The 1,153,433-nt window shown below is 37.9% G+C and overlaps 6 protein-coding genes across 10 annotated transcripts; 2 read left to right on the forward strand and 4 right to left on the reverse strand.

Moving 5' to 3' along the window:
- Nucleotides 1-17,847: 17,847 nt before the first annotated feature.
- On the reverse strand, nucleotides 17,848-27,637 carry LSMEM1 (leucine rich single-pass membrane protein 1). Of its 2 annotated transcripts, none has more exons than XM_075720309.1 (4): nucleotides 27,501-27,637; nucleotides 23,787-23,918; nucleotides 20,308-20,445; nucleotides 17,848-18,517 (listed from the first exon to the last, which is right to left on the reverse strand). In XM_075720309.1, exons 2-4 carry the CDS (start codon nucleotides 23,911-23,913, stop codon nucleotides 18,309-18,311), a joined length of 474 nt encoding a protein of 157 aa, XP_075576424.1. In that variant the 5' UTR covers nucleotides 23,914-23,918; nucleotides 27,501-27,637; the 3' UTR covers nucleotides 17,848-18,308. The 2 variants fall into 2 exon arrangements, with proteins under 2 accessions (XP_075576424.1, XP_009491190.1); XM_009492915.2 differs by lacking the exon at nucleotides 27,501-27,637 and adding an exon at nucleotides 25,659-27,389.
- A 1,184-nt stretch (nucleotides 27,638-28,821) lies between these two features.
- Nucleotides 28,822-41,465, reverse strand: IFRD1 (interferon related developmental regulator 1). 3 transcript variants are annotated; one of them, XM_075727819.1, is made up of 12 exons: nucleotides 41,155-41,465; nucleotides 38,900-39,004; nucleotides 37,865-37,946; nucleotides 37,298-37,422; nucleotides 36,844-37,001; nucleotides 35,419-35,469; nucleotides 35,148-35,326; nucleotides 34,934-35,042; nucleotides 32,800-32,934; nucleotides 31,402-31,530; nucleotides 30,313-30,408; nucleotides 28,822-29,526 (listed from the first exon to the last, which is right to left on the reverse strand). In XM_075727819.1, exons 1-12 carry the CDS (start codon nucleotides 41,198-41,200, stop codon nucleotides 29,437-29,439), a joined length of 1,305 nt encoding a protein of 434 aa, XP_075583934.1. In that variant the 5' UTR covers nucleotides 41,201-41,465; the 3' UTR covers nucleotides 28,822-29,436. The 3 variants fall into 3 exon arrangements, with proteins under 3 accessions (XP_075583934.1, XP_075583949.1, XP_075583941.1); XM_075727834.1 differs by lacking the exon at nucleotides 41,155-41,465 and adding an exon at nucleotides 40,100-40,130; XM_075727826.1 differs by lacking the exon at nucleotides 35,419-35,469.
- Nucleotides 41,466-87,876: 46,411 nt separating this feature from the next.
- Nucleotides 87,877-123,355, reverse strand: ZNF277 (zinc finger protein 277). The gene is made up of 12 exons (XM_075727860.1): nucleotides 123,313-123,355; nucleotides 122,784-122,982; nucleotides 119,512-119,600; nucleotides 117,433-117,515; nucleotides 104,604-104,695; nucleotides 103,113-103,223; nucleotides 98,996-99,128; nucleotides 91,854-91,921; nucleotides 90,477-90,573; nucleotides 89,925-89,967; nucleotides 89,112-89,286; nucleotides 87,877-88,069 (listed from the first exon to the last, which is right to left on the reverse strand). Exons 1-12 carry the CDS (start codon nucleotides 123,353-123,355, stop codon nucleotides 87,877-87,879), a joined length of 1,326 nt encoding a protein of 441 aa, XP_075583975.1.
- Nucleotides 123,356-146,258: 22,903 nt separating this feature from the next.
- Nucleotides 146,259-408,338, forward strand: DOCK4 (dedicator of cytokinesis 4). The gene is made up of 59 exons (XM_075727861.1): nucleotides 146,259-146,303; nucleotides 146,921-147,246; nucleotides 149,023-149,119; nucleotides 233,043-233,213; nucleotides 240,556-240,679; nucleotides 240,923-240,961; nucleotides 242,445-242,528; nucleotides 243,540-243,580; nucleotides 245,879-245,934; nucleotides 247,901-247,997; nucleotides 252,279-252,427; nucleotides 253,793-253,877; nucleotides 255,555-255,706; nucleotides 276,934-277,015; nucleotides 277,622-277,682; nucleotides 279,608-279,740; nucleotides 281,294-281,382; nucleotides 297,749-297,874; nucleotides 315,905-316,029; nucleotides 317,514-317,676; nucleotides 318,701-318,807; nucleotides 319,457-319,613; nucleotides 325,418-325,515; nucleotides 325,621-325,704; nucleotides 325,796-325,896; nucleotides 326,625-326,706; nucleotides 327,759-327,929; nucleotides 329,390-329,582; nucleotides 337,830-337,957; nucleotides 340,092-340,226; nucleotides 344,727-344,825; nucleotides 351,482-351,576; nucleotides 359,007-359,082; nucleotides 360,791-360,891; nucleotides 361,557-361,615; nucleotides 363,766-363,914; nucleotides 365,486-365,571; nucleotides 370,858-370,884; nucleotides 371,053-371,148; nucleotides 372,867-372,927; nucleotides 376,524-376,617; nucleotides 380,392-380,540; nucleotides 381,614-381,700; nucleotides 383,361-383,465; nucleotides 386,016-386,157; nucleotides 386,774-386,940; nucleotides 388,260-388,346; nucleotides 389,917-390,093; nucleotides 393,632-393,715; nucleotides 395,534-395,653; nucleotides 396,015-396,136; nucleotides 396,419-396,539; nucleotides 396,845-396,926; nucleotides 397,146-397,255; nucleotides 398,399-398,566; nucleotides 400,742-400,814; nucleotides 403,342-403,455; nucleotides 404,400-404,461; nucleotides 407,913-408,338. Exons 1-59 carry the CDS (start codon nucleotides 146,259-146,261, stop codon nucleotides 408,336-408,338), a joined length of 6,840 nt encoding a protein of 2,279 aa, XP_075583976.1.
- Nucleotides 408,339-450,911: 42,573 nt separating this feature from the next.
- IMMP2L (inner mitochondrial membrane peptidase subunit 2) lies at nucleotides 450,912-928,150 on the forward strand. Of its 2 annotated transcripts, XM_075727618.1 has the most exons (8): nucleotides 450,912-451,046; nucleotides 458,404-458,507; nucleotides 488,312-488,332; nucleotides 530,112-530,164; nucleotides 699,415-699,424; nucleotides 762,403-762,468; nucleotides 827,327-827,429; nucleotides 928,031-928,150. In XM_075727618.1, exons 1-8 carry the CDS (start codon nucleotides 450,912-450,914, stop codon nucleotides 928,148-928,150), a joined length of 612 nt encoding a protein of 203 aa, XP_075583733.1. The 2 variants fall into 2 exon arrangements, with proteins under 2 accessions (XP_075583733.1, XP_075583734.1); XM_075727619.1 differs by lacking the exons at nucleotides 488,312-488,332; nucleotides 530,112-530,164; nucleotides 699,415-699,424.
- Nucleotides 644,356-646,482, reverse strand: LRRN3 (leucine rich repeat neuronal 3). Its single transcript, XM_009491257.2, has one exon. It carries the CDS (start codon nucleotides 646,480-646,482, stop codon nucleotides 644,356-644,358), a length of 2,127 nt encoding a protein of 708 aa, XP_009489532.1.
- Nucleotides 928,151-1,153,433: the final 225,283 nt, after the last annotated feature.

Below are 1,153,433 nucleotides of genomic sequence, written 5' to 3' on the forward strand. Positions count from 1 at the left end.
CTCCGTCCTTTTTGTTGAAGCCAGGTACTGCATACCAAGAGTGAATATTTCATGACTCAAATACAAATTCAAGATATAAAACTGAGAAGAACATATAAAACAAGCAACCTAGAGCATTGCTAACAGGATATAGAAGATCCAGCTCTAAGTCCATGCTCCTAATCAAGGGGTTTTATGTACACTGCCTCAACTGACATTTTCCTGTGCCATTTAGGGAATACAGTATTTCAGGCAGAACAAACATTCCCAGGAGCCACAGGGAGACTAGATCCAACTTCAGTCACTAGGAAAGTTTTCCAGATCCTCCATGGACGTATCTGGACCTAGTTCTACACATAACTGGGTGAAAATTTCTGAACTCAGTGGCAAAACTCCCATTGTATCTGTTAGGGAAAAACATTACCTGAAGGAAGCAATGCGCTCAGATGAGTACAAGTTTTTACTAACTCAGATGTAAGGAAGCAAAAAAAAAAAAAAAATCATTCTCACCACCACATAAATTTACAGAAGGCTTGCTGCAATCTTGCACTCAGTGTTTAAGCAACTGGCATCAGTAGCCACGTCTGTTCTGGCTTTGCATGATGGTCGGTTGCTATGATGTGAACATGATAGCAATCTATACAAAAAAGTTTCAAATTATTGTTGGTATTTGTTGAGAATTGATAGAGCAAGCCAGAAAATCCAATGACTTACCTATAAATAGGTTAAAGTCATCCTCACTGTCTGTGGGTACAGGTGTTTCTCTTCATTTGCATGGTGAGATTAACACCAGGAGGGTTATTAAATTTAAAAAAAAAAAAAAATCAAATTGGCTTCATGGTAGCAAGAAAACTGATAGAAATTGGAAGAGAAGCTATTTTCAGTACAAGAGCAGGTGAAGCCATTTCTTGTAATCATTAATTTAGGAAGCCTGATAAGAGATTTATGGGATTCTGAACCTTGAAATATAACAAAATTGTTCCTATAACATGTTCAGTCTGCAGTTTCCCATCGTCTATTAAACTCAGTGTCAGACATAACAGTTAACACTTGGAATTTGTCTCATGCTTACCAAGCAATCTTTCAGACTAGTGTAAAATTGCCCCCATTGGATAGAAGCATTTTTTAATAAAAATGATACGATCACTTTTCTTAAAAAAGTACATGTTACGATTAAGTGTTACATCTGTACTAACCTACACCTCTGGATTTTTTAATTTGTTTTTCCAACTGTATCTGTAAGAACAAAGGCATTTTGGAGGAGCAATAACTTTTTTAAAATTATTTTTTTATGTGTTTAGATGTGTGTGAATTTAATATAGTTTGCATGTGTGCGTTTAGGTATGCCCATATGCATTCATACGTCTGTGTGTAATACAAAAAAGCCTACGGCAACAGAATATTCACGTTGCAATTTCAGGTATTCAGAAATTAGAAAATGCTAGAATGAAAGCTGCCAGTGAACCATCATTGACTCCCTTACCCAGAAGTAAGAGTACAATAGATACTTTTTCACTTTTTAAATGTTATTTCTGCAGCTCCCAAAGCATCACAATGCTCTACACAGACACATACACCTATCTAGTAATTCCACTCATGCATATGCCAGCTCTTAACTGTCAGCCTCTCAGAAAACACACACACACAAATGATACAATTGTATCATTATTATTATTATTATTATTGACCCATTTCATACTTTTATCTTCCATTCCACATTCATATTCTTATTTGAATAGGTGTTACCATTTTCTGTTTCAAACATGGACAGCCATTTAGAATAGAGGAATTAGGAGAGTGTAATTATTCCTCTATCAAGTTTCCTTCTCACTTTCTACCTATCCTTTGATCATCTCCTCAGTTCATAGCTCAGAGGTGAAATTCCTCTTTTGCCATAGTGGTATATATTACAAAAATCACAGGTCTGAAGCAGCCAGCCTGGGTGACTGGCTTTATAGCACTCTAACATATGAAGTGCTCTGCCCTCCAGGCATCTTGCTTACCTTGATCTCTTTCTCCTTCTTGCACCAAGGGATTTGCAACATCATCCAGTTACCACTAATACATGGGTGTGTTGTACATCATCCTGACTTGAATATCATTTGTTGGGTTTATTATGATACCTAAGACCAACTGAATTTGAATTTGCTTTGTTCTAGACAAAATACAAACACAAGATAACAAATAGCCCCTACTGCAAAGAGTTTACACTAAAAATAGACACAGGAGAAGGGAAGGTATGTACCACCCTGGGAGTCAATTGCTTGAGCAACTCCTTTATGTTGGGAGCTACCTAATCACATGAGACAAGCAAGCATGGATAAAACACAATTTCTTCAGATTGCTGTTGCTGTGCTTCTTCAGAGAAGCAGCTCCTATGTTACAGTGTTGTGTGCTAGAGGAATCCCTAAGGAGACTTTCCAACAAACCATCTAACACCATGATACATTCAGTGATGAGACTGTGATCCAGTCTCCTGGGAATCTTCCACCCTGGCAAACCAGCCTTGGGCCACCAGAGTTATTGGGCAGTGGCTTTGCCTCTCAGTGGTGGATCAAACTAAAGACCATTTCACTGAAAATCTGTCTTGTGATACACATAGGAATTAATAATTTCAACAAATGTGGAAAAAACAAGAGCATAGAATAACTTGGATTGTAAGAGGCCTCAGGAGGTCTACAGTCCAACCTTCTGCTCAAAGCAGGGTCACCTGTGAGCTCAGACCAGGTTGCTCAAGGATTTCTCCAGTCGGTTCTTGACAAGCTCCAAGGCTGAGGTAGTACAGCTTTTCTAAGCAGCCTGTTCCAGTGCCTGACTGTCCTCATGGGAAAAAAAATGTACCTTATAACCAGTCAGAACCTCTCTTGTTTCAGTTTATGTTCCTTGTCTCTCATCCTCCTGCCATGTACTGTTTTGAAGAGTCTGGCTCCATCTTCTTGATACCTTCCCCACAGGTACTGGCAGGATGCTCTTAGGTGCCCCCAAAGCCATATCTCCTCCAGACCAAAGGAGCCCCCTTCCCTCAGCTTCTACTCACAGGGCAGGTGCTCCAGCCCCTAACTGTCCTTGTGGCCTTCTGCTCAACTCACGCTACTTTATCAGGGTCCTTGTATTGGGGGGCCCAACACTAGATGTGGTATCTAGATGTGGCCTAACAAGTACTGAGTAAGCCTACATTAGACTTGACAGAGAAGTTATATAATAAAGGTTGCAAATACTTTCACATATGCTCACTGATTTACAAAAGAAACTACAAGCTGCATAGGTATAATGCCATTACTTGGAACTGAGTTTGCCCTGAACCCTGAGATTACAATCACATTGCGGCAGTTAGTATCACAGACTCTGAAGCTTGTCTCTTCTGCAGCCAAATGCCTCATTCGTAAAGCTGTGTGAACCCCAACTTAAGACTAACTAGCGTGGGTCCTCGGAAAAATGTAGTTGTTACAGTACGACATTCAGCACAGGCTTGCCCCTGTGCTACTTACTGTCTTGGGTGAGCACTACAATCTGAGATAGATGTTACTGCAAGTGTACCCAAGCCAGCTGAGTCAAGACAATTTAGTGTTGGTATATTCCATTTTCATGATGGGAAGCATTTGCAAATGAAGCAGTACTTTACCAGCACTGTTAAAAGGCAAATAAAGTTGAAGAGAAATGCTGTAACTTCTGCATTTTAATAATATTGTCCTGGCTGGAAGTCTGTGCACAGAGAAGAAATGGTTTGGATTGCTAATGTGACTCTGTGTAACAGAAGCCTCTAAAATAACCTTTATGTAAGTGATACTACGGGTTTGAGGGTGAAGGATAACATTCAAAATGAAAGACCTAAAATTAGGTGTAACATTTAATGAATAATGGATTTCTGGAAATTACTTGAGAGTATCTGTGGAATGCAGAGCTTCTACTCCTTATATTTAGACAGGACAAAAAAAAAGAGGCTGTCTTCAGTTCTTCAAACAACTTAACTTTTTGAATGACACTCCAGAAATCAAATAAAAAGGGAATAACCATCTCCTTTATTAGCATTTCCACCGCAATATCATTTGCTGTGGTTATCAGCAGTCCATAAAAAACACACAGGATAAAGAACAAAACTTTTAATTAATAGGAGAAAAGTAATCTAGTTACAACTATATCTAAGTATTTCTAGCTATCTTGAGATTTTCTGTCACTCATTGCTACAGCACCACATTTCAGTTTTGACCTGGACTTCCCATTGTAATGTATATGTAGCCAGCATACATGTTTGGTTAGATTTCAGTTGAGCAGTAACCAAATATTTATCTCAAAAAAACCTGGAAAAAGTATATCAACTTCAGCAGTCACCCAAGTACATGAATGGCTAATTCATGAAGAGTATTTTACACTAGTTTCAGAATAACCACTGTATGCTCCACTATTTTTTGGCAATCAGGCTGGAGATAAGTGTAACGAGGTTTCCTGGCACAATCACAGATGATGAGAAGGGCTCTTAAAGTAAACAGAATTAAACAAGCCCTCTTCTGGTTACCACTACCAGTGTTGGAGCTCATGGCCATTCTCTAGAAAGGTGCTAACATGTTTTCTGTTTTGTTTTCCACTTGGCTGTGAATTTCTTTTTCAAAATTCTCCTGATAGTACCCAGCCACATTAACTACATAGTACAGCTTAATTTCGTAATCCACTAAGCATCATAAAGGCAACAAAATGGCCTTCATATAGAAAAACCTCTTTACGTATACATGTGTGTATATATATATGTAAAGAAACCCTGCTATTTCTAGCATTTGCTATGTATATTTTTAATTATTTAGTTAACTAGGAACTTCACAGATCTCTCTCTGCTGCACAGCATGAACACAAGGTTTATGGGTTGAAGAAGGACACAACTTGCTGGTGGCTGTTCCCTGTGCACACATCTCTAACGGCAGAGGTACAGCAGAGGTAAAATGACCCATTAGTATGGTAGGTCCCACAGAGCATTCCCATTCTGTTCTACTGAAAACAGGGATGCAGAGGCAAGCTTGTCATTAGACTATTTTCTGTCATCATTCATACTATCAACAGCAATGTTGAAGGTAAATTTTAACTGAATTTGATACATGTACAGAAGACCGTGAGATCAGGAAGAGAAATGCTTTGATGTTCCGGAAATGACAAATGTAATTTAGGGGAAGGTCTAATTACTATATACTAGGCAAGATATTTACCTAAGATTGATCCAAATCCAGTCCCTGACTGGACGAAGTAGGAGAAAAGAAGCAGCAGAAATAAGATTGATACTGCCACAACTAAGTCCAAGAATCCAGCCAATAATAGTGCTCAAATAAAAATACCCATCTGGACAGCAGGGCTGGCACTCTCCGGCTACAAGGTTACTGGGGATGAAGCTAGCCTAGCTCTGCGCAGCCTCCCTGCTTGCGACATTGCTGCATAACCACAGTCAGAAATCACTGTCTGAGTCTGGGAGGAAAGGAGAGAAGCAGATAAGAATGGGAACGGTGCAGAGACAAGTAGTTCTGAAGATGGCAGGGGAAACTTTGCTGATCATACTTAGGAATGCAAGATCTCTTTGGCAGAAGGAGCAAAAGTCACAGCTGCTGCACAGATCGGTGGGGTACCCATGCAACATGTAGGCTGCTCAGAGATCAGACAGGCAGGCCAAGGAGAGAGATCAGATGGCAGGATCATATTCCCTGGCAATGACATGAAGGAGCAGAGTTGGTGTGACCCTCATTACAGGACCAGAAGAGCACTGGTTAGCTGCAACTCATTAACTGAATGCTCATCCCAGTCCTCTGAAGAGTTCAGCCTCTTAACCCCACTCTGAGCCACTTTTATGATAGATGCCAAGAAGAAATCAAGGAACTCAACAGTGAGACTGAGGTCTGTCTATGCATAAATGAAGAAAGATTTCTGTGTGATGAGCAGAACTCAAGATTCATAATGGTGGAAGCACATCTGGGCTGCGTTCGGGTCCAATACGTTTCCAGGACACAAGATATAAACAATGGTTATAATTTATAAGATTGGATGTTTGCAATATTGGGTCTGATATAATGGATCAGAAAATGAACCCAGTGTGCTCAGAATGACATTAGCAAGAACGTGATTTATTGCATCCTGTTCAATAAAAGAGGGGCAAGCTCACTATCTAAATGACAGCTTCTTTAAACCAGGTATCTCACCATCTCTTTTTTTTTTTCTTTTTTTTCCCCAAAATGGTGTGTTGATGACTTCATTCTAAGGGATGTGTGAATTGCTACTGAGATAACAGACATGAATTTCAGTGAAAAGAGTAGGTCCTCAATATCTTTGAAAACCGTGCCTGTGATAGTTGCTTTCATCTTAAAAGATGAATCATGTCGGGTATGGCTTGGGAGTAGCTTTGAAGGAAGAAGGGTGGAATAAAGTCAGCAGCGGTTGTCTATTGGTGCTGTATTAGAAGAAGCGAGTGACTTTGCAAATCCTTGTTGCTTCTGTGATGTTAGCACCAGAGCATGTGCTTTGTCTCTGCTGTTCCAGCCACGAGTTATGCCAAGAACAACAGAAAGTTGTGTCATTTTCAAATCTGTTGTTGTTAAATAATTGATCGTTTTGCTGCCACCATGAGGACACCTTTAGAAACAATGCTTACATGACAGCGAGCCTTGGGCTGTGGGAGAGCTATGAAGCATGTTGATTAAAATTACTAATTTAAAAAATATATTTTGGCAGTTGAAGATAAATAAATGCATGAGAGATTTGTTTCCTGAGTTCCTATGGTCTGAAATTACAGACGACAGTCCTTCTGTAGAGGGTGAGAGAATTCATTTAGATTAAATTATCCTTTCATTTCCTTTTCTAAAACATCAGAAAACCTCCCTAACTGACATTTTTGCCTTTGTGTCAGGGATAGCATTAAGAATAATTTTCTATGATTGTCTCTTCGACAGGCAGAGAACTCATTTTAATCGATACATCGTAAGCTGTTATTACAGCTATTTTCTATCTTAATTCAGCCTGCCCTTCATAATTACGTGGGTTTTTTCCTGTTTTTTAAAAGCTCTGGATGGTGGCAGATTTCCACCACCTAGTGGAAAAAGTCTGTATTGTCTCCTGAAAAGCTTTGCTCCTCTTTCTCTCTCTAGTGCCTGTTTTAACCTTTCACATTGCAAGCTCCCTTTTACCAGCACTTATTACCAAAGTAGTTTTCTTTTTCCCATGCACTGGTGAATGTGCCCAGGTGTATACAGCTCTCCTCGAAGGTGTCAGGCATTACATATTCCACAAACCGTAAGTCTCAATGCACAGGAATTGTATGTCTCTGTGTTTTTTTCAATTCAGTGATCTGTAATGTGAAAGGGAAATTGGAAAGCTTAAAAAATGCAGCAAGATCTGTCAATGAATGTCACTCTTTCCCTCCAGCCCATCTGCTTCGTGGGGAGCCCTGATCCCCACTCAGGTGTGCCCTCCAGCGCAAACTATGCCAAAACCCACCTACTCATTCAGGTAATGTTCTGCGTCGGGATGACTTCAGCTTTGAGTGCCAAGACTGAAATGCCAAATCAAGTCAGGGGAAAACTTCCAGAAAGGAGAAGGTTCAAGAAAGGCAAATGCAAGTGGTGCTATTGTCACCTCTTGTTGTTACTGCCAGGAAAGTTTCTACCCCTCGCACATCTACGGAGCATCCTCTCCCTTCTCACCTATTCCAAAGTGAGCAAGTGATGCCTCCTTTGGCCTCAGAAGAGAAGAAACTACTTTTCAGATCCAGCTCTGAGTGTGAATTGCCAGAGGTAAGAGTAACAGGGTAAGAAGCTCTCTTCCTTTCACATCGTCCAGGTGGAATAACAACTCCAAGGAAAATCCTGTGCCTGTTGAACCCGATAAGATTTTTCCTGTTGTTTTCCCAGAAAAAATATGCCATTATCTGGTTCTTATCACTAGATGCCTCATAGTATTTAGTTTATCCCCGTAATGCCTCTTTGAATCAGGAATATGCTACTACCTCCACTTCACACCTGGAGATGTACATCTTGGGGAGATTAAGGTGTAGATTGACAAAAGGCTGTCATCATGACAGTTAGTCACCTTTAGGAGTTATAGGATTTATGACACATTTAGGAGTTACTGGGATTTGAGTGACACAGAGATCCTGAGAGCTCTTGTTCCTGTTTGGTTATCTTCCTAATCCTTTGGACTGAGTTCCAGGATACAGCTTTTTCTCCAGCACCTTATTTCCAGCTAACTGCCACTTCATTCATCTGTGCTCAAAATTGAGCTCTTCAAAACTCCAGCTAATTTGCCATGTAACATTGGAAGCATGCAAACACATCTTTGCAGCAGAAAATTTCCCTGAGCATCTAAATACCCTCTTCTGGCAAAGCTGATCAGTTAGCATCTAGTTCACAGCTAAGATCTGCCAGGATTCAGAAATGAGCTGTTTGCACGTCTCTCTCTTCTACAGTCCTCAATCTGCTTGGTTTTTTAGAGCACGTCTGATGAATCATGGTCTACACAGGATAAAAACGCAACGGTAGTGTTACTGTACCCTCTCTTGCTTTCTCCAGTGGCTCAGTGAGAGGCTGCTCAGCTATCATGTGGCAGGCTTACAGAGATTTCAGCTATTGCTTCCTATTTCCCAGATAAGGGCTATAGCTCTCAAATTACAGGGCATTTGAATGTAGCTGTCAGTGACACTTGTTGAAGTTGTAGCATTTACATGGAAAAAATACATTTGAGAAAGGAAAAGATTCAAGTAAATGTATCACTAGTTAGGACTTTCAGATGAAGTTTATGTTTTTGCAGGAGGAACAAGAAAATACAGTGCATGAGTAGCTGGCAAGAAATTAACAGCAGGTGAGAAGTATAGCCTGTGGTATTCATGAAAGAATCCCCCAAAGAGGCAACTTAATTAGAAATGAGAAACCCCATTGTTTTTTTAGACACCTAACAAAGAACTAGAACTAAGCTATAAAACACAAATTGTTGGAAACTACCATAAAGACTTTTTACTTGTCAAGGACACCTGGAGCTGGCAAGGAGAACATGGATGGAAAGTTTTCCAAATAGTTTATTGCATGCCATGTAATGGTATTGGTGCTTGTTATTCCTAAGGAAAGGATAGGAGACTGTATCAACTGTTTGGGAAGGGTGTGTTTCCCTCCCAATTAGCCTGTGTAATACTTTTGTGGCTGCAAAAATGTGGAGCCTGCAGTCCTTTAAATGGAAACGGGACTCTGCCCTAAGACGCACAGAATCATGACGATATCTGTTACAAATAAGACACTTCACTTTCTGCCAAGATGGATACCTAAATTGTTTATAAATACCGGTCAAAATTCCTTATATGCCAGAATGACAGCTTTAAGGAGGCAAGCAAGAGTTTGTCTTGAAATGTCTTAAACTGCAACAGGCTATAATCACTCAGAATAGAGAAATCAGTCAGATGGCAGCTATCCTGCCAGGACTGAGCCCAGACCAGAGGTCCCCCAGAAGGAAATTGGAATACAGAGGAGACTGCGGTCTCTCAGTGATGAGAGGTCCAACCCATTTTGAGTAGACCCAGCTCACTCTGGGGTATTTAACTGCTCCTAGCAAAAGCAGAAAGAGGTAGTTTGCTGGCTATTTTGGGATGGCAGTTACTGCATAATAACATCATATTGGGACAGCTACTGTAGCTACTTCAGTAGGATGATAAAAATTCAAACTACAAATCCCAGATTCTTATAGAAAGGGAAATGTTGGTCTATAAAGCATAATGGAGGACATTTATTTAAAGAAATGGCTTCATCTCTACTAGCCCTGCAGAGTACTGGGAAGGGTTCTTTAAGTGGTGTGAGAAATTCTCCATCTCAAAATGAGTGGATAGATCATGGATATAAAATTGCCCCTTGCATTATAATAATTTTCAACAGGGCCTACATCTCCCCCAAATCAATGCATATACCTAACCCTTGTCAAAGTAATGACTTCAGTGTACGCCTCCATGCCAATGATTGCCTAATAGGCTTGGCAGTACATTCTCCATCAGCACATGAATAGCCGTTCTAGTCACTGGCAAAATGTCGTTTAACCACAAATCTGAAGGAAGAAAAAATGGTGCTGAACAGACTAGTGAGATCCAAGTTAACCACCTCTCAAAAAACACTACCCCACCTCCCAGGCCTGGCAAATGCCATGTGCTGAGCACAGGGCTCCCTGGCTCCTGCCTCACCTGCCCCAGGCAGGGCTGCATTTCACATGTCTTCAGGGGCCACCATAGACTCTTTCCCAAGGCACCACAGGCTCCGCTGGCCCCAAAACACCCACTCCCCACCTCCAAGATGGGCTGAGGTTCCTCCTAGCACAGTCCCTACCCCAGCTTTGCCCCATACATGGGCAAAGCAAATATTTGAGAGGTCCACATTTCTTGGGGCTGACTCCTCAGACACTACCACCTCATCCATCGTCATCCTCCGGCGCAGGCCTCGCCTGCACGCTGCTCCTTCCTCCCTTCTCCAGGGTGGGAGAGGAGTAGAGACTTCACCTTGGCGTTTGGTCTTCCTTGTTCTCCTGAAAGGCTGCCATGCTTACAGTGAAGGGGAATGCTGAAAAGCTCAGGGACGTTTCAAAAGTCACTTACATTGTTTAATTCCTTTTCAGACTTGATTTGATCACGAGCCCCTGGGTGTACCGTTGTGGTACACGGCAGAGTAGCTTCACAGACCTAGGATAATGGAGTCAGCAGTGACTGGATTGCAAATACTAAAAGGAAAATTTACACAAGTAACGTTCATATTTCTCTCTTTTGAAGCTAATGTTTTTCATCAGCTGCACTTTTGGCAAACCTCCTTGTTCTGTCTCCGTATGTAAGCCTGGCAAGTACAGGACTTGACAATTTCCATCAAAATAGCAATAGGCATCTAAAAACTCATTAAAAAGGCATTACTGCTGCCCTTGGGGGGGGGTGGGGGGGTGGGGGCGGGAAGAGAGAATCAAAAAGGAGAGCCATTGAAGAAAACCAGGCTTTTCTGACAGCAGACTCTGAACAGCAGTGCCCTTTGAGCTTAAGCGCACGGCGGCGGCTCATTTACCTCCGCACTTCTGCGCTGCCGCCTGCATCTGTGGGCGCATCCCTGCAGCCCCCGACGGGCCTGGCTGCCTGACGGGTGCCTCCGCCTAAATTTGGATTATTCGGCAGCAAAAGCGCCCGCCCCCCGCACCGCCCCCGTTCTTCCCAGTCGCACCACACTTGCCCAGGTAGTGCCGAGGGCTCCCTGGGCAGCAGCCGCGCTGCCGGGGATGCTCCTCCTCAAGGGGTTTGGCCCCCGCGCCCTCTCCCGCTGCCGCTGCCTCAGGCCTGCGGCCCGGCCCCCGCCAGCCCCACCCCGCTCCCCCGCGCTGCGGGCGGCGCGGCGGCCGCCAGGGGGCTCCCTGGGGCGCGGCGGAGCCGTTGGGCGGCGGCGCCCTGAGGGGCCCGGGCGGGGGGGGGGCGGTGCCCTGAGGGGCCCGGGCGCGGGGGAGCGGCGGCGCCCTGAGGGGCCCGGGCGGGGAAGGCGGCGGCGCCCTGAGGGGCCCGGGCGCGGGGGGGCGGCGGCGCCCTGAGGGGCCCGGGCGCGGGGGGGCGGCGGCGCCCTGAGGGGCCCGGGCGGGGAAGGCGGCGGCGGGGAAGCGGCCGGCGCGGCTGGGCGGGGAGCGCGGCCAAGCCCCGGGCACGCAGCGCCTGAAAATAAAGCTACAGTTCCTAACAACAGCCGCGTCCTGCTTTGCTTCGGCCTGTTTTTCACTGCCAGCAGGCTTCCCGTTGCTACAGAAGGCCACGAAGTTTTAATAAACGGAAGATCTTTCTGGCATGAACGACAAATGTCGTTCGCAGGGCCCGCTCGGGCCCTGCAAAGGTAGCAATAGGAAGGTGACGTGTTTTCAACAGGCCTGTCGGGAGACGTCTGAACTGACCAGCGGTTGCCGCTTCCCTCAGCTGAGGTGCTTGAGTAAAGACCTTAAAGTTTTTAAACCAGACTGTTTCTCGGGGAGGACACAAAAACGTGAAGAGCGCTAAGGAAGAGCTTTCAGACTCAGGGGGGTGTTTCTTCTTCCGTCAGTTTATCGTGCTGTCTGGTTATGAGCACGGTTCCTCAAGGAAGAGGCCTAAATGAGTCAGTCACTATTTTTTTTATAGGTGCTGAGTCAGTTCACTAGATTTCATTCACTCCCCGTGCACTTCAGCGAGCTGAGTCACTTGCTATCAATAGCTAGGTATCCTCCTGCTGCGGATTTTTCTCTGAAGCTGAATGTAGTTCAAAAGAGCCCCCAAAACGCTAGGACCTCAGGGAGCTCTCTTTTAGTCATTTGACTGCATTCACTCATATGTGTCAAACAAGAAGCACAGCCCAAGAGCTGCTTCGGATCAAAGTAGCGGCTCAGGCAAACCAATCTGAACAAAACTTCGAGGTACACATCTATGAGGAACATTTCTGAGAAAACTTTCCTTCCACTCCATGATAGGTTCACATTGGGTTTTTTTACGAAAACACTACATCCAAAATCTATTTTAAAAAATATCATTAGACTCTGTGTTTGTTATTATTGGTTTGCAGGTAGGAAACTTTTCCTCTGTTGTCTAGTTATTTAAGCTTGCTCCAGGATGCAAAGTTGGTCAGTCTTTTGTGATGATGCACAAAAAGAACTACAATCTGTGTCACACCTTCTGCTGAAAAATCAATAAAAATATTCTTGTTATCACCTACATATGTACCCATATGATTTTGAGTACTCAGGGAGAGGTCTTCTGAAGAAAATGCTTCAGTGTTTCAGAAAAAACTAAAGCGTTATTGGAAGTTAATGAATTAGCCATGAGCTGTTGCTGAGGAGCAAAGGGTGTCTGTGAGTTTCAAAATTTTGTGTCACCTTGTAGACCAGCACTGTTTTCCAAAGTCAGTTATGTGGTGAAGAAGATATTAAGATTAAATGAGCAGTGCAGAACTTGAAAAGCAAACCCGTAATTATTAATAGATTTTTAAATTGGCAGGCAATCGATTTTTAAATTGTCCTTTCACCCTTGTGTGTAATGCGGTTTGCCTCCCAGTGATAAATTAGCAGCAGCACTGTGCTGTGACTGTTTCGACTGGAAGATTCTCATTACCATTCAGGGGTTTTGCTGGCTCATCAGTGAATCGTGGACAGCATTTTGATTGCTGAAGTGTGGCCCAGAAACCAGAGAAAGGATAGCAAACAGAGTCTATAAAAACCATTTCTTGAATTCTAAGACTGATCAGGTTCTTGAATAAGACTAACCTCTTTGGCCGTAGTGTTACTATTACTTATGTATCCCAGAGGAAGTGACGGTACATTCATCCCCTCTGTCCCTCACTTTAAATCTCAGTATTCTTGTTAATCTGTCAGGAAAATAAGAACAGTAACATGTAATAGACTGAATGTGCTTTTTTCTCAATTGAAGAGAACAGTTCCCTTAATCCCAGTAGCACTGGACTGCAATCTAATGATTTGATCCAACTTTTATTATTTGCCAGCATCTTCCAATATAAATTACACTAGCAACCTGTAAGATCAAGTTAAGCATCTTCTCAGACAGATGATTTTCAGTTATGAGTCAAAACATAAATCCAATTTTTAGTTGCTATTTGGCATTTGTTTTATCTAGGTGTTGCTTAATCAGAGTTCTAACTAGAACCGGTTGCAATTTTGTTTGTCAAAATAAACATTTTCAAAACACTAAAGCTTTTGTGGAGCATATTGCTTTGCTGCCATTTCCAATGAGGTAGGTTCTGAATCTCAGAGCAGAAACTCCAGTTGGACAGGGTGAAATGAATAAGAAAACTTGGAATTTTGGATCTGAAAATGCATATTTGCGGGCAATTTCATGTGTAAACTTACAAGATTATGCTTTGCTAGAATGAAAATAAATATTGGATCTTCAGAGACTTCAAAACCCCATCAAATGGGATTTTGTTCGTCAGATAATTCTAGTTCTGACAATACTTCTTCTGTATTGTTCAACATTATTCCACTCTGCTCATTTTGCAAATACCTTGACACTGCATTTAGTGTTCCTGAACAATTTGGATTGCGTGCAACACACAGCACATCACCTTCGAGAGCATGTGGTCTAACAAAACTTGTGACAATCCTTTTGCCACTCCTGGAATTTTCTCTTCTCTCTTTCCAGATTCAGAGTATGCACATCATTATTGTTTTTTACCCATGTTCAGGTTTGTACTGTTACCAGTGAACAAAGCACACGAACTCAACCCATACTAGAGTTTAAGAATAAATGTTGTATTAAAATTCCAAGTATCTCAGAGGGTAAAAAAGTTTTCTTAACAGTAAAATTGCCTTGCAGAGTTAGTGTGATATAAAATAACTGAAAAATTGGAAGGTAACAAGCTATTTTTCATATTCACAAGCAATAGATCACATAATAATGGGCTTAAATTTCAGCAGGGAAAATTTTAGTTAGACTTCAGGAAAAAAAAAATTAAACATGTAGTTAGTTAAGCACTAGAAGAGGAGACTTGTGGAAGCTCCATCATTTAAATATTTTACAATGTGAGTGGACAAGCGTCTGTCAGGAATGGTTTAACTAAATCTGATGCTGCTGTCAGGCAAAGGGATGGATTTGATTGTCTCTCAAAATTCCCCTTTACTGTTTGTGCATCATTTTCTACTGAAGATGCCCACTATCTGGATTTACCTAACCTTTGACTGGTTCATAAACAGGTCTCTATAAAGAATGTTTTGTCCCCAGTTCTTAAATGCTGCTCATAGATACTGAGCTCTGTTTCCTTCTAGAGGAGCACAAGCCCAAGTACAAGCTGATGTGCTCCTGGTGGCATGACCCCAAGGAAGGCAAGCTAATGCCTGCACTAGCTGACCCTCTACTATTTATTACTGTATAGTTTCTCCATATAGATATAGTTTCACATAGATAGATACAGTCTGATGTTTTTGGGTTAACAGGGACATGGACTGTTGTGGATATCTGGAACAAAGGAGTTAATTTCTGAGCAAGCTAATCAGGGGAAAAAGGCATGTTTGTCTGTTGATATTGCCTGACCACCTAAAGATGCATCCAGCACTTCAAGGAGTGGCACCATGATGCCTTTGATGGGACTGAAGGTAATTTCTTGGTTAAATCTTCCACATGTTTCTCCTTGCTTACTAGCATCTTTCTAGTGTTGTCCAGATTTATTCAGCAGAAAATTTCCTGAAGCCAAGTTGTCATTTCAGTAATGATAGTAGTTGCAGCTGTTGAGAGAGATGAATGTCAGGGCCATGTTATTAAATCTATCTGAACCCTCTGTATGCCATTTTTATATACAGTGGACTCAGAGAAATACCAAAAAGCAAATTACTTTGGATAGATACCTCCATAGCCTGCAAGTAAGAGAAAAAAGAAAGGAGCAGTACTACTGATGAGAACGGCTGTGACTACTGTGAGATGAAGCTGTTACTATCAGATCATCTTCCTGTACAGATAGTTCTTTGTCATAATACCAGACATTCCAAAGGCTCCTGAGATGTGCAGCTGTACAAGAACAGAGTTCTTGCCCATGCCTACAGGAGATACTGTAATGTCCATACGCAGCACGGTGGTTATGCCACATGCAGTTGGAGCTTGGAGTTTACTAGGCACTTAGGTGTTTGTTCAAGATAAGGATTATGGAGCTCTGGAATGAGCTGAAGTTCACTTCAGGGTCAAGTTGTAGATTTTAAGAGCCGAGGATCGGTTTGTTTTGGCCTATTTCACTGTCAGTAGACTTGACGGATATGTTCTCCTGAAGAAGCCACTACTTGCTTCTGTTTAGGGGGTACTCCAGCAAGTGTTGGTGGAGTGGTTGTGGCACCCTGCTGTCAAGGCAGCCCTCTCAACCCTTGCTCTGGTCTCATAGGGAAGTGGTCCTGACTGTAAATGGATATTGGTAACTGGAGCTGAGAAGCCATAAACAGCCATACGCAGTGCTGCCCCACATCTCCCTTGTAAGCGGCTCCAACAAAAGATGTGTTTCAGCAGTGCTAACAGGATGGGCCTAAAGAGTTCCTTGGACCTTTGCACTTTTTAATCACTGATCTTAATCACTGATCACTGCAAGTGAAGAAGCAATTACATATGAAAAGGATGATTCGTGGCCTCAATCCCTTGTGATACTGAGCACACCTGCCCATTGTTATGCCCCAGCTGGTCCTAAGTCTGTGGCAGGGGAGGGCACTCAGCACCTTGCATGATCAAACCCTGGAGTGAAAAAAAAACCCCAACTCTTCTAATCAATAATAGAGACAGAAAAATTGGCTTTATTATGAGTACTGATTGAATAACTAGATTAAGAGTAATTGAGGACAAGATCAGAGAGATGAGGAAGCTTTCATTTCTTTGGGGACTGTTGCTATAGCACAGATTTTATTTACAGTCTCCTGCCAGAAAAATCTATTGATGATTGGTGTCAGTTTCTAGTGGACCACAGACTGCTCTGCTAGCTGCAGTTGCAACAAGGGATATAACAAATCCACGTGTTTGAGATGCACAGAGTGCCAAATAGTAGAGTTGTTTCTCCCTGGCTAACAAGTACGGATGTGTGTCAGTGCGAGACAGGAGCTTGAAAGCAGTTACAGTAGCTACAAGATGAGTGGGAGAGATGAGAACTTAATACTGTCATTAAAAAGCAGCTGACAGCTTGGAGAAGAGCAGAGAAACAACACTGCGAGTGTCATGTTTTTAGTCTTAACAATACTTTTTCTTTCATCATTTAACAGCATTTAGAGAAAGATATTTGGGTTGGGCTTTCAGGGTTTCTTTCCTTACAACTTATTCTACACTTCTGTCATTCTCTGTTAGCTGTATTAAAGTCATCTTTGAAACAACTACCTGTGATGTCCAGAGGAGATAATTACAACTGCAGCTGGGAACTAACAGTGGGAGTAATAAACTCTTAAGACCAAACCTTACAGTTTTCATGTGAATGACTTGACATTAATACATCAGGAAAACAAAAATCAAGAAATAGAAGGAAGGTGATGTAAAACATACGTGTAAAGCAATGCAGTCCTAATAGCAGGAATAGAATTGGTGAGCAAATCCAAGTAGAGTGATACCAAGAAAGGTTCCTGAACCTAGTTCTTCACTGTGTCATAGACAATGAAGTAGTCATCACAGAAAGGACTATCATTCACTCTGGAAAAGGAGACTGCAATGCAAGATGTTGACTTTGGTGACTTTTTTGTAAAATTGTCCAGAAGATATAAGAAAGCATTGGATGAGAAAGAGAAATCAAAGTAAAAGAGAAGATGTTGGACATACTCTACAGCGTCAGCTGCCATCGCACTGTTGTGATGGGAGTAATCAATTTGTTTATTGATAATGGAGGTGGCTTCTTAACGTATGTACCAGTAGAAGGATCTGAATACTAAAATTATGAAGCTACCCATCAGTCCTTTATGTGATCACACTTTTGGGTGTCGGTCTCTACAACTATGTAAAGTCAGAGTGAGAAAGAATCAGCTCCTGCTTTCACCCTCTGAGGTACTACTCCATTTTAAAAACATGAAAGCTCAGACCAGACTTCTACCTGGCCCTGTGGCCCTTCTCCAATAGCGGCCAACAGCAGCTATAGGGAAAAGTACAAGAATATGTAGTATTTTCCCCACATCACTTCATAAAAACACTTGGCCTTCCCCCAGAAACTGCCAGCAAATACTGAGAACAGCATACTAGCATTGCTATGGGATGGGTATTACCAGCCTGAGTTCTCTAAACCCATTTCCCATGTAACAATATGACACCCACTTTCAGTCAATACAAATTTGGGCTGAATATAGCATGTTGTGAAAGGGTTTGTTTTTATTCAAGTTTATTTTTTCACAAAAGGAGTAGTAAGTCAGTCTATTTAGATGCAGAAAGGGAAACCGCCAAACTCCATGGCAGAACTGGATTTATTCGTAAGTTATGGAATCTGAAGTTATCCTTGAATACAAATAATATAGAAGCAAACACAAAACTTGTTCCAAAGAAACAGGAGAATGACTAAGTGAACAAGGTCATGCTGGAATCATGTGAATAGAAATCACTATTTTCTGTGATCATTCACTTACATCTGAAGTAAAACTAAGCCCTTAGCCCTGCAATTTACAATGCATAGAGAAGCTGGAACTCTTGCTGAAAACTGTTGACAATCCATTGTTTATTGTAAATCATATGGGCTTAGTTTTCAAAACCTATGTTCACATAAAACAGGGTAAAACATTATTTTCTAATATTTTTCATTCAGATGGATTTTCCAGTGCTCCTGTGACCGTATCAGAATGTTTAAGTAACATGTGCCATATATGAAAATATCTGAGTACATGAATATGCGGAATTTTATTCCCAAGAAGATCTATTCTCCAGGGACTTTCAGCTCAGTATGGGTAAAGAGGTAATCATGAAGATCAGGAGACTGTGTGAAGAGGTATCTCCCCTTTTCCTTAATTCCTGATTGGTTTAGATGCTTTAATATCATATTGTTCATTTTCTTAAGCTCTTCTATGTTCTTCTTTTCAGATATTAGTCTGCTTGTTATTTGGTCCATCTTGTTTCTAGTTTGAACTTGAAAAGGAAAATGTACCGCATTAAATTGGCAACATTTAAGTCAAGAGCATCACTACTTTCTCTTGCATTCATGTGGGAGTTTGTAGGGAATTATGATGAGTAAAAATATTAAACAGGAAAACAACTGCAGAACCTAATGTTAAGAAGTTATGCATCTGGTGGAGTTACCCGCTCACTACATTCTTTAATTGCTTATTTTCTGTTTTATTCAGTTTAGTGCAGTGTAATAAAATCACACACAGCTCAGACAATTTTTGCAGTCTTCAGGAGTGTATCCATTCCATTAGTGTCCACAGACAAATATCTTATTTACGGGATCCAAGATGCTATTTCTGGGTGGTATGTGCCTGTATTTTTCTAAAAGTACAATTACTAAAACACACAGCAGACTACAGCCACATCACTTGATTTCCTAAAGCATTTGGATTAAAGGAAAATTCTTGCAAATATTGGCATTTAGAGGCCAGTTTTCTCTGGAACGTCAATATGCAGTGTTTGTCGCGTACACTTCTGGAGCTATTTTTATTTTGGCCTTCAGAAGTTAACAGAATTTACCCATGGGTTTTGAAGCTTAAGTCTAATAATGCCAATACTAAATATATCTATGTCTATGGATTGCAAGCATAATCTGAGATTATGTTTGTAATGTAAACTGAAACACTGCTGGAAATCAGTTTCAAAAACCACAGGCCTCCACCAACCTGAGCCCAAGCAAATTCCTTTCATCCCTGTAAGCAGCCTTTTCACTATTACTTTATCATTTTTCCACTAGAGGGGCACATTACTCATTTTTCTATACCAAGGCTCTACTTTTAGCAGCTCCCCGTTAAATAAATCTGGAATTCAAGTATGAGGCATTTTCATTAGGGTTTTACAGTCATGCCACTTAAAATTTCCTTTGCTTGTCTGATATTCTGTCCTTGGAGCACTTGTGAGTATATTCAGTCAAGGGTTAGGATTTCCTGTTCAGAAAGGAAAATGAGGTTTTTTGCTATGATCCAGCAAATTCCCTACTATAGAATAAAAGAAATCTTGATTTCACATGGATTCCAATTCATTCAAAATGGAGCCATAAGTTAAAATAATGCACCCTGTACTCTGTCAATACCATTAGCCCAGAAAACCCCAAGGTGACAAGGGGTCCATAAACCAAGGTCACCTGTAGCCATGTGCTTAGCTAAGCCAGCCCAACCAGTCCAGCCGAAGCAGAACAGTAATTACATCTACAGACTCAATGCTAGGTGCCAATTTTGATATATCTTATCTGATTTTTTGTTTCTTATGTTTGAGATTTTCTTAGTTCCAGACCAGTTTCCAGTCAGTACTTAGCTGACAACCTTCAGGTCTTTGTTCAGGTAGCCTGATTCAAGTGTTAGCCTGGGTGTAATTCCATTTTCAGTGGAATGACACCAATACCGAGTTTTATTTGGAAAGGAATGGAAGGCAAGTTGTCAAAGTATCTCACTGCCATACAGTCATCTTTAAAATTTAATTTAATTTCCAGTCAGCGTTTTTAGCAACACGGTATAACCCCGCTGAGCTAAATTCCTGACAGCTGTTAAAGCTCACAAAACTTTTGCACTAAGAGCAAAATTGTGCCTTTTAGCTCAGAGAGTAAAGGCCCGTGCTTTTACACCCATGACCAAGACCCACTGCCCATAACCAGGCAAAGCTTTTGACCATGCAAATACAGCAGTAGCATGTTATAAGGCAGCATGACACATTTCAGCAAAGTTCTTCTTCCACTTGACCCTACCTTTTTAAGAACCATTGTTTGGTTTACTTACTTATTAAGAATATTACGAATGAAACAAGTGCCAAACTGACGATCAAAGTAAGAATAAAGGTGACGAAGAACAAACACTGGTTTCTTACGTTGCTCCCTGCTGTGTTTTCTCCAGTACCACCGCTGTTCTCCTCCTCATCTGTTATGAGATGACAAATCATTTGGTGATAAAGTTTGTTAAGGTTGGTTAGGATAAACATGACAAAATGCTTCTGGCTTCATGAAATGATGCAGAATACATCATAATTTTGGCCAACAGATTTTATTTCCTGTGATATTGCATGAGAAGGGAAGAAAGCAAATTTATGAGCTCAGCTTGAATTCAAAAATATAAAAACTAATACATCTGTTATAGCTGTTGGAACATACTCAACAAAAACATTTCTGTTGTTGACATACACTGTTTTGTTGAAGTTGACCTGGTTTACAGTTCAGAGTTTTGCAGCTTAGTTTTACGTGTACAAAGGTTGCAATGAATTTTTCATCAGAAGGCTTTCTAAGGGCCTGAATGGTCTCAACGTTTTCAAAAGAGAAGAAAGAAAAATTCATATTGAAAACCTAGGTATAGATTTATCCTACACATTCATCCTCTAGATTTGCTTCTTTTTCTGTTTGACAAGAGAAGTATTCCTGGGGTGGTTAATTTCCCAAATTAAGCACTTCAGTGAAGCTCCCGCTGTTGGATAGGATGAATGTAGGTCTTGACTTTCGATCTTGAAACAAGTGTTTTTAATATTCTTCTTTAGGTTTTGTTGGTTCCTTTCCGATAAAAAATGAGGTACATACCCTCCCAAATTGTCAAAAATAGAATAGACTCTCACATGGACTACACATGTTGTCCTTCAAGCACATGAAGAATGAGGGAGAAAAAGGACAAGTAGTTGCTATGCTTCCTTTGAATCAGAGTAGCAAGCCAGTTTATTGCTTTTTAAAGACTGTGTTGCATAAAGGGAAAAGTCAGTAGTTTCTCTCATAGAAACAGTTGCAATCAAATGAGAGGTGGCAATAAGCCCTAAAGATAACAGGTAAAGTCAAGTGAACACCATGAGGAAATTTATGTGAATATAAAAAAAAATTATACTTGAACCAGATTTGTTTAACCCCAAGTTTGCATACTACTTTAACTACTTAGTAAAGGTTGGTTTTATTTTATGTTTTGGGGGGAGCAGGGAGCTAATGTAATTCCATTTTGGTGTCAGTCTCATGCATGCTAAAATTACATGCAAATTACTGTAATATCTCCTCCTATAATTGCTGTCTTGCCATTCTGAAAGGGAGAGTAGCGTGTGCATCTGTGAAAAATATATTTCTAGATTGTCTTCTTGTTTTAGCTGGTAGAAGTCTCTGAGGTCTTTGCAACTGAGCCTGTAGTGATAAAGCTGAGGGAAGGCTGCATATGCCATTACAGCACTTTAATAATGAACCAACCTGGGGCTGAGCTATTCACTGAGCTAGTAGGAGATCTCTGGGAATATCTCTGCTTTTCTTTATTGCATTTAACATGCTCCTGCCTGTAGGTAAGCTGAAACCTTTTAATATTTGGGTTTGGGGATTTTATTTTTATTCCCTGAGGATTCATAACAAATGCATCATATACTAAGTGCCTGCACCAATATTGCTTTCTAATCAGAATAAGAAGGATGGGGAGGGCCTGCTACTGCTGTCTCTTAAGCATTCTAAGCTATCAATAGAGGTCGCAAAAGTGGTCTGTGCTTGCCCTGCCTAATGAATGCTTCTTACTATTTCTGCTGGCTGAACATGCCAGACTGCAGTGTTGTGAGGAATCAGTGAACACAGATTCTTGCCAAGCTGCAAACAGTGGGACCATTTTATCATCTAAAACATAAAGAAATTGCTGCACAGCTGCTACCAAAGCAATCAAAAGGTATATACATTTAAAATAGCTTTTAACATGGTTACTCGTGTGTTTAATTATGCCAGGTCATATTAAGCTATTGAACAAAAGGATTGCTGTGTACTGCAACACTCTTGAAACATTGTTTTTAAACCAAACTGGGCATCTGCTATACTACTAATAGATCATTCACATTCAAGATTTTAGTACTTATCAGAAATTGAAAAATACTCCACAGATCTCACTGATTTTCTGGCAAGAGAACCAGAATTTTATGCTGCTGAATAAGGCAGCTAAGGACTGTGTAAAATTAATTTTATGTATTTAACTGATGGGATAAGATATCTACAGAATCTCCAAGTTAAAAAAAAAAAATATGTACATTAAAAAGAATAATCCTAGAAGGAGCCAAAGCACCTTACAAATTGATGCATAATATACATATTAGGCTACCTTTATTTACTGCTGAAATGTAGGGAGGAGGATGCATGTGATTATTCCACAGAACCATATATGATTCCATGGAACCCTGTATATTTACCTGGAAAGTAAACAATACTGTCCAATAAAAATGACAAAAGTAAGCAAGACAGTCACACTGCAAAGAGTTTCTTTGACACTAAAGTCGATTTATCCCATTGTCTCATTTTGTACTTGTAGAAGTGACAATATCAAGATAATCTACATAGGAAAGTTCAGTAGCTTATGTCTAACATCTTTGTGTTAAATCTAGAAACCAGCACCACTAGAGGACTCAGAAACAGAAGTAATGGAAAGTTATTTAAGTCCTATAGCTAGAAGCATGATTGAGTTATGGCCATTTGAAACTCATTTAAACATAGCTGCTGTTCTATAGCTTTTCTTCAGTCAAAGTTGCCATTATAGTAAGGGAAATAAAAGCAGATGCAAATATTGTCATGTGGAATGCTGCTGAAGAACTCTAGGTTTTAAGATGTTTTCAGGTCACAACTCAAGTATATTGTAGCTGTCACTGGGTGAAAATATTCTTGTTGCCATGAGCAAATCAAAGGCAAAAGGTGGATAAAACCAGTAGAAATGTGAGAGCCCATATCTGAAACTGTAAGTAAAGAGAGTCTGTGAATTAAAATGCTTAAAAGTCTCATGGGATATTTCAGATAACTGGTTTGAGTCCTTAGGAAATACCTCTTAAAAGAATGAACAGAAATTCTCTGGTGTTTCTATTGCCATGTGTGAATTTTAGTGCTTGTGAAGAGTTACGATGCTATTTATGTAGTAGGTGTATATTGAGCATTACTAGAGAAACTATCCTGCAAGGCATCACCTCATGGATCCCAATGGAAATGGAAGATAAGTTCAGGCTTGACAGTGAATCCCTAGCCAAATGCAAGGATTTTCAAGAATCTTATAACTGAAATACTCAGCAGGAGCAGCTAAACCATTAATCTGTTCTGTCTAAATTACACCACTTTCAATCTTTTTCTTACATTTTTCAGTACAGAGCTAGACATATACATATTGGCCTATTGGGCTGTTGACATCAGTGCGACACAATATGGTGAGTCTTTTAAAATGTCATACATAATTCTTTTTTGATGGCCTATTGTATGTATAGAAAACCACAAACCATCATGTATCATACATACCTAGCACATATTGGGATCCATCTGGACAAACATTTAGTTTGTTTAGGTTGTTTAAGGAATCAACTACATAAAGTTTTCCTTCTTCATGAGTATCAGGCAGGTTAATTTCCAAGGAAGGCCTCTCCATTGTATCTAAAAGAAATAACAATTTGAAAGGTAAATTAAAACATGTCTACATGAAATAACTGGTAACAGTGTCCTGTTCTAAAGAAATGCTGAGCAGTCTTAACAACCCTTAAAAAAAAGGGATTTGAAGGACCGGCATACTTGCTAGATCTTGAAGGCAAGGGTAACTCAGTACATAGCGCTTGTTTATTCTTGAAAATCTTTGATAAGATTCTACATTGTGTTTGTGCATATGTGTATAATTATACATACATATACATATGTGTGTGTGTGTGTGGAGAGAAAGAGAAAAATGTATTTGACTGGCTCCGGCATTGATTTGAATGTTAGTTATTTAGCTGTATAACCCTTTTGGTTTGGTGGGTACTTGGTAAGATGACGGGTGACATCCTGACCACAGTGAAAGCCAAACCTTCACTAACACCTCCAGGAAGGATGTCACTCTGATCCTCTGCTTTCACCATCAAATAATTCAGAGATAAGACAGACAAAGCAGGTACGGATATAGGAGATAAGCAGCAAGAATATGGGTCTGCTTATACACCTTAGAATATCACTGTGAAGTTATTATTTGTGAAAAATGGAGGAAAAAATAGTCTTCTAATGGGGTTCTACTCCACATAGATGCTAGTTTGGGACAAATCAAAGCCTGATGGCAAAGCCTCTTCTTCAGAGTAATACCCTTTGCTTTAAAAAAAGCACTGGATGGGACCCAATCGGCAAAAACTGCTTCTCTGCAGAGTCCGGGTGCATGAACTCGTTGAATGATTGTTTATATAAATACAGTTATGAAGGAAGATTATATATAGAAAAGAAGCAATACCTAAGCAGGCTCCTCTATGAATTGTACATTATTCCTTAAGAGTCTTTTAGTTTTCTTTATGCTACCCTGACTCCAAAAATGTCTTCTAGAAAGAAACTACAGTTCTAGCCATAAGGAGATGCAGATGCTCTAGCTAGGCATCTTAGACTACACTGGTCACTGAAAATTCCCTCTGTAATTATTGAAGAAAAATATGTACCTCCAGGTTACATTCCTCTTATTCTAAGATACGTCTTTTTGACTTACAATTGCAGCCTAAATGTACCTTTCCCTTGCTAGTGGATATAAGGGGGGAGCACACAGAGATTAGTTTAGACTTGGAGTCAAACACATTTTACCTATTTAGTATCTTATCAAAGCTCTCAAGTCCAGTTTTACCTGCCAAACATAACTCAGCACTTCATGGGATGCAAACCTCCTGTTGATGGAGAGTGTTAAGCACTAAGGGTGATTTCTGAATCCTCGATGGGTTGAATTGCCCTCTTGACATGCCTCTGAGCCCTCTCTCCCTGTCCAACCAATAGAGAACTCAGTGTGACCAGATTCCTAACCTAGCACTTCTATTAAAAATCTAAAGTTTGAGGAATCTGTATTCCTGGCCCTGAGTGTTTACAGAAAAGACCATTCTTTCCCTCATCAAACCAAATGCAGAAGACTGTCATAATTCCTCTAAATTTGAGCACACAGCCAAGTAAACATTCACTGAGCCTCAGTAGGTTGGAAGACTAAGTGCTTCAGTCACTCCTGACAATGGGGCTAATTCTCCTGATAGTGGGGATTGATGGGTCTACATGTGTACTTTTACATTTCTGTTTAATAGAGTGTAAGAAAATATTACATCTTATTTTTTTTCTCTGTTAGAATTGTTGCTGCAAAATACAAGGATAAGGTAGAAAAGCTGTCACAGTAGTGGTTACCCTTACCTAGCAGATGAGTTTTCGATGTGCAGCAGCAATTGCAGGACAGATGGCTGCGTCTACTTTCCTTCCCCTAGAATGTCGCGTGTGCCAGGCAGCACGGTCTGCGAGCCACGTCCCCACCGGCGCTGGCTCTGCTATCTCCCCACAAGCACATCCGTGGGCAGCTGCAAGCATTACAGAGCCCTGCGTTTCGACAACGGCGTGCTAAAAGTTACCACCTCGTGCAGAGAGGCTTTTGGTTATTTTTAGCTTCCAAAGAGCAGTCGTTTCTTGTGGGTATTTTGATTAGTACCTCCCTGCAACTTCAGGGAAGACTGTTCTTAACAACTTGAGCTGTAATAAATGTGAGTACCTTTGAGTCATTAGTATTATGAATTGTATGTTTGTTCATTCGTTATTAATCATTTAAAACCGATTTCCTCACTGTGCATGTAACCGCAGTGGAGATAATCATTATTATTAATTCAACAAAGTCAATACTATGTTTATGTTTGTTTCTACTGACACATCGGTGTCACTGTCCAGAAGCATTGAATATTTTCCCACAAACTAATCTAAACTTTGTGGGTTTTGGAGTCACTCTGTCCTGTACTTTAACCTTGCTTAAAGACTTTTTTCCCCTTTTGACTTTTAAATTTCTCCTTAGGTTGTTGTGGTAAAATTAGAACTTAGTGTGAGAACACACTGAAAATTCTTCACAGAAAAAAGAAGAAAACAACCAAGTCTAAAAGGAAATAAAAACCAGGAGTATGAAATGTTACTTACAACATAACCACGTTCCGGTAATGTGCCAGTATGGAAGATATCAGCCAGTGAAAATCACCCGAAGAAAACTCCTCTCTCTACTTTCAGACCCATAGGAACCTGTCAACTCCTGCAGGACCCATGAAGGCAGCTCTGAAACAGACTGGCCCTTTCAATCTATATTTAGAGTTCATCTTGGCTAAGTATACTGACTTCACAATATTGATCTGTTTAAAAACGAATCAGCACATATACAGCTCTTTTTTATTATATTGGAATCATTATGATAATACCCTATCGTGAAGAATGAGGTTTGCTACCGAGGTCAATATTTCACTAACCTTTTGGTTTATGACGCCTTTTTAAAACTCATTTGCTATGCACAAGAGTCATATCTACAACACTGTAGCTATGAGTAACCAGTTTGCTATGCCCAAGAGCTGTACCTACAGCATTGCAGTCATGAGTACTTTAAAGGCATAGACTAGAAAAAACAGGGTATTTTCTTCATTCTCCCACACACCTTACAACTTCAAGTGGGACAGTATTATGGGATGGACTAACTTGTCCGGCATCCTTAGTTGTTTAAAAACTAAATTCTGATGAACTGTTTGTGAGTACTGGTAATTGCTCCTTTGCAGACAGTTCTCTTGATCGTTAGTTTTTTGTTGCCGACGTTGCAGAATGTAATGTTACAGCATACCATAATGACAGGCAGCTGACGCTTACACAAAGGGACCACGGCTCAAAACAACAAAACCTTTCTGCAGCCATTCTATACATCTAAAATTTTAACCCCTTTAAACCCTTTTTAATGGTTGGACTGGATGATCTCAAAGGTCTTTTCCAACCTAAACGATTCTATGATTCTATGAAACTGACAATGAGTGGATTTTTCTTTCAGGAAGCAACAGGGAGGATGCATCTTCTGACTCTCAGTTTCCCACCCCAAGCTGACAAAGCTCCACCGCTGCCCAGTCCGAGTAGCTGGGCCTGTAATGCAGACGTAACAAGCTTGCTCTCTTTCTGCAGGGGTCTCCTAGAAGCCCTCCCTCCAAACAAGGATGTGCAAGCCAGAAAAAAAAAAAAAAAAAATCCCACCTCCATCCCTGAAAGATTCCTGACACCACCCTAAGCGGAGGACAAGGATGCAGGCTTCTCCAGTTCTAAGCCTGAAAATGTCCTCAAACCCGCCAGATGTCTGTAAGGGCAGCAAGACCGCCCGTCTCCCCTCAGCCAGCCTTGGAAGCCATCCTGGCCTCTGTGGTTGGCAGCTACAGCGCAACGGCGGAAAAGGCAACCGCACGCTTGGCCACCTGCCAGGAGGTGCTGTAGAACGCAATTTTGCGAAACACTGGCAGGACACAAAGCCATCAAAAGTGCTACTTTACACAAGCAAAGCATGCCAAAGGCAACTACCCAGAAGCCACGGGAGAGACCAGCAGGGTTGTGGGAACAGTTTAGGCCAAAGGGGGCAACATCTTGGGCTGGGCAAACACAGGTGGACAGCTGCATCTCCTCCAGGGATCAGAAGTTTCTCCTCCACTTGCGTGACAAACATTGACAACACGCAGAATCACAGAATCGTTTAGGTTGGAAAAGACCTTTAAGATCATCCAGTCCAATATGTCAACATGTCAGTAACAGCACAGATTTCAGTTGAAGGCCTTGATGCAGTCCAAGTAATCAGTTTCATAACCCAAATAAGTTCTTACATAATGCATTATTTGAGAAAAGTAAGTTAGAAGGTACAACCAATTAGCATGTATGGGTTTTCTGGAATAGGTTCTGCTATAATCTGAAACTAAAAAAAAAACCCAAGCTTTCCCTTATCGGAGTGAGCAGTAGTTTTCAGAGTGTGGGGTGGGGTTTTTTTTGGGTGTAAGGTTTACCTCCCCTGCTGATAACTTGGACCTACACTTTTAAGAATGTTTATTCTAACAAGCACTTTTATTTATTGATCTTCTGGTTCAGAAGCTCCAGCTGTCTAGGTTTCAGTGTCTTTATTATGTAAATCCCACATCATCATCCCTGAGACAGACAGTTCTCAGGTTCCTGGGACATCTCAGTCCTCTAGAGCCAGAAACTGAGGGCAGAGGAGTAGTTTTCAACATAACGAAAACAAGGCAGCTGGACTGGCTCCCGTGAGATAAGGGACAAGGTGTTTTGCAGTACCAGAACTAGAAAACATTTGACCATTACGAAAGTGATGACAAATCAACAGCAGGCTGTTGTGCAGACCATATGTAAATGAGATATACCTTCAAAACACAGAAAGGTAGAGTTTCATGTAGCACCTACTAAAGCATTGAGACTAACTCAACCACATCTGAATGGGCAAATAAACAAACCCACCTGTTTCAACCTTTAGGTTTTGCTATCTTTTCATTCAGGTAGTAATCACTTTTACACAGAAAGCAAACAGTGAGAAACATCTTTATTCCAAAAATTAAACATCCAATTTCAGAAGATGAGAATCTTATTTTCATTTTACATTGAGGCAAGTATTTGTCATTCACCACTTCACTGTAAAGGAAAGGTAATTGAACTTCATAGTCCCCTTCAGGATAAAATCATAGTATGTAGAAATTTTTTTGTCCGCCTGCCACTGAAGAGTTTAAAAAGTTACTAAAATAACTTCACACAAACAAGGTCATCTTTTCATATTAGCACATTCAAACCAAAATACTTGGTCAATGAATTCATTTAATTTACCTTTACGTAAAGTAAGGAATCCAATCTGACACGCGGCATTGTTCTACAGTTATCCACCCCGTTTAACAGCGCAGTTACAATATATTCAAACTTTGGAGCAAGTTGCGGCTAATGCAAGTGTTACAATGTATCCCTGCACCCAATGTTACATCAATCTATATACAGTGTATATGCTACTAGGCAACAACATGCATTATATTTACAGACTTTATACAACATCCCTGTGCACAAGTGCAAACTATGACTACAGAAGTTAAAAAATTAATTTACAAGTTACAAATCTATTTTAACTATGAAAACTGAACCCCATGGAAAAGGAGATCTAGAAAAATTCCCCCACGTCTGCTCTTTTATCACGACATTTACTTCTAGCCTTTGTCCGAGCCTTGAATGCTGCAGAGTTGTACAAGTGCTACAAAACAAAAGGAAGAATTAATCACAGATGTTCAAAAGGCTTATGTCCTTCAGAATTTTTTTTTTAATGTTAATAAACAGGTGAAAATACCTTTTTCTTAATCTTTGAAGTAAATTGGTAGGCCTTTGGAAATTTGTAGTTAGTATCTTTGCACCAAAGGCCAATTCATTTTAATATACATACATTTAAAAGAAACTTGGACTGTATAAGAAAGGCTGAGCTAGGAGCTATTTTGGAAGCCAGTCAGTCTTGGACATCATACAGAGACAATGTAGATTAAATTTTCCCCCTGGATTAAACTTGGTAGCACCACTCCACAAAAAGTTCGTCCATGTGATGAGTACATTCACAACCAACAGAACAAAGTCATCCTCCTAGTGTCCATTTCACACTGGAGAGTTTGGGACACTGTCTTTATAAAGACTCAGTTTCTATGGTTTCCTGTAGGTCCCTGCACAAAAACCTACGGCTCTCCTAAGAGCCCAAGTTTTCACATGTGTGGAGCGCAAACTTGGTACCAATCAGTAACCAAGTCAACATTTGGACTCCCCTGAGAGAAAAGCAGTAGCAGACATGTGCCCAGTGGAAAATCTGAAATAAGAGCCTAAAGACGCATAGAAGCAAGGTTTGGTTTCATTCAGGACAAGACAGGGCACCATTAGAACTAAAGCGACAAGTTTAAAGATGACAGCTCCTAAAGTGCATGTTTGGAATACCATTTAATTCAGGAGAAATGTATGAGTGTATGAAGTAAAGAAAATATGTTAAGGTGCGATAACCTACCCTTTCAAAACGTGATATCTTCATTGTTTTAAGAGCTGCAGCATCTAGCATTACTGGTGGACCAAGCTCAAACACATTCCGAAGAAAGTCATTTGACTAAACAAGAAACACATCAAATTATCAGTTTCTTCTCTGATTATCAAGTCTCCAAAGATGACTACTGTTAAGTATCAAGTATTGCAGGAAGAAATAGCAGCAATTTGACACAAATCTTAGTATCTTTTGCAATTAAGTCAGGGAACGCTTCTTCCTTTAATCAGAATAAGGCTACGAACTAAAACTGCCCTCCTGAGAAGACAGAGACAGCTTCCCCCTGCCTTAACGTTTTTTGTCCCAGCAAAGTAGGCACTGTTCTGTTACATCCTCTACACAAGATCAGGTAGCTGGACAGAGATCCATATGGTTTCATAACACACCAATTTTAAAATATCTGGCTGTAAAAGTAGTATTTGAAAAATTTGAAAGAGCTGCTACATGCCTGGGCTCCCTCAGTCATGTAGAAATGCAGCTGACACTGGACTGAAGATTTTAACCCCACGATTATCACAGCAATTTGGGAGCGTATACTCCTAAGCTACAGCTCCTGCTTCTGCTACGTATCTAAACCAATGATTTGTAGAGATAAGGACTTCTTGCTTCCCTTCTGGAAGGCTGTCATTATTGGGCTGCAAGTTGTGTTTGTTATTTTTGACTAAAATTTTGCATTCCTTTTTACAGGCTTGAACAGGAAGGGTGGAAGGGTGGAGGCATGCAGCTTTATAGCAGCCAGACAGCTACACCACTCTGCTGAAAGAGAGCGTAAGGATTCAGGAAAAACCCTGAAGCTAAGAAGATATTCAGCTTGAACCTCTTACTTCTTGGAGAAGCCTTCTAATTGCTAACCCAGCAAACTGAGGATACAACTCAGAAGCAGCTCATCCAGCCAGTTCTAGCTCACTGTAGCTCATTTTGTAAGTGCTGTCTTTTAACACTTCTAATGCAAAGCCCACCATTTCACCAAGTTCTACTCATGATTTTGTAATTCAGACTGAATTACAAAGCAGCCAGACAGGAAACAACAGTCTGAACATGTATCAAACAGCAGCTCACCTGCAAATGATATTGCATCCCCGACCCCAGAATCTCCTTGAAGGTATCGTAAGTTTGTTTTTTAACCCAGCAGTCAATATACATGCGCTCAGGTCCAAACTTAACCATCTCTGTAGGAAAGTCACGCTCCTATCCAAAATTAAAGGAAACAAGATATATAATTTTAATTTAAACAGTCTTTTGTATTAGGAATTGTAAATATCTCAATGAACTTTATTTTGATTAATACATTTGGCACACCAAAACCTTCCAAATAATATATAATATGCATATACTAAAGATTGCATTTGTTCATAAACTGTCGCACACCTGAAGTTAAATCTCATGTAAGACTTGAAGCTGACATTCTTCAAGTCAGAAAGCATTTAAAAAAAGAACACTTAACTTTTATCTTTAAAATGACTTTAAGAATTGGACTTATCGCCAGAAAAACCAGTTCTGAGTACAGGAGTCACCTTTAAGTCAGTTTGCAAGCCTCATTTAGTCCCCACCTTTCAAATGCAGTGAGCTACATCTGTGACAATGGAATGTAACAAGTGCTCATAAGGGACTCAGATTTTCTACAGGCAGAATCTCAAAGGTGACTTCAAATCACTTCTAAGCCTCCTCCTTAGCTTCCATGATGTTTAACTGTTCTGAATGTCAACTAATATTTAGCTGGTCTTACCCATACAGCAGTGTAAAAAGTAATTATCTGACAAGTAAAGAATCTTGTCTGATATGCATAAGATAACAAATAATGCATTAGAGTGACAGAAGTTTGCCATTTGTCTTAGAGGCTTTACTCAGAAGTTGTGTCACTAACCAAGTATTTTGAGAGTCCTGCTTTGTGTATTGTTCTCTTAATCTGGATACGGAAAACCAGAAGATTACACCACCACAATTAGGAGAACAACCCCCCCGCCCATAGACAAACACTTCTTTCGCCCCTGACAGTAGTGACATCTGGAAATGTATCTTACTACTAAATTGCTTTTTGTTTATTACGCACAGCAGTTCCATAAGAGATTTTACAATAAACCTTTTCACAGAATTCAGGACACTAATTTGGATGTCCTACAAAGTTTTCTATGAAAAAAATCTGCTCATGGTATAAAATAAAAATAATTTAGTATTTACAGTGCAATGTTTAGTCTTCTTTAAAGAAAAAAAAAATACTCTTCACGATGGAAGTCAGTTTTGGAGCAAAATAAATAAAGTTTGACTTTCTTCGCTCTACATTCCTAAAAAAGCAGTTATGTTTCCCATAAGTGATCAGAATCTGAAATATCATTTAAAGTAATTTTTCCTGTTGCTTTCACTAGAACAGTAATTCTATTTAATAATAAACCCATTTTCATTAAATTGTACACTACATAATTACAATCCAGACAGTCAAAGTAAAACAAAAAGAATCACCTCAACAGCTCGTAGAACATCTCTGAAGACAGATCGCTGCTTTCTCTTATCTACTTTGGCTCGGTGCTTGTTTCCATCAGTAGCCAGAGCTCTTAGTTTCTCTGTTAAAAGTTCCATATCTTCATAAAAGAAATCCTAGTCAAAAAAAAAAAAAAAAAATCTTTTTTTTTTTGTTAGTTTCTGGCCTTAATATCCTTCCCTGCAAATAGGAAAATGGATCTCTCCAAATTCTGGGCATATACACCTCTACAACCTGTTACTTTGTTATTTGAAGATACAGAGATGACACTAACTTCCTGTAGTTCCATTTGCAGCGTTTAAGCCACTAAGAACAAAGTACAGCATCCAGTTTACCCGAGTAGGACACTATCAAACTCTATTCTGGTAGTCAGAGCCACATGAAACAGTACAGCTCCTTCGGTGTGTGTATATACCTGTCAATCTGTTCTGCTCCATAATTCCAAGGGACTCAAACTGCCTAACTGATCTGCTGAACCTGGCTGCCACTCCTGTCGACAAGCTGAGGGCACTTGCAGGTTATTAGCACAGAATTCATGCTGCTGGAGATGGATTGTGAGACACCATTAGACTGATAGTACAGAGTATTTGGTCAGAAGTCTTGTATGGGGTGGAAAATTAGAAAGCAATTTTTAAGAAAATGCTTAACAAAAGACTCCAAGTAAACTTCAATGCATAATTGTTTAGCAGGAAACATTTTCTCTCCTCCATTCATTAATTCAGTGGTAGTTTACCCAGATTAGTAAGAATGTATGTAAACTTAGTAAAAACAACTTTTTGTGTTATTTTTAATGTTAATGTTTTGTCATGTCAACTGACTACGCTGTGTTTACTGCATGCTTTTTGAAAGAAACTGGTCAAAGGCAAAACACAGGAAGCATTTTAAATCCATGCTGATTGTTAAGGATCCAAAGAGAATCCTTTGTAATCATTAAAGGGGCGTTTCCTCAATGAAATGGAAGAAGTTTTTAGTGAATATAGTCTCTTTCGTTAATGCATTTTAAGATTTTAGTTACTTGCAGTCAGTTTGACCAAATAAAGGATCATGTTTTGGTCTCCTCTTCATTTTTTTTTCTTTCAAAGTTGGCTTGATAGCCAAGAGACTCAAATCCCTACTGTTTGCAATTATACTGAAGTCTCAGCATATTGTTTCAGATTGTGCAGTATTAGTGTGTCATGTATCCTGACTGGATAATTGGAGTTATCTTTTCACTCTGGACAGTGTTCTGGCAAAGCACAGAAGCCTTGATCGAGCTAGAAGCCATTCAGGCAGCTCTCCCAGATTGTGCCATCGGTAAATGGAGACTGTTTCCTTCAGTGCTGTCAAGAAAACAGTTCAGAAATGAATAAGGCATATTGAAGAATGTAAAGGCAAGTTTAGCTGTGTATGAGGTAATACCAATTGAGCTTGCACTCAATCCAACTCAAAAGCAAATCCCAAGAAATCTCACCAAATGTAGCAATACTGGTATCTGTGCAAAATTTGTGCAAATCTGTTCAAAAACTCCCCCCCTTAAATTGACTGACTATTCCCCAACTGACTAAAATTGTCACAAATGCTCTGAAACCATCATGCAATACTAGTTATTCTTCTCAAGGTAACTAAATAAGGACACTAAAAAAACAATACTTAAAGTCAACATGGTTTCTACTGAAGGATAGATTTTTTTTTTAGCTGTGAGAGCAGGATTGTGCAGGTTGTGAATCACTGGAACTTGTCTGCCTAAGTATCTAATGAGTGTTCCCACTACAGTAAACAATACTGTTTTATCCTGGAGTCTCTCTAGGGATTTTTTAATTTTTTTTTTTAAAAGCTGGTGTTGGATTTAGATTTTAAAGCTTGCACACTACATGTCTAGTTGCTCTTCAGTACTGTTTGATGTGTTTTGTTATATTGGTCCTGTTTTGCAATATGGAAGTTAGTGTAAAAATGATAGCTAAATTGCTGTGAATTGTTGCTATACCCAGTTAGATTGGGGCAGACTTACTACAAAGAGCATAATCCAGTGAATTATCTGCCACTTGTTGAGATCCAGGGTGCTATGCAACACAGGTTAAATAATTTGTCTTGTCATCATCCCAATGCAAGACAATTTAGCTTCTGACATCTACTTACAGCATCTGTTTCACGTGCCAGTTCAAACAGAAGGGCTAGTGTTTCTCCAGCAGCTATTCTCATGTTGAGATCATCACAAGACAGCAGACTTGGAAGTTTATGCAAGTGCCTAAGGAGTAAGTCACATTTCATTAAGATGTAAATTTTGTTGACACTGCTTCATTGCATATAAAAGCAGCCATTACAAATTTTGTTTTTTGAGAAAGATACTCACATTTCAATTTTCTTCTTCACTTCATTCATTGGACAAATGGTCAACAACAGTGTCCATGCTAAGAGAGCACTGATGTGAAGCACAGTATTATGGGTACTCGATACACCATTAGCGTCTCTGTCTCGCGGATAGGCCTTTGTGAAGATGTTTTCCAGGCATTCCATAGTAGAGTACAGTTCCTGAACAAGGGAAAAAAGATCATGGAAGTGGCTTAAGACTCACACGTCCCCCCTCTCCCCAATAAGTTATCAAAAGTATTATTTATCCTCACCGTAATGTCATCAGTGACGATGAAACAGCAAATCCCTAAGCAAGTTGCACACTAAACACGAAAGAAAAAAAGTGTCAGTATTTGACATTAATGTTACTGTTGACAAAACCTTCAAACTTTGACCTTTGAAATTCAACATCTGGAGTAATGGAAACTTGAGATTAAGGCCATAGCAGAGTAGAAGTCTTCAACACTGTTTAATTCAGCTATTTTTTAACAGTTAGCTCTCATTTCCCATCCACTCTCAGGATGATTTTACAACTCACAAGCCTTCACTTTTCATGCTGTATTATTTAATACAGCTTACAAAGCCCCCCCAAAAAGCTACATGTAGCACTCCTTTCACCCAATTATTTTAAATCCAACTAGGATTCACTAGCAGAAATTATGCTGATAAACAGTAATGGACATATGATATTTATTCACAGCTGTGGGTAATATTTTCCCCTCTCTGCCCAGTATTACAACTACATGGCATGAAAACACTGGACTTAAGAGCCTTTCTTGGCACTTTCCAACTTTTACTGGGAGATCCTACACATCTCTTCCCTATCCCCCATATCTTACTCAGTCTCCTCTTACAAAGAGTAAGGAAAAAAAGAAGTTTGAAAGTGATGTTTGCACTAAATACACAGGACTCAAAACTACACTTAAACAGGACAAGCTTTAATAGCTTTTGTTTGTTTGTAGAAACAACTGCTGTTGAACTAATACTACCTCCTCTTCCAGCTGACAGTATCTGTTGTAACACAGCTTGAGTAAAACAGGATAAGTAGCCAGCTATGTAATGATAAAGGCAAGTTGGAGAATATTAGTTAAAACAGATGTTTGAAAAAAAAAAAAAAAACCCAAAAAAAACCCCCAACCAAAAACCTCTTGGCAAGAGCTTTAGACTGTCTTCAGTCAATATTCAAGTATACTGCTGATGTATAGATGAGATGACTGGGTGAAAAACTTAACATACTTTTGGTAGCATGGATGTATTGAGTACGTAGTTCCATATCTGCTATATGTAACTTTATCAAACATATTTGCATAACTAACATTCCTCTGCTGTTAAAGTAGTTAAAATTAATACAGGAAGGATACATCAGTCAGTGGGAAAACTTTCATTTTTTCTATAGTACTTCAACACCAGCCCTCAGAACTGCAGTAAGGAGACTGCAACATAGTGAGTTAATACACTTAAAGTACTAGATGTAATAGCTCTTTAAGGAAGCTCCTAGGTTGAAGAACAGAATGATGTTCAACGTTTAGGTGGAACCTTTTAAGCCAGCAAAAACAACTGCTATGCATCATTCAAAGCATATGTCAGCGTTATGAGTTTACACTAGCGTAGTAACCTTTAGCTCTGGATTACACAATAGCGAGCTGCTCAAAAGCTGCCCTTTGTCCCTGCCTGGCAAATAAACATTTTATACTTACAGCCTGCCTGGCTTGGATACTGGCTGTTCCATCACAGACAATCTTCTTCAGAACTGGACCAAGGGTCTTAAAAATCTCTTCACTTTCAATTCCTGACCCCATCTGCACACACAGAAGACATGCCAGTCCAGCAGCTGCACACTGTTCATCGCTCTTACCTAGAGATTAACATGCTATGATGAGTAATCACCTCGTGCATTGCTTCCTTCCTTTAAAGATAGTTTGTCTGAAAACTTGCAAATGGAAATTCAGAAACCAATAGACAGAAGATAATTTCAGTTAATTTTCTAGGTCCGTTAAAATATAACATCTAAATTAAAAAAAGGAATGTTGTTAACATAACTAAATTAAGCACTCTACAAAGTACTAGAGAAGCCTCACAGTCTTAATTCCTTTTAAACAATAAGCTATTTCATGGGGATTACTGCTTTCTAATAGCAAGCATGTTAATTACCTTTCTTTATGCAGCGTTCAATGCTATCAGTTAGTGTCATTCTCCTTTCCATGATAAATTCATACAGTATTTTAGAAGAAAAAGCACTTTTCAGACTTTCAAGAGCTGCTTGTCTTGTCTTTGCACTGTTAGAAGAGAGAAGGAAGACCTCCTGAAATCAGCACGCATCAGTTAAAGGGCAGCCTTCATTTTTATGGTAGTTTATATTTGTCTGTACCCAACAGAAGAGCAACCCACAGCAGTACCGTGAAGTATCAAATGCTATGAATTGCCTCCTTCCTCAAGGACAGAGAAACTTAGGTTGGAGATAGAGTTCACAATAGTACACCAAGCTAGAAATAAAGTCACTCTACTTCAAGCTATTAGGCAAGTCTGACTCTCACTTATCCAAAAACTTGGTGGAAAGAGAAAGATCTTTTCAGATCCAGAAGAAAAGCAAGTCCCCCCCAGCATGCAATAAATGTAATTTCAGTAAGCATATAATAAGGGAAATACGCATCAAACTTTTTTAAATCAGAGGAAGCCAAAAAACAATGTATGGATGCACTTCTTCAAAGCACACTATACCTCTTGTCCAATGTAAGATCAATAAATCCCTTCAATTTGTATTCTAAGTCTTCTTGAGTGGCTTCTTCATCAACTTCAGGCCCTAATCCAGAGGAAACAATTTAGTCCTACCGATATCCATTTTATTAGCAGACACAGTAGTATCCAACACTTAAACATTTTTAATGCTAATAAGAAGGCAGTTTAACATAGACAATAGCTACAGAATTGTTCAATATTACAGCAACAGAATGGCGTTCAGCCGACTACTTCAAACTGCGCCTTATAATACTTCTATAAAAATTGATCTATTGATACATCTGTGCTGTTTTTATAGCTGCTTCTTACATGTGCCAAGAATGAATGAGGGAGCTAATCAGGTCTTACATAAATTGGCTACAACTGACACCCATCAGCCAATCCTGTCAGCAACCCATTTTCATCCAGACCTACATCTACCCCTGGAGTACAGCGGGGTGTTTGCTGTTGATGCAGCAAGTACTGTCTAAGCAGCCTGTCCTATCTGGCATCACTTCAGATGCCTCTGCAACCGCAGCTCAGTTAAGAGTAGCAAGTACTCACAGAGAAGGCTCCCTGCCTTATCGCCCTGTAGCAGGCTTTCAGGTCCCCTCCTCCCAACAAAATGACATTAGAGCAGCCCAGGTTGCAGAGGTGGTAGTGGGGACAAAGCGCAAATCTAGTTCAAAACAGGCAAATGCGACTTCTTCCATCCCAAACTCTTCTGCAATTCTTAACACCTCAGCTGCGTGTTATGAAAATCAATGTCCTATAATGCACCTTAAGATTCTTATTGTCTCCAAAAGTTAGCATTGTATAACTCTAATAGAAAGAAGTCTCATAGTTTCATGAGAGGCTCATGAAACCTGGAGTATATTCTTACCAAACAAAACAATAGCCACTAGATAACAATCATATAGTGTTTAACAGAATGTCATTATTTTGCTACTGCTACTTACAGTCTAATACTTAAACTCTTAAGTTAACTCAGGTTTTGTGTTTTTAAAAAGATTAATAGATATAAATGAAAGAATATACCATCCTCAGTGAAGCTAGCAGGATCACTGAAGCCACTGCAGTGGCTCATAGTTTCAATTGAAGCATCTTCATCACTAAAAGGCTGCACATTTCTGGGCTGACCACCTTAAGAAAAGATAAACACAATAGTTTGGTCATTTTTCATAAGTAAAAGGAAGATCTGAACACCAAAAGTAGAATTTAACCCTCCCAACAGATTCATTCTCCCTGACCCAGACACAGAATGCACATTTCTTTCCTCTGCAAGGTCCTTTACTCCCACCTGTTCTGAAGACTTAGCTGGCTCTGTTCTGGAAGATCATCTGTGAATGGTGGGGAAGAGCCCATGTCATTTCCAAAGTATTGACAGAATTCCTAACTTTAGATTTAACATCTTTCTACAATCAACTTCAAGTGAAGGCAATTTCCTGTGACTGTGCTTTAAAAGTAGCTCTATATTAGTTTAACTGTTAGGACAAGGTACCTAAAAAAACTGCCATACAATCTTTATTTTTCGGTTTGGAGGGACTTCAAGCCGGGATAAGTTATACATTTAGGCAAACATACATTACCCAGTTCAATGCAGGATTTATGAGACTAAGTGTGGTATGTGCAGCATCAGCAATGTCCACCCCTATTTTAATACTGAATTACAAATACAAGCCAGAACACCAAATACTTCAACAGGGGAAAAAAAAGTTTTCCCCTCTCAGGATCAAGGAGGCCTTGGTTCAGTAACTTCAGTCTTGTTGAAGAAAGCAGTATTATTTTCACCAGCGCTCATCTCTACAGCTCTTCATACCTGCATCTTATTGTTACAGCATTAAGAGTTGGAGGAGTTTGACCTGATAATACTGTAATTTCTACTGCTGTCCTACCCTGGCCCTTACTTTGCATCTACTGAAGTTGATTAACAAAAGAATAGGTTTACTGTTATTTCTCCAACAGCTCCCAAATGTCATTTACAGAACTCAGAGTTCTGCTCTTCCAACTATTTTTTTTTTTTCGGTACAATTGATTCCAAATTATTTAAGAAGGCACTGCACAGTGCTTGCCAGCTTCAGGCAGGCTTTCTGACTACCAAGACCCCCAAAAAGCATTTTTATCTAGGCAGAATCAACCTTGAGTTGATCACTGTCCGAGTGCTTTCCAAAAAAGCCAAACTCACACTTCAGAGGTTTTGCAGCTCTTAACTGCAAACCGTCTACTTGTATCGCTGACCATAAGCCTTGATGTTTCCTATAGTTACAAAGGACAAGCATTAGCCAGTGCTCAGACCGAGAAACTTGGAAGCTCAAAGCTCTGGCACGGCCACCTTCTTGCTTCTAGTGATGTCAACCAGGGAAGTTCACAGCGGCAAGAATGACTGCCAGCCCTTCACAAACTAAAATGAAAGCAGCTGCAGAAAGACCCAGTGAATCGGTCATTTCCTGAACATTTGATACGAGAGAGAGACACAGCCAGTGCTTGCAGCTGCGGTAGCCTGAAGTGAAATTTCTCACCACCCCACAAAACCCACGTTCTACCAGGCATCAGCACCTCAGCCACACACATTCTGGATCTCTACGAAGGTGGCTTATTTTCCAGTATCCTCTTTTAGGCCAAGAAGATGGGTTTTTTTTAAAGACCTCGCAGCCTTTCGGGGCGCAACGCGCTGACACGCAGCCACACCAGCCACCGGAGTGACAGCAGCAGCCGCCGCGTCCCCCGCCCCGGAAGGGCCCACGCCGGCGGCGGGCGCTGGCGCCGACACCGCCTTTAAGGCTGCCCCCGGCCGCAGCGCCCCGGGCCCGGCCTGCCCCGCCGCAGCCCGGCTCCCCGCGCCGCCCGCGGCCCAGCCGGCCGGCGCCCGCCACCGCGGCGGCCAGGGGGCCCCGGCCGCTGCCCTCCGGGCGCCGCTCGCCGCCAGGCACGGCCGGGCCGCCGCCTCCCCTCCCCGGGGCCGCCCGCGCCGCCGGGCGCATGCGCGCAAACGGCGTGAGGTGGCGGTTTCGGGGCCGGCTCCTGTCAGCCCGGCGGCGCCGCCCGGCCCTTACCCGGCTCCGGCTCCGGCCCCGTCCCGCCCGGCGGGGAGCTCCGCGGGCCGCGCCGCTCCGCCCCGCCGCTTTCCCGCTGGCCCCGCAGGGAGCCGGGGCGCAGCCGGCCCAGGCGGCCCGCCCGGCCGCGGCCTCTCCCGCCGGCGAAGGCCCCTCACGGGAGGCGCCGGGTGAGCCCCGCGCCCCGCCAGGCCGCCCGCCCCGAGCCCCCGCCCGCCGGCCCGGCCCGGCCGCGCTCACCGGCTCCGCGCTGGTGGTTGCTCCCCCGCTTCTTAGGCTTGGGCATGGTCGCAGCGGCGCTCGGCTCGGCTCGGCTCCCGCGGCCCCTCTCCGGGTCTCGGTCTCTCCGCTCCCCCCCGCCCGGGAATCAGCGACAATCAGCCGATGGAAGAGCAGGATCGCTTTTTACTCCAACGCCTCTGCGAGGCCGACTTCCCGGGCCGGGGCAGCGGAGGTGATTGGCGAAAGCAGGCGGAGGACGAACCGGCGGCGAAGGCAGAAATCCCCGTGGAGGCCCGTGAGCGGAGTCGATGCATCTTTCTCCTCTCAGACACCTGGGGCTAAAGGCGCGGAGCGGGCGCCGGCGCCGCCTTTATAGCCCGCCGGCCTGCGGGGGCGGGGCCGCGCGACGCGCCGCCGCCGCCACCAATGGCCGCCCGTTGCGACAGCGAGCGGCTGACTCAGGCGCGTGAGCCCGTGACGCGGCCCGCGCTGCTGCCCAGCGGCGGGGCTGGGACGTCATCGGCGCTTCGCGCGCCACGGCGCGCTGCACGCTGGGAGCGTCGGGCTTGGCCGCCAGCCCACGGCCGGGGGGGGGCGGGCAGGCGGGGGTGGGGGGAGGCAGCCCGGCCTGACCCGCCCTGCCGGCGCCGGGCCGCGGCCTTGGGCCGCCGGCGGGGGCTGGCAGCGGCCGGCGGGGGCCGCACCGTGCGCGGTGCCGCGGGGGCGAGCGAGGGGCGAGGGCTGGCCGGCTGGCCGCCTCCCCGCCCGGGCGCTCCTCACCGGCGGGGCCTCCTCAGGGCGCCTAAAAATACGGCGCTGCCGGCGGGCCGGGGCGGGAGGCGGCGGGGGCCCCGTCTGCGCCGAGCGGCCTGCGGGGGTGGGAGCGGGGCTGCCGGCGCCGCGCAGGGGCGGCCGCGGCCGTGGAGGAGCCCCGGGCCGGCCGGGCGAAGGGGCAGCGCGGCTGCTCCCCGCGGGGGGGTTCGGGCGGGCCCTGTGCCCCGGGCGTCGCCGGCGATGGGGAGCGTTCGCTCGGGGTCGTCATGCGGAGTGTGGTCGGCGTGCGGGCGCCGACTGCAGCGTACGGGTCAAGGGAGATGCCAGAAGCGTTCGACTGTGTGCCCGTCATTTAAAAACGGGTAGATACAGCATAGGTAGCTTGCTTCTTCCGAACAGTTTTTCTTCCACGCACAAAGGTGTTTTTTTGTTGTCACGTTGTCACATCTTCCAATCTAGAGACTTGTACTGTAAGTCTAGAAGGTTCTATTTTTAATTCAAAATTGCGGGTTTTTTTTCAGTTTTCTGCTGACCTTCAAATAAAGAAAAACAGGATAGCATTCCTATCCACCCAAAAGAGATTGGTTTGTAATATTTCTGAAATATGAATGTTTGTGAAATCTCACGGATGGGACCTGACAGTACTGCAGTATTTGAGGGAGGGAAGACAATTTTGCGGAACATGCCGAGAAGTTACATAAGACATAACAATCATTACATTATTTGAATTCCTTTGCATACAAAGTATGTTTACACTGACTTCCAGAAAGGTAAACTTTCGTAACAATTCTACATAAATGTTACATGAAAAACGAAATGGGGTTTAGTGACCCATTTGTGCATGTTGAATAAGGAAATGATAGTAGTGTCTGTTTCTAGAAAATGGTAGCTGGCAGTTGTGATACCTGTGGGCGCTGGTAGAGCCTGACGTTTTGCATTGCTGTGCAGCATGAGCCTCCTGGTGGACAATTCCTTGGACATGGGAGAGTCAAATTCCTGAAAAGTTCTAGCCAGTTCTTTTAGCGTCCTATTTGAGAAGAGCAGAAAAGAGACAAAAGTCAGTACATATTGAATGTGTACAGGACAACATAAAAGTGTCTCAGAGGCACCAGTTTTTCTCCTTCGGGGTGAAATGATACAGCAGAGGACAGCCTTCCAGGTAGGTAGGCAGAGGAGTTGTAATTAAATACAGAAGGCATAACTGTGCCCTTGGGTACACAAGACTCAATATTAGAACAAGAGAGCAGCACTGGGTAAGCTACACCACCTCATAGCAGCCAAGCAAACTTGCATGGTGGGAGTATTTTAGATGCAAGATGCCAGGACTGTTTTAGTGAGGTCAGCCATGTCCTAACAATTTCCTGTGTGCTGGCCCTCTTAATACAGAAATTAGTCTTGGAGGTCCAGACTGGCTGGCCTAGACTCAACTGAAATGGTCGCCTGCGTGCTGATAGCCCCATCTCACAGCGATGCTGTCTGAGGCTGCCGGTGAGGATTAGGTTTAATGCTGGACTCCTTGCAGGTGTGACGGAGAGTCTGAACAAAGTGCTAAACTGTGCGTGTACACGTGGTAGTCCAGGTGTCCTGTAGCGGGCAGGCACGACAGCAGTTGTACCTCATGGTGCAGTTGCAAGAATGAAGGGAATTGTCATAGCCCTTGTATGTTTGAAGATGGTCTCACCAGGACAGGCGGAGGTAAAAAAGCCCTGGAGAGGGAGAGGAGAGATTGTTGCAGTTGAGGTGGGAAAAGCAACTGCTAAGGTAGACAGAGGTGTTGCCAGACTCAGGCAACCGAAATAAATTAGAAAAGGTGACAAAGAACCCATAACTGCTTTGTATATGTGACCACTTTGAATGCAATGCGCCGTCTCCAGGTTACCGAGATTCCCTGGTTATCTGACCAACAGTTCAGTGAGATCGCACAAGAGGGGTTGCGTATCACTGCTTAGTTTTGCTGTCTCTTTATGACAGAACAGACTCTTTGTCTCAATTGCTGACTTCTTGCCCACTATCCTGATTTATCCTATTGGCAGGAACACACGGCGTCAGTAGGCTGGCTCAAGACTACTTTCTAACAAAAATCTTTGGCTAAAAGGAGAGTCGCGTGGTGTTGGCGATCTGTATACCTATTGTCTGGCTTGTGCTGGAGCTACTTCAGATTGGATATTTGGAAAAATTTCTTCACGGAAAGGGTAGTCAAGCATTGGAACAGGCTGCCCAGACAGGTGGTGGAGTCACCATCCCTGGAAGCGTTCAAAAAATGGGTAGATGTGGCACTTTGGGGCATGGTTTTGTCTAGTCTACCCTTAATTGGTTTAGTGTGGACTTGGTAATGTTAGGTTAATGGTTGGACTGGATGATCTTAAAGGTCTTTTCCAACCTAAACGATTCTGTGATTCTACTGATACTGGGGGTGTCACAGTCCCACTGGCAGCAACGATACCAGCGGTAGGTGAGAGGTGGCATCCTTCGGAGAAACGCGTTTTGTGAAGCGGCAAGGCGAGCTGGGAGCGGAGGGTGACAGCAAGGCAGCATGGCAGTGGCTTTACTACCAAACAGGAGCACCCCACAGCACCCAAACGAGAAGAGCAAAGCAGGTCTGGTGGTGGTTACGAGTTTCAGGTAAGAGTACAGATCACCAGTGACAATCCAAGTGACAGTAGTGACAAGGAGGTCTGAGGTCAAGCCAGAAAGTCAAGCCAGCGAGTCAGGGTCAGGATGGGGTTCAGTGACATTAACCAGGGCCAGCCAGCCACCAGTCCGGTCATCGTTGGACAAGCCCACAGTGACGGGGAGGATCCGAGATCAGCCCAGTGGGTCAGGGTCGGGACCAGTGCGTACGTGGCTATCCACAGGTGTATCTGTAACGTAACTGAGGCAAGGACCAAGGGAGAGTGCTTCATCTGAGCGGAAGTAAGCGGCCGTCACTTCTTACAGCTCTTTCTCACACAGCAGTCCGATCCAAGGCCATTCGGCTGCACCACGGCAGAGCTGCCTTCAAGCACGGGCAGCTTAATGCCGACAAAGGCCCCAAGACAAGGTCTAATGAAGAACTTCAGCCCTGCTGAGGGACGTACATCTGTGACTGAGTCAGTATATGTGGCTTAGTAAGTATTTGTATGCCAGAGTTTATTTTAAAGACATGTAAACCATCATCATATTATGAACGATTGGAGGCGTCGCCAGACATACTCTGTTTACACCATTAAATGCCGTAAAGAAGTCAGAAATGATGGAATCGCATGATTCTCATGGATCCTTGATTCATATGGGTATGTTCTCCTTCTCTTTTGACATGATGCCTCTGCTGTCTTTGCAGACAAAATCCTTTGGGTTTTCTTTTTTTCTTTTTTTTCTTTCTGCTGTTCCTTAGAATACAACTCTCTTCAGACACAGAAGACAATCCCAGGCTCCTGCTGGTTGCCTTGTATTGCACAGTCAACTTTCTCACAATCATGAAAGATCTCAGAACCAAGAAGAGTGTCCAAAGGTGGAAAATGGGCCGTGCTAAGGCAGTTCCTGGACAAATACTCCAAGATGCCTGTGTTTCTAGAGATCTACCAGGGCTGACAGGGCTTCAGAGTGTGAACCTGTTATCAGTGCCACGGTCCTCGCTCTGGAACACTTAATGCTCCAAATGCTGTTCACCATCGATGTATAGCCTCACTGCCCAAAATAAATCTGCCCATAACAAATTACAGCCACAGCCTGCCTCCATTCTCACTGCAGTTGCTACAGTGGTATGCTTGGTTGGGACTTACTCAACTCTGTAGGCAAAGGTAACTCATTCATTTCCTTCATGTGGGTAGGGCACCTGGTCTTGTACCTGGGGAGAAAGACTAAGACTTGGAAGCAAAAGCTTATGTCAGGTCTTCACTGGGAAGGCGCTTAGATGGACGCGTGTACTTCCACGCATACATGCGAGATGTATCTGATCCGTTCTTACAGAGTCATTAACGACGTTTCTGAGATGGCGATTGCAAGTGACGTGAATTTTTAATGGACAACAGTAAGATACAAACTTCAAATAAAAATATAGAGGGGGGAAGCAAAAAGCTGCAGCTTTTTTCCCTTTGAATGCTGGAACACATATTGGAGGGCTAAACAGTTCCCGCTATAATATTTCAGGGGTATTACATTGCAGCAAAAGCTGTACAGCATCCAGGTTGGAGGTCCTTTCAGTTTTCTTACATCATTTACCTCCTGTCATCTTCTTTATATTTTGGAAGCCTGACCAGTTGTGGTCCAAGTACATCCAACAACCCCAAGACCAGAATAAAATTAAATGTGATGGCAGGCTCACTATTGGAGTCACTGTTATTAGAGCCTGAGGGAGTTTTGGCCTTAGCTGAAGGAGTAATTTCAGACTCTGAGGGAAGCTCCTGGTGTCTACGGCTGGCTGAAGTCCAGAGCTGTAAGGTGATGCAAAGCAGCCCATACTCTTTTCCCTAATTTCAGCAGCCCTGTGTGTATGGGCACGCAGAGGACGTTTTGAAGGGAAAAGAAAGCCATCAGGAAAGAAGTTCAGTTATTTATGGTGAGCGGATGGATTTAGCAAGCCTGCCTGCTGAGGTGTGGGCATGACCGTGTGAATCAGCTAAGCGGTTGATGGTCACAGATACCATCCTCTCACAGCCCGGGTAGTGTTTGTATTCTATAAACAGCGCTAGAGGCATATATTGCACTCTGCGCATAAAAAGGAGGATGGCTCGTGCTCTTTCAAGTTTACAATCCTCTTTTAATTAACAATTTCTGCAGTACAATATATGTGGACTTTATCAAACACTGTGTATTTTGTGCAGCTGAGCACATCCTCAGTCACACGCTACCCTGACTTTGCACAGCAGGGGGGTTCAGATGCATTCCTAGTCCAGACATTTTGGCTGATTTTATCCATGTTATGCTGATATTTACCTCTTTTTCTTGAGGCAGATCCTTCACTCCGTATTTATGACTTACTCATGCCAAACTTTCTTGGACCTCAGTAAGAATTTTTCCTGGTAAGTCATGAAGAAACAATGCATACTTAAGCTCTCTGGTACATGTGCCATTATTAATTTCATGTCTAAATTTGGCCGCCTGAACTTGGACTGTCACTGTCAATAGCAACTGACCACAAACATTATCCCTAACAATAACAACATTACAGAGCAACTGTGCCCCCATGGAAAAAGATAAGACTCTTTGTCAAACATAAAGCCCTTGCAAACATTTTACGATAGCTAATAAGATTTTTGTAGTATAAGGGTGAACAAATTTTTTTAACAAAAAATGTATAGGAGTCTAGATCTGTCTCTATTGTTTCTTGTGGGGCTTTAGTGAACAAACAACTTTGAGTAATGAATGTCGGTGCTGTTGTTAAGCTGTGTTGTAAAAGCAAGTATTTCATGCCTCTTAAGGCCTTGTATGTTGTCAGTTTGTGTCTTGCTTCACTTGTTTCTCTGCCTGTTTTGCAAAATTTTGGGTTTCCTACTACCAACCACTAGGTTGATGCTAACTATTACGACAAAAATCAGCGATTTTCTGCTATTCTGAAATGAAGTTTTTGTTTTGTTGTTTTTTAGATCCAACTTCAAGTTTAAACCTAAAATTCTTAAGGACTTCCATCCCCCCAAATTAATTTCAAAATATCAGGCTTGGGTAGAAGTAGAGGACTGTGATACAGCCTTTCCCCTAGCATCTGATAGAATAATCAGGAGTACACATCTTGTTCCCCTTAGCAAACATGTTTATATTGCATTATAACACTGTTGACCCAACCGGTTAGCCAGTATTCGGTGTCAGTGGTATTTCTCTTTCTGCCCCATTATTTTTCAGCAACGGGTATAAAGGCTCACTCCACTGAAAATTAGGAAGGATTAAATAGCAGGAGATGATGTTCCAAATCTCATAAAGCCAATGCTTTAGCCAAAACCCCTCCATGCTCATGTTTCCATGCCCTTTTCTAGCTGTTCGCCAGGCACTCGGCTGTGCACTGCTACATCATTTGGCGATACACGGCTGCAGTCGACAGTCCATGTTTGTATTTGCTGGACACTTTTAACTGCGTGTCCCAAGCACTTCAGGCTTGCACGTGGGGCTGGCCCATGGGCAATGATTTTCCATTACTACAACAGTCATGAAGTGGAAGGATGCTAACTTGGACCAACTTGCCATCAGTTGTACACACTGCTGCACATGCCACAGGAAAGCATGTTCACAGCGTTTCTGTTCCTTCTGAATAGCACCTGGCCATGCATTTGCCCATCACTTAGGAGAGTGGGCCTCCCTCGCCTTGGGCAGCACAACCATTTTGCTCAGTTTGCTGGGATGTAGAGTAACACAGGGGTAGCTCAGGCGCTCAGTGCTGTAGCTGTTCTTGGTTGTTTTCCTCTTGAGTAATTCCAGTCCCAGGAAATAGGTTTTGCTGTCCTTCCCCTTGATGCAAATGGGCAATGACATGGCAGCAGCACCTTCCGATAATTCTTTGCCAAAACACACATCATTTTGCAAGACGTCCCTTTTGATGCCGATACAAAGAATTAGTCCTGTTTGCATTCAGTAACAGAAATCCAAATAAAACAGCATAGCACAAAAGAGCAGAAGGGATCTTTTTGTATCTGCCAGTCCAAATATGTGCTCTTCAAGGTATGTTCTCATATAACCTCTTAAATTAACTCATTCAGCTGCAATTTAATTCTAGTCAAGTTTCTTATTCTCCCATCTACATGTGGAAGGCTGTTTCCAAAGCTCGGCCTTCTGTTCATCAGAACAATTTATTTTGTGCCCAGTGTTTATCAGTTTGTCCTGCCGATAAACCTGACCTTCACCTCTTCTGTGGTGTTTACACTTCTGGGAGCAGCTGGTTCCTTTCTTAGCCTTTGTTTTTGAGGGCGCCATGCAAATTCCCTAGGGCAGTATTCCTCCTATGTAGCTTGAAGTATTTAAATAAAACATCTAATTTAGGAGCCAAGTCAGAACTTATGTAGGCTAAATGACTGGAGATGCCCATCTCTTTCCAGTGACTACAGGAGTCCCTTATGACTGTGCTCCTAATTTATGTGTCTTTGTGAAATACCTGAAGTTGGGCAGCATGAATATGGGCTTTAATGCTGTTGGTTTTTATCTCCTGACCAGTCTTGAAGTCTTTCTCTACACCAGTTCCCATGAGAATTTAGCTTTCTTGAGCATAGGTGGCCAGTATTCCAGATGAAGTTTCATCACTATCATCGATAGTTTTCCTGCTTCTCTGTCAATTGGAAATACCCTGTCAGAAATAGTTTGACATAATGTTTACTGAATCCTATACTATATTTCCTTCCTCCCCATGATTTACAGTTCATTAACTCCCTCGTTTAGACCTGAAATTCATGTTAGTCCTGAAGTTCATGATCTTTCACTGTGGATTATTAGATTTTACTTTATTTCTGTCAGCTTAGACCTTATGGTCAATTCTTCCCAGGCAATATTTAAAACCTCCTTTGTAAAGACATCACGTCCCACTTTCCATGGCAATTTTAATTTTCATTAACACCCCCTTGTTTCTGGTGTCCTGGTCATTAGTGGCAGCATTAGGCAGCTTGCTCCCAAGAACAAGAAATTCCTGTCAGAAGTCTGCGTTTTGTGTTGAGTAGTCACCCATTTGTTGCTTATACATTTACCAGGCTGCCCAAATAGTGAATGTCAAAAGGTGTCATTTCTTAATCATAAGTTTGTTCTTGAAATGGAGGGAAATGCAACAATAAAGCTGCTATCAGCTATCATGTAATTGCAGCCCTATTTCTGTTCCATCAGTGGAAACTGTGGCTTATTTGAAAGATGATTATTTGATTGCTGCTTGATTGCTGCTTATTTGAAAGGTGATTTCTCACTGCAAGTCACACTGGAGCCACTGGGACCTGCCAAAACCCATGCTCCACAGTCTGAATAATATGCAGACTTCATACTTCTCTCTACACTGAAAATTGGAAATGCGAAGAGTGGTTAATTGTTGGAGGTGAAAGATTGTTTCAGCTGCTGGCTTACAGAGAGCTGGTTGAGGAAGAGGAGTGGCAGAGGTCATTTCCAAAGAAGGGGGAGTTGGTCTTTTTCTGTGGTATCAAGAGAGCCAAGAGCTGCTACATGGCTTTTATTCTACCTGTCAAAGCAAGGAAATACCAGGCTGTACACCTTGTGGTACCTCAAGGTCAAAGTCTGGGTGCATCCAGACACTTCTGCATTCCTACCGCCTTCTTCCCCACAGGATGACTGCACTCTCCCTTCCCCTCTCTATTCATCATCTCCAAGTCCTCCCTCACTCCATGGCTTCTGCATCATCTGTATCTGGGTAAACTTTTCTTCCCTCAAGGAGTTCAGTGTCCCTCATTTCCTCTTCTCTCACCATGGCCACCATGATTCCGCGCTCTCTCATCTTTCTCCCCTTCTCTTTTACAAACTTAATCAAACACTTTGGACTTACACTGAGAAGAGCTGAGATCTTCATAATGCTGGAATATTTTATCAGTTGATTTTCTGAGAGGTGGGCTGTTCTAACTGTTGTTGGAAGTGCTGAACATGCTGACTAGAGGCTCCAACCACTGCTCTCTGGTTGACTGGGCTCAAAATCAGGCAGTTTCTGCCCAAGTTTGTCTGTAACATTCCTCCAATGTTCTGGAAATGATTGAATTCAATGTTGTAAAGTTACCCTGTTACAGGCAAACATAAACAAGCAGACATGGGTATTAAGATTTTTTGTGGGCCCTGGCTTCAACTCCCAAAGGTGAGGATGGATCACTCCTGGATACAAAAGCTGCTTTAATGTTTCAGGCACCAATGAATAAAATTAAAAGAATAAAATTGCTGGTGCTAAGTAGTCATCATTTGCTCAATAAGCAACTACTCAGAGGTGCTTTTGCACTGAGGGGAGAAACGTGTCGAGCAGGAATTGGAGAGCCTTTTCTGGCAGAACAAGAATGCTCTTGGATGAAAATAGGGAAAAGAGGGTGTGAACAGAGCAGAAATAGGATGCAACTCATACAGAGATCTCCGGTGAAATCTATGGAGTGCAGGGGATGTACAGGTCAATAATGTTTAGATTTTCCAGTTCTGTCAATGCTGGCCAAAAATAATGACTCATTCAAATATGCTTAAGACCTGCACTTTGAAAATAAGAATCCGGGCAGACTGGTACTGGCATGGAAATGTACACAACAGTTTGTTTAAACACTGTCTTTCACAACCAGCTACTCAGTGACACGTGACAAGCCACAATACTTTTGCCACGTCAGTGGCCTACGCCGCCTGTCCCAGCTCTGTCACCTACGTCTGGGTCTGTGCTCAGCAGCCCCTTTGCGCTGACCTGCTCGGCTGCTGCATAACTCATCCGCTCTCAAGTGTGTTTCAGCCCCGAGGAGGCAGCAGTACAGACTCGTAGTCTTTTTGGGCACCTGCTCTCCCCATCCTTTCAAGGTTTTCCTATGGTGTGCAAGCAATTTTTGCAGGTTGTTTAAGAAATGCAGAATTTTATCATGAGAGGTGTTATGTAAATACCCATTCCCAAGAGAAACTGTTGGAAAACATACATATGCATGCCATCGGAAATACATAATCGCATTTGGGTTGAGGTCTGTGGGTAAAAATATGCTGTCTTCCTGTTATTTGAGTATTCCCAGCAAAAGAACCTTAAGAAAGAAAGAGGGAGAAGAAACTATTAAAAAAAAAAAAAAAAAAGAGAGAGGGAAATATGTGGCCCTGCATCAGTTTCATATTAAGTGTTTGGATGTGTAAGACTCCACATAGAAGATTTCCCATCTCCAGCAGCTCGCTTCCTCACAGAAGCTGGAGGTATAAATGGAAAAGCTTCCATGGAAGCTGGAAAATATTGCCTGCCTGAGCCTTGTCATGCACAGGGGAACATGGACGTGGCGTCTCTCAAACAGATGGCATGTCTGCAGATTTGGGGATTCCCCTGCAGCCTCCGCACCGTCACCTCTGATGGCTGTCCCTGCAGGCAGCAGCAGAGGAGGGGTTGCCCCCGCATCCCTGAGGGGGTTCAAAATGCCCCATAAATACACATCTAATGGGAGCTGTCGCGAATATTGTAGCGGAGACGCAGTGGAAATGTCCGCAGACGCAGTGCCTCGTGAGCTGGCTTGTTGGAGGCGATAATCACAACGTGCAGTGCAGGCAGCATTCCTCTGCCTTGAGGTCAGCATCCCACACCAGTCAGAGTGATGTCAGCACCTCGCCACACCTGCCAGTAACATCATTAGAAGCCAAATCCTCACCTCCAAGAAGTCAGCACCAAAGCCCTCTTCAGTTCTTTACTACCTTTTTGGCAGCCCCAGCCATCGGGCACCTCCATGGGGATGGGGACGGGCCAAGGCCAGGTCGGGACATCAGCCTGCCTGTGGCTGGGGGTCAGGATCAGGCCCGGTGAGGGGTCTCCTGACATCTGGCAGCTCTGCTGCACTAGTCTCCGTGCTATTTCTAGGACAGAGTTAGTAGGCTCAGGACAGAAAACGGTATGAGCAAGGCGATAATGGAAAAGATAAGCTATCACGAGATATAATGCAATACAATGCAGTATTGTATTGTATAAGATGTGGCTGCTGTGTTTATGAGAGCTGTGGTTTGGTCCAGTGACAAGGATGGGCAAGATAATTATTTTAGGTTGTTTTCCATTTGTGCAGTTTTTGGTGTTTTTTTGGGGTTTTTTTTTAGATTCCATTACTAAATCTAGAGAAAGCTCCTTTTATCTGGTGACATTGGCAAGAACTAATCACTATTCCAGCCTGAATAATACATCTGCATCTAAATTCAGGCGTTTCAGAGGGCATCTCATTTTTAAAGGAGGCTCACAGTAAAGCTCTGTGCTGCAACTTAAAAAGGCAGGCGGCACCCAGCCTGCAGCAGGGAGAGGGATGGAGCTCACAAGCCTTCAAGTGCCCTTTGCTCCTCCTGCAGGGCAAAACCTACGGAGCAAAAAACCCCAGAGCCGGCCCCTCTTGGATGCTGGCACCCAGGACCTCCATGCTTCTGTGTGATACCACACCACTGCGTGCCCGTTGTGCCAGCTTTAAGAAAATCTGCTCAGAGGACAGTTAGGCACTGGTTCCCTCTTCCTGCATCACAGAATTTGTCTATTCGTAATTGTACCTAGGATTATTAGAATGTCTTTAAATCTCTCTGCTCTGTCTATATGTTATATAAATAGGGCTGGAGGAATGAGGCATATCCTATAGACTAACAACATACCACTAATGCTGCGTGTACCATGCCTTCCATTTTTGATTTGGAAACATCTCAGGAGCAGTAAAATAACACACTGAAAATGTAAATCTGACTGCCTTTTGATGCAGTTGAGTAGCTAGAAATAAGGAAGAAAGACACATTTACATATTGGACTATTATAGACCCAGGCAGGATGAATACTCACTGTAGCTTGTAATAAAATTTTTGACACAGGTACTAATAGGACATAATTACATTTGAGGTGTTTAAGAGAAGGCGCTTCTCATACAGGCTAACCACAGGAACAATTAGAGGTGCACAAATCCATTTTCCTCATGTGCTCTCAGACGCAGAATATATTAAACTATGAACAAACCCAGAGGTTGCGATCTTTTGTTCTGCAAATTAACTAACCTCATAATTACAGGTTTTTATATAACTAAAGGAGGCTTCTTTTGATCTGCACTTCTTTTAGATCAAGTTGCTTTACATCAAAATAATCACTGACCTGGTTCTGAGGACATCTCCAAGCAGTCTTAGTGAGATTTTCTTGCGATAGAGCTCATTACTCCTTGAGGGTTGTGGATCTTTCTTTAATTTTCAGAAGGAAAAATTACTCGGAAGTCTCTACACCATGATTGAAATGGCTTGTAGCTACAAACCCCATGTAGTCCTTCTGGCAATATTAGCCTTTCTAACTCAAGAAAGCCCCATAAAACCTCATAACGTCGTTTGTTTCCAGTAGTCATGACTAATTTCTCACTGATGAAGAGAGTGCAATGCAGGACAGATTTACTTCCATAAACATGATTTACTTTGTTATCTCATTAAAACAAGCAATTAGCCAAAGCTTTACAGTCTTTTCTGTGAGGATACATTGATGATGAAAGCAGATGTTTCTTCAGGATGGGAGTTCCTGTTTGTTCGCAAAGAAGGCAAGACAACTTACGTCCCCAAATTCAGCAAGAAATGATACAAGGGGATGTGTCTTCTGTCACCACTTAAATTCCCTTTCAGGACAGCACATAACCAGCAACCTTTACCTCCTAACCTTTCATGGGGACACGTGCCCAGGGTTGCCCCAGCTGTGCTGAAAGCCATGGATGCACCCGAGCACCTGTGCCAGCCGGAGTGCCCCGGTGCTGGCGCTGCCATCGCTGCCCTGCGGAGCCCAGTGCGGCACCGGGGCTTCACCGTGGCCCTCAGCTCCGCTGCTCCTTCTGCTCAGCGGCATACAAACGCTACTCTTTGCTCCCACGTGCTCTTTATTCTGGGTAATAATAATAATAAAAAAAAATTCTGGGAGCAAGAGCTTGTAACTGAAGCTGAGATAGTTTTGTGTTTATTGTGCATGATAAATCCTGGCTGTAACACAAGCGCCCGTGTCAATAAGTTTAGCAGCTGTATTGCCCTGAAGACTGGTCTGTATTTGTAAGGGTAAATAAGATTCTTTTTTTTCTCTCAGCAGTTGCTGACAAAGCTCGTAACAGGTCTAATAATGCTTGTGTCCTATGGGAAATATGTATGTTAATTTGCCTGTGTAAACACACATTCCTCCTAAGGAAATGCTCTGCCTGGCTCTACGTGTTCTTTCACATGTTTTATAAAAACAGTTAAATAAACAGCTTACTCCCAGTGCCTCTTCTCGCTGAATCAGTGACACGAGTCAAGATCAGCAGCCCCAAAACATATTTCTGATCTTTGTGATTTCTCTGCAGAATCTCCCCAGTCCTCCTCCACTCCAGAGCCAAATGCTTTTTATTGCATGCCATGAAGATCAAATCAATTAAGGCTACTTTAGACTCTTTTGGTCACGGTAGCCTGGGAAAGTCATGCCTTTCGATGGTTTTATTTATTGACATCTCTATCCCTGATCTTTGTAACTGAGGCACTGGAAAAACGATCTTCAAATCCTGGGAAGGGAGCACATAGTTCCTTCCACGTTTCATGTCTTTTTTAACATCTTTCAGTGTCTCCAACTGTGAAGACTGCTGCTTTTAAAACAATTCTCTTGTTTTTTAAAAGCAATTTTTAAATGTTGACTGATACCATCATATCACTGATTGCTGCTCGGCAGGAAACGTAATTCATGAATGGAGGGCATGGAAGTGGTTTCCATTGCTGCCATCTTCTGGTGCAGTTAATGAACTCCACACGGCAATAACAAAGGCACATTAACAGTGAAGAGAAATTAAACAAACTAAAATAGCATATAAATCTTCCTGAAGGCAGCTGTTAGATGCCAGAAAAGCATCTTAAAAGGTAATACACACCAGAAGGACCATTGCCAGCTGGAAATTGCAATGCTCCCTGCAACTGCCTTGCCCGTTGTTGCACCGATGTAACACCCGTGATGATATTAGAAAACATAAGAAAAAAATGTATTTCTCTGTGTTTTGGAAGGCATTTGATATAGCGGCTCTGCAATCAATTTTATGGCTTTGCTGAAGTCATTTCCCCACTGTTTGTATGGCTCTTTCAGAGTGGGGAAAAAGAGAAGGAGAACAATTTCGGTTTTTAAGCAGGTAAATGTGAGACAATGGAAATTACCCAGGGAAGTTCAAGGAGAGGTGCAGAGTTAGAAATTACTTTAATTTACTTTTTGGAACTGATCAGCTGACAATGCCCCTACAGTTACTGTGTTTTGGTAACTGTGGTAAATGAAAGAAAAATGAATAAATTTCCTACAGTTCAGTAAAGGTGAAATTAAAAAAGCAGTAACCTGAGCAAAAATAAATAAATATCTTTAGGAGGTATTTTTGGTGCACACCACAACACATTTCAGAGCAAAAAATAGCCTTTGTTGTACTCTGCACGGAGAGCAACTCCCTGAGGTGCACAGCTGAACCTGGCGGGAATCCATCATACCAGTGTGAAATATGTTGAATTTCTGCCTTCATTTTGTGAACAAAAGCACAGTATTCTGTCTGTATTCTGTTCACTCCTGCTGAATTTCAGATTCTTTGGAGTTTTGTCATTGTGTAGGCTTGCTCATGAGCTCAAATTAATTTTTAATGACTTAAGAATCCAAGAAGTGCTCAATATTTCCTGAAATCACACCTATATACTTCAACTGCAAGCTTCACTAATCCTCAGAAATTCATACTGCTGCCGTTATGGGGGATGATGGAGGGCTCATTAGCTTTTTGATCTCTTCCACAATCGTTACTCCATTCATCAGCCAGCCAGCTGGCTGCATCGGCTCCCTTTGGAGTCCCTTTCCCTGACTAAGCAGTGCTGCCATAAAACTGCATTGTATCCGCGCGCTCTGCCCTTCCTCCACAGATGTTACCGTTTCAATGGGCATACACAGTCCCTCAGCAAAGCTAAAATACTGCTCTGCCAAGTTCCTCTTGGCCAAGATACTTCCTGATGCCGATTTTTCTTTTTTTAGAGCTCGTGCCAACCATGTACCTTTCCCACCCCAAGGACAGAATGTCTTTGGTTTACCCTGGCTGGCAGCCTGCCCGTATGGCATCCAGGTTTCTGGAGTTCAGCATGGTTTCCATATGATCAGGTTAAATTATTTGGGGATAATAAATGATTTGGCAGTGCACGGCACTCTCTGGAGCGTAGTCATTTATGCTCGACAAATATTTTGCATACAAAAATGAATGCAAAACCCAGAAATGTAAAACCTAACCTTAGGCAGAGCTATTTTTCTTGCACAGTGGAGTACAGTAATAGTCTTGAATAAGACGTTCTGTATGAAAGTCTACCCCATGCAATGAACTAAGTAATTTTTATCTGTCATTCTCTATTTTCTAATCCCTCTACCGATTACTCTTGTGAAATACAACTGGCTCTGATGGAATTGCTCAAGAATAACCGTGATCATAATCTGGACTTACTCTGTATATGTCATCACTGCTGTACAGAGTAAGCTAACCAAAGATACACTTCTCTGCTGTTCTTATGGCTTGCTTAGTTCATGTGTCACATTAATGGGACACTTTAAGAAGGTGCGTAAAGGAAAAAGAATTAGCACTCATTAGAGACAAGTGTAGCCTAATGAGGAATTCACGGGAACGGCAGGATGAGCAGGGACTGCACGGCGACAGCCGTGGTGGCGGGCAGGTGTCTGGTGTGATTCAAGGCTGCTTACGGCAACAATCATCAGACTTATTGCTTTGTTGTAGAACGGGTGAGAACAAAGGTGCGCAGAAGACAATATAAAATATTTATGGTTTATTTGTCTTTTCATAACCGCTATACGTGGCTGACATACCTGTGGGAAAACTGCCCTTACCTTTGGCAGAAGCAGCTGCCCGGGAGCCTTTGCAGGCGGATCACAGCCTGAATGAAGCATTTCAGCGAGCAGTGTGTGTGCACGTGGAGCATGAGGAGTGCTGGAGGCACACATATTTGGGTGTAGTGGCTCTGCAGGTGGGGCTTAGAGCACATCCCAAAATACTTCCACTGCACTTATGCTCTTCAGCAGCTTTATCATTGTCCCCAGGAGGGAAACGGGAGATTGAGAGGCTCGGTGAATGACAGGCTCACCTTTCCTTGAAGGTATTTCTTACCAATGGGGCAGATGTTGATTTGCTGTTGACTCCATTGCACCTCTTCTTCACCTGAACCAGGGACCTGGCTTGCCGTGTTCTTCAGCCCAGCAGCGTTCCCGGGTGCGCAGTTACGTCACACACACAGAAGTTATTTCCAGGTAGTTGTTCTGTGGACAGAACCTGGGTCATTTCACATGTCCCCCCACATCCTCCCACACACGATTGTCCTGGTCACCTCCTCCTCCTCTGATGTAACACTGGCCAGATTTCCTTCATCTCCCTTACGCTGTCCCCCAGATCCTTCAGATGTACATCATGTTTTCCCTAGTTCCTCACTGCGATGCTTCATCTTCCTCTCATGCCTCTATATTTTTGGCAGCTCAAGAGACAACATATGCTCCGTTGGGTTCAGAGCTACGTGTGTGCTGCCCGGTTGCCAGCGTGCACATGCTGTTCATGCAGCAGAGCGATGCCTCTTGCAGCAGAAGAGGGCTGAGCTACCCTTTCCTCTCCTCCTTCAGGGCACCACTTCAGTACTCTCTGCTCTACCCATTCACCAGCATTTTATGATCCTTGTAGGAGTTAAATAACTTTGAGACTTCTACTTCTCTGGCAGATTTGGTAAAAATAGCCCAACAGCTTCAGGAGTCTTTGCAGGGTGGGGAGGCAGACAGGAGGACAGGCAGCCACTGCAATTGCACAGCTCCAATTCCTTAGAAAACCAGGTTAAAAATAAATTACACTGGAAAATGGATCCTAAGGATCAGTACCATCACCTTTTGTCTGTCTACCAGGCTTCTTCTCATCTCTCATCCTGATTTTAGATCACAAGGTCCAAGGGGCAAGAAATGTATTTTTGCTCTCTGTATTCTCCATTACATTAATAAAAAAGTGATAACAGATAGAAATACACAGGGTTTGGCTAGATTAATTCTCTATGTCAATCGCTTCTCACAAAATTGTTTTAAAAGCCTCAGCACATGGAGCCAGTGAACTCAAACTTCAGTATGATTGAAGGTGCTGCAAGCTGCTCCTTGACCTCTTCCACAGCTGCTCTTTCCCCCCCGCTCCCGCTCCAATACATTTTTTTTTTTTGCCACTGTGACCTTCTGGCACTCAGTATGCCAGGTCTCCATCCCAAATCTGTTGTCATGGAAGCTTGGGCCAGTGCTCCCGGGAGAGAGAGTGCCTTTCTAAAGCATCCAAGTGACAAGTCCTGAGCAAAATTGCACCCCCAAGGAGCACAGTCCCCAGCAAGGTCTGCCTGCCACACGGCTCGTCGAGTCTGCCAGAGCCGCCAAGGCATCACATGGTGAATGTAATGCAGGGAAACAAACTCTGAATTCTTAAAAATACCAGGGTTTGTCCAGATTTCCCTGCAAATCTGCAAGCTAATCACAGGAGGTCACCCCCTGGCTGGCTGCATTGCCGCAGCGTTAAGAGTTATAATGAAATAATAAAGCAACAGAGGTTGTGTTCATAATGCGCTAATAACATCTCTAGGGTGGTCTGAAGCAAGACGGAGTGATTGAAACTTTGCCTTGATATTCAGTGCCGAGGGTCGGGGGTGAGGAACACCATAAAATAATGAATCAGCTTAATAGAGTTAAATTTTCTTCCTTGTTAGTTTGAACAGCAAGATAAGTGATTGATATTCATGCATGTCACGAGGGGACCAGAAAGACAGAGGTTAGCTCACACAGGAAGAAAAGGCAATATTAAATATCTAACCAAGATGACTAAATGAAAAACACTGAAAAGAGATAGGAGTAAGCCTGTTCTCAGTGGTTTGAAATATGGCAATATTTATGACCACTGTCCTGCAGGATATGCATCAGATTTGCCTGTCTCAGGTGGCTAGTCAAATGAAAATTAAAATTTCTCTTTTTCAAAAGGAGCAAGAGCTATGATGCCAGATCACCATTTCTGCACTTGTGTTCCTGTGTTGAAGGTCTTGCCTGCTCCTTGCATGTTAAACCACTCCTCAAATCCACAGAACTGTTGTCTGGATCTGCCTGTAATCCAGCCCCCAGGTGACAGACAATATTGCTGAGGTTTAGCACCTGCTAAAGCAGAAGCAAACTGGAGCTGGGGAGTTTCCCAGAAGCTCTGTTTCTGTTTTTATACACTTTGGATACCTGCTGTTACCCTTAGTTTGAACCCAGTAAATGCGATGTTTGGCAAGGGGACAGAAATAGATAACACACAAGAAAGGGGTCAAGGGCTCGGCCGTCTAATGACACGGCATTAGTCGGCGTTGGCCCTTGTAAAGTTATCCCTTGAAACAGAGACACTTTGAACGCTGAAGCTGCCCCAGGATTAGCTGGAAAGCCCTGAGGAAAGTCCAATCTCCTACACATGACCCCAGCAGGGTGGCAATGCTCTGCCTTGAGCTAGCTCGTAGTGCTGGAAGATGTAAAGTCGTATCTGGCGGGCAGGGTTGTGTGCAGCAGAGGGATGTGAAGGTGAGGGCTGCAAAAGCAAAGGGGGGCACGCTTGAAAACGGTACCAGTTGCTCTGGGTTGGGCCTGGCAGCGATGTTTGCTTTTGCTTTCTGCACCCAGCTGTGAGGCCAGCTGGCATCTGCTGGGTGCAGGCAGAAGGAGGGGGGTCCTGGCGTGGCCCCTGGGGCATAAGCTGGGAGGAAGACTCTATGTTTCTGTCACTTTGGAGATCTAGTGATCCAACAGACCATGCCCTCGGGGAGACGAAGAGGTATTGCATGGTGTAGGTTTGTGTCAGGCTGCTGTGAGACCTCAGCAGCCCACGGTGCTGCCCAGAGGCACTCTTGTGGTGTGGTCTCCCTGCTACCCGCTCTCCTCCTACCCCTGTCTGTCTGTCAGCCTCTGCTTGCAGCACACGGTCAGCCCTGCGGTATCCAGCAGCTTTCAGCCAGCGCTGTTTTGGCAGGTGGGCTGTTGGGGTGCTGTATTTCTGGGGCTGCAGCTTGACCTGTGCCTTCCCGCTTCCCTGGGTGGCTGTGGTGCCCTCCTGGGCTGGTAGCACAAGCTAACCTTGCCGTGGGTTGCTCTGCCTCGCACTGATTTTGCTTTCCCCCTCTGCAGAATCAGACGGGTTGATACTGAAGGCTGCGCTGATATCTGCGGCCTTACTGCTGCGCTGGCTTGCTTTGTGTGTTGCTTGCAATGTTCCCAAGTGAGTTGCTGTCACCGGGTGCATGGAGCCAGGGCTGGGGTGGGTGTCTGGCTCTCACCTCCTCGCCTCTCGTCTGAGGCGGTGGCAGCTCTCTTTTGCGGCGTGGCAAATGGCTGCTGGGATAAGGCCTTCTCCTGCCGGGGACTACACACAAGCGCTAGAGAAAATGAGGGCAAGACAATGCTGAGGTTTCTCATAGAAATTAGTAATTAAACATACAGTCTTTGAGGCATGGCTCGTGCCTGTACAGGCGCGCTGAGCTCTGTCAGCCTTTGGAGAACGGCAGATCACAGCCAGTGACGTGAAACGCTTTTCCTGGCTGGCTTAAACGCCGTAAAGCTGCTCAGTCTGAGGGCCGCTTTGCCTTCAAAAGTGCGGAGAGAAGCAGTTGGGTGTGTTACAGGAGAAGAGTTGTACCGGTAGGACCCCTACCCAAAATGCAACACCCAAAGAAAACCTGAGCCCCAGCGGGGTGTCCCTAGGCACCAATGACAGATGCAGGGACCGGCGTGCAGTGGTGGAGGAAGGAAGGAAAGGCCACAGCCAGAGGAACAGCGCGACTGTGAGAGAAAGCCATGGAAGCTGTTGGTATGCATAGAAGTTAAAAACAGGTTTGAAAAGGTAAGCAAAGCAAATCTGAGGAAGAGGGCTGTTATTGATACAGAAACTAAAAATGGCTTCTGACTCTATCAATTACAACCTCAGTGACCTCCAAGTGTCTACCTAAATGCTTTACAATGTTAGCTGTGGGAAAAGCTGCCGCATGATACCTGAAAACCCTGCTTAGGCATCAATATCAATGCCATTTGAATGGTGGATATTCCCTTATCCCATCCCACCCCATCCCATTCCACCCCATTCCTCCTTTTTTTGTAGCAGTTCATCTTTGATTTAATCTCATGCACGAACAAAGTCACAACAGATCATCGCAAACCATGTGCTTACATGAGAAGCAGGCACTTGGATGCTCAGGCATGTACAGCTTGGACTGCATCTTAGTTTAAATTCCAAGTCAGTCATGAGACAAAGAGTCACTGAAACTTGTGTCTTAAGGAGAACAAAAGAACAGTCCTGTCTCCAAGTCCTTTCTGATATTGTTACAGATGCAGCAGATTTAAAATACCACTGTCAACAACTATTAAAAGACTGTGGCTTCAGCAAAGAAACACCTTAAAAGCCATTCCCTTAAGCTGCTAGTCCAGGAGTGACTAGAGCCAGTTGCTTGACTTCGGCATTTTTTTCTATCCTATTGTTGTGGTTTAACCCCAGCCAGCAACTAAGCACCATGCAGCCGCTCACTCACTCCCCCTGCCTCGGTGAGATGGGGGAGAGAATTGGAAGAGTAACACCCCTGGGTTGAGATAAGAACCGTTTAATAATTGAAATAAAGTAAAATATTATTATTAATAATAACAATATAATAATAGTAGTAATAATAATATACAAAGTGATGCACAATGCAATTGCTCACCACCCGCCGACTGATACCCAGACAGTTCCTGAGCAGCGATCGCTGCTCCCCGGCCAACCCCCCCCAGTTTCTATACTGAGCATGACGTCATATGGTATGGAATAGCCCTTTGGTCAGTTTGGATCAACTGTTCTGGCTGTGCCCCCTCCCAGTTTCTTGTGTACCTGGCAGAGCATGGGAAGCTGAAAAAGTCCTTGACTAGCATAAGCAGTACTTAGCAACAACTAAAACATCAGTGTGTTATCAACATTCTTCTTCTACTAAATCCAAAACACAGCACTATGCCTGCTACTAGGAAGAAAATTAACTCTATGCCAGCCAAAACCAGGACACCTATTTAGCCTTAGGGTAAGTCAACTCAGGCCAAGACTGATTAAAGCAAAGGCCAGGCAGGACCAGGATCTCTGATAGTTCTCTGTAGGTGGAGAGGGTGGGTGGCAGCGTGGGAGCAAGCAAGGATGTCACAACCACTGGCTGATCTCCGTAATGACTGTGAGGTCCCCACCGAGCAGGCGGTGGCACAACACAGATAACCAGTAGGACTGGATTGGGAAAGAGTTCTTAAGACCAACGACATACGTGGAGTTACAGTCTTGTGCAATCACTGAATCAGTGGCTCCAAGAGAATGAGTTTATTTTTACAGACTGCTTGGGCAAAGACTACCCGATGAGTATGTTCCCTGGCTCAGCAATAAAGTAGTGTTAATGGCATAGGAGCATATGACCAGACGATTGGTGGGGTGCGCTGGCAAAGCTCCTCTGCAGAGAAATGCCCTAACCGAGGATCGACCTCAACCTCTCTGCCTGGCTTGTTTTGTAAGATGTGTGATCTCTCTGATCCTGCTATCCACTTCGTGATGGCACTCTGACCCTGCATACACGCTGCCTTCTGCAGACTGCCAAACCCCTGGACACTTGTGTCCTTCACCTTGGCCCCCTTCCAGGAAGCCTGTTCTTCCCCCTTTGCTGGGCAGCCACGCTGAAGTCATCTTTCTGAGTTAAAGTGAGTTCAGCGGCCATGCACTCAGGGCAATAAAGCTGAATCAGACACATTCTTCATCACCTTCTCTGGAATTTGAGGTTTGGCACCGAGTTCCCAAAATGTCATTCAGGTTCTCCTGAACTCGCTCTTTTTTAGATGTCTGAACTATGTGAGTCACTCTCTTAAACCACCCTTCTCTAATGATTTAAAACATTCCTCTTGCTTCCGTACAAATGGCACGAAAACCTTCTTCGCTTTTCCTTGCTTGCTCATTATTTTTTCTGTTGCTTCCACCCACTAATGAGTGCGTGAGAACACTTCAATCTCTGCTGCTTTTCTAATCCAAGTTCTTCTTCTCACCTTTGTAGGTCACACTCTTTCTGCAAGGACGTGAGTTTCTTTCTCTTTCTTTCCCACCTGCCTCCACGTTGCATTTGGAGACAGCTTGGCTGAAAGAAAGGTTTAATATAAAAGAAATTGCCTTGCATTGTACTGAGAATGCACTTGGGCTCCGATAACGCAGCAGACCAACAGGGTGCAGTACCACACTGCACGCTGCTCCTCGCGGACACAGCACACACGTTGTCACTTCATATGGGCAAAAAGTAATTTTCTGGTTCCAAAACATGAAATTCAGTTGGTTCTCTCCAGCGTAACGTCTATTTCTCAAGCACATGTTAGCGTTCTTACCTAAATGAATTTCTATTGTGCATAAATAAGAGAGGGCAGATGGAAAAACTGCTTTTTTTGTGAAGCCACTTAAAACAAACAGTTTACCTGTTCAGTTGAAACCCTCACAGTAACAATTACCCACAGTGTGTTTTCATGGCTATGGAGCCTCAACAAATAGCTATGCGTCTTCAGATGAGATGTACGCATGCTGACTGCAAAGGGGATTTAAAGTGATCTCTTATAAAAAGTTAGCATAGCGTAAATGGAGTATAAAGAAAAAGAATTGCTAAGCAGGAGAGATAGAACGGTGTCTTTCTTATGCACGGCACTTGCAGTCGGCCTGAATGCTTTTCCTCTAACACAGTACACTAATTTCACTCATGGCTTGCCATTTCAATCTTCCAGCTCGGCTAATACAGCTGCCTGAAAATTAGCAGAGCTGCAAGCCCGTGTTTGTAATCTGCATTACAGGGTGCTGTGGAGCAAGGTCTTTGGCTGCTGTGAAATGGCACAGGTCCACTGAAAAGCAAAGAAAAACTGTCCTGTAAGCCAAGGCACTGCTCTCTGTTTATGGTCATGCTATAACCTTCTTGGCGTGGCTGGATTCTTTAGTTTTCAATCTGAAGGTGTTTCAGTTTCCCTTGACAAATGAGAGCAAACAATGCAGCGAGCCTGTATGTGAGTTATCTAGAATCTAATTCCCACAAAATATTTTTTTTTAATTCATCTTCCAAACTCTGAAGGCTAAAACTCCCTATAAATTCCCTGCAGGGATATGCAGAAATACCAGGAATTTGGGGGTTGTATTTTTAAGAGGAACACTCTCTATTTTGGAAGCAAGCCCACTTTTTGCCAGGCAGATGTGACATACGAGGAGCTGTAAATAACTATGTACCTGGGGCTTCTCTCACAGCTGTGAGATGGTGCTTTGCTACAAAGGTTTCTATGTTTGGAGGAGGAGGAGGAGATCTTCCTCCACTGTTTTGCCAGCAGCTAGTGCATCTGGGTTGTGCACAGATGCTGAAGTTCAGCCCTCCCCTCGTACAGCCCATTTCTCTCTCTGCTCACACCCGCAGAGGGGCTTGGGGAGCCAGCAGTGGGGTGCAGCCGTGCAGGTACCACCATAGTCAAAGCAAGCTGCAGGAACCAAGTCCTGAGCACACGGAATTTGGTCCTAAGTCTGTGGCTTTGGGGCTGGTTTTGACAGAAGCTGAAAGGCACCTCCTTTGTGTGAAGTCAGGCCTAGTTAAATGGCTGCTCTGAGATGAGTAAACTATTGCTACTGTTAAACAACCAGAAGGAACCCAACCTTCCTCAGATATTTCCTTAATTTTCAGGTTATGCTAAGATACTGTTAAAAGCCTCTTAACAGAGAAGGAGAATGGTGATTCCTACTAGCACTCTCAGATGTTTGCAAATAACATTATCTCCCTAAAATTGTTCTGTTCTGTTTTCTTCCTGACTTCTGTGTGACAACACTGGTAACAACAAGCAGAAGACAAAGAGCAAAGAAGTGCGAGTTCAGTTCTTCAAATACGAGATCATCCTGTAATGGTTGGACTGGATGATCTTAAAGGTCTTTTCCAACCTAAACAATTCTATAATTCTATGATTCAAGGAGAAACTGCTTTTATTTTTGTAATCTGGCTTCCTTTTCTCCTCTAACTTACCTTCAGCTGCCCGTTTGCCCAGTCACTGTGCACTGCCTGAAGCAGAAAGAAGCCCTATAGAAGAGTTACTGTTGTCTCCTGGGGTCACAGACCTTTCCTACCATTCTTTCCCTACTGTGCAACATAGACTACAGTCAGCAAAACTTGCCGTAGGACTAAAAGAGGGAAACAAAAGCATTTTAGAGAAAAACCTGTTAGGCATTTCTTTGTTGACAGTATTAGGAAGTTTGTTTATCAAATTGATTGTGGATAGTGCAGGTGCAAGTAGCAGTGATGGTGAGCAGTAAGCATTGGCCAAAGAGTTACCAAACAGGAGAAGCAGGCGGGAGGCCAAAATCTACAGGAAAAATTAGCCGTGGGGTGTTCTGATGCCTGAAAAACTTAAAATGAACAAAAGCCAAGGCTGTTGCTCACACCTCTCTCCCCACTGAGCGAACCCACAGGATTCAGCAGAGAAACCCACCCGAAGATGCGGGCAAGACTACGGTGGTTCTGAAGGAGAAGTGCCACAGAGAGCTCCTGTCAGCGACAAGGGTATTTCGATGCTGAGGAAGTATTTAATTGAGGAAGATTGTCAGAACACAGAAGTAGGATTAAAAAGCTCTGAAAGCTGTTTAAAAGCCTTTGTACTGTTTCTAAAAAGTGTTGTGCCTTTTATCTTCAGAACTACCAAACCAAACCTTCAAAAGATGTTGTCGTGGAGTAGAAGTGGATTAAAATGCTACTTAAAATCTGTTCTGTTTTCTGTGAATTTGTGCTTAATTTCTGTCTTATTCAGGTGTGTCCAGGTTATGTTTTCATGCTTTTGTTCCCCAACACTGAGTGTAAAGTTATCCTTACAAAAAAAGGAGGCTGGTGTTGGGTTTTTTTCATCGCAAAGATCTACAGCATTCAGAAATGAGCAGAATATTATGAAGTTTGTGTTAAAGTCGTGGAAGTTCATGTTGCTTTGTCCTTTACCGTAATGCTGAAGCGTTTGTGCCTATCCTGGTGCCGAGCTCCCTTTTTGCCAGTGGGGAGGGAGAAGGCCAGCAGCTGGGAGCTGGCACCAAGGTTTGCTGTACCCGTGTGAGGGAGTGCTTCCTCTGTCCCCTCGGCTTTCAACCCAGCACACAAAACTGTACCCTCCAGAAGACTATCTATGCCGTGCAGCTTACTCATTTCCTGCTAACAGTGCACTGAATTTCAAGATGAGATGCAGATGCTGGCACATGTCAGTTTTAAGGCGCAGTTACATTTTCTTCTTTACCTGTGTTGCCTTTCAGCGCCTTGCAAACAGAGACCGGCTTTTAAAAGTAGGGTACAGCCAAGCACGGGCTCAGAGAGCAGCAAAGGAAATGTGCCCTTGGTGTCCTTCAGGAGTGGGAGGGTTTCTCTGCCTAAATGGACAAGAGGAGAGGAAAAGGGGATGAGGTGGCTTTGCTCCCTCCATCCCTTGCCCTGTAAGCTTCTCAGCTGCATGCTGTGACTCTTCCCCCTCCAAGCAGGGCTATGTACCCTCACCCTGCTCCATGCACAGGGTGTCTGGATGCTCCCTGGTCCTTCCCTGGACCAGGCAGCAGCAAGCTGGGATGCCTGCATCTCTACTGGGGCTCAGACTAATCAGACGGGGAAGTTTGGAGATCAGAATAGACAACACGGGACATAAAGGTGTTAATGAGCTGACAGAAACAGGTGAACCAACAGACACCTTGCAGTGCTTCCAGACAGCATTGAGTCGGGTCACGCTGTGCTCACATTGGGGACTGCGGAGGAGAGCAGAGTGCCCCATGCCAGCGCTCGCGTTCCTGCCCCCCTGGGGCTGTTCGGAGGTCGAGCCTGCCAGCCCCCCACCGGCGGGACAAGCGGGACCCCTCGGCGGGGCGTACGCAGGGGAAGACACTGCCACGGTGAGACCATCGAGATGTCGGGAAGTTGCTTGTGGCCTGAAAAGGATGGGGTACGCTTCATGTTATTTGGCTTTCTGTTACCGCAGGGAGGAAGGGCTCCGGGTTTTGCCTGCATCCCCGACACACCCCTGGGCAGCCCTGAGTTGCGCTGTACCCCCAGGAAGCCCTGGCAGGCGCTCCCCGCCATTGCAGGCTGCCCTGCAGCATCTGATTGCTGATGACAAACCACTCTGATTTCCCTCCCTCTTCCCAGGATTTCACTCAAAAACTGTAAAAACACAAAGGGGACTTTCAGGCCAGTAACAGCAGAGAGTGACTGCAGGAGCAATACAAATGATTAGGACAGGCTGAAAGCTAGTGAGGTACCAAGCTGAAATATTCTACTGCTTTTTTTTCTTATTCTTTTTTTTTTTAATACATTTTTTCTGTGATTACTTATAAGAAATTCTTCCTTTTGCACTGCTTAACCTTTGACTCCAGCCCAGTAGTCCTTCAGAGAGATGCTTCCTTAACTTAAACCTGACTCCTGGGTAAACAGTGTCTGCAGCACCGACATCTCCAGCCTGAAGGTTTGTAATGCAGAATCCCCGAATTCAGGAAACGCTGTGCTGTTTTCACTAATTCTTGCCTGTGTCAAGGCATGTCACTCACACTACATCCCAAGTAACCTGGATAAAACAGGGAAGCAGTGTCTTCTCTTGAAAGCTATTTGCATTGGAAATAAAAAGCATGAAACTAAAATGAGCTTGTCACAGCAGAGGGATGAATTCTGCAGTATTCTGGATTTCCTGCATGAGTAATTTCGTGTCTGTGTGTTCCTCTTTTGATGACTTGGCAGAGCAGAAGGAATGAGTGGCACGTATTTAAAGCCAGTCTGAATTCTGCTCTGAGTTTCCATCAGTGTTATGGTTTGTGCAGCAAAGTCATTCAAGTGACGGTGTTTTACATGGAGGATTAGATTTTTTTCTTTGACTTTAAGATTTTTCAAATGGCCTGTCCAGCACAGGGTAATATTCACGTCAGCAGAGAAATGGAGAGATTATGATCTCTCAGTTTGTTCTATTAGCACTGCCCATGGTAATGAAATAGTGCTTCAGACCTGAAAACTATGATCAGTTGTCTGTGTGACCCTGTCTACGATGAGGATTAAAATACCTCATTTTACAAAGAAACTGGACCACCTGGAAGGGCAGAACAGACAGGAACCAGATTGTTAAAGATACTGTAGTAGATTATTAGATCCTTTTTGTATTTGTTCACCAGAAGGGAAAAATAATTTGAAACCACCCCTGCAGACGCACAGCCATGTTTTAAACCAGCTATCACTGTCCTGCCTTCAGAAGTTTGTACCAACGAACCGAGATGAGAATCAGCCTCTCCCTTGCTGCAGCTCAAGGAAAAGACCGCCGGTTTAATACACCTAAAACAGAGCTACTCTCTCTGAGTCTCTGTAGTTATGATGTGTTTATTTTAGGATTTGGGCAGTTTGATTGTCTGTGTAGTTCGCTCCCAAATTTCCGAAGAGATTTCTGTTGTATGGAGAAGTTAGCAGCAACCTCAGTCGTGGCGCCTCGGGCAGGTTGCTACGCGCTCTGCCTGGTGTGTGCAGCCTTCAGTCTTGAGATTCAACTTTTAATTGCCTAGGCTGCTGGGGCAGTGGTCTCTGCTGTGGCCACGAAGGAGCATGTTCACCTCCTCATCTCCACAAAGCTCTTCAGAGGGATCCTGGACTCTGTGTAAATCAGCTGCTCAATCTTCTGCCCATCTTACAGTATTAATCAGAAAACGCATGACAGGCATGCACTCCATTAGACTCATCCCCTTTGCTATTTTAAAAGAGCTGTTCACAAACTTTCCAGCACTATATTCCTCTGCTGAAAAAGCAGACTAGCTTAGACCCAGAGGTCCTACAGAAAAAGGTCTTATTTTGACAACATCTTAATTTTCTATAGACTATTTTGTCTTTTTCTTGTGAAGTACCTTTGTTTTTTTAAGTAGTAGTGCATTTCAGTAAGTCAGTCCGTTACCAGTTCTCAGCTGGAATGCAAACTGTCCCATTAATGGCCCATTAATATTTTTTAAATAGGCAGCAAGCAAAGTTTTCAATAACCAATTGCCAGTTTCTTTCTTTATTGTCATTTATTCAATTACAACTTTAAGATGGAAAGATGAAACCAAAATATATTGGACTGACCCAAACGAAATTTTTCTGAAATCTTTAATTTTCTCCTGTGCAAGCAAAGTAATTCTTGTCATGTCATAGTTGCCACAAACTGGAATCACCAGCTCGCATCTAGTCCTTGTGTTGTGTTGGTGAGAAGATACATGGAGGGAACACCATGCAAATTTACTACAAGCTATTATATAAAATATGTGATAAAATCAACATGCTTTTATTTGCCTGCTGAATCCTATAACGAGAACCTGTTCTGAGTTATTATTTTGCTACAGTGACACAGCTGTCTCTGCAATTAAATGGCTCCTGAAAGGTGAGTTTGAGGAGTTTAAATACCTAAAAGGCAGATGCACACTCAGCCACCCTTTGTGATTCTTTCCTTGGGTTCTCTGTGCTTTGATTCCTCTCTGACAGTGAAAAAAGTAGCAATTTCCTGTTTCACAGGGAATTTACACTGCATGTGGGAATTTCAGAGAAGTAGCGGAGACTTGCTGGACTCTTCCTGGCAGCAGATATTCGCGCCATCAGTACACAGCCATAGCACACTGGGAAAATCTTCTGAGACTGCTGGCTCTGTTGGGAGATCTTGGTTTTGCACCCACCACCCATCCCATGGCAGTTGCAATATCTTCTGCTCAACTTCTGAAAATGTGCTATAAAATACACTCATCTCAAAGAAATACATACACTTGCTTCCTGCTATGAAAGGTGTATAGTCTTATTTAAGCATCAGATGCCTGCAAACATGAGCAAGTTGGCACACAGCCACTGCTCCAGAGGAACTGATAGCAGATGGAAGATATTCCACTGTGCTAGCTGGAAAGCACCAGACTCCTCTTCCCCTCGGAGGAAACAAAAGGAAAACTCAAGGTTAAGCTTGGCTGTGAGACAGCCCTGGGCAAGGCTTTGTGCACTCCGCATGGAGATGCCCCTGCCAGAGACTGGGATGTTGCCCAGCCTTTGGCACTGCAAGGGGCAAGAGCTGGCTCAGAAATTTGCTGGAGATGGGCGACAGCACCAGGCGGACCTGGCTGGGCTGGCCAGCGGCATGGGCTTGGGGGACAGCTGGTGTGATGGTCTGAAGTACTCCAGAGAGCGATTTGGCTTAGGAAAGGTTTTGATTCCCTTTTTTTTTCCTGGTGTGGATGTGTAGCTTAAGATACGACATGGCCCTCCAAATGGGGCATGTAAGTTGCAGGAAGAAGTTTAATTATGCTCAGGAAAAAAACGTGCCTCCCTCTAACACTAATGCAGGCACTTGACTGCTCCAGTCTGTTACCTGAAGCATGCATGGGCAAGGTTAGACTGTGAAACATAGCTATACATCACCAAGTTTTTTCAACAGCCATGCTTCTTAACTGAATAATATTCCAGATTCAAGCTTCTGTAACCGCCTGCAGAAAATCTAATTCAGGCTTATGTATTTCAACCAGCTCAGCAAGAGTTTCAGAGGTTTCTTAGGCATTATCAAGCTGGGATCCTACTTTTTAACGGAAAAAAGAAAAGCCTCTCCATCTTTTTAATTAGGTTGCAATTGCTACACAGGTTTCCAAGTAATTTCCTTCTCTTGCAGAAGTAGGTGATGCCCTAATATTACCTCTAATGCTCAAAGAAACTGGGAACTGGCAAACCCACTGGGCTTGTAAGGGGTTTGAATATGTGCGAGGAGCCCGAAGCAAATGAAGTGAGAGGCCAGAACTCTGGATGCTGGAGCTACAAATACTGTTTTTTGCTGGCGCTCCCATGGCTCTGCTTCCCTATGAAGCAAGAATGCAATGTTCAAAGGAAAAAAAATCTTCAAAAGAGGCAGAGGTAGACAGTGGACCCAAACCTGAAAGGAAAACATCATAGAAAAAGAAAAGCTGGCGCAGAGCCTGTTTCCAACAGAAGGGTTACACAAGCAGTCATCCAGGCTGCCCCTTGCCTCACTTGTTTTCCTGACTTGCTTCTGGCCTTGTAGAGCCTGATTTGCAAAACAGCAGTCTGCAAAAGGCTGTGCAGTGCACGTAACTTGCATGTCTGATCGCTGGAAATGCCAGATTTTCAGGGTATTCACACTAATTGAGCATTTAACTGAGCCCTGCTGTTGTACATGAACTTTTGAGTGCAGCTCTGGGCAGATGTCTGTGTATTAGTGACTATGTCTCCATCCTTAGCAAGCTGCTCAATAGGATCAGTATATGACTGATTTTTAAAAAAGACTTGGCGAGTTAAGGTTTAACCTCTGCCCCCCTGTCAGTAGGCAGTGAGAGCAGAGGGGTTATTTTTGGAATAGCCCTAGCACACCCTCTTACTGTGAACGAAGATTTACAGCGAGGTTGTTTAGTTGGCACAAATGTCTAGCAGACTTTACCTTGTCCTCTCACTAATGTGGAAATCTCTTTAACTGCTAACTGAGTATAATACACAGAGTCTTTGTAATATGCAGGCAGCATGCAAAAATTGGCATGGCTTGAGGAATGTCTGCAAGGCATAATACCATACCCTATAGCTCTTACGTGGAGATAGCTTGGTGTTTCTCTACAGAATTGCCTCATACCAGAGACATGTACCCTCATTAGTTTTGAGTTGGAAATGTTTCCAAATTAAACTCAAAGCAGACCCGGGGCAAGTCAGAGAAAACATTTGTCTAAAAAGCCTAGAAATACAGCCATGTTTTCACAGCTCTCCTAGCAGAATAGCACAATTATTGGAAAGCAGCAAAGACTTTCCCTGCACAGATAATGGAAGTTACATACAAGACTCTGTGCGTTTCACTGAAGTCAAAATTGCAGAGAGATAGTAAGAAATAATTCCTCATTCCCAATGGGTAACTATGGGTTTGCATTCAAATTCCTTTGCTCCCACTGAGCAATACATCTATGTGGAAAAGGAAGATACTATTTAGTATCCAGTTAGTAGCAATGGCAGAGTGTGGTCCCGTGCGAATGCAAATGAATGTGCGGTGGAAATAGGAAAATGTTTTCCATACAATATCCTAAAAACAATTGCTGCAAACAGATATATAACAAGCAAAAATCACATGCAGGCACCATCTGATCCTGTAAGGTTCACCTGGGATTCGTGCATGGCAGTACACATTATCTCTCCCTCTTGCCCAAAGCTGGTTACCATATACATATGGTATGTATCGCTTTACCGCCACTATATTTGAGTATTTCAGTGTATTTCATTCAAGGATCTCAAAAAATGCAGTGTCAGGCTTAAAAATGCCTTTCATCATCACAACTAGCACAGCTGGCTCACCACTTAGGTTTCCTGTGGTGGTACATCTCCCCCTGCCCCTGTTCTTCTGTTCTGTTTTTCCCCTTCACTTCGGCCGCTTTACAATCTTAGGAATTCCAGGCCGCAGCTTTTGCGTAGCGAGTTGGTCAGTTAAGCGCCCCTTAATTGTACCAGAAACTCCTACATGGCTGGAGCAGAGAGTGGCTCTGTTCTTATCCAGATTCATATTATGGCTAACGAGGGGAACGAGAACAAACAGCTACCCCAGACAGCCTTGAAACAGGGTGGTATCATCACTGCTGGAATTCCAACAGCAAGCCGACCCGAATTGTGGCTCGGATGGAAATTTACTGGTGATTAAAGTCAATCATCTCACAATCCTATAAATGGCAGTCCTAAGTGAGGCCCTTTGAGCTCTCCCGGACCACTGTGGGCCATACCAGCATCTCCCTCCGATCAAAGCGTGGCTCAGAGTCAGCAAAAAGCAGATATCCGAAAGTCTGCTGCTACCAGAACTCCATTGCCAGAGATTGACAATGGAGCCTAGGCTGCTGGTATTCTTCACTCCTCAAGACTCTACTCTCGCCCGTTGAGAAATGCCAAGGCATTAGACGTGAGTATTTCACTAAACTCGAGGGGAATTTTTAACAGGTATGCTATTTTCATATATGCATTTATAGTTGTAAGTGTGCATGCATGAATCAATTTAAGTGGTTTGTAGATGTATGATTTAATTTTAAAAGGAGTTTTATATTGCTGTATTATTCTTATAGCATTACTCTCCTAAACCGTTGACCAAGTCTGAGACTAAGAGTGGGCCCAGCCGCACCTCGGCTCCTCTCTGAGAAGGAGTCTAGAAAGCAAGGGGGTCCATTCCGAACCTCGTGACTCAACAGGAGGGCCTCTGTATCCCCTACATACAATTTCTCTTTCTCTCTCATATAATCCAATTTCCTTTATATACTTTTCCTATGTACTAGATATACATATAAGCATATATATACATTACCCTTATCCATATAAACCGTTGACCAAGTCTGAGACTAGGACTAGACCTAGCCGCACCTAGGCTCCTCTCTGAAAAGGAGTTTAGAAAGCAAGGGGGTCTAGTCTGAACCCTGTGACTCAACGGGAGGGTCCCCTTTCGCCCCCCCCCTTTTTGCCTTTATTCCATATATACGCAATGCTTTTATGAATCATCTTAACTTGTAGTGATTTAATTCTCTTTTATGTGCTTCTGTGTAGTAATAGAGTGAACCTTGCCATCTTCAAATCTGTAACTAAGTCACTGTTTGATCAATTTTGTCTAATCACTTTATTAATCATTGATGATTGAGTGCTATTAAAAATACTATAATCAAATTCTGCAATTCGCTATAAGTAAATTCTAACTTTTACTAAATCAAACTGTGTAAAGTCATTCATTCATAGTGAATTGACGTAATCAGCAGGATTCACAAACCTGCATTTGTGACATTCCCCCAGGCATGACTGCTGGAAATTATGAGGAGACTAGTGCTAGCCCCCCGGGTTGATTAACAGGCTTAACAACAAGTACCTAAGTGACTTCCAGGTAATTCTGGAGAACAACTTTCCTTACAAGGGCATAGGTCTGCACTAGAATTTTTACCAATTTTAAGACTTCAGCATGTAATGATTAGACCTTCACATTGCAATTACACTATCCTTCGAGTCCCTGCTCCAGGTGAATCCAACAACTTCTGTAAACATAAAACTGTAGAATTGGTCTATCTTAGAAAACATGAAGAATCAACTGATTTCTTTTAAGAAAACATTTTGGATAGGGTCAGAGAGACAAGAATTTATTCCCTGGAAATTAATTACAAAGTATAAAAATGCTTGACACTAGAAGGATCTTGCCTGATCGCACAAACTCTAAATGCCTCCCCCCAGTAACCTTGCACTTGTGATGAACATGCTCTCTCTGCACTTGTTGCCTGAAGAAACCACTGGGATAGGGGGTAGTTCAGATTCCACGTCTTACCTTTCAGATGTTGGCCAATCATAGAATCATAGAATGCTTTGGGTTGGAAGGGACCTTCAGAGGTCATCTAGCCCAACCCCCCTGCAGTGAGCAGGGACAGCTTTAACCAGATCAGGTTGCTCAGAGCCCCGTCCAACCTGACCTTGGATGTTGCCAGGGATGGGGCCTCCACCACCTCTCTGGGCAACCTGTTCCAATGCTTCACCACCCTCACTGTAAAAAATTTCTTCCTTATATCCAGTCTAAATCTATTCTTCTTTAATTTAAATCCATTATTCCTTGTCCTGTCACAACAGGCCTTGCTAAAAAGATTGATCCTAATCACTGAAAACCAGTGAATGTGCACAGTGATTAAGGTTCTGAAATTAATCTCCTGGAGGCCAGGAGATGCCTCCAGACCAACTGTCACATGGTACAAACTTTCAGCTCCTGAATGCAATTGAACTCCCTTTGAGCAAACGAGCAAAAGATTCAATCAATAATGCACAGAAAATAATGAATAAAAGAAAGATCACCAGGTGTATCACTGTATCAAAATCACTTGAGCTCTTCTTTAATATTACTGGCCTGAACTGCTTGAGGAATGATTTGAGTTCAGTGACCCAGATTGGTATCTCTATGAATGTTTACATCATTGAAAAAAAAAAAAAGGCTGTGCAGCAGGAATGATAAGATGAAGCACTGCACAGCTGGGTACAGGGGCTTTCAGCCCCACAGCCCTTTCTGTCCTTTCAGGTCAGCCATCTACTTATTGTAGTCTATACATAACTTCTACGTGACAGAACGTATCTTTTCACAAAGCCTGCAAGCTCCCACTAACCAGAAAGTGGGACACACTTAGTCCCTTCCTTTTTTCTGGAAGTCCTAAATCTGTGGTCTCCAACCAGGCGCTCCAGGGGCTGCTTCCAAAGTGACCAAGAAAACCAAATTTCTATCCTGCATGTGTGACTCTGCATGTGCCAGAAGCTCCTGAGGGGTCTGTGCCTCCTGAAATATGGGATTGAATATTCCTGCACTGTGCGAGTCCTGTGCAGTCCCAGGAAGTTGCCACACTTCAGTCTTTCTACTTCAGTGATGGCGGTTTTCCCTATCTCAAGTAGAACTTCCCTCCTCGCCCCCCAAAGGACACAAACTCATTTTTATTTTCTCTAAAGATTAGTGAAAGTGAATTTGTGAACTTAAATTATTCAACATTTTGGGAAAGCAGGGAGCTATTTGTAGTTTGTCCACTAACTCCAGCATATTAAGTGGCTAATTTCAGAAGCCTTGCATGCTAAGCCACGTTTGCTGTCAAAACATCACATCTGATTTTTTCGTAGGAAGTTTGTAGCACGCTGTGTGGAAGCAGCAGTTGTTTCTACATTTCTTCCAATGTATTAAATGACAGTAATGGATGCAGAGCCTAAAGCGGTCAACTTTTTAAAGGTAAGGTAGTTTGCAATCTGTCACCAGTGACAAAACCAATTTCAAATAGGAACAGAAACACTGTGTAGAAAAGGACAGGAGAGACCTCTGCAGTTTGTTAATCGAATAATGGCAAACTTGTGGCAGCTGTTACGGCACGTGTGCTTTTTACTTTTGTAGCAATTACTTGCAAGACTTGAGGAAGTTAAACAGTATTGACAGGAGAGAACTGCCTCGAGCCCCAGATTGTGGCTTATTATTATCACAGTGTAGAAGTGAAGTGCTATAACTAAGCTAGTGCTAAAGCAAGTCAGCTCTGGTCACTGCTTGGTTCTCCATGCTGATGTACTCTTCCTCTGCTCAGCACCCGGCTCTACGCATGTGTAGGAACTGCTGGTGCCTTTAGGAGTAGCTTAGACACTGCGGACCAGCTCTTACGTACCTGCCCTTGCCATGAAATACAGAGCCTGGAGTTGGTGCTTGTGTTCCCTCTCTAGTTCACAGGGACAAGCATCCTAAAATGAAGCCCAGACCGGTCAGCATAGGAAGCAGGGAGCCAGCAGAAAAGGATGAGGAAGTTTGCATCCAAAAGCCCTTTGCTCTCTAGCAGGTAATTGCCTGAATGAAGGCTGCAGAAATTTCTTCTAAGATATGCAGCCCACAGTCTCCCCTGGAGGTTGTTTTCATCTAGTTTTAAATTACTGAAAGGTGTTCACTGCTTGCTTTCATGCTGTGGGCGGAATTGCCATCTAAGAGCCTGGTTAGTGCAGCTGTGCGGGAGTGGGGATCTGCTCCTGTCTCTTCCTCCGCCGAAAACGGTTTCAAGTATCATCTCCTGCACAGGCAGACTCATCTTAAACGTTTTTCAGTTTCATGGATGTTTTGCCACAGGAAAGAAAGGCCAGTGCAAGAACATGGCTCCAAAACAAGCACAGGTCTACAGCCCCGTGCCGAGGGACGTCAGTCCGGAGGGGCAATCCCTGCTTCGGAGAACAGTGTCAAATCCACAGACAAGCAGTCACTGGGGGAAAAAAACAGTCACAGCAGCTGGGACCATTCTGCTTAACTCATTTTTAAAGCACCCAAGTCCTTACTTGGATTTAACCAGGAAATTCAGAAATTTCACTGAAAATTAATCTGTGCACATGTATGAGCTTACATATCAACAGGCTATGGGCAAAGGAAATTCAGTAAGTGGTGCTCTAGTTGTGTTTTTAGCTGGCATATTAGCTATTGCCCTCAAGAGGAGGAGGGATTAAGGAAATCAGGGCCTGACAGTGAACCATCTGCCTGCAACCCTCTAAGTGCCCTGCTGAGGCAGGGATAAAATTCTGTGCTCTGCCACAAAGTGGAGAAGGGTGAATATAAATAATATACTCTTGGAAGGAGGAGTCAGGAGGGTTTCTCACTCTTCTGGCTCTCCTTAGATGATGGGGAAGCCATAACCTTCCACCACCACTGGAAAAGGAGAATTTCGCCCAGGGCACGTTGCCATGAGATTAAAGGGCAGTTGGCTGCAGGACAGCTGGTGGATGGGAGGGAGAAGTGGTGTCGCCCAGGTGCTGGAGAAGGGAGGGGACAAAATGAAGAGGTGTTTTTCCCTTCCTTGCTGTCTCTGCAAGCACTTAGGTGGCTCTTTGTCACAAAAAACCCAAGTGCTGCTCACTAGAAAAATATATTATAGTGTGACTTATTGCAGTTACTGGTTGCAGTAGCCAGCAATGGGAGTGAATTCATTTGGTGACTGAATCTGTAAGCTGCCTACTCCTGGCAACTCCCATGGAAATCAGGGAGAACCAAGAACCCTCGAAACCTTACAGGCGGTTTGAGACATCAGGATTCATAGGAGAGTGGGAGGGGAAGGAAAATCTCTAGGAAGGATTCATTAGGGCAGTGTAGTTCTACCTCTGCTGTTCTGTCTGTTCCTCGGCATTCAAGTGTAAACAAGTACACCTACTTTGTAAATATGCCTTCTAATACTTTCTGTGTGCTAAGTATTCTCAATGTCTCCTATTCCTGAAAAATGAAGTTTAATTTCAGAAAATAAATTTAAAAAATAATTTGTTTCAGATTTTTGCAAGATTTCTGATTATTCTGGTGGAAAAAACCCCACATTTACTGGCATGCCTTTGACATTTTTAGAAATCCTACATCTCAAGATGTACCAACATTACATGGTTTCTCCCTTTTTTCTAATTTCAGCTTACAGACTGTAAGCCTCCTATTTTCCATGTAATGTGAGACAAAAAGAATGTAAATTAAAAATCATTAATAAAACAAATTAATAGAATGGAAGGAGCTAAAGGGTATTTTAGGTCAATGACTGAAAATGAGATTTATTGGACCACTTTTTAAACAGATGGCTGCCTTATCACCATGTGTCTAAGCTAAGACCATTTCAGTTGCTATCTAGATTCAGAGAAGCAAGGAGTTAAACATGTTACAAAATAGAAGAGCAAGGAGTGACCACTCTAAACATCTGGAGGAAAAGATCAAATCTTTCTGACAGATATAGCTTTCTCACTGGCAGACATAAAAACTCTGTAAATAAAAATACTAATTGGTTCTTTGAAATCAGACAAAAATCTAGATTCCCTTTACTATTTTGTACCCACCAGAACACTAATTCACAGCCTGCACAACAGATGACAGCAATCATCTGTTTATATCAGGCTCAAATATTGTTATGTCCAATAGATTAGTACATTATCATTATTGATTTATAAAAGCTATTTTGCAAGGTCCCATAACTACTGATTTTTATATGGATCATCCCATGTACATGCAGAAAATGTGTTCTTGCCTTTCACTTCATGACCAGAGCCCAACAACAATATTTAACAGGACTTACTACCTTCCCCTGCCTCAGCAAAGCCCTAATTCTGCATGGGAGACATCCTGCACGTGTACTAAGCTCTATTAAACCCTTAACTACTTGAAATAATCTTTAGTCTAGCTTCCAGATGATATACTGATACCTCAGTTATGTGGCTTTATCTGCAACTGCTGCTTCCACAGTTTGATGCTTTGGCTTTCTCAGCTCTATTTTTGGCCAATGTTGCCCTGATATTTTGCGCTTAATATTTTTATTCCAATAGAAAATGTTTGGTAGTAGTCTTGTCATCTTTCTTTTTTCCTTCCAGCCATTGCTGTTGCTCTGGAAGTCAGTGTAAATTCCCACTTGATGTTCTGAGAGAGTCTCCTGACCCTCCTGTGATTTCTGCACAGCTTATTATCCAATTTTCTCTTTCATTTTAAGGTAGTACTTGGGGCATCTTTTTTACAGATTCCCTTCTCTTAGTCCCAAAGCCCTTTATTTCTTTTCAGGTCAGCTTTCAGCTGCTGCTAGAGTCTTATTGGACTTTGTCATCCCATGGGAGAAGAACCAGAGTCTGAGCTTATGCTGTGGACGACTCCTGTGAGCCTGCGAGATAGACCTGACCGAGGAGCGGGAGGCGGCTGGGTGTAACGAGAGGGATGGTGGCAGAGGCAGAGATGAGGAATAGAGCAGTGGGAACAAGAGAGGCCAGGGTCTTTGACTGTACTATTTTTAATCAGCACAAAGCCCAAAAGAAATTTAGTGAATAAACACTGTCAAACACGTTAAGGGATTCTTTTTTTTCAGATGGAAACCAAACTAAATAGCAGAAAATCCTTGCTTGGCAGGATGCTGACATTCATTTTAGATATTGATCGGAATCCTCTCTAACTGATTTCAAATCAGTTATTAGGGGATATTAGACAATTTTCCCAGTGGCATCAGAGTCTAGCAGGAAGCAGCAGGAACTCCATCTCCTTGATCTTTAAAGGTCACTGGGGACAGTCCAGCATCAATGGGGAAATGGTCCATGCTGTTCCATTGCAGCACGGACCCCAGCATTCTGCTGAGAGCTGGAGGTGCTGCTTTCACCTGCCTCCCTACTACACTTAGAGGGTGAGAGGTCACTGAGAGCACTCTGGGACTGCTGCAGCTGTAAGCAGTCATCTGGTGAAAATCTCCAAAAGATTTTTTCCAGCCCCAATGCAACAGGGGTCATACAGAGAGTATCAGGGGTTCTTTTATTAAAGGTTCTTTAACGGAGCCCCATTGTTTTGTGTCCAAAATAAGAGAAAGAAATTAAGGATCTGGCATTAAGATTTTTTTGTCACACTTTATGTCTACAGAGACAGTATGAGCATTACTCAGTGATCAGTCCTTTCACACATTGCTTACCTGAAATGTAGCCTGTTTGGCTGAGTGGCTCAATGCAAGTTAGAAAACTCAGGCCTCTGGTTAAGATGAGAATAAGAATAAAGGTATCATTGCAGTAACTTTGAGAAGAGAATCTCATCCAAGTATCTGCTATAATAGAGAAAAAAAGTCCCGTCTTAGAAACTTTCCTATGCTGAAGCAAAGGCAAGGTACATAAAATAACACAAGCTTAAGAGAATCCTGAGAAATCTTATCTACCTCAAATGCATATACTTTATGAGGAAAATATTATATCTGCACTTGAAAAGTTCTTAGAGAGCTAAGATTTTAGATGGAGACTGTTTACAAAGCAAAGGAACAATTAAATGAATTAAAGGATGCACAATATTTTGCAATTTTTTTTTTATTCTCAGCAAACTCATGGGTTTATAGCTTTTAAGGCTAGATAATTTTCAAAATGTTTAACTTCTGTTTCCTTATGGGTATGTACCCCCCAAAATTAAGTTTTTTCTTCTTGAATGAGTAACTATTTTGACTGTGATCTAGTCATTTTTTAAACTACATATTTTAAATGTGAAAACCTGACTACTGCAGATAAGCTGCATGCATACATTAGAATCCTATCTTATATGTGCCTTTTTTTTCCTGGTAGTTATTATCATATAATCACAATCTTTCTGTTTAGGAAACTGAGACACAGGGAAGTTACAATATTTGTCAAAGGATGTATGGTAAGTCACTGTCTGTAAAAATACAGGAGGCCAGCATCGTCACACATTCATGATCCTTCTTCACAAATGCTAAGCTCCATCCTTGCTTATTTACTCTTTATTTCATCTAGATTCAAACAAAAATATCAGGCAGTTTATTAAAATAGGTCAAATATTTGTGAAGATTCACAGCAATATTCCTGTAAATGGTGTGAAGATAGATATGCATCAGAAAGTAACAAACCGACCACAACACAATTGGAAGTTTAAAGCTAAAACCACCTAAAGGTTAAAGCAGTGCTCAGCTCTGCAAAGCTGTGGCAAGCAGTTTACAAAGACAGACTCTCTAATGAGCAATCAGCAATTCCTGCATTATTTATTTCTATATTGTTCTGACATTTCCCGAGAGCATAGAAATAAAAAATAAGTCTCCTAGCACTCAGTGAAGCTGTGGCTAGAGGTGACGCCAGAAGTCTGCCTGTAATTATTCTGAGGGATTTCACTACATCCTCCCGTGATGTGATGTGACGTGATACAAAAATGCATCACATCACCCCCTCAGAGTTTGAAATTTTGAAGCATTTATTTATACTAAAAAGAATCACATTTGCAGCTTACCAGTGTTCAGATGCTTAGCAGTAATACTGGCGAGCTGGCACTGGCTCTTCCCAGGCTCTTCATGGTGCTAAAGGGAAGAGCAGGGGTTTCTGGAATGCCTCTTATCTGAGTAATGATACCAGCCGGTATACCCGCAAGAGAAATGCCACAGGAGTGGTGAGAGTCTGACTGCGCATGGACACGCTGGAGCAGCAAGTGCAGATAGAGAGCAACGTGTTTCTCCTTCCTGTGATGCGATAAGGCTCCTTGTACCCTCTTTGTAATATAGTCAGATGTACAGCTTGTAAAAACAACCACCAGCCTGTAGATCTTAAAATAATAATTAGCAATGACTAATATCTGGCTGAGGTTTCACACCTAGCAGCAGCCCCTCTAGTTTGAATTCACACCTAAGTCCTTGTGGTGTTCTGTTTCCTGGTTTATGCCTGTACTGAAAGGTACGAGCTGCCAGAGGGACACATTTCGTTGAGGTCTTTTCAGTCCTAGTTTCGTGCGGAGCTACAAACTCTTTCCTTTGCAAAGGCACCCCGAGGGGATACGTGCCATTTCAAGTGCTATCTAATGCTTTCTTCTGTGATGAGTTGGTACGAAGACTGTTACAATTTATGTCAAGAGCCAGGTTAAATTAATCACCATGAACCATAGCTGTTTTCTTTGGGATGTCATTACTTTGCATGGTAATAGTATCTGCTGGTCTCAACCCAGTTAAGCTATGCATGCTAAATGCTTAAAATAAAATTTTAAAAAAGAAAAAAAGATAGTTATTGACCCCAAATGCTTATAAACAAAAAAATTTTGAGATATGAATGAAAAATCTGGAATGTAGTTAGAAAGGTAGGAGTGGGATAGTCAAGCTTTAGCCATATTCCCTAATGTGGTCTATGGACTTCTATTACCATCTTTTTCACCCATATTCGGTCTCAGGAGGGTCTTCCAAGACAAAAATACAGACACAATAATAGTTCATGGGCAGGAAGACCAAAGACATCACAACCCCTCTGCAGAACTTGTCCAGCTTTTTGACTACTCCTGTTTAACATGCATCTACTCAACAGCAGATTATAATTGAGATTCCTTGAATCAGGGAAGCACATCGTTTGCTACATTTTAGTGGTTTCTATACTTAGGTCTGTAATTATAATTTAACCTGTGAACATATGCCAAAAGGTAACCAATTGTTCTCCTGTCCCCAAAGCTGTTGTGAGAACAGGGCAGCAGAGTTTTAGGTATTTCCAATGTAGCTACCAAGGCTAGTTCTCCATTCCAGAAGGCAAATCATCTGATCCATGTAGGTATCTACCTTCAGATTAAATGAATTCCATAATAGTAGGGTAGAGTTCAGCTCTAAATTAGTGTAACTAGATTTAGGAGTCCAGATGTAAGTGAACAGATGTGACCTAGGTGCCTAAGTTTCTATTATAGTTATTGCAGCCTAAAAGAGATATTTAACTACCAGCGAAAGGTGCTGGATTTAGCTGCTTTGCCTTAGATATGCCTTAATGCCATCAGAGATGCTCCATGGTATCGGAAATGCTCATACGCTGTTGACAGAACTGACACAAGACGTCTGAGAGATCAGCATCCTTCAGGAGCAGCAGCAGCTGGAGACCACAATCTTTTCAAGCATCTCAGATGACACTAGATGTCTATGGGCAAGGAACTGAATAAAGTTTTAGGTGTTTACTTTAGGGTGAGTCGAATGCTTCTAGGATCCATCGACTACATTTATTGATTATAATGGAAGCTTAGACATCAGGCTCATATGTAATCTACACACAGGCAGCTTCTCAGTCTCAGGATGGTAAACCAGATGGAGAGAACTGTGTTACAAGGAACATTTGTGGAAGAAAAATGCTTTTATTTCTATCTGAATTTATGCAAAGACAACTGATGTATTTTTAGTTGTAAATATCCTAAATTCCCCCACTCTTCCTACAGAGAGTGAATTTATCAGGGATGTAAAATACCAAATGTGAGTTCAACTAGGGGGTACATGGTAATTTCTAGAAGAGTTACCTTATCTGTATTTTCATGAGCTTCCCATGTCTGGGAAAAGCTGAAATCAAATTCAAGAAGCAACTAAAATTTTCATTGGTGGAAGAAGTCAAATTAAGTGTCACTTAGTAGCAGAAAACTTCCAATACAAAAAAAAAACCCCAAACATCAGGGAAAACAGCACATTCAGTGCTCACAGAGAAAAGGAATTAATTTTACATGAACTAGGTTCTTCATGCAACCACTGTTGCCTGTAGTATTTCTACAGCAGCTGATTCTAATGACTATTACATGGAAGCAGTAATTCATTCCAGGGTTACAAATGACCTGTTCCATGTGACAGTTGTTATCTAACCAAGTTTGATGTACCTGGCAGAGATAGATGAGGGCATAATTTGACCGTAGACACTTCAGTTGTTCTATTGTAACTAAGGCCCAGAAAGCATTATGATTTCACAAAAACTCCTGGGAAAAACAAAGTATTTTTCATGTTGTCTCTGTGAAATACAGCTTTTTCTCCAGGGACCTTTGATTCTCTTTTGCCTTTGTATATGTATAAGTAAAATGCAAATAATGCAAGATCATTTAATATAGCACCAAGTCTTAAGCAAAGCTGTGAAATTGCCGCTGTTCAATGGCAGTTGATGGTAGATGTTGCCAAGAACTATGTCCAGTGTCCACTCTGGACTTGAATTTGGGCATGGAGACTGGTAACCTTGGAAGAAAGTGACTGTACTTCTGTTCACAGTTCAGTTTCTTGTGTCAGACTTAGCTCAACCACTCCGTAAAATGAGAGAGATACTGTACCAAACATCCCACTCGCTAGCAGAGAGCTAACCGGAATTCAGAAGCAGCGATGGCACTGAGAGATGACAGTAGCAGAGAGACTTTTCAGAGACTTACTTCGGTGTTTCACACATCAGTTACCATTTCGCCAGCTGAGAGCAGCCACTGACAGCTCTCCCGCAGCATGCCAGACAAATGTAATACAGAAACTGAAAACAGTAAGTGTCTTAAATGAAAGTCAACAACCATTAACTTGTTAAGTCAGATTAAGTCTGCACAGAATTGTCAGAATAAATTGTGTGTGGAGGAGTATCAAAGACATAATTAAGGTATTTGTAAAAAGGGCAGGAGGAATTACCGGTCACCAGGACACAAGCCTTTTTCCTCCTTTTACCCAGGTCCTTCTAAACAAGGGGACAGCTTCAGATAAAGCAAAGTGAGCGTGTATAAGGAGTCAACATCTAGGCTAAGAGGAAATATTATGGTAAGAAATGTGCATTGGACTTAAACTAGTGTAGCTTTTTTCATACCAATTAGCACCACTCATTCTTCTGATGTGACTCTCTCAAGAGCATTTGCCAACCCCAACTCTGTCCATTCCATGACTTATGGCAACACTACTTTTGTTGTAATGCTTCCAAAAATGCTCTTTTGTTTGAAGAACATATTCGTTCATAAAATAGCTGAGCCTATACACTGTATCCAATCATAACTGTGTCCCCTACTACTGACAAAAAGATAACTTCATTTTTAAAACAGACACTGATGTTGGTTTTGCTTTAGATAGAGGACAAGAATGCTTAGGGAAAATTGTGGCCATTATACAAACAAATACGGTATGCTCCAGCAAAATGTTGATTAGCAGCATCATTGTGCAAAATGAAGATGCTCAATTTTTACTCTAGAAACTGTACCCAACTCTCTCTGTGAACCTATGGAGACTTTAAACCTACTTTTTGCTTGCTGTTCGTATTTGAAGTAACAAGGTCAACCCTAATCTGACTCCTCATGTTCCTTGTATTTTCAGTGAACAGTTATACACTGCTGATAAATTTTTCCTAAGTACCTTTTCCTCTTTACTCACAAGACAACCAATCCATGTTATTTATACAATTTCTCTTAAGATATTCTCTTAATTCTACACTGATGAATTGCTATGTCAAATTTCTGTTAGAACTAGGAACAGCAGTCATTCCACATTGCTGATATTAACATTCTTGATTTCATTTTGTAGGGATTTGAGTGACTCAGCATCACATTCCTCATGATTAGGAAATGTTTTGCAATTCCACTTTACGATATATCAATAAAATTTTATCTTTCCCTTAATGTGCCCTTCTGAGATGAGCTTGCCATAAAACACATTCACGTGCTGCTGATTTAGCCGTAGTTCTCTTGCTGATTTTTTCCATTACTCAAGACACTTATCATTAATGTAAACCCCATCAACTCTTACTTCCACCTCAGCTAAGAATCTGACTGAAAAGCAAAGAAAGGAATCCATTTCTAATTTAGGAAGAAAATAACTACTTGGGAAGAAAATTACTTAAGAGGGGAAAAAATATAATCAACAGCAACAGCCGTTGCAAATACTGTGTGAAATTAAGACATTTTCAAATGCAAGAAGTACAGACTATAGCTTATTTAAGATGGTCAAGCGTTCTAGTTCAAAAATATTGGGGTTGTTCCTCCTAAATTTTTGTACCAGTTTAATCAGAGCCAATGCAGACATATGACTACACCTGCCCCCTTCTTTTGTCTGTATCCTCAGCACCTGCTGAACCACTTCTACCCCATTTCCTCTTGACAGAGTCAGATATTGCTTCTGTCTCTGTTTCATTGTGCAGTTAAGTGGCTGATCTGTCTTCCTTAGTGCATTTTCAACATCCTGTTGTTCTAACTTATCTCCAGAGCACCTGGGCCCCAGAGAAAATAAGAAAGGGGAAGCAACGAGAGGTGCAAGTGGGTAATGCCAGGAGAAACCGAGTTCAATGCAAATGAAAAGAAGCTGATGCAAATATATTGCAGGGTGAATTAGGCTGGATATGGAAGCTTAGCAGAACACAGGTAAAGATGTGAACTTTAGCCCCTGCTCCCAGGAACTGCTACATAATTCTCAATCACTGTATAATGACAAACAACAACTCTTACTGACAGCAATCTATTTCAGATAAAGAGGGCTGTGCAAAGGCAAAGCTATGGCTTTGAATCTTCCCAGGCAGAGAAGAGCGCTGAGCTGAGACTCCCATACTTTGAACAAGTGCTCTAACACTGACCTAAAGAAGAAAAAAGAATGTGCTGCCCGTTTTGAAAGCGGTTATACGTATTATGGAAAGCCAAACCTGAACTCTGGAACTGCTTGATGTCAGAGGAGAAAGAGAGGCAGGAATATCTAGTTTGGATCATCCTAGCAGGACCTATGCTCTGAGCTGCTTTGCCCTATTAAGACTGAGGTGCTTTCTGGACATGCTGAAGACCTTCTGTTACTTTGGGAACTTTAAAGTTAAAGGAAATATTGTAACTTTAATGGACAGTTGAGTTGAGATTTTGAGGATTTAATTTGGATTTATGTGTCTGTAATCCCCTAAGTCATTTCTTTTGCATCTCAGTTCATAACCATACAAGAAGTCTAGTTTAAATTCTTTGGATCTTTGATGCAACCATGATTGCAATTGTTCCTATGCTTTTTTAGGCTTTGGATTGGCAGCTTTCCATGCAGTCAGATATCCATGGGCTTTACAGGTGTTTCTGAGCCAGTTTTCAGAACAGGCACCATATATCTTATATATGATGATGAATAATAGAGATATACATATCTGTTTTCAATTTGAAGGAGGTCTAAGGTTAAAAATACCAAAACTTGCTTTACATAACAGACCATGAATTAAATTCAGGCTCTTTTCCATATGCTAACAGCAACAACACATAGAAGATTCACTCATTGGCTCATATATTGAGGCAAATTGTCTCGTTGTTCGTGCCTTTCACAAGATAGCCTTAAAATAGAACTCTGATTCTGACGTATTCAGAAAAAATTAAAAAAAAAAAGATGAAAAATACCATTTGTAAATACTATTAAAAGTATTTGGAGAGCCAAGCAGAAAATCCAACATTTAGTTTTAAAATAAAGGTAGAATTTAAAGGAAGATAAACCAAAACAGTTTACACTTAAATTTTATTTAGCATTCCCATTCATGTAATATTTGCCCAGTGATAACATTTATGAGTTAAACTGTATTCCAATATTAGTGAAAGAATGTATTTTTTTTTTTGTCTTGCAGAAGAAGCACTCAAAGGTCAGCAGCTGTAATTCAAGGTCAAAATTTCTCCTCACTCTTGCTGTCTTCATGTAGGAGCTGGTTTAAAACGCTGCTCTGTTTGAGAGCTCTTAGGTTGGATATATCTTCACTTAAAACAGGGATATCTTCACTTTGATCCTCAGTTATCGGATCTTCACTGTCTGACAGCGTACACAGGAGTGTATCATTTTCATAGGTAGGAAAATAATACCTGAAAGCAACAAGGCATGATCACTAGTTAGTCACATATTTTGAAAGAGGCAGAGTGTATTTTATGACATTAGATTTAAAAAAAAAAAAAAAAAAGAGAAAGTCTGGTTGTCTGGAATAAGAGTAAACAGCACACCCAAAAAACCAACTGGCATGTACATCTTAGAAGAGTCATACAGAAGAGTTTGTAACAGACAAGTCCGTCCTTCTATTTCTTCACCTGTATGTTGTCACAACTGAGGCTACAGATCCAGATTTGTCCCACAACAAATGCTGAACTGAGTTAGAACACTCCCTGTGCTTTACCACCTATGGCATCATCCCCCAGACCTATTCAGCCTACTTACAATCTGAATCATTGTTATGTTACGCTGTCTCTTTATTTGCTGTGGAGAAAACTAAGGGTAAACAACCAACTTGTTTTGATGCCTAAAGTTAGGTAGACATTATGCATATATCTGTATTAGACATGCAAAAGACGGGGTTTGGTTTGGTTCTAGAACTATATGCCCAGAGCGTATGATTACTAGCAATTAATTATGTGCCAGATGCCCATCCCAGGCATGATCTGAATCTGTGGAGAGAGCTAACGGCTGGAAGAATCTTGTGCCTACAAGTGGGGCATTTGAGATGTCACTCTGGTGCACAGATTCAACCTTGGTTCCACCAGGAGGGAAAGTGCTCTGAGTGCACCGTGTATGCCTTTCACTGCTCACTGCACAACTGCAAATACAGGCAAAAGACAATTTTGCAACGATAAACTTCTCTAGCATACTGACTTGACAGTGCAGACACAATTTATGGGGATAGTGCATCCTGGATAAAACTAGAAGAGCAGTATCTCATGTTCATTTTAGCTTCAGACAGTACAAGGATTTAGAATTCTGAGTAGTTTTGAGACTACTTATTATTTTATCTGGGCCAGTAGAGCTGGGAAGCTCAGGGCACTGTTGCACTGGCAAAAACCAGAAGTTTCAACTTACTGTTTTACAGACATTATGAAGTAACAATATAAATGCTGAAAGAAACATGTGTGCCCTTACTGTGGTTGATCCCATGTAGACCTGGCTGGCAAGAATGTCATGTGTTCGGTGTCCTCCATATGACTTATCAATTCTCCTTTAGACTGAAATTTCTCCTGGCAGTTGTAACAACGACAATGATGGATTTCTCTTCTGATAAAGTTCACTAGCTTTACTTGCTGATAAAAGTTCAGACCTGGGAGAAATGGTAGCAAACAAGCACTTGAGGAACATGAGACTTAATTTACAAATGCTTCCTTGGATTAAGCATAAAGATTGGTAAGGACTTACTGAAGACCTGAATGCTGTAACTTAGCAAATTAACTGAACAAATGCTTTTTCCCAGCTGCAGGGGAACTAGCCCTTCTTTTAATGTAAAAATTGCAAACACCTTGCTTCCTCTCAGTCTACAGCAGAAAGCAAACGTTGGCTAAACACAGCTTAGAGCACAGCCTTCTAACTTGCAAGCAAGTCTTAACAGGAATAACAACAACAACAATAATTATAATTATTATTATTATTATTATTATTATTTTTTTCAGGGCTCCAGCAGCCAGACCTGGTACTCATAAAGTCGGTATTTGTAGAAGCTACTTTGCAAAAGAATCCAAGGGTTTTAAAGAAAATATCACACATCCTTGGCACTAACAACAGTTCCAGAAAAATGAAGTGTTCTTGGTGTTCTTTTGTAAGCTGGCAGAAATGGTTTCCATAATGGAAAAGTTAAATGTCCAAACAAAAATCAAATTGATACAATTGTTTTCCACTATTCTTACAATGTGGTTTTCTCCACACTAGTGGCAAATGCTGACAATTACAGCGTCTCTTACTCACCATGCTCTGACTTTATTTTAGGAAAGTCAAATCCATGTGATTTCTGGAGGGGAAAAAAAAAAAAGGAAAGAATAAATTATCTTATTTCCACTACTTCTACTATACCAAGTTAAAAACAGCTCAGTTTTTCACAGACTGACACAGACATATGCATATAGATATGCAAACACTAACACATGAAACAAACCCCCAAAAGTTTTGTTTCATCAGAAACTTTTGTATTCTGTTAAACTGCAACACTCCTGTTAAGTAGTTTAAAATGGACAGATGCTAACCATCAAATGTATTAAACCATCAAGTCACTATAATATTAAAGACGCTACCTCTTTATTGTCTGTACCAGTCTGTACACTCACAAGTAATAGCTAGTCATACTCTCTTGATTCCTCTGTGTATTTTAAAGAACAGCTGCTAGATATACATGCAGTACTTTAGTTTTGTGCTAAAGAGGGCATTCTAATGCAGCAGCTGATTCGATCTTAACATAGATGTTACAATCTTACTTTTTAATTCTAAAGTGATGAAAGAACTGATATTTAAAACAAGTCTTACCTGCATGTGAAGATACAATTTTTCTGTGGTGTCCGCTTGTTGTTCACAGAACAGGCAAACTGCGCACACAGGATGCTCTTCCCAGTCAGACCAGTCTCTTATGATTAAGAGTAGAAAAGTCTCATTTAATTGTGGAAAAGAGAAGACATATTTTGTGAAAGGGCACTTCAGATTCTGCACTCACAGCACTAGAACTAAATCCAGAGAAACTGAATACTTTAGTGGGGTGGAAGAAACAGTGTGGATTTATAGCTGAATGCATGACTAGAATCTGGTTTACAGTCTAAAAAAATTACAAATTCAAGAATAACTGAGCAGTTACTGTTGGGTAATTCCTGTGCAGACAGGCAGTAAGTCCTTTTTGAATTTACCTACACTAACAAACAGGATCTTAACTTCAGTTTCTATTCAGTTTGGTAAGTCATCAAATGTCGCATTCAGTGTTTATTTTTATAAGGTCTTTTAAAATTCCTTTATACCTTTCTAATCTTTCAATACACCAGCCAAAGACAAAATAATCAGGCAGAGTTCACTCTAAGTGTTATTTACTTATCAAATATTATTATTCCTGAAAGAGACACTAATTTATGCTACATTTAGACATGCACACAGAGAATGCTTTACCAATACTTCTGTTTAGAACTCCAGTACTGCTGAGAGATACAAATATTATTGCAACCAGGTACAATCAAGTAAAATTAAGCTCAAGTCACAGATAGAACCAGGAAGGTCAGGGGCCCTGATACCCACAAATTACTTCCTGCTTATTGAATTTTCTACGGCTAAGGAAACCACCTCTGCAGTGATCTGAGGGCCTGGACCACAGAAGAATGCAGAGGAGAGGTGGATGTCCAAGTTCACAGGTTCAATCCCTGCTCACTGCAGGGGGGTTGGGCTAGATGATCTCTCAAGGTCCCTTCCAACCCAAAGCATTCTATGATTCTATGATTCTATGTTGCCCTCAATCAGCACTGTTGAGAAGTTTCCTTCAAAATCCTGTTATCAGACTTCTTCATACCATTTCTTTCTCATGCTGATATTTTTGATGCTTACTCTTGATTTTTAAATTTGAGCAAAACCCGTTCAAGTGATTTTAGTACAAAGGTAAAAAAAACCAAACATTTTGCCTACATCATTACAAACCCAAAAGGCTGTTGTTTGAGCTATATACAAATGAAAAATAGGCTTGTGGTTGAAATATGAAATTTACAGCCCTTGTTGTGGAAAAGTGTCTTTGATGAGAACAATTTGGAGTTGGTTTGATTGGCTTAAATGAATTTTAACTATGTACTAACTGAGCACAGCATTTTCCCTGTAACTACTTTCAACAATAAGGGCCTTGTACGTCTTTATAATGGGCACATAAGTCATTCTTACTCTTCTAGGTTATCTAGTAATTCCCGGTCGTCCTCTGACTGCACTTCCTCCCAGGACTTTCCAAATTCCTGGGGTGAAAAAAGAAAAGAAAAGAAAAATAAAAAACATTTCCTGATTCACATCACATTTTATGTATCAACTGAATGAACATCTGGGAAGTCTTATTTTGGATCACTTTGGTATTTCAGTGAGTTAAAGGTAGTCATACAACACTGCTTTAGTAATACTTTTTAAAATAACAATTTGTTTTCTCTTTTAATGGGGCATTCTCCACCCTATGTCTGGGAAGAAGATGATTTGGCACAGAGCTCTCAAGAAGAGGATCCAAGCTCTGTGTAAAACCACAGTGTTGTAACACTACTAAGATGTTCCCAAGGTGGGTATGTTATCACTGTCTCGCGTTTGCCATCACGCTTGCTCAATGCTATCTGCCTACCTTGCTCTTCATCCAGCATATGCTGCTTAAACAATGCAGCTATCACACCTGAGACTTCAGCTGGCATAGCTACACTAGTCAGCACTCATACCTTGTACAAGATTATGTCGGTAAAAACACATGGCGTAAACCTAGCTAGAGAGTACTCCAGAAAGGCAGTATGAGCCAGGGCATAGATCTCTCACCTAGAATCTAGTTTCTCTTCCATCCTCTTCTCAGATGTGAATGTAAGCACATCTATTAATGGTGTTCTATTCTTCCTTTTACTTTTTGTGTTGTTTATTTATATCTTAAAGACCTTCAGCACAACGTATATCACAATACATTTGTGCAGCATTCAGCACAATGGCAAGCACTCTCAGCATGACTGTGATATAAATAACAGGCAATAAAAAGCTGAAGTACTCTACTGAAATACCAGCAGTGATGTTTAGCTAGTGTTTTTCTTTCCTCTGATTCTTCCTGCCTTTAAAAATAAACCACAACAAACTAACCAGTAATCAAAATAGTATTTTTTAACTCATACTTTTGACAGCTGTGAAGGATTCACAAAGATCATAGTTGATGATCTTGTCTCCATTAAAAAAAAGGCAGCTAATAAAAAGATCGTTCTTTCATTTAAATATTCATTCTGATAAACATATTTAATAACATCCTTAGTAACAAGTGTTAATATTGCCTTTCTGGTTGTTTGGAAAAAGAAGGAAAAGATATCCATCGTTTAACAATTTAATGAGAATTTTCAAAGCTGTTAGTGTCTATCAGGTAAATGATAAACAAATGTCTCTAGACAGCTCTAAACATAATGTCATCATATATTACAAAATGAAAATTCAGTAATTAATTCAGTGATGCTATGTGGTAGTGTGTAAACTCTCTGAGTTACAGGGGAGACTCATTAATGTCACAATTACTGTGAGATAACATGAAGCCATTAACACCTCTCACCACATGTTCTCCCAGCTGCACACTAGTTTCCTATGGCCACTAATGTTAACACCTTAATGAGAGGATAGCGGCCCACAACCGCTGCAAAGTGAAGACGAATGCTCACAATTTTTCCTCTTACCAGCTTAAAGTATATGTGCACAAAAGAGTATGTTCAAAACAGTAGCCAATATTAAGCTTCGCCTTTTAATTAAAGGTGAAAGGGGAAAACCACGCACAAGCTTTGTTATCGTTGCTGTTTCTTTACGGTGTTTCTGCAAAGAAGGCAGAGAAGGATCTTGTAAGAGGTCTCTGTTTCCCTCATCTACTTACATTCAGAGGAGACAAAAAAAACGAGAAAGGAAAAAGCTAATCAGGTTCTGCATCACTGGAAAATTGCACGGCGAGTGGATAACTAGGGACACTGTGATGGAAGTGCCAAGAGACTGAAGCTGAGCAATTGGGTGGGAAAGAGTTCTTCAAAACATTCTTTAAGCTTTTTCAGTTTTTTTAATTTTTCTTTTTTTAAAAACACTTTTTCAATTCTACAGCTTGATGGGCATCTGGGACCAAGAGTGCCTTTGTTAAGTATTCAACTTCCTTTGCTCTTTCATCCAAGATGCAAGAGCTCCCAGCAATCATCTCTAGAGACTCCCAAGAAATTCTTAAAACCAGAGGAAAAACTAGACTTGACATTGTTAATAGTTCAAACAGTAGAAAGCGCATAATTAAAAAAACTGCAGGCCTTGCTAAATATCCAAGGAAAACCAACTTTTTTTTAAAAAATACTTCCTGTGCACCTCTTAGAGAGGAGGATCCTACAGAAAAGTGAGGAGAGCATGCAAATGTGAGTCGTTTGATCTCCTCTTCCAAAATGAAGTCTAAATGCACAGAGATGAATTGACTCACAGACAATTTATCTTCTCAACTTGAGCACAGTTTTAAGGGTTCTACAGGGAGAAGGTCTGCATGCTTCACTGAGACAACATATCCCGACTTCAGAAGAAGTGCTGAGATGGGAGAAACTAGAAACAGCAGCTGGTATCTCAAGCAATTTTCCCAAAAGAGCAGTTACTGAACTACATGCAAGTTGTAGTTCCAGGCCTGCGGAGCTCAGAAACTCCAAACACATGCTGCTTTCCCCTGCAAATTTCCTCTCACCCTTTTTCTCACCTTCCTTACTGTGATTATCTGAATTGTTTTATATTGCTGCAGAACTTAGAGGTGCTTTATCACACAGAAGAGATGGTCTCACCCCAACATTAGTTAACAGACATTGCATGAATATTAATAGAAAGTGTTCCCCACTTGGCGGACTTTATTAGTGTCTTGAACTATCACCAACTGATGAAGGGTTTTCCTTTACTATTTTACAAAATATACCCTGCTTAAATCAAAACAGGCTAAATATAAATAGTACCCCCTGTAACAAAACATCCCCCTGGCTCCCAACAGATAATAACAATGATTTAGGGCTTGGCAATAAGTAGAAAACATCTTTTTATCTTTGAGAAGTAAAGGCTTTATGAAACAAGTTTTCCAGTAACAGGTACCATTTTCAGTTGTCTAGCTTAGTCCTAAGTGCAGTCATTATAGTTATGTTACATTACTACAGATACACGCTATTAGTCAATCTGAAAATAAACATTTTTGCTTACTACAAACCATACCCTATACTTAAAGTGCTGCAGGTAACAATCAGGTGAACACAGAAAGGCCCTGTCAGTCTGGATCCGCCTCTGTTCCTTGGGCTGGGAATTTGAGTTTTAATACTGTCTTCTGCTCTTTTATGGCCACCAGCAGGCACCACAGACTAAAAAGTTCTTCCCTCCCCATTTTCACTTGACTCTTTGTGCAAGGTGAGTCCTGGGGCTACAGGCTAACACAGGCACAGAAACAAGAAAATTAGGTTGGAAGTTTTTGTGGAACAAAGAAAAATAAGGTAACCTACATATGTGTCTTGGATGCATTGCTGCTCAGCTCTTCACCCTCTACTATCAGTTGGGCTTTTTCAATTTATACTTCAAGCCTTTCCAAATAGGATTGGCATCATCTTCCATACTTACACCACACTGACAAAAGACCTCCAAATCCACTGGGGAGGTGACCCCATTGCCTGTCAAGTAATTTGCATAATTGCAAAACTTCCACTCCAATTTAATGTAACTATCTAATAATAAACTTTTGATACTTGCTTATGAAAGAAATCTCCTGTACATGCACATGACAAAAAAAGCTTCCACTCCTACTAAAGATCATGTGTAATACTCTTACCTTAACACTAACCTGTGAGCAACAGAACATGTCAATAACATGGGGGTAGACAAACCAAAGCAGCTTCTATGACAGAAGTCATAGAAAGTCTCAGAATACCAAAATATTTACAAAGGAATTTGCACTTACATTACTCATTGCTATGGCAAAATGGAAATTTAGGGGAGGGAATTACCAACACACAAACATAAAATGTAACTTATGCCATGAAAACAGATTCTCACAACCGCACTAAAAACACAAGTGAAGCCAAAAGGAGAGTGGAGGGAAAGGAAGAAGGCAGGCAAGCCTACTTCACTAAATGAAATCAATGGGAGCTCTACCATCAGCTTAAAAACACAAGTAAGAACTGGCCAGAAGATCATGAGGCAATTCAGCAGACATTCTCAGGACATCTGAACAAAAAGCCCTTAAAACCTCTCAGTACAAAAGCCACAAAATAAAGGAAACTGCCAGTTCCAGCTTAATAGGACTATTTTATGCAGTGCTTGGTGAAGATAATATGTAATAGAAAATTATAAAAAAAGGACAATAATGTCTGCAAGATGGTTGTACTAAAGAACTGTCCATTTAAATAGCTTAAGATCCAGTTGCTGATATACCAGCTTTATGGTGCACATCCTAAAAGTAAAGTGGATTAAGACTGTGATAATATTGATGTTTATCATTAGAGACCTACTTAGTCTTACAGTCTCTTGATGAAACTGGCATACAGAAAGATCTCTGTTACATTCTCAAAATTCAAACTTTTCTGTGAAAATATACAAATATTAGATAAATTGTATGCTTACATCTTTAGGTCAAGATGAATTCAGTAGCAAATTTTGAAACGGTACATCTGTCATTTCAGATAAGATATCTGATCCATGTCTGTGTCAGTGAAATTGTATAATTCCCCCTGGACATTTAGAGCAATGTGAAGCACAGATCTTTAAGACTCATTGAGAAGTCGGTAAAGCTTGACAGTACACATTAAAAAGAAATCCTCTGGTAAATTGTGAAATGCTGGGGGAGACGAAGCAAAATCACTACATCAAGCCATTACAGAAAGCAGACCTTGCATAACATCTAGAATCCACTGAATATAGACTCAGCTCAAAAAAAAAGAATCCTATCACATTAATATAATCTACTGTAGACGACATATGTGCAGTAAAGAATAATGTTATTTCTTCTTACATGTAAAGGCCAATCTACTGAACCCCCAGTGAACAAATTAAAGTTCCTCCCTTTAATCTTCTTCTCCTTTGTGCAAAAATAAAGGGTTTACCAAAGGCTATTTTGAAAGCAAAGACTTTCTATTATGTAGGGACTATCCTAAAAATTTCATGTTAATGAAAATTTTCATCTCATGCAACATTAGTGTGCAAATACACATTTTATAGTGAACTATTTTATAAGTGTTTAAAACAGAGTTTTTAGTCTGTTTTTAATCCTTTATTAAAAAAAAAAATCTTTTCTTTAAAAGAAGAAATGTCAGAAGTTCTGATATGGCTACAGTTTGAAGGATCAGAAAGACTGAGTAGAGACAGTACACTGGGTAGAAAATGTGTGGAAAGAAAACATGGCTGTAGCAGAGCATATAGAGCCAGATAAAGAATTGTGATGATTCAAATTATGTCCCAGAAGAAGCACTGGCAGCACACTGGTACAAACCTTGCATATACTACCCCCCTGCCCAATTTTAAACATTTTAGTGGTTTGACATATCTTATTTGAATTATATTTACCATCCTCTGTCTGTAATAGCAAGGACCTGAAAAATGCATCTCTAAGTAATGCTGCTAAGTGATCTGAATTGGTTCAGGCTGGCATACAGAGTTATTCTGCAAAGTCCTGTTCAGAATACCAGTAATAACTAAAAAGGCCCAAGGCCCTGACTTGAGCACTGTCCTGTGATTGCCCATGCTGTTTAATAGTTTGCGTGCTCCGTGGCCACGCCAGCAGCACTACCCAGACAATGCTTGGACATGGTTCAGGAAGCCTACAGGCTACAGATCATTCTCAGTTGACAGCATGGATGAGGCCACCAGTTTTGGAGCAACTGCAGAAAGTGGGAAAAGAGTTAGGTATACAAATATTAGTCCTGCTGTTATATTTACTTTGGCATATTCTGCTTATTAACATGACACAGCCACTGTGTCTGCACTGATGTTATGACCTCCCTGCATGTCTCTCAGATTTTTGAAGGATTATCACATGGTTCTCTTTGCTTCTGGGCAGTCATCTAGCTCAATTTCCTGATCAAAGCTGGGACAGATTCAAATCTGAACAATGAATGCAAATTAGAAACAGAAGGTAATTTAAAGAGGATGCCAAGTTCTGAAAATGTAAGATTACCTGCAGGACTAGCAGAGAAGAACGGAACTAATAAAATCACTTAAAACAATTACAACATTGAATTAAAGTCTGTTAACTTGCAAGGAAGAAGTGAATGCTCAGTTCTGTTGAGAAGCTGAGAACATCTACCCTGCAGAATTTCACAACTTTTTCCCCCACCATGCAGCAAGTACAGGTCAGTTTTTAAAGCAGTGATATTTGAATATCTAGAAAAGAAAATATAGGCCTTCAGATCACTGATCTTTGGAAGGAAAGTATACAGGATCACAGAGGGAATTCACTCCGTCTTGGGTAGAAGGGACTTGGCAGAGCATTAAACATACAACTTTTTGTTCTTAGTATTAAGGTAAAATTCAGGGAGAGAAATAAAAGGGAAAGAGTAGGTAAAACAGTCAAGGATGCCTATTTATAACATGGATATTAACACAGGTAGAAGACACAAAGACTAGTTCTGGTGAAATATAGTTATTTCTGGCACAGAATGTAGCAGCTTTTGAAGCAGTTCCTGTATTCATGAGTTGAAGACAGCAAGTGAAAATCTGTTACACACACATGGATACACACTCTCAAAGTGTCCCTGCTCACTGCAGGGGGCTTGGGCTAGATGACCTCTAAAGGTCCCTTCCAACCCAAAACATTCTATGATTCTATGAAAGGTCTGAGATAAAAATTAGTAATACCTAGCAACATACACCTACCTGGAGGCTAAAAACGAACACTTACTTTTTGTTTCATCTATGTATCTTTCATTTTCCTCCTCTTTGCATTTAATTCATACTCCGAAGAGCACTTCCAGTTTAAGGTTTGTAGAAAACAAGCTCAAAGCCAATAGCATTCAAGTTAGACCTCCATTTACTTCATTACTCTATCTCATTTTCCCTTCTGGTTATTAAAGCAGAGACTGAGCACTAATGACATGATGATTAGCATCTCTTCAAGCTGCATTCTTGCATCTCTCAAAATAAATTCTCAACAACAAATGTTTACTATTCCTTAGTTTAACAATTATCCAGAATATCATACCATAAATGAGCACATTTCTTAAAGAGTCCTTCACTCGATTTTTGACCTTTGTACTAATTGCTGGTTTGGAATTACTCACTTTTAACAAGTTATTGTCTGCATCTCTTTAGTCAATTTACTAATTATTCATAGAACCACTTACCAAGTAATTAATGATATAAAATTTGTCATATTCTTTGTTTTTAGCATTGATTCTGCGATGCTGCTTCTTTCTCATGTGATCTTTAAGTGTGTTTTTGTCTCTGAAGACTTTTTCACAATATAAACACTGCAAACTAAGAAAAAAAGGTAAACAGGTTAACATGTTAAAATGCAAATAGAACAAGATAATAGCCTTAAATTAGCTGGAGATATATACAGTAAGATTAATCCTAAGCATGTGAGAGCAAGCTAAATGAAAAAGAAAATTTATTTGAAAAAAACAGAAGTACAAGATAATCTTAGATCACAGTAGAGTCAATGAAACACAGAGATGACAAAATGACATAAAATGAAAATATAGATAATAAAGAAGTTTACTGTTTGCCCCACATGCAAAGTGGGAGAAAAGTCTGATTACCCAAAATTGTCCTACCAAGGGCACGGGAGGGTTGCTGATTGGTCAACATGTGAACTCTTAACTCAGCATGCACTTATACTGGCATCCAATCCATCAGTAACGGTTGCTTTGTAATTTAGAGTGACAAAAAATGAACTCTGAATGTGCTAAAACACTTTAAATTAGCTAAACAGAAAGTTTTATACTTCTAACTCAACAGGGAGGCTAAACGAAAGTTCACCAGGGTGATCAATGGATTTTGAAATCCTGAGAAACCAAATTTAGTAAGTAAATTCCTACACACACACGTATATATATAATAATTCATGTATAGCTATATACACACATATATGTACATGCATATATACACATATATACACATGAATTATTATATATACACACACATTACTTGAGAAGGTGAAAACATTCATTAACAAATGAGAATTTTACCAAAGCATGTCTTCCAGAGCAATTCAAACAAAACAGAAGTATATGTGCTGTCTTAAATTCTCTATTATGAGCACTATAAAATAATTGTTCTCTCCACTGTAGTATCAACTGACACCTGAAAGCTGAGCCTTTAAAGCACTAAGTCAAGTCTCTTGACTCAGACAGTGGACTATGAGGACAGTAATCTGCATTTCAGCCTAAATGGGCGATTCTCCCTGATATAGATGATGGTAATTTTTTTCTGGCAGAGACATAGCAGAGCCCTGGGCTTACAGGGACATCCTTGTTTAATGGATGTAGGTCTTTAGCCTCTAGTTAGCCAAGGTGCTGAAACATTTTTCTTATAAGTGATGGCTTACATATCCTACCAAGGTGGAGACAGTTTCTTGGGCCGTTTGAAAAATTATCTTCACAGGGGGATAGGGAAAACCCCCAGAAAATAATTTCTCATGAAATAAAACCTTTGTAACTGTGGCATTATATCTTTGTATTGGAGATGCTGGATAGCAGGGAAGAAAAATTGATGGGAGGGATAAGCGACAGCACTTTAAGACACAAAACCCATGAATATTAAAAAAATGCGGTAGCTCTGAATTAAAATTATCACTTTTTTTTTTTTTCTTTACTCACAGATAAAACCATGCTTGATTGTATAGTCAGAAGGAATTTTAACAGTGTCTGGGTCAGGCCTTTCTGTGATTTCCACAGGGTTTAAGGTATAGATGTTGAAGAAAATTATTTTCTTACTCAAGCATTTGCCCCCACAAAAACCATTAACATTGTGCCTAGAAGGTCTGTACCTACGCCCTGAAAACTCTCATACTCCTTCAGCAAAGGTGCATCCAGATTCCCCTCAGCTCTCGTGTGTGGAGCAGCAATACAGGATTCTCAGTATCTTTTTGCCTTCCAAGAACTGCTGTAACTTCCTGTTAAGGAAGTTTTGAGTTCTCCTTGTGCTTGCAGCCTTAAAATCTAAATATTGCCTTGTTGGTGAATCATAGGTCTGATGGCAGAATATGTCTATGAATTTTAATATCTGCTTTGTTCCACCTGTTAACAGCAAAGTGTTTGCTCTACTTGTGAAAGGCATTCCCAGGAAGAGTATGCAATGCTTTTCCTCAGCATACACAATGTAGTCATGCTATTTGCCTGAAACAAGATTTTCCTCCTCTTAATAAAACTTTCAGGTACTATTCTACTAGCAGTAGAATAGTCTTTTTTAGTAGTAGTAGGAGTGGCCTTTCACTGCTTTGGAAGCAATTTCAGCATGTGTATTAACTACAGAGAGGATTGGCTTTGAGAAACCTCCATCTCAATGAAACCCTCAGGTCCTACTGATAAATAGTAAACCCACAATTTATCAGTGAGCAAGGTACCTCAGTGCATTAGGCAACACCAAGGATAACATACAAGGCATTCCTAATACATCTTCATTTCTGGAAGAAGTTAACCTATATCTGTTGCGACTGAACATTCTTTGTCAGGCCAAAGACTAGAGAGCACTGCTGGCTTTCCTGTCCTTTGAATCTCTTTTTCTTTTTTTTTTTTTTTTTTTTTTTCTTTCCCCCCCAGATGTACAAACCAATGGATCCTAAATTTACTTGGAAGGATATTTAATCTAATTTCCATATCCCAATTTTCACAAAACCCAGTGTTCTGTGACTTTTCATAACTAAACCTAAGATTTAGGCAAATTTCTCCTACAGTCTTTGATTACACATGGTATTAAAATCTAATAAACTTGTTAAAGCTACAGTTTCACTCTTAAGGAAGTACATTTTCGGCTAGAGCCTGTGGTGGTGCAGCTCCCTTGGGGTGACTCTGAGATCCCAGGATAAGCGCTGTTGTGCTGTTACCTTGGTCATACGTGCAGTGACTTTGGTGTCAGACATTCCCTGGTCACACCTGGGCCATCTGCTGCCTGAATTGTATACCAGAATGGCTCAGCACAAATTGTGGCCAGAATGCAAAGTACTGACCAAAGCCAATCGTCTCGAGATCCTATAATAGCGATCCAAAAGGGAGACATTTTGAGCTCTCCGGGACCGCAGCAGGCTGTGTGACCCAGTATCTCCCCCCAGGCTGGGACGCCTCTCAGGGTAGATTTCATGAGGATTGAAGGATCATCTGTCAACAATTTTGTGAGGACTCAAAGGCCTGATTTCGCGAGGTTCACCAACCATCCGTTGATGAATGCCGGCACATAAAAGTGAGTAATTATGAAACTTATGAAAAGGGACATTTTAATCACGTCAACCTCTGTGTATGCGTGTGCAATTTGATTCAGAACTGTTTGTCTGTGTGCACACAATTTGATTTAGAGCTGTTTGTTGGTCTGTCTGCCTGTGTGTGTGATTTGATCTAAACCCCATCTGTGTGTGCAACCCCACTGCAAGTTGCGGGTGAGACCCTTGCCATTCTCGAATCTTTAACTAAGTTGCTATTTTGATTGTAACATATTCCATTGAATTGCTCTGTTAAATTGGCTGATGCTTCAGTGCTGTTAAGAACTATATAACCTAATTTTGTGATCTATCTCAAAAATATTAATAAATCCTAAATTGCTGCTAAACCAAAGCTGCGTAAAAAATCATATTCGCGACAGAGCCCAATTTATATTCGCGGCATACTTCATATTGTTCCATTTATGAAATCCATAAAGGGCACTTAGATACTGGCAAAGGAAACTCAGAGTGAAGGGTTTCTTGCTCTTTGCTACCCAAGTTCTTCTCCCAAATTCCCTTTTTAACTTCTTCAGCCATCTCAGGTTTACATGCTTCTGAGGCTGCGTATGCATTGGCTTTCCCCTTCTGCTCTGGGATGTACTCTATAAGCAATACAGAAGGCAGAGACCGAACATCCCACATTATCAATATATAGAGAGGCAAATGAAGATTGGCATAAGAATGCTGCATTCAGTGATTAAAGAGATGTTTAGCAAAAAGACTGTTATGATGAGAAAGAAGAACATTAACAGTTATAAGAAAAAGGGATGGGCTAATATTGATGTCAATGAAAACTGTGCAATGCATAACTGAAGCACTGCACGTGACTCCATTTTTCCAGCAAACACGTACTACAAATTGTTAAGAATTAGCTTTCAATAATTCAACAAAAAAAGCTTCTAAGAGCACTCACAATAAACTTATGTTCTCTCTGTTTATTCTTAACTAACCATGAATGTTGAATTAATTTTAACTCAACTTATTTCCAAGGTTAAAGGAAATATGACTTAAGTCCATTAGAAAAAAACAAACAAAAAACTACTTACTTGTCGAGCTTCTCCTGTAATACAGCCAAAAACTCAGAGCAATTCACAATGTTATCTGGCAGCCCAATGTTAAAAGAATGCTCTCTTGCCATATGGTTGAGAAGGACAGATCTACAAAAGACAGTCACAAACAACACGACATATTTTTGAATACATATGAGAATTATTCAATTAGTGACTTGAAATAAACCAATTGCTCTAAAAATGCATAAAAGCCAACATTAAATAAACAATAATAGTGTTGCTGCCACTGCTAGAAAAAAAATGCAACTCTGTTGAAATAGGAAGTTTTCAATTTCAGCTCTGCTGAACATTCAGCAACATTTCAAATGCTTAATCCGCATGCATGAAATGTAATCCTTTAAACAAAAATTACAATATAGTTTATTTTGACCCTCACTGTTAGCAAAGCTCATTTATTAACTTGAATAAGCAAGTCACGTGTTTCAAACAACCGTCTTGAGAAACATTCTAAAAAGCCATTTGTCAGTTTTCTCTATGCTGGTTAACAAAGCAGAAATTCTTGGGTGTGATATGCTTTTTACATCAATATTGCTTCACACAGCACGAGCAACACAAACAGCACTCAAAAATACACACGAACAAACAAAATGGATGTTCAAGTAAGTTATTTTTCTAATAGAGGTATACTGGTTAATTCCTTCGGTGCCTCAATTTCTGCATTTGGGGACTAAGTGTTAACACTGCTGAGCCTTGCTTTTACCCCAGTCCAGGCATGATTTTCAAATCACGTATTCTGCGAGACCCAAAAGTAAGCAGAGGATGAAGTTCTTGGGGGCTGAATGATGTGAACTTCACTACACCAGGCAGTAAAGAGAATAGAACACTCACGCAACATTGGGATGACCTGCAGGGACAATGACCCCAGGTTCTTCTACCTTTCCAGAGTACCAGAACTACCCATGTACACACACATTCAGGGATAAGACTCAGTCTCTCCAGCTGAAACAGATGTACTGTGTAAAACCAAATTTTCATCAGAGCAAGCACTTGAATGCAATTCCTGCTCACACTTCACTGATGCAAAGCACACCATTCTTACTCTAATTTTCCTCCCCTCTGTTTCCTTCAATCTTCAAATTCACACTGGTTTGGTGAGGTTTAAACAGGAAAATATGTAACTGGATAGATTTTTTTTTTTTTAAACAGCCATACTGGCTTAAACAGCTCTCTTTGCCACTAAAACAACTGCCAAAAAAACATGTCTCTTTAAAATGGTTCAGTTCCCAACTCCGGCCTACTGTGTAGCATAAAAAGTTGTACTGAAATAATTAAAGGATTGAGAAGTGGGAGGGGGGTCTATTTAAAATGGCACTGCAGTTGAAAGAAATACTTAAACTATACCTTAAAATGAATTCTGTCTTCTGAGTCCTACCATTAGGCAGTAGCTGGTTCAATGACATTAAAACCACAAAGATGATAAGCAGATATGAAAAAATAAAACAAAAGCAAACAAGTTAATAAACAAACCTGTTTCCTGTGAATTCTTGATCACAGAACATACACATACTATGAAAACTTGTGTCGTATCTCTCTCGCTGTTGCTGTTCTAGAATTTCTCTCTATGAAAAGAAACAGATACAGTTATTCAGATAAAAAAGAACAATCATTCCATCACATAACCTTATTATGCCTCTTTATCCTTACTGGTAACAATGAACATACAAAATTAAAATGTGCTTCTGACACAAACCGGATGTTAGTATTTTTTGAGGGTGGGTTCTCACAAAAATGACAAGTTTTTTCAAAGGCAGTATGTGCTCCAGTCAAGTTCAATTAAAATTCTCCTAGTATTATACAAGGTGCAAGAAATAAATACAATCCACAGTGAGATTTTACACAGCTATTTAAGCGACTCTGTGTATAACATATCAGTTTATTGTTTCTACTTAGGTTCAGATTTACCTCTGGTATCAGAGGGCAAGTTTATGGGTAACCATGTAACTCCCAGTGGAATGATAAACTCAATTTTACATGGCTAATTGCAGGCAATCTAGAGGAGTTTTTCATTATATGGAACAATGACAAGAGCCCTGGCAGTTTCTGCAAGGAGCTATGGCATGTAATAAACTCAGGGAAAAGGAGAAGCTGGTTGCCTTTACCACTGGTCCTGTTTAATGTAGAGCAACAGGCTAGGCTAGACATTTTACAACACTTGACCGCAATTTTCCAAACAAGAACAAAATCACGCAGCAGGTGATTTTCTCTGGTGCTCTAGCAGCAGCAGTGTAGTTATACTGTGGAGTTACTATACACTTCAGATGGAAAGGCCATGATCATCCGGGACATGGAGCAATTGGTGTTTGGATAAAAACTTAGCGTATTTTCAGCCTGGCAGTACACTACCCTGTACTTGTGGTTTAAGTACTGATAACTGGTAAAGGATTTATTTCGTATGCAACATAGAGGTGCTACTGCCTGCTTTCTGATATTTGGGATCCTGACTGAATTTCTTAAGGGATTTTCTCAATCTCTTTATCTCCTTAGAACCTGCAACAGTGGAGCTTTGTGTTTCTCACCTACCTCTTTAGTACCTTTTTCGTGTGGATTAAGGCCCAAATGTGCTCACAGTCTACATCTAAATTCACATTCAGCTACGGCTGTTGGGTAAGCTCCACAGAAGGCAGAAAAGAAAGAAAAGGAAAGGAAAAAAACCCTGAAAAAAACCCCTAAAAGAAATAAGAGGAAGGCTTGAGCCATTTTCATCACAGGCCCAAACACGTCCTGCAGCACGGATGGGCTGGTGTGGGCCTACCGCACCACAACCCGTTGCCCACTGAGAGATGGCAGGAGGCTGATATTGGGCAAATAAATGTCCCGTTTGTTTCTTTTCCACAAAAGCAGCATGCTGTATCCAGCGAGGGGCAGGGGGATGACAAGGATGTCTGCTGGAGAGCGCAGGAGCGTGCCACACCTGAGTTACATCTGGCCTAGGGCCAGCGGCTGCGGTGGGGGATGAGCGTAGCGTGCCTTAGCCCATTTTAGGCCCCATATTCAACCACACAATTTAGGAGCTGTAGCTGTTGCACATCAGCTAAGAGTCTGTTACCCTGACAGTGCAGATGCTGTGGCTTTTTCGTTTGCTTTTGTACTAAAAGGTGTACGTTTTCTGTTGGAGGCATGCTCAGCAGCGCCTACTCAAATGCCAGGCCATATCCGCTCACGTCCTGCTGCGTTATGCAAAATGTCAGCTAGACAGAAATATAAATTCCTATTTTTCAGGGCTGACTCCTGAAAGAGATAAATGGAGCATAACACATCCTGGGAGAGCCCTTCAGCAGAGATGGAATTAAGTAAGGATGTCTGTCTGCTCCACACGGGCCGTGAACATCCCACAGCATGTCCGTAGGAACCGGGGCTTTCTCTGGTACTCGTAGCTGTCACCTCTCTCCGCTCAGCAGCACGTCTGATCGGTTTGGCTAACCTTGAATTTGAAGGTGTCTGCGTACAGTTTATATACTTTGTAAAATGCACTAGAAACAATCTAAAAGAAAATCAAAAGATACCACGTACAATTCAAACATTAAGATAGCAAGGGTTTAAACACCCCCACCCTCCCATTAACTCTATTCCAGCGTAGCTTCCTAATTGTACTCTACCAGGAGGGGAAAAAACCCATGTTCTGCAATATTTGGCTGCCTAACTCCAGATTCCCATTTCATACAAATTGCCTGCTGGAGCCCTGGTGTGCTGCTACTCCCAGTTATGCCTGAGGGGGAAGGAGAAGCGTACTGTATCCTCCAGCCAGATGCTCTCACCCTTCCTGTCCGCCCCTGCGCCAGCACGCTCAGGAGCCGGGAAGCTTTGACTAACCCAGCGTTGTTGCTTTATCAATTTACTCAACAAAGTTTAAAAAATATTTTCCAAGGCAGACGCTCCTTTTGTCACATGTCGGCATCATTCATTTCTAGAGGGAACTTTTGGAGCCTGCAAGCAAATCTGGTACTTGCACAGGTGAGGAATTAAAAGTTCAAGTCAAGTACAGCAAAAGCAAGAGGTCTGCTCTTCTTCCCTACAGACACTCCCAAACACCCTTCTACCTCCGCTCCATTGCTGGGACTCTGAAGGGAGAATAGCAATTACAATAACTTGCATAAAACCTTTGAGATTTTTCTGAGTGGAGACTTTCAGCTGTTAATGAAAGTTGAGCTTAAGCTGAAGTTATGAGGGAGGAATTGAGTAATGTAATTTAATACCTGCACCAGCTTCCAACCCATTGGAATTGTTGGGGCTGTCAGCATTAATTCATGGTTGATACTAAGACAAAAAAACCCAAAAACATTTCATCCATGAATATTTTCCAAAACTTTTTTAGGATACTGTGTCATATCAAAGTGTCAGAGAATGAGAGGGCAAAGTCACTTGAGGAAAAAGTAAACAGATCACAAAATACACATCTATGAGTTTTCTTTTTCCATAATGAATGGAAGAATTGAGCACAGGCAGAAAAGGTAATCCAAAACACTGCAAAAGTAAGCGAATCAAATGCCACAGCTTGGTATCAGGAAAATAGTTTACAATATTAATACAGTTTGTTGAATAATTCCTGAGCCCCATCTCTTTTTATCTTTCGTGAGATGTTCTAACAGCTATTTGTCCTCTACTCTTTCTGCCATATTCTATGATTTGTTACCCACCTTCCAAAATCCATTATTTTATTGAAGGCTGTCAAACTAGTTGTGAAACAACCATTGGCAGAACAGATATCCCCACGGATACAAAGTAGAGCTTAAATTACAGAGGCTTTTAGTCTAAAATCTTTGTCCCCTCAAGCCACATGAAGCTTATGAGATCAACCAGGCGTTGTCAAAAGTAAGTACTGCTGCATGACAAGTTCTTGGAAGCCCATTTTTAGACAGAGCCTAGCTCAGATAAGCAGTACATATGACTGCGGCAGTTAGCAGCTTCTTGTGGAATAGCTTTAGGAAAATTCTGTGAAGTGCTTGATCACCTGCAAACATGGCAAATGGAAGCTGGATATTACTGATCATACTTACATGCAACAAAAATGTAGTTGCTTTGCAGGAGTACCAGGAGTACTTAATGTATTCAATAAAATAAAATTCAGTTTGAATCCAATTTCCCTTTCTTCTGTCTGGAAAAAAACCCTCTTCTACAGCCCTTAGTCATACACTTTCTACTACATGGGTGATCTACCATAAAAAAATTCAACCAAATTACAAAATACTATCTATTCTGTGTTTTAACTACTAAAACAAAAAGCATGGTAAAGATGTACAAGTGTTTATAACAGGATGATCATCTTTAAATACACCAGTACACTGAACTGCTAATACAAAGGAAATTTGGTCACTTGCATGACAATTTGTAATTTGGAGTCTAGAAAAATGTCTTTCACATTCATGATGCTCAGTTTGTCGTTGTGAGGAGTTCAGACTTTCTCCTAGGAGGTGGTAATTTAAAATGTGCCTGAAAAAAATGTGCCTGTTCCTCTCCTAGGAAGCAATATTTTGGAAGAAATTACCTGTTTTTTTTCCCAAAGTGCTCAAGCACTATGCATCAGCAAGAATTCATACTGATAATCAGTAAAAGATGAAAAATGCATACTTGCAGCTAGTAAGCACTTTTCCCTAAACAATTACTTCGTCTCTGGTCTGTAGTTCAAGAGACGTTCAAGACATACAAAATGCCTTCAGAAGGTAAGACTAACTCCATGGAATGCCAAAAGCTATGGACTCAGGACAGCTGGTTTTATGGCCCATTAGACTTGTCTGATATTGTAATTCCTGCTACCCTTCCCTCCAACAGACACTAGGTGCTAAATTGTCTGTCTTTATTGCTGTCAGACCACTGCTTTTTTTAATCATAAACTCCTTTACTAACAAGGCACTCATAAATAATTTACGTAGGTATTTAAATGCATGGCTTGGATCAGTGACATAGAACAACCATTCACAACCAGTACTCAGTACAAATTTTGCTGCTTTTGATTCCAACCTGAAGAAAGGATTGGTGGTCAAAATTTTGCCTGTTTTTCCAACCACATCAACAAAAATATATTATTTCTTTCTCCAAACCCTGTCACTTTATAATCACAGCACTTCTGATACATAAGAAACTAAGGCAGAAAGTACTTCTCTAGCTCCAAGATAGAGGCAAATTACACTGCAGTTTGGGACAAGATCATGCAGTGACTTTTTAACTGCAGTGAGACCTGAATTTATCACTCCTCCATCTAGGGACCCATTTGTGCATTGGAAGACTGGATTCTGCAGTTCAGTCTGTAAAATTGAGCTAACAGCAGTATGTGTCTTCTTTTTTAAGATGTTCAGGACCAAAAAAAAAAAAAAAAAAAAAAAATACTGCCATAAGCCCTGACAAGGCAAAGTCCAAAGTTTCTCATCCAAAGACTTAAGCATACTAAGTAGTCTCAACGTATTTTCAGTAGTGGGCTGGATCGAGGCATGAGCATATTGTAGTTTGGGGTTCTTGTTGGCATCTGCCTTGCCAGTTCTGGTCCTTTGCTCTCCTCCTCTCTAGGCAAGAGACTAGAAAGACAGCATGTTATACAAATGATCACTTAAGAGAAGTTCCAATGAAGGCTTTTTATAAATGGTGCTATATACTCTGGGGAGGTAGTTTGCCTAAAGATGTTCCTTTGAAGAGGGAACTTCATGAATTAACATTCATGAAGTGTGAAGGACTCAAACATCTGAGCACTCAGTCACGCTGTTGTGAAGAGTGCATGATCACAGGCCACATTCCTTCTGTTACGATAACGGACTCATTAATACTACTGAAATCAGAGTGTCTGCCTGAGAAATAAGGTACTACCAGAGATAGCAGTGTGGGTGTGAATTTGGATCTCAATAATATAAGATAGAGACTTTACAATAAGAATATGTATTTTATCAAGCTCTCCTAGGTGATCTCTCAAACACACAGTGTGTATCTTTAGTTGTAGTTTCTTCCAATTTAAATAAAAGTTACATTTCCCTGCTGAGTGCTCACAGAAACTAGCTATTGCTGTAGGCAAAGGAAGCAAGTGAAACAGATTCTGGTTTAAAAAACAAAACAAAACAAAAAAATCATGCTGACAGATCACAACAAGAAGCTGCTTATACACTTTACTGGCAATAAAACAAACCAGCACAGTACACTGAGACAAAGACCAGGACTAGTGACACTTGAGATGCACTACAGTCTCTAAAAACTTGCCAAGCACATTATTTGACAGTTATATACACCATTAGGATAAACTACTCTTGGAGTAAGACAATTACATTTGGTTTTGTGTCTACAGTTTCCTCAAAGATTGGCTGATGAGCTTTAGATTGTGATTGTAGCTGCTAAATAGGAAAAATATTTACAAAGAATCATGGTATCAGAAACTTCACATCTCTCTAAAGACCTGCAGTCTTAGCTGTATATCAATAGCTTGTCTCCTGCCTTCTATATTCAGCTTCTCTCCTTATTGATCACTATATTCAATTCTCCCACTTCAAACAGTACTCTCTTGCTTCTTGAGCAGAGAAAAAAAAATAATCTTCTAACTCTGTAATCATTATGATGTCCTCTCCAATGTTATTCAAGAAGAGTGCCTTTTCTTTAATATTATCAGAGATGCCTGCTGGAGAAGCCCTTCAGGAAACAGCTTAGCTGTAACATGCAAGGGAATACAACAAAATGTCATGATAGGATGTCCAGTCTGAAGATCACTCAACATTTTTGAAGCCAGCTGTCACACCATCCAACACACATGTGTTTGCTGACTGCTTTGTGCACTTTTTCCCCTCATCCAGTGAATGTGAAAATTCATACAGAGTTCAGGAATGTCACAAACAGAGCTCCACTGGCTAGACAGACAGACTGGCACGTCAAAGACTAGTCACTAAGGAATGAAGGATGATGGCATTAGAGACCCACTTTTGGGACAGAGAAGAGAGGAAAGCAATGGGGCAGTGACATACTATCTTCCAAGAGATGCTGCCTATCCAGAGATGAAACAGAGTACTCCACTTCATCTGGTCTAGGCTGATCACCCAAGTGGGCATTCCTGACTTTTTACTAGATACTCAGATAAGGCGTTATCACAAAACACTGTGAACAAGAATGAAACAGGAAAAGGAATGGGTGGCATTTTCCTGAATCTTTCTGGGTGAGTTCAAGGCACAGGCATAGATCAACATTTTCTGGAGAGGAATATATAGCTATGGAAACAGTGACAAAATAGGGAGCATTTAAGAATATCATCATATGGCTGGGGAAACAAAGGCTACCAATGAGTCTCCTGACAAATAAGAGAAAGAGCATCTTAAGACATCAGCTTGTCAGCTAAGTGGGGAGACTTTAAACTAGGTTGGAAGGGACAGCAACAAAAAACCCAGAGAGCACTAAGAGTTGTGACTGACTGGAAAAACAGGAAGCTGGGAAGAAAATGGTGGTGGTGAGGGGGAAAGGGTGTAAGAAGGAGAACATGCTCGACAATCTGCTGAACCACAGATCTTAGGCAGACTGAATGAGTACAAAGACCAAACTATAACTTAACTGGCTTTATAATGAACTGGCAAAAGTCTCAGGATTGTAATATGAGTGTTAGAAATTTATTGTGAAACCTCTGAGGTGCATTCACCTGACTCTTACTTTGTATGGCAAGTTGCCTCTTAGGAATAGGGAAAATTGTTTTTTCTGTACCTTATCCTTGATTCCAGCCTAGTCTGCAGAGCTCAAGTTCAAAGTGAACAGTGGGAATGACTACCTGGGATGGCTATAAGGGATTGTTCCCCTAGCTGTCTGTCCCACTTGCTTTTAGGTTCTTCCTCTCTTCCCTATTGCTCCTCTTCTTGAGTTGACTCAGCTACTGAAATGATACAGGCTAGAACCTACACTTGAAGAGGCTGTAATCAATGATAGGTCAGGTGACTCAGGCCTTGAAAGGTACTGTGACACTGATGTAGAAGACATTCTTAAAGCTTGTTCAGGAAGCTGAGTCAATTAAAAAAAGGAGGAAGAGTTTCATGATATGATGAAAACTAAGTAACTGTGCAAAGATGTATGAAAAGAAAAAGAGGGTTGAAATTACAGTTGACATGTAACACAGGCTGCCAAGCTGAGGCAGGAGAAAGGTGAAGTTTGTCTTAACTAAGACAACCAAAAAAAGATGGAGACAGGCTAACACAGTAAAATGGAATAGCAAAAAACAACCTCCCCCTGCCCCCAAACACATTAGAAATAAACAGCAAAGAAAATAAGAGATCCATTCCTTAATGTAGGAAGACACCAAACACAGACAAAAGAGGAATGCTTGCAATATTCAGGGCTTCAGTCTTTGCAGGAAAGGTTAATTATGTCACAACCGTTAATGAAATGCACTTAAAACAAAAGAAACAAAGAACTGAGACCAGAAAAGGGTAAGAAAGGATTAAAAGTTGGACGTGATACATATTCAAATCTGACAGAATTTACCCAGAAGTCGTTATGGAATTAGATAAAATGATTTCTGGCCATTAGTGTGACAAGTCTTAAAAAACCATGAAGGATGGGCAAGGTTCTAGAGTGCTTGAGGAAAGCAATTAAATACTGAACATAGGCAAAGAAGGACCTATAGAATTTCAGATGTAGGTATTAACACGCTGACATTATTAGCTACTCTGTAAGCACTTCCAATGTTGCATTACACTAAATCAGGCCGGCATCTCAATCCCTTCCAGTGCATAGCTTCAACTTCTTGAACCTTGTCTCAGTTTAAGCTTGTGACAAACTGGGGATCATACAAACAGCTCATCCTGGGAAGCTGGCATAGCTGAGTCCCTCTTCCAGTTTTGGTGAAGACTCCTTTTCAGGGTCTATTTACCAGGAGGAAGAGTAGCCTCTTCACCTAAACCTACCAGTCACATGACAGGAGAATAGCTGTAAACATGACAGCAAGACAAGGTCAATGCTGTGTGTATTTTCAAAAAATAGGTTTGTGGTTTTTATCTTTTTTAGAAAAATGTTAAAGATAAGCCCAAGTGGCTTATACTGACACTGTCCCTCCTAGTACCTCGAGTTTTGCCGCCAGGACTTCCTTGCCTGGTACTGCTTCACAACTACGAATTCTTTGTCAAGACTGTGTTTTTCCAAAAGACCGTATCTGCTTTGTATTACATAGCCTTGTCAGCTATTTCAGCAAGCTGTGCTCTCTAACCTAGTTCAGGCTCATTCCTTGGCCTCTCTCAATACATCACAGTCACCATAATGCCTCTGCACGACATCCACCTTGGCTAGCTCCCCTGCTGCAATACAGCCTGAAATATTCCTGAACTGGAGTTACAAAACTGCAAAATGAAATGCTTCAGCTAGCACGTTTTAAAGACAGCATTTGTCCTTGTTTGGGCTTGCTGTTGGAGACAGCCACAGCCATTAGGATTCAAAGGCTGCAGAAAAATCACCAAAAGTTGTATAGTTCTGGTCTTTATTCTGTGCAACTCACATGAGCCTATTTGCCAGCTTGTCTGGAGGTAAAAGACTTTGCAAAGCAAAATAACTATTTAACTTGCAAGTCAACACTCAGATTGCAGCAAAAGGAAATGAAAAAATAAACAGACTTTATTGCTGTAACTAAAGCTGCTACTCCATTAGCCCCAATTACAGCTGCAGCTTGATTTCAGAAAATTCTTCTGTAAAAACTGAAGATACAATTCTGGTATTTAAAACAATGTTAATAGCAAAGGCTATTTCACACCATAATAAGAATGCACATCTCTCTCTTTTCTAACTTAATTACTCTGTAAACGAAACCAGCACTTGCCTTGGGCTAAATCCTGCACCCTTTTCTGAATTTGAGGAAATGTCTACTTGCAGAGGAGATGAGATGGCTCACCTGCCAACAGACTCCACACTCCCTTGACACCAGCAGCAGAGAGAAGGCCTAGTTGGAACAGGACTGCATAGCACACAACACCACAAAATCAGAAACAAACACCCCTTAAAAAAATAAGTACAGTCCAATGTGTAGCAGCCAGGAGTTACTATTAGAATAGACAGTTCTATTAAAACATTAGCTGCATACTCAATCATGACCCTCTTTCCTTCCTCAAAGCCACAAACATGATATATGCTTGGGAAACGAACATCATTATGACACTGCATGCCCACATGCAATATTCAAGATGTATTTCATAATGTCAAAACGACTATAGGAAACTGGTAAAGGTACAGAGAAGTGCAACAATGCTGCACAGTGAAGAACCACCAAATAGACAGCGTCCTCAACCTCAAATCACTGAATCATTGAGGCTGCAAAGGACCTCTTGAGAGCAACTAGTCCAACCTGTATGCCCAAGCAGGGTCACCTAGAGCTGCTTACCCAGGACTGTGTCTAGTTGTGTTTTGAGTATCTTCACAGATTAAGACTCTACAACCTCCCTGGGCAATTTGTTCTAGTGTTTGACCACCCTCACAGTAAAAAAATGTTTTCTTGTTTTCAGAGGAAATTTCCTGATTTTTAATTCATGCCCATTGCCTCTTGTCCTATTGGTGGGCATTACTGAGAAGAATCTGAGTCCCTCTTCTTCATTCCCATCAAGTATTTACACACATTGATAAGATCCCCCCTGAGCCTTGTCTTCCAGGCTTAACAGTCCAAGCTCCATCTTTGTGACCCTGTGCTGGACTTGCTCAAGTAAGTCTGTATCTTTCTTGTACTGAGGAGCCCAGCACTGGATGCAGCACTCCAGATGTGGTCTCACTAGTGCTGAGGAGAGGGGAAGGATCACCTCCCTTGACCTGCTGGCAACATTCTTCCTAATACAGCACAGGATGCTGTTGGCCTCCTTTGCCATAAGGGTGCACTTCAGCAAATGACTAATGAAAGGCACAACGTAAGGCAGATAAATCAGGAGAGAAATCATGAATGGTTTGGATAAGATTAAGGAGAAATTGTTCACTACCTCTTCTAATGAAAAAACCAGCCAGGTGTGAGATGACAGGCTCAAAAGGACCAAATAGATGGTTCTCTCCCAGTGTGCAGTTAAGCTGTGCAACTCACTGCTGCCAGAAGCTGTAGTTACTGGAAGTTTGTGTGGGTTCAGAGTTGGACATTCATGAAAGAAAGATCTATTGTGTTAATAAACACGGATACAATGTTGCTGAATTAGGAAATTCTTGAGCTGACAATTGCTGGAGACTACATGAATCTTTTGAGAAAGAACCACCACCAGATCAGAAGAGGGCAAATACCACAGACACTTTGCTGCTGTCAAGGATAAGATACTGATCTAAACAAACCTTTTTTACTGATCCAGGATGGCTTCTCTTACGATGAATTGGAAGAGAAGTGTGCTAGGCATGAGTGTATCGGCTGTTTTTTCCGAGTCCATCCCAATCCAATGGACCTACACAGAAATGAAGCTGTGGCAACTCCAACTCCATGGGAAATCCTCAGTGGCAGAACTACCACATTTCTCCTTTGCAGGAGCTGGGATCCTATGGAGAGCTGTGTAAGACTTATACATACTCCACAGGTTCTGGGGATTTGCTAGTCATGGGCCGCGAGCTGCAGAACATTACTTTAGCCAACAAACTGAAACAGCACTCACAGGGTAGCTGAACCAAATGGATTTTGCCTGCCAATCCCAATTTTTCTGGGGACTAGAATTTGTTTTTTGTAAGCATCTGCTTCATTCTGAATACATATGATTTAAGGTGTCTTTAGTTGCATGCTGTGTATGTACAGACTTGTAATAGAAACATACCAGAAGAATCATAGAATCGTTTAGGTTGGAAAAGACCTTTAAGATCATCCAGTCCAACCATTAACCTAACATTACCAAGTCCACCACTAAACCAATTAAGGGTAGAGTAGCAATTTCATGTTTCCTGGCTTGGTGGCTGGATTATTTATAATGAAAGTAAAAACTAGGAATCGTTAAGACTGGAAAGGACCTCTAAGATCATCAGTCCAATCATCAACCCAACACCACCATGCCCACTAAACCATGTCCCAGAGTGCCACGTCTGCCCATTTTTTGAACACTTCCAGGGATGGGGACTCCACCACCTCTCTGGGCAGCCTGTTCCAATTCTTGACCACCCTTTCTGTAAAGAAATTTTTCCTAATATCCAACCTAAACCTCCCCTGGTGCAGCTTGAGCCCATTCCTTCTTGTCCTATCACTAACTACTTGGGAGAAGAGACCAACACCCACCTCACTACAACCTCCTTTCAGGGAGTTGTAGAGAGCGATAAGGTCTCCCCTCAGCCTCCTCTTCTCCAGGCTAAACAACCCCAGTTCCTTCAGCCGCTCCTCATAAGACATGTGCTCCAGACCCTTCACCAGCTTTGTTGCCCTTCTCTGAACACAAAGGGTTAAAAGGCCTGTGTTGAGAATTCCCAGGACACAGCTGCCAGCAGTAAACTGAGGAACATATTTATGTAAAGACCATAAGGCCTGCACTCTAACACCTCACAGTACAGATGACTTGCCAGCAGAAGATCCTGCATCCTAACACAAGGAGACTGGCAACAAGGCTGCTATATATCACATAACATTCATTTTAAATTAGCCCAACAGCAAAAACAGACTACAGATGTGTATTCCACACAAGAAAACATCAAAAAAAGCCCAGTGGTCAGCAACCTGGTCTAAGACTCATGCAAGCTGAAGTCAGCAAGAGCTTAACATGAAGGATAACCCATTCAGAACTGACAACTCCTGAAAAATAGAGAGGTCTGTCCAAAGTACTAGGTTGCCATCACCAAGCAAGAAGAATCAGAGTGGTTCATGAGGACTCAACAGCTGGCATTTCTTGTCCTTTGCATCTCACAGAAACAATACTGGTCAGACTTCCTCCACTCACACACTGTGGTGCTTGTGAGTATGCGAGTGTGAATTATCAAATCTGGGTAAGAGAGTGTGAATACACCAAACCAACTTGCTTGAAGATTTTGTACATAAGTATCACCTTCCCTTTTCACAGTATCACACACTAAGTTTTATTTTGCTAATTTCCTTACGTTGTATGTTTTTACACAAAAGATAGTGTGTCAATGCATTGCAGATTCTTGCAAGAAGGAAAATGTTCAGCACACTCAGCCTTTTTCAGTGCTCTGGGTGTATTTTCCACTCGTGTGGAACACCGACATACAACCTGTAAATTTGTTCCAAGGAAAAATCTATAAACAAGGAGTTTGTGTATGTTTGTGCAGCAGCTATGGAAATCAGCTTAAAAAAAATATAAAAAATCAGAATTTTGCAGTCTAGTAAAAAATACTTTCACTTTAAAATGCCCACTAAGTTACCACATATTACACTATGGAACTGTTTACCTCAAAAAATGAAACAACAGTAATTTCTTACCAGTCTCTTTTGCTGAAGCTGTTCTCTAAGTAATCTGTCTTCTGGTAGAACATCACATAGAAGAAAATAATTGTCCTGTTCTTCTGTTAAGACATTAGGAAGTGTGGGTAAGGGATGGGAAGTTGCAGCTGCTTTGCATATTTCTGGCACATAATTTGCTAAACCTTTGGAATGCGTTAAGAATGTGAGAATGTGTTTTTTAATCTATAAAAGTCAGCTATTTTAATTTCATAATTTAATGAAACATGCTTAAACATTTGTATATACATATTTATAAGACCATCATTTATATTGCAGTACAAAGACAAAAGTATTGCACAGGTTTTCTCCACTACCAGCTTTATTCTTTTTTATGATGGTTCTTCTGGAGACATAAAGCAATTTTAATAATTTATATTGGTTACAGTATAAAGTCAGCATGAAAGAAACATGAAATCACCTTTAATTTTATCTTGCATGTGGAATTTTCAGTTATTTTCCTAAGTAATTGTCAGTTTTCAGTGATTATCATCATTTGGTACACCCTCCCCTTACCCAGACTGATCCCATTACCTTTTACCATCAGATCTTGTTCCATCTGCAGGTATGCACTGTAACTGTTTAGTAACACACACTGAGACTTGCCAAATTTACATTTCTACTTGTATGTTTTACCCACATTTTATGTTTACTAACCTTTTAACTATTTATGTTCTTATTCAATTTAATAATAAACCAAATCTTATTCAAATGAATTACCTTACTCATCATGTAAGAAAATACAGAAACACAAAAATATTTTGCATCTGAAATTTACTCATTTATTAATCAAAGGGTTATGTGGTTGGTGAACTGAAGTGACCATTATTAAGTCTTTTACAATTTTAAACTTGCTAGATTTCAGCCTTTCCCATCTTTTCATACAGAAGCCTGTGTGAAGAAGAGAAACTCCCTGATTTCTGAGCTATCAATTTGAAGGAGACAGCCATTAAAATTAACAAATTCATTAACAAACGAACAATGAAGTATTCTCATTGTCCTCTGGAAGGGCTATTGATGGTTTATAATTCTGGCAAGCTCTGGCATTCAGGCGCTTGATTTGAAATTTTCAAACTGAGTGGTAAGCGTTAAAATTTCAGAAGCAAAAAACATACATACATAAGAGAAATGCAATTATGGTCTTTGGAGTGATTTTCATGTTTTCTAGGACTATTTTTCTTTAAATTATTATTTTATCTTTAAATTGAATAATTAAAACAATTTATTTTCATCCCTTTTGTTCTCAGTTTTCACCTTCCACCCATCTCTGACACTGGCTGCATGCATTTCTTCCTCTCTTTTAAGCTCCCCATGGAGAATTAAAGATGCAGGAAAGACCTAACGTTCTCTTACCTGCTTTTAGGTAAACTATATTTTTCTGTTAGAAAAGGGGAAGCCAAAGAAATGCATCAGCTACTTCTGAGAAAAACACTTCCTTCGCACAGTCATCACTGTCCTTATGAGGGAACATCCCACTGTGCCAACGCAGCAGAACAGTGAAGTATGGTCTTTGGTCTTGTGTTGGAGCCCAGAAAATGGCAGTCTTTGTACCCCTACCGTGAAGATATTGTCTCCTAATACTCTTGGGCCAGTAAGCATTGTGGTAGGGGAAAGGAAGGGCGATGTGGCCCTGATGTCCAGGAAGAGTTAGTGGCATCAGTGGGGGTGGCGGACAGGGTGAAAGCGGAAAAGACAGCTCACTGGGAATGTTTCTCCACATTTCTGGAAGGACTGTCACCAATTATTTATGCAGTGGGTACCAAAGCTTCCACAGCCACAATATAAACAGCACTGCTTCCCGGCCTTGATTTGTAACCGGCCCTAATTTGGCAGCGCATTTAAGCATGTATTGAGCTCATCCTCACTGAGCACAGTGCTGAAGCACGTGTTGCAATCCTTGGAAAAGGTAAGTTTAAATATGTGGTTAAGAGTTAAACATTGCTTCTGTGGTTTTCTGACCTAATGTCAGATTATTTCACACTTGGCTGATCAAAGCAGCAGTATATGCCAGAAATTATCACGTGACCTGGCCAACAGAGGGTAAACAAACAGCATACTTACCTAATGGAGCTTCTGAATTTGTTCTTATCACACTACAAAAGTCTGTGATGGGCTGTTCTGCAAATCTCTTCTTCCAGTACAAGATGTATCTTTAAAAATAAGGCGGAGATGATTAGTGAAAAAGGAAACATCAAAAAAAGTTTAATAAACAGTTCATCAGCTCTTGCTTTTTCCATCCTCTAAATTCTTAAGAGTGTTTTGTGTTTTTTTTTTAATTCCTGTCTGTTTTTTTCTTCCTTTAATCTAGTTTTCCAATTCATTAAATTCATTCAGCTTCACTAAAACTGGGTTTAACCATCCTGTCAAAGTGAAGAACTCAGTAAGACAGATTTGCATTAAGCTTTACATAAACACTGTGACCTATTCACATCTTCAGACAGAAGTGCCAGTCAGATGCATCTTTACTGAAAGATACACTACAGAGTACTCTCAAATTCCCAAAATATTGTGGTCTGTGTTCTGCAAGATGCAGGCAGGAATCTGACACTCAGCAAAAACACCAACTTGTCAAAAGTGAGGTTCTGGCAGGTCTCCTGTGGAGTTACAGTGAAAGCTGTAGCTTGGCAGACAACTAGAAAGACAGAAAAATGAAGTCCCCCAAAACACCTGGGGGTGGGATAGCAGACAGAATAAGGAAAGCCCTGAACACATCTTGAAGGTTTAAACCATCAACTACAGTTGTTTAGAAGCATTCTTGTGCTATCATTGTATTACAGCAGCATTAACAGACCCCAGCTGAGATTAGGTTCCCACTGAACTGGAAGCTACTGCCTAACCAAGAAGAAATCATCACCTTCAATTACACGATGAAGGGAACCAAGCAATCCTTGTGCTAATTATTCAGAATCTTACTATAAAAAAAAATCTGAAAATGCTTCAGTGCATGCTTATATTTATTCTTATGACTCGTGTGTGATATAAAGCATGTGAGAGTCGGTAAGGTAAAGGTTAACTATTCAATGACAGCTTCCTATTGAGACATGCCATCAAATTAGGAAAAGAATCATAAAAAAAAAGATATCATTATTATGAGGATATTTTTAAATAGTTGTAGCTTTTAATATTTGTGCAATCTAAAAGTTTACTTGCCACAGCTATCACATCCTATGGTCGCTCATATTACCTCTATTTACCATCTATCTTACTATATGAGGACTTTAACTGCAGCAGCCAAGGCATCAGCACTTATTTGTTTCTGCTAACTTTGACATGGAGAGGATTAACCTCCGGTACAGCAGACAGCTAAGCACAGTGAAGCCAGCATGCACGGCTGAAGCTCATTCAGAGGCATCATTAGATGTCAGTGAGAGGTGAGCATTTTGTTGTCCCCTGCCTACTCCACTGTTTATAATGCACAATGAAACAGTCTTGCTGCTACACAGAACAGCAAGTCTTCCAGAATAAGTCATCCTTGAGCTTTTAGGACATAAATGTGCAAATGAAGGGATTTCAAGATGTCATTTAGTCTGTCGCCTGCACTGAAATAAATGAATACTGTTCAGACAAACTCACCTAAGCATAACTGTCTGTGCCATGAAGCTTACTGTTAAGGGATTTCATATCCTAAGATTTAACCCAAATAATCAATGATCAAATGAAGCCAATGCCTTGTGATACTTCCAGGGAGAGAGAATGAGTGACCAGTGTCCATGTCCAGTCATGCAGTGCAAACTTAGTCCCCTTATCTCTTCCCCTTGCCCTAATGCCAACTTATCTTTATTCTTCCAAGTTAAAAAAAAAAAAACCTTAAAGAAGTTTTTTGTTAGCATTGCTCTTCTCTGGATTGTCCACTTCTTGTAGTTCTGTCAAGAAATGTACTCCTAAGACTGATTGTAACTTATTGCTAAGTATAAAAAAATACTATGTTTTCATAGGTGTTTCCCTGTATTTTTCACACTTTAACACCTCAGATTGTATTTCCTTTTTTTGTGCATCGTATTAGACTATTTTACTGATATTCAGTAGAGCAAATAAAAGAAGGCACACTTCAGAGTAACAACTCCATCATTTCACATCCTGGGACCACTTTCTATAAGATTTGGCTACCTTCCAATTGCATTAGCAGCAAAAAGAATCTAAATGGACATTTTCTTGAAAAGGTGATTTTAAAATACATTTCTATTAACGCAAAATAATCCCTCAAGCACACTTGAACTGGCAGTCCATGACTGAGCAGCTCTGATCCCTTAATTTATCTGAGGAAACTAGCATTATCTCCAAAGAACACTGCATTCTTGTTCTGCCTGCTTTCAGCATAAAACCAAACAAAAACAAGTATCAGTTTTCAATTTTAAGCAACATTAAGCTCATACATCTGAATAAGGATTTATATGGCTTACATTTCTCTTCCTAAATTTCATCCTAATATTTCTTTTTTTTTTTGCATCTTGATAGACACAAGTTATTGGCTTTGGCTGAGTAACTAATCACAGAAGACTGACCAGAAAACTCCTTTTAGTTGAGAAATTATCCAGCTAACATCTAAACACTTCAACAGAACTATCTACAAACTGGCAGGTACTGTCTAGCCTGCCGCCTGCCACATACATTGCTGTGTGTGAAAGCAAAATGCCAAGCAAGCGCCTAATCTCTGAAGTTACAAGCCAGCTGGGGCCATGCCAGCTACTGGAGGAAGTTAAGAGAGAGAAAGCCAAATGTGACCCTGCTGAGATGATCAATGACACAGCTGTAGGAGTCACAGTTGTATGTAGATCACAGTACTGTAAAGTATAGTTAAGGATTAAATGTGATTTCTATGGGGAAATACTGGCATCCTTAAAACAGGGCAAATGAATTTCATCCCAGAATGTGAGAGATCCTGTACTGAGCAGCTTCTGTGTACAATTCACAGCTTTAGGACATTGTACAGTGGAAGAAATAGTCTTCTCCTATATGAATAAAATCCAAAATTAGGAGAGTCGATTGTCTAGAATGTGCTTCACAAAATAAACAGCTTTCTAGCTTGTACACCACTTGTTGATTCGTGACAGGACCTGAGAATTCCCTAGGATATGTTAAAGAATGTCTAACATAGGAATTACCCTGTATTCTAATATTGAGTCCCCCCAAAATCTAGAGGCTGAGGAGTAGGAGGAGAATGGGAAAACAACCTTACAATCCAGCAACAAAAAGCTCACCAAAAAAGTAATAAAACTCCTCCCACAACACCCCACTGCTTTTTAAAGTATTTTGAAAAGACGATCTCTAGTTTTCTGTAGCTTTCTGTAATGTCTGCACACATACACATTCATTTTAAACAATATAACCCTTACCTTCTAAAATCTGCAACCAGTTTCACATCTGCTATGACGAGCTTGTGTTCAATAATCATGTGCTTTAGGAGCTGGTTTTGTTCTGCTAAGAGATAGCACTCTTTGCAGAAAATACAAGGCACATAGGGAGAACTTTCTACAGCAGCAACACCACCTGGACTTTCTGGCAGAGACAGAGGCTCCAAAATACACTCTGTATCTAAAATTAAAAAAAAAAAAAAAATTGACTAAGTGAATAAATCTACATCATCTGGAGTAAGTACTTTTAGGCAGTCCATGTAAAACCTGTTTTGTTGGGTCCCAGTTTTGTTGCATGGATCATGCCATGCAACAAGGTGTTTGGAAGCAAGTTGACTGCATTATTCCCAAGAAGGACAGTGGGAGGTTAGCACAGGACAGTTCACAAGTATCTGCTCCAGCTGAAACTCCCAGCTGACACCAAGTCAAACAGACACAAGAGCTCTGCTTATTACTAAAGGAAGTTTTATGATGAGAAACCTACTTTTCTTACTCTCTCTAACTAGTCTACCTGTTAATACAAATGAAGCTACTCTCTTTGCCACAGTCTTCATACTATCAGGAAGGCTTTAGACTGTATGACACAAACTATTTTCTATGTTGATTTCCCCTAATAATATTTTTATTTATTGCACAATACTTCTATCATTTTCTGAATAACTCTTAAAGGTCTGTATGTACGTCTTGCCTTTTTTTCCCACTAGCATCTCTCTCACTGTTCTGTGACAAGGGAAAACACTATTCTTGATAAAGATTACTGCCATATGAAAGCTTGTGCCTACTGAAACACTTCCTAACTGTACAGCTGTTGAGGAGGGGCCAGCCATGTCCCACGTGGAAAGGTCAATGGCCTGTGTTTGTACTGTAGTGCACCAGTCAGACATAGGTTGCTCAAATGACGGCACACAGAGTTGAGCCTCCAGCTCATGTTCTCCAGGTTCACTGCTGTTTGTAGTTCAACAAGTGGGTGGATTGCACAGTACTGCAGTAGCGTTTGTTGCAAACAAGCAGACTGACCCAGGGTATATGTGTGTCCCCCCATTTAAACAATAGCAGTGTAAATTCGTAAGCTCTTCCACTGGTATAAATTAGTGTAATTCATTATGAAACACCACGTGACCAACAGATTTCAACAGCTGGCCCCATTAGCCTAACCAAATTGCAGTTGTCCAGAAATAAATCATGGTGTTCATTTTCCAAACAAATTGTATCTCAGTCTTTGGTAAGGGTTTATCTTGGAAGCAAATGCCAATTTCAATGTATATCTTCGATTTTAGATACATCAATTTTGGATAGCAAAAGGACAGTAAAAGCAAACAGAAGCAGCTCCTCAATAGTTCCTGCACTCTGAGGATGAAAACTGAAAGAAAACATCATGGGTCTCCTTGAGTCTTGCAATATGAAGTTAACTTGTGCAGCAGAAGAATAAACTCCATGCCTCCGGATTCCTGCAGTAACATGAACACCTCTGTAAAGAAATGAAATTTCACAGAATCACAGAATGGCTGAGGTTGGAAGGGACCTCCGGAGCTCATCTGGTCCAATCCCCCTGGTCAAGCAGGGCCACCGAAAGGCAGCTGCCCAGGACCATGGCCAGACAGCTTTTGAATATCTCCAAGGATGGAGACTCCACAGCCTCCTTGGGCAACCTGTGCGAGTGCTTCGTCACCCTCACAGTGAAAAAGGTGTTTCCTGATGTTGACAGAACCTTCTGGGTTTTGGTTTCTGAAGATATCTAAAGAATTAAGAAAAAGGCCTTCTCCCTAACCTATTATTTTGTCACACAGGGATTTTAAAATGTGTAAAGTTAAAGGAAGTTTAATTAACAATATTTCTCAAATAGAAGAATCAATGTATGACAATTGTCACCCCCAAAAATTCACATGTTTGCATTATATATTGGCAAGCACACCAAATTTGAAAATTTGATAACTTGTCCACATAGAAAATTTGAAAAATAATTTTAAAAATCATAGTAATTTAGCTTTTTTTCCTAGGAAAATAAGCTAATGAAGCAGTGCTCCACCCCCCTCCTCTGCCAAGGCTTTGAAATAACCAAAGAAGGGCTGCAGTTTCAGAGATGGACCTGGGAAAATCCTAAAAGTTCTGTGATAAATTTCAGGTAAAGGAAGAGGCACGGAGAGGGGGACAGGACTCTGCCATCCATCACACATGCTGTTCAGCAGCGGCTGGCCAGCCAGTGTGGACATGTAGTGCTCCAGAGCAGACACAACGTGTGCCGATGGCTGCCCAGTGGAGATGCTGCAGGGGACAGAGGGTAAGCTGGAGCTGCTGGGAGCCACAGGTAGGAAAGGGTACAAAATCATAGGAAATATGGCTTCATCAGTTCCATGCTGTTCCTGGAACAACCTATCTGCCCTGCACAACTGTTGAGGCTTCTACTTACGACATTTGAAAAATAAAGCTTCCTGGAAAGGCAGTGACTTGGCTGAAGACTGATGGTCAGGTTACACTGAATTCACTTTATCCCATAAAAGTAAGCAGCGCGGAGAGATGGCAGCACACTGAGCATGGTGTTACCTGGAGCAATACAACTGCTGTTGACAATCTAACATTTTTCCTCTCATAATTTTACCTGCACTTCAGCCCATTCCCTTCCTCCAGACATTTCTTTATTAAACTGGCATTGTATAAATTGGTCCATTTTTTCCTACTTTAAGAACAGCAACTGCTACACTAAGTGCTAGAGCAGTTCTCATGAAAGGGTCAGCTCTCCCAAGCAACACTGATGTTACCTGCAAGACTCTAGGTTTGTGCATTCTTACAGTCAGTACTAGTTTGTAGCCTGAAGAATCATTAAATCGTGTACTGAGAAAAGTAGAGCAACTTAATTTCCTTTGCAATTGCTGACTCTCACTGATGCCAAGAGAACTAAGAAGATACTCTGTCAGCCAGTTCAGCTGTGCCCAGTAAGCAGCTACACTGCTTTTTGTTGATTTTTGGTTTAGGTCTCTTGCAATGACCTATTTAAACATTTAGAAGTCCAAGTAAACAAGTGCCTATCTGCCTCAACAAACCAACTTTCAAGAGATAGGTGTGTGTGTGGCAGGAACTGCTACTCAACATAGACAAGGAGCCGATACAGTTATTTAGCATGAGTACTCTGGAATAACAACTGTTTGGGTTGGAAGAACAGAGCTGTTAATCTTTAACTGCAGTGGTGAGTTGCAGAAAGGAACAAACTGGGCTGAAGGGTTTTTTTGCTGCCCAAAGAGAGTGGCTAATACTAAAAGAGAAGAACTTAAATATAGACTGCTGGACCAGTGTGGCAATTGCAGAAGCTTATGTAATTTATTTCAAAGGCACTTAAAGGAGGAGGTGAGGGAAAAAAGCATCCATGAAAATATCTTTGTACTCATCTGCTGCAAAAAACACTGAACAAGAGAATAAATGTACAGAGCTGAACAAAGATGCACAGCCTTTAGTGTAGCACTTAATGGACTAACACATAACACAAACATCAAAATAGTACAAATAAAGCTAAGCATATTACTGAAATCTCTGTAAAAGCAGCTAATTTGGTGCTATATTTGGAGCAGAGTGGCCACAGGTACTGAAGAAAAGCTGTTAACTAAAGCACAGATAAGGGCTAAGAGGGAAATAAAAACACTCAGATTGAGTTCTTGGACTCCACCAGGACTCCCACAGGCAGAGGCACTTGAAAATAAGGGAAAAGCAGCGAGCTTTTCTCTTAAAATCTACTCCCACAAGAATGGCTTCACGGGGTCAGATTAAACATTGGTCTAGTGCAAGTGGCCTGGCTGGAAGTGGCAAGAAGCAATTACCTAGGAAGGTGTATAAAAATAAGGTAAACAAACAGTAATCACACAAATAGCATAGTCTTCCAGAAATCTGAGGGTGGAGAGTTTAAGTCACAGGCTGTACATGTACCTCAGTTTAACAGCATTTTGTGGCTTTCTTTTTTTCATGGATTTGTTTCAGCACTGTTTGAAACTGTCGGTCTTGAACACCTACAAAAGCCTGCAGCAACACTTTGTGTTCTCCTTATGGTCCTTCATTCCTTGTTGCCCATGTTCAGCTCTCGGCTAGGTCTACTCTACCCTTCGTCATGTGCTGAGGTGCGGGTGGTTTGAAAATGCCCCAAGTTTTCAAAGAAGATGGAAGAAAATGGGTTTCTAAATCAGCACAGTTTTCCCTCAATCTCTTCTCTATTTCTTTTTTATTCCTAGCATCTTGCTTGCTTTTAGGATCATTGAATTAACCACTGAATTATCTTCAGTGATTTCAAAGTCTCAGAGAAGTTGTGAATCAGGTGTTAATGTACAAGACAGTGGACACATTCTTCATGTTCATTCCCATGTGTGTTATTCTGCATTTGTTAACACTGAGTAGCGCTTTTTTTTGTCAAGTTCACTCAAATACCACGAGATTTTTCTGCAGTGCTTCAGTTGGCCCTCCCACTTACCACTTGGGAAAAAACCCCATGCATTAACAGCCAAATTTATCACCTAACCCCCTTCCTACTTGTGTCTGTGGTGAACAGCACAGGACCTAGCTCCCTATAAGAAGAGCCCTATAAAATCCATACATTAAATTTCTGCCAAATCATCCTGTCACCACTGAGTTTTCCTCCTCTGCCTAATGGAAAAACAGCATGACTGTTATACAAACAGATATCCCAAAGGCTTCACAGAAAGCCCACCTAACTCAGGAACTAAGAAAATCCCTTTCTCATTCACAGAATTGACAGTTGACACCATGTTGTTCAACTTTTAACAGGACAGATAAAATTGTGGTCTTTTACAGCTATTTCAGAGCTAAAAAATGTAGATAAGCAGAAATAAGAGGCTAGAGGAATATATTCTTTGAAAACAAAGACTAAGAAGTATACCCAGTTCTCCAGGGGAAAATGAAATGAATACTTTGAAGACATTTGACAATGAGATGGTATAGAAAATTATTTGGATTACACAAATTACTTTCAAAACTAGAAAAAGCACTATTTTTTGTTATAAGCACCCATAGGATACCTAGTGCAATGGAATCTTGACCCCTGCACTGGAACTCTACACACCATTACAACAGTGATAAAAGAAAATGAAAAAAAGGTTGCCTATTATAGAAATTATATGGCTTTATTTTATTTTAAGTGTTGTTAAAATATAGACTAGTTAATCTTCACAGCTAATGAAGCAACACGCTTAAAATGGATTCATTTTCCTTATTGGAACATTTTTAGTTTCAAATACAATTGTTCTGAACTCAAAACTAATGCTAGTTTGCACATTAAGTAAATGTTACACCCACACAATTATAATACAGACTGTAGCAGTACAGGCAATGTACTCTACCTGCACAATCACACATGCAATTATCACAAAGCAATATGCCGTGTAATTTTATGGCCAATACAATAGATGTGAGTATTAGAAAGAGAAGGGAGGAAAGATTGGGAATTTGAAGGTGAATGGTGAAAGGCAAAGGTCTCACAGATGGTTTAGCCAGTGTAACAGCTTGCTGCCACCAAGAAGTGAAGGGATGTCTTGTTATCCTGCCTTTCTCCACCTTACCCTACCACTCCTAAGCATCTACTCTTGCCCTTCTGCTTGTGCTGGCTCCTATGCTTGCCAAATCCTTTGATGAGTCGATTCAGCTCTTTACCCAGACAGAACTACTCACTTCTTTCTTTTTGCTCAATAATGTTGAAAATGTTCACAGAAGAGTCCACCAAGTACAAGAGCAAACTAAGGAGCGCACAGCGAGAATCAGCAAGATGAAACAGGACCTTCCTCTTCTCATCTCAGCTTCCTCCTCTCTTCTCAGCTTAACAGACTCAGCTGCTTCATGTAATTTTACCATAAGCATGCCTTATAAAGTGTGCAAGGTTCCTTCAAAAGCATTACACACAAAGGGAAAACACTTAAGATTTTATTACTGTGCTTCGTAACAAGGACATCCAGCGCTGGCCTCAGTTCGCAAAACCTGCTGTTGTCAGCGTAGGCATACGTAACGCACTAAACGCACGCAGTAAGAGCTGCTGTGCTCATTTCTTCTTGGTTGCACATCTGAACTATGTGCTCTGACTAGATCTGGGGACAAGTGCAACACTGCTGCATAAATTACATTTCTAATTGGAAAATGGAGGTACTGGGGTTCAGAGCAGCAAAATAACTTCACTTTTACAACTCCTAACTCACATGGCTTGGCCCTAGGGTGCAACCTGCAGCTGTGACTCGCGTGCCAGAGCTCAGGGAGAGGCAGACTCCTCCAGCAGACAACCAGCAAGCTGAGTGAGGAACTCTCTAAATCAGCCTGCAGGGAATGCTGAGGAGAGGGGCACTCACACCCTTCTTTTTGAAGCTTTGCCACCAGATAAAAAGAAATGAGAGTCACGAGACCAGAAGGAAAGAAGAAAATGTAAGTCCAAAGACAAGGGGTTTTAACTAGGGAAGAAGAAATCTAACTCATTTTAAAAAGATTAAGCATTTTATTATCAGATGAAGAATACTCTGAAAATTCAAGACTGCACATAGTCTGAGAAATGAAATGATGAAAGAGGAATTCATACAAATTAGCTTAAGACATCTATTTACAGGTTTCATGTCATTTTTTGCAGTTTATGGCACAACAACAAGGCTTTAGGTTGAAGAGTCTATCATGTAAATATAGACACACAGAGTATATATTTATAAGCCCACTGTTGGTAACACAAGGATAATGAAACAAAATAAGAACATCTGCTGGAATGTTAAGTGTCTTTCTAATTAAATCCAGTAGTTGAATGAATCAATTCATTACCAACAAGTCTGGTTTATTATCTCATTAATACAGCTGGTTAATATTATGAGGAGATTAGCACAAGAACTTGAAATGATCCTAAAACAAAAATGAAGGCGACAAAGATATACAGGCAAATAAAGGAATCTAAACAATGAGTAAAAGACTGAGAGATGCAGAGAACAAAGGGGAGAAAGAATGACAGGAAAACAAAAGACACTTAGCAAACCTGGCAGTCTGCACTAACAGCATAACAGATGCCGACTGGAAAACAGAAAGGCTGAGCACCCTCCCCCAAGCTCACACTGATTACATGGCAAAACCATTTAGTTATCAAAATGACCAAACCCCCAGATACGGTACATTATGGAACCAAACTGGATTCCTATAGGTAATTCTGCACAAAACAGTGCTGCATTTAAAACTCTTTGGGAAATGAGTAGTTTTAAAGCTTTGTCTAGTAATCAAGTTTTTTTTGAAGCTATAATGAAAAAGAATATCGAGAAGCACCAGCTTGACACTTGAAATACACACATGACAGCTTCTCTGTTTTGCAGCCTTGGCACTGCAGCATCTATTTGTTGGCACAGCAGCATTCCCTAATTTGTGGTCATATTCTTGGATGAGATTTTATACCGACTACAGGATTTTTCCTTTGTTTTCTGGAGTATGAAAGATGGATGACTAATGACTTGCCAAATAAACAGTATTCAAAACCAAAACTCAGAATAATGGAAATAAAACACGCTATCATCATCCTCACCAATACTACATGCAAATATGTTCCTTAGTGAAAGAAGAATCAATGTACATAACGAATTCCTAGCTCTACGTAGCACTCAAGCACTTCTATTAAGTTGAATTATCATTGAGTCCGAGTTCATGAGGAATTATTTAGCTTTTACTTCTGCTTGTTAACACACTACGAACGATATAAAATGTCCATGTGCTCTAGGAGACAACATATCCTGCAGCTTCCCCCAAGATCAGTCAGTCTCAACCCTGCCCAGTTTTTCATTGAATGCAAATGAGCACTTCAAAAGAGTACTTAATCCTCCAGCTAAACCTTGTCAGTTTTACATAAACCATACATATTCTGTAGCATCCGCTGTCTGGGAATACAAGAATTTTACTCCAATCAAATGACAGTTTTAAGAAAAGCTGTGAGTTACCAAATCCTAACATCTCAGGATAGAGTTTCTATAGAGCAGGTGTCTGCTGGGAGCTGGAACTAACAGAAATACAACTGTGCTTAATAGCCATATTTAACAGGGCTGCTCTGTCGGGGAGCTTAGGATGTTGCAGTTTCATTAGCATTAACAAGTGTTGCTATGGGTACCGGAGCACAGGCATCAGAATACAAGTGAATAGAAGGAGTGGGAAAGTGATTAATAAAAATGTGAAGTGTTGGAATTTTAATAAAACAAAACCAATGTGCTTGCCAATAAGATCACGTTTAAATAATAGACTACATTATTTTCCAGTTCACCAGCAGGTATATGCCACTGCTTGTCATTTTTCTGCTTAAGCCCAGAAAGACAAAACCCTCCATCAATAAAAATAAAGACCAGAGCAAAACCACTCTTCTCCCATTCAGAGGGACACACACACACTGATGAAAGTGACCCTAATAAGTATTTGTAACAATATTTAAGTGCTGATGTCAATAAGCAATTTACAAATATTTAACAAACTACAGACATGTTCTGTGCAAGCTCAGAACCACATAATACCTCATTTCTGGGTAAATGGTATGGACTCTCGTTAGCGTAACTAAATGCAGGGTTTGATACCTTGGTCACAAGCATGAAATGATATTTATCTAATTCAGAATGATATTTTTAATAATTTTATTACACCATTTAGAGCTACTCTGATTTCTTATGACTGTTGTTAAGCAAAATTAGTACCATTTCTGTTTGCAGAACATGTAAAGGGTGAAACGGTAGTATCGCAGGAGTATCTGTGCCATACTCAAAATACAAAGCCAATCCCTACTCTTAGCAAAACTAGGAAAACTTGTCTTGTCCTAATTACCAAAAGAACGTATGTTTACCCATTTTTTCCCCACCTTCCCTGTCCAAAAGTTGGAATTAAAAAATGCGCAGCAACAGTAATTCCCACAAGTGACAACCCATGTGTTGATTAATTAATAGCAAAACTTCTGCTTTGCTGTTTCATTAAACAGCTGTAGTTTGGACTCTACCTGCAGCAGGTACTTCCTTGATTTCAGCAACATCTTCAAAATATCTCTTGAGTCTTAATACATCCACTTTCATCCACTTTTGCCAAGAATACTTGTTTATCTTTACCTTTGTCATACAATCTCCCAAAAGCTTTTCCTTTCCTGAATTTTGGCTTTGGATGCAGTTTTCCTTGCAATCTTCATGGTTAGTTCTATAAACATTTATTTTTGCAAACATTTTACTTATGTGAACAATTTATTCAGTTCAGCGGGCCATTTGACTTGTTATTCACCTCAATGTATTTGTAAGATGAGAACTGTAGATCATAAACACATGGAGGCTACCTTAAAGTACATCTGTAAAGAACTACATCTGTCTACACTTTTTTTTTTTTAATATAAAAGCAATAAAGCAAATCAAGATGACTCTGAAGTGGTACTCAATACTCAGTGGTCTTCCCTGACATTTTCTCTGTACTTAAATGTTTAATTTTAAAAATTGGTATTTATGAATCACTTAGGGTTGTATGAATTATTATACGGATCTCCAGAATAATAGGACACTTCAACAATAAAAGATATTTTTGAAGTAAAAATACTGACCTTTTCTTGTTTAGTGTGATCACATGACATGGCAGATACGGTGAGCTGAGATGTACGTTATGTACTAAAATCAGGGACTAAGAAGCAATGATTAAACCTTACCCTACTATCTAGAAAGATTAATGAGGTAATTATGTAGCCTGAAACTCAGAACGTTTAGTTACAAAGAAAAGGAAGAAAATATCCAACACAAGAATTTGAAATGGAAGGACAAAAGTGATCATTTAGGTTCTTCTTTTGTACTTATCACCCAAATCTAATTAAGAAAAATAAGTTGCTTTTTTCTGCTTAACTTGCTATTTAATACAAAGGCATGTCAAAGGCATCATAATAAAGCAAAACTGATGCTGTTTTAAAGTTGATGTATAAAGACTAAATTTCTGCTATTTTCACATGAAAACTAACTACTTTAAAAAAAAGAGCACAGTTTTGTGCCAAGCTGATCAAGACTGTAATTTTACAACTTTTCAAGATACGCACTGGAAGGTGTCATGAGTAAAGGCGTGGCACTTAGGGGCATGGTTTAGTGGTGGACTTGGCAATGTTAGGTTAACGGTTGGACCCAATGATCTTAAGGGTCTTTGCCAACCTAAATGATTCCATGATTCTATGATTCTATGATTCTACGTGTATGTGAATTTAGTACTCGTGTATGTTACTGCCACCGTTCTGCTGATTCCTCTGCAAACATTAGCAAGCTGGAAACAGGCATGTCTTAGTTTCCATTTACTGTGATTGTGACCTTAGCTCTTCCACAAAGAAGAGGTCTGAACAGTGCGTTTAGTAAGTATAGTAATACTTCTTCATTGCTACAATTTATCTTGGCGGTGCCTTTTAACAACTACTGTACTAAGCCCGGTATCTTTTATGCCAGCATTGCTACGTAAAACGTGTTAATTAGTTTACTCTCTACTTGTTATCATTATTTAGTAGAGATGAATAATTCTTTATTACAAGGATTTTCCTTATCTCTTCTCTTGTCACCTGTCTTTTTTCTCTAACAGGACTCAATTCCCAAGCACGTTTATCCTCTTGATGTTAAAAAGACTGTATAGTGGTCTTTTTAAATGATTGCTTCACATTCTGTAGCTAAAGGAAAGGCTCTGTGATTTTCGTTTAAAAACCTAAAGCCTGCTTTAGCCATCCCTATGAGACACCCCCATGTCAATATGACAGGAATTTTTACCACGCTCTTGACTAAAATGTCTGCATCACAGGGTTTCTAACTCATTTCCACTGTAGACATTCCTTGAAAAAGGCAACTATTTGAGAAAAACAACTAAAAATAGTGTGAAATTTTCATTTTAAATGTCACTTCTAATTTTTTTCAGACTCATATAAATTAGAACTAACCTCCAAGTGCATCCTGAGAAGTCCCATTTCTGGGAACCTGATGTGTGTGGGTTTCATACTGACAGAACAGGTTGAAATCTCTCTCAGGTATTCTGACAGAGCTTCCTGATACTTGGAAAGCCTTCAAGGCTGAATCGTTTAACCGAATTTTGTACTTAATGAAGAATCAGTACAAGGAACAGGCCCTGCGGTGTTAGAAGCTCTGTGGTCTGTTGCTGCTTTCTCAGTGAACTGGAGCTTTTCCAGATGGAAAGTAGCAAAAGAAGTTGTTTCTACTTTTAGAATCAAACCTCCATAAATTGGTATTCAAATTGGAAAAAAAAAAATGGCTGAAAAGGACAGTTCATTATAGCGTGCAGTGATGTGGATCAACATAGTTCAGCCTAATTGAAATCGTAGCTCAGGAAAACAAAGCTTGGACTGTATTTCAAATAATCCCCTATTTATACTCTTTATAAATACATTTTTGAAAATTAATTTCAGAAGAAAGCATTTTCAAGTCAGAGCTGAAATACAGACTACAGATCAGTCTTACAGTCTTACAGATCAAAGGAACATCTCACAACAGGCTACATCAAATGTCTGTTAGCATATTCTGACTTTGTCCCAGAGTTTGAAATAAGTATTTTTGTGATACTGGACTTATTTCTTGTCCTTCACAGATTCATTAAACATATGACACAGATCTTGACTTCTTAAGTATCATATACGCTTACTAACTGATACTGCTAATGTAGCTCATGGACATGGATATAAAATAATTGAAGTTAATTTCCTCAAGAAACAGAATTAGAATGTTAGAATTAGTGATATAAGCTGTTTATGTTTTTCAGGCAACATTTTGCTAACTGTATAAATACATGCAGACTCCTGAACATTAAATTAGTACAGTAATAACACAGGCTGCATATTTTCATCCCATATAAGACAAAATCAAATTAAAACCTTAAGCAGGATGTTTTCTGTTACATACCAGCCTTCAGAGAAAAAGCTCTGTCTCATTTATTCATGCATTACTGAGTCATAATAAAATTCAGTGCTGGCACACTGGTCAAGACAAATGCTAGCAAAATGCTCTGGTGACAGCAGTATCACTTATTAGTGCACGCATTTGTTTCATAACCATTCCTGTTTTCACATGGTGAGTCTTGTGCACTCCCACCATGGGACTGCCAGGGCTGACCGGGGGCACATGCTACGAACTCTGGCAGCGGTCCTGGATCACGGGATGCTGTGCCACTCTTCCCTGCGCTACCCAACAGCCCTGTCCCTCTTCTGGCACCTCTCAGCACAGCTCTGACCCACACAAGTCCTGCAGTCCCTCATCATCCTCCAGCTGCTTTGCACACTGGCTCGGTTTAGAGAGCAGTTTTGGTGCACATGAACCAGATTCTTCTGGAGTCCAGATACGTAGGAAATGTAGCAGACATCTGGGTCTAAACAAAGGGGCACCGCTTCAGCTTTGAAACGCCTGCACATTGAGGCTGTTTGGCGTGGGAAGGCTGATTACACATAATCCAAAGCAAAAATGCCAAACCGTGCAATATAGTTGCATGGACTGCAGCACCGATTGTCTTCACCTACTATTTGTTAATGTGGACAGAGATGCACCATACTATACCAGCTTGTGAGGTAGAAACAGATGGCATATCCACTTATAAACCTTCTATACCAGAGGGATAAAGAGAATGCTTTTGTCCTGCTACTACTACAATGATCTGGATGAGGGGATTGAGTGCACCCTCAGTAAGTTTGCAGATGACGCCAAATTGGGTGGGAGTGTCGATCTGCTGGAGGGAAGGATGGCCCTGCAGAGGGATCTGGACAGGCTGTATCAATGGGCTGAGGCCAATTGTATGAGATTCAACAAGGCCGAGTGCCGGGTCCTGCACTTGGGTCACAACAACCCCATGCAACGCTACAGGCTTGGGGAAGAGTGGCTGGAAACTGCCCGGTGGAAAAGGACCTGGGGGTGCTGGTTGACAGCCAGCTGAACATGAGCCGGCAGCGTGCCCAGGTGGCCAAGAAGGCCAACAGCATCCTGGCTTGTATCAGGAATATTGTGGCCAGCAGGAGCAGGGAGGTGATTGTCCCCCTGTACTCGGCGCTGGGGAGGCCACTACTTGAATACCGTGTCCAGCCCCTCACTTCAAGAAGGACATTGAGGTGCTGCAGTGCGTCCCAAGAAGAGCAATGAAGCTGGGGAAGGGTCTAGAGCGCAAGTCTTAAGAGGAGTGGCTGAGGGAACTGGAATTGTTTAGCCTGGAGAAGAGGAGGCTGAGGGGAGACCTTATTGCTCTCTGCAACTATGTGAAAGGAGGTTGTAGTGAGGTGGGTCTTGGTCTCTTCTCCCAAGTAACTAGTGATGAGAGGAAATGGCCTCAAGTTGCACCAGAGGAGGTTTAGGCTGGATATTAGGAAACACTCTTTTACTCAAAGAGTGGTCAAGCATTGGAACAGGCTGCCCAGAGAATTGGATGAGTCCCCATACCTGGAGGTATTTAAAAGAGGTGTAGATGTGGTGCTTAGGGATGTAATTTAGTGGTGGATTTGGCAGTGTTAGGTTAACTGTTGGACTTGATGATCTTAAAGGTCTTTTCCAACCTAAACGGTTCTATGATTCTGTACTACACAGGGCAAGAAACAGGAGCAGCTACTCCTTGGGGATGGCACCACCAATGACAAATGGGAGGTGCCATCTCAATGAGCAAGAATCAAAGAGAAGCAGCTGGGCCATTTCACACTGGTCACTGTCTGTCAGTCATAAAAATCAGAGCAAAATACAAGAAAGTGGAAAAAAGACTATTTGGAAGAGATGCTCTAGTGAAATCATGAGGCAAAAAAATCAAAAGGCAAGTTCAAGAAACCCAGTTGAAATATATTATTAAGAACAGACAGGTATCTCTCTGAGAGTTTTAGACTACTGAAGCCACTGACGAAACATCTACTACAGCTTCTCATTTACAGGTCTGCTACAGCAAAATATTAGGACAGTGGCAAACAATCATGAACATGGAATTACCTGCTGGGAAACCAGGCCTTGATATCAACAATCAGACATGAGACTTGCAACTATACTGTTCCCTATAGCACCAAAACATTACAAGTTGACAGTTACTGCTGTACACTGATGATCTAAAATCCTTTATAATCAGAGAATAAACTCAAGCAAAACACAATGCCCTTTTCACTTACTTCATAATTACAATTTGACTGCTGTAACATGTGTCATGTTTTGAAAAATCAATAAAGACTCTAGCTCAGCACTCCTGGCTCCATACCATAATCAAAGTATCAAATGTGGGTACTATTTCTGTACAAAGTAGTTTGAGCACTCCACATTTATACAGCAAAAAAGTGTTATTGCTTATACTACAGGGCATAAATCTATTGTCCTACCAAGTGGGGCAGGGAAGCTCCCTAATATGAAACTGTATTGCATAAATAGCCACACGCATTACTTTTGTACTCTTATGCAGTATCTGGCATATTCTTATGGAGGAAAACTGCTTGCACATCCACAAATTACCTAACCTTACTGTTTAGCACTTTGGCATCTTTCAAAAATTTGCGCATTATATTGCGAGCTAAGCAGTGCAGTTTCAGCCTGGTTATGCAGTTTTAATGGTGCTGACCAATACATTTATTTAATTCAACAATTATCAGGTCATTGGACACTCATTTTTTCCTCTCAAGTGACTGCAATTAATTACTGATGACTCAAGACAATAATTCTGCAAAGAACCCACACTTTCACATACGTATTCCCCTGACTTCAGTGAGACACCGGTCAGGATGATGGGCACAACTCTTCACAAGCACAGACCTGCTTTGAAGTTGCAAAAAACCAACGCCATTTTTTCCCTCCCAGTTCTTCAATGCCATGATCTTTCCCACATTGTGTGGGGCTTTTGTTGATGCAATGTTTAAAGCTATTTTTAAAGGTCCGTAGAAAGACATTCAAATGCTTTCAGGCTTTTCTCCTGCCTTCGGCCTGCTGGAGTTTGTGGATGAGAATGGGAAGCAGAAGCCTCAAAGAGAGTCTGGGAGCAACTGTAGTTTTAGGATGCAGATATCCACATGAAGATGCAGAGTTCTAGCAAAGGTTGTGAGACAGGACATGGTGGAAGGAAGCACACAGGGCTGGGAAAGGTTATAAAGGCAGTTTGGACAGACAAGAATTTCACGTATACTGAAGTTAAAATACTCAACGCTTGTAAGTTCATAATATTTAAGTCTTTTTCTTCCTTTCTTACTGTCCACTCTTATCACAACCATATCCCAGTTTAAGCCCTGTATCCCTTCCTCAACAACGCTGGCTAAAGTCTCAACGGGAGAACTCTATCACCTGTTTATATGACAGGCATACCTTATGGCAGACATCACTGGCTACAAGGACCTACGGTTTTGGTGCTCTTCCAGAAAACTGGTGTTCTCCAGTAAAAACAAAACGAAACAGTGAACAGGGTGTTTCAATAGGCATAACTAACTATCCTGGCATCTGTGTCACACTTAGAACATTCAAAAAACTTGTAACACCTCCCAGGTTCACACCTCTACATCTAAATAAAGCATGTCCACATCTATTATTTGTTTGGGCAATGAGAAAGCCTTTCAGGTAAGAAGCAGGTTATTTGCTAATACTGAGACAGTTTAAAGAATTTCATCAATCTGTAGACTGGGGAACCACCACTCACTTGCTCCACTGCAGGTAACAGAAGGCCTGAGCAGAGATTTCAAACACCTTAAAGGCTTTAACATGCAAACGAGTTATCATGTTTAACCTGTTCTGTGGTCCACAGGCACATGCTCATCAAGTAGTCTGAAGCAGTTTACTTCTCAAAGAGCTCCAGTTAGTATACAGAGCAGCTGATACTTGGTAGCTTGATCGTGTATCAAAGCCTTTACCTGCTACTGAGCAGGCAAGAATTGGCTTAGATTACTGGAATTAAATGCAGCTCTGTGTTCACTAGTAGACAGTTAAATTATGTTTAAGAAAGATAAAGGCCATGCATCTTCTCTTTCTAAGCTATAAAAATTCTCTGAATTCAGAGAAAACCAAACAGCGTGCCTTTATTGTGTATTTTTGGAGAATACAACATATCCTGTGTCCTGGGCTAACAGCAGCTACGTATTCATGCTGAGGTGTGGGTGACATCCCTTTGTCTTCAGATAGAATACAGTGCACATTTGTAACACAATTATTTGTAAAATTATGGCAGGATCACAGGCAGTTCAGATCTGTATTACCAAGTAATACAATCCATTACTTATTTTATTAATCCATTACTATCCATTTAATGAAATACTTAGTTTCACTTGTATATTCTCCCATCATCAGTGTTTTTTTTTTAAGAAACGTGCTGTGGAAGGCTAAAACTGCTAAAATCTTACTGTAACATTACATGAAAGGATTTTGCCTTTTTACCCTTCAAACACAAAAGCACATAAAAGGTTATTTTACCGATCATAAGTTAGTAATTTCCAGCCTTCCATAAGATCCACATGCTTATCAGGTAACCACTCAAAATGACTACTAGATTGCATTTTGAATTAAAAATCATAACAAGTGTTCTTAATACGTTTTAAAATAACACTTTTAGGAGATTCATTCTTGTAATCATATTAAAATAAATTGTGTTGCACTTACAGAATTAGTTAGTCAACTTATCTTCCAGGTGTAATTGCTAGTCATTCAGTTCACAATGATTAACTTCTGTCAAAGTAAGATCCTTTATGGAACTTATAATGCCTACTGGTAGAAGGAATCTCTTCCTCCCCTCTCCAAAATCTATGGTTCGGTGGAAGCACCAGGTCTTGAAATCCTCCACTGAATGCATAGATTTAACCCAAGAAACGGATCACTGGTAGTACTCTAGATACGTGGAAGCCCCCTGCGGGGGAACAACTGAGGATGCAACCATGTGTGTGAACGTTTGAACTGGCTGGGGTTTTAAGGAAGGGTACTGAGCAGGATACCAATCTCTAAACCCATCGAACAGAAGCAGGCAGATATGGGTGGGCTGGGTGAGCCCATCAGGCTAATGTCCAGAAGAACTCTGATGAACGAGCAGACAAGAAGTGGCAGCTGCGTGCTTGGGGCAATGGCTGCTCTATCACCTGGCTGGAGCTTTCATCCATGGCAGCGTGCAGCCAGCAGCTCCATATTCACAACCACACATGCTGCGGATGTTTGAAAAGGAAGGAGGTAACCTGCTCACTCGAGGCAGATCTGCATAGGAGGGGTAGTGTAAGGATGTGTGGGATGGGAGGGCATCTGGTTCACTACTTTATTTGGTTAAGGACTATGCAGTATAAAAGAACTAACAAATAACAAGGAAAGTGGTAGATTACACACAAAAACACACACAAACATTAATGAGCAGATGATAACAGAGACAGTAAATCATCTTTGGTCACTACAGGAACTAATGCTATTAAAGGAACTACTCAGACACAGGCTTGAGCAGGTTCAACCTGAACTTTGTTACTGATAAGGAAGGGGAAATATGATTATCATATGTATTATGATATATTTGAGGGTGTTTGTGGAATTGTGTGAAACTTGTTATGGGGTATCAGAAGAGGCTTGTGGGATTACGTTTACCTTATTATGGGAAATTCAGAGGAGGGGCCAAAGGAAGAAAGGGAAGGGGCAGGGAGACACAAACACTGGAAAATGAAAATGGGGAATAAAAAGGGCCAGCTGCACTTAAACAGGTTGCTGGTGGGTACACTTCTCTGGTCAAACCCTGCACCAAGATCTATCCTTTCTTCTTACTAAATTCCTTTCTTTAATACTTTTTTTGTGTAATACACCCTCTATGTGAACGTGTGATACTGCTGCAAGACCTCAGAGCCAGCAGCTGCAGGTCACAAGGTCTGCAGGTCCAGGAACCAGGAACCAGAGGGACCATGGTGTGTCTATGTTTTCCTAGTGAAATTAACCCTGTATGCATTGTGTGTGTACGTGTAATTTGCTAGCAAGGTTCAAACTCGAGTAGCCAGTGAGTAGAAGGAGACCTGTATGTGGAACGACTCAAGGTCTGAGTCAGTGGCTGGGCCAGGGGCCCGGGGTCCAGCCATGGGTAGACTTGATGCCTGGCAAGGCAGTCCAGTCGAAGCACTTAGAGAGTCTGCTAATATTTGAGGGATCCATGACTGTGGGGTACATGTGAGACAAGTCTGAGTGCACGTATCCATTTTGATAGCCAACACCAAGATGGATTTGCTAGCAAATAGAAGGAAACATGCATTCTGGGTAAGAGGGCCCAGGCACAGGTATCAGATGGATTTAGAGGTCATGGTAATATTCAAGGGATCCATGAACTTCTGAATCTGACAGTGAGGGTGTCTGTTTTCACTAGTGCACTTCAACCCTGATCAGTCTTCGCCATCCCAAACAGGTCTCAAAAGTACCACTGTCCTTAATCCTCCACATCTTGAGAACCGACTTTAGGGCAGAGCACAGCCACTTCTATTGCTGCTGTTGTCATTTACCTCCCTGCCTGGCTCTCCCAAGGAAAGAGGATTAGAAAGGGAGTTAGAGAAGCACTTTCCTTTTCTGGAAGAGCCGTAAGTGGCCAGGTGCCACTGCCGGGGAAACCCTTTAATTGTTCCTCAGCAGGGCCACCCTGCTGCATGCATGAACTTTACCTAAGGTGCCCTGCAGCACTGTACCCTCTAACATAGCTTGGAGTAGCAAACGTGAAGGAAGCTGTCATTACAGTGCTATCATCAGAAGTTACCAATAACCTGGGGACATAACTTAAGAGTGGAAAAAGGGAAACACTCACCTGCTCCCATCCTCACTTCCCAGCTTCCAAAACAGAAGTGAAGCAGCAACATGAAGGCCAAATCCCACCTGTGTTTTAGCACACGGGAGCCAAGAAGTCCCTTGCTTCCCCCACTCCTGCAAAGTTCTTGGGTGGACTTTTAGCTACCAAGCTCAGTAGGCAGGAGAGCTACAGAGAAACTTCATCTTTCTGACTCTTAATTTCCTCCTGCTTAAGGGCAGAGATTATGACACTGCTGAGAGCCAGGTACCTCACATGGGAGTGGTGTTTTCACATGCTTTGCCTCACAACCTTTCATGCTGTTGTGACTTCATTGGGCCTAATGAAGTTTAATCCTAGGGAAGAAGGTGCAGGAACTATGATGAGAGATCACACTCATGGAGAGCCAGGAGTGGTAAGGTGAGAGGGGATGATACACAGGAATTAGAGGAAGAAATGGTTAAAAATTAAAAAAAATGAAAAGAAGAATGGGTCAGCAGGGGTGAAAACAGGATCTAGAAGCAGTTTGTGGACAACAGCTGGTGAGATGCATGGCAACAGGACAGGAATGGTGGGACCAAAGGAAAAGCTGTGGGCAGGGGAGGTTGGTGGTTCAGAAGGGAAAGGGGCAGGACAGAAGGAGTAACCGAGCTAGATGTGGGAAAGAGCAGGGGCAGGAGGGCCCAAAATAATGTTGGAGAGTGACAGACTGAGGAACTGTTATTAGAGAATCAGAGGGGCATTCTAGCGGCAGACAACAGCTGAGGAACAGAGGTAAGGAGTGAGAAATGAAAAGCAGGCTCAAACCAGACGAGAGGACAGCATGAAAGGCTGGAGAGCCATGAAGGACAAAAGTGGTTGGTGCAGAATCATAGAATCATTTAGGTTGGAAAAGACCTTTAAAATCATCAAGTCCAACACTTAATCAAACGTTGCCAAGTCCAGCACTAAACTACATCCCTAAGCACCACATCTACACCTCTTTTAAATACCTCCAGGGATGGGGACTTAACCACCTCTCTGGGCAGCCTGTTCCAATGCTTGACCACTCTTTCCATGAAGAAATGTTTCCTCATATACAACCTAAACCTCCCCTGACACAACTTGAGCCCATTTCCTCTCATCCTATCGCTAGTTACTTGGGAGAAGAGACCAACACCCACCTCACTACAACCTCCTTTCAGGTAGTTGTAGAGAGCGATAAGGTCTCCCCTCAGCCTCCTCTTCTCCAGGCTAAACAACCCCAGGTCCCTCAGCTGCTCCTCATAAGGCCTGTGCTCTAGACCCTTCACCAGCCTTGGTGCCCTTCTCTGAACACGCTCCAGCACCTCAATGTCCTTCTTGTAGTGAGGGGCCCAAAACTGAACACAGTATTCAAGGGGCAGCCTCCCCAGTGCCGAGTACAGGGGGACGATCACTTCCCTAGTCCTGCTGGCCGCAATATTCCTGCATCCATCGACCTGGACGGAGAAACCTCTCACATCTGAAGAGTACACGGGGCTGGCTTTCAGTGACCAGGAAAGAGGAACCTCTGGATCCCAGAGTCTACTGGGTTGAGCAGCTCTCATAGCATCCTTAACAGGGCTAACTCAGAGTTGAGCTAAAGAAGTGATGCTTACAGTATCAGGAACAAAACAACTTTCACTAAAGTATCCTCTAGGTAGCAATGAAAAGAAGGTAGACTTGTGCAAGACCAGTCAAACTTTAGTTTTCCACAATAAACCAAATTCCCTTAAAAATAGGACACGAGAGATAGACGTGGAGGGAATAAGAATAACATGCTGTGCTCTGGCATGGTACACTCCAGCAGCATGGTATTAAAAAGCATTTGAGCACGTTAAGATCCCGAGCAGGAAACCGTAACTGTCAGACTGCCGATGAAGCTATGAAAGACACAGTTCCAGAAGAAACCTCATTTTCAAATCCATTGACAGATGCTGCAAGAAATGTTGCTATGTAGCATAATTAACGTAGACTGAATAAATTGTACTGTGGACAGTGATATGTTTATTACAAGCCACTCAGTGAAGGCTGCTGGAGGGAATTAACTAGAAAGCAACACAGTCGTGGATTAGAATGTACAAGCATAGGCTCCCCTGTATTTAGGAAACAGCAAGACAGGTAAAAGTATTTTATTTAATTTTCCTGTATACTGTTTCCAAGGAAGTGGCACACCTTCTCAGGTGCACATGCACAAGACGTTGCTAGAGTGAATAGCCTTGTAGAAATGAAACCTCTGAAAGAATAAGGATTTTGCTCAGAGACAGGGAAATGATAAATATTAGGGTGAGGTATTTTCCTTGCCCACAGACAACGTGATTTATAGTATACGATCTGTTTAGCCTAAATGACTGGGCTCTAAATGAATAATTTTGAAAAGGCTATTTCAGCTGTTGGGTAGTCTTGTCTTTGTTCAAAGGAAGAAGAAAGACAGGCTCTGAGCCGAATACAAACATGCTGAAGTCAGTCATGGTTAACATGACAGACAGCAGTTAAAAGGCTGTGGCAGAATTTCATGACTACCAGCCAGCATGTTGGCAGCCCTCTCTTATGGAGACAGGGATAGCTTGGATGTACGTGGAAGTCTATATAGACTGGAGTGGAAGTTAATTTAGCCTGGAAGCTATTGTTTTGATTTTCAATCTTAACTTTTACACATTTCAGCACTTAGAAACTCCAAAGGATCTGCCACGGGATGCAAAGCAAGTCTGGGAGCAAAGACACCGAAAGTTCACTCATCTTTCCTATGAGTGTTTGAGCTCATTAATAGGAAAACAACATAGATCTCTGAATTCCAATGGCACGAGCTTTTTTTCATACTGGTGCCAATGTCTTTACAAGAGTTACCTGGAAAAACCTCAGGATAACCTCATCATCTGTAGTACTCCACAGACCTATACACAGTTTCACACAGAAGACTTGCACAGACAAAAGTGTCGATCCTTTTCAACAGTTAAAACAGCACAGTTTGCCTCTGGGTGCAATTACACTGGAGCGTAAGCGCTCTAGAAGGGTCTGGCTTTTCATGTAGGACAGGCTCGCGCCAACACGCTGCAACACAAAAATAAAGTAACAGTACTGCTTTAACTGCTAGCATAAATAAAGTGACATTACTTTTATGAACAGAAGCAGAGTACATACTAGAGAAATGCCACAAAGGTCACTTAAAAGATCACTCACTACCACAGTTTGACAACTAGAAGGATAAACATGGAAGAAGTGCGTTCTAACTCTAGGTTTGAAACTGCCTGCTTGCACACGACTTTTCCTTATGTTCTGTCATTCACACTATCGGCGACTTAAAAATTCAACATAACTTGACAGTAGAAGCTAAAAGACAACCCGAACTGAAAAAAAATGGAGCGACTTTCCTCTCTTAAATGTGAAAACATTAAACCCGATTTCTTTGTTCAGCTCCAACTGAATCATCCCTTAAAATTTCTAGTTACCAGTTCAGAGTAATGATTTGTTCGGAGAACATTTTTTGAAAGCCATCTTAGAGACAGCCTGTACCTGGTGAGGCCCGCAGAGCAGCATCGTATCGCTGGAGTCTTTTTTTCCTTTTTCCCACCTGTTCCTTCCCCCAGGACCCGAAGATGTAAGTCGAGCTCTTGCTCCTGCCTCACAACGCCCGGGTGTCTCTAACAAGGATGGGCTCAGCCTGAGGACTTCTTGCAGTTTACCTAAGGTGAGCTCTAGCTAAGCTGCTCCTAGAAGGGCACGGGCAGACAGGCCTCTCAACACGGACGGAGCCCTCGCTGCTCTTCCTGCTTAAGGTGCCTGCCCTACCCCCGGCTGCCACCCCCGACAGTCCATCAGTGCTCCTCGCTGTTCACCATCTGTACACGTCTCTGCGCATGTACATCCCCACATACGGATTGATGGGAGACGCCGAAAAGCCGCCCAGGCGATCAGCTCCATGTGCCGCCCCTCCGGCACGCTGCCGGCACCAGGTCCCTCTCCAGCACAGCTCACTGCCGAAACCGCCCCCAGCCCCCTCAGCCTTTCAGGTGCCAAACTCGGGGCTTTGCGAAGAGGAGGAATGGCCCCAGCGGGACCAGAGGAACCACTCAGGCCCCTTGTAAACACCGGGCGGCGGGGACGGGGCCGCCCGGGGCCCTCCCGGGGACCCCGCTGCCACGGGCGACCGGCGGGGTCCCCACGGCGGCGGGGTCCCCACGGCGGCGGGCTCTGACGGCTCCGGGCCGTCCCGCCCGTCTCCCCGCTCCCCCCCCAGCGCCCGGCGGCGCCGGCCCCGTCCCACGGCCCGGGAGGGCCGCCCCGCCGCCCCGGGCCAGGGGCCGCGCAGCCCCCGGGAGGAGGGGAGGCGCAGGGGAGCGGAGGGCCCCCCCGCAGCGCACTCACCTCCCCGCGCCGGCGGCCCGCCCGCCCCGCCGGCCGCTGCCATGCCGCCGCCGCGCCGCTCCCCCCGCCCCGGCGTGAGGCGGCCTCCGGCAGCCGAGCTCCGCCCCGCCCCGCCCCGCCCCGGCGGGGAGCGCGGCGCCAGCCGGGGCTCGTAGTCTCTGCCCCGGCCGCGGGCGAGGAGGGGCGCGGCCGCGCCGAGGCACTACGTTCCCCGGCGTGCAGCGGGACGGGGCATATAAGTGGCTGGCGGCGAGCGCGCTTCAGTCAGTCGGTCCGTCCGTCCGCCCGCCCGAACAATGCCGCCGGCGCCGGGCAGCCGCGGCTGAGGAGCAGCCGGGCAGCGGACGCGCTCGCCGGCCACCGCCGCTCCCGGCGGGAGAGCGGGGGGGTGGCGGCGGGCAGAGGCACGCCGCGAGCATGTGGATACCCACGGAGCACGAGAAGTACGGCGTGGGTGAGTGCGTGAGAGCGAGCGGGGCGGCGCGGAGCGCAGCGCATCCCATCGCATCCCATCCCATCCCGCGGCGGAGCGGGCTCGCCCCGCCGGGCTGGCGTGGGCTGCTGCCGTCTCCCGTGGGAGCGAGGGCAGCCGCGTCGCCCTCTCTGCGCGGCGGGGGTCGCGGCGGGGAGCGGGGGTCCCGGCGGGGAGCGGGCCCTTCCCCGGGGGCGCAACAAAGGGCGGCCGCTGCCCGAGCCGCGGCCCCGGGGCCGGTCCCCTGCTCCGAGGCGGCCGCTCGGCTTCTCCCCGCCGGCGCTGCGGGGAAAGGCTGATGTTTCGCGGGGAACAAAGCAGCCTGAAAAGGCACCGCTGGCGGCGGCGCCCCGGCGGGGAGCCGGGCTCCGGCGGCGGCGCCCCGGGGCGGAGCGGGAGCGGGGCCGCGGGCATTGTTCGCGCGTCGGGGGTTTTGTGGCTGCTTCGGTGGGAACCGGACAAAGTGCCGCTTGTGGCAGTCGCGCTTCCTTGCCTATTTATTCAACCGCCCGGTGCGGGGCTCTGAAGCCCCTTGATTTGACTTGCGAAGTGATCGCGGAGGCTCGCTGTGGTATTTTTTTTTTTTTTTTTGACCCCCCCCAATTAGAACCGCCAGCACCGGGTGAGCTCCGGTGGCTCGTCCCGGACAACAGCCCCCTCTGACACAGATGCAGCCGCACTGTTACGCGGACCGGCTAGCGTAGCGAGCAGCTTTCCGTCCGCCCACGTCGCGTTTGACCGCGGAGCTGTGGCTCTTGGGGAGCAAGCGGGAGGAGCGCGGAGCCCTCCTTTGTGTTCGTGTCCGTGCGTGCGGAAGCGGCGCCCTGGCAGGCGAGCAGCGCGGGCGCCAGCCCCGCGCCCCGCCGCTCCGTCCCGTTTGGAGATCGTCCCAGGTGTTGCCGTCTCCCGAACGTTAAATTACAGAGGTCATCGGTGGGATTTATTTTCTTGACTTCTTTATTTGCCAGGTCACAGCTGGGCTGCGAGATATTGATTAGTCCTGCCACCCGCCTTTCTTTACGAGGATGGGCAGAGGCTTAAAAACCACTCTGGGACTCCCTGGAATGGCATGCTGGATATTAGCAGTCAAGTATTTCAAGCTGCAGCCCTCCTCTCGGTCTATTTGTTGGGTTTTAAAATTTATTTTTGAGCATAGTGTGCTATTTCACAACTGAAGCTTTTTTTTTTTTTTCTTCCCTGATTTATGACCTAAAAATCACTCTGGAGCATCTTCTATAATACTGAGAACAAGCAGCCAAACACTGTTCCCCTTATTTGAATAACTAGCTCCGGTCACTAAACAATGAGGTGATAGCCCTTAAATAAGCTTTTCTATGTGTAGTGAGCCTTTTCAGGTACTTACACATGGATCACTGTCCGGCTCTTCCTCACGTATCAGGGCTGGTGTCACTGAAATCTTATGCCTTCTGAAGAGATACAGTTGTGATTTCTCAAGAATTCCTTTGGATCAACCAGAAAATGCAGTTAACTGCCAAGATCCTCTTTATTAGTTTAAATATAATATCGTCACAAAAAGATGCTTATTCTTATTTAAATTCATTCCATGGTTTTCTGTCATTTGCCTTCCAAAAGGCTATTCAAGATAGTAACAAAAGGCCACTGTTCAATTTGGGTCCTCTGTACCCCTAGGATGGGGGTGATATCGTGATTCATATGACCATTGCAAAATGTTGAAATACTAACCTAAAGTAATACAGTTTTTCTCTTGGACTGCGTTTGATGCTATGTGCTCACTCACCTGCATGATGAGGGCTGTCTGCAAAATCTTCACACCCAATTACCGCGTAAGCTATTGTGCTCTATAGCAGTGGTAGAGAAGGCAGGAGAAAGAGTTGTATCTTGCTGTATAATTCTTTAAACTTCATGTAAAGTGAATTTCATAGATCAAACTTGCATTTTGCACCACAGACCTGCTTATATATTTTCTTTTTTTAGTGATGGGATTATTATGTTTCCAAGCAGCCTTTTTTTAATACTGATGCATTTATCTGCCCTGGTAGAATGGGTGCATTATAAAATCCCTTGGAGAATCCCGATTAGTTGTACCAAGCATATGTATCCTTTGTATAAAGAGCTCAGGGCTTGCATCAACATCAGACCTCATCTGCATTTTCAATCTGAATTTTGCAGCACATGCTGTGTGCTGCACATTTCTGCTGTGACATGCCAAAATGGATGAATAACCAGGCAACAGCCACCTGGTTGCACTGAAGGGTTGCTGGTAACCAGGTGGCTGTTCCTCAATTGCACAGCCTGACCGATTCCCACTTTGAGGGGTAGTTGATACAAGTAACAGTCTTCCGCAAATTTTTAAACTTCTGCTTGCTAGCCACTGACAGTATCTAATTGCTTTTTACTGAGCAGGTTGCTTTACTTTGAGTTCATTTACTAGTAGGCAGGCACGCTGCCAGCTCACTTCCTAGTAGATAGACATACTGCCATAATGAAGAACATTATTACACTTATAACTGCAGTAAAAAGGGTGTCACGTGTTTTTATTTCTAAAGCTATAGATTTTTGTCAGTTATGTATTATCCCTCGGGATGCTAAAGGTGAACTAGGCATTGGGATATTTCTGGTCTGAGACAGTTTGCTTTGTCTGGGTTTTGATATCTTTATTTTCAGAACAGAAGGTTAAACTTCTGTATTTCACTTTGAAATCCCATATGTTTTGAATTGCGCTTTCAGCTGTTGTGTCAAACTAGCAATGGCATCGCACAAAAGATCCAGTGGTCAGTTATGTGGAGTATTTAGTGCAAAGTATGCTGATGTAAGGGTAGGAGAGGTAAGATTTTTTTTTTGCTGTTAATAGTATGTAAATCTGGTAGATGTGTTAGCCTGAATATAGAGGATCAGTTTCTTTTTGTCTCACCAGATCTGCAGGTTTACCTGAATCTGTAAGGATGCAGTTACGCTTTCTGGAATGTAGGCGATTCGCCTTCTTATACTGAGCACAAAGCTTCTCGGTGTTTCTCAGGAAGGCCTCTTTTGGATAAGGATGGAAAGATTAGTTAAGAGAATAATTAAAAACAGTTGCTGAATGCATCATCTAATTTATAAGCAGAATGGTATTCCAGATCCTGAAGTCATTCTGTACAGCAAGATATACCAATTTAACTCGGACAAGTTTAAATAGTGCTTGGTATTTTTAGTGTAGTTAAGCCATAAATCTGCCTTCCCAAGGGGGTATGAAGTGTGGCCATCTCCTATTCTATAGATGGAGAAACGGAAGGATCAAATTACTTTGTGCTGTAAGCTGAGGCTTATAGGAGGAAAAAGACAGGGGTGTATTAGTTGATCACAGGAGCAGTATTGACTAGCACATAGACAAAAGCCAGATCAATTGGCTTGTGACCTGTTGTTCTGAGTTGCAGCCAGACTAGTCTTGCTAGCAATCCTCTTGAAAGATAGCTAAGACATCTTTATCTTCATGCTGTAATCGCTTTTTTTTGACTGCAAGCTAACTTTACTGTAAATGAGCTTGGTTTGTTCAGCTCAACAACAAAAAGACAAAGGCTATGTGGTTAATGTCACACTGTATCTCTGTCAAAAACTGTGCTAGACTTCTAATGTAATGTGTTTTGTTTAACACAATCACTTCTTTTCATCCATCCCCAAATAGTACAAATGAAGCCTTCAATCTTATTTCTTCCCTTTCTATATTGATCTTGCCTCACATTTCTATGTGGAATTCAGTTTGTATTTTTGCTTTACACTAATATGACCACTAATAATGATCTATATCCACAACTTCTGTCAAGCTGCCTTATAATTGTTTAGGGGTGAGGCAGGGCAATACATAGTGCATTTTGGGGCTCATGAACCCCATTTGGCTAATGAACAGTTGGAGGATGATCTCTGTTCTCTCGTTACAGCTTGTGACTGTTTGTGGGCCTGGCCACCTGCAAATAAGTGAAGGTGAGGTACCGTGGGGCACTGAGATGTAGTTGGCAGGATACCAGTGCTCTCTTCACTTCACTGGAGCAGTGGGAGCCAATTCTCCTTTTATGAAATACTCCCTGAGTTCTAGCTATCTGAGATGGAAAACGCGTGGGTCTTTGCTATAGGAAGATTTTTGACACATGACACATTGTTGTGGAGGCTTTTACAACAGTTTAGGATGTCAGTCAGATAAAGATGATATTTTCCTGGTCTTCTATATAAGCAGTAACTTTCAGTGTCTTTCAGAAATGGAATGAACTCGACTCACAGCTTTTGGACAAAAAAAAAAAAACCCAAAACAACCCACTGACTATATTCTGTTGGAGAGTAGAATATGAAGGTGGAGATTTTAAAGTCATTTTGGTCATAAGACTAGCCTTAACTTAAGTGTTGATGAAGTGGTGAAATTACCCTAAAATAAGACTAAATCAGGAGTTTTAAATGGATTTTTTTAATAGCTGCCTCCAAAAATCTAGAGTCTTTAGTATGGATGTGGTGTTTTGAATGTCTTTTACCATCCAAGGACAGCCCAGAGCTGGTTGGTTTATTAACACCTTACATAGCGCCTTTCAGAGATCTCAGCTTTCCTGTTCACTACATATCTGGAGCTACTGGAGAAGATTTTTGAAGGCTGGTGTTATTTCACATTTAGCTGTATACTGATGACACTATGTTTTTCTTCCTCTTTCACTGTGGTGAGGTTTTTTGCCACCATTCTCAGTTTCGGACTTGTGTGGCTACTAGCTGGGTCAGGTTTAGCCAAAAGATGATGGAACAGTGGTGAATTAAATAACATACAGAGTGAAGGTGAGAATGTAGTCTCCCTGCTGAAAGGCAGAATGGTTTTGTTTGTTATCTAGCGCAGGCTAATGTAGTCTGTGATTGCTTCTGGGAGCTCAGACAGCACGTGATGGAGTCACTAACTCCTCTGTCAAGGAAGCTATAATTGGTTATTTTACGCCTACCATGCAGATATCAGCAACTTTTTGCACTGCTGCAAGAGTGTCTGCCTTTGACACATCTCTTTGTTTCCCTAACCTGCAGCCCAGAAATGGAAACTTCAGAATAAAACAGAGTTTCACATTTGTAGCCTGGTTCAAGGTGAACATGTTTTCTACCACATTCCGTAGTTTCCGGCTCATTTCTGAGTGTAATTCAGCATGGAGATTTTGGTCTATAAAGTTCTCCATAATTTGAGGCTTGGGATCAGGGAAAATCCTGAGGAGAACATTTTGACTGCTTGGATCATTTGTGACACTTGAATGTATCCAGCAACTGAGACAAGGCACTTTGAGCGAAGAGTTTGCACCCCTGGGAGATGTGTTGCTTCATTTCTTTAGTTTTGAGAGACTTTGAGTGTTGTGCATGGGTGTTTTTTTTGTGGTTTTTCTTGCTACTAGATTTGTAGTTGATTCTGTGAAGGTACAGGGGAACAAACTAGGTAACCCCACAAAGTCCTTTCAAGCATGTCTTTGTGGTTCTGCACAGAAGGGTTGAAATCCAAAGGTTTTGCTTCAGTTTCAGTCTGGAATTTCTTTTGTTACTGTGGCATTTTTTGCATGTAACCGTGTACATAATTGAGTAACATCTTGGTTTGCTTTTCCTCGTTTTCTTACTATTTGTCCTCTTGTGAGAAGTTGGGCAGAATGCCTCGGAGGTGACTGCTGTCCCCTTCCCAGTGATTTGGAAGCCAGGAGACTAACCTGGAGGGAGATACCCATTTTTATTTATTAGTTGCATGCATTTAATTTGTCATAAATGTCTCTAACTATGTAATACAAAGGATTGATTTTGTTTTGGAGATGATTAATAGAAACATAAGATGATGTTTAGAAAGAGTTTTGAGAGATTTAATGTGCGCTACTTTCTTAAGGTCAAGTCAACTTTATCTGTCACTTCTGAAGGATGTTTGCCAGCAGGTTCTTTAAAATGCTCATAACAGAGTATCTGGAACTTCTGTAGTCAGTACGTAGCAATCTTACTATCAGAAAGTGTTTACCACCGGAGTAGTTTTCCTCTTACATGTATTGTTACGTGTATATGAAGGCTTGCCAAGACTGTTTCCTTTTCCTTGTATGAAATAGCTCCAGTTATTTCGTCCTTTCCTTGTAGATAATGTTGTTCTTATCTTTGACCAATTGATCTATGTTCAAAACTGGACAGGAAAGCTTTATCAGGTAAAGCAGGAAAATTTTTTTAGTGTGTGCTTTAGGCAATGAGTCTGCCTGTCATTCCTGGTGTGAGGTTTGCAATAGCATCGCATTGACTCATGTTCAGTTGGGAACTGCTAATCAATCCTTCAGATCCTTTTCCGGAAGACTGTTGTCTAGACAGTCATTCTCCCATCCTGTATTTGTCAGCTGATTATTTCTGCTTATGTGTCCTTAGCGAATGGCACTTCTTTTCCATACTATTCCTCCTGTTTGTCAGCCATGCTGGCTCCCAAATTTCCTTTCTCACATAAGCCTGTTGGAAGCACCTTGTCTGACAGCTTTGAGAGACGCAATTTAGGACCTGTACTTGCTAACAGAAGCAGAGCTGGCTCATCATGCATTGCTTCTCTTAACAACTAAAGATGCTTGGATGCCACAATGATTTACCATTCGTTTGCCTTTGTATGTTTAAAGGAACGTATTTTTTCAGATCTTTACAATGACAAGAGACTGAAGTGATAGCTCTCTTCTGTTTTTCTTCAAAATGCATGTTTCTAGTTATTCAGAATGCATGTTCCCAGTTATACAGTTTAAAGATGATATGATAACTTGTCAACTCTGCATTCTTGGGCACCTGAAATGTTTTGTTTGAAAAAAAAGCCCATCTAACTTCCAGCTGCTCAAGGGTGGATAGGAGACCTGCCAACTGTGCAGCTCTGAAAGTCACCTGTGCTACAGGGACAAAGAAAGAAGCTTAGATTTTGCAATTTATAATGCATTGTGATTGGTTTTTTGTTGTTTTGAGTAAGAAAATAGGATCAAATCAGTTTTGCAGGATTGAAAAAACACCAACACAGTCATCTCAGGGGTTGAGGTAAAAAAATGTGCTCTCAAGGAGAGCTAATATAAGGGACCCCCCCTTGCTGATACTGATTGTACCTTTCATCTTTCCTCCAGTTAAAGAACCAAGTCAATTTATTTTTTTCAGATTCACATGTGATTGTTTATCTACTTTAACAGTAACAGCTGAAATCATTACAACTGAAAGTGGGTGAAGTCTGTTTACTCAGCTCTCTAGTACATTGAGTTTTGTTTTCTTGATAGTTTGTGTATAGAAAACCACAAATCGTAGATGAGGTAATAGACTTGAAAATGGCGATGTTAGTTAGCAGCACTCACAATAAGAATTCCTCAATAATATTGAGGAATAACATTAAATTTATTACAGTTTTGCTTTCTGTGTTACTGGATTTCAAGTGTGTGTCCGTGTCCTTTCAGGACTCTGGAAGCAGGCAGTGGCTGGTCTTGCGCAATCAGTAGCTGAGTGATGAGCTTGTTCAGTTCTTTCTGCAGCAGAGAAGAGATGGAGTGCCCTTTCAAATCCATTACTTGGGATTTCTTGGTTTGATTTTTATTGTTGTTTGCACTGAACTTACGACTTCTGAGTTTTATTTAGTAATGCAAAATGAGTTCTTAACTATAAAGGTGTGTACTAACACATTTTCATGACTAATTTGCATTGAGTGTATAGGAATCTTTATATGCTGTGGATAAGAGGTGAGCACCAACTGCACAATAGGGGCTCTTCTATAATAGAAGTTACTGAATTCTGTTTAGTTTTGATTTTTAAAACAAAGCATTTTCTTTTGCTAGCGTAAATCATTGCCCACATAATAGGATAATGTTTCCGTTTTTTGAAACTCTCTGAAATTACAGGTTGCAGTGCAGAAAGCAAATGATTACTCCATGAAGCCTTATTTTAACTTTTCTCCAGAGTAGTGTAGTGAGCTAAGCATATATGAGATGCTGCGGCAGGGGGAAACCAGTGCTTCTGATGCTTTGTTTTGTGACCTAAGTTACATGCAAGTTAGCCGCAAAATTATATATATAATTATATATAAATTATTATATAATACCACATTTCATTATGATTTTATATAGCAATGGGTAACAGCTTGATGCTTAAGCTGTAGATATGTTGTAGACTAAGTACAAAATAGTTGTACTCATATGAAATAGCATTCATGCTTTTGTAGATAATGTTACCCACAATATACAATATTATTTTTCTGAGGAAAAGCCCTGTTTAAAGATGGCTATTTGATTTTAAGTGTACCGTCTGATTTTTTTTGGGGGAAAAAAAGTAGCATTGGGAAACTTAAATGTCATCTGTGGTTCATAATGTTACTTCTGATTCCATAGGTACAGCTGTGAGGTACAGTCCCTGAAACTAAGCAGTATAGAGATGGGTTGCGGGTTGTTATACTGATTTTTTTTTTTGTAAGTGATAGTGGTAGTTTTTATAAGGAATAAAGTTGGCTAATATTTTGTACCTTGAAGGAGTATGCCTCTTTCCTAGGCTGTGTGGTTCCTTTCCTAACATCTGTACTAGGTCTGTTAATACAGTGAGAATACAGAGCTTGACTTGCAATTTCTGCCTTTGCATGGGATTCAGAATTGCTCCTTCTGGTGTTAACCTTGCCTCCCCTCTTACTGTGAAAAAGAAGGAAGAAATCAGCATGTATTTTTAAAACAATTTAGTGGACACCAGCTGGCAGAGCTGCTGTGTTATTCATGGTTAATAGTGGAAACTTCTTAAACATTCTTCACTTATCTGTCTCTTCCCTATTCCTCTACCTCCCCCCCCACCCCCACAGCCCCCAGCTTCCTTCCTTTTTTTTGTCTGTAAAACTTCAGACAAAAAAAGAGGAAATCCTAAGGTGGAAAACAGAAGATCCCTGTTCTTCTATTTCGGTGTAAGAGAGCACGTGTTGGTTCTGTACAGAGTTCGTTACTGTAGCTATACTTACTAATCTTCTTCCACCCACCCATATCAGAAAAAAATTGTGTAGCTAATTATAACTCAAGCCAAAATGATATTACTTCATGATATCCTTTCTTCCTCTTGGAATAACAAGACCCAAAAGCTAAAATTCTTCTCATTGGGCCAGATGTGGTTCTGAGTGTTCAGCTGTGTTGAACAAATGGGCTTATTCCTATTGCTTGCCAGGTTGAAAAGGTAAAGTAAGGGTGGAGATGTCTGCCTGCACATATTTTTCCATTATATATGTCTTGGGGAACATATGTCAGTGATAACAGTAAGCATCTTGAGTTACAGATACTCCAGTTGCTTACATAACTAGAAAGCTAAATTAATAACTTAAACAGTTTTTCTTTTTTGCAAATCAGATCAGAAGACAAAAGGACTTGTCTGTCTCTTTCTACAAAAGGCCTAACTTGTATGCAATGATTTAATTATCAAAAGACTTTGAACAATTTCTTTCCACCAACTAATTGAAAAAAGCATTCAAAAGTAAAAGATGCTGAAAAGAGGTAAAATACCAGAATAATATCTATTTTTCCAGGAAAGTGTGTGTTCTTGCATGCAAGGCAACTGTTGGTTTTAGAGTTTAATGTTCTTTGGAGATGGTATCTGGAGATGTAACATGGTAAACAGTATTCCAGTATTCAGAGGGATCTGAGGTAATGGGCTCTCCAAATTCAGAGACAGGGTAATATGGAAATCACTTACTCCATAGTTACCTGAAGAGTTATTTTTTTAAGCTACTGTCAGTGGTTGCTTCTGGAAAACGCTATTTTTTAAAACTTTTTTTCATATAAATAGTAGCTTTATTGCAAACTGAGCAATCATACTGTGCTTTAAGGAGGAGTATTTCAAACTTGCTCCCTTGATGAAAAGCCTTGGCTTCCTGGCAGCATGAAGGATGAATGGTGTCAGTCTTGCTGCTGCTACCTGTCTGTTGGTCAGTGTTAGACCACATCTGCTGCTTTTGTGTCTTCAAGCTTCAGTGTGGGCATGCATGTTTACATCCAGAAAATTCACTGGGAAGTCTTAAAGACTGAAAATTGTTGGGTTTTAATGTATTTGCATGCAAAGGAAAGTGTTTCTTCGTTTCGCTTTGCAAAGACTCCATTCTGCTGAATAGACTGGGGCTTGAATAGCAATGCCTCTAAAAATGTGTATGTAATGGGTATATTAAATGACACCAGTTTTAAAGATGGCTGAGAAAGTACAGAGGTTAGTTGTCATATTAAACAGGCACAAATTATGTGGTTCCCTCTTTTTCCCACAGTAATCAGAAAAATGTAACCTAGTAAACAGAAAAAGTTCAACTGTAACATTAGAGAAATCACATAGGTTTTCATGATGATTCTTATGAAGATCTGGCTGAATTTATATTGATAAATATTGCCTCTGGCTCTCTTTTTGAGCAGCCGGTTAACGGCATCGTAATTGAGGTGGAAATGTGGTTGTACAGCTGACAGATCTGCGGTCTTTATCAATGTGCCTTGCCTCTCTTTGTGGGTTCCTCAGCAAAATAATGACCAAGTAGAAAGGGACTGGACTGATGGGGAGATGCTTGCTTTTAGAGAAGCAGAGGTCCACAATAAACTTATTTAGCTAAGTGTTGAATGGACTCTTTTAAACTAGCAAGTTAAACTCTTTTGGTTAATCTATGAAGTGGATTTGTTGTTTGCAGAACTGTCATAAGTTTGGCTTTTTAATGACCTCTGTAAAATGCCATTTATGTTTTTACATACCTTATGCAAAACCTCAAAAGCACTCTGCAGGCTACAAATAGCAGGTTTTACGTAAAAATATGGGGTTTGTGTAGGATAGGAATATGCACAGCTACAGTACCATATGTTAAAGTAATTCAGGAAACTCGGAATAGCATATTGTTTTGAGTATATGTGTGGGGAAACTTTGGAGAGCAGAAAGTAACCGGGGACCAGCATGACGGTGGCCAGGCCAGCTCTGGTGCTCGCCCAGCTCTGGCCATGCGCTTCCTCCCTGCTCCCTTGTAACAGCTTCTGTGATGAACAGTTGAGAAGAGCTGCTCTGGCTGAAAACTAATCACTTTTTTGGCAGGGAGGGATTTCTGCTGGATCAGCACCTCTAGCTGGGCTCGGGTTGTCTGCCAAAGTATGTGTGCCAGCATGGGGGAGGTGAGGGAGGGTGCAGCTGGAAGTACAAAAGATGGCAGGACCCCAGTGCTCGTTGTGTGTCTTGCTTGAAGTGCCTTGCAGCCACAGCATACCAGTGCTTCCTCGTGCTATACTGGTGGTGCCAGCGGTGGGGCTCTTTCAGCCTTGAATGGGACCTGGCTGCAGGGTGAGCCTGCTGGGTGTGTGGCTCTGAAGGCCCTGGCTTCCTTGGATGATGGGGGGGGGGGGCTGGCTTGCTGCTGTGCAAAGGAAGCTGCTTTGCTCCGTCAAACCTGCAGGTGCATCGGATGAGGTGTAATGGAAAGCTGCAGCCTGAAGAGAAAGGTAGTTGGTCTGTCAAAGAGTATATGGCTGTTTGCATGGGGCAGGAACAAATACCAAGCTGAAGTAGTTTAATTGTATGTCTTGTCATCCAGCTGTTTGGTCTGGATTCATGAGTGTGCTGTTTACTGAACCCACTGTTAGTTCTAAAACTCTTACAAATTTTAGGTTACTCCTACTTGCTAGTGCTGTTCAGATACAGTCTTAATTTGAGCACTTTGACCAGCGTGGTAGTAAGTGCTTTCCTATTCTAGAGGCTGCTTAGTAAGCAATTGCCTGTCTTCTCTATATCAAACTTTGTCTCCACATGCAACAAGAACAACTGCCCAAGCACATGTTTTGGACGTTAAGTTGGGACTGGTTCTTGTCAACTCTGAGCAGGCTTCTAAAATAGTTTGAGTGTCACAAGATTAGAAACTAAAAACCTCTAAAGGTGCAACTTCAGTTCTGTGGATGTAAAATTTGTCTAACTGCCATGGAGCAAAACTTTTTGAAAAAGGTAGAACAGTGACAGAACTGAGAACTGGTAAATTACAGCAGGAGTTCAGTGAGATGTAAGTAACAAAATAAAGGAAAATGAGCACAGATGTAATACTTCTAACATCCTTCTGAGAGGTCTGTGTATCATTGCTGCATCCAGAACTTAAACAGATAAACTTTGAGTCCTTTCAATATAGTAATATGGGAAAGAAAAATGAACGCTTCTGCCTGATAAAATAAAAATACATATTTTAGAATGGTAACATAATAATGTGGTTGATATGAGAACTTGAATGCCCTCAAATTAATGAGAACTGCCGCTTCTCATAAAATGATGGCTTTTAAGCATTACCATTGCTGCTGCTTCAGTCAGGACAGTTCTGGGGATAACTCTGAGGAAGAAGCCTTGGCAGTTGTTCCTTCCCGCTATATCTACTAGTCTTGTCCCATTTTCTCCTTTGCTGTGGATGTCTCTGTGATAGCCCTCCTGGAAACTGTTGGTGGAGTGCCCGGGCATCCTGCACTGCCACAGCCATGTTCCCTTCTTCTGGCTCTTGTCCTCCATCACCCAGCTCCTTTGCCTGACTGCTGTCTTTTCTTTAGGCCCAAAAACTGGGACTCAAGCTTAGAGAAAGTACTCTTTTGTTAATTATGCAACATTTGTTTTGTACCAAAAGTAACTTTTGGACACATGAAGAGCACCTTTAGCACAAGAGGAATTGCTTGATTTGCCCGTGATCTGTGGGGATACCAGACTTTTCAATGTCTCTTAAATGTGAAACGGCATCCTTACAACTTCTCTGGTATGGTAGCTATAAAGCTAGGAGGTGACATATACATAATATTTATCATATTGGAGGCATTTTCTTGGGTGTCTTCCACCCCTTTTTAATTAGAGTAGTTATGAACTGACTTCTGTGTTCAAAGCATGGTTTTTTTTAATTTAAAACACCCCCGGGAGTGTGTGGTGGGTGTGCTTGATGTACAGAAAAGTATGAGAATAGGTACTGGAATGTGATACAGAGCCTGTGTATGTATTTTTTCAAGTTTCATCAAGTTGGCAGTTGCCTTGCTTGTGACACGCTTCCAGTTGCTGAGTGTTTTCGACAAGTTTTCATACATGGATGGCTTTGAATTTGTGTGTCCCTGCTGTTCAGCCCTACCACAATGAACTGGGAGGTGAGGGGAGAAAAGAGCTATTGTATGTCTGATAATCATTGGGATGGCTCAGATCCAGGATTCTGTTTACGAAAAGTTCCATACCATGACCTTAAAGTATGTAACTTGTCTGCAAATGTCAGTATTTACTTTTTCCCCCTGAAGTTTTGAATCCTTGAAGCACCTTTAAAATTTACGGGCAGGCAGTTGTTATCAGGCATTGGTATTACTGTTGCTTTTTGCAAAGATAGCTTACGTAACCCTTAACCTTCACATCTGTATACATGCTCCTTGGTTCTTGGGTTGGTTTTTTTTACAAATCTACAATACCAGTTTGCAAAAGGAAGTGCTTTATGGGTGATACCTTGTACAGAAGGGTACATACAAAGACAATTTAATGATAAAATATACAAGTGATTTGGAAAAGAATAGCTTGGTCTCCTCAGATCTATATTTAATAGGAAAGCTGTTTGGGCAGGTCTGGCTTTGCTTCTTTTTAGTTCCAAAGGTTGGATACTGAGTAATTCCATTATGTGGTCATTTTTCTTCTTCTGTAGAAGACTTTAGCTCCAGAAATTCATCAGTGTGTAGTTCAGCCATAAAATTCTTTGCCTTTTTCCTGGTATTAGTTATTACGTACTAGCTAAAAAGAAATTTGTGTTCTGTATGGATGTTGACTTAATGAATGTGTGAAGGCATTCCTGCAGCCTGTGGTATGTCCTGCAGGCCCTGTGGAGGCAAGAGGAATGCTGTGGCTTCAGATGTTGCACCGAAGCACTGACACTGCTAGTATAAAATGTTGCAGCACATAAACAGTATAGCATACCTGATTTAAATACCTCAAATTCTCCAAGCTTAGAGATGGAGCAGGATTTCATATAATTTGCTTTGTAATCTCATACCGAGCTCTCTTCAAGTCAGCATTATACGCTCGTGTGTGTGTGGGTGAATAGCACTTGGCAGGCTTTTCTGGCACTTGGCTCTTCTAACATCTTCTACAATAATGACTTAGAACCAGAACTTCTACCCTTCCCCCTAATTAAATTACCCATGTGCTTCTCCCAAATAACACAATCCTTTCTGCACTTTCTGTGCAACGTTAGTTTAGGCTACATTAGTTTATTTTTCTGATAATATGAAAAAGAAACTTATCTGTACAGTTGTGTGGAGTTACATACAAATATCTTATGCCAGTTATTTTGCAGTTACTTACAAACTGTTTTTACCTAGAAACTATTTGCTTTGTTACTCTTGCAAAGGTGAATTGCTATGCTTTGTTACTCTTGCAAAGGTGAATTGCTATAAATCATGAAGTGAACTGAAAACGCTTATGTTAAGTATTTATTTTTATTTGTAACTTTTTTGGAGGGCCTTTTTTGAAAATAGGGAAGTTTGCAGGTTGCTGCAGCAGCTTCAGTTGGAAATGGAGACTTGGACAGATGTGCCTAGGAAGTTAGATTTGGCAACCCCAATGGTCAGGGTGGGTCAGAGGACGGTCAGTACTGGGCTTGGGAAGTGACTGGATGAGGGATTATGGAGCCTAAGTTAAGTGACAGGCAGGGGCAGAGAGGTCGGAATTGTCATGTTGTTTTATCAGGTCATGAAGTGGGACTTGCAGAAGGGTTTACCAGTGAGCTGACAGAGGGAAAAGCTGGTAGTTGGGCATGGAGAGTGAGGAGGAGTTATGACTGTAGTGAAAGGCACAAAAATATAAAAGTGTGGGAAGCTTTGCAAAAGCTTTCTTTGCTCCACTGATGGTCTCTTTGTGGCATCTGCTGCCTGCCTGTCCAGTAAGGAAGTTGTAATTAAGGTTTGCTGCAAAACTTGCAGAATAAAGATGGTGGGGGGAGCAGATCTTCTGGGCAGTCATTCCTGCACAGTGTGCTGTCAGGGATTGTGGTTTGGAAAGGATATATAACATTACTTGTGGTGCTAAATGGATCTTATTAAAGCACACTTCAGAAACAAGACCATGCCAAGATTTAAGTGCTCAATTCAGCTTGAATTTTCATGGTATCTTGTTTAGTTGTGTGGTTTTAGGTGAGGACCTCAGATTTGAGCTTTCTGTAATCAGTTGTATTTATCTTAGTTTGTAGGTCATGCGGGTTTTAGTTTGCTAGATAACGACTCAGAAAGATTCTTGAATGTTGCTAATGAGCTTTGGGCTAATCAAAAGTCCTTGTCCTGTGGTGCTAAGTAAGGGCTTGCTGTTCCTGAACCTATACAATCCTCGCTTCCAGAAGGCTGCTTGGAAACTTCTGGTTCAATGTTTAATTGTGACCAAAGAAGAGTGCTTGAACTGAGAGCTCACAGGGTGATGCTGTTTCTTGTGTTAGGGGCTCTAACCATTGAGGTGCTAGTGCATTAGCTAGAAATAGGCAGTACTTAGCTGCAGCTCGAGGATTCGGTTGCTGATGTGACCTACAGATGACAGAGACAGTGGTTGATTTTGAAAGATGTAGACACTACAGGTCTTATCTGTATCTGTAAGATGTTGTTGTTAGTGCTGCTTCACCAAGGTAGTGGATTCTGTCAGTGTCCTGTTGCTTATGGGAATCAAGTTTGAATTTCATTTGTAAGTGAACTTTCAAGTGGCAAAACCATTCTTGATTAAATGACATGTTCACTTGGCTTTAAAAGAAATGCTTTGTTTGCTGTACAAAACATATTAACATTCCCTGTATTGTCTGTGCCATCTCATTTCACCTCAGTGAAATGTAGAGACTAGTAGAATTTGTGTACCAAAAATATCATTTATTACACACTTTTCTTTTTATTTTTTTGTTCAGAAGTGTAGAAAGTGATGAATGAGCATGATTTTGTTGAACTAAGGTTGATTGCACACTGCAGGACTTTTGTGTTTTTGAGGCTGCTGCTTAGAGCAAGTGTTCTGGGGCTGCTGGCAGGCACTTTTAGTTAGAAAACAGGGTAAGTGTGTGTGTGAGTCCATGTGTGCCAGTACTGCTCAAAATACTATCACAAAGGGCTGTTGCAGGGAGTGATAGGAATTGAACCTGTGTTATCATGGACTCTGTGCAGCAGAAGTATGATGAATGCCTACAATATTTGTGAAGTGGCCTTTTTAGTGATGAATCACAATGGATAATATTAAAATGTTTTAAATGCCTGTTCTATCTGTAGTTCACTTCTGTAATGTTAAATGTGTATTTGAGAGTGCTTTGTTATCACAAATATGATTGAAGTTTTCAAGTAATACAGCTGTGTGTGTTTTGTGGGAGACACTGGTGACCTTACTAAAGACCGAATTCAGGCCATTCGGCTACTGTCCAAATGCTCTGCCAGCTTAGCTACTTGACCACCTGCTTCTGTTTTTCCATTCCCTTTGCAAATGTAGGTTTTGTTCGTTTTCTGGCATCTCAGCATTGCCTTTTGTAAAGAAAGAAATTAAATCATGTGGGTAAGGTCTATGCTGTAGACCGCTTGGGGGTCTTTGCAATTCTTGCAGTCATTTGAATTTTCATTAGCCATTCAAGCATGGGTTTATTGGAAAAGAACAGAGGATGACAGCTTCTGCATCTCCATGCTTGCTTTCCCCAACCTGGCTCATACACTTCAGATTGTAAGACGCAACAGCAGCCATGTAGCTCTGCTCAGTCACACTGTAGCTTTCTTGCTCTACATGAGCTTGGGGGTTATCCCCAGTGGAAAAAGTCCAGGTAGCACTGACGTGCTGCTGTGGTGTGACGGTGGTATTCCTTAAACTGTCAAAACATGCAGCTGAAGTTCTTTGTTCATATCTTTTTTTGACATGGAAAAATAGAGGAAAAAGGAAACGGGTTGTAAATCTGACTTGGAGACATAATGGTAAATGCCTTTGAGTATGAATCCCTTAATAGCCTAACGTGGTTGGAGTGTTGAATGGGGAGTCTCCAGTAATGAGTTACGTTCCCACATCTACTACTGATCTGCTCATTGACTATGTCCAAATTACATGACCTCAGTGCCTGGTTTGTAAAGCAGCATGCTGAAAAGCAGTCTGTCACTGCTGACTGAAAGCTTGTGTACTTGTATTCTCTGACATAGCTGAGATAGTTCAGGAGTTACGTCTGTGGTTGATGAAAACTGAAGAAAAAAGGGTTGGCTGTTCTGTGACTTCTCACTGTTAAACATTGCTATCGGTTTCTAAAGTTTCTGTCCCATTTTTGTAACAGATACAACCATGATGCAGTGATTTGGGTGCACATGGATTTTAAGTTTAAAACATTTTAAAATAGAAAAATCTTAAATTACTTCTGGTATCATATGAATGTCAAAGGATTGTTTTTATCCTGCACTTTTAAAAATGCATTAATTAAGTGGACAGAGTTGTATCTCTCCTGCTTTTATCCATTGCATCTGAAGAGTGCCCTGGAGAAGCCATACCCTGAAACACTCTGAGTCCACGAGGCCATGGCACAACTCCAGCCCATCCTGACAGTACCCATGTTGCAGTGAGTGCTCATAGCATTGGTTGTGTGAAGCCATATTGTGTGTCTGCAAATGCCTGGTGGTACCATGCTGCTCAGAATGCATCTGTACCTGGCACTGCCATCTGTATACAGAAGTGTTGCTGAGTGTAATTTACCATCACCTCATGGTGAAAGAGGGTCCTGGCTTCACAGCTTTTGCCACCTTTCTGTCTTTAGAGACTAATACATGCATTGATGTTCTCACAGGCTTGGCCTACCTGAGTGAATAGGATGGAATATTGCAGAAGCTGTGCAGATGGCTGAAGAACACTCACTTTTCTTTTAGTGTTTGCTTCCATTGCATTCTGTAATACCTGCAAGAAATGGCATCTTTCAGAAGGTCGCTTGACTACCTGGACTGTCTTTTGCTGCTTGTTCGGGCAGGAGACGGAAGTAGGCTGAGCAGGTGCTGGCTATGGATTTGATCTAAATATAGTCAGTTATGCACATTCTTGCAATATTGGCTGGACAAGTGTGATGATGTTAGCTGGCTCTATTGCTTGTTAGACAGATTACAGTGACTTGGCAATGCTGAAGTGGGAACTTTGGCCTGTGAGGCACAGTCTGTTAAGAGGGTTGAATGCCTACACGTTCCAGCATTTGAAAAAGTATCTGCTGTGTTAGGGTGATGGGATCTGGCATCAGGTTGTGGCTGTGCAGACTTCACTGAGATGTGTAGGGGGGCCTGCATGAGGTCCATGTAGGTGTGGGATTTAGGAGTTTGCTGGATTGCCCCATAGTGTCTGGTGGTCCCAAGGCTTCCCTTTGACATCCTAGAGGATTGTCATGAGGCTCCCAGGTAAAGGTGAGGCAGTGTAAGTTGTCAACAAACTTAGCTTCCTCTATACTGTCATGCTATAGAGGCTTCAATGGAAATGTTAAGAATCCTTTAAGAATAGCTTACTAGTTTTGATAACTTATTTAACAGAAGTGGAACACTTAGGCTCCCACTCTCAGGCTTTCTGCAGTAAATATTTATGTTCTCTTCTGATTTTAATCTCTTGGGTACCAAAGATGTACTTTAAAGCCAGCATTCCTTCACTCTTTTCTTTCTTTTCCTCCCCTGCTTTGTAAAATAACCTACCACAGAACAAGCCCACAACACAAGATGAAAAATCTTTGTTTAAAAAAAAAACCACACAAAATTCCTGAAACAGGATACAAAACAGTATAACTTCTACCAATTAGTCTGTAGTATTCTGCTTTCAGGGTATTAGAAAGACAATGAAATTAAACAATGCACAAAGAAACAATTTTCTTTTTAAAGCTGGCTACTTGTGAGCATTCACAGTTTGGGGGTGGAAGTCTGGCTTAGTGTCATCTGATACAGAGGAAGATTTCTGGTGTTGTGTCCTGCTTATAAAGTTTCTACTTCCCAAGTAGCAAAATATTGTATAATAATTGTGTATTATAAAGATAAGTTGAGGAGAACATTACCTCTTTGAAACATTTGCTATTAGTGTCTTGTGCAAGTCACATGCTGTCAGCTGATTTTTAGTGTCAAATGGAGATTTTTTTTTGTTCAGTGGTGTACACACTGTGTCACCAAGATTGCTATATGCCAGCAATGTGCCACTGCAAGTTTGAAGTAGTAGTATCTGGATTAAGATAACAAATAACAGCTTTTCTTGAAATACCCTAAAGAGAGAGTTGTTAGAGCGTCCAAGCTGTCCAGAGACTTATTTACTTTTTTTAACTGGCTGCGTGCTCAGGATATCTGGGCTTTAGCCTGGATAGATTTTGACATCTGTCTGCTAGGAAGAGTTTAAAAAGGTGATGAGGGAAAATTAGTGTTTTGTTTCCAAATTGTAAGTAATCAACATAAAGCCCAGGTTTTTTTTTTTTTGTGGCTAAAATTTAGGGCCTTATTTTTCAAAATAAATGAAGAAAACTGGAAATTCTGTGATGCAATGCAATGCATAGTTTTGCCTTATTTTTTTTTAACCTTTTCAGTTTTAGACATTTGGACAAGAGATGCTACCAATGTCAAAAGCAGTTAGGTGTAGCAACAGCTGGGTTGAGAGCTGATCATTTGTTTGCCCTACCTTATTAGGTTACTGAAAGAAGAAATGGGATCAATATTCTCTTTGCTGTTCTCCAGACATTGCCACTGGACAAAGACTTATTCTGGCTTGAAAGTTTGACTTTGTTATGTCATGTTAAATATGATGTGAACATGCCATACATGAGCTATTGATAATTTTTGTGTAGTCTGGAGAGAGTGATCTTGGTTCTTAAGCTGTTTTGCCCAATAGAATCTTAAGTGCATAAATAAATCTTCATTGCATTAGTTTTATGTGACAAATTGTATTCAGTGTGAGTGGCCAACAACTGGGGGGGGAGGGGGATGGGGACTGATTGATAAGAGGTGTTTGAAAATACTTGCTAGAAAAAAAAAGGTGCTCGTCAATTTTTTTTGTTAATATTTAAGCTTCTTTAAGGTTTGGAACCAGGAAGGCCTTGTTATCAAAAGCAGACTTCATGATAAACAGATCTGAAGTACCTAAACAAAACCAAACTCTGATTACCCATGTCTGTCAATCAGACTAGAAGCTTGTCAGCTGCTGGGAGAGAGGAGCAAGCAGAAAGGAAGGGGAAATGGACAAGGTAAAATTAGAGTTTCTTAAAAAATGTCTATTTATCCTAAGGTATTTCTGAAATACTTTTATTTCCTATTGGTATTTCTGCTTGATATGAAGATTTCAGTAGTATCTGTAATGCAGGATTGGGATTAACATTTTTCAGCAAGATCAGAGTATTTTTTGATAACAGTGCTTTCATTTATTTCTAGATTTAGCACAGTAAGTCTAGAAAACTTACTTTTTGGACTCTAGCATGTACATATCTTCTGTAGAAACAGCTGCTTTTACAAGATTAAGTTTGCCTCAAATATCCAAATTTCTTTTTAAATTGCTCATTTTCCTTATGTTTTATTAGGGTGTCAATGTTATCCTATGTTCCAGATAAACCCTGAAGGACACAGAGAATCCCAGGGCTATGTGGACAGCCTGTTAGCTCTCCCAGTTGGCTTAACTATAGGGAACATCTGTAATTCTTATAGGAAAACAAAAGGTCTGTTGGTTTTGGGCAACACTCAACAGCTATTTCTTAGACTTCACAGTTATTTCTGATGCTGATGTATCAAACAAAAGGAGACCTTGAAGTCCACCACTATTCAAGTTCAGGTGTTTCACCTCCATTGAAACTTCCTCATTAGCTACATCCATGACTTGTTAGTTGTACTCTGCCCATAATTTGGAGATACAAAGTGGGAACACACTAAAAGGGAAAAGTGGTTGGAAAGAAAATCTGAATTTGGTAAGATGAAACCAGAGAGCAGATATTTAGGAGTGGGAGCTTGAAACAGCAGATATTTAGGAGTGGGAGCTTGAAACTGTCAAGGGAAGTATTTGAGAGAGGAGACTTGGAGGCAATGGAAGGAAGATTTGTGAAGAAGGGATATATGGGAGCTCTGGCAGTTGTCAAAGTCTGCTTAGGCCCATGGATGTGGGAAGATAAATGAATCGGGAGTGTCACCTGTTGTCTCTAGTTGAGCAGCAGCCTCTTTATTAGCCATGTCAAAATGCTGGACAGTGGAGATGAGATGTTATTTCCCATGTTCCGCAGACAGAAGTAACATCCAGCCTGTCTAGCTGGCACTGACCAGCCGGGAATGCGGGTGCTCTGGTTTCTTCTCTGTGCAGGCACTGTGTGTACTGCTGTTGTCCTGGGCCGCCATTGCCCTCTGCAGCCTGAGCTGAGCAGGTGTGCTCAGCCCTCTTGTAACCTCTTCCTTCAGTTAATCCCCAGTAAATGTCCTTATGTCTGGCTCTTCTTCAGGTTCTTCCTGCATGCCTTGCAGCAGGTCATTGCAGAGAGAGTCAGTGGCAAGAAGTCAATGGGACTGATTTGGGGAAGTTGGAGCTTGGGAGTTGTGAAAGTGGAAGCATCTCAGGCAGGAGCTGCAGGAGGGGAAGTGAAAACAGACTGATGATTAACAGCCAGATGTCTGTCCAGGACTCCTTGTGCTAACTTGTTTGGATTTTTTTGTTTTGTTCATGTGCTCTCCCCCCTCTGGTGTGTGTATGAGAGCTCAGGTCTGGTGCTGACATGCTCCTGTTGCTTCTGTTCTGCCTTGCCTGGTGAGCGCCGAGGTGTACATGTGCCTGCCTTCCCCCAGGCCCCTCTTGGTACCAGCTTGGAAGGTGGTGGAAAGTAGCTGCAAAGGCAGTTCTTCCTAATACCTGCTTGTAACAAGAAAAGCATTTGAAATATCTTTTCATTCAAAAAGTATGGGTAAGGCTTCAAATTATTAACTCAAATATAGCATATTATTTTCATACAATAGTTTTCAGAGTTCCCAGAGGACATCAATAGCAGTGGCTTAAAAGCTATCATTAAATATATTTAGTGTCTAGCATGCTAGAGTCCTGAGGCCTTTAGGTTCTATTGTAATAGAAATAATGGTCTCTATTGCTGTCTAGAGATCTTCCCACTCATCCATACCCAACATGTATGCCTTGAACTGGCCATGTCTTACGTACAAGTTCCTTGTAACTAAACAATAGTGGATTGGTTTAAAGAATACTTTGAGGGTATTCTGTCCCTCCGCAAATGTCAATGTGGATAGTCTGGCCTGAGGCTGCACCAGGTAATTGCTGACAAAGTTTAGAAAAATAAACAACCTGAGTCATGATGTAAGAGAACTTAAGACTTGAACTTGAGAATGCTTAAAATATGCCGTCAAAGCACTAGTATAAGCTACTAGTATAAGCTACATGTAATTAATTCTAAATTAACCTCCACTGCATACTTGACTATGCAATCTAATAAATGTGTATGTAGGCTGAGGTGTGTGTCATGTAATGTAAATGTTGGAACTTTGCCATACTGGGGTAGGTAGGAATTTAGTAGGTTAGAGTGCCTTGTTCAAGCTTCATGGCAGTCTGGCATGTGAGGAATCAAGACTTATCATGGGCATTCTTACTCTGGTAAGAAGTGATCACCTCTCCCTGTTTCACATAATATAAAACAGTGGTACAATTTTCAGCTAGTCTAAATGAATTTTGAAGTGGGCATAATGGAGTGAATTTTGTTCTTTATTAATAGACTTGTGAAACGGAGGTAGTGCTACTGAAGATACTTGACCCTACCTAAACCAGAGAATGGGGGGGAACTTGGCTTTTTGCTGTAAAACCAAATGTATGTAACTATCTTAATAAAAGTGGATATTTATTTTTAATAATTCATAGACATAAATATATGCTAAACACTGGATCTTTGGAAAAATTTTACTAGTGTTACTTCAAGTAGGTATTGTTTTAATGAGTCATTTTGATAAGGTATTATAACTTATGATTGGCAGCTTCTCTGGTAATTAGCAGACAACTTTCCTGCATAAATTGCTTTTTTGATATTAATGAATGTAATGTTAATCAAAAACACTTTAACTCATATAAGCAGGCTAGTGAAAAGGATAATTACTGACAGCTACAAAGACTCAGGAAAATAGTGTCGATTCTCAGTTAATTTTAATGACTGTTTCTAAAACTCCTGGAAAAAGAGCTTTGAGATTTGTTTTTAAAATTAAATTGTGCCTGCATTTCTCTCCATGCACAGAAAAAACTGCTATGTGCTAGTTCTCAAAACCAGTTGTAGTGAATTTTTTTTCCAATGGGCCTAGCACTACTTGCTGTGTCAATGTACATATAGTACTGTCACTTTTCTTGTACTGGACTTGTTTGTGCCTATGATGATTCAAATGATTGACAAAATGAAGTCAAGCCTTTGTATTTTAGGGACAGGAACTCTGATAGAGATGAGCACTGTTAGAGATCTTCCCTGTCTGGGTTTATGAATCTGTGCCAATGTTTCTGTAAAATATGAGAGCGCCTTTATCCTATGGAGGAATAAATGCCAGTCTCTGTTTCTTACAAAGTCTTTGCAGAGAACAATTGTTCTGTTACAGTAGACAGTGCTCAATGTAATGATCTGTAACTTTTCTTCATGAAACGTGGAAGCTGTCTTAAATATGAGTAAAGCGTGTGCTTTCTTCTCTTCTGGAACTGTAGTAGAACTTAGATGTTTAAAGTAACCACTTACCCCAGCAAATATATAGGACATCCTTTAAGAAACATTACTACTTCTACTGTCTTAATTTTTTTCCCATGCCACTTTCTTCAAAGAAGTGCAAGCATAGGCTAGACTTAAATGGACTTTTTGGTTTTTCCATTACTACATGTCATATAAAGCTTTATGCTCAGTGAACATTGACAAGCATTTCATTACGCAAGGCTGTTAAAACATGCAGTTACCACACCTTGCTTGCCACCATTTTTTGCCACAAGTTTTCTTTAGCTCTTCATTGCAGTTCCTTTGTCATCTTTGTGACCCTTTGGACTCTCTCCAGTATGTCCATGTCTTGTACTGGGCACAGTTCTGGGTTCCAGGTGGGGCTTCCTCAGTGCTGTGTAGAGGGGAAGGAACACCTCCCTCAACCTGCTGGCAATCATCTGCCTAATGCAGCCCAAGATACCATTGGCCTCCTTTGCCACAAGGGCACACTGCTGGCTCATGTTCAACTTGGTGTCCACCAGGACCCCCTGGTCCTTTTCTGCCAAGCTACTTTCCAGATGGGTGGCCCCCCACATGTACTGGTGCCTGGGGTTATTCGTCCCCAGGTGCAGGACTTTGCACTTCCCCTGGTTGAACCTCAGGAGGCTTCTGTCAGTGCATTTGTCCAGCCTGTTGAGGTCCCTCTGCATGGCAGCATGACCATACTAGGCACTCCTCCCATTTTTGTCATCAGCAAACTCGCCGAGCGTACGCTGCCCATTGTCGTGGTTTAGCCCCAGCCAGCAACTAAGGACCACGCAGCTGCTCGCTCACTCCCCTTGCCCTGGTGGGATGGGGGAGAGAATCAGAGGAGTAAGAGTGAGAAACACTCCTGGGTTGAGATAAGAACAGTTTAATAATTGAAATAAAGTAAAATAGTAATGATAATAGTAACAATAAAATAATAATAATATACAAAGCAAGTGATGCACAATGCAATTGCTCACCACCTGCCGACTGATACCCAGACAGTTCCTGAGCAGTGATTGCTGCTCCCTGGGCAACCCCCCCCCGCCCCAAGTTTCTATACTGAGCATGATGTCATATGGTATGGAATAGCCCTTTGGTCAGTTTGGATCAACTCTTCTGGCTGTGCCCCCTCCCAGTTTCTTGTGCACCTGGCAGAGCATGGGAAGCTGAGAAGTCCTTGACTAGCATAAGCAGTACTCAGCAACAACTAAACCATCAGCATGTTATCAACATTCTTCTCCTACTAAATCCATAACACAGCACTATGCCTGCTGCTAGGAAGAAAATTAACTCTATCCCAGCCGAAACCAGGACACCCATGTTGAACAGGGTTGTATGTCGTATTGACCCCTGGGGGGTTAGTGGCCTCCAACTAGACTTTGTGCCACTGATCACCACCCTCTGGGCCTGGCCATTCAGGCAGTTTTCAACTACCTCACTATCTGCTCATCCTGCCTGTATTTCATCAGCTTCTCTGGGACAGTCTTACAGGAGACAGTGTCAAAGGCCTTACTGAAGTCCAGGTAGACACTACCCACTGCTCTCCCCTTGTCTACCAGGCTGGTCATTTCACTGTAGAAGGTTATCATGTAGGTATGTGTTTGTACAGATGTGTGTTTAACCTGTAACTCTTGAAGTGTTGCTCTGACCAAGTTTGCTTCAGAATCTGTACTATTTAGACCACAAATCTCTTCCTAGGCTTCCACACTTAGAAGCTATGAACACTTCTGTTTAAGATAAATGACTAATGCTATGCTAGTTGAAAATAAATACATTTCATTAATTGTTGAATGCCTTAATGTTATATTTCAAGCTGAACTTTCAAACCTTGGAATGTCTTTAATTATTTCCAGATTTTTTTAAAGATATTTCATTAAAAGTAACTAAGGAGTGATCTGCTGTAGCTATATCATTAGTCCCCTGCTTAGTCTGATTTTATGTGATTAAGCTTATCTGATTGCAATAAGCCTTACACTGTTCAATTCAAAGGTAAAATTACAAGAAGTTCTACCATGAATTTCTGTGTTAAGGCTTAATATAAGCAACTATGAAATGAAACTTAAGCTTGGGGGACAGCATTATGATATTTTTGCCTGTTGGTTAAAAAGAAGTAAGCCCCCCACAATTGTCAGGTTGCCATGGAAACTAACTTTTCACTTTATTGTTTTGGAAATGGATGTGCCTTATGTACACACCTGAACTGTTTCAACTGCAGCAAAAGTAATGGTAAACAAGCTATGTGAAGGTAACCTTAAACCTCTTGCTTAAGCACTTTTTGTGTAAATCTTACAATGAGAGAGTTTGTAATGATGTTTTTACATTGAATTTCTGTTGTACTTGTCAAATAGAACAAAGGTTTCTGCTCTGGTGACTTTAGCTACCTGCTTTTCCTGAAGTTATAGAAATGAATGACAAAAGAAAAGCTCTAGTCCTTTTGGATGAGATTGTACCATGTTCAGTAGAGCATTCAGTGAAGTTCCTTGGGTCATTTCGTGTTATGGGCTTTGTTTATTTGAGGGGGTTTCTGTGTTTCTTAACTGAATTTGTATGACTAACACTAAGGAGAACTTGCTAAACTAGGAACCTGTAGTTTAAAATGTTCCAGGTTGGGTATTTTAACATTGCTACAGTAATGAGCTACTGAATATATAACTAAGTGGAAGGACATGTGAGGCATGACTGAAAGATTTAGGTAGTTGTGGAATATTCACATTCTTATGTAGAAACAAATGCCTCTTACAATTGTAGGTGAGTTTGCCAAACTGTAAATACTGGTCTGTGGCACATGGTGACATCTTCCACAGCAGAGATGCAGAATGTCTCTGAAGTTACATTTGTCTGAGCTTGGTCCTGAGAGGTGATCATCAAGTACACACAGCTACCAAGTTTATCTCTCAGCACACAGTCTTGACCTCAGGCTTTGAGTGTGTCCTTAGGTGACACATGCATCGCTGAACATCTAAGATCCTTGATTACACAAAATGAAATAAAGACCAAATTTCTTACCTCAGTCACTGACAAATTTCAGTGCGCTTGTTTCTGGTGGCACACTCGGCAAATAATATAATGTTAGGACAGTAAAGCTCTCCTTTGTAGCATCAGATGCAGAAGGGAAAAAGCATTTTCTGTAACTGTAAACAATAACTTTTAAATTTTCATGTTGGATGAGAGGGAGTACCTCTTATTTATCCTTACCATATGTCTTTAATAGATGCTGCAGCCCAGGACTCACAGTGCAGAAGATGCAAGGGACAGATGCTTTTGTCAGTTCTGCTTTAGCAGATGTTGGTTGGCTCTCAGGAGTGTCTCAACCAACTTGCTGCTTCCAGAGTCCTTACATCTGTGCTGGGCTAAAAGCATGACTTCTCTAAACATCCATTCCTAGAGCTCCTGAAAGACAGGTCTGAGGAAAAGACTTGGGCAGGATCCTGTCAGGCATCATTGTAGTTGAAAAAAAGGCCCAGGAAGGAAGGGGGTTGGTGTGCATGTGTCTAAGTATCCATACAATATTTAACATAAAGGTTTTGGAGTGGCTTGAAGTCTTTCACTTTTACAAACAGAAAATGTCTGTACAGGACTGGTTTGGGGGAGATACTTACAGTTGCTCTGGGGCTCCTGATAACACTAGACCAAGTACAGAATCAGATAATGTATGATTAATATTTAAACCTTATCATAGGCTTCTTGTTTCAATATTTAATGGAGGGAAAAACTCTAGCTGCCTTTTTAATTTTAACAAAACCCAAATAAACTTCTTAAGGGATTTAAAAAAAGTATTTTAAGAACTTGAACTGTGGGATTTGCATTGTTGATTTATGTCCTTTAATTACCTTCTGGCTGCTGTCAGCCACAAATTTCTTGCAGTATAGTTTTAGCCATAGTAATTGGGCAATAATATATGGGGTGTGGGCTGGGAATAGGGAAACTGTGTTCTGTTTCTATCTGTTCCTCAGTTTTGTTTTATGGCATGCAGCATATCGCCAAACCTCTTTGTATGCTGATTTGTTAAGCTTACAAAGAAAATTATATTCTTACATTTTGTGAAATATTTGAAGATACTTCAGACAATTAATTGATGTGTAGTGTATGTATTTATTTTTTGCTCCTTTAAAATACTTAAATATCTTTATTTCTGTTAAAGTTCAGAGGAAAGTAATAAATTTATCTCTCAGCTTTTTATATTTTTGTGTAAAAGGGAGCTTCTGAGTTACAGGACGTCAGGGTTGAGATAAAGTGTAAGTAATGTGTAGAACGAAGTTTTGAAATGTAATTGTGTGTGGAAGTAGCTGTGCCTGCTAAACGATCGAAATAGTAAATAGTGTTTGGTACCTGTTAGTTCTGTTCTTCTTTTCCATTTTTACAATATAGAAGTAAAAAAAGTTTATCCTGGTATTAAGTTTGTTTAACTGTATGTGCTCACATTCATGGGGTGCTCTGGTTTTTGGAATAGCTGGAAACAATATGCCTCCAAGAAAAAATGAAATGTGATAACTTGTTAGCATCATAATTAATTAAAAAGCAAATTAGATTTTGGTAAAATATGTTGCATTCCCAAGATTGGTTGTAATTCTTTGGTTGTAATTCTTTGGAGATTAACTGCCAAGTTGAAGGCTTTCTCTTTTTTTATTAATTTTAGAGTATAAGAGAAGATGCTTGAGCATAATGGAAGGACTGAAAAAGAGTGAATAACTTTCAGTACAGACCTGCTTTAAATACACTTCACTTGCTTCAGTGTAAGGCTCTAATTTCACTTTTGCTCAGAAGAAATTGAATTATTTGGTCAGAACAGCAGAAGGAGATTTCTTGTGATGCCACAGAGCCTGGCTCACAGGGAGGAGCTGTCATCTGTCAAAAGTGCTTACAGAGAGTGCAGATCACTGCATAAAATACACCACATTAATGTTTATCTAGGGAGTCTATAATACTGAAATGATTGCCATGAGTAGACCCCAGCTGTGTGTTTGATAACAAGAAGTCATTGTATTTACATGGTAATTCTTTTTTCTAAGAGATATTTTGAAATAGCAGAGTTTAATTGGGGTCAACCTCTTGGCTGCTATATACAGGCACAGTTCCATTAACTTGAGCTTCTCCTGTGGTAAACTTATCCTTTTATGATAAATTTATGGCCCTAATGGTTTCTGTTTTTTAAAAGGATTGAGTATGGACATTGATGCTTCTTTGTTTAGAACTGGGGATTTTCTTTCTTATTTGAAGCTGTTTGATCAATGTTTGATGAATGGTGGCTGGTGGGGGAATTCCTAATGTGACCACACATGACAGGTAAAACCCATTTAAATTTATTAGCTGAGTACATTCTGCCTGACCTTGTCACAGAGTCTTCATTCTACTGCCAACTTCCATTTTTCTGTGGTACCCTTGAACATGAGGAAGAAGTGTAGACCATTTTCTCACTGCTCAGTAGCTTCTTCTGTCTTTCCTGAGTTCTCCACAAGAAGTGGAGTTGAGGGGAACATATGCCTTGGTTTGCTCCGGCTAATGGTGTCTGTGATTTGGCTGAGTGACAGATCCATACCTTCTCACATGGTGGAAGACGGTTGGACAATACTCACTTTCTGTGGCTCCACTAAAGCAAAACAGCTATTTCAGCAAAAATGAGGGTTGTTGGCTAAATCTGACTGAACAGTGACTGAATGTTTATTCATGTTAAAGCAAACACATCTTATGCAGACTATGAAATTAGGCACTTCTGCCTGAAGAAAGCAAGGAGGAGAGGAGAATAGCTCACTGTTGTTGTATGATGTGCTATTAAATGTTTAAAAATTTCACTAGATATGATAAGAGTCAGCATGTAGAAGTTATAAAAGTACAGTTCAAAGGTGTATCTTCACTCTCTAAGCCTGCTTCTGCTAGGAAAAGCAGAATGAAATAAAGGATAGAATGAGAGATTATTTTAAAGACTATATAACTTCAGGTGATGATACTTACACTGTCTAACAAACTATCCCTGGTTTTTATTTTGCCTGGTTTTATTCTTTGAACAAAGTAATTCTTGAATCATGATTTCATAACACATTGGGAAAAAAGAAGTCAAAGTTTTTGAGTAAATTTAAATGTACTGATACTTGCACTATTCATGTCAGAAATAAAAAGCAGCAATAATTGTCAAGTAATAAGAACAGTAAAGGAAATCTCAATTAAATTTAACTTTAGCTGTGTTGGGAGCCATTTCCTTATTTCTGTAAGAAATTTATGATATTCAGGAGAATTTTCGTTTTTTCAAGTGAGTTACAATAGGTCAGGATGTCAGTAGGTTGGTATCAGTAGAATTCCTAACATAGCTTCCATACTTAAATTTTTAATTAGATTAAGCAAAAGCACATTGCATTATTTTCCTGTGCTTTGTACTTTAAAGAATCTTTGTGCTACTTGCTTACAAATAAAGGGTACCTACCATACCAGCATTTAGGCTTTGTTTTGTCCTTTCAAAATGTCTCTGTCCTGGTTTTGGCTGGGATAGAGTTAATTTTCTTCCTAGCAGCAGGCATAGTGCTGTGTTTTGGATTTAGTAGGAGAAGAATGTTGATAACATGCTGATGTTTTTAGTTGTTGCTGAGTACTGCTTATGCTAGTCAAGGACTTTTTCAGCTTCCCATACTCTGCCAGGCGCACAAGAAACTGGGAGGGGGCACAGCCAGAAGAGTTGATCCAAACTGACCAAAGGGCTATTCCATACCATATGACGTCATGCTCAGTATATAAACTGGGGGGGGTTGGCCGGGGAGCAGCGACCGCTGCTCGGGAGCTGTCTGGGTATCGGTCGTCGGGTGGTGAGCAATTGCATTGTGCATCACTTGCTTTGTATATTATTATTACTATTATTATTATATTGTTATTATTATTATTTTACTTTATTTTATTTCAATTCTTAAACTGTTCTTATCTCAACCCAGGAGTGTTTCTCACTCTTACTCCTCCGATTCTCTCCCCCATCCCATCAGGGTAGGGGGAGTGAGCGAGCGGCTGCGTGGTGCTGAGTTGCTGGCTGGGGCTAAACCACGACAGTCCTTTTTGGCGCCCAACGTGGGGCACGAAGGGTTTGAGATAAGAACAGATTAACTAGAGTGTATTAAGGAGTCTGTTAACAGTTGCCGGTCATGATATTAGTTCATCTGATCTGTACCATGTTCTTTTCTTGGCTGTGCATGTTAAAGCTTGGTGTTGGTCTGTGCATTGCGCTATGCTCTGTAGTGATTAAGGATGTTTTGATTGGGAGGTTCCTTATCAAAATCCTGACCTTGAGCATGGTTTTGTATCTGGGTTTTATACACAAGTCATTACTGTACTTCGGGTACCACCTCATGGAGAGAGTTAGCAATTATACCTTTCCCTCGGAGACGTCTGTTGTGGAGGAACTACAGAATGGCACCTTCATTACCTTATTCTATAATGCTTCCTCCCTCATTACAGAAAGTTTTCAGTATTTTGAACATCCCTGGGCAGTTAAGATACTTCTATTGATACATCTTGGGAATATTGTTTTGGTTTTGACAAAGGTTAGTAAGCAATTTAAGAATATCATCCAGAGATCTGCCCCAAGGCTGGAGAGTTATGAGTGGCAGGGTGTGTGGGATCGTATGCGCAAGTACCTAGGGCAGTGGGGACCTCCAGTGTTTTGGAACTTCACCCCTGAACAAGTGCAGAATCCTGAAGAACTAGTAAAGTATTTGGAAGAAGTATGTTCTCACCCTGGCAACTCCAAAGAGACACAACTCATTGCAACATGCTGGGGACTGGCCCATGCTTATAGAGCCCTGTTCAACACTATTCAGTACCCTCAAGGGAAAGAGAGGGTCTCTGGCTCAGATGACAAAACAACAGGCACTGTGGCTACTCCAACCACAGCCACAAGCACTGCAGCTACTCCAACACCCACCACAGGCACTGCGGCTACTCCAACACCCACCACAGGTACTGCAGCCACTCCAACCCCAGTGGCAGGCACTGCGGCTAAACCAGAGAACCAACCTGCGCCGGTATCAGTTGCCCCGATACAGAAGAAAAAATACACAAGGAAATCAGTTCGTTTAGTAAGGGATGAAGATGAACTAGGGCCATCACGAGAACCAGAGGAGGAAGAACCCATAAATGAGATGGTGACCACCCGATCCCTATCCCTGAGTGAGCTGCGAGATATGCGAAAAGATTTCGGTCGTCATCCAGGCGAGCACATCATCACCTGGCTGCTCCGATGCTGGGATAACGGGGCCAGTAGCCTGAATTTAGAGGGTAGGGAAGCCAAGCAGCTGGGATCCCTTTCCAGGGAAGGGGGCATTGACAAAGCAATTGGAAAAGGGGCAAAACCGCTCAGCCTCTGGAGGCGACTCCTGTCAAGCGTGAAGGAAAGGTATCCCTTCAAGGAGGATGTTTTATACCGCCCAAGCAAATGGACCACCGTAGAGAAAGGTATCCAGTACCTGAGGGAATTAGGCGTGCTGGAGGTGATTTACAGTGACCTGAATGATGAGCAGTTAACCAAAGACCCAGATGAAGTCAGGTGCACACAACCCATGTGGCGGAAGGTGGTACGGAGCGCACCAGCATCGTATTCCAACTCGTTGGCAATACTAGCCTGGAAAGACGATGAGGCACCAACGATGGATGAAGTGGCTAGACAACTCCGGGACTACGAAGAAAAGCTCTCTTCCTCCCTACGGGCCTGTGTCTCGGCTGTGGAAAAACTGTCTGAAAAAATATGCCAAGAGTTCCAACAACTCAGAGGATCTGTCCTACTCCCCACCTGCACGGACCAGTGTCTCAGCCATTAGGAGTCAACGTCCCTATGCTCAAGAGAGAGGATATAGAGGATACACACCACGGGGCACCCTGTGGTTTTACCTGCGTGATTATGGAGAGGACATGAGAAAGTGGGATGGAAAACCCACCTCAACCTTAGAGGCACGGGTGCGTGAGTTGCAAGGAAAAACTATTAGAAAAGGCGGTTCTCCCAGGAAAATTACAGCTCCAGTTTCCAGTGAGCAGTTCCCCAGACAGAGTAAGAGGGCTAATTTTACTTCCGACCTTGATCAGGGGACTTTTGATTCACATTTACAGGAAGTGAACAGCGAATACTGTGACCAGTGTTAGAGGGGCCCTGCCTCCAGCCAGGTGGAGGAAAGGGACAACCGGGTTTACTGGACTGTGTGGATTCGATGGCCTGGAACGTCAGACCCACAGGAGTATAAGGCTCTAGTGGACACTGGTGCACAGTGCACGCTAATGCCATCAAACTATAGAGGGGCAGAACCCATTTGTATTTCTGGAGTGACAGGGGGATCCCAACAGCTAACTGTACTGGAGGCCGAAGTGAGCCTAACTGGGAATGAGTGGCAAAAGCACCCCATTGTGACTGGCCCAGACGCTCCGTGCATCCTTGGCATAGACTACCTCAGGAGAGGGTATTTCAAGGACCCAAAAGGGTACCGGTGGGCTTTTGGTATAGCTGCTTTGGAGACAGGAAATTAAACAGTTGTCCACCTTGCCCGGTCTCTCAGAGGACCCTTCGATTGTAGGGTTGCTGAAGGTTGAGGAACAACAGGTGCCGATTGCTACCACAACTGTGCACAGGCGGCAATATCGCACCAACCGAGACTCCCTGATTCCCATCCATAACCTGATTTGTCAACTGGAGAGCCAGGGAGTGATCAGCAAGACTCGCTCACCCTTTAACAGTCCCATATGGCCAGTGCGAAAGTCTAATGGGGAGTGGAGACTAACAGTGGACTATCGTGGCCTGAACGAAGTTACACCGCCGCTGAGTGCTGCCGTGCCAGACATGCTAGAACTTCAATATGAACTGGAGTCAAAGGCAGCTAAGTGGTATGCCACAATTGATATTGCTAATGCATTTTTCTCCATCCCTTTGGCAGCAGAGTGCAGGCCACAGTTTGCTTTTACCTGGAGGGGTGTTCAGTACACCTGGAACCGACTGCCCCAGGGGTGGAAGCACAGCCCCACCATTTGCCATGGACTGATCCAGATGGCACTAGAACAGGGTGAAGCTCCAGAACATCTGCAGTATATTGATGACATCATTGTGTGGGGCAACACAGCAGAAGACGTTTTTGAGAAGGGAAAGAAAATAGTCCAAATCCTTCTGAAGGCTGGTTTTGCCATAAAACAGAGTAAGGTCAAGGGGCCTGCACAGGAGATCCAGTTTTTAGGAATAAAATGGCAAGATGGACGTCGTCAGATCCCAATGGATGTGATCAACAAAATAACAGCTATGTCCCCACCAACTAGCAAAAAGGAAACACAAGCTTTCTTAGGCGTGGTGGGTTTTTGGAGAATGCATATTCCAAATTACAGCCAGATCGTAAGCCCTCTCTATCAAGTGACCCGGAAGAAGAACGAATTCAAATGGGGCCCTGAGCAACAACAAGCCTTTGAACAAATTAAACGTGAGATAGTTCATGCAGTAGCCCTTGGGCCAGTCCGGGCAGGGCAGGATATTAAAAATGTGCTCTACACTGCAGCCGGGGAGAATGGCCCTACCTGGAGCCTCTGGCAGAAAGCACCAGGGGAGACTCGAGGTCGACCCCTAGGGTTTTGGAGTCGGGGATACAGAGGATCCAAAGCCCGCTATACTCCAACTGAGAAAGAGATACTGGCAGCATATGAAGGGGTTTGAGCTGCTTCGGAAGTGGTTGGTACTGAAGCACAGCTCCTGCTGGCACCCCGACTGCCGGTGTTGGGCTGGATGTTCAAAGGGAGGGTCCCCTCTACACATCATGCAACTGATGCTACGTGGAGTAAGTGGGTTGCATTGATCACACAACGGGCTCGAATAGGAAACCCCAGTCGCCCAGGAATCTTGGAAGTGATCATGGACTGGCCAGAAGGAAAAAACATTAGAATATCACTAGAGGAGGAGGTGACACATGCTGAAGAGGCCCCACTGTATAATAAATTGCCAGAAAATGAAAAGCAATATGCCCTGTTCACTGATGGGTCCTGTCGTCTTGTGGGAAAGCATCGGAGGTGGAAAGCTGCTGTATGGAGTCCTATACGACAAGTCGCAGAAACTGCTGAAGGAGAAGGGGAGTCGAGTCAGTTTGCAGAGGTGAAAGCCATCCAGCTGGCTTAAGATATTGCTGAAAGAGAAAAGTGGCCAGTCCTTTATCTCTGTACTGACTCATGGATGGTGGCAAATGCCCTGTGGGGGTGGCTGCAGCAATGGAAGCAGAGCAACTGGCAGCGCAGAGGCAAACCAATCTGGGCTGCCGCATTGTGGCAAGATATTGCTGCCCGGGTAGAGAACCTGGTTGTAAAAGTTTGTCATGTAGATGCTCACGTACCTAAGAGTCGGGCCACTGAAGAACATCAAAACAACCAGCAAGTGGATCAGGCTGCTAAGATTGAAGTGGCTCAGGTGGATTTGGACTGGCAACATAAGGGTGAATTATTTATAGCTCGGTGGGCCCATGATGCCTCAGGCCATCAAGGAAGGGATGCAACATATAGATGGGCTCGTGATTGAGGGGTGGACTTAACTATGGACAGTATTGCACAGGTTATTCATGAGTGTGAAACATGCGCTGCAATCAAGCAAGCCAAGCAGTTCAAGCCCCTTGGGTATAGTGAACGATGGCTGAAATATAAATATGGGGAGGCCTGGCAGATTGATTACATCACGCTCCCACAGACCCGCCAAGGCAAGCGCTATGTGCTCACCATGGTGGAAGCAACCACTGGATGGTTGGAAACATATCCCGTGCCCCATGCCACCGCCCAGAACACCATTCTGGGCCTTGAAAAGCAAGTCCTGTGGCAACATGGCACCCCAGAAAGAATTGAGTCAGACAACGGGACTCATTTCTGAAACAACCTCATAGACACCTGGGCCAAAGAGCACGGCGTTGAGTGGGTGTATCACATCCCCTACCATGCACCAGCCTCCGGGAAAATTGAGCGATACAATGGATTGTTAAAGACTACCCTGAGAGCAATGGGTGGTGGGACGTTTAAACATTGGGATACGCATTTAGCAAAAGCCACCTGGTTAGTCAACACCAGGGGATCTGCCAATCGAGCTGGCCCTGCCCAATCAAAACTTTTACGTACTGTAGAAGGAGATAAAGTTCCTGTAGTGCACATGAAAAATATGCTGGGGAAGACAGTCTGGGTTACTTCCCCCTCTGGCAAAGGCAAACCCATTCGTGGGATTGCTTTTGCTCAAGGACCTGGGTGCACTTGGTGGGTGATGCGAAAGGATGGGGAAGCCCAATGTGTACCTCAAGGGAATTTGATTTTGGGTGAAAATAGCCAATGAACTGAATTGTATGATATTAATTGCTTTATAATACTGTATGTTATCTCTTAACTGCATGTTAATATAATAATATAGTAGGTTAATATTAAGTATATAATACTGTATATTATGATTGCTATATGCCACATCAATGGTATTGCAGTAAGAATTGCCCAGCTTAATGAAAATGAACTTTGATGAAACCATGTTGGAATGAGAACTGACTTCAGCATGCAACAGTCCAACACTGCACACCACCTCTCCTGCTCTGAAAGACTGTGATGACAGATGGAACCCAAAGTCATGGGCTAAATGAACTCAATGGACATTTTAGAGGGATGGGCCATAGATGAAGGGAATGATATCTGTGTGTATATCAAGATAGGGAAAGCGGTGATGATTAATCGGAACACATTGGAAAGGGGAGGGCCTGTGCATGACGTAGATGGTATAGAATAAGGGGTGGATACTGTCCTGGTTTCGGCTGGGATAGAGTTAATTTTCTTCCTAGCAGCAGGCATAGTGCTGTGTTTTGGATTTAGTAGGAGAAGAATGTTGATAACATGCTGATGTTTTTAGTTGTTGCTGAGTACTGCTTATGCTAGTCAAGGACTTTTTCAGCTTCCCATACTCTGCCAGGCGCACAAGAAACTGGGAGGGGGCACAGCCAGAAGAGTTGATCCAAACTGACCAAAGGGCTATTCCATACCATATGACGTCATGCTCAGTATATAAACTGGGGGGGGTTGGCCGGGGAGCAGCGACCGCTGCTCGGGAGCTGTCTGGGTATCGGTCGTCGGGTGGTGAGCAATTGCATTGTGCATCACTTGCTTTGTATATTATTATTACTATTATTATTATATTGTTATTATTATTATTTTACTTTATTTTATTTCAATTCTTAAACTGTTCTTATCTCAACCCAGGAGTGTTTCTCACTCTTACTCCTCCGATTCTCTCCCCCATCCCATCGGGGTAGGGGGAGTGAGTGAGCGGCTGCATGGTACTGAGTTGCTGGCTGGGACTAAACCACGACACTCTTTCCTAGGAAGGATTTGATTTCAAATGCTGAGCTCACCTTTTAGATAAACATTTATTTGGGTTTATAACATATACTGAATTGCTTATTTTTGAATTGTAGAAACTGTGTATAACATGTTCAACAGCATAACTGCACTTGCAAGTTGGAAATACTATTCCAGCAAGGGAATTACTAAATGCCTTTTAATTGCTGATAACAATTCACAGAGGTTGGGCAGTTGAATGTTCTAACTCTACTCAAGTACTATGGCTGCTGCTTTCAGTTCCCTGGAGGAGTTGAGCTTGTTTCTGTCTTGTCTGAACTGTGACCAAGCTTAGTAGGAAGTGTGTGGCCGCTCAAGTCTTGATTTAATGTACAGCTTAAGGAAATAATCATCTAAAGGCTTTGATGCATGAACAAATTACCTTGAGAAACACATTACTAAGGGCAAGCACAGGTAGGACATTAGGATATTTACTTGGAGATGAAGCAGACCACTCTATAGAAGGGCCTGTTTGTTTTCACTGATTAGAAAGGAAATCTGACTTACAGGTGGTAAGATAGACTCCATTCCATATGTTTTAGGCAAAGTATAAAATGCCAAAATCCAGTGTACAACCATACAAGTGACATCCACTATGCCTTTGCATGCAGTTCTAGCAGCACCATATCTCTTCTGCTGCTGTGTTCTGCATAGATATGTATGAGACAAGATAGAATAGGCTAAATGTAGAGTTGGTGGGTAGTAGTGTGTGTTCTGAAGAACTGCTTTCAGTTGTGCTTTTCAGGTGATTTAGGTTTAGGGGCCCTACTATCCTCTTGAGTGAGACTTAATTCCAGGATCTCTATGCAGAGTTATAAAAATACTCTAAAAAATAATAGTAATAATAAAAAAAAAGAAAGTCCTCCCTCCTGCAAACAAGCTAGAGAATTTCAGGTCCCACAAATAGCAGTGGTTGGCTGTTCTAGAGGCATTATTGTTTGAATTATCTACCAACTGCATGGAGTCTCCAAGGTAAACTGAGCAAATTCAAACTCTGAATTCTGCAATAATGGACCAAAGCCCAACTAGAACTTAATCTGGCTACTGCTGTAAAAGACAATTAAAAAAAAAAACGTTTCTGTAAATACATTAGCAACAAAAGGAGGGCTAAGGAGAACCTCCATCCTTTATTGGATGTGGGGCAAAACGTAGTGACAAAGGGTGAGGAGAAGGCTGAGGTACTTAATGCCTTCTTTGCCTCAGTCTAATAGTCAGACCAGTTGTTCTCTGGGTACCAAGCCCCCTGAGCTGGAAGACAGGGATGGGGAGCAGAATGAAGCCCCCATAATCCAAGGGGAAATGGCTGATGACTTGCTACACCACTTAGACACACACAAGTCTATGGGGCCAGATGGGATCCACCCAAGGGTACTGAGGGAGCTGGTGGAAGTGCTCACCAAGCTGCCTACAATCATTTATCAGCAGTCCTGGCTAACTGGGGAGGTCCCAGTTGACTGGAGGTTAGCAAATGTGACACCCATTTACAAGAAGGGCTGGAAGGAGGATCCAGGAACTACAGGCCTGTCAGTCTGACCTCGGTGCCAGGGAAGATTATGGAGCAGATCATCTGGAGTGCTATCATGTGGCACATACAGGACAAGCAGGTGATCAGGCCCAGTCAGCATGGGTTTAGGAAAGGCAGGTCCTGCTTGACTAATCTGATCTCCTTCTATGACAAGGTGACCCACTTAGTGGATGAGGGAAAGGATGTGGATGTTTTCTACCTTGACTTCAGTAAACCTTTGAGACTGTTTCCCACAGCATTCTCCTGGAGAACCTGGCTGCTCATGGCTTGGATGGGCATACTGTTTGCTGGATAAAAAACTGGCTGCATGGCTGGGCCCGAAGAGTTGTAGTGAATGGAGTTAAATCCAGTTGGTGGCTGGTCACAAGTGGTGTTTCCCCAGGGCTCAGTACTGGGGCCAGTTCTGTTTAATATCTTTATCAGTGATCTGGACAAAGGGATTGAGTGCACCCTTAGTAAGTTTGCAGATGACATCAAGTTGGGCAGGAGTGTTGATCTGCTTAAGGGTAGGAAGGCTCTACAGAGTGATCTAGACAGGCTGGATCAATGGGCCGAGGCCAATTGTCCTGCACTTGGGTCACAACAACCCCAGGCAATACTACAGGCCTGGGGAAGAGTGGCTGGAAAGCTGCCGGGCCGAAAAGGACCTGGGGGTGTTGGTTGACAGCCGGCTGAACATGAGCCAGCAGTGTGCCCAGGTGGCCAAGAAAAGGCCCACAGCATCCTGGCTTGTATCGGGAATAGTGTGGCCAGCAGGAGCAGGGAAGTGATTGTCCCCCTGTACTCGGCACTGATGAGGCCGCACCTGGAATACTGTGTCCAGTTTTGGGCCCCTCACTACAAGAAAGACATTGAGGTGCTGGAGTGTGTTCAGAGAAGGGCAATGAAGCTGGTGAAGGGTCTGGAGCACAGGCCTTATGAGGAGCGGCTGAGGGAACTGGGGTTGTTTAGCCTGGAGAAGAGGAGGCTGAGGGGAGACCTTATCGCTCTCTACAGCTACCTGAAAGGAGGTTGTAGTGAGGAGGGCGTTGGTCTCTTCTCCCAAGTAACTAGCGATAGGATGAGCGGAAATGGGCTCAAGTTGTGTCAGGGGAGGTTTAGGTTGGATATGAGGAAACATTTCTTCACGGAAAGGGTGGTCAGTCATTGGAACAGGCTGCCCAGAGAAGTGGTTGAGTCCCCATCCCTGGAGGTATTTGAGAGGTGTAGATGTGGCCCTTAGAGACATGGTTTAGTGGTGGACTCTGGCAGTGCTAGCTTAACGGTTGGACTTGATGATCTTAAAGGTCTTTTCCAATCTGAACGATTCTATGGTTCTGTGTGTGTGACACACTTTCAATGACACTTCCCAAGATAGCAGATTCCCTGAATGATTAGTTGACCTGGGAACTACGGGGCTATTTATACTATTTATGCTGTGGAAACTACAGAGCCAGTGTCCACGGGGATGAAACTTCTGAGTGTGAGCAGAATTTTCTTTTTACTTCCTCTACAGTTTTTCCTGTGTGTCTGTTTTTGAAATTAGCTCTTCTAGTGTACATTATTTCTCATGAGATTGGTCATGTTTAATGTTTTAAAAACAAACATATGGAAATGCTTTGCAAGGTGACAAAGACCAAGCCAGCCAATAAAAGTGTAAGGTATGAACTGTGTGGAATAGATAGCTGGTATTATTCGTGGTGTGTGGGGAGATAGGAAATGAGAAACTTGCTTATGAATTCTGATGGGACTGATAACCATGACAACAGTGGTTAATACAAAGTAGACTGCAGTATGATGTATGGTAAAATGTATTGAGGAGGTAGCTTTCTGGGGGTTTATATCAAATTTTGCTAGTGAACACTTTGAGTTGTGTCATTTGAAATATGTAATTCTGGGTTTTATGAAAATGATAACCGCTTAAAACTTAGCGGAATGTATAATAAATGAATCTCAGCACATAACTCTCCCAAAGTAATTTTTTTTTACAACATTTCTGCTGCTCAGTTGAATATATTTCAAGTGTTGTTCAGTTTATTCTGTGTGATACAAGGAGCTTAACTTGACTATTCATCTGCAACAATCTCTTCCTATTAACTTCCTGCAGGTAAGTAAATTGTTGTCTCTGATCAGTTTTCAGTTGTTGGCCATAACTCCTTTGTGTGCTATTCCTGGGCTAAGGGTTTGAGTATTGGAACAGCAGTAAGTTGTTTTAAATCAACCAAAATGGGGAAAGATCAAGCAGGATTTAGCAGGAGTTCAGGAAGTTAATCATCCATCAGTGTTTCACTGCTTCGCTTCCAAATGTATTGCATGTAGAAAACACTAAATGCTTGCATGTGTGTCCAAAACATCAAGAGTGTAAGACTGAAAACTTAGGAGTTGTTGACTTGTATGGCTGTGTTTATTCTGTGTTTCTTGGCTTCCCTGAAAGTTCAGAAGACTATTAATGAAACTACATTGCAAGTTAGATTGCCATACCTGTGTATTTGATTAATGTACATTTTCTATTAATTGAAGAGAAATGGAATGGCCAGTTACTGGTTTTGGTTGACACATAACACTCCACCCCACCACCCCAATTTAATAATCTATAACTAGATAATTATTAGAATATTTTTCTTTCACAGTAGCCACAAATTAGAAATAAAATTGAGTTCTTTACCTATGTGTGCTGACAGGAAATCGGAATTGAGAAGTTGAGGTAAATTGTGCATGTGACAGAGTTCTGTGTTACTGATAATACTATTAATAACTGCAAGTAAATTGGGCTGGAATAGAACTACTGGTACTTCAGCTGTGCTTAAAAACAAATGAGCTTTTTTGCACACAACAGAACTGTAAAATCAAAAAATTCTCCCTTACAGATGGATCATGTAGCCTTTCTTGTAAGAATACGGAAACCACATTTTTAATTGGAGGAGTGATTCAGTTCTAAGAGGCCAGGGTCTGTGCTTCAGTGGGAGGTGTGAAAAGAGCTCCTCGGGAGCCACAGATCCTGCCAATGGGGAAGGGCTCCGCTTGACTACAGGGTAATGGATATCACCTAGAGCTTGTGGGTTTGTGCCCTTTCAAAATAGTTCATCTTTTAAATATTACTTCTAATGGTGTTAGGTACCCTTGCAAATATCCAGTTCTTTCTGGCAGTTTGACTAAGCACTTTCCTTCTGTTTCTTGCTGTAATTAGACACAGTAATTACTTGCATAAGCAATAATGTCTATATGAAGTTTTTTTTGTTACCACTTTTCATTTAGTAGCCTTTCAGTTGCATTGTCTACTTGTAATTTCATGAGAAAGGTTGAATAGATGTTCCTGACCCACTTTCTCTGTGCTGTTCATTATACTGTGTATCTCTACCATGTTGCCCCTTTAGGGACTTTATTTTTCAGGGGGAACATCTCCTTCTAATATCCCTTCATTGGGATGCATTTCTACTGCTCTAATCTAAAATTTGCTTTGGTAAAATTAAGAAGCTGTGGTCTCCACACTGTCAGTCCTTAAAAAGAACATTTTTTTTCTCTTTTCTGATATTTGTAAGAAAGCTTTTGCAAGGAATTATTTTCCCAAGGGAAATTTTCTCTTCTGCCTTGTTCATAATTCACTGACAAAGCACGTTGCTGTTATGAGATGGAGTACCTTACTGTAGGTGGATTCTCTTACTTCCAGATACTTTACCACTGTTTCTCTCACCCTCTGGCAAGATAAAGATTTTTCCAGGACAGAGGAATGAGCTTTTCTGTATTTAGATACTAAATTACATGTGTGCAATTATCCTTCTGCCTTCAAGGTAAGATCAGTCACACCTTAAAACCACAGCATGCTCTACCTTCATAACTGTTTTCCTTTTTTCATGACTTCACTGCAGTAGAAGGGTTAAAGCATCAACTTTTTTCTGCTTCTTCAAACAGCTGTTCACTACTAGGAAAAGGGGCACTTGGATTGGTCCTAGGCAATGGCTAATGCTGAATTTGGTGGTTCATCCAGAGCAAATATTTACTATGCTATTTCAACTACTGCTTCAGTTCTCTAGACAAACTATTTTTGACAGTGGCTGTCTGAGCTGTGCAACTACATGGCTGGTTGAAAAACTGCTTTTTCTTCCTTGCAGATGGGTTAGATATATGAATCTTACTCAGTCACTGACTCACTCTAATGTAGGGCAGTTTTTCAGTGTCTGTTTGTTAGGGATCTCAAATTCTCATGACATAATTGCCTTCTGTTACTACTTTGTGGTGGACAGTAGTTACTCTTTGCCACACGTAACTTAGTGGGGGCTGGTTGCAGGAAATAATGCCTTACTGGGGGAGAAAAGGTTTGAGAAGTATGGGATTTCTTTTGGCTGTTGTGTGAATTCATTGTTCAGGATAAAATTTACTTAGGTTTGTAGGATTAGGCATGAATAGCTAGGAAAAGGGATGTCCCTGCATGCTTCCACATGTATTAACAAATCTTAAGCTAATCATGCGGGTAATCTCTGCCTGATCATGGACTGGACCTGCTATTCTCTTATCTCAGATATTTGAGAAGGTATGTATGACAGTATATACCTTAAATTGTGTTAAAAGTTCAAAAATGGAATTTGCATACAAAAGCAAGCTTCTTGCTTTCCAAAAGGCAATCCATAAACAGGGAAGAAAAGGGCATTGCTTCTCTTCTCTAAATATTTTCTGAATATAGAGGGAGTGTGATACCCAGTGTACCTTAGTTTAACTCCTTAATTGTATTCTGGCTGGCTGCAGCGTGAAATGAAATCAAGATTGATGCTCAAGAAGTATTTCAAAAATACCATCTGTCTAGAGTGCCTTCCAGGAAACTATAGGTAAGCTATTCATAGGGAAATGACTTCTAGGCAGCCATCAGGTAGTTTTATTTTCCCAAAGCCAGAGTCTAGAATCAAGAATACTAAGCTATTCAAAATTGTTGCCTGGAAGAGGTGTTCTGAGACTGCAACATGTACTTAGAGGAACTGCAGACACTGCAGTACTCAGGAGTCAGCAGAGCACGAGAGGTGCAGTACAACCAAGGCAGGGGCTCTGCAAGATGTGTTTACCATGCAGGTACAGTAGTGTCCACTGCATGCCTGCATGTGTTCATGTTGGCTACCTAACTTGGGCTCCTCTAGCCTATAGTTATAGCCATAGCTATGGAGAGAGGCAGACATACCATAGGTCTCTTGTGAGCCTTCCTTTTTGATGGTGCTACACTTGTGTGAATGTACGGAAAGTTGATCTGGAAGCAGCTGTTTGGGGTCACTTTAGCAACACAGCAATTGCAAGCCCTGGAAGAAGACTATCTTGCAAACAGAAATAGTTAGCAGCATCTTGGTAACAGTCATGTTCTTGCACCAGTTCATACATGGGCCTGTATGTTAATATGTTTAATAAGTAGTTTTGCTGTCCTGGGTCTATGCTGAATGATAAAGGCGAGCAGCTCACCTCAGGAGGAAAGAGGTAGGCATAATGGAAACCTATCATGGTATGTGAGATTGCAAAGCAGTATAAGTTACCATTTGCTCTGCAATCATGATGGGATGCTAAGAAATGAGATGTCATAGTGCAGAGATCTAGTTTGAAATCAGGTGAAATGTGAATTTCATGCTGTAGAGAATGCAACTGTAGGGCTGTCATTTCAATATAGTTCCACAAAAGAGAGCAGAGGAGAAGTCGGGGATACAGCTCAACCTCCAGCTGTAATGAGCTTCTCTAATGGTTGTGAAATATTTCTTCTGTCTTCCTACTCACTCACAGGGAGCGGTGATACAGACAGCACTGGTTCCCTTTTTCTGTTGTGCCATATTTTGAAACTAGAGAAATATTTTTAGAACCAGCTTTTTCTTGCATTCTTTGTGAATGTAGCCTATCCCTTTTGGAACCTGTAACTGTGTTTATATGCACTTGAGTCTTCTGTGTTTTTTTTTTTAAAGAGCTGTGGAAAATAACCTTAAAAGGGGGGGGGGAATAGAAAGCAAGTGGGTTGTCTTAATTCTTTTATTTTATTACTGTCTTCATTTTGTTTCATGCAGAAGACAGCCTCTGAAATCTGAAAAAGCTAAAGCTGTTGGGACAGAACTCATTCTACCACTACCAGGACTGCTTTTTACAGTAAGGCTGCCATGAATATGCAAATTCAGAATAATTGTGCTTGTGAAAAAGAAACAGACAAGATGTGAAGACCGTGTACATAAGCACAAAGCCACTCAACTTGGTTAGAGCCCGTCAGCAGCTTGAGTCAGTAGTTAGAGTCTGAAGAAAATCTCTGAAAAATGCAGTTACTTATTCCTTCCATGCAGAGTCAGCCTGGAAGTACAGGAAATAACAAGGTGGTTCATGTTCATTATGCCTATGATACTTCCCCTCTGCCCCTTAAATGTTCATTTTCTCACTTACTGTGGAGTTACTGTTACTAAATGGTCCTAGTACCCACCATATGAATGATAGTGAGACTTAAAATACAGAATGTCTATGCGCTTGCTCACTGCGTAGAATGTACCAGTGTTGTGAAACAGTTTTTTCCTGTGTTTTCTGAGATATGTAGGTGATGAGCTGTGTATTTGAGTGTCGGTGGCCTTGGGTGATGTGCCAATTGCTGAGCAGTCAAATGTGCAGTTCAAAGCAGCTCTGAACATTGTGCAAGGGGAAACATGTTGACGCAATCTGAGAAATCTGGTTGGATGTTCTCTGACATACTTGGTTTCAGACTCTGAAACTGAATTTTACTTTTTCTGCTTGGGTAGTAATTGTATCTAAAGTATTTTAGAAATTACAGTCCTTTTGGACCAAACAGTTTCTGCAAATTCAGCAATAGGGGAAAGGCCGAACTAATTATTGGCAAATATGAATTGAGTTAATCTCTAATGTGGCTAACTGGAGACATGAGAGTTGGAGATGAACTTATAAAAATTGCTCGAGAAGAATTAAGAAATTTGATTCAAAGAATTTGGCTTGGAATAAAGTGTTTCTTACAATAAAATGCAAAGGACACTTCATCCAATGTGGGAAGAGAATTGAATAAAGGTTTTGGAAAGAAAAAATCACAAACTACTGGTGTGAGCTTCTTAGTTATTTACAACCACTGAAGTGCTGAAGGAGTACTATGAGGAACTTCCACCTTTTTTCCAAAGAAATGTCAACAGTTATCAGGTATGCTCTAGAAATTATGAGAAACTTCTTAAGGCTGACAAACACAAGAAAGGCTTTTCTTGGCTTAAGGTTTCATGTGAAAAAGAAAATTAGGATACAGGTCCCACACTACTGCACACTTGATGATGTAACTATAATTAAGTGGAAGATACTCTAAACAGAAACTGTTGTGGTTGAAAAGGAGGAACAAAAACCAGAGCAACCATGCAACAATTCCTATGCTGACTGATTACTGCAGTTGACTGTTTTTCAGAGGCTTTCACTACACTTCTAGCATCTTGATTTGGAATAGTCTGCAGGATCTCATGCTGATCTTCTCTTTGTTTTCTGCCTGCTTGGGGGGAGTGTGTGTTTCAGGAACATACATATGCACAGCTACTTCTAAAAGGTTATTAAGGAATTGCCTTAATACATTATTGTTTTGAATCCATTTCTTCAAGGAGCAGTAATTTTGATCCTCACTAGAAGCTCTTATTATGCCTAAAATAGTTGTTTTGGAAATGCAAACAGCCCTTGGTAGAAAACTCCTACTCTGTTGTAAATCTGTTACTCTGAACTAAATGTTGTTACAAGCTTGATACATGCTGTCCAAAAGCACTTCCTCCATTTTCTGTCACATTATTGACATTATCAAAAAATTACATGCCTCTTAGAAATTTGTTTACAATTAAATGTATCTGTTGAGTTGAAGCTTGAACAGATCTTTCTCTTTCTGCTGTCCTGTTAGATTAAGGAATAAAGTTAGTAATGCATTGGAAGGAAACTTGGCTTCAAAGCAGAAATTTAATAAATGATGGAAACATTGTGGGCTCACACCTTTTCTCCTGCAAATTGCACACATTATGTAGACATCAGTTCATTCCCTTTCTGCAGTTTGGCTTTTCTAACTGCTGCAACATTCTGCCACAAGCATTTTCTGTGGCTTGATGTGTGTGTGCATGCACATGTACCTAGAGGCAGTCTAGGGTGTCCTCCCTGTCTCTTCTGTCTTTGAGTGGGAATATGGTTGTCCTGTGCATCCACAGGTGCAAGGGGTGCTCAGAGGAAAATGCTGGCCAGATTACTGCAGGGTAAAAGCCAGAAAACGCTTGCTGTAAAGGATTACTGAGACATTAAAAATGGATAATTACAGAGATGAAACGGGTATCTGACTAGACTTGTGTGTGAAATAAAAGATTTGGTGCTTATCATGCAGTTCTGTACCAGTTTGAGCTAAAAGGAGCTAAATGACTATTTAGGCATGGCTAACTTGTCTAAACTGACTGTTCAACGTAATTTCTATAATGGAGAAGGAACTCAAGAGAAGACAGATTTAAAGTGGCTCCTCCAAGTATATTAGGCATACATATAAGTTGTATCAAAAGTTAAATGATGGGTACTTCGAGCCATTTACATGAAGTAAAAATGTAGCCTGTAACCCTGAATAATGTTTTCTATGGCATTGTTTAAAAATTAGATGTCTTACAATTCAAAATTGCTATTCTTTGTTATTACTAGGAAGATAGTAAAAAAAAAAAAAACCCTAACAATCTTAGTTGTTCTATTTATATAGCAGATGGAAGCAGCTAATAACTGGTGTAGGTGGGTCACAGAAAGCTTATGATTCAAGAAAACTGGTACTAAGGATAAGTACATATATTGGTGTGGTGGGTTGACCTTGGCTGGCTGCTAGATGCTCACCCAGCTGCTCTCACTCCCCTTCCCTCAGCAGGACAGGGGGAGACAATAAAATGGAAAAGCCTATGGATGGAGATAAAGATAGAGTTCACTTAACAATGACTGTAACAGGCAAAACAGGCTTTACTTGAAGAAAATAAATTTATTGTCAACTAGAGTAGGACGGTAAGAAACAAAGGCCAAAAACTGAACTACCTCCTGCCAGCCATCCGTGTCCTTCCTGGGCTCAACTTCATTCCTTCATTCTGAGCTTCTCCACCTGCCCAAGTGGCAGGGGAATGGGGAACTGGGGGGTTGTGGTCAGTCATAGAATCATAGTATCGTTTAGGTTGGAAAAGACCTTTAAGATCATCCAGTCCAACCATTAACCTACACTACCAAGTCCACTCTAAGCCAATCAAGGGTAGACTAGACTAAACCATGTCCCAAAGTGCCACATCTACCCGTTTTTTGAACACTTCCAGGGATGGTGACTCCACCACCTCTCTGGGCAGCCTGTTCCAATTCTTGACCACCCTTTCTGTAAAGAAATTTTTCCTAATTTCCAGCCTAAACCTCCCCTGGCGCAGCTTGAGCCCATTTCCTCTCATCCTATTGCTAACTACATGGGAGAAGAGACCAACACCCACCTCACTAAACCTCCTTTCAGGTAGTTGTCCATAACAGCTCCTCTCTGCCGTTCCTTCCTCCTTACCCTTTTTCCTCTGCTCCAGTGTGGGCCCTTCCCACAGGCCACAGAAAACCTGCTCCTGCGTGGGCTCTCCATGGGCTGCAGGGGGACAACCTGCATTGCAGTGGTCTTCTGCACGGGCTGCAGGGAAATCTCTGGAGCACCTCCTCCCCTTCCTTCACTGACCTGCGTGTCTGCAGGGCTGTTTCTCACTCCTTTTTATTTCCTCTTCTGTCAGGTGTTTTTGCCCTTTCCCTAACTCTCTTTTCCCCAAAGCAGCACCATCTTGGTTGAGGGGCTCAGCCGTGCCCTGCGGTGGGTTGGTTGGAACCGGCACGTGTCAGGCACGGGGCAGCCACGGCCCCTCCTCACAGAGGATGCTCTGCAGCCCTCCCTGCCAGCACCTTGCCACAGACACCCAGTGCAATAAGGGATTTGTCAGCTCTCTTGGAAAAACAGCTGGGCAAACCAAGCAACTCGGAATTGAGGTATAGTGAAATCTGAGCATTGAGCCTGTCAGTACATATATGGATTTAATACTCAGTGTGCTTAGTGTTCCTCATCTAGCTTTTTCAACTTTTATGAAAAAACTTGCTTAGTGTGATTTAATAAGTAATAATTAAATTAAGACCTTGAACAAGTGTGAAATATTTGTGACTGTATTCTCTATTTCATATAGATGTATCTTATAGATGTAAACATCTCCAAACTCTTATCCAGCCCTTCCCAAATAGAGGTTATGTGAGTGTCTCTTTCTAGTGAAATGTATGTAAGACTTCAAACACCAAGAGAAGGAACTCACCCCCGCTCAGCTCCCAATTTAAAAACCCATTAAATTTTGTACTGTTATCTTCACCCAAAATAGGATTTGCACTTCGTAGCCTGTCTAGAGAGTCATTAAATTTGGCCTCTTGCGGATCAAAAATGACATTAATTCAGGACCACATTTTCTGTGGAAAAAGGCCTGTGAGCTTCTACCTGTGAGCAAGTTTCAGCTCAAGCAGCTCTGCTGAGTATGTCTTTTGTAGACACAGCTGAGGGAAGTCCTAGATTTTGAGCTGAATGCCACAATTTTATGCTTTTTGTTAGTCATATTTGGGAATAAAACTTGGAATATTCTGTCTCAAGTAGAGCCAGAAAGTTGTACATGCTTCATGTGCACTTTGTTTTCATTCAGTCTCATCAGTGAAATTGTAAATTGTTAGAGAGTGCTTGTTGGACTAACCCCTTGGTAGGGGAGGCAAGACCTGTTCTCCCTAGTCCCAGAATGCTGGTCAGGTTTAGGGTTAGAAATGTGCAGAGGCTCTAAACTGTAGGAACCTACAGACATAACTAATGCAAAAACTGTTAAGGGATTCTGTAGGTTTTCTGTGTATTTAGAAACCTGCATGGTGTACAGTTACAATGATATCTGGGTGAGACACCTTAAAATATATACTTGTGGTGGGTTGGCCCTGGCTGGATGCCAAGTGCCCCCCAAAGCTGCTCTGTCACTCCCCTTCTCCACTGGGCAGGGGAGAGAAAATATAAGGAAAAGCTCATGGGTCAAGGTAAGGACAGGGAGAGGTCACTCAGCAATTACTGTCATGGGCAAAACACACTTGACTTGGGGAAAATTGGTTTAATTTATTACCAGTCACATCAGAGTGGGAAAATGAGAAATAAAAACTAAATCTTAAAACACCTTCACCCCACCCCTCCCTTCTTCCCAGGCTCAACTTCATTCCTGATTTTTCTCTACCTCCTCTGCCTGGGTGGTGCAGGGGGATGGGGAATGGGGTTGTGGTTAGTTCATCACATGTTGTCTCTGCTCCTCCTTCCTTCTCAGGGGAGGGCTCCTCACACTCTTCCCCTGCTCCAGTGTGGGGTCCCTCCCACGAGAGACAGTCCTCCACCAACTTCTCCAACACGGGTCCTTCCCATGGGCTGCAGTTCTTCACAAACTGCTCCAATGTGGGTCCCTTCCATGGGGTGCAGTCCTTCAGGAGCAGACTGCTCCAGCGTGGGTCCCCCGTGGGATCACAAGTCCTGCCAGCAAACCTGCTCCAGCGTGGGCTCCTCTCTCCATGGGGCCACAGGTCCTGCCAGGAGCCCACTCCAGAGCGGGCTTCCCACAGGGTCACAGCCCTCTTTCGGCATCCACCTGCTCTGGTATGGGGTCCTCCACAGGCTGCAGGTGGATATCTGCTCCACCCTTAACCTCCATGGGCTGCAGGGGCACAGCTGCCTCACCATGGTCTTCACCATGGGCTGCAGGGGAATCTCTGCTGCGGTGCCTGGAGCACCTCCTGCCCCTCCTTCTTCACTGACCTTGGTGTCTGCAGAGTCCTTCCTCTCACATATTCTCACTCCTCACTCCAGCTACAGTTTTTTTGTGTTCCTTTGGGTTTTTTTTCCCCTTCTTAAATGTGTTATCACAGAGGTGTTACCACAGTCACTGATGGGCTTGGCCTTAGCCAGCAGTGGGTCTGTCTTGGAGATGGCTGATATTGGCCCTATCGGACATAGGGGAAGCTTCTAGCATCTTCTCACAGCAGCCACCCCTGTAGCCCCCCCACTACCAAAACCTTGCCACTCAAACCCAATACAATACTGTAATACTAAATAGCTGATCAAGAATAAAATAGATTTTTGAAACAGCTGTATAGGACAAGCCTAATGAGCTTCCTTTAAAACCTGAGGACTTTTGCAGAAGCTTTGGTGTAAGATAGTGTGTGAGCCAGTTTACCTGATGGACTGTAAGGAACAACTTATTTTCATCCTAAGGTAGGTGTCTGGATGCAGGTGAGGAATTGTGCACCCCATGTTCATTGCATGCATTCAGTGCCTGAATTCCTATGCAGAGCTCTTCCTGATTTGAGGTTGAAGAAACTGAGCTTAGTGTACAAAAAGGAAGATTTTTTTTCTTTTCATTTTGAAGTAAAATACAGATTTGTGGTAGGTACTTTAAAATGTGGGGTCCTCCAAAGAAGATCATCTAATTGCACCTACTAAAATTTCTGTCTGAATTAGTTGTCCAGCAATCTGGGTACATGGTGTCGCTTCCCTTTCTTTAAAATACTAACATAGGACTGGATAGATGTGGTAGCTTTAAATATTCTAGAGTGCTTTGTATACTTTAAATAGTAACCATTTTTGAGATATTTTCCATTGTTCCTCATAAATATTTGGAATGATGGAAGAAGCAGAAACTGATGGTGGAAAACCCACCTTTTTTTCTTCTCAAAGCTGATTTTCTTTATGCTTTCAGGAATCCGGATTGTTGGTTCTTTGTGGTTAACTGTTGAGCTGATTATGTATGTACTGTGTTACAGTCAATGCTACTTAAGCTTCAGGCTTTATTGTTACATGGTAGTACATTCCTGAAGCAGCCTGTCTTAATGGAAGAGCAAAAGTTATTGGAGAAATGTTTCCCTCCAGCTGCCTGAATGCATATGTATTACTGACATTCTCATCATTTGCATAATCATCTTCTTGCTTTGCCAGTGTGTAAATCTGGAGCAGATGTTATGGTATGCTTATACAGATATAGACTAATAGAACCTAATTCTGTCTAGGCCCTTCGGACACTAATTCCTTTATGTCTTCATGTCTACAGCAGATAGGAAAAGCTTGAAAAAGAAAGTTCTTACACTTTTTATATATTGGAGATGAAAAATTAAACCATATTAAGTTTCTCTTTCTAGCTGAAACTTCTAATATGAAGCTCAGACATGTCTTAGACACACATTTTCTCAATGTCAAATGAAGTTATTGACAACATTTGTAAATAACAATTAAAAATAGCCCAAATCCAATTCGTTAATGTGTTGGGTTGCTCTTTAGACTTCTTCCTTCACTTGATTTTTCAGGCAGGTAGTGTGTTGTATGTAGACTGCGGCCACGTGAAGATTTCTGCTCTGCAGCTCATAAGAACAAGGAGGGTGCTGAACAGCAGTAATTGTTGACATTGAGGATGGGCTGTGAAATGGCTTGGGCTAACTAGTTGTGACTTCAGCTGAAAGATGATGCTTTCAGGAGACTAACCCTGTATCTTGCATTGAAACAGTATTGTTCTTCTTTAAGTTAAGACTCCGGACTGGAAAATATTTCTGTAATTGTTTATTTTTGATGGAGTGAGTAAAATGTGTATACCCCAAAGAAGGGAAGAGCGTAGGTAATGCTAGGAACATAGTGCAGGAACGCTTTAGTGGCTCTGCAATAGTTGCCTTGGTTTTAGCAGGATTTGTTGACCTTAGCTAAGCATTAGCCACGCAGGACCTGAAATGACTCTAAAACCAAACAAGCACTGTGGCAGTGCTCAGGTTCTGCATGGGTGCAGCAAGTGTACAGGGCCAGTAGGGACCTGGCACAGTGCCCTGGCGAACAGACCTTCCCAGAATCCACAGGACTGGGGGATGCAGCACAAAGCCGTATTGAAACTTGTGTCCCTTGGAGTTTACAAGCCTTGGCTATGCTTGATTAGAACATACGAACTGGGGGATTCTGTAGCATGTAGTCTGCTGTGGTCACAGTTCAAGGATGATGGTCTTAATATACCTGAGCTGGTTCTGCATAAAACTAGTTCAGCTTTATAGCCAAAGTGGGTAGTAACTTTTTCAGAACCATGCTGGTACTAGAAGCAATACAGTGTTTTTGCAGAAGTTCTCTAGCCTTTTCATCAGCTTTCTTCCAAAATTTAAGAAGAAAAAGTTGAAATCATAAATGTCACAGCTTGCTATTTAGTTCTGCACAATGGATGGTAAATCGTTCAGCCTTATTTTTTCTGACTGACTTACTAATGTTTTTCCTTTAAAAGAACTGTTCATGTTGGGGTTGAACTAGATGACCTTTAAAGGTCCCTTCCAACCCAAACTATTCTATGGTTCTATGCTTGTCTTAATTAAAATTTGAGATCATTAGAATTGCTTTCTGTAATGTCTGTAAATGGCTGTGCTGCCATAAGAACCTGTTAGAGCTTCCTACTGTGTCCATTGAATTTGAGCTGGAATTTAAAACAGGAAAGTTCTGTGCTGAATTCAGAGCAAAATAAAAATTAAAACTTCGAACTAACAGTTGTGTCCTGCTATTCTCTGTGATTTGTATTACGGTTGGTTTAGCTGCTACCAGTTATTCAGACTAGCTCTTACAAAATGTCACATGTGGTATTCAAGGCACATCTAGTAGGACTGTTTGCTTACTGAAATGCATGTAAATATTCAATTGTGATTAAGATGTTCTCATTTCAAGCAAAATGTAAAATCAACTCAATATTAGGAAGATGAGGATACTAGCCTTGTATATTTTTTGAGAACAGATACATTTTAAGCGTCTGGATTGCAGGAAGAATATTAGTGTTGATGATGGAGTATACTTTAAATAATACATGTGGCCAAGAATCGGGAGACCTACATCCTTCTGGTTTAGCTGGTGCTGGTGTAAATCTTACAGAATGAAGTCTTCTCTCTTCTTTACCCTTTGTTTACATTGTAAAGTATTGTGGGTAACAACTTGCTCTTGTTACTTATTTGTACAGTACCCAGCATGTTAAGAATCTGCTCTGTTTGGTGCCTTAGAATATTAGAGTAACAGAAGTATTAAGGGGGAGAATGCAATAGAAATGCTACAGAAGTATGCAACTGAAACATCAATGATTGAATAGCCGTCCGAATAAACAACGCTGATTTAAGCTTATTGCCTTAGTTGTATGTTTTTTTTTTTTAAAAACCTTTCCTTGATGGTTTGTGTTTCAAATAAAAAAAAAAAATCAAACCCAAAAGAAGCCCTGTAAGGAATTGTCAGTGGTTCTACCTCTCTTCTTTCATCCCTGCTGCTTCCCAATCACTGCCATTGTAAGAGAATTCTCTTCAGGATTTTTTTACCTACTCCAGCAACTCATTGTTCCCTGCTTTTTTTCTTTTCCATGCCTCTTCTCTCCACATAATCTCATCCTATTCCTTGCTCGGTTCACAAAGTATTTCATTTTGTAGACTATCAAAAGCACTCATGTTTTGAGACTGAATTCTGCTTCCCTACAGGCTTGATTGTATTCCATCAGATCTCAACATCTAAGGATGCCTGGTTTTTATGGTTAGTTATGCAAGTTGTGGATTGTACCCCTGTCCTTTCATCCCTAATTGCAGCTCTTAGAGATGATTCAGCACAATACTTAAATAGTACTTGTACACATAAGGGCTTTGCTGAATTTTGACATCGAACATGAACCACAAATGCAAGTGAATGGGGGAGAAAAGGAGGATTCCAGCCTTTGAGGCATAGGTAGATGACATGGAAAACTACTGGTCTGGGGTTCTGTTTTATGTTCCCTGTGAAAAGCCTGTTTTGTGAGAGATGGCTGTTGCATGGATTCAAGTACACATGACAGAGCTGTACTAGATGTGGTCAGTTTTTTCCCACTTACCAGTTACTTCTTGTTTTGAAGGTACACTTCTGACACTAAATAGTTCTCTTTTTAGACATGTAAGATGCTTCCTGAGTGTAATCAGCCTTGGTAAAGCCACTTCTATTATAGTAATCTTTTTCAAAACTATCTAGTCTTCAGCTACTGTTCTAAGTAAACAGGCTTTTCAGTGTCTTCTGAGACAAATTACAGTCTCATCAATATGTATTTGCATGTTTTCCCTTTCCCAATTATGTGAGAGCTGGAGGACTAGCCTCTGCCATCGTCAATTCTTTGTTAGAAATGAATAAGCAGTTGATGTAGTATCTTGGGTGTAATTCCAACATTTTTATGATATAACACTTATGCTACTGTCTTGTTGGCAGTAAAATATATGACTGTATTGCCATTATTTATATACTGGGGAAAGGAGTACAAAAATACCATATAAAGCATGTTAATTCTTTTAAAGAACTGGCCTTATTTTCTGTGATTGCAGCTGTAGCTATTTTGGGTTGGTCGTGTCCCCCCCCCCCACCCCCAGTATGTGATGATGTAGATAAAAACAAATCTTGCAGCATATTATAAACCACTAAAAAGTCATCTGGATCTCATTTGCTTGTGGAATTGTTATTCTAGTCTGCGGTCCCTACTGTGAACTTCACTACTGTGAAGATGAATAAAAAGCAAAATAGTAAAGTGTATGTCATCTAGAAGGAACACTAAAAACATCAGACTGTATGCTTTAACTATCTTTCCCATGCTGCTGATGCAAAAATCCAGTTGAATTTGGTATTAGTTATAGTTAGGAGACTTGCTGTAGCGATTTGTTGTATTTCTGTGAAGAGAAAAGACAATATTATCTGCATTAGATGATGTACGTAGTGTGTGCTTCATGTTCATGAAACTCATGTAAAGAGGAAGCTAAGATTTTGATTCGTTCACTTTTTTTATAGAAGTTTTTTATATCTGAATTTGTACTTGATGCAGCTTGGAAATTTTTGAAGATTGAAAGGTTCCAGTAAAAACACTTGATCTTAAAAATCTCTCAATACTTTAATTGTGCATTTAGCACATTTAGGCTATGTTTTTTAGTTGATGGGAAGTTCTAGCAAGCCTGATGGCACAAACCAAATTGAAAGATCTAGGTTAAATTGATTGGAAAAGGAAGAAATGCACTGTTCTGTTTTGCAGCCGTGACTAGATGAATTACATAATTAGTGTTAATCAATATGGACATCTGATTTGATATCTTACCCTTTCCTAGAATTGTGTGTGTTTTGTTAAATAGTTTTACTGCTTTAATTCAGTCTTGGGTAGCTTTAATATCACTAACAAAAATATTTGGAATAAATATGGTTTCAAAAGCTACTGCTATAAAGCTGTCTTTTTTTCTGGTTATGTTTCTTATACGCGGAAGACTTTTGAGCCACCGTCGCAATGGCTTATTATCTGGCCATGAGAGTTTTAGATGTGGCAAATCTGCCTGATAGCTTAATCTTACAAATCTGAACTCTTGTGAGAGTTCATAGGAAAAAAGTATTGTTGGGGTGCTGGTCCCTTGTTCCTGTTAGTGCTGATGTAAATGTCTTGATATCACATGTTTTTATCAGGTGAATGGTGATTAAACAGCATGATTGGGACTAGTATTTGTTAAATAATAAATGTTGATGGTCATATATTCATAAAACTTCTTTGAAGTTAAAACAATGATTGGTTATAGGATGTTGAGCTAGCAGTAGAGGACAGGTTTCTGAGTTATTAAAAGAAAGGTTTCAGAGGAATTAGGTCCCTTTTTTCATTTCATCCTTTTGAATTTTATCATCGAATGTTTTTAATACCTGCCCCCCACCCCTTTGCTTGAAATTATCTTTGGAATTGCATCAGCAATTTTCAGCATAGCTCTCTAGCTCTTCAGCTGTTCAAAGCCTGCTGGCATTAATGAGAATTGAGACTATTGTTTCCTCTCTAGTAATTTCAACTTCAGTTATATCAGTCTGAGGAAAAATGATCAGTTCTCCTTAAATAACATCAGAGTCTGCATTTCGTGATAACACTTGGTTCAAAGTACTTTTAAAAAATTTAAAAATTGGGTTTATGCCTACCAGTCTGTACTACTTTCTGTGCTGTCTGTGTTCCCCTTCACAGTTTTGCTCTGTCCTGGGCATTTACTGTTTTCATCTTCTGAGTTGTCCTGTTCTGTTATACCCCTAGAAATCCTTCAAGTTCAGTTCTTATGAAGTATGCAGAATTTACTTTTTCTTATCCATCTCCTCATCCACCCCACCCTTATGAATTCCATTAATGTTTGATATAACACTTCTAGATTTGTAAACTGAATAAGGTGCTTCCAATTTTAGTACAAAATGAACTTTGTAAAATTACGATTGAGAGGTGGAACCTTGGCTTTAAACTTGCTAGTGGTTGCATTGCTGTTTGAGAGAACTTGTGTGCATGGCTAGCTTTGAGTCAGCTTCATTGGGTACAAGCAGCAGTCTAAGTAAAGGCTCATTTAAACTAAGTTTTTCTTGGTTGCCAGCATTAAGTAACCTTGTGTTTAGCTGGGATTATAAGTATTGAACTGTCCTGAAGATCTGCCAAAACATCTTTAAATGCTAGACAAAACCTTTATTTGAAACTGGATTTTGTAACTGTTATAGGGCTGCCTTAAATACAAATATGCACACTTGTCATTTAAACAGCTCATGGGAGAGAGCTTCGTATTTGAATGTCATCAAAATTGTTAAGACTTAATTACATCTGCCTGTAACTTGGTCTTCAAAGCAGGGGCAGAAACTATTCTAACTGATTCAATGTGCTATATCTTCATTTTTGGTGTGTAGATATAAAGGAAGAAAAATGCACATATGGGAAAAGGGTATTTCCTGCTAAGCGAAATACAGTAGTAAAAATTCTATTGAATTGTTTGAATTAGTCTTTTAAAAACCACTTTTAATAAAACTAATACCCCCGACTTCTTTAAAAGCTTTCATATGAATTTTGTTCGCTTCTGTACGTTACCAGTCTAATTTGAAGCCCAGCATTACTGGTTCTCTTTTATCTACTGTTGCAGAGGAGATGCAACCCTGAGCTATGCAGGTGCAGTAGGTTAGCTTGCACAGGACTGCTCTGCTCTCTTTGGCTCTTAGAGCAGCACAATGTTTTTCAGTCTTTGCCAGTTCCTCCCAGGAAGGCTTACCAAGAAAATGTTCTGCATCTTGCTGACTTGTGTTCTTTCTTGTCTCATTCCTAGAGAAGAAACCTTGCTTCATTCTCATGTGTCTCTCAGAGCCAGACTGCATGTAGCAAAACTGATGAGCTCAGATCCTTGCGTTCAACCAACAAGTTGGTCATTGGCTCCCTTAGTCATTAGTAGTCACTGATCTCAACAACAGCGTAGCTAGGTATAATAGTACTCTGTTTTGGTCATGATGGAGGCTAAAGCTGGGATCACGGTGTATAAAAGGTCATGTTTGCTAGCGCGGAAGATCTTCTCTTTGCACAAGAGAGTGTTAAAGATCGCTACACTTCAGTTTTGTAGTAGAGCGTGTACCCTTCTCAAGACTATGCTACAGTTTGTGGAGGAGGCTTATTTTTGTGTGATGTTTTGGTGTACCAAAATTTGTCATAGATATGCTTGTATACTATCCTCAATTTTCATTTCAAATTCTTATGTTAGAATATGCTCAAATAACTGCAAGTCATCAAATGAAGAGGCATGAGAACGTGCTCCCATCTCTCCCAGGCTGATGCATGGCATGTGGTCGTAGTACTGCCTCTGCTCTGCTGCAATGAGAAGCAGGTCAGTTCTGGTTTACTCTGCAGCATGTGGCTGCAGTTATACTCAGACACTTGGTGCTTGTATTTAGCTGGCTTATAACGGGGCAATAACGGGACAAACTTAAAGGGTTTTTTGGTTCGTCTTTGTTTTTAAACATCAGTAAATAAATGTATAAATCTGATTTCATATAATTTAATTTTTTGTAAATACTTGCAAAATAAATGGTTTTATCTTTACGTTTGGCTTATAAAATGGCACCTGTGTTCTGTTTTCTGAAGTTAATTTTTTCTATTCTGCAGAACTCACTCCACAGTCACAACTTTCAATCTCCAGCTTTCGTATTTACTGTGACACTGGACCAGACACTGCTGCGATTGTGTTTGAGAAGCTCTCTGGTGTTTTAAAGTTTAGAATTAAAAGTTACCTTTATGTTGAATTTCTTTTGTGTGTGCCAGACTAATTAAGAATCCCTTAACATGAACTGCTTTGCCACTTTTTATTGGTCATGAGCCTAGAAGTGTAAAATAAAATCCTTGATATTTATTTCACCTTCTAACTACAGTGTTTAGGGACTAATGAATTCTGAAGTAATATTCCAATAATGGTAGTTCAGCACTTAGAGACTGGGTACACACACATTTCAATATATTATATGTAAGCTACAAACTCTGTATTAATGTGTTTACTTCTGCTTTGATTCCACTTTGTTCTTTGTGTTTATATATACTTATATAAAACCTTTCTCATATAGGCTGTGATTGTTTCACTTGTTCTGCTTGCAGTTAAATATCCGGAAACAAAACTTTCCTGATGTTTTTAGTCTGTGTTTTAAAAGGGGGAAAAAAAATCTGGTATAGCCCTCCAAGTTCCACATGGAAAATATCTGTAAATATCACCTAATTACTATATTCTCCAAGATATTTTAAAATATGCCTGTAACATAAACAATTAGTGAAAATGGAAATATGGTAGAAGGTGTACTCCTGCCCTTCCTACTGCATTATTAAAGTAGTAATGCTCAGCATTCCTGTCCTTACAGCTGGTAGAGGCTTTTCAGTCAATATGGATTTGCAGAGCAGTGTAGGTAGGGGATTCCTTTAGCATCAAGCTGAAAACCCCAGAAAACCTAATTCCATTAATTTGTCAGTCTTTGGACACTAAGCAATTGAGAAAGAGATCAGAAGCGAGATCAGCTGCAGAGAACTGATACTGCTGTGTTATACAGTCTGTGAATCATTTCAACATGTAATTCACTAGAGTTAAGCTGAAGTCAGCTGAGTTCTTACAGTTCCCCACGCCTCTCTAGTCAGACTTGAGGACAGGCTTCTTTCTTCCTCTTGGGTACTTCCCGCTGTGGCAGGAGATGTTATATTGTTGAATGCTAGAGTACTCTTCCAGTAACATATAGCAGCTCTAAAGACTGGATGCTCTTCTGTAGCTAAACTAAACTTAAACCCAAAACCTTCAAAAACCCCTGTCGTGGTTTAGCCCCAGCCAGCAACTCAGCACCACGCAGCCGCTCGCTCACTCCCCCTACCCCGATGGGATGGGGGAGAGAATCAGAGGAGTAAGAGTGAGAAACACTCCTGGGTTGAGATAAGAACAGTTTAATAATTGAAATAAAATAAAATAGTAATGCTAATAGTAACAGTATAATAATGATAATAAGAATATACAAAGCAAGTGATGCCCAATGCAATTGCTCACCACCTGCCGACCGCTACCCAGACAGCTCCCGAGCAGCGATCGCTGCTCCCTGGCCAACCCCCCCCAGTTTCTATACTGAGCATGATGTCATGTGGTATGGAATAGCCCTTTGGTCAGTTTGGATCAACTCTTCTGGCTGTGCCCCCTCCCAGTTTCTTGTGTACCTGGCAGAGCATGGGAAGCTGAAAAGTCCTTGACTAGCATAAGCAGTACTCAGCAACAACTGAAAACATCAGTGTGTTATCAACATTCTTCTCCTACTAAATCCAAAACACAGCACTATGCCTGCTGCTAGGAAGAAAATTAACTCTATCCCAGCCAAAACCAGGACACGCCCCGAAAACCTGAAGTCACTTATTGCTTTAAGGGAACTGAGGTAACACGTGCAATACAGTAATCATCCAAGTAATGCTCTAGATACTCATCATAAATTTAGTTTGTGGAAATCATCCATTGATTGTAATTGAGCATAATAGACATACTTTCCAATGGCCTTCTCGTCTCCTATTTTTAGAATTACTTTCCATAAAGCCATCTACATCTTCTCTTTGCCTGAGGTGTAAATGTTTAATAATTTGGTATTTCTCACTTGAGTTATTAAATTTAATAGTATTGTTTGTGGGCAAAAGAAGGATTATAGATTGAAAGGTTCCTGGAGTTGCGGGGTAAAGGCAGGAGGTAATCAGGATGTCTTTGCTCCCCAACCAGTCTGATCACTCGGTGGGAAGAGAGAGGATGCTCTGTTGTCCCTGGGGTACCTCAGCTCATCCCTGAGGCTACCAAATCAGGTGCTGTGGGGACCTTGTCCTGTAAAGTACAAAACCTCCTCAAGTGAGCCCTTCTCACTCCCAAGACTCAGTGGCGCATTTGCATTTACCTAATATTTGATACTCCAAAACACTACAGATGTTTTGGTCAACTGAGCCAGGCTTCTATGGGTGGAGGAGGAAACTTGAAAAGGAGACTCACAGTAACCACGTGGCCTGTGACTGGTCTCTAATATTAATTAATCACACCTCTGGGTAGGATATGCTTTGGAAGTCTGTGATAGCTCACAGCATTTCTTCAGAAACTAGTGGGTGCTGTCAGGAGTACTCAGTGGGTTCTTGTTTTTCTTTAATAAAAACAACACAACAAACCACACCCACCAAAAATTCTTTGACTCACAGGGCCCTCATTTTCCCTCCCCTTCCATTTGTTTGCATGTATTCCCTACCTCCTCTATTTTGCATGCATTTACTCTCTGGCTCTGTGGATTCTGTCCCATTTTGCCTTCCCAGTAGAGCTTTTAATTTTATAGGATGGGGTCTGGAGCCATCCTTGCTGTGGAATCCTCTGGGGACAAAAAGCAATAAGAATGGGACCATCAACCTCCTGTTTGAAAGGGGAGTGAGGGGCTTTTGCCTCCCATTACCTGGCTCCTTTCTGGAAGGAGAGGAGGAAAACAAGAAGAGGAGATTGCTGCCACGACCACAGCTGCTACCACTGCTGTCGTGATCATTTAGTTGCTGCAGCCACTCTCACTGCCAGCACATGGGAGTAATTAACACTGATGAGAGAAGATCAAAGATGTGAAGTGCACACCCTGCTTTACATATCTCCGTGCAGAACAGATCAATCAAAATGAGAACCCAGCAGAATTATGCAAAAGCAACTTGCTGCTCTTGGCTTAGTTCTCGGAATGGCAAACTCAGATGCTTTTTGTTTCAAACATGACTGGAAAGCATCACACACTGTAGTACTCTAGGAGTAAAATACTAATGTAAACAAAGCTCTCTGCTGCTTATAAAGCATCTCTTGTATAAAACTGCACTGCTGGCTCTCACGGCCAGTGAAGGCACACAAATGCTACAACAAATTACTCCCCTTTCCTAGAATTGTTGGATTATATCAAAGGTCCAATTGGAAGCCGTCATTGCTCTCTGCTCCAGTGTTAAGATATCAATTTTCCCATTTATGGCATGATGACTGTTAGTTTAATCTACAGCAGATCAATGGTAGCAAACTATGGAGTATGTTATTTCTATTGAGTAGTAAGTGAATGGGATGTTTGAACTAGCTTAGTGTCCTGTTGGAAAGGACAGCAATTGATTGATGTGGAAAAAATGAATGGGAGAATAGCACTGCAAAACACGCACAGGTCTTTTTACCCTTTTCTGATACTTCATTAAAGTTATGGTCATGTTGTCTATAGCATTCATGCAAGTTTATGTGAAATCATCCCTGACAATCTAGGGAATAGCAAAAATTAAATGCTGTTTGCTGGTTTTTAAAAGCATGCCATCTCCTCTGCCTGACTGTTCTGACCAACTCCTCCCTTGTCCTATGTGGAAAAAAATCTATCATAACATCTTCATATGTAAACCTTACCCTCTTCAACTGTCAACAGGAATTTGGATAAAAGAAGGTAGGAGAACACAACATGGTTTTAACCAGTGTTGCAACAGAAGTTGTTTGGGTTTTTTCCCCTTAAATTTTGTGTTTCTTTGGCAGATTACTTAAACATTGAAGGCATTCAAATGGGTACCAGTTTGAGAAAACAGAAGGAATGGGTAGTATTTAGCCCATGACTGAAATGTTTTGCTCTTGTATTTTATAAAAGCTTATAATGAATGTATAGAAATGTTTGTGGGAGACCTGATGCTGTTTTAATATTTGTCAAATAATGTATGTAAAGGGAGTACAGGAGTCTTGCAGTATGCTCATTTTCAGTATGGTAGTAGTCTTTAACACTGTCTAAAACCATATATGCTTTGTTCTCAGAATTCACTGATTGTCAAATCTGATTGCTTTGAATTAGACTCTTTTATCATTAAGAGGTTGATGTAAGACAAGCAACTTTTTTTGCCATTAGGAAGATCTTAAAGAACTCTAGAAACTACATAAATGTCATTAGCTGTATAGGGAGCATCTAGTGTCTTAAGTTGAATAAGAATTGCTATCACATTACTAGGCAGCGGAGGTTGGTGCTAAAAAGACCATTTCAAAATGCAGGTGCATCACACTGCAGTAATGGAAGCATTTAACAAGTGGGTTTGAAGTTAACTTGAATAAAAAATCATTACTCTCCCAGCAACTTCTCGTTGCTTATTCACATTACTTGCTTTTGTTCTCCTTTGCCTTAATGTGGTAAGAGAGAGAAAATACAGTTTCCTGTGAAAAGCTTCTCAAAACAATAGGTTGGATGCTTAAAGTGTAGTAGGTTTGGGAAAACTTCCATGATACCTTATCCACAGTCAGCAGAAATATTCCCTTGATATTTCTGACTTGGCTTTCTGTCCTTTTGAAACACTTAGCAGAGGAGCAACACTGCTGACCAAGCGTAACTGTAGGAAAGGAGTAGGGAAAGGAGAAAGTGTAGGTTATTGGTATCATCACCAGAACCAGGAGCACTGATTAGTGTGCCTGGTAGCGGCCATCCCTTGGAAAGCATCCTTCCAACTTATGCTTCAGATATCACGCCTCTTCAGGACAAAAGAAGAGATCTTGCAAGACTGTCTTGCTTGTTTTGCGACAGTGTAGCTGAATGCATGCTTATTCTGTTAGTTAATCATGCACTTCATTCAGTCAAAAAATTTTCCTGATAACTGAAATTGAGACTGAGCAGCTGTTTTGTTTGTCTCAAAGGTATCCTTTATTAAAAGTTGGGTTTATTCCTATCTTGTACCTGTGATAGCTGTACATTCTAGTGTGGTTAGTACTTAAGGTTCATAGGTCAACAGACAGAGATCATCTTTCCTTGGCTAGGTCTCTGACTGGATCAAAAGAATGGTATCCTTAGAAGACACTATGCTGTGAGTGCTGTAGCTTTGACCTGGGTTCTTATTATGCTCTGATTAAATAAAATTGTGGCCTGCCATTTCCTTTCAATGTGTATTATTCATTCCTTTCATAGCAAAGTCACTCAAATTTATCTGGTTTTCTGTCTGTTTTTGAATGGGTATATAATTTGGTAAAAGGACCCTGTCTGTACAGAAAGGTACAGCTTTCTGACTTCTAATTGTGCTTTCTTCAAGGATCACAGAATCGTAGGGAAGCAGAGGCTGGAATATACCTCTGGAGATCACGTAGTCCAATCCCTCTCCTCAAAGCAGGGTCAACTATAGCATGTTGCTCAGGGCTGTGGCCCCTTGGGTTTTGAGCGTTTTTGAGCGTGGAGGCTACATAACTTCTCTGAGCAGCCTGTTCCAGTGTTTAGCTGGTCTCACAGTGAAGCGTTTCCATACGTGTTTAAGTTTGTGCCCATTGCCTGTCATTGGGAACCACTGAGAAGAGTTTGGCTCCGTTGTCTTTATGCACTACTGCAAAACTGGGTGTTTGTACGCATTGATAAGATCTCCCTCCGAGCATTCCCTTCTCCAGGCTAAACAGTCCCAGCTTTCTCTGCCTTTCCATGTATATCAGGTGCTCCAAGCCCTTTGTCTTCATGGCCTTCTGCTGAGTTCACTCCAGTAGGTCCATACCTCTCTGGAGAAGCCCAGCGGCAGTTGGACTAGATGATCAGTGTAGGTCCCTTCCAACTGAAATCTCCTCTCCTCCTGGCCCTGGCACCAGATGTGTCTCACCTCCCTTGACCTGCTGGCAGTGCTCTTCCTAATGCAGCCCAGGATGCTATCGGTGTTTGCAGCAAGGGCACATTGCTGGCTCATGTTCAACTTGGTGTTCACTAGGACCCTCAGGTTCTCTTCTGGAAAGCTACTTTCTAACCAGTTAGCCCCCAGCCTCTACTGGTGTAGGTGTACTGGTGGGCTCCGAGTTTCTGCTCTGGTGGCTGGAGGGAGTGTATCATCATTCTTTACAGATGAGGCACTAGGAGGTCCCCAAAGGAGGTTTTTGTAGGGACATGTCTCTATAAAGGAAGACAATCATTGTACTGATGCATACCTATGCTTTTGAAAGCATCAGTAGTAAATTCACTCAAAACTTACTGTTACAAGAAACATGTAAAAACATTAAAAATGTACTATTTTAAGTGTCCACTAACATGTTTAGTGGTCTATACCTATTTGTCTTCTGCTGACTATGTAGTAATTATAAATTGTAATGGGTACATTTTAAAAAATTCTCAAGATTTTCAAGACTGATCAGAGAATTTTGAGTGCTGCTTTGAAACTTTTAAAGGAAAGCTGAAGTTTTAAAGCCTGATAGATCAGCACTTAGTGGCAATCAGAACTCCCTTTAGATGTCCCGTTCTTTGTTGAAAATCTTGGTGCATAATGTAAGGAAAGATACAGAAATAAGTGCATAAACAGGTGGAACAGCATGTAGATTAAGTGTTATCAAAAGTTTCTTGACTGCTAAACTACTATCAGCCCTCAAGATTTCTCACTGACTGAGGAAAATGTTTCTTGTGACATTGATTTGGGAACACCACTGTTTCTGGTTTCCTGTTCCACCACTGGTATGTAGACCACAGTTTGTGAATGACGGATATGAAACTGAGAGATGGTTAGTGTGTGTGTGAGCTCCATAAGCCTTGCTCATAAACTGTTGTCAATTATTTCTGTTAATTTGTTACTTGAAAATAAACTACTGTGTTAGTTTAACTCTTGATGTATGAAATCCTTTAAATTATTAAATACATAATGAATTGTGATGATATGCCCAGGCAAGCTTTATTGCTCATGTAGTATCTTTCACTTTGAAAACACTTCATGAATGCTGTATGCTGCTTATAGTCAAAACTCTAGTGGTGATGTGGAATAGATAATTGCAAATAGTAAGACATGCTATGTGCATCTGATATTAAAAAGTGGTGTAGCAAACATTTTTAGCTTTCTGCCAGTCTTATCTTTCCTGTGCCATGCACTGTTGAAAAGAAGGTATATGCGATTATTTATATTATTAAATAGAGAAGTGACTGCCTAAAGCCTGTCAAACCTACTGTAGCACTAATCAGTTATTTTTAAGCTTATATGTTTCTGCACTGAAGGACAGGATTTGAAATGAATGATTATGCTTAACCCAGGTGACTTTTTCCAGCTATTCAGGGTCTGAAACAGCACTGTATTGACTAAAATCTTCCATAGGCCTCTACTATGTAGTAGGAAATAGCAGAGACATGCTGTCTATACTGCAGCTGTTTCCATTTTCCTAGGATTAGTAAACTGATTTCTCTTATTAGAAAGACTTAAATGTTGTGCAACATGAAGTACTTCACATCTTATTCCTTCATTTAGAGATTGGTATAAACAGATGCAGATTGGTTTGTTTGTGAGCAGAATTGTAAATTGTATTCCAGTCGTGGTGAGATTTGAAGATTGACTGAAGGCGGTGCAGTAATGCTGACACAACCTGCAGGTAATGCTGCACCTGCTTGGTATCACCAGTACCTTGTGGTGTGTAACACTTCATCAGCATTCCAAGAGTCTACAACTTTCTACTGTAGTAAAAGCTTTCTGCTAATGCAACCAGATTTATAGATTTTAAAATAAATAATTTCTCTGTGTCTGAAATCTATTTATTTAAATGATGTATTAAATAATAAATGCCTTTTGTGCAATTCTGTCTTTCTCATTGGCATTATCTGTTACTACTGTTGTTTAGGAGGACGCTTAAAAATGCTTTTCAAGTGTTTCATAAAATGGTAGCACGATCAGCTATAGTGTTAAAAATATTGTTTTCATATAAGTAATTGCTTTAAATTATAGAATTTCGGCTTGGCTGTTATGTGCTGAAGACAGGTGAGGACCATTTTGTGTGCCAGGCAGTCTCCCTGAAAGGGCCTGGTTGTTTGGCTGACAGCTGAGCTAACCTAATTCAGCTGGAAAGTGGGACAGAGTTCAGTTGTGCAGTTCATTTCTCGCACTGAGTTATTGATGGTGTTCGCTGCCTCTTCCCTGAGAAATTTCACATTCAGCAAAATCGAATGCATGTGCAGTGTCCAAGGCCCATTTATCAAATCAGAACAGTACTTGAGGTCTCAAAGATTTGTTGAATATTTTGAGAAATAAAGTGGTAGCCTTATATTTCAGTACTAGATTTCCCATACTCATTTTGATTTCCTTCTTCAACTGCAGGAAACAATCTAATGTTTACTAGAAAGAATGCTATTTGTATTTAATTATTTTCAGAATTAGAAGCATAGGCATTCAGCAATATGGATCACAGTTTTTAAATCGTGTCCTCTGATCCTTTAGTTGAATGCTTCTACTTAATGGTTTAATACGAACTAAAGATTTTCATCTTTAGATCTTACTAATCAATGCGTTTTTTTAAAATGCGATGCCAGTTTATCTGTTTATTGTTTTCCTGGGTATTGTACAAGTCTCTATCCATTTCTATTTGCTGGAGATTTAAATAACTGAAAATTATATTTCATTATGTCTAGGCCAAGTAAATACTCTTTCTGTAATACAAGCCCTTGTGCTAGGCTTGTCTGACATAGGAAAGCTCCATGGGAATGCAAAGAGCTTACTTGATCTGCATATGTTTAATGGCTGAAAACACAGAATTTCTTAGTGACACACACACTCCCCTCAACACTGAAGAAAGCTGTGTTACTAAAGTTTTAATGTCATGGGGATAGAAAGGGACTCTCTGTTCAGAGAAACACTGATTTGTTTTTCTTTGACTTACCATGTTAGGGAATTTTTTTGGTAGACTTTATATTCCTTCTCAGGGAAAACTGTTTCCATCAGGTGTGTTCACATGAAGAAGTAAAGTTGGAGGTAAGAACACTTTTTCGTTTGGCCAGGTAGACTAGGTAGTCCAAAAATAAATGTCTCTAATACTAGAAATGTATTTTGCTTGCGGTGGTTGCTCAGACAGGACCAAGAGGAACAGAAGTGCTTTTATGACTTTCAGTATTAGTATTATATTAGCAGTTAAAGATGAGGGTTCCACTCAGCTAAATGCTGTAACAGCACACAGAAATATGTAACTGCAGTAAGTAATCTCTTTCCTCTCCTACACTCTGTTGTCTTTCCTTTTTTATTTCTTTTCTATGAGATAATGTCTGGGAACGCAGGACTTGCAATATTGTGAAGCAATTGTAATTGAGGCATTGGGGCTTACTGCACTAGGAAAATGAAATAAAAATGATTTGCTGCATAGATATTAATGTTAGCTATGGAAACCCTCTCCACAGAAGTGTCTCAAAGGCGGGTGGCTGTTAATAATGCTGAGCTTTGTGATAATTTGGAGAGGGCCTGCCTCTCCCTCTGCCTGCCAGGGGAGACAGCACGCAGATTAAAGCATAAGTGCCAAATGTTTCATAGCTTTTCTCCTTCAGATTTTATGGAAATTCCATAATGGATCAATTTGCATATTCCCAGGTAGTTTGCCTATCTTGTTTAAACTGCGTGGTTTTGTTTTAAAGGTTATTCTTAGTAAATTATGTGTATTGTTTCAAAGTAAGATAGGGATGGGACAAGTCTCTATTACTCTGCTTATGCCTCACCTTGATCCCAAGGGCATGGGTTCTCTTTGAGCAAGTTGACAATTTGGGTTTTCGTTGTCTGGTTTATTTTTTATGGTTCTGCTAAGCACTAGACACTGCAGGGAGTTTGTGCTGTGGCAGTCATCTCTGAAATCCATTTGCTCAGGAGGTGCCACCAAGCATCCAACTGAAGTAAACACTTGCTCACAACACACTGTGTGTGGGACTGCAATAAATGTTCAGTTGAAAGAAGTGGTGTTATAGCAGTAAAAATGCAAGTTAAAATTGAGGCTCACCTTCACCATCAAATGGATTCAAGGCACAATCTGGAGCTTGTGGGTTGACAGATATCTTTGATTTATGGTGAAGAATAGTCTGGTGGAAACCCAGCACAACCACATAAGCTTTGATGCACAGATAATGAAAGCCTTGGAGTTGAAGGTATGGAGAAGGTTTAAGTAGGATTTAGCTGAGCTATATTTACTCTACACAAGCCTTTTCAGGATTTGTTATGAACTTTGTTTGTAAACCCTGTTTTATTTTGTCATCTAGTCTCTTCTTTCTTGTTTCTGAGGGCTCTTGAGCTATTTATTTCAGTTTCTCATCCTGTTTGTCTCCCTGTAATTGCTTATAACTGGTCTTACCAGCCTCTCCAAGACTCCCGAGTCTTGTGAAATGATGGTCTCTAGAATCGTCTCTTGCTTTGGATGGTCTGTATTGAATCAATATTTGATAGAGCTGCTGTAGTGCAAAGTGCTCCATGAGCTGTGCAGCTTTTATCAGCCTTCTGCTCAAGATACATTGTGTGAGACAAAAAAAGCTGAGGAGAGAATTTCACCTGAGGGATTGTAGAGGTCGCTGGAAGATGGCTGGGAGCACGAAAGTGCTAGAAAGAACAAAACTCTCTGATGAGAGTTTTTCCCTGCCACCGATGGCTAGAAATTAAATACAGAATATTTGGACTAAACTGCACAGCTCTTTCCAGTGGGATATATGTGATCAGTCATCCCTGGAAAGTGCTGTTGACTGGTATCTTAACTAGACTGAATAAAACACTGTTGTGTACTGCAAGATGTAATTTTGCATAGGTAGAGGAATTCACTAATGACCCAACAGATAGATAGCTTATATTTCTAACTTAAAATGCAGACCTAGAGTGTTAATTTTTCACGGAGGAGTAATTTGGTTAGAAGAGAAAGCAAGACTTGCATTTTTTTTCCCCCAACTTGACTGCCAGGCTGTGTTACAGCTCAGTCTTTGTCGAACTGTATCAGTAGGGATTTAAAAATGTACAGTTCTTGGTATGCTAACAAAAAGGTTCATCGCCTCGGTGTCCAGCTCTATGGGAAACATCTTGTTACCATCCTGTGATTTTTTTGTTCCTACCTTTTCATAGCTACAACTTGCTGATTGTGTGATGGTGGGGAGGTTGTTGGGGTTTAGGGTGGGTTTTTTTTTTTTTTATGTTTGTGGGTTTTTTTTGAGAAGGAAGTTAAACTTGAATGAAACTTATTACTTAATGGCCCTATTTTTTGTCAGTCTCCTAGTGAATGGGTTTGTTGCCTTAATCTCTCCCTTCCCAAATTTAGCCCGTTGCTAAAATGATACAAATATTTACATGTATCTGATAAAAGCAAAAGTGAAGGACCTTCTGCCTTCTACTCAGTGTGTATATTTGATATTTTGGTTCTGTTGATGGTTTTTAAGGGATAGGCATTCTTTTCATGCATTTTTTCCCATCCTCCCCCGAAGGTAATAGGTGCAGTCTCTCCTTTTGTTACTTTTATTTTTCAGTCTTGCAGGAGAGAGAGTGCACTTCTAACTGTAATACAATGAGGTGAAAGCTGCTCCTGTTTGGTTGTCACACAAAGCTGAAATCTGGAGTCCACATGTCTGGTTTTAGCTCTGTTGTACGTTGCTTGTTGGAGTTTGTTGTTCAGTCTTCTACTTTCAATACAGCAATGATTTTATCTACCTCCCTGGTTTTTAGGGGCTATTTTTTTTTCACAATAAGGCTGTGCTTATGCTTGTTTTGCACTAAGGCAGAGCATACCCACACTTTCTAGGAATTTTTATTTGTACTTATCTTTAAATGCAACTTAAAGGTTTTCTGGAGACACATTATTTGATTTTCACCTGCAGTCTATCCTACTGTGTTTCAGATGATAAATGTAGTTATCATCATTTATTCTTTCACTGTAATTGCATAAGTTTTAATTATGTCTTCCTACTTTGATATGTGTAGTGTATGTCTATTTTTTGTTGCAGTATGTGCAGGAATGTGCAGATCCAAATAGCTTCTATTTTATCTTGAACTTTTTTCCTACACAGAATACCTTTCTACTGTTTATATTTTGATTTTACTTTGGGGGGAAGGGTTGTTGTGGGCGTATCTTTATGATTTTGTAGGTAGCCTTCAGTAGTTACACTGTTGTTACATCCTTGTCATTCTGGGTACCAATACTGCCATCAACAGTAGGGTCTACAACCCAGGCAGAGGTACTTGAGCAAGACGTGGGAGTGGTGTTAATTCTAGTGGTTCATCGGAAATCTCCCTTCCTGTCTCTGAGAGCAGGACTCAGGCAAAAGACTCTCTTCTTAGTGGTGGACTTGGTAGTGTTAGGTTAATGGTTGGACTGGATGATCTTAAAGATCTTTTCCAACCTAAACAATTCTATGATTCTGAAGACCACAAAAGCTTCAGGCTTTATTTAAACAAGTCTGTCTTCATTTAAATAGAAGTTGTATTCACTGTAGTCTCATCTGAGCTGGGTACAAAATGTACAATTACATAGCTTTTGAAGGAAACAATTTAGTGGGAATACCAAATAATTTTTCCTTCTCCTTTTGAAGATCAAATGGATTATCCTTAACATTGCTTCTGAACATGAGAACAGGCAGGAAGACTGTAAACATAGTAAAAGGGCTCTTCAGAATTTACTTGATAGTTTTGGGGTTTTTTTTATCCTTTCTTTTCATGCATGGTTCCGAACTGTAGTTACAAACTCAGCTTGAGAACTTGGAATAAATCACAGCATATTCAGGGTGGAAGGGACCTCGGAAAGTGTCTAGTCCAACTTTCTGCTTGAATCAGGGTCAGTTATGAGATGAGACTGGGTTACTCAGTTCTTTATCCAGTTGGGGGCCTTGAAAACTTGTAGTTAGGGAGACTGAGCAACCTTTTGCACTGCTGGACTGCCTCAAGTTGACAATGTTTTTCCTTATATCCACTCAGAAGCGAGATAGAAAAAGTCTAGGACTTCAGGAGGAGGAGGAAGAAGGAATCTGTCTCAGTTGTATTTCCTACCTCCATTCTTCTCATTTGTAACCTTTTCCCTGTTATTCTTTAGCCTCTATTATAACCTCAGCTCTACTACCTCTCCTAGTGTCAGTGACGTGATGTATCCATCTCCTTTGAATGTCCCACAAGCACTTCTCTTTAAAAGTTTGTAAAGATGATGACAAAAGTAACCACAAAAGGAAACTAAGGCAAAGAGTGCTTTACTGGTAGCATTATATTTAAAAACTTACTGCATCCTTGACACTCAAAGCCTGGTACAGATGGTAAGCGAAGGAATATGCTACGGTTATTTTGCAGTTTTCCTTTCCTGTTTAAGGGTAGCATAATATGTGGTAAAAGTGTATTTGAAAGATTATGCTACCAGAAGCTACAACATAATAAATGCTTTTTTTCAGAAATGTTGAAATATGGTATTCTACAAACTGCCTTAGTGGGAAAACTGTAACAACATGCATACAGTTATTTCTGATTTTTTTTTTATTATTATTTTGGTTGGTTAAAATTTTGGCAAGTTAAGTTTTGGTTAACACATAATTTTCTTCTTGTAGTATCCCAGAGCTGAACCTCAGTTTTGCACCTAGAGGATATTTTATGAAAATAATGACAAAGACACTGTTTTTTCTTAGAATAATAGCTGTAAAATTAGGAATCAGTCTAATGAAAAATACCAAAGTATGCAGAAGGAGGTTTCAAAAGGTGATTACATGGAATTCAGTGGGTTATTTGAATATTAAAAAGTTAATATCTGCCTTGAAAGACTTGAAAAAAGTGACCATGGATTTTATGTCTAAAATCCAATGGATTTGAAAACCGGTTGTATGGTACAAAGACAGAGTTCCTCTGGACATAAAGTCAATAAGTTGATATCTCAAGGGAACAATGCTGTAATTGGTGTTACTACATGCTTTCATCCATGATGTAGTGGAAGGCTCTACAAGTAAGGTGATATGGCCCAACATGGTGGTGGCTCACAGCTGCTCACATTAATAAAAACATAGTGAAGTACTACTACCAGAGTCTCAGACCAGTAGAGCCAGGCAGAAAACACATAAATTAACTTGCACTAGTCAGTTATATTAAGAAAAAAAACAACTTACTCATATACTTTTCTGACTTAGGGGTTCCTCATTTGGAGGCTGGGAGAATAATATTAGCAGATTTTGGCAGTTTAGCGACAGCATATCCTATTCAAAAGAGGAATTTAAAACAAATAGGGTTCTTCAGCTGTTTTGAAAGCAGATGGGAAAAATGTGGAAAATGTATCCATTGAAATGGTGATTTGCCTTGACACAGTTGAACAGTACTGTTCAATTCCAATGACACAGATAAAACTGAAGCAGGCTAGATTAGTGAATCTAATCTGTTCTGGGTCAGAAATCAAGTTAAAATGGTTGTTTACAGATTTATTAGTAGGACAATATGAAATGATAGAGAAGCCAAGAACTAATTGGGAACTGAAAGGCAGTTTCATTACCCAAATGTGTAGATGGTGCTATAGATAAGATGCTTGCTGATCATGTTGTCTAACTTGAAAGTGTGGAGATTATCCAGAAATCTAAAAAAAAATTGGAAACCAGTTCATGCAATCTCATTCACTTCCAGGAATAACTTGAATTTCTTGTAACAAGTGGTTTGATAAACTGAAAAGATTTTAAAGATCTTTCACAACAAATCAGCTCACATGTGATTTAAAACATTTTAATACCCTGGGGAAATCATTGTATCTGGTTTTGTAAAAGGCAAATATAGTAAGTAACGTGCGGTCCTCCTCATAGCGTAGTAAATTATGGATAAACTTGCTATATGAATATAAATTTTTCTTTTCTACTTTTTTCTTTCCTACAAATCTGTCAGCATAAAGAATAGCTGCTTCCAAGCTTTTTATCCTGAGCAAAGGTCATTTCTAGGAATGAATGTGCTTTTCTTGATAAGGTGTGACCTGCAGAAAGTGGATGAGAGCTCCAGGCTTTGTTTGGGGTAATAATATTTAATACAGATTAAAATCTTTGCTTCTGAGGATGTATAACTTATTAAAATTGGTGTAACTGTACATTTTTCTTGTTGTCTGGAATATGCAAAATAAATGCACTGTGGCAGTTAAAATTTAGTTACATAAGTCATCAAACTTGGAATTGAAACTTAAATTTTCTAGCTGAGGAAAAAGAAACTAGAAAGTTATGCATCTAGAATGCTGTGCATGTGCCTTTTTCAAAAACACAAACCAACCAGTAGTGGGTTGCTGGAAACCAATGGATGGTTGAGAAAACTTTCTTAGGAACAACAGAATGGAAAGTTAAATTTTGCCGGTTTTCTGTGTGGAGAGAAGGGTACTTAATCTCATTCAAGGGAACGTACCACATGATTGCCCAAATGTTTGTAAAAATGCTTCTTATCCTCAGTTGGAAACTGTATAAATGCAGCCATTTCTTAATAATATCTAGTTTTCTACTTGTTAGAAGTGAAAAAAAAGAAAATAAAACTTTTCCTTGATATGAAGACAATTTTGGAAGTAACTTGGAAAATTTTGAATTTCACCAGTCACCTGAGCTGAGCAGCTTTGCAGTGGAGTATGAGGCAGATATCTTCAGCTTTATTGATGCTTAGCATATGAAATACATATATTGGTCCTTTTCTCACAATTTTATGCCAAAATTTATGCTCAAAACATGTCAGGGGTAACATTATGGGATTAGAATGCATACAGAAGGGAACAAGGTTCAACAGACTTACGAAGTACTGAACTCTAGAATAGGGAAAATTTGCCATCAGATAGCCAGAGTGGTAAGTGGAAAACATGCATGCAACCCTGTCCTTATCAATGCAAGACATACTTAATAAAGTATGTAGATCACAAAGGTGTTGTCAAACTCTTTAAAAAAGAAATCTTTTGTTCTAGGCTGATACTTATATGTTTAAGCTGCAGATAAACATTTGCTGCTCTGTATTTCTAGTTTTATAACAGTTTGCTCTGTGTGTGCAGTGATTTCTGAGGCTTGAGTTAATATGCTTATCCTCATTGCTGTTTTGCAGAAGCCTTTAATAAATTTTAAGAAGTGAAGAAAGTCCCTTTGTACTTCCTTGTACTTTTGGGTTTTGAATAGGCAATGTCTGCTTTTGTTCCTTTGTTAATTGTTAATATTAATTGCACAGTCTGGTCTTCCACTTGTTGAACTCTGCTTTGTACCTCCCAGTTTTTATCTCTTGACTGTTGCTGAAGGTGTGTTCAATAGATACGTTTGATAGGTGTTTGTCCTAGGTGCGTGTGTAGGTCTTGCTGTAATGGAGATGTATAGTGTGTATAATGAACTGTGTGGTTTACGGGATACATCATAGTTGCCTGTTTCTAAGCAACTATGATGCTTCTTAGTGGCTCTCAACAGTGTGCCCTTGCCAGACCTCAAATTTCTGTCTGTTTTCTCGGGGAAGTTGGGGGTTTTTGAGACCTGAGAAGAACGATACAGTGAAATAGTTCAGGTTTCTATCCATGTTTGATTTCTTGGTCCTTTGTTATGCAGTGGAGGAACTTTGTGTTTTATGAATAAGGTAGTTAAGTGAGGAATTCCCCATTTCTTTGGTCCCGAGAGCATTAAATAGATTATTACCTCAGTAGCTACACCTTAGTTTACTAGAAACTACAGGGTATGTAAGGTATTTGAAGTAGGAGCTTGCCGTGAATACCCTGGTCCATTTAGCAAGGAAGAATTAAAAGACCTTTTTTAAGCTGCGTTTTATGGGAGCTTTGCTTCTGCAGCAGGTGAGCACCAGTGGCTGCAATGCCGAGTGTGCAGAGAGCCGGCGGATAATGCAATTGGGCCATGTACTGTGTTCAGGCTCCCATCTTCAAGCACAAGGGTGAAGAGATCTACATCCGCATCCTTACATTTAATGCCTATTGTTTATATGCCATGAAATACAAAATATGTAATCCACTCACGTTTCTGTTGAAAGATGTAAGCGAGTAATTTTCAAGCTCCTCTTTATTTGTGTGTAGGCTCACTTTCCATCTTTCACTTAGGTCTCCAGACTTGGAAGATTGGTCCTGGGTGTGGTATCAAAATTAAATGGAGAGACTGGCAAGTGTGCCAAAGCTGGAAATTAGGAAGCAAAATCACTTGTTTTGCCTATGCTATCCTCATGTTTATGCCTCTTACTTTTAGACTAGTTGGCAAACTCCCAGAATGTTTGAGGTTTATTCAAAAGTAATACAGCTGGGTGAAAAACTGTAGCCACAGACATGGTGTATATGTAAGCGATAGTTGTTATAGCAAAGAATACTGATAAGCTAATTTAAAAATATTAAATGCTTTATTCATTTGCTGCTTTTAGTAGTTTGATCTCACATAGGCTGCTTTGACTGCGGACATGAATTCCACCGGTAGTGACCATGCCTTTTGTTTGTTCCAGGTACAGTAACTAAGAATGATGCTTCATTGCAGGTCTGTCAGATGCATGAAAAAAAATAGTGATTTTAGAGACACATTTTTGACTAGCTGTTAAAACACTGGATTTCTGGATAAGCAAACACTTTGAGCTCCATTTAAGTGAATGTACAGCCACTCCTGAGTTTGATTCAGATTCCTCTTTTTTCTTCTGGAACTTTTAAAGCTCTTCAGATATATTTTTATCAACAAAACCAAACACTCTTTTGATTCCTGTGCTATGCATATTGTGCTGTTGATTAGTGTCTTCTAGATATTAGAACCACATCTTTGGGCTTGTCTTAACTGAAGGCTTGTTGCAGTAATAACTACCTTTGTAGATACTAGTTGATGTTTGTCCCTTAAAATGAAGTGGTTAATTATTTTGTAGTTGCTAGTTTGGATGTTGCTGGAACGTTTATTCTGGGCTACAGATATTTGTAATTTACTCTGGCATGTCTAGCCTGATCCCTAGGGTAAATTGCAGTTTTTTAGTTTGGAAAAAACCCAGTCTGGGATTGCCTAGCTAACTTTGACAGTTATATTTATGGCAGCATAATTGGTTCAGTCATCTTGAGTTTAAAATATAGTGTAACGTGACAAACTTATTTAACACATGCCTAGAAAAGGGTATGGGGGAGGTAATTGAAGACACATTGTCATCCTTTGGGACTGAGATACTAATGGAAATCTTGGCGGGCGGGTGTTGGTTGCTGGGTTTTTTTGTTAGTTTTCTTTTTTTTTCCCCCTCCGTGTATCCAAAAACTATGTAACAGCCAGTTACGCTACAGTTGCCTTGGCGGTCTTTCTGGAATACTTGATTTGCCTAGTTTTTGTAATTGCCTATTCTGAAGGGACATGGCCAAGTCCTGCCACTAATGTTAGGGTAGGGCAGAGGAACCTGAGAACTGCTGAGGATGAGAGGAGGAGGTTCGTCCTGGTGGGCTCAAGTAATCAAAGCGGAACTTTTTTTGAGGGTGGTGAAGCACTGGAACAGGTTGCCCAGAGAGGTGGTGGAGGCCCCATCCCTGGCAACATTCAAGGTCAGGTTGGATGGGGCTCTGAGCAACCTGATCTGGTTAAAGCTGTCCCTGCTCACTGCAGGGGGGTTGGGCTAGATGACCTCTAAAGGTCCCTTCCAACCCAAAGCATTCTATGATTCTATTCTATGATTCTCCAGGCTGTTGGCGCTGACATGCTAAAAAACCAGTACTTCACAGAAGTTAACAAGCACTTTCCTGCTCATGGGGAAGAGAATATCAGCTACAACTTTTCTTCAAGTTGAAGAACGGAAATCCGTGTTTATCACAGTATCTCTGTGATTATGTAAGTTTTCCTCCAAAATAACACTTGTATTACAGCTGGGGTTGAGAAAATGAGATTAGGGGGGAATCTAATGCCTCGTGGTCAGCTTGAGTGGATCCCAGAAGACAGGATGGGTTGTTTTGCCACTGAGGTCAGTGTGCTGAAAGAGCTGGTTTCTTGTCTCGCTGCCTTTGTGAGATCTGTGCCCGTAGCAACACCCATCGGCAGCTGTGAGCTTGCAGTGCCACTGCTGCCCAGCCCTCTGCAGTACTGCTGCGCTCAGCATACTGACCTAGAATACTGCCCTAGATCTGTTTCAGAGGATTTCTTTAATTTTCCCCTTCTAGCTTGTCGGAAACCCCCTCAGGATGTTAAATTGGTTGGTAGTTGCAATGTGGTAAATTGGCTGCTAATTAGTTTTTTCTAGAAACATTAGTTCTTACCTTTCAAATTTTTTTTTTTTCTACCCTGCACTTCTCCTGACACTTTACTTTCTCTGACACATCAGAATGTTAATTAATCTTCTTAATTCATCTATTTGTGTGAATACAGATCCTGTAGGCTACTGTGTTGTTTCCTATTAAATTTTGGCTTTGTACAACTGTAAACTAGTCAGTTCATTGACTATCGGCAGTTGCAAACATTGTGGTGTCCCTCCATCACTAATTTTCTGTTTATTGCAGTGCTTTTTGTTGTGATAAATCACAACTCTGAGGCTTTCAGGCACAGTAATTAGTATCAAGTTACTTCATACTGAAGTCCTTAACTGTCAAATATGAAATGCTGACTGTCCTTTTTTGGCCTGTGCCTAAATAAGAGACATAAATAATGTTCTAAAATAGGAAAGGATGCTGATGGCTAGTCAGAAAGGGCATTCACCTTTGAAATGGTCAACGTAATCCAGAAATTGTAGCAATCTGCTACTTGTTTAATGGCTTACATGGAATGAGTCTTCTGGTTTTAGTCCCATTCTCTGAGAACAAATGACCACATCATAAAAAACCCGTTAACACTTGCTGATGTCCTTTGAAGAAAGCAATCTGAGAACCTAACAACTGAATGCTTTTTTCAGTATCTCTGAATTCAGCACCTCTCCTTTCTTTTAAGATTTAAAGTTCTTTGTATTTTCCTTTATGCCAGCAGTCTGGATAAATATCAAAATCCACCTGTGTGAGAGCTGCTAGCCTTTTATTAGCATTACTGGATGTCACTTCACTATGACAGTGTGCCTGAAGAGTTTCTTAGGTTATGGTAGACTCATCTGTGTTTCAGCTGTACGTGCCTAGTAAGGGTTATCTGTATGCTATCCTTTCATGAAAGCAGGGTCCTGGAGCCACCTCTGATTTGGCAGGACCACTTGCGATCTCAGAATAACTCTGTCCTGAAAAGGTACTGTTCTGACCTTGTTGGCACTGAGTGTTTACAGTTACCCGTCTACGTAAATATTATGTTAAAAGGATATTAAAAATATTTAAGAATATCTATTTTTCCAAAAGATTTCTCCCCCTAATTGCTCCATTCCTCACGGATTAAAAGTTTCTACATTTTCTCCCTGCCTCAGTTTCCTAACTTCTCTGGTGCTTGCTTTCTTTTGCTTACATTGGAGTCTTTGGAAGGTCCATGCTTATATTTCCCCCTACCTCACATTGCATTAACTTTGAATTGTTGACACAATTCTTTTGTCCTCCTCCTAGGAGCTCCCTGGTATGGGAATAAGCTCCCACCTTTCTCTCTCCTGCAGAATCTTTCTGTGACTTCCTCAGATTCCTCAATTCTTCCACTTGCTTTTGCTGCTTCTTCCAAATCTCTCCACCTCCACCCACCTGAGACTAAGATCTGCAAGAATCTGCGGTAATAATTGACAGAAATGGTTCTGTCTTGGACTTGTTTCCCTTTAAAACCAAACTTCGTCTGGTTTCCACAGATGGAAATCATTAGAGTTCAATGATCCTTGATTCCCATTCCCCACCTAAAGGCCGATTGACTAACACACTTCACCAACCTCTTAGCAATGGAGAAAGCACTTGTGATATAAGCTGAACATGGATGGACAGGTCCTCTAAACTGTTGCACTTGATTTACTGAATAGTTAAAGCCTCATTAAACAGTGTTAGGAAGTTCTGTTCTGGCACCCTAAGGAAGATTTGTGTTTGGAAGATTCCCTTACATGCAGCTACCTTGATTACAAAGCAGACATCTGAAAACACAACTGTATGTTGACAATAAAGGTGAGTCTAGTACTGTGGCTCTTAAAATGTAGAGAACAAAACACAAATTTTAAGATGCAAGGTTTCACCTAGTCACTGTATTATATCCAGTATAATCTTCCCTACCATAACCATTTTTGGTTTTCGTTATTGTATCAAGGCCCTGCAAGTGTACAGTACTTAAGTCTAAAAATGTTGTTTTTAAAAAGGATGTATAGAAATAAAAGAAAAAAATAAAAGCTGCTTGGCATGAGTTAGCTAGATTATTTCCTGGGTATAATAATCTAGAATAAGATTAATATGCTATGTTGAGTGCAGTGTTGGTGCAGTAGCATCTCACTTTTAACTGACAATTTCATGAGTGCAATGCTCTATTCCCAGGGCGAAATCTGAAACAGAGAGCAGGAAACAAAATCTCTAGATACAGTAGCTCTCTATCAGAATATACCTTTTAGATTTAAGAATGTGATTTGGGAGCTGCTTGCAGGAATATTACTTAAAATGAAGAATTTTATCCTCAAGTGTTGGCCTTCCCTTGGACAAAACAAAACTGTTTTGAAGTTCTGTTATCCTAAATGTCCAAGTTAAGTCATTGAATATAGGGAAGAGACAAATTTCACTTAATTATTTAACTTGCTTAGTGTTAAGTGTTAAGCATATTAAGTACTGAAAGTCATGATTACAGTTTGTAATGTCAGCACGCCAGACATTTTGCAGACCTTTTTCATTCTTGGGTCATTTTTTCTTTGTTTTACTGATAAACGTAATTTTCAGGATGTGCTGAACGTTAAGATAAACGTGGTTATGTAAATTTTCCTTACAGATGTTGCTTACAAAGAAGTGTGCCATTTCCTTCTTTGCCTTTCACAAGTACATAATTTAATTGAAATTTGTTCTAAAATACTTCTATGAAAAAGTTAGATTAAATTCTCCATTAAGCCTGAGTTCTGAGAGTCATTTAAAAAAAAGTTTATAAATATATGTGTCTTTTGAACTAGGATTTCTATATAATGTATTCAGTCTCTTTAATACCTTCTAATCGTAGCATTTAAGATAATAGTGAGCAGCTGTAAATCACTACTTAAGAAAAAATACTGAAAGTATTCTAGATCAATTAGAAGTGGTCTAAAAGCTCATGGTTTGTCATTAATACTGATTTTTTAAAGGTGTGTCCAAAGATATTCCTCTGTTTGCAGAGACAGTGGATCCTTTTGTAGTTGAGGCTTGGTCAAAATCAAGCAGGGGGGCAGAAGTATCAACACTGCAAGGAAGTTGATTTGCATACTATTACCCCTTAGTCTTTGCTGTCTGTCAAATTTTGTTAAGCTTGCTGTGACCTACTTTAGAGTCTTATGACGAGATTAAGAATTCCAGTGAATTCTATGTTGCAGGCTACAGTAGTTTTAGCACTTGTGTTTACATTACCACTTTTGTTTTACTGGGAATACTACAGTTTTTCATCATAAACCTTTGATTAAGTCCTTCATTAATTTTCCTCTACTGACTCTTGTTTTTTCTTTGTTTGTTTGTTGGGGCTTTTTTGTTTATGGGTTGTTGTTGAGGTCTTCTTACTATGTGAGAGAATACTGTCGTGTTTTCATGGTTTTAAGTTTTGAAGTTATATCAGGCAAAATACTGCAGCTGGAAGTTCACACTGGCCATTCCAGCCGTCAGCTTTATGTCATGAATTCTAGGGCAAACCCAAGTGGAAACATTTGTCAGGCACCAAAATTTTGTAAGTCATTGCCAGAGTATTCTTTTTGTCACCACAGCTATGACAAAGTCTGGTAGTGTCTTTGCTTTTCTTCATCTTTTTCTTCATCTTAGTTATACCCGAAATACGAGAACAGCAAAACCCACTCTGACATTTGGGTGTTCGTGGCTGTATGGCAGAATATAGTGTCTTGCAGAGATACCAAAGTGTCTCTGAAAGACCTCTCTTGGATACCACAATTGAGATTAGATATCTTTGTGTGGTGGGTAGGCATGAGTTAATTACTCTGCTGAGAAACGAGTATAGTATAGTATATATGGGTATAGTGTAGTATATTTTACAGTTGGACTTAATGATCTTAAGGGTCCTTTTCAACCTAAGTGATTCTATGATTCTAATAGTGGCTATTTTGCCACTTGTGCTGCTACTTCAAGCTAGTTCGCTAGAAATCAGCATATGTAATTCTACATGGGTCCTGTGTTTTAGTTTATGAATCATCCATAGTTTTGAAAAGCATTAATAATTTTATAGTTAAAAAAATGGAATGAAGTATGAAGTTCTAAACTGCAAAATATATGCTTCTGAAGATGGAAGGAGGTTTTTTTAATAAGGAAGGAGACAAAACTGGAAACCATCTCATTCAGTACTACCCTAAATTCAGGAGGCATGAGATAAAATACTTCTATGTGAATCACTCCAGTTATGCTCTACTATACTTTGGTTAGCTTTTTTTTTTTCAATAATTTTGAAATAAATTAAATATACTTTAAGTATTATCAAAGGGGAAAAACCTACCCTAAACCACAAAAGCCAGAACACCATTGTCCTGTCACCTAATTCCACTTCCCAGTCCTAGCCGTACAAATTTTAAATAGGGCTAACATCGATGAAACCAGGTCAACCCTGAATATTTTATGCAAATCCCTAGTCCTGATGGAGTACGTTCATAGCACAAAAGCCTACCTGGGCAAAGCAAGGTTGAATCATTAAGATGATATTTTAGTCTTGATTCAGCATGTACTTGTCCTACATTACAATAATTCCATTAATCAGTGTAGGATTTGTAATGGAGACCAATCTCCACACTTACTGTCAGGCCCTTTCTGTGTACTGGGTACTACTGTGCTGCTTTTACAAAGGCACAAATGAAAGAACTCCAGTTTAACTTTTAATTTTGATTCATCCGTCACTGTTTCATCACTCCTTTTACTGGTTGGTGCTTGCTATGTGCCAATGTTGGTGGCTGTTTCAGTCCTTAAAAAGAAAAAAGGAGGGGAAGGAATTGAAACAGTAAAATAGAAATGATAGGGCAGATGAAAATAAACACATATAATTTCATAATCAGTACACCAACTTTTTTTCAGAAAAGGTGGAGTGTTGGTAGGGGTATTTCAAAATAGAATTCATACTTTGTCTCTTCTCATGTCTAACCCAGCTGAAATATAAAGGCTGAAAATTTCACAGGATGTACTTAATCAAGAATATTCTGTTTCGGCTTGCTTGACATCTCCAATTCTTTTGGAGACCGAAAGCATAAAATCGTCTAACTTCCACACATTTTAGAAAACAAATATGGAAAGTCATAACACTTTACTTCACTGATTTTGCTCATATATAATTTCCTTTCTGTGACACTTCAGTGGTTTACGTGCAAGCCTTCAAGGATTAGGTAGGATTATGTTGGTCAGATAATGGTATCTCTTTCTGGCACAAGTAACAAACCACCAATGAGTGTAATTATCATATCCATCATTGCAGCTCGTTGGAACTAATGAATTTCAGTGTGAGCCCAGCAGTGATTGTTGGCTGACCTTTCAGATAAACCTAGTGAAGTGGAAAAGGGATTTCTTTTAATTGGGATGGTAATTCTAGAGTTAATAAACTGCATTTTTTTTATAAGTGGGTTGAATATACTATATTTAAATTATTTAAGAAAGTTAGAAGCAATGTTGCAAGCCTTGGTGTGCCTCTTACTTTCCTCTTCCTCCCCAAGTTTAACTGTGTATTGGGTTGCAAATAGTTTCCTACTCCATAAAATATCTTTTTTTTTTTTATTTGGTCTCTTCAAGTCGCTATTAGGAAGAATAAACCCATTACAGGCTAGGTGTGTTATCGATTATTTACCTGCCTGTAATAGTTTTAATTAGTGAGTAGGATTATGATATGGGTCAAAAACTGCTGCTGAATTAAATCTGAAACAGTGTTTATTCATGTGTTGTGCTCCCTGTGATTCTATATTTGAGTTGGTATCTCAACTACTTAAATTCAGAGGTGTCGGGCAAATGATTTTGTGAGAGAGAGGAAGGGAATAATGCAGAAGTACTGAATCATACAGTTGTTTTAAAGCCAGATAAGTCCTAAGGAAAGTTACTGTTGTTTTTAAAGTATGTTTGCACTTAGCCATCTTCAGATTCAGCATTTGGCTTGGCTTTCTGCAGCTGATTCTTTTCAGCGGTTTTGAAAATCTTTTGTTTAAAAAGAAGAAATCTCCATATAGTAGATATGCCACATGATGTTCATTTTACTGGCCTTAAGGACTTGTTTCGCTCAATTTTAAAAACATCTTTGCAGTCTACTGATCATCTAATTTACTAATTTTCAACACCCGTATATTACTACTTAAGCTGAAGTTGGTATCAGAAACTGCTTGGTGGAGTGTAGGAGCTGAACAACTGCCAAGCTGGATCAAGCCACAGATGTGTCTTACCTGTCCATTAATCTTCTATTGGGAAAGTGTGTAAGAAATAAGGAAAGTATAGATTCAACCATAGTTTTTAGAGACTTCCAAAGCCAAAGGGTGCATTAGGACTGTTGTACTTAAGTCCTCCTATATCTGCAACCCCTTTTTAAAACTTCTATTTTTGACCTTCACAGAGTTCTGTGGCAATGATGTTCCATAACTTGATTGTGCCTTTGTGAAAATATTACTTGGTTCATTTCAAACCTGCTGCCAGACCATTCATTTGTTGAAATTATTATGCTTTGAGGAGAAGGGGATAATAATTCCATGTTCATTTTCCCATATTGTTTGTAATTTGCATACCTCTGTAATATCTTGTCAGTTAGATCTCTTTTCCAAGCTCAGTTCTTTACTGCAGTGGAAGATGATACATGCCTCTGATGAGCCTTCCTGTCTTTCTCTAACCAGAACCTATTCTGGTTGTTCTTGTTCCGTTTATTCTAAAAATGTGGAAGAGAATTTTGTGCAATTGGGGGCTTTACCATGAATTTTGGTAGTAGCAGAACTTCTGAATACTGCAGTAATTGGTTTTATATACGTTTTGGAGCTTTGAACGTACTATGCGCTGGTCATCATGTGCCCCTTGCTGCAAGCTGACTCTGATTAAGTAGTTTTGCTTATCCCTTAACTGTAGGTTTTTTGTTTGCTCGTTTATTGTCATGGTGGCAGCTACGGCCATTATCTGAAGCACTGACCTTTGAGACAGAGTGTAGGAAAGGGTAGAGGTGGTCCTCTTGATGCAGGTAAAAACTCTGACTTATCTGCTTGATGTGTCTTGCTCCTGCTTCTATGGGTAATGTTGCTGCCAGACTCTGAAAGAAATTTTTTCTTAGGCTAGATTGGTGGGAACCGTGGTTTCTTCACTTGTTTTTTTGCCTAGTGGATTCCTGAGCACCATCAGTGCTGTTGGGCAATACTGCTTCTTTCCTGCAGCACCGTACAGCTGCGACTAGTTCTTTAAAAGAAGAAAACTGGGTATTTAATTGTGGTGGATTATTTTTATCAACATTTATTTAAGGAATAAATTGCTTTTTGAGATGTCAGTGTTCATAGCAGAGAGGAAAACCTCATATGAAGAATTCCCAGGGTAATTTGCAACAATCTGTCTTTACTTTCTCTGTGGACAGTGCAATTTTCTGCATTAACTGCAGGACACTGTCAGGATACTTTATGGTACAGTCACATATGTAATTATTGTTTTGTTTTTTAAAAGTGACAATGGTAAGGTCTGGGTGATTTATTCCTGCCAATTAGTTTCTGAATTAGTATGTCCTTTCTAAGGGTGTCCAAACAAAAAGCAAAAAGCCCAATAAATTTGGAACAAATTTCTGAAGGCAGGTGTTAAAAATAAAGTTTTTAATGGCTGTGCAATGGAAAAAATCCATTCACACTCCACTACCTGACCAAATAATTCATTTAACCACATGCATGACAAGAAAAGGCACGATCACCATCATTTATCATTTAGTAAATGTTCATTTGCATAACATTTACTTACTTGTAGAGTCTCTTTTTGCAAGGGGTCTTCTGCTTGAGTTTCATATTCTTGTTTCAGAAGGGCTTTTCAAGTATGGGAGGAAAATACAGCTTTGTCCTCTTCTTACCTCAGATGCTGGATAAATCCCGTGAGGCCTTTGTTATTCTATCTGGATCCCCAGAAGGCTATTAATTGTAGGGGGAAAAAAACCCCCAGTATTTAAGAAAATGAATGATTTTAAATTAGTGTAATAATTATATCAGTTGTGTGTGATGTGATGTGATGTGATGGCCCTCTTGATGAATTGTGGCACTGTGGCCAAGTCTAGCCCTGGAGTTGCTGGCTCTTTGCTGTCCCTCCCTGGAGCGGTCCCTTCCAGGGCAGCAGCGTCCTGGGAGGAGGCTCTGCTCTTCTTTGCTGCTGGTTTTGCCTTGACTTTCATTTTTCTTCATTCCCTGCCCCATCCATGACCCTTTCACGTGAAGTTTGGCAGCTTCTTTTCCTTTATGTCTTTGACCATTAGGTCAATGGTTGGACTGGATGATCTTAAAGGTCTTTTCCAACCTAAACGATTCTATGATGCTATGATTCTATGATTTACGCACCTCGGTTCAATGCAAAACAAGTCCATAATGTGGTGTGATGGCGTGGACAGTGGCCAAGTGGATAGATAGCAAATCTGCTTGATGTGAGTTAGCTTATTTCAGCTTTGCTCCTAACCTGCTGGCAGACACCGGGCTGACACAAGTCTTTTTACCTGTCTCTGCTTATTTTTCTTATTTACAAAATGGAGGTTTTACTTCTTGTGGTTTTTTTTAAGAGTTTCAGGAAAGAGTCCTGTAGGTTCTTTCATCTGGAGAAGGATGGGAAAAACTCCTTAATACCAAAAGAAAAGTACCTGTATCCGGTTTGCCTGGGACTGCCCAGCTGCTTATCAAGACCTTGACTAGTTTCACTCAGGAAGTATTTCATGGTGCAGGATGATAACGTGTGTCTCCCAGTACTAATTTCTTAGAAATACATCACTGTTTTCCATGCTTTCCTGGACCTGTGGTATCCCAAACATATTCCTAGGCTTCTGTGCCAAATCTAGAGGAAGGGGTGAGGAGAGAACTGTTACAATGGCAATTATTTTTAGTGCCTCTCCCGAGGTGTTTAAAAACCAAAAGAATCATCTGGTCTCTTGAAGTACTCGTACACAGAAAAACAGATGTTCAGATGCAGCAATGAATTGTAATATAAACGTTTAAAGAGGACCCGTTGCTCATACACTTCCTTCCCCCCATCACATCAAACAGAACAGCCGGCCCCTGTCAGCAATCTTCATTATCCTAATTGGTTGCATATACTTTTCAGATACATTTTTCTCATGCTCTTGTGCACTTTTATAAACAGCAGCCCACTAAACCTAAACTCTCTTCACCCCTGATTTTGGAGCAACAGGCACTGTTCTTAAGCAAGCATGAGCAGAACGTGAAGGTTCTGACTTTTCAAGAGGATCCTACAGTTGCACTTCTGAAAGTGCACCGTAATACCACAGACACACTGTTAAAAGTATGCATCCAGGTAGGTTTTTTTATTTTTCAGAGCTTTGATTAGGAAAAAAGTGTGTGCACTTGTTAGATTTTTGTTTGGTCATACATTTTAAGATACTTGTGGGATTACATTAAATATCCCTGAAGTTTTAACTTTAGGGAGATTACGGATTAGTGATGAAACTCTGCAGGGCTAAATACACTGAATTCTGCTGGCTCAACTATTGAAATCAGGCTGAGAAATGCAGTGGTTATTTCCAACCATTAAACCTAATAAACCAGCTTAAAGCCAGAGTGGGATGTTTAAACTTGCATTCAGCAGTCTCTGAGGACTTTCACAGGAGAAAGTAGTTTTGCTTTACTAGTCCTGATAGCTGTATTCCAGTGTATTTGAAATGCCTCTCAATTAGACTAGATCAAGACAGTTCTGCCTCATTTAACGTAAAAAACATGTGCCAGGGTACTTGTAAGTGATTTGTAATCATTGTCTTCCTTAGTTGCACTTAATTCCACACCTTGCCAAATTGTCCTGTCTTTCAAGAGGTTTTCTGATACAGAGTTCATATCTACAGAGAATTGGCTGACCTGTAGGACAGGCTACAGAAGCTCACAATTACAGTTTATTTTTAATGTTAGCTAAATTGCACAATTTACTTATTGCATAAGTTGGTAGGGTTTTTGTTTTATATACTGAAGAAATGACTACTCTTGAGTAAAATGATATTCCAATAATTTTTGATGTGCAGCAAAAAATTGCCATTTAATAAATATGCATTATAAGTAGCAATGTGGTTAAGGCTGATAGCTTACAAAAGCAGAATAATTTCTTGAGTTATAAAATGCTAGAGAGAACATTGCAGGTAGGTTAAAGTCAAAATAAACAGAACAGTGGTAAAATGAAAATACTTAAATTTATAATGAAATGGTTGAACGTCAAAGAAATACAGATTGCCAGGAGACTAAAACTCATCTGAAATATGATACCGGACAAGCTGAAAAGTAATGGCATTGAAAATTGCAGGATGTGTTGATTTGGGGGGGCGGGTATTTGTGTGTGTGTGTGTGTGTGTGTGTGCGCTTGAGTTCCACTGGTTTTCCAGTGACCTTTTTTTATTGTCTTCCACTGATGGCAGGTGAAGTAGAGAGCTAAACCCTGCTCTACCAAAGGAAGTAGAAGAAAACTGGACAGTGTTTTATCTATAAGGTCATTTGACGGACCAGTCTGTTAGAACAATTTTACTGTGGAAGATGGATGCTCTGTCTCTTTTGTATTAGTGAAGAAAACTTACACTCTGCGTTTCTTGGCTTCCCTGAATGCTATTTATTACTTGAACGGGAGTGAACAGTGAAATATTAAGGGGAAACCAGTCTCATTTGCCAAACTCTTTGATACCAAACACATGGAGTTTCTCAGCTACTGTACTGTTGTCTGACTGTGTTCTCCTTGGGTCGCTCTGAAAATTGGTGAAGAGTAATGCTGCAGCTTGCACAGCGGTCTTGTTTTCTTTGCAGTTCACAAGACTACAGCTCTTCCGAGCTTGGGTTTGCATGGTGCTACTTGCTCTTTGTTAAAGGTTGTGAAATTATGCCCCTCCAAGTTTGGAGCAGCATGTTGCGTTATAATGCTTTTGGGGAGGAAAGAGGACAATGGGGAAATGTGTGGTCATTAGACTTTGGACCATACCCAGTGTTCTTGCATTAAGTCAGCATGAAATTGTAAGGACGTACTCATCTGTTCAAGGCCTACTTTAAAATAATAGTCTTTGTATTATTCTGAAAATATTTAAGTGTTTTCTGGGAGATATCTCCTGTGTTTATAATTATGTGAGGCATTTAATTTTCCCGTGCACTTTCTGCTGGCTTTGTAGGGATGTGACAGATAGCCAGCAAACCTTGGCATATACAAAAGTATCACCATGGATCTGGATTTGAAATAATGTAGAACTTTTTGTCTCTTAAATTTAACTTTTTGGAGGTTTTGGTGAGCACCACCTCAAGCTTTAATGAGGTCCAAAATGCGCTGAAGAGTTGTCATGAGACCTAGTATCTGCGATAACAGGGCTTTGTTGGCTTTGGCGGACCTCAGATGATGCACTTGTGCTGTGAATACATTAACCACCACACCTTCTTTACCATACCTGACACTTAGAGGAAGTCACAAAAAAACCCTGGTGTCTTGTCTGATTTTAATCAAAAACTCTGGTTCCCCAAAGGCTGTGAAAGAAACATGAAGACTTTTTCAAGTTAAAGTTAAGCAGCAATAACTCTTTTCCTTGATCATGCTATTAAAAATGAAGGCAATTGCTTAACAAAGTTTGAAAATGCTTAGAATGTTGGAAATACTTAGTCTTAATAAAAGTCATAGTGAATAACATAGTTATTTTTAACGAAAAGAGGTTGTTCTCATAGATAATGTCATCTTAACATAATCTACTTTGTTCCACTTCTTTTTGCTAGCTGGGTTTAAAAAAACAGCTGTTGCTGTTTCCAAGTAATGAAGGAAAATGACACTTAATCCACACTTACCGTTGAAGATGGCAGTCCTAGTGCATTGAAATTGTATCTGTAGCTCTACATTAGAGAATTATAAGTGAGACCAGCTGGTTGAACTGCATGTAGACTAGTCCCTTTTATTATAATTTGATTGAATGCATGAAATCTATACCTGATTGTACTGAGTCCACCTCGCCTTCTACCGTGATGCCTCTGACAGGTTTTACATTGACATTCCTTCTCTGTAGAGAGGGCCACTCCTGAGCAAATTCATAGGGACAAGCTGTATCATCTGTTCATAGGCTCTAAGGTGTACTGTATTTTCTAGACTTGTAAAGACCTGTTTGTTTTATTTTCTTTTTACTTTTAAATTCCTGGTTCCAGAACTAATGCAAATAAAGAAATTGATCTCAGCAGGGACAAGATGTAGCAGGAATTCAAGAAATACAAAGGGCTTAATTAGCTATTTGATAGAAGAAGAAAAACAATTAATGAAATCTCATGCCTCTAGGGACAGGGATCCTGGTGGTACATGTTGAATTATTCCAGTTTTGGTGTTCTAGATCGGCGGCCATTCTCAACAGCAAATGGGTGCCATCACTTGTTACTTTTAGTGCTCTTTTCTAAGATATAGTGCCTAATAGCTAGGGTACCCAAAGGAAAGAATTAGCAAAAATGTTTGCAGGTGTTGGGAGAACTGATCAAGCTATTATCAAAGAGGTGATAAGGTTCCTGCATGCAGCTGAGATGCAGGATGAGGAGAGCTTGACAAATGTTCAATCATACTAAACTGATTATCTCTGCTAGAATTGTCCTGTGGTTTTGGCCACATTGTAATCGGGGATTTGAAAGTGATTACCTTGCTGAATTCAAATGTTGAGACCAGCACAGGAGGGAATACAGTCTGCTGCAGCTCTGTGTCCTTTGTGTATTTCAGACTTGGCATTTGCCTTATCTGTATAGGTAGCCGGTGCTATTAGCAGTAGGAACTCCAGATGTTTTTTTTGTTGTTGTTGTTTTTCAGACAAGTGAAGAACAGTTGTATATAAGTATTCTACGTCATATAGTATTTTCAAAGCTTGGACACTGTTACAAGCTTTTTTGATGATTTTTGGTGCACCTTGAGGTATTTTCATAAATAGCTGTTCAATGAATGTTCTTATTAGGAATGCTCCACGCAAGCGCTCATCTCTTAAGAACAATTGACTGCTGCACATGGGCAGAACTTGAGATGTTCAAAAGCCACACGTGGCTCAGGAGTCCTGGACTATCATCATCTGAGCTATGCGTTTGATCCTTTTGATTGTGGTGTACGTATACAGGCGAGAGAACTTGCTTTCCTTCATTTCAATATGAATTTGAGAGTGTTTACCCTCAGTAATCTGCAAGAGATTTAAGGATTCCTTCTGTTATTGAAACTAACATTCATATATATTGTGTTTATTGAAAGGAGCTTAGACTGATTCCCCCTCGCCCCCCGCTTTTGTGTTACTGTCTTCATTAGCTTGTTTTTGGTTTACAGCAAGCCTCCTAGGGTATCTGTAGGCAGCACAACGCATTACTGAACAGAGGACCAAATTAACTCGTGTATTAAAAGCATGAGCATGTAGCTATGCTATCATGCCACTCCATCCAGATCAATTCATATGTAGGGAAAGCTCAGTGCACGTGATGGCCTTTTACAGTAAGCTTTGGCCATTCTGCGTTAGCAAAGTTGTATGCTTCTCAAAATTCTGCCTGTTTAGAAATGTGAAAAGGTCCTTCAGCGTCTTTTGAGGAGAAAAAGCTTCATGCTGGCAAAAGTGCAGCTAAGGTACAGGGAGGTTGACAAGAAATTGCTTCTTCAAAATTTCCCACAAGAACAAGGGGACATGAAATGAAATTTTAAGTGGCACTGTAAAACAAAAGGAAGACTTTTTTCCATGAAGCACATTTAAACTGGAACGCTTACTGTGAGTTCGTGGACGCTGACATTATGATGCATGTAAAGCCTGGTTAGGCAAATTCATAGAAGAAAAATCCATCATTGGTTGTTCAACACAGAAATACCATGTCTGGCTCAGGAGATCCCTATGCCACAAAATACTGAGAGCTGTACCACTGGATGCTTGCGTTGCTTGCCAGTGGTCAGTAGCTTCCTTCAGACAAGAGTTTACAAACAGTATCCCGGGTAGAATCCTTGGTCTGATTTTTTTTTTTCATGGCTGTCCTGATGATGTGCTCTCTCTAGTGTTGCATTTTCTGCAGCTGCTTACAGTGCCAGATGTCTGTTGTATTTACTGTCTGTAAGTACATATCAAAGGATAGTTTTTTACATTTCTGCAATAAAGACCACTGAATCAGAGCCTTCCTCAAAGGTAATACATACACATCATTACTCATCAGCTAAAAAAAGTGCATAAAAAGAAGCTCAATTTTCCATCATAAAAGAAAAATGCAACAGTAAATGGTTGTTTTAACTAATATAATAACTTTATAATATTAGAAGCTCCTTGATTTCATTTATTACAGCTTTTTTGATTATTTTTTCAACTGTTGAATAGAAAAGAAACTTGAAATTGTTGTACCTGAAAGTCTCAATCTGGTGAAAGAATGGCACTTTTAAGTGCAGAATAAAAACTTAAAATTGCTTTTGCCACTGAGAGGACCTGATTTCAATTATAGCAGATAACATCTGGAATCAATAAGAGCTTCTGGTCATCTGTTAGGAGGAAAAGAACAACAATGTCTGCCTCATTAGTTCTTATGTGCACATCTCCAGTTATTTCAGGCATAAAAATTTTAGGAATATAACCCCAAGCAAAGCTTTGAAGTGGGCCACCCACCCCTGTTACCAGCTAATCAATTGCTTTTCTATCAGAGCATCTTGCTCCCTGTCAAAACCAGTCCCTCTGACACAGTGTTCCCACCCTCCAAATTTGTTATTTTCCAGTGGTTTTTTACCATATTTCTGTGTGGTTCATATACTGAGCCATGTCCTGGTTTCCACTTGGATAGAGTTAATTTTTTTCCTAGTAGCAGCCATAGTGCTGTGGTTTGGATTTAGTAGGAGAAGAATGTTGATAACATGCTGATGTTTTTAGTTGTTGCTAAGTACTGCTTATGCTAGTCAAGAACTTCTCAGCTTCCCATGCTCTGCCAGGTGCACAAGAAACTGGGAGGGGGCACAGCCAGAGTAGTTGACCCAAACTGACCAAAGGGCTATTCCATACCACATGACGTCATGCTCAGTATAGAAACTGGGGGGGGTTGGCCGGGGAGCGGCAATTGCTGCTCGGGAGCTGTCTGGGTATCGGTCGTCGGGTGGTGAGCAATTGCATTGTGCATCGCTTATTTTGATGATGATGATTATTATTATTATTATCCCTTCCTTTTCTGTTCTATTAAACTGTCTTTATCTCAACACACAAATTTTCCTTTTTTTTTCCCCAATTCTCTCCCCCATCGCACTGGTGAGCGAACGGCTGTGTGGTGTTTAGCTGCCTGCTGGGTTAAACCACACACCAGTTGCAATGGAGGTGCGAGAAGGTGATAAGCACATCAGCTACTGTTGTTATAAAAATGAAAATGGTGCATGTTTGATGCACATGGCTCAGTAAATGCTGTATATATAAAAAGTCTGGTTCTATGGGTATGATAAATATGTACTGCTCTCAAGTTAGGTTGAGAACATCTTAAGCAATGGTCACCACAGAGTGATTAATTATATACTTACTACTACTAAGAGAAAGAATTAAGGAGTGTCTGCAAAGTGTTGCAGAACAATGTGGTCATTGGAGGAAAGGGCAAGAGGTTCAGTACATCAAATTTATATCATGGCTTGGTTAAGAACCCTGTGTCCTAGCTGAACCCTGGCATCTTCTCTGGTGGAACTGTAACTACCTCCTTCGATGACTTCATCATTGTCCTCCCTGTAGACTACTTATGTATATACCCCACAGATAAATTAAGAAGACATGAATAGCCACCTTCTGTCTCGGTCCAGATTCTGTAGCATGACTTGACTGGTAGAAAGTTAGCCGAGTAAACGTTTGTGTGATGCTTATCTGTGGATTCCTAGGCTTTGCATTAAATTCTCTGCTGCTCCGAAGTGCACTTTCTTTTGTTTTGAGTGGCATTGCTAGAGACCACGGGCTGCCTGTTTTGAGCCTGACCTCCCTGCAAGACCTCTGCAAGAATCCAGCCAGAGTTTTGTGAGTGGGTTGGGTGAATGTGTTTGCTCAGTGGTACAGGTGATGCCCTCGTTTCTTTCTTTCTTTTTCTGGTACTCCGCAGGCTATCCTAGAAGATATTTCAAGGTATAATTTTTTTCTTCCATACGTGTTCTAAACCAAATGCTAGCTATTTTCCACACTGTGTCAGTTTTCAGTCTTTTTTTTGTCCTAAAAGTTTTTTTAAACTTCTCTTAAAAAAAAGAAAAGATGATCTTTATCAGATCTAGCAACTAAGTAATAAAAACTGAATGTCACAGCAAAGTCAGATCATAACAATGTGACAGGATATATTGGCTCTTAAGGAGAAAATGACTGTCATTCTTTTTATCTCATGGAGTTTAAAAATAAGACATCTTGCAAGTGTAATAACACACAAGGGTTTGGTTTGGTTTTGCATGCTCCTTCTGTTAATTCCTTAATTTTATTTCAGTGGCTGTAGGTGCCATTTTGGCAGGCTTCATAATTCAGTTTTGCTTCTTGCAAGCTACAAAGGTGACCAGAATTACTCCTGTCATTCCAGTGCCACAGAGGAATTTAGATATACGTTGCATTAATATTCAGGGAGTTTTGGTTTTTGTTTTAACCTGTTCATAGTTTAGTTCAAATAAGCTGTTTTAATTTTTAGATCTTTGTATCAGAATTAATTGAAAAATTCTCAGTTTTCAGCTCTTAGACAAACATGTTCAACGTACAAATGCTGTCTTGCCGCTAACCCTCTTAAAAAATGGTGTACTTGATCGTGGTGGGGGAACCAAAGTAGCTCGTTTTATTTCATCATGCTTATCTCGGGGTACTTTAGTTCTGTGTAAATACCTTGGAGAGTAGGAGGAGCACCAAAATGAATAGATTGATTCAATACACATGCCTTGGTGGAAAAAAACCCCAGAAGCTCAATGCTACAAATACTAGTCACATGTTATATCAAACTGCTAGGGACGGACCAGGCACATAATCTCACAGGCTTTTTTCGAAGGGATAAAAAAAGACCATGGGTTAAGTACAGTGATGATTTAGTGATGATTGAATCGCTGAGTTTTGAAGCCTTCAGATTCTGAAGAAAGATTTGGCAAAAGTGTACTTTTTGTACATTTTTATATGTGCCATCCTATAGTATAAACCATATCCTGTTGGTTTACTCTTAAAATCTGGAACTTTCTGGCAAAGATTCACAAATGAATTTTCTGTTTTTGTGGTTGCTGACAGCTAATGTCTCCTGCTGCCTTTGACGAACAGTGTGGCAAGCAAGGTTATATTGCGTTTGTAGTCTCTGCCTGTGGTGGGAGAGACCTCCGGCAGGAGGTGCCAAAATGGATTGGTGTGACTCAAAATCTTGCAGGTCCTTTGGTGGAAGAGTAGTGACTTTACATGCACATCTGCACCCATGGGGTTTCCTTTTGGCTTTTACATGTGAAGATTTGTTCTCACATCGCTGAGTTGGTGGTTTTTTTTTTACTTTGCTGTGAGATTTGGGGTTTCGTATCTAGATGGGTAGATACTTGATAGCAGCAAGACTGCTGTTAGGCCACTAAGTAAGTTTGTGCGTCGTGCCCTGCTGATACTGGTAGAAGGCCCTTTTTTTCCTCTTCGACTTCAAAATTGAGCTCCAAAAGAATATTACAATACAGAGAATGAAAATCGATATTGATTGGCCTCATGGCCTGAATTAGGCAATGTTTTAATTCATAATTTCAAGCACAGTAAGCACAGGGTTGAATAGCTGAATTGCTCTATAGCATGTTAATGGATTTTTAGCATTTGTAGGAGTGAGCATTTTGAGTGGCTTTTGAGAATTGTGTTTGGTTCTGAGTGAAAAAAAAAATAGCCGGCTATTTTTTTAGAACTCCCAGTGTAAGACTTAAAATTTGACCATTGTGTTTGGTAACATGGCTGCTCTGGTGGAAGTTTTATTTCTGAGACAAGTTTTATCTCCAGCAAGGGAAGCCCATTTCTGTAGCTCTTGTCCCAGCCTGAGCTCCTGACCTGGGCTTCACTGGCTTCGGGGAGGCTGCAGGGCAGACTGTGTGTGCGCTTAACATATTTTAGTGAACAGCATGCTTTACTGGTCTCCACCCCCTAACCATTTCCTCACATTTGGGATTATATGGAGTGTTGGGTCTATAGCATCCATTAAGCAAATGTGAAATAAGGTTTTCCTTTTGTGGCGTGTGGGTGGTATAGATGGCGACAAAAATATTGGCACTTTCAGCTTGCGAAATTCTGAGGTCTGACATGTGTTAGTGTGAGCATTTGGAATAAAACAGTTTCTGTCCTTCAGGGTAGCGATGGTCTAGCTAACTGTTCTCGAGTACAAGCCTTCCATTCATGTGTATTAGGTCTGTAAGTGTTTCAGGTTTTTTCCAAGTCCTGTATTTTAAATTTTCTGCTCATAAAAGTGGCTTAACCTCTGATTCTTTCTACAGCTTATTAAATTTCAGTAAGCCTGTTTGTTCTAATACTTAACTTCCTCTGTTAATTTATTATTCCTCTTGTTAACAAGAGGAATAATAATTTGTATTTTAATGTTGTAAATAAGTGAAACTTATTATCTTTTTCAGTAATAGCTGGGTTTCGAGGGACAGTCCCACATGGCCTATCACTGGAGATTGGAGACACCGTTCAAATATTAGAGAAATGTGATGGTGAGTTCACAGGTTGGAATTCCAGTGATAAGGAAGTTTTGTATACTGTTGATTGGAACCCAATTACTATTCATTTATTTTCTTAAATTAACACATTTTTGAAGTCAATAATATAACAGATTCTCACCTCTTCATTTTTTTCACAATTCCAGTGAGCTCTAATCCCTATAATAATTAATTTGCAGTTCATTCTTTTTATTTAATCTCTCTGTTTAATAACATTCATAGAGGATAACAGTTAAAATGGCAAGGAGTTCTCACTGTGATTCTTCTGCTTTCTTGGTATTTCCAAGGGAAGCCTGGCTGCCATCAAGACCCTTTCAAATTAATTCAAAGTCACAAATTTAAATCTTAAAGCAGTGTAAACATTGTCTTCTGCCTCTGTTCTGAGGTAGAAAATACTAATACGATTTTAGCAAACATCTGTTACTAGTGTAGGAGAAATAAAATTGCATTTTTTTGATAATCTGCCTCCTTAATACATTACCAAAGGTTTGTCTGTCAATATGATTTTTTGATCATTTAGGATTATATAGGTGTATTTTTGGTTTCATATCAGGATTATATACTGTTAACGCTGTAAGAAATTTTCTTACAAAGGCATAGGGTCTGTTCTTTTGAATCAGGTATATTATGAATTTTCTATAGTAATGTGGTTGATAGATTTAGACCATGAAGTACAGAAATGATTTGTAAATGTTTACAGTGAATATGAAACCATTTCCCTTTTGTCTGGTGTGGTGTCTAGTGCAATACATACCTGGGTTACATTGTTAGAAACATTTGGGGATACAGGGTTAAAGAGTCATTCCTGAAATTGTGTGAATTAAGTCATCTGAATATGAGCTGGTTTAAACAAAATACCTTTCATTGTATGGAAAGTCTTTTAAATGAGTGCAGTCTGACAGCGCTGTGTAATTGTCATATCTGTCCAAAAGGGAAAGATGAAATCTGTTTTACATATGAAAATGATTTGCATACTTTAAGAAGCAAAATGTTCTTTCTTCACAGGATGGTACAGAGGATTTGCCTTAAAAAACCCCAATGTTAAGGTAAAGTTCAATTGCAGTTTTGCATTCTTTGGCAAAAATGTGTATTTACTCTTTAAAAGTTGATAGTCTCCATATAGGTATATGATATTTACTCTTAAAAGAAAACTGGAGCTTAATGTTAAGTATATTATTGATATTGCTTTAGTTAGATTTGGACATGGATTACACTTCTGAAATGCTCCTATGTATTAGGATGATACACTTTACAAATCCGAGGCTCTGGTGAATTTTCTTTTATTTCTGATTTTTAGATTATGTACTCAAGAGGAAGCTAAGTTGAAGGGAAAAGACTATGGAGAATACAAATTGTAAATACTGTTGGAAAAGTTGGTTAGACTGTGCCTATTTTTCCTGATGATATGAATTCATTTAGAGCAGCCAGTGGAGACAGCTAGTTTATAGGAGCCACATGCAGAGTATCAACTGAATAAAAGATACGCGTTGTCATGTAAAATACGTGGTTCATTTTATTTTTCTTTGATGTGTAGTCTTTGATTTCCATAGTAGTATAGCTGATAGTACTCTGAACCAGACTTCATTGATTTTTTTTCCTGCATTCAGACATAAAATACTATGAAATTCATATTTCAGTGTTTGTTCATGTTGAATATGTTTAAGCTTTACCTATCTTATTTGTCTTTATATTTTCTCAGTCTCTCCTGTTGCCTTGCCTCTGTGACTGTAAAGATTTTTTCATATGGGAAACCATTTCAATATTTCCTTTTTTTTTCTCAACACTAGAGTACTAGAGTTTTTAGTCTTATTAAAGCCATTGAAGAAAGATCTTACCTCATCTGTTGCTCCTTTAACCCGCATTGTAAGCTTCGCTCTTTTTTCTCTCTCTGCATTTCCAAGCCTCTTCAGCTGCAAAATATGGCACACATACATTAATTTCAAAAGTTTCTAGGGGCTCATCTCATAAGTCACTGGCCCTTTGTGCCTAGGCCTGCAGTCTCTGCTCACATAAATTTCCTTTGCTTTATATGGAAGGTCAATGTGAACAATAAATTTAGCCACAGAGTCTAATCTGGTGTTTACTACTTTGACCTCATTGATATATATTGCAATTTGATTTATAAGACATGAGCAGTTAGGATTTGTTATTGCATCTTCTGTGTCTTTTGTTGCAATTCTCACCACATGCTTGCTGTCAGTCTTGCTTTGTGGCCTGTCAAATGTGTTGATAGAAGTTATGAATAGGTTTTCTAAACATGACTTGATGTGTGAAGAATGAGATATATATTTTCTGCTTTCCTAGTGTGAATGCAAACAGTTTTCTGAATTGGATTTTTAAAGGAGCCTCTCTGAAAGTAAAATAATAATAGCACCTTGTAACTCCACTCGCTATTGGTATTGCTGCGTCAAGATTCTTCCCTTGTTACTCTACCAGCTTTGACACTCAAAGAAATTATCTGTGGCAGCTGGTCTGCAGTGAGAGTACATATGCAGCCATCCTGTTTTCTGGCACATCATTTCACGTGCAGGGCTGTACATCTTCCTGTCCTTGGGAGATGCTCTCCTGAGCTACTTTACGTTACAGAGGAGTCGGAGCGTTTACAAGGGCAGTTGCCTCTACATAGCAGATGTGGTTTTGTTAAAGGTCTGACGTCTGTGTTAGAAGAAAATGGGGCACTGTCATCACAAAGGAAAGCTGTATGCAGCTGTGCCTATTATAAAGAGAACATACATGTATTTTCAAAAGAACGTTCAAAAGAACGGTGGAGAGCCCTTAAATAACTAGGAAAGGACCACTCCTGTCAGGACATGGAGGCTCTTTGGTAGGCATCTACCACAGCTTTTCTGTGCACTGCAGGGCATGGTAGGCACCAAATAAAACTTTATTTTGACTTTCTTTATTAGCTTAACTGAACTTTATTTTTATTGAACTTTGTTAACTTTATCTATTTTGCTTTATTTTGAAAATCCCTATCTGGAGATACTGTTTTTAAGACACTGGGGGTAAGACGTTACCCCCCACAGTTGGTCCATTTGTTGTCAAGGTGGGAATAATTAATAAAAACATCTAGGATAAGTGAGCTCTCAAGCAATCTTCTACATGTTTTACAGGTGTTTATCTTCTAATTTTCTGAAGTATTGAAAGATTTAAACTCTACTGAATATGGCATTTTAATTTCCAGTAGATCTATACTGAGTATATATTGCATTCTTTTTTTGTGCATGTTTTTTGGTAATTATTTGGAGGACCTTTAATTCAGCGTGCATTTGCATATTAAATGGTACTTCAAACTCATGTAAGTGGAGTTTTTTTGGTTTTACCTAAACTATTTTATTTTCCAGGGCATATTTCCATCCAACTACATTCACTTGAAAAATGCGTGTGTTAAGAACAAAGGGTAGGTGAAATGTTCTGGATTCAAATATTTAAACATGGCCAGTTACTTGTACCAAAGATCTTTTGCTTATAAGGTAAAGTGGTGATTTTGTTATGTTACAATATCTTAACTTCAGCTTACTGTGACAGGACTTGAAATGGTTGTCCTTAGCTAACCTGATACTCCTGCATAGTCATAAAATTGGAGTGATGTATTCTGAAAAGACGGAGCACGATTGGGAATATCAGTCTGTATTGTCTAGAGGAAAGAGAAAACGATTCCATGTTTTCACTGCCTGTTATTAAGTTTGGCTTGAAACAGGTACTGCCTTAATTAGAAGTTATTCTATACAGAAGCTGGCTATTGACCTGCTGTTTAAGATTAGTTGTTTTCTTTAAGGACAGCAGCTGTCCCGTGGCAGACAGCTGGCATTTTACCAAACAATGGTAAAATAATGTATCAGTTCAGTGGCAAAAGATTTCACTAAAACTGTAAATGGACATGTTTTCTCCTTTATTTCTTTTCTTCAGGTGATGAAGAGCCAATATTTATTTTTGAGAACAAGTGATCTCTTTTCATTTTTAGAAGAGTTAATAAAAAACAGAACAATTGGTTAAAATTAGTTTAAAAAATTTGTTTTGGAACTCAAATGTGCTTGACTAAAAGAAACACTGATTTTTTTTTTTTTTTAAGATGTAATGCTTACCTTTACAGTACCACCTTTAAAAACTTTGTCAGTCATCGTAGTTCAACACAGTTTTTTCCAAAGTTTTACTTAATTTGGGAGCATTCACATTGTATCATTTATTTAGATTTATTAGTAGAGAACTGATACATAACAGGTTGAAACCTGTTTAGGTAAAGACATTTCTCATCATAATAGATGGATGCCTAAACATCAGGTGTAGGTGACCTTTATTTTGGGGCCATAGATGAGTGAGTAGAAGGTCCATGATTCATGATGGGCAAAAAAAAAATCATGAAGACTGTAGTCCTATTTATTTAAAAAAAAAAAAAAAGTCTCATTCCCACAGGTCAAAATGGCTCCACATTACTGGTAAACACTCTGTTGTTTGCTATGGAGTTCAAGCCACATGTGGTTTGTCATGCCCTAGGATCCTTTCTCCTTTAAAAGTGGTTCTAGATAACACTGAAGGTTCAGTGAAACAAAGTTGTTGTAAACTGCCACAATAAAACAAAACTTAAAGATCAAATAATTTTTGTTAGCAGACACCATGACAGTACTTGCAGGGAGTTCAGTCTTTGTTGCCTCTATTTTCTTCATTAGTCTGTGTTTCCCATTCAGTCATGTGCCTTCCAGTGCGTCATGGCCAGGGGCTGACACATTGTTATATTGACTTGATAAGAGAGAAATGATATCATGAGAAAAGCAATCCAGGCACGAATGCAAACCTTTGAAATGTACTGTGTGTGAGAATGAAGTGGTAGTGATGATGGTGTGTAAAGTGCTGGTATGGTGGATAGTTTGGTCTTGACCAGGCCAACCCAGCTTTTTCTTGGCCAGCATCAAATAGGCAAGAACTCACTCTGTACTAGTTTTCTTTTGAGTTTTTATATCCTCTTTCAGTTGAAGGAATGTCATTTTCTGTGTTATTTCTATAAACAGAGAGGTAAAAAAGAGTGACAGCAGTCACTGGTTTGGAGTCTAAGCTAAAGCAGTGAGATCCCTTCGGAAACTGTGGGAATTACTCTGCTGTGAAAGTAGCTTTTGACATGCTTATCTCATAGTAAAAAACTCACCTTGACTTCTCTAGGACCAAGACTTTCCATGGGGATTAAATTATTTTCACTCAAGACTTTTCCATGGGGATTAAATGAAATATACAAACAAAAAGTGTTATGGGTTGAAGGACCACCCATGTAGGTTGATAGACATCACTGTTGGCAGGAGGAAGTCTTTATATTAGTAACTGTAATGGGATTTGTAATGCTTCTGTAATATCATGTGTTCTTCTGCATGTTACAGACAATTTGAAATGGTTATTCCAACAGAAGATTCTGTTATTACAGAAATGACATCAACTTTAAGAGACTGGGGAACGATGTGGAAACAACTCTATGTGGCAAGTACCCTGTATAATGTTGCTTTGATTTAATGCCAACTCAAAAGGCACAGCGTTGTTTAGATGTTCTAGTTTAGTTTAAGTATATACTTCAGAAAAAAGCATTCAGTTTTTGGTTTAACTGTTCTAATTATGGACTAAATAAATCTCTCAATTTGTTCCAATCATTGAATGCTACTGCTGCTAAACTTTAGCAACTTATTTTTTGAGCCTTGTCCAGCTTCATCATGTAGCTGTTAGATCTAAGGATTCCTTTGTCTGCCAAATTGAGGTGTTGGAAATAAGTGTAACAAAAAATATTGGTATTTTATTGGAATGTAGAAATATAGTATATTATTGAAAATCTCTCAGCCAGTTGATTTGACTTATACTCATTTTCTCATATATTTTTATTTCCTCTCACATCCACACACTCAGAAGTGCTGAGATGTGTCCATATTATTTGATCAGGATCTGTTGTATATGACACAGAGATCAAGGGATGCCAGCTGTTGAGTCCTCATTGCTGAAGGAGGCTGGGGGCGGTTCTTGATTAGCAATAGTGAACTGGTTTTGGATTTACCTAGTACATATTACAGAAGTGGATTCTGGTTTTGAACTTCTTCCATATTTCACACTCTGTAAGTTTTAAGTAAAAGTCCCGTGTTTCACAGTTCTCTTGTTTTCCTTATCTGGGTATTTTGTGGCTCTGGTCTTTTTCTCCCTCTCCCTGACATCTTCAGGTCAGTTTGTTTCTCTCCTTGTTTGAATGAAATCACACTTCTGGTGTTCTGTGCTTATTAGTGCCTGCCTTTCCTTGTACTATCATTTCTTATCGTACTTATTTGTACATTTTCATATTTCATTCATACCAGTTTTAGTAATTCTTCTTACAACTCCCTACAGAATGCCCCTCTATGAAATTGCTCCACTATAATAGATACTTACAGTCTTAGCTTTATGTTCAACTATCTTAGTAGATTCATCTCAAATTTAACTTTAAATCATGGTTTTTAGCCTTAACCATTCCTATTTTCTGAACCCTCATTGTATTTTCTGTTGCATTTCTGGACTAAGAACTGGATATAGTATTCCAACAGCAGTTGTGTGAACACCAAATACAAAGTAACAATAAGCAATAGCAATAAGCAACTATTCTTTTTTTCACAAAGAACACCCATGGTGCTGTTATTTCTCTAATTTCTATTTATCACTCCATCACTCTGTTGTGCTCGCTCTGTAAATGTGGCCTCTCCAATTCTGTAATTACCGCCCTTAAAAACTTCAGTTGAAGCAACGATTATATCAATAAAAATGTTTGGGTTTTTTTTTAATTAGGGTAGGCAAACTTTTTTTTTGCATAGAAAAAAACTCTTTCAAACTCAGCCACCTGATGTTTTCCTATTTATAGTCTTGTTTTGAGTCACCAGTCATTTAAGCACCTCTTACTCCATTATATAAATCCTACAGATGTGGGGTTATTCTACTTTATTTATCTAAATGTTGTGGAGTATCAATAGGATATTGGATACAAGCTCTTGAGACTGTTTTTCACTCCCATGTCTCCTATGAACCCACTGTAGTCTCCCATTCATTTGAGAGGTTTCAGACCAGTGACTTCTTCACTGTAAGAAATCCTACCATTTCCTTCTCTTAACTGGCTACCACCATAGGTAGAAATTGTTTTGTTTTGTTGTACTTACAACACACAGAAACAAACCTGTTCAATATCTCTCTTTATTCTGACTGAAATTCAGCCTTTGCTGACCATTCTGCATCTTTTAACATTTTCTTTGCACATCATAATCTTAAGACCTAATAATTGCTATTATTTCCTTTTTCCGTGCCTACTTCTATTTCCTCTGTTAACTGACCTTTTTTTACTTCATCTTGAATGTAGAGTTGTGTCTTTAAAGGTTTAATTAAAATATTTTAGTTTTAAATTGTGTTTTGCATCATGATTGTCTTCCGTTTTTAACATTTGAACTTCTAATGTACTACATTACAACCAAACCATTGTTTGGACTTGACAGCATGTGCTCACATAAAATGTAATCAAAGCCTGTTCACTTGCATCTACATAGTCTCCTACCCCTCATCTTAACTCATTGCTGAGTTGATAATTATGACTCAAATTGTAAGAAGATCAGCTACCTTCTGCTTATACAGGGGCTGCTTCTGCTACGTAAGAAACAGCAATGAGTGGTGCCAATAGACCTCCTACAAGTCAGGATGGTACAGAAGCAGCCAGTCTGCTGCCTTTTTGAGATGATTGTACGGATTGTGTTCAGAGAGGCTGTTCAGAACCAGGTGACCTTTCTGAAGCCTGCAGTTGGAGCAGTTGCTAATTTGCTTAGTGAAAGCTTTTATACAAGAACCTACAAAATCAAGTAGTTCTTTCTGTTGGGTTCTCAGTAATAGAATATAATTTTAAACTTGACAGTGAAATTGTAATTAAGCAGTGTGAACCATTTCTTGAGAAACAAGAAACTGTTTCTTCAAAGCTTCTTTGAAAGTTCTCTGCATTATAACGGGAAGTAGTTTTCTTGAACGCCTGAGGCATATCTGTGTGACTGCTTTGTGTATATTAGCAAGTATATTGGTACAAAAATTCTCCTGGAACAAAAGGAGCAAAAATATGATCCCTTGGTGTAGAGATCTAAATCTATAAAGCAGGCACAGTTGCTTGCAGATTCACTCAGCACTTTGAGATACAAACAACTCAGAGACAAATTCTAAAGCTTTGAAAAAGAAAGGATACCTGCAAATGTTATTTTGAGCTTAATAGTGTTGTTAAACATGAGCATGTCTCTTGTATTCACATGAATAATTTACATCAATAGAGCTTATCATCAAATATCGAAAACAAAGATGCACCTGAATTAGTTTTTATTTGATTTGTGTTTTTAACTGTAGAAATGAAATCTTTATACACTAGTGTCTGATGGAAAACTATGAAAGCATACTGTCAGCCTAGTTCTCTATAACATTCCTATAAAGTCTTCTTTGTCTCTTGCTCCTAATTCAAGGGCTATTTGTATGACTTTTTTTTTTTCTTATGAAGTTCATATATTCCTATTGTTCTTACTGAACTTGTTTCTTTTTTGGCAAACTTTTTCTTCACTGCTGTTGTTATTGCATGTTCAAAATGCAGTGGTTTTCTTTTTTTCCAGACAGAAAGCCAAGACAATCAATTATTAATGCCCATTTTAGTGAGCTTATGAAGTGAATGAATGTGAAATAAAAAGAGCAGATTTATCAAATGGCAGTTTGTCAGAGCCCTTAGAATATAAAGGTTACTGACGAGAGTAATAGTGCTTCTAAGTGAATTTTAGCTTTTCATAGCAATTATGCAGCAGAAGTAGCTGAACTTTGGGTTTATGCCATTTGGTCATAGGAAGAAGGAAAAGGGAAATGGGCTTAGGGTTTTTTGGCAAGAATTAGCAGAACAAATGTGAACAGGAATGTTTTTTCAACTTGGTGTGATGCATCACTTAAATAGAGGTTGCAATAATTTCCTCAAGCTAAAGTTTCTCAGAAAAACTATATCAAGTAAACCCACTTAGAATTGGTGAAAGAAGAGTTAAAAGAACTTCTGTTTGGGAAGAAGCTGTTATGGGAAATTGTTTATGTCCTTAACTGGTATATAATTAGAGTAGGAGGATGTGGTTGAAAAAGCAATCATATTCATATAATTTCTCCTACTTCACAGTTAGGTGAAGAACTGTGTAGACAAGATGCTGTCTATGTGATACTATTTATTTATGGGTAGATGATAGTGTGTACAGTTATATCCATGCAAGAAAAAGTTAAAAGAACATTAACACTCTCTGGTTCAGAGTTTGAATGCTAGGAGCTGTTGCCTTTTCATCCCCTTATGTGTATGAGTTCAAGTAGTCTTGAATTGCATGATCACATACTCAGTTTGGATGAGACAGCAGCACAGGATGAACATGCTCTTGGAATAAAACAGCACTATGGCATGAAACAATTTTTTTGCTGAATTTTTGTCATATCTATCACATAAATCAAACAGTGTTAACATGAGGCATAAGGAGTTGGAGTAGAATTTTGGAGTGAGTGTGGTGCAAAGATAGGGTCTGTGGTAAACTCTGAAATGGTTTTATACACGCACACGCACACATGCATGCACGCAGGTAAAATGGTCACAGTATGATGGAGAGAAAAAAAGACTAAATAGGGGAATAAAGAAGTTTTCTTGATTTCCCCACCATATCTGTATTTATGAGGATTGTCAGCTTATACAGGTGATGTAGAGGCAATTATATTTTTGTCTCGCAGAGGAATGAGGGGGATCTCTTTCACCGACTGTGGCACATAATGAATGAAATCCTAGACCTGCGAAGGCAGGTCCTTGTCGGCCATCTCACCCATGATCGAATGAAGGATGTCAAGCGACACATCACTGCTCGTCTGGATTGGGGCAATGAGTGAGTAAATATAATAATAAATGAAAACAGTGTAATCTAATTGTAATGGCACAGCTTTAGGCTCATTGTAGAATATTGAAATGAGGAACAAATTTCTGACAGTGTTACCTTTTTTTTTAATGGACTTTCTCCTTCCTTGTTTTTCTGTCCACCATGTTTTACCAGTGAAAAGTGACTTGTTTTATTTTGCTTTTTTCTCAAGTTTATTTTAGATAGCAGGGGTGCTGTCTGCAAGAGAATTGCATTGGACTATCTGCAGCATCCTTTTACGTCTTTTTAAAACACACCTGGCCAGATTCCCGTGTGACGCAGTTAGCATAGCTCTATCGTCTTAACAATATGGGCTGACATTGCTTCCTTTTTGACTTGTCACACAGTTCCTACTTGGACATCTCTAACATACATCTTGCTACTATGCTCTGCATCTTTATTTTACTTGAATAACTAATAAGAGCTAAAGCAAATTGTATTATCTTACTTTTTTTTTTTTATAAAAAAAAAAGTGAAAAAAAGGTTAAAATACCTTTTGGCATTTGGGTGCTGTTTCCAAAGTCTTTTCTTTAGCCTATATTTATTCAGTTAAACTCTGACTAAATGCAGCAATATTCAATAGTAGAATTAACTGAATTTCAGTGGTTTCTGCAACTACTGCTATCTGAAAGCCTAAATACCTAACATAGTGGAAGAACAGTGATGAACTGTGTATGATTAACTGTCTGCTTAGGATTTTGTGCTAACCAAATGAAATTGTGATGGTTTTTGAAGTGGTCAGTTCCTACTCTTAAATGCATATTTTTAAAAAACTTTCTAATCTTTCAGGTTTTTCTAAATTCAGCATGACAGCTCCATATGTGTTCTTAATCCTTACTGCTTGCTGCTGTGCTGAAAATAAGTTTTATTCCTGTTGATTCAAGTTCATTTCATTATTTTATTCAGGGGATACAGCCAAGCAGCTTTGATGCCTTCCAGTCCAAATTAAAAATAAGCTGATGTTTTGGCATTTGATGGATTTACTTTTTATCTTCTTTTCCACGGTTGTCATTCAGATTGACAATACAATTCACATTGTACAATGTCCACAATAGTACAAAGGACAATATCCATTGTACATTGTCCACAATGTGAAACAGATTTAAAAATTGTGGAAAAACCTATTCTATTAATGTTACAAAGTGAAGAAAGGAGAGAAATCATCCGTGAATGGTGAATACAGTCAAAATACATTAAACCAAAACCAACTGTAGATACCCATTAACACGTACATTGTTGGTTGGAATGTTTCTGTTATATGTAAATAGAAGCAATGAGTTAATTTGTTTCCTTTGTACATAGAAACTACTTACTGTTATTCCATTTCTCATACAGACAACTGGGACTCGACTTAGTTCCAAGAAAAGAATATGCTATGGTGGATCCTGAAGAGATCAGCATTACGGAGCTTTACAGGCTGGTATGTGAATATAATACTCAGTGCTTTTGCTGTCAAATTACATATGGATGTTTTGTTGGCAGCTTTCTTCTACTTAACCAAAAGCACTTTTTTTCATCAAATAAACTGGCATTTCATAATACAATGAGTTTTACTGTGAGGAAAGAAGTTTTCTTTTGAACCGTTATGTCATCTCTACATCTGTATGAGATGCTTTGATTTGAGATCAAATTTGTGTGTGCGCACATGTTCATTTTACATGTTATTTGTTAAAAGTTTGGGGTTTTGATATATCATTAAAATTGAGACTGTTAACATTAATTTAATCATCAATAAAAGCTTATGAGACTCTTCCATTAGAGCTTTACCCGGCCCATGAGTCCTGTTAGATAAGATTGTGGGAATATAATAATATACTCATGGTACAAGTATTGTCACAATTAATCATACTGGGCTATTGGTCTTCTCTAATATATTAATGCAAATAGCAGTTAAACTGCATAGAAAAGCTCTCCTTTGGGTATAAAAGCCCATCTTGATTTACTAAAACCAACAGTGATATTTCTCATTCTGATTTAATCTCCAGTGAGGTCTAAGAAAACATGCCAATTCATTTATGTGGGCTTTGGCTCATATTGAAGTACTGCAGCTGTTACAGATGCACAGTTCTGAGCCTTACTTGCTTAAGACTAAGCTTTTATTTAAACTAAATTTTATTTATGTTAACTTTTGTATTTAAATAGAGAATAAAAAAAATATAATTGCTACAATTTTCTGTGGAGCTGAAATTATAAAATATTTTTGATAATTTTTGGCTACTTATGTTGATAACTTGTAATGTCAAGCCTAACAGCAATTTCATCATGCTGGAATCGGTATACTTTGGGGCAGTTTCAAAGTCATATGTAATCTTACGGAATCCTGTTGAAGCACTAGATGAAATACAGTGAGGAACCATTAATTATAAGAAGAAACACACAGAGGAAGAATAACCCAGAAAACTAATAATGGAACTCATGGAGTGCACTTTCAAAAATAAAGAGGGGGAAAAAAAAAAGCCCAAGATAACCTCAGTTTGAAGGCTAAGTAGCTTAGATTGCTTTTTAAAATTATTTTTGGTACAATGTAAGAGAGAAATAGTACAAGTTAATATTATCCTGCTCTTAATAGGTGATTAAAACGGTGAAGGTATAAACTGTGAAGTCAAATCAAGAGAATTTAGTAGCTTCTATATAGCAGTCTGCCAAAGATTATAAAATATGGACATGGGGTTTTTTTCCATTTTAAAATACTGGCATTTAGTCTTCTGCAAAAGCATTTTTTTGTCTGTTTGAATACTAGAATATCAGATAATTAACTATTAAAACTAGCTGTGAAATACTATATTGTTATAGCACAAAACTTTAAAGTGGCTTAAAATTTTCAGAGTAGAAAAAAGGTAAACTTCTAGAGGTTACTGTTTTTCTCCTAGAGATAATTGTGATGCAGTGCCACACTGGGAAAGTCACTTCCTTGTGTTCTCCTTCTCAGATTTAAAAAAAAAAAAAAAAAAAAGGAAATAAACCTATTACAAGTTAATACTGAATTAAAAATTGGGATTAAGAAAGTAGGTTGATATTATGGTTTTTTACCTCTTTTTGTTTTCAGATTTTTATGATTAATTCAAACTGGCTGCTGTGTTGTTTATGGTATTTTTAGATGGAGCATCGTCATCGGAAAAAAGACACACCAGTACCAGCTAGCAGCCACCATCTTTTTGTTCAGATGAAGAGTCTGATGTGCTCCAATCTCGGAGAGGAGCTGGAAGTAATCTTCTCACTCTTTGATAGTAAAGAAAATCGGCCCATCAGGTACCACATGATTTTTCACTGGAATACTGATTTTACATAAGTTCTGTCAATATACACTGTATGTTTTGATCCAGGTAACAAATTTCACATTTAGAAACAAGCAGAAGATAGTCTTGATTCAGGATAATTTTTTGGTTCCTTTTGAAATTCAGTTTCTATACTTAATAGTTTGTAGTATTGTTTTAGCTTTAAATAATGTATATTTCTCTGTCTTGTTGACCTATTTCAGTTTTGAGTTGGTTTTGTTTGTGTAGCAACATATATACCTGTATGCATACAGAGTGAACGTTAGTTCTGTGACCTAAAGGTCATTTTTCAGTCTCTCTATTTTCCTCTCTCCTAAGCAGTGCGCATTCAAAACTTCGAACTGTTGCTTGCTCTGTAATATTTATGAGATGAATTCTCCTAGGTACATGAGACTGGAGGGCTGCCCTTAGTCAGTGAATTAAGAGTCTTTTTATAAAAGGAGCCTGTACTTCAATGAGGAGGTGCCTGTTCTTCAGTGAAACAGTCAAACCCAATCTCACGTCCACTTAGGGTTGTTTGGCCTCTTTTTTCAGCTGGGAGCTGATCCTGGAACCATTCTTTTTCTGTTTGTCCTATGCCTTAAATTCTGTGAGAGCCCTGGTAATCTTTGAATTTTTAAATATTCAGTAGTGATTTCTACTCCCAGCAGATTTCTGGCCAAGAGAGAGAACATGGGAGTGAATAGTAGCAGAACCACTACGCACTTAATAAATACGAGCACAGGAGGAGAGCAGAGTTAGTGCAAGAGCCTTGTAAGTTCTGTTTGAGGAATATGCAGGGAAGATTGAACCATTAAATGCTTGTGCAGCGGTGATGGGTGTGGTGGGTTGACCCTGGCTGGATGCCAGGTGCCCCCCAAAGCCGCTCTATCACTCCCCTTCTCAACTGAACAGGGGAGAGAAAATATAACGAAAGGCTTGTTGGTTGAGATAAGGACAGGGAGAGATCATTCACCAGTTACCGTCACAGGTAAAACAGACTTGACTTGGGGAAAATTAATTTAATTTATTACCAATCAACACTGAGTAGGGTAATGAGAAATAAAACCAAATCTTAAAACACCTTCCCCCCATCGGTCCCTTCTTCCCAGGCTTAACTTTACTCCTGAATGCTCAACCTCCTCTCCCTCAGCAGTGCAGGGGGACGGGGAATGGGGGCTGCGGTCAGTTCATCACACGTTGTCTCTGCCGCTTCTTCCTCCTCAGGGGAGGACCCCTCACACTCTTCCCCTGCTCCAGTGTGGGGTCCCTCCCGTGGGCTGCAGTTCTTCATGAACTGCTCCAGCGTGGGTCCCTCCCACGGGGTGCAGCCCTTCAGGAGCAGACTGCTCCAGCGTGGGTCCCCCACGGGGTCCTGCCAGCAAACCTGCTCCAGCGTGGGCTCCTCTCTCCATGGGGCCACAGGTCCTGCCAGGAGCCTGCTCCAGTGTGGGCTTCCCGTGGGGTCACAGCCTCCTTCGGGCACATCCACCTGCTCCGGCGTGGGGTCCTCCCTGGGCTGCAGGTGGATATCTGCTCCATCCTTAACCTTCATGGGCTGCAGGGGCACAGCCTGCCTCACCATGGTCTTCACCACGGGCTGCAGGGGAATCTCTGCTCCAGTGCCTGGAGCACCTCCTGCCCCTCCTTCTTCGCTGACCTTCATAGAATCATAGAATGGTTTGGGTTGGAAGGGACCTTTAGAGGTCATCTAGCCCAACCCCCCTGCAGTGAGCAGGGACAGCTTTAACCAGATCAGGTTGCTCAGAGCCCCGTCCAACCTGGCCTTGAATGTTGCCAGGGATGGGGCCTCCACCACCTCTCTGGGCAACCTGTTCCAGTGCTTCACCACCCTCATTGTAAAAAATTTCTTTCTTATGTCTAGTCTAAATCTATTCTTCTTTAGTTTAAATCCATTATTCCTTGTCCTGTCACAACAGGCCTTGCTAAAAAGATTGCCCCCATCCTTCCTGTAGTTAAGTACTGAAAGGCCACAAATCCTTCTCTTCTCCAGGCTGAACAACCCCAACTCTCTCAGCCTGGCCTCGTAGGAGAGGTGCTCCAGCCCTTGGATCATTTTTGTGGCCCTCCTCTGGACCTGCTGCAACAGGTCCATGTCCTTGGTGTCTGCAGAGTTGTTCCTCTCACATATTCTCACTCCAGCTGCAGTTACTGTTGCACAGCAAGTTTTTCCCCTTCTTAAATATGTTATCACAGAGGTGCTGCCATCGTTGCTGATTGGCTTGGCCTTGGCCAGCGGTGAGTCTGTCTTGGAGCTGTCTGGCTTTGGCTCTATTGGACATAGGGGAAGCTTCTAGCAGCTTCTCACAGAAGCTGTCCCTGTAGCCCCCCTGTTCCCAAAACCTTTCCATGCAAACTCAATACAATGGGGGATCACCTTCTGTTCAGAAGGCTCCCATTCATAATTTGCCACTGGTTGTTGACCACTGTATTCTTCTCTTCCATCCTCACAATAAAAGGAACATATTTTGGAGGTAACAAACATCATCTGCTTTAAAGAATGGCCACTATAGAAATGAAAGACTAGAATTCAAAACAAAAACCACTTTAGATAAGACAGCTCGCAGATACACAAAAGGAAATACAAGCTCCTGCTCTAAGTCTGATAATAGGGTAAAAAGTGTTACTGAAAACATGTACAAAGCCATGACTGTGTACTAGTTGTTGTCTTACATATGGCAAATAGGAATTTGGAGAACCATGTGGAATTTTGGCTGAATTTGACAAAAATTATGTTTGTGCTTTGTAGTTGGGCAAGATAACTAACCGGTGCTTTGAAGGAAGATTATACTGAGTAAATTGATTTTTCTTGTTAATGAAATCATATATAAGCCACTGTTGTTACAGTGTTAGCTGCTAAATACTGACACTTCATTCTGTCCTGCACTTTGGACATTAATCATCAAAACACAGTTTACTGTAATTTCTGAGAATTAAACGTGCATCAGGGCACATCTTTTGTGTTCACTCTAGTGAATGCCACAGCAGGTGATAGATTTAGGAGAGAGCTTCAGACCTTGACAGAAAACAATTTGGGTGTTATGGATTGCTGAAAACAAGGTTATGGCAGTAGTGGTGGTATGAAAGCAAATGGATTGGATTTCACGTTCACATGAAAGCACAAATTCTAGAGCTGTTTGTCACATGCTTGCTGTGATCTGACCTTTAGTTATTGATTCCTGACTCCAGTGTCTGTTTGCAGCTGCTTTATTATGTGTGAACTTCCTCATCCCGTTACTGGCAAACCTTGAAGAAGAGTGTTGCCATGAATCCAAACTGCCTTCTAGGGCATGGGAGGAATGACAAGATGAACTTTGTGAAGGTAGTTTGCAACTGTCTGCAAAACAAACAAACATACACCAGCACAACCAAACCACAACAAAAACCCCTCCCAAGAAACAAAGAGAAATCTCTCAACACATTGAAAAAGCTGAAACCAAGAGAGTTTTCACAAGAACAAATTAAATGCAAAGTATATCTGTATCACAGAATGAACTCTGGAATGCAGAGGTGTCCAACCTGGAGATTTATATGGCCTTTCTGGACTAGACCTGGAAGCGACATAACCAGGTTATCACAGAGTTAAACCAAAGCTAGTTGGTTTTGGTGCACAACAGTATGGTATGATGTATAATTTTTGTTCAGTACAAATGGGTGGCATATTGCAGAGGTCTTTAGGCCCTGGCTGATGCATGCGTGAGATGAACAGCCTCCCTCAGAAAGACGATGTATGAGAGGAGACAGTGTCTGCGCTCCCCAGCTGCTGCAGCTCACACCCTGCAACGATGCCGAAGCCTACTGGCAGTAATAGTTGTGGAGCCCGGATGCGCAGACTCTTCTGCTCATTTCCGATGAAAGTGCAGGTCAAAAGCTGTGTGTAGCAACTCCTTAAGGTCTGTCACAACCCAGCTGTGTCATTTGTCCGTTGGTTTCCTAAGCCGTTGTCTTGTGGGCCAGTAGACAATTGCAATGAAAATAATGGATGACACTTGTTAATAGCACAGATAAACTTAAGGAATTATACATGATCATTTCTTTCCTGAAACAGAAAGATCTTCGATTAAGAATAGAAGTATATGAATATATGTGACTTAAAATGCATTTCTTCAATTCATTGCGTACGGTGTTAGAATTTTTGGGTTTTGTTTCTTTGGACTTTTTTGCTTTTTACCTCAAGTTTCAGTTTTGCAAGCACTGTAGGTGTACCGAGCTTTTCTCAGGTGGGGAATCCTGCTTGTTGTAATGCGACCATTTGAATGCATAATGTTAAGTACAAGCTCACAGGTATAACTGCTCCAAAAATGTGGCTTTATGTGGATTCTAGTATGCTGTTCGTTGTCCATCTGATGTAAATTGACATAAAGCAAGTGATCTCTGTAGCCTCTTAAACAAAGAGTTGCTCTGGAGAGAGCAAAAATAGCAGAATTGAGATTTAAGGACAGAATTTTGTTCTGATATTTTTCTTAAGACTAAATTAGCTTCTTATCAGGTGGACCTGCAACTATAAGATCTCTATATATATCCGTTTCATTTTTTGTAACCTCAGGTTTATGCAGTTGAAGTAACAGCTTTAAAAGATTGTTGGAGGACTAGAAGCAACATTTTCTGATTAATTCTTTTAAACGATTGCATATCTTTTTCCACAGCCTTTTTTTTGTTTTATGTTACCTGTTTCATACATTCAGCTGTTTGAACAGAAACAGTTGTTCAGATATCATGGTTAAACTGAACTGCAATTGTAGATCCCGAGGTGGGGCAAAATATCTCCAAAAAGAAATAGCGAGGCTTTAGGAAGCTTGAGTATAGCAGCTCCCTTCCTAGTCCAGCTCCAGACTAGTGCAAGAAAAAGCAGCCTCTGGGTAAGATGCTCTGATCCAAAATGGTTAGCAACATTCAGAAAGAAATATAGCATGTTCGAGCTCATAGCTCACCTGGCTTCTTCATGTTACTGGTCTGCAAGGTACCACAGCATATAGACGCTATTTTGTGGCATTTTTCTTAGTGAGATTATTTTTAATGTATTAGTATAAATCTATCCGTATATTGCTGCAGAGTTTAAACAGAACATTTTCATTAAATTTTGAGTATTTATACACTACTGATAAGAGGATGTCATTTTTACTAACATGCATAAAACAATTTGATTTTGTGATAGTGACAGCACTCTGAATTTGCTTTTAAAATATTTGCAAAGGATTTAGAGGAAATGGATCAAAAATAAGTGATATATGTACGTGCAAATTTGCTACTGTTGCTTCAGTGTATATTGAAATTCTTTCGTTCAAAAAGAAAGCATGGTCTGTGTGTCTCTTTTGTCATTGTGTTGTGGTAGGCAATGTACATGTTTAAGGAATATTCTTCTAATTTAACATATAAATTGGTGTTCTCGTCATGTGACCTACCAGTGCATTTCTAGGATGGCACCTTTTAAAATAAGTAGGAGATGGAAATTAAAGCCATGAAAACATTAAACCATTATTGTGGTTTTGATAATGTGTCTTAGTATTCCTTCAGTGCTTTGAATAAAAGGAAAATTAGATAAGTTTATAACTAGTTTATTCTAAATTAAATAATTTTTCATCTTAAAAGCATGGATAAATGCTCGTAATTTTCACAACATGTACTAAGTATTAGATAATAATATGTTTTTCAGGTGAGATGTGAGAAACTGTGATGTTGAAATGAATTAGTGACTTGCCCAGAGAAGAAATCTGATGTCAGGTAGTGACAAAAATCAGTGGGATGCTTGGGGTTCTTTTTGACCTTCAGCCTTCCTAACTAAAGGTTTCTCTAGAGTGGTAGCAGCTGTGATGCATCTCGTGCACCTAACCAAATGTGATCAGTGCCCACTTTAGTAAGCTAGAGATAAATGTTCTTTTGTGATCACTTGCCATTTGTTTGGGACAGTATGTGACTGTACTTTTCTCCAGGCTTTTTTTGTTGATTGCTATTAAAAATAACTGGTTCTAATTATGTCGGCATCCACATTAACATCAGTTCTGTTGTATTAAGGTAGATGTAATAATAAAATACAGGTTTATTTATGACTTTATTATTGTTGTTAATAAACAGGAATAATAAATATTATTTTGCAGACTGTTTCTATGTTGATATAATTGTCTAATGTGTGTCTTCACACTTTAAGAGGCTTTTTTGGACATGAATATTCTGCTTCCTGTATGGAAGCAAGAAAACTGTAGAAGTTAGCTATTGATAGTCAGGTATTTAAATCTGAGTGCTGACATGCTTATGCGCTTGATGGATTAAGCCTACAGTTGCAAGTCATTCATTTTCTACTTAATTGGTGCATACTAATTTTACTTGACTGTGTATGCACATGTGTATATCTATATTTTCTAGCTAAACTATCTGCTAGGAATAATTTTTGCCATCACTTAAATTAACAATAAACAGCTGAATTCAGCCTCTGATGATTCCTAGAGTTTTCCCTGGTGTGTTCCTGTATCTTGTTCCATTTGCATTCCCTTCTTTCTGCTTTGCAGTTTTCTTTCCTAGAACAGTAACAGCCCCTGAGTGGGATAGAGCAAGTGTGTGAACGTAACTGCTTTAACATGGTACCGCCATACGGCTTGTCCCAGTAAAATTCTTTGGTTTAGGCAGTATTGCATCTTCTAGCCTTACATTCCTCTTCCTCTTTTATTTCTGTTAGGTCATGAGCCCTGTTTGTGTATTCTTCAGTTTTTTGTTCTTTAAGAAAGTAAAAAGCTATCTTGATGGCACTTTAATTTGTAGAACTAATTACACTATTAGAATCCTAATATACAGGCACAATTTTTAGCATACCCAGTTGTAGTGTTGTTTACTGTATTTGGAAAATGAAAGAGGTCCATGATCACATCTTCTCTCAAGGCTTTTTTGTCTTTTGTTTCAGTCCTGTTTTACTGGCCACTTCTGAGCTTTTACTGGCTACTTAGAGTGTAAAACATCTTAATCTGTTTCTAACATACTCTGTCTAGATCTGTTGAGAGTCCAGACGGTAGTTAATTAGTGTTGTTAAGAAATGCTTTTATAAAATCTGTTCCTTGAATCTGGTGTGCTCAACCAATGTTTGAGAAAAGCAGTCAGAAGGACTTATCAATTTAGTACTGAGCTTTGATGGTTTGTTTTTATGTCATCTAATTTTGTTATAACTAGATGAACAGTTTGAAAGTCTGACTGCTGTCTACTTCAGCAAGTAATGTCAGACAGTAGGAGTGGATTTGTAGAGCAGCAGTTATGGCTAAGCCAAATGTTAACACGTGTAAATGTTTTAAGGATTTTACTTTGGACTAACTCTGTGGTTGTGTGGACTGAGTGGCAAGAGCATATGTTCCAGTTTAGTTTTATGCAGAAGAAATCCAGTTCACTAGCTTAGACTGTTCCGGGTTGTGAATCAAAATGAGGAGACAATCAAAAGATTTTCTTCAAAAGCAAACACCTGATTCAAACTAACCCGATCATGTAGATCATGAAATAGTGTATGTAAGATGGATATTGCGGGATTATAGCTTGAATGGGGGAAAATCCTGTAAAACATGGAGTAACTCAGCTGTACTCATGTAATTTTTTACTTCAGGAGTTAACTGATTTTTTTAGCCATTAAAATCACATTACAAAAACATTTTCAGAGTTAAAAGGGATTACAGACACCTGAATGCAGTTGATTTAATGTGAGATGCACTTACAAGAAAATAACTAAGTTTAAACTTTAGGTAAAAGATAGGACGTTGTTAGAGCTCCAAAGTAAGACTGGAAATGAGTGTTTTCAACATTTCAGCAGAGTTCAACGATCCTGCGTTCTGATCCTCTTTATTAGCTGCTTTATAAATCTGTTGTAATGTGTGGCCATTTATGAGATTTGTGAAGTTCTGGAGGCTTTTCTATTCCTGAGAAATTATCAGTAGCTTCTGTTCTGTAAAGTTGGAATATGAAGATGCTTAGATTCCCAACATTTAGAGTACTGAAGAGTGTAGTGATGATTGTTTGCTTTGGGGATATCTTCTTCTCTTACCAGCACAAAAGTTAATGAAATGAACCTCTTTTCCTGCAGTTAGATCACACTTACAAAGCCAGTAGTATGTACTTCAACAGATTACACAGTTACCAGTTTTGTAGTGGCAAATTTTCAGAGAAATAGAAGACATCTGATGATAGTACCTGCTTTTCCCCCACATGTACTCATATCACTTACCCAATACAGCAGTTTGTTGCAGCAGTGATGACCTTAGTGTAGCCAGAGGGCCCATTTACACTGGAGCTCTAAGAACACCAATCCTTTAATCAAAAATATATTGATTTTTTTTTTCTTTTTTTTTTTTAATCAGATCCTGGAAAGATCTCACTTATCAGCTTTTATTAGAATCAGTTTAACAAGTTGGAAGGGACAAAGTAACAGCTTAGCTGTTTTCCAGACAATGTGCATTATTCACTGAGACTCTGTTAACTTTATTTCTTGCCACAAAAATATCCTGCTGTTACAAAAAACAAAACCAAAAAACCAAAACCCCAAAGAAAATATTTACCAGATGTCTGTGTTCGAAAAATCAAATATCCCAGTGTCCTCTGAAATACCTACCTTTCCAGTATAGATACTGTAAGACCGTATTTATATTTGTAGCACATTGCTATCCAGAGATTTTGCCTCTTTTTTTTAAGAGAATTTTGAAAACACCAACAACACCGAGCAGTGTATTATGAAAAAGGGAATGGAGGGTATTAAGCCTGCTGCGTACATTTGTTCAATTCAGACTGTGGACCCTGTTCTTGGTGTTGATGATTAGGCATAGGAATGCTGCATCATCTTCTGCCCAAAGTCCCAGTTGCTTTGCTGACCTTTACATTTATGTAGAGTTTGTGCCTCTGTGTTACGCCAATATACTGCTGTAGAAATTATTTTTCTTAAATCTGCAACGTGACACGCAGTTCTTGTGTAGCAGTGTCTTTTCTAAACCATCTTCTTAATGTTATATTTTTTCGAAATAGCAATGCTATTAATAGGACAATTTCAAGGCAGCACTTCAGAAAGATGGAGTGTGATAAGATTTTCTTTCATTGATATACACTTTGTGTCTGTGTCAATATGATATGAACGTCTGACCACAACTGATTGATGCCTCTGGCCCCATCTGTGTGAGGAGCAGAGATAAGTTGGCATGCTAATCCTCCTTTTCCTATCACCTTGAACAACCTTGTTTGTAACTATCATATTGCCCTCAAATGAGCACAGATTCTCAAGCAGCACAAAGAGGAATAGTCTGTTTATCCAATGCCAATGAAAGCAAACTGCATTTTCTATTTTGTGAGCTTTTGATTATACGCTTAATGATTGTGTAAACTCCAGATCATATCAAAGAATAAGATTAGCCTTCCTTTGTTGTACTCTCAACCTCACCTTTTTTAGGGACATTCATACACATCATCAATCTTTTTATGCCTTTCTTCTTTTAGTCCTGCTGTTACTTTAAATCAGTTAAATGACTTGCTGAAAGCTGAAATCCACATTTTGCTGGTCAATATATTTACTACTTTGTGTTCTAATTTATTTTTTTATTTTTTTTACAGAAAAAAGCCATAATGTCTTTTTTTTTTCTCCCTTTAAGAAACAAAAACTCCCCTCCCCTCTTATTCTATGAAAATCTTAAAGGATTTTGGTATAGTAAGAGAATGTTTGAAGGCATTTTTTTTGCAGCCTCCATCAGCATCTTCAAACCTGAGATCTGCTCAGTTCTAGCCCAGCTCAAAGAACCCTACTTTTGATCATCCCTCTATCTAAAGTTTACACAACTGACTGTTAACAGTCAGAACAAGAGCAAGGAACGGCTTGGATACCTCTTGAATCACACTGATAATACATTTCCATTACCCAGAAGGCTCACTACTGAGAACCCAAGATGTCTTTCTTCGAAGATATCCCTGTGGCCTCTCCTGAGCAAGAGCTCAAAGATTCAATATTACTTTAAGCATGTAAGTGGGTTACACTTGAGTTTCAATATCTAGTTTCCTTAGCATCAGTGCCCCAGAATCAGCACTCTAAATGAGGAGACTCAAATAGTCAAATTCTTTGTTGCTTCTGAACAGTGTTGAACACTAGATGACAAAGGAGATGGAGAATATGTTTCTGAAGCTGTAGGGTGTGTACTCAGTGCAAGGCTACGGAAGTTATTAAAAAAGTGCAGGAGAAGAGTCCTGTATGGATGGCCCTCTGGCAAATGAAGAACATGTCGCATGTTGTTGTGAGGAACAGTCTGTTAATTATAGTCATTTGGAACTTCAGGGCAAGTAAAGACAAGTGGTAAAGTGTTGTAGCACAGCAGTTATTAACTTGCAGAGGTGGAAGATGGAGAAGAATGTGTAAAGAACCATATTTCTCTAAAGACCCAAATGACCCTGCTGTCTATCTGTGCTGCCTTTATGTGGTACTTACATGTAAGCACAAAATCACAGAGTGGTTGAGGTTGGAAGGGAGCTCCAGAAGTCATCTGATCTAACCCCCTAGAGCTGGTTGCTTAGGACCATATCCAGATGGCTTTTAAATGTCTCCAAGGATGGAGACTCCACAACCTCCTTGGGGCAAGTTGTGGCAGTGCTCAGACACCCTCACAGTAAAGAAATTGTTTCCTGATACTGAGAGGGAACCTGCTGTGCTTCGGTTTGTATCCATTGCCTCTTGTCCTGTCACTGGGCACCACTGAAGAGAGCCTGGCTCTGTCCTCTGCACCCTCCCTTCAGGTATTTGTATATATATATATATATATATATATATATATATATATATATATATATAAATAAGATCCCCTCTGAGCCTTCTCTTCTCCAGGCTAAATAGTCCCAGCTCTCTCAGCCTTCCCCTCCAGTCCCTTAATCATCTTCACGGCCTTTCTTGGACTCTCTCCAGTATGTTCATGTCTCTCTTGTACTGGGGAGCCCAGAATGGGACACAGTACTCCAGGTGTGGCATAACCAGCACTGAGTACAGGTGAGAAGGATCACCTCCCTCAACCTGCTGGCAATAATTTGCCTAATGCAGCCCAGGATACCATTGGCCTCCTTTGCCACAAGGGCACATTGCTGGCTCCTGTTCAACTTGGTGTCCACCAAGACTCTTTGGTCCTTTTCTGCCAAGCTGCTTTCCAGCTGGGTAGCCCCCAGCATGTACTGGTGCCTGGGACTGTTCCTCCCCAGGTGCAGGACTTTGCATTTCCCCTGGCTGAATGTCAGGAGGTTCCTGTCAGCCCATTTGTCCAGCCTGTTGAGATCCCTCTGGATGGCAGCCCAACCCTCTGGTGTATCAGGCACTTCTCCCACATTTGTGTCATCAGCAAACATGCTGATAGTACACTGTGCCCCATCATCCAGGTCGTTAACGAAGGTGTTAAACAGGACTGGACCCAGTATTGACCCTGGGGGTATGCCGCTAGTTACTGGCCTCCAACTGGACTTTGTGGCACTGATCAGCACCCTCTGGGCCATTCAGCCAGTTTTCCATTGTTGTGGTTTAGCCCCAGCCAGCAACTCAGCACCACGCAGCCGCTCGCTCACTCCCCCTACCCTGATGGGATGAGGGAGAGAATTGGAGGAGTAAGAGTGAGAAACACTCCTGGGTTGAGATAAGAACAGTTTAATCATTGAAATAAAGTAAAATAGAAATGATAATAGTAACAATCTAATAATAATAATAATAATATACAAAGCAAGTGATGCACAATGCAATTGCTCACCACCCGCCGACCGATACCCAGCCAGTCCCCGAGCAGCGATCGCTGCTCCCCGGCCAACCCCCCCCAGTTTCTATACTGAGCATGACGTCATATGGTATGGAATAGCCCTTTGGTCAGTTTGGATCAACTCTTCTGGCTGTGCCCCCTCCCAGTTTCTTGTGCACCTGGCAGAGCATGGGAAGCTGAAAAGTCCTTGACTAGCATAAGCAGTACTTAGCAACAACTAAAAACATCAGCGTGTTGTCAACATTATTCTCATACTGAATCCAAACCACAGCACTATGCCTGCTACTAGGAAGAAAATTAACTCTATCCCAGCCGAAACCAGGACATCCATCCACCTTGCTGTCTACTTATCCAGCCCATACATCAGCAGCTTCTCTTGGAGGATCTTAAGGGAGACAGTGTCAAAGGCCTTACTGAAGTCCAGGTAGACACTATCCACTGCTCTCCCCTCTTCTACCAGAGCGATCATTTCATCGTAGAATTTTATCAAGTTGGTCGAGAAGTTTCAGTTCAGAACCACGTGCTAATTAATTTCACCTTCTTTATGGTTTTTTCCATAGCATGCTTATCATGCAAGTGTTTCATGCTAGAAATGTTATTTTGGACTTCTTTTTGTTGCATACAATGTGTGCATCCACTGTTCCTTTCCATGTTCTTTCCAGACACTTAGATTCTTTGTTTTATTCTAACATCAGAGAAGAGAACAAATTAGGTTTGGAAAATGGGCGGGCACTTTAAAACCAGATTTGAAAATAATTTTAGATGGCGCAATGTACTTCAAATACAAAAGCTGGAGAGAGAGGGAGAAGGAATTTTTATGTATGTGCATACATGCACACACATTAGTTGATACTCAGATTTTCTGCTTCTGTATGTACAATATCTGATTGTTTGATATTTAAATTCTGTGTTTCTGAATGCTGTGGAAATTCAGAGGCTTTATTAATAAATAACGCTGCATAATGAGAGGGGCTTGTTTCTACCGTTATCTATGAGAATTAATATCATTCTGGGGAAAAAAGTGTATGTGTGTTTTTTTTCTGGTTGTTTAAGTATATGTTTTAGCTGCATCTCAGACTAAGTTACCTGATCCCAATAGCACAGAATTTCTGGGAGGAGTGAACACTGACTAGAGAGGCAGAGTTCAGACTGGACTTTGTTGTAATTTTTCAGCAACATAGAATTTTTGTAAACAAAAAAATGTATGTGCATAAAAGTGTGCTCGGTACAACGCTATATCATATGCTACATACAATCTAGGTGCTCTTTATAATTTTTAATCTACCATTAGGTGATAGGCTACTCTGCTTTTTCCCCTTAAAATACTATTTTTTAGCATGTGTAACCTTCATTAATACTGTTCCTTGGAAATTAATATTCAGTTACCTCCACATTTTCCATGGATGCTTTTTGTCTTGAAAGCAGTCTTGGATCCTGACTTTCTTTGTGCAAATGCGCCTGCTAGGGAGGGCAGGGATTTGAGCTAAAGGAGCTAGCAGGGTTTCTGGTAAGAGGGAGCAACCCATGGGAACCACAAGCAATGAACTAGCTCAGGGCTACTTGTCCTTTATAGTATTTCCACAAAAGCATAATCTGCACTTTTACTGGATCACAGCATAGAGTAGCTCAGTGTTATTTTCAATTTCCTGTGCGGTGTGTACAAAAATATCTCATCTTGCACAGTATTAAAACTGCTATAGCAAATTACACAAAATCAATGCATATGTACCTATACCTCATAGATACAGGAGAGATGAAGCATCTTGGCTTTTCTGGCTAGCAGACTCTTAGAAGAGTCCTTCATTTTAGTTTAGTCACTTCTTATTACTCTGTTTTGTCCCTCCTCAGAAACAAGATAAAAGAAAACCAGCCTGTTTTTTTTTTCCTGCTCATTTAGGAGGTAGTCCTGATTTTAGCAGGAGGGTTGAAACACCTCCAAGGAAACGTAAAGGTCACTTCGGCAAGAGAGCAGCCACTGCTCTGTTAACAATCCTTTATGCATTTGGAATAAAAATACCTCTTTAGATTGTTAACTTATGTACATTTGTGAATGTGTGGTTGCTGATTTTTTTTAAATTTTTCTGTCACCCTTGATATTGAGATATGTGTATACACGCACTCAATATATAAGCAGGGTTAATTATTTCATTATTGACTTTGTTTAAGACAAAACACCTGGTAATTTGCCCGTATTTGGTGTGATTGTAATTGGAAGTAAATACAGGGTTATAAAAAGCAGCTTAAAAGAGAACCCTGAAGTTCCAGAAATTTCAGAAGCTTCCCTTCAGAAAATGCGCCTCATTTTTTCCAGTTATTCCTTGTGAGCAGAAAGATTCCTACGTGCAGGAATAGTCAGGACATATACAGTCAGTCAGCCTTTTCTTGGCAGGGGGAGTGAAGTAGTAAAATTTGTAGGTCTTCTCTGCTTGGATCCTAGACAAGCAGAAATTCTGGAGTAGGCGTTGTCAGAGGAGATTAGCAAAAAAGTTGTTTCTTGGTCCCAGTCAGTCTGGAAATGTGAAGGATGTGCCTCAAGTGAATGATACTTTTTGCTTGAGAAAACTGACTTGAACTGCCTGCTGTAGAGTTCCTCCACATCAGAGGTAAGAACACAAAAGTGCTGGCCCAGTCAGTCAGTGTGGCCTATTAATTACATTTTGATTTGTTGTTTTACAAAGCAAAACAGTTCCCAAAATAGAGTAAAAGACATGCTCGCTGTAACTAATAGACTGACCCATAAAGTATTCAACATACACTAATCAAACATTGGAACTTGAGCCTCTTAGGTACCCCATGAATATTCAGGCTACTTACCTTATGGTGTGAAGAGGATTTGGGGTTTGGGTTTAGGTTTTTTTTTTTTTCCTTCCCTGAGTCTGGTTTTGACCTGAAAACTCTGTTCTGGATTTAGAAACTCTTCACAGGAATGTACCATGACCGGTGAGAAATTTCAAAATCAGTGGGTTGGTATCTTACAAAGATTTCTATAGGTCTGTCCTCTTTCTCCCTTGTACCTATTAATATTTGATTTTTTTTTTTGTTAGCTTTCAGATATCAATAGCAAAAATAAATTTTATTTATCCCTTGCAAGTAATTTTTTTGGTTGCTCAGTTTTATGTGCTCATCAATAGCAATAGTATAAGCAGATATGATATATGTAGTGGGAAGAACATGTATGAAAGGAATGCTTGGCACAGTTGCGTCCTCCAAATGTTTTGGCCTTGTGATACTTTCTGTAATAAATGTCTTTTCTATAGATTTATATTGCCCTTCATTGCCTGGTGATGAAAAGGGTTCGTCCTGGCTTTAAGAGGTTGTAGATGTTTTAATAATACTTCTTTTTACAAATTATTCATTTAATCTGACTTCGTGCAGTGCTGTGTCATTTTCTGTCATTAATGAGACATTTCTGATAAATTGCTTTTTAAGTACTGACCATTCTTGAATTGCAAGAGAATAACATTTTACTTCAGGGTAGTGTTCCAAGTATTTTTTGAGGAGTTGACATTTCAGCAAGCCCATTTGCCTTGGCCTGACTGCCCAGACTGTCCTATACAGCAGTTGTATGGGAGCTGCTGCATGGGATTTTGCAACAAAATAACTACATTTGTGGATAAGTAAAATGAGGTAGATATGTTAGGAATGAGTTTCTAAAAAAAGGCACAAGTGTAGTCTAGCAGGAAAATGCTTTTGAAAGGGTTTGGTTTTGTATTTTAAGGGGAGACAGAGCCTGGTTTTAGTCGTATCATTCATATACCCTCAAATCAACAAGTACAGATGTGTTATTCCCAGGTGTGAGGGTGTCTTAGAAATGAGTTGTATGTAATGATGTAGCTCAGTTCCTCTCATGAATACCCATATTCAGTGAAACAAATATACCTGCCTACCCACTGTTTAAAGATTCCATCTCGAATATCTTCCACTTGCTGTGGTTGGAGTAAGGGTGCTAGCTTGTATAGATCTTTGATCTGATATTGTGTACATAGATGCTTTTTTAAAGCAGACAAACCAACCCAAGCAAGAGGAACCTGTAGTATCGATTAGGTCTCTCATGCATTAACAAATAACCCTCTTACTGTTTGTATTGTAAAAATTGAAAAGTAACAGGAGAAATAATTGGTTTTAATTGCAGTGATGAAAGCACTGCTTTGACAGGGGTGGCCTGTCTTGCAGCTGGTGGAGCTTAAACAATTAGTTACATTCAGAAATGAATGCGATGTTAAAACAGGGGCATGTGCACCAGCCATAGCATATTTGTGACAGATTTAGGTAATGATGAGATATATTCAACGTTAGTGGTATTCTGTTGGGTTTACAGATCATCTTATCGAGAACACGTTTCAGTCACACTGGCTGCCAACAAGAGGCATCTCAGGGTTGGCACAAAAGAATACAGATTTACCATTTGTAAACCCTCAAATGGTGATGAATACATAGGAGCCCAGGTGGTGTTGGAGGGAGGGGATTTCCTTAAATGCTTTCATTTCCCTTCACTTTTACCAATTCCTCCTGCTCTCTTCAAGTTTAATTTCCATCTTTGGGGAAAGATACGGCAAATCTGCTTGTATCCATGCTGTTACCTCAGTCAGTGACTAGGATAATAATCAAGACTGTAATTCAGCTTAAAGGATCTGTAGGTTTGTGCACTGATAATGCTGTGCTGCAAAATGTTTATCCGTGGTGGCAGGCTAAGCTCACTATTACTGAGAGCTCCAGCTTCTGCTGTATGTTGTTTCTTTAGTTGTAAATACCTGCTGATAGGTTCCAGCGTGCTGTCTGTCTTCTAAAACTGTATTGTCATCTTTTGGCTCCTGTGGTACCTCATGGAAAAGAATTTAAAATTACTGTTTCCTAAGTAACTTGTTACCATTTTCAAGAAATGTGTAATGCCACCTCTCAGTTAAAATACAGGTGCAAATATCTAAAATAATGTAGGGTGTGTTCTTAAAAACTGGGCTCCATAGCATAAAGCTAGCATTTGAAAATGTTTTTCTTCTCCTTCCCCCATGTTGTCAGCATGGCTAGGAGACATGAAGATAAGCTACGATACAACATCATAATATTGCTTTGTTTGACTTTTGTTAGTGTTAATGCTTTGATCTTTATCTGAAATTGGCCAAAATCTTATTTTTATAATACACAGTCTTCCTTTTCTCTCCCCCTTTGCTCATTGCTACTTATTTTAGTTAGAAATTTGGGTGTGATTTTTGCAAGTGCATAACAATCAAAGTACAGGGCCTGACTTGCTGTGGAACAGCTTGTACTGCTAAGTCATGTTGGCACATTAATCATTTAGTTATTCTCTGATTAAGAATGTACTTTTAAGGCTTTATTAGATTTACTTCAGTAACATACGACATGTTGTACCACATTTCTCAGCATTTCGCCACTAAGTGTGAGAGTAACATTTTGCGTCTGATCTTGGTTTTATGAAGTCAATGAGCTTTTAGCTGTAAATGAAGTCACTTCAGATTCACGTTCTTAATGAACGTCCATTAACGGTGTTCTGGAATGTGATACACTTGAGCTGGTGAATTATGTGGCAGTATTCTCTTACTGTATCTCATTATTTCCTTTAGAAATCACTGTAACCTATATTTAAGTAGAAAGCATTTGTAAAGATGTCTGAAAGTGAAGCTATACTGAGAAGTATGACTATTTGATAACATAGCTTTACCACAAGAATATGCCATGTGGTATAAATCTGGCTGGTTCTTTTTTCGCTGGCATGTTTATAAATCATAGAGCAAGCAATCTGTCTAGACTGGTAACATGTGACTGGTAACATTTTCCTGCTAATACTAAGGAAATAGGGGTCACTTATGAAAATAGAACAGTTTGTGGCCGTGTTTCTTTTAAATGCGTGCGTTAAGCCTGCAGATTTGGAACACATTGTTACTTTGCTAATACACAGGAAGTTACAGTACAAAAATCCCCATGTTGACCTTCTTAAATTAATCTCTTCACCATTAGTTATTTCCTTATTTTCAGTGGGAAGACAGCGGAGTTTAAATATGTACAGCATGTGTAAGTGGTGAGATTGGTGCTCATAAAAAATTCATTGCAGTCTAAAGTAGACTCAAATCATCTTAATACAAGGGAAAGGTATTTCTGCTTTGGAGTACTGCTGTGTGTATTTGCTGTATATATGTATGTGCAACTGACTGCTGAGAAAACTGCTGTGCAATAAGATACTAACCCTAGATTTAACCCTCTGGAGCTTTTGCTGCTGTTTGAAGCCAAGCTTTCAGATCTTGGCAATTCTGTCTTTATTGTTTTGTTTTAGGAAGGCTGTTTACTTTCCTCAACCATTTTGCTACCTGTTTTTCTTTATAGAAACCTTTTGAAATGATATATAAACGCACACGCTCTCTGTACTTAGATATAACATCGCCATTTTTTTCTCATAATCTTAAAAGTCTTAACTGCTTGCATTTGCTCCCTGGTAATGTTCAAAGATAACCATTTTAATCTGAGCTGTAACTGGTGCTGTGGTATGTTTCAAGCAAAAGAATGTATCAAAACACTAAACAAGGATTAAGATTTTTCATTTTTTTTATTTGTTGTTTTCTGTTTGCTTTTTTCATCGCCACTGGGTCCTATGCTTCAGTCAAACAAAATTTCAAATTCAAATGAGGAAATTAGATCTGCATAACCATTACATGTCTGTTGCAATCAGTGCATTTCTTTGTGGCATGACAAAAGTCCTTGGCTTTTAATTGTTGTGAATCATAATCTCATGGTCTGTGAGTATAAGCAGAGCTTGAAAATTTCACATTATAGTGGATACTGAGTAGGAAGCTTTCAAAAGATGTGCCTTTGTTTCTGCACAATGTAAGCTTCAACAAATACAGAATGCGCTCCCAGTTAAATTCAGTATTTGCCAGTTCATAGGTAAACTATGAAGAAAGCTTATCCACAGCAATGCGGTTTCTTGTTGAATGGTATTTTTCTTTGAACCAACATGTCTAGTGGTTGCTTTAATGACAAAAAATGCAGTGAAATGTGGTGTGTACATATATATTATTTCTAAATAGTTCTACAGACTAAAGATAAGGTGGTGAAATTCAGAATCACCTTGTATGGGCCAAATCTGTATTGACGTGTAGCAATGCACTGCAGGCTTCAGTGCACAGAAGCTGTATTGTTGCTGCTGGAACACAGACTTTTTTCTTTTTATTCAGTTTTGCATGGTGTCCAACATAATGGGGTCCTAAAGCTTTAGCTGGTTTGGTAATATAAATAATAATTCTTGCTCAATGTGCAATAACTTTGTGTGAGACCTATAAACAAAGCTCTGCACTTTTTTTACTCTATTTTCCAATATTGCAAATGAGCTAAATCTAAATGAAAGGGCAGAATTATTTTTAAAACCATTTTTAAATCAACAGCAAAATACCAACTTGTTTCTCTGTAAAAAAACAGTCTTTAAAACTCGATTTTAAAGTTTCCATGGAGACCTAAGCTGCAGAAGTTGGTTGCATCATAAAACATGAATGTTTCTGAGAAAATAGGATTTTCATACACTTTGAGGTATTTGAGTTCAACTCTACTATTGTTAGGTTCTGCCTTTTATGCCGTCTGATAAAAAAGCTGCATAGCTGAGGATTGCACAAATGTTTTCAAATAACAACAATGAAAAGGTCTAAGTGTTTGTAGGTTCAGCCTGGATAGTTGGCACATAGAAAAATAAAACGTTCTCCAGATACAGGTCTTAAGAAATCTGCTCTTGAATGTAACAGCATCCTGGGCTGTGTCAACAAGAACATAGCCAGTTGCTTAAGGGAAGGGATCACCCCCTTCTGCTTGGCGTTGCTTAGACCATGCCAGTTTTGGGTCCTCCAGTGCAAGACCAATATTAACGAACTGAAGTGAGCTCAGCGGAAGGCCTTGCACTGGTTGTGGGCAGGAGCTCCTGCCCTGGGAGATCAGGCTGAGGCAGTGGGGCTGCTTCAGGCTGGAGAAGAAGCCATTTCGAAGGGAGCTTTGTCACCTGCCTGTACCTACAAGAAGATCAATAACATCAATGGTGCATGGTGGGATAATGAGAGACAAGGGATATAAATTGAAACAAGAGAAGGTCCATCTGGATATAAGGAAAAAACTGAGGACAGTTAGACACTGGAGTGGTTTTTCCACTTGTTTCCACTTGAACACACAGGCTGTGTGGCCTGAGTAACGGAATGTTTTCAAGACCCAAGTGGCTAAGGCTCTGAGCAAGCTAATCTAACCTTATAGCTGACCCTGCTTTGAGCAGGAGGTTGAACTTAGAGGCCTTTTGAGGTCCCTTTCAATGTGAATGACTCTAATTCTGTGAATCATCAATCCAGATTTTCTACAAGGCAAATGCTGGTGCAATAAAGATTTAATTAGTCTCTATTGAGTTGGATCTTATCCAACATATTCCTAGTGATTTTCCAGCTGCATTTTGAAAAGCTGTGGATGGTATAGAGCAGTGGTAAACCATGTTTAGCCTCCGGGATAAGCAGAAGAGGAGGACAGAGCCGAGAAAAACCTAGTTGCACTTTGGAAATTTTGTTTCTGATGTGAACATTATGGAGCATCCAGACTCAAACGTCTGGCCAGCTGGGGTTGGGGGTGAGGGTGAAGAGAAACGTGCAACACTTCCGACTTCTTTTCTTTTCCCATCTTCCACATCTCTCACTGCAGAAATATGATTGTTACATTTCCTATGAGGCTGTATCTTGGAGAATATTATCCAAAGCATAGAAAGTTTGGTTTTTAAAAGAATTCCTGTGCATGAATTGCCAGGTTTGCTCATAGATTATCCATAATGGACCTACTGTCAGATAGGAGTGTTTCAAAAAGTAATTTCTCTTTCAGTGGGGTCTTACGCTCTCTTCTATTCTGAAATAAGAATTCTCTGTATCTCCTTACTAGCAATATTAGTACTTCTGTCAGCTGCAGCATTTAACATGCCACAGTAGACTGCAAAACAGAATTCCAAAAACGAGATTTGCCCTGCTGGAACTCTTAGAAGACTGCTAAAATAGTGTACCCTAGTGAGAGATTTTGATGGAGTTAAGTAAGAAAAATGTCCCCTAAGATCATCTTCCTATCTATGAAGAAGAATATTGGTTGAATAAGAGCGTGGCAACGTTGACATTTGTTTAGTAAGAATCAATACCAACATCCTACATATCTAATTTCAGTTCTAGGATAAATGGATTTTATTGCTTGTGTTTCTCTGTATACTAGGATATACAATATCATTCTTCCAAATGACAGTCAGTCTTCTGTTTTGTATTGAGTTTTTAGTAATTTTGTTAGATGATTAAATAAATCACCACCCTTCACTAGTCCCTCCCTTTTTTAATTGATACAGCTGAGACTTTTAGAAAGAAACTATTTCATTCTTTTATACCTTGAGGAAGGATGCATCTGGAAATAAGATCAAAATGAGGTCTACTTTGCTGTATTGTTGTTCAACATATGTGTCATATTTGTTTTCTTACAGTGAAAGATTTTTTTTAAGACTGAATAGAAATGGTTTGCCAAAATGTCCAGAAAAGCCTGAAAGACACTGTTCTCTCTTTGTGGTGAGTTCTTCCTATTCTCAATCTTTGTTGTGCTGGGTATTGAAAATAGAAGTTGGATTAAATTATTATTCTGTGGTTGTCTCAGAACTTCTCTCTAAGCTTTTGTATTGTTAAGAATATCAAAGGCTGGTTAAAGCGTATTGCTGAACTCCCAAGTTGAATGTTTTCTGCCAATATGTGGACACTCATCTAAACTTCCCTGTGGGCATATGTACCAATCTTTCTCCTTGCAACAAGGACCAGTTAGCTTTCCTCCTTGAGCATTTTACACCCAGAAGATTGTTTGTGCAGCACTCTCTGTACTTTCAGAATATTAGGAATTGCACAAATGCATCGCTGCTGTTCAAGGCACACAGTGAGTCTCTTGTGTCCTCCCACTGACTTTGCTGCATTACAGAATATTCTAGCCCATGATATTTTAGGACAGTTGTTTTGAGTGCATTACTGCCAATTTAAAATTTTAGAGAGATAATTTGTTAATGCTGTATAAATGAACTCACTGTTCATTTATCACTTTCACTGACAGTGAAAGCAGTGTGTAAAGATCTCTTTAAATGTCACATTTTAATCAGGAGTCAGAAATAATGAGGTTCTGATCTTACACAGGATTTGGGCAGCAGTGAACTCAGGAAGGACATCTATATCACTGTGCACATTATCCGAATAGGTGGGTATAATCTCTTGTGAGTAGAAATCTTGCATTTGTTAGACATATGACAGTAAATAAAAGAAAACTGCTTGGGGTCAGCTTTGGGATTTGTTAGGTTAGCTAGGCCTTTGAATAAATTCTGGGAAAAGAAAATGCCTGGTTTTTGACAGAAACATTGCTTTTGATTTCTCAGCATTGTTTCGTGTTATTTTTCAAGTGTACTGCTAACTGAGTTTAGATGCAGGATATTTTGTTACTATCACAAAACAAAATGAAAGTGTCAAATATGAACTGTCTTAAGATGATGGAGGTGTCATTGGGGAGTCTATTCTTGTTTCAAAGAGAGTAATTTCAAGCATCCTTTGTTCATAGAAAAACTTGCCTGAAAATTTAATGTACCTAATTAGTGTGTAATATCTGATGTATATCTGAAATTGTTCAGGTGAATTTTTGTCTTCTCCCTGACCCCTGTAAAAAGGGGGAGAAGGAAGGAAGTGGAGGAAGTCTCATAATAATTTTAATCTGTGATGCTATAGACAGGTATCAAGTCCTCTAGCACAAAGCAGAAGAGAGGTGTATGTTTGTGTTAGGTATTTATTTTAAGAAGCTATCCTCTGGGCTGTACTGATGTGAAACAATAATCTTTGGGTCTGCTTCTGACCTCTTAGATATCTTGTTTCATTGTAAACTGTCTCTGTAGTTGCATCAGTGCAGTACTAAATATAACTTTTCTTCCAATTTTTGAAAGGTATTTTGGTTTGAAATATAGTCGCTCTACCTTGTGTTGAGTTCAGAAACAACTTGTTACAAAATGAACGCTTTTTTACACTTTTGAGGAATAATTTTTCCTTGCTTTTTCATACTGGTTTAGTGTTTCATCAGAATATCAAGATACCGTGGTTTGTTTTTATTGGCAAGGATTGGGAAAAAGTATGGTAAACTGATGTAATGCAAGTATATTTGGTAAGAATATATGCTTTAAAGAAGAATAAGGAGTGGAATTTTTCCTATTGTATAGTTTGCAAATATATTCTCAGTCAAGTTTCTAAATGAACCACTGAAATATTAAAAAGTTAAAATAAGATTTATATGCTGCACGGTGTGAAAATGAACAATTACTCTTCTAGCTGCTGTGATGCATAGGAATATTTGGAGGAGGCATTGCCTTGCAGCAACTGCAACCAGAGGCTTTTCTTGTCAGAAATTAAGACTTGGTGGGAAAGATACATAGCTGCCAGTGCACAATTGAATAAAATGGTTAGAAAGAGGGCAGTTTCAAATGCCAGGAACATAGTGGGAAGATTGATCAATTGTTTTTAAATCAAATAGAAAAGACTAGGAAAAATATTTTGTTTCAAATCTGTTTTCCTTGGCTGCTGCTTTTCTTATCATAAATTGTTCTTCTGCCTTTTGTGATCTTTCCTATGTTTCATCTCTCTTCGTTTTTCTGTAGCTGGTCGATTATCGCCTTGCTAGCCAGTTGCCTATTTGGAAACAGCATTTGATTACTAAACTGTAATGGCTCAATCACAATACCTCTCATATAAATCACAGGTAGCAACAACCACAGTAAAATAATTCTTATTGGACAGCAAATATGTTGAACACTCAGTCGTGTCTGAACTCTAAATTTAATTTGGTGGTGTCATGAGTGTGCTATCACTGGGTATCAGAAAGTGCTCTTTGTTGAGTGGAGGTCATGAGAGGATGATTGGTACCTCTGGTCTGAGACCTTTCAAGATCACCACAGGTTTAGTGGACTTCCTGTACCATCTGTTATCCTAATGTAGTATAAAGATGGACCAGATTCGCGATGAGTACACTTGGCATTGTCTACTCAGACCTGTCACCATACTGAGCTGGATTGCTCTCTGCCTCCCTTCGGTGGTTTTAAGAGAGATGGTTCCATGGATTATGCATCAAATATGTATTTTGTTTGGCAGGACGAATGGGAGCTGGAGAAAAGAAAAATGCCTGCAACGTACAATATAGACGGCCCTTTGGCTGTGCAGTCCTCAGTATTGCAGATTTGCTGGCAGGAGATTCAAAGGATGACCTCGTCTTAAAAGTATACATGTAAGGAATGCTTTTTTCTTAATTTTTAGAAGTATGTTAGAGTCAGTTTGCATCAGAAGCAGTGGTGTTAAATGCAGTGCAGGCAAATAGCTGTAGCTCCTTTCTGTTCCAAAAAAGTATAGTAGCGGACTTTTTTCCTTTGGTCACAGTTTGGAAATTTTGGCTACTTCTACAGACGTGTTTGTAAAGCAGGAAAATATTAAAGATAAAGGTTATATCCTTTTAGATCTTTGTGTATGTTTCAGCATTTTTCACATACTTGTAAGAGCTTCTGGAGCTCTCTTTTTATGGCAACATGAAGTGCTTTTAGGACTTGTTTAAACATCTTGTGCTGCCTAGGCAGCTAGTGGAAGTACTTTATAACTATAGGAAAAAGCAGGCAGAGTATCCTTTTGTGAAATGAAGCAATTATATAATGGGCATAACAAAAGTGTAAAAGGCAGTTAGTGCTGGAGAATGAAAACCCAAAAGTAGATTTTAAAATGAATGGTTGATTAAATAGTGGATTTTGGCTGATAGTAATTGGAAGAAGGTACAATTTTCTAGTTGTAGCGCACAGTGCATGTAATTTCCTGCTGATCTTGGACATTATAGTAAGAACTGTTTTGTGGAGTGGTCTGTTCTAAGTACATACACCTGGGACACATGTTGTCAAACACACGAGGAAGTTCTGCCCCTCCCAGGGTTAGGACTCAAATCTTGAAGACTTGGAAGTCTTTCAAGGCAGCCTTTCTCCTGTCCTCTGTACCCCTCTGTGCTAAATTAGAGCTGCTGGAATCAGTGTTGCAGAAAAGCAATTTAGTCTGACAGTGGACATGTGGGCTGGCTCTTATTTAGACTCCTGGGACGTTAAAGTCAAGTAAGTGTTCACTGTTGGCTAACAAATTGTTAGATTTGTCTGCCTGTTATATTCTTTTTTTTCTTTTTTTTAATCTTCCCTGTTTGTTTTAAAATAACAAAAACAATGGAAGAAGAAACATTGCTCAAAACCAGGTTTGATGCTAAGACTAACTCCAGTCTAAACCATGAAAAGTGATCATTAGAACATGGTCAGTTTTTCTGTATGAAAAGCAGCTATTTTCTAAATGTATACTGAAATGCAATTTGCTCTTTCACTGACTACCTCCTGAAGATCACATCCTGTTTTAAATAACTTTGAAGTGTACGGCACAGATTTTTCTGTCTGCTAAGACTGGCTCTGAGTCCTGTGCCTCCTCTTGAGTGTCACAAGATAGATTTCTATGTGGTTTTGTGCTGAAGCATAGATCTATACAGATGATGAACTTGGTCACGGCTGAGTTCCTGAGCATAATTGCTCATACCTTTCTCCCACCGTTTGCCACATGAAGCAGATATTTCCACAGTGCCTTTCTCAAATGGTAAGAGCACTCTCAGCCTTTCCACTGAGATAGGCAGTTTCATGGGGCTTTATTAGCTCCTGTTGTGTTATTAGTTTCATGAACTAAAGAGGGTTTGTGTAGAGATATGTGGTGAAGCTGGTCCAAAAAAATAGCGTTCCTGTTTCAGAGTTAAGAAAGTTATCATTTTTCTAGGTGCAACACAGAGAGTGACTGGTATCAGATCCATGAAAATATCATTAAAAAGCTGAATGCACGTTACAACTTGACAGGCTCCAATGCAGGTGAGTAAGTTGCCACATTACTGATTGCATTCTTAGGGTTTTCTTAGTTTGCAAAATAAGTGGCTCTATTGTAGGACTAATGTCTATGAAAGAAATATTTTTTCACATAGAGAAAAATACTTGTGTTAGGTGAAAATGTATATTGCTGTTCATGGGCACATTTAGAAAAAAAGAAGTCACTGAATTTTCTTCAAGGAGCTATGTAATTTTATTCTGTGCTGAGGAACTACAGTTTGATGTGGAGTTCTGTTCACATGTGGGGCTGATCAAATTATTGATCCATGTTGCTTGACACTTCTGCTTCACATTTTCATCAGGAATATAAAATTTGCCATTGACATTGTATATTCATTAAACTTCAGGAAAAAATGAAATGGGAGCTACCAGTGCACTCTGCATTCCTACTGGCCATCTGAGCAAGATGCAGAGTTGATATTTAAGAACTTACCAATAGTCCTCCATAGTCAGCTATATGTCACTGTAACTGTCATCAAAATAAATTTGGGTGTGGGAGTTAAGAACTGGGAGACAACTGACCTTTGTTATTGTGAGATGGTGGTTTGACCCATAGGAGATGTTAGATTTGCTTTTTTTTTGTTGGGTTTTTTTTTTAATATCAACTTGTTAACCGTTTCTAATGCTTTCATCTAGGGATGCAGTCAAACTTGAAATGAAAACTGAAACAGAAGCTTATGAGTTTATTGTCCTTGTATTCAAATATTGTTTTGTCCCTGTGAAACGTTAACTAGTTGAGATATGACTGTAGAAAAATCTCATGAACTCATTTTCCAGGATGTGCTGTAATTGTAATCCCTTTCACGCAGTAGACTTCATGCTTCTTTAACTTGATTTCAAGCATAATGATTATCTTGAAAATGTACATTCAACAATTGTTAGTGGATAACCAAGAAGCACATAAAACCTTATGTTACTTATCAAGACTGAAGTAATGTATTTAACATTTCTAATACTGTTATTTTCTTGTGTAGAGTCTAGCCACATATATACATTTATTTAAGGTTTATAATATCATGCATCTTATTGGACAATAAATATAAAAATCATGTAGTGGAAATGTAAGAGCACATTACTGAGTAAGTATAATGTTGGGCTTTTTAAATGGGTTAATCGTATTCATGAAGAACAACTCTTGGTCATTCTGACTGTCCATGCAGTACCTGCTTACTCTGTGATACATCGCTTATCCTATTCCAGTCTCATGAAATAAGAGTTCACAGTTAAATACCCAGTTGTCCTAGGAGATACGGGATAAATTTGAATGCTCTTAATTATGTGAATATTCAACATAAAAAACACATGGGAAATTAATTTTTTTCCAGGTTACAGGGGGCTGGAAACTAAAGCTAGCAAATTGAAGATCAATTACATTTTGAAAAGTGTTGTCGGGGGAAGGAGGCAGGGAGAAGAGCAGCACAGAATTCCAGTAGTGCATGTGAAAGTTGAGAGGGAAAGAGGAAGTAAGCAGTAATGCCACTTTGAGTACTGAGCAATTAAAGATAAGCTATGAAAGGTTCTTTACATTGCACACGTGAAATTTGTTCCTCTGCGACTGCTTAGCAGCCTGAAAAAGCACTTGCAAGGCTTCAGCAGTATGTTCAGATACTTGTGCTGACACCTCATGGAAATTATTGTTGTTACTCTAGTTTGTGTTTTTCCTTTGCAGTCTTTTTCTCTAATAGTATTGAATGGCTGGTTCTGAAGCCTAATTAGCCTTGTCTGCCACCTTATAGTTGTCAAAAAAGGAGAAAATCTTGCATTGCAGGAGACATGGGTCTTTTCTCTTTCTTAGGAAGCATTGTAGGTATGAGCCCACTATAGGAAAACTTGAATTTTTGGTTTATATTGCACTTGCCCTTTTCAAATCATGTTAAAAAGACTTAAAAAAGGAAACACAGCAAACAAACAACAGTAAAGATGCTTCAGACTACTGTCTGTCCTCTAGGCCTGTTCCCTCTTCAGATTCTGTCCTGTACAGTTTCTTTCAGCTCAGGAGATTTTCACACAAAGTCTTTAGTTTCCACAGATTGTTATGTCCCACTGCTGAAATACTTTATCAGATAATTCATAATAATCTTCAGAAAACAATTCTTCCAGTTTTCTGGGGAAGACTGAAAAGGAACTCAAAATGTACTTTTGGTGTCTTGCATGACACATATTGCCAGCTATAGCATTTGTATTTAGCATTTAAACTCCCACTCCCCAAAGAAGTACTTTTTCTACTTCAACTCACAGTTCTTAAGTACAGAATCCTCTTGCATCTTATTCTCAGCTGGTGTCTAAAGAATATCAAATAAAGCCAAATGACCATCACTTCTTAATACAGCCCAGAAAGGAGCAGGGGACAGATGTTCATCCCCCTTCCTCTTCTCAGTGGATGAAGGAACGGAAAGACTCAGTCTCATGGATAATTTTGTATCATTTGCTGGAGTGGGAACTGGAATGTGTTTTCTGCATGAATTTGCAGCATAACAAAGACTAGAATAGCAGGTAGTGGATCGAATTCCCATTCACCGCTACTCTTTGTAGCTGTTGTCAGGTATCAGCTTACCGAAGATACCTGGTTGCCTAGTATAGGAGATCAAACCATTAATGCAAAGGCCAAAGTGTACAGCCTTTGCTGCATTTAGTGGCATTGTTATTTCTTACATTGAGTTTGTAGTATTTGTAGAATAAGTGCCATTAGATCTAGATGATTTCTTAATTATTAAGGAAACCAAGTTTCATTAATACCTGGAGTGGAGCTGCTATAAAAACTATTTTTCCTATAATATTTTTTCTTAGAATTAGAAGCTAGTTAGTTTTGTTTTAAAGTGCAAAAGTCCGTGGAAGAATGAATATTCCTGCATAGAGATCGCACCTAATTACATCAGTCTTACAAGGAAAATTACACATTTCTATTCCTGTATCTGTAGGACCGGAGATCAGTGAAATGTGTACTACAGATATAGAAAACAGTTACTGGCTTATCTCAAACCATACAAAATCATCCTTTATCCCCTTATAGTATATTTTAGATAGTGAAGCCTAGCCAAAGTCATTGCTTTCATATCAAAGCTTGGGCTTCTGTCAAGTGTCAAAATCTCTTTGTAGGGTTTGCAGTGTGGGTCATGGTTGCCGATCTTACCCTTTGGGTGTGACTGTGAAACTATACTCTGAACCTTTCTTGGGACTACAATAAACAAATAGTATTGGATGTGGGCTGCTTTTCTCTTTAATAAAGCAGGCACTAATGCACAAAGTGCCTTGTAAACTGTTATTGATCCTATAATAGCTGCTTCATTTGCCCACAGAATTATTGTGCCAGGAGTGAACCTGTTGATTTTTAAAATGGTTTAAAGTGCATTTTAGGACAAGGGGCAAGAGAACAAGACCAAATCTGGTGGTCATTAAACAACAGTTTTATGCAAAAATAAATAAATAAATAAAAATCAGAGAATGCAACTCCAATTGTACATATTTATGCAGAGTCATGGATTTCTTTTTTTTTTTCTTCTGATTTTTGGTATGAATTTATCACATGCAACTTGATATCCTTGTCTATGACACTACCTTTTTCTTTTTCTCCCTCCAATTCTTTAGACTTTCAAAAGTTGGAATGTAATTTTTTTAGTACAGCACATGGTGATGGAAGGAATTTGTAGTAATTGGAGCAGTCTTTTATGTTGAGTGTTTGGAGCAGTCCTTTGGGCTCTGAAGGTAGAGGGTTCTTGTCCACAAAAATTACCCACTCATGACTGTGAGCAAGTTACACAGTCATGGTTCTTACTGTAATCCCCACTTCAATGCCATCAGCATCTTCAAAGTACCTCCTTAGGCACAAGATCTTCCCATAGGCACCTAAAGCTAAGGTAGCTTTCATTTCCACCACTGCTTGAAGTTGAGAACAGATAGGTAGCTGGGCACACCCAGGACACTTGCACTATCAGGATACAGGTGGGCTAGATTTAGCTCCCTGAGCACTAGGCTGAAAAAAAAAAATGCTGGACATGATTGCTGTGACTCTCGTGCCCATGCTATGTCAGGAAATATATAAATATTCACTGGTTTTACCATAGAAATTATTTACTTCAGTGTTTGAGACATTCTTCAAAGACAGAAAATGTCTTGGTTTAGACTCTGATTTGGAAAAGGATTTTCAGTCTGTCGCACATGTCCCACATGAGCATGCTAATCACTTGGCTTCTCAGACTTTCCTGCAGCAACTATTCAACTTTGTATACAATCAGAAAATATTCATTATACCATGGGGAAAGTGAAAGTGTCTCTAAAGCCTGCCAAGAAGCGCATGGTTTTCTTAAGTGTGATCTGTATTCATGTCCTCTTAGCAAATCCTATAGAGCAGAGATTTAAACCTTGGTCTCATGTTACATGTGAACATTCTCCCCAGTGAGTTATCTTATATTAAAAAAATGATGAAGAATGCACTACAACTTCCTCTTTCTTCACCCTCCTTTGAGAATCATAGAATCATTTAGGTTGGAAAAGACCTTTAAGATTATCAAGTCCAACTGATAACCTAACACTACCAAGTCCACCACTAAACCAATTAAGTGTAGAATAATGATTAATTTCATGTTTCCTGGCTTGGTGGCTGCATTATTTTTTAATGAAAGTAAAACTAGGTATCACTGAGGTTGGAAAGGACCTCTAAGATCATAATTCCAATCATCAACCCAACACCACCATGCCCACTAAACCATGTCCCAAAGTGCCATGTCTACTCATTTTGAATGCTTCCAGGGATGGTGGCTCCACCACCTCTCTGGGCAGCCTGTTAAATGCTTGACCACTCTTTCAGTAAAGAAGTTTTTCCTAATATCCAATCTAAATCTCCCCTGGTGCAACTTGAGGCCATTTCCTCTTGTCCTATCTCTGACTGCTTGGGAGAAGACCAACACCCACCTCACTACAACCTCCTTTCAGTAGTTGTAGAGAGCGATAAGGTCTCCCCTCAGCCTCCTCTTCTCTAAGCTATACAATCCCAGTTCCCTCAGCCGCTCCTCATAAGGCCTGTGCTCCAGACCCTTCACCAGCTTCGTTGCCCTTCCCTGGACATGCTCCAGCACCTCAATGTCATTCTTGTACTGAGGGGCCCAAAACTGAACACAGTATTTGAGGTGTGGTCTCCCCAGTGCTGAGTACAGGGGGATGATCACTTCCCTGCTCCTGCTGGCCACACTGTTCCTGATACAAGCCAGGATGCTGTTGGCCTTCTTGGCCACCTGGGCACGCTGCTGGCTCATGTTCAGCCAGCTGTTGACCAACAACGCCAGGTCCTTTTCCGCCAGGCAGATTTCCAGCCAGTGTTTCCCAAGAAGGAAGGCTGGATAGCTTAGTTTTAGTCTGGATCCAAATCCAAGCTTTGGACTCTTGTTTGGATTGCACAAAAATAGCGAATGTAGTGGGAAGGACTTTTCTGTGCTGTTATCTTGGAATGCTCTGATGAGCTAGACAAGAGTGATGTAACCTAATTGCATATTTGCTGAATGCAGTGTGGTGTATTCTGTGGTAGCAATGCCAAACCTATATTGCAACTCCACTGGAAACACTGTTAATTATTAACTTTAGTTGATGGGGTCCTTAAGCTTTAGAGGAAACACATTCAAAATGGTGGGATTTCTCTTGCCACTCTTGGCTAGATCATGATTTCTCCCATGTTTTTATTTTTTTAATATGGTGGCAGTGTTAATTTTTCAGCTGTTGCATAGGGAGTCAAAATACAGCTCATGAAAAACCTACATAAATCATATCCTCTTGCATACAGTTTAGGTCATGAAAAGAAAAAAATCAGAAATTACTATATTGTGTCTGGTAGTTGGCAGGAACATGAATTTTTAAATATGGTGGAGGCAAGACCTGAATTGGGAGGCTGTTTTTAAGACAAATACAGGTTGTGGTTTGATTTGTAAGATTGTCTTAAGTCTGTCAGCCACAAACTGTTTATTTCTTCCTCTAAAAGAGAAAGATGCGCAAGTAGATTTTTCACATGAATAGTTTACTGTCTGTAATAAATTCAGACTTGTTTCCATGTACCTGTGCAAAAATCTGGAGACAGAGGGTCATCCAAAGTGATGCTGCCTCACAAAGGGAGACTGGTCAATAAATGGGCAACTGCATAATGAACTGATTGAAGCATGGAGGACTCGAAGCCCATATTGTTGACAGATGTTTGCCAAGAATCCCATCATGAGGAAGGACAAACTGTCATCTTAGGTGAGAAAGTTATTCATCAAATCATACAGTAAGTTAGGTTGGAAGGGTTCTCAGGAGGTTATGTGGTCCAACACCAGTTCAAAGAGAAACCAGCTTTGAAGTGGGATCTAACTTTTTTGAAGTTCAGCGAGGTTGCTCATTCAAAGGCAAATGTCATTACACTGCTATCATTTTAATTCAACCAGACGAAAGTAGGTTTCATAAAGCAAACATCCTTGATTTTAGGGAACTATTGTTACCTTATATGTGTTTTTTTTTCCCCAGCATACATCTCAGTTGGTACTAAATCTCAGTCTAGCTCAGGGATCATACAAGACTTGGTCAGAGAAGGCACGAGGTAGACCAGCCCAATGCATGAACTCATCTGACAAGACGCAAGTTCCAAGACAAGTATGGCAATGGATGCTGTTGGATAGAAACAGTGGTGTGTGCTTTGAGGCAGTGTATGTCTCCCCACACCTATTTACCTGCATTCAACAGCCTCTTGGCACTCTAATAATATCTTTTCTCTATGGTTACCGCCAAACACTGAGAAATTAAAAAAAAAACAGGTGGAAAAACAGATACTTTGGCTGTTTCATCTCCTATTTCACAAAAGTAAGCTTTGGCTTACAAATTCTGTGATTGAGAGGGGGAAGCCTGTTAGAGTCATTATTTACCTTGCAGTGGAGAAACTGCGGAGGCCCCATGAGGTGATATAACTGAGGAGCATCATTTTTCCACACTTTGTATGATGAAAAGCTACAAAAGACCAAACACAGCACGGAACTGGTAGCTCAGTATAAGTTTACAGAGCGCAGTATTTCTAGGAACAGAGTTGTGGTAACTTACAGTATTTTCTAGATACAAGAACTAGTGTGACTATGTTTGCATGACACTACCCCAGCAGTTCACAACGTTGCCCCACTCAGAATTGTTGCAAGGAGAGCGTCTTCCTGTGAATCAGCATGAGAGATATCGGATAGGAAACAAAATGTGCATACCCTGCTGGGAGCAGCTATAGCTGTTGGCCACAAAAAGGAGGTGTAGGCTCACAGTGGAAAGATGAGTGGAGCAGTGGCTGGTGGAAAATGAGGGCAGGAGTGGTAACATAGTTGACAGAGAAGATAGAAGAGAACAAGGTACATAACTTTTAGGTAACTCCTGGGCACATGATTAATTGCATCAAACTACCCTTAGTGCTCAGCTAAGACGAGAACATCACTGGTGTTTGTCTGTTCTCAGCAGGGTTCACAGATGTGTCAGGCATGCTCTGAAATGTATTTTGTATTTACACACCACTAACATTTAAACAGCAAGTGCATTTGTTTAATTACTCTAGTTCTGTGACAATTTATTAATCTGTCAGTTTTAATCTTTGTTACATCTTGTGACAAGGAGATTATGCGTATTCCATTTTGATGTGTTTAAGAATTAGTTGTCACTGCAGGCTGCTATTTGAAATACATTTAAAATAATAGTGCTCATGTGCTTCACTAAGTACACAGTGAATTAAGGCATTCCTTTTTGTTCTCAACAAATGCTAAAGCTGAAAGATTAAACATATGGAGAATTTTGCACATAGATTGTTGTTCAAGATCATTTGGCCCTGAAAGACAACTTTGACTTATAAAAAAGCCAGTTTTAGAGCAGGTTTTTAGACAAGGATTTGTAGAACTTTACTTTTTCAAGTACTTTTTACAGGGTGGATGATATTATTCAGCAATCTAATGTTAAACCCTTTTCCCAAATTCAGGAGTAACCAAATCTTTTAAATTTGTAGCCTAATCTAGCATGTAATATTAATTCTAGTAGTTTTGGGAAAAGATATTAATCCTTAAAGGTGCAGACTTATAGACCAGTCAGATGTAATTTTGTACATTTTTACAGCAGTTCAAGCTTGTGTTGTTTCCTGTGAAAGTTCTGGCTTTACCATAAGGACTTCAAAAATCTACCCTGAACTTGATTTTTGGTGTAGTTATCTGTAAGTGTCCTTCATACAGCATGAATTGTAGACTGTGCTGGAGATGAGGGCTCTAATGAAGTTAAATTCATACTGTGCTCTTGGGTGTTGCTAAAAGACTTGTTTGTAGAGAAGAATGAAAAATGTGCCATTGTGATACCTTCGGGGACATCTTACATCCAGTAGAAGCTAATGACTTGCTGTTCATCTCAGTACTGTGATTATGCATGTGATTGAAATGGCACCCAATTTAAACCCTAAAATTCATAGCTAAGGCTACATAATGAGAGTAGCTGGCTTATATTCCATCATGGAGTTGGGTTATGTTTTAGCAGTGATGTTTTTTTAAGCCTTTTCCAAAAATTCCTTCTGCTTGTTACTATTAAATAGTGTTGACTTCCTTTATTCTTTCAGTAGATAAAGTAAAAAGCCTTAAGACTACTTCAAATGATAAATTATAGAACATATATGCATGATTTTAGCTCCTTCAAGGGTTATATTTATAAATTCATTATAAATGTTACCTGGGCTTTTATGGTGGTAGAGATTTGTTTTTTAACACTTTCTTTAGGTCCCAGTTAAACGTTGACTGTTTCTTTATTTGAAATAAGACATATAATTGGAATGCAAGTAGGTAAATTTCTAATACAATGGTGTGAAAGCTGTTTGCATGGCAGATCTGCACTTCATGAAGGAGAAAATAACAGGTGTTTCCCTGGAACCTTTTGTCTGTTATTAGCACTAGAAGCAATATAAAACACTTATAATTGTAAAATTGAGTATTTTGTGCACTGCCTAACATTCTAGTTAACAACAGTATGTAAAAACATCATTTTAAAAATTTTTGAGCAAGATGATTTGTCTTTGCAATATAACAGTGTAATGAGGAAATGGGTATTGACATGCTGTATGTATTGTTAATAGAAAAGAGTATCAATGGGCATACTAAGGTAAGAATTGGAGAAATTATTGCTGAGATCTTTATTGGCTGTATAAGGAGGTTAGACTAGATGCTTATAATAGTCACTTAGCCTTCTGGTCCTTTAACCTTCATCCTATGGTGATTCTGGCAAGAAATATTTGAGGCTTTACCATCTCCCCTGTAAATAAAATCCAAGCCAGTTTTCTTGTGATAATATAATGCCATTAAAGTGTTTATGTTCCATGTGAAGAACAAAAAACCATCAACTTTCCACACTTGAGGGCATTTATGACAAAAGCCTTAGGTACAAGAGCTCATTTAATTCGTGAGCTCCAAGAAAGTTGTGAAAATTTTGCAAAGGCTGGGTTTTTTTGCATTCTTTTTTACTAAGCTAAAACCCAGAATTTAAAGCTGAGGAAAAGAGAAGGAGCTTGGAGTTTCCTTTGATAATTCAAAGTAATCACAATCAAGTCTTTAACAAGGCCAGTGAGGATTGAATCTACCTCTCCTTTTTTTTTCTCTCTGTTCCCAGACTGTAATTTGTGGGATTTGCTACATAGATTTTGCTGTGGCCAAATTGCACCACATTTATACAGTTATTTTTCCCAGATCACATTAAATCAATAAAACATTTGTTTGCCAATAACAATGTGGAAATGTACTGGTTTTATCTTTGCAGTGGTAATTTGGACCCTTTAAATACTACTACCAGAAATGGGAACACCTGTAATGCTTTCAGAATACTTTTAACACCCTTAGGCAGCTTTATTTGGACAGATACCTTATTTTATTACCTTTCTTAAAATACAAACAGTGCTGAATAGCATTCTGTCTGAGGTTTTTTTTTTCCTATCAGCTTCCTGAGCAGCTGCTAGGCATTTTCTTCTTAATATGATCTAGGATTCTCGGCCACCAGTAGATAGAAGCTGAATGTAAATGCTTTTCCCTCCCCCCAGAAGCTCAAATGCAAATAAGTGGTCTGTAAGTGTAATGAACAGATGCCTTTTGTCATAACTAAATGCAGAAATCAATAATGCTGTATAAAAGCTGTTTTAAGGTGAAACGACAGGTCTAACAAAAATCTGGAACGCTTATTCAGCAACTTGTCAATTTTCTGTATTCTCTTTCATCTGAATGATCAAAATCATCTGTGGTGAACTACAGTGCAAGTTAATTGTGAGAAATTTCATATGCTTGCAAAAGAAAGAAAAGCAGATCTGTTTGTAGTAGCACACAGAGTTTTGCAGTAATATTTTCAAAACTGGGGTAAATAAAGAATAATAGCTAACACAAGAGGTTTTAATTACCACTAGGGAGGTAATTGAATTTTTTTCTGAGGGGACAAAGCTACACTATGTACGTAATTAAAGAAAATGTGCCAGTCCTTCAGAGACTGGATAATCATTTTCATTGTTATGATTTAGCTTCTAATGTTCTAGAAATGGAAAATTTATAGTTATGAAGTTTTGGGTAGAGTCTAGGTCTCATAGATGGTGTAATGATCAGATCAACAACAGTCAGATGCAGTGTATGGTGACATGTTGCAGTTTTCTATTTTGCTTTGTCCATGCACAGCTGTTCTAGCAGGAATACTCTAATTTTTTCTAAAGCTGATAATTTTATTGTCTAGTGCATGCAATGAGATGAGAAAGAACTGATGTTGACATACATCATCAGACTGGAATAAATTAAATATTACCTTTGTTATATGACAGAAAAGGTATTCATATTTCCATAGGAGAAGTGTTAATGAATTAACTTTCTATTTCCGTATACAAAAAGAATATCTCTGCATTCTTTTGATTGCATTCCTTTTCCTTGCGTGTCTTCTCCATCTCTCCCAGACTGGCTGCTGACCAAATTCTCTGGAAGCCTGCTCCACCTTGACCCTGTCTCATTACTGTCTGGTGATTAAACCTTCCTTTCTAGGAGCAGTAACATTTCCTCTCCACCCCTTCCTTTCTTCTCCATAGAGATAGCTTTAGTCACTTGTAAATTGAGTTCAGTGGCTTTCTGGGCCATTATGGTATGCAAAATTCTGGTTACATTTTGGTGAGGAAGGTGGTGTCTTTCACTGGTCAGGTCCTCTTCATTCCACTTTGTTTTGCAGTGTGTCTTGAGGGAGTCCCTCTTCCCTTCAATTGAATGTGCAGCCTTCTGAAAATCTGAATTGCTCTGTGATGTGTCAGTATGTTTTAAATGATGTTAGTTAATGCTAATTGATAGTCAGCTAACTTGATTTAATATAAGGATACAAACTTTAGTCCCTTGTAAAATGTGAATTATTCCATCCACTATTTCCATGACTTTTATTTCAGATGCATGGTTCCTCAGTCATGATGGGTGTCTAGTTTCTTTGGCAAGTGTGTTGTATTTTTGTAGACCCGTAAATATGGGATTGCTGTGGCTTGTAACTGGCCACAGGCTTTGTGTTTAGCTGACATCATGATCCTGATTACCTATCTGGCTTTGGCTGGCTGGACTTGTCTTAGCCTGCCTGGAGATTTGTTCTGACTTGTAAAAGCATTTATCTAACGACAAAATAATAAATTGTATCTGCTTTATTTTAGCTCTTGCTTAGCTTTGTACAATTGTGTGGTGTAACCCACTTTGGTATATACGTTTTGTATTTAATAGATAGTTAGAACATGTAGTTACTCTGTGTAGTTAGCTATCTATAACCCTAGACAAAAATGGAACATAGAAGGGTAAAGACATGTGACCATAACTGAGGCCTTGAAAGTACTGGCATGGGATGAGAGTAGAGGCCCAAGATGTCTGAACAGCTCACCAGTGGCCAATTACTCATCATCAAATAGTGTGACCTTGAGAGCAGAATAAAACCAGTTTTAGGGGAAGCAAAGAGAAAAAAGAACAGATATGTGGCATATATAAAACATCATATATGATAGATGAAGATGTAATGCAGACTTGCAGACCAGTGAAGAAATAACAAGGTGTAAAGCACATTAACAAACATAAAAATTACTCCAAGAGGAGCCTAGAGAGAGAAAATTTAGAAACAGGCAACATCCTGCTCCTCATGGCAAAGGACTTGGGATGCTGATAACTTGGTCACCATACACCACCTTCCCAGGTTGAAACCATTGACCTTAAGACCTCAGGGGCAGCAGAAGGGTGAGCAAGGGGTAAATACTGGAAAGATTGTGTGTGTACATGTCTTTTTAACAGTATTTTGTTTGGAATGTGTTAGTATCATTGTAAATGGACTAATAATAATGCCTTTAATTAGACTGTTATAACTTTGATTAGGACTAAAAATAAGTTCCTGGCTTTTCATATACAGTGTGTTCCTTTTGCCCATCACAAGATCCTGAATGTAACAAATCAGTGGGAATTAAAGCAACCTGTTCTGTAACTTGGGTATCACACCTCAGTAACAGTATACATCTTCTGATTTTAGGCCCTTAATGCAGGGGGGGGGCGCGGGGGCGGGGCTAGTGTCCTTGCAAAATTAGTGGTGCTTTGAGAGAGCAAGCAGAACACTTAACTGGGGATCTCCTTCTTTTCACTGAAAGTCCTTGTCATAGAATCATAGAATCGTTTAGGTTGGAAAAGACTGTTAAGATCATCCAGTCCAACCATTAACCTACACTACCAAGTCCATCACTAAACCAATTAAGGGTACAGTAACAATTTAATGTTTCCTGGCTTGGTGGCTGCATTATTTTTTAATGAAAGTAAAACTAGGTATCACTGAGGTTGGAAAGGACCTCTAAGATCATAATTCCAATCATCAACCCAACACCACCATGCCCACTAAACCATGTCCCAAAGTGCCACATCTACCCATTTTTTGAACACTTCCAGGGATGGGGACTCCACCACCTCTCTGGGCAGCCTGTTCCAATGCTTGACTATTCTTTCCATCAAGAAATTTTTCCTAATATCCAATCTAAACCTCCCCTGGCGCAGCTTGAGCCCATTTCCTCTCGTCCTATCGCTAGCTACTTGGGAGAAGAGACCAACACCCACCTCACTACAGCCGCCTTTAAGGTAGTTGTAGAGAGCGATAAGGTCTCCCCTCAGCCTCCTCTTCTCCAGGCTAAACAACCCCAGTTCCCTCAGCCGCTCCTCATAAGGCCTGTGCTCCAGGCCCTTCACCAGCCTTGTTGACCTTCTCTGGACATGCTCCAGCACCTCAATGTCTTTCTTGTACTGAGGGGTCCAAAACTGGACACAGTATTCCAGGTGCGGCCTCACCAGTGCCGAGTACAGGGGAACAATCACCTCCCTGCTCCTGCTGGCCACACTGTTCCTGATACAAGCCAGGATGCTGTTGGCCTTCTTGGCCACCTGGGCACACTGCTGGCTCGTGTTCAGCTGGCTGTTGACCAGCACCCCTAGGTCCTTTTCAGGCAGGCAGCTTTCCAGCCACTCTTCCCCAAGCCTGTAGCGTTGCATGGGGTTGTTGTGACCCAAGTGCAGGACCCGGCACTTGGCCTTGTTAAACCTCATACAGTTGGCCTTGGCCCATCGATCCAGCCTGTCCAGGTCCCTCTGCAGGGCCATCCTACCCTCCAGCAGATCGACACTCCCACTCAATTTGGCGTCATCTGCAAACTTACTGAGGGCACACTCAATTGCCTTATCCACATCATTGATAAAGATATTAAGCAAGACTGGCCCCAAAATGAGCCCTGGGGAACACCGGTCGTGACCAGCCACCAATTGGCCTTAACTCCATTCACCAACTTTAATAACTTCAGCGTTATTACCAGATTTATCAGATCTTTGCTTCCCTTCTTGTCCATTCCCTTTTCATTTGGCAGCTGGATCCTCAATGGCAAGACTATTAATTTGCAATCTTGGTTTTCAGAAGTTCTTCAGACTTCCTTCCCTGTGCATCTTTGCTCTGTTTCCATTCTGGTTTAGTTTCACTCTTTCCTATTGTACTGGACTGTTTACACCGTATAACATTTTCAAGTAACTTTGCTATCTTTAATCCAATATTCTTCATTATTCTGAAGAGTTGGGAGATGACTACCATTTATATTCCAAGGACATATTTAAACTGTAGGTAAAATGACTAAACCATGTTTTAAGTGTGTTCACTCAGAGATTTTGTTGATGCTTTTGTATATAAAGAGATGACTTTTCATTTTTCTAATAATGAATGCCGTGAAATACAGAGCTCTAATACTTTTCTTGCCTTGCATGAGCAAGTACTTCAAATCCTTAACAGGCAGCTTATTTCTCACGTTAAAACTATTTTGCCATTGATGAAGTTTTGCAACATTTATCTCATTTTTGAGGTAAATAGAATTCTTCAAGGAAATCTGTGAAATTTGTACACAGAGAAAACTGTAGTACTAATTGGATTTGAGGTCTTCAACTTTTTGTTTGGAAAACACAATAACTTTACTCAACACCAGGCGGTGTACAATATCTGATTAACGCTGTTGTGGTTGATGTGATCTGGAGCAATGGCAAATGTCTTTTTAGGTTTCCAAGGAAACAGTGCAATAGGGGCATATGGGGGTATGAATATACATATGTATGTATAACAATTTCTTAAAATATAAAAGAAACAAGAATGGAGGTGGGCTGAATATCCATATTTGTAAGTGAGCTATACCCAGCCTAGCTCTTTCCATCCAGCAATGGAAAACTTTTACCTGCTCTAAGAGAGTCTGAATTTTTCCTGCAGGACTTGTTACCAACCTGCTGTACCATCAGTTGGCCACAGTGTGGCTTGTTTTCTCATCTACACCAATAGTAATTGTCACTACTTCCTAAAAGTTGTTAACTGGGATAACCACAGAACAAATTCCCATTACCAAAATAATTAATGTCCATCACATTAAATACAGTCCTTAAAATAGAATAGACTTCACTGAATGTTTTTCCTTGTAAGATTTGTTTATGTACTCAGGGGTATGTAGGTGAGCTGTTTTTCATAAGACAATGGAGGGCTGGTCAGAGTATCACATTCTCTGGAGTTGCCAAAATAATAAAATGTAAGTGTAGATAAGAGGAAAAAGATAAAAGTTATTATACTAATTAGATCTCTGATCTCTTTAGTGCAGTAGCCTGGACTGGCATTACTTAGTACAGATTTTTCAAGCTCTGATTTAAGAACCACCAAACTTCAAGTAAATTTATTCAGTTAAATAGCAACATGGTTGTAGGGGAAATTTCTTCCAAAGCCCAAAGGACCGGTGACCTTGTTATTCAGTCTGTGTGTACATGTTATTTACCTAAGCTTAATCTAAAGTTAATTATGACTCTTCTGAGTTGTCTGTTTATCTCCAGTTGTTCGGTGCTTATGAAGAATCTGCTCTTATCTTCTCCTTGATCTGTATGTGGACATATGATATGCAGTAGTAATGTTGAAGGCCAGGGAAGATTAATCTTTATGAGCTGTATTATCCTGACACTACCCTCAGTGAATATATTTGAAATAATGAAAAGGCATGCCTGTTGTTTTTGTTAATGTCAGCTGTAATGAAGTATACTGTTTGCAATTTAGTTGTGTATTGCAGATATAGCAGATGAAGTTATTCTTCTTTGGTTCTAGAGGAATAAATATTGGAAAATGATGGCCACCTTTGCATTTTGCATGTCTTCTAGCAAACAGGAAAGAGTATGATTGATTAAATCTGATGAATATTGGAAAAAAGTTGTAATTTCAGTCATTATGAAATTACTGTGCCTAAGTAAAAAATATTATTATGCTATATTGGTTTATTAGAGTTTGTTTCTTCAGATTTTGGATTAATAAGTTGTATAATTTTGTATCAGGCTAAGTGATGCATTGTAGCAAGACTTCCATGTTTCTCCCATACTTGGGGCCGTTGTGTTTGCACCTTTTTTTGCATGCCAATAAAGGCAGCACTGTGTTGAAGGAAGTGAAGAATTGAAATGGTAGCAAATATTACTGACTGACTTTTCTCTAAATTGACAATTTTCTAATTCTTTTTCCAGTTAAGGCCTCAGTTCATCCCTATTGAGATAGTTTTGATCTGACATGTCATCATAGTTCAGTTAAACATCAGTAATAATTTGCTAATGCTTTTTCATGGGTATTTGTTTTCAAGTCTTTATTGATTTCTGGATGTTGGTACCCTTCCCAAATACATAAAATATTTGGGGTGGGTTGGTTTGGTATTATTGAACTTCCTCTGAATTTTCTGAGTTATCAGGAATGCATATATACTTTCAAGTATATATAATGTTTAAGAAGTAGTGATGACCATAATCTGTTTGAATGTCTTATTTTTCCTTGTTTTTCTCTTCATTTGCAGGTCTGGCAGTTTCTCTACAGCTGCTTCATGGAGACATAGAACAAATTAGGAGAGAGTATACATCCATGTTTACCCATGGAGTATCCATAACAAGGAAACTAGGTTTTTCCAATATTATAATGCCTGGTAAGTTAAAAAGAAAAAACGCTCATTAAGCAGCAGAAGAAAGAACTAATGAGAAATTACTTAGTTTTCAGCTGCTTTCCAAATAAATACTGTATTCTAAAACTTCTTAAACTTTTCCAGAGACTTTTATCTTAGTTTTTTTCTGATAGTTAGAAGAAAACTGTGTCCCAGTGGCCCCATTGCATTATACATTGTATAGTTACGATGTCAATGTCAAATGGGGATACAGCCATAATAGCCTTTTTTGAGAGATGGAACCCCACTTTATAGAAGTGAAGATGACTGAATGCAAGACTGCTGAGCTCTATGCAGAGAAAGAGAGAACCAGCAGAACATTATGTTCTTAGGAGCTGGTAGCTTTCTAAATATGGATTCACAGAATTTCACTGACACTATACAGCTTCTGGTTTCACCAGGTTTGTGTCTCAAATACTGGAAATGAAGATACTGGAAATGTATAATAATAAGGATGTAGAGACTTTATTTTGATTATATTGTGTGACAAAATATGCAAATACTTAAACAGATGCTAAGGAAGGTAGAAAGATTGTGTCTATATGAATGTGAAGAAGCAAATACAGGAAGAAGATTGCAGTAATATCTATAGTTCTGTCCCTGAAATGAAATTTTTAAAAAGTTTAATGGGGTGCTGGAAATTACAAGGCAAATGTCTCTTTAAAGGAAAAGCATATTTGCAAGCAGACTAATTTGGCATGATTATGGTGGTGTGTTGTTGCTGAGAAATGTTGCAGGGAGGAGCTCACATCTTAGTTTCAGCTGAGTCCACACACAATGCCTTGACTCTCTCAAATGTAAATAATCCTCATGACTTGAAGATTTTTAATAGAGACTACCTTCTTCTTATGAAGATCTGTCTTTTCATTTCTGTGTACCTAAATCAAAAATAAACTAAGGTTCAGAGTCAAGAATAAATAAGCTTCACTATATATAATACTTCATATTTATAATATATATTCTCTTGAACTTCTGCCTGAAACTTGACAACTGAGAACTGACCCTTCTGTTCTTACTCCCAGTTAAACATCTGTCCTTCTGCATCCTTGACCAGTACTACTAATCACTTAAAACATGCACAGAACAAAAGTTAATAAAACAGTTTTAGCGTTATTATGAAAATACTCTGCTGGTGTGACTGCAGTATTTAGAACAATAAAATGCATGAGTCAGGTGCCATTTAATTTAAAGGCAGATTATATATGTATGTTTAATGGAAGCATTCAATTGAAAGCTTATGGCTTATTAGCTAGTGTTTATCTGTTGTATTATTGTTGGATTTGTAATTTTACTATTGTAGGTAATATAGCTGTTAACAGTGGAAGCAGTTTTACTGAGCACACTATAACTCCCATTAAGAAACCTTTCTCCATTTATCTATGATTTAATGACCTTCTGCTCTGTGTTATCAAATTTTGTAAGTTCTATAAATAGGTCTCGTATCCCCTCAGTTTCCAGTTGTGGAATAATGTGATGTACTAAACTGTGAAAAACATGTTATGGCAGGGTACTGTGTAATCAGCTGCTGCAGGAGTTTCTCAGCTCAGTTTCAAAGAATTGCGCAGGCTCAGTTTGTCCCTTTTTTCTTTAAAAAAGTAATATATGGGTTCTGGTGTGCTGCTTTCTCAGTCCAAATGTATGCATACCTCAGTTTAGAAAATGTGCAACTTTTATTCTATGTTTACTGGCGTAGAAGAGGTTTCTCCTACAGAGAAATAATCATCTCGCTCTTGCAATGACGAGTTCCAAGGGCTAATGAGAGCAGTATGCCCTAGGCACTGAAATGCCCGCAGGAACCTAGCTTTTGAAATGCTTTTTTCTTTTAAAGCTCCCCTTTCATTTTGTTTCTCTTCTAGTGTCTTTTTTCAGAGATAAATTAGAGAACTTCATCTTTTGCCACTGGAAATGGTCATTATTTAGATCTTATTTTATATTTTTGTTGAAAGTAAGTATGTTGCTGTGGCTAATTAGCACTTAGGTTAGGGTTCTTAACCAGACTCTCTTGAATTATTCAATAAGAAATACTTCATGCTGCTAAACTAGAGTATCTCTTTTATAAATGCCATATTTTAAGTCTCTCTCCTATTCTGGTGTATTTAAACTCTCTCTGACCTTCATTTGCATAATATCAATCTTTTTCTCTTTGGAGTTTTGCCGTTAAAAGTAACTAGGATCAGCATACATGCCAAAACAGAATTTTGTTGACAATAATAATGCATACTTTTATAGAGCAATGCTTTTTATGTCACTGGAGCCTGACAGGGTTAAGCCACAGAATGCTCTTTCCAGGACCCGTGGAATTTTTTAATGAAGGACTCCAAGTGTTCTAGAAAAAAGCATATATGATTCAAAAAGGCTGTGAAATAAGTAATTCACTTTATTCTAGCTGGCAGAAGAAGGAAAGGCAGTGGAAGTGTTATCCTGTGAGTCTAATTAGCGTGCATTTTCTAGGTTTAACCAGGATTTGAGGGCAGACTCTATGCAACCACTAGTAAGCTCCTTTCCAGCATCCTAGTGTGGCAGTCTGCCGACGTACAAGCCAGTATTCTTGGAAAGCTTTGTACAGCATCAAAGGACAACTGTGCTTACACCCTGAATTTCTGTGTTCGCCATTTCCTGAAAAGACAGGCAACCACATCATTACTTAGTATACAAAATTTAGCATTTAATATTTACATAGTATACTTTTTGAGCAGTACTTTAAGTTAGATTAACGTACAGAATAGGTGATGGAATATGAAAGCCCTTTTGTATTTTTCTATACATACTTATACCAGGTTTTTTGCTGGTTTATGTAGTACACTTACGGAATCTGTTTCCAAATTTGACTTACAGCATCTGTATCAGTGCATAACTTCAGTGCTCCATATGCTCATGTGTTCTAGCACACATGCATGTACATATTCCGTTGCATCTTTGTGGAAGATGCCTAATTCCATAAAAAAGCCTGAGCACTAGTGTGTGTTGTTTGGGGTTTTTAGAATTAGAATGAACCCTAGCACAGCTGTTTGTCTAAATGAGGACTTACTGGAGGAGCCATAGCTCCCTGGCAGGACTGCCAGTTGTAAACAGACTCTAAACTATCCTGTGGTAAGCATCCATATAGTTGCACATCTTCCTTTCTTGTGCTTATCAGACCAGAACTGCATCTGCTTTACTTTATTTAAGCTATGCTGTTCTTGATAGTGCTAAGTCTATTACTGGTAGTACTTGTCTTGATTACTTGTTACATTCAAAGCCAAAATCCATTCAGCGTGAGACACTATCACATAAGTAAAATAATCTCACGTCTTTCTGTGGAATCCTTTTTTCACCAAGCAATTCAGTTAGGTCCAACCCTTACTTCCTGGAACTTTACCTACAAACTTACTCTCTACAGCTTTGTCTATAATACCAAAGATAATTCTTATTTAAAACAGCTACAGATACAATTTTGAAAGGCTCTGTATCTTACAGAGGACAGCAGCTCTCCTCCAAATGTCTTAGTCCATAAAATACACTGCAGTGTGTAAACAATTGGCCTGTTGGCTGACATCTCAACAGATTTTCATAGATGGATATCGATTAGCTATAGACACCCTTTTTTCAGCTTATGATCTGAACTGGTGGCAGTACCACTGCTGAGATCTGACCACCACTTGCTCTGAGTTAAGATCAGAGTTTGTTTCTTCCTGTCCATCTGAATTACTAAACTCTTAGAATAGGTTAAAGAATTGACAAGCCAGTACAATCGTATTACATTGTCCATTGTTTTCCTTGTATGTAAGCTTATATGGTCTATAATGCTGATATCTATAGCTGATATAGTCAGTCCTGACTGCAAAGTTCTTGGCTTGTAATCCTTCACTCTGAGTTTTTTGGTCCTATTCTAATCCTGTGATATCATTTCACAAATAGCATAGCTAAAGACTCTACATGAAACTGCTGTATTAATTTCTGTAATGGAATTTGAATACTTTCAGACTTAGATTTGTCAAACAATAAAAGTCGCATTTTCTTTGTCAATGTTCTCTCTTTTTTTTTTTTTCTTTTTTTTCTTCAATCTCTGCTCATTCAGCAGATAGAATGAGCTGCCTAGGACTTTGTGGTGCTTTTAAGTGTCCTACATTAAGCTTTCATATGCTTAATTTAGGAAGAATAACTTGGGCTTTTTACCATCACATCTTAATTGCTTTGCATTTGTCAACTTTTAACTTCATTAGATGTCTTTTAGCTGTCCAGTTAAATCTCATCAGAATCCTGTCTTTGAAAGCTACTGAATATACTCATTACTCCTTCATCTGGATTATTAGAAGGTCTTTTATTCTTTTTGTGTGTAAATACATGCTCTCCAATCTTTCTTACTTTCCATTTTCAGAAGCTTTTAAAATGAAACTAGAACTAGAATCTTTGTCTTTTTATACAAATGATCTCACAAAATGCTATCTATGTGGTAACATGCATTTTTCAATGATGTGATTTTGACTAGAAACATATTCCCTCTTTCAAAGCTTAACGTAAGAGTCTGGAGAGCAAAAATGTAAAGAAAGCTATGGAATCTGTTCTCTTCATCATGGTAAATGTCTGTATCTGTCAGTGAGCTTGGACTTAGTAAAGAGCTGTTGATTCTAGGAAAAGAAATATATGTCTGACACACTTAAGCATTTTTCTCCCACAGGCAGTGGTATGAATTCGTCCAATCTTCTTCATCCTGTATGGAGTACAAACAGCCTAAATTTAACACCTGCCATTGTTAGCTGTTCTGATTTTCAAGAAGCCAGAAATATGTATTTTTAATTACTGAAAGTAATATTGCCTGGATATATTAGTTACACAAAATATGTTTAAGCAATATTGTGGAGTAAAGACACCCTGAATTTTGATCTTTCACGAAACTAGTACTCTATGGGGATTACACTCTGCTTTCCAAATCCTATTTTAATACTTTTTTAAAGCTTTGATCCTATCTACCAAAGGAATTATCATTTCTACAAGTCTCTGGAGAAAAAAAAAAGATACTAATACATGACTACGTACTTGGTTGGACAAGTGCAAGGAACTTCTATATTGTTTTCTTTCTCCTATCCCCATCACCTCTCTCTTATTTTCTTGGTTCATTAGGAACTGAAGGAAAAATAGAAGAGAACTATGGAAAGGGAAGAAAGGCCAGAATTTAACTGGACTTCCCTTGATTTAAAGTCTCTGGAAGTGAAGAACAGGGAAAAGGGTCTTCTGCAGTTTATAGTATTTGGAAGAGTAAGCTGGCTTTCTTTTGAGCATAGAATAAATAGCAGTGATGCATGGGAAGTGTATAGGAGGATAGTTATGTCTTGGAAGTCTTTCTTCAATAGATCAGGTAAGGAGCACTAGCAAACTAACAAGTGAATGCTTTAGCTCTGTAAAAATAAATGGTCTTTCCAAATTCAGTTGGAAATATTTTCTTTCTATTGTAGCTATACAAAATCAACAGGTCAAAGTTTTCTGTTAAAAAAGCTTGTAAGTCTTCTTGTTCAAAGGAACTTGGTTTACATCTCATTGTTAAAAGGAAGAGCAAAAAAAGAGTCACAGAGCAATTGGGTCTTACATGGTAGATCTACGATCCATTTGAAATCTGAAAGTATTACAGTCTGAGAATCCTACCTAAAGGGCATTTCATTTCCTTAATCAGCTGTTTTCTGATGAGTTTTTCTTAGGGTTTGTTGAGAGTTTCTGTAATAAAGCTGAAAATGCAGATAATGTTCTGTTGAAAAAGGACAGTAGGGTAACTGAGAAAAGGAATGTTTATTCATCTTTGCCTTTGATTTAAATGCCAAAGCTTACTTAATCCAACAGTAAAAAGGCAGTAGCATTACCAAAGTCACCAATGCTCCTGAAATTCTGACACATGCAGAGTTGTTTTAATGTTTGGCTTGTATAAACAGGAATATCAGTGATAATATAAAAACTAGCTAGTAGTATATAAATAATAGAAATGGTCTTATTTCTTTCTGCCCATCCCCTGTCATATACTTAAATGCAGACATACACCTGACCCCAAATAATTTTTTGTCAGGTATCACCCAGATGGTCCCAATCTCAGACCTTTTCTTTGTATGTATATATGTAAGCACTGAGTACAACATTTTCTTATTCTTGAGTCGTGTGAATATTACTCATAAATAGTAATTATTGTGAGTCTATGCAAAAGCTTCTTGCAAATATTCTTTGCCACAATAATGGAGAAGTCAAGGTATTGCTATATGGGGCGAAAGAACTGAACAGACAGCCGGCTGGTGGTTGTCATGGTCTTTAAATCTGACACACGTTTACTGGCAGCTTCAAGCATGTCAATGAGATTTGCCTCGTTTCTTGAAAGTGATGAATACATTCGCTGATAAGCAGCCAGCCACTCTTTTGGTGTCTTCTACATTGCAAACCAAAACAGAAATTCTTTCAACAATGAGAGTTCACTTCCCACAGTGATTAAATTCTTTGTGAAATGCAGTGTGCCTGTATCTTCCTGAGCTGATGTCCTTACGGATGCCCTTCTCTCAGATAACATCTTTCTGTACCATGATTTTCACAAATGATGCCAGATTGTTTAACTTGATTTTTTTTTAATTGATTTTCTTTAATTAAATACAGCTCTGGATCGTGTGTAAGAAATCAGGAAAGAAAGGCAAGAGACCAATATGGCTGAGTAAAGACATGCTGGTCAAACTAAAGGGCAAGAAGGAAATGCACAGGCAGTGGAAGCAGGGACAGGTATCCTGGGAAGAGTATAGGGACATTGCCCGATTGCATAGCGATGGGGTCAGGAAGGCCAAGTCACAGCTGGAGCTGAGCTTGTCAAGGGATGCAAAGGATAATAATAAGAGCTTCCATAGGTATGTGAGGCAGAAAAGGAAGGTCAAGGAAAGCATACCCCCCGTGATGAACACGACTGGCAAACTGGTAACAACAGACAAGGAGAAGGCTGAAGTACTCAACAATTTTTTTGCCTCAGTCTTCACTGGCAATCTCTCTTCCCACACATCTTGAATGGATGGACCTCAAGGCAGGGACTGGGGGAGCAAAGTCCCTCCCACTGTAAGAAAATATCAGGTTCGAGATGACCTGAGGAACCTGAACATACACAAGTCTATGGGACCTAATGAGATGCATCCCAGAGTCCTGAGTGAATTGGCTGATGTAGTTGCCAAGCCACTCTCCACGGTATTTGAAAAGTCATGGCAGTCAGGTGAAGTCCGCAGTGACTGGAAGAAGGGAAACATTGCACCCATTTTTAAAAAGGGTAGAAAGGAGGACCCTGGGAACTACTGACCTGTTAGCCTCACCTCTGTGCCTGGGAAGATCATGGAACAGATCCTCCTAGAAGCTATGCTAAGGCACATGGAGGACAGGGAGGTGATTTGACACAGACAGCATGGCTTCACCAAGGGCAAGTCCTGCCTGACCAACCTAGTGGCCTTCTATGAAGGAGTGACTACATCAGTGGACAAGGGAAGAGCTACGGATGACGTCTATCTGGATTTCTGGAAAGCCTTTGACATGGTCCCACCTAAATTGGAGAGATACGGATTTGATGGATGGACTGTTTGGTGGATAAGGAGCTGGAAGGATGGTTGCATCCTGAGAGTACTGGTCAACAGCTCAGTGTCAACAGCTGGATAGAGATCAGTGATGAGTGGTGTTCCTCAAGGGTCTGGGACCAGTACTGTTTAGTATCTTCATCAATGACATAGACAGTGGGATTGAGTGCACCCTCAGCAGATTTGCTGAGTGGTGCAGTTGGCAAGCCTGAGAGATGGGATGCCATCCAGAGGGACCTGGGCAAGCTTGAGAAGTGGGCCCATGTGAACTTCATGAGGTTCAATGAGGCCAAGTGCAAGGTCCTGCACCTGGGACGGGGCAACCCCCAATATCAATACAGGCTGGGGGATGAAGGGATTGAGAGCAGCCCTGCGGAGAAGGACTTGGGGGTACTGGTGGATGAAAAACTGGACACGAGCCGGCAGTGTGCACTCACAGCCTAGAAAGCCAGCTGTGTTCTGGGCTGCATCAAAAGAAGCGTGGCCAGCAGGTCAAGGGAGGTGATTCTGCCCCTCTACTCTGCTCTGGTGAGACCCCACCTGGAGTACTGCATCCAGATTTGGAGTTCTTGGTACAGGAAAGACACAGACCTGTTGGAGCCGGTCCAGAGGAGGGCCACAAAAATGCTCAGAAGGATGGAACACCTGTCCTGTGAGGAAAGGCTGAGAGAGTTGGGGTTATTAAGCCTAGAGAAGAGAAGGCTCCAGGGAGACCTTATTGCGGCCTTTCAGTACTTAAAGGGGGCCTGTAAGAAGGATGGTGACACACTTTTTAATAGGGCCTGTAGCGATAGGACAAGGGCTAATGGTTTTAAACTAAAAGAGGGTAGATTCAGACTAGATATAAGGAAGAAATTTTTCATGATGAGGGTGGTGAAGCACTGGAACAGGTTTCCCAGAGAGGTGGTAGATGCCCCATCCCTGGAAACATCTAAGGTCAGGTTGGATGGGGCTCTGAGAAAGCTGGTCTAGTTGAAGATGTCCCTGCTCATTGCAGGGGGGTTGGACTAGATGACCTCTAAAGGCCCCTTCTGACCCAAACCATTATATGATTCTATCACATCATCTAAGTTCAACTGCCAGAAAGGCATTAGAAAGAGTTTAGTATTTATGTAGTATTCCAGGACTTAATCTATTCTCCCCTCCCTCAAAGTGTATATATTAATAAACACATATATTTTGATAATTAAAGTATTTACAACCTCCAGGTTGTGACTACTGCAAATACGATCAGCTTGTAGTGTAATGAAATTTAAGCTATACGTTAGTTGTCAGTGCTGCATCACCCGGACATATGTCCATCTACTTTTGAATTGAGCTCTTTTGCCTTGTTCCCTGTGTTTCTGTAAACTGGTTGTTCTTACCGTAACTTTAGTTGTGCCAGTTCCAAGTTTACTGGGCTAAAAAGGGAGTGGAAGATTTCCTGCCCTTGTCTTTTATCTTCTTATTTTGCTTGTTACTGTCAGTATATCAGCGTGTGGATAGTAACATCATAGAATAGCCTAGCTGCTAAAAGACATAGCATGGATTGACTTCAAGGGTAGGAGGCAAGATTGACTAAGGGTTCCTAGACCTCTCCTCAAATTAAAATCACCTTCTATGTTCTTTTTTGAGATCCTCCCACTGACAGTAGCTACACAGCTCTTGTGCCATTCTACAAAGTATTCTAAGGAGCTTTTCTCTAAAACATTTTGCATCCACATCCAGAGATTTTCAGTCCCTACAACTGAAATTGTTTTAAGAGCTCTTCAAGTCATGTTTAGGGTATAAAACAAACCAACTCATTAGCTTGTATTTTACAAAGATGTAAATGAACAGGGACTTTTTCTCTGAACAAAATAATGTTTTCTGCTCCTTTTCAATTCATGGTTCTAAAGGACCTATAATTCTGAGCAAAGCTTTGAAGAAAGCAGTTCCTAACAAAAGCTTCTAGTGAGTTCTGTGCAATTATTTTTAAATTAGTGGCTGCTGTCAGGACAGTTTAGATTTGCACACTAAAAGCTATAACTATCAGAGATGCTATCTTGTTCAAATACAAGCATGCTGTTTTGTTACAGTATTAAATAATCAAATTGCAATTTATTTCACTAGAAAGCTTTTTGAGGATAGCTGGCAAACTAAAATCTCTTTTCTTTCTAACAAAGACAGCTACCTTTGATCTTTGACAGCTATCTTCTGCTTGAAAACCTTGTTCCATATTAATAAGCTACAAGAAATTCTACAGTTCTAAATGTGGTTGGAATACGAGAAAAGTCTTGTTATATCTGTGTTGCAATTGTAACTTACAGCTTCCTCCGTGTAAGTTTAAAAACAGTTTTGTGATGAATGATCATTACTTTGACACTTAGGTTAGGTACAAATGTTTCTAGAAAAATAAAAGAACAATACATTCATACAGATGTTCTCCTGATGCTTGTCCTGATCTAACCTTCTCCTTACTAGTGGTTACCTGTGGTGTTCCTGTCACCTGAGGTTCAGTGGGAGCATTCAAGCCTCTGTGAACGGGGGGCAGCTTGCATGTAGGTCCCATAGCTGGGGGTACACCCCACGAGCAGCAGCAGACCAGTGCTTGTATGCAGGTCCTGAATAGTGAGGGTGCAGCCTTCTACCTAGGAAGGAAAGGGACCCTGCAGAGCCATCCCATAATGAAACTGCGCAGTGGAGATAATAGGACCCCTGAGCACACATTCTCATCTCCAACCTCCAAATTACTCCTGGCTCTTTTCACTGGTTATTTAAAAACCTGTGTTTTATAGTTGGCAGGTTCAGGAAGGCTGACCTCCATTAGCTAAGCATGTCCTCCAGCAGTCTGTCTTGTGGTTGTTTTGTGACTTTAATTGGCCTTTCCTCCTGCTCCTTGTAATTGCCTCTTTCGTGTAATTGATGCTGATCAGGTCTTTGTCCTCCGCTCCCATTCAGCCCTTGGACACTTCATTGGTAGTTGGATTGAAGTCACGAAGCTGCTTCTGTTTCTTCTCAGGTCAGAAACCTTGAGCTGTAATGTGCCTGGTTAGCGCCTACATCTGGGCTAAGAAGGGTTTGGAGTTTTTCCTCTCTCAGCCTGTAAATAGTGCTTTCAAGATATTTTTGCCAGGTCAAAGCTGAAATGTATTGGCAGGACCATATGAAGAGGCAGATACTGCCAATGCTGTGCTGTACACATTTTGATTTAGCAACCCAGACATTTCAGTTCAGCACCTTTCACATACAATTAAATTCACTTAATAGAGTAAATGTTGCTGCAGAATATGCACTTAACATTTGTGCTGCACAGGAAAGTTAAGGCTGTATAATCATCCACATCACTGCAGCTTTATGGTTTTTGTTAAATCCTATGGAACTTCAACTTCCATATAGTTCTAGCCCTCACTTCATAGTAGAAGCTCTTATAGGAGTGCTTCAGTTTGTAGCTTTTAATATTTAAAAATCTTGTTTTGATTAGGTAAATATGTTAAATAATAGGGTGCTATCTAAGTAGTGCCAAAGTGATGGGGTTAGTGGGTCAATTCTGTAATTAGGACAGAATATATCGATACCCTTTTTTAACACATTGCATTATTGTCTGAAGTAAGAACAAACAGCTTCCCTAAATACACTCTTTGATCCTCACAGTTCTTCCATTTTTCCAAGAGACAGCTTATTACTTCCTGCTCTCACAGGGACCAACACCAACCTTTTTTTTTCCCCCTGCTTCGCTGTTTGTCACCTCACATCCAATGTACAACAACCTTCTGCCTTACCTATGGTTGGTTGTAACATGTTAACCTCATTTTTATTGGGATAGTGGCTACAAAGTAGCTGTGCTAAGATAAGCAGATTAATCTAGTCTACCCTTGATTGGTTTAGTGTGGATTTGGTAGTGTAGGTTAATGGTTGGACTGGATGATCGTAAAGGTCTTTTCCAACCTAAATGATTCTATGATTCTATGAAATGTTTCAGACAACACAGAAATGCAACACATGCCTTCTTTACTTTGCTTTTCTCCAGCTTCTGTTGACTCAGCCCATGACCCACATGTTTAGAAATGCCCATCACATCTAAGGAGACCTAGGTGGTTTAGCTTCACAAAACATGTTTAATGATCTCAGCGTGTGTGGTCCACCATTCTACAGTCTTTTCTTACCCAGAAAACTGTATGTCAGTCCTAGAAAAAGCTGACTTATAATCGTGTTTGACCCTATAATGGTTAACAGTGTTATTAAATGGATGTTGACATCCACATGTTCATTGCAGAGTCCAGAAGCCCTGGTGAATTCAGAAAACTTAAAGAAACTGTCACAATAGGGGTTGGAGGATGGAGATGCTCCATAAGAACAAGCAAAAATGAGCTGCCCTTTCTTTTGAAAGAAATGCTTTCAAATTATCTAGATCTTTCATACTACACAACTTCATTATAGGTAGATGTAGGTTTGTCACCGTAAAGTTGAGCATCATGTTTCATATTGTTTTCAGTTCCTTATTCCTGTACCAAACTTCATGCTGAAAATAACCATTGGATGTTTTCACTGAAACAGAGAAGAGGACTTCGTATTTCTCAACATGGATATAAGCTGGAATAAGTCTGTTGCTTTTTTCATCATGTTTAAAGTCTCATCATATCTGAATGAGATTCAATCCTATAGGCATGTTTTCAACCAGCAATTAAAATCTGATGTACTGTGCTATATAAGATGTGCCTCTCTTATTTCAGTGTAAATTCCTCACGTTTGGTCAAGTATAAGACTGTGTAAAAATCTCAGTGCACGTACACCTAGGAGAGATTTGAGTCATGCAGATACTTTAGCTGAGATACTATTTGTACTCACCAAAGTCTACCTCAGAACTTAGATATTCAGCAGGACTTTCCCTTTCAGTGCTACTTATGACTATAATTGCCCCTCTTAGTGAAAACAAGATGATTTAGTCTGTCAGAGTTATCTGGTATACTGGTTAAGGCAAAGATCCTATAGAAAAATGGTGTATATTCTTGTAATCAATTGTGTAATTGCAGTTGCCATAAATTAAGAAGATCAGTTAAAGGAATATAGATAAATTCAACGATTTCCTGATATTTGAATACTTTATAGAGGAAGCTGGAATTGTTTTTACCTGAAGAGGGGCCACAAAAGAATGCCCTAACTTAGTTTTACACAGACAATCCCAGTTTTTGGTGAGAGAATTTCTGTTAAGGAAGATTTGAAGCAATGGTATTTCTACATTGGGGAAGTAAAAGTGATTAAGATATCTCCAGAGCAATATACTGAGAGTGAAATAATTTTAAAAATTTGGATCCAAATATATTTGTCTAAGTTTTATTATAATTTTCTTTCCTTTTTCCTTTCCAGAGTGAAGTTTACTTTCCAAATCCATTTTCTTTTTTACAGTCAGCTATTTTTTGATAAGGCTTTGTGCTTGATTTTTACAACCCCATTGACTTTTTGATCTTATGAGCTTTTACTTGTAATATGTTCATACAAATATTGTGCCGAAGATTTGTCAGGAGCATGGCTTTAAATTCTTAACATTCCAGTACACTTATCTGAACCGTGCAAGTTCAATATAGTTGGTTTTCTTACATTTTGGTTGCAAGTAGTGATGTTTTTAAACCAAAAGTGAAATATGTGCAAGTACAAATCCAGATACAAGGCCAAATTTAAACCAAAACCTACATTTTTGTGAAGATTATAAAACGTCAGATATACCACATACTTTGATAAAAGGAAGCTGCTGTTATAGCTGCCTGATGCAGACTGTACCCTTGATATATAGCCCACAGTTTACATTCTTTTTGATTAATTTTCCAGTCTATTTCAGTTATCTCCATTCTGCTTTTCTATCCATTTCTGTAGAAAACATCGTTATTCCTCATATAGCCTGAGAGGCTTAGTCTCCTCTTGGATCTAATATGCCTTGCATGATAATGGAGAAGATCTGACATTTTCTTTCAATAATGTGACCCACATGTCTTGATTTGCTCTGAGACACTGAAAACAGAGTAGAGCTTCCTGAATGGATGTAGATCAAGACAAAATTCATCTGAACTATCATGACACTGATTACTAACTCTACCAAGGTTCTGTAAGAGGAGAACAGGACAATATTTATGAAAGTACATCCTACTCCTATGTCTTTTTTCCCTTGTGATTTGATTTCTTCTGGCAATTAAAAAGGTGAAACTGAATGGGTTTGGTTTTTTTTAAAAACCTTAAAATGCAGACACCATTTTTGAAAGCCTGCTTAACTGCTGTGAAGCTCTAATGACTTCTTTTAGAAATGCTTTCTTATTTTTGTTTAGAATCATAGAATAGCTTGGGTTGGAAAGTACCTTTAAATATCATCTTTAAAGATCAGGATCATCATTCCTGCCCCGCCATAGGCAGGGACATCTTTCACTAGACTAGATCAGGTTGTTCAAAGCCATATCCAACCTGACATTGAACACTTCCAATAATAGGGCATCCACAACTTCTCTGGGCAACCTGTTCCACTGTCATTTTCATTTAAATCCTTTACAGTTCACTCTGTTTAAAAAGGAAAAAAATACAGTTTTCACTGAGTTTCTTCTGGGCTAGGTTGTGAAATTTGTGGTGGAAATGGTTGTTTGGTTGTGTTTCTGTGAAGACCCCATGGAAAATTGAAATAAATTCTTTCTGATAAATAAAAATAATGACTTGAATGTAGCACAAATGCATGTAGAATTCAAGCTAATCTTTAAAGAGTGTCGTGGTTTAGCCCCAGCCAGCAACTAAGCACCATGCAGCTGCTTGCTCACTCCCCCTACCCCGATGGGATGGGGGAGAGAATTGGAGGAGTAAGAGTGAGAAACACTCCTGGGCTGAGATAAGAACAGTTTAATAATTGAAATAAAGTAAAATAGTAATGCTAATAGTAACAGTATAATAATGATAATAATAATAATGATACATGAAGCAAGTGATGCACAATGCAATTGCTCACCACCCGCCGACCGATACCCAGACAGTTCCCGAGCAGGGATCGCTGCTCCCCGGCCAACCCCCCCCAGTTTCTATACTGAGCATGACGTCATATGGTATGGAATAGCCCTTTGGTCAGTTTGGATCAACTATTCTGGCTGTGCCCCCTCCCAGTTTCTTGTGCGCCTGGCAGAGCATGGGAAGCTGAAAAAGTCCTTGACTAGCATAAGCAGTACTCAGCAACAACTAAAAACATCAGTGTGTTATCAACATTCTTCTCCTACTAAATCCAAAACACAGCACTATGCCTGCTGCTAGGAAGAAAATTAACTCTATCCCAGCCAAAACCAGGACAAGAGGAATCTCTGCAACTACAAGTTGTGTGCTAAAATCAGTTGCATAACAAAGGTTCTCTTTTTGGTTATTGTGTGTTGTCATTTTTCTGAATGTAAGACTCTTGAAAGTGACCATGTGGTGGGTTTGACCTTGGCTGGATGCCAGGTGCCACAAAGCATTCTTATCACTCCCCTCCTCAGCAGGACAAGTGGGGAGAAAATGAGATGGAAAAAACCCCCTTGTGGGTCAAGATAAAGGCAGTTTAATTAAAAAAAACCAACCAAAAAAACCACAAAAGCAAAGGGCGTGTGTGGAAGCAAAAAAGGGAAATTAAGATTTTATTCTCTGCTTCCCATCGGCAGGCGATGTCCACCCACTTCCTGGGAAGCAGGGCTTCGGTACACGTAGCAGTTGCTCCGGAAGACAGATATACATAATGAATGTCCCCCCTTCCTTCTCCTTTCTCTTAGCTTTTATTGCTGAGCCAGCTTGCTCTGTCCCCTCCCAAGATCTTGCCCACCCCCAGCCTACTGGTGAGGGGGGAATGTTGGAGAGACAGCCGGGATGCTGCGCGAGCGCTGCTCAGCAGCAGCCAGAACACTGCTGAGTTACCAACACCTTTCTAGGTACCAGTACAAAGCACAGCACTGGGAGGGCTGCTCTGGGGAAGATTAACTCCATCTCAGCCAGACCCAATACAGACCAGCTGCCAGCACTTACTAGAGCCGATCATAGCATAAGTGTATGCTAAGCAAGGACTCAATATATTGCATGCTCTTTGGTAACTATACTGTACTAGCTTCTAAAACTTTTGTAATAAAATATTACTGCAATGTGGAAATAATCAGAATCTAGTAGTTTTAAGGGTAATTTTGTGACTTGAATAAACATATGAACAGCTTTACTGATTCAGATCAAGGGCTGGTCTAGCTGAGTGTTGTGAACAGACCCCTAAGGAAGAGTAAGAACTGAGCATGCATATATGCATGTATGGTAATTACCCCCTGATGGTCTCCCAGCCTCCAGCTATTTTCAGCTCAAGGGATTTCCTGAGCTGCTTGTGGTCGTCTGTTTCATATCTTTTAGTGGATCTTCCTTCCACAACTTCTCCATTCTTCCCTTCAACCCTTGTACATTTCTCACATTCATAGCATCCTTCAGAAAGGTTTTGGTTTGGGTTTGGTTTTTGTTTTGGGGTTGCTTCTGTGGGTTTTTTTTTTTGTGGGTTGTTTTTTTTTTTTTTTACAAGTCTTGCCGTCCATTGCCTGAATAACCACCACCTTTTGCTTATTTTGAACCTGTTTCCCACTGGGAACCAGAGATTGATTCAGTGTTTGCACACACTTACTAGTAATTCAGCTCTTTCATCCTTGACTTCACACAAAACTCTTAAGCGAATACCATCTGGTCCTGGTACTTGTTTCTGTTCATTCTGTCTGGCTGTACTCTAGCCTCTGTCCATAATTGTTTCAGAAGATAATTGTTAATAGCGTAATATAATGGCAGATTTCCCCCCCCCCCCATTTTTTATGGAGATGGTACTTGAGGGCTTGATAATATAGCAGTTTCCTCTTCTACCATTTTTTTTTCCTTTGGCAGTGGTTTAGATTGTGCTTTGGAGGAATCATTTAATTATTTTGCATACAGTGATAGAATAATGTTATAAAAATGTTAGAAGACTGTAGCAAGATCATTGTTTCTGGTACTTAAAAATCACTGGAGAGTTGCATGCGGTAAAATAAATGGAAGAAACGTGAAACGAGTATCCTGGAAAGTTCAAGCAGATCAAATTCTGCTTGCATATTAAAAGGAAGCCAGATATTGAAGATGCACTAATTATTTATCAGTTACATATCTTTTAATTAGTTTTACCCTCAGTACAAGTATCCATCTCATGTTTGGCTTCTAAGTGGTACGCCTATAAATACACAAAACTGTCATACTTGATTTCTTTTCACCAGTGCGTGGTGAAAATCTGCTTTATTAAAGGAGGATATTCCCATTATGCTAAACTTGCATTTCACTAAATAAAAGCATATATTCTCAATTTTTTTTTCTACCACATGTAGAAATTGGCATTTTAGAAGATGCTCCTAATTATGATGCTGTTCATCCTTCATTTTTCTAGTGTTTCACAAGGAATGTCCAATTGCTTCCAAGTAGTTCTAGTAATGTTTGTCCAGAGCTAGACTGGTTTACACTTTTTAGAAATAGATTTAGCATCTTCAAACAGAACAGGGGCTTCCCTACTGTGCCACTCCAGCCACCACCAGTATTGCTTCTCCCCCTGCCCCTCAACTGCCAAACAATCTATCTTCCTTTCATCACCGATAAACTTTGTGGTTTGTGTCAATTGAAACTAAAATAAAATTACCATTGATCTCATCCAGAAGATCTGGTTACAGTCTGACAGAATACTTAGCATGTCAATGTATGAATGTGCAAAGAATTTCAATTTAAATGTGCTAGCAGTATTTAGTAACTTGTACATACTATGTAACACTTAGGTAGTGCCTGTATTGGATTTGTAGTTTGAATGTGTTGATGAAGATTTTAATTTCTCAGCAGCCTTTCCAACAAGCAAAAAATAAGCTAACTAAGCTAACTTTTTGCTAGAAAACTTCAGAACACCCTGTCATTGTAAAATATGTTGAGATCTTTTAGATCAGAAAGACAGATTTGAATGCTAGCAATCTGGGAAGCCTGCCCTTCTAATGGAAAGAATACCAACATCTTGGTTTTGCTTCTTCAAAGTAATGCACTTCCTTTGAGATTAAGTGTAAAAAAGATGTAAGCAGTTCTTCAAGGAGACATTAAACAGAGAAATGTAAAGATTACAAATAAAAAAAAAACCCATTAATATTGCCTTAGATTAAAAGAGAAATTAGATGAGGTGAAGATAGACACCAGCTTTGGTATAGCTGGACATGCCACTGTAAGGTCCAAAAAGAGCTAACAGATAACTAAAAGCCCCTAGAACTCATTTAGTATGGCAGATAATCTCTTGGGCTTTTAGAGGGATGAAGACTTTGTTGGTTTTCTTGGTTTATGAAAACAATTGTTATTATTTAAAATCTGAAAATACTGATAGATTGTGGGTGTGACACTCTGTTTGGAAGAGAAGGTGAAAGTCTACTAAAGTACTCAAAGCAAAAAGTAAGCAAGTTGAACTGACTTTTGCATACTTTGTATTTGGTTTGGTTTTTTTTTATAGGTGAAATGAGGAATGATTTATATATCACTGTAGAAAGAGGAGAATTTGAGAAAGGAGGGAAAAGTGTGGCCAGAAATGTGGAAGTGACAATGCATGTTGTGGACAGCAGTGGTCAAATTTTAAAGGTATCTTTGTTGTATATTTTTCCTTGGTGGAGTTAATTTTTCATATGCTCTTTCAGATGTAAATTATCTGTGGCATTGTTTGAAGAGTACAAAATTGATTTGGAAAGGTTGTGTTTATCTTTTCCTGTCTTTAGGTATTCAAAGTATTTCCACTTCGTTTAAAACCTTTATAAAACGCATATTTGTTTTATTTCTGTGATCCATTATGTGATTCAGATAAACGCCTGTAATTGCCAAACAAATAACTAATGATTCCATTAAGATACTGGAAAATGTTGAAGCAAGATCAAGTTTTGGAGTATTTTTTATTTCCTAATAATTCTTCTTAGTAGGTATGCATTTCCTCATGTTACACAGAACATGTTTCGATCATTTTCAATTTTTTGTCTGATTTTAATAAATCAGAGATCCTTGATGCAAAAATCACCACCATGTATCAATAAAAGAATAAATTAATGTTCCTTTTCTTCAGATTTGATTGCATGCTGCTGGTGATAGCTTACAAACAGGCACTGGTTTATATTTTAATTATTAATAGATGACTGTTTCTCAGATTTTTTTCTGTACCAAAAGATTTCTGTTCACCTTCAACATTTTCCATACATATTTAATATCTTTTTTTTCCCCCCTTTTATTTGAAAGCACTTTTTTCACACATTCTGTATGATGTTGAGGGCTGTGGGGTGACAAAATGAAGAAAGGCTGACGCAGATAGTCTGGTGCAGGTTGTATGTGTGTGTGTATGTGAAGTGAGATTGTGTGTATAAATGCATGGCAAGCAATGTATGTATGGTTTTGTATATATAAAAATATATATACATGTGTGTGTGTATATATCCTTTTTATATACGTACCCATAAAAAAAAATAAAGGATATTGAGAGGCAAGTGTGATCCCTTGTAATTGCTGAGGAGAAAAGCTACAGCTTACCTTTCCCACAGAGAATTAATAGGTACCCCCAAGTCAGGACTTAGACAAATCATGGGTGTTGCGAAGGCAACCAACAACTTGCTTCTTCCTAGTCAGGGAATCCAGATTTCTTTCTTTTTTCATGCTGGGACGTATCACTGATAACAGCAGTGTTACAGGCTTATTTCAGAGGAGTAAAGTTCTTAAGCCTGGGCTGTTCTTGTCTCAGTTAAATTCTTGTTTGTTGCTTGGCCATAACACTGGATGGACCATGCTGTGTCACAGGACTCCACACCACATTTGTTGCTTAAGCCTTCCTAATCACCCAGTTCACGTATATAATGCTTTGATTCTCATCGGTGTGGATGATTCTTGCCATTTTTTTCTAATCAGCATATATTAACAAAGTGCTACTATTTTTGCGGGTTTAAAGATATTGAGAATTACACCACATGTGGTATTTATGATATGAATGTAAATAGTTAATAGTCTTCCTTTTAAGAACGGTCCTTGATGACATCTTACCAGTGAACTAATCTGCCTTTAATCTCTAATCAATACTTTTTCTTCATTAGGATTTTATCTCATTCGGCTCTGGAGAGCCACCAGCCAGCGAGTACCATTCCTTTGTGCTTTATCATAACAATGGTCCCAGATGGGCTGAGCTGCTGAAACTTCCTATTCCTGTGGATAAATTCAGAGGAGCACACATCCGCTGTGAATTCCGGCACTGTTCCAGTAAGCGCTGTTCACGACTTCTGCTAATCCTCTCTGTTACAGCTGCAGTCAGCACATGAGTTTCCATAATACCTCAGGAAAAAGACAGCTGCGTGAACTTTCTCTGTAGTGCTTTCATGACACAGCTTCTCAGACCTGCAGCTCTACTTGGTGGAACTCAGTCCTTTGGTAAAGCCTAAATACCAGGACGAACCAGTCTAGTTTTATTAAATAGAAATAGACAACATTGCAGCTGCAAATGTAAACAGAATTTCAGGTAAACTCAAAATGCAAATTTAGAATTTACCTGGTGAATTATCCAAAATTATACCCGTTCCTTAGTACATGTTTAGCAATCCAACCAATGGGAAATGTACGTAGATACATCATGGTCAATTAACATCACTTTTGTGTTGCTTTTTTTTTTACTTATAAAATAAAATTCCAAAATTCTCTAAATATTCTGAACAATTTTAGAGATGACATTGAGGTAAAAATTGAGGTCTGGGTCTACATTCTGCATACCAAGGTATGCGAGACAGTTTTCATAGCTGTGTAGCCTGAGGCTGACCTAAAATGGAGACCAGTAGGTTGAAGCTACTGTAGGGGATAATTGGCACAAAAAACTCCCTTTTCTCTTCATGTTGGACTGCCTAGGTCACATTCATTTGGGTTTCCTGCCATTCTATATATTGCTAAGACTGCATATTTGGTGGCTTCCATTATTTGTTGTTAATAAATACCAAATCATTCCAGAATACTGCTCTCTGTTTTACAGTGAGATAAAAGAAACCATTACGGGAGGTAATGTGCAAATCTGAAAAGAAATTTAAGATAATCTTAGTCTGACTAGCTGCAAATAGCTTCCAGTATGCTTTCTAACAGAATAATAGAATCGTTTAGGTTGGAAAAGACCTTTAAGATCATCCAGTCCAACCGTTAACCTAACATTACCAAGTCCATATTATGTTGTCTTATATCCATTTATTTTGTCTAAAATGTGTAATATTAACTTTAAGTGCTGCTATTTACATATGTATTTCAGCAAAAGAAAAGGGTGAGAAGAAGTTGTTTGGCTTTTCTTTCGTGCCCCTGATGCAGGAAAATGGGAGGACTCTGCCAGATGGCACCCATGAACTCATTGTACACAAGGTAATTTGAATTAATAATCGTTAGCTGTAATGATTCCTCTGGAACGTACTTTAAATGCCCAGAAACATTAGGTCATGAAAGTCTGTATTCATTACCAAATGAGTGATAATCTTGTCACCATTAAAATATCTATTGCTGATTGTTTAATATTAAGCTTCCTGTTACAAGCTGCAATTGAATGTTGTTATGTGTTTCAGTGCACTGGTTTTACTAAGTCTCACTGCTATATTACATGGTATTTATAACACACAAAGCAAACCCCGTGACACCCTCTTACTGAATTGCTGAAATCTGAAAAATCAAGCAAGCTCATTTATGCAGATCTACTCAATTTTTAGAGATATTTCAGTTTTGTGGAATTTTTGTTTCCACATTTAACAGATATCTGTTTGTTCAGAGGATTTCATATGCTCCCAGATAAAGTTTAGATTTTATCACCAAAAGTTGTAGCTAGTCATTTGATGTAACCTGTGCAATTTTGTTAGACTTCAATGTCAGATAGGAAGCTATGATCCAAAACCAAACTTGCAACAGGCATAATGAAAATTCTTCAATTTCTGGCAGAGAAACAATAATAATTCATATCATTTAGGGATTTGGTCCTTTGTTTTTATGCAGTACAGTTATTTTAACTGGTTTATTTTCACAGTGTGAAGAAAACACAAACCTTCAGGATTCTGGTCGCTACCTCAAACTCCCCTTTTCAAAGGGAATTTTCCTAGGAAACAACAGCCAAGCAGTAAAAACCACTAAGGAGTCCTTCTGGATTACATCCTTTCTCTGCTCCACTAAACTCACACAAAATGGTAGGATATGTTGATTATTTAAAACATGATGAATTCAAATCAGTGTGATAGCTAGCCTTTTCTGTGCCAAGCAAGTATGGATGTACTCAAAAATAGCTTATGTTCTATCCATTTTACAAACCGGTTTTCTTCATAGTTTTTTATATCCAGATGGAAACCAATGCAGCATGATAAACCACTGATTTTAAGTAGTTCAAGAATGCTTTTTAGATTAACATGATATTGGAATCAAATGCAGCACTCTTGGAATCAACTATCAAAACCCAGCTGCTTTACAAAACCTCTTAATCTGTTTGTTGTAGAGTTTTTATGAAATACTTATTGTAGGCTTTAGGCTGTAGCAGTTTGGTTTTAATTAGGCATATATTGCTTTTTTGTTGTATCACTTCTCTTCCTTAAAGCCAACAAACATTTACTACTACTTAAAACAATCGTACACACTGGATATAAGGAGCAGCAGATAGAAATACATGTGTTTGCGCTCTTTACCGTTGCTCTGTATAAAGTTTTTAAGATTCTCCTTTTTTTGCCATATTAACTACAGTTTGTAACAACAACAGTTTTCCACAAATTTCTAAATATTGTGTATTTGCTTGGTAATGTGTTTCTGACCATTCTTTGATATCCCTACAGTTTTATATTATTTTTTCTGAGCTGTTTATCACAGTTTTAAGATCTTGCTTAGGTCTCTCTTGTGTGTGAATGACTGTGTCTCTACCCTTCTTATATGTATGATGATAAAATTGCTAATTGCGTACAAATTGATTTTAGGTGTTCAACAACAACTAGAGCAGCCTTTTAAATTGAAATAATCTTCTTAATTTTCACCATTTAGTAGCAAGTGTGCAAAATAGAACTATGTGCAAATAGTAAGTGGTCTGTTTCACTGTGCACATCCATTCTGTTTTCTCACAGCAATTAGCTTCAAAGTAATAAAAGTTAGCCAATAAAAGATTGTCCCAAAGGTTGCTAATAGGCAATCAGAGACTAAATTTGCTTCAGTTAAAGGCCTTGATTTAGGAAATCACATGAATCTACTGGTACTTACACATGCATGAAAGTGCTGCCTGGAACTTAAGTGTCTCACTGATAAATAGTTGCGCTGTTGTCTGGGGTTGTAATACTAATTTATGTTCAGAGTACAGGAGTTATTTTTGTACTTAATGTAAATAGATGTGTGCCGTAGGGCATAAAATTTCCTTTTTTTTTTTTAACCATATTCTGAGTAAGAGGGTGTAGAATATCTGAATAATATTGATCCCCTTTTCAGCTCTGAAAGAGTTAACAATTATTTCAGCAGTACTTCAGAGGGTGGAAATATTTTCAATAGACAGGCTCATATTTTCTCCAAGGATCTTCTTTGGGAAGTTCATCTTGGTGAGTTTCCAAATCCCCATTCTTTTAAACAAAAATTTGCCAAAACCTATTGCATGCTCAGAAAATGAACATAGAGCAAAGCATGTGGATATTTGGTCATGTGAGCATTACTTCAGTTATCCCTGAGAGAATGTAGCGTATTTATTAAAAAAAACAGAAGTAAAAAGATCTGTGCATTTACTTTTTTAGTAAACATTTGTATTAGTATTTTTGAAAATTGCTGATTATTTTTTAATCTGTTTTTAAGTTTGGAGATTTTTCTGAAGTTCTCAGAGATCTGCCTGTGTCTACAAAAAACAATGTCCAGCCTGGAAATGAATTGAAAATTATGCTATTGGTCTGGCCATGGGGTGGGGGAGGACCCCAAACCCAGACTTGTAAAGGGTGTGACTGAATTAGGCCGCAGCTTTACTAGCTTGCTGGGAAATTTTACTCAGCTGTCATTCTCTCATTGATTATTCCCACATGCCATCAGCTCTCATGCATATTAAAATTAGGGGGACTGGGGGAAGGAAGCTGACTCCTGGTTGTTGGGATCCGTAACTTCCTTACCCTGGGGATTTTGGAGGGGTTTTTAGGGTTATTTACAAACGATTTTCAGACCTTCTAACCAGGGGAGCCTGTGCGTTCATCAACACATCTCATAAGAACGCATCCTTATCTAGTCTGTCTGCCAGTTAGCTTTTCCTTAGCTTGTCTTTTGATCCTGGACAGTTAATCAATTAATGTTAGCAAAACAGTACACCAGCTTTTATATATTACATTCTTCGCTAGATAGTTATATTTCATTATCCTAAAAAAACCCCAAAAGAGCCAGAGAGAACATCGTACTTTTCTACTGAGTAGTTATCAATACAGTCTTACTTAGTTTTTGACATACAGGAGGGATCTCTGCCTGCCAGAGACTCAGGATCCATCCAGCAAGTCAGAATATTTTAGCAAGTTGGCATCCACTCATTTCTCAGCACTGATTGGCACATCCCCAGTAAGCAGCTGTTCATCAGCAGAGCAACATGCCATACAGCACATCTATTGCAAGACAGAGGTGCAATCCATCTATCTGCACTTTAAAAAAGCCAAATTGGTGATTAATAAAACAAAAATAACAGGCGGCAGCTTTCCAGAGTGACCCCAGTTTGGAGGGAGTGTTGGAAACCGCAGAAGCAGCCTGTTGGAAGAGGAATGCAGACCACCAGTTCTGGAATTCGGCTTTTTCCTTTTGAAGTGCAGTAGTGCTACACCAGGCCAATTGCTGATGTCTCTAAAGGTCCCTTCCAACCCCAAGCATTCTATGATAGGAGAGAGGTGGAAAGATCATCCCAAACCACTTCCTTACACACATGATTCTAAACCTTTTCTTAAACCTAGCAATTTGGATTTAAATTGCAGACTTTGAGAAGGGAAGTGTTTTGTTTGGTAGGAATGGTAGGTCAGGTGTAGCCTATTTTTAATGTACAAATCTGATCATGAATGAGAGAAGGCATTGGAAATGTTTTTCTTCTTCAGCAAAATTTTTCTGCAGCTTTGACTTTTTCCCTTTTCCAAAAGTATGTTTTCCTAGTGGGCCTATTTTGGGGGACAATTTTATATTCTCATTTCTCTTAATACATGACACATTGCTATCCCTTCCCCTTGCGATTCACATGTCAGATTTTCTATTCATGTCATTTATGCTTGGGCTATTTGCTAATGTTATCTCAGCAATGTCTTTCCTCCTTAGCATTTTCCTTGAAATAAGTGCTTTGAAGTGAGTGTCTGACATTTGCTTTCTCTTTCTTTTTTAATCCCCCAACAAATCTCTCATACTGAGTGTCAACTATCTTCCCACCAAGTTCCTCCAGCAAACCTGTAAAGAAATATTTTTCCTGCTATGAACTGACAGCTTTAGCTAGTCTCGCTACTCCTCAACTTAAGTTGAGGCTTAAACAGAATAAAGTGTAGAAGTCCATTTAATTATCCAAAAGACAAATGCGGTTCGCTGGATTTGTAATGCTTGTTTCTTGAAAATTCCTGACAGAAGGAATAGTAAGACATATTACTTGTCCTCCATCTTTGAGATGTGTCTCTGATGCACTTGTGGGACCCTTCAGCGCTCTTAGTGCAACTCAAGGATCTCTTTTAATCCAAATCATTCCATACTAGCACAGGGTGAAGCAAAACAAAAAAAGAAACGTATTGATGCATAAAAACAATTTGTGCCCACCAAAATCAATTGGTGCAGCAAAATATTAGTGGGATAGCATGTAGAGTGTTTGCTGTTAGCACCTCTGGTGATATTTGAATATAGGTGGAGATTTATTTAATGTTATTAAAGACAGAAATATTACTTCATTTCTTGTTGTGGGAGAGAGGAGCTTTCCTGGAGCAAACTGGGAAAGAAATGACAAAAGATGGGTGTGGCTGAAATGTTACTTGAGCGTGAAAACAGTCTGTGGTAGAAAGCACCCAAATAATTGCTGAACCAAGAGGAACACTTGCTATTAGCTACTTAGTTTGATAAGTACTGAGAGCATTTCAGAAGAACTGGAGCCTTCTAAGCCATTGCTGGACAGTGATCAACTAGACCCGTGGTTCATCTTAAACTGGTGGAAGTATTGGATGGTGGTGAAGGTTTTCTGCGTCGAATGGCCAGGCTTTGAGAAATTCTGAAAAGTGTCTTAGTGAAACGTGAAAGTAGTAAACGTGAATGTAAAGGAGCTTTGGAATTTATTGAATTCAGCGGTTCAAAAATATGTGGAACTTTGTGCTCTGACTACAACCTGAAAGGAGTGCTGCAGACATGCGTGAGTGAGGCACCGGCAGAAAATGGGAGGAGTAAGCAGAGAACCTGCAACAGAAGGGAGAAAAATAGCAGCAACATGTCAGAGTTCAGCAAGGGTCAGGATCAAGTGAAAACTGCTGAAAAGCCAAGCCAAGCTTGCAAAACTCTATTTTAGGATATTGAATGATATGGGACATGAAATTCCCAATCCCATAGTGAGGTGGTTTTTTTAGTACATGTCTGAAGCTGAAAGCAGTAACACATGACCTAACAGTAATAAATATAGTACCTACATTTAAGACAGGTGCAAGAGTGGACATGTTAACTGGGCCATCACCCTCCGATGAATTTTATGCACGTATTTACAAGAAATCATGGATTAAAAAAATGGACATATAGCTAAATGGAATGTGCTGTAAGATGAGTTTATCAAAGACATACCATGCCAGAATAAACTTCTTAATCTTTCTTTTCAAAGGTTTTTTTATTATTATTCTTCAGAGGAAATGTAGCAGGTCGAAACCATCAGGACTTAATAACACACCACATGGGAAATTAGAAAAGATACAGATTAGAATAAGAATTTTAAAAGTGGTAAATAAGGGCTAAAGGGGAACTAGCAGGTTACACTGTAATGGAAGGAATTTCCTTCCTGAGTAGAAGAAGAAGAATTAGGCCTGGGATTGATCTCTTGTTTGGAGGCGTGGAAGGGGGTGGGGATTGGACTTGCTTCGCTAAAACCTGAGACACTAGGGAGCCTGTTAACGACATTTGCTGCTAATACGTAGTTGAGAGGGAAAAAGCAAAATCTGATACAGGCAAAACAAGGTAACTTTGTTTTAGATAATTAATAAGAATGAGTAGAAATTAGATCAAATGTAATGGTGCAAAAGGCAGGATCATACCCTGGTGGAGACTCTTGGGGATTCTGCTGTAGTCAGGGAGCTGAACAGTATTAAAAAGGAGAAAGACCTATTTGTGTCACCAATATGATGCATCTAAAAAACCCCCCAAATTCTAGAACATATATGTCAGGTGTTTACAGCAGACATACGAGCTTGCTAATGATACAGAAAACAGTGATGTAATCTCGTCTGTAATACCATTTTGGTCAAGAAAACTGAAGGAGAATAAATTAAAACTGGAGGGAATACGAAGACACTCAGATATGTTTTAGCTCAGAAGAGTTTATTTGCCAGAAGAGACTGTGTTGCTTATTAATAAAGCAAGATCTTAGAGGCATTGTGTTTTCTAAAAAGATGTGGGAAGACAAATATTTTAAATACATACAAACTAGTAATTAGGAGACTATTTCTAGCTGTCAGATGACAGCTCTGGAAGGCGTCCTTCAATGGGATAAGAGACAGCAAAGTAATTCCTTTTCTTAAGATGGGAGTTGACAAATATCTGAACAAGATTGCATGATATATTTGCCACAGGAGACTGATTTTAGTGACCCAGTACCATGTTCTTGTGTTTCTATTGGTGGAGCAATTATGGGATGGAATGAAAATTTGTTGTTGGGCAGATCATATTTTAGGAAATGTTGAGATGTTTTCTTTTGTTTTAATGAAGCCAGCTTTTGCTGAGTGGACTGTAATAGTAGAATTTAAAATCTGACATGCTGCTTTGCTTCCAGCTTTAGTCTTGCATTTTGTTTTTGCAGGAGATATGCTTGACCTTCTGAAATGGAGAACCCACCCAGAAAAAATTGCGGGTTGCCTCTCAAAATTAAAAGAAATTGATGGTTCAGAAATAGTGAAGGTATATACCATTCTATCCTTTAAGATAATATGAGGGAAATAATGTAAATTTGTGTCACAGAAATACCTATTTAATAACAAACTGTCTCTTATTCTCTGCAATCAGTTTCTTCAAGATACACTAGACACTTTATTTGGGATTTTAGATGAAAACTCTCAAAAATATGGATCACAAGTTTTTGATTGTTTGGTAAGTTTCATTTTGTGATGATGTTTAACACTATTTAAGAACTAAGTTAAAAAAGAAAAAAAGATTTTTTTTCTTTTTCTCTCACATTTAGGTTCACATAATAAATTTGCTGCAGGACAGCAAGTTTCACCACTTTAAGCCGGTAATGGACACTTACATTGAAAGTCATTTTGCAGGAGCACTTGCATACAGGTGAAGTCTGTACTTTTTCTATCTGACTTGAATTCTGACAGTTATTGGTAAACTAAGCAGAATCAGTTATTAGGTTAAATTAAACGGTATCATTAGAAATAAAATGCAGTGCTTATATGAATGCCCAGATTTAGGCCATTAAAAAAGAGTAAAAGAATTTTAAATTACCTGAAAGGTTGCTTGCTAATGCTCTAATATTGGCTTTATTTTTTAAATCTTTTTCTTCATTGGATTTCTTTATTTGAATTACCTGGAAAAACATAGGAGCCTTAACATCTTCCAGCTGCAACTGTGTTCACTGTCTGTGTAGAGCAGTGCACTAATAAGCATCACTTACTCTGCTGTACTCTCTGTATTTATTTGCTACCTGGACTGCCATTAAAGCCAATGCAGTTTAATGAGACCGCAAACCAATGCATGGAATAGCAGGGATAGTCCATGCTGGCAGGGACTCCTCTGGCTTAGCTGATCTTGTGTATCCCTGTCAAAATCATTCTGCTGCACATGTAATGCTGGTATCATTTCCTGTTCATCAGAGATCTACTAGGTGGCTTTCAGCAGACTGAAAACTAAGTGTAATATTGGGCCTGTAGTATATTGGCGAAATCTAGTCATATATTTTTTATTTTGTCTGTTTCTCATATGACAGATATTGGTTTGCATTTTAAATGCAAAGTTAACCCTTCTCCCACTTCTGTGTTATAATACTTTCTGATGTGGTATTCTAGAGATCTTATAAAAGTACTAAAGTGGCATATCGATCGAGTCACTGAAGTGGAGCTGCACGAGCACATACAGGAAGTACTAAAGGTAATAAAGATCGTTGAAGGCAATTATATATTTGAATGATGTATTCATACAGTACCAACAGGTTTAACTTAGGAAATGAAGCAGAGAATGTATAAATGATGGAATGGTAGTACTAATTCTCGCCAGTTGCAGACTCTTTCAGTGCAGTCACTTTATTCATCGTTCTCTTTTGTCAGTAAGTTGATCAATGGAGCTTACTGCCACTAGGCTCTGGAAGTCTATGTTCTGTACTGAATGAAGATATAGATGAGTAAGAGTAAGGTCCAAGAAGTCAAATGTAGATTGCACTGGTAGTATTAATGTCTGTCGCATAACTGAATCTAAATGGCAGACATGAATGCTGACTTAATGGTTCAAAGCTGACACCCGGGAATTCTACTGAAATTGGTGGGTTTGGTTGCTCTTGTTGTCCTGTTTTATACCATCAACAAAGCACAGTGTGGAATCAGGCTGAGCTGTACAACACAATAATCCCATTTGGGACAGCTGCTACAGTCTGGAAATAAAATTTCAATGTGGTACCCTTCTGTGCTTTCTATGCTGCTGTTTGCTTAGGTGTCTTGCTAATAAGAAAGGGATGTATTTTTTAATTTACACTCCAACAGTTTTGCAACTTAATTTAAGCTTTACTATTATTATTATATGGTTAACAGTTGACAGGAAAACAACTTCTAACAGGCAGAGAAGTTCTACGAACAGCTCAAAAATTTGAACCTATTTGTTATATTGGCCTTGTATGTTTATGCAATACATGTTTTTGTAGCCAAAGACACGCAAAGGATGGGAGGGGCAGTGTTGAGATTTTGCAGTTTTCCATTTGTTAAAAAAACAAGTGTTCTGTGGTTGTAGAGATTATGAAAGGCAGAAGAGCATTTCTGAGTATGTGCTTTTGAAATGTTAGTGTTTCAATAGAAAGATTTGTCAATGCTAAATAACATGGTGTCCTGTTTCAGACCCTTGTCATTATTTGAATGATATAATCATTGTGTGTGTTCTATTTAAAGATGAGCTTGTTCATTTTTATGAGTTATCTCTGATTTTGACATTTGTAGGCACAGGAATATATCTTTAAATATATAGTTCAGTCTCGAAGGTTATTCTCTATTGCCACTGGTGGACAAAATGAGGAGGAATTTCGCTGCTGTATTCAAGAGCTTCTTATGTCAGTACGCTTCTTCCTTTCCCAAGAGAGCAAAGGAGCTAGTGCTTTATCCCAACTACAAGTAAGTTTTCAAGCATGCCTTTCTTATTGCCACTTTCCATGTCCAACATAGAAAATGTATGTGTGTCCTTACCTGTATTCCCAGGAGGGAAAATGTGTTTTTGCTAGAGCAAAATGGCATTTTCAGCTCACCCTCATACCTTTTGTCCTATAGTGTGAAATTTTCATACCAGCAGCTTCTAAATATGCTTGGCAAAGGTAATCTTAAATCTAATATTTAATTTTGAATTATCATTATAATTATAATAATGATATTGCTGGATACAAATAAAGTAATTTCTCTGTTTTGGGCATTTTACAGCTTAGTTTAACCACATTGGAACTGAAGAATTTGAGCCATACAAAAGACTACCAGAGTTTTCATGCTTTACAGAAAACTTTTAAGTCTTGCTGAGCTGTATATTCTAATACTCAGCTGGTATCTTTATTTCAATTGAGACTACTAAAATTGACTAGTGCTGAAGTGCAGAGGCAAAACACACAAGAGACAGCTCTCTACATTAAGTGCCATAGACTTACCAACTTCTACAGCTCATAGATTTACTGACCTCTTCCCCTCTTTCTGTAACCAAAGGGGTTTAAGACCTGGTAAGAATTATTAATTTCTTAAGCTCTGTAGAAAATTGTTCTTCCAAGAAAATGGCAAATCAGAGAGAGCAGGGTAGAGAGGTGGTTCTTCCATCTCGTATCATGTAAGCAGGTGGAGTGAAAAGATAATAGCAAAATGATATAAACAACCACATTTGGAATTCTTCAGTATCTTTAACCTTGGTGTCATCTGTTCTGACACCAGTGTGAAGAATGTCTGAGTTATGAGTAGTTTTTCTCAGTCGGGATTTGGACAGGAAGAAGGGAATGTCAGTTCTAGCTTCCTTTCTCTCGCATTGCCCTCCTTTCTTTCCCAGTGTTTTGTTTCCATATTCATTATACTCACCAATGAATTTCTAACCCTATTTTAGGATTGCTGAAGTGAACCAAGACTGCCAGTGCTGTCTCACTCCAAAATAAAAATGTTTGAAAAATGGAAGATATGGAGGCTCTTATATTACTTGCCTTAAACCAAAGCAAACAAGAAAAACCTCCACTGAAATATTTTTTTCTGATATCAGCTGGCTTCTGTTATCCTTTTAAAAATTTCCTCTCGCATATAGATCATGAAGAATATTTATAGAATATAAATATTTGTGTTCAAAGTTGAACTTTTTACTTTGCTTTGCCCTGGGAGAAATGAACAGTCATTAGATAATACTTAAAGGAAAATAGTCACAAATATAAGCCTGTTAATGAATGTGAGGATATTTCTTCTGAAAGTATGACCATTTTTAAAGCTACTAACTACCCTTGAAATGTAAAACCAGGCATTTTTCTACAGTCACTTAAATTTCTATAGTTATTTAAATTCTATAAAAGTCAAAACTACACTGCAGTATCTGACTGTCCATTTTTGCCCTTTTCCTCTAGGCTGTGTTTCTCAGCTCGTTCCCATCGGTGTACTCTGAACTTTTGAAGCTCTTTGATGTAAGAGAAGTGGCAAATTTGGTTCACGATGCTCTGGGCAGCTTGCCAGCAGTCATGCATGGGGATGAGTCCCTTCAAGCTGTTAAACTGCAGAGTATTGGAAAAACTGTAGAGAGTCACCTGTACACTAACCCAGGTAAGGCTACCCTGGGCAGATAAGGAACTCGCGTTGTGTGCTTGGTACACGGGCCAGCAGGTGCTGAAGGCAATAGTGTTGCTCAGAGTAGTGCTTCCTAAGGAACAATTCTTCAAGCACTGTTCTGTACAAAGCTGCTCATTTACAAGAATACAGTTGGATAAATTTAGTGGTTTGGTTTTTTAGAGACAAAGACTCTTAAAATATAGTTTTGTTTTGATCTCCTTCTGGCAATATGTCTGTGAAGGAAGTTTGCCTTATACTTTTTAAGTAATATAAAGGAAAAAGCTTTACTAAATTGATTTTTTTTTTTTTCTTTTTCTCTCCTTTGGGGGCAGTTCAGCAAACAGATTGTCACTTATCCATTAAGTCTTATTTGCGTAACTCTTGCTAGTTCAGCACTTTTGATCCTCCATTTCTTCATGTAGCATAGAAAGGCTACACAAATCCAAGTGATAGTTGGTGCATAAAGTATATAACAGCACAGTTATTTGCTACAGGGAAGAAAAAAACTGCTGTGTAGTGGTGAGCCTGACATTCTTTTTTTCTATGCTAAGTGAAACCCACAGAAGTGACCAAATATTAAATTTGAGATTAACTAATTTTGAAATAAAAGAATTAAAATAGAAGAGATTTAAAGAATTCTAGTAAGTGTCAATTTACTCACCAAAAGCCCTCTTGAGAGCTGCTTGGGTATTGGCTGATGGAGTTCAGTAGAAACAGCAACTTTTACCATTTAAAGCGTTCAAGATAAACATTACAATGATAAAGGCTCTGCAAAAACCACCAGGATATGCATAAATATTTTGAGATGCTGCAAAATAAAAGAAGAGATCTTAAAACATTTCTTTTTTTAAATGCTTTCAGTGATTGTACTTTAAAAGTATGAGCTCAAAGAAGTGGGTAAGAAGCATTGGATCCTGGCTATTTGCTTCATTTGGGTTGCAAAAACAGCTTACCCTTTCCCTTGTTAGCCTCCACGGCGGTCTCTTCTAGAAGTTAGCTCTCCCTACGGCTGATTGATCAGACCTTTGATACTCTGGGTAGATGATGACATATTCATGGAGTAATCTTAAGGACGCTCTAAGTTATGCTTTTCATTTTCCAAACTACTTAGGGACCAGGTAGCACCATTTCCATTTTCCTCCCATTATCTCAGTTAGGTCAGCCTAACCAGAAGATCCAACTGAATGAATGTAATTAAAAAGAGTTATTTAATGACATGTGAGGGACTCTTGGGGACTTTCTTGGAACTGTCAATCTGCTTTCAGCTGTATGACTCTTTTTTTTGTTTGCTTCCTTTCGTAAAAGTGTTAGCTTTTTTATTCAAACCCAGTCTCATTATTAAGAATTCATTTGAGTTGGTTTGGCTATAAAAGCAATGAAAAGTACATGTTAAATTTCACATGGCGTGTGGGTTACACACAAGTAGAATATAAATTTCTTAGACCACAGGGAAACTGATGTGAAAGACATCAGGCAGTAATATAAGCTCCCAATGTCCGTGATAGGAAGCTCAGGCAAACACTTGTACACTGTAATTTGAGGCATCATTAAGTTGAAGGGTCATGTGGAGATCAGCATCTTGGTCTTTTTGCCCTTAATGTTTTATCTCTTTAAAATACAAAAAATATAAGTAGACTTTCCCTCAGTCAATCCCTAGAAGGAAGTCCTTTTAAAATCCTCTTGGGAAAATAAATATTGCACTAGACTATGTTAATGTGCGGAGTAAACTGTACATCCTAATGTGAAGTTGAGGCTTGCTGCTGTGAAAATAATTGATTTCTGTCTCCCAGATGAAGTTGATGAGTGCTGCAAGCTGCAGTGCTAGCTATCACATTAGAACTAGATAGAAAGCAGGAAATAACTATTTATTCAAACATCAAAAATTGAGGAGGGCACTTCTAAGATAACATTTTCTGTTATCTGGAGCTTGCTTGGAAACAAGTGACAGTACTTTAGCATGGGAGTTCTACACATTTTGTGCTGCAAGGGCCTGAACAACTAACACATTAGCTCCCGCTGCTGCAGAAATCAACTGACACTAAAGCTATGCCTTTACTAAACCTGGGACATGTGTTTGGTATATTGTTGTATCCCAGTTTTGGCTGGGATAGAGTTAATTTTCTTCCTAGTAGCAGGCATACTGCTGTGTTTTGGATTTTGTAGGAGAAGAATGTTGATAACACACTGATGTTTTTAGTTGTTGCCAAGTACTGCTTTATGCTAGTCAAGGACTTTTCAGCTTCCCATGCTCTGCCAGGGGCACAAGAAACTGGAAGGGGGCACAGCCAGAATAGTTGACCCAACCTGATCAAAGGGCTATTCCATATCATACGACGTCATGCTCAGTATAGAAACTGGGGGGGGGTTGGCCAGGGAGCAGCGATTGTTGCTCAGGGACTGGCTGGGAGTTGTTCGGTGGGCGGTGAGCAATTGCATTGTGCATCACTTGCTTTGTATATTCTTTTATTGTTGTTGTTGTTATTCCTCTGCCTCTTCCTCTGCTGTCCTATTAAACTGCCTTTATCTCAACCCAGGGTTTTACTTTTTTTTTTTTTTTTTTGATTCTCTCCCCCATCCCACCAGGGCGGGGAGGGGGGGAGGGTCAACAGGCAGCTGTGTGGTGCTTAGTTGCCAACTGGGGTTAAACCATGACATGTTGAACATGGAAACATCAGACGTGGGGGTTGATTTAAAATGCCCAATGACAGATGTTTAGTACAAGTGCAGATGTATTTGATGCATCTGGTCTCTACCTGCCTCTCTAGGGAACGCAGGTTGTATATTGTATTTACTGATCGTGTGTGGATAGGATGTCTGAAATGGCTGTGTGTTGAGGCTTTGATATAGCTTGCTTAGAACCTGTTTCTTTTTCAGTGATTTTAAACTTCAGCCCTTCCTATAGGTAACAACTACAGAGATGTTAAAAGGTGTCAACAGCAGTTATCTCCTTAGCTTATGTGAAAAGTTAGTGCGTGTTAAGGTCTTCTATTTTTCCATATTTACTTCTGCATCTTTGTAGTACACCACATTGGGTGTCTAAAAAGAAACAGATGACAGTTTTCCTGCTGATAAAGACTAGCAGTATTTTTTTTTCCTCTTGACCTTTTGTCCAGTCTCCTGGTATTTTGGGTGTAACTCTTTGGACGCATCCCTGTTGATACTTGTAGAACGGCCAAATTGATGACCTACATATGCCTGTACCCAGAAGATTTTCTACCTTTGTCATTTCAGATACATCAGTAGCCTAGCGCTCTTGTTTGTTGTCTTTTATGCATTAAATATTTTATAGCTTGCTTTGGGGAAGAGTTAAATCTGTTTTGCTGGGAAGAGTTAAGGCCAATAACAGAGAAACACATCTTGAACTATGTCCTTCTTGACATGGTTAAACAGGAATTAGCAGAACACCAATGATTTTTTTCTCTAAGGGCACTACTTTGAGCTTGCAAATTCAGTAGCTATGAAAAAGTGAGATGTGTAAGTGGAACGTCTAGGTTTCTTCCTCCAAAGAGGATGAGTTTTCTTGGAATCACCACCAATCAAACACGTCAATTACCAGAAGAAAGATTACGTTGGTAGGTGAAGTCCTAAAAAAAGAAAATCCCATATTGATAAAGCCTGTATCTTAGCCCAGTTATAATCTGTGGTGCAGCTCTTTACCACATGGAGAATGTTCTTGCAAGGCAAGAAACCTTGTGTCTTCCCAAAATACGAGGATTTGGACCTCTGCACAAGAGTAGCTGGGTAGGACTTTTCCTTTTAGTGAGGCAAACTGTTCAAAATGAATAGAGGAGGGGTTTAATTCTCTGACCATTTACACTATAGATATCATATGGTATATGATATCTATATATGATACATATAACAAAGCTAGGAGGAATCCTGAGTTGATGTTTTAAAGGCATCTTCGTGTGTTCATTTTATTTAATTTATTTCATATGTAAAGTTTTATGTAGTTATTTTATATATAACTCATTCCTTATCTGTTTTTTATCGTTTTCCTTATTTTACACTGAAACCCACCATTAATAGATTAGAAAAAATGGTAATTATCCATTTGTTTTCTTTCTGAGATTGACTGATTCCCTCAGTCTGTCTTTGTGAATGAGTTCATCTAAGAATTGGATCCTGTATATCACAGGAGAATGCACACGTAGGAAACTGTTTCAGTAGTCATTCAGAGATCAATATCTGACACAGTCAGTGAGAATAATCTAATATCTTTGAACTGCCTCGTGGAAAGGACGTTGTTACGTGTTTGACTTCCTACGAGAATGAAAAAAAAGTTGTTAGCAAGTTCAGGAAAAGGTACCATTAACCGATAAGGAGGTTTAGTTCTAGAAGCTAGGTATTATGATTTCCCTCTTACTCCATATTTTTTTCAAAAGACTCAAAACTTCTCTTTAATGAGACTTGTCAGATATCTCAGTAATCACTGCAAGCTAATTGATTGCTGTTAAAATGCAAAAAGCCTATCATTATTGAAATTGTTGATACAAATCCTGAATTAAATTTAGTTAAAATGCATTAAACTTCACATATTAACACAGATTTGAAAAAAAAAAAGAGTCAATTTTTTCAAAACATAAAGACTTCACACATTGATCCATAGTACTGCTTTCAAGTAGTGCAGGATCTTTTTCAGATTAATTAGTATTTCTTAAGTTGTTTTCCACAGCAATATACTGTTCTCTGGAGTTGTTTGTGTATGTGTGTTTCTATACATACCTGGGGCGGGGGGGGTGTATGTATGTATGTTGCATACAAAAATTCAGCCTTTATTAGTACTCTGTAGTGGAGAGCAGAAAATATTTTGGAAAAGCTTTGCAAATGATGCTTTGCGTCTGTGGCTCTGTTGTAGTCCTCTGTTGAGGACTTTCTCAGCCATACCTGTGTTTTCCTTCTGCACTACACGCACATTTTTTATTTCAATTGAAAACAGTTCCTCAGAAAAATTTTGAAACTGACTGTTCTGAGAACAGTGACATGTCCATGCAGTCACAGCGCAGGCATATACGTTTGGGTTTGGAATTGCAGTGATAACTGTTTGTTTGGCTTAAGCATTTTCTTCTACCACTCCCAAGTCCAGTGGTTCTTCCAAACAAGGAGGCGTAAACTGAATATGTCCAAGAGCAACTTCCTTCTCATTTCTCGCTGTTCACGGAGAATGCTGTTTGTTTGTTTAAAAAGTTCAATTACACTAATTCTTTTTCCAAGCAGGCTGAAGTTTTGACCATCTGTTCAGATATAGTCATTGAAATGAATATCATCTTTCTGAAATTATCTTTAAAATACACTAGAATAAAGAAAGTTTTGTATGTCTGTGCAGGTGCTTTACCACTAACTGAAAAGCAAGGGGGAAAGTTGTGCTGTGGGTTAAATATTAAATGTTAATGTAGCTTGCCTAGGAAAGTCACAAGGATTGCCCAGAGTAGTCTCTCTAATTATGCCAAGAATGTACTCAAAAAGCTCTATGTCATGATTTTTTTTCCTCTCTTTCTGCATAATATTTGTAAAGGGCAAGTATTAGCATTTTAAACAGTCAGCTAATTTGGCTTCCTGCACAGAAGAAAAATTAGGACAGTGACTGATGGCTGAGAGTTCTGATTATTGCACCATTCCTTTAGCTCATTAATTTTTCTATATACAGTGGCTGACATTGCAGCTGACAATTTTTAAGAAAAAGAGTAACCTGAGACAAATGCTGTACACTACATTCTCCAAAGTTGCTCACGTAGTCCTTGGTTTGGCTCAGAGGTGAATATGCTGGCTTTCCTCTTCTGTAACACCACTACATCTCTCCACCTAAACAGGTCAAGACAGAGAAGTATTTAGATTATGGGCTTGTGAGGAATATATCTAAAACTGTGATATATGTGGTGGTTAATTCAATAAATGACACTGTTTCCTCCCATGTATAGTTGCAAGCCATTGTCAGATGCTTTTTGCTAACCTGTTTGGTCTTGGTAAAACAAAGTTCCTGATCATTTTATGTAGCTTTTGCAAAAAAGGGATACTTGAAACAGTTGAATGAGGATGCTCAGTTTGCCTGAGAGACTTCAGGCCATATTGTATGTAAGAGTTGGCTATTTGCAAGTCAGGTGTTGCTACACGTAGATTCTCTGATCTTCAAAATGGAGTTAATAATGCTGTGTTTACATGTAAGTAGTAGGCACCTCAGAAAAGGTACCAAATCCTGTACATGCTCATCAGGAAGCTGCCTAGAGCTAACCAAGAAGCAGCACCTTAACACAGGGCTGCTCCTGTTTTCTCCTCACCTTCTGGGCTCAGGAATTTCAGTAGCTGCAAGAGAGGACCTGCTGTCCTCAGAGGACCTATGGCCCAAAGGGTAAGACTCACACCAGTAAAGTGTGAAAGCGCTACTATAACTGCTCTGTGACAGTTGTGGAGTTGGGTAGTGATTTCGGCATTTGTCTGGGAATGGAAGACCAGGTTCAGTGCTCATCTGTCGGTAATCAACAAGCACATTTAGTGGTGGGGATCAGAAGCTGGCACTTTCCTAACCACAGGTCTGCACATTAGCCATCTTCCTGCTTGCTTTCCTTCTGACTCTGTAGATCTTGCACTGGATGGGTCAGTGGCAGTTGTGCACACTTGACATCTCAGACTCCCCGAGGCAACACTTTGCTGAGCTTCTGGTTTTTAGGTAGGCAAAAAGAAAATGCCTTGTTGGATTGGTTGAGATGCTTCTACCCAGCTGCAGTGCTACAGGCAGTTAGGAACTCCCAGGCCAGTCCTGATGAAAACCTACCGAGGCACTTGCAAGAAGCAAGCAGTCACTGGATAGAGGTTATTTGTTTCCCCATTTTGGGTTCCAGTAGCACTGGTTTTAGATTCATTGATGGCCTTTTGCCTATTGCCATACAGTCTTTGTTTATATTTTTTCTTCAGTAGGAAGATATAGCGGAACACCTGAATAAATAATAAGCACGAAACACCCATTTAAAAAGTGCAGGCAAGGTTTTTTTTGAAAACAAGAATATACTTAAATAGTGTGCACAAATCAACTTATCCATATGATTTGTCTTGTGTTATACAGATAACTAGACAATGAAAACAAGGGAATAATAGAGAAAACAAGATTAGTGCTGTCTTTCAGTGAATGAAAGAAGCATTCAACAAATAAAATCTCAGAATAAATCTATCTTTTTCTCCCTCTGGGAAAAAATAGAGGAAATAAAACAAAAAAAGTGTTTGTAGAAAGACTAGTCGACGAACAGTACCTGGTTGGCAAAATTATTTTAAAGGAGTAATTTTCCAGCTAGATAAACTCAATTTTTAGGAAATTAATGAACAAAGGAACTGAGTAGATGAATATATTTAGATAATGTAGCGTATAATCATCATTAAAATTTTAATAGAGGAAATGATTCAAGTACATTCCTATGAAAACATCATTTCTCAATTATGGAAAAGATCTAAAAACAACAACAAAATGAAAACAGATAACACCCGTTCCATTTATCAAGTTGTAAATAGGTGTTTAATGTATTAACACAAGTGTATTAGGGCTCTTCCCATTTAACTTTGTCTTTAATTATTAGAAGAAGCAGCAAGAAAAAGTAGCATGTTAATGAAGTTCTTGCATAATTTTGAGAGAATTCAGGACTGAAAATAGCACCGAAGAGCTGTGTTTAGAAAATTAAATAGAGGAAAGGCAAATCATTTTATGTAGATACCAGTAGTCTAAATTGCTCATACTCTGTAGGAGTGAGGAATCTGGAAAAGTGAAAATCCTGAAAGAAATCTGAAAGTACTGCTTGTCTGTAAAGTAGAACTCACTTGTAGAATAATGTAAGTTCAAGATGAAGTCTGTTGTGACCTTGGCTTGCAAAAGGATCCTGTCACGTGGCAGGAAACACTAGAGCATAATTTCACATTATTTTGCATAGAAGTATTATCGTGCTAAGGTTTTTTTGCATGATAGTTCAATAAATACTTAGAATTTTCTGTTATATATAGCATATTTCACACAGTGGTGGTTTTCTCCATCCATGATATGACATACTGACTTCAGCATATTGTTTATTCTTCAGATATTTGCTTTAGGATATTGTGATTATGAGGCAAAGGCTTCTGCTTATCAAAAATGTTGGTTAAAGCAAGTAAAAGCTTCTGCTTATCAGAAATACTGTTTTGGACTGAAGACACATTTTATATCTGTATTTAAATTAAATGATTCTATGAGAAGTTCCTACTCATAAAATTTTTCATTTTTTCCAGATTCTCGATGTATTCTTCTTCCAGTAGTTTTACATCATCTCCACATGCATTTACAAGAGCAGAAGGACCTTATAATGTGCGCACGTATCCTTAGCAACATATTTTGCCTCATCAAGAAGAACAGCTCAGTAAGTAAACACCATGTCACATCCACAAGGTGTTGAACTTCTTTATATGGCTCAGTGACATTTAATGACACAAACTGGACCTTGCCCAAGTCCATTTTAAAGAGTTCTCTGTGTAATGATTCTGCATAAACACGTCATTTTGATTTCTCATGAACCTTTTCTTCCCATGCAGTAATATTCTAATTGTAGTGCATAATGTTCTGCCAAGCTTTGACTCTTTTTGAGTGTTGTGTTGGACAGAAAGCAATGTCCACTTTCTTTTACAGGCATTTTCTGTCGTGGGCTGTTTAGTTATAGGGGACACAAGGGTGATACAGGTAAATAGATTGATATGAGTATTGCAAGGGGGTTGCACTTGGTTGTTAGTTGATAAACTTTGTGGCCAATTTCTGATGTTTGTATTTGCAAATTCATCTGTGAAGGCTGCATGAGAGAGCTAGCTTAGAGATGTATATTGCAAATATAAAGACGATGGTATGTTCTGACAGGCAAAAGTATATAATACAATGAAAAACAAACATTGCCTGTGGTTAGTGCAGTACTTACATATCAAGGCCAGCATACATTACATTATAATGCGTTAGTGGGAACTGTTTTATGTGTTTCTTCATTTCATAGCCACTGTCAGCAATTAAAGTTGCTCCATCAGTGACCTGATATGGATGCGGCTTGCAACTTTGGCACTGTAACAACAATTTCATTACAGCTGCTCCTGGATTAGTATAATACCTCATCACAAGACAAAGTGATAGATGATAAAGCATAGCTGTGGTTTTGGATCAGGAAAAAGGCTTACATGTCTGGTCTTAATTTCAGGAGATCTTTCATTTGGAGTCATCAAGCCAGAGATGTACACAATAACAAGTGGATGTCTACATAAAACTCTCTCCAATGTTCAGGATATGCAGCTATTATTTTTAGTAGTCTTTGAGTCATTGAGAGTATTAACAACTTGGTGACTTTGATATGATTTTTGTGGATCAGTTCAGAACTTCATTCCTTCCACGGTAATCAAAATAATTTAGAGGTTGAGGGAACAAGGGAATTTAGTCAGGCAGATTTGAAAATTAAGGTTGTTGGCCATTCTAATAGTAGTTTGTCCTCACAGTTGATGCAGTTCCTAAATACACTGTATACTGTCTGCCTTTGTAAGTAGCAAAGTTAACGGTTGTTTGATACTTGATGAAGTGACAGAGAACACGGCCATGACACTAGACTCATCTTGAATCCAAACAGGAATTTTGAGTTTTGTTACAAATCATATGCTTTGGGTGTGTAGGAAGAAAAAAAATCACTCCTACACCTCAATGTCAGCAAAGGTGAATGATCTGTTTGTCAGCTGAGTTTTAGTTTGGTTGCGTGCATTTGACTATGAAGTGTTTCTTTCTGCAAAGAAATGTCATCTTAAATTGTGGATAACATCACTCAGATTAAGATGATGTTGTCTGCTGCAGTGGAGATAGAAAACATTGTTGAAGCAGGGAAAACATATTTCCATCTGAATTAAAAAGGAAAAGTAACTACAACTTGACTTCATCAAGTGTTTTCATGCATGTATTTAAGGTATTCATGGTCTCATTTGGCAGTGAATGCTTTGGTTCCTTTATATTGATGTTGCATAAAAGCAGTTGTAGGCTTACATAAATGACTAATTTGTTTGTGCTACTCGGTTGATGGGAGGCAACGTAGCTGGTCATTACTGCTGAAGCAGGTCTTGAAGGTTGAGCACCATCTGCTTGTTTCTGGTGATAGTTTCAAAGTGTGAAAACAGAATTCTACTTTTTGGAATTTAAGCCTCTCTTGGCAATTTCCCCAGAAAATATATGGGCGTTACCTATAAAAAATCTTGTCCCAAAGTTCTTGTATATTATTTACTGCTTTCTTCTAAACATTAATTGAAAATAGAGCTATGCTAATTTGATGAATGCTTACATATTCAAAGTCATCCCCATAACTGTCCTCTATATTTCAGTACAATGTAATTAATTGAAAACTGTTAGAAAAAAATCAATAGAATTAAACAATATCTTAATTAGAGAATAGTCCTTGTTTCTCGAATGTAACATCCATAGTAAAACTGTCATTTGTTTATCTTTCTATTTTAAAATCTTAAATGATTTGTTTATTATTTAAGGAAAAATCTGTCCTGGAAGAAATTGATGTGATTGTAAATAGTCTGCTAGATATTCTGTTAAGGACCATACTAGAGATCACCAGCCGACCACAACCATCAGGCTCTGCTATGCGCCTCCAGTTTCAAGATGTGACTGTAAGTTTTTTATAATGAAATAGCTCACAATTGTCACCAGTTGGACAACCAGACTTGGGAAAATACTGTGTTCAGATTGTAATTCACAATGTCAAGATTTTGTGTATAAAACAGAGAATGAGGAGAACAAAGAAAACTTTTCTTGATTTTATTCATTTTCAGTGGAAATAGTAATTTCTTTCATTAAATTTATTTCTAAATTGTGACCCAGAAAAAAACCCAAATGGTAAAATTTCTTTTGAGACTATTTCAGGTCAATAATTATTTAGTTTCTTTTGTTGACAAATTTAATAGATTTCTGAAACTCTCTTTAAGTTTGAATTCCTGAAAATGGAAGAGTATCAATCAGTAACATTTTACTTCCTAATATGCATATGTTTTTACATGATGAAGCAGCTCTAAAAATTCCTGCAGAATCTGTGATGCTAACTTGTACAAATCCGAATTTATTAATTGAAAAGCATTTTTTTGTTCTCTGGGCTGACCATTTGAGCTTCATTTCTATAACATGAAGTAGAGCAAAGAGGATGGATTTAGAAGATTAACAAATGATATTTTGGTCAACCTGCTATAACAGCTCATGCACATTAGAAGGTTGAAATGCAAGCATTTACAGGAAAGCCTGTGATGAGCATTGACGAAACAAAATGAAATGTTATTTTGCTTTGTTTTCAGCAAGGTTCCCGGTTTGCTTTTGAAGGGCAAATCAGTTCTAATATAGCAAAGGATATGACTCCAGTATGGAGTGAGGGGGTGACACTTTGTGCAGAGAACATACTATGCTGTGTGATTTACCATCTCATTATACACTTAATTAATTGCCCAATTTTTACACTGTAACGGTTTTCATTAATGAATAGAAAACCAGACTTTCCTCTGAGATCAAACATTTCAAAAAGCATTTAATAGCTGTGGAAGAAATGTGTTGTTGGGTTTTTGTTTGTTTGTTTTACTTTATCCCACAGAGAACAAACGTTATATGGAGTGTTTTATGGAGCTGACCAAGCTCTGTAGTAAGATAACACCATGCTTTAATCACTGTGATTCAGCAGGACTACACATCTAAGAGTTTTGGTTTTTTTCTTTAAATTACAAAATTACAAATGTGTGCTGTGTGGTATATCTGACCATTACAAGAAAATCTCAGCTGAAGTAAGGGTTGTAGTATTAGACTGTTAGTGTAGCAAAGCTCTGAGCTTATTGGCTTCTTCTGAGATACCCACTTGCTTGCAGATTAAGAAAACACCATGACAGCCTAATTCTTTCACACCATCAAAAAATTAGACTCTGAAAGTGCTTTCAAGTTGCAAAATTTTCTTTTTATGCATCAGAAAAGCCATGTCATTTTCACCACAGGCATCTCAAAGAATACTTAATGTGGAAGTGACTCACAGCACAGCATAAGGCAATTATATACATTTATGTAGAAACATTATGCAGTATGGGCTTATAGCAACACACAGAGCCAAATTCTTGGAACTATTTGTAGAGCAAGTATGATAAAGTACTCAATGTGAGTATAGCAGTAGAGTCTGTTCCCGTATGTTACCATTATTGCAAGCTGCATGTATCATAAAAGTACTGTTTGTGAGGTGTATCATGGCAGCACATTGGATAAAATTTTGTCATACTTTTGCATTAGATATAATCTTCCTTGTGGAAGTAGTCCCAAACTCATCTCAGTGTGATCTTCCAGGCCCACGTGTCACTGTTTTTCCGCACAAAGAAGCGGCATAAAGAAGCAGCATAAAATCAGGCAGCGTTAGGCTGTGCACTGCCATGGTTGCACCGTTTCTTTCATCTCAAGTAGTTTTGGTACCTTGGTACCATTTCAATTTGCAGTGAAGAATCTTGTTAGATGGTAACCTGCAAGATGGATGTGATGCTTTAAACTGAGCACAAAAAAGACATGTCTTCAGAGTGTCAGTGTTACAGGTGTTGCACTAACAAACATTGAACTTAATGCAATGGTAAAAATGAAACTTCTGCTCTAGGATGTCAGTGATTTGGACCTTTAGATTTCCTTAAGAAAAATGCATTTGCATATAAAGAGCTAGCAGAAAGCAATCTGATTAAAGTGAAACTTTATTCATTCCAGATCTTGGAAGTTCAGTCCCCCAGAACCTAAATTAATTGCAATTTAATTGTGAGCTCCATGTATTTTAATAATTGTGCTCCTTAAATAAGACACAAAAAAATTACTTCAGGCTCCTATCTAAGTGAATTGAATATACTGCTTGGCTTGACTTATGACGCTAGAATTGGATCCTAAATGGTTTTCATCAAGGTTGATAACGTGTGTGGATTTTGCTTTTGTGCATGATTCGCATGTACCCTGACTAGTTAGTCTGTGACTTACACTGGCAGAAATCTTACAACATGCATTTTTGAGTTCAGTTCAATAAATGCAGCTGAGTGTTCATTTCTATTTTAAAAAACAACTGCCTGTATAGCTACCTACATTTGAATTAAAAGCTCAAATTTAGAAGTCAGTTAACAATTAGCTAAAGCTGGTACCCTTTTAAAGCTAATCTGTCTTTCAACTGTAATAGTACAGCTTTCTATAATAGATTCTGATTTTTAATATACTACTGTAAGTCGAAGTAAATGTGGGAATGTAGCAGGAAGGTGACTAGAAAGGAATGCTTAAAATGCTTAAGAAAGAAGGCAAGTATTCAAATGTTCATACTCAAATTTTGTCACTCAAGGTAAGCTTATGCCCTTATTTACTCTGCTTATTTTGGCTAATTAGCCAAATCTGAGTGGTCTCAGATTTTATTACTGGAATAAAAGTCTCCAAAAATTATGCCTATTTAGATGAACCTACATTATACTAAATGGCATGATAAAATCACATTGAGGCTAGATATAATGAAATTGAAAATATTAAAAAATAATGATAAACGACCAAAGTTGTCTTGTTTTCTGAAGAGAACCTGATAGGGTTGGAAATAAATTTTCAGATATTTACAAGATAGCAGCTGTAACCCTGATGCTTATGCCCAGAGCATGAAGATTAAGAGACTTTGTAGCCTTAGGTTATTGTTTTGAGAATGCTGTGTTCACTGTAAAAAAACAATGGTTTTGCAGGGTCGTAATTAGTTTGGGATCATTATTTTAGTGTAGAATCTTATTATGGGAAAGACTATTATTATTTTATCACCATGTGGCCAGTGAAAGCCATCACCTCACACACTGCCAAGTATACAAGGTATAATCACAAGTGACTTAGGCCTTCCAATATAAAATCCAGAACAGCCATTCCTGTGAAAACACACTCCTTTTTTATCTTATTTTCTGGTTTTAATAAAAGACGGGGGAAAATCTGCCCAAAATTTCACTTGACAAACTAATGAAAGATACCATTTTAAAGGACTCTTATCATATCTGTCTGTTCTTCCAGTCTTATTTCCCATTCCTGGTAGATTGAGGCCAGAAGTGTATTTCCTGCTTTTTAACAAGCTTGTAAGATTTCAGAATTGTTCTTTTTAAGCACTGGGATGCAGTTCAGACCTTTCACTCTGTCCTGTCCTCATGCATTCTGCAGCTGGACCAGGGTGATACCGTTCAGTGTTTCTTCCCAGTTCAAAAGTGAACAAGTAGACAGGCAAGGGAGAGAGGGAGAACCTACTCCTTCCCGTAATATCGTGGTTGGTTGATCGCTCACTGGAGATACCCAGTGCTGGTTTCTTCTCTTTTGCTCCTGAATCCCATGCTGTTTGAAGGACAGCCTGGTGAATGTGCATCAATGGAGACGGGGAGGAATCCACACAGCAGTCCAGTAAGTCCCTCATGTGCTGCCTGGAGCATCCTTTTCTGGACTGTGAAGTGGAGTGTGAATCCAGGAATTGGCACTGTGGGAGAGAGTGGTCTTGCCCTATGCTTAAGCTCAACTTCTAGATATATGTTTTCATGAGAAATTCCTCTGTAGGTCCAAGGAAACTTCTGATCAAAACATTTTCAAACTTTGTTCAATCCTATAATTGAGTTTTCTTTTTGACAAATATGTTTTTTTGTGGTGAAAAACTGTTTTGAAAAAATTCCCAGCTCACTCCATTAATTTATTCCCTAATGGAAAACAATAGCATTCTTCCCAGAATTGTTGCAAAATATTTTTGTTTCTATTCGTTTCAAAACTGAGTTGACTAGGAGGTTATAATTTTAGCAATCTAAACAGTCTGTTTAAAAACAGATACAAGGGAAACAAATCACAAATCAAACTTCTAATGGTTTAGCCCTTCTGGAACTATTTCAAATAGGTTTTGCTAAGCGAGTAAACTGCATTTGGGGAAAAATCATTCTTTAAATGGGAAGGAAGTTCAGAGCTAAATTAATGTATTTTCACAAAATATGGAGTCTAAGAAATAATGTTTTCTAATTGTAAATTAATTTCCCATGCATTTGTAAATTATTTTTAAGTGCTTATAATATGACAGTTTAAGCTGAAATACAGAAGACATTATAATCTATTATATTTCTATTCTTGGCTTATCTGAACAGGGGGAATTTGTCTCCTGTTTGTTGTCACTCTTGCGACAAATGACTGATAGACATTATCAACAGCTTCTTGATAGCTTCAACACAAAGGAAGAGCTGAGGGTAAGTAACAAAATTGTCTTTCCACTTGTTCAGGTCTCTTTTTGATTTATCTCCCTTTGAGATATTCCTGTGCTTTGATGAAACACTTCAGTATTTAAACGCAATCTGTTTTTCAGATTAGCTAACTTTTGCAGAGGCTTTCATGCGTACTTAGGTCCACTCTTATGGTGGGGCTAGGATTCTGTTGCTTCTACAATGAAGGTAGAATAGGGATGGGGGAACTATATAATAGCTTTAAAGCCATAAACCTAGCCTCAAAGCCTGTTATAAAGATGGTGTCCATCTACAGTTACACAGTTCTGCTTGATTCTTCCTGCCAGGCAGTTGGGTTTTTTGTTTTATTATATGTATTATCTATTTATTCATTCATTGGTTAAATTATATATGGCAGTGGCAAACACACAGCTTGAGAAATGCATATTCAACTAACTCTCCATTTTTCTTGACTGTGCAGCAAGTCCATTGGCAGGAGGACCTATCAGACTTGTAATGTCTGTCTTCCCAGTTTGATCATGGAAGAGAGTAAAAGTTCAGATTTCCTCTATAAAGATATACATTAAGACTTCCACTCTGCTAGGCCCTAAGAAACATATAGTACCAAATGTGATCCACACAGGAAATCCTGAGTGATCACTTATGCCCATTATTCAGCCAGTGATCCTAGATAGGAGAGTAATAATGTCCTAGTGTGTTATTAGATGTTACTCTTAAATTAACCATTTGACAAATTTAAGTACTAGCCTGAAAAGGGGAGTCTGGTCATGGTGCAATTTCAGATTTCCTTAAATTCCTGATATCTGTTTAGAGCTGTTCTGAAGAGAGCATACTATTTGTGAGTGCCTTTTCTTTGTAGTGAGATGGTCATATTGAGCTTGAACGATAGAAAATGCTGCTGAGAAGTTATCTCTATCATGAATCAAGGGTACGACCGAGTTGTTATATAGGGTGGATGATTTTTATACTAGTATTACAATCTGTTTTCACCTAGCGTAGTTGCTATCCTTAGGCAATTTTTAGTACATGTTGTGGAACCTAGGCATTTTTTACTAAAAATATTTTCCCTTTTGTTTGAGTTCTGAGCAGGTCTATATTCCTAGGTTTAGATTTTTATATTTCCTAGAGGTTTCAACCTTGATATCTGTTTGATGTATCTATGAAATACAGTGCTGAGTTTATTCAGACTTTCTTGCTTCTAGAACATGAAAAATCTCTAGAATTAATGCTTGAATGGTGTTTGATTTGACACATTTATATTCCCCCCACGCACATACCCTACTATTATACAGAGACATATGGAAAGCAGCTGTAGTCAGTGCCATCAGCTATCAAAATAGAGGTCTTAAGAACTCAAGTCCAGAGTTTGTTATTTCCATTCAGATCTCATCAAATCAGCATCAGCTCCACCAGTGATTCAGTGGCAGTAGGTTGACCATAATTAATGCAGCATTCCTTCTCTTCTGAATCTTAAATAATACATTGGGTTTTTTCCCTCACTTGGAAATATCAAATATCACTGAAATATGTATAACTGAGAACAAGAGGGAAAGACGAGAGCTAGTGTGAGGCTGACAGTGCTGTTAATCATGAGGTGATTGTGTATGACATAGGCTATGTAAACCATCTTGCTACTTACCTCTGTATTTTTCTGCTTTGTTTGCCAAGTGGGGAACTTTCTTGGTATTTTATACTGCTTTAAGATCTGCTTCTTAGGAAATGACATCAGTATGAGTAAATGAAGATTCAGAAGGTGTAAATATCTGTGACAAGACATTTTTTTGTCCGAGATGCTCTTAGAGACTGAACCAGTAGCCATAGTTATTCTTGTGGCTAGTATGTACTTTGGGATTTAAGCTTCAGTGGTAACTACCATCAGCTTGCTGTATTTTTGAATCCTCTTTTTGCCTGCTAGTCAGTGATGTCAAAGTGGATTGAGTCTTCTCTAAGCCACGTTACAAGTTACAAATCTGATACGGGGTTTGCAAGGGACTTATCTGAGTGTGACCCAGGCCTTTGAATTGCTACCTGCTGTGCTTTTTTGCTTTGACCACCTCTGTTTATAATTAACCGCATATACTGAACAATTAGGCACTGATATCACAAGGTATTTCTTCTTTCTTCCAGACTAACTTTTTTTTTTTTTAACAGTCTATACCAAAATTATTAAAGACTGTTTCCAGCTTGTTAATCACAGTATATGGCAAAATGGAGACTTTGAAGGAATGACATGTACACATTTTTATATGACATGCATCTGAGTGATGCTTTAAACAAGTAGTTGTTTATGGAAATATTTCCTCTATTTTGTGAATATATTTAGTTTAAGTAATTGACATGGTGACTATTTTTATTTTAGTCAGTTCTTTAAGAGAGTCAGGTTTTTTCCACACAAAGCGGAAGATAGAAAAAGCATTTGATATTTGAAAACATGCAAATGAAGTAAGAAAGAAATGACAGGGGATTCATGGCTGAGTGGTAGCACCAGAGACTATACTTCACTCACTTTTTGAAACATTGAATTTAATGAGGCAGTAGTTGAAAGATAAAAGGAAGCATTTACAATATTATTTTAAAGATATGCTCCTTTTGCTTACCACAAAATACTGTCGTCTTCTAGTAAATATATTTTATAGCAATTTATAGAACAGAGGCGCCCTTGTAGGTGGATATTTGCTGCCGCAAAAAAGCTGATATAATTTATGACAAAAGGTAACAGTGGAAGTTATAAATAGGAGGAGAGAAGTGGGAAAGTGAAGGAGAAAAACAGTATATGTTAGCACAATGCAGCTTTGACCACAGCAACGTGCTTTTGGTTGATGTGTGTGTGTTTTTTAATTAATAGATTAAAAGAAGACAAAACAAACTGATAAGCACCTGCCAGAAGGCCTAGTTTTTGTCCATTGGCAGTGTACCTTACATATGTGGCAGATAAGGAAAAGATAATATTTCATAGGGATGGGTGTAAACCTTACTAGTTCTCTGGTTCCTCTTTTCCAGGTAAAGGAGCCTGAGCAGGGTAAGGTGGGTGTCAAACCCTACCACCAAGTGCAATTTATTCCACTGTTCTCTAATGACCCCTGGGACACAGGCTGTGTGAGGTCCATGGGCATGGGGAATGTCTCTGGTGGAGAAGCTCAGTTCCAGCCACCGTCCTTCCCCTGCTATGCAGGGACATCCGCTCACGTATGGGGCTTCTGAAAGCACGAGTGCTGGGGCAGAGGGGTAGCTCTGAAACAAATATTTGGGTGGCTTCTGATGTATATTGAGGAAGCAGTGAAGGAAGGGTCTGGGAAAGGAGTTGGCCACAGGATGGGTTGAGTTGTCTGGGCAGAGACAGCTCACTGTCAAACCATCCTCTTTCTTATGGGCACCTGGGCACTCTGCAAAAAAGCTCTAGGATGCTCTAGAAAGACTTGGTATCAAGTAGCTTGATAACTCTGCAGTGTGAACCAAAGCAGTGGATGATCAAGCAGTTAGCTTCAAAGTGAACTAAAATGATAATACACATGCACCAGTGAAGAGTCTGACCTGCTTTACAGAGGATTTTACATGCATACAGGGAAATGTGAAAGAAATTCCAAGGCAGTTTTTGATTAAATGAATAGATGGGTTTCAGTCTTTCAGAAGGCCATGCTTCTCACTTAATCACAGTTTGATAATTTCAACAAGCAAATATTGCTGCTAGAGGACACTGAACTGTGATATTGTGATATTATTTAAGTGGTGTAAGATAGTACTAGAACTTATGTACACTAGGTAGGAATATTAAGAGATGGTATTTAGAGTATGTAAAAGGACAAAATTACTCCCTTGCTGTCTCTTAAGATAGAAAGCATATGAGACATTAATTATATCTGTACTCGACCAACCAAATGTTAGTTCATTTATACTGCCGGCAAAAATGTTTTTTAAATGTTAAAATCTGTTACTAAATCATTATGATGTGTTCAGCAGAGTAGATACAACTATGAAAGACAATATTTTAGTGCAAAGGAAACAGTTCAAAATATAGTTATAAAATTGATCTTCCACGAATGGTACTTCATAGTAGTATCTTGTGACGTTTGGACCACGAAAGAAAAATGAGCAATTGCATCATGCAAAATGCCAGGCATTCTAACGCTGATCAAAACATTTTATGGAATTGCTACATGGAGGTGGGTCCCTTGGGAGTGAATACCAGCACTGAATATCGATGAGCAGTGCTGACACATGGAGGATACCAACACATTAATGGCAAAATATCAGACTAGTCAGCTGGCGTTTTACCCTTTGGTGATTTTCATGCTTATAATGGATTTCTAGGGAAATGTATTACCAAATGTACGAAAAACTGAATCGTGAAAAATAAGTTAGCTACAGATTAATTCTGCTAAGCAAAACTTAATAGTTTTATCCTGAAAATCTTACAACTGACTAGTTTTTCTAAAGTTTTTTTAGAAGTTATCTATTTCTTTCAGTTATATTTCAGCTTTAAATTATACTGCATTTTGTTTATTTGTTTTTACCATGGACTGTAACAAAGAGATCTTCAGTTTTGCTTGGGCTTTTCAAATCCACATTTTGTATCTAATATCACTTATCACTAAATTGATGACACAATTTTCTGTTTTTTCTGTTAAAATTAGAAATAATTAGACTGGTGTTAACGATTCAAAATTTAATGCCAGTGTCTACATTTGATTTGTTTTAAAGTTTGCGTGGAATAAAAGATTTATTCTGGTTTTAGCCTAGTTACCTAAAGAAATGAAGTATATATGGTCTTCCTCTCTGTCATTCTTAATGGCTTTTTAACAAGCTGATTAATTGGAACAGGCTGCCCAGGGAAGTGGTTGACTCCCCATCCCTGGAGATATTTAAAAGACGTGCAGATGTGATGCTTAGGGTCATGGGTTAGTGGTAGACTTGGCAGTCCTAGGTTAATGGTTGGACTTGATGATCTTAAAGGTCTTGCCAACCTAAACGATTCTATCTTTCTAATTTTCAGCAGGCTTTGGCAGTGGCCCGTGGGTCTCAAAGGTGCTAAGTTTACACCTCATGCAGCCCTTGGGTTTTAAGTCCTTGACCCATTGCTTGGCTTCACAACCGGGAACCATTTGGTCTCTTCAGTTCAGCAGCCAGTCAGTTAGCTCCCTAACGCCAGCGACATGTATTGTGTCTGGACAACAGACAGGATAAAAATGGGATATGGGTGAATTTGGGACATTATTGCGAGGTGGCATTCAGCAGCATTTGAGGCATTGCCATATTGTTGGGATTATGGCACAGAGCTGCAGGGATTATGGCACAGGGAAGGCAGGTGACCCCTAAAGAAAAAAAGGAGCAGGCAGAAGTGTTGAAATTTAACTACGGGGTGCAAAGCTATAGGAAAGCAGCCTGGAATAAATGTGTTGCTCATAGAGCTACTTGTTTATCTGTAAAGCTGGTCACCTGCATTGAGACACTATGTTATCTGCAATGAGTATTGTTTGTACTCTTTAATACAGAGAAATTTTTGGCATCTTGCTCAGAAAACAGGTTGTTTCTTTTATGTAATCTTCTCTGGTGGGTGGGTGCAGGGATCTCAGCTGCCTTTCCCAGTGCCTGCATTCCTTCCCCTTTACAGTGATTCTCTAATGAAAGACATCTGTTGTGCAATGCCCGTCATCTACACTTTGGTAAATGCACTTGAGAAGGTATTTTGGTGTTGTTATTTATTTGGTATCTTTTGGTTGTATCTCCATCTCATCTGTGTTTCAGGCTAATTCTCTAGAAGTGGCGTGGGCAGAATCAATACAAAACATTTCAAGGTCAGGTACCACACTGATGCTGTTAGGCGTGTTATATCACTTGCCTCATGCTCTTCATGATGTCAAAAGCTCAATTTTGCTTACTAAAAAAATACTGGCAGTACTTTACACAGTCAAGATGGGCCTTTAGAAATATTACCCTTGTTGGTAGTTTTACTTGTGAAAAGAAAATCAGAAAAAACATGTGCTGAGAGGAATAGTTTCATTTAGTTATTAGTGAGTTAAATGACATAGGAGATGATAATGCTAAAAGCTCTTAAGCAGTGTTTTTTACATTCAAAGTAGCTCACATGTGTTCACTATTTTTATAGATTCAGCTAAGTGACCTGCATACAGCCAGCCAGCTTCAATAACAGTTCAGGGGCCTGGGCATCACTATTGAATTCACTGATCTTTGCAAACCCAGTGATAAAATTGTCCTTATACTCTCTCTCTTTCCCACCAAATAATACCACTTTTAGAGTAAATCTTGAAAGTGATGAAAACCTGGCATGATTAAGGAGATATTCAGAACTCTGTAGTGTTTGTAAAGTGCTTTTTTGATTTGCAAATTGTTCTCGGGATCACATTTGTGGAAGTGTATGGGTGGAAACCAAATGCATCTTTGACATTTCTCTTATGCATTGCTGTCAATCAAATGGCACATTAAATTATTTTCCTCCTTTTAAGAAAAATGAATTAAATCACTATTTGAAGCTTTTGTGGGGAATGAAAAAATGAAAAAATATTCAAAGGTGTATATATGTTGAAAAGAAATGCAATTGTGCTATTTCTATAATGATTTTTTTTGTCTCTGATTTAAGTATTTTTGAAGCTCACTGCTCTTTTTAAAGCAGCAAAGATATATGACTGCTTCTTTTCCTTCCAAAGGATTTCCTGCTGCAGATTTTCACTGTATTTCGGATACTAATACGACCAGAGATGTTTCCAAAAGACTGGACAGTGATGCGTTTGGTTGCAAACAAGTAAGGCATTTTTAATGTTAATAAAAAATATGGGTAGTATGTGAAGATCATGGTATAAATAAATAAAGTTATATGATGTATGTAATAAAAATTCAAAATATCTTTTACAATGCTGGCTGCAGTTTTTCATTTTTTAATTTAAGATTTAAAATCTCTGGACTTATTTTACATGACAAATTCATAATATTAGCTGCACCTCTTTCTATTCTGAATTTCAGTAAGCACATATAACTGGAAATTCAGAAACACTTTTACAGAAAGAAGATGCTAAGCATCAACAGCTTTGTTTTCCAAGTAGCAAATGACAAGTCTCAACAGAACTTCATTTCAGATCTGTTTGTTGAAATGCTAAGTTAGTAAAGATCTGTTTGCTCTCAAGAAGAAATTATCTGCTGTAATATCATTAGCGATGTTTTTGCATGTTTGTTAATTTAGTGCTTGTCAGAAAAAACACAAATTAAAAATCGCAAATCAGGAAATGAGGTACAGCACAGGCAAGAGTAACGTAGGGCTCTAAGCATTGCCTGGTGATACTTTGAGATGTAACCTGCCTTCGAGCTATTCTTTCTCTGCTCACGCCTTACTTTTAGAGAAGCAGGTTCCCAGCGTTTCTGAGGAGTCATTACAACGTGTCTAAAACTGTTGAATTTTATTTCACCTATATCACCAGCTATTCTTTTTTGTAGGCTTAGCTTTAGATCAGATAAGCCAGCTGAGCACAATTATACAAACACCAGTGTTGGCAAAGGAGGGGGGTTGTGTTGGGCAGACCTAGGAATCCAGAATTTAGGACTGACTTAAACTTTCATGGTATGTATTGCAATGCCTGATGGGAATTGGTTTTTAGCCTGCATTGTGGCTGCTGGCTCCAAGGAGAATTTAAATTCATGGTGCTGTACAGACTACAAGTAACTGTTAATGTTACAATTAAATTTGTCAAAAGTTGTGTTCATGATACATATTTGGGGGGGGGGGTGTATGCAAACATCATCGTATTTGTTCAAATTTTGTCATGACTTGAAAAAAATAACATTTTTTGTTAATTTTTATTACCTCACTTAGTGTTGCTAATCCTGCCAAGTTTGAATTACAGCAAAAAGAAAAATTGTTCATAATCAAAGAATGGATATGATCATTTGTTTCTGTGTATGATATTAAAGAAGATATGGCTGATACCAGCCTGCATCTGATAATCATGCTTAAGAAATAAACTGAGAAACCCAGGAAAGAGAGAAAAAACATAGGAACTTTTAGACTGAATATATAATCTAAGAAATTGTTATATATTCCAGAAACAGCTGGCTTGGCAGATGGCTTTGCAACAGCTGACATGTACAAAACTAAGATTTAGGAACGACCTTGGCACGTGTTTCTCAGGCTGGTGGTGTTCAGATATGCTAAAGATGATGATACTAAGTTCTGCAAAAGGAATATTTACTTGCACTAGTATTTTAGTTAGCCTCACACATCTGCTTTTATTAATCCATGTCACGTTGTTTCTGACCATCTAGGAGGTGATGCTGTGTCCAGTTCTGTCAGGCAAAGAAGACAGGCAGGAGTTGACAATAAGTGCTGGTGGGAATTGGCCATGAGAAGCCAATCAGATCGGCTAACTGAACCTGATAGCACGCGATTGCATAAGCATTACTGCCAGCAAATGGGATGTAAACACATCTTTAGCAATTTGGCATTCAGTAATTGTTTTGCTAGGCCTTCGTTCCTTTGTGGAGGAAACGCTGGTTTGCCATGAAATAGGGGGTTGGCCAGGTGTACTTGGAAGTGTGTGGTGAACTGAAGACTCATCGTTCCTATGTTATGTATCTATGGCTTAGTTTCTGTTCCTTTTGGAGGCAGCAGAAGGGAAAATCCACTTCTGTTCCCTCCTCAGCTGCAGAGCACAAGTACTTCCAGAGCTGTTTCTGAGCAGGAGCTCCTTCCTTTCACTTGCGTCCCCCACTGCCACTGCAATGGCTGCTTTCCTTCAGCTTCGCCGGCGTGTTCCAAAGCACAGAGCCACAGAGGAGTAGCTTTGCTAGAATTGTCCCCACCCAAAAGCTTTAAGTGCAAAGGGAAGAGCCTAGAGGCAGGGTGAGAAATTAGGGCACTGCCTGCACCACAGACAGAAGCGGCTGTGAGCCGTTCTCCCTGAGCTTCCCCTGATGAGCCAGAGCGCTTCCAATGATCTGAGACTCTTCAGGATTGAAGGCAAAACTTCTTGAACTCCTTGCTTTTCTGTTCGTATCTAAAAGGAAAAACTAGAAGGTCTAGCCCATCTTTTTAAGACCATAATGAAGGAATTAATTAACAGTCTGGATCTTTTCCAACTCCTGCTTCCCAGGAATAAAATGACTGTCATGTTTCCTGTGTCAGATGGCCGCCTCCTTGGCTGCCTGGGCTTCGGCCTGGGAACCGGTAGATAATCTGCAGGCAGCGCGTGTCCTGGGAGCTTCACCCATCGCTGCAGTCACGTCACCAGCAGCACTGGCTTTTCTCTCCCCTGTCCCTAGAGCGATAGAAAAATTCAAACTGTCTGATATTTACAGGAAGAGAGGTTTAACCTGTCTGAGCCTCGGGAAGAAATGAATCCTAACAAGGATATAATCAGGTGATAAGCTTTTCCTGAGGGGAAAAAATAAAAATCTTTTTTTTCTCTTCTCTTATTTATATATGCAGAACTTCAATTATGTGAAAGATTTTTAGGTCTTAAAATGCCATTGTTATTTAAATACATAATATTTATATCTATAAATATTGCTGCCCCTGGCTTCTAGATTTTTTTCTTTCTTGTTGCAGTGTTTTCAGTAATTATGTAGCATCTGATACGTGGATGCTATCTCGGATAAAAAACCCCAGGAGATACTGTGAGCGCAAGAAGACAAATCTGTAACTATTCAGAAGTTACGATACTTCACGATGATGCATGCATGATCTATAATTCCGAATGTCTGGATGCCCAACATGAAAAAGCATTAATGGCTAGCATTATAAAACTACCAAGTGACTTCCAAAATTTGAGAAATAAAGTAACGTTTGAAAAGGCAGACTTAGCACTAAAGCAGAGAAATAGGTTTGTTGGGTTTTTTTAATTGTGTTTTGTGATGTAAGGAGAAGAACATGCAAAAAAATCCTTAATGTTTTTTAGCTTCTAGCAGTCGAGCAATGAGACAGAAATTAACTCTGTTTAAAACTGCATAACTATGTAGTGTCTGTAGGGAGCTAATCAGCATACATTCAGCAAAGCAAAATAATTAGTAATGGTTATCTAATATTTCTCACATGGATATTACTACTGAGTGACACAATATGTTTTTATATATACTATGGAAAATACAGTCTTAATTTCTTTCATTATAGGGATAGGCTTACTTTCTACATCAACTAGGTAGTAAGCTAGCTTGCTGGCCCTCTAAGCAAAGCTTCTATTTGTAACTGCAAATGAACACGACATAATATAGGGAGATGTCTGAATCAGTTGCCTAGCGCCAGAGAGGAATCAAAAATTCTATAATAAAATATGCCAGACTAAAATTGAAACTTCTGGATAACACCTTCATAATATCTTTCTCAACTGAAAATCGCTGTGTAACGGTCACTTGCTTAAGTTACCCTAAGGTTAGGAAAAGAATCAGTTATCTAATGCTTTAATTTTCTGGCATCTTTTGAGAGCGTTTAACAGAGTCAGCTGAACTCCATGTATGTCATGTTTCATTAACAACTGAGGAGGCTTTTGGATAGCAAAGTGAGTTTCCATTACTTGCTGAGCAAAGGTTTGATATTTATAACATACTATGCCTACGTGTTATTGAACAATGAACTAATTTTCTACTGCTCTCGGTATGCAAGAAGCTTTAATTTTAAAGAGCTCTGTATGATTAACTATGTATATCCTTTCAGCGTTTTGTTGAATGGTAGAGATGCTAGATCATCCAATTTTCAATTTGAATCTTGTAAGCATGCAAAATAGATGTGTGAATAGTCTTATTTGTAGTAAAATAATTGATCTGTAAAGTAAGATGTACTATATAGTGTGTTGCTTATACTAAAATTCCAAATGTATCTACCGACAGTTGGGCATAGGGACTTTAAACAGTTATCCAATTTAGTAATGACTGAAAGACATTATTATTGTTTTTTTAAAAAGTAACTCAAACATTATACACAGTAAAGGAAGACATTGAATTAGCATTAATTTCATCATTATGGCTGCTTTGAAGAATCCTGTTAGCTCCCATGGTGTGGGAGTGAGACTCCTACAATGAACAAAAATTCTTGCTTTTATGTAATACAGTGTTGCTAACAACATTCTTGCTTTTATGTAATACAAAATGCTGCTAACAAATGAACCTGGCATTCAGTCTGTCACAAAAAGCATGTATATACATAGGTATGCAAGTATGAATAAGTTTATATACATAGAACAATAGATATATACACATATATGTGACTTTAGGTTCATTTAATTTATTTATGAAATACGAAAAACTTTTTTTTTGTTCAGACACCTCTGTGCTTGGAAAGATTTCACTCTGAAATAGCAAAGGGTGAAATGAAAAGCTAACGTTATATATTTGTCCCATATCAGAACGGAAAAGAAAGCTTTCATTTTCTGCCATTGGCTGCCCAGGCAAAAGCCAGGTTGCCAGAGCATGGTCCAGGCAGCAAACCAGTAGCTGAACTTCTAGGGGCTGCTTTGGATTTTTCAAACAGGTTATTGCGGGAAGGTTTTCTGTGAAAATTTGGTGGAAAAGCCACTCTGTCAAAAATGTCCTGACTGGACCTTGGGTTAGCATTCTGTATGAAGCCAGAATAATTACGTAGCTAAAAGCAGAGGTTTTGCTCCTGTAAAACAGTTAGTGGTTGTGAGCAAATTTGTGGCAGGTGGTAAGAGGAAGAAAATCAAGTCTTGTCACAAACTCAGTGTTTTCTAGTTTGATATTCAAATGGATTTTAAATAAAAGTTGTTGTTTTGAAATCGTTGGCTGGGAAGCAACTTGGAATGTGAGTATTGTACCAGATCAGGCAGCTGTCCATCTGTCCTCTGGCTGCTGTCTCTGCTTTGTGCGTTTTCGCTTTTTTTTATAGAACCTACATTATTTGTAGGAAAAGAGGAAAGCGAACCCCCAACCTCAGCAATGTTTTCTGGTTTTTGTTGTGGATTCAGAATAACAGATTGTGGGTCAAAAACAATTGCTTCATCTTTCTGTGTTCAGTCTGATGTTTTGAGGTTTTTTATCTACAAACATACACTCTCGGTCTACAGACCTGCATTTTATCAACTCATCCATATCGTATCTTTGGCTTACCAAATACATCAAACCTGAGCTATGTTGCCTATAGCAAGAAATACCTGCATTGCAGTTATTCGGTTCTCTCAGGAAAATTCTGGAAAAAATATTCTAAAACGTGCATTTAAGATTTCTACTCTAATCACCTTCTCATAAGAATTTAAGCAGATCTTTGTCTTCAGTTTCACCTGCCATGGAAGGAATGTGGCAAGAAAGGAATTGTCTCAGATGTAAATAGAACTATGTAATGTAAGCTTGGCAGTATGGTTGTAGTTCTTGAGATCTTGTGGAATTTTCTCTTGCATGCAATTTTTCAGGGATTTATTACTTTGGACTTAGGTTGAAATTTTGCATAGCGATAGTTCTGATGAACTGACCTTTTCTATCAGAACATCTTCCTGAAATATGCAAACTATTTCCATTTTGTGAAACATATGGGCTGTAAATTAAATCATGCACAATAACAAGAATGACAGGACTCTCTTTCTTACCCATGCCTTGATTCTTAGCTTTGCTTATATTACAGTTTGTTAACGTTTCACTTTGTCTTCCATGCTGCAACAGGGATTGCTGTACACACACTAACTCCCTGTTAGTGAAAAAGTGGGGTAAACTGTACGAGTGCTGAACAAGGAACACTACTTCGATAGAAAAACTACAATATAATTGTTGAGAAAATAATATGTATGAAAATTATATTTGAGCAATGGAACTAGAACCAACGAAATTTGAGAATCAGGCAGTGTTCTAACAACAGTCTCAGTCTTGGCTGTTATAGGTGTTCACACACATCAAACCAGAAGGTAAAGTTTGGCAGGGACAGGAATTTTAAAAGTAGAGAAATGGAAGCAAACATTTGAACTAGTAATAAGCTAAGTGATACATAGCCATTTTGCATTTATAAACTTGAAATCTGTCAGAAGTGCCAGAAGAAAAAAATAATTTATATCCTAGGTGGGTTGGTTAATGTGTAATTCTTCAGTGTTGTGAAGATGAAAAATATTATACCCTTAAAAGATAGATATTGCTGTTATTATATTTAATAAAACATATTTTGACTTGAATGCATTACAAAAATAGTAAAAAATGAAGTCCAAAGAATGGGAAGGGAAACAAATTTTAGCATTGTAACAGCATACAGGTCAAGAACCATGTTCAAAGAAGTACTAGATGTATTAATGGTGGGTAGATGGCAATTAAATGAAATGTGTAGATATCACCGTTTTCTCAGAAGGTCTTTAAACAGTTGATTGTTGTAAAATACATGAGTGTAACAGTGAAAAGATCATTCTATGTTTATCTTTCTTCCTCCCCCGTAAGCATCCACTACTGACTACTTTCAAAAAGAATTTAATGGTTTATATGGAGTTTTGGCTTGACTAAATATGTTGATAGCCACGAGTGTTGCAGAGGTTAGCTTAAGGGTTGAATCACTGAAATTAATTATATTTAAATAATCTTTAAGGATGTTCTGTTTCTGTGGGTTACCAAACTTGCTTGCCACAATGAACAAGGCTGTCATTGACCCCTGGTGACAACCAGTGCGAAAGGATTTTGGTCGTATATATTTATCTAAGATAGATCATTGTAGTTCAGGCAGGTGTCAATGTAGGGCAATGTATGACCATTTGCACCATACAGAATAGAGATCTTTACATGCAGACCTTTCTCGCAGAGCTCATGCAGTTTTGCATTTATCTGTTGTCATTAAAAAGACTCTTTGTCCATAGGGCTGTCAATATTGTATATTGGTAATTACTAGATATTTTATATTTGTAGTCTATACACACATATTTTCAGTACCAAGAAAGCTGAAAGCGAATTGCCCAACTGTATATATTACTGCTAGTAGGACAAAGTGTGTATTAAATCTTATATCAGCATTATTTGCAGAACAAATTATATGGTATGTCTTTTTGATCAATTTTATCACACCTATTTTTATTGTTTTTTTTCTTAATGTGGATGTTTTCTGTCAATAGGTGCTGTTAGTAGTCAGATATGCGTATATGTTTAAAATGTAGTATTTAATGCCACCGTACATGCTACGTCTGTGTCTTCATTGGAAAATTGTCCGGTGCTGAGTAGTAACTATGAATTTCCACTTAATGAAAACTACTGTCTTTTTCATTTTTTTCTTCCCAGTGTGATCATTACTACAGTCTTGTACCTTTCGGATGCCCTTCGTAAAAACTTCTTAAATGAAAACTTTGATTACAAGGTAGAGTAAGTGTGCCTAGCATAAGATAGATGCAATAGCTGCTACAACATCCTGTGGCTTAGTTGTTTATTATTAAACTTAGCTCCAGCATCTAAACAGCTAGAACATATACTAAATCAGCAATTTCAAGTGCTCAGAGATTAAGTTTTTTCTTAAATACAGAACTGCCTTAAAAATCAGGAGTGGTGTGGGTTTTTTGAATTTATTCTTATTTTTCATTTTGCTATTTCAGCCTCTATGTTAGACGACTCATTCAGGCTTTTCGCATAGCAATTTTTTGGATTATAGAAACTAATTTTATTATTTGTCTGTTATTTTGGAGTTATCGCAGAAAGGAAAATCATTCCATTTCTGAATTGATGCAAATTTATCAAAAATATGGGTTTGCATTTCTGTAATTTCTCTCAAGACCAATTAGCATGCTGCATAATTAAAATTTGAAAATTACCACTGCATGGTAAATGTAGTTAAAGATGTTAGTGAGTACCTCATATAGTGAGATATGGCACCTATGATAAACTGTGAATTACAGAATGATGCTTTTAGGATTCACATGAGAAGACCTAGGAATGCGTTTGAAAAGGCCCATCCTCATAGAAACCTGAATGAATATTCTGTCCAACCCAGAGACATTAGTCCAATTGCTTCATCACAAAAAGTGCAGAATTCCCTTTGTAGAGAAGACAGCGAGCTCCTGTTGACTTCCAGCAGAGTTGTGGGTGCTTTTCTGAAAGTCCAGACTCCTGTTGGAGAGATTGGCAGGAATGCAGATTTATCTACTTGACATAACTGGAAATGAGGAAGCCTGTCCTTTATGAAGTTCCATAAGTTCAGAGGCTAAAGCTAATAAAAGAATTGCCTGTAGACAAGGCATTGAAATTGCTACTCTACCCTTAATTGATTTAGCGATGGACTTGGTAATGTTAGGTTAATGGTTGGACTGGATGGTCTTAAAGGTCTTTTCCAACCTGAACAATTCTATGATTCTATGATCTGTGTTCCTTAAACTTGCTTAGCAATATTATTACTCTGCTGCAGAACTGCAGTGTCTGGAATAGGGCTCCCCCTATGGAGCATCTATAATTGGGTTATAATAATTAATATTTTAATGTATTTTAAATTTATCTTTAAATTTATCTTTAAATCTTCTAAGTAGAAGTTTCAGCATCTGATTCACAAAACATGTGCACAAAACATCTGTGTATTTGTAATACGATAACAAAGCCTGGCTTCTGTTTTGTCAAGTAAAGCCTGCAGCAAGTGAGACTTGCAAATAATGTTATAAAGTAGGACGGGCCGGAGAATGACAATTCTGTTAAGTGATAGCTTTTGAGGTGTCAGAATTTTGGAGGTTTTGGACTTAAAAGCATAACTTTTTGTAGTCTTCTATTTAAATATACCAAAAAAATGTTTCAAAATTTAGAAAGTAAGGTTCTCTGATTTGGAGGGATGGAAAAAAATTTTCTGCAACTCTGAAACATTTACATTTAAGAGATGTAGAATATGTAAAATAGATGTATTTCTGCTGAACATTTTGGGGTTGGTGAAAAGTATATTTGGATGCAAATAAATTTAGTCAAAACCAGTTTGAGTAATTTATTAGTTGAGACTGAAACAAGTGATATGATTTGAAAATTTACATCTTGAGTGGTCGTAAAATGGTGGTACTGAGAAAATGAAATAACCAAATGCCATATGCTTATTGTAGATATGGGATTCCTACTTTTTTCTTGCTGTCATTTTTATAAACCAGTTATGTCTGCAACTGGAGATGTTCACACCTTCCAAGAAGAAAAAGGTTTTAGAAAAGTAAGTACTGCTGTGAGCTTCTAGAAAAGTGTAATAGAACAAATACTTCTCAAAATGCAAGGCATGGGAGGCTGCAAAAAGGTCAACTAAAAAGATAACGGTAACGGTATTTCCACTGACTAGAATAAGAGTCGGCTCTGGCCCTTTGTATAGGTCTTCAGAGCTGATAGCAGCCTTTGTACAAGTGCCCAAATTGGTTCAGATATGGGGAGCAAAACAGCCACGTTGTAGCAGTGCCAACACTAATTTCCAGTTCATGCATAAGTTGACTCACACTGGTTCAGGTGTTTCTGCCAAGCACTACACTGTTGACTGTATGAATTAATTGTATTTCTTTAAGCTATAGCAAAACTATTGGTTCTCAGAGAGAACTACAGCGTATTACTGCAAAAATAGCTTCTGCTTCACAGCTGTGTTACTGATGTATAGCATTTAGAAAGAACTGATACTTTTGACAATATTGCAAATAAGCCTGGGTTTAGGAATCTGGTTTTAGCTGGGTACAATGGAAAGAGCAAAAACTTGGAAGAAATCATCACTTTTCAAGTGTTTTTTTATGGACTACAAATGAGACATTTAATTTAACAGTGTCACAGAATGGCATATGAACTTGATTTTCTTAAATGATCTTTCACTGGTTTGCTTTATTTTTTAATACATTGCAGATATGGTGACATGCGGGTAACAATGGGATGTGAAATCTTCAGCATGTGGCAAAATTTAGGTAAGTAATTAAACACATCATCAGTAGCTCGTAAAATGAAAAACAGTTATTACTTATGCACCTGTTAAATACACTTGTCAGGGATAGAGGAGTTGTTGATAATTCAGTTCACACGAAATCTTGATTCAAGTTTAGGAAAACCCTAGTCTTCTGTAGTTCCCTTCTTTATAGCTAAATTCAGCTTTCTAAGCCTTGAAACGGTATCTGACCTATCCCTATTTCTTCAAAGAGAACTGAAAGTATACCATCAGAGAAAATTAGAAAAGAAAGGACTGCTCTTTCTGGGCAGAATTATTATGCCTGGAAATATACTTACGTTCACAATTTTAGTTCTGTTGCCAAACAGTTTAAGGAACAGACATATATCTTAATTCTGAGGCTCTCTTGAGATGCTGGATTTGCATCAAATCTTCCCGTAAGTCCTAGTTGCACTAAAATATAAGGGCATAAACAAATCGGTGACTGATGTGTAAATGACACATTGGACAACATGAGGAAAATATACGCTTGGATATAAACTTGGGAACATTTTTATTTTTATAAGCAATAACTGTGCAAACTGTTTGAAAGTATGAGCCTCAGAGAAATGCAATTAAATATTGTTTGGGAAGAAAATCAAAATGGAATAGAAGATTTGGACACTACATTTGTCATCTTTATATTTCAATTATTCAATAGTTCTCTTCATTAAAGGGCTCAATTAAAGATATGAAGACCATCGGTGGTTACTGAGATACTGCCACCTCAATTCTATAAATCTTTTCCCCAGCAAGATATGTAGTTGTACAAAACTGATCTTTCTGATCAGCCTGTACTAGAAAGAGAAATGTTCAAAAGAAGAAATACTTGCTTGTTAATATCTTGTTAACATTTTTTGTGTAGCATATTTTACTTATTTACAGTATTTAGTATTGCTTACTCACTCTAAGGCATCCCTCTAAATTATTTGGATACATGATGGGTGTTTCTAAACTGGTATATCAGGAATCCGCTCCCGGGTCCCATCTCCTTCCTGCATGCTAGATAAAACCTTAGCATGCATCATCTCCCCACTCACATTGTTTTCTGCTGAATGGAAACCCAGTGTGCCGGCAAGGAGGGAATCGTGATGCCTTTCAATAATAGGGGCGAGTTCTGTGGGGTACAGTATGGAGTTCATCTGGTAATGTGTCCAATTAAATACTGTAGTCAGGATATTTCATATGATTGGTGTTATGCTAGTTAACATTTTACAGTTCTCTTAGCAGTAAGAGTCATCATAAGCCTTGATCCTTGTACAGTCACCTTGCTTTCATATGGATATGCGTCCCAGGATGTTTCCAGCAGAGGGAATTCTGGATTTCCTTTGCACAAACACCAAACAGAGCAGCAGGCAGGGATTACTTCCCACTGGAATATCCAGAGGTAGGCTGGGATGGAAATGAAGTCCCAGCTTGGAAAGTCAGTGCACTGTGATTCGTAATCCCCCTATTCTGAAGATATCGGGAATCTTACACCTGGACAACTGAAACTAAATGGTCAATCTTTACTGTATACCATTTCTAGCTTTCCTGGCAAGAACTTAGTTTTGTAGTTTCTGCTAAGTAGAATATGGTGAGTTAATGGAAGTTGTTTTAGCACTGATTTTAAAGCGAGTTGTTTTGAGAACAGCTGAGTCACATCTTCCCTTTCCTGCAGTCAAAACATGTACTTCCACTTCTGTACTCACAAAACTAAAGATAGGTAAAAATCAAAGTATTTACCTCTTTTTGATGAGCATGTAATATCAGACAGTTAATAATTTTGTAAATGCAGGAATGTACAGCTTAGAAACCAAACTTTTCCTGTGAAGAGTAAATGAAATGCTCAGGGAAGGCTTTGTTCACCTTTGGGAAGACTAACTTGGGATACACATAACCCACTGTCACTTCTGAACTCATAATTGCGTAATAAAATCTGATAAATTATGTTGGCCTTACATTCTTCTGTTGTTTACAGCTTTTCTCTGCACTTTTTGGGCGTAAGAAATAGACCATGCTGTAATGGACATGAGATAAAAATCTGTAGACATTTAGAGTGCTATTTTTTAATTCTTCAGATAGTATTTGGATTGCTTGATAGCTCACAAGACACCCAATTCACATTCAAGTTCATGTTCATTTTCATTTTAGGGGAACACAAGCTTCACTTTATTCCAGCGTTGATTGGCCCCTTCCTGGAGGTGACCTTGATCCCTCAGCCAGACCTGAGGAATGTAATGATTCCCATTTTCCATGACATGATGGACTGGGAGCAAAGGCGAAGTGGCAACTTTAAACAGGTACTGTATGTGAAGCTGTTTATAAAACAGGACTGAAATTCAAGCACTTCAGAGAGTGCTGGTCCCAACCATTAGTGGTTATGGGTGGAGAAGGTCGCCTACAACATTATACCTGTTGGAGTGGGATTACCAGGGTTTTCCCTTTTTACTCTCTGCAGGGGTAGTAAGATTCTCCAATTAATGCTATCACGTTAGTAATGTAAGATGAGGGATAAAATCCATGGCCTGCCGAAGTGAAGAACAAAACTTCAGTTGTCTTCAACAAGGCAGATTTTGTTGTGGTGGCTTTTCATCTCTGCTTTATAGCAGTACAGACTACTGGTTAGATAGGATTCAACTAGCTTCCCTTCCAGTTAGTACGAAAAACGATCAGATGGTCCTTCTGAGGAATGTTCTTCCCTAAGGATCCAAGTATTCTTGCTGCTCAAACACCTTCTTAACGGGCTAGGAAGGAACAACCAAGTGTGCCATCTGCTCCCGCAGCTCCCACTCAGTTCTTTCAGACTGCCTCAAACCATTTCTCAGTGCCCTCCTTCCCGCTGCTTCAAATGAAGGAAAGCAGAAGTATTTGAATTACTCCCAGGCAATCATAATGCTTAGGGTGGGAGCTGTATCTGAAACACAAAACAAACTATTAAGAACGGAGGAGTGCATGTGATGTAAGTAGGTAGCTTTTCACTGTCAATATATAAGCTTATTGTTAAAAATCACCATAGAAATGTTAACAAGGAGTGAGAAGGAAAAAATTCACTTGTTCTGCTTCCCTGTGTTTTCAGCTTGGGTTTAAATGTAAATTGTATTAGATTTATTCTCTAATAAAATATCTTGACAACAGCTTGGTTTCTCCCCTAGATTTGTGGTTGCTAATATATTACTGCTAAAAAGGAGGTTTGAAATATTAACACATAGTGTAGCCTCACCTCTATATTTTTTTATAGTCAATACACGTAAAAATATGCATTGAAGGAGTCATTAGCCACCAGATCTGTTCTGTAAGTTTCTTTGATAGCTAATACGTAAATCCAGCAAATTGGATTTCTAACCAAATACACTGACAGGTAAGGAAGGTTGGGAAAGTAAGTCTGAGCCCCTAAGTGTTCTGAACAGTACAGATATTTATAAAAACTAATTATAAAGAGTGGGGTGCAGGTCAGAAAAGATGATATTTTTATTGATATCTAAGAAAATGGCTTGTGATTACAGCCCTGCACTGAGAATTCAGGCAATTTATTTGGGCTGTGTGCTTTTTGTCTGACTCCATAAATAGATAGCTGCCTTAGCAGCAGCAAATGCTACTCAGCCTGTAGTTTTAAAGTCACGTTGCTCAATTTAAATTAGCTCCCTCCCTCAAAAAAAAAAAAACCACCAAAAAAAAGAAAACCCCACAAACCTTGGGAATGATAACAGCTTCAAAGAGATGAAGTGACTTATCATCAGATTTACATGATTGATCAATAATTCTAAGATATGCATTTAGCAAAGTCCCTTACATAAAACCAAATCTTCCCTCAATTTTCTCTAATCTCATTAAAGGAAAAAGAAGCTGTTTACACCACACTTATATGTTGCAGGTGGAAGCAAAACTGATTGACAAACTGGACAGCCTAATGTCGGAAGGTAAAGGTGACGAAACATACCGAGAGCTCTTCAACAGTATGTGAGTAATATTTATCTTACCCTAATTCCTTGAGTTCAGTTGGTTGTATCAGATGCTAATGTCATTGTAGAGAAGGAACGCTTAAAACAGTTGTGAATCTCGTTTTTTCTTTTTTTTTTTCTTTTTTTTATTTTCCCCCCGAAAACCTGAGGAATAAAACATTTTAGGGTGCATGGCATCTGTAAAGTCTGGCTGTACTTCTTGCATGCAGCTATAATTGGGAAAGGCTAAATCTGTTGTATCACAGAACGTTCTTTTTCTCTACCTACTAATTTTAAAATCAGAAAAGCAAGAAATGGTTCATAATTGCATAGGGTGCAGGTAGAGCTCAAATGGAGCATTTTGAAAACAAGGCATGAGAATTCAACAAAAAGCTGCTTCATAAGTAATTTTTCTATTACCAGAAACTTGTACTCATCTGTGTAATGTCACTTGTTGATTTCTTGATTGATGCATACAATTTTATTAATTCTGATAAGATTATTTCTTATTCTTTTCTTTTATAAATTACTTGTTAAGCTTTTAGTATATTTTAATAAATGACATATCACTGAAATCTAATCTAATAATAATGCTGAAGTCCCTAAGGTTGTCCATAAGTTTTCCCATTGACTGAAATAAATGATTGTCACAGAGTACAGATGCAAAATAACTAACTGAACTCTGTCTCTGTTGTTTGTCAGAACTCAATTCCACCTAAGTGGAAGATTTCACTTATTTCTGGTGTGTTTAGTAGATGTATTGTTCCTCCTCGGGATTCCAAGCTGTGCATTCTTCAGTACTATTAAACACATGATCTTTTTCTGTTTATAAGGCTTCTTAACCATTCCTTCTTCTTTAAGTATTAGTTTTACCTCAGTTGTCTGCTTAAATAACAACATTCAGATCTCAGTGTCTGTGCATAAGAAACATATAATAACCCGTAATTGTATTGAGTCGAAAAAATAGAGTTCCTAAATATTTATCATTTACAGAAGCAAAAGTGGGTAGAGAGATTAGGCAGAATATTATGAAAATGGATGAATAATGGTAAACAACAATACAGTATGCTAAAGCAGAACTTTCTTGTTATTCATGAAATTTTTCATAATCTGAGTAAAGATAAGAAAAGGTAAGATGATTTCAGTATTTTAATAACACAGTATTCTAACTTCAAAATTAAGTCATTAAGGGAAAAACTTTAATTATAAAATGAAGTCTAAATGCATTCTCACATGCAAAATACATCAGGATGTCTGTCACTGAAATAACTAGCAAATCTATAAGAAAACATATCGGTATGAAATATAGTTCCTAATTTTTTTTACGGTTTTGAGTTAGATTTAAATTGGGTGATGTTAAACAAGATACAGTGAAAAATGGTGAGAGCCTTTTATAAATCTAAATGCTGAAGACATAGTCATAGTAATTTAAATTGCAAAATGTCTCACAGCATCAGTATACTTGTTTCTGTTCTGGTATAACAGAAGTTAAAACTAAACTCTTTGAGAGATTTCAGAGTAACTGCTCAAGTTCCCTTCCAGCTTAAGAAAAAATAGTATTTATCATTAGTTTTGTGTCTGAGTTTAATTTGACTCCATACATTAACACCTCTCAAGAGGAGAGCTTGCAGAAGATACTGATCTAAAATGGAGGATGACATAGTGTTCTAGGCTATGTGAAAGAAAACAATTAAAATCAGATGGACAGTTTAGGGAGCTGAATGCAAGGGATGGGGCCAGTTAGCCTGCGATTTCTTTTTTTTTATTTCTTCCATGGGTAATTTAAACTAAGCAATATTAGAGTGTCTTTAGACAGTGCAAGAAAGCAGGCTTGTTTAGGCTGAAGCGACAGATGTGCTATATGCCCAAGGACTGTGAAACAGTAATAGGGTTTTGCAGCAAGCAGTGGGTTTGTAGTCTTCAAGTGCTGCAATATTACCTGATCCTTCTGAAGATTCAGCATGGTTGGTTTTGACAGGTACAGCTGGGAGCCAAAGGGATGCACACGCCTGCTTTGGATACACTCTAGTAACTGCAGTGGGTGTGACACTTTCAGGTTTTGTCATGCTTTTTGTTTATTTTGTCTGAATTGGAAAATGAATTTAAATCTCTCAACTTCCACGTTAACTGTTTTTTTTCCAGAGACAATGACTGCATCTTTCCTTTGAACATGTTCTATTTTCAAGGACAAATTATAAGCATCTCTGGACATACCTAAAATAATATGTGCTTAGAATTCACTGATTATAATGGAATTATCTTTATCAAATAAAAAGACACAGTGAAAGTAGGGGGAAAATGACTGCTGTTTGGTTTAAATCAATGTCTTTCTAGAGACTTGAATATGACCACTCAGTGATTAGCTCCTGATGTCATTTGAAGAGCTGCAAAGCATAAAGTAGTGAACATTTTGCTGTCGTGAGAAACTAGATGTTGTAATTGCTACCCAGTGTAATCGTGGTATGAAAGGTGTCCTGATCTACATTTACACTGTAACACTGCAATTGAATTCCTGAGTTAATTAGCACAGGGAGAAGAATGATTTCACTTTATTAAGCAGTTGCTGGTTAGAACAAAATCCTTGGAAGCCGAGGGTTATACTCAAGTAGCTCTTTTGTTCTGAATCTGACGGATGCTGCCAGTTTATTACTTCTGTAGCTGTACTCCAGTTTGGCCCAACACAAGCCATCTCAGGTCTGGAGGTTAGGTGGCCACATTATCAAAGCACAAAACCTGGGCTAGTGAGCTCCGCTGGGGGCCTGACGATGAGGCTTCTCTTTGAAGAAACTGGAGCTGACATTCAAACTGAGCAGGCATTTAATACCAAGCTCTGCCAGTTTGTGGGTGATTTCTTTAGCCATGAAGCTATTATGTAAAAAGTGATAACTGCTAGCTCTTGCATGCTGTCTTCACTCTTCTTAATTTCTTCCCCTAATTGCATGACTGAATTCAGTGCTGCCCAGCCTATTAGACTCTCTGGACTGGGTCTTTTAGAGCCCTTCTGCATGTTTGTGGGGTTTGGGTAGTTCCTCACTGATCGCTGAACTTTTGCAGCAAAGTTTGACTTTGACCCATCTGACTAGATAAGGGAACCTTTGGCTATAGTGAGGTACCTGGAGGACTTTGTACTCCAAAATAGACATCCAGATGTTTTAAGGCACCTCTAGGATTAGGTGCCTGTGAGTTAGTGGTCTGAATAACTCTGTGGCTTAGGCATATAAAATGCACTTACTACATGATGGAGCTAGCCCGAACGTGGTTCTGAGCCTGTTGTTCATCCCTGGAGAGCTCTGATTCTCTGGGTCCCCACTCTGCTCTGTTATTCTTGGGAACCCAAGATTAAAAAAAACAAACAAACAAACAAACAAAAACCACACAACTGTCCAGGTGGTCCCAGATGTTAGGCTATAGTAGCATGGATAAGGCAGAAGCGTTTTCATTGTTTCTCTGTGTTGTTTATCCCCCTTAGTGCTTTGTAGGACATGGCATCTTGGCTATGCTTTGGGACCTGTAAGTAACAGGAATTTAATTCTATCTAGACACAGCCACGAAGAAGCCAAGGGATATGTTTGAGTAGCTCTTTCATTCTGAGTGTTTGTTCTGTGCATTGTGGTGAAAGATGTATGATGGAGAGGGGGAGGCATGCATCAGAAGGCAAGTCATAAAATTGTTCAACTGACGACATTGATGTCAGTTTGAATAAGTACCTTGAATGTATCTACACAACCCATTCGTAGAAATTGTATATTTATACTGAATATGCCAATACATTTATAAAGAACATGCATAAGTCAAGTACAGATGAAAACCATCTGTTTTAAAAGAGAAGTCAGACTTCTGCTGTTTTTCTACAGGAACTGTAGGTAATTATTTTGATGAATTTAGGTTGAACTGTTCCTATTTAATACGGAGTTGAAAGGCAATAGAAAGGAAAAATCAGTGCAGTAATCGGTGCATAATAATGTAACAGGCTCTACTCATTTCTTGTTAGACACAAAAACTTGTATTGAAAGGAACGCAGGGGGTTTAAAAGCGAATTAAGTTAGCCTGTGTATTCTGTATGGAAAGCAGAGATGCCAGATTAGTGCTTCAGCCTCTTCTGGTTAAGGATGGCCTTGTCATCTGTCTCTGCTAGCAATGACAGGTAGCCAGTCACTGAATGTGAAGGAAAGACATCTGATTGCCTCCTAAAGAGAAGTGAGTCTAAGATTGATACAAGGGTGCAGAATGAAAATCAATGTTTCCTTCTTGTTTCCAGCAGAGCACAGCTTCACTTAGGTGGAATTAGTTTGGAGAATTGCATCTGTGACATCCCCCTGTATGTAAGGAGCTGAACAGAGCTGGAGTGTATAGCTAGTGCAGTTGGCATGTAGGAGTTATTGGGCACTGTTATAAGTTTGGTGAAATTTGGACGTAGGAGTTTTATGGGACTGAACATGCTCAGTATAGATGAAGGTCAGTGGAGCTGACAGCTTGCCCACTGCAGACAGAAGGTTCGGAGATGCTATTAACAACTCTCTAAAAAGCTCTGAGTATATGGATGTGGCAATTTTCAGAGACTTCTAAGTAAACCATACCTGAGTGCATTTTCAGGCAGACTGCTAAAATATCTCCATAGACATATCATCCATCTAAGGTCCTGCACCAAAGCATAGAAATAACACAACTCTGTAGATATATATTTCCTTGTTCATTCTCAGAGAGGAAATACTGGAAATTCATGCCCAGATGATTAACGTTTGTTAAACTTAAGCAATGAAAATCAGAGGCCTGTAACAGAAAGAAATATTAAGTATAATTTTACTGACAGCTCCACTTACAACACCATTTTGAAATCTTTTCACTTCAATGTGTAATCTGCATTTACATTAGTGTAAGAACTCAACACAACAGGTTTTAATAAAGAATCTTAGGACAATTTAAGCTAATGAAATTTTACATGTGTATGATAGTATGTTCTCAGAAGGAAATATGGAGTGAAGAGGGGGAGTCATCTTATTAAAATCCCTTGCCCATTCTTAGATTTCATGCGTACTGAAATATTAGAGAGGAGGAAATATCTTTGTTAAAAAAGTTGAGGTCTGATTGAGAAGGTATGTTGAGTTGATAAATATTCTTTTCTAGGTACATCTTTAAACTCCCCGTTTTCTGATCTATCAGCATGAAATTAATATATAAATTTTATGTAAGAGTTCTGTTAAGTCTTTGGGATATTAATGTATTCTGAAAATTAGGTATTTGATATATTTTAACCTGATGCAGCTAATATAAAAATCATTTGTTTTGTCAATGCTTCCTGGACTAGAATTCCACTTTTTGGTCCTTATCCTAGGTAAGACATTGTTTGCAAATTGTGCTTCTTGGGAGGGTGTTTGTAAAAGAAAACCTAACTATCGAAGATGTTGCTAAGGTATTAAGGTACTGGTAAAAGCAGAGTGGTTGTCATAGTGACAGTTGAAAATAAATGGTGAAATTGTTCTGGCTTCTTTTTTTTTTTCAGTCTACTGAAGAAAATTGAGCGGGAAACATGGAGGGAAAGTGGCGTTTCATTAATTGCCACTGTGACTCGCCTCATGGAGAGGTTACTGGACTACAGGTGAGTGATTATCACAATTTATAAGTAGGGTTGTCATCTTCAAAATATTAGGAGGAAAATAGGGTGATCTTGCACAAACGGTGACTGCACATGGACACATCAACTATACATGCTCAGGATCTCTGACAGCAGCTGCTTAATCAACAGGAAAATGAGACAAGCTGCCTGAAAACTAACCCAGTAGCCTCCCCATGGTATGAAAATCCAGTGGCTCGCACGAGTTTCCTATGAAGGAATATAGGAACTTTTGGTAGTAGGTTAGTGACTCAAGTCTGTCTGAAGACACAGAGCTCAATACTAATCACCTGACAGTTGTTTTACAGAATATGTAAAATTCCTATCACTACGTCAGTCATGCTTAGTTGTAGTGTCAGCCAGCACAGTGAGTATGTATACAAAGATATGATCTCTGGGTGAGAAGCTTGCATCTGACTGTACCACATGAACAAAGGAGAGGGAAATAAGAGATGTATACTCCCTTTTAAGAGTGGGAGACTAAGAGGGATTTTCTCGGTCACTTGTGAAGTCCATGTAGAAACTTCAGATTTCAGTTTAGTCCTCCTTATTGCCATCAGTTGTAGCACTTTGTAGAGCTTATGTGTTAGTTTTTTCCCCAATTGCAAGGGGGACACATGGTAAGGCCTGGTACTCCACTTGCTATCCTCACTGATAGTTGAAAAGGAAAGCTATTTTGTCAACAAAGAGACTGAACTCTTAATTTCTAGAAGCCTGGCAGTACTATTCCTCTTCAGGAATCGGTTGGATTACAACCTCCAGGGCTCTCAGTCCATCATCTTTCAAAACAGTTGTGCCTACCGGTGGTTATGAGAGTTATTTGGGATGATTGTTTAGCTCATGTATGCAAAAGTGTTTTAAAATCACATTAAATTTCTTTTTGCGACTGCATGGTGATGTCTGCCTGCTATTTTTTTACTCCAGTTTGGTTATACTGACACTGTTTTTCCCTTTGTGATAATCAAACTCTGTGTGGTTCCATTTTAACTTTTGACTTTGGGGTCAGATCTATTGCCTCCCCAAACAATAAACGATACTAATTTTAAAGTGGTACTGAGGAAAATTTGGTGGATCTTCGAGCATTTTACAGAGGAGGTCAGTGACATTCTGCTTTTTCACAGAGTGGGAATTAATTCTGTAATTCCATGACCAATTTAGATGTACGCTGTCTCTGAAGAAAGCAGACTCATCCCTGCTCATTCCCTCATTCGCATCACCCTCTTCCTTGTGCCAGCACAAGCGTTTGTGCTGCACTTCGGTGATCTGACTGACGTGGGCTAAAACTGGCCCAGCAAAAGATGCTGCCTAACCTGTATCTCTTCCGAGGTTTGTGCAGGCAGTAGTGCAGGACTGGGAGTGAGTGCCTGAGAGGAACAGGACTGCCGCTTCTGGCAGCCGTGCTGGCTTCTGCTGGCATGATTTGAGCAAAGTAAGAAGAAACCAAATGATCTCCAGCAGTCACCTAGCAAATCAATGACAGAGCCAGAAAAAAACATTGTCTGTCTTGACAGTTGAGGTATTCCATGTCCTAGAAAAGGAGGCATGAAAATCCTTACATGCCTGGGTCAGCTGTTCACCCAAATATCTTTGGGTTGCATCATTTCAGTCAGCTTGCCAAGCCAAATATGTCTGTTTTCTGAGGTGTGCTTCACTGTAAGAGGATAAACGTCATTACTTGTGACTTCCATTACTTTCTGTTTTAGGGACTGCATGAAAATGGGAGAAGTGGATGGCAAAAAGATTGGCTGCACTGTTAGCCTTTTGGTTTGTATAATACTTTTTCTTTCCCTTTTTGATTTCACTTGAGCATTTTCTAGTATACAGCCACACATTTGAATAGGAGGTACCTTGCTTCTTGATGGAGTTTGAGTGGAAGTTGATAGATACTGCACTTAAGATTGCTGATTTTTTTGTTCAGGGTGAAATTGATACAGTGGGGAGTTAGTCTTCCTTGGCATTTTATAGCTGGGCTCTGAGAGATCTCTAATACTGCTTTATTCAGTTTTCAGTCTCTTCCTACTGGATAAACTTCACCAAAGTATTTTCCAAGTTTAATTGGTCTCTGAGTTCATAAAAACAAACAAGCCTTTCCTCCTTCCCCAAACCCAACAAAACTTACATGATTTCGCTTTTTTCCTTTCTTCCCCAATAACCGACACAAGTTGGTTCTTATGACATATAATATGGGATATCTTCTGAAGACTGCAGGCTATCTATTCTCTTCCCAATAGAAGAGCCAGAAATGCTGCTCAAGACCTCCTCTTGTCATGTTATCATCATTACAACGAGCCAATGGTGCACAAAAGTAGTATGAAAAAGATTTCATTTTTGTTTACAAGATGCATTTTCGTTCTAGGCCAGCTTCCACTGACAAGTTTATTGACTTCCGTTAACCTTGGAAAGTTTCCATTTCATGGTGAATGTTTTGGAAAGCTGTATTTTTAGCCAGGGAAAAAAACAGAATAAGCTGACTTTGTAATTCTGCATTTTTGACGTCAGTGAAACAATTTGGTATCACTTCTAAGTAGCAGTTATACATAGGAGAATAAAGGATTTCTTCAGTAGGAAAATAGTGCTCTGTAAATAGGGGTGATGTTTACTATGTAGCCGTAGAGCAGCTGGCTTTCTGTCAGCATATATGGCATGATCTGAATTCTGTAAAGCACCTGATTATTTTCATCCTAACACTAAGGATTTTTTAAACTATTATTAGCAAATCATCCAAGATTTACACAAAAAGAAAATTCAAATATTTAAAAACCCTCAAACACCATACTTTTAAATGGGATTTTCAGTGACTTGTACAGGCTAAGGTGGATTTCATATCCTAATAATTTTCAGACAAATTTTAATACTATTTGCACACCAGAGAAACAATGAATGATAAATTTTGAAAAGGAAATGTCAATTATAGAAGTAGCACACATTTTAAGACATTTTCTTGCCCATATGATGGATGAACTCATCATCTCAAAAGATGTTTCATGCAACAAGTAATTAGAGGAATGTATAATGTTAAAATTATATGAAGTCCAGAGGAGGAAGCAATATTTCATTTTTCACCACTACTTTAAAGGTATTCTGATTTCCAAAGAGGACTGGTTGGCATGAGAAGAGAATTTTTACATTGTTTCCCCATAGAGGTATATGCTGTTCTTCCAGAAAATAGAATTGTCCAAGTTAACCAAGTTACCAAATTAACTGGAATTATGCCACATCATGAAATATGTAGAAGGGTATGCAGCAGCAGCAATAACTTAGATGAAAGGAGAAGGTAGGAACTTTTTTCCTACTCTCTCCACCCTCTAGATCATCTGGAGTACATTTCACATTAGTAATGAATATTTGGAAAAGCTGTTTTAAGAGGTGTCTAATGGAGTTAGTTCCTTATGCATAAGAATCACCTAACTCTGATTTGACAGTTGAATTTCTAATGAAAGAACTCTGTCATCCCAGAGGTGTACAAAAGCATTGAAAGTATATTGAATAACTTTCGGTAACTCGCTGAGGAGTTTTTCTCAGGCACCTCTGGTCCTCATTGGTGTTTGATATTTAATTGATATTTCAGGTTCTGTTAAAATTATATCTTCTTTTTAGAAAGAGGACATTTTCCTGTGATGCTTTACACTGGTATATGACATCATGCCATTTAAGTAGAACATGTCCACATTGCCTGTTTGAATGTTGTTTTCAAACTCTTTTTTTCGTAGGAAAAAAGTCTTTATTAATTAGGCAAGTCTACTTTTTACATCACGTCCCCCTTTGAAGACTACATCTGTTATATTTTATACCTTGAAATAGTTGTTTGAAAAATCACACGACACCTTTATTAGCATGACGTTTTTCCTGAGCTGTGACTGGGTTGTCTTGCTGTGGTCTGCCTTACAGACCAACTGGACATTGTCAGAGCTTCAGAGGAGAACCTGTTGATTTGTATAGTATGGGCTTGTGACAAGTACTGGAGGCTTTAGTGCTTAGGGGTCAGAGGCCAAGAAGTCTAGTACTGCAGTTCAGTGCCGTATTTTGTCTTAAACTTTATGCTTTATTGCTCGCAATTCTGTATTTAGATTATGCTTTTTTTTCAGACAGGTAAATATAAACATACAAACAGATATTTTTTTCATTTTCTGTTCTAAAGAGAAGCATCTGTTCCTAGTCTTAACCTTGTGGGAGGAAAAGAGAAGTCTTTGGATTATAAAGGCAGATGGTGGCCTAAAGGGGGCATGTCATTACACAGCTATGGATATGTAGTCGTTTTCTCAAGTCAGTTAAAAAACCCTTTCTCTATAAAGTTTTTATTCTGATTTTTTCATAATGTTCCTCCCACCTTTCTCTTTGATAACTCAATTTAGGAAACAGTGGCACAGAATAAGAATAGGGGAAAAAGTTTGACCACTCAGAGTTCAAAATAGTAAGTGATTTGAATAATAGAACAGAAATTGTTAATTGCTAATAAGAACCAGTGCTAGATTCTTCTCTCCTATAAATTTTTATTAACCAAAGCGGATTACCCTGAATGTTAAGTACGTCTAGCAGGGGGACTCTAGCTGCATGTTCATAGTGAGTATGGCAATACTTGTGAACGGTGCTATAGGGTTGTGCTCCTCTCTCTATAACTTTTTCATACTTTGTTTTAGGGCTTGCAAATAAATCATGAAAGTTTTGAACTAAGGGTTTTGATGTTGCATTCCATGTGTTATTCTTGTAACAACAAATTGCAGTTATACATGCAGAAATCTTTAGCCACTTCTGGAAATTTCGTCCTGGATATCACTTTAGAGTGCAACTTTGTATATTTCGATCATGCAATGCAATATCTATGCATCAGGTACCGGTTCCCAGCACCAGTTAGGGCTGAAGAAATCATGTTTATGATTCAGGATTGTGTTCTTTACAATACTGAATAGTTCTTCGTAAAGCTACCAAAGTCCTTCTGGCATTTTCCTATCACAGAAGGAAGAGTAGACATACCAGGCGGTAGATATTTTGTTAAAATATGAACACAAAAGTCAGAGTGCTGTCAATATTTTAAAATCAATATACAACTTTCAGCAATATGTTAAATGGCCTAAGTAAGGATATATGGGTGCACTTTTAGAATGGATTTGTATTTCTAAAGAAAGAACCATCAGATTTCAGTTCTATCAGGTTCTTCCTCTTATGTTCTATGAAAATTTAAATAAAAAAACATTCAGGAGCACGTTAACTTGTCTACTGAAAATTTACTATTCTATTGTACATGTGAAACTTTCAAATCTACGTGTATTTATAGAACATTATGTTTGAAGTCTTTTGTTTGTAACCACTATCATATATTTATTAACTACTACATTTCATTACAAAATTCAATTTTATTGCAGAATTTTTACAAGACTGAACTGAATAAGGAAGAGATGTATATTCGCTATATTCATAAGCTGTATGACCTACATCTGAAAGCACAAAACTTCACAGGTAATTGAGTACAAACAAGGAAAAGATATTTAGGACTGGTCCATGATTTGCAGTCTTTTGCAAACCTGTAAGCTGTATCCTCAGTGCAGAACATACCGACCCAGGCAACAGCTGAGTTTCCTTGAACAATTAATCTCTCTCTCAAAATACAGCTTTTTTTCAGCCCTGCAACTCTCCTACTTGCTGTGCCATGTTGAATGTAAATGACTACTGTTGATACACACAAGCAATAAATGTGTGATACGGTCATTCTTCATCCAAGAGGAGCAAAATTTAGAGGAAGTTTTTATGAGTCCATTTGGTAGTATCTGAGCCTATATACTTTTTTGTAATGCTGCTGGTTAGCCGTTTGGTGTGGTGTTTCTACATAGCTGTGTTTCAGAACCTAACTTTTAGGTTAAAAAAAGAAAATAAAGGAAGACCCATATCACTTACTAATGATGGGACAGAGACCCTAAAACCTGTAACAAGTATAGCGCTTTGTTGATGTCTTTCTGAATCTTCACGTACCACATTTGCAGTACTATTGTCCAGGAATTCTCAATGCGAATTTAGTGCCAGGGCTGGCCATTAACTTTTAAATGAAGAAATGAGAAAATAATGTTCATGGTTGTTGTTTATACAACATAAAGTGCTCTTCATTTGGGTAACTACATGCCATCAATAATTGCTGGAGAAGATAAAATGAGTATCTCTTTAAATTAAACAATCTTTGGTTGCCAAAATATTTAGCTGACCTTATAATACCTCCATCTTTTCCCCAGTGTTTACAATTGCAACTGCATGTGTTCAGAATCTCTCCAGAATTTTTTCCTTCTTAAAAGCAGATTAGTTGGCTGGGGATTGCTAGTGAACAGGCTACAGGTACCTCCTGCCACAGCAAATTTCCTTATGCTTTTCTGCTATCCATGGGAAAGATCCTTCACTTGGAATTTCCACAGTCCCTTTGCAGTTCATGGGTTTAAAGTCTAGACTAGATAGCAGGATATATTAAGGAGACATTTTCATTTCCTCATGTGACCTGGCAGTAGTGAGTCACAAGAGAGTTTTGATTATCAAGCAGTATCTTTGCCACAGCTGGCTTTTGTGCCAAACTATTCATTTCCTGATTTTACAGAACAGATGTAACTCTTTAAGTAATGTTGAGTTCCCTTTACACACTGGCTGCTAATATGTGTCCAGTTTGCCTTCAGCAGTGGTATGAACCTAATTTTTTTAAATTGTTTTGCCATCCATTCTTATTTTAAACAGTATTTTACTCAAAATTTATCTCCAGGACTTTGTTGTATTTCCTGTGTATTTATTATTAACATGTGTGATTTTTGCATTCATTGCCATGGTAGATTCCATGACTGATTGTTTTGAGGTTTTTTTGCCATGAGTTCCTTAAGGAAGGATTGTCTCACACTCATGGTGTCGGGATAGAGACAGTGTTTCCACTACAAAACAGACTTATGTAGTCCATTACCTTGCCTTATCAATCAGTGACAACACCCAGACCTTTTGTAAATTAGCTGATCTAAAGTGCATGGGAGTAGGAAAAGAAGGTTGCTACTTCAGCGGCATTCCTATATGTTGCACCATTAGTTCACTAACTGCGTGGTTTCATTCTAGGGATGAAGCCAGCTTGCCTGTAAGATAATTTTTCTCTCCTTTCATAGTATGATTTGCAGGACTGTTTCTAATAATCCTCTGTTTAAAAAAAAAAAAAAAAAAAAAAAAAAGGTCCTTTTTAATATAAAACGTGGCTTCAAATCTTTCTTTACCCAGCACTCAGTTACAGCTATAAATATAACTCTCTTGAGGCTGAAGCACATAAATGCACTGGTTTCTCTTGTGTCCCCTCAGTCATCTGAGAAGTGTAATGAGATCGTCTTTGTATCTATCCATCTTAGAAATGTTTAGTTTTTTGAATCTTTCCTGTATAAATTGCATTTCCCACATCGTGAGTCAACCCTGTTTATCTCTCCTTACTTTTTTGGTGCACAGCCAATAGTTACAGACCTCTCCCAAAGGTACCAATATATTACTTCTTATGCTGGCCACTGCCAGATATAGGATGATGGGTAGAGGGACCCTTCAGAGCTTTTATCCAGTATGGCCATTCTTATTTTAGAAACCTTCTGTATACATTTATGATAACTTAAAAAAAAAATGTTGGTATGGCAGACAAAAATCTGTTAAAATGAAGGACTTGCATGCCAAGTTAGAAAGGAAGGGTCATAGTGAGCTATCCTGACATGTATTTATGCTCTGCTATCTTTTGCTTCCTTGTGATTTTGAATGCTTTGTTGTTATCAACTTCATGGATTTTTTAAATTGGGTTATAAATGTGCTGCATATTTTGAGTACCAAACTGTAGCTTGAAACTATGACAAAGGATGTTAGCAGTCAAGCAGACTGAAAGCTGTGTGATGCCAGAATTAAGATTGTCTGTGCAACTTCAGCTGTCTCCCTTGCACATATGTGTTGCAGTGCAGCATCATTTTTTGCACCATGCTTAGCATTTTACAACATTTGGATTCAAAGCACGCTCTCCCACAAACATCTGCTGCAGTGATGTTTTTTCATCCACAGGTTCTTAAGCTGGACGCAGAAGAGGAACACTACTGTTAGAAAAAAGCTCTGTACAGTTTGGTTTAAGTCACCTGTCTTATGGGAACTCATATGGCAGAGGCAGAAGTAGGATATGGTTGTCTGGGGCAACCTTACCTTAGCATAAAAAGTACTGCAGTACTTTATAGTTATTTTTTGCCTTACGTACAACCTATAAAACCTGCAGTAAAGTAACTCCAGTAGGCATCTTCTTTCTCCAGTGTAGTACGTCTCCAGAACGTGGCCCGTCTTTGTACTGACTGATGCAAAGTGGTCCTGAGAGTGGAAAAACAGACTGTGAACACTAACTTGGAGAACAACAATGCATATGCACAGTTAGCCAAAGTGAATTGTCATAACCAGTAGTAATTCCAGTGATTCGTAATTGGCCAAAGTCTGACTTTGCAATAGAGAGATTCATTTAATATTAGTTTTAGTGTACTGTTTCTGAGGAATTCTTTAAATCAAAGTAAAAATAATAATTTTGCTATTCCCGGGTAATTTCTACCAACCATGATCTAACGATTACTACACAGTTCTCTGACCAGAGAGGAACAGTAGGTTTGATCCTTCCAAACCTAAAAATAAATAAAATTTTACAAAATTAAAAAATGTTCTGTGTGTACACTTCTGAATTGTTTGTTACGGTAGAGTGTTAAGGCTCAGCTAAGAGGGATTTATTTCTATTACTGAAAGAATGGAGTCTATTAAGCACACATCTGCCTCTCCATTTCCCTCCCAGCCCTGATCTCTTCTGGACTGTGTCCACAGTCCTATCTACCTTCTTTCCTCTTTCTTTATCCACGTTCCTCATCCTCCGGCCCTTGTTCCCTTGCTCAGACAGCAGAGCCATTGAGAGTGTCTCCTAAGCAGCAGGGAAGACTAGGGCTAAGCAGGAAACTGTTACTTAATTTCTCTGTCCCCTTTGTATTGTCAGACTCCAGGAAAACTGTCCCAGTGACTCCACTTTAAATAGTGTGTGAAAATTGTAAGCTGAAGTTATTATAGCTCTAGATAGTAACTCTGTCCAAAACCAGCACTACCATCTGTCTTATACTTGAAATAAATCAGTTACCCATTAAAAAGGTGGATCTCATCAGGAGCATTCGCATTTCTGTGTACTTTGGCTGTTTTATTTGCTTGGTGTTCGTATGTACCGTGCTATAATTTGTCTTGTAGAGGCTGCCTACACGCTCCTGCTGTACAACGAGCTGTTGGAGTGGTCTGATCGGCCACTGAGAGAATTCCTCAACTACCCCATGCAAACAGAGTGGCAACGTAAAGAGTGTCTCCATCTGACCATCATTCAAAACTTTGATAGAGGAAAGGTAAAATAGTCCTATTTTACTGAGTGGATCTGGAATGGATAGTTTATTCATTTTAGGACATTACTTCCAGGGTTGCAGTCTTTTCTCGTATAGAGAGGAAGTGTTTGTTGTTGCCTGATGAAGCAGTTACTTAGCGACACAGTAGGTTTCTTCTAATCCTGTGTTTGTATCCTAGAAATCCCACACTTACATGTGAGAATAATTTGCACTTGTGCAGCAATTCGCTTTGTAACTGTCAAAGCACTTTATAAAAGATAGTATCATTTCTCTCCGTTTTAAAGGTGGTGAAAATGAGCCATATAAACCTTATGAAATTCACTTAGTGACCAAGTGAGGAAAAAATTCAGGGGTCTGGATTATAAGGACTATGTTTACACCTTCTAAATCATGTTGAGTCTTTTAGAATAGCAACTGCAGAATCTCTAAAAGGGAATGGATTTTGGGGATCACAGTTCATTGTCATCACTAAGAATGCTGATTCTGAATTAAGCGAGAGTAATTATCCTGTAGTTGAAAATTTTATATATCTTTTGTGTGATGATTTGTCTTGCTGATAAACAAGCAATTCATTGCAATTCTGTGTAGCTAGCGTAATACCCATGGAAGCCGTGTAAATGTAATCAAACTGATGTTGATCATAATTTTTTTCCGAAAATTCTGTAATCAGCTCTTAGAGTTTAAATTATATGGTGCAATAAAATATTTTCCAATCTACAAAAATTAAGGAGGATATGTTAAGAGTACAATTTTAAAATGTAAAAATCATACTGTGTTGAATCAATCTCACATGTAGTATCAAGAGATGTGTATCATCACTCTTGCAATGATTTGTATCTTGTGCAGTGATAGTCCTGAAAGAATCATTTATTAAATAAGTCTCTCAATATATTTTCAATCCTTCAAAGAATTCATCAGTATTACTCAGCAGCTATCAGTATGTCTAGTGGACAATACATTCAAGTATTTTCAGTTACTGGAAGTAGGACTTAGTATAGAAAGAACAGACCACTAACAAATCACAAATTGTCAAACAGTTGCTTTGAAATTACTGAACATCTTTTACTTGCTTGCAGTGTTGGGAAAATGGCATTATCTTATGCAGGAAAATTGCAGAACAGTATGAAAGCTACTATGACTACAGAAACCTCAGCAAAATGAGGGTAATGTACTTTTCATCAATCAGAGATCCAAAAGGTTTTTGGTTTGGGTTATAAAACATGACTTAGAAAATTAAATTTTCTGCCGAATGGTCCTTAGGTTTGGTTTGCAAAATTTATTTTTTTAGCTTGTGGGTTTTTTCTATGATAAAGATTATAAAAAAGGAGTATGAGATTTTTGAAGAAAAAGGGGAAAATAAATGATCTTGCAATGTTTGTACCTGCACAGCACCGCTTTCATGTGCATGCTTATGCAGAAAAATTATATTACAAATTCAATTTCATTGCTTTGCTATGGTTTATCCAGGTTTCAGCAGTCCTTCGCTAGGAGCAGCGACGTATCTTTGCAGTTGTAATTGTGAGCAAACAGCTTGCAACAAGCAATGTACACCTTCACAATTTTTTTTTATTTACTGCTTAAAATATGGTCTGTTTAATATCATATAGCCAAAACGAATCTTTCCTGACACAGTCTTCCTAGTATCTCTCTCAGTTTTCCTAGAACTCTAAGCATTGTTTCTTTCTTCATTCTTTCTGATACTGTGTTTTAAAGATTATTCAGTCTTCCCTTTTCTTGTCTGCTTCTGATGGATTCAATTTTATATCACAGCTTCCTTTTTAAATTTTTCATACATGTAGGATGCTTGCTGCTAGGACTGACTGAAGTATACTTAATCCAGAGCTGCTTAACAGCATTGTGCAAAATTCTCAACACAGAGCTGTGTGGCAGTACTCCTTGTGATCTGCTTATTCCATATATATTTAGATATCCCAATGGCAGAAGTCTATAAGCCAATGCAAACTGACTATCATCATGTGAACAGAATAATTAGTTTATGCATGTTTAATTAATTGTATTTAATGTGTTTTGCATTTGAATTAGGAAATATCCTTCTACTATATCTGTATTAATCAAAAAATGGAGGTGTGGCGATTTCTCACGTCAATATAACTAGGCAGATATTGATATAATATACACATTAAATAGCTGTCTGTGTTACCTACAATAGGGCTAATACTGGTTTTTTCACAGTATTAAAAACTTACGAACACAGAATGCTTTGCTGAAATATGATCAGAAAAAGTGGACTTTGACATTAAGATCACTTGTGTCAGTGTTTTGAGTGAAATAAAAGCAGGATGTATTGATCAAAAATTATGTTAATTGCTATTGAGAGATTTTTAAATGGACTCACATTAGACGCTTAAATCATTGGAATCTGGTATGATTTGGACACAACTCTTTTGAATATGGAAATTGGACTTTGCTGACTAAACTGACCCCATTACTGCCATGTGTTTGGATGATTAGCAGATTACTGGGTCATATGTTTCAAACTGTATTTCTATTACTTCCATTTTTCATTAAAGAACTATGCGTGTTGTTGTTAATCTAATATTTTACCCCTTATATAGGTACTTCATATTTAAAAGCAGGTTTTTTTTAATTCTCGGAAACTTTCAGTCATTAAGAGGTATAATTATTTAATCTGATGCCCTGATTTAATCTGATGCTTCTAGATGTCCTTATTGTTGCTCAGAGGTGCACTGCAATTCCAGTACACCAGAGCAGTGTGCTGAAAGACCCTCCCTTTTGTGATAGCTTAAGGTAAAAATATGTTTTCAAAGACAACTAATTGCATTTCTTACCAATCTCACCCAGATGATGGAAGCATCTTTGTATGATAAAATTATGGATCAACAGCGTTTGGAGCCAGAATTTTTCAGAGTTGGATTTTATGGGAAAAAGTTCCCATTCTTCTTGAGAGTAAGTGAATTGAAAATAAACAGAATGGAGTAATTCTGGAATTCATGCTGTCATTCATAATCACCTTCTCTATGTGAGAATTTGATCATACCATGTACAAGTTCTTATCCTATGAGAAACAGGGAATTCTTTGTAGTAATTAATGAAATAGCGTCATATTATCAGCACTAACGAAAGGTCCTGTCTAATGGACAGACAAATGCTAGGCTTCCAGAGTCCCACATAAACTTAATATTCATGTTTATGTTGGAAAACATGTATCTATACTATTCCACAAACCAACACCTTCTTTTCATGGTAGTTTGTTTCACTTATCCTGTTCTGCTTCTGCTGGTGGTCACTCAGGACACTGTCAGAAGAGGTATCCCTTGGCAGTGGGACATCAGTAATTTAGCATTTAAGTAATTGCATTCCTAAGTTCAATTTTTTTTTTTAAATAACTTAGAAATTCAACATGCTGAGTTTCATTGATCATCAATGTACTAAAGCTGACAAGATACATAAAGTTACTCTTGAACATTAATCTTGGATTCTGAAGTTACTGAAGTGCCCTTGAAAATGTTAGTTGTGTTTACCCTGTCCCCCTCTTCCACAGTCTGCAGTGGTTTAGCTGCGTTGACTGTCACCTTGGGAAGAGAACAGATTCCATCTTATTCATGGAGCCGCTGCAATCGTAATCCAAGCTCCTCTTCCTATGGTAATTCAAACAAGTGACAAAGGAACTTCCTCTGTATGGTGGAGGCCTAAAAAGTCTAATTTTTCTTTGCCTTTGTGGTGGGGAAAATGACAAATTCCAAATGGTAAATATAGCATGAAACTCTCCCGTTTAAAAGCAATGCACAAAAAGAGTCTGATGGGCACATAGTTTTTGATATTACCTAGTAGTCATCTGAATATAACATCTGTATAAACCAATTTGAAAATGTTAATTAGAAAGAATTAAATGTTTAGATTACCAAAAATACATCAACTGATGAAGTAAAAGTTGCACAATAGTGCAGTACTTTCAGGCCTGTAGGTCTTTCACTGCTTATGTATCTGCCCAGGTAGTATTTATGCATTTTCCAAGTTAAATGTACATAGCACAGATTTATGCTTGCAGCACCAACAAGGAACACCTCAAAACTTACTAAATTTGATTTAATTTTTGTATGGCAAAGCAGTTTGTAACTTTTAAACAGCCTGGCTGTGTTTGCTATAGAAGGAATAAAGAATAAAGCTTTCACATTTTAATTTGTAGTTGCACAATAACATTATTGCAGTTGATTTCTTGTAGCAATTCCCATGAAAGTCCAGGCTCTCAGAATTCAATGCTTCCCGTCTGTGTTGTCAAGATACTGTAAAGACAACAACTGTTTCTGTCTAGACCTGCTTCAAGAGCAACACATTAGTAATGACTATTTAGAATTTTCTAATTCTAAAGGAATTAGACAAGGAATAATGGATTTAAACTAAAGAAGAATAGATTTAGACTGGATATAAGGAAGAAATTTTTTACAGTGAGGATGGTGAAGCACTGGAGCAGGTTGCCCAGAGAGGTGGTGGGGGCCCCATCCCTGGAAACATTCAAGGTGAGGTTGGATGGGGCTCTGAGCAACCTGATCTGGTTAAAGCTGTCCCTGCTCACTGCAGGGGGCTTGGGCTAGATGACCTCTAAAGGTCCCTTCCAACCCAAAGCATTCTGCGATTCTGTGATTTTAAAAGGAAGATCATTTAACAGTGTTTTTAGAAAAATGGTCAGGGTATTTCCTTATTTCAAACATGCGCGCAAGCAGTATCAAACTAAAAAGTGCTGTCCACAGCTAGAGGAAGCCCTCAGCACCACCACGGTCAGTGACTAGTTCCAACGGGTACTCCAAATCCAGGAATCTCATGTTTAATGTAGACTGTGTGTTGTATCTGTATTGATGTACAATCTCAGGAAAATAATGGTGCAACTTCATAGTGGGCATCCAGGTAAAAGAAATTATGTTGGAGCCAGGAGTATTCTTATACTTCATATTGCAAACACTGGATAATTTTAATTTACCAGGCTGATAATTCATAACCATTTAGAGGATAAGGCAAATTGAATGCATTCTACCATTTTCTTATGCATTGTTTTTCTTCAGAACTGTATAACTTCAAAGCAAATTTTCCTAGCTCCTCATGGAAAGGACTTTCAGCCCATTTCATTGTCTTAACTGTCTGTTGCATTATATTTTTGTTAACTTTTTTTATACAATCTGATATGTTATGTTAGTTACGTACTTTAATCCAATAAGAACAATTTCTCCCTTCAGATTTTTATTAAAGCTTTAAGTATAATCATTTGATTTTTCCAGACTTTTAAAAAACCCATACTTTATATGGAAAAATTTCCTTCTTTTAAGTAACCTGTTCTTTCTAGATTTCTTATTTTCACTCTTGCCTTTTGTTTCTTATTTTTTCCTTCCTAAAGTGATGTAAAAACTGCCTGGAAAGTCTATATTTAAGAGCATGTGTTTGGATCTATCTAATGATACCCAATTTTCACATAACTTTTTTTTTTTTTTTTCTTATTCTGCTCAGAATAAGGAATTTGTTTGCCGAGGACATGACTATGAAAGGCTGGAGGCCTTCCAGCAGCGAATGTTGAATGAGTTCCCACATGCCATTGCTATGCAACATGCTAATCAGCCAGATGAGACCATCTTTCAGGCAGAAGCACAGTGTATCCACATAATCACAAACCCATACACTGCAGTTATGTCTTTCACGCTTTTAAAAAATGTAGGTACCCCTATAACCAATTTAAATCACAGTGTGCCTCCACTGAAATAAATGGTAGGTGAGAATTCCCCTGCAATTTGTCCCAGTAACTCTATGATGTTTGGAATTTTTTTGTGTAATTGTTGGTTTTATTTAAAAAGTCCTTGGCAGGTTATTAAGTTTCTTTCTTTAGCCAAAAATACTTGCAGAACTATCACCGCTGTGATAATGGTGTATCAGTTGAAGTTACAGTAATTCAAGTTCTTACAATACCACCTAATGTTAGCATGGCATGACATATTGTGTGTAAAAATACATTTAATTAAATCCCTTTACTCTATGTACTATTCCATGTAAGTAGCTCTATTTCAAAAACAAATATGAAAATTTCAGCAAAACAGTACAAAGAAATCCCAAACCATCAAAAAATCTCTCGGGTTCTTTTCCTAAGCCATTAATAGTCTAGAAGCATTTCATGATATGCACTTTTAAAATAGTTTTTCTTCTGTCATGCCTCAGGAGTCACTATGCTTTGCTAATTTGAATGAAGTGGGATAGCCTTAACTCTTTACATGTAGATTTGCAGATTTACGCAGTGACACCAATTCCAGAAAACCAGGAAGTCCTGCAGAGAGATGGCATTCCCAATAACATCAAGAGCTTTTACAAAGTAAACCACATCTGGCGATTCCGATATGACAGGCCATTTCACAAAGGGACCAAGGACAAGGAAAATGAATTCAAGGTAAAGTACCATGCCCTTTCCAGAGCTAGGGGACCTATGGATTTATTTGTAACGTTAATGATAGTTGTGTTATTGAAACATCTTCCACACTTGTGTTATTCAACAGAGTGTGGTATAACAGATTCTCTAGAGGAGACGGTAGCTCAGGTTTGACTATTCCACTTCTCATTTTAATTAAAATAATATGAAAAATATATGGGAGATGGGAAGATCTTGTTGTATATGGGACTAGGAGAGAAAAAAGTACCCGTTTGTTTTCGCATCAGTGATACATAGAAGGCAGAACTGGAGACAGCAGAGCAGCCTCCAGAGAAGTTTATAAGGCAGATGGGAAAACATTGTTAAGTAGGTAGTCTGGATTATGGATAGGATTGCCAAAAGTTATCTCTCCCTAAAGCAAGGGAGAGACAGTTTTGACTAAACTGCAGCATAATGTTCTGTTCCTGTGATATCAAGACTAAAAACTACTTCTGAACTTAAGAGATGCTCTCGGGGAAGAGCAATAGTTCCTTCCCTAATACGTAAATGACTTCTGTTCCTCCTAATAAAAATGTCACACTGAAAATTCATCTTACATTCTTCTGGTGTAATTTTAATTCTGACCTACTAGAAACACTTACATCCTGAGGCAGAATATATTCTGGTATTTAGACACACAAAGAGAATTATCCCATAATCAGTTTGTTATAAAGTTAGAGGAAAGAACTGTAAGGGTAATATATTAGCTAAATTAAGTCACTGTTGTCCTCTAATTAAAGCTTAGGGCTTTATTTTAATTGTACAGCTTATATGTATTTTGTGTAAGTGCAATCCTATGTGTTGATCTGTCATTTTACAAACCTCTTGCACAAAGTGTTTAACAATAGTACATTTGAGTATCCCATCAGCCATGCATTGTGGAATCTCAATAGGACTTCACAGAGGAGAGCTGGTCACTCTGTGTGATCTGTAAGTTGTTCTGCTTCTAAACTCTTCCTCTTCTCAGATGTTATCTTGGAAGGAAAATATTAAAATGCTAATTTAGTTGGGAGTGACTTTTGGAGATTAGGGGACAACATACAATATAGAATAGTACCATGTTTAAGAGTGAAGAATCAGCAGAAATTACTGCTTAGTAGTAGGTCCTAGAAAGTAAGGGGAAGAGTGAATGTCATGGGCTTCTGGGATAGACATTTCAGTAGAAATTTGGATGTTAATACTTTTTTTTTTTTTTTAATGTACACTGTTACTTAAATGAAGGTATTCATAAAGAAAACAGGGAATAATTAAGAAAAATACAGAGGCAAATTCGGGAAATAAATTGGTTTTGTATATTGTAGAGTCTGTGGGTGGAGAGAACCACACTGATCTTGGTGCAAAGTTTACCTGGAATATCTCGTTGGTTTGAAGTGGAAAAACGTGAAGTAGTGAGTATGAGACTGATTGCAGTACATATTGGGGGTTGGTTTACTTCCTTATCCATATGTTATTTGATGGACTACTGTAAGATTTATTGCCCATGTCTAATTTCTTTAAGCAAGTTTTCAAGCTGGCTACAACAACTTTATTCACAAAGTATTTTGAGTTGTCTGGTTTCTCTTATCTTGAAAAGTATTATTAAGAACCACCCTTAAGATTCATTTAAACAGTTGAGGAAAAAAGAAGTTGAGAACAATAATGGGCAGTCAGAGGTAACATTTAATGTCAGCAAATTACTTTCTTAAAGCTCAGCATGATGTAATGTTTAATGCTTAGAATATCTATAAATTAACATATCTTTTGGTGGTCTTGAAAAGTCAACATTCTCCAAGTTCCTGTACTATAATGAACGACACGTGGGTATATCTGTGTGTCTGCCTAGGGCTCTGTTGAAGTTCCCAGATCTCAGCATGGGCAGGGAAGCATGCCTACACAGAACCTGTAGGAATAGGGTCTAATGTACCAATCTGTTACTGACACACTGTAATTTCTTTTCCTTTCTTGTTGTTATATTTCTTAGAAAATCCTTAAATACATTTCAAATGTATTCAGAGGAGTGTTCCTCATACACAGATCTCTAAATAATTGGTCAATTGTTGAGCCCAGGAGTATAACATCTCTAACTATTTTCCTTCCTGTCAAAGCCAGTCTTACAATAGTCCCATTAAGTATAGGGATACCGTTGTACAACTGATTTTCTCTAAAACTCTATTGTGTTTTTCTTCTATAAGAGCAACAAAATGTCATTCGTTCACCATCCTCATATTCTCCTGTAGAAAACCAAAAATGGAATTTAGTAAAAATCAAAAAATTGTGTGTGACATGAGAAATTTTGTTAGTTGACTCGTACTGAGTCCTTACTAGGTTAATATAAGCCCTAATATGAAGATCCTCAGTTTATTGTCATGTTACCATTATAGTCACCATTTCCAAAAGTTAACTGTAAAAATTTTTCCTGGGTATGTACTAGATCATGACTCAGATTTGTGCTTGGAAGTTTTGGTAAATTATGGCAAATATTAGCTCAAAGCTTACATTCAAACTCCTCATCCATAAAGTCTGGTTGTTGACTTCACTTTGGGTGGGGTAACTAGCTCACCCATACTTAAGCTCTGCTCTGTGCCCTTAAGCATAATGAAGCTCTCTCTGACCTCAAGCCCAATTTAGCCAAAGTTACCAAGGACAGTTTAGCCCTGAATTCCAACAGTTCCACCACAGGCTGAAGTGTGTGTGTGTTTTGCAGCAAGGCTGAGTGTCTCTCAAGGTCAGATAATGAATCTACAAGAGAGGGAGGGTTGTTTGTTTTGGTCCTTGATTACGTGATAAAATTAATCCCCTCTGTGCTCAGAGTGTACACTCAGAGAGTGTAGCCCAGATGAGAAGAACTTTTTCTGCCCCAATACTCTAGAACATAGAATAACATTGTTTTCTTTTAAGAAATCAAAAATTACCTTTAATATATTTCATCTTTCAACTGAAGATTAAGTATGTCTGCAATGTTCCTCACTCCCCTTCCAGGTGGAAATGAGTCCCCTTGAGAATGCTATTGAAGTCTTAGAAAATAAGAACCAGCAGCTGAGAACACTGATTAGTCAGTGTCAAAGTCGACAGATGCAAAATGTTAACCCTCTCACAATGTGTCTAAATGGGGTCATTGATGCAGCAGTTAATGGTGGAGTTGCTCGATACCAAGAGGTAAGCAATTTATTTTCTGTTTATTAAAAATCTGTTATAAGGTAGTTTCTTACTGATTTCTTTCTCTTGTACAGATGCAGCTCCTCTGTATGAATTGAGGACAGAAAGTACTATATCAGTAATAGTTTTAGTTATGCCTGTATTGTGGTTTTGGGTGAGGTGATGTTAAATATGTTTAGCTTTATTGAAACAACCTTTTTGCTGCAGATAGTCCCATAAACTTATTCCAGTGATGAGTCAGTTCACAATTACCTTGCATTCTTTAGTGGTTTGTTTGGGGATTTTTAATTAAATGGTTAATTCTAACTGTATTATTATAATAGATTCCCTCCCTCCACCCTTCTAGGTCAGGAGCCACTTCTGGCTGACAAGCAAATTTAATTTTGTGTGCTGACATTCTAATTTTAAGATATTTACACATAAAATTCTTAAAAAGAAACTGAATATCTTGAAGAATCATATTTTTCTAGATCCTTCTTCTTTCTCCAAGTTTTTGAATAAAGCTATTTTCTGGAAAAATGTAGTAAGAAATAATACATATAATTAATGTCTAATGCTGGATTTGTTCCCAAAAGTTGTTCCTCATTATTATCACCTCTGAATCACCTTAGGAGAACCTTTAATGTTTGGGATGCTGTATTTCCACAAAGTTCTGTGGAATTTTGAAACCGCAGTAAAAAGAAAGGAAGGATTTTTTTTTCAGCCCAGCTTGATCTTCCTCCCTCTCCTAATAGTCTTATGAAATACTTGAGTCTGCTGGTTGTTCCTTTTCCATTGAAAATGTCAAGTTGCATAACATTCTGTCCACTTGTCTCAAAGGCTGCAAGATTCAGTGTTCACTCAACAGTGTTAAATTTGATAACACTGTATCTAAAGTAAACTACAAGAAATTGAGTCTGCTCTAGTGTTAGAATCTGTCACCAAAACTGCAACGTTATGAAAATTGTGAGACTAAAGCAAAGCAGTACCATGTTTGATGTTTCCCAGCTGCCTTTAAACAACAACAACAGAACTGTTTAGCATAGGAAAGAGCCATGAAGGGAGTCGCTTGAGAAACACAGTCATGTCAGAGGTATGTCTGGTTTGAATTACTAGTGTCAGAGCTAGCTCAGTGTCTCTGCGTAGCTTTCCATTCTTCACGAGCATGTTAAAGGTTCTAGCTTGCTCCTTTCTTATTGTTCTTAGCTACAATTCTTCATCTCCTGGACAGTCTCCATCTTTCAGTTCCCTTCTGTCCTCTCCTCCTCTCTCTTGCTATATATCTAAAACGGGACTTTTCACCAATTTGTGTTGTAAACACCTAAACTGATAGCAATAGTTGTGAGATTTGTTTCGTTCCCCCCGCCCCGCCCCATTTCACCCTCATTCTCTCTGTATGTCCCTTTTTCAGTCTTTATATGTCTTCCTGCTGTTTTGGCACTTCTTATCTTCTATGTTCCTTCTTTTTCTCCTCTGTAAATGCTTTTCTCTGCCTATGTGTTTCATTTGCTCTGTACAAAGCTCAAAACTCAGTCAGTCTTGGAGCATGTGGTCTTGAGGTAAGTGTGACCACGTCTTTACATATATCCTCCTTTGCTTTGGGCAACTTCAAGCTTTAAGTGTAAGACCCAGCAAACAACGTCCTTTGGCCAGCTTCTGCCTTCTCGATTCTGCCCTCCTCTGCCTTCTCGATTCTGCCCTCCTCTTTTTTTTTTTTTTTTTTTTTTTTTTTTTTCTTTTCTCCCCCCTCCTGATGGGATAAAAAGCAGCTCGCTCTAATTATTCAGCGCTTTGGTCAGTACTGCAGGTGTTAAAGCTACGCTTTCACTGGTTTCAATACAGAAACAGATTCCAGGAAAATCTACAGAAGTAATAGTTATCATGCAGCGCCTTCCTGTGTGCTAAAAAATGGCTGTTGACTGAACCACCGAATTTTAAAAATTTTTCTGCACGCTGCTGGAAGAATGTATTTTGTGCCCACTTACACCTCTCAAACTGCAATTTGTACTGTAACTTACATTTATTTTAGCTCCTTTACATGTGCTAGAAGAGTAGAGGCACTTTTATGATTAATTATTGGAAACTACCGGTTCCAAGAATGTTACCGGCTTTAGTCAAATTCTGATTATTTTTTCTTCTAAAGTACTGGTGATTTTGTTTGAAGTTAGATTATTACATCTCTGACTCATATTACAGATCTGTATGAATCTCAGCCCAAAACCACTGGGACATCACCTGCTTGATATTGAAAGAACATTAAGCTTGTAGCTGAGTGAAAAAAAAAAAAAAAATCAGCTGGCAGAAGTTTGGGATTTGGGATTTTAGCAAGTATCAGACGGTTCCTTTTAACAATTTAAACAAGAATTCTTGTAAGTCTACTTATCTGCAGTGAAAGGATCGTGTGAAATTAATGTTCTTCATTACCGTATCAGCATTTTCTAGACAGGTCTCAGCACTTCCTTGTTATGGGTTGTCACACCATGAAATTTTGGAACTGAATCAGGGGAAGTGGTATATTTATCTCCAGCTCCACTGCTCCCCATATTTACTAATGATTCCACATAGGAAAGATTTTAACGGCTAAAGTTGGATGGAGAACCTTGTACGAAGTATGTGATGGAAATGCTAGGACAGGTGCAAAAGGAAAACACAGCACAGAGCAGCCACTATTATCCTGACAACTCTGTGGATAGAAAACCATGTGTATGGATAGGTATGCATACAGACCTTTTTATGACAAATGCATTTTTGAGAAGGTCTAGAAATCTCCCAACTGAGCAGCTGGGCATTTTCTTCACCGAAAAATGTCAAGAATTATTCTAAACTCAATATAATCCCCTTGCAGGGTAGGATAGGTGCCATGTTAAGAAAGATGCAGTTGTAAACAAACAGGGGAGTGCTATGTCCAGGCCGTTGCTGGTGGGTAAAATGACTTTGGGATTCTATAGCTGGTACAGCTTGAGCATTGGAGATGGGGTGGAAAGTCATGTAAGCTCATGAACGCACCTGGATGTTGGTCAGACGCTTCTGAAGTGAAAAGTGTGGCTCTTTGACATCAGTGTCACTGTGAGTTCTTTAAAACATTATTTATATTGAGTGAATAAGAAGATAATGTCACAGCTCCAAGACATATAAGAGCACACAATTCCACACCGTTCTTAAGATATCTTTATATTTAAGGGACAATGAAGCTCCTAGTATGAAAAGACAGGAAAATCTAACTCTTTGTAAATATTTGAAACTCCTGTGTCACAATGGGGAAGAGATACTTAGTTCAGGTGACTGTGTTTGGTTTCAACTCTCATTTGCAGGTTTCCAAATTTTATTCAGGATCTGTTCTGCATATTGAATAACTGATAAATTCCACTCAAGAGTGGCTACATTTTATTTGCCCATAGTCTCCACCAACGCATATGTGACTAATTTAGCATTTATTATCTTCTGTTGCAGTAAAAAGAAGCTTTTGTTTCAAAAATACCATCTAGAAACTTGTTTTTTAAAAAAAAAGCGATATGTTTTTACTCACTTTTATGTTACTTTCTGATTTTATTCTGCTTAGGCATTCTTTGTCAAAGAATACATCTTGAACCATCCAGAGGATGGAGAGAAGATCACACGTTTGAGAGAGCTGATGCTCGAGCAGGTAAAGTGGAGAAAAGACTGACTAGGTGGCCTGCTCACCTGTTTTAGCTAAAAGTGTCCCAAAATAAAATATAAAATTTCGGAGGTTAATAATTGTCCAGTGGTCTTCAGTATCTTCTGAATTAGATTCCAAGTACACAGCAACTTCCTATACAAGCAGGTTTCTGGGTCATGTTAATATTTTTTCACTAGTCCTTTTCATCATCATCTTAATGACTTCAAACTTTTCTAAATTGAAGGTTGAATGAGAGGCAAGTTTTTGTCTTGTGATGCTCATATGCAAATATTTGCATAACATTTTACTGCTGCTACAGAATAAACATTATCTCATTAAAACATTTGATGGCTTCAGCAAATATTTGTATGACATATTTTACCAATACAAACATTTTCACTACAAGGTTTAATAAGAGGAAAAAAACCCGAAAAGTGTTATTACAGCGGAAGTAGCCAAAGTAGGTAGTAAAAGAAACACCAAGTAGTTAGAGGTGAGTATTCTATGCATATGATTTTTGTATTGTTTCTTCATTTATTTATAAGACAACAACCTACCAGCCTCAAATATGAAGTGTCTCCATTTGGAAATGCTGAAATAAATTATTTTGATCAAATGGTCTTATTAAGTATTTCAGCTTTTTTAACTAACATTTGCCTATCTTTGCTCTATGCAGCACGTTGAAATTTCAAACTTCATTGCCAGCTTGGGATAAAGAGGTCAGAGTATTGGAATTTGGCAAGATGGAAATTACTTTTTTCATCAGCATTGTGGTATCTTTTGGTCCAATCAGCTGAAGGGACAGATCTCAGTGTAAATCAGAATAGGTTCACTGAGCTCGCTTTAATTTCATTTAGATAAAGTATAGTAATTTACTTCGCAGCTTTGGTTTTTTTCAAGCTGTAGTTAATCTCGCTAACCCTTACAATTTAAAATGGGAGTTAATAACTTCCTATGACAAAAATGTGAATTCCAAGTGATAGCGGTTAAACCCCGTTTGGCACCCGCAGATGATATAACAGAAAAGGCGGAGCGCTCGGAAGGGGCGGGATGGCTCTGTGTGCGGATGGATGTGCTGCAGTCCTGACCTCGGGTCAGTGAAGCTGCGCAGCTGCGTGCCCGCTCGCAGGCTGCCTGAAAACGTCAGCTAGTAGCTCTCATCCAAAGATATTACAGCATAGTGTAGCTATTTTGTTTTTAAATTTGAGTTTATCTGATTCCTCATGTAACCAGTTCAGTATTTTAAATGCCTGTGACCAAATTTGAGCAAGATCAGAGTTTTAGCATTGTTATTCTGAAGCTTGTCATGCCTTGCTTCAGGAATATACATAAGGCCACCGCTTACTGAGGTCTTTGGGGAGTTGGAATAGGATAGGGAACCATGGACTACATTGGAAATATATTACAGGGTCTCTGGTGGATGTGGCCATTGCTGCTGTTTCATGCTTTTTATAATGGTTCTTGTAGAAAATGTCTTTCTATTTAGGGTTTAGAACTGCTCCTTTGTAAAGTTGCCATTTAGCCAAATTTTTCACTACGTTATCTGTAGTGGTTTCTTATATTAGAGTTGAATTTGCATAGGCCAAATCTTTGGGAAAGTTGAATAGTAAAATAGGAAGAGGCATAAGTCCTCTTGTGTATTGCTGGTTTTGGCCTTAGGTCTTGTTTGATTACAGGTCTGTCAGGGATTTAGATAGATGCTTTTAATACAACATGCATTTTGTTGGATTTTTTTTTTTATTAGTATCCTAATTGATGATGAAAGCTTAAAGAAAATGGATCAAAAATATATTTTTCCTCTCTTTCCTCCTGTCTCTTCTGCAGGCCCAGATTCTAGAATTTGGCTTGGCGGTGCACGAGAAGGTGGTGCCCCAGGACATGAGGCCATTGCATAAAAAGCTGGTGGATCAGTTCTTTGTGATGAAGTCAAGCTTGGGAATACAGGTACATGAGCAGGTGCATGGATAAACCAGGAGACCAGTTAGCTGCAGTAAGGGTTGTTTAATTTTCCAAAGCAACAAATAGTGACATCTTTCGGTTGTTTGTCCACATTACAACTTGTAGCATTCTTAATAGTACTACAAAGCAAAGAGAAAGTTAATAAACTTTCCATACAGTGTAGAAAAAAATAGTCACATTTTACTAAAGGGAAAGTATCATCAACGAAAAGTTAAAATATTTTTCTTACTAATGATGAAGCTGGTCCAAAATGCAGATAAAACTATTCAAATGACTGCCTGTATCTTACAAAATGCTTAATGATACTATGTTAATTTTAATTAATCTTCTTTTAACAACTCGCCAGGAATTTTCTGCCTGTGTACAAGCTAGCCCTGTTCATTTCCCGAATGGAAGTCCTCGTGTATGCCGAAATTCCATACCTGTTTCTATGAGCCCTGATGGTGCCAGGGTAATACCACGACGCAGGCAAGTTAAATTACTAGAAATTGGTAGATTTTGTTATGCATGGAAGATGACCCTTAAAATACTTCTATTGCGTGCACGCTTCCTTGTATGGTCTGCCTGAAGCACCTTCAGTCATGAATAGCTGATACATTTTCTGTCTCTCTCTCTTTCTCCCCCCCTGCTTCCCCCACCAATAAATCCAAATTAAACTGTGGAGGTTAATAAACATGTGCTGTTTTCACATGAAAAATTATGACTGTCAACTACAGTTAACCATTTGGTATTTCATTATTCTTATAATAGTCCTTTGAGTTACCCAGCTGTCAATCGGTATTCATCCTCATCACTGTCATCCCAAGCTTCTGCTGAAGTCAGCAATATCACTGGGCAATCAGAAAGCTCTGATGAAGTTTTTAACATGCAGGTACAAATTATTGTCATTCTTCAAACTAAACAGAATCTTTCTTATAAGGCTATTTACTCAATTAGTGCTTCTATTATTTCATTCAAATCTCAAAGTTACTGCTGATACTTCTTTTTAAAAAACAAATCTTTAAATCTTTGTGTAGTTACATTACTGCTCTTTATACTGGTTTGTTATTTTGAAATACTGAGAAACTAGTCTAACAAATTACAAGTTCTTTGTTTTAGTGAGAAGTATGTTATAAATTTTTGTTTTCCAAACCAGTAAATGTGATGTGGTAACAACAGCATCTCTTCTGTATGCAGCCTAGTCCATCTACCTCAAGCCTGAGTTCTACTCATTCTGCTTCACCTAATGTGACCAGTTCTGCTCCATCCAGTGCCAGAGGTCAGTTGCTCGTCTCCTGTGGTAAACCAAATGAAATGATTCTTGATACATTGCACAGCTGAATTTCTTTATGGTATCACTGATCAGACATCAAATTTAGCCAACTGATTGAGAATATGAATTATCGGGGACAGAGGATTTTTTTTTGTCATAACTGTAGAATTGAAATGCCTGAGTTTCACTGCATGAATTTAATCACTTGACACATTTATATTCTAGCCTCTCCTCTGTTGTCTGACAAACATAAGCATTCCCGAGAAAACTCTTGCCTGTCTCCCAGAGAGAGGCCCTGCAGTGCCATCTACCCTACTCCTTCGGAAACCTCCCAGGTAGGAAGCTTGTTGGGAGGCCTCAAAACACAAGTAGCTAAGAAGATGATAAAGGCGTTTGTTGAACTTCGAGCAGATTCAGCGTCTGCTCGTTGCTGTTAATTTTCAAGGGCTTTTTTTGCTTTTTATAAGTAAATACTCTAAAATATTTTACATGAAAGAGATGTGAATAGAATATATAGTGCTTGATCACATTTCTGCTTTGTCTAGATTTAGATCTCGTTCTGATAAATATCAAAATATCTCTCTCACTGCAGTGAGGGAGATGCAAAGACTTACCAGATGACACAGCCCGCTTGTGTGAAACAGCAGTGTTTGTTCAATCTAGGGAAGAAGAAAGAAAAACTCCTATCGTGGCAGTTGTCCATGTTGACCTCCCCTTTATTTCTTCTGAAATAGCTAATCCTAGCCACTGTGAGATAATAGTCCACTCCATGTGGCAATTCCTATTTCTCAATGTAGTTTCAGAAAAGAAAGATAGACATTTTGTTACTCCAGAGAAAAGAATGAGTTGAGTCCTTACCTTAAAATTAGTTACATAGGTCTGTATGAAATTTGTATCTTTTGAGTTATCTGAAATGCAAAATGAGCTTGGTGAGCTGGCCAATTTTGAACTCTTATTTCATCTTTTCTTCTTAATGGACCTACTTTCCTAAAGTGCTGTCCTTTAACACAGTTGCTGTTTTAATCCGTGCCGACACACAGTACACCTCTTGCTGAAGCTGAGAAAGATGAGAACATAAGTACAGTGTGAAAGGCTCTCCTCTCAACACCAGAAATTTTGCCTCTGATTAAAAAAACAACTTGGTAGTCCAGGATCCTTTATTTTAGAAATGATTTGTTGGTTTCTCATTAGTTGTATTCTTGTCCCTTGCTGCTCCATTATTGAATTGGCTCTTGATTTAATTTTTTCCTCTTTTCTGTTTAAGCCCTTATGCTGTTACCTCAGGGCTTAAGAAGTAATACTGAAGCTTAGCCAGACTCAGGGGAGGTTCTCAGGAACTATTTGCTATATATCTGTGGGGCACTTTCTCAGTGGTAGTGGAGCCAAACCAACATACAGGAAAGACCAAGAGATGTTCTTCAAGTAAAGCGGTTTTACAGTTTGCCGCAAAGAAAAAATTATCCCATTTTTGCTCCCAGACTGCAAACTCTTGCTTTGCCAAGTGGAATGTGACTTCTATCCCCCACTCTACCCGAGATTCGATAAGGGAGGCTGAGGAGCTCGTAGGCCCAGTCTCCGCTCTCTCTGAGACTCGCCCGGCAGGAAAATCTCCTAATCTGTCTCTACCCTCAGTGTCCCAAGAGAGGGTAAGTAGAAAATTAACTTGCTTCTACAGTGAAGAATGTTTCGAAGGTGAGAAGGTCTGACAGTTTCTTTCTGCCCTTATAACCATAAATGAGGATATATCTTTCTGGGGAAAGGTGCAGTTTCTTTCTCTGGTGCTCTATTCCCCGAGCAGTAAAAATGGACTGTGACCAGAAACAAAATTCTGATTAAGAAGGGGAAAAGAAATCCTCAGGACAATTGTAAGGAGATATCTTGGAGATACCTGCAACTTCCATTAGAATTTAGATGCTCAAACTGTTCCTTTGTCCTTTCTATTTGTATTCTAACACCAGTTAACTTCAACAGTCTTGGTTGGAGCTTCACACTAAGTTAATGAGGAAAGGACCACCCATTTATGAACGTCTTTGTTACGGCTTAATGAATGCAACTTTCACAATAGTTTTTCAGCTGGGAAAGATGAGATACACAGGCAAATTCCCACACTTCAAGTCCAAATCAAGTCCTTTCAGGCCATAGCTAACTCATTTAAGGAAGTTTGATGGACTTCATACAACAAGACCACAGCACTACTGCATCTGCTTTCCTCATTGAAATTGATGCTCAAGTTTATCTATGTACAGCTGTTTTCAGTCAGCATCCATTTGTGCTTGCTTTTTGATCTTTGGCTGAGTGATTGTACAGTGTCTCTCCAGCTCTTCCCATACTCTGAAGAGGAACGCCTGCTGTCATTGACCAGTCAACAAGCCTCCTTAGTTTTTGCACTATTATTCTTCCTAATGGAGCTTTTTGAGTTTTGCATTTTTGGGTTTTTTGCGTCTCATTAAGCATCCTGTGATTGCTCTTGTTCTTCCATATGGTTTTATATTTCATTATTTTAGTATGTCCTTGTTTCTCTGTATTTCATTCAGCTTTTGTCTCTATCTCCTCCAATTTCAGTTGCTTTTTCAGCCTTTGCTCTTTACCTTCACAAAAGAAAACAGACTTCAATACTTGTTCACCAGATCCTAGTGTGCTGCAGACTCACTAGGCAGTGAACATTCAATCCAGACCAGGCAGGAACACATGATCGCATTTTGTGTTACCTTAGAGTACACACGTAGTTACACCACCTCAGTTTAATGGTAACTCCATGAAAACAGATATTACCTGAACCAGTATGACTCTAGTACAGCATAGATAGGCAAATCTAGCATAGCTCAAAGTCTACCAAAACATTCTCTCTATGAGATGTTTTAAGTCAAGTTGAATTGGCCAAGTATTTGTTCCTCACTTTAACACAGAGCTGCAACATGTTAGAGCAATGTTGGTTACTTTGCAGCTGGGTTTGCCATCTTGTGGAACCACAGCATAGTGCCTTGCTGAGTCAGCATGGTCCTCTGTCAACACTGGAAGGAGATACAAGAATAGGATTTGTTTTGATTTCGATTTCACCAATTGTCTGATCTTGCTTTAAAAAAAAAAAAAAAAAAGGAAGGAAAAAAAGTAAAGTTTATCTGTTCTCATTTCCTTTGGAAAGTACATCTGAATTACTTGTAGAATTAACTGTATGCTGTTTACATCTGTTATCAAGATAAACCAGTGACCCACAGATTATCTGAATGCTGCTAAAAGCAGTAACTAGTGGAATTTTAAAATTGTTTCATAAATTTACTGTGTTTAAAAAAAAAAAAAAAAAATCAGAAAAGGAAAGACAAACACACTTTATGGGTCAGCTCTTATCCACAAGAGAAGCAAGAATGCTGCTACCAAAAAAGTCAGGGTTGGAAATAATACACAATGCTCTTCTAAGATAACAGCCATAACTTGAATATTGTCAAACATTACACCTTGTTCAGAGCCTGATTCTGCAATGAAATTATTGCAAATCTATCCCTGCACTTGTGTTTAGCAATCTACCAAGATACCACTTGAGGAATGAGCCTTATTGTGTTTTTTAGGGAGCTGGAAACTGTCAGAACTCAGTACATAATAATCTTCCCTGTGATTCCAGTGTGCGCAGTTTTCAGAAAACTAGTCTACTCCCTATTTGTATACACATATTTTTATTAAACTATTTATGTTCTTAGGTGATGCTTATCACTACCTCCCAAGTAGACCTGTGTGGTGGCGATAATAACAAAAAGATATTTGTTTTCTTAAAGGCTAATGAAATACAACAGTAGCTATGCATAAACCATGCTGTTCTCAATTTACAGAGAATGCTGTTTAATCATATTGGAGATGGTGCTTTGCCACGAAGTGATTCCAGTCTGCCTGGCCCTGACAAAGGTGAGTGGAAATGCTGCACCATACCAATCTTGGAAGCAATGAAAATATAATTACTCTGTCATATTCCTGTAGAATGCTAATTCTTTTGAGCATATATTGTCATCTCCAAGTTTCAAAATATTCTAACTAACTAATTAAATTATGCTAACAGTCTAATTTTCAAAGCACTTTGCCAAAAAGGGGGGAACATGGTGTTTGTTTGAACCGAGTGTTGCACTCGGAAGAGCCCAGAAGTTTGCAGGAAGGGGTGATGGAGCAGCAGGTTGCAGCAGGCTGCCTGTGGAGTTGTCCTTTCTGCTTCTCAGGAGAGACATATGGGGTAATGAACCCTGGAGATGAACTTCTGGAGACTGGGGCAGAGAGAAGCTAAGGAGATGGATAGAGGCCTGAAGTTTGGTACCTGCAAGTCCTCTCTACCAAATATAAGTCACTGTGCTTTTGGTTACACTTTGATGGAAGAGAAAACATCAATTTGTGGTGTGTTGCTTTTTTATTGTTTGTTCTTTGGTTGTTTGGGTTTTTTTTTTTAATTAGAGTAAATGAGAAACCTATGAATTTCCATAGACAAAATATTGCCTTCTATAATTTTGCACATGGGGAAATTCAATATTGTTGGCACAGTTATTGTGCCAAGATTTCATTATGTGCTGCACACCCATAATATGCTCCATCATTTTGTGATGCTCTGCCCTTTGTGGTACCTGAAAAAAGGGTACAGTAAAACAGGTGTATTGAAAATAAATATTTTAAGAATATAGTCTAACAAAAACTGACCAGGAATCAGATTTTCATCAATAAGAGCTGATTTTTGTAAGTATTTTTCTCCAATTTTTTATGAAAGCTCAAGTGTGGAATTTTTCACAGGGCTGAAAAACACATGAAATAATTTAACATGGAAATGGAAAAACTTTTCCCCTGGCCTATGCAGCCAAGTACATTACAGAATTGTTAAAATAAAATATTATCTCCTGGAGGCTTTAGCAGTCCAAACAACTGACTGCTTGGATGACTTAAAAGAAGAAATGGCTTGTCAAGAGTTTCAGGAATTTGAAGTACCCAGGTCTGGTGCCAAGTCATTTTTAGGATGAGGGCAAAACCATACTGCTAGGTGACAGCCTACAATAAAAAGCAAATAATGTATTGCATATTTTGGCAATAAAAAAGCAAAATGGTCCTCTAGAAAACAGATTATTCTGTTCACTGTTCTCCGGGTCAAATATTGTGCAATTATACTGTAACAATATTGTTACAGATATGAAACAATACAAAAAGTACAGTACAAATAATATTTAAGTCTGGTGTATACTGGTCTAGTGGGATTCCAGTCCTTCTGAGAGCCCTTGGTGTTGCTATAATAGCAATAATTGATACCATCAGTTAGCAACAATACTTTGCTTTTCAATTCATCTTTGTAAATGAGCACAGAGTCCTTGCATGTGGTCCTCTACTCACAACTATGAAATAAGCAGACAAGGAAACTGTCATAGCAAGGCAAGAGGTTTGAGGCTTTGAAAGGGGGGGGCAGGGGGCATTTTTTGGTGGGGGGGGTTTGGTGGGGGGCAGAAGGGGCAAGGTTTGAAGCAGGTTTTTTCCACTTTCTTACAGGATACGTAAGAAAAATTGTGGATTTTAAGTTAGCTTTTGCCCTGTCTTTCTGTTTATCTGACTTCTTTCCAATATTGGTGGCTCCTTGGTAACATGAGAGAATCCAGCTCAATTAAGGAAGGTGTTCCAGGCCTTATGGGATCATTCAATTATAAAGTCATAGAATTTGGTAAAAGTCACACAGACAAATGCAACAGCCAATTTTATACATGTCAAGGTGATTGTCAGTTTACATGATCAAGCAGAGATCCTCAACCATGGCTACAAACAGTGACTATAAATTTTCTTAGTCCACAATAATTTTTTCATTTGATTTTTTTTTTTCCCCAGTCATCTTAATTTCTTTCAATTTTTACTCCCTCCATTTTACGCCCTTCTTTCCAACTTCTTTCAGTTCTGAATTTGTAGCCTATGCAGGCGACAAAAGACTGTTAGTACTGAAAATTTTCTGAGGGAGGTTGATTGGAATTTGGTGAGTACCTTTCCCTAGTCCCTTCTGTATATAAAATGAGTTAATGGAAACAGTTTATGAACAGTCTGTTCCCCTCTGCCTAGAAACCTTTAAATAGGAGTCTGGTGCAAAGATAAACTGATTATATTAACAGGCTTCAGGCTTATCTCCCTTTGTGGCTGGATTTGCAGTGCACCAGAGTGCCATCTCAGCTGCTACTGTTGTTGATGGTCCCAACTGCTGTACAATCACAAACTGACCTGAGGGCCAGATGCATACATCAGGCAACCAGAAGATTGACAGCCATTATTAAAGAGCTTTTCAAATACTGATGTAATCATGAGAGCTTTACAGGCATGCTTGTTAAGTTGTTTAATGTTTTCACTCTGTGTATTTTTACCCTCATGGGTAAAAGCAAGTCAGAGAGCTAGAAGTGTTGACGCCTATATTGGCTTTTTCATTCTTTTCCAGCTGTGAACACCACCCCTAGCAGCTGGAGCCTGGACAGTGGGAAGGAAGCCAGAAACACATCAGAAAGTGGAAAGCTTATATCTCCTCCTGTACCACCAAGACCCGCACAGACTGGTGAGTTAATGGACATTTCAGGCTAAGCTCCAGTAAAAAAATTACCGCTTAGATTCTTTCCACTCAGATTGATTTTTAACTTCTTGGGCAGGTTAATTTATTATTTGATTACTTACATGGAAGGCTGTAGAACTGCCTCCACAGGTATTTTAATCTCATTAATGTTCTCCCTAGCATTCTGTTTTCAACACTCAGCCCCTTAACGACTGAGTCGTTTCAGACACTTCGTGCTGGTACTAGGGAGGATGATCAAATTTAATCTTTTGATCTTATGATAATTGGAGGTTAGGAGTCAGAAATGATCATTAGCGACAAAGAATCTTACTAGCCAGAAAATGCACAGCAATCATGGAAGTACATGAGTTCTGTTACTATAACCAATTTGCCTTTCAAAAGATTAATTTCCATTTAAAGGAAAGGCTGCTTAAGTGATACTATAAATATAATTGTTCTCGAGGGAGCGAAGATGTTTTTTGTGTTTTAGACTTATGCCTCAAAGTATGTCCAGGCATGTTCGCAGTATATTTACAGGTAAGTGTTTGATATAAGTACATTATGTGTTGTCTTTTTTCTTATTTGACATACAAATATATAATATGTTTCTTAAGAGAAGAAGAAAAAGAGGAGGGGAAAAGTTATTATACTGACTTTTTTTTAATCCTGTTATCATTTGGTAGGATATAAACCAATTTACAGTGATACAAAATTTGTCAGAGAAGATGGATGCAGAAATTTCTTATACTTCATTGGTTGTACTGCAAGATAATCCTGAGAACAAAGTAAAATGAACAAAAATCTCTAAAACTATTTGCAGCCATCGGGCAAGTACCTAGAGCGAACCCGAGATAATGCTTGTGCATAGAATGATCTCCTATCCACTTCAAAAGATTTCTTAGTGAAAATTGTCATGCCAAGAGTGCACTGAAATCTTTCTGACTTTACAGCATCACCAGCAAGACACATAGCCTCCGTTTCCCCTTCTCCTGCTGGCAGATCACCAATGAAGGTACTGTCTTATTTCAGTGAATCACCTTTGTGGGACAGGTTGTATGCATTGTGGGGTAGATAGTATATATTCAATATACATTATTTGTGATTATATTGTGTTTTTCTTTTATAGACCAGCCGGGTTAGCTCAGTTGGTTAGAGCATGGTGCTAATAACGCCAAGTTCACAGGTTCAATCCCTGCCTACTGCAGGGGGGTTGGGCTCGATGATCTCTCAAGGTCCCTTCCAAACCAAAAGCATTCTATGATTCTATGATTCTATTATCGTATGCCTGTACAAAACCCATTCACAAAAATAAGTAGCCATAACAATTACAGCAGCTCTGAAGATTTTCAAAACTGCAGGCAAGAAACTTAATCTTCAGGCTCTTTAGCCTCTCAATATTAGGCTTCTCACCTACATGGATACTCAAGCTCACCTGAGTCAATGGACAGAAGGGAGAGTAAGAAATAAACATAAGACATGCGCAGTGATCCACCTAGTCCAGAATTCTGTCTCCAACAGTGGCAGAAGGGGAGATGCCAGCTAAGGAGAACCTGTTGTGCAACCCATTCCTCTTACTCCTCCAGCATCCAGAGCTGTTGGATTAGAGGGTGCGTTAGAGAGTAATCCCTGCTTCAGTCATTTTAATATCTATTTCCTCTGCAGAACAATCCAGGAAGGTTTTGTGAGAAATTGGAAGTAGTCTGAAGCCTGCCAGTAGGAAACATTAAGCACAGGCTGTCAATAAGCATTTGTTCTTCTCTGGCAGTTAAACACCCATAGCAATTGCGGATCCAGGCTAAACTGAGCAGGTGTCATTTCGATTTCAAGATATTTGAATGTGCTGGTACCCACTTGTTGCACAACAGCTTATTGGTTGGAAATCTTGACCAGGAAATCTGTCTTCCACACTGGAGGACGTGAACATGCAGCTGGCATATTCCAGGCAAACCCCGGCATTGACGGACAACATTATTCTCAGGGATAGCCTCTGTCACCTCACTGAAGCAGAGAGAATTCTGCAGTTAGGAGTATGGGGGTCAACAACCTGGAAGGAGAGCAAATAGAAAGGAGCATGACTGGTGCTTCAGGCACTCGGGTGCGAGGGCAGAGGGAGGCAGCCCTGCCAAAGTGGTCCCTCAGCTACCCAATGCCTAACTAATGCTGTAGACGTACGCATCTCCTGAGGGGGAGGAAAGTGGCACCCCAAAATGCCTCCTTTCCCCTTAAGGTCCCTAATCAAAAGCCCACAGACATTCTCCCATTTGTCATCCCATAAGCCTGGAACATTTCCACTTGTGGCTGCACAGTGGTCCAGGTTCAACACAGAGCAATTGTACTGGCCATCAGAGTGCCCCGTAGACCTATTAGCATAGGACCGAAGTGAGCACCCATCCCAGGTTTCGCACTAGCTGCTTACTAGGAAGCCCTTCAGAGCACTAGGATCTTGTACAGAAGGTGAGCAACTCTTCCTTTTTTCCTGAATGGACTTGGTACTGATGATTCTTAAGGGTGTTTCAAGCTGGTCCTAACATTTTCTTCTAAAGGCCCGGACAGAATTTAAGCATTTTACAGCCAAAGTCTGGATTGCTGCTTTGGAGAGGAATGCTGGCCCAGAATACTTCTGAGAGTTGCTGGATCTCCCTTTGAGCATCCATGAATTTCCAGACTGTTTTGGTGTCTAGACTGTTACTCACTACTAGTACAAGCAGTCTGCACTGCTGTCAGGAACCAAGTGCTTACCCCTGCTCAGCTCCTGAATTGAAGCGGGCAGGGTTTACACGTATTTGCTTTTGTTCTGAATGACAAAAGCAAAGGTCCTAAATCTTATTTATGGTCACTTAATCCAAGTGTCAGGCGTTCTTGGAACTTGAAGCAATTACATCTTTTATTGAAAACCTTGACCCTGAATGTTTGTGGGGGTAGGAGTGCAGCTGCAGCCTCCTAACATGCTGAGAGGAATGAAACCTGAAACAAGTAGTTCAACAGGCTCCTCACAATGTCTGAAATGTCTTCAACACTTGCTCTGCTTTTCCCTAGCCACATACAGGGCTCAAATTTTAGCCTTCGTTCCAACTGTTACATGCTGCTGCCAGTGAAGGCCATCTTAGTACAAAACCCAGTGATGTCAATGAAGATTTTTTTTTTCCATTGCTTTCAGTGCACTGTGGATCCAGTCCTAGATGGATAACTAAGATTATCTCAACAGCATAAAGTCAGTGCATCCAGCTCTATACACCTATGCCCCTCTCCTTTGCCTCCCCTCCCCACCCCTCGTTGCACGGCTCACACTCTCACCTCAAGCTGAGCAGCTGAGCGCCAACCAGTCTAGCAAGAATTGGGCTGAGAAATTTGTCTTTGATGTGATTTCTCCATCCCTTTTTTTAGCCTGTGCTTGACGCCATTAGGTCTAGATTGTCTCAGATGGCTCCAGTCAAAATATGCTGCAAAAAATTTTTAACTTGCAAAGTATGGTCTAACCTTTTACAGCTTTCGGGTGAAGTTGCTTCACTAGAATAGGACTGCTCAATGTTTTTAGGTAGGGCTTTGCTGTCCCTGCCTTTTATTCTTCATGAGCACTGTTGTTGCCGCTTGGGCCCTCAGCTCCCCATCCCTCACCTTCCCCCACAAACCTGCGAGGCTGCTGGTGCAGCCATTCGCACCCTTTGCCCTCCGTTGGACCCTCGTCCCTGGGGCCCGCAGTGGTGGCTTGTGTTCCGTGCAAGCAGCACGGCGTGTCCAAGGAACGCCTGGGAGATGGGGGAGAGGAAGGGTGGAGCAGCTGTGGTTCAAAATGCTGTCTGCAGCAGCAGCGATGCCTCGCCTCCTGCCTTCCTGCTGCTGCCCCGGGATAGCAAGACGAGCTGCGAGCCGAATGGGGCTGGCACCCCGCGGCAGCTATTGGCTTGGCATCCGCTCTGCGCTTCACCCCTGACGTCGGTATTGCGACACACTCGGAAATGATGCCACGATGTGAATGCACTTCTCATTGCATGACGGTACACTAAGAGCGTGAGGAAAAGCTTTGGAAAATGAATTTGGAGTGTGAGAGACTGAAGTAGCAGCAGCGACTGGGATGCAAGCCCTGTGCTTGGGCGTTAGGGGGCAGGACGTCACTAGGTATGCCCTGCGCGGGGTTGTGCGTTTCACTCAAAGTGTGGCAAATTGAGGGTTCGTTTTAAAGGCTTCCAGAGTTTTCCAGGTAATTACCATAGTAAGATAACATTTAAATACAGTTTTACTTCCACTTACATGAATTACTGGCACGAACACTGATTAAGGTGTACCTAGGCACTCTTGCAATGAGCTTTTTATTGGTCTTTTACTGGATCTTCATTAAACAGGAATGCAGCCGTTCACGTTTGCAGAATCTCTGTGCCGTATCTGTGTGCTTTCAGTCTGAGCACAGAAACGCTCTCCCTCGTGTACTCCAGGTAAATTCTTCTTCTGCCCTTTCTTTTGAGCAGGGGTCTGTGCAATCATTCACACCGTCTCCAGTGGAGTATCATTCCTTGGGGGTCATATCCAACTCCCCGGTGCTGTCGGGGAGTTACAGCAGCGGCATCTCTTCACTCAGCCGGTGTAGCACGTCGGAGACGTCGGGCTTTGAAAGCCAAGGCAGCGAACCAGCAGTGACTGTCCCAAGCTACAGCGTGTCCGAGGAGCCTGTGAGAAAAGAAAGTAAGACCCCGCCGCCTTACAGCGTGTACGAGCGGACTTTGAAACGCCCCGTTCCTCTACCTCACAGCCTCTCCATCCCGCCCGCCGCGGACCCGCCGGCGCTGCCGCCCAAGCCGCAGCTGGTCCGGCCAAACAATCTGGAAAACAGCAGCAGGAGGACTGAGCAGGTTCCCCGGCCCAGGCCTCTGCCCCGCAAAGTCTCTCAGCTATGAGAAGCCGCTTTTGTATTTAATTGCAACCAATTCTTTACCGTTTAAGAAATAATATTTTTTAAAAATGGTAAAATGCGTTTAGTTAGGCACTTTAATATTTCGCCCACCTTTTCTTCTGAGTAATTTTAAAATGCTTATTAATATTATGTTGCACATTTGAAACGAAATTACTAATTTAGGTTGCCAGGTATTATAGGAAGCATGAATGAGAGTATTTTTTTTAATTTCACGGTGGTGAATACTGATAAATGCTTTTATTTGTACTTTATTTTTATTTAAAAAATTGTATCTAAAACCCTACAACTCTCATCTGAGTTAGCCGAATGCTACTTACAAAATACAGAATATGCTGACTGGATCTTTACTACTAGAGATAAATGCACGCTTTCTAACAAAGTAGTCTGTAGACTAGGATGTTTCTGCAAGTAGGCTGAAAGTTGTTTCTCTTATCTGATGAACAGGTTGGTCATTTCAAATGTCTGTGGAAATAACAGAGATATAATGCAAGTTATACTGCAGAGAACTGTTGTAAGGATGTGGTTTGGAATTTTTGAAACACACGCTTGGTTTATGTTATTTTTAAGATGGAAAAATACCTGCATTTCATTCAGCGTACAGCACCGTTCTGGTGAATCTTGAGAAGGTCTTGTGCCGCTAGTGTATTACTGTACCTGACACATCCTTTTCTTTTTGAGGTGCAATTTACTTTTATTCTTCCAGTTAATGGGGGGTGGGGGGGTGGAGTGAGGGGGTGTCGTTTTGGTTTTGTCTTTTAAAAAGCTAGCAGTTTGCTAGTGGAGGTTCTCTGCTGTTTTTGAAAGTTCACCCTAAAATAAAATCTGTGTATGAAATAGGTACAAATGAATTGTTCGTTTAACTTGCGTACAAGAATCAGTACTGACTAGTACCAAGGCAATACACTGAACGAACAAGTTTTTAAAAATACAAATTACTGGATATCGATCAATAAATTTCAAAAGCTAATTGCAGAGGTCATTAATAATTTTGTAAAAACCTGGCAAAAATTCTGAGCAGCTCTTTGGGATATGTACATACCAGTGGAGTCAGGTTTTGGATTTGCTTTTTAGCTTGAGTTTCACCATCATCTTTATTGTAGGAGAATGGTGTTTGGCCTTAGGTTGTATTTTAGTGACTGGTATCTAAAGAGCTCTGGAAAACTAATGCCAAGCTGTAGGAATGTGGAGGGGGGAAGGAAAAAAAAAAGCACCTTCTGTATGTATTTTTTGTATCCTCTTTCTTTTACTGACTGTTTAACATGTGCTTGGGAACAGATGTGTGAACTGAATTTTAAATCATGCTGTTTAAAAATACTTCTCCCTTTTTTGTTGGGAAGCTCATGTTGATTTTAGCTGTGTGTTTGATTTGTCAATAGTTTAACTGGAAGAAAGTGACCACTTTTTATATTCTCTCAATTAAACCTTCAGCAGTTACAAGCTGTTGACGGTAGTTACAGAGATTTTCTATAATAAATGTTCAAGTATTTTTGTACATAATTGGTAAATTTTAATAAGGAGTGTACCATTATGTGAAAAAGAAGCAAACAGTTGTGTATGCAGTAAGATTGTTATAATTATGCCAAATACTTTATGTATGGAAAAAAGAATATTTGTAAATATGTGCTTTTAACAATAATTCTGCCATATTACTTTACAACTTTGAATGTCAGAAAAAATTAATATATGTTAAAATATTTATGTTTTAGTGAAAGTATTCATAACTTGAAAAGGAACATATGAATTTTAGCTTTGTATCTTGCTGATTTCAAAGTCTGAAATTCCTTGAACTAGCTCTTGCTTTCTACTATAACATTTTTGTGTCTGTAACCACATCATAAAAGGTGTAGAAGGCTACATATTTATGCTGATATAAAGAGGTAATGCCTGAGATTTAAATAAGGTGTCACAAGTAAGATAACAAAGCTGCTTTGATTTTATTTTTTTTCACCCCTGTGTAGCTTAATAGATTTTGTTGACTAGTGCTTGAGCACAGTATGAATCAGTGTTATTTGCTCCTGAAGCCATTGTTTTTATTTCTGGCAGCGAACAGAGTTGATGACTTTATCATTTGCGTGCATTACTGAAGTCAGCTTTGCAGCAAAACATTTCATGAAGTTTTTGTTTATCTAAACACTCATAATAGTTGCTGCATAATGTTAATATGGAATAAAAGGCCTTGATTAATCTTTACAGTACAACTTGTTTTCTACAGAATGAGAGATGATACTTCAGTTTGTTAAGCAATTAAAGTTCTGACTCCTTGTCTTGCTAAATCCAGTTTTCCTTCTGTTAAAAATCTCCTGATGGTTCTAGTTTTCTCCCTATTTGGATCCATAATTGCTTTGTGAGACAATGTGGAGAGTATTGACTTGCTCTTCTGAACAAGTGAAGAATGTAAAATTCACTAGGAGAGTTCGCTGTAAATTTAACCTGCATGAGCGCTCTGTTTTTATAACCATGACATCAGGAATATTCTGAATTATAGCAGACGGTGTAAAATTGATCAGAGTACTCTAAAACCAAGCTGACATATTTTCTGCTTAGCCAGTTTTGACAAACTGATTCTGTAGATCAGCTTTTCAACCTGATTTCGTATAAAAAATGTAGTATGAAATTTTGTTATGTATGTTGCAACACCCAGCGCTTGAAAACCTAATGTAAATAAAGGTGTTGTTTGAATTTTATGTATTACTCCTAAATGTAGTTTTACCACTTTATGGATGACAGTGAGTAATTCAGAAGCTCATATAAGAGGACCTACGAGAACAAGTTGCTGTTACTACTCAATAGCTTGAATGTTAGCCAACGTATGCGTAATAGGATGGATGATCTTGTATTCAAATACTGCATTTGAGATGCTGGTACCTCTCGGATGCCACAGAAGCAACTGCAAAGTCGTCTGGCTGGCTTTGAAATGATGCAATTCGGACCCGTTCTCATGATGGGCTAATATGTCTGTAACGTGAGCGAACTCAATTATCGTGACGTCTCAAGTCGGATCATAGCCAATAGCCTGTGTCCTGAAAGAAGCACAAAGCTGAAGTTACCCCTTGATAGTAAAGGTTTCAGGGTAGTGCAGACATGGCCCTGTTCCCATGGAACGGGGTGTAGCTACGTGTAAATCTTTTCTGTATGAAAGTGGTACCTTGCCCTCCTGCTTGACCATTCTTGTTCACAGATTGTCCAACAGCGTCTGCAAAAAGCACAGTGACTAAGCAAAAAGATACCAATAGGCAGGATTCAATGCCAGAGGTATAAATGATGAAAAGCATCTTGGTTTGGGTGTAACTGTGGTCAGTGAGGCAGGTAGCAGTGTTGCATCAGTAATCCCAGGTGCTTACAGACATGGCTCTTTGCTCCAGAGCTCTGTTGGTAGCCCACAACACTCTGATAATCCAGGTAAAGCCTTGACATGTGCTTGCTGAAGGGCGAAGCCCCATCTGCTGGGACAGTGTAAAAGGATGTTCACCACTGGAACCCTTGAGAATCTGACCTTGAACCAGATTCTGTAGGAGAAAGCCTTTTCCGTATTAGTTTAATTTGTCTTTATCTTCTCCCTGTCATTTTATTTCGGCTTTTGACATATATTTCATATAGAAAACTAGGATGTTTAGTTGCTTTAGGTAACACTAACAAAAAATCTTGTGATTAAATGGCAAATATACACAAGCTTTAGAAACATGAAAGGTTTAGAGCTGCATACCTCACATGTGCAGTAAGCATCAGGATGGAGGGACTCTTCCTGGGTCGTAAAATAAGACTGCTGAAGAAAGAACATTAAATATTTTTTAAAGTTGGATTGTTCAGCGAGGAACTCAGTGTGCTTCTAATGACAGGCTGGTGGCTTTGCAGACTTCAGTGGGGACAGAGCCTGTGACATGAGCCTTCCAGGCATGGCTGGGCAAACTTACCCAGGTTAGAACTTGTGTTAAGGATACAGTTCATAGCTCCTCTCTAATTGATGCTGGGTTTGTATTTATTTCAGGAAGGTTGTGTTAGAAGGGAGAAGAAGGTGAACAGCTGGCAAAGAAGGGGGGGAGGGGGCAGAGCAAATAAAAACTAGGCAAAACCCTTGATGGCTAGATAATGAATCCAAGTGTGTTTTCACCCACCCAGAAAAAAAGAATAGTGGGAGAAATTGAAATGTTAGCTGAAACTGAAGCATCCAATCTATTTCTTTAAGCTATTGTAGCATCATTTTATACCACCTTAACTGCTGGTTGAGCTGAAGGGAGCAGAAAGGAATTTGGAAGTCCTGACAAAATACAGGATTTTTTTTTTATTATTTTAAAAACTCTTTGGGGTTTGTTTTTTTTCCTCTTTTACTATGCCTTACCAAAGGAAAGATGCTAGAGGCCAGAGAAGTCTGACTGCCATGAATCACAAGGGCAAACAGTTTCTAAATCCCAAAGCCCTGCAAAATATTAAAATATTTCCCTGGTTTTGCTAGACAGTTTTTTCTTACCCCATGGTGTATAATTGATAGTGTATTTTGCAATGAACATCTCAGTATTTTAGGGAGCAAATCCATGTCCAAATTTCATAGGAAATAGCTGTTCTGATAGCTCATAAGCTGCTGAAATTTTGGTTATATATTTAAATGTTTTACATCATTGATTTGCTATTGGCCTTAGATCCCCTAGCATATTTCAATTTGTTCCATTTCCTTAGAAATTATTTTGCAGAGGGATTCTCTGCATTACATTCTTGCTTATTTGTAACAGACTGCTATCGCTGCTGTTTTTTGTTGACCTCACTGACTTCCCTTGAAGTGTTTCCTCTTGCTTTTCAAAAGAAAGGCCATCAGTGAGGAGCTGCTTCAGCCTTTCCCATGGGGAATGTTTTGGAAGCACAGCCTGAAAGGAACGCAGCACAGGCACGCATCTGCTCCCAGAGGAAGGATCACAAGGGCCTTCAGAAGAAAAGCTGGGGGAGAAGTTTACCTGTAGAGCACCTCTAGGAGCTTGTGTTCACAAACATAGCGATAGTTCAAGGACAGGGACTAATTTACTAAAACCAGGAGGTGGGGTGTAAGTAATGCCCTGCAGGAACTAAGCTGTGCCAAAGAGTGAAACTCAATCCCAGCATACCCTGTAAATGGAAATCCTTTGTCTTGTTTCCTGATCCTCCTCTTCTCACAGAAAAAATAGGTAGATACACTTTTTTCTTCTTTCTTTTCTTTCTTTTCTTTCTTTTCTTTCTTTTCTTTCTTTGTTTTCTTTCTTTCTTCTTTGTCTTCATTGTCTTCGTCGTCTTCTTCATCTTCATCATCGTCTTCTTCGTCTTCTTCTTCTTCTTCTTCTTCGTCGTCTTCTTCTTCATCATCTTCGTCTTCTTCTTGGTCGTCTTCTTCTTCGTCATCTTCGTCGTCTTCTTCTTGAGAGTTGTTGAGCATGGGATAAGGGGAAACAAACTACTCCTGTACAGGGAGCAGAGAAATGTTGAATCTACACTTTAAGCCTAAGATGACTTGAGAGACCCTTGCTCTGGGTCTTTAGGCCAGCTGCTGTCCAAGGGATGTGTCTTGTGCAATGATTTGTCCTTACACTCTAAATACGCTCTGGTAGAGCCAAAGCAAATAGCTCTGTAGAGCCAGCTGCCCACTCTTTGAGCTCCCATGCCAATCTCGTTTTTGCCATCTGTTGCAAGAGGAGGCCTTGCGGCAGGTGGGCTCTCTGGAGCAGCCACTCTGCTGCGGCCTGACCACTGTGTTTGGTTTTGAGACATTCAGTTGACCTTTGCAAATACAGTGCTGCGGTAAATCCAAGGATGAGATACAACACCCAGTAAAATGAATGCAAATGTTCATATCGATGTTGTTAGAACCTGGCACATGTCCAAGAGGAGCTGGGCGAAAGCAGCCAATACCTAATGAATTTAGTCCCACCTGAAGGAAATAAAAGAGTCTAACACCGAGCACAATACACTTTACAATGAACAAAACACATCAATAAACACAGCTTTTTTTTCAGCTAGTGCATTAGGAGATGAAGCAACAAATATTACTGTGCTGCGCTCTTCCCAGGCCATTAAGTGCAGCAAAGGAGGATCGTATGCGCTGGGCAGAAGCTTTTTATGTTGCCAAGGAGAGTTCCTGCCTCTGCAGTCCTCCCTCCAAGTTCTGTCTCAGAACCGAAGCACATCCTGTCAATACCCCTAAAGCTATAATTCAGTGGAGTTTTTATAGCTGTAAAACCTGAGCTGCATGATGATAAGCAAGCAAAATCAAAGCAAGTCACAACCTCCTACTCTGAACATGCAGACAGGGTCTATAGGGGAGCAAGCAGGGAGAAAAAGAGAGAAAATAATTTTTCAGGTCATAAAGATCTATTTTGACTTCTGGAATATTTGTTACTTTTTGAGAAGTGCTGGATTTTTACCACGTACTTTACTGTTTTTCCCCTCTGTGTGAGATAATGCTGGAGGGTGGTTTTTTTGTGGTGTCCATGTAGGTTTGAATGATGTTGTTCTTGTATCTAGAGAAGATGGTGGGTTTATTTGCTCAAAACCTGTGCAGAGGAGGGGTAGGACAGAAGAAAGAAGACAGAAAAGATTGTGGTCAGTGCTATGTGATCTCTTAGTTCAGAGGCGGTCATGTTCAGAGTTCTCTAGCTGGCCCTTGATCCCAAACCTTTAAAGTTCAGCTCTAAAGTGTGGATCTCCTGCTTGTTTGAATGTAGATTAAAAATAGCTTCCCAATCCTAGAACACAGTCAAGAGCACTCCAGAGAGAGGACTGTGTTTATGAATGAAGCCAAGCCTGCAAGCACCTCCAGTGTTTGCTGTAACACTCCCATAAGTATCTGAATAGGAAAGGATAGCCACTGAGAGACAGAGGTTCACACATTCCTTGAGATGTATTTTCTTTCTGCTCCTCTTCCCCCCATGCCCAAATCTGCCTGGCTGAGGACACAAAGTATCATTTCACGGAAGCACAGAATGGTTGAAGTTGGAAGGAACCTCTGGAGATCATCTGCTCCGACCCCCTGCTCAAGCAGGGCCACCTAGAGCCGCTTGCTCAGGACCACAGCCAGGTGACTTTTGAATATCTCTAAGGAGGGAGACTCCACAACCTCCCTGGGCAACCTGTGCCAGTGCTCAGTCACCCTCACAGTGAAAAAGTGTTTCCTGATGTTCAGAAGGAACCTCCTGTGATTCAGGTTGTGCCCATTGCCTCTGGTCCTGTCACTGGGCACCACTGAAAAGAGCGTGGCTCTGTCCCCCCTGCACCCTCCCTTCAGGTATTTATATGCACTGATGAGATCCCCCCGAGCCTTCTCTTCTCCAGGCTGAACACTCCCAGCCTTTCCTCATAGGAGAGATGCTCCAGTCTCTTCATCATCTTCATGACCCTTCATTGAGCTTTCTCCAGTATGTCCATGTTTTTCTTGTACTCATTTCTCCGTGAAGTGTCCTGTAATCACAAAATGGATTAGACAGAAAATGTACCACCTTGGGAACAGTTTCCTTTTTCAGAGCAAATCCTACAGCATACCTGTGCTGGCCATACCTGCTGATCTCCCTGGAGGCTACGTGGCTGGCATGGGTGAGGGGAGAGCAGTTAGCAGGGAGAGGGAGCTAACACATGGGGAAAGCAGGGCTTCCAGAGCCAGCTCAACCAACCTGGATTAAGCAGCTTCCCACGCAGCTCTGGCAAGGCAGCAAGGGTGCTTGGAGGAGTTCCATAGCCTGGCTGCTTGCTGCTGGCCTCTCACACCCATGTGCAAGGACAACAAATGGGTGAGCTCCATCTTGCTGTGGAACGTGTGCTTCTGCACACATCTCAGATGTGGCGAGGTACGGACACAGATGTGCAGCACAGCATGCCGCACTCTCTTATTTGGTGTCCTTACTTCTGCAGCATTGATGTACTTGTGGTATGTTGAGTATCACAACTAGCTGTCATGGTATGACACACAGTTGTCTTACCTGCAGTGAGCTGCTGTGCTGTAAAGAACACAGAAACAATTAAAATGCCAAATTGTAAAACAAAATTGCTATTTATCATGCTCACCAACCCTATATTTATTAGCTTGAGAACTGGGAAAGTTAGTGGATTTTGCAAATTCTCTTAGTGAGCTTTTTCTGGTTCAGTGCTATTTTTATTGAAGACATCACCAGCCCATCTTGCAAGAGAAGCTTTCAGCAGTTGTGCTAGATGAAACCAGGCACAGCTTGAATGACAGGTCTTCAATACTGCGTTGGCTCATTAGAGAGATTTGTATTCCACACAGAGCTGAAGGAAGGGAGTGACCTGGGAGACTCTGAGCAGGCACTAAACTGTGGAAGCAGCAGCAGAAATGATAGCAGATGGCAGGGTCAGCTTGTTAACTGCATTTTATCTAATTGAAGACTTGCCATATATTGTCAGGTAACAATAAAAAAAATCATCTGTCAGATATTCCACCTGGTCATAATTGATCATCATTAATAAATCTGTTCCAGAACAGGCTGCCAAAATCTCAGCTATGATCACGTAACTCAAACTAATTAGCAAATGACAATTGCTGAGATGAGTTGCTTTGGTTGGGTGACGAAAGGAACTGAAGCCATGGCTGCTGTTGGCAGAATGGAAAACTGTTTTGTGAAGGTTTACTGGGCTAACAAAACATCTGGCTAGTTTGCTGTTTTGGTCTTTCTCTGATAAATAGTGTGTTGCGGAACACAGGGCTGTAACACTTTTTCTTCAAAACACTGATTATACATAACTGAATAAATACTGCAGCTAGATTAACCTGGATTTCCTCTGAAAACCACGTTTGTCCCTGATTTCTACCTGGGTCTCTAAAGAAAAAGGCAATAGCCAGGAGTCTACTTCCCAAAATAAAAGAGACTTGGTTTAAACTGTATTATTAATTTATTGTTGACATAATATTGGCAAATTTCAAATGATAAGTTAACCTTATATGGACTTATCTATGCTGCACTCCTGAAGGAACACCTCGCTCCCCTAGCAGGCTAGCTTTGCCTGGCCCCACGCCTTTATTTTGAGGGGCTAGTTTAAAACCAGGGCTCTGAAATGTGTGTGAGTGCTTGCAATGAGGCAGGAGTTCTCAGGCAAGAAAGCATCGTGCCATGCTGTCCTCGCACAACATATTTAGCAGCACTAAAAATATATTAATTAACAATGACAGAGAATGACAGGTTTTTTAATCTCACTGCTGAGTTCTCGTCTGGCTGCGGTGCAGTCAGCCGCACTTTGCAAAAGGTATTGCTACTGTTGGTTTTATTTTTATCTGGAGCAGACAAATTGTTGTGGCTCCTTCTTGGGTCTTCTGTAGGTGTCTTATTCTGTGCACACTGCCTGGAGAGCAACATATTGACAAGGTCATACAGCAGTCAAGGGAAGAATGAGTGATCTGTCTTACCTGCTTTGCCTGCATTTGAGTAAGTGCCTATTAAATGATGCTTCTGCACAGCACAGTCAGAATTGCTCACTGCAAGGAAAAGAGCAGGCTCCCATCCTTAAGCATGCTTTCCAGTGGGAAATCACGGCATAGTAGAGCCAGAAAATAGGTGAATAAACAACAGATCAGAACAATTGAAATCCTGACTCCACAAGGGGAGGCTGGTCCTGGGTGATCAGGCTATTAAGCTGTGTACGTTGCTGTGTGAGTTCTCAGCACCCAAAGAAAAATATTGCAGGTAACATTCGGGTCAAAAAGATTTTGAGTCCTTCAAAAGGGATGTTTTTGAGCAAACAGGTTGTGATGGGATGCTAATTTGTGATTTTGTTTCTAAATGTGTTTGAAATAAATAGTAGAGACTGGTGGTGGCTAATGAAGGTGTTAAGAGGATGTGTCAAAAACCAGTTTACTATTATTTTAATGACAACATAAAATTCTTTAAGCAACAACAGTTTTCCAGTGTTTGTATTCTCACTTTTTGTGTTGGTTTGTCTCTTCAGATTAAAGATTGTTTAAACGTAGTGGTTTATTAGTAAGAGTGGTTTTTGTAGGATTATGCATTATGCAGTTGGGACTAGCTGCTCATTTCTGTGCATAATTGGAGTTCTTCATATAATTGAAACAAAATATTTAAAATTCAAGACTGGCTTACTAAAATATTTTTGCTTTAGGCAGATTGCAACCTACATCATTTTCTTCAAGTTCCTTCCTCTAAGATCACTGTATCTAATAGGAGTATGAAAAATGTGTATATATGATCTGGTACATACTCAGGGTGAAAGTGGAAGCTCTTTAAACCATTTACAATCAGATCGTTCAGAGGCAGTCATCTTCAACGGACTAATCGTGAAATGCTCTGATGTGGTGGAGAATTGAAGTAATGAAATTGCAATTACTACATAGTTGTGTTTTATTTCTGTAATGTCTTTTGAAATCAAGTGATGCCACACATTAGAACTTCAAAAATTCTTTTTGATATACAGCATGCAATTAATAAAAATGCAAAATAAAATAATTAATATTCTTTCTAAGCTGCCAGAAATAAATGATAGCAATGTGGCATGTTACAATCTTTTTGTTTGTTTGTTTTTGGACAAAATCTGTCAAATATAAAAACCTAAAGTAAATTGAGAAAATGCAGCTAATGTACTAAATCTTCCAGATTCAATAATTACCAATGAAGTATTACATACAACATTGCTGGAAAAAACATGTTTCAAAACGCTAAATGATTATCAGAGTAACTTTTTGAAAACAAAAAGTTTGGATTACAGTGTCATCCAGATGCTGTCCCACAGATTTCAGAGTACTTATTCCCAATTTGCAAGAGCCAAATAAATAATGAAAATAGTTCTCCATTTACCTCTTCAGTCATAAATTCCAAAACCTATTCACTTTCCCATGCTGATTTCACACCAAACTATATAGAAAGGAATGAAAAAGCCCACCCCAAAAAAACAACAAAAAAACCCCAAACCTCAAACCTGTATACTCTGAACCCTAAACAAAGAGAAAAACATTTGAGAATTATTACCTTAAATTTGTATTTTTGTCCTCACACACAGAGAATTTGCCCTGGTAGAGCTGACAGGTTATGCCCTAGTAAGCCCCCTAAGAAGAGGCAGCACCTTCTCTTTTACACCATAGTACACATAGAGTTAAAGTGTTCGGCCAGTGTGTGGCTGATCCATACGTAGTTTCCAGATAAATCTTTGACCACCATGGAGACCACCACAAGGTGGTTGCACCTGTGGAAACTATACCCCAGCCTGGGGCAAACATGTAGTATATTGGTAGTCTCTTCCTAAATTTCATGTTAAGTATTGTGTAAAATCAGTTATGTTAATGTTTGTATGCATGTATTAACGTTATATGTAACATACTTTAATTATGTTAAATATTAGTTGGCAAGCCTGGAACCCAGATTCCCCAGATTAAACCCAGATGAATGTGAAGCCCTCTAGAATGAAGAGGTGATTTTGTTCTTTCTTGTCGCGTGTCTTGTTCTGTCTCAGTGGTTAGCTGTTGTACATGCGGTACATTAGCTGCTCTCCATTGCAAAATACTCTGCAGCACTCTGTCATCTACAGCTTCCTCAGCACACAAAAGTGCTCTCCTTAACAGGCCACCAGCCCCGGGTAAAGCTCTCCTGGTAAAGCTCTCCCAGTTTGGGTGACATAATCAGCAATTTGCTGTATTGTCAAACACAGCGTGACTCCGTTCACGCATTTCTGTGCGGAGCAGGAAACCATGATTACATACCTGCCTACCTAATTTCATTTTTCATTTAATAGTCGCCTGCTGAAGCAGAGTCAGAGAGCAGCTCTCACAGCTTGTTTAGCTCCCTGGGTAAACATTTTGGTGAATAAGACATGGCATATATCACCAGCAGCAGCAAAGTACCACAACACACGACTGAGCTCTTTAAAAGAGCTAATGCAGATGCCCGTCCTCAGAGCAGGATTTGGGACAGCGCTTGGGACTCTTTCATCTGAGTACACTGGGGCACACAAGCCTTAGCAACGGCGGAGCTCCAACCATAGCTGTCCCTGCAGTTTTATTACTGACTAAGAAAACCAGGTAGCTTTAGCTGGCCACCCTGAGAACCAGCTGCCCCTGGGTGCTTCCCTCAGGACAATGCATTCCCAGGGGTGGGAAGGAGAAGAAGAAAGGCAGAAACATAAATGTTAGGTACTCATAGCTGGCATTAGAGCTAGCCCTAAGTATATAAACCCAGAGTATATTACAAAATGTGTTTCCCTGCAAGGGATATAAATACTCTCACAGACCAGTCTGCTGAAGAATTCACCTGGCCATAATTGAACACATGTTCACAGAATTGTCTATGCACTTTCCTGGAGGGCTGAGAAGAGCTTTGAGGAAGAAAATGAGCCCTGTAAGCTTATCTGTGAACATACAAATACAAGCAAATTAAAAACATGACTGTTTTTAAGTGAATGCTATCACTGAGGTTCATTTTAATGAGACCTGAAAACCTGCAGTGTAATGCCTTCATTTGTCCAGGCAAGAAGATACATGCATATGTGTAAATGAAGTTTGGGAAAAGCTTTAGAATAATTTCCACTGATCTCCCCAATTTCTACCTCTAAATTTCATATTTCTAGCTCCTGACAAGGTTGTTGTGAGATTCAGGTTCAGCGGCTCATGCAGGAATGTTAAGGATTAGAGCCTGAAAAATGAGTTGAGAAAATGTATAAAAATGAAAAACAGAGACCCTTTCTCAGTATTGAAAGAAAAATCTTCCGTCGCATCTTAAGTAGCTTCAGAGCTGAGTGGCGTAGTAATAGATGGCTGCGTTAGATTTGACCAGCTTATGTGCCCTTGGAAACTACAGACAGTGTGGATTACTGGTGAGTTTATGAAAGAATGCAGTTCAAATATGCAGAAGTGACCAGTAGCCAGAGAGTGAAAAGTGAGCCAAAAAGTCTTAACTCCGTCGTGTCTCCTTTGCCTGTTACTGTCCTTTAGCACGGGTAGGGCTGGCACAAAGGAGTTTGTTTGCCTGTCCAGCGTACTCAATCCATGCAGAATGGACGGACTGAGGTATGTTGGGTGGACAAAACTGGTCAGACAGATGAATGGCCAGGTAATTTACATCCAGAAATGTCACTATTATTTTATATATATGTAAAGATACTGAAGGAGCAGACAGCAAGAATAGACCAAAACCCACTTGGCATAACCCTAAGGGCTCAAAATTTCTTTCTAAAGAGCATACGAGGTGCCTCAGAGGTATGAGTTTAGGCTACAAAGCTGAGAATTGCCTCCTACAGAGTACCACAGGATTAATTTTACAGAGGCAGGTGGTTCAGTGCCTAAACTGTATGCCAACCTGATCAGGTTTTGGAAACTACTTGTTTTGTCTGCAGTCCTTGAGGTCTAGAAGGCGATTTTAGAGTATGCACTGAGCACTCTGAATGAAGTAGGAGCTGTACAAATTGCAGAAGTCAGTCACCATTTTCTTTTACATCTCAAACAGCAGTCAGTGTCTTCTCTTGTATATGGGGCCTGACAGTACCTTCAGTCTGGGATGTAAGGATCAGTCTTAGGAACTCCTGAGCTCCAGAAACTGAAACTGAAAGGTGAGCGGGAAGCTGGGATCAAGCTCTTCTGCTTCCCAGCAGGCCTGCCTAACTCCATTCTGCTTGTATACTAAATGCTGCTGTTTAAAAGCAAGTAGCCATACTGAGATCTTTTGAGAATCCCGATCCTTTGGGGTACCTGTAAGTCATGCTCTGATAATTCACATCAGATTTAAAAGGCTACTCTGTTCAGTGCCTTGATTTAGGTATGTGCAACCATAGCTGTATGCTTGCAGGAAAGCAGGATTTCACAAAGAACTCATAGGTCAAATGAGGAATTATCCACAAGGTTATACAACAGCTGAGCAGTAGGGTTTGGACCATAACTCTGGATTTAAGTGTCTCAATTCTGCATCTGATGCCTTAGTCCTTTATTGGCTCTAACTTCATGTGTTTGGAAGGGATTTTTCCCACGGGAGATTTAGAAATGAAGCTCTAAAAGAGTGCAGCTAGTTGTTCTTTGAAGATTTTGGATTCAGAAGGTGTTGATCTAATTTAAAAAACATTTTAATTCAGCCCAGGCTCTCCAATTAGAAGTAAAAATTGATTCAGCAAACAAGATGTGCTCAAAACATGGTGACCTGACAACCTGTAATAAGGCTCCCAAAACAAATACTAGAGGCAAACAGAGACACCAATTGCTCTTAACAGTGACACCCACTGTTCCTCTGTAACATTGTCACGTACTTGTTTTAAATACATTAGTAGAGAAGGTACCATGCTTTCCAAATCAACAATAAATGGAAAAAATAAATGAAGTCCCGTGTAGCATTAGTAAAGAAAACCTTGTAAGAGATTAGATGCAGACACTGCCAGTGCCATGCTGCTGACTAGGAACTAATTATAACTGCCCCTCCAGCCTTGTGTTTGCTCGCAGGAAGGTTTTGATTAACCAGCATTGTGCTGTTGTGGCTGTCCATGGCAGCAATGCTGCCGCTCACGCAGAAAACAATGATATCACATATGCTGCTGCTGACTGAGGTGCGGGGGGGTGTGAATCAGAAACAAAAGAGAGAGAAACTGTTGCCATCCTCTTCAAAGTGCTGCACTCGGGGTACGTGTCCATTCCATAATTGCGTAGGAGTTCAGTCACAGCAGGGTTTTGTAATTACACAGCGTAATTGTTCCTGCCTATTATAAATGGCTCTTTGTTTCTGCCATTTGTCTTTCATATTCACCCACACTCTCTATTATATTTCTGCTTGCTTGTCCCCCATTTGTCCCCTACCAATTGCTCCAGATTCCTATTTGCCATTTCAGTACACTTCGCCATGCACGCCTTGGTTTAATTTCCTCCTGCCTCTGCTGTTCAGTGTTTCTGTCTCAGTAGCTCTCTGCCTGCTCCCCTACTTGCATTTCAGCTCCCACTCTCTCATTTAAAACCGTTCATGCTGATTTTACTTAATGCAGTATAATTAAGGGTAGGGTTTTTCAGAGGGAAAAAATCTCACTTTTCATAGACCAGAATGGAAAATTTCACAGGATGATATCAAGTCTTGAGAACAGACTTTAAGATCCCGATGGTGAGTCAAACAATGTCCATTCTCTTGGGATTTTTGTGGGTTTTGGGGTTGGTTTTTTTGATTGGTATGGACCATTTTTGTGTTTGCTTGAGGACCACCCTGAAGGCCAGTATCACCTACAGATTTGTTTAAAAAAAAATAAAGCTGCAGAGACAGAAGACTAGCGCTGAGTGAAAGATTTGGCTTTGGCTTGCTCGGTATGATTACTTAGAAAAACTGTATTTTGTCACTATTTGTATACAAACAATGTAACTAATAAAACTATTAAAATTTTTGACAGTGGCTGCCCCTCCACCACTTCTAGTGCATCCTTGAGGCCAATTTCCTGGCCTTCTGACACTGATTATCATTGGAGCACCTCCTGTGGCATCCTGACTGGCAGGTGCAAGGGAAAGGATGGAAAACTGGAAGTACTCAGCAATGTAGGGCATCTCCTTACTATGGAGTTGGCTGGATCAACCTGCAGGGTCCCCTGGATCTGCTTGAATCTGCTAACACACCTCCTGCATGTCTGTGCAACTTGACTTGGGCTGCCATTAACATGTTTTTTAATCCTTGGATTATCATACATGGCATCAATCTTCATTAACTGTGGCACAAGCAATGTGCACAGTGCCTCATGTTTAACTGCATGGTGGTCCTATGCCCAGTCCACTATAACAGCTGGTTTAACCCCAGCCAGCAACTAAGCACCACACAGCTGCTCACTCACTCCCCCCACAGTGGGATGGGGGAGAGAATTGGAGGGGTAAGAGTGAGAAAACTGGTGAGTTGAGATAAAGACAGTTTAACAGGTAAAGAAAAAGCCGTGCATGCAAGCAAAGCAAAACAAGGAATTCATTCACTACTTCCCATCGGCAGGCAGGTGTTCAGCCATCTCCAGGAAAGCAGGGCTCCATCACCTGTAACAGTTACTTGGGAAGACAAATGCCATAACTCTAAATGTCCCCCTTCTTCCCCTGGATTTATATGCTGAGTAAGACATCAGCTGGTCTGGCATATCCCTTTGGTCAGCTGGGGTCAGCTGTCCCGGCTGTGTCCCCTCCCAACTTCTTGTGCACCCCCAGCCTACTCGCTGGTGGGGTGGGTTGAGAAGCAGAAAAGGCCTTGACTCTGTGTACACATTGCTCAACAACAACTAAAACATATATATATATATATATATATATATATATATATATATATATAAAATCAACACAGTTTTCATTCAGCACAAATCTAAAACATACTAGCTGCTATAAAGAAAATAAACCCTACCCCAGCCAAAACCAGCACAGCTATAAGGTGGGTAACCTAGGGCTCCACCTGATCCTGTCAGGAAGCTTACTCCCCCTCTGTACAGATACCATATAGGAAGCATCCAATCTCACTAAGGCTACCTTCTGAATCCAGCATCTTTATGAGGAAATCACTGCTTGGATGGCCCAGCATGTTCACAGATTAAACTGGCAACTTGTTCTGCATTAAAAGAAAGGAAATTAAGGATGCCTGTGCCATCCTCTTGTGATGATGGCAGAGGCGCTCCTGCTTTGTAGATGGTGTTTTCCAAGAAGATTTTGATAAAGAAGCAACCTAATATGAATTTTTTTATGGTAATGTTTGCTGGTGGTGATAGAGTGTGATAAAAACTCCTTCATTTTCCAGAAGAAGAAAACAGAGAGGAAAAGGAGGACATTCGGGCTTTGGGCCTTAGCATCAGTGAATTTGGCTCTGAAACTTCTCACATGGCTGCATGCTTTTGGACTGCCTCTTAGACCAAACATATCACCACCACTGGTCAGCCTTTCCATGAAACACTGGGCTGCCTTCCCCTGAGAGCAGCTGCATCCCCAGATTCTGGCTGATGGAGGAGGGGGATTTGGACTTCCCAGATGATCTGCTCTAGGTATTGATACTGGAGCTATCACAGAGAACAGGTGCATAAAGCTGGTACACTTATTTTTGGATCTTCTCAGTTTGAGTGGTAGCTGGGAGGGTCTTTCCAATATATTTCCAGATGAGGTAACATAGATGGCTTTGACGCACTTACTCCATAATGGAAATCAAGCATACTCTGCGTTTCCAACCTTATGTTAGTACCTTCACCAATCTTAATGAGATAACTAGAACAGCAGCAACATAATGTGGCCTTCAGCACTGCATTAGCAATCTTGGACCTTGCAAACACACCAGATGCACCCAGCAACTGCCTGACATGACCCTCCATCTAACCAGAGCACACAAGCTACATCAGCTTTGTCCTGTGCTTTCCTCACAGGATCGTCTACACCAAAGAACAACAGCAGCTTGCTCAAGCCTGTTCCCTATTTCTATACCCCAAAACACAAGACTTGTAACTCTTCCTGCTTTTTGATCCACTGTCCTTTGTGATTTACATGAGTCCTACTCCACAAAAGCAAGGAGGTCAACCCCTTTCAAGCCACAGTTATTCATGTTGCTCATCAAAACAGTTCAGGCTGACTAGTCACTGGACCTGACTCTCTCCCAGAATAGGCTTGACATGTACAGTACAGGTATCAGCTTTTGCAAGGTCCCCTATACAGATTCCTTAATTTGGAAGGGAATCTTCCCAGGGGAATAACTTTGCTGGTCTGGTCTGTGGGAAGCATCTGTAGCCATTTCCTCAGTCAAAGACAGCTGCTCTGGCAGCAGTCAGTGAGGGTGGTGCAGTGAAAGACGTGTGTGTCAGGTGGCCAACAAGCAAGATTCTGCATAAGGAAGGTACGCAGGGCTGCCTTTTGGTTTAATTTTCTTCTTTAGAGTTATCATTTACAGAAGGGTCTTTTTCAACCTGTGATAATGCATTTTACTGAGGGCAGAGGTCAGCAGCTCAAGTCTGAACTCCAGGCCAAGAATTCTACAGCAATTACACCCAGGGATTCTTCACCATGTGTATTTTTATGGTCATATGTTGTTGTTATAAATCTAGCCCAGATTATGGCCCCAAGTACTTTGCAGCTGTCCATGCTCCATGGAGGAGTTTTAGACACATGGTCTGAATAGACTCTGTGGGACTGCAAATGTCCATGCTAAGCAAAAGAGTCTGTGGGTCAGGAATGCGTGCTTGTTCTTAACCTGTGTTTGCACCAGTGAACAAAAGGTGCCGATCTGTAAATATTTTCTAGCTGGTGGCTCTGAATACTTTAGCTTGCAAGATATATATTGCAATATGTATCTTTTCTCTAGAAAAAAAGTCATCAGGAGGTTCTTTGTCCTGTTATTCCCTTTCCTATTATCAAACCCTGAGAGGTTCAAGTACTGCCTGCTTGTGTCACATCCCTAGATAAGACATGGGCCAGTGACATCTGTTCAACTTGTAGCAAGCTGATAACCTCTCATAAGTTAAAAAGCATCTTCAGGTCACAGGCATAGAAAAGATACCAGAATTCAGGGCATGCAGTACAGTCTAGCTTGGAAGCCAGGTGAGATGCATGGGAAGGAAGTACATGATTAGCAGCCATTGAGCAACTTTAGAGGCTTAGGACATGGACAGCTGTTCCCCTTTCCTTTATACTACGTAGTACACAGAGTATCAGCTCTCTTCTGTCCTTTTTTCATCACTATTGCTGTGGTTTGAGTACTGGAAAAAAGACTGAGCAGAGATGGCAGTGTACATGTTAGTGTGGACCTACAAGGCAGCTCATCTCCCTGAGTATGTGCCTTCTAGCAGGACAGGACCATGTGGTATAGTTCAGACTGATGCATTTTGCCATCAGCATTTTAAGCTGATGGTAAAGAATATAGGTGCAAAGTGTGAGGGACTGTTTTCAGTGCAAGGAGAAAGGAAAAACTCCAGCCCTGGCTGCCCTGCACAACCGAGTTGCTCCTGTTGTTATGGGCAACAGAGGGAGATTGCTGTAAGAGAAAAGGGTTGAGAAATTTGTCTGAACGACTGAAGACAGGTGGGAGAGAGAAAGAAAAGACATTCATTCCAGGAGAGATGTGGCAGCAGTCACTGACCTAGGAGGGAGGGAGGAGGAGGCAACTCTGCCTATGTACTTGCACATTGTGTCACATCCATCTCTTTCCTTGAGAAGAGACGTTCCTGCAGTACAGAGCTAGCAATGTGGCAATCCTCATGTGCCTGCTTATCCCACCAGATAAACATTAGCAGGCTGAAACAAAGTAAATGGGCACTCTGAAACCGTTGCTGGCGCTCCCAGAGTTAGTGTGACCTCTCAGCAGGCATGGATCACCCACAGTAATCGGCAAGACTCAGAGTGCTGATTGCAACAGTCATTAATGCCCCCTCAGTAAACGCAGGGAAAGAATGTGTGCTCTGCCTACACCGCTAAGCTAGCTGGGCATGCTGTGTCATCTTGACCACAGTGATCTTTTTTGGCATAAACTAGCTAGTTTGTGGTCTTACATGAATGTTTCAGAAACTGCAGAAGCTGCTTTTTTTCAAGCAGCTATGCTGCATATCTATATGAACCTGGAATGGCCACCTTCCAGACAGCAGGTCTGTACCTATGCCTTTCCATCACTAGTGCAGGTGCCAACTTCTGCCATCAGCCATGAAGATTACTAGTAGCTTCTCTCTCACCTGAAGGTTGACGTGGGTATTACTGATACATACACCAACCTGCTGAGATTCAGCAGGCATAGACTTGTTTAGAGATCCTCACCCAACTTCCAGACCCTGCCTGCATCACTGTGGCTTGCACAGGTCCGTGGCTGGTGCTAGCAGGTGAAGGATAGCTTCTGAAAGGAGCCTGATGTCTGATTCCCACCTGGCTGTCAGTGAAGCTCCCAAATCCCTCCTTTGCCTTGCCTGAGTCCCAGAGAATCAGCCTATCGCATCATGCTGTAGCAGTGCTTCGGCACCTGCTGAAGGCTGTAGACACACTCTCCTGTGAAGGGCTACAAGGGGACTCTTGGGTCTGAACGTAAAGAAGGCAGTGGGTACAACAAGAGATCTATGGAACCCTTGTTGCAAGGTATCGAAGGGCATAGAGGCTACATTTCACACCTGAGGATACTGCATCCTTGTAGTGTGAACATGTGCAATTGGGTGGTGCACCAGGAGCCTACCCTGTGGACAAAAGCAGAGCACTCAGTCCCACAGTCCCCTCACTGGGGTTGCCAGTGGGACCATGGTGGGTTAAGTTAACCTTGGCTGGCTGCCAGACGCCCACCAAGCTGCTCTCTTACTCTCCCTCCTCCAGCTATAGTGGCAGGGTAGATACAACCAGTGTGAATGGACACTGACATCTTTCTGAGAAAAATATGACAGGAATGGCTTGGGTTTTTTTTTTTCATTGCATAGTGTAAGTTAACATTTGAGGAAATGATGACAGTAAAAATAATACAGACTAAAGTGTAAATGATAGTACTTTCTGATGGGAAGCACCAGCACTACAGGTTAAGAAGGATTCATAGCACTCCTAATTCCCATTAGGTCAGCTGGCCTGTGGGACCAGTAACTAGAATCAGAAGAGGTAGCACCAGAACCCATTTCATGGCAGACAAAAAGTGTGTGGGGCAACCTGGAGGCAATCTGGATGCAAACAGTGTTGCCAACCATACTACTCTACTGACCCAGAGAACAACTCTCAGTAGGAGAACTAGGACCAGCAAAAGCAAGGAATGCACATGTGTAAGAAGATGGCCTTTTTAGGGAGCAAGCTATTTTTATGCTTGCTAGAAACAATGCTAAAATAAAGGTGGCTACAAACACTCAAGGGTAAACATCTTTGACAAGGGCAGATACTCCAGGGTGGCCTTTGTGAGACCACACTTTCTCAGGTGATGAATTCGCCTTAAAATGTTTCTCTGGTGCTTGGTTGAAGGGTGGGTTGCCCCACACTATTATTATTCTCTCTAGTTGAAAGCAGGTAGGTGGGGAAGGACTGACTAATGAACAACAGAAAGTTCCTAAACGTTCTTGGTGTTCAAAACCAGCATATTTTTAAACAAGCTAAGAGTGGTGAGATGTACTGCTACGGTTCAGATAAAAGCAGACTCTTCCTTAACCTGGTTATTTGCATTAGTGACAGGAGTGCTGCCTGTGTTCATGTTTTAACACTCCTTTTTCTTTTTTTTTTTTTTTTTTTTTGATTAAGACTTCCCTGGACACTAATTGTTAATGGAATTTGAGGAATTGCAAATGGCTTCACAAATCACTTAATCTGATGAAACAAGCAAGGAATTAATACAAAGGGTAAAAGAGCCTCAACATCCTGCTCTCATCAGAGTATTATGGGAAACATGTAAATAAAGAAAACAAATCACTGCCCAGTTTACACTTCATCAAATGCCTAACAACTTGCAGCCAGTTAATTACACACCTTTAAAATGCATGTACAGAAGAAATGATTCAGAAATAAGCTTCTGTAATGAGAAAGGACAGCACAGAAATACTGACTCCACTCAGGTAAATTTAACCCCTTAAATTTGAAAGAATGTACTGTATGTAATAGCAAAGTAACTGTTGGCTGCTTCATGCTAAGCATTTAATAACCACTAATCTACAATGATTGCTCTACATTTGTTTACTGCTAATAACCTTTGTAACTTTTACTACTCACTTAGAAGAAGAGAAGGGTTTACACTTTACACTTAAGAATTGAATGCTGAGTTAGTTACTGTTGATTAAATATGTTGAAGACTATCAAGCGACAAGTAATATTAGGCTGAGTTACTCTCACATTTCCAAATATTTAGGACCCGTGTAGCCCGGTAGCTCAGTAAATACAATATTGCTATGGCTAGTAGCAGAACCTGAGCTTCGTACTGACTTAACAAATCCTCAGGACTCGTTGGGCTTTGCCGAGCTTGCTTTAGCATGCTTGCAACTCTGTTTTACCTGTAACAACAATTTTCTAATGATCAGGTAGTAATTGTCTAATATGCTGATCTCCTCTCTGTGGTGACCAGCGACAGGACTTGAGGAAATGGGATGAAGCTGCATCAGAGGAAGTTCAGACTGGGCATTAGGAAAAGGTTCTTCACTGAGAGGGTGGTCGGTCACTGGAACAGGCTCCCAAGGGAAGTGGTCATGGCACCAAGCCTGCCAGAGTTCAAGGGTGACGCTCTTAGTCGTATTATTTAGTTTTAGGTAGTCCTGCAAGGAGCAGGGAGTTGGACTCGATGATCCTTATGGGTCCCTTCCAACATGAGACATTCTATGAATCTATTATTCTAGATTTTACTTTTGTGTAATCTTGTGTAATTGTGTCATACAACCATAAGTGGTAACGAGTGGTACTTGTTAGAATGAAATGTTTGTGCCCTTACCATAACAATGCAATGCAGGGGATTACAGTCATGGTGTGACAGGAGTCGGGGGAAGTGCAAGATGACACTGGAATCTTCAGGGCTGTAAACAAGTCACTGGCGGTCAGTTAAAAATACACAGACCTGGGAGCTGGGGAAAGCCAGTTCTAGGGATAACAAAGAGAGCAAAGAATTCCCACCACACTGAACCGCACCACACTTAGCATCCATGGAGGCAACAGAAGGGTGAGCATAACCCGGAGACAGAGAGGTGGATGTTAGGAAGTTTGTACAAGAATTTAAACTGTATTACTACTGATTTTTTTTTTTCCTCTAATAGTACTGTTTTCTTTTTCTGTAATTGTTAGATCTGTACTGATAATTCTTTCATTAGCCTGTCAAGATTTTACCTACACTGACAACAGACTCTTGACTTTGCAAATCATGTTTGCTTCTTTTTTTCCTACAACAAGAATTTGAGGGTAATAAGTGTTCCTTAAGGAAAGCCCACACAACTAATTTCTTCATGGAAAGGGTTGTCAAGCATTGGAACAGGCTGCCCAGAGAGGTGGTGAAGTCCCCATCCCTGGAAGTGTTCAAAAAACAGGTAGATGTGGCACTCTGGGACATGGTTTAGTCTAGTCTACCCTTGATTGGTTTAGTGTGGACTTGGTAACGTAGGTTAATGGTTGGACTGGATGATCTTAAGGGTCTTTTCTAACCTAAATGATTCTAAGTTGACCATTATATATTTTGTGCCCTTCAAAGATTACGCCATTTTCACTGACCAATGATAGGATTTCAGGAATCATTTTCTTGTGCTTCAATTCTTCTCTTTTTCCCTGATGGAGAGGTGACTACAGTTTTAAGCTCTGCTGCCTGCCTGACTAACTGGAAGTAAAATCTACTTTATTCTCACCAGGCCGTGTTTCAGTATGGCAGAACGTAAACGATACGTGATGGTCAAAAGAGTATCAACACCAAAGAACAGAAACGTTTGGCCCAAGATCTTTACATGGTAACTTCCATACAGTGTCATAATCAACTCAACCAGGTTTTTTCTTTTTCTGTGTAAGTGAAAAGCACTGAACCACGGGTAAGTGCACAGGTACTAACATCACTCAGGGAGTTTTGGCCTGTGCTCTCACCAGCATTTGGTACCAGCCTTCAGCTGGGTCCCTGGGAACTCTGGCACAGGCAGGGTGGGGTGCTCCTCCTCCCACAGTGAGCACCCTGTACATGTCTACACCTGAGTCATCAAAATGCACTCAGTAGCAACTGAGGAGAAACAGGCTCTTCTAAAACGTACTTTATCTGATTTCTTTGCAACATCCACCTGTGAAAGAGATCAATCCTGTCCTAGGAGGGCCTTAGGTTACCTCCTTGACATACAGGAAATTTAGACAAATAGTTCATATATAGATAGCTATGTTATACACATGTGGGTAGATAACCTGCACTAAATATAAACTTGCATTTGAAAAACCCGCGCAAAAATGAGTGTGTAATCCTTTATCACAAGCCATTATTGGAGCCCATGAGCCAGCAGGGGTTAGGTGCCTAGTCATGTAATAAAATGGAGATGTGTAATAATATAATAATACTGAAGATGCCACGATCGCTTTTTTCCAGTACAATAGCAGGTTTAAGATCTATTGCCCTCTTTTGTGCCACACCATTCATTGCTGCCCTTGGGCCACAGGTCCTTCAAGGCACAGCTGGATGATACGAAGCGCTCATCTGCAATGTCCATTTAAGCAATCAGGCTTCTCCATCTGGTGCCTCCAGTGCCCTTTTTTCACAGAACCTTTTCTGCACTCTCAGACTGTCGGTCCCAGCCCAATATTCTCCTACAACACACACCTCTTCAGGACACTCAACACCACTCCAACATTTATTCCTTTACTATATGGAATAAGACAAACAGGACTTAAATACCCACAGATAGTTGTATCCGCAAATGTATGGTACTTGATTTTAATGCAAAGAGGGTCTTAGGTATCTCCAATAGACTTTCTGTGCTCTTAAAATAGAAAATGAAATTAAGCTAGGGGAAACTGAATCAAGTGTGGTTTTAGCATAAAGCTTGCCGCAGTCTGCTGAGAGTCTTTTAAATGGATACTGTGGTACAAAAGTTCTATGGATTGCCAAGAATGCTTTAACAATACTCTCAGCTGAAAAGCAATTGAAGAGGTGGGTGAAAAGGGCATGCTTTTTCTTTTATTTCAGCCACTGATGCATCACAGCATGGAAGCAGAAAACATTTTGAAAAAAATTCAAGAGCCTTGTACTAAAAAATGGTCTTAGAGTGTGTATTCCAATTCAGTTCATTAATAAGTACTCTATGGTATTTTCTTCTAAGATAGTTGATTCCTATTTCAAAAACTGTGGAGAGAATATTTTACCTGTGTAAAAAGACGTGATCAGACTACAGACACGTATACGTTCATACTTGCATAGCTGAGCTTCAAAGCCAAGATAAGGTCAATTATAAACATAAACAATTTTATATTTGAACCTAAAAATAACATTTTAATAATAAATCACAAATAGCTGACTGCACAGAGTCAGACAGAGGTGTCATCTTAAATAGTTTCTGACAGCAGCCTGACTAGTAGCAGCATCTCCCAGGATCCACGTTAGGGACTAGAGGTAATTTCTATGTGCATAATAACCCTTGGCGGATTTCTCTGCCATGAACTTGCCCATTGACTCTTGAAGGTACATGAACTATCTGGAAAAACCTCTGGCTTCAGACTATACTGGCACCTGCGCTTGTTACCGCAGCTGATAAAAACAACCAGCCACTCTTGACTGTGAAATTACAAACCCTAATGTATCCATTTGCAGTAGACAGGAAAAATCAACCTCCATTCCTGAACATGGGAATACAATGCAGCCAGATCTGCCACGCAGTAGACGTGGTTGCCATCAGTCAGAAATCTGGTATGCACCAGGAAACTCATCAGCTAAACAGAAAACCTGCGTTATTTCTGGGTAGAGTACAATACATGCAGCTTAACACAACTGATGTATACTGAAATATCATGTAAAAACTCCGATATTACGCATTATTATTCAGTTTATTTTTAACTGATTGCAAAAAAAATGGCCACACCGGTAAAGTCCTTGTGTATTGGGAGCTCCTGCATCACTGAAGGCAATGAGGGCCGCTGCAATCCAGCAGCCTCAAGTTTTCAGGGACCCTTACGCGAACTGCAAAGAGAGGGACTGGTAAGTGACGATCAGAGCCAGCACGTTACGTTCTGTAAAGGGCCGTGCCTGCTGCACGGCTGACCCACGGCAGGCCACACGGGCAGCAGCGCCCTGCACCGCCCAGCCCGGGACCACAGGCGGGGTGCAGCCCCCGCCCCGCCGCGGCCGGGACCCCCTCACCCCGCACGGCCCCAGCCGGGCCCGGGCCGCCGTTCCGGGGGCGCGCGGCCGCCTCACGCCGCGGCCAGCACCGCCGCAGCCGTTAGCCCACGTGACCGCCGGCGGCTGGCGCGCGGCGGACGCGCCGCCGGCCCGCCCCGCGCTGGAAGGAGGCAAAGGGTGAGCGGGCCGCAGCGGCGGGGGGGGGGGGGGGGAGGGGGGGGCGGGCGGCGACGGAAGCCGGGCGGGCTCAGAGCGCGGAGAGCCGGGGCGAGGAACGCGTGGCGGGGCGAGGAAGTGGCGGGGGAAAGGGGGGGGGGGTGGGGACGTGCGTGAAGGGGGAGCAGGCGCGGGGAGGGGGGGGAGTGACACATGCCGCGCAGCAGGCCCGACCGCGAGCCCGCCCCGCCCAAGGCGGCCGTTGGGCGGTACGAGGCGGGTGGCGCCCTTCCGGGGAGGGCCCCCGCGGGGCGGGGCGGGGCGCTGAGGGCCGCCCCCTGTGGGCGGGGGCGCGGCGCGGCTGGCGGTGGGGGGTGCGGGGAGGACGAGGCGGGGCGGGAGGCCTCCGCCGGCCCTCTGCTACCGCTACTGGGGGCTGCGGGGCACAGGGCGGGCGGGGCGGCCCCCGGAGCCGCCCGCGGGGTGAGGGTGCTCTCGCTGGCGGCAGTGTGGTGCAATGACGCCCGGCGCGGCCCCGCTGGGGCCACCGGCAGCCGTGGGTCCCTCACCCGCTCCCTGCGGCCCTGCCGCGCCGCGTGTGGAATCCTGGGCGCTGTTTGGTGTGGGACTCCGGCCTTGTCCTTTCCTCCTCTGAATCGCCGAGATAGCGATTCGCTGTGGGAAGGGGGTGGATTAAAAAGAAGCGGCAGAGCTCATAGCGTGAAGCACTGTTCTTTGTAGGATGTGGTGCCTGAGGGGGGGACCTCGTGGCCGCGCTGAGGCGTGGAAATGAAGCGACAGCGAGCGGCGCTCGCCCGTGTAGCGGGGAGCGGGGCCTTGGGCGGGATTTCGTGGTTGTGCCGTGTTCTTGGTCCTGGACTGGGTGCAGTTCTTACTTAAAGTGTTTTCCTGCTTTATTAAATTTCTGCTACATCTTGTGTTTGTCCTATAAGGACTACGGTTAATGGCAGTTCTCTAGCATTCTGATGGAGTGGCTTGCCTGTTACCCTACATCCTGGACATAGAATCATAGAATGCTTTGGGTTGGAAGGGACCTTGAGAGATCATCTCGCCCAACCCCCCTGCAGTGAGCAGGGATTGAACCTGTGAACTTGGCGTTATTAGCACCATGTTCTAACCAACTGAGCTAACCCGGCTGGCCATCTGAGAGAGAAATTATTATTTTGGGTTATAATGATACAACTTATCTTAAAGTGGCTGCTTTTTCATGTCTGGGACTTGCCCTTCAGTCTGTTCTTTGTTTAATGCTTCTCTGTAAAAAGGCCACAACGCTTGAAGCTGAAGAGTTTCAGCCAGTTCCTAGACATGTCTCTGTGGTGGTCTTACTTTTTTTAAGGAAAATTAATTTTTTTGGAAGTCAATGAAAAGCTTGGCTAGAAAAACTGCAGCTGAATGCCAAGTGGACTTTCACCTCATAATACCTTTTAATTAGCCAGCATTCCATTGTGATTCTTTTTCTATCATATAATTGCTGTTCCATTGAACTGGAATTAATTGAGTACATTGAGACACCAAAAAAGGAGCGAGGTGATCTAGGAAAGCTGCTTTACACCTCTCTAGACAACTTTCTTGTACCAGCATGTTTTTATTTTCCTTTTCTCCCCAAAAAGCATACGTCACACATACTTATTCATTGTTCAGTTAGGAAGAAAATAACGATAATTTGCCAACAGAATATGCTTGGAAGACAAAACTTTTTGGGGATTTTCAGGTTAAATGAAATAATTTCTCGAGAAGACTTTGGAATTAGACTTGGATTTTCCAATATGCAGCTTTATAACTGAATCCACAGGCATTTTTTTTAAAAATGTAACACTTTTAACTACTGCGATGGGGAGATTTCTGCGAGTCTTTAAGTTCTTTTATTTTTAAAATTATGGATTCTTCTGTGTAACTTGTATTTGGTTACCAAAATAAATTTGCTCCTGGAATTGATGGGAAATAACTATACACATGGCATAGCAGTGGGTGTTATCCAGATCCATGAGAATAATATTTGAATCATGCTGAACAATAATTTTAAGATGAAAATGGTTTCACAGTCACAGTTGGGACTTTGTGTTGAGATCTTTATAACTTGACCAGTGTGCCACGGATTCCAACTGCTTCAGGAATACCTGGATCCTGATGCTTTCAGTTCAACAGTACATTATCATTTTTAAAACAATGACTATATATTCCACATGATCTGCGCTGCATGATTTTAAGATCCTTCTGGACCAATTAAATTTAGTTGCAGTTCTAATTAGTGGCCAAAACATACCTTTTTTTTTTTCTATGAATTGATAAAAAAATTCTGGAGGTTTCTCATCCTCATTGAAGTCTTGGCAAGAATAAATCCTAGTTCCTATGCATTAGAATTCTTTCTGTTAAAAAGAACTTATTTTCACACTTGAAAATGAGTGATTGAAATTCTAGAACCAAGTTCAGCTGAAAAATGTGTATTTTAATGTTCATATTTTATAAATTGTAAAGCTTGGACAAGCTGAAACCCAAAAGTTTTAGTTATAAATCTAAACCCACTATCAGTGCAGAATGAACATTTGTAGTTTTATAGAAGTCTTTTGTTTGTTCTTCAACTGAAATTATTTAGTTTTTAAAATCGAGAAATACGATTTGGTTCATATATTAGGGAAAGGTACCAATTGTAATTGCCTGGAATGTACACTGCAAGTCCTGAACTGCTCTGGAGAAACCAGACACTGACTTGTATAAATAGTGTGCTGCTCTGCCTGTCAAAGGGATTTTGTACTTTCAACTGGTATGTTTCTGAACTATTATTTAGAGTCTTGGATACAAGGGGGAATGGCCTTTGGAGAATCTGTCTCTTGCTTTGTGAAAAAGTTCCCAGTTTATGCCAGAAATTAATCTGCAAATACTAAAATAAATTTTTGCTTTTCCTATGTAGCTACAGCTGCTTTTACTGTTCTTTTTTTCAATAGAATTATTAATTATGTATTCCTCAGAGTATTTCGGTTTACTTGTTTTGTTTATTCTTCAGCCCTGAGAAGTTTATGTGGCCGTTGAAGTTGTCACAAATCCCAGACTCAAAATCAATATGGTGGTGAATGGTTATTACAGAGTACACTAGGTACGTTCTTAGGAAGTCCCACAGTGACCTCTAATGTTCAAGGATAAAACCTGAGTTGTTAAAATAATGGAAGTTGTTTCAAAGGCACGATTTTGCATATTAGTTTGTACATTCGGTTTATTAATATGCCACAGACAGTAGATCTGTTGGTTCATCAGGTCTTACTGCCAGGTTTCATGGGAATATTATGTTGGGGAGTCAGTTCTAATTCCCCCCTGTTTTGAGCAAGAACGTACAAAGCCGCCTTTACAGTAGTCGTGGGAGAGCTAGTTACTTTTGTGAACTACACTGAAAACGGAAAATACCTTTCAAATATTAAATACATTCTCTCTATTTACTTATACATTCTCTTTTGGAATTATTTATTCATACCATAATAAATATTACGGTCAGTTATTATTGTGTCCTTATATACTCAATGCATACTTGCATTCTTGAAGGATTCGTAGCTGAGAATCTTGTTTCTTATCTTTACTCATTTGATTTTCTATTAGGCTAGAAGAAACTTCCCTGTTTTGTACTGAACTTGTTCTTAATCCAAGTGCAAAAACTTCTAGAAGAGTTTTTTTCTGACAATATTCATGTTTTTGAGTTGAATGCTGTTAGTCTTAGGCTGCTTATTCAATGTTATATGAATTCTTAACATTATATATTTTGGTTAAAACTGAATATTGCCTTTTTTTTTCTTGTTTTTGCCTAAGTTTGATTCTGGATAACCACAACTAACATGACAGTTTCATGGTACTTGAAAGAATCCAGAGAGTTGACTAGAAAAATATGCAAATGAATTAAAAATCAAAGGTTATGCTATTGTTTACTGTAAATATAATTTACAAATTCAGTGAGTTTGGAAACAACACCTCATTTATGCAGTCTACTCGAGACCCAAACATAACAGCAGCTGGTAGTTGTTTGCAAAGGGCACTTCAAATCAATTTATAAAATTAACCTACTTTGCATGTGTTGAATCTTTAAGCTGAAAGGCAACACAGAAGTTTCACTTGCAAGAAGCTAAATATGTGTTATGTTTTTCGCTTAAGTGTGTTCCAAAATTGATGTAATTTAGTACTTTCCTTCAATGTATGTGAATGATTATTAGTTTCTTTGAAGAAAGAAATTTGGAAATTTGTATTTGGAAATACATGATTGTCCATGAGGGTGAAATTCATGTCCTTGAGACATGAAATTAATTGGTAAGAATAAGCAATATGAATTTCTTTCCAGTCACAACCAACATGTGGATTGAGCCTTTGCACATGGGATAGATCCCAGTGATGGCATGTAGTAATATTAGCTTAAAAGAATAATCAGTTCCACACTAAAGTGATTCCCCCCTCCCCCACCCCCCCCCGTAATAATTCTGTGACAGATTAGGTTACTGATTGTTGTGGTTTAAGCTTTTTTGTTTTGATGTGGTTTGTAAGCTGAAGGTTCACTGTGGTGATCTATTTCTTCTGGAAACTTTTATGTATGTTGTAGCTCTGAGAAGATTACAAATTGGTTTTTTTATTGTTGCTGTTCTGTATTGTGGTATACTGGAAAAAATTGTGCATATTTCATAGTGATGGGGCCTATTACATGGAAATCGTAATTGTTTTAATTCAAACTAGAGCATAAGAAAATGGTATATAATGGAGTTGAGGCTAACAAAATCTGCTTTATATTTGGAACAAGTGAAACATCGAGGTATCAGGACAAAATGACTAACCTAGGAGAAACAGAACAGCAGAACATACATGTGTCGCTACTGAAAATGCTGATTAGGTTAGGATTTGCTGCTTCAGTGGTACAACAGTCATTTCCATGGTCTGTGGCGTTTCCAAACTTGCAGTAGAATGGTATTCTTTAATGACTGTGTGCCAGGGAATACAGGGATATTAATATAATGGAGGAATATTGTGAGGAAAACCTGTGTGTAGGGTGTAAATACATTAATGGGACAGAAATTTCACCTCTATGGTGGAATAATACCAGGATGGACTCGTGTTTAATGAAGGGTAAATGAGAGCTCTTTCTGGAACTGGGCAGTATTTTTAAATGAAAACTTACACAGATTAATCTATTTTGATTCTTCTGTGACGTTCATCACCATCGTATCTATGTGCATTAGCCTGTACATGGATAAATTTATATGGATTCAATTAGCCTACTAAAAAGTCTGCATAGTTGCACACTTACAAAAAATTACTGTAATGTAAAAGTTATTGAAATGTATAGCTAAAGTGGGAAATGAGGGTCAGGCTGCATGGCAGTAGTTCTCTCTGGCCTTGTATCGTGAAAGATTGTTGAAAAGGCACATGTTAAAATGATCACACAAATCCTTATACTGAGCAGCATCCTGTTCATCATGGTTGTTAGACCAGGCATAACCTTGTCTTCTAGTTGTACCAGTCTTACTTAAAATAAAAGCCTTTGTGCTTTTTAGGATGCAGCAGAATTGGGCTCATTCATGTGTTTTGGTATTTTCTGTTATAAAAGTCTTCCTTGTTTTCAAACCATATATACCTGAATTCTAGTGTGATGCCATTCATTTATAGAAAAATGCATATTGCGATTGACAGATAAGTTGGTTATTTCAATGGATTATGGAACTGTATATTGTATAGTTACTAATTTCTGAACTAGATCAAATAGGTCATTTCAAACTAACATAGCAGTCTTGGCTGGGTAGTTGTTTTGCATACAGGTTATAATTCCCTTCTTCTTGTTCCCTCACATGCCTTCTTGTAGAAGCACATCAGGGGCCATTTTATTTCCTTTGTGGATGACTGCTAATGCCTTGTTTTTACAGCTATTTTTCCTATCATACTTCTGTGGGTAATTTTTAAGTACCTAGATTTGCAAATATATTGTAACCTGGGGCTTTCTGAATGTTACTTGCTGAGTTTCTGCTGGCTGTTTGATAAACAGTGTCTTCGAATGTGCAGGGAAGTGTAAGAAAAAATAAACATTTTATACATAGAGAGCTATCTAAATAGCATCTCTGCTCCATATGTTGTAGTACCCACGAGAGGCTCATTATAATCCCTGGACCTTTTGTGCACCAAATACTTCAGTCCAGATAATGCTGTGCTCCATCTGCCTTAATCTCTGAGCTGCACAATGTGAAATTCTTAATGCTTTGACCTGCTATATGCTAGCATTTTTGATCTTGGATTTTTCTTTTCCATCTTGCCATTTCAAACAAGTTTTCAAGATTGTTGCTTTGAAGTTTGTCAGTTCTAATGAATTATTCTGTGCTGTTTTTTTTTTTCCCTAAACTGAGGGTAATTTATAAATGCTGATAAGTGTATGCATCTCTAAATTATTTTTACTGTGTTTTACGTGTTTGATTTTGTTGCACCACCTTTTAAGTGTTCTGATTTGTTGGTTTTATTCAAGGTGTCACTGACTGGGCAGAGATCCAGAAATATGTGGTGGTGAAATCATTTTTTTAGCAAAGAATCCTTTGCTTGCTCCACTGACATACATTTAAACCTGCTGCATATTTAGCTGTCAGCATAAAACAGGCATAGCACTGGATGTCAGAATTTTACTCTGGAAATATAATGCTCTTAAAATCTACAGATACTTTAGAAATCTTTTCAATTTTATACCAGAGAGTTCCACTCAGTATCATTAAACATTGGTACCTCACAGAGATCTTATTTTTAGAGAGCACTTGAACCAGCTTTTACTTACTGAATTATTACTTGGATGAATTTACAATTTTTGAGCAGTATATATGATTACCATCTTTTATTGCTTATATATTACGAAATCATGTTATGTCTTCCAAACTTGTTGGCATATCTTTATATACCTATGAAATAATTACTGCTTGTTCTTAACTTTTTTTGTTGGCTGTTACTGTCCCACACTTTTTTAGATTCTATATAATTAGTTTTAAAGCTGTTAAAAAGTTGACTATCCGTTCTGGAGGGTATTCTTCTTTAAAAAATAAATAAAATGTAATCTAAAGGAGCATTAGAAGTAACTTTGTAACCTCAGATTCTAAACATAAAGTAGATTAGAGACTTGGAAGTACTTAATTTCAACCTTGCTAAAATTTGTAATTCACTTTGAATGTTGGACATAAAAATTTTTATATATATGACAGGCACGTGTGAGATTTATGCATTTTTTAAATTAACCCATTCATTAATTTGGTATAGAAAAATACAAATACAAAATAATAGATATATTGCTATAATATAAATATAAAATAAATGTAAGCTAGAAAAATTCTATATTATAAATACAAAATTTCTCTATAATATACAGAAAAATGTATCAAATTGAAATATTAGAAAGTTATGGCAATATTTCCTTCAGTAGTTTTCACAAATTTTCTCAAACTGAATATGTTTTCTAAGAAAATAGTTAACTAGAGCATATTGAGGTTATAAAATATAATGTCTAAGAGCAGAATATTACCTCCAGGACTAATATCTATCTAATGTTGTCCTGGTTTCATCTGGGATAGAGTTAATTTTCTTCCTAGTGGCTGGCATAGTGCTTGTTTTGGATTTAGTAGGAGAAGAATGTTGATAACACACTGATGTTTTAGTTGTTGCTAAGTACTGCTTATGCTACTCATGGACTTTTCAGCTTCCCATGCTCTGCCAGGTGCACAAGAAACTGGGAGGGGGCACAGCCAGGATAGTTGATCCAAACTGACCAAAGGGCTATTCCATACCATATGACGTCATGCTCAGTATAGAAACTGGGGGCAGTTGGCCAGGGGACAGCGATCGCTGCTTGGGGACGGGCTGGGCGTTGGTTGCTGGGTGGTGAGCACTTGCATCACTTGTTTTTCCTGGGTTTTATTTCTCTCTCTCTCTCTCGTTTTCCTTTTCATTGCAATTATTATTATCATTATTATTATTTTATTTTGATTATTAAACTGTTCTTATCTCAACCCATGAGTTTTCTTACTTTTGCTCTTCCAATTCCCGCCCCCATCCCACTGGAGCGGGAGGATGAGTGAGCAGCTCTTGTGGTGCTTGGTTGCTGAATGGGGCTAAACCGCAACAGTCCTTTTCGGTGACCAACGTGGGGCCTGAAGTGTTTAAGATAATAACAGATTAACTGGAATTTATTGAGGAATTTGTATGTGTTAGTAGTTGCAGGTCACAATATTGATTCATCTGTTTGTGGTCTTAGTATATCTGATCTGCACCATGTTCCCTTTTTTGTTGTACATGTTAAGGATTGGTGGTGTTTTTTGCAGTTTGCTGTGCTCTACAGTGATTAGTGATGTTTTGCCTGGGAGATTTGTTATTAAAACACTGACCTTGAGCTTTATCTGGTATTTAAGCTTTGTACTGAAGCTGTTAATGTACTTCGGGTACCATCTCCTGGAGACAATTAGCAATTATACTTCTTCTTCTGAGAGGTTTTTAATGGAAGAAATACAGGATGGCACCTTCGCTACCTTTTTCTGTGATGTTTCCTCCTTCATTATAATAGCTTTTCAGTATTTTGAACATCCTTGGACAGTTAAGATACTCCTATTGGTATTACTTGGGAATATTGTCTCGGTTTTGTCTACGGTTAATAAGCAATTTAAGAATATCATCCAGAGATCTGCCCCAAGGCTGGATAGTTATGAGTGGCAGGGTGTGTGGGATAGCATGGTCAAATGCCTAGGATGGTGGGCACCTCCAGTGTTTTGGAACTTCACCCCTGAACAAGTGCAGAATCCTGAAAAATTGGTAGAATATTTGGAAAAAGTATGCTGTCATCCTGGCAACTCCAAAGACACAAATCACTGAAATGTGCTGGGGCCTGTCCCATGCCTACTGGGCCCTGTTCAACACTATTCAGTACCCTCAAGGGGAAGAGAGGGTGTCTGGATCTGATGACAAAACAACAGGCACTGCGGCTACTCCAACCCCAGCCACAGGCACTGCAGCTGCTCCAGGGAACCAACCTGTGCTGTTATCAGTCACCCCTATACACAAGAAGAAATCTTGGAAGCGAAAGTCAGTTCATTTAGAAAGGGATGATGAAAAAGCAGGGCCATCACAAGGAGAGGAGGAGGAAGAAGAACAACTCATAAATGAGGTGGAAACCACCTGATCCCTATCCTTGATTGAGCTGCGAGATAAGCGAAAAGATTTCAGCTGTCATCCAGGCGAGCGCATTGTCACCTGGCTGCTCCAATGCTGGGATAATGGGGCCAGTAGCCTGGAATTAGAGGGTAAGGAAGGCAAGCAGCTGGGATCCCTTTCTAGGGAAGAGGGCACTGACAAAGCGATTGGAAAAGGGGCACAAGTCTGTAGCCTCTGGAGGTGACTCCTGTCAGGTATGAAGGAAAGATATCCCTTCAAGGAAGATGTTATATGTCACCCAGGCAAATGGACCACTACAGTATCCAGTACCTGAGGGAATTAGCCATGCTGGAGGTGATTTATAGTGACCTGAACAACAAGCAGTTATCCAAAGATCCAGATGAAGTCTGGAGCACATGACCCATGTGGCAGAAGTTGGTATGGAGTGCACCAGCTTTGTATGCCAACTCATTGGCAGTAACGACCTGGAAAGATGGAGAAGGACAAATGGTGGATGAATTGGCTGGCCAACTCAGCAATACGAAGAAAGTCTCTCTTCCTCCCTACAGGCCTGTGTCTTGGCTGTGGAGAAACTGTCCCAGGGGGTCCAGCAACTCTAAGAAGATATGTCCTACTCCCCACCTGTATGACCAGTATCTCAGCTATTAGGAGTAAGCGTTCCTCTGCTCAAGAGAGAGGATATAGTGGGTACACACCATGGGCGACCCTATGGTTTTATCTGCCTGACCACAGAGAGGACATGAGGAAGTGGGATGGAAAATTCACCTCGACCCTAGAGGCACGGGTGCATGAGTTGCAAGGAAAAACAATCACAAAAGGGGGTTCTTCCAGGAAAATTGCAGCTCCAGTTTCCAGTGAGCAGTTCCCCAGACAAAGTAGAAGGGCTGATCTTATTCCTGATCTTAATAAAGGGACTCCTGACTCATATTTACAAGAAGTGAGTAACGAATACTATGACCAGGATTAGAGGGGCGCTGCCTCCAGCCAGGTGGAGGAAAGGGACAACTGGGTTTGCTGGATGGTGTGGATTTGATGGCCTGGCACATCACACCTACAGGAGTATAAGGCTCTAGTGGACACCGGTGCACAGTGTAACCTAATGCCATCAAGCTATAGAGGGGCAGGACCAATCTGTATTTCTGGAGTGACAGGAGGATCCCAACAGTTAACTGTACTGGAGGCCGAAGTAAGCCTAACTGGGAATGAGTGGCAGAAGCACCCCATTATGACTGGGCAAGATGCTCCATGCATCCTTGGCATAGACTACCTCAGGAGAGGGTATTTCAAGGACCCAAAAGGGTACCGGTGGGCTTTTGGTATAGCTGCCTTGGAGGCAGAGAAAATGAAACAATTGTCCACCTTGCCCGGTCTCTCAGAGGACCCTTCTGTTGTGGGGTTGTTCAGGGTTGAAGACCAACAGGTGCCAGTTTGCTACCACAACAGTGCACCAGTGGCAATATCGCACCAACTGAGACTCCCTGATTCCCATCCATAAGCTGAATTGTCAACTGGAGAGCCAGGGAGTGATCAGCAAGACTCGCTCACCCTTTAACAGTCCCATATGGCCAGTGCAAAAGTCTAATGGGGAGTGAAGACTAACAGTGGACTATCGTGGCCTGAACGAAGTCACACTACCACTGAGTGCTGCCATGTCGGACATACTAGAACTTCAATATGAATTGTAGTCAAAGGCAGTCAAATGGCATGCTACAACTGATATTGCTAATGTGTTCTTCTCCATCCCTTTGGCAGCAGAGTGCAGGCCACAGTTTGCTTTCACTTGGAGGGGTGTTCGGTACACCTGGAATTAACTGCCCCAGGGGTGGAAGCATAGCCCCACCATTTGCCATGGACTGATCCAGATGGCACTAGAACAGGGTGAAGCTCCAGAACATTGCAATGCGTTGATGACATCATCGTGTGGGGCAACAGAGCAGAAGAAGTTTTTGAGAAAGGGAAGAAAATAGTCCACATCCTTCTGAAGTCCGATATGTAGCTCAAGGGGATTTGATTTTGGGTGAGAATAGCCAATGAACTGAATGATATGATGTTGATTGCTATATAACTGTGTGTCATCACTATTAGGGTTGCTATATACCATATCAATGGTATTACAGCAAGAATCACTCAGACTAATGAAGAATCAACTTTGATGAAACTGAGCAAAGTGCAGTGGTGATGGAACCAGAACTGGCTTCAGCTTGCAAAAGTCCAATGCCACACACCATCTCTCCTGCCCTGAAAGACTGTTAGGACAGATAGGACAGATGGAGCCCAAAGTCATGGACTAAATGAACTTAGTGAACATTTTAGAGGAATGGCCCATAGGCTAAGGGAATGTGTGTATATATCAAAAGACACCAAAAGTGGTTGTGATTAATTGGAATGTACTGGAAAGGGTAGGACCTGGGCATGATGTAGATGGTATAGGATAAGGGGTGGATGCTGTCCTGGTTTCAGCTGGGATAGAGTTAATTTTCTTCCTAGTAACCGGCGTAGTGCTGTGTTTCAGACTTAGTATGAGAATAATGTTGATAACACACTGATGGTTTAGTTCTTGCTAAGTGGTGTTTATACTAGTCAAGGACTTTTTCAGCTTCCCATGCTCTGCCAGGTGCACAAGAAACTGGGAAGGGGCACAGCCAGGACAGCTGATCCAAACTGGCAAAGCAATATTCCATACCATATGATGTCATGCTCAGTATATAAGCTGCGGGGAGTTGCCCGGGGGGCAGGGATCGCTGCTTGGGGACGAGCTGGGCGTTGGTTGGTGGGTGGTGAGTGGTTGCATCACTTGTTTTTCCTTGGTTCTCTCTCTCTCTCTCTCTCTCGTTGTTTCCCTTTTCATTATTGTTATAATATTTCAATTATTAAACTGTTTTTTTCTCAACCCATGAGTTTTCTTACTTTTGCTCTTCCATTTCTCTCCCCTGTCTCACTGGGAGGGGAGGGTGAGTGAGTGGCTCTGTGCTGCTTGGTTGATCACTGGGTCTAAACCACAACAATTGTTTTCTTTATTTTTAAACAAATACTCCAACCAGAAAATTACTTGGTTTTTTTTTAAAAAAAAAGGTAAGGATCTTTGTTGTGTCTACTCTTTATTACCCTAAATTCTTTCTTTTGACTGCTGTAAATGCTTATCATTACTTTTTTCCCTTCTTTTCTCCTAAGACCACTTAAGTATAAGAAAAGAAATCACTGCACATTTTAATCAAACAGTATTTATCAGTTGAGATTACCCATTCATGTGTACAGTTATTGGTAGAAGATAATGCTGCAAACTGTCTTTCTGCTGCCCACGTTCAAGCTCTTCCCCTGTGGCAATGCAGGACAGCTTGAAAGAGTGATGGGTAACTTTCCATCTATTGGTAGTTGGATGATGAACTGTTGTGTCAGCAGTTGCATGGCAACTCTTCATGTGCATATACTTATCCTGTGGTAAATGCTTGTCTGTGTTTTTGGAGGGGAAAGCCTATGAAATAGACCTGGCAAAAATGTTCGTACTGTACAATGAGATACTGACATGTAGTAACTTCTTACCGTTGTGCTAAAAATGTTTTGTTATATGGAAAGACTTAAATGTTAAAGGCGGATTTGTTTTTAAGTAGTTCTCAAACTGTTTAAAATGTGTGTGCATATGTTTACTATCTTTTGGTAAGAAGGGCTTCTCAGTAGAGTAGGGTAATCTACAGGCCTGCTCCATATATGTCCTGGGGAAAAGCTGTCCCTTACTGTGGGAAGTGGGGAATGAGAAAACCTTCAGAATGTAGTGTGCGACTGGAAATGAAGGATTCATCTTGGTGTGGATTGAAGATAGTGGTTTGATCAGTTGGCTAGTGAAGGGAGGGAGGAAGGGAGGAAGGACAATTCAGGGCAAATAGAGAGTCCTTCAGCACAACAGCTGTTGTTGGCTTTGGTGGCTTTGCAAATCAATTGCTTGTAGGGGTGCTGCTGGTGTTTTCCCCCTCATATTTATTCATACTGTGCCTTGTAATACTGCATGTGTCTATGCACAAAAGTAGGACCTGAACTCTCAGCTTTGTCCACAGCTGCTTGATACTCCCGGTGTTGCCTTGGCCAAGTGAGGTACTCAGAATGTAGCATTTTGTCTTAACTGTTTTAACCTGGTTGCTAGATTCTGTGTCACTATTAATTAGCTTGTAATTCCAGGAGCATATGGTTGGTCTCCTGTGGATTGTCTGACCAATTACTTTTCTTCAGATACTAGATTTTTCTGTAGATACCAGCATGGGGCTTTTGCAAGAAGTTTATAACAAGATCTGTCAATGGATTTAGTAGAAGGGAATGGGTGATCATTCACGCTTCATTATTAATGAAAAATACGTTTAACTATGAGGAATTTAAAGAGTAAGTAAATTCATCTGATTTCTTAAAAAAAAATCATAAATCAGTCATATTGTGATACATGTCAGGCAATGTCTTTCAGCTCAAAGAGTGACTGTAGAGAGCATGGTGGACATGTTTGTGGGCAAGGTCTCAAAACTGTGTTTTGAGGCTGACATTGCTGTTGGAGTGGAAAAGTCCTGAGATACGCCAAACCTCATAGCAGAGGAGTAGAATTCCAACCAGAAAACTCGAGAGGCAAAGTTCAGAATCAGTGGGTTGAGAGAAAGGTGTTGAGTTATGTAAAATGGTACAGTTTGTTAAATGGTAGACAAAAACCTGATTTTGAGAGATTCTGTTTTTATGTAGAATAAAAGGTAAATCTGTGCCAGCTGAGGCAATAGTCTCTTTTGGTGGATTGGTTCCAATAAGGAGTTCTTAAACGATAAGCTGAAAGTAAAGCATTTTAACATTTGTCTTGAATTGATGAGGTTTTCTGTTTCACAACCTATTTTAGATTCTTTGTGAAAGCTGTTGATGCAAATTGAAAATCTTTTCATGAAATGTGCGGAAAGAAAATATAATCGAATTACAAGCATTAAGTACATCTAGTCTTTTTACTAATTAAACTTGTGTTATGAGCAAGAGTTATAGATGATGGTGAAGTATTTCCACTTTAAAAAAAAAAAAAGTAAAAGAGATTTAAAACTTTGTGAAGGTGAATGTCAGAAGTAGTAGTAGAGATGTTCCTGTCTTGTAGAAGACAGATCTTGTCATTGCAAAGCTATTAATATCTATAAAGAATTTTACTGAAGAATATGCTGATGGCTTACTTTGTAGAACTGGGTTTCCTCTCTTAAATGTAATCCTGTATGGAATTAAGTAGCCATATCTGTGACGGAAATACTGCTTTCAATACTATTTCATCAGAGTGATTTGAGTTTGTATTTTACATACAGATAGTTCATCACTTCCATATTTCTGAAAATGCAACAGAGAAAAAATGGTTTCACAATAGTGAAATTCTAAATAGTCTATTTGTAAGAGGGTTGAATGAAACTGCATGTATTTATGTTTTCCATTACTTTGGTTGAAAAATAATTCTGTGTTCTTGAATATAAACACACTGAAAAACTCCACAGTTCAGGGCACAGTCTGTTTTCTCCTTCTATTACTGTCTGTTGGAGTTAGGATGTGATAGAGGGAGCAGGGACTCCACAAACTCATCTTGTGTAGGGGGATTCATTAGGTGGAAACAACAGTTTAAATTGGATTTTCCAATAGGTGAAGGACAGCATTACTTATAATGAAACTGATGTTACGTAAAATACGTCTTGTACCTTTGCAGCAGTACCTGGGTACTCAGCTTGCTTTTCAGAGGTAATACAATGAAACAACTTGTATTTCAGTGTACTTTGTACCTATTTTTAAAGAATGTTCAGTGGTTCAGGGCTAAATAAATAGATGGGAGACAGAATAATAAATGGTGAGTTGGAGTGGAATATCCCATGTGTCATTACTTAGCTGCCTAGCCTGCCAATATGCTTCTAACTTTCTGATGTAGTAGTGAACAAGGAGTCGTGTTACCATGTGTCCCTATGATATACGTGAAAATTTGAATTGATTTTACATGTTTGCAGTTACCACAAGTGTGGAAGTGATGCATTTGTGCATATCTATGTGTGAAAATACTTAATAAAGAAATGGTAATGTGTTGCAAATAGTCAGCTTTTCCTTACATAACATTATCCATCTTTGAGTGTCATGAATTAATAATTACCAGTGTATATAGAGAAAATTATTTACAGAATTTTAGAATAGAATAAATAGAGTATTTTCAGTTGGAAGGGACCTACAACGATCATCTAGTCCAACTGCCTGACCACTTCAGGGATGACCGAAAGTTAAAGCATGTTATTAAGGGCACTGTCCAAATGCCTCTTAAACACTGACAGGCTTGGGGCACTGACCACCTCTCTAGGAAGCCTGTTCCAGTGTCTGACCACCCTGTCGGTAAAGAAGGGTTTCCTAATGTCCAGTCTAAACCTCCCCTGGTGCAGCTTTGAACCATTCCCACGTGTCCTGTCACTGGATACCAGGGAGAAGAGATCAGCACCTCCCTCTCTGCTTCCCCTCCTTAGGAAGCTGTAGCGAGCAATGAGGTCGCACCTCAGCCTCCTTTTCTCCAAACTAGACAAGCCCAAAGTCCTTAGCCCCTCCTCACAGGAGATGCCTCCCAGCCCTTTCACCAGCTTTGCTGCCCTCCTCTGGATGCATTCGAGTACCTTCACATCCTTCTTAAATTGCAGTGCCCAGAACTGCAGACAGTATTCAAGGTGAGGCCGCACCAGTGCTGAGTACAGCGGGATAATCCCCTCTTTTGGCTGGCTGGTTATGCTGTGTTTGATGCCCCCCAGGATGCGGTTTGCCCCCTTGGCTGCCAGGGCACGCTGCTGACTCGTATTGAGCCTGCTGTCGACCGGCACCCCCAGATCCCTTTCTGCAGGGCTGCTCTCCAGCCACTCCTCTCCCAATTTATACCTGTGCCCAGCATTACTACATCCTAGGTGCAGAATCTGGCATTTGGACTTGTTAAATTTCATCCCACTAATCACAGCCCAGTGCTAGATCCCTCTTGCAAGGCCTGTTGTTCCTCAAGAGAGTCAACAGCACCTCCCAGTTTGGTGTCATGAGCAAACTTGCTAATGGTGCATTCAACTCCTGTATCTAGATTGTTGATATTGAACAGAACTGGCCCTAGAAATGAACCCTGAGGAACACTGCTGGTGACCAGATTTTGGTTGTAAACTCCAACTGAAGGCTGTGTAATTGGTTATTTCAATCTAGTTGATGGGTTGTTTTTTTTTTTTTTTTTTTTTTTTTCAGAAGTACATAATTAGATTTTGTCTGGTTATATCAGTTTGCTTCTTGCTTAGCTGAACTGTTATCATTGAGTCATTTTTATCAAGTACTTCTGATAGCACAGGATCGCAAGAAATGGTCAAATTAGCTAAAGGGTAAATGTCAAGTATCAAGCTCTCTTCTGTAGGGTAGACTTTTAAATTCTGATGAAGATTTCTTTCTTTTTCATTCTCATGTACGGGTTCATTTTTTTTTACTGTGGATATTGGGAGACCCTAACAGATAATGTAATTATCTTATTCTTAACTGCTCCGTGTTGGATTGCTACAATGTTGTTGTTACTTAAAATTTGTTTTATAACAACTTTTTTTTCCCATTTTCTTCATCTTTTTCAGATTATGGCACAGGCTCAAGGTTTGGGGAAGAGATACATTAAAGCCTTTTTTAAAGGTTTCTTTGTTGCTGTTCCGGTAACGGTGACTTTCCTGGATAGAGTTGCCTGTGTAGCAAGGGTGGAAGGAGCATCAATGCAGGTATTGTTGGAAATGCCTTTTGTGTATCAGGAGATTAAAAAGTGGCTGTCCACTGACAATAGCAAGGTGGAAAAAAATCTTTTTCTCAACTGTTATTAAATGACCACATTATAGTCCAGAATAGTTTAATTTTGACTTTGTTAAACAAATACCTTTATGATGTGAAAAGAAAAGCTTTTAAGAACAAAACATGCCAAAATTCTGTCTCAGTAAAAGAAAAATATATAGATAAATAGTGATAAAGGTACGTATTTTTGATCTCTTCCTAGTCACTTAAAGTTTTCTTTTTTGAGCACTACTTTTTGTCTCTTGGGATTGAATTGATGACTCACAAAGAGGTTTTATTAATTTTTAGTAGCTGTGTTACAGTAATTGTAAGGCAAAACTGGTTCTTGCTATATTTGCTCTTACTGATGAACAAGTATGGCACCATTTCAGTGAAGAATACTGAAAATGGCCTGAACCTAATATGAATACCTATGCTTACCAGGAAGTAAGTATCAGTTCACTGTTTTTACTTTGGTTATACTGAATGTTTATGCAGTGTAAGCAAATAAATATAAATAGGCTGTGTAACATTTAGAAGATAAATACTCATGGTAGTGAACAGCTACTTTGTTTTCTCTATTACTGGGACTTGAAAAATATGTTGTAATGTAGTTAGCCAATTTTTGTATTGTTACTTTGCATTTTAAATCATATGCACTGCCTATTGCTGTGCATCACCAATGATAACTATAATTTATTTTGTTCCAATGTTGCAACATTCCAATTAGCAGAGACTAAGGATTTGATTCTCAAGATGCCAAGCCCTCTTTTCTGATTATGTGAGTAAGCTCAGAACCTTGAAGAGAGGTTTCACAGCAATCAAGACCAGCTGCTGAAGTTTGAATTGTGCAGCATGCACACAGAAAAAACTTGGGTAGAACCTGGGCTTGGCTGATTTATGTTTAATTCTGTGGAAAGGCATGGGGTGATTAACCTCTGTCAAGAGTCCTCTGTCAAGAAACCTTACCTGGTCTAGAAGGCAGCTCTCACATCGACAATAGGGACCAAAGTAAAATCATTGCACTCCAGTAATTCTACAGCCTATGACCAGAAGTTAGGTGTAACATAAGTTACCTTTGCCCTTTTCATGAATGTTATTCTGAATATCATTGATGACCAATCAAAGGTAGGAGAATCTCGGGGCTTACAGTTGCAGAGCCAGAAATTTGCTCTAGAAAGGAGGAGAGGAATGGGAAACTGGGAAAAAGAGTTTCATTCTCTTTTTACTATCTTCAAACAGGAGAAATTCAAGTACGTAACACAGCACGTATATAAATACAAAATCAGCCAGATGAATACAACTCACCCATTTTCCATCTCCCCATTTTTTGCCTCTGTTGGGATCTAGAGCCACATGCACCATTCAAGATACAGATGCATCTTTAATTTTATGGTTTTGGTGGGGTTTTTTGTGGGTGGGTTTCTTTTTTGGTTTTGGGTTTTTTTGGTTACTAGTGAGCATGACCTAAGCATTTAATTTTTGAGGGGTTGGATTTTTTAGCCTTCCATTGTTTGGTCTTTTCTGTCTGTGACATAATGTTCTGTTTGACATTCATTCTTGTTTGGATAGTTTTACCTCAGTAGCTTGAAAGAAATTTTCTAGATTTCCCTACTCCAAAGTCTGTTGAGCCCCTCTGGTCAGGACCTCAGTTTTATGTTTCCTTTGAAGTCAAAGTCTCCAGTGTAAAGGGAGTGCTCTGGTATTGTTTTGGAGTGTTGCTTCTGTACTCACTTGAAGGGCATATAGTTAACTGTGGTTTATCCATGGAAGATTTGAAAAACACTGCAGTTATTTGCTCAGATTTATTCAATCTGACAAAGAAGGATATGCACTCTTCACAGTGGCTAGGGAAAGCAATATATATATTCAGTGGGTGATTAAAATGTAAGCTCTTCCCTTGTTGTGTCTGTTGACTAAACATTCCCTCTGTTGATTGAAGTATGGGTAGCTTGAAAGCTGACATTTCTAATTTTACTGACATCTCAGTGTCTGTAAAATTCTCTCTCTGGTTTTATTCTGGACTGTAGCACTGAAACAGAAGTTTGTTTTAAACTTCTATGCCTACGGATGTTTTCCAGACTACGAAAAAAAGAAAACTTCCTAGTGCTTTTAATAAGATACTAATTTCCTTGCCAAGATTTATTAGGCACGTAACCAAGTCTGACAGGGACATAATTATAAGAAATATATCCCTCTCTTGCAGAGCAGCTTGCAGGAGCACCGGTCATTGCATTGCAATTCCATCTACTTACTGTGTTCTCTGAAGAGTGATCTATGTTGAATGTATCTGAAAGCTATGGGTACAAGGGAGAATGAAGTTCAGTCAGCATGTAGTCATATATCCATCAATCGCATGCTTCCAATGATACCTTATTCTCTCAATTTGAAGATATCATGGTATGATTCCCCAGAATTTGTTTGTAACAGATGTCTGAAACATCTGGCTGGCTTTGTGTACTCATCATTGTGGCTCCTGCTGAGCCTTGTCGTGGTTTAACTCCAGCCGGCAACTACGCACCACACAGCCGCTCACTCACTCCCCCCACAGTGGGATGGGGGAGAGAATCGGAAAGGTAAAAGTGAGAAAACTCATGGGTTGAGATAAAGACAGTTTAACAGGTAAAGCAAAAGCCGTGCACGCAAGCAAAGCAAAACAAGGAATTCATTCACTACTTCCCGTCGGCAGGCAGATGTTCAGCCATCTCCAGGAAAGCAGGGCTCCATCACCTGTAACAGTTACTTGGGAAGACAAATGCCGTAACTCTGAATGTCCCCCTTGTTCCCCCGGATTTATATGCTGAGCATGACATCATCTGGTCTGGCATATCCCTTTGGTCAGCTGGGGTCAGCTGTCCCGGCTGTGTCCCCTCCCAACTTCTTGTGCACCCCCAGCCTACTCACTGGTGGGGTGGGTTGAGAAGCAGAAAAGGCCTTGACTCTGCGTAAGCACTGCTCAGCAATAACGAAAACATCTCTGTATTATCAACACTGTTTCCAACACAAATCCAAAACATCGCTCCATACTAGCTGCTATGAAGAAAACGAACTCTATCCCAGCCAAAACCAGCACAAGCCTGAAATTAAAAGTTCTTACAGGAAGCAAGGAATACATCTCTTTATGTTACGCTCGCTCTCCTCTTCATGCTCTCTGTTGCGCTCTCTCTCTTTCCCTCTGCCCTTGCTGTTTTTGTTTTGGACCAGCCTTACTGCTGGTTCATAGTTACTGATGATGGTAATACTTTTTTCTGACACCCTGGCAAGCACGCTGCATAAGGTTCTAATAAAAATACAAGTTTTCTGATTTATTCCCAGTCAATTAATACAGACTTCATGCATTTCATTGTCTCAAGCTGATTTTGTGTTTCTACAGTGCCTTCAGCGACCTGTCATAATTCTTTCACTTGTGCTGACTTTAGTGTATATGAGTATTAACTCTAACCTATAGGGAATAACAGTGAACTATTGCACTTTATAATTTCAACATCTTTTTAATTGTTTCATTACCTTCTTTTTTCTTTCCAAAATTACTGTTTTTTGAATCCTCATATGAGGTGGTTTTTATTGCTTAGGATTTTACAGATTGATGTGCTCATGTAGCATTTTGTTAATAGTGTGTTTCAGGTGAGTTGTAATCTGTTTACAGCATTGAATGTGACACAAATAACTGGTAATAATTGGCTGTTGTGGATTTTTTGTGACTCCTCTTGTAATGCTGGATGTATACTTCAACACGTTTGTTATCATATGGACATCTTTTTTACATCTTGATATCCATCTATGTTTTTTTCCTATTGAGTTTCATTGCTTGTCTATTACGAACTCTTCATACATAATGATGTGGAAAAGGGAACCCCCCATGGATATATAAATTTGTAAATTCATTAAACCAAACGGACTGTTTTCAAGTAAGATGGAAGATGACAGCATATGCGCAACTTTATATGGAAGTTCTGTCGCAAACAGTTTAATACCAAGGATTATAGCAAGTAGCCTGGGCAGCGATCTCTGATGAAGCACTCTTGTTTCAGCAGTAAACATTACTGAATGTTCTGTGCCATTATGCATGATAGCAGTTGTAATTATTCTGTGGCAGTTTCTCCTAACTTTATTATTAGGATTACTGTACCTAAGCCTGTGAGCTCATGTGAATATTCTTTCTGTTCCCCAAGCTATAAGCAAATAAGTTGTGACCTTCTGGTATTCACTAGCTGCATAACAACTATCAAGTTAATCATTATTTATAGTAAAAGGGCATGCTTTTACCCTCCTACTTACAGAACCTCATGTCCTGTGAGGCTTCATCATATGGCTGGGAATCTCAATTTGCATGCTTTTAGCATTACATTAGTTAGTAATTGGAAAGAGTGAATGTTTTGTGACTTCTGCAACACACTTCTAAATTAAGACCTGTGTGTCTCATTTGTAGCAGGCTATTATGCCAAGAACTTGGGCAAACAAGTTACAATGCTTCAAGCTAGAGGAAGGAAGAAGCCCCTCTATTATTTTGTTTCTTATAAAAATAAAAAGCCCTTGTGAGCCTATTTGTTGACTACTTTTTCAGAAGTTGTATTTTTGTTTTGCTAGACCTGAGACCTTACTACTAGTAAAAATGTCATGGGGAATAAGTTGTCTCTGAACACATTGCATTAAATTCTTTCTATACTTTTTGTTGTGGAATCACAATTTATGTTATTCAGGCTAGAGAAAGGCTTGCTGAAAGATTTAGATTTTTTTAAATGGAAAACTGTAATTGTTCATGTAAAATGAAAGTTGTCTCCTAGTTTTCGTTACATTTCTTCTACCACAGTAGTATTTTTGTCTGTACATATTGAATATATCAGGTTGTTTTGTGGGAAAGAAAAAAAAATATTCTACATTGTTGTATTTCTCAAACAGATTTCTAATGTGTAATAAGTTGGATATCCATTCTGTATGTCAAAACCACATGAGCAATGTATTGTTTAAAATAGAAAGGAATATGGTATTACATTTAGAGTGCTTTAGGTTAAAAAGATTATGCAATATCTAAATGTATTTAAACTCTAAAGCATTTCCTTTGTTTAAATAGAGAAAACAGTATGAGTCAACAGGGATAATGCAGCTAGGGCAATACTGTAACTATCTGGTGTATTTCCCTGTAAGATTAAGTTGATACAGATTTAGTTGCAAGGAAAAGTTTGTGAACACTCATGTAAATCTTCTGTAAGTATCAGCTGTGAAATACATTATCTCTTGGAGCAATGGGTTTAAAATTTCCATTTGTTTTGACCTCCTTTGGCCGTTTAAGGTAGATACTTTGTAGTACCAAGCAGTCTACTTTGTGAGAATATACGATATGCATGATTCCCACTTTCTAAGATCTGCTTCTTTGCCCAATGTCTGGTAGCATTCTTCGCTTCTGGCCTGTATGTGCCTCCATGTGGTAAAATGAATATGACTGTGAATTGTTTATGAATTTGTATGTAAAGAATTTGTATGTAAAGGTACTTTCCTTTGGTGGAAGATGCTATGAAGGTAGAAAATGGTTCTGGATAATCCTGATTAAAAAAATAATGATCAAATATCTCGTCATTGGCTTCTAGTTTTCATTTATCTAGCTCTTGCAATGCATAGACTCTAGTAAATAAAATAATGATGAGTGTTAATGTACTTACAGCCATATTTCTGTGGATTTTAATATGATCCGCTTTGATCTGCAGACTTACTTGACTAGAAATTTGTCCTATAATCCACAGCTCAAAATATAACTAGGCTTGTTTGCTGTTTAGCTAAACATATCGTGTCATTCCCCTGCCCCCCCCCCCCCCCCATTTATTCTTTTGAACTATCATATTCTGTACTGTTCATGTGAATTACACCTACTCAGGACCCCAGCACATTACTTTTTCTTGCACATTAAAAAGCTAGTTTTTCATAAGTCCCATTTGAGAAAGGTCTTTATCAACTGATCCGGCTAGCAAAGAAAAGCTGATTAAAGAAACTGTAGTAAAGAGAAATCAGGACTTCTAAATAGCTTTTAAAGTTAAACTAGGATGGATACTTAGTATTTATTTTTGGGAGCATAGTTTTACTGAATAAAAATACAATGAAATTTAGCACTGTGTAATTACTTGTGTTGAGAATAGTTGATTTCAGTCCTATACCCGGATTGGTTTGCTCATCAAAGGTACAGTCAGTCCAGGGAGGGGAATCTGAGAAGTGAATGCCTGGTGCTACATGTGGCAGACCAAGTTATACTGTAAAGTGAACACTGAAAACCTCTTCTACAAAAAATCAAATTTTAGCAAATATTGCAGCTATCATACTGATAAATGAGGGGCTGCCCAGTCTCAATACTCTGCTTTATTAAATATATCACCTAACTGGAGTCTAAATTAGAGGTCATCTGCTGGCCAACTTGGAGATACCGTAATTGTATTTGAAGAGTCTGAAAAAGCTTATTGAGAAATAAGCTATTAAAAGACTCTAGTCTGGTTTACTCTTAAATACTTTCTGTCTAATAAGAAGAGTATTTGCATTGAAATGATGCCTGCAAAAACCAGTGAAGACCGTACTGTGATGGGCTACTTCCTTCCTCTGCCGTTTCTGATGGGTTAACTCAGAGCCAGCATTAACCAGGTACCCTGGTTTTGTACCATGTCACGCAAAATAATTATGTGCAGTTCTATGTACCTCCTGATACTCTGTACTAAGTAATTACTTGTGGTTTTTTTAATGTTGAGGTTAGTGAACAGTGTCATTTCACTGTATGGTTCTGTGAGAGTTCATGCTTCTTTGTATCCTGTTATGGAAGGTCCGCATTGACTGGCAGCGTCAGTATATGCTGTGGGTGTAGGGTTTGTTTTTTCCCTTTACAAAAAGTGCTGAAATTAGTATTGTTACAAGTATGTATTTCATTTTTAGTGCATTATGCTTGTATAAGCAGTAAGGTGCCTGCAGAAAGTTTGCTTTTTCTGCGATTTACTGTTCTTGGTTCTCTTTTGTTTTAATGTTAAATCATATGCAGTAAAGGCAATCACTTCTTTTCATCAGGCTTGTCATAAGTATGTATCCTGTGTAATTTAATTTGCGTACAATAGTGCATTGAAAGATGTGATCTGCAAGTTGCTATAAATTAATGACATTTAACATAGCATTTAATAAAGAAATATATTTCCCGGAATACAACAGATTCTTGGTCCTCTTAGAGTAATTGGGTACATTTTTACTGATTTTAATGGATTTCACCTGTTGATGGAATGAGAGTTAGGTGGAAGATTCATAAAGGAAATGTAGATCTAAAGCTGGTTTTATTTCCTCCTCTCTCAGCCTTCTTTGAATCCTGGGGGAAGACAAGCATCTGACGTAGTGCTCTTAAACCACTGGAGTATTCGAAATTATGATGTACAACGTGGGGACATTGTGTCATTGGTGTAAGTAATTTTGCATACATTTCAATACATGCTTATATAAATGTTGAACCATCAGTGTTTAATCTAGAATACTGCAAGTATATATATGAACAAGGAACATAATTTTTTTAATAATGCGTTATTTTTATTCTTATAATACGTTTCCAAAACTCAGATGTTGAAAGAATGCATTACCAATTTTTTACTTGAAAGGAATGCCGTGTAAGATATTATGTGATACAGTATATTTGTGTACCAAAACTGCCAAGAAAAAAGAGCTGGGTGAGAAAGAGAGAAAATAGATAAAACGTTATGTGGCTTAATGGAGTACACTTTTTAAGTTGTTTGGCTATGCACTCATATTTGTGAGAAAAACAGTGTTTCTTTACCAATTAATACTAACTTTTTTTCTTGGAGAAATCTGGCTATGGAATAAAATTTTAAATAAGATCACAAGAATTCAATCGTCTCCATAAAGGACAAATGTAGCCCAAAAAAAAAAAAAAAAAGGTTTTAAAATTATAATGGGGAGGTCTATGTATCAAGCCAAAAGGTGGCAGTGTTTCGCTGTTGGAAATATTCAAGACTAACAGAGGACAGAAACTCCATTTCAGCCTTAAAGTAATACATAAATGGAATGTGAAAGTGTGCATAACTGAGACCATGATATAATACATACTCATACTATATGCTTGGATAGTTTAAGCTTAAGGTTTTAGTTTTGTAAGTGAAATGCACAATATGTAGATTATAACAAGTGTCTTTGGAAGCTGTATTATCTGGCTTCCTTTTTGTCATATATCTCTTCTAATTGTCCCATTTTTTTGCCTACCTCTTTACTGTAGTGGTAATTTGTATGACAAATTTCACTACCAGCTCTTAAAGCAAGCTCTCTCAAGTTTTGTTAGAAACTTAAAATTTACTTTATGGTCTGTCTTATTGTCTGGCATGCAGGACTTTCTGTAAATGGTGTAGCTACAAATAATGAATTTATTCAAGTTTGCAACACCTAATATTGCAAAAGGACTCCAATTTCAGGTCACTTAATGTCTGCTTGTAAAATTTGATTCTGCTTGTGTGTGCGTCCCTCTGCCCCAGTCATGCTCTGGTGATTGTTTAAAACAGTGAATGTAACTGATTAGTAATTAATAGACTGAACAGAAGATGAGCATATTGTCTGATCAGAAAACAGAATGAATAGTTTCATTCTTATTATACTTTTTGAAGGTTTGTGGTACCATCTAAGCCATTTGCATTGATTGCTTTCATTTTGCTGTATGTTTGGGCATGATAACTAACATTTTAGATACGGTGTTTTTTTCGTATGTTTGAAGATTTTGCCTATTATTGGTGGACCTTATGTACACCCACATGGAAGAAGTCACATTGTATTTATGCATTGTACTGAGGTTTTTCTTAATCTTTGGGGAAGTACACTGAATAATCAGACTAGAGAATTCAAAAAGCATTTTAAGAACAATACAAAGGAAGTTAAGCAATGTAAAAATAATCTATTGAATATTTTTTATATGAAAATATTGAAGGATATTTTATATATCAGTTACAACTTTTAAGTTGTTAAGGACTTCATGATACTGCAGCTTTGGCCTACTAGCTTATTGTAATGTAAAGATTTTAATTGTGTTGTAAAGACTTGGAGGATATAGTATCTGGATGTGATTTTGTACCCATGTGAGTTGTTTGAGACTTAACTTTTGGTACATGAGGTTTTTATTGTGTAAACGGGTTAATATTTTTATCCTTTTCATTTTGATTGTTTACCTATGATTTCTGTAACTCACTAGTGAATAGATATCCTATGTATATGAATGAATTTTACTTGGTGGTACTTAGAGGATTTGGCTGATTTAGGCAAGGCGAGGCATTTAGGGAAGACCAGTCTCCCATCAGCTGCTGCTTTTTCTTTTCCTGTCAGAAATTCAGATGAGAAAGTGTGGGTGTGACTGAGACAGGCAGATGGATATGTAAACCTTCTTTCATATCCTACTTGGCTGCTTAACGTTTATCCACTGTCTCCTCTTTGCCAAGTCATAGTAGAAAATAGCTATGAGGTTGTGGGTGGGGTGGTCTTTTGCAGAACAAGAGCTGAGGTGGAATATTCCTTCATGGTATCTTGACCAGGGCCATCCGAGTTCTTTGCTTTCTTCATACCATCAGCAATACCATGTCATTCTGGATGGGTGCTGTTTCTATCACAACTCTTAAAAGGGAGTGTCGAGATCCCAAAGTCCAGTGTAAGTAGATGGCCAACAGCCAAACCTTGGAGCAAAGAGATGAGTTAGTCTTGGTGGCCCTGGATGCCCCAAGAGAGGACCAATCAGCCTGTGATTATGCTTGTGATACTACTGCTTGCAGATCCAAAAGTTTTTCCTCTCTTGATGAACATATATATTTTTGTTATTTGCTGATTTTGATTACAAATGAGCACCCTGTCCCCAAGCACTTGATGGTGTTTATACCTGGTTAAGGTATTAAATGAATGCTGCCTGTTTATGGAAACATGTGTTGTGTCTCTGACATCCCTGTCTCTGCACCTGATGTAGATGTGACTGTGCATCACAACCACAGCTGTGAAATGAGCCTCTGTGTGTGCACACATACCTGGTTCTAGACATAATATTTAGAGTGGCATTAGTCCTTAAAAGTATAAAATTAGAGCCAGATAAAACCAATGGAGAGAATAAGTTGGTAGGAAAGAATGATTTGTTTACTCCCAGTTTGGTGTTTTACAAATAGTTAAATCTTATCTCAGCTTTTTAGAAGATGTTTTAAGTTAACGTTTTTCCTTTTAGTTTGAACTCATCCTTGTTGATACCAGAATTAAGAGAGCTCAATGTCACATGTTATAACTTTGGAACTCACAATTTCAAGTTGATTCAGAACTAAGGGAAATTAATATCATCCTTAATTTGATCACTTGCTTGAGTGCTTAATTTGGATACTGCTATATTACTGGGACTTAATAAATTAAAAATCAAAACAGGAATATTTTTCCAATAAATTATTTCCATTATTACGTCTTCCAGAGTGCTACCTTTGCATCTCTTAAACAGATGCCAAAAAATGTGTTATTTTCTTCGTTTTGGAAATGCATTAATTTATCTTCAAAGACAGAATGTAGTGATGTGGCACATGAGGTCATCTTTAAGAGATAAATGAATGCATATTTTTGCCAGGCGGACCTTGATCTTTCGATAACTTTTGTGGTGAAACAGGCATTTTGTTTTGTAAAAGCTCTGCTGAGGTACATCCCAACAGTTATGCAGACCTTTATCAGATATTGCAGAATGAGTTATAGGATGACTAGGCTTCTCCCAGCTGGTTTTACTCTGTAAAGTTTGAATGCCAACAGCATTGTAGCTGCAGCAGTATGCATCACAGCGCGGGCTGTACAGCTCATGCAGGTCCTTGGGAATACATACTGCAACTGCACTTCCTGGTACTAATGGATATAGTGCTCTTCTGTTGAGTATTAATGGACTTTTTTGCCAACTTACCCATACGTAATTTAGTTTTTACTATGTACAAATGCAGGTGGTGCTGTAAAAAGATGTTGTCAAAGAGTGCTTTATAGCTCTAGAATTCATTTTGCGTGTCTGTACTGAAAACCTTCTATCCTGAATGTAAAATCTTGGCCTCTTTTTATTCCAAAATTCCTGTCTTAATGTAGAAAAAAGTTGTTGCAACATGTAGAAGACTGCAAAATCAGCACATGTATCTAGAATGGGTATTTTATTGATATGACAAAATTTAAGTAAGCTTTTGAAATGAAGACACAACACTATTAATTGAGGCATTTAAAATATTTTTTTAGATAAATAGAAGTTTGGACATTGTCTTGTTCTTTACACTGTTAATACGTTTTTAATAAAGGAGTTAACGACAACTGCAGTAAAAATAAGGTTTTGAATGATGAAATTTCAAGGCTGTAAATATTCAGAGATACTAATTTTAGCTGTTGGTGGTTATGTTACTTCTGTAATAGAGAGAACACCTTCTCCAAGGTGTGACTGAGAGCGGGAACCTACTTGCTGGGTAGGTTGCCAGGTGTCCCTCCATTTCTAATTTAGAATGTGTGCTTATGCATTAAATAAAAGTAGCTATGCTAGTGTAATCTGGAAAAAGATTGAGAACCAATGCTGGTTTTCTGTACTTTCTGAATGGTAACATGCTTCTAAAGTTTTGTACTATAATAGCTAAATGAAAACAGGCAGTATATTTAAAAATGTTTTTAAAGGTCAGCTATAATAATAAGGAAATAAATGTATTTTGTCAGCTTCTTGTGCGTTCTTATATAAAAGCATAATGGCTTTAAGTACAAACCCAACTTTTTACATAGAAAATTACTTGATATTTAAAAAAGCTTACTTCCTATCTCTTATCCTGATGAAGGATATTAAGTAGCTTGTGTCACTGCTTCCTTTGACTATAAGATTATGTTCAGGCCTTGCAGCAAGCTCCCTTACTTTTGGTAACTGCTTAGTATTTTTGTGTAAGGTTATAAGTGTTTGAGCTCTGAAAAATCCAGTGCAAATCAACACTCTGGAGGAAGAATCGAAGTACTGTGTGTGCGTGAGGTTGTCTCTGCTGCTGTATCCCTTGCTGACATCTGTTCAGAAATGAGAACTGGAAAAGATAGTTGCCATGATGATTTTATGTGATGTTTCAACAAGTTTCAGCCTATTCACACAAATCTGAATAATCCAAATTTTGAAGGAATGTGGTCCTGTTCAGCTGATGGAAACAAAAGAGTTCTCAAATGGTGCAAAGTGAACACATATTTTTCATAAAACAGCACTAATTGGAATTTCATTAATAAGACTAGCCTACTAAAATAAAAATCAGTAAGAAGGTACTTACTGAAGGAACTGCCTTGAATTTGAATCAGTAGTTGTAATTATGAAAAGACTTCCTGCTAAATTCTGATAGATGTAACATAAATAGATATTTAATGGTTCTTGCATTATTTTTAAGAAAGCTTCTTTCTGACTGAAGTACTGTACAACATTTTACGAATACCTCTGCCTGACCTTCTTAAGTCTTCCAATTTCTAGTCTATTTTTGTTTGTACTTAGGTCCCTGTACCAAGTCATCTGTCTTCTGGCAGGTAGGACACTGCAAAGGAGGTTGTGCTGACATAGAAGCTAAATAATCACTTTACTTTCTGTGCCTCAGTGACCTCAGAAAATCTTTTCCTATTCTGTTCTTTTACCTAGGAAAAAAACCCTTCATGTCTTTTCCTGATAAAAATCAAATATGTAGTTCTACTTTCATTATCTGTGTTACAATCTATTCTTAGAGTAGATATCATACTATATATGAGTGTGTTAATACTGTTGATGAAAGAAAGACTTGCATCTGGTATTTATAAAGTAAGTAAAATCCATTTTCTAAAAAAAGTTTTCAGATACCGTACGTGATCCCTGGTTTTATTATGAAGTGCTCATGATGGGTTTAAATAGGCAATTATTGTAATACTGTGGAAAGCAAGCAGTTGTGGAGGAAAGAAGTTGTAGTTTAAGTTATGGTTATTTAATTTAAAGTCTATGGATATGAGTAGAAAGTTTACAAGATTGAATGCTATGGCTTACAGATTCTTTAGTGATGAAATTGCAATTTGGAGAATTAGAAATAAATATATTTTATTTTCTAAAAAGTTAATGATGTGGAAGTCAGTCAGATGGCCTAGGCCATTTGTGAAATAGGTGTTAGTTGTTTGGGAAGAGTACCGTGTTGTTCTAGGTGGTGCCAGTGAGAACTTCATATTCTTGTTGATTTTGATTTTATCAGCCTTGCTATTGAATTAAGTACCTTGATATTGAATTAAGAAACAAATTGTTGCTTGTTGAATATTTATTACAGTATCCATTAGAATACTGCATTGCAAATTTACTAAAAACCACTTCATTGATTACCAGGTTAGGCTGATCAGACAAACATTAAGCTTACATACATTAAGCTAACCGTAATAATAATAATAATAATAAACAACCAGAATGTGGCCAATTTGTAATTAAAAAAGAAGAAATTGTCATTCTATCACAGCAATATATGTCAGGTAAAATTATGAAATCTAAATCAAGTACTTGATAGGACATAAGTGGATCTGGAATCTTGCTATAAGATCAGTAATTTTGTCTCTAAAAGCAAATGTTGAGATTTAATAACAGAATATCATTACCTGAATCAGTTTTTTTATTCTAGTTAGCATCCCTTGAATAAATTTATCAACATCAGTGTGGTTGTCAGAAATTCTGTTTAAAACATGAATTCCTATTAGTTAGAACAAAGTTTAATATTAATGACTATCCATAAGATAATTCCATCAGTTCTCATCTGAGGTGTTGCTCTTATAGTGGCTGAAGGGTACAACTTGGAAAAACTATAAATCACTATTACCGTGTCTTTTGCTGTTGGTTCTGGTTTTGGGTTTTTTTTCTGCATATACCCTTTGCTTTTCATTTAAAATGCAGCATTGAGGGACTTGACAAAAATAATCAAATCAGATACACAGTCTGTGTTATTTGGTTGAATTTACTGCTGAGATAAGTAGCATAAAATTTCACTAGGACATATTCTAGTGAAAGTGGAGGGAAATTACAATCTTACCAACCTCAGTACCAATTCAATAGCATCAAGATTAAAGCTGTTTCATACAGGATTATTTACTGATCAGTTCTCCTTGTTTTAAGTATTTTGCTTCCTGGCCCGTCTATATTTACGCTGGAATAACTGCAAGCTATGGTTACGTTGCAACTCAGCTAGATTAGGATGTGAATAATAAGAACAAGTTACATTTGAAGTTTCATCCAAATATATATATATATGTCTGATTCTTTGGAAAGCAAGAAAGATGGGAGAAAAACTGGTTCTGTTGTGATCTTTAAATTGTAAGATGATCAGACAAGGTGTTTGCAGCTAATTAATACGTAAGGAGGACCTATGTTCTATGAAGGAGGACTGTTAACAGTAATTTTCAGTCTCAAACCAAAATTATTTATTCATTTGATTCATTTATTTTTACTTCACTTTTTAGTGATCAGGCATCCGAAGATGAGAAGGGGGAAAAAACCTATTCTAACAAATGAAATAACTTACCTGCCTCTATTCAGTAGAAAAGGCAACAGCATAGAATAGGTTTTTCTGCTGTTCTTGATGATGGGCAGTCATAGTACGTTGGAGATCCTGGGTCTAAGTGGACAGCTGCTTGAAATATTGCAGAAATTACAGCCATGATTTGATTGACTGGAAAGCTGTCTGTGATCCTGTAACTCTCTGCCTTACAGTGTGATGGCTGACTGCCCTGCAAAGGTTATGTTGAGCAAAAGGAGCTTGAAACCTGCCTTGGTTTAGAAAAGTGTCACTTTTACCTTTTGAAATATTTATAATTTAAATGCTAGGAACTTGCTTTGCTTTCAGCAGAATCTGGTGATATAAATGCCTGCTGCAATGTATGTACAGAAAGGTAACGGTATATTTTTCCTAAACTTTTTTTTTCTTTAACCTTAAGAAAATCTGATAACTCTGATAGGGAAATATTTGATATATTTTTTTCTCAGTACATTTCCAACTGCTGAGAAGTAATTACTAGTTATTTATGACTGGCATTGCTTGTAGGTACCTAGAGCTAGGAAAGGTTTTACAAGTCAGTGAAGTAGTCTACAAAATCTCATTGCTGGAAGAAGCAGGAAATGCGATTGTTTCAGCAACTAATGGGGAATTCCGATGCTCATTCACTATAGGGTATTCAGATTAGACACCTCCTTCTTAAGTAAATTCAGACTGAACATCTGTGATGGTATAGGATAAAAAAGGTCATGGGTATTCATATGGTTATCCTTGCACAAAAATATCAAGTGTATTTTTGATTATAAGTATAGATGGACCATAATTTTTGAATGTGTGCTCAATTTGCTGACCAGATAGCTTGAAGCTTTAGAGGATTGTTAAACTGAAAGCAAACTGGTAGTTTGTTGAAAGTAAAGTAATTTCTTTCCCTTGAAGGTACAGGACTTGTGAGGAAGCCAATGCACCAACTATGATTCGTAAAGAAGATACGTATCAAGTACTTAAACTTAGGTTCCATTGAACTGATGAAATTTGGAGTGCTGAATTGATTAAATACTAGATTCACTTTAAGATAAACTTCTCACTAGATTAAGATCTTGCTGTACTTGAATCATGAATGATTCAAGAGTAATACACATTTTGGCTCTAAAGATGCTGTATCAACTTCTATTATGAAGTTGTTCTATACTTAGAAAGGGAGGGAGTAATGAAAAATCTTTTTTGTAGAACAACTCTGGAGATCAGCTTACCCTTTCTTCTCCATATGAAACCATTCTCTTTCAAAGATATTCAGTTCGTTCACCTCAAGGCTTGTGTATTCCAATGATAAGTTCTGTTACCTGCAATAGTATGAAAGCTTTAACAAAGAAATGTATATAGGATGTTGTAATATGGTTCAGCAATGCTTGAAACCTAGAATGCAGTAATTTTTCTTAAGCGATGAAGCTTGATAATTTTTTTTTTTTTAAAGTCCTGTACATAAGCTATTAAACAAAGGAAATTGGTTCTGTAGTTTTTGACTACGCAAAAAGATATCTAAATACATTTTAGCCTTTTGTGCAGTTAGGCTACTTTTACTTTGTATACAATCTGGGAAATACTGAGGTGGTATTTTATTATATGGGGTATTTCATACAGTGTGTTCTTGGACAAATTATAGTTTAAATACTGCCACAGCTGACTTCATATCTTTCAGTAATAACTTCCCCTAAGCCAGTTTAGTCAGTTGTGTTATGAGCAACCATAAATATTAACTGCAGAATGTTATTTCTAGGAATCTTTCAATGAACTATACACATGCTGACAAAGTGAATTCTGCTTACACATCAGAAATATTTATTTCCAATCTAATTGGTGAAGTTGGAAGAAAAACCATGGGTCTTGACCTGTGCTGAGTATATTGTGGACATGAATATTTTTGCATGTAATAAGCACAGTCTTGGCCTTGCTTTGTGTTTTTTCAGCCTGTTAGCAAAGGCAAAAACAAGGGAATGGCAAATTATCAGGTTTAAGATGATAATTAACCTTATCATCACTGTATTTTCTAGGGAAATTATATTAGGCTGTATTCATGAATGTAACATTAGTTTTTTACGTGCAATCAGCTGCTCCTGAAAAGTGCAACTGAACACAATTTAGCTTTAAATACATGCACATATATTTGTTCAGCTGAGAGGGGACCTTATTGCTGTTGTCAACCATCTGTCTGTTGATTAGCTACAGAGAAACGGAGTCAGACTCTTCTCAGAGGTGCACAGCAAAGGGACAAGAGACAATAGTCAAAACTGTGGCAAGGGGCATCCTGACTAGATATAAGGAAAAAAAATGCACAGAATGGCTAAGAATGGCTAAGTCATTAGCCAGAGAGACTGAAACCTCCATCCTTGGAGGTATTCAAAACTTGACTAGCCAAAGCCCAAACACCCTGATCTAGCTTTGCAGTTGTGTCTTTTTTGGCCAGCAGTTGAAGTAGATGACTCCCAGAGGTCCCTTCGAACCTGAATTATTCTGTTTGTCTACATCAAATGGAATTTCAGCCATGGAACTGTTAAGATATGAAATAGAATCGCTATACCCTTTCAAGGTTACAAGTCAGTATTAGCAGTTAATGTTTAGAATATGCATTATGCTGGTTTTAATTTGTTTTATAGCACGGAAGTCGAGTTTCTAAAAACGTCTTACTTTGTAGATGTAGTTGTGATATTTGCTTTACAACAGCTTGTAACAGACCCAGTCATGCATTGGAAGCCTGTTGTGTTAATAGCTGAACATACAGAGGATGATAAGATTGCATTTAGGTTTTATAACTAGACTGTAAATTCTCTAAAGCAGAAACAATGAGTAGATTCAGGCAGATGCATATGGTGAAACAATCAGTGGGGTGGGTGGCAGTCTGCATGCAGACGGCTGAACACTGGGTCATGTTTAACATACTATAGTAAAGGGAACTGCTTTGCAAATGTATGTGGAGAGCAGTTCCCAAGTGAGAAAAGGAGCCTGGAAAAGTACACAAGTAATTGTTTGCTCACTTGTTAAATTTTCAATTAAGTCTGACCGGATTCATTCATAAGGGACAGGGTCAACATTTTGACTGTAAATTGGAGAGAAATATGTCAGGAATAAAGTATAAAAGACGCCTAAAATGAAGGCAAAAAAATTAATATGATAGAACTGAAAGCAAAGAGGGGTTACCTACAAATTTTAGTGTCATGGCTGTAATTTAATGACTTGATGTAGAAAGAATCTACAAGAATCTTTTTCATTTATTTCATAAATAGAACTTAAATTGATTTGAACTTGACCTGTCTCCTCTGCCAACATGGAGCAGAATGATCTAGCCTGCAGTAGCCGCTGTAGCAACTCAGCTCAGATTTTCCCTCGTAGTGTAGGTATCTTCTTTTATGCTATCTTTGTGAAATGTAAAAAAGTAGTATATAAGAAGAAATTTGGACTAGGGAAAAAGGTAGAGGTAAAAACTTAAAATTATAGTTCACTTAAAACCAAGATCCATAGCATAATGCCATTTAGTGTTTCGGTAATTAATAGTGCATATCTTAAGGCAAAAAAGAGATACCTAGTGAGCATATTTCTTGTGTTATGTGTTGTTTTATATGTTTGCTTTAAGGGACAAATTAGTGGCATTCTCAGAACAATAACTTTGATGTTTCAAGAACTAGGGCAACTGTAATGAGAGAAGTGTGGTCTTGCCATATAAAGGGAAGTGTATTGTCAGCAGGCAAAAGATAATAGCATCCTGTACACCCAGAAGGCCTGCTGTGATGTTTGTGTCTGCAGAAGATCCCCTTTGCCCTCAGAACACTCTGTTTTTAAACTGGTGCTGAGTTTCACCTTAGTAAAGAGATACTGTTGGAAGACACTTAAATGCATGATCATGCACAGGGTGTTCCCATGTCCTATAGGACACTGAGAGTAGTATTTTTCTACAGCAGATTTGTATTAGTTTGCACTTTTTTTGAGTTCAAAGCCTCATCTGTTTAACATTAAAGGGGAAAACTTAATTCCAAATTATATTCCATATCCTCGATTGATAATAGCTTTGCTGAATCCATGAGATAGAATTAGAGACTTAGCTTCATTTTTCCAAACAGCTTATGATGAGATGGTTTCAGATTTCTGATTAAAATAGGAATAGCTTCCATAGAACGTGAAATGCTGACTTTGTTGTTAACTATATTTTCCCCACTGTGAGCTGTGATTTCTTTGTAAAACTTGTGAAGAATATAGATTGTTCTAGGTCAATGTAACCACTACTTCATAGGAACAGCATGTACACGTTTGAGAATTGAAGGGGGCTGCTGGTATAGTTGACATATGTTTATTGTAACATATTTTAAATACCTTGCAAAGCCAGGAAATTGTAAGAACAATAATCTTTCATGGGCCTCCTGTGACCTTCTAAGATAATGTTTGACCTTTACGTTATCCCATGGTATCCGGACTGTAATACTGAATGTTAGCTAGATTTTTTAAATAAGTTGACTTAACACTTGTCACCCTTAGTGCATGAAACCTTATGCTTTCCTGTGGTCAGACAGTGCTTTTTGTGCGTCAGCAGGACTGCAGTACTACTGCTTAATTGAGAGAGAGGGCACCTCATTCCATACGTTTTAATACTGACAGTGATGGGAAGGTGCAATGTTGGGGTGAGTCTTTACAGCGAGAAATTTATGATGTTGTGAAAATGTGTTAGCTAAGTTAACCCTGATTTAGCAAAACAAAGGACCTCTGAATGTCTGAATCCAAATTTAGCAGAAAAGTGCATCTTAGTATCTGAAACTTTGTCTAGCTGCTGCTTAGTTTTGATAATTGAAACAGCTGAGAATATTCATATAGAATATTTCCTCCTCTTTATTTCCCTTTTCATCTATCCTTTTTGAGGCATTATCTCAGTGGTTATCTTTGAGAGGGTTTTGAGTAGCTGGCCTTCCAATTTTATTTTTCCGGTTAATTCTCATTTGTAATCCTGTGGCCATTTCTGATGTTGAAGAGATTACAGAGTTTGTGAACACATAAAGTGTGTTGAGGTTTATGTAAGTATTTAGACAGTGTAATAGTTCATTCTGTGCTGTGTTACCTTAAAACTGGAGCACTGTGGTCTGCAGCTTAGGAGCTCATGTCTCCCACTTTTCTAAAATCTGCCATAATTATTCCAGCTGTCTAATTCTAAATAGTTTCCATTTTTCTCCTTTATAACACTTAACAAGTTTTTGTGTGTGTTTGTTCTTAGGTATGTTTTAAGCAGCTTTACCTGTGGTAGGTGATCAGGTATAACATCTCTCTCTAGTCTGTATGTGAATGAATTGACATATTTGAAAATACTTAGAGCTTGCAAAGACTCTAACAGTTGTGTTTAGGATTTCAGTGCTGCTGTAACTATATGCAAGGCAACTCAGCAGGGCTTTTCACTTCACAAGATTCGCTAATGCAGCAGCAGTTAACCGCCAAGGGAAATTTAAATTTGAAGGGACTCTTCAAGTCCTGATTTGTAAAAGCCCTCCTGAGCTATTCTAGAATTTTCTGCTAGCAACTACATTTAGCTCTACGGTGTGGCTTGTTTCAATTCCTGTGTGCAGCTGTGTACTGTTTGCTAAAGCTCATGAGGTATTACATCACAGCAACAAGTACATTGTCTAGATGGTAGCGGCAGGGCTAGCAAACGTGTGTCAGCCCCTGGTGTTCAGACAACATGTACGGAGCATTTGGTCTTACTGGCACAAAGCATTACTTCAGGCTAGAAATAATCCATTTTGGTATCTCTAATCTTCCAGTTATACTCCTGCTTTATGATGTGTTAATAGTAATACGACTGATACTGGAATGGGCTTAGTAAAGATTCTACTATTTTTTGCTTTGTCTCACACTTGTAGTTGACAAAGTGAATAAATAAGAAATGTCAATACTGCTTTTGTCATGAGCTTCATCTACATGAAGATAAAAATCATAAAAATTTTGATGTTATCTCATGAAGAACCCTTTTTTTAAACATGCACTTTGAACACAACAGGTTTATGATTCCTGTGTTCATATATTCCGGATAGGTCTCCAATGTGTTTTCTAAGAATAAACTGATTTTGGAGATTGCGATGGATGTTTGATCCAAGTACAAAGGTGAACAAATGTAGGCTAGCACAAATAGCTGATATTCAAAATGATCTTTAACTTAGGAAGAAAATTAGCCACACTAGGAATTTGTGAACTGTAACAGCAAAATTATTAACAGATGTAAATTGGTGAGATTATCATTAAAAAAAAAAAGTATCTATGAAATACATGCTGGCAAACAAGAGGCTTGCATAATAATTTAGTAATGCTTATTATATGTATGTAATATTTGTACACAAATTTCAGATTACATAATCTATTCCGGAAATATTAATTATGGACACATAGAGGTCATATTTTGAAACAGTTGGCATGCTGTAGCAGAATGACTGCAGCATATCGTTTGCAACCATTGCAAAAGTTCTTAAATGTGTATGCTCTTCATGAAAGTCAGTGATTTTCTCCTTTCCCTGCGTGACTTGGAACAAAAGCAATGGTTGGTGCTTCTGAGAACCCAGACTGTGAAAGGATTTGGAATCCCTGTTGTCGTAATTCCTTAGAGCATATGAAGTTCATATCGCCTGTGAGAAGAGAGATGGTAATCCCCATCTTGCTCTTCCAACCAACAGCCCAGAAGATTACTCTTAACTTTTTCTCCTTAGGGTCCAAATCCAATATATATTTTAAACCAGTTCAGAAAATCCGAACACTTAAAAAACAGCAAAAGGGAAAATGTTAAATGTATTTATTTTACATTTAATTAAAAAATCAAAGATTAGAAAATGGTATTTACACTCTTTCAATATGTTGATTTATACATGTGTTTATGGTCTATATTGTATATAAAATCTTTAGATCCTAGAATGACAGTGTTGTATTTGAAAACAAAATCCCGTTCATCAGATTGCATGATGAGTGTGCATGCAGTAGGTGAAGATCCTCCCCATAGAATGGTAAGCTTCTAATCGGATATGGGCATTATTCAGCATCTTAGTAATGAATAGGAAATATATATGAGGTTTTTTTCAGTTTGGGGCCTGTTTAGAGAAAAAATTGTTCTGACGTATTTACTGGCAAATGAGATCTCTTTCTAAAGTTGTTTTCTGGCTGGTTTTGGATTGTTATGTTCAGGAGGATACTAATTAGCTGAAGGGAATTCGTAGCACTGCAACCAGTGTGATTATGAGATTTATGCAGAGGGATGCTAAAGAAACACATATTTAGGTTTGTCTCCAGTTAATGGTTTTTGGTGCTTAGATTGCATCTGTATCCAAGGTCCTACCCAAGCCACAGATGTTGTGCTATTGGGCAATGAACTGCTTTTCAAATCTGACTCCATTTGAGTGTTTAAATCTTGGGATGTCAGTCATGCCACTTTCAACCAGTCCTAATAAACACATACAGACACATCAGAGAGAAAACAAGGAAGCTGAGAACAGGCCTGTGACAGAGAAAAAAATTGTATGATCAACACTTTGTGAGACTATTCTGGTTTTGTTAATCTTAGCTGAATTTTGGTGGAGTCTCTGTTCAGTAGGGATTCTAGAGGAGGAGTTGTGACATCTTCATTTTACTTCTGATTTGGTTTTGTTTTGTTTTATTTTATCATTGCAGACTTCCTTAAACAAACAGGTTATATTAATACTTTCTTTTTTGAGTGCTTGCAATAGACTAACTAGTTCATCTGTTAAAGTTTGGCCAGCAAGCAAATCTATTTCCTCTCTTAATAACATCTTTTGACTTTGTTTTTTTTCATTTGAAGAGTCTCTAATGAAGCCTTAAGGATGAAGCCTCTAGGCTGTTATTTTATTCTTATTTATATTTTGTCATGTCTAAGGATGCTGGTTTTGGACAAGAGCATCCTTGTTCAAGAAACTCCACCTAGATTTCTTCGTTGCTTCGGGGAGGGGGGGGGGTTCTCTGTTAAACTTAGTCCAATTATCTCTATTGTTTTAATAGTTAGATGTCATAAATCAAGGCTACTTACGAGACTTTCTCTCTAGTCAGTGGAGAAAAACGAGCACTTCCAGAAATGAGTTTTTATCAATTATCCTTAGACATTTTGTTTTAAATGATGGGCCAAATAAATGTCATGGATTTTAATTTACATTAAAAACATATTTCTATATGAATTTTCTAATGCTGTCCCTAAACTAGGTGACCAAATAGTAATGAAATTATTTGAACTAGTTTCACCATACAATTTTAAGTATTATTTACATGCAATTTACTTATCTTAAATTTCAGTGTGACATCTCTTGCTCTTCACTGTACATATCTTGGAGACTCCTTTTGTGAGATTGTAATAGCTGACCAACAAGGGTCTTCAATGTTACATTCAAATTTTCATGCTGTTGGTGATAAAGCATCTGTTAATGAGTTATACTTGCAGGTAATTAAATAATATTGGGGATCTTCCTTACTGTTCTTGTATTTACATCAATATTTTCTTTTTTCCCTTCCTTCCTCTCTGTCTGTTAAACCACATAGAAGGAAAAAGGTCATAATTTAATGAATGACCTCTTGGATCACAGATGCCGACAAAATGAAGCCTGAAAATTTTAAATTGGCTGGCTGCTGTTATCCTAACAGAGCCCATTAAAGTCACACAAGAGAGCATAACTTACTTTGTAGTGAAACTGTGACTTTTTCATGGTTTCTTTGTAAACATGACAAAATTTATGGAAGGCATTAGTGATACTAAGTTGACAGAATTAAAATCACTGTTTATAGATACAGTTCAGTAACTTGATTTAATTAGATTCTCACCACATTGATCTAAGAGGATTTTCAAGCAGTGTTTTATGATGAGGGTTTAAAAGAGAATGCTGAAGTTCTCACACAAGTGATGAATTGCAAGAAATATTTTCATTTAAATACACATATATTTAACTAAATACTTATTGTTTAGGCTCTTGCACTTTGAAACAGCGTACAGTGTTTTGTACAGGGGCTGAAGCCCCTGTACAATCCCAAACTTCGTCTTTGACTAGTAGTATACTGTATTAACACTGGGTGTATTAGTATAGCAGAGAGATTCAGCTCTCCTCAAATAGACACATTAAAAGTGGGACATCAAAATCCAGGCTCCATTGATAGTATTGACTATAATGGGAACTTCCGACCCTTAGTTCCTTTATTGATACTTACATTCAACATGGTATGTGGAACAGTTTCAGAAGCGAGTGAGATTATTAGGATAATCAGTTTTCTCTGAATCTGTCAGAGCAGACAATGTGTTTTAATTTCTTCTTCTTTCCTGGTTTCTTCCTGTACCTTTCCTTTCTCAGGCTACCTGTCCCCATTAGTAACCAACCTGGTTGTAAATCTCATAAGCATTTTATTATAATTCTTTCCTATTTGATAGGCTTTACTGAAAGTAACAGGCAATAATAATCTCTGAGATTTTTAGGCTAAAGCTTTTGGACATTTAAATAGGGTAGGCTGTTGGAAAGTGCAGTATAGACCTGTGAAGTGAGCATAAGGAATGATAAACTGCTAATTGATGCAAGAAAGTTGAAAAAACATAATGAAACTACTGATACGAATTTATGGAGGCATCAGTGTTACATAAGGGCTTGTGTCCCGTTAAATATGGTAGATGCTTGTAAGGACATTGTGTTATATGCATCCTAAAAGTACCTGACAGAGATTTTACTTGAAAAAACAACATTACCAAGAAATAGCCTTCATCATGTGGAAAAAAGTTTGTGTTTCATTTTATTCTGCACTAGAATGACATTATAAAATTTAAAGTCAAAATTCATAACACTTTTAAAACGCAAAATAATTTTGATTCCTGTTAAGTGTGGAAGGTTTAAAAGGAGCAGTACCTTCAACTAGGAACAAATATGTGAAGGCTAGCCTAGCCCCAGCTTATTGCAAGCCAGAGTAAATCTTGAAATGAAGTCCTTTGGTGAGGGCTCTGGTAGAAGGATAGCTGGGAGATCTTTTAAACCACAGATTTATAAATCAAGTTTTTGGCACAGCAATTGCCAAAATAAGACAGACAGTCAGAAATTGGGATGTGGAGGTTATAAGTCCAATGAAATCTAAGGCTACTTATTGGAAATCTCTGACAAAGAAAACATTTACTCCAGCATCTGTTTCCAAAACTGGCAAAAGAAGGTGGCAAGTGTCATGTGGTTTCCCTCTCTGTGGTCAATTCCCCTTGTAGTTCCTCAGCACTGACAGCTGTTGGATGTGCTTCTTTCCATTTATGTAGTCCCTGAATCTGTCCAGCATCTTTTTAAAACTAAACAAATTCAGGTACAGCTGATCCACAAAGTGCTAAATGTTACCTCTCTCTACAACTTCCTGTGGCAACAGACTGCAAAAATTGTCAGGTATTTTTTGTTCTTCATCCAGGGAGTATCACAAATCCGTACATCTGAGTATTAGGTTTCAAATTTGGATTTCAGATTTAGGTGAAAATTGTGCCAGTGTTGCGTATCTCAGTAGCTCTTTATGTAGAATCCAGGTTGGGATGTATGGGAGTCTGAGCACAGTCTTCAGAGCATTGGTTGGAATTGAAGAATCTCTCCAGATTCACTTTTCTCAAATGTAAGAAGTTGCCAGTTCTGTGAAGAGTGTGTATTTCTTGCTCAAACTTCACCTTCCTTTGCATAGATATTGTAGTAAAGTGAGAAATACTCCAAGATGATCTGCAGTTTCTGTACTTCATGTAGGAAGGTACCCATAGACCAGACGTTGAGTTCTGACATTAACATCATGTCTTCCATTATCGTTAGCTCCAAGCTACATGGTTTGTATCTAGTATTAAATTTATATGTTAGTGATACCAAGATGTATTTGAAGAAGTAGTCCTGGAAGAGGAAAATGAATGCCATGATAATTTTTCTTCATATCCACGATTATTTAGTGATGGTGCTCTTAGGATGAGGTATATTTATTTGATTTTTAGTTATTTCTGCCATTTTTCATACCCCCAACTTGCATCTCTGAAGACCTTATTGTGAAGTCTATGCAAAATAAAAAAGCAGGAGAAAGGTTCATGTACTTCCAAAATTAAGCTTCATTGCTGTATTATAGTAAGAAATGTGCCTGTAGCCAGATGTATTGGTTTTATGTAGGTTTTTGTTATGATGGCTTCAAATTCTGATATCAAACTTCAAAGGTTATTATGAATAAAATATGAAAAATAAATTATGAATTTATTATGAAAAAATACTGTCCTGGATTCGGCTGGGATAGAGTTAATTTTCTTCCTAGTAGCAGGCATAGTGCTGTGTTTTGGATTTAGTAGGAGAAGAATGTTGATAACACACTGATGTTTTTAGTTGTTGCTGAGTACTGCTTATGCTAGTCAAGGACTTTTCAGCTTCCCATGCTCTGCCAGGTACACAAGGAACTGGGAGGGGGCACAGCCAGAATAGTTGATCCAAACTGACCACAGGGCTATTCCATACCATATGACGTCATGCTCAGTATAGAAGCTGGGGGGGATTGGCCGGGGGCAGCGATCGCTGTTCGGGAACTGTCTGGGTATCAGTCAGCGGGTGGTGAGCAATTGCATTGGGCATCACTTGCTTTGTATATCATTATTATTATTATCATTATTATCATTATTATACTGTTACTATTATCATTACTATTTTACTTTATTTCAATGATTAAACTGTTCTTATCTCAACCCAGGAGTGTTTCTCACTTACTCCTCCGATTCTCTCCCCCATCCCATCGGGGCAGGGGGAGTGAGCGAGCGCCTGCGTGGTGCTGAGTTGCTGGCTGGGGCTAAACCACGACAAATACTTCTTCCCAAATGACAGAACAAAAACCTCAAAGAACTCCACACCTGTGCTGCTCTTTTTTTATTTCTCATACTAATGATGCATAATGTATCTAATACTTTTATTTATTGGTTACAAAATCTTGCTGTGATACCTTTCTGCTGTGTGTTAAAATTAGTGGAAACAGTAATGGTTCACAGAGAGGTGAAGGGTGTATTGAAGAAAATGATAGTCTTTAAACTTAAGTAAATCTGGTTTTGTACTTTTCATTGCACAATGGATTCCCTTTTTACAGTTACTGGTTTAACTTCAGAAATTCGCAGCCTCTCAAATATTTTCCTTTTACTGATGAAAAAATGTCATGACAATATTGAAGGCTGCTGTATAATAGGAACAAAGATTTTGTTTTACTAAATATACCAAACTCTGACCAACACTGATGTACTCACTTGATTGCTTTCTAGTTCAGTTATAAAAATAACCCAGCAAAGCTTCCTTCTATAAAAGGATTATTCTAGGGAACATTTGCTTTACAAAGCATAAAACATATTCTGTGTTACTACATTTGACAGAACAGAAGACATGCGGTATTCTTATCCTGTATTTACAATGAAGTGATGCTCTTTCTCTATTACTAGAATTCAGAGATTATTTTCTTAGAATGATATAAAATCCCCTTCCTTAAGGAATTTCATGGTACATTTTAAAAAATATTTTCTTTTTCTAGTGTTCTTCATACTAAAATAAATAATAGAATCTCTAAGGCATGATGGAAGATATATGGGAAGAGCTTCTACTGTAATGAAAACTGGTGCAGTTTGAAGGGATTATGCAGTAAAAAAGAACTAATCTAAGAAAACACAGCTATAATATTGCTGAATGTTTTCACTTTCAGGCATTTTACAGAATGCTGATGTAGCCAATAAAAGGGCACATTCATCAAAATGCATAATTTAATTTAAAAAAAAAACCCACCAGTTTAAGCATACAGTACTCAGATTTCACATGAAGGTGAAGAAACCCCTTAGGACGTTTAAAATTTATGAAGAGTCTTGCGATTTCATTCATTATGTTGACAATATGCACAGCTTCTTTTGAAAATGGATTGGACCAAAAAAGGTGAACAGACGTGGTTGTAATAGCTCTTCCCATAGTGTGTGGTGAATTATGAGAGTTACTTCTGGTTATACGTTACCCAGGAGGACTGTTTAATGTGCTTGGTTATATAGATCTGCAAATTTTTAGCTGTGGGCTGGTATCCATATTGAGCCATAAATTTATAGTTGATGTATTGCTTTCTAGGCAGACAACTCATACTCTGATAGAATTAAAGGGCGAGAATTGATTTCCTGCTAAATAAGACACATTTTGGTTTAAAGTATAATAAATGGAAACTGGAGTCTCTATATGAAGCAGATATATGTTGTAAATATTGTGTACAGAAAAAAAGACTTTTATAATAATAGATTTGCATATAGATATGGAAAGATACCTTCTGAATGAAAACAGTATCTATAATCTTTTTACCATTTGAATTTTGATTGACAGAAACATTTCTGCTAACATATCTTTGACTGCTGTGGCTACAACTCTATTCTGACAGTCTGCCATACTATCAGAATAGACTTTTAGCTTGTTGTCAGTTTTTATTAAGTACTGAGGTGAATATTGCATGAGTTAGTGGTCTCATATGCTCATAAGTACCATAACAAAAAAATGCTTTATAGAAAAAAAAAACACAAAAAACAGTGATTGCTTATCAGCTATGTACCAGCAAGGGTACATAGAAATTTGGAAAGAGGCTGAAATTTGGAAGGAGGCTGATTCATTAAGACACAGAGCAAAATCTTTTATGAACTGAAGCAGTTTTTTTCTAATCAGCAGTTAAGTTGCCAAGCAAGTCTGCTTAATTTCACTTCCACCTTGTGAAAAGCAGCTGCTGTTTTAGCATTTTCATGATACTGATACAACAAATAAAGGAGGGGAAAAACCCTACCTCTGCTGGCAGAATAAGGAAAACTTTGCTGTGTTATTTCAACTTAATTTATATTTGGAATTACATCCCGGTTCAGAATTAAAAAAACCTCAGTCTCACCTTCTGCCCTCTTTCCCCCATGCACTCTTTTTCTCTCTTCTTCTTCTCCTTTTTCTCTGTGTTGTTTTTGCAGTGAAGAATGCGCTGTGTAAAGTTTAATGAACTTGTATCATTCCTCATCAGAGAGAGGTTTATCCTGGAGGATTTCAAGCCACATTTTTCCTTTAGAACTGTTTACTATAAACTCTTTCAGTTGACATGAAATAATGTGTACCCTTCTTAAGGATAAAGATTTTTCTTTAAATATTTTTTCCCAGTTTTAGCCTGAATTTGTGTCAAAGCTGTGTTGCTGTCTAGAAGAAACACCCCATCACCCCATCCATCTAGTTTTTATTTTCCATGTGAATTTTTCCTATAATTAGTTTGTTACTGTATAAATGTATAGCTGAAATTGTATATTTACTCAAGTAAAGGAAGCAGTTGCCATCTTACCGTGTTTTACCTACTTGGTTAAAGCTACATGCCCATTGTTTTTCTACCAAGTGCTAGAAAATATGTGCCATAATTTGGATTCTCTGTTCTTGGGGAAGAATCTCCTTCCTGATAGCTTTTAAAATTATTCAAGATACCTGTAGCTGCAGAACTCTACTAAACAAATTTTTAGGATGCTATCAGAAGTACATGTTTGTGTGTCTAATGAATTTCTTGAAGATATGTAGTAACTGCTGAAGAAAGAAACATCTTTCTTCTGAAGAATGGCATAATTTTTTACAGTTTATTGTAGGGAAGGTAGTGTTTTATGGAAATTCAGAAGATGAGGTTTATGCCCCAGAGAAGTCACCAGATTCATTGAAGGATTCTGTCTGGGTGATAGCCAGGCTAAAACTCTGCAGAGATTTGGGAGTGTATGCTGAATACTTCAGATATTCAAATAACACAAAGCTGTCCAGTGTAACTGGGCACCATGCACGTATTCATTTAGTCCTCCCCATACTTTTCTCCTGCTGTGCTGACATTTTAAGGTTTTCCAGAGCATTTTTCTTGCCATGCCATCTAATTTGATATGTATGATGGATGAATTGGCTCTGGTCCACCAACCAGTGGTTGGTAGGAGGATTTATAAAGGACAACAGACACCATTATGCAGTGGCTCAAATATGCTTCTAAACACAGCGTTCAAAGGAACCCCACCTGTAAACATAGCCACACTATTTATTTCATCATGTGACACCTTTAAATGACAGCACTGAAATCAGGTGTAATCCTTTGATTCAGATGTCTGCTACTGTTATGTGAACCAGGATTTACAGAGTCTCCGAGAATTTGAGCTTTGAGAAGGATGGAAGATTCAACTTCCATACTTCTATATTGGAAGGCTTGATAAACTTGGAAGAAATGCATTTCAGTTGGGAAACAATTGCAAGTGTAGAAGTTCATAGTATCAAACATCATATAGAGTAACTTTACTTATCCACAGTCTTTCATTTCTATAGGGAAAAAAACAATTATGAGAATCACCAAATCAAATAAAAAATGAACTCTCTCTGTTGGAAGAGAATATCCAAGTTGGTGAGATATGAGCTGATGCTACACCTACTTTTATGCAAACTAGTCTTCGAAACTGTCAGGAGTTCTTAAATTTTGCATATTACCTTTTCTTTAGTAGTATCCTTACTACTTTAAATAAAACCTGCAGAATAATACAGTCGTATAATGCAGAGAGTAAACAAGTGAAAAGTGAAAAGTGAAATCACATTGCTGTTGATGTAAGTTGGTAGAATCAATGAAGATTAAAAAACAAAGTCCTTTGTTGAGAAATCCGTATGATATTAAATGGTTACACGGTGCTGCTTGAGTTGACATGTTAATGTAGAGTTATGTAGAGCTGCTGATGGATTTGATTATTTCTCTTGTAGCACTTACGTCCAGAATATATCTTCTGAAAATCCATCTGATCTTGGTGGTATATAAATTTTCTTGGTATTTAATTTCCATCAGTAAAACTTGCTTGGGAATGTCCACATTTGGTAGCATGGCCAAAGCTTCCTATCACCTGAAACTCGTGTGCTGAAAGGCTCATTGCACATAATTAAACCTACTCAAGATTAATGAATTATATACTCTCCCAATTTCCTATGGGGTTCACTCATTAGGCTTTCTTGAAACACCCATCAAAAGTTCAGAGAATTTGAACAAGCTCTCCTTCCTTGTTTATGGATGTTTTACTCTGAAACCGGTCTACTGGTTTTCCTCTTCATCACAGTAACCTTTGTATCTCATACTCCAGGAAATCCACCTCCCTGTAATCCTGTCCAGGCAATCCACCCTTTTTTCCTTTTCCTAATCATGTATCTCCGTTTTCAGCAGGGGCTTCCAGTTGTCCCCTTTTTCCTAGCCAACATTTTGTTTCTGTGGGCAGATAGTTTTGTCTCTGTCACTTGAAGTGCAAAAGGAAGAACCTTCCTCTTGTTTCTACTGGTTCCGTTCCTAAAGTGTTTTCCTCCGCCTTTCCTGACAGCCTTGTTTGTTGTATCCTGACTACTCATTGTGCTAGCCTGTAAGCCTGATCTGTAAGGAGAAGGAAGGACTGTGTCTGGTGCAGCTGTTGTGACGCATTGCTTAGGCCTTTCTCAGCTCTCCATTCCTCAGAGCAAGGGTATGCATCAGGATAACTCAGCCTAAGTTTAGTGAGATAGACAGTGGAAGAAGAGGTTGCAGTCTCTATTCTTACTTGCATTCTCTACATTGTTGAAATACTACATTAGTCTCCTGGAAAGAAAAGACGTAATGTTTCTGGAGCTTCTTATATCCTTCAACTGACCTTGATACATTTCATCCCAATTTACCCCTCTCTTCCAGAGGTGGAAGTAGTAGAGGATATAATGCTAGTTTTGAGAAAACATATTTTAAAAATAAAAGGTCACTAGACTCTTGATATATCAACAGTTTTTTACTTTTATATTTTTCTGTACTGGTATTTACTGAACAACATTTTTTAAAGCTTTAGAATTTCTAAAAGATTGTATTATCTTTGTTCATCATGACAGGTAAAAAAAAAGAAAAAAGCTTACGTAGTTCTGTTTCAGCCACCTTAGTTTGGAGTCATGTAATCCTTAACATTAATTCTTTACTCTAAGCTCTCAATTTTAGTTGTCTTCTATATCAATGCTTTGATCCTAGTTATGTTTTTAAAGATTTTCCAGAAATAACATTTACCTGAGATTGTCTAAATTCACCTCTAAATTCACAAGGCTTTCTTTTATTTCTAAGTAGCACTGTTTCTGTGTTGGATCTTGCAGGCATCACCTCTAAGCAGGTTTGCAGTGCTGTATCTGCTGTTTTTTTGATGCACTGTAAATATGTATGCTTGCTAGATGTGACTTTTTTCTCCTTGCTCTGAGTGGCAACTCTTGGCTGCATCACCTGCAGTTGTACATTGTTTTGCAAATACTATGTGTTGCTCTACATCCGATATGCTTCTTGTCTTACACTATTTCTACCAGTATTTCCTTTGCGAGGGTTCTCCTAAGTTTTCACTTTGTAGTATTCCATTTTGTATTTTCTTCTGTAGCCAAAGTACGTACATTTGTGGTGGTTTTGGTGGTTTTTTTTTGGAGGGAGGGCATTTTCTTTTTGACCTCGGTGATTCCTGCAGCCTGCCACATCACATATCACTCTTTTCCAAGTGTGAAGTCATATCTTTTGTTAGTTCCTTGCCCCTCGGTCTCCACCCCACAGCTTTGGCTATCTGAACTGAATTGTATCTGATCTGTTATAATGAAATCTGCCAAGTGTCTTAATTATAAGCCTGACTTATTAGTTTAAAATGAATAAAAGATTCTTCAAGGAATTCTTTCACTTTTTGCAGTTTCATTTGCAATCCTTCAAAAGTGTCTCTTTTGGGGGTTTCAATATTATCGCAATTTCAGTTCAGAGCTTGTGCTTTCAATCTGGCTCTGTTTAGAAACTGGTTAAGTCATCAGTAGGTACAGGTTCAGCAAAAATGAAAAAGTAGTTATCAGTGAAATTTATTTTTTACTTCAGGTGGATTCCAGCTTTTCCCATACAGATGTCAGATATGTATCTGTTTTTCTTGCTACCATTCATCAATGTAACATTAATTTTGGCTTGTTAGTGGCCTTTAGTCCCTGCACTACTATTTTTCCCTCTCATTCTCAGGGGTCTGGGTTCCTCACTTCTCTGATAATCATAAAATAGTTTAGTTCCTAACTGTGGAGTTATGGACTTAAAACTTTGGAGTTTTGTGGTCCAAACACCTGCTTAAAAAAGAGCTAATATTAGATCAGGTTGTGCAGGGACTTAACCAGGCATTTTGAGTATCTCCAGTAATGAAGATCACATAGTCTTGTGAGAGTTCCAGTTTGGTTTTGTTTGTTTGTTTGTTTAAGAGGAAAACAGAAGAAGTATTAAAATAGCAAGTGTTATTGAAGTTCAAGCCCCCTGTTTGAGAGTCTGTGATGTAGGGAGATGCTGCACCTCACCAATTTTCCTGGCTAGTTGCTCAAGAAGGATCTTTTTTCTGAAGATGCTTACATTGATGTGACTCTATAGAAAGTGACAGTAATTCTGCTGGAACTGTAGGTATGGCTGATAGAACACAACTCTCCATGAGTGAAACGGACTGTGTAGCCAGAACCTGACCTTTATGTAAAGAACATATTTAAAAAAAAAAAAAAAAAAGCTGATCTTAGGTAGGAAATCAGTCCCTTTGTATTCTTTTTGTCTTACTATAGTATTAGATTTTTCTTTCAGTTCTTTGTTCTGTGGTAGTGGCCATTTTGCTGTATTTGAACTAACGTATTCAATTCAAATATTTTAATTTTACTCGGAATCTTAATTTTCAGAATATCAGTCAGATGTTATATATTTGACCAAATGAAAATTGGTGTTATGCAGAGATATGGTGTGGGACGGCAAAGGCTCCTTGATTTAAAAATATATGTAGAGTCTGGAAAAAAAGTGGAGAATAGTATTTGAGTAGGGAAGTTTTGTACTTACTTCCTTGAGGAGGAAAGTGTTATATTTGCCCAGTGTAGGAACTGAAAATAATTCCTATCCACCATTTCAATATTTTTAGTACTGTTTGGAAATGAAGACTATCCATGAAGGACAGATGGCAATTGCATACAAAGCACTTTCTGAACTGTTTGCTGCCTCAGGCTCTATGATAAAATAGGAAAGTTGGTAATATGTACTGTATTATCTTTTAATGGAATAATAATCACTTCTTGCAGGTTGCTTCTATAGGTACTTCATTTTACATAGATAGTTCAGATGTAAGCTATTATGTTTTCATAACAAAAAGCATTGGTTCTTGCCTGTGTCATTTAAATGTTTGAGCGTAGCTTCATAGGCAGGATTTTGAAGTTAAAAGTTGTAACTTTTTTACTTAAGGTTTCAGTAGTGCCTACTCTGCTTCTGTCTTCATGTGACTTTAATGTTTTGATTTCATCGTAAATGTTGAGTATATTGAATATTCCAGTAGTTGAATGCATTATAATTGTATGAGTATCTCATCCTTGCTTAGAACATGTTCAGTTTTCACATACATTCATACCTAAACCCTAAGCTTGATAACTGCATCCCATGCTAACCCTGTATTATTGATAAACCAAAGTCATCTACACAGTATAACATGCTTCATGAAACAGTGGAAATCACTTTAAAAAAGCTGTTTCTAAAGATTACTTGTACAGCAAACCCTGGGAAACTATAGGCAACTCTTTGTGCTTGTTTCATTTACACAAGCCCTTCAGTGAAGTGCTGCCTCTGACATTTCAGTGAAATATAAAACCAGGAGGAGGGAGTGCTGATATAATTAGATATTAAGCCTTTTTAGATGGGGCCTTCTGTCCCCAAAGACTTGCTTATGGTTCCAAATTTTCTTTATAGTGAGTGAAAATGAGCTGTGGAAGCCTGTATGAGACCTACCATGCTATAGTTTCCAGATTTGCAAAATTTCCACAAGCTCTGAATGTCTTACCAGGTCAATAATGTAGCCAGATGGGTATATACTGCCAGGAATTTTTTTTTTCCTTTTTCCTTCCTGTTTTAAATATTAACCATACTGCATGCAGATCCCTTTCATATATTCAGTTTTTTCTTGTTCTAATATTACAGACATTCACCATAAGACACTTACCAAGTTAGATGAAGCAGTTCAAGAATATTTTTGCTTGCCTTTATAAAGCTTGGGCTCTCTAAATCAATTCTGGACTTCCCATGTTGCCTACTGACAAATATTGTGCATAAGAAACTCATATTATTGTAGGTCACTGAATTAATTTTTAAAATTCCAATTGACATGATTCCCTTAGGGACTTGTAAGTTGCAGCCTTATATTATGTTCTAGCACAAATGTGGAAATTCAGTGTTTTAGAAGAGAAAGCATTTGTAGTACTGAAAGAGCTTAAAATGAATCATGCTTAACATGAATCATGCTTAACATGCTTTTCTAGCTTTTAAATTCTAATAGATGGAAATAGGCAGACTTTCTAGAGATGTTGCACTGTCATTGCATGTTTAACTCTCAGGAGAAAACTGGGATTGGTGTCCTTACTTCTGGCACCAAACTTCACAACTGCAGTTGATTGCTGTATTTTGCATAACTAAAAATGGGAGTTAAAGTACTAATAATGGATACAGGTTAGTTCAGTCCAGACATAGGGACACTAAATGCAGGAAGAGAAATAGCTGAAGATAAGCTATCCAGAGCTATTTGTGTGAGTGATTGTGGAGGGGAAAGATATATGGGATGGTACTGGTATTTGTTATAACCTGCTGACATACGGCATGCGTTCTGTTTCTGTCAAATAGTCAAAAATAGAGCACTGTAGATGAGAGATGATAATTAACCAATAAAATAGACTTTTCACTTAATTATAGCACTGCCCAGTAGCAGTGCTGCACTTCATGGCTTGTCAGCAAGTACCCTGTATTCCTCGTGTGCTGAAGTTTATAAAAATGGTCATTTTTATTTGTAGCATTGTGAAACATGATATTGAGTTTATGAGTCTGAAAGCAGGGTTGCTGTCTTTGGCCTGTCCTCCATTATAGAAACCCTCTAACATCATCTTGTTTACTTGAAAATTGTAACTTGTTTGGGACTAATATAGAAGTTACCAGAATTAACACATCACTTATTGTGAAAATGCTATGAGTGTCTACAAGCACAATTGTATGCCAGCATATCATTCTTATCTTTTCAATATCAAGATTTTTTTTCCTGTAGGTATGCTTCTCTGCTTACAGTAAGAATCTTTTCACTTAACATAGCAGAGTAATTGTGACCCTCTGAAACTTGTCTGTGATGCTGTTGAGCCATGACTCTTGAATTTCAAATCCTCAACTTAGTGATGGGAAATACACTGAGAAAAAGAAAGCTAATATACTTCTAACTAGCTAGGATAAAACACTGTGTAATGCGTGATATAGAATATTTTTTTTGGCAGCAGAAGGAAAGACTTTATAGTATATTGGGTCATTTTCCAATTCACATCTCTAATTTGTATGATTGCGTCCTTGAGTAAGTAGAGTTCTTTCTGGCATTCTCCAGTAAAAGGTTATATTAATAATGCATCTTTCACTTTAATTTTACATTTTTTGTCAGAGATCATTCAATTTTTTTTTTTGAGTTTGATTTCATGTCTTTTATCTGCATGTGAAGCTTTTAATTGTACCATAGCATGTCAAGATAGCATAAACTACTTTATGCTGAACTTAAAAGCTATTTTATATGTCTCTTTGGGTTACATGGTTAACGATGGGTTAAAAGCTAACACCAGTTGAAGGAAGAAGAGGGCGGGAGGGAAATGCTTTCTTTGTATTGTTCAGACTGCACAGTGAATTTACATGAGAATTTTATCAGCATTCTTGGTGTTATGCCTACTCTGAATGAATTCCCCACAGATGCAAATTTTTTGGACTGCCTTCTTTATCTTTCTTCTTTTGAGATACTGGCTTGAAAGGATGGATCTGCCTTTTATGTCTAGAGAATGATGCCTTGCGACTCACTTGCCATGTATTTCAGACACCCTGTCCAGCTGTTGAAAGTAAAGAGCAATTCTGCAGACAGCCTTGACTTGTACTAGGGGTGAGGTCAAGGCAAAGAACTGGGGAGAGTAGCCACTTCTTTGACCAGCCTTTTTACAGTATTTAGTGGAAATTACTCAAAACACTCCATACTCTGAGCATAAGCCTGCCTATGTATAAGAAACCTAAAAAAGTTGGACATTTTGTTCAGGCAAGCATCCATGTCTTTATATCTTCACTAAACTGGTAGACATAGGTCATGGGATCACATCCTTGATCATGGGGTAATTCAGGTTGGGGACCTCAAGGAGGTCCAACCTCTTACTCAAAGCAGGGCCAGCTATGAAGCCAGACCAGGTTCTGCTGGGCTTTATCTGGTTGGGTCTTGAAGAATTCCGAAGATGGAGACTGTATAACCACTCTGGGCAGCCTCTTCCACTGCCTGCCTGTCCTCACTGGGAAAAAGTTTCTCCTTATATCCAGTCTGAACCTGTCTTGTTTCAACATAGCCCATCGTCTCTTGTCCACTCACCATGTACCAGTGTGAAGAGCCTGGCTGTGTCTTCTTGATAAGCTTGTAAGTATTGGCATGCTGCTAAGTCCACTTGGAGACGTCTCTTCTCCAGGCTGAGCAAGCTTGGTCCCTTAGCTTCTCCTCACAGGGCTAGTGCACCAGCCCCTGACCAGCTTGGTGGCCCTCTGCTGAACATGCTCCACTTTATCAATGTCTTTCCTCTTCTTGGGGGCTCAAAACTGGAGACAGAATTTTTAGATTCCCTGTCTATGAGTGTATCAACTGATCCCCATGATTTGGTGTCATCGGCAAAGTTGATGAGAGTGTGCTCTGTCACCTCCAGGTCACTGATAAAGAAGTTGAACAAGACAGGATAAACACCTGCAGTAGTTCACTTGTTACTGGTCCCCAGGCAGAGTGCCACCCATGAACCACTACCCTTTGAGGCTGATCATCCCACCACTTTGTTTTTTTATCTGTTTGATTTTCCACCCATCCAAACTGCAACATGCTGACATGGATACAAGAATATTGTGAGAGGCAGTACTCCTTGTGAGAATCAAGAAAAATTGCATGATCATTATTGGTTTTCATGTTCTTTTTCAGAATTATAAAAATTTCAGTTAGAATTATTATTATAGTAAGACTTGCAGGTAAAATACAGCAGCTTAATATGTTCAGTAGTGCAATTAAAATAGCTCTTCTGTGTAGATGACTAAGTTACAAATCATTAATGTAAACTCAGTAAAGTCAGATAGAGGATAACTATGGCTTTGACTTGGAGATACATGTGATTGATTGGATTTTTTTTTGTTTTCTTCCTAGACTTTGCTTAAATTTCCAAGTCTTAGCAGAAGATTTTTAAAACCAATATTTTATGAATTGGATGCCTGCAGATGACCTGGCAAAAGGCCAAACTGAAAAACGTGTTTATTTAAAATGAAGTTTTTATCTATAAGGAAGACTTGAAAGACTGGTAACCCATATGTAGTATAATAGTGTGGTAATTTGTTTTTCTAAATTGAGAACAGTGGTCTATTCTACTTAAAAGCCAGTAATCAGTATCTGTAAGCATCTTTCTGCTTTTAATGTGAGTAGAACACTGGACTCTCTATGTAACTTCAATTTTTTGCGTGGGGTTTTGCGTGGGGTGCAACAAATTCGTTGCGTGGGGTTTTTTTTCTAGTGCATGGGGAAGGCAGAATCAAATGATTGCATTAGGATGCATGTTTGCATGATTGTTAGAAGGCGGTTTTTTGTATTTTTGGTTTGTGGTTTTTTTTTTTTTTTTTTAATTTCCCCCTTTAGATGGAACTACTGTGGAGGTAGCGTGATTTCATGGCTTGATTGGTTCTGTTCTCTTTGGTGAAAATGCTACATTACGAGAAGGTATAGAATTCATTTGTATAATGTGGAATCTGAAGGCCGATGCTTTAAACTGTAAGCACGATCAGCAGAACCTAGAAAAAAAATCATTCTGCCTGGTGTAGTCTGGGATTTTATGCGTTACCTACTGCATCACAAAAAAGAAATTGTTTGCCAATGTAAGTGAAAAAGGACTGTTACTTCAAGGCAGTGGTACGTCAGGTAGCTCTTGCACTATTGCATGGCATCTGGAGTTCTCAGGATAGGTAGTGGTAGTGACAAGTATTGGAAAACTACATTTGTATTATGGAAAAACCTGTTGTTTTCTTCCTTTAGGTCCCAGCATCATGAGCATAACATAGGGCTCCTCTCAGTTTCGGTAAATTACAGAAGTTGCAATTTGGTACATCTTGAAGCTGTTGTGTTACAGGAGTGACACCAGAGGGGGAAAATGACTGTCTCCTCTGGGCAAGAAAATCCAAATGGAAATACCGAATCGTTTGAGAGTGTAGTTAGTGTGCGTTATCATGGGCCTAGAAGAAAACTTGAGGATTTAGGTCTTGATGTAACTTTTGATTGTATGTATTGTATAGCTTTGAGAAGTGTTGTGCCACTTCCAAATATGCTTTATCAGTAATAGTTGTTCTTTTCCATTTTAAAGGCTTTTGTGTCTGTGTGTACTATTAATCAGAAATAAAACAAATCAAACTTACTCAATCAACTACACTGTGTTCAGCTCTTTATCTTTTTGAGCCTGAGAAAACTTCAAGGAACTCAATAATTGTCATCCTCCCCTCCCACATTTCATAGCTTTTTTCACCAAACAGCAAGAAAAAGCAGCATGAGTGATATGTATGTATACATATGTACCTGTGTGTGTATATATATACACATGTAAAAACTATTAGTAGTGTAATATAATATTATGAAATGCTGTAAGATTATCAATGCATTTCAAATCTGGTAAGTTTGTTACCAACCACACAAAGCTTTTTTTCTTTTTTTTCTAATTTGGGACAGCTTCTTAAAAAGTCATACTTACCACTATGCAGCTTTGCATACTAGAATATCCTGTAATTTCCTCCTTTTATTGTAAAGAAACAAAATGTGTGCATTTTGTACTGATATGAAAAAAAAAATACTTGAAAAAAATCCTTTTCAGTGAGATTGCTTTTGTAACTGTCTTCAAACTATTTTGTACTATGAGGGACAGTTTGAATTTTTTGGATAAATACTGTCTGTGGAAACCTCACTGTATGTAGACACTTACTGTATTGTAGCAGTTTGCAGGCTCGTATACTTAATTTGTCTCTTAATGTAAAATAGACCATGAGAAGTGGCATATACAAGACATTTTTACCTGTGGAGTTTACAGAGGTTTTTTTTGGGGGGTGTTTATATTTTTGTATTATTTTTTCTTTTGTCTTATTATTTTAATACTGAGGTGATACACATTTTAAACCAAGTCACCTGTGACTTGCTTTAAAATATGTATATATGTTTCACTTGCTGGCATTCATTTTGAAGGCTGTTGACAGATAACATTAACTTTCACAGTATCTGGTCTAATTCCTGAGGTGTATTGTGACTAAGGGGTCTCATCTGTACAGAGTTTCAGCCTTTTTGACAAATGCCATACCTGGCAGATTGGGTTCAAGGTTATTGTCTGAGTTTTAACAATTTGTCAACGGTTGGTTGCTTCCACAGTCTTAATAGCATTTTCCTGAAAGTCTAGTTTTCCGCATCTCAAAATATCACACCTCTCTCCCTTTTCTGCTAGTTATGTTGCTTGGTCACAAGAGTGACTTGCTGTTTATTACTAATGCATGAAATATATGGAAATCTGAGGTCTCTGTCCATCTATAAAATAGAACCAAATCCAGGTGATGATACTTCGATTTAAAAATGATGAAAACAGGTTTAGTACTGATCTAATTCAGTACTCAATATTCCAGATCTAGTATGTGTGTTCTGCGAACTTGACTTGTTTGTAGTTTTCACTGAAATTTTAAAAACAAATACACAGCCAGATTCTGTTCTGTAGCTAGATTACATGTGCGTGAAATTACTGAATGGATTATCTGATGATTTCTCTTCCTCAAGCTTTAATTTTGCATATAGCCTTGGAACGGAAAGGTTAGTAAATTTATTTTTCGATGCTTTCCTCCTTTTTTAAAGTTTGCCTCATGACAGAAGCTATATGGAACATTTCAGTACAATGGGAATTTTGGGACAGAAATCATAACAAACTGAAAATTATTAAATTTATCAGAAGTTTGCAAATGCTATGTTAATTAAAACTGAAACTTTTTGTGTTTCTTCTGGCAATTCAGAAATACCTTTGTCAGTTCACAGCTTATTCTATTCTATTAAATGGGGAAACTGGAAAAACACCTATGCAGATAAACATTATGATTATTAAAGAAAAATTTGAAGACTCATAGTTGACTTCTCAATTTGAATTTGCTTTTTTTCCTCCTGTGCTTCCTGTACTTCCTTACTTCTTCTAGAAATTATTAAAATAAGGGTTTATCACAGGCAAAAGGCAGCTCTGATTTCTAGATTTGATCACTATCATTAAAACCATAATATTTCTCTCTTATGCTCCTAAACACTGACATATATATTGTTAAAATATTCAGCAGCTATTGAAGATAAATTGTGCCAGGAGATCACCTAATTATCCAATTAATTGGGTATTTTCCATTTTTGCTTTGTCATTCTAACAAATAAGAAATGCAGATTTTTGGACTGCCTTTGTGAAACACCTGCTTCTGTTTATGAAAATGAATATGAAAGGAATTTCTTTGTCTGACTTCGTATTTCTACCTACTTTGGATTCTGTTCTCTGACTGAGGCACCTTAAAGGTAGCCATTATGCTGATGAATATCAACAGACTTAATTCCTCTTGTCATGGTTTAACCCCAGCCAGCAACTAAACACCGCACAGCTGCTCGCTCACCCTCCCACCCCCAGTGAGATGGGGGACCGAACTAGAAGGACAAAAGAAAGAAAACCTGTGGGTTGAGACAAGAACAGTTTAATAATTGAAATAAAATAATAATAATAATTTGTAGTGAAAAGGAAAACAACAATAAAAGGAACAAAACCCAGGAAAAACAAGTGATGCAACTGCTCACCACGTGCTGACCAACACCCAGCCCGTCCCCAAGCAGCGATCGCTGCTCCCTGGCCAGCTCCCCCCAGTTTATATGCTGCCCTGTTGGCAGAATTGTAAAACATCACACCTCCTATCCTTATTTTGCTATATCAGCAAAATGACTATTTAAGCTCAGTCACTAACTGAATTATGAGAGAAGGTATTGAATTTTTTTTTAAGTGAGTTGGTAAAGTTTCATTTACAATATGAGTAGAAAACATTCTAAGTATTTCAATTTCCTATCTCAAGTGAAAGAGCAGTTATTGAAAAAAAAAAAATGTAACACCCTGCAGACAAGGAACAAAACCATGTATTTTTTGTTGCATTCTAGTTGCGTTTGTCACTTCTTTCTGGAATTTTGTGTGTGTCCCTGTTAAATTCTACTAGGAACCACAAATTAATTTTGCCTCCCATAGGTTTTTGTCAAACAGGTTTCTTTCATACCCCCCTGATTTAAATGGAAGTATTAGCATCATGAGTGCATTTTCCTTTGAAATATAGTAGACTTCTGTGAGTTAGGTACGTAAATACTGTTTTTTCAAGGGTTGTTGAAATACTTGTTAGAAGTTAAAAGTTAGAATACTTGTCGGGGAAAGGATAATAAAATGTGGGGCTATGTAAGCATTAAAACAAATAATCACACTGTTGATAATAAGGTAACAATTGCATGCCACAAAAAAAACCCCAAACAAACCCAAGACTTGCTCTGAAAATAAGCATATATGTGAGTTAGGCAGCTGATGATGATTCTTAGTGCTAATACGAGCAAATGGTATGACACAGTTCAATAGAAGGATGTACTTTTGCTATGCTTTCCTTAAATCTACTTAAACATTTGTCAAGTAAGTACACTTTAATGTTTGTCAAGCAATAAATTTTAAAATATTTCATTGCATGAACAATGAACCCTTTCATAGTTTAAAGTAAGTTTAATTAGCATTGTACATGAAGAGGCAATTTAGCTGACTTTTCAGAAGTTTTTAATATGTTTTCTCCGATTTGTCCAATTCTTTGGTTTTTGTATATTTTAGCCTGAAATTACTGTTTGGGATGTGTTATGACACCAGGATGTTTGTCTGTGGGTAGGGAACGTGTTCAAAGCCTGCATTTTCATCAGTATGTATCCTTAAATCACTTGGATCCCTTGAGTTCTGCTTGAAGGCTGGAGGGCTGGGCTTGCTGAGCTGTTGGTACCTGTCTTCATTCATACTTCTGAGCAGGTGGGGTTTTGCAATGTGGCTGTTTCAGGTTTTCTAGGTATAGCATTTCTTCTGGGTGTTAGACACTTGGAGTGCACTCCTTGGCAGCTGGTCCAAAATCTACTCCCATCTTATTTGTAGAAACAGAAGAGTGGACGCCGAGGCATGAAAAAGCAGCTTGCCACAACTCTTTCTCCCCTCTTCTCCCCTCCCTCTGTATTCAGCCATGATCAAGGATCCAAGCCCCACTGATAATGGCATGTATAACCATGGCTTAGGCTTCTGAGGAGACTGCTAAGTTGAGAAAGCTGAGAAAATGTCTACAGAGTAGAATAATGCAAGATAAGGAAGATAAAATCAGAGATGTGGGTTATATTGTTGAGAGAGGAATCAGCAGTAACTTGAGCTGGAAAACACCAGCATGAAAAGGTATATGAACCTAAAGGCAAAAATGGAGTCAGCAAGAGATGTCAAGTCAGCACCATTAAGGATCATTTCCAGGTAGCAGTGAAGGATGGCCCTTTCCAACATGAACGATGGCAGTTAAGGGGAAGGGCTCTGTGTGTCTTGCCTGCATGGTGATAATACTAATGCTTAGTCACCTTGTGAAATTGTAGGTATATTTTGTGTGCATTAGCCAATAAATAGTTTTAAATATCGTATTTATTGTAAGTAAGTGTTGTGTTTTAATGGTAATTTAAGGTTTATTCTGCTTGCAGTGACTTTTTGCCTACAGCTAATGGTACTTGAACAAAGTGACCCAAAGAAAGAGGCATGCATACCTTGTTAAAGAGTTAAAATGAGTTTTTCTTCAAAATTCAAAGCTCTTTTTTTGGCCAGTAAGGTATGTCACTTGAGCTGACCGGGGAGTTTGTGTTCATACAAGCTTCCTATAAAAATATTCTGCTGGAGTTTTGGAAATTTAATAAATTAAAATTGTATCATTTGCCATACAATTTTCCCCCGGTGGTAATTTGCTATCCATTACTGTGTAATGTATATTGTACTAGTTTAATTCCCATATTGAAAACTGCTTTATTAGCCATTTCTTAAGCAATAGTGTAAATTAAAGTGAAATTGAGCCATAATATAACTGCACTATCACAGTAATGTGATCATATTCTTTCTACAGTGGGGGATGGACATAAATCTGTCAATAGCAAAACCTGCAAAATACAACACAAATCCACACCATTGTATTGATGTGTTTTTTAAGATCTCAGGTCTATCAGCCAGCTAGCCTGAATATATTGAATTTACTTTTGCTGTAGCAGTGAAGAAATCAATTCTGTAGTTTTGCACATAAGTGTCATAAAAATCAGATTTAGGATGTCATTGTGCTGATTTAGAAAGAATTGATTTATTATTTACATTGAAGTTGAAAAAAAGGTGTGAATGTAAAAAACAAGTGAAGTAATGGAGAAGATAATTCTGAATTACAAAAAGCCATCTGGACATGGTCCTGGGCAACTGGCTGTAGGTGGCCCTGCTTGACCAGATGACCTCCAGAGGTGCCTTCCAACCATTCTGTCATTCTGATTCTGTGAAAATAAAATTTAGAAGAAACCAAGTGGCCTCCTATCACTACATAAGTGTTTTCAAGTATTGGAGGATTGATTTACTTTTTTATTATCCTTGCACATGTTCCAGTGAGAATGTGGGGAAACTCATACTGTGTAACATTGGTAGACTGGAGAGATTCTGGAGGAACAACAAAAAAAAGGGTTGTCTTTTTTTAAAAAAGCCTTGCAAAGGAAGACAGAAAACCTGAGATTAATTAGTCTAGGAAAAAAAGATGAGGAAGAAAAATAGAATTCTTGATGCAAAGAGCAAATTGGACAAAGTTCTGTCAGGCATAAATCAAGTATTATTGGTTCCATGTCAGCGCAAGAAGGCTTGACTGGATCATCTCCCTCTTTTCCAGACCTAATTTTCTTTGATCTTAACTCATTGCCTTGATCTTCCATCCGAAAGAACTGCATCATTGTCAAGATCAAAACTGACTTTTGACAATAGAGACTTCAGTCCTGCTCTTGTTAATGATGGTAGTTCCCCTTAGTTAACCTGGAGAGTTGTTACAGGGCACAAGTGCATGTTGGTTTCTGGTTGATAGGTTTCTGTTACTACCCAATATATGGGGCAGGGTGAATCTTCATTGGCAGATTTTGTGGTGAAAATTATTTTCCAATAGAAGACATGGCAGATGTCATCTTGAATTCTTTGCTTTTAGAAATAATTGTTAAATCACATAATATTTGTTGCTTAATGGAAATCTGCTTGCCTGGAGCAGTGTAATAAAATGATGTGAAACCCAAAATGTTTAGGCTGTATGGCAACTGCATATGTACAAAACTGCTTGTGTTCAACTGCGCAACTGTGGAAAGCTACAGTAATTCAGATAAATAGTATACAAATTTAAAAATCAACTACATATATTAGCTTGGTCTCTGCTGCTTAGTTAGCTTAAAGTATTTCACATTGGATGTGAATAATACATTTATATATTAATACCAATACTTGTTCAAATGTTTTACATGTCTTGATGCATCTTAATCTCAACTCAACCTACAGCTTTTGTCACTGTTATGGAGGAAACTCTTTTAATATTTTATTCACTTCGTCTTACATTATTTGTAAATCTAAGACCTATTAGTGTAGCTGACAGAAAAAGAAAGTTAGTTTTTCATCTTCATTAATATTTGAGGCGTGTATATAACTTCTAATGGTACCAAAGCAGGAATTGTATAAGTTGTTTGGCCACAGAAAGAACAAGCTATTATCATTTCTACTGAGAAAAATCTGAATTTTCAGTGCACATATTTTAATTAAGTTCTTAGCAGTATGGGCTTTTTTAGGCCTGCTTTAGGAAAGTTAGTTATCAAAACAAGGTTAATAAATCCATTCTAGAATTTGTATACTTTAAAGCTGTGCTTGATTTATATATATGAGATGTGAGAAACAACTCTCTCTAAAACAAGTGATCTAAACCATCGTGTATGAACCAGTGGAATGAATGTGGTGTTTGTACTGTCTTTCTGGAAATTGCATACATGCTGGAGATCTTTCTAATTCCTCTAACTCAAACTACTTATAACTATTTGTAAGCAGCAGAAAACAGAAGTTCAAAAACACAGCAGAAAAATTGTGTTTTTGTAAAAAAAAAAAATTAATAAAACATTTAGAAGAGGCATGGAATGTTAAACACTCAGTAGTTTGTTGTCTTAATGTGAGGTGAGCAAAGCAAGCTTTTTGAAGACTTGATACAGTATGGCACTAACATGGCTTGAGTGTTGCATAGAGTCATTATAGCTGTACTTTCATTCTGAATTCCTTTCCAAAACATTTTACTTTCTTCTGGACCTTTATTTTCCAGTCAGGAGCATATATTCCTTAAAAAGAAAAGTTTTAATAAAAATTATGATACTGACTACACAGCAACAATTTTCTTTTGTTCCAGACTTCTTTTGTTTTTCTTCTTTAATCTTAAATGTATTATTGCCAAGAGTGTTCTGTCTTTTGATCACAGACTTGAGAGGAGGCAAGAAAAAGCAGTATTTATGAGTCCAGTAGGCATAGCAGAGCATAAGTTTATTACTGTCTTTTCATGCTATGTTTGCCTGATAAGTATCAGCTTTAAATAAAGCTTTTGTTCTTGATATTTTGGTTTGGACAGATTAGTTTCTTTTTAAAAGGCCTGTATATACCTATTATGATTTTTATTCTAAGCACATTTGCTAAGGACAAAACTTCTAACATGTGAAAACATGAACAGGTAGTAAAGCCAACATTGGAATCTGTTTTCCTTGCTTTGACTTCAGAATCAAAGGTCTGGCTTTACAAAGTGAGTTGTTTAAATTCACCAGAAAATGTACTTGTTCTGTTTTGCTACCATCCCACCACACTACCCAGGGGGATGATGTTTGTATGCAGGTCTAAAACCCAGGTTGTTCCAGCACACACTGCTCTGTATTTCAGTATTTTTCTTAGAACACTTTTTAATGTTTGCTGTGAACCGTACTTCTAGTTCTCATTTAAAGAAGATCATAAGCTATGAATGCGCAGAATAAGCACTAATATCCAGCAGGACTCTTTTGCATCTCAGCAATCATACTTAGCTGTGAACTTTTATAATATTAAACTAATATGTTTATTAATTTATTGCCTAAACTTTCGTATAGTTGCATTCCTGGCCAAGATTGTCGTATGGAGTTTTGTCAGTGTAGCTGTGCTGGGCCATGGTAGGAGAACTGCAAACTGGCTGAAGGTGCTGTGCAGACAACTCTGAATTCGGCTCTGCTGACAGCAAATGCCTTTTGTCAGTTTAGTCTATGTCACTCGCAGGAGGTGGTGTGACTATACTATCAGAAAAACTCCTTCTGTTGCCATGTAATGGCTGGATTATATTTTATTTAAATGTATCTGTCTAAAAATTAGATTTTTAATAAAACTTAGTCACCTAGACTTCCTTTATAATTAAAAGGGCAAGCAGGCACCCTGAGAGAGCAGTTTATCCCATTTTAAAAGATGTCTGATATAGATGGGATGAATTGTCTTCTTTTCATGCATGTCTGTCCCAATGAATTGGATGGATGACCTGGATGATTAGATTAGATTAGACAAACCTATCTTTGAGAGAGCTGAAGTTAAGCATGATGAATTTGACATGTAGGGTACCATACAAGCAAACATACTTACAGTGAATAACTCTAAGTCATTCTGAGGGATAATGATTGCACCGCATATGAGGAGTTTTTGTTAATGAAATAATGATTTCTGTTACCACTCTGAATTCTATTGTCAGCTGAGTGAGCTATATGTAGGCAGTTGTATGCAAATCCCACAAAGACAATCGTATGTAAAATAGATTAGGTGTTTTAGAAGAGTTCACCAAGGTGTAAGAATAACAGTAACTTGAAGGGACTTAATGATTTGTACACATAATAAGGCACACAAGGAAAAAACATTTGAATTGCTGGTGTGTGGTAAAGGAAAATGAGCATCTCTCGTGGATCATAGCTTCACATTGAATAGAGATACTTGAAAGAGAGGGGAATAACCCAAAGCCTTTCAGCCTGGAAAAGGAGCAGATTCCACTGTGGCAAACACAGTGCTAACATACAAATTAACAATACTGCAGTAGTAGTACATTAGTATCTTCTGTTTCCAGAGACTTATAGCACAAGTATATGGAACTAATAAATGATAAAAAGAAATACTTTTTCACATACTGAAAAACTGGGCAGCAGTATAAGTTTCCTTAGGTTATTTCTAGAACAGCAGCTTTAAGTACATTTAAAGTTAGTGTTTGCAGGAATACTGTTACTATGTAGAATGTAAGTAATTAAAGCTAATGAGGGATTATTAGAGGGAGAATAGAATCAGAAATGTTTTAAGCCCTCATTTAATTTTTAAGAGCATGGATGAGAATTTTAAAGAAAGCAGGTGACCTCATGCCAGTTTACAGTGTTTTTAGTTAGTGTTGAAGACAAAAAATTGCTGTGAATGAATCACGGAAATAGTTGAATCTGGCAGTATGACTACAACAGAACTTTTTCATCTTGTGTGATCAATTTTATTGTCCATTATATTTGCACAGACTTGGGCTAAATACCAGTTTACAAGGAACTGTAATAGTATACAGATCATGTAGTACTTTCTTCAATGATTAAGTATTTAGCCTGTTTAACTACTAGCTGATTGGGTTAACAGGTTGGCAAAAATTCCTTTCCGTTTCTTAGTGCACAATCTTTGTTTCGTTGGTTTTATTGATACATTGGTTTGGGTTTTGTACAATGGGTCAGGTCTATTCAATCTGTAGAAACATAGGGCAGAGAAGTGATGGAAAGGAGCAGAGTCAGATGATTTTTTTTCTTGCTTTATTTCAAGCTTATATATATTTTTATATATTGCCCCCCCCCCTTCCATTTTCCTCTTCCAGATAGCAAATATTTTGCTTCCTTATGTAATAGCTGGGAGGATCGAGGAATGAGAGAACGCATGCATTTCCATAAAAATTGATCCATTAATGATTTTGCAGCATTAATAGTCAGTCCTTTGGTATCTGCAGACTTTATATTGCCCATAAATCCAAATAATATAATAATAAAAATGGGCAAAATGAAACAAGGCTGTGGGAGGTTCATTGTTGTGCTGATTCCTGGTTTCTATCAATATTTTTGTGTTCAGTAATCTTTGTATTTTGTGCAGTATTCTGCTTCTACTGCAGTATTGATTGCTGTTGTGTGCTGGAATGGCTTAATATCTTCATAGTGGCCTAGAAGATCTGTTTCTGCCCCACACGTTACTGCTAAGGAGTAAGATGGGGAGTTATGCAAGGGAAAGGAGAAGCAGATGGACAATAAAAATAGAAGGTGAGAAGGCAAAATAAAAAGAGGGGGGAAAAAAGGGTAGTAGTAGCTGTATGAGAATGGAACTTAAATTGATGAGACTACAATCCTCCCATTACACAGATTGTTTCATGGTGATTCGTTGCTTGTAAGCCAAATGCAGAGTTTCTATTAAGGCTTTAATTGCTTACTCTATCTCTATGGTGTACATAGAGAACACTTAGTAATTAGTATGTAAGGCTATGCCTTGGCTTTATACAGAGGAGTATTAAACAGGTGGGAGGAAAGTATACAAGACTTTTTGTCTAGATTTGTTATATGCATGTACTGTTCAAAAAGCTCATCTGAATGAGGAACACCGAAGTGGACTAATAAAATTTTATGCTCTGGAAATCGTTATCTTACCTTTTACTCATCAGGTATATGACACCTCAAATTATTTAATAGAATATTAAATAATTTTTGTCTGTGGAGTGGCCCACACTTGAAAAATGTATGACACTCATTTTGCAGTAACACATCTATCCAGTGCCTGGAATTTGAGCAAATGAAACCTGTTATTCCCTTCACTGTATTTTACTTATGTTTCACTAGTATCTACTTATGTTGGTCCCACTGTGTGGATTTAGGGTCAGAAATCCTGCATGCTTTCTCTGTTTCCTGCTTCATATTTTCAGATATTTTCAGAAGACCATCAGAAAGAGCAGAACACTCTGCATGTGGCATCCATTTTCAGTCTCTTGACTACATTTAGAGTCTTAAAACTTGTCTTAGATTTTATATCTAGAGGTATTTTTGCGTTTTGTTTTCATGGTCCATAATCTTGTTTCTTGGGTGTGAATTTGTTTTCAAGCGTTCTCCTCACTGACCCCTCAATTTTATGTGCTTTGTTGTCTAAGATCATATGCATTTCTTCAACTCAGTTATTCACATAGTTAAAAAAAAAAAAAAGGTTTTTGCGTAAGTGGCTAGAGAGTTTCTGAAGTGATGCTTTTAATCACTCCTGTGTCACCACCTGTGACACGAGCTGATTTTTGTTTTTTCTTACCTCTGTGGTTATCCCCAGTTTAGATTCCTAAAGCTCACAAAGCACAATGGCTCATTTTTCAGTGACATGAGAACTATAGGAAGCAAAATAACTTCTATTTTAAATGTTAGGTAATAAATATTTTAGATGACTTCAGCTGTCTTGCATCTAGACAGTTATGCATCAACAGCTGTTCTGCAGAGGAACAGCATGTTGCATGCTTCTGTCTATTCTGCATTTTTATCAATAATTCTTTCAATTCCATGCTTTGATTCAGACTTAGGTCCACTGATGATTCTCCCTTTAATCTTGATACTAGCCTAGTGTGCTATTCACCCTTTCCCCCACTGAAGATCCCCACACCTCATAGTTAAAATGTGTCTTTCACTCATCATTTTCCCATAGATTTCTGTTCATATTCTTTTTCTCTATTTTCCATTATTTTTTAATAAAGGAGTTAGGAACTTCAGGCAAACCACTTGTATTTGCAAAAGTATTCAAGTAGCTGAGTCTTCGTTTGGGCTTATAAGTCACAGTTTAGAACATGATGTGTCAGTTCTGTACTGCCTGACTGTCTGCCTTCAATCTTGTGCATGTTCTTCTGTTATTTTTGTATTAGGACTGGCTATTAAGGTCCGTGAAATCCAGTAGTATCTGTAGTGTAGTGTGAAATGAGTAGCTTTATGGGAAAGGTAAGTGTTAACCTTCAAAGTGTACAGAATAAAACAGTATTATATAGGAGTGCTGCAAATAGTAAGCATAGAAATCTTTCCAGTAGATTAAATATTTTACTTAGTAAAGCATTGCTTATTATTTAGAAATGAATACACATTATTTCCTTATACTTTAAAGAGCTAGTAATTTTGTTCATTTATAAGTTTGTAACTTTAGCGTAGTTCACCGAGTGCTGGTTTTGGCTAGGATAGTTCAGATTTACGGCTTTTGTATTCCCGAGTAACTGTTACATGTGATGGAGCCCTGCTTTCATGGAGATGGCTGAACACCTGCTTGCCAATGGGAAGCAGTGAATGAATTCCTTGTTTTGCTTTGCTTGCACACGCGGTTTTTGCTTTACATATTAAACTGTCTTTATCTCAACCCACGCTTTTACCCTTCTGATTCTCTCTGGGGGGGAGTGAGCGGCTGTGTGGTACCCAGTTGCCAGCTGGGGTTAAACCACAACAACTAAAACAGTACTCTTCTGCTGAATTCTTTTTAAAACTACCATAGTTTTAAATTTTTTTTTTTTTTTTGGCTTGAAGTTTAAGAGGTATATATCAGTGTTTCATGTGTGCGGCATCAGAACTCCTGTTACGTTGAATGTCTTTAACCTTAAAATGGTGTTGGGCTGTCTGCATATTCCATTTTACAAGGTCTTGCCAATTAAATCAGACATATTGGTTCAGTTTGTTTCATCCAGAGCACTTCTTTTGGTGGATTTTCACACTCATAACAGTAAATCATTGTCATCAGAATCCTGCTCCAGCAGTTGTTCTTCTGCTCTTGCCCTTTTTTGAAAATCATTTATGATAGTGGTGGCTTCAGAGAGCACTATCTCAGTGCTGCTATCAGGGAATGTAAAAGGTGGAAGGCTTTAGGAAGGGGACTGTGCTCTTCTGCTGCAGAAATAGAATTCTGTTCTTGGGTAGAATAAGAAAGAGAGTTTGACTACCAAGCTCTCCTTGCCTGTTGTTCGAACAAAAAACCTGACCATCTTGGGGCAGTCAGACTGTTCTGCTGACGTGACAGCCATGTTTGGATGCTTTTTAATTCAAGCAGTGTGTGATTCTCAGATTGCAACTTCCAGACATTTTGATACTTTCAAAGGTGATGCTTGTCTTTTGCAAGTTTTCTCCTTTTTAGCAAGAGTGTATAAATGTCCAGATCTGATGCCTCATTTAAGAGAGACATAGGGAGGAGGGGTGCTCCTACTCAGATTTTCCAGCCTCTGAGCCTCCATTGGGAGATATATATACACAACGCACACACACACACATGTAAACATAGACAGAGAAAGGGAATCAACAGTACCAATTTTATAAAAGATTAGCAGTTGCTAGAAAAAGGCTTTAATTCATTTCTAACAATTTAGATTTATGAGTTATATGGAAGATGTAAGTTTGTTTCTTCTATCCTTCAGCTTCCCTCTTCACTCCCTTATTGGAATTTTCCATGTTGAGCTGTTACAACAAGCTCCTAGGTCATCTGCTGTATCTTCTATCTTTGCCATCTTTCTTTTCAAGAACCCTTTCACAGGAGTCTGCTAAGGCAGACTTTTTTGGTTGTTTCTTCCTCTGAGGACTGCAGAGTCAGCTATTTCCTAAGGAAAAGGGCTTGATGGGGACTATGCGCTTAGTCCAAAAAATGAACAGAAAGCCCACTAGGCTTCTGCCGTCATTTGCAGGTTGAAAGCTGGATGATTATGAAGCAATCTGCAACTGTATCTGTGTAGGTGCATACCCTACCTAATGTGAGGGTGTTGACTATTTTTTCATAATACTATGACCTCTGTTTCTTAGAAAATACCTTCTATTTCTGTGCAATTAAAATCACTGTAATTAATGACCATCAGATCTTTTCAGGCTGTCCACAATATCCAAGACATTCTCCAGAGCCCACCCACCTTCCTTTTATTGTTCAAGCCTTCATGCTGTATATTGTTGCTGCTATGTGTTGATAAGAATCCTGGAGGTTGAGAAGAACCAGTGTATTAGACACTAGTGCTGAGGTATATGCAGTCTACTGTCTGAAAGTTCATATGAACTGCACACTTTAAAATATCAACTGTATTTCCTTCCTTATTAGTTCAATAGTTTGGCTGTCAGCTTGTCTGTATAAGATTGCTATAAATATCTCAGATTGATGTCTGCATTAATTTTGACCCATCTGTCAGCTGTTTAAACTTTTTATTGTCTTCTATTAACATTAAGAGAAACTTCTTACAGCATTCTTGGGAGTTGACCCAGCACTTTGGGTATTGTCAACATTAAACTTTCATACTTGTAAGATTATTGGGTGAAAAACCTAAAAATAGTTAACACTATTTCCTTAGTCTGAAAGTAAGGCAGAGCTCCTAGTTAGCAAAATAGTTTGCTTATTTTCTTGTAAGAAGTGGAAACGTGTATTAATAGAGCAAGATATCTTGGAGGATATTTTTAGAACATAAATTCTTCATGAGAAAGCAAACATGGGCTTTAGGGAAGTGATTCATGAGCTTTCTGAGCTGGATATGTGGCAAAGATACCACAAGATACGTTACAGTGTTTTTATACTTCCATTGGCAGCATCCTTTTAAAGTGGCACAAATTTAAGGTGATAATGGAATTAGGGAGGAATAGGATGAGGGAATATAGGGGACAAATGTAGGTGTTTTTTCAGAAGACTAATTATAACTCTATTTAGGCAAAGTAGGGTACAAAAACTGGTAGAAGTGGCCTACCTTCATTTAAAGCCTTCCTCAAATGTGTTTTTTTTAACATGGTTGTCTGTATCACTGATGCGAATGTCAGCTTCTATAATTGCATGGGTTTGCTTTATATTCTGGATACTTGTTCTTGCAATATTGTTAATTGTATCTGATGCTAAAATAAAACTGTTATGCATGTTGCTTCAGGAACTGGTCTCTAGGCCTCTCTAATTTCCATGCTGCGTTGATTTAATCATTCAGATGAACTCACTGAAGTGGCTGTTGTACTGTAACAGTGACAATGAGAGTCAAGAGAACTAATAAATATGATTAGACAATCAGACTTTTCTGGTGGTAGTCTGTTATGGACATCTTAAGAAATTCCTAGGGTAACTTCAAAGAAATCCTCAAGTATCTTCCTTTTAAGGATATCATTTCAGAGTTGCCACTGGTGCCAGAAAACAGTAGAAAATATAGCTGCAAGTTTTTGTTAGTGCGTATTCTTTACCTTTAAAAAAAGACTGTTCTCTGCTGGCAGTCATTTATAGCTTAGGTAAAACATGGTTTTGCTCAGTAGTTAAAGGTTAGAATTCTGTTGGGAGATTGATGGTTAAATGTAAGTAACTACTTGTAGGTATCTAGGAAGTTAGGTGTTTAAAGTCCTGTCATGGACAGCGGAGATTTAGTCAAGACCATCAGTAGAGGCTAGAAAGCAGATGGATGCTTACATGTTAAAACCTGAATTTGACTTTCTGAACTCAGAACTGAAGCGTCTTAGTCTTTCTCTCAAAAAAGGCCTGTGCCAAACATCATTATTCTTTTGTTAAAAAGTCATGTAGGTATGTAATTGAATTTGTGTTTGAGAGAGGATGTTGAACCTTCTAGTCTTATTGGGGTATTTTAAAAGTAGCTAACTTAAAAAATGTGTTTCGACAGCTTTGTTTCAGGAGGGATTGTTTGAGTTTTCTATAACACTTTCTGTTTACACAGTTGTAATCCAAAATGACCAGTCAATAAATTGAAGAGAGAACATCTGTGGTTACTTAGTCAAACAATTTTCATTTATATCTGTTGATCTCAACATCAATGAAAGGAAGATTGCTTCAAAATGTGAAGTGCACAGGAATGGGAATTATATAAAATATAAGGACCAGTAATGATGATTGAATTATGTGGTTCTCTGGGATGTACTTCTAAAATTTGGTAATCTGACAGAATCTTTGTGTTCAAAACAGTGTTCCAGGGTTGACCAGGATTTTAATTTGAGTGGGAAAACTCTTACTAAAAATTTCACCATTTTTTCTTGCTTTGATATGTTGAAGGTGGAGAAAATGTCTACATAGCTTTCAGTTTTCTCACTTCTCCTGCAAGGGATCCATACCATTTTTGAAGGTCATTATATTTACAATATCATTAAAATCAGATTCCTTAATTTGCATTGTTGCTAGTGTTTTCTTGTATAAAAATGGATGTAATGTTTTTTTTTTTTTCAAAACTAAAACTTTTCTTCAGTAAAATATCTTAAAAATTTATACACTTCAAATGTTTTCATTCAGAATCAAGTTTTCTTTCTGTTTTAATCTGTTTAGACTTCTGTATATCTGGTTTTCCCATACACATCTGCACCAGTTTGCAGACTGGACATTTAAGAACTTTCTCTATTTATGTAGGATGTGGTGAGTGAAGCAGGGACTGGTAGAACATGATACGCAGTCATGTCATAACTGTGCAGTAGATCAGTAGTTTCCAGAAGTGTCAGCTCTGTTGCATGTGCAGGAGCTCTGTACATACATATAACACTGCAGTTTCCCAAGCAGTCAACATTGCAGCTGCAAGAGGCATCCTCCTTGCTTGGCTCACTGTACATGTAACTGTCCAATAAATCATACTGATGAACTGGATAACTGGCAGCCATTGGAAATGTTTTGTTCTGTTTGTTTGCATTTTTTGTCGCTTTTGTTTGTTTGTTTTCTGAGAACATGGTAAACCAGATCAATTCCATAATTCAGGTCTTTGGGGAGCTCTACAAATGCTCTGTCACAGTTGGAATGGGGTATTGAAGGAGAAGAAGGTGAAGGCAAGGAGCTGCAGGGTGAGGAGAATGCTTTTTTCATTTGATGCAGTGCTGGATAATGTTAGTTTAGTCTGTCCTTGAAGTCACAGCACAAGTCTGCTGTGTTTCAAATGGACTAGACACTTGGCACTTGACTTATGCATATATACATACAGGCGGGGGTGTGTGTGTAGGAGGTTCACTGCTTTCAGAAAATGTGGAGTTTCCTGTGTGCATGCTATGCAATATAAGCACGTGAATTTCTGTATAGGCTTTTCCAACACAACAGGAAATGAATTTAATTTTGTAGTGAAATCTTCAGCTTGATTTAGGTTTGAATTTTAAGCCATATCTCTGCTAGGCATTGGTTACACATAAGTATACTGACAAAAGGTTTTGGTATAGTTGATACTGGATTTCTTGCTCAAGATTTGTTGATATTGGTTACAAGAAATGCAACAGGTTATCTTCCAGAATATGTTGCTCATTCTTATTTTACCATCCAGTTATCTTGGATTAGTATTTAATCTTTCTCCTATAGAATACATTCTGCAGTTTAGATATTGTTCATGTGAATCAGTAGCTAAAAATTTCCACCTTTATTTATGTTTTTAATAAAGTTTCTGAAATTTTTTTCCTTTAAAAACATCAGATTACTGTATTTCTCAACTAGAAACCCTTTCCTCTTGGAGTTTCTATGATTTACAGAATATTAAAAAAAAGGATAAAATGAGCTGTAAAAATATTCATTTTCCCCTATTACTGACATAGAAATGAAAAGTGCACTAACAAAATTCATATAGAATCTTTAATGCTTTTTGTAAGCTATTCATTTCAGTAAAGTTGGAAACTCTATTTCTGATATTTTGAACTTTACTATCTTATGGATTTCTTCCAGCTGATTTATTTAATTTGCTGTTTTATCTTCAATTTATAAGAACAATTTGATCCTTTGAAATGTACGTCTCCCACTGAAATGTCAAGGTTTCTGCTCTCAGTATAGTTTTTACTTTAGACTTACTGAATTTAATTTCCAGTTTAGTATCATGTTGCATTCAGTTTTTGAAACTGCCCTGGTCAGAAAACTTGGTTTTATTTCTTTGGCAATAATTTTTTTTGCCTTGTTGTCACTTAAGGTTTTTTTCAGTCTTTCATGAAGATAAAATTCTTTTTTTTACATTCACAAGCTGAAGAGCCCATCCACTTAGCTTCTCTTTCTCTTGGATCATGACTAATCACCCTGTCTCATGGCCAATAACAATCAACATAAATTCCTAGTGGCCATGATACTTTCTTTGGGAAAGAGAAGATGTTTCACATGCTTTTTACAATTTGCAGTAGATGCTACTCATTTTCATTAGGAACATTTTTGCTCTCTGTGTCAAGGTAATGGGAAAATAAAAGGTAAAGTGACTATCTTGCTTTGAAATTTAAAGACATCTGGAAAAATAAGAGTTGAAAAATAATGTTGTCTGGTCAAAAAAAGATGGGGTAGGTTATTTAAATAAGCTGGGTATGCAAGAAGGGGCTAAGTATCTCATGCACTTCATCTCTCTCAACAAACTTTTTGTTAGAATACCCTGTATGAAACTGTTGATGACAGTGAGTATAACAATACTAACTTTCATTCCTTTTATTACCAAAGTTAAGATAGACTATGTATCTTTACTAGCATACATATCTTTGGGAGCCATATATAAAAACATTAGGACAAACAGCACTGAAATAAAACTAAGAATTTATTAAGATTCAAAACAGTACAAAGTCATGAAACCATCTACAGTGATAAGCAAATAGAATTAATCTGAGATTTCTCATACTTTTTTTCTGAATGCTTGGTACTAATCAGTCTGAGAAAGGCTTTGGGCTAGACATGGCACAACTACTTAATGCTACCTGTAAGAGACTCTTCACATAAAATATACAAGTGTTTATACATTTGAGATACATATTGACACTAAATCAATCCTAATAAAACGGTTGCTATGCGGAAGTATGACGGCTTTATAAGTTGCATTTATGGTCATTCCTAATTCAGTGGAATAGTTTAAGGTTCTCTGTCAGAACTCTTAAATTTTATCTAGAACTACTGTGTTTAGTTTATTCATCACAATAGCTCAAGGGTAAATGAAAAGAAAAAATATAATTCATCTTGGTGGCAAACACTTGGTAGGAGTTGATTATGCTAATTGATTTAAATTTTGTAGTGCAAGTATACAAATGAGCCTCTGGTACCAAACAGTTTAACTCTCTCACAGATAAAGTCAAGTTGAAAAACGTGTTTTGAGAAAATGGGCTTAAACAGGCAAGTTCGTTTTCTCATGTTCCGCAATCCAAACTGAATACATTTTACTGCTGTAATGTTGCAATTAAACATGGTTAGAAGCTACATGAATTAGCAAGTTTTTAATGGCATTTGTGGTCATCATAATTCGATATGGATGACTGAATTTCACTGTCAGTTATCGACAGATAGTTCTGTATTGTTGGTTACTGGGAAATGATGCTTTGTGTTGTGTCAGTTTTTGCTGGAATGAATGGAAGAATTCAGTAATGATACTGTAAACCAATGTCAGAGCTTCTTCAAAGAAAGTGCCCCAGGTAGTCTTTGTGCAGGACAGAGTTAAAAAAATATGTAGAACTTATTTGTCACAGATCAGTTTTTCACAGATTTTAAACATTTTTAGTAATATTCAGTGTTCTGTCAAGGTAATATATGCTAAACCTCAGAATTTAGTAATTTTCTAGTGTCTTTTCACATTATTTTAACAAATGCATGATGTGCTATACTTGGTATGTTTTCCATTTCTGTTATTTGCTAGGTGGACATTTTATGCCATATTAAGATGTTATTTTATGCCTTACTTTAATGCAGAACATTTGAAAATAGGTTTATTCAAGTGCATATCATATTATCTTTAGGTTCCATACCAAAATTCAGTTAATTTAGCCCTCTTATTCAAAACTTATTCTTCAACCTAGTGTGCTTAACCATTCACATTAGCTGAGTTTGCAGGAGCAGTTCAAAGGTGAAGACTACTGAAAGCATTATGCTTCCAGTCATCTCTCTTTTAAACTTGTCATAGTTCAATTATTGAAAGGCATCAAAACTTATAGAAGTACTATGTGAAGATGGATCTCTCTTAAAGTAGCGAAGAAGAAAACTCTTTTTGCAGTAGTCACAATTACCATCGTGAGAATTTTCTAGTAGGGTAAATTGAGGTGGATTTTCTGTTGGTTTTTTTTTGTTTGGTTTTGTTCTTTTCTTTTTCTTAATGCTTCTGAGTTATTAATTGTTTCTTTCTCAAAAAGCTCTATGGGGTATCTGCAAAATAAATCAACAGCAAATGCAAGGAGCTAGTAGGAGCCTTAGGTAAACCTCAGAGGGCACCGACGCTGTATTATGTTCTACCTCAGGGTGGACTTAGTAGGAGGCTCTGCCAAGATAATCAACTGCTGCAAATTTGGGAGATTAATTTATACACATGACTGAGAGCGAGCTCCAGGAACTGTGGATTTATTAAGGGTATCTGAGATTCATTAGAATTAAAACAAGTAGCTTTTCTTGAGAGAAGTGAAACAGGCTATGCTGACCTGAAAATACAGAAACAAGAAACATATTTCATCACTAGGACAGCTGAGTGTTGGAACAGGTTGCCCAGAGAGGTTGTACAGTCTCCATTCTTGGAAGTTCCCTACTGGATAAAGCCCTGAACAACCTGACCTTTCTGGCTGAGCCTACTTTGAGCAGAGACCTCCTGATGTACCTTCCAATGGGTATCGTTCTACAATTCTAAAATACCTTGAGTTTTACAGCTTGGAAGACAAGGGGGCAATGCAAATATGAATGTATATGAAACTCCTGTTAATCTAATATTTCTACCATAAGACCCATACCATGAAAATGTTTGTATACAGAGTTTAAACTCAAGTATATTTACACCTAATGATTTTCTTACCATTTTTCTATGAGAAATACATACTGGGTTCCTGTCCTGGATGAAGTACAAGATCAGAGTAAATGATTTCCAGTTAACTAAGGCTAGGCAAGGATAGGCTGCACTACAATAGGCTAAGGAAGCCAGGATCAGAGTGGGATTTGATCAGGAGAAAGGTAATTAACACTTGTTAAAATCCAAACCAACAGAAAGCCTTGGAAGGGGTTGAATAGCAAATAAATCATCAATTTAACTTTTAATTGTCCAATTTTTTTGATAACTGAAGGACAACCTAAATAAAAGATGTTCTCTTGGAAAGACAAAAAGGAATAGTCTACCTAAACAGAAGCACAGTGTTTAATCCAAGAAATTTTCTTCTTAACCATTTCAGTAACACAAAAGTCCCCTTTCTTCCAGTCCAGAGAGGTTGGTTGTAATGTTATGAACCAGTATGGTACTTGCAATTAATTTATTTTTATATTTTTTCTCTTCTGTGGTTTTGTTTAACTTAATATCTTGAACTGTTAGCAGCCTTTTGAATACTGTGGAAAGCGGTAACAAGTCAGAAACTGCCCATGATTGGGATTTCTTGTCATATGAGGGTTAAAGGTCCCATTTGATAAGACAGTTGCAGCAACTGGCTCTGGTTGGACCAAAATCTCATAAAAGCCCTAGAGGGTTAGCTAAAAGCAGTTCAGAAGGACAAATTTAACAATCAGTTTAAAGCAATAGTTTACCCTTGATCAGAAAATCAGTTAACAGCATTTAATGTTCTGAAGTCTGTCTGTAAGTTAGCTCCAGATTCTTCGTGGCTCTAAAATGCAGACAGTGCAACCCTGAGGTGACAAAGAAGGTAGGTGAGTGAAATGGTCCATGTTTGATTTTCAGTTGCCTTGTTGCATGGAAATAGTTAAAACAATTTTGTCCTGAATACTTACCAGAGAGCCAGGAGGTAGCTTGGATGCAGGAATACTCCTACACTGGCAAGAGGAGTAACAAGGGACAGACGTACAGCTCTCAGAATTGTCATTTTATCTGATTACTTTTGCCAGTGTATAAATATACTTTTTCTCTTTTTCACAACTAATCTCTCATGGAAAGCTCCATTTCAGGAGGCAACAGAATTTACCTGAATCAGAAAATACAATAGAAACAAAAGGCTTTGTTATCTACAGACACAGTAAACATGCCTACTGTTTCTCACCAGCCCCAACTGTTGTAAGCTATCCCCTCATCTGTTTGCTATAGTCATCCTGATATGTTTGTAAATGTTTTCAATCCATCACGTTTAAATGAAGTAACCATCCTTTTTTTTTTTTTTTCAAACTGCATTTCCCATATGATTAAAAATACTCTGTGATGTCCTGTTGTGATTCTGTTTGGCCAAAGTCCATGCAGTCCCTTTCAGTGATCTGTACTGGATATTTTCTCTTGCTTTCACGTGTTCTAAAATTGTGCTTATAAGGTCAGAACAAGAAGGTTTGAAATCAGGGAGCAAGGAATATTCATTTAGCAATCCACTAGAAGTATTTCCCAACTAAATGAAGTGTCTTGTGCTCCTGCCTGAACACTGAATCTAATTGACTGCAGTCTATAATGTCAAATCCGAAGGCAAAATAAGTTTTTTCCCTATAGATGGTTAGTGGGACTTCTCTGAACAGACTGAATATCAGTATATTCTTTCCCCATCAGGGGGCCTCGATATGAATTTTGAATTGTAGTTAAATAGAAATAAGTAAGCAAGTGTCCTAATTTTCAGTTTTAGTTCCCCACTGAAATCCTGCACTCTAGTTTACAACTTAATTATATCAATGCAATGATATTGTTTCCTAAACTCCCATTGCAGGATATTTATGTTACAGTAGTCCTCATTGTTTAGGACATTGTGAAGTTTCTGAGTACTATCTAGGTGAAGGAATGCTAAATAAGCTCAGATTTTAACAACAGATTTTCTGAACTCAAATCTAATCACAGCATCCTTGGACATCCAGAATACAGAGCAATATACCAGCAGTGATACTGGCACAGAAATGACGGTAGTCAGCCTTGCATGCTTCGTTCACATTAATCACACTTCCAAAGGCTTGGATCCATGCAGAAAAGGGATACAGAGAGTGCTTTACAGATGTAGTAGGCGAGAACATAAAACAGTAATATGTGCAGATATGAAAGACATTTTTTGACAAGACAGAAGGAAAGCTGTCATGTCAACTTTCATTTTATTGAAATGAAACTAGTGCTAATGTACCTGAACATTATTTCACTGAGATGTGGTAGTCTAATCACATTCTGCTTTATATTAATAAATCAAACGGGATATACTGAGGAGCTGTGTAACAGCTTTCTCAAAAGACATAAACCTGCAAAGTATGAAATGGTGTATAATGGATGTATGATACAGTTCTGACAAATATGAGTTAGAGTTGTCATTCTTCACTCAGACTATAAAGCAAAAAATGTAATAAAATATTGAATGAATCAGACAGCTAAAATATTGTTGACATAACTATATATTAGACTTTAATATGCTTTTGTTGTATATGCATAGAAATCACTTGCTTTAATTTTTGAATTTCATAAACCCATTTAACAAATAAGAATGTGTAGGTTTTGTAAACGACATTTTTATTTGGAAGCCCAAAGCTGAAAAAGTGTTACTTTTATGATATTGGATGCTAGTTGTTTTTTCTGGATCTGTGGTGCAGTCTGTATATGTGTATTATTCTCAGTCATACTTACCTGTTGGTTGCAGTCTAGAATAATATGAAACCCTTCTTAAACCATGTAGTGGTGTAGCTTTGAAAACACTTGTTTATAAATCTCAAACAATAACATTGAATTCCTGTGCTAATTCTGCTTTAGAGAAACAAAAACTAAAACTGGCACTCCCACTATTAAGGAAAACCTGTAGATCTCTCAAAATACTATTTTAAGAAGCATGCAAAAACACACAAAAAGATCATTTCTGGATATACCCCTGATTCTGCACACTGAAAAAAGGCTGAGGGACTGCTTGAGCAGGTTGTTGGGGAAGGACAGATTAAACTCTGCTGTGTCATGCCAGTGGCTCAAGTGGGCTGTGAACATTACTCCAAGCTCAGAGATTCAATTTTCTTACAATACACCATCTAACAGGACCCTGTACTCATCTATTCCTGCTGAAAAGCTTAATTTTCTTATTCCTGATCCTCTTACATCTATTTAATTTTAATTTTTATGACCATAAGGTGAATTTCATGTATAATTTAAAATGTTTTTTTTTCTCTGAAGAAAATAACAATTTTACAGTACCCAACATTTTTTTTTTTATTTTATACATAACTAGTGCTCTACAATGCATACTACTGAGACACACTTACCATGTAATACTTGCTTCTCGGTGTAGTTTTAGTCCATAGTAAGTGTTAAGTATAGTTAAAGATGCATGGATAATCATAGTCTTTTGCATTATTTTTTTATGTGTGTTATCTCACATATTCTGTATTTTGCCATAGTATTAAATTTGCTCATTAGGAACCAATGTCCTGTAAATCCCAGGAGGCAAATTTAATATTATCTGTAGCACAGGGTGTATTCAAACATCTGTTTATTGCAGAGCAGTGGACCACAGAATATGCTTCTGATGTCCAGATACAAAATGATCCTGTGTAGGCTGAAATGTGCTTCAGTCTGGACTTGACTTTAAATGAGGTGCAACCAAAATACTTTAATAGTGGATCTCATCAGTGCTTTCTTTATATGCCTGTATACACAAATTATTTACGTTATGGTTACAATTACTGTCAGCTGTGTGGAGGAGATGATTAAATCCTGAGTGATCCTTAATTTTTGTATTTATTTTGATCACCTATTGAAAAATATAACTGCTTCAGGTTTTATTTTCAGGTGGAAACTGCTAATTTTCTGTCAAGTTAATGCTAAATAAAGCTGTTAATTCTGACAAATAAAATCCTCTCTCATTACATGAAAATTGCTGTTGTGAATATACAAAAAACCCACCAGCAAATGGCTTTTCTTTTCCTTTGGCTGGTTGTTTGGCTTAAGACAGTGAAAGTATTCCATCTTCTGAGATCGAGGATGAAATCAGTATGACAAGACATCGGTGTGATGAAACACCACACTTGCTTTATGTTTTACAGATTGAATGGAGATCTAGGAAAACACCACCTGGCTCTGAAATTCATTGAGATAAAAATAGTTGGAGGCTAGGAGAATATGGGATTAAGGGGGAGGGAAGCATGAGATAGGCTTTCCCTGCCTTAAACACTTTTGAAGGCAGCTCTTTTTCTAACTGCTGTCAGAGATGGGGTACCAAGACAGATGAGATCTTTGATCAGGTTTAGTATGGCCGTTAATATTTTTTTTAAAGTATTTAAGAGAAAAATGGTGTAAAATGGTTGTTTGAAGAGTCACACCTTCCTCATTTTGCTTAGCTGCAAAAAAAAGGTTTCATTTTCCTGCTGTGTATTTCAAACGTGCTGGACAACTGATGCACTGAAACTGTTATGTTCTAGATACGAAAATTTCTTATCTGATTGTGTGTTTAGGCAGTGTATCCTTGCATGACTTGTCTGTGGAATTGAGTTTCTACTTCTAATCAGGTATTGGAAAAAAAATCCGTGCTGTTGCTGCTGTTCAGTATTTTGTTTCTCTGTCCTTGGTTGGAACATGGCAAGATAACTGGTTCAGTGGGGTGCCCTTGTTCCGGTGGGTAATTCCTGGTAGAGGAAATGCAAATGAAAAAGGTCAGAAAATGGCTTGTGTTCACTTCCTGATTTGAAACATAAATGTACTGCTGAAAGTCGACCACTGGCATTCCTGGAGATAGGAATCAGACAGCTGTGTGAAGTGCAGGCCTAGCAGCACAAAGTATCTTTTGAGAGACTGACTTGTAAACTGGAAATGCTGTTTGAGAGTAACAGCCCAAGTGCTGTCCTTCTTCCCTAGAACTGCATGGCATGGTAAGCCAGGGGAAAAGTGGTCTACAAAACTTGTAAAGAAGTCCAAAGTTAAAGTTAAATATCATCCTGTATCTTAATCCTTTTTCTCTTTGCTGTGTTAGAAAATACAGAAGTGTATTTTTTAATCCACAAGCCGTTCTCTGTCATAGCCATTTGAAAGCACCAAAGTGCCTTGGAATGGAAACCTCTAGCAGGATGTGAAATGCAATTGGATCTACTAAGAGTTCATTTAGTGAACAAGGGTGTTACTGCCTGGGAATTTAGTCTTTCTGCAAGGAGGGAAGGGGCAAAATGGTTCCTATGGAGAGACTGAATAGAGAATTGCGGGTGTGGGTTGCTTTGGAACTGTAACAACCACCAACTCAGAAGCAAACCACAGGACTGACTGGGCACTATGTTGTTTCTGTTCTTCCACCCACCCATCTGCCAAGTTTCAGACTCCAATTTTAAATGAAATATAATATAAAAGCTGATATCTCTTGCTGTAAGCGTACCTTAACATTATAGGTTTAAAAATTAATAAGAGAGTTGGCCAGAGATATGCTAATGGGTATTAAAAAAGTAATTTTTATTAGTACAATGCAGTAACATAGAAGGAGTTCAGGACTTTGAAATTCCACCAGAAGGCTTTGTTTCAAGTTAAATGATTTATATGCAGTCTTTACACCAGCATACAATATCTGTATACCTCCTTGAAAGGAGTATACGCTGCATGCTGGTTTAAAAGGTCAGATGTAAAGAGACAGGAAGAAAACAAAGATGAATGTTGTGAATGTGGATTCATGAGCCATCAGTTACGCTGACTGATACAGGAAGTGAAAAAATGTTTTGAACTATAAATATTCTTTGATTTTTCTTTAATGCTTTTCAATTTAGTTTTGACGCACCTGTACTGTAGTCATATTTATACTAACACTGACCGTAACTACTGAGTTGTCATTATACCTGCTGCTGCTTCTTAGATTGGTGAACATGTACTGGTTTGGGATTTGCCTTTTGTATTCCTTAGGAGCTGACAGTGATTGTGATCTTTTGTCTCTCCATCCTATCCCACCTCTCTGAGTCCTTAGGATGTACTCACTATCTCTTGTCTCCTTACAGGGGTGACTCCAGCCCTGTTCTTTACCTTGACTCCAACCCTGTTCTTTACCTTCCACCATCATCTTTTAATGGTTTGAATCTGTACATCTTTGGTTTAATCCTCACTAGACTGTCCCTCGTTTTAGCCTGTTCTTTGTTTTTCTAATTGGTGTGTGCTATGAAGTTGCACGTGGAGGCTCTTTAAGGCCTATTAATGTCATTTTCACCAATACGTGCATTCATATATGCCTTCTTTTGTCATTCCTTTTTGTTATTTCCTTCCACTCCCCCACATTCCCATTAATTTTCCATTCATATCAGTATTAATGTTTCTATTAGAAATCTCTGTGGCTGTATCTTTCTCTTAGTGTGTGCTTGCTTTAACTTTTTTATACCTCTGTATGTAAAACAGCAAGGATACTAAAACTTAGAGAATGCCATTGCAGCTAGCGGTAAATGTCTCAGCTGTTAATACAAGTGAAATGCTGCCATACTGGGTCAGTCAATGTGATATTTTATTCAAGGCCAATATTTTTGATCATTGGTACCTGTAAAATCAATGGAATGATGAGGAACAAAAGATAACAGAAAAACATTCCCCTGTCCCCCCAAAAAGGTGAGTAATATAATGGCACGCTAATTTAAGAACGTTACTAAAACAGTCCTATTTTTTAACTGTAATGAACTTCTTTTTAATCTGTTATGAGACTTTGGGTCTCCGTTGGGATAGAAAGATACACTGAATATCTGAATCTTTTTTAATCTTTTTTTTTGTTTTTCCCTCCCCTGCTTCTGGCAATGTGTGGAACTAGTCCTCCAGGATCCGTAAGACTGTTGGAAAGACAAAATTAGTTTGGTTGTTAATGGCCTCAGGAGGTGGCAGGCACATCCAGGGATTCCTGAAGCACGGATAAATCTCAAAACCATCTCCCTCTCTCTTGGTGGGCATTGAATGGGACTTCGCAGGAATAACTGTGCTTTGAAGCATTGTTTCTTGGTAATCTTATGCAGCTGGCTGTGTTGCCTGCATACAGAAACAACAGGCTAGGACAGAGGGCAAGGCAGCAGTTCTGCACCTGAAGGTACGGTCCTGGGTTTTTCTATTTGAGTGTGCCAACACAGCTGTATGCTTAATCTGTGCAGGACTTTTTTAGCCTGATAGATATTATGGATGTAGAAGGCAGGGGGATGCCTTTTCAGTTACATTTCATCTTTTAGACAAAACTAAAGTGGTTTCAAATCGGAACAGCAATTGCTGCTAATTTTTTTTTTTTTTTGATAAGTGAATCAGAGTTTATCTATTTTCTTTTATAAAATATATCATAAACTGTTAATTGTGGATAGTGTCAAACTTCTGTGCTTCTGTATCTATTTTAGTATTAACTATATCATATAAGTCTCTTTGTGTTTCTTAATTTTAAATAGAGATGAGAAGTTGAAAAAAACCCTACATCTGTGTTTGTTCAACTAGGTTGAACACACTGCCTGATGAAATGTCTGTATGAAAAAGTGGGCTTCTGTGACTTGACTTCAGCAGGGGGATGACATTTCCCCCCCGCCTTTCTAATCCCATTAGTTGAGCTGTGTCCACACAGAGCAACTTTTTTGTTTGTGTTTTAAATCTCAGTTTGTAGCTTAGCTGCCAATCTGCGGTTACCCATCATCAGGTCTTGGATTCTGTTTGCTAACCTACCTGTAAGCACTTAACACACTGTAAACTGATCACATTGAAGACAGTTGCATAGGTGCAGGGGATATAGCAATTTTATCATTATTTAAATGGAACAAATATATTTTGCATAAATTATCAATATGCCCTTTCAGATTTAATCCAATTAAGTCTCGGAATTTCATGGATTTTAAATTTATGCTTCCATATGTGAACAATAAACACAGAAATGAAAGTGACAGTAATTATTTGAGGTTTTAATAGTATGCTGATACTTGATACCCTCATTCTGTTAAAGTACAATACATGGCCTTTTGCACTGGTATTCTACTGGGGCTAAGAGATAACAGCCAAATTCAAGAAAGGGTTTGGTGGCCAAAAATCCTGAAGCAGGATTAAGCACTAAATTCAGGAAATCATGTGCAATGATCTTAGGTGCTTAAGAAGTTAAGGGCAAGACATACTTAACAAACAGGGCTTTACACATAATATATAATATCAGACATGTCTAGTAATGCCATAATTCTTCATTTGCACGTGCTTGTCTTCCATCTGATGGTCTTTAGGATTCAGAAAACATGCATCATTTTTCTGAAGTCCAGTGAAAAGTTGTTGTTGGATCCAAAACATAAGCAGAGATGGTCTTTCGTATAGTAGCTTGGACGTTGATGGTGTACTCAGTTTGGGGGTCATAGGCACTCCTCAGCTTGAGGGTGTTTGAGACAGCATCCTAGGAGTATTTATTTCAGAAATTGTCCATGTCCCTTTATTTGAGACCATAGCCAAGAATAGGAAGATATTCCTGACTCTGATTTACTTCCTGGGTAGAGCTTCTCTTCCCTGCTTGAAAAAGGAAAAGCTTAATTCTGATCATTGGGCACTTTCCTAGATCTATGTTCTCCAAAGAAGGATTACTTTTTTCACAGTTAAAATGCTTTATGTGTTTCTTGTAATGCCTAGAAGAATGTCTTACTAAAACTCCAAGTCTGATTCTTATCTGCACCACTGTTACTAGCATTGTGTGTTATTTGGAATGAATTACATCTACAAGTGGTTGAGTAACGAAATTCCCTGAATAAACAGTCTAAGATAAAGTAAACTATAAATATGGCTACCTAGATGTTTCTGGAATTAGGTATTTGCTTCATATAATCAGTGGGTTCACAATTAAGGATATGCATCAGTGAAGACAAGCACATAATGAAGATAAAGAATGGCTGTGGAGGCTTCCTGATCTTAATATGAAAGAATTAATTTAATTAACTCAAATATAGGAAGCTCTGGCAGTTATTAAAAGGCTTGGAAATCTAAAGAGACTTTTGTATACCGATGGACTGAAGAAGTCTGCAATTTTGTATGACATATTACGGATGTTTTCAGGTTTTGTACGGAAGGTCTGGATATGAAATTCAGTGGATCAGCTGCCATCAATCAAATATATTGATACATGTTTGAGGAAAATTTGTTTCTTTCAACTTCCAGCCAGAAGGAGGCTTTGGAAAGAAAGGTCACCCCATGAGTGGAATTGCAATCATAGATTTGTAGCAAAATATGCCTGGAGAGACTGTGAGAGAACATATAATTAAGGGTTACAGAAACTGTGAGGTATGCCTCACCAAGTCCAAAGGACTCCTTATATATTGAGCTGTGTACACTGCTGAGGCATAAGAGACACTAATTGTTTTTGTATGAGAGATAGGAGAAGAAAAAAGTCAAGAAACTAGGGACAGAGGGGGCTCTAGAAGCTATGGTGCCTGACACAATATCTGGAGAAAGGATCTGGAATTAAATTGGTGAAATAGAAGCAGGAATTTCCTACTGGGTGGTAGAAGAAGCAGCAAGTGATATAAGGTGATGATGTGAGGTGATGGGATGATATAAGGTGATCTGACCTGGCCAGTGCTTATGCTGGTTTATAAACGACTGTTTTAAATTACTTTGAAAAACATGCTGTTTTGATGATTCCTTAGCTTCCTAGGCATGCTGTTTCAAACCTTACTTATCATTAGAAATATAAATATTTTTTTCTCAGTTTCTTGTCTTAATGTCCACTGGTACCATTTCAGCCCATTGCTTTTTATCCCATCTGCAATGGAAATGAAGAACTGTTTATTACCCTTCTCTTTACAATACCTTTGTGTTTATTTGAAGATTTCAAGACTTTAAATCTTTACTTCAATCATCTTGTTATATTAAACAAACTCAACTAATTCTGTATCTTTCCTGTAGATCGTATTTATAGACCTCTGACTGTTCTTACTGCTCTTCTCTGGACTTCTGGATTCTCTGCAGTTTGTCCAAATTTTTCTGGAATTGTACTGTCCAAAATAGGACACTGTTTCACCCAAGAATTTAACTAGTACTGAACACAGTGGAAAAATTGCTCTATGCATTATATGTAATCTAAAAAGAGATTGTCTATTGCCATTGGTAAGACAAATAATTGATGGTCATACCCAGGTTTATTATTGATAGGAATCATTTTTGCTGGTAATATACTACTTTCCTGAGTTTAAACAAGGACAGCACCTTCATTCTAACAAGCATGACAGGATGTCTAACGAGTATGTTACAAAGTAGTACATTCTGGAGACTTTTCTTCACTTCATTCTTTGATTATCACTATCTTCCTTGACATTTCACTTGGTTTATCCTTTTATTTATGATTTCTGTCAACTCTGTGAGTAATTAGATCCCAGGATCTCGTTGTTTTTCCCCAGTATGTCTCAAAATATCCCTGTTAAGGGATCAAACATATTTCTTTTTTAACACAACATTACAGTACTGACTCATGTTCAGTTTGTAAAACTCTTTGCCCCAAATACTTTGTTTTTCCTGTTGCAGAGAGGAATAGTATCTCTACTGAAATGGAAGGCGGCAATTCTAATCTCTGATGGCAGGCACCCACTCCTTTGTAAAAGAGAATTTATACTTTAACATTTGTGCAATACTGTACTGAATAAGAGACTGTAGATATCGAAGATCTTGAAAGTATGGTCTGAAAGAAACAAAGACATAAATGTATTTCTTACAACATAAATTGTGTGTTTCCAGGCATTATTGGAGCACAAGATAAATCATTCTATATTATCTTATTTGCTGAGCCTTTTCAGAGCAAGTTTTGCCAGTGGCAATAATAATTGAAAAAATTAGAAGTTTTTCTTAGCTGATGTATTAAAGGCAATGACATTCAGATCATTAAAGATGGGTAGATCTTAAGTAGCTCTAGACATCGAGAAGTAGTCATCTAGGCTCCTGTAATACTCAACAGAGAGGTAATACCACCTTCAGGGGTTAATTCATCACCCTGTAAGATTGCTAAGTAAGGCTGCATGAATCATTTCAAAGGCATTTCTCTTTTTCTTCACTGAGTGAAGAGGGGATTTAGATCTCTAGCATAAACCATGTGTTGACTTCAGATGCTTAAGGTCAGTTGAGGTAAATCCTCGTGTGGTTTAGAAATTGCTGTTTACAAAACATTCACGAAGCCAGAGTAGCTACAGTGTAAACATCTCTATCATGATGTATATATTCGTTTATTTTCTTAAAGAGGGTTTATGTATTTATATGTATATAGTAATGTCATGTGCAAACACATTCTCTAAATATTTGTGTTTACTGATAACATTAAAATGTAAACTTCTAAAGAATATGTCATGTTGTGTGTGCCAGTTTAAGGACATTTTCAGTATCTTCTCTATATATTTGGGAAATATTCTGATCATGAGAGCTTTGAGTATTTGTTGAGAAAGTTCACACAATTAAAGAACATTATTATTTCCAGTTTTAAATGCACATTAGCTGGTACTATTTTTCAGAAATTCATTGCAGTGAACAAGAAATGATGATGAATCCTGAATAAACTGTTCTTCAAGTATGCTTCTAACAATTAAAACAGCAAATAGGTCATAAAAGGAGATTTCTGATATTCAGTCAGGCCAATTTTGCAGCCAGTGCTTGCTCATTACTGAGAACTTCTTACACATAATGAAGAAGGAAAGAAATGGGAACTTGGACTCAAGAGAACTTCTGAGGAAGTGATACTTGTTTGCTATTGCTCCTGGCATGATGATATCTTTTATCTTCTGCTGCTGCTTTGCTTGCCAGTAAAGAGTGATAATGAAGGGTGATTTTTTTGTGGCTTACTGCATACCCTGAAAAGTGTGAGGATAAAAGATTTCAGATAGAACCAGTACATTAGTCCTTTTATAAATGCACTGTGTCTTCATTATTGTATGAGTATAATGAAATCGAAATCACAGAAAATGGAATAAGTCATAGCTAAGCATTTACTAGAGACTGGATGTGAATCAGTATGTTTTGGAGTTCTATTTCTGACCAACACACCAAATCCTTCCTGTGATTCTCTTTAAAGTGACACATGGGTTATAGTTTTGACTGGATTTGTGCTGCCTTATAAGCAGGACATGAAGCAAATTATGCACATCAAATTATTAGAAAAAAATTAGGTTTCTGTTAATTAAAACGGGCACTAAAAATGTAATATGCCTTATTGCCACAGGAAATTAAGTAAATTTGTAACTGCTGGCTCCCTTTGATAATGATCTCTGATTTCTATCTGTTTCTAAAATATATAAATCTGGGTAATTTCTAAACTTCATTCTGCTCTCCAGTTGAAGTATAGCATACACTACCATTTGGGACACCTCTGAATCTGTCAGGCAGAATCAGTGGTTATGTTTTTGTGCACTAATTTTTTTTTATTGTGGAGAGGTCATCTTGGAGAAATATATAAGTAAAGCAAGTTGAAGGGCATGTTAAAGCTGCATATGAAACAGTTATGTGGGAATTTGTTGCAGTAATTTCTCCACTGTTTAATGATAAACAGTTATGCGCATCACTTCCTAAGCCATACATCTTGTTCTGGCCTTTCGCTGTTATATAGAACCCACCCACAAACACACATGAGTTCTGTCCAAAATCCAACTGTTACCTAATCTGAGAAGCAATATACTTCTAATTTATCTGTATCAATTCAAGGCACAGGTCATAGACAAATGCAATGCTGCTTGTTGTTTTCTTTGGGCTTTTTGTTTGCATGGGGTTTTCAGGGGTGTGCTGGGGTGTTGGGAAGGCTTTGCCTTGTCCTTGAGTCCTTAAGTTTTGAATTACTTTTGAGACGTGTAAATGCTTCAGCAATTTTCCAATTCCTGCTTGAGATAGGAGGCTCAATCTGGGACTCTGACATGTCAGAAGAACTATGAGGTATTGCTTTCTGATTAATATTTTAGGTTAATAATCTGGTCAGCAGTGCAAGGCATATAAATGTGCATTGTGATTAAATTCCATTTCAATAGAAAATTTCAGATACGTTTTTTTAAAAAGGCCAGGGGAGCCTGTCAATGAAAAAAAAGAATATATTCCAGAATGTTCAAGTCTATATTCAGATCTTTGCAAGACTTAACTTAGTTTCAGACAATGATTGAAGTATTATAACGTGCTTTTAAATTATAATCTTTAGATACCCTTTGCCAAGTGAAATTAAATATCTAATTTTTATATACAGTGTATGTGAAGAAGGGCCAGGACTGAGATATGAAATTCTGGCACAGTAAGTAGGCAAGGATTTAAATTGGTCAGTAATGGCATAAACCTTTAACTGCTGGGAATTTGGGCATCTAGTCTAAAGAGCAAGGTGGCATCTGTGTCTTCTCAACATCCTAAAATTTGGCCTTAAACTTTTCATTTTTTTTAAAGAAAAGTCCACCTTTCAAAAATAGAAGCAGGATGTGTAAAGAGGGCGTGAGGTAGTACTACTTTCCTCTTTTACTACTGGCCCCGTGACTTGGGCGGGCTGCGGCTCACTCTTTCTCTAACAGAGGAGATTTGATCCCAGGAGTATGCCATGACGACAGTACGGCAGGGTGTGCTGGGATCAAGGTTTCTTTTCTTCTGCAAGCTTTAGCAACATAATCTTAGGCACTGAGCGAACTGAGGCGCCTGCAGGGCTTTGTGAACAACAGAAATGTTTAAACGTTGGACTTAAAATCAATGAGGTGCCTTGTCTCCCATGTTCTTACTTTAAATTTCTCTCCCTGTGAGTACACAAGGAAATAAGAAGTTATGTATGTACTGTTAGTTTAAAAAAGTGCAATTTTTTTTTGCACTGTTCCATTTTGGTGTTTTTGTATTTTATAAGTAGTTAGTGTAATATCTTTAAGCTGTAGGTTTTAGAAGCCTAGCACTCAAACTAATTTTTCAGATATGTGTATGTCTACCAATGGACGTCTACCATTACAAATGCTATGTTTGAGTCAACTCACATGTCATCTCTTCTGAGAGCTAGTTGTATGCATGAAAGCATGAAAATCTCTTAACAGATTTGTGCCATATTCTCAGGTCATGCAAATTGGCCTGTTATCACTGAAATTAATAGAGCAGTAACGATTCATACAAGCTGTAGATTTGGTTTATTGCTTCCAGGTATATTGAGGATAACGTTAACTGTGTCTAAATATGCTCACTTTCTCTTGTCCAAATTGCTGATGCAGTAGGTAGTGCTCTTTGAACTATATTCCTGAATATGAATTTCCTTTTTAATTTGCTGAATGTTCTCTTTAAATTACATTTAGAGTCAGAAAGTCACAGGTACAATATCATGTTATATGCACTGTTGTGATCCCCACTAGCTAGAAAGGATTAGTACTGCCTTTGATTAGAGCAAAAGTCCTCTCTATTCAAGAAAACTAAGTTCTATCTGAAAAGCCTTTTGAATAATAGTTCCTTCATTTTCTTTCTCTTGCTTTAACCAGGAGTTACCTGAAAGAGGTGATCATATTAAATATCATGCAAAAAAATTATCTGAATATTCCTCATCTTTAAAGAAGTTGCCCTGTGATTTCTTCTCAACTTTTTTTTTTTACTTTATCTTTCTGTATTAGAAATAAGAATCTTTCCATAGTGAATTTACCACATTGGGGGAAAAAAGGAAATTTAAAAATATTTTATAATATTTTTAATATAAATGTAATATTTTAAAATAACATAAGGTGTTTTATTTTAGGTGTAGCTTGTTTTAGATACATTTTTGTTGAAGTGCTTAATGGAAGTGCCTGAGAAATGAGAAATTCCAACAGTTTTTGTCTTTGGGGTATTGATCAGTGCTTGAAAATGTCTACTCCATTCACTTGGTATATTTTCAGATGATGGAGAAAATACACTTAACAATGATACATTATCTTTCTTCTATTCCTGTTGAAAACTGCGTAAGTTTTGTATTTTAATATTGTATTTACTGAGAAAATTTGCTTTTTTATCCACATACTTAGAAAAGCATTGTAGACCTTTGTTTGAAAATGCATAATATCTTGTAATACGATAATGCCATACATGATTAATAAAATCCATTGAAATTGTTCTTTAATTTGTAGGCCATCTAAAAAAAAAGCCACATTAGAATTGTATGGTCCCTGATGGAAGTTTTTTTTGATCTGTAATCTAACTAAAATGTGTATGGTTGCATGGGGTTAAATAGTCTTGACTAATGCATAAAATATGGTTAGAAATTCTTAGAGAAATCAGCTTTTTTCCTGGCAATTTTAAAATAAAGCTGCTGGAAGAGTATTTCTCTTGCAAGAGCAAATTGGTTTTTTAGTTGGTAGATCTATTGTGACTAAGAACTAGATGTTCTGGATGGATTTCATTATTCAGCATACATCTAATGGTTTAAAGCTAAATTTTAGATAAACATTTTTATATACTGTGAAATCATTTGAAATTTCAGGATCCTTGTTACCACAGCCTTGGATGGATCCTGGTATTGTAATCTCTGCCAAGAAACTATTTTGACATACACAAAGCAGCTGCTACTTATTTACAGAGAAGCCAAGGGCCATGTGAGGTATGATGCTAGGTAGATGGCATGTGTAATTTGAATAGATTAAGTAGAGAATTGTTGGAGAATGATGGAAGCTCAACTACCCTCTGCAGCTGTGAGTCTCTTTTGCAGTACGGGATGATGTGATGCTTCCAGAAGCTAAAATTTATAATATATACCTCTGCTGTGACAGCTTTGATGGGTTTAGGTCCAGTCTTTATCCAGCTGTTATCATTAGAAATTACGTTGCATCTATTCTGTAAATTTATAATAGTAAAACCATACAACTTCAAACTCACCTGTTTTCCAAAAAATCTATGTACTAAGTTGTTTCAATGAAATGCCTTTAATTTTCCAAGAATACGATAAATTTTGGATTAATAATTTGTAGTACAAGTTACCAAACCTGGCCTCTTTGATGTAGGTGCACAGTGTGTAAGATGTGTGCAGTTAGTTACATATTTGGCAACGTTTGAGACTGGCCAGCCCATATGCTGGATGTGCTCCTAGTTTGGGTAGAATATATTGTGAGATTGAGCAGAACATAAGCATGTGTGGGAATAATTAGATTTTCCAAAGTTGTACAAAACCATTTCAACCCCTTCCCCTCCCCCCAGTAGTTTTTCCAAGTATTTTAACAAATGAACGTGTTTACTTTTGCTTTGGAAAGCCTCATTTAGTATAGTAGCTCCATTTCTAGATAATCTCTTTGTACCTTTCCTTTGAAAATCTGCGGATCAACATTGTCTTTCTTTTTAGGGCATTTGTACTATATTTCTCTGTGTGTGTGTATTTTCTCCCGGTCAAATTTAACAGATCATAATGATTTGTATTCCATTGAATCAGAATGTTTCATTTCATGGATTATTATTGAAGTACTGGAGTGTGATGGCTGTCTCTGGGCTGTTAGGTTTATCAGGATAATCTAGCTACTTAAGAAATATTAAAATGACATACCAAAATCTTGTGAAATTTTCATTGAAGAAAATTAGTGTGGGTTCTACCTTGGTAAATAAAATAGCATTTTTTAATAGTTTTTTTTTAGTACCCAAAGGCAACAATCCACATTATGGACTTAATGGCGTGTGAAGAATTCTGGAAGGCATAACAAGGACTTTGAAAACAGTAACTTCAGGATTTTTGTGGTTTTAAATTAAATGAGCATAAAAATCAATCTGATTCCTCCCCTTCAAACTCTAATTTTCTGTAGCTCTCCAAGATTAAGGTTTTGAACAATATGCCAAACATCAGCCTGAAGATAGTTGTTATGTCCAAAACATGGTAAGTAAAATGGGGAAATGATACTGACTAGTAACTGATGACTAAGATACCTGAAATAAGTAAATCTGTTTGGTTTTTTTTTTATTAAAATATTCTGGATTAAGCAATAAATAGTTTATCTGAGGAGGTAGTCTAATATTAGGAGACCTCTCAATTTCTCCACATTAAATAATTTTTATTTTTATTATTATATGGATAAAACTACATTTTTTAAACTTTGTGTAGGTTTTATATATTTAAATGAAATCTTTGTAGCACTTCACAGTGCTACACTTTATGTGTAGCACACAAACACTTCTACAGACAGAGTTGTCATGTGACTGAATTAATGTTGCTTGTTTTATTTTTTTGGGAAATACACAGTATTTCAAAGGATGTGTTGGGTGTGTAGGTATGGTAGTATTCGACTCAACTAGTATTGCCTATATACTTTGGAACTTCTCATGTGGCGGAGATCTCGTACATGAAAACCGGACAGTTTAGTAAGCTTGTTTTTTAATTGGTTCTGTCCTGTAAACAACCAAATGAAAATTATTGGAGTAAAAGAAATATTGTTTGCTTGCATAATAAAATAAATACAATGTGAATTTAATAGTTTTACGCAAAACTACAAACATTATTAGCAAGCTAATCTCAATAGTTTGTTACTGTACTTGCAATATCTTTGGTTTAATGAAAGCAAGTATAGAAACAAGTAACAGATGCTTTTCGAAAAGGCAGTTCTCCTTCTAACTGAATCACTATGTAGATTGTTTTTATACCTCTATATCATGTAATTTACATACATATGTAAATTATACCTAATAATTGCATAGATGGTAATATAACTCTTAGCATACTTATTGTACCTGTTAAATGCTGGTTAACAACGTTTCTACACTGCGGTACCTGTAAAGTTTTAGCATGTTAAAAATTAAATTTGCAGATGCATAAAAGGACACTGCTTGAATTTTTTATAGCGTAAACTGCTGCTAAAACATTATTATGCTTCGTTTGAAAACATTCCAAATCTAATATTTAACTTACCACAGAAGTAATTGCTCTTGTTACTGCAGTGAGGCCTGTATGCTCTTCCTTAAATTAAACTACTAGATAATTATCTTAATTTTATGTGCAGTGTAGAAATACTTTTTCTGCTGTAGACAAAAGAACATTGTAATCAGGCTTCTTGAAAGCCCTACATGGTTTTGTTTTATTTATCTCCCTAGACATTAGCACTTAAAAGTCTTTATGCTAACAACAAATACTTTAATGCACTCACAGCATTACAACTATGATTTTCTAAGAATAAAAGCTTTACAGGTTTCATAAGGAGGTGGTAATGTCCTAGACTAATTGCAATAACTGGAAAATAGACCATCTTTTGAGCACATGAGCCTCTTTAAGTCTGAAATAGCAGGAGAGGTCTTGAAGTGCAACTGTAAGTTGTTACAAGTTTAACGTGTTTACTGAGCTGCACCATCTGAAAGAAAAGATAGTGGTATCTGTGGAGCAGGAGTGGAGTAAGGAGAAACGATATTATCTAGAGAAGAAACAGTAGAGTCATTAAGTCCTTTCAGGCAGGGAGATAGAGATGAATACAAAGCATTGTGTTAGGGATGCGTGAGAATTATAAAACATCAGAATCCTAATGTTCTCTGTTGTGTTTTTAGCGTCCTTTGGAATTTATGTTTTACCTGTCAGAATCATCCGGGTTTTCTGAGTCTCCCTCAGAGTCAGAACAGAGAGGTTTAGAAGAGTCAGTGAAAGATTTGACGGATTTCTCTGGAGTGGTGTGTTTATTTAGTTAAGGGTCTGAGATTGCTGAGCTGGGCATCATGAGAGTACAATACATGGTGTATGTTAGTGGTGTCTGAGGACTTACTGTATTTTATAGCTTTCTTGGGATGTTTCAAGAAGCACCTGGTTTTATAGTGATGGATATGATAGTTTGCACGTTTTTTATATATAATAGTTTGTAGGTTTTCTTTTTTATGTTGAGTACAGTGGCTAAGAAATTGATACTGCTGTAGGTGTATTTGAGATTCAGTTTGATGGAGAATAGTGCTTATTGAATCTTGTCATAGAAATTGGAGGGAGTCCAGAAGATAGGAACGTTGTCTGTGTATTTTGTGTGAATAATAAAATGGTGCTACATTTAGTGTCTCATTTGTAACTTGACATGCTGTGGATCAGTCAATTTTGGCAGGTGAGGTAGTTTGTGGATGCATATGGAATCAATTAATGTTTAGGCAGTATATCTGAGTATTGGCCCTGTTCTTACTGAAGATAGACCGTGATTTGCTGCTGTGGGATTGGCCAGGATGGTGGTGGGTTTTTTGGGTTTTGGGTTTTTTTTTTTTTTTTTTTTGCATGTGGAAGAAAACTGTTCTGTTTTCCAGAAAACTAAACTATTGAGCAATTGGAGGTTTGATGATGGTTTCTGTGAATTCTACTGATTCTCCAATGACAGTATTCTCTTGCATGTAATACAAATGTGTTAGGATTTCCTTCTGTGTGTTTTTTAAATATGATAGGTCTGTGAGTGACAGATTGTACAGTTTTTCTAGGAGCTGGTAAGGATGGGATTTGATGTCATTGTCAACAATGTGAGGCAGGATGCAGAGTCTCTGTTCAAATACCTGGTAGCAGGTGGGGTCATTCGGTTGTTGCTGCAGTTTATAATTATACTATCACATATTTCTGTTGACTTCAGCAGAAGAATGAGTGATGAAGTCATGAGCAAAACCAGCCATCACCACAACTTTTCTTCCTCTGAAGAAAATCTATAAAGTCCTTGGCTGTGGTTATTAAATCAGCAGACAAAAGACGAGCTTAGGAGGAGAGGGATCAGATGTGAAGATGGACTTGTGTATCTGAAAGATTAGCTGTTCAGCTCTTCACATTATAAGATTCCAACTGAGAGGGAAAGAAACTGTGAGACATGGGCAGAGTAAGTAATTCCTGGGATTGATTTTATTTTCTTTTCTCATCCCTTTACGTTCTGGGAACAAGAATAACTTTTGAAGTACATTTCAGACAATTATAGTGGAAACTTTAACAAGCTGCGATGCTTTAAATGAAAAGTATATACAGATTGCCAAGAGCAAAATTGGGTGGTAACTACAGAATGAGGATTCTAAGGGTACTTGAGAAAGAACTGACATTAAACATCCCTCTACTTGATCACTTTTTATTGAAATAACTCCACTCTGCGAAGCCTGTACCTAGGTATCCCTGTTAGGTCAGTGCTGGAGACCTAAGACAGCTGGCAAGACTTCAGATGCCACTTTCCAGACGTCTGCCTGGAAAGCATCGTAGAGTCACAGCAGCCAATACCCACCATGATTGTCCTCTGTAATGACTTTCAATATCTGCACTCTTAAGAACTCTGATTGGTATTGACTGTCAGTAGTTAAGCAGCCTAGAACTAATAAACTGCTAACCAACAGTATGAGAACAGTTAAAAGCACCGACAATACATAGGGAAGGTTTAGCAGATTTTTATGTTTGAGGTATCTTTTTAGCTGTGTTTTGATTGAGACTAGGTTGCATGTATTTATTTCTTTTCCAGTAGAAAGCCTTATGATTTTTCAGTAGAAATATACTTGTCTTTGCATATGCAGAACCAGGCAATGCTTACAGAAATTCAGAGAAGACAGTTTTACAAGATCGATGATGAGTGGGACTTTAAAACTTCCGCACTGATTTCTGCAGTGACAAACAGAATTTTTCCATGAGGGACAGCAGTGGCATCGATATTCCTCTGGTCATTTGCATTGCTGAATCATTCCCCTTTCCTTTTCTGACCTATGAAAACTGTTATTCCAGTTTAACATGAGATAGCAGAAAGGAAATGTTTCTCTGGAAGACTTGAGTGTAAGAAGAGGTGGCTGGTAAGTAGGTTGAGTGCTGCTGAGGAATGTGTGTCTCCTGAAAATTGCTTGCTGTGTTTTGCAAAACTTGGGATAGAAAATTATAGTTACAGACATGAAGAGAGGTTTCAATCGCAGAACAACCGGAGGATAGGATTCTATTAAAAGTTACGGTTACTCAGGGAACAGAACAAAGTTATGTATTACACTCATTTTAATGCCAAGGTCAAGTCAAAACAAGACTTTTGTTGTAGTTCTTACCTGCTCTTATAGTTTACACCTGAGTGCAGGTCTGTGGGCATGTGATAGCTGTTTGATTTGTATGTGTATTCAGTATTAGGAAAGACAGCATTTTTTCTTAAGACTCTGTGCTATTTACCATGAAATAGGTAGCTTCCTAAATAGCAAGTAGGTGGAAATGGTTTAGGAGGCAAAAAACAGATTATATTTTACCTATAAAAGATATCTCTACCTCAATTTGGAAAAAAAGAAAAAAGAAAAAAGGAAAATGATTCCTTTAGTAGGAAATCAGTGGAATGAAATGTATGAAAATGCTATCTCTATATAATTGATATAAATAAATGAACTGTAGCCATTGCATCTAACAGACACTTGTGTTTGTCCATGCTTCTTTGTGTCACATCTGTCCATGCTTCTTTGCCATCCAGACAAACTAATTCAAGGTTCTGATTTATAAGATCATATCAATTCACAAAGTATAATTACCTAGTAATCAATTGTAAGTAAAATGCCAGAGATACCAGAATTCCCTGCAAGATGATACTGAAATCCTAATTGTGTGTGAGCGTGTTCACTGCAAGGTGACATTGGATCAGAGTGACCTTGGAGCAGACAGGTGTTCTTAGTAGTCAGCAGGGCTGTAGGGGATGCTGACAGGAGGATTTGATGAGCGCAAAACATTTGCTGCTGGCTGGGAATGTATTCCTCATTGTTTCATGGTTAAACAACTCTGATACCAAATCCTGCCTTTCCTTGCCCCCAAAATTCCTGTTTCAAAGTGGGTTTCTACATTCAAAGGCTAGATGATACATAAAACCCCACTTTGTTTATGGATACAAGTCTCGATGTGAAAAAGACTGAGTGTCTAGCAGTGAAACTGCACCATAGACACTCTTAGATAAATACTTTGATGCAGCATAGTGATGAAACAATCCTGTTGCTTAACAAAATTGCCTGTTTTTGAAACAATCAACCCAGTAGCGTGTCCCACCAGCAAATAGGTCATGTCAAAACATTTAGAATCACAATGGGAAAAAAACACTTGACAATGCTGTCAATAAGTAAAACTAAAACTTTTTGTCATAGAAATATTTTTAACCCTGAAGTTTTCATACTTCTAAAACCAGATTGTTATAATTGAGTAAATGCTTTGTTGTATTTTTAGTAAGTTTTATTTCTTTTCTGTAGCATTTGCTGTGTTTCTTCAGAAAGTGAACATTGTATTTGCAGTATTTGCTTCAGAAACATTTTGATCATATGTTATTTGGGTACCTCATTTTACAGCTAGGAAACTAGAGGATATTAAAGCCAAGATTATGTAAAGCATTTAATATCTTTGTGTCCAGGTGTTAGTTAAAGAAAAGTGTTGAATGCTAAAGAATTTTATAATTTCTTTTCTTGATGGCTTTTCCCAAAACTTGATATTAAAGCTTTAACCTTCAAGCTGCTCTATGTATTGATAAAGCTTCTTGTTCAAATTTAGGTGCTTTTTAGACTGTGCTTTTTTCTTCTTAAACTCTGATGGGTGGCACAAGAAGTTCTATGCATCATAAACCCCTTATATTAACAAGAAGGAGATTTGCATTTGTTTCAACAAAATAATTATGAGCAATGTTTACTTTACTGAGAACTTAAAAAACTGCTTTTGTTCCCTGTTCCAGTATTTGTTTTCATTGCTGTCTAAAAATGTTTTAAAAGGAAATATACACATGCATTTTTTGCACTGTAGGTTATGTTTTCTCACAGGCAAAACGCCTGGTATATATATTATATATATATATTAAATTCCAAGCCATTCATGTACATTACTGCCATGCAAATATTATTTAATGCCTAAAATACTTCTAAAACAAAATTCAATAAATGCAGAATTCTCCATAGAGAGGCAGTTGGAAAACTCATAAATTTAGATTACACAGTCATGTCAGTGAATTCAAATTAATGAAATGGCATCCCACACAAGCACTACAGTAATTTACATATTAATTTCCACTAATGTTTTTTTATGGCTGTAACAGACTTGTACTAGTCATATTCGATCAAATACAACAGATTGTGAAACAACAAACAGTGAGCAGTTGGGTATGATTTATCTGTTGTTCCATTGGATCTTCATTTTCCCAGGAAAATGTTCTGTCTACATTATTAATGTCTGACAATTTTCTTGTATTCATGCCCTGAAGCAGAATATGTCTGTTAATTTTGTGTAGCGGCTGCTTTCCTAACAAATGGTATTTATTTTTCATATTATGACAATACCAATAAATAGAAAATAAAGCTAGCTTTGTGGAGTTGGACACTAATGTGAAACACACATTGCTGTGTGTACAAGATGTACTTGTTTTATCTTACAGAGACGTAAATAGAATTTTCCCTGGATTTTTTTATGCTTTCATTCTGTACTGTAGTCCCTGTTTTGATGTTGAATGTTTCCTTTTTTTTTTTTTTTAATGGGTCCTACAAATGTGGGCAAAGAACATGCTGTGGCAGGACGTGCTAGCAAGCTGCTTCCCTTCAGAAGATAGCTCGTGTCTGTGCAGTTGTAGTAACCTCCTCCAGATCTCAGGTCTCTTATCAAAAGACATATTAGTTGTCTTAGCTTCCCCTCTGAGTGGCAGTGTAGAACAGAATACAGTGTGGGTGGAGGAAATACCGTTTTCAGAAGCTGTAGTACTGCACTAGCTAAGTGGTGGGTAAAGGTCTCTAGACCTAGACAAGGTCTCTAGAAAATCTCAAAAATTTCTAATAGGTTAAAAAAACTAATACATGCTATTAATTTAAATGGAACCTAAATATCAGATAACTTTGAAGTCAGTATTTCTTTCTTTCCTTAATGGGAGTATTAGCATTATGTGACTAATCAAATCCTTACTGACATGTAATCCTAGATCCTAGAAAAGAAATGTCCTGCTCCTATAGTGTTGTGATCCTTTGTGGAAGAAACATTCCATAAAATGCCTACTGTTGACAGGGTTAGTAGGGATAGTGAGAATGTGTTTAACATCGATGCTTTCAAGGAAGAAGCTACAATGTCTCTATATACTTGTATTCAAAATATCATGCTTGGTTTTTTTTTTTTCCTTTCTTTCTTTTAATTCTGGCAATAAACTTATCTCCCTGGAATCTCAGAAGACTTAATTTCTCATTTCTTTTTACCACATATAATTTGCATTATTCTGTGCTATATTTTATTATTGACTTTGACTTTAGAACTTCAAAAAAGAAATATTGGATAATTTTCATGTCTAGGTTGAAATAAAAATAAATGAAAAGCTAAATGTTTTTGAAAGTTTTTAGGCAAGGGAGTATATTAGACAAACTTCAGTGTGACTATTTAATAGTACTGTAATACTAATACAAACCAAAGTGCTTTAACGAAGTGGCTGAATGTAATGCATCAGGGGGTGTTCTGGAAGCAAAGAGTATCTACTGCCTACTCCAGCCCCTACCTCTGCTAATTGTTTACAGGTGTTACCCATTCCTGGCTACCCAGAGGGCATGGTCTCAACTTCATGTAGTTGTTTACAGTGCCAACCTGTATATATTCGAGTGGGATAGTTATTAGCTGATTGTTGCGTCTTTCACTAGCTGTAATTGCCTACACTTCTGTCCTGGTTTTGGCTGGGATAGAGTTATTTTTTTCTTCCTAGTAGCTGACATAGTGCTGTATTTTGGATTTAGTATGAGAATAATGTTGATAACACACTGATGGTTTAGTTGTTGCTAAGTACTGCTTATACTAGTCAAGGACTTTTCGGCTTCCCATGCTCTGCCAGGGGCACAAGAAACTGGGAGGGGGCACAGCCAGGACAGCTGATCCAAACTGACCAAAGGGCTATTCCATACCATATGACGTCATGCTCAGTATATAAACTGGGGTCAGTTGTCTGGGGGGCAGTGTTCACTGCTTGGGACTGGCTGGGCGTTCGTCAGTGTATGGTATGTGGTTGCATCACTTCCCCCCCGCCCCGGGTTTTGTTTCCCTCTCTCTCATTGTTCTCCTTTTCATTACTATTATTATTATATTTTATTTCAATTATTAAACTGTTCTTATCTTGACCCACAAGTTTTCTTAGAATCATAGAATCATTTAGGTTGGAAAAGACCTTTAAGATCATCCAGTCCAACCGTTAACCTAACACTGCCAAGTCCACCACTAAACCAATTAAGGATAGAGTCATAATTTCATGTTTCCTGGCTTGGTGGCTGGATTATTTTTTTATGAAAGTAAAAACTAGGAATCATTAATGTTGGAAAAGACCTCTAAGATCATCTAGTCCAACCATCAACTCAACACCACCATGCCCACTAAACCATGTCCCAAAGTGCCACGTCTACCCATTTTTTGAATACTTGCAGGGATGGTGAGTCCACCACCTCTCTGGGCAGCCTGTTCCAATGCTTGACTACTCTTTCCGTGAAGAAATTTTTCCTGATATCCAACCTAAACCTCCCCTGGCGCAGCTTGAGCCCATTTCCTCTCATCCTATCGTTATCTACTTGGGAGAAGAGACCAACACCCACCTGACTACAATCTCCTTTAAGGTAGTTGTAGAGAGTGATAAGGTCTCCCCTCAGCCTCCTCTTCTCCAGGCTAAACAATCCCAGTTCCCTCAGCTGCTCCTCATAAGGCCTGTGCTCCAGACCCTTCACCAGCTTCGTTGCTGTTCTCTGCATATGTTCCAGCAACTCAGTGTCCTTACTTTTGCCCTTCCAATTCTCTCCCCCATCCCACTGAGGGGGAGGGTGAGTGAGCTGCTGTGTGGTGCCTGGTTGCCCACAGGGGCTAAACCGTGACAACTTCTAAACATTTTTAGCTATTTCCAAGCTAAACAAAATCTCAGTTCAGTGCTACATGTGCATCAAGATGTAAGTTAGACAAATTTTAGTTAAGTAAGTGTTTCCAAGTTAGATTTCTTTTTCTTTCTGCATGGGTAGAATGAAACAATGAGATGACCTTTTCCACATTTTTCTGACCTCTTTGATTTCATGGTAATAAATTCCTGTTCTGGATTTGTAGCTCAGCCTGTGCCCAACCTTATGTTTTGTGGGTCCTCAGACCTGTCCCACAGCAGGTAAAATACGTCTCTAAATACTGCTGCATCCTCTTCAGCACAGCATGCAGTCGTACAACTCTGTCCTTGTGTCTTAGTAATGGCTGTATTTTCTTGGTTTTGGAAATGAAGAATCAGAGGCTTGCCAAATCTGAAGACACTTTATGTATTTCAATGTATTTTTCCCAGAGCGGAATGGTTTTAGAAGTATCTTCTGGATGCTCAGAATGATTTGCTGCTAAGAACAGTGGCAGTGGGAACAGAAAGTGAAATCTTGTGACAGTACACCTACAGATGCTTTTCCTTGAGCATGCCCTTTTTCAGGGGATGCTAGATTTGCAATGTGGTGAGGGCCGTAGCATCCTAATGGAGCTGTAATCTGTATTTGAATTATTGCAGCCTTTGTAAAAAATTGTTTATTTAAGAAATATTATGAACAGAATTATTTGAAATGATCTTTGAAATGGCTATAATGACTAAGTGAAAGGAAGATAAAATTCAGGCTTTATACTTCTATTTTCCCTTTGTACTGCACATAGCTTGCATTTTTAATTTTTTTTTTTCTTTCCAAGCATGCTTTCTTACTTTATCAGTACTGTATTTTTTCATGTATGTATGGAACTCACCTTTTTCCAAAGCAACATTAACTAAGAGTACAGGAATGACTATGCTGTCTCAGCCCAAGGTCTGCTTAGCTCAGCATCCCCTTCCCAGAAGTATTATCTAGTCTTTGTGTTGTGCTGCCCATTTTTACAGACAGGGAATATCTTTCTTCTTGTGTAAAAATTACATTATATACTTCAGTGGTGAGACACAAACTGTACCAAAATCTGTATTTATAGTCGTAAAATGATTGTCTTATCCATACTAGTTGATTCTCTACAGGCCATTTGGAAACTTCCCCTTCTTTTCTCAGATGACATCAGTATACGTGAAGCTGTGCAAACAGATCAAATAAAATGAGCAAGATTACTTGTCCACAGAAGGCTCTCTGAATTAATTAAACTTGATAAAAGTTTATGCATATAGAAGTTTCAAGTGTTTGGGGGAAAAGTTAAGGGCAAATTTAAGTAAAACAGGCTAGAAGAAAATATTAATCACAAATGTTTTTTGCTCATAAACAGAGCAAGTTTCAAAGGACATCATTTTTCCTACTGCATTAAAAGTAGACTCTGAGGAAAAGATTTCAATTATGAAATGATACATTTATAAGGCTGTTCTCACCTTAGTCATGCAATTGTTGTGCATTTCTCCATGCAAATATGTATTATGCAGCTCTTATGATATCTAACATTACTCTTGCAGGAAAGAGAGAATGACTTGGGTGGTACAGATTATATATGTTAACAATATCATGCATAGTAAATCAAATAATATTAATTGAAAACATTTTACAGTATTATTATGGGGCTTCTTGTTAAGTGGTGGAGAGAATTGCTACATGACCTATTGTTTCTAAAACCTTTCTTAGGAATAGCATTTGAATTGCTATGAAATGGTGAAACGTATTCGCTTTTCTTGTAAATAGTTAAATAACAAATCTGTTAATTTTTTTAAAAAACAGGGTTTCATTTTGTACATGGAATAAAACAAGAACCTTACCATGAACTTTGTGAGAGATGATACAATGTTAAAGGAAAGCATTTCTTTGAAATTACCTCATTTTTGAGATAATCTTAAAAATAATTGTTTTGAAATAATTGTTTTGGTTGCCTCAAACAACAGTTTTCATAACCTGTCCATTCCCATGTTCATTCAGCTCATGTTGCTGCATAGCAAAATTGGGCAAGAAATAGGACCTTAGGGGGTCTGTAATGTGGTCTTCCCTTGCATCCTGTTGCCCAGAAGTAGGTTGTTTAATGGGATGTTTTGAAGTCTTTGAACCCTAATACCAATTAAATATGTGGCTAGTTGTTTTGATTATCAAAGTTATCCTGATGATCTTAATATGAGATATGAAAATCTTTTCTTTAAATATGCTCAGAAAAAATTCAAGATCACGTTTTAACCATTACAGGTTTTACTGCAGCTGTGCAAACATTTCACAATATATATTTGTGAAAAGTTTGTACTAGATTTATGGAATTATCAGTAAACAGAGCACATTATTTTTATACAAACGTATTGGTTTTAAATCTTTAATACATCTTTGAAATGAGTGGTTTCTAGTGTAAATGATTTGCTAACTATTCTGATATGAATATTTTTTATTTGTTACTTGCAAGTTTTACCTAGTGGCTTCTTTGGATGAATAACCTAAGGTTTTCAAAGTGGAGATGCACCTGAAAAATGTAAATAGTGCTTATATCCTTCTGACAGCTTAAGCACTTTCGTTGTCAGTTTTTTCCTAGAAAAATAGACAGAGGGAGGCAGGGAGCCGTGGAAGAGGGGAAGGGGTGGAAGGAAGAGAGAGAGAATGAGAGCCGGGGGAGAGACCAGAAATCAAGCAGCCTTCAAAATGTTTCAAACTCTTAAAGTTTTACCTATTTGTTTTGGGGGGGGGGGGGGGGGGGGGTTGGCTTTTTTTATCATTATTTTTTAAAAATCTGTACTGTGTTTCACTGTGCAGCATACATAGTACCTCTTAATGAGTGTGTGTGTCATTATAATTTTCTGAGGTTTACTCATTTATGCATTTCATTCAGCTGAGATGTTTTTGTCCTGTCTAGTCTCCTATGTTGTGACTTGACTTTTTTTTTTTTCCTTTTTTCTGCAGAAGAACTGGAACTAGAGTAAAATCTTTCTTTTCTTTCATTCCAGCTCAGGTCACCTGGATTTATACCCCCTAGCTTGCAGGACATTTTCTCACAGGATCCTTCTGTGGCATCATGCTTTTTGTTTGTCGTGTTGTAGACCAAAATTTTTCCCTTCACTTTATTGCATTTATGAATCTTTTCCTTTTGTCTGTGGAAAAAGTAGGAGAGAGAAGGTAGAGTATTATCTTCTCCTCTCCCCTTATTCTTTGGATAGAACCTGCAGGTAAGAGAGGCAGAAATCTCTGAGGAAGTAAAAGCTAAATTAAAAAGTGTACTGTTTCTTCAAGTTCTTTCTTGATCTGTAGTATGCATTGTGGAGTGGGTTTAGTATTGGATGAATGATGGAAATGGGCAACAGTAAAATTTTTTATAATCCAAAAATGTGGGCCACGACAAATGGGCCCTGACACAATACACTTAAGACCTTCCAGTAATGCCCATGTTCATGGGAAGTTCAGAGTGTGGGTAGGGAGATCAGATATGAGGCAACACTTAATGTTTCTTTCTATGGATCAAGGAAGATGGAGAATTATTGGTATGGAAGCCAGCTCCTGCAAAGGCTATTCTGCAGCCTGAGGCAAAATTCTGTTTGATGCTTTCAAGTTGTATGTATTTTGTAAAGTGGGTTTTTCTTTTTGATCTTTTTTTTTTTCCTCTACATTGCTCTGTTCTTTCTTTTTCATTTCTTTGTACTTCAGTGATTTGCTACTAAACACAACAAAACTCTTAGAAGTGAAGGGAACTTATGAGAATGTGCTTAACACTTTTGTTGGAATAACAGTGACCATCACATAGCCAGGGGAACTGCAAAGTGCAGAAAAGATTTTTGAGAAAAGAGCTTTTTAATAGGTTCAAATGATATTTGTTTAGGTAATTCTTTTTCCTTGCAAGAGGAACCATGTTTGACACTCCATAACACTTATAATCTGTTTATAAAGGGGTAGATAGATGTGTTTAAGATGCTGACTACTTTTTCTCAGAGGCTATTGAAGATTCAGACCTCACTTTTTTATTCAGTAGACCCTAATTATTCCCATTTCACCAAAAATGCAACATGGGAAAAGTACATATTCCTCTTTAGGAAGAGTTGGTACAATTTTGGGCAGTTTCAGGTCTATCAGTATTCATTTTATAAATTGTTTTTCTGATGCTAAAAAGTCTTCATCCTCTTCTTAACTAATTTATTCAAATGTGGAATACAAGCACTGATGTGCAGTTATGATAGCAAAAAATAAACAACTTCTACATTTGGAACAAGACTTGGTGTGTATCAGTGATGTGTCTGGTGGTCTGTAGTGAGGTGGATAGGGAAAAAGGGCTCTCCAGTGTTTATTATGAGCTTTGTTGCTTTGAAGACAAATTTTTTTAATCAAAGCATTAAGTACAGGTTCCAGTGTACCATGTGAGGTTGGTAGCAGGTTTCTTGTACAGTTGGCTAGGTCAAAACATGACAAAACTTGGACTTCAGCACAAAAGCATGTCTATGATCATAAGTTTAATTCTCCTTTGGTAGCAATCTGCTGTCCCAGACAGCAACAAAGCATTTCTGAAATGTTATAAGATGTACTGTTCTGAAACTGCGAAGTTAACTGTAAAAACCTTTTACAATTAAAATAGTAGCTCCCTCTAGTGTGGCTTCGGTTATACTGGGCAAAAACCTTTACATAAGTGTAAGAGTTTAAAAGGACAATAAATCTCTGTAGCACAAAGAATTTCATACTAGCAGAAATATGTCGAAAGTAGAGGTTGTACTGTAGAAACGTGGCTCGGCTGAGAGGGATGTATAAACACCTGGTGGGTAGTCACCTCTTAAACATATACAGCTTTTTGCAAAGTTGGTCTGTGTCTCTGGCCTTCTACAGATACTAAACACTTAGGTCAGGAAAAAAAAAGGGTTTATTTAAATAATTTTAAAGTTAAGCAATTGCATCAAGATTTAATGCAAAATGACACCATATTATGATAGAATTGAAATGCTTTTTACTTTATTTACAGTGATTGTTTGCCATAAAAACTAACTTGTTTTTCAAAAGGTTAAGGAAGGATGATAAATTGGCTTGCACTTTCCTGTGTCATTAAACTGCACTTTTTAACCAGAGAACATATGGACATTTATGAGAACTGATGGAGATCTGAAAGTAGTGGTGACAATTAGTGCTTCAATAAATGCTCATCCAACTGAATCCAGCAGGAAGGGCCATTCATTAAAAAGTGTTTTGTGGTATTTAAAGCTTATTCAAAAGCTTTTGAGAAAAAACTTTTATTCTTGCAAGGTTTTAGATGATGTAAATATATTGTTCTCCTACAGATGTGAGATGATACTCAAAGCCTTTTTGACATCTTTCCAGAAGGTAGAGGAATTGATCAAATTTGTTATGTGTGTCTTGTGTGCCATCATGTTTATTTGCAAATTCTGTAATCCAGGTCTTCATTCTTTGAATATAGTAACAATAAACAGCAAATGTACTCCTTCTGACATCTAAACCTGTTTTTTTTATTGAGCGTCTTTAGCAGAATCTCTGCTTTGCTTTACTCCTTCTTTACATCAAAGAAACTTAGGTCTGAATGGGACTTCATCTTTTCAAGCTGTTCTTGGCCTTGTAAGGGCTTGTATTAGATTCTTTCTTTTGAGCTCCTGTGACCTCCACAAGCTCTGAATTCAGTCCTGTGCTGGTGCCCAAAATGGCCACAAGGTTTCTAGCAATAATTACATCATATGAATCTCTTCCTTGCACCCAATACAACTTTCTCTGTGGTAACTGTGTTAAATTACTTTACATTCATTGTAATTTTAAAAAGTATTTTTTAATATGTTCTTGAGCCGCAGAATATTTAATTTGGACACTCAGAGCAAGTAAGTCCTGATTTTTTTTTCCCCCCCCCTTACAGGAGGTTAACTATTCTTTCTGTTAACTGTACTTTCTTTAGAAGTTTAATATTTATGCTTTTTTAAAGGAGGGGTTAATTCTGTAATTTTTGGTATGTACTGGATTATTAGAGGTACGTATATTAGATGTGTATATATACACAGTGAATATTATAACTAGGAAATAATTTATGATATTTTCCTTTAATATTTCCATGCTAAATTTAACAAAATCTCACAAAGAAATTTGGGTTTACCATCTAGGATAATTTGCTTATAGACCCCCTAGAATCAGCTGTTAAATTAACAATGCACCCATTTATAAGCAATTAACTCAAGCATAATGATCTCAGTTGTGGAATGCTGACTTGCTTTTGAAACTGTATATTTAGATACGAGTAAGGGATTTTTAGGTTGGACATTAGGGAGAAAAAACAACACGTGAGACGACCGTTTTTGTCAGTAAGGTAAAAGCACTGGTTTATATTGCCTAAGGAAGTTGTAGATCATCTGGCTTTGGCAGTGCATAAAAACAGACCAGAAAGCATCTGTCAAGAATGCTGTAGGTAAAGATTTACCTGCTTTGGAGCATCTGGATGAATTTGGAGAACTCTTGAAGTCCCTTATTTGCTCTGTTTCTGTTTAAAAATTAGGCTTTTTCTGGAATGATGTTCCATAGTCCCTGCAAAACAATTTGCAGAAATGAAGAATATGTGTCTTAACAATACTTTGTATTATTATTGAAGAACTTACATTGGCTCTGTAAAGTTCTTTTATGAAGTTATATTATAATATGATGTACAGTGTTTATGATGTTCTTTTCTCATGAATACTAAGTAATTTTCTCTTTTTCTGAGATGATATTGTAAGAAGATTAGTTGGGAGAAATCACTAGTTCATTCATTCACTCATTCTCCATGCTGGTGATTCATAATACCATTTTCTTTTGTACATTTGAAGTGATATCAAGAGAGAGAATATTTCAAACTCTTTTAATATGTTCTTTAACAAATCCTTTGCATTTCTTTGCAGTTTATGTTAAACTTTTCTATTTCCTGCCCCTAGTGTTTAATTTTCTATAACGCTTGTTAGCTTTCCATGTGTTGGAGTTGAGTTTGGGGAAAACGGGGTTATAACTACAGTTTCACTCTCATAGAATTTATATACATGAGTAATGAAATATTAAAACTTTTTTTTTAAATTTATTTTTTCTCTCAAATGATCTGCCTTATTGTATGAAAAAAAAAAAAAATTGAAACAATTGACTGCTGAAACTTCAGATTGCTTCCAATGAAAAGTGTACCCGTCCGAAATTGTACCTTTGAGCCCTGTTACAGCCTTTCACTTTTGGCCAAATGGGACAAAGTAAGCTCAAAGAACATTGGTTATGAAAGAGATGCAGAGAGATTTTTCATTTTTACTGCTTTTTCTGTCTTGCCTTTTCTACTAGAATTTTATCTGCTGTATAGAGATTCTGCCAGGACTTCTGGTGTTGAGAATCTGCAAAACTCCAGAATGCTCTGGGCAATGTTCCTGCCAAAACCATAATTAGATTCTAGAAAAATATATCTTCAAATGGAAAGAGAGTGTAAATATAGAAAAGTTGATAATTGGATACTAAAAGGAATATGGTTTTACAGAAATTTTGACCTGTAATCCATTTGCTTTCCTTTTTATCTAAATTTGGAAAAGTCTTCTGTTGAATGTAAAACAGTAATCAAGAATTTAGAACCTAAATGTAAGTAATTTTTCTGGCTCCGAAGAGGACATTGACTGTCCTGTGAGGTATGTTTCAGAAAATTTTTTATATGAGGTTTTGGAATGGCATCAGTACCACATTAGATAGTATAAAACATCATACTAAGTGGTTCACGTGTGTGTAAATTGTTCTTGCCATGAGAAACAAATTTTTTATGTGATCCTATTTAGACTGTGAACTTAGAAAACAGATGTCAAGTCTGCATGCTGCCCTACACCAATTTACTGATTAAAGTGCTGTGATAATTTAAAATATGTTCTTGTAGTCAGTAGCCAGAACAGGTATTGTCTGGGTATAGGACCTTGAAATTGATTTTTGCTATTACTTAACATTTTTAATTAAAATTTTTTTAAAAATTGATATTAAAATATTTTATTCTGCAAATACAATAGAAACCTTTCAGACTGACATATTTTATTTCCTAGATGTTTTAAGCAGGAGGATTTTATGCTATTTGGCTTAGTTCTAACATTTTAAAACATTTTTGCATTTTGAGTCTCATAAGTTTGGAGTCTATCTAAGGATGGATATGCGCTTCCTCAGTGAACTAAATATAGCTTATTTCTACAAGCACTTCTTCTGTAAGGTGTATTTTTTTCTGTTGACTCCCTGTTTTCTCCAGGAAAGAAGTTCTTCCTCTAGTGAATCTGTGTCTCTCATTTCACTTGGAATTTCTTTGATGTTCTTTAATTTAGAGGGTAGTCAATTTATAGTCAACATTTCCAATGCATTTTTGAAGATTTTTTTTACTTGAAAGTTGGATTTATTGAAAAGTACTATTAAACTTCTTATTTTTCAATGATTTAAAATAGGAGACCTTCTTCTTGACTTATCCTGGTGAGATGTAGAATTCAAGGACTTTTTGTTTTCTGCTGTAGAATATATAGTTAGTAAGAGAGGAAAGAAGAAATTAATAACTCTTGCGTCACTTCAGCCAGTACAAACTATCACACCATATAGTATTTTTTATAACTTTGTGTACCCGGTGCTTTAATTGGAAGATTTTTCCAGAATCTCTTCTTGGAGGATCAGATACTATCATTTTAGCCTAAATTTATTGATGATCAATTGATTATTATAGCTATATACGTAGAGTGTGTTAATATATTAAGCTTCTGTTTATTTGTTCTGCTGTTACTACTGTCTTTCAGTATCTTCCTTCCTAATACATTTGAAAATGCAGTGATATCCTTCCCAGTCTTCATTTTATGTGAACCAAACAAAGCTCTTAGTAGAATTAACATGTAAGACTAACAATGCATTGCATTTTGACACTTCGTTTACCTGAATATCGTAGAAGTCTTAAATCAGCGAACAGTTGTTAGCAGTATAGAAATATCAGTCCAGTTTCTTGGGGATAATGCCAATCTCAAATCTAGCTAAAGCCTGTAAAAACTAAAAATAAAAGATGTCTTTATCTGCTCACAAAGAAGAGGCTGACTTTGTTCGCATTCTTTTTAAAAATAGTGGGGAGAAAATTAACAGTATGCATCTATATAATCACCAGAAATTGCTGCTTTTTCACTTCTTAAAAGGAATCAATTGTGATGGAAAACTTTGCTGAAGAGTTACTTTCCGCTTCTTGTTTTGAGCTCAGTCATATCCAAATTTCTACCTGACAGCTAAATCTGCATTTATCCAGCTGCTTTGTCGCATGAACTGTGGGGTGTTTTATTTTTTGGAAGAGTGAAGAAGGTAAGGGCAGTTTTGTATTAATTTGGTCCAACCACATTCCATAATTTGTTAGGCTTTTCTGCAAAAAATTATTTAGCTTTAGCCTACATTTCTAAAATAATACTGATATCAAAATATAATGCTTGTTACCTGAAGTGTGTTGATAAAATAATTCAGACTGGAATATCAGAGATTGTTATCTTCAAGTATTCTGAATGACTTTTTCTATGCAGCATGTGTTTTGCAGAGATATTGAAATACAGAAATGGTCATGCTAATCACGTAGATATCAAAGTACGAAATGCCCTTGTAAAAGGGGAAACACCTTAAGCTGTCTTTGTGGTGGTTTGGATAAGAAGGATATCATTTACAGTAACTGCTGCCCAAATTCATTGAAGTTGGTAGAAAAGAGCAATGCGGGTATGAATATGCCTCCAGGGTGGTGGGCAGCCTTTTCCTTTGCTCCCTTTTGCTATCTGAAATACAACTTTGTCATTTCAAGAATTATAATGAGCAGCAAACTAGAATAGCCTGCATATGTTTACATCCTTCACCTCCATGTATGTAGATAACGACATGACACTTTATCTTGTCTGTTTCAAAACATCAAACCCTTTATGCAGATTTAACTTCACCCTTTTCTATTAGGTCAATATTTGAAGATTATTCAAAACCAGGACTGGATGATTCCTTGTTCATTACTTTTATTGATGCTTTTGTCATTGCTACCCTATAATGCTAGTAACTCTTGAAATAGGGAAGCCTTTTGAAATAGAAAAATAACCTGTACTTTCATTCAGATCTTTCTTTTTAATTTAAAACACAATTCAATGAAATAGCTGTGATCATTCCTAGTGGATTTATGTGTTCTACACCTTAAAAAGATAAAGGCTGTATTTCTTCTGCAGTTGTTTCCTCTTCATGTGCGAAATGAAGTACTGTCTCTTAAAGTCAGGAGCCAATAGGGAATTTTCTAGGATGACGTCCAGAAGTTCTAGTTTTGCAACTTTATTTCTTCTGCGAGAATTGATTGCGATAATGGAATTTTACTTGAAAGATGGTAATTTTTGAGCAATTTAACATCATAAAAAATTACACAGCATAGTAGATACACAGCTAAGAACTAAGTTCCTTTACTTGTAATTAAAAATGGAAAAGTCCACTTGTTTTCTCCTTGGTGAGTAGAACTCCTTGTTCAACAAGTGCTACTTAAGGAATAACTTCTTTTGCTTATGTAATAATTTCTTTATTCTGGCAAAGAATATCTACTAAATGGGTACTGATAAAACAGCTGATGTCTCCATTTTCTCTCTGCAAAGCTCTTTGGTAACTAGTGAAATTAAATTGGAATTAATTTATTCTGACAATGGTAATTAGAATTAAAAATATTAGAAATATAAATATGACTATGGTAATGTACACTGGACCTGTTCATTGGGAAAGAGTGTTAAAAATGGAGGCAAAGGATAATCAGCGTCTTGCCCATAATTGCTGTTGCAAAAGCCACAGTATTCTGCCCTGGAAAACATAGGAAAGAGAAGGAAGAAAACATTCTGCTTTTCACAACTCAGAACAGACAGGAGGTTCATATTTGTCCAATGCACGGTCAAGGTATTAGGGAAAAGGCTCCTGAACCGGGTCCAAGAGTAACTCTTTGGGATTCGAGCTATTTGTGTTCTCATTAGAGCTGTGAGGGAGACAAACCACCACACAGTTATCGTTAGCTTTTTTAATGGAAAGATGTTTCGTAAGTTATTCCCTAGCCCTGGAAGTTACTAGTGCTTTGTATCTGATGGGTCAGGAACAGTTCTTTGAGGACAGAAACAGGCACAAAGTACTAGAATGCTTATGTCATATAAAATGGGGAAAAATGAGAGAAGTGCCTGTTACGGATGTCATTTTTCAAGAATTTTAAAGTAACTAGCCATTAAAACTTCGTGGCAGCTTAATTTGTAGGAGTACACTGTTTGTAGCTCATCCACCAACAACATGGGTAGGGTGGAAACAAATTGCTTAAAGGAGAAATATGAGACTGGAGAATGCAACATATATTTCCCGTAACTCCATCAGTCATGCCCCAACTATGTGAGTGGTTTTTCACTTCTAAAACTGAACAGTAAATATGTTCCATCTCCATCAAATTACTTGCATCAACTTAACTTTTTCCACGCACAATCTTAAGTGAGCTCAGTCATTTCTCTATGATCTGAATCATCAAGTTATTTTCAGAAAGGCCTGATCATCATACGTCCCTCCATTCACTAGTGAATAGATTCTGCTTTTGCTTCTTGAGGTGTTTCCACTGCATGTTCATCTTGCTGTGCATACTTTCGCTTTTCTTTAAAATGTCACACCATGTTACATAACCAAGATGTTACTTGCTGTGTGAGTGCTATACTTGCTCTGTATTCATAGACTGGGGATGAGAACGTGTCCCAGAAAACTTGGCAGAAGAGATAGGAAAGATTATAAGACAAGTTGCCAAAAAGCATATTTCTGAGTTCCTAGGGATTTTCTTTATTTTGATTCTCTATTAAAAAAAAAAAAATCCATTAACACTTTGCATCTTGTCATTTTAGAGCACATGAATAAAAGTTTAGGTTTCCTGATTAATTGAATTCTTAAATGCAACATTTGAATATGGTTCACCACTACTGCATTTTAATAATTTATGAAAACAGAAGAAGAAAAAAAGAAGTTAAAAACCACATATATATGGCCAAAACAAATGTGTAACTACAAAATGAAGTTACACAAAAAAGCGTTGCAGTCAAACACAGTATTTTCAAGAACATGTTTATTTTCAGCAATTTTAATGTGCAATATTTTAGGATCACAATATATTAAAAAATACAAGAATTATAGTTATGAGAGATTCAGCTTTTGACAACAATGTGAAGTAAACTGTGTCCATAATAAGATATAGACAGTAACAAAATAGGGAAAGTTGGCAGGTAGTAATTACGTTGTCGTTACCTTTTTTACAACAACAGGAAAAACTGCAACGTCGTGACTTGCTGAATTCAGGACTGAATTTTCAAACATGTAGGGTGCTTTTTTCCATATATGACAGAAGGTCTCAGAATAAAAAGGGAAATTACTTTTTAATCTTATAATTTCATTCACTCTTATCCATAAACATAGATCATGCTAAGTGCTTGGCAGTCCTTCTAATTTGTTAAATTATTACACTTCTGCAATGCTTCTCAGTAGTAAAAGATATTCAAATATTTCACCAAGCTAGAATGATTCTATTGATCTCAAAGGAGCTATTGTATTGTATAATTAATACCAGTGTAATCAAAGTAAGAGTTTCTTTTGTATGTCACTAGAGCCCATTCCTACTCTACATGCTATAAAGGGACATGACTGCTTACAATATTGTAGAAACCAGATCTGTAAAACAGTTTTGTCAGATTTTACTCATCTATTTGCTTGGCACTAGAGCTAAGCACCCATAATAATGTGTTTTATAGTTAAGTACACTCTTTCCTGTAGTAAATAAGAAACCCCACAGAGATTGAAAATATATGAAATTACAAAATAATTACTTTAAAATGTAATTTTTGCAACAGTAAATTATACCGAGTGGTAAAGTGCCATGGGTATATTGTATCTGAAAAACACATTGCCTCAGACAATTTTTAACTGGTTTTGTTCTTTTTTTCTTCTATGCCTGCAAAAATATTTTGTGCCAGTTTGTTTATTTCAGTTACATGTTCTCCATTTTGTTTCATAGCTTATTTTTTAGCAATGGCAAGCAGCCCTTATTACTAGCTCTTCTGAGTGCCATCATTTTCTAGGCATTCATTCTCAAGGTTAGCATTTATTAGTCCTAACATTCCATATCTTCCCTCCTACTCTCTTGTACATACCTTTTTCAGTCTATGTGCAAAGCATTTTTGTTCTGTGCTTTCAGATCCCTACTGTAAATTTTCTAATGCACATAAATAATTTACTAAATTGTCACCTGTTGGTATAAATTTTAAGTCCGTTTGCACGTCTGAGTTAATATGCCTTTGTATGCTTCTTCCACTCTGAACACTGTCTGTTATTAGACCAGAAGTTTCTTGAGGTCTTTTTCAGCCTGCGAAACACCTAGTATACCAGTAATATTTTAAAAAGATAATAATTCCCTAAGTTTATTTGGTGAAATGTTGAAAGATTTTCTACTTCCACCAAGATTTGTAAAAAAGGCAACCAAGGGACCTCTCTTTCCTAATTTTTAATACTCATTTAACAAGGAGAACTAATTTATTAATTCTAAGCAATGGCCAGGAAACACATTCAGCTGTGTGCTACTCATTTGTTGAGATTTCCAAACCCAGCTCTTCTTCAGAACTGTGCTCGAAGTCTTGTTGTCTTGAAGACTAGACTTATAGAGAGGGGTAATGGCTTTTGTCAGTTAGGGAAAAAAAAGGAAGACTTTTGGGCACACAAACACAGGTCTTAAATGCAAGCAGCCTAGCTGTATGATTTTATTGAATAAAAAAAACCCCTTCTTCCTCCAAACCCTGACTTACTGGTATCCTTAAACCCTCACAGCTATAACCGCACCATGACTTTTGACTTTACTGGCATTAATCAGGCATGCAGAGTAAGCTCTATAAAGGCAGTGGTGCATATTATTATATTTATCAGATTCTGTTTTCAGTTGTAAAAATTTAAAAGTTTACCTAAGTGTACTAAATAATAAAGAATATATTAACAATTAATGATATTACTTACATAATATCCCTGATAAGACTTTGTCCTGGGGATAGTTAATTTTACCTTTCTGTAGTTTACAAAGCATTGTTAAAAGTATTCACTCTTTCCTTAGATTCCAGAACTTTATGAAGATTCTGAAACTTCAGGACTTCTCTTGAACTTTTTTTCCAGTTTTAAACTTGCATACTATATCTTAGCATTGTAGGAACAGTCTGAGCAGAATTTTTTGCTATAAGCAGGCTTGAGTGGTGAGAAAGGCTGTGATAAGGAGAAAGGCTGATCTTAACAGCTATTCCAAGAAAAATCAAGCTGTTCTGTAATAATTAAGCTGTCAATAGTATTTCTCATATTTACTGCTACAGTAGGTGGAAAAAATATCAGAAAGAAAATATTTAATCTGTTCCAAAATGAACTGGAGAGGAGATAAGGAAATTTATACAAAGGATGTCTGTTACTTTTCTTTAGTATTTTTCCAGGTTTTTTTCTGTAGAAAAGCCTAGGTAGAACCAAAGATGTTAGGGAAGAAGCAAGGTTTCTCAAATGGACAGTCTCTGACAGAAGGAAAGTAGGCAGTAAGAATGTATGTTCAAGTTTTATATTAGTAGTGCAATGTACTTCAGCTCTTTGCTAAGACTCATGTTACTTAATGTGCTATTATTAGTCAGAAAATGGAGGATGAACAGAGGGGTAGAAAATTTTGCAGAAGACACAACACCGTTTCAGCTACTTAAATTGGGAAGGTTGTGAAGTACTCTAGCAAGTCTGACTTCGTGAGCTGAGTGGCATGATTGCAATAGAAATTCATCCAAATAGCTGCAACGCAAGGCATCCTAAATAATTATTAGAAATGTCTCGAAGTCTTAAAATTACAACCACTCAAAGAAAATATGGTTGAATCACAAAAGCAATCAGACCAGCATCAGGAATGGGAACTAATATATAAAACTAGCTAGCTATATAATTACACTATGTTGTGTAGCCAAATTCATGTTGTTGCAGTTTTTTCTTGTATGCTTCTGTGAGACAATCTCCAGTTCTAAAAAAAAAAAAAAAGTAAAAAATGTGATATAATACTGATGGTGAACAATGAGGAATACTAAAAGAAATCAAAATTGGGATCACAGCACTGACAATAAGGATCTTCTCCCCCCCCCCCCCCCCCCCCCCCATGAAAGAAGCAACAACTGTAGCATAAGTGGTAGGTGACTCTAAAAGTCATTTAAAAAATTAACTTATCATATGAAAGGCAGAGACTTTAGAAATAGAGTGGCATGAAATTACAGAAGGCTTATAAAGTATTTGAAATGTTGAACATGTTTACTTCATGTGGAGATCACTGTAACTGATGATATAACTTTACTTTGCAAAGATCCTGAAATCTGTGATAGTACATAGCTGGAGGATTAGGCAATACCTGCTTCAGCATAGCAGCTTACGAGTTAGCACAGTTGCCCAGGAGGCAAACTGTCTTATTTTAGCCAAAGTGGCTTTGTGTAGTTCACCCCAGTGCTCTAACCACTGTTCGGGGAAGAAGAATCCTTCATCTGACCTGTGAAACTGGGGTGTTGGGTACTCAGTGCAAGATTCCTGCTGCAGAAGGAGGGATGAGCAGTCTGCAGCTTTGTGTCCAGTGGGATAAGCAAGGGAAGCAAAACTCCTTGTTCTCTGGATGTTTCTAGATTTCAGACAGTTATGTGGATTAAGCACATACCCACACATAAATGCACACACACTCCCCTATACATTAATGGTGTTATAGAGGCATGTACTTCTGGGTGCTGGATTTTGACTTCCTGTCTACAATGATAGCCTCTCACCCTTGTGTCAATCAGATGTTTGTCCAAGTAGAATTAACACATTGTCAGGAATGGTTTAACCTGTCCTCAGAAAAATTCCATTGATGAAGACCCTGTAAGCTCCAGAAGCAATCTGTTCTATTTTTCTTTTTGTTGATTGTAATATGATATGGTACCAGTAAAAGTAGCTGCATTTCAATAATTTCTTGATGGAACAGTGAAAACACTGAAATGCTCTGATTTGATCACACCATCTCAGTATTGCCCAACATAAATTAATTTTCATCTCAAGTTTCTGGAACACTGCCAAATTAAGTGCCTCTGATATGATCAGTGGTTGTTCTTAGTCTGAGATCTTATTACTGTTTTCCTTGTAAAAGGAAACAAGCTCCCATCAATCAAACCTCCAAGCCAGAAATTGTGATCTTTTCAAAAGATAACAAAATCCTTTACAGATGGTGTGTGTATTTAGTATTACAGCTCTGGATTAATCTTGACATGCCATCATCCTGTACAGATACAACCTGAAAATGTAGATCTGAAGAATAGCCAAGGAATGAATGTTAAGGGAAATGGTTAGAGATGTGGGAAAACTCTGTCAAAACAGAATGAAACTATTGGGGCAATGTATTTTTCAATAAGCAGGAACCTCTGAAGTGATGGAAAGATATAAGGTATTTTGGAAAGATGTAAGCTTCAGATTGGTCTGGGGAAGACAGAAAGATGAAGTCTGATCCAGAAACTGACATTTCAGCAAAATCAGGTGGTATCTAAGATTAAAGTAAACCAAACATGGTTAAGAAAGAGACTCAGAATAACAATGCTTTCATTATTTAAGACACACACAAAAAATACATTGTTTTAAAACAATTATTTTAATGCCGTAATTGTCTAAACAAATGGGCTAATCAGTTAAACCTACATTAGCGTTTGAAATAATAGGGAGATACAGTGATGTCTCTTTATTTTTTTTATTTTACAGACCACAGTTAATTAACAAGGAGAGCAAAATAACCATTGAAATGAAACTAGTTGACTTTTCTCACAAAAAAAAAAAGTTACTGTGTATGAAAGGATTATGGAAAAATAAGAAGTATATGCAAATACAAGTGTGTGTTTTAGTTACTGCCTTTTATTGGGTTGAAAGAATATCAAGCTATTTAGTAATAGCAAGGTAATACTGGGTTTTATATAAGCAACAGCACAGAGGAATGAGACATCAACTTCGCTAGCGGCTTTGCTGGTAATTGGTGACATAAGACTAGTTTTTATACTCGGCGAACACAAGTTCCATTCTGAGAAGGAATATGTAGAGTTGGAAGACAATTTTCTGTGTGTATCATCCTGTTTTCTGCTGTCCTTTGCCCTAGGTTATTATCTAGTCTGCTTCTGTTTTCAGCTCCCAGCAAGACCAGCTAGTATTATTTTCTCTGACTTCCCTAGATGCCTTTGGTAGAGCTATTGAAGGTACAGGAGAGACATTCTGCTCAGTTTTGGTTCTCATGCTGAACCTCTGCATCATCTAATACCAGGCATGGGGAGCAATTGCAGAAAGAAGCTTGCATGCTTGATAGCCCTGAAGCAGATCATGATACTAATTGCCTAGCATGACACACATAGTCTTCAGTGTGGGATTCACAGAAAATGTTGAATTAAGGACTAGAAGTTCAGTTTCTGGCATGATTAGTTTAATTAGGAGAATGAGTCAAGCTGGTAAACATGCCCAGTTTTCCTTTGAGGGTAGATGAACCGTGCTGGCTCTATGGGAGGAATGAATATGCTCAGTATAAACAAGATTGTCGTAGGGTAAAGTAGGTGACCTCAACAGAGTACAAGCAAAAAGCCGTCTTCAAAGGTTTGTCACTTTGCACGATTTAAATAGGTTTTTGTGGGCTCAGAAGAAACTATAACTTCATAGAAGTTTAATCTCTGGACAGATTTGAAGATCCTGGTTCAAAAGAAACGGTCATTAAAATCTCTCAATGAAATCATTGTAAGAGCTATATAGTATTGGCAGAATAATATATTCTACCTCTACCTGGTTTCCAATAATAGTTGAGCAATTTTAATTGGAAACTTTAAAAGAAACCATTCAGCTTTTAATAGACACCCAGCATGGAAAATTCTAGTCTGAATAGTGGAGGTTATAAAAGCTAGATCTTACAATTAGGCAATAGGTGTCACTGTACATGCTGTCTGTAATGATCCGAAGGAGAAAGTAATTTAGGTATCAAAGCAGGGAAGAAATATTTCAGATGACCTGCTTTTTGTTGAGGCTAATCAAACAAATTAAAACAATTTACAAGCTAATTATCGTCCCTTTGCAGCAGCAAATGGTACTGTCTTAGCAATTCAGATAACTTCTCTTCTTGGAGCAGGATATTTAAAAGAGACAGTGGCAAATCTAGATTGATAACTTCAGTTAATCACGTGTATGCTGCTTGCTGGGCTGGAAGATTAAAAAGCTATCAACCACACATACATGTGGACATAGCTTGGGACACAGTTCAACCAAATATTTGAATCATTGTAGTCTGTTTTATAGACTGATTTAGGAGTGAAATACCGTCACTGACAGGTGCTACATTGAATCAATTAGAGCTTAGTATTTCTGGAAACTACCACAGGATATTTAACGCATCTTTAGCCGAGAGTTCTTTTTAGCAATCTAAATCCCTTTTTTTTTTTAAATTATTTTATCCCCCCCCCCCCCCCTTCTCTATATTTCATTCGCAAAGAATAACAACATTTGCATTGTAAGCTCTTTGGGCAAAGACAGACCTGCCATTGTAGAGGGCTTTGCACAGCAAGCCTTCTGGGGCCTGGTCCTGCTCATTATAATTATCCTTCTATTCATGTAATTTGACATATTGAGAAAAGCTATCACAAATAAATCAAGTCTATTTTAGTCCCTTCTCTTAAAATATAACATTATACATTGCATATAATACTAATTGGCGCTTGACCTTTATTTTGTTATATAGATTACTTTCTAAAATGGTTTGGAGTGAGTACTATTTCTAAATGAAATATTTTGAGTCATCATCCTTCTGAATTGCATTTGAGTTTTCTGGCCAAATGGATAAAGATAGATGATGTAGAAGTAGTTTTAATGTGGCCTTGTCTGTTGACCTATTTGAGGCCCCTGAAATAGTTATAGGACCAGTTTAGAAATATGGAGGATTCATTTCATGAGCATGGGTTAGAGATCTCTGTTCAGGACAGTACGGTGCCTTGAAAACCTGCCGGAAATATGTCTTCCTTTTTGTTGTGGCTGTATAGCTGTGCTATGAAATCTAAGACTTTCTTTTTTTACAAATAAAATTTTTGAACCTGTTGATTGTGGTATAGGCCAGTACTGTTAATGGAGAAAGAGAAATAGATGAATGTAAACTCAGTGTTTGTGATTGTTTATTTTTCCACCTGGCACTGATGCAATTTAAACTGTATCTGTGAAGTCCAAGTGCAATATTTTAAGTTGTCAGCACTTTTTACCCTTTCTGAATTGATAACTATTAGGATGATTTTTGTCCTAACGTTCTCTCTGTTCCTAATGACAAATGTCCAGTTTGCTGTTAAAAAGTGTTGAGGTGTTGGATAAGAAACTCTTTCCTGTTTACTAGATTTAACACCCTTTTTTTCTTTTCCAAGAAGAGGATGAAATGTGAAGGTGACAGGCACTTCTTGTTTCTTCCCTTTTAGAGTTCAAATCTTGTCTCTTTACACAAGATCTCAAGAAAAGCAATAACACATACGAAGTACAATGTTCCTTTTACTACACATAATTTGCTTAATTTACTGTGGTTTTATCTTCTTCATTTGTGACTTGCTCATGTAACATATCTTGTCATAGTCCAAAAGTAAATTATTGAAGTAGAGGCTTCTTTTTTCTGTTGTAGTGTGTCTTGATTAGTAGTGTTACAAATAATATTATCATTTCCAAAACTAAATTATTTACCTTACTACATAAAATTAAAATTAACCAAGGTGCTAGCAGTCCGAAGTGTCTGCTTGCCAGTCATCATCATCTCCAGATTTTCTTGGTGAGCTGCATAGTGTACTATTAGTTGGATAATCTGTTGCACATTTGTGGGTATGTAAAATAAACTCAAATTCACCTTTAACATTAAAAGCAAGGTGAATCCTGCCTTAAAACTAACTGCAGTGGTCTGACTGTAGTAGGGCTTCTGCCAAATAGAGGAATCCTACTGCGTAAGTTGTACATAGATCTGTAGAGTACGTGGTGCCTTGATAAGTATTTTCAAATTGGCCAAATCAACAATTACTAGTTGATTAATATTGTGCATAGAATGAATTTTTAGCTTGTTGGTTCCTGCAGGACAAATCTTTAAGTTAACAAAAAGAATCAACATAATTCGCATTAATTACACACCTGTATGAGTGGATCAAGGGAGTTAGTCAATGATTAAGCATCCATCTTCTCTGCCATTTGGTAATTCACTGATTAAGAGAGATTTGAAACAGAATGACATGAGTGTTATAGGAAGAATAATGTTCGGCTGATGGTTTTAATGCATACCTTTTCTGTACCTTTTTATTGACAGGTGTTTATCATTTAATAAGGCCAAAACCCAAAACTGAATTTTGGAAAAAAGTTGCCAAAAGTACCTGCAGTATATAGGCAGAAGATACCATCACAGCAACAACAGAATTTAAAAAAAAAATCAGTACTGAGTATAGTCCACCATAGGTGGAGAAGTTTAACATATAGTTTAACTATGATGTGGTTTAGGCTTATTTTCCATTCTTAAAAATTGTTACTGCTCTTTTTGTCTCCGTCAAATGAATTTTAGTATGAAACACTTATCTAATCGCGTAACTGAAATAGTAAATTTCCACGTAAGAAAAACAACTAATTCTGTTAATATTGTCTTCATCTTCTCATTACATTAATTTAGGATAATAATCCAAACAGTTTCTGATTATTAAATCCATTTGAGTAGCTGTATTTCCTAAATGCCAATTATTGTTTTTGAATTATTTGTTTTAATATAGTACCTAATAGAATGAGTGGGTCCTTATCCTTTACATCTTGTTAGGCTTTTTATTGCATGTGTTTGCTGTGTTGTGTGAAACTAACTATGAGGTTGTGGAGGAGCCATTTATTTGCTTTCTACTTCTAAGATGTTTTTTCATAACTTTCAAGAGCTGGTTTTCTCCAATGGATACCCAGGATACCCAGAAAATGAGGACATCTCTCCAGAAAGTCTTTGTAAAACCACACAGAACACCAAGTAAAGGTGCCAAGAGTGATTTTTTTTTTTTTTTTTTTAATGGGGAGGCACACACACCATCTACATAGGATTTTAAAGAGAACAGGTGAATTCTCTGGGTATCTGCATTTGATCACCATTACATATTTTCAGAAATTACAAGCTGGACATACTGTTTGCACTGAGGGTCAGATAAATTACTGTTCTAAAGAATAATATAACCTACACATGTATTACAATTTAAGCATTATGACGGTCATGATTTTGTATGTGGATTTGGCCCCTTTGTATATACACATTCTACTTTAGAAAGTCATTTTCCTGTCAGATACGCTTATCATTTTGTTGTTTTGTAATTAGAAAATTATGGTGCTACAAAGTTTTGAGAATCCATCAGAAGAAATACCAAATATCAGAAATTTTATTAAACACTGAGAGCTGCCTTTTCATCTAAAGACAGAGAATTTCCATCATGCCTATCTGTATTTGTATAATCTCTGAATGTGTCTTTGGCATTATATTGTCCTCCTTTCTAATCTGCACCTGCTTGTGTTCATCCATCTGGCTAAGTGTGAGGTGCTGAAATCTATGCTTCTGCCAAATATAACCAATGTTTAACACATGCTTATGCCCATATATAGGTCTCTGCTTAGTCATATTTTTCTACCATATGTCTTGCTCTTCAATTAAAAATTACTGGGTTTTTTTTTTAACAGATAATAGACTAATAACTTTGATAACTGTTACATGAAGAATGAGTCATCTTTCACTGAGCTTTTTGGTTCCTGCTTATCTTTCAACTTCTGTGTATTCAACAAATTATATATTTCTCCCTTTTTTTTCATCTGTAACCACAATTTTTATAACCTCAGAATACATGTAATTAGAAGTGAGTCAAGACTTTTGAGACAGATAAAATTCAGTTTCATAATGATTACAGAGTGGATTCTGGACAGGAGGAAGAGAAAGCTGGGAAGGATAATTTAAGGGTGTTCAGGGGGCAAGAGATGCTGTGGCTTCTAAAGGGTTGGGAGCACAGGAGCCCTCTTTTTTCTCACTTCCTCTCTTCCCTGCTGCTCCAACCCCTTTGTCTTTCTCCATCGTTTTGGTGTTGAGAATCCACCAGACTCCTTGTGTTTATTTCAACCGGATCAATTAAGTAACAGCATTTTAATATTCCTTCCAAAGATGTAGCTTGTTCTGCTAGTCTGTGATGGGAAGTAGAAGGAAACAGAGAGGCCAGGACTGTTTCTGCCTCTGTAGGGGAACTTGGTCAGAATAGCCACTGAGCGAATGGAGTAGCATGGTTAACTTCTCCACTTTAAGTGGGTTTTTTCAAAAGAAGAAATTATGGTAGTACAAGCTTAAAGGTGACTGAATCTAGATTTGTAAAGAACTGCACCATTTCTAGTGATCAAGTGCTTCTTTCTGCCCCTAATTATGGATATTTTTTTACTGTAAAGCTGACTGTATTTGGCATGCTTTTGAGCAGATTTGTTCGTGAGATTAATGTGAGCAGATGGTAAGGTGAGCATCGCAGCAGTGCCTAAAATATGGACCATGGCTTGAAGGTCTGTTTTGTTCCAGTAAAGGACAATACTGGTGCTGTATAACTGTGATACAAAACGCAATGTTATGCAGATTTCTTTAGAAAAGGAAAAATCCTGGTTTGTGCAGCTGTTTGAAGTTGAATGGCTGCTGTGGAAATTAGTTTAATTTACATAATGATTTCATAAGCTAAAATATTAGCAGTCCTATAAATGACTGAAATGTCTATTCGTTAATGCAGAGCATTTATGCAGTTGTTACAAATGTCTGACATCATAATCTTTATGCAGAAATACAGACTGAGGAAATTGAGTGTGAAAATAAAACACTTTTTGGATATATCTGTGCTGTTTCTGTTATTCTAAGGAAAACATTCTGTCGCCTCCATCATTTTGTGTAATTGATGATTGCAAAACAAAAACTCTTCCTATTACCATATGAATGCATTTGAAGTTGGGATTAGCATGCACTGAACTCATTTTTCTGATGGCCTTCAGTGAGGATTATTCTTGCTTAAAACTACTTTAGAATTTGAGATCTGGAAGTAGCAAATGTCCTTGCAATTTAAAAAAAAAAAAACAAACGGGTTTCAGAGGCAACCAGGAGAGGGACAGACATGGCCAGATTAGTGAAAACTGAGTGGATAATAAAATTAATGAATGAGTGGATGAATATGATATGCTTTTGGAAGAGCAAGCATAGCTGTTGCGAAAGGCAATCTTGCCTTTTGCATATACAGTGCTGCTTTGAGAGAATCAGTTGTTATGTGGATCCTGTTAATTTTAATACCTTTGACTGGGATTTCTAAAAGGTGCTCGCTCTGGTCCTTTACCAGAGGCTATAAAGGAAACGAAATGGTTATTGTGTAAGCGGAAAGGTTTGCAAGGATAAATACTTGATTAAAATGCATGAAGCTCAGTGAAAGGTGGTTTCCAGTGAAGTTTGCAAGACCTTTATTGAACATAGGCTTTTCAATATATTCATAAATAATATGGGGGAAAAAAAGTAAGCAGTGATATGAGTCAATTTGCTGTGACTTACTAACTTATTCAGGGTAGTCAAGGTAGCACCAACAATGAAAATTTGCCAGGTGACTTATATTGAGTTGAATGTCTGGCAAATAAAATGGCAAATTAAAATCTTTATAGGTAAATGTAAGGTGGTGTACCTGGGGGGAAGAAAGAATCTTAGCTCCATATATAAAATTATTGGGTCTGAGTTGACCATTATCACATGGTAATGAAAGCCTGGGATTATAACATGTAATACTTTGAAAACTAGATGCTCACCAGCAGAAAAAAACCCAAAGCAAGTGCTATGAGTTCTCAGCAAAAGAACAGAGGACAAAACAGAATATAATTTTAAGATTGTATAAATCCATGGGTTTCCTGCATCTTGATGACTGCCTGCAGTTTTAAGTCCTGTATTTCAAAAGGATGTAGTAAAACATGTAAAAATGCTCATGTCGGGTTAGACAGTGGCCAAAAGCATATTGGCATGAATTAAGTTTCCCCTGTTCTTACAATTTTCCTTAAGCATCTAGGGAAACTGGATGCTGGAGGTATCTTTTTGTGCTAGTCAAGCTGTGTGACAGAAGTGAGACCTGCCAGGAAATCTTCAGGCTTAGGCTGTTAGCAAACTGTACCAATTAGGTGGTCTAAAGGGAGCGAAAGCTTATTGTAAATGCCTGCCACAGGTTTTTAGAAGTCTGTCGGAAGTTAAGGGAAAGTTTTGGGAATAGGACAGTCTTTGTTGTCTACAAAACCTACAAGGACCACACATTTTTCAAAGATTGTTACATCTCTTGTGTCTAATACAGTTCTATGAAAGACCCAAATGTACATGGAACACTGAAATTACATGAGATTTGACAGTACTGGGAAGACAGTTGTAAATATGGTAGGGTAGTGTGATTTACATCTCATGGCAAGGAGCTTCTTGGCCACCTTTTACTGTAAACTTGGTTTCTGCCACATATCTAAATTGTTCAGAACTTCACAATCTTAGGCTGTAAATCATATTGCCTCAAATGAAATTTTACTAACAGCCAAATAGTTATTCATTAGAATGGCATCTTTTAAGAAAATGGTATTATGTGTGAATCTTTATTTGTTTAAGTTTATACCACAACAGTAAGAGGTTCTGAAAAAACTAAACATTTTGAAAATGAAACATTCAGATTTTTGTGTCAAAACAATTTAGCTAAATTTACTTTAAATTAGTGTAAAAACAAGTCCAAATTAAACCCATCAGCCAGTCTCCACTTTCCTGCACTCCTCAAATTACTCAGCTCTGATAGATGCCAGACATAAGCATTCATGCTAATTTCTTCATTATGCTGTTTACTATCCAAAGAAAAGGAATAACGGGGAGAAATCCTACTTCTAATTGTGAATAGTCTGAGCTCGACATTGCTGTAGTTTTTTATCTGTTAATCTGGATAAGAGACAATAAAAAGATTCATTCTGAAGTTTTTCATCTTGCCAGACAATTTCAAATTAGACCAGAATCTCTTGGTCTCTGATGGCTGCGTTCCTGGAATATTCAGTATGTCAAAAATGCATAGTGAGCAACACAAGCCTAAAATATTTTGCTGTGTCATGTTTGATTCTGGGAGATAGGGCATGCATTCTGTCAATGTGACTAATGACTAATTAGGCAGTCCTATAAGTGAGCAGAGTACAATTATAGTTACACACTGACAAGGACTTTTAGTACTACATATGTTAGTTTTTGAGAAACTGAAATTTAAGTTTCTCATTAGGCACATTGCACTGTAGCCTAGAAATACTCATGACGTTTTTTCCATCCTGTTGAATTTTCCACAGCATATGAAGCAACTTAATTATGAAGGGGTGTAAAGAAATTGAACTAGAGAATAGAACATCATGCATTAACTCAGAGAATCTAAATTAAGTAAAGAAAATGAGCCTAAAATGCATGACCAAATTGTAATCAGCCATCACAACAGGTCATGAGCTATTGTTAAGATCAAGAGGCATTAGTTAATGGAACATAAGAAACTGCATAGTCTTTAGATTCTCTTGAAGGCCTTTACAGTGTTAAATTAGAAGAGAGATTGTTCTCCAGCAACACTCTTTTACATATTTTTGCTCACTGAACAGTTGTATTACTTACATAAAAGTGAGCTTTTGCTGCTTTCTCAGAATACCGCCATGTCAGCAGTGCTGGGACCGTAAGTTTCCTTTTTAGGAGATACTTAGCAGGACTGTATGGTCATAGGCAAGTCTCTGTTCCTTGGAAAATAAAGAAACGGTATGATTCTCCTTGAATACTTTTGCATGTACTGCAAGTTTCTGAAAGATCTCTGGCAGTTCTAGAAAAAATATCGCAGGTAACCTCCATTAGCTTCTCAAGAAGGATGGCAGCCTTTGAGGTATGCATGGGGAGTACTGGAAACACACTTTTTTCCATGACTGTCAATAGATAAGTGGGAAGTTACAGCTTCCAATGCCAGCTATATTTTGATGCCTGTAATTTACCAAGGTTTTGGCTAATGGATGCAGTAGGGCCCACATCCTCTTTTTCTGTCTCATCATTTCCATAGCCATCTATCTGTAAGCATGGTTGATTTTGGATGTACCTGTTTCACTTTGCTTTCCATCTAAATGCACATATAGCCAATATCATTGCAGTAAAATGAGTTTAAATTCACTAAAATTTGTGAATGTTTTCCAAACAACTTTTTCAGACAGTGGACAGTGGAGTGCTCTCTGTTTTTGCACAAGTGGTTCTAAGACACAGGAAAAAAAAAAAAAAAAGCTTTTCCTAGGTTACAAGGGAGACGAGTTTCAGACAGCTCTCAAACTTCCCCTGGAAGCCCAGCATACCTAGCACCCTCACTCATGGACTTTAATTCTCTTGTTTCAAAATTGTGTATGACAGAGGAACTATCATTGTATAAATAGCCAAGTTGTTCTATCTGATGTCTGGTTGGAAGAAACCCCAAAAGTTTTATGTATAAATCAAAAGATTAGAGATGGGTAATAATGGGAATTAAAGCTGCTGAAACTGTACTGCAATGAGTAGGTTATCATAGTCATTCTGTTAGGCTCACTTCTGCATGCAAGCATGATGTACATTCTGGGTCTGTAGTGTTGAGTGTCTCTACAGTGAAGCTGAGCTTTCTTTCCAGAGGATCTAAGGGTTGTCTCCAGGAAACTTCCTGATAGGAACTTACTCGGGAAGAAAATAACATAGTCCCTTCCTTGTCACTTATTGTCACTTTATACTCAAGAAGGATGTAACACTAGAATTAATGTAGATAAATTAGGCTTGAAATACAATGGCATAAGTGTAAAAAGAAGCTACCAGATCATTTGCTCCATACAACTTGGCTGAAATCAATGCAGTTTGTTTACTATATATGTCTTAGTGTGCAGACAATATAATTTTAAATGCTAAGTGCCTGATCTTCCAAAAGGGATTTCTCAAAGCAGGTAAGTGAAAAATACCAAGGTTACTGTCTTTGTTCATGAGCTTCCTTACAAAGTTTTCATATGTGGTCAGCAATGTTTTTTGACCTTGCATAGTGAGTTTTGTTGCTAACAATTAATTTGGAGAGATATCTTTGATTCTTCTGAGAATTATTAGGATGCTAAAAACCAAGCACATTTTCCCTAGTGTGATCAGATTGAAATAAACTGGAAGAATGCCAGGTTTATTTCTGATGCACCTCAAATTTAGAGTATCAGCACAAATGAAGAACAATTTTGTCCCTTGGTTTTGTATTTTTGGTGTATGAAACTAGATGTCAAGCAGACAAAGCTGCAAATGATAGAGTGCAAGTGCTTTACATACTGATGGGGAGAAGTTGGTGTCTTTAATGTCTGTGAAGCATTAATACTTTAAGCAATAATAGCTGTACTGTTTCTGTTGGGAATCAAGCAAGAAAAGCAATTCTATTTTTGTTCCTAGCCCTTGGAAGAAATATTTGTTTGCTTTAAAACCAGTTTTTGAGTCCAGTGTTGTTGAAGAGTTGTTAAGAAAAGAAGAGCTGTGGTGTGCTTGAACATCCACGTCTCTGGTTCCTGGGATTTAGCTATATCAGTGAGTTATTTCTATTTGTTAATTGCAAAATAACAGCAATTTTAATTTGAAATGCTTGTTAGTAACAGTCTGACAGTCCTTTGAGGGATAGTAGATAACCTTCTGTGTCCTGCAAAGGGATTAGCAAATGCTACTCTGGGAATTAAATAATTATTTCAGTGTAAATGAGTCTAAAAGCAACTTGTCCAAAATCCAAAACAGGTTAGAAATTTGGAAAGAAATATAAAGCTATTGTGTTTGGCTATTAGCTCTGCTCATCAACCCAATGTTTAAACTCATAAGCTCATATATAAACATTTTTAACATTTTGTGGAGGAAACATGTGAAGGACTGTTCCAAATAAAGGGCACCTATATAAGAGGGAGTGACCTCATCTAAACTGTAAGGAAACCAAGCTGTTGACACTTAACATTAAGAAGATTGCACGAAAGTTTTTAAATTGAGGAGCTGTAAGAAAGCTGTGAGGTACAGAAGAGAATGTGGTTTAGGATGACATTCCTACAGTTGAAGATGCTAAAATTATCCTAAGTACAGTATAGCTCAGAGGGTGGAACTAATTAAAAGGGAAATAAAACCAAATGGGTTGCCCTTTAAAGAGGGTGTCAAAAAAGGCACCAAATCAGTAGTACACCAACTTCCATACAAATTCTGGAAACCAAAAAAATAAGGAAGGGAAAGTGCTAGTCTTAGGTCTGTCCGAATTTTGGTGAATGTTAAGCTATCCGATGCTGTAATATCAGAAATGAAAACATACAGAGAAGACAAAGCAAACCATGCCACTGTTGGAATAATACCATATTTTACAGATCTTAGAAGCAAATTACCACAGTGCCCAGCTCAGGGAGTAGCACAGTGGAACTCTGTCAGGAAACGAGGTTCTGTTGTACAGGATTTAAAACAAAGAAGCCTGTTGGGCATATGAGTTAGAGATTGTGTCTGGAAGGACTGGAAGCCTGGGATTCATCTGGCCAAATGGAGTTGTCTAAATCTAAGCTTATTGTTTAGACTTCTGTTATAGTCAGTGGAGAGAAATGGACACTCCCAGGTGAGTAAACCGTTGCATTTTGAGACAGACATCTAAAATAAGTTGCACAGACTGGGTCCTAAAAGTGACCATTTTCTCTCTATTCACCACAGAGCATAAGGGGACCAGCTGAGGCACAGATATCTCCGAAGTACATGACATAAATCCTGCCTGAAATGGCAGTGAAAGTAGGCCATGCAGATTTCAAAGTTTTTAAATTGGCAGAAGAAAAAACAAGGAAAACAAATTCATGCAAATTTGACAGGAAACACAATTGAATTTGTTTTGCATTGCATGTCTTTTGTTGTTGTTGTGGTTTAACCCCAGCCAGCAACTCAGCACCACACAGCCGCTCGCTCACCCTCCCCGCTGCACCGTAGCGGGATCAGGGAGAGAAGTGGAAAAACATGGAAAAACAAGTAAAACCTGTGGGTTGAGGTAAAGACAGTTTAATAGGACAGCAGAGAAAGAGAAAATAATAATAATAATAATTAATAATTATAACAACAACGATAATAGAGCATACAAAACAAGCGATGCACAATGCAATTGCTCACCCCCCACTGGCCAATTCCCAGCCCGTCCCCGAGCAGCAATCACTGCCCCCCAGCCAACTTCCCCCCCAGTTTCTATACTGAGCATGACGCCATATGGTATGGAATAGCCCTTTGTCCAGTTTGGGTCAGCTGTCCTGGCTGTGCCCCCTCCCAGTTTCTTATGCACAAGGCAGAAGGTGAAAAAGTCCTTGATTTAGTATAAGCACTGCTTAGCAACAACTAAACCGTCAGTGTGTCATCAGCATTATTCTCGTACTAAATCCAAACCACAGGACTATGCCAGCTACTGGGAATAAAACTCTATCCCAGATGAAACCAGGACAGTTTCTTGGGTTTTTTGTTCGTTTGTTTGTGGGGTTTTTTTAAGTTTATAAAGAGCACTATGAGCAACTGAAGAATTTTTTAAAAAATGAAGTTTTAGAGATCTAGTGTTCTTTTTCAATTTTTTTTTTACAGTAAAAGTCTATGTAATCCTGCCTACAAAGTGGAGGGGAAAACAACTGAGTAATAGTTTTTGTTCCAGATTTCTAAAGGATGTGTCTGTTCAGCTTGTTTGGATTTGATGCATATTACAGCTGAAGCAATCCATTTATCTACATTCTTTTAAAAATTTGAAGCATTTTTAAAATGTTAGAGAAATGGAGGGAAAGTGTGGTTTCTTTAGCAGGAAGATCATCCTAAAAAAACAGTATTCATGCATTTTTTTATCACTGTACTCATTCAGTGTTTTATGGAATTATATAAACTGGTACAAAAAAAGACATAATGAGATTTTAATTTAGGAAGAAGTAAATCAGTGGGGTTAAAAAGAGATACAAAACTTGAAAGAATTTACTGCATGGAATAACTTCAGAATTGCTTCAGTAAAATCCCAAAAGAACAAGCTTTTGTTGGACAAAAGATTGTGATTTTATTAAAATTGAACATTTCTGCGCAATTTGAAAACCGTGCTGCCTGAACTATTGTGTATCAAATTAGGTTGCTATAAACAATAAAAAAACGGGTGAGTGTTCCAACACTTGAGTGTTGGACACTGAGTTATTTAAATTTGCATTATCCTATACAGTGAGACACTGTGAAAATGGCAATGTGTAATTAATACATGACCTAAATCAGTCTATTTTGCAGAATGACATGCCTTTTTATTATTTTTTACTTTAAAATTATTTAAGTTGTTGTAGTGAACAGATTCCTTTTACTTTGTTTCTGTTCAGTGAAAAAACTGCACATCTCAGTGGGTATTAGTTTGATTTGTTAGATCATGCTCAGGTAATCACGAGCAGAGTTTTTAAACCTTTATTTAGTTTATGGAAACTTTTCCTAATAACTTTGGAATGAATAGCTTTAGGTTTCCACTAAGTTAACTTCTGCATCTATTACCTGAAAAAAAGTATAACCACTAAGAGCAGAGAAGTTAGCTCTAATGAAAGACTACTTGTCTAGTTCTTATTTTATTGAATACTTAAATTTTGTGACTGGCTGTTTACATTTTCTTAGACCTTTCTGACCATAGATCTCCATTAGACCTGGTCATAGATTTCAGTACTTTACATTCTTCATCTTGTGTTCTCATCCTTGGGGCTCTTCAGCTATCTGTGAACTCTGTATCCCATTTATGGTGCTGGCCTTTCATTATTTTGGTAAGATACTGAGTAGAAGAAAGTATTTTGAATCAAAGCATTTCTCTTTGTATTTGGACTCAGAATTTTGAAATAAATTATGGGAATTCTTCGAGAGAGAATATTTTATGTTTACATGCAGCCTTATTCTTTAATGAACAAGAAATGAAATGTAGCTTAGATTTTGCCAAATGAAAACAGAGATTTACTCTAAGTTCAAAGTGTAAGGTTTTATCATTTAAAGATTTTTTTTTTCTCTTTGAAGATTTGAACTTTGAAATTCTTGGAGGAATAATTGATAATCTTACAATATTTTTTTTCTACTTGAAGGCTTCTTGATCAATGTGTTAGGCAATTTCTTATTCTAAATCATTTAAGTCTTTGATTTTTATTCTGAGAGTTCATAGGATAACTGCAAACAAGTTCCAAGAAAATGCAAAGTACTGTATGTATCAATAACTCATATTTTTTTATATTTAAAATCAACTTTGTCTTACCGTTGTCTATGCATTCTATTCTGTAATTTTCAGCAGGACATCCTTATTTTACCCTTTGGAATAAGCTTTGTACATTTGACTACTAATAGTCCATCTTAATGCCTTGTGAGAAAATAAAAAAGAAAAATATCTCTCTCAGCTTTGCTGGAGGGATGAAGCTTAGTGTTACTGTTAGCATTTGTTTCATTAATTACTATTGAAGTACCAAATGCTGATGATTCAGAGGATATAGAGGAAAATTAAATCAAGAAGATTATGCATTTTTTTTCCTCAAGGCTGTAAAAGCAGTGACTAACACGCTTTTAGGTGGTAGCACCACATCATCTCAGAGACTCATTGAGACGTGGTTGCCAGAGATGCTTCCTACAGTTGTCCAACAGCTGTCAAACATACTCCTAGTCAGAGGCTTACTTAATGCAGGACAGGCTTTGTCTGTTCCATCTCCTTTTTATTCTTGGGAACTTTTATCTCCTCCTGGGTTAAGCAGACCGGATTAATGGTATTCTGGTTGTCAGAGCAGCAGCAGTATTATGTGTTGTCCTCAGCCAGGCGTGCTGGAAGGAATATGTTTGAGGCAATTCCTGCGTTTGTCAGAAAAGCCATAATCATAGCCATAGAGATGTTTTAGTACTCAGATCACTTGGCGCTCTCCTCATTCATTAATGCCCACTTTACAATGCGGGGCGACAGTTTTGGCCATAATGAAGCTATTTTCTTACACTATAACTACTTTTGTCAGTTCCTGTACACAAGAGGAGCTGTCTAGGGAAGAACTGTTTAGGGAAGAGGTAGTCTTAGGAAAGGCAGATGTATTGAATAATTTTAAACTTTCATATGTTTGTAGATAATTGGAGCATATTTCTTTTACAAAACTGTTGAAAAAACGCCTCAGTTTATTTTTACTTTTCATTGAATGGAAGATGTATCTTTCTATTTGAAGAATCCACAACCAATTTAGAAAACACCAGATGAGATGAGAACTCTTCATTGATACAGAACTAGCCAATTTCTAGATGAGCACAGTAAGTGATTTGCGTGGTTGCTACAAAATGTCAATATGTTAGACTCATCAGTTATCTAATCAGTAAGTTATTGTGTATTCTGACAGTCCTTCATGAAGACAGATTTGTTTTACTTTGCATACAATAAGTTGTTGCTATAACTGTTGCTTCAAAGAATTTTGTCATCTGTGAAATAGCTTTTTCATGTAGTTTTTGCTGTATATTTCCATACTCAAACTGCATAGAAGAGATGATTAGTAAAAGTAGTTAAAACTGAATATATATCAAGAAAATCAAATGCCTAAAAGTCTTTTAAGTTGTGGTTTCCAAAAAGAATATTTTATATCCTGTAGTTGAATGTTATGAGCCGTTTCAATGCTGTAACCTGAAAAGACATTAAAAGCAGTGTATCACAAAGTTCAGTGAAATACCGATTCAGCAATGTCCTGCTTAATGCTGTCCTGCAGTACATTTCATCTGTACATGCATTTGGTTCTCCAGTAATGAATACAAATATGAATGAAAGAGAAAAGATTTAGAATTAACCTTTAAAAAACCCCACCCTTTGTTAAATATTATTTCAGGTTAAAAATATTTGTTATTGATCTGAAATAACAATCCTACAAGAAAAGATAGCTTTATAGTTAAAGATGGTTAGAGAGAGGCAGGAGATACAAAACTGGCAAGTATATTTGGTCATATCTGTGTAAATTATTCCAGATCTGTTAATTACTGCTGTGCTTTGAATATGAAGAAATACTAAAAAAAGCCCACTGTGGAGGCTAATTGTCTTTTTTTGTTAACGCTATGGTCTTCCATTTTTTTTTTAAGTTAGGGTCTCTGAAAGATGTTGTGTACTAAATATTTATTTAACAGAAATTTTATCTGTGATATCCTTCAAATTCTTCTCTCTTACTATGTCAGCTGTATGAGTGCTACCAAAACTAAAACGAAGCTTGGGATTAGCAGTCCGGAGACTGACTACAGTCTGCACAGTTTATGGCTTGAAATGAAGTCTCTTGGGAGATACCTCAGAACTGACATGTGAGGCACCAAGAAAAAAACGAGTGCAAAGGACAATGAATTGGGTGTGTCATAAATGCAGTCAAAGTGCAAAGAATCCTGGTGAAGAGTAAGTGGAGTGAAAGGCTATTCTGAGATAGATAAACATGGATCAAAAGCAGAATACGGTGACTGTAGAGGCAGGAAATAATTGGAGGAAATGTGCACTGCTGGGGAGGATACATTCAGCGCTCTGTTAAAAGGGCATTTGGGAAGCCGTTTTACTCCTCTAAGGTAGACCTCAGGTAAAAGGACAAGTTACTAGCAGGGGTCAAAATCCTCTTGCTTTGGAATTTTCATTACTTGAAAGGTAAATTTGATTGGTTGGGGGAAGAAAATAATATATAACTTCTTAACAACTGAAGGAAAACATATGCTAAATCAGCCATATTCTATAAGACTTTTTCAAGATGAAGCACTAAGGAGCTCAAATCCTGCAAAGTTTTAAGAACCTGCATACATGTAAGACTGAATCATTGAGAGGATCTTGGTGATGATATGTGTTAAAATCAATGTGTGTAATAGGAAATTTCAAAACAATATATGTTAAGTTCCTACATGTTACAAAATAGAGCTTTTTTGAAACAGTGTCCTAATATGGATAAATCTGTAAAGGGTTAAGTAACAGCAAAACAGTATGTAATTTTGCTATTCTTTGTTTCAAAAAAAAAATTTATAGGTTCATGAATTCTGTGCATGTGCCTTGCAATTCTATGCAAAATTGTATTGTAAAACATCCAGGATATTAATTGTTAAATTCAGTTTCTGTTATTGATATAGACATGATCCTATTTAGTTTTCCTTCATTAACAGGTTTTAGATTTTTAAGGGAGTTCTAAAGCCACAGTTGCTCCTGAAAAGGCATAACTACACTAGGAATATGTAGGGAAACCACCACCACTTCCTCAGATGTAATTTTCCTGGTATAATACAACACTATAATGATATAAAAACAATAAGCTCCATATGGACTGGCAAGCAAATTAAATTACTGTTGAAATTTCAGGTTATGACTATATGTAAAACTGGGTTTCAGTGGGCAGGTTTTGGAATTACTTGTAATTGCAATGGAGAAGTAATAGATTCCTCATAGAATTACCCCTTTTTGAAGATACTTGCTACTGCAGATTTAAATTATGATGACATTGAAATTTAACAATGTACTGTTAACAGCATTAGGGCCAGAAAAATACAAAGCAACAATGCATATGTTTACCAGGTTGGTCAGCTGAATATCCTTAGGAGTATATGATGTACTCTTCCAAAGATGCCAAGTGTGCAGCTTCACAAAGAAGTTATCAGCTAATTTTATTTTAAGTAGCCATTAGATTTTGATCTATTTTGGCAAACATACCCCAGACTACATCCAAATTTTTTTTTTTTTTTTATTTTATTTTACTCAGGGAAGTTGAGACATGAATAAGAAATTACCATAGTTTAGCCGATAAAATTAAAACTGAAATAATTCTCACCAGAACCACTATACTGCAAAGAGTTGCCTGTGTCAGTTGGATCCTGTGCTCAGAACCGAAAGTGGATAAGCCCTTTTTTGGTATAAATAGAGAGTGGATAAATCCTATGCCACCCAGTAAAGTGAATAAATTTATTGACTGTTTTGCTTCCTATCCTGTTTAGGCATATTCTCTTCTAGTTTGTTCCTCAAATGGCTGTCAAGGTGCCTGCACTGCTCCCATACTTTCAAAAGCTTTATTACTGGGTAAACTTATGCTGTCTGATAAAAAATATGGGTGAGTTAGTGAAGGAAGCATATTTATGTCTTGTATTTTCCAAAGCAAGTTGGTCTCATAAACAACAGTGAGGCTTAGTATAAAAAATAAAATACATCCTTAATTTAGAGGCAATGTAAGATGAAAAGAAGCCTTGGAAGGGGAAGAAAGAAGAAAAGAAGAATATAAGAGGACATGTAGAAAATCTGTTTGTAGCAGATCTTCAAAGAACTGGCATTTCTGATAAGAATCTCTTAAGCATCTACATATTCAGCATTCACCAGGAGAGACGGAAGTTCTGATCCCTTTGAAATACATGCACTAATGATACATAATATGTTAAAAAAAAATGAAGTGTGTAATATTTTCTTGATGAAGTTAAAAGATGATGTATTTGGTTAGAGTATAGGTGGGGAAATAGCAGGACAAAAGCATATGAAGTCAGGTAAAGTGATTAGCTTGCATTATTGGAAGTAAAATATTAAATCATAGGTTTTATCAAGGGCCTTACTATTTTCCTCACACTATTAAGACAATATTTCTGTTTCTCTGATAGTACAAATTATTTTCTTGACTAAGAGTCTTACATGCTTCTAAATGAATACGTTGCTGCTTAGTGGAGATTGTGACATTTGCGTGTGGCTTTTTGAGTCAGGTAGTTACAGATGTTGTAGGATGACAACTGATGCCACTCAGAATGGCTCTTCATTTTCTGCCATTGAGCTAGATGTCATGTATACAGTGAACGCAAAGTTTCAAAATACTTCTGTTTACCTTTTCTGAAGCCAAAGAAGATAACCTCCAAGAACTCCTGTTTCTCAACAAGTACGAATTCTTTTTAGAGTAAGTTTTGTAAAGTAGAGATTACACTAATATTTAGAAATAAACATTGAGAGATTCTCTTTACGTGCTGAGATATCTATAGTAGTCTTTGATAGCATCAAATCCTGAAAGCCTTCACCCCATCAATGAGATTTGCAAACCCATATTCAAAATTAGAAGGTACTCAGAAGAACACTGTCATCTTCAAAAGAAACAAATAGTTTCCCAACTTGAGCTCACAGACAACAAGGTTCACGGACCTTTATACAGAAACATGTAAAGAATATATACAGAGTCATTCAGCCTCCTGCTCAGGACAGTATGCAGCATTCAAATTTATACCTTTTCTTAGTATTTATGACATGTCCAAAATATTCCAAATTTATCACCTGTTGTTAATGCTCCTCCCTTAATGGCTTGGTAACTGCATTATATTGGAGCTATGTTCATCATCAATTGCTAATGTTTTTATTTTCATGTTAGTTTTTATTTAGTAATGTTTCATTTCTTCTGTGTTCATGTAATTTCTATACTGTAATTTGATTATATGACAATTCCAAGTTTCATTCTTTGACTAAAATCCTCCAGTGAGTCTCACATTATTAAGTAGACATACATATTTAAAGCAAAGGCAATTGTACGCATCTTTGGCAAATATATTCCTCAGTTTAAACTGTCCTGTCACATCGATTGATATTTTCCCTACAGCTAACATATATTGCTTATCAGTCTATGGTGTGCCTAAGAAATCCCATTTCACACATCACTTCTCACAATATTTCATAATCACACAGTCAAAAGATTTTGCATAATTGGCGAAACAAGGAAGTATTAAGTTAAACCATCTTTCATAGTGTTACTTAAATTGATGGTCAGGTTCTTTGCTCCTTTACCTTTTCTGACATCAGCTGCTCCGTTTTTACTTACTTTTGTACTGTTTTAAATTAAGCGGTGTTAGTAATATTATTTGCATTGTGTATGAAGCAGATATTTTGATAAGCATCACAATACTAAAAATAAGATATTGGGGAGCTAGTTACAAACATAGTTATGCATTTCTCATATTCAGGTCAGTCTTGGGAGTCCTGTCTCTCTACTTTGACTTCATTTAACTCCGCGTTCTTTCCATAAAGCTTTCCACACCCAGTGTTGTCTCATTAGCAGAGAAGATTCCCTTCTTTTTTACCAAAGTTCACTTATCATGGTATGTCTTTTAAAGTTTGGAAGTTGTCAATTAAAAATACCATACAGCTCTTCTACTTCTGTTGTATAACACATTTGAGAAGCTGAGAGAAGCCTCTTGCTCCTTTATATTTTTGCTTTCCTTCAACAGGAGAGTAAAACCACTTTTTATGCTTGATAGAGGTTCTTCTTTTCATGTTCAGCTTTTGGACAAGCAGAGTCTGATTACTGGGGTTTTTGTGTATTTTTTTGTAAATCATTCTGCACTACTCTTCAGTAGGTGCTAATTTATCTCATTTCAAATACAGATTCTCTAAATTGTCTAGTTCTCTGTTTTTGACCTTTTGCCTTTCTTCTATTTGAATGTTTGCCATAACTGTTGCCTCTTCTGCTTGGAAATATGTATTGAATTGTATTTTCAGTACATTTTTTTTTATTTAAGAAATATTTTTTCAGTACTTCTTTTGAGCAGCAGATCTCATGTGCTTTGCCGCTTTGCCATTTTTGGTAGTTTTTAAGACCTGGAATTTGAGAATTCATTTTAGGTGCGTGTAAAAATATAACTTTTAATTGGTGTACACTGACAATTTTTTCTACCCATCTTCTGTGGACCTGTGGGTTTTTTCTGGACCCAGTGATTACCATTTCTGAACAATTTCAGGTTTTTCCTGCTCTAATTTCAAGACTGCAGCAGTGCCTCTCTAGTAATGTTGCCCAGTCTGTCCCTGAATATTTGTGTTTACTATTTGATGTGTGGTTATTTTCAGTGGCTGGGGTAATTCTCATATGAGCTTTGGTGTGGAGAAATGAAAAGTCTTGCTTTGGATGATAAGGATGAGAAAAGGAGCAGAAATTGACCCACAATTGTAATTGGTGACCAAAATTGCGTTTCAGTTTTTAATTTTCAGTGAACATACTTAAAGTTAATTTTGAATAAAATCAAGCCAAGAGATGAAGTATTGATTGATATGTTAGACAATGTTATGTGATTTCAATGTTTTCATAGCAAATCCAGTGTAAAATGTGAGCTCTTGCAAACAGGATGATTTCAAATAGCATATATAATAAAATTTAAATATGATTAATTAGAAAAGCACCTTCCCATGGACGTGCCTGATGCCTGAGGCTGCCCTGCTCCCTTGCTGGGGATAGTGGGAAGAGCCCTGGCTATGAGGCTGTGCCCTGGGGAGCTCCCACCGCTCCCTGCCCATGGGGAGCTGCCAGCCCACACAGCACCCTGACTTTTTCTTTCCTTTTTAAAATTTAATCTTAGAGTGTGTTTTACTTTTATATAAACAAGAATTATGTTAGTTTTCCTATTTTGACAAAACTTGCAATTTAAACATGTAATGTAAATTGCAGAAGAGTAAAATAATGAGGCAAAGTATGAATTTTAAGCCAATGATTGTACATTAATAAATCTGAAATAAGAATTGCTCACTCTACAGAGTTTTAGATGTGATTCAGAGGCCTTCTGTTTCAGATAGTTCTCTGCTTCCAAAAAAACTGCTTTATCAATCATTTCTGTAAGTGAGCCTGTAAATTGGTGTGTAAATGAAGTGTTGTATCTGTTCTCTCCCTTGTTTTCTTTTATACCCTGAACCAATCCTCTGCAAGGCAGATTCATTTGTTGTTTAGTTGAAATGGAATGACTGCAATTCCACAAACAAATTGGGCCTCAGTTAGGTGCACTTTGTCATAAATAATCTCTGAGGAGATTGGATTTCTCTCCTTGCTGATGTACTTCAGCTGTACGTTAAACCCAAAGCTTCTTAAAGGCACTGAGTTATTGCTCAGCTGAATGATCACTGAGCAGCATGCACCTGTCCTTGTTCTTCTGTGTTGCAGCCATCTCTATTTCCCTAAAGCATATTCAGCAAACTTTATGGTAACAGAGACTACTAGTCCATTTGCTAGGATTTTTTTAAATTCTTTGTCCCAATTTTTTCTTATTCAACTCCATGATACACAGCTCTTTCGGCACATATTTCTTCATGATCTGGAGAGAAAAGCCATTTCATAGATTGGTTAAGGGCATTTTCCATGGTCAGGTTATCTAATACTCATATTTCACATTCAGCAGTAGGCCACTTTGAAATTTAACAGCATGTCTTTATCAGCTGGAGGAAATGTCCTTTACATTTTCATTTATAAATTTTACAGTTATTTCTTTTGCTTTGTTATAGAAGTTTGCTCTCCATTTCAGTGTACCCTTTTTATTTTCTTTCTCAAAAGCAAACCAAAACTCCTTAGCTCTGTGGTTGAGATGGCTGGGGTGCTGGCAGTGTGATAATGTAATCTCTGCCTTTTCCCAAGCTTCCTTCTGCAGGTTGTGTAATGGGTTGAGCAACATCTGCAAAAGTATGATAGTTCTGATCTAGCCATTTCTGCACACGGCCAGTCATGCTGAAGGGTCTGAATTATACTTCGTTTAGATGGGATTACATAACTATCCCAATGATAAAAATTGAACTGAATGATTCCCACAATGTAGCAAGCTTTAAATCTTTGCATATAAATAGGGGATTGTGCACGTTTGATAGATGGCGTGTTCGTATTTTGAGTGTCTTTGCGTTTGATCTGTTTCTTATCTGAAAAAAGCTCCCAGTATGTAGAAGAGTAGTGAAGAATAGTACACTGTCTAATTCTTATGTAAAATACTAAAATAACAGAATAGCAGAATCACTGATGAACGAGCTAATTTTTGATGCATACAATGTATATGGGGCTCATTTAGAAAACTAATGAGACGCAGTTTCTCTCTGTCTCAAATCTTATCAGGTGTGTGATGTGTTGTTGAAGAGATGCAAGTGTGGGCTTTTAATTGACAAAATCGTCTCTTCACTGCAGAGTAGCAGTGGAAAAAATAACCAAGAAAGCCATTAATATAAATCCAGTTGATAGGCTGAGGACAAGTACCAGATGTAACAGGCAGAGTGGCAGCTAGTCAGATGAAATGGTACTTTTTCGATATGAACCAGCGATCACAGACATTACATATCAGCTGCACCTAGTTTATAATACAGTATTTCAGTAGTGCAGAAGTAGTGAAATTCTGTCATGCATCGTATGTGAACATGGGTGCAAGAGTAGACAAATATTCTCATCACTACAAACAGTACTGTACTGTAAATGAGCTTAAAAATCAGTATATATCATCATTTGTCTTTCTTCTGCCATGTTTGTATAGCTCAGGTTGCATTTCTGATATAAAACGCCTCACTGTGTCAGGTTGCACATGGGTGTGAGTAAGTAGAGTTGGATATAAGTGCATATACTTGTCAGAATGAATCAGCTGTCTGTTTTGTATGTAGGCTGGAGATAAAGATATTAACGAAAAAGCAACTTGAAGGCAAAGAAGAAGAGGCCTTTGATGGAGGAGCTTAACAAAAGGGATTTGAAGGATATGTGGCCAATCAGTGGTGAATTGGATGGGGAGGAATTGGGCACAGCAAAGTAGGCTAAACGTGGTGTTTTCAAAAAGTTTAGGACAGTGATGTAAATTTAAATTTTGAAATGGCAGCAAAGAAGAACTCACCAGAGAGAGTAGTCAAAGCCATGTGGTTTAACAACAATGCTGTTGCACAAAATTTGTCGCTGAGACAGAAACAATTGATGAGAGAATAGCTCAGGGCCAGAACAAGACCCTATTAATAGAAGTGATGAGTTGCTGAATGGCAGTGCTTGCTGAAACGTGTATGGAAATAAAAAGTTATGTACTAGAGAGATATTTTGGGTAACTGATGAGGGGATAAGAGAAGAAGGAACAAGGAAAAAAAAAATATAGCCCATAGTCTTGAAAGGTGAAGAGAATAATAATTGTAGTAGTGATGGAAAAAGGGGCAGAAAGAGTTTGAAAGTGAAGATGGGAGAATCATCTGTTTAAAGTGACAGTGACATGCCTAAGAAGAGGTATTAACCAGGCACAGGAGATAAGTTGGTGCGACAGGTAGGTTTTTGAGTCATCAGTAGATAGCTTTACAACCTGTGTGAGTGGAGGAAAGTGTTCACAGTCACTGCAAAGTGAGAAGAACAAGGGTTGAGGACCAAGCTCTGCTTTATCATCATCATCCTATCAGAAGAAAAAATATTTTTTGTAGCAAAGTACCAATAACTTCTCTGTATTTATGGCTCCCTTACTAAAGCTTGTGTCTTCTAGTTTGAAGCATGAGAGGAAACAGGTGGGAATTTCTTTTTTATCTAACTCAAGTTTGCACACAGTTCTATTTCTTCAGCGGCAGTGTAAGAAATGTTGTAAATAAAGTTTCTTTCTTCCTAATTGAAGGAAGAATGCCTTTAAGATCTGTTCTTATTACAAGTTTGAATTGATCCAGAGCTCTACAAAATATAAAATGATTTAATTACTCCTCCTTGAAAAGTGGACTTAAAGTAATGATGGGTTCCAGTCAGGGTGCTTCACTGTAATTGGCAAGCAGCTGTCCGTTTTTCTCACAGTGTGTTGTTAAATTTGAATAGAAAATACAGAATCCAAGGTAGAGGATTTCAGAGGAATTGTGTAGTGGATTTTTCATAGGCTCACAAATATTCCACAGTACATATTATTAATTAGGTAAATACGCTACATAGAGAAAAATCTTTCTATTATTGTGAAAAAAGAAGCAGGATAGTTTTAAAAAAATCCACTGTGAACTTTTTAAAAGGGATTGTTATGTTATTCATGTGGTACAAAAGGGTTTTTTTCCTATTTCAGCTATACATTGCAGACATTATTTTAATTTTATTAATATTACTACCTTGCAAAATTGTTGTATGTGGTTATGACTAATCATTCTGTATATTAAAAAGAAACCAGAAATTTGTTCTGAACATTATATACTTGTATTTTCTTCATGCAGCCTGTGATTCTTATGGTGCTCACTGAAGGTAATGACAATTACTTACTTTGTACTGAATGTCATAGATACTAAATATCCATGATATTTAGTTATCAGACTTCTTTTCTTAGATGCATAATTTTAAAATCTAGTTTAAAATACAGTAAAGGTCTTTGACTCTTCTGTGTGGTAAGATGAGGTGGGCAGAATGCTCTGGAGGAGCAGGGCTTGAGATCAGCAATTTCTGAGTGTTGGTTTTCCTTTCTTCCTTAATGTTGTTATAAAGCTCCATAGACAAATAATATTTTCTTTCAATTTCTTCACCTGGATAGTGACAGCTGACTAAGAGCGACTTAATTTTAATAGGCCTTTGAGTAGATTGTTGTGGAAAGCTTTCTGCCTTTTCTCAGATAGGTTCATGTTGTTATATTTCATTAAGATCTCATGAGGTTAAAAAAAGGACAGTGGTATACTCATTTCTCCTACTGTGATATGGGGCTCTAATGTGGTTATCCCTCTCTGTTATCATATGTCTCTCTTTTGGGAAGTACCTGGAAACAGATAAATACCTTATTTTCAGCAAAAAATTAAGAGCTGGAATCACTTCTTTCGGTTTCACCTATTTATAAAGATTGCTTTATGAGTTGAACCATAAGATACATTATTTAATTTATTCACAGCAAAACTCTGAAAATTCTTTTGTTGGTACTTATCATGCCATCACTGTGAGAATGTGATATTTTTCCCTCAAATTGCCTGGATGTCTTGCAAGAATTTGCTGAAAGTTCTCAGTCCTCTTGAGCAGAACAAGTAGCTTCAGCAATTATGCTTTACTTGTTCTAACATTTCTTCCTCCATAGTAGACCAAAATTACTCTGCCTGCATTTCTTTACCTCTGTCACATGAAACTAATATAATGTAAATATTGCCCTGTTAAGGACCAGGCTTTTATGATCTAATGTCATTATTTTTGTGTTTCTGTGTGATATCTGTTCATCTTTTCCTGCCACTATTTTAGAATGCAATTCATATCTATGTCTCCTTCTGTGCTTTATAGAATGTCTGTGTAAACTGTATATTCAGTAATATTTTAACCCTCTTCTCTATAAAAAGTTGTATCAATTTCACTTTTTGCTGTAAACTCCTTGAACACAAAGATCTTTAAAAGATTAATGACCAACTACCCCAAAAGGAGCAGCACGTTACAAGGAGATTTATTTATGGTTGAGTTTTTTCTTTTGTTGTTTTCTAGCCATGCAATATTGTATTGATGGAAGTTTAGGTTTGTTGGAACATTCTACAAATGTAAACTTCTAACTGTAGAGGTAAGATGTAGAATTCATATATCAAACAAAATGAATAAATGCAAAATTTAATTATGAAGATTTTTGGAGTGATTTCTTTAGAATTGTATTTTCCTTGTACCATGGAGTATAACTTGCATGTTGGCTGGCCACCCTAAATTTCTGCTATATAGTTCTCTGGCCATTTTATATTAGGTAAGTTAAAACATCTTTTCAAAATCCTCTGTGCTTTTCCCATCATTTTAGTTTTTCTATTTTTTTCCTAGGCTTTTATAGGGTGTTGAACTAAATAACAACTTGATAGATGAATGCTTCATATTGTGTAGATATGTTTTATTATGGAGATTCAGTATTCTAATAATTTTATAAGAATATGAAGGGTAGAGACCTGTGATCCTTTAAGCAATAATGTTATTTTAATGGTAGGATTTTTCTTCTCAATGCAGCTGAGTTAAGAAATATGGAAACAGTAGCAATAATTTTGTTGGTATCTCACACTGAATATGTGTTCGTGAATAGGCTTATGTTGACATTAATAACATTCCCATATTTATTTATTGGCATAAATACATTCTTGAACAGTAATGTAGTGTATTATGTTATGTTTTAGGCATGTTTATGTTGTATAAACAATGTTCTTTACAGAGTGATCTGCATTCTTTGTTTTAGTACAAATTTAAACTCAGATTTTTGAAATTGTTTAATATTCACAGTGGGGCCACAATTACTGAAACCTCATCATCCATCTAATTTCCTAAACCCAGATACAAAACCAGTAAGTCTGGGACAGTTTCCACTGTAAAATCACCATTATGAAGGCTTCTTACTGCCCTAGTAACCAAACCTCTCAATACGGTGACTGTTGCTCATCAACTAAACTCAACATCAGCACTGAAAGTGCTTCAGCTGTTCGGCCTTTTGGAAGCTACCTTGGTATATAACGCAGACCTGTCACAACAGTTGTGGCGTATTTTACTGGGCATGGCAAGCAAGAGTTTCTGCAAATATGTATTTGTATAGGGATTTAACTTTGGGTATGTCTTTGAGTTAAAGCTTATGCTTTCACTTTGCCATTTAAAGCCTTTTATGCCTATTTCTGAAGTAGGCACCTAACGTGGTTAGATTATTCAAATGTGCTGAATGTTATTAAGAGCCTTTTGCTTAATTCCCTTAGTTACGGTGAAACTTTATGCAGGGTCATAATTATTAGACTTCTACAAGCACAGTAGAAATTGATCTATGAGGCTTCTTAATAGCACGTTAACTATTTCTTATCTCTGTCGAATCCCATGATACTGTATATTTATCTAAAGTAATCTCCTGGATCCCATAATTATAAAGCTTAAAGACTGTACCAGTAATATATTTATGTTAGGAACCCTTCTATTCAGCTTTCTGGCTGAGCCTCCACATATGGCTCCTCATCCTGTGTAACTTCAATTAGTGCTTATTTCTGCCCTCCATGGGGGACCAGTTTGACTTACATTTTTTTTCATCTGGAGCTCTTACAGTGGATCATGTGTGGTTTCTGTTTCTAACAGAAAGTATTGCACCATGTGAATGTCATGCATGCACAATTAGTTGAATTCATGTTTTTTGATGACATTATTAAAGTCATTATTAAACAGAAAACAACTGAAGAAAATATATTTTATGTTTGTGCCTGTACTTAGATGGATTTCTGAATTTATTTTCAGTATTTTATTTTTATAAACTTTAGGATTTAAACTGGAATAAGAGAACGATGTCACATGCTCGAACAGCTATTGCAGAAGTACTACATACTTGGATACAAAGATAACAAAATGTCTACATCTTGAAGAATTTTTTCTCTTTATGAATTATTATTTTGGAAGAATATAACTTTTACACAGAAATATCTTTAAGAGTTCCAATTCCAGATTTTTATCTTGGGTTTTCATAGACATTTTTGCTTTTTAATAACTTAGTTTCCTTTTCGTATGTTGGGAAACATAAGAGTACATATTGCAAGATAGAAAAATGCAAGAAACTTCTTTCTTGTCTGTTTGATTATCACTTTTAGTTGTGAAGAACAGGCATGAACTCCTTTCTAGGCTTTACAAGTAGGTTGAGTCTTCTCTGCTGAGTGGGTATTATTAGTATTTTTAACAGCCTCAACAGTTACTAGAGAAGATGTTTTAATGCCATAGAACAGTAATTGCTTGTTAGACTCCTACAGTTACTATGAAATAAGCTGTAAAATGGTCTGGATTACTTAGAAAAAATTACAAGTGCATAGGCAGGGCTTAACATTTCTTTGCCTGCAGTCTTTCTGTTTTTGATAGAATTAACAGTCTGATTTTGAATGTCTAAATTATGTCAATGAAGCATGTGGTAGTAATGTAGTACAAGGTAACATCTTATTGGGAATGTTCTCTAGCATTTCATTTTCTAAAAATTAATTTTTGCTGAGTACTCCTTTCTGAAGTGTATGTCTTCTGTCTTGGCATGCTACTTGTCACTGTGTGAGGAGATGCTGCTGCAAGTTTGCCATCTTCTGCTGTAACATTACTGTCTTCAAGGCAATACCATTTGGCTGTTGAGTTAACTTTTAAATTTCTTCCTGTTCTCCCTCAACACCCATGTAAGGGTCAAATACGTTTAGCTTGATAATAAATGCGATTGTACTGCTTAAAGACAGAAGCAACTGTGCTTCAATGGCTATATAGGAAGCCTGGGATACATATGCAAGTGAAGCATATAAAGTAGTTGGTGTGAATAATCCCCAAGTAACTCAAAATACTCGGTTTCCAAAGGTCAAACCTTTAATATGTTACCACCTTCAATTAAAGTAGTTTGGGTACATACTGGTGGGTTGAAGCAGCTGCTAACACAGCATGCTATTGTTTTCAAAGATAAAATATAGTAGTTCATGGTTCTTTAGATATGGAGTGAATCCGCCAGTGCTTTATGAGTATTTTCTATTGCAGTGCACACTAGGAGAAACATAGTCTGTGTATCTGAAGAGACAAGTGAGATGTATGTCTCCGATTTTCAAGATTCTGCTGGAAATCAATTGCTGCTGATTTTTATCTGTCAGCTTGCCCTTGGCTCTCTCAAGGAGGTCCTAAATGATCCATCAGGACAATCCATCAGGAGAGTGTTAGTGGTGGTTGTCACTGTTAACCTATGGTACGCTGGTGACACAAATAGCCCACAGCTTGTAGATAATCTCAGTGAGGCAGATAAGGATAACCTCCACTTCATGAGACTTAAAGCTTCCAGAAGCACATACAGCCTGGAAAAAAGCTGTTAGTTAGTTGGGACTACTTTGACTAATAGTAGGGAGTGGGGTAATTGGATGATTCATATGGATTTAATGAAAATGGAACAAATCACTGAGGTACAATGCCAGGTTTGTATGAAATTCTTAACACTGAAAATGATTAAAGGAGGAAAATCGATAAAAATATTAAAAAAGAACAGATCAACCATTTGTTTTGCAGTTTAATGAGTTGTAGGTTATGCTATGACCTCAAACCTTGCTTGAACTTGGTCAGAGAGTGTATATCCAGTATAATTCTTAATGTATGCATAAATGTAAGCATGTGAGGAATCCATTAAAAGCAAATACAATTGTGTTGATTAAAGATCAAAGGAGGCCACTTCAGCAGGCCAATGAGAGCCCCGTGGGGCTGGGCAAGTCAGTAGCCATGAGACACCAGGCTGAGCTGCAGCCAGCCCCTTGCGAGAGCAGACAAGGGGGGACCCCACAAGGCTTCCCACAGCTGCGGGACGCACGGTGACACAGCTGCACTCCACCAGAGCTGGCCATGTCCATGGACGTGCTTCTGGGCAGCCAGACCCATATGAGGGGGAAACAGGTAGCAGAGCCTGTGGGTCTGCTCGGGGCCCTCATGCTTCTTTTTGCATTTTAACAGAATAGTGTTTTTAATTAGTAGCCAAATAATTCTGACATATCTGTTCCTTACCCAGTTGAATACATATTTGTGACCAAAGTAGTCTAAGAAAATCATCCAGATTTGCTTTATAAAGAGGAAGGGCTCGCCCAAAGGGCAATTTGTCCCATCCTGAAATAGGTATCTAAGGCAGGTGGTTTTAAACCCCCTCCAATGTACTGTCTTTCCCAGTTCAATTAATCAAGAAGGAAGCCATGCTTAGCTGTAAAAAGAGCTAGCTTTCAGTCACAAGAAGCTCTTCAATCCAGGCAAATCAACGATAAACTACAGCATTTCTGTTCTCTCCAGCTGTTTCCTGTATTTGACCTTTAGCAACAAAATAATCTCTTAAGTATGCATTGCATAGACATTGTACAATTAGTTTTAAAAAGATAATTCAGGAAATGATTTTGCTGTATTTATATATATTTTAAATACATATTTAAAAGTAAGAATGAAAAAAGGTATTTCTTAGTCTTAAATATACATTCTGTCTCTGTATATATGACAGCTACCTAGAAAATTAAATGGAAAAAGACATGTCTAAGCTTGCATCCACATCTCATACAGTCAAACAAGGACTTTTATTACCTGTTCCATGCACCTTAGCCAGCCAAGCTGGAGAGTTTTCAGCCATTTGTGTGTAGCAGACTTTAACTTCTAAATGAAATTATTTAATTAGATATTTGTCCTCGTTCATGGGTTGAGATGTGTATCGGAAGTCTAGCTGAGTAGAGATATGGTGTTTTGTTGTAAGATGTTGAATAAAAGCATTTCTATTTTGTTTTCAAAAGCAAGTTACTTTTCAAGTTCTGATGTCTGTACATGTGTTGATGGAAGAATCACCCCTCTTGTTTCTCAAAATTTAGGAAATACAGTAAAGCATATCAACCTTACAGACACAGCCTCAACATATCTGCATTTCTCTCATGAGGAATACATTTATTTTTGTGAAATACTTTGACAGTTGTATGGATTGAATGTAAATGGATGTGCATATAAGCTTTTCTCTCTCTGCTGGGTAATTAAAGCATGAGACAGAATATTGGATTTTTAAAAATTCTTTACTAAAATAGAGAAGTGACAGAACATTGACAAATGTTTGCTTTTGGACATTCATTTCATTAAGAGATAAAACTATGGAGACCAAAACTTTAAGAATACTTGGTTTGCTTACATATCTGAAGTAAATATCACCTGAATATGGTTAAAGGGGAAAAAAAAAAAAATCAGCTGCAGATAGTGGTATATGATTTTGATCATTAGGTTGTTTTTACAAATCTTTTAGAGTGAAATTGAATCAGATATGTATTATTTCTCTCCTCTTTTTTTCCTAGCAATATTGCCTACAACCTGGGCTCTTGAACAAAATGCAATTCATTATTGATTTTATTTTGTTATTCTATTTGAAAATCGAGACAGAACGTGTCAACAACATGTTCCTGCTATATACAAACTACATTTTTTTTAGGTATTATCAAACTGAATCAAGAGAAGACTTGTACTCTCATGGAATAGATCCAGATCAGTTTTTCTGGTGCTATGGTAAATTGGTGAGGAAATGTTTTCATCAGTCTAATACTTTGAAATGCTGTGCACGTTTGTCCATCTTATTGCTCTAACTCAATACAGAAATTGCATAATTATCATGCAAAAATCACATTTAATAAGTATCTTTTGTAGTTTTGACTTGCTTTACTTGCCTCTCAAAAGCAATTTCTGTACACCTGTTTATCACTATTTTAAAGACTTGATATAAATAATAACAGCAGAAGATTGGTCTCTATTTTTTCTCAATAAAAAAACCAAACCAGAAAACTGCATTACTTGATGGACTCCATATGTAGTTTCAAGTTTCTTATTTAAATGGTTAGGTATCAGATGTTTAAATTAAGCATTTTGAAGTGGAATGATCCCTCTTCTGAGTAACTTTTTTCTGATAGGCCTTTTTTAAATTAAAAAAAAAAAAAGATGTTCTTTGATTACAGTGAAGTGTTCACCTTCCTTTATGTAGAATATATGAATAAAATTGTATTAGGCAGAAAAGACATTTATAGTAAAGACATATTTTAATGGATTTTTTTAATATCAGCTGTATTATAAGCTCTCTGTTCGCAAATCACAATTCTGTCTCTTTTATTTCTAGAGCTGTTATACATCAACTAATAAAACTAGGATTATTTTACTGTGCCCAGAGTTAAATTTCAGAAGGATAGCAGACAAGACATTAATAGACACTAATTTTTGCTTATGGTCTTCCAAACCTGATAGTGCTCAGAATGTATCTTTTGTACCAAACTTTTCCTGGGGAGGGCCTTCTAATAGAGCAGCCAGTAAGAAAAAGTAGTTATCTAGTTTTGATTACCAGCATGTTGTAGTTGCGAGGTGTATCTGGTACCCTATTGTTCTAAAAACATGCTGTTAGCATTAAGACACAAGAGTGTTAGTTATAGAAAATGCAGTTGAGGCAGTATGGTTACAAGAATGTGGATTTCAGAAGTCTGAATGAATTCTGTCAAAAATCTAGGAGTGGGGAATGAATACTCATTAGCAGGTGAAAAGTAAATAAGAAAAAAATACAAATATTTTGTGAGCAAAGTTGAACTCTGTTATAATGAGGGTGATCTGAGAACAAGAAAATATATATCCTAATATATCTGTTATTTAGGAAGATTTGTCTTGTTTTACTGACCAGTTAGGAAGAAAGTATTTTTAAACCAAAGCTAATTCTCATATTTAGACAACATTTTAATCAAAAACAGTGATAGTGGATCTAGTGGTTAATCTTAAAACATAATATTTAAATGATTCTGACATCTACTGGTGTCTAAATTCTAGGAGTTTTTAGAATGTATGAAAGAAGTACAAAGATAGAGAGCATTATATTTAATGTAGAAAAATGATCGTGCTATGTCAAATTGTAAGTTCATAAAGATATTATTGGATGCAGTCTTTAAAAATACAAGCTGAGTACTAAAATACTTACGTGGCTTAATTTGTTTCTGTTATTAATTTGAAACAGCTACCCGTTGCATATTACCATGTTATGTACCGAAGACGTTAAGGCTTCATCAAGTCAAATGAGACTAAGTAAAACTTGCCCTCTTAGGGCATATATATAGCAACATAAAGGTCTGATTGTCACACCAATGAATAGATTCCTTTCAGTTTTTCCTGGATCTGCCGAAAGTAGCAGTGTTAATAAGAACATGCTGGCACATGGTTTGCTATTGGCCTGCATCCCCAACGTGTACCAAGTCCGCAGCAGGCTTGCTGCTAAGGTGTGCTTCTGCATTTTCACTGTTGATGGCCCCTCTAGCTAGGCTGTGCTTTCCCATGCTGCAGTCCAACATTCTTTTTGCTGAGGAGATACACCAACTCTTCTTAAATATAGCTAAAAGGCTTTTTCTGTAGTTCTGTTGAAAGACTAGTTTATTAAATATAAGACATGTATATATGAAAATCTTAAAGGCTACTCATTAACGGTTGTATAGCTCAATCATTGAGAAGTGGCATTATTCCAGGCTTAGGGGGAAGAAGCAGGTGTAGACAGTGTAAATGACATAAATCAAACAGAAAAGCAAAGATTATTTAAAAAAAAAAATTAACTTAAATGGACGAGTTGGTTTATTTCTTTAAGCCTTAGAAAGTCCTGAAAGAAAAACATAGACTTAAAATTGCAGCATTTGGCATTCTGACATTTTCTGTTCATGCATGTTCTTTGGTGCATAACACTAATTTTATTTTCTTGTAGAGTATATAAAGTGAGGCATAGCCCCCAGTAGTAAGGCAATGAATGTTTAAAGCATTTATGCATAAAGCCGCCTCAAAGGATAATTGGATGATTATAATGGTACTTGCTTTGAGATAGCTAATTAAAAAAATCTATTGCTCCCAAGCTTAATTATTTGAGTAATGATAACATATTAGCAACCTCCAAATTTCAGTTACAGCCAGCTACAATTTTTAAAAAAAAAAAAAAAAAGTAAGTATGAAATTTGGGATTTCCTCTTGAAGTCCAACAGGGTTTTACTAAATCTCGATTTTAATAATTTTCTTTCTTATGTACTTTTTCACTCTATAATCTTAAAAATAACATAACCAGCTACTGAGTGTTTAATAAATGACCCTCTGCTCTCATGTCGTACATGAATGCCAGAGTGTTCTGATGTGTTTTATGGAAGTTGCACATGGAGCTGCTAACCATTATTTCAGAGGTGGCTGGTATCGATGCATCAGCTTCCATTACCAACTCCTGTTACAACTTGTGTAGTTGTGAATGCTGTTCTAATTTATATCTTTAACTAGCCAGTCTATTGCCACCTCAGTGTTGCAAAAATAGCGGGATGCATGTGGTTGTTTAAAATTGCTGTTTCTTTGTGTCATGTCCCCTTCATTTGTAACAAACCGAAAAAAAGAAATTTTTGTTTAGTTTTTTAAAGCTAAAGCTTAAGCCATTTGTAAATGTTTCTTCAGCTTATTATAAACACTTTACTGACATCATGTCACTCAGATATACAGGAAAGAGCAAGGGGAAAAATAAGTTTTCATGGTTTTTATACCAGGACACTGTACCTGACAGATTTGACAGCTTTGCTTTCCATAAATTAATTAGTAGAGTTTCAGGTTGCCAATGCATTTCAGTCAATTGTTTACTAGGACATGTCTGGTGATGCCAGAATTTCACTATTTATTAAGGATTTCTCACAATTTTAAAACCAGAATGTACAAATATATTGTTCTTTTCCCATTTTCTCTGTAACAAATAAATAAAATCAGAGAAGAACAAAACACACTTTTATGATATCAGAGTACATTTTCCTTGTCTAGTCCAAAACTGTAGAAAAAAATTAGACAGCACTTCAGGAGCAGCATTTTTAAATTTCTGATGCTTGACTATTTAAACCACGGTAAAAAAACAAACAAACAAAACAAACAAATAAACAAAAACCCCAGAACAGAAATTCTTTTTTTTTCTGCCCCTTGCAATCAGTATCAGTCTCCTGGTTTGTGTTATAGAAAGTTGTTGTGTCCCATCTTTCCATTTTGTTACCTAAGAAATTGATGGTAAAACTCTCCCTGATGTCAGTAAAGGCCATGATATTAATATGTGGGAAATATATTAGAATGCTTTCTCCAGGAAAGTTTAGAGAGCAAAAGAAGCACCGAAATTGATGTATGACAGTATATATTACCTAACTCTGTGTGATCACTGATAACCACTTTGTAAAGCTTATATTCTTATGTTCTCAAAAATGGTGTTAGTGGAATCAGTCTAGAAAAGTGATTAAATATTTTTTGCCTTTTCCTATGATTTTCAAAATCATATATTGCCTATATCGGTGAAAAGAACTTCATACCTTTATTAAAACCTCAGTATCTGCATTTATATTTATAATGTTAGAAATATAACATTGAAACCTGCAAGTTGTGAAGGATAAAAAGTCATGTTTAAATAGAGAAGCTAAATTACTCCTTCCAAGAGCCAATAAAACTGAAAAGCATTCATTATAAAAGTAATAAAAACTTATGACTCCCATTTTATTAAAACTACTATCCAGTTTCCTGATGGAGCTGGATTACTTAGAGGATAAACCAGTGACATTTTATGTCTTGCAATGGGGTTTATGTCTAAGGTGAGGTCTCCTGAAATTAGATTGATGTGAATCCTAATTAATGTGAATCCTAATGGATGGGGTTTTATATCGTAAGATCATGACTCCTAGTTTAACATGAGCTCCTTCTTTTCATAACATCATTCTGCCTCTGTTTGTATTGGCACAGAATTGGTTTTGTCTCTTGATTAATGAATGAGAAAGCACTAGCTTTTTGGAAGTAATACATTAGCACTTTGTTTACTAAGTCTCTGGGTCACATATAATGCAGTTCATATTTGATATCCATGTTGCTTCGTAATCCATGCTAGATATTTTCTTGTTTATAATGTATCAGTTTTTCAAAAATTACCACCAAGACTAGTTCAAGTTTAACATAAGGGATTTTAATATTAATAAAAAATGTATTTTCCAAATATATTTTTACTGAGACCATTTTTATGTAACAGATAAATGTCAGGTCAAATTAAAATAGCTGAAACTGGTTGCAAATGTGAAAATATTTTGTATCTATCAAATCCACACCAGTATTTTTTTGTCCATGTTTAATGAAGTGTGTTATATCATCCCAATAATTAGTAAGTACAGCAGTGGTGTCTCTAGTCATTAAAATGACTAGCTGAACTAATCCATTGAATATTTTTAACCCTTTGAGTATCCACTTACTTTGACTGAACTATAATGAAGTTACCATGACAGACAAGGAAAGAAAGAAAACAGCATAGTGATGGGGAGGAGGAGACTGATTTAGATGGAACGGATAATGAAAAAGAGTCAACCGCTGTGTAAAAACAGCCTATATTGGTATGAAAGGAAGAAGAATGAGGTCCAGAGGACAAACTTTTTTCTTGGTTTGAAAGAGAGAAAAGTACAGAAAGTTAAGAACAAAAGTATGTATCAGCCAATGGTAGTAAAAGTTCTTTTCCATGTCAGTGATCGGACATCTACCACTTAAGTACTCAGAAGTCCTCCTATTAAGGCATTCAAGTAATGTCATTGAAAGCTGCACATTTTAAAATATTTTGGTGTATATAAGATGACTAAATAAAAAAGATATTTAAGAAAAAATGCAAAATTCTTTTTTATCTGCTTGTTTACCACATAACATGAAAAGCAGAAAGGGTCCATTTTTCCAATGAGTAGAACTGCATTACCAGTTGTAGTGCATCAGGACCTTACTCTTTCGTTTTGGTGTCGACTGTAAAGCTTAGAACAAGCACATTCTTTTAAAGACTTTTATTATCTGTAAAGAGCAGCATAGGAATTAAAATCCAAAGACAACTGTGTGTCACAAATGTGCAGCAACTACACAGAAACTGGAAGCTTGGACTATTAATTAGCCTACATTGAATTGCTTTGCTGTTCATTATGAAATTTAGGAAATAACTGAATATGTTCTACATGGTGGCTTTGAAGAAAATTGGTTTTCTTTCAATTCAACAGGATGTAAACAAGCAAACACAAAACACAACTATCATTTAAAACCAATTAAATAATGGATTCAGTAATGTAAAGGTACATTTTCATTGACCAAAGGTGAAGAAAATTTGATCAAAAATTTGATAAATTGTTGAGTCTATTACCATTAATTAGTATAGTACTCATTTTCTGTCATCAGAAGTTCTTAGAAACCATCTGCCATGCCTTTTAACATTTATAGAAACTTGATGTTGTCATGAAATCAGTCTTCAGAATCAGCTGGTTTTCTGTCAGCTCAGTTTGTACAAGAGGAGCAGTAGCAGCCGTCAGGTGAAAAACAGACAGGGTTCAGATATTCCATAGGTAATAATGGGATTTCAGTTCCTCCTGTCTGTATCACTTTAAAATCACAGTAAATAAGCTCAAACAGACAGTTGTAATGAAAGCAGCTTTAATATGTACATCATAGTAAGTGTAAACAGTAAAACTTTGAATTATTTACCCAGGTAAGTTTAAAAATATTCTAACATATGACAAACTCTAAATACTGATTTGTTTTAACAAGTACCGGCTAGGAAAATAGCCTCTTTTAGATAAAAGAAAATGTATGTTTAGATAATTTCAGTACACAGATACTCATGGTTCAGTAAAGAGAAAAGGAAGTTATCTAAAATCTATCAGTTGTACCTATTGAACCTCAAAAAAATTGTGACTAAACTCTTAGATTTCATTTCCTAATGTGGATCATTAACTGCTTCAACATTGTCCTGGTTTCATCTGGGATAGAGTTAATTTTCTTCCTAGTAGCAGGCACAGTGCTGTGTTTTGGATTTAGTAGAAGAATGTTGATAACACACTGATGGTTTAGTTGTTGCTGAGTACTGCTTATGCTAGTCAAGGACTTTACAGCTTCCCATGCTCTGCCAGGCGCACAAGAAACTGGGAGGGGGCACAGCCAGAAGAGTTGATCCAAACTGGCCAAAGGGCTATTCCATACCATATGACGTCATGCTCAGTATAGAAACTGGGGGGGGTTGGCCGGGGAGCAGCAATCGCTGCTCGGGAACTGTCTGGGTATCGGTCGGTGGGTGGTGAGCAATTGCATTGTGCATCACTTGCTTTGTATATTATCATTACCATTATTATATTGTTGTTATTATTATCATTACTATTTTACTTTATTTGAACTATTAAACTGTTCTTATCTCAACCCAGGAGTGTTTCTCACTCTTACTCCTCCAATTCTCTCCCCCATCCCATCGGGGTAGGGGGAGTGAGCGAGCAGCTGCGTGGTGCTTAGTTGCTGGCTGGGGCTAAACCATGACAAACATGAAATCAGTGATTATTTTTAGTGTTATTATGTGAAATTCTCTACTATTTTCATTAGCTCATATTCCAGATTTGAGTCACTTGTTATTGGAACACACAGTTTTGTGACTACAGCTAACTTCCTTTAGTAAATTCAGTATGACATTGTGAATATGTTAAATATAGTTTATTAGAAGTTAAAAGCAAAATAAGTATCACTTTTAGTTTATCTGTTCTTATTTTTATATGATTTCATATAAGTGGATCATTATTGTCATATGAAACAACACAGAAACTCAAGAAAATGAGAAAGATAACCTTATCACATTGTTTTAAAGTTCCCATATACATGAGAAAAAACTTGGAAATCATTTTAAGGGTTTTATTTGTGAAGTGAGAAATTTGTAACAATGTTTTCAAGAGATGAATGATTATGGAGATGATTCAGTATAGAAGTAGCCCTTTCTGAAAATTAAGCATCTTTAAGGTGAGTCAGATTGTACTCTCAAAATTCTGTCTTTCTTGGCTTTTGGTTATATGCTGCTAAAGGCAGAAAAATGGCATAATTTAAAGAGATGCACACAATTATGTGTTAAGAAGAACAGTGCAGTGACTTGTGGCTTACTACTTGATTTGTTCCCTTGAGGATCTAAAGGTTAAAACAGATTGGCATGAAGTGAAATAGGAGGCTGAAAACAATGGATAAAATTTAAAAATTTTATTGAGCTGTTTGGGCTACAAGGTCTGGAATCGAGTGTTGGCTAAAGAACTACAATAAAAATAATGACAGTGCTACATATAGTATCTACAGCTGTGAAAAATCATATAAGGAGGAGTAATTTAGGTATTAATGGAGCTTAAAATGCTAGTTAGTATTGCATGATGTCAGGAATTTGGTCCACATCTAAGGGACAAGACCTCCTATGATAATGATAGCAAAGTATGATTCTCAATGTCTTGAGAGACAGGATGCATATCCTTTCCTCCAGGATGCTTTTTCTAGTAATTGATTGTCCATTTCTTAGCCTGTTTTTCTCAATGCCCTAGAAAAAGCACTGTGACATGCTACTTGTTGTGTGTCAAGGCAGAGGGTCTGTGCTGTCTCTTATTTCAGCTGCAAACCTTTCATGCCTTTGACAGGCAATGACCATCAAGGAGTTTCTATCCAAATTCTGCCTTTTGTACAGCATTTCTTGCCTCCACTTCAACCTTGTGCTTTCCAGGTTCTCTGTAGTACTGAAAGCTGACAATAAATATGATCCAGCATGGTCTGGCAATATGTAGGAGCCACACAGAGTTTTCAGGAGCAAGCAGGGGAGCCAGGTAGGCAACAAGATTGAGTTATCTCTTGTCTTGGCAGTCCAATATTCTTCCTCTGCCCAAACACTTTGTTTACCTGTGATAAGTGGTGGTCCAGGAAATGACTGGCATATTTGCAAACATCTGCAGTATGGGAGCTTGACAAGTGCAGCATATGTATAAAAGAAAGCACAAAATTTTGAACGTATTTGTACAAATGTAAGGTTTTGTACTGTGCTCTTTAATGAAAAGAGTTAACATCTGTATGCAATGAAAGAACTGTTTATTCATCAAAAAACTATTGGCATAAAGTATCTGGATGCTTTTAGAACTCCCCATGTAGCCCTCATGGCATACAGATCTGAGGTTATTCTCTAACACCTAAGAGAAGGTTTTAAAAAAAGAAAAACGTAATTTGTATCAAAAGGTAGCAATTTCAGATTAGAATAAATTTGCTGATCCTATCTCATTCTGGGCTAATTTTATTTCTTTATCAGAGTAATTCAAAATGTTTAAGTTTTTAGACTTCTAACTGAAATATTTTTGGAATTTCTTTTATGTGAAAATTTTTATTCTTTCCTGTTTGAATGCAAACAAATTATGAAATGTTAAAAATGTGTTTTCAATAGAGGGTTTTTTTTTTCAAATAAATTCTCATAGCAATTTGGAAGTTGATCCTGGGAGATATTTTCTCTTGTATTGTCACCTGTGCTGTCAGTCTATAGTTATGTTTTATGCTGGGGAAGCCATTTGTACAGGCAACTGTTGAACCATAAAATATGAATAAGGATTGTTATTCCAGTTGGTATTATAGGTTTTGCTGTTATTCTAAAAATTGTCATAAAGTAGCGCTAAAGCCTTACAACGGACAGAAATTCCTGACATGAAGAATTTGGCTTTTAAGTACTTTTCCATCCACCTAAATTTGCAGGCTTTGTGTTCAAATAGTACAGAAATGTACTCTGGTACTGTCTTACTGTACAGGCTGCTTGCCTTCTCCATTATGCCACTACTACATTTTGTTTTGATTTCCTTCCCTTCTCCTTTCAGCACTGATGTCTTCTACTTTTTCCACTGTAGACTGAGTGGAAGACCTTTGTCTTTGTTGTGTTCAGGTGTCACACAGAAGTAGAAGCCAGGTTTCCTGCAAAGTTATGTCTCTCTAGACATCTCAGCTTCCTCCCCATTTCCCCACATTATCCTTGCCTCTGTGGTATGCTCAATTCTTTCCTCTACTGTCTACCACAGCAATAACTCCATGTCTTCCCCAGGCTGCCACTGCTTTGTCATCCCATAGTACTTCTAGTTTCCGTCTTAACACATTGTATAACACTGTGTTGTGAATTCCTACCTAGGTTTGTGGAAGGGGCAGAACTATGCTATGGTTCATCTGTTCACAGCACGGGACATGTGAGGCAGAGAATGATTATGGTAACTCTATAGTGTTTTCCCATGAGGGTTATTAATTTGTGTCTCCTTTCCCCCACTGTTGATGTTTCTTACATTTGCAAAAACTTAACACTGTGAAGCTTAATACGTTGGCGCTTCATACTCCTCTGCTAAATTATGTGAAAATTGTTCAACAAATTAAAAGAAAATTTTCAAAAGGGTGGGTCTGTGGAGATAGGCAATGCAATCATATTAGAGCTGATTCCTTTTTTACTTCATCAAGAAAATCCAAGATAAAAAAATACCACTTTTGGCTCAGGTTTCTCTGGACTGAAAATTGCTCAAAGCTAGAAACATTTTCTAGGGCAGTCTGAATACACAGCTGCCCTCTTAGTATGCTTTTCCCTAAATATCCATTTTTGGCCATTATCAGACAGGATACTGGTTTAGGTGGACTATCCTTTCTTAAACTAAGCTACAATGAGATTGGTAAATCAGAGATTTTATTTTGTTACAAATTAGAGAGGATGCTGGTGGACAGACAGGAAAAATGATGCAATTGTGTGGTAACTGAGCTGGGCCCCAATCAGCAGAACTAAAGAGGGGTGGTTAGATGCCCCATCCCTGGAGACATTCAAGGTCAGGTAGGACACAGCTGTGAGCAGCCTAATCTAGTGAAAGATGTCCCTGCTCATTGCAGGGGGGTTGGACTACATGATCTTTAAAGGTCCCTTCCAACCCAAACTATCCTATGATTCTAAGATTCTGTGATAGTACATAAACTACTACTAAAACCTACAAATAAATACATGATTGGACCCTGAGACTGACCCCAAAACTAGGAGGTCTGGTCATCTCACTTGAGAGCCTTCAAAACCATTTTGTTATTTCAGTTTGTTAGAAGCATTTTAATAACAGTATGAGTGTCTGAGCAGCTGGTTTTGGCTTTGGAGCACTTAATAAACATTAAGGACTGTTCACAAAACCCCAGTGTGATAGGTAAATTATCCCTTTTTAGCACTTTCTATCATTAATGGAAATTATGGAAAAACCTATTAGATTATTTGTCCTTCTAACTTGTGGGGTAGTTTTTTCTTTTATGGGAGTGTTTTTTTAGAGCTTTTTTGACCATTGTAGTTCTCAGTCATTTCACATATTGGCAAAAGCATTTATTTTATCTGCGTGTTCAGTCTCTTTATTTTATTTTTTTGACATTGCTCTCTCTCTGTTGGGCTTCACATGTACACATATTCTTAGATTTCCTTTGTGCCTAAAAATAGTAATACTACGTGTTCTTAACCTATTTTCCCACATTACGCCCTTGTAGATTCAGATTCACTTTGAAGATTCCTTGAGTATCTAAACTCTTTCTCTACAGCTAGAAAGTTGACCTGCACTCATACTTTGTTCTAGTTATTCCATGAACACCAGTTATAGCTCACTCTATATACATTTGTTATTTTTAGAGGCTGCATGTTTGCTGTGTATTTTTGAGTGGTATGTGTAGACTTTTGTTCCCCTCTATTTACCTTTCAGGTGTCATTCATGTTAGTTCTTCTCCATCTCAGTCATATCTTGTATAGAAAGAGTAATCATGATCTTAATCATAATGATAACTTTTTTATAAAATCTCATTTGAATATAATAGAAATTTGCATGACTATGTATTTTCTTCTCTTGTCATTCAGCATTGATCCATTAAGTCAGATATAGACATAATCCCTACTGGTCAAATTCTGCACAAAGAGAAAATTTCATATAAACTGGAATTCATTCTCCCTAGTAAGTATAGCTGGCATAAGTGTTAGTTATCAATAAATAAAAAAAGTCTTTTCTCATTTACCTCAAGAAGGTTTGTCTGTAAATTTTATAGATCTATAACATTATCTTTATAAATTTTAAAAATCTCTATATAAAGCACCTCTCCATAAATTGTTTAAATCTATAAATTGTAAATCTACAAAATGTATAAAAATATAATCCTGACATGTTAATTTGATGAGATTTGATAGCAGAATTCTAGCAAGCTCTCTTGGTTCCCTGAGAAGGCCAGAGCTTTGAAAAGAATCTGCCTTGACCTTGTCTTTATAGGGAGCTCCTGAAAAAGACCAAAAGTTGTTTAAACTCATAAAACCAGTTTGTACTAGGTAATTATTTTTAAATAGAGAAAAAAAAAAACAAAAAACAAAACCACATGGCTAGGCTAGGCAAAACTGAATAAACAGGGTTTCTTCCCGTGTACAGTGAATCCTTGCAAGTGGGTCCTTCGTTCATCCCCTGCTTGATTTTGACTACTACATGGCTTTCTGGGATGAAGAAAATTCTGAATCATCCCCTCTCATCCTTACTGATTTTCTTTCTCCTCTCATGCCTGGTTGCATGTGCCTTGCTCCCCTTGGCACTCCTTGCTCTCCTACCCCTCGCTGCCTTTGGGACCTTCTGTCCCTTGGTGCTCAGTTGGTCACTATGAAGGCACAATCTTCTCCTGGCTCCAGATGGTTTTACCTGACTCGCTCTACTTGAAGAGACAAAACAGGCAATTAAGAACACACAATAAAGTAGGTCATGCCCATTACAGAAGCCATAATTTAAGTGAAAAGTAATCTTTCATCTATAAACTTTATATTACATACCTGTGAATGGAGGGATATTGTTATCGATGGTCCTTTTAAGACTGAAGTCCCGAGAATCTCATCCCAATATGGTTTCTTGGAACAGAAGAAATGCAGTTTCATGGTCAGCATTCGTACGCGTTAAATGGATGTAAAATTTAGCATAAAGTTGCTGATTCTAGTGTCATTCTTTATTTTGACAAATTAGCAATAAATGAGTTCAAATAAATTCAGTGGGTAATTACAGGGAAAAAAATTAACAGCACAGACCTCACTGAAAGCTGATATTTAGAAATGTCCGCTAAATAAAACCTAATGATTCATATATATAACTTGACATGTTGAGGTTAATCTACCATAGCAGTTTATATATGTGCAAAATTTGGGTCGAGAAAAACAACCTTTGATGTTTGAGTATAATTCTTTGAAACAATGTTAGAACAGATGAAGAACACCAGCGCTTTTGGTGTCACAATATGTGGAACATTATTTACTGAATCTGTTACAAGGGAAAAAAAGTCTACTGCTAGCAGAATGCCCCATTTATTTGTGCCATATCACTAACAGTCAATGAAAACCCAACATAACTAAAAAAGAAAGCATCACAAATGTTGCATTTTATGGGGTTCACATTTATTTTTGTCAGTCTTGGTTACTTTTATTTTTTCCCTGCAGTAAGTGGGTTTTAAGAAATAAGGAATTTTCTTGACAGAATGAAGACATAAACAGTATTTTAAACCAAAACAAACTCCCATCAATCTGCCCAAACTGAAACATATGGAAGAAAAATCATGTGTTTCTTCCCCTAGTGAATCTTACTTCCCATAGATAGGATTTCAGGGACTGTCTGAGCCACAGGTTGCATTTGTATTGTTTTGGTTAATACCTCTGACCTAATTTAATATCCACCCTCCATTAATTCTGGTGACCCCTTTTGTACCTCTTCAGACTTTTGGTCTGTAAAACATGCTGTGGCAATGAGCTTCTCATGGTAATAACAGTCGTAGCACTGATGTTGACAGCAATTCAAAGTTGCTTTGAAATGGGAGTTTGTGGTAGACATGTCTAAATTTGAATATGTCGAGACATTTTCCCTTGACTTTGCTGTGATCTGGCCATTTTGAACTTTGCTATTTATTGGTTTAGTCAAATGTCTATGCAGCAGAGTAGAAAAGCAATAAGAAAACCTCAGAAATTAGCTACGCTCTTTTTAGTGAATGTTAGTGCAATTTTACTTGTCCTTAATGTTGAGCTAATTTCCTGTCTAGCAGGCGCTAGCAGTATTTCACTTTTTCATTAAAAACAGAGAGAGAGGGAGAGAGGGGAAAAAAAAAAGAAAGCGAGAGAGATGTACTAGATGATGTAGATTACAGTCGTAATTGACACAGTGGTTTAACACGCCACTGGGAATGTGTATAAAGCCTTCTGCCTTTGAAAACTGCAGTTCAGCTACTGCTGTTTGGGAACATGAACAGTGATGGAATTTACTTTTCTCTAAGTTATTTGATGGAATCCAGATGAGAGGAAATTATATTTCAGTATGAGAACCACTCACTGAAACTACCAAATATCAGTATGTGACTCCTTGCTGGTGATATTCCAGTCTAAAACTGGAAGCAAAAGAAATTTTAGTCTTAGATGAAAATGGCTGCTGTCATGGTGCCCCCCATTCTAGTAAGTCACATTTATAGATAATTTATATCAAATAAATTACCATTCTCAAGTTTGTCCATCATCATATTTTGGTTCTATGAAGAACTATTGAAGTGCATTTCTTATTTTCAGTTATGTGTTTGCATAACGAGTGTTTCTGAAGTCATATTTTATTTAAGGATGAAAATCTCATGTACAGCCACAGTGATTTTTCACTTTCTATGAAAGTGAAATGCACTCAGGAAGTGCATTTCATTGTGTAAATAAGTGTGGTAGCAGCCAAGCCTGTTCAACTGCTGGCTGCCGTCTTCTTTCACCCTGTTCACTTACTACCCTCTTTCTTTCGAATGCTTCAGTTCACACCAGGTGCTGATTGAGGTGTTGCAGCACACTGAGGCATCAGGAAGCTAACCTGGCCACCAAAATAAAAATGCCTTTGATAACTTAGCATGCTGAAATGACTCAGTGATGGGCCTGATGGGCATCAAAGCCAGAAAAAGGGTAGGGAAAGGCCAGAACTAACCTCTAGCAAAGCTGGCTTTGAGGGATATCTTTGATATGTATTTGGTATATTCAGCTTGGAAGTGCAGCCCAAATTACATGCTGTCGTGGTTTGACCCCAGTTGGCAACTAAGCACTATGGAGCCGCTTGCTCACCCTCCCCTCTGGTGGGATGGGGGAGAGAATTGGAAGGGTAAAAGAAAACTCATGGGTTGACATAAGAACAGTTTAATAATTGAAATAATAATAACAACAACAACTACAACAACAACAACAATAAAAAGGTGAAAAGGAAATCAACAACAAGGGGAACAAAACGAAGGAAAAACAAGTGATGCAACTGCCGACTGACGCCCAGCCAGTCCACAAGCAGCAATCGCTGCCCCTCGTCCAACTCTGCCCAGTTTCTATACTGAGCATGACGTCATATGGTATGGAATAGCCCTTTGGTCACTTTGGATCAACTATTTTGGCTGTGCCCCCTCCCAGTTTCTTGTGCACCTGGCAGAGCATGGGAAGCTGAAAAGTCCTTGACTAGCATGAGCAGTACTTAGCAACAACTAAACCATCAGTGTGTTATCAACATTATTCTCATCCTAAATCCAAAACAAGCACTATGCCAGCTACTGGGAAGAAAATTAACTCTAACCCAGACGAAACCAGAGACACATGCTTGGGCTCGTCCAGCAGGTAGTACCATTCAGAAAAGTATCTTTACCTGGCAGTGGATAGTACTGTACCAAAAAGGACTGTGCTGATACAGAATGTCCTACCTGAATCAGTTACTGGTAATGAGAACTGTGGGAAACCCCAGGGTTAATTTATGTCATCAGAAGCAGAAATGCAGCTGAGAAAGGGTGACCTAAAGCAAGCTTTTACCGCAAGTCACTGTCCATTTTGTGGAAGAGGTGGGTCTTGTTTAAAAAAATGCATCTCATTTCTGGGTATCTGTTCAAATTATGTAGAAACTTGCCAGTAACAGGAACAGAGAAATCCCTTTGAACCCAGACCAGGGTGCAAGATAGCTGTTAGGCGTATTATTGTTTCATGTTTCTGTCACTAAATATAGCAAGTAATACCCTAAGCTGTGCATTTTTGGCAGAATGAACTAATATTCCTTCACTTTAAAATTTGTCAAGTATTAGGGACTGACAGACCCCCCACATGGGAACTGGGACTGTTTAGCTTAGAGAAGAGGAGGCTGAGGGGAGACCTTATCGCTTTCTACAACTACCTGAAAGGAGGTTGTAGTGAGGTGGGTGTTGGTCTCTTCTCCCAAGTAGTTAGCAATAGGACGAGAGGAAATGGGCTTAAGCTGTGCCAGGGGAGGTTTAGGTTGGAAATTAGGAAAAATTTCTTTACGGAAAGGGTAGTCAAGCATTGGAACAGGCTGCCCAGAGAGGTGGTGGACTCACCATCCCTGGAAGTGTTCAAAAAATGGGTAGATGTGGCACTTTGGGACATGGTTTAGTCTAGTCTACCCTTGATTGGTTTAGTGTGGACTTGGTAGTGTAGGTTAATGGTTGGACTGGATGATCTTAAAGGTCTTTTCCAACCTAAATGATTCTATGATTCTATGTCTTTATCCAGGTAGTTGGCAGTGCAGAAATGGAATAGAGATGAGGGACTTCCTTACAAAAACTTGAGCTCTTTCACAGGTTGGTGGAGCTGTCTTTGTCCAGCGGCTGGTTTGGAAACTTGCTCATGTCAGATACTGGTTAGTGACAATTGCCTTATGTCAGCAACTGTTAGCCAGAACTTCCATGGTATCCAGGTGGAAAATTTTAATTTTTCACCCCTTTCATTTAAATAAATGTTATAAAAGATAAACCACAACTTGGAAATAAACTGTATAAAATTTGTATGAGTTTTCTTCATGCCAAATTACTGTCATTATTGAGTTTTATCAGGTACCCATTTTGTTCTAAGTACTTAAGTGTCTTGAATCCAGCCAGTTTTAGCTAATTAGTAATTCCTATAAGTATGCTTTCTTCCATCCGGAAAACCATATGTTTAGTAACAGTTTTGTAGTCTTCAAAACTGTACATGTTTTCGAAGTGCTTCTGGACTCTGTGCTTGATTACTGAAGCATTTATGTATTGTGGTAACTTTTCTGTTGTCGTCCCCTTTTTGGTTAATAGTTGCATGTCATTAAATGAGGATAGTATTTGCATGATGCTTCTTATTTTGCTTCCAGTTACTAAATTCAAGTAGTACAGATTTGAAAAGGTGAGTTATAGGTGATTGCTTTTATGTATTAATGGTGCCTATGGAGGGTCTCATTAACACTCACAGCATGGAAAATTCCTGCAGCTACCCTACAGAGCACTGGAAAACATGACTGCTGAGCAGGCTTTATTGTTTATGCTTCATTTTTCTAATTTATTCTCTAAAAGGGTATTTTTGCAGCCTCCATATGACAAATAAGACACCATATGGGAAAAAAGAACTGGACAAGGGCAGCAGGAATCCTTCTTTGATTCATTTATTTATCACAGATTTTTTTATTATTATTTTGGGAGTGGGGGTTTCATTTTAATTGTATCCTTGTGAATGTTTAATTTCCAAGCTGGCGTTTGGTACATTATTAGAGCAGCAATCAGTGATAAAACATCTTGTTGCAATGTTTACACTTAGAGAACTAAATTATATATGTACAATGAATATATATATTTTATAGCAGAGTTATTTTTTCAGCTACAGTATGAATTATATATGTTCTTATGAAGGTATTAATCCAAATCTAATGCTGTTACTTCTTGTTGATATTTGAGGCTAATTTTGTAAATTTAAATTATCTTAATCAAAAAAAAAATCCTTTTTAGAACAAGAAGGAAAAATATTTTTACACTCAAAAATAGGAGTTCTTTCCTTCTCCTACCAATAAGAAGCAGGAGATACCCTGCAATTCAGTGGCATCTTGTATGTCTTGAATACTTTAATGGAGAGAGCATATCAGAGAAAGGTCTGCCAGAAATTTTGAAATTTTGGAGCTTGTGACTATGATACAATGAAGATGGGTCTGTGGACTTGCCATCCTCTGGGAAATTAGAACATCTGTCTGCATCTGTTCAAGAAAAGTACAAACCCCACAAAAAGACTGAGGCAGGCTTCCTAAGTCCTCCACTCCTCTTTGTTCTTAACTAATTTACAGCTAGCTGCAGTCTGGGTGGATCATTAAGCTTGTCATAAGGCCTTTTTTTGGCATACAGCGATTAAAAGATCAGGTTCCAAGGTCTCTAAAGCACAAGAGACTGACAAAGAAGTGACACTCACAAATGATCGCTGCCATTTATCAGGACTTCCCAGGAACATTTTAAATATTCAGTGCTTTAGGAAACAGCCATTTTGGTGCCTCTCATCTAGAGAAGACTTTTTTAAAATCAAATTTTTTGTGGGTAGAGAAAAAATGGAAAGTAATTCTGAAGATTAATTCTAATCCCCTCCAAAAAGTATATATTTTATGGTTTTGGTTTTTTTTTTTTTTTTCTGGTTTTACCTTCTAGGGTATATTGGAATCCATAAGGCAATCACTGTAGTTTCTCTTTATATCCCACAGTTTCTAATGTAAAACTAGCAAGCTCATGAAACCCAAGGAAATATGCACTAAAACGAAGGTGGGGTGCTGCCACCTAAAATGCATTTGTTTAATATATTTTTAATTGATTCTGCTGTAATTTTTCCTTTCTTTTTTGAGGCAATTAAGTGCTCTGTTACTCTGATTCTTGTGGAATTATGACTTTTTTTGTAATCTGGTCTACTGAATATATTTCTAATATCTATGATGAATGCTGAGAGTAGCGTATATCAAAATGCTTTATTTCACTCAATTCAAAGAAATGTTTACTGGTGTGAATTTAATGGAGATTTTATAGGTTTCTAATTATACAGTGATGCAAACTATCACTGAATAGGATATTAGCCAAGTGTAGTTAATGTGCGTTTTAAAAATGCAACAGTTTTCTTGACTTCATTAGTTTAGGTGTGTCACATCTTAGCGCTACTCAGCAGTGTTGGAAAAATTGAATTTTGCCCCCTTGAGAGGAATGATAAAATGCTTTATTTTGCCTTCATGTAATGAATAGTAAAATTTTGCTGAAGCTGAACAGCTGCTGTTCTCTGTCCTCCCTCCCCTCCCCATTGGCACAATGGTCTCTTTTAAGTGAACTCAGTGCCCCAGCAACAAGCCAGCTGTGTTTGCCTGTATCCCAGCCTCTGCAAATGTCAGATGCTTGTACCTCATGCCTTTGAACAATGTAGGGACATTGATTAGGCAGGGACATAGGAGGTGCTTCGCTCTGTCCCTGTGACCACTGGGCAACTCACTGCCTGTTCAGCATCTCTCTCCTTTGGCTATGGAAGGACTAGGTGAGAGCAACTACACAACCATGTGCCCTATAAACTGCCAGCTGGTTTCATTACCGTCAGCACTGTGCCCTCCTTAGGGAGGGTGACGCTTCAGATTTGTTCTTCTCCTGCCATATTTTGTTGCCTTTACTAGCCTGACAGCCCGAGTAATGGCCTTCTTTAATGATGGCTAAATATAACTCTGGTCAGACATATGTGAAAACGTAGCAGTTTAAGCATCCAGTTCAAGTATTAAGTGGATGGTTTAGAAATAAATTTCACTAAGTGGGAAAAAACCACCATACAGCTAGATTGCTGGTATGCATTGTAAATAGGTATGTGCATGTTTGTTGCTGCGTGATTGTCTGTCGTTTTGTACTAGTAATATAGGGAACCAAAACCATGAGTGATGAGCAAATTGCAGTTTGATGTTCAGCTAATACTGAGTCATCCAGATACTTAAGTTGGCATGGAATCTTTATATATGTTTGCATTTTTTCCATAGTTGTTTTTTTCATTCTGTTTTCTTAACCTTGTCAAGTTTTTTTACTGACTCATATGTTCCTTTTTCCTGAATTTCCATAATGAGAGCTTGCAAATGTATTTAAGGCCTAATGGATGGAAGAGACCATTAGTTTGGAGATAAAGACAGAAAGATAATAACCTTTTTTCAGCTCTGCTTTTCAAAAGGTGGTTCATCCTTGGTAGCATGGCTTTTTTTAAAAAAAAAAATTATTCTCTGAAATAATATGCCTAGCTCTATAAGAAAAACAAAAATTGTTTCATTACCCCATTACATTGGCAGTGTTCTTAGCTTTGCAAATGTCCACTTTGTATTTCTTGAAACGGCTGTATTTTCAGGGTAGACATACTAGTGTGCAGAGGGAGGGAGAAGTTTCTGCTCCTGCTCACACCTGCTTTACATCACAAGGCAGGAAGCGACTTCGTAACCTTCTCCTCTCCCTCTCAGACAACACCATGACTATATCTAGATCTTTAAAGTGTACTTTCTTCATCAATCTTTAGGTAGCAAATCTGGATGATAATTCAAATAGCAGATACAAACCAGCTGGAAATCCTATGGATGCTGATTTAATAATAATAATAAAAAAAAATAACCAACAATAATTTGATGGTAAGGAATCATCAACTGTCCTTTTTAAAAAGGATTTTAGGGAGTTTTAATGCTTTGGATTATGAGACCGTGTTTTGTCTTTAGCAGCTCGCTAACATACAGAGACTAAACATCTATACAGTGTGTTTATGCAGATGATTATTTCATCTTCTGTTTTCTAGAGTCCATACAATCAGTAGTAACAAGCCATAAATCAAAAACTGTTGTGCCTTTCTGCTGACTGAGAAAATACTGTATGCCCCAGCCATTCAAAAATCACAAGAATGCTCCTGGAGAAACATGAAATTAGCTTTCTGAAGGATACAGGATGCTTTCCCTGCGCCCCCCAGGTTTTGTTTTGGTTTTTTGATGAGGAGGAATGGGATTTTTTTTTAATTAAAGCCAAGATTCTTGTTTCATTATTTAGTTTAAATAATTTGTCTTCTAAAAATTGGATTATACATAATAAAATGAATATTGAATTATCAATGCTGTAAATAGAAAGATATATTAACTCTGAATGGACAATTACCTGGTTTTTATATTAGCTATAAATATATTTTATATTTTATATTTATATGTGCAAAGCACCTGTGTATTCTGTATTTTCTTTCCCCAATTCACCAAAACCAGGACATATTGGAAGGCTGATGGATCAGCCTGTAGTATTTGTATTGATATTGTTATTGTGCTAATGCCTAATACACCAGTCTTGAATCAAAATTCATTTTTGATGAGTTCTAAACAAAAGTGGTTTCTTTCTAAGGAAAGCTATACTCTTCAGTGGAAAGGAACAGATACATATGGTGGCCCAAGGGAACTGACACCTTAAAATGTTTGTTTATTTAAATTCTGTATTCCACGGATGTGAAACACATATTGAAAAATTGCCTGCTCTTGGCTAAATAAACCTTTCTCTAATAACTCCACTTTAACTATGTTAGTATTTTTCTTTGGTATTTTTTCCAGGAGGATCTTTGAAAACCGAAAAGTTCTTTTTGAGGAGGACTTAACTGTATTTAGCATGCTTACTTCACAGTGTTTTGATATTCAGGATCTCCTTCTCCAAAAGAATGGCGGTTGCTAGAAAAAAAAATCAGAGAGACAATGGTCATCATTGAGTATTTAATGTTATCCTTTTTCCCTTGCTAACCATCAATGCCTGCTATTGTTGAAGTAATATGTTTTAAGGTATCATTTTTCTCTAGATTAAATAATATTAGTGATATATAAATGTCTTGTCATCTGACCTCCAGTTAGTCTAGTCAGGTTAGAAAAGAAGTTGCAAGTGTGATTCCCAAGATATATTTGAAACACAAAAAATATATCTTACTTTCCTCATCTTTTGCTATCTGACTTAGCTAATTTTACTGGGTATTAATTTTAAAGCTAATGATCTTGATCTATGGCAGGAAGAAGTGTTGGGCTTTATCTTCCTATCTGCCATGAAAGAACTACTCAAGTTCATCGGAAATTTATTCTTAGCATGCAGAGCTACTTCACAACTGTTTTCTGTTCTTGGGAACATGATAGTATACACTTTCCAAAAACTATCCTGGTTTATTATAAAAGTTGCTTCAAAAATTCTCTCATTGGAAGCTGAGATACATTTTAGTATTAATAGCATGATAACTGAGTCAGGACAGAAATCATGAGAGGACTTGAAACAGTTTGGAGAATGTTTAGTCAAGAGATTTTCACTTGTGTTCTAGAGGTTACTTAAGACTAGATGGCCTCATTTAAAAGAAAGAAAAGTCTTTAAGACGAGAACAGGTTTTTACTGCTGCAGAGGTGGAATAGGCAGCTTTACCAAGTATGCTGAGTCTCAAATACATTTTTTTTTTTTCAGGTGGTGGTTTCAGGTTTTTTAAACTATCTGTCTTTAGTCAAATAGAGTAATGAGAACCATATTGGAGCACTGTATAGAAAAGAGTGAAAATAGTTTATATCACTTATGTTAATCATTTATATGGGATAGTATTAAAAAACCCTCAAATCTGCTAATTCTCTCAGTCATAGGGAGGGAATATTGAATGACAGTAGTAGAGAGGTATCATGAGAAAATTTCATTCAGGGACTCTTTCAGTTTCCTATTTTATTTTAATGTTATAGTGCCCTATAAAAGAATACAAGAAGAGGTAACCTAATAAAAAAATTGCTTAATTTGCTACCCTTAACTATATACTCTGTAGTCTTTACTTCTACTGAAGTGACTTAATATAGTAGCTTTAACATATTCTCATAAAATTACCTGCACTGGTCAAGAATCATTATAAGGTTAGAAAATATAGGCTTATACTGTTTTTGTTGGGGTGCAAAATGTTAAGAAGTTATTTCTGACTGTATAAAATATTCTCTTTGATTACACTTTCATAGATAGCACATACTGCAAATTTTCTCTTTACTGGTGACCCCTGGAGTCTCATTTCTGTCAGCAGGTGTATTGCAGTACTTGATACAGTACACAATATCTCACAAGATAATATTAAAATATTTTTGTTGTTCTTCAATTTTAAGAAGAACATTGAAGCATCAGAGATAAAATATTTTTAAAAGCCAAAGACATATTGTATTTTGTTCTTTATTAATTATTTGTTGATTTTTCATATTTCTGTTTATTTCAGATTGGAAAAATGAGAACAGAATACTGGAGTTTCTTTTCCCTGGTTATGAAGCTTTAATTTCATAGTCCTTTTTCCTTGTCATACAAGGACTAGACTGCAAACACTAGGAGAATGTTTGGTTTGAAACTCTGATTCCCTTAGAATTTATTGAAAACATAGCAACTATGGATCCTTATTCGTAGAGTATCTGGACTGACTTAAAAAAAACAGTTTTAAGTTTGCCAGGAAAATTATGTTCATGGCTACATGGATAAATTTCTGGTACCTTAAGTCAGACAAATTTCACTTTGACTAAACATATTCCTATTTTACTTTTTCTATACCTAGATTTAGATCAGAATCAATTTTGTAGTCTCTAATGCAGAAATACTCAGTATGTTTAATACTTTCTTGGAAAAATTGGAGCTTCGTAATCTGAACTCGTATCTGTCTTCATATGAAGTTTCTGAATACTCAGATTCCTAGAAAATCAGTTAGGTTCCTGTTCAGCGTAACCAACCACAGGAAAAATCTTAGTGACTGAACAGAATAATACTACTCTATCCAACCAATAGCAATTTTCCCTTATGCATGCCTATGTAGCAACAGTTTTTTGAAGTCTTGAAAATTGATTTCTGGTAAAGTCATAGTAAGCATATGTCAAGCAGAATAAACTTTCTTACTGTGCTGCCAATACCTATTACCAAAAGGTTAAACAGTTCATTTTTCATATGATCTAAGGTTTGTGTGAAATCAGCTTTTTAAATAAAAATGTAAATTTATTTGGTGTGGATTGGCTGGATTTGGAGGCTGAGGCCTGTTAGGGCTGGGAAGAGTGAGGCTGGGGAGTGTGAAGAATTGGACAGTTTGGGGAAGAGAGATCCAGTTTTGAACGATTTTGGCAGAGTAAGTGAAATGTTTCTGACATTCTTACGGAGGGCTTGTCTAGGAGGCATGACTAACAGGCAATGGTAGCCAAGAGGAAATCGATCTGTATATAGAACTTGGGCTACCAAACCAGGGAACTGTATATTCCTCTAGTATTAATTTTTCAGGATGAAATGCTATTCTAGTGATGTCAATGAAAATGTTGACCTAGTAGAGAGATTTTTTCTTATTACGTATTGTATAGAATGTAAAGATCTGTAGAAGACTGTGATCTAATCTGAGTGTACCTTTGATATTTTACTCTTTCTGTCTAGCTGCTTAGTTTCCATCTGTATGTCTCTGACTTTCTCAACCATGAAAGAATTAAATATTCTGCTTGAATAGTATAAGTGCATAGAGAGGATCCTGAATAAAATTACATGCTATCCTCCTTCTCCAGAGGGCAAGAAAAATTTCATCTTTAGTGGAATTCATGCCTCAGTCCTATGTAACTAACCCCAAATTTAGTGTAGTGAAACACACACTCATCCATGTAGTGTGTTTCTACCTGGGTGAAACATTACTTAGTGATCTGTTTCCCAGCATTAGGTTTGTCTAGGTGGAACAAATGAGTAGGAGAAAGGTCGGTATCCAGAAATGAAGGCATATATTTCAAACTGTTAATTTAAAACATTCTTAAATATTTTTTAGCAGTTTACTTATGGACTACTTCTTTGAATGTGTGTTTTCATTCTTTATCCAGAGAGTTTTAAAGGAACTGTACAAACTCTTGGATTTAGTAATCATTAATTACTACTCGTTAAGTTTTCAGTCAGTGATTAGGGTTTCTTCAATTTTTTTAACATCTGCTAGATAACAGAAGGGTCAAATAATTCTAGCAATTACATTTAACAGGACTAATGAAATGAATTCATTCTTGGAACATTTCTGACTTGCAACCATATCTAGTAGTTCCTGGTGGCTGTCCCATTATCAATGAATAAAAATAATATGGCACCATAAATATCAAAGGCTCCTGTTTTATTCAACCAACTATATAGATGTTAAAGTATAAATTAACAAGTTAAGAAGTCTTATGTTCAGATAAGAGTAGAAAATGCCCAAGAAAACCTTAGAGTATCTTCTTGCTGGAGCTCAAGGAAAAAACCCAAGCCCCTCAGATAGTCCAAATCTGTGAAGCCTAATGTATGTGTACACTAAAAATGTCTGTGCTACGCTGACAGGTTAAAAGGGCTTTTAATGGCATAAAAGTTATACTTACATCTTTATGGACTGAAGTCTTTCAATGATGCAGGACTGGAGTTGCAATATCATGTGATGTTCTGGTCTTGAGCCCAAAAACCAAGGAAAGCCTGTCAATATCTAATGACTGGATATTCTCTCTGCTACCCCTCTGCCTCCATCTGTTTGCTAGAAAGATTAGGCACTTTTGGATATTCTCAGTTAAGTTAGAAGTTTTGTAGACTTTTATCTACACTTTCTCCTCACTGATGGTACCACTCAGTCTAATTTTATGTAGGCTAAAATCTACATGGTAACAGCTTTCAGTTTCAGGAATGCTTAGCCCAAACCAGCAATGATCGCAGTGATGGTGGCAACTCTAGTAAAGTATCTTAATGTTTTCACACCAAAAACATTCTTTAGGCCTTTGCCCTTTGATATCATTATTCTGCCATTCCCCGCCTCCTCCTTTTTCTGCATTTTAACGAATATAGAGTATCCAACATAACATCAGCTGTGAGTGGAAATGGTTACATATTTTAATTTAAAAAAATGTGAGCAGGAAAATGGTATCTTGTTGCTAGATCTCACATCTGTGCCCATTGCATATTATAATATGGTTCGTTATGATATTCAGTGGACTTCTGATCAACAAATTGAGTTACAAATATTCTGAAAAGAGAGCTTGAAATCCCACCATTATCTTTTGAGTCTGTGGCAGGCATTTTTTACCTGCAGGCTGCTTGCTCATGTGAAAGCAAGCACATTTTACATTTAAAAGCACTTCAGTTTTTGCTTGGATTAAGGTTCTCTTGCAGCTGGCAAAGTCAGGATGACCTCAAGGCTTTACAAATAAATATGTTTGCTATGTTTCCATTTTACTAAATATGGAATTTGGTAAACATAAAAATTGTCTTTTAAAAAATAAAACAAAACACCAAATGTGCACCAAGATTAAAAATGACATCTGTCTGGTATGCTAACTTTGTAATTTCATGTAGTGAACATAATTTTTTTTTAATCTCATTTATGGTGAGATTTGAAACTTATAAAACATGGCTACAAGACTCTAACTTTTAACTCAGATAATCTCTGTGATTTTCAGAGCTGCATCTGTAAGTAGGAGCACTTAGTGACAGGCTTATCCCCTCATATTACTACATGGCCTACATTTGTGAGATTATTTTAATTTGGCCTGTTATGAAGAAGAGCAAGATAAAATTTAACTGTGTAATCAGCAGTGAGTAGTGTGTATGTAGTGAAGTTTACTTTTTTGGTACTTTTTTGGGCAAAGTAAACAAATTTGTGGTTTTTCCTGATTTGATAGTGATTGATGTAGGAAATACCTAAAAATGCAGTTAAGGAAGAGAGACTGTTATATTCTTTAGAACATGAAGCACAGTGTTAATGTAATTCTTAACTTCCAACAAAAGTGTGTATGGTATAGGATTGTTTTCCTTTAAATTTCCATTAAATTTCTTTGTAACATCTTTACAATTTTTTATAATGATAGGGCCATTAAAGTAATCGTGTAGTATAAACTGTTGTGTTTGGTTTGAACATTTTGAGTGCATTGTTTTTGTTTTAATGCATCTTCAGTCTTCCCATCTATTACCTAAATTTTTTTTTTGAAAATACTAGGTTGTGGTTTAATTTAAAATATATAATTCTAAACTTTCCTAAAGACCATTTTAGAAATATGAGGTGCATGGTAAATTCATTACTTCTGATATTGATTAGGTGAATACGTTTGACTGTTTGTTGTTAGAAACCTGTTTGTCCTCTAACTTCTATTGATTTAGGCAGAATACGCTAGACGGTAGCACTGTACTCCATTTACTGTTGCAGCATGCAAAGGTTCTCATCTATTATGCTTTATTAGAGTATGTTTTACTTATTATCCTTTCTGTCTAGAGAGCATATGGTTATTTCTTTACACAAGTCCAAATTGTATTTTTTCCTGTCCTGTTGTGTTCCAAAATGCAATTGCCTTTTTAAGGCAACTGATTCTTCAGGTTCATATAGCTTATAAAAAATAATTTCTAAATATACCACTGTCTTCAAAAATGTATTACAACTAATGGTCTAAGTACGTTATGCAGTGTCTGTGGTAACGTGACTGTGCTATTTCAGCAACCGAGCTAGCCCATTTAGAACTACTTTAGGCATCTCTGTGATGCACTGACAGCAGAAAATCACTTGCAAAAAATTCATGATATGGGTTTTGTCTATGCGTATTAAGTGTGTACCAAAAAAAAGTAGACTGCATATCTGCAGAAATGAGTTGTTTAATTCCGTAGTTGTTGGTATGATTTTCAATGAGGACATACTTCACAGATTTCTCAGGCTATTCAAGTTCTGACAAAATGGACTGCCTCCTTACAATTTCTAACTTCTGTTCACGAATTCACGATTGTGAAGTTTTCTTGTTTGTTTTTTTCTTGATGTAGCAACAATGGAGATAAGAATATTAATGAAACAGGAAAGTATCTCTGTGAACTTAAAAAAAATTATCATGAAAACTCAGCCAAATAGTGTTTAATATTATTCAGTCAGTTAAAAAATATGAATTAGCAAATAATTGATGGCCAGGTTTAAGAAGATATTTTGGTGCCTAAATGCATGAATATGAAAATAGCATCTGGTTCAGTTCAGGACAGGCACCGGTTTGCTGTTTGCTTATGAACTTTCTAAGATTCCACTGTGACTAGGGGGGATCTACCGCATGTCTGGGCTTAAGAGCAAAGCCTTCACCATTCATGTAAAATCATGAATTAACACAAGCATGTTCCTGTATCTGCTGTCGGGGAACAGCAAGAGCAGGGCAGGTCTGTGAGGGGGATGAGCCAAGGGGACCCTGTGCCTTCACTGAGGGGTGTAAAAATGGGAGCAGAGCCAGGATCTTGTATCGGCATCTATCGACAGCCCCCCACACAGCAAGTGATGAGCCAGGGCCAGGGGCCGTCAGCAGCAAAAGATGATGGGACCAGAGACAGGGCTGGAGACAGGTTGCAGTGAGAGTCCAAAGTCCATCCGTGTGAGAAGGTGAGGGACATCTGCTCTCGGCATCGCTGGGGCAGGGACTGATGGCCCCAGCCTGAGGTGAAATGGGGCTCCTGGGCCATGGGCAGGGGCACGGAAAGGGCCAGGGGAGGCAAGCAGGGACATTAAGGCCTCTGGGTGCCCTCAGGGCCCAGGCATTTCGTAAAAAAAAAAAAAAATAAAAAAAAAAAGCAATGCGCCACTAACAGTCTGATGGTTGTGTTTGTTAAATGCACGTTAAGAGACAAATGCCATGTTGCTTTTTCATCACAACATGTAAATCAAGTTTCTTAACAGAATTCCCATAAAACTACCAAATGTCAGGTACCAGGCTTTGTTCTTCAATTGAACAATTTGCTAGTAGTTCTGAGGCTTATACCAGCTTAGGGTTTACTAGTATCTGGTACCTAATCTTTCTCTTTTCAATGCAAATTATAATGCCAGGTTTTTAATAACAGTTGAAAAACGTGACGTTAGTACCAGCAGGCTTTTTTAAGCACTCAGGGTTTTTTAAAAGGGGGTTCTTTTAATGAGCCCTTTGTTTATGTACATAGATTAGACGGATTTAAGAATTCACTTGAGTAGAATCAGTGAGAGGTCATGAGTTGCTTCTTCTAATCTTGGTTCAAAAAAAGCCCACATAACACAAGGAAGTTGTGGTTTGTAAAACTAGAAGCAGAAGTTACCATCTCACTCAAACCCAAACATATATGCATCAGAGATTTTAAATAACACTGATAGCTTTGTCTGATTATATTATTCCTCAAGAACTGACAGGATAAGTAGACAAGTTCTAAACCTTCTTTCAAGATTATAGTAATGTTATAAAAATCAATTTCTTTGCTTAAAATTTTTTTGCACTTCTGGAGACGTAAATATATACAGAGTATCATGGTAAGACTGAAAAAAATCACACAAGGACTAACAAATTAGAGGGTACAGAAGATTAGCTAGGGCTTAATTGGGAAAAATGTTGCCACTATTCTCCCTGCACTTGATAGTGATGAGAAATCCCTGGCATTACTGTCAGTGCTTAATCTCTGTACCTTTGACAGTGGTGATCTTTCAGCTTATGCATTTCCATTTCTTATATCCAAACCCATTTTTCTATTTCTTGTACCTGAAAACATAAAGGTTGGAGATTATTAAAGGGGGCCTATAGGAAAGATGAGGACAAACTTTTTAGCAAGGCCTCTTGTGACAGAACAAGGAGTAATGGTTTTAAACTAAAGGAGGATAGATTTAAACTGGATATAAGGAAGAAATTTTTTACAATGAGGGTGATGAAGCACTGGAACAGGTTGCCCAGAGAGGTAGTGGAGGCCCCATCCCTGGCAACATTCAAGGTCAGGTTGGACGGGGCTCTGAGCAACCTGATCTGGTTAAAGCTGTCCCTGCTCACTGCAGGGGGGTTGGGCTAGATGACCTCTAAAGGTCCCTTCCAACCCAAAGCATTCTATGATTCTATGATATGATTCCATTGGTGCACTTCTACTACTGTAAAAGTTAAAATGTTACTGATAATGAACAAACAAAAGAAACTTGGAGAACTAGTTGAAATAATGAATGCTTTGCTTTCTGAATGACTTTTCTTTTGTGATGGTACAGTTCCAATAATATATATTTTAACACATAATTTTTCCCCTAAATGTATAAACTTCATAGAGGAAATGTTTTTATTTTGCTCTGCTTCACATTGTTTCTTCAGCTCAGAAGTGCTCCAATGTCAAACTAGTAACTAAAGGAATCTTAATATACACATGTCCAAGCCACACATCTTTCTTCTGGATCTGCTTTGATTTTTCAATTTTTCATGCTGCTTTCTTTCACTGCTGCATTTCCAGCCTCTAAGAACAATGACACCGAAATCTTCTCATTTCTGCGACCATATTTATTTATTTCTGAACTTACTAATTGGAGCAGCAATTCTTCTACATGGTAATGCAGTGTGGTCACATCAGCAGGACTGAAGTTTGCTATTCTCAGGTAGTGTTCTGTGTTGAATTAATGTAAAGATCACTCTGAAGAGTTCCTGTGCTCAGTTTCAAGATAATCATAGAATCATAGAATCGTTTAGGTTGGAAAAGACCTTGAAGATCATCAAGTCCAACCATTAACCTAACACGACCAAATCCACCACTAAACCAATTAAGGGTAGAGTAATAGATACATTACAGCAAAGAAGCAATACTTCAGTCTAAGAGATGGCACATTCCTGAATCAGATAATGTGGTAGCTGGCTAATTTTGTGTGAATAGGTCTGCTTTGATTTATTGTCATTAAAATAAATAAAGAAAACACAATACATACTGCTTACTTAGGGTTAAGTCCTCTGTTATGTTATACGCACTCTTCAAGTTAGTAAGCTGGAAGTCCATTGCATGGTAGTTGTACATGTTTAATGTGGCTATGTCTGTATTATTTCTAAACACTTGATAGATAGTATTAAAACTTTCAATGAGTAGAGAATTATACTCTTCTAATACTAGAAAAATAGTAAAATATTGATGCCTTTGATTTAGAAATACACATTAATGAGAACTTAGTGCAGTATGAATGACTCTCAGTCTGTTCAGAGAAAGGAAAGAATACCAATCCTAATAGTTGCAGTTAGCAAGACTAGTTTCTTCTCTAATGATGTGAAGGTTTACAGTGTAGTGACCTATAAAACTGGCTCCCATCCAAGCCTCCTGTTTTACAGTTGCTACCGGACTGTTTGCCTAGCAACATACTTAATGGATCCGTAGGGAATTTAGACTTACAGCTAAATGAGTGTAGAATGCTGGAAAGGAAGACCAACAGTTCAGGTAGAGGAAAAATGAAGAGAAGAAAGCATCTTCTCTGACAAAATCCTGAAACAGTCATGGTTTTTGCACAGAAACAGCTGCTTCCTACTTTTCCTTTCACTTGCATTCTAGGTATATAAAAAAAGTTATTACTATAAGGGTAAGGAGGTAAACTTCTGTTGATTTTATTATCTTAAAGTCTAAATGGTTTTTTTCTTTTTATTCACCTCCCCCCAAGTTTTTATTTAATGAAGTTGTCTTGATGAAAAGAGCGTTTGAAAGTAAAACGAGTGAGACGAAAAAAATGCCTGGCAGAAATAAGCAAGGGAATTTATGCTGATAATGGATGTCCTTGATACTGTTTGTCAGTCTTTCAAGAAAACTGCTATCTAATAAATGTTTTCTATGAGCTTGCCCACTAAATTAAAAAAAGGAAAAATGTCTTTCAAAATTTTATGTGCTGTCTTAGGTGATGTCTTAGATATATATCAAAACAAAAATCAATTCTTTATATATGGCAAGGTAATACTTTAAGACAGTTGAAATCTAAATTAAGTTTTGGTTAGTCTTTTTTCTAAATCTCCCTCCTAGATACAAATATCAATTTGTTTTCTTCAAAAGATATGCTCTCTTATTCTTTAAAATTTATTCAATGAGAAGTTTTGCTGAGTTTCAAGTCACAGCTAGCGGCAGACATTGTTTGGAGGTCATTTGTGTTAGTTTTTTCTTCATAACATATGCATCAATCAGTTAAACTAAAAATGCAACCCCTTTTCTTATAACATTGAAACAGAAGGTTGTCCATATTTTAATTTTTTAATTAAAAAAAATTAAACTGTTTGAACTATATACTCTAGTTCAACAGTCAGTTGAGCTCAGGGACTGAAGTTGTGTGATTTGTATGTGGTTAGACTAGGTTATGTCAGTACCTTAATGCCACTTTGAAAATCTGTTAGTACTGTTGTAAGATAATCATAAAGCTCATTCCATGCACAACAATTCAGGACTATAGGGCAATATTACCTTATATACAGTGCTGCAAAAACATGTCCATACGGGTCTGAAAATGGGCTGCTTTCATTTGGCATGGAGTCAAAAGGCAAAATGTCTGTCCTTCGTGTATCCTACAGTGTCCTCCCTGCAGGCTGTGTTTGCTGCCCTCTTCAATGACTAGATTTTCTTGTGAGGAAGCCAGAACAAATAATCGGGGAACCTCAGTAGATTATCCAGATTACATTATAGATTATCCAGGTTATTTGTTTTTTTCCCCATTGATGATTGAGAACTGACTATGCTTGAGAAGGTCTTGTCTCTTAAGAGCTATTCCCAACACTTCTGGATCCTGGGCATTATAAATGTGCAAGTTATGCCTTAGATTTAGCTTGGTTTATTTCCCCCTGCCCCAACATTTCCTTCTTTGTTACTACTGGCTTGTCTTCACTCATGAAGTGAAAGTGGAGCACATAAACATTATGTTGGCTTTAGTGTTTTAATTACTACTATCTGAGAAATGTTACCTAATTCAGTAACAAAAATACCCCTACTGGAGCTGAATCTATTTAGCTAAAATTGCTTTTTGGAGAGAAAACTTCCCTGAGATATTGTGAAATTTGTTATAAGAATAGCCACGCTGCTATTTAGTTTTCACCGCTTGATGACCTAAATAAATAAATATATCCACAGCTGTTGTGGTTTTTTTTTTTTTTTTAAAGCTAGACAATGCTCTGTATTATTTTTATACTCCTAGCATCATGGAGAAGAATTATTTTTTGGTTTCTATAAAAATTGGCAACTAGCAATACGCTTTGGAAAAATGTAAACTGAATTCTGAATTTTATGGTACTTTCAAACTTAAGGAGACTCTTTTTCCCATGCACAGAAAAATAAATTAGTTTGACTAACAGTTTAGTGTATCTACAATCATTTCCTTCAGAACAATATATATAAAAAAAGCAAGTTGTGCACCAGTATGGTACAGGAAAATCCTATGACTGGTGGTCCAAGGTAGCCTGAAAATTTAAAAATGAGAATAAAGGATTCAAAGAAGACATGTGATACAATAAATTCATAAATTTTTCAGAGTTTTTCCAGGGAAGGCCATGAGCAGCCTGATCAAACTATGAAGTTAGCAATGATTTGAGTGGGGTGATATCCACAGGTCCCTACCAATCAAAGTTATTCCATGATTCATTTCCAGTAAATTTAGATCAAAAGAACAAATTCATTTTTTTTTTCCACTGAGGCAACATCCATTTAAGTGATTGAATTAAAATATTTATATTGGGGTTAATTTAACCATATATAAGCCCATAATAAAAATGGGTGATTCAAGAAAAGTTTGCAGGAGATTAAGCTAGAAAATATCTACTACAGTTGAGATTTAATAGCACCTACAAAGGATTTTTCTCATATTTTGGCTTAATCAAAATGTGACGCTGTAAACTGGGGTCACCTTTTACTTCTGTAATTGGTTAGGCTGCTTAGTAATAACATACATTATGGAAGCAAGTAGATTGTATTCTCACAAGAGTTTCACACATTATTTATTTCCTTCATCAGATGCTTTTTCTCATTTAGCTGTTCTATACAATAAAAGAGATGTATACATCATTTGCAGTTCTAAAATTTATTGCTCTAATCATGACACTGGCATATGACATACTGCATTTTATTTTGCATTATAAATTGCTGGGCAGAGTAGTGACAGAATAGAACAATAGTGATGGCTGTAGTTTATGATCAGAGTACTAATTTCATGTTACAGTTGCAGAATAGCTTCTGTCATAATTCCTTGTTTCTTCATTAAAAACTTTTCTTCTTTTGATACTAAATCCCTTTTCTTCCTTGTTAAAAAAAAAAATAGGTTATTTAAATAACTGTAGTTGTAGCTGGAGCAGAAAACCAAGATTTGGCCTATTGCTAGTTGCAGCTAGCAGGCCAGCACAAATTGCTTGAAGACACACATTTCAAATAATATCATGAAATTTTGAAGATTATGAGATTACTACAGATTAAGAAAAATGGAATAATGCAGATTTTAATCCTCTAGAAGAGACCAAATAGATCTGAATTTTGACATTATTTGAGAAAAATAACACTCATCCCTATAGTAAGATTTTCTCAAAACTAAGTGACACCTTAAGTATTCCCAAGTAAATGTGACAGACTCCATTAAAATTGCCTTATTGCTATTGATTTTGTACAGATGGTACTCATACTGTGGTAGTAATTCTAAGATGAGACTGAAGAGATCAGACAAATGAAGGAGTAAGGTTGAGGGGTCCTTTTTTAGTATGGAAATTTAGTAAATTAATATCTTGTTCCAATGTTTGGTCTGTTTAGGAATGCTGCTATTGAAGAGGAGACAAATTTCATATGTAATATCAAATTATTTCAATGAGGTAGTGCCATGGAAGACTGAGGAACTCCACAAAAAACAGCCAAGGTGAATAAACAGTCTAATGGAATGTAAAATTCATTAGTAACAGATGAATAGAAGAAGTAGGAAGCTGAGTTACCCTAAGAGTTCCTAAGTGAATTCATTAAATTTACTATTACCATATAGTCAGGTAGAATGACGAATACAGGGAGAGATTTTCTTGAGAAGAGAGAGTTTAAAAACTGCAACTATTTAATTTGGTCAGTAGATGAATAAAAATGTTCTCTGGAGAAGTGTAAAAAATAATGATTGGTACAAGGAAGGTAATTGAATTGTGCTGATTGCTGCTTTTGGAAACACAAGAGCAAAGATACCTTTAAGAAATTCAGAAGCCACAAAATTATAAACACCGTAGGGATTAAATTTGTCTTTCTTTTCACAGTATGTATACTTAACTTCTGGAACACGGGGCATCACTGTTACCGAGGAGAATTACTCAGATATAAAATACTGTCTTTATTTGCTTATTCTTCCTGCTTTTCCAAGACAAATTGCATCAAGTGCAGATATACCGGCAACTGTAAAGTAAGGAGCCTTTAGCAGACATGTTATGCCTGTGTAGCTCCCTTGTCGAATTGAAGCTGCATCTGAGTCTATCTGTGCTTAAACGTACATAATAAAAATACATTTGATATGGCATAAATGCCAATCATCAGAGGAAAGCAAGAATAAATTAAATGTATACTAGGTGGTAAATATGGGGGTGTTTTCTCAGCGCATCTGCTGTGTAATTCATGTGCTATTTATTAAAGTCCTTAGCAAGTGTTTGAATGATTTTCTTTAATGAAATGATTTAAAATAAAAGTTAAACAACTCTGATTAGCAAGAAATTCCCATTAATTTTCCTTGTTATACAAAAGGTAGTAATCTGGTTTCATGATAAGAGTAGTGTCTGTATAGTGATTCTGCAATAAAGTAGTCATTTTGTGAATATAAATAAATAAAACACATGCTAAAGATGCAGAGGGATAATTGAGACCCATCTCCAAAACCAAACAAATGTTATCAACTTTTTGTGTCATCTTGGCAATAATAGACACTGTTTTGTTCACAATACTGTTCTAAACCTCTGTTCTGTTATGCAGCCATTGCATGTCACTATATCAGAACAACAGAGAAAAGATTTAGGGAGATTTATAAAACTCTTCTGGGTTTGAACCTCACTTTCTCCAAAATAAGATCTGCCTCTGGCTTCAGTTAATTTTAATTCTAAGCCTGAAAAAGTTTCATGAAATTGCTTCTTTTGTGGATTTAATTTTTTTTATGTGTCTGTGTTGTGTAGCTTGTATATTGATAGCTAAACTGATATCACTGAATTCATATCTTTCTGGAGTTAAATTTCAGTGAAGTAGTTTCCAAAGGCTAGTTCAATTTTTGTAGCATTCTTTTAGGTGCTATAGAAGGTAAGGCTTTTTTTGAGCGTTACATTTTAGACTAGTAATTAAGGCAGTTAATTTTATAATTATTGTTGTTAGCCATGTTACTTACCTTTTCAAACTCTCTAATCTAGAAAAAAACCCCTCCATTCTCTAATGTAATTACAGTTAATTAATTTCTATTTTGGACATTTTTTTCTTTCCTGCTTTTTGTCCTTTGCTTATACAGAAATTTTGTGTCACACTATGATATTGATATCTAGGAAAAAAATAGGTGTGTCATGGTAGCTTAACTGACTGTAAATATAAGAGCTATTACTTCTTCAATGTTAGTGCTGGATCTAGCAATACATGTGGAACAAGTAATTGCATATTACCCAGAATGCTTTTCCAAGTTGCATACAGTTCATAAGAAGCTTTTATCTAAAGTAAATCAGGGGTTTTTTGGTGTGTGTGAAATAGAGCATTTCCTGATTTTTAGGAATGAGAAATTTATTTAGTAAGGTTTTCCGTTGATAATACTGCAGGTGCGTTTATGAACTCAGAGTCTTTTGAACACTTGAATATCTCATATTGAATATAGTGGTGTTTGATTTCTACTCTGAACAGAAATTGATAGAGCAAATTACACAGCCACCACAGTACTCTAGGTCTGAGTTTATAGGCACTTACATACCTAAGTATGTGCTAAATTTTATTCTAGTATCTAGTCTTAAAGTCAACGATTGCAAGATTAGAAAATTGCAAACATATCCTTATATGAATTAACAATATAATGGTAATCTAAATGCTGGGTTTTGTTGTTTTTGTTGGTTTTAAGGTGGGAATCAACCTTGTAATTTCTGCCATTTGTAGTACTTGCTGGTTATTATAAGTAACAATAATGTCTGCCACAGGACATATGCATCTATAATTTTTTATATGTCATAAGTTGGCTAGAGACTATGAATGACTCATTCTACTATGAAATTACTAGGAATCCTTTGTTTTTAAATAAAAGGAAGAAAGCAAGGGTGTATGAGCTAACTAGTATCTCATAAAAATTAATTGGGAGAATTGTTCAGTATACCATCTTGAGACAGTTAGAAAAATGGGATTTCTAGTACACAAAATTTGAGTAAGCAGTAGAAAATGTGAATCTTTCTCTCTTTTTCCTAACTAGATACAGTTTATTGTGTTGCACACAAGGGGAAAATATCCATACACTTTATAAAGCAGTGATTCATGCTGTGTAGATATGAGCAGTCATTCAGAGAACAATTGATTTTACAGTATTGTAGACTGGGTTGGAAACTTGTGCATTCATTGCACTATACGCTATTCAAATATATATATAAAGTTCACATTAAAGTGGTTGTTTTTATAGGAAAATATTTTAAGAGTGAAACTTGACCATCTTAACTGCAGAAGAGGATTTTTTTTACCAGTATCTCCAAATCAATTGGATTTTTTTTACCAGTATCTCCAAATCAATTGAAGTGTGAAATTTCTATAAAGGTGAGATAGATAGAATAAAATATTAGAAAATACTGAATATTTTGCCTTACTGTGTTTAAATAAATTGTTAAGAGCTATGAAAAATCTTTCAGAGCTTTGATATTTCCTAAAGTAATGTGAAGCATTTAGTCAGTACTTTTATAGATATTATTTTGGCTATAATATCAAAGTCACAAGCTTTCACAGCATTAAAAAAAAAGAATCATAGAATCATAGAATAGTTTGGGTTAGAAGGGACCTTTAAAGGTCATCTAGCCCAACCCCTGCAATGAGCAGGGACATACATCTTCAGCTGGATCAGGTTGCTTGGAGCCCCATCCAGCCTGACCTTGAATGTTTCCAGAGACAGCGCATCTACCACCTCTCTGGGCAACCTGTTCCAGTGTTTCATCACCCTCATTGTAAAAAGTTTCTTCCTTATATCCAGTCTAAATCTATCCTCCTTTAGTTTAAAACCATTACCCATTGCCCACAAGGCTGCTCTCAAAAGAAGAAACGGTGGCTTGTTTGCAGTTGAGATGAATGTGAAATTTGAGTCAAGGAAAGGCATCAAGGTAATGATGCAGTTAAATGCATGATTAGTATGAAATTACATTAAATAAGTTGCATTTGCTGGTCTGACTAGCATGGAGCAAGAAGAACCTGAAGCTGCAAAGAGAATGGAGATTTCCTTGTCACTTACTTATCTGATACTTCAGTATGGAATTAAAAAGTAGATTCTATGAGGAGACTACACAAGTAGAAAATTTTGAACAAACATGGACTTAAATATTACAATTTCTTCCATCATTAGCAACTTGACAAAAGAAAGGAATTACTGCTGCTGTAGCATGATTGACTTGTTAGTTTGAGGAACAAAGATTAATGGAGACCTGTATGACTCAAGACTTTAAGAAACATGATTTAAATATAACTTAAGTCCCTGCATCTTGTATTTTTCATTGAGTTTCTGAGGGAAGCTAAGAAAATATCAGGGACAGGGATAAAGGTAGAGCTTCGACTGTCTGTAATTGTGTTAAAATTTGGCAAGTGCTTAGGAGAGAATGTCAAGATTGCAGGCATCAGCCATAACACAGAAGTAAGAGCTCGGTCAACCAATTACTAAACTGGCTTTTTTGTGAGAGAAGGATACCAAACTCAAGTTGATGTAATTAATTATTATTTTAAATGAAAAGAGCACTATAATATCAGAAGGTAAAATGAAAACAGTTGCTTTTTTTTGAATGTTCTCTCACCAAAGGTAGCATGACTAATTGGCTCTCCTAAATGTGTTCCTTGGGACACAATAAGATTTTGACCCTGGTTGGTGCTGTCAATTTGAATGGTTAGTTATTAGGATCTCAAAGGTAGAAGCAAAGGTTGTTCACGTTAGTAACAGGCAGTTCTTTTGCCTGTGGACAAAAAGAAAATTATTTCAGTGGTGTAGTGTGTTTGAAGTCTTAGAGAAAACTAGTCAGAGTGTTTGTCAGCATACGTCAGAACCAATACGCCTATCCCTGATCAATTCTTATTGCCTGTGGTGGTGATGTTGCCGTGAGACTTTATTTTTTGCTGTAAAGGGGAAAGAAAATGTGAAAATAGTTTGGGAAAGCTTTGTAATGAAACATTTTTAAACTGAACCTATTTTTTAAACTAGAAAAGCACACTTGTTTACATACATAGTGATTGTGAGATTAAACCAGTCATCACCTCAGATATTATTTCTTATGATAAATACTTTTAGAAATTGTATTAGAGGTACTGGATCCTCTGAACTTCAGGATGCAGGGAAGTTTTTTTTGTAGTCTGCTAGAGCTAACTTTGGTTCATTGTAAAACCCAGGGTGGGCTTCCTGTCCTGGTGCAATAAATGTGAGGTTGCTGTGGTTCTGCATCCCAGGTGTCCAGCCAGTGGTGAGGCTAAGCACACATCCTGCATAGGCAGATGCACACACCATGTAGTACACACCAGATCAATGCAGACAGAAAACAATTTCTTTACCAGCAGCAGCATAAGCACACAAATGTGAACAGCATGGACAGCCTGATCTTGTTCCCCCAATCCAACTGATCAGGATTGGAGTTTGCTATTGCTCACATCCAAACCCATCCACAACACATAGGTTTTAGGCATTCAGTTGTTCCACCCAGAAGTGTGCCCCAGGCCCCAGTTTTCTACAGTTACTGGCACCCAGAGCTATGGGCCCCCGTCCTGGTTTTGGCTGGGATAGAGTTAATTTTCTTCCTAGTAGCAGGCACAGTGCTGTGTTTTGGATTTAGGGTGAGAATAATGCTGATAACACACTGATGGTTTAGTTGTTGCTAAGTACTGCTCATGCTAGTCAAGGACTTTTCACTTCCCATGCTCTGCCAGGTACACAAGAAACTGGGAGGGGGCACAGCCAGAATAGTTGATCCAAACTGACCAAAGGGTTATTCCATACCATATGACGTCATGCTCAGTATATAAACTGGGGGGGTTGGCCGGGGGCAGCGATCGCTGCTCGGGAACTGTCTGGGTATCGGTTGGCGGGTGGTGAGCAATTGCATTGTGCATCACTTGCTTTGTATATTATTATTACTATTATTATTATATTGTTATTATTATTATTTTACTTTATTTCAATTATTAAACTGTTCTTATCTCAACCCAGGAGTGTTTCTCACTCTTACTCCTCCGATTCTCTCCCCCATCCCATCGGGGTAGGGGGAGTGAGCGAGCAGCTGCGTGGTGCTTAGTTGCTGGCTGGGGCTAAACCAGACCTGCAGTCCCTCTTGAGTGATTGTCACTCAGAAATCTCATCCATCAGAGGTTCCAGTTCAGCCTGATGTTCTCCAGCAGATCATGCACATACACAGGCAAACTGGAAAGCAAACTTACACAGAAAATAGTTAGGACTAGTATTTAATGAGATAGGACATACTGTGGTGATCAGGTACAACACTTGGCCAAACAAATGTACTGACCAGCCATCGGCTTACATGTGAGTGGCCCCTTTTTTCCTCATGTTTTCCTTACTTAGAATCATAGAATGGTTTGGGTCAGAAGGGACCTTTGAAGGTCATCTAGTCCAGCCCCCCTGCCATGGGCAGGGACATCTTTCACTAGATTAGGTTGCCCAAAGCCCCATCCAGCCTGACCTTGAACACTGCCAATGATGGGGCATGCAGAACTTACTTGGGCAACCTGTTCCAGTGTCTCATCACCCTCATCATAAACAATTTCTTCCTTATATCTAGCCTAAACCTACCCTTTTTTAGTTTAAAACCATTAGCCCTTGTCCTATCACTACAGGCCCTACTAAAAAGTTTATTTCCATCTTTCTTATAAGCCCCCTTTAAGTACTGAAAGGCTGGAAAAAGGTCTCCCTGCAGACTGCTCTTCTCCAGGTTGAACAACCCCAACTGTCTCAGCCTGTCCTCATAGGAGAGGTGTTCCAGCCCTCAGATCACTTTTGTGGCCCTCCTCTGGATCCGCTCCAACAGGTCCATGTCTTTCCTGTACTGAGAGCGCCAGAGCTGGACGTGGTACTCCAGGTGAGGTCTCACCAGAGCAGAGTAGAGTGACAGAATCACCTCCCTTGACCTGCTGGCCACACTTCTTTTGGTGAAGCCCAGGATACAATTGACTTTCTGGGTTGCAAGCGCACATTGCTGGTTCATGTCTGTTTTTTCAGCCACCAAATCCTACCAAATCTACGTTGATTCTTTCCTCTTGCCTTTCCTCCTTCTGCTTGAACATCCCATAATAAATTTTACACAATCCCCAAATTCTTTTTCCTCTCTGTCCCAGAATAAATCTTAACACCTCTTTCCGTAATAATCACCTTTAGATTGCAAAGTGTTTAGGGAGACAGTTGCTTTTCTTGAGTCACCTTGGTTGGTTTCAGACCAGGGACAACAGTCTAATAATTCTGTAGTGGTCTCAAGAGTGTTGATTTAGTGCGCTTTGTTTTCACAGATTAGTTTATTGGGGTTCTTCCACCTACCCCTATTAGGATGTTGGCTACATTAGAATTCTAACATAATTTTTACCAAATAATTGAGAAAGTTGACTCTTCAGTTAAAAGGACAAAAGTGTTTTCCCCTCTGTTTTTACTAAAAAATAAAAGCCTCTATAATTGCATCTGGCTGCAAAAAAATCACATATCTCCTTAGCATGTTGTTAAAACATCATTAGAACTCATTGACACATCAGGGGGATGCTTTGAATGCTAAACATTTACATAGATTAAAAAACTGCATTAATGAGAGAAGAATCCATGAAAGGCTGTTAAACATGAAGGTACATTAAAGTTCTCCTGGGTGAGGAAGTCCCTGAGGTCTGGAAATCTGAGGAGATGGTAGGGTGTATTTTGGCAGTGTCATGGAAAGTCACCCTGGTCCTCTGCTCTTCGCTAGGCATCTTCTGTTGAATGCTGTCAGAGACAGGATACAAAGCTAGGCAAGCCTGTGATTTGAATGTAACTATCATTTTATTCCTATGTATATACCTGCTTGTTAATTGATTGCTTAATATATCTGTAGCTTAGCTTACCAGAAAATCTACTTTCTAATGTATTCCTTATTCCCACTAGCCAGTGGTATTATCTCATATCCATTTATAAGCTCTACTTATTATCAGCTTTCTCCTTTGTGACTGAATGTCTTGATTTCTGCTGCATTTTCCATGTATATTTTTGGCAATTTACCTGAAGGAATAAGTAGATTCTGTCTCCATTTTTTGTTCTTGTTTGTATCCTTATTTTTTCTTTTTCCACTTACTCTTTCCACTTGTCCATTTTACTGTTATTAATTATCTAATTTCCAGTGGACTGTCTAAAGCTCTGAGCAAGGTATTGTTTGGGCTGAATTTTTCCTCTGGACTACTTTGGAAATATTTTTATGTTGTAAAGTAGTCTGTGCTTTTCCGAGTTCTTAAATTCTGTGGCACTGTCATCATAGTGGTGAAACTGCATGTTTAGGCATACAGTCTGGGACATTACCTTACTTATAAGAGAATTGTCCTTGATCAAACTGAAGTTTCAAGTTGAAGACAGAGTGAAATGTTAAGAAGGAAGGACTGAAGGTGTAGAACAAAACCATGCCCCAAAGAAATTAAATTTCAAAATAATTAGCAGTACGAGAGGAAAGATTTTCTGGATCATCAAAGTTTCATACTTTATTTGGAAGGAGGAAGGTAATTTGAATCTTTTTTTCATGTTGATGGATTTATTCTAAATTTTTTATATTCCAGAAAAATGGATGCTAGTTATAGCTAGTTATTCATGCCTGCATTGGAAAAAAAGAAGGAAATATTCTTATATTCAGTTTCACAGTCTGTTGCTCTACATTTATGCAAAATCATGCCATTTAGATCTGTAGAAGCAGCATCATAATGAAAACTGTAGAATATGAGAAAAGGCGTGGAAGAAATTCCTGAGAATTTAGTCCAAAAAAGTAGACTAAGTATATTTGAAATAAAGTATGGCCACATATTGAAAAAGTATGGAAATAGCTGTCTGCATTATGAATACAGTTTTAAAATTTAGAAATTTAAAAAGCCTAACAACCTACCCAAACTATAGTGTCTCTGCAAGAAGGACTCTTTGAATCATTTAAAAAGGAATAAGAGGATGTTCCTGATCAAAACTTTGGAGTCATTTCAGCTAAAATATTTCTGCTTCTCTGAACAGGTCACATTGCATGTATAATCTCTGGGGATGCAGTTCCTCTGCAGAATTATTCAGGTTGGAAGATAAGTCATCTAGTTCAACCTCCTGCTCAAAACAGGGTCAACTATGAATCAGATCATGTTGCTTATGATTTTGTCCAGTTGGGTCTTGAGAACCTCCAGGAACGGAAATTTCATAACATGCCCGTGCAACTTATTCCCAAGATTATTTTTCTCATAATTAATTATGTTTCCTATATCTAGTCAAAGCCACCCCCTCCCCCCAATTTCAATTTATGGTTGTTGTCACTCATTTTTCTGCTGTGCACCTCAGTAACTTGCTTGGCTTTGTCTTCTTATTAGTCACCTCTTAGATACTGAAAAGCTGCTACGTATTCCTCTGAGTCCTTCTTTTTTCCAAGCTGAACAAGCCCAGCTGTCTCAGACTCTCTTCTTAGGGCAAGTGCTCCAGCCCTGTCAGCTTGGGAGCCTCCTGCTGAACTCGCTTCAGTTGATCCATGTCTTTCTTGTACAGGGGGGTGGGGATCCAAAATTGGACACAGTATTACAGAAGTGGTTTAACAAGTGCTGAGTAAAGGGGAATAATTGTTTTCCTCAATCTACTGGTTACTCACATGTTAATACAGCCCAGCATACTGTTAGCCTACATCACTACCAGGGATGTTTAGCCAACTGTTCTTAGGACCTCCAGGTCTTTTTCAGCAGAGCCACTCTGAGCTTTGTACTCATTCAGGGGTTAGTCCATGCTAGGTGCTGGACTTTACATGTCTCCTTGCTGAATTTCATGAAAGCCTGTTGGCCTAATTCTCCAGCCTTTCTGGGTCCCTCTAAATGGCAGCCCTGTCCTCAAATATATTGACTGCATCCTTCACATTAGTGTTGTCAAATTGATAAGGAATTGTCTCCTCCTCCAGGTCACTGATAAAGATGCTAAGCAGTGTAAAACCCAGAATAGACCCCTGAAGAACACTGCGTGTGACTGGTCTCTAAAGATTTGTAAATCATTAACCACTGCCCTTTGAGCGTGGAGTGGTGTTGTCCAAAGTGCCATGGCTAGTACTGTGTAGCACCCTTGTGTATACAATCTAGGTATATGAATGTGGGGTCTTTCCAAGCTAATCAGGTCCGGTGGGAGAGATATTAAGCTAGTGTGCCTTTCTGTCAGACTAATAATGTTCAAATGCACTTGGACCTAAGCTAGTAAAAGTCTTGAAGTGCTGCACAGCACTTTATGGACTTGCTAACTCAGATATATCTTCAGAGACTCAACAGATCAGCTCTGGTTTTACATACAGACACCTAGTTGGCTTATTCAGTCTCTCTCACTTCCAAGTTTTCACTGAGTTTGCAGTTGGTTTACTAACAGTTTTCAAATGGGTTTAAAAAAAATCTTTAAAAAAAAATCCATTATTCTGTCATCTTCTTTTGCATCAGTATTTTCGTATATAACTTAAATATATGAACTTAACTTGTATAACAATATTAAATGGAATAGTTCTTGTCTTCATCTTTCCTCTTAATTTTATTGGTTTTGTTTTCTTTTTTCTCCCCTCTACTCCTGGTCTTCCCTTTTCTTCAAGCTTTTATTCTGTGTGAAAATGACTGGCTTCTTTTTTAGTGGAATACACTTGCTTTGGATATGATTTAGAACAAACTTGAATACATTCCACTGTCTTTTGTTGTTGCCTTTAAAGGGATTTTTCGAGTTAATCCTTTAGAATTAATTATTTTTAAAGAATTTCAAGGCTTCTTAAAAGCAACAATAAAAATTGCTGTGGCTCTGGTAATGTTAGAAAAATCACAAACCTTAATTGGTTATTAGTGGCATTATAATTGATACTGTTAAGCAGCTCCTGGACCTTGAGCTCTGTCTTTAATTAGAGACAGTAGTGTCTCCTTCCCTCTGAGATTTCTTTATGAAAGTATTTTGCTTAATAACACAGGGTTATCAGCTTTCAATTGGCTTCTGGATGAAACGTCCCAAATGACACTACCTGTTATATCTGCCTTCCTCATTTTAGCCAGAATTTCCAAGCATGCTCCTCTTCATTGCTTAAGCATTTACTTCTTTTCACTTTCTAATAAATATTTTTGTACTGCTTGTTTTACAGTTAGTATTGTAACTTTTTCCTTGACACTTGGTGTATTATGACTCATAAGGTACGGAAATTATACTTTGTCTCCTAAGCATGATTGTTTCCTGTTGATTTCAGAATACTCATAAGGTCAGGCTTCTTAAAGTTTTTTTTCTGTACTAAATATTTTGGCCAAATCAAAGTACATATTCCTGCTGTCTTGTCCTTCTCCCCCATTCTTGTTAAGTCCTGTCTTCATTTGAAACTTCTGGATATGTATATTTCATGGTATCTTCAAGCTCACTTGCTTTCCCTGCCTGTTCCTTTATCTCTTTATCATTATTTTTTCTCATTTGTTGATAATCCTGTCACTTCCTCTTGTCCAATATTTGCTTCCAACTACTGACTCACCTCTTGCTATCTTTAATTCTTGTGTTACCAGGATGGGCTGTTAGACCCAGTGTCTTCACTTGTTCCTCTTCAACAATCTTTCCCATACCTTTCCTCTACCCTACATTTCTCCTTCACCATCAGTAAAACTACTTGTAGCACCTCTTTGTTCATTCAGCTTATTTTTTCTCATGTTTACTGGTTTGATGCTGCTGCAGACTTGATCTTTTAGCAATTTTGTCCTCTTTAACCACATTTTTTCCAACTCTCTTCTTTTCTGGCTTTTACTAAAATATTGCTATCATCCTATGTTACAATTTGTTTTTTACCGTTGACTTATCTATCACTGAGTATCTACAGTTTCTGATTTTTCCTCACTTTTATTTGTAATACTTACGTGGTCTGCACTTGATTTGTTAGCAACATAAGATCAGGTTTGTAATCTACCATTTTTTGTTTTAAATATTTTTTTCCTTCCTTAGACTTTCTCTCTCTTTTGTGAATATTTATGAGATAGTTTCCACATTCTTGATTAAAGTAAACCCCTACTCACTGGAAAGTCATCTCATTATACATACAGTCTGGCATATTTAATGTCAGGGTTCTAGCAAGAAGAATTTAGATTATTTTATACACATCCAGTGTGATGGAATATTAATTTTGGGAAGGGAAAAGTAGAGTTCTGTGCCGGAATGTTAAACAAAAGAAGAGATGCTGATAGTGGGAGAATGATGTTGCATGTCATACAAAGGCAGGGAACTTTCACGTGTAAGATAATTGAAGCAAAAAGAAATTTTCAAATGAAGGAGACAAAAGGAGGAGGAAGACAAGCTGAAGCCTAAGAAATCCTGTAGGAAGATAATTGATAGTTAGAAATGAGTAGCAGGAGCAGGCTCTTGCAAACTTTTTAGGTCAGGAGGAGTAAGAATCTGAGGGAAAATCTATATTATTTGTGGTATCTTAAAATAAAGTCATTTAGAATGTATTGTATGGCATATTACTTTTTGTTTGTAATTAGATAGTATCCGTACATACAGAACACTCCTTTACTGGTACTTAAAATTCTAGACTATCCAATATTTCTTTGATGGATATTAAATTATTTAATCCTGAAACAGATGTTCTCCACAAAGTATTCTATTCTAAGCATTTTAAATAAATAATATTATTCTTTTCCCATTTTGTCTTAATTAAATATATATGTAATGTTTTCAATTAAATGAATGATCTACATTGCTTTTATACTGTCTTTAGTAGAGCTATGCATATGAAAATATTTGAGAGCCGTGAGTGAAATAGTTAGGCTCATGGGGCCAGGCTTTTGATGATTCAGGGACATGCTTAGTGATGTCCAAAACACCCGAACAGATCAGTGCGTAGTACCTGTTAAATGCAGTGGAAGTTACACACCTGTGCTTTTGCTGTATGAGAAAGTACTGGTGGGCACTTAGCTACCTCTTGATGTGGTAGAGAAAAACCAACAACACTTTGACAATATGTTTTTTGTTTCTTTTGTTTGAAACTAGTTAACCCCTGTTCAGGGCAGCAGGAGTCTTTTCTCTTTGGTGTATATACTTTGGTGTAATATGTTTATCTGTGTATGCTTGTAAATTGTAATATGCTTTTGAAAGCCTGGATGAATAATAAGATTACTCTCTTTCTGTTTCCTCTTTCTAATAATCCAGACATTACACAAGATAGAAATAACTTAAAATTACTCTAGCTGTAGTGGACATCTTCAATTTTAATCAGCTGTTGTAAGACCAAAGGAGAGAAAGTGAGCTTTAGTTAACATAATATCATATAAGAAGAGTTGACTGCTGAAGTAGGTGGGGGAGCAGACTGCAGAGTTTTCAGGGTTGCAATTTTCCTCTGGCTACACTTGAAATTTACACTCAGATCCACAGACCAATTCAGCTTTTTTCTGCTCTTTTTTTCATGTAATTGAAAATTATAAAATGGTAACAAATAGCATAGAGAAGGATGCTCTGGAAGTATATTTCATAGGAGACTGGGAAGAAGATGAAGCATTAATAAAGTATAAAGTAGTTGAAAAGGAGGTCTACATGCCCATGCTGGTGTGATTTTGTGTAAGAGCAAACAGTAGATTAATGCTAACTGAATGGAAGAAATGTGAAAGGTGAGAGAGAGAGGTTGAAGTTCCTGGAAGTAAGAAAAGGAAGTAATTTTGAAATGGACTCTAACAGCCTGAAAGGCAACAGCATGATTTGGACATGATAATGTAAATATACATTTATAAGTGTTGTGACAGTGGACAGTGCTATTCTGAACTTGTCAAACTAAGAGTCCGGAGGTCATGGGGATACAGTTCATCCTAGCTTGAGCACTGAAATCCATCTTCTCCGTGGCTGGAGAAGAAATGGAATTGAGATAGTGGTGTGCATATGTTATATAATTTAGGTATAGCTAGGTGAACTTGTGCAAACAGGTATTTTAGGAGAAAACGTTTCATATTTTGGAATATATTGTGTGGCACATGAATATTCAATACAGCACTTAGTTTGCTAAAAATGGGCATGTATGTCTCATAAATAACTGCAAAGCATTTATGAAATAAATCATGTAAGGCTTTAACACTTCAGATTGGTAAACACTTTACTTTTTGTAAAGCACAAAATCAGTAGTGAATTGGTAAAATGCCTATGACTGCATTTTAGCATGTCGAGTCCAAGTAATATAAAATTTATTTATATAACTTAATTTTTCTCAGAAGCTATCATTTTATTGCCATTTACACCATAGTCTGACTAGACAAAAATGCATTTTTTAAATCTCTATCTAAGTAATATATATTTACCTATCCTATTTTATAGTGAATGTTAAGGTAAGATTAAATTAATCTAAGAGAGTATAATTGATAGTAACAGTTTGATTTAATTTAATCCTTTTATTACCTGATATGTAAGGAAAGACATAGCTGATTACCTGTAGTTTAATGATGGTAGTTCCTTTACTATAGTGAGACTAACTTTAAATGGTTGTTTATTATTTTGAGTAATTATTGGGCACTTCACACTTAATTTAAAAGGGATAATTCTCACTCTATTTGTAGCCCTTTTATCTTCCATTTAAATGTTAGAATATATAGGAATAGATGATTTTCATCATATGGTTCTGTGTCCTAAAAAAATCATTCCACTGTTATGTCAAAGTATTGTCTTTTAGCTTTCTTCAGTAGTCTTCAGACAGTAACCCAGTTTCTTTGGTGCTATAAAGTATTCAGCTGTATCTTTTTAAGTTTAGCTGAAATTCATGCTAGAGACAAAACCAAAAAGACATTATAAATGTTAACATCACAGACTACAATTTCATACAAAAAAACAAGAATTTCTGACAAGATTCTGCCCTCAATTGTTATTCCCAACACCCTTCTCAAGGAATCTGACTTGTGCTTGCATACTAAATTACAAAAGTGTAAACTCTGACCTGTAAAGTGTAGTATATGAATGCTAAAATGCTTTCTTTATAGAATCTAGGTCTAGACTGGAAGAAATGTGTATAGGTTAAGACTATCATCAGTGCTTTTTCAAAATTAGTATTAGATAGTTCTCTTGGAGGTTTCTGTCTTTGACCAGTGCAAAGCCCATGTTTATTCTACTTTTAAAAGGAGCATGTTCCTTCTTCTCTGTTGAGGTTCTGAAGCACAGCTAATTAACTATCAGGAAAGCTTTGAGATTTGTTTTTGTGCTTCCTAATTATTCAGTTAGCTTGAAAAGCAGCATTCATTTTCTACTCGGTTTTGTGTTGTCCCAGTTGTTGCACACCTCAGTTTGGGCATGCCTCACTCCTTTTTTTTTTTTTTTTTGTCTTGCAGAGATAATCTTCCCATTTATTTATCTGTCCTTCCAGGTCTAGTGATCCAGATGGTGTAATTTCTAGGCTTAAAAAGATGAATAAGGTAATTCTTTCACTGTTGTGATGTCACTAGAATCATAGAATCGTTCAGGTTGGAAAAGACCTTTAAGATCATCCAGTCCAACAATTAACCTACACTACCAAGTCCACACTAAACCAATCAAGGGTAGACTACACTAAACCATGTCCCAAAGTGCCACATCTACCCGTTTTTTGAACACTTCCAGGGATGGTGACTCCACCATCTCTCTGGGCAGCCTGTTCCAATGCTTGACTACTCTTTCCGTGAAGAAATTTCTCCTAATATCCAATCTAAACCTCCCCTGGCACAGCTTGAGCCCATTTCCTCTCGTCCTATTACTAACTACATGGGAGAAGAGACCAACACCCACCTCACTACAACCTCCTTTCAGGGAGTTGTAGAGAGCGATAAGGTCTCCCCTCAGCCTCCTCTTCTCCAGGCTAAACAATCCCAGTTCCCTCAGCCACTCCTCATAAGGCCTGTGCTCCAGACCCTTCACCAGCCTTGGTGCCCTTCTCTGGACACACTCCAGCACCTCAATGTCTTTCTTGTATTGAGGGGCCCAAAACTGGACACAGTATTCCAGGTGCGGCCTCACCAGCGCCAGGTACAGGGGCACAATCACCTCCCTGCTCCTGCTGGCCACAGCATTCCTGATACAAGCCAGGATGCTGTTGGCCTTCTTGGCCACCTGGGCACACTGCTGGCTCATGTTCAACCAACTGTCTACCAACACCCCCAGGTCCTTTTTGGCCAGGCAGCTTTCCAGCCACTCTTCCCCAAGCCTGTAGCGTTGCCTGGGGTTGTTGTGACCCAAGTGCAGGACCCGGCACTTGGCCTTGTTGAACCTCATCCAGTTGGCCTCAGCCCATCGATCCAGCCTGTCCAGGTCCCTCTGCGGGGCCATCCTACCCTCCAGCAGATCGACACTCCCACCCAATTTGGCGTCATCTGCAAACTTACTGAGGGTGCACTTAATCCCCTCATCCAGATCATCGATAAAGATATTAAACAAGGCTGGCCCCAAAACAGAGCCCTGGGGAACACTGCTCGTGACTGGCTGCCAACTGGACTTAACTCCATTTACCACAACTCTCTGGGCTCGGCCACCCAACCAGTTTTTTACCCAGTGAAGACTACGTCCGTCCAAGCCATGAGCTGCCAGCTTCCCAAGGAGAATATTATGGGTGACAGTGTCAAAAGCTTTGCTAAAGTCCAGGTAAATGACATCCACAGCCTTTCCATCATCTACCAGGCGGGTCACCAGGTCATAAAAGGAGATCAGGTTGGTCAAGCAGGGCCTGCCTTTCATGAACCCATGCAGGCTGGTCCTGATCCCCTGGTTGACCTGCACTTGCCTGTTGAGTTCACTCAATATGAACCTCTCCATAATCTTTCCTGGCACCGAGGTCAGGCTGACAGGCCTGTAGTTCCCCAGGTCCTCCTTCCGGCCCTTCTTGTAGATGGGCATCACATTGGCAAGCCTCCAGTCATCAGGGACCTCCCCTGTTAACCAGGACTGCTGATAGATGATGGAAAGTGGCTTGGCAAGCTGCTCTGCCAGCTCCCTCAGTACACTCGGGTGGAAACTGTGTTTAGTGAGTTGTCCTTAAAAATGAACATTAATAGGTTCATTAATAGGTTCATTTTTGCATCTTGATTTCTTCCTTGTCTTCTGTCTTCTATTGATAGAAGAGACTCGTATTGCCCTACTGGCCCTTGTTCTGGCACCTAGCTCTCAGGTCATCATAAGTGCTGGAGAGTGAAATAAGTACATAGGAGTCCAATTCTTATTTGCTTTTTCATCTGCAGCAATAGTCTGAACTGAAGGGATCACCTATGAATACCTTGTTATTAATACGGGACTCTTCATGTTGCTTCCTTATCTGTGTGAACCTGAGAGCTGTCTATCTGGCTAGCAACAATGTTGTATGATCAAATCCACACTGTGCAAGTACTGACAGGCAGTCTCAGGGTGATATATGACGCCAAATGTCATCCTGTCCTTCACTGGTCCTGGGAAAGAGTGTAACTCTGCATGACATGGAGATAAAGAGTAAAGTTGAGTTGGACTGTCAAAAGAAATCAACCTGTATATTTCATGATGATGGCTTGGAAAGTAGTTTTGTCTCATGTGTTGACATTTTGAAGCAGAAAGCAGTATCTAGGACAGGAGCTATAGCCTTCCTTGACCTTTCATTTAGCACTGAGCTATGGAAGACTATCTCCTGTATGTACAGCTGTCCTCAGCACTTCTGTTTTCACTTGAGCTCTAGCCAGGACACACAGTGAGAACAGTCCTGTATTCAGAGTAGTGCTTAGAACTCAATAATCTGTAGATCTTGGTAGTCTCTTTAATGGATAATTCTCATAAGGAACAGTACAATTATTTACCATGGCTGTTACATTCTTCTAAGAAGCTATTTCAGTATGGAAGTATTTTTCCTTATACTTTCCTTACTTTCCTTTCTTTATTTTGGTAGAGAATGTCTACTAAAGGAAATACAATAGTATGATTGAGGTGTTTACTGACTGTATACTTTGAATGGGTGGGACAAAATCAATGTTATTCAACTTGTGAGGGAAATCCCAAATTTCCATATTAGGAGGGTATATTTTGTAGAAATATGAATGTAAATGGTCTTGGATCGAGAAGCTACAATTATTATGATATTTAATATCTTGTTCTTTTGGCCATTTATTCTAAATTGCACCCCACACCTGAATACACACAGCATGTAGCTTTGTGATTCCCTAAAGCATTATGGCTATTTGGAGCACAGCATGAAATTGTCATCAACACGAATAACGAACGATAGCTACGTAAGGGTAAGGCAGATGGAGTTGTTTTCCACTCTTCTAAACTGTAGTGTTAAAAAGAACATCAGCTATTTTAGGATCAGGAGTAGGCCATCTGCCCAAATTGCCTGCCCTTTCGGCTTTATCTTACTCCCATATTATTGTTATTATTTTCATCTGAATGTCATTACATTTTTATGCTTTGTTTCCTTGAAAGATACTTCAACTCATTAGCTGATTAGTTTTACACCAGCATTTTCTTTAAGAATTCCAGATCTTTCTTTAATATTTATATTTTGCTATTCAAATATTTTGCCTCAAATATGATGTTTGCTTGATAATTTTTTTATTAAGTCAGACAACGTCTGTCCTTACTGGCAATGTTGGAAATGATGTGACAGTCTGGCAACAGTAATAGCAGGAAATAAGCAAAGGACCCACAGGGATCATGGAAAGGAGAGGAACACAGCATTTGCATCAAGGCAAAGAAAAGGACTTTGGGGGAAAAAGTCTAAAAATAATTGAAGCTGAGAGACCAAAAAAAAAAAAAAAAAAAGAGCAAATGAGAGAGATCTGTAAAAAGCATTTTTTAGCTGCCAGAGGAATTTCATTTGGAGTTTTCAACTTCATCTGAAGGGAGGAATGACTCAATAAAAGATTCAGTTGCTTTGAAGACTGTTGATTTATAGTCTTGAATGTCTTTGTGGGATGAACTTTAGAAAGAATTAAACATTTTCCAATGGAACTTTTTAAAATCTGAAATTGTTGGTACATTGAATATCAAATGTTCTACAAGAATGTCAACATTTCATATCAGCATTTAATTTCAGGTTTTTTATTAATTCATGCTGTGTAAATACTTGTATATGTTGTGTCACAGTAATTTGGCAAATGAAAACATACGGTTTTCTTCCTAAATGTCTAAAGAAATCATATAAAACCATTTTAGTGTTCCAAGAACACTGGAACTTTCTCCCCCTCCCCTGCCCCTTTTTTTCTAAATAGGAATGAGCTTCATTAACTGTAAAATAACACTTTAGATAAAAATCTGTTCCCATCAAATAGTTAATTTTCTTTGGAACATAATGGAATTTCTTTTCATATGTGATTGTTCTTTCGTAGTTATGTTCCTAAACATAAGCATCTAGAATTCTTTTTTGAATGCCCTGGGATACCAGAGGTACACATACAGGGTTGACAAGACCTACGAGAGATAGGAGGACATGTGTCCTTTGGAGCAACAACTGAAAGTCAGGAGGGATGCACTGAAAAGCTTTCAAAATGAAACTGGATATTTGTGTCTTGTTATAGCTCTGTTTATGTCATTAATCATCACAGTTTACAGGTTATTTAAATGGTTAGCCAAATAATAAATAGTATAACTATCTGTAAAGTGTATAGACTTTTCGTAGGTGAATATATTTTCCTTTTTTCTGAAAAAAAGATATTCTTTTCTTGGCATTAATTAACTGTAAAAATAATTTTGTAGTTGTAATTCCTAGAAATAGAAATTACACATAGTTTTTGGTTTTTGTGATTTGTCCATTACTTGAAAAAAATAGTCCAGATTTATGATAATTTGCGGTATTTCTTTTACAGTTGGCTTCTTTGAAGGTCAGTCTACTTCATTTTTAAAAATTGGAAATGGGAAGGCACTTCAATCTAAATGCAGCTTTATATCTCTGAGAATACTGTAGTCAAGGAGGTAGATGTACACTACTTTCATTTAAAGTTTTTCTTGAGTGTTCAAAATAACAAGTCTTTTAAACATGTTGTCCAATTGGCTTAACCTTATATGTCTTTTTGAAAACTCTGTCTATAAAAATGAAACACGACTTAATGTAACCAGAACAATAACATAACCATAGTCAGTCATGTACCGTAGGGTCAGTTTTCATTACTCATTACTAATTCTAATGTATGCTTATGCTATTTACAAGCCATGCTTGTACATTTTGTCTCAGAATACTGAAGTGCAGCTAATCATGGATAAAATTTATTTGGATACATTATATTATTTTCACACTGTCCTATAATGCAAACATTGAAGAGGACTCAAGTCCTTCAGAATTTTTACTGAACCTGAAGTGAATAGCTCAGTTCTCAATTTCAAAGCACAGTTCTTACTAGACGGGTTATGGTCATGTATTTTAACATTCCAATCATGCAAATCTTGCCAAGTTTCAGTAATAACTCAAATTGAATTTATCCATATAAATGAGTAATTGCAATTCTCTCGTTTAATATTCAACTTCTAGAGTTGTCATATGGGTAAATTAAGTTTGGCTTTTTTTTTTTATCTTCACAAACTTTGGCATCTAGGTTAATTTTTTTTCTCAGTGTCTTGATTTTATGTTTACTGAATGTTTAGGTAATCTTTCTCTTGTTTTGATAATCCTTCTCTTTTCTGTTGTAGCTTAGCATTTTCCCTGAGTATCTATTTAGCCTTTCCCTGAGAAGATTGGTTCCAATTATTTGCAGTGGTATTAAACTGGAAGCTATTCAAATTACACATCTGGGACGTCAACCAACTGACCTACCAAAACAATTGTTTTTTTTTTTTTTTCCAATTGGTTTGGAACATCAACCGATATTCCAGAAAGATACAAAGTTTTTTTTGTACCTAGCAGTTTATTCCAATGTCTTTCTACTGTTGCTCGTGGGACCCAATGTGTTCACTTGTGTCTGTTGCTTCACCAACAATTATCTTCAAGATGTCTTTCTATAAGCTATGTTGCGATGAAGTTCTCACGATCTTCAGTAGGCAACACCAGTAATTCTTTACTCTGGATATGTTTCTTGTCATCTTGTTTCTTACCTCTACAAAACCTGCATGCAATTGTTAATGTTTCCAAGCACATTTTCTCATCTGTAACATGAGGTGAATTGTTAGTGTTGGTTTGTCTCTAGTGGTTTGTGTTCAATGGCTATCTTCTCTATTCCATTTAAGTATATCCTTCAAAATGTCTTCTGTGGTTTTCCTACTGAACTTTTTGTACTTACTGTACACTTTATGCTGTGTAAAGTTTCTTGTCTTGTCAGTGCCACACCTCCACTCTGCTTTTACTCCATTCAGTTCATTAATAAGAATGTTTTTCTTCCTTAAGTTTGGCAGAGTGATACTTTTCAATTTTTTCTCTCTAAAACCTCAATTATTCCGGTACTGTCTAGTATGTTAGACTATATAGGCACCTTTTTCTGAAATGTCTCTTCTGGTTTCAGATAACAAACAATACTATATAAGATTATTGTTGATCATTATATCTCTCCTATTACTGGCCAGCACAAGATTGAGGAAAGAATCTCCATTTCTTTTTTAAGTTATCTTGAGGTCACTGTTTAAGGTTACACAAGCAGAATGAATTTTATTAGTGAATTTTGGAAATGGAAATTTCCTTTTAGGATGTAAATCAACATTCTGTGATCTTTTATCTAAGTTTTTTTAGCTATTATTTGGAGTTATGATTTCACATCATTGTAGTTAAACCAGAAACTTAAATGTACATATGTAAATTAGCATTTGGCTGTGTTTGCTGATGGAATATTGGAATTGATTTTTGTAAATGCTTTACTAAGAAGTAAATGCTTAATCTTTTTATGAATAGAACACTAGTTCTAGTAGTACTACAGTCTAGTAGCTGATAGGAAGAAGTAAGGTAACTGAATTGAAAAATTGAATTAAAAAGTCTTTTTAGTCTTATGTTTTGGGTATTTCCTAACCAGACATTCCAAACACTGATGTTTGCCTTCTCTCTTTCACTAGTAGCATGTTTTAGAATGAGGTTTGCTGTCAAATGCCAAGATAAAGTAATCTATTTCTGAGCTACTATTTTCTCGTTTGAATAATCAGTAAGTACTGCTTTTAATGCATTGGATTCCTGAGAGGAAACTATTAAATAAAGGGAAACACAGGTGTGTAACAATGCTTTTCTCCGTTTCTGAGGAAACTAAGAATAACTTGTCAGTTCCTACCTCCGTTAAAAAGAGTAAACAACCCAATTAATAAAAGACAGAAAAATTTTAGCCCTATGCCTTGTGTGGAAAAAACCCAACCTTCCTCTAAATGAGGAGATTATTAAAAAGTATACTATACCATTATTAGGAAGTTCTTCCTATACTTTTTTAACAGATCCTACTTTGCTGAAAAAATTGTTAGATTTTTTTGGCACATGTCTGTGAAGTGATGTAAGTTAAATATACACTAAGCTATTAAAGCTAAAAGGTGGATTTATTACTTCTAAGGACCCTCAGGTTTATAGAGTAGTATATCTGTGGAAGGAACATCTATCCCTTTTTACATACAGCTACACAAGAAACCCAGAGTTCACCTGTAGCTTCTGTGGGGGTTTTAACATGAAGAATGTCTTTGATCATGGAGAAATAATGAATCTTTTTAGAGATTTGTTAGGCTAATATCATGGAGATATTTCTGTGTAGATATTAAAGATGTTATGTTGATATGGTTAGTAGGTGTTTCACAGTACTGCCATTGAAAGCATTGCCATGTGTTCTGCAAGATACTGCTTCTGTATAGTAGATAAAATAATGCAGTACAGATATAATGAAATAAAGGTCTGAAGGCAGGCTAACATGTTGCTAATAGGACAGAAGTACTTCACACATGTGCACAAAAGTGTATATAATAAAAGGATCAAACAACCATTCATTGAACAATATATATGTTGAAATCTAATTTGAGTGTGTTTAAAGGGCCTCACCTCCAACATGCTTTTTGCCTTTAAGATGTTCTTCCAGTAAATAGAATTAGATCAAAAAATATCACTATACTTACTTTTCTGTTAGAAACATGTAAAATTTTAATTTAAAGGTATTTAAAATCTCAGTAGAACACTGAAGAATTGTAATACTGTTGACATATAAGTTCATGAATAAATGGATGTTGATATCAACAGGCATGTGCTAGTAAGTATGTCTTTTTAAAGTTTTAATCTAAATCTACAAGCATTTGTTTCTGCAGACCCTTTGGTAAGAGTGAAAAAGGGATATCTCTCTTCTCATTATTGCAGTTGTATTCCTTCTTTGTACCCCATCAGTTAAGCACCCCTACCAAATTACAAATGTGTTATTCTATGAGTCACTAAAAATTCTGTGATCTTGTAACCTATTGTAGAGACACTGTTGATCCTGCTCTTATAGACATTTTCCTAGTATATCTCAAAGTTTCACTTTTGAGTGATAGCAGTGAAGGCGTATTTGCACAAATAAAGAATATTACTCAGTGATGGTTAGATACAGAAGATGCATCTTGTTGGTGTGCTGAAAACAAAAGCTCAGCATATTCTTTCTGAGATGCTTTCAGAGAAAGGAAGATATAAAGTTGTAAAATGGCTTAATCAAGGTCATGTGAGAGGAGGATTGCAAAGCTACTCTAAGAAAATGCAATTATATTTCTCTTGTTTGGGATATAAAGGAAATCATTTACATCTTAACAGTTAACAACAGGATAATCCATTTCTTCTTAAAAAGTAGTATATTTTCATTTGATATCAGTATAAAGTGTAGAATGATTCAAATGTTTGTGAGATATATCTAGTTACATTTCAGCTCTCAGAAGTTTAGTATGAGAATTCTATATAAAAATGCATTTTTATCTGTCAACAAAAACTTTTAATGAGATATTTAAATAAAGTAAATAAAGCCTGTACTTATTCTGTGAGGGGGAAAAAGTCTTATCAGCGCTCCCTGTTAGACTTGTATTCGTGTGCTGTTTTATAGCATTGTGCAGCGATGTTTTCGCCTGAAAAAAAGTTAGATTCTCATTTCTAAACTCTAAGAGTTGTATATTCTAAACGTAGTTTGATTCCAAAGGTAAGCGAACAAGATATAGCTACAAGTCCTTGCTGACAAGTACAATATCTGCTTGGTGATGGGTCCCATTTGAGCCACCATTTCTCGAGGAACAGCTCCACGGCGGAAGCTCTGTCCGTGGTGCTGAAATCTGTCGCCATCGCAGCGTTGCTCTGCTCAGTATCAATGGGCCTTTACGTGCGATAGCGATTCGTCAGGTTTGTAAACTTCCTTCTTCAGTGAAACATATCGACTCTATGAATATCCTAAGTTTTGGTAGTTTAAAATTAGTATCAGGTTCTTCTTTCTGCCTTTAACAACTTTGACAATTACCTTTGCATAATTTAAAAATCCTGGGATTTAACCAGAAAAAGGACATCTTTAACATGAAAGCAAGTTATTCATTTGTACGGGGTAAAGTGAAATTATTTTTCCATGTCATAAGTGTTTATAGACCAATAATATTTTGAAAGTATGCAGCAAACTATAAATAAGTGGAAAAGTTAATGTCTAAATACAAGAAGTAACTCTTCTTCTTCTACCTACAATAATTCTGTCAGCGATTCCACAGAAATGTTTACTTCATGCAAGCCTAGAAAGATAAATATATATTATTATAGAGTTTAAAAAATGTTAAAGTCTACTAAAGACTTACAAAAAAAGTTTTTATTCCTATTTTTACTTTATAGTTCAAGCTACCTATGCATTCTTTGAGTATATACTTCCTTAAGTGCAATATCCAGAGATAACCATTATTTTTCTTCAATATTCCTATTTGCTTTCATATATATGAACCAAAATAACATAAAAATTTTGCTGTTGCTTTCTTTGTCAGGAGGTACCACATCTTTTCATCAGTTATCTTAATGGTCAGATGTCTTTTCTCTGCTGAGCTTAGGAGTCGAGTAGTCACTTTTTCCATCCTAACAGAATTTGGTTTAGCTTGTAATCACCATCCTGATCAGCAGCTTCTTGTGCACATTTGCTGGTTATGGGCCCAGTCGTACTCCCATGAGAACTTTAGCTTTAATATGAGCAGTCAGGTGTTTACTGTTCTCTTTTTGTTTTGTTTCAATTCATTTCTACTAATAATGTTTCTGTTAGTGATTTATTGCTTGTTACATTGTGAAAGTGGAGGAGGTTTATAAACTAGTCACTTGTTATTGCTGAACAGAAGTGTGCAGGTCCAGAAAGAAAACCTTAATATCATTTAAACTGTTCAAGCTATATGAGTTCCCTGTATGGCCAAACTAAAGTTTAGACATTATTAATAACTGAATTACCCTTTTGACTGAAGACAAAATATTGGATTTATATTATCTGGGTCTAAACATTGCATTCAGTTTTCAGGCTTCTGGGAAAATACCAAAGCAGCTCCAAACTTGCTGTTATCAGTAGCTAACAATCTGTTTCCCTATCAGTCTTATGTCTCCTTCCCGCCCTTCTTCTCTCGTCTTCCTCCCACAATAAGCAATGTGTAAAATATGGTTGTTATTATTATGGGTAAGTACTTTATAAAAATATTTATTGTGTGTTTTATTGCAGTTATACAGCCTAAAACCAGCAAAAATACCCTATGTGCTCAGACTGGTATTTTAACAGGAGAATATGTAAGAAGATATTTTATCAGACATTAGAATGAGTTTGTTTATTGTCAGACAAGAGCTCCCAGAATGTTTTTTTTTTTAGAAACAAACAAGCCAAAAACTATTTTGATTTTAATCAAAAATGTATTTTCCTCATAAAAAAAATTCACGTACTCACTGTGTCTACTCTACAGAATTTGTCCATTTCATTACACCATGTGTCAATCCTAGTATATCTGTTCACTGCAAAAACTCGTGGCTAGTGTGTGTAATACAGCACAGGAGGAGGTATTGCTCAGTTCCACTACTTTTATATAATAATTAAAAAAAAATACAGAAAATGTTCTTGGCTACTTGCACTGTATTCCAGACTTAAGAGTCCCATGAAAGTTCTAGAAAATGAAGTTAATTGTATTTGGTTGGTAGAATTCCCTTAGAAGCCAGTTAGTTAAAATTCTTCTCTTACACTGAGTCAGTACATATTCCAATTTGTCAGCAGCAGCAAAGTCCAGGCATCTAGTTCCTAAAAGAATGCTTTTTCTTGTTGCCTTTTATTCAGCACAAATGCAGTCATGTGCTTTTTATTTCAGAAATTAAGTGATATACTGACACATTTATGACATATTAGTTGGTACACCTATTACAGTTGCTTTTACTTCCATTGCTGTGCTTTTTTCTTTGCCCATGTCCCAAAGACTGATTAGAGGAGGATAAAGCTCATTGAGTGAAAAGGATTGTTTCTTCAGGTAATTCTTTAGAGAGCTGTGTCCAACGTCATAGTTCATTTCTCGTGAGATGCAGCTGTAGAGATATATCACAGAGATGATTCCCAAAAGAGCACCAAGGCAGGCAAGGAATCCTATTATGTTGTTCTTTTCATAGCCTTTCATTGCCAAGTCCAGTCCTTTTGTGGTTACATTGACACACTGTTTCTTATTCTGTGAATAGATAGTGGGAATATCTATACAAATTTTGTATTCAGTTGATGGATGTAGATGTGTAAGATTATATACCTTTATATCAGATGGTATTCGAGCGCTCTGTGCAGCCTGAGAGTTTTCAGCTTTCAGAAAGGCTGTCCATCTAACACTGGACTTTAAGATTTTAGAACTTGCTTTCCATGAAACCAAAACAGAATTAGATTTTATATCTTTTATTTTAATATTCAAAGATCCATTGCTGTCCTGAGGGAAAGAGCCATCCACTTTAATCATGACTGACTTTAGGTCTGCCCCAACTAAATTTGTTGCTATACATGTGTATAAGCCACTTTCTTTTTGTGTTACATCACTTATGTCTAACGTTCCTTCGGAATGAATGTAGTATTTATTGGAAATAGTATTAGGCAAAAGTTTGTTTCCTGATGGTGTTATCCAGTAGATTTCAGGTTCTGGTTCTGCTGTTGCTCTGCAGTGTAAGGAAATATGGCTGCCAGTTTTTAAATCCAGCGTAGATGGAAAACTTTCAGGAGCTATCAGGGGGAGACAGATTTCCATCATTTCCCTGAAGTGTATTTGTCTCACATTCTGGCCTTGGAATTCAGGAGGATCTACACAAAACAGGGACTCCGGCTCCATGAAGCGAATGTTTGTTTTGTTCATGTTAATCCAGCGGATGACACAATCGCATCTAATGGGATTGCTGTGTATACTAACTTCTTTGAGGTTAGGCAAGGATTCTATTGTACTGCGGTACAGGGCGCTCAGTGCGTTGCTGTTGAGCATGAGTGATTCCAGCTTGGGAAGTCTGTAGAATGCATTTGGATGAATGTATGATAATCTGGGGTTATTAGTAGCTTCTATTTTTCTTAAATCTGGCAAATTATCAACAGCAAGACTATCTATAGAAATCAGTTCAGGCATGTTATTAATTCCTAACTCTTTTAGGTGCAGCATATTGCTAAAATCTCCTCGTCGTATTCTGTTAATGGGATTCTTATTTAGATCCAGAAATTTAAGATTTGTAGCCTTTTGAAGAGCAACGTGGGGCACTCTAACAAATCTGTTGTCATAAAAGGAGATGCTTTCTAATTTGTCAAGGCCAACCAAAGCATTATCTGGTATTTCAGTGAGGTTTATGCCTGCTAAAACTAGGCTGCGCAGATTGATAAGAGGCTTAAAGTTCATATCTTCGATTCTGATTATTGGGTTTTCTCCAATCATGAGAATTTCAAGATTAGGAGTAGCTTCAAACCACTTCCTGTTGATCATTTGCAGACCATTTGAGTTGAGATGAAGTCTGAGAAGATTATTGAGGCCTATGAAAGCTCCCGGTGCAATCACAGAAAGCAGGTTATGATTAATATAAAGCTCTTGTAAATTGTGGAGTCCAGAGAGACATTCTTCAGGGAGTTCAGTAAGTTTGTTTTCTTCAAGGTAGACTGAAAGCAACTGTGGTGTCTTTCTAAGATTAATACTGGTCACTGAGGATAAATTGTTCTGAGATAAATCTAGACCAGTTAAATTCACTGGGAAGTCTACTGAATGTTCAATTTTTGCAATATTGTTAGTCTGTAGAAGTAGAACCTGTGTGTCAGCAGGCAGTCTGGCTGGAAAATTAAAAAGACCTAAATCATTACAGTCCACTGTTGGAGCCTCCATATACACAGACCTGGGAGTGAACCATGGTCTGATCTCACATATACATGACTCTGGGCAGTCTGCTTTTTTTTCTACAGCTTGTACTAGTGCAGTGATAACTAGGCCAAGTAGAAAATTAATTTTGAGTTGCATGTCCTTCATCTTAGCTCAAATGTTCAGAAAAGTAACAGACCCTTTAGTAATCCACAATTACAGTTTTGGAATTCAGTATGACCTGGTCAGTTGGTAATAGACAAACTTGCATTTGGCAAATGATGATCGCGAAGGACTTTCTTCCTGAGGATAAGTGATAAATTTGTAACCAACTTGTCCAGTAGTAAGAGGCATTTTGTGGAAATGAAGGTCACTCTGTCCTTGATGACATAAAATTGATAAGCTTTGTGAAGATGAAGTATGTATAGATGGTCATAGGAGATTAAGCAATTCATTTATTTAGTAGTATTAACTTCAAATCCCATGATTGATTAGTGTTTGCAGGAATGACAGGATGACCTAAAATATAAGAAGAGGAAATAATTAGTATAAGAAACTATAAAGTTATAAATTAATTTAGCCATCTTTTGCTCTCTAATGTTAATTATTGCAAGTAAGAAAAGAAAATGACTGTGGTGCCTAGAGTATTGTAGTGGTATCCAGACAGCATAAATGAAGTTAATATAGTAATATATCTTTAGACTTGTAGCTTGTCATACATCCAGTGGAGCATTGCTCTACAGAAAGACGAAGATCCACAAAGTATGAAGCAAAATATATCAGTGAGCTATTTCTACATATTTTATGCTTCTTTAGAATATTTTCTTTTTTCTTTCAGTTATCACTAGAAACAGACTGAGTTCTGTTGGCTTTGAAAATGTAAACACTGAGCAAAATCCTACAGAGACTGAATATTTAACTTTTGAACATGAAGTTTGTGAATATATAAGAACACAATTTATGTGTAATCAAAGGAAAAAGGAATGGTTGGATTAATACACATTCCTAATGATGACATTCTTAGGCAAGCCTGTGAGACATTGATACAGAAGTATACAAAATTGATAATCCACAGGTTTTATCATTTTCTAATTCTTTTTGTAGCTGCTGTTTAGGAAGAAACCTTTTTTTTTTCTTTAAAACGATAATTAGAAAGAAATATGTACCTCATAATAAATAGCTTGTCATCCTGGAAAATTCAGACTAATTAGTGGATTGCTTATTTTGGCTTCAATAACTTCAATTGCAAGGAATAATAACAACAGAAAAGTGTCTTTATAGTGATAAGAAGGAAAAAAAAACCTACACTAGCAATTGCCTCTTTGGTCTGTAGCTCTGTAAGTATCTGAAATTTGCTGTGAAGCTGCAGATTGTCTTCATGTCCCAAATTATAGTAAAGACTGAAGCTTAGCATCCTGAAGCATTAAATGTGTCCTCTCCAGATTTTTGGTATGTACTTGTTTTTTCTGGGGGGAAAGAAAATCCTGCTATGAGTGTAGGTTGTGTTCCAAGCCATATAATTCAAAAGCTTCTGTGTTTTCATGTATGAAGTAATACACATTAACTCTTTTGTTCGCTTGAGAAGATAGACTTTGCACTAACTTTAAATGGACTTTGTCTCAGAAAACTGCCATATGGTACACATTTATGCCCTTTCTTCCCTTGCCTCTAGCATTAAAATTCAGTGCCATTGTTTACAAACTGTAAGATAAGATCAATGCTTCATTGACATTGATAAATAACTTTTGAGGTGTTGCTGGTATAGATAGACAGAATTACAAAAGTTAAGTGTCAAGGATTTGGATTTTAGGCTTCCTTTCCAGGCCCAGGAGGATTGGGCATATTGACCACATAGGTATTCCATATCAGCTCAGAGGAAAGGTGTTGGACCATGTTGAGTGACATGAGCATTAGGCCAATTTGAAGTATATTTGGAAAGTCTTTGAGGCTGATGTTTGTGTTATGTACATTTAAGGACATTTAATATTTTATTTTAACATGTAACTGTATTAATAAAGTGAACAGACAATGTGTGAGATAAACATACAGAAAACATTCTGCTGTTTTGAGGATTAATAATATGTTTTTGTGCAAATGGCCCAGTTTATACTGAAATGCAAAGACATGCTGACTGAAATAGTAAAAATGTAATCTGTTCCTTTGTTCTGGGAAATGAGATGAACATGAGGCTTGCAGAAAAATAAAGGTTTGTGTTGGACAGTTAATGCCTATAACTTGCTCTTAATTTTGCCACCAGGAGGCAAGGTGATACACCTATATGGAGTACTATCGCATTTCCTAAAGATCTCAGTAGAAACCATTCTATGCCAAATGCACAGATGTAATTTACTATGTAGGTAGAAAAGAGGATGTCTGTGTTGGGGAATTTTTTGAGTCGTGTTCTTGATGCACTTTCTAAAGCACATGTCCCATTGACGTCTGGAATTTTATTTGGATTGTATATTAAAAACATGTCTGTATGTGTGGCAAATACAAAATGTAAGCTTCTAATAATTGAAAGGTAATTGGAAATCTTACCTGAATAGTAAATTAATTGAGTTTCAACACACTGCTACTGCAGCTATCAAATCTCAGCATTTTGATCCCACTATGATGCTCAGGGATTTTTGCTCAGTAGAGGTACTGGGAAAGTATTCTGGGAAAGTATAACTGCATAGTTCACCTGTTTTTCTTCTCCTCCCTGGACATTTGCTATTGGCCACTGTGAAAAATAGGATGTGGACCAAGATGGACTTTTCATGTGTGTCCCAGGTACCTGTGAGACTGTACCAGTTAAAACACATAAACTACTACATTTTCGTGTACGTAGAGCAGACATCCTCCTGGATTTGAGTTTGTACTCCTCCTGAGTTTACGCTCCAGCTTCTATGGGATTCTCAAGCCAAAAAGAAGGGCACCAGTGGACATTTTCATGTCATATGTATTAGAGTGGGCTTTCTGCAAAAGGCAGAAAAAAAAAAAAAAAAAGAGTTTGGAGATCCAGGTCAAAATTCTTCTCCTTTATGATTTACTCTGATGTCTTTTCTCTTTCTGGTGAACTCTCCAGCTAATAAGCCACCGCTCAAGCTCATACGGTGTTCTAGCATAAATCTTTCTTATTTCTCCAGTTAGAGTGCTCCTGCCTTGTATAAAATATTCACTGGGGTTGAGTGCCTTGAATAACAGATTGTAGAATAATTTTCACACACTCTCCCAGCCTGCACAGTCATCGTTCCAAAATACATTGTTTCACTTCAGAAAGATTTTTGGTTTAAATAGTGTTGTATCTATGTATTATTTCACATTAAAATGATTTGGTATTAACTACCATTCAAGGTGTGGAATCAAAGAATGTTTCCAGAGTAGTATGGACATCCATAGTGGCTTATGAGATCACAGAATTATAGAATAGAATATCTCAACTTGGAAGGGACCCATAAGGATCATCAAGTCCAACGCCCTGCTCCTCACAGGACAAGCTAAAACAAAATCATATGACTGTAGTACACATCATATGACATAGTACACGAAAAAGTGAAGTAGTGAAATGCACAGCAAAAATGTATAGAACCATTTGAGTGGCAAAACATTTTTGTTGGTCTTTTTGTTTGTGATAGTATTATTGTGTGACTCTGATATACAACATTGACAGAGAAGGTAAGAAAACATGGATTACTGATGTTAAGTTTTCTGGTCCCACTTGAAGAAATGAAAAACCAGAATCAAGTTATGTGGTATGACTTTGCTTATGCCAACTGGTTGTATTGTTTATGTATGTGTGTCCGAGTGTATGTAATTAATTTCTAACCTTGAGATGTGTACAAACTATTTTGAACTGAGAAGTGAGCTGCAGCTTACTGTAACAAAATAAACCTCATGTAAATTGATATCTTGCACTCCATACTATAAACTGTAATTGAAGTTCAGTTTCCTTGAAGAATGTAACATCACAGAGATAAATGTATTGGAAAATAAGCACTTAACTTTGTGATACTTTGAACTTTGGGAATGCATTGATTCCCTTTCTTCATTAATATACTGATAATAGTAAATATGTTCTGATAACACTAAATAAAGGATAAATTGAAATACTCTTACAGTAATTTTCAGAATTTTTATTAATGGGTTTCAGTGCTTTAAAGCTAAGTGCTTTGTACCACCTGGAGTTTTATATGAAAGTTTTGCCTTTCAAATGTCTGGTTTTAAAAGTACTAAGAAGAAGGACAAAGAGAACCTGAAGGTTATTTGTCCTGTTCCTTTGAATAGTATTTAAAGTATCTGAGATATACACATACTGAGGTTTCTGTGCAAAAGTAGATATTTTCTTTTTAAAAAAGTTAATTCAAATAATGCAATTATGCCAGCATTATCTGTCAAGCAAAAATACTGTCTTTATTATAGCTCTTTTGTTAGTGGGTTTTGGTGACCTCTCAAGATTTTTGATGCAAGCGATTCTTAAAATTTTCAGCTACTATGGTGCACAATAGAAAAGCTTGTAGAGATGAGGCTCAGCAACAAATTATCACCAGTAAGCTGGGCTGTGGGATAACTGTTTTCTCACAAGCGGCAGCAGGAGCTGTGCATCGTAGTTTTAGAGTCTTTGATGTAACCCAGCTGCGTTTATAAATCTTTATGTGCACTGTGATTGTATGTACATTTCCTCACCCACATAAAGTGGTATTGTTTGCTTCCTAATGTCTGCAATTAAAAAGTCTAAAAAGAGTCTGCACCTAAAAAGTTAGTATTGCTTATCAGTAATGATATTCAGTATTTTTATTATTGTTTTCCTGTACTAGAACTTCTGTCCTAAAACTGTTTAAAACTTTGTGGACAGATTATTTCATTTCTTCTGGAAGTCCATCGCTATTGCAATCCATACTTAGTGTCTTACTAAATATGGTGTGCCTCTTGCTTTTAAGGTATTATCTCTTGCTTTTAGAAAAATGCACCCTGATGTGTGTGACTCTTTGCAGCCTAATTATCTCTTGGCTAGACAATGATTGGTATGTCTTAATTAGGTTTGTTTCATTTACTGCTATTGACAGCTGGATCCTTGGTTTACAAGGGGGTATCACCATTATTTGAGCTGGAAAAGACATTCAGTGAATGAATAAACTGAGCAACGTTTCTCATCACTGGAGCAACAGACAGCTAAGAACCAAGTCAGAGTGGGCAGAAAGGAAAAGAAACACGTCAGGTTTTGGCAATCTTTCTTTTCCACTTCAGCAGTTAGAGAGACAGTGATAAAAATTAAAAATGCAGCAGCTACACTGCAATGTGCCCTGCTGGCAATAAGGCAAACAGTTCACTTCACAAGGACCAATTTAGAGGTGGCAAGCATTTTGAAAACACAGCTGTTCATACAAAGCTACCTTTCAAACACATCAACTGAAAGAGCCACTTCTCAATTCTTGTCATTATAACCACTTTGAGCAGTTCTAGGGACAGAAATGTGGAAATGTCACTAACCAAAAATCAGGCATGGGACATTTCATACCTCATCTAATTGTAGTTACAGCACTTAGGGGTTTTTTTGTTTGTTTGTTTAAGTGTTAGTTATGGAAATACACAGACTTAAGATTGAACATTTAGTGTCTTTCTGACAATTTTATAAGGCAAATCTTCCTTGTTTGTTGTATCATTACAATTAAAAAAAATCGTTTCCTTGGGCAATTTTTATTACAGCAGAATTGATAAAAAGATGCAACAACTTATTTATTTGACATATTTCAAGAATTGGCACAAAAATCTGGGTTTTTTTCCTCTATAAAAATGTAACTAGGATGTTTTTGTTGAAATACGTATGGGAAGTTTGTGTCGGAGGCAGGAGTACAAGTTTAGGTTAAAGCACAAAAAGATAATATAACAGATTTTCATAACAGAACCAGTCTTGAAATAAAGTATTTCCAGAAGTAAGCTCTACTAGCTGGTCCAATACAGTTCCTGGAAATTATGTAGGCTTTGTAAAAATGGAAAGTATTTCTGCTAGCATATGTAGTCTTGCTTTCATTCCATTCTCTGGAGCAAAGAGTTTCATGCAGAATCCTGTTTCTCTTTACAAATACAAATTGACAGTTCACTGTAATATTCTCTTACTGTTTTATATTCTTACATATAGCTAACATATAGTCTCACATTAAAACATGAATGAAAATTTTTGGAAGTTAGTCTGTTTCTGACAATCTCAATTCTGAGGTGCTCAACTTGGGCAGCTGACTATCAGATGACAGTTGGATTCTAAGAGTCTTAGATTGAAAACCTCAAAAGTGAGTATCTGAAATATCTGGACATTTTTGAAAAAAATTCACTAGGGCTTTCTGCTGGGATGTGGACGAATTTTGGAAATCTACTTTACTTTTTTCCCCTAATGAATGATTTTTAGAGCTGCAGGCTGGCCCTGCATAGCTGTAAGTGCAAGATGTAAAGGAAATGGCAAAGCTATTTGTATTTAACCCTAGAAGCAATTTGCAGTGTCTGAATAATTATTTCAGCATATGTGTTTACATTTATTTTGTGAACTTGTTACACCTCCTTTTTGGTTTTTTCCTTACTTGGAATAAATTTGCCTGAGGGAAAGCCAAAAGCTTAAAATGTTTAACATGACTGTAAAACAGGACAAATTCTCACACCTTAGACCAGTACAAGATAAGAATGACAAGATTCTATACATCACTGAAAGTTCTTTATATCCATAGACATCATATGCTTTGAGGTGATAATTTACAAATAGGTAGATTCAGAAAAACATTATGATCAGCTGGATTTACATGAGATTTACCCTTTCTCTTTCACTAACTGAGTCTGGCCTACTATCCTTGTGCTCATTTACTGTATTTTAGTGCAATTTAACAGATAACAGAAGAATTATCACCATGTACGATTCATTAAGAACTTACTGTAGTTCTGTTTCTTGTATCAATCAAAAATTACATTACAGTATTTTGGAAAACATTGCAATGTAATAAATGGTAAAGTTTTGAAAATACAGTATTTAAAATAGATGTGATGAAAACAGTAAAAAAAGTAAAATGGAAGCCAAAGGAATATTTACATATGGTATGTGATAATTTATTACATATGCTATTTTAGAATAACTTTTCAATGGAATTAAATGAACATTTGGTAAAACCTTCTTTTGAAAATGGGAGGATGGAAAAAATATAGCACTGTTTTAACCTATTTTAAGCTATTTTAAACTGGATTGCTGTGACTGGCCATGGAATGGCAGTCCTGGTAAGATACCTGCATGTGAAGTAAGGTGTTTGTCAATCATAATTACAGCATTTAATAGAAAGTATATAATTTTGTTACTATTATTAGTTTGGTGGCAGCAGCATTGTGCACTCGAGTCATAGTGGTGGATAAGGACCACGCCATCTTGTGTGCTAACTTGCTGCAAAACAAAACGATGAGCTTTAGTCCATGGAGCTTAGAATTTAAATACAAGAGGGACAACTGAGGATTCAGACAGGGCAAGAAAAAAGAAGTCACTATGACAATCTCTGAACATCCTTGGGTTTATTCTTTTCTCTAACTGTAGTCTAGTAGTTTACTATCATGATCTTGGATTACTTTTCTAGGCTTTGATTTTAGATTTTTTGTCTGTAGACCTCTCTCTCATGTGCTTTTGACTTTTAATCGCACACTCCCTAGCCATTGAATATATCTGACCTTTTCACAAATGTCATAGCAAAAGAAGATGAAAAGTTTGTTTGATGGTACTTGGTAAAAGAATGAATCGTTTCAGTAATTACAGTTACCTCATTTTTTTTACTACTTCTCCTAATATGAAGTGCACAAAATAATTTTTAGGTATTCTTCTTGAGTCAGTGGTGATGTTAGAAAATTATATTTACATGACAAGAGGATGAATTTCTTTTACCATTTGTGTTCTAATCTGTCATTTATGTTCTAATGTCTAATATGGCATTCCAAATCCTCTTGCAATATTTTCTATGTCTGGCAGGTAGACTACATCTGATAATTTTATATACTCAGATGAATTGTAAAAGAAACTTTGAAAATAATCTGAACTGATTTCTTATTTGATTTCTTCTTCTTAGATATTGAATGTATAATTCTGATGTTTTTATCTAAAAACAACTCATTTCTAATATTACTTGTTTTGATTTTTTCTTAAATAATAACTGCACATATATGTTTTCCAGTTGTCAGAGGAAATACCAAAGATTAAATGTTAAAAATAACTTTTCAAAGTACTCAGATCTTTGGTATCTTGTTATTGTCCTTAGCCTTAGAAAGGTTTCACTGTGTAAGTGACTTATGTATTGATGCCATTATCAACCAAATATGTGAAAAAAATTATTGCTCTAACTTAGGAAAGTAATGTGTTGGTTTAATTTAGATTTATTCGTACATGTTCAACTTCTTTTTGACAGTTGTCATGTTAGGAGCGGAGGAGCATATATCGGCAGTTATCTAGGCACATAGTTGGCAAGAGAGCAGTCACGTTCTGGATGTGGGTGAATGTACCCAGTTACCAGATGCTTCAAACAGATGGCCAGAACTAAAGATGAGTGAGAACAGTTTTGGCTTGATTTTCTAGAAAGCTACCATACTGATTCTGGGGGTCTATAGTACATTTGACTAGTAAAGAAGCCTAGCCAAAATCCAGCAGAGCTATTGGCAAAATCTGCATTTTGTGATTTTCTTTTTTTTTTCTTTGTAGCTCTTGAAATGTAAATATTAAACATGCCTAAAACATAGAAATAGGTGTGTTCAGGTAGTTGTAATAAAGACAGAAAAAGATAGTGTACTTAGCGCATAATATTTTCCTTGGGGATTTATTAATTTATCTTTTGATTTATCATGGGAAAAAGATCACTGTAATAAAATTAGCATAATAACAAACAGGATAATTTTAGGAGTTACAATTTCTATTCTGTAATTTTATCAATAACAAGGATTTAGGCTTGAAACACCTAAATTCATTTAAATCATCAGTCTTTAATGTCAGACTCCTAATGTTTAGTGAATTCACCTTTTAGGTTTTGTTATATTTATGATTTGTTTTGGGAAATGGTCATGTCAAGGTAAATGTCCTTATAATAATTTAAAAGAAAAAAAAATAATTTCCAGTGTGCACTGTATTGATTATCAACTATAATAATCTAAAGGTATAAAAGGGCTTAATGAATGCAGTTATATCAGGAACATGCTGTTACAATTTCAGGTAGTACTTGATGTATACTTATACTACACGGAATGTGGGTTGAGATCTATGAAGGGAAAAAAATTATTGCTTGTCATTGCTAAAAAACAGAAAAAAATTATTTTTGAGGTGCCAGTAGTGGATGAGATAGTATTTTCTGTGTCGTGAAATTTCCTACCAAATTAGGCTGATTTGCTTTAACTTTATAATTGTGACTATATTGGGTGATTACTTTCATTCTGAGCCACATGGGGAATCAGGTTCACAATGTATTGTTCAACAGAAATGGATAATTTTTTTTTTAATCTTGCTTGAGGCAGTGTAGAGAAATGGATTGATGAAAAAACAATTTCAGGATGCAAAACCTGACAATGCATAAACCAGAATATTGTTATGAAAATTAGGAAATAAAAGTTCTGTTTTCTGCTGTGTTTTATATCAGTTGGAGTGATTTATGCATACTCATAAATTACCAGCTCATAGAGATACCGTCATTTCTGATTGCAGAAAGTATTTTGGTATGTATTTAGTTTTAATTACAGTTTTTGCTCAGCTGAGCATCTCATTAATAACATTACATGTTAAGTTTTTTTATATGATTTGCAAAACTAATGTTATTTTCAGACCTGAAATTATTGCTTTTTGTGCTTTTATGACCCATTCGTCAGCTCTAATCCACACTATAGGATTATCATGGTTCATTTCTTATTTTCCCAGAAGTGAATACATTAAAATGCTGATCTTACTTTCTCTTTATGATTTGCTTTTTAAAATAAGACCAGGAGAAAGAGGATAAATACAAGATAAATAAATAGCAACACTTATAGTTAAGTACAGTATCCCTTCTACTGTGTGTGGCAGTACAGCTAATTAATCATATAGTTCCTGGAACAGTAACCGAATCCTCTTTCAAGTGTTTTCCTTTTCCTTTCAAAATTGCAAATATATTTACCATTGTACCTCTGCAGCATGTATAGATTCATAGCCACCTTCCTCACTCCAGTTTTTCCCCAATGTACAATCCTTCTAGTGTTTCCTATTATTTTAAAAGAATTTTTTGTATTTTGTCTAAAGTGAAAAATTCACTCAGTCCCTTAATGTTAGATGATTTGGCTCAGTAGCATGTCACTGAACAGGATTGTTTATGAAACTTACATGATATAGCCACATCTTGATTTTGTATTTCTTTCTTAGCTCTCCAGCATATCATCCTTTTATATCACCTTTCTGCATTTTGGATGCCAAATCTGACAGCAGTGTTAAAATTAACGTTCTGATCTCCCAAAGAATTTTGACCGGTATTTACTGTTCAAGCATTTGAGTCAATCAACCAGATTGTGATCACTGAACTCAAAGCTTGCACTAGATTTTCCTTGACAAGCGTAATTTCTCTTGCATTTTGTTGTGTTTCCTACTTATGATTCAAAGACTAGGCATAAACATATCTGCTATAGGCGCGTATGTAAAGACATGTAGGAACACTACCTCACATATTAAGATAAGAATGTTAGAGATGCACAGTTGTATTTGTGCAATGAAATGCATCTTGCTATGGGAAAATGGGTCTTCAAACTGAACAAAAGATAAGTTTGAATTAAGATACTGAAAAGATCCTATTAGTGGTGATTATGGCATGATAGAATGAACAGTTTTGTTCATCACTGGTGTTGAAGTGGGATAGATGAACCATTTCAAATTGTCCTTCCACTTTGTCCTTCCAAAGATGTATTAGGTGTAATTTTGTAATAATGATAATGTTAAGTCGAAGCAACCTGCTTTTTTATTATAAGACATTTAAGTCTGACTTCAGCCTTTTTGCTTTTAGACAATGGCATGGTTCTCTTTTCCAGCAGTAAAACAACTCGAATAAGTAAAGATAGATATTGCAATAGTGTGACATTTCAATAGCATGAAATGACAAATTATGCTTTCAGGGTCTAGTAGTAATTTCTGCTTCAAAGTTAGAAGACATCAGAGGGAATATCAAAAGTGAGGAGAAAGACATGGTATGCTTGCTTACTCATAGGAGGACCACTGGCACTAGAATGCCAAACCCCATTAGTTTCATTTATCAGCTACAGGTAAGAACTCTCATGAAATGCTGTATGTGGTTCTGGTCACTCAGGTTCAGTAAAATAAATTGGAATTAGGGTGGAATCTGTTAGTATGAGGAAAACGATAATAAAACTTTGTAAAAGAGGACTAGAAAAAAGAATGCTGTTTCCACTGTAAAACAGTTTTAGATTTGTTGACAATAGAGGAGAAATAGCTGTTAGTTGTTTGTACAAATATTCAGTACAGTGATATATTGTTAGAGGTAGATGAGGAGTAGTTATATATGTCGAAAAACCTGGAGCTGTTTCTCTCCATGTATGTACATGATAATTCTAAGAAAATATGTCAACTAAGAAGGGCAATATGAAGATTTAATTGCAAAAATGTTATTTGAGTTCTTAAAAATATTCTCAGAAATTGTGCCATCATATTGCTGCTGGTCTTCATTGAATTAATAAACTGTTCTCCCCAGTTAACTAGGAGTATGTATGGAAACTAACTAGAAGTAATGGAAAGCATATACTAACATGTATGGAAAATAACTAGGACTATGTATGGAAAAAGCATAACAGGCAAACGTAATGGAAGAGCAGTTTGTGTCCTATGTAAATGCTCATGAAGCATTTAAAGGAAATAAGGAGATCGCTGGGTACATACCATGAGTTCTAGAGTACATCCCATAAAGTAATAGAAGAAAGTAGAAACAGAAGCATAGAATGATGTCTCTGTTGGTTTGGGGTTTGGTTTTTTTTCTTTTGAGGGATTTGGATATTTTGATAACCTCCTCAGAAATTGCTCTTGGGGTTTTAGAATTTTCCACTCTTCTGCACAAGAATCAAAAGCAGTTGCAATACCAAAGTTGCCTGAGTTTCTTTAAAGTAATCCATGTAATTTGCAATATTTAAAGCTGTACGTGTTGCTGTAGTTCAGAGAAGAAAAGTACACATATACCATGGAAGAGTTTAAAGCAGAGGACACATATCAACTCTCTGACATTTGGAAGGGTTGATTTGCCTCTTAACTAGTCCTTCCTCAGCTAGTAGGTTAAAACCAGGCAGACAGTGTCTCAAGAGCATTTGATCCGCCATCTCAAAAAAGAGATTCAGGTGACAAGGTGATTCTCTAAAAATGTAAGTATGTCTACTTTATTGCAGTAGTGTGTAATAAGTAGTGCAGATACCTTTGAAGACCAATAGTCAATTCACTTGACAGAGTTAGCTGATGCAATATGCAAACCAATACTGATAAATGTGCATTGGGGATTAATTTGGTTAACCACAATTTAAACAGGTAAACGAGGATAATTTAGCTTTGGTGTGTGGCTTTTTCTGCCAGTTCTTATAAATGTGAACTGAATATGTAGTTTAAGTTCTCTTGTAGTATAATTATCCTTCCTTCAGGCAGTAGTTGTCACCTTGTTCAATATTATAATGATGGAAGTTACAAACCACCTGTCTGTCTCTTTGCAAATGACTCAGTGTCCTCTGTTAATGAGCATGGAAATGTCACCTTAAATTGCTTTAGCATTCTTAATAGAAAGAAAACAAAGCATGGAAAGCATCTGATGTTCAAAATCCATACCGGTTGTTAAGCTTGTGTTAGCATGCTTCAAACTGTCCTTATCATGGTATCCTATTGTATGTGGGAAATGCAAATTTTGAAAGTAAATCCAGATTTAACATCTATCATTTGGAACAGGGAGTGCCGAACAGCATGAGCATTCTAAGTTCTGTATTTTCAAACCCTGACCAATCAGGTTCAGTTTCCACTACTGGTTGTGGAGAACTATCGTGATATATTCCTGAAATTCCAATTCTGAATCTCCAGTGCCATCTGGTAACTTTCAGTTGGTTAAAGGTTGCAATTATTCTAGAAATAAATGAATAGGCAAAGCAACATGTCTGAATGGCTGAGAATTTGAAAAGTCCTGGAAACATTTCCCTAAAGGTGATAGAATGCTCTTTTCTGTCTCCTGTCATTCATGAGAGATAATGTGAGCCACATCTAGGGAAAATAAAGTAGCATTTGAAAGTTATAGAAGTAATGAGTGGAAAGTTACCACAGTTATGAGGTGAAATAGCTTTGTTTGGCAGTCCTTCAGGAGCAGGCTTTTAGGATTGATCAAGACTTGCATTACAAGCAGTAAGGAAAATACCCTAAAGGCCATAAAAATGTTTGGCTTGAAAATTGGGTTTTAGTTTCATTATGTTGCTGCTAAACATTAGAATTGTATGATAATTGATAAGTTACAAATAAATCTGCTGTTTATTTGCTCTTTTTCTACAAATAATTATTCTTCAAGGGTCAACTTCTAGAATCTTTAAAACTTTTTTAGTTAGTTAATAAAAGCCTATCTTGGAACAAAATAATGAAGAATTATTGAGATCAGTTCTCTTTACAGCCAGGATGTCTAAATCCCTTTTACTGTTCTTGTGGTTTATGGAGACATATGGACACAGAAAAATGTTATTCACTAGTCTAACATTTTAATGAAAGCTGGAGAATCTACTGCAGGTGGAGACATAGATATTTAGTTACAAAAACCTAGCATTACCTTGAAAGAAATAAAAATGGAAGACGGCAGTTACATGTTGATGAAGATAAAGAAAAGCTTGGTATTCCTTTCAAAATTGTGATGTATTGATCTGCACCAGTGCAAAAAGGTTTCACAACAGGTTAAGCAGGTTGTGTTATTAGTAGCATGGTCTGTTACCAAACCTTTTTTGCCAAGGGAATTCCTGCTTTGAAATGGATTGTTGTTTTGTTGAGAGTTAACAGATGTTTTGAATGTATCTCCAGCAGGTTGGTGCATCCTTTTCCTTATCATGGCTATCCAGGATGGTGATCTAATAAATAAAGTGGTGTGAAGGATGGTTTGGGTACAGGCAAGGCTCACTTAATGTTGGCAGATCAAAATGTTTACTGTTAACTATGCTCAGCTGATAAGCACTCATAGGGGTTTTTTCTTAGGCTGAATAATCTCATTTTAATACTGTATACCTACCAAACTGATAACCTAGGAAATGTTAAGGTGAAGGAGTCTTGAGTTCAATTTGTCTGTCTTTCTGGTCTTCCAAGATATATTCAGGGTTTTAATTCTTTCAGAAATTGCTATAGGACCTCCCCTTTGTCACTGTGTCAGAGAAGTAAGAATTCCATTCTGTTAAAGCAGAAAGGCTCCTATTGATGCCCCCAAATACCTCTTCCCTATATGGGGATTCAACTTCTAGAACTGTTAAGGAGGGAGAGGCAACATTTCTCTCCTCTGAACTTGTAACAGAACATAAAAGGACCTTGCAACCCACGAACTGTTTTTGGTGAATGGGAAGGCTTGTTTTGATTTATTTTGCTTTACCGTATAGATAAATTAGCAGATGATATACAAATGTGATCCTTGAAATCTAACAGAAAGATAAATCTGCACGTTCTCATGAAAAAAATATTTCTGCTTCATTTGCTTAATTGTGAAATAGCATATTTTTCAAGCTGTTATTAAGGTTTGAAATTATTAGCCTTCATTAGTTTGGTAATTAGTTTAGGCAAATTGTTTTGGAACGGGCTCATTCCTGTCTTACTGCTACTGAGTCTATCATATTTTTGTTACAAAAGCCACTCAAAGAATTTTTCACCATGGTTTTAATTGCTTTCTCTTTTAAAAATAACAATAGCTAAGAAGCATGAAACAGAATTTGTTTCACTGGAAAAAAATCTTTAATTTCAGAGGCTATACATACTAATTTGATGTTTTAATGTTTGGAAGTGTTAGGCTTCCATTCTGCATGCTGTAGAAAGAATGTTGTGGGGTTAGATGGATTTTACAAATAGGTACCAGAAAAATGCAGGTAATTATTTGGCTCTGTCGGGCAACATACTTTTAAAGCAACAATTGTTGTAATACAGTCTTTATTAAATATTCCTTTTTATGTTCAAAATTATTATAATCAGATTTCAGTGACTTCTGTCTGATGTGACAATATTAATGGGGGCACTGACACTTGCTGCAATACCACATCTATTTCTTCATAAAATAGACGTTGTCAGTAGAGTTAAAACTAAAGTTGCAGAGATTTGCCATAGGAAAGGAGGATACAGATAGAGTATTCTGGAGTTTGGACATGTGTTAGAATCCAGCTGAGTTTAATTTTGGTCTCATTTAATTTTGTGACTGGAAAATATTCAGAATACTTAGGATTGGAAATCAGCTTAAGGTAGCTCCTTCCATATCTCTCAGCCTTGCACGTCCTGATGTGGGGGATGCTGATATGTAGCATTCATAGTTTTCTTGCCAGTCAGCTTCAGAGTTTAAAAGAAAAGTATTTGGTAAGAAAAGTTGCCAAAATCTTCAGCACAACTATGATTTTTCTTTTTTTTTTTTTTTTTAATTTGGTCATCTCAGTTGCAGCTTAGCTTTGTAGCTTTGTAAAATAACTGTGGAAATATAAGAAATTTGTTAACATTCTCTTTGATGACTAGAATTCTGAGCACAATTTAAAGTGATAATAATAAATAATAAATAAAAATGTTGATCTATTCTGAAAGCTATAGGTACAAACAGTTATAACAGTTTTTGTCTGCTAGAGGCAGACAGGAGAGTAAGATGAGGGGAAAGAAAGAAATGGGGTTTTGTTTGTTTGTTTTGTTTTGTCATTCTCTTGCTCACCATCTTTGGAAGTTAACTGAGTTGGAAGTCAAACTGAACTAATGTTAACTTAATTCTACTTTTGCTCTACTCAGTGAATTCCAGCACTTCTCAGGGAAAGGGGAAAAAAAAAAAAAAAAAAAAGAAATTTCATTGCTTTGTCCTTTGAGGGCTTTTTTGTTGCTCAAGCTAAGGCTATCTGTCTAATGGCTGTTTGGGGAACCATGTGGTAAGAATTCGACTTCTCAGTCCTTTCCAGGCCCAAAAGAGACAAGCAAAACCAGCAATTACCATGCCATCAGCCTGCTACAACAGCTCAGCTTTTATCACACATGATGTGAAAGATCTCAAATTCTAGCCTAAGCTCCATGTCTCTTTGGGTTATCAATGTTTCCTGCTGTCTGCAGTGTGCTGTCATATGTATTAGATTTCACTTACCAGTTCCAGATTACAGAATTTAACTGCATGTTCTTTTTAATACTTTTTTTTTTTGCATTTAAGCAATTTGAATAAATACAATAATTCATATTTGTTGTTTGATATTCTGAGTTTACTGTTTACTCTGTGTAATACTTTCTGTTGGAGCTACTTTCTAAATGAATGACTCACTTTTCATAAACTATTGCTTATGAACTTTGTTGAATCCAAACGAGAATTTGCTTTGCAGCTGAACAATTTCAAGTAATAGACCCAAAATTCATTTTGCACAGCTTTTTGTGTGAACACAGATTTATTCATACAAACAAATTTGAAAAGGAAAAAAAGGATGCAAATATTGTCCTGAAATATCATTCAGAATGTCTCAGTAATCTTTGCAAATATTGTTTGCATTTTTTCCCCAGGTTTATCTTCCTATGTTATAGACATAAGTTCTAAAAATACTAGAAATACTTCTAGAAATACTTGTAAACTATTTCCTGAATTCTTATATGCAAGGAACTTGAACAGAATGGTCCAGTGCACAGTGTTTTTTTTCTGCTGAGAGATGCTTTTTATGCCACTTAGAAAAGTCATTAATTCCTAAGGGCTCAATTGTGTCTGGTTAGGCATAGATTATAGAATAGTGTGGTGATGAGCTTCATTTTCTAAGATAACCACATAGACCTAGAGTGCCTCTGGAGCTTAGACTTGTACAGAGTCACAAAAAACTTATCTTTCTAAGATAACCACCTTGACCTAGAATGCCTCTGGCTGTGGAAATGGTGGATTTGAGGACAGGAACTTGAATATAGGGTTCTCCAATTTCATTTATGATATGAAAGGCAAAAATCATCACAAGCCACTCTTTTCCATATAAGCAATAAGATTTCTGACTGCTCCCTCCTCTCTGCCTGCTGACAGAGATCTAGTCACAATCAGGTTAGGTTTGCTTCTATTGTTAAAAATAAAAATGAAATTTTATTAGACCAAAACATATCATAATAAAGAAACTACAGCTTAAGACACCAGATTGTGAAGTTTCATTGATAAAAGTAGAAAAATATTGCACAGATAAATTGTCTGGAAGGTTCATTATACACACCAAATTATTGCTCACTCACTTTGAAACAACACGTCTATGGCCTTGACATTTAATCAGAGCAAGAATGGCATTTATTCAATCTCATATTCAGTAAGTCACCAATTAATATTATTTTTCTTAAGGCAAGTAAAATGCAAAATGCTTGTTATTTTTATACAGATTTTTCTTTTAGTACTTTATGTGCTTGTGCTTTCACTTGAAGACGTGTTTGGGGACTTGAACCATAGAATGGTTTTTAAAAAAAATGTATTTATCTCTCTTTCTCTATCTCATATATTTCATATATTTATTTTATCTGTTTATCTGTCTATTCCAATACAAGACAAACCACAAGCAGGATTTTGTTTAAAAATAAAGACAACAATTTCTAGACATATATCTTATATATTTATACTATTAAAAACAAGTATTGGTTTCTATTGAAAGTGTGGTTAGAGCAGGTATTAAGTTTATATAAGAACTAAAGTAAGTAACATATGCAGAGCTAGCACTGACTTGAATGCTTACACATAGACAGACTGTACAACATGCAGCCTCTGTGCTGTCATGAGTGGCTTTGCGTATCTGTACCAAGTGTACCTAAATATAATAAAATAATTATAAATTCTCATTAATTGATGAAGGATTTGATACACTCAGATAACTACTCTGGATATTCCTTGGTAGAAATTAAAGATTGTCTAGTATTTTGACTCTAGTTTTACTTGTTCAATAGAGATATATATTATGGTTTATTGGCATTTACATCCTTGGTAATTGTTTTGCATCTCACTATAAAAAACTAGGCTGAATACATGCATAACATATTAGAAATGCCATTAAGCAAATGATTCTGAATTAATGTTTTGCCTCTCTATGCTATGCAAAACAAATTTTCCCCAATTAATTTACAATTGATTACTCTATATTGTGCCCCAAGGGAATGCAAAAGAAAGTCTTTTTATATGTTCCCTGCTATTCTGTTTCTGTAGTTTGATTAAACCAAGCATCAAAAGAATAATTTATTTTATGTATTACTAAAGGTAAGTTATTTTAAATTGTAAGAATTTAATCATTTTTTGTGTGTGTATTTGTGTGTGTTCTGGACTAGCATAGCATTGCACCTGAATTTATTGTTTATTTTTATATATCTGTAATAATTTTTTGAAGTATATGTGCTTCCAAAGGGAAGCATGTGCTTTTAGCATTTGGACTGCCCAACATGTGTAAGTATATGTGGTATATATGAAATTAATATATTACTGTTAGTCCAATTCACAGACATTTCATAAGCCTTCATTAATGTCTAAGGCACTTTTAGCTTGAATTCTTCCCAAAGCCTAAATACAGAATTAGGCTCCCAATCCAAGAGTTTCCTATGCTACTAGGCCTGTCAAAACTTCTAACCTGTTCAGGACTTCTACAAGTGCTGCTGCTTTTCTTGTCTATCTAATACTATAATTTGCAGTTTTAGCCAAATGACATCCTTCCTAAGTTTTACAAAATCTCCATCTCTGATAACTGCAGAAAAAACGTATCTGGGCTTCTGTTTTCTTCTGTGGAGCTGTTCCTCAGCTTTTGTATTCTTTCCTAAGGTACATTATGACATAGGAGAAATCAGCAGAGACAAGTAAAATAGGCAGAGCAGCATTTACTGGCTAGAGCTTGTGAAAATAGCTAGTGGGAAGAATATTCAAACATAGAAATGCTATTTAAATCCAAAGACTTTTTAATTTTGATTATTCTGTTTCAAGTACAAATTTAGAAATATTTTTATTATCTGGATGGGCACAATCATGTATTTGTAATGAGGAGTGAAGATTTAACCAAGTCTTTTCTTCTATTCTATCCAAAAACATTTTCATGCAAAAACCAGAAAAAATGCACTGGGAGATGGGAAAAAAAGGCTTAAGATTCCTAGCTTGACCTGTAAACAATAAATTATGATTCTTGGATTGATTCCTGTGCTGACTGCTTGGAAAAAGGTCATCTCTGGGCTGTGGATCCCAGGTGGACAGAGAGGCCACTTTCCAGCCTTTAAAATGCAAAAGAATGACAGAGTTTTCCTTAAGGTGTGTTCATTAATGGCGAACTCAGCTCCCTTTTTAGCATGCTGATTGTTCTGTACTGCTATTGGAAGACATCTCCTCATAAATTATATAGGGCCTAGGCATGTAACAAAGAGTTCACTTCATTTGGGGAGGGAGGGCAGGTAATTAATGATTAACTGTGAAATGCTTTAATTCTTACTTTGAACTAACCCTTAACATTTGAGAGATGATGGGCATTGGAGATCTACCTTATGATTATGCTTTGGAAGATTATATTTCCTACATCATTAAGGAATTTTTGAAAGTTTTACTTGTTTGATATAGAAGTCTACTAGAACTGTAAAAAAAAGGGAATGTAGAAAGCAACTGTCACATTGGACAGACTATACAATTTTCTCCATACAACTCTTAATCTTCATTTTTAATTTACACATAAAGCACTAAAGAAAATGAGATTGCAAATAGATATATGCAAAATACATACAACTACTGTTTCTTTAATATGCCTTCTTAAAACTTTGAGAAAAAATGTGTACATGTTGTGACACTTAGTTCCCAATTCTGTGTGGTACTGAGAGATCCTGATAAAAGTGCAAAGTATTATTCTGTTGTAGGCTGTTCTGTATCTCAGAAATGAACTGAGTAACATGTGGCAGTTTCTAGGGTAACCATTTTTTGCATTTTGCAGAAAAAGTCCAAGAATAAAACACATGTAAATTGGCAGTTTGGAAAGCAGTATCATATACAGTCTCATATTCTCAGTTTGGTTTTTATGGTTTTCCTCTGTAGTATTTACATAATAATGAATTAGATCTGCTTCAGCTTTTACCTTAAATCTCTCCATACACTTGGATTTTGCGTGGCTCAGGAAGTCATTTAAGCATTCAGCCACGAAGCTTAAACTGTTTTTTGCCCTGTCAAACTATCTATATTTACTGTCAATAAGATATAGCTGTGGTTGCTGTAAGTGCTGATCATGTTTGCTGGGTGTGATTACCAGGTCATGTAAGCAGAAATTAAATTTTAAAAGTTGTCTTGGGCACTTAAATATGACTTCATGTAATTGGTCCAATTCCATTAAGCATCTATCTTGAATGTGAGTGTCTGCAGGCATTTAGAAAGATGAAAGTTCATTGTTCACATAAGAGTCCAATTTAGGGCCTGAACGGGAGTTCTTATTAAGGCCAACCTTTTTGTGCTTGTTTTGGAAAGTGTTTGGTAATGAATTCTGCAAAATGTTGCATAATGAGAAATGCATCCTTGTTATAGGAAGAAATGATTTTATAACGTATTGTTAACATTTTGATTTGAATTACATACCAATACTTAACTCCAGTGAATAGCAACAAGCAGACTTGGTCAGGCAAATGTAAAGATCATAGCTCAGAAATAGTCTACAATACTCTGTTGGTATTATTTTGGTGAAATGTTTGGTACTTCTAAAACTTCTTTACTTCTAAAACTTCATACTTCTGAGTTTAGAGTATGCTTCTGTTGGAATATTGATTTGGAGAGTTGATATAATACCAGTGATTAATATCAGCAAACCAATTTATGTTTTCCAGAAACATTTTTCTTAAAAAACATTATCAAATGATGGCTTTTACTCATGCTAAAGAACAGAAATGCAAACTGTCTGCACAAGATGGTTTCTGAGAAAAATACTTGAAAGGCTTCCTGACCCTCCCTCTACACTTAGTACTAAGCAAATCTCATTACAATGATTTTATGCACATTCAGAACTTAGAACTGAAAAGGCTGTCTTATGTTATCCACCGATAACATTAGAGCAAACGCTGGAATTTATTGCTGCAGCTTATTCCTGCCCTGCTTTACACTCCATGGCTTCAGTGAAGTTACATATAGTATTATAGCATGGATCTAGTTTGTCATCCTTTGCACATTGCTGTCTTTTTTCAAAGATTAGGACTAAAAATGGTGTTCATTTAATCATCTATGTAAGGGTACTCTAAATTTTAGGTGGCTCTAATTGACCAGTTCATGTTTCTTAAATTACTCTGGTAGAAGTAATTACTGGATGAATCTTGGTATTGGAGATAACTACAAGAAACTCAGCACAAATAATAACTCCAAACTGGCAAGATTTCTCAGCAGAATCACTCCTTATGAAACTCGTTGCAGGTTTATATCATGTAAAGAGTGAATCAGTTTAAGTATATTCACTACATGAAATAAAATACCACTCTAGAAAGTGAAAGCCAAAGTTTACAGCTTAATATAAAGTGGTCATTATGCTAATTCTAATTCACGATTGCTAATGCTGTATTTTCAAGACTGTATATAAAACTAGTATATTCAGGCTCAGATCTGTGGAATACACTGAACACCTGGCTGAGCAGAAATACACAGATTACAAATTAAGATGGTAATGTTTCAGGGAATTGTTCTCTTCCCCTACTAGAAAATAGTTGTTTTCTGTTATCTGAATAAATATAGTGTATTATTTAAAAAATTTTAAACAACATAGGAGGGCATTTAAACAATTTTTAGGATCCTGCTGGGATGTGGTCAAATTACCCTTCTCTTGTTAGGTAACAGCAAAGCAAATATTGCCTTGTGACTAAAATGGAGTGTTATTTCCTTTATAGCTCTCAGCAGTCTATCAGACTGTCTGCCTTCTCAAAAATTTCAACTCCATACCACTGGCTCAGAGACCAAACTCAGAACATGTAGTAAGACAGATTGGACAGTGCGTTTCACCTCTGGTAACATCTTAATTGCTCTCATCCGATGCAGTCATACTAAGGTATCTAAGCAGGCTCGGATGAGGACAGTGGTGCTGTAGATTGTTACCTAAGACAATGTTGGCAAAGGAGCGACCCCTCTACAGAGAGCGTCATAGCATCATGGGATAATCAAATTGGAAGAGACCTCAAGAAGTCTTTAGTCTGACCTCCTGCTCAAAGCAAAGTCAGCTGTTTTGTCAGACCAGCTTATGGAAGGTAAAATCGAACTTTGGAGTTTCTTACTAGTTGCTACGCAGGATTTGTTAATCTTGTCCTTTAACCTTCCAATTTCACATAGATCATGGCTGATTTTTGTTCATGTGGATTCAATACTGCACTTAGACATGCCAAGCAAAATTTATTTTTAAGCAATGCTAATGCAAATTTATTTTTTATGGACTTGAACATTTTCCTGAGACCTGAGTATTGATTACGTTTTATAGCTTCTATTAAAATACCTACATTTCAATTAATGATGGAGTAGATGAATTCCACAAAATATACTCAGACTTTTTGAAAGTTTGGCTAACCTCTACATGAGAGATTAAATAGCAGTATAGTGGATTTAGACCACAACTTTTATGTGCTTACCACTGAGTAGTTGTAGATAGATAGTCTACAATCTCAACATAACTATTATTGTTTCCCTGCCATATTTGTGTTAGGTATGTATGGTGTGTATTTATATAAACCTTTTATCAAATTGTCTTCATTTTTTTGTAATATTTTCTATGTCTTTGTGCTGTTGCTAGGGCTGATATAATGACATACCAACACAAGACGTTATCTGAAGAACTGATACATAAAACAAATTTAAAAGAAAGTAAAGACTAAAAAGACTTAATCCACATTCACTTGAGGTAAATGGAAAGATTTTTTGTTGTTTTCTGTGAACTTTTGGTAGACCTCAGAGACTGTTAGAGCAGTGATGAAGAATAACACTTGAAAACCAGAAAGTTTATGGGTTTTCCAACCCTTAGAAGAGCAAAAGGTATTTCAGTTTGGAACAGAAGGCCAGGACGCATGTTGGCCTAACTCCAAGTATGCCAGCTCCCAGTATATGGATCTATATACTTTACTTCAGCTGAGGTGGTGTCCAAGGACCCTAAATGTACTTAAGAATTTGGGCAATGTATGGGTAATTTAACATTTCAGCAATTAAATCTTTGAAATTGTATGTAATTTTAATTCTCTGTTCTGATTATAGTTTATTGTTAAATGATACCTACTGAAGGCAATATTTAAATGCCTAAAAAAGGCACCTGGATCTGGAGTGCATTGAGAAGCCTCTGAAGGCAGTGGGAGCACTGGCAATCAGCAACTTTAAAATGTAAACTTTATTAGAGGAAGTTTTTTCATGTGAGTCCCTAAATATAAATTGAAAAGCCTTTCTTTGACTTCCACTTTCAAAACCCTTAAGGCAAATACATAGAACAGAATGTGTTTTGTTCTATTTGAATCATTACTCCTCCAATGAAATCACACAGTTTTAATTGGTGAACCATATAAATAATACAATCCTTTCTAGAGCAGCTTCTAAATGTAACTGTGAATGGGATTGGTCATGGGTATAGAAGTTAGAAATGATACCAAATCATAGAAGGACATATAGGAATAAGTACTATAACTTCTATCACTAAAATGGAGCCACAGAGAATCTAGCACTACTGTAACTAACACTGAAAATGTCCTTTATGCCATTTAACGTAGACATTAAAGTTTGCCTATTTCTTTCAAATATCTTTTTTAAAAATTTAGTAAAAATTACTATATTCTCTCTATAACATCAGTGACATCTGAGCTAGTAGCTTGAGATCACAGGTCAAAATATGTAAATGAAATTGGTTTGGTTTTTTTGTTTTGGGTTTTTTTTTTGTTTTTTTCCTATTTTCTTTTTATTCCTCAGTGACAGTAATGATCAGGAACAGAACAGAATTACTGAGACATGCTAACTATAGGTGAATAGAGCATTCTTTAAGAACAGCCAAACTCCAATGTTAGACATCTTTGTGATAGGCTGGAGAGAATTAATTTATGCAGCAAACCTGTGAAGATCTGAGTATCAGAGGATCACAGTATATTCTTTTCTTTTCCAAGAGATATAACTCATTAATGGACAAGAGAAATGTACATGGGTCTAGAATAGGACTGGAGAAAATAGGACAGAAATCATGAACAGTTTTGCAATAAATTCTAAGTTACAAGTTAACCGTTATGACTAAAGAGTAAAAAGACAAAGTTTTATGGTAAGTCCCTCCTCGAATGTTTGGGAGAATTAAGATAAACTCTTAGTGCTACTAATGACAGGAATAAGAATACATCTTTCTTTGATGTCCGTACTGTTTGAACAAAACTTTTTACTTTCCTTATTTGTCAAGTAGCCATAGAAATACAAAATAAATTTAGTTGGGTGGGGTTTTTTTGTTTTGTTTTTTTTTGGTGTTGTTTTTTTTTTTAATAAGTAATTTAATGATAGGAACTCTTAAAAACCAAATACACATAATCTTATTCCATATACTCACAGGTGATAAAATGGCAATGTAAACACTGATGTCCTTCATGGAAAAATGTTTACTACAGACAAATGAAATATAAATAGGAGGTAAAAGTTACAGTGAGGACTGTGTGTTTCCATTTTGAAACACCATTTTAATGTCTATGAGTTATATTTCAAGGTAAGGTGCATATTAAATGTTAAAGAGGTTTGCTTCTCCTCATCAAGACTGATGATATGCTATTTATTGTTTATGAATGTTACTGTTTCCTCACACAGGCAAACCAGAATGCACAATAGTTGCCAAACATTTGGTATAATTCTGTTTAATTAAACTCCATTTGACCAGAAATTGAAAACTGGGTTTGTTTCCAGTGTCTCTCAGAGTGTAGTATTTGAAAAACAACTAGCCAACTTTTCTAGGCAATATGGACTGTGATTTCAAGTTTCTTTGTAGCTGGCTAAGTAGATTTCCTTTTGTCAGAAATCTTGTTTTTCTGAAAGTTTTGGATGTCCATCTAGATGTTTTAATCATAATAGTTATGATTATTCTGAACAACAAGAAAAGTTCTCAAGGAGATATTTTTGTCTTTTACTTTGTGGCATGAGTGGAAATGAAGCAACATGATGAATTTTGTATTTCTATATAGAAAAATGATGAAAACACCAAAAAGCAAAGAGAAAAAGCATTTACGAATCCCTTCTGCATCTGTTGACATCAATGGGAATTTTGCCATTTACGACAAATGGAAGTAAAATTACACTCAAAGATGGCAATTCTGAGGACCATCTGTGAAAGGTTTCTGGATAGTTCTATCTACTATGGAAATTTTAATGGTAATAGTTTCATTTGTTTGTTTTTAGCAGGTAGTTCTCTTATAATTACTTTTACACAGAACTCTGTTAAAACAGTGTTAATGGGAAAGCAGAAACAAACACAATTACCAAAAAATCAAGAAGGAATAAAAGATAACAATTTCAGTTGAGGCTCCCACCATGGTTTTGATCCAGCCTGGTTTTACTGAGGTATTTGAACACATCAGGAATCACCAGCAATATACAGTATCATCAGCTTTAGAGGTACAAGAGAGGGCAATTTATGCTTTAATATCTGTGGCTAATAAGGCAAGATTATAGATATGGTATGAGTTGTAGTTAATCAGATTTTCTTTGGTTTATGTCTTAAAGTTGTTTTAATATACCCTTTTAACAGAATGTGTGTTATAAAGTAAAAGTCTACTTGTTACGGAATGAAAACCAGTATTTGGTTTTTATTATGCTTTAAAGGCATGGAAGCATCTGTACCAGTGTGAACACAAATGCATTGGCTCCCCTGACTGCTGCTGAAATAGAGCAGTGGTGAGGATATGGTCCAAGTGTACTAGGACTTGTTCTGAACCATGGGCTCTTGGTAGCAAGTTTAGGAATGAAAATACTATTTTACAGAAATATATTTACTGAAATATAGGGCTAAGTTCATCATACTAAAATTACTCTGCACTAATATCTGAGGGGATTGCTTCCTATCAGAGTGAGTGTGGGGTTTTTATGATGTGTTTCCAAACATGCAAATATTTGGGTCTGTGGAAGTGAAAAATGTGGGACTATTGCTGTGTGGTTCCACAGATTCACTGCCCAGGAAAGATAGAGTTCAGGAGCTCAGCTGCTGCTCTTGGAGGGCAGAGGACTTTTGCTTATGTGTTTCTGGAGTTTAGAGTCTAACCCTAGAGTAATATGCTGAATATCCCTTCTGTCTCTTATTGCACAATAAAAATGAAATGACCGAAAATGTATTTTTCTGACACAATATTGATGACTGGATAATCTATATCAAAGCAACATTCAGAAGAATATGTTACCTGAATTATACATTCTGGGTGAAATTGCTATTCAGACACACATTTCTAGCTTTACAGATCATTATATTTGCAATTACCTCATTTTGTCTTCTCTCACCTCATAAGGATACCTCTATAAACTGGAATAATGGTCATTAATCATTCCATTTCTCTCAAGTGCTGTGGAGTTTCAGCCTTGTATTTGGGCTTACCAGCAAGTAACCAGCCAAACAAATTTAAATGAAGTAAGTAGTGAAATTACTGTATTCTGGGAGTGTCATGAAATAGCTGCTGTACAGTCTCAGCTGTCTTTTTTCAAAGTTAACATGGTGTGTCCTGTGTAAAAAGAAATATATATTCAAAAAGGTGTAATACAATGAATATATATGTAGGATAAACTTGCAGTGTTATGCTTAGAGGATAATCTTAAGTAGCACTATGTTGTTATAAACTGGTTTTAAATGGGAGTTGTGCAGATAATGTCCCTCAAGCTACAGTGGTAATGAAGCACCGCTTGACTGTAATTTTATTTTTCATACCAAAAGGCTTTTTTTATTTGTTTAGAATTTGATAAGAGAAAATACTGTACTTTATAAATTCGTTTTATTGTTTCTGAAACATACTTTCACAGTGGGGAGGGAAGAAGAATTTTGAAAGTACTGCCTGATTTCCGTATGGAACACATGAAAAAGAGCAGTTTCGTGTTATGCAGTGGGTTTGGAGCTGTTGTTGCACAGGGAAGAGTTTTTTCTGGAAGGCTTAGCCCCCACTGGAGCAGGCTCTCCTGCCTCTCTGCTCCTTCTGTGGCTTGCAACATGGAGCCAGCTGATGTGGGGACCTCAGCAGGTAGTTCTGCACTTTGGTAGAAACACTGTGAATTAGCTCACTGTTAAGTGTCATCTGCAAAAATTGCTGATGCTTGACAGGACTTCTAGAGAAAGCTACTTTCCAGAGGGGGGAGGAAGTTCAGGGACTTGAGAGAACTTGGTAACAGGAATGAGCCTGGGGTGAAGAAATGAATGTCTCTAGTCCTTCGATTTACAGCTACCGTGACACTTGCTGAAATCTTTGAGAAAAGTCTCTGTTTCCACATAAAAATTATTCCTGTCAAGATGAACAATTTTATTAGGACTTTAGGTACAGAATAAATCACATAAATATGATATAAATAGTGACATGTATATATCTCCATTCTCAGGAAAGTTGTGCCATTATTGTAGCAAAAGTAGGAGACAATTGTGTTTATCCTTATTCAGGGAACAAGTTAAACATTTGCAGTTACTTAAGTGCCTCTCAAGTCAGGGATATATTTCTTGTGCTGTCTCGAATATGGATGACTTCTTGTTTCAGCAGCATGATGATGAAGCTAACCAACCTGATTGTCAGCTGTGGTGTCCTCTAACCTCTCAAGAGCACACTAGAAGAGCCCTAGTAATGTCTGACCATCTCACTGCCTTTGTAAAGACTATTAGGAGAGTGATCTTCTCTCATCTGGGATGATGGCTATTCTATGGTGATTTAGAAAATGTCTCAGTGCACAGCTTTGCTCTTCATTGTGTGTTCTATTACCTGATGTTTATTCTGGTTTATTATTCTGTAATTTATTCAACAGGCAATTTCTGAAATTGTCTTATCCCTTAGAGAATTGTATAAACAATCTTTTTTTTTTTTCCTTTTTCTTTTTTTTTCTTTTTTTTTTTTTTTTGTACTGGTAGCTGGATGTCCAGGGAATTTTTGGTACAGCTAAACTTAAGATATTTACCTTTCTTGTACAAAATGATGTAGAGACTTAAGTATTTCCTGGCACAGTAGTTGTTATTCGCATGACAAGAACCCTCTAGTAAGAGACTCCTGGGGTAATACTAATAATCAGTAGATATTTTGAAAAAATATTCCCTGTAGTATTTTATTCAGCTTTGCAGTGTTTACCTCTAAATACAGATGCTTTTGCAGTAAAGGGAACTGCTAAATGATTTCTTTATTGCCAATGTTGTCAAAAAGCATTTCCCAGTTTGACTGAGATTGTGGGAGTTGAGAGCAGAAAAGAGGCAAAAATTCTTTTCTGCTCTAATTCAGAGGTCAGTAGAGTTAAGCTACCATTAAATTTGGGGCAGATATTTTAATGAATTCCAAAAATACAGCAGCTGAATAGAAATAATGGGAATACAGAGACCTTATTTCTTATTTCCTTTGAATTAGACCGTTACTGCTTGTGGCCAAGCAGATACAGGAATACGCAAGCTGAAAGAGAGTGAGTTTTATTGAGAGAAATCCTTTGTGAAGAAGAACTATTTCAAAATGAAGGATAATTGTTTCAAGGTTACGTTGTATAAATTGGTGTTTATGAAATTAAACTTTCCCTTCATTTCAATTTCTTTGCCTTTGTTTGTGCTTTGCAGAAAATCAGTAAGCAGGTTTGGGAATACTAGGGGTGAGAGCATATCTGTAGTTTGTTCTTCAAAGCAGTTTGTAAATGAAAAGAAATTATAAAATAGAGGTAAATGAGCATGATAAATACAATCCTATTTATCAAATGATATTTTCTTTTGGCTTATATGACTAGAACATGTCTTTAAATTTTGAAAGAAGAAACATGCACATGCTGACTATCTTTTTTTTTTTTTTTTCCTTTGCTATTCTTTTTATTATGGTTGATTTATTATATAGCACCATCTTCCATGTATAAAGAATAGCAAATCCTGTCAGGAGAGGGTAATTGGATCCAGCAAAATTGTGAAAGTAGTTTGCATTTCGCCCCCATGAAAATGCTCTTTCTCACCAGGTGGCACACTCAGCTACTCCACAAAGAACCCAAAGTGGAATAATCTGATTGACATCCATATTGGATATTTCTCTGGCACAGATAAGTATAGCTCCAAGTGCCATGCTAATAAAACTTTATTGGTTCAGGTCAGCTGAAGATACGAATTTATTGTGGAAACGTTGATGACATCACTTATAGATTTTGTGCCTAACACTGAAGATCATAATATTTGTTTAGATAAGTTTTTGGCACCAAGGATATTAAGGAAAGTTCTTTATGAACAATGTCATTTCACAATAACGGCATTTAACAGTTTGTGGACTGGTCAGTTGAATAAGCAAAAGGCACAGTAATTCGTTTTTACAGTTACATTACAGTTGTAATGAGAAGTATTGATTTTTCTTTTAATACTAATGTGTTTAATGACTTTTCTAATGACATCTGTCACTACTGTTTCTTCTCAAATTCTACTGCCATTTTCCCTTCAGTAAAGGATTTTAATTGCTTGTTGTATTGTTAGAATGAGAATTAATATTCTTTTTGAAGTAATATGAGGGCTTGAAGACTTATTCTGTTAAAAAAAAAAAAAGGTGTTTTAGAAGCTGTCCATTTTTTGGTCTTCAGAAAATAGTTCCTCGAGCGCTACATGTGAAATTAGTTTTTCATTGTCAGTTTTTGCTAGTTGATATTAAGTAGAGTTTGTGGCATTTAAAGTGGAAGGGTTTACTAAGATAGTTTCTGACAGTGTCTCCCTCAAGAGTTTTCTTTTCCTTCAGCTTTTAATGGTACTATCTGAAGGAAGGATACATGAATTAACAAAAACGTTGGTGGTTACTCACTAAAAACATACACGTATAGTTCAAAAAAAGGTTTCATTGTTTCTCTGTGGTGACTTTTCTTTCAGAAGTAAGGTAGAGCTTGTCTTGAAAAACTCTTTGTTTTCTACTACTTATCTTCTTCCATTGCTTTAGGTGCTCTAAAATTTGGCTATTGAACACCAGCCATTTAAAGTTAGAGTGGTTGTCACCAAGCAGCAAAGCTTTTGGTTTGCTTGCAGAATCACTATTGGTATAAAAAAGATTAGGGGTAAGAGTCAAAAAAGTGGCTCCAACACTGCTAAATGGTTTGCTCTCACTTGCAAACACTTAATTTTGTCCTCTAGTGTCAAAGGACAAGTGATCACAAGTGATTTGCAGGACATGAGTATTTTCATAAACTGCTCATTCTTGATCAGTTAACAAAGTTTATACGTGATATTTTTGATCTGCATTACAGGTAGCAACATTGCCTAGTTGATCTGGTCTAATTCTGGTGCAAAAGAGGAACACTCACCTACTTCTGGGTACTCCAAACAGGCATGCTGTGATGTCATGCTCAGACCTACCACCCTGAAAGGCGGTACTTTGGGTTGCCATAACAACATCAGCCAGTCATTGTCTGACACTACAACATTATTGCAAGAGCTTAGAGGGAGTATTAACCAAAATACAGTCACCATACGTTCTGACTGGTTTGCTAGCTAAGAATGTCTATGCTGTGTACTCAGATGATGCATCTGCAGCATATTTTCTCTGTACGTGTATGATTGGAATGACCAAATTTTCTGAAACTCTTTGGCATATCTATCTAATATTTTAAAGTAGTGCATTACAGTATATATGGCAAACCCCAATATGCATTAGTGTAAAGTTACTCATACTTACTTAATTTTTACATTAAAAAAGAGTAAGGATAAGGATTCAGAAAAGCTGAGCGTGTACCATGGTGTATAATAGAAAAAGTTTCATCTGAGTAGTCCTTTGCATATAGCATGAAGAGATCAGAATCAGGTTTTCTCCCCTTATTGTATAGCATATTCTGTAAAAATCCAAACCAGTAGCTTGAAATTCTTGTTTTAACAACTAAAATGCACATGCAATGTGGGTGGAAACAGGATATTTAGTTAATTGAATGAGAGATTGTGGTTCACATAATAAAATAAGCCAGCTTGCTTTAACCAGATTTCATAGACCATCTGAAATAGAGGAAGCAAGCTTGCCAATAGCAGGAGCTAATGCTTCAATACCTTTCATTTTGTACTCTGAAAAGGAAGCCTCTTCTTAAGCTCATTCATTTTCCAGAGGAAATATTGAACGCTGTGGCATATTGTCAGAGCTGCTTTATTGTCACCATTTACAAAGGTCACCTGAATTAATTGACTTCTTACCATACCTATTGTTAAGCTACCCGTTTCCTGACATTTATGGAAAGGTGGCAGACTTACAGCCATTGGCTATCTGTTGATGGTTGTTTCACAATGTTTGTTTCTCAAAACACAGTAACTCTAAAATTACAAGCAAATATTTGCTTTGCTGCAAAGGAACAGATTCTTCATGATGTTCTCCAAGGTGTACAGGAGTGAGGGGGTGGGGGGAGAAAAAGGGGTAGGAGAAATAATCTAAATACTGAGCTGTTTTTAATACAGACATAGTGTTCTAAAAAGCAAACAAAAACATGCAGGAAGATTTAGGTTGTATTTTTTCACTTTGAAGCATGCATTAGATAGCTAACCTGTCTTTTTCATGGTGTAAAGTAAAATCTCTCTCTGGCTTTCACTGGTGCATGAATCACAGATCCATGCTGATGGACTTTACTGAATGTGTTTTCATCTGAAGGGATACTGAGGTACTCTTACACTGCATGAAAGAAATGACATAGACATGCATAAATACAAACACAGTAGGCAACAGTAGTGCTAGCATGGAATTTTATCTAGATTAAATTGGTTAAACAGAAATTCACTGTCTTTTTTCTAGCCCCCTGCATTTACTGCCCCCTTCATCCCCCTATGTTGGGTTCTTCTCTTTCTGAACAGCAATGCTCGGCAAAAACTCCAGCTAGACATGTGAAAATAAAGCCATGGAGAGCAAAGACAAACAGTTCTGAGCCTTTCTGTACTAAAACAGGCAAAGCTTTTATAGTGATGGATTTCAACAGTCTCCTTACATGAAAATATACTTTAGAGGCACCCTGCTGCGATCCTGTTAATTACCAAAGATCAGAACTCTTCTGCTTAATGCGATCCTTTTTACCTGACACGTCTGTTCCAGCTGCATCACTAATCAGACATTCACACTGTCCCTTCTGACTGGAAAGGGGATGTTTTTAAGCGAAGTCAGTTGCCACAATCCTTAAGATGTAGCCTGGCAGAAATTCAATAACTGTTTGTGATATGCTCATTCAGCCTCGCTGCTCAGTGGTTTTTAGGTCCTGACATAAACAGCATTTCCCTTAATCCTCACACTGGAGAGAAGAAAGGAGGCTGTCCTGTATCTTGTTTTATTGGTTTCAAAACACAGAGCAACTGTGTAATTTGATTTTGCATCTGAAACATCAGAAGAAACATTCTCCCTTTATAATTTTTTCCCCTTTGATGTTCTTTCAAGCTAACAAATGCGCAAACCTGATACTCTTGCAAGCATATTTAGATTATCTCTGGCACAAAAGGCGAATTGCATTTGCATTTCCGTTCAGAAAGTAAAACGTGAAAATACGCTAATAAAATAACTTTACGAAAAGAAGAAAGGGGAAAGAGTTTACATCTTAAGATCAAGGTCAGGATAAAATTAAAAATGAAGAGGAACTTACCCTATAATAAGAGTAGTTTCAGAGCTGGAGGAGTTCTTGCATCTTGGTAATTTTGATTCCTTAGTTCAGGTAGCCACATACTTGTATTAAAGCCAGAGTCTGAATAGATGCGCATACATGTATGTGTGTGTGTGCGAGTCGGCGTGCGTGCGTGTGTCTAACAGTATATAATACAAAGATGTATCTATTGATATCCTACAACATGAGAGACTCTCTGTGCTGCCAGCTGAGATCCCTTACGTTTGCCAGAGCGCTGTTGCTGCCTGGCTGGCTGAGGCTTGCAATCCAGTGGAGAGGGGGGGGTGCACAGAGAGAGAGAGATGCTCGCTAGCTCTTCTTATTTCTCCTTGTTTCCATGGTGGTTAGTGGTGCATCGTTCACCCGCTCGGCTGTCACACTGACATGGTGCTGCCTGCTCAGCGGTCATTAATAACTGAGCCCCTTCCACTCCCCAGAGAGGAGCCAATGCTTCGGCGTGCCCAGATGCCGCGTAGTACGCGCGGCTGCGCCAGCCTGGTTGGCCGTGGGAAGCTGTCTGTTACGTGACACTGCTGCTTTGGGTACGGATACACGAAACAAGCCTTTGCACGCTTCCAGAGATCTCTTCCGATTTGTGGGAGTTACAGGGCATGCTTTGTGTTTGTACAGAACAGCTCGGGAGGTTTAAATCCCCCCCCTTTTTTTTTTTTTTTTTTTTTTAAAGCTATATAAGGACGTTATCTGTGTTCAGAACAACTGATTTGAGATCACTGAAGTTCTGCAAAGGCTGCTGTAGTTCAGAGGATACTGCATGTTGAAACCATTCAGGAAAAATGCTCCCTCCCCCCCTACCAGTTTTGCTGTGGTTTTTTAGTTTAAGAAAGTAAAGGATTTTTCATACTCCTCCTTTTCCAAATGTTATAAAATATTAAATTTTATTGCATATGTTCATCACTAGAAAGTAAGAGCAGTAAAACATGCTTCCGAGTAATAAAAATTCAAAATAAACTGAGGAAGGGGTTGGTTAAATTAAGTCAGTTTCTTTCAATCTCTGTCTACTTGACTCTCTTTTATGGCCATCTAATTATATAAACAATAGGCTGCACAGATATTTCCTTCCTTTCCTTCCTTCTTCCTTTCTTTCTCCCTTCTCCCTTTGTGCCATTCTCTTTGGTGAAGATTTTTTTTTTTTTTAATTTTTTCTGTATCTGTGAACAAAGGGCATACAAACCATGAAGTTTTTAAAAATTGGAAAATAATTAACGATTTTTTTTTCATTTTAAGGGAAGTATACACTGAAATATATAATCCGTTCTAGATATACAAAACAGTACATGAGATAGATGTTGTTAGGGTAAGGGTTTCTTTAATTGTACATACTGTTTTATATAAAGGAAATTACTTTGTAATAGAAGATGAACAATAGTGAAATACAAGGAGTTGGTTGTCAACAGGTCAAAAGGAAGAAAATGTTGGATGTCTTGCATGAATTCAGTACTACAGCCCTGACTGAGGCAGGCCACCCTCTAGTGGATTAAAGGGAAATGTGGTTCTGATTTCACACTCTTGTGCTCTGTTTGAAGAAAGGCTCACAGTCCTGTCTAATAATAGTATGAAAAATTTCTGAAGATTAGCAAACATTGTAAGTTAATATACTTTTTGCAATAGCAGTAGCACCAGAATTCTATTATAAAATGGTTACTATTTTATGAATACTATATATCATTTCGATTCACTTTGAGTCTGAGATCGTGGACTGCATTATTTTTGTTTTTATTCTGTAAGAAAATGATTTTACACTTCATAAAATCACTTATTATGAAAAGTGAATTAAAGTAATGGCAACTTCTTGAATAAATTTCAGTTCATTATAATTGGTCAGGACAAATTTTGCAAAACCAGTCCTGTTTGACTCACTGGTACTTACGTTGCTTTGGCTGTAATAAAGCAGTTTTTTTCTCTTCTGCCTCAAATTTTTGAATACTGCATTTAAACTAAGCATGGGGAGCAACGATTTAAATTTTTTAAAGATGTGTACTGTTCAGTTTTCATACAACTGAGTAGGACTGCCTCATATATGAAATAATGGCCTTTAAGTGACAGACTGCAAATACATTAAATACTCTGGGGTGGGAGGAAGGCCGAGTGGACCTTCAGTTTTCTCCCATGCTCTTGTTATGGGCATTACATTTTTTTCTAATGTGAGTTAAAGAGGTATAACAAAAGCAGTTGGGGCCAACTCATCTTTGGTTACCTTTCAGGTCTTCTCGCCTGGGGTTGGGATAGGGAACACCTCAGGCTAGAAAGATGTCACATCACCTTTGTGTAGCATCAGGGCTCATTGGTGAAACCTTGTCTCTGCTTTGCCTGCACGAGGTGGCTTTTGGAGCCTCTGATATACTTAATGTTCACCATCATGAGCTGCAAATACAAAACATTATAAACTTCCCAAAGTGAACCTATGAGCCTTCCCTGTTGCCCAGCATAATGGCCCTTGTCTGACAGGACAGTGCTCAGGATGTGTTAAGGAAGCACAACCAAAAGCCAGAAAAGTAAGACTGCTAGCCTCCACAGGAAAAATGGAAATCCTTCCTGATCCCAGCCATGTGGTAAGTCTTAAACTATCTCAAACAAAAGATGTAAACCTATGCTACAGGGGTGGGATGGTGGGTGGAGTAAGAGAGAAGAAAATTTCAAGAAGTTTGGGCAAAATTAAAAGTAGGAGAATGTTACATCAAAGCCAACTAAATACTGCTACTTGTCTTATCTCAGCCAATGGAGAAACAGAAGATCTGGGGAAAAAGGAATAGGTAGGGACTACTATTGCCCTACATGAAAGCTTTCTTGGGTTTTGCCCCTAACCTCATGTACTCACTGTAGTTCATTCAAAATCTGGCTTTCTAGTTAACATGAGAATCATGCAAAAACATATTCAATGATTTGACATGTGAAATTAAGATTATAGAAGTGCTGCATTTTGGTTGATTGGTATGGACTGTGTAATTAGAGGGCTAAATAACTAAATCAGCTAAAGTATACTTGCATAAAGAAAGTGAGTTCTTATGATAGACTTTATATGCAATTAAAGTACCTCCTTGATAGGCATACATTTACATATTAGTTAAAATGTTATTATATCATAATAAAGTTCTGTTTCATAAAAAACTGAAATAATTGAATTTTTTAATTTGGCTAATGCTAAAGAATATATTTTTTTTCAAACTATCTGCAGGAGAAAATATATTTTATAACCAATACAATTATGATGATTAAGGTTCATTAAGTTATTTTCCTGCTGATTTCACTACGATGCTTGGTGGTTTTAAAATAGCAATGTAATCTATTTCACCAGAATTATATATATAGCTTATTAGGTTACCGGGTAAAAAAAAATATCTCAGACTGATAGAGAGATGATGACAGTAATGTAGGCTAACTCCAGGTATTTATTTAGCATGCATTTTACCTGATTACTGAGTGCACATGAAAAACTAAGTAATTATTTGTTTGTAATGGACAATTAATATGATATCTTAGTTATTAAAATATGGTGGTTCTGTGCGTTCATTCTTCTCAGAGCTGGAAGAGGATTTAAAACTTTTTCCTTTTTTAATTACATAGAAAGGCAGAGCATCCTTGGGCTTTGATATCCTGTAGGATAACCTTGTGGTTCAGGGAGTTAACGGTGACCATTTCTAGTATTTTTAGGCTCTGAGAACACAACAGTGTTTAGAATGCAGCAAGTATAGTTAAAAAGTGAAATAAATACCATGCAGTTAAAGTAAAAAACCCACAAGTATTTGATTTAAATTCTAAGATGACACACTTTATATCAGAAGTTGGCAATTAAAAAAAATCTCTTTCTAAGTGTGTATCCATACAGATTATGTCAAAGTGTAAAAAAGCAGACACCTTTGAATAGCTTTGTTGCTTACGAGTACATGTGCCCTTGTCTTGGTTCCTGAGGCACCATAACTACAAGGAAGAGGGCTGAGTGGTGGCTCGTTGCACTTTCTTCTTGTAGCCCCTAAAGTGAAAAAGAAAGGAGCTGGTGTTTGACAGATTAATTCTCACCAGTTCTGCGAAGCATAGCCTTAGTGTATCTTCCATGTGAGGTGTGGGGAGGTATTCCTTTCTGAATGTAGGTCCAGAATTGCTCAGATTTCAAGGAAACCTGTCTTGTGGCTTCATCACTTATTAACTGACTTACTAATTATAGGCAATTGTCATTGAGTGATTTGCCTGAAAGAGAGAAAAAAGTGCCACCACTTCATGTAACTCCATTCTGCCAGCATTTTCAGTGCAATGTTGTCAACCTGACACTGTCATGTGCGTTTTTAGATATTCTGGCAACTAACTATTGACATTTTCCTAAGGGCTATGCTTCCATACAGACAAGGAGTAACTTTTATTAACGTGTATCCCTCTGAAATGGAATAATTTTTTCAATGAAAAGCAAACCCAACATTTCTAGCTCTAGTTCTTTGTCTTTTTTGAAGAAGAAAGGCTTGTTGCCAACAATGAGGTTAAGTTTCTAAATACAGTTGTACTTCATAATGGAAAGTGTTATGCTCAGATTACTTAACCTGCTACCAACCTTCTTTTATCAGATCCCAGAGTTGGTGTTGATAGGATAGAGATAAAGCAGATGGAAACAAATCTAGGCCATGAACCTGTAAAGAATTTCACATAAGGAAAAATTCACATCTACACAAAGCACCAGTTACTTCATTAAAAGCTATGTAGGTAGTAGGTGCTATATGACTTAGCAAAATCTGGAACTGCGTAGTAAAAGGAGTCATGTAGTACAGGCAAATTCAATCGTGTGTGATGGGGATGAATGAAAGCAGTGGTGATGAGCTGATGCTTATCTTGGTGATCAAGGGGATTTTGCACATTCCAGCAAATTCACGTATTCAGGTAGCAACTGCGTTCTATGAAACAGAAATGACAAGATCCCAGGCAAGAGCTATAGTCTCTTTCTTCATTATAGGTCCCAGAGTTATAGTCAGCCTTCCTCAGGAATGGCCTGAGGTCTGAAAAATCTAAATATGCTTTATACCTATTGGGTCTAACTCAGAGTGATATCTGAGTTCTAATTTTCATCCCTGGCTCTATTTTACTAGGCAAGAATCTCGGGCACACCAGCATCTGCTGAAGGCTGGAAGTGAGTCACACATAGCAACCACAACCTCGCTATGCCATGTGGGAAACTTAATGAAGATGGAGTAGTGAAAAGCGGCTAGAGAATCCTTATGTGCAGCTGGATTAGGTAGAGGAAATATGGGATCTGTAAAGAGGTTTTCAGGCTCAGTGTATGTATTCAATTTTAAAAGTTATTTCATCTCAGTATGTTTATGTCTTACTTGTGGTGACATCTCAGATTTTGTAACCTATAGTAGCTGGATATAATTTATTGGGATCTTCTCAATGGTAGATCTGAGATGCCCTTGCTGATTTCATAAGGATCTGTTTGTTGCCCATGGGACCCAGTATGCACAAGGGATATACCTTTTAGTGCCATGGCTCTTTGAGTTAATCTGTATCTGCAGTTGATGAAGCAAATGGTGGCAGTAATCATTTGAATATAGGGCCTAGAATTTTAATCCTGACTGTGACCTGCTATAATTCTTACAGGTGATGGTAAATCTTGAATTTTCTGTCCTTATAGAGAGGACATTCTTTGCTCATATCTGTTTTCCTTTTTATGGAAAATTAACTGAATTTTTATCTGAAACAGATTTACCCTTTTTCTGTTAACACTGTGTGGTGTGGCAAATACTACATGATCAGTGAGAGGGAACCTCCTTCCCCCACTAATCAATTTTTTTAAATTTAGCTACTTCCCCTGATAATGTCACATTTATTTTTTTAAGTATATATGGCAAGCCTCAGTGTGTTTCTCAAGGGCAGAACTTCAGACTTGAATTTCTTACCCTTTTTGATGAAACTAAACAAAAACTATTTTGTTACATTTTATTGTGGTTTAGTATTAAAAATATAAGGCAGCTGGTTAGCTCAATTGGTTAGAACATGGTGCTAGTAACACCAAGGTCACGGGTTCGATCCCTGCTCACTGCAGTGGGGGGTTGGGCGAGATGATCTCTCAAGGTTCCTTCCAACCCAAAGCATTCTATGGATGGACAACAGTAGTAATTCTAGATTATTTGCTTTTCATAACTATTTGCACAATATATTGCTGATTTAGAAGTCTGGACAAACAGAATCACTAAGCTAAATATTAGAACTAGAACGTCATTTTGCTTTTATTTACTTTTACTCTGAGATTAAGAGAAGTGTCATAGTAATTTTCCCGTACCATCAATAGCATTCTCAAACTGTGGTCATGGGTAATTGTTATGAAGCTATCTTGGTGGTGACAAGGAACAGCACAGATATGCGCAGTGTGTGTTCAGAGTATGGTTACCTGATGATAGTTTAAAAACAATACACTAAAGTATTGGAGTGTAATGGGTACCGAAGTGAAGTTCTTAGAAGTTTAGTTACACAATTTCATTTTTTTCAACTTGTAGATCTAGAAAATTAATTAAAAGGTCACTGGAACATACAACATCCTTACTGATTAAAAACTAAACTATTTAATTAGGAATGCAGTAAATGTTTGTTTCCCCTCTCCTCTGTCACTGCCAAAAAACTGCGGGTGCACATTAGGTATTTTTCTTTAACTGTAAAGTTATCTTTACATTAATAAGTTGGGGGTAGAAAGGATCATGTACATAATGACTTACTGGAGGAGGAGCTGTTTCAGAGGCTTTCACATAGTTCCCATTACTAAGGAAACCACTTATTTTGTCTGTGCATGTTTTGAATAGATCTCTCATTTGAAGTCTGGTGCTCAAACACTGAGGATTGCATTATTGCACTGAGAAAGAGGCAAAGGAAACAAAAGAGGCTTAAAACCACTGCATCTTTAAGGAATACAGTCTAAGAGTATTGTATTACATGCTTATGAAGGTGCACACATCTGTTTATGTTTGAGAGATGTATATATATGCATTTTGATTGTTTTTTGTTCCTACTAAAACCAAAATGAAAGTATTAATGAGTAAAATGGAAAGCAGATGTTGTTTCATTCTGCACTTTGCATGCCTCTATTGCAAGGACACTTGAGAAATCTGGTGTACCATTTTGATAGTATCAAATGTGCGTTCTGATTTTCATTATTAGATTGAAGTAGGAAGAAGTGCGTATCCAATGATAATGGCTAAAACAAGTCTGCGAGGATGGCTATGTGTTCAACAGTTGACCAAACCTTTGCTTGGAAAGTGAGTCCTTTTTGGCAAAATTCCTAGCTTAAGTTTAAGATGTGACTGCAGATACACACCCAAACATACTTACATTATATTGGGGCCAGCACATTTTCCCCACATGAATAGCACAGGTATTCTGTGCTGACCAAACACTTATATTAACTATCAACTATTGAATTAAAACCCCCTCTATTAGCAATTGTGTGTGCTCAGCTGGTGTGCTCAGAAACAAAAGGTTGCCTTAGTACAGCCAGACAAATCTGGTTTGAGGGGATATGTTTTTAAAATATAAGTATTTAAATAACTTGGAACTGATTCCAAACTGCTCCTAAAAGATCAGATTTGTTCACAAATAAGCTGGAAGCGTCAGAGAGATGTAGAAATCTAACAGATTGCCAGAGAGCTGTAGGGAAATTAAGTATGTGGCCAATAAGTGTTCTTATTCAGCATGTCCAATATATGAATTAGTTTATCGGTTAGTTTTTCTGTCAAACAGGATTGAAAACTGAAGACAAAGACAGAAACTCCCGTTTCTAAGGCCTACAAAGTCCATGACTCTCTAGGGTCATGTGACAACAAAAACAATACTACAGAAAGTTGATTTCCTTTGAAAATAGAGATACATTCTGTATTTTGTGTGTGTGTTAATGCCAATTTATTTTGAAATGAAAAGCCTTAAGTTGTCAGCAGTAGATACCTGATATGTCTGATGAATAATTATTCTTAATATACGTCGCACAGTTCATGTGCCATTTTGGGTGACAAGAGATTACTTTTAAAGCTAATATGCTTTGAAGGGATTTATGTGTGTGTTTGTGTACACAATTAATGAGCAGCCAGTCCCATATAGATTTTCTTCTTTAACTCCTTGACTGTTAAATGAGAGGGAGAATGACAGTTGTGGTAAAGCTGACATGTCCTTGGCTTGACTTAGTTGGATACTTTGGGGTGAAATAAAATAAATGTCTTTAGATTACATAGAGATATCAGAACTCATTTGTCTCAGCTAAGAAATATCAATTTTTAATATTCCAGAGTATTTGTGTTGTTTCATTCCTGTACTGGTTATGTTTGCTTTCTACTGTCTTATTGCAAGGATTTGCAATGTGTCTCAAGGTACATTAAAAGCATTGCTATTCATTATCTTTAAATTCTTGCTTGCAGCAAGAAATAAGATCTTCAGTGTTTGGTAATACTGACAATTGCCTTTATGATGTAACTGGTATGTTTCCAAAAGAGTACATTCAGCCTCCAACTCTCATCAGTATTATCACAAAAGAGATGAGATCAATATTTATTTATAAAATAACTGGGATAGGTACTCTCAGAAAAAGCTAAAGCTAACACCTGTTTTGATCTGTGTTACTTTACCCGTTGAGGAACAGGACCATGTGATACTGAGAGACAATTAAAAGTTAATAATTGAATTTGTAATTGTACTTACTAGAGAAGAAGAACCAACATTTTTTAATAACTTATTTTAAATACTTGGGTAAAAAATATAATATAAAATGCAGTAGGTTATATAAATAATAGTTTAGTGCCAAGTAACTTTTATGATGACATCACTGTGAGGAGGAGGCAAAGGACAGGGAGAACACGAGAAGGAGGGAAGGAAGCAGCTCAGGGGAACATAGGAATATAATTCAGAAAGGCTGTTTGAACTTTAATAATAGAAATGGGATTACACTCTAAGTAGTCTACAATGAAAGGTCATTTGGAGCCAATAACATGCAATTTTGCTGTAAGTTGTGGGCTTATTACTTAGAAATAACTGAGGAGGAGAGCGTATCTCTGTATTACTGGTTGATCAAGAATTATGAACAGACAGCATAGCACAGCTGTGAAGAAAAGCAAATGTGGTCTTAGGATGCACAGGAAAGTTGTTCCAGTAGCAGTAAGGAATTAGTAGCACTTTGGACACCTCATTTAGAATAAATCATTCAGCTGTGGTTTTGTGCTTGGAAAAGTGAACTCAGACTGGAACACATGCAATTAAATACTATTGAGATGACAGCGGAGCCCACAATACAGAGGGGTTTATAAAACCTTGCCTTGTAGAGTGTAGGAGAGTCGGGGAGAAAATAAGATTCCTGCTGATAAATACATCCTGCTGGTACACAATGAGGTAAAACTAGCGGAAGAACAAAATGTGTAAGTGACTGGGTTTTTTTCTTCATGTTTGAGTCATCGCATCCTGGGACAAGTTTCCAGTGGAAATAGTTTGGGCAGAAAACCAAAACCAGAGCAAACCAAAACAACTACAAGTCAGATGAAACAACCAACCACTAACAACCCCCCCGACTCTACCCCCCACCCCCTTCTTTAAAGGTACTGATTGGTATATTTATAAAAGAGGTTGGTTTACAAATGAGTTCATGCCTGCAAAAGAAGGAGCTAGACTTAACATTTTAGCAATATCTTTCCAGGCCTTTTTTGCTTATCAGAAGATAAACCCTACTTAGCCGATTTCTGTATAAATCCAGTGCCCATCTCTATGTTCTAAATTCTATTAAGCTGTTTTTGATACTGTTGAATATTTGCAAGCATGGGAATTTCTAACTCCTCAGCTGGTGGGCATACTGATTTTTCAGCGATAAAACAGCTTTTCTCAATATTTACCTCAGCAAGTATAAATAAAACAAACATAAGTTTAGTAATTTACATTTACTTACCATTATAAAATAGTGGTTTAGCTATCTACATATGCTAATTGTTCAGTGGTACTGCAAAAAGTTCAGAAGAAAAAAGGAAATTAATATCCATATTTGATTTCTTTGATTTCCACTTCTCTAGATAGTTCTGGAAACAGTAATCCCCTTGATAATATTCTCTAAAACAAATTGTCATCCAAAGCCCTTAGATTTTACCCAAAGTTTTGTTTCCATCTGTGACTGATCACTAAATAGAAACCTCACTCTGTTGTTCAGGTAATGTTTTCAGTATCTTTTACTGGGTTTTTTTTGGTTACTGTGACAGATAATCTAAGTTCAACTACAAGGAAGTCACAAAAAGCCTTATATGCACAAAAAGTGCATATAAGCCTGCCTATCATCTTATATGCAAGCTCCAAATGCCCCAAAATTGCCTAATTTTTTTAGTGTGATCTTTTAGCACTCTTAATTTTGCTGACATCAACTTTTTCTGTGAGTAGCTGTAAGAAATAGCTATAATAAATCCACTTTTTAGATACAACTGTATTTCTTCCCTGGGCCTTAGGTTGAATTTCTCGTTAGCTAATAGGCCACCTATATGTTCAGCCATCTCCTGAAGTGGCTTTAATAGGCAGGTACATTAACTCATTTCATATTTTCCTACAGAGAGATATTCATCAAGGTAACAAACTTGGTGATGGAGGAGCATATTTTTCTCATTACTGCTAATTCGAATGTTATGCCAAATAGGCTTTCAGGAACCGGAACACAGATAGTTATGGCCTTAATGAAATAGTAATAACATTCAAACTGGAAACCCAACAAGTTAAAATGTGTGGGTCAAAGAGGGAGAAATCAAACTGCTGATTCATTCTCATATTTTCCTAAATGTACTCTCAGGCCACATATTTTTATCATGGCTGCTGTTATGTCAAATGGAGAATATTGAACTGAACATAAAGGAGACTCAATATTGCCATTTACAAATGTGCCTCAAGAGTAACCTAAATGGTGAATAATTTGGTATGTCAGGCAGGAGCACTAACTTTTGACCAGGAGAGGAGATGCTAGTAATTCCATTAATTCTACTAACCTCTCCTGAGACTGTCCCGGTCCTGGGTGTGAGTGCAGCTACTTTTGGAGAGAAGCCAAGCTCTTCATTGCTGCCTACACTGCATTTCAAAGCCTTTAATTGAATATTCCTAACTGAGGTAACTATAAATTACCTTAGGCTTTGAATCTCACTTTCCACTTATTCATCTTCCCTGTGCCCAGTCTTTCCCTCCTCTTTGTGGTTGTGCAAAGAACATGCAATTGCTTTCTCCCACCTTGCTCCTAAGTTTGAAAAAAAGCAATTCGCCTTTCTTTTCTTGGACGTATTGCCTGCTGACTGCTCGGGTCTTTGTCTTTGCTAGCTTCTGTCTGGAGGGATGGAGATTTCAGTCCTCTGCTTCGTCTTCAAGGTGTCTTATGCATCAGACACTTTCAAGGATGTCAGAGGGAGGGCTGGCCCTCGCTGCTTGTGTGGGATCTATTCCTTCCTTTGGCTGTTGCAGAAAGACTCCTGTATTCTTGGTGCAAAGACCCCTCTGAAGTGGTCTGCTTTACTAGGGCTCAACACACGGCCCCAGGACACAGCTGTCAGCCCAAGACCTGGTTCATAGACTCTGCCTATGTGGATTTCCCATCTTTCCAATACAGACTGTGCATGGGGCAGGCAGGAGGAGCACTTATGGATAGGGTAAGTGCTGTCTGATCAACATCTGCCCCCTGCCACTGCAATGCTCCTGGAGTCAGCTGTTGCAACCCCGCTTCTCAGTTTAAACTCTGAGAAGGTAAAATCACGGGTGCAGCCTATTTTTCTTCTTTTTAGTGGAAGGGAACGGCAGAAAGAGATACAGCAAGGCATATATTTCATGGGTAAATGCTTTGAAAGCTTGTAAGGCAAATAAATTGAAAGGTCACTATTCTGGCTTGGATGAACTGGTGAGAGAAGCTTTTACTTTACATATGCCAGTATGACCTTTTCCTTGCCTACGATCAGCACAATTGTACTCCAAGGGTTCGAGGGTGTTGATGGCACCAAACATCCAGTGTCTCTCTATGCAAATTTTCATACTGCTCTGCCTTGAATAAATTTTGGCTTTATAAAGCTTGAAGACCTATGTTCAGAATTTACTAAAACCCATTTAAATATTTATTTATAAATTAGGCTGACATCTTCAGTATATTTATGGTCAACACTTATTTCCATGTTTTAAGTAAATGCTCTGCAGATCGCTTTTTTTTTAAAAGTGAGTCTAAAATTTTATGATCTTGGCTAAGGAGAAGTACAATATGAATTATTATCCTTATTTTTACAGTTTTTATGGTTCTTCTGAGTCAACCTAAATGACAAAGGCTTTTCAGTGCAAACCTGAATAACAACAAATGAAGCTTTTTTTTTTTTTTTTCCCTCAACATACAACTCACTAAAGAGTTAAGTTGTGCTAATTAACTGGTTTCAACACAAAGCAACAGGCAGGGTCCAAAAACAGGTCCAGAATTTAAAACCAAGCATCCCAACATGCGAGCTGTCTCTCGCCCAGGTTTGTAACTGTGAATTATTAGCTTTGCCTGTATTAGTTTGAGCATAAATGTGTCACAACCTTTAAATAGTATGATTAATCAACCCTTTCAGAAGAGCTCCAGTATTAGAGAGCTCTATAATACATGGCAAATCTTTTTGTTCTGAGAACCATAATTCTATTATTTTACCTGTGTGTAAATCCTGTGAATACTAAAATCTTCATAGGCTTTTCAAAGGGTTTAAAGAAAGAGAGAAACTGCTTTTAAACAATGAAAGGCTATAGGTCTTTATTTTTGAAAGCATTCAAGGCTCTGTAAACACATACCTCACCTTTAATACCACATAATTCCATAGTTCAGTGGGATAATGCACTGGCTTTCTAAAGAGCTTGTGGAAACGAAACGTTTAGCAACAGCAACGTGATGCTTATTTGGTAGCTAATTTGCAGTAATTTATTGATAACAACTCAAGGAAGCATGGAATCATTCTCACTTTCATTGACAAATCATTCCCAAACATACTTGTAGGGAATGAGATAGATGACGTAATAAAACGTTTTACATTATGGGGTTCAGAATTAAAGTTTTATAAGGAGAAATTTACTACTGGTTTTCTTGAAGCCATGAAAAATGTGAAATGGTAGCTTTCATGGTAGCAATTACTACATATGCCATGGTCACTTTTCCAAGGCCTATTGTAAACTCTACTTTTATGCACTTGGAAAGCAAATTACCCATAAGCAAAATAAGTAATAGTGAGCAACATATATAAGTGAAAACCTGGGTAAAGTATTGGTTTTGTTGAAGAGAGTTTTGTGAATTACTGATTTCAGCATGATCAGAATTTCACATCTTGGTTTTAGCAATATTATTACAAAGTTATTCCAGAAAGAAGAAGAGAGGAAAGAAGTTATTTTTGAGATATGCAGCTCATTAACAGTTAATTTACTGTATATGTTCCGGGATGAAATGCTATGACACTGTTTTTGCATACCCCTCTGTCCTGCTTTTTGAGTGTGTGCATGCATGTGTGTGTGTGTGTGTGTGCATATGCATTTCTAGTGAATTTGGTTTTAGAAAACACAACTGTGTCTCCAGATGGGATGATCCCACCTTCTGTCTGCTTTTAGCCTGTGTTAGACAAAAGACACTAGATGAACCTTTGGCCTGACTCTATTTTCAAGTCCTTTTGCCATCTGCATTTATTCTACCTTAAGAATTTAGTTCCTTATGGCTAAGTTATTCTGTTGTTTACTGTTTTCTGCTTCCAGTGTCTCTTGTTATCACATGAGCTTGTTTCCAATTACTTGGGAACTTGAGTCAGATACTAGACTTTGTTAGTCATCCTCACACTTTTATCTATGTGTATGTAAACAAATTTTATATAGTATAATAAATATATCTATATAAATGAATATAAGTAAATTGTACATGTATGCATATTAAAGCATACCTTCAATCCCCAAAAGGCAGGTCTCTAAGTTGTTTCCAAGCAGTGGTAAATGCATATGACACAGTGCAACACCATGCAAAGGTACAACCTTACATTCAAAAGAGGGTTTTGAAAACACTTAAATTAGCCTAATTCTAATTAGCTTCAAAGGAAGACCACACTGATCCAGCAGTACAGCTCTGAGTTTCAATTGTGGCTCTCTACATTGTACAAGGTGCTTTTGAATTAAGCTCCAATGTGATATGAACTTCTTTTTCCTAGGCATATAAACTCACAGATTTTCCAGCTGTTTCATGTTGCTGTTCACTTATCAGATTATGAAAAGAGCCATTGGCCTAGTGGGCAAAAGAAAGAAAATTATATTGTTTTGCATGACGGATGATTATTTCTCTTGATTCTGAATCTTTTGAATCTTTGAATCACTTGCCCATGTGACACCCATCTACAAGAAGGGCTGGAAGAAGGATCCGGGGAACTACAGGCCTGTCAAGCCTGACCTTGGTGCTGGGGAAGATTATGGAGCGGTTCATCTTGAGTACATTCAACAGGCATGTGCAGGTCAACCAGAGGATCAGGCCCAGCCAGCATGGGTTCATGAAAGGCAGGTCCTGCTTGACCAAGCTGATCTCCTTGTATGACCTGGTGACCTGCCCAGTGGATGAGGGAAAGGCTGTGGATGTCATCTACCTGGACTTTAGTAAGGCCTTTGACTCCATCTCCCACAGCATTCTCCTGAGCTGGCAGCTCATGGCCTAGGCAGGTATACTCTTCTCTGGGTAAAAATCTGGCTGGATGGCCGAGCCCAGACAGTTGTGAACAGAGTTAAATCCAGTTGGTGACCGGTCACAAGCGGTGTTCCCCAGGGCTCAGTTTTGGGGCCAGTCTTGTTTAATATCTTTATCAGCAATTTGGACGAGGGGATTGAGTGTGCCCTCAGTAAGTTTGCAGATGACACCAAACCGGGTGGGAGTGTCGACCTGCTTGAGGGTAGAAAGGCTCTACAGAGGGATCTGGACAGGCTGGATCGATGGGCTGAGGCCAACTGTATGAGGTTCAAAGGGCTAAGTGCCGGGTCCTGCACTTGGGTCACAACAACCCCAGGCAACGCTACAGGCTTGGGGAAGAGTGGCTGGAAAGCTGCCTGGCCGAAAAGGACCTGGGGGTGTTGGCCGACAACTGGCTGAACATGAGCCAAGTAACTAGTGATAGGACGAGAGGAAATGGCCTCAAGTTGCATCAGGGGAGGTTTAGATTGGATATGAGGAGAAAAGCTTTTATTGAAAGAGTGGTCAAGCATTGGAACAGGCTGCCCAGAGAGGTGGTGGAGTCACCATCCCTGGAGGTGTTCATGTGTAGATGTGGCAATGGTTTAGTAGGCATGGTGGTGCTGAGTTGATGGTTGGGCTAGATGATCTTAGAGGTCTTTTCCAACCTTAATGATTCTATTCGAGTTTTACTTTCATTAAAAAATCATCCAACCACCAAGCCAGGAAACATGAAATTAATTATTACTCTACCCTTAATTGGTTTAGGGGTGGACTTGGTAGTGTTAGGTTAATGGTTGGACTGGATGATCTTAAAGGTCTTTTCCAACCTAAAAGATTCTAAGATTCTGTGATTCTATGATTTTAAAAAATTGGCTGATTAAATACTTGCTTTAAGTTTAGGATTTCAGTCCATCTGTACTCCTGCTTACATTGTTGGATAATAATGATGTTTTCAGATTTGTTTTTAAATATATTATAGAACAAAAGACACTATGCCATGAGTAGAGCACAAATATGCCACCTTTACACAAAACCAAGTAGCTTAAGTATCAGGTTTATGACCATTAGCATCAACCTGCTTATGGATTTAAAACTGGTGTTTAGTTCATTTCGTGTAATTTTTTATAGCCTTCACCCTGTTTATAACATATCTCTTCAAGCAATTACAGTTTTTTCTTTTGTTTTGTGAATTTTTTTTCAAAATACAAAATTCCTTTTGAAATAATTTGTTTGGGGCAGATATGTTCTAGCTGTCTTTCCATTTCTAACCTCACTTTTATGTCAGAACACTGAGATGCTATATTTAGTGTGGTGAAAAGGCTGTTCTTCAGACTTGGAGGATTTATTGAAAAAGGGTGATTTGGAGTAACGTTCTTTGCCAATCTGGTCAGTTAAACCTTTCTGTAATTTTTAGGGCAGTGAAGAAAAATCTACCTTCACCTATTGTAGAGTTTTGAAATTGTCCTCATTTCACTTGTGTTTCTTATTGCAGTTCATTTCCTTATGTGAAATTTGATACTATATTATCCTATACCTGACTCTCAAGTTTTCTGGATTATGAGATGGATTGTGAGAGTAGTCTTTTTGTGTCTTTTCTATTTTGTTCGTCTGTTTGAAACATAGCCATATTTTTTAATATGCATTACAAATTTTTGTCAAAACAAATAAATAAATGTGGCTAAGCATATGTAGAAAATGTTATTTCCAGTACTATTCTGAAGATTTCTTACAATGCACGTTGCTTTGATTTAAAGAGATTTATATAACTTATCTCCCTATCTCTCTTTGTTGCTCTATACCTTGTGCACAGAAAGTAAATGCTACATGTAGAGTCAGGAATTTACTGAAGGTCTAATGAATGTCCTGTTAATCTAATACAGTTAAAAGTGAGACACAAAGTATGACTACAGGACAATGTATTCAGGTAGGTTGTATACTGTTGTATAATGTGTACTAATGAATATTACACAAAAAATGTAAATAAAGTAAATCTTTTATGTAAAATTGCAATATTTTATAATGATATAATAGGCACTGCAGATCGGATATTTAATTACTGATGTATTTCTGTTTCTAATCCTAGAAGTGTCTTTTGGTTAACATGTCAACATGTGACCTACAGCACTGGTTTTAGTGCTATATTTTTGATGCCTTAAAAATTGACTTTGTAGGAAGATTTAATTTACATTGAAGTAATATGTTGTAATAAAGTGTTTCAAGGGGTAAGCTGCACACTAGTGTCTGAATTATTTACAAAAATGTAAAAAAGCTAGCAAAAAATGGCAAGATGGAGAAAGGCAACAAAATTATGCAATATATTTTCTAGCTCATGCTAGATTTTATTCCAGAATTCTTATTGTGCAACTTATCAAATTTCTTTTAAAAAGAAATTAAAGATGGAGCTACATGACCTGAGAATGCTAAGAGATATTTTATATATATATATATATATATAAAATAAAAGAATCTGATTTCTAAACCAGGAACACATTCAGTGTAGACAAATACTTTGGAATTTACAGAATCGAATGCTCAAAGTGTGCCATTATGTTAGAGAACAGCCTTGTTCTTATTTTCCTAGAACAATGGACAAATAAATAGGATAGCAAAACTTTTCTCTTTTCTTCTTTCTGACCCTACTTGGGGTTCACAACTAGAGATGAACAATGGACAGCACTGCTGAGAATATATGAAACAGGTGAGTGGTTAGGGAATGTAAAAGATGAAAAGTTTGCTGAGGCACATAAAGTTACCCTAGCTGAGAATTTTAGGATGTTTTAATTGACTTCTGTCTGCAGTTAGTATTTCTACATTGTCAGCACTTAAACTTCAGGTCTGAAACTTTGCTTGCTTCATCTCCTCCCCATAATGAGTTATTTTTTAAGGTGAATAAAATGATCTTTTTTAACAATTAAGAACTATGAGCAGAAAGCTCCTCGGAATAGAACAGAAAAACTGCAGTACTTAACTGGAGTTTTAAATTAGCAAAAGCACTGAAAATATTTTAAATTGCAATGGAACAACAACAACATTTTCATTGGCAAAACTTCCCTTGATTGCTATTTGCACAATTACCTGCAGCAGCAATGGTAGTGTGTACGCTCCACAAAGGTAGAATGCTGCCATTAAAATAGAAATAAAAGTGCATCTTTTCATAAGGATGTTAGGAGATAAATTAGTTAAGTCTTAATCCTGGAATCTGTTTCACAGATTCACAACAATACTTTGCATGTAACAGAAGACTCGGTTAAGAGCACAAAAAATGTGTTTGCCAGGTTGACTAAACTAACTTTGTAACTTCTAGAAGTTCCGTCCCTTACCTTCCCCCTTATTACTGTTTTATCTGTTGTCTGCTCCTGTATTAGTATTTGGCACATATTGTCTGTTCTTGTGATTTCTACCAAATAAAGAAAATTTATGTGCAGGCTAAGAATATGTTTTGTACTTCTAATACTTATTTTGAACAGGAAAGTTAATTGTAACTACTCTTCTTTATGTGTTTGCCAGTTTTGAAGAAGTGCTGAGTGGAGTGGAGTTCGCAAGGTGTACACATTCTGGCTTTCAAGAAAACACCACTGACTTTTTTTAATAACTTTTCTATATGGCCGAAAGGTTAATTGTGTCAAAACCTGTTCTCCATTCTCAAGTCATGTAATAATTGTGGGATATTTTCTGAACTGCCAGCCTGGAGATAAACATAGAGTTTGTTTCACAAGTCTTCTCACGCTACTGCCTTCTGTCCTTATTAAAGTTTCATGACTTTTTAAAGCAGAAGTTTGTCTTTATACAAAAAAGTAATTAAGTCATAAATATTTGGACAAGACACCTTATTTAATGATATATTTCTGTATCAGCAAGTATGCCTACACACTAATACAACATGATGGTGAATGTCTATTGCAGTGCTGCAGGGTGGTGTCCCAGTATGTTTCTTCTTCTCTTTTGGGCTTCTGAAGAAAAGGCATAATTTTCCCCAAACTTTGCTAATTGACCCACTGGGCAATCAAAATTACCATGAGCTCACATTGTGGAATCTGGCTGAGTTAATGATTTAAATCTTCCCAACTTCTAAATACCTTTCAAACATTTAAACTGGCATATTGTTTTTAACACTGAGTACCATTCCACTTGGTTTGTAGTCAGCAACTCAAATACATTGCTTAGTTATTCATTATTAATACTACTGATTATTAGTTTGTATTAAAAGTCAATAGATAAAACAGCTGAAAAGGAGAAGCAATGCAAAAGAGCTGCATGGTTCTGCCTTCATGCCTCTCCTCCTTGCTGAGTGTTCCCATCACATGGTATATGTGCGGGACAAGGAGAAAAAGATCTGGTCCTCTGAGAGCAGCAAGCTCTTACCAGTCTAGTACTCGGCTGTAAAATGACCTTTGCAGATTAACCTGCTGCCTGCAGTCATTCCAGCCTTCTGCCATCCACAACTGCTTTCCGCAGCCCTCCATGGGCTCTCCTTCTCCTTCTCCTTCTCCTTCTCCTCCTCCTCCTCCTCCTCCTCCTCCTCCTCCTCCTCTGACCCTTTGCTCATCCCTGTCAGCATGCTGATATTTGATACTGGCAACAGGTGAATGGTGGTCGGCTTTCTTAGCATCCTGAAGCAGTGCAATGAGTGGTAGAGCCAAGAAGTGCTGGAGCCAGGAAAAGGTAAAGGCTAATAGTGAAGAGAAGATCATGACAATCAGCTGTGAGACAGGCTGAGGCTAGTGAAGCAGTACACGGTAGTGCCCCCGGAGCAGGCTGATGTGTCTGCAGATTACATCGCTGTTAAAAGAAGCACATCATCATTCCCTGGGCATGTTTTCACCCTGATCTTGACTGTTGGCAGAAGAACTTGTATGATAAACTGGACAGGGGAGCCAATATGGCTGAAAAAACCTCATTTTTTCCCCCTCTTGTATTAGTTTAATTCAGATCAATGCTACTGCTGAAAGACATTCATATTGAACTGTGGCTTAACTTGGGGGCAGTAGGAAATATTTCTCTGAGTATAAAAATAAAGGCTGATAAAAGAAGATGGGAAAGTCAGACCAGGAAAGTCAGAGAAGCAAGGGTGAGTGAAACAAAATTGTGTAGCACAAAGTCTAATTAGGAACTAATAAGATTTTTCTGTTATAAGCTGGGAGTTATAATTGAAAGTGTCAGAGGAAGAGAGAGATCTGGGTTTATTAGTCTCAGGGTGACTAAAGCCATAAATGTGACATGGCAATGAAAAAAGACAAGTGTAAAGATATATCAGGATGTATTACAGCATTTTTAGGAGTGCAAGGAAAATATTAAAGGCAAGGTACACAGTACTAGCAGAATCTCATCTGGAATTCTGTTTGTAGTTTTGGTCACTTATGATTGAAACATGAATTCTAAAAGGAAGAGGTGCAAGATGGGTAGCTAAAGTTGGGGAAATAGAGACTCTGTCTTAGACAGGTATTATAAAAAACTTCTTATTATTTAATCTTGCAGAATAAAGAAATTGCACTGTCTTTTCATTCTTTTCAAGGAGAAAAGCACTGGCAGAGTGAGAATGTCTGTTTAAGCTGTAGAACAATGTTAGCAGAAGAACAAATGTGTATATGCTGGCAGTGATGACTTATTTTGTGGAAATGAGAGACAATAACCATCTGGGAGTGAGATTCTTGATTAGTCAGTAAATGTGCTGGATTGGTTCTTTGTCTTAGTACTAGGAAGCAACTTGACCATTTTGTCACATGGAATATATAAAATACATAATTGTAAAAGCTGGAAACTAGACTTAGAAATCAAAAAGCTCTTTCTTTCTAAATTAAAAATTTTTAATCTTTTTTTCCCCCAGTACCAGAAATACTGGAGGGTAGAGGTAAAGTGGGAGGAACTAGGAACATGTCTCTTTTATTAGAGGAAGGTAAATGGTTATACTTCTTCTAATTATTATATTTAGTGGAGCTGAGGTTTATTTCCTAAGACATGAAAGACAGATTTTCTGAGTGAAAGTTGTATATTGCAGTAATTCCTCTCTTAAGCCTTCAAAGCACAAAAAATCAGGCTATACAAGGGTATGTATAATAAGAAATGTAGTCTTCCTTAAGGGCTGTAAACAAATAAAAAGATTCAATTTGTTCAGTAGCTCACAGCGTCTATACAACTGATAAATGGTATATCTATTTTCAATTAATAATTGAGTTACACTAAAAAAATAAATGGATATGCATGTTCCCTTTGATATCATCTTCTTTTTTTAATTGATTACACCTCTACACACAAAAATAAGTCTTTTCTATGTTTTTTTACAGAATATTTTTGCATTGGTGGTAGAGTTGTTGGCATTTTTCTATTAGAAGAAAGATGAGATAGTAATGACCACTGAACAGCTTCCTCCCTAAGATAGGTACGTGGACTGTTGCTTTCAGAGAAGAGACCAGCATAAAGAACGTATATATGAAATACGTAGATTCCTCTAAAAACTTCCTTAAAATGGCAAAGATGCCTTTGCATGGTTTTCTGCATTTCAAAGTTTCCACCAAACCGTACATACTCCTAAGGGGTTATTTATAATAAAAATATGCTTCTCACATTCATTTTTATAAATATACACCCATTCCAACATGCATCATTGCATCTTCATCAGTCCAGCCTTGCAGAGAACAGTCTGTACCAAGTAAGTTCATAGTCAACTTCAGGTGTGACTGTCAATGCATATGAAAATCATGAATTCCTGTAGTTGCTAAGTACATCCTGGTATTTTTTCTCTTAAATGATAGAGAAGTTGAATGCATCAGTTCTCTAAGCACTCTGTATTTGAACATTTTTGTGCACAAAAAGGAATAATGCATGTTCTTATCTGGCCCTAAATCCACAAAGCACTTAGGCTCAATTCAAGAAAGTATTCCTAGCCAAGAGAGCCCTTTAGCACATGCTTAAATGCTTTGCTGAAGCATGGCCAGTTGGAGCAGATTGCCAACATTTCATGTCATGAGCAATAGTCTACTCTTACATTCATCTACCTTCACTGCAGTTGATAGGTTTGCTTAATGCAGTTACTGCTACAAATCTAGCATGCAGTTAGGAGTCTTTTACAAAGCAGCTTCTTTAATTCACAGGCTGTTTAGAGCACTGCATGCTTTCTCTGTTTAGCTCAGGGGCCCCAGTCCTCATTTTGGACCTCTATGGTTACATAGTTATAGTGATCTAGTTAGTAATTTAAAATATGTTTAAAGTGTGTAGGTGTAATGTGGCTGGGTAACCAAGGCTGTTTAATTTTTTTTCCCTTGCTACAATGCATTTGAATTTGTAAAATTAATATTTTATTAGAGCTGTCTTTCTGTATTTAAAATTATTTTGGCAGCACAGTGAAGTCAGTTTATCATGAGCATTAGTTTATGATAAGCATTCAAAACCTCTGAGCTAATTGTTTAATTAAACATCAATGCTGGCCAATATTGTGTCTCTGGAGGTTACACAGAGAGGTGGGTCCATTCCAGAGCAAGGTCTGACTCACAATTCTGTAGTGGGAATGAAAGATAATATTGAATATAACATTTGTGTATAGTATAATAAACACTTTGTATGCATTTTAAGGGTTTGTTTATGAGCACAGACATGCAAATATAACTCTCTGTAGACAGAAACTTAAGGCCTGGTCTGGGAAAAAAATTGATCTGAATAATATTTGTGTAGTGGTCCTTTGTTTTGTAAGTGTTGTCAGTACTGGGCCTGTCACTATTAATTGGCAAAGAGATTTTGGTTCATTAGATTAAAAAGCTAAAGTTATGCCAAAAATGCAGATTAATTATTAGTTTGTTAATACTAATTTTTTTTTTTAATTCTCTTTCTCACTTGTGAACATTCTCTTGTTTGTTTCTCTTAAAAAATAGTATTTTACTAGAATAGGTGAAAAAGTGAGTGTTCACAAGAGTATGGCTTTCTTACCTTTAAAATTTTCTAACTGTGGTCAAGAATGCTGTACAATGTGTAAGTGGCATTTAATTCTAACTGCAATGTTCTCATTAACATTAGGTAAGAAATAAGGATAATTATATTAATTTCAAGACAAATAGTAGATATGGAATTGACTAGATCATGTGGGTTCAGTCTCTTGACAATGAACTTTCTACGTGGTCTCTGTCCTTTTCCTTTAGTCCTCATCTGTTGAAGTGCTGTAGATATAAGCTTATTGACTGTGATGTGCCAGAAATCATAACAGTAAGACTAAAATAACTGAATTTTTTCTTATTTGTCAGAAGCAGTCCACAAAACCAATCTACATTTTCAAGAGTCAAAAAGTGGGATTCATGCAGGAGCCACAATTTGTGTATATTACACGGCAGTCTTCAGAGCTGCTTACTACTGTAAATCTTTTTTCCTCATTCCTCCTTTCATTCTGCTCCCAGACACTCACAGTTTTCCATGATCTTGCTGCTGCAGTCCTTGGCCTTCCTTGCATCAACATTTCCTAGCATAGGGTCTTATAATTTTACTCATTTTTACTCTTCTAGTTTTACTATTACTCTTCAGGTAGAGGAAGGACTTTTCATTTTCAGTCTCCTGTAAAACACCAGAAAGGCCCTTTTGGCCATCACATCAACCCATTTACTTTATTCCATAAATTCATATGGTACTTTGCATATGATATATTGTCATAAAATCTTCTGCTAGTACTGATCACCCCTATCAGAAAAAGTAAAATCCCAATGATTTGGCTCATCTTTAAGCATTACATTCTGTCAAATAATTTTGTTATGTGTATGTGAGAAAGCAATATTCTAATAGAAATAAAAGCTGAAGCTCTCAGCTTGTGTCATAATAGCTGCCTATTTTATTGCAAGTGAAGTTTGATTTAGCTTCAGGAATACTGGCCTGTATATCTTTGCCCAGCAGTGTGAGAAAGGGGTCTCAAATGAATACTAAATTTTTTGTAGAATGTCTGCACAACTTACACATGTAAAATTTTATAGCGATGTTTTCATTAGTTGTCTTTCTTTTGAAAGTAAAACTACTGGAAATTGCTTGTGACTGGGGTGACATCATGAATTAGAAAGGACATGAATTTAATCTCTTATAGAGGCAGCTGTGTCTGGTATTTTAATATGGTTTTGGAGAGAAACAAAGGAAGGCTAATTAATGTGTTTATGTAAATTCTACAGATTACAGTGTTTAGCCACAGTCAGTTCTTCTTTACCATGGAAGGAAACGATGGTTGTCCTGTCCACATCTGTTGCAGTGATTTACGGCCTACCCAAACAAATAATTAAAAAACTGTGAATGCTATGGTTGCTAAGGACAAAAGCAATTCAACAACAGGCTGATAAGAAGCTTCTGACAAAAAAATTTTATACTAAACGAAGAAAGATTTCAGTTCAGATGGTGCTAAGCAATTGAATTGCAAAACACAGTGCCACATTACCAAGACCATAAAACAATAAAGTTTGTTCTGTGGCAACTGAAAAAAATTCTTAAGGTTGATAACTCTGGCAAATACAGATGTACCACTGAGAAGCATACTTTGCTTTATGGAAGCGGAGAAAAGCCTTGTATACTTGTCTAAAGGTCTTGTCCTAGTGTTTTGATTTCATATTTCCAGCAGTGATAGTAACAGAAGCTGAGCCATTGGGAATAAGACTTCAGTGACCACCTGCATTATTGCTACCAAGCTCAGCAGACTTAGAGCATTGGTCAAATGTCCTTATGCACACCATGTGAGGTGTCAGCTATTGTTGATGTCTTAATCAGTTTGGATGTTTAAATTTTTAATCTGTAACATAGAAATAATCTTTTCTTCCAGTTTTATTTCTCTGCAAATTGGTTTCTAAGATGTGTATAAATTTAAGCATTTCTAATTATATTGTTGCTGGTCTTGCTTTTGTTAAAATCAATGCTAAATGAATCATCATAAACAATTATATAGAGGAAGGAAAACATGAAATGCAAACAATTTAGTTCTAAAGTGCACCTTTCACTAAGATTCAAATGGAAAAAACAGGCCACACAAACTCTGTAGAAGCCAAGCAAACTGTCATAAAGGGAAGTTTTGCAAAGATGGTAATAGAAATTATATTATGGATTTCTTAAGACAGAAAATTTATACCATAAAAAATAATTTTATGAAAGATTAAGAGAGATAGAGGAAATAATTTTTAACACTTCCTTTGTGTCAAATTTGGCAAATAGTTTTGGCCAAATGTGATAAAATTCAAACCAGCTATATATTTTTTTACATTTTTATGTAGTGCCTGGGTTTCATTACAAAGCAGCTGTTAGTTAGCTTGTATTTGAATGTACCAAAGTGGGGTTGATAATCTTCCATGTCTCTTACAATAGAGGCAAAGGTTTTGTGTTTTGTTTCTAGATGTACCCTCCATTGAAGGAATCTTTCCAAGGATCTCACTGCTTATGTTTAATGGTGGGATGTCTTTCATCTCAAGGCAGATTTCTGAATTTATTGTAGTTACTTGATCTCTTTGCTGATACTCCAGGCTTAATATCCTACTTTTACTGTCTTGCCCTGTTTTATATTCCAAAACTCTCCAAAACACATACAATCTAAAGGTCCCTGGTTATCAACTACCTGAAAGGAGGTTGTAGTGAGGTGGGTGTTGGTCTCTTCTCCCAAGTAGTTAGCGATAGGACAAGAGGAAATGGGCTTAAGCTGCACCAGGGGAGGTTTAGGTTGGAAATTATGAAAAATTTCTTCTTGGAAAGGGTGGTCAAGCATTGGAACAGGCTGCCCAGAGAGGTGGTGGAGTCATCATCCCTGGAAGTGTTCAAAAAATGGGTAGATGTGGCACTTTGGGACATGGTTTAATCTAGTCTACCCTTGATTGGTTTAGTGTGGACTTGGTAGTGTAGGTTAATGGTTGGACTGGATGATCTTAAAGGTCTTTTCCAACCTAAACGATTCTATGATTCTATGGTTCTATGAATAGTTCAGTATTGTTCAAAAGGCAGAAAACTGACAAGAACTAGCTCTTCTGTCTGGATAAGTTATGATTTCTTCCTTTTCAATAGGTAATTGAAATTCACTGGTGTTAAACTGGAGTGGGGAATCCTGGGCTTAAAGCAGTTTTAGTGGACCCCAGTGAAGCTATCCAGTGCATTTGGACTGACTTCATGTCGCTGAAAGTAGGAGTTTTGCTGTTGGGTTTTGCATGTGACAATAACACGGCGGTTGCAATGTGTTACTTTATCTGGGCAGAGGGATCAGTGGCATTGAGACAGCCTTGGGAACAGGGCATTTTGGCTGCCAGTTGAAATTAGGCCAAAGAAAGAAACAAATACAAAAACTTGAGATGAGTTGAATTTTCTTTTGCAGAGTGTTACACTTTTATGAAGTGAAAAATCAATATGTAGAGGAACGTTAATTTTATTGCATGTTAAAACTTTAACGGAGTGAGAGAGCTTGACTTAATGCAGCCTTTGTTGGAATAAAGACAGTTGGGCTGAGTGTGCTGTAGTCCTTGTAGCTGCTTCTTTCCCAGGTGTGCCATATTTAGGTTTTGCCTATTACTGCAAATTGCCACTTCATTGATTCTTGCTGATACTAAAGATCCATAGATGACATCTCATTTCACTCTAAAATTGAAATGCCTTTAGATCACTTTACATCAGAAGCTGTAAAGACTTTAAGTTTTGGATACCAAATGTGACGTTATAAAGTAGTTTTTAAGTGTTTTAAGCCTCCATAGATTTTGATATTGTAATTATTCACTTCCCTTATTGCTTGAAATCCAGAAATATTTAACTAGACATAAGATCAGTCATGTAGTGGATCAATGTGTGGTAATTGTCATAGTTGAGTAAACCATGTGTTTTCTGTCTGCTAAAGATTGTGTTGTTCAGGCCTGGCTTTGTACCAGGTAATTTGCAATTTATCTATCAGGCTAATACTGTACAGAACCTGTTCCACAGGTAGATGCTGTTGTGAATTTTTTACTCCTATGTGCTATGAGGGATCTCCAGAATTCTGCACAGGATTAGAAATGTATCTGACACTAACTTCTAGCAGGCTTGAGCTATTAAACAGAACTGTGAAATGGCAATTGTAAGAGTTTGATTGACAAACAAGGTTGATAGAATATTTTTTTAAGGAAAGAAGAAAATTACCCTAATTTGACCTAATGTAACCATCAATAGTAAATGCTTCTTGAAGAGGAAAAGGAATAGTTAAATTATTAGATGTCTCTAAGAACTCTTACCTACTTGTTTTGTATGAATTTGCATAGTCTGGGTTTGGCCAGGATAAGTATAAGAATACATAGAAATGTGCATAAAAAGTTTGTCCTTGTGTTATTTCCAAAGCAAATATTCCTGTAATACCAGGTATTTGTATGTGCATATCAGAAATGTGGATCTTGAATTCTGTGTTTGTATGTCTAGTAATTCTGTATTTATTCTTTAGAGTACCATGTATATACTTGCTGATACTTAATGAGACTAAGTCATCAACTTTTTAATGATTTAGGATTAATTGCTACAGTTGTTATAATTTCATTAAATGAACGGTAGAAAACAGGACTACCTGACCCCTGAGCTTGCTTCTAATATAGCTACCTCTCCTCAATGTAGAATCAGCTTTATCTAAATTATATCTGACAGTTTTCTGCCTAACACACTCTTAAGCTTTCAGTGAGTGGTTTAAGCTAGACTACATTTCCTGAATTAGCTTATGTGATAGCACAGGAGTCAGTAACAAAACTCTAAATTCATTAAGTTGTGGAATCTTTTTTTAATTTTTTTTAATGATGCTATCTTTTTTTTTTTAATGATGCTATTAACATTTAAAAGTGAGATTACACTTGTTCCATAATGAGAATAAAAGAAAAAAGAAAAAGTTGTCTTTTGTGGCAAAATCTGTTATGATTCCAGACTACTATATAATGGAGGTAGTTTATAATTTGGTATTTTGTAGATGCTGCATTGTTATGTAGGTCTAATAGACACAAATTTTCACTGTTGCGTGGCAGAAATCAAGACATTTACTATTAGACTGTAGATGCAATGGCATACAAACATATATAAATCAATATCCCAAAAGGTTGTTGAGGATGATTCTATGATGAACAAAAGTGAGGACAATGGAAGTTTTGTTTTAAGAAGGAAACATTACATACATGTTTGTATTATATATTCATATGTTTATATGTGTGTGTTTATATATGTGTCTGTATATATATAATGTTAAAATTATGTGTGTTCAAATTATATATATGTTCAAATTATATTTCTATATGAACTCTCTTTATTTTCTTTAATGAAGTAGATGTTTATATATCAGCTAAGAGATTAGGAGAGGGTTGAGGAAGATGACCTGTGAAATATTTTGTACATATATAAAGATCAAAGACAGGAAGGAATATGTAGGGTGTTCCCATATAGGACATTATATGGTAAAATTAAAAGACAGAAAATGTAGGTAAAATCTTGGAAAAAGCTTCTTCAGAAATATATATTAAGTGGAAATAATCTCCCAAGAGGAATGGTAAAAGTCCTATTGTTTAGTACATTAAAAACTTCACTGGTAAAGTACTAGAAAATGTACCGTGGAGAACAATCTTGCTTTAGTGCAGAGACAGAATAGTTGGCCTACTAGGCATTTTTTATCTGTAATATGTATGATTCTATTTTTTCTATTCAGATTTTAAGCACCTCTTTTCAAAAAGGCCTGCTCTATAGACACAATTGTAAAAGGATGTACTGGGAAAAGGAAGTAATGTAGAAAAAAGACAGCATTCATTTCATGTGCATTAATCAAATATGCACTCAGTATGCTAGTACTTTCCCAACAGTGAAAAACACTGTTGCCTCCCTACACAGAGACAAAGATTATAAGATGGGGAATAGGAAAAAATTATTTATGTACAGAATGCATTGCTTTGCTTTAAAAGTAGTTAGATCCTTAGGGAGAATTTTCATGTGGCTTTTATACAGATATTTTAGTATGAGTTAATGGAAGTCACTGGGACTGCACATGAAAAAAGATACTAGGGGGATTGTATAAAGAATATCTTAATTAAAGTTATGATTTGGTAAGAGATTAAACCAATTTATCTACCCTTAAGCACATGAGAATTTTAATTGACTTCAGTAGGTCAATAAGTTGTTGATGTAAGGCAAGTATTGGGTACATTGGGGCCCACTAGCTGTTGTTAAGATCTAGTAAGATGTTTGTCTAACAGCATAATACAGTATTGGTACCTTCTTTATATTTGAGAAAGACGCAAAAATGTGTTTGCAGCAGGCATCTCTTCTTCCTTTTCGGAAGACTCTCTTCATAGTTACTTGCAGTAGGAGCAGTATTCCTCTTTGTTGCATTTACCCTGACAAATCAGTTCAACCTTTGCCTTTTGGTGTTCTTTTTAGATCTTAAGTATCCAGCTGTGCTCTCTGGTACATTATAGTTGTGAGGGAAAAATAAAGCTTCGACTCAGAATACAAGTAGTTTCAACAAAAGTATAGTCCAATTATGTTTGCCACATAATTTGGTTTAGCCATTTGATCAAACAATTCAATCTCTGTAGAGAATGGCTTCATGATGTGTTTTAGAATGGCTGGTCAGTGAGTAACTGCCTTAGAAAATGCAAGAATCATGTTGGGAAATTTTAGACATCTTTCACTCCTAATAGAATTCCATATGTGTAACTGTGTTAGGTTCAGCTTCTGAACCTCAGATGGTATTTCTCTAAGCTGGTCAACATTTTTGATTCTGTGACTACTGCAGAGTTTCATGTAGAACTAACACTTAGTAAAAATTGGGTTTGTTTGGCAGGTGGTCCTCCTTAATTCAGCAATACTATCTAATCAAATCTTCCTTGAGAAATCACAAAGGCACTGCTAAACCTGGATCTCTAAGTTTAAGAATCCATTTTTTTAAAAAATGCTTTATTTTGCTTGCTTACTACAGCTTAATTACCAGAAGGAGTAATTAACAGTAGACTAGGAACTACAAATAAAAAGGTTACCACTGAGTTTCATCCTTTCTTCTTCTGCATAAATAGAATAGCAGAGGAGATTATCATATTCTCTTCTGATTAGTGACTGTTCTGTCATTGATGAGTTGCTTTTTTTTTTTTAAGTTTGGGCTTAATTATGTTACTCTTAAGCATAAGTGGTTTAACAAGTGGATAACAGATCTCAGCCCTTCAATGTTAAGAATTGTAAATGCAGCTATCCTGATTCAAAAAATGAGTGCTGCCTTTGGATTGCCCCCTAGGCTTAAAGGGGCAGTAGGGGAAACTTCACTGGGAATTGCCATGTGTTTTCCTATAGCCAAGTGAAATGACTTTGAGAATTCCAGAGCATAAATCAAGATTAATTTCTGGGCATGCATAGTTAGGTGGTCCTGAGATCAAAACATTAAAAAAGAAGAATGTAATGCTCCTGATAGGAGGGAGTTTTTTGCAATAACGGATGCATTCTATTAAAATATAATTTTAAAATATAAACAGTTCTTTATGATATTTGGGTGTTTTTGAAGGAGTAATGATTTCTACATGCAAATTTAAACTGGACTAGAGTAGAATTTTCACTTAAAAATCTACAGTGAAAACATTGGAAATGTGTTATAACCCAGTGAAATAGTTAATCATCACATAGAGAACTGAAAAGATTAAAAAGTCTTTAGGGTAGCATTAAAATATAATTGGATTATTTCAAATGAAGACATATAAGCATCACTACAGACAGATGGAGAAAACAAGTTGCGTTAAAGCAGGAAACAGGAATTCTTATTTCAAAGTTCGGTAATATGTTTGGAGATAATAAAGATGTCAGAGCTAGCATATGTTAATAATTTGATCCAGTCTAGCCACAATAATCCTGAAGTGTAGATGGTAATTACATAGGGAATATAATCAGAGTTGTTTATAATACAGATAGTACTTTCCTTGGGGGAAAAGCACTGATTATGAGTAGTTCTTTATGGCTTAAAGGAAGAGTGGTGAAGATGTATAAATATTATGGGACTTAAGAAATTTAAATACTGTTAATGATATATGCTCAAGTCAATGGAAAGTTTAATTAAAATCTAAATATATTTACCATTATTGCTAGTCTTGTGATTGAAACACAATAGCTGATCTACATACGGCAGTGTTATGCCTGCGCCAAAAGTTTGGAAATGCCTCTTTGGTCTTCTTTGCTAAACTAAAAATAATATATCTACTAACTCTTTTGTTCACAGTATTTTACTTTTACTTCTCTCACCTGGATAATAACTAACTGCTGTAGTCCAGAAATATTCCTTCTCAATTGCAAAATAAATATATTCCTTGTTCTGTTAGTTGTAAGTACTTATGGTAACAGCAAAACATATTTAACCTCATTCCTACAATCTGCTATTCTTCTGGTAGACGAATCTGTCCCTTAGTCAGTGGTGGTTTGGCACTGAGGGTGAGGTGTGAATGAGTCTATGACTAAAGATGAGATTGCTTGGGTTGAGAATATTCAGTTCAGCCAACTTGTGTGAATCAAAGTTGCAGTGGGTAAGTTTGAACTGACAGATGCCAAATTTGCATTTCATTTAATGTTTATGTATTTTCCTGAAGGTATTTTTGGTAGCATGTAAATAAAAGTGTCAAGATGTTTCTTGCTAAGTACATTCAGAACTGTTAAGCTGCTGGCATACAGCGTAGTGTCTCAGCAGATATTCATTCATTAATAGATAATCTTTTGTGAGAGGTGTTCCACATACTTGGCTAAGACCTTAAAAATAAAAACAATAGAGTATGTTTGATGCATTGAGGTTTTCAGCAAAGTCTCTGAGAAGTGTAATACCTGCCAAAAATATCTGGGATCAGTATCCTAGTGCAGACTAGTGGGGTTGTAGCTGGAGAGGGGTGGAGCCTCACTGATGCTAAACCATTACAGTACACACTGATTTCTATCATTATCATCATCATCAGACAAACTTGGGAGTTTTTCCATTCCAAAAAGCTGTGTATTGTCTTCAGGTGAATTATAAATTTAGAGGCAGGAACTCCAGAGTCTTGGGATAAAGGTGATTCAGTTTCATTTTCTTTGAGTGTGAATAAATAACACTTCACCTTCCCAAAAATTTCATTACCAGGCCTGAATGTAATACACAGTTTAGCCAGAATGAGAGTATCATCAACACACACTTCAGATTTTCTATGAATGAATGCTAGTTTAGTTGAACTGAAGCTGTGTGTTAATTTACAGTTTAATTAATTTACAAACTGTGTGTTAATTTACAATTTAGCTAACCTTGTTAACACTTTATACAGCTGCGTAAAATTATAGTATTTTAGAAAAAAACCTCCATATATAAAATTAAACTATTTCAGTAAAATTATACTATTTAAGCTAGATCTCCACTGATGTAGATTAATACAGACCTTGCAATTCAGCTACATCACAGAGATGCTCAAATTTACACTAGGTGGAGCTTGGTTTGTCGTTTTATTTTTAAGGTATCCATCTAAGAAAATATTTTTTAAAAAAACTTAGGCATTGGATAATCAGACAAATAGCTGATACCCAATGGGTTTATAACTGTGGACAATAGGATTTCAACCAGCCTGTAAGAAGGAGAAAGCATAGATGGTGCTGATTATTTGTCATTTAAGGCCTGAATATTTCCTGGTGGTATTGTCTTCACCAGTTTAAGCAGGCTCTTGCATTTGTTATTTTAAAAAATGTTTTTTTGTATCTTAATAATAGAAATAGTACAAGTACCTGTTGCCCTTGAAACATTTACCATCTATTTGTTTAATTTGATGTCCTTGGCAAAAAGGGAGCTCTGAAAATTAAACCAAAGCAGTACCATCTTCTATTAAAAGAATATGCGTTCAAAAACTAAATCAGCATAGTATCTCTGAGCTCTTCAGAATCTTTGCACATTATAAACACTAAAACATCTGTGCTTACTGAAACCACCTTTGTAGATGTATTAGTACGAGTTGCATGTTAAGTCAAAGCTACTTGCCGGGGTTTTGGAAACATTACTCTTCTGCAGGTATCAAGCTGTCTTTCTGTTAACAGTTCCTCTGAAGGCTGTAAGAAGTATAGTTTCCTATTTTAAGTAATTTTTTCTATAGTAGAAATGCCCATCATTTTCCACTTTTTTGCTTTGAATTACAACAATATTTTGTTCTAGAAAAAGGCTTCCAGAGGTAAGAAAAAAGTAATGGGTTTATAGCAAACAAGTTCATTCGTGGTCAAATGCTTTGAACCCCTGAAATTATTAAATCGTCACAACCCTTAAAAAGTTAATTTGATAATAAGTGCAAAATTTAGCAGTGGCAGAAGGTTTAGCAATAAGACAGTCTTCATATAAATATTTTGAAGTTATGTAAAAGTAATTGAAGAATCATCATAATTCTTGCAAACACAAACCCAAAAATACTTCTGTAGTTTCTAAATGCATTAAAGAGAGGACATCAGAATTTATTTATGCTGTAAATGTTATTTCACAGTTCAATCAGTTATCTTGCTGTGTAATAAAAGACCCTGAAATTAAAATGACCCCTCTTTGCAGAGTGTAACTGTAGGATTCCTTTTACTATGAGGCTGCCTTGATTTGATCTTACTCTTACTGAAACGGAAAATGATATCCAACTAATGCATCTGAAGTGGGTTTTTATATCATCCAAAGCTCTCTTGTGAAATTAATGGCTTCTGCTTCTGGCCTCAATTACATCTTATGATTCTCCAATTTCATACGGTTTTCCTTTTCTTTCTTCTGTGATTTTTCAGTATCCTTCTGGTGATTTTCTAAATCAATCTGAAGCACATGCATTTGATACAGCACATATTTACAAAACAAAACAGACCCACCCAGATTTGAAAATGTCAGGAATATGATTCATGTTCTATGCTGTGTGTAGTAGTTGAGGATATCTTAGGCTTTTAAAGCAACTAACAGCTTGATCAAGAAAATCAACTTACAGCAGAACAGCGTAATGACTGCAAAATGTTAATTAAATTTTCCAATGTTAAAAAAAGTCATTTTCAGTCTGACTCAACCTAGACAACAGTGTTATTAGCTGAAAGCTAAATATCTACTTCCTAACTGTAAGTACTCATTAATGGTCCCTTTTACTTAGTCTACATGCATACTTTTTCTACTGCAAAACACTGTGTCACACAAGTCAAATTTAGAAATAGGTGTTTCTTTCTAACTGCAAAGCCCACACAGTGTATTTCTTATTTGAGGGTGATACAAGTAATGTATAATGCAGACTGTTCATTTATATAGATTGTAGATTAATCATGAGTTTCTTTTTGATCTTTATTCTTTATAAAATTTATGAAAAAATGTTCTGTTTCTCCTGATTTAAAATTTATTGGTTTTAATAATTAAAAAAAAAATGGGGGGCGATATTTATAGTGTAATTTCATTCACTAAACAAACAAAAATTTTGCAGCTGCCAACATAATAGATGTCTGATTATGATATTGTAACATAAAGACCTTTTATATTTAAGGATTCCCTGCAAATCTCATGTGCTCAGTGTTCATGTTTGCAGCTCCTTCCTGAGGAGACTGAGCTCTTGTTGTCTTGGAGTTAGAGTCCTTAGGCTTTATTGTTCTGTCTGATTTCAGAATCAGCTCTGAACTCTTGTGTTTAGATGGGTGTATTTACCTCTAAAGTCTTTTGTCTCATGTCTTCTCTCAGTGATTTTTTTTTTTTTTTTTTTGCTTTTTACTCTGAAGAGTAAGAAGAAGTGGAGATTTAGACCTCTACTTGGAGTACTATTTATTCAGTGGATCCCATGATCCTGGGTATCTTAAGATTGATTTCATTTTGTCTTCATTATGTCACTTGTATTATCACCACTAATTTGTATATGGACAACCTGTGATAAAGAACGAGGAAGGAACAAAGAAGAGAAATTATGGTAAAAATTGAATAGTGAATCTGAATGATTGCTCTGTAAAGAATTTTTCTTCTTACACTCTGGATTTGAGGGAGATAAATAATGGTTTTTTTCTTTCATTATAACATCTACTGAGTTCTGATGACAAGAAACAACCATTTTAAAAATGTTTTTTAAAATCATGTGTTGAATTAATCTGATTCAGCTCAGTTGACAGCTTCTGTGATAGCAAAGACGTTTCTTGTGAACAGATGCTCCTCACTGAAGCTTTAGAATGGCTCAACTCTTCTTCATTGCCTTATTGTTGATTTGGACATTGGCCTGTAATTAATAAAGAGTGTTAGTACCCTACTACATAAAGCAAAAAAAAAGAAGTCTCCCCAAATATTCACACTCAAATCCCAACTACACTTCCACTCAATTCTCTTTCAAATTTACCAACGGCCTTTATATCACTAACCTTCCTTTCTTAGGAGGTTGAGTGACTACAAAGACTGTCCAGACAGTCATGATTCTAGCCCACATCTTCAGATCAGCTTGACCAGTGTTAAAAGTTGAGCTCTCTTTTGTCTTTGGTAGAAACTGAGTTGGCCATTTGCTTGTGACTGACTGTTTTAGTGACAACTGGTGGAAAAGGTTATTAAATACATTGGCCCTTTCCCAGCACTCTCTGTCAATAGCCTTTCCTCTCTATTGAATGGCAGGTCAATATTTTGTTTGTCTTTCTCTCACTGCTAGTGTGTTTACAGGGGTTTTTTTCCATGTTAATCTTGTTTCTTTTTCTTATTTGTATTCTATAATGTGTGTTGGCTTTTCTTATTTTGTCACTGTATGTTCCTTTCTATTTGTCATACTTTATTCTTGTTTAAGATCAATGAAAGCTCTGATTTAGTGGAATTCCAGCCTTTCTCTCCATCAGAAAAAATTGCTCTTTGACCCTCTATTCTTAACTTCTTTTTTCTGTCTTTCAAGTGTTTCATCCAAATTTGTTTGCCTTCTTGAAGTTCATTGTTTTATTTTCCTGTTTATCTCTCCCCTTTTAAAGGAATGTGAATTCTGTAAATTAATCATCAGTCTCACCCAAGTTGCCTTCCACCTGCAATCACATTCTCAACCAGCTTGTTCTTTGGGGTTAGTATCCAGTCTAGAGGAGCCCTTCTTCCAGTTCCTTTTTCTAGCTCTTATTTAACTGTAGATACAAAATATATGTGATACGCTATAATCTTTAAAAAATATATAGTATTTTTTAAAAGCCACCGATGATTTTGAAGACTTTGGTGGCCGTTATGCCTTTTCCTGTATTCCTTTCCCAACATCCTTCCTGTTAGTTAGCATATGGCCTTTCCACCACACCTTGTGCTTTGCTTGGTTTGGCTAGCTGCTGGCTGGCAAAAATCTTCATCTACTTCATCGCACCAGTGCTTATGTTAATTTCTTTTTTTAGTTTTTATTATCATGGCTTGTTCAAAGTGTATTGCTATATTCTGAGAGCAGGCCCATACAGTTTCCTATCAAGGATTCTCCTAATTAGGGATTTACTGCCATTGAAAATGACAGCAGTTAACAGCCTTAGCAGCAGTGGTGGTAACAACAGCTGTCAGGTGTGTGCTGGGTCATGAATCCTATTTTATGAAACTCTGGCCAGTATAACTGTGTTTAGAAACTGCCAGAAATGCTCTTTCAAGAATTTTGATAGTTGTGGAAAAGTTATTTTCTTTGGTGTATATAACATATTTTATAGAGGTCTCGCTAGCAGATAAACACTTCTTTCTAGTGCCTCTCAGGAGCATACTTTAGTGTTGAAATCAGTAGACACTTTTGTGAAAATTCTCTGTACTGAGCTGTACTCTAGCAGCAGCAAAAATGAGCTGCTTCCCCCCTCTAATTTGAATGTGAAGGTAGTGTGCCTGTAAGTGCATCCACTGATTAACACTGAAGTTGGGATTTTCCAATAGTGTTGTCTTTGGTGCATGTTTCTATTCTGTATTCCAGTAACGTGTCAACTTTTAGGCGCTATGAGAAAGACAGAATTTTTCATTCTTTTTGGCTTTACTGCCTAGGTTACTGATTTCCATGGGTATTACTTCTTATCTGTCCACCAGGAAAAAGTGTGTCAAGTGCTCATTTCGCATGGGCCACTAGGCAGCCATCAGATGTCCTGGGTGAATCTATGTTCCCCTTTTCAGTAGCAGTTTCATACCTGCTCAAACATTTATAGTTTGTGCCTGTACCATTGGCTAGTGGTCAGTTTTCATACATGATAGAAACCATTTGGCTTGCACTGTGAGCTACTGATAATGCTATGAGAAGTGAAAGTGGTGAGCTTTATTACCAGCATTCCTCATGTGCTTTTAACGAACAACTCTGACGTCTGCATATGCAAGCAGTGGATCATTGCATAAAAGAGGAATGATCTGAGCCTGGTGCCAGGCTGTGACCTAAGAAGCTGAAGAGCACAGTATGCCATTATCTTTCCCTGGAGCTATATAGTCCTGCTCAGGAATTTGCTTTGACATTTGTCCTGTCTCTGTAGATTAAGTGGTTTGGGGTTTGCTGCAGTCTCACCATCAGAGAGTAATGTGCTTTGGGTTTTTTCCTTCCTTGACTTCAACCTTTATTGCTATCTAATAATGTAGTAATAATTTATTTACAATATATTTCCTCATGTGCTTTGTATGTCTCATAATATAAACACAATTGAAAATACACTTTAAATGATTGATGTTGCGGTACAAATAGAAAAATAAAGTGGGTTTGGTCTCTAAAAGTAATGAAGTAACTGATGTAATACAGTGCAAGTCTTTAGTGGGATCATATTGTGTGGTAAGCCTCATTGTATCAAAAAAACCCCCCAAATACATTATAAATATATAAAAGACATAACTATCATAGGTGTTGAAATGTGAAAATAAAGACACTGAAATCTTGTTTATTTCCATGACAAATAATGTTCATATGGGTGCAAATTATAACATCAAAATAGTAGTCTTACCTGTGAATTCAGGTGTTTTCACAATACGGTTAACTCTTTGTCCTGGTTTCGGCTAAACCACGACACTCTTCTATTTTAGATGTGTATTGCCTGAGTAGCTGGAGGCATTATTATTTGAAGATTGACATTTACTGTGTCAGTGTTTTTTCAAGCCATGTATTCATTGCACATGGACTCTCTCTCACATATGTTACTGAATTAAAAAAGAGTTGGGCTAGACCCTGAAACTCTCAGGTAAGATAATTTAAACATTTCTAAATAATTCCCTTTGAAATGTTGAAATTTGCCAAAATATCATGGGCATTTCAATGACTTTCAGTTCATAACCTCAGTCATCTCCTGACCTAAAGTTGTGATATGATATCTCTGTAACATCATACCCTACTTTTTCGGTTTAGTTTCTTCATTATCACTGCTGAATATATTTTACATATAATTCTTTCCTGGTTAAACAGGTACAGAAGAAACAGTCTTCAGATCCACAGATATATATAGAATGGGGAAAAAAGGGGGGGCAAATGCTTTTTTTTTTCAAGCAGATTGCTATTTCAGTTGACCCTGAGAGTCTTCATGAAGGTCTTCATTAGCTATAATAAGATTCTTTAAGCATCCCACCTGTTCGTTCTCAGGTCTAAGAGAAAAATACATAAAAAGCTTTGACTTTCCTCCATCCTTCCCTGCCTCAACCCAAAATTATTTTTTATGGAGTCAGACTGTTGTCATTGACTTTCCATTTTAGACCATTCTTTGTCTTTCATGTTGGGCATGCCTTTTACAACATTTCTCTGCACAGATTTTTGCCACAGCAGCATGTCAAATAACAGGTGCAGTTCAAAAGTAAAAAAAAAAAAATTCTAAATTGAGCAAACAAAAGAATTATATTACCAATACACATGATCTTACGTTCTTTAAAAAGGAAAAAAAAAAAAAGGAAAATTTCCTAAGAGAATGAGTTGCATATGGGAAATTTGAGATAAGTATTTAATGCTTTTTTGCTTTTGGAAGAGTCTCTATTCAGTCAGTAGTTACAGCAGTGCTTGCAGAATACTGTAGATGCATTTTGAATAGCTCTCTTTGCATGGGGATTTTATGGTTAATTACTGGTGCTGGTTTATTTGTGTATTCTTTAGAGGATAATTATTAAGCAGATTCAAAGGTGGTGACAGCTGCAATGCCTCTATGCTGATTGCAACAGCTAGTTTGTGAAATTTGCAGACCAAATATGTCCTAAAAATACTGTGACAGTTTGCTTACTGTAATATTACTTGCTGCTAGTGTTTGTTATTTCAGAATTGTACGCAAAGTAAGGAGTGACTAGAAAGCAACTATTATAATAGTAGAAGTAATACATATATTATAGCTGGCAAAGGTTTTTTTTGTTGTTTACAAGATGTACTTCAAGAGTCGCATTCAGTAATTTATTATCAAACAGTATTTAATTTTTTTTTTCCCCTTTGGGAGTGTTTATACAATTGTGCAGGAAAGAAGATTATAGGAGATTATAGGAGTGGTGTACAGAATACTTTCATCAGCATTCTAGCTACTTGTCACACATTTTGTCAAAGTTTTTAAATTCCTGACCTTTCAAAATTTTTTGCATTAAATTACATTAGCTATTAAAGCAGATGTCTTTAACCATTCTATTGACTGCAGATCTCTCTGTACTTTTCCTATTTATTGTAGAGCTGTTATTTGAACTGACACTGTTAATCTTAATGTAATCTAAACAAGCATTCTCAATGCTTTCAAAAAAACTGATTCCTTTAATTAATTTCATATTGGGACAAAAAAAGTAAGGCTGATAAAATCAGAAGTTGTATTTGAAAATCTTTGCAATTCTTGTCTCTGAATTTACAATCTCGTATTTGGGATTTTGTCATTTGGTAGTAGTGCAAGTACTTACCTTTTCTTTTATCTGCCTAGGTATTTAAACTTTGAGAAAGGAAAAAATGGCATAAACGTTCTGTTCTTTGCTGTTTCTTTTGAATTTGCTTCTTGTTCTTGGTCAGTGGTAGAAGAATGCCTATGACCTTAGGCCTGCAGTAGTAATATACCTCTCTCAAAGAAGTGCAAAATTGTCCTCTTTGACTGGGAATCCCTGTTGGCCATCTTTCTTCCACTACCTTTTAGTGATTGAAAGTTTTGTCTCTCTGGGACAACCTGTATGATATTTTCCTTATAAAAGTCTGAGACTCAAGTGGTCTAATTAAAACCAGGATTTATTAACAGCACAGAAGCTGCTCAAGATTAGAAAGAAAGAAATGTTTTGCATAGCATATCTAGACTGACACTCTGCGAAGCTCATCTAGATAGATCTCCCTGGAGTTTAGTTACAGTGAATAAAAATACCTTACATTTATAGAAAACCTTTTTTCTTTTTCTTTCTGACTTTCTTTTTAGGCAGTTTAGTTGCAGAAATCTTTCCTTTCAAGGGACTCAGGCTTTCTTTTTCTTCCTTATATTCCGCTCCTTTACATTTGTGACCTTTTCTGTTGTTTTAATATTCAAATTGTTGTATTAAGTCACTGTTAGTGTATTTATGCCTTCCAAAGACAGCTCACCCCTTTCCTGATGACAGAATTCAGTATCCTTTAGAGACTCTTCAAAGTAATTAAACAACAGATATGAGTTGGCATCTGGTCATGTCTGCAGTCTGAGTTGTCTGCAAAGCCCACCTATGTCTCTGACAACTGAGTGGTCTTGATCAGTGAGTGAGGAAATGATTTAGCAAAGACAACTGTTGATCAAACCCCTGCTGCTAAATGATAGCATTTTTGATGACATTATTCACTATTGCCAATAGGACTCATTTTCTTTGCCAGCAAGATGTCACTGAAAATAAAATGTCCATGAAAGTTGTTGCTATTTTATGCATTCCAGAAGAGGGTTAAAGACATCCAGATATAGCAGAATGTTACAGGACCTTTCAGTATTTTTTCTATTTTCCTATTTCTACCATAATGGCTTCAGGAAGAATATGGAGTTATGTTATTCCACTAAAAGCCATGGTAGAATTACAAACTGTATGAAACTGGAGAACAGGATATGAAATGTTATCTCCAGATTCACTCACCTTGAAAATATCTTTCTTCCTGGCTTTGAGGGGAGATGTTCAGTCCGGGTGTTCACAGAACATATGCCCAAAATGCTTTTTCCTTGTCTTGGGGCTATTTCTTAAAGGAAGGAAGTATTATTTCTTAAACCACAAATCTCAGGACTTGCTAAACAAAACAAAAAGCATAATACAATTTCTATCTTGAAAAATGAGTCCATTTTTAATAAAATTAAAAGAAAATAGGCAAACAGAAATACCATAATGGCAACATTAGTGTTTTATTTCTGATTGAGACTAGTATCTTTGAGTCATCTGTCATATGTAGAACAAGATGCTGTCTCTTAGCCCTCCCTCACATAGCATTGCTAAATATGTTTAGCATTTACATACAGTACATACAGCTTAGCTCAGTAGTTCATAATTGGTGAGGTCATCTCAATGGCATGGAATAAATACGTAAAACAGCGTGGAATCCACATGTATAAATACTGCTGTATCTACCCTGGCTCTGTGCACTATAATCCTTGGGCTGGGTTAGACAGGAACCGAGGTGGCAGCAGCAACAGTCTCAAGACACAGCAACGAAGCTGAACCTGGAGAGAGTCAGATTACTGCCTTCTTTCTCAAGTGAATCTACAAAAAGTTAAGGACCACTGACTTAACTTGTAGGTATCCAGCTGACCAAACCCTGGGCTACAATTAAGGTATTCCTAGGCAGAAGTAGAGACACAATGTGTCCAACTATATTCTCAATATTGTTCTCTATATAAGCCTGATCCGTTGATATTAGAACTGAACCTTTCCAAAAATAGTTGAATGGAAAGTCAGGCGTTCATGATATTGGAGCTCTGATTGTTGTGGGAATACTTTTTTGAAAAGTCCATGGTTCTTTCTCTTCCAGTACAGACTTTGTAGTGGCTTTCTATCTGTCTTTTGTTTGTTAGATGCATGGTTGTTGTAATCGCCTCACCAAGCACCGGGAAGCACCTAGGCCTTGTTTTATTGAACTTCTTATTTTATGTCTTAAGGTACATTTTCTGTTGAAATTTCTCAGCTATTTATAAGTAAATAAGTAAGTTTTCTGTAATTGCTACTAGAATAGCGTGCTTTCAGCCCAGTCATCTAATCTAAGTTGCACATTTTTTTCTTCATTATCCTCTCATAATGGCATTTGAGGGCAGTTTGATCCATCTGTCAATGTTACTTTTCTATATAATAATAGAGAAGAAAAGAAACTTTGTTTTGAGGATTAAATACAGGTATTTTTAATAGCATACAATGTTAAACATGGCACAACAACTGAGTAGGGAGCAGAAAATAAGCTTTTAAATGCAAAGAAAAAAAGGATTTAAATAGTTTGCTTCAAACAAGCATAGGAAGAGGAAAGAAAGATAATTGGGATTTATTTGAGATGAGAGACCAAGAACAGTATAGTGTACATCAGACAGATAAATAACTTTGGAGTGTAATATTGTTGTATTTAGCTCATACAGGAATATCTTCCACCACAGAACTAATTCAAAGCTATTCAGACTCATTGAAGAGCTTTCACCCACTTTGGAGGAGTTAAATCAAACCTATATAAAGGATATCTGTGCTGCTACAAACAGGAAAGTCATATATTACATCCAGAGAATGCCTACACTGAATGGGAAGAAATGCCTGTTTAAGGCCCTCCCTCAAAAGAAGTGACACTGATCCAAGTTACATTGATATTTAAATCAATTTAGTCAGATCAGTGCAAGTTTCTCCATGTATGCATTTGAATCTATTGCAACTGATCTACAGCAAATTAGTTTACAATGTGGTCAGTTGCCTAATTTGTGTGGTTTATCTATAGATACTGCAATGCGATTTTGTATGTACAGTTGGGAAGTCATGGACAAGTCAATTATATTCCCCTAGGAAGAGCACTGGGTGTAAGTGGCCTGAAGAATAATTTTGAGAGGGTAGATGGAGGAAAGATCAGTGTAAAAAGAAAACAGTTTCAGGTCTCAGAATAGATATAAAAGTAGACCAGTTAAGGAGACCTGTATTTCAAGATAGTACCATGCAAAGAGACATACTATTGAGTCACTTCAAGTTTTTTTGTTGGTCATATCCAAGTACTCTCTTTTAGAACTGCTAGTGGATTTGCGCCTTTCAGCGTCCTAAGAGGAGGGAGTGCTGGGTTGACAGAGGAACTCCAAGAGCAGTCTGCAAAGTCAGCAGCAAGGAAGAGGCTGACATTCATAAATACTTTGTGTATATGCTATAACAGGGTGGAAATGCCATGTTGTTGCTAATAGTGGCACCTTACTTACCTTTTGAAAAGTATGGAAGTTGAATTTTGCCCAGAATATATTGAGAGTATTCTTTGATGAAAAAGCATGGGAAAGAATGAGAAATTTTTGGAGAAATGATTGCCTGAATGTTGATTGCAAGGATTATACCTTGTGCTGGTGTATGTAGATTCATGCGTGTTTATGTTAACCTGTTACAAGCTTGTAACTTAGGTGTTGCACATTGTCCATATAACCTGTTAAGGCACAATGCAGATTCCTGCAGAGGGTAATTCAGAGCTTCTAAGCTAGATATTGAAGAGTCTGACAGTGAGATAGTATCCCTGAAGGTCTAGGTGTCACATACCAAAAAGTGATACAAAATGTCTCATCTGATGTTCATTGTCATTCATGCAGTTTTCATGAACTGTTACATATTTTAGAGAATGTTCATGTAGTGTGGTCAGTGGAGAAATGTGAAGTATTCATGAATATACATGCATATTTAATAACTACTCCCAAGGGTATCTTCCTGTTCTGGTAATTGGTGTTTCACATTTCAGCTCCTGTACCTGTGAAACAGATTGTGTCAGATTTGGCAGTCAGAGAGACTGCACAAACGATAGTTGTGGAGGCTGGATAGATGCTTGGTGTTTCAAACACAGAAACATGCATGCTCCTCTCTGAATAGTACACAGCCAAAATTTCATTAGACTTTTATCCATGGGAGACATTTTTCTATTCTGTCATCAATCTGGTAACTACCTTCTGTTCTTTCTCCCACAGAAGCTTTCTTAGCTAGATCCTGTGGAGTAGCTGTTTTGTGCCAAACACCTGTACAATCTGGCCTTAAAGCTAGTTTAATCAGTCCAAGCAGACTTCTTTTAAGTCAAGAAGTGATTTTCCCATGGTATAAAGCCAACCTGTTGCCCTGACATTGTCACTATTTTCGATTTAATGAGAAAGCAGTGCCATGAAGAAGAGTAGAAAGTGCTCTTTGACACCAATTTTGAGGTTTGGTACTCTTGTGATATAAAATAAATTAAAGCTGCCTTCAAGCATGGGCAGATGAAGAGAATGCAAAGATAATTTTGTGGATTTCAGTTTCCTCACATTGTAGCCCACCCTTTCCACAAGAAAGTAAGGAAATAACTGAGTTTACATACAGATTATTGTGGTGGGATTTTAATGAGAATCTGTCAAAATCACTTGTCTCAAAGATGCTTCACTATAGCAGCAGTTCGCATGAAACTATTTACCAATACAAACTTGAAAACATTATTCTGACTAGGAAAATCTTGTTCATTATAGCAGCAGTTGGAGCCATTTTCTGTAATTACTTATCCTCCAACAATGTTTAGGTTCCAAAGGGAGACTTGAAATGCTTGATAAACCTTAAAGAGAAATGACAACGTGGCTTCAAATGGTACCTTGGAGAAAAAGCTGCAAGAACGTGGCTTTGGAGCATGGATGAGAAATATGTTGCATAAGATGGCTAGAAAATGGACGAAAAAGATTACAAAATTCTATCGATTGTATTAAATGCATGGAAAGCTTAAGCATGAATATGTGTTTAAAAAAATATCAGAAGCAGGATTCCACTCTAAACACTTGATATTTAACTATTTTTTTCTCTGTCAAGTCTGTGCATGAGAGAGAGAGAGAGAGAAATGAGACTAATATTTTTCCTTCTGTATCATGTGCTCATTTACTAGGACAAATCCTCTTTTCTCTACAGAAGCACATATGGCAGAAGGAAGCAAAATAAATCTGGTTCCTCTTTGTAGGATGGAACAGGATATGGAAAGCTTATGTTAGAGTATAAGAGGACTGCAGCCTTTCACATTAGGGACATATGCTTGAAGGGGATCCATCTGTACTGCCGTGCAGACATGTTATTGGGGCTCTGTGACTGCACTGGGCAGGAGCCAAGGCTGCTGCTGCTGTCAGGGACTCCAGCCACCTCCCAGCGAGTGCTTGGAGTGAGTGAAGGTTCTGCACCCCACTGAGGGCCTCTTTGTCAGACTGACCTTCTTCAAATCGATGCTTAGTTCACTCTGTGTTTTCAGAGGTGATTTTTAAAATTTGTCCTCAGATACTTCCCGTGAAAAAAATCAAAATATCCATTCTTGAGATAAGACCCAATGCCTCCCAGGAATATATTTTCATGGGCAAATTTTGAACCTTTTTGTAGTAGAGAATTTTAATGGAAACTCACAACAGAACTGTTAGTTTAGTGTGCAGTTGTAATATGTTATCTGAGCTGAATAGCATGCACAATGCACAGCTTTAACCTTAAGTGCCAGGTAAATAAGAAGCAGGGTATTTACTCTTGAACTTCTCTGGCCTTAAGCCAGTGTACTTAACATTATATTATTAGTAGTTTATTTTAATATAGAATAATTGGACTCTGGGTGAACAGAAAAGAGTGATTCGAATTCAAAAATACTAAACTGCATATAATAACTGCCATTCACCAACTGTAATTGTCTTTGGTCAAGGGCCTTTCAAGGGAGTTTGACTCAAATTCAAAGCACACAGCTGTTGATTAAATATCATCTTTTAGTCACAGGGAGAAGGAGGTTTATGTTTCTTGTTACCAGGTCATCCTGCTTTTATTTAATTTTCTTTTCATTTTTCTTGCCCATGTTGTCATTATGAGACCCGAGCAATTGCTGTAGCAAAGCAGTTATAATAACATAGGAAAAGAAATTCAATCATATTTGTATGTAAACTGCAGAACTGACTTGCTTTATTTTGACTAGCTGCTTCCCTGCTGTTTTCCAGGCATTGATAACATACTTCTATGCATTATCAGAACTGCCACAGCTGAGGATGGTATGGATTAAACTTTACTACAGTATAGTAATAGTATGAGATTGCTCTTTCAGTGTGCTGAAATAAATGTTTTCATTACTGCCTTAAAATAAATGCATTTGGTGCCTCGAAGGTTACAATGCAAGCAAACCCATAAAACTATCTTTAGAAGCCCTCACCACATGGAAATATTTTCTTCTTCTTCCTAGTGAAATATTTTTGCCCTTTCATTTGCCACAGTCTCTGTCCTGTGCCACTCAATGCCAATAAGCACAATTTTTCTCTGGGCCAAAATCATCCTTTAGCATTGGTTTCTTGCTGAAGACTCAACAGCTTACTATTTGCATAGTCACAATCTGTTCTACTTTCAGCATGCTGTGCTGCGTAGTCCAATCTTGTTCTTCGAGTCGAGTCATGGGGACTCTCTCCAACTGTGAAACACAGGCGCACACCCCAGCCACATCCCCATTCTATTTTAGACATGTCCTGATTTCCCTGGAAAGAAAACCTGGGTGCCTGTGCCAGAAGGGACATCTGTGTGTCACCAGCTGTAGAAGATCGGGAGCCCAGGGCTTCAGGACCATTGCAGAAGGCACCTCTCCTGCTCTAGACCTGGTGGTCAGGACCTGTCAGTCTCGATCAGAATACCAGAAGGCGTGATGAGCACACCAAATATGCCTGTCTCTGTGCCTGATAATAAATCAGATAATAATAAACTCTCCAAATACTGAAGAGAAGAAAGATACATACGGATCTACATCTGTAGTGTAGGCTGAGAAGATTGTTTCCCTGCCTGATTTTAGGAAAAAAAGAAAGCAGATTCGTATGCTCAAAGACGCCCTCGATTCCTTCTTCCAGCATTGTCTGGAATCCTGTATTGGAGTAGGTGTAGCTACTCTGCCTGAGGCAGAAAGCATTTTCCCAGTGGTATCTTTAAATAAAAGACAGCCTGTCCTTCTTCTGCTTCAGTGGCACTAAAAAATTTGTTTTTGCAATGTCCATGAGAAGTGTGTGTGTGTGTGTCTCTGTTGGGGTGGTGGTATTATTGTTCAGTTTTCCTTTCATGGCCTTCAGAGTCAAATCATTCTACTTTCTTCTGAGACTACAAGACCTTCAAGCAAGGAAAAGCCTTTGTTTTGTGTGTTGCATGGTTTATAGAGTATGGGAAAAAGTTATAAATAAGGACTAACTGTACATTATACAAAACAAATAGGTTGTGGGGGTAATTTCATTTTACAGAGGCAACACAGGAGTGGCTAACTGGATGTATGTCATTCAAATAGAGAAAATATAGCAAGGGTGTGTTAGAGTGAAGAGAGTCAAATGATTTCCTCTTTAGAATAATACTAAAGAATTAAAAACATATAGGTAGTTTAAAGATAACAAAATGATAAACCACAGAGGTGATAGAAACCGAATCTTAATAATTGATTTTCAAGCTCTCTGATGAATAAGATTTATTCTATTTTAGTCCTATGAAGTCTTTGATATGTCTTGGGAGCACTGCAATTAAAGTCGAGCAAAACATTCAGTCACCAACTATGATGCTGTTATCATAAATTATTATTAGGATTTTAAAACTTAACTCTTATTCATAACTAAGATGAGAGGAAAAAAGCCCACCAATTTTGGCCTTGTGAGATTTGAAGTTAGTTGTCATCTCTTGTTTGGCTCAACACTTGCATGAGCTGGTCTTCATGAATCATCGGCTTTTTAACTGGTAGATTGTTTATGCATCTGCAGCAAATTCCTAATTTTCTTTCCTTTTTTCTTTTTTGTTTCTTTCTTCTTTTTTAATTTTTTCCTTTTTTTAATTTCTTTTTCCTTTTTTCCTTTTTCTTCTTTTGTTCTCTCTTCTCTCTTCTTCCCTCTTCTTCCCTCTTCTTCCCTCTTCTTCTCTCTTCTTCTCTCTTCTTCTCTCCTCTCTCCTCTCTCTTCTTTCCTTCTTTCCTTCTTTCCTTCTTTCCTTCTTTCCTTCTTTCCTTCTTTCCTTCTTTCCTTCTTTCCTTCTTTCCTTCTTTCCTTCTTTCCTTCTTTCCTTCTTTCCTTCTTTCCTTTTTCTTCTTTTTCTTCTTTTTCTTCTTTTTTCTTTTTCCTTTCTTCTTTTTTTTCTGTCCTTTCCCTTTCCCTTTCCCTTTCCCTTTCCCTTTCCCTTTCCCTTTCCCTTTCCCTTTCCCTTTCCCTTTCCCTTTCCCTTTCCCTTTCCCTTTCCCTTTCCCTTTCCCTTTCCCTTTCCCTTTCCCTTTCCCTTTCCCTTTCCCTTTCCCTTTCCCTTTCCCTTTCCTTTTCCCTTTCCCTTTCCCTTTCCCTGACATGTAAGACTCTCAAAGCATCTTTAAGCTTAGAGTATTATGTATTTTCTTTTACATGCAAGCTATTCAGTTTAGACTTCAATATTTAATAGGAGCTTTACATAAGCCTGGGCAGCTTCTGCTTTCATATACGAGTTTGCCAGCTCACAAGGAAAACACACAGAAACTCTGAAATGCAATAGTCATTATCTCTGTATCTATATATTTTCTTAAAAATAATGTAATGTATATATAAATATAATGTCATACAGCATAAACACATTTACTGAACATTTTTAGTAATAGTGGGGTATATGTCTCAGCTCACTCTGTGGTTTTGCACAGTGCAGCTTAAAGCTGCCCAAAGAGGGCAGCTCAGAATTTACCTAGGCCGGAGAGATCTCCCAGAAAGATGAGACCAGTATAATTTCTCCCTTTCTCTTAGCAAAGAAGTCTGTTAAGAGCTGACCAGAGAGCAGCAGCCTGCTGCTTTTTTGCTAATTGGCATCTAAAGGCCTGCTTAGAAATCTCTGTAGGTTATAAAAGCAGATAGGGTGACCTCTTATATCAGAGAGCTAGTTGGATCCATGACTTCCTGAATGTTTAGCGAAAAGGGGAATGTGGCAGAGCACCATTGATTTAAGTATAGTTAGGTATTGAGTTTATCATGTCAAATAAAAAGTCCAAGACCTCTATGAGATCTGTTTAAAAATAGAGGAATCATTCTGGAAACAACTCAAATGCTGTCACCACTGGAATATGTTATTTTTACCTTAATACTTCAAGCTGCTAAAATTATTGTAGTGCTATAATGATGCTATGGGGTAATATCATGCTTTATCTATAGTTACTAAAGCTTTGGGAAGAGTAGTTACCATGTGGATGTGTCAAGTTTTTTATTGCCCTTTCTTTAAAATCTAGGAAAATTTAAATAATTTTAAATGATGTGATTTTATTTTTATCTTACATAGGCATTCACTTAGAAATACATAAAGAGTTATCCCAAGAAAAGAGCTTAGTGTTCCTCATTAGTATTGTGAATATAATTAATAGAACTAAGCAAGTGAAATAAATTGACATTTCAATAACTGTCCAATGGACCATGGATTTATTAGTCTTTTGTTTGCAGCAATTTTGATCAAACTTGGATCTGACAAGAGTAAAAATAAATTAAATCTGTAAATGGGAAAGGTTGTCTGTTATTTTGCATTCTGATGCAAAGTAATCTTGTAATAATTGTAGTCACTTTTATATGTTGAGGTTGGCTAGCCTTTCAATTTGTTGTGTTAGTCTAGTTGAAAGGAGCAACTTAGATTGTGCACTTTAACTATCTATACCTGCATTTTTTCATAATTTCTGTGTGTATGTAAATGTAATATTTGTAAAAGAATATTAGCATCACTAGAGGCTGTATTCCTCTATTCACAGTGTCACTAATGCGTTGTATGTTGTCCTTGATCAGCTGGTTTCATCCTTGAGGGTGGTGTAGTTTTTGCAAGCACTTTATTGGTAGCCTCTCTGATAGAGCAAAGAGCACCAAATACTGCTTTGTTATATGAACTTGTTGTAGAGGAACCATATGTGTAAATACCGGCTTTACTCCCTTATGCTATCAGTAGACATCTTTCAGTTAGGAATAACTTGCCAAACTGACCATAATAGCAGACATTGTGTTCATGTGTCATCCCACTGCCATCGTGGGATTTAAGCTTTTGTAACCCTTGTGTGACTGTGGCCAGGCAATAAAATTGCCATCAGTCTTGCATGTCACATTCATTTGTGATAGACTGAATTAAAATAGCTGACCCATTGTAGCACCAGTTATCTTTTACACATGACCCCATACAACATATGCTACATGCTCCTAATCCTGGAAATAAAATGGTGCTAATCAGGGTACGTACTGTAGGAAAAGAGCAAGGATGTAATCAAGAGGTGGCTGGAGTAGGGTTGAAGCGGGTAAAAAAGAGCGACGCTGACAAGAGTGGGCATATCACTAGGTGACATTGATTAAAATAAACAATCTGTGTTGTGAGATTGATGTCTGCATATATTGCATTTGTATAATTCATGTCCATTTCCTTCAGACTGAAAACTGAAATGGCAGATGATGATATATGGACATTTCAGCATAAATATTGAAAAGTAACAACTTCAATATCCAGTCAAATCACACTGAAGATAGTATCAGTAAAAACAAACTGTTAGCATCAAGGTCATTTTTGTGTAGAAATTACCTCTGTTAGGCTCCTAAATAGCACTATTTTAAACAGTTACTGGTTTCCTTTAGTAGGGCCATATTAATCATAAATGCTTGCTTGCCAAGAAGCGAATAGGAATCATGACTTCCCTTGGTAGACTCCCAAGGATGCTCTCACATATCTAAAAATGACTGCTTGGGAGAGGAAATGATCAATAATGAAAGCAGTGGGTTAACAATCTGTTTTCACAATATATATCGCTATATACTATTTTTTTCCCCCAAAGTCTCAGTTCAAAGTCAGGACCAGGAGAGCACCACTGTTATCACACAACATATGTTTTTCATTTTTTCTTTAGTTGATGTTAATTAAAAAAAAAAGGAGGAAGACCCGTGAAAAGTTTGATATGTTTTATTGCTGTTTGCTCAAAAGCACATACATTTCAGCTGTATAATGCTTATGCTGCTGGTGAGTGTTCATTCTCGGGGGAGATTGATTTCACTGGGCAGACAAGTGTAATTGCTTATCAACATTGATAAAGGTTTTGCAGTTTGCCAATGTGATTAGATTACAGGAAGATACTACAGCTACCTCTGTGACTTGCAGTATGTTAGTCTACTGTATTGTAAATCAGCAGTGTCTAAAAATATGTGGGAAGTGTACAGTGGTGACTCAGGAGTGACAGTTGTATCTAGTTCATTATTTGTGTGTTTGCTACGTGAGATGCCAGCTGTATAAAACTTGCTTCCACTTCTTAAAATGGAGAATATTTCAGCTGATTTTCACTTATCTGAGAATCCAGCAGATGAACTACTATTTGATGAAATAACTGGATATTCTTCCTTAAGTTCCTGTCTGAATAGAGCATTTAGGGAAGCTGAAATTGTGCTCATCAGATAACATAGTATCTGCATTTCCAAGGAAGTGATGAGAATGAATGCAATTTGGTACTATCACAAAGTGTGTTGATCAGTAATGTACTGGCATTTCTAGGGCAATAGTATGAAGTTCTCTCCCCACACATTTGGGAAAAGAAGGCTAAAATAGACCTTTTGCTTCATGAAAATCTCTCTCCAACTATCTCCTGCATCAACATCATATACTTAAAAAGAAGTCTCAAGTTTTATCCTGTAAATGGTTAGTCTTTTTTTGCCTTTTCGTATCTGGGGGCTCTTCTTTGGGAAAGATTATAGCATTTGTTTAATCCCAGGCTAAGTTTATTCATGGTAACTTTATGGTCATGGGTCCTGTGTCAACATTTTCTATCCTCACAGTATTTAAAAAAAGCAATAAACACTTCTTTCCACTTTTTGCTCCAATTTCTGCCCCCTAGTATATATATAGAGAGAAATATCATATAGCCTCCTGTCTTTGCTTTGTCAGACAAACCAAATTCTGTTAGTCATTTCTGTGAAACAGGGTGTGACTTGTGGTCTCACTATTCCCTCTCCTTGTCGTGTGTTCTGAATTGCCTCAGAATGGATGGCTGGATCTGTATGTGGTATTGAAGTGATACTTTCTGTTCTTTACTGCAAATAGGCTACACGGGTCTCTTTCACAGCTGCATCATGGTGATGCTTTGTAGTCACCTTGACAGACAATTATGCTACATTTTATTCTTCTGCTGTTTTGTACTTTTGGGATATATGTTTATCCTGCGTAGGTGTGAAAGTAAGAATTTTGTTTCTTTACTGTATTTGGTAGGATAAGACTGTAAACATGTAATTTATAAGCTGTAATAAAAAAGCCTGTGCATCTTTAAGTGCAGATGAACTGGTGGTTACTGATGAGTTTTTAAAACCAACACTTTTTATAACTTGTATAATATTATTAAGGACATCTTTTTTAACAGTGTAGACTTTTAACAGTAGTAATTTTTCTATTGGAAAATCCTTAAGAGCACACCTATAAGATTTTTGTTCTGTTGAAAGAGACTGTTAATAAGCTAAGTAACAGTAATTTTATGATTTTGTGGTAGGCTTTTGGTTTTATATGAATTGAGATATTTTATGCTGTGTTGGCTCTAACCTTCATCAAAAATACATATAGTTCCTCTCTCTTTTTGCCATTCACATCTGTGGAAAATGTCTTGAATATTCATCTACAGAAGCTAGAGACATGATGATATGCTTAAATCTGTAACTGTCCAATTAGAGGTAAATTGCTAGTCAGCCTGTGGCTAGGTTGCTTTAATAAAGGGCATGGTGATATAGACATTTTATTTCTTAATTTCCTGTGCAAGTGAAAGAATATTTTTAAAAAATAATTGTTGCCTTAAAGCAGTGACACAGTGCATGAATAAAGTTCAGGACTTGTTTTTAATTTCTTTTCAGTGCCTGTTGCATTGCTCACAAACCACATAATTTTCAATTTGCATTGAGAGTCGTATATGTATGTAAAATAGATTTTCCTTAAGTTATTTTTGCTGTTTGCCTAACTTTGACTGAACAATGCTATTTACCTTCTAATGTTCATTTGGACCCTGTTAGACTCTTAAGTAACTGCAGCCAGGACACTGAGAAGTGTCCAGGTTGCACATGTCCTGGAACCCATAACACTTATGTTGCAATTGGTTAGCTCAGTGATTTCCTGCTTTTCAAAAATTTAAAAGCCTTTCACAATTTTCTGTTGAAATGTAGACCGTGGAATAGTGCTTCTGTTCTATTGAAAATAGGCCTGCATTTCACCGTCACCTCACACAGACTTCTTAAAATAGTCTGCAGCACACGCTCTTCTCCCTCTCCTCATCTGTTCCCCCACCCCTGTCACTGCCCCAAGTAAGCTCCAGGTTTTCTCAAATGACTTGCATGTACTGTCTGTACCTTTAAAAGGTTTCATCTGTTGTTTTTCATATCTGAGGTCTGTGTGTAAGAGAGACATGCTGCAGGAAGGACCCCATCCAGCACTCCAGAAGTTTCTCTCTCCTGGCATACCCAGTTGTTTTTAGGGAGGGAAAATCTTCTCCTTTCAGGGAGCTCAGACTGAGTCAGTGTGCAGCAACCAGGACCACAAAACCCAGCAGTTTATTCCCCTGCTGTACAGCCATATCCCTTTAATAGTACGTACCTGCTAAACTGAAAACATATAGTTCTTGTATCTGTTTTGGGGACCTATAAAAAGTAGAGTAATAGCTTGCTTGATGTGATACAGCAGGGACAGTATTGACATGATCTAAGTGACAAAATTAAGAGAATCATTTTTGTAGCAGCATTCTGAGTGGGTATGAGTAGAACAAGATTGCATTTGCTAAGGGCAGAAAAACTGATGTTGCAACAAATGAGACATGCGATGCTGAATGTATAGTTGGGAGTTTAAATGGGTGAATTTCCAGAGATAACAGAAATAAAGAAGAGAAAAAAAACCCTCTTAAAAGGAAGATTTCTGAAGAACAGAGACACCCAAACTGTATCCTATTTGGGGGTGAACGAGGTAATGTAAAGGCCATATGGTCTTACGTCGAAGCAAACAAGCAGGGCACAGCAACAGAATAACTGGAGAAGGAACAGTATTTTGAGAAGATCAAGTCTGTTGAACTTTTTCTGGGGAAGTGGGCAATTTGGAGATGAGCTGAAGTGGGTCATCAAGGAAATGACAAATACATGAGGAGGTTAGGGAGAAGATGATTCATTAACATAGAAATTAAAGACATGAGCAGAAGAATATACAGAAAGAAGAATTGAAAACAAGAGGGAGTTGATAGTGAACAGCTGAACATAAGTACATGGCAGCAATAGAGAGGAAAAGAAGGGAAGTCACCATTTGCTGCACAGTTCCAGAAGAAGAGATAACAGAAGCAAGAGCTGATTTGGAGGAGGAGCAGCTCAACAGATCTTCCTCATGGTCTGTTTTAGGAGGGAGGCCTCTGTACGCTAAGGCAAGTAAAGAGGTTATATTGCACTGAAAGGTCCAGGTCTCTGGAATGAGCAAGAATTTGGAAAGAATGAGGTATATAGAGGCTTTGGATAGCTCTCAGCTGGCGCAACCAGAGCAGAGGTACTGTCAAGAGTAGACTTAAGGTATTAGGAAAAGGTTTGGAGCAGAAAGGCATGTTTGGAGGAGATATTGCTGGAGTTTGAAGGAGAATAAGAGATCTAGCTGTGTTCTGAGCGAAGATTAAGAGACTGGATCAGGATGAAGAGGATTAGAAAAAGTGGTAGAAACTGTGGACATGTGAAGGTATTTCAGGGAGAAATTAGGTGGGTGGGGAGAAAGGAGAGTATAAAGGAGAAAGTGAGAGCAAAGTGAGCCTCAGAAAAGGGAGTCTGATGAGTGCTGTTGCTGGGTGGTTATCTTTTCTGTTGTTTAGCAATAAACCTGTAGATATTTAGAAGTTTCCAGAAAGCAGTAATATTTCATCACATTTTCATACATGATTGAAGATAATAATGTAAGGTATGAAAAACATGTAAGTTGAGAACTATGTATTGATTAATTTTAATTATGTCAGCCTTTTCCACTGCCCTATGAAAACTCTTGAAATGCAATAAACACTGCCTTTATTTTGAGCCCTGGAAATAAGTTGGTTTTGCTAAAGACAGTAGATATTACTTCAAACTAGTTTGGGCAAATTCATTAAGAAGTCAAGTCCTTCTGAATAAAATTTTCTAAAACTGAAAATAAAGTATAGTGTTTGCTTCATTTTAGGCAAACCTAATTGCAGTATTCCTGGTTGTATATTTGCATTTTTATCTCTGGTCAGTATTAAGTGTTCTTCTTTTGTATTCTTTCATGATACCTTTGCAAAACCCTGCAAGACAAGACCTATAACAGGTTTGTGTGTCAAAATATTTATGAGTGCTGCCATCTTTCACTTTTCATCCTTTTTAAAAATATATATCCTGAGAAATATGTAGCAATCAAGGTATCATGGAGAATAAGATGGAAGATTCTGCTCTATCATAATTTTGTTAGCAGTGCAAGCAGAATAATTTAATTCTGATCAACAGAAAGGTAGGCATTTAAGTAGAATGTGGGATTTCCGTTGAACTATGTAAACAAATGTTATTTTTTTGTGTTATAAATCACTACAATCTAACTTCTGGCCCACCTCTGACAGAGATTCAAATAAGCACTTGGGCTAGCTCCTAGCCCTGCAGGTGGCATGGAAAAGATGGTTGGCTGTATCCACATGAGATACTTCTATGAGATATCTCTTCATTTACATAAAAAGTTAGAATGGAAGAGTTAGACAGAGGATTTTAGATACTGGAATAAAATGCAATTTCTATGTAAATAAATAGACTGAAGACTCAGTAACACATGAAGCCAAACTGATTGAACCCAAATGAGATGTGACCAACTACATTTCTTTAACCATCAGAGAAATTAACAAAAATATATTTAAACCTGTAATCATCTCTAAATGACAGTCAGAATTACACTTAGCAAATGTTAAAAACGAAAAAATTGTTATAAATAGATATATTTTAGTACATTTGGACTCTCCATATGAAGGCTATAGCCTAAATAGTACTGTTAGAATAACTTTGCAAACTGTGTGATTTCCACTTCTGAGTGCCCTGTGATTTGACAGTTCTATCATATGAAATGTGTAATATTAAATGATAAGCCTGTATCAGAGCTGGAGTAGGTAAATGCTGCCATTGTGAAATGATGCATTTACTTATTGTGGTGAGCAGTTCAGGTAATAAATTACATTGTAATAGCTAATATGGAAGGATGGTACTAATGATGAAGATCACTAAAGAATCACAAATGGAAGAAAAAATAAATTAAGAAAGCAAGATGAAAAGAGTCACAATAATTCTTCCTTTACAAAACTGTTATAATGATAAATGCTGAGACTCAAGCCAAGTAGATTTTTGTTATTAGAAATGCTTATGACAGGACAAGTTTGGACAACATCTTTGTTCCCTTAAACATCACAATATCACAAGTATGGGCTGTCTGATTTTCTAATTAAAATGTTAGTGTCTTGAAATGACAAATCTAATGCTTTTTTGGAAATTTTTCAGTTTCTGCTTGCAAGCATGTAGCACTTAATAATGTCCCATCCACAATATCTGTATCTAATAATGACTTTCAAGAAGGTATAAAAGTTCAAAACTGTGAGATTTAATCTATGTATTAACCAGATTCTGCAAAAGCCATAGTATTTTAGCTTTGTTAATTTTGGCAAGTTTGTTTTATCACCTTTATAACCCATATCATACCTTCCTTTGTCAAAGATCTGAATTCAGTGTCATTCTGATTGTTTTCCACATGTTTTGCTAACCTTTTTAGATAGCTCAAAACACTTATGGAGCTGGTATTTAGGAACTAAGCTTTTCCTGTTCTTTTGCAAGGAAAAGAAATGGAGATCCTGAGAAAGGGAAGGGGAAGAATAGTACCTAGATGTAATTACTTGATAAAATTTATTTAAATTGTGTGGCAGTTAATCCTTGAGTCATCACTGGCTTGTTTTGATGAAGATGTTGGTGCTGTGCACAGATACTGCCATTTCATTTTTTCACTTATTTTCACTGCATTAAATACAAACCTTTGAAAACTTATCCAGAGATATTATCCACCCTGTGGTGAAAGATTTAGATTTTTTTTTCTTTATTTGTTACCTTTAAGTCTTTAGTCCAAAATCACCAGTATGATCAGTACAGAGATCTACATTAAATTCATTATCAGAAATTAGATGTGTAAACTGAAGATAAGAAGTCATATATTTTCCTCAACCCTTCAGAAATATACACTGTTATTAAAATAATAAAAGATAAAAAACCCAACACAACCAACAACCCACAAATAGTAACTATAACCAATAAAGGAATATCTGTAGAGTTTTTGTGTGCTAAAGATGATCTCTTAAAGTTGGTGAAATGTACACCGGCACTGTTTCTTAGTTATAGCTATTATTCATAGCAGTCCTTAAATGTCTTTCACCAGAATAGTGCTGCATATAAAAGTAAGCAGATTTCTGTCAGGATAAAAATTGTTTCTGAACCCTTTCTTTAAGAAGTTGAAATATAGCTAAAATTATTTAAAAAATTTATAAGTCTCGTTCATTGGGATGTATTGTCTAGGAGATGGTTTTAGGCCTGGATCTGAAGAAGCCTCATGTTAATATGTTGAAAGAATCAAATGTCTTACCAGTAGTGGTGGTTGTATTCCATCCCACCCATTCATGCAATTTTACCTGAAATAAACAGTATACTTGACATTCGTATATTCAGAATTCTAGCCCATTGCCTCTGCAATGTATCCACTCTCAGGGGCATCCAAAGGACAAATATTTGTTGAAGCTTAATTTCTTGTACTCCCCTGCCTGAATGTCACTAATATTTTTCCTTCTTGAGCAAAATAGAAGATATGATTTAGTAAGTTCAGACATGAAGACACTTCAGCAATTTGAGTTAAGGACAGAGTAAGCTAACAAAGCTTACTATTGTATTCTTCAGTTGCTGTTATATAGGTTACACATTTAACTGACAAAGTATTTGCTAAAACCTTTTTTTGTTTTCCTTGAGAGTTTTATGAGAGGCTGTTACTTCCTCCTCACTTTCTTCTTGCTAGTCACAGTATTTTCAGCTATTTTTTAATTGTTTTTAAAATTAATTCAATTAATTTTCACTGAATTAATTTTGAAAATTCACTCACAGCTTTTAGTGGGTGTGGCCTTCAAAGTATCATTCAGTAGTCATTTGGTTTACATAGAATGTTTATTTATATATTAGTTACTAGTAGTGCAGAGATTATTGCCTGTGAATGGAAAGAAACCAGTTGTTTGTGGATAACAATAAGGTTAGGTTAAAGCTCAAGTAGCAACAAGTTGCTTATAATTATCTTTCATTTTATATTTCCTTTCCCATCCAATGAATATTCACCAAGGGAATGATAATTTTAACTAAGTTATTTGTAGCTGGATGTTAGCCAAATTAGTTTAACTCCAGCGATTGAATGCAAGTGACATACAAGGACAACACTAGTATATTTGCTGTGAAGTTGGCAATCTGAATAAACATAAAAAGTAGTAGTATGCCTGAATGTATGCCTTAATCATAAGTATCTTGATATTGGCTTAGAATTTTGATGCTTTTGGATGAACTTTTTATATGAACGAATGCTTGAATGATCTTATTAAAGCTGCCTAATGAATCTGCTCTATACTGTGAAATTCTTGCCAAGACATTTAGAAATGCCATTAACTAAACGAAAGGTGTAATGACAGAAGTTATTTTCACAGCAAACTGATATATTTGTTTTATTCAGATTTAATTCTTAAAGCCATTGCTGGTGGCTGGTTGCCTTGAAGATGCTTTACTGTGATATGTTGTTGGATGACAATAAAACATCTGTGTCATATTTAAAATAATAGTGAAGGAATAATTCCCCTGCTTATTACTAACGAGCAAGTCTGTAGTTTCAAATGTTGTAACATATTGCTGTATTCCCATTCTGTTGCCAAAATGAATCAAGTGTCATTTGATTCTCTGTGGATTGTTCAGGTAGATCCCCAGGAGGTCTAAAACTCTCTTCTTTGGAAAAGGTAGCAATTAAAAGTATCTTTATTCCCTTTCAAAGAAGTCCGCTTCAGGACTCATATGATTTATTTTTGTTAAAGTTTGTCTTGAAAATCACCTTTCAGTTTCTGAATGCAAAGGGAAACAACAACCTACACCATACTCTTTAAAATTTATGAGTTGGTTGGTTAAACTGTGAATCTCGAGCTGCATTTGAAGACAAGCTTATAGGTTATAGTTCAATAGTTATTTACAGGTTTCCTTGTTCTAGTTGCAAGGATTTCAAATGAGAATTACAGGCTTGGTATTGGCTTAGCTTCATGAGGGGAAGTTTTTCTATCATTTATTTCTATGGAAGCTAAACAGAGTACTGTAACTTAGTTTCTATTAGCTTGATATATCTTAGAAAAGAATACCATATTGGTTTCATTTTTTGTAGGAGCAAGCAAATTGACCTTGACTTTTAGCATTAACAGTAGAAACCTGCTTATTTGGAGTTGAGGAGACAAAGTTCACATGGGTAATGGGCCTGTGTAATTTCATGTTGTTTGATTTTTATTTCTTAAAGAGCAGCTTATTTCTCAGGGTTAGAACTGTAATTTCCATTGTCAGTCTTCTCAATCCCTTTATAATTAACAAAACAAAAGAATTGTTCATTTTTCTTTATATTGTTGCTAATTAGTTTTTTCTGTGCATTCTGGTGATCTCCTATGCTGTTGAAAATCTTTTCAAGTTGCAAATTCAATTTCAAATATTTTCAGTATTACAAAATAATTCTTTTGGTGTCTGTCAGTTTCTAGCATGTCCTTTTGTTTCATATTCAACCTAGCAGAATCCCACTGTACCTCAAAATTAGAAACAAGCTGATTTGAATGCAAGTTCTCAATAAGTAGCATCTTTGGAAGAGGGAAAAGTACAGGCAGTTGCTGGTAATGGAAAAAAAAGGTACTTACTGCAGTGAAACTAAGGAAACAAAAATTCCATTGCAAAAGGAAATATTTTCATCAGAAGCCTTTTAATAAACCCCAGTGAGAAAGGACAGTCTTAAATGATTCAAGCAAGGTCAGGTAGTATGACTTCTTTTGACACATCATTTCACCCTTTCACTTTAAAGATTTACTTGTTTAGAATTCTGTATTTTCACATGCTTAATCCCTTTACTAAATGCAGTCAAGCTGTCATTATTTAGCATGAATTTTATTTAGAAATCACATGCCCATTTTCAGTTACAATTAATTTTTGTGGAGCTCTTGCTAAAATGCTTGATATCAAATGTTACCCAGATAGCTTGGAGTCCTGAAGATGATGCAGGAAGTAGCAGACAGAGGCTTCTGAAAGGAATCACAATTGAGTTTTTTGGGAGGTAGTAGTCAGCAGATATTAGTGTCAGAAAACTCTATGGGTAAATAAGTAGATAGGTTTTGATTAAGATCTTTTGTCTGGAATAAAATAAGAACAAGAGAGAATAGAAACCTTCTTCCACTGTTTTTATTTTAGAAGCTATAAAATACTTGGTCATATTCCATGTACATGAGCTTCTACATAATGAAGAGAAGATATAGCTCCTGTTAACATCCTCCTTACTTTTTGCCCATCTTTGGAGATGGGATGTATGTACTAACAGATAGGAGGCCTATAGGGATTGCCTTCCACCTGAGGAGAAGCAGAACGTATTGCATATTGCTCTTTTCCTCGCTCCAGAGGAGGAGTGGGTTGGTGTGCTGGTACTCTAGCTTTATGCTTGCTTTGGGGGTCACACGGGAAGTTCCCAGAAAGACAGCTGGCAGGACAGAATAATTTCTGCTGCCTTTTGTGCAAAGCGAATGGGGCTGTGCAGATAATTTTTTCTTAAATACGGAGGTCATTCCTCAGCCCTAGGTGTCAGTGGGCCTATTTATGTGATTATACCTTTACTGGAAGAGAGACAGTTATTAGCACTTGCACAGTTGAATACGTTGTGAAAAGTGTACTTGTTCTATAATACCTAGCAAGTCACTTTGACAAGTGAGCTTATGTATAAATAGTGGTTAATTGCAGAGATCTCTGAAATTTCCATTTCAATGAAACCTACTGTTATGCCGACCTTCACTTTTACTAGATAATTTATTTAAAAATGTTAATGATGTAATTATTGTTCCTTTAAGTATTTAAATGTAGCTTGATATACTCTTACAAAAACTTGAAAACAGTAAATCTTTATGCAATTTTTCAACTGTCAAAAAATCCAATATGCAGTTATGTGTGTAAACAATAGGACTGTGCAGTGGGCTATTGTATATATGTTATCTTTCAAACCTGTTTAGTCCTACAGGATTTGACTTCAGCAAGTATTATTCAAAGTGAGAAAATCTATTTAGAACTGCCTCATTGCCTTGCGTAATCTGCTAAATCACCTGTGGCCATTTATTTCTACAGTAAATAGTGTAAAAATATCCCCACTCCCACATTTAAGGGCAGAGAGAACTCTCAGACCAAATCTCTACCCAAGTTAGAGAAAGCAAGAATTGCCCTTCCTCATAGAAAAAAGTAAACTGGAATGAAACTACTTTGGAAGTGTGAGAGTAGACTCTAAAGACTTCCTTGTATTAATTACAGAGAAGAAAAAAAGTGCATAACCACTTCCCAGCTGTGGCCTGCAGTCAGAGTCCTGTTAAGGTTTAATGAAGCAGAGTACTTGAAAATAGCATGAATGTAGCTGGGTGAGTGAGTGGGTTGGTGATCTGACACAGAGTGTTGTTAAGCTCTACACACATGATGATGAACACAGAGGCATTGATGCAGGAGCTATCAGGACCCATTCCTTCCCCCGCTCTGTTACCATAATCATCATGCCTCATGATGGCCAAATAGGAAACTTCACTTGGTAGATAACAGGCTCTGTTTTTTAGTAAAGTTATTCACTTTTAACTTTGCACACCAACTAGAGTAAACCAAACCTGAGATTTGCTTAAACTGATTTAACCAAGGACTGTGTTTGTCTGAGTGCAAGTGAGAAGTTACAAGGAACTGGGTTACAGCAATTTAAAAAGTTACTATCACTCTACAGAAGTCACTGCTCTCAGTGATAATTAAAAAAAAAAAAAAAAAACCAAACCCAAAGCAAAACAAAAAAGACCCACCAACATTTCTGTGACTACATTTGTGAATGCCATTAATTACTGACTTCCAACCAAAGCTGGTAGATTCTCCTTGAAGTTTGGTGACTTCTTAAACCACCCCATTTGTAATCATCCAGCCATGCCAGCATTGCTGGTCTCTGCAAGTTAAAATGGTTTCTGTGCTTCAGTCCTTCTGTTCATCCATCCGTTCCATCCCACAGTTCAGTGAAGTTTAGTCTTCTGCCCACTGACCGGCTAGATTGTACAGCTTTTAGTATGTGGTTTCTCATTGTCTGGCACAGGTGTCAAAACCTCTGAAGCTTCCTCTTTCCTGCTCAAAATAGCAATTTCCTGTCTTGCCCTGAGCTGCTCATCTAGTTTTTGGAATGATATTACCAGCTGGCAGATGCAATTGTTTTACTCAACACCCAGAAGTTTTCATTTATTTGCCATCCTCAAGGGATACTTGTTTCTGTGACACAGAGAAGAATCAAGAACATGCATGGGAATGAACTAGAGCTTTGTTAAACTGTTTTAAACTCATCTACATTTGGGAATTTGCATTTGTTTAATTAAAGTAATTAAACATTTATTTTAGTTATGTTGAAGCCACTTTGTCAATGCTAATCAGGTCCTTGTAGTGCCTTAGTACTATATGAATTAAGACAATGGCATTCTGGCTTAGTGGGTGGCCTGCCTGCTTAAAGAGTCACAACTGAAAGCCCTCAGGGAGTAACAGGAGCAGGGGAGAAGAGAAGGGGCACAGGGAGCTGAGGACAGGGAGGTGGCAGGGCAGTCCCTCACCCCCTGGGAGACAGGCCTGCAGCCCCTGGAAAAAATATGCAAATGTACGCATTTCTTGTATGGGACTATGTAGTGCTGCAACATGGAAGAGCTGTGGACTCCCTCAAGGGTAGAGAGGCCTTGCAGAGAGATCTGGATAGACCAGAGAGCTGGGCAATCACCAAGGGTATGAAATTTAACAGGAGCAAGTGCTGGATACTCCACCTGGGATGGGGTAATCCTGGTTATACATACAGACTGGGGGACAAGAGGGTGGAGAGCAGCCCCATGGAAAGAGATCTGGGGGTTTGGGTTGATAGCGAGTTGAACATGAGTCAACAGTGTGCCCTGGCAGCCAAAAAGCCCAATCATGTCCTGCGTGCATGAAGCACAGCATAGCTGGCTGATCAAGGGAGGTGATTGTCGCACTCTACACTGCACTGGTGCAGCCCGACCTTGAGTACAGTGTGCAGTTTTGGACGCCTTAATATAGGGAGAACATCAAACTGTTAGAGTGTGTCCAAGGTGACCAAGGTGGTGAAAGGTCTTGAGGAGGGGCTGAGGTCACTTGGCTTGTTCAGCTTCGAGAGAAGGCTGGGGGGTGACCTCATCGGAGCCTACAACTTCCTCAAGGGAGGCAGCAGAGGAGGAGGTGCTGATCTCCTCTCTCTGGTGACCAGTGACAGGACACAAGGAAATGGAATGAAGCTGCTTTAGGGGAAGTTTCAACTGGATATTAGGAAAAGGTTCTTCACTGAGAGGGTGTTCCCCAGGGCTCAGTTTTGGGGCCAGTCTTGTTTAATATCTTTATCAGCGATCTGGATGAGGGGATTGAGTGTGCCCTCAGTAAGTTTGCAGATGACGCCAAATTGAGTGGGAGTGTTGACCTGCTTGAGGGTAGAAAGGCTCTACAGAGGGATCTGGACAGGCTGGATCGATGGGCTGAGGTCGACTGTATGAGGTTCAACAGGGCTAAGTGCCGGGTCCTGCACTTGGGTCACAACAACTCCATGCAAACCTACAGGCTTGGGGAAGAGTGGCTGGAAAGCTGCCTGGCTGAAAAGGACCTGGGGGTGCTGGTTGACAGCCAGCTGAACATGAGCCAGCAGTGTGCCCAAGTGGCCAAGAAGGCCAACGGCATCCTGGCTTGTATCAGGAACAGTGTGGCCAGCAGGACTAGGGAAGTGATCGTCCCCCTGTACTCGGCACTAGTGAGGCCGCACCTCAAATACTGTGTCCAGTTTTGGGCCCCTCAGTACAAGAAAGACATTGAAGTGCTGGAGCGTGTCCAGAGAAGGGCAACGAAGCTGGTGAAGGGTCTGGAGCACAGGCCTTATGAGGAGCGGCTGAGGGACCTGGGGTTGTTTAGCCTGGAGAAGAGGAGGCTGAGGGGAGACCTTATCGCTCTCTACAACTCCCTGAAAGGAGGTTGTAGTGAGGTGGGTGTTGGTCTCTTCTCCCATGTGGTTAGCGATAGGACAAGAGGAAACAGCCTCAAGCTGCGCCAGGGGAGGTTTAGATTGGATATTAGGAAAAATTTCTTCATGGAAAGGGTTGTCAAGCATTGGAACAGGCTGCCCAGGGAAGTGGTTGAGTCCCCATCCCTGAAGGTATATAAAAGATGTGTAGAAGTGGCACTTAGGGACATGGGTTAGTGGTGGACTTGGCAGTGCTAGCTTAATGGTTGGACTTGATGATCTTAAAGGTCTTTTTCAACCTAAACAATTCTCTGATACTATGATTCTAAGCACCTACAACTTATGTATAGCTCAGCCTTAAGGGTCCTTCAGATAGATATCAGTTGACAAGCTCAAATTTTTTCTATACACCTAATGACTTTTTTATCCACTTTGAACTAAGTAGAAAAGGAATTCTTACCCAAGGAAATAATGAGGCCCTCAGGTGTCTTAAGTTGGGTGTCCAGTACCACTGCTCTTTTTATAAAATTCACTTGAACTATGCTAGTACTTTCTAAATTATGAATGATTATAAACTGATCAGTTAAGTACAGGGCTGCATTTCCACACATAGTAAAAAACATTAAATATACAGTATGCACTAGTGTTTATGTAGCTAATTTTCTTTCCAAAATTTATTAAGCTTTTTAGGGCTTGTTGTATTGAAATGGAGGTCTTTCTAATTTCATTCTTACATTTTCTGCTCCACTACATGAATGATGAAATTGTGATTCAGCAGTTGTGGAGAAGACTGCATCTGTCTCATTAAGAAACTTACAGTCTAAAATTTTTCTGGAAGGTACATGATGTCTCATTGAACTGCTGCCAGCAATCTAAAACTCATTTATTCACGAATGAACTTGGCAGTAAAAAATCTAGTTTATACAAGTTTTTATTCTCTCTTTCCACCTTATCTCCAAAACCAATCTCTTGATATCATTAATATTTTAAGAAAAGAAAAACCACATTTGTTTTCATAATATGATTATGAGGTGTTACTGTAGCTTACAAAATTGTTCTTGAGTGAACACTGTTGCAAGTACTGTTAAATGTAATCCATATTCTTTCCACTTATTTATATTTAGCATTTTATTAAGGTAGGTTGGGATTTTCCATTAGCAGTGAAATATTTTTTACTTTTCTGAGTTTACAACTCTATTGACTTTTGTGAAGATTGGACTACAGACCATCTTGTCAAAGTTGAGAATATATTTAAAAGAACAAATGTGTCTGAGATCTGCCAACCAAGTTAGTTGTAGAAATTTATTTACTCAGCCAACTGTAAGCTGGATGGACCAGTGCTGAGCTATTAGGGGTCTGAAAACTTTTTTAATGCATTTTGTTTCATGTGACTGTTCAAATGAATTCATAGTTCTTAGTTTATGCTTTTTTTACTTTATAAACTTTATTGTTTATTTGGGTCACATGCTGTTAAATAGGCTTCCTGATAGCCTATCTGACCTTTTTAAAATTTTCTACTTAGACTCCTATGTTATAAATTCAAACAAGTTAACCATTTCAATGCACCAAAACAAGAAAGTCAGTAAGAGAGAAATCAGTTACTAATTTCCTAATTTCACAATCTCGCTAACACAAACAATGGTTACACTACTTCTTTAGGTTACACTGTAATTTTTTTTTTTACACTTTTTTTTTTTTTTTAATTCAGGTGTTGCTCTGGCTAAACCAATCACTTCTTCCAGTTTACCCAAGGTTTAGGCCAGCAAATGTAAGCTTGTGGAGCAGAAGAGGGCAGAAGGTTTAAAGAAATGGAGAATTACTACTGGAGATGATGTGAGGAGAATGCAATGGTTTTTTCTCCTGTTTAATTTTTTCATTTTCTAACAGGCAGCATTAAGTTATTCGGAAAGTACTCATGGTGATGGCAATATGTAAGTTATAAAAGAGAAAAGATCTTGCATCTGTCTTTGGATTGGCTAACAACTCAGAATGCAAATGAATTTAAGTGTTTGTCATCCATGTCTTGAGAGAGGGAAGCCCTTCCACAGTTATACCCACAATTTGTCATGCGTAAACATGGTCAGTGGAAGTTTTTCCATTTGGCCCTATTCTGTACATCAAACTTGGTAATAAGGAAAAATTTAAAGGGTGTTGGACAACTTCAAATGTGAAAATAATATGCACGCTTTAAGGATAATTGTGATTAACCAGTGGAAAAAAATGCAACATTAGAATCTTCAAATGAAGCTGGGATGCCACGTTGTGTTTTAATCAAACACAGGTTATTAGGCTCAATATCAAGTTAAATGAGTGAAATGTTAACACCTGAACTCTCAGGCCTACAGATGCATTACCAAACAGAGTTGTTTCATGGCAGCTGACCACGTTTTCCTTTTTAGCTCCTGATGGAGAAAAAATTATTTGATCCTTCATTTACTGGAAGTTATAGTAACTTTAATTGTCTAATATTTGGTGCTGACTAGTAGCAATCATGAGGATAATTATCATCAACCAGCTAACATATCCTGTAGTTTTGTAGAGCTGTAAGGAGAAACTTCAGGTGATGATGGCATTGCTAGTTTGTATATACAAACCCTGGCATGTAAGAAATCAGACTCAAGATTATTTCCCTTCCTTTTGACCCTGGAATATATCAAACAGAGAAACGAAGAATGAACTCTGGTGAATAAGCTATGAATTCACCCAATTGTGCCAAGACAATGGCATATGTATTTTCATAATGTGGAAGTTTAGCCACTAAAAACTTGCTTGCATTACAGAAGTTCAGTCTAGACTGTGTCAAGTTTCTCTGAAATGCCTAGCCTTGAATCTACTTTAGATTCTTGCCTTCAGATTCAGGACAGGTATGCCGGCTCTGTATTTTTAATGGTAGAGACCACATGAAGAAAATCCTTCCTAAAATGATGCAGTTATCTTTATAAAACACAGGAACTGAAAAAGAGCACAAATTAGCCATGGTATTCTCCAAGGTTTTTCAACCAGAAGTGATTTTTTTGCAGTCACAGTTGATGTATAAACTAATTATCAATGGGTTAAAGAGGTCTGTGTAAAATGTTGTGTAATCTACATTTCTCTCTCAATTGAAGACAACATGTAATGATATTGGGGAGTTATTTCAACTATTCCTTTTATGTATAATTCTCCATATTTTCTTTATGAAATAAAAGTATAAAAAAGAAAGTTCAAGAATTATTATTTCAGATGGTAAATGTGTTGGCTGGACTAACCCAACTGTAGCTGGGTAGTAGGTGTTGCCCTTTGTGGAGAGACATCTGTGAGTGTACCAGCAGTGCAGACCGTCCTTGCCCCCGTGAATGAATTGAGATGCCTCTTGGGGCAAAATCTTGTGAAAATCTAAAGGAAGAAGAGCTTTTGTCTTTTCCTCTTAGGAGCTGATAAACAGGCAGGAATTTGAGGGATTCCCAGTTTGTTCCTATATGACAGATTTATATTACAAGCATCCTTGCCTGCTGAGCATTCCTTGCCTGTTGCTAGTTGTTTTGCTGCTGGTGACTCATCCTGCCAACTTGAACTGATCACAACTTAAAGCAGGGAAATATCTTCTGTTTCAGATGTGACAACTACTTTTTTTTAAATAACATTTTGGTTATGTTCCAATTATCCATTTGTAAAGACTAGTCCCATTGCATACTGTCTGCGCAGCAGACTTGAATAGCAGAGACGAGCGCACTGGTAGCGTTTTATCAAACACTGTAAATCACAAATGTTAGTAGTATTGTCACTTAGTTCTTTGAATGTACAGAGAGTTACATAAGTGCTAAGTCTTAGTATTGCTATTTCTCAGTTAAAAAGAAACATAGCCTAATCTTAAAGTTTCTGAATTATACAATGCTTTAACCAAAACTCGTAGACACCTTTATGCTCTCGTGCAGTTTCTTTCAGAGGAGTAAGGTTATACTTGCACCATCATGGCTCCAACAGCCCTACTACTATACCACTTACTAAACATATTGCCAGCCTGAGTTTTGCTAACTGTGTTAATAACCATTTCTGTAGTGATGTGTCATTTTGAGCGTATATGCAAAAGCTATCTTTAGATTTTGAGCCAGAAGTATACAGTTAGTATCTCAAAACACTATGCCATACAGTTTAAATGTAGTTCAGTATATATTTTATGATCTTCGTCTGCAACAAATACCTGTCATAAATGGATAGTAGAATATTACTAAAAGAATCAAAATGAAAAGATTAGATTGTTCTAAGTGATTAAATTTGTGATGCAGTAGGCACCAGTGTTGCAAAGATCTGTATGATTTCTCACAATTTTTGCTCTTGATATTCATCTCTTCATAACCCAAGTAATTTGCAGTGTTATTCTTGCTTTCTTAAGGTAAGGGTGTGAAAGGGCTTCTCTCAAACCCAGCTGCATTACAGTTTGTGTTTCAAACCTGTTTTGGATATGCACTTCTCAAGTAAATATAAAGGCTTAAGTTTAGAATGGCAAAGACAATAATGCCAAGTTTGAATTAGCTGAGTTAATCTTTCTGTGCTTCTAATTGGTGTTCTGTGTCAACAGGGCCCAATACATAGTCAGTGTCAACACATTTCAGAATTTGTCAGCACTGTCCAAAATATACAGGATAATATGTGAACTACATATTTAAAAGATTCTGTAGTAGAGCCAGTAGAATTTCTAAAAGGTTTTGTTAATCCCACACTATATCTTGGATTTCTTCCTTCCAGGTTTTCATGCTGCTAATACTGCAAATATTTCCAGCCACTAAAAAATAAAGAATTGCTTTCTCTCGTATTAGTTTCTGACACAAGCCTGTATCATCAATCCTTCTGGCTTGCATTTTCTTTTTGCTGTCCTTTGGACTTTTCTGTGAGAGTACTTTCTTCTTTTTCTTCCAGAAAATTTTCAGAAAAAAGAAAGCTTTTCAAAAATAAAACAATGGATTGATGGGTTAAAAGAAGCACAAGACTGGCACAAACACTTTGAAATTTAGTAAATCTAGAATTCTAACATGGATCCACTCTGAAAAAAAAAAAAAAAGAAAGGTACAATAATGGTAAATGACTTGTTTGAACTTTTGCCTTATGGATAGAGGGAGGAGAGTGAGGAATGCATCATCAGAGTGTGTGAAAACTGTCTGTAAAATTTAATTCATCCTTTCCTCCTCCCTTCTTGCCTCTTCTGCCAATCTCTCCCTTTTCTAGCAATATTCTCAGCAGCATATCATTTACTTGGAGAAAAAGGTGACAGGGACCTTCTGGGGGAAACTGTCACACAGGATTGGGTTTGACAGGCTTGATGGGGCTAGAGCTGGTTTTGCTGTTGTCTGAGACCGAAGAATTCATTTTGGGTGGAATAACCAGAGCGGACTGTAGCGTGGGAAGAGCTGAGAAGCAAGTGTGCCGACCAAACCCTGTGGTTGTGTGTACAGTTGGGGAAGAGAGGGAGAGCAGATTGGCCTTCACGGAGAAGGGCAACACTATCTAAAAACTTGTAAACTGCTTTGTGTGAAGGGAAAATCATCTGTAAGTATAGATATTTTACTCATTGTTCACTGTTGGTGACACTTCTGGTTTATTTCATCTTCCTTTTTTACTATTTTAAATAAATATGCTTGTCGTCATACAAGAGAGGAAGTGTCTTGCAGCTCAGAATCCTGAAAATCTCATACCAAAATCCAACACGGGGCACAGTTTTATTCTTGACAAACTCCTCAAAGTTCTTTCATGCCTGCTTAAGTGATCAAAGTCTCTTAGAGTAATATCCTCAGTTATTGTGCGGGGTCCCTTCTGCTATCTGTGAAAGCACACAAGTAGAGGATAATGCAATTAGTATCAAATGGAGCACAATGCATGATGACCTGCTGACATAGAAGTTCGAGTTTTGAGAAAGAGTATCATGTGGAAAAATACTCCCTATTAAATTTCCCATTGCTGCTCGTTGCCAAATCCTCATAAGCAGGTCATAACTCCTATTATTACATGGATTTCTGTCACAATAGCCAATCTATGGTTAATTCAGCCTGACTTCATCTGCAGGGTGGACGCCTGCCGTTAATTGTGGGCATTTTTCCCCAAATGCTATCTAAGCTAAAAGCAGAAGTTGTGAGGAAAAAAAACCCCAAACTTAGGTTGGTTTCTTTTCATTGTGAGAGTTTTTAGCCATGTCTAATTGTCTTGTTATTGTTCTTTTTTTTAAGCATATCTTGTAACTTTTGCAAACGGCATTTTGTAACTGTTAGTTTAAAATATGTAAGTAAATTTTCCATTTTTTGTTTTGCTAATGTTAGTTCTTTTTTTTTTTCTGTTCTCTATTATAACAAATACTAAGTTTTCAACTACATAAATAAGTGATCCGCAGCATCACTCTTTATTTCTGAAATGTTATTTTATCATATGACTGTATACAAATTCCAGTGAATTTACTGTTATATCATCTGGGAATAATTTATTTCTTTGTGTGCTTACTGAGTACATAGAGATCTTTAGAATTATGTTCTATGGACAGTTTTTTTAATAGCCATGAATAGAGATTCAAAATTATTTCTTAGTTAAGCCTCTGTCTTTACCTTTTATTAGTTGGAAGATAATTGATGTTCATTTTCTGTGTCATAAATATGGAAAAAGTACTTATATTGCATGTGACACTATTTTACAAAAATAGTTACAAATAATTCCAAAGGCCAGACTTCTGTTGGCCTCTGTAGAGCTCTTTTAAATTGTTGGCTGGTTTGGGTTTGTTTTTTTCTGTGAATTTACATTGACATAATGTCTTAATTCTTAAAATAAATTAATTTTTACTAAAAAACTGTATCACAACTATTTTAAAAGTATACATTATGTTGTTACTGCTCTTCCATTTACCTTACCATTAGTACTTTATTTGCTTTCCTGTGTTATTTAAAAAAAAATCTGCTACAGATACTTATAAGATAGATGAAACAATATTTTCAAACAGTTTGTCTTTAATCATTTAATATTAAGACGGCTAGACTAAGCTGACATCTGGCTTCCTTTGTATTCAATGAGGAGAGAAATTCTCCCCCACAAGGTGATTCATCCCAATTTAATTTTCTGTTACCTTCTGTGTACTGACTAAAACAGACTTAAATCATCTGGAAGGCTGTTTCTTGACCATAGTAGAGGTTAGATTTGAGAAAGTATCAACCTACTCAGAAATATCAAGAAAGAGATTTTCACAAAGATCCTTGAAGTAGCATTTAGAAAAAATTAAAAACCAATGTGCTTATGGAGTTTAGGTGATTTCAAAGACAGACAAAACCTTTGGATTCTTCAGAATCGCAATTTTCTTTCCTAAATATTTTGTTAATCCTATCTGAGATGCTAAACTTAGTCTCCAGTAGAGACAATGTGAGACCCAAGCTTCTCAACTTCTAAATTTCTTTTGAGATAATATTTCAGTTCCTAAGTCACTGATACTTTTAACATCTAAATATGCATCCAGTACTTTTTCAATAATTGTGATGGTGTTATATAACTGGAAAAGTTTTCTGGAACCCCATCAGAAAGGAATCACAATTGAAAATTGCTGCACAGTATGTAGTGTGTAGTCACAATTAGCATCTTAGAATGGCAACAGATTATTTAATTTTGTGTGCTTAGAAGGGTTACCGCTGAAAGGAGGTTGTAGTGAGGTGGGTGTCAGTCTCTTCTGCCAAGTAACAAGTGATAGGACAGGAGGAAATGGCCTCTAGTTGCGCTGGGGGACGTTTAGATTGGATATTAGGAAAAATTTCTTCATGGAAAGGGTAGTCAGGCATTGGAACAAGCTGGCCAGGGAAGTGGTTGGGTCACCATCCCTGGTGGCATTTAAAAAACATGTAGATGTGGAGCTTAGAGACATGGTTTAGTGGTGGACTTGGCAGTGCTAACGGTTGGACTTGATGATCTTAAATGTCTTTTCCAACCTAAATGATTCTATGATTCTACGATTCTATGAACACATGTCTAATCCCAGAATCAAAGAAGGTATAGAAGTGCATCTTGCAGCACATAAGATTCTTTAAAAGTAAGCATAATTTTAAAAATCATACTAATAGATTATGTATAGATTGAATAGATTATTTCTATCTAGTATCTCATATGGCAACCTGACAAAGATTTTCAAACATTTGGTTACATTTTGCAGTTTTCTGTGCCTTTTCCGCTGTTGACTGTTGCAACAGAAGTCAGTCATATTTTATTTCCACTACAGAGTAGAATATTTGGGTAGCTATAGTAAAGATGAAATTTGGTTCCTATGCTACAGCATAATGGTTAATGAAACAGTGAATATATTAGTGTTAACTTAAGCATAGAAGCCCAGATACTCTCATTTCTAGATCATGCTAACTTCCTATTTGGTAGATAAATACTTCTATGTATGCTTTCAAAGTCAAAGGTTAAGGTATAGAGTTTTTCAACCTTTTTGGAAAAAGTGAAGATAAGGTGAAATGGCCAGTTAAAACAGCAAGTAATTAATTGAGTCTCTCTGTTAACAGGAGGAAGGTCAAGTGCACATAACTATTGTGATTACACAGTCTGCATTACAAGCGGCTGAGTTGTTTAACCTCAAAGTGGTTAGATTGGAAGGCTGAGAACCAATTAAATGAGATTTTACTTCAAAATAGTAGCTATGCTTCTGAGTTACTATAGTATTTTGAGGTTTTTCAGAGTGACTTTTCATGTACTTTTGCAGTACCAACAGGTTTTATTGCAGTGAAACATTTTAATTAGTTTTCAATTTTCCTCTATTTTTTTTTAATTTTATTTTTTCCTTGCCTCATTTTAGCTAACTGGCTGAAATTTTTAAATGGTAATTTCTAATGGAGATGTATTTGATTTTTTTTCTTTCTGTCTTGACTTTGTCTTCTGAAAGTTTTTCAGATGCACAATTTTGATTGCTGGATCCAAAGTGTAGAAAGGCTTGCTTAATTTTGTCACGTAGGAATTACACGTCTAGTTTATACTGGGGACAGTCCATAGTTATCCAGTGACAAAGATGCAAATTATTTGCAATAGCCTTTCATCATCTATGAAAAATGCTGACAATCTGCTACTACTGATGTCTCATCTAACAATGAAGCTGCAACTATATACCATGCTGTAGATAAACCAGGGAAAGCTCAGTTGCTTTGAAAGCCTGGAGAACTTTATTCCCTCCAACTCCTTCTTCATCTTAGTGTAGGAGATCTCTGCTAAATAGCATCTGGTACCAGGAGATACGTTATGGATGGCTATGTATTATGGAAGCTATTTTTTTTCTGACTGTATTATCCTTGGAGAGATACATTCCTGCTCTGTTTGAAAACTCAACTAAATCAGAATGTAGAGAGGAGCTAAGGAATGGGGGCCCATGAGCAAGGGAGAGAAGGAACAAGCGCAGACATCCAAGACTTGCAGAGCTTGAGAGAATTTCTAATTCATGTTCTAATTATTCCATGTCTATATGGCAAAGTGTAAGACTCCTTTACTGAGGCTTTATGCAGGTGATATATTCAGATTGTTATTTTTGTTTAGAGATTGCTCAGAATTCCCCATGAAGTTTCAGGGAAGCATTGTTTTAGGTTATGTACAAACAGTTTAAAATTTAATAAAAATAAAATACTACCTTTCCAATAGTGCATGCTTGCAATCTGTAATTATTACAAAACACTACTTTCAGTAAAAACAAAATATTTTTTTTGGCAGTGAGTGATTCTGCTTTTTAACAGAGGTTTGACTAAGAAATGCTGATGTAATGTGGAGTTAAATTAAGAATTACAGGATGTTATTAGAAGTACAGTTTTCCTCATATTTTTAATTATAACTTGTACATATTTTCCACTGGAGCAGCTGAACAAATCAAGCATCACTGGAACTTATGCCTAACCAGTTGGTGCAACTGCTGTCTTGAAGTACTTATTTTGTAAATTATGGATGAAAAATGGTGAACGTTCAAAATGGCTCACTAAACCAGTATTTATTAGGACTGGGGCCTGCTTTCTCAAACTTAGCCCAGAGGGAATCCAGGAGCAATTGAAGAATATTTTCCTTTGTTCTCATTATCTGCTAACATTGTCAAAGTTATGTACAATTTCTTCATAATATTTCTGTTTGAAAAAATTGCCAATCTATGTCACTTCCTTTAAAGTTATAACACTGTTCAAGGTCAAAACTGGGTCAAACATTGCTACTGACAGGCGAGCATGGACTCAAACAGTTTTTGTAGTATGGAATACTCTTTGGAAAATGCCTCTTTAGCAGCTGAAGGGGAAGAAAGGCAAGGAAGAAAATGCAAATGACTTCAAGACTTGCAATAAATTTCCAGTATTTAAAACAAAGAGAAAGGCCTTAGGAATGTCTTATCCGAGCAAAATGATCACATGGTTTATTTCTCATTCTGTTGGTAGAAGCTAAAATATGGTTAAGATCAATCAATTAGGTTTTGTCAGGCAAACCTGGTATGTTTTATCAATAAAATTACAAAACAACTAGATAAATATAATTTTTATAAAGGCCATAATACAGTATATTTGGTTTCTTCAAGAATTCTTTTTGCTACCACATAATATCCTGGTCTAGAAGCCTGTCTTTTATAGAATTGATGTGGGTCACATCAGACAGATTATAAACAGGTTCAGTTCAACTGTGAAGATGTAGATATGGTTGGAGAGACGTCTGTGAATGATAGTATTTCCAACAGATTGCTTTGTGATCCAAAGCTAGGTACTGGTTTTGTCTATTGTCTTCATAATCATTGGTTAAGATTGCAAACAATACAGAGATAGACAGGGCAATAAATAATCAGGCAGCCATGTAATTACAGCATGACCTGAATCACATGGTTGCTGTCCAAAAACACGCTTTTCAGAATGTGAAGTGCAGGTAGTAATCAAAACTTTATTGGTTAACTGTTTTAGCAAGCAGTTTACTCAGAGAAGGGTTTAGAAGTCACTTTTTGTATCCTTTCAACATCAGCTCCTAGGACGAAAAGGATGAGCCTGAATATACAAAATAAATGGAATATTGGGAAATAGGAAAGAGATTTTACATTAGGCCAGCATAATAATACCAGGTCACTCTACTTAATTTATTATTAAGTATAATAACAATCTAAGCTGAATAATACTAGCTTCTCATGCCTGTGTGCAAAGAAGAAAATGGAAATATTGGAGAAAATTTGAAGTATGGTCACAAAAGACATCCTGGAATTGGAAAAATAACTGTATACTGAGAAGTTAAAGGAATTCTAGCTGATGAATCTGAAAGAAATTTAAGAAGAGCTGTTGTACGTAAATTTTTCTGCATGAAGAAGAAATAAGATGTTGAGGGTTTTTCTGCCTTGGAGAAGGCATGAAATTGAAATTGGTTAGATTCAATTTTGAATGCAGATGCAATTTCCTAATAGCAAGGATAATTAAACTTTGGAGTAATTTCTCTGGATGTTAGACTCATTGTCACTCAGAATGTTTGAGAGAAGATATCATAACCTTCTCTAACAATGCTTTATAATAGAATTAGGCACTATCCAAAAAGACAGAAAAGAAAAAAAAAAAATCTGTGGGCTACAACAGTTAATTAAGATGATCAGTACTCTCTTCTGGCATCAGAGCCTGCATCCCAGATGAAATATGTTGTTTTTTAAGGTATCAACATCATGATTCTTTATATATTTAAATAAGACTAAAGGCTATACATAGTTAGAAGTGAAAAATATTTTATGTTGTAAGGCACTTCTGGTGATTATCTAGTCCTACCAACCACTCAAGGCAGGGTCAACTCTGAAGTTGGGTCAGGCTGCTCAGAGCCTTGTGCAGTCGAGCTCTCAGTATCTCTGTGATTCCCAGCGTCTCTGGGCAACCTGCACCACTGCTTAACCTCACGCAGTTTGAAAATTTTTCTGGTATCCAACTGGAATTTCCCTTACTGCAACTCATGCTGTTTCCTTCCCTCCTTCTGCTATGCACCTCTCTGAAAAGTCTGAATCCCTGGTCACCAGTCAGATAGATAACAATAGCAATTAAACCCTTTGTCTCATCTCTGATCTGCACAAACCCAATTTCCTTAGTCATTGCTGTTACATTACTCTTCTGTTACTATTAATTTGGTGGTCCATCACTTTTTCTAGCTGTCAATATCTTTCTTGTACTGGTGGGTACAAACTGAACAGAGATAGTGGACCTGGTTACTGGATACTTTAATATAGAAATTCTATATAGTAGACATTTACAACAGGAAGGACAGCAAAAAAGAATAAAATAAGTGTGGTCATTTTTTTTCATCCACTATTATTTTGTGTATTATTTTCCACAATACAGAAATTGTCTCAGAACTTGTGATGTGATTAGTTAAATATTATGTTTATTATGAGATTCGTTGTCTGCATAAAGAAGTATGGAATTTAGATAAAAGTTATGGACTGGGAAAAAAGTTAAATAAATGGAACGGATTAAAAATGTTTTGGTTTAGAAAATATGTGCATATATAAAGTAAATTTGCATTCTTATGCAACATTTAGAGTTGGATATGTTGGATTTGTTTTATCATAGCTATAGTACTAGGAGGGATGAAAGAATATATTGTTACATAGTTCCTACAGTACAGAGTTTGAGCAGCAGCTACTATGCTGGGAACAGGAAGCTCCTTCATCATAGGCCAAGGACACACAACTTTTTTTGAGGGTCAACGTCTTTAGTGTATGATGCAGCCATGTAAAACTCCCTGTTTATCTTATTAAGCAAGACCAGAAAATATTGATGAGATAGCTCCACTGCCTCTCTATTTCCTCCTCCTCCAAGCATGTTTTAAAAGTAAAGCCACCAAAACTGTACTTTGAGGTTCCCAATTCTGTACGTATATTAATGCCATCTATTCTGGGCTCCATCTACATTTTAGTTACTGCTCTGGCTATTTTCTGGATTGCCAAAAGGCTCGAGAAGGAGATAACTAATTTTTCATCCTGCAGCAATTCTGGAAATTCCCAGAAGTGCAAACCGTAACTACGTTGGAATTTTTCATCAGACAGGAATTAGTTTTGGGAAATGAAGAGATCACTGAGTGAATGGCTTTGGATCACAGTGTTAGACTAAGATCTCAAAAGCTCCTCCTTATCTTGTTTTATGGATCAAAATCCTTCTCAGTATTTGGCATTAACAACATAAATAAAAGCAGAACTAATGTTTGTGAAGAAGATGGCCTTCATTATTTCAGTCTGTTCATGCTGTAACAACACAGTGTTCATTGTTTCAGTTGCCTCCATGCAGGTGACCATCAAATCACATAAATCTCAATCTGAAGTAAGCTGAGAATCATCTGAAAGCAAACTTCCAGCTTCTGCCTAAACATCTTGCTTCTATCTCATAAAAAATGAAGCCATATGCTAACAGTAATACACATATACATGTATATACATAGACACATACATATAAACAGTGCAAACTTCAGGCACTTTTCACTGCAACTTTTTAATAAATACCTGTTACTTGTCCTGTTCTAGCAAATGCTTAGTAGTGTCAAAATTCCAGTAATTTTAAAAAGTGAGCACAAAACCCTTGCAGGTTGACTAGGATAATGGGTGGGTAACATTAAGCGTACATAGATCATCAAAGTATCTAATTCAAGCTATCTCTCTCTCTCTCTATATATATATCTATATCTATATTAGCTGCTTATTCATTATGAGTTCACAGTATAAGGTCTTCTTTTTTTCATGCATGTACCCAGAAAATCTGAGTGGTCATTCAAGGAAAAAGAAAATAAAAATTATCATATGTTGTAGCATTTAGTTAGTTGGACTTTACTGTTATTCAGGTCTAATTTATTTCTTCTTTTTGTTATAGCTATTGTGATAATATCTGTTGAAAAATATAATTGCTTGTGGTGTGTCTGCTGTGTGTCTGAGCATCAAACATTTGTTTGATCATTATCCAGGATTGGTAGGTTACTTTTTTTTAATTACAGAGACTGCATGCTCAGCAGGGAATGATATCACATAGCATTTGGGAATACATGTTAATGTATCCCTTTGGAGAACAGAAATGAATCAACTGTCTTCCTTCACTTACCTTGCTGGGATCTTAAGATACAGCCTAAAAGGTGCTCTCTCTCTAGAAAAGCCTGTAGAAACTTCAGTTTCAAGCTCTTAAGCATGATTTACTGTGGACACTCTTGAGAAGAATATAGTTAGACAATTCAAAGAACGAAAGAAAGGTCAAATAACGTGCAAAAAGTGGAAATATTATGAAAATTTCATGATTGATCAAATGTTAGTTAGCTTATGGAGCAGTTATTTCAAATTGTGCTAAGCAATATCCATTAGAGTAAATAAATAATTGAAATGATGAAAGGGAGAAGTTTAGGAGCAATACTGTGACTGAAGTACTCATTTGCTCAATCAGGAAAGGAGAAAGCCTTCAGAGAATTGTCAGCATTTTTATCTGACTGTTGCTTGCTAAACAGTCTATTTTCCTGCTGGCTGTATCGTTCCTCCTCTCTTTCCTGGCAAACATGTTTTGTAGTACTGCAATCCCATACTGTCCAATACAGGGTTGAACATAGAAAAATTGTATAAATTTATGTGTGTGTATATAAATATGTGTGTGTGTACATACATATGTATAGTTTTTGTAAGAGCATATAATTAAAAATAAAAACATAAATAAATTTTTCTTTTTTATTGGAGAAGCGATATTGAGGTAATAGAAAAGGTTGTCAGTGCTTTCCTGAAATAGAACAAAGTGTCACTTTCTAATAGAAATTCAACTATTATTCTATCCCTCCTCAAGAAACTAACTCTTCTTATGAACTTGTCAATTATTAGTTTATTTCAGACTGTGTTTTTGGGGATGCATCACTGATAAAACCCAGCTGAACCTATCTGACCGGTCTTCATACTCTCAATATTTTCTCTCCATGTTGACATGCAGTATGTCTCCAGCTCTGAAAAGCATTTTTTTTTTTTAAAGAAAAGGAAATTGAAGTCTTTACAACTCTTCTGCTAAAGCATATCTTTTAACTTGAGAACTAAATATGTATGTAGGGAGAGGAGCATTCCTATGTAGTCTACATTTTTTTCAGCGGTATCGATTGGCTAGAGAAAGGGAGACCTGTCCCAGAGTAGTACGTAGGCTGGAGGTTGGAATATTGTATCTTGAAGTACTTGCGGGGGATGAATAGGGAATTGAATCTTCCCTAATCACTGGGGTGATCTACTTTCACCTCTGCTTAACCTAACTCTCTCAATTCCTTTTCAAACAAATGACCAAACATGAGAGGCTTTAATCCAAAGTTAATGATGTCCTGATGATACGGGCATTTGTTTTTCCTCTTTTACTGTGGTGGAATTGCTCATTAGTTTTTAATGAAAGCTGGGTGTGGATGAGGACTATAGAGCTGAAAGTTAATACAGAATAAGACAAACATATAGATTTATGAGAAGGAGCTAGGATTATTACCAGAAGCTAATCGTGGCAGGTTGCTTTTGCTGAGTTGCTAAGGCTTCAACTGGAAAATGACAAACAAATACATATCAAATGTCTAATTTTCCCTTGGTAAATTGTTTATCTTAAAACTCTGAATCTGGATTTTGATGTCATGATTCGTTTCTTTGTGCATGAGGCTGGGATCTCTGCATTGGACTGTGAGTTTGGAACAAATTAGAAATTGTTGCTAAGGCAGTGTGAGATGTCCCATTATCAGAAGGTATTTCAGAGAGAAAGGATGTTGCTCTTTTGTTCTATTATTTGCAGCCAGCCATCAGGTGATCTGTAGGTGAAGTTTAAAGAATTGTTTTGACAGATAAAATAAAAAATATTTGTCAGTCTTGGATGCTACACAGGCCATTGCTTTCTTTTTGTATTATACAGTGGTCATTCTTCTGAGGTGCTTGAACAAAGAATACTGCTGTTTAAAGAGAAACTGATAACAATGAGTTATCCTCGAACTTGATGGCTTGAGCGACACACTGCTAGACTTGCCTGTTTTCCACTTTTTGTCATGGAAAAAAGAAAAGTGACTATGAGTGGAGTAGAATTCAATCTGCATTTAAGAAATGGATTTATTTTCCAGAGATGTTTTTCCTACTGTGTTCCTGATGTGCTGCTAGCTGCTACTTGTGCATTAATATTTGTAATGTGCTTGAGATTTTCATAGTCATTCTGACTGTTTCTACTTGCACTGATGTCTCTAATTCATGCATAGTGAAAAATGGTTATATGTAGATGAGGAAATATTTTTACTGAGGAAAATGTAATCTTAACTTTTTGAGAGGCTGATGTAGAAAATTGTCAAGGAATGGTGACTGCCCTGTGAAACATCAGATAAGGATCTGGCTGGTAAATGTACGGTTGATTGTTGTTAATTCATATTAATAATCTCTATATTTTCTGAATGACATCTTTGGGAGACAAAATATATTAATTGTATGTAAGAAATCTCATCTTTTCCCACATAGTATCACTTAAAAGGAACATGTCTGAATATGACCTTTCATAGAAGGAGAATGAAAAAACCACAGTGTAATTTAGGAGAGCTGCAAACAGCTAAATCAAGAGTTTCTTTTGGTTTTATATTTCCTTCTGTTTTGAACCAGTCCCATTTTCAAAGATTATTGTTTTTTACCTCACTCTGATGTCAGTGAGAGAAAAGTACTAAACAATTACTGGTTACAATGTTTTGGGGTTTTTTCTCCTTCATTTTTTAATTTGTTCTATACCTGCTGTGAGATTTCAAAGACAGAAATTGCCTATATCTGTGTGGTTTTGTGATTTCCATAATCAATGAAATCCCAGTGTTACACTAGAAACCTTTCAGGAAGGCATCAATATTCATCGCTTCAGACCTAGTCTCTTATCTCCTATTCAATCACTGTGGTTCTTGAAGGAAACGTTCTGATCACCTCTTGAAAATCCTTGTTTTAAAAATGCCCATGTTATTGGCCAGCTCGAGCCTGCTGCTCCCTCTCTTAGCAGTCCCTTGCCATTTTCATGAATTATAATAAAAGTTAGTATAAAGTTTATTTTTAAACTATTCTGGCTTCAAATATTAAAAATATTCCTGATTTACAATAACTCTCTACAAGGAATTCCTTGAAGTCTTTCTGATAAATTATGTGTTTTGGTTAAATTTGTCATTACTGGCAGAAAAATAGCCACTCTTAGAACAAGTACTCATATCTCAGATTTAGAGTGATGTTTATTCAAGGTCATTGCAATTTTTTGCACAAGGAAGGCAAATTAAGGGAGAGGTCAGTAATTACATTACAATTATACATACTAATCAAGTGAAAATTCTTACATGGGGAATTTCAAAAAACCTTTGAAAGTAAGTTGTTAAACTAGAACACAATTTTGAAAGAGTAAACTTAAAATTTGTTTTCATCCAGTCTTTGAGAAATGCACAGTGCATCACATACATTACATATTATTTCCATTACTTAAATTTTATATGAAAATTTTACAGTCTGAGCCTAAATGAATTAAAAAATTAAATCAGTAAAGAGTAATTTTTGCAAATATTTTAAACTTATAATAGCTTGTAATAATAAAGGTGTATTATTTTTTCTTTGTGGTCTGACTGAGAAAGAGGTGGTCAATGTTCGAATGACTGTGCATTGAAGCCTGCTAGGGAGCAGCGTCAGAAAGTGCTGTGGATAATCCAGATATCTGAATCATATGAACATCTAAACTCGATTAATTCCTCACAAGACTGACATGTAAATTATTATAAAAATATGTATTCTCAGCCTGATAAAGAACATGAAAGACAAGACTGAACTGGAATATGCAAGTCTTCAGGAAAAAAATAATGCTAAATAAAATATTACTGTAAATTATATCATGATTTGAAAATTCCAGTGATGTCTAGGGAATCAAAATATGGTCCTTATTAATGTTCACTGCTCCACAATGCTTTGTGAAAATAGGATTTTCAGGCTTGGTAAACTATAAAGTGAAACTATTTGATATTTTGAAATTCAAAATTATGCTTCTTGAATTTTGTTTCATTACATTGAAATACAAATATATGTAAACTATACTGACACACACAAAAAACCCCAAACCATTTTTAAAATGTGTGGAATACTTTTTTAGCTTCATATTAAAAAAAATTTGAACAAGCCTGAAACTATTTTTCTTTTTAACTTTTGGAACTGCAAGTGAACTGCAAATGCCTTTAGTCATGCAGCAGTGTGGATAAGTTCTTCATCCAGACTCATCTTAGCTTTGCTTTTTAAGGAAGTGTAATCTTAGTGTGCTACCAGTTTACCAGAAGTGAGTTCAAAGTTACTGGTCTGTTGCGAGGATAGCATGGTCAATGTTTTTTGGCGTGAAAACTGTAATATAAAGCTCTTGTGACTGCATGTCTAGCAGGCTGTGCTTGGAGTCTACTATACAGAACCTAAGTATCAGCAGAAAATCAAAACCTTCTGTTCCTTCACTGACTTTCTTGTATACAAGCAGCAAATAAAAATAATTTTTTAAATAACATGAAAACACTCTACTAAGTTTGCAGAGTTAAATAATTAAATAAATTTTAAAAAGAGGTAAAGTATATAGTAAAGAAAGAAATTTTATGGTGCACATTTGTCTACATTAACCTGTCAAAACTATGGTAGAATAACACTTCTAGTAGTCCTATCTGTTAATATGCATCCAGGAAGTTGAAGTATTCAGGCTGGGCATGCAAGTTCAGCTTTGCTTTCTCATAATACTATGTAATACATGATCCGAATCCACTCAATAAAACATGCTTATAGGAAAATAACTTGAAGTGAAAACATGGTATTGCATTGAGAAGCTTTGGATAATGCTGAAACTTTCAGAAAATTTTACAACTTTTTTTAAACTTCCACAATTCCCTGGGCAAGGTTTACCTAAATTAGTGATAGATATTAACGTAACGCAGGGAGATTTTTTTTCCCCAAAGTGAGTGAATGACATGAATGTTTAAACACAATATGATGTTAAAATTTGATGGGGAATTCAGGTTTTAATACATTAATCTATTTGCAAAGGTACCCTCTTCATTGGTAGTGGGACATTCTACCTGGAAAGTTGTGGAGTGTATTTTTCATGATAAAAGGTATGTTGATTATTGTTTTTGTAAGCAGGTCATTTTTCAGCATCTGCTTTTCAATGATGGTTTGCAAGGAGAATGATTACAGTAGCTTCACGTCAGGGTGGAACATCATGATTGATGCTATATCAAGGAGAACATGGAATCTCCTAATGACTTTAACAGTGTCTATTTCTTTGTGGAATTTCTTTGCATTTTCTTAAAACAACGGGAACGTTACTGATTGTATAACCTTATTCCTGTCTCAGGTCTCCTAGAAACCCTGAACAGAAGATCATTAAACGAGTGATTGCTCTTGAAGGAGACATTATCAAGTAAGTATTTTAAGCCTTATTCTCTGAGTCTTTATAAGAATAGTGTAGCTTTTCAGTGGATTCTAAATCAGTATCCTAGACAACGAGAACTTTCTACTATTTTCTTTCTATCTGTTCTTAACAGGGATGTCAGCATTGTACCTGTCTCCTTTTTAATGAGAGGAGAAATGCTACACAAAACTGCTCACTCTTTCATGAAAGGTACATGGGTGCAAATAATGCTTGTTTCTTAGAATATCTCTGTCACGTATCAAGGCAGGTAATTGTACAGCATTTTTTCGATAAGGTTATAGGGCTGTGCTTTTTCGTTTAGAGAGTCCAGCTGCTGTTTCATACTGTGGCTGGCAAATAAAAGTAGGTTGTTTTTTTTTTTTTTAAGGGGTTGGGGTTTTCTTATTTGTTTCAGATTTTAAATGTATTTTATTTTATTTTTGAGACAAAGAACCCTCATAGGTGACTACCTTCACTGCAGTGTATAGGAATCTGTAGGGAATATGGTGGAAGTGATTTGGAGTAAATTATTCTATTAGAAAAAAAACTGTAGCAAGAGTAGACTCTAGAGTACTTCAAGACTTGGTTTACTCTGACAGACCTTCCTACTGGGGCTGGTTAGAAATAAATTACTAGCAGATGTAAATCAAAAGTTTTTGTGGGAACAGTATTATTTTGATAAAAATGCTTGTTTGAAAGGGTTTGTTTTTCCCAGGTACAGAATAGAATTGGCATAGAGCTGGGAGGGTAAATCTCTAGTTTCCCACACTAAGATATGAATGACCCTGGGAGCTCTCAGCCAATATGGCAGACTGAGACTCAATTCATTTAGATAATGATTCTTGCTCTGGTGTAGTGAATACTTAAGAAGTACTTGGCAGCTGCAGTTCAAATCAAGGAACTTAATACTACTTAATAGCAGAACTGGTGGGCTTTTCGGCACTGTGGAATATGTCTGTGTCTTTTTTTCCCCCCCTTGCATTTGATGTAATTTCTGTTTTACTGAAAAATTCCAAATCATCTAAGTTTGAGAAATGAAAATAAATTCTGACACTTCTGTTGAAGCAAAATGTCTGAAATAACAGACACTAAGAAGATAATGTGATGTCCAAAAACTGTGGACATCTACAGCTAAAACTAGCTATCACTTTAAAACACTAAAACCATAGGAGTAGTGTGTGCTACTGACTGATACCTTTTATAGATCTATGTCCTTAAGAAGGTACTTATTCCTTGACATAGTTAATATTAGTGCTGTAATTCATATAAGTGATGACTGGTATTCATGATTCAGATTTTCTCATTCATTTCTGTAAGCAATGTCAAAAGAGATGGTAATATAAGGCAACTTCAAGTGTTACTTTTCACTGTTCTATATTATTAACATATTTGTCTGAATTTTTGAAACTGAATGTAGTTTTTGATAATGCAAAAGACATTTAATAACTTAAATTACAGCTGTAGGAAATTAATTATGCTGTACATTCAAATACCTTAAGACTCTGAACTTCTCATTAACTTCTGTGGGTGTTTTTGGCCAAATGGACAAAGGTGTGGGGCATAATAGCTGTGAGAGTGTGTACAGAATACTGATGAGCCTGTAGGTTAGTGAATCACTCATGGGTACTGAAGAGTGCACAATGAACCTCATTTGTCTTTGGTAAAACAGGTTAGATTCATTTATTGATAGAAATATTAATCTCAGTAATTCAGATGTGCTTTTTTTCTATTTGAACACATGAAAATTGTCCCAGAGCCTTTTGCTTTAACTATAGAAACTAGGTTTTAGCTAAAGAACAAATTATTAGACTATTATAACTTGTTAAATTTTATTATTGTCCCTTAATTGTGTATGTGTAGGAAATATAAGTAATGCTTGCCACTTTTCATAGCACTAGGGTAAACCAAAAGCTTAGATAATAAGATAAAACAGCAAAGGTGGCAAGATTTTTCTAAAATATGTATTATTTTTGTAATGGTACTGCAAGCAGGTATGTGACGGATATTTGTGACTGAAACAGACAACTCGTAACTGAAAGCATGTATAGAAAACATAAATAGAAGATTTCAACTCCTATTTGATGTCTGAAGACAGTCTTTATTACAAACCAAAAAGAATTGGTTTTGATATCTTATGATTTTATGTCTATATTTTTTATATATTGAATTATTCCTGATCAGCATGCAATGATGCTCTGAATGAAATTAAAAGTAACATGGATCATTCACAAAAATGTATCTGAAAGTATGGGTCTCTTCCCTATTGTTCTGACTCTTTTTTAGTATCGGTGAAACATGATGCAAAACTAATATATACTGACCTTAGAGGAACATTTGAACATCCTTGTTCCTAATATTAAGTCTTTGAAGTGGAGTATATATATCTGCCTGTATGCTAAAAAACCCCACTTCTTTAAGCCTTTTGCTACTCAGTTGATCAATAAAAATTCCTTCTTGCTGAGAAAGCATCCAGTCTCACTGCAGGACAGTTATTTCAGTTCCAGGGTACAGAAAAGTGGGAATCATCAGTTAGATACAGTGGGGTTCTAGCACTCATGGTGCTGTTTGTAGGTACAATGGTTTTGTGGAGAGGTGGTGGTTATAGAGTTGTGTTGTGTTGGACATTTTATCTGCAAGGTCAGTACAATGTACAAAGTCTATCTGTTGCTCTGCAAATTTTGCTTGGTGTCACATGACAGAATTAATTAATACATGCTTTCAATCATGAGTCTTCCAGTTTTCCATTGTGAAGAAAGGTTTGCAAATAATTTGAGTTGGAAGGTATTTTCATTCAGTGCTCTGTGAGATAGGTGATAGATAATATGGTCTGTGAGTCTGTAGTTATGCTTTCACAGATGAATGAATTACCTTTATTTGATCTATTTGGTGCATGACTAGGGATCATTTGCCACAAGAATGCTGTGTTTTCTCATGTTATCAATTAGAATAAGTTAGTTAGCATTTTACTATTTGTTAATTACTGAAAGTAATGAAAGATCAAATAGGCAGAGCCATTAGTACTGTAGGAAAGGTTCCTTATATTTTGACTTGAGTTCAGGTGTTATGACTCCACAGTAGAAAAATCCTGGGTTTCAGTTCTTCATTTCTAAAACCATTAAATAAGATAAAAATTGTGACATTTTGAAAATCATAATGACTGACTTCTAGTTTTTGAAAATGAATGTAGGTGAAAGATCTATAATGGGTCCATTTCAACCTTTCATTTTGTATTTTTCAAGTAGTCAGACATTACAGACTACCTAATACTTCACCTTTTGAAATATGCTTTGAGGGACTGAAAAATGCTACAAACTCACTGAATAAAAATTCTGGCATTTCAATTTTCTGTTCTTGTTTCCAGTCTAGTTTGTAGTCCAGGTGAAGTGAGTTTGGTAGTGTCTTGTAAATCCCTGGAAGCATGTAGTGCACGCTACAAACCTATTACAAACCTAACAGATAATTTAGTTTGGATAAGCTAGTAGAACTTCCTCCTCAAAAAAATTTAAAGAATAGACAGAAAATCACCATTCAGCCCTTGAGAATGAATCTGTAGGTCAGCTTGTATATAGACAATATTGCAAAGTGTAGCTCCCATAGATCAGGTTTTGTTTTGTCTTCCATGGATTCACAGGAGAATTAACTTTAAGTAGGAAGTCATTACAATGGTTCCTGAATACTGTTTAAATGATAATTCTTCCAAAGGAGGCCTTCTTTTAAAAGTCAATAATCTAATTTGTTAAAAATTCATGTTGGTATTATAAAACACTTTGACCAACTTGAAATTAAACTTATTAAAACTCATTTATCTTAAATGCAGTAGTAGAAATTAAAAAATCTATAGTACTCTATCACAGATGAGTTATGGTGTGTTTTCAGTAACACAAATAAATGAAGGTTTATGTGAAGTAAACCAAAACTGGGATTAAATTAGTAACATTTAAAATTAAGTCTGTTCAGTAACTTGCTGAACTAATTTGTTTTCCTTCTGTCTGTCACAGTTGCACAGGTCTGCAGGAGCTTGGTGTGCCAATTCTGTTTCTTTCATATAATTGTTTGCTTCTTAATACTGTACCTGATTTAAGAATGATTTGTGAGCCCCTAGGAAGAGTAATTTTAAAAAGTTTTGTCCAGGTATATTGTTAGGTTATTTAGGAGTCAGTCTTCTGAGGACCAAATGGTTCAGCAAAATGATGTTGCATTTAAGCGTTGCATCTTGCAAAACTGCTCTGAAGATGTGATTAAGGAAATACTCCTTGTTTCTCAAAGCATGACAATGCAGAGATAGATCATTATATTATTAGGCTGTAGGTCTAAACCAAGTTTCCGTAACTTTTCAACTTTTACTACAAGGTCCATCATTAAATAGCAGAAACTATTGCCACAGAATATTAGGAAGGACAGAGATATAACAGGGTTTGAAAAAGGAGTGGAGAATTAATAGAAATAAAGCCCATCAGCAGCTATTAAATGCAGCAATCACAGTATAATGTCATGTATGCCTGTTGTCAAGTTCATGCAGGTTGTTATATTCTTCCAGTCAAAGGTCCCATACTGCCTTAAAATATAACCAAAATCTGGTCATTCCGTCCACTTGTTGGAGAACCCTTTCAGATTCAAACAAACTGTTCACTATTCCATGCAGATGTTTGGTTGCTTTTCTTTTCTTAGAGAGTAGGTGGCATCCAGTATCCGTTCAGTATGAAAAAGACAATCAATGAGTTTTCTTACTGTTTTTTTCCCTGAACTACCTCAATTGCATCAGATACTTGTGGCTGCTATTTGTTTTCACCAAGGATCAAGGATGGTTCTCCAACAAAACAGCTGTCGTCTTGCAGAAACTCTACTACTTGATAGCAACATGTGTTAGATTATACCACAAAATTACTGCCTGCCTCTAGGAAGCAGAGTAGCCTTCTGAAAAACTCTGACTTTGCCAGTGTTGTGGCACAAGAACGTCTCTATTCGTAACAACTTCAGGGCAACTACCTGGCAGGAATTGCATCCAGACCTTTGCCATTTAATTACGCAGAAATAATTTTATGTTCACTAGTGCTGTAATAAGAGTCGTCTTGTTCCCTCTCCACCCACTCCCTCCCCCCCGCCTCCCCCAAACCTGACATACACAAAAAGACCTCTGGTAACTCTTCTGGTGGTGTGGTAAGGTACTGCTTGCAATGGCTCAAAGTTAAAATAGAAAAATGGACTATCAGTAAAAGAAATCAAAAGACTAGGAATCACAGTTGATCATGATACACAGGCTAGGTTTATGGCTGTATCCTATCCCCTTCTTCCTCAAAGTCCATTGTCTTTATCTTTGAGTTGTGAGTATAAATCTGTGAGTGTGAGGATCTACATTGACAAGAGTGCTAGTGGGATCAACAGAAATGAGAACTGATTGTACTCTACAATGACACAGCACTGTCCTCAGAGATTACAAATTTTAGAAGATCATTCTTTTTGCCTAACTAATTGCAGTCTTCAGATTATTCTGTCTTTGTACTTTATGTATCTAAAAGATGTAGTAGCAGTCAAACTACCCCTTAGATGAAAAACTCTTCACCTTCCAAAATATTTTTATTTTGTGGCCATGTGCACAGAATGCATATCTCATAGGATTTATGCAGTTATGTAGTACTTATTGTTAGGTACTGATGGGATTTTTTTTTTTTTTAAGCCAATGAAACTTTCATTAAGTTCCAACTATACTGCTCTTTCATGACTCTTCAGCATTGATCCTTGCAAGTCTCCTAAATAGAGTTTCCATTGATTTTGATTCAATTTCCATGACTGGACTCCATTTCTGTAAATGCAAATGATGGGAATGTATATTGGTACAGCGTCTTTAAGCTATAAAAACTGAAAAAAAAGGGATGAAGATTTTCTGTATCCATAATGAATTTCTAAGGTTCTGTAGATCTTTAGGCCCAGTAATGAAGGTCTGCAAAGCTGAATTTCTAAAATTAGGCATTCTTCATACTCATTATAAAATATGGAGAAATGTTTTTGCTTTTCATTAGATTTTGGTTACCTGATATTTGAGGAAGGTGCATGAAGAGACCAAAAGAATAATAATAGAAAGTTGAATTTCAGCAAAAAAATGCACAAATGTGCTATCTTTTGTTTTCAGAAAATACAGGAGAAAATAATTTTTCACATAGGCAAAAATATGAAAATGCAAAAAAAATGAAAAGACTTAGTTTTCCAGACTAATTTTTTACTTTTTTACCCACATTGGAAAGTGTGAGTGTTAATATTTTAGCAGTATTTATTCATTGATCCATGCAGTAAGGTCTTAATTCCTTTAATATCCATAACATTTCAAAGACATATTTTCTTCTTAAGAGTACAGATAGCAGCAGTAAGATTGCTAAAAGATCGTGTGTATCATCAATACAATTTCTCTGATATTTCTGTTGTTTCATTTGTCAAAATTCACTGAAAACAATGGAGTTACAATGTAGACCCAGTGTGACCTCTGGAACCCTTAATATTAAAGGAAAAAAGACAATGTAATAAGATTCTCTGAGATTGTACAGAATTTGAAGTGTTAGCTTATAGAAAAAAGAAACAACATATCCTATTACCTCTGAAGTGAGGAGGTTTGATTTGGACAACACTAAGAGACAATAAAAGAGAGCACAGAGTTACTGTTCAGACTAAACCCAAAAGTACTAAAAATTGAGTATGCAATTGCAATTGCAATATGTACTCAGCTACTCTCTATTAGTGTGCATCTGAACCAAGACACAAATGACAGCTGCACCTACAGGAAGGAGAAAGGGTTTTTTTTTTAATTATTTCTTCCTTTTTTTATTCTTTTTTTTTTTGTGTGTGTTTAATTAGGGAAGCAGCACTCTAAAATGCAAAAAGCAGCATCTCTTTTAAGATGGCATATCTGTGAACACTATGCATAACGAGTCTCAGTAGCGTTCAAAGACTATTTTAATCTGCCAGAGTAATAAACTGTGGGGAAGTTTTTTAAATGCTCTGTAGGCACCTTGGAGGAACATTTCTCATGGCTTTCAATAAATCCCTGTAGTTATGCAGCCCATGGTTATTATGAAGTATACCCCAGTATAAGCAGGAAGTGTATCTGCAGACACTTATTGCCAGCATTAGCAGTAGCTGTGTGAAGCACCATTCTATCTTGTGCTAATATATATTATAGAATTAAGAGAAGAGAGGCAGACAAGCACTTTATGTCTTTATCATTGAAAACTACAAGAACGGAGTACAGAAATCTGGGAGAGGAGTTGGGAAAAGTACTGTTGAAGTGTCATGGCCTGTCTGGACTGTGCTTACACCAGCACCTGACAGCTTGTAACTTTAGCTGTTTCACCCCACCTTTGGTCAGCTGTAAAGTTCTCTGCAGTGCAAATATCCAGCAGAGTTATGGTCACCAGTTCACTTCTCCTGAGTGGCTTCCATGTGCTTGACACCAAGTAGAGACCAATGTAAGAACAGATAATACCACTACTAAGTAGGTCTTTATTTTCTATGAAATTATTTTCTAGGATGTTGAGGCCTTTTGGTAGGTTTTAAACACAAACATTATGAACCAGGCTGTGATACACACAAATGCCATTTTAGGAAAAGAAAAATATACCATTGTGTCATAGACCACACATAGACTTCTGTGTCCAGTTTTGGGCAGCAAAAACATCGATAATCTGGAACAAGTTAAGCAGAGGGCCCCAAGCTCTCCAGCTGGTCAGGGGCTGCAGCACTTGCTCTGTCAGGAGAGGCTGGGGAAATGGGACTTGTCAGCCTGGAGAAGAGGAGGCTTTGAGGTCACCTAACAGCAAGCCCCTAGTACTTGTGGGGAGGTTAGCAAGAAGGTGGAGCCAGGCATAGTGGTGCAATGGTATAACTTGGAACAAGAGAGGTTCAGACCAGATAGAATAAGAATTTTCTCCCTGGGGATGGTTAGGCTGTGGGGCTGTTTCCAGAGAAGCTGTGGTCTCCATCCTTGGAAGCGTTCAAGAGCTGACTGGATAAAGCCCTCAGCAACCTCACTGGATCATGTATCTAACCCTGGTTTGAGCAGGAGTTTGGACTAGAGACCTCCTGAGGGCCCTTCCAACTTGAACTATCCTATGATTCTATATCTGATACTAATTTTCCAATGTATTATGCCACATTTAGAGGAATGTTATCTTTGTTAGAAGCTTAAACATATGCAGTGTATTCATCTCATTCAAGAGAGAATGTCTTTTGTAGGCATTTTTCTTTAAAGAATCACATTTGATTTCTGTTTCACTGAAAGTTGATTTGCTGCCAAGACATCAGATAGTTAAAAAAGACATGCATACAAGTATGATCATCTCAATGGGAAGCTAAAAAGGTTGTCTTTATGAAGATTTTAAAAAATGTATGCAAATGCACTAACATTTAGAAAATCCTATTAATAAAATGCTTTAATGTATTTAAATTTTCACAAATTATTTCCTTTTTGCTTTCTAAACTACAGATACAAATGTCATTGGTGGTCTGAAATTTGGCACTCAAATCCATACTTAGGAATCAGAATAAAGGATGTGCTTAGTAAAAACAGTCTTTGTCCTGAGCAGTTTAGGACTTCTTTTTCTCAATGTTTAAATGGCTGCTTAAGTAGTTTCTGGATAGAAGTCGATCTCAATGTCAACTCTGATGCTCATCTATATGTATCACATTAAAAGCTCAGTATGACAAGAACAAAGATGGGGCTAGAGGGAAGGAAATAGTATTAAACCCATTTCATAGAAGATGAAGTCAGGATGAAAGATGGTGTTGTAGGCTTGTGCTTACAAAAGAAGTGTGTGGGACAGCCATTAACTGAACTCCCTGGGTTCCTCATCTCAGAAAATGAACAATAAGTTCATGTGTTTGTCAGCAGCAGATTTTTCTAGATGTACTGGAAGGCAAACAAGGTTCAGAACCCAGTAATTCTGTGCACTTTCTTCCTGTAAATCGAAAGGACAATTTTTATTAGCCTGAGCAGTATTAGGATAAGGGATAACGTTATGTTTGCAAATTGAAGGAAAACATGCTGCAACAGAAAAGTCTACTCTGAATAATGTAAACAAGTCTTACTTGTTATTTCATTTTACAGCAGTGCAAAAGTCCACTCTCTATCTTACTTGAACATATTTAAGGTGCTGAGCTCAGCCAGTGACATGGTGAAAGTGTTGTGTATACCTGCCAATAATGAGTAGAAAACTGTCTTGTGAACTAGACTCAGTATGGGGTTGCATTATCTGCATCATTATCCAGGCTTGAGAATCCCAAATGATGAGTTTTGTTTTTTGGGGTTTTTTTTTTGGTTGGTTGGTTGGGTTTTTTTACTGAATTCCTTTGTCTCCTTTGAATGAAGAATTAAGCAGACTTTCTGTTCGTTTCCAATCAAGTAATGCTCAAGTAACTGCAAGTGACTGAGTGGGTGTTTTTTTAAAGTTATTGCTTTTCTCTGTTCTCCTTCCTTTTCTACACACACACACACGCACACACGCTCTCTTCCCTCCTTCCCTCCATTCCCCGCAGCTGGAGATATTGCTCCCTCATGTGATTCATTTAAGCTGACCATGTGCATGATACTACTCCAGTCTAATGAAGAAGATTAATTTCCATCTGCAATGATGTGTAGGGAAACAACAGCAGTTACATGACTTTTGATGCTATATATGAAAAAAAAAGCATAGCTCGCCTCCAAAGTCTTCTTCCTAAACACTCATCTTTCCAATGCTTTCACCTGGGCTCCCTTTTGGAACTGCTGAAGGCAGCTTAAATGAACACCATGTACTTGGCAATGCAATGAGCTGACAGGGACCACATGTCTGCTTACCAACTCCAGCTGAAGTACAGTAACTTCTTAAAATGCACCGACACTGCCATTTGTGATCATCTGAACATACGCTTATAGGATCAGAGTCTCAGCTGGTATGAACCATCTTAGCTCTGTTAAGGGAAATAGGCCAATTTAATCTAAATACAAATTTGGTTAAATTTTTTTGTTTTATAAGAACATATGTAAAGAATACAAAAAATGTCACCTCTTCAAAGATTTATAGTTGATTTTATACATTTTATATTTTTCCTTGTGGAGTAATGGATACAGAATTCTACAATGAACTGATGATGCATTATATCTTTTTTTTTAAATTAGAAGAATAGTGTAAATTTTCCTATTTGTTTGCTTCTTTTCCTCATTAGATTTACAGCCTGAGAAAGTTCTTTAGTGCCAGTGTGTATTTTATAGCACTGTTTGTCACCCATAAGCAATAACTGCCCATGTTTTAATTTGAAAATTTTGAAATTATTGTATTTGCTATTGTGTAAAGCTTGCAAATATATGTTGGCAGAAATATTAATTGTAAATTGCTCATTTAAAAATATTGCCTCCATAGTTTTGCACTGCAAACTGATCTTGAAATGAGGGCCTGAATAGTTCACAGTAGCAGAACTAATAAGGTTTTGAAATTGATCACCCCAGTGGTTATGAGATTCAAATGAGAATAGGAGGGAAAATGACTATTATCTTTTTTCATTATTGTAGAACTGACTACTGTTGACATTCTGCTTCTGTGAAGTAAATTGTGTGATGAAACTGTAGTGTATTTTGGGTATAATGGGTAACAAGTCATTAAGCGGGGTCTCCAGCATCTGTGCATAGGGGAGCCAAAAACATTTTCTGCTTTACTGTAGTCTGTTGGCAGTGATTGCACAAATAATTTCTGCTTGCTGACCATTATGCCACAAGCTCTTTAATATGCAGCCAAAAATATATTATGACAAACTGTATGTCATGTATTTCTAGAACTTCAGGTATGTCCCAGATAGTATTTCTAATGACTAGGTTTCAATTTGTTATATCTAGCAAAAATAAATTACTATTTAAGATATTCAAGGCCAGGTTGGATGGGGCTTTGAGCAACCTGGTCTGGTGGAAGGTGTCCCTGTCCATGGCAGGGGCGTTGGAACTACATGATCTTTAAGGTCCCCTCCAACCCAAACCATTCTATGATTCAATGATTTAATAATTTATTATAGCATGAAGGGGAGCAAGTGACAAATGCTGAAAAAGACTGTGATAGGATTTGCTATAATTGAAAACCAAAGCATAGTGCCCTACTAGAAGAGGCGGGAGTCTAATAAGTGATGGACCTCTAAAAGGGATAGAATAGAATAATGCATAAGGAAATCAATGAACAGATTAGAAATAGGTACGTACCTAAAAAAGAAAGGTGACCTTTAATGTATTTCAGGGGACTGACTTGGTGATTGGCTACATTAATCACAGTTCCACCTCTAGTGCAACTATCTGTGCAAAAAACCCAAAATTGCCTACATGCAACATAGTGGAAATGGATGGCATATATAATTAAAAGTAGCAGTGTCATGTGTCTATTCAGGAGTATTATGGGGCATGTCTTGTCATATTTCCAATATAGTATATGTAGGTGTGATCATATTTAAATGAAGGATTTGGATGTCTAGTCATAAAAGTCATTCTACTGTTTCTAAAGCTTATGCAGTAGTTAAAACTTTAATTAAACAGGTTTTCAAGAATGGGGAATAGAGACTAAGTTCATAAACCAGACAGATATGCTTTGTAAATGAAGAAGAAAGCTAATTAAGCCAAGCATAGCAGCATAATATTAATTTTTAAAAACACTTCAAGCATATTTGTAGTATATCTTGTCACAGCTATTGCATATTTCCTAATGAGTTATTCTACAGTTTAGGTTCAGCATCTATGCTGCCAACACTCCATAGCCAGGTAAAAAATCATAACCTTAGGCATTACTCTAATGTTTATTTCAGCACAATTAACTCTTTGAGCCCAATTTATGAAAAGGGCAAAAATGACATAAGGAATTTATAGGAACCAGAATATTTTTCATTCTTGTAAGTTTTATTCAGCTGACATTAATTCTGGTTTCTTTGCAAGGAGACAGAGGTTAATATGGAGCACTTGCTGGTCTCTATCAAGAGCTCTCTCACATGGGATAGAAGAGGGCTAAATTTTGTCATATGTATGGAAGGCAATCAAGGGAATTAGTGAACTGCTACATTTCCTTCCATATGAATACAATATTCAACTACATGTTTTCACATTGTCAGATGTAGATAGTTAAGTTGAAAGCACTTTCTGATGTTTGGCTGCAGTGTTTGTTTGCACTTCTATGTTTCCTCAAACTTTTTATCTAAAAAATCTTCAACATTTTGAATTATTTGAGAGATATGATAAACTGTTAGGATGTTGCTTCTTTGGTTGAGTTTCTGTATTTCTCTAAAGAAAGCTTTAGTTTCCTGACAGATTACCAAAAGATCCCTAATTCTTGTCGTCTTCTGCTGGGAAATACTCATGATGTTTGAACAGGTTCAGTTAGATCAGCTTTAAATATGTTCTTTTGGGACCTCTACTACATAGAATTTGAAAATTTGGGTCAATTTTTGAAGTAATAACAAACACCTGAGGACTTTTTAACCAAAGTGTTTCCCTCTGTCAATTCAAATACTTTTTTTTTCAGAGAATATGAAAGTATAGTTAATATTGAATTTTTCATTACTTTCCTTCTGGCTGGGCCACATAGACTTAAACTGTTTCACTACTATAATCAGTATCATCGTTAGTGTTCTTTCCATCATTCATGCTTGAGATCACCCAAACATGGGCAAAAATAGCAGATATATCAGGAATGCTACATACATGTCTACTGATTTTTGTAGAAGGCTTTATAAAATCTGGAGCATTATCTGTGTTGCTCAAAGGCTGAGCAGACAGGCTTACCTGTGAGGTCCATAGCTAATGGTATACATATGTGGTGGCTTGATCCTGGCCAAATGCCAAGTGCCTACCAAAGCCACTCTATCACTCCCCTTCTCAGCTGGACAGGGGAGAGAAAATACAAGGAAAAGCTCATGGGTCAAGGTAAGGACAGGGAGATCACTCAGCAATTACTCTCACAGGCAAAATGGACTCGACTTGGGGAAAATCAGTTTAATTTATTGCCAGTCAAAACTGAGTAGGGTAATAAGAAATAAAAATTAAATCTTAAAACACCTTCCCCCCACCCCTCCGTTCTTCCTGGGCTCAACTTCACTTCCAGTTTTCTCTACCTCCTCCCCCCGCATGGTGCAGGGGGATGGGGAATGGGGTTTGCAGTCAGTTCACCACATGCTGTCTCTGCTGCTCCTTCCTCCTCAGGGGGATGACTCTTCACACTCTTCCCCTGCTCCAGTGTGGGGTCCCTCCCATGTGAGACAGTCCTCCACCAACTTCTCCAATGTGGGTCCTTCCCATGGGCTGCAGTTCTTCATGAACTGTGCCAGCATGGGTCCCTTCCATGGGGTGCAGTCCTTCAGGAGCAGACTGCTCCAGCGTGGGTCCCCCATGGGGTCACAAGTCCTGCCAGCAAACCTGCTCCAGCATGGGCTCCTCTCTCCATGGGGCCACAGGTCCTGCCAGGAGCCTGCTCCAGCGTGGGCTTCCCATGGGGTCACAGCCTCCTTCAGGCACATCCACCTGCTCTGGCATAGGGTCCTCCATGGTCTGCAGGTGGATATCTGCTCCACCGCTAACCCCCATGGGCTGCAGGGGCACAGCCTGCCTCACCATGGTCTTCACCACGGGCTGCAGGGGAATCTCTCCTCCAGTGTCTGGAGGACCTCCTCCCCCTCCTTCACTGACCTTGGTGTCTGCAGGGTTGTTCCTCTCACATATTCTCACTCCTTTCTCCAGCTGCAGTTGTGCAGGTTTATTTTTTCCCCTTCTTAAATGTGTTATCACAGAGGCACTACCACTGTTGCTGATTGTCTCGGCCTTGACCAGCAGCAGGTCCGTCTTGGAGCCAACTGACATTGGCTCTATCTGACACAGGGGAAGCTTCTAGCATCTTCTCACAGAAGCCACCCCTGTAGCCCCCCCGAGTCCCAAAACCTTGCCACGCAAACCCAATACATCATACTCTTAATGAAAAAAACCCTTTCTTTGAAAATAAATAAAAAACAAATAAAAAAAGAGAGTGAGACAAAGAAAGAGAAGAGAAGGCTACACCGGTGGCCAGCTGGAAAGGAAGAGACTGGGCTATCTCCAGGCAAGACTCCTCTTCCCATCATTTTCTCCAGTGCCACAGATATTCCCCTGAGCACTTCTCACAGTGACTATACAGTTAGAGCAAGACCAGCTTGGTCTTCTTGCTGGTTTTTTTTTACATGTTAGTGCTGATGGTGCTGATGGTGCTGACTGGAGCACATTGATCAGGTGCAGATGTTGCACTCATTTAACTGGTTGTGAATGTCTGTGCATGTGTATTTCTGGATATTGCTTCTGGGCTATTTAAATAATAGTTATCTACTGATGTTATCTACTAAGCTCTACATATTCCAGACCATAAAGTTATAAACCATAAGCTACGAAGTGAGAGGTGAAAGAGGGGTGGGAGGAGAAATGGTGACTTAAACATCAGTTATAATCTGTTCTCACAAGAAACCCAACATCAGAGACATATCAAAGTCTTGCAATTCGATGATGCAAGGCCATGAGGACAAGAACATTTGGGAGTACAAGGCAAAAGTATTTCCACAGCAGTCTTGGGGTATGTCAGTGAAAGACTACAAAGTCAAAAGCAGACTTCAATGCTACAAGTGAAAGGTTTCAGGGCTATAAAGGGAAAGCCCCTAATGTTACAAACCTTAAAGCACAGGGCAACATCTGTACATTTCATTTCTCTGCAGATAATGTGATTTTTTTTATGATGAAGATGAAAAAGAAAAGCCAGGTCATTTCATAGGTAATTTGAGACTCATTGTTTAATGTGAAGACTTACAAATTCTGTGTGGACAGAACTAACCATTTACAGTAGAAATACCTGCGTCAGCAGTTAATCAGCTAGTGTAGTGCAGTGTAGTGTAACTCATCCTATAACCTCCCTTCTTTTCTTTGAATTTTTACAGGACATTTTAGGAAATTATGTTTCTGTTGTCCCCCGCCTTCCCTCACCCCCTGTGCTCACATATCCTCTACAGATCTTTGTACCTGTGCTAAAGTCAGTCTGTAAGAGCCTCTGCATAGGTAATTGTGTTCTGTTCCTGTGTATCCTTTAATGTACATAACGGATTTTGAGGAGTCATTAGAAATATTTACAGATCTGTATACACTATCCCTTCATACACAGGCATGTGAAGATAATTTTGAACATGCCAAGATATGTTGGACATCTACTCTTTGGGCCACAGTTACTTTTACCAGAGTTTACGAAGTTTCTGGCAAGTTTCACCTTTCAGCTGCTCAATTCTATTCTGCTGTACTTAACTGTTAGATGCTGACTTGTTGCCAGCACAAGGGCAAGAGATTAGCATATGTTGCTGAAGGATGTTTTTTCCTTCTTCTTTTTGTGGCTACTTCTTTAGGGTTTGAAATAAAGTGTTTCCTGCTAGAAGCACTTTCCATGTTGTATATTCAGTGCTGAAAGAAAATAATATAATTCATATTTGAAATTTTTGAATCCAAGGTCTTCTATAATAAACCATTGAAAGTTGAGTGATGAATTAAAAAAGTCTTTCTGTACAAGTTTTAATTTCCAAAGGAAAACTGTAAGTTTTACAGGCTTTATAGGTGGGATTCAGTTGCTTAAACACACCTGTCTAGTGGCGTTTTAGATGTCCTAGTTATCCTGTCTGGACTTATAAGCTACACTTTCAGAAAGGCACAGTTCTCTTGAACATTGTGTTATAGCTGCCCTTGTCATGAAGATGTCTCAGTAGACTACCTAAAATAGCACCAGTCACTTATGTGTAGGCACACGAGTCACTGTTCATAACAAATTAGATGGTTCATGAGAAGCAATTAAAAATATCATGCTGAAGTTTTGGCAAAAATCCAACAACCTTTTGGGTCTTAAATTTTTGAGTCATTTACTGTATAGAAATTGTTCTCTGAATTTTCTTACATGTACATGAAGGTAGCTTAAGGATGGTGTACATCTTTGGAGTGTAAAGGAGTACACCTTTAACAGCAATGAGTGAAAACTATTTGTATTTGAATCATTCCTTGTCTCCCAAATATCCTCACCGCTTGATGGTTGAATAATGGCCAACAATAGAAGAGTATCCCTGATGTTAAGGTATGTGACTAGCTTCTAGTGTAATTGTCTTGTAGACATTATTTAACATATGATGCTGGGAGAGCTGCTTTGTTCCGGAGAAGAAATTTGTATAGAGCACTGGCTGTGACAGTCTACAGTAAGGACAGAAAGTGACAAGGCTCTGTTTTTGCTAAATTTATAAGCCCTTCTAAATATTTTATACAGTGTACATGGATTTTCAGTTTGGTTATAGAATACATATATATACACACATATATATACTCATATAAATGTATTTTTATATATATCTATAAGTGATGTATACATGAATGAGAAAAAAACCCTGCCAAATTTGTTAAGAATCAAGAGGTATAAGATAGGTCTGCTGGGAACAGAACTGAAAAATAGATTGAAATGAATCATGATTCAGCTATTGAAACCTAGATTCTGTGTTGTCACTTTACAGGCAACTGAAGCTTTCAGTCTAAATATAAATTAAGTGTATAATATATGCTTAAACACACTGACTTTAATTACAAGAAATTCAAAACATTCGTTACTCATTGGAGACAAATTCTACTTAGATTAAATAGAACCAGATTGGAGGAATAAACTTCATGTCTCTTAAAACAAAGAAAGATTGCTAAGCTGGTGTTCTGAAGTACCTGCAACTCTCCATCTGACAGTCACAATGGCTGGCAATAAATGCAAATTTGAAAACAAATTAAGTTGAACAACTTAAATTGTTTTGCTTTCCCTCTTGTTGGGCTTTGTTTGGTAAAGTTATACAACAAAGATATTGTCATGAACAGGACATCTCTGAAAACAGAATTTGCATCCCTGTAGATCTGCAGAAAGAATGAAATATTACACTTATTCTGAAATTTGCCAGAAACTGCCCCTGCAATTCAGATTAAATTGAATGTAGCTATTTTATTTTCAGTTTTTACCTCGATTTTAAAGTATTGCACAGATACAAGTGTGATTTGCTACAATAGTTATTTCTAATGTCAGACATGTAAACATCATCAATTGTGATCACCCTGCAAGGTTCTGTGCAGAGAGATTGTTGGATAGGTCAGCAGTTGAGAGATAATCAGAATCATTAGTCATGTTTATTCCCTGCCAGCTTTTCAGATACTGTAATTAAGTTAGGTATAAAGATCTTATCACCAAATGGAGTCTGTAGTCCCCAATGGAAGATGCAATACAGCATGAATCTCGAATTCCAAAATAAAACCTGTGGTTCAAATTGGAGCTTCACAAAATAAATCACGTTTGCAAAACAGAATGGAGTTCCAGTTTCACACAGATGTATCTCTACTCCATCTCAGCCGTGTTCTGATTATACTCATCTTTGGATATTTAAAATAAAACGAGTCTCAGTTTCTGACCAAATCACCATCACTTTTAATGCTGTTTTAAAAGTTGAAGTCTTGACTGCATGAGTCACCAAACCACACTCACATCAGCATAGTATCAGAATGCCATTAGTATCACGTTATTGGCTACAGCAGATCAAGGCCCTGGGGAAGTTTAAAACCAGCTGATTTCAGACACACGAAATCCAGTTAAGAACTGCATTATCATGAAGCTCTGTCTGGCTGTGCTGTAACCCAGACGTTCAGACTGTCAAAAGGAAGAAGGGGACCCATCACCAAAAATTAAAGAATGCCAAATGTATATAGACATAAATACTAGGAAATTATTGTTAAGTTGCCATATTTAATGCCCATTAAAGTTAATGAGAATTCCTGAGAACATTGGCTGATAGAAAATTAGGAAAGCCCTTATTATGTCCCCAAATTAACCTGTGTTTTGTAATTGTCTCCAAGTATTTTTAATAATAACAATCACACTGTTGTCTCAGTCCTGTTGCAAACACAATTTCTTCTCTGCTCCCAGGAACAGTACTTGTAATTTTGTCCTTGTGAAAATGGAAAAGCTCAACAACAATGAAAGTACGATGGACTGAAAACCTGACATATTTCCACAACTTACTAGAAATAATAGGTGAAGATGTCATTTTTGTGCTGTTCTTTGGAAGAGGCTCTGGAGATTTGTCGCAGTATGGAGCATCTCCACAACCACTGTATAACATCTTTTAGGCAATACCTGTAGCAGAAGCAATAGCAAATACAATTTTCTCTTGAGTCTTGACAACATACTTTGATTTATATAGATACTATGAAAGAGTAGTTTCAGGATTTTGATATGTTACTGAATATATGATTGTATAATATACAGTTAATATAGCTGTAAATAATTCATAGCTGTTCTTCTAACACCTTCTACTTTCTGTGGTCATTGCTTTAAAAAACTGTTGAACAACAGTCTTGAAAAGCCCGATAGCAAATCTTCAAATACATCAGTGTCTCTTCCAATATAATATTCAAGTTAAATAATTTTTTTACATGTCTTTTCTATTTTATTACAGTGGAACTGCACAAAAATAAATTAAACCAGAGAGTCCTGGAATTTCTAGTCTAGGGGAAGTATATGTTAAGTAGTTAATTTGTTTATTTCACTTCATTTAGAGCCATGTTTTTTTTTCTGAGATTTATACTGCATTGTACTGGGAGATAAAACATATGTTTAAGAGGCTAGTAATAATATCTCTCTGAGATTGCTCTTCCACCAGTGTCTACTGACTTCTAGAAGTGAATTAATGTCATTGTTAATGCCTCATATGCTATAGCCTATAACAATAAGTATAAGAACATACTTGACCAAATGTACTGGAGAAGTTTTTAGTTCCACATCTCTCAACCACCTGTATCCTGTTAAGAACTAGATAATCGTTCTTACTTTGTATTACTTTGATATATTCCATATATTTTTTTGGTATAATTAGTGTAAATCAGTCTTCCCAGATGTAAGTTCAATACGGTGCTACCAATCTGTATGTGATTTCATGCATTGTTTGTCTAAATGAAAGATCCAGATGCAATATTTTGCACTGGGAACATTAAATAGATTTGATCCCCAAACTAGGGGACTGCTTGTCAGTAAGCTGATGAAGGTATGGCACTGACATCTGTATAAGCTAGAGCTTTTTTTTCCTTGCAGTGCATATATGTTATCAGTAATCCTCTTGGAATTGGAGATGCTAAATTCAATATAAACCCAATGAGCTGGTATTCAAAACGAAACAAAGTATAATAGTATCTGACAATACAAAAAGTAGGAATATATTTTTTTTCCCAGCCCATAGGATGGAATAGGGCAAACCTTTCCTCCGAGGAACCTCCATAAAAAAATATCCAGTCAAAGAATCCAGCTTCTCTTAAAACAAACAAATAAAGAGATAAAAATTCAGAGCAGACTATGTCTTTCCTGTACTGATGCATCAATATAGGTAGTCTGTCAGAGATGATAAGGTAGTTTGTCATGTGCTTTTTACTTCACAGAGAGGCACCGTTCCTGTCATCACATTTGTCATGAAAATTGCAAGGTATAAAATAATTGGCTAGGACTTGTTACAAAAGAAAAGAGATTCGAGTGGGGGGAATTTGTGCAACATAAATTGAATAGCAAGCAGGAATATAATAGTTTTACAGAAACTAAATTTAATTACTTAACAGAAACAGCATTTTAGGACATAGATAATTATTCTGTTCAGTACAGAAATGGAGAAGCCTCAGCAAGAACAGCAGGTTGATTTTTGAGTGCATCTAAAAGGTGCACACAAAGTGGATAGATGAGGGAAGTCTGAAGGAACAGGAACATTTAGAAAATATAAGAATGATAGGGGAGATCTGATAAAAATTTTCAATTTGTAAAGGTTTGCTACATGATTGATATGATTAACTACTCCCCATAGCTTTAGAAGACATACGAGATTAGAAGAAGTGATTGGATTAAACTGTTAAGAGTCATGCATTAAGTATTAGGAATAATTTGATAACTAAAGATTGTTAGGTACTACATATTGTTTTATGCAAGAAAGTTGTGGTATTTCTGCCACTGGAAGACTGTAATAACAGGTTAAACAAACTTTTGAAGAGATGCTTAAATTTCATTAGACTTTTGTTTGTTAGGTTAAGTGTGAATGCCCATAGCATAGATATTTAATGTGGGGAGATTAGTCCCATCCTATGTCATTTTTGGGTGAGAAAACAAAATTTGGATGTGTTGCTTGTGATTGTATTTTCAACATGACTTGACCTAAAAGTTCTTCTCTAGGAGGAAACTCATGACTTCATTAAAATCATCAGAGCTCTGGAAGTGTATATAGAGTAGAGTTAGAAAAGAAATGGGGTCTAATCTATATAGCATGTATGTATCATAATGCACCCTTTGTCTTTGCTTCTGCATAGCTCATACTGTGCCTCCTTTCTAGCCTCTGTACACTTGGTTTTCCTTTCCAAGGGAAGAAGGGAAGGAAAGAATAGGATATACTTGTGGGTCTTGCACTAATGTAGGACTAGGATGGACCAGGAGTGATCTGGAAGCCAGGAAGTGTTCCTGAGACCTACAGTTTGGCAACAGGCTGAATCTCTTAATTTTAGTAGACTAATGGGCTAGTTAGAAGACCAGAACTTAAAATACTATGTACCACAGAGGAAACTGGAACTTGGAGATACAGAGCTGCATCAGTTATAAGCTCCTATAGTAAGGTAATAAAGTGAAAAGAGAAGGCTTGAGTATAAGGTAATTTCTTTCCACAATCACAGCCCTTCAAAATGTCATGGTTTTCAAGTAATTTTCATCAGTTTTCAGTGATTGCAGTTGGCAATGCAGAGACAGCCGTTTGAAGAGGGTCTAGATATAATCTTGGGAAGCAAGTTACTAACTTAAATTAAAATTCCCCTTATTTATTTTGTCCTCAAAACGTACGGAGATTTTGTTGTATAAAAGAATATGTATATACACAGAGACATACATTCAGTAAGTATAAAATATATATTATGTATTGTATTATTAGATATGTTTTTATATGTGTATAATTACATATATATATAATTTTATGTGTGTGTGTGTATATATATGTACGTGAAATTATGTTCACAATTGCATGGTGGTACCCATGGCTGAAGAGCAGGGCTCTCTACTGCCATCACTGCCATTTTAAGGAGAGTTCAAAAGGAGTCCAGTCTTATTGGAGACAAAGCTGCAGCAACTACTACAGTCAAAATAATGAGATAGAATGGAATTAAAGTCTGCTGCAGCCAATAAATTTTATTTTCTCTTCCTACCTGTGGGGAGGAGGAGGAGGAGAAGGAGGGAGCACAGCTATTTAGAAGAGTTTCAGTGCTTTTACATGCATAGGTGAAAAGCACTTCTCAAGGCAAGAGAGAGAAGGGAAAATTTTGAACATTTTGAACTATTTGAACATTTTCTGAATCTGCTTATCTTTTGCTTTCTCTGTGTCCCTAGAGATTTTACATGCCAGTTGTTTCCTCAGACACTGCCCCTTTTCTTCCTTTGTCCTGGATGCTGTTGAAGGAGGAGCCCAGGGAAAATTCCTTCTGGACAATAATCATTGTAATAATTAATAGTGTTAATGGGAAAGGGCACGTTGTGCATTGAACAGAAGGCCTAATTGAGCATGCAATCGCATCACGTCTGTGTAGTAACATCCCCTCTTTCATGCTGTGAAGTAACTCCTAGCAGCTCTACCCTCCCCCCAATCTCTACACCACTTTTAAAAGAGACAATGATAAACCATCAGAAGGCAACTGCATTTCAAGATTTTTCTTTCATTACAGATTTCACCAAATAAAATGTAAACATTTACATAAATTCTCTACATGTACATAAATTCTCTACATGTATATGATTCTTCACTCAACTCTATTAGTTCTTATGCAAATACAGTGATTTCCATGGGATAAAGGTGATTCCTGGTTCCCTCCTCTTCCCTATTATTAACTCCTATTCTTCTCCTACAACTTTCTCTCCTTCTTCCTCTAGTCACAGATGCAACAGTTTTTTGTCAGCTTTATTTCTCTGTCTTCTCTGCTCATTCATGAGTTTTTATTCTCCATCCTCTTTTATTTATTCCTCTGAATTTTTAATCCTGTTTATATGGCTCTTTACCCTCACTCTGACTCATTATTCTTGTCTGTCTTAAAGAAACTTGTCCTTAAACCCAATTATCTTTTTAGCATGTGTCTCATTTCACTAAATCTCTTTTTCCATCTATAAAATAAGTGAACATTTGTGTTTGATTTTTTTTTTTTTTAATGATCAGTGTCTCATGTTCCTGGCCTACTCTTCTGTCATACACACTCTCCAGTTTAATATGCCCATTCACCTGAAACTTTTCTCACCAGAGTCTTCCTAGCCAAATTTCAAGACTATTATTCTGTTCTTATCTTGATCTGTCAGCTACAGTTTATTTTCTTCCTTGCATTCAAAGGTTATGTCTAGTCTAAAATCCAAGGGTTTTTTTGTTTTTGTTATATTTTTTCCCCCCATCACTGAATCAGGTTTAAGTTCTGACCCAATACTCTGCATAAATTATTTTCTTGAACATATATCCAGGGTTCTGGATATATATTGTGCTGTCACCATCATTAAGTTTACCTTAGGTGAGGTCATTCATGTAACTGCAAGACACAGTTATCTCTACTCCAGATCTGCTTCCAGCTGTCCAAAGTAAAATCTTGTTCTGCCTCCTTGACACCTTCTTGTGGATGTGCAATCAGCAGCTCCCATTCAACATCTATTCCAGGGCTTTTATTTGCCCTACATCCAGGCTGGTCTTGCTGTTTCCTTTCTCAGTGAGTGTCACACAGTCTCTGCTTGTGTTTCATCTCACTTGGGTCAGTGCGCCAAAATCCATTGCATGATTTTGTCAGGCTGTCATATCAGGCTGCAATTATGCCTTCTAGGCTTTCATAATAAAGAATATTTTGTAGCTCTAAAATGTGTGTGCATAGCTCTAAAATGTGTGTGGGGTTCTGTGTCTCTTCAGAAGTAAAAGTCTAGTAAAAGCTGAGTATCTTTAGGCTTGATTACTGTAGCTCTGACTTCTCTGGTCTTTACAAATGCAAATACACTATTTTTGTGGGAGGTGCAGGGATGTTAGAGGTTTAGCCCCAGCCAGCAACTCAGCACCACGCAGTTGCTCGCTCACTCCCCCTACCCCGATGGGATGGGGGAGAGAATCGGAGGAGTAAGAGTGAGAAACACTCCTGGGTTGAGATAAGAACAGTTTAATAATTGAAATAAAGTAAAATAGTAATGATAATAGTAACAGTATAATAATGATAATAATAATAATGATATACAAAGCAAGTGATGCACAATGCAATTGCTCACCACCCGACGACCGATACCCAGACAGTTCCTGAGCAGCGGTCGCTGCTCCCTGGCCACCCCCCCCAAGTTTCTATACTGAGCATGACGTCATATGGTATGGAATAGCCCTTTAGTCAGTTTGGATCAACTATCTTGGCTGTGCCCCCTCCCAGTTTCTTGTGCGCCTGGCAGAGCATGGGAAGCTGAAAAAGTCCTTGACTAGCATAAGCAGTACTCAGCAACAACTAAAAACATCAGCGTGTTATCAACATTCTTCTACTAAATCCAAAACACAGCACTATGCCTGCTACTAGGAAGAAAATTAACTCTATCCCAGCCGAAACCAGGACAGTGGACTTTGGGACTCTTCTTACTCATAGATTTATCTTGTCACCTCTGTTTCTTTGGGTCCACCTGTAAGTTATCTTGTCATGCACAAGTTGCAAATCATCATTCTCAAGACTCGGTTCTTTCTTCGTTTTCAGTCCTTTATTATTTTCTGCATTGTCTTGTAGTACACAGAAATTGGCTTCTACCTCTTCTCAGCCTGAGGAAGAACTTCGTCTGACCACTAATTTAATAATCCAAGTAAATACTGTCTAGTTTCTTTGATGTTTCCCACAAAAAAAAAAAAAAAAAAAAAAGAAAAAAAAGGTAAACCTCTATAAATTGATTTGGTTAGCCACTTGTGACAATCTTTATAATATTTGCAACTTTACAGAAGATGCTTTTGTATTGCTCTTTGTAGTGATCTCCTTGTTTCTTTGTATGCCTGTATACTGATTTGCATCCAGTGCAACTTTTATATTTTGACCTCTTGGAACATAAAGATAGAAAAGCTGTCATAGTAATTCCAGATCTGTTGGTAGAGATTCTAGATGCTGGTATGACACAAATAATAAATACCAATAAATAAGTGTTTTATTTGGTCACAATTACCTTTCTGTGTGAAGTTCACAACATGAATCTGACCTATATAATTGATGCACTGTTTATATAGAAAGCTTAAAGAGTCTTTTAACACATATCTGCTAGAATTTAGAAATATTGCAGCTTGAAATAGTTAAAATAATTTCAGAAAAAAAGAAGGTGTGTTTCTGAAACTCTAGATAGCACTAATGGTATATTACCCTATAGTGCTTTCTTTTATTTAATGCCTTTCTTCATTTTATGTGGTTGTCTCTGTTGTTGTTGAAAATCAAATCTATTCTTTGGTAATGTGATTTGCAGGAAATGAAGAATAAAGCGCTACAAATGAAGTGCTTTTAAACAAACTGTAATTAATTACATGTGCAAATACATTGGCTAAGTTTGGGTTTGCAATTAGATAACTAATTATGTTGAAAATGGCATAGCATATTTAAGTAGATGTCGGTGCCTCTGGCTCATCCAGTTCTCTCTAGGCTGTTATTTAAGTATGCAACTATTCTCTTGCTGTTAGGTATCACCTGTTATAGTTTAAAAGCATAGTTGCATGCCTAATTAGACATATAATCATGATGTTTACATATGCAAAATATAAAATCTTTATATTAATTTAAGGTACATTCTTCTACTTCACAGAAAGGCTGTCCATCAAATGCTGTATGGAATATCTGTTTATTATTGGCATATTTCTCAACAACAAAAAAATTTCCTCACTATAAACTACAGAGTCCAAACTGTGTTTCCTTGTATAATGTCTAGCAGCTACCTAGTTAGTCTCTTTCTCACTAGTCTTTCAGCTACCTGTTTAAATCTGGTTCCAAACTCATACAATCTTTCAAGGTAATTGTTTATAGAAAGATGTTTAAACTCCCCATAACAGGTTTTTAAGAAAGGGGATAGACAATTATCTCTCAGAAATAATGTAGATCCAGCCTAATTGCAAAAGGTAGAATGAGATGAATCATGTCACCAGTGTATGTGTATGAATCATGTCACCAGTTTCTTAGACCTTTTTCAAATGCCTGATACATTTTTGCATGAGATTATAACAATACCATTCTTTTTGTATTTAATTGTTGGCTTATAAGACACGAGGACCATATTTCTGGCAAAGAATATCAGAGTTGTCAGAACAATCAGAATTAGAGGTAGCTTCACAGATTTTTTTTAAGCAGAATTTTTGCATATTAATGGCCAGATAAATTGGATTCTAAATAGCAAATATCCCTTTTGATAGCCATTTCTTTGATCAGTCTTTCAAAAGAGAGTACTGTCTACTTGCTTATGTTCACATTAACAGAAGATACTTGTGGTGTTCAAGTCAAACTATACAATTTTAAGATACTGCATGTGCGCATGTGTGAATTATTTCTGTTAAGATACACAGTATTGATTCCTTGTACAGTAGGTGGCATTTTCATTGTTTTAAAATGAAGACAAGTACTCATTTAACACTGTGTTTATTTTAGCATTACATTTAGGAGAGAAGCTTAGGACAATATTTTGATTTTAAGTATGTATGTAGGCTGGTGCATGGATGTGATATACCCACTCAATGCCGTGCCCTTTGGCCCAGGTGTCTATGAGGTTGTTTCAGAAATGAGTCCCGTTGTCTGACTTGAATCTTTCTGGGGTGCCATGTCACCACAGGACTTGCTTTTCAAGGCCCAGGATGGTGTTCTGGGCGGTGGCATGGGGCACGGGATATGTTTCCAGCCATCCAGTGGTTGCTTCCACCATGGTGAGCACATAGCGCTTGCCTTGGCGGGTCTGTGGGAGCGTGATGTAATCAATCTGCCAGGCCTCCCCATATTTATATTTCAGCCATCGTTCACTATACCCAAGGGGCTTGAACTGCTTGGCTTGCTTGATTGCAGCGCATGTTTCACACTCATGAATAACCTGTGCAATACTGTCCATAGTTAAGTCCACCCCTCGATCACGAGCCCATCTATATGTTGCATCCCTTCCTTGATGGCCTGAGGCGTCATGGGCCCACCGAGCTATAAATAATTCACCCTTATGTTGCCAGTCCAAATCCACCTGAGCCGCTTCAGTCTTAGCGGCCTGATCCACCTGCTGGTTGTTTTGATGTTCTTCAGTGGCCCAACTCTTAGGTATGTGAGCATCTACGTGACGTACTTTTACAACCAGGTTCTCTACCTGGGCAGCAATATCTTGCCACAATGCGGCAGTCCAGATGGATTTGCCTCTGCGCTGCCAGTTGCTCTGCTTCCATTGCTGCAGCCACCCCCACAGGGCATTTGCCACCATCCATGACTCAGTACAGAGATAAAGCACTGGCCACTTTTCTCTTTCAGCAATATCTAAAGCCAGCTGGATGGCTTTCACCTCTGCAAACTGACTCGACTCCCCTTCTCCTTCAGCAGTTTCTGCCACTTGTCGTATAGGACTCCATACAGCAGCTTTCCACCTCCGATGCTTTCCCACAAGACGACAGGACCCATCAGTGAACAGGGCATATTGCTTTTCATTTTCTGGCAATTTATTATACAGTGGGGCCTCTTCAGCATGTGTCACCTCCTCCTCTGGTGATATTCTAAGGTTTTTTCCTTCTGGCCAGTCCATGATCACTTCCAAGATTCCTAGGCGACTGGGGTTTCGTGTTCGAGCCCGTTGTGTGATCAATGCAACCCACTTACTCCACGTAGCATCAGTTGCATGATGTGTAGAGGGGACCCTCCCTTTGAACATCCAGCCCAACACCGACAGTCGGGGTGCCAGCAGGAGCTGTGCTTCAGTACCAACCACTTCCGAAGCAGCTCAAACCCCTTCATATGCTGCCAGTATCTCCTTCTCAGTTGGACTATAGCGGGCTTTGGATCCTCTGTATCCCCGACTCCAAAACCCTAGGGGTCGACCTCAAGTCTCCCCTGGTGCTTTCTGCCAGAGGCTCCAGGTAGGGCCATTCTCCCCGGCTGCAGTGTAGAGCACATTTTTAATATCCTGCCCTGCCCGGACTGGCCCAAGGGCTACTGCATGAACTATCTCACGTTTAATTTGTTCAAAGGCTTGTTGTTGCTCAGGGCCCCATTTGAATTCGTTCTTCTTCCGGGTCACTTGATAGAGAGGGCTTACGATCTGGCTGTAATTTGGAATATGCATTCTCCAAAAACCCACCACGCCTAAGAAAGCTTGTGTTTCCTTTTTGCTAGTTGGTGGGGACATAGCTGTTATTTTGTTGATCACATCCATTGGGATCTGACGACGTCCATCTTGCCATTTTATTCCTAAAAACTGGATCTCCTGTGCAGGTCCCTTGATCTTTCTTTGTTTTATGGCAAAACCGGCCTTCAGAAGGATTTGGACTATTTTCTTTCCCTTCTCAAAAACTTCTTCTGCTGTATTGCCCCACACAATGATGTCATCAATATACTGCAGATGTTCTGGAGCTTCACCCTGTTCCAGTGCCATCTGGATCAGTCCATGGCAAATGGTGGGGCTGTGCTTCCACCCCTGGGGCAGTCGGTTCCAGGTGTACTGAACACCCCTCCAGGTAAAAGCAAACTGTGGCCTGCACTCTGCTGCCAAAGGGATGGAGAAAAATGCATTAGCAATATCAATTGTGGCATACCACTTAGCTGCCTTTGACTCCAGTTCATATTGAAGTTCTAGCATGTCTGGCACGGCAGCACTCAGCGGCGGTGTAACTTCGTTCAGGCCACGATAGTCCACTGTTAGTCTCCACTCCCCATTAGACTTTCGCACTGGTCATATGGGACTGTTAAAGGGTGAGCGAGTCTTGCTGATCACTCCCTGGCTCTCCAGTCGACGAATCAGGTTATGGATGGGAATCAGGGAGTCTCGGTTGGTGCGATATTGCCGCCTGTGCACAGTTGTGGTAGCAATCGGCACCTGTTGTTCCTCAACCTTCAGCAACCCTACAATTGAAGGGTCCTCTGAGAGACCGGGCAAGGTGGACAACTGCTTAATTTCCTCTGTCTCCAAAGCAGCTATACCAAAAGCCCACCGGTACCCTTTTGGGTCCTTGAAATACCCTCTCCTGAGGTAGTCTATGCCAAGGATGCACGGAGCGTCTGGGCCAGTCACAATGGGGTGCTTTTGCCACTCATTCCCAGTTAGGCTCACTTCGGCCTCCAGTACAGTTAGTTGTTGGGATCCCCCTGTCAATCCAGAAATACAAATGGGTTCTGCCCCTCTATAGTTTGACGGCATTAGCGTGCACTGTGCACCAGTGTCCACTAGAGCCTTATACTCCTGTGGGTCTGACGTTCCAGGCCATCGAATCCACACAGTCCAGTAAACCCCGTTGTCCCTTTCCTCCACCTGGCTGGAGGCAGGGCCCCTCTAACACTGGTCACAGTATTCGCTGTTCATTTCCTGTAAATGTGAATCAAAAGTCCCCTGATCAAGGTCGGAATTAAAATTAGCCCTCTTACTCTGTCTGGGGAACTGCTCACTGGAAACTGGAGCTGCAATTTTCCTGGGAGAACTGCCTTTTGTAATAGTTTTTCCTTGCAACTCACGCACCCGTGCCTCTAAGGTTGAGGTGGGTTTTCCATCCCACTTCCTCATGCCCTCTCTGTGATCACGCAGGTAAAACCACAGGGTGCCCCGTGGTGTGTATCCTCTATATCCTCTCTCTTGAGCATAGGGACGTTGACTCCTAATGGCTGAGACACTGGTCCATGCAGGTGGGGAGTAGGACAGATCCTCTCTGAGTTGTTGGAACTCTTGGCATATTTTTTTCAGACAGTTTTTCCACAGCCGAGACACAGGCCCGTAGGGAGGAAGAGAGCTTTTCTTTGTATTCCCGGAGTCGTCTAGCCACTTCATCCACCGTTGGTGCCTCATCGTCTTTCCAGGCTAGTATTGCCAACGAGTTGGAATACGATGCTGGTGCGCTCCGTACCACCTTCCGCCACATGGATTGTGTGCACCTGACTTCATCTGGGTCTTTGGTTAACTGCTCATCATTCAGGTCACTGTAAATCACCTCCAGCACGCCTAATTCCCTCAGGTACTGAATACCCTCCTCTACAGTGGTCCATTTGCTTGGGTGGTATATAATATCCTCCTTGAAGGGATACCTTTCCTTCACGCTTGACAGAAGTCGCCTCCAGAGGCTGAGCGGTTTTGCCCCTTTGCCAATTGTTTTGTCAATGCCCCCTTCCCTAGAAAGGGATCCCAGCTGCTTGGCTTCCTTACCCTCTAATTCCAGGCTACTGGCCCCATTATCCCAGCATCGGAGCAGCCAGGTGATGATGTGCTCACCTGGATGATGACTGAAATCTTTTCACATATCTTGCAGCTCACTGAGGGATAGGGATTGGGTGGTTACCATCTCATTTATGGGTTCTTTCTCCTCTGGTTCTCGTGAGGACCCTGGTTCATCTTCATCCCTTACTAAACGAACTGATTTCCTCGTGTATTTTTTCTTCTGTATGGGGGCAACTGGTACTGGCGTGGGTTGTTTCTCTGTTTTAGCCGTGGTGCCTGTCACTGGGGTTGGAGTGGCTGCAGTACCTGTGGTGGGTGTTGGAGTAGCCGCAGTGCCCGTGGCTGTGGTTGGAGTAACCACAGTGCCTGTTGTTTTGTCATCTGAGCCAGAGACCTTCTCTTTCCCTTGATGGTACTAAATAGTTTTGAACAGGGCTCGATAGGCATGGGCCAGTGCCCAGCATGTTGCAATGATTTCTGTCTCTTTGGAGTTGCCAGGGTGACAACATACTTCTTCCAAATACTTTACTAATTCTTCAGGATTCTGCACTTGTTCAGGGGCGAAGTTCCAAAACACTGGAGGTCCCCACTGCCCTAGGTACTTGCGCATACGATCCCACACACCCTGCCACTCATAACTCTCCAGCCTTGGGGCAGATCTCTGGATGATATTCTTAAATTGCTTACTAACTTTTGTCAAAACTGAAACAATATTCCCAAGAAGTATCAATAGAAGTATCTTAACTGCCCAGGGATGTTCAAAATACTGAAAAGTTTTTGTAATGAGGGAGGAAGCATTATAGAAGAAGGTAGTGAAGGTGCCATTCTGTATTTCCTCCACAACAAACGTCTCCGAGAGAAAGGTATAATTGCTAACTCTCTCCATGAGGTGGTACCCAAAGTACAGTAATGACTTGTGTATGAAACCCAGATACCAAGCAATGCTCAAGGTCAGGATTTTGATAAGGAACCTGCTAAGCAAAACATCATTAATCACTGCAGAGCATAGCACACTGCACAAACCAACACCAAGCTTTAACATATACAGCAAAGAAAAGAACATGGTACAGATCAGATGAACTAATATCATGACTGGCAACTGTTAACAGATTCCTTAATACACTCTGGTTAATCTGTTATTATCTCAAACCCTTCGTGCCCCACGTTGGGTGCCAAAAAGGACTGTCGTGGTTTAGCCCCAGCCAGCAACTAAGCACCATGCAGCTGCTCACTCACTCCCCCTGCCCCGATGGGATGGACAAGAGAATCAGAAGAGTGAGAAACACTCCTGGGTTGAGATAAGAACAGTTTAATAATTGAAATAAAGTAAAGTAGTAGTAGTAGTAATAATAACAGTATAACAGTAATAATAATATACAAAGCAAGTGATGTACAATGCAGTTGCTCACCACCTGCTGACTGATACCCAGACAGTTCCTGAGCAGTGATTGCTGCTCCCCAGCCAAACCCCCCCAGTTTGTATACTGAGCGTGACGTCATATGGTATGAATAGCCCTTTGGTCAGTTTGGATCAACTATCCTGGCTGTGCCCCCTCCCAGTTTCTTGTGCACCTGGCAGAGCATGGGAAGCTGTAAAGTCCTTGACTAGCATAAGCAGTACTTAGCAACAACTAAACCATCAGTGTGTTATCAACATTCTTCTCCTACTAAATCCAAAACACAGCACTGTGCCTGCTACTAGGAAGAAAATTAACTCTATCCCAGCCGAAACCAAGACAATGACATAAGAACACCTTCTACATAGAAAGCATAAAAATATTTAAAAAGCTAGCACTACCTTTATCAATTCACAGGCAGTGCTGGAATAGTAGGCACCAAATAGATCTGATGCAGATTCCTGTATGTAAAACCCAGACTTTCTTATGAAACCACTTGCTTAGTTAATGAGCTTTCTGAAAATTCTTTGCTTTCAAATTTATCAGTCTGGTGAAACATCAAAAACTAGTGAAGATAATGTTGGTCAGAACATACACACTTCAGTAAGTATGAATAATTACATCATACTGTTTCAATTAAGATGCAATGAAAATTAACTGATGTTTTTACATAGTTTAAATGCAGCCTGAGATTCTTAAAATTGAAGTTGTTCTGTATACATTTTTTCCCCCAGGGAATGGTTCCACAGCAGTTCTTTTGTTTGCTGGTGTACAGCACAACACAAACAAAATTCATAAATCATACTGACTGAAAACATCAGTCTGGGTTCCTACTTAATAAGGTTTTAATCCATTTTGAACAGTGGATTTTTTGTTGTTTTTGTTTTGGTTAATATAATTTCCTTTTCTTAAAATTCATAGGGGAGGAGAAGAGGAAGTATGGTTAGAACAATAGCATGTCTTCTGTCTGGTCTTTAAGGGCAGCAGAGACTGGGACATCTTTTCAAATCTGGATATTTTTAATAAATCCCTTCTGAGCCCATTCATGAGCTCATAGAACTAGGTTATCACAGAATCATGATAATGGGTGATGTTCGAAGGGATCTCTGGAGATCATCTAGTCCAGCTTCCCTGTCCAAGCAGGGTCAGCTACAGCAGGTTGCCCAACCCTATAAGCAGAGAAATATTGTGGAGTAGCCATGGCATCCTGTGAGAATGAACAATTCTATGATATTTCTACAAAATCTGTCAGGTGCGAGGACAGGGCACAGTCCATTGGGGCATGAAATCCAAAGTAGAAATTCTAGAGTGGGATGTGTTGGGGCAGGGGGCTGCCCTCCCCCCGACCCCCCAAGGCTCAGGTATCTGGGTTTAACTAATTACTGTTTGAAGCAATGTTCACTTCTTATCAGGTATTATATTTGTTGAATATTTATTGTATTATAGAAGGCACCAGCACAGAGAAGACTAGTCATCATCTTTCTGTGTTCTTTTCCAACAAATTTCATAACATGGTTATGACTGAACTGTGTAAACCACAGATTATCAAGCCAGTTCTCCTCCCAGAACAAGTGCAGTGCTGCTTAGTGCTACATTTTACTTTTTTTTTTTAATGGAGTATTGTATACATATATACATTCAAGAAAATAAATATATTGTTTTCACAGGATAAAGCAAGCATGATTAAAATGTATTGAGTTTAGAAAATGGTTAAGGAAGACTTTTTTTTGATTGCTGTTTTCTGTGGGAGATTTTACTCAACAGTACCTTCAGAAGATAATTCTCTTTAACTCTCAATTTACTAGAAATCTCCCAATTACATTTTAGACAGAAAGCAATTACCTTCCTTCCTTTCATTCCTCCATTCCCCATCTTTTGGTAAAAATCTATGCTGCAAAAGATACCTAACTTAGGCCTTCTTGATAGATTATTTTAGTATTTACAAATATTGCTGCTAGAGATCCACTGTTAATTATCTGTGACGAGTTTGGTAGAAATGGTAAAAGACATTTGTACAGGGAAAAAATCACATAAACATCAGTATGTTGTAATGAATTTTCTTCTAAAAAACCTAAATTGCTTTGGCTTCATGAAAACATCTCTCATGGTTGACTAGCTTAATATTCATTGTGTCAGCTGCAATTTGAAGGTTATCAAGCCTGACCTAGATTTCATTGGTGTACAGGTTAATCTACTCAGGGATCTTTTTGTGTGTGTATGTTTTAGCTCTCACCAATTTCTACTTTTAAGTTAGTGATTTGGAAACTCTAAGACCAATCCAATGATGATCAGAAAGAGAATTACTCTGTGTAAAAGTTTGTACTGCATCCTTTTTGAAAACAGTTATCTAAGGATAAACAGGATAAAAGTAATGATTTAACATACCTTGGCATCATGCTTCACTAGGCTGCTACAGCAGCAGTCACCAGAGGAAGTCAGATCCTTATGCCTCATCATACTCCATACAGAGAAGACAAAGTGAGACTAAGAGGGAAAATAAAGAGGGATTCATTTAATGGAAAAACCTTCTGGTAACAGTCGGGTGACAGGAGGAAGCTGTTGGAAGTGCATCTATTCCCACTCTGAAAAGAGAACAATGCTTCTTCTGGAGGGACCTCACATTGCCTTGTGTTTTGAAGCTTTATTTTAAACAAAATGGAAGGTTTTGAACTTACCGTCTTGAGGAACAAAACTGGTATTTCTTTGTTTTCTCTCATTAAAAATGTAGATTTGATTAATGCTGAAAAATACTTTGTTGTTTAGTTTTTTGGTGGTGTCTGGGGTTCTTTTCAACTGAAAAGCGCTGCCTGGGTAGTTCTGGAGTCTGAAGTATGCTATATTTATCCACAAAACCAAATTTCTACAAAGTAACAGGAGTTTATATATGGGCTCATTCTCTCTTTACTCGAGAGGTGACCTTCTGCTAATACGCATCCACTGAGGCTCAGTTCTATGCTCATATTTAATTTTCCATTACTCAGGCTTCCTTTCCCTTCCTATCTAATAGATTTTAAATGACAAAAAAGTGCCAGAACATTTTTCTTATAAAAACTTCAGCAATTCTGTTCATCACATGAAGCACCATATGTGTTGTCTCAAATCTTTACTTAATTAATTTAATTAACTTTGAAGTGTTATTTAGTTAAGGGGACACCTTTTACTGAAATACATCTTTAATTTTTTCATCTACTCTGGTGGAAATTGTAGTCATAAAATAGAAATGAAGCTGGGAGAATGGTCTAATCAGTTTTTCTGCAAAGAAAAATGATCAACTATATTCTAACAAATGTTTGTCTGTCTTATTCTTCTAAACCTTGCTGAAAGCTATCCTACAACCTCCCTAGAAAGATTATTCCAGTGCTTTGCTATCTATGTAGCCAGAATATTTTTCATAATAATTCATAATAGTAAATTATGTTAGTGAAAATCAAATAATTATTTTCTTCTGCTTCTAACATTATTGAAAAAATTGATCATTGTTCCTTCTAAAAAACTTCATACTGCAATTTTTATGTGCTGCTTCTTGCACTTAGTCTAATTTTTCCAGACTAAAAAAGCTAAGGGCCTTCTATTTTTCCTGACAGATCTTATTTATCACAGGATTACCCTACCACATCAGAGGGGAATCTGAAGAGAAGGCAGATGCGTAGGGACACTTCTCCAGAGTATTCTCCTAGCTTTGAGAAACGTCTGGCGGCCAAGGATGTCTTTGAATAAACTTTTCACTAGACTTTTCTTCCATAAGTTTGATCACTTTTCAAACCCTTTGAAACTTGTAGCATTCACAACACCCTGTGCAAACAGTTCTGAATCCTCCCTGTGCACTGTTTAAAGAACCAGTCAGTTTTGAACTTACCGATAACTTTTTATTTGATGTTCCTTACATCGTCTATTGGAAAAGTAGTTCCCTATTTACCTTCTCTGTGCTGTTCACAATTTTTTTAGTTCTTCATCACTCTCTTCTGTCCAATTATCTCTTTCCCAGGCTGAATAATGCAAGTCTGCTTAACAAATATATTGCTTTTCTCTAAACCTTTGTAAGTTTTACTGTACCATTCTCAATCTCTATCAAGATCTGTCATATTAGGCATCTATTAAAACTGCACACAGTAGTCAAGAGGAGATACACCACAGTTTTATATAATAACAAAATTACTATTTCTGTTTTTTATCCTTTATTCCTTACAATGAGTGACACTGGATTTGACTGCGAATAGACATTGAGCTGACCTTTGTTCAAACTACCAATAATTTTCCCAATTATACCTTTACTGTGTGGTAACAGTTAGATCAGAGCCCATCCCCGTGTGCTTAAAATTAGGACAGGGCTGGGTTTTTTTTCCCCTCTCCCAGAAGCATTGCTTTACCTGCACTGATATCTACATCTGTTTTTGAAACCTAGTATCACTGTTTGCTCTTTCCTGGATTCTCTCCAGTAGATTTATCTTTTTCTTAATTTCGATGTGGTACTCCAGCTGGGACCTCAGCAACTGGTAGAAGAACAAATGAATTGTCCATTTCCTTCATGTTTTATACGCAACACATCTCTTAATACATCTCTGTACTGCATCTCTCAAATACACTTGTCTTTTTTTTCCATCAACATTATCTCATATTTTGTTTATGATCAGCTATAATGACCAAAATCTTTACTGCAGAATGGTTTCAGAAATATTATTATTATTCAGTTACTCCTTCCTAAAGCCACATCTTCAGTCAATCTCATGGTGCTGTTTTTTAGACCATCTTTATGATGTTAGACCATGTAATAGAATAATTTAAAATTCTGATACTTCTCTTCAAAATGTTTACAACCCATCATAATCTTGTTTCCTCAGCGAATGTCATTAGAGTACTCTCTATTCTATCCTCTGTTTCCATAGTAAAAATGCTAAGAAGAACTAAGCCTGCACTTAGTGTCCTTTACCCATCCAGTTTTTCTGTGGGATGAGCATAACTCTAAACAGTACTTTTCATTGGCTGAAATATTAAAGATACTGGAAAAACAGATAATCCAGATACTATGGAATGCATTAGGGAGCTTTATTCAACTGCACAATATCTCTGGGTCTGCCTACAACTTAGTGATCATCCAGTTGTCACTAAGCTTCTCCAGTGGAGTCTAATTTCTGCAGAGCCACCCCAGAGAATATAAACTGTGCTCTTTGGTGCTCTGGAAGGGTTGGTAATCCCAGTGCAGCCCCATTTTTCTTGCACCTCACAGAATCTAGAAATGGTATGGCATGATATGGCATGCTGTAATAACCTGTGACCTATCCCTACCCTTCTTAACTTGGTGCTTTACAGCCGGCACTGCTGCATTCCTGCTACACATGTGGCAGATTTGTTCCCATGTCTGCAAAAAACCCACCCCAAAACCCAAAAGTCACACATTCCTTAGAAACCCTGCTGATGAATGTATACATTGCTTTGGGAGAATGCATCTGACTCATGGGATGCCAGCTGGACATCATTGATGTAGACTGTATCTCCTAGTTAGGCATTATGAGACTATTTTGGGGAGTGCATCAAAAGCCTCAGTAAAATTAAGATATAATTAAAAATTAAGATAAAGTAAAATTAAGATATAATTCTATTGCTTTTCCCATGTCTGGTAGGTCAGATGTTTTGTCAAAAAAAGAAAAAGAAAAAAAAAAGATCAATTTAACACAATTTACTCTTTAAAATCCGGTCTGGATGTTTATCATTTCATCATTGAATAGATGGTTTCAAACTGAATCTATCATCATTTCCTCTGGCATAGTTTTGGCTGCAGAAATTAGACCAACTGCTCAATAATCACTGGATCCTCCTTTTTATCTGATAGAAACATAGGTGTGCTTATTTTTCCTAGGCTTCTGAGATATCTTCTGCCCTGCATGAGTTCATGAAGATAATCACTATTGTTTTGTGGACTATCGTAGTTAGTCTAAGGGAACTTCATTCTAAATTACCTTCTTGCATGCATCCAGAGTCTATATCTTATACAACATGTTCTCTCTGTATTCTGGTTTGGCATCCTAGCCCATCATTAAAATGCCTTTGATTGTTTGGTCATTAATTATTTTTTGTGAAGGCTGATGCAAATAAGGTACTGAGCCCTTCAAGCCTTCTCTCTGCCCTATGACAAAAAATGATAGTTTTTTGTTCTGTGTAAGTATAATGACTGTTAAGTAACCGAAGTACACTTTCCTTTGCTTTCTTTTCCCCCCTTTTTTTATTGAACTGTTTGGGTTTGCCTTTTAAGCTCCTTTCTTCTTTCAACTCATTTCATTCTTCACCCTTACTGATTTTAAGCCTACAAGTTTGTGCTATTCCTTTGTAATTATTCTTTTTTCTATACCTTTGTTTCCACTTTCTGTAAAAAGGTGATGCTTTCCCCCATCTTTAAAGCATGTTCTGTTGTTTTTTGATTTCTTTCATAGAGATGCATTTCATTTTCAATTTTACCATGAGTTGTTCCTTACAAGGCAGAATTAAATGAACAGTGTTGTGCTTCCTTCCTAATTTCTTCTATGCAACAGAAAAAAGATTCTGAGATTTTAGTAGAATGTGAGTGAGATACCCTGTTCCTGTCACAACTGTTGATTAAGGAGTTAAAATTTCTCATTACAATTATCCTTCGTATTGAGAGTTTCTTCTAAAAATCACAAGTCTACCTCCTACTTTTGATATGTAAAATTATATTACATAAAATAGGTTGCTAAGATAGATGCAATGAATGATAATTCGTCTCCTTTGATAGTAATGAGTTTAGAATAGGTTTGTAACCTTTACACTTAGCTAAGTGGAATCCTAGTTAATGGGTTTATACAGTATCTAACAATGGGACTCCAGTCTTGATTGCTGCTTTTAACATCTTAGAGAACAAAAACTGTAAAATGCATAAATTTTATTTTAACATACAGTGGGTAGAAAATCTTGGGTTTAAGGGTCATCGACTGTGGGTCTGAGCAGATAATTGGTAAAAGATATCATCATTTATAATCTTAGAAGGAAAATTCCTCTTTCCTACAGCTATTTAAAATATAGCCTTATTTAATTTCATAGTACAATAAGTTTAAACTAATCACATTGGAATCTAATCATTTTGAGGGCGATGACCCTTCCTGTAAGATGTTACCTGATAATACTCTTTGCAATAATAAAGGTTTTGGGGAGAGAATATTTACATAAGCCTTTTAAAAAAAATTAAAAGTTTGATAATGTATTTATTATAAGGCTATAATCTTTATCAAGTACACAGCAATGGGAAAAGATTCTGTTAGTATTTGATCTGCTGGCTAGCAATTGATGCTACTACTAATACTATGAACATAATGAAGGAAATAACCCTGACAAAATACTGAACAAATTTAAAAAAAAATAACTGTTATGGATTTTGCTGAAATAAAATGCATGTCAAGCACTATGGTGTAATGAAAAGTAGATGAGTTAACATATATTTTGTATATGCCAATATATACTCTTTACCTTTCAGTCACTTGTTACAAAATTTGCTGGCATATTAAGAGCAATAATGTCTGAGAAGGAGCCAGGTATGTGCTGCAAAAATCAGAGATATTTGTGCAATGTGGCAAGATGACTTCAACTGTAATAGAATAAATTGTATCAGCAGAGATGTACATCTGCAGCCAGCCTACACCACTTATCTCCCAGTTTTCCAAGACAAAATATAAATACAGAGGAGGTCATTATTTTGAAAAACCTTGAATGGAGACAGATATCACCAGTGTACTTTCTTAGGGCAAACTTTAGTGGTATCAAGAGAATAGTAGACTGGATAACCTGCAGAATTTCTAAGGGTTGTATACACATCCCTAAACAGTGTTACGCAATTAAACATTGACTTTTGTCCTGGTTTCAGATGGGGTAGAGTTAATTTTCTTCCTAGTAGCTGGGATAGTGCTGTATTTTGGATTTAGGATGAGAATAATGTTGATAACACACTGATGGTTTAGTTGTTGCTAAGTACTGCTTATGCTAGTCAAGGACTTTACAGCTTCCCATGCTCTGCCAGGTGCACAAGAAACTGGGAGGGGGCACAGCCAGGACAGTGGACCCAAACTGACCAAAGGGCTATTCCATACCATATGATGTCATGCTCAGTATATAAACTGGGGGGGTTTGGCTGGGGAGCAGCAATCACTGCTCAGGAACTGTCTGGGTATCAGTCAGCAGTTGGTGAGCAATTGCATTGTGCATCACTTTTATCATTATTATTACTATTACTTTCTCTTCATTTGCTGTCCTATTATACTGCCTTTATCTCAACCCATGGGTTTTACTTTTTTTTTTCCAATTCTCTCCCCAATCCTGCCCACAGCGAGAAGGTGAGCGAGCGGCTGTGATGCTTAGTTGCTGACTGGGGTTAAACGATGACAACTTTCTAATTGTTAAAACTTTCTAATTCAGATACAAATTATGCACAAATATATTTCTACTGAAAGCTGTACTATGGGCCTCAACCGAGTGGCTCATAAACAGGGTTTAAGAACCAACCCAGTTCTCCCTGCTGTACAACCCAGGTTCCCTTCCAGCAAAGGGAGGAGAGGACCAGATTATCCTAGACAGGGATTTGGAGTACATAGAGTGTGATCTGGGTGGCTGAGGTGACTCACGAAGTACCATTAAAAATCTTTTGTCTGTTCCCTTTTGTCTTACTATCTGGCAGAAGGACTTTGAGCCCAGAGGATGATGAACAAAATAGGTGCAGGGTCAAAGCTCAGCAAAGAGGTTCAGTACAGGCTCACTGATGCTGGCTGGTGTGAGGCAGCCCAGCGTTTGCTTTGCCGATTTGTGAAATACAAGGACTTTGGTGGTATGGATGGATAAGCGCCGATTGTGTAACAAGGTGGAGTTTGGGTCTGAGGAAGATGTATATGTATATGTCTGTAACAGCAATGAGACAAGGTGGGGGGCCCAAACTCATACACAAAAAAAAGGAAAGAAAACCTAACATTTAACAGTTATGAAGAATAATGGTGAGAATGAATTTAATGTATCAGGATATAACATCAGGACAGTGAGATGTTAGCATGCTGTAATGTGCCTACATGTAAGTATATCTCACTTTTGTATAGTATATCTTAATTAGTTCTTAGAATGTTGACCTAGAGATGTGTTAAATATCAGATGCATGTAATCAAAAGAAAACCCTATAATATGGACATTTAATTTCAGGCAGCAGGCACAAAAGTCAGTTTGTGTTAGAGGTCAGGCAAACAAAGAAAGAATCTGTTGCCATACATCAGGAGTAAATGTTTAACTGAATAACAAAAAAAAGGCAGTTAAAATACTTTAAGTTTTAAAAGTAAGTTTTAAAGAATTTTAGTGAAGAATGATCTGGGTTTATCTAGAAAGGAAAAGCAGTGTGATCTAACAAGAGTCAGCTGCAACTGTGTTTGACCAGTTTATTGAGTGTACAATAGAAAACTACAGATGCTGAGATTTTAAAATACCAGTAAGTATGACATACATTAGATAATGTAGTCTTGTCAGCTTTTTGATCCTTTGTTGTGTTTTATCTGTTCTTTTCAAGCAGTTTAAATGTGAGTGAGTTATATGTGAAAGGAGTGGATCTTTGAAGGTTGAAAGATTTGTATTATTGTTGGCTTTCATTATAGATTTTACAACAGGGTTAATCTTTAACTTTTCAGTATTTCTAATCTACTTTTTGTTTTCTAAAGTCTTTATGTATTGTAAACATTATAGATGAATAAATGCAATTTCATGTTTAAATTTATTTCCTTGAAACCATTCTAGTTTTATTCTTATTCCTTTACTGTATGCATTTCACTGATTGTTCCAGGAATATTAAAAATATCTCTTTCTCCAGATATTGCTCAATTATATGTTGGAGAGTTCACCAAAGACTTTACCACCTAAGGTCCTCTGCTCTACTGTGTTTTGCAGGCACACCAGTCTTCCAGGAGAGTGCTTACTGAAATGCTATTTCTTATGTATGTCAGACAAGGCTGAGAGAGTAGGAGTTTTATCATTCTCATTTATCCATTACTTTAACCCCAACACTCATCTTCCTCCTCTTAAAAGATATATAAAAAACAAATAAATGAAAAAGAAGCTTGACATTTGGAGATTGACATAGTATTCAGTTTTCAAAGGTGATGAATATCTAGCACTCTTGCTGATTGTGAAGCGTGCATAGTCATCTTCTGAGAGCCACTCACAGGAGTTTATGAATCGAATATTCTTATTCATTTATGTTAAAAAACTCACCATTTTTTAAAAATCATACCAAATTCTGAGACCTCTATCTCCTTACTTATTGTGTAGGGAACTATCTGTTAGTTTGGCTTATTTGGAACTGGGATAGCCAGGGAATACAAAGGTCTTGTGCATCACACAGTAGGGCATATATAGGAATATATGTGTACACACACACATACATATTTATAGGGCTAGATAGAGAATTCCTATCAGACCTGAGCAGACCTTCATGAAGCTTGAGTGCATCTCCATTTGTACAGCATGCACAGATAATTGGAAGATGACTAAGCCCCTTAAAATGCTCAATTGAAGTAGAGAAATTCCATGTCAGAGTCTGTAAATGGCAAAGTAAAGCAGACAGGCCCATAAATTTTGATGTAAAAATGTTTGCCATTAATGCTCTCTCTTTGGACGCTATTTCCTCTAGATATGACCAGCTATCACATCACATCTGAACTTATATTTAGAGCTTTAATAAATGTATGATTTCATTTTTAAAAAGAACAGACAAGGGGTCATTGACAGAAACCAGACCAGTTAGCTCTTGAGACATAAGAACTATCCTGATTATATTACATTTGGATTTATATTATTAAGCTGAATGATGGGAAAATCATGAAATAAATCATGTAAAGCATGTAAATCTGAAATGGAACAGACTTGCTTGGTTTCTTGATTTGTTGTTTTGTGGCTTTCTTTTGCTTTCTTGCTTTGTCTTGCTTTCTTGCATTCTTGCTTTTTCTGTTTCTCTCTCTCTCCCCTTTTTGGTTCAACATAAGTGAGATCAGAATCAGATCTTCAGGGCATATTCCTAGGCAACTGTATTTGGGGCAGAGGTCTGGGATGAAATGATGGCCTCCACTGAAGCTGAAAGTAGAACTCCCATTGACTTAAAAAAGGGCAAAAATTCACCCAGGGAGAGCAATCTACCTCTTGCGAGGAGGTATTCCATAGAAAACTGATGGGTAAAGAGAAAATTTATTACAAAATATTACATGAAAGCAGCATTATATCTGAGAATGTGTGTACATAAATCAGAAAGTTTAATATTATCGTTCCCATAGCAACAATAACTGTGCCACATTGCACATTTCTAATAAGGTGTCAGTCCTTTAAAAAGCATGTAATGTAATAAAAAAGTATTCAATATGTAATGGATGAGAAGGAGGAGCTATGTGGTCTATAACTTTAAATTTCTTTATCTTGGTGTATTTAAATTCTTAAGTATTTTAAAAATATTTTTCTTAAGGTTGAGTAAACACTGTCTTGTTTACTTTTTATATCCCATATCCCATGGCCATTAGTGCCCTGAAGAGAAGACAATAACCTGAAGAAAGTTTTAGGCTTTATTCTTATTCAGGTTTTGGTAGCTAAGACTTTTGATAAGAGTGCATCTCATGGGAGTGACTTTTTTGAGGAAAACAAAATATCTAAAAATATTTTCTGACCAGATAGTAGGCCAGAGTTAAATCTGTAAAGTCAGGAGGAATATGAACCAGTGATTTAGAAATGAGAAGATTCTCTATTCTGAGCCATCCAGCTTTGCAAGGAAGTTATATTATTGTACAAGATTTAAGCCCTTTGCGGTAAAGATAATTGTGTTTGTATTTGTACATTGCTGAGCATGTACTAACAATACTGAAAACTAATATAATATCTAGTTGAACAAGTGTCCTGTTTATATCTTTGTATTTCTTATGTCTTTTTACCTTTTTCTGTCATTTCTCTCTTTTAACCCTCTGATTAATAATATGCATCAAATAGGCATAAAAATGTAGAGCTGATATGAGAGGTGATAAAACAAGAAAATCAGACTTTTCTTCAGGTTTTCTTACTGAAGATGTATTAGCTATTAATAATCAGACTAATCAAATATTTGTCTGATGTTTTTTTAGTGAAGTATTATCTGTGCAGAAAACACGTAAGGACTGAGAAATTCTTTATCTCTGCCACTCCTGCTTCTAGTAGGTTAGTAGGTCCAACCAAGTCCTCAAGAACCCTTTTCTGGACTTGCAAAAATGTACGGGAAACACTGTGATTTACTAGACATTTGATAAAAGAGGAAAACATCTCACTGAATTCAGTAGTCTTGAACTCCAAATTTGTTCATAAAGGGACAGCTGTAATAACACCATGGTTCATAGGAATGCATCTATTGGGCCTCCTGTACCAGCAGTATACAGTAGAGCATAGTTTGCTTGCTTGCTTGCTTGTAAGGAATGGAGGTGCATAGTTCTCAGATGCTTCCTGGTTGTCAGGGAGCATATTATTTTCCTGTTCTTTTAATTCCATATTTTTTGCAAAGCTAAAGCAATGTATAGTCTTCATTCCGTATGTTGTATTTCCTGAATAGGGACTGAAGACTTTTATGTAATCCATCTTCAAAACCCGCAGCAGTCAGACTCGCAGACTGAGTGTTGAGTTTTATAACTGCCATAAATGCTTCACATTGAATTATGAGACTGAAGTGATTTGTTATATTAAGAAAACTTGATCTCATGGAAATCTACAGAAAACTAAGAATTGTAATTGTACCTTGTGTAACATCTAAGGATCAACTGAATACAAATGTTCTGTACATCAGAGCATTATGTATTTGTCCATTCCTATTACTGACCAGTCTATAAAATACCATGTTTCTTACAATTAATCTAGAGCTAGAAATTTCACTCTGAAGTATTTGGTTTTCTTTGCTGCTGTCTGTCTTCCTTATGTTTTGTGGTTTTTCAGTGTGATATAGTAGTGATAATAAATGCTCATGCTAATGTTATGGACCCAGGAAATGTTCCCTTACTGGTAGGTTATGCTATTAATTACCCATTCCAGACTTTTAATAGTGTTTTCATTATTTTTTCCACTGTGGTCAAAAGCTGCCATCCATTTCTTTGCACTTTAAGTCTACTAATGGTGTGTGTATCATGCATTGTGTATGTATTGTTTCCTAATAGTCTCTGACCACAGAAATATCAAGCAAGTCTGGAGTTATATCTTCCTGCCCGAAAAAAAATATTTCATTTTCCTAATATCTTCAGCCTGAAAAATCCAATGCTCTTGACAATTTAATGGCTTATCACTTGCCTTCTAGCTGTTGGTGCCTCTACTAATGTCCTCTCAGAGTCACTATATTTATTATCAGCAAGGTTATCATTCTAGAGAAGCAGGTATGCACAGCAGCAGAGAGCTGTACTGACACAGGAATTTGCAGATAAAGAACATGCTTTAATGTGCTTTTCACAAAGCAAATCTTTGCAACCCAATGTATGGAATGGCTGCATCTCTGATGTATGGAGGAATCTTTTGCTGGCTGAGTAAATGACATTCTATGAAGAGAGAAGAGATGACATGGAGCTTAAGAGTATGAATCTATAGAAGGACTATATTACAGCGAAAGAGTGCTCAAGGTTTTGTGGTGTGTTTGATCTCAGTGGTCACTAAGAATTTATTGGACTGACCCCACTCAACTCTGATTAGGTGTATGCTGTCTCTAAAAATATTTCTTAGGGTTATTGAGAAACCTAAAAAACATTGTGGAACAGGTATAACATTAATTAACCTTTCTCTTAAGGAAGTATAAAGGAAGGGGAGAAGCATATGAAATGAGGTATGAAGGCCTGGAGGAAAATAAGAAAAAAAGACAAAAGAAAAAGAAGGAACTAAAGCATTCCTGAAAAGCAACAAATGTCTGAAATAGAAATGGCTGCTTTGACTGCTGTGAATTTAATCTGTTTTATTTCCAGGTTTCCCAACAGCTGTTTTTAAGCTGTTATTGCTGTAACTGGGAAGTTCCTTTTCACTAGCAGCACAAAAGGCTGAGGTGGAAATCCTGCTTCCTTCTTCCTCCTCAGTAGCTCTGCTGTTAGATACTTTTGATGTTGCTAATACTTTGCTTTTTCTCAGTACAGCAAGTCCTGTAGTATTTCCACAGCGATATAGCAGGTAGCTTTTTAGATATGAGGATCATTTCAGACATCCCAGTTGTATTGCTTGTTATTGCTTTCTACTGACTTTCCATGGCGAGGTGCTTGTTGCAACTCATCAGGTGAGAAGCTGAAGAATGAACTGGGTATGCACTGCAGGAGAAAAGCACATAACGTGCTTTTATGTCTTAGGAATTTTCCCAGTAAGAGATAGCGAAGTATGATTGTCCCTGTCCTAGAATAGATGTTAACTAATTCCCTGAATAGGAGGAAGAGCTGGCAATTACCGCTGGCAACTCTGTTTCACTTTCCTATGCAACACTTTCTTATTTGCTCTCTGTCAAAGGCCAGTGCAATATAATAGAGCTCTAAAGCTGTCCTCTAAAGAAATTCACATGTGCATTTTTCTGCTTTGAAGCAAGTGTTTACAGGGTTTTTTGAGCTGTCACATGTCTGTCAGATTATTTCTCTTTCTCTTGTAAAGATTCTCTGCTATGACAGGGAGAACGACTCACTGGGGATTATACAGTGCCACTTCCTTGCATAGCTAGGCATGAGGAATTAATTACAGTCTTAATGATCAGGGGAAGTGACAGATTATGACTGATGGGGACTTGTGCCGGAGCAGCTCATCTGAAAGAAAGGTAGGGAAGGTTGGTTCCCTTGGCTCCTCTTGCGCCGTTGGAGAGTAGAGGTATGTGCTTTTTAAATGGCAACTGGGATAGGAGTCTCCCCATCCCACCCTACGCTCCAGCAACATATGCAGACCCTTGATTGCTCCTCTAGTATATGCCAGTACTTTGTCCTTAACGCAGATACATTCCCAGTGGCCGTAATGCTTCTCTGTCTGGGCAATGAAGAGGAGAGCAAGGGCCAACATCCGAGATAGAAGCTCTTGCTGCTGATACTTGTGACTGGCTCAGTGTGTGTGGCACCAAAACCACATTATTATTCTCTTATGTCCTCTTCTGTTGTGATGTGCCTTTGTTCCTGTGGGGGAAATCCCTGCAAATCCAAATCATCTATGGCCTTGAAGAAAGAAGCTTGTGGAAATACATTAATATTAATAATAATTTAATTTTTAATTCTGTTTTTCTGTTTGTGGTCCATTGCCCCTGGTTCTGACAAACTGATTTTTTCCAGTGTCGAACAAACATGAACAGATGGGACTGGGTATTGTACAGCTAAGTTGTTAGAACAGTGTATATAAATTATTTTCTCTTTATGTGTTATAGTAACAGCTACTGATGGAAAAACTCAAGAGAAAAATTACAGTAAAAAAATATCTTTATAAATAAAGCCATAAGAGTGGTCAAATAAGGAAAATATGGTCTTGTCTGGCACTTAGGAAATCTGAGTTTTGTTGAACAGCCTTGTACAAACCAATCATTCTTTGATTCAGTTCAGTCTATCACACGTGGATAATAGTGCTCATTCTTCCCTAGCTTTTGCCAGTTTCTCTATATGGATAGCAAAATCTTCTATGCAGAAGTTACAGTTAATTATGTTGTTTCCAGAACAAAATGACAAGCATACGAGGACTCTCATTTTGGTTAGGACCACTTTACTCTGTAAAGTGAGCAAGTGTTATCATTCTTGCTGCATGTGGAACAAAATGAATAACCCAAACTTCCAAGTGACTTTCCCATTTCACATCAAACCCCTTTCAAATGCTTCCCAAGAAAAGTGCCAGGGGAAATACATACCTGTGCTGGGTTTGGCTGGGATGGAGTTCATTTTCTTCATTGTAGCTTGTATGGGGCTATGTTTTGGATTTGTGCTGGAAACAGTGTTGATAATACGGAGATGTTTTTGTTACTGCTGAGCAGTGCTTGCACAGGGTCAAGTCCTTTTCTGCTTCTTACACCGCCCCACCAGCAAGTGGGCTGAGGGTGCACAAGAAGTTGGGAGGGGACACAGCTGGGACAGATGACTCCAACTGACCAAAAGGATATTCCAGACCATATGATGTCATGCTCAGCATATAAAGCTGGGGGAAGAAGAAGGAAGGGGGGGCGTTGGGAGTGATGGCGTTTGTCTTCCCAAGTAACCATTATGCGTGATGGAGCCCTGCTTTCCTGGAGATGGCTGAACACCTGCCTGCTGATGGGAAGCAGTGAATGAATTCCTTGCTTTGCTTTGCTTGCATGCACAGCTTTCATTTTATTTATTAAACTGTCTTTATCTCAATGCATGAGTTTTCTCACTTTTACTCTTCTGATTCTCTCCCCCACTCACAAGTGAGTGAGTGGCTGTGTGGGGCTTAGCTGCGGGCTGGGGTTAAACCATGACAATACCGTAGCATACTGGGCAGCTGCGACTTACTGAACTCACTGTTTTATCAGTACTAGTTCCAGCCATCTCCCTTTATAGCTAATATGTTTATTCTTGTCTGTCACTTTAACCTGGTAGGTGTTTGTGGCTGATGGACGTTTTCTCTGAACCCAAGAACTGGTTCAGGTCATGAGTCCTTTTTGTAATGTCACTTTTTGCTACTCTATCATGGTTGACTGGCACAGAGCTAGCCAAAAATAAGGGGTTCAAAGTCTCCCCTGAATGATCCTAGAAACCTATCAGCGGGAAATATTTTTTCTTGTCCCAGACAATTTTTTTATTCGACAAAAGATCCATTTGGAGTGCAGACTATTCGACTGAATGGGTCTCCAATTTTTCCCCCCTCTGAAATCACTGGGAGTACTCAGGCTATTTTGTTTTGTTTTGTTTTGTTTTCAAATAAGAAAATGCAGAGTTTCTACATGATTTGCTGTTAAAAATATATATTGGTGTTGGTGAAATTTTAATTATGAATGTTGTTCATGGTTAACATTCTCCTCTCTCAGAGTGGCAAAAGACATGTGTTTCATCCTTATGCAAATGAGAAGGCAATTGAAACAGTAAACTTTCTGTGGAGACATGAAAACATTTTCCACTGGGTTGAGTCAGCAACCTATGGAATCTGATGTTAATAATCTAAAATGGAAATTTTTAATCTTTAAATAGATTAATTATACAAGTCATTAGACTGGAAGTCTTATTCTTGATCCTTTTGCTTTGCAGGATGCCTATAAAATTTCAATTTTAAAATATATAGTGACAAAAGGTAATGTCAACGCTCAAAGTAATGTTCAAGGAGTGATACATTCTGTGTTGATCCTTTTTATTTCTTTCATGTACCTCAGATTCAGCTTTTGGTGATTACTGACTGTTTACACTTTGCTAAAGCAGACAGAGCCTGATAGCCATCATTTCAAAATATGTTTAGGAGCATAGACTTTGTTGTGTTCTGATTCTAAATTATGCATTTCATCTGGCCATTATAAGTAGAAAGAGTTTTGATTTTGATTGATTTTTTTCTTTTTTTTTTTCTGTGGTTTGTAAATAAGAATTTGGAATTTTGTGTCTGTCTCAGGCTATTATGATTACAAGTATTTTCTGTGGCTTCCTGTCACTGTACTCTCTCTTTAGAACCATCTGATTGTGCTGGTAGCACTTTTCTTTCCAGAAATACCAGCATGTGAGGATTCTCTGTTGTTATACAAAAATATCTCTATTTTTTCCTACTCTCATATTGCAAGATTATGTAAAGCAAAATCAGAAATACTCCCTGTGTAAGACTTTGTGGCTCAAAAAAGAAATAAAAAAATTCCCCTATGTGCCAAGTATTTCTTAACGATACAAGACTCAATAAAGTGTTCAGCATACTTCTGTTCCTGCTAACATACAAGGCAATGACAAGCAAGTGGCTGCTATGACCAGACACAGGATTAGGTTCTCTGTTGGTATTTAAAATGGTCAAAGAATAATTCTGAAGGCTGTTTCAAGAATTAATATTGAATGAACCTTTTCTTGATTCAGTAACATTAAATGGAAAAACATTCTTGGGGAGAAGGAGAATAGGAGAAATACACCAATTTAATGAGACATCAATTGACTCAGTGCTGTGAGGTTACCGAATACTGTGGAAGCATTAATGAGGACAATGCCCTTTCCCTTTCTAGGTGATTCAGATTATTTCTTTGAGGATCTTCAGTTTGAAATTTTTACTGCTTTGCAGGGTTTTTCTGTTAACAAAGCAACATGAAATTCCAGTGTTGTGAGAAAAAAAGAAACTATTATTAATGTCTACTCCTAAGAGCAAAGATCAGCTTTCTAAATCTTTTTAGGCTCCATGAAGCACTTCTTTACTATTGTCCAGTACTGGACTGTGTGTAATTGAGCTCTTTCAGAAAAAATGTTTAAAGATGGGCTCATGTGGCAAATGGTAGGCTGCTCTGAAAAGTATTAGACTATTCCTAAATTATATATTTCTGTTTATTAGGTTTTCACTGCTGATCTAAATTGTAATACCAAAGTTGAAAAATTAACAAAATGTTCAGCAAATATAGGTCTGCCTTAACAGGCTAGGAATATAAAACCCCTAAAGGATACTGTCAGTTCTTGCTTCTTGAGACATGATCTTAAGGACGGACATAGAGAGAGGTTAAAGAGAAAAACAATAAAAACAATGTTGATGGCACAGTTGCCTGACATTGGCAACAGAAAACACGAGAAATCTTCAGTTTGCAGAGGCTGAAGGGAGAAATACCTAAGGTTTACAAAATTGTGAAGGCAGTGCGTGAGCTGAATTGTTCACCAAATCCCATAATACAGAAGCTGGGGGGACTTGATGAGACTGGTGGGAGATTGGTCTATAACAGACAAAAGGAAGTACTGCTTTTACACAGCAGATAGTGAACTTCTGGAATTTGTTGCCCCAGGAGACTGTGGAGGCAGACAATATTAGCAGGTTCAAAAGTGGGTTAGACAAATTCATGGATAACAGATCAATAAATGGTTACTAAAAGAAGTAGACAACAATGTACGATCAAACACCTCTGATACAGTAAATCTCGATGCTCGCGGAGAGTAGTCAGGCTAACATGCTTTTCCTGGGCACTGTCTGCTTTTGCAATTGTTTGGAGACAGACTATAGGGCTACGTAGACTGCTGCTCAGACCCAGAAATAAGGCATTTCTCATACTCTTCATAAAAGATTAATGATTATGCTTTTTGGATATACTATAACATTATCTTAAACTTAAACACCAAGAAATATTAACATCTATGTTCAGATATGAATCTAATATCAAGAAAAGAGTTTGCATGATGCTTACTTCAAATCATAAATGCTTTTTTCAGTAATAATAATTCTTTGTAGAAACTTCCTAGAAAATGTCCCCTTTTAAGAATAAAAATATTTGAATATTTGTTTCATTCATGCTTATCACTTTTTTTTCCCTTAAAGTAATCATGCAGTTGCATTAAGAGACAGAAATCACCAGTTACTCTGGCTGAAGACTCACTTGCTGAGTGCTTTACAGGATTGTAGTGGAAGTGAAAAATTTTCTTCAGTAGAAGGAAATATTAGAAAAATTATCTAGCACATAGATTGCTCAAGGTGGCTATGCTAACCCTCTGAATAAATATGTATATATTCAGATGTTCATGCACACACCTGTATTTAAGTTATAATATCTTGAAATATGAAAAAGAGAGGTTTTTCCCTCTCATTTTTCTGTTTCAGCTAGGATAAAAACAGGAGGAAGAACCTGAATCTAGCATTAATGTTTAGACAGTTGGCTAGAAATTAAAACCAGCTGTTGTGTGTTATGATCTCTACATTCAGGCATGAAGGCACCAACATAATTTAATTAATAAGTTTAATTAGAATTATGAAGAAATCATGGCATTGGGCACCTGTGACTTCATTTATTTATAAAAAGTGCTTAGAGATACCTCTCTTTAAAATTTGAAAACTAAAGTTACTGGTATTATTTCAGTCTTTTTATTCAGTAATTTATGTCTATTCCTTGAAATTATTTCAGGGGTCTCCTTGGAGCAGTGTGTATCAGACACAAATAAATTGACAGACTTTCATTTCAAGCAAAATCCCTTCTCTTTTATCCACCTTGCCTTGCTTGAACTTTTGAGCAAAATGTCTTGAACAGAGGCACTTTGAATTCAACCTGGATAATTCTTGAATACTTCAATGCTTCAATTTGTTGAAGGTCTTAGATTTTTATTCTAGACCAAAATTACCTGGGCTGTGACACTGCAGTGAAGTTTGGGGACAATAGGGAAAGAAAATACGATGCCTCACAGCTCCCCAGGTGGACCCAGGTACACATCTGCATGCACTGTGAGCAAGATGGGCATACAAGGACCCAGATAGTTGTTACCTGACTTTGGCTTATTGACATATGGTCATGGGATTCTTCTTGGGAGATTTGGAGGCTCCCTACCCAAGGGTAGGTAAGATGTCCAGGCAATCAAGGTTAGTCTGCCATGTGCTCTGTGGGCATTTTCAGTGAAAATCTGGGGCACAGTGAGGCATCCATAGGGACACAGGGATTCATGTCAGACAGCACGGCCAACTGAAGACAGGATGGACCTAGCCAGTGAGTGAGAATTTAACGCATTGCTTTGTAATATCTAGTCAAGCAACAATTACACATTATCAGTGCATGTTTATGATGGACAGGCAGTAACCCATTCCTGGTTACTTAAATTTTCTTGTAACAGGCAGTTCAGGATGTTTTTATTAAATTCATTTAACGTAGCTGTGATGGAGAAGATGCTAAACACTCTTCATATTTTATCACATGATTTTATAGGGCTGGTCAGAAGAAACATAACTGAAATATTTTACAAACCAAAATGCAATTTTTGAAAAGTGTTCCACGATAAAGACTCCTGAAAGTGACATATTTTTTCTCTTGGAAGTTTGTTTTGGAATTATTTAAATGCAGCTTCAGAGAAGTCTATTAAAACTGGTTTATTTTATTTTGGTTTTTATTTGCATATTGATTGGCACTACTTTCACCATGTTTCAAGGCATTTCAGTAGTAGTAATTTATACTATGCTACTCACTGATAATGCTGAAAAAAATTAACGCCTGGAAATTCCTTTAAAAAAAAATTTCTTGGCAATTGCAGATTGTATTATAGGTCACTTTAACTTTCCATGAATATAAATGTCCTTTAAATAAGGTTGATATGTAAACCAAGGTTCAGTTTCATTGTATCTATACAAGAGATGGGAAACCTCAAAGAATGAAGAGTCTTGCAAAACTGTAATTTGAAAGTTCAGTCTGAAAGAGCTACAGTTCAAAAGTAGGTGTCTCCTGCAGTCTGATCTACATATATGTGCTCATATCTTTTAACAGAAGCCACATGAAACCTGTTGTTTTTTAGATTTTTTTGGAGCAAGTTTTTCAGGTTAAAATCACGCAAGTCTAAATCCAAACCAAGCTTTTATGACAACAGCTATTGTTGCAGGAGACAAAAATTGAAAATAAATAAATAAACACACTTCTTTCTTGCATTTAGTCTATTTTTGAAATTTCAGGAAACCTTGTGATGAATCTTATGTGAAATTTCATATTGTTTTTAGTTTCCATTATATTTCCCAAATTATGACAAGTGTCACATTACATTTATAAAGTCTATTCTTACTCTGTAACTCTTTCCTTGATTTTACATCAGTTATTTCAGATTTTTTCTCAACAGAAAGTACCACTCTGGTTTCTAACACATCTTCATTACTATTAAATATGCTTTCTTACATATTTGAGATAAAACAATTGAAATATTTGGGAGTTTTATAACTTGTATCAAAAATATACATTTATTTAATAATACAGAGTTAATATTTTTTACGGCTTGCTTGCAAGCTTCTCAATTATCTTTTTTTATAGGAATGTACTTCAAAAAAGAAAATGCACTTTTAAAGGAAAAGCAATAAAAGGCACCCTTTCATATATTTCCTAACAAACGTTAATAGAAGGAAAGATGTAAAGTTTCAGGTTTCCATTGTACAGAGAATAACAACTGTCCCCTTTCCATAAATAAAAAACAAACCCACATCTTGGAAGCACTTATTCAGTTAAGGTTCCACATTTTGTATATGCTGCCTAAAGCAGATTAGGGAATTTTAATACCTTTAGTTAGTGGTAAGCAATAAAGAAGGTATAACAATTAGCTTCTGTGTGAGAGGTGTGTGGGTGGGGAATTAGTTCTTACAGTTGGAGCTAGGCAGAGATACTGCTAGACTCTTTTAGCAGTCACAGGTCTAAAAGAATCTGATTTTAACTGAGACAGCTATTCACAATGCTGATCTTCTTACAAGGTTCCAAAAAACCAGATGGGTTATTGTTCTTTGTGATGTGTTAAAACTTCTTTTAGCAGTTACAAATGCTATTCTGACATGAGAAATTCTGCAGCACCTCTCTTCACGATTTATTTAATAAGCTCTACAGGGTCATGGATCTTACTTTCTCCCAGTCCTGAGTAAGTTGTTCTGGAGTCTTTGCAGAGTAGATAATTTAAAAAAAAATTTTTGAAAGGCCGTTTTACCTCAGTGAGCAAGTATGTTGTCAGTCTTGGCAGGACTGGTTAGCTTGTGCTGAATGTTACTCTCTCTCTCTATGGTGCTTCAACAGTACTTTTGTTTGTATAGCACAGTGTCCTCTTTCAGGCTCCATGGGCTCAGTACAATCCAGACCGTCTGAATCTCAGCTACATGTAGACTCATTTCCATCAGTCCCACTTCTATCCCAGGCAGAGGTTTGGTACTCCACCAGTTCCTTGGTACTTTATTATAATCAGCTACAGAAATGCCTAGGCATCAAATTAGATGCACTCAAGAGCACAAACAACATATTGTAAAGTCTGAGTGGGGTGTGACCTCCCCCTTTCTTATTACTGGAGAATGCCATAAGCTGTAAGCATGTTCATGGTGACTGTGCCCCACCATTCCTCCAGGAGGTGAGTTGAGGATTGAAAAAGCTGGTTGAAATTTAATTGGAAGAGACTCAGAAAGAGAGCAGGCAACAAAGAGAGACTGGTTCTAGTGCAGTTGTTAGCGCACCCTTCCTGGGAGGAGAAAAGGCCTGATTTGTGATCACCCAGAAGGGTTTGTCTGTGCTTTAATGCAGTAATACTGTATTATAAAATGGATACCTACATCAAAAATCTGGAATGACACCTATATGCAAGCAAGTCTTTTTCTCCTTGATTGCATAGTTTTCCCTGGCTGCACAATGATCTGGCCTCAACAGTTGGGCTTGACATTTCTCTTCATCCTCTGCCTCTGCCTAGTATTTGGGAGTCAGCCAGCCTTAAGCTGAGGACGATCCAGAAATCAGAATACAGGAGCTTTAACCTCTAGCCCAGTAACCTCTAGCAGTGATGAAGAGGCACTGCTGCTCTGACTGCCTCTATCACCACTTTTTAAAAAAGAGAGCGCTATTCTCTATTCAGCATTTCCTCAGAAGAGGAACAGGCCAACAGGTTTCTCCATGGTAGTAGATGCCATGATTTTCCCCTCTGGGATACAAAGAATTTTCAAACTTTTTTCTCTCCTCTTCTTCTCACATTTACACATATAGAACACATTTGTTGGCATGCTGGCATGGCCAGCAACCTCCACCCTGCAGTATGTCGTCAATCCCAAACAATTAACTATGTATCAGGTGAAATCTTGGCCTTGTTCACAGTACTGTAGCTATTAACTGTTCACTTCAAAGCAATTGCCTTCAGTTCCTTCAAAGGTGTCTGAATCTAAAATCTTGCCCAGAAATTTTCCCAGTTGATTCAATATTAATAAGAAGAGGGTGTGGGGTGCAAGAATTAATCTTTTTGATAGCAGCACCATTTTGGTCTCTATTTATTCTCCTATTCTTACAGGTGTAAAATTTCCAATTTGACAATGATAGTTGTATAATTTTACTTAGATGACCTAGAATAATTAGTAAGTTTTTACCTTGGTAAAATTATGAAGCTAATGATAATGAATCTAACAAATGATTCCCACCTAATATATAATATAATATAATATGATATTGTTAATAGCTGTTAATGATATTAGCAAAAACCTGTCATGTTAATTATCTATATAATTTATTAATGTGGGAAGGTAATGAAATGATACACTCATTTGGTTAATGGGACTTTTATCAAAAGAGGCAAACTGAATAATTTTAATAATCTTAACTTGAAAGGGCACAGTGTTGGCAGCTGGAATCAGACAGGTTCACAAGTGAAAGACAATAGAGAAAAAAGAGATATTGTATGTTTTCTTTTTGCTGAATCAGTAAGCTGGTTAGCCATTTAAATGAAGTGGATGAAACAGATAAGTGTTGCTTTTTGTCTCAACACAAAACTACTGGGGTTTTTTTTTGTTTTAATTTAACCTGAAAACAATTATGGTTCTTCTGATTAAGAGAATGTGCTGAGCAAAAGAATGGAGTAGTTTCAGTATCTCAAATGGGAGTGACAGATTTGTGTAGAAGTATGTGGGAATATTTATATTCACATACATATAGTTTATGCAGCTATCTTTAGATAGTATTGAATGTTGAACAAATTGCAAAATACATATTGATATCAAATTTAGAATTTTCTAAAATTTTAAAAAATTTCTTTTTGAAAGGAATATGGTCCTTTAACAGGTATTCCACAGTATCACCTCAGCAGTATTTTGCTATAGGTTTAATCAATTTGGAAAAAAAAAAAGATGGGATTCTGAACTTATCTGTGTGATTTCAAATACAGGTTAGCAGAAATCACCCACAGTTTCATTAAAAACCCACTGAAATTACATTTTCGTAAAAGGGTTGAGGAGAGCTGCCACAGAAGGGATCATAATATGAGAATGCTGTTAGTGCTAGAACAGAGGAAACACAAACAGGGAAAAGGAAGTGGTACATGATGTGAAGGGAATAGTGTAGAAGACCCAAGAATTAAACCACACACAGATGTTATGGAAAAAGAGATAAAGTCATCTGTGGGAGGGAAGCTACTGTTAGCTGATCATTCTTAGCACCAAAATGATTTCTGTTTTCCAGGGACAAGCAGTATTAAATGTTTGAGGTAGCCACATGCTTCCTGACTATGTAAGCAAAACTCTCAGCAGCAGAGGGGAGTTCCTGTGCTGCTAAGTGTTAATGTGCATGGCGATCTGCAGTGGTCTTTTACGTAGTTTCTGAAGGAAAGTAGGATGAGTTGAAAAAAAATACAGAAAGGCAATGTGAGGCTGGAAATGGGAATCATAAAAAATGACTGCAAATGAATACAAAGAAATTTTACCCAGGGAGAAATTATTTCCTTAAATTTTGCATCCCCTGACATTGCTGGTTGATACTGCTGCTGCAGCTCTACTGTTCACAAGAGCTACAAAATAACTTCTGGCAGCTGTAGCTTTTTTAACTCAACTCACAGAGTGCTTGCCTGCACCTGTGTAAAAATCCTTTGTGATATGGATATATACATATAGGTAAAAGTATCAAAAGAGGAGCAAAACCTAGGCCCTAGATATGCAACATGTCTTTAAAGCATAGAGTAGAATATGTGAGGAATATAATATACAATCTACAAATGTTATCACCTCATATAATTGTTGTCAAATATTAAATGAAGTGATAGCTTTGGGAAAAACTCTTAGTGAGTTGGGGAAATCATGAAAAACTTCTCCAGAAAGATATATGAAGGAGAAGGGCACTGAGATAAAGGGTATATTGTATCATGTACATTGATCATATAGAACAACAGCAGCTCCATAGCTGCTTACTCATTAAAAAGCTTAAGAGTGTTTTGAGGATATTTTGAAAATTCAGGAAAGAAAGGGAGAAAGAAACAGAACAGAAACATGAATTGTGTTGAAATTAGCCATGAACAGAAATTTGAGCAATTATCTGGGAAATTACGTGATATTAAGACAGTTAGAGGCAATGATTCCTCCTTCTTTTTGTAGCCTAAGTCTTTGGTATGCTTTGGTCAAATATATCTGGATTCAGAGGTACGATTACCATCCTTTGCTGGGAAACTGATCTGTGAAGAATACCTTTGCTCATAGCAATGATCCCAGAAATTCTGTGATTCTCATAACCAATGATTTCTCATCTTTTCTCTCTTATAATTATTTCTAGTCTCTTCTCTGTTACAGTGCCCTGCCTGGTATAAATGGGGTGTTATCAAGCAAACTTCAGGCTTGAAATGAGGCTAATATCTCTAGTGGATGAGCTGGCTTGTTCTTTGTCCTTTCAATCATTCTCTCAGATAAATATGCACAATAGTACATTTATTTCATTAGACTGCTAGAATAAGTGGAAGACATTTTGTAGAAAGTCCATTAACATTGTTGGCATATTTTAATTTACATATTTAGGAGTAACTAAAGACTGTTTATTTTACAAAAGAAAAAAAAAACTCTATTACGGAAAGACTTGAGGGCAAAATCTGACGCATCTCTTTAATAAGATGGAAGGCTTGGTAGGCAGTCTTGTGTATTCATCTGTGTTATTTGCAGTACTTTCATCCAAATATAGTAACAACAATGCTGCCATATACTGAGAAATGAAATAAGTATAAATAATACGATGTTTGGACTTGATTAACTGTAAATAGTGTTGGCTTAAAAATATTGTTATATGAACTATCAACTATATTGTATAAAGCATTTAAAAGTTTTTCTAATTCAGTTTTTGTTTCTATAGCTAGTTGGTATTCAGGCAAACATGTTTAATCTATTTATTGTAGTTTAACTGGGTGGTAGCTTTGCGTGCCTTAAGAAAAAGTGAGATGACCAAACTAGCGTTCAGACAGATTTTAAAGGTAGCAGAGGAGTGCACTGAGGAAGAATATATGGGGTCAGGGGTCAGAAGTTAAAGTGATATGGCCTAAGAAAGGTGGTTTTGTTTTGATGCATATGTGATGTGAGTCATGTATTTTCATATAGCTATTTAACTGTATATATAAAATAGATATGTAAAAAAATAGGTCAGAATAAAGCTTGCAGAGAATAAGTGGTTCATCAGATAGTATGTAATACAAAAAATTTATTAGTGTACAAGTGGATGTACAGAATATATTTTTGCTATTTTCCTAACTTTCTCTTTTAATGGGGGGAGATAAGTCTTTGCCAGGATAAATTTATTATTCTAAACTTTGAAGAGTAGCTTCTGTAGCTGTTTATAATATGGCACTAAAAATAATTTCTCCCTATCACTGACGTGTGCATCAGTTATTTTCATTCCCGTTTTTATAAAAGCAGAGTGCTTTTTGGATGGCAACATTTTAGAACACTTAACTTAGGCTTATATGTTTACTCAGATGAAGTTCTTTTCACCTAGTCATGTCTGTGAAACTAGCAATATGTACTAATGGTAATACATAATAAAAATATCAAATGTTTTGTAATGCAAGTATTATTTATAAAGCACATCATGACATAAAATAATGGAAATTTTAAATTCACTTCACAGTGCATGCTTAAGATACCAATTAATAGCGAATTATTCAATAATCACTGCCTGAGTTACTGCCTGAAAGTCTGAGGGTTGTACTTATCCATATTTCAAACCGGTTCATCACATTGGTGTCTCTGGCCTTAGAATTAATATTTCCAGTTCTCATTGCTCTGCCAATGTAGTATAAAGAAAGCCCTAGTGAAAATGAGATCTAGGTTCTATTAACCCATATAAAGGACAGCTGCATTAGCAATACAAAATTTTGCATGACTACCTTTCTTCTGGTTTCAAAATATTATGCTGTAATTGGCTGCATTGTGTCGTCCTGCAAAATAGTGATATAATAGTATTTGTATACCTCATTCAGTGTGGTATAACCATCTATAGTTTAAAAGCTATCTGATGCAATACCTGATGCATGAATTTGAAAAGTTAGGTAACTTCCACACAACAGGCAATTAGCAAAATGTATAAATATCAGTATCCGATTAGACTACTTTTTAATTTAAGCTGAAATCCAGTAACTTCCCTGAATACTGTATGTTTTAAAAGGGATTAACTGCTATTTTGAAGAGGCTGGTGAAGCAAGTAATGGCTAAATAACTATTTTGTTTAGAATGACCTGCTTTGTGAGAAATTATCTAATTAATAAAACAGAGCTACAAACATCTCCCATACTTTCCATATCGGTTTTCTACTTATTCTTAGCACTGCTGAGTCATAAGAACCTGCGCTGGTGCATCACTTTGATAGGAATGCTTTAGCTAGGAAAAAGATACCATTTGCTCTTTGGTATCATGCTTGCTTTAACTGCTTAGCTGACTTATTACAAAAGGTTGTGTTTTTATCATATTTCTGTTCTGAATGAGGAAACCAGTAAGTTAGTCTTAATTTTTCCTGAAACTTCAAAATCTTTCATTGCAAAAGGTGAAACCTACAGGGTTTAGACACTCAAAAATTTGCCCAAGTGTAGGCAAAGGAAATCTCTGCCTCGTTAATGGCTGCTCCTAATCTCACCGAATTGGAGTCTCTTGTTTCAGATTCTGTCATTTCTGCATTCTGGCGAGTCTTCTTTTGGGGGTTCCCTTCTCAATATATCAGACTGACAATGCTCCAGAAGCATCATCCCAAGCTCAAGGTTTCCTCCAGCACTCTCCCATTTCTCAGCTTGGATGCAAGTTTTAGTCAGGCTTATCAATAACTGACTGATCTGTTGACATACTATTGACATACTCTCATGCATAGTCTGTTAACCCAACCTTCAGAAAAAAATATTTAGTTGGTTTACATACATAAGCCTGCCTTCTAAAAGCAGCTGATTTAAATAACAGCTTGTGGTCAAAGGAATATAGTATATGTAAGGGAATGGTTGAAGTAAAAAGACACAGATGGCTGTATGGATGTGTTGGAAGAGAAAAAGGGGATTTCTTAGGGGCTGGAAGGTTTTTAGTGTCATGTGGAAGATTTCCTGTGGTGATATTAATACAATTTACATGATATATTACAATAAGGTTCATGTCTTAAGACCTGGGTGTCACCTGAAATTGAATATCTTACTATTTTTTCATTCTGTGAATTTGATGAAGATGGATGTATGTGGGAAAATTCCATGTACAGCAATTTATGTTGTTTGGGAAAAGTTGCTCTTATGTGTGATATAGACTGCATATTTTACAAAGGAGTTTGTATTTATTATCTCCTGTGCAAACAGAAGACATTATCTACAATGTCTGTTCCCTGATGACACCCAGAGGTATGCAGATTGCTGACACCTTCTGATTTCTCAAGGTCAAATCAAACTGAAGGCAATCATTCCTCATGCAACTTAGCTGAGCCAAGTTGCTTGCTTTGGCACTGGTACCACATCCTAAAAAAGCAGATTTCTCTTGCTTGTGGGCAGGTGGTTAGAATACCATATAGAGCTCATTTTTGACTGTCAGGATTGAAATTATTTCTCAGCCAAGGATAGATTTAAGTACATCTGTTAACTATTAAATCATGGAGAAAAAAACCTTTGCAAAGGTTCAAAATGTACCTCAGATGTAAGAAAAAAAAATTAGAATATCAGACCAATTTCTGTAAAAATTACTAAAAAGATAATTCCATTACCTTCTGATCAAGAAAATTACTGCAACTTTCATAGACTCTGTTCTTAAGCCAGTGAGACTTTAACTACACTTTGAGCGACAGTAGCATAGGTGGTTATTACTAACTTGTCAAAGACTTCGGTAAAACCTGAATTTTTTTTTGCACACACCAGAGTGGTTTTTAACACATGCTTGAATACTACGTATCAAAATCTGGGTATTTTAATGTCTTTGCCTGTGCTATTCCTGAAGTGAATCTTTAAAATGGGAAGGGTAAGATGTGTTAAACAGCCTTTATTTATTTTTACTTAAAAGATAGTGGGTTTCAGAAAGTGAAAGACTATTTATTAGTAGAGGCTTTCTGAAATTTAAAAGATTGTTCAGTAATTATAACTCATGCTAATGAACTAGATATGAAATTAACAAATACTAAGTTAATTATTACTTACACCAATTGTTCTCCTAAGATTTCATTCAGACATCTTCTAAATTTAATTAAAAAATTCATGTGTGAGAGCTAACAAAGGTCAAGATTACAGGCAAACTCAGAGAAATGAGTCTAAGTATTCAACTAAGAAAGAAAAATAGGTTTTTGCATTACTTTCAAAATATACAGTACATTATTGACTACATTTCCTTTGTGGCAAAAGCGTTTCACAAGGAGTTGATGTAAAATTCCTGATGTGCTAATTGTGCTTTTAATCGATATTTGGCTTGAGGATTTTAGGTTTTATTGTTGTTGTTGTTGAAGACTGCTAGAAGCATTCCAAAGTAATTTTTCACCTTATATTGTACTAATTTTTACAGAAGTATTGATCATTATACTTATAATTGTTATTTATTTACATGGGCCTGAGCCTGAAAAGTGGATGCCAGTTGCCTGCAAAGCTATCTTTAAGAAAAGGTGTTGAGTCAACACTTCTCCTTCTCAGAAATGATGTTGTACACTTTATGTTAGTAATTTGTCCTTGTAGGATTGCACAAAAAGATGGGTAATAGTTTTCTCTCAGCATGTCTACCTACAGTGGTTAGCCAGTGAAATGAATGAATGGTGGCTTGTATATTTAGAGCAAGAGCTGTATTGCCAATGTAGCACACACGTGTGGTCTCCTACTTGCAATTTAGGTCAGAGATTAAAGTGTTTAATCTCTGCAAGATTCATGTGAGAGAGAGTGTTACTAACTGACTAATTTTGGCTGTGAAACAATTTGTGCTCTCTTCATAGGAGAGGAAACAACAAGTTTGGGTTTTTTTGTTCTTAAAAAAAGTCAACATAGTCTTTGCAACAGTAATTAAAAATAACCTACTGTCATTAACCAAATATGGCTTTCTGAAGCTTGTAGCCTGGTTTGCTTCCATGAATGGTTTATTGATCTGTTGTGGAGTAATTCAACAATGAAATTATCTTGAAAATTAAAACCAATGTTAAGTAATGGATGATCCAATTTACTGTAACATGAGCTTATTGCTGCAGTTTGTTACCAATTCATGCAGTGAAAAGCTCAAGTAAAACTTTGTTTTCAAATTTCAACCTGTGTTCCACAGGACAGTTTTTGCAGGAGAATTGCTGAAGTGGATGCAAATTCCCTAGGTAACTGGCCTATGCAAATGCTACGCTAATATTTTGAAGGAATTGTCTTACGAAAATAGATTTTCTTGCCTCTCTTTTGTTCACAGGTATACAGGTACTTATTGTTTACAATAGATCTTGAATTTTTTTCTATTGGACCTACATGTGGGAAAAATCTGATGAATTATATACCCCATACATTAAATGGCAGAAGGTTTTACATTTATCTGCTGAGCTTACAGGGGGATTTATCCATGCAGTATCAGTCCTATCTACTAAAGTAGATAATTATAACTGCTGCTTCTGTTTATTTCCTGTTTCTTTTTCTCTCCCCATTCCCTTAAGACATTTATTAACATCATCAATTTTAATTCTATTTCCTCTAAGTCAAAACTTCTTGTGTACAATCATCTGCTTTTTTCAATATGAGAATTTGTACATAATTCCTCTTTAATCACTGTGCAAGACTTTTTTTTTTGCATAATTGTAGCAATTTTTCTGGTTTATGATGGTTATTTCAAGAGTAGAAAGGAAATATGTATTTTCCTATGTTGTAGAAATAATAAAGAGAACCAATGGTAATTACTGTGCTCTGTAATCTTTTTCTTTTTGCCTTAGGCCTTGAAGAACACACTATACACCTCTGTTAAGCCTTTCTATTTTCACAGGGTCTCTGCAAGACCTATCCATGCAGACCAAATTATTTCCACTTTTGTTTCCAAGTACTTACTGCAAAAGCTTTTTATTTCTTTTTTTTTTTTTTTTTTTCCTTCTTATTAGTGATTTCCTAAACATAATAGAGGAGGAGATTATTTGGGGGTAGGAGAGTGTGTCTGGTCTGAGATGAAGTCACTGACTGGCATTTGGCTTATTATTTTCCTGACATTTATGAGGTAAACATGTCAGCAGAATTAACTTTCAAATCCTTTCACCCTTCTGGGTGAAATTCAGTCTTGTGTATGAAGTCTGTAAAGGTACAAAACTCTATCACAATCTACTCTTTTATATTCAGGAAGATGAATGGAAGAGAAAATTAAATATTTTTTTGGCTATTGTTTGGCTTTTTCACTGATGGAAGATATTAATTTAATAATTTTCAGACTGTCTAATCAGACAGAACAGAATTAATGGCTGACTTCTCTCAACCTATATCTTAAAACATGTTTCTAGTAAAATATAGTGTCATATGGTACCTTATAAAAGAAATTATCAGCGAGACAAAGCATTATGGAATCTCAAAACATAAATAATTTTGTTGTCCAGACTGTATGCCATGTTTCTTAAAAAAAAAAAAAAAAAAAAAGAAGGCATTGCATAGTAATAAATTGCCCTTTTAGCATAATTACATTATTACAGAACTCCTTTTTGTGTTTAAGAAATCATGTATTTACCAACTCAGGACAGTTTCGCATTTTTGTTTTGAATAGTTTAAGAACTCAGTCTTGAATATTGTGTAATGTGAAACTGTTCTAAAGAAAGATGGAAACCAAAGTCATCTTCTTCCAATAGGCAATTATTTTTTCAGCTTCCAATGAAAGCACAGGTAGAACTTCCATTAGAATATAGTTCTGGCACGCTCATCCTTTTAGCTACCAGAAAAAGCTGTTTGAAAAAACACTGGTTGGACTTTGTGACATGCAAAGTAAATAACTGTTATTTTTATTTGACTAATAAAGTTAAATAAAGTTAATAAAATGTACTTTTGAGGGTCTTTTATTCATCTAATACTTCATGGTCTCAAGGTTATTAATTAGCTTGTCCCTCCCCACCCCAAGCCAAACAAACCTCACCAAAACCGTTTTTTCCCTTTTGACTTGTGAACATCCCTGATCAATGCTGTTGCACAGTTCAGTTGAATCTCCTGGTGAAGGTGATTTTCTCTCTTCGGTTGATTTTCTTTAGTTTCAGAGTGTGCTCCTTCTGCCTCCTGCTTTGGGGGCATATCTTCCAGACAATGAAAAGTGATGAGCAGCTGGAGGCAACAAGCTAGATTAAAAGTCTATTTCTGTCTATGGACAGACGTGGTTATCCAAAACAAAATAAGAGGTATCACTACCTGTAGTCCTGTTTGTAAATGCTTCATCGTGGTAATAATTTGGTGCGCATGAAAAAATCACCTCCCTGCATGAATGATTGCAGAATAACTGATCCTACCTGAAAGAAAGCAAAAGTGTATGGTAGAAGGCAGACTGGAGTTGTGAAAATGACAGCTACTCGGGGACTAAATACATGCATTTTGCATACTCTACACCTCAGCTTTAGGAGTTATCTGTAGTTTGTAATTTTTGTAATATTAGGGCATGCTTCAGCATGAATTTCTGTGGAGAATGACTTGAATCATCAATGTCATTTTTTGCAGCACTTGGCCTTCTCTTAGGGGTTTCCTTTAAGTTTATCCTGTTTAGCTTGTTACAGCTGAAGAAATCCTACCCACAGGACATAAGTATTACAGGAATCCAAGCTCCAAATCCAAGGTCAGTTGAGATATGCCAGACTGTTTTTTATGAATACCTAACACTACCCCAGAAGAAAAGCATTCTCAATACAATATCTTTATGTGATTGCAACATGTGTCCACTGGCATTTACCTGAGATAAAATCTGATGGTTCAAAGAATTGTTACTATAGAGATGAAAATGAGAATCCCTTAATTATATTTAACTGAAAAGTTTCTTGTTCCCTGTTGTGGTGTGATTTCTGCCAAAACAACACAGTAAACAGGCCCTGACAGTGCAACTAGATCATACAAAATTGTTATGTATATTTTCACTTGCGTAGCACTCTTGAAGTCTAAAGGACTTCATCATGTTTGGTTTTTTTTAAGCAAGTGTTGTATGGTATGCAAGGTCAAATTCCAAGACAATAAATACGTGAACTTTTGTAACAAAACATTATAACTGTTTTTAACTAATTAGCCATTTTTTTGTAATTCTTTTTAGAACCATCGGATACAAAAAGAAGTATGTGAAAGTTCCACATGGGCATATTTGGGTGGAAGGTGATCACCATGGACACAGCTTTGACAGCAATGCTTTTGGGCCAGTAAGTCAATTCTCTATATCATTTACACTTTGCAACTGAAAAGCAGTGCGTGTCCCCTGGTCATTTGTGCAACATGGCAAGTATGAATTGATTGTGACTGTATTCTTATTGTTTTTGTGAGAATTACTAGATTTTATAAAAGATCTTGGTAAGTGGAGAATGATTCTGCTCTTAACTATTATAAAGAGAATAAAGACTCCTTTTAATTCCCGCACATGGAAGGAGAAGTGGTGGAAATTTTAAATTTGGAGGGCTGCACGGGAGGAGTAGCCAGAGGGCGAGCCAGCTCCCTGTAGCTGACAGATGCTCCCTAAGGACATGTTGCCAGTTGATGTCATTTGGAATGGTTCCCTCCTGGGGGCTCAGTCTTGCTTTAGCGCCAGTGCTGGGATAAAGAATTAGGAAACTGTAACTGTTCTTAGCAAGTGTTAACTGTTAAATTGGTCTGTGCATGTCGGTAGAGATATTTCAAAACTTTCCCAAAAATAAATATTTAAGTTTTCTTTGTATAGGGCCATTTTCATATTGAATAAAGACAGAACATAACCTGAAAAATCTGGTTCTTTACTGGTAAAAGTGTGCATCTGTTCATCAGGAAGACAGTAAATGCTTTCTCTGCACTCCAGTTTTGGTTTGGTTTTGCTTTTGTTACACTTTGTGTAGATTCCTGTTCTTGTTTTAACTTAATCCAGCATGCAGGAAATAGTTGCATTAGCTGTGCATCCTGCTGTGGAAATGCAAATCCTTTTTGCCCTATTCTATATGCAGGTTTTTGACGTGTCTTTAAGAAAGAATACTCTTCTAATATTACTAAAAACCTACCAGTTGTCACAGGGAAGTTGTCAAGTCTGGATTTTTCCATCTTTATGCATTTCATACCTATTTCATACAGAAGTCACCCCATTGACTCTAGTTGAATTAATGACAACAAGGACCTTAAGAGTTTGTCTGGCTCCTGGAAGTTTAGCCCAATTCTTAACTTGAAATAATTTGTTCTAAGGAAAAAAATGCAAATGTCTGGTTTGGAGTATGTGATGCCATTGCCTCTCTTTTGGTTTGGTTTGTCTCACTTTTTTTGTGCTTGTATTTCTTGCTATTTTTCATTACTATTTTCCTGTTAGTATCTTCTAAAATTTCCCACATGTAGTTTTAGAGGTTCTTTCCTGCAGGATTTCATTCAGTCTATCCTGTGCAGGTATCTCTTTCCTCCCTTAGCAGGCTTTTCCTTTTCTGTCTCACTCTCTATTCCCAAGATGAATCTTAGTCATAAAGCCACTAATCTTCTTTCACTTACAAATATATTGCCAATGTAGACTCAGAGCATAAGGAAACTTTAGTAGTTGGGCACTGGTTTCAGATTTACAGCAGTTCACACAGAAATTAATACAAGGTAAAATCCTCAAGATAGGCACCATGCAGCTTTCATACAAGACAGAGTGTTGGGGTAAATCTAAATACCTTCAAATTTTTACTCAATTCAATGATGTTTATAAATATTAGAAAATCGCCTTCACTAGGCTTTGACCTCACATTAGTCATCAGCTGCTAGCTAACATCAGATAGTATGTCACTTTTCTTACAACAGTGGCACCTTTTGAGAGCTAGTAAGACAGTTTTTGACAGTGAATTCTTCAGCTTTCTGCAGGAAGAATGACCTTTGTATCGTGTTGATGAATACATTATGGGCAAGTCAGCTGTAAATAGGCATTTTCCTCTGAAATTAAATTAGAGCAGCAATCATTGAATACAGGCAAAAGGGGGCTGAAGAGATCACAGGGCTGGAAACTAGCTTGAGAATAATAAAAAATTGAAAATTTTCATCTGTAGAAGAAAATGGAAAGTGTATTTAGAAGGACATGCTGGACTCCAGGTTCTTTTCTGTTCTACACACGTTAGATCTTAGGTTACTGGGACTTTTCCTACCCCTCTGCTGTACTCTTGAAATCACTTGCACAAGTGAATTAAAATAACAAAATCACTCTCTTCAAGCCAATCAGAAGGTATATTCTTAACTTAAACACTTTTTCTCTTGTAAGACTGAGGCAGTCATAAGGAACAGACTGCACAATGGTAAGACATGAACCCACTTTTCTCATTTTGTTAGAATATAGGTCACTTAAGAGATTAGGTTGAATGTTACATGTGTCACAATTCTGACTTGCAAAACCACACGTATTTTCGTGGATCAAAAGATTCAGTAAAAATAGTGTATTTTTAAAGTGGATTATGTTTTAAGCTACTTTTTTTTTTTAATTTTCATGCAATCTTATAGTAGAAAGGCATATATAGTATAGACAGGCACAGTAATGTTTTGTAGATGAGCTTAATGAGTTACATGGGGCATAAAAGGAAATTATGGAAAAACAGATTGAGAACAGATGTTAGGATAATTTTTTCTCTTGGAGAATAACAATATGTGTAATGGCCTAATGGGTTAGGTTGATAAAGCAAAAACCCTGATACCAATCAAGCTCTAAATTAGATGCACCTTTGGAGAGATATGAATTTCTAAAATGTAAAACCTTGGCAGATTATCTACTTAGTTCATAAAAATATTATAAAATAAATTATATTATCTCTTGTTATTGCATGGTTTTTATAGGACTAAAATTGGAATGTTAAGGCATAGAGAGACATTTCCTGAAGTGTGCTAATAAAATTAAAATGTCTTAACTAAGATTTGTAAAGGTTTAATATTTCCTTTCTGCTCAGTCATGTCTTTGAATAAAATTAATACCTTAACTAATATTATAGAAATAACAGGACATCTGTGGGTAGTGCTGAATTAGAAATGCTGTTAACTCTCTATATGATCAAAATTAAAATATTAATTACTAGAATATTAATATTTAATATTTAAATATTAATTTCCAGAATATTGGACTCAATTAAGTAGTGCATGGTTATTGTATGTTGTCTTTAAAAAAAAATGCTTTGTGCAGTACAAAATGGCAGGTTATAATACTATTGCTTTGATAGTGCTGTATTTCAGGTTTGGAAATATGTCTTGTCAGCCATTCATAATGCTGAAAATAGCTCTCTTGAATAGAAGCCAATAAATATTCAAAGAACTTGCATTTTTTTACTATTATTTAAGGGGATAAAAAATTACATATCACTGGAAATTTATTTCAATTACCTGGACTAGAATAACGATTTCTACTCAATTAGCTGTTACTGTTTTCAAGTTCTTATAGAATGAAGTCAAGCTTTTATGATATTAGCTTACCATTCCTTAATTGTCATACTACGGGAATGTAATCATGAATAGCTTATATAATTATGATACCACTTTCTCCTTTTTGTTTTCAGTTCTGGTAATTTTCCTATTTTGGGGGGCCTTCTTACTATGAGGTTGTAGTTCAACAACATAGGGAATCTCACATTACTGCTCCTGGCAATACTTCTGCTTTCTTAGATCAGAAATGAAGGAGATGCATTGTAAAGAGTTGATCAAGTATTAAAACACCTCTGCTGCTTCAAATTTCTTAAAGATTTTAAAGGGTTAACTTTATTGTTAACTTTATGCCGGATCAGTTATTGTCTTTGCTTTCACAGCCAGGATAATACCGGCATAAAAACATAAGTGTCAATTTATATTCTGGATCTGACACTCTGGCTAAATCAAGGGAAAAGTCATTATAATCTGTACTTTGTCCAGATCAAATGTGTAGAGTTGACATCCAGCAGTGCAGAGATGATTTGCAACCAACATGTAAGGGTATCTGAGAAACGGTTATTAGTAAGTTCATATAATAACTGATATATATATATATATTCCTGGACGTACACACATGCATTGAATAACACTCAGAATTAAAAAAAAAAAAGTTCAATTTTATCTTATGGGGATTTGTTTGGTAAATGTAATAGTCTTATTTCTACATTTCTATGTTTCCAAATGCCTCCAAGCTAAGGATATGAAAGAGCTTTATAAAATTAGGGCTTGAAGTCAATGGCAGTCTTTCAGCTGTCTTGTAAAGGACCTGAACAAAAGCTCATTAAAGTCAATGAGATATTTCTACTGGCTTTAATGGCTTCGGATAAGAGTCTTTATGAATTAAGCTTCACAATCCAGTGTAAGGGCAAAAAGGCTATTATCCTCCTTATCTTCCTGGGAAACCTGAGACACAGGTAGGTTGAGTACCTTGTCATAAAACATCTTTTTGGCTCAGCCAGGAGCCTATCCTAGTCCTCTTACTAAAAATACATCTATCTTTTAATGTGTTTACTCTCAAAACTAAATCCCATTGAACCTGAACCTGGCTTTTTGTTTAACAGAAGATTTACATTCATAAGCTTCAAATGAGTAAATTGCTTTTAGTCAGCATTACTGTAGAGGCCATATTTATGATTGTCCATATAAGCAATTCTGTACTGTAAGTTCATGCAATAAACTAGCTGAAAAACATTCTTGTCTGTTTAACTATTATTTCAGCAGCACAAACCTGTAGTCTGTGACTAGAAAACTTTATGGACTAGAATGACACTCAAAATAAATGATTATGCTAAGTTTTTTAGTTATTTTAATTTGCTTTTCAAAGGCTATCATCACCTCTTTCAGATATAAGACAGAAATGGTTTAACTGTTAACCTTCAATGGGCAAATTCAATTAGTAACAGTAATGGAGTGTGGTCTGTTATAATTATTTTCTTAAACTGAACCAGTATTTCTCTCTGTAACTACTGTTAGTGAATACAAGTAGCCAAAACCAGAAAATACAAAAAGTTCATTAGACGGTAAGGTGAACTGAAATAAGACACTTTTATTGAAGTGCAGTGCATGACTGCTGGTAAAGGAAATATTTGAACTAAGAGGTCTGTAGCCTGTGAGAGTAGCCCTGCTTCATACGCTCTGTCTTCTTCTAAGACGGGTTCAGAGGACAGTTGGAGGAAAAAGCAGATATCTTTCCGCAGTTCTGGATTACTTACATAATAACAAACAAAGAATGCCACATGTCCTAAAAGGGCACGCCATCTTGGTGATGATCTTGCCATCTGCTGAAGCTTTCATTTATGAGCTATAAACTAGTGCAAGAATCACATATCCCCCTGAAATAGAGCAGCCTCTAAGGCAAAAGGTGGTAAGAGTCTAACAGCTCACAGCAGTGTGCCGAACAATACGGTGTTAAAATTGCACAGTAAGGTATGTAGGTAGGCAGCACACACTTTCCCCACAGAGAATTATGCCAAGTCTTGAAATACCTGGTGACCCTGTTTGTGTCCCTATACTCCAATCAGCCATTCGGAGAGGCTTAAGACAACTAGTTTCAATAGCAGGGTCTTAAACCCTACTTTTCTTAGTTTAGACTGAAGTCAAGAGGAGATGGTCTAGCATTGCAAAAAAAAAAAGTGTGATTTTAGCAAGAAAACATCTACCTGTGCTTACACTCATAAAGTTAATGTAGGTGAGGATAATGGTGATGGCAAAGTAGTCAGTGAAGGCTGGGAATGACCTACTGGGGACTTGTCTGCATCAATTTGCTAGCTGGTGCTGCAGCTGCTTCTGCTGTCTTTTTGTTACCACTCTGACCAGTACTTGCACCTTCACTTCGCTGTATAAATGTAGCCTTGGAGAGTGGCATGAGTCTTATGGGATCTGTGATATTTCTACTTTTTCTCTTGGGTTTTAAAGAAGAATGAAACTGTGTTTAAACAGGATGCACAATGCAAATATGCAATCAATGACATTCCATAATTATTGTGTTTTGCCATTGGCAAAAATGAAATAGGTAAAATTGTTTACAATCAGAAAAGAATACTTTGCATATGGAACATGAAGTTACCAGTAGTAAATAGCATGCATGCACAGCTTGAACTTGTAAATGTCTATGATGAATAGAACGGGTAGGACATTATGTGTTATGACTGATGATAAATAAACCTCGAAGGGTAAATATGCTTGTCCCTTTTGAGAGATTATTATATGTGAGATGCAAATTGGGATGGTGGCTTGTCTATTGAGAATGACAATTCACTCCAAGAGCTGCTGAAGGGGAGCCTTGATAATAAGATTGTGTGGCCTCACTGTCCATTAAATTATGATGACTAACTAAATTTGCAGTATAGGGAATAAAAAAGTCTTCTATGGCTGTCCTAATTCTCTTGGAAAGTAAAATATTTAGCCTGATTGTAGTCTAAACCAATGCATAAAAATTAATCTTTCAATCAGCCTGGCTATTAGCAATCCAGACAGGTCTTTCTCTCTGTACCACACCTACCTACCTGAAGCATTCCTGACAATATGTTCAGAAAGCTTTTCCTTCTTTTTGTTATTCAATTAATGTAAATAGGATGCTCAATATGATATATTCTCTAAGCACGTTCATAACAGAAAGTTTTTTGAATGTTTGTGACTAAAAGCTCTCAATTAAGTCTACTCTATTTCTTAGTAACGGAATGTTCATGAGGACTTGAAGAGTAGCAGAAAGTTTGGATTTTGTCTTAGTCATGTCAAATCTTAAACATTTCATGCGTTCTAGCTAATTTTCTTTATTACTGTACTTGGAAGTATTACTGTTATTTAGCATTGTACTATTCAAAAAGCTTGAGCCATCCTGCTTATGGACCAAGATTTATGTAATAACCCCAAGCACAATGAATTATTAATCCAAATATTTGGTGAATATTTCTGAATGAAGATACCTTTAAAGGATTTTCCAACCACATTGGAAAGAATGGTAGGCTGAACAGCCTACACCTGGTTTTGACATCACTTACATTGAAATAAACCAGGAACAAATGTTGAAACAATTTTAGATTGATTTAATGAAATATTGGAAGAGATCAGAGACAGTCAGATTCATACCATCATTTGTAATTAACTGATTTGAACAGCTCTGCATTCAAATATAGTAATTTGCTGAACCCTGTATAACTCTTCATCAGTTTCCTTACAATTCTATTTCTCTCAAGTTACAGCTTTAAATACCCTTATATTTGATAACCACTCTGCAGAATTTATAGCATTATATTCTCTACATAGGATGTCATAAATTACTTGTTTTAATGGAAATGAAGCACAAGGAAATCTTTGCTGGCTTTTCTGTGGTTTAACTGTATAGGGCATTTTGATTCATGCTGGCATTCATATGAAGATTTGCCAGGACATCATTTAAAAATCCATTGAATGTTTTTGTTCCTTTCTATTTTTACTTTCTTGGACATGGAACATTGTCAAAGCTCAGTCACTGATTACTAAAATACCGTTCTAAATTTTAGTTTGCAGAATTATAGGAACTTGTTATCTGTCTGATTCCATTTTTGGATAAGATAAATGCTTTAGTGTAATAAATACTCATCTCGTTAGATCTCCCAATCCTAACATAAGACTATTTGACTGTAGCAGCTTGTTTACATGATTCCACATGATATTGGGAGGTTAGAAACGTGTTGATATATTAACAACACACACTTTTTTTTTTTTTTTTAAGCAGCACTTCAACTTCTATAGGTGTGTTATGGAACAAATAGAAATATTTAATTAGAGCTAAATCACTAGGATCCTGATCTTGCAAATGTCTACGTATATAGTTTTATGTCTACAAGTAGTTCTTAATAAAGTCAAAGGACTGCATGATTCAGATTGCTCCTTTTTGTTTAATTTGTTTCTTTTCTCTTTCTCTTGTTTTGAAAGACTTAATGAATAAAGCACCCCAGTTTAATCTGAATCATTTTACTGAGCTTAGTAGTTCATTAGGATGACAGGATTTCAGTAATATCTTAAATTTCTAGTCAGAACTTTTTTTAAAAAATAATTGTATTCCTGATTGTTATCAAAGCCATCAAAGCATCTTCCCAACTGTATGGTTTTATTTATAAAAATAGCATAGAATGGCCAGATTTATTTATGATTTTTTAAAGAATTCAAACTATAAAAGTATAGAAATAGTTTTCTGATGAACATAATCATGGTGTTGCCAGAGGAACTTTCAGATTAATAGCAGAATCTTAAAGTTATTTGTTATCCCTGTCACTGCAGGAGAGACAAGTAAGAATAATTCTTGAGAGGCAAATCCCATAAAATGTTACATTTGCTGTTAGGAATAAAGCCAACTAACAGAGGGGTAAATATATTTACAAAACAAATTGTAAAATATATTCCCTTTCCCTTGTTTGTTATTTGAGACAATGTCACTTGATTAAACTTGGGTATAGTTATTTTAATTTACTTGCTCTGAGGATTTGGGCACTGCAGATTAGCTTTTATTAAGGCTTGAAATTTTATGCAGGTTTCAATTAAGAGCTACTGCAACTCAGTGTCAGATCCAGGAAGCAGTACAGTTGTTTTAATTCTTCTCTTGTAAACCTTGAGATTTAGAAAAGAGTTTTATATAACATGAAAACTGGTATTAGTAGCAATGAAATAGCAATAACCTTTAGTCAATGTTGTCAGAGTTATTGTTTGTAGAATATAGCTTTGACTTGGTACACAGCTGAGAGAGGAAACTGAAGAGCTACAAGCCTTCCCAATTTTACTTTTGGATCACCTTAGTGGGACTCAGGTCTTCTTGTGGTTAAGCCAGTCAGAAGTTTTAAAGCCAAAAGCTCAGCTTCCTCCCACTAAAAATGCACAAAAGAAAAAACAGAAAGTCTAAAAATTCTAACTTGCTAGCAGTTTAATAATTTAAATTCGGTATTATGCCTGATTATATTCACATATTTTCCTATTTTACAAATTAAAATTCAGGTTTAATTTGCAACTTATTAAAAACCAGGATTTGTATAATTTAGATGCCAAAATAACAGACTCTTGGACTACTGCATAACAGATGTGAAACTGGTATCCAACATTGAATTTTGGCCGTATACACGCTATATCTAATGAAAGCCAGGGGAAACCTATGACCAAGACAAGGTGTAATACACTGAAAAAGGAGAGGGATCAGAAGAAGTAACGGCCTACAAAATTCTCCATGACTGCTTCTTGGCAGGTTATGTCTCCACCTACTGTAATAGCTACCTTCACATTTCAGAGACTTTGGCAGGAAGAAAGAACACACTAGAAGATGGTTTTTACAATTTCAGTGATTAGATAGAGGCATTCCAGAATTCCTTTTTTTCCAGACTGGTGTCACAACCATGGGCCACTAATTCAACCTATTCTTTAAAATGTTGCTAATGTAGGCTTCCACATACAGAATAAACCAGAAATGCCTGCATTACTTTTCCAGACTGAATCATACCCAAGTAGACATGCACTTTGGAGTGAAAGTATACATGCTCCCCAAAAGGTTCCTGATATTGCTGCACCCGCTGTGTTCTCTGTATCCTCAAGCTGCAAACAGACAAAATGCTTCCCTTTGCCAAGCTCAATATATTGTTTTCATTCAGATCTGTATTTTTTTCTGATAAGTCCTGTAATACAGGACTTGAGAAACTGCCTCATATACATGAGATCCGTACTCAAATATGCTGTATATGCTCTTATACATTTTCAGCTGTTACTTACTGTCAGAGTAATTTTGGAGGCCCTTATAATTTTACTTGTTTCAATGAAGGCATGAGTTCACAACTCGAAACACTCCTTAATTAACATAAGATCTGATTATACTTAGCAAAGGGAGTCATGTAGAGAGTACATCTGATCTTCCTAGTTACTGATAGCTATTAAAATGTTTGTAGTGTCAGAGTGAATTTTTGAAATTTCTACCACAAAGCTTATATCTATTTCCTTATCTAATATTCAGTCTTCCTTGAAAATTTGTTCAAAAGTAAACTTTGTCTTTTGTCTACCTTCCACTGCGCATAGGCCAAAGCAGACTGTGCTGTATCAGTGTGCTTTTAGGCCACCTTTCTCTTTCACAGATCCTGCTGCCACTGGCCTACCAGTGTATTTCTATATATCCTCCTCTAGGGAGTGTCCTTAACTCTGTCCGGGCCTTACGACCTCTAAGGCTGTTTTCTGGGGGGAAAACTAGGACCTGGAAAATGCTCCTTTGGTATTCCAGACATCTTTACTAAGCATCTGAGGTTATGTTCACTCTCTTGGGTCATTCTCATTATCTTTATCACAGTGCCATTCTGTTTTCTTCTATTTGAGTTTGGACATGGATGTCATCCAGAATGGTACTGAACTGATAAACTGAAGTTCTCACATACCCAAAAATACAGAAGGAATTATAATTCCTTTCCTGGTTTGTATCAAAGAAAGGTTTCATTCGTGTTGACAGGAAAGGATTGCTGTGGCTAAGAGAACTAGGCACTAATTTCAAGAAAGATTCTAACATTATTCTTTATGCCAAATAAAAAATTATTTTTAAGATAAATTCATCAGGTAGAATAAGGTACAGTTCACATAATAGCAGAAGCAAACCTTGCATTTCTGTTGTAGCATTCATCTCGTGTTTGAATGATATCTTTAAAAAAGAAAATAATAAAAATACTATCTTGATCATTTATATTTGCATTTACATGCAGTGTGGGTTGTATGGAATGCCTTATTTCACATCTGTGTTTTAGTTTCAAGTTTTAGGAAATGCAGGAGCCTAAAGTAAGTCATGCACTAAAAAAGAAGAAAAACATAATAGGATATCTTTCTTCCCTGGTTTGCTTTCAGAGTTCTCTCCTGGCACATTTTACACAAATTAATTTGACAGTAACAAAAACTAAAAAGGTATTTGGATTACTTCAGCAGTAAACTAGCAACAGAGCCATGTCATTTCAATTTATCACTTGTTGTCTTCAAGTGTGTGAAATCTTAGTTCTTCATCACATTGCAATAGATTGCTTATATATAGAAAAAAGCTGCAGACTTCACAGAGGGAAAAAAAAGAAATTATCGACTGACAGCTGAGCCTTCACATTCTTCCTGGCTTGCAGATTTTTTAGTGAATCTCACACTACCTGAGCTAGAACAGCACAATAACCTTAGCTTTACCCTTGTTGCTATGTCTCAAATTATTAGGGTTTTATCCATCAAAAAGAGCTCTGGCCCAACAGCACACTGGGCCTTTGAAATTATAACCTGAGAGACCAAACTTGTGAAACCAAACTTAACCTCTACAGCTAGCTTTTATTGTACTAGCATAAATCTGTGCTTCTTAAGAGGATATCTTCTTGGTAATCTAACATATTAACAGGGTTACAGAGGAAAAGAGCACATCCAGTTACCTCATTCAATGACTTTTTGCACAAAGATTTTGACAAAAGAAAAAAGACTTAAGATATAAAAAAAAAAAAAAATCAGAAAAATAATTAGAATTTTGAATCTTTTCATGTGATAAGTTCTACAGTGACAGAAAAGTTGAGATAAGCTAGATAGATTGTAAGTTATAAAGTAATTGTAAAACAAATAGCAAATGTTCCTTGAGTACTGTTACCTCCAGGTAGGTCCAGTTACCTCTTGTTTATAAACTCAGAAAGAAAGAAGTACAATCTCTTCTAGTTTTGCAAATCTGAATTTTTGCCTTTCTTGTCAAAATAAGTGAGGTCATAGCAAACATAGTATTTTAACAGAATCCAAGATTTAAAGGGCTTGATTGATCTATTGAAAATCTGACTTGACTTTATTATGCATATTTAAAGAACTAGTACACTTACCGTCTAAAAAAAACAGTGAACAAATTATTCCAACTCAGTGACAAATATCTAAGTAGAATAAACTAGTAAACATCAGCATTACAAATCTGTATGTAATTCAAATGATTTTCCTTTTTCAACAGCAAATGATGGTTTCATTATTGATCATTATGATCTTGTGCTCTTGATAGTGTCTTGCTGCAGAAATAAAGAATAATGATACAACACAAACAACAGTGTAACACCTTTAGGTGAAACAAAGCGTTGATACATTTGATAAAAATAAGTTTTGATTATTCTTCAGAGACTTTTTTTGTCAGAACAGCTAGGTGCTTTTTCTGAAAAGTATATAATCTAAGGAGAAATAGTTCTGTCTACTAGTAGAGACAGTAGCAGATACCTGTGGTATCTGGAAAAGATTCAGTTATCTCAGGAATAAAAAAGTTAAGTTTATTCTTCTGTCAGAATTCCACTTTAAAGCCTTTCTTCCCAGCTCTCTAGAGAAAATGCCAATCGGCATTTAAATGCATGTATTTTAAAATGAGATTCATAAGGGACTAAAACTATCAAAGTGTCATATGAGAAAAGAATACAGAGATGCTGCTTATAGGTTTTGAAATAAAAAATTAAATTATGTCTTTAAAATGGAATGGTGCCAGCTTTCTGGAGACTAATTTAAACTTTTCAGAGAATAACTGTTACACAGCATTAATGACTGGTAGCTTTAGATTTCACGTCTTATCTGCAACCAAAGAAAAACTCAGGATTTGTTTTCCATTAAATTTGGAACTGACAAAAGATGCCTCTTTTTCACAGTATTCTCATTGTCTTGAAATTTCAGTAAAAGTGCAAATTAAAGTCCAGCATTAAATGGACTTTCAGTGACAGTGTGCTAATGACATTGAGCAAACTTAGAGAATTTTGCACTGCATTTTTCTATCCTATATAGATATAAAGATTTCCACATTTAAAAATAATTTATTACCTCCATTGAGGCCTGGGATATTTACAATAGCTTTATCACCTAAGTCAGAAAAAAAAAAAAAAAATCCTTTTGTAAGCTAGAACGGGACGATCTTGTGTCCGGTTTGTACAGTATGTTAAAGTAGTAAAAACTTGGGAAAAATCTTGTCTCTGTGGGACTAACTGGAAGTGTTGCCAGAGAGTTCAGCGAGGTCAGAACTTCATCCCCCAGCAGGTTTTTCCTGCTGACGCTGTGCTGCAGGCTGGTAGCACCGCATTCTCTCCCCAGCAAGGGTTGGCACGCAGCTTACGCCGCCATGCCTTTCTCCAGCCCCTGCCACGCTCCGTCTGCCCAGGGCTGGCTGAGTCCTCAGAGAAAGAGATCGTGTCTTGGTCACACAGGCACGCACCAGAAGAATCTTGGTCTTCCTTGATATTTAAAGGTTTCCTCTGTTATTCTCATGTTGATTTGTGCCACATAAATGCTAAATACATAGATGAAGAACTAATCTTCCTGTCTGTAGAGTAAAAACTTGGCCTTCAAACTACCATAGCCAGAGGTAGCACATTGCCAGTGAGAAACATCTCCCAGTACTTAAGGCTAATTCTAAAACTCACAATTGATTGCACAAGTTTTTACAGTAAGAAAAAGGATTACCTACCACAAGTGGAATACATTACCTAACATCCTTTCACTTGTGTACGTTACAAATGCTCGTAGTTTCTGAACTGTTTGTTATAATTCACAGCCTCTGTGCATCGCAAACTAAAAATGAAAACAGCTGGCAAATTGCAAATAAATTTGCAGTTGTTTTAGTTGATTATAGGTACAATATCCAGCATGAAACAGGAAACTAAAAGTCCTTAGGGTTCCAGCTAATTAACCAGAAATACCCTTAGTGTGGCATTGCTAATCCAGTTATATAAAGGGAAAAAATGTTTGCTAATAATAACAGCTTATATTAGGCTACCTGAATAAAACTCTCAGAGACCCTTTTAGGATAAAGGCGGGTTTTTTATTATTTTCAAAAGTTTATTTGTCTTTATTAAAAAAAAAAATCCAATATAAATTTTTGCAGTTTGATTATAGCTTTTTGTTATACTTTAACTCTTAATTCAGTCCTATCAGTATACGCCCTTTCACAGATAGTCACAGACTGAGGTAAGGATTACAGAATTGTTTGATATTAAATACAAAAGTATCTTTCAGGCCATGTGCAATCTCATCTATTTTGATGTCTTACTCATCCTAACTTTCTTCTTTTTTTGAAATAAGCTGTATGAATACTCATGGCCACTTTTTTCCCTGAGCATCCGAGCAACCCTAGATACATTTGAAAGGGTTCACTCTCATGGCGGGTCTCCTGAAATGCTTTTCATCTGTCACACCCAGAAGTCTTTGTTAGTTCACAGCAGAAGACACTATAGATTTCTGTTTACATGGATGAAATAGAAAAGAATTTGCTTTTCTATAATACCTTCTCTATTTCAAGGTATTTCAAAGCACTTGAAAAAACATCCCAACTGAGTTCAATGTTACTGCAGTGTGTATGAGTAGGCACTTGCAGCAGCCCTTCAGGACTGCATATTTAGTAACAGCACAAAGACACTTCAGCTAGTATAACAACAGAAGGTATGTTGAAAGGATTGTGAAAATGTGTGCAAGGGATTTCACTGTGGGAAAACAAGCAAACGGACAAAACCATCAAAAACTATGTGAGACACATAGCATGTTTTAAAACATTTTCCTCATGCATAAAAGATGTAAAAGATTGTATGATTGCAAGATGTTTCATGCTGAAGATATTTTCTTGTTTAAATAACCCCTGCTCTCTCAACTTAGTTCATCTAAAACTTTCAAGATCACCAAAAATATAAAACTAGCATCGTGTTGCGCTCTTAGCCATCTCAGCAGAGAAGACAAAGAAGTAAAGCACTGCAGGTATTGAATTCTTTTCCATTACTGAATGTGGCAATTTCTCTATGCTCTAGAGAGTATAAACTCCATATAGATTTGGCATTGCTAATGCGTGTTCTCTACCTTTTTGTGGAGCTGCCACTTGACAACTGTCAAATTAACACCTTCCCTCTGCATTAATCTTGCATTAAATATATAGATATCTATATATTTAATGATTTGTCTATTGGTTTTTCTGACATGTTTGTCAAATTCCTAGTATTCGCTTTCAAGTGCAGGCTAATAGACTGTCCCAAAGCAAGCACTGTGGTCAGCAGTTCATCTGAAATATATATGTATTATTTTTGTAGCAGGGACAGAAATCTTTATAAACCAAAAGTACTTGAGAATGCTTACCCAAAAGCTCAAAAATGCCATTTCAAAAAAATATTGTGCAAAAAGATTTTGTAAATAATGGAGAGGTAAGGTAAGGTGTGCATTTAAATCTGTATTTCTAAGAAGGCGCTTAATAAGAAGTCTAACTTTCAGTAATGTTGCATACCTGATTCTTTCCATTCATCAATCCTCCGAAGAAAATCAGGACATTTATTGAAGTCTGGTGAACTCTGAACCTAAGACCCACTCTTAAGTCCTGCATTTATAAAAAAAAACTAACCCATGTTTTACTTTTTTCCCTCTCTTTCTGTCTCCTTCCCTTCACTTTTTTCTACCTTCCTTTTTTTCCAAGAACAAAAGAAAATACACTTTTTAAAATGAACTTCATGTATTTCTTGTCTTTTTAACAGAGATCAATCTCAGGTTCTCTGTTAAATCATATGAATTGCATTAGTTGACTTTTTTATTAGTAAGCAGTTTTCTGAATCTTTTTTCTTTTCAGTGCTTTGAATTGCTGAAGTGGAAGCACAGCCAGTTTTCAGTCATGTGTCTTGAATGACAGGAAGAAAGGGAACTCTGTTGTCTAACTGTCCCTTGAGGAACAGTTATTCTTTCTAATAGAAGTAGCAGTTCTCAGACCCTGAGATTAGGAATTCAGCCTGGGCTGTTAGAGGTTCACAGGGCTTGTTGGCTAACTTTCAAATATTGCCTATGGTTCTGTTTGTTCCACTAAGTTCTCTCTGAAGAGTCCCTTTTTTTTGGCTTTATATCATGACTTTACATTACAGATATTTATACTGCTTTTTAATTTCCCCTTTTTTGTATCATTTACATTTGACTCCATGAGTGTTATATTCTCCAATGTGAGTCAGTTTGTGAGATATTGAGAACAGAGAGTGTGTGTTCACACATCTGCTAAAGCTTCATACACCTTGGGCACTCTGTTAGGAATTAAGAAAATACATTTTCTAAAATGATGAAACATGACATTAATATAGAAAATGTCAGTCACTAGTTATATTGTCAGATAAATATTATTTGCTGTGGCAGAGTTCAATGCTTAATAATACATTGTTCTTGTCAGTACTGTTCAAAGTGCACATGATTCATACTAAACCTTTATCTTAGCTGATAGTGAAAGTAGGCACTTAGCATTTTCCTAAACCAGATCTCAGTTCAGAAGTTTAATACACTTCCGTATTTACAGCAATAGAAAAGAATATTCTGCCTTCTCCAGAGATTTATTGATCTCAGTTGTGTAGAAGAGGTTTATGCTGCCATTGCCACAGTTTTACAAGATCTACTGAAACATTAACAATGCATAGTGTGATAATGCTGGATTTGCATATATTGGAAAATGTTTCCTATTTAAATTCAGCTTAGAATTAAAAAGTATGTTTCCTAAGAGAATGAAAACATGAGAGGCAATGTTGCTTGATATAAATATTAAGAAGCCTTGCAAAAATTCTGTTATTTGGAAATATGTAGTAGTAATATTTTAGTAAAATATCATGTTACATTTCCAACTTTTTGCTGTTTGTCTTCTAAAAGTTTTAAAAGAAAGATCTTATAGCAGTGTTTTAAATATTATTACAATATTGTTAATTTACATATCTTTTTGCTAGAAATATCAGAATAAGTAAGTTCTGATAGAAAAGACATTTTATCTAGGACTGTGTGAATCCCTTTGGAGATTTTTTTGAGAATTTTCCAAACTCAATTAAGTTTGCAGATAACCAATTTTGTCCAGATTTGCTTACACCTTTGAGTAAGATGAGGTTTCCCAGGAGTATACCTTAAAATGTTAGGTTAATGGTTGGACTGGATGATCTTAAAGGTCTTTTCCAACCTAAAAAATTCTATGATTCTATGATTCTAGGATCATTTTCTCCATTCTGTTTAGCAGGCTTCCAAACATTTGTCCTCTTTTGTACACAAATAAAGACTCAATAGCTTACACTGGAAAAAGTAGCTATGGGAGATACAGACTTGTAAAAATTATCTACCTTTAGGAATAATTTTTAGTCATGTTTTTCAAACCTTAACATTTTCTTATATTTGCAAATTCACATCAATTTTACTTTATGCAGCATTGGCATGGCATCACCTCGAGTACTTTGTGCAGTTTTGGGCTCTACAATATAAGAAGGATATAAAAATATTAGAAAGTGTCCAAAGGAGGACAACAAAGATGGTGAAAGGACTAGAGGACATGACTTTCGAGGAGCGGCTGAGGATACTTGGTTAGTTCAGCTTAGAGAAGAGGAGACTGAAGGGTGACCTCATTGCTGTCAACAACTTCCCCATGAGGGGGAGCAGAGGGAAATGCTGATATCTTCTCTTTGGTGTTCTGTGATAGGACATGACAGAGTGGCTTAAAGCTGCATCAGGTGAAGTTCAGATTGGGTATTAGGAAAAGGTTCTTCACTAGGAGGGTGGTCAAGCACTGGAACACTCTCCCAAAGAAAGTGGTCATGGCCCCAATCGTGTTGGTGTTTAAGAAGTGTTTGGACAATGCTCTTAGATAATTGGTTTAACTTTGAGGTTTCCCTGTGTGGAGTCAGGAGTTGGACTCAAGGATCCTCGTATGTCCCTTCCAACTGAGGATGTTCTATGAATCTACAGTTACTTTTGGCATACAGTGAATTTTTGTACACAGATCTAATCTGACTCTACCACTCCTACTGTATAAAAATTGCAAGGGTAAGGAAGGTGTGATATCTTAGGCTGTGAGTTTGAAAGTGTTTTGAATACTTATAGTGATATATTAATATTTGTAAAAATGTCAAGTCCTTCAGTAAGGTAAGCCTGCATGGAACTTTTTCTGTTAAGAACCTGAGCACTTAGTTTAGTTAGTCATCCAGCATAATGCACATTACTGCTGCAACTGAGTATGTATCCAGATTCAAATATAAATATTTATGTCTGTATTCTTCAGGCAATTAGAAATTGATGAAATGTATTTTTAACTGACACATCAGGCTAGTTTTGAACTTTAAAACAAAACTAAATTCATTGATTAACAACACGCTTCATGTTAATGGTTCATTTTTACACATTATTAATCATCAGCACTAAGTATATAAAACTGTTAGTATTAATACTTACACTTACTTAGTGGGCTTATCTTCCTTCTTCTCCATCTTTCCTCCTTGTGCTTGATGTTTTTATGCTATTTGTCCTGCTCCCAAAAGGGAGATTCCATCATGCTTGTCTTATTTTTGATTTTGCCATTCATCTTTCTTGTGTATTCAGCAGGATGCCTATTTGCAGTTCTTTGCTCTTATTTTGTTCTGTCTAGCATCACTTGGGTATCTCCTATGTCCTATGTCCACTGTTTGCCCCTTTGATAGTCAGTTTGCTCACATACTTATATAAAATGCATGCACGTTGTGTCTGGCTATGCATTCACAGAGTCACAAAAGACATACAGTGTTGCTGGTTACACTATTTTATTTGGATTACTTTTGCATTCAAGGTAAAGGATATTAATTATATTGTGATTTATTTTTTATAATTTATAATTTATAGGTGTCACAGGCTTCTGCTTTGGCTACATTACATGGCTTCAGCTGTTTAGAGGTTGAGCACTAAGTTCAACTAGTCAGCTAGGATCCCCTTTTCACCTATGACACCTCTAGAAGGTGATTCATCCCATCAAAAACCAGGGATTTTAGATGGATGGGTGAATCATCCTCCAGAAGTGCCATGAACAATACAGGACACTCTGTGACTAACAGGTTAGACAGCTCCTGTCAGATGAGAGGAATCCTGTCTCTATGGCACTGCCAGCCTTTCCACTGGCAAGCTGTTTACACCTAAGCCAGTTTTCTAGCAGTTGTTACACTAAATCTAAATAGGGACGATCACTCCCTGTTAAGTGCTGCGAGTGTGGATATTTATGTACACTGAAAATTGCAAAATTCTATTGGTATTGTTGCATTTCAGGTAAACTCAACATAGTTTTCCAACAGAAACAAATTCTAGATTCCTTTCCATATTGCCACTTTCCTGGTTGTTCTCAGGAAGTATTAATTTCTGTTTTTTTCAGAGGAAAAGTGATGCAATTTTAAGGCTGGATTCACATTTTCTTGTATTTGGCCCATTTTCCTAGATTATGCAGGACTCTGCACTATCTGTTTGCCATTGCAAAACTTAACTGAACTCATTCAGTTAATATTGTTTGCAGTCTCAGTCATGGTTAACCTTTTCTATAACTGTAAGTGTCAAAGGCCAGGAATCTTATGAGTCTGGTAAAGAATATACTGCTGTGGTTTAATAAATACTATAAAATAATAACTGAAGCCTACATCATATGGAATCAACACTCTTGATCTCCATTTGTCTGTGTTTTTTCCCTTCGCTAAGTCAGAGCTCCTCATCTTTCAGTGCAAAACTCTGTACCATCTCTGCCCTTGCTGGATGCTGCATGCTGCTGAGCTCTAGTTATCTCTGCTTTTCAGAGTTATGCACCTTCAGTGTTTGATTTTGTTCCTTCCTCTGTACTGATATGCCTTCTTCTCTGCCTTGGGATCTCTTTTCACTCTGGCAAAGTCTTTGCCTTGTCTGTTCAGACTCCTAATCAAATTATGTTATTTTATGCTCAGCCTTAGAAAAACAGCATCTGTTCCTTTAACTAGGAAAGAATGAAATAGAAACCAAAAAAATAAGATGGTGGCACCTTTTATAAACTCTACACATCTTCTATGCTTTATAAAACTTATAATAACTGGTATCAGGCATGAATTCTAACACCAATGTGTAGTTTGGATCACAAAATTTTGGTTCAAGGCCTCTGCCATCTTTTATAAGCAGCAACCATACTTGGCAATTCTTTATAATCAATAAAGCACAAAGTAGTTTGAGAGCTGATTTTAATCATGATTCTTCAGGCTTTTAGATGTGCTGTGACCTGAAGTTGCAGCTGGAATGTAGGACATCCCAGTACCCCTGGTCTCCTGGTCATCCAGTGTGGGAAGTGTTAAAGTTTCCTTGAGTTCTGTATAACCACGGCCATAAGAATGGGCTTTTGCGTATCTTAGACTTGCCTTGAAAGACTAGGTTGGAAAGTGCCAAGATCTCCCAGCTGAGACATTGACTCAAAATTATCTTTCAGTCCCTTGAGTTCAGCCCTGTCATTTGGCAGGGGATTGATAGTAGTATGGGGACACAGAGGCAACTTCTTCTTAACTAACTAGGATTTACTAGTAACAATTTGTCAGTTTTTACTATTAGCGCCACAACAGCCAAAAGAAAGATATGCATGAATCCTGCTGTAGCCTGCTGTAATCCTGCTTAGGATTTCTCAGCAATTGTTAAGTGCTCTCCATCTCTCCACTGTATGCAGGTGCTTTTTCAGCCTGTGCCTGCCCGTTGCAGCTGACAGCTTCCCCTTTTCTCTTTGAAGGGCAGACCTTTTAAAAGAGCAGGTGTCCTTTGATCTCAGGTTTGATAATTTTCCATGTTCTTGGCAGTCAGCTGAGGGGCTCCTCCTTGGTTAGAATCTTAACTATTATTTTGGAGGAATGTTCTAATCTGGGACATGATTTATTTTTGCTGGATAATTATTATCATTATTTATTAAGGAATGATTATAAAAGTACATAAATGATATACAAGCAATTACAGATGATGCTATTAAAAATGAAGTATTGTGAATGTAAATAGAATGGCAGTCAGTGTTTGTACAAGGCAGAGGTCCTCTCGTCTCCACAAGAATTTCACTGAAGTTCCCAGCAGCAGGAGCTGAAGAACCATCCTGCAGAAGCCTCTCCTGGCTCCATTAGCACCCTACCTTACTGGGATGTGATGTCATCCGATAATACAGTTTGTCTGTGATTTTTCAGACAGCTTTCAAGTCATGTTTCCAAGACAATCTGAAATAGTTTGACTGTGATGCTGTTCTCATGCTTTACAAACATCTTACAGCTAGCTCCTTCACTTCATCCACTCATTTTTAATTCTGTCAGACTGAGCAATGTACATTTATGTCATTACTGTACTATGTGCTGGTTTTTATGTGCTTTGTGATATAAAGAAAATAATTGTCTTCTTCAAGAAAATTTCTGTTTATTTTTTCATAACAGAAATACACTTCTGTATCATATTTGGGATAAATTTATCCAAATCTCCATAAACAGCTATCCAGAAGCCCAGAAATCTTACGTTATTGATGCATTCCTCTGAAGAGTGTTCAAATACTCCACATGCTGTGGTCACCAAAAATGATCCTTATTCTTTAGAAATAAATACATTCATATGTATTACATGTTAAAAACGTACTAACTTGTGGCCATCTATTCTTTAGCATCTATTCCCCACAGCGGACTTTTTTTCAAATATTTCTGTGCCAGTCTGTTTCCTGCTGGGAAACCTTTTATCCTGATTACAATTCCTTGAAAATTGCTTAAAGAAGCTAACCTCTCTGTTTGGAAGGAGAAATGCTATGACAGTCCCATTAGTCCTCATAAGAAATATAAGCAACATATTAGCAACAATTATTTAACAGGAAATAGGACTTTTATATGTAGTATATAATACATTTTGAAAAGTTTATGTTTGGGGGAGGACGATATATAGACAGTCAGGAGATTAATTGTATAAGTAGCTTTTTTAGAAATAGCTAATCTCCAAAGAACAGAAAAATATCATCTGCAAGTGGTGAGTATTTACTGAGTAGAACACTTTTAAAAAATAATTTAGAGGGGATTTATGTTATTTTAGGAGCAGAATTTTACAACCCTTGCTGGTGTAGGACTGACTAATTTTTTACACTTTCCCTTACTGGTTTCTGAAGTGTAGCTGGGGATAAAGGCATATGGGTTGGAAGACTGCATGTTTGTTGAATAGCCATCTGTTACAGTATCCCTTGGGGATAATACATCAAAAGGAGATTTCAAAATGGAAATGCTATGTGACCATTGCAGTGATGTCTTAGTTCACAAAAAGACTGAAATCACAACATAAGAAAGTGTGAATTGCTCCTCCTCTTCTCTGAGGTGTTAGTTTTGTAGCCCAGTGCTCACAGATTAAATGTCAACACTGTAAGATATCATCCTGCTTATCAAAGTAGCCAAAATTTCCAAAATGTGTGTGTCCTAAAATCCCAAGCAGTCTCCTTTCTCAGATTTGAAAATGCACTCTGTTCAGCTCCAAAGCTATCAGCTTCTCTTCCATTTCTCTTACAGTGCCCTGCCATGTCTTTGATATGAAAACCTTCGCACCCTGGAAACTGAGCTAGAGTCAAATTAATTTAATAAAATAAATAATGTACATAGTACAGAACTGATTGCATTAGCCAGTTTCATATTTAATTCATAAAACTTTCCATGTTTTAATTTACTTGCTGCTGCTACTGCTGCTGCAGAATTTACATTCTTCTTCACCACAGGTTTTCTGGAGAAAAAACATTTTCAGTGATAGAATACAAAATAGTAGGAAAAGATAAAGTATTAAATATGGAAGTAAGTTAAATGGTGTCACTGTGTGGAAAACAGATGAAATACTGCTATCTACTAGCAAAATGTAATGCTCTAGCAAGAGTTTTGGAGTTTTATCATAGAATCATAGAATCATAGAATTATTTAGGTTGGAAAAGACCTTTAAGGTCATCCAGTCCAACCATTAACCTAACATTACCAAGTCCACCACTAAACCAATTAAGGGAAGAGTAGCAATTTCATGTTTCTTGGCTTGGTGGCTGGATTATTTATAATGAAACTAAAAACTAGCAATCATTAAGATTGGAAAGGACCTCTAAGATCATCAGTCCAATCATCAACCCAACACCACGATGCCCACTAAGCCATGTCCCAGAGTGCCATGTCTACCTGTTTTTTGAACACTTCCAGGGATGGTGACTCCACCACCTCTCTGGGCAGCCTGTTCCAATTCTTGACCACCCTTTCTGTAAAGAAATTCTTCCTATCCAATCTAAACCTCCCCTGGCGCACCTTCAGGCCATTTCCTCTTGTCCTATTGCTAACTACTTGGGAGAAGAGACCAACACCCACCTCACTACAGCCTCCTTTCAGGTAGTTGTAGAGAGCGATAGGGTCTCCCCTCAGCCTCCTCTTCTCCAGGCTAAACAATCCCAGTTCCCTCAACCGCTCCTCATAAGGCCTGTGCTCCAGACCCTTCACCAGCCTTGGTGCCCTTCCCTGGACACGCTCCAGCACCTCAATGTCTTTCTTGTAGTGAGGGGCCCAAAACTCAACACAGTATTCCAGGTGCGGCCTCACCAGCGCCGAGTACAGGGGCACAATCACCTCCCTGCTCCTGCTGCCCACACTATTCCTGATACAAGCCAGGATGCTGTTGGCCTTCTAGGCCACCTGGGCACACTGTTGGCTCATGTTCAGCCGGCTGTTGACCAGCACTCCCAGGTCCTTTTTGGCCAGGCATCTTTCCAGCCACTCTTCCCCAAGCCTGTAGCTTTGCCTGGGGTTGTTGTGACCGAAATGCAGGACCCCGCACTTGGCCTTGTCAAACCTCATACAGTCGACCTCAGCCCATCGGTCCAGCCTGTCCAGGTCCCTCTGCAGGGCCATCCTACCCTCCAGCACGTCGACACTCCCACCCAGTTATGATAGATAAAATGAAGATTGACCTTGTCCAAAACCATATTTTTATTATCTTTGTTCTTATTGTTCTTATTATAGCACCACAGGTGTAATAAGCCCTTCACAGACAGATATAGTAAGGCCATGATTTGGTCCAGGTTTATGACAGGTGCCCCACTGTTATAGTGGTGGGTAGTGGAGCTGTAGGCAAGGATGCAAAGGTGCATCTCTGTGGCCTGCGGTGCAGACCTGGACTTCATCAGCTCATAAGGGACACAAGAATTAGGCCTGGTCCAGGAGCCGTGCTGACTTTCTGTTCAGAATTTTGGCAGATCAATCCACCACATGTTTTTTTGGACTTATTTTTTTTAGATTATATTTATAAAAAGAAACCCTTTGAGATATCTTTTTCTGGTTGTCTTAAAGGACTCGCAATGACTTGGAACAATATGACTGCTGGTTTCCATCTGTGATTAAAGTTACGTTTAAATGAGGCAGCATATGTAGGTCTTATGCTGGCTTTTATATTTCTGGGTTTGCCAGTTCCAAGAGTGCATGTGCTGGCCCGGAGCACCCTCACCAGTATCCCCCAGCCACGGCGCTGCCTCCCTTGGCTTCCAGCTTGCCTGCTTTCAGAAGCAGCTGGCCTCTCTGTTCCCTCACGGAGCTGTCTTAACTTTCTTAAAGAAGCAGTTTTCTGCCTACCTGCCTTAAAAAATAACATGCAACTTACAGAAACAGAAGATATTGATAGAAGGATTTTCAGAGAAAGTTTCAATCATCTGACTCAGCCCTCCTGATTTAGGTTGTCTAATTTCTGTCGGCAGAATCCAGTTAAGATATCATAAGCTCCATGTCCTGCTTTGGCTAGGAGTTCTAGTTTGCAGGACAAACATAATGATTTTCAGTTTTATTTTTGTTCCCCCACCCAACCCAGTTAAAGCTGCCTTCCCTTAAGCACTGCGCAGAACATCAGCCACAAGACTGCATGACAACCAAATGGCTCATAGAAAGTTTTATCCTTTGTTTAAAAAGCATAGTACAAAACTGAAAATGAACAAATAAGCAGTGAAATATATTCTCTTCTGTTGATCTCTTCTGGTTTACTCTAGCAGAAATTGTCAGAAAATTACAGTTCTTTATGTAATGGTTCTTCTCTTGGTTATCCATAGTAGCACCAGAGAGGTAGACTGGGGAGAGGACAGGGAGGGGAACGAAGGGAGAGAAGAAAGAGTGGGTGAAAGAGAAGAATAAGCAACCTGTGATAGTCTCCTAATGACCAGCTCTGTGAGCTGAGTACAGTCTAACCCTACCCTCTTCTTTTACTGGATGCCTTTGCTTTTGCCTCCTACCTGACTGCATTCCTCATGTTGTTATAACACTTTGCTGTGAGAGAGGCAGGAACTGTGTCTCTTGTTTAGCAAAAGCCAACTGGCAGTCTTCACTCCCTACCCTTGGGGGCTTCCTGCATCCTTTCCATCATATACAGCCATTGCTGTCCTGTGGCCTGTGAACCTGAACTCAAATTTCCCAGTTGGTGTGGTATCATGCTGTTTCTCACCATCTGGCAAGCCACTATTTTCATCCAAAAAGGTTTGGATTAGTAGTGTAAAGGAGCTAATTATGTTCAGTGAGTGTTTCACGACATGCTATTATACCCAAACAAACAAGAAATTAATTGTGGAAATGTTTTCTCCAGCAAGTCCCTATTCAACTGATTCAGAGATATAGGACAATGTGCATAAAAAGTGGTTTGAAAAGCATTGAAAAGACTACTTAGCACATACAGCATAACCAATTTCTCCGTATGTCCTGAATTACAGTCCTTTTGGGATTATAGATGGGCAAGTACTCATAATATCTTGGGTATGGTTCGTTTACAGAGGATTTTACAGCAAGTGCTTTAACATAGTTCTGTAGCCATAGAGTTTCAGTTTTGGCTGTGAGGTTTCATAGTGAGTTTCCCAGGCAAAACAGTTCATTTGCTATTTTTGTAAATACACTATGCAAATGCTTTTTTGCTCTATAAATCTTTATTTTTCTTTCTTTTCAAACCAAACTACACAAGTATAATGTGTTCCTTTAGAAAATACCGCAGATAAAATTGCATGCTGCAAAATAGGATTTATATTTGTGAATCAAAGTTTATTACTTCTTTGAGCTGAAGTTCCTGGTTGTGTTACCATTTATACTATTTTGTTTCTGACAAGTTCCTTTTTTTTTTTCACCAACCAATATGTAGTTCTCTTAAAAAGTTGAAATGTAGGTATATATTTCTGCTTTAAATTTGTGATATCAAAGAATCACAGAAATGCAGGGCTGTTTGAAAGCTCAGTGACAACCTAGGCTACTGCCTGCATGGAGACAGGACCAAGTATACACAGACCTTGAATGCCTGTCTAAACTGTTCTATGAAGGAGATCTAACAATTTCCTTGTCTTTTCAAGCCCTTCACTATTTTTAGTTAGCTTTTCTTCACAAACCAAGATCTTATTCATTTCAGTCATCTCATTTCTTCTAGTCCTTCATCTAGTGGAGATGGAGGACAGCTAATCACTGCCTTTTTGTGTGTGATTTTACTTATTAAAAGACTATATTTCCCTCAGATTTCTTTTTTCTAGATTAAACAAACACAATTCCTTCAAGACTTTCTCATAAGTCCTGAAAAAATTATCATTTGTGGTCATCTACTCTATACTTCATTCACAACTGATGTGCTTCTTTCTCAGTATCACATGTAACTGTGTACTTCTCCATGGGAAGCCTCGTGAGTGCTCCACAGAGAAAAATTACTGGCTTCTGTGTGTCACACACAATTCCATTTTTAAAACAGACAAGAATGGGATTTGCTGTTTTGCAAGTATTACAGTGTTAACTTGTCATTGACTGCCACCCTCAGACCCTTTCCTGGGGATATTAATGATTTTGTCTTGCATAGTCAACTTCAATGTATATGTCCCATTGACATTAGACTTGTCTATCATTTAAGTTCAGACCATACAGGAAAGGTTTCTGATGAACATGGAGGAGATACTTGTAATGCAGATGAAAATACAGGGTTTTCCCATTTTACCTGATATTATCATGTGCTACATCTGAAATATGAATGAGAGGGCTGCACTCCAATTATATTAGAAATTTATTGTATTTATTTATTTATTCTGAATTAACAAAACACAAGAAAACCCGAAATGTTCCACACATTTTGTATTTAATTTTAAACACAGTTTAACTGTTTATTTAAGATAAACCTGATAACCTAGTGGTAAACCTTGTGCTTCTCAAACTTGTTTCCACTGTCAGAACACTTTCGTGTGCAGTTATTGCTCACCTATTTTCAAATGACTGTGGGAGAAACTAATGTACCCTGTGTTTGTTTTAAATATGGTGAGAAAAATTTGTATACAAGTACTAAATAATACTAATTATTTAATTAAGATTGTTGGAATAAATGGATAACAGCTGTGACCAACTGATATTCAAGCCAAGACTTTTACTCTCCTTCTTTTGCCATATAAGCAATACTTATGCAGTAATTCCACATTGAAGGGTGTGGAAGGGTCCTTTGCATTGGGCTTTTGATGGGGGATAAAACTGGGCTGGCAGGAGTCTGGCCATGACTGCCTGAGACCATGCCCAATTCTGCATAAGCTGAAGAGGCTGAGGAGCTAGTTCAAAGTATGGTACTAATTCTAAATGACCTTTCAGTGTTCAGAAGCAAAGTAAATATCTGAGTAGTGCAGGAAGAACTATAACGGAATGGGGAGCCATGAGAACATAACTGTATTTTTTGTAGTCTGACCTTCAGACAATAGTTGATCATTAAGAGCTCTAATAGAAGAGGTAGTCAGCACAGTACTTTGTGAACAGTCCGGTTGCAAGGCATTCCACACAAATAGTGGATACTAATGGTTATATTGTAACTTTGTATTTAGAAAGATGACACTGGAATTTACAATCATCTTGAATAAAGTTTAATGGGAGAAAGTACTGCTTCTACTTCTAAGTAACAAATTCCAGCAAAACAAAATGAGGATCTTAAGATCTTCCTGATTTCTAAAGCCAACTGAAGTTTGAGACACATACTTTTTCTCCCACTGTAGGACCTACCTGTAGTTTTCACCAGAGGACTACGCCAGAGTGGAAAGAAGGCAGCAATGATGCACTGAAGCTGGGGAATATGTCATAGAATCATAGAATCGTTTAGGTTGGAAAAGACCTTTATGATCATCCAGTCCAACCATTAACCTACACTACCAAGTCTACTCTAAGCCAATCAAGGGTAGACTAGACTAAACCATGTCCCAAAGTGCCACATCTACCCGTTTTTTGAACACCTCCAGACACGGTGACTCCACCACCTCTCTGGGCAGCCTGTTCCAATGCTTGACCACCCTTTCCGTAAAGAAATTTTTCCTAATTTCCAACCTAAACCTCCCCTGGCACAGCTTGAGCCCATTTCCTCTTGTGATAACATATTCCCTGACAGCCTCAGATGCCATAAACCCTCTTCTGTCATACATTTTGGCATAACTGGGGCATATTGCTGCACATGCCAATATGCAGATGTGTCCGTCATGGGCCCATATATGCAAGACATCTTATTATGTAAGTCTGATGGCTTGTGGGGCCTGAGCAAAACAAAAACAAGACAGAAGAAACCATAAAAAAATTGTGACCCACCTTACTGCACTAATTTGTACCATGTATCAAGTTATAACACTCAGTTTCTCAGACTGTCAAACCACAGTGGTGTCTTAAATGGAATTTTTTATAATTTGTGGAAAGACAGTCACAACTAGCAAACCCAGAATATGAGTTCCTGTTGCTCTGCAAAGTATGAAAGGGCAAAGGATTCATGAATCAATTACAATTTAGGTTTCTAAGTGTACACAGGCATATATGACTGTTTGGAGATCTACCATTCTAAGATAAAACAGGTTATCTTTTTTTTTTTCTTTTTATTCTAAAAGTACTTTTTCCTGCAAGAATATCTATTTTTCACTGTTGCAAACAAGAACTCAGTGCTATATGTTCTTTAATACAGGAGGTTTTATATATCAAATTAGCTTGGAAATATATTTAAAAAACCCCCAAAGTAGTATCTCTACCACAGCCTTCACAGTTAAAAAAGGTTGAGGAGGAGATGAAATACAATATAATGATAGCATAATACTTGGTCTCAAAAGTACAATCAGAAACTTTGCTGACAAATCTCCACAGCCCTATTGAGGTCTGTGCCACTCCACATGTATCTCATCCTTACCTCTACCTGAAGTAAGAATTTTGGTTGAAAGACAGAAAAATACCCAGTTTTTATAGAATATTGCAACTTAACAAAAGGAGGAAAGTATCTAACATGGGAGAGAGGAAACTAAGTCTTGGAATTTACAATGTTTGTTGGTGTGCTTCCAAAGGGAGTAAGAGGTTGACCAGGGAGGTTGTGTAGTCTCCATCCCTGGAAAACCCATCTGGACAGAGTCCTGGGCAACTGTCTCTATGTGGCCCTGCTAGAGCAGGGTTGGGTTGACCAGGTGACCTCCAGAGATGTCTTCCAACCTCAGCCATTCTGTGAATCTGTGATCTTCAGAAGGAAAATCTTTGGACCATCAATGGCTGGCAGAGATGCAATATTTGCCATAACCACTTTAGAATATCCTGCCTCAATAGCAATCCTGAATACTGGAAGAATGTTACTGTTTGATTATAAACTTATTATTGTTTCAGCTTCAAAGATGGGCCAAGAGTTTGGGACAGATTCTATTGCTAGCTGAAGTATTTTGCTTTGCTCTGCTTTCCAAGTTATAACCAGCAAGGCCTCAATTTCACCATAGCTCTCATTAGCATGAGACAATATGTATTTCATATTGCTAGCATAATGTGATTTAAAAAAAAAAATTAAAAAAGCCGAACATGACTGCTGATAGCTTTTCTCTAGTGTATTCTGAAATTTTTCTCATTGCAAACTCTTTGACACAGTAGTGTCTAAATTATGGGAGGTTGCCAAATTGCTAACTATTGCTCAAATCAAATAGAGATGTAGCCTCAAGGTACATCCTCTGTACATTGAGGGGCTCACAGATAGGTAGTACAAGAAAAATAAAAGGTGAAGGAGAAGAATGAATTTTTTTTTTTTTTGTCCTTGAAGAAACAAAAGATAAAGTCTTTGCTTGTTTGAGCCCTAACCTTTGTGAACTGCTGAATGCGAACCCTCAGTTTTCTGTAGATATTACATTATGGGCATTGCCCATAGGCAAGAGGGCATTTGATATAAGAGTATGTGTAGCCATGTAGAGCAGGATAGAGAGGCATAGGTGGGAAAGCATAGGGAATACCAAATGATTTTTGGATAAATGGGATTAAGTTGGTACCACTGGTAAAGGAATCACAGAATGGTTGAGGTTGGAAGGAACCTCTGGAAGTCGTCGGGTCCAACAAGCAGGGCCACCTACAGCCAGTTTCCCAGGACCGTGTTCAGATGGCTTTTGAGTATCTCTGAGGACAGAGACTCCACAGTCTCCTGGGCAACCAGTCCCTTAACCATTCTCATGCTGATTCATTGGACTCTCTTGAGTATGTCCATGTGTCTTACTAAGGAGCCTAGCACTGGACCCAGCACTCCAGACATGTCTCACCAATGCTGAGTAAAGGGAAAGGATCACCTCCCTTGACGTGCTGGCAATACTTTGTCTAATGCAGCCTAGGATACCAATGAATGAATTGAATGAACTGAACCTGGTAAGATGTAATGAAGTGAACCCAATAAAAAACTGAAAGAGTTACTAAGTCAAAAAAATAATGAGAAATTCTCTGAAGGTTATTATTAGAAATACTAACTTTCCATGATAGAAATGCAAAATTTATGCCCCTATAGTTCAATTTTGCCTTTGTTAAGTTTAGGATATTTTAGCTGTGTGTCCAAATTGATTTGAAGTCCAAAGTCTTTGTTGGTTGGTAGCATTTTCAATTTGTTTTGTTTTTATATGATGACATGCCTTCACTTTATTATCAATGAATTCCTTGAAATAAATGCGATCATGTCATAGAAGGAGGTGAGTGAATCACTCCGTCCTGTTGAATTCTAGTCTTGCGAACACTCCCAGTTGCATTCACTGGCCAGACTACTATAATTCAGCTGTCGCCTGCAGCCAAGTCTCAGAAAATATTTCTTCACATTTTTTCTGGTAAATACTGTACAGTGTTCTTTTTATGGATCTGTCAATTGAAGTAAAGGAAGTTATGGCACAAATGTTTACAGTAGGCAATGGAAAACAGATTTCTTCTTTGTTTTAGACTGAAAATTTGTCAGAGGAGTAGGCTGGATACAATCTTAGTTTTGTTCTCTGCTTTTGACATGCTATTGGCTATGTCCATAAACATTCCAGTGTTTAGAAAGAATTTAAAATATATAATTAAAAAGGATGCAAAATATAGAATATGAAAGCCTTTGGTTCTTTAAACAGAATTTATTATGTTCAAAGATACATCTCAATTAAAAGCAAGCATAACTTGAATTAAAATATTAATCTATCCATGCCATTTAGTTCTTTGAAATATTCATAGCTTTTTTTAGTTGTCATGGTTTGGGCGGGGAGGGGGGCAATAAAGTGGGGGATGCTTTGATGAACAAAGCTTTCATTGAGACCAACACAGTCAAATTGACAGGAATGTCCTTCATGAAGTTAGAAAATTGGCCCAGCTGGGAGTTATGTTATCATAGAAAATCCTCTTTAAACTTCATAGTCCATACTCATAAAACACTTAGAACATCATCAATCTCTTCCAGCAAAATCCAATTCCTTCTCTCTCTTTCCAGTGCAGACTTCCAGCTCAGTCTTATTTACTCCCCCATTTGTTCTTGTTTCAAAGCACTATCAGTACTATTCAGTTGCCATGAAAATGTCTCATGTTTTCCCTCTGTGTTTAACGGTTTTTTTGCCTTCTCTTCCCCCCTCATCTTGCTTTCATTTCTGTTCTTGTCTATTCCTCACTGTGTAATCTTCAAGGCAGAAATCCTATCTTTTTAATTGTTTGCATTTATACAGCACTAGATATAGTCAGTGGGCACTTCTCAGACAACAAAGGGACAGATGACAGTCTGAGTTTACTTGTGACAACATAAGTTCATGCAGGGTAGGTAGGAGAATGAAATATGCAACAATAGTGCCTTGCAATTACATGGTTTGGCTATCTCAAATTTTATAATCATTGGTGTTTTTTTTTTTAAAGTCTGCCTGTAAAAATATAGCCTGTATCCTGTTTTCAGGTCCTTTGTTTGTACTGTGTGGGTGCATTTTTGAAGTGGAAATTCAAGATAGAAAAAAGAAATGCTAGATGTCAAGAGGAAAATAGATAACGTAGAAGAGTGTTGAGTACTACTGGTTACCTGAAAAGTAAGGTACAGGCAAGAAGACAAAATAAGTGAATACAGGAGGAAAAGATAATATATGAACAAATTAATTAATCTAGTGGCCAAAGAGAAACAGCCAGTTGTTGCGGTGACTGGAAGAATGATGATATTGGGCTGCACCAGAAGCTTCTTGTATTCTTGTAGTAGCACAAGTGGAGTGTCCTCAGGTTCTGCTTGCCTTTTTAGACCATACCCTAATTATTATACTCCCTCACTGGGTCATTCATACCCTTGTCCAATGAGCAGAGAAAATACAAGAGGGAAAGAAAAGATCTGGAAGGTATGGTATGGAAGAGAAGGCACTGAACCCGTCTCCCTGTAAAATAGAAAGCATGATTTTTTGAAACAACAGATGTGTTAAAAAGTTCTACTTACAGACGTTTATGAAATTCAGTACAAATGTATGGGCTTATCTTTGTGTGACTACTACTAAAGGGAAGAACAAAACTTTTTATTTCTCTTCTTATTGTGTTTGGGGGGGTTTACAAATACACAGCAGTCTAGATATAATGCAGTGATCTTTTATTGTCAGTCAAAACAACAGTATGGAAACCCATTATTAAAAAAAAAAAAAAAAAGAAGAAAGGTAAGATAAAAACACTGTTCCTGTAGACATATAAAAAACCTCTTAGGTAACTGTCAAATTAGTTCAAGGTGATAGGATTATCAGGCTTGTCTTTCTTAAATCTTGTTGTATTGAGTTTGATTCTTTGTGTGTAAAAATAAAGCCAAAACTTTCTCTCAGTGGCTTGCTTTTTTAAGCTACCAGAGGAAATGTTTGCCAGAGTTCACACAATAGTTGGAGAGTACAGACATTTGCGCTAACATTTTTAACTATAATTCTTTAAATGATCTTTTCCAGTTGTAGAAACAACTCACAATTTGTAATTTTCTAGGATTCCAGGGAGTCCTAGGCTTCTTATGTATGCATTTATAAAGTAACCTCCATTGGAAAGAAAAATAATTGATGATATATTTAGTAATTTATTATAAATACTCATAGGGCATTGTTTTCTTTACCATGACTTTCAAAACAAGGATGTACATTCACAGTAGTATTTTAGAACAGGAAAGCTTTGTTGCCCTCATATTATTTTGAAATTTGGAGATGCTGTGACCTACATACGGGTTTTGTCTCACTACTACTTAGATTTTAGGAAATCCAGTCCTATACTTTAACCAGAAAACTCTCTCTTAGAAGGAATTCACAAGAAATACCATTTTCTTGAATTTTAATTAGTTAGTGATCAAAATTGAAAGGGAACAGAATATTCTAATTGATACTTACTCTTAGACCATGGTTGCTGCTGGCCTTCATGTTTATCCTGTAGATGTTCTTCTTTCAGAATTATATAAAATAAATCACTTTTGAACATTGAATTTTCCTTCCTTTTCTTCCCTAGCAATATACGCAAACCTGAGGGGCTTTAAAAGTGCATGGATGTCGAGTTCAAGACAAGCTATTTCAAAATAACTAGGATTTCTATTTACTAGTGCTTTTTATGAGAAACAATGACAACTGCAAAGGCATTCAACAGATATTCCAAAAGACTTCAGAGTTTGAGATTTTATACAAGGTGATAATGTCATTGCTGTAGCCTTTACCTATTGTTTGAAAGTCAGTGACATGAAGTCCTGAAAAATTATTTCTGTCATGGTAAATGATGAAGCCCTGGACTATTTTCCAGTTCTCAGGTCAAGGAGTATACCTCGGCTGTACCTTGTCATTGTATTAAGGTGAGGTTCAGATTCCTTCCCCCCTGTGTCTTCTATAGAAAAAAGCCTAAAGCATAGATACAAAATGGGATTTATGCTGCTCTCCAAGAGTTAATTGTGTGATCTGAATGATTGGAGTATCCTATGGCAAGCCACAGCTTAGCCGTACAGGTAGACATGTGAATTGCTAACGCAACGCAGGCAGTCCTGATCACTTTGTCAAGGACTCATTTTTCAGATGCTCCTTCAGCTTCTGCATAAGTCTGTCTCTACCCCAACTGGTCTTTGATTATATACTTCTCTTGTAGTGCAGTTGCCTTGAAAACATCAACAGGTGTGAAATATCAGGAGAGTTTGGAAATAATTTCACGGAAATCTCCCCAAATTTTTTTATTCTGTTAGAGCTGGTAAGAGATTTATTAAGCTGAATAGAGAGAAGAAAAACATTGAATAGTAGTTTAAAGTGACATAATTTTATGTGCATGTTTGGAATTTGAAAAACTCAGGGGTAACTTGCAGGTTTCACTTGTGTTTTGGGCATAGAGAGGAAATGATTGCTTAATGTGGGTGCCTTCAATCCAGTCTAGTGTAATGCAACTCATAATAGCTAGCAAGGATGCAGCCTACTTTCTGTGTTTCTTTAGATTTTCTTGGATCTTTAGGGGGGAGAAAGGGCCTTCTGAGAATCTTAATTATTACCTGAGTTTTGCTTGAAGACTCCTTAATTATTCTAAAAAGTGAAATAATTAAAAAGGTTAAATATATAGATTAGCTTTTAATGCTATAACTTTTGTAGCTTCTTTCTGTCTTTAAATAACTTCTCTGAGTTGATGGATGGAAATCTGTGTTTGAAGATTTCTTTTTGTAAATAAAGGGTAATATAAAGAAATTCTTCAACTGTTTTGAGTCTGAGTATGTGAAGGATCATTTACACCATTCAACCACTTTGTAGGGCTTCAAAGTAATGTTAGAATAGAATAGAATAGAATAGAATAGAATAGAATAGAATAGAATAGAATAGAATAGAATAGAATAGAATAGAATAGAATAGGAGTCATTAAGGTTGGAAAAGACCTCTAAGATCATCTAGTCCAACTGTCAACCCAACACCACCATGCCTACTAAAATCATGTTAGACCTCTCAAGTGGCTTATATGTAAATTGTATTTTTGTAAATTTTTAAAAGTAGCAAGAGCAAGTAAAAATACCACAGCAAATAGAAAACTGCATACATTGCAGTTGTACAGAAGTAAGCAAACAAGGTCAAGTGTTGTAGTAAACAGTGAAAACTCTGCTTAAAACTTTCTATTCATGCCAGGACTCTGTTGAAATCACAAAAAACTGTTTCTTATAATTTGTTACCTCTTAGTTTAATTTATGAATATATTACCCTCTACCACATTTCTCACAAAAAAACAATACTTTGCAATAAATCCCCCTAGATTCAAGTTCCAGGTTTTTCTGTGACACTTTCCTTATTAGCCATTAAAGCCATACCAATATTTGCAAAATGACAATTGGTGTTTATAGAGCCTTACCGCACTTGTTTAAAGTCCAGGAAGAATTTCTAGTACTTTCCTCTGTATTTTAGAAAGACTGTGCAATTCACATACCTGAAGTAAGTAATTTTAGTTATTATGTCATGCTGTGAAGCTCATTTTTCCCTTTTCCTAGTTGTTACTGGTATGTAAGAATGCTCCGTGTTCAAGAAAAGAAAAGTATTGTTTGAACTGAAATGCAAAAGGGAAATATGTAGATAGACAGTAAAGGTCTTGATAATTTAAAATAACTTAGGCATTGGAAAAAGAACAACTGCAGATATTCGTTCTCTTTTTATTACACAGTTTCCTGGAGCATATTTCCTATTTATTTATACAGTATGAATGGAAGTAATAGGAGTAAAAGGGCTACATGTATTATTATCAGATGGAACATATATCATGAGCACACCTGAGATCTGCCAGAGCACTGCTTTTGGAAAGATGTTTCAGACAGAAAGGCCTCTGCAACATCACCCATGACCTTGGGTATATTTGAAGGCCATTTTCTGCCTGTACAGGAAAGTCAGTGTTGATTAGGGCCTTTTAACTTTGTATAGGATGCTTCATTCATAGTCTGTGCTAGTTCAGGAGTCCCTCTGGTATCAGGTAATCTTCTTGTGCAGATGTGTAGAGCGTGTGTGAACCTGTTTTAGCCTTGTTCAGGGCAACTGTGAGAATAACCGTGGTAGAACAGAGAGGGAAATAAATTCTGTTTAGTATAGGGTTGAGGTAGGTTAAATCTGCCTTGATACTGGGGGTAAGAGGTGCTAAAGGGCTTCCCTTTGTCAGTGTTTGATTCCTAATCTGCTCTGGGACAGAGTGCCTGCACATGCCCTTTTATTCAAGGCTTTTCATTTCTACTTAAGCTGGCTCCTTGTCCTTAGATTCTTCTGTATTTTATCAATATGGCTCAAAATAAACATTTTTCAGAACAGAAAATGATTTACAAGTTTATCTGACAAATTTTATATTTTCTTTTCCTTGTAAATTTATACCCATGGAAAAATCTTCTGCCCTTCTCTGCAGGCTCAAAGCCATAGTTTTAAGAAGACAGCGGAGAGACTGTGGGTTTTCTAGAAGTTGTTTACATCATATGGAACAGGGATGTGATAATAATCTTCAGACTTTCCTGTGCCCCAAACACTGGCTGCAAGTGAAAGGCTGTTACTTGTGCAAAGGCTTTAAGAACAAGGAGCAGCAAAAACCAATCTGTCTTCTATCACAGCACCAGCAAAATGCCAGCACTGTTCAAGAATGGGATGGTCATTAATTCCCCTGACAAGAAATTATCCCCATTCAACCTGCTCTGGAGTTGTAACTACTTGTGAGAGTTAGAATCCCAAAAGAAATTAAGTGGCTAAAAGACTCTAAATACTTTAAGATAATCCATGTGCACAAGATGCATAATATATCTGGCAAAAGAAGGAAGAATACGTCAGAAGATTGTTGCAAAATATAGTAATTACAGGTATTGAAGAATTTATATCAAGGTAGCATCAAAGAAAACCAAAACTATTTACAGCAGTAACTAACGATCCACTAATTTATTAAGGGAGAGAATAATTTTTAGTTCAAGAGAAATCATTTGCGTTTGATAAAATACTATATGATTCTATTGCTTCTAAACACTGAAAAGTAAAGTTCAAGAAAGAGTTAAATTTGAAATGTTGAAAAGCATTGCAAGATAACTAATGGTCATGCCTGAGCTACCATGTGTAATGTTGTAGATGCTCGTATGCCAGGAGCACAGAACCACATTTGTTTGTACACACTTTGTTGCTGAGTTTCTGTCGTGTCATATGTGCTGAGTTTGAAAGAGAAATTTTGAGTAGCTTGTGGTTCCATAGTCCATTCTTTCTGACACCCTCAGTGGTCCAAGCGCACTTTGGATCAGGTTTTTGTTATAAGTGTTATAATGCTTATAACTTGATGTCATTGTACTTTAAAAGCTTTAAAAGGTCATGAGAAGTCAAAAGAACATCTGGCACCCCATTGCACCTTTGGATGCCTCCATGTGATGCCTTTGTGTCACAGTATCATACCATGTTAAATGTCTGTAAGTCTGATGCAATGCCTAACTTGTCCAAATGACAGGCCACTTAAATTGCAAACATTCCACTTCTATTTTGGAAGCATTGGTACTAACTGGAGGAAGGAGATAGTGCAGTCCTAGCTCATCATTACTATTCACAAAAGTTAGATCTGCTCGTTCTAGTGTGAATTTCAATGTAAATTCTTTTCTTTCTTACCTATTAGTAAATCAACTCTTGCACATTTTTAAAGGTAGAATTGCTGTTTCATTTTGCTCTGCACAGTCTAGGAAATCATTTTACTAGTACACAGAAGTGATCATGTTCTTTCCATTTTTCTCCCCTAGTGGTTTCCATCAGACTCTCACTTTTCTTATTAATCATAGTAAGAATGTAAATATGTAATTATGTGTAATTTCAAAATCATTATTTTTCAGTGTTTTCCTGAGTATAGCTTTATTGTTTTTTCATCTTTTGAAGTCTGGTAGGAATCCAGATATTCTGAATGAGTCTATTTGATAAATGCAGAGAGCTTTTAGACTCAGTTGTTTGTTTAATATGTTTTCAAACATTTTGAGTATCTGTTTAGTATTCAGTGAAATAGCATAAGAAAAAACATCTGTACTGCAGCTTCAGTGACTCTACCTTTACATTTGCTCTTCAGCAGGAAATCTGATGTATCTATGTATTCATCTTTTTTCTTTTTTTTTTTTTTTTGTAATGGTTTACAGTTCGAGGAGTGCTAAGAAAATTATAAAGTTTGCACTTTATTTAAGTGAAACAGCTCAAGAATATGAGTGCTGTGCTGGCTTTAATCCTCTCTTAATCTTCTGCCTTCTTGAGTGCATCTCTGCTAATAATTGAAAGATCAGTTACACATTACAAAAGTACTGAAGAGTGTTTATCAGCCCCAAATATTATATACTTCACTTTATGCTGTGTTAATGCTAATGGAGTATCGTAAGCAAGATTTATCAGAAGAGTTTGAGTTGTGAGACAGCACAGGTTTTGGGAGTTTTTTTGGTTGTTGTTTTTTTTTTTTTTCCCACAAGTGTTAATCTATGGGACAAGTATTGAAATTATCTCAGGTGTTTCCACTGTCTTTAGTGAGGGTTCTCAAAGTAGAAAATATCTTCAGGAATGAGCTGCTAATTAAGAATGGCCAGTTTGGAGAGGCTCTTCATAACATTAAGTGAACAATATAGACAGAACGTTGCATGATATTCCTGATCCTATTTCAAGAAAGTATTTATTTATATGCTCTATATAAATTATTATGACCTTTTTCACCCAAGGCTTCAACCCCTTGTTTATGTTCAGATAGGAGAAGCATCCTAGTTCATCAGAATATTTTCTAAGGAGAATCTAGAGAAATGCAAAAGCAAAAATTACTCATGTAAAAATTTTTCCTGTTACAAGTTTCATCATAATCACTAATCACTGGAGTTATGCCAGGAACACATATAGTCTCTTGAGCTTAAAGTTCTGAAAGTGAGTTTGCCCATAATGCTTCAGAAGAAAATGAAATTTTTTTTTAATTGATGTAAGAAAATGAAAACACATTGGAGCTGCCATTCTAATATTTTGAAATTTATGTTTGCAAACTTTTTTCTTGAATGAGGTTTATAAAACCTTTTTTGTCTGCCCTTGTTCTTTGAAGACATTGATTAGCAGACATGGACTGAAGTATAATTATTAGATGGAAGGTTTTTTTTTTTCTTTTTTTTCCTTGGCACAAAGTACATCTTTTTTATGTAGTTAAAGTCTGAGGACAACTGTTAATATTTGCATGCACAAAATCTAATTGATGTTGAATTTGATGAGGCTGTTTTTAGCTCTGGTGGCTGCTGGATTCACAGTGTTCTGTAACTGTCTGTGAAAAAATCCTGAGACGTCTACCACGTAAGAGCTATCTAGAGCAAGACTTGAAGTGCAAAGGCATATGAGGTTTTCCAGTAAAACAATGTATGTTAAAAGGTTGCTTTTTCTTAATTTTAGTCTTAATAAAAGGCTATAAATATTCTACCCAAAAGCAACCATACCCATTTTAGGTTAGAATGTCCCCAGTGAAATTCAGGAACTTCAAAAGGAACCTTAGGGGAAGTTTCTTTCTTCTCTCAATTTAGAATGGTTTAGAATGACAGGAGGCCAAAAGAGAATGAAAATGCTATTTGTTGCAGATGTGGCTATATCAATTCTACCTTGTTTTGTTGGAAAGGAGACATTTTCAAAGAGGAGGTCTGATGATGAAACCAATGTATAAGCTATCCTTAATAGGCAGAGTATCTTAATAAAGCTGAGGTTTCTGATACCTCAGTATATTATAAGCATATACAGAAGTGGAACTGAGTACATCACATTGTTGCATTTTATTGGGTGCTTTCATGTATAATTCCCATCACATCTGTATTTTCAATTTCCTATTCTCTGTGCATCTCACTGGGTGAAGAGTAAATAAAATCTCAGTTGGCATTTCTGCACTGATCTCTTTCTTGGGACTGTATTTTGATATGAGTACCTCATCCATCTGCTTGCTCTCAAATTCCCTCTTGGGCTTAGAACACAGGTGCTACTGTAAGAGAATTTGTTGAATATTTGATAGAGTTTGCCTTATGTTTACAAGTAACGAAAGGTCACCACCCTTGTTTATTGGGATTTCAGCTATCCTGTGCTGACTGCATGGAACTATTGATATAAAAGATATCAAGCAAACAGGTGAGCATAACCTTTAAGGTAAAAGCCAATAGTTTTGAAAGACATCATTTACTGCAGTATAACTTTACTAATATAAAAACACATGCATTTATTGCTTTTGAGAGGACCAAGAACTGTACTGGAGTGACTGGTTTCTTGCAGACTGAGAGCATTCCCATTGTGAACCTGATCTTCTAAGGTGTCTGAACAGGAACTGTATCACAAAACATTGCAGAACATCAATACACCTTATTTACTTTCTCTCCCAAGGAAGAGATTCCTGTGTGTATTCAATATTGCAACTAGTTAACACTTTTAAGACAGACAATAATATTGAGTAATATAGAGCAGGATTCCCTTTTCATCAGCCCTTTTATGTGACCTGCCCGGTTTCACCTGAATTTATGAAGATCCTTTGAATCCACATCATTGCAGTGCAGCATACTGAAGATCCAGACAAATAGAAGGCTCTGCTGAATATCATACTAATTGAATGAGCATAGTATTACTTGATATTTAACTGAAATAGAACATTTTATACTGCCTTTGTTTTGACCTCCAAAAGGTTGTGATTTGTTGAAGTGAAAATGTGCAACTGCATCTTATCAAATGACATATTGAAAATTAGACTTTTAGACAGCTATGAGTAGCACAGCGAGGGTTGTTTGCATTTTAGAAAACAAATCTTACTTATGGAATAGGCGTTTCTGTTAAAATAATCCGTGGGAATATAGTTACATAGCTAGTAGCTGTGCTTCTTTTGAATGTTTTAAAAACTGTCATGTGTTTTTTCCAGGATTTATTGGAGTGTAATTTTATGGTCAGGTCCTGCAACTTTTCTTGAAAAGTAAAAACTTCAAAAGAATTCTCATTAAAATTATTTTGAATTCAAGAAAACTAAAGTTTGAACTTGGTCTGAGAGCTGCTGTTAAGATCTTCTAAAACTGGATCCATTTATCAATACAGTAATGGAAAAGCTAGTTTCTTATTTGTGTATGTGGCAGTGTAATGTTAATTGCTCTGCAAACATTGAGAATGTTCATTCAAGCTAAGCCTTAATGCATCAAATAAAAAAAAAAAATCACAACTTCTTTTTTGTATGTCAGTCACAATCAAATGTTCCTGCTCTTTGAAATGAATGCTTTTAGTTAGAAGTCCCCTTTCAATATGGATCTTACTGCTGTGTTCTGCATATTTTAAGCTCTGTCCATCTAGCAGTGGGCCAGCCGTCCAGACCTTTATCATATTGAAACTTATAACACCTTTGTGAGCAAAGCAGAGCTTAAGAGGCTTTACTGAGGAAATTAAATAGGGGTCAAAAGAGCTGAGTGCATTTCAATCAGTGCTTAAATGGAATAGCCAAAGTTATGCATGGTAGCAACCCAGTTATACTTTTTATCTGACATCTAACATAATTTTTTTTTTCATGAAAGCTTTTGAAAGATGTGAATGTTGTTTTTACTTTAGGTTTGATAGAAGAGATTTTATTAAACTTCAAGAGAAGAGGTTTCTTTATCCTCAGTGATTTCTTTATTCTTAAGAAAAAGGGGAGCCCTGAAAGAGTCTTAAGATCTGTTTCACATACAAAATGATGGCAATTTTCTTCAACGTTGCATTTGTCAACAATCTTCTCAAGAGTTTTATGGCTCCTGAGTTGCAGGACTTGCATTCTACCCTAAAGTTATTCAGCCAGCTTACAGAATCAGCCAGCTGATGGATACCTATGGATGGTGGCATGGCAGGTTTGTCACCACTTTCAATAAACAAAGGAATCGATGTCTATCTGAGTCAGATGTAGGTCTGAAAGAAGACTGACATAGCTTCACATTGCATTCGTTCTATTATCTCAGTGACAATTACAAGAACATACATGAATTACATAAAATAGTTCCCCCAGCATGGCAGATGCTCAACTGCAGGTATGATCAATACCCTGCTGGCAGGAGCCTGCCTGCTAACAGCTTCTATCCAGTTTTTGGCAAGTGACCTAAGATCAGATGCCACCAGAGTGAGGTAAATGCACCTGGGACTATTGGCTTTGTCTGAGATGCAAACAAATGTGTTTGAAATCTGTGTGTTTATAGCATCTGTTCTGAGTGAGTACTTGATCCTGATATATCCATCCCAGTTAGGACACCAAAAGAGATTATCTTCTCAACCACCACATCAGTCAGTATACTTTTTTTAGATAGTTCTGAAACAAGCCAAGAATGCCTGAATTAGCCACAGATGCCAGGAGGATAGTCTAATTCAAGATGATGTGCAGCCATATACACACAACTTGAAAGTGTCAGGTGTCTAACTTGTGTTGTAATCCTAGTGCTTTTGCTGAATTCCACATTGTAGGTCCTGCAAATACTTCTCATAAACTTGCAATGGGCATTTATTAATCTACTCCCTGTAGGTAGGGACTTATTAAGACAACTAATATGGTATATCAAAGAAATTTAGTACTTTTTACTCTGTATTACTGAAGAATACATGGCAACCCAGAACATTTCTATTCAAATGTTAGCAACAACCTGTGATTTATTATCAACAAAATAATTTCATAGAGAGCCAACAGAGTCTATGTTGGTGTCCTGGTTTCAGCTGGGATAGTTAGTTTTCTTCCTAGTAGCTGCCATAGTGCTGTGTTTTGGATTTAGGATGAGAATAATGTGGATAACACACTGATGGTTTAGTTGTTGCTAAGTAGTGTTTATGCTAGTCAAGGACTTTTCAGCTTCCCATGCTCTGCCAGGTGCACAAGAAACTGTGAGGGGGCACAGCCAGGACAGCTGACCCAAACTGGCCAAAGGGCTATTCCATACCATATGATGTCCTGCTCAGTATATAAGCTGGGGGGGGGTTGGCTGCGGGACAGTGATTGCTGCTTGGGGACTGGTTGGACATTGGTCAGCGGATGGTGAGCAGTTGCATTGTGCATCACTTGCTTTGTATATTCTTTTATCATTATTATTATTAGTAGCAGTACTTTCTCTTCATTTGCTGTCCTATTAAACTGCCTTTATCTCAACCCATGGGTTTTACTTTTTTTTTCCGATTCTCTCCCCAGCCCATTCGGCACAGAGGAGGGTGAGCGAGCAGCTGCATGGTGCTTAGTTGCCAACTGGGGTTAAACCACAACAGTTGGTAAATGATAAAACTCATTTACCACAAAACAAAATACTGAAGACCTGAATTTTGTATTTCCGAAGAGGGTCGGGGGTCATTGCCTAGATAAGGTCCATATTGTCTTTTAATGATTTTTTTTTCTTAGTCCCATTGCCCAGGAAGGATATTCTTTAATCTTGGATATTCTTAGTCATCCACTGGGGATTGACACTGGCATATTTCTTAAAGATAGAATGCTATATTAATCTATGGTAACTAATTTTCTTTCATGGTGTAGCCTCGATCATTTTCCCCTCTTTGTTATTGCTTTTCAGTCTTTCAGCACTGTGGGGTTCAAAATATGTAGCCAACTCCCCTCTTATGTCCTACTAGAGGATGAGGATGGCAGCATAAAGCCCATATTTACCCTTCACGTTCTTAAGCTTTTGTTTTCCCCATTGTTCTGCTTTCTTTTTGTCATTGGTATTAGTCTACCAAAAATTAAAAGAATTTTAAAAGAAAAAAGATCTACTTATTCTGAGGACAGATTAGGAAATTAAAAATTCAAGTTGTCTTAAACATTTCCTTTCAGTGAAACTCTTCTACATCCCACCTGACCTGGTCATAGATGTTTTAGCCTGACAGTGATAGTTCTGTTTATGCCCAGAAGATAAAAGAGCAGACATTTTAAAGGAAAAGTCTGTCCAAGGTTAGCAATGTAAGTTTCTCAAGATGCAAATTGTCCAAGATATCCTTCGTGAAAAAAGTGGCTATTTTTAAACAAAATTTATATCACTTTGCTTTGGCAGCTAATTAGTGTATACTTCATTAATTGCTGTCTTGACACAAAAACTTACTAATGGTCCTGAGTTAATATTTTTAATCCATCAGTGTTACTTATGGTATAGTCAGAGTTGATTTTTGTAATCATATGATTTGTGAAGTTGCCATCTTTTCCACCCCTAGCACAGACCAAGGAATTGACTATTATTTTTCCCTATGCATGCAAAAACCAGCTTGATTCAGACATCCTTTAATAAGTCATTTTCTGTATACTTGTTTTCCACCCTCTGGGATGCTATCTGCTTCTGCACTGTTCATACTTCTTTCGTCTGTCTGCAAGCCAAGCTATTCAAGGTACTTGTATGTTAAAAAGTATGAGTAACATTAGCAGGCTAAGACAGAGGGATAGTGTTGTGCTGTACAATCATCCAAATGTCAGACTTTGATCTGCTGGGCACATTACTTCTATTTTATTCCTTATAACTCAGTTTTTACAATAAATGGAAACATTTCTTCAGATTTGGGAGCAAAATCTGCAACTTCCCTACTCTCCGTACCTATGAGACAAGCTTTAATATCTGGCTAGTCATGATCCTGGATTTCATTGTTCAAGTGAGATATGAATCAACATATGGACTATTCACATGTTTCTGACTTTGGGCAAGTTAATTCCTAAGTAAATATCTAGAGAGAGAGAAGTTCAGAAATGTAGAACAGCTGTAAAGAATACTGTGCTCCCATTCTCTTACAAGCTTCATTGCTGAGTCAACAAATCCCACTGTGACACAACTTCTCATGTTCCAGATATTTTATTCCCATAAATTTTTGACAGTTACCTCAAAGTATTAGCTGACACAAAATAGTGAATTATAACAACAAATGCAAAAAAAGCATCAGTGTCATAAAGGGAAATTCTGTAAAGAAATATGATTCACAGATAATAACTTTCAAAAAGCATGGGCAATGTAACAATTCTGATTTTTAACAGTAGGCTTACACATTAAAATTAATACACCTTAATTAATTTAACATTTTCATTTAATTTGTTTCCATGGGCATGAGAACTGACCTTTGAACTAGTGGCTAAAGAGACCTGTACTTGAATATAACAACAGGCACATCCTGAGAACACATTGCAATTTAAAACTGGAAATAGTCCATAGTTACAGGGCATTTAGAAAGATTCACTGAAGTGGTCTGTGTCGCTGATACCACTGCACTATGTAGAATCTGCATAAAACTACTATGTGTGTGGTAAAGGATTAAATAGAAACTGAAAGGAAAAATAAGCTTCCATGAATTCAGTTTCATTTGCAAATAATTAAAATGTGTTTATATAGAGATAATGATAATGTAAGGTCTCAATCACGAGTGTGTTACTTCTGTTTTCTGCCCATAAATGCAATTCTGTTAATGTTCACTGTGGAGAAGTGTTTTGGTAAATCTTGGTTATGACTGATGCTGATTCACATTCAGATTCACTTAAGAAGGAAGGATACAGTATATATTGTATATACATCAAGAGGAGAAGTACCAAATACATAATTTTATCAAAGTTTTCATTTAAAAACTAGTTTTGATGCTGTCACATATTTCTTTATTGCATTTCTAAAAGGTAAAAAGAGTTTGAAGAAAACAAGACTTGACCGCCCAAATTATTTCTGTTTTCTTCATCAATTGTATGAGAGAGAAATTGTAGAGTATATCAGTTACCCTGCAGATGATACTTGATTCCTCAAAATTACATCACCAAAGACAAACTGCAAAGGTAGATGAAGAAGTCAGAAAATAAAAAACTACACTCAGCTTTAAAACGGAAGCAGAAGAGGATATATAATCATTCAGTAAATACACACTGTTAGAGAGAAATATGTCAAATAGAAGTTATAGGAAAAGAATTAGAAGTGAAGCTGATAGACAAAATAGATCCACATTTTTGGTTGAATATAGTGTCCAGTTTCTGACCAGAGACTAGTTTTCATTTTGAGGCTACATATACTATATGCAACATCATAGAACCTAATCTATATTACTTTAGTACTATTTATTTTCTTTACTTCAGTCTATTTATTACTAGAGAGAGATTGACAAATAAGAGGGGAATCACAGATCTGCAATAAAATTTATCAAGAGGAAAGCTATAGCACACATAATTACAGTGAAGGAATTGGAAATAAAGTTCAAAAGCCAGAAGGCAAATATGAAGTACTATGTTATATAAGAACTAATAATTGATTTTCAGGACATGAATCATGAGTTTTGGGCATAATGTTGGCAATACTGTCATACTCAGGCTGGACTTGCTGTGATCATTCAATTTCACCAGAGCATTTCATATTCTCATCAATATAGTATTCTTTTTGCATTAAGTGAGAGTTAGAAATCATCAAGATAGAGGTTTGGTTTTTAGACTAGCTGTTGAATAAATGAAAAATATGTATTAACCACTACTACTAATGTACAATAGATCTACAAACTCAGGTTTGTTTATCAGAATTTATTCCAAAACTGAAATTTAGTTCTGTATGTATATACCAATATGGTGAGAACAGGAACTACATAAAACTTTCCCCAGATGCAAAACAAAATTGCAAGAAATCTTCTGTGCAGTCCAAAAGAATTCAGATGCATTCAAGTTATTTTGTTACATTTTCTGATTCACAGTCTCAGTTCTAAATAGCACCAGAGTTCTAAAGAGTCCTGCTTGAGAGGATGTTCTCAGCTTTTATGGCTGTACTGCAAGAAACCAACTCATACAGCTTTGAAAAGCTATGTAGCCTTGTTAGATTTCCACTCCAGAGTTAGATTCCATAGACTCATTTAGTTTGTTAAGTTTCAGGGAAGCACTGAACTTGAGTACACACCTGAGACAATCCAAAACTCTAAAATTGGAAATTTGCCTATCTCAAATTCTTTTTTATAATACACCCTGCTGAACACAGTGGAATAGATTTTTCTGCAATAGTTACTCTGTCCAGGCACAACTGAGGTTTCTTTGCTTATATTTGTATGGCTGCAGGAAAACCCTACACACAGATTCTCCTGCAATATTGAGTGGTAAGTTGTGCTTAAGTTAATAAAACTTGTTATTGTTGCTGTTGTCATTGGTTTCTATTAGAATGCACTCTACTTGATAGGTAACTAAAAACAAACTCTATTTTTAGATTTAATAGCAGATTTAATTTAGATTTGACTCTATTTTTTAGTTTTAATAGCAATTACAGTGACATGGCATCTTATGCTCCTATAATAGCTCATGGGAAATATGTAGAGGAAATATTTTTGCCTGGATGAGTACTACTTAGCTATATGGAAGAGTATGAAATAAATAAATATTGTCCCAATTAAAGAGATTAAAAGGAAAACAAAGTTTGAAAAAATGCATAGAGTCACAAGTCTAGAAGTGTGATTAAGCTTGAAAAAAGCTATGAAATTTATACGTAGTCTACGGCAGTGCACAGAAACTCTGCATGTCTTCAAATTTTATGGCTGCACATTTGGCAAGCTTGCATTTGTTAGATGAAAGATATGTCTTGCTCTACAATCCACAGAAGCTGTGCAATTTCACTGGGGATTTGGGAGTGTAGTACTAGCAGGTTGGATTTGGGAAGTTCCCTGTGGACATTACCAATATTTTTTTCTCAATTAGAAGACAAAAAAACCACAGCAAATTGAAAACCCTGTATGAGAAAAAGGTCCTTTAATATTTCTTTATTTCAGACCTAGCCCAGAGGCAGAAAAAGTGCTTAGATAAGTTTTGCTAAAAAGTATGTCCCAAACATGTGATGTGTATTCAGAATGTTTTGCTTAAGACATACAGATGGTTTTTTAAAACATAGAAGTAGCTGTGAGACAAAGGATATAGACTTTGAAGGCATTACGAAAATGATACACTACTGGTTTCCTGTCTTCTTGTATTGAATTTTTTTTTCCTTTAAAATTGACAGGTGATTTTGTTTATCCTATGAGCAATTTTTCATTCTCAGCAGATATGTCATTATGTATCTATCTTTATTTTAACTTGAATTACTGAATAAAACCGCAGATCTGCAATCTACTCCCAGTAGATTATCACTATGCTACTTTTTGGAAATCAATAGGCCCTTTCTAAGTCTTTCATAACATCATTGCACTTAAATAGAAATGGTGGCTACTTGGTAAGGAGACCAGACAGGAGATGACTCCATTCTAAATAAGGCTGGATTCACCCTTTCATAATGCAATTATTTTTATACCCTACACCAGTCACATTTCAGAATTGATTAGCTAATACTTGAGCTAAGGGCAGATTTTGTTGTGGTGTAGATATGGACCTGTAAAATTGTGTCTTTTTGTACTTGTTGCTGTATAGTGATTTTGAAATCAAATACATTCACCTAGTACACTAAAAACATAGTTTATTTTTTAGTGCAGTGACTTAGACTATTCTCTGAGGACATATAGGCTTGTTTGCTTCTATGTGCTTGTCAGTACTAAGAGTTCAGCAGGCCAATTTTTTTTCTTTCTTATTACATTACAATTGTATTCTCTTTTCTGTGAGTAATTACAGTTGCTAGAACTAGGCACTATATATAAGCAGTTTACATCGTTCCTTCTAATGGGCAATATTGTGCCTGTGTCAAAATTGAATTTTATCTGTCATCATGCTTCTTTTTCACCTACCTTTATTAGGTTCCTCTGATTTTTTTTTTTTGTAGTCATTATCAGTTACATATTGTCCATAGTTCTGAAGCACCTCACTCGAATTAGCACCAGCATAACCTCACTCCTGATGCCACTGGCATTTTAAGCAACATGTGAGACAGATATAGTCTGGGCAGGTTTAGACAACAGAAGGGCTGAATGCTGGCAGTCACTTAATGAATGTGGGATGCCAGCTATTTCCAGATCATAGGGTTGGGTGCATGCCCAGCCACATCCCAACAGGATATTTGGATGAGACCTGGATGTATATCATCCTCAGCCCTCCTACTCTGTCTTCTGTTGACAAAATGTGGCAAATGGGCTAGAAAGAAGTCATGGTCTTCTCCAAGTCCAGTCCCCTGATCTGCTCCACCACTGTAAAACCTGGGACTTCCAACTGTCCACAATGCCCACATTCATGAAGTCTTTAGTGTTTTGTAAGGACCAGTGGTTGCACTGTGGCTACTAGGAAAGCAACAACAAAATAGTTAACAAGGACCAATAATATTTTGGGGAAAAACTTCTCACTGAATGCAGTCTAGATATGCATATCTTCCCAGAGTACTTGTTTTAGTTCACAACCAGATATTTGGTAAAGTTGCCTCTGTGAAATACAGACATATGGATTGTGCATCTCTGGAGAAAAAAATTCTTTCTTCATATGCAGGATAATTGCCTGCATGAAACAGGCAGGTAGAAATTTGTATTGCAGAACTAGAAGCCACAACACAAAATACAAGGCTTTAGGAAATGACAAGTTCCAAGACATTTCATGTTCCCCAGTCCTGAGTTACTTTGAGGTCCTTGATGTCCTTTAGTCTAGTCTATGCTTAATTGGTTTAGTGTGGACTTGGTAATGTCAGGTTAATGGTTGGACTGGATGATCTTAAAGGTCTTTTCCAACCTAAATGATTCTATGATTCTATGTAATTACAGCCCTGGGAGCCCTGTCCCAGTGGTGGTGTCTCTCCTGCCTGCCTGTCTTATTGCAGCTCTAGTCAAAATCTCCTTTTGATGCTGTCAAACCAGTACGTCCTCTCACTCTCAGTTCCATGACTTCTGTTTCAGGGGTATTTTGCCACCTTCTCTTGGCTGGATAGTATGTTTTCAATACTCCTTTAGGACAGGCAGTGTAGTACTTTAAGTTTGTGCAAATTACTTGAATGAAGGTAAGGTTTGATTCCTTCTTTGCCCGAATATTGTATCCCTAAATTATGCCTTTAGTTCCTAAAAAATCAATATTTTTTTCTGTAAATTCTAGACCCCCAATTTTCAAGCACAGCTTTCTAGTAGAGTTTACTAACTGTGAATTAGTTAATGAACTTAATATACTCATAGCAATGCAATTACCTTAGGTGCTGATGTTTCATTTAGGCTCATGAATCGATAAGATATTTTAAAAAGCTGGCCTTTTCTGTTCATAGGTCTGTATATGTCTTTCAGGAAAAAAAAAGAAAGAATTAATACTGTTCTTCTGCTTAGAAAAAATGAGTCTTAACAGGACATCTGAACATGTGCTTTAGCTATACTTAGGTGTGTGGTTTTTACTTGTTCAAATGTTATTTAGGCCTATTCTTATATAACACATAAGACAGAAGATATGTAAACGGTGGTGATCAGAGATATTGGTTAACACAGACTGTAGTTTATCTGACATTATATGTATTTTTCTGTCGTCTGAAAATATCCTACCCTACTTATTTGCAGTTTCTAGATGTTGTTCCTAATGGAAACAGAGCCTGTAAATCAGTGCTATCAGAAAGGTAGGAAATCTGACTATACTTGCCATCAGAAAATCCCCTCCCAGATTTTCCAGTGCTTTATCAACACATGTGTTTGAAACTGCAATAAACTATGAAATGGATAATCAGGAATGGTTGGATTATATTAATGTATTAGTTTTAAAAACTTTACTGGAACACAAAGAATCAGAATACAGCTCATCATAATCCAGACAGCCATATAAGTTCTCCATTTCTTGCCCTGAAGTGTGAAATTCAGAATGTACTCTGAGTTCAGTACAGCTGATAAAATTGCATATGACAGTGACTGCAGCACATTTCATACAGGGGATGATTAATTGCTTTTCTTAATATCAACATGAAATTCTTTCCATGCAGTGTTATTTTGCACAAAGCATGCCATATGATGTTGATGAAGATTAAATTACACAAGACATTGAATTTTGGCTGCTTTTTGACTGCTCTTTTATAAAAAGAGTTTAGAGAGTTAAAAGACTTCAGTTCTTTTAAACAGAGTTTTAGTCTTAAGTGTTGGAGGTACCTCAATACGTGAAATTCACTGGGAGGACAACTTCAGGATTTGAATTTCTAAGTTGTGAAGCTGGTTGCAATCATTTCATATAGTTGCATCTTTTTATAATTGCTTTCAGAGAAAGGTAAATTCTAAGCTGAAAGGTAAGAAGTGGGAAAATGAGACAAGTAAAAAACAGTAAAGGTAGATGAAAGAAAGCTCCAAAATAGGATTTGGAAAAGCTGCTCTCAGTGTCCTGGACCGTTATAGATTTTCTATTTGACCTTTAGAAAGTCAGTTAATGGGTCTATATGTCCATTTTTCATATGTCTTCAGCATAAGTATATTTAAAATATTAAAATGCTTTAAAGTATAGTGAGGGGTCCATTTAAATACCTTCTATAGTTAGAAATAGCAAATACTAAAGAGGCCTTAATATACTATTGACAAGTGCAGGAGGAATGAGAGTAGACTGCAACTTTTTGTAATTCAAAATACCACTAATATATCTTTTATTTGTCATTGTCATCATTCATCCTCTGTGTGGCATGTATCATGTTTTCTTCTGAAGTAAGGACTACAAAATTGCTGCGAAGCAATAATTCTAGACTGCTAGGTAATATATTATGTGCTGTGAGTATTAACTGTGGCAAAGTGATGAGAACAGTAAACAATTTTTAGGTACCCCCTGAAGGAACTGTTCATCTTTTCCATGACATAAAGTAGAATTTCAGCCCGTAGGTTAAAAATAAGAAATGCCTGACCCTGAATTATGAGCTATCAGTTTCAACTCCTCCACCTCTTCAAACTTAATACCATTTTTCTGTGATTTCAGTGTCTGAATTCCCTGAGTTTTTCTGCCTCATGCTAGTGTAAATGAGCTCTATGTAATACGCCAGCAATGGAGCACTTTGTCAGTGATTGTTAAGGGAGAGATATAGTCAGTGCATATGCACCATCTCAAGAGACCATGCAACTTCTGCTTAATGATAAAATGTCTTTATTGGTATAAATTCCTGAATTATTCCTAATCCCAAATATTCTACAAGTTTGGTAACACTTCAGTGCTTATTTGTTTATGGCAGCATCTGTCCCCTTGACAAGCTGAATGCTAAAATCATTTACAGTTTCTGTGACACAATGGTGAACATTAGGCTTTTCCTGATGGTATTTTCTTGCCAGCACCAGATATTCAATGTGTTTAGATGCCATAAGAGTGGATGAGGAAGATTTAAGAGATTCCTCTTTAAACTGCTTGGATGCCTAAGACGCTACTGGTGCCCTTTTTTTCATGCAAAAGCTTCCTTGAATAGATAGAGCTGTGCTCCCTGCATCTAGGGCTTTAAGAATCTCTGATTTTCCTGATATTCTAAATGCTCAGAGCATGTCTAACTTAAGATAAACACCTATCAATGGTTTCAAGGCTCTCTTCAACCTGAGTAGATTCAAATACTTTGGTTCCACATCTTGTGTCTAAATTGCTGAGCTATGAGCTACTCTGAGCAAAGGCCCCCACTGCCTGTCCCTCCTGTTGAATCTGGGCCTCTGCACAGCAAGAAAAGTTAAAGTTGGCGTTAAAATATAGGAAGCAGGTTAAAACTGAACTTTAAACAGAAGAATTGGGGCAACCCCTGATATCAATACAGGCTGGGGGATGAAGGGATTGAAAGCAGCCCTGCAGAGAAGGACTTGGGGGTACTGGTGGATGAAAAGCTGGACATGAGCCAACAACGTGGGCTTGTAGCCCAGAGAACCAACTGTATCCTGGGCTGCATCAAAAGAAGTGTGGCCAGCAGGTCGAGGGAGGTGATTCTGCCCCTCTACTCTGCTCTGATGAGACCCCACCTGGAGCACTGCGTCCAGCTCTGGAGCCCTCAGCACAAGAAGGACATGGAACTGCTGGAGCGGGTCCAGAAGAGGGCCACCAAAATGATCCGAGGGCTGGAGCACCTCTCCTATGAGGCCAGGCTGAGAGAGTTGGGGTTGTTCAGCCTAGAGAAGAGAAGGCTGCGAGGAGACCTTATTGTGGCCTTTCAGTACTTAAAGGAGGCCTGTAAGAAGGATGAGAAGAATCTTTTTAGCAACGCCTGTTGTGACAGGACAAGGAATAATGGATTTAAACTAAAGAAGAATAGATTTAGACTAGACATAAGAAAGAAATTTCTTACAATGAGGGTGGTGAAGCACTGGAACAGGTTGCCCAGAGAGGTAGTGGAGGCCCCATCCCTGGCAACATTCAAGGTCATGTTGGATGGGGCTCTGAGCAACCTGATCTGGTTGAAGCTGTCCCTGCTCCCTGCAGGGTGTTTGGGCTAGATGACCTCTAAAGGTCCCTTCCAACCCAAAGCATTCTATGATTCTATGGTTCTATGAATTCAGGCATGGTGTCTTAGATGTGGGACCCTCAAATGGATACCCTGCTTCATGCAGGAGGCAGAACTCCCACCATACCTTCTTTTCCTTTTTCTGCTTGTGATTTAGACTTTTTATGCTCAGCACGTTGCCTCTTGGGAATCACAGTCTAGGAACCCAGCTCTTTTCTGTACCTCTTGGAGGGACTTTAGGTGAGCGAGTTAGTGCTGTGAATTCTGCTGGGAGAGCTCTATGTATCATATTTCAGTCATATTTATGAATGCCTGCATCTACATAAAAAAAAAAATCCTGTGGTTTTGGAGTGGAGTTGCTAAGTGAAATTTTTTGTCCCAGTTTTACTATTACTTTATTATGAGTAACATCTTCTGAATAAGCACTGAGATACCCAGAATTTGGTCTTCTATTAGTTTTTGGTTACAAAAGAAAAGATCATTGCTACATACCCAACTGAGCAGTCTAACTATGGAAATGTTCACATAGGTTAAGATGGTGCAGCATCTAAACAGTGAGGTTTAAGACTCTTTGACTTAATCTAGTACTAATTCTCTTGGGGAAAACAGCCATTGACTTTAGCAAGTATTTTATCATGAGACTGTGCTGAGCTAGCAGATCACACCTTTAATGGTAGGAATTTGAAAACACAGCATGTGTAGGGAGCAAACTCAACCTTCACAGAGGAAACTGTGTTTTGATTCAGGAAAAGAGGAAGGTTGTATTCCCGTTATTCTAATTCCCCAGCAGGTGATACTTTTTGCCCTTCTTCCCTTTCACTTCAGTGCAGAACAGCATGATGTTTATGACACAAAGGGCTATGAGTTTATCAGAGGCACATACTGTGTACATGAGCAAATACTGGGCATAAAACCTAGGACACGTGCTGTTTAAACATGCAGCACACCTGCTAAACTTGTTGCAGTTGTTTGGATGAGAAACTTTAGCATTGCAAATGACTTTGTTGTAGCTGTTAAAAGTATTCATAGCCACTTCAGCAAGGAGAAACAGATATAAACAGGTTTTGAAGGCTTCTTGCAAAACATCACTACGGCTTTTCCTGCCAGTAATCATAAGGTGAAAGGGTTGTTATCTTGCTACTTTCTATCATGCTTGTAGGATGACTTTTTCTTTTGCTAAGGGAGTTCTATATGTGATGACAAAACTTAGTCGGACTAACTATCAAATGTGACATTAGGGACGTAGAACAAAAGGTATGACAGTGTACTGGATTTTACCTTTTTATTAGTGGTTTGTTAGAGGAAAAGGGAACATCCAAGCACAAGGATAACAAAAGTGTCCTCCAAAACCAGCCTTACACATTGTTGCCCAAAGCTACATTTGCTGTACAAAGCAGAAATCATTTGTATGAGCAAATTCCTATGTGTTTTTTGAACTGTATGGTTTTTTAACTCTTAAAACATCTTTCCTCTTTCACTGATGTCCTTGCAGTCTCATATTTCTGAAAGTGAATGTTTGAGTATAGGCCTTGAAATTAAAACCATCTAAAATCAGAAAAGCCTCCATTTATAAATATTTAACTCTACTGTCGTTGTCAGAATGTGGTGTTGGCATTTATCTAGTATGTCTTTGCTTCAAGTAGTTGGTGACCCCCCCTGGCAGCTAAAGAAAAATAGCAAAGAAAAAATGTGTTAAGTTAGACATCACAATGAGGGTTCGAAATTGAATTGCGGACATATACTACAATGGTATTTTTTCATTCCATGAGATTGCTGGCTTCCAACGTTATGGAGGAATGCCTAATTAAAGGGAAGGCTGCAAGTTAATTCCCAACATGCTCCTTGGCAGCTTTTTCATTTCACTTATAGGTAGGAGCAGGTGGTGTCATTTAGAATTAAATACTTGATGTGTAGGTTGGCAGGAAAAAAGCATTTAGTGATGAAATGTCCCTGAAATGAATCTCATTAATTGTTCACCAATTTGTGGTAATTTTATTTATATTTGCATACTGTAATGCGAGTACAATGGAACATCATATAGTTAAATTGCACTTAACACTCAGTTTCACCAAGAGCAATGAAGGACCAGAATCATTTCAGAACAAAAGATCTTACAGCAATATTGTGTCCTTTTTTACTGAAATAAGAAAGCAATATCTTCTGTTTAAGTTGAGATTTAAAGGAGAGATCTTCACAGCTTGCTAATTTGTAGTATTATTTTACAACCAATTTGCTTTTGTTGTATTGTTAACCTATGTGGAATGTGAATATATATGTACCTTACTCATATTCTATGTAGCTGTTTTTCATAATATTGCATAAGTGGTAATTATGCTACATTTATATGCTAAAAGTTGAATTCAGTATTGCACTGTGGGTATCCAATCATTACTGGATGGTGTTGTGGCAAAAAATCCCATTTAATAAAAAAAATCTCTTTCAAACAATGAATCACATTTTTACTCTAAGTATACTCAACAGCGGCTCACCTGTGCCATACTGGTGGAGCTCCACATTGCAGTGGTATTTGAGGAGCCCCAGGAAGGACACAGTATGCTCTCTGCTTTGCATCCATCAGCTTCATTGGTTAATATCGAAGGGAAAAAGACCCATGCCATATTATATCTCTGTCATCTATGGGTATAATAAACTTGAGAAGTGCATGGATTCCATTGCCTACAAAATGAAGGGCCCAGGATTGGAAAGAATTCCGATACTGACTCCAAGATGTCACCCAGCATCCAAAAAAGGAAGAAATTTTAGTTCCAGGTTGAACTCCTACTTGTTTTTGTGCTCTCTATAGATTTGCTTGAAATAAAATTGACCTGTTAGAGACCTATTTAAGAAAAGAAACAGCATCAACAACAGGTAGAAGGTAGTTTGGCTCAAAAGCCATAGTGAGAGTCAAGTTATCTGCTCTCCTCTGTTTATCCTGTTGCAGACATTCAGGTAGTGCTGCAGCGTTTCCAATTGGAGTAGTTTAGATCATGCCTACAACTTCAACAAGTTCCCTTTGACATTTCTTGTAACTAGATATTTTTTCCTCTGTTGCTGTCTCAGTCTGATTTACTTCATAAAGTTTCATTATGCTACTCAGAGAAAATTTCTGTGTTCTGTAAAAGCAATTAGTTTAAAGAGCACCTTAGTACTCTTTCCTAAACAAATATGTTGCATAATGAGACTTAAATTAGTCTGAGCAGCTCAGAGACTCTGGACAGGACAACTGCAGCTTGGAAGAGTTTCTTTCTTACATTTTCTTTTGTACAGTAATTAACTAAGTATTAAAATACTCAGAAAATATGTATCAGTCACTTTTCCGTCTCCAGCTACCCGTTAGTTGAAAAACATTTTCTGTGCATGAGACGTGCTCTTTCACTGTTACTTTCTTTCTGCCGCTTTAAATTTCATGTTACAGACTTCTACAAGAGAATAAAGCTGACCTTAATATGGTAGCACTTTAATACCATTGCATGATTTTAATACTGACAGACATGATGATTATAATAATGTTATCATAATGACTTTCCTGTTGTTATTATTGTGAACCATTTTTTCATTATCAGCCAATATGAAGATCTAATTTAACTTACAAGATACGTATCAGACAATTAATGTTGAACTAAAAACAGCCCCACAGTTTCATTTTAACTCATGAGCTTTATAGTTAAATACACTAAACAACCTAACAAAATTTAATAAAAATTGTCTGCATGCTTTATTTTAATAGTTGTTTTCAGAAAAGTTATATTGATACATAATAGTAATGATGTAATAAATATTGACAAGTAAAGCTCATATATGTATATAGGACATTAGATCTTATATTTTTACATCAACTTTATACTGAACTCCAGGAAGTAACTGAGTTTTGGTATTTCTGTTTTTGAAAACCCAGCTGGAGAATATAAAGGAGTTGTAGCTCAACGGCTGGATGTTTGGTGTTTACTTGAATGCAGTTCCCTTTAGGGTATATTGTTGAACAGTTCAGAACTGAAGCACCTAAAATCATTGTCATGTTTATGAATGTAGGCTGACTCCTACTGTCTTTTCATTGATACTCAAGCTATATACTTTGAAAATGATTAGACACATTTCTTTTCAAGTGAGAAACCTGTGAAATAATTTGATTCAAAGTCATCTGTGATCTCTTTTTGAAACCTTTTCAAATCCAACCCTTTCACTGTCATAAAGAATTTTCCATTATCATGCCCCAATTTTCTCCCTTGTACACGCCATCCTTTTTGCACTACATCCGAAATAGACAGTGATGCCAAAGCTTTCCAGAATATTGCTCAGAGCTACTTCCTCCATTCTCTTAACTCTGAGTAAGAAAAATCAGCCTTAAATGGAAGGGATGGCAGAGAGATTCCTGCGGTTGACAGATAGTAAACTGACAGAAAGATGGACTAGTGGCTCATACAGTCTGGCCTGAATGGAAGCATGAAGGAAGCGCAGTTAAGAAATGGAACAGTCTGTGGGTGGAAAGGGAGGAACAGCTAAGCTACAATAAGGAGCATGATAAAAAGTTTAAAATAAAACTATTTGAAAAGCTAAATAACCATATTCAGTAGCTATGAAAAATAGCTAAGAAAAAATGGTGGTCAAAGGCGTACAAAATAAAAAGTACTTGGTGAACTATTTTGTGTCATAATTTAAAGTAGTAAATTTACAAAAAATTGCCATGGAGTTGTGCAATTTACTTTTGTTCTAATCAAATTGCTGGACTCAGAGACATTACTCTGTTCTACACCATACAAGAACACATAAGGATGCCTAAAACACCTGCACGTGCTTGCTTCTAACTCACCAGTCTGAATCCAACATGCTTCCCGCGCAACAGGCTTTGAATTTCCAGATCACCTTTATCCTGTTCTCCAAAAAGAATGTCTTTCTAAGCTCTGTGCTAGCTGTAGTCATGCTTCACATATCCATTTGTTTGCTGGGTCTTACTCCTTAATTCCTTACTGTTTCCTGTTTAAAAATTCATACACTGTTAACTCTTATCTCCTCATCCTGCTAGTTGTATGCTATTTAAACTGAAGGTCTCTCTTATAAATTCATTTTTCCAGCTTCACTAAGAATTTTGTTGATTTCTTTGATGTTGTTATGTTTTGTTTATTTGAGACACAAAGAAGCAGAGGTCAGATGAACAGAAGGCAGAATATAGAAACAGAACAATTTTAGGAAAAAAATGCCAGGAGGAGAAAAAGAAGCAAAGAAGGAAAAAGATGGGAGAACAGAAAGCAGCATTTAAATTGAATGTAAAAGCATTATTTTTATGGAAATTGGATTATAAGTGAATATTGGCCTGTTTTTACCTACCCCACAGAGAGGTATGTTTACTGGCAGCATTCAGCTTTGCCTCCACAGTTCATTGTGAGATTGCAATTACACAGCTACAAACTTCCTGTTATTACTTGTCATTAATGTGAAAATGAGCCTCCAAGGATACCGATTACACACCCCTCTCTCCCCATATACAAGGTTCAATGAACTTCTGAGTGGTGTAAGGAGTGTTGTTACTCCCCCTTGCTTCCATGTTTTGGTTGTGTAACACATAGCGCAGTATAGCTCTTGAAGTAAAAGCTGCTGTTGTAAGTCTTCTCCTTTTTACTTTATTTTAAGCATACGTTATTAAGAAAAAAAATAGTCTTATATACAGGCAAATCAGTTTTGAACCCTGATTTCCAATATAGCAAATCAATCTGCTCTACCAACTACATTTTTCACTTGTCCTTTAAAAAGGCCAGAGTTTTCATTAAATAAATACGTATAAGTAGGATGTTTGCAAGAAGTTCCCTTTGAAAGAGCAGTATTACATATAAACCACCTTTAATGCACATACCCTTACTGAATTTGTTTTGCACTCTTCATTATTTTCAAACATGTCTCAAAGGTAAAAATCAATATGCGTATGTTCAGAATTTGTAGCCTGATGTAGTGAGTAAGCTTTTATATTTTTTGAAAGACCTGTTAAGGAACATATTTTACATTTACAATTTAATAATGCTTAAACATTGAAGAAATATATATGAGAGTATGCAAAGAATTTTCACCCACCTTGATACACCAAATGAATATAGAAGTTCTATGCTCTTAGGAAAAGAGATGCGTGGCTTTTTTCTTCAACTGTCAAGTTAGTAAATATATTCCTTGAATGGCTTAGGAACATAAAATGAAATACATTTCTGTGGAAAAATCAGGGCCTTTCTGATTTATTCTTGTTATTGTTACAGATGATGCATTTACATAAAATTGTCTGCAGTTGTCCATAAAGAGATGCAAAACTGCAAACAATAACTAAAAGATTGCATTTGGAATCTGTATTTTCAAAAACATTATTGCACAAATAGTATTATATGTAAACTGACAAAATTTTGGACACCATCACAATGCATGGCTATTGTAGGCATGCTGGCCTAAATGTACTTCTTTTTCTTTAGACCTGAATAATTAAAGTTATAAATTAGTTTAGGGAAAAAAAAGAAAAAGTAAGCTCCTAGGTTAGGTTTCATCTTATCTAAAGATTAGACATGTATGTCTCAGTGACTCAAGGCTGTCTGTACAATCAGTGAGGAAGAGAGGCATCCCACATGAAAATTCATATTGGGAGTGAAATGACGTATCTCAGGATAAAATAACTTTTGGTTAGGCTGAGTAACTATAAAGGAAGCCAGGAATGTGTCTCAGTCCTTTAAGTAAGTCCAACTTTTAAACACTAAAATGTAGGTTGGATGAATAGGATCATTAAGCATAACTCAGGTTCCTACTCAGTTTGATAAAGTCCTCAGATTTGCTAACAGTTTTACTAAATTCCCAATGGTAGGCTATCAAATCTTGCATAGAAATGTTGTCCTTTTTATTCCCAGTACTTCTGAATTGTCTACAATCTTATCCTTGGTTTCACTGAAAAATGTTATCTTCATCTATTTTTATTTATTTTAGCATCAAATGAAGTAAAAAATAAACTTGATTAAAAATCCAAATACAGCACTACTCAGTGTACTTTGCTACTTCCATTAAACCTAGTGCCATTGGCCTAACTTTGATCCCAGTCAAAATAATGGAATAGCTGTTCAAAGCTTGATAAATAAAGACTTAAACTAGTCTGCCTAAAATAATGCCAATCAGTTGGGGATTATACAAAATATAATGGATTTTGTGGAATCCAATATTTTTAATGAACTTGCAAGTAGGACTGTATGAATAATTGATTCTTAGTTCAGCTGATGAACCAAAAAATTATGTAGGAAAATGGAATCTAATTTAATTTTTTGTATTTCTTTTTATTATACTAAAAACACTGAAACATACTTTAGGACAAGATAAAACATTTAATTTGATAGGAAACTAAACTTTTAATTTGGGACATACAAAGCCCCCAAGCACATGTTTTAATGAGGTGTTGCAGTGCTGTGGGTTAGCTCCCCATGTTCAGAATACCCTTTATCATCCTGTGCTCGCAAACAACCTCTTCTAGGCTGAGGTCAGTGAGGTGTTCTGAATCACTGTTATGTTGCCCTCCAGCAGCACGGGTCCTGGTTCTTATCCATTCTCATTGATCAACGAAGAAATCTCGGCCCACAGTGCTGCAAGTAATTCTTCAGGAAAAAAGAAAAACAACCCCCCTCAAACTATTGAAACATTTTAGTTATATAAGATGTTAGAATTGGAGCTGAGCATACTCTAAAATGATACATATGTACAGTCAGAAACTTTCAGAACCATTCCCTGCTGCACCAAGATTACCTTGGCAAGTTCTCCCAGGGCTGGGGGAAGATTGATGGTTGCTTAGATCTTACCTTACAAAGAAATCAGGAGATGACATCCGGACCTGAAGTGAAACTGGGATGCATCTTTGGGTCTAGTAACAGACATAGCCTAAATCATCTTACTTAAAAATTAATTGGTTGTTTCAAGACAGTGTTGATTTCACTTGATAGAAATCAAGCTTATTCTACATAAGGAGATGTATATAGAGATGTATGCCTATTTATCTAAAATTGAGAGAATTTGGTTTTACTGAGTATGTTGTTAGTTTTTTTATTGATATGAAAGGTCGATTGAGTTGGATACAGCCGGATTTTTCAAAAGATTATGCAAATTGGAAAACTTTGGTTGCCTGTCTAGCATAAAGTAGTAGGTATTGCCAATTTTTAGAAAGGACTGAGTAGTAAATTTTCTCTCCCTTTTTTAATGCAGTCCTTCACTTGGAATTCTGATTATCTCTATTGTGTAAGCAGCAGAGTATTATGATAGCACAAGATTGGTTTTGAAAAAATTATTAACTTAATTCACCTGTTAAATATTTTATCACTGTTGTTTTCAATTACAGAAAAGCCCTAATTATCCTCAATGACATTAACATTCATAGGAGTATTTGCATAGGCAGTAATAAGTGGCACTATTTTGAGGGACATACTGCACTTGAAGGAGTATGTTCATTCAGTAATGAGTTTACCTAAATGCAGGTGCCCTCCCATGAAGTATTAGGGAAATCAGAAAAGATTCTAGTTCTCATCAATGTGTATATACATATGTATGTGTATGATAACACGGCCTTTAGATTTGTGTGACATAGGAGCACACATGCCTTTGAAAGTCAGAGCAATATGCACCTGTTAATATATATTACTAGAATTACGAAAAATAAACAAGAGTTTTGGAGGTTTAGGAGGAAAATTTTTTGATCTGCCATCTTGGTGTCATAGTTGAAGACCAAATGAAAATGTGGAGGCTAAATAGATTTGGATTCCACAGCACTTTAAGCACAGATATATGCGATTTTACAAATGGCACAACTTCCCTGTGCCAGGAGGGAGGTGGTGCAGTGAGGCCGAGAAGTTGGCCAGGTTTGCGTAGTGGTTTTGTACGTGACTTCCTCGTTCCGTAGGAGAGATGCTGCAGCCCTGCAGAGCAGTCAGGTGTGTGAGTAGCGCCAGCCAGGCTGTGCATGGTCCTGGGCCTGGCTGTGGGGTCCCCTGGGCTCTTCCTTGTTCCCTGGTGGTCCCAGATGCTGCTGCAAGGTCATGAGATTTCGCTCCCCGGAGTCTTTTGAGAAACTCTTGCCTAACCTAAACATTCCCAACTAAGTGTTCTTAGTTATAGGACTGAGTAGAGAATAACTGGTCGGTGATTTATCTGTAAAAATCATGCTGCTGTTTTCTGATTTGCTGTCACTGCTGGTGGTATTACAGTCTGGACATTTCTTTGATGCTTTTGCACTTCTTGATAGCCGGCAGATTGTTGGCATAGTTTGCTATCTACTTGAGCACTCAAAAACTATTCAAGGTGCAGGCTGTTGTTTGGGACAGGTGATTGATGATATTTTGTCCACTTCTACTTTCACAAAACATTTCCTAAATCTTTCTACTTTTATTGAAACTAAAAGCTGGCTAAGGTTCACGGGGTTATGCTAAAAGCTATGCTAACCAGGTCTAACTCGTGTTAACTGCTCCACTCAGATGTGCTGAAAAAGTATGTGTCCAATGCTTCTGCTAGGAAGTGAGGCCACATAATGAAAGGTTTGATTCTCTGTATTGCAGCTACCTACACAAAGATTTTCATTATAGATTTTTCTTCATCCATAGCTGGTCTCAGAGATCCACAGTCAGTACAGCTACTGATCAGTACACAGGAAGCATCCTCCTCCTTTGAAGTATCTGAGACCTCACAGACAGTTAAACCTAAACAGACCTGAAGACTGACTTAGCATGGCAATTTCTATGTTCCTTTGTTTACAGATGCAAATTACATTTTATTTCTCCTCTTTGCTAATTAACAGTGGCCAGAAGCTTTATCTGTACTTACACATACCATCTTTGAAAATGAATACAGCTAATAAGGATTCCCACTTTGTTGATAGTAAAAAGCTCTTATTTTATCAACACTTCTTTTCTTTTCATTATTGGTCTCTTTTTCTTCTTTGTCTCTTTTTGCCAGTCTGGATGCATCACCTATTTCTTGTATAGCTGCAGATGGTGACAGTACAATGAGACTTTTTAGTGATGTGATCCTCTGCACTTGGGATTCTGCATAGCTTTTGCTTCAAAAGCAAAGCATAAAGTTTTACTTAAAAAGTGTACCACCCAGCTTTGAAAACTTCAATTCTATCAAGCCTTTTATTTAAAAACAAAGCAAAAAAAGTAAGGAAGCAATGCCAGATTCTTTTTACAGTGCTTTGTTCAGTCCAGATGGATGTTAGAATTTGAAGACAGACAGACAGTGAGTTTCCCTAAGCGTGGGCGGCTTTGATAATAATATAAAGGTGGGAAGTAGTTATTATAAAGAGAATGAGAAATAAAGAGGAAAACTAAAATAAAGCTTCCTTACAAGTAAGCCTAAATTTAAACTGTTGTCACTTTAGACCTCAAGAGCCTAGCAGAGAAACAACAGTTTTAGCTTCTTCCTAATCAGTGATGTGGTGACCTTTCCATATTTATACTGCTTATTCCCAAATTTGAGCCATAACTCACCTTTTGGTGGTAATTGACAAAGCATGTCAAACAAGTGGGATAGTTTTCTACTGTGAATGATAAAATACAAAAGTAAAGTCCCTTGAAATATTTAAAACAGCCAACAGCCTCCAGGAAAAATATGCTTTTATGTAGTCAGCTGTACAAAATCTGAAAGTAAAAGAACTTTTTGTTGCAGCTTCAAAATCTTACCTAGTACAAGAACCACACTGAGTTGCTGAGGTCTTTCTGCTCTATCTTTCTGTCACTTCATCTGTGAAAGTGTAATCCTAGCGGTAGAGGCAAAGGATGACAAGATTGGATTAAGTTGCAATATGAGCTAATTGACAAATGCGAATATTAACAAAATGTATTTTAATGGATCTTGCAAAAAGAAATATAAGTTAGATCCATAGGATATCAGTAAAGTTTCAAAGGTAGTTTTCCTAGATCAAAAATGCTTTTTAGAGAGAAGAAAAGTTATTTCATTATATGGAAAATGCAACGTGCACAATGCAGTCTGTGGTAACGTTTCTACTGTTCGTTGAGCCCAAAGCACTCCTCATTTAAGATTATAGCTGATAATATACCTATAATTTTACAAGAAATTTAATTAAAAGATTATATATTTTTTGGTAACTACAGGTTTTAAATCAGTGCAGTGATGCCCTTCAACCTTTGACACATGGAGTTTAGGATGATATGAAAATGGCTAAAAGGATCATTCACTGAGGAAACTCAGAATAAGCCAAGATGGAAATCTAGTTACACACAGTACAGGAAGCTCTCACTCTCCGTTACTTTCACTATTTGTCTCAATAAGCTTAAGAGCTCCACAGACACACTTGCATGGACATAATCAGTGTGCTGTGTGGAAATTTAGCTGGAGGACTTTCACGAGTAATGCAAATAAACTACCATTTGAAAGCGTGCATCTTTCAGACTGCTTCTAATTCAAGCAGGCTACAGCAAGAAAAATGTAACGTAGGTAGGCTGTCTGCTCTTTGGTCAATGATCATATACTTCTGGGTCTGTGGGGAAACAGATAGAGCAGGAACAAAATAGCAGATATTTAGACACAAACTCGTTCAGTCACAAAGTGCCAAGAGAGGAATGCATCTTCTGCAAGCTAGTCCCTTTTATTTGTAAATAAATAAAACACTTGGGTGCAATTGGGGTTGGATTTATGTCATGTAGCTCGAAGCTTTGTAAAATGAGCTGGTTGTGTTGGCTCCCTCTACCGCCAGTGGGGAGAAATAGCCGCTCCTGCATCCTCTTTACCTTGGACACGTCCTAGAACGGTATGAATTGACTTCTGATGACAGTCTTTCATCTGGCCATATGAATCTAGAAGTTAATGTATTTAGTCTAAACTTCTCACTCATACTATTTCATTCAATATAAATAATGTATCTAAATATTTTTTTTCCTAAGGGTCAACTGAACTGGTGTAATGCATAGGTTCCTCCTGCGAACTCATCTAAATAATTCCTTTTGTAATTCTTGTAATGTGTGCTCTGCAGGATCAAGGGGAGTGGGTATCACTGATCAAAACATCAGCAGTTTTTTAGTGCAGAGTTAGGAATAGATGGTAGGTCCTTTCCTCACAGGAGAAGATGAGAGGCAATGAATCGAAGAGAAAGCTTTGACACCTTCCTTTCTTCCTGCTTAAATATGCTTAAATATGCTCCAAAGAGCTAAGTAACATACATAAAGGCAATTTTCCTAAAAGTCCGCTGAAGTCATATTGTGCTTGGTCTCCTCCTATTAATAGCTGATAACTGTAACTAAGGGAATGTCAGATCAGATCCTTTTCCTTGCTCATGCATTCTCAAAAAGCTAAGTGGATTCAGGTACCTCTGCTGCTTTCTTTTTTGTGACTATACTTTAGAACAAAAATACAATATGCAGCACACTTTAAAAGCATACATTCTGTGAAATAGGTGCTTCCCCTTAAAAGCATAAATGTTCCCACAGACAAGTTGACTTCAATGGGAATATGAAATTATTTGCATGATATTTCTCACAGTGAGCCATAAGTAAGGTTGTTCTTACCTTAAAGACAGAATAATGAATATGATAAAACAAGATATTAATTTATTTTATCATTTATTTCTGTAGTATAAATTCATATAAATTGCCTAATTAATATTTTTAATTGAAACTTAGGGATTGACAGTGCATTCCAGTCCTTAAATGTTGCTGCTGAAATCCCAAGGAAATGAAATTACTTGGGAGTGTAATTTTCTCATGTTCAACCACCTTTTCTAAACAGTGATCACAATCCTGTGCTTATGTTTTATAATCTGTTACCATGGAGATATTACCATACACACAGGATGGTTGCTCCATTGCGTACAATCAAGTAGGATAAGTGTTGATTAAAATGGTTGCACAAAATCTTCATATACAATAATTGAAAGGGAAAAATAGAAGAAAATCAAATGATTTATCTAATAAAAGAAATCATCTTCGATCATGTAATTGTTCAAATTTTCTGCTTTAGATTCCTTCTCTTGCATTGATCTGTATTGTAGGAAAGACACACTTTTTACTTGGATTTACAATGAAAAAATCTTAATTGAGTAAGCTAAATAAACAATGATCCAACACATTGATAGCAATCTGACTACTAGCCTATATTTAAGGGTATGTTTCTACTACCATTGTATAACGCCATGGCAAATGGGTCTGGAAAATATGAGACTCAAAGTGACTTTGTTTCATGTTTAAGATAGGAGAAAAAAAAAATCCTTTTCAGAATTATTTTATTTACAAAATTTTACATGTATTTTGTGTATTTTTAAATACACTTTTCAGAATGCTTCATTCAGTTTAATTGGCAATTAATTTTGACAGTATGTAATTTTTAATTTTTTTTTTAGTACTCCATAGTGGTCTTAAAGTATATACTTGCAAGGACACTATGTTATAAATCTACGTCCAGTTCTATAGGACTGATCTTTCATCATTTTGAATCATTATTATTATTGCAGAAAACCCCAATAGCTTTGCTAGCACTGTAGAAGACACTTAAATATACTGTGATTCAGAAAGTATTAAACCATGGAAAAACCACCCTCATGCTAGTGTGACAATTCATAGTCTTAAATATCATGTTGAATCAGGCCATAAAATATTCCTTGCTTTGACTGTCTCTCAGTATAAAAGACAGGCAAGATAAACAAAGAGTCTTGAAAGGACTGAACTGAACTTGCTATATAAATCAAGATTAAATGCTTTTGAATATCTCCAGTAGATTCTTAGAATTCTTTTCGCCTTTCATATAACGTTGCTATGTCCTAGACTTCTCAGGACTGTGGTCAGCTGTTGTGAGACCTCCAAAAGAATGCAAAGTCAGGAAATGTTCCATGCCCATGCTGCAGGAGGTCAGAAAGTGCAGAATTATCACTGAGAGAAGGACACATGGCTGTCCTGGATAGAAACTAAAAGACAGACATGATATAAGGTTGCTAGAATGATGATGGATATTTGTAAAGGGTCCTTATAATTGAACCTGTTATAGATTGAATACTTACTACTTGAATCCTTCATATGTCCTGAAAAAAAGAACCCCTTTTACCAAGAATTCTCCATCTTTTGCTTTAGGTGTTTACAGTAATAATGTTTGAGTAACTGTTATGAGTACTAGGACAATAGGAAAAGTAATCCAACAATGGCAGCAGTGTATACTGGATGCCCTTCATTTCTTCCTTAGAGGAAACACAGTTTGTGAAGGCATGTGTTCTGCAAACTGAGCTCACGACCACTGGGAGCAATATATACAGTCCAAATCTGTCAGCATAGCACAACAAAACTGTATATATCTAACTAACATGCTGACAAGAATACCAATAAACACAAAAGGGAGGCCAGAATTCTGACTTGCTGCTAAGCTCCATTAATCACATTATGGACAGCTTTTCAGCCTTTTGTTTGGATAGAGTAAAAACCTACAGCTGCCATGTGTTTGATTGTGTTCTAACTGTAAATCAAATTTCCTTCCTTGATGGTAGTTTGTTTTCTAATACTACTGAAGAAGAGAGGTTTTAATTTTCAGTCATTTCTTAAATTTTCATTCTCAGTCCTGAATATGTTGCTGTCTGCACTGAAAATGGGCGTGTACCTGCTGGCATCTGCAAAAGTGTGGGATGCTATGAGCTAATTGATTTTTTTTTTGGTTTCTGTAAAGAGTTTTAGAGAAAAAAGTCAGTATAACCTATTTGAATAAAATTACAAATTTTAATCAGATATCTTAACCTAGTCAATACAAATAATATTCATAAACTACCTTTGTAGGTGTAATTTGATCATAGGCATTCATTATGATATTCAGTAAAGAATAGAGATATTATTAGTGTTTAGAACTACACCTCTACTTTAAACATTAGAGTAAATAGTAGTAATATTTCACCCAGATATTTCTATTCATTGACCATCTGTGCCTGCAAAAAAAATGAGGATTGTGTCTCAGCATTTTCAGAAGAAAATATTTCCTGTATCGAATTGAACTCTAAAGGAACATTTCTGAAGAATTGCATGAGAAACTTTCTTATGCAGTCACTGATGACAGTACAGGTAGAAGCAGTTGTTGCCATGACAGATTCAGAAGGCAGATGATAACCTTGGTGTCTGGGCCAGCATTACCTGTTACAGAAAAAATGACTTCAATGTAAAAAGCTGAGCAATTTTTGAGATTATATTGGGTACATGATAGTTTAGAATTTTTCATTTGCCTACTCTGGTATACTGATACTAAAGGCATTACTCTACTCTGAAGAGTGAAATGTTCTGGAGAAGGTAATACAGAAGACCAAACTATCTTTAACATAGATTATGAATCAATGCTGTGCACGCTCAAAAAAAGCACCTGGGAGCTAAATATTCAGGTAAATAAAGTACTAGTTTTAAGGTACTAGTTTGTCTGTCTTTTTCTTTGCACACTACCCCAAATTCTGATAGCCTTAAAATAAATGTTAGAACAGCCCTCGGATAACCTTCTTGATCATATGCACAGCATGCTTCCTTGATATAAAATTCAAGTTGACAGCATTGTGAACAGAGAAACATCGCTGTAGATTCTGTGTGATTCACGTTACCTTGCAAATGTGCTCACATTAGATTCTAGAAATAGACACCTGTATATAATGAGGTAGAACCTAGTGGGCAGCAAATCAGATGAGTTTCCCAAGTGTTTGAAAGGAAGGATTTACACTTTAAAATTCAACAAACTTTGTGACAAGCAAGGGAAAATCTCCAGATTGTGTCAACATTGAGCATTTTGTTGCCACTTGGCTGAGTGGGAGTTGGATAAGGTGTTGGAGAGCTGCAAACACGATAGGGTGTAAAAAGCAGCAATCTCTAGCTAAAAGCCAGGGTGATCAGTCTGGCCTGAAGGGTATTAGAAGAGTTTAGGTAGACCATTTACCCCAAAAGTTGTTGCAATGGTTGCGGGCTATTAAGCTCCCTTTGCATACCAGCTTGGGTGCAAATTTTTATTAATAAAAGAAAAAAAAAGTTGTTATAGCACTTGTTAGATAAAATAGATAAGATTTGTTTAATCAAACATTATGAGAGAGTTACTGCTAGTTTTGGTAGAGTGGGAGGACAGAAGGTTCAGGGGAACCCTCCTGAAGGGAGGGGTGCTTTTGCCTGAGGTCCTTCCATTTGTTATAATGCCATTGCTGTATGCTGAGATATCTTTTACAAAACTTATCCTTATGCTTGAAAGTGCTTTGCATCCACTTTAATTCAAACATGCTTTTATTGTATTATAGTTTGGGTTTGTGTTTTTTTTTTTTTTCCCTATCAATTCCCCTTTTCAGTTTCAATCGCACATATTGCTGCTAAACTCAGGGCCAAAGAGGAAGGAATGGGTGAAATCTGTTTGTAACTGCATTCTCAGTACATAACTTGTTTCAAAATAAAAGCTAGAAATATATTTAAAATTTACTCTGCATTTATTTCTATAACACCCCTGGAAATAATTTCCACACCACGGGGACCTCTTCTGAGGGAAGCAGGGTGCAGCCACAACAGAGGCTCCCTGCAGCTGCGTACTCAGTAAGAGTTTTGCTTCTAGGGAATGTGCAATTTCTAATTATGAGAGAATCCTTACTTGGCATAGGAATGACAGGCTCATCTGCTTGTTAATAAAAGCATTTATTGTCCACATTATAATATGATGTGTATTGGAAAAGAGCTGCCTAAAATCATTATGGAAACTTCGTTTATAGCTCACTATAGTCTGAAAATGAAATCTCTCCCTGCAAATGCTAGTCTTAAGCACAGACTAAGATTAGTAGGAAAAAAAAAGGTAGCTTGTTTTCTCCCACTTTTCTGTTTGTGCTTATGCTTGCAACGTGTGCGTAATCAGTGAAGCTGTTTAGACTGTTAGGTCTTGGTCCTGTGTTTTACTCTAAGCAGCAGGATAACTGCCACTATGGGAAGCCCTACTGAAATGGGTGGGGATCTGCACAAATCACACTGTTGTGTCCTGGTTTTAGTTAAAAAAAACAATAAATTATTTTCCTCTTTTTTTTCTTCCCTCAGCTGATAATTTTATTGGGAAAATTATATTACTTGTGTATTTGTCAGATTCACAACAAGCACAAAATATATTTATTCATTGTGGTACAGATCCTAAAAAGGATCCCTAAGATGGAAGTTAAATGACCTTCAAGCATCTAAACCTCAAATTTTAATAGAAAGACAACTGGCTACCAAAAACCACTGGTGGTGGGGCATGTGGATGTTGCTATCTGCATGCCTTTACATAACCTGGTGACTCAGAGCTCCCACAAGTGTGCTGCATAATCCTGGCTGCTGCTCCCTACTTTCTGCAATATTTCTGCTTTGTGTAGACAATCTTCAGTTTAATGTCTCTTCTGCAGAGGCAGGTTCACAGGACCTTCTTCCTGTGACCGCAGGAATCTTTGTATCTTTCTACAGTGGTGCTCACTTTCAGTGGGTTAGCACAGTGCAGTTGTAGCCCTTTGGAGAAGGAATGCCTCCAGAAATGCTTGACGCAGCTTGAGTCTTCTCTGACTGTATGAAGGCATCTTTCTTCCCAGGCTAACGCTCTCATCGCATACAAGGTTATGTACAAGGCATGCTTATTAGTCTCTCTTCATCTCTTTCTAGGTATCTTTATTTATGACATCAACTGTCTGAATTTCTCCCCATATATGTAGGTCTCTAATTACTACAGGGGTAAAGGAGCGTCTGGGATTAGCATTTTCTGTTGGCTATCTTTATTTGCTGCCTATTCTGAGAAGGGAATCTGGCCCTTTGAAATATTTGTGACATTATTTTCTTAATAACATGCATGACACAATCCTCCAATTTGACTGGGTATTATGTATGTGTGTCATAGTGTAGTTGAATGCATTCCTTATGTATGTAAAAACCCTTCAGGTATTCATGGCAGTTTTGGAATTTTAAAGCTCAGAGGAGTGGGAGGTCATTATGAATGCACTGAGCAATTGATTTTGCTGGTATCTCATATCAGAAGAGACTAATTTGGAGCCAATCTTTTCTACATGGCAGTACAACACTTGGAGTAATTTGTGCTAAGTAAAGGCCAACCAGAGCCACAGCTGAGGGGCTTCAAATACTTAAGAAAGTGCAGAATCTTTTGCTGAAATTCTTTTTGATCAGAATAACTTGGCAGTCATGGAAAAGGTGAACTCATGTGGGTCCTTGTCCTTACATTTTATATTCCTTAAATGGATAGTGTCAATTGCTTTACCCCTTGTAAAACTGGCTGGTGCCATGCAAGATAGCAAGACTCTTTGCTTGGGCACAGTCCAGTCAAAAAGATTGCCTCCTTTGAACCTTGGCAAAACCCTGGCTTTACTGAAATTGCTCAGAGTTTCCACAGACACCACTGGAAAAAGGTTTCACACTTTTCTGCTTTTAATAAAGCCTTCTGAGAAGCTTTCTGTCATTGGTTTGCTCTGTGATAAAGATCTGATTATATATTACTTACATATATTTATATATAAATATACAAATATAATGCAGTGTATACAAATCTATTTATAATGCATTGTAATGTGTTAAGAATGTTCTAGCGTACAAAGATGAATTTTATAATCATGTAATAGCTAAGAGTATTAGATTCTCTACTTCCAATAATCTGTTTTTATTTTTCTGGATGTCTCACCTTGTTTCCTCAAGGTGTCTCAGTCTTGCTTGACTACTGAATTTGAGGAAAGGAGTTAGTCTACTAGACAGAGCTTAGTCAGAAAGGGCTAGACAAGCCTTATACAAAACATTTCATAGATGTGTCACTTGTTCTGTTCTTGTGCAGACCATAGGAATGCTGTAAGTTCTTTTAACAATGCATAGTAACAAGTGAAATTACCAGTCTATTGGTTTTGCCAGTGCTTGTATGACATTTCAAAGCAATTCAGAAAAAGCTGTCTTTTCCTTAGGCAAGCACAGCCCTTAGAGCACTGGATTTTAGGTTCAGGCATCAGAGGTCTAAAAGGTTGACCAACAGAGAGATCATTGTTATAATGAATTTGTTCTCCAGCTGCCCTCAAGATGAAAGTCATATATGAGGAGACAATTTTGTCTGGAGCCAGGCTAGTGTGACAAATGAACAGACCTGGTCTCTACATGACAATCAGTGTTTTCTGATTATTGGATGTAGTTGCTTAAATCTCAGGAGAGCCCTGTTGTGCCCATTTCCGCACCTACAATGTGAGTGTAATGATACCATCTTATGAAGTTTGCTGTGACTCACTGAGGAGTATCACTATAAAAACATAGGAATTATTAGTAATTTATTGTATTTATTCTGCATTAAAATGCTGAATTGTAGTTTGAGTTATGACCTGTACTTTGGAAACAGGCCAGTATCAAAGCTCATAATTTTCTTCCTGCTGTTGTATTCTTACTAGATCTAGATTTTTACATATTGAACCTCAAGCCTGAAACGATTTTAGGTTTCACAGTGTTGAGGTTTCTGAGTTGCTGAGAATTTTTTGGTTTTGTTTGCGTAGTCTCAGTTAAAATAACCCTTCTATGCTATTATAGAAGAGTTACCGAAATAATCCGAGACATCAGTTCTGTAATGCTCTGAGATAGTTTTGCTTGACAAACATGCTCTTGCAAATGGTTCCGATAAGCTGAATATGTTGATGTACTGCTCAGTGCACACAGATCAGTAGGCAGCAGCTGTAACTGTGCCTTCATTTTTTTAAAGTGTGAAGAATATATGTGTTATAGAGGGAAATATGCCTGAAAATCATAACTGTCATTTCAGATTTGATATCACCCGCAGAGTCTTAAATGAAGTGGTCCCTGCAAAGTTTGAGTACTGAAAACTTTTATTTTAGAGGCATATCTGTGCTTCTGTAATTAAAAGCCTGCCAAACTTACTGAGAATGCCTGTTTGTGAAAAGATGGAATCTGGATGTCAAGAAATGTTTCTGAGCTGAAATGTGGCAGATAATCTTATTCCAGAAACAATTTAATCTAAAATTGACTTGAATGTATTTTTGTCAAGTTGTGATATAGGAGTTTAGATTGCATTTCTGTGCTGCTAGAACAAGATCACTAAAAAATGCTATAGATATTTTCCACATAATGTTATCCCTCTTTTTCTGGCACGCCTATATCACAACTGCCCATCAAGTGGTAATATGATGTATAAAAGTTACATATGCTTTAATGCCCAATGTTACACTGAGAATTTGTACAAAAAAGAGTTGTTAAGAGGAATGATGCTTCAGGGGTCTTGCAGCTTAGGACATTCCTTTGATTTCTTTTCTGATTATAATTACCTGACTTAAAGCATGGCGATCATGTTTTAGATAATATAGAATTAAATATATCAGAGTAACAAAGAGCATACAATACAGTAAAATGTGCTAATATAATGAAATTCAAATATGCCTATTCCTTAATGTTTATAACTCACTGATTAAAAGGAATTAGGGTTAAAATTTAGGAATGAAGGACATTAGAGCAGAAAATGAAATGGTATGCTACACCATCAAAAAAGAAAAGGAGGAACAAAGAAGAAACTGACTTTATCCCAAGCATCCAAAAGCAAAAAAATTCAGTATATATAGGTTGGCTGTCAGATATTGCATTGACCAAATCTGGTCTACAACATATAGGAATAAGAATGTAATGATAAGAGTTCATTTAACTTACAGACCTACAGGACTGCATTAACAAGACAAATCCCTATATAGATGGGACAGCAACAAAGGGGTTCACATATACAATTTTTTTTTTTTTTTATTTCAGCCAAAGATTAATCAGCAGTAAGATGGATCACAACTGATGATTTAATTTCCAGCTTTTCATTGAAATGTCTCAATGGGATGTATCAACCAGTAAGGTAGTTCCTTTGGAAAGAACCTTAACATAATCCAGGAGACATTTTGTAGTAATTTACACTGCCATGATAAAGCCTAGATAAAGCCATTCTGGTGCCAAGCGCATTCTAATCTCACGATCATGAACACAGGTAGAACTGCAAAGGCAGTGGGAAGTTTTAAGCTTGTGTTTACAGTGCTAGAGATGCCTTTGCATGTAATAATGGAGTTGCCTGGCTGGCTTTTATATATTTAAACCAAGTATTTTAGCTTTTGAGACAGATGGTTAAATCATCAATGAATTGCAACAGTTGTGAGAAGCGTAGGGAGAGGTGGCAGCTAAAATTGCTGCATCCCAAGATCATTTCTAGATTTATGAATGCTAACCCATACTTTTAACTGCACTGATAGATAAACAGCATCCCAAGGATAACACAGAATAAAAATAGCAGCTACTTACTTCAGATTAACCTGCTCCTATATATAAGGACTGTGTATGGTTTCTGCACCTTTTAGCTTCTGAATGATCTTCAAGAGCTGGCCTACACATAGTAAGTTATAATAGCCTGATACAGAAAAGTAGGTGAACAATACTTGGAAAATAATCAGCTTTAGGGAAAACTGACACAGAAGAACTACTGAATGTAACAGAACCTGCACAGAGGGTTTGTGGGGATATGTATTAACCATAAGTAGATGAAGATCAACAATTTCATTCCTGAATACCTGCATTCATCAAGCAGTAACATCATTTATTCCAGAACCAGAAGGTCCAATTTACTTACTACTGGATCCCTAGTCCCTTATGACCACAGCCAATATTTAGGAAAAGTATATTTTTTAGGCAGTTATCTACCTTATCTTTCAACAATATCTGTTTTTATCTTTTCTACATTTGCGTAGAATAAAATGTATAGGAACACCTGAACCTCTGCCTGTAGTCACCTGCTTGGAAAATTGGCTAAAAAATGCATTGGTGGATATTCCCAAAGGCTGACTTTAGGATAATCTCTTTAGGATGCATCAATGGTCAATGGAAAAAGAGAAAGATAAAGGGATTCTGTCAACAGTGATTCAGCAGGGTCCCAACCTCTGATGCCATTAATAGTACAGGGAGTCAAGACTAATTAGTGCCTAGAATTAGCTACAATACACACATTCTTTCTTGTATTTATTTTTGTCAAATTATAAAACTATATTCCTGAATGCTTTCACTGGATTTAGTCTGTTGTGTGAGGTTGCACTGCTTATGCTTGGTTGTGATGCTGCTAAAATAAAATACCAAATATTCAACCTTGTTAATTAATATGCAATGAGTCACTGTGGAAATAGCACTACATCTGGATTCTGCTGATTAACCTTATATAATTTGAATTATATACAAGTTACTAATTGTTTAAATTTTTAAGAGCATTCAATTTTTTTTTTTAAATGCTTTTGAATTGATCCTGCTTTCCAGGATATACAGGACTTATTTCCAAATTGAACAGGACAAGAAAGTATTTCCCCAACTAGGAGAAATAATTATTGTATTGTTGTCCAAATGCCCCAGCTTTAATGAATTCAAGAATCTGAAAAATCTAAATCTGTCACAATAAGCCTGTCAATACCACTTTTCCTTAGAACACCTGTGACATCACAAAAATTTGTTGAATTTATTATGAAGAATGAGAAAAGGGGGGAATGTATGATGGTAAGCGGGTTTGCTCATAAGCTAAAGGATTTTAAGATTCTTTTCCTTAAGGCATAAATAATAACAATGGAAAACAGCTTTTTAGAAGTAATTTTATTTATTTGCTGTATCCTATGGGGAATAAAATAAGTAAATGAATGAAGGAAAGTGCTTGCCCTTTCATGTCTATAAATTACTCATTGTTCAAAATTATTTGAGTTGTCAAAGGCACAAGATTGTGTACTGTTACTTGAGGAATTATTTCATATATTGCTGTATTCTCTTTATTTCATGCGCTTTTTTTTGCTTGCTCCTGTTTCTCACTTTGAGTGTTTCAGGCAAAGAAAAAGATGTTCTTTTTATTCTATTAGAGAATAGAAACTTCAAGACACATATTAAAGGCCACTAAATGGGGACAATACCAGTTTCTCATTGTCTTGTTGACTTTGATTATCTGGTGTTGATTTATACTGGCTTATTTTTGTCTCTAAAAAAATTCTGAGGTATTTAATTAAATCATAGAATCATAGAACCATAGAATTGTTTAGGTTGGAAAAGACCTTTAAGATCATCCAGTCCAACCATTAACCTACACTACCAAGTCCACACTAAACCAATCAAGGGTAGACTAGACTAAACCATGTCCCAGAGTGCCACGTCTACCCATTTTTTGAACGCTACCAGGGATGGTGACTCCACCACCTCTCTGGGCAGCCTGTTCCAATTCTTGACCACCCTTTCTGTGAAGAAATTTTTCCTAATATCCAACCTAAACCTCCCCTGGCGCAGCTTGAGCCCATTTCCTCTCGTCCTATTGCTAACTACTTGGGAGAAGTGACCAACACCCACCTCACTACAGCCTCCTTTCAGGTAGTTGTAGAGAGCAATAAAATCTCCCCTCAGCCTCCTCTTGTCCAATCCTACATTGGGAATTAGCAGCTGTTATGGTAGCCGTTTGAGAGACATATGATTCCATCATGGCCACATGGTTGCAAAATCCACTCCCTAACCAGCAAGTTTGGATCCGTCTCTGTTCTAAAGGTGAAAGGAGAGGGTGCTGGATGTATTGGACATACTGCATGGCTTTGTGGGATTTTTTTTTTTTTTTAAACGTATTATTAGTGTTTGCAGATATTCTGGAAATTCATCTTTAATATTTTTTTTTCTGCAGTTTGTGTAAAAATAATTCAGGAAACTCTAGTAAACTTTGATCAGTCCTTATTAGGCATATTGCAGCTGGCTTCATATCAGCAGTCAGATGGCCACGAGTTACGTATAAACTGGCAACACTGGTATTAGGATTTCAATATTACATTGCTATTTAAAGGAGCTTTGCTTTGACAAGGGAAAGGATTCTCTCTTGTAGTTTAGAAAAAAAAATCTTTTAAGTCTGCATGATAGTTTAAAATAAAAAAGAAAATATTAATGTTTGCTCTAGTTCTTACTATCATTCATTTGATACTACTTCATGACTTAGCCAGTGTAATAGCTATTGTTTCTTGCTTCCAGGTATAGACATACAAGGTGTAATATTCTAAATGTTTGTAAGGAAACATTTCTAATGGAAACTCTTTTTACACACAGACCTTCTTCATCACCTTACCATAAAAATGTTGAATCTGAATCTAGCAAATCTACTGAAACAGTGTTTCATTTTTAAAACTTAAAGTTGTTTTGGAAGGGTGCATAGTTCAATGACTCACATAAAACCAATAGATTAGATAAAAGGAGAATCCAGTCATTTTCTTTTTTAATCTTAGCTTTAGTTTATAACTTAAGGAATTATATCACTTAAGCCTTGTCTTTGCTTAATAGAAATTATGATTTTATTAGGGTCTCCAGAGACATTCAGAATTTCTGTGAAACTGAAGGTTTCTTTAGTCCAGAGAGACACAAAAGTTTCCAAGATTGTTGTTGGAGAAATGATAGCTAAAGGTATTTAATCATATTTTTACCTGGACAGCAGATTACATGCAGTTCTGTTTTACTATGTGTCGTGGTTTAACCCCAGCCAGCAACTCAGCACCACGCAGCCGCTTGCTCACTCCCCCTGCCCTGGTGGGATGGGGGAGAGAATTGGAGGAATAAGAGTGAGAAAACATCCTGGGTTGAGATAAGAACAGTTTAATAATTGAAATAAAATAAAGTAAAATACTAGTAATAATAACAACAACAATATAATAATAATAGTAATAATAATATACAAAGCAAGTGATGCACAATGCAATTGCTCACCACCCGCCGACCGACACCCAGCCAGTTCCCGAGCAGCGATTGCTGCGCCCCGGCCAACTCCCTGCAGCTTATATAGTGAGCATGATGTCATATGGTATGGAATAGCTCTTTGGCCAGTCTGGGTCAGCTGTCCTGGCTGTGCCCCCTCCCAGTTTCTTGTGCACCTGGCAGGGCATGGGAAGCTGAAAAGTCCTTGACTAGCATAAGCAGTACTTAGCAACAACTAAAACATCAGTGTGTTATCAACATTCTTCTCATACTAAATCCAAACCACAGCACTATGCCTGCTACTAGGAAGAAAATTAACTCTCTCCCAGACAAAACCAGGACACTGTGGATGCAATGATTCATGCATTCATGTGGTCCTGAATTTATTGTTGCATTTTTCTCCATATAACAGCAAAGCTGTGTTCCCAGTGAAGATACAGGCTGGAACAACATGAAAGTGGTGACATGGAGGTACCTAGGAAATGATAGAGTTTGCAGTCATGCAATTTGTTAAGCTGAGGTTTGTTGAGTCTAGAAATGCCAGTCATCCTTACTCTAAGAAATTGGTCTTTATAGACTGATTATTACAGTGTATTAAAAAAGATCAAAAATAAAAATGGTCAGGCACAACAAGAAAGCTGTGGATTACATGCCTCTTGCGGCAAAAGTAACATTAAATAGAAAGAGAAAAAGTGAAGGTGACTTCTGCTTAGTTCTTGGTATTTGTGAAATAGGAAATGAAATTTAATTTGCAGATGGAAGAGCATTTCCAAATTATCCTAAAATTATTGCCTCCTTGAAGAGATGAGTAGCTCTGTTAAACAGAGAACTCCCTGATGCATGAGATGTGATAGCTGCCTTGCTGTGCAGTCTGCTCTTAGCAGAAAGTTGAGGCTTCCCCAGCTGAGGAACTCCAAGGATCTGCACTGGATCCTCTGGACAGTGTCAGCCCTTCTAAAGTCTTAAATGCCTTAGCTCTTACTACTCTTTTTAAAATGTTACAACTTCTGTAGATATCAAGGTTAGTGACCTGTTAGATGGATTTTTTTTGTTGTTGTTGTTGTGGGGGGTGGAATTTTAGGGCATGTTGATGACTTAGTAAAAAAAAAATAAATGACCTGAAAATCTGAAGCTATGTTTAGTACATGCCGGTACAAGCCTTTCTTTGATCTTCAGCTGGAAAGGCTACAGGATTCTAGGAACTGTGTCTTTGTCATTTGTTCCAATTAGCTGTAAAAGTCTCAGTTGTTGGTCTGCTTGATTATTGTTGTTGTTTTCATAGGAATAGTGTCCTGATCCTTTTTAACCTGGCTTAACATCTCTTTCTGAAGGCTTATTTGTCAAGATAATTTTCAGGTTGAACTTTCATTTTTCCCCTGGGCAAGTCTATGATGGTACCATGTGACTACTCATCAGATGATTCAGTTTTCCTTACTTCAGTCTGCTTCTAAGGAGAGTAGTGACTCTTCCAAAATAACATACACAGCCAGTATGGATTCTTCTATAATTCATAGAGCAGTATAAAGCACAAGAAGAGTACATCAAGGACACTTCATTTCACAGAAAATATTCATGCACTACCTGCAGAAACAGATTTCCAGCATAAATCTTTAAGTATAACCACTTCTTTTTTCTCAGTTTTTCCTGTTTTTTCCTATTTCAAACTGAAAATAGAAACCTCTAGTTTACTTCAACCTAACAAATACTGTGAAAAATGAAACTTATAGTCCCTATTATCTTAATATAACCATACACAACAAGTATAACTCTAAATGAGCACAACATTACATGTTAATTAACCTGGAGTAAAACTAGGTTCCATCGTCAGCTACGAAGTTGACAGTGACTTTATCATGTATCTAAAAATGGAATAAAAATATATCTTTATTAGCCATGGGTTTTTTTCATGAAAAAATCATCCATTTGTTATGTTGGAACAGTTCTTGAATTTTGTGTAGGATACTTTTTTTACTATCTATGCACCCTGGCATATAAAACTAGTATGTAGGCTGGACACATAGAATCCTTTAAAAGCAGACGAAACCCAAACTTTCCCTGGCACACCAGCTTCTGATATTTTCCAACAATTATTTTTGCATCTCACGATTGCATCTCTGGCAGTGAATCCTCAATATATTTTTATTCTTCACTGGCTGCAGATTGCTCAGGCTTCACACAAAAGATCCAATCTTAAAGTACTTTTAGATGAAGTTCTTTTGACTGTGGGTAGTATAGAGTGACTGACTCATTTCAGATGTGGTCCCATAGAGAAAACAAGGCATATCTACTGCACTGGAAGTGCAATCTAAAGCAGAAAACCTGGGAACTGAGGTTAAATTGACAGTTTTTGAAAAAGAGAAAAATGGGCGATCTAATGATAGCCAAAAAGTCTTTGTTTTTAATGTGTTGTGTTTTAATTCTGAAATGAATATTTTTAATCTAGCTTTGCATCACTGTTTTTTTTTTTTTAATTTGTTTTTTGGTGTCAGTATGTTGCCATGGTTAGAACAGGGGCAGTACACAACAATGCCTTTGTGATGGCTGAGATGAGGTGATTTCTTCCACCAAGCTTAGCAACTTCCTGAGCAAAGCATTTTAAAGCAACAAAACTGCATATAACAAATGTGTTATTTGGACAGGTTCTGCTACATTTTATCTGACTACCCCAAGGGACTTTGGCTTACTATTCTCATATTCCCTCACTCCCAGAGCTGTCATGTAATATAATGGTATTTAATGAATTGTGTTTGGAAACTGATTCTAGTCAAGGTCACTAAGATTTCAAGCCCCGTAACCTATGCTCAGTAATCCACCTGCAGTTATTACTGCTTTTCTTTAGCATTACAGTATAAGAAGAAGGACTTATGAGAATTTTCTGAGAAAAAAACCCCAAATATTATTCATGAAACTGGGAAAAGCTTACAGTTACTGTATACCAGTCCTGGGCCAGTGAAGTCCAAAGGGAGCTTTGCCGTTGTCCTCTCTAAATTTAGTATCAAGTTGTTTAGGAAGCTAATGTAATGTCAGGTGATGTCTTGCATTTATTTTGAGTATATCTGTTGAATACATGGATTTTAATGGAGAACATTACATGGTTTTAAGTCAATATAAAAGACCAGATTCTTTTAATCTAATTGTAAGCCTTGAGCAGAGACATCCAAATTAATAGCACAGTTGCCTAACCTCCCTCTACAGTCAATGGAGAGAAATGGGGGAGACTGATGCAGCTTACTACAGGTTTACATCACTATGTCAAGGTTCTCTCTTTGCACTTGTTTTCTACAGAGCTTAGCATGATTTTCAGTTTAGGCTATCAAGTTAGGTGGGAGAACCAAGGTTGCTGAATTTCTCACAGGATTTCAAGAGTATGTTGAGAGAGGGTCTAGTAAACAAACAATTAAATCAGTCTTCATTTAAAGTCAAGTCTTATACCTAGATGTTTTCTCAAACTCAATTTTCTAACTTTAATTTCCTAAATTTAATATATATTTTAAACTCCTCCAAATAATGTTAATACCTTGATCAGAAATCACTGCTCTCTCACATTTGTGTTTTGGACATCAGACCACTTCAGTACAAAGTATTAATTGCCAAGTTAAATCAGTCTTTTTCGTATGTCTCACTTCAGAACTTGAATTATGTTAATTTGGGGCTATCAAAAACCCTAACGTATTTGATTTATTATCCTCCAGCATGCATGCACCTCTTTTTTGAGTCAGAGAGGTGTTCATGTAGGCAGTCTCTCTAAAGAAGGCAAGATTGCAGCAGATATTCCAAATACAGGGAAATTACTTGAAATTGTTATCTGGTGAATTCCAGGGAACTTTTCCTATGTGAAACCAAGTATCCTTGAATTAGGAAGAAATACAATAGTACAAGCCAAGGATATTAGTAATAAAAATCTTTTAATCTCTCTCTTCATACACCAAAGGAGCTCTGACTAGGGTCTGCATATGATTCTTTTTGTGGATATTTTTCCATATGCTTTAGTAGACATTGGATCATACCAATAGGGTTAAATCCAGTGTCCATTGAAGCAAATTAAATTATATCCCTTAAATCTAATAAACTCTGTGTCAGGATTGTAAATGTTACAGTAGTCTGCACTATATTCTAATAGCTCTCTGAGTCTAATGCCTGTGAGGCAACTGGCTCCTCACTACTCCTATCTTGTCTTATATAAATGGACAGGAGATTCAGAAATCTTGCAGAGAATGAATGTGCCTCCTTGTTTGCATAAGGCTTTGTTCTGGTAGGAAACAAGTTCTCTAAAGAAGTCCCTTGGGTCATCAACACTTTTTAATGCTGAAAAGAATTTGTAGTAGCATTCACATTTCTGTAACAGAAATCAAAATATATGAGGCTTCCCCCCCCACCCCCTGCCACCTTGGAAAACCTAGAATTCCACTAAATATTTTCCTCCTATTTCTTTTCCTATGAATAGGAGTATGTTTACATAGCACTTCAGTACGTACCATGAAAAACAGTGCCTGTGTACTAGTAACATTCATAAATCTCATGTATTTGCTGCAAGCTCTTGTGTTTCTCAGATGAGTCATGGCAAGCTGTGGTATTGTTACATATTATGCCTATTGGAAATAATAGTCCTTATCAAAAGCAAAATGCAGTGCAGGACTAGACTGTCATCTGCTTGTGTCAGAGTAATAATACTGTTAAGCCTTGCTGCTCACACTGCTCTATAAATTAATAGATGAAACCAGTAAGATTCAAGAGGTGAAGTTTGACATATACATATTTTACAGTCTTTCATAAATCTGGTTTTGTTTTTTTTTTCTTTTTTTTTTTTTAATCTCTCATTTTATAGAGGAAATTAAATCTTAGGGTCAAATTCAAGTGTCCTTACACATGAAGAATAGCACTAGTTTACAGGAACAGACCTCTCAAATTTACTGCAACTAGGTTTCAGATAAGTTACTAATCAGTTTGAGGAAGTGTTCCAGACTCCAGTCAATGTTCAAATTACATCTGAAATGAAGATATTAAGAAATTCACAGCTCAGGGTGGCTTTTTGTATGCAGCATGTATCATTATTTAAAAAAGAACATACATATATATATATATATTATCAGCTCTGGGTAGCTTTGTTTTCTCTAGGAAACACCAATGGCAAGAATTAGTCTCTTAAAAAACCTTAAATATTATAATCATAATCAAGAAATTATGAAAAAAAATACCAGGTTTTATTTTTCTATCATTGTCCCTGGTTTGGTTAACAAAGATACTCTTATTTTTATTTTGACATTTGATATTCACTTGTTTTATTGTCATCTGACTTTCTGTAGTATAACAAATAAATATTAACAAAAATAATTTTGATGTTTTTGTTAGCAAGCACACTTTTAAACATTCCATGCTTCAAGTGGTTTATGAAAAATAAAAGGCACTTCATATTTCTGAATATCTATTTTAAAGACAGTTTTTATACTACACTTTGAAGGCTGAGGAGTTTTCAGAACCTTTACTGTAATCCTTGCCGTATTCTTAAAATAGCAAAGCAAAACAAAAACTAACACCCAAGCTTTCCCTATGGGTGAGATGTCATGAGAAACTTGTTGACTCCTGACTGATCCAATGTGACACACTCCAAATCCAAAAAGAATTTTACACAGAAATGCCATAGCTCATCATGTTAGTGTCTCTGTCAAAGAGAGAAAAATTAAGGTTTCATGAGCATGTGGGTTACCTTTTCTGTTCAATTTATGGCTCTCTTACAGTGTAACAGTGGCATTTGATAATGAAGAATTTGAGGGACACAAACTGAGTAATTAATGATTTTCTAGTGTTCAGGTGGATGATGTCAATGTGTCATGATCTGGGAGAGAAAAGGAAGGAAATAGTACTTGTGATGGCAGAAATTTTAACTTTATTTTTTCAAGAGAATAATAAAAATGTCACTATTTAGTGATCAACAGGGCCCATGTATCAAGCATAAAATTATCTGACAAGCTGTCATCTGACCACTATTTTTGACATGGCTTTAGGATCCAATCACAACTTATTTATAAGCTATCATTTTTAATTACTTACAGATAGTTCTAATGAGCATGTTTCAGAATTTTGATATTTTAAACCCCTTTCAAAAAAACCTCATTAAATAAGGATTAATTTTGTCATGGTTCTAAGTAAGAAATCTCAAATGATAATCATCAAATAGGCTCAACCTTGTTTGTGTAGCAGCAATAAATTTAGTTAAAGTAAGATGCACTTTGACATAATAGAGATTCTGATATCTCTTCCTTACTAGCTTCATGTCTATGACATTTTACGTGTTCCTTTTGTTGAGTGTCGTAGACATGAAGAATGGTAAATGGAGACTGAACTTTTGATTGTCATAGCTTTGAGAAGATGTTGACTTTTAAAAGACAGTCTCAATTTCTGTGTACGTATATTTCAATGTACACCCTGTCTAGCATTTTCGTCAGCTCAAGGGCTTGGTTTGGCATTTTCAGAAATAAATATTAGTGATTAAGAAGTGTTGATAGCAATGCCATAGTATAGGGTAGTAAGAACTTTAAATAAACACAGAGTCATAGAGGCAAAGCAAGAGTAAGTTTTACTTAACAGAAATTGAACGTATTATAGCCTCAACACTTGAAAACCAAAGAAGCGTTAAAGCTTCTTTAAGCACTAAAGCTAATAACTGAAGCCAGCTGAAATATTGTCCCTGAGAATAAACTACTTTTATTATTTTTTATTTTCTGATATATTTTCTGGATAGTTGCTATAGAGTATACAATATGTATTGTACAAATTTCGTATTTATTTCATCTCTCTTTTAAGGAGAATCTCAAGTTCTCTTTAAAAAGCCTTACTCTTTATGATTGAGAAGATGACCATAGCAATTTGCTTTCATTGCAGCCAGACAGGTGAGATGGCTTTCCTGAATCTAGATGAGGTTTAAAAAAGTAACAAGACAGATAGGACATGACCCATTAATCTCAAATAAGGTCTAATCTAGGGTGGTGTTCTGTGGCCAGAGAATTAAATATTTGTTCAGATGACACAGAATTTAGCTTTTTTTGTTGGAGAATTCACCCTTTGGCTGAACTTGGAAATTAATTTGTCCTGGAAATTATTTCTGTATCCCTTGTCATCCAGATTCTGCTTGTGATTATGCCTTGCTCTCCAGTCTTCCCAATAAAATAGTGTTTGGGGATTTATAGTGGATCCCCCACCCACTGTATAACAGAGCTAGGCAGCAGAGAGTCTGGGAACCAGAGCTGGGTGCTGCTCTGCCCAGCAGTGGAGGAAGGTTGGTGGGATCCTCTGCCTGGGGAATGCTACCAGCCAGCAAATAGGAAGCCTTGGAGTTGAATAACTGAGGCCAGCTGGAGGTTCCCTCATTTCTTGGCACACACAGGGGAAGGGTAACAGGATTGCCAGAATAGCATCAGAGGAGAAGTCACTCAGGAGAGTGACTCAGGAGAGTCACTCAGCCAGACTTACCAGGGAGGAAAGCATCAGGATCCTATTCAGATAGGATATGTATATAAAAAGTTCCTCACACAAATGTGTACTAGAGAGCTATGCAATAGCTGTGAATAAATTTCTGCAGAGATCTGGCAGAGACTATGAAGAAAGGTGACATAAAATGTTTCTGAGATTGCAGAAAGAGCTGCATTGCTGTAGAACAATGAAGGTGCTACATTGGACTCTCCTGTTGCAATGGAGGCTAAAGGTTATTCTTTCTCAGTAGAAGTTTGAAGCTCTTGCCCTCCTACTTAATGTATTAGTACTAATTGGGGATGTTTTCCAGTTGCAGCTAAAGCTCACTGAATTTATATCATTACTGAAGTTTGGGGAGAAAGCCTTTCTTCTAATGTCAGGATGCAGGTTGTTCAAGCAACTCTAAACTCCCATCCAAAGTTTTGGTGCTATCTACATCTTCCTTTTTCCCTTGAGAATCTGGCCTTGCATTTGTTCACTTTTCATAAGAACCACAATTTCCATTATCATTAGATATGAATTTCCGTCATCTTACTTGCTTACTACTTACTTCTTAGAGCATAATGATTTTGACTCATGATATGTATTTGACTCATGGTTAAAATCACGTCCTCATGCCTACAAACATACAGCATGGCAGCCTCCGGTTTGAGATTGATTCACTCTTCAAATGGGTAAGAGGTGCATACCATCAGATGATGAGAATTCTGAGGACAAGGCAGCTTCAGACTCACATCTGGCTTTATGTGACTCCAGACAGCATGGGGACTTAGACTGCAGTGGGAAATGTGGAACAAATTCTGGAAGTCTTTCTTTGCGGGTTAGGGGGTGGCTTTTGTCTATTCAAGAATAATAAGCATTAGACTCATTGAACAAGAAAGTACACAAAATATAATTTTGGAAACAAGAATGTATAGTCCTTATGAAGCTCAGACTGTGTTGCCTAAACTGTGTGGTAGTGGGAGAACAAAGATGCTATAGGGAGGCTGCCAGACCTCCATTGCAAAGCAATTGCAATGGCCACCTTTCCATAGCCTTTACCTATAGCTGACAGAAATATAGCAATCTAAAGCAAGCTAGAAGATTAACTATTCATAATGGTCTCATTAAAATATGGATCACTTTTTTCATCTGCTTTGAGTGAAGAAGAAATAACTCAATGAACATACTGAACTATATTTTCTCCAGAGCAGACTGATGAAAATGTATCAGATTGTGCTGTCTGCACATGTCACTGATGCTGTCTTCTTAGCTAATTTCAGAGACAGTACTTGGATCTCCAGGCATTATAGCAATGGTGATGGATACGCAGTCTGCTGCTGACCAAAAATGTGATTTCTGTCCCCCAAAACACTGAGATACAAAATAAATGTTGGATTTGCAACCTATTTTGGATGAGATTGTGTTATAAAAGTAAGTACTTACAAGGAATTTTACTTTCGTTGAATTTCTTACTGAAAGTAGAAAAATTCCGTGTAATGAATTAGTTTTAGTGGTGTTAAGTTTTAACATTTAGATCTTTCACATCCTAAATGTGCTAATCCTTTTCCTGTACAGATGACCTGGCAGTCCTGTGTGGTTATATCTTGCTAAAATATCCTAATAGCTACATATAATCTGAAAAATTGAGTAATTTAAAGAGTTAATAAATCTGGATCATCAGCTCACTGGAAATTGTATTCATTTTATTTTATTTTACTTAATTTTAATGATGTGCTCAAGTGTTTTGCTTTAAATATTCAAGTTCAGCACATGCTTTGCTGAACTATGGCTTGATTACAACTATGAGAGAGTATTTTATTAAATATGCAGGCAACTGAATTCATTAGTCTTCCACTACTTTCTTGCTCATGCTGTATAACTTAAGAGCAAGTCTTAATATTTCCTTGAGATAAATATAGCTCCTGATGGTAAAGTAGTGGATTAAACCCAGTTACTGTATTTGGCTAATGAGGAAGCTAAGTTTTTATTTTGAAAGCATGCAGTCTGTGACCAGTTATTTGGTTTATAGTATCCTGTTTCATTATGTAGGGATACATTAAAGGAGGCTAGAGAGCAAGGGGAAAACAGAAAAAATGTGAGTATATGCCAAGAAGAATAACAAAGGTCTTGAAGAGAGCAATGGGAGAACTGGCTGTCTACAAACTGTTTTTCCTGTGTCCTAGTGAATCTGAGACATTTATGTGCCTTTGGAAGATATAACACAGGGCTTTGAAGAAGCCTGTGCCCTTCTGAATGAGGAGGCACAGTGGCCAGTAGAGGTTTCCTGGGACATCTCAAATGGCAGAAGGTACCTCTGCTTAGGCCAATTAACTGGACCTCTAATGTAATGGTCAGGAAGCTCATATGTGGGCTCCTCCTGCCCTTCCTAGTTTTTCTCATGTCCCTGTAACGATGGGGAGCTGCATCACCCTGACTGTTGGTCCCCTGCCCCTCCTCTGGATCAGGCAGCTTCTACCTGGGCTGCCAGGTACACGGGCCAGGTCTGGAGACTTGATCCATCATGTCACTTCTCTACAAAATTGCCTTCTCCGTAAACACGCATGCTTCCTCACTGAGGGATTTTTCTGTGGAGAATTAAACAATCATCTCACATGTGAGATCCAGCCTTGGAGACACAGGATTGCATAGAAGAACTGCAACAGTATTTGATTATGGATATGAACCTTATTATACTTCTGATTTATTTTTGTGAAGCTTTTTGCTCAGCAAAACCTGTTATGCCATTATCTTAAGCTGATCAGGAGTGAACTTAAAAAGAATGAATATGAGGAGGATTAGTTATGTCAGATGTGGAAATTATATTCGTAAGTATATAGTGCCAATTATTTAATCATAATTTCTGTTACAAAGTGAAAGGATAGCTATATGATTTGAATTATACCAAGAAGCCTTGTATTTTGACAAATGTCACAGTATCATAAAAACACAGAATGCTAAATAATAGTAAGATTGACTAGGGAAAAAGGAATATTTTGGAGATAGATTTTTCCAAGTAAAGTAAAAGCTAGGTTTAGTATATTTAATCTCTTCTCCATAGTTTTAACAAAAATACAGAATATATCAGATAAAGACAAGAGAGGAAGTATTTAAGCATTCTTAAATTCATAGCTATTATTACAGGTATAAGGGGGAGAAAAATCTTTATATATATTTACAGTATTTATGTGGGGTTTTTTTTTCTGGTAAATCAGCTTGGGGAGATTACATATACACAATTATCTTGATGAAATTTACCATTTTAGATTTTTAGATGAGCTCTAGTCATCCTCACACAAAGATATCTATTAAAAAGTCTTTTATAATTTTAATAACATATCATGCAGGTATTTAATGACATTTTGATATCCTAGCTGCTCATTGAATATTTACTCCCCATTGCTTTTTATAGCTCATATTGCCAACAGCATGTTTTCTGTAAGTCAAACTGTTTCTGTATGCCATTTTAGAAGAAAATATAAACAAGCCTCACAGTACAATTTTGTGAAATATTTAGTTAAGTGGAATAGTCTATTGAACAGTCATCTTTTTAAGGTAAGAGAAAATAAAAATTATTTTATTAACAGTATTGCAACAACCTCATTTGTATCAGACTAAAATTGTCGAAATGTATGATTAAAAAAATGGAGAAGCAGTGACTAGGTTGACAGATCTATTTGCTGAACATACAAGCTATTGTATGAAAATTTCTGAACAGTTCTCCTAGCTTTAGAAAAGGCTTGCTTTGCCCAATAACAGTTGTAATATCATAAGGCATTGTACGGTTTTGTTTTAATTAAGAGGTATTTTCTCACCTATTCCCTTGAATTAACTTTTCTGGCTACTGCTGGCCTTCTTTACTTTACCTTTACTTTCTTTTTTTTTTCTTACCTCAGCATTTGATAATTACTGTAACATGATCTTGCCTGACTGCCAGGTATCTGCCAGTTCAAATTTAAGTAAATGAACTTTCCCAAACGTCTGGGGTCTGCTGCTCCGAATGCTGCCCATCACAGTGCTCACTGATGGAGCCACTCAGGCTTGAGCTGCTCCTAACAGAACAGATGAGGCAGCAGTGGGATGGGATGTTCTCCATTACATCCCTTAGTGTCGATACTTCTCTAAGTTCATAAATAGCCCTGACTTTTGACCTATGAGATCAAGTACTTTTCTGAGCTTCTGGAAAGAGTAGGAAGAATATAAAATAGATGCAAGAGGTAACTAGTATATAGGATGGGTTTTTTTCACATCACTTGTCTTGAAGAAGCATTTGAGTATATCTAGAAATCGAAGTCTACTGTTGCCTTCTGACCAGTAGGACTCCTTCCTTTCATTTTATTTATCCTGAATGAGTCTGAAATGTCATGTCTCCCAGCTTGCATGCGTATGATCCCTGGCACAGTTGTACTTCCAGAAATTTGGTGAAATTTGGTCTATCTTCTTAGTTTGTTTGCTCAGCTTTGCCATACTAGCCACTTACCATTAGGGCCTGCTTTATCTGTGAGTGTGCAGTGGAAGCAGAGCAGGAATATGTCAGAGCTCTCCCCTATATTGCACAGAGTGTCACAGTAAACTCTATGGCCAGAGTGGTGCCGGGAAGCCTCTGTCCAGCTCTCCTGGAAGCACAGAGCACCACAGAGAAGGGGTGATGGAGCAGAGGGCATGGTTCCATCTGCTCGAGCACCAGCCTGCGGGGATGAACTGGGTCTGCGGAGAAGTGGCGTAGTGAGAGGACGAGTGCAATCCCTCGGTAGCGTGTGAGCTCTCGGAGCTGCTCTGGTACTCCTTCCCTCGTACTCATTGCACTGTACTGCTGCATTTGCCAAAGCTTTAGAATAAAACTCTAAATTAATGGCACGCAACAGAACAAAAATGGAAATCAACTTAATTTGTAATGTACAGCATTACTGCATAATTTCCTAAGTATTCAGTCAAGAAAGACAATGCGCATAATCGATATCCATGTAGTAAGCTGAAGAATGTCACTAAGCCTGACATTTTTCTGACTCTGTTGGCACTCACACAATACGTTGCTGAACAGGAATTAACATTGAAGACTTTTATGTATTCCTGAATAATTAATATGCATAGATTTGGGATATAGCTAATGCTTTCTAGGTGAAGATAATGAATGTGTTTTAATAATTGTTTCCTGCCACTTGATTTATCAATTCTTAAAATATTGAATTACAAATGTATTAATGCTTTTTAATGTAGGGCTCTTTCATGAAAGCTATTAGTACATTTTGTTATTCTGTTGAGTTACATGACTTAGTGAGAATCCTATTTAGTCTAGGAATTTTGTGCCTCACCCAGTGAAATATTAAAAAGCTTTTAACTATTAAATGATATTTATGTATATGCACCATGCAAAGCACATCATACTGTGCAGTAAGTAAATTCTTTCACCATTTTTATTACTAGAAATCTAAAATAAATAATAGATTGGTTTGCAAATCTTTTTGTAGACCTATTTAGCATAATAGTTCTGTTAATCATAAGCAAGAAAGAATAATTTCTGAGAACGCTATACTTACTGAAGATAAAAGAGGAGTAGTGCTGTGTTATATGCTAACCTCTATTTTAAAAAGATGTCTTTAGAAAACACAGAAGAAGAAACTGGGAAGGACTGAAGAAGTTAATTAGCTGTAGTGTCCCTTTCAATAATATATCCTTGACAATTCCAAGAAAGTGCAGTGAGGAAGAATTCATCTCATAGAATATTTGTACCAAGCCTGTTACTATGTTTGCTTTAGTCAATGGCATTGATAGGTGATTTCTTCATGATCTGAACAAAAAAAAATACACTTCTTTATACTGAATTGCTTTAAATCTGCACTACCTTTATGAATGTAAATTATGGTTCAATGTTAACTAGTCTCTGTCTGCACATCTAACTGTAGAAAAATCTCATATTTGAAGAGATTCTATTTTCAGTGACCATTTCCTTCCTTTACCTCTTTTGTAACTTTAGGTTTAACACAGACGTGTAGACATGATAGAACAAATGAGAATGCAACCCAGTTATTTTGATATTTAGTACATTACAGTTTTTTCAATTCAATCAATAACCTGAGCTTTTATTACAATGCAATGACTGTACTCATGTCTTCTGATATGAATAGCTTAAATTGCAAAACTATGTTGGATTGGAGCAGTCACAATTGTTATACTAATTGCCGACAGCTACTCTGTGCTAACATGCAAATTTTATTCATTCTGACAATCATCAATTGCATTTGAAATCTATTTCTCTCTTTTACATCTTTCTTTGTGACTATGTCAGTGCATATATGTGTAGTATATGTGCATCCCTTTTGAGTGTCTATTTTCACTGTTTAAAACTTTTTTAAAATAAAACAATTGTAATTTATATTTTGTCACATTTTTTGTAATATATTTTCTATCTAAATGAACACTTCTGAATTTGACAACTTTAATAAGGACCTTTACTGATTTTACAGTAGCTCCATGAAAGAAAACATACATGGGATGTTTTATCTGTAGCTGGAGCTGCTGCTTCAGCTATCAAACTAATGGAACCATAATGGAACACTTACTAACAAAATTAATGGGCTGCATTCTCTTCTTTGTCACTAGATCTGTATGGCTCCATTAGGTCTGATTTGTTCAGGGATGATAGGAAAGAATGATGAAGATGCTAGTATTTTGTTATGTAGCTGAAAGGAATCTGTCACTTTTTTTGTATTCATGAGCTAGTTAACATCTTGTTACGCCGGGTCTTCAGTGAACTGATATAAGTTAAAAGACATCTGTTGTGGTATGGTTTTATTTACAAAATAAATTATCGATCCTCATCTTTGTGTTATTCTTACATTCATAGAAGAAGGAGGTCAAGGATATTTGTTTCTTCTGCCATTGTTCATTATCCCAGATACTTCTACTAGAGGAAGTGGTTTCTCTGGGATTTTACTGTAATCCACAGGATTTTATTTTTATTGAGCCTTTTTCCTGCTACCACAGTTGATAGTAGTACTTTCAAAGTTCAACCATGTACAGAAAATGAAATGTAATAGCAATCATGTTTACTTTCTATTAAAGTATGGATTTTTTGATGAGACTAATTTACTGGGAGAATTCTCTGTGAGACTGTTTTACACCTACAATCTAATATCAAAACCCAGCGCAACAACCTTTCTTAAAGATAAGCAATCTAATTTGACACAGATAGCTATCTGACTCTATATATTTTTGTTAGTGTTATAGCTGAAACATTACATAGTTGCCTAAATGTTTCTATCCTGAGGTTTCCTTTGAGATTTTGGGGGCTGGAATATCCTAGAACCTTTTTCTATCCTTTCTCATGAGCCCGGTCCCTTTATACACAGTTTTCAACCTCTACGCAAATTTGGCATTCCCAATCTTCCAGAATTTCAGTATAGTCAAACTACAGCTAATTGGCTAATAGGATATAGGTAGCGGGGCTATGAACTACTAGACCATTAAAGCTATATGTCTGCTCAAATGGTGCCATCTATAAATCACCCAGGATTTCTCCATATTACAGGATTTTTCATCTAATGTATTGGCACTTTTCAGAACGTCTGTGGGGAGTGGCAAGTATCAAGCCAGCAAAATATAGTCTGAATAGACCTCTACTGCTACAGAATTACTCCCTACCATCCCCAATGACTTCATGTTATGAAACAGAAAATTTTAGATGCCTCCATCCCCAATGACTTTGTGTTATGAAACAGAAAATTTGAGAAGGAAAGTTTGAATACAGCTGATATTCCATAGTGCTGAGCATGTGAAAGGCTGTATATAAAGCTTCTTTACTAACCTGCATATGAACAAAAAAAAAAAAATGTAATGAGAATATATTACTTCAGAGAACAGAAAGCATAATTTGAAACACTGTGATTGTTTGTATTGTTTTATGTCTTTTTGGTTTGAGAGAATTTTATTTTTTTGTGTTTGCATGTTTATCATTGGCCATGGCATTTGGAAGGCCTGTGCAATATTTCTAGAATATAACTCAGCTTAAGAGACTAAAGCAAAAGTGACTCTTCAAAACCAGGGGCTGACATGTGCCTTTAAAACTCTGATCTTCTGGCTGCTGATGAAATTTCTCAAGTACACAGGTTATAATCAGTGACACTTGTAATTTAGTTCTGTTTCTAGTTTGTTTGGTAGCTATTATCCTCTTCCAGTGGTATTTTACAGGATTTAAATTTAAACATTTATTAATGAGACCAGGAGACAAAATACAAGTTAATATTGAAATTTTTCTTGGCTTAAACATGATGAAACAAGATCAGGTTTTAGGTAGCATTTTTTAGTATTTCTTCTTCTGAAGCAGCATATTTGTATTCAAGTACTTATGCAAGTACACATTCAGAGAGGATCGTTGTGTTGATCCAATGTTAAGGATTATTGCTGTGCTTTATTTTTATCTTCTTATTACCTTTGCTTATTATTATCTTCTGTGACTGATCTAGATATTCCCAGATTTCTTATGTTATTTTATACTTTGTAATATGATTATTACAGGACCTCTGTCACAAAGATGTAAATGTTTCAAGTAAATTTCATGTTTTTATTGAAATAACTAAGTTAAATTCCAGCCACAATCCCCCCAAATCAAAATACATGGTAAGAAAATAGTAAAATAGTCTATTTAATTTTATTTTTTCTCATTTTCAATGTTGGGGTTTTTTTTTGGAAGCAGAAGAAACAGTGAAACAAAAATATGTTTATTAAGATTTCATCAAAATCACCATTTTTGTTTAGGAAAAATAAGAAAAGAAATACTTGGTGAGGGGAAAAAAGATAATCCTTCTGTATTTTGTACCACTTAATGAACGTTTATGTAGTCTCAATCAGAAAACAAGCAGTAACGTAATGTTGCAGTCAAAATTTTGTTATGAGCAAAAAGGTGAACACACCTGATACAGAAAGCCACCAGTTCACAGTTAGTTGCATTAAAATCATAACTCTTTACTGTATGTTATTTAGACTCTTAATATGGTTAGTCTAGTTACAATGATATTACCGTTCACACTCCAAATTATTAAACTAATGCACAAGTCTCAGTAAAAGTACAGTTTAAAAATGTCACACAAACACTATCAAGTATCTACCCTTTCCTCGGTGTTCATGCTGCCTGTTTAGGTCTTAAGCTTGGCAGCACCTGTTGTCCTCAAAAAGAAGGGAAGAGGGTGGTTTAGTGAGTTGTTGACATCCTGAATTCTTCACTAGGAGGACAGTGATCTTGACAGTTTCTTCTTCCTCACACTCAGTTCCACCTGGGGCTAATTTAGTACATTTTCTAACATGTTCTTTTGCCTTGTTCTTTCTTCATTGATTGGTAACATCACCTTTTATCTGTATTTATTATATATTTTGTTTTACATATGCTAGTACATTCCTTATTCTTCCGAACTTTTTTCCCTCTTTGTTAGTGTGGTGTGTTGACCCTAGCTGGATGCCAAGTGCCCACCAAAGCCTTCTCAACTCAACAAGGGAGAGAAAATCTAACAAAAAGCTCGTGGATCGACATAAGGACGGGGGAGAGATCACTCAGCAATTACTGTCATGGGCAAAACAGACTCAACTTGGGGAAAATCAGTTTAATTTATTGCCAATCAAAACTGAGTAGGGCAATGAGAAATAAACCCAAATGTTAAAACACCTTCCCCCCACCCCTTCCTTCTTCCCAGGCTCAACTTCACTCCCGGTTTTCTCTACCTCCTCCCCCCATGCAGTGCAGGGGGATGGGGAATGGAGGATGTGGTCAGTTCATCACATGTTGTCTCTGCCATTCCTTCTTCCTCAGGGGAGGACTCCTCACACTCTTCCCCTGCTCTAGCATGGGGTCCCTCCCACGGGAGACAGTCCTCCACCAACTTCTCCAACATGGGTCCTTCCTGCAGGCTGCAGTTCTTCACAAACTGCTCCAGCGTGGGTCCCTTCTATGGGGTGCAGCCCTTCAGGAGCAGACTGCTCCAGTGTGGGTCCCCCATGGGGTCACAAGTCCTGCCAGCAAACCTGCTCCAGTGTGGGCTTCCCACAGGGTCACAGACTCCTTTGGGCACATCCACCTGCTCCAGCGTGGAGTCTTCCACAGGCTGCAGGTGGGTATCTGCTCCACCGTTAACCTCCATGGGCTGCAGGGGCACAGCTGCCTCACCATGGTCTTCACCACGGGGTGCAGGGGAATCTCTGCTTCAGTGCCTGGAGCACCTCCTCCCCCTCCTTCTTCACTGACCTTGGTGCCCGCAGAGTCGTTCCTCTCACATAGTCTCACTCCTCACTCCAGCTGCAGTTTGTGTCCTTGTGTTTTTTTGTTTTTTCCCTTCTTAAATATGTTATCACAGAAGTGTTACCACCATCGCTGATGGGCTTGGCCTTGGCCAGCGGTGGGTCTGTCTTGGAGCCAACTGTCATTGGCTCTATTGGACATAGGGGAAGCTTCTAGCAGCTTCTCACAGAAGCCACCCCCATAGCCCCCCTGCTCCCAAAACCCTGCCACGCAAACCCAATACAGTTAGCCTTGAAATCTTTTCGTCCAAATGACAGGGGTTTTTTTAATGACCATTGCTAAATTGCTTGTAGGCCTGCAGTCTTTATTATCCCATTTCTATAGTCTTGTAAACCACATATAAGGGATATAAGGAAAACTGTAACAAATTAGTCAGTAGTCACCTGATCATTAGAAAAATTGTTGGAGCTAAAGAAGCTAAACCAAAACTCCAGGCAGGAAAAGAAAGTTCAGACAAAGCCTGAGAAATTAATCTTGAGGCCTTGCAGACCTGGTACAAGGTCTACAGCTTGTTAGTAGCAATGGCAATACTGGCTTACAGGGCTACAATAACAACTGAACAAATATTCTTGCATAGTTTCTTGTATCTTTGTCTTATTATTACTTCTAAGTAGCAAATTGACTAGTTAGGAAGTCTAGCTTTAGGAAAGGTTGTAAAGGCCTAGGTTTTTTGGTTCTGTATTTCTGTTTTTCAGGTTATATTCAGTGGTGCTGTACTTTCTTCTTTTAAAATTGTTACAGAATTTGAAATCTTGGCTATTTAAGCTAGAGCAAAGTCACCAAAGGTTCAAGGAAAAAAGAAGCAAAGAGAAATCTGTGGGGAATGCACCTAACATAAAGTGAACTCACAACTAGGAGCAGTAGTACCTGAATTTAGCAGATTGGGGTCATGGTATAACCCTAGTTGACAACTAAGACCCACACAGCCGCTTGGTCAATCCCCCCTGGTAGGATGGGGGAGAAAATCAGAAGAGTAAAAGTGAGAAAACTCATGCGTTGAGATGAAGACAGTTTAATAAATAAAACAAAAGCTGTGCATGCAAGCAAAGCAAAATAAGGAATTCATTCACTGCTTCCCATCAGCAGGCAGGTGTTCAGCCATCTCCAGGAAAGCAGGGCTCCATCATGCGTAATGGTTACTTGGGAAGACAAACGCCATAACTCCAAACATGCCACCCTTCCTTCTTCTTCCCCCAGCTTTATATGCTGAGCATGACATCATATGGTGTGGAATATCCCTTTGGTCAGTTGGAGTCAGCTGTCCCAGCTGTGTCCCCTCCCAACTTCTTCTGCACCGCCAGCCTACTCACTGGCAGGGCAGAGTGAGATGCAGAAAAGGCCTTGACGCTGTGTAAGCACTGCCCAGCAATAATGAAAACATCTCCGTATTATCAACACTGTTTCCAGCACAAATCCAAAAGGTAGCCCCATACAAGCTACTATGAAGATAATTAACTCTATCCCAGCCAAAACCAGCACAGTTGGGTAGGCTTTACATATCCTGAGAAAGTTGAGAATAGCCTTGTTAGGGTTGCATCCTTATCTGGACTTTTCCTTTTCTTGAAATCTGAACTGAATAGCTGGATTTCCATAGAAATTTTGGGGTGCGCCACTGCATGATATATCTATACAGGATTCTTGCACAGTCTGAATGCTGCTTTTACCACTGTGAGTTGGGATTAGAAAAGACATCATGGTAAAAGACAGTGAAGGTGTCAAATGGCAAATAGGCAAGAAGAGGTGGAGTCTGTAAACCAATGAGTATTTTAAAATTAAGTATTTTGGAACTGGGGGAAGTGATAGTAATATAAGTCTCTATACTAATAAAGGTGCATTTATCCCAAGCTGTTAGGACAGAATGAGCAAGATAGTTGTAAATACCACAGCAGATAGCACTATCAAGCTTAGGCTTATCTTTCCCTAATGCAGTGCCAAAACTAATCAGTCTCCATACAACTAACATACTAACAACGAGCAGACTCCAAGGAAATATGCTTTTATCACAGTAACAGTGTCAAAACAGTATTATTCATTCAAAACTTATTGTGCAGATAAAATTACCATGTTAACAGAATGACCTCTCAGTTCTTCAATTAAATACTCAAAGATTTAAAAAAAACCCAGAATTAATGCCTAAACAGCTCAGGTTAGGGAGAATAATATGGATTCAATTCAACATAGCATCTGTTGTTGCCACAGCAAGAATAATAAATGGATCATAATGTAGAAATAAAAATCAACTATTTAGATTGCTGGCATCTCTTACCCATGTCTGTAAATAAAATACGCTCCTCAAAGAATTTGTGCCTGTAAAGTACTGATTTTTCTTATAGTTAAGACAGTGTTTCAAAGGGGTGAACTAATTTTCTTAAGTAAGGGGAGTAAATAATGTCTGTAAGGGAATTGATTAGTCTCTTTCTTAATAGATTATTTCAGCATTTCACTGTTGCAACAGAAAGTGTAGCCTCTCAATTCACCCTTTGTCCATATCTAACCTTGATGAGGGTAAATCCATTAACAAGGGCAGATTATTCTCTGCAAACAATTCTGTTCTTCCTCACTGAAATTCATGGCTGCTGTGGTAACTACAGAATAATAATAGGCAATGGACAAAAGTTATTAAGGTTGTTTGCAGAAGTTGAACATCAAGGTGCTTTTAAAGTGAGCCTTTAAGTTATTAGAAAAGAAGCCCTATAGCATCAATGTCATTTCTTATTTAGTAAAGACTTCCATCACACAACTATACCCATTTTTCCTTTTTAACACTAGTCATGTTGTCCTGTAAATCAGGTTTATAGGAAGGATATTTCTTTATTAGTTTCAAGTCAGATGATGGTCAGTAGAAGTAATCCTCTGGGCAAAATTATTCTGAGCCTCAGCTTCACATAAGTTTTGATTCATTTATTATATTCTCAGTCTGCGTGCAGACCTCCTACTGGCATCAGTAACAAGCAATGCACTGAGAAAAACGCAGAGCTTTGGAAATGGGATGTTATTTGTGTTTGAGAAGAGTATTTTAACATTTTCCTCCGTACTAACGCTGTCACATTTTATATGCAGTGGTGGGGTTTGCTGTATGTTTTGGCATCAGCCTGTAATGTGTGTGCCATCATGCTGTATACTCAGGGAACAAATCCGCATGGCAATATTACATTTGCAAACCACTTTATGGGATAATTAAGACAAAGGATATTGTGAATTCCATAAATATCCAACAAACTACACAGAAGTATGCAAGACTTAAAAAAATGTAGCTAAATCCTATCAAAATGGAGTTGTCACTCAGCAGCCTGTCCTTTGCTTTTTTGGAAAAAAGCTGCAATGGATCAGGGAAACAAGTGATCACTGCAAGGGATCAAGCAAGTGAAATATGATGCTAGACTGCAATTTCAGTGATCTACTTCAGATTCTTTTAGGTATTGTGGGTTATTAAGTAACCAAATTATATTCAAGTAATTCAGCACCTGCTTCATCAAGCTACAGAATATGAAATTAGATATAGACCACTTCAGCTTCACTGATTTGATTATGTAGTAGAGAGAGACTGGTGAATATACATTAATCCTATGAAATTAAATCAAGAAAATTAGCTGAAGATATTCCTAGGGGCCTATTTGGTGTCTATTTGCATAAAATGCTGAATTACCTGCTTACTGAAATGACCTTTTTTGCAATGAGTAATGGAATGGAACTAAAGAACTGAGTTTTCATAAAATTTAAGCGGGAATGTACAGGTTTGAACCAGAAATCCATTTAACTCCTGGTTCTGACAACAGACAATACCAGATCATTAGAGCATAAGAACAAAACAAGTATATAATTTTTCCCTCACTGTTTCCTAATGTGGAGTATAGAGACTGCACTATTACTTTGTTTGTGTTCAATTACGTGTGATGGACTTTGTTTCTGTTACTATTTTCTGAACCAGTTTGTTATTCTTTTTCTGGTGTCTTCAGTATCCTGTATAATGTATGCAAGTATGATGTAATCATGCACACTCTGAAGAAGCATTTCCTTTCTGTTGGCTTTAAAAATTCTTTAAGATAATGTCACCTGACATTTCCCCATTCTTATGAGAAATAATGACATAACAGGCAAATAAAGCCTATGCATTCTTTATCCATGCCATTCGCAGTTTTATAGACTTCTGACCCTGTTGTCTCTTTAGAAGTCTGGATTATTTCATTTTTTCACATACAGAGACATTCTAGTGTATCTAACTATGTTTTTGTCCTGTTTGAAACTTTTCTATTGGCAATGGCTAGTTTATAGTTGGTGGAAAGCTTATTACTCACTATTGTCTCCAGAAGAAGTCTAAACAAATAATTCAAGAAGTCTATCCTGCAGGCTTTTCAAATTAAGTGAGATTAACTCCATACCAAATTACTTAATTTCAATGTTAAGCAGGGACATTGAAGGCCTGTCTTATTATCTCAATCTGAAAATGTGACTGTTCTATTCTCAGTTATTCTTAGTCTAGCCCTTTCATACCATATTTGAAAAGAGCCTTGTTTTTAATTTTTTTAAGGTTTTCTGAGCAGTTCAGTTTTCTAAACTATGCTACCTATAAGTGATTTATTTATAAGCAATATCAGTATTGACTTTTATTTTGATTTATTGAAGTAAAGCAATTAGAAATAACGAGATCGGAAAAGATGTTTACAAAACATATGAATGAAGTATAAGTAGTCCTAGAACTTCAAAAATATTTGATCTGTAGATGTGTTTCAAATAATTCTATCAGAAACACATTTTCATCCTAGGGCAAATATTTATGATTCACAGTAATTTCCATTTTCGGTTGGTGACAAAATGGAATTTTGAAGGACAGTGATAAATAGAAAGCACAGCATGTTTAGAAAAGCCGCTATCCTGGTGTGTTTAGTGTACATAACTCAAATCCAAGACACAGGTTCTGTTTAACTTATTCAGAATAGATACTTGAACTTTGTTCTGCTGTACCCAGAAAAACTAATAACCAGAAGCTTTTGGTGGATTATAGAATGCCTCAACTGTTTTGACCAGCTGTTTTTCTTGAACCTGAAAAAACATTCCTAGTTCATGTTTGTTACAGACAGTGCATTTCAGCAAGCTGTTTTGAGTTGCATGAAATGTGTTATCAAAAAAAAAAAACCCCGAAATTGTCACTGAAGCAGTTTTTCTTTTCCTCTCATTACATGCATGAGACACTCCTCATGCACACAAAGTTCTCTGCTTTGTAGTGTCTCATTGCTCTAACAAATCATCATGTGCTTTGTATTTTCCACATTTTATCTGCGGTATTTAATATTCTCTCTGGTTTATATTTTGGTTACAGGTTTCTCTTGGACTTCTACATGCTCGAGCTACTCATATCCTCTGGCCTCCGCAGCGCTGGCAAAAGTTACAGCCAATGCTACCTCCAGAGCGCAAACCACTCCAGAGAGAGCAAGAGTGATCTAAATGTTCAGATGGAAAAACACTGAAGGGAAGTTTAAATAGGAAGAGTTGCAGTGGTTACACCATCACCCATAAGAGCTTTGCCAAGTGGGCTTTAACATCAGGTACCATATCAGCAAATACATGCAACATTTTCATGTTAAAATGCTACCTTAAGTGTAAAGTTTTTTTGGTTTTATGTTTGTTTTGTTGTTTGGTTGTTTTTTTAAAAATCTCAATCAGTAATGCATTGTGCATTATTTTGGTTTGAAATAATTAGTTGTAGAAGGTTAGAATGTTCAATTTTTCTGGGAGCAGTAAGATGCTTGACTTGCTATGTCTGTACTTGTGCTTCCCTGGATAAGAAATTATTAAAACTTTCAATAAAATATTTTAATAATTTACATTCAGCTTGTTTCTTTAGTAACTGAATGGAACCTTTATTATGATCATTGATTGCATATGAAAAAAACCCCAAACACGTAATATGCTTTGGATTGTCCTATAATTTCTAATATTGAAGAACCAGTACTTCTGTAGCTGAAAAGTTAATCATATATGTCATAAATTTTTTTCAAAAAGATAATGAGATTTTTTTTTCTTTTAATGCAACCTGTATTTATTATTAAACTGAGTACATATTACTTATTTTTAATTTTTCTTTCAGGAGTGTTTTTTATATAAACATTCTGTGTATATCTTGCTGAAGTAGATATTCAGTCAAAATATACAAATTATATTACAATGTTTTATTCATTTCTCAAGTACAGTAAATCATTGTTAATGTTGATTGCCACATTTCTTTGAAACTATGTAATTAGATTATAAATACTACACAATTAATACTATAAATACATAATTAATATTATAAATACCCTCTGTGAATATGCAGTAAAGCTTCTGCACACATTATAAGTGAAAAGAACTTGAAAAATGACACATTTTCAGCTGCAGATTTGTATGAGCCAGCTTATTTTCATATTTATTGAATTTTACTTCAGATACGATAGTACTTTAAAAATTTAACAAATCACACAAAAGATCTTTAAACATTTCAGCTAAAATCATGCAATTATCAGAACTTCAGACAAGATGAAAATAAGTCTATAGCTCTTTGAAGACACACATCTGCATATTGGTTAGATTATAGGTTCAATCACTATGAAAACTCTATTACTGTGTAACCTTCTTAAATGCTCCAGCTCTGTAGACTTTGTGAACACTTTACTCTCTACATATGCCATGATCTTTCTTTGTTCCAAAAAGCTGTTCCATAGGTCTCTGAACTCATCTTAGTTAAAACTAATGCAATTTGTTTGGGTGTTAATTGCAGTAAATCCACAATTATTTTGATTGGAATAGAGTGATTGAAAACAGTAGTTTGTAATTTTTTTTTTTCAAATTAACTAAGAAAACTGAAATTAGTTCAAGAAATTTACTGCAGTCGTAAATAATTTTGGTGACAAAGATACAAACACACATCCATGAAAGGAGAAAGAAAGAGACAAACATAAAAAGAAGTGGAACAAAACCAGATTAGATCAGCTTTATTTCTCTTGGTTGTTCAGGTCTTAATTTCCCTTCTTTCCACTAGTTCAGTCCCTCCCTCCTCCTCCTCCTCTTGAGTATCAACTGGGCAGAAGTTCTTACATATATTGACAAGCTGGAAAATTTGGTTGGCTGTTCTGATTCACTGGTAGGTATTCTGCAAAACCAGTGCCAGAGAGTTAACAACAACAACAGAGGCATTTGTTCCTCAGTTATGATCTTAATTATATTTTTCTCTTCATGTTGTCTAAAGATATAGCCAAATGTGTCTGCATCAGCTACATTTCCAAAAAGATTCTTTGAAGTTCCCTAGGATTGCAGACCTTATTTTCCAATGGAGAAGAAGGATCCAGAGATATGTGAGAATAAAATTACAGATGAGGTAAAACCAAGGGCTGCATGCAGGCTTTTAGGGGGTGCCAGATGTTGCAGCCCAACAGAGGTGAGGCTGCTCAAGCTCCATATCCCCAGGTCCATCCAGCAGCAAAGCCAAGCATGCATTCCCACTGGGCACACATGCACGCACAGTATGTTACATCCATGTACATGTGACTGGTCACACACATCAATATAGGCAAACCCAGTCGGTATTCACATAAACAGTGATGGCACCAGTGACCTCATCCTGTTCCTCTCACTGGCTGATGAGGATGAAAATACGTAAGTAGGAAATATATATAAATATATACAGCGTGGATGCCTCCAACATCAGACACCCATTTTGCCCAGTATACAAAATCCTAGTCTCCCCTGGCACCTGGACAAAGAAGACCACAGATGCTCTCAGGTGCATCCCTCCAGTAACAGGGCTTAGACACCCAGTCCATCCAGGTCCATCCACTAGCTGGACCTGGATCCTCGCTCTCCCTATGGACACATGTACGCACACAAATGGGTCTCCCAATGGAACAGCAGTCTCGGTAGCTGGCTGGGACCCCATGGTGCTTCTGTTAGCCAAAGCCACCTGTGGTCTCACCTCTAGAGACACCCTCAACCCACCCTCCAGGCCATGTGCCGCGCTCACCAGCTGGCCTGGCTTGGTGCTGGCCAATGTCATTCACTGACAGCACACCATCATCGCACCCCATACTGGCAACACAGGCATGTGGGCCTCCCACCCCTGGTCCACCCCAATCACTGGCACTCCGGTGGTCCCCACACATGCACACAGCCCAGGGAGCTCCGCACACAGGAAAATCACTAGAAATGGAGTTTAATGAGAAGATGAGACAGACTGCACTGATCAGGCTCAGGCATCGACAGACCAGCATGTGTTTCTGTGCTATTGGCTCCTTTCATACCCTTCTCTCTCTACTTTTCCATACTTTTTCCTCCCCAAACCACCCTCATTTCCCTGGCTTTGGTTCTCTAAACATCCCACAACAAGACTTGCGCAGTACTGAAATGGTCTTCCCTGCACCCCACAGCAAACCCCACACACCTTGGGCAGTGTCACCAGTCTGTGGGGAAACCCAGAGAGCCTCCCCACTGACTCCTGGTGTTGGCTGTTGCCCGTGGGGCTGGTGAAGGGGCTCATGCCTCTGACTTTTTTTAAGGTCCCCCCCACCATCATGCTTCTGTGCTCCTTCATGGCTGGGAGGATAAAACTTTCACAGTCTGCTGGCTCCTATAATAGCCACAGAGGAGCTAAGTCACAGTATTATTTGGCTTTCCCCAGCTGCCATTGCTCCTCTGGGCTCCTTTATCTGTGTGGAGACCAGCTCTTTATCACATAACCTTATACAAGCTATGGAAGTTTAAATGTCCAGAGTATTCAACCGTGACATGCCTCAAGGAGTATTTATTCATCTATATTTGCATACATATATTTATAAATATTTGTGTATTTATATGGATATATAGGGTATACACAATAGAATGATGGAATAGAGAATATGCCTATTAAGTTTGAAGATGTTACAATGTTATAAAGACTGCCATCATTTTTGAGAATGGTATTAGGCTGCAGCGATCTGAATTCAATAATGATGAGCAGAGAGTCTGGTCGAATAATTACCCATACACATACTGGATTAAGTTAAAAGAAAATTTGGAGATTATAGTGGATTGCAGTTCAGCATGAATCAACAATATGCTGTTACGAATAAGGAAAATACCACACTTTGCAAACAGCAGTACAGACTTAACACAGGAAACAATATTTCTGGTTCATTTATCTACGGTATGATTTTAGGCACCAGATTCAGGAAAAAATGAAGGATGACTGGAGTTATAACAAAATAACAAAAATTAAGAACAACCAGAAAAATACAACCTATGAGAAATGTTGGAAGAACCTGGGTTATCATTTAGTCTGTAGAGTCTGAGGCACAGTTTATGAATCATGAAAGTTTGCTGTGAAGTGGAAGAGAATCATTGGTTCTCCAAGTCCGTCATGTACAGGAGGAGAACTAACAGACTTACAGTGCAACAATAAGACTTTTAGGTTAGACATGGAGAAACAAACATTTGAATTTTAAAATAATAAAATATTGGAGTAGATAATTTTTCAAAACAAGGTTTTAAAATTTTTTATCAGGATTGTTTGTACTTTGAGACAGGGGGATGGATTAACTAGACCTTGAGATCCACATCAGCTAATTTATACATTCTCTGATTAGCTATTCTGTCATAAGTAAACTTGGTGGTGGTTTTGATGCTGGGCATGCAGGCAGCTACGTCAATATCTACTTCCTTTAGACTTATAAGATTCATTATATGCAAGCCTAAAAGTATTGCAGTAGCCTCATGTACCACTTCCTTATAATAAGCATCTAAGGAACCTAATTCCTGTAAAAGAAGATATTTTGCTATAGAGTATTTTGGGTTGAGGTTTTTGTTTGTCTTTGATTGGTGGGAAGTGGGTTAAAAAGTCATGTTACTTTAGAAATCAACATTTTATGAAAAAAAACCAATGGTATTTAATGGCAAGTTATGACGACTTCTGAAACAATTATTTACTTTCTCTTCATTCTGTCTCCAACAAGTAATCTATTCTTTTGGCTTTATCAACTTATTTTTAGAAAAGCAGTATTTGCCCACTTATTTTCCTTCTCTCCTTCCACCTTAATTCTAAAGCAATGTGAAGGAGCTGAAACAATCTATGCAAGCAGCTCCCATTGTCATTTTAGAATATATCAGGGTATATCGGCATGCTATATTGGCATCAAATTAATTTCCATGACATTTTACATCATCACATAGCTTAATGAATGGAAATAGCTCAATGAAATCATAAGCATTTGAGTAAGATAATGTAACAGATCACTCAGTATCCAGAGCATGAAAAGCAGACCCATATTGCCAAAGGAGAAATGACCAAGCAGTGACAATAACACAGGACAACATATTTAAAGGTGTTATTATTTTATTTTATGGTTTTCAACCTTCAGATGTGAAGCACATAATAAAAAGCCTGTTCTGGCAGTCATGAAATCAGTGACAAAATTCTCATGGAGTCACGCCATTGTGATTAGCTTTCTAAGTCAGCATCTCCTTCTTCAACCACAGGTCTTCTGATGTTTTGGTGCTGGCTCACATCTGCAGTGCGATAAGGAATAGGTTTCATGGGAGTTAAATAAGAATGAGCACAAGTGAGAAGTAGGACATTAAGAAATAAAAGGATGACAGGGTGTTTTAAAACTTTATTTTTTTTATGTATGAGGAGTCACATAAATACCCTTCCTAGGGCCCAAGGCATAGAATTGCATCTGCCTCTGGATACCAGACTGCACTTGTAGGGCAAGGAGAGATGTTGCAAGCTGGTCAGGAATTGCTACTCTTAGAAGACAGGAGCAACTGCATCTGAGAGAGTGACAGAGCAAAGCTACGTGCCTCATCAATGTCTAAGCATCACAGCTTCATACAGAAAACCAAAACACCAATTGAAAAAGTGGAAGGCTGGTACAAGGAATGAATGGTCACTTAATGTATATGAGGTTTGACAATTAGGTGTTCAGAATTCCCTGTGACAAAGAAACACTCACTGTATTCATCCTTTAAGTTAACATACCTAGATAATGCAACATGAAGACTAGCAATCTGTCGTGGCATGCACCAAGCACTAGCTGCTCACGTCTGAAACCATTACAAAATGGGTAATTTAGTGCAGAACTATCCAAGGAAAAGAAGGCAAAGCCAAGACAATAGATTGTGCTTTAGTAAATGAACAGTTTACACTGCCTGGCTCCTCAAATGATAATACTAATGAAATAACACACTTATCAGATGTCAAAGATCACATCTAAGACATACGAAATCAAAGCAATGTAGTAAAGTCAAGTGATGACAGATCTCAGCTCTTGCTATGCACAACTTTGTTTTTTACAAATCTTTTTCATTCATTTAGATTTGTTTGCCACACTAAAATCAGACAGAGCTCTGAATAATTCCAGCATGTTACAAGTAAAGTAGCTGTCAGAGGCATTGTTCTGTAGGTGTATTGCTCAGGAGTCTAGCAGCTGATGAACCTGCACGCTCTTGGGCAACTTTGGTGATCCTTTGGTATTTTGCTATAGTATGGAATAATCCTCTCTCTTTGGAATATTTTACTGTCCTTACTATTATGATCAAGAAAATTATTACTTTCTTCCTCCCCATATCAACATCGTCTATTCTTCTTATCACGGTCTATTAAGCACCTTGTCCAAGGTCATATAAGATAATCATGATAGGTTTGGAAAAAACCCAGAATTTCTTAGATCACAGTCTACCTTCTTAGTGCCAAGACTGTCTGTCATTCACTGTAATTCATTGTCTTGTACAATTAATGCACAAAAGTACCATTTGTGATATAAAACAGAAATCTAAATGAAAGAAAAAGATCAATGAAAACCAAAATTCCAAGTAGACAGCTTAGCCCTCCACCATAGTATGGTGAGAGGGAAAGATGAATCTTCTTAGAACTAAGGTTTCCTGTGGCAATATAAGCTCGTATAAAATGTAATGAGGCCACACTAATGGCAAATACTGTAGAAAATGTCCTTCTTCCGTAAATATCCAGTGTCACCCAAAGAGACTGGATTTGTGTAAATAACATGTAGCAGCACTTTCTAACCATCCTATTGAAGCTGTGCTTTTGTGCAGAAATAAATTAAAATTCTTGAAGAAACTTGGAGGACAAAGCCTGCAAGAAAACCACATGGTGGTAGCTTAGGGGATAGACCAGGAACCCCAGAGACAGCAGAGCTGAAGTCCTCATCCCTACATTCCTTTGTGTGAAGTAAATGTGCAGTTTATTAAATCTAGTGCAGATTTAATTTCATCTGTGTTGTCCAGTATTTTTTAATTAAAAAAAATATTGTGTAGCCTATTGTGGAAGTTCTAACATTATCTGTTATGCCCTGAATGCTGTGGGTTTGTTTGTTTGTTTTTTAATTTATGAAATAAAAGATAAGCCAGAAGCTGGTTTATGTAACTGCACCTCAAGGGACTTTTAAGCAGAACATTACACAGAAAATATTGCCAATACTCAAACTATGTTACCATCCAAATAGCTTCTTGATCAGGATTTAAGAGTGTTATTGGATGAGTGTCTCACTTTTGGAAGATTTAGTAACTAAAAACTTGAAGGTGTAGAATATTTAAAAAATGCATCAGCTGTATCTGAATATCATGTTATCCTGATCATACAGTGACAAAAACTTTAATTTTAAAAAAAAGTTTAATTTGTGATAACTTGTTGGAACTATATTAACCCACCACATCATGTACTATCTTCCTCATCCCACTCACAAATGTCTCAGCATTTTATTTAACATCTAACCTTTTCTCATATCCTTCTATTAAATGTCAAAATTGAATTTTACATCCTTTGGGAGCTAAAATGTACCACCCTCATATTTTTTCTTAAACACATTTCAATTAATAAAAGAAACATGTAACAACATATTTTTAGCACTCCCTATAGTTCTATCCACTTGATTACAAGGGTTAATCACACAAATGGTCTTTAGTTTTCTGTAGGACTGTGATGCCTCAAGATCTAAGGTCAGGCTATAGTACTTAACTTTTCAACCTGCTTTTGATGAGTCTGTAATTAAAGAAATGCATTTCCTTTATTCTCCTGCATTATTCCCTCATTGCGAATGGATTGCTTCTGAATCTGACACGAAACATCTTAAGGTTTCAGATGAGTAGTCTGTTTGTCCACTAACCTGTTCCTGACAAGGGTCAGTAAGTTACACTTCCTATAATGAAGAGTTTGGAATAATCTGCCATCAGGGAAATTACTTTCCAACCCCAGGCAGTTAATGTTAGTGTTATGCCCTGAGGCATGAAAGTTTACATCCTTACTTATCTTACATCCTTTCTAATGTAATTGAATGTTCTCATTTTCTCCATTTCTATATATCACTTCAACAGCAACAGCTGAAGTCTCAGTTTGTAAATAGCAAATAGCTGAATAAAGTCTGAAATTCTTAGCCTTAACTTCTGTTTACTTGCTCTATCCCCTATGTTAAGTTGGGAGCAATTATTTCTTTGTTGGCTGCTGCTGTCTGTAGGGTGCCTGGCCCACAGTATCTGTCTGAAAAATCTGGTAAATGGAAGTGTTTTTGTTTCGGTTCTCTTACTCTAAGGAGGAAAAACCATTACCCTCAGAAAACATTTTGAGAAGTACCTATTAAGACCAATATCAATGTTAATGATTATTATCATGATGTTTTACACTTTATGAGTGTCACTGTTAAAGACTACAAAGATTCACGTGGCAGATTTCTATATGTGTGCAAAATTAGTGACTATGGTCAACATACATGAAGCCCTAATGTTTAGGATGCTTGGGGCCTGAAACAGGCTCTGTCATCTATGCTACACAGACTCCCTGAAAGGTGCACAGGAAGACTCATGCTCTGGAGTGCCAGAGTCAAAACAGGGGCAGGCTAAGAAGGGAAATATTTAATCATTGTGCTTAAGCTGATGGAAGCAAAACTGAAACCAGATCTGCAACCTCCCGTGGGGCTACAACAAGTTTTTATTTTAAAACATCTCTTGAGAGAAAGCTGCTGAGACTGATTATCTTCTACAGAACAGCTGAATAGTTAGTATATTCATCTACAAAATAGCAACGTTCAGGCTCAAGGATTTCCTCAGCCTGAAGAGCTGACACCAACCGGATAACCTTCTACAAGGAAATGACTGATTTGGTAGATGAGGGGAGAGCAGTGGATATTGTACATAGAAATAATATTCAGGGAAATACATAAAACTGTAAGGAACAAAGTGCTAGAGGAAAGCTGAAATATGTTTTGCCACAGAGCTCTCAACTACAGAATCTTTTAAGTCGTGACCAAGATAAGATACAACCTTTTTAAAGAATATCCACAATGGGAAATAAATTTCTGTAAATGCCTGGCAGAATGTATAATAGCATTACCTAACGCCTAGTAGAGGTCAGATGATTCTTAAGGCTTTATTTTCAGTGAAAAGAAGCTTGTTAAGCCTCCAAAGGGAAAGAACAATTATGTCTAAAAATAGAAGCAAGGTGAAATTTGAAATAGAGAAGTTCACAAATACTGACAAAAATTATGACGAAGATGGAAACCTCCATTTTTAGACTTTAAACAAAATGCCTTGAACTTTATTTCAGCAATTATCAAGATGTTTTTTCCTCCTGCCAGAGGTCTACAGTGACAGAGGGTAAATGGAAAAGCCATGCCATGACCTTTCAAGTACTTCTTCATGAAAGCCATGTGTATTAAGGGTAATATCTTCTCACACTGTTATAATAATAATAAAAAGGTATCTTCTGTGCCTGAATTTTGGAGAACAGCTGGGATAAAATTAATTTCTCATATCTCATTTTTTTTCTTTGCTCTTTTTAATCATCCATATCAGGTATTAGCTGACATAAAGCATTGAGTAAACAGCAGACTAACACTCTCTATGAAACTGGGTTTTCTCACCTGAAAGATAACAATAATTGGCCCTTGGAGATGGTTCTGCGTACAAGCAGAAAAGACCTCAGCTGTTATGGTAGGATCCAGAATCTAAGTAGACTTTTTTAGGACTACTTCATGAAGAAGTGTCATGGGTTAGACCCAGCCAGCAACTAAGCACCACACAGCTGCTTGCTCACCCCTGCCCCCCTCCATGGGATGGGGGAGAGAATCAGAAGAGTAAAATTGATAACATCTGTGGGCTAAGATAAGAACAGTTTAATAATAGAAATAAAATGTAAATATAATAATAATAATAATAATATAATTGTAATTAAAAGGAAAATAACAAAAAGATAAATAAAACCCAAGAAAGACAAGTGATGCAAATCAAAACCAATTGCTCACCACCAACTGACCATTGCCCAACCTGTCCCCAAGCAGGACAAGAAGGAATACCAAGTCCTCCATAGAACTTTTAAGCTCAGATTCATTTACCAAACCTCAACCATTTAACTGAAGCTGTACTCATACGCAGAGCCCTGCTTAATTGGTTTTTGAAGACAGGTCTTTCAGAGCATGCTGCAAGACTTACGTGGACTGAGTCACTCTCTGAAGGTGCCAGTCGCTTTTCAGTGGCTCTAAAAAAGCCTTTGGTTGCCTCAGTTAAGTTCCATGAATCTGAGGTTTAATTTTTTTTTATATATAATTTAGTACTTTGCACAGCAGATTGCTATCAGAAAACTTAGATAAGTCAAAATCAAAGCTGAATTGTCTGAATTGTCTCCTAATTCATCTTGAATTTTATTACAGAGATTAATCTTGAACTTCCCTTTGATCCCACAAAATTATGTAGCTGCAGGTTTCACCATGTGTTGACTTCTTTCTTGATAGATTGTTCACAGTTGGAGAGTACTCAGGCTGACAAAGACTTAAAGATTTTAAAAAATAATTTCCATAAAACCTAATGTTTATTTTTTCACAGAAATCTTGAAAAGAAGATTTAGACATTTTGCTTTAACTCACATGTATCAGTCAGATTATACAGAATTCTGTTGATAACATCACATTTTACACAAGGAAAACATCTGAATAACATCACTCTACAAGTGAGTTTAAAAGTTCACAGTCTAGGCAACTTGTGCTTTGTGTTAACTATATTGTGGATTACTGTCAGTTTATCATTAAGAGATCCCATTCATGTTGCCTACTCTTGAAATTAGTAGGAGTTTTATGTGAGCAAATGGAACAATATGTACTTTTCTCATTACTTAAATGTTCACAGAAAAAAAATTCAAAAGATTGGCTCTAGATCTTAGGAACTAAATCCAAAATTAATTATGTAAGCGAAGTCTTTTAATCCATGCTAAACACAGTAGTACCTAGCAAGTTTAACAAAAATAAGAGTTTCTGTTCTCTCTACAGTTGGTTAAACTTATTTGGATTGCCTTATGGCACAATTCCAAATCTGACATTGAGTCCTCAATAACAGGGTGCCAAGCATGAAAGGGCCTGTTCCTCAGGGGTTGACTTTTTACTACTTTTTGAAAATCAGGACATTCTCCTTGTAAGGCATCTGAAATTATATGCTTGACTTGCCAAATCACTAGCCACTATTGAAAATCACTGCAAGGGTGTGATACTAATTTTGAATACGTTTGTTCTTTTTCCAATGGGATAAAAAAAGAAGGTTATTTCCTCTACCTTTTCTCTATTAATAAGCTGTATTTGAAACAAACCCTTCTCAGAGGCAGGCAGATGAAAATTTTTAAAACACACTGAAAATGCCTGATAGGTTTTCTAAAAATACTTAAATGCACAGGTAAATGCATGGCCTTGGTTGAAAGGTAATGGAACATTTTACCCCAAATAATTTTGGGATAAATCCAAAGAGAGATCTGGGCATCTAGCAGTCAGCACAAGTTCTTTAGCCTATCATTTAGGCACAGGGAGTCTAATCTCAACTACATATTTGTTTCTCTCTCTCTCACACACACATAGAGATATGTTACTTAATCATGTAGGTATCTAAGGTACGAAAAGCTGCCTTCACAAAAGTTTTCAGGTGTTACAGTACTTCTTTAGTGAATTAACATCTTCAATCTGAATATCTGGCTCCCTATACAACAAATAAGGGAAGAAGAATTGACTATGGAAGAATGAGATTTCCAAAGTGCACTGAACAAGGAAATGTCCAAATTATCCAAAGGCAGGAAAGTTGGTGTCTAAGATTGCATCAATCCTAGTAAATTAAAAGTGCCTAGTAAGAGTCTCAGGCATAGTTTTATCTCAGGAAAATTAGTGCTTATTCAAGCAATACCCCGAGTACAGGAGTTTACACAGGCCTGTGACCATTCTTATAGACCGTTTGAATGTGGTGACCCTATTTTGAAGAATCATAACATTTAATAGTGTGAATGTAGGCCATTGGTATCAACACCAGACAGTGAATGGTCCTAGATACACTTCATTTACCTGTACGGATATAACATAAGGCAGTTGGTAGCCATTGCTCTTCTGGGATGTAGACACCTCTCTGTTCTTTGCACCATCTGCTGGAATTAGTTGCTAAACACAGCTATTTTCCATGCTTCCTACTCATACTCTAGTTTTCCTTTGTTAGACTGTCTAGTTTGCAGAAAAGACAGTACCTTCTCCACAGGAAGGATGTGAATCTGCATTGTCCAAAAAACCAATGTCATCTTTTTGCATTTTAGCAGAAACTTTGTTCACAGCTTTCACAGAGCTCTTGGATCTTCGTCTAGATGATCTGTGTATTTAATCCTATCTTCATACCACCATTTTCGTCCTTGCATGTCTTGCTGCTCTGATATGTATCTCTTTTTTTTTTTTTCTGAGAATTTTCTTAATCTCTGCACTTTTAAAAATCAATAAGGAATATTTTCCAATGATTATTTCCTTAGAGATTTCATGACATTGTCCTTACTTTTCCTTCACAACTTCCTTTCCAAAAGACCTTCCTCAGGTTTATAAAGACAAAGCCATTTCTACTTTCTGATCTATGTGTTTGCAGGTTTTGCTAACCTGCTCCAAGAGTCTTAACCTCCCTCCTTTGGGGTTATTTTTCTCTTTTCTTTTCCTTGGGAAAAAAACAAAACAAAACAGAGCAAACCAAACCAAAACAAAACAACAAATGAACCCCTCCCCCCCAAAAAACCCAAACCCACAGTTCTAGCCTGGATGTATCTGCACAGAGGAGGAATCCAACTGTTTTTAATAACAGGCAGCCTCTGCCTCAGGTCCTCTGACTTCTGCTGCCCATTCCCATGAACAGTGACTGTCTGCAGTTTCCCTCATCAGCAGTGCCTTGAAGTAAAAGCTGTAATGGCTTGGAAGCCTTTGCAATATTGCTTTAAAAACTCAGTAAATATGTTGGAGAAAGATACACTATTTATCACATCATGCACTCATACAAGGTAGAGATGGAAGAGAGCCTTGACAAAGGAAGCAGTTCTGCATTTTTTCAGCAGATGCTGGTGAAACACAATGCCTGCTTGTCCCACAGATTCATGAATTGCCTGTACATGAGTAACAGATCAGGGTCCTTCTTTCCCCCTCAGTGCTATGTAGTGGAGGGCTTCCAGTGGTTGTTGGGGGCATCTCCCTGAAGTCAGTGCACTATGAAACATGTCAGTGTCTAGGAATTTCTAATTTTTTATATAACATTTTTTAAAACTTGTTGTGTGCTGCCTAGTTGATGTCTGAAATATAAACACATCCTTTCAGAATGGAAATATAAAAATATATGTAATTTAAATTAGCATATAGATTCAAACTCTTTAATTATAGACTGCAAAGTTTAAAATTATAGATAATTAATTAAGAAAGCACATGCTCAGCACTGATTCTGCTCCAGCTCTTTAAACATCAGCCAATTAAGGAAATCGAAGAAACTGAACGGATGAGCAGTGTTTATTTACAATAATCTGCCCTTAAGCCTACGAATAGGTTCAAATACATGTTTTACTGATTTCTATCTGCATGGATGAAAGGTGTCTATATGAATAAAACTAATTAGTTACCAAGGGAAAATCTGCACTATTGCAATCGAAATTGATGGGCCTCATCGAAGGTTTAGCATATTACAAGAGCTAGCAATGCTTGAATAGGAATAGGATAATTCCCTTAATTAATGTGGGTAGTATTCTATTTAGAGACAAAAAGCTTCAATGATAGAAAAGAGAAGCTTTCTTTTCCTGACATAAGGAAAATATAGATAGTTATGACAAGTCACGGACGTCTTTTGACCTACGTTCAGTATTTAGTTTTAGAAGATTCCAGTGTTATGGAATTAGTAATTCTGTTATGCATATTCAAGAAATCATTATTTCATAGCCACAAAATATCAAACAGGTAAGAATTCATGCTTTTTCTGAGTTTCATTTAGAAACTCCTATGTCTATATCCCCCAGGGAGATACACAATAGAAATTTCATATATTTAGCTCGTTTAACATAATCAGAAAGTAGTGGTGCTATAAAAGCAGTAAAATTTAGGTAAATCATTTAAATACTTGCTACTGATTTACTGAACATGATGACTGCCTTGTCCTGTTATGTTGAAATATTTTGGGGCAGGATGACTGCAGTATTGGAAGCATGGGTTGGTGAATCATAGAATCATTTATGTCGGAAAAAACCTTTAAGATCATCAAGTCCAACCATTAACCTAACACTGCCAAATCCATCACTAAACCATGTCCCTAAGTGCCACATCTACAGGTCTTTTAAATACCTTTAGGGATGGTTGCATCCAGAGGGTAGTGATCAACGGCTCTATGCCCACATGGAGACTGGTGACAAGTGGAGTTCTTCAGGGGTCTGTACTGGGACCAGTGCTGTTTAATGTCTTCATCAATGATGTAGACAGTGGGATTGAGTGCACCTCAGCAAGTTTGCAGATGACACCAAGCTGAGTGGTGCGGTTGACAAGCCAGGAGGACGAGATGTCATCCAAAGGGACCTGGACAAGCTGGAGAGCTGGGCCTGTATGAACCTCATGAGGTTCAACAAGGCCAAGTGCAAGGTCCTGCACCTGGGACGGGGCAACCTCCAATATCAATACAGGCTGGGGGATGAAGGGATTGAGAGCAGCCCTGCGGAGAAGGACTTGGGGGTACTGGTGGATGAAAAGCTGGACATGAGCCAACAATGTGTGTTTGCAGCCCAGAAGGCCAACTGAATCCTGGGCTGCATCAAAAGAAGCATGGTGAGCTGGTCAAGGGAGGTGATTCTGCCCCTCTACTCTGCTCTGGTGAGACCTCACCTGGAGTACTGCATCCAGCTCTGGGGCCCTCAGCACAAGAAGGACATGGACCTGTTGGAGTGGATCCAGAGGAGGGCCACAAAAATGATCTGAGGGCTGGAGCACCTTGCCTACAAGGACAGGCTGGGAAAGTTGGGGTTGTTCAGCCTGGAGAAGAGAAGGCTGCGAGGAGACCTTATTGTGGCCTTTCAGTACTTAAAGGGGGCCTGTAAGAAGGATGAGGAGAATCTTTTTAGCAACGCCTGTTGTGACAGGACAACGAGCAATGGTTTTAAACTGAAGAAGAATACATTTAGACTGGATATAAGGAAGAAATTTTTTACAATGAGGGTGGTGAAGCACTGGAACAGGTTGCCCAGAGAGGTAGTGGAGGCCCCATCCCTGGCAACATTCAAGGTCATGTTGGATGGGGCTCTGAGAAAGCTGGTCTAGTCAAAGCTGTCCCTGCTCACTTCAGGGAGGTTGGGCTAGATGACCTCTAAAGGTCCCTTCCAACCCAAAGCATTCTACGATTCTATGATGGGGACTCAACTACTTCCCTGGGCAGCCTGTTCCAATGTTTGACAACCCTTCCGGTGAAGAAATTTTCCCTAATATCCAATCTAAACCTCCCCTGATGCAACTTGAAGCTATTTCCTCTTGTCCTATCGGTTGTTACTTGGGAGATGAAACCAACACCCACCTCACTACAACCTCCTTTCAGGGAGTTGTAGAGAGCAGTAAGTTCTCCCCTCAGCCTCCTCTTCTCCAGGCTAAACAATCCCAGTTCCCTCAGCCACTCCTCATAAGGCTTGTGCTCTAGACCGTTCACCAGCTTCGTTGCCCTTCTCTGCACACACTCCAGCACCTCAATGTCTTTCTTGTATTGAGGGCCCCAAAACTGAACACAGTATTCCAGGTGCGGCCTCACCAGTGCCGAGTACAGGGGAACAATCACCTCCCTGCTCCTGCTGGCCACGCTATTCCTGATACAAGCCAAGATGCTGTTGGCCTTCTTGGCCACCTGGACACACTGCCATCTCATGTTCAGCTGGCTGTTGACCAGCACCCCCAGGTCCTTTTTTCACCAGGCAGCTTTCCAGCCACTCTTCCCCAAGCCCATAGTATTGCCTGGAGTTGTTGTGACCCAAGTGCAGGACTCAGCACTTAGCCTTGTTGAACCTCATACAACTGACCTCAGCCCATCGATCCAGCCTGTCCAGATCCCTCTGTAAAGCCTTTGTACCCTCATGCAGATCAACGCTCCTGCCCACCTCAGTGTCATCTGCAAACTTACTGAGGGGACACATTGTCTGATGGAATAGTGCACCTTATCTTGAAAATATAAAAACCTTTCAAACTTTCTGGAATCTTCAGTGGAGCTATGACTGCTTGCAGAAACCCATAAATAAATAAAAATCTTCGCTGCTTCTGCCTGAAGCTTGTTCATGGCCCGCAGGGGGTGAATGATTACCTGGGTGCCCGTGGCCCCGAGGACCCGTGCCCCTGTCCTCACCCAGGAGCATCCCCAGCAACGTAAGGGCAACATGACACACTTATAAGGTTGATATACAAAGAAAATTTATTTTACTTGTTGGCAGAAATAATAACTTCTGTCAGTACTTCAGTCATCTGCTCCTGAAGTATATGAAGGCTGTGTGTAGGAGGGGAGTTGTTTCACTGCCTCATCCTTTGCCTTGGCTTACCCCTATCTCTTCATTACCTACATGCAGCTTCTCATTTTGTCTTTTCCATTTACCATCTCTCTCCTGTAATTTTATCAGTCTGTAACTTCTGGCAATAATTAGCTATATCCAGTATGTAAATTAAAGGCAAAGTGTTAAAATTTTATGCTTTTGCATGTGCTCCCTTCAACTATTGCTTTTTTATATTTAACAGTGATTTTGGAAATTATGTGTTTGGCTACTGTCTTCACTACCAAATCTGTGTTCTCACAGGGGTTCACTGGGCACAGAAAGCCTAAAATCAGTGCTAAAATCTTGATTTAAACTTTGCCATGGCACTTTGTGAATGACGGGACAAATTACATAGCTAACTTAGTCCCACCTTGGTTGAATATAAATGTGCATTTGCAAAAACAACCTAGCAAGCCGCATTAGGTATGATTTTAAATTTGGATAATGCAACCTTGGTGGCAAAAGAGTCCTAATTTCAATGCAATAGAAACTGAAAGAGCTGTGTGATCAGGTGGACAATAATATTTCCCACTGTCCTGATCTCATCATTCCAGCCGAAGAAACAACCAGAGCAAGCCAGTTAAATAAATGTTATCCCAGTCTGCTCATGTGAAAGAACTCCGATAAGCAGTTTGAATTGTAGTTTTGTGATTGTAATGAAATCTTTTAAAGTATATTTTGAAAAATACAAGCCATTTTCCAAAATCAAATCTAAACATTTTAATTCTATTGACATATTATTTCATTGTTTCTATATAAGTGATCAGTGAAATGAAAATTATATAATACAATGTTAATGTAAGAAAAAATAGTCTTCTCTATGCTCATTTCTAACTTCAAGTAATATTTATCCTGCTACTTTTCAAATCCTTCGGCCTAAAGCAACTGTGTTGTCTGTTGTCATTTTTAACTTTCTCCACATCACAGCTTTGAAGGCAAAGACTTAGCAGATAGTCACTGGGAACCCAAGCACAGCTCGCGTGATCAATTATGTAAACATGCTGACAGTCACACAACGCATAAGTCTAACATAACAAGATTTATATATAAAAAGTTCTCTTGCTCAGGATGGCATTGGGATATTATCTGGAAAAGTGCATTTTAAATATGAATTTTCTGAAGACTATAGACATGTATTTCTTATGAAAAATTTGTCCTCTGTTTAGTTTGTTCTGGTTTATTACTTAATTTGAGTCAGCTTTTCAAATCCTTAATGACTTTGAGCAATTAAATTTTCCCCAAGGATTTGTGATAGAATATATAGAAGTACGTATTTAGTAAAATTCTGTTTAGAATGACCTGTGAGAGTCAGAATATATGAAATGTTACAAACCCCCTAATTTGTATGTGTATTATTTAGCCAAGAAAATGATGGGGGTCATTTAACAAATAGTGTTTCTTTTTATCCACTGAAACCTACCTTACTTTTTTAGTCACATAATTAATACAGTAGACACACAATTCTAACAAATAATGTAGTCATGTACAAATACTTGAAGTTTATTGTTCTGCAAAAGATTGCAGTGTTTTATTCCTATTAAAAATATGGAAAGATTGCAAATTAGAAATTAAGAGATCATCTTCAGTCAGATCTGCAGGGTGCCTAGTAAGAAAGAAAAGCTCAGAAAAGCTCAGAAGACTGTGAAACACTGAGGTCCAAGTCTGCAACATTCAGTCAACATTTGATAGCTGTTGTTTCTGATTTTCCATACAAAGTTTTTCAACTGAGCTGTTTCCTGCATTTTTAGACTGGATATGTGCTGTCAGTTTTCACCACTGGCAAGCATGCTACTGAATATCATTGAAGTCAGCAGGTGTACAAGTTCAGGCAAGTCCTTGGCTAGCCAGTGTATCTATATACACATTATATTCTTCTATTCTGTTCCATATATTATATCTAATATAATCCCATTGAAATATATTTGAGAAATAATATGTAAGTATTAGTTTTAATTGCTTGTAAAATGGTCTTTTTATAAGGTATTTTAATATTTCATTGGTCAGATCCCAGCCCTTGCTGAAACCTGTAGAAAAAAAGATTGTTCACTCTGGAAGAATTAATGCTGTCACAGAAAACTGCATTTAAAATTTATTTGCTTAAAACCTTAAAAGAAAAGTTTGATTCAGACTAATGCTTTTGTTTGAGATGGCAATACAAGATGCACTTGCCAGCTCACTAACTTTCTACTATGCTGTCTCTGTTACATAGTGGACTGTGGTATATCGACATATCAAATATGTTGTTTGGTATTAGTTTACTTGTCCTTCACTTCATTTGTCATATTTTTTGTATTCCTACTGTGGCCATCACTCTTCAAGACAGAAGCATATCTCATGTATAAAAGAAAAGCAATTCTAAATCCCACCACTGTGGAAAAGAAGTATGTGAGAAATCAGCAGGAACAAAAAGAATGAGTAATGAAGAGATATCCATATTTCTTATCTCCTTTTCATTTGGGCATATTGTACAACAGCTCAGGAGTGAATGTATCTCCTCTTCCAGTGGATCTCAGAAAACTTTATAATCTTGAGAAAGGTAAATGCCTGGACAGATTAACTTGAAAGAGACAAAATACTCCATATATACTAAATGCTGTTTTTAGGAAGTGGATGAGCCAGGAGAAAAAGGGGGATCTAAGAGACCAGAGGGGAATGGAAACAGGTCCCTGCTCGGGGCAGCAGGCGAATCCCCTCCCAGTCTCCCTCACCTTCCCTGTTATGGAAGTTCCCTTACACAACAGATATGGGGCTCTGGAACTTGAGGGCCAGGCAAATGAGGATATAGGTGAAGGTCCACCCAGGGGGTTGCCTAGGGTGAATCAGTCATCCCCATGCATTATGACAGCCTCTGTTAAGAAAAAAAGTAGGGTAATTGTCGTAGGCAATTCCCTTCTGTGTGGAACAGCAGGCCCAATATGCTGTCCAGACCCATCCCACAGGGACGTCTGCTGCCTCCCTGGGGCCTGGGTTAGAAACGTTACTAGGAAACTCTCTGGTCTGGTACGGCCCTCTGATTATTATGCACGGTTGGTTATGCAGGTTGGCAGTGATGAGGTTGTGGAAGAAAGTCCAAAAGCGATCAACAGGGGCTTCAGGGCACTGGGGTGATTGGCTGAAGGATCAGGAGCACAGGTAGTGTTTTCCTCAATCCCATCAGTGTCAGGGAAGAATACTGAAAGGAACAGGAAAACTCACATGATTAACATGTGGCTCAGAGGCTGGTGCCATCAGTGGAATCTTGTTTTTTTTGATCATGGGGAGGTTTACATGGCACTGGGCCTGCTGGCAACAGATGGAGTTCAGCTATCCAAAAGGGGAAAAAGGATTCTTGCTTGTGAGTTGGCGGGGCTCATCAAGAGGGCTTTGAACTAGGTTCGAAGGGGGAAGGGGATATATCAGGCTCACTAGAGAGGAGCCTAAGGGTGGCCTGGCAACGTTGGGGGTGAAACTGATAGCCCAGCTCAAGTGCATCTACACCAATGCATGCAGCATGGGCAACAAACAAGAGGAGCTAGAAGTCATTGTGCAGCAGAATAGCTATGACTTATTCACCATTACAGAAACATGGTGGGATGACTTTCATGACTGAAGTGCTGCAATGGATGGCTATAAGCTCTTCAGAAGAGATAAGGAAGAAGAGGTGGTGGGGTGGCTCTGTACATTAGTGTTTTGATTGTATAGAGCTCAACAATTGTGATGATAAGGTTGAGTGCTTATGGGTAAGGATGAGAGGGAAGGCCAACAAGGCAGATGTCCTGCTGGGAGTCTGTTATAGACCACCCAACCAGGATGAAGAGACAGATGAAGCATTCTATAAGCCGCTGGCAGAAGTCTCACAATTGCTAGCCCTTGTTCTTGTGGGGGACTTAAACTTACCGGATGTCTGCTAGAAATACAACACAGCAGAGAGGAAAGAGTCTAGGAAGTTCCTAGAGTGTGTGGAAGATAACTTCCTGACACAACTGGTAACTGAGCCTACCACGGCTGGTATCTCACTTGACCTGCTGTTACAAACAGAGGAGGACTTGTGGGAGATGTGATGGTTGGAGGCTGTCTTGGGCTTAGCGACCATGATATGACAGAGTTCTCTATTCTTGGCGAAGTAAGGAGGGGGGTGAGCAAAACCACTATCATGGACTTCCGGAGGGCAGGCAAAAATAATAACTTCTGTCAGTACTTCAGTTGAGGACACTGGTTGGGAAAGTCCCTTGGGAGGCAGTCCTGAAGGGCAAAGGGGTCCAGGAAGGCTGGGCCTTCTTCAAGAAGGAAGTCTTAAAGGCGCAGTACCAGGCTATCCCCATGTGCTGTAAGATGAACCAGTGGGGAAGATGACTGGCCTGGCTGAACTGGGAGCTTTTGCTGGGACTTTTAGTCCCACTTTTGCAAGAAGGGGCAGACAACTCAAGAAGAGTACAGGCATCTCGTTAGGTCATGCAGAGAGAAAATTAGAAAGTCAAAAGCCCAACTAGAACTGAATCTGGCCACTGTTGTAAGAGATAATAAAAAATGTTTCTACAAATACATTAACAGCAAAAAGAGAGCCAAGGAGAATCTCTATCCATTATTGGATGTGGGGTGAAACATTGCCACCAAGGATGACAAAAAGGCTGAGGTACTTAATGCCTTCTTTGCCTCCATCTTTAATAGTCAGACCACTTATCCCCAAGATATTCAGCCACCTGAGCTAGAGACAGGGTCAGAGAGCAGAATAAACCCCCCATAATCCACAAGGAAGCAGTTAATGACCTGCTATGCCACCTGGACACTCACAAGTTTATGGGGCTGGATGGGATCCACCCAAGAGTACTGAAGGAGCTGGCGGAGGATCTTCCAATCCACTGTCCATCATCTATCAGCAGTCCTTGTTAACAGGGGAGGTCCCAGGTGACTGGAGGCTTGCCAGTGTGACACGCATCTACAAGAAGGGCTGGAAGGAGGATCCAGGGAACTACAGGCCTGTCAGCCTGACCTTGGTACCGGGGAATACTATGGAGCGGTTCTTCTTGAGTACATTCAACAGGCATGTGCAGGTCAAACAGGAGCCGGGCCCAACCAGCATGGGTTTATGAAAGGCAGGTCCTGCTTGACCAAGCTAATCTCCTTCTATGACAAGGTGACCCACATAGTGGACAAGGGAAAGGCTGTAGATGTTGTCTACCTGGACTTCAGTAAAGACTTTGACACTGTCTCCCACAGCATTCTCCTAGGGAAGCTGGTGGCTCATGGCTCAGGCATGTGCACTCTTCGCTGGGTAAAAAACTGGCTGGGTGGCTGAGCCCAGAGAGTTGTGGTGAATGGAGTTAAATCCAGTTGGCGACTGGTCAAAAGCAGTGTTCCCCAGGGCTCAGTTTTGGGGCCAGTCTTGTTTAACATCAATACTCTGGATGAGGGGATTGAGTGCACCCTCAGTAAGTTTGCAGATGACACCAAATCGGGTGGGAGTGTTGATCTGCTTGAGGGTAGAAAGGCTCTACAGAGGGACCTGGACAGGCTGGATCGATGGGCTGAGGTCAGTTGTATGAGGTTCAACAAGGCTAAGTGCTGAGTCCTGCACTTGGGTCACAACAACTCCAGGCAATGCTACAGGCTTGGGGAAGAGAGGCTGGAAAGCTGCCTGGTGAAAAAAGGACCTGGGGGTGCTGGTTGACAGCCAGCTGAACATGAGATGGCAGTGTGTCCAGGTGGCCAAGAAGGCCAACAGCATCTTGGCTTGTATCAGGAATAGCGTGGCCAGCAGGAGCAGGGAAGTGATCATCCCCTTGTACTCGGCACTGGTGAGGCTGCACCTCAAATACTGTGCTCAGTTTTAGGCCCCTCACTACAAGAAAGCCATTGAGGTGCTGGAGCGTGTCCAGAGAAGGTCAACAAGGCTGGTGAAGGGTCTGGAGCACAGGCCTTATGAGGAGCGGCTGAGGGAACTGGGATTGTTTAGCCTGGAGAAGAGGAGGCTGAGGGGAGAACTTATCGCTCTCTACAACTCCCTGAAAGGAGGTTGTAGTGAGGTGGGTGTTGGTTTCATCTCCCAAGTAACAACCGATAGGACAAGAGGAAATAGCTTCAAGTTGCATCAGGGGAGGTTTAGATTGGATACAAGGACAAATGTTTTTACTGAAAGAGTGTTTCAATCATCGCAACAGGCTTCCCAGAGAGGTAGTGGAGTCACCATCCCTGGAGGTGTTCAGGAAATGTGTAGACATGGCACTTTGAGACATGGTTTAGTAGGCATGGTGGTGCTGGGTTGGACTAGATGATTAGAGGTCTTTTCCAACCTTAATGATTCTATTCTAGTTTTACTTGCATTAGAAAATAATCCAGCCACCAAGCCAGGAAACATGAAATTATTGCTCTACCCTTAATTGGTTTAGTGGTGGACTTGTTAGTGTTAAGTTAATGGTTGGACTTGATTATCTTAAAGGTCTTTTCCAACCTAAACGATTCTATGATTCTATGATTGTAAAATTTCTGAGGAATATTGGAATGTAAAATTTATTTCACATAAAATTCTATCTTGATAACTCTGTTGTACTAGAAAGAGATAGCAGCGGGTATAGTAACTCATGGTAGTAACAGAGAAACCTGTACAGCAGATGAAGGTATTGTAGATGTAAATCAAATATGAACAGAATGTGACATGAAGCTTCTGGAACAAGAAATGGACCTCCTGGAATTTTGCCATGCTAATAGCTTACAGAAAAAAAAAAAAAAAAAAAAAAAAAAGAAGAAGAATAGAGACTGAATTACATAAAGCTGATGGATTGTTTGTCTGTAATAGCAGGCACAGTACTACAGTATTGATCCTGACTAAGTGTGTTAGACAATGTTGCTGTTGTTTTTAGGATTGTTTTCTTTATATTCAGTTTATCTTGTTTGAATTTAAGCTGAGTTTTACATTATGATATGTGACATTTCAAGAGGATTGTCTTGTAAAGGAAAAACAAATTCTGGATACTGAAATAGAATCTGAGAGAAGAGTATTTAGACAAATATAATGAACAAGTTTTATCACTAGCATGCATGACTGCAATGCTAAATGTAGGTTACCTCACAGTGCAGAGCAGCTACTAAATTAATAAGTAAGATTTCTGTATTTGGCTTTCAGTTCTGAAGTACCAAAGGGAAAAAGAAGTATAGATAAAATAGAAGTGGGACTAGGGTATCCAGAAAAGGTACTTTTCTTGCAAATGGAATCAATAAAAATAGGTTAATATTTTTGTAAGCCTTTTCTCTGCTCAGGTCAAAAAACCCAGACACTAAGCAGTTGATAGAAAAACCATTCTGGTGTTATTTTTTCACTGAGGACTTCAGACAAAAATGTTTTTTAAGGGAAAACACAGGTTTTAAAATTTTGAAATTTGGACCATTCAAAAAGAAAAGAACAAGGCATACATTGATATTTATAATTTTATTTAAATAAGTTAATTAGTTTTGATATATTTTTTTTTTTTTTTGTCTGTGGTCTGTTTTTTCCAAAGGTTATGATGCTGACAATTCACAGGGAAACAGCTTTTGCTAACTTCAGGTAAAATTCTAGTTTAACTGAGCATATGTCCCATCTGCATTTAACAAAACTTGATTTAAACTAGACTGGTAAAGACATAGGATTCAGTTCAGGGTCCAGTAAAGAGTGGTTTGACATTAAAAAAAAAAATAAAATTAAGACTTAAAGATAGCCTGGATTTGAGAATGTAGATAAAGGATGCTGCAGTTGTCCATATGAATGCAGATCATAGGGTTATCTTGAAGGGAAAACAGCTAAACATTGTATTTTGATTACACCAATTTTAGATAGCCTTCCACAAAAGAAAACTAGAGGAAGAGGACAGAAATTTAATATGGGCAGAAGAAAAAAGATCTGGGCTACAGAGGTAGGTCTATAAATTGTCTTTTTAGAGATTGTAGTGAATACTCATTTGTGTATGAGATTATCCAGGCAAAGAAAAATAGAAAGACCACGCTATGCAACCACCATATAAATCATGAACGGGGAAATCTCTGAAGAACACTGTTAATGAATACTGATGCAAGTAATAAGTATGAGGACCAAAAAAAAACCTGCCAAAGTCATGGAAGAAGAGCAAGAATAATTTATATTTTTCTGGATAGCCTAGTCCCACTTCTATTTTATGTATACTTTCTCTTTGCCTTTGGATTCAGTCAGAAGCTAACTCTTCAGTCAAGCTGGACTTCAGCTACTCTTGCTCAACTGGCTGCACACTTGACAGAGGACAGGTCATTGGAGACCTGTGGTTCCATGCAGAGTGGAAACCAAAAATTCAAATGAGCAAGGCTGACACAGCACAAAACAAATTTAAACTGGTAATAGTACCTGGCACCTTCACTAAGCTTGGGGAACCAGAGCTGAGGCAGCAGTTAGGGTTGGAAGTGGTTCTCAATTTCAAGTGGGAACATTTCATTTTTCTTCAGACAGAACAAGTTCATATTGTGAAAACTGGTAAGGAAAGAGTTTGTGGAAGTATGCCAAGAAGCATGAGTGTCATGCGAGTGACTTTTGTTATGACTGCTTCATCTATGATTATTTGGAATACATATTTTAAATAATTCAGTCACCTATTTGGAAAAAAAACAATATGGCAATTCAATTGGCAAATGTTTTTCAACCACTTAAAGCTTTTGAACTCCTTATACCCATATTTAGCTTCTCCTTGTTTTATTTTAGTAATCTTTCTTCTAGTTTTTCTTTATTTGTCACAGTCCATAATTCTTATTTTCACCCTACTGATCAGTTTGATCATGAAAAACTTTCCCTCTCACTGGCACTGCTGAAAAATCCTCTCTCCTTTTTTAAAAATTTTATTCTCACTGTTTCTAGTTTTCACTCTGTTGCTTAGCTACCCAGTCAGATTATTTCCTTTTCCATGAATGTTTGTTTTTTTCATAGTCTGCAAAACATTCTTTTCAGTTTTCAAAGAATGTTACTATGCAGTTCAACTTTTTGAAAATACTAATAAACATTATTAACAAAATAAAAATATAAACCATTGTTTCTTTTATTTTGTTTCACAATATTGGTACCTTTGGATATTACTGCATTTTTAAATTTAATTCTTGTGTCCATGTAAGAAAACATAATTATCTAGTTACATGATGGACCTAACCTGACGTCGTTCATCTCAGTATTAATGTGTCATAAAGTCAAATGCTGCAAAGTTATAAGCCATGTGATACTTGCAACAAAGCAAGCTGAGATTTAGAGCACAGTTGGAACATGATGGGGAAAAAAAATCCATTGATGAATACCTTACTATCCTGGTTTCAGGTGGGATAGAGTTAATTTTCTTCCTAGTAGCTGGCATAGTGCTGTGTTTTGGATTTAGTATGAGAATAATGTGGATAACACACCGATGTTTTAGTTGTTGCCAAGTAGTGTTTATACTAGTCAAGGACTTTTTAACTTCCCATGCTCTGCCAGGTGCACAAGAAACTGGGAGGGGGCACAGCCAGGACAGCTGACCCAAACTGCCCAAAGGGCTATTCCATATCATATGATGTCATGCTCAGTATAGAAACTGGGGGCGTTGGCCGGGGCGCAGCGATCGCTGCTCGGGAACTGGCTGGATATCAGTCAGCGGGTGGTGAGCAACTGCATTGTGTGTGACTTCTTTTGGATATTCTTTTATCATTATTATTATTACTATTATTATTACTTTCTCTTCCTCTGCTGACCTGTTAAACTGCCTTTATCTCAACCCACAGGGTTTTGGTTTTTTTTTTTCCAATTCTCTCTCCCATCCCACCGGGCAGGGCAGGGTGAGTGAGCGGCTGTGTGGTGCTTAGATGCCGACCGGGGTTAAACCAGGACACTTACATAAACAAACTAAACTGTGTCTTTAAGTGTATCTACTCTTTCTACTTAAGAATCTTTGTTTTTAAAAAATGTCACAATTTTTTGCCCTCATCTTGTCAAAATGATTCAAGAAAAGTGCAAAAACTGTAACAGGTTTGTTTTTTTTTTTTTTTTTTAAGGTAAATTATCTTGTTTGACAGATTTTGCCTTAATGATTGGAATTGAACAGTGGTTAATTGGAATGTCATAATGGTTTAAATTCTGAGAGTAAGAGAACAGACTGGTCAGAAAAGCAGAGTTTGTATCAGTGACTAGGTCACAACCAAAAGGTCATACAATGTGGTTAAATAGGATATTGACCTGTAAAGTCAATCTATAAACACATTGTTGAAACATGGGACATGTCAAAGATTTGAACTCTAACAAGATGTTTAAATTAACTGCAGAGTCAGCTGGATAAATTGTTGAAGAAGGAATTAATTGGAGGTCAGGATGAGACTTTGGGGTTAGGAGAGGTCTTGTATAGATTGGTTTGATTTTTATCTAGATGAAAACAAATTAAGTGAAAGAAAAAAATCTAAAGGATAAAAGGGTTAGGACTTAGTATATTACATGGTTTCATGCCTTACGTATTCCTATGCTGTGGTCCTAATCAATCTCAGTTTTACTGACAGAACTGTAAGTGCCTCTAAAGCAAATCAGATACTGTAGGTAGAATGGAAATTATTTAACATGACCAAGTAGTTTCTTTGAAAAATATGTGTCCCTGGGCTGCAAGTGCTCAAAATCAATGCTCTGTGCTCTGTTACGGATGGTGGACAATATTGCGAGGCATACAAAAAATATTCATGATGTTAACTTCCTTTGTCACTGAAATGTCACTGGATTGTCAAAATGAATAACTGAAAACCTATGTATTTAGTTCAAAAATCTCTCTATGGAGAAATGATATCTGGTATATTTAACAATGACGTTCCTGTATGTATTAGTATATTTAAAGAAAGCAATAATAAAGGAACTCTTCACATCTGGAATAACTATTTTATGGGTTAAGAATTCTAATGAAAAATAATTATTGAAATAACCCCCCCCCCATTATCTTATTACTCATGATCATGTCCATGAAATAGCATTCAGAAAAAAAAAGCCTAGCTAAGTTAGTGATATGCAAATATTTGCAGGCAAACAGCACATAAGCAGAGTTATGCCCAAGAGGCCACTTTATACAGGAACTTGTCACAAACACAATGTCGAGAATGATTTCTGTATGGAGACTCTGCAGGCCAAAGTTCAGAGAAGTGGAGCTGGGGGTTAATGAACAGGCAATACATCTGCATAAACAAATGGATGTACCTCTTGATTAACTGCATGTGGAAAAAAAATATTTTATCAATACGTATTTTCTCATTCACAGTCAGACTCTACTAACCAGTATTTGCTTAAATGATTCTTTTATTAGTATGAATAAAAGGACTGCTCATATTTAGGTTTATTTGGAAGGATACTAGTACATAAAACATGCATGGCTTTTTCTTTTCCCTTGCAATGCTTCAGGATTTTTTTTTTTTTTTCCATTTAAACTGCATGAAGTCTAATAGCTCAGATACAGAGCAATTAGGCAAAATAACGAAACTATTTGCAAACATCTGTGAATCCTTTTATTCCAGAGCTCATTTTGCTACTACCAGCTAAATGTCCGTATTCAAATTTTGTCAGGGTACTTGTATTACAACTCAAACGGGAGTAGCAGATGTATTCAGAATGTGTATACATATTTATTTTCACAAGAAATTGCACTTCACCCGATTCATTCTTAGGAAACATTGTGAAAATACATGTTCTGGGAGACATTACAAGATAGTGTCTGAGTTGGTATTTGTAGGTGTGTAACCACTGTTGACCCTTTATAGACAAGCTATGTTCTTGTTAGTAGAATTATACAAATTTCTGAATAGAGGAAACTATGATCAGTGTAAGATTTTGCACTGTACTTTGATTGCTAGCTGGAGTCTATTCCCAAGTCATAATTTATCCATTGAGGCCAAGTCAGCTAGAAGTGTTTTGCTTTGATTTGTGAAAGAGGATTATTTGAGTGCTGCTTCTTTCCACCTCTGTTCCAGGACTTGTATAAAAGGGTTACACATGAAAAAATACTGAAACCCTGTCAATATTTCTTCCTGTATTGGGAATTCGACCTGCAAGATGTTGAACATCTGCTACTAGTGCTTGTCTGGGATTTACCGAGTTGGATGGTAAGTTAATATAAGAACAGACAAGCACAATTAAATATAAAATGTAGGGAAGATTAAGAAAAATAAGCAAAGCACTTGTCTATTATTGGCTTTAGTTTACTGAACTTCTCTTGCCCTAGAGCACTTTACCTATCATTGGTCAGATAAAAGTGAAATGATAAATACAAATATAAATTTTGCTCATCAAGTAAGTGTGCTAGAGCTCCTGTTTCCTCCTACAGTGTATCACTATAGCTGTCTCCTTAAATTGAAGCGTCAATGCCCTACAGCACTGCTTTTAGAAACAGAACTGTGAACTTGTAATTTCCATGTTTTTACATTAATTGTGTTAAAATGTTTGTTTTACTGTGAGATTAAAAGACAAAAAAAGTTTATTAATGGCATATTTATTTTCAAGTGAAATGTATTTTTTTAAATGAAGTAACTTTCTGAAAGCACTCCATTATGCAATGGATTTTTACTTAGAACACAAGAAACACTCCCACTGACATTCATGCACAAGGAGAAAAAACATCATATTCAGAATGTGATTAAGTCACGGTGATTTCCCTCTGAACATAATTTTATCCTATTTCAGCAGAACAGGAAATCATTCCTTTAGTTCTAGTGTTTGAGTCCTACAGGATAAAGCTGAGTCATAGAATCATAGAATGGTTTGGGTTGGAAGGGACCTTTAAAGATCATCTAGTCCAACCTCCCTGCCATGGGCAGGGACATCTTCCACTAGATAGCTTGCTCAAAGCATCATCTATCCTGACCTTGAACACTTCCAGGGATGGGGCATCTACCACCTCTCTGGGCAACCTGTTCCAGTGTTTCACCACTCTCATTGTAAAAAATGTCTTCCTTATATCTAGTCTGAATCCACCCTCTTTTAGTTTAAAACCATCACCCTTTGTCCTACCGCTACAGGCCCTGGTAAAAGGTCTCTCTCCATCTTTTTTATAAGCCCCCTTTAAGTATTTGAAAGGCTGCAATAAGGTATTCTCTTCTGTAGGCTAAAAAAGTCTGCAATTCTCAGGTTTATTTTTCATACTGAGCTTAAGAAGTTACTTTGATTTAATTTACAAGCTTTTCAAATGAGGCTGCAGAGACTTTTTAGACAAGTCTTGATTTTCCAGTGAGCAGTTGAATGATCATTCAACTTTTAATTTTAAGGTACTTATACCTTCATTTCTAGATAAATACAATCACCATAAGCTTAACTATCTTTTAAAGATGCTTACTGATATCTTTTATAAACATGATAATAGGGAGCTCAGGACACTTACTCAAGAAAATGCCAAGGATCTTGGAGTTGATATTTAGAGGAAAACTGGGAAACTGAGTTCAGGAGAGTTATGCAGGAAAACCATGCCTAAAATGCCTACGTGTTTGAGACACCTTCACTGCTTAATATTTCAAGCAATGATTTTCCTAGATACTAAAACCTGTGCTACTTATTATAACAAATATAACTCCTGGCTCAGAAAGCTGAAAAGCTCAGAAAGCTCAGTGGAAATGGCAGTGGGTGACCTGACTTCTTTCTGCATCAGACTATTGCTCTGGTACTAGACTGTAAGATATTAGAAGTAAGAGCACAACCCTTTCCTTTAGCCTGTTGTTCAGCCAAGAAGACAAAATTCATGGGGTCAGAATTTTGGACAGGACCAAGAGGAAGACAAACTTTGCAGACTGTCTGTGGAAGACTCAGTTCCAAAACAGGAATCCTAGTGATTTGCTCTGTAAATAATTTCAAATTTATATCTAGCAAACACCTGATGTAAAACTCTGTAAAATTAATCAAAGTTCTTCTTTCATGCTTTCTTCCTTTCATAGAATCATAGAATCATAGAATCGTCTAGGTTGGAAAAGACGTTTAAGATCATCCAGTCCAACCATTAACCTACACTACCAAGCCCACCTAAACCAATCAAGGGTATACTAGACTAAACCATATCCCAAAGTGCCACATCTACCCATTTTTTGAACACTTCCAGGGATGGTGACTCCACCACCTCTCTGGGCAGCCTGTTCCTTAGCCATGAAGAAAGTATTAGACTTTGTACCCTAGTTTTAGACAATTCAGAAGTAAAAGTCTAAGAGCCAAAGTTCTACAGAAAAGATCTGGGGTTTCTGTTTACTGTCTTGTGTGTTTCCCACTAAATATTCTCACTGTTATAAACCCCAACCTGGGATCCTGTCTTCTCCCCATTCTTTGTAGAAATACTGGTTCTGAGCATCAATACTGAGTATATATAGTTGGCTTCTCACAGGAGTCTTGTTAACGAGTGCTCTGCAAGTGGTCATAAAGTCATGGCTTGCTTACAATTCACTAGAAGAGAGCCCAACCTGGACAGATTTCCGCCAGGTCAGATGACTTTGTAAGGTTCAGTGTCTACTTCATTTTCTGACCCCAAATCTATTAATTAGATAGAAGGCTTGCAAACAATAGCTTTTGCAAATATCACTTTACTTTAGAGGGGATCTGAATACATTGATCTTGTTGCTTTTAATCTATATCTGTATTCAGTTTTATGCCATATGCAAATATGATAGATTAGTGGAATCTCACTCTACAGAATAGATGACTCAAGGCTAATGGCAGTGTGACTTTAAGCAAAATATCTAGGCCCTGTATATACACCAGCTCATGACACATTTTGGAACACTGGTAGCAAAATGAAGTCACTGTTTTGACAGAAATTAAACTAGACTAGTTTAGAATGAAAAAGCAGATGCCCACTCTGTCCCTTCCTTGACCTTTTCCAGAAGAGGGTCTTTCCAGCTGGATGGCTTATGAAAAAGGGAGATTATCAGTCTCAGATGAGTGGTATAATTCAGCAGCTGCTGGGCAGATGCATGCCAATTCTGTTAAATTGTTTGCCTAGTGAATTTGCAGAGAATTCGAAAGACATGTAGAAGTCAGCATGGATTCCATTCTGACAGTGCTGTGACAGACTTTTTTGGTTACATGGCTTTTTCAAATGAAGCACCTTGAGGAAAACCAAAATTTTTAAGTGATTTTCATAATCCTTCCAAAGCCTTTGATGCTATGAATTGTTCTGATTTGTGGACAGTCCATTTGGCTGCCCTAATTAGTAGATCAGCAGTAACCAGTTCCGTTATATGAGAAAGAAGGTTTCATCTCATTAAGCAAAGATGTTTTCTGAAATCTTTATGTCTTTTTCAGATAAGTTAAATTGACTTCATATGGGCACTGTGTGATGCAGTGTTGATGGACAAATTTAAGGACAGCTATCAGCGTATTCTTGAAACCTGTAAATGCAAAAAAAAGCACTCTCATCCTGCAGATATCCTACTGACCACTGATTGCTTTGCTACAAAGCACAGTGATCTCACTGTCTATCAAAAAACCCCAAGGCACAGAATTTATGCTTCCCACAGGGCAGGATAGCTTTGTGACAGTCCCCTTAGTGTCCACTGATAATGCGTGACTCAGGCTGCCAACAAGTTTTATTATCTTGATAATGAAATGCGATGATTGCTGATGATGTCGCAAAGTATATCAGCACGGCTAGCAATACTTTGGTAAATTATGGTGCCAGCCACTGACTGAACTCAAAATTAGTTTTTGAATGGGAATATTATGATGCTGTTGTCATAATTTTATGGCTTCAAGATTTGGACAGATTGCTATGTAAATGCCTCATTCATTTCCACCTATGATGTTTTCAGCAAATACCTAGTGTCAAGTAGCAAAATATGATAACTAGTACTGAAGCTTTCAGGTTGGTAAAAGCACTGACATTGACACTGTAATTATCATATCTCAGATGAGACAGCAAAGTCATATAGTTCGTGTGTCTGAGGGGAGCATCCCATTATTTTGATAGAAAGACAAAGGTGCAGAGCTGGGTGGCTGAAACGTTGGGAAGATGATCTCAAAGCTAATCTTAAAGCATGTAAAATAAACTTGTATCTCAAGACAAACTTTGATGGCAACAATTTCTGTAATTCTAATGACCTTGAGGGATATACATATTGCTGCTTATACACTGAGCTGAAAAATCTTCAGTGTGGAGAAGAAGAGAATAAGAACACAATAAAAAAATACGATCAGAAAACACAATTCGCAAATGCCTTCAGGCTGTCCCAGGTTTTGCCTGCGACACATACACAGGCTACTGTGCCTTCCAACTGGACTCATTCTTATCCTAGAATCCATGAATGAACTTTGGAAGGCTGGTGCAGATTTTCATATGTTGATGACAAGGGAAAGTTTGTTTCCCCTTAATAGTATGAAACGGGATGTTTGCCACAAGTCCCCCTTGGATCACTCTTGACTACTCCAGAGAGTATACTGTCTGTTCTTTATTTATTTTCTACTTGCTTTGAATATGCATGTGGGAAAGGCCCGAATTAGTCCTGAAGCAGAATTCTTATTAGTGAACTTCAGCAAGTGGGTGCTAGTATCTAAAGAGAATTTACTAGAATATTATGTTGTTTGGGAACTTTTTACATTTGGATGCAGAGCAAAACCTGAAAATTTAAACTCTATGAGCCATAATAAGACTAATTATAAAATGCATAACTAAAGCAGACTTTAATTAATGCAAACTGCAGCATTGCTTTCTATAGTTAAGAAAGATGAGTTGCTGTCTTTTCAAGCAATAGAAATGTTCAAGTGCCCTACAAAATAATTACAGTCTGAAGTGTTCCCCTAGGCTTGAACTAATGGGGAAAAAAATAAAAATCAAAAGATGTAAAGATTTCACCTTTCCTTGGATTTTTTATCTCAGTTTATATTAAAGAAATGATAATTATAGTTTAAATTATAAAGGCTACACTCTAGTTTCAGTGCAGTACCACTGATATTATTAAACTTATTCATGTTAAAACAGAGAACAATTTGTTCAGCATAACCTGGTCTGAAGAAAAATATCTTATGACTTAAAGGGCTCGTAACTGTTTCCCCAGTGTCTACAAGAAACCTATAGTAGGACCTCAGAGATAGTTGAAAAAGTTGGGTATATTAAATCTACACATGTGAAGGTTAAAGCAGGAGAATGAAACATGTTCAGGTTAAGTGATGCTATTAATGCAATGACTTCACATACAGTCTTTCTAAAGCATTAATGCATAATTGCATAGTTACTTATGCTTACAAATCCCGTTAACCACTATTTCTCTTACACCTAGAAGAACTTGTAGAAAATGGAACATTTATCTCTGAAATAAAGCATAGATATAATAAATGCATTTCTTCTCTATTCTTCAGGTTCTGATGCTGGAGGCTACAGGTGTTATTTCTCAGACTGCAGTTTTAAAAAACCATCAAAGCTCCATCTCAGTCTGAAATTCCTTAAGTTTTGGTCAGTATTCAGATGACAAATCTAGTTCTGAAATCTAGGATATAGCAGCCAGATAATGTACTGGACACTGGACAGACGATCAGGATGCTTGTATTCACTTAACTTGGAACTTTTTTTGAACAAGCTGCCTTTACTCTCTCAGTATCAATCTTTGTGAAATATTGCCTTACTGCTCCAGGGTGAAATATGATGTCAAAGCCTGTTAATAATTGACAGGTCCTCAGAAACAGCAGAAATGCTAGTCTTTCCTCTGAATCCACAGTAGTATCTTTGTTTAGATCAGAATTTCTATGATGGATCAGACTTTGATACCAAGAAAAGACCACTTGCTTTCAAAATACTGTGTCTTGACATGGATACATTAAAAAAGGAATCTCTTACAAGTCAAAAGCCAAAGCCAGGCAAAGGCTAGAATGAGTTAGTAATACCCAATTTTAAGTTTTGGAAGACCTTGCTAGGCTTCTCATGTGCACACAATATGGATCCTTCCCACACCTTTGCAGTCAACAAGAACTCTTGCACTGATTTAATATGTATTGTTCTGATCATCTTGTCTCTTCATTCTCCTGTTTCCACATGTATGCAGCCTTCATCACCAATGACTAAAGGCAATAGGCAATATTCTCAGGGGTATGGTTTTTGTTTTGTTTTGTTTTGTTTTCATTTTTAGAGACCTGATTTGTTAGTGTGCTTGTGTTTGTGTGTGCATGAGTGTGTGTGTGTGTATTTCTAGGCCATATACTTTTGTTATAAATGATGCCAATTGTATTTAAATGACAAAGTTTATATCTGTAAATACTAATAGTTACAGGTACCTTTGTCCAAGGAGGATAAAAGTCTTCAACATTTTAGAACAGATGTGAAACTACAGATAGTTTGTAATTCTTTATTTTATATGTTGCGTATAATTCTCTTTTTCACCAATCATGCAAAGTTTTTATTTGACTTCTGTCCAACTAACGTCAGCAAACAAGAAATATATGTGCATAAAACACATATTAGTGTATTATGTATATAAATATCAGTTACTACAAATTCTTCATACATGGTCATTTCAGCTGCTTACTTCATTAGACAGAGAAATCTGATAACATTACTTTCCATTCCGTAATCACTGGGGAAACTAACAAATATGACAAAGATAATGAGCATTCTTCCCTAGCTTGGATACTTAAAATGTCTTACATTCCTTGCTGAGGATGTTTTCTCACTCTTCCCAGGCTCCCAGGTAACACTTTTCTCTCTTCCTTCTCTCTCCTGAGATCCCACTGTCCCTTCTAAAATACTTTCCTTTCTTCAGTGCCTTTTGAAAGAACAAGAAAAACTGTGCTTACTTATACTAGTTTTAGGCCGACCCGACCTCACTGTTATCAGAGAGAGTTCTGGATTATCACAGTTGTTAAAGCAAACTGGACTTTCAAATTCACAGAAGATTTCTTGTTTTCAAAACAGAGAAGGATAAGGATAGTAGGCTAACAGCCTGCACCTCTGAGCTGGGTATGTAAAGCCCTTCATTTCATTTGAGTGAAATTTTGCTGGTTTTATAGGTAGTGATGCCACATGCTTGGGGTTTTTCCATTCTGTTCTTTGTAGACAGAAATGGTCTTTAAAGCTTCAGAAGTTGGCACTGACACAGAAAACAGCATGTCTTGTTACTTTTTGCTTATTTCTGAAAATAGATCTTCCTTAATCCATCAACACGCTACTCTTTATTTTCTCTTTTCCTCTATTTTAATTTGGGGAGGGGTGGGAATGAAAGCTTTTTAATCTTTAGTGGAGTAGCATTCAGCAGATGGATTAGAAGTCTTATCATGCTAAAACCAGCAACATCAAGAATCGATATATGAGTGACTTCTTCAAGTAATATCTCAAGGCGGAACACCCAGTTTCATAAGTTTACAGAAATGATCCTAACTCTTGCAGATGTATCTGTGAAGTGAGATGGAGAAATATGATTGTGTCAGGCTCACAGAAAGTCACAAAGGATGAACACTTGAGCCCAGGCACACCCACAAATAGCCTTTTGCTGCTTTTTCAAAATAAGCAGCTGATGTAGCTTATAAACTTTGACAGCTGTAACCAAATTTCGCTTTGACAAACTGGCTGTTACCTTTTTTCTTTTCTTTAATTCTACATCAGGCACAATGAACTAAATGCAAATAATATCTTCTTTAATGATCACAGTGTTCTACATGGAACAGATACATTTATATTTGTATGAGTAAATAACAATATCTATTCTGCACCTAACTTCCATAAAGATCCTAAAATGCCTTTTGTGGACTACCTTAGCCCCTTTTCATGTAGGGAGCCCAGCTCCTCAAAGCACTTTACACAGTGACAGTGCCTATGCAGGAAAGCTGAACCACAAAAGCTCAGTAAGCACTCAGTGAACACCCTTTGGTATAGTTGAGTCTGACCTTTGTCTGCTGTAATCTAGTGTAGTTCCACTGATATCAAGGGAACTGTAACAATTTATACAGGGTGAGAGTATGGTCCATAATATTTATGAAGCCTTTTTTCTACTGTAGAAATAACTAAGTACCCAACAGAGGTAAATCAATGTAGTTTCATTGAAATATATGTAGATGCACTGATTTAAAGAAGCAAGAGACCTGACCCTCAAGCCTTTCACAAATGAATGCACTTTTTGCTGATATTGTCTTCATCTACTTATGAAGTGCTTATGTCACAAATTAGGTTTTCTCCCTTTGCTATATGTCTTTCTACAGTAGCACCTCCAAAGTGTGAGCTTCCCCGCCCTCTCTGACTGTTGCCACAACTGCTAAGGTCACTGACTTCCAGGCTGGAGGTTTCTTCCATTGCTTCCTGTGAACACTTTCAGCCATTGCCAGAGAGCTGCTATCAGCACTGCCTGGCTTCTCAGTCCCTGGCAAGACTATGCTGTAAACATAAACCCAGGTCTGGCATGAACTTGAACATGAGGCCTTTTGCCTTTGTCAGACATAGCACAGGACTCACAGTCAATGGAGTACATGGTAAAAAAGTCTTTGAAGCCATATTAGAATTTGTAGACTACTACAGTGCCCTACACAGAAGCAGTAAAGATGTGTTTTAATCACCACAGACTGCCTAAGGCAGTGTTAGTTAGCTTGTAAGGTTGTATTCAAGAAAAGACTTGGCATGTTTGAGTTGGGGTTGAGAAGTGTCTCAACTTTATGGGGCTGCTTGCAGCCCTTTTCTAAACAGGATGCACAGCTCCATCTTTGGGATATGGTGCGGAGAGTATGCCAAAAGGCTAAAGAGATTCTGCATTTGATTCTGCAGTCAAGATTGGTTTTAATTCCTCTTGCATGTGCTCTTCACTCCAGTGTCTGGCCTCCAGAGAAAAGGGGTGGACAAGGGATAGCTCTTCCCAGAGATTTTACTGAGCTCGTCACTCATGAACCCACTCCTGTGTGGAGGCACAGGCATGAGTCCGTTCTGGATCCTGACTGGGACTGTACTGGTGAGGCAGCAGTAGGTATCTCTGGGGGCTAATTGGTGGTGCCTAGAGCAGAGTCCCAGTGAGCTATGTGGTGAGAGAAAGCAGCACATGTGAAAAGCTGAAACCAAGCTACTGAGCCCTTCCAGGCTGTGTAAACAGTGGTAGACACTCAGGGGAAGAGCTAGCCACCATGGAGCTAAAAGGAGATGAAACAGGGATGAGACAGTTGGATCCAGAGAAGTTTGAGACATTCTCAGTCTTTTTTTCTGGTAAAGATGACTCCACCCCACTCAAGCCCCCACAACTGATTTTTCCTCTGATGATGTTCCTGCTCTGCATCTGTGTCAGAAGAAAACTCACATTCTCCTTTGTAACACAGTTCCCACCCTCTGAAGTTGCTAAAGGGGTTGCTCCACTGAAACTTATATTTATTCTGCTTCTAAGTCTCAAAACACATTGCAATGAGGAGTCTGCAGCTGTGTAGGGAATTGAGCTAAAAAGGTGTGTGCCATAGCTTGTACAGAACTCTGCACTGGTTAGAGAACAACAAACAATTGTTACGTTTGCCTCTGCCTCATTAATTTGCATATGGTTGAAAGTGAACAAGCTCAAGGGTAATTAAATTTTAAAGGTGCAGAAGGAGCAAAGAAAAATATTGATCAGTAGGAATGCTAACTTAATAGTTTTTTCACCTTCTGTTTATATGAACAATCTATTCTCTATGAACAGAAAATGAAAAATATGTATTGCCATAACAAACACCTTTAATGTATGCAACTGTCACTTACAGCAGCATATAACTTGTGGTCTTCCTGACCTTGACAGCTTTACAAGGTGTTGGGAATTCAGTTGATTTTTCTCATCTTAGCATATGAAGTGTGAGAGTGTGCTTCTGGCTCCATCTCCTAAGAGTGCTTGTGGCATGAACATGATGTATATATAGCAACTTTACATGTACCAGAAATAGAAATATCAGGAATGTCAACAAAAGCAGACCATTCTGGAACACTTTGCTTCTACTAGCTGCTGAACATTTCATACAGACGGAGCCTGACTCTGCTTTTATTAAATCCTATGCAAAGCTCTCAGCAGACATTAAGCAGTAGTTTGTCCTCCTTAAAGGTGAAGAGTGGGGAAATTCTTGAAGCTTTGTTTACTGTAAGAAACCCCAACACTGAAATATTTGGTTTCACTTTTTTTTTTTTTAATATGTATATATATTCAGGTATTTGGAAGTCTCTTCTATTTTAGGTATTTATTTATTTCACACATAGAATCATAGAATGGTTTAGGTTGGAAGGGACCTTAAAGATCATCTAGTTCCAACTCCCCTGCCATGGGCAGGGACAGCTTCCACTAGACCAGGCTGCTCAAAGTCCCATCCAACCTGGCCATGAATACTTCCAGGAATGGGGCATCCACAATGTCTCTGGGTAACCTGTTCCAGTACCTCACCACCCTCACAGTGAAGAGGTAGTAGCTGTATCTCATAAACTTTAATCCTCATATGTCTAACTAATGCCTTAGCTACTGGAAAATTCAGAAGCAATATCATCACAACTGCTGCATGAAGTGTGGTAGGTATGCCCCCCTCAGTACAAGTCAGGTTAAAGCAGTGAACTGTTTATACCCATAGCTCTTCAGTGAGAGTAATCTCTTGGAATACGGATGAAATCTTTTTCCTACAGGTATTTCAACAGTATTTCACATGGAAATGCAATAACCTCAGTTTTCTGTCACAATTTTAAGGATTGGAGATGACTATGAGTTAGACAGAAGTGACACAGGAATTTGAAAGTCCTACACAGCAAATTGACTTGGGTAGTAAAATCTAAAATAATGATTACACATGTAGGCGTGCAATTTAGATGCCTAAATCTAACAGAGCAATATAAGGATGACATGGAAACTGGTCTGGAATGACTAAGCTGGAAGCAATGTACTGGACTAGAAGAATAAACTATTAAGTGCTTTGAAAACTGTACAAAGGCTCAAAAGCACTCAGAAGATCCAATCATCCACCTGATAGCTGTGAATGAGCTTTGTACCTTGAGGTCAGTACTGGGACCCATACTGTTCAACATCTACACTGATGACCAAGTTGATGACAAAAAGTGTAACATCAGCAAATTTGTAGGTGGTTCTAAACTAGAGAAAATAATTGACGTAGAGAATAGCTCCAGTTTGGAAGTGCCTCTATAAACCTGAGGACAGCTGAGAGTAGCACCAGAAAAGTCAGCAGGGAGAAATGCAGAACTCAACACCTGGAGCAGAGCCTGCACCATGTAGCAGTATAGAGTGAGAAGCAAGTGACTGAACAACATTTGCAACTTCCAGCACCTGGATGTACTGCCATCATGGGAGAACTGAAACCCAGGTGCTTTTTGCTCATGAGCACTGGTATAGTCACACATTTTGTCTGTTGAGGGCCTAATGCAATTAGTCTAATTCTTGTGCAGAGAGTACCGAGATGATTCAACCAGCATTGTGGGGAAAAAGAACTATCCTTTTTATTTTTTTTTTACAGTAGTAGAACCATGTTTTATTTTGTTTAGAGATATAGTGAATGCTCTGCATACAAATTCATGATCTTGCTGGCTTCTTGAATATGTTCAGTTTATCTCCATGACTTCTGGGCCTCAGTAAGATCCCAGCAAAGCTGACTGTATTAGCCTTGAAGTGGAATAACTTGGTAAGTAGGAATTCCTTTGATATCATCAAGCCATGGTAGACTTATCTGATGTCTGTGACAGAAAAAATAGCCACAAAAAGGACTGAATTGGCATACTGCTGTGTTCTGAAATCCCTAGAGTGTCCAAAACTGCCTCTGAGTCAACTTTAGTGTTCAGAATTTTATCATAGTCTCAAGGATCAGTGCTCAGTAAAAGGCCAGTTGCTCAGTACTTTTTTCCTCAACACATTTGTGTTTTTCCAGTTTAGTGTGATTCTTTGCTAAGGTTAGAACCAAGTATTGTGTTATATGAAGTTACATTTGCATTAGGAATTATTTTCAGCAATTTCACTGAAGAAATAACCTCCTTTCGTCACGCAGCTATATACTTACTGCCAGTTGTTTCCCATGATGTATATTTTTAAAGACTCACATTAACAATAAACAGCTCCAAGTGAACACAATAATATTCTTGTGCCTACCTACTCTTGTTTGACTCTATCATAATTCCTGGAATATTAACTCTTAATGTTTACATGTTATGCTAATGAATCTGTCAGATATGCTCATATATTCACACGCTTCTTCCAAAATTTTGACTTTTTATTTCTTAAAATGTTTCTAAAATGTGAAAAATTTAAATATATTTGTGTATTGTTATACATATACACTTATATTTATTACAAAGTGTGTTGCTAGTCAGAACACACATTAGAAGTACAATAAAAAGCCAGCTGGAATCTTACACACTTTAAAGTACAAGAGTTTTCCAGTCTCTTTTTGATAACTGCAGCTATAATGTGATACAGTGGCAGAAAAGTAAATTACACACAAAAAATCCATTTCCATGCTAATGGAGTGTGTTGTATAAGACTGTTAGCATGCTTTCAGAGAGCAAATAGATGTTATTTAAGAAACTCACTTCTTAGAATAGAGGTGTACATTAAAATTACTGCCTGAAAGATTCTAGTCAGCTAAAAAAATCTATTTCCTCTTAATGAAAACATTTATTTCTAAGTAGAAAATGCTGATGAGACCAATGACTAGATAAAAAGCAGTGAAGAACTGTAAAAACTGGGATTTTCCATTTCAAAGACCTTTAACCGGTTTCACAATGGTTTAAAATGAATAATATAAGATCAGGAAATTCTGTGGATGTCAACTGACAACAGTTGCTCCCAGTTTTCAGCCTGTACAAATGAAATTTCTCCTGAAAAGCCTCTAACTGGAAAAATACTGTGGAGAATTTCAGTTGAGAATTGTCATAATCAAAGTTGAACAAAGAAAGAAATGCTCTGTGTGTGTGTGTGCGCGTGCGCATGTGTATGTGACTGAGACTGAGAAAGAGAAGGAAATTGTGTATATGCACTAGCTGTACTTTGCTAACATTTTTTCCCATTGCATGAAAAGATTAACAGACTTCAAAAGTGGACAGGTAAATGGCAGAGTCACCGCTGCCTGTTGATAAGTTCTGCTCTCCAGCAGTTCTACTCAATCAGTCCTCCTGCACTATGGTGTACAGTCTAAAATAATTTCTTAGTACTAGAAGAGTGAGAACAGTGATGTCTTTAAAAGCAGAAGTGGGAGAGGTCTGGGAAATGCAACAGCAGCATGATTCTTCCACATGTAAGCTGGTAATTTGCTTTGCTGGAGGTGGTGCTCACCACCACTTTTATTTGCAATCATTTAGGGAGGTAAATGTGTGCTCCAACAAATGTTCGCAGAGAGCAAAGCAGTAAAAAATTCCAGTGAGAGGGTTTGCATTAGAAGTGCTTACAAACCTATTTTAAAAAGCTATATTTTATCTTTCACACACAGTACTAGCAGCTGCATATATTTGTAGAGCATATTTTCTTCCTTGTACTTAGAGTGCTATGAAATGCAGAAGACCTGGTGCAACTCACTACTCTGTTTGATTTGTATCAATGGTTAGACTCCAGACAGTAGGTGAAGCATATTAATATGGATCATGTCTGTTGAAGTTCTGCTTCACATGTGAGTATTAAATATCTATTGGACCAGGTTGGAACACTTTCTCTTTCAGCTGAATCCCTCAATGGTGTTTGCTTTGTATATGAATGAGTTTCCCTCCCCACCTAATATTTTGTGGAGTTACCAGCTCAGACTCTACAGACTTAAAAGAGGAAGGGAGAAAAAAATCCTAGCCCATTGGTGGACATTTCAAGTAAGCTAGATGTCTAACTGGTTAATGACACATAGGTGAATGGGCAGCAACAGAAATGACATAGAGGCAATACAACAGAGGAAAGTGGGCAACAATGAAATTATTATATGCAAAGGATGTTTTGTTAAGGCCTTGAATATTGGTCTTAGGCACAACAAGTACTTAGGCTTGTGAGTTTTCTATGTAAATTTAATTTGCTGTGAGTTAAGGAGCAGCTGCCCATGTTGGTTTTCCTGAGTTCCCATTTCCTTCCCATGGGTGAAACTGTGGCTTTCTTTTCCATTCACTGTGAGGCAGGATATGTTCTAGTCTGTAGTCCTCTTTCTGGATACTCCTGATAGTCAGCTGGAAGTCTGAATATCCCATGGAAGATAAAGAAATATACACACTGTAGTGTCTCCCTGGGAGATGTTCAGTCCACCTTCACTTCTCACCTAGATAACGTTGATTAGTTCCTCCTTGTCTTGGCTGCCACAGCTACATTAGACCATTGTGCGTATGTCTACACTTGGCAGAAGGATGGATTTCTGCCAGATTACAGTGACTGTAACTGTGCCTAGACATTGAGCTTAATGAAGGAACTGGCTGTCCGTAAAAGCAATATTTTATTTTTGCCTTGGTCAGACACTCACACAGTAATGTGGCAACAAGTGACAGGAGAACAGAGGCACCAGGAAAGAGATTTTAACGTGCATTTTTAGGATGGGACCACTCTTTCAGCAGCCAGGTTTCAAGATGGTTAAACTGGTCTGATGTGCTATTATAAGACCCTCAAAACCAGGCTTGAGCTGCTGCTTTTTCTTTTGACATAACAATACCTGAAAAACTTAGAAAAACCCCAACCCTGTTTTCTATTTTAATCTAGCATTTAGGGCATGCTAAAAGGATGTAGGATCAAATTTTCGTTCCAAATCACTTAAGTCAGAAGCTCTGAGCTTGAGTTTTTCCCAAATGAGTTCTCTAAGCATTGGGTAAATGGATGTGTATGTATGTAAATTTGTCTTTCTTCTGCTTTTGTTTTGTGTAAGAAAAAAAAAAAAGTAATTGCCCTGTACTATATTTATACCAAAACACAGCATATGTGCAAAGCTAGCACCAATGGAGTTAGCTTCCAAAGTTGAAACAATATATGCAAATGAAGGCAACATGGCACCTGAGCTACTGAATTGTATTTAGAAGCAGGGTTTTCAAGCTTTCATTTGCTGCTGCTTTAATTGTTTATGATTCTCTTGGGACTCAAGCTGTTATCTCTGCATGGCATTGCACTCCACCATATATTCATGCCAGCCTAACTAGAACTAGCTCAAGGGCCTGTACACCATATTTTCTTTCATGGAATAAGCATCCCATTTGATTCCTAACTCTGGGCTGTGAATCCTTACTAAAGGGAATATTTTAATCTTTGCCTTGGAGTTAGAAATCCTAGACCCAACTTTTTCCTTGACATCTCCTACTGTCAAGTAGCAAAGTACGAGAAGTGGAAGTGGAGTCAGGTAATGCAGGTGTATAGAGATACTGTCCAAGAGAAAAGTGATGGAGTTAGAAAAGCCAAAGCTCATCTAGAGTTGAATATGGTGAGGGATATGAAGAGAAGTAAGAAGGGTTTCTTCAGGTGTATAAGCAGAAAATGAACTCTAGGGTAAATGGCAGCACAGTGCTGAATAGGATCTGGTAACAAAGGACATAAAAAAGGCTGAGGTACTCAGTACTTTCTTCTACCCAGTCTTTACTAGCATGATTTGTTTTCAGGAATCCCAGGCCCCTGAGACTAGAGGGAAAGTCTGGACAAAGGAAGCCTTACCCACGGTAGAGGAACGCCCAGGCTGTGGAACATTTAAAGAAACTGGACATGCACAGGGTTCTTAAGGAAGTACAGTTTTTACACTCCTTTCTGAGTTCACAGTTGTTATTGAATATGATATTGTAAGATGCACATTGTCCCTTTCTTGCAATAGCTGCATTATTTGAAGAGAACTTCTAGCCTTATTCTTATCATTCTGTACACATTTACACAGTCTGACCTGCTAGTTGATTGACATCTGATAAGCGAAGAACAAAGACAATCCCATTCGCTATGATTTATAATCTCTAAATTTCAGTGTGCATTAGATTGCTTCTCTCTTTTTATCTTTACTTCTTTCTGGATAACCTTTGAAATTGGTGACATTTCCCGAGTACTAAGTGCATCTGTTAAAACACATGGTTTGAGGCTGTTGTTAGTGTTTAGGTTAGTGAAAAAATGCTGATAAATGATTGTTTAAGATGTCCTGTTTATATAGTTTTAACAATGTTCATTACTCTCACAAATTTTACGTATGAATTATGTTAATATTAGAGTTAGCTTTTTGTTTTTACTTGGTATCTTGTTTGCTGATGTGAAACCAGTTGTGTCATCTAAATTAGACCTCCTCAAACATTTTCATAATCCAGTGGGATACTATTTTATAGAAATGACATACACACAGTCTCGTCTCTCCCTAGAATCAGATTGTCTTCTATTTTGGTTGTGTTTTCTCTCTTGCTAAAGTATGTGGTATTACAGAAGGTTTAGAAACACAGGGATATAAAGAAAATACCTTGTGAGTATATTAATCTATCCCAAAGTTGTTTATGTCATGTTCCTTTTGAAAGTCAAAGTGATGTTAATATTCAGTGTTAACAGTCATCTAATCCAGGCTGATTTCTTTCAGCCTTCATTGAGATCTATCCACTCAAATTAGATTTTATTCTCTTTGTGCTCTTTGCTAAGCTTAGTTTGTGGATTTTCATGCAGCTTTCAGTGAAAAAACCCAATCTTTTGAAAGATTGCTTAATAATTTCCACACTGCTGATGATGCGGTCAACTCCAATGTTAATATCCCCAGGAACTTCTTTTATTCTGTCCCAAAGGCAATAACTCCCAAAGTTCTTGTCAATATGTCTTTTTTAGTTCATTTTCTCCAATGTCTCACAAGTACTTTTTTTTGTTAAATTATATGTGAACGCCATCAACTGTAGGGAGAATCATACGATCACATTGAAATAACTCATAAGAATTATAAAAAATGCAACCTAAATTGCAAAAGTCAGAACATGTTATCTTTTATAAGGTACTTTTTCAGCTGGTTTGGGGGAAAAGAGTTATATTTCATCACTCTCTGTCACTTATAAATCCTATTGTAGTGCACCTATTTTGGGTGAAGTTTGTCTCCTCTACAGTTTATCCTATAGCATAGACTTACAGACATTTATAACAAGTGTCTGACAAATCTATTTTCTTGTTTTTGTTGAGCTTATTCCTCTTTAAATTTAATATAATTAGATATTAAATTATCTGCTTAATAAGGTGTATATATTCAGATATATATGAAAAACCTTCCCATCAGTAACAGATGAAAACTTTTGGAAGGCCGTCACACTCATTTTACAAGTTACAAAATGTAAGAAAATTACATTCATTTTCTTGAGGAGCAGACAGAAAATCTTGGGTGAACTGTGAAGCTGTTTTTTCTAAACTGGCAATAGAATGTCTATGCATATATTTAAAACTCGTTGGTAAAAATGATGGCATTAGTTGCCACTTATTGTCATCTAAGACAATGATGGATCAAATTTTGATCCTTATAGAACTGCTTGAAAAAATTGTGTTGCCTCTGTTACATTTGGGAATTACCATACTTGTGAGGTTTTTTTCTGAAGTGATTCAGTGCTACATAATGGCACCCTTAATACTATTATTTAGTGGTGAAACAGTAATGAAAGGAAAGGGACCTCCCATGCCACAAACAAAATACGCTGCTTTTTTTTTTTTTTAACCTAAGAAGGCTAAAGCAATAATATTTGCCTGTGATATTAGATAATGTGTCTGTTACTGTGTTTTCAAAAACTCATTCCATTTTAAACCTGCATTGAAGATCATAGAATCACAGGATGATAGAAAACTCCAGGTTGGTAGGGACCTCAAAAGATCATCTGGCCTAACCTTTCATGGGAAAGGGAGCCTAGATGAGATTATCTAGCACCCTGTCCAATCACATCTCGAAAAACTCCAGTGATGGGGACTCCACCATGTCCCTGGGGAGGCTGCTCCAGGGAATGATTATTCTCACTGTAAAAAATGTCTGTCTTACATAGAGATGAAACCTCCCCTGGTACAACTTGTATCCATCACCCCTTGTCTTCTCCATGTAGGTCTTGTGAAGAGAGAGCCTCTGTCCTCTTTCTAGCTGCCCTTTAAGTACTGGAATACTGTGATGAGGTGCCCCCAAGCCTTCTCTTCTCCCTGGAGAAGAGACCTAACTCCTTCAGCCTTTCTTCATACAGCAGGTTCTCCAGCCCTTTGATCTTCTATTATTCTTAAAAAGTACAAAATATACCTATGGATTAAAAATGGCTAATAAATGGGAAATGTGGATTAAACCCCAACAATTAAAGTGGGAGATGGGGAACATGACTGCAGCCTTGACTTAAGTCTCAGTTGAAACTGAAGGGCTGTTAGAGCTTGTCTGAGTAGTAGAAATAACAAAATTAAACATATAGCATCAATAAGATCATTTTGCAAGGTTCCCCTTTTCACAGGATAGTCATAGATACTTTGAATAAAGTAAATGTATGAAAGGGAAAGTTTTAAGACAACATCAACAGAGGACACTTCATCAGATAGATGCAAATAACAGAAACATTTAAATAAAGAATTATTCCCAACAGTACTTAGACTGTAATAATTGCAATCTAATTGAAATAGATGTCTTGCATATTGCCTCTTCCCATTGTACCCAGTATAATGTTTGCAGTGGTCCTAAGGGTGCTGAGAACTCATTCTGCATGGAACTAAAAGGGTTAGAACTGGTCAGGAAATGTTATCTGCGAGGAGTCTCAGGATGTTTTCCTGACTTGTACTGATGCATCTTTCTGATGGAAATGTTATGTGCAGCATGAAAAGACATATAGGTAGCTGATTAAGTAAAGCTGTCTTTTAGAAATGTTTTCCTAGCCATAAATGTTAATAATGTGAGGTTCTCAGGGCTTTTCCCCAGCTGTTGTATTTCTCTTTCTTCACTGTAGCATCCTATGCAGTGTCCCTTCTGAATACTAGGAGAGATTGCCTCCAGAAAAAATTTACTCTTGCATATTTTATTTACCTATTTATTATAAGTCTTTAGTAAGGCCCCTAAAGTAGATTTATTTTCTCTGCTACCTGGAAACTGTTGTGGAAGATGTGTGTTATAACTATGTTCATTTTGCCAAGCTCTATTATGTTGTTTCATTGGCACTAACACATGGGTAATCTAACACCTTTTAGTTTACCATAAATTAAGTTTTCATGCTATGTTTAATGCTATCATGGTTCTCCTAAATAGAAATGAATTTTAGAGCTTGTACAATAATTCTGTATCTAAAATGTTGAGAAAAAGGAATTTATTCTTGTGGATAAACAAAGCTTGAATTTCATAAATCTGACTAAATCTTAACCTGACTGATGTGTTAACTTCAAAGCATCATTTCAGGCTGAACAAGGTGTTGAGCTGGGAGAGAGTCAGCAGTTTTGCCTCCCAAGAGTTTATATTACTATTTTCTGGTATTAATCTTCTTGCATATCAGTTCATGTCTTTTAGGTGCTCTTATTTAAGTGGAAGGAAAATTTTGAAGATCACCTCAATCAGGTACTCTCCAGCTTCATAAAAGAATGCTGTGAAATTACAAATATCAAATGCTGTCAATGAAGGAAAATGAATTGTTCTAAGTTTACTCAAAATTATAAACAATAAATAAGTTTTCTACAGGTCATGCCCTTCCTTAAGGAACCCAAAAGGTTTAGTGACTTCATTTGTATCGTAAGCATTTCATGCTAATCTGAACAGCAGTTAAGGACACAGACATTTCTTTGAAACCTGCCACTCTCATCTACATAACATAGCCTACTGTATGATCCATGATTGCCAAGCCTGCTTGAGGCCATCAGACAGCTGACTGTTCCTCAACTTAGAAGCCCAGTAGGCAGAAATCATCACAGTATATGCATGCAATATTCAAACTAGTTAATCCCTTTCATGCTTATTTCATTGAATTCTGTATCTTTTATATCACAGGACACAATAACCTGAGTTCAATGGTAATATACAAAACTAGAAAAACTCAACAGAGATCTGGTTTTGCCTGGTTTTGAATACTTCCTTCCTCTGGCAAGATCAAGACGACAGACCTTACACCCAGCCATTCTCATAGTGTGTTCCTATCCTATTCTCTACTCCCAGAAATGAAAAGGCTATGTGAAAGCAATTTTAATAATATTCTTGTGTACGAGATGAAGTTTTTCTGTAGATCTGAATGACTCAAAGAAGAATGGCTTGATTCAATCCAAGGACTAAGTAGAAATGTTTATTACTTCCTTCATTACGCCAAGTGGTTAAAATATTGTAATTGGAAATGGCTTTGAACAGGCTTAACAGGAACAATCAACTAACCCCAATTCCAGTAAGGTCACATCTTTCTGCTGGTATATCTGGCTTCTCCAGCATCGCAGCTTCCCCTCAGCACAAGCAGGGAGAGCCAGATCTGCTTGCCTCAGGTTGCTCTTCTGCCTAATGTAGTTAGAAAGGCTCAAGTTGTACCCATTCACAATGACACTCATAGGCTTAGACAAGGACAGGCTTTGATTATTCATCTTCTCATTATTCTTGCCAAGGCAAAGGAGGAGCAGATGACAATTTTCCAAAAATCTCCCATTTTCATGCCTGTAGGATTTTTTTAGGAAGGAAAGAGCCCCAAGGTAGGTTAAGCTGCCTGTGTTTTTCCACTTTATACATTTCATTTTAAACTGTGCTATGGCTTATTCTGAAAATGCAGACATGACTTGATACTCCCTCATACAATTCTTCTTTAGGAATGAATTCTTCTTGTAAAGAGACACAGCCAGAGATAAGAACTTCTTTCCCAGCTCTCAGCCAGCCTCCCTGTCTTCAAACCACATTTGTTTTCATGGGGACCATTGTGTAGGTGTGGTGGTGCAGCTCCCTTGGGGTGACTCTGAGATCCCAGGATAAGCGCTGTTGTGCTGTTATCTTGGTCATAAGTGCAGTGACTTCGGTGTCAGACATTCCCTGGTCACACCTGGGCCATCTGCTGCCTGGATTGTATACCAGAATGGCTCAGCACAAATTGTGGCCAGAATGCAAAGTACTGACCAAAGCCAATCGTCTCGAGATCCTATAATAGCAATCCAAAAGGGAGACATTTTGAGCTCTCCAGGCCCGCAGCAGGCTGTGTGACCCAGTATGTCCCCCTGATCTGGGATGCCTCTCAGGACTGAAGGTTCATCCATCGACAGTTTCGTGAGGACTCAAGGCCTGATTTCATGAGGTTCACCAACCGTCTGTTGAATGCTGGCACGTAAAAGTGAATAATTAATGAAACTCATGAAAAGGGAAATTTTAATCACACGTCAGGCTCTGTGTGTGTGTGTGTGTGCAATTTGATTCAGAACTGTTTTTCTCTCTGTCTGTCTGTGTGTGTGCGATTTGATTTAGAGCTGTTTGTTGGTTTGTCTGCCTTTGTGTGTGTGATTTGATTTAAACACCACCTGTGTGTGCAACCCTGCTGTAAGTTTCAGGTGACCCTTGCCATTCTTGAATCTTTAACTAAGTTGCTATTTTGATTGTAACAAATTCTATTGAATCCCTCTGTTAAATTGACTGATGCTTAAGTGCTGTTAAGAATTATACAACCTAATTCTGTGATCAGTCTCAAAAATATTAATAAATCTTAAATTGCTGCTAAACCAAAGCCGTGTAAAAAAATCATATTCGTGACAGTAGGGTCAGGCAAAACACAAAATCAGACTTTAGGCTTGAGATGTTTCCTCTGGGTTGTAATTTCTAGACTCCTGCTATTATAAACTAGCATGTAGCATATTATTTTCATAAGCTACAGGTATACAATTTCAGAAACATTCCTTCCAATAGAAACCTTATTTGTAGTTTACAACTTTGTGAACATTTTTACTTGTCAAAAAACAGATTAGAGCTGATAAACGTTCCATTTAGCCTGATAACATAGCAAAAATAACACCTTCAAAAAGAACTGTTTTTTTACTGTGCAGTTATGGAAATCAATAAGAGATTCATCAGGACCTTACATAAGGTTTTAACCAAGGCTTGCTAAATCCGTGTGAAACTTTCCTGTCTTTTTGGTGGTCATCCTCTCCACATCCTGAGGCATGGCTTCTAGAAATGGTCACCTGGAACTGGCTTTTTCTTCACTTCCATTTCCTAGATGCAGGGACTCCTGCCAGCTTTAAGCATGTTTTATTGACAGAGGCCCTTTTATAGAGCTCAATTATCTGAACAAGTAGCAAACAGTGACTATTTGAACTTTTCACTGGGGAGGCTGCAGTCCAGGAACCAACCAAATTTGTGAAAGCCTTTGACAATTTCTTCTACTTAATTGACCAAATCCATCTGGAGGGAGCACATTAAAACCTACAGAACATTTGCTCTGTGTTGGAGAGCATTGTACCTTTCATGTCTTCAGTGTGAGGTTTAGTTGACAGGTTTAATTGTTCCCAGATTCAGTATTCCTCATTAGTTTGCATTCAGTGCTGTGTCTTTTATGGATGGTAGATTATTTGACATGACTTGGTATTGCAGAAATTGTTATTTCCAAGCTGTGCTAAGAGACTGCAAATGATTTTTATTGTCTAACACCCACAAGTTTATACTTCCACATCCTTCTACCCAATCCTAATGAACCTTGTTTAAAAAGGGAAATTTAAGCATGACTATCTCCTCACTGTAATTTCACACACATTATCTTAAACAAATGGGAGTGTCTTGAGACTTGCACAGTGCAGATGCCAGGGAATATCCAAATGCTCATTGATTACAGTAATAGTTTTGATCACAGATGATGTAATTCTCCCCTATGACTGTTCCTAATATAGAAATATAAAAGAGGTGATTGGTCGCTGGCTTTACCTAAAATGCCTGTTAAGATACTTTGCTGTTAAACTGTGTAAATTTCAACATTCTGGGAATAATGCTGTTCCTTTATCTGATCTCCACAGGAACCAGTAAGTATCTTTGTGGTATAATAATAAATAGCAACAATTATTATGCTGCAATAATAGCTTACCTACAAACTGAGCTAATCTTGCTTCATGTTGTGTTTATGTTCATATAATTCATAGTAATACATTCAGAATTCCTTTAAGGTTTAGGGTTTATTTTTATTTTTTTGTTTGCTTGTTTACTTTTTAACAGACAGACAGTACTAGCCTGTGTCCTGCCTCATGTTTCTACACTATTTTTAGAATCGGATATGCTCTTTATAAAAGAAGCTTCCCTAGAGAGGTGAAAGCTGCAGCTAGCACTCAGGCTATGTGCATACAAGGCTGATTTCTTGGTGCTGTCTTTTATCCTGGATTCCTTCATCCAAGTTACGTTCAGTTAGCTACTCCTTCCTATTTTAGCAATGTCTGTAGTTATCTTATATCTTCTGTGGGTGTTCCCTGACTTGATGGGGCAAGAAGTGATTAGTAAATATGGTATCATATGGACATGGACTTTATCAGCAGCCCATTTTGGCATACCCACCAGTTCTTCGTATTTACTGAACAACTTACTGCTATTTCCTAAAACTTACTGTTTGAGTTATATCCACTTTGGCTTTTGACCTGCCTTTGCTCTGCAGGTGTACTTGATTTCATTTCCACTGCCCTGAGTTCTAGTTATATTATATGCCCAGGATTAATCTTTCATCTTTTTTTTTTTTTTGTGTGAGTACTTGTGTAGCTATCTTGAAGCACACGTAATGGCTACAAATTTCTGTTTTCATCTGTTGTTGATGTCTATGCCAAACACTTGAAAAATGTGCCTGAAGTTTCTCAGTCAGTTCCTAACTCTGAGTCCATGAGAACCTTTCAGGAATGAGAGTGTTTACAATGGAAGTCTGTCCTGTAAATATGATATCTGTCTTAGCCGTTTCAGCACCAAGTCGTGATTTAATGAGGTTGGAGAGTTTTATGATGTCTGAACAGTTGTGCATTTCGTGCTGTTCAATGTACACATTCAACAAATTCATGGCCTGTAGTCATGACTTTTGGCTTGCACAGTGCATATTGTTTTACATTAAGTATGAAATGTTTGCTTGTCTCAGTGTCAGCTCCTGCATTACTGGTTAGAGCTATCTTGCATTCACAGCTCATCCACAAATAAGCTGGCAGTAGGTGATAACTGCCTCTAGCATTGGATCCTAAATTCCAGAGTATGCATTGTTTTAATGGATGGAGCAGCTTCACATCAAAGAACTTTTGGGTTGTTTGGGGCCTTCTGGAGAGATGCACAGCAACTGTACCACATAGATAAAGCTTGTCTCATGTGCTGCAGAATTGCTGTCTGGAAAGTGTCTGTGTTTTGGTCTACAATGTGCCATCTGCTTACAGCACTTTTCTTTTACTTACCTTTTCGTTGTATCATTGTAGGCTGAGTTAGAGAATTCAGCAGTGGATTTTTCCTGATGCTTTTTAATATGATGGATGGGTAGACTGTGGAAAAATAATTTACCATTCCCATAAGTTATTGAATTTTATTTATTTATTATGATGTGTCTCAGCTTTCAGTCTTTCAGTTTCTCTAGGCGCCAATATAACCAAACCAGAAGAATTCAGGTGCCCTCAGTTTCAGCTTGTCATCATGCAGGCTGTTACTCCAATATGCTTAGTAGTCATTTCAGTGTGTTATCGTGGTTCTGGATTGCTTCTTCCTTGGCCTCTATTTCTATTACAACAAAAATGCCATCAGCAATTTTAAGTCCTGGGAGATCCTTACTGGTTACAACAGCCCCACTTTTGGCCACGAATTTATCTGACTCTACCATTTAACATATTCTTGACATTTGAAGCTATTAATGCATTTGCTCTGAATAAATTTGGTCTGATTTCCTTGGTTATTGTTAGTAAGTAGTTGAAAACACACCACTATACTCTGACTCATCTTTGAGCTCATATTAGAGTTATAGTTGAATAGCTTGCAGTCTTCTGCAGTGTATTGAGGAGCTGGAAGCCATTGTGCAGCAGGGAAATGATGACACAGTTGCCATCATGGAAACATGATGGGATAACTTGTACAACTGGAGTGCTGCAATGGATGGCTAAAAACTCTTCAGAAGGGATAAGCAAAGATGGAGAGGCAGTGGGGTAGCCTTGTATGTTAGGGAATGTTTTGATTGTCTAGAGCTTAACAATGGTGATGATAGGGTTGAGTATGGGTAAGAATTAGGGGGAAGGCCAATGAGGCAGATATCATGGTGGGAGTCTGTTATAGATCACCCAACCAGAATGAAGAAGCAGGTGAAATACTCTATACACAGCTGGAATAAGTCTCACAATCACTAGCACTTGTTCTCATGGAGGGGAACACACTTCAACTTGCCAGATTTTTTCTAGAAATACAATACAGAGAGGGGAAACACGTTAGGAGGTTCCTGGAGTGTGTCTAAGATAACTTCCTGACACAGCTGGTGAGTGAGCCAGCTAGGGAAGGCACCTCTCTGGACCTGTTGTTTGTGAACAGAGGAGGACTTGTAGATGATCTGATGGTTGGGTTGAGCATAGCAGTTGGCCATCTTGGGCACAGTGATCATGAAATGACAGAGTTTTCAATTCTTGGAGAAGTAAGGGAGGGGGGTGAGCAGAACTGCTACCTTGGACTTCAAGAGGGCAGACTTTGGCCTGTTTAGGATCCTGGTTGACAGAGTCCCTTAGGAGGCAGCCCTGAAGGGCAAAGGAGTCAAGGAACATTCTTCAAGAAGGAAATCTTAAAGGCACAGGAGCAGTGTGTCCCCATGTGCTGAAAGAGGAGCTGGTGGGGGAGAAGACAGGCCTGGCTGAACAGAGAGCTTTGGCTGGAACTGAGGTAAGAAAGGGGAGTTTATGACCTTTGGAAGAAGGGGCAGGCAACTCAGGACTACAAGGATGTCATGAGGTTATGCAGGGAGAAAATTAGAAGGGCCAAAGCCCAGCTAGAACTTAATCTGGCTACTGCCATAAAAGACAATAAAAATGTTTCTATAAAATCACTAGAAACGAAAGGAGGACTAAGGAGAATCTCCATCCTTTATTGGGTGCAGGGGGAAACATAGTGACAAAGGGTGAGGAACAGGCTGAGGTACTTAATGCCTTCTTTGCCTCAGTCTTTAATAACAAGACCAGTTGTTCTTTGGGTACCCAGCTCCCTGAGCTGGAAGACAGGGATGGGGAGCAGAATGAAGCCCCCATAATCCAAGGGGAAATGGTTAACGACCTGCTACATGACTTAGACCTGCACAAGTTTATGGGGCTAGATGGGATCCACCCAAGAGTACTGAGAGAGCTGGCAGAAGTGCTCACCAAGCCACTTTCAATCATCTATCAGCAGTTCTGGCTAACTGGGGAGGTCCCAGTTAACTAGAAGTTAGCACGTGACACCCATCTACAAGAAGGGCGGGAAGGAGGATCTGGAGACATACAAGCCTGACAGTCCGATCTCGGTGCTGGGGAATATTGTGGAGCAGATCATCTTGAGTGCCATCACACATCATGTACAGGACAAACAGGTGATCAGGCCCAGTCAGCATGGGTTTAGGAAAGGCAGGTCCTGCTTGACTAACCTGATCTACTTCTATGACAAGGCGACCCACTTAGTGGATGAGGGAAAGGATGTGGATGTTGTCTATCTAGACTTTAGTAAAGCCTTTGATACCATTTCCCACAGCATTCTCCTGGAGAAACTGGCTGCTCATGGCTTGGATAGGTATACATTTTGCTGGGTAAAAAAACTGGCTGCATGGCCAAGCCCAAAGAGTTGTGGTGAATAGAGCTAAAACCAGTTGGCAGCTGGTCACAAGTGGTGTTCCTGAGGGCTTGGTACTGGGGCCAGTTCTGTTTTGATGTCTTTATCGATGATCTGGACAACGGGATTGAGTGCACCCTCAGTAAATTTGCAGATGACATCAAGTTGGGCAGGAGTGTTGATCTGCTTGAGGGTACAAAGGCTCTACAGAAGGATCTGGACAGGCTGGATCAATGGACTGAGACCAATTGTATGAGGTTCAACAAGGCTAAGTGCCTTGCACGAAAGGCTAAGTGCCTCACACCCAAGGTCCTGAATTTCGGTCACAACAACCCCAGGCAATGCTACAGGCTTGGGGAAGAGAGGTTGGAAAGCTGCCTGGTGAAAAAAGGACCTGGGGGTGTTGGTCATCAGCCAGCTGAACATGAGCCAGCAGTGTGCCCAGGTGGCCAAGAAGGCCAACAGCATCCTGGCTTGTATCAGGAATAGTGAGGCCAGCAGGAGCAGGGAAGTGATCGTCCCCTTGTACTCGGCACTGGTGAGGCCACACCTGGAATACTGTGTCCAGTTTTGGGCCCCTCACTACAAGAAAGACATTGAGGTGCTGGAGCATGTCCAGAGAAGGGCAACGAAGCTGGTGAAGGGTCTGGAGCACAAGTCTTATGAGGAGCGGCTGAGGGAACTGGGATTGTTCAGTCTGGAGAAGAGGAGGTTGAGGGGAGACCTTATCGCTCTCTACAACTCCCTGAAAGGAGGTTGTAGTGAGGAGGGCGTTGGTCTCTTCTCCCAAGTAGTTAGTGATAGGACAAGAGGAAATGGCCTCAAGTTGCGCCAGGGGAGGTTCAGGTTGGATATTAGGAAAAATTTCTTTACGGAAAGGGTGGTCAAGCATTGGAACAGGCTGCCCAGGGAAGTGATTGAGTCCCCAACCTTGGAGATATTTAAAAGACGTGTAGATGTGGAGCTTAGGGACACGGTTTAGTGGTGGACTTGGTAGTGTAGGTTAACGGTTGGACTTGATGATCTTAAAGGTTTTTTCCAACCTAAACGATTCTATGATTCTGTGATTCTATTCCATCTCCAGTGATGACAGATACTGCTGCTTTTTCATCTTTTAGCTATAACATAGCACAAGAATTGCTTTCAGACCATGTTCATTGCTAAATTAATCCAGCTGCACACCATGTTGGCAAACCTTCAGTGTTGGTCTGGAGAGGAATTCTTTGGTAATGCCAGAGGAGAAGAGAGGCAATTTCTGACATGACATGTAATCTGCACTTGAAGATTTCATCGATCACTTTGAACCTGGTCTAGCTGCTTCTGTGAAGCTCATTTTACCAAACAGCAAAGTCAAAGTCAGTTAGAAAACCAGCTGTAACTCTTTCAGGGAATTCCCTACTTTATCAGCTCCTTCCTAAAAAATGCCCTGACAGTAGTTTCTGTATGGCACTTTCAGGCAGCCTGAACTCAGATTACTGACAAGAACACTGTGATTGCATAGATCCATGTTTGTTATGAAGAGATAGCCAAAGTTGTTTTCTAGTGTACCTACACCTAGATGTCATTCTGTATTGTGTGTCATTTATTCTGCTCCCTGGTTTGATCTAGGATGAGGTGAAGTACACTGTGAAGTGTTGGTGGCTTTGGTCTTGTCACTGGATGCCTTAACAATCCTTCTTAGTTGGAAATATATTTCTATGGCTATGTCTATTTTTTTTTTTCAATATTTTTTTCACAAAAACATGATTAGTCATTGACATGGAAACTTTCATTTCTCTGGAGTTTAATAAGAACCTCTTACTTGCAGGCTGCGCTCCTCCCAAGGAGTTGCCAGGCAGCTGTCAGCTCTAGCACAAAGTCTGGTGGCCTTGGCAGTGCTATGGCAGGATATATGGCAGGGTAGCCTTCCCAGTGCTCATAAGTGTCAGATTTATTGACTGGTAGGCATACAATAAATATAGTAATATCTCTTTAAATTTCTGTTAATATCTCCCATAACTATTGTTGATGTTTGCCAAAGGAATATATGAATGCTTGTAGCAAGCACTTAAAATTCTATCACATAGTGATATTGAACACAAAATGTAGAAGTTAAAGTATTTTTTAAAATCTCAATGTATCACAAATATTTATCTTCGTATTATAAATAGAACACTTTAGTATTTTATATAGAAACTTTGCTGGCTAAAACTCATTTTGTTTAGTGTGGTGTATTTAACCAATATAAAAATTTATGAATGAAAATATTTTCAATTCATTTAACCATTTTTATCCCATACAGGTATTATTTTGAAAATTCTCTATCAAAATATTACATTTGAATGCTATAAAGTTCTAAGTGCCATACCAAAGAAGTGATTTATTAAAATATATTTTGTTTGAAAATGCTTTTTTAAAAAATATTTTAAATTAATTTTGGAAGAGAAAATTGGCTTAAAATAAAAGACTGTCTTGAAAAAAAAATTGCTATTGTACAATTTAAAATTAAGAGGATAAGACTTTAATTCCTGATTTTCTTCAATTCCTGGAGTTTCAGGGAGGCTGTTGGTGAAAATGTTAAAAAGTTCATTATATTCTACTATGAAATTTTATGTTTTGTGAACATTTCCTTCCCTGAAGTCTGTGCAGATTTGCACCATTGCTGACTTCTCCAGGGTCTTTATCAAAGATGTAAAAAAGCAGTGCCCTCTGGGTCTGCTGTGATGCATCTTGGCCCTGATTTTTGTCTCACTAATCTCTTGAGGACTGATTCACTAAGTGGAGATTAGGTTGGCAATGTTGACATTCATAATTCTAAACATGGTTACTATGCCTCCTTCCAGAACATCGATGTTAAGAATTCGGGTTTCCTTTACAATGAGCACAGAAAATTTAGGTGTTTAGGTCTACAGTGAGTGTAGAAAATTCTCAGTAACTGTTATGTTGAGAGGAATTAACTGGCTGCAGGTGACAAGGAAAATGATGTGACTCAAGCCATGATGCTTTTAGTGCATCGGGAAATGCAGTCAGCTGGCTATTTGGAATTACATACACTATATTCACCAAAGCAGTGACTTTGACTTAGGTCTGTTTTTCCCAGCAAAGCTATTACCATCAGGCTATGAAATCATTCTTTCATGACATCTCCTTGTATTTTGATGTATCCTCCTTGTAAAATGGAACACCCACAACAGGAAGGATAGACAGAGTCCTGGTTATGCAGGTCACACTGTTGGTGATGAGGCCATTCCCTGGAGCAGGGGTTCAAACTTGTTTTGATAGGGGTGATTTGGACACATTCCTGATGAATGTTATAACCTTTAAATTGATGGATTAAGTGAGGCTGGAGTATCATAAGCACTACTGCCAAGTCCACCTTTTCCAGATATGTTTTCTAGTGATTTCTGTCAGGAGGTGATATGAGTAAATGAAGCCCTTTGTTATACTATGCAAGGTTAGGCAGAAGACAAGTGCTGAGCAGGTGAGTGCTGTTGGGATGATGGTATAGAGTTCATTTGTGAGGCCTATAAATTCTGTGGTAATTTGCAAATGGAAGTGTAGGTATCTACAAAATTAGACAGAGAGTTTGAGAATATCACTGATGCCAAAAGTCACTGATGTGATTATAAGTTTCCATAACATGATTTCATCAACAACAACATGAATAACAAATGCAAGGTTATTATTTGAGGTACCTTTTGTTTCGTTGCAGTATTTTATGCAAATAAACATATGTATTATGGGAGTAGAGGTTGAAAATGAAGACTTTGGTCGATGTCCTGAAGTTAATTAATGAAGAACTCCCACGGAGTTGTTAAATAATTCATCTTATTTTTAGCATTCTGCTAGTCATTGCATCTGAAAGAATTTTAGGAAATATGATTAAACCTAGCTTCAACACATTCATTGATACTCTAGAAGAGATATCTTCTTACTATTTGTATTTACTGCCCAATTAGATGCCTGGCATTTTACCAGTTTTTGCTATAAAGAAAAGAAAAAAGGAAAAAAAAGAGAGAAAAAGAAAGCCATATGGAAAACAAAAGGGTGTACAGAAGAAATTGTGTCTCTGAATGCAAAAGAAATGCAGTTAGCTTTGAATGCTGTTTCACAGTGCTAACTTTTTACTAACATTGTTGAAGCTTTAGAACTTTTTCTTATGGAGTGAGATTATCATACTTGTAGACTGCCAATCTGTCAATGTACTACTGATGGCTTGTGTTCTAATTTAGATTGCCTCTGCAACACTGTATGCTATCTCATACAGATTAAGCTTAAAAAACTCATATACTGAAGATAGATCACTGACAAGTTTCAGCCTAAAAGCTGCATCTGTAGGTTTGGCAAAAAAACCCCAATGTAATATGATGAAACTTCCTTAATTTCAGCTGTTATTTTTATTTGGAGAAGAGCATTTTTGGTATCTTTCAACTGTGTATGTTTGAATATGTGTTTGTGTATATGTGTAGTGTTAAAGTTACCCCTTTAACATTTCCCTGGTAAACCAATGCTTGATTACATTACACACTAGCCATTTCTGGTCTTCTGATTAATCCTATTGCCTTTAGTCAATTTAGAGAGGTTTGTGTTTTGTGGTTTTGTTTTAAATATATAACTGAACACATCATTCTGTGAAACAACACTATAAATTTAATGTACTGGAGCTGGATATTAAGTAGGTAATCAGATAGTCAAATAGCTGAATATGTTTCTTTTCCTCCAAATCTCCCAAGGCATCCACTTCTCTTCTTCATAACTGCTGTAGGGGTTTTTTTTGCATGTGTGTTTTATTTTCTGTTTCTTACTGTAGGGGAGGCAAAAGCTTAATTAAACTTTGGCTATGGTTTGCCAAAATTGGAACAATATTTTCAGCTAAAATTATTAATGTTAGAAACAAAAGTGATAGCATAATGAGAAATAAAGAACAATGTGAAAATACACCTTAGTTTTGGTAGGTACAGTAAGAGTATGTTCCTGAAACAGTCTTTGGTGAGCCAAATTCTGACACCTGCTTCCTTGAAATGTATCTAGACACCAGGGTGTCTAAGAGAATAATGAATAATTCAGAATTAAAGATTTTGAGTAATTAAAATAATGAATTTAAAAAAGGTAGTATCAATTCACACACACACACACCCCAAAAAAAAAAAAAAAAAAAGAAATAGTCTTTTTTTCTTTTGTATGAACTGGATAGAAAGAACTTCTAACTGACTGCCAAATTCTGGATTATTGACTGAGACTAATAGTAATTTTAAGAAGATAAAAAGTAGGCCTCATGCAAATGCTAGTCTGTATTTGGAAGTTTAGCGTGATCTTCCCTATTACCAGGAATTTCATATCACAGGTACTTTAAAACAATAAAGAAAAAAAACCCAGCTAGCTACATTTACTTATTATAGGACAAAAATACAAGTTTAGGTAATTCAATGCTTGCAGTTAAGTTTTAGTGACTGAAAAGAAAAAGTGTAAAAACAATTAAATTATCCCATGAAATGATCACTGAATCTGTTTTCAGACACATCCTAATAACATGTGGAATGATTAGCTGCATGACTTCACATGAGTATGTCTGCTAAACTGCAGTCAAATATTAGTCTTCATGCTTTTCTCTTTTTGCTAGCTTTCTGGCAGTGCAATAATATACTGAATTAAGAGATTTGGTTATCAAAGGGAACCATCTTCCATTCTGCAGTAGAGCATGTCACAGAAGCACATACTGGAACCATGAAATTTGATAGCATTTTAAAGATATCCTCCTTCACTAGCTGTTATTGCATACAAGGAACCACAAATTAAACTACTGTGGTTGTAAACCAGAGAAATTTTCAAATTATCCTGCTGGAGAAAGTTTGAACTTTGGAAATTACTACATTTTTCATTAAAGGTTATTGGGTTCAGATTTAATTCTTTTTAGTAATAATTAAAGGGTAGTGTTTATTAATCTGTTACTGAGTTTGTAAGAGAACAAGATTTTTATACGTGTGAAAGTCTTAATCCTTAAACTGACATAAGGATATGTTTTCACTTACAGCTGATGCAGATAAAAATCCTTGAAGGATAAGATGGTATGGGAAGGACTATGTAGAAAACAATCTTTTTTTATAATAATAATGATCTGAAATTTAATGGACAGACAAAAATTCAACACTGTTCAATAGTAATAATGCAAAATTACAAGGGAAGGAGAAATTGTCTGATATTTCTTTGTAGGTGTTAATTTGCATTCTGGCAGTTGGCCAGCATTAGATGTCTAGAATATGACAGGTTTACAGAAAACAAAGCACTGGTGTTAAAGCCTAGCAAAGTATTAAAAGAAATGAATAACACTAACAGTCGAAAAGGGGCAATTTTCCCATTTGTGAAGATCAAAATTCCTTGCCCTACCATGTAACATATATCAGCTTATATTAATGAACATTCTGTGTGACATCAACCTTTAAGTTCATATTTGTCTTGTTACTATTAAAGGGAATTGTCCAATATTTCTTTGTAGGTGTTAATTTGCATTTTGGCAGCTGGCCTTCAGTAAAAAGTTTAGGGTTCTTCCTTTAGATATGACTTTGACATTTATTCTTAGCAAGGTAAATAGTGTTCTAATGTCTTTCATTTTTTAGAGTATCCTTACAAAAAGAAAGACAAAGCAGACACAGAAGTGATCTGACCTTTCAAAAAATATTTTCAACTACTTGTTGCTCTATTAAACTGCTTTTCATGATCCAAAACATGAATTCCAAGAGCTAATTATCACATCTATTTTCAAAGCAGAGTTCACTGAAAAATTTCAAAAGCTTTTTGAACAATTTCAAGATGAGGAAGGGTGAATGTGGCTATGAAAGAAGAGTGCTGATATATAGATAAATACAAATTTACATAAATAAGTGATTCTACATGTTTACTTAAGGATAATGTCTAACATACGTGGTTGTGGAAAGGAGACTTTTACAGATAATTTCATTAATAACATGTCCTTTTATATTACATAAAAATATTGTCATTCTATGTATTTAGAACTTAAAATTTGGCTTTATTGCCCTGAACTGGGCTCAGTCTTCAAACATTGTGTAAATTACATATTTTTTTCATATCTATTCTATATGTCACTGTTCTCTTAAATCCACCAAAATGTAATATATTAAAAAAAAAATCAAAGTAACAGAAATAACAAGATAAGAGTTGCACATGCCTGTGTGGAACCCTTACAGGTACACTCTGGATGGCCTTATGTTGGTCATCATTCTGCACCAGTTCTTATTTCATTAACAGAGGTTGAACAGCACACATTTTATTATTCAGTAGAATAAGGTCCCTGCTTTTGTCAATAGAGAAAGATTTCCTGAGGTAGTTCATTGTGTTTAACTTGAACATCAAGAGCTGGATTAATTTCAGTAATAGACAACTGCAGTATAGATGTTTCTATCTGAAATTAGGCAGTGTAAAGTCATCTTTTTATGTCAATGGAGGGTAATAGATATTGTTTCCATAAAAAGGAAGAGATAGTGATTTGTTTTTTTCAGCACTTAGCCAGAAATTTACACTTGCAAAACCACTCTTAACCCTGTGGTGTCCTAAATTCCCCAGGTACATATATGTGTGGCAGTGAAGTTTCCCTAGCACTTAAAATTCTGATATTGGTGAATGTGTAATGGGTAGTGCTGACTTGTGGTCCTTTGCTTGTGGGATTCCCAGGACAGGAATGAATATCTTCACATGTAGTTTTGGATCTTATTGTGTAGATGACTACATCTGAACTAGTCAGTGTAGGTTTCATTTTAGTCAATAGACATAAACAGGTGTATGAATAATTTTTCTGCTCTGTTTTGTAACGAGATTTTAAACTAAGGTAAAGCATGTCCTTGAAGTGCCTATTGCTCCCCACTGAATGTAAAGAGAGTCTGGACAGCTAGCTCAGACCACTCATTCCATAACCTGGTATGAACAATACCATAGTTACATTTCAGTGGCTTTAATTTATCTGAATATTTCTATATTTTCATGAAATCATAGAATATCTTGAGTTGAAGGGACCCATAAGGATTGCTGAGTCCAAATCCCTGCTCCTCTCAGGACTACCTAAAACTAAACCGTATGACTAAGAGTGTTGTCCAGATGCTCCTTGAACTCTGGCAGGCTTGGTGCCGTGTCCACTGCCCTAGGGAGTCTGTTCCAGTGACCAACCACCCTCTCAGTAAAGAACCTTTTCCTAATGTCCAATCTGAACTTCCCCTAAGGCAGCTTCATGCCGTTTCCTCGTGTCCTGTCACTGGTCAACAGAGAAAGGAGATCAGCACCTCCCTCTCCACTGCTTCCCTTGAGGAAGTTGTCGACTGCGTTGAGGTCACTGCTCAGCCTTCTCTTCTCCAAGCTGAACAAGCCAAGTGACCTCAGTTCCTCCTTGTAAGCCTTGCTCTTGAGGCCTTTGACCATCTTGGTTGCCCTCCTCTGGACACAGTCTAATAATCTGATATCCTTCTTATAATGAGGCACCCAAAACTATACACAGTACTCAAGGTAGGGCCACACCAGTGCAGTGTAGAGTGGGGCAAGCAGCTCCCTCGACTGGCCAGCTATGCTGTGCTTGATGCACCCCAGGACACAGTTGGCCCTTTTGGCTGCCAGAGCACACTGTTGACTCATGTTCAACTTGCCATCAACACAAACCCCCAGATCTCTTTCCATGGGGCTGCTCTCCAGCCTCTCATCCACCAATTTGTGTGTATAACTAGCATATTTTATTAAAATTACGGTCCCTTCATCTTAGTGAACCACCCTGTGCATATGTTGGCTGGGTTTTTTTGCTTTTTGTATGTGTGTGTTTCACTTTGTTTTGTTGCATGTGTAATCCTAAAGAAGGAGTGACCTATAGCAGTCAACCTCTGCCCAACCTTTACTGAAAAAAGGCCCAAACAACAAAAACACCCCACACTTTTCCTCATGACAACACATAACAGTCATCTGCAGTGGCCAGACCAAGTGAGTCTGAGTCTCTGCTGTAACCAGCTATATGCTAATATTTAGAGATTTTTTAAAAATTCAAACAAAATTTTAAAATTCTCTCTTCTACAAAGAGAGACACCCCCTTATTTTAAAACAGTCTTTAACTGTTTGAATAATGCCTGGTACTTGAAGAATGGGAGAGGCCTGAGAAAATTAGAGTTTATATGTGTCTTATTTTCTTTTAATGAAAATTAAATTTGTGAAGCAATGGGCACTTCTACTTTCTAGAAATGCACTGTTTAAAGAACAAAACCTTAGGAAATAAGTCCTATTCCTACACAAGGAATTAAAACAGGAACAGCTTTCTTCTTTGGAAATAATAGAATAGACCTCTTGCATACAAGAAGCTCAAAAACTTACAAGAAGTATGTAAAATAAAAGAGCTCATCTTTACCTTACACAGGTCAAATTAATGTTGTAAAATCCATCTATGTGAGGTTTTATTAACCCTTCTTATTAGCTTCCAGCATACCTGTTATATATATTTAAAAGAATAACACCATTAAGATACACTCCACATAGCTATGAGTTAAGAATAAATTTTTTTAAAGATATAGTTGATGTACTTGATATACAATGTGTTCTGCACTTTGTAGGTGTTGTTCAGAAACACAAAAGGTGTTATTCATAATGCCTCTTTTACTGGAAAATGTATGCTCACTAACTTCGCTTCAAATGCTGTTAAAAGAAAATCTGCAGACAGAGCAAAAGGGCAAAAGGGTGACATCTGGCATAGCAGACTTTCTAAGATGGTTTTGGCACACAGCCCACATTAAACAGCAGATGCTGAGAAAAAAATATTGGAATCAAAAGAAAAAAGAATACAATGAAAAATTGATTTCTAATCTTTAGCTATTGCAAACCAATCAAGACTAGTCAAAGTGCTTTAGGTTATTATCTGTCATGTCTTCCACTGGGCCATTCCTTGATCTCCAAATGACCGAAAAACGGGTCTGAGGTGTGACATTTTGTCAGCCTGATTACATCTACTCACTGCAGCATTTCCTAATCACTAAACACTTGATTTCCCCTTTTCAGTTTTCACCTGAATGAGTGATATACAAAAACATCCTCATCATTACCAGACCTCATGCACTTCATTTTTCAGAATGGCTGAAAGATGAAATACATGACGCGCTGTTTGAACTGTGGCCAAATGCATTTTATACTTTAAAAAAACAGTGCCATGGAAACTATGATAGGCATGTCCTTGAGGGAACACAGTCCATGCATTTAATTTACACAGGGAAAGAAAAGAGAAAGAAAAATGTAGATGTTAGAATTATTAAACCTACCTAGAGACAGGGACATTTTTTAGAGAGCATGTCTGACTGAGCCAAAAACTAGAATTAGTGATCTCATTGGCCTTTTTCTTTCACTGAGTTACTTACTGGACTTCTTTGTTTCAGATGTAACTAAGGAGGAGTGGAAAGGAGGGTATTAATTTTAAGTTACCGATTCTTTCTGTCTAGACTCTCCTATGCACCTGGGAGGTTTTGTTGCCTTTTAAAGCACATACACATTAGGGAGGTACTCCTGTGATTTTTGTGATGTTGATGAGAAGTCACACTGCTAATTAGCTTTGAGAGATGAGTGTTTGCCTTCATGTATGTATGTTCTAATCTGAAATAATAGTGCCTACCTCTTTTTTGACCTGTCCCTGTCAGCTTAAATCGATGTGGAAATGTCAAACTACAGAAAGTGTAGTATAGTAATAGCTATGTAATAGCTGATATAGCTATATAATAGCTAATATAATAATAATAGCTAAAGTACACAAACCTGTACTACACAAATGTAGATAAGTCTTTTCATGGCCTTGGGTTTCTTTAACTATTTTTCCTTGTCTGTTTTGCTCGAATGCTTGCCTCACCATGTGGGTTCCTCTACCTTGATAGAAGAAAAAAAATTATCAAGTTTTTTTGACTTCTACTTTTGGAATCAGCTCGGGCTGACTGAGCACTTGGGGAGTGAGTATTTATTTTATGGTGCCTGCTAGGCTGAGAATTTAAATAGATGCAACGGGAGTATCATTCATAGGTCAGGGGGTTTTATACTGTTGCTTATTGGGTAAGAGAAGAGAAAGTTTGATTCTGAGCTCCTTCGGTAGGTTTAAAATAGGTTCCACTAGTGCAGCACAAGGCATACAGTATCACAAAATAGATCTGTGGAAGCAGTGTATTTGGAGAAAACCAACCAACCAACCAACCAACCAACCAAGAAGCAATGGTACATTTCCTTTTTTCAGAGGCTGTAAAGAAACTTGGAAAAGAAAGTTCACTTCTACAGCTCTGTGATAAGCTATGCTGTCAGATAAGCATGCATACATACTTGATATGTATTTTAGCCCAAATTTCTTTACTCACTTTTTGATGGTGCAAGTCATCACTAAGGTATATTTTACACTTCTACATTAAAGTATCACCATCAAGAGCTATATTTTATAAAACAGAAAGGGAAATATTATAGATTGGACTCTTGCAGCACACCATTACTCTGGGGAAACAATGAAAATTAATTCTCCATTGAAATAAATCTGGAAGTCTCAACTTAGTTTCCCACGAACATCTGTCTTCCATCCAATATCAACATAAAATTTGGCAGAGTTTACTCATCTTTACTCAGATAAAGCCAAGAACTAAAATAAAAATGAAGAACAATTCAGTGTTGAATGCTAGTGGCAGAGATTTGGGCATAAATTTTACAGTGACTTTAGCTAGTGCTATTAATACTTCATTGTCATGTTTAACAGAATAACCTGAGATGAGAGAAAAACTAATAAAAGATAACATTTGCAAAATAAATTGGTTTTAACATCCACCCTTGTAGGTAAGAAAGTTTCTAGAAATTCTTTCCTTCCCTTCACTGGAATACAAGTATCTAAATTTTTTCAATTTTTCCCCCAGATCTTCTTTTTACCTATATTTACACTGTGGGAGTACTGCATGCTAAATCAGTTCCTAGCCATTCTTGTAAGGAGTCCTAGCTACATAGAAAAGTAAAAATTGGCTGAAAGTTAATAAAGTTTCTTCCTTCAGTGGGTTATAAATGCATAAAAGTAATTCCAATAAGCTAGCTCTAAGAAAGTTACAAAGAATGGGCTTCTTGAAATTGCTTCAGATTGCTTCAAATCAGGCTAGGGACTGATTTTCATCCTCCTCCTCCCATTCTACAAGCAATGCCTACAAGTAAAGCATACACTAATGTGGAAGAAATTCCTGAACATAACTGTATTTAATTTGAGTTATTAAAAAAATTGGTACTTGGTATTGGGCTATAAATTGGTAGTGAGCTATAAATGTTTAAAATGAAAGGCAAGCAAAACTTCTCTACACACATGAAGGAAGTATTTCAGGAATACAGAATGCATTTTTCACAGGCTTTCTCCCCACTTACTAGTGTTCATAAATGCATCCATATATTTTCAATCTTGCATCCACTTTTTGTCAAGAATTATGTTTGATGGAGGGAAATTACATGCTTGCAGCATACTAGTTCAGCCAACAGTAGTATGCAGCTCAACAGTAACAAGTTAATCTTTTGAAAATTCTGCAGCTTTATTATCCTACCAGCTGTGCTATAAAATCTGCCCAATACTGGCTAATGGAACATGCTGTAAGGACATGATCCTGGGTGAAAAGATGTGGGGAAACATTGTTTGTCAGTTTAACTTCAGACAGCTTCAGTGCTGGCAAAGAAAATTGCTTAGGAAGGGAAAGAAAGGAGACAAAGGCCACGCATCAGAAATGGATAGTCTAAAAGAAGATGGATATGCACAAATGTCAGTATGACTCATTGTTGTCACAGCAATAGGTATTGCAGGTTTAGTGTATTAGTTTGGATTACATTTAATGTTAATTCTCATTCTTTATTCAGCTTATTGTGGGAAAGAGACAATCCCATATCCAATTTATCGTCCAAATACTCCAAAACTTGGGCTATGTCTCCGTCAGATAGTGACCCAGTGCAGTTCACTGGATCTGTATATTGAATTTGTTGGTGTTGAGACCCACCTCTTACATCTGTTTTGTATGTCATTTGGGGGTTGTTCTCCAGGTTAGGTTTAGTTTGGTCTCATGAACTGAACATGCCCACTGCATGTATGTCATATTTTTTGTCACCTTGTGTCGTGGTTTAACCCCAGCAGGCAGCTCAGCCACACACAACTGCTTGCTCACTCCTCACCGGTGGAAAGGATAAAAACGAGAAAACTCATGGGCTGGCATAAAGGCAGTTTAATAGTTAAAGCAAAATCTGTGCATGCAAGCAAACCAAAATAAGGAATTCATTCACTACTTCCCATAGGCAGGCAAGTGTTCAGCCATCTCCAGGAAAGCAGGGCTCCATCATGTGTAATGGTTACTTGGGAAGACAAATGCCATCACTCCGAATGTCTCTCACTTCCTTCTTCTTCCCCCAGCTTTGTATTGCTGAGTGTAACATCATATGGTAAGGAATATCCCTTTGGTCGGCTGGGGTCAGCTGTTCCAGCTGTGTCCCCTCCCAGCTTCATAGAATCATAGAATGCTTTGGGTTGGAAGGGACCTTGAGAGATCATCGAGCCCAACCCCCCTGCAGTGAGCAGGGATTGAACCTGTGAACTTTGGCGTTATTAGCACCATGCTCTAACCAGCTGAGCTAACCCAGCTGGTCAACTTCTTGTGCACACTCAGCCTACTCACTGGTGGGGTGGTGTGAGAAACAGAAAAGACCTTGACTCCGTGTACGCACTGCTCAGCAATAACAAAAACATCCCTGTACTATCAACACTATTTTCAGCACAAATCCAAAACATAGAGCCATACAAGCTATAATGAAGAAAATGAACTCTATCCCAGCCAAAACCAGCACACCTTGCCTCTCAGTCAAAGCTGTCTGAAGGTAATAAATTGTTATTTTGGATACTTATGTATCCAAATATGTATATTGGGAGTTTAAAAATATTTAACGTATTTTCAGGAGCAGAACTTCCAGTTTAGTATCCACTGAAAAGGAATCTAGTCTGTGCACTTCAGAACTGCCCTTCAAAATGAATCAACTCACAGTCAGTGAATTCAGAGTTTATTCACAAGAAACACTAGTGCTCCAAGACAATGATGAAGACTTGGGCTTTATGAACTCCTGTTACATTAAAAATATACCATAGAAATCAGTGGCCGTTTAAGAAAATACAAACTGTGCTTTCTTTTCATGTGAATTGACATATAAGTAGCAAACAGCAAACAACATACATAATGTTGGGTGCAGAACCTGAAACAAACTCACTTTAGGGCTGAGTATAAATGACACTATTTCAATTCTATGGAAATTACTCCTAAAAATATGTGCTAATGTAAAAATTATGTCCAGTTCCTCATCTAGTTATCTAAATTTATTAAATAAATATCAGCTTTTCCAAAGTTACTGAGTACCCATTATTTTCCATTGTCTCAGCGAGTTTACAGTAATGTGAAACCTAGGAAGGGAAAACAGAGTCCAATTCTATATTTAAAACAAAGATTGAAATCATACAATACCAGTTTATAGCAACACATGGGAATCTCAAATTTTATATAAAAACATCAGTTTGTGCTTGCTTAATCTTTTTCTAACATGCAAGCTTAAGTGTTAGAGATACTTGACTTGTTCAGAGAATCCAGATTTTGCATTTAAAATATACTGTCTATCTTTTAAAGAACAGTGAATGTTTTCCTTTATATTAGCTACACTTGTCTGTCTCTGATATCTTTGTTACAGTTTCTTTCTTATGAATCATTTTCATCAGCATCAAAGAACTTTTCAATTTTCATATAAATTTACACCCATGTTACTACTATCTCAAACTGTAGAGAAGTGTCGTCTTAGTGGTAAAAGTTCAGATACAGAATTTTATCTTGACATCTCAGGGTTTCTACATAGATCTGCTAAGAGAGGGGCTGGAAAGCCTATATTTTATTTATCTTGTATGAATTTATGTACTGTCTATATGACCATAATATATTTTGTATTTATCATTAGTAATTACCATTGGTTGGCATGGGTCTTTTTTTCTTTTTTCTTTTTTTTTCAGGGAAAAGTTGTTTTATTCAAATTTCTTTCTTTTTTTTTCCCTCAAATTTCCTTCTTATTTTGATCTGATGTGAAGAAGGAAACCTTGTCATGGGAAGAAATGGATAATGGGCTAATTTGGGACCATGTTCAACAGTTTTTGAATTGGTCCCAAGAAAAATTCTGTCTTCTACTGTGGCAAATTTTCTCTGTGTTAAAATTTTTTATTGTGATAAAACACAGGAGTCATCAATAGCATTCCTGGAAGAGATTTAGGAAGTAATTTTTGCTCCAGGGAACTTGATCCGGGCAACTGAGTAGAAGACAGATTACATATTCCATGGGAAGCTGCTGTCAAGAGAAGCCAAAACAGTGTTGCAGGTGTTTAGAAAGCAGAAAGAAAAGACAGCTGAGAAGATTGCAGTAGTTTATATGAAAGAATACTGGGATATGAATGAGAGAGTCATACATGCTGTAGAAAGAAAATAAAAAATGGGAAGGGAGTGACAGGTTCACAGAGCGGGTTTGACAGAAGAGTTGTGTGACGCAAGCTATAATCTTGGAGTAAACAGCCAGGATTTGGGAGGGTCTGAGAATGACTGACCTCTTGGCATTCAATTTAAATAATAAGTTTTATTCTCATAGTTGCAAAGGATTTAAATAACTTCAATGTGAGCCCAAAATGGAACAAGGCATCCTCCTGGATATGCCATTCATCTTTGCTAAAGGGATAAATAGCAGGTTCCAGAGACTAGACTGTAGCTCTGGGGTTGGGCTCTTGCCACTGGCTGGGTAGGGAAAGTTGCTTGCTTTACATCTACCTGTCAGGGAACACTGTTTTGTCTCTTAAGTTTAATAAAACACACATCATTTCCCTCTCTGAACTGAGCTGACTGTATATTGCTACTCTTCTTTTAAAGGTCTTTGAGGTCAGTTTGTGCTAAAGTTGGAGACTGGACTGGAACATGCAGAAGGTTGATTACAGTCTGTAAATAAGGATATGCTAACTTGATTAACTTTGAAGTTGTTTTCCCTTTTTTCTTGTTGTTATTCTCATCTAATTGAGGTAATTGTAGTTAATTGAAAAGGCATGATTGGTTTAATTGGATCTGAAGATGCAACAAGAAAATCACTAACGATGAAGATGGAATTGATTTGATGGAAACTACTCCAAACAAAAGTGCAGTCTGAGCATTATGGATCTCTTTAGAGAAAAGTATTCAAGAAAACATAGTCATTTTTTCATCACACAAGCAATGAACAGATGCAGGACTGTTGTACTGAAACTAAGTAGAAATAGTGTCAATTCGATAAATTTGTCCAGCTTTGCTGTCTTATATAATGGGCTTCATCTTTCTAATTGTATTGCAGGCTGCTTTAGTTTGCCAGAGGTGGTGGGAATGGAAAGTTTATATTGTTTAGGGAAGTAGTCTGTACCCATCATTGAGCTCTAGGAGGATCAGGGCATTTTGAGGGAAAGCTCGTACCACATTAAAATTCACTGCATTTTTAGAAAACGTGGTGCCCCTTGATTTGTTCAGTTCCCTTTGTAATAAATTTACATCTAAAGAATTGAGGAATTAAAATGTTCTGGTTCTGTCCCGCAAGGAATTAGGCAACAGGGCCTTGTTCTTTGGTACTCACCGGAAAAAGGTCCAGACTGCCCACATGGAGTTCATGGAAGGAGGCTTTGAAGCCTTGTGGAGGAGGAGCAGCAATGCACTTTGCACAATTATTACTCAGACGAGTTGGACAGGAGTCATACTGTCTGAGAAAACATTTCAGCAGCTTGTCTTTGAAAGTGCATGGCTTTTCCGAAGAGTCAGTTTTATGGTTAATGATCTACAATTTGTTTCTGAGGGACTAAAGATATTTCTCAGTGGAAACGAGGTAAAGATGCAGATCTTAGACATTGTCCACTCCAAATAATGTTACAAAGTATACAGGGTCTGGTTTGTACAAACTCTTGCAGAGACACAAGAAAAAATGAGAATAATTCTCACAAGATTATATTAAAAACTTAATTTTTGTTAAATAATTCAATACAATGGATGACAACAAAAATATTTTTTCATTGGCTGGAAACTATGTTTCTTGTCTCTAGAGCAGACTGAACCAGAAAGTTACACAAAACATCATGGTATAAAAATCGTAAATTTAAGTTTAAAAATTATTATGATCAGACTGAAAGGCACAGGTTAAAAATAAAGGGAAGTACAGCCAAGCTGTAGTTAAAAGAAAGGCTTTGGGACCAGTGAAGTTTACAGTTTGAACTACCTGGAGATATAATGAAGCTACATTGATTAGTTGCAATTAGAAGCATGAAAATAAAGTAAAAATGAAATGGACAGAAGTGGCTGACCACAGCAGGTAGAGCATTTCTGTTGTAAACTGATGCAGTTTCTTTGAGTCAGTGAAGTAATATCATTTACATCAGCTGAGCAATAATTCCGAGGGAAGGAATGTTTTCTTTTCTTGCCACCTTGGAAATCAAGCATCAGTAATGACATTATTATAAAATGGAATTTCAAAAGTAAAAATATTACTCCAAAAATTAATTTGAACACACATTGGAAGGATTGAGAAAGATCTGTTCATCTTGAGAAAGCCCTTAAGTAAATGAGGAAAAACGGTTCTGAGGAGAGCTTATTGGCTGTGGCGTACCTCGTATAGCTGCACTACCATAAGCCTGAGCTGGCTCATGTCCAGCAAATGTGGACCTTTCCATGCAGCAGTTTCATAGGCAGTTTACTGGGTTATCTTGAATCAGGCTGCACTCCTCCATACAAATAGGTCCATAGTGCAGTCCTAAATGGGGGTGAAAAAAATTGGCCTACTGTATTATTTGGAAATGACCCCTATTTTTGTTTGCTTGAATTGGGGGATCAAGCAGCCTGGAACACAATCTTGTCAAAATTTCTTTGATATCTCTCCAATGTTCCTTGGAAAGGCTGTGGTGTTAAGGATTCTTGGTTGGTTTGTTCCCCAGACTTGTATTAGTTTTGTTTTACAGTAACAGGGAAGTGAGGGATAATGCAAGGATGTGATTCAAAATGGGCATCTTCTTTAGAAGAAATATGATGTAGAGAAAGATGGGAATTTTGAATCAACACATTTCTTTACTGAAAAATAACTATCCTAGCTAATAGAAAGTAGCCAGAAGCATAAAATGTTAGTTTTATGTTGAGTTCCTACATTCATATCTGCAATATTTAGTATCTGCCTGTGTAAAAATGGGGAAACCTTAATGTCCCAACTTTCAAATACATATAACAAAGATTTGGCAGAAGATGATTCAAATTCAATGACTTGTACAGGAAGCCTGCAAAAAAGTCAGAAATTTAACCCATAAAAGCTGAATTTCCATTTTTAGGGCATAATGTCAAGGAAACTCACCGAAGTGCAAATGTATGATCAAAAATAAAAAATACCTTTAGGTCAGAGAATTATAAAACCTACTAATTTGTCTCACAGCTTCATCTTTGCCACTTCCCCCCACCCACTCCACCCCCCGCCCCACCCCACCCCTCCCCAGTAAAATTTTTACATCAAAATTTGAAAAATGCATTGAGGGACAAATTTGAGAAAGGGAAATGGGTTAAGTTGAATGAAAGGGCCTGAATTTCAGCATGACATTTTATGGTACTGAGTATGATACTTTCTACTTATAGGTGAAATTTGATGTTCTAGGTCCCTAAGTTTCTCAGCTGGTGCTATGATTGCTAAATGCCTTGAATGGTATGTTATTTCCTGTCCTATATAGATAAATCTAGGACCTTTGTTCAACATTAGAAACACACAAAGAACTGTGTATTGGGTTTGTGTGGCAAAGTTTTGGTAGTGGAGGGCTAAAGGGGTGGCTTCTATGAGAAGCTGCTAGAAGCTTCCCCTATGTCCAATAGAGCCAATGAAAGTTGGCTCCAAGATGGACCTGCCACTGGCCAAGGCTAAGCCAATCAGTGATAGTGGTAACGCCTCTGTGATAACATATTTAAGAAAGGGAAAAAGTTGCTGCACAGCAGCAGCTGCAGCTGGAGAGAGGAGTGAGACTGTGAGAGGAACAACCCTGCAGACACCAAGGACAGTGAAGAAGGAAGGGGAGGTGGTCTGGATGCCAGAGCAGAGATTCCCCTGCAGTGTGGTGAAGACCATGGTGAGGCAGGTTGTCCCTCTGCAGCCCATGGAGGTTAAGGGTGGAGCAGATATCTGCTCGAGGGTAGGATGGACCTGCAGAGGCATCTGGACAGGCTGGATTGATGGGCTGAGGCCAATTGTATGAGGTTTAACAAGGACAAGTGCTGGGTCACAACAACCTCAGGCAATGCTACAGGCTTGGGGAAGAGTGGCTGGAAAGCTGCCTGGCCAAAAAGGACGTGGGAGTGCTGGTCGACAACACAAGCCAGCAGTGTGCCCAGGTGGCCAACAGCATCCTGGCTTGTATCAGGAATAGTCTGGCCAGCAGGAGCAGGGAAGTGATTGTCCCCCTGTACTCTGCACTGGTGAGGCTGCACCTGAAATACTGTGTCCAGTTTTGGGCCCCTCAATACAAGAAAGACATTGAGGTGCTGGAGCATGTCCAGAGAAGGGCAACGAAGCTGGTGAAGGGTCTAGAGAACAGGTCTTATGAAGAGAAGCTGAGGGAACTGGGATTGTTTAGCCTGGAGAAGAGGAGGCTGAGGGGAGACCTTATTGCTTGCTACAACTCTCTGAAAGGAGGTTGTAGTGAGGTGGGTGTTGGTCTCTTCTCCCAAGTAGTTGGCAATAGGATGAGAGGAAATGGCCTCAAGTTGCACCAGGGGATGTTTAGATTGGATATTAGGAAAAATTTCCTCACAGAAAGAGTAATCAAGCATTGGAACAGGCTTCCCAGAGAGGTGGTGGAGTCACCATCCCTGGAAGTGTTCAAAAAACGGGTAGACGTGGAACTTTGTGACATGGTTTAGTGGGCATGGTGGTGTTGGTTTGATAGTTGGACTAGATGATCTTAGAGGTCCTTTCCAATCTTAATGATTCCTAGTTTTACTTTCATTAAAATATAATCCAGACACCAAGCCAGGAAACATGAAATTACTACTCTACCCTTAATTGGTTTAGTGGTGGACTTGGTAGTGTTAGGTTAATGGTTGGACTGGATGATCTTAAAGGTCTTTTCCAATGTAAATGATTCTATGATTCTGTGATTCTATATCAACCTGCAGCCTGTGGAGGACCCCATGCAGGAGCAGGTGGATTTGCTCGAAGGAGGCTGTGACCCCGTGGGAAGTCTGCACTGGAGAAGACTCCTAGCAGGACCTGAGGACCTGTGGAGAGAGGCGCCCATGCTGGAGCCGGTTTGCTGGCAGGACTTGTGACCCCATGGGGGACACACGCTGGAGCAGTTAATGAAGAACTGCAGCCCACAGGAAGGACCCACATTGGAGAAGTTTATGGAGGACTGTCTCCCGTGGGAGGGACCCCACGCTGGAGCAGGGGAAGTGTGAGGAGTCCTCCTCTGAGGGGGAAGGAGTGGCACAGACGATGTGTGAACTGAGCACAACCCCCATTCCCCATCCCCCTGTGCCACTTGGTGGGAGGAGATAGAGAAAATCAGGAGTGAAGTTGAGCCCGGGAAGAAGGGAAGGGTGGGTGGAAGGTATTTTAACATTTCTGTTTATTTCTCATTTCCCTACTCAGTTTTGATTGGTAATAAATTAATTTTTTTTTTTCCCAAGTCGGGTCTGTTTTGCCCATGACAGTAATTACTGAGTGATCTCTCCCTGTCCTTATATTGACCTATGAGCCTTTCATTATATTTTCTCTCCCCTGTCCAGGTGAGGAGGGGAATGATAGAGCAGCTTGGTGGGCACCTGGCATCCAGCCAGTGTCAACCCACCACAAAGAGTTACTGCCTACATGCAGGTGAATCATACATGCACTGTTAATCTATGCATGCCTAAAGCAATTTGACATTTCATACACAGCTGCTTTGACTGGAGTTACTGAAACCATTGGATATCATCCCTGAGCAATATAGTGGTTTGCGCAAACACAGGCCTCAAGGTGAAGTCCAGATATGTCTAAAACCTTGCTTAATTATTATGTCTGCTAATGTATGAAGAACACAGTACTGTAATGCAAAATTTTACCTGTACTATTTTGATAACAGCTGAAGATTTTTTTTGAAGTTACAATGAAAAAATTAATTCATGACATAGAATCATAGAATTGAACTTTAACCTGCTTTGTCATTTAAAAAAAAAAAAAAGTGTAAAATAGGTGAAAAGCAGTTTTATGTCAAATGTAAAGCCATTCTACTGCAGAGCTTGATTTAAAAATGGCAGCTCTTACATGAAAAATGATTGTGAGGAAAGAGTAAGTGGAGGAAAACACTGTGTTCTATTTGTATGGAGAAAAAATATATTCATTTGTTTCATGTTTAACTATTGATGATAAAATATAACTATAAATTTTGAGAGTAATTTTTATACTGAATGGTACTATATAATAGATACAGTATTTTTTTCCTTAAAATCTGACTATAAAAATGTATAGCAGCACACCATTTCTAGAAGAAGTAATTACTTTTTTATTATGATCATATAGCAACTTGCCTGGCTGTGAAGTTCATGGACTGTGCACTCATTTTTGACTTACAAAGTCATACAGATGTTAGTTTCCTGTAATACCAATATATTTTGTATGACTACTCCTGAACATGTCTCCAAACTGAAATCTCTAGTTCATCTGGATAGCTGAATCTTAATAACTTGAACAATGCAAGGTCATCACTTCTTCTGAGGTACAGAAAATTCCTACTGAACTTCTACTTCATCTTGGAAGTTGGTGGCAACAATATATGTCAGAAATGAAAACAGTGTGTGACATGATACACTGTTTTTTTTCTTCAAAATAAAGTTACTTTTTCACAGATGGCAATTAATACCTGATAACTATATGCAAGCCATTGTAATGCTGCAACAGTATATATTAGCGCCATGATAAAAATAGTCAGTCATGTTTTTGTCACATAGCAACATGAAGTTTAATTAATATCACAATTTTTGCCTTTATTGAGAGTGTAAACATTTCTTATAAGGTTTTAAAATTGCATGACTGTATGCAGCCACCCAAATGTATCTCAAAACAGAGAGAAAGAAAATACAAGTTGATGTGATAAAGGTTTTACTGGCATTCATTCACAGCCATGTTATTCACAGTGGCACCATTTCCTCTGCTTTCTATGGAAAACACAGGTCATTAGCTGCTAGACCAGGAAGGCTGTCAAACATAAGGGCCAAGCTGTACCAAGCTCTTAGGTCATTATCAGTGATGTTTTAACTGTACTATCTATGTTATTTCTCTTCCATGGCAAACCACACAGGAAAATTTCACTAACATTTTTACAAATGCTAAAGCACTCAAAAAGTTTAAAGTTTGTAAATTTCTGGGTTATAAAACTAAAAACTAAAACTAAAAGCATGTTGATTTGCTTTAATAGTTGTATTGCTACTTCCTGAGACTACTCTGCATAACAGCTAATATCAGTGTCGTGGTTTAGCCCCAGCCAGCAACTCAGCACCACGCAGCCGCTCGCTCACTCCCCCTGTCCCGATGGGATGGGGGAGAGAATCGGAGGAGTAAGAGTGAGAAACACTCCTGGGTTGAGATAAGAACAGTTTAATAATTGAAATAAAGTAAAATAGTAATGATAATAGTAACAGTATAATAATGATAATAATAATAATGATACACGAAGCAAGTGATGCACAATGCAATTGCTCACCACCCGCCGACCGATACCCAGACAGTTCCCGAGCAGCGATCGCTGCTCCTTGGCCACCCCCCCACCCCCCCCCCAGTTTCTATACTGAGCATGACGTCATATGGTATGGAATAGCCCTTTGGTCAGTTTGGATCAACTCTTCTGGCTGTGCCCCCTCCCAGTTTCTTGTGTGCCTGGCAGAGCATGGGAAGCTGAAAAAGTCCTTGACTAGCATAAGCAGTACTCAGCAACAACTAAAAACATCAGCATGTTATCAACATTCTTCTCCTACTAAATCCAAAACACAGCAGTATGCCTGCTGCTAGGAAGAAAATTAACTCTATCCCAGCCGAAACCAGGACAATCAGGTAAAGAAGGATTATTGCCAGTGATCCATCCTAACCTGACGTTCTACTCCATGAAGGAAGCAGAGACAAGACAATCTCTACTTTTGTCTTAGTACCATGAATATAGAATCAAAGCCTGATCTTCATGAATGAATGAAAGCGTAATCTTCATAGATGTAGTTGTATTTTAGCCACTGCTTGTCTTAGTAAGGATCAAACACAAGCTATTTATTAAAGAAGTACCCATTACACGGTAAGATAAACAAATAAATGCATCAGCAGCCCAAATTTGTGTATACATTGCCCTAAACCATCAGCTTGTCTTCTTCCCAAATCCCCTGGAAGAATAAATCTCTTCCCTTAAAGATAATCAAGAACTGACAGACTAAGGCATTCTTCATGGAGCGGGTTCCCTAGTAGTGTCCCTTGAATGGTCCTTAGAGGGAAGCCTAATTGAATTTCTCCACTGCCTAGAGTGGTGACAGTATGATCTAGATATGCAAGTAGGTGTATAGAGAGATATATACACACATGCATTTATGCTTGGTAAGGAAAAGAAATACTCTTCCATATAAGTTTCAAACTTTTAAAACAAAGCCAGGTTTTTTTAGCCAATATTTAGTACTGTTGTGTTTGCAAAGTAGAAATTTAGCACATCCTACTGCACAGGTGTCAAAGACAGCTGTTAGAAATCTCTGAAAAATACAGCTATAACCCTTGGATGGCACAGTGGAAGTCACAGATAAATCTAATGCCAAAGGCTAACCCTTAAAATCAGTAATACTATGTGCATATGCCACTAACTTGTTTCTAATATGAAATACTGAACACTGTGTAAGCAGCATGTCAGGAACTTATTTAATCAAATGCTGAATAAAATCACAATATTTCTTTCAGGAATTTGGTGTTTCTGGTTTTGGCCTTAACTGAAACAAGAAAGCAAAGAATCAAACATTTAAATTAACTGAAATTTTTTCTACTTTTTAAATGACCCATTTAGTTTGAATTGTAATCAGAGGCCTGAGAGAGCTCTTCATAATCCAACCTAATTTATGGAAGGCTTTGTGGTTAAGGCACTGGGCTGAGACCTGAGAGTCTTTACAGTGAAGCAGCAAAGGGTTAGTTTGTTAATGTTTTAGAAATGCTCTGCTACACCAGAGATGCAGCTGTATAAATAAGCGTAAATGTGGCTTACAAATCTGAGGTTGGTTAGAAGGAATTCCTGCAATGTTCTGCCTAAACCAAGACCTCATTAGAGGGTTAATAATTTATTTATGGAAGGATTCCATATTTGCACATGTAAGCAACTCTTAAATACGTATGTAATAACAACCTAAACAAGGTGGTAAACTAGAGATCACTGGTAGTCATAAACAGACATAGTCCATATAATTTTACTTCTTATGACAATTTGAATTTTATTTTTATGTGAAAGAACCACATTCTGTGTGGGATCCTCAAATTGTTTCCAATTTCATTTCTCTAGGTGTTCTCTTATATGTATCTCCTGTAGCCACACAGAATCTCCCCCCTCCCCCAATCTTCTTTCATTTCTTTATTTCTTATAGGTGACAATGTTATCGACAACTTGATGTATGGACATGGAGCTGGGAGAACTTTGTATATTCCTTTGCTCTCTGTGTCCAGTTTCTTCCTGTGTCTTCCATTGTAAGGGTGAGACCCAAGGACTTGGTTGTGTTTAGAAAGGACAGTGTGGCTGTAATTCACAGCTTACAGAGACTCTTAGGGATCCCGTGCTATGAGTAGCACAGAAACAGTTAAGTGTGTGAGGGAGTTCAAGAAGCAGTTAATTGCTACCCTCGAATGAGGCAGCATAGCTGATTTAGGTAAAAGGCTTAAAATCTGAGAAACCAACAGTGGAAAGAACCAGTGTAAAAATCCAATAGAAGTTTTACTGTGATAAAGCTGTGACTGCTAAAAGCACCTACAATGAGATTTGGATTTGAGTGCAAATCAAATGAAAGACTCAGAGGAGCATGCCAGTAACTAAGATTCAATATTCAGATGATTAGATACACTGAGGGAAACTGGTTATTGAAGTGAACTGGATAAGGGACGTGAGAACCTGTTTCTTTAAGTAATAGGAGCAACAGCTTTATGAAGAAGGGATGCAGACCCAATGGAGGAAATAAACATTTCCTTAAGAAAGAAGAAAGGAAATAGAGAGCCCTGCAATGGAAATGAAGGATTCATGTTGGTGAAAGCAATGCTTGGACTCTAGCAAACAATGAAATCTCAACAGTAAAAAGTTGGGAAAACCAGACCGGTATGGTATAGTGCTAATAGAGATTTGCTTGTGATCATTCTTCTATTTAGTTCTGAGTTCTTACTGCCTTTTGATGATGATGCTTTTGGATGAGGTAGTAGACTCATCCATGTTCTTGCAGTTGCGTGCAGTATGTGGAGGAGTCAGCCAGATCTTAGAGTGTTTTTGGGGGACTATAGCATCACTGGCATCTGACAGCATTCTTATAGGCTGATTTTGTCCACTTGCTGAAGCATCCTAATGTATGGAGTAACAAGAAGAATTTCTGCTAGGAGATACTTCCTCTGGGAAATGACTGATTGTACTAGCTAGTGACAGGATTACAGAATGGTTATCTCCTATCACAGAGAAATGAGCTTGAAAATCCAGTGGTGATTCTATAGTGTATCTGGAGAGGTGCTCCCAGGAGCTGAACTGACAGGGTGAAACCTCTCTGTCATTTTAAAGGCCCTGGTAAGATCTCAACTCTAATGTCATGTTCCATTTTGGTCAACATATTAAGGAAAGATGAACTGAAATCACAACAGCTGCAGTGAAGGGATGTAGGGTTTTTCAGGGGAACGAAGAGCATATCTCTCAGGAAAAGAGATTAATCCAGCAAAATGAAACATAAGGGCAGATATTGTTACTGTATATGAGTATGTCATGGGGGCAAGCATGTGAGAGAGAACTATTTTTTAAGATAAAAGATCACACTGGTGTGGGAACAGGTGGCTATCAACTGGCTATGTGTAAATTGAAGCTGGAATGAGAAGATGGGTTCTAACTCTCAGAGCACAGTTCTGGGTCAGTCTTCCAGGCACAAGTACTGAGGGCAATTCACCCCCAAATGCTTTAAAGATAGAACTTGGAGAGTTTATGAAAGTGATTTCATGTTTGATTTGTCTGCAGGGAGCTGACCCAAGAGGTCTCTGGCAGCCCTGTGAACAGACCATATACCTTCATCTCTTCCTTCAAACCCTTTTGGAGAATTCGTTTTTCTGGGCAATCTTCCCTATATTACTCATCTTATCACTATTCTCTCTGTATAGTTTCCCATGTGTCCCATGTTTTGTCTTTGTTTCTTTTGTATGGCTTGTTATTATGATCTCCACAGCACAGAGAATTTATCTTTCATACAATGGCACTTATGTTCATAGTACTATATAGATGATTAATAATAATTAATAGTACCATCTGGACTATCAAGTAGTAACAACTATATAATCATCAGCCTTTTCATCTGAGCCTCCCAGATAGCTATTTCATTAACTCTAACTTTTCAAAATGTAATTAAATGTAAAAATTTGCTCAAAGAAAAAATATATACTGAATAGAAGAAAAAATCTTAAACTATTTAATTGGTTCCAGCTTGAGTTCACCTAGTATATAAATATTGCATATGAATTCACACACGCATAATATAAATGGCTATATATAATGCATAGTAAATCTATATATAAAATAAATATTTAGTGAAAAAAAATAATATGAAATCATGTAATATGATGAATCTAACATACTGTGTTACTCTATATCATTCAAGAAACAAAGCTTAATGAAAATTTGGTTTAGAATGGAAATGTTTGTCATTAATTTAATGGGGAGCTGTTATGATTATGCCAAACCTAATGACCTTTAGAGGAAATCAAGCATGTTATAACCTGGAAATGCTCACTTAGCTAATTCCTGTGGTACTGGCAAAAAAGGTCACCAATTTATTTTACTGTTTGTAGTCCCAAGCAGGATTAATCTGATTTTTCATTTTTATTGTCCTCATATTATTTCTCCCGGCTTTTAGGGTAGTCTACAGTCTAAAGAGAGGGAAAAGACAGTTCTAATGTCTCTGTAGACAGGTTTATTGTCTCTTGCATCGAAGGATTTCCCCCGTGCTCCTGTTTCAGTTCCTTCCCTGATGTTGAGTAATTTAAGTAGTATTGACAAGGCAGCAGTGCTGTAAAGTGTTATTCATGCCCAAGTGCCCAAAAAGCAATTAGGCACAGAACCTTTAAAAAGCAGCAAGAGTTGAATGAAAAACCTACAAATCAGAATTCTTGGCACATTAATAGCAGTCATTCATTGAAGCAAATTGAATTACTGCATGCAAATTAGTTTTAAAAGAGGGTAAGGGTGACTAGCTACTACCTCTGTTGTCACAGTAGTCACACTGATGAGTTACATGTGCTGTTAGCCTGACCTGTCTGTAGTTTATATAATCATAACAATTAGAGAGAAGCTAAATTACAACCTAATTTCCACAAATATAGTTTATGCACAAAATTTCAATGAATGTTAATGACAGAAATTCTAAACATCTGTTTTATTCCATTTCTATGATCATTTGGGACAAAATAAAGACTGACACAGATGCTAAAATTCTTAAAAGGCCCTAAGTTTTTAACTGATTTTAAATCATAAACTAATTAATGGGTATGTTTTTAAATTTAAAAAAAAATACAATAGGGATATGTAGTAGCATATCTGATATGGTTTCTGTCTAACAAAAAGCATATTTTTGCTCTACATAGCAGACACCTATTAGTTTAACCTGCAGCATTTGGTTTTGAAAAAACTTGTTCATACAACAGTAGTGTGGTGCTGCATCTGGTCTCAGCTTTGAGTGTGTGCAATGTTAATTGCGCACACCCACAACATACACCATAAACCTATACACAAAGGCTGGGTCTTTGCAAAAGATAGCATTTCCTCTTGCAAAGAAATTTTCCTGATTGAAAGCTGTTTAAAAGTCATCACTTCAACCACATTGTTAAAGGTTGCCACTAAATAATTTATTGAGTATTTCAGAGTAATTTTCTCTGCAACATGTTATAATAGAGATAATTTATTCAGAAGCCTACTTCTAGGAATCATTATTAATGCAAGGCTTATAAATGTTATCTTAGTTTAAGGAATCATAATGAAAAAGGTACTTTACAAATTGCTATTGAGCAGCACCTTCTCCATTTATTGATGAAGTAGCATTGATTCATAGAAAAATTTTTTAAAGTTCTCAATAAGTTTTCCTGTCAAAGACATCAAGATAAGAATTGGCTCCATTACCAGTTTCATGGAACATATATTTGTACCACTTATCTTACAGTCTTCTGAAGAAACAGAAACTCAACAGGTAGCTGCACTGAGAAAACTGGAGAAGAAAGGAAGAAAGCATGTGTATGTTTCATAATAACTGGAGAGAATATTTCTTTATGCTTTACAGAAACACTTGATTAAATGATTTTTTTTTTCAGATTCTGTTATTTCTGACATTTACCACAGTCTCATACGTTGTGGTATAGTTTAATATATGCCCTTCAGCCTTTGTTATACAATTCCTGGGGCTGACACAATGACTAGAAACATGGTCAGGTTTATCACTGTCCTTCAGCAGCATAAAAGCAGCTGCAAGTCTGCCTCAACTTGCCACTTAAACTAAGTTTATGGCTGTTTGTCAATGCAGATGGTTTCAAAGTTGCTCTGTGTCACTGCAGAAGCATGAAAGAACCAAAACATATCAGTGAATTTATCTTGCAATTACAAATTAAATTCACCAAAAAAAAAAGTGGAGAAGGCCTGCAACCTTTACCCTTATGGACTGTGCACCAAAGCCTGAGCTTTTTCCATTGATTTTAATCTCCAAGAGAAAGCTGATGACAGGCTGTTACTGAAGGGAGCACACATTTCAGAGCTAATAGGATTCCATTCTATTAAAGATTATCTCCATGGACCAATATTTTGGAAATGAGCCTTTTATTCTCTAAAAATGGCTATATGAATTGTATTTCATTCAAACCAGGTCAAGCCACATGTTCAACTTGTTTCCCAAGATCTCACTTTCTTATGATATGGGGAGCACACCTCCCACTGAAACAAGAAACTCAGAATTTGTTAAAATAAAAATACTGTTTGGGTCAAACATACCTTTTTAAACTTTCCTCTTCTGCAGCTCTGAGCTTAGTAAAATTTGACATTTTATTTTATGACTTGGTCTTACAATGTTAGATCCTGGAGTGATTTACAAGTGTGAATTTACTGCTTATGCATTCTTGCAGTAGATATCATTTATGCCTATCTACTGCGCAGCATTCCCTATAATGCTGCCAATACTATACTGGATTAAATTCAAGCTCATCTTCACCTTCCAGTGCCCTTTCTAAGCAAATCTGAGGGCCATCCTTACCCATTTATCTTGATATTTTTGGAAATACGTTTTCAAAAGAAGGAATCATGTCCTTCATGCCTTGGCATCATATCTCCAATACAATATAAACATAGAACTGTCTCTGGTGGTGAAGCTGTGAACTGGAGAATTTTGTGCAACATTATTTTCCAGCAGTGCAGGAAACAGCACCTGTTTATCAATAGTTTCTACAGAAAAGACTCATATATTGATCTTTGAGGCTCTTCTGGTCAGAAAACCTGATCCCATGTCTATTAAACACCAGGGACTTTTATCCTTAGAGTTCATTTGGAACAGGGTTTGACTCATTCTATCACTTGCACAAATATCCATAGTAAAATGGAGGGCCCAGCTTTCCTGCCCATATTTAAAATCTACCCTTGTATATATTGTCTGCCAGGTCTTCCAGATGAATATTATGGATTGTCTATGTTGTTACTATTGAACAGCATGCAACCAATGCACTCATTCTGCCATATCAAGTATCATGCAAAAATGAAAGTAGCCCTAGGGATATTTTCCTTGTCAAAAGAAGCATTATTCACTGATATTGCTTTGTAAAATTCTATTTATACATTTCATGAATTTTCTGTTTTCTTTTTTAATATATTATTCTTTATACGTTTATATTTACATATATTAATATCTGCCCTCTAAAATTCTTCATTTGTCAAATCTTTGTTCTTTGGAGGGAAAATTCTGAGTTTTTCTATGTTTTACATTAGGGAAAAAAACTTAAAGGTGAAGTTATTTAGTCTGTTCTTGCCAATTTGAAGAATTTTGTTTTCCTGACATTACCATCCTGATCATTTTTTATTGAGGTTTTCTTTTTAATGTTCTGCCCAAAATCTTTTTGCATATGCAGAGGAAACAATCTTCTTTTTAATGCTGCCACATTATTTTCAAGATATGTGCAGCTTTCTTGAATAGATCCTTAGATATGACCAATATATCTTTACAGATATGAACTTACAAGAGAGGCAGAGGGAGCTGTCATTCTATGCCTTTACTGCTGGGACAGCAGGTGTTGTATATCACTTGGTGGGGAAAGAGCTGCTTTTTTTCTCCAGCCACATTGTTTCCATATCAGGGCCTAGGTCCAATGTAGGTAATGGAACTACATTGACAAACTAAAGGTCTAGTTAATACAATCAGTCTACAGTAGAAATTTGGTCCTCATTTTAGAAATGTATTTAATTTCTTTTTCTATTTAAATATGTCTTTATTAATTACCTCTATGTTCTCCCTATGCCTTATCAAAAAGTTAATCCTTATAAGAATTTCTTATTTAGTTTGTGCGTGGGAAGAACAGTATTTAGTTCTGTTCTCCCAGTCCTTGTGAGCTTACAACTGCCAACTATTCGCACCATACACCTTTTTGCTTCACTTGTTCTCTTGCTTTAAAAATCTGCACATTCTTCCATTTATGCTGTCATATCTGCATTTGAAATCCCTGACATATGCCTTTTGACTTTTGCTTAATCTCATTGATTTCTGTGCTGCTTTCTGACACTTAGATTTTATGAGTATTAATAAAGATTTTACTCTTTCTATCTCTTCCTGAAATATGTTCTGATTTTTTCATTATACATGTTCTGTACAATAGTTGACTGCAGTCATCTTTCTTGAACTCATTACATATTCTCTGCAAATGTGCTTTTTAAATTTTAATATCTTCAGCTCCTGTCTTTCCCAGATAAAGTCTGATGATGGACTATGCAACTGTATGAATGCTACACAGGATATTTCAGAATGTATTTTCAAGACTATTTCCTCATGTGGATCACACAGCATTCTTATTTCATTAGCACATCAATGCATTTGTTTTTTTCCAATGAATTTTATTATTGCTGCATGGCATGAGAAGACTATTTTCACAAACAGTCCTTCAGAAACATTCAGCAACTCAAAGAACTTGAAAAACACTCTTTTCAAATGTTAAGTCATTATTTGGCAGCAATATAATATATTACACATAAACACCCTACAAATGATACTGAAACATGTATTGCATGTATTGATTTTGTGGAAAGTGTATTACAGAGACAAAAGAGCACACAATTTGTCTTTAATCTCAGACCCTCTGGGAAGAATATTCTAAATGAAGAAACAAATTTCTTCATTAAATTTGCTACTTTCTAGCGTAACTTTGACAGTAAAAGAAATGTTTATAGCATAATCAAAGGTCTGGGTTCAAAGACATCTTTGAGACAGTTGAATATCTCAGCATATACCTTGAATGAAATTGAGTAGAATTTAAGTAATGTTCCTTTAATATTTTTTCTCCATACTTAATATATTCCTTAGATGCATTTTTAGTCTACATCTCAACAGCACCACAGAACTCACACAAATGTGCCTGCTAGTGCATTGTAGCTAGTAGTATATTGTGTTTCATCCTTTCAAAATATTACTTTTCTTTTTGTCCATCAATTTACATTTAGATTGCATTGCCAAGTGTGACTGCTAGACTTCTAAGTCTCTTCAACAGCCAGCACAAGGGGATTTTCAGTACTTCTACAGGCACATCCTACACATAAAGATACAACAATTAGTGACTCAATCAGTCCCGTAGTTGATAACTAAGTTGATAACATAGTTGATTACTAAGTTGATAACCAAGAAGGCCAACAACATCCTGGCTTGTATCAGGAATAGCGTGGCCAGCAGGAGCAGGGAAGTGATTGTCCCCCTGTACTTGGCACTGGTGAGGCTGCACCTGAAATACTGTGTCCAGTTTTGGGCCCCTCAATACAAGAAAGACATTGAGGTGCTGGAGCGTGTCCAGAGAAGGGCAACGAAGCTGGTGAAGGGTCTGGAGCACAAGTCTTACAAGGAGCAGCTGAGGGAACTGGGATTGTTTAGCCTGGAGAAGAGGAGGCTGAGGGGAGACCTTATCGCTCTGTGGTTCAGTGGGCATGGTGGTGTTGGTTTCATGGTTGGACTGATGATCTTAGAGGTCCTTTCCAATCTTAATGATTCGTAGTTTTACTTTCATTAAAAAATAACCCAGCCACCAAGCCAGGAAACATGACATTAATCATTATTCTACCCTTAATTGGTTTAATGGTGGACTTGGTAGTGTTAGGTTAATGGTTGGACTGGATGATCTTAAAGGTCTTTTCCAATCTAAACAATTATATGATTCTATGATTCCATGAACTTCAGTCCCTGATCAGTGTTCTAACTCTGCTGATGTTCAGCTTCAATGGCATTGCATTTCTTCATGTATCTTCCCATCTTTCCAAAGTGTTATAACTGGATATAAAGCAGACTGAAAAGGATCCATATCAAAATACTCTTAGAAAATTAATCAATATTTTTATGGCCTCTTTTTTCCTAAGTAACTCTTAGCTTACCGTAAAGCTATGTTTTTAGTATAATTTCAGTTTTCTTTACGGTGTTATCTTTCACGTACAAAACTCCAGTACATGTATATGTACGACAACTTCAAATAATTTATCCTTCTTATATAATACTTATTTTGCCCTCTAGATTTTCTGACTTTGGCAAAGTCTCAGTTGTCTCCTTATATCTTTTTATTGATTATTGTGGTTTGCAGCAAAACATCAGTAACACAATCAGTTCAACAAACCACATATTAACATAGAGTAAATGATGGAATATAGCAAGAAGAAACAAAATATAGAAACAAAAAATCCAGGTGATAAAATCTTGCAGTAACCATGGGTGATATATGACTATTGATTATTATACAACTCTAGATATCAAATAATATGTAACTTGATATAAAGTAGACCCGACTATTATCTCAGTTGTAGCACAAGTGAGAAGTGGTATGACTGATCTAAAACATTGGTTAGTTAACATAAAAGATGTATCATTTCAGGTTTTCTGAGCTTATTTAATGCTGTTGATTATTGAGGGAGAATAATTATAGTAGATAAAAAGAGTTTTAACTTAGCTGTATATCTTTCCATATCACCAAACCAGACAGTAATGAGGATGGGACTAGTACCTCCAGAGTACTTCTCCTGTGTGCTTCGTAATGGTTACTTAGAAATCAGCCTGCAATATCAATGCTGTGGCCATGTTTTCCACACACAGAACTAGGAAACTCTGCATTTGCTACTGAAGAACTATTCTGAACCCCAGTGTGATACAGTGGAGCCCTAGCATGACATAGTTGCTGGCCCAAAATACACATTCCCTTTATTGAGGATGGATTAACACTGTCTGCATCATCTAGTTAGAGACACCCAAAGGTCCCCCAGTGGTCAACGGAGGACATATATAGTCATTGAAGTTCCACACTTTGCCAGGGGAGTATTCAGAGTGGGAGAGTAATGTAGATGAGATTAATTATATTCTGGGGTATAATCCCCATGGGCAAAATTGATTTGCTCACAGATATGAATTTAGTGCCATTTTTGGTATTTTAGAAAATTTTACCTGGTCTTTAGCTACTGTCCATAGTGGGACAGGTCTCCTGTAAGCTCCATGTAGATGTCTCATAAGAATATAATGGCTCTAGATGCTGATGTGAGGGTGTCTTCTAAACTAAACATAGAGGGATATTAAGAAATAAGGGGTCTACATACAGGCTGGGAGACTTGATAAGCAGAGACATTTCTGAGATCCCATGTTAACTGAAAGAACCGCATTGGGTTGGCAGATACAATAATAGATTTATGGGCGACACATGGTGTTTCTAGAGACAAAAAAATAAGCCAGGTAGGATACCCTAGGGAAACCAACATGTCTGTGTGTTTAGAGACCTGAATCCTACCTCAGCTGTCTCACCTCCAGTATTAGTGAGCAGACACCTGAAATTGTTGTTGCTTAGGCATAAGAGCTTAGTGTTGTTTGAGGTGCTAGATAATGTGGTTTTTGCATTTTTACCATCTTTCATGAAAAAGCTTCAAGTTACTTTACGGAAGCTTGTGGCATAAACTGTATGCATTTGACATTGTTTTCTCAGTGGGGAAGTACAGACCTGTGGCTTGCCCATTATTGCACAGTACTTGGGCCAGTTCTATTTAATATCTTTATCAGTGGTCTGGATGAGGGGACTGAGTGCACCCTCAGTAAGTTTGCAGATGACACAAAATTGGGTGGGAGTGTTCATCTGCTTGAGGGTACAAAGGCCCTACACAGGGATCTGGACAGGCTGGATTGATGGGCTGAGCAACTGTATGAGGTTCAACAAGGCCGGGTCCTGCACTTGGGTCACAACAACCCCATGCAATGCTACAGGCTTGGGGAAGAGTGGCTGGAAAGCTGCCTGGCGGAAAGGGACCTGGGGGTGTTGGTAGACAGCTGGCTGAACACGAGCCAGCAGTGTGCCCAGGTGGCCAAGAAGGCCAATAGCATCCCGGCTTGTGTCAGGAATAGTGTGGCCAGCAGGAGCAGGGAGGTGATTGTGCCCCTGTACTCAGCACTGGTGAGGCCGCACCTGGAATACTGTGTCCAGTTTTGGGCCCCTCAATACAAGAAAGACATTGAGGTACTGGCGTGTGTGCAGAGAAGGGCAACGAAGCTGGTGAAGGGTCTGGAGCACAGGCCTTATGAGGAGCGGCTGAGGGAACTGGGATTGTTTAGCCTGGAGAAGAAGAGGCTGAGGGGAGATCTTATCGCTCTGTACAACTACCTGAAAGGTGTGTGTTGGTCTCTTCTCCCAAGTAACAAATGATAGGTCAAGAAGAAACGGCCTTAATTTTCACCAGGGGAGGTTTAGGTTGGAAATTAGGAAAAATTTCTTCACTGAAAGGGTTATCAAGCATTGGAACAGGTTGCAATGAGAAGTGGTTGATTCTCCATCCTTGGAGGTACCTAAAAGATGTGTAGATGTGGTGCTTAGGGACATGGTTCAGTTTTGGATTTGGCAGTGTTCGGTTAATGGTTGGACTCAATGATCTTAAAGGTCTTTTCCAATGTAAATGATTCTATGATTCTATTCCCTAAGGTATCCAGGATATCTGGATAGGTTGGCAGAAATGACCCAAAGGCTTATGAGAAACCTTATGGGGAAATCTCTCAAGTCTATTCTGGGGAATCAGCATGCTTGGATGCCTCTCTGAAATATCTCTACACTGGCCACATCTGTAATGCTGTGTCCAGTTCTGGGCTCCCCAATAAAAGAAACATATGGACTTACTGAAGTCAGGGCCAAGAAGATGATTAAGGGACTGGAACACTTTTTGTACAAGGTAATGCTGAGAGAGCTGGGACTGTTCAGCTTGGGAACAGAAGGTTCAGGGAGGTGGAGGGATCTTGTCAATGTCTATAAATATGTGATGGAAGGGAATGAAGAAGAGGGAGCCAGACTTGCCTCAGTAATGTCCATCAACAGGACAGGAGGTAACGGCACAAATGGAAAAAAACCATGAAATTCCATTTGAAAACAAGAAAACGCTTTTTTTTTTTCCTTTGGGAGTGGTCAAACACTGCAAGAGATTTCCTGAAGAGGCTGTGGAGTCTTCATTTGTGGAGGTATTCAAAACACAACTCGATGTGATCCTGGGAAACTTGCTTTAGCTGACCCTGCCTGAACAGGGAATTGGACTAGATGATCTCAATAGGTTCTTTCCAACCTCAAATATTCTGTGATTCTGTGAAACCTGCTCTGCTATATAGCAGCATCTGCAGACAGTTAGCAGTGACTCAAATGACACTACAGCCTATGTTTAGGCCACTGAATAGGGGCCCTAGAAAATGGACAGATCCGATCAGCCACTGAGATTGGGTTCATCTGACTAAATGCAGGTCTCTAGCTTCCTTCGTGATGGCTCAGGGCACCCTGCCTGCCTGCCAGTTTCTGTGCCAGAAGGATGTAGGTATCTTGTGGAGCCTTTGCCATAACTGGCAGAATCTAGTGGGTGCCTCAGTTGTGTTACGACACCTCAGACAGCACTACATGCCTTAATTTTTTCACACCTGTAGACACCTTAGCAGGAACTGAATCTACCTCTAGGGTCTACTAAATGTATTGACTAGGTCATCACTGATTATAATGGGATCTTAAACCTCTGTTGTCTCTATAGGATACCCAAGAGGGATAACTAAATTTAGTTCTTCTATTCTGAATCCACCCTCTTCCTGTTCTCCACAGTGGCAAATTAAATGTCGTTAAGCTATCCTATTTCCTGGAAGACTGTAAAAATCAAGTACAGTTAAAGGCATAGTTCATGGAAATCTGCTACTGGAGAGAGAAGGAACCGAAGAGCCCATCTGGGAAAAGGGGTACATGATGAGCATTTACCAGTAGACTTTTGAATTTATTTCCTTAGGGAGAATAATTTTTTCCTTACCTAGTCTTTTTTTTTTGTAAGAAGGACAGGTGACTCCAAATAGATGTATTTTGTTGGGAACCATCCACTACGAACACTTGTTTTGGTGGAAGTAGAAAGCTGCAACAATAATAATAATCTTTAAAAAATATAATTAATAAAGAAAGATTATTGATGTGTATTGACACGCATTTCTGGAAAACACTTTTTTAAGTGGTTTTCATGTCTCAGTGTGAGATACTGTCCTGGCCAAAACTGATTTAAACTTCTGTATCTTTGAAATGCAATGTTCATTAATAGTTGTCCTTTGTAGGATTTTTCTTTTTTTTTCTTTCTTTCTTTTTTTTTTTTTTTTAAATTCTTTTTCCTGAAATAAAATCATCAGGAAGGAGGAATAAAAGGTAAAGTTTATAGTTCCCCACAACAGATAATCTTGCCACCTTGGAAGAAAGTGGAACTGTTTTGGAGCTAAAGATACAAGTTCTTGGAACATAGTTAGAAATCTAGTAGGATAATTAATTTGGTATCTCAGAGGGTGCTGTTATCATTCCTTCTGATGCTACAAAATCATGTATGTTTGCTGCATTTTCTTTAACAATATGGATAAATTGAAGTGGCAAACAGTTGGATCTGTGGGATGATGGACAATAAATAGTGGTCAGAATATTCTGTAAATATTTTTAGATCTTTTTCCTTCCAATAAACAAAGAAAATCAAAAAAGGCTACCCAACTTTTCCAGACTGGATTTCTGGTTTGGATGGTCATGTAGTATATAGTAAAGTCCTCATGTTTAACCTGCTTGGGGAATATTTTCATGGAATAAACAAAAGACACATCCCTAATAAGAAAACTATCCTTTCACCTTCAAGTTGTTGTTTCAAACTGGGTAGAATATAATGTTTAGAGTAAAACTCTCAAGTTTGGTTAGTTTTGGTTTGGTTTCGTTTTTTTTTACAGTATAAAGATGCATATTTTCCCTAGATTCTTTGAAAAGTCCAGTTTTATGATCACAAGTAAAATTAAAAAAAAGCAAAATACCAAACACATTGTAAAAATTCACCTTGAGGGCTAAATTTTGGCTCTGGTAAAAGCTGTATGTTGGTTTCAGATCATATTGCAGAAAGCTGAGCAATTCTGATAATAGGTGGTTTTACAAACTCCACTTATAATTCAATATAATTTTTCTGACTCACCCTGATTATCTCTCTGCACGCACGCGTGCGTGTGTGTGTCTATTTGTGAGTGAGTGTGTCTGTCTGTGTGTGCATTTATAGAGAAAGAGTGAGTGTGGATATTTTCTCTTTTAACTATTAATACAGAAGTTGGAGGCAGAAATATTAGAAAAAATATTCTGAAAGGGGAGGAAATTTTTAAAAGAGCTTACCAGTATCCACCTCATAAACAGTTATTCCATACAAATCTATAGCATTATTTTGAACAAATATGTAAGGACAGAAATTTACTCTGTTTACAAGTTTTCCCTTTTTGGCCCTTGCTCTCCTACCCCTCTGGAGTTCATTAATTACCACTGCAGAGAGAAAAGGAAACTGCTGTTAATATATTTCAGGCCTTTGTAGTTCAATTCCTTTAGGAAATCTCAAGGTCATAAAGTTCAAGTGTACACAAAAATTCTCAAAACCTGGTTCTGTAATTAGCGTAAATGTGTCTGCAAACACATCTTGTTCCTCAATGAAACATTATGTACTTCAGCCTCTTCAACCTTTGCCCAGCAAACAGTAGCTTTTGCCTCTTCCTTTCAAGCAATCTGAACAGCTAAATAATGTACAAGTTTTTATGTATATATGGCATTAGGAAACCCTCTCTCTTTTATGATTTCACATAGCTGGTAGATGAAAAATATTTTCACTTGAAAATGTATAACATGGGTTGGAAATATATTTTTAAAGAGCTCTGTAAAATGCAGCAGACTAAATAAGAAGTAGTTGTGAGATGAAAATCAACTTCTACATCAAAGAACAGGTGTCCTGTATATAAAGATATGGAATTCTGTATGGATGCAAAGAAATATAACTTTCATTCTGCGAAGGAGGGAAATAACAGTAACAGCAAATTAATCTACTGTGAAAGAAATTCTACTACTCTACAGTAAATGTGTTAAGCATTTGCACACTACAGTGAGCAGTTACAAAAATCTAATTTTCAGAAAGTGGCAAAATTTTCAATCAAAAAATATACATTTTTAGAGACGTCATATGAAGCAGAAATCTTGTACATTGGATGTGATTTATGGAACAGAAAAGCTGGACAAATACCTATGCCAACACAAGTTAATGGAAAATAAAAGCAGTAGCTGTTGAATGTATCTTCAGAGTTTCAAATAACTGATATTTAGATTTTTTAAGGTATCCTATGTAAAATATATGTAAGGCAAACTGTTACACTAGCCTGTGACATTACTGATGTTATCAGACAACACTGCTGCAGATAGTCAAACAAATTATGGGAAATTAACAAAGGCAGCCATTGGCCATTTGTTAAAATTTTCTACCATTTAGATGTTGACTGGATAACAGAAAAGGTGTCTTTACTGCAAAGCAAACCAAGCCATTACATGTTTAAATACAAGGTAATTATCAGTGATAAGTCAGCATCTATCTATTTCAGATTTTGTGAAAATAGTACCTGGGTATGTGGAAATTTCCACATGAAATGTTTGTAGCAAAATGTCCATACAAAACAGTAGTTTGAATAAAGAGATCTATTATTTTGTACCTTTCATTGTAACAGTAGTTAATATTTTTCATTATAAACAAAAGCACCAGTATGTCTTCCTCATTCAGATTTTCTTAATCTTCACCTTTGGCAGTATGTTGGTTAAGCTGGAGAACACTGGCTTATAATTTTTTTAGAAAGAGCCTTCTCTATCCTAGCCCAAACAGTTTTTTTCCAGTTACTCTTATCCAGCAAAGGGCTTCTGTTTCTGCTTGAAACCTAGACCTTTAGGGTTACGATCGCTTTGAATAATTATCAAAAGCCAAATTTTAAAGATCTATGAATTCAGCTCAGCCATCGTTATTCACTATGTCAGCTGCGTGGTTGGCTGTCTTTCCAAGACTCAGCTATGCATTTTTTCTTACACTAGGCTGTCCAAGATAATACAAAATTTTAGCAAGGTGACTATTTACAAACACCTTTTTCTCTTAATGGAGATACAGTGGAATTTTTTGAATTTTAATCCTGTTGGGCAAATAATAGTCCAGACTTCCCAAACTAGTTTTATACTATTGATTAAAAATTTAACAAAAAGATGAGAATATGCTGTTGAACACACAGAGACAGAAAAACTAAAGTTGTTTTATTCATTAAAATGTGATAACACAATAATGGTTGGTGTGAACTATTTCCAAGATGGTAGCAAGTATTTAACTAAATTTGCTCAATATAGTAATGTCACATCTGTTTCAATACTGCAAGATATTGAAACTCATTAATCTTTCTTGGCATATTACTAAACAGTTTTACAGGACTAATTGCATGTTTTATAATTAGTAGGAATAACAGTAATATTTTTCAATTAGGAGCTTTAAATAAAAAGTTCACATATTATGATTTACTTACATCTTTTTAATGACATAAATGCCAATATCATAGTAGGAGCCTATGCATAAAAAGGCAATTAACTAAAACAACGTGATTGGAAACTGAAGGAAATTAGTATTTTCTTTTCATCAAATTTTGCCTATCATTTTGGAGAACACCAAAAAATGAGTTCTAAGATATAAACAGAAGACTTCTTTGTGGCTTTGTGGATTTGTGGCTTTTCAAGGGGCAGAACAAGCCTGATGAAGTAGACAGGTTTCTGTGATGACATGGGTGACTTTGTGGGCATGGGGAGAACAGTGGATGCTGTTTACCTTGCTTTTAGCAAGGTATTCGGCATGTTCTCCCATAGTATCCTTAGAGTCATATTGATGAAATATTGAATGCATAACTGGGTGGAAAACTGGTTAGACTTCTGGGATCAAAATATTGGGACAGGGGGTCCAAAATCCAGCTGGTGTCTGGTCACGATGAGTGGCATCCCTTAGGGACTGATATTGTGTTTGATGATAATGAACATATTTGTTAGTGGCCTGGACAATGGTATGGGACATTAACAAGTTCATAGATGATACCCCTGGAGGGCAGGTCTAGTATGTGTTGAGAGAGCTATATAGGCTGGAGAAATGGGCTGGCAGCTGTCTCAGAAAATTCAACAAAGTCAAATACCAAGTCCAGCACCTGGAGAGTTGTAACCCTGTTAGCAGCTGGGAGTTGACGGGATAGAAAGCAGCTGTGTAGGAAATCACTGTGGAGTGTTGGCAGACAGCAAACAATGTTAGTCAGCAGTGTGCCCCTGAGATGAAGAAAGCCAGCTGCATACTGGCCCATACTGGCAAGAGAGTAGCCAGCAGAGGAAGGGCAGTGATTATTCCTATCACTCTGACACTTGTGCAATTGCATCTGGAGTATTTCATCCAGTTTTGGGTTTCTCAGTACAAGAAAGACTTTAACATATTGGGCTGAGTCCCATGGAGGGTGACCAAGAAGGTTCGGGGGTTTGCTCCATTTTAAGAACGAAAAAATGAATGATCTTATTGCTGCATTTGACCACATAGTGGGAAATACAGAGAAGACAAACCAGACTCTTCTCAGAGGTACCAAATGATAATGAAAAGAGGCAATGGTCAAATGTTGCAGCACAGGAAATTCTGATTAGACATCAGTAAAGGAATATTCATAATGAGAGAAGTCAAACATTGTTTTGCCAAAAAGGTTGTAGGCTCTCCATCCTTAGAGATAGTCAAAACAGAATTAACATCCTGCTCCAGCTGGACCTGCTCTGAATAGGAGATTGGACTAGACAGTCTTCAGAGGTCCCTTCTAACCTGTATGAAACAATGCTCCTATGAAAGCCATTTTTATCTTGTATACAATTTGGACAACACAAGTGTGACGAGCAGTGGCATTTAAGTTATAAGTATGAAAATCAAGTTTGTTCTTTATTTATAATTATGACAGTGGACCAACTTCTGACTAGGTGATTCTTTGCCTTCATAGTTAAGTATTAGTCAGTAGTCCCTCTGTAGTCCCATCAAGGACTACAAGAACCTTGCTAGGGCATGCAGAGATGCAGTCAGGAACGTTAAGGCTCCAGCTAGAACTGAAATTGCCCAAAGATGTCAAGAACAGCAAGAAAGGGTTCTTCAGATACATGAGCAGTAAGCAGAAGCACAGGAAAGACATAGGCCCGTTGCTAAACATTGCAGGGAAACTAGTTTCTAATAATGGTGACAAGACAGAAGTTCTCAATACTTTTTGTGCCTTAGTTGGCATAGTTGGACCCCCGATCACAGGATGAAGTAGCTACAACAACTCATGTGTTGACGCAGCAGTAGTGGAGGAATAACCAGTCTGTGGCCTCTTACAAGGGCTGAACCCACATAAATCTATGGGCCCAGATGAAATCCACCCCAAGGTATTAAGGGAATTGGCTGACATTGTTGCAAGGCTACTGTCCACTGTATCTGATCTTTGAAATGTTGTGGAGATCAGGTGATATCCTTGATGACTGGAAAAAGGCAAATGTCATACACATCTACAAGAAGGGCCCAAAAGAGGACTCAGGAAACTACTTAGTCTTACTTTGATCCCTGGGAAAGTAATGGAATGAGTCGTCTTAGAAAATATTAGAAGCCAAAGGAAGCAGGTGATTGGGAAAAGCCAGCACAGATTTTCCAAAGGCAAACCATGCCTGACTAACCTCATCACCTACAACAAAATGACATCTTCTGTCAACATGGGGAGAGCCATGGATACTGTTTACCTGGACTTCAGCAAAGCATTCAACACGGTTTCCCAGCCTCCTCCTAGACAACCTGGCAAGATACAGCTTGGTGGGTTGTCTGCAAGATGGGTAAGAAATTGGCTAACAGGTCACACTCAGAGAGTGGCAATCAATGGTTTTTACTCAGGCTGGCAGCCTGTCAAAGTGAGATCCCCTAGGGATCAGTACTGGGTCTTACACTGTTCAACAACTTCATAAGTGATCCACACAATAGGATTGAAAGCACCCTCACCAAGTTTGCTGATGACACTAAACTGGTTGGTGAGGTGGGCATGTCAGAAGGGAGAGTCATCCTAGAGAGAGACGTGGACAGGCTGGAAGAGTGGGCAAGCAAGAACTGTATGAAGTTTAGCAAAGACAAGTGCAAGGTCCTGCACCTGGGACAACATAACCAAACAGCCCAGTACAGGCTGGGATCTGCATGGCTGGGGAACAGTCTTGCTGTAAGATACCTGGGGGAGCAAGCTGAATGCTAGTCAGCAGTGTGCTGCTGCAGCAATGAAGGCAAATTGGATCCTGGGATGCACCCACAGGGGCATTACTGGCAGAGAGAGGGATGTGATCATGCCACTCTACTCAGTGCTCGTCAGGCCACACCTGGAGTACTGTGTCCAGTTCTGGTCCCCACAATTCAAGAAAGACACAGGCAGACTGTGTCATTTAGTTACCTCCTGGAATTAACCCACAACAATTAGTTTTTTTAGCTTTTAACAAACTCTCTGCGTGCCTGTGCAACACAATTATTTCCTGTCCTATATGTGAAAGCAGATGGAAACACATTGATCAAAAGGGGAAAAACAGTCAGATTATGCACTATAGTAGGACTTTTCTATCACTGAATTCCCCCAGAGGATAACATGATGTATCAAATTACATTTCAAATTGTGCAAGTGTTTGCAAACGTTTGTCTGCATTCATTTGATTCTAAAAGGAAAGGGCTAGAAAGTATGTTAGGTGGCATGGGTAAGGTGAACTGACTTTCTAAACACAAGTAACATCTGTGAGCATTTAGGAATTGTAATAATTGGAGTGATGTTTCAAAATTTTTTCTCAATTTCGCTATTTCCCTTTAGGTTGTGAACTTATTCAAGTGAGTTTACAAGCACTTTATTGTTCTCCAGAGTTCAGATAGTTGCTAAACTGCTCACTGCAGCTTTACATTTAAAATGCTTGTTATAACTCCCTACAGAGTAGTAAAACATTATGCCTTACCCCCATTTAAGCATACAGAAGAATACTTTTAACACCTTTGTTACTGCTGCTACTTGAACGAATACGTTGTTTCATCACATCAAACCCAATTGCCATCACTTTGTAATTAGAAAAGGGCGTGCAGGAAAAAACCCTCCATAACAAATGGCTATGATGATTTGCTTGTTTGTGCAGATATGCACAAAGAAGGATAATTCTGCCACAAAGAGCTTACAAATTAACTGAGAAATATTCAGATAATCACATGCTTGTGACTCAGAAAAAAGCACTAATCCTGCCTTACAGAGGTGGAAGAACTTTGGATTCCAATATCACTTCAAAAGTTAGTTTCAAACAAGTCTAGTCAATTGGAAAGCCATTAGCAATCCACACTGTCTGATTTCTACAGAAATCTTCTTGTGAGGACAAGCCAGGCATGCAGACACAATGCATGACTGTGGACATCACAAGGGTAGAAATACACCAGCTGGGAAAATAAAAAATGTCAGCTTGAAAAACATTGCCACCAGTAGTCTATTGTTGCAAATTCTTTTATACATATTGACCTCCACTATATGTTTTTATTAAAGTCCATTAAAACTATATTATATTTCACTGCCTTAAGAAACTCTGGAATCAATGTGTCAAGGTCAAATTTTCTTCATAAATACACTTTGCTTTATATAGTTTAATCTATGTTGATCTGCTAGCTGAGAAATTTTCAAACATGTAGTAGGGTATGATAAATAGTTGCGTCTGCATATTTGCCATTCCTTCTACAGACACTAATATTAAAGATCATTTGAAAAAGAAAGACTGATAATCTTGTTAATAAGAATGCCTATTCTGGCTACAGAAGGTATTCAGATAAAAAGTCCCTGAAACATCTGAGTATTGCAAAATAAAGATTACTTTCTGTCTCTGCACCTAACATGTACCATAAAGGTACAAAGAAAAGTTTGTGGTGTTTACAGTCTAGCTAGTAGCACTTATATAAAAAAACATGATGATAATTTTACTTTGAGTCAAAGTTAACACATCTTCCAACTAAAGAAGAATGTCTGAATTTAAGATTCCAACCACAAGAAATCATTTGGAGATATGACTTGCAGTAAGAATTGCAGAAGGTAAATACATTTTAGAAAAGAAGAAGGAGTGACAAAAGCCAGATCAATTAAAGTGCAAGGTTGGCACTTTCAGTACCTCTTTGGTCAGAGTGCTGATCATTGAATTTGTCTTTGCATTGACAGTGATAATAAGGGATGAAATTAAGAGTGAAAGTTGGCCATTCTTGCAAAAAGTGCATTCCACAATTACACAAGTTCCAAAGGTTCTGTGTCACGGGAAAGCCTGTTGACAAATCTGTCAGATAGTATTTAATGCTATATATGGTTGCTTCTTCTGTATAGCTGTCAAGGTTGGATGCTTCAAAACCCTCATAATGCAAGACTCAGTACACACATAAACTTCAGAAGGTTAGATGCATCTAAGTTTATTCTTCAGGTAGTGAGTGATAGGCACTTCAAGAAGTCAATTTTTTCTTTCATAGTTTCTGGGTGGATAATATTCTGATAATATCAGTTAAATGTGATGAATCTTCTTATAACAAACTAGTTAGGCAACTAGAATATTTTGGCATTAATATAATGGAGACTTAATGGATAAAGTTTAGCATTGGCTTACGATATTAAAAATGTCAAAGATATTTGAGAAAAGTTTATATTAAAAGAACCACAGAACCATAATATACTAAAAAGAAAGAATGTACCTTTGTGAACATTTAACAGACACCATTTGGCATAGCTGGGAACTTGTACTATCATACTGAAAAAATGGAGAGGTCCAACTACTCTGGATCTGAATCAGCCCCTTTTGAAACCTTCATCCCTCCATGAGTAATGCAGAAGCTATAGCTGGTTAGGGTTTTTTGCTCAACGATCTCCTGTACATGCCTAAATTTGGATAGAAACAATCTGGTCCATGATTTAACCTCAAAGTACACCAGCACCTCTTTGTATAAAACAGCTAAATAGAGTACTGACAGGCTTGGGGGCATAATTAATAAATATTTTCCTGTATTACATTTAGCACCTTGACTGGATGGATGGGCAAAACCATTTGGTCAAGTCTGAGCTTTTCTGAGTAGCATCTTACTTGCTAATTTGTCTCCTTGAAATCAGTATGACTACTCAATGAGTAAGGAATGACTACTCAGCATGTGCAGTGAAATGGAATCTGACCCATGATATATTACTTCTGATGAAAAAACAGGATATTAAACAAGGTACATTAAATAACAGTAATACCCAGAATGTCATTTTTAAATTAGCTTTATTGATTGACAGATTATTCTCTGCTGCAGACTCTAGGATAAAAGGGTCATTTCAAACATATTATGATTGAAGTCCTGCTTATGTTTCCTGTTAGCTTCAAATTCTTGTTTTAATCCTGTTATAATCCCCTGCTTTACAATACAGAATCTAAAAAGTAATATTATTTATTCATATTTTCCTGCAAGCTGTTGTTTTATTTCCTTTCTTTTTCTCTCCTCCCTGCTCTTGCATTCCTATCTTCTCCAAGTTGCTACTCTCACTTAATTAACATATAAAAATGTCACTCACTTCTTTATAACATCAAACCAATTTAATCTACCTCATTCTTCTACTGGCTGCAGGCAAATTCTTTGTCTAAATACCACTTTTACTGAAAGTTTAGTATAAATCTGTGTTCCTACCCCCTCTCCAGCTGCTGTCTCCATCTCTTTGTAGCTGTAATGGTAAGAGATTGAGGGAATCCGGGAGGGCAGAGGGGGCAAGGTTCTGGAGATAAGTGACCAAAGACAAAGTGCAAGGATCAAAAGAAAAGGGTAGCTTTGCAGGTGGAAGAATGAGATTTGCACAGTGTTGTATAAAATGAAGATCAGTGGCTAAACCAGTAGAATCTATTTATACACAATTTCTTCTTTAGAGAGAGGAAGTATGCAATTATATGAGAAGAGACAGCAAGGTTATTTTATAAAGAAATTGCTTCGTAGTATTCCCCATGTTACAGAAATTTGTTCTGAGGATGCAATGATAAATAGTTTTCTCCCCCAAAAAGCAAGGCAACGAAGAAGTTTTGCCTTAGGCAAGCACTGTTACTTCGCTGCTTGTGACCTGGAAGCAGAGTCAGTGGGCCCATACTAACAACACATACCCAGTACAATACATGCAATACATAATCTCTGCATGAAAAGGGTTACTGTTCACCTGCTGATGGGGAAAAGGGAAAGGCTGCACACCTTTGTAGCAGTGCAACACCAGTAAAACCAAAGCAGACCAGGCATCATGTGGATGCAAAATATGTACAGGGTAACACAGTTCCATGACAGGAGTATAGTCATCGGGGCTTTTCTTTTTTTGGTTTTCTTTTATTTGTAAAATGACCTTAGAAAGAATTAGAGACTCTTGTTATCTTCTCTGTCCCCATTGACCCACTTTCATCTGTTCGCTTCATTTAACTTACACTGTCTTTGTGTAACAGTCAATAAAGACATGCTTCATCTCACCTAAATTCAGATATCTAAAAGCTAGATGCAGGTAATTTCCTTAGGCTACCAGTATAATTGTTGGAGAGAAATGGACACCACAAAGTGAGATTGAGCTGCCCTTTGACAGATACCCACCTCAGCCAAGAGAATTGCTCCCTGATAATTCCTGTTTCTCTCCTTGACCACATGTTACTAGCTTGGATCCAGTTGTATCTTTACATACCAACATTAGAGCATTGAATTCTACCTCATATTTATATTGGTTCTTATTTATTCTATTTTAGCTATTTCACATAAGAAAAAAAGATACCACTTGTATAGTAATTTCACTTTGAATTTTGAGATGAGAGGAAGATCAGCTAGAAATAATTTATTTAGATAATTTTGGATTTCCAGAAAATTCTATGAGGCTTTACAGTAAAAATTCATACAGGATTGAGTATTGCAATGGCTCTGGATGGATTGTGTTCTAAAATAACACATGTACATGCTTAAAAATCCTTCTGCTTAGAAGGATGATATGTTGTTTCCTGTACACCACATCAGTCAGTTTTGTATGCCATTATGTAAACTTCTTAACAGTGGAAATGAATACTTTTTTCTTCATTACATCTCTGGTTATAATGCCTCTGTTTATAGCTGTCTCGGCTGGCTGCTAAAATGCTTTTAATCTGGGGGGTTGCTTTGTATATTTAATCATTATATTTATATTTTACTCAAATGCTTAGAAATTCATTAACATTTTTCATACAAAAAGAGAAAATAACTTCTCTTCTTAGGACTGTTCTACAAAGCTTTAATTTTCAGACTTAATCTGGCTGTTTCTCTGCCAATTCGCCATGTCATTTTACTTCTCCCCATTTACCTGGCAAGAAGCTGATACACAAATGTTCATTTTATACTAATTCTAAAATCTCTTTCAGTTTATGCCACTATCCATGGTTAGCAATCAGTGAAGGGATTGTTGTTTGAATTAATTTTGTAAAAATGTCATCAAATCTTCATGAATCTGTTAAGCTTTCTTCTTTTTCCTGCATCAACAGAGAGACATATATGCAATCTACAGTTCACCTCATCCAGCTTTAAATTATTTTTTTGGTGTTAAGAGAAGAAGTATGGCCAGAAGAGAATGCTCTTGCTGCATACTTTAGACAAGTTGAAGTGAAAAAGTGGTCATTTTATCCATCAGGACTGTGTGAGTAGAACCCTGTTCATCTCACTGCAGCTGGAACTTCAGTGACTAGACAAAGCTGGTTGAGGACTTCTTCAAGACAATGAAGCTCTCACTGGAGAGACATAGAACTCCAAAGCCTAATTCATCAGAGAATCAGAGACATCCGTTTTAAGAAAGGTGACTCACCCTTATATACTCAAATCCAAATCACATTATTTTTTGGTAATTCTGTCATTCTGACTAAAGTAAAAAAATTTCAAAGTCTTCTCCGCTTTGTAGGAAGACTGAGACATGGCGAAACAAAAATATCTTTGAGTGTTCAGTCTTGGAGCAAAATTAACCCCTCCCTTGAATTTCCTAAACAACCCCACTGTCTCACCTCAGGATGGCAATAAAGAGGTACAGAAATTAGAGAACTATGTCCTCTCACAGGAAACAATCCTACTACGGCAAGAAAAAGAATGACTCACCATACAGAAGCATCTGTATCTTTCTATAGTGAAAGATAGAACTTGCCAGGCTTTCATAATGAAGGCTGATATTTTTGTGAATTCAGATTTTTGACTCATCATCTTTTGGTGATGTTTTAGAACATGAAAGAGAATGGCACTCTAAGCTTGCTGCTGAGGTAGCTGGTGATTGGTTCAATAACTTTGAATGATGCCTATATAGAAACGGTTAGTGATGAATTTAATTCATCTCTGCTCATTGATCATGGCATTTTAGCTTTATATTTTACTCTCTACTTAGCTTGAAAAAGACATTCCTTAATTTATATTAAGATAACGTTTTAATTCACTTGAAAATATTTTTGTTTTATTCAGACAAAGTGGTGTATAATATAAAATATTATAGGTCAACACAGAAAAATTCTGGTTACTGAATGTACCTAGTCAGGAACTAACCTGAAAGATGTGGTTAAAAGGAAAGGTCATTAGATCTCTACTCTGACAGGAATCATGACTGTTATCTTGGATATTTAAGACTGTGTGAAGTTTCTGAAAAGAAAAATAGAGAAATATGGAATTAATGACACTTACCCAAAAGTTCATGAGACACTCAAAAATGAAACTGATAAATTTCTAATTGGGGTATAATGTACTGCTTGCAGCAAACATGATTCAAGGAATGGAGGGAGGAAAATAGGACTTAAAACTTGAAAATTTCTGGGAGAATTAATTTAGGATTATAGATCAGGTTTCCATATCAGGCAGCATGTTGAAAACTATAATAAAGAACAGGATGAACAAACACATGGAAAAATGTTCCACACTGTGGAACAGGTAGCTTGGAAGCAAGATGCATTACACAGGTGTATCAGAAGGAATCAGTGAGTGTGTGGGCAATTGATGCATGTGAGATACTCAGCTTGGGTTTAAACAAACCTCAAAAAGCATAAGAGGGAAGGAAGGTCCTCTTGAAAGGATTAGAAATTACTGAAGAATAAGAAACATAAGGTGGGGATCAGTGAACAGTTTTCTCTGTGGTAGAAAAGTTACACCCAAGATTTTGTGCTTAGATCTCTGTTGTATGGTACCTCATTAAATAAAATCATAAGGGTGAAGAATAATGAAGTGAAAAGTTCTCATATCCAATTATAAAAAGCAGACGAAGAAAACTTACAAGGCATTAACAGGGTCCAGTCAGAGTCCCCAGTACAGAAACCCATCCTGATTCCCAATAGTTACAGGAAACACTAATCACCCTCCTGACCACGCTCCCCCCACCCCACCTCAGTTGCCACTCGTCTATTTGCTTTAAGTAGATGAAAATGGGCACACCCTTTTACGCTTTGGATACTTGGAATAATATCCTGGGAATCTGAGCTCTGTCATGGGCATCTTAGCTTGTTTAATAGATTTGTTTCACTTTTGTGTGAGGAATGCCTTATTGTTACTCACTTACCAGTTGTATTTCACTCTACCACACATCTAACTCAAACCATGGTAAGTAAAATGCGGAATAAATGATTGCGTTTGCAACAAGCAAAAGAGGCAAAACAGCTACAAAAATTTACAAAAGAAAGAGGGGGGAGGGGAAGAAAGGAAAACTACGCATAACCTGCTTGCTATAATGTTAAGGTGAGAAACAGCTGTCTTTTTCTTCCTTTTTCTCATATTTAGGTGATTTGTGATAAGTTGTCCAGACAAGGTGATTGTCAGAGATTTTCTGGTTTTACTTATCATGCTCTTCATGTTGCATTATTAGAGAGCACCCTGTCTTGGTGATGCATGTTAGCTTTTACATCCAGTCTCTCCTTTGAAATCCTCCAAGGTTCCAGACATATAATCTTTCTCCAAAACTTTTTTCTGTCTTCCTTCTGCAAGAGACAGACAGCTTGTCATGTCTCTTAATCCAAAGAAGTGGATTAATCCACATTCTTGGAAATGTTAATATGTCTTTGTTAAATCAGATGTCATTTTGTCTACTTTGCTAGCTAATAAACAACTTTTGCCTTAGCAAGAAGTAAATCCACCCTCCTCACCCCAGCTTTGTTATCTCATTGTGTACATTTTATTATAACGTGTCATTCAAATAAAAGTGTATGTTTTACATCAATCTGTATTTTATATCAGTCTGGCCATAAAGATACATATAAAGATCTGAAGTGAATAAATGTATATACCTTAGCATTGCTTCTTGAATACAGGTCAGAAAAGATAATAACTAGCTTCTCTCACATGACAACAGGTCTGCATGATTGACCCTTGTTATCTGCCTCTGAAATAATATCCTTATAGTAGAAACTACAACTGGTTGCCTGGAGAGACAGGACAGTCTCACAATACTGAAAGATTAGGTGAAAAAATGGCAAATGAAATTCAGTGTGGGTGAGATGCAATGCACATGGGGAAAAATATATGCGTAATGATAGATGTTAAATTACTTAAAATCATTCAGAAAAAACTATCTTATTAGCTAGTTCTCTGAAAAGCTCATCACATGCTCCACAATGGTCAGAAAAACAAACATCATGCCACTAAGAATCCATGGCATGCCTTTAACTTAACAACTTCTGCAAGTTCTAGCCTTCCTTTCTCAAAAAGAAACAAAGAACTAAGAAAGGCACAGAGAAGTGTAGCAAAGATTATTAAGGGTTTGAAGCAACCTCCTATTAAAAAGTGAAGCTTACCTATAAAATGGACCAGAACTCTTCAGATTAGAAAAGACAATTTAAAGAAAGAAAACATAAGGGTTTGTACCATTGTAAATAGTGTGGAGAAGAAAGATGGGAATTATGTTATTTTATTTCCTCATTTATTTAACTGTGGAACTCATTGCCACAGGGTGCTGTAAAAGCAGAAGTGTGAAGACAGACAAAGCAGTCTATGAGTCTTCAGATTGGAAAGAGACAGCTGAAGGGAAAGACAATGTAAGTTCATAAAAGCATATATTGTGTGGAGAAGGTAAACTGGGAACAGTTTGTCACTATTTCTCCATTATTAAACTGTGGATCTCATTGCCACAGGTCTCATGGAGGTCAAAGTATAAACGGGTTCAAAAAGAAATTCATAAAGTTGAGCTCCATTGGAGAACATTTAACATTATAGTTCAACTGCAACCTCTGGCTCAAGGTACTAAATTACTCTTTTCTAGAAATGATCACTTTGTACAGGTCATGCTTCCTGTACTCTTCCCCAAGAATCCTCTTTTAGCCACTGGCAGAGGGAGAACATTGAGACAGACTGATATTTTGGTTTTGTGCTCCTATGGTTGTTTTAACTAATTGCAGCACTTTGGGACCCACAGCTGCTCTTCCATACATTTATTTATTCTCACATCAGGGAGGTGTGCAAGTCAGACCCACATATACTGCTTTTCTATGTGTATTCTTTGCCATTCAGCACCCCTAGAGTATGCAATTGGCCCTTTTCTCCCTGCTGATTTGCACAGATCATGTTGCACATAATAAGAGGAACATCTTGGCTTACTCCAAAAACTTTGTGGTTTATCTTATGTGGAAACACTATATTTAGTCTGACAGATTTTCCAGAACCTTAGATAATGAATCATTTTTACTTCTGTAAAAACTTTTGTTAATAAAGTCTTTGCGATTTGATGGAACTTATTTTTTTTCTCCATAATTTTGGAAACAGGAAAAAGCAGAAAATGTCCTTAGGAAAAGAGGAGATTTTATTTCAAGGCATATACATGCTACTGGATATAGTTTTGAAGTTTAGTCATTGTCACTTTGCCTCAGAAAAATTTGTTTAAGGAAACATGACTAGGGTAGGATACAAGCAGGTAAGGTGTCAAACAAAGTGAAGTGAATACAATGCCTCATATCTATGAGGCGTATGTAAAAAAAGCTTTAAAAAGCCTTGTAATGTTAAAGTTTTATTGTATGGCAATTATTAACATTGGACATCTTATTTCAGGGCCTTATAGACCATCCAGTCAGTAAATATATATTTTGAGGCACATGATATATCACCTCTCAACAAAGGTTTGTGCTTCTGTGGTATAATGAATTTTAAGAATGATGCAGAAATCTCTACAAAGTGAAAATGGTGAGGCAAGTTCTGGCAATGATATCACACAATGCAATGATGTTGTAGGTCACAGTGAAGTAACAAAATATTTCTGCTATCTATCTCCTTTGTTATTAGGCTAGTATTACTTTAACTGCTGATATTCACAGTATTTATAATTTAGATGTAATTTAAATAGATAAAGTGCCAGAAAAAATCCAAGATGTGTTACAGATCATGATTGATATGATGCTCATTTCATTTAAATACATTTGTATGTGAACAGCCATCCAAATATATCTATTATAACACCAGCAGTATGACAGACTCATCATTCCTTAAAATCTCTATTACTAGACTGTAAGTGGACTGTTAAACTTTGGCTCAAGGGCACAATAACCCTCACATTAGCATAATTTAATCATCAACATAAGCTAATGGAAAGTTAAATTCAATGTTCAAGACAGTGTAATTCTTTCCTGTTTCATATATTCCACGCCTATAGATTTTCCAAAATGGGTAAATTTTTTATATTGAAATGTCTTTCCAGACATAAATACTTTAATGCATTTTTATACACTTATTATTTGATGGAAGGGAAATGATCTTATTTCTTTTCTATCTGCCTTGAGAATGATGTTTTTATTCTTCTGGAAAATATTTTCTCATATATAACTTTCAAGAAATTGAAGTATGTATTTATCTGTACTGGGTACTTTGACAATAGACTCCTTTAACTGACAAAAGTTTTTCTGGGATGCTGTTGACAACCGTATAAAATATGCTATTTGGCCTACAAAGCATTGTGGACATAAAGGGAAATGACCAAACAGAAGTTCATAAATATCCTTTTGCTTGATGTATGAATCTGCACCAAAGATTTTCTCTGACATGGTGAGGCCAAGGGGCACAGAGTGAAACCAGGACAATGTCACATGGGAAGGCAGAGCAAAGACAGAGCATCATCCTGCCAATGTAGATTGAGGAAGATCATGGCTGCTCCGCACTTTATAGGGCATCTCTGACTGATGCTGAAACATTGCTCCATTTTCTGCGGACAACTGATATGTACAGCTGCTTTCCTGGCACATCTTCCTTCCTGTTTATAGTCTCTATGTCAGTAATACTACAGTAGCTGCATGCAGGCGATAAACAGCCTCTGCTTGCAGCTGAATAGATTGTGCCGAGCAGGTTAGTACTAGAGGTCTTTGCTTTACTGACCTCATGTAAACCAAGTTAAATGAAAAGGATGATTGGGGCCAATATCTCTTGTGACACTCTGGGGTTCATATGACGAAAGAAATTATAGTTTTGTTGCAGTGACCCCATTAGAGGTTTTTCTATACTAGTTGCAAAGTGACTTTATTTCTTTGACTTGTAGCACAGTGTAAATTCAGCCTGTTGTTTCAAAACAGTGTAAAATTGCCTCTTCTGTGTCTACCAGTGATATTACCATAGCTTTCTTCACAGACATTAAGTTCGTGTTTAATATGTCCAATCAGTAAAAAGATAAAATGCAGATCCTCATCTTTAGCTTTTTTCCAGGCTCTTCTACATTTTTCTTTTCAGTGACCTCCTGTGATTTCATTTTATCCTTAAAACCAGCTGGGCCATTCAGCACTGATAGAGTGGCCTTGCATGAGTCTGATTTTGATTCTGCATTTGAATATAGAAAGCAAGTATAACCTAACGGAGTTAGACCACTGACAATATCTGTTTTCTGTTAGATAAGAAGTCAGGCCATGCAAGCTCTTTCCAATTATTTACCTCACTTTAAAAATACAGTTTATTAATTTAAAATACATCTCTTACTCCCAATGTGTCTCCAAAGTTTAAAAGATTTAGTGAATCTTAGAGTATTTGGATGGAATTGCATTGTCACAGTATTGCCTGACCATATGGGTCATTTATGAGGGAATCTTTTCATTGATGCCTGATATTATCTCATTATGTATTGTTTAGATTTATAACTACAGGTGATACGAAAAAGAAACAGTATTTTTTTTTTTTCTTTTGGTGCACTATAAATGGGTCTTTAGCCCAAATGTAGTCAATTTTATTGGATCTTTTCTTGTTATATATTCAGATCTTGTAAGTCTTGGAGTTATCTTTCTAATCACAAGACAGAAGGGTCCTGCATGACTGAGAAAGGAACTGTCATATTGACTAAACTGTTTGGAGCTTAGTTAACATCTGTTTAGTTCTAGTACTCTACACACCCTTGTCTGACAAAATCTTTGTCAAAATGTCAGCAATGGAGCCTCTTCAACTAAAGAATAATCCTAAACATTTTTGAGACATTTAATATGATATTCTTGCAAAGCCAAGGAAGACCAAACTCTAGTTTCTTATCATTTATAAATAGGAAAAAAGGTGGGAATTATGTCTTCAGGAAAAAAAAAGAAGGAACAATACTTTATTGTTACCCGATATGTCCATGAAGAGCATGGCTTCATTAGTTTAATGTCATAGTGAGCCAGGCTACAGAACAAGTATTGAAGGAGGAATTTACTAAAGCCACTGCATAATGGAAAATGGATTAAAAGCAATTAGATTCCTAGGTCAGTAGAGCCAAACTAGTCTTCTGTATTTCTTTGATACAGTGCCTGGTTTTGTAGGATTAAAAAAAAATTTTTGTACAGTCCTGTGGAAAAATAGTTAAATTAGAGACAATGGTCATTGACAGAAAAACTGCTGAATAAGTGTGAAATTAGTGAAAGACAAGATGGTTGTAATGAAAAGAGGATGTAAAGTGGGGAGATGTGAGTAGTGCATTCCTCAACTCATGAAGTTGGCATGAAAACTGGTTTAAATTACTGACATTTGACAATGACACAAGTTCAAGGGTATTGTCAATAGAGAAGGACTGGGGTATTGTATGAGAAAAGTTAGATGTTCTTGAGCTAATAGAAATGAGCAGAAATTCAACAAGAAACATTAAACCCCGTGACTGCATTTAGCTGTGAGATCAGTAAGCAAAAGCAACACAGGGAGAAAATCACCTAAGTATATTAGATAGTCACAAGATACTTATGAACAACTAATACACTGTGATACTGAAAAAGTTAATTTATCTGAAGTTGCTTTAGGAAGGATATTCTAACACACATGAGGATCATAATAATTCCTTTTTAAAAGACCTTACTGAAACTGCACTGGTAATAATGTACACATTGTACATGCACCCAAAGAGGATGAATTTGGAATGCAGATACAAAGAACGGCTATGAGCTGTATCAGAGAAAGGAATCTAACACACAGGGTGAGATAAATGAGTTTCATCTTGTCTAGCAAAACAGAAGCTGTGAAGGGACAAGACTGTTACCTGTAAGTGCACTGGGGAATAAATGTTACATAAACTGAAGGGAAATGTTAGCCCAAGAACAAACAAGGGTAACGCGTGATGAAAAAATTCAAGTGGAAATTAAAAAATAAATGCCTAACCATCAGAGAGCTGGTTTCTGAAAAGACTTCACTGTAAAGGAACACAAATCATTATTTCAAGGTAGATGTCAGATCATTGTGTTTAACCCAAGTGAAAAGGACACAAATCTAAAATTCACAAGGTCAGGTTAGTAAAAGTATTTTAAATAAATTCAGAACAAGCTACTTTGAGTCGTCCCAAGTTAATGAGGTATAAAAACATGGATACTCTCACTGCAATAAGAAGCTTCTCTTTTCCAGTGGTAAATGTAAGCTAACTTGCCCTACTTCCACAGAAGGTAACGGAGCTGTTATGACCCCACATCTACAAGGGGTCAGCCACTCACTCACTCACAGTGTCTGCCCACTTGTAGGCTCACACTCTTGGTAGAATCAAGACAAAGTGAGACAGCTTTTCATTTAGTGGAAGAGGGGTTAGCTGTCTCTCATTTACTGCAGGGCATCAGTGGATCAGCTTCGAGTGGCCTCTGAGCAGAGGACGGCGGAGCTGCAATTTACCATTCCAGGATAACTTCCTAATGGGCAAGTCTAAAATAACCCTTGGATTTTGTATCCCTAATGGATGCAGAAATGTCATGTTGCATTTAGATAACTATAGTATATGGCATGACATAATTGCCTGCAGTAGTACATTACTGGACTGAATGATCCAAGAGGTTCATATTCATATATACTCCAGGCACATATAAAATGCAAAATGTATTATAGGATTCAGGACGTTAAACATTTGAAACTGTGCATCACCCAGCTCTTCCTAGTCTAAACTAAATTCAGTCTTTTTAACAGAATAAAATGTTTTGAATGTTTCCTGCCTGTTGTCATTGCTGAGCTTTTTTGAAAATGACTGTTGAAGGACAGGCTGACTCTATAGCTGAATCTTCACATATGGTGAACAGATGCATAGAAAAAGGAAATCTTTAATCACTAAAGGTCAAGATTTTGTATTGAAAACCAGGACTGTAACCTAGCTATTCAGTTCAGAGAACAACTTGCAATATTTGTTTCCTGTGGGCATAAGCACAATGTCATTCTTAAGGCAAGCTTCCCATCCAGAGGTTATACCCTCTGAGGTCTACAAGAATAGAAAATTAGCTCAGTAGGATCTTAAAGAAATTATATGCCTTAGACAACAAATTATGCTTGAATACATGACTGTTCACTAGTAAATTCAAACAGGACCTTGTGAGTGAAATGTAAAGGCTATGAGCTGCTGAAATTAGATTATAGCTGTCAGGCAGCCTGTTACAGAATTTATTGCTCTAGTTCATTTGTTTCTTTCAGTTGAAAACTAATGACAGGGACCACCCAGCCCACCTCCATGTCAGAGACCATATATATGCAAGTGCCAAGTGATTTAAACAAAATGTGAAAAAATCCAGTCAGAAAATAGCTGTTCTGGCTGTGAGAACAAATGGCAAGGATCAGAGACATGAGCATCAACATCTCCTCTGGCAAAACCAGAGAAGACCAAATTCCTTAGTGCAGACCATTCTGAGGTGATAAAATTATTAAACATTAAGATCTATTGAATATCCCACAGAAATGAGAGAAGGCACAAATCCAGTTAACTACCCCTTACCTCCGACACACATACTCTTTGCAGACAACTTTTAATGAGAGTCACAGATAAATCATGATTGTACCTTGACTCGCTTTAAATCTAAAGTTTTCAGTACTTTCACCTAAATGAATGATTTAGAAAATCACCTTGCTGAAGACTATTTCCATAGTGATTAATGAGATTCATTCATTAACCAGTTCACTGTGCCACTAAGAAGTTGGTCTGGTTTAGTCTGATAATCCTGTATGGAGGGGAAACTCAATGAGTACGTGCTATGACAAGATATTTTTCTCAGGAATTTTGTAGTAGATGGAGGACACTTGCAAGTTTGCTGTAGTGGGGAATATCTAGCAATTTTTTAATTTTCACTTCCTGTCAAATCTTCACACCTCCACAGTCAATCTTCTGCTCAATTTTATATTTCTCCTTGCCTGTTTCTTTTTTTTTTTTTTTTTTCTTTCCTATTTTACTTTCATAGCATGATCCAAAACCTCCACAGTATGGAATATCCTCCTCAGAAATTTTGGACTGTGGACTACTATCAAACCTAAACATTTTCTGAGCAACTTCATGAGTACGCTTGGACCTCATGGACCCCTTTGTGTCTGCAAAGCACAGTGAAGGAAGCAGTGCCTTACATGATTTGGTCAGCCCTTGTCCCTAGACCCCATCCTTTACTTTTGATTCCAAAGTCTTTTTTTTCAGGGTTCTTTTTCCCTGTCTTTTACTGATCTGATATTTTGGATGAGTAATGAAGAGGCTTCATTTGTGTTGCCTTTTTCCCACTGGAATTTTTATTTCAACTGCACAGGACAAAGTATCACTCTTAGAGTAGGAGTTTCCCAGAGAAATACTGAACATTACCTTTGAGATTCCCCTCTGTAAAGTAACATTGATTCACTAGGAGAATGATCGGATCTTAAAACAACAGATGAGGCACAATGTATTATTTCTGTGAACAATGTACTCTATACATCTCCAAATGTTTGACCCAGTTTTTTGAAAAGTGAGCATGAACAGGTTACTTCCCAGTCCTCTGAATGCAAAAATAAATTCAAACAAGTGATAATGATGGAGTATTTTCCTAGGCAGAACAATCTGTTGATATTGCCTTGTGCTGATGGAACGTGATGATAAAGGGAAATGTATCTTTCTACTACGTGGTCATTTCATAGTAAATCAGATAGTGGTGCCAAGCAAGTGTTTAGATTCAACAATATTGCCAGTATTACCATACTACCATTGTTGGAAACAGGAAAAAGTGGTACATACTTCTTCATCATGCTACCCCCATCTCTAGCTTTAGTTTAGATGCTTGGAGCTGGTACAGCTAGTATAATTGAGAGCCTCCCTCAGGCAAAAGCTGCCTCAGAAATTGTGAATGTAAATACTACATATATTTGCACTCCTAGAGATAAGATACATACTGTTTGCTTTACGGTTGTAGTGTCTGTCCTATTATCTCTTGATTGTTGAGATATGAAAAAAATAATTTCAAATACATTTAAATACATCTTGTAATTTTCACAGGAGACAATTTCAGTTTCAAAAAGGAAATGTATCCCTTCATGTTTGGCTTTGTATCCACTTTCTGGTGTCCCAGAAGTATATTTTTACTATTAGAGTGTCTGTAGTTTCAAAACATTATGCCAGACAAGTACTACAACTATGGGACTCCATAGAGAGAAGGTGGGCCTACCAGAATAAGAATCATTGTCAGATAAACGCTTTTAAAATAAAGATAACTCTACACAGATGTAACATATATTTATAGGCATATGGGCACATGGCACCACAGATTTTTCTTTTTCTAATAGGTCCAAAAAGTGTACTGCCTTATGTTAGTTTCACGTGAGGGTCTTTCTCCTCTCTTGAAGAATTTTATCTGTTCTGTAATCCTGAACATGAGTGGGTTTGTTTGTAGTACATGAACCCTTCCTTCACCAAACATTAAGCAGTAAATTTCACAAGTATTGTGTATTATCATTCCCTCATGCCAGGCTCTGGAAGTCACAAGTCAGCATGAAATATGTGATTATCCAGAACAAACATGATGGTCCAGAGGGTGTTCACCTTTGCCCTCATGTTGAAGAAGCAATCCACTGATTGAGCAGGAAATTATTTTCTTACGTTTGACAAAACTTCAGAGTCTAAAGCAGTTTTCTCATCTACCTCATTCTTGTCTTGGAATTTGCATGATCCAACACAGCTTTCTATCCTCAGCAATCTGCTCTTTGTTATCACTCTATCACAGATGGTTTCAGATTGTGCCTACTAGATTCCTCGCCTCAGGAGATTTAGGTCTAGTGCTGAATTAGAAATAGCCTTATGTACAGGTGAGGCACTCAAAAACTGCTGAACTACTCCATGAAGGTGATTCTGGGCACATATATTAGGCACCAAATTAAGTTTCCTAACAAAAATGTAGACCCATCAGAGTCTGAGTCACCTGAGCAAATACGTATACATACAAAGCAGACTCTTCTTATGGTCAGTGAAGTGGGTATTTCTATGGCATAATAGATCTCATCTTAATGTTAATGCCTAAAATAGAACTGAATCGTACCTTATGTATATTTGGTCATTCATTATAAAAAGGTTTGAATGACCAACTCAAATGCTGACACTGTGGATCCAAATTATGTGAAAGGAAACCCTTGTGGGACACTGTAGAAATCTAGGTATCTAGAACATTAATCCCATATGGGTTCCTGGACATTTAAGCAGTTCTTAAGTTAATCAGTGTTCTTACAGATCTTTATTTTGGATTTAGGTTTCTAAATTCTACTTAAAACATACTGTAGATACCGGAATGCTTTTTTATAGCTTTCCTTTAAGGACTATAAGGGAATTGCTCCTTAGAAACCTTATACTAAGCAATGGAGACCTGTGACACTGTAGGAAAATGGGTTTTGGAAGTCCTCCCATACCTTGATTTAAGCTTCACTTTCTTCATTATACTGAGAGAAGGAATTGAAGTATATTCTATTGGACATGGAGAAAAACATATGCTGCAAATCTCACTGGAAGTAAAACCTAGTCCTTAAATGGCCTGTTTATCACACTGCTTGCATTCTTCAACATAGGTTAAACATGAAATAAGAGTAGCTTGTCGAAGGTGGTCTTCCTGGTTAGAATTAACATTTTAAAAATTTGAATTTTGTCTGTATTCAAAGTGGGCTTTAGACTCATATTTCTAGAAGTTACATGACACCTACATATCTAAACCTTTGCCTGCCTCAAGCACCTCAGTGCTCAAGTTACCACATTTTCCTCAGGTTTGTGTGGTTTTAGTCTGCCTTGTGAATCTAGTGCCTTCTTCCTGTCCTGAGTTTAACAAACCCAGAAGGCAACCTAAGACTACAGATATTCCTCATTCTTATTATTTTCTTCATAGTCGGATGCACCAGTGCCAAAGAAATAAGTAAAAGTGGTAACACATTGGGAAGAAGCCCTTCACTGTAATGCTAACACCTTGTTATGTGATAATTGACACATTCCACATTACAGTCCTCTGAAATAATTCCAGGCATACACTAAAAGAGTTGATTGGCTGTTCCATGTGGCATACTGATCCACTGGAGCTATGTAGCCTTTGCTCTAGTTTGCTTCATAGTGTAAAGGCTCTCCAGCTCATCATTCAGTCACAGCACAGGTGAGTGGTTGCAGTGTCTCATTACTGTACACAAGATCAGTGTGACACAGAACAGACTGCCTGAAGACTGTACATAACTCATCCTGGTTTATTTCCATTAATGTAAATGGCAGAAATTTAAATGATAAATTTTTCATAAGGTGACTGTAGGCAATGTGTAATACCTTGCACTGGACCAGAATTGTAACTAGTTTTGTGGTACCTATGTTGCAAATGGGAGACAGGTTCGAGTTCACTGTAAAGGAAAAGAGAGCAAAAAATTCATTTTTGTAGTTCTCCAGTCATAAGAGCACCCTGTGCATGATGATTTCCCAGAGTAAGTTGTTGATGTTGTTATTGTCATTATCTATATTAGCATCAGTACTGCTCACGGGCTACCACGCTATTGTATTAGAATCTAATAACAAAAATAACAGAAGGTTTCCTCTGTAAAGAATCAGTATTCTAAATGCAAGGGATGAAACATGAGAGAGCGAGCAGATAACAAGCACCAGAAAAAGACCATGCACATCAATGTGACAAGCAATCCTGCTACCATATCTGTTGCCTGACTTTTGACAATTTCTTTCTTTCCCAGGCAATTTAATAAAAAATGGGGTTACTAAAAGAGGATAAAAGTGGCTCCTCCCAAGTGGCAAAAGGGAGTGGCAAGCACAGAAGTGTTTCCTTGAAAATTTTTCCAGGTGAGTGACAGAGAATATAATTGTGGTCCAGTCAAGGGAAAATTACTGGCAAGACTGGATACAGAGAAGGGTAATATATTTAACACAGTACAGAAGGAGAAGACAGAGGGGAAATAGAGGAAAAGATGGATAATGGTTTAAATTTGATGGAGTAGAAACAACATCTTTGTAGCAGCATCTCTATGGTTATTAGGGAGGTTATTAGTAGGGAAGACTGTCTTTTCTAATCTGGAATAAAAGAAATCCTTTCAGATGTTGGGGTGCAAGGTAGTGCGAGTTTAATCTTTGTGAATGGACAGTACAGGCTGTCTCTTAGATCTGTCACTCAGACTGCAGGTCTTAAGAAAATCTGTTATATAGAATGAGAGAATGGTTTTAGCCAAAGGTCATATATGGGGTGAGGATCCTGACCTGCAGTTCTAAATAAAAGAGCTAGCAAGAAATGCTTTTCAATAGAAATGAAAGAAGTCAATTTAGCTATCATGATTAGACGTTTCTAAGATGAAGTTGGAAGAATTCGCTAATATTTTCGTTTGGACAAAAAAAAAGAAGGTGGAGAAACGAATAATACCCATCTGCCCCCGCCCAAAAAGGCTACCTTACGGAGCCACTATCCAGACACATTCTAGAAGATGGTGTCAGGATAGATGACTGTTGAAAGATTTTTATGCCGACTTTTTGCAATCAGACCACCCCTATACTTTGTATAGAAATTTTGGTTTTATTTTGTCATACCAGTTTTAGACTGGAATCTTCAAGTGATCACAATACAATAGAGGACCTAAACTCTATAAAAAGAATTCTGACAAATAAATTACAAATAAAGGAACAACATAGTATGCACTTATCCCTGAAGTCCATGGCAGCCATTTCCATAAAATTTTTAAAAAATTGGATTATGTCTGAAGAAAAATTAAACTGAGAAACAATACCAGAGTTCATTGGATTTGTTTGTTGAAGTGGTCCCTCATAGATGTTTTTTTCTGGAAAACAAGGATTTGCTAGTAGGAATGCATTTTGATCTTTATTTAGGAAACATACAATTTTCACAAGACAACCAATTAAGCCCCACTAAGATCAGTTGCTAAATATCAGCTGCCTATATGCAGTGACCTAGAACTTGCCATTATATGAATGATAGGGGCTAAACAAAGAACACAGGCATTAATTTTTGAAGTGGAAGAAAAGAGTAAATTATATTTTAATTTATCTGTACTTTGAATAGCTTTGCCTGAAGAATTTTTGAGCTTAGGATGAAACGGAAATTCATTCACTTATCTACTTTTTTCAACTTTTCTGCATGGTAGCAATCAAATCTATTGAGACTGGTTAAAGCTAGCAAATAAAAAATGTATTTGACAAAGACAAATCCTCTGTGCTATGTAATAACCTGCAAATTATTATATTGTCTGAAAAAATAATACTTTAAAAATTCAGGTATAATTACTTAGCATGCTGAAATCTAGTATCCTAATAGTCAAATTAACATTTGGGCTTATTAAATGTTGCAGTTCTGAATTGTGCAGTAACATAAACTGATTTTATTATCCAGGCTGCACTCTGTAGGATTTAAGGAAAATGGAGACACTGAACTGAAAGATTAATTTGATACTATCTTGTTAATTTATCATAAACCAGGCAAGACTAGAAGTAGGAGCAGTCAGGACAGGATTTCCACACACAGGTAAGCTTTGATTGAGAAAATCTGTAAAAATGTGTCAGATAACAGAATAAAATAAATCAATATAAATATGTTTTCAAGAGAACTGTGGGGAAAATTTACTGCATCAAATGGCATATGACAGTATCACAGTATGCATGTATTTGTGCAAGACAGGAAACCAGAGGGAGTGCTGTTATCTGTCTGGCTCTACTGAGGAATACTTGAACCTGCATGAAGGACAAGAGCCTGGATATAAACATTTGTGCTCTGCTCTTGAAAGGAGTGCATGTTAGAGCCCTGGAACCGAGAGAAACACAGGGGTTATACTGAGCTGCTGTGAAACATGCATGTAAATGAGACAGCCAGTGCTGAAGTACATGGAGGTGGCCAAGAGGTCAGAGCAGAGATGGGAGAGAGAAAAGGCCACAAGCAGATGCAGGCATGGCCGGACTGCTTCTCCCCATCATTCAGCATGGAAAGGAGGAGGGGGATTCAGTAACAAATTTACAGCAGAGTCCCTCTTCAGAGATCCAAAGTAGTACTACAAGCAAAAAGCAGGTGAGACATATAGGAAGGAAGAAGACCTGGTTCAAGGTGTAATTACCACAGACACTTGCCTGCATCTTGGATGCTCATGAGACGACTGGTGTTCAGAAGTCTTTTTAAAATTGAATTACACATATAGCCTTTATGGTTCAGAAGAAAATTCTGAAATTGCCACTGGAACATAACTTGGGAAGTGCTCTGTGTGTGTGTGTGTGTGTGTGTGTGCATGCATCTCTAGACAGGCTGGTAAAAATAGCTCTGATGGGGTGAGCGGCCCGAGGCATCTCATTTGGTGGCTTATTCAGGAAATTAAATGGTTGAGGTCACAAGTGTGACCCAACAAATGGCATTCAGTTCTGTACCGTAGGTAAAAACGAGGGGAATAGAATAAAATGGAATTTATTAACAAAACAAATACTGCAGAGGCTGCTATGTTGACAATTTTATTAATTTTCCATTAACTGAGTCCTTGAATATAATTTTATCTTTTTTGAACAAACTTCAGATTGTCCACATGAGGCAGTAATATCCAAGGACTGTGCCTGAGACCTTACATCCAGGTCTTACAGACTGCGTGAAGGCTCACCTGTGGGATACTGGCCATGCACAGACCCAGCGAGGGCGCTGCCCAGCACCCAGCAACAGAGCAAATGATATCCTCCACTTGCACACACACGTGCCCACACACACACTGCTCTAAACCAGTTCCTCTGGGAGTCTTATGGATCCTCACCAATTTATCAGATCAGGAATAAGCCCTGGTGAGGGCACTGGGGGACCTTAACAAAATGTACTGCTTAAGCTTTTAGGAGAGTGAGATTTCTGTCTCTTGTATCTTGTGATCTGCCTTCAATGAAACACTAAATTTAATAAATGCTTTTTAAAACCCACTGAAGCAATGAAATCCACAGTAAAAGACTCTTTCAACATCTAAGCATGCTACAGGGCACAAGAAGTATCGTCTATGAACTGTTTCTTTTATAAATTAATTCCCAGCAGCCAAAAAAACCTGGATACATAGCTGACAAAAAAACAGTATACTTAGTTCATAAACCTCAAGGTTGTTATTTACTGAAGACTGCAAAATGATACACCAAGGAATAAATTTTCAGTGCAGTTGTGAGAGTTGTATAGCTAAATTCCCACAAGCACCACTGTGAAAATATAAATGCAAGAACATATAAACCCAAAAATTTAATCACTTTTGTAATAAAATTGTAATTAATTTAACAGTAATTCCATTTAACTTCTAAGGTTATTGTATAGAATCAAAACTTATTTTCATTGCTAAGAAAACACCTGCCAGTAGGCAAATTGCTGGCTTTTTTAATGCAAAACATAACTGGGTGCCTGATGAAATGCTGATTATGAAACTATCTGAATGCCTTAGAGTTAACCATAAACAAATAACATCAGGCAATCACTGTGCTTGTGGCCTGGTTTGTATAAAATGGACTTAAAAATTTTAACCATCATACTCATATGACAATATCATTAAACTTAATAATATTCTTATGTAAGTACAAAAACTAGTTGAAGTACTGTCACAGGAAGACTTCTTACCTCAGTATGATAAGGCTATTTAATTACGATTTCATCATCTTTCATTTATACTATGAATCATAGCTTCATTTTGACTGTTCTGAATGTTTTACTATTTCATGTATCGTAAGTAATAGCAGATATATCTACATACATATAATCTCTTGTAGTTTAATGATTCAACATTGTTAACAAGAAGCTTGTACTGAAATTCTGACATTTCCAAAGAAATATTTCCCTGGAACTGTATCTTAGAAAATGTTGACATTTGGATTTTCCATTTTAATCAGAATAAGAACAGATTCCAAAATGTCAGAATTTCCTACAGAATGGCAATTCTCTTTTTGATCACCTCTAATATGCCTACAAAAAATCTGGTAATGGTTCAGTGGCTAGTGTTCTGTAATTTCTACTGCTTTTCCTGAGCAGCAGTGCCGTATTGTTACCTTGTGATCATTCTGCTGTACTATTTTAAACCTCCCTTTCTCCTTGTATTGCATTCTTACGGAAACTTCACAGGGACTTTTGGTATCCAGCCTTCCACTCTGGATCCTTCATCTGCAGTTACTGAGTCAAGTAATGGCAGCTGCAGCTGTGTCTTCTTGGGACACAAAATTCTTTCTCTGACATAAGATGTCACTGCTGGTTAGTGACATCTGTTTGGAGCCAGGAGCATCATCTTCCCAAGGCAAGTGCATCCGGTCAAAGTCTATTTTTAAGAGTAGTTACTCTACAGGCTTCTACTGGCATAAGCACTGTGGTCCAGGTGGTAACTATTGACTGGTTTAGCTCTAGAAGGAAATGTAAGCAGGGAATAAAATGGCCAACAAATAACGTAAAGAAAAATATTAAAGGTAGACACAAATCTACAGGATATGATCCTGTAATCTTGTGCACCGGGAAAGAAGTCTGAAGATTAAGTCCCTTAAGAGAACTAGGAAATGAAGAATAGATGCTAATCTGCTGTCCAAAGAAATGCACTAGTAGACCCTTTTGTTGTCCAAAACTGATGCTGCTATAGATGTTCACTGGAAGGCCCTACCCTAACTATGCTTTTGTTTAGTGAACAGATTGTCCGAGAGCAGTCAGCATACCAGGTTTAAGGCTTTTATATGATATGCTTTTGTTTAGTTAACAGATTGTCCGAAAGCAGAAGTTTAGGTGTTGTATTACTGACTTTACCAATAAACTGTGAGAAGTTGCTTAAGATCTGCCAAGAAGGAAATTAGGGGAAAGGTAATTCCGGCAGAGGGAGATCGCGACCACTGACTCATGAGCCCCCTACCACAATTACACCCCAGACTCAAACTGAAGGACAACTGAGCATGCTTACTAATTTACATACTAGGCAAAGAGATTTTAACTATTCATAACACTGCATATGTATTAGGGAATTAAATATGGTAATTAATGTGTATAAATAGATGCTAACTTGATGATTCGGTGTGCTAGCTTTGTGAAATTACCGTCTAGCACCCATCTCTGTGCAGAAATGAAATACAACAATATCTCATCTCAGTGTGTGAAGATTGGCTTATTGCACACCAGCAACACCAATGAGCCCTATTTGGGACAACACTTTGATACGGCCTACCTGCATAATGTCAGTGCATTTCTGCGATGTGCAGAGGAATCTACATGCACAGGAATCTCTGTGTTCAGTCCCCCTATGGTTTTCCTCTCACCCTAATCCAGAACTGATGAACATCTTCAGTGACTCAGATCCTACCCTGATCTTGTACAACATGAGTTAATAGCACCTGAAGAGAGCAAGAGCGGAAACTTAAAAAGAGGTCACAACAGAAAAGACCTTTGCATTACCCACAGCAGTTTCAGATCTCTATTACAAAAAGATAACCCATTCTTAATATGCAGAGCACTTCTCTTCAGTATTATCTTGATAAAATCTGAATCACTGGGTATTTGCAGAAATGTTAGTCTTCAATCACTGCTTAATTTGACCTACTTCTGTGAAATATGTAATTTGGAAGGTTATTGAATATCTGTAGAAAATGTTCTCTGTGATAATAGAGCTATAATGACTCATCATATATGATGACTTTTTGTGCCAGTGATGGTAGGGGGAATGTACATGGGACCAGAATATATCATAGGGCCTTTCTGAAGTACTTAGTACAATACTTCATTATTTCAGGCAATAGTATCATTTGATCCCATTTTCACATTCAGTAACCTGTATCTTTTTTCAAAGCAAAATACTAAATTAACTTCAAGCAGATTTAAAACAGCTATCAAAGAAAAAATATCACAGATTATTAACAAATGGAGTCACATGGTGTTGGCCATGAACACACATGATTGTAAGCAAAATCCTATTGATAGCTGGCAAGATATCCCTTGGTGCCACTGGTTATGTGTTTACATTGGTTAGTTGAAGGGATATTTAAGTGCAAGAATAACATATCTACTGGTAATGCTAACCCATAACTTTTTAACATCTGGCACAACAGCTGATGAACTCATGATTATTATAACTATAGAAATCATAAATATAGATACTGTACTGAAAACAGTTACTGGAAAGAGAAGTGCTGACTGCCTGTTGTACAGCAAAATAAGTTGTAAACCAGATAATTTTCTGTAAGGAAACAGGACAGAGGTTTAGGAACAAATATATGTAAATCTGAGGAAGGCTTCAAAAACCTTGACAATTGACAACAACCAGTCAATCACAGGTAAACTGTGTTACCCAGGAGCAGCATCTGCAAAGCCAATAGTCAAAATAAGGAACTACAAATGCTACAAAGGAGGAGGCTAAGGATGATATACAGGTCCTACTTCAAACTACCGGGAAAAAAAATTGCTTTGATCAGAAATCACTGGCCCTAGCCATTTTCTCGACCTCTGTTGCTGAGCTAATCATCCTTTGATTATTGACTGGGCTGAGCTGGGATCAGGGCAGGGCAGAGCACAGCAGCAAGCCATCAGCACAGCCTTCCACCAGAGGACAGTGGAAAGTTTTTTCTCTCAGTAAACATTGACTGAAAGAAGTAGTAGTATAACACCTGAACTGTTTTGGAGGTTAGGTTAGCACACTCACTAAAGGTATGGAGAAAGCAAGATTTAATTCGTTTATCCTGATATAAATAGAGCATAAAGCTTCACGTCTTAGTTTCATAAAAGTGCTTAGCTGTACCCCTGACAGATCTTTGGTATGCTACATCATATTGGAAGCCCTCCTTCCCCCTTTTCTTATGCTTTTTGTATCTCATACCCCTCTTTTTTGTCCTTCTTATTGTTTGGGTAATACACTCATTCTGACGCAGGGATCACAATGCAAGAGACTCATTCCTCTCCCTCTAGTGTGTATTGAATGCAAGTCTCCACGCCACACTCTGGCTTCCTTTTCTAGCTCACTGTCTGACTTTCAGACTACTGCATTGAAAACTGTATCAACTGATTTTTTTTACTGAGTTTCTGCCCTAGCTCTGAGATTCAGAAATTGCAGATACCCCTTAATTCATTCAGAATGAGTAGGAATGCCAACTGTTTACTACCTTCCAGTATCAGTCTGTTTTAATTTAAAAGTCTATTTATAGGCATAGTAGCTAACTTCTAGTAAGCTAGTTTAGAAAGTGCTAGACTCTTCAGTTCTGCTGTCCTGTTCTCCTTTGCTGGTATCACTGTCTTACAGGTCTATACCTTTGTTCCCTTCAAAAGTAACCCATTGCCAAATCCTGCTGTCTCTGCCTCAAAACATTCTCATGTTTTCCCTATAACCTTAAATTTTTAATGAAGTCCTCATATCCTGCCTTTCTGCCATCTCCTTATTAGTAGACTACATGTTCTTCAGGGTGAGTATCTTCTATATCTGTCATTGCAACTTACGTCATCCCCACTGTATGGTTTATTCAAGGCCATATACAATTCTGTCCTCATGTGATGAGACACACTTTTTTTTTGTTTGTTTCTTTCAGTCTCTGTGTCCTGGTTTCATCTGGGATAGAGTTAATTTTCTTCCTAGTAGCAGGCATACTGCTGTGTTATGGATTTAGTAGGAGAAGAATGCTGATAACACACTGATGTTTTTAGTTGTTGCTAAGTACTGCTTATGCTAGTCAAGGACTTTGCAGCTTCCCGTGCTCTGCCAGGTGCCCAAGAAACTGGGAGGGGGCACAGCCAGAAGAGTTGATCCAAACTGACCAAAGGGCTATTCCATACCATATGACGTCATGCTCAGTATAGAAACTGGGGGAAGTTGGCCGGGGAGCAACGATCGCTGCTCGGGAACTGTCTGGGTATCGGTCGGCGGGTGGTGAGCAATTGCATTGTGCCTCACTTGCTTTGTATATTGTTATTATTATTATTATCATTATATTGTTATTATTATCATTACTATTTTACTTTATTTGAATTATTAAACTGTTCTTATCTCAACCCAGGAGTGTTTCTCACTCTTACTCCTCCGATTCTCTCCCCCATCCCATCGGGGTAGGGGGAGTGAGCAAGCGGCTGTGTGGTGCTGAGTTGCTGGCTGGGGCTAAACCACAACACTCTGTTCAGCCAGCACAACCTACCCTAACATGCTTTTCATGCACATTGTAAATAAAGATTTCTGTTTTCTCTTCCATATTGTTTTTGAAACTCTTTCTTAACTTTAATTTACTTCTAGTGTGGCAGACCACAATCTTCCATGCTTCAAAATTCTTCTCGATAATGCACTCTTAGCCAGGTAGCTACACACATAATGACAGGATTATGACAGGATCTGAGCTGTATATATAAACTTATAAAAAACAGGAAGCAGCATATATAAATAAATTCATCATGGTTGCCATGGTGATGCCTTAAAAGTTAGAGGATGCTGCAATTAAGGTTGCCTGCAAATTTTCACTTGCCTTGTTTTGATCCCATGCCATGGGAAAGTTAATAATCTTAATTAATGTTTTTGTTTCTGCTTTTTTTTTCTATAGGACCCCTGCCTCATTCAGGGTGCAGGATAGAGCACCAACTAAAAAAGCAAGCAACTACCACTGTGTTTTCACCTACACATTTGGATATCTTATCTACAGCAAAACATACAAATTATGGTTTGAAGACAGAACCATTAATTTCTTCTTGAGTTTTTCATGGCATCCATCTGTACAATCTTACTAAATACTTCAAAAAACCAAACTGAGTAACTGTCAGCTCTCAGTTCTCCACAGACAGATTGTCTGGGTTGCAGATTAAGTGTGGCATGGATGTTCAGACGTGTAAGCTGACCCTGTGCAGAGCCAGCATGCATCCAGCTGGACTTTGGGACAGGCAGAGCACGCCGCAGCCAGCGCTGACTCCAAGGCTAGCTTAGGCTCAGCAGCACAGCTGCTCTCGCAGGCAGAAAAAGCCATGAAAGCCAACCCCACGCTATGCGTGCTAGCAATGCAGGGTCTCAGTGCAGGTGCTTCTGCACTGTATCCTTGGAAGTGGGAACACTGGCGGGTGCGATGGAGAAGCGGCTGACCCAGCTCCACATCTCACTGCTCAGAGCCCAGCAGGGCTAATTGGCTTCAGTGTCAATACCAGCCCTGCCAGAGCCAGGCTGTGAGGTGTCACCACGCTGCGTAGTTTCTCTAGTGATTAAACTGTTACATCAGCTTGCCTCCCTTCCCGATGCAATCAGTCATTCCTGGGCCCCGACTGAATTTGTCACACCCTCAGCTGCTTGTGAAGCTGTGCTGTAAGCCAGCTGATGGGAATTAGGAAGCTGAGAAACAAACAGAAAATGCTGAATACCTGCCAAAAAGGTATTATTATTTTTTAATAGTGATGATTTCATTGGTCTGGCTCACAGGAATCCACAACACAGTTGAATCAGCTTAACTGAGTGGGTAGTAAATGTGTTATGGGGGAGGTTTCAAACAGTCAGAGAGAGGGGAGGTCAGGGACCTCTATTAGCCAGCTTTGCTATTGCACACAGGGCAACATCAAGTTATTCTCTAAGCAAGTCATCTCAGATACCAAATTGGACCTGACTCGTCAGAGCTCTTCACACAAAGCAGGGTTACCTTTGACTTTGTCATAGTTGTGAGAGCTTTGAATCTGATTTTCTAGTCAAACCTCCAGAAAAGAGGGCTTGGTAATTACTATCTACCTGTTAAAAATTTAACAAGAACTATTCAGCTGCCCTAATCGTGGAGATATCCTTCCTATCGCTACAGGACTGTGCCTCTGCAACTGCACAGTTATCATTTTGTGATAAACAGGCAAGGATCCTACAAACACACATTTTTCTCCCTGTTTAGCTGTGATTCATCTCCAGATATTCTTCTTCCATTATTTTAGAAAAACAAGATGTGCAAGTAAAGTAAAACTCACCATAGTATTCTAAACATCTTCATATTTGAGTGCTTGCCTTTGTATTCTTAATATCATTTCAGCATCCTTCTCTTTTTGTACCCTTGCATGAGGGGTGGGATGGGCGGGGTGAGTGTGTATAATGAATTTTGACCCATAAGTCATGGCATTATAACTCTGTCATAAAGGTGGGACCCAATATCTACTGTTCACTTATTTTCCATTCCTCTTTTCAATCCGAGGATCTGTTTTCTTCTTATTTGTTATTTATGTGCATATTTATTTTATCATCTAAAATATCTTGGATAAGAATTTTTCATTTTGTGATTATGCCTAATACATTCTTGGGGTTTTGGGGAGAAATTACTACCATTACTGTAAAAATTTATAAAATAACTTCAAATGAATCAATTTTCCTCCTGTCACAATATGTTGTATTAATAAAGACAATGCAAAGGGCTATGTTATGTTGTGTAAGTTAGGTTAGGTTACCTATGTTAGGTTACATTATGTGTAATCAGTTAGACAACTAAAAATTCAGCAAATAAAGATTTGGGAATAAAAAAAGACAATTGAAAAAATCCCCTTTCCTAGTGGTATCGCTCTAAGGCCTTTTTCTTTCAAAATGACTTACTATATGCAGAAGATTTTTACCATTTTTACCTTGATTCATTTACTAAGTATCATCAATTCAGGATCACTTTACTCTCTGCAGAAGTTTGGAAACATGAGATTATTACACTATGCATAGGCTGGAATGGTGGTAGTATTTGATTCTACCCCCTAAAGAGCTAGTTCATGGGGGAAAAGAATCCATCAATGCCTCTTCATATAAACATACACAGCAACAAAGATACAAGCTATGACCCAGCAAGTCCCTAAGCTTTAAATTGCTGAAAATGAGGACAGTGCACTGGAATTGTCATTTGTTTGTGCTGTTTTCATACTTATTTTGCTAAAGCAGCCATTATTTATCTACTATTAAAAAAACTGGACTGAACAGATTTTTAGTCTGGCCCAGCACGGCTGTTCTGTTATTTTGGTAACTGCATTACTTTGTTGTATATTGCCATTTTCTTTTGCAAGGCAAGACAGTAGAAATGGAATTATTTCACTCTTACAAGATTTACAGTGGAGCCTGGTTCTCTGAAATGTTTCCTTAAAAATGATTGCTTTGTTAGAACATTAGCTTATTTTCTTTATTACCTTATATGAATGCAATTAACTTGTGTGCCATAGTAATAGTAGCATCAGCGGACAAAGATATACTTCAGTACAATTGAATAAATTCTCAGTAGCCCCTATATTCAGATTTATCCTGTGTTTCCTTTTAGCTGATGTAAAGTCCAACCTAGAAGTTTAATGACAATGAAACATAAAACAGGAATACAAACTGGAGTTCGTTGCTCCACACAGTGGAGGAGTTTGTCTGCAGATCCTCTGCAGACAGAAATGCATTATGCGGTGTATATATATATACTACACAATATAGACTCTATATTGGTCACAGGTAATTCTGTACCTGCTGCTTGAAGACATTAGGGCTGCAGATAAATGATTAGGCCACTGACTGGGCCAGATGGCTGAGGTAACTGAATGGGATGTAGAAAATCAGTGGGCACAACATGATAGACCGCTGGATGTGGCAGTAGCACAGTGAAGAGCTGAAAAAATTACAGGTAGTGCCCTGAGGCTTTCTGTGTCCACAGGTGTTTAAGGGGGAGTTATGGGAGAGATGGCCAAACTTCGCAGATAATAGGGGCCCAGTCAGTTTTTGGGAATTGAAATCCTCAAAGGCCAGCAGCACCTAGTGTAAAGGTGTCAGTGATAACACAGAAAGCAGAGATTGCCCCATATTGAAACTGGGACCAATGGGGATAAACTAATCATCAGTGGGTTGTTTCTTTGGGACTGGGGGTGGAAAAAGGGAAGTACAAAGGTGGTGAAAAGGAGGGTCAAGAAAGAGGAAAAGAGAGAATAACATTTGCACATCACACAGTTGGTGCTGTTTGAGGGTAGTTGCTGAGCAGCACTGCACTTGACCACTGCAGCCTAAAATAGGAAGATAAATCAACCTGCTGTTATGGCCCCACCATGAGTGTCAAACCTATTTCTGTAGTCAGGAGGATGGGAAGGGTGTCCCTGGCTTGCGGGAAAAAACCTGGACTTGATGGATCACGCGACCTGATATCACTGCATCAGTGCCTGTTTGAGGTCTGGTGGCATCCGTATCTTCCCAATAAATGCCTAATAGAAGTAATTGGTTAAGTATTCAGGAAAAACCTCTTTGAGGCTGGTGGGAAGTAGAAAGTAAAGGCAACAGTAAGTCTACTTCCACTTGCTAAATAAATGATCTTGCTAAATTGCCTTTTTATTTACCACTTGCTTAATGATGTCTTCAGCTCATTTTTCTAGCATTGCTCTCTTCAGATTTCGTCACAGTAAGTAATACTTTTTTTCTGGGTTCTAAGTTATAACCCTTGTCACTTTCTAAAATTCACATGTCATATAGGTGAAGTCAGATAAAATATTATGCCCATATACCTACAATTTTCATATCTGCCCATCCTCAATATGCACACAGAAAACACAGGTGAGTATCGACAGCAATAGCTTTCAAAAAAAGCCCTCAAAATTGAGACCTTCTAGTATGATACACTTGCATATAATGATGTGATTAAGTATAGATTTGCCTATGTATTCCAGGTTTTATTACCTTAAAATAATCTATAATCCAATCTCATCCCTGTTCTTAAAGTAAGAAAGTGGCAAGCACCTGTGTTTTCCCATCTTTGTCTGGACTCTTTCTATTTTCCTGATTCATCATTCCTGTAACAAGATCATTACCTCAAACTTCTGGAGTTCAGAAGCTACATGGTAATCACCACTTACAAGAGTGCTAAAATGTAACGATATATCTGTACCTCAACTGGATATTTTCTACTTTATGTCAACTAAAAAATAAAGACTAAAGATACTTGCATAGGTAAGTAGGGTAGGCTCACAGCCCTGTGCTACAGAATAGAGAAATAGTCAGGTTCTAAAAAACATCAGTACACATGAATGTCTTTTTCCACAGGTAGTTGGCTTTTCTTCTCTGGTTTAATTGAAAAGGATTGGAGAAAGTTTGTTGTGTGTGTAAATTGTGGTGGTAGCGGTAGAATATTGGTGACATTTTTACGCTGAGCATCACAGTGATTTTTCCATTGACCAGCTGCAAGTCATTTTTTTCTCCAAGCACAATAGAGTGCCTGCAAAACACAGCTGATAGTCTTTTCAGCTCCATCTGGGATCTGCTCTGACACTGCTTTCCTTGTCACGTGTTAGGGGCTTTACACAGTAAAACTATGGCCCCAAATGGTCTTATTGTCATTCAGTACCTCTTCTTAATGTTCTGTTTCTCCTCTCCCTGCCTTCGCTCTTTACCACGGGAATACTTGACATCCTTTCTGGACGACTTGCTCTTTTCATGCCAACAGAGCAAATAGACTTGGCAGGTAGTTTGGCAATAATTGATCATATCCAAACAGTAATTGAATTTTGTTTGCTGTCGACATGGAAGAAGCCAACACCATGCTGTCACTTCTGTGACAATAAGCACCAAATTACATTACTCATTTCATTGCTCATTCTCCAGTCCACTTCTCTGGATATAAAACTCTACAAGTTACATGGATGGGAAGGGGAGAGAGAAGGAAAAGACTGAGGACACAGCTTGGCTCTGACTGTAGCAGGTGGCTAGGTGCAGTCAGGTTAATGAACAGAGCTGTGGCCCCCTTTCTCACATCCTCTCCCGAGAAAATCCACTGTGCTGTGGTGTCAGCCAAGCATTTTTTGCCCATTTCACATTATCAACTTCACAATTTTCAGGGCAATACTTTTAGATTACTGTATGGGGACCTATCAGCAATATTTATTTTTCAATGGGCTGGATATTCCACTTTGGCAACTGTGTCAAACACCAGCTGGGGATTGGGCTCAGTTTTTCTTAGTCACAAACAGTGCAATTGGCTCTGTATGTAACACAAGAGACATTTTTGTGTCTGTTACAATACAATACTTCCCACCATAATTCTGTGGTTTATTTACTGATGCTTCTTTCAGATGTGAGGAAGGATAAAGTGACGACTCTGGCAGTAGCACCCCCACCCCTCCCCCTGTGCCCTGCCCTGAGTATACATAATTCCTGCTAGGTGTGCTATCTGTTTCAATATATTAACAGGGACCACCAGACACAGCTTCTTTTATGGGATTGTTCTGCTAGAGGGAGGAGAGTAGACTGAAATCAGGACATTCATGTGCCGTAAAGGCCCCTTCTGCACCAGCAGGTGTGAACGGGTCCTACCTACACCCATGGGTGAGAATAGAACAAGCTGAATAGAGGAAAAGTATGTGCTGAGAGGAAATGTGTGAAAGTCTCCCAAACGTTGACAGGCTCTGGAGATTTGCCATCCTGTTGCATTTTCAAGAAACGAAAGAAGACCCAGAGTCTGCCGAGCATGCAAAAGGCCACCAGGACATGCTGGCACCAGCGAAGGGCTGCACAACTGGGACCACACCCGAGGTGGCAGTGGCAGCTGTGCGCTGTCGGAGGCACCAGGACCGCCCGTGCTGCGGAGGACGCAAGGCACCCCGTGAGGGACACTGCACACCTGCCTAGAAGCCACTGCCACGCCAGCGCCGCTCTCCCCTGTGAGTAACCAGCCGGCTGGCCTCCCCCGGGTGACTGCCAGTGACCGCGCACGCGGCGGTGTCTGCGCGATAGCGTGTGCCTGCGGGTGTGAGAACAGTGGGAGGGAATAAGCAGATGTACCCTGTGAGTAATTATCTGCTTTTAATAATACCGTCTTGATTCCCTTAATAATAACAGCCTAATAAAATATATTCCAATAAATATTACTGTGATCTGTATCTCCCCCCAGCTCATTTCCCTATCAAGAAAAGGGGAATTTACAACACACACACACACACACAAAATGTATGTATAAAAGGGTCAAGAGTCATATGCTGCAGTAGGTACAGCTGCCAGAAAAGATCTTAGGAGTTTTTGGAGAGCTTTCCAGTGCTTTGCAGAATCAATTGCACTATTGAAAGCAAAAGTCTCGGGTTAGCATTATAACTGACTTAATGTTGTGAGTTAGAATTTAACTGACTTCACTGAGATTGAAAGGAAGTAATTTAGGACAGGAATTGCTGGTAAATGTAATGGATACATTACAAGCTGGTTCCAATTTCCTTTATTGAAGAAGCTGTAAAAGTAATGCCATTTCAAAGCAGATCTTTTGCATTTGGACCAAATGAAGAGGCCATCTTGTGTTTTCTCCTAACACGTCAGTGCTTGGTTTTTTTTGAAATCATTTGGCCATGCAACTGCCAATAATAAAACAAAAAGGGCAGTTACTAGTGAATAGAACAGTGGACTTATTTTGGAAAGTACAGTATGCCAAACCTATATTTCTTTTGGAAGAAAATGACCTAGTTATGTCTGAACAGGAAACTGTGATTTCTGTGTGATACCACAGGATTAAAGAGTGCTGTTTTTCTTTTTCTTATTATCTTCAGTCTTCAGGGTTCCTAAACTGTGGGTGAGAATGAAGTTGACCTGTGAGGCCAATCTATTATCCCTGTCAAGACAAGGAAACCTCTGAGAAAAACTTGAAAAATATTGGTACTCTTGATTCTCTTTGAGACACAGAAGAGAGAAAGGCCTCAAAAGCACAGAAAGCCCTTTTTGGTTTTTTTAATCTGTAAGGCAGTAAATTTACCAGAATCCTGGAGAAAAATGGTGTAAAATTAAAAACCGTAAATTTAAAAGAACTTGCCAAAATGCTTCAGATGTATCAGAGCTCCTTGTGACTGTAGAAACTTCTGAATGATTTGTGAACTTTTGTAAAATATGCAAATGATTTTATGAATTCATTTTGCCTAGCTTCTTCCTCTCTTGAAGTTTTCTCTTTGCTTTTTTCTTAGAAAAGCTGTGTTTGATCTTATTCTGGAGGGGGTCAGAGGTACTCACCTTTTCCCTTGAAGCCTGCTGTGCTGGCAGCTCCAGAGGAGAGGAAGTATTCCAGAAGCCTTCTGAAAAGGAAACATAAATGCCAGATGATGAAATCACCCCTAGAACTTGAAATTAACAGACAGGTCAAATGAGAGTAGGTAGGAATACAATATCTCAAAAACCTGTAGATCACAGATGCTCTTTCTGAAAGGCTGTGGAAATTTAAGGGGGAAAACCCAGAGTGTATCTTGTTATTCTTTCCACTGAGATTAGACGTACACAGATGTAGGTCTTATCTTCCTGTTGCCTGAGATGTGATCTTCTTTGGTGGGAGTATGCTCTTGCCCTTCTCCTAAGTTCTTCCCTTCTCTCTCCCCAGCAGTAGCTACTGGCCTGATCTCTGTGGCCTGGGGGTCTTCTCCCTTCCTGTGTCCGCAGTGCCATGCAGCTACTCAGTTTCTGGGTAGCATGTCACCATTGACCCACCTGGTAGATGATGGAAAGACTGTGGATGTCATTTACCTGGACTTCAGCAAAGCTTTTGACACCGTCTCCCACAATATTCTCCTTGGGAAGCTGGCAGCTCATGGCTTGGACGGGCGTAGTCTTCGCTGGGTAAAAAACTGGTTGGGTGGCTGAGCCCAGAGAGTAGTTGTAAATGGAGTTAAGTCCAGTTGGCAGCCGGTCACGAGTGGTGTTCCCCAGGGCTCTGTTTTGGGGCCAGCCTTGTTTAATATCTTTATTGATGATCTGGATGAGGGGATTGGGTGCACCCTCAGTAAGTTTGCAGACAACACCAAGTTGGGTGGGAGTGTCGATCTGCTGGAGGGTAGGATGGCCCTGCAGAGGGACCTGGACAGGCTGGATCGATGGGCCGACGCCAACTGTATGAGGTTTAACAAGGCCAAGTGCCGGGTCCTGCACTTGGGTCACAACAACCCCAGGCAACATTACAGGCTTGGGGAAGAGTGGCTGGAAAGCTGCCTGGCCGAAAAGGACCTGGGGGTGTTGGTAGACAGCCGGCTGAACATGAGCCAGCAGTGTGCCCAGGTGGCCAAGAAGGCCAACAGCATACTGGCTTGTATCAGGAATGCTGTGGCCAGCAGGAGCAGGGAGGTGATTGTTCCCCTGTACCTGGCGCTGGTGAGGACGCACCTCGAATACTGTGTCCAGTTTTGGGCCCCTCAATACAAGAAAGACATTGAGGTGCTGGAGCGTGTGCAGAGAAGGGCAACGAAGCTGGTGAAGGGTCTGGAGCACAGGCCTTATGAGGAGTGGCTGAGGGAACTGGGGTTGTTTAGCCTGGAGAAGAGGAGGCTGAGGGGAGACCTTATCACTCTCTACAACTACCTGAAAGGAGGTTGTAGTGAGGTGGGTGTTGGTCTCTTCTCCCATGTAGTTAGTGATAGGACAAGAGGAAATGGGCTCAAGCTGTGCCAGCGGAGGTTTAGGTTGGATATTAGGAAAAATTTCTTTACGGAAAGGGTCGTCAAGCATTTAACAGGCTTCCCAGAGAGGTGGTGGAGTCCCCATCCCTGGAAGTGTTCAAAAAACGGGTAGATGTGGCACTTTGGGACATGGTTTAGTCTAGTCTACCCTTGATTGGCTTAGAGTAGACTTGGTAGTGTAGGTTAATGATTGGACTGGATGATCTTAAAGGTCTTTTCCAACCTAAACGATTCTATGATTCTATGATTTCCTTTAGCCAGTTTTTTAAATTAGGCAAAATTAGTTCATTTGATGGTGATTTCTGACACATTGCTAACAAATTGGGAAAGTAATGTGTATTTCAAGAAAACTGTGCCATTTTGCCTTTTGAAAAAATCTGGTTGTGTAAGAAGTCAAAGTATATACAGCTGTGCTGTGACCTTGGGCAAATCATTCGGTCTCTCTGTCTCCATAACAGGCATTGGAGAAGGTATTAGGAGCATTACATAACTGATGTCGCAGCAACCCATGAAAGCATGGCTATACTTGGACTTGGTAAATATGAATACTTTGCATCATTTAATGCAAACATATCAGTGAATCTAATCATGTGCAGGAAAATGGTAAACTGCAAAATGGCTAACATTTTCTTGTTTTCAATGCATTTCAGTTAGATAAGTAAGGCATTACTAATTATTAAGCTGTTTTACTGCTGATCATATCTAAAAAATACTTTGGACCTGGCTCTAAAAAGGGAGCTATGACTGATTTCAGGATGAATTATCCATCTCAATACCTCTGAGGAGCCGGGCTTGAATGCTTTTTCAGATTGAAGTCTTATTATAACGAAAATATAGCAAAAAAGAAAATTATTTGTTTTGTTATCCTCTTAAAGACCATTCTAATTACTGAACAGTGAAAGGGCTTTTAATTTTAATTTAGGAAAAGCAGACCGACTTATCAATAGAGAATGGCTTGTTACTATCTTTCTGTCTCTACTTAGCAGTGGAGTTTTTCTTGCTTTTTTTCTCTCTTTGCAATATTTGATTTTGCTCTTTTTATTATAATTATACTCACAAGTTTCCTGAAAGGTAGAGAAGTGCATTGTCACTATTTTACAGATCAGGAACTGAGGAGCATAGAGACAGAGGCAGATATAAGCATTGTAGCAGCAGTATTTTAACACATGCCTTTATGACACAGAGCTAATTTGTCATCCTCAACCCTATGTTCAACATCTTTGTTGCCTGTCTTTGCAGTTAGCTTGGCACTAAAGAATAATGCCTTCAACAGATGCATGTTAAACAGAAAGCCACTTAAAGTGGTCAGTAGAAACATAAGAGATTTTAGTCCTTGCAACTTAGCAGTTTACCAGGACTTATTGACCCTAGTTAGTTAGACATCCTATGGTAGTCACTGGAGGGAAGTAGACACTTCCAAAACATGTTTCACTGGATGAAAAGAAGATGTCTACTTCACTCTGTTTCTCTCCAGTGATTGTAAAGGAGCCTGAGAATGACTAGCTCAGATGTGGACAACTACTGTGTAAATATCTAGGTGTAGTTTGACAAAGTCAACATCAGTTAAGCTAGGCTGTTAAGGATAGCAGGGTTTGAACTGATGAGCTTACAGGGGAAGATAGGCAGTGTTTGGGAACCTGCGTTGTTTTGTGTATTTATCTCAACTGAAATGCCTAAAGCTCTGCAGAGCACGTAGTTGAGCAAGGTTTTAAGGTTGGATTTCCTGAGTCCTTGTGCTAAATGGCAAGTTTGAGGCTACATATTTTCTACAATAGTTAAAGGAGACACTGTCAGTTAAGCAACCTGTAATCCATTGTAGTGTTGGATTAGGCCCCCTGTGACTCCTTAGTCTTGGTTTCAGTCTCCTATAAGCAATAAACTGGGATTTTCTTCCAGTGCCTTGACTCCGGGTCTCTGTTGACTCAGGGGCAAAAAAGCTCTCCTAAGCTTTTAGTGGACTTTGTCACTGACTCCAGAAGTTGCAGATCCCATCCGTGTTTTACCTGCTCTTCAGCCATGAAATACTTTTCTGGATATCATGGAGAGACTGACATAGTGGTTGCTCAACCAGAATCACAGCAGTCACTGACACACAACCCAAAGTTGTTTGCTTGGCAGGACAAATACAGCAGGTGGACAGTGATGCCTGCCCTGCAAACACAGACCTCACACAAATCACAGCTCAGCCCCGCTCATGCAGTTTACACCAGCTAATCCAGATGACCCCTGGAAATGGGAGGCTCACTGTAACCATGGCTGACAGCTCAGCTCCTACATGTGGCAATTCCTCTCCTCAGACTGCAGCTTCTATGTGGTTTTGGAGGCCTGAGCACCGTGTTCCTCCTGAGGGGGTGCTATTTATTGCTTTCTGAATTAGGTGTTACCTTATTATCTAGCTCCTAGCAGATTCAGGTAGTCAGTTCCATCTGGGGACACGCAGTGAGGTCTCCTTTGTCTAGATTGGTAGGCTTTTGGGTACTGTCATGGGGGTTGGCTCAAAGCCTGTGTGATGGCTGTAGTTCCTCAGCCGGAAAAAAAAATCTGTAGGTGGATGCATCATTAGTGACTTTCCTGGATGTTATACTTTTGCAATTCAGCACTGTCTGTTCACTACATTTATATAGGTTGAAAGGTATAGGGTGATTGGCATAACAATAAAAGATTGAGATCTAGGTTTCCTCTATGAGTGTTCAGAATTAAAACCACTGATTTTTATAATAGAATCCTGAAAGTCTTCCCATGAATATTTCACCCAGTACAATTTATTTATTTGGACCTGGAATAGGAAACATACATAGATCTACAAAGAGTTTCTAACCTGCAGCAAACTTCATTGCTAGAATATTAATGCCAAGCATACTTGAAAAGGGTGTGAAACTATGTGGATTAATTTAAAAAATTAATTAATATTCACAGATAACATTTTGCAATACTTAATAAGCCCTACTCCTGACTTTGTGATAGTTCCTGTATTCCTTTTCACCATGCAAATTGACATAATATGGTATAACATTTATGTTTACAATAACTCTCTTGACTTGGTTTACAATTTTTTTTTTGCCAGCTACAATTGTTGGTTTGAAATACAGAAAGGCAAAGTGATGAATATCAAGAAGCAGTAGGCTGTCACAGCTTGCTACTGTCAATTTCATCGGGATTTAGACAATCTTTTCCTCAATCCTCATTAAACTCCCTAACACCACTGAAGATTAAAAAAAAAGAATTCTATCAGATCTGTACAAGGTGATACTCAGAAATAAAACTTACACAAGAGTATAAATAATGTTACTTTAACCAAACACATCTTTACCTCTTTTAAGTTCACAAGTTAGCCTTAAGTATAGGAAGAATTTTCAGAAATCAGAAGTTGTGAACACAATTCTCTGCAAGGCCTGGCTTCTCATAAACCTTTAGAAATAATTAGAGTGTTGTTGGAAGGGCTGTACTGTAACTGTCAGTCCTGGGGAGAGCTTCTATGTATTAATGGAAAATGCCTTTTAAGTGCAGATGGATAATAATGACATAATCTTTGTCTCTGTGACAGGCATAGATGTTGTTATCACTCAGTGTGTGTATGTTCTTGTGCATGAGTGCACATGCTGATATATTTACATAAAAGCAATCATTAAATCAGTGGTTTGCTGGTTTTGTTCCTCTCTTTTTCTTCTTACACAGAAGAGATGAAATCCTGCTTAGATGTTGACAGTATAAAGGATGCATACAAGCATCCTTTAGGATGGTTAATTTTAATTCTTGACAGTTTGATTTAACCTTAGTTTTGTTTGCCTATCACAAATGAAGCTATGTAACATTTATTTCTTGCACCTCCCTGCACACACTACATATTAATAGATTTATTTTTGTCCAGCTACATTTCAGGTAGCCTATTTTTTTCAGGAATGTAATTTATTACTGTGGAATGGTTTAGGGTATTTTTTTAATGGAAGATTGACTTAGTGAGAAAATTATGGTTTCTCATACATGTCGTAAGAGATCTAGGTTTAGAACAGAGATTCCTGTCATACAGTCGGAGAAAGCCTAGTTGCTCATGTCATGCTGAACAATCCTTGTTTCATGATTTCTTGACAGGAAACTAGGATACCTATGGATAATAAGGATCTTTCACAAACATCAAAATAAGGATGGAACAGCTGTAGTCAGTGGTTCTCACAGCAGCCATCCTCAGCAGTTTTTGGTGGGAGTGGAGCTACAATCTAGCTTCTCCTAAACCAGCTCCTGTAGAAAAACAGCCAGGGAAGAAAGGAAAAAACAGCTGTGCCAAAGAGAAAGGAGGAGAAAAGGTGTGATCCATGCATGGAGACAAAGGTAAGCTCTACCTAACTTCTGCATTAGGTATCTAATTTGAAAAGGTGATTCTCAAAACTTCTGCACAGCTGCCATATATTCCCTGAAGAATCTGAATTCCATAGAAACCTAATTTTTGCTGTTTACCTGAAGATATCTATTTAGTTTGCTCAAAACCACCCAAGCAAAGAAATGTCACCTTCATCCCACAACACATAAGAACTTTGTAACATGTACTCTCCTCTGTCTCTAATGTCCATGATGCTTAGTCTTGCATTTTTTCTAATTCACATGAAAAACAGACATCACCATTGAATCATTGGAATGAGACTATTCTACAGGTTTACCTACCCCAAAGTAAGTGTCCTAACCACCAGGAAACAGTCTTGCTTGAAAGGAGATTTTGCCTTGGCAGCAGGGCTGCAGAAAAGCTGTTCTGCACCTAAAACAATATCCTTTCTCCCCTAAATAGATATATCCATCTCCCTCCTATTTCCCCTACTTGCACCAGCAGGAGTAACCACCTTCAGCAGCAGTGACTGAGAAAACCCCAAGCACACTTACAAGTATTTACATGGAAATGCTGAAGACTGAAATACCATCAGTCCTAAAAGAAAGCAGAAATGAGGTTTTCCTGACAGAGTGCTCTAAACTCAGACCAATTACTTAAAATATTCCATCAGGCACCAGGGACATCTTTTCTGTCCTTTTGAAAGTCAGAAGCAAGTTCTGCTCATGTTTTGAAAAAACAGGGTCACGTGGAACGGAGCCGCCTTTTCTAGAACTTTGGGAATGGAAAATGTTGAGGGGAAGGGAAACTACTTTCACTACCTAAGCTTTGGAGATGGGTAGGATTTAAGCCATGCCAGTGTTCTCAGCATTGTGATGTATTAATTTATGCCCCTCTGTATCCAAGATACAGGTCTTTTTTAACCCTGTTCTGAGACACACAAGTTATACATGGACCCTGTATGCTCCAGTGCAGCATTGGGTGCCTAAAGCTTAGGGGCTGGATTCTGAGCATTACAGCAGTGACATCTCTTTGGACACCTGGGATTGTCAGGACATAAAATGAAGGAACAGAAAAGAAGAATGGAACAGACTGCAAAGATATATTTGCAGGCTAACAAAGAGAATAAAGGTAAGGAAAAAAAAAAAGAGGGATGTTTTTGTTGAAAGAAGAAGAAATTATCTGTTGTTTTCCTAGAGTTGCTTTGTAATCCTGAATAGCTAAAGAAATGTGTAGGCTTGGAGGACTGAGTGTATAACGTCTCCAATTTGCCATTAAAGAGGCCTTTTCTTTCTTTTTCCTTTTTTTTTTTTTTTTGGGGTGGGGTGGGTGGGTGTGGGTACAAGCAACTTGTGTTTGGTTAATTTATTTTTCCCCTCGTGGCTGGCTGTTCCCTCAAATTTTGGCTGCTGAGTAGCTCCAGTGCCTCTTAGCAGCTAACATAGACTGAAACCCCTGGCTGCTTTCTCCCTTTCCAAGCGAGCATAGGCTGCATCAGCATTTCTGCCCCCCTGATCAGTTGTGCTCAGACTGCAAGTAGAATGAAAGCTGAAGGTGGGAACACCTCCAGTTCACATTATTAATTCCAAATGTGCCTGGGGAGGTGGCAGCAGGAAAAGAGAGGAACACAGAAAAAGTAAAAAAGTCCATAAAAATAAGAGAAGATGTGGTCTCATGCCTAAAAGGAAGGTATGGCTTTCTCATAGCAGCAAAATCTTTAGGACTCCAGTCCCTGGGAGCCTGGGGAATCCAGGAAAGGGGTATGTACAGCTGCCAACATTGGCAGGAATGTGTGTCCTGGCCATTTGCCCGGGTTTCCTAGATGTCTAGAAATCTGCTGGATTTCTACTAATTGCAACGATCTGCCAGCAGAAGTGGTGGTGCTAACAGAAAGAGGAAGGGGTTGATTGCTGGAGCAAGGGACAGTGCCCAAAGGATTGACACAGTTTGGGACCCAAAAGGAGATGGAAATGCTGTACACAATGTAAGGAAGGCTAAGATGACATTTTCCTGATATTGTCAAGTATCTATTCTGTCTGTATAAATTTTCTCCTGTGCAAGGTTATGGTCTAACATCCTCCATGAGCAGGTGCAAATGCATGCACTGGCAGTGCAGGAAAACAAATCAAACATGCAGAGCCTATTGCACATGTAGAAGAAATTACTGACTGTCATTTTTCAGCAGCAAAATATTTCTTTTTCATGTGTTCCTTTAGGTGTCCTTACTGTAAACTTCAGACAGATTTTTTCACTTTTAAAAGAACAAAGCTTCACTCTAACATTTTTTTTAATCTGAGACAGAGGCAAGAAATCTATTTTTTTAAAAAACAGTATGGTTGGTAATGCATTTTTATAATTTCGTTTTGGTCTGGTTTGTGTCTTTTAACAAAGAAAAGCAGCAATGTTCCCAATATTTTTCTGGTGGTTTGACTTATAAGTGTCAGATTTCAGCTACTGTTGCATCTTTCACACAAAAACTAGACTTTACATTATTTTCAGTGAAGGACCATGGAAACATAATAGTCCATAACAGCAAAGTCCAAAATTTAAAGCATACTGAAATTTGTTATGTGTGCAACCCATTATATTTCTTAATAAACTAAAAAACGTTTTGCTGATGGGAATATGTCCAGATGCCCCCATGTTACAATTTAATGAAATACTTATTAAAAAAGCTTTCCTCAAGTACTTCTGTTGAAATACCTCAGCAGTGGCAGATGGTAACAACCAGTAGACTACAGCCTAGAAAGTCTTGCAGGACTTAATTATGTTATATTGTGAGGAAAACTGAAACTTAAAAAGGTTTTGTGTTTCATTTTTTGTACAGTATGTCATGGCCCACCCTTCAGTCCCAGTTCCCACTCTTACTCTGATTTTCTTGCTTTGATTATATCTTGTCTGAATATGTTTTTTGAAACATTGAATTAATCTCTTTTTCTATTCAGTAAAAATAATTTTGCAAAAGGTTACATTATCTTTCAAACCAAATGTTTGTTTTCATATTTCAGTAAAAGCACATAGTAGGGTAAGTGGCCCCATTAGGATGAGGATGAAAAATCTTAATTGAAAATTATTCCACATGAACCAGAGTCATCAGACTTAGTCAAAGAATGGCTTATATCTCTGTCCTGGTTTTGTCTCGGACAGAGTTAATTTTCTTCCTAGTAGCTGGCATAGTGCTGTGTTTTGGATTTAGTAGGAGAATAATGCTGATAACACACTGATGTTTTAGTTGTTGCTAAGTACTGCTTATGCTAGTCAAGGACTTTGCAGCTTCTCATGTCCTGCCAGCTAGAAGCTGGGAGGGGGCACAGCCAGTATAGTTGACTCAAACTGACCAAAGGGCTATTCTATACCATATCTCATCATTCTCAGAATATAAGCTGTGGGGAGTTGGCTGGGGGGCAGCAATCACTGCTTGGGGACTAGCTGGGCATCGGTCAGCGGGTGGTGAGCAATTGCATTGTGCATCACTTGCTTTGTATATTATTATTACATTGTTATTACTATTATTTCACTTTATTTTATTTCAATTATTAAACTGTTCTTATGTCAACCCACGAGTTTTCTTACTTTTACTTTTCCATTTTTCTCCCTCATCCCACCGGGGCAGGGGGAGTAAGCGGCTGCTTAGTTGCTGGCTGGCATTAAACCACAACAGTCTCCCAGCTGTAGGGCAAAGTCTAAAGCTATGCAGTCCTTCCTAGCCCCTAATACAAGATTGAGTCTAGGCTTCTGTTATCTTTCTGAGAATTGCAAGTATTTTCTTCTGTTTTAATTCATGCATATTTGCATCCACTGGATATTTTTGGTTTTGCAGTTTCAGTCTTCAAGAAAATTTCAGGGATGTATGTATTTGTATTCCACTGAATCTGCTAGACTTTGGCACTGATTTGAATGATTGTAAAGAGAGACCTCCAAATGGAAACGTTTTATGCCTATTTAGGAGGCAGTTTCACATTGTTAGAACTGTAATCATAAAGGGACCTAAGCTAGGAAACACACAATGCTCCTAAGCTTGGCATGAAATAACAGGACAGTCAACATTTACATCCTAGCATGTCCCTTACAGGCATTTATCCTTATAATCTTTGATTCCAGTTGTATGATAAATATGATAAGTACTCCCTGCAGTGTAGGCACATGAAATGCAGACAAAGATAAGTTTCAAAACAGAATTATCAGTACAAAACAGAGAGCAATAAGGGGACAATGAGTAAAGACTGAAAAATCTAGGCATATGTTGATTTAGAAGCTGGAATTGCCTCCACCTGGGAGGGGAGACTGGTTCCACCTTGTCTAATTACCAAATGCTGAGAGTGAATAGTAATGAAAGATTATGGAGAGACACTAAGATACATGTTTTCTACAAAAGGAATCTTTCCCCTGTACCCTTCTGCTTTGCAATAACCAGAAATCACTATCACCTGCTTTATTGGGAATCTGGATCTCATACAAGCCTGTTTATCCCTTAAGACTCATCCCTCCCAGCCAGTAGAAATGTACCTTTGCTCGGAGATTTTTAGAGCAAAGCAAAAGACTTCCAGTTTGCACATGCTTAGACTTAAAAGTTGTTGTCTAATTTGCTATATTTTCCTCTGTCTTTATTGATTGCTGTATTAAGCATCATGAAAAGTCTGTTTGAAGGGCTTTTGCTTTTCCTTGCTACCGGAAAATGATTAGTCTGCCACTGGCTGTGCTAAGAGGTTGCTACCTCTGATGTATGGACAATTATACACAGCCAGCACTTTAAAAGTATATCCCTTAAAAAAAAATTCTCTTTTTTTGATGAAATGTTAAGTAACTGGAATTGCTTGTTGCTTCTAAAAAATGGCATGAAGCCTATAAGCTGCCAGGCAGAGATTTACTCTGATTGAGGGAGTGGGAGAGGCTCTTTAGTTGTGTCCATTATTACTGATTATCTGAGCATATGGGTTCAGCTTGCCTGACCTGGTGGCTGAGCAGTCCCCCAGTGCCACCATATTTTTCTTCTCCATAGCAGTGATGGTGCCAGGTAGGCTTTCTGACTACCGTAAGAGAGCTGTTTGCACTGTGGCCTCTTCCAGTCTCTGCGAAACACCTTTTCCTTTGGGTCAATGGAACATGAGGCAGAAGATTACATTAGGATTGCCAAAAACAGTCTTCTAGTACCAGAGGCATTTTAATGACCTAGTCATAAACTCCACCTTAAAATCCAGCAGGGTTAGGTTTTTTTTTTTTTTTTTTTTTTTTTTTTGTTCCCATCACTATTACTGTCAGGTTGTTTCAGAAGAAAACCTTCTTAGGTTTAGAACCTTTCTTTTAAATTGCATATGGTCATTCTGTTCCCAGCTTTCCACACTGTTGTTTAATTTGCATGGTGATTGCACTCTAACGTGCATAACATACTTTATGTCTTTCCATATTTGACTAAGCTAGACAAACCCACTATTTTGTCTTCAGAGGGCTTTTTGGTCCCTTGATCATCCTAATAACTCTACTTTATGTCTGTTCCAGTTTGGATTTCTCTTTCTGGTTGACCAGAATTTTACATAGCTTTCACTGAGGCAGCTGATATCCCATAGCTGATGCACAGGGGTAGCCGTGGGACTGCAGAACAGATATCAGAAAGGAATGCGAAAAGAAGGAGACTCCAGACTCCCTCCAAACACTACCCTTCTAAATCCTCTGGTAGTACTAGAGGGGAAAAAAAGGGCAACTGTCTGCAAGATTTGATCTCTGGGCATCTAACTAGTTAGTCCAGTCCTTCTTCTCACCTTCTTTTATGCCATTTGGATGTGCAAAGAAGCAAAATGGCAATACGGGCTCTGTGCAATGTCTTTCATGCAGCTCAAGGAGCTGATGTAGAAAAAGTCTTCTGGAAAACCACTCTCTGTCATGGTGTTTGCAGTAGCAGGACCTGGTTCGAGTTCAACCTTGTAGAAAAATAGGACTACAAGCAGAAGCCTCAGTTTTGCACTTTGTCATGGAGTTGTGATGCTGACTGGGTATAGGCTTTGAAACAAAACCAAATTACGACTCCAGCCTTTCCATAACTTTGGGCAGGACCCTGAGAAAAAGTAGCAATGTTTTTCTTTACTTTCTCTTCTCTAATTATAGATTTTAGACACACTTCGGTCCTTTCCTCCTGAAGCAGATTATATCTGCTTCTTTCATTTGATGTTACTATACTATTCACCAGGGTTTGTATGCTAATAACCTTAACAAAAGAAGGGGTTCTAGACTTTTTTCGCTAAAAGATCAACTTCTTCATCACATACGTATGTTCAGCAAAGACCAATAGGAAACTTCCTCAGTCTAAAATGCTCCTGTAATTTAGATGCAAAATTTAAGATTTAAGTCACAAAGAGCTTCAGACATCATCAAGAAATTACTACAACAGTGTCTGAATGAACCCTTCTGGGAAGCAGCCAACACAAGGACTGAGAGGTTCGAGCATCTTTTCATTAAAATTATTGCATTATCTCAGCCATCATACAAAAATACTCCCCAAAAGAGGAATTACTTAGCAATTCAAAGGAAGGAGCACCATGATCCAGTCCTTTGCTAAGTTCCTGTGTAAAACTAGTCTGCAAAGCCCTGTCAAATTGCCTCCTCTTTTTTTTTTTTTTTATTCCTTTGACACAAGCACATTAACTTAAAACCAAAATAGGAATATTGCCAGCAAATCTTTTAAGGTGAAATAAGCTTGGAACTTAAAGCTAGAATTATTAGAAGAGTGGGGTTTAATGCAAATTATACTTGTTAGTTTGGATGTCTGATGAACCAATAAATGTTTTACATTATCATTTTGTTTCACCTGTACTGTTTAATTACCAGTTTCTTATCAATAGCCTGCCCAGGGTATATGTTTAGCAGCTTGCCAGGCAAGGTTCTTTGATCCAGAAATACTTTAAGACAAGGATTTCCAGATATGCCTAAGGGAACCGTACATCTGTCTTCAAATGTTCATGAATCTTAAAGAACTTAAAAGATTCTGTACAGGATTGCAGAATATTCCTTTCACTTTCATTTTTATTCTGGTAGTGCTTAGAAACCTCACCCATTGTGCTGGCTATTAAGCACATAAACATAATACTAAAAAGTTCAAATTTAGCATGTAAAAGAAGAAGCCAAAAGATGGAAGACAAGATGATATGATGAATAAATAGTGACCAGACCTTAACTTATGTGTGTGGTTACAAGGAATACCCACTGACTTTCACTGACAAGCAGAAATTGCAAGGACACAGAGTAGTTAGTCTGTCCAGAGATGTGCAGATCTACCCTTGGAATAGGTACTGTGCACAGCTGTAACTAGTACAGTTTTTCCAGATGCACCACCACTGGAAAGAGTAGACTTCCCCAAAGAGCAGAGATGCCATGGAGTGACAGCTCAGCACCATCCTAGATCTGTGCATTAAAGTCCCAGACGGGTCCAAGGGCTATGAACATAGTCAGTCTTAACTACAACTGCAATTAAATGTGCCATTAAATGTTTCTTTTTTTTTTTTTTTTTTTTTCTTTACAAAGAGATACATGACCAGACTGTACCTTTAGTACAGAAGTGTTTTTTTCTCTTGGGTAACAGTGAAGTATCCTATGAATGCTTGGTGAATGAATTATGTATGCTGTAGGGAGCAACACAAAGGCCAGCCTAAGGAAGGGAGTGACTATCAAGGAGTTGAAGGAGGAAGTGGTATGTGGCAAGAAAGCAGAGGAAGGAAACCGATTTGCAGATTCAATTGACAATACCAAGCTCCTGCTTTCGTTTGTGGGTGGCAGCTGTGGAGGGAATGTAGGATCCCAGATGAGCCCGGATCATCCCTGCTAGTTTCAGCTACTGTTGGAGACCATCTCCAACTCCTAAGTGCTGGCTTTACCCGTGCTGGTTCTTGCCTCTCCTACCCCATGCGGCTGGGGGAAAATGTGAAGAGAGAAATTTTTATTATTTTACATCTTTCTTTCTTTTGAAGAGAAACTTCTTTTCCTCCTGGGAGTCAATTTACACTGGAAAAGATTACCATTTTATACAGGTCATGTTGATTGTTTTAATCTAGATTTTGAATACTTAAATAAATATCTTGCAATTCAGAAGTCAGGAACTGCAGACAGAAAGGATTAATGCATATTGTGAGTTCTACAACTTGGAGGAAATACTGTCTTCCATAAGTTGAATATATCTTTTCAATTAAAAACAAATTTTTAAATGTTTCTTTTAAAAGTCTTTGTAGTCTTGGATATATTATGTAAAGGTAATTTTGTAATTGTTAGAAAGTGCCCATGAAAGATTTGTATTTTCAAACCAACATGGATAAAACTGTGTGATGTAGAAGCAATTTACACTTTTTAATAAGTACATTGTTCTTGTTGAAAGAGATTATTGTATTCACTGACAGCCAATTTTCTAGTGATGAATTGTCTAAAAACCCTTCTCTGATATTTTTAGTAAGTAGCTGAATAAGTGATAAGATAATTTTTGTTTTTCTTTACAGATCAAAGCATTTTTTTAATTATATTTCACACCAGTGTTACAGATAAACATATGACCGTAAGAAACAGTAGCCACATTACATCGTTAGAACTGTAAGTCTGTGTCTTGTCATTTAGATTGATTATTCTCTACTTTTAAAATTCTGTTATTTGTTCATCCAGGGGCCTGAACCAATGACCAGGGAAATCGATGAGAAAATCCCTGTCAATTTAATAGATTTTTTGATAAAAATTAATGCCAAAACTTTTTTTCCTGTGTATAAATATGGGTTTTTTTTAATTAATTTTTAAATACTTTCTGTTCACCATCTCTGCCTAGTATAAAGCAACCATAAAAGCCTTGTTGACAGGGAAGTGGGTTCTTTCAGAAAAAAATAATTACTTTAGTCTTAATTTAGTCTGTGGACCTCATCTCATGCTCTGCTGATATATTCTGGGCACATTAACTCCTATTTCAGTATTTCAGTCCCCAGGTTTTGTTTTGTTTTTGTTTTGTTTTGTTTTGTTTTGTTTTTCCTCCTTCTTAAACATGTTGTCACAGAGGTGCTACCACTGTTGCAGATTGGCTTGGCCTCGGCCAGCAGCGGGTCCATCTTGGAGCCGGCTGGCATTGGCTCTATTGGACACAGGGGAAGCTCCTAGCAGCTTCTCACAGAAGCCACCCCTGTAGTCCCCCCGCTACCAAAACCTTGCCATGCAAACCCAATACAGGAGTCTAGATTTTTAATCACCTTAATCACCTTACTAACCACTACATAATAATGCCAATTATTGGTCTTGTTTATCAGTATGTTTAATTAGTTATTTACCTTTTCAGAAATATAGAAAGAGTTGAGGTGACTTTCAAATACGTCTTAAAGCATAAACATTTTTTTTTTTCAGTTATATTTGTTTCTACTGCTTCGTAAAGCACTTCAGTGTGCTAAAGTGCACACTAAAAAGCTTTGCTTCAATCTGTAATCACTGGGAACCTCCAGGTTTCCACTATACTTGTCAGCATCATGTATTTAAATATGTCCTCTAACCCATGTTTCAGCTAAAAACTTTGACAATATTACTCAAACTGTTTTTTAAACATGCATGATTGATATGCAGCAGTGTCACTTGGTGACACTTTTGACACCTGGGTGCCAAGAGATTTATTTTTATATAGTCTCTGAAACAAAACAAATTCAAGAAAAATAATTTAAATAAAATAAATTAGTGGTTATCACCATTATTGGCACATGCATAAAGGTCTTCTCCAAGAAGACCTTCTCTTACTTTAGAGATTTTTATCTTTCATCATTAGAGATTCATGTTTACTCCAATTACGTCTTATTTTCTGGGCCCAATCCAAAGTCTATAGTGGTTAGTGAGAGTGTGAAAATTTGGAGAATTGGAGTGAAGTTTGGAAATTTGAGGAACTGTCAGTTTTCTGCTTATGGATTCCAGTTGATGTTATGAAATTTGTGAAGGTATTGAAGTCAACTGGAAGTCACGTGGAAGATCTGAGACAGGATGAAGCTGGAGAAGCCGTATATAATAACCAGAGTTTCATGAAAATTAGTCACCTTACCTGACCATACCTTGTGGAATTCTGCTGTGTTGATTGGGAAGTGATGGGTTTTTTCAGAGACCACTTTTTCGCAAAGACAAGGAGAACAAATCATAGTCTGAAGGCGCTTCTCCCATTGAATACAGAGGGACAATGAATCACCTAGCTGTCATGACACATCTGATATCTAGAGTCCCAAATAGAGGAGATGAGTTTGATTTAGTCTTACCGTTGACTTCCATGACTTGTAGGTTCCAAAAGACAACTAATTATATGGTAAAAGAAGAATTTTTCTTTTTTTTTTTATTTTTGGTCCTAAGAGCCAGAACTGTGGTTTGCCAAAGTGTTTGTATTAGCATGAAATAATGTATACCTAGGTGCCTGTACATTTCTATGAAAGACCATATGTTTATTCTATGATATTTAGAAAGCTAGAATAAGCATACTTTTACTATAGTTCAGAGTAAGTGAACAGGCTAAATGTATGCCTGTTTTAGAGATATTTAGAAATTTCCCCATTCACAGGAAGGAGACAGTAGCGGGTCGCAGAAATAGGTCATGGAAATCAAAAGGTGTGTTTTCATGAGAAGCCAAAATGACCTAATGGCTCTGCCACCAAAGAGGGAACATTTCACATCTTCTCTCTTCACAAGTCTTACCTTCCTGCACCCCAACAAGTCCCATTCACACTGTTCTGTCAGCTACCTGAAATCAGCTTTGAAAAGTATTAGAAGCCTCCATGACCTTACTCATCTCTGGCCCCTTCCCTTCTTCCCTTTTTCACTAGATTAGTTCTTAGGGGAGTCTGACAAGTACCACACTCATAAAATAAGAGCAAGAGTGTGGGACAGAGAGGAGAAAATGGAGAAGAAAAGGGAGGAGAAGGAGTAAAATTTTCTTGTTTCTGTAGTGGCAAGCTGTTAAATCAGCTTGCTCTCCAAGTGCTGCTGCTAGGAATCATGGACTTCTACTTGCAGATGAAAAAGCTGTGAAAGTGGGAGGATGAGAGGAATATGGCTACACAGTATTGGAGAGAATTCCAACTTGAAAAATCAATTTTTTACATGGGGAGTTGCGGGCAGATCTTTATTTTAAATGCTGTGCAAAAAATCTGTCGTACTGAGCTGGGGAAAGCCCACACTTAAGTGGTAAAAATGAATAACATTAACAGAAGTACTATTGCTTTCCAGCTAAAATTTGAAAGACATTAGACATTTCTCTTCTCAGTATTATGGCACTATTTGACCAAAGGCAATAACACTTGAACTGTTTTCAATCTCTGATTATACTTTAATAGGACTCTTGCAATCAGTAGAACACAGCCATGGTGAACACTTATCTTCAAAGAGCTTTACAGACATTAATCCTGCCACTTCTAATTGTGTTCCATGATCACTTACTTATGCTGGGGGTCCGGATAGTAAAATCATAGCCTGGGTCCAACACCATTACCTATGTTGAGCATCTCTGTTCTCTGCCTACTGACTTAGTGTACTACCACTAGGAACTGGGCACAAAGTGCAGTGGAAGTTCTCCGATGCATTTCCTTACACTGTTCTTTTGTTATGATGTTGAAGATGGCTTAAAGGCATTTATCTCAAAAGAAACTATAAGAATTCAAAATGGTTTGGATCTTTCTGGACTGCAACTAACAAATAAGGGCAGGAGCTTTTAGCTACTTATGTTTTTGTAAGGTGAAAGCATATAAAACCAATATGAAATGAAGATGAAGGAGGTACAACTAAAGAAATTAATTTAATACACCCTACAATTCAGGACAGTGTGTATAAAAAACCCAATATAACCTCATAAGCATTCTCAGTAAATCTTATGACAGATTGCTGGATTTAAACTTCAGTACTGTTCTAACAGCCCATTTATAATGTTCAAAGTAAATGTAATTAGACATATTGCTCTCATCATCTTATGTTCAAAATTAGTAGATTTTATTCTCAGCAAAGCCTATGAGCCTCCTATTTGAAGCCAAGCTTGTATCATCTAGTTGAAGAGTTTACTCAAAAAGCAGGTGTTTGGGGAGACAGTGAGACAAGTGCATGGTTTGCATGCACCATATATTACCTTCTAATAACTCCAGAAAAGCATTTGTGGAGTTCAGAGAGCTTATTTCTATTCTTATTTGTTAGAGGGTTCATTTATTTATTTGTTTATTTATTTAATGGGCATTTATGTAGTGTGTTGCTGCAGATAGGATAAAGTTCGGTTTCTTATTTATGATTGCATTTTTCTATGCTGAGTTATCAGGTAGTAGGGTAGTATCTGCCACCTTATCATTAATACATTATTTATGTTATTGAAATTAAGGTCATTATCAAATCTGTTAAAAATTTCATACACATGTATATAGTTGGCATGAAGAAAAGGATTTATCTGAAGGAGATGTGTAACTGAAAAAGAACATAAAAAGAAGAGAATTTATGGTCTAATACCATTGCATACTTTTTGAATTTTGGAATGAGAAAAGAGAGACAACAAAGTCAGTGCATTGTTTTCCTCTGTATATTGTCTCCTTTTGGGGAGGGAAAAAAAAAGGTGTCTGTGAAAAGAGAGAGAGAAAAAGAGTGACTTCACTGTGGTTATTTCATGTATTTATCATAAAATCCACCGTGGAAATATCTAAGAAAAAGAAGGGTTTGCACAACTGACCAAAAGATGCTATGAAAACAGAACCATTAACTTGGAAAGGCAGGAGCACAGAAAAGCTATAATTTATTGTCTTGAGTGGTAGTTGGTACTATAATTATTTTTTTTTCAGTAATGAAGAGGTTACAGAAAGACTCCAAAACTTATCATATGTGGTTATCTCAACTTCTAATCAATATCAGAAAATCCTGAGGCTCTCCTACTAACTTAACTAAAATATGATCAGTATTACAACAGTTACCAATTGGTGTGAGTAGAAAGAGGACTGGATACCTGAGTATGACTGAAAATGCATTAGGGACAAATAGAAGACTGAGTTTTCTAGCTCTCATCCTCATCTTTTCCTCAAACCCTCAGGTATTTGAATTTCACAGGAAGAAAAATCAGGTCTCATTACATCTAGTTTTTGATATCTGGGGCATCCAGTTAGGGGAATAAACATGTATCCTGGATTAGGCAAGGACCATCAACATAGTGTGTAGGTGGAACTGCTAATTGCCCCGTGGGTTCCTTTTAGCAGTGCTAAGGAGTGTCTTATAGCTTCACTCAGCAGCTTTATGAGGCTTCTGTACTTAGCAAAGCCAAGGCATATTATGCTGAACTGCTGAAGATGTACCTTTACTCAGTAAGTATAAGTATCATTTTGTATTGTAACTACAGCAGGAACCTACCTTTCTTTGTAGGAGTTGGTATTTATTTTATTAATGCCCACTTGTATCAGCTTTAACACATGGTAGTTATACATCTATCTCTTTAAGCCTATGAACAAATGTGTGCACAGTGGAAAAGTTACCTGGAACAGTTTTTCAGTAGAGCTCTCTTGTTGGCTTTGTTGATTTAAATATTGAAGGTATTTTGGCACTACGTTTTCCCTATAAAATCTAAAAGCCCTACTTTTTTATTAGAGCCTCAACACCTTCAGTGCTCTAGAACCACAGCAAAAAAGAAAGTATTTTCCCCAGAATGTTAAAAATACGATTCCTTTTTCTGGTGATGCTTTCCTGTACATTTCACTGGGTTTCACATTGCTCTGGACATAATAGTGCTGCTTTTCTCCACACATTGTTCTCTCTATTGATTTCTAGTGAGACGGGTGCAACTCCTGCTTAATCAGTTGAATAGCATACAGCTAATACTCTGATTGAGTCCACTGCATCTAACATTAAATTGCTAGCTTGGCACACGCTCAGTATTCAAAGAATCAAATCCTCACCTTCTCAGCATTTGCTAACAGAAACATGGGTCATAGTGTCTGGTGAAGAGGTAGGCAGTTCTGAAATACATCTAAACAACTTATTTACACAAGTGCACACGCAGAATTAAATGCTTTATAATACACACAGAATGAGTATAAAGCAAAAATTATTATACCTTTTAATGCAGAAATCCTCAATTAATTTGACTTATTTGGCTTGACAATTTTAGCTCAAGGTAGGTCTGTGGTTCAGACAGGTTGAAACATCAATATTTATGACAGAAAGGGAAAGAGGTAAAATTGGGAAGTTTCCTAGAATATTTGAGAAAAAATTACCACATCATTTAGTATGAACCAGATACATTACCTAGATGTATTAGTAGAAAATGGAGGGTACATGTTTGTAACCACAGAGACAGACAGAAATAATCTTTTGCCTGACATAAAAGCTCTCTTCAACCCCTTCTGAGGAGATATCTCACTCCCATACATCCAATTTGTTAAACATACATAGAATCATAGCAAATCATAGAGAATGTGAGAATGAAATGAATGAGAAGGGTTGACAGGTTTCTAACAGGAAGATGCGACAGAGAGAAAACCACGGAAGCAAAGATTAAAGCATTAGAGAAACCACATAAATCTCTATTAAAGAAATCTCTATGCCTAGCTTATAGCACTAGCCGTAGAGTTAAAAAAAAAACCAGGTTGCCTGGGAAAAAAAAATTACGACATATCCTGGGAAATTATTGTATATTTTGGCCAATTTTTTAGAACATTTGCCAAGATTTAGATTAACAAGTATAGCATACCCTAGTGCTAGAACCTGATATAACTTTAATTTGTTTATACACAGCTTTGCATGTTAATAGTATGCTCTCCTTTGATCTGGTTAGCAGGAAGAAAGCAGAAGACAGTTACTTTATAACAAGAAGCACAGGTACTGAAATCACTGGTTCTTTGTAGGATCTAGAAAAAGATTTAACATGCTACTTAGCATAATCGTGCAAGGCTTGAGTCATTATCCTTGCCAGAAAGACACTATAAAACTTAAATGTTGAGGTCTTCCTTCTAATGGGCCAAGAGAGGTCTTTCACATCTCTGAGTGTCTTAGAGGAAGGTAGAGTTTGTTTGCTTATTTAGTGTTTGGATTGGTGGGGGGTTTTGGGTTGTTTTGGGAGGAGGTTTGTATTGATGGAAGCCATCACTGAGGAGTTTGGTGGATTTTGATTCTGATGCAGACTGTATGGGGACAAACAAAAAATATTAATATTGTCAGTCTGACTGTCCTAGGAAGCATACTAAAAGAAGAGCAGATGAAGCCTGCATTCACAGCATTTCATTGTCGCATTTCATCTTAATAAATTGTGCCAAGGACAGTACTTCACAATAAACTATAGTACAGTGAGGATATGCTAATTAAGTGGAAGTGGATTGCTTGTTTGATCAGACTGTATCTGGTTGATCTGTGATGGTGATGACAGCAACGATAATCTAATCTCATCCACCCACCCATCTGGTATTTCTAATGTGTTTATTGTACTATTGTATCTACATCATCAGTCATGGACATAAAATATGTAAAGACTGCAAACATAAATAAGGAATGACATATTAATTGAGCAACACACAAATTGCTGCATTTACAGTGCTGGGAAGTGGGTACTCTAGGGAACTTCTCATTACAGATCAGCTGCTGATAGGCTGCTATTAACACCCAGCTGCTTGCTTCTGCCACATAGAGGTTTGTGGTGGTACCTACTGCCACTTGGTACCGCACAAGGAGTGGCTTAGTACTGCACAATGAATGCAATGAAAAAATCTTTGTTGGGCACTTAAATGTGATTCTGTAAAACAGTTATGAGGAGGGGGAGAAAAAATTGCACAGCAGTATTTCATACACATTAAATTTATTTACTGTCTTGAAACTTGCTTACGCAGAGAACCCTCTTCTACAACACTGGCCAGTGTGTCACTACCTTCTCTTGCTTTCTTCGTTACTGCCTACTTTGGGGTGCCTGCATACTCACTCAGTCTTTCTTTTCAGATAATTAATCTTCCAAATAAGCATTGTACTGTCCCTCAGGCATTAACTATTAAGTTCTAGTTTCTGCTTTTCAGTCACTACTATGTCTTATTCTGCTTTCTGCACTTATCTCTCTGCTCCAGTCCTATCAGGCAATCCTTTTGTGACAAGAATTCAGGGAATGCTTTATAGCATTGTCGCTATTTTCAGCCTCTACATAATGTCATCAGCTGTATGAACTCAGTTGTTGGCTGGACTGCAGATTTCAATTCCTTTTTCAGGTGTTTAGCTATTTTATATACACTTCCATTTCTTCAGCTTCGTAATTGAAAGTGGTTGTATTGCATCTTGCTTCAACTTACATCTTTAGTTTGTGTATTGCATTCCCTGTCAAACACTCTGACCTGATCAGAAGTTTTATTTTGTAATTCCTTTAAATTTTAAAGCTTAAAACCAGCAGATTAAAGCTATCTGATGCATGAAAATGACAATTACTTTCATTTCTGGGTTTTTTTTACAGCTCAAGTGCCTTAAAAGCATGTAAGAACATTTGTAAGTTTAAAAGATAGAATGCCCTTTAAATGAAGGTTATTTTCAAATGAGAAAAAAGGTAACTTTGATTTGTATATCAAATTACTTACATGATCAAACACACTTATATACACAAATATACAAACATGCAAATACATACATTAACTTCATCTGTCTCCCCACTTTTTCCAGGATTTCTTGTCTATAGTGGAAGATACAGTGAAAATACACATGTAAATTTCTGTGCATTCATACTCTATTGCTTGGGTGGGGGCTTGAATTCACTAGTATTTAAAAGACAGAGAAGCATGCTAGCACAACTTATCTGAATTGTCAGAGCACAGATTTGTTTAAATCTCAGACATATTTTCCTCTCTGGTGGACAGAAACCTCCATGAAGAAAATACTGATGAAGAAAATAGTTGGCATTCAGCAATCAGTTGCTTCAAACATAAGAGACAAGGATGTCAAAGAGGTGGTGCTGGAAAGTTCTTGTTCTTGGTCTCCTAAAACCGCATTCCCTCTGTCAATTCACGGCTTCCTTTGGCTGCACTAACTGTAGTACAGGCACGTGTTGTGATCAAAGCATTTGGTATCTATGTTGGCTCCAAGAACCAACAAATACCTTACAAATACTGCACAATCCCAATCAATTTCACTGAAGATAAGATATGGAAAACATAACTAGGTAGAACCTAATTTGTATCTGAGTTTCTGAACTTAGCTTCCACTACACCTTGCTAACATCTGAGCTTTTGAAAACATGACATCCACATGAAAAACCTTTCTGAACATAAGCTTCATGTGACATAAGCAAACCTCAACAGTTTTGTCTGTCAGCATAAATGTGAATACATTATGCAGTGTATTGCCATTAGCTGTTTCCAGAACTGATTAAGGAACAAAACTGACATGTGGCATTTAACTTTTCACCAGAACAGTCTGCAACAGAGCAGTGGGTGTTACAGTATATCAAGAAGGTGATGCTGTTTTACTGAAGATGTTTTATATTACCCCTATTTGGCAGAAGAAGAGCTAAGTGATAGCTTTGGTGAACACACAGAGATGTATACTTGTACATATTTGAGCGCGAAAGGCCTAAAACAAAACTCAAAAATATACTTTTGCTTAAAGGACCAATGCCAAACACAGTCTGCTAACTGTTGCAATAAGAACTGGACCAAAAGGGATAGAAGATCATGTTTTCTGCAACATAAGATAAGGAACTAATCTCAGCACTCTTTACCAATTTAATATACATGATGTCCAAATGGTATTATACTCACTGCTTCCTTGAAAAAATAAATTGATTACCATAACAACTGTGGGGAACTTAATGGATTGAATATCTGAACAATGCCAATAGATGTAAAGTTTTAAAATAAAATTCTTACACAAAAATATATGTTTTAGCAGAAAAAATAATATGCAAAATATTATGTTTAATTAGATTACTTAAAAAAAATTATATGAAAGAATAATTAAGAGCAGTCTGGAAAGAGACATTACGTATTAAATATTTTTTTAAAAATGTCAATAACATATTGTACCTGCTCTGCACATCTGTAAAAATGGAGCATTTGTTTTGGAGATTTGGTAGCTATCAGGGAAAATTATTGTACCACAGGGAATTTCTATGAAATATTCATTAAATTAAGTATTCAAAACCCCCTGGGCCATTCAACTACTCAGTCAAAATGAGCATATTCTCAGAGCAGAAGCATTGTTTTTTATGATAATGCACGCAAACTGATTTCTTAAGCAAATGCACTTTTTGACTTGGAGATCGATCTAACAACAATATGATGATAAAGGCTGGTTCCTCACTCAGGAATTCCAGAAAATGTTTTGCTGGCTCTGCTGTGCTTTAGACGTAATTTGTTGTGCTCTCAGTAAAGTTATTAAGATGTTACAAGGTCAGAGATACTGCTCTGAGTTAGGGTGCTTTGGTTTGCTGGGTGCTTAAACCAGAGCTGGGATGCACAACCATCCAATTTGGTTGTTTCTTACTCTGATTAGCAGATTTTTTTTTTTTTTTTAAACTAAGCTTATTAACATTGAGATACTCTATTCTGAGGTATCTGTCTGCTTGCTTTGTTTTTCTTGATTCAAATGAGATATAGAGATGTAGCTGTTCTTCTGGTGCAGATTTTTCAGGCTGTGTTAAGAACTTTGCCCCATATTGATATAATCCAGCTCTAAGATTCAAAAACTACCACAGTGGGCCTAGCTAAAGTTCCATGTAGTCTGATTTTTCTGTATACAAGAATGGCCATTTACAAACATTTCAGACAAGAAAGAAGAAATAGAGGACATATAGATGACTTTTCCTTAGGATCTCCTTTTACCCCTTAATAATTTTATTTTAAAAGTGTGTTTTATTTTAAAAGTGTACTGATAGCCTTTTGCTTTTACTTGCTTCTCAAAGAATTTTTGACACACTTTAGTATTTCATTTGCCCTAGTTTGCACAGCAATTTCTATTTTTCTCGTTTGAATGGGAAAAGGTTTTAAAAGTTTTTTTAAACTGTTATTTGCCTGTTTTACTCTGTTTTTTTAACTGTGTTGGATTTTTTGTTGAACCTTTGCAAATCTTTTTGTAATTGTACATCTTTGTCCTTGTCCTCCATCTTGAAATGTTTAAACAGTATCCCTGTTGACATTTACACAGTGATTACTCTATTATAAAGTGACTATTCTGGAAGAATGAAATGTGAACTACTGAGGACTAAATAAAAACCTTTTTTTCTTTTTGGAGATCTCCACTTGCTCCAAGAATGAAAGAAAAGATAATGTTAAAAGACAGAGGAACCAATGTTAAATATTAAGACAAAGACAACATTAAATTAGGCATATATCTCTATTTGAAAAATTAACAATAAATTAATAGACCATTAGTATTTATACTTCACCGCATTGCAGCAAGAAGAAAGTCTTGTGGTTGTACATCTGTGCTAGTGATCAGTGTGGTTGTAAGGAAGAATGAACTGAGGTTTAATTTTTGTGCTCCTGTGTAGTCCCAGGACCATGGGTGTACATTGCATATTTGCTGACAAGCAAGCTCACATCTGTTGCTGGCACTAAGAATGCACTGGACATGCACTGGGGGGTAACTGCTGACAGCCTGACAAAGGGGCTGTGTCTGGGGCTGTCTTGGTGGCTTCTCAGTGTGTAACTTCCACCATGGACCTGCCAGGAGTGAACGCATTTTGAGAGAACCAGTGCTGAACCTGTACGTGCACAGCTATTCCATTCTGAACTGATCAGGAGAAGCCATAAATGACCTGTAAAGGTTCAAAATGGTTTAAAACAGATTGCAGTCTTCTAGTTGGCCTTCCTTTTAGTGAAAATTCAGCCAGCTTGCTCTCCATCTATCTTTTTCAACACCAGTCCAACCTGAACATAATCTTTCTTCTTTATTTTTTGTAAAATAGGAGCTGAACATCCTGAAGTGTTTTGTCTTGTGTCAAAATGTTTAGTGAGCTAGACTTTCCATAGCAAATTTTTAGTATCTTTTTTCTACCTTTGCTTCTCTAGGTAGGTATGAAAATAAACCTAAAGAAAACCTAATACCTGGAAACATTGTGTTACCGACTCCAAACAGACTACAAGTAGTAATGCAATAAATGTAATAATTACAGACAGGTAGGGTTTGTGCAACAGTATGTACTTCCTTCAGCAACTTTCTTCAAGTATGAAAATTATTCATTGTTCATTCTGCCTTTGCATCACAACTGCTACATTTTTTATAATATTTTACACCTGACTAGTTCAATATTGTTTAATGTAAAACTATTTTTTTTCTGAGCAAAGTGTTCCACAAATCTGTTCAAGCTGTTCAAGGGTTGCTTCTGAAGTTGTTATTCTTGCCATATTTTGAACCTTACATGAACTGTGTTACAGTATATCTTAAATACAGCAAAGGATAGTGATTTTAAATGTAACTAGATAAATATCATATGTATCATCTAAACACTGACCATCTGACTGTAAAAGTGCTAACATCAGTGGTACAGAAATCTAGTTTACATATAATTCTAGCTTATTTGTATTTTGGGTAGACTATATGTTCAAACATACTTCAAAATGGCTAAAATTAATAAAATACTTTTGGCAGCTGGAGTCACTATCTGTATTTGCTTTTTATCTATCTAAAATCTGTGTTCTTAGGCCTGGATTCATGCTACATAAACTTACATACTTAACCACAGTGACTAAATTAAGAACATACTCTCTCTAGTGTCCTTACACAGTCAACAAAAAAAAGGCTTACCATCTTCAGAAGAGTATTCAGCCCACTTAAGATGTTAATTTCCTTAGAAGTTGGCACTTGGTCTCTTGATCAGAGAGGAAACTGTGGCTTGCAGAGGAGACCATACTCTACTCTAGGCACCACAGTAAAATGCCTGCGTTTAAACAAGAAGAATGGAACAATAAAGTCTAAAATAATATGAAAAGGTTTGTTGATAAAACCTGCATTTTAAAAGGCTTTGAATCATTTACATACATTTCTCCAATACAGTGTATTTCCATACTGAACATTTCAGAGAACCAAAAGAGAATTAACCATGGTGCTAGTCCTAATGCAGATGTATTCAATCTCAAAATCTTTACAGGAGGGAACAACCCTTGCTATATCTTTGAACTGTAGAAAATGGGAACTACACAAAAATGAGGATGCTAGTTAAAAGAAAATGTAAATGGTAAGTTGAATTGGCAACATATGTGCACTGGAGACTGTTTAAAATAACAGTAATATTAACAAACAGAAATTGTCAAATTAAAAAGGCTCCAAAAGGGACAAATAAACAGTCAGAATGATTAAATGTCTCGGTAAAAGAGGTTAATAGAGGCAAAAAGACATCTTTCAACAAATGAGAGTTGTGCTCAAATGAAGAAAACATGATACAGCAGGTGTTCTGGTAAGGTAGTCATAAAACTAGTATAAATCCAGGGGGAAAAAAAAATATATTTGGAGAAAAACATGCTAAAGGCTGAAAATATAAAAATATTTTAAATACATCTGAATGCAGTAAATGCAGAGAGAATGGTGCCTCTGAAGAGTAATCCAGAAAAGACAAATCTTCTGAGATGTGCTTTGAGAATGAGAGAAAGAGAACAGTAGCATCTTTCTCTGGGACTGACATACCTGATTCAGGACTACACATTAGAAGTCTTGTCTGTGAAGAATAACAGCATGGAGTCAATCACCTTAGAGGTGATAGTTGCTATAGAGTGTCCCACTGTCTAGAAGAAGAAAAAGAAGTGGTTTTGCTGTTACTCCTTTCTGAGTAAAAAGTCAGGATTGTTGCACTTGCCTAGAAGATGAGATTTGAACTCAAACACTTCTTCAGACTGGAGACTGAAATCCATGGAGGGTTTTCTCTGCTGGCTTGTGGTCAGGGAATTTGGAGATCAGGGGAAAGACAGTGGTTTTTGACAACTTTCTTGGGTGCCTCCTGCCTCTTATCTTCTCCAGGTCAGCAACCCCATTTGCCATTGTGGGACCCAGAGTCACTCACAGGGACTAAATCTTCATCCTTCTGGGGCAGTCAGAAGGAAATGAGAAGGGAAGAAGCATGAGGTGGGGGCAGAACTGGAAGATCCCTTCAGAGACAAAGGCTTTCTGGTGATGCAGCTGTGAGGACAAGATTGTAGGGGTAGATCCCATTTACAGTTCCTGAGGCAGACATGCTTGACTACTGCACAACTTGAGCATCCTGTCTGTCTCCTGGTTGTAGCAACTAGAACAGCCACTGGGTAAGCAAAATAAGTGATCTGGCACTATGATACTTTGCTGCTGTATAATTCTGTGTGCTTTCTGGAGCAAGTGATCAATGGAGCTCAATTGCCACTTTTTTTTGGCTGCCAACCAAGATTTCAGATGCTTACGTGCTTAGAATTATTTTTTCATCATATGTATGGTAAATTGTGTGTTCTAGTTCTTGATAGAATTAGCAATCTGAAGTTTTTCAATGACTAGACTACTTGCGTGAGAATATTTGTTCAGATAGGCAGAAGATACTACAACTAGTCTTATACTGAAGAGCCTTATATTAAAAATCAAGCTAAAAGTGTCTGCCAGAACAATGTTTTCAAACAGAGCTCAGCTAGTAGATTGTTGTTGCAATAGCATTACAACTCTTAGAAGGTAAATCTCCCAATTAATGTAATTATGAACATATTTACTAAAAATAGAAATTTGCACCTATCTGAAAGCCCTTGTATATCAGACATGGAGGTGGGTACATACACTGTAAATATTTGATGTCTCTTTTTACTATTTTTTTTTTTTCCTCACAGTTGAAAGCATGAAAGATTCTTCTTTGATGTTCATGTTTCTATATTTAGGAACATTAATTTCTCAGAAGTTATTGGAAGCTACAGAAATTAATCTTTCTTATGGTATCACTGTCTCCTTGGGCCTCTCCCTATATCCATTCATAGAAATCAGAAACATCCTTTTTGATCTAACGTGTCATTAGTTTTTTATTGTCTCCTTTCCACTGAGCCTAAACTTTGCAGTATTTTTCTGAAATTGGGCTGAAAAGGGGTACTCAACTACTATAGAAATTAAAGTCACTATGTGTGCATGCACAACCTAAGATTTACTTTAGATAACAGGTGTGTTAGTGGTAAGAATGGGAGACATTTAGAAAAGCAGTTTTGCCACATCCGTATGCTCCAAGAATTCATAGTTTACAGTTTCTGGATCATATGGTCTCCTTTTCTCATTTAAGGTAGTCCTAGGAAAAGCAAGGCCTTACCTAAAAATCAATGCCTGTTCAGCTCTGGGTGGGACTTACGATATATAATATCAGACTCTATCTGAGTACTATTCATACTACTTTTCTTCCACATCCAGGCTTGATGACTGTTAGCTAACTAACCCACTGTTAGTTTCTTCCAGGATGATGCTCTGTATGGAAGAAACATCATAACTTGTTGAAGTTAATTGCAGTGTCATAGCTGAATTTAAACATCCTCAAGGTGTATTGAAAGATATTTTCTGTTCTCCTAGTGACTGTCAGGGCTGCAAGAAATTGTCCAGGCCAATGACTAGGACCTGGCCTGAGGTTAAGCTAACTGAAAAGGATGTGAAAAACTACAGGGGTGATTAAGAGGAAGTTATATGACAAGTGGCTGAATATCATGGATGGCTGGAGAGGAATACTGGTTGCTTTTTGAAAAGTAAAATCTCACAAGGCCAACTCAACCTAGATAACAGTATCAGGAAGGGTGAAAAGCAGGATCAAGAAACTGTAAAAGAGATAGTAAGGTATCTAAATCATGTGACTGGTGATCTTTGTGGGACCTGTTGGACAGCCCTGCCCTTGATCACTGAAGCCTAAACCAGGTTAAAAAACCAGCCTGTTGTTCTTACCATACCACAAATGAGATTAAATCACTTCTGTAGTCAAGAAGATGGGATGGTGGGATTGTGGGATCCCGGACTGATGGATTGAGCACCCTGGTGTCACCGTCTTCTAGGCCTGATGGCATGAGCATCTATCCAGCACTTCCTGATACTAATTAAGTCAGGCTTTGGGTTTTTTGTAATTCTGTCATAGAATCATAGAATCATTCAGGTTGGAAAAGACCTTTAAGATCATCCAGTCCAACCACTTTGTTTTGTTTTGTTTTTTAATTTCTCATTCTTACTAGCCATTCCCAGTCTCTTTTTTCCCTTTTGTTCACAGTACTCATTCATTAATTGTATGTTATCTGATACCTAAATCATAAGCTTTCTAGTATTTGCTTCATATTATTTGTTCAGTCACACCTTGATTTAGACTCAGTTGTTTAACAAAAATAGCCCATACTTTCCCTGTCAGACTGATTCACTCACATTTATTCTCTGTAGGAAGGGATGAGATATTGCTATGCTTCTTTTCTGATTTGTGAAAAGAGTGATATTTTAAATATTTTGCATTTTTAAAGATTTTAAGAGCACTGTGATATTGCGAATCATGTAGTAATAGGGAATACTGCATTTTTTTTTCCTAAGGAGAAGGGAAATAGCAAATAAATAAGTTTTATGAAAACTTGTATTTTAAATATTGCTGCTATACAGCAGTTGATAACAATCCATGTAAGTCTATACTGAGACAACTACCCCTTTTTAGAAAATGTTTCTAATAGTTTGTGAAAATGTAAAAAAAAGTATACACACAAAAATTAAAATAAAAAATATATTTTTCTTTCTAGTTTTCTTTGCCTCATGAGAAAGAATTAGATTAGAATCCAAAGCTTTAATATATCCAGTAACTTGTGATGTAATAATTTTACATTTTAAATGAAATACATTATAACTGAAATATTTCTGAGATTCTTTATAGCCAAAAGAATATCAGCATTCAATATTGCATGTTCTCAGAGAAAAGTCTGAAGAGGTCAATAGTTGGCCAGGTTTTCAAAATGTCTCAATCGCTGTAGCTCTCTTCAGTTTTATAGAGTTACACTGAATCACACTGGCTGAAGATCCAATGTAGTGTTTTCTATTGGAAAAGTATCACATGGTTTAACTAAGCTAGTACAGAGTCCTGAGTTGAAATTTTGACGTGTTTTCATAACAGGGTAAAATATGAACCCAATGTACAATTATATTGGGAGGAAATATAAATGTAATACTAGCAAATGAGATATTGAGGACAAACAGCAAGGTCAAATAGTATACATGGATGCTATACATTAAATACTGTAGTATTTATCTGCCCAATTCCCATTAGATTCCAGTAGGATTTTGGTATTGCAGAACTCTGTAGCTAGAATATAACTTCTCCATTGCATTGGCCACAGCTGTAAAAGTGCACTGAAGGAAAAAAAAACAGCTCTTTTAAGGTAAGGTTAGAGAAAATTGCTAGCCTCATCACTATTTCAGATATCTGAGATGGGAGATCTGCAAAGAGATGGAATATTGTTCAGCTGTTTCATAAAGACTGAATATATTATGCATATTATTGCCTAATATGGGAAAGGAAGTGCAGCTCTTGGTCAGACAAAACCATCTAAGATGACAAGCAGGATAGCTGATAGTTTTTTCTAGGAAGGATTAGGACACTGCCTCTGATATGAAATGTTTTGCTCTAGACTGAATGAGAGGCACTATGCAATGTTAAGAGCGCAGCATGGGTACAACTCACTGGCTAAAGCCCGGGCCCCTCTCTTTCTCTTCCTATCCTCCCATTTAATCTCTTGAACTGGAAGCTCTCTTGCAGAGTTGCCTCAGGAAGACGGAGTAGTTTCCTTGGGAGTTCTGTAAAGCTTTCCTTATCCTGTTTTTTTTTCCAAGTAAGAACTTAAAGTCTATTATGAGACTTGAACCAACCTCACATGAAAGTAAAAATTAGTGAGGCATCGATGTTATTCATGGGCAAGGTTGTGGGCCTGTAGTGGTATTCCATTATTTAACATCTTCAGTATTTACATAGTTGTCTCTTTGGCCTAGTCTGTAAGAAGCCAATATAGGATTATTCATTACCATTTTTATCCTCAGAGTACTCAGTTAATGATAACACTGTCCCACAGAAAAGTGTCGTGTGTTACTGATGGGGCTATAGCTATGGTTAGGACATATTGTTTAGGTCGTGATGGATAAAATATGACCTCAAATAGCCTTCTATTTGCTGTCAGTATTTTCCAGTTATATTAACTTGATATGAGTATTTGCTTCTGAGAAGTTATAGAGAGAAAGAAATGACTATTGAGTAGTCAGGGTTATGGTAAGAGGTTTGCAACTGATCCATGGAACCAAATAAAATAATAATAAACATTGTGCTTTTTGTAAAATGTTTGCTAATTGTCCATGAAAACTCTTCTTGAAACATAGATGCTTACTAGCATCCAGAAGGATCATCGGACCGTTCAAATCAGCATAATTCTGACAGACAGTTGTTCCTCAGTGAGGAACTGGCTTCTTCAAATAAGAAAGAAAACTAAAAAATCTCAGCAACAAAGGCAAAGTTCTTAGCTAAAAAAGAATTCTTCTGTCTTAAAAACTTTTCTCCTATATTGCAAGACCTGCCTTAAAACAGCTCCTCAGTATGCCATTGCTAGATTACTTTTAAAATAATGAGACTCCAGGTTCAGAGTGGCTTCTTACATATATTACCATCTGTCATGTTTGCTTCTGAGAGGTTGTTTGCAAACTAGAAATTTATCATTTGAAGAAAGAACAGTTCTCTATATCCATCATATGTTATACTTCACACTGAGACAATCAATTGTGCCTCTGCATTGGCACCAGGTTAGGGGCAGAGCAAATGATCATTTGTATTGGAAGTGTGAATTTCCACTCTTTTAAGGCAAGCCTCTGAGAAAACAGATATTGCATGTGAATAAACAGAAAAGTAATGCTGAGGTTCATCTTGTACAAGTTAGGCATACAGGCTTTCTCTATAGTCAGTCAGACAACGGCCAGTGAGACAGTCCTCTTCAGGAGTCAAACCATCTCCTCTGCAGAGAGGGAGTTAATGCAAGGGTGTCCCAGAGGGCACACTGTCTCTTCCTGTCCATATTGCTGCATATCCAGACATATATATGCAACTATATATACACATTATGTAGCATGTTGTATATTTTTGTTAGATATCTTATGCATTATAAACTGATAAATAATTAAATTAATTAAAAATTGATTTTCTTCTTATCTCCTTCTCTCCAGTTACTGCAGAGTGAGCCTTTTTGACTGTTTAGACTAGATTTACGTGACTGAGGTTATGTAAGATAGCTCAGCAAAACCTAAACCTATTATCTTGACCAGCACAAGAGTCAGTTAAACACAGGGGGAAAATCTCTTACATGTATTATGTATTAATAATGAGCATACATATTTAGATTCAAATTTTTAATAACCATTATTACTAATAAATAATTCAAAATAATGTGTTATCTCATCATTTTTCCAGATCATTAGATAAAAACATAACATATTCAGATGCTGAATACTGCTGCATGATATCAGAGCAAACAGTGAACAGGAAAGGCAGTCATATGCAAGTTTATCTACAGTGTGCATTTTACCTACATATATTTAAAATGGATATATATTAATGGCAACACACAAGTTGTATTTTAACTCTAAGTAACACAAAATAAAACAGTAAGTTTTGTAGATAAATAAGATATATTGATATCTTGGGGTGGGTTGATCTTGGCTGGACACCAGGTGTCCATCAAGCTGCTCTATCACTTCCCTCCCCAGTAGGAGAGGGCAGCGGGGGGGGGGGGGAGAAATTAAGATGGAAAAAGCTCCTGGGTCAAGATAAAGGCAGTTTAATAAAGAAAAAGCAAAGGCTGCACACAGAAGCAAAGGAAAACAAAAGGTTTATTCTCTACTTCCTAGCAGCAGGTGATGTCCAGCTACTTCCTGGGAAGTAGGGCTTCAGTATGCATAGTGGTTGCTCCAGAAGACAAAAGTCACAATAACAAATGTCACTGCACCCCCCACCCCACCCCCCCACCCCAACCCTTTCTCATAGCTTTTTTTGGTGAGCAGACATCATAAGGTATGGAATACCCCTTTGGTCAGTTTGGGTCAACTATCCTGGCTATGTCCCCTCCAAAGACCTTGCCCACTCCCAGCCTACTCTTGAGGAGGGAATGTAGGAGAGACAGCCTTGATGCTGTACGAGCACTGCTCAGCAGTAGGCAAAACACTGGTGTGTTATCAACACCTTCCTAGCTAGCAGTACAAAGCACAATACTATGAGGGCTGCTATGGGGAAGATGAACTCTGTCTCAGCCAGACCCAATACATACCTTGTCCAGCAGAAAGCTTTGTCCTATAGGCTGCCTATGACTTAAGGAAGGAGGAATATGTTTTAGGCATGCAAGCAGTGTATATGTCATTGAGGTGAGGAAGCAAGAACATGGAGCATAATGCTACCAGGGTCTGTCGGATTCATTAAGTCCAGTTCCCCTGTAATCACAAGCAATCAGGTTATATAGTCCCACTGATATATGTATTAAGCTTCTTTTCATCTCCTGTATTGTACTAAAAGAAAGTTGCATTATCAGTAAAAAGAAAGTATATAATAGGTCGCTGCAGATAGAAAAAGTTAATTTAAATACTCAGAGGACCTTACACAAAAAGTGAAAGGTAAGACAAATGGTCTGCTTGGGTTTGTGAAGGAAAATAACAAGCTCTGATGCACAGTTTCATTCCTGGCAAGACTAGTAAGCTAATGGGCGTGTGTATTGAAGCGGTGAAACTACAAGAAAACTTCTTCCTTTCACTCTCAGTTTCAGGAAAACAGCATGTTCTCCCCTCTAACTATGCTTCTGGCATAGGCTATCTAATAGCTGTTTTCTAAAGGAACATTTTACTGGTAACAATTCCCTTGCACAACTGCAGGAGCAGAAAGGAGGACTCAAGCCCCCTGTAGGTAACCCTTATGAATATACAGGAGTGAAAAATATTACAAGTCATTATACCTCTGTTAAGATGGTGTAGAACCTGGTGACATTCAGTTCCTTGAGGTGGATCTACCTGTGATTTCTTGAAATGATCACACCAAAATCATTGAAAGGGTGTTCAGTCTCTAAAGGTAAATTTTACTGTACCATAAACTAATGGGGAAAAAGTTTTTAAAGAGAAAACTCAGGTTTGGTAAGTAAGAGGTGTTAAAAGAAGAGGTATCTCCCTTCGAATGCACTGGTCATTTCTGGTCATTTTGCTTTTCTACACAACAACTTTCAATGGCTCCTTGAGTTGTGACAGTCTCTACAGAATAACAAGTTCACCAGATAATTCAGGCTGGAAAGGGCCTCAGGGGTCTCAAGTCCAACTTTCTACTCAGAACAGGGTTAGTTACCAGGTTGCTCAGAGTTTCAGGTCTTGGCAATATCCAAGGACAGAGACTGCATAACCTCTCTAGGCAGTCTGTTCCACTGCCTGACTGTCCTCATGAGGAAACTGTTTCTCCTTACATCCACTCCAAACCTCTCTTGTTTCAAAATATGTCTTTTACCTCTCCATCTCCATGCACCAAACTCCTGTCTTCTTGCTAACCTCCTCATAGGTACCAGGGAGGCAGCTGCCAAGTCATCCCCCAAAGTCACCTCTTCTCCGGGCTGAACAAGCCCAGCTTCTTCAAGCATCTCCTCAAAGGGCAGGTGCTCCAGCCCCAACCAGCTTGGAGGCCCTCTGCTGAACTCGCTCCAGGTTATCAACGTCTTTCTTGTACTGGGGGACACAAAACTGGGCATAGAACTTTAGATGCAGTTTAACAAGTGCTGAGTAAAAGGGGATAATCGTGTCCCCCAGTCTGCTGGCTGTACTGCTGCTCAACTTCATACAGCCCAGGACGCTGTTGGCCTTCTCTGCTGCCAGGGCACACTGCTGGCTCATATTCAGTTTGCTGCCCACCAGGATCCCCAGGTCCTTTTCAGAAGAGCTGTTCCTTATTCAGTCAGTCCCCACCCTGTACTGTTGGGGGGATTAGCCCATATTGAATGTAGGGCTTTGAATTTGTCATTGTTGATTTTCAAAATGGGTCTCTGTTGGATAATTCCTCCAACTCTGAGCATCAGCCCTGCCCTCAAGCATGTTAACTGCACTCTGCAATTTGTTGTCATCTGCAGACTTGACGAGTGTGCACTCTCTTACCTCCTCCAGATCATTGACAAAGACATTAAACAGGAGAGGTCCCAGGATAGACTCTTGCGGTACACTGCTTGTCTCTGTGTAGAGTAGACTTCATTAATCAGTAACTCCTGAGCTCAAGCAAGCACCTAACCAGTTTTTCACCCATCTACTTTTCCACCCTTCTATACTGTAACACTCCAAATTGACTGCAAGAACATAAGGAGATCATGTCAAAAGCCTTGATAAAATAAAGAGAGTCAAATATCCTCTGCCTTTCCTAATCCTCAAATCCAATCAAGGCAATCAGGTTGGTCAGGCATGATTAGCCCATTGTAAATTTGTGCTAACTTTTCCAAAGTAGCCATTGCTCAGAGACTGGGTGGGCATCAGTCTGCTGGTGGGAGGTGTTGAGTGATTGTCTTTGTATCTTGTTTTCTTTTTTTCCTTTTTACTTATTAAACTGTCTTTATCTCAAACCATGAGTTTTTCTTGCTTTTGTCCTTCCAATTTCCCCCCCACCCCACTAGGGGAGAGTGAGTGAGTGAGTGAGTGAGTGAGGGCTTAGCTACCAGCCAGGGTCAACCCACCACACTCCACCCATCACACAGGATGTATAGGAAGCATTATGTTGCACGGCTTACTGGTACCCTGTACTGTCATCCTCATTCAGAGTGGCAGAGCTTATATTTTATATATGATCTAAATTTTGCTATTTCCTGGCTAATGTGTGCTTAGCTACTCTGCCTTAGGGATATTTATAAAAAGTGTATATCTGAGTACATGCTGACTTTAAAATAATTTTTGAAAGCAGTCTCTCTCTGTGGTTGCAATAATGATTAAATTCTTTCAAGAACTTAATGATTAGAAAGATTATTTCAGAGTTTATGCTATTGACTTTGAGAACACTTGCAAATCAGTTGTGTATTTCTTTTTGTACCTCTGCCGTGCTAATCCGGGCACGGTATCTAGTTCTTGAAGTGGAGCAGGAGGGGAGGGGATCTTAACATACGGCAAACTGTTGCCAGTCACTGCTGTTAGTATTAATTTCTATGAGTGTACAGAGTTTAGCACAATTGATACCTTATTATAAGTATGGGTCTCTAGGTGCTAAAGCAATACAACTGTTAAATAATGTTCCTGTGTACAGATGTGCAGACCAAGAAGAAAAACTGTTTGATTTGAGTATCCTGTTAAGGAACACGAAGATCTTTCTGTGGTCTCATGCTTGTCAGTCTTTGGAACTTTTGTCCCATTTTTCATCTTATTAACATACCAAACAGACAAATATTCCCTGAATGCAACCCATATTTATAAATACTCTCAGAGTTACTGACATTTCTTCACTTTCAAAGTTTTATGAAATGATGAATCAGTATGCCAAATTCTATCATAGGAAACAAAATTAGCTGATTCCAGGCCACCCCAGAGCTATACAGGCTGTAGAGAGAAACAGTTTCATCTGGATAGTCAAGAGCACTAGGTGACTTATACAGACCTGTTGGTTAGGTTCTGAAGATCTGTTTAACAGCAGCTGGCAGCATGGGGATATTCTTAGATCACACAGTTGTTTTATCTAGCTAAGCCAATGTAGCAGAAGTTGGAACCCTCCTTTCTGACCACGTCTGATTAAATAAAAAAAAAAAAAAGGAATATTATGCCAATACTTTCAGATAGAAGATAATTCAAAGCAAATTTTATTCAGTAGGGCAATGAATTGGAGCAAGCCTGAAGCAGCCAAACTGCAGGTACTGCATATGGCAGACCCATCAGCAATTTCTGAGCCACCAGCACAGCTGCCTGAAGAACCTGCCAAGAGGCCAGATGTCACTTTTGGAAAGCTACATAACACAGCTTGAAGTGTGAATCCTTTGATGGCAAACCATTTTCACTGGGTCACATTCTGATCTCATTTACATTGTTTCAAAGCTGAGATTTCACACAAAATAAATGAGAACAGAATTTCTTAAATGCAAATATGTGGCAAACCAGCTGAATTTCTTAAAAGAGAAATAGTGGGAGAGAAAAAGTGTTTAAAATTGGATTCTCACTTTGCAGGAGTATAGTTTTCCAATAAAAACAAACATTTATATGTGTAATTTAAATAATGAAAGCAATGAAAGGAATTAAAATTATTGCACACATTTGCTAACAGGGTTTTAAAAATAATTTTTATTGCAGATTCATGTAAATTAACTTTTATTATCATTTGATATGCTAGCAAGTAGGTGTGTTGCTAAAAATCAAATGAGTATGAGGTGCTTAGACATGAATACTTTTTAAGTATTTTTTTAAATAATCTGTTAAAAGACTATCAAGATGCTACAATAGGAAGAGTATAAAAGCATAGGCTCAGTAAAAACAAATTCAGACTGTCAGCAGCAAAGTTTAATCTCTGTGTGTAAGCCTTACAATGTCTCTCATATATGCACAATAAAACATGCAATAAATTTAACAAATAGACTTGCTGAAGAGTTAATGAGAGAAGTTGTGATGTTTTACCCCTAGGGATATAAAACATCTGTGAAAATTTTAAAGACTATTTAATGATTATTTGTTTTTACAGAAATTAAGCTTTCCTTTTTAAGAAGATAGTAACTGTTTTAAAATCTTGTTATTGGGGAACATTTCTTTCAATTTTTCTGGTTTTGTGTGGAAGTATGAACAGCCTGATCTGCAATGTTGCCTTAACCTCCCCCATGTCCTCTATGATAATCAAAACACTTTAGCATTGTCTTTTAGGACATCTTTGCCCATAGATACTCACAAGGCTTCAAAGCTCATATGAAAAACACTGCAGACCAGTTTTGATTACATAGCACTAAAAGGCTTTGCTTCTGTACCTCTCTCCATGTCTGTCAACCAAAGGCTTCTAACAAGAAGACATTATGTTTTCTGGAATGACAAGATTCACAGAGCATGGGAAAGTCTCTGGGGCTGATATAAGACTGACATTATTTTCTTCAAGAGAAAAACTTGTTATGTATTGGGGTTTTTTTAAGACCAATGGGGCACTCTAAATGTTATTGTCAAATCTACATTATGCCAGCTAAGACCAATTATTTCCTGGATAAATTATTAGTAGAGGGTTTTTCTTGACAGCCACATACTTTAATGTTTTAGTTTTTTCTGCACTTCCTAAGACAAAAAATGTAGTATGATCATTCTACTATTGCCAATAGTCTCTTCAAAAGCCATTAACATAATTGAATAAAAGTTATTATAATGATGTATGTCAGAATTCATTACATGTATTGTGTGTAAAGCCCACAGTTTAGCACTAAAAGAAAATGAAAAAAAGGAGAAAAAGAGAGTTCTAGTGTCATATATCTTGTTAAGCAATCAAGAATATGCAACCTCAGATGCATAACAATTGCTACAGTAAACCCACATGCAGGAAATACAGGCTGAATAAGTTATTTTTATATGTGAAACTGATCCTTTGCTTCCATTCAGCTTGTAGATGGCAATTTAAAGGACTTCTTGAAATTTGGTAATAACTTGTTTTTCTTGATGAAATAGAATCTTTATTTGAAGTTCAGTGTTTTTTAGGATAAAGACTTTTAACAAAATATTGATGAAAAAATTAGAAGGGTATGTTTAATATCTGTAAAAAAAATGTTTTGAAATTTTATGTGATTTTTTTGCCAACTTGTTATAAAATCATATCTCAAACTGAGATTATTTTCTGCAGAGTGGAAAACTGGATGATTGTCCAAAAAAAATATAATTTTCAGTTATATTTTATGCTTTTCATTAAAATATAGGCATTTGTGTGCCATTTACACCATTTTGCCGCTCTGTAACACTCTAGTTTTCTTATTTACATCCCAGTAAACAGATTATTTACATCCCGGCTAAGAAATTATCTGGATTGCAGTAAGGAGAACATGCATGAAATTTCAACAATAGGAAGAATCATACAGGTCATCACTCTGTTTCATGATGTTTAAAAGGATTTCAAGCAGCTCATCCATCTGCTCTCACCCTCTGCCCCATGAGACCTTTCACTGTAACTCAGGCTATCCCTAACAAACATTTATTCAGCACGATTGGGGGCCTATAGGAAAGATGGGGGCAATCTTTTTAGCAAGACCTTTTGTGACAGGACAAGGAGTAATGGTTTTAAACTAAACAAGAATAGATTTAGACTGGATATAAGGAAGAAATTTTTTTACAATGAGGGTGGTGAAGCACTGGAACAGGTTGCCCAGAGAGGTAGTGGACGTTCCATCCCCAGAAACCTTCCAGGTCAGGTTGGATGGGGCTCTGAGCAACCTGATCTGGTTAAAGCTGTCCCTGCTCACTGCAGGGTGTTTGGGCTAGATGACCTCTAAAAGTCCCTTCCAACCCAAAGCATTCTATGATTCTATGATTCTATGATTGGCCTTTTCAGGCTGAAGAGATGACTGAGAGAAGATGTTAGAGAGGACTGAGAGTGGCACTGGAATGGTGAGTAGGGAAACATAGTTCACTGCCTTTTTCAGGAGAAGAACCTATAGGCATTAAATGGAAGTGCAAGATGGAAGGCTTAAGATGATCATTAGGAGATAGTTCACATAAAGCTATGAAAAGTGTTTGCACCAGATGTTGTGCAAGCTAAAACTTTTAAATGGGTTCACGAGAAAAATCCAGAGAAGAAAACTCCATCCAAGACTATTAAACACAAGCAAAATGTCCTGGTTTATGATTCTGTGAGCCAGAAATTACTGGAGGCTGAGTGTGTATTCTAGGGGAGACGCTTATATCCACTGCCACACACTCACTTTCCTCTACCCCTCCAGGACAGTATAAAAACATTGCCCCACTCACCCCAGGAAAAACATCTAACTGGTCATGCTGTCTTCCCTGAAATCCTGGATGTCTGTAGCTGTGGAATAACTTGTTTCAGCCATTCTTATGCTCTTATATCCCTTAAACATCTGCTAAAAGACTCCAAGGAAGTCAATTTCCAAAATTTCCCCTAGTTTGACAATTTCAGTGCTAGCCACAGTATTAGAAAGTTTTTTTGTGACATCCAGCAACATCTTTTTACTGTTAATCAAAGAGATTATCCTTTCGTCCTTGACCAGTTAGACATGGAAAACCCTTGATCATAATCTTCTTTATAACAGATAACAAAACAAAAGGCAATTGTCAGGTTCTCTATACAGTCTCTTTTTTTTAGAATTTAAAAATATGTACAAAACAAATCTTAGATCATATCTTTTAAATATCTTTTTCTGCTTTATGCTGTCTTTGGTCTGTCTGCATCAGTATCATTCCCAAAATTGGATATATTACTGCAGATGAGGCTTTCCCAGTACTGAGGGGAATAATTTCTCGAGTTTTATACAGAATACTTCTCAGAGAATCATTCTGAAACTCTGTGATAACCTTGACTCCGATGAGCTTTGTCCTGCAGAACCTTTGCCTGCCATATGACTGCCTATAGCCAGTTTGTCTCTATGCTGCATTGATGACAGATTTTTTTCTTCCTGCAAATGGTACTTTGCACTTTTCTTGACTGAATTGCCTCCTGATGATTTTTGCTTAGCTCCATTTTACAAAGATCACCCTGAAGCCTGATCCTCACCCCAAGGGCATTTTCAATTTCTCCTATTTTGGGGTGACTCACAATTTTCATGCACATACTCTTTATTCCCTTATCTAAGTTAGTGTAAGTATGGAATAAAATCACGCTGAAATAGCCCCATATAAGAGTCCTTTTGGATTAACCTGCTTTTAGTAAAGACTTGAGAAAAAGCCCTGCTTTTTTTCAGAAATAGTTTCTTTTCATTTGAACTGTATTTTCCTCATTTTCTTATGAGAATCTCCTATATGACCTATAGGTAAAAAGTATAATAAATCCTGTACTATTTCTCATTGTCCACCAGAGCAGCCATTCTGATAAGAAGGAAATGATATAGTTGCTGACATAGCTATGATGGCTCTTTGTTTCAGATCTTATTGTCTCCTAGGAGCTTACAAAATGTTTGGTTTAAAAAAAATCAGACGCTTTCCATGTACTGAAATCAGACTGATATCTATAACTTCCTGGTTCTTCTTTCACCCCCCTTTTAAGAATAAATGCTATGTTTGGCCTTCTTCAATACCCTGGGACTTTCCCCATGCTCAGTAGTTTGTCAAAGAGAATGACTAATGATTACAAGATTGTACTAGCTAGCTCCTTAAGTACTTTGGGGAGAATTTTATCTGAGCCTGCGGATTTGAATGCATCTGATCTATGTACACTTTTAAAGCTGTTTTTTTTACACATTCTGCCTATGCCTGTCTCCATGTCAAAATTAATTTTCCTTGGAGTCTGGTCACAATTAATCTTTTTTTTTTTCTTTTTTTTTTTTTCTTTTTGGGAAGAGTGAAGTGAGACAGCATTGACTACTTCAGCTTTCCCTGCACCATCCATCATGTTTACTTTTCGCTCAAGCAAACAACAGTACTAAGCTGTCTTAGTCTTCCTCTTAGTTCTAATGTGGATGTGGAACTAACTTTGTTGATTTGTTTGGTCTCATGGTAGTTTTAACTTGTTTGCATTCCTGGCCTCTTTTGATTTTTCTTTTCAGAATGCACTCTTTTCTAATGCATTTGCTACTTCTCTCCACTTTTATATGACTCTTTACTGATTTAAAAGCCTTTTGAGGCTCTGGAGTTCATCCAAAGGGCACAGTTCTAGGTGGGTGCTATGACAAATATTGTGTGTGTTTATCTATATCATACATATATACACAGTGGCATATGTACACAGATTCATATTTTTGTGCCAAATATTTATTCAAAACATATGTATCTGTTCCCACTAGATGTAGTGGAGTACTTAGGTCACTGAAGTAGTGCATATTTCAAGTACTTCATCCTTGATGTTCTCTCCTATTGAAAAGCTGTGCAGGTGTTGAAGACCATTATGTAGTATAGGGATCAACCTCTGAAGTGATATAAATGAATGTTACCAATTACATGGGTGATAATGACAGAAAACAGTGGAAACAACCTAACATACATGAATATGCCTTTGTGATAGGATTTGATGTAATCCATTAAACTGTGATTTTCTTTGAATTCCTAGGCACAATAAGACATTCTTTAATATTTCTTGGAGTAAAAATGACTTGCAGTCTTGCATGAAAGAATCTACCCACGCACTCACCCACCCAACCAACCAACCAAAAAATCGTTTTAACTTACCTTTAGAAAGTAAAGAGGTTAGTATTGAAGTGGCTAACATTTTGACTGTAGCAATGACAACTTGCATCTGCTCTGAAAGAGAAAAGCTCTGAAATAGGCAGCTATAAAAAGGTCTTCCAGAAAGAAAGCTAGAAAAATGTCCTGATTATACTAAAATACCACTGACCAAAGAAGTTGAGGAAGATGACATTCAAATGCAATTGAATGTGCATTTGAACCAGTGGTAGGATCCAAAGTTTCCTTTGCCTATGTTCTTGCTGAAAAAGACAATCTTAAATTCTTGAACTCAACACGTTCAGACAATGGTTTCTGTCATGAAAACCTTTTCCTTCTTTTTGTCCTTTCTCCTTTTATGAATCAGTAGCTGAAAGAAGGAGGTCTCACTCAATAAAAACAGATGTGTTTTTGAATATTCTGTTATACATTGTTTATTTAATCAATACATGTTAACTTATTAAGTTACAATTATCATGTAGATTTACCTGCTCAGAGGTGAATTAACAAATCTCTGTAAATTGGATTAGCTGAAGATGTTGTAATTCTGAGAAAACATCAAAAAAAAATTAGATATGCTATAAATCATTGTTTTCTAACTTTTTTTTTTTCCCATTCTTTTTTCTAGTGACATGCACTTTATTTTATTTTTTTGACAGTCATGCACATAATCAAGTTGCAAACCACTGATGGGAACCTGCCCGTTACAGGCTTTCATGTATAATAAAACAATTGCATACTAGATTGTAATAAATTGCTTAAAGGAGTGACAACTTAATTATCTAGACTGAGCAATGGGCTAGAATTTAAATACCTCATACCTGTGGATAATGACACAGTTAATCTGATCAGAATAGTATCTGGAAGACAGCAGTTTGGTTTTTGACACCCAAATTAATCACCCAAAAATAACTGCCTGAAAATGCAAACAAATGTTGATATACCATTAAGAATGCAGGAACATGGCCACAGCCTGGAATAGTAATATGGTTGTAGCATAGCAGATATAATATAAAATAAAGAACAAAGGAAGAGATAAATGGTATCTTGATATACATTTTGTAGACTCAGCTCCCTCTAGCTTTTTATACAATGTTCTTCTACATCATGTCTGAGTTTCTTGGAAATTTTTTTATACAGAATCCACTAAAATTTCCATAAAATGAACCGTCAGGAGTGACAAATCACTGCATATATAATATGTAGGAGACAAAATAATTTACCTGTATCTACATCAACAGACCTGGTTTCAAGGGAGGGACAGAAGGGATAATATTAATCTCCCTATAACTAGTGATGAAGGAATCCCTGAATTTTCAGTCAAGAATCCTCAGCTTCAAACTTCTATCTGCTAACATTTGAAATTGAGTGTGAGATTTAACGTATATCTATAAATCTAATTTCTACAACTGTAAGGAAAGAGCAATTTCTTTGGGCCAACCTGTGACTGAAATAATGTTGTTTATGTATGTATTTTGCTTAAATGACTAGGACATGTATTACACTTTTTCTCTTTCTTTCTTACTCTGCAGTAGCAATACAAAGAGAAGCATTACTCAGATGAAGCTCAGATGCTTGATCACCATGGATGCGATACTCTATGCCAATTGGTGTGAGACAGTGTAAGACAAAGACATAACTGATACTATGAAAAATGAGGCAAAGACATGGCAGATGCAAAATTTCTTGGGTAATAAGTTAAAAAGTAAACAGGTACTAGGTTTATTGAGGTTATTGTATGACAGGACATTTAAACACAGTTTTCATATAAATGGTAACATAATATGGTAATGGTAATATAATATAAGGACGAGATATCATCCAAAGGGACCTGGACAAGCTAGAGAGGTGGGCCTGTGTGAACCTCATGAGGTTCAACAAGGCCAAGTGCAAGGTCCTGCACCTGGGATTGGGCAACCCCTGATATCAATACAGGCTGGGGGATGAAGGGATTGAAAGCAGCCCTGCGGAGAAAGACTTGGGGGTACTGGTGGATGAAAAGCTGGACATGAGCCAGCAATGTGCACTTGCAGCCCAGAAGGCCAACCGAATCCTGGGCTGCATCAAAAGAAGCGTAGCCAGCAGGTCGAGGGAGGTGATTCTGCCCCTCTACTCTGCTCTGGTGAGACCCCACCTGGAGTACTGCGTCCAGCTCTGGGGCCCTCAGCACAAGAAGGACATGGACCTGTTGGAGCGGGTCCAGAGGAGGGCCACAAAAATGATCCGAGGGCTGGAGCACCTCTCCTATGAGGACAGGCTGAGAGGGTTGGGGTTGTTCAGCCTGGAGAAGAGAAGGCTGCGAGGAGACCTTATTGCGACCTTCCAGTACTTAAAGGGGGCCTATAGGAAGGGTGGGGGCAATCCTTTTGCCAAGGCCTTTTGTGACAGGACAAGGAGTAATGGTTTTAAACTAAACAAGAATAGATTTAGACTGGATATAAGGAAGAAATTTTTTTACAATGAGGGCGGTGAAGCACTGGAACAGGTTGCCCAGAGAGGTGGTGGAGGCCCCATCCCTGGAAACATTCAAGGTCAGGTTGGATGGGGCTCTGAGCAACCTGATCTGGTTAAAGCTGTCCCTGCTCACTGCAGGGTGTTTGGGCTAGATGACCTCTAAAAGTCCCTTCCAATCCAAAGCATTCTATGATTTTATGATTCTATGATAATATGGATATATAAAACAGAGGTCGTGGGCAGGCAAAGTGGTAACTATACTCTTTTGTAAGCTATGGAAACCCCCTGGACTTGCAGCAGGAAACCTGGCCAGTGAATTGATGGACAAGCACCTACTCATTCCATCTGTAATAGATACAGTTTTGTTACTGTGGGTTTTTTTTTGTTTGGCAATAAATCAGTATATCCTGTACGAGTGGAATGGTTTGGGGTCTTAGGTACTGTATTGCTATTACTGTTCCATTTGTAATTTCTGGTATAAATATGTCCCTGAGGAAAGACCCCTGACTTGCTTGGGAACTCAGACAACCCATCCTAAAATGTAGCAGGCCAACCTAGGTTTCATAGCTGTAGTGCAATTTAAATGGTTATCTGGGACTATTGAAGATAAATCCATTCTGGCAGAGCCTAAGGAGTGATAGTGATTACCAGGTAAAATGGCATTTACACAGCATGATGATGGTGTCTCTCTGACTTCTGTTTGGCTTTTCACACAGCAGGGGCAAGGCTCTTTAAAAGGACCAAAATGTACAACAATAAGTGGATGGGACATATAGAGGTAAAGGTAAAGAGAAGCCTGGGAGTGAGTAATGGGCAATTTTGGTATCCTAACTGCCAAATTAATCTTCAGAAAATCAAAAGAATATTTAAAAAACTAATAGGACAACACTTCAATCCTAAAAGCCATAGCCTACAGCCCAAAGCAGTAGGACTGGTAAATATGCAAAAACATTATTTTACACGAAGCTGCAAAACTAGATTATCAATTGCGCAAGAAGTTAATTTGTAATTATTTTGTCACTTTGGCTTCAATTGTCAGGAGTTCAAGACAATATGAACTGAATCAAGTTAGTCAAAATATATGAAATGCTTCACTGAAAGTCTGGAGTATTGAAATGTTGTTGTTCTGAGAACCTAGTGATTTTAAAATTCTGTATTATTTTTAATGTGTTACAGTTTGGGAGAATATTTGATACTTCTTTTTGTCACAAATTTAAATGATATTAATATAAGCATGTTCTGTGCTACTAAGGTTTAAATATTTCTTCTATCCTGGAAAGGGATTCAGGATGACATAAACACCTTCCCTTCTTCCCTTCCCTTCCCTTTTCCCTTCCCTTCCCTTCCCTTCCCTTCCCTTCCCTTCCCTTCCCTTCCCTTCCCTTCCCTTCCCTTCCCTTCCCTTCCCTTCCCTTCCCTTCCCTTCCCTTCCCTTCCCTTCCCTTCCCTTCCCTTCCCTTCCCTTCCCTTCCCTTCCCTTCCCTTCCCTTCCCTTCCCTTCCCTTCCCTTCCCTTCCCTTCCCTTCCCTTCCCTTTCCCTCTGAAAACATTTTTTATCAGATCAAAACGACTCATATTCATATCAAATTGTGATCAGTTAACTGTTTCATTAGTGAGCATATGGCTGAATCTGTACCTGAGATACCTGATCATTGCAGAAGGAATCATTTTTCAATGACACTTCTTAATACAGCTTATACAGTGTTACATGCAAATGTTAAGAACTTTTATTCTTTTAAAAGAGTAAAGAAACATTTTCTGAAATGCTTAATGTTATTGTGTACTTAAACACAATGAAAAGTTTATATTGTTCACAGCTATTGATCATTAACTGTGCTGAATTAGTTGAAAGTAAAATAGATTTTTTACAGTTTTCCACATAAAACCTGACACTGTGTGTCTTCTGTAGGAGCAGTGCTTATTCAAAGCAATAAAAATTTTGCTCAGTAAGTTTAGAAATTAGTCTTTAATTGTGAATATCACTAAAATATATATATATCAGGGAAATTCTCATAGTTTGCAACTACAATTCTTTAAAAAAAATGTTTTGAGGCAGAAGCCTACCTTCTAATAAACAGTTAGGTTGTCTAGTAAATCCTCTAACATTTTTCACAGAGACTGTGGACTGAATCCGCTGCTGGTTAAAGTGAAAAGAAATAATTCCTTTGTGAATTCTGGGGTGAGCACAGTTGATTACCTGGTGTGTTAATAACAATTTATGTTATGACTCTACTTTTTTAGCTGTGAGTGAACCTCTGTCACAGGTTCTGTATTTAAGGCATGAGCTAGCCAGTGGGCCATTTAATTATGGGGGGGCAGAGAACAAAAATAAGATTATAATATAGAATCAGAACTCTAAAGCCCAGCTCCACAGTGTGAAAACACACCAAGAAACTGCAAATTTCACAGCATTCATAGTTAGAAACTCTCTGGGTTATTTCCCCCCACCTCATGAGAAACATCACACACATCTTCTTATACTTAATTTATTATTGAAATCTGCCTGAACAAGTTAAAACAACCTTAGAATAGTCATGCAATTTGGGAGCAATGTTATAAGAGGATCATATAACATTAGAATGTTAAACTCTAAATCCACAGAATGAAAGATCACAAGAAACATCTTAGTTCTTTTTGGGGAAAAAAGCAACCAAACAAGAAAATTTTTATGACACTTTGGAAAGTCAAAAATATCATCTTAGTTATGCTGACTATGAATATGATGAAGCTTGCTGTTAAACCTAACCTCTTATTAGCTGATTATTGCCGTTATATATATAACACATCACAAGTTTAAAAAATTAGGGCTGAAGAATGAATTTATGACTGCAGCATTTGGTTTCAAAACACTCAGGCTTATTAATAAGAGCTCAATTCTCAGAGAAATACAGTCTCTGGTAGTGATGTCAAAATTAGTAGCTACTTGTGATTATACCTGTACTGGTTTCATCTGGGATAGAGTTAATTTTCTTTCTAGTACCTGGCATAGTGCTGTGTTTTGGATATAAGATGAGAATAATGTTGATAACACACTGAAGTTTTAGTTACTGCTGAGCAGCGCTTACACAGAGTCAAGGCTTTTTCCTGCTTCTCACACTGCCCCACAAGCAAGTAGGTTAGAAGTGCACAAGAAGTTGGGAGGGGACATGGCTGGGACAGCTGACCCAAACTGACCAAAAGGATATTCCATACCATATGATGTCATGGTCAGTATATAAACTATATATATAAGTATATAAAAGGGGAAAGTCTTGGCGGGGGTCCGCTGCTTGGGAACTGGCTAAGCATCGGTCAGCGGGTGGTGAGCAGTTGCAGTTTGCATCGCTTGTTTTGTATATACTTTTATCATTATTATTATTTTCCCTTTCTTTTCTGTCCTATTAAATTGTCTTTATCTCAACCCACAAATTTTACCTTTTTTCCTATTGTCTCTCCCATCTCACTCAGGGGGAGTGTGTGAATGGCTTGTGGTGTTTAGCTGCCTGCCAAGTTAAACCACAACAATAGCGTACTATATTGATAAATTCAGTGTTCATGTATCTCAGAGCAGAACTGCATCCAGAAGGTGAATTTTTCTTTTAATATAGCAATAGAGCCACATGTCACATGGGACTATGACTGAAGAAATATCAAAAGTTCATTTAAAATATCCCAGGCTCCATGATTCCCTTTTGCACAGAAAAGCTTTTGGGTCTTGGTTAAAACTATGCAGTTCAGCTATCCAGTAACTACTTCTAGCTACAACAGTTATTTCTGCCAGCTGGGCAAATAATTTCCTGTGAATATTCACTTTTAAATGAGTCCTTTGACTTGTGCTCACTGCTTTATGTTAGTCTTTTTGTGAATAGTCTAGCTAATGAGTTGTTGGAAGGAAGATGTGCCAATGAGAATGATTTTCTATAGCAATCACAGAATAGTCAAATAAAATGAATAATGAATTCAGCAACTTAAATATTTATACTTTCAATTCTGGGCTTCTCTGGCCCCAGAAATTCTTTGTCTTTCACAGAATTGCTAGTGTGTCCCAGTTGCTTCAGTTGCTTTGGTCTCCTACTCACTGATGTAAGAAGATTTATTTCTGTGGTTTTGCACCCATGGAAATTAGAACAGAATTGTGATTTTGTCTTTAAAATATATGCACAATAAATATTTTGTGAACATGTTATTCACCACTGTCTGCAAAAAATAAAAGGAGAGCCAAGGAGGATCTCCATCCTTTGCTGGATGTGGGGAGGAACATTGTCACTGAGGACAAGGAAAAGGCTGAGGTACTTAACGCCTTCTTTGCCTCTGTGTTTAACAGCCAGACCGGTCATCCCCAGGGTATTCAGGCCCCTGAGCTAGAAGACAGGGACAGGGAGCAGAATGGAGCCCTCATAGTCCAGGAGGAAGCAGTTAATGACCTGCTATGCCACCTGGATGCTCACAAGTCTATGGGGCCAGATGGGATCCACCTGAGAGTCCTGAGGGAGCTGGCAGAGGAGCTTACCAAGCCACTTTCCATCATCTATCAGCAGTCCTGGTTAACAGGGGAGGTCCCAGATGACTGGAGGCTTGCCAATGTGATGCCCATCTACAAGAAGGGCTGGAAGGAGGACCCAGAGAAATACAGGCCTGTCAGGCTGACCTCAGTGCCAGGAAAGATTCTGGAACAGTTCATATTGAGTGAACTCAACAAACAAGTGCAGGTCAACCAGGGGATCAGGCCCAGCCAGCATGGGTTCATGAAAGGCTGGTCCTGCTTGACCAACCTGATCTCCTTCTATGACCTGGTGACGTGCCTGGTAGATGATGGAAAGGCTGTGGATGTCATTTACCTGGACTCTAGCAAAGCTTTTGACACCGTCTCCCACAATATTCTCCTTGGGAAGCTGGCAGCTCATGGCTTAGACAGGCATACTCTTCGCTGGGTAAAAAACTGGTTGTGTGGCCAAGCCCAGAGAGTAGTTGTAAATGGAGTTAAGTCCAGTTGGTGGCCGGTCACGAGCGGTGTTCCCCAGGGCTCTGTTTTGGGGTCAGCGTTGTTTAATATCTTTATCGATGATCTGGATGAGGGGATTGAGTGCACCCTCAGTAAGTTTGCAGATGACACCAAACTGGGTGGGAGTGTCAATCTGCTGGAGGGTAGGATGGCCCTGCAGAGGGACCTGGACAGGCTGGATCGATGGGCCGAGGCCAACTGTATGAGGTTTAACAAGGCCAAGTGCCGGGTCCTGCACTTGGGTCACAACAACCCCATGCAATGCTACAGGCTTGGGGAAGAGTGGCTGGAAAGCTGCCTGGCTGAAAAGGACCTGGGGGTGATGGTCAACAGCCAGCTGAACATGAGCCATCAGTGTGCCCAGGTGGCCAAGAAGGCCAACAGCATACTGGCTTGTATCAGGAATAGTGAGGCCAGCAGGAGCAGGGAGGTGATTGTGCCCCTGTACTCAGCGCTGGTGAGGTTACCCCTCGAATACTGTGTCCAGTTTTGGGCCCCTCACTACAAGAAAGACATTGAGGTGCTGGAGCATGTTCAGAGAAGGGCAATGAAGCTGGTGAAGGGTCTAGACAACAGGCCTTATGAGGAGTGGCTGAGGGAACTGGGGTTGTTTAGCCTGGAGAAGAGGAGGCTGAGGAGAGACCTTATCTCTCTCTACAACTACCTGAAAGGAGGTTGTAGTGAGGTGGGTGTTGGTCTCTTCTCCCACGTAGTTTGTGATAGGACAAGAGGAAACGGGCTTAAGCTGCACCAGGGGAGGTTTAGGTTGGAAATTAGGAAAAATTTCTTCATGGAAAGGGTGGTCAAGCATTGGAACAGGCTGCCCAGAGAGGTGGTGGAGTCACCATCCTGGAAGTGTTCAAAAAACGGGTAGATGTTGTACTTGGGGACATGGTTTAGTCTAGTCTACCCTTGATTGGTTTAGTGTGGACTTGGTAGTGTAGGTTAATGGTTGGACTGGATGATCTTAAAGGTCTTTTCCAACCTAAATGATTCTATGATTCTATGAAAATAGTCTTTGAGTAATTACTGTATTTGAGAAATATGATTGTGAATAATTCATACAGAAGGAAGATAAATTAGCCCATATGTCTATTCCAAATAATTAATCCCAGACTCAGAGCTTTCTGCCTGATTAGAAAAAATATCTAAGACAGCATGATAATAATTGTTGGTCAATAAGAAACATTTAAGGAGATTCACAGTAGGTGTGACTTGTGTGGCTGTATTTGCATATGTTTATTTTAATGTGTTTATTATTACCTAAACCATTCTAAATGAAATAATGCACCTTTTACCATTACCTTAACATTCTCTGCTTTTTGAACATCTCTTTTTAGAATGGAGTTTTTGTTTGTTTACAGTAACACTAATAATAATAAACTAACAATTGTTAGGTTGAGTTTAAGAAAAATGTTAATCACTTATTAAGGTCACCTTTTTGAAAAATTACCTGCAGTGATTACAAGATTAAAGAAAAAAAAAAAAGAAGTTAAGCAGGGAATATGCAAATTAAATTTACATTAATTACATTTCTCTGCATGACAAGGACTAATGATATTATTTTAAAATGAGAGAGTTACTCCTGAACTGGTGTTTCACAGCTGACTTTAATTGTCATGGTAATTTCATAATGAATCTTAATAATATTATATTCACAATATCAGTATGTCTTTCGAGTGCAAAAATAATTTGCTATTAGTTTCAAGACTATGTTACTTTTTTGCATCTAAATACAACAGAAAACAAAACAGAAAACAAAAAGCCCTCATTTTTCTCAGAAACTGGAATACAACTCAATAGCTAAATTAAATCTTGTAGTGACACTATTTTATTTGGGTAAGGAACCTTTCATAAAACAGAGGCACTTTTTAGATAAGAGTTTTTCAAATATTTTATGCTGTCTCTTTTAGAATCTTGCACATTTTTCTATCTCACACTTGCAATAAGGATGCTTTCACAAAACCCTCCCTCAAGGTAATGTAGAACTGTTATCTGATTTTTCCTTTATTTCTTCTGATTTGAAAAATGGCATAGCCAAAATTAGAAAAATAACCCATGGCACCAGACTTACATGTAAAACCAACTTTAAAAATACTAAAACACTAGTAAAAGAAGTCCTGCAACAGAAATTTACCAATCAGAAATAAAGTATCTAATTTAAAAGCAACCTTCATTATTTGGGACTATTGTACAACCCACCCAACTGCAGGACAGCAAGCCCAGTTTCAAAGCCTATGGACATAAGGGGTTTGTGTATCCCCTAAAAATGAAACAGTATTGTTTGATTAGAACAACAGATTAAAGTGTGTGCATTGGAAGCCAAAGAAGCCTTGCAAAAAGTAAACTTTCTGCATGTCTTCCTCTGTTAAACTGAGATGCTCACAAATGGCAAGCTGTCAGTGACTGTACATGTAAGTTTTTACCTTACATTTTAACATAAATTCTGGTATTCTCAGACTTTGCAAGAGAGAATTTGTTTGTCTTTTGGTCATATTTACACATGAAAGCATCGTTCAGTATTGGAAATTCTTATAATTCAGGTAGGTAAGTACGATTGTTCTTTAGAAAGTTAACCTTTAAAACATTTAGATAACACAAAAGGATCTATTACAAAAGTTTAAAAAAATAACATTTAAATAATTTCCCCCCAAATCACTGATACACTTTGAGTCTTCTACTTTTTTTGTGTGGGCAAAGAGAACATGAAAATTTTCCCTGTAGGCACACATGAGAATTACTATCTAGAGAGACATAATAAATCCTAGATTCTACTTCTGAGAAGGCTTGTTCCTTAAAAGCTCCGGCTCATCACTTCAGGATCATTCACAGTTCATTTATTTAATCCATTTTCACAGTAGTCAGGTTGATACAAATACCAAATATCAAGCAGCAGCAAGAACAGGGTTGATCCATCCACAGGGACAAGCCACAAATCAAGGGTGACCCCAACGTAGGCAGTGCTCTCATCAAAAGACACAGTCCCACAAGGTCCGAACCCTGTGGTGGTAATGGGGTCCATTAACAGCCAAAGCCACAGCAACATTGAACCATGTCCAGGGCCCATCCAGGGATTCCATAGAGGAGCAGAAAGGAGACAATGTGTGAGACAGGACTAAAGACAAGGCTACAGTATCTGAGGTCCAAGGAAGATACAACTCCAGAGAGAGGCCTCCTGATGATTTGTAAAAAAGCTTCCTTGAATGGTTGACTGAGGACATGCTCCATCCAGAAAATTCCCAGCTGGGCCTTGGGAGTGATTATGACTGTGTTCATTTCAATAAGCAACCTTGATGTAGGCCACCCTTTTTCAATGGGTAAAATAATTTAGCTGTATGGCTGTGGCCAGAGAGTCCCCAGATCTTCCAGGCAATACAAAGGGCTGCAGCAACATTAAGTTTTGGTATAGCTAAAAGCTAGCACAAAAATTCTTTTGTGTTCCTGTGTGGAACTGGAAACAGACTAGTCATTAGCAGTGACTCAAGAAAAAGTCTTGTGTTTGGAGATACACATTGAATGTGTGCAACAGAACCTGTAGCGCAAAACAAATCAGATTGAGAATTTGGCCTTTCAGAAAGAAGAGTCTTTTGGTAAAATTAATTTACTTGTCTATTTTTAGGCAACTAAAAATCCCCAGATGCCCTTTTACTATTAAACAGAGAGAAAGAAACACCTGCAAATGTGATCCATTTAACTTCTGAGATATTTGTCTAATTTGGTGAATCATGCTCTAGAGGTGTCTACTTTTGTTGATTGGTTAGAGTAGGATATGGAAGTAATTAGCTTAAGCTTGCACACCTATGATTTGCACCTCTGAAATTAAGCATAAATCCTACTCCTTGCATACCAGCCCTTTCATGAAATAATATCCTGAGGCCCAACAGCACGAAAACATGAACTGTGTTTTTGAAAGCACCACTGAGAGCTGCAGAACTTGTGTTGCCATCATTCCACCTTTTTGGCTACCAAATCTTCAAGTTCTATTTCTCATGGCAAGTGTGTTAAGGAATGTCTACATACAGGAAAGTAAATTTATAAATTAAAACTCTTTATTCATAGAAAAAAATAGAGACTTACAGATCCAAATGAAAAAGAAAATAAAATTCCCAATATACCTCTGGAACATAATTATTGATCTGAGAACTATTCAGAGTTTTATTAGATCTTTTAGGGTCTCTAAAGCCTCTTCTCTGCTCACCTATTCGCCTCTCTCTCCTTAGAACCGCAACCACATCAATTTAGATTATTCAAACCTGAAATTGAAGAGGTTGTCTTAGGCACAGACAGCAGATCTTTAACAACAGTTTCTACTATGCTTTTCTTTTCCCCTTTTTCTTTTGGGGAGTTTGTGTTGTCTTTGAAGTTTGACAGTATTAAATTTCCTATTATTTTTCATCATATCCACCAAGGAAATCTTTTTCAATGGTAATTAATTTTGATCATCTAGTACAGCCAAAGGTGTGTAACACCTGCCATGGTCCTTGTTAATGGATTTTTGATCCCTTACACACTAATGGTAACATCCACAAAGTTAACCAGAAATCACATTTAACATGAACAGGTTCCACTAAGTACTGCCTGTATAATCAATATAATTAAGATCACATGGTGGTCAAAAGTTACATGTCACTGTGCACTTTTTTGTTTGAAGGACAGTACAGTATTTTATCATCATTGCTTATATGAACATGCTTCTGATCCTTTTAGCTCTGTTTAACTATTTTAATAACTCCTTTGTCCTCTTCCTATCACATTTTTTTGTATTCAAAAGGTAAAATCATAGAATTTTATCTTTTGAAAACAAAAAAAATACAATAAAATGCAATAAAATTGTGTAAGCTGACACATTAGGAAATGCGTAATAAGACAATCCAGTGTTTCTGATGTGCCAAACTATACTGGATAATAAAAAGACCTGCATCATTTATTTTTTCATAGAAAGATATGCTTCCAGTCAAATTTTCTGGGCTTTTGTTTTTTAATCTTTTGTAGAACTGAAATATACTGTCTTACAGACTTCTTGGAAATATATTTTTACTTTTATATTTCTTCAGGAACTTGTTTCAAAAATGTTTCCTGAACTCCAATGATACCTTCTTTTTTCTCAGGGCCTTTTACAGTTACATATTGTACTAGGCTTATTCTTATTCCATGCATCTCTTGGGCCTATTTCAAATTTCTCTATTATCTGAGAGGTCGTTAAACCTTTCAACAGCGTAATCATGTCCAAGGAGGATATAAGACCTTTGCATTGCTTTTACAGCCTAAGGAGTCAGCTTGAATTTGCTTTTGGCCATAGCACACAAAATAAGCCCAGGCATCTCTCCACCTGCTATGTAAATGTGTCCCCAGGACTACAGTTGGCAGTGATCAGCATAATATTTAAGAGCCTTAGAACTGGTAATGGGTTTACTACTAAATCCAAGTAGAAACAAAAATTAAATGTGAGTTTTCTAGGGAACTGCATTAGCTGCTCGGGGACTATGACCAATTATATATGAAGGTTCTAGAAACTGGAGGAAAAATCTGAGAATATTATTTTATAATACCCTAAAATCACAATTGTTATAATCAGGAGATTACTAATTGAACCGAGTGTCATAACATATTCCCATAAGACATCCCAGCTCCAAAGAAAAAGGAACTTTAAATTTGATAATAACCTCACAAAGCTCTAGAAGCATTTGTAGCCCCTTAACCCAGTAAATATGGCCTTGCAACTGCTAATAACAGGCCACAGTCTTTGTATGAAGAGTGAAAGCCGCCGAATCTATCAGGCTTTCTCTGCACATCTTTGATCCACTTGGAGAATGACCAGATGGTCATTAGACGTTTAGTTTAGGTTTAGATCACCTTTGCCCAATGGTGCGGGGTGATGCCTACTGTTACCATAGCCAACGTTGATACATTTCTGTAAATAATGGCTGTTGCGGTTTAACCCCGGTAGGCAGCTCAGCCCCACACAACCGCTCACTCTCTCCCCCCAAGGTGGGATAAAGGAGAGAATCAGAAGGGTAAAAGTGAGAAAACTCATGGGTTGAGATAAAGACAGTTTAATAGGTAAAGCAAAAGCCGTGCATGCAAGCAAAGCAAAATAAGGAATTCATTCACTACTTCCCATGGGCAGACAGGTGTTCAGCCATACCCAGGAAAGCAGGGCTCCATCGCGTATAACAGTTACTTGGGACGACAAACACCATAACTCTGAATATCCGCCCTTCCTTCTTCTTCTGCCAGCTTTATATGCTGAGCATGGCGTTGTATGGTCTGGAATATCCCTTTGGTCATTTGGGGTCAGCTGTCCCAGCTGTGTCCCCTCCCAGCTTCTTGCGCACCCCCAGCCTACTCACTGGTGGGGTGGGGTGAGAAGCAGAAAAGGCCTTGACTGCGTAAGCTCTACTCAGCGATACCTAAAACATCCCTGTGTTATCAACACTGTTTCCAGCACAAATCCAAAACATATCCCCATACAGGCTACTATGAAGAAAATTAACTCTACCCCAACCAAAACCAGTACATAGCTAAAAACAACTAGTAGCTATGGTGTGCAGCAGAAAGAGCTATCTATGACACTAGCAAAGTATTGTAACTTGGAGGAGTGGAGCCATGGGGTAACCACAGGGGCCTTCAAAGTGCAGGTCCAGGCCCTTAACTATAGACACTAATCACAAATGGTTAACCGCCTGTCACTTAGCAGCTGGTAAAATCAGCTTTAGGTGATTAAAGAGAAAAAAGAATAAATATGCAACATATAATATCATAATATAATTGGGGATAACTGAAGAAAAAACAAGTAAGGTAATGGTTTTGGCAAACATATAAAAATAGTTGCATGTAGACCCAAAAGCAAGGGGGAATTCAAATTTACCATTACCACCATACTCTTTTTAGACTTGGAACACTGGCGTCTGGCTTTATCAACACACTGGAAGGGTGAGAATAAAATAAATTATAATAATTAACTGTATTATTAATGTCAATTGGCTGTAATAAATGTGTAATTTGGACTATCAGTATTAGCATCATTTTAATTGGACTAATAATAATTTTAATGACATTATCAATAATTTCTTCTCTCTTATGCACCTTCAGTGTCTGTGAACTGCAAGAGGTGTAGTGCAACACACCAAAGAAGTATTTTTCAGGAAACAAAAAAACCCACCCTGTGGAAAAAAAAAGAAAGGAACATAAATTATGTACTATAGAAAAAGAGGAAAAAGAAAACAGAAGTATAGGAATAAATCTGCTTTCAAAGGCATAATTGTGATATTGCTACTCAGGATTGTAGGAGGTGGGTCAACTGGACTTAATAGAATTTAATAAATTTAGTGGTCATCAGAAAAGAATAACCTTTACATATATAGACACAGACAAATGCACACATATGTGAAAGATTCAGGTATGAAAAAAAACCAATAACCAACAAAAACAATTAAGGGAAACTATATTACTTGTTTGACTGAATATTTAACTCGAAATTCCAGTATGATGATACTTTGCATTTTTCAAATAATAAAGAAAAGAATACAAATTTTAAAGGAAAAGCTTTGGAGAAGTCCTATTTTGGCAGGGTACTTAAATATATAGATAATACTATTTTTATTAAGCATTTACTTAATTCCCATGGACCTCAGTAATAGTGTTTGTGCTTAAAATTTGGCTGAATGAATTGTCATTTTCTGATATGTGGTTTCATTTGAAAAATTCTGACCATATATAAATAGAATAAATGCTGAAATAAATGCATTGTAGCCTCTGAGGAGAAAGAAATGAATGTCATTTAGTTAGCACAATGAAAATGTCTGCTTAATGCACAGCGTCAGTCAAAAAGAAGAAAGACAATACCAAGATTTACAGGGAAATGAATAGAAAGCAATGCTGACAATATTATACTGTCATTATGGAAATTAAAAGGCATATTTTCCTTTTGCAGCTTCTCAGGCAGCATGTGCGATAACAACATAATATATCTTTTCTAACCCTAACGAATATAGGATGAGTATATTGTAATAACACTATAGCAAAAGAAGTATATATTATGTCTTATGTGTATGTTAGAGTAGGCACTACCTTGTTACATCACCAGCTCTGGTATAGCTGTTCTGAAAACTAAGCTAAACCGATTTTTATTTTGCCATTTTTATTTCTGTAATTTCTCAGTCTATAACACAGCAAACCCAATCTCTAGTTCTCAATGGCATAAAAATGAAAGCATACAACAGTTTTTTACATTTAAAAACTTTTTAAAATTGGCAAATTATGGAATATTGTTGGTCACAGACTGACTTTCTTCTGTGGTGTCTCTGCATGTTGTTATGGTTCAGCAGCCAAATCTGAGTACAACAGGACTGAGAACCTGCAGCATGATCTACCCTGGTGTAATCTTCCTTGTCTCACTGGGCTGCCATCTGCCAAAGCAACTCAACTTGAAGAGCAGTGTCACGGTCACTCTGCCTGGTAAAACCAAGAGTAGAGGCATATACTGTCATTTGCCTTAGTGAATTTCTCATTTGCACTGATGTCAGAGTAAAAGATAACTCTTTCTCAAAATGATTAATATCATGTGAATTTTCCATTTGTCCAGGCTTAACACAATTGAACTTGAATTTACATAATTTATTAAAGAAAAATCTTTCCATAGTTCTCAGTCTTTAAGTCCAAGCAATTTATTTTAAGGGATTTGTTTCTTGGTCCATATGCTAAGTTGTTGCTGCCCTGCGTCTTTATTAGACTCAGATTCTACAGAGCTTATTTTGTGTGTTTGTTTTCTTAACCACCAAGAAATAATCTTATCTTGTTGTCAAGGACAGAGATCTAAATACAAGAGTAATAACAGGAAAAGAACCTTCACAACCTTCTATCCAGAAAACACAGAAGTTTTAAATTAAAATGTTTTCCAATGTGTTAACATAAAAATGTCATCCATTTTCTTAATTAGATATTATGACATTAGACACTATCAAACATAGCAACAACCCCTCCCCTCAATAATTTTTATGAAAAAGCTTCAGTTACCCAATTTATCTTCTTTTGCTTGCAAATGTTCATAGAAAGAATTACATGAGATTTCTAGGTCTTTCAAAGGGACACAATAAAAGCAACGTTTAAGGTAAGACGAGCTGAAAATTGTCATACCTGATAAGAAAAGCAGCAGGCGAATGAGGGTTGCTTTCTTGTCATTCACAATGCTCAGTGCTTTTTACTAATAGTTCCCTCTCTATCTGTGGCAAAACAGGTATCTTTAGAAGAAAACTAACAGGTGTCAGAGCGTGGAATAGCCTTACAATCAAAAAGTTTAAGTGAGGAAACTAGCTGATTTTTAAGTGGATTGTGACAAAGTGATGCAGGGGATTAAAACAATGTAACTTCATGTAAGAGCTAGAGACTGGTTGGCCCAGGAGATCCTGTACAGTTCTGTGTTCTTTGTAACATTTTTGGACAAGTGTCATATCATCTGTCATTTTAAGAAATGCTGAAAACTTAATCTCTTATAATCAGTGTACTTGTGTTTTCTGTACTGTGTGTGAAAAACCTAAGAAACAACCAGGGACTTCTGGTGCTCAAATAGATGAGTGTTGAAAAAAATTCTTATCACTTATTGAAAATCAGGACTTTTTAAAACATTTTAGGTTGTATCTATGAGAATGTAGCTTCCTCAAAATAATTTATCAATCCTTGAGCTCTTGTTTGGAACTCACCTTTAATATGTGGAAACAATCTTGCAGTCTAAAGATGCTATACAAACATGGTTGCATTAAGGCTTGGAGCACGAATCCCAACAATTTTCAATGGGTTCCGCTTTCATCTGTCAGTCAGGCATTTAGTAAAAGGCTCTATAAGATTTGCAAGACACTAATACCCTGTACAGAAATTAACATTGATGGGTAGGTTGTAAATGACTCTCTTTCTTCTGCTTTGAAATGAACTGGCACAGAGAACTGAATTTTTTCTGCTGGCTTCCTCAAAAGGAAAACAAAGCTGTTTCCCTTGCAGTGGGAACAACTGAATTGAAAAAAGCTCTTACAAAAATTCAGGGTCAAGACCCTCTATTTTCTGTCAGTTAGGGCAGAAATAGAATTCAATTGTCTTTTGCCACAGAAGTATACAAGCCAAAGACTAATGTTCTGGGATGAAAATTACCAGTCAGAGCTGTTGAAATACTTTATAACTTGTTTATTAAATAAATACTAGGGGCAAAAAATCCTTGCTAAAGAAATACTAAATAAATACTACTAAATAATTCAGAACACCTTCATCTTTGCCAGACTGGAAAGAAGAAAAGGTAATTTTTCCATAACCATGTGGCTATGACAACCTGCTGATAAGTGGCATATTTTGATTCCCACCCTTTCTCCATAAAATATTTATTTTAAATAGAAGCCAACAACTGTGATAGGAAAGAAAACCACCTCTACATGCCCTGAAGCATAGGAAATTCTCTTGGGAAGTGAGATAATTAGTTATTCCCTAACAACTGTCCTGGTTTCGGCTGGGATAGAGTTAATTTTCTTCCTAGCAGCAGGCATACTGCTGTGTTTTGGATTTAGTAGGAGAAGAATGTTGATAACATGCTGATGTTTTTAGTTGTTGCTGAGTACTGCTTATGCTAGTCAAGGACTTTTTCAGCTTCCCATGCTCTGCCAGGCGCACGAGAAACTGGGAGGGGGCACAGCCAGAAGAGTTGATCCAAACTGCCCAAAGGGCTATTCCATACCATATGACGTCATGCTCAGTATAGAAACTGGGGGGGGGGGGTGGCTGGGGAGCAGCGATCCCTGCTCGGGAACTGTCTGGGTATCGGTCAGCGGGTGGTGAGCAATTGCATTGTGCATCACTTGCTTCGTGTATCATTATTATTATTATCATTATTATACTGTTACTATTATCATTACTATTTTACTTTATTTCAATGATTAAACTGTTCTTATCTCAACTGAGGAGTGTTTCTCACTCTTACTCCTCCGATTCTCTCCCCCATCCCATCGGGACAGGGGGAGTGAGCGAGCGGCTGCGTGGTGCTGAGTTGCTGGCTGGGGCTAAACCACGACACAACATAAGGGTTTTGACCTTTAGCGTCTTACACGCTGCCCAAGTGTGGCTTATGCTGTAACCTGTGTGGTGCAGAAGCAATATCTCTTCTTATTTTCTCATTTTCCCTTGATTCCAGGGGGTGAAAAAAAAGAAGGAAAAAAAGGAAAAAAGAGGGAGAAAAAAAAAAGGAGGGGAAAAAATAACCTACTTACTACAGAATTTTATTTTTTTCTTTAGCTAAAATATTTTCTGAATTTCATTCACATTTGCAAATTATTTTGAATTGACAACTACAATTTTAGTGAATGCACTACTAACCATAAGCTAGACTATTCAACAAAAATTGCTGCTTCCCATTATTAGAACTGTAATGCTTATGCATTTAAACCTGAGAGGAGTTGAGCTCCCCTGACAGGAATAACAAAAATACAAATTAAATCAAATTAAGTCAATGTGAATTTTGCCTAAGTAGTTTTGAATTGGTTAGTATAAAGTTACAAATGTATAATGGCCATAATACTCTTCAAATATGTACTCCTAAACCAGTAAAAAGAGTATTACTTTGCTGCATAATATTTTTTTCCTAACATATTTTGAGATTATAAAAAAATCAGGAAAAATTGTCATTTTGAGTTAAGGTAATTACCATTACCTTCATTGTCAGCAGCATCAGAACAATAGACTACATTCTGCTCGAGTTGCAAACCTGAACAGAGTCACTAATTTCTGGTTGTCAGAATCAAATAACAGATATTGTATTTTAATTAGGAGGTAACATAAGTTAAATTTATTAATTAACCAATACAGTAGGGTGTACACTTGGGAAAGAAATTATATCCATATATTAGGAATAGCATGATTTTCTGTGAATATAATCTTTCCACAATGTTAATTGATATGAAGAACATCACTGAAGACTGTCTTTTCCTCTGTTTTTAACAGTATCAGTTCTGTATCTTCCATATTAGTTATACTTTTCACATATTACAGGTATATGAGGCTGAGATCTTCCAGGGAGTATGTCTGGCATATGGCTTGGCATCTGGCTATTGTTTGTATTCCCCCATCTCTTCTCTATAAATTCTTGAAGATTTTTTGGAACAAAATCTTTGATTTTTCTGTGAGCCAATGACTTCCACCCTAGGGACACAGGCTAGCTCTTCATTGCCAGAATAACCAAGAATGTTTGGCATAGTTTTTATACAACATATGCGTCTTGTTTTATTTAAAAAATCTCCTTTGCTTTAAAAGCATTTACGGACAGTTCATCTACCTCTAATGTATTCTGCAAAAGCTTCAAATTATCCTGCTTGAATTCTAAAGAGAATTAACTTTAGTCTTTAATATATTGTTTCTCGACCAACTGTTAGCTCTGCATCTGTGTCAATTTCTTGTTTGACTTTATAATTTCCAGGAGTATGAGTAACCAAGCAGTCAATTTGTACTGTAACTTGAAGGTAACTCCCTGAGAAGCTGCAGTTCTTTTTCCTGTGAAGAAGTTTTTGGTATCACTGAAATCTATTGCTTGTGGGAATTTTACCAGCTGAGCTCTTATGCAGTAAAGCAAGCAAGCTATGCAACCACCTACATACTAGCTTACCTGTAAATGTACACACACCTAAGATACTATGGTGTTTTCTGTTTCTCTTCAGAATTCTGAATGATAAAAACACAAACTTCAGCCCTGTTTTTTGTGAGAAGTTTTGTGTTGGGAGAAGTTGTAGCTGCAAACACTCAAAGTTGTAGCATGTTTCTTGGTACTCCCTCAGTCTCTGTTATGGCCCTGATTTTCAGAAAACTTAATTCACTGGTTTTTGACAGAGGAATATCAGTCACTCTGGGTTAGTGTGCTTTGTTATAAACAGGTGATGGGGTGGAATAACATGAACAGATAATTACTACAAAGCTGGCCAGACTCGTATCTTTGCTGTTTCAGCTGGAGCTCATGGTATCAGAATGGAGTAGGTAATACTGTCAGATTATTGTAGGTCTTCTTTTCCATCTATCTTTCCTTCTTCTTCCATATCCCTATGCTAAGATGCCTTAGTTTGTATATACCTCCTTAATAATTTTTTTCATATCCAGTCATCATGGCAATCCTATCACCCTTGATACGATATCTCATTTTCTAATATGTGGTATTACATTTGCTTGTGGACATACGGAACTCTCAGGCTGGAATGACAGCTGACATCTGTTAAGCTAAGGATATAACAAAATGGTGGAGAAGGTCTCATCCTATTACTGCAGACTCTATGTATTTAGTTGGTCATACTTGTGCTTGGTGAACCTCCAAAATTTGAAGCTGTGTTTTCAGTTATAGTTCATCTTTGGTCACAACTGTTTGGGCAGTGTGTTCCCTCCTTCCTCTTACTATAGTATGTAAACTTATATGATTCATAACTGAAACAATGCTGGTTGAGTTTGTACCACCTTACGTCATCTCAATCTTGAAATGACTGACCAACTGACTTTACTGGACATTACAGGTGAAATACAGTTGCTCCACAGATGCAATAAGATACAGATACAGTGAGATACAAATTTAAGACATCTAAACCTCAGAACATGACTAAGTTGCCTAGATATCAGTATCTAGTGCCACCTGAGAATTTTCAGGACATCATATCTGGCCTCTATCAACCACTACAGAAGACTACAAGTCTTTTGTAGGTCTTTTGTCGGTCTTTTGTCATATCTGCCAGCCATAGTTAGAAGTCTCAGATATCTGAAGATGTATTAGATAATGTTAATTACCTATATCTAGGCAACTTATTTGCATTGCATGTGTCAGCATATACAACAAAGTTAATACTTTCCCTCTTTATATAAGAAATTTATGCTACATTGTACACTACCAGGCTACTACTACTTCTTCAACATCTCCCTAATTTTATGCACAAGAGTGATCTTAGTAACTCCAACTGACTGCACTTATATGGAAAATCAAGCACGTGGGGTGGGGTTTGGGTTCATTTCACTTAATTTTTCCATGCCAGTATCTGTAGCTGCCCCAGAAGGGCCCCAATCAGTAAACCGGCATGGCTGCAATTCCTCTCACCAACTGCTGGCCTGCAATAATCTACATTTGAGCTACTCATGCTTTATAGTTTCTGAAGAAGTATAAAAATGTACTGGCAATTCATCCAATGAGTTATAAATTGCCATTTTATAATAAGATGTATTATACCCAGTAAGCATTCTTACTTCTCTGCTGCTTCTAAAGGAAACATTCAATGACTAGTTCAGACTAAGATTCTGGTATTACTCATGCATATCCACATGTGCAGTGGATTCCACCTATGCAATCCTATTCAATAAAGGCTATTTAATAACTGTAAAGTGGCAACTTGAGTTTCTGTTATTGAATAGTTACTTGTTAAATAATGCAAGAATAGTTTTCCTGTTTGATAGTATCCTAAAGTAAATGTCAACATCTCTATGATAGATAAAATATTTCATACCTCTATGACAACTAAAATATTTCATGCCAATAGCTACACATCTAAATGTTGGTTTCACATAAATAAACTTTAAGTAATTTACCTTGATACTGTGTGCTCTTTCATAGCAGTGTTTGAGCGTACAATCTTAACATTCAAGGAAAGCAAATGGATACCTGGTTGCTTTCTTTCACTGGAATCCAGGTGGACTTTACAGATTACACCTTGGAAGAGTCAAATACAGAAAGTGTTTATAAATGGTGAGAGATCCAGAATAAGAATGTCACTACAGATTGTAAGCTCCAAAACAGTAAACCAAAACTGAAATAAATAGTAGACGATTTTATCAACCTCTCAATATAAAAACAGGACACTGCATAACTAAATGTTTTTTTCATGCTTCATGTTACTATTAAGATATGCTCTGAAAGCAAGGGTTTGCTAACTTCTTGTACTTCGATACAGTAAAGGGTGTTCTCATGGATGATCCTGAAAGATGGCATATATATATTTATATAATTCTTAGGAGTAGAGTTACCTTTCATGGAATTGTATAGAATAAAAAATGAGACTTGAGAATTATAGAAAATGTGTTATCTTTAAATGTGCACACATTAGTCCCTTTCCACTAGTCATGGGAAGAAACTAATAAAAGTTGCATATCAAAAAAAACCCCTCATATTCTGATTATATACAGGGCATTACAGTATATCATGTAGAGATACCAGACTGTTAATCAAATGATTCCTGTAAATGAAAACAGCCAGTCAGTTGGTACCTGAGACCCTTCCTCTTGGAAAACAAATTCAGCAGTATCTGAATATAGCATAACAAAAAAATCATTGAATGAGACTTGTGGGGCATAAGCCTACTCAAAGTCCAATGGGATTATCACTTCTGGGTTGCTGGAGAAAATAAGTGTGCAGAATATCCTAAGGCACCTCATAATTTAGTTTGAGAGACACCAATTTATCCACATTGTGGGGCAATGAACCAGAAAGTATCTTAGAGCATCATTCTGATGCAAATTCCAGGGTATTTTGTGCTTGGAATTGACAACATTTCAACATAAAGGGTATTTTTACAGAAACATAATATGGCATTTTAAAGTGATTGATTCTATTCTTTATCTACCTCTGCTTTTCCGCAACAGACATAACAAAGTTTGTGCTGGTATTTCATTTCAAAACATGTGACCAATTGTAACAGACAAAGAAGCTGAAAAAAATATTTTTCCCAAGTCATTCTATACATCTTTTTGCTCCCACTGGAGTAAACCTTGTTTTAGGTACTGACATCCATGAGAGACTTTCCAGAGATTTTGCTGCGTTTAGATAAGAATGCACATGATTAATGTAATTCTTCAGCTGGATACTCAGCGTAGGGGGTATACTGCCTGTATCAGATTCCAAGCCCAACACATAGAATTTTTCTCCAGTCTTCTCTGCTGTCATCCAGAAAGATGAAGAACTACTTCTGTTAACTCCCTCCCTGATAGCAAATAAGATCTTTTGCTTGCAATCATAGCCTAAGGAATTAGAAAATACATCTCAAAGAATGGAAACAGAAAACAGGACCTGAATATGGAAATGTTTGCACTGGATCTGATCTGAGCTCCATCTAGCTGTATGTTCCGACACACGAGCAGACAAACACTGAATACCTCAAGGGAAGGTATAGAAAACCCAGCACTTTTATAAGTAAAAATTGACTACAATTCTGAGTGATAAACTCGTATCTAAAAATAAGAAATTGGACTGAATACTAAATAGGAAGTTTAGTTGGCTTGCTTTCATGATTTTCAGTTCTTTCAATACTTTTTTTTTAGACTTTTCCCTGGTTACCACTTTCTGTGACCACTGACACATGGGTCTCAGGTGTTTAATACCATTTCTAACACCCTACTATACTGAAGACAAGCATTTGGGACTGGGATCCACAAAAGGGGTGCACTCTTCTTGAGAAACAGCTAGAGGTCAGGCAGGTTTGCTTGGCCATTTCAAATGGCATAACGTCTCCATGAGGCAAATGAACGTTATCTACTATGTGAAGAAGTGCTTTATTAATACACACTTCAGATTTTCCTATCCATGTTTCTGCTTGAAGCAGCTGGGATGAACAGCAAGATTTTTTTCTTCTCCATAAAATTATTTTGCATACTTTTAACATGACTCTTCCTAAATTTTTTTAAAGTTCAGTTTCTCTCCCCAGCAGTTTCTCCAGTATTCATGGAGAATTTCATGTTATATATATCATATAATATTTTACATATTTCATACATATAAAAATGTCATACTGATTCATATTAAAATGTTGTCTATATTTTTTTCCATCCCATTTGTTACTCACTCTAAATTCTTGTTCATCTTTTGGCCACAGCTAGGTGGAGGATGTTTACACTGCACCTAAGAATAACTATGTAAAATATTTAATGAATGTATTGTTGCTGTTGATATTAGCAGTAAAGGTAAACCTTAAGATGCCAATTTAAGACTAGCCCTGGTATATATCTGTTTCATGAAGTTTCCAGAAATTCTAGTCTGTATGTTGATGGCATTAATCTTTGATAAGATTATCATTGGGTGTTTTTAAACCATAAGAATTAGCTGGGTTTGTTTTATAATTTTGCTGTTGTTTTTAAATGTTACACAAAGCCACAGAGAAGTAGTAAACTGGCACACATCTACAAAAAATAAGCCCGTAATTCCTTTAGTATGAGGCAAAACTATTGCAGTGCAGTGTGACTTTCTTTCCATAACATTTTTCATGCAAATGTCAATACATTAATAGATTATTCAGTTTCTATTTCAAATGTAATCTGTTAGGTCAGAACAAGTAATAGATATGCAGTGTAATCTTTCTAGATCTTTCAGCAAGTTTTCCAGTATAATACGGAACCCAATGATACACATGGTTCCAAAGCAATCTCTACCTCCCCTCAAACAAGCATATTTAGAGAAACCAGTGAAAATAAGTGGACATGTGATGATTTATGGCACTGAAAATACTCAATATACATTACCTTCTACTTCTGTTGAGCACATTTACAGAAGGTGGAGATTTTGAAAAAGACAGACTTGGAACATCAAAGTCATAGATAAACAAATGATGCAGCTATATGTTCTTGGATCACACTCTCATGAGAAAGAGCTGTAGGAGGCACAGGCTCCTTCCCTTTGCTCAGGAGCTGCCGCGAATCCTAGTCCTTGTGTCAGCTATGATATAGCTATTCGTGTGCCTGGCTGTGTACCTGCTGATCTGGACTTGACCTGTGGACATCACTTCCCAGCATCACCCCAGACCTGTCAGGATATCCCTGGGCTGGCTGTGCTCTGCTGCTCTGTGTCCTGTGCAACTGTACCCTGGTCGGCGCGGGTACTGCCCCTGCCAGCCTTGCTCTCAGAGGGCTGTAAGGAGCAGCTTTCCCTCGCTGTTCCCTGAAACAATATCACCGAAATAGGATTTTTTAATTATTATTTTTACTTGATAGGTAAAGAAAATGAAATTTTGAGGACAGACTGACATTTTCAAGGTGAAAGAAGCAACCACAGCTAATATAAGCCTTTAAAGCTTATGGCTTTTAAAAGAATAAACTGAAGTCTTTAGACCATGCCTTTATTAGTAGTATTTGCTGAAGACTTCAGGTAAATTTTGTTACAAGAAAAATAAGGTTGGCTGAGAAACCTCAGTGGTAAGATTCAGAAGGGACAACTGGCAATATGAATTGGAAAGAAAAGGTTTTGCTAAGTCTTTTGTTTTTGTCCACCTTGGCTATGAGGCAAGCAGAAAGGCAATACAGAATATGAAAGAAAAGCATTTAAATAACATTAGGGTTTTGTTGTTGTTGTTTTACCTTTTTTGTTGGTTGTTTTTTTTTTTTTTTTGGAACCTACCCAGGAGAAAGGTAATTGTGTAATTAATTTTCATTTGTGTTATAAAGCTCTTTTGGTTTTATAGACTGCAAATAAAAGGCCATAAAGATATTTATGCTCTTGGTATTTTCATGTGATGGGGCTGGCAATGACTATGGTCCTGGCCAATATTTTAGCTCATAAAGTTTGCAGGAAGCTGGGCTGACCAGCCACTGTATATAATAATCAGCTGGGACTGACCATGGCATTTGGATCTGGATTTTGAACAGCCATGCAAGTGTTCAGATTCTTCTTTGATTAATCCCTAGTTAAACCTCGAGACTGCTTCCCAGTTCTGCATGTACTTCAGGGTTTCAGTTTTGAAATGTTTGCTTCCTCTTAAGGTTTAGACTTATTTGTTTTCTTATTTATACTTACCTCCCCTTTCACTTAGAAATATGGTGTGAAAACTGTGTGCTATATTTCTCGTCCTCACCTATTTCAAACACATGTTTTTGGGGTGGGTCCCCATTCCTAGCATGTAATGAGGTGAACACAGAAAACAGCTATTGGGTGTGCAGCAGCAGCTTGGCCTTTGTCAACTTCTGATTTGTTTTCCTCTTACTAAGGGTTATGGGGACAGATGTAGAGACAATAAACTTGCAGGCTGGAAAGTGCATGTTATATATTCAAGAGGGAGACCCTTTTGTCACTAGTGCACAGGTTCATCTAAAGTGAGGTGAAGTACTTAAGATGATAGTGGTGATTTTTTTTTTTTTTTTCCTTCTTTCACCTGTAAATCAGACCCAAGATTTGGAGAAAGAAGCATTCTTGCCTATCTATCTCATTTACCTAATGGGAAAATTTCTGAATACCCTGGATACAGATGTTAAGCTTCATGAACATAAATGCACATCTCAAATCTCACATTAATCCCGATGCATATTTCTCTATGGTCGTTCCTGATGCATGCTTCTAAGAACACCTATGCAATGAAAAGAGATTAAGAGAAACAAAATAAATAATTTCTGGACTTGCATCTAGCTTAGTGCAAGACTAAAGGAGGGTGTCAGTGTCTTTATCCTCCTTTATCCTTCTTTCTTTCTGTATTTAATTTGATAGAATGGTACCTCCAGCACCCTGCTACAGGTTAAACAACCTCTGAACAAACCACAGAAAATAGTCTGGATACAGTGGCAGTAAACAGCATATAGAAACTGCCTGGCTATTCTGCTTGCCAGAAGGAACACATTACTTGTTTTACCACATAACATTACATATATTATCTTTCTACCCTTAGGGACTTTTATGCTGGAAATCTTACAAGACCTTCTTGCCTAGATAGCCTTGGGCACTGCCAATTCTAGCCCTTATGACAAAAGGATTGCACAATTAAAAGGACAAATCTTTTAACAAGAGAGCTCCACACTCCCTTTTTCATCTCTTTGCTGACTCACGATGTAACTGCTACAACTGTGCTTCTGTCAGAAGTCCCCAGTTTAATTGTATTGATATGTCAGGCATAAATACACATGCTGAATACTTCTGGTACGTGGAAGTTAAATCTTTAATGAGATTTGAATGTCTTCAATATTTAAAGATGCTCCTGAAATAATGAGTGAATTCTCATGGCGGGGGATGCCCATGGGGTGGGTAAGACAGGTCCTCCTAGGCCAGGTCTGGGGGGTGGTGGGACAGGGAGGACCTGCTCTGTCCATCCCCAGCCAGGGACTGATGGCCCCAGGGTGGGCTGAAATTGGGTTCTGGGCCATGGGCAAGGGTGCAGGGAGGCCCCAGGGGAGGCTGTAAGTGAATCTCTCAAAAATGCAGTGAATTCTAAAATAACGTTAAATTTACTCCTACTTGTGACTGGTTTGTGCAGTGCTCCAGGTCCTGCTGAAGAAGTGTGTTCAGGTATTTTTAACTTACTTCTGTATGTAATTGAATTAATGCAATAATTGTTTTGCTCCTTTGTTTTAAGGGGTGATTTCTTTGTTTGGGTTGATTTTTTTTTTAAAAACTTGAGGTGTACTGCAGTGAGATCAAAACTAGCATCATAAATGTCACCATAGAAATGAAGTACAGATTACATTTCTAGGATATGTTAGGCAATTAGTTTATCCAGATTCTTTCCTGTAAGACACAGACAATATTTATATTTTCAGTTTTTACAGCAGATAAAAAGAAATTACAGTGTAGCTGAAATGGACACTGAACTTGGGCCTGTTTGTAATTTTGGAGGAAGATTAAAATGAAGCCATTTTTTTGTTCTTAGCTAAATTACTATTAGAAAGCCAAAACCACCAGATTTAAGATTTTATAATCTTATCTGGAGAAAGAGACAACAGGCAGAATAATTTATTAAGCTAAGGTTCATGATTTTGTGGGCAAAAAGCAAAGTTAATTTTCTTTCCCCACTTTGTTTCTAAAAAAAGTAAAAAGATGAACCTTTATGTTGCGCTGTAGACTGATGCTTGCCTTTGCACAGTAATCTGTGATAAAAAACAATAGCAGTAATAAATCATGAGATCTGTCAACCATTGGTAGTGAAAAAAAGAGTAATGGATACAGGACTGTTCTAGGAAATCTAAAAGAATATTGGACTAAGCTTGGGAAGAAAGCTTGTAAGAAAAAAGTAAACTGAAATAACGTAATTGATTTATTAAGGCATTGTTTGACCTCAGAATTACTCAATTTGTAAATATCTGTTTTCTTTCTGTCCAGTAAATTGATAAAACAGATGTATAGTATTTATGCTCATTCTAATTTTCCTCTGATCTAAGCTCAAGGTCACATTAAGTCAGAAATATCTCCTAAAGTGTTGTTGCCATGGTATAGAGTAGCATAAGGTGAGTATTAAACCTAGAATACATGCTATATAGTGTAGAGTAAAATATCATGACAGTTTACTTCTAAGAGTAAATACAATTTACATATACAATTTACAATATTTTACAATCACATAGGAACTGTTAATGATGGTTGCTATACATGCTTACTGCTGTGTGCAAAATTTAATTCACAGTGTGTTCAAATGAAAACCTATGGACCAAGATTTCTACTGGATGACATTAGAACAAATTTTTTTACCGCTTTTGACATGCAGCATAGCTCGTTCCTGTTCAGTGACAGTTCTGAGCAAATTGTTTAACTTTAGAATAGAAAAAGCTTGAGAGACATTGTAGGGTGCTTTATTAATCTTACTATTTTGTTGAACCTCACTGTATATTAAAATTGCTGCAAAAAATGAAACATCCATAACTGAAAACCTATTTCCTGCATTAAGAAGAGATGTTTTGCCTTCATGAAAATTTAGATTTTTCTTGGAAATGTAACCCACTGCTTTGAATTTTTTGTCAGATGAACCATTAATTCCACAAAAATTAACACTACTTTACTGAGTACTATTTTTTATCTTATTTTTATTGCAGATTGACAATTCAAATTGGAGGAGTTTGGAAGGCTATTTAAATGTGTGATAAAACTTAAAGGAAGAGAAAGGAGACAACATTTTTCCTCTTACAGTTAAAACAAATAGTTTAGCATCAGCCACTTTTGAAAAAATGAAAGAATAAAATTTCTCTGACCAAACTAGTAAAACAAGTTTAATGAGCCTACCAGCCAAGATACACTTGCCATAAAATTAGAAGGTCCCCTCACAAACTGTAGGATTCTGCCTATGTGTGAATGCCAGCTACTACTGCAGAGGTGATGGGGTGATGGGGCACAGAGAAGATATGCATGAGAACTGCAGCTTACAGGATGAGGAGGTTGGTGATTATTTAGGAAACAAGGATATACATATCAATGAATGTAGCTCACAATGAGCTGGATTGGAGACAGAGAAGAATACCGGAAATCTTGCTGCATAATACCATTAAAGAAAATGTGTGTTGGATAAACTAGGCATTTTAAGTTATTGGAAGATATTGTGTTATTATTTAAAATCAAGTATTGTTAGTTCTTTGTTATTTATTATTACATGTTATTATTAATCTGCTTTAATTTTCCTAAAGGAGAGGTTAAAGCCAGAAAAGATGAAGAACTAATTTCTCATCCAGAGATAAAAAGGGAGTCTTGGAAAAAGGAAAATAGTTTTGAAAGTAAAAAGAACTATTCAAAAAATGCACAAAGTTATTACTTAATATGAGTGCTTTAAAGACACAGCAAAACAGACCGAGGACACAACGGTAGCTAGGTGTTCCAGTTGCCAGTTGTTCAATACCAAGGCTGGCTGGATGTAGCAGAATGAAAGAGTTGAACAATCCTGCTGTCTGACAGAGCTACAAATGGGATGAAGTGTGTGCTGCACAGTGCCACATCTTTTATCTTACTCTGTCAATGGCAGACAGTGCTACGGAGTTGGCTAGTCGCTGCACGCTGTATGGAGAATCTGTGAGTTCACTGTGCCGCAGCAGGGGAGCAGCAGATGGTGGTGCATGTGGAAGGGTAAAGCCCTCTTAGCCCTTTCCTCAACCACAAGATCCAGGTCTGATTCAGACAAAATACTTAGTGCAGCTGTCCAGTTACTTAGGAGATCCAGATTTGATAAACGTGTCTGGTTTGATAAATGTTAGTAGAGCTGGAAATTGCATTTAACTTAATAAATTCACTCAAAGCTGAACATCCTGTCTGGTAGGAAGAGATGTACTTTGTCATTCAGTTGTATAAAAACACTCTGTTAAATAGCTTTTTTAGGCTTCTATTGCTACATAATATTTCTAAAAAAAATAGAGAGAGGGAGAGAGAGAGAGACTTGGCTTGTAAGCTGCTGAAAATTTAAGATAATAAATAAAGTGAGAAAATAGGTGATAAGATCTATAATATGAAAGAGGAAGATAAACAGGGAAATTAAGTATTGTTCCCCTTCCTTTCTTCACAGACATCTACCCTCAGAAAACCCTAGGAAGCCTAAAGTTACAGCTAAAGGAGGCTTTATTGTGGCGTGAATGCACCTAGCTACTGGCACAGCCATGAGTTCAACAAAAAGACTACTGAACAACACGCAACTGAAGCAACATTTATATTCATTATAAGAATGAAAATAATAATGCATTGAATGATTCTTCTAATATTTTAAAAGTCTACTAAAAAACATAACTTGAAATCTGTGTTCTATATTTCACTACAGTACTGTTGTGGTTTAACCCGGCAGGCAGCTAAACAACACACAGCCATTTGCTCACTCTCCCCCTCCCCAGTGGGATGGGGGAGATAATTGGAAAAAAAAGAAAATTCATGGGTTGAGATAAAGACAGTTTAATAGGACAGAAAAGGAAGGGAAAAAAAATAATAATAAACAAAAGAAGTGATGCACAATGCAATTGCTCACCACCTGCTGACCGATACCCAGACAGTTCCCGAGCAGCGATTGCTCCTCCCCAGCCAACCCCCCCCAGTTTCTATACTGAGCATGACGTCATATGGTATGGAATAGCCCTTTGGGCAGTTTGGATCAACTCTTCTGGCTGTGCCCCCTCCCAGTTTCTTGTGCACCCGGCAGAGCATGGGAAGCTGCAAAGTCCTTGACTAGCATAAGCAGTACTTAGCAACAACTAAAACATCAGTGTGTTATGAACATTCTTCTCGTTCTAAATCCAAAACACAGCACTGTGCCTGCTACTAGGAAGAAAATTAACCTTATCCCAGCTGAAACCAGGACAAGTGCAAAACCCAAAAAGCAGATTTCTTGTGTATGTGTGTTCTGGGACCATCTGATGGTAATCTGATCATTTCTAAATTTCAAAACTCATCTTTGATGGGACATAAAAAGCAAGTATTGCCTGTTCTACCACCTTAATTTTCATAGTGGTGCAGGTTCTAACACTACTATGAGTATTTCAGAACAGTTTATGTTCTTTCCATTACAGGTTGCAAACTTCTTAATGAAGGATACTGATCAGAATTAATTAGCAGTAGAGCAAAATACAGCATACAACACCATATTATTGCCTTTTTTCCTACAGCACTGTTTGATTACTTAAATCCTGAAAAGAGATCCCTTCTTCTGCAAAGAAGAAAAGATGTATGTGTATATGACAACAAATTCAAGGGTTATTTCTCAAGATCTTGTGATTTAGTTGTCCCTTATAAGGTTAATTGTTTATTCTTTTATATGAGATGATTATTTGAAAATGTGTCTTGTTATTTCCATTAGACATTTAGATACTGCTATGTTTATTTGAAAATACCACAGCATTCTATAGTTGTCCTGGGCATTCATTAAACTTCATTGTGTTTTCTCAAAAAAGAGAGGTTTACATAGATCAGCAGAAACATCCTTTTACTTAAATTCTTCTCAGGTATGGAGGTAATGAATTACAGACCACTGATATAAAAATCCTGATTTTATTTAAACATGTATGTTGAAAATACAACTTTATGACATGTCTTACGTTCAAATAAAATGTTCATGAATGGACAAACAGCAGATAAAAAGCTACTTTTCAAGATTATTTTTTTTTCTAATATGTGACTATATCACCTATAAGCAAAAGCTATTTAAATGAGGAAGCCAGGAGTGACAGAGGGGGAAGATGGTAACGATATAATAGCGAGATTGCTTTAGTGTTTAGAAAAGAACTTAGCAAATTTCACTCTCTTTGCAAAAATGACTTTGGAGCTTAAGGATTGCTTTGGGTTTACCTGCATGTTACGTTTATTCAAAGCTCAGCTCACACTTCTGAAAAAAAAGATGTTTTACTCTCTCGGAAAGAAAAGGTTCACAAACCCTTATTATTTTAACTCTAGCCAGATACAGCTTTTGAGGATTTTTAACCAACATTACAATATCTATATGGTGTAACTATAATAATTTTTATGTAGGCAAACTTCTTTGCTTTTCAGTTTTATATTTCTATTTCCCTTTTCCTCTTCTTTGCAATAGAATATTCTGTGAGGTTAGGTACCTGATGATAGCACAGATAACATCAGAGAATTTAAAGCTTACTTCAAGCTTTGAACAAAATTCAAATGAGAGATTACAAGGAAACCTGTCTTCCAGTTGACCAGGTGTTCAATTGAAAAGAGAGTTACCAAGATAAATGTGTGTGTTTGTGTCTGTGTGTATATGTATATATCAGAACATATACGCATATTTTATTATTCAAAACACAGTAATGAACAATTAAGAGGGTTGCTTTACAATTTCTTAATACTAACTGGAGTTTAAAGCCAGAAAAGTATTTTAGGAATGTCTAAGCCTTGTGAAGAAGCCAAATATTTTTCTGGTACTTTGGTTGCCTTAATGAACTGGAAGTTACTGAGGCTTATTTTAATCATTTGTGACCTGCAGCTGCAGTTATTAACCAGAATAAAATGTGCATAATACAAGATTCAAGAGACTGAGGCTGTCTGAAATGGAAAGGAAATTTTGTTACTTAAGATTTTGGCTCAGTGATGCTTAAAATATATTTATCTCTGCACACAGATATTAAATGACCCATGAATGGAGTTTGATTTTCATACTGGAGTTGGGAGGAGGATCTTGCTGTGCCAGTCATGAACTCCACACTATCTTGTGTTGCCTGAGGAGATCGGTCTCAGTTGCATACACATTCCTGCATATCCAGCTATGAGTAACTTAGCTGATCAGAAGGATAAACCTCACCATTTAAATGCCTCATGACTCAAGACTTATTTAAAGCCAATAAATATTTAAAATACTTTCACAAAGGGATTCTGTCACTTTTTTGACATAAGTATTTGACAGATCCCCCAAACAGTAGATTAGGTAAATTGGAGAGCAGTTTGTACTTGCCAGGATGGCATCAGACCTCAGTTTTCTCAAGGAACTGACAGGTGTGGTCATGTGGCAGCAGCTTTGAGGGACAAAGGAGCTCAATACAATGGACCAACCTTAAAGAGCAATCTCCTCCAGGCACAGATCCTGTCCACCCCAATGCTCAGGAAAACAAGTGACCGAAGTCTGATGTAAAGAAGCAGTATAGAGGAGGTAGAAGCAAGATGGGCCTGACACTAATTACTTGACACTTGCATCTGGAATACTGTGTCCAGTTTTGGGCCCCACAGTTCAAGAAAGATATCAACAAACTAGAGCAATTGCAGTGGAGGACCCCAAGCTGTTTGGGAGCTGGAGCACTCATCCTGAGAGGAAAGGTTGATATTCTAGTCCTGTTCAGCACAGAAAGAGACATCTTCAGGGATACATAACAGTGGTCTGCCAGTATGTGTGGGGAGGTTATTAAGAAGATAGAACCAGACACTACAGACCTACTGAAGCAGGGAAACAAAACACTGGTCATAAATTACAACAACAAAGGTGCAACTGGTTATTAAAAAAAAAAAAAAAAAAAGAAAATCACTATGAGGATAATTAAGCATTGTGACAGAATGCCCTGGGAGATTGTGGGGTGTCTGTCCTCCAAGGTTTTCAAAACCTGACTAAAGAAAGTCCTAAGCAATTGAATTCATAGTTGATCCTGCTTTGATTGGGAGGTTGTACTAGAGACCTCCTGTGTTGCTTTTCAACCAGAACAACTGTGATTTTCTAATTGAAAAGCCATTTTGTACACAACCTAAAAGTAACCCAAGAAATGGGTGACAGATTCCAAATGTCATTTAGAAAATCAGCAGATTAGGTTCCACATAAGTCATCACCTATTCATCTATGTCCATGCTTCTTTTTAATGACATTCTGTACTACTCTGTCCTTGTTATCTTGCTTAATGCTTTGGAAAAAGGAATCAAGGTTTCCTAATGTTACAGGCATGAATTCCAAATAAATGTGTTCATTAAGCAGAGAGTGCTTGGTCACTAATGGCATCAGGTTAGCAGCAGGCAACATAATTTTAATACTGTTCATTTTTTATGCACTACAGTCCATATGCTGTCCTACCTCAGTTATCCCCAGTTAAGAAGGCAAAAGAGTTGAGTTTGTGTTTGCTGGGTTTCTGAAATTTTCTTTCTTGAGAAAAAAAAAAAAGGGGGGGATTGAGAAGAACTAGCTATTTTTCTTCTGCCCCTACAAAATGGCAGGATCTCATTCTCTTATTTGTGCAGAGATGTGAAGACAGAGAGAATTTAGACCTTATCTAGACTGGGGTAGTGATTTTGAGGACAGCATGAATTAGCCAATATTTTGAACAGTAGTTACCTTTCAATGTATAGTTAAAACAAGCTTTCAGCTAGGACAGAGCCCAAATGGTTTGAGGTGTTTTGTGGTTTCTTTGTTGGGTTTGTCTGTTGGTTGGCTGTTTGGTTGGTTTTTTAAAAAAAAAAAAAACAAACCTAGATCTATTTTTTGTTTTATTTCAAATTCAAACAAGATTAGCATGCTGGGTATATAGTTATATGGTATATGGTATATATATATACACATATATAGTTATATGGTATATGGTATATATATAGTACAGTATCTGTACACTGTTTAATTTGGGCTAGAATTTAACTTTTTGAATGTAAGGACAAAGGTAAATTCACCAAAGAACTGACAGACTTCTAATCTTGTTCATGCAACAATGGCAATGAACAGCACCTCAGCACAAGCAAGAAATGGACATTGAGAGTGCATAATTACTGACAACCTAATAACATAGTTTGTTGCATGAATGCTTGATCAGGAGCTAAGCTATTCTGCATTCCACTGTCAGGTGTTGATGACCCAGACTACCTATGCAATGAAGTTGAGTGTAGATAACATAAAATCATTAACAAAAAGTCAGTAACTGATGCTAAACTGTTCAGGCTAAATCCTACTGGATAAATGCAAGCTTGAAACTGAGTGCAGTTCTGGATTCCCATTTTTAACTGTCTTAATTATTTCTGAGATAACAATTAAAATGACTTCCCAAAATGCACAATAACACAGTCAAAGAAACAGAGAATTCTTTGGGTGAAGCAAATTATTATAAACCAATTATAGTCTTGAAGATTTTAGCCAAAATACCTCTCAGCATTACCCTGTCATTAATGCTTAGTTATTGAAATGAAGAAGACAAACTAATGCAACCCCAAATTTTACGAACTATCCATTGACAATTTAGCAAATACAGAAGGGGATTGTACACTATGGGAAAAATCATTATGGGAGTTAAGTCACATTTCAAAGATAATTATTTATGACTCTGTGTTCAGAAGCTGCTGAAGTATTAACCAAAACTGTTAACTCCTCAAGTGAAAGGAACTTGTGAGAAGTCAAACAAAACTTGCTGAATATGAAGGTGTCTATTCCACCACTGGCACAACATCAGCCAGAATTGTAAAGACCAATGCTGTTACCCTGAAACTTTTATTAATCTTCCTTATCAGAAGTTGGTGAACACATTGTTTGAGTGACTTCAGCAACAACCTTAAAAATGACAATAGATTTTCTAACCTTTCAAGTTTTATACATCTTTTATACGTGACAGTCTGAGAAGCTGTAACCATGCTCCTCATTTCATTCAGACACCAGATGTGAATCTCATATTTCTTGATATTTTAAATTTTCACCTATTCTTACCTAGGTTCTTGTGTGACTTCTCCCTGTTGGGTTTGATTTATAATCTGTTGTTGCTCATGTTATTTCGAATGACTGAATTTCCTAATGTCTGTAACAACAGCATATTCTCCACTCTTTCTGTTTAACTTGAGCCTTTATTTGAATGTTGAAATGATGCATCCCTTGTTCATTTTTCATGAAGTAAGCAAGCAATTATTCTTATGATCTCTTTTTTAAAATTTAAAATAAAACTTTTATGCTTTCACAACATTGCACACTGTATTTTTGTATATTTTGAAAAGCATAAATTTTACATTTGTATTTACTGTCACTTTTTTTTTTTTTTTGTTCATTTTGCCATTGGGTGAGTAAAAATATAATTTCCCCAGGAGGTCTCATTCTTTTCAAATTAATCACTGAGTGTTCTTTTCTGTCACAGTGCAATTCAAACAGAGATAAACAGCAAGAGCACATAACATTTTTTTTATACTTCTATGCTGTTAGCAGTTGCTCTTTGAAGCATTTTTCCCTGTTTGTAAAATTTATGACACTAATAAAGCATTACACTACATATGACTATACTGAGATGAAAGCCAGAGGTATACATTCAAACAAGGACATATCTGAATAATTCTAAAAACTACTTAAAGTGAGATAGTAACATGGTGTCTTACATTATTCTTTAAAATAAAGCCACCCTCCCGAACATGAGCTGCTGAAAATTGTTGCCCAGAATTGTGGAAGCCAGAACTGATGTTTTCTTTTTTGTTCTTCTCACACTTAGGATGATGGAGAGAGAAAAAAATAGCAAGGTTAGGTATTTAACGTTAATCTCAGTATTGATGTAATGAGAGAAGGTTTCAGAAGGGGTAAAGGAGATATGGGTTGGTGGGTTAGCAATCATCTCCAAAGTGTCACGAGGAGACACTAGGCAAGCATGTACAAGTGATCTGGAATTTCTTTTAGAGACTGACTCCAAGGTAATTTTGTTCGTTCTGTTATATTACATGGTGCAGGAGAAAAGTCCAGCTATATACCAGCATCTACTGTAAAATTAATGCAGTGTTTTCTTTCCAGATAGTTCAAAGATATTATTTCCTTAAGAGCATGAATTTGTAACCGTATTTTGAGTTTTCTGCATATAGCCTGAAGATCACTTTTGCTAGCCAGGAAGTGACTGTTTTGCTCTTATGTCAAATCTTGCCTCCAACCAAAAATAGGTTGTTTTTTTTTAACAAGGTTCCCACATGCTCAAGTTTTAATTCTGCCTATTATGAAGAGTATTTTTAATGACCTGTTATTATATTAGTCTTATCCATATATTTATACCAGAATACCTACTTATTTTCTAATTGAATGCACGATTAATTCTATGCAGTAGTAAAGATGGAACAATAATCAAGGCAATGTATTACAAATATTTAGCTTATAAATAGTATTTGTTTAAAGTGTTGTTCAGTTATTGCTGAGAGGATTGCATTTCCATAATGTCTCAGAGGAAACATTATGTGAAAACTGTACCCATAGCCCAAACAGGCAAAATAATCTCATAATGCCAACAGCTGTCCCATTGTTTCTATTGCCCCAGCTTAACCAGGAAACATATACCCAAGATCAAACTAAGGAAATAAAAGTCTTCCCATGAACACCAAAACAAATACAGTTTGTTAGTATCCCACTGATAAATTGAAATATTTGCAGATGTCTTTCTGCTGGAGAGGTTGGTTCTTTGTAGCTGCAAGTTCATTTTGCCTCCAGGAGACACTATCAGATGCAGCACTGAGGAAATTTTAAAAAAAATCTTATATATTTTTCTTACAAAAATTTTATACAAAGTCCAGATTTTATGACATTTCAAATAAAAATTTATACTTTTTTTCCAAGCTTAAAATATTTTTCCAACAAAATATTTTCATAGTAATGCAAATTTTAAATTCTTCAATAACTATATTTTTCATTACCATGCAAATCCTTAACATCTTTTCATGAATTTTCGTAAATTTGCTGTTGATATTTAAATGGTAGTTTAGCAGTTTTTCCAGCTGCTGTTCTGAAGTGAAGAATAATTCTGGTAAGAAGCAGAAGTTCTTTGGTAGTAACTGTGAGACTCAACATTTCTAGCCACTGATTTGTGTTTCTTTAGCCAAAGGATGATTCCAGCATGCACAATGTCTGATTCACCAATGTGTTACCTGCATGCAGGAAATCAGTTTTCAACAGAACTGATTTCAACTTTTTACTATTCAAACCTCACTGCACCACCAAGACGATGCCATGTTTTTACAGGAACAATTATCTTGCTCTAAACAGGCGTATTGATTTCAGAGGCATTTAAGAGGCAGAGAGCATTTATCTTTGATCAAACCAGTTGCTTAAATTTAATTATTATCTTCCTCCTAAAAACATGTAACCTAGCACGAAGCAAAGTTAAATACCCAGTCCTTTTTTTTTGTTAAATGTGTTCAATACTGTTGAGCCTTTCTTCCCCATGTTTGATCTATAAACGAATATAAAATGAACTTAATAAATCACTAGTGACAGGTTCAAGAGAACCCTGCTGTTCTTTTTAACTGAATGCTAAATGAATATGGTTAAACATATAAAAGGAATTTGGTAATGAGTGTGTATTATTGCTCTGAACTGTTTGTAACCTTTGCCATTCTTTTGTAAATTTTAATGAAAATCCAATGCTGGCTTTGTTACATTGAAATCAGAACAATCAATTAAACTGCACTCAGTTTACCTTTATCTTGCTGGTGTTTACCTGTTTTGCATGTCCTTCCTTTTTTCTTAACTCAAGAGAAGCCAAATTTGAATACTTACATATCTCTTTTTGAGATGGAGCAACTCCTGCTGCTGCAAACAGGCAGAATGGGATTCAGCCCCTGATTGAATTACATAAATTTGGCAATCTGTAAAAGTTACCATTTCAATAAATGGAGATGTAGGCTCAAATCAGTTGCCTCCACATAGGTCTGGCCAGTAACTCTTTCCATAAAGGTGTGGGTCTGCCGTAGATCCTGTCCTTCTACCAGTCCTGTGCGAACATCTCAGATATCCTAGGACATTTCACCTATCTTTAGATGACAATGTTTAGGCAAGTTAAGTTCCTGGGTCTCTACCTAATGTAAAGAGAGTTTGAACACTGAGCACATGTGCAAACATCCTCACATAAACACCTAAATATCATGTCACCCATAGGAACTGATTCTCCCTCCTTGAGGTCAAAATTGTTTTGCCTTGGATGTCAGTTAGTTGGGGATTGTTCTTCTCAAAGTGCAGGATATGTCTTATCATCAGATTTATAAACTGAGAACAAATCATATAAAATTACACAAAATATTTTGGGGCCAAAATTGCTGTTCAAAGCAATAGTAGCAGATAAAAATTGCCTCTACCCAAAGGTGAACTCCTTTTCCAGGTTTGTAAAGTTAGCTTCAGGTTAACGTGAAAAGAGATTATAAATCAGATTGCTTTCATAAAATAATATTCAGAATGCAATTGTCTGAAGTTCTAACAGCTGTTTCAGCACATCAGGTCTCTTAATATCTATGGAAAGAAGCTTTTGAAATAAAGATTTTTTTTTTTTTTTAATCTGTAAGCGATCTTTTCTTCAAACTTAGAAGCCCCATACCCAGCATGGCCATCTTATGTGACTAAACCTAGGCCCTCTTTCATCAAGCCTGAAAGAAATTTTCTCCTTTCAGTGGTCATCTATATTGCTCATGCTATTCATTATATTACTAAATAGAATATGGAGTCTCAAATTCCTGAACCTTCAGGCTAAATCAAGGTCAGTAGAATAACTACACAAGGCCAAGAGTTGCTTTTGAAAAAAATATTTATCTTAAATACAATAGCTGAATTCTACTTTCATACTGAACGATGTCAATATGCTCAGTGTTGTCTTGCCTTTTTCATATTCCAAATGCTGAAAAAAAGAATCGGGGGGGGGGGGGGGGGGAGAGGGAGGGGGTTGGACATTTACATCCTAATTAATCGTATTGCTCTTCTGCTTTTTTAAGCATGGGCAAGCAGGATAGAAAAGAGCAAGTAGTCTCTTTATTAGAAAAATGACTCTACAAACAACACATTCATCAAACAGGGAGCTGCACTTCCACCTCTACAGAATATTTGTCTGATAATAGGACACTAAGTGGAAAAGTAAAATTTATATTGATAAATCGCCATGAATCTTCCTTAAGGCAGAGCTATTCTCATTGAACTTTCTTATCAACATATTATCTTTCCTCTCAAACCTGATTCCTTCCAATTATTAACTCACTGTGATACTGGGTAGTTCCAAGGAGGGCTCTTTGGCTGTTACTGAAAAGTATTTCAGCATTGAACAGAATCTATGCAAGTTGCATTCCCATTCTTCCGTATTAGCTGCCTCATATTTTCCTATCTCTCTGTACATCTAAAACTCCACTTTAAACAAGTCTCATATAAACATTTCTTTACAAATATTAAGTCACAACCAACTGTTAACCAGGTTATTGCGGTTTTCGGAATAAGCAATGTTATACAGATCCAGAAAGATACCTCTTTCTCTAAACATGGATAGCTGATGGAAAAGCTTCTCATACGTAACTTTCCTGTATTACAGGGGGAAAAAAGGCCTTCTAAACTGAATAAGAAACTTTTTTCAATAGAAGCAATAATGAAGCATGGCTTCATTTGGTTGTGCATTTCATATCTGAACTGCAATGTTACATTTTCCTGTGTCAAGTTTGCTATATTTTCCCATTACAGCATTTTAAGCTTTCTTCTGCACTCCTTTCTGGGATTCTGCCAGTTTTGCACATACTAATTTGGCCAGTTAATAAGAAGTGCTGATTGCCTGTCTGACCTCTGCTCTTGGCCTCTGTGTAAACTCTATAAAACACTTCACCTCTCAGCTGCTGGTATGTCAAACCAATGACTGTGGCCCTGTACAGGCTTTCTGTGGAAATCTAATATTTTTCAGAGGTACTCCTCTGACAAATCAGGTAAATATTCAATAGCATTCAAAAATCTGACGGAGAGAAAAGGAAGGGAGCAAGCAAAGAGGAACGCATCTTTATGTTCCAATACATAATAATTATGGCTGCATAAGCCTTATTTTCTTTAGATTCTAAAACTAATCATTACAAAGTCACATTTTTTAACAAAAACATGGGAAATGTAACAGTAGATAACCTTTTTAAATTTTATTCTATATTGGACCAGCTCGCATCTCTAAGGAAACTTCTTTTCCTTCCTCTACTTCTCTAGAGGCTAGATTTAGCTGCTCAGCATCCAGTGTTGTTTATGAATACACTTAGTTCTTTCAGATTACCTACATAAAAAATTTAAATGTACCAACTATATTTGGCATTGGCTCCAAAATTCTTTGACTGTGACATAATTTTTAGAACCTATATAAAACTGATGTAAAAAGCTAACAAATCAGAATATTAGTACTGGACACTAATTTTGATAGTATTGTTCACAATTATATAGCTGCACAGATAGAGATGAATTTTTATCTTGACTCATATTTGTTGAAAAAAGATATCCATATATATATAAAAATTTGTCTTGCAACAATAGTTTGCATCAACCTGTTGAATATTTGAGAACAGCAGTAGAACAGGTTGTCCAGAGAGGTAGTGGAAGCCCCATCCCTGGCAACATTCCAGGTGAGGTTGGACGGGGCTCTGAGCAACTTGATCTGGTTAAAGCTGTCCCTGCTCACGGCAGGGGGGTTGGGCTAGATGACCTCTAAACGTCCCTTCCAACCCAAAGCATTCTATGATTCTATGAACATGTTGACATGTTTTGAAACACCTTTACTCTACAATTATATTTGAAAGGTCCAGTGGTCTCTTGGACCAATTTCAATTCCCAAGGATTCATTTGAAGGTACATTGGAGTAAAATGAATGTTTCTGAGGGGAGAAGTATGCACATATTTCATAACACACTATTATAATTTCTAGCATACACCATGTCAAGGTAAAAAAAAAAGCATGAAGCTAAAAGTGTATTATATTCTTTCTCATTCTTTTGTGTGTGATTGGCTTTGAATGTTCATGAAAAATGCTGTTTTCCTTCACAGAGTCTGAGCTTTTTTAAAAAGCTTCCTTTATAAATAATTATTTCAATATAGAGTTGGCACTAGCACAATGTTTATTTTCACTGGAAACAGAAATGATTTTTTTTTAATCAAGAAATTACATATTGTCACTCTGATCTTTCTAAAGAACTTAGACCCACTGACAGTGATTACTGTAGATCTGCACAGTTTTAATACTTGGAACTCATAATTGCTTTTCATGGTTAAGAGAAAATAAATGAACGGCAAGTGCAGTACAAAAAAAAGAATGTCATCCAGTCTTTAACACCTTCTTGCCCCTGCAAAGAAAAAAAAGAGGATCTCAGCTAGACATTTCCCAAATCTTGTTTCTAGGCAAAGCATAATGGATTTTGCTTAGCACTGTGTGAATTTAAAAAGCTTTTCATGTTAATTTTTTACTGACAAATAATTTGTTGAATTTACTAAGCTTAAGACATATGAATAGGTTAATCACAGTATACATATGTATCTGTGAATTAAAACTTAGCATGTATTATATTTCTGGAATTGTTAGGCATGCTCTCTAATTCTTCGGATACCTAGCCACGTGATTCTGAAAATAGTCATTAATTTGGAAAATATGGTAACTTTTCTTATGAAACTTCTGTAGCAAAAATCCATCATTCACTGTTCTGAAAAATTCAGAGTTACCAAGTAGAAAGAATATCATGTGACTCACGTGACTAACCAGACCATATAAAAAATGAGCGGTAAATGGCTGAAGCAATCAATTGGCAAGAACTCATATGCTAAGAGGCAGAAGCTGAATATGTTCAGTTAGAGTAGATTTTTGCAGTTAGAGCAGAGCACTGTAAGCAAGCAATATAGCAGAAAGCAAAATTATGCAAATGGAAATAAAGTTAATTAACTATCTTTTGGAAGAATTCCAAAATTACAATTGTAAAACTTTAAGCATACAATAGGTGAGATATTTGCTGTTGCATAGAGAAGCCCGCTTTAATTTCTATCCAACTGTTAGTGTTAGGTTCAATTTGAATCAATAAATATGAACAGCAAGATTATTTAGATAATCCTCAGTTGCTGGAAAAGGCCACTAATTTTCAGATGAGCAATAGTTAGTTTTGATAACGGTGTATCTGTAAATTTACTTTTCTTGTTAGTATCTTCTCTGTTGCAGACATTCAACAAAGACGTCGTGTTTATCATAACTAAATAAGGTAAGTAGTTCTTAAATAATTATTCAACCTACTGGAATTGAAATACACAGCTGAAATACGCAGTCAGCACAGCAATAAAACTGGGGGCAATTTTATTGTAAACTCCAAATCTGTTATTTTGCTACATGGGTAAAGCACACATAAATTGAAGATATAATAAAGATTTTGCTAAATGTCATTGGGGAAAGGGAAAATGATTCCCTGTAAAGGACGTTTGTTTGCTCAGATAATATATCAACTTTTAAGAACAAAAAGAAATATGGTAGTGATCTATCTTAGCCTTTTATAAAGCTTCCCATCACTTTCACATTTCACAAATTAAATAAAGAGCAAAGTCACTAATATACTTCACAGACTTTCTAATACTATTGGTTTGGGGAAGGAGGCGGGGAAAGCAAAAACTTTTCCTAGATTGTTGCCAACATTGCCTCTAAAAAAGATGAAAATATTATTGTGTTCCAATTCTTTCTTTTACTGTCCCTTGCAATGTGTCCTAACCTTCAACAATAACCATTGAAAACTTTTACAAATTTCAACCAGAATGAATGGAGGGATAGAAAATAGCAGCCCTGACTGACAGAAAGATCACAGGAAGATTTCGTACCCTCTTCAGCATGACAGAATCCATACAGAGGCTAAATTCTTCAGCAATGGGAAAAACTCCCATCTTCTTAGATACCAGCATATGCCAGTCAATAATAAGTCACAGCAGCACTAGGAATCAAACTTCTTGGAAATCAGGAGATCATTATTTTACTGTATTTTTTAGTTTTATCATGTGCTGTTATATTTATATTTTTCACTCTTTCTTTGAGTTAGTGGGGCATTTTCATCATCTGTAGTGGTCATCTTTGACTGTTGTTACTTTGCTTCTGCTGTTTTATACCCTAAAATGAAAAAAACCCCAACCCAACAATTGCTTAGTTTTTTCCACAGAAATTATGTACATAAAAGAAGATTCTGGCTTAGCTTCTGTCCAGGAAGAACAAGCAAAGTTGCCAAATATGTTTCATCAAAACAGGATTTTCTGGAGATTGATGATAGCCAGCATAGCTAGTTAGGTTGCCTTGAAGCGCCTTTTACCATTCTGAAAACCAAATGTCTATGTGGTTTTACTGTGGTAGTAGTAGTGATTCATCAGGTGAGAATTAGATACATAGCAGGGTTCAGCTAAGTACACGGTATTTCACACATTGTGCTTCCCATGAGTGAGAAACTCTCCAAGAAAGCACATCTATTTAAATGCCTTCAGGAGTCTGCAGAAGTGGGATGTCAGAGAAGTGTAACAATTACTTTTTTCAAGCTGAGTTCTACCTGAGAAACTGGAGAGACTAGTTAGTCTTCTGTTCATCTTCTCCTACAATGACATACAGGAATATAGGAACTACCTTCTACTTCAGTTGCAGGGAAGGTTGCAGAGAAGTCCAATAGCCTCAGGAGCTACTTTTTCTCCCTATGGTTCTTTTTTTTTCACCAAGAACAATCTTCTTTTTCCAAACTTTATTTTATTTTTTCCCTTTCTTCTGTCCTTCCATTATTTATTTCTGGATATTACTTCTTTATATTGAGAGAATTTGTAGATATCTAAGGAAAGTCTAATGACCTGTGCCCATATTTGGTTTATACAGCAAACCCATTTGTCCCATATTCTCAAAACTGGGGTGTGATGCAAATAAAATAAAACAGATAAACTCATCTGTTTTGTACATATGGGAGATGGATCAATGCTCAAGTTACATAAATTCTGTTAACCTCTAACCTATATTTCTCTCAATTGCATCACTGCTTCCTTGTGAGAATTCACCCAAATCTGGAGAGAACTAAGTCTACTAACAAAGTAGGCACACTCACATCAGTCCTTTTGAGTCAAATAACAAATAAAATAAATCAAAAAACAGTGTTAAAAACTCCAGTAAAGATGAAGCTTAAAGAAAGTTACAAATCTCTGTGCCAGACTGAAGACTATGTCTCTGCTTCTCCCACATAAAACTCTGCATGGAAAATAATCTGTTGGTAACAATGATATATAAACCATCCTCCAACGCAAAAGTGACATTTAACTTGTCTTCCAGTGAAAAAATTTCAAGAGTTAACAGCCCAGCATGATCTTTCATCTCTTACTGCTGCCTGGTTACTTTCAACAGACTGAACACGGCATCAGTTCATGCTCACTTCATGTTTAGGAGGTTACCTTCTCAATTCCCAGGGCTGGAATGTGGAATTGAAAAAGAAATAGTGAACTAGATTCTTAAATGTAAGCTTGACATTTCTAGATGTTGATAAAATGTACTGGAGAAGGTGGATAACCACTTCCTCTTCTCTCCTGAGATCTGTGACTGAAGTACAAGGAGAATAGTCTTACTTCAAGCAACCTATATTTTCCCTTGAGTCAGCATGAATATTGGAAAGAATAGTTTTTTTCTTTTTTTTTTTTTAAATTAGGTATATTTTAAAGAAATCAGTTTCCAAAGTGCAGCATTTTTTGACCTATGTCTCTTACAAAATACAGACTTACTTCCCTTTCCTTAAGTAGTAATGAAGTATCTTAGATTTGAAACCCAGAAAAGAAAACTACTGTCATGAATTAGTTCTCTTGCTCAGTTTTCCCAGAAGCTGGATGGACTTAAGCACAACTTTTAGACTTTACCTCAAAATGTCCATGTGCTGGTGTGTCTCTCACTCACATCTATTTTTATACTAATTACTTTTACTACTTTAAAATTTGTTTCTTTTCCAAGCTTGAATTCATCCAAGTTCAACTTCCAAGTGTTGGAGTTTTTTATGTCTTTGACTGCAAGACTGAGCAACCACACTATCACATCTCTTTTACTTGAATGAGCACCTGTATTCTGATTAAATCACATTTTCACCTTCTCTGTAGATATGCTAAGTTGATTGAGCTCTTTAAATTTCAAATAATAAGACTGATTTTCTGACTCCCAGAGCATTTTTATGTCCCTTCTTTGTACTATCTTCAGTATTCCACATTTGTCTGGATGTGGACGCTGAAAGTAGACACATCCTTGCAGAGGTCTTTCTGTTTCTCACATACTAAGTCAAAAACATTTCCCTACTTTAACTTGACAGTCTTCTTTTATGTATTCATGCACAGTATTAGCCCTTTTGCTTCAATATGAGACTGAAAGGTCATGTTAAGGAGGTTCTGTGATGATTTCAAGTAATTTTCTGAATCGCTGCTTTCTGAGGTAGTCTCCTCTGTGGGTATAGATCTAGCTCTGTGTTCCCTTTAGTATTACCCTTACTGAAGTGTGTTAAAATACAGTTTTGTAGGTTGTGACTATTTGTTTCAGAGAGACTCAGATAACCAATCACTTGCCTTTCTCATTAGTTACAATCCCACTCCTACATATCTAGCATAAGGTTCATAACATTGTCTAATATAGACACTTAATAAAAATGTTCTATGTGTGGAACCCCAGTAGAAACAGCCCCACTTACCGATCTCTATCCACTTAAAAATACCCTGTATGGTGAGTTTATAAGCTAGTTTTAAGCAATTTAATATATGCTATGTTAATTTTCTACAAGCTTTTAATCAAAATATGGTATGATACTAAACCAAAGATCACTTTATCAAGGCAGAAATTTTTACCAGACTGAGCTGCATTCTTGATAATAAATAAATAAATAATACAGGAATTGTTATGAAACTGAATCCAATATAATTTGTTGTATCTCTGCTCTACTGTTAGTTACCAATAGGACTGCAAACTTTGCATCATATTTCTCTGATCTCTTTGTTGATAAGAAAATAACTCAACCCAGCAGAACTAAACAGGGAAAAGAGGTCACTGGTTTTATTGGAACAAGACTCCCTGCTACCCTGTAAGTTCATTTATCTATGAATAAATTTACTATCTATGAAACTTGAAGTGAAGGATCTAGCCCAGTGCCATTATGAATAGGCTTGGGAAGAAAAGGCCAATAGCAGTATTTCTTTACAGGAGAAAACATTCCAGAGCGACAAGGTAAGCCATCTTGGCAATTTAGAAAGTATATGAAGTGGCCCCATAGAAGTACTGCAGGACTGTAGCCAAAAATGTCTCATGGACTTTTAGGTGCCAAACTATAGAAACATGGAATCATAGATTTGTTTAGGTTGGAAAAGACCTTTAAGATCATCCAGTCCAACCGTTAACCTAACATTACCAAGTCCATCACTAAACCAATTAAGGGAAGAGTAGCAATTTCTTGTTTCCTGGCTTGGTGGCTAGATTATTTTTTAATGAAAGTAAAAACTAGGAATCATTAAGGTTGGAAAGGATCTCTAAGATCATCAGTCCAATCATCAACCCAATACCACCATGTCCACTAAACCATGTCACAAAGTATCACGTCTACCCATTTTTTGAACACTTCCAGGGATGGGGACTCCACCACCTCTCTGGGAAGCCTGTTCCAATGCTTGACTACCCTTCCGGTGAAGAAATTTTTCCCAGTATCCAACCTAAACCTCCCCTGGCGCAGCTGAAGCCCATTTCCTCTTGTCCTATTACTAACTACATGGGAGAAGAGACCAACACCCACCTCACTACAACCTCCTTTCAGGTAGTTGTAGACAGCGATAAGGTCTCCCCTCAGCCTCCCCTGCTCTAGGCTAAACAACCCCAGTTCCCTCAGCCACTCCTCATAAGGCCTGTGCTCCAGACCCTTCACCAACCTTGTTGCCCTTCTCTGAACATGCTCCAGCACCTCAATGTCTTTCTTGTATTGAGGGGCCCAAAACTGGACACAGTATTCCAGGTGCGGCCTCACCAGCGCCAAGTACAGGGGGACAATCACCTCCCTGCTCCTGCTGGCCACACTATTCCTGATACAAGCCAAGATGCTGTTGGCCTTCTTGGCCACCTGGGCACAGTGATGGCTCATGATCAGCTGGCTGTCAACCAACACACTCATATCCTTTTCTGCTGGGCAGCTTTCCAGCCACTCTTCCCCAAGCCTGTAACGTTGCCTGGGGTTGTTGTGACCCAAGTGCAGGACCCGGCACTTAGCCCTTTGAACCTCATACAGTTGGCCTTAGCCCATCTATCCAGCCTGTCCAGATCCCTCTGTAGAGCCTTTCTGCCCTCAAGCAGGTCAACACTCCCACCCAATTTGGTGTCATCTGCAAACTTACTGAGGGTGCACCCAATCCCCTCATCCAGATCATCAATAAAGATATTAAACAAGGCTGGCCCCAAAACACAGCCCTGGGGAACACCACTTGTGATTGGTCACCAACTGGATTTAATTCCATTCACCACAACTCTCTGGGCTCAGCCACACAACCAGTTTTTTACCCAGAGAAGAGTACACCCATCCAAGCCATGAGCCGCCAGCTTCCTTAGGAGAATGCTGTGGGAGACAATGTCAAAGGCTTTACTAAAGTCCAGGTAAATGACATCCACAGCCTTTCCTTCATCCACTAGGTGGGTCACCAGGTCATAGAAGGAGATCAGGCTGATCAAGCAGGACCTGCCTTTCATGAACCCATGCTGGCTGGGCCCGATCCCCTGGTTGACCTGCACATGCCTGTTGAGTGCACTCAAGATGAACTGTTCCAGAATCTTTCCTGGCACTGAGGTCAGCCTGACAGGCCTGTATTTCTCTGGGTCCTCCTTC

The sequence above is a fragment of the Pelecanus crispus genome, chromosome 1 (assembly GCF_030463565.1).
Source record: "Pelecanus crispus isolate bPelCri1 chromosome 1, bPelCri1.pri, whole genome shotgun sequence".
In the NCBI taxonomy this organism is placed as follows: Eukaryota; Metazoa; Chordata; class Aves; order Pelecaniformes; family Pelecanidae; genus Pelecanus; species Pelecanus crispus.

Excerpts from the sequence above, each read along its gene's own strand:
- LSMEM1 (XM_075720309.1), bottom strand. The coding sequence starts at position 23,913 with ATGGAGAGGCCTTCCTTGGAAATTAACCTGCCTGATACTCATGAAGAA. Across the intron at positions 20,446-23,786 it reads TGGATCCCAATATGTGCTAG|ATGAGGAGGAGAACAGCGGT; the intron begins GTATGTATGATA and ends ATCTCATAACAG. Across the intron at positions 18,518-20,307 it reads ATTCGTAATATTCTTAATAA|TTCAAACTAGAAACAAGATG; the intron begins GTAAGTAAACCA and ends TTCCTTTTCAAG.
- IFRD1 (XM_075727819.1), bottom strand. The coding sequence starts at position 41,200 with ATGCCCAAGCCTAAGAAGCGGGGGAGCAACCACCAGCGCGGAGCCG. Across the intron at positions 39,005-41,154 it reads CAACCACCAGCGCGGAGCCG|GTGGTCAGCCCAGAAATGTG; the intron begins GTGAGCGCGGCC and ends TCTTTTCTTAAG. Across the intron at positions 37,947-38,899 it reads TGCTAGCTTCACTGAGGATG|GGCCTGAAGTTGATGAAGAA; the intron begins GTATATTCTTTC and ends CCTCTGGATTAG.
- ZNF277 (XM_075727860.1), bottom strand. The coding sequence starts at position 123,355 with ATGAAGACTGTGGCAAAGAGAGTAGCTTCATTTGTATTAACAG. Across the intron at positions 103,224-104,603 it reads CAAGAATTCACAGGAAACAG|ATCTGTCCTTCTCAACCATA; the intron begins GTTTGTTTATTA and ends TGTCTTTTGTAG. Across the intron at positions 91,922-98,995 it reads TTTATATCATTAATTACTTG|GAATTTGGAAAGTCCTGGGA; the intron begins GTAAGTGGTTCT and ends TTTTCACCCCAG.
- DOCK4 (XM_075727861.1), top strand. The coding sequence starts at position 146,259 with ATGTGGATACCCACGGAGCACGAGAAGTACGGCGTGGGTGAGTGC. Across the intron at positions 277,016-277,621 it reads GACACTGTTCTCTCTTTGTG|GATTTGGGCAGCAGTGAACT; the intron begins GTGAGTTCTTCC and ends GATCTTACACAG. Across the intron at positions 371,149-372,866 it reads GAGAGGTTACTGGACTACAG|GGACTGCATGAAAATGGGAG; the intron begins GTGAGTGATTAT and ends TTTCTGTTTTAG.
- IMMP2L (XM_075727618.1), top strand. The coding sequence starts at position 450,912 with ATGGCACAGGCTCAAGGTTTGGGGAAGAGATACATTAAAGCCTTTTTT. Across the intron at positions 451,047-458,403 it reads TGGAAGGAGCATCAATGCAG|CCTTCTTTGAATCCTGGGGG; the intron begins GTATTGTTGGAA and ends CTCCTCTCTCAG. Across the intron at positions 762,469-827,326 it reads CTTGAAGGAGACATTATCAA|AACCATCGGATACAAAAAGA; the intron begins GTAAGTATTTTA and ends AATTCTTTTTAG.
- LRRN3 (XM_009491257.2), bottom strand. The coding sequence starts at position 646,482 with ATGAAGGACATGCAACTCAAAATTAATTTTCTACTTGGCCTAGTTATC.